The following is a 1,153,433-nucleotide window of genomic DNA, read 5'->3' as shown; positions in this document are numbered from 1 at the left end:
TGTTTGCAAACATGCATACAACTGAAGTTCCCTTCTTACAACGTTCACAAACAGCTAATTTAAGGCCCCCCACTGAAATTAATTTAAGCTATACACAGAATATATTATGTGAGGGAACAAAATTCATTTTGGAAAAAAGCAGAAGTCTTTTATAAAGGTTACCTCATCCATCCCAGGAAAATAAAACACACCTTTTGAATTTAGAAACTAGTCACAAAGCCTGAATAGCAAATAATCAGCCAAACACGCACTGCATCACAGCTTGCAAATAACAATACGTACCTCAAATATGTTCATCAAAACTATTCACTGAAACATTAATAAATGAGTAAAAGCGTGATTTATCCATGGACAATTTCCAGTTGGGGAAAAAAAAAAGGTCAATATTTGAGAAACACATTTTACAACTAATAGTTTGACCTGCTCCAAGAACAGGAGTTTTAAAGATATTTAGGCACCTAAAGCTGCATAGAGATATCCAGAGGATTTTCTAAAGCACCTAAGTGTCCAACTCAGTGGAATTTAGGTGCCTATGCATTTGGAAAGTTTCATTAGATGCCTGCATCTCTAGGCACCTAAATACCTTTAAAAATCTGGCCCTAAATGCTTATAAAGTGAAAGGCATTATCTACAGACTTGTCTTCATGCAACAGTTAGCTCAAGTTATTCCACTCAAGATAGCCTAGCTCAACTGAGAGCAGCCACACTACAGAATGACACTGGACCTACACAGAGTGATTTGACTAGCAGTACAGAGTGACTGGGTGAGCAGAGGGTTTGGATTAGCATTTGATGAGTTATGCTAATTTGAGCTATAGCCTTTAACTACATCTCCACGGCATTACTTGCTGGAGCCTTAGCAGCACTGAAGCTTCGACCCAGATCCTCCATGGGCCAACTAGCTTGGGTTTGAAACACCATTTGTCTCTAGCTAGAGAGGTGGGTGGACAGGAGTCAGGTTACAGACAATTTTAAAATTATACCTTGAGCTAGCACTGGAGTAAAGGCAAGCCCTAAGTGCCAAATATTAGCCATGTCTATAAGCTCAATATATTATCTGTTTTCAGTTTTAGAATATGCAATCTATCTTTACTTGTGTAAAGTTTTGTGATGCCTTTAAATGTAGTGCTCCCTCATATAGCTATCTGCAAAGCATGTCATATATGGGATCACAGATCTAAAGAATGTTTGCATTTGAAAGGAAGATAAGTCTTTCCAAATTCAAAGAGAACTGCATCACTGACAGGTAGAGCTATAGGTGGCCATTTGAAACCTAACTAGAGAAGTGTATATTTCAATCAGAAACAAATCTGAAGAAGATGAGTTTTTAACTGAAAACAAAGTTATGAAATAATAAATATAACAGAAACTTTGAAGCTGGGTCTCTCCCGTCTGTCTACCCATATGTAACTGTAAAATAAACAACAACCAAACTAATTAGGAGCTGGCACTATTAATGCTGTTAGAGGCCATCAGCAAAGCCCTCAGAAAACAAAATGGTTCCCTGATTTCCTTTAGTTTATTTTTATTTTTAAGTAACTATTAGTTGAAAAAGCAGAAAAAAGAACATTTTAAAAATGGGCCTGATTCAAATCCACTGACGACACCCACTGGGTTCAATTGGCTTTGGACCAGGATCAGAACTCATAGTGAATAACTTATCTGATAACTTTTTTGCTTCTTTTTTAATTTGCAAAATATCTGTATGTGATGTATGTTCATGAATGTATTTGTTGTATGAAATTCTGTTTGTGAATAATTCTTGGTCTGTAGATTGGTCATGAGCAGTTCATTGTGAGATTTTATTATCCAAATTAAAACAAATTGATAAACAAATACATTTTAAAAAGAAGAACTTGTATTACATATGCCAATCATCACCATGGCTATCCTGCTTGTTTGTATAAGGTCATATATTTCTTCACCCCCTATTTACTTGCTTGGGTGTTTTTTCTTTGTTTGTTTCCTTTTTTCTTTTTTGCATTCTGAGTACAAGTTTTGGGGCAGGGTTTGTGTTTCTCTTTGCACAGTGCTTAGCACATTTTGCGTGCTACTGCAATTTAAATAGGCTGGTTTTTATGGGACACGAATGTTGTGTGGTATGTCTCTTATTACCTGGCTGGATGAATGGAACTCTTACAAAATTAGGATCCCAGTGGAAATTCATACACCTAAGCTGAAGATCACAAAAATGTTGCAATATTCAGCACTTTGGCAAACCTTCCTGCCAGTAAATCCACTTGCTAGAAGATTGGTGGAAAGTGAACACAGAAGGATGCAAACCCAGTTGATAGGAATTATATTCAAAATGTAACTAAAGAATTAATGTGATGGTATTTCCCAGCCCCCGCAGCATATCCTCTTAGGGCAACAAAGACTAGCTGTTCTTAGGCCTGTGAAACACAAGCAGCTGCACAACATGCCTCCTTGCATTTAATTTACTTTCTGACTGCTTTGTCAACAAACTGGCTCCCTCTAGGTGATTCTGGCATGTCCTTGGAAAAGTCGTAAGACTGGTTCTGCAACATAAATATAGTCAATGGATAGTGTGACAGATTTACTGCTTCTCATTCCCATTCTAATCGCTGCCTACAATGTCACCCACACCTTCTGTTACCTCTCTTACCAGAACTTCCTAAAGCACCAACATGAGTCTTGTTATTCCTTTTGAAACCTGTTTCTTTGGTTTCTAGCTACGCAGCACATGGGCCTCAAGTGACCTAGATGATGTAAAGATAGAAAATATGTGCAGCAACAAGCCCTAATGAGTCATGTGAATGTTGCTGCACACACGCTGACATACTACTTGGAAAAGGTGCTACTATACCTCTCATCAGCAATCCAGTCACGTCCAAGTCTTAGCATGACTCAGGAACATAGTTAAAGTACCAGCTCCACTACAAAATAGAAATGTGGCAAACAAGACATAGGAGAACTGTCTTGGATTAGGGTCCCCAAATGAGGGGGACTTGTCATGTAGACAGGACCACGCTATCTTCTATCACCTTTCCTTGCTTTTTGCTTCCTGAGTTAACAAAGCAAATTCTATTTCCTGGTCCAAGCCAGGTCTCTCCACCAGTGGATTCTGCACGAGTCAGTTGCAGTAGCTAGGAGCCAGTTCCTGGAACACCACTGACACAAAAAAAGCTATTCTAGTTAGCATAGTTCCAATATTGCACATTCTGCTGTAATAGAAGGTTTTAAATCCAGCTACAGCATAACAGCAACAGGCTGCAGTAGAAATTGAGCTCTTTATCCACTGAACAAAGCACCCTTAAGTGGTCAGAGAGTGAATAATGTTGATCTGAGGCAGGGCTAGATGAAATATGTGCCAGAAGATGCTGAAGCTTGAAGCCATGTTCCAGCTGCCCAAACAGAATTCAAATCTTAAAGGGGATAACACTAGAATCCCTCATCATGGATTGGGTTTAAAAGTTGCAAGGATGAATCCTTCCTTCCCTGATATTTTCTTTCAAGTTTCTTGGACTATGGCAGAAACTCTTTAAACTCAGCATGAACAAAACTAAATTAGCCATTTTTCCCAAAATGGGTGACTTGTGAAAGTATTTTTCATAAACTTTCTTCCTCAGATCCACATGCCCTGTTTCCCTCTCCACAGGCTCCTTACTGTGAATGTGAGGGCTGCAGTTCACGTGACTAAAGGTCAAATCAAAATCATGTGATTCAATAAGTGAGGGCACTTTGGCCTTCAGCTGTATCTTGACTGTGAGACGTTTCACCACTGGCAAACTGCATGATAAGGACAAAAGAACTTTTGTGTGTGTGAGTATGAGAGAGAGAGAAAATTCTGGCTAAAACTCTGGCAAGGATGATTTAAAAAATCAAAGAAAACTGGTACCTTCTCTGCCCAGTGGTAATAAAATAATTTTTTAACCTTTTCAGCAATAAATCAAAGCAGATAGATATCATTTTCTAGAGAAAAGGACAACAAAATTGACCAGCCAACAAAGCCTGGGGAGGGATGGGTGGTAGCTTTGTGTTTGGGGTTTACCCAGTCACTAGTTTGAATTATGGGAAATCCTGAAAGAGACACAGCTGTTCAACTAAAATGAAAACTTGTGAAATCACTCAACACCTTACAGCAAGCTCTGATGCATGTATCATTATATATCCTGAAATAATATATGCCATAAATCGCTCTCTGCCATTTATGTTCAGTGAAAATTACAATAAATTAATAATCACCATGGTTAAGATTTTCAAAAGCAACTTGACCCACCTTCTAGGTGCCTGATTGTCAGAGGGTGGATGCTCAGCACTTGGTGAAAATCAGGCCAGTTCAAGATGTTTTAAACCGAGCACCAAAACAGGGGCCACTTTGAGAAATATGAGTTATCTGTCAAATATTTGGAGCAAACTTTTGCTCATTGATCCAATATTCTGCTTTCACTACATGCATGATTCCCACTTCGACTTCAAAGTACTGCTCATGTAGGGGGAAAAATCCAGAATATCTAAGTTAAATTCTGGAATGAGAGCAGAAGCTTACCCATATGTTTGGGGGTTATATGCCAACATATAATGATATGAACTCTGAGTGCCAAAACTTGTGTAATATTATTGGTATTATTATTGGTCCACAATATCACATTGTCTACCTTTGTTTGCTTTTAGGATCAATATGACCACAGATATCTTCCAACTAAAATGGATGTCATAATAATACAAAATTGTTAAGTCATAAGAACAAAATAATTAGATAATGAATAGTTTGTGCGTTGAAGTTCTCAGTAAACCTAGCTGTTCTGATTGTCATTGTCATAATTGTCATTATTTGACAATTAATTGCCTTAAAGTTATAGCTGTACATTATTACTTATTAACTGCGAATCTCACTAATCCCCATCATTTTACTGACAGTATCTGAAGCACAAAATCAATTTGCTTCTCTAAGGTAGGGAGTTTGTTTAATTAGAAGCAGCATTTAATAGGGGAAAACATTAACACACTATAATAGAATCTCTTTCAAAATTGCCTAAACCAATATGCTTTCATTGTGTACACTTTCTTTGCAAAGTTTGTGTGTATGTGTGTGTGTATATAATATTAATAGTTTGATAGCTTTATGATTGCTTCACTTTATCATTTGAACAGCTGTGTTTATTACCGAAAATAGTATTAGCATGAAGGAGTACCATAAATATAATTTTAAATAGAGAGAAAGAAAAGGCATCTCTGTATACTATAGTGATCAGGACCGAGCAAAGGATGTTTGGCCAGTTGTTTGATTTGCACAGACATACACAGTCACACTCACTAAACCTTTAGTCCTGATGCTGAAAACATTACAGTGAGTGCAATCACAGGGTCCAAAGGTGGACTAAGGTGATATTCTGGAAGTATTTCTCAATTGACAATGAGATATAAAGATATTTTAAGAAGTATAAATATTTGATTCAAGTGTCTGAAAGAAAGAAAGAATGACCCAGGAAATCTGAGGTCTTTAAAAAGGGGATAGAATTTGCATTAAGCACTTTCTACCCAGCTCTCATTGCAAACAAAATACTGTGATGGATTATTCTAATAAAGTTCGAAGACAGAGTAGCTGCTGTTCCACATTAAGTGCCCATCAACTGACTGGATTCTCAATTCGACTCCTGTTTTCCCACGTAATTACAAAAGATTCCCTATAGCAGTGCTTTCTGGACAGGCAGCACTGAGCTAGCTGCCATGTCACTTCCAGCATCGCTCTCGCCCGAAGTGCTGAACTCTCTTGAAACTTGAGATGAACCAGTCCCAGCAATTAACCTTTATTACACCACAAAGCAAGAAAGCGAATTAAAAGATACGGACCAATGATGGTCCGAGGACATAATAATGTCAACTATTTCCCAGGAATAATAATAAGGCAAAAAAGCAGCAACCTGTTTGTACCTATCACTGTGAGGTGAAGCAATTAAATACCGTGTATGGAAATCCTTTAAAAGATGTTTGTGTTGATATATTTTCACTTTGTCCTGTTTCATAGCAACAAGCCATCCTCTAGTCTAGGGGCCTAGCTTTCTCTCTAAGGCAAGGGCAATGCAGAACCATACCACAGCAGCAGGATTTCTGAGAGGCACGGTACAAGAGGCCCAATGCCTCCAGGAGCTTTCAGGTGGTCACTGCTATGCCCATTAACTAAGGCTGTCTTCTTCAGCCAGACAGATCTGCTGGCCAGTACAGGATGGAGAAAGGGCCATAGCTTCATCTTTTCCCTGTTTCTTTGGAGGTAGCTAGCAATGCCAGTGGTGCTGCCCAGTAGCAATCCTTGAACACACGGGAGCACAATCCCTGCACAGTAAGCACAAGGAGCGAAGGCTACTTCTCACCTACTTTTACATACTCATATGGTGTCTAATATCAAATGAGGCTAATTAAGCTGTAATAAGAAATAGTTTGAATTAGCAGTGTTTTACTCAAACCAAAGATATGCTCTGGTCCCTTATACATTTTTTCATTAAAAATAAAGCTTCCATAAACTTTTAGCAATGTAGGTAGGGCCCTAGCAAATTTACGGTCCATTTTGGTCAATTTCATGGTCATAGGATTTTTTAAATTGCAAATTTCATGATTTCAGCTATTTAAATCTGAAATGTCAGGGTGTTGTAATTGTAGGGATCCTGACCCAAAAAGGAGTTCTTGAGGGAGGGGGTCACAAGGTTATTGTAGGGGGGGTGGCGGTACTGCTACCCTGACTTCTGCACTGCTGCTCTGCCTTCAGAGCTGGGCAGCTGGAAAGCGGTGGCTGCTGGCTGGGAGCCCAGCTCTGAAGGCAGAGCCCCCACCAGCAGCAGCCCAGAATTAAGGATGGCATGGCATGGTATGGTGTTGCCACCCTTACTTCTGCACTGCTGCTGGTGGGGGTGCTGCCTTCAGAGCTGGGCGTCTGACCAACAGCCACTGCTGTCCAGCCACCCAGCTCAGAAGGCAGCACAGAACTAAGGAGGGCAATACTGCAACTCCCCTCCCGCCCTTAAAATAACCTTGCAACCCCCCAGCAACTCCCAGGACCCCCAATTTGAGAAACACTGATCTCCCCCATGAAATCTGACCAGATTTCATGGGGGGAGACTAGATTTCATGGTCTGTGACGTGTTTCTTACAGCCGTGAATTTGGTAGTGTCCTAAATATAGGAGATTTCATATTTACTGTAGCTGCATGGCAGCCAGGCTCTCCGTAAGCATAACTCAGTGCTCCCCAGAGAAGCCTCATGGCCTTCAATGTGAGAAAGCAGAATCTAAGACCATGCAATGAGTTTCTAGGTCAGAATCCAGATAGCACAGTGAAGGTTCATTAACAACAAATGCACAAATAGAAAGGTTAAAATATAGCTATATAATCTATAGAAATCTGAATTCTAGTAATGCTGTTAACTAAAAGAGCTGGGTTTCTACAGTGCAGTTTGTGGGATCCTGCAGCCACTGTACCACTGCCTGAGTCTGAGTGGAACTTGGCAGGATTTCTGTAGGCTTATACCAACAGTTTTTGGATCTCTTTACTGAGCCTGAGATCAGAATACCCAATTTTGCAAAGTGCCACCACACTTCACGGTTGAGAACATGAAGGCCAAATACTGTCCTCATAGGCGTACATGCCTAGGCCCTGAAAATCTGGTTTAGGAAGCTTTCCGTTGGCAATAATTCCCCATCCCTCCAGCAACCATGCATATGGTAAATAGAGAATTGTGGGGGTGGCAGCTATTTCAGAAGTTTTGAACCTATTCTACAGGAAGCACATTATTCTGAATAATAAAACTTTGCTTTAAAATAGTAGTCAGGATGACAAATAAACCCTCAACTATTTCGAACGTAAAGATTGCCATAAGTTCCAATACTCACTGGTTATTTTTTTGTTTGTTTGTTTTTTAATTTTATTAACCTCAAGACCAAACAGATTGAATCTTGAACACTATGTATATGCAAAAGGTATATTATTTAGCACCTGCGTTAGGCCTCAAAGCTCCATTCATGTTACTGAAAGTTCTGACTGTGGAATGACTGAAACATTGTATTTGAGGCCAGATTTGTCCTGCCAAGTACCAGGCCAGTGTCACCAGGAGCATTCCCTCCTATCTTGTGTGCTAGGCAGCATTGCAGTCCCTATAATAAGGATATGCTAAACCCGATATTCTCTCTCACATTCCCAACATCTTCAAGTAGTCCTCCACCAGAAATTAGTCTAGGCACTGGACTTTGGGCCTGATCCAAAGCCTTTTGAGAGAAATGAACAGACACCCCTCCGCCCCCCATTGACTGCAATTAGGATCAGGATCCAGGAGCTTGGGGAGAAACACAACAGCTTTGTGTTTCCATGTGAAAAATGCACAGAATCCAAAAAGGACTACTAAAATTAATGCACCCCCAAGGCTCTTCTTCACCATATGCATGGTTGCTGGAGGAGAAGGGGTACTGCCAGGAGCAAGCTTCCTTAGCCTCATTTTCAGAGATTAAGGAGCTGCCTGCATGCATCTAAGGACAGTATTTGTCCTTCAGTTTTTAATACTGTCAACTGCAAAGTATGGTGTCACCTGCGCAAAGTTAGGTACTCAGATCTCAGGCTCAAAAAGGGATCTGTGATGGGGTGTGCTTGCCCTGCACTGGCACTGCAAGGGCTAAGTCCACCCTTTGGGCTGAGAAGCCACGCCCCCTTGACCCTGCTGGGCATGCTCCAGCTGGACACCAGGTATAAAAGGTAGCAGCTCAGCTGATTCAGGGCTGACTGCCAAGGAGAGAGGATGCACACTGCATGCTCCAGCCTGGAAACTGCTGAGGCCCCAGGTGGCAGAGGCAGGAGATGCCGAGTCCCAAGTGAACGCCCAAGCTCCTCCAAATGCCCAAGGAGCAGTGGAGCTGCTGAGAACAACACAGGCTGAGGAGCCCAAAGACCTCAGAGATGCCAGGACCACTGTACCAGGGACTGGGTAGGAAGTAGCTCAGGCGGAATTAGTCCTTGTGCCAGGTGGTGTCTGTGTTTTGGAAGAGTCCCCTGCTGACCCAGCAGCAAGCGCACTTGCCAATGCCACGGCTCTGAGCTGGGATCTGGTGGAGCAGGGAGAGCCTGAGTCCCCCTACCTGTCTGCCACCCACCCCCAGGTGGCGACACACTCCCCTGACCGGCCATTGGGCCAACCAACCCAGCTGAAGAGGAAGCCATACTGACTCTGACCACTAGGTCACACAGCTATACTGACTCAGGCCTTTAGGCCATACAGCCCTGCTGAAGAGGGCAGCCCTACTGACCGGCCATTGGGCCATGCACCCCTGAGGGAGAGGACAGTTCCATTCACTCTGGCCTTTGGGCCACACAGCCCTGAGAGAGGGTAGTCATACTGACTTTTGCCCCTAGGCCATGCTATCCTGAGACAAAGAGTGATCACACAGACTCAGCCATGGGAAATAATAACCCTCACCCCACTCCAAAAGGGGGTGGGTGTGCTTGCCCTGTGACAGGATCCAAAAACTGTTTGTGTAGTTCCCAATCAGGTATTGTAAACTCTGTTGGCATAAGCATGGAGCAATGGCAGTACTGCATTAAGCTGCCTATGGTACCATTGCAGGGGAGAGTTACTACAGGAGTGATTCTGTTCATAGTTACACTGGTGTAAATGAGGAGTAACTCCACTTAACTTAGTGGAGTTATTTTAGTGTAAAACTGGTGCAAATCACACCAGAGTAACTGAATAAACTAATTGACATAGGTGCTCCATGTTTAGAGCTAAAGGTCTGAAAACAGCAGGGCCCTGGCTAGGGTTCAAATTTGTTCTAAGCAACTATCTCTTCGTGTGACATCAAGCAAGTAACTTAACCGCTCTGTGCCTCAGTGCACTCTGATATAATACTAAGTAAAAGCAGAACTTTGCTGAAAGCCTGATGCTTTATCAGAGCTGAACATTTCAGTTCTGGGGAAATCAACCAGGGGAAAAGAAAAGAGCAAACGGACTGGTATAGTAAGAATAATATACAAATAAATACTGCATAATGATAAGAAGTAATATTATATAAAAGTTACTTCTGAGTAATAATAATATGCTTATATGTAAAAAAGAGCTGCATTTTGTGAGGCATCTTGACAGTAGAGTTTGTTATTTGCATATTCTGACACGGATAGGCTATTTGTATATTTGATTGCAAAGGCGCTTGGCTTAGTAAGAATAGTAGCCAAACATTAGGTCCATAATCTTGCACAGAAAGGTGTCATCATACAAGAATACTATGGTTCCTACTGTGTCCTTTGCAGTGAGCTTCGTTTTGAGAACAGTTTGAGAAACAGTTTCACCATATCACATTGTACTGCATATTTCCTATAGTTTACTAATTCCCTGTGCAGTTACATATGCAGTCTGAATTTTAGTTGCAGGAGGGTCCATAACAAAAGGTAGCCTTATTTAGATGAGGTTCTCATGGCTGTTTGGGACTCAGTAGATACCAACAACAAAGCCTTTGTAGAGAGCTATAGGCAGAAATTGGCACCACCACTGCAACTAATTTAGAAAGATTGTAAAGAAAGAGAGAGGAAACTGAAAAGCTGCCAAGGAAAGCAGCTGAATTTTCAGGAGGTTTTGAATCCTGCACTTAAATTGGGGAGCTGGTTCTAGATTCTGTCAAATTATGGAAAGTTAATCTGGAACATTTTTGGATGGTCCAGTAGAATCCCCTAAATGTTCACCCTTACATTCTCCTAAGCCTAAATATTATAGTCTGACCCTCACCAGCTGCAAACAGCTCCCTTCAGAGACCATTAATGTTTGCTACATGAAAGAGCTGAAGAGAGATGCAATGCTTCTTTTGAGAGACAGTAGTGTCAATCCAATTCTGTTTAAAGCCAATGGAAAGACTCTCATTGGTTTCAATGTACCAATAAGTGATCTACTGTTCTTCCAATCCTGGAGAGTTGCTTTTTGCCACTACTGCATCTGGACTGGTGGTGAACTGGTGACAATTATCAGTCCCTGTGCCTGCTATTCTCAAAGACACATAGATAGATTATGATTTTCTGACTACTATCTATCTATCTACAACTGGGAAGAAAATGAATGAATCATTACCAATAAAGAAATGGACACTAGACCATATATGTGATTGTTTCAAGTTTATCATGCAATGGTGAAAATGGTGCTGATCTAACATATGTGCACTACAGCAGGTCATTATGGGGTGCCTAAATCTCTCACTACATGGTGAACTCCTTCCCTCCACATAAGTCAATGTCAGAGTAGATGAAGCAATCAGAATATGGCATCTGCTATTCTGACCTTACTGATCTCTTTAACATCTTTAAGTGAACAAAGCAAATGTCCCTTGGTTGCCATCAGATGATGTACACCTTTCATACACCATTTGTCACAACGAGTATTCTGGCTGAAAGTCTAGATCTAATGGCAATAGAAAGTGGTAATAGATTCAGATGCTGTAGATGACAAGTATATGGAAGTAGTGAACAGAGTTCCTTATGTTCCTTTATTGTAATACACATTTTTCCAACACTTTTTTAGTTTGCTTTTCCAGAGCAATAGAAACTTCAGACACATGACAAAATTTCTTATTGCTGCATCAAAGACATAAGAAGAACTGATAAATTAGTCAATACAAATCTTGTATACATATTTATGCATGCAGAGTAGAACTATTATTATTAGCACTGTTATTAGTAAATAAGGACTTCCGTAGTATGTTTTAGTTCAAAGCATTTTACAATCATTAACTAATTATTCTATTTAAAAAATAAAGTCATATCTGTCCCATAAGAAGCTTTATTAGTTCCAACTGACAAAATAATAGAACAAATAACTGAGATCACACAGCTGACACAGCTGTTAATCTTTCTGCCAATCCAGAAAAATACCGGTCATTTTCATGGCAAAGGTGTATAGAGCCTAAATTGATAGACAGAGGATTATTGAAGGAATCTGTTATTTTAATGTGCCATGTTTTTTATTGTTTTTAATTGTTTTGGGGCGGTGAAGAGGGCGGGTACAAGGCAATTCCTAGTGGGCAGTACAGATCATCACAATTTTTGTCTCCATGGTCCTCCTACCTTTTGTCTTGAAGGGATTATAATAAACATACTACATGACCTAGAAGGATAGGCTACTAGATGAGCCTACCAGGTTGAGAAGATTTGTGGTGTATGTGCCAGTACGATAAGCACAGTTGGTTTCAATATCCTCACACCACACATCAGCCTGTCCTGGCATCTTACAGCCCTCAGCACGATGATAGAGGTGCCAAAGAAACAATAAGAGAGTGAGAAGTAAAGAAAAAAAATCCAACAACCCAGCAACAATTTAACAGCAGATGAGTCAATGAAGTCTGTTTGAGTTAAGGCTCTAACGGGTGCGACTACACTCGGCAATACTATCCATATGGGAGTCTGGGACTTGGAAGGAAGGCTTTCAAGTACAAACCCGCCTCCTCATCTCCCAGCTCCTGAGGAGAAAAAAAGAGGATAGCTTTGTGCATTCGGAGTTATCTCAGTTTTATAGCACAAAATTTTGAAAACTTTCTGCACAATTGTGCCATCTTTGCAAAGTGATCCTGATAAATTCCAGGGACTATAGAAGAAAAATTGGCCTGTCACTGTGTAAAGCATCAGGCCCAGACCATCAGCTGAGAGTGAGGGTCACACAATGCAGGAGGTGGCCTTTTCCCTCATCCTGACCTGGCTATATACCAAGCCAGTCCTTTGATATAGTGCAAACCTCATGCTGCTGTTAGTTACACTTAGTGCCAATGGCCCCAGCCCGGAATCATCAGGGAATAGGAGCACTTTAGCCATATCCACTGCCCGGTAGTATGAAGGGAGAAATGCAAGAACTGCTGTTTCATTTCTCTCCCACCAGAAGATCCCCCTGCAATAAGACAATTCTCTTGTGGCTGACTACATCAGCTATAGAACTGCTTTACACTGGCAATGAGGTGTAAAGTCTCTGCAATCCAGAGGAGAATCTGAGCATCAGGTCATCAAATCATAGGACTGCAAGGGACCTTGAGAGGTCATGTAATCAAGTTCCCTGCACTCATGGCAGGAATAAGTATTATCTAGACCATTCCTGACAGGAGTTTGTCTAACCTGCTCTTAAAAATCTTCAATGATGGCGATTACACAACCTCCCTACGCAATTTATTCCAGTGCTTAACCACCCTGACAGTTAGGAATTTTTTCTTAATGTTCAACCTAAACTACCCTTGCTGCAATTTAAACCCAATTCTTCTTGTCCTATCCTCAGAGGTTCAGGAGAACAGTTTTTCTCCCTCCTCCTTGTCACAACTTTTTATGTACTTGAAAACTGTTATGTTCCTTTTCAGTCAGCTCTTCTCCAGACTAAACAAACCCAATTTCAATTTTCCCTCATAGGTAATGTTTTCTAGACCTTTAATCATTTTTGTTGCTCTTCTCTGGACTTTGTCCAACATCTTTCCTGAAATGTAGCCCCCAGAACTGGACACAGACCTCCAGTTGAGCCTAATCAGCACAGAGTAGAGCGGAAGAATTACTTCTCATGTCTTGCTTACAAAACTCCTTTTAATACATCCCAGAATGAAGTTTGCTTTTTTTTGCAACAGTTTAATAACTAAATAACTAAATTTATACTGAATAGTGTTACACCATTGACTGATATTTCGCTTGTCATCCACTATGACCCACAGATCCCTTTCATATATGTATGATCTGGTCCTGCAAATAGTTTCTATGATGATTATCTTTATTCTGGCATATTGTCTCCTCCCTCCCCATACTTCTAATGGAGGTACAAAGTAGGAAAAAAGTGACATGCCGATGAAGCGAACTCTGCCAGAAAGAAAAAGAACTGCATGAGTAGTAATACTTCGGGTTCTCCTTTTGAGCAGGCCAAACACTGAATAGGTTTGAGAGTCCTACTGCCTGCTCAGTGGTGGCGCACCTGCCTGCCCAAGGCTATACTTTTCAACAACCGTTTTTTAACCTAAAAGTGCAGTTTTACATTGAAAATTGACCCTTTCAAATTATGAGGGATCCATTTTTATTGTACTTCAATGATTTTTGTTTCAAATATGCTCAATTTACAGATAAAAAGATCTCTTTTTCTAACTCTTAACCCGACAAACTCAAGCAGAAAGGTGAAAGATGTCAAAGTGGGTTCTTTTCTTCATTTTATTATCGTTAGTGCTTAAGATTCTGCAAGACAAATTATGTGCTCAGTTACATCTGTGTAACCCCATTGCCTCCAGGTTATGTTCTCAGCGATACCTGTGCAATCTAATTGCCAATAGTGAGTTTGTAACTGATTACACCACTAAGTGGAATACAGCAAACAATTCTGTTGATGATGATGCACTTGAAGAAATAGAATCCAGCTCAGGCTTTCTTGGCTGTGCTGGTTATTTGGGGCTAATGGGATTAAAGATCAGTAAAATCTATTTTTGTCACTGAATTCAGCAGATATGACTCTGAATACACCCAGGGAGCAGCTTTGAGGAAGAACATAAGAATGGCCATACTGGGTCAGATCAAAGGTCCATCCAGCCCAGTATGCTGTCTACCGACAGTGGCCTATGCTAGGTACCCCAGAGGGAGTGAACCTAACAGGTAATGAACTAGTAATCTCTCTCCTGCCATCCATCTCCACTCTCTGACAAACAGAGACTAGGGACACCATTCCTTACCCATCCTGGCTAATAGCCATTAATGGACTTAACCTCCATGAATTTATCCAGTTCGCTTTTAAACCCTGTTATACTCCTAGCCTTTACAACCTCCTCAGGCAAGGAGTTCCACAGGTTGACTGTGCGCTGAGTGAAGAACAACTTCCTTTTATTTGTTTTAAACCTGCTACCCATTAATTTCATTTGGTGGCCCCTAGTTCTTATATTATGGGAACAAGTAAATAACTTTTCCTTATTCACGTTCTCCACACCACTCATGATTTTATATACCTCTATCATATCCCCCCTTGGTCTCCTCTTTTCCAAGCCAAAAAGTCCTAGCCTCTTTAATCTCTCCTCATATGGGACCCGTTCCAAACCCCTAATCATTTTAGTTGCCCTTTTCTGAACCTTTTCTAATGCCAGTATATCTTTTTTGAGATGATAGGACCACATCTGTATGCAGTATTCAAGATGTGGGCATACCATGGATTTATATAAGGGCAATAAGATATTCTCTGTCTTATTCTCTATCCCTTTTTTAATGGTTCCTAACATCCCGTTTGCTTTTTTAACTGCCGCTGCACACTCCATGGACGTCTTCAGAGTACTATCCACGATGACTCCAAGATCTTTCTCCTGATTAGTTGTAGCTAAATTATCCCCCATCATATTGTATGTATAGTTGGGTTTATTTTTTCCAATGTGCATTACTTTACATTTATCCACATTAAATTTCATTTGCCATTTTGTTGCCCAATCACTTAGTTTTGTGAGATCTTTTTGAAGTTCTTCACAGGCTGTTTTTGGTCTTAACTATCTTGAGCAGTTTAGTATCCCCTGCAAACTTTGCCACCTCACTGTTTACCCCTTTCTCCCAATCATTTATGAATAAGTTGAATAGGATTGTTCCTAGGACTGACCCTTGGGGAACACCACTAGTTACCCCTCTCCATTCTGAAAATTGACCACTTATTCCTACCCTTTATTCCCTGTCTTTCAACCAGTTCTCAATCCATGAAAGGATCTTCCCTCTTATCCCATGACAAGAAAGTGCCATTTTTTCACAGCCACTTTTCAGACTAGAACCTTCACAGACAACTTCACAGTCCCTGGCTTTCCCAGATATATGAATGGGTTCTGCCTTTTCCCAGTCCTGCATACTAAATCTTCCTACTGGGAAGTGTGAGTAAAATAGCAGCTTCCACTGAGATATAGCTGTAGAGAAGTTCAGAAGACTGACAGCTATCTGTAAAAGCTGTTTTGAAAATTCACTTTGCATATATGCAGTACAGTTTGCATAATTTTCTTAAATATTTATTGTACTTTATCTGAATACATTTATTCTTTATTATCATTATCACATTCCAGTGTAAATATGAAGGATACTTCAATCATTCCATTTAATTACAAAAATGAATACATTTCTAAAAATATTTTCAAACGTTTTAAATAAAATAAAAACGAACACTTAACCATCAGATCAGAAGTCACTATCAGACGAAGCAAATTAAGGGGCCAATTTTGCAGACGTATTCATATAAGTTACTTGACTTAACTTTCAAGAATTTTAACATGAATGTTTTACTCATGCAAAAAGAATTCCTACTGGAAGTTGGTATGAATAATGTAAAGACTAGCTAATGTTATTCTTTATTTACATGTTATTTACCTACATTAAAATTGTTAGTTATCCAATCCGGGAGCAGAAACTATATCATATGATCTATCACACAACACAAATAATGAAGAGTCAAAGCAACCACTCATGAACATCTCACAGGCTGAAACTTATTTGCTGAAATCATTCATCCCATACTTAGGAAAATCAAACATATCTACAGAAATCAGGTTTGGTTCTGTAATGATTCACTAACCAAAAGAGGAACTAAATTTATACTGAATAAGATTTGATATTAGTATTTACACCAGGTCTAAAGTCAATAACGTATGTAAAAGAAGAGAAGAGAGAAAGAGACACAAATCGAACATTCCAGGATAATGCGTAGAGTAAGTACAATTAAATCATGTCAACTGGATCTGACAACCGTTTCCATGATCTAGGTGAGTTAATAGCCACAAACATTAATTTATCATCTGTACTGGAAGAAAATATCTACCATCCTAGACAGCAATATAACTACATTTTGTGCATTCACATTACCATCAGAATAATAATTCATACAATTCATATTTAAAGGTGATGATATATAAAAGGCCTTCACAAAAAACAATATAACAGCGCAGTACAGTTAACCAAGAGCCATATCATCTTCCCAGGATTTATGTGAAGCTCTTCCCCTGAAGAGAAACGGGGTGTGTCTGTGTGGTGCGGGGAGGAGGGGAGGGGTTGCATGCCTGCTGTAGGGGTAGTTGCCTCTATCAGCATCCATTTTCACTGAACCATTGGAAGAGCTCTCAATGGATCAGCGAATGGGAAGGAGGTTGACAAATGTTGGGTTGGGAGGTAAACACCATACACACACCAAATCTGTGTAACATCCATTCAGGGCTTAATTCAGCCTGATTTAATCCTGAAAGGAGTCCTTCCATGCCATAGCAAGTGATTTGCTGGCTCATGGCCAGAGCTCTCAGAACATTGAAGGATTGAGCCCACAATGATCTGATGAAAGTTCTGCCTTCTGAGTTCTCTGGGGTTCCTCTTATGTTTATGGAGCTTGGATTCCAAGTTCCTTCCCTAGATAAAGTAGGTCTAATTGTGCAGTGTTCATTCATATTTTGTATGTCTCAGTGGCTGAATTTTTCTCCCAGAAGTACAACTTTTAAAATCCATGTGCTTTAACAAGTAGGCATTCAATGTCCTTTGATATCACTGTATGAACTTCCTACCCAGTGGGCTTCATTTCAAAATCCAGTTGAATCATGGAAGGAAAAAAATAAGCTGTTTTTGCTTTTTTCTTCTTTGCCCCAGTTTTCATCACAAAACCTTTGGCCCCTGCCACTCTCCTAAGATCTTGTCTTCTTTGTCTACCACATGAACTGTGTGAAATCGTTTCTGAGTGCATTTAAGCCATGCCCATCAATCCATTCCAAAAGCCTCTTTGGATTCAGTGTACCAAATTTCAAGTATTCTTTCCCCCTCCTATGGTGTTTAGCTCAAAGATTGGCTAGAAATATTCATACACCTGAGTGGTCTGGTCTTGAGAGGTCATCTTCAAAAGAAGGCTAGCTCACCTTTTGGCCTGAGTATAACGTTCCAGAATGAGGGGGGAAAGTGCAGCTAGTTTCATGCTTGATTTCCTTACTTTTTTGTGCATCTCTTTGTTGCTTTTATGGCTTACAAAACATCCAAAAAGAGTCTTTTTAATTCTTCTGACATATTGTACTCATCTTCCAGAGAGATTGGGGTAGCAGCTAGTTACCTGAATTTCCCATTACTGTCTTCCCCAACACCAAAAGCTAAAAGAAAAATGGACTGAAAAGCCAAATAAAATACAGGAGATCAGAGTTGTTATCTTTCCAGTGGGGTATGATATATATTTTCAGCAGTTTCAAACTCTGCCAGCAATGTGGTACACCTCTACCCTGATATAACCCTGTCCTCGGGAGCCAAAAAATCTTACCGCGTTATAGGTGAAACCGTATTATATCGAAGTTGTTTTGATCTACCGGAGCGCGCAGCCCCACCACCCCGGAGCACTGCTTTATGCATTATATCCGAATTCGTGTTATATCAGGTCGCATTATGTTGGGGTAGAGGTGTATTATTATTTTCATCAGTATTATTTGGCTCTATTCCAAAATTACATCTCTGTTGCTTTTAAATAGGATTGCCTGTACAACTGGGGGACTAGGTGTTAGTTTTAAAGGCACTTTAAAATATAGACACAGGTTGTTTTGAAGAGGGGAATTGAAACTGAAGGGTTAGCTTGGGTGTTTTTTTGTGTGTTTGTGTTTTGTTTTTGTCTTTCTTTCTCTCATTCCCTTAAATATTTTCTTTGGCCTTTTCAACCTCATTCATTCATTACTGGCCCCTTCCTCCTCCTCCTCCCACTACTTATCATTTCTCCCCTCCCCATCTCTTTCTAACTCATCCACTTTCCTTTCTCTTCCTCCACTTATTTAATGGGCTACATCATCACCTCCTCAGAGAAACCTGCAGGAGAGTGGAAAAAGGAACATAGAATTTCACCATAGTTGTCCCATCAGCTGTGAGATGTTTTGAAGTGATGCAGAGTATGAGGGGGCACTGCCTCCAAAATTGGCAGATCGTAGGGATCTGTGGTTGTGATGGCTCAGGGATGAGCTGCATCTCTGATCTTCCTGGTGGACACTCTTTCCAAGTGACAGGCTTCAATATACACTCTTCTCAGAGTGGAACCCCATAGTTCACCCTACTTAAGATTGGATCACCAGGCTACAACACACCATATTCCCACCATCTGCCACAGGTACCGTGTGAGTGGTGGCTAATACTCCCTTGTAGTCCCTCATGAATGCACACTCTCAAGTGACAAGTTCCACTAACTCACCTCTCTCAGACTAGAACCCACAGATCTACCAGTCTTACACTGGATATCAGGGTGGCAGCAATTGATACCTGCAAGTCATTCTGCGTGCCTGTGACCAGTGGCTTATTAAAGTGACTCAAAACAGCTCCTTCTAAACAGATGTATTGTTTATTGGCGAAAGGTACACAGCAAGCAGAGAGAAAGGGGTAAATCCACAATAGGCTTGGATGCCTGGAGCTTGCCTGCAGCTCACCACTTCTCTCAAAGGTAGGTAAGCCCAGTGATCTCTGGTACATTTCTACCATTATTTCATTCTCTCTCACTCACACTCACACTCACACAGCCTCCTTTGATTTAACTCCAGGCAGACAGGTTGTTATCAAGCAGGTAAACTGAGGCACATGATATTCATTAAAATATACAAATAAATGCCATATTCTCCACAGTGGTGAAGGGAAGTCCTCACCCATAAGGCAGAGCTATCTGCGTTGAGGATCTATCCATCCTGCTGCTCTGCTGGGCCGCCATATTCACTGGCAACTAAGCAGGACTCTTTCAGGAACTTTGTTCCCATTGGCTCAGCCTTTCCTCATCGTGCAGTAGCAGTTAGAGAAATGTTCAGAGCATTAACTGCTTGAAGTAGAACTGACTCCTGATTGGACTGATGCATGGAAATCTGTAGAGTCAGCTACAGATGGTGCTGTACAGATTAATTAGTCCTTTTCTCCCTCCCTTTATGTCCTTGGTCTCACTCCCAAAATGATTCTAAGCCACCCTCATGAACTTGTGGCACAGAAAGATCTGCGATTGGCAAAGAATTATTCTATAAAAATGGAATTATCTTTTTTGGACCGAGTGAAGAGATCTATTAATTCTCAATCCCTTCTGTGTTGTCTTGTGGATTCATAAGGAAGAGACACAGTCTGGACTCAGAAGTAAGGCTTTATTAGAACTAAAACAGACGTACATAAGGCAAAGGAGAGCTGTGTACTCCCAGCTATGTATCTGGTGAAGCTACCACTAGATTACTTCCAACTGGTTCTCACTTGTCCCAATCCAATTCCCTTTAACATGTGCTCTGCTCTTAAACGCACAGTACATACTCCTAACATCTCCCCTTTCCAGCAAACACAATCCCAAACAATTTAACATTTATACTGTTTCTGTATAAATACCATATCATACTCAACTTTGTTAGCAGTGGTCAATGAATCTGTCAGGTGCTCTGCGCAGCCTGTTAGATCTACAAGGCACCACTTCCGTCCTTGCATGAGCTGACTCCACAGACCGCTCTGTTTGCTGAGCTGAAGGATACTCTGTGGTTTTCTCAATGCTTTGTCCTGTAGCTGATGCATTTGCCTCCTTATCCTGCTCTTCAGGAAGATTCAGGTGTCTCCTGTTCTTCTCAAATGTATATCCCTTAGGAGTCTGTACTTCATGAAATTGTGAGGTAACATCACAAGTCTCTACTGCCCTCTGGGCCCAGCAAGTGCCATCATGAATCCACACTGCATCTCTAGGCTTCAAAGGCTTCAACACACTGGACCCTCCATCATAATACATCTTTTGCTGACACTTACCATGTTGTTTATAGACATCTAAATCAGTATTGCTCTGAGGGATTATTACTAAATTAGGGAGTCCTATTCTAAACTTCCTGCCAAATAATATATCTGCATCTGACACCATGATTCACTGGTGCTACTCTACAGTTCAGTATAACCAAATATACCAGCCAGTGGCTGCTTTCAAAAGTCATTTAACAATTTTCACACCATTCTCTACAAGACCATTGAATTGAGGATACTTGGGACTTGAAGTTACAGGCTTAAACCATACTGCCTTGCAATTTTTTTAATTCATGTCCATCAAACTGTGGATCATCATCAGACATGATAACTTCAGGGATTCCATGCCTGAAAAATATGGGTTTTATAAACGTTATAACAGGTTTTATGTGATATTTGCTAATGAAAAAACCTCTGGATAAAGAGAATAAATGAAAACATAGTCTTCACCTACATATGTAAATAAATCCACGCCAACTTTAGACCATGGCCTTTACTGTTCATTGTTTATCAACATAGGCTCTTTTTTCTGTTTAGGTTGGTATTTTTGAAACGTGTCATACATTTTAACCGTTTTCTGTATCTCATTGTTCACATTTATGGCCAATCGAGTATCTCTTTGACTCTGCATTTACTTTTCTCCCCGCAAATTGTCCTTCCTGTAGTCTTGCGAGCACATCAGCGTGTAACATCTGAGGCACTACTGTTCTATTTTCTATATGCTGTCGACAACACAGTTCTGCTTTGAACTAGAAATATGGAGTTGGTATGTAATGTCCTGGTCAACGGGTCATTGCCTTAATTACCCTCTGTAAAGTCTCATCATTAGCTGTAGACTCGGCAAATTCAGTCTACTTCCTTTCTGAGACAGGACAATTCTTTTTTTGTTAGGTTGACATGCACTATGTCAGTTTCCACCTTTGTTTTTACTACAATTTTATGAAAGGCTCTGGACAATGTGTCCACTATCCCCACCTCTTTTCCTGTTTTGTATTCTATTGTTAAACCATACAATTGGATCTGAAAAAACAGTTGTATTTTGGGTGGAGTGTCAGCTAGCCCCTTCTTTGCAATTGATTATCAGAGGCTTATGGTCTGTTTCTGCAACAATTGGTCTTCCATAAATGAATACATGGAATTTTTTTTTCAAACCATGCACCACAACTAAAGCTTCTGTTTTTATAAAAGCCTGGGATGCATACACCTCAGGTCTCCAATGGTCATCATGTTTTTGTAGCAGTGCAGTCCTTATTCCTTCTTTGGAGGCATCAATGGACAATTTGGTCTGCCTCCTGCTGTCAAAATACCTTAGGACAGCGGTTTTCTGATTCAATTGTTTTAAAGTTATCAAACTCTTTGTCCTGGTTAGCATCCCATATCCATAGACTATGCTTTTGCATGAGTACATGGAAGTTGCTAGTTTGTACAGCCAAATTAGGTATAAATTTACCAACATAATTAACCATTCCTACGAACCTCTATATTACCTCCTCATTTTCTGAGTGTGGCATATTTGTTATAGCTTGTGTTCCGATAGAATCAATATATACCCCTTGTCTCAATTAACCTGCCTCCTAATCAGGTAATTTTTCTGAGCCTGAATTTACATTTTTATTTTGCTTCAGGCCTACTGCTTTAGCCCATCCAATGCTCTCTTTAACCCGTAATTATGTTCCTTTATTGTGCTGCCCCAGATGAGATTATCATCTAAAAATACTTTTGTTCTTTCAATTTCCTCAATATTTGCTGCACAGTTCTATGAAAGACATCTGGAGTGGATTTTAGATCAAACGGTAATCTAAGAAAGCAATACCTTTCATAATTTGGGGCACCTCTCATCTAAGGGAATCTGCCCAAGCTCAGACAATGCTTCTAAAGTAGTAAAATACTTTGCACCAGTCATATCCCCAAAAATGTCTTCCCTGGTAGATAACTGAAAAGGTTCTCTTTTGATATATTTGTTAAGATCTTTAGGCATAATCTCAATGTTACATCCTTTTTTCTACTATTACTAATGAATGCACCCATTCTGTAGGCTCTTTGGCTCTTCTAACAATGTCTGTTGTTACTAAATGATCCAGTTCTTCTTTGAGTTTTTCCTCCCTCATACTTAGAGTAATATTTCTAGGGACATGTATGATAGGACAATTTGGTTCTGTTAGTTCAATTTTCTATTCAGTTGCTAGTTTTTCTGTGCCTCCAAAAACATCCTGATACTGTTCCTCTATGTCTATGGCCCTTATCTCCTCTACCATGTGAATTCTTTGTATCAGCCCAAGGGTTTGACATGTTTTTAAACCCAATATAGGTGCTTCATTCCCTTTAACTATCACAAAGTTTACCAATTCTATTTGATTTTTTGTCTTTATTTCCAGTACACATGTACTAGTAGGAACAGGGTCCCTATTATAAGCTTTCCATTCAACCTGTTTGCACACCGTGTTCCTTGTTTTTTTCTTCAACCTTTTAACATTAATATCTGAAACAACATTTACCTGAGCACCAGTGTCAAATTTGTAGGTTATAAAAGTCCCATTAGTCTGTAAGGAAATTGTCCATTCATCTGTTCCTTCCTCTTCAGATATAGCTCCTACATAGAACACCTCTTCTGTGTTGCTGTTAGGGTGACCAGACAAGAAGTGTGAAAAATCGGGATGGGGGTGGGGGGTAATAGGAGCCCATATAAAAAAAGGACCCAAAAATCAGGACTGTCCCTATAAAATCAGGACATCTGGTCACCCTAGTTGCTGTCCGTGCTCTTTTCCTGGATTCCTGCATCAGCATGCAGGCTTTTGCTTCCTCTTCTGCAGTTGTTTATCCTGGTTGCAGACTTTGGCAAAATTATTGTATTTCTTACAAATATTGCAGCATTCACCAAAAGCTGTGCATTGCTGAGGTATGTGTTTGTGTCCACCTCTTGTGCAGACCTAGAAGCTGTCCCTTGCAAACTCTCATGCTTTGCTTTTTCAGGCTTCTTTGTGTTTTTGTTCCTTACTGACTTACTGTTTGCCAGGTTTCCCCCTGCCCCCTTGTCAGTCTATCCAGAATGGCAGTTTCCTGTTCTCCTTCCATTATTTTTATTCCATTCAGAGTGATTTCTTCTGCATGACCAGTCTTACTGCTTTTTCCAAAGTGAAATCCATATCTTCCAATAGGTTTTGTTGCTGTTGGGGTTTTTTTGCAGCTTTGGATCTCTGATTCCAATTCCAATTTGATTCCTTATAATCTGTTAACTGTTCTTAGTGGGAGGTTTGGCTCATTACTTTCAGCTGTGTTAGGAATTTTCAGAGGTCTCTCCTTCCTTTTGTCTTCCACGATGAAACTTTTACCTTTCAAATCTCTCACTTTTTAAAGGTATACAATAGTCTTCAAATTTCTGCAAAATTGTGTCATAACTTGCTCTCTCTGCCTGATTTAGTTGCATGCTATTAAAGACAGCAACTGCCTCAAGTCCTGCAATGTTTAAGAAGATTTCTGCTTTCTGCTGATCTTCTTTTTCACCAAAGCCAGCTGCTTGCATATATACATATGAACACTGTTTCAATCTCTTCCAGGAGTTTGCTGCATTATCTGAGAGTTTCAGCTCCTTGGAGGCTTTTACTTGCTCTATCTTCATGATAACTCCTTTACTCCTTCATACAGTCCTCTTTTGTCTATCCTCATTTACACCTCACTGTGATACCATGTGTTGTCTTATGTATTCATAAGAAGGAAGGCACAGTCTGGACTCAGAAGTAAGGTTTTATTAGAACTAAAACAGAGTTATATAAGACAAAGGAAAGCCACGTGCTCCTAGATGTATATCTGGTGAAGCTGCCCCCAGTGCTTCCAATCCAGCCCCCTCTAACTTGTACTCTGCTCTTAAGGGCAGTGTGTACTCTTAACATGTTCTACTTGCAGAAAGAAACAACCCCAATATCTTTTATTATTTCCAGTAAGTTCCTATGCATACCCATCCTCCCCAGAATGAATGTGTCACAATTCCACAAACCACCAACGTCCACAGGAAAAGCAGACTGGTCTTAAAGATGGGCCACCTATTCATCATGACTAAGGCTATGATTAGTCATGGAGGTCATGTAAGTAACAGAATCCATTACTTCCAGCAACCTCCATGACTTCAGCCTGTGGTGGTCGGGAATTGCAGGGTACCCTGCCGCCCACATGGAGCTGTGGCATACCCCGCCAACTCTGGTGGCCCCTGGATCTCCAAGCTGCCGTGGGCGGTGTGGGAACCCCTGAGCTCCTGGTCGACAGAGGCCACAGGGGAACCCCAGAGCTCCCGGATGCTGTGGGGGAACCCCTGAGCTCCTGGCCACTGCAGGGGAACCCCCCAGCTCCCGTCAGCCGGGGAGGAACCCCCCCAACTCCCAGCCACCTTGCGGAGGAAGCCTCCCAGCCACTGGGGGGGTGTCGGGGGAACCCGTGAGCTCCTGGCCACCGTGGGGGTACCCCCAAGCTCCAGGCCACCCCAGCCCCTGGAGCTGCAGGTGGCAGGGGAGCCCCGCAGCTCCCAGCTGACATGGGAGGTGGGGGCACCGCACAGCTCCCAGCTTCCATGGGCAGCTGGGGACCCCCAGACCTGTAGGCAGTAGGGGTACCTCACAGCCCACAGCTACTGCAGGCAGCTCATAACCCCTGAGCAGCTGCCCCACTTCAGGTGGTGTGGGGACCCGCAGATCCCCATTTTGTCATGGATATTTTTAGTAAAAGTCACGGACAGGTCACAGCTTCCCTGAATTTTTCTTTTTTGCCCGTTGCCTGTCCGTGACTTTTACTAAAAATATCTGTGACAAAATCTTAGCCTTAGTCATGACAGGGAGGCAATTCCACTCCAGCCAGCAACTAGAAAAAGCTAGTAAAAAAAGTCTAGCCTAGCTTTTCAGAATACTGTAGTTTCCTGAATCTCTGGCAAAGCTACTTCATGTATAGTTTCAGCAGTTTCAAACTGCCAAAAATGTGGTATTATTTTTAAAAGAGGAAACAAATTAATGAAGGACATGAGAGGTAAACGAAAGCATGTCACGGAATGAAACCCATAGTTCAAAAGCTCTTAATAAATTAAAACGAACAAAAGCAATTTACAGAGTGTTTTATCTATGTCACTACGATGAGGTTTTATTGCTGTGATATCATAATGTGGCGGTCTTTGACCCCCTTCACTTGGCAGCTCTTGCTCTAAAAATATTATGCACAGATCATGCCAGCTCAGAAAGCTGAATGCCAGGGGCCTCCTTTGTTTGGGCAGCAATCAAGGGGACTTGTAGGTTTACATAGAGACATGTACATTTATTTTCCAGGGGCCAAATCTTGAAGTCTTTACTCCTTGATTTCAGTGTGGGTAATGACTGAATAAAGAGATTAGGATTTGGCCCTATAATTGCACAGTTGTGAGCTGTTTTCAATATTTCCCAGAAAATTACCCTTGTTTACAAATGTATCCAGATTTTACATTGAACTTTCTCCTTCTCTCCTGCCCTTAAAGATAACTGAATTTCTACACATGTTTGTACTTGCGAATTCATAGATTTATACACTCATGCCTCTTTAATCCCTATTAAACTAATCTGAAGTCACGTCAGGCCAACTATCCACAGTAAAATGGATTAGACAAGCCAGTAGATCAGATATAGAAATTACTCTGGACACTTTTCCTGTCTACTCTTCATGCATTTAGAGTACAAGTTTCACATAAATAAGTTTGTCCTCTTTAATTCCTTTGTGATTAAGCAAATTCACAAATAAAATCATTTTTAGAGAATCATTAATATGAAGTACAGCAGACAGTGCTCTTAATTAGGCTTTTCATACCTACTGAGTCTGTTCTATAGTAAAATTACTTACATATTGATTACTTTATTTCAATGTATGCAGCAAAATCTATATAATTGCCATAAAACACCTTTAAGAACGTCTCAAGAGTAGCTGACATCTCATTAAAAACAGAAGAATATTCTTTGTAAAACCAATTTGCGTGTATGTACATGTTTACTATTTTTCTTCCGTCACTATTTATTAGAATATAATAGAATTATGCAAAAAATCTTGACAAGCCTGTGGTGATTTTATACATAATGGGCATACCGTCCCTTTACACTGCTCCAGTAGTATATTGCGGCCTTAAGACGTGTGTAAATTACATTTAAACCCATTCTGGACCCTTTATATTGTCAGAGTGGCATAAAAGGGGCTTTGGATTAAATGACATTAAGACCTGTTCTGCAGAATGTTCAGAGAAGAATTGTGTTTTCAGTTCTTCTTAACACTTCTAAAAGTTAATGCCTGACACAAAGAGAGACATTAAAACATATATCAGATTATTCAAATGAACTGCTGGCAGAATGTAAATGTTCATAAATTAGTTTCCTATGCATTGTTAAAATGGGATGGATCAAAAATTTTGAATATTGGATTACAAATTTTATATCATGTATAAAATCTCTACTCAATCCATAAACAAATGGCTAGGATAACAAAACTGTTGATAAATATATTTTAAATCGCAGTAATTTCTGCAACAATTGATCATTTCAGTTTGAGAATAATGCTAAAAACCCATTTTACAAATCTGAAAGTGTAGAGGGGCCTTAAAAGGGGTATAAATTACATTGACACTCCCTCCCCACTTTAAGGCCCTTTACACTGCTAGATTAGTGTAATAGGGTCTTTGTATAAATTTTAATTGGACCCAATAGCTTTTTAAAGATCGGAATAGCTAAGGGCCCAATGATACAAAACTTTAGCCATGTAAGTGTCTGCAAGACTGGGCAGAGATTGTTTAAAATAATGATCCTCCTAGAATAAGTTTCAAATTCTAGTTCTCCAATATATTTTTCATTTCATTGTACTGATTTTGAAAGGTGTCTGAATGACTGAATTGGAGACAGAAGAGCTCTATTTATTCACACAACAGTTACAGCACAGGTAGTGTGATGTGGACACCTATCTAGCATAGACTGAGACCATCAAAATTATGTTTCTTTCACTAATATGAAACAGCAGCCTCTTACCTTTTGAACTTTCCGATTGTGAAGTACTTCTCATTGTGAAATGTATGCAGAAATAAGGTTTTTACTAGAGACAGGTGTTGCTCAAAAGGTTCATACAGATACAGGAAAGCATCCAAAAGTTCAGAAGATTATCTGAATCACTTAGTTCAGAGAATCAGACTGGATAACTAAAGAGATCCAGTTTTTTGTTGTTGTTGGGTTTTTTTGCAAAGATTTCTGGCAAGTCCTTTTCTTACTACATTTTGATACGTGTGTTCCAAGCCCTGACTGAGATAAGAAAGAAAAAAGCTTTGTGAAAATAAACATAAAATCACCAGCCAAAGTTTGATGCCAACTTTTTGACTCTTCAAAACAGATTCAGGTTGGTTTCAAAATTCAGATTTGTGCCATACCAATGCTTAAACCTGCCCATGCCCGCTACTCTATGAGTTAGGGGTAGGATTCACTAGCTCTCATCGCACTAACATGAGTATGAATAGCTGTGTAGCCCAGGTAGCAGCAGCAGAGGCATGTTTTAGCAGTCCCGGGTATGTACCCATGGGATTCAGGCAGGTTTGTACTCAGCATGGCTCAGCTGCTGGTGCTACGTTGGCTACACAGCTATTTATACTCATGTTAGCCCAATGAGAGCTAACACAGGTATGTGTACACGAGAAGGGGAATCACACCACTCAGTGTAAATGGTGCCTTTAACTGCTTCTGCTATAGCACTGTGGGCAAAGCTGAGAAAAGGCAAGAATAGGCTGCGGTAATCACCACTGATAGTCTCCCACCCGTGGGAAGGAGTGGGGAGAGGGGATAATGGCTGAGATATTGGAGAAGCAGCAGGAAGATGGAACCGATGTTGATGGTTCCTGTGGAAATGCAGCTGCTGCGTCTCATGGCTGCTGTGTAAGTAACTGCATAATATTATTATAGGTGGGGCTAGTTGCTCCACCTATGGCTATGGGTGCTCAACTGTGATCTGACCCTACTTGCATTTGTTTGTAATTTTGTGAAATTGTAATCATTTGGTCCAAAATTTTCCATGCTGGGTGTATGTCTCAGGCTGATTTTTTGCTTCTTCTTTTGTTGTTGTTCAGCCACTTCTGAGAACAAGGCTAGGGGCAAATATATTGTTTTGCTCATGTTAAAAATATTATTGAGATCTTACCTTTTAAATGCTCTAGCATCCCCTCATGGTGGAGCAGGGACTTGAAATTTGAAAGCAGGGGGTTCCTTTGTGCCAGTGTGTGCCTTTTGTCAGTCCTCTGAAAATCCACCCAAATTAGACCAAGTTAGGAACCTCTGAAGAATCATGATTTGCACTTGCTCAGTAGTGACTTCTTAGATTTTAGTAGCTAAGATCCCCAAAGATTCCTTCCACACAGAGCATGCTTGAGCCTCTGACAGTTCCTAGTGCTGACCAGACTGTGTATATGCCATCCCCACAGACCAACTAAGCATTCGCCAGCCCAGGAATAGGGGGGCTCAGAAGGACTTTCAGATGGACTTTTATTGCTCCCAGCTGCTCTGAGCTGGTGATGCTCTAAGCCTGCCTCTCCTGTGTTCTCAGTGACTCCTGCCTGGCACCCAGGCATCACGGAAGAGACAGCCATATGATCTGAATGCAGAGTGGACAAAAGCCAGACCAGTGGAAGTGATAAGAGAAGACTGAGACAACGAGTCTGGTGAGACTAGGACTGGAGAGGTGAGAGAGAAACTATGACAGGAAGGGGGAGAATGGGACTGACTGGTCAGCTAAACTGGGACTGGAAGCTGGGGATTGGGGTCTGGGACTGGAAGCCAGTTGCCTGAGGAACTGGCAGTAGAGAGAGAGACTGGAACTGGTTGAACAAGGAGACTAGGATTAGGAAGCAGTGAGGGGAACAGGAGGAGGGAGAAAGGGAGACAGATGTGACAAGCAGCTGGGATGAGGGATGGAGAACTGGCACTGGCTGAACAAAGAGACTGTGAAAATGAGCCATGGAAGTGGTGGGGAGACAGATTGGATAAGAAAACTGGGGAAGGAGACCAGGACTGAGAACCAGGAAGGAGAGACAGATTGTATAAGAAGGTAGGAGGGGAAAACTGGGACTTTCTGGGCAAGGAGAGTGGGAATGGGAGGGGAAAAGATTGGGAGTTGGGAGGAGACTGGGACATGATCCTAGACTGTCAAGTTCAGAGGGGAGATGAGGGTGGCTGGACAAGGAGACTGAGCCTGAGATGGGACTGGAACAAGGAGCCAGGGGTGGGAAAGAGACAGGACAGGGAAGGCTGGAGGGGATAGGACAGAAGGAGTAATACTTGGAAGAAACAGGCAGAAGAGTCTGTGTCCACTAGAGAACATTCCCCTCCAGATCCTAAAATGGAATCCAAGATTCCTGAGTCTCACTATTCCTCTGCTAACTGTGAAACCATCTCATTGCCCTCCAGTGCTGGTCAACTCAGAGTATGACAACATACTATTGCTATAATCTAGTCTGTTAGATCAAGTGGCAGATGTCTGTGCAGTAGATCTAAACATTCCAGTCCCTTGATGACCCACATGATTGTCAATAAGATGCCACATCGTGAAATTTCTGGTTTTTTTCAATTTGCTTTTTAAAAACCTAGGAAATGACACACAAAAATATGTATTAAAACAATTATTAAGATTGCAAAGTCAAGCACTCAAAAGTTAGGAAAAGTCAGAATCAAGGCTGCCCGTGCAACCTTAATTCACCCTCTTTTTATGCATTATGATTAATAATTTATGAATTGTCTTTAATTACACAATCGCATACTACCTTTTGTTCTACATGGCCCCTTCCCCATTCAGTACACAGGCTGGACTTGCTTCAGCCTGAATCAGGCTTGTTTGAGGAAGAAGGCTGTTGTCCATTGGTATTCTGCCTCATTTGTTGCAGAAGTTGGAAGGTGTGTGTAGTGAATGAGGCAGGAGGCTGCAGCAAGAAAAGGAACGGTCTCATGGTTAAGACATTTGAATGCTGCACTAGGGAACTCGATTCTATGCCTGCCTGTATCACAGAGTTCCTGTGTGATGCTAAGCAAGTTACTTAAACCAAACATTGTACAGTTGGTCATTAATAGGATCTGATTCGCAGAAGTGCTCAGTGCTCAGAACTGCAACTGAAGTCAATGTGAACTGTTCTTGAATATATAAAGTGCTATATAATGCGAAGTGCTTTGAAAAATTTGGTCCTGGATATCTCAGATTGGCTACTCAAAATTAGTGGATACTTCTGACATTAATCTCTCCTTTCAATATCTCCCTCCCTATCTGTAAAATGAGAATAATACTGTGATGTATCTGCAAAGCAGGGATACACCTCCCATCAGTCCCCCGCAGCCTATTGCACTTCCCCTTCCCCTGACCAGAGAAAGGTCATGAAGAAGGAAGTGGCTGGGCTCTGTGGCAATGAGAGGGGAGCCACAGGGCAGCAGGGAGCTAGAGAGAAGCCAGAGGAACTGTGGGCAGAGCTGCATGTGGAACAGGTTGTGACTGCCTGACAGCACAGGTGGGTGCAGGTCTGTGTGGGACTAATGGCGGAGCAGCAGCAGCTGGGAAGGGAACCAGTGCAAAGGGTCCTCAATGAGATACTCTGAGCCTGGCTTGGAAACCTGCAAATGCTTATTTCCTTCAATAGAGACTGAATTGGAGAAGGCATAGGCCTGAAGAGCCCTGACTCTCAGTTGGACTGTCACAGGTACTCAAATGGTTTGAACTGTAACTGGTTCAGTCTCCTTACCTAGGGTAGTTGCAACCTTCCCCTTTCTAGCAACTCTAAAAACCTCTCCCTTAGCCATGTGTTTGAGTGGTTATTAGCGCTCGCCAGGGTTAGCTCCTACACGGTCTGGCTGCTGTAGCACTTGCGCTGCTTTCCTCCAAGTCCTAGTACACTGGGCATGCTACTGGCAGCTGAGGGGTTGGAGTACAGAGTAAACCCCAAACCTGTAATAGCTCCTCATGCTCTCACAGGAGCGTTTTAAGAAGCTAAACTAATTTTCTTGGTGTGGCATTCAGACACTAAAGTGATAAGTGTCATGGAAAAGCCCATGAGGAAATTAATAATTCTGTCTTAAGAGCATGGTTTGTCTAATATACATGGTAGTAAATAAAGCATAGGGCACACACTGAGTAAAATATAGTTACTTATTTATTATATACCATCCATCCCGGGCACTGAATAAGACAGGGATTCTCTGGAAAAAATAGTATGTGATCATGTCATTAAAGACTGTATCATAATGCATTCATTCAAAGCAGAGAATTAAGGTTGCAGAGGCAACTTTAATTCTGGTGTTTCCTATCTTTGAAATGATTGACTTTGCAACCTTAATAAAGTTTTTTCAAAATAGTTTGTGTGTGTGAGATTTTTATGACTCTTGCATGTTTTCCCCACTTCTTGTAGCTCTTACTTGTTGCATGATTTCTACCATTTGAATGTAATATTTTTTGGACAGGGCATGTATCTACCTTTAAGTCTAGAAAGCTGCTGGCACATTTTTAGGCACTTCAGAAATATATATGATTTTGTATGACAGATGGAATAGAACTTGAGAAGAGCAAAATTACGGTACTCTTTTCATGCACTAAATCTTAGTACTAATGAAGAAGGGAAGAGAAACAAAGAAAACTTGACATTAAGGCTGGATAGTTGCTAATTAAACTGTTTCTAAAGTTTTATTTGAGGGTCTCTGTGTATGGCAAGAAAAAGTGTAGTTAATATATATAACTTTTTCCATATCAAAAAGAAAAGGAGTACTCTAGTCTCTAAGGTGCCACAAGTACTCCTTTTCTTTTTGCGAATACAGACTAACACGGCTGCTACTCTCAAACCATTTTTCCATATCAGCGTAACTTAAGTTGGTTAAGATTGTGTATGAAGCCAGCGTAGGGAATGACAAGTTCTGAGTTGTATGAGAAAAAATGTAATGGAAAAGAACTTCATTGAACTTTGAAGGAGCATTTAAAAACAGGCATTGTTTGACATCTAAATCTTGGGACTCTTGCAATTGGGAGATCTCGTTTAGGCTATTGAGCACAGAATATCAGGCCTTTGGCTAGAAGAGATAGCCCTAGGCAGTGCCAAGATAGGTTATGAACTAAGCCTTTGAGAAAATTGTAACCCAAACAATGACAATCAACAAAGACAGCGACAAATGGAAAAGAAGTGGGGAAGAATAATGACATTTGGTGCTGAACCATATGTGCGTGGTTTGAAAGACATGACTGAATTGTTTTTGGTGCTCTATTATTCTGACATTTAGAATGAGGCAAATTTCCATTTCCATTAATGTGCTGCCAAATAGAAGGGGAACTGTCGCAAATTTGAGACTAAAGAAAGCTGTTCCTCAAACTTGTACTAAGCATAATCAATGTTCTCACTAAGCAGCAAAATATTATAATGTATTATAGAACTGGTTATTATTCATTATGCCTTTTGAATAATATGATATGTATGTGATGATATAACATAAGCTTTTTGGGTCCGGGACCATGTCTTTGCATATATTTGTACACCAATTAGTACAATGGGGCCCTGATCCTGATTGGTCCTTTGGGCACTCCTGTGATATAAATATGTATGTTTAATAATAACTAAAAGTGAACATATAACCCAATATGAAAGAAAGTATTGCAAAAATGTTTTAAAAGCTCAACAACAAAATGAGGCTATATTTGATTTATTTATCTATGTTGTTTCATTCAAATGGAAGCAGAGGGCCTTAGCCTCTCATCTCTGCATGTCTGGTAACAACTTCCAATTTGATTCAGTTTGGTATACAGTAGTGAATGAAATTAATTGTCATCTGATGCTTCTTCAGCGATGTATGTGAAATGGCTTGTTGGAGTTAGATTTATCAGACCAATGTCTACATCACAAAAAAACAGCACTTTTGGCACCTTTTTTGAAATTCTCAGAAAAGAAATCAAGAACCTCTAAAGTCTGAAATATATGCATGGGGCAGTGTGAAGAAGCTTACACTGTTGCCCCTTTGTCTACCTGTTCTGTGTATGATAACAAGAGGGATTCAGTTTCCACTTCGGTTAACACAACACCTTTCACAAACACTAAATTCAGTTTTTTGGTTTTTTTTTAAGATGTATCCTTTGCAGGAAACTAAGATAAGCAAGTCTACCTTTTCAAAGCCTGCTTTTCTGTTTGCATTTGTTAAGGTTCAGGGTTTGCTGATCACTCATCCACCCACAGAAAATTAGCTGGGTCTGGGTGGAGGATGTTCAAGTGAAGAAAGCTGAAAAGCCCTTGGTTTTTCAAAGTATTACTAAGTGAAGAAAGTAATAGCTGGTTTTTTTCATTTCATTCATTCCATTTTAAAATGGATGAACAGTTTTACAAAATGAGAAGAGACTGAAGGTAACAAGCCCCAGACTCAGAATTCAGGACCTGACTTGACTGAGATATTCCTGACTAATTCATTCCCGTTACCTTCTGTGTCTCTGCCTTTCTGTTGAATGACCCTCCATGCTGTAGTATGCTGAAATCCAGATGTTCTATTTTCAGTGTGCTTAAGAACATCCTGAATCAGTGGTACTCTCCTGACCTTTGGAGCAGCGATACATCTATCTATGTGATGGATGGGCCCGATGACAGGGGCAACATAAAATGCAGTAGCAACATCCAGTGATCAAAAGAAAAGAGATAAAGGGATATTTTTCATAACATTTCTCTATCTGGGTTTTCTTTAACTCATTTACATGTTTCAGTTTGACTCACTGGATCTCCGATCCCGTGGTTATGGCAAGTCTGATATAACTCCCAATGAAGCCAATAGGAGTGCTTCTGCTGACTTTAATGGGAGCTGGTTAGGCCCTGTCAGTACATTCTTGCATAAACTGTACATGAAGTTTTGTTTGTTTGCTACATTTGGTAGTATTACCCTAGAAAGCCCCTAGGTGGTGAATGCAAGTTTTTACTTCCTTTCTGTGGAGTGGACTGGGGTGAGACGTCTTTCATTTCACTCAGGACAATAGAAAATCGTCCACCCCAATCTCCTCACCAAGCTCTCTACCCTGCTATTCCCCTCAAGCTTGCTGAATCATAATTCTTGTCTGATACCAAGTTCTACCCCCTTTGTAGATTCTTGGAACATTTTCCTGACATGTCGCAAATTCATTTCTTTGAATGATTCACAAACTCCCTTTTAAACATACAGTGCCCAGAGCCTATCATATATAGGGTGGGAGGGGGTCGTCTTCTTCTAATAAACTTCATCATTCCTTGCCCATCACATTTTGCAAACTTTGCAATAATTTTTTTCCATCCTGCTAGAGTGATAAAGGTTAAGGAAAGATGCAAGAGCTAATAAGACATTACAAATTTACTTAAACATTTTAAAGTAAATTTATTACTAGGTGCCAAATTGGCAGACATGGAACTTGAAGACCTTAATTAATCCCCAGAGCAGTTAGTACAGATATTGAATGGTCAGTATGATACTGAAGAGCTAGTTTTCCCCCAAACACCCCTCCAGCGTATCTCAATCCTATGCTAAAGGATTCAACTCATACTGAAAGGTTAGCTCAGTCTCTATGCCTAATCATTTTTTAAAAATTTGTATTTTTTTCCACATTTAAAGCATAAAGACACAGATTTAGCCTTAAGAGGTTACAAACTTTTCTTATATAAAAATTTTAAAGGTATATAAACTGTAGATTGTAACACTTGGGCTACATTTAAATAATCTCTGTTCTGAAGCATGCATATGATACAGTAGAAATAAAAAATCTAAATTGTTAGGAGGAAAACAAACAAACACTGGAGGTCAGGAAGAAAGAAAAAGAAAACAGAGGGAGGAGATGTTATTAATCATATCCTGGCCTCTCTGCTAAGACTACTGACAAAGGTACTAGTTAATGTTCCTTTTGCCTGGGAGTTGATAATGTGAATGGCTCTCCAATGGGAAATAGACTGAGACCACAAATTTATTTGACATGAGCTACAAAGAAACTATCAGATAGTAATAGCTTTTAATAATTACTGACCTGGTCTGGATTTTACATTTCACTGTGGGCCCTCCCCAGGGTAGTTCTCTGATCACTTAGATGCTGTGAACGCTGCATTCTTCAATGGGCCACAGATGAAGTTTCATCTTGTGAATTTTGTCACCAGTATCTGGGAGAACTTCCAGGTTAGGAGTTTACCCCTTTTCTTCTGTGGAGTGGGTGCAACATCTTAAATTTGAACCAACAACCTACACATAAAAAGCTTTGAATCCTAGGTCACAGAGTATAACTGGACCTTGAGGGTCTGTCTACAGTTCAATAAAACACCTGTAGCTGGCCTGAACTCCTACACTGAAATTGTATAGTCCCTTAGCCCAAGCCCCAGCCATAAGAACACAAGAATGGCCATGCTGGGTCACAGCAAAGGTCCATCCAGCCCAGTATCCTGTCTACCGACAGTGGTCAATGCCAGGTGCCCCAGAGGAAGTGAACCTAACAGGTAATGATCTAGTGATCTCTCTTTTGCCATCCATCTCCACCTTCTGACAAACAGAGGCTAGGGACACCATTCCTTACCCATCCTGGCTAATAGCCATTAATGGACTTAACCTCCATGAATTTATCCAGTTCGCTTTTAAACCCTGTTATACTCCTAGCCTTTACAACCTCCTCAGGCAAGGAGTTCCATAGGTTGACTGTGTGCTGAGTGAAGAAGAACTTCCTTTTATTTGTTTTAAACCTGCTACCCATTCATTTCATTTGGTGGCCCCTAGTTCTCATATTATGGGAACAAGTAAATAACTTTTCCTTATTCACTTTCTCCCCACCACTCATGATTTTATATACCTCTATCAGATCCCCCCTTAGTCTCCTCTTTTTCCAAGATGAAAAGTCCTAACCTCTTTAATCTCTCCTCATATGGGACCCGTTCCAAACCCCTAATCATTTTAGTTGCCCTTTTCTGAACCTTTTCTAATGCCAGTATATCTTTTTTGAGATGAGGGGACCACATCTGGACGCAGTATTCAAGATGTGGGCGTACCCTGGATTTATATAAGGGCAACAAGATATTCTCCATCTTATTCTCGATCCCTTTTTTAATGATTCCTAACATCCTGTCTGCATTTTTGATTGCCGCTACACACTGCGTGGATGTCTTCAGAGTACTATCCACGATGACTCCAAGATCTTTCTCCTGATTAGTTGTAGCTAAATTATCCCCCATCATATTGTATGTATAGTTGGGTTTATTTTTTCCAATGTGCATTACTTTACATTTATCCACATTAAATTTCATTTGCCATTTTGTTGCCCAATCACTTAGTTTTGTGAGATCTTTTTGAAGTTCTTCACAGGCTGTTTTTGGTCTTAACTATCTTGAGCAGTTTAGTATCCTCTGCAAACTTTGCCACCTCACTGTTTACCCCTTTCTCCCAATCATTTATGAATAAGTTGAATAGGATTGTTCCTAGGACTGACCCGTGGGGAACACCACTAGTTACCCCTCTCCATTCTGAAAATTTACCATTTATTCCTGCCCTTCATTCACTGTCTTTTAACAGGTTCTCAATCCATGAAAGGATCTTCCCTCTTATCCCATCACAACTTAATTTACCTAAGAGCCTTTGGTGAGCGACTTTCAGAACTCTTGGGTGAATGCCATCTGGTCCCGGTGACTTGTAACTGTTAAATTTCTCAGTTAATTGAAAAACCACCTCTAGTGACACTTCAATCTGTGACAATTCCTCAGATTTGTCACCTACAAAAGACATCTCAGGTTTGGGGATCTGCCTAACATCCTCTGCTGTGAAGACTGAAGCAAAGAATTCATTTAGTTTCTGTGCGATGACTGTTGTCTTTAAGTGCTTCTTTTGTATCTCCATCATCCAGGGGCCCCACTGGTTGTTTAGCAGGCTTCCTGCTTCTGATGTACTTAAAAAACATTGTTATTACCTTTTGAGTTTTTGGCTAGCTGTTCTTCAAACTCCTTTTTGCTTTTCTTATTACATTTTTACATTTAATTTGGCAGTGTTTATGCTCCTTTCTATTTACCTCACTGGGATTTGACTTCAACTTTTTATTTCTCACTGCTTCTTTTACATGGTTGTTAAACTATGGTGGCTCTTTTTTAGTTCTTTTACTGTGTTTTTTAATTCGGGGTATACATTTAAGTTGAGCCTCTATTATGGTGCCTTTAAAAAGCGTCCATGCAGCTTGCAAGGATTTCACTCTAGTCACTGTACCTTTTAATTTCTGACGCCCGCATGACCTGTTCTGTCCGCTATATCTGCCAGGGGTGTTTTATTCATGCAGTGTAGAAATAACCTCTCATGTTCACTATGGGTAACACAGTCTAAGAGTAAGGGCTTGTCTATACACAGACTGGGAGCAAAATAATTAAGTATAACTCGCATCTTTATTAATTAGTGGAAGTCTATGCATGATTTCTCTTATTTTAGGCTAAAAGCGCCCTTTTGCAATATTCCTTAAATCAGTAAAAAACTAACTTAAGCCCAGCTGAAATTGGACACTTTTAAATCCCTTACACGCCTAACTCACTGTCTTTCTACTGGAGTTGGGCACCTAACTCCTTTAAGCACTTCTGAAAATCTCACCTGTAAAACATTTTGGGATCCTTCAGAAGCAGAGCTTATGGCAACTCCAGATATAAATCCTCACTCTCTGGAAAGCATTTTCAGTCAGCTAACACAGGTCATGGTCTTCTAAGACAGTTGTTTCTTCTTTTTCAACGTTTCCTTTATCATAACTATGCATAGTAATTAAACAGTCTTCCTGTATCGGCTTAACAACTATCATTCTATTATTTCAGAAATAATTTATAAACACACTATTATTCTTGTGGTCCTGTATTGTGAAGGAAATTTTATTCCAAAATCAGATACATATAATCAGAAGTGCCACATTTTGAAGGACTAACTTTTGTGTATGAGTTATTGAATTACTGTAGGAGACCTGTCCTTTAAAGATTTTTTTTCCCACTAGATCCTTAATGGAAAGAGATTAAAATAATTATGTTCCCTTTATTTAAGTCCAGTACTGTACTCTCTATTTGAGAGACTTACAGACCGTGTGCTAACTTCACCCTAGTTTGGAAGAATTCATAGCACTGAATATTCATATGGCATATATGATACAGACACTGAACCCAATTTAGTAAATGAATACTTGTAATTTCTCCAAAGCCCCTCTGAGAGATTATTATGCAGATTTATGAAGGAATATTGCTGAAGCAATTCTTGGCTGTGTTTTCAGTCACTAAGGACTTAAAATATGTAAACCTAAAATAATTTCAGACTTATTTACTGCTGCTGCTTTCATCTTCTGAACTTTCCTGACATCATTTTTCTCACCATTTTGTATTCAACGTTCCCTCCGTTGTCCTTGCCCTTGAGCAAAGAGCCAGTGTCACAACATCTACAAGTGTTGCCAAGTTACTCCCAACAATATCCTTGCTGCCATAGTGTCAGCAATCTGTTCCAGTCCTGTTGCTACAAAATTGTAATACAGACAGAAGGATGCAAGGACACAGGCATGCATGCAGTACATTGTCACACAGATATATAGACCAGGAGACAAGGAAACAGTGAGCCGGATTTTGACACACTTTGTCATGATGAATATTACCTTATTACTTGCTTTGTGAGTGTATATATAATCAGTGCAAAGAATGGGATATTTCAGCACTAGGCTGAAGGGATCTGACCCTGAATCATTTTTGACTTTGCTTTGGAGTTCAGCTAATTTGCTGTCAATTCATTTCTGCACTGGTGATTCTGCAATACAGTGTCATTTTAAAAGGATAATAGACCAACCCATTTTTTGCAGTGATCTCCAGAACCCAGCATATTTCCACTTCAGTTTTGCTCCTTTAATTGTCAGAGTAAATGTGTTGCTGCTTTTCAATATTTAAAATAATATTTTAATATCTAATAGCCTATTGATCTCTTTGTGAGTTCTCTGACATTGCTACCAAAAATTAAAAAAGCAGCTAACAAATATCCCATCGTTATAACCAATCTCATCTCACAGCCCTACAGACACAATTCATTAAGGAAATGAGTCACCATCAGCCTATCTAAATTGTTGAAGGCACAGGGCCAAATACTGAAGTCCTTACTCACATTTTACTCAATCATTCCTCAGCAATGGGAGTTTTGCTGGAAAGAAAGACTGAGTTAAAGAATTCAGGATTTAGCCCAGAGACTTTGCAAGGCTACTGTAAGAGTTAAATCTAATATACTGTAAATATCATGCTTCTTCTCAGTTAGGTTTCTTGGTATAAAATACAGTACCATATGTTATAAGGAAGTGAATCTGAAAGGCCAACTTCTGCTCTTGGATTCAGCTCTCAGTGACTTCAGTGGTATCCTACTGCAGTGGAGGCTGGTGACATCTGCAAATGGGTAAGCAAACATGACAACTCCTCTATGGGGGATCTGGGAGAAAGGGCGAATGGATGATTCCTGAAGTATTTGATGTAAATTGCTGCAATGTGTTGGGTTTTTTTTACCCATGTTTTCATCTTGAATATGCACATGTACGTATTGAACATCTGGTACAAGTTTGTATATAATAGGACAGGCTAGGCCAATGGGCAAAAAAGTTAGATAGGCCCCACTTGAGAGCCATATTTAGTTTCCTCCAAAGAAAGAAGAGAGAGAGAAGAAAAGAATTGAAGACAGGCAAAGATGGGAAGAAGCTGGAGGAAGGAAGGAAACAGTAACTGGAAACAAAGAATGGAACGTACCTGTTTCCCTCATATTATGCTAAACAAAATAACTTGCAAAAATAAGATACAGATACCATTTCATCTAGTGTTTTTCTGCAAATGGTATTTTGTTTTATAACTTTCTTCAGAGTGTTTCCATCCCTTTCCCTTCTACTTTCTTTTCATTCCTATTCTCATATTCCTGTGTTTTTATTCTACCTTATTCCTGCTTCCACACTCTTCTTATTACTCTGTCTTGTTATTGTGTTCCTTCTTTCTCTTGTTCTTGGTCTCCTTTTCCCTCTGGTAACCCATCTATACATTTCTTCTCTTCAAACTTGTTTCTCTCTTAATGAGCATATTCAGAAGTTTGGGGCCTCGTAAAAGAGCGTACAAAGCAGAGAATACTAGGAACTGAACTATCTCCGTTCGGGGGAATGTTTTCTGGCAGGCTGGTTCATCAAAGGTGGGAAGGAAGACTTTAGCTTTTGAATTGCCAATGAGCAATGTTAAAAGGATGAGAGTGTACATTATATAAACCACCCCCAACTGCATCATAGAGAGGGATTAAGTACAGGAAAGTGATTTTTAAAAAAATCACTCCTTCCTTATGTGCAATCACTAGACTATTACAGGTGCAAGTAAAACATGAGAAGTTTGTTTGAAACTAAAGATGGTTTGTACAGTACAGTGCTGTATGTCACATTAGCTGCAAAATAATGAAAGCCAAGTTGTATTCCTTGTGGGATGAATCACAACTATAATTGACTAGACCAATAAACTATACATAGCATGGGGACATTTTTCTCATTGACAGGAATTTTCCCATCCCTTGGTGTGTTCTGCTTTAACTGGACTGATAAGCATAGTGTGATCTGGAGGAAGCTTTTATGAAGTGCTGCTGGGAGTTTAGTATGTTGTAGAAAGAATGGTATCAAGATTTTATTAAATGATAAATGTGGGAGGTGTATTGAACATACACAAGGCTAGTAAATGGCAAACTGATTCCACAAAGATCTCTGAAAACTCACTTAGCAGCCCAGCCACATCTGTTTGGTCTTTTCCCCCCTAGCCTGCATGACTTGCATCATGTTTCATCAGTTTGGGTACTCTGACTCAGAGCTGGGCCTTCTTGATGGTTGTTATATGTAATTGAGTAAGAAGGAGTTTGTTTTTTAATTAATGAAAGCACAGTTAGTATTGAAAACTCAGTTGCCAGGACTCCACTTGGTGGTTCCAGTGGCTAAGCAGTGTTGTAAAGTGCAAGGCATTATGGGTAAAGATCAAGGAGACCCAGAAAGTTATCATATATTCAAGTCCCACCCTCTTCATTAGCAACTACAACACAAAAGGTTTAGGGCGACATTTTCAAAAGCACCTAAGGGATTTAGGAACACAAATCCCATTGTCCTATGTTCATAATACTGCATTTTCACAGACATGGAAAATTATTAAGTGTATTGATTACAGGTGGCTTTATTTATTAAACTGCTGCTCTGCTACACCAATTATAACTTATGCTATGATCTGTACCACTCCTCAAAATTCTGCAATTGAGAAACATTTCCAGTTTGGCTTTGATATTTTTCCAAACCCACAAATCTGTATCTAGCACACATCAGTGTAATAAATGGAGCTACAGCAATTTACAACAGATATTTTTCCAAGGTTCCCTATGTATACAATACAGATGTGAAAATTCCCAAACACAATAAGCTTATAATAGGTCCTAATGAAAGCTCTGTCCTAGTATTCTGCACAAGTCATTATAGTAACAGAAATTTAAACTTGTAGTACTGAGGAATCATAGAAATTAGAGACGGAAAAGGCTTATTATGTCATCCGAAATACACCTCCCAGCTCCCTGGTTTCCATATGGTGCTTTCCTTAAGGGACCTCTGACTTTGAAAATTACTCACCTTTCCAAAATAGACCAAATCTCTAGCAGGGAAAACTACAAAAAGCCCATCTTTCTCTCAGCACGTAAAGCCCTGATCTATGTACTGCATGGTCTGATCATAAACATACTTCACTAAGTGTTCTACAGTCAATATTGGAAAAGAATGCTGCGTCAATTAGTTGTAACTGGAGTCATAAATCACATGATTTAGCTCCTGATCACTAATTTGAGAAGAGTACCATAATCAGGAAAGAGCCTGAGGAAGCCATTGGGGCTATGAATCTTTCACGGCAGTTTGTGAGGAAGTAGAACATAGGCAGCATATGGGAATTTTTTTAATTGTAAACTACTTCCTTTCTCTGTGTTATGCAGCCCTGGCCTGAAGTATCATTCTTATATATATTGTGCTACTATAGATTTATTGGCTTGGTGCATAATTTATATGTAATTTTCTTTTGTTAAAATGACAAAAATAATTGCATTTGAGTGTGGTCCTAGTAGCAAAAAGTGTAGTCAGATCCTTGTCTGGCTTGAGTTTAATAGCCACTGAGAGAGTGCTCTAGCCCAGGGTTTTAGAAACCCTATCCCCTTGATTGTGCAAAACTGTGTCCCATATAAATTATACACTTCCTGTGAAAAAAGACAGGGGTCTTGAGCATACAAGCTTAAAACTTGCTCTCCATGAAGATTTGAGAGAGTAAAAATCAGCAACGCAAATGTTCATGAAAAGTAATATGAGTGCAGCTGCAGTAAATTTATTTTAAATTTTCAACAACTGGAGAATTTTTGTACGATGTTAATCCAATTCTAATGTGAAAGTTTTCATGTTGCCCATCTCTTGTTTTTGAACAACCATATGATACTTTGTTGTTGGAAGTACATGCCAAATAATTTGCTTTAAGCAAAAGCACCCATTTCTTTCCTTTTCTATCTTAACAAGGTCAACCATTTTTGACCTTGGGAGGTTAATACCCCTTCTTCTAATGTATCCTGTCTCATACAAAGGGCCTCAGTAAATCCCAAACCACACAACTAATGCATCCATCACTTGATCTCCAACATCAAATTTCTCCTCTCATTGTTTGCCCTTGGTATGAGAAGGAGCTTTGAGAAGGTGACCTGAATGTCTCCCATCTTAAGTTATCTACTTAGGCCCCAGAAGTGATTCATGATCATATAAAATCTTATTTCCTTGAGATTATATCCCTTAGTCTTAGGCAATTGCACACTCTGACTAGAGGCCACCATCACCCATCTGGTGTCTGCCAACTATAGTGTCTAGTCAGATTATACTGAATGTGAAGAGAAATTCATGCAATGGCACCAGGCTAGGATCCTTCCCACAGGCCAGGCAGAATGTTAACTGGTTGCTGCCCTAAAAGATTGAGAAAAATATTTCCAGTGACCAGAGTGGAAGGAAACCCCATTTCTAAAGGGTAGCCACCTTTATTATTCAAGTTTTAAATGTATTTGCAAACACAATCTTCCAGGAGAATGGACTAGATGACATTATAGATGACATTTTCCCCATCTATAATTTCTATTAGTTTTTTTTTTATTTCAGTTTATCCTTCTATAAAATGATTGCAATTTTTTTTTGTTTTTGGAGGGGGACTCCAAATGCCTCTTCAAACTGTCCTGGTCTTACAAAATATCTGAAAAGCTCATTACATATATTTTCCTCAAATGTCATTGTGACAGATATTGGATGCAATTCCAGGCAATATCTGTGGGGATCATGTTGAATTAAATTTATGTATCGTTGTGGGCCAGGGATTAGATGCAACTCCAGGAGGGACTATAATCACATCTCCTCCAGGAACCAAAAAACAGTGAGAGAAGAGTGATTATGGTGAATCACTTAGGTTGTAAATACCTCCAGAGAGGTACCACCCCTCTAGGCAGTCTTGCTTATACTGCTTCAAAATGGGTTTTCCAGAAAACAGACAAAGAAAGGACTTTTGATATTGAAAAGGCTGAGTTTAAGCTGATTCAAGGCCTTCTTTCCAATCCAGCAAATGAAAAGGGGGCCCCAACTCTTGTAGAAGTTTTGGAAAGGCTTTGGCCTACTTGGGCCCCATAAGACTTATGATAAGCTTTTAGCATGTGTATAGGAACTTTCATTGTTTTCTTTTTTTTCCCTTTTTTTCTCTGTAATGCCTTTACCTTAAGAATAAATGTGCTTGCTTAGAAAGAGCTGTGTGGTAACTTATAACTGCTGGCAATACACTGTTCATAGCCCTATGAGAGAAAATAAAGAGCAGGTGCTGGCCTTTGGGCAAACTGGCTTGCTGGGGATATCACAGTGGATGGGAGGGGGACTGTGCAGCCTGAAAAATACCAGTCAGGAGGGAGTAGGATGTGGATGATGGCTGGGAGCCTAAAATTTTAAGTGGGTGTCCTTGAGGGACCACAGAGGTGCGGAATAGCTCCAGTTACCTGAAACTGTGACAGTCATCTTTTGAAACCAGATACGGTCAGTCTTTTTCTCTTGCATGAAGCGTATGATTTTTAGAGCACATAACACTGAGATTGGTCTTGTGTCCCACAAAGACTTCTCATAATTGAAAATACACATCCAGGTATGTTAGCTAGACACACTCTTTGTTACCCCCTTTTCCTCCACTGCAAAAGTACAAGTCAGTCATATGCATAACACTCACCCAGGTCTGAGGTACTGCTGGAAGGTCCTCCACACGACTTCAGCCATGCAGTGTGGCTAGTTAGGACACCACAGACAGTTCAGCCTTTAGGATAGTCTCCACACCTCTTGCATGCTGCAGAGGGATATTTGACTTGCATGGGATGACATCATGGGCAGTACTGGCTGTAGGCCTGGGGCAGGCCAGAAGGCTTCATGGGAATCTCTAGTTGTGCTGACTGAGTGACCCTAACAACCTGCATAAGTGGCAAATAGGGGCTGCATCCACCATTTTATTTTTATAAACCACACTAACAGCCACGGAAGAGCTGCATTGATTAGAATATTGTTGGGGATACAGCTGCCCTAGCCCTGGCATGAAGGGAGGAATTTACATAACAATGGCCATACTGGGTCAGACCAAAAGTCCTTCTAGCTCAGTATCCTGTCTTCCTCCCCCAGCCACTGCATTTCACCCACATAAAGCCTAAGAACAGGGGCTGTATGCATGGGAAGTGAATTTCATCCACATAAATTACATAAAAGCTCAGAAGTAAGTACAAAATTGCTTGTACAGCTATAGCTGTTCCTTACAATATATGGGCCTGCTCTCATTTACACCAGGATAAATCGGGAGTAACTGTTGAAGTCAAGGAAGCTACTTAGAGTAGAATATAATGAACAGTCCTTAAAATTAGGGTGGAAATCAGAAGAATGTGCTTTCTCACAATCTCTCATGCTTCCTGCTTCACGAATTTCAGAGATGGTCCAAAATTAAAAATAAAGGAGAAAAAAGGATACAGTTTGGAACTTGAGAAAACATGATCTTTTTTAAGATGAGTTCTTATTTTATTTAGTCCAGTTCACATTTCTCTAAGAACTCACCCACCCCATGATGTCCAGCTAAAAAAAACTTGACTATGATTTTGAAACCTGAGGACAGAAAATGATAAATCAAACTGCTAATTTCTGGATATGGATGTGGAAATTCACCAGGGCACCATATTAAGATCTGTCAGTCCTTTTCATTTGTTGGAATTTGACCTTAGCCAAAGGCTGTTCATGTGACATGAGGTTCAAGAACATAGGTTTGTTCAAAAGGAAAAGGAAAAAAAAAACCAACAATTTGTCAGGAGGCAGCTCAGACTATATTTACTATATACCATCTGCAGAGAACCCTGAGATGCATTATGTTCTACATTCTCTTGTCTGTACTACAAAGAGCTTTTCTGATGTGTAAACCATCATTTATCTTGTCTTTGATTCCTTTCATGTGACCTTTTTCAGAGTATGGTAGTATAACACTCAGGCTCCAAGAACATTTGAGGACAGACCTCATAAAGCCTGCCTTTCACATTAATCGATCACCTTATTATAAGAGTAAATCAAAGCAGTTCAACTCTCAGGAAACCTGAGTTTAAGGTCAAATGGGGGAAAAACAAACCTTACCCTGGCAAGAACACTGTTAACAATTCTCTCAGTCCTTCCCCTTTGTCCTTTGCCTTAAAGACATGACAAAATTATATGCTGCGTATACATTTAGAGAACTAAAATAGCAAACATACAGTGATATATGGCGTGTGCTTATTGGCGTCTCAATGCCTCTTAATCTCCTGCTTGTGAGTAGTTTTGGAAAAGCCCTTCATTTATGCCTTGGGAAACAGAAAGTGAGGAGAAAGAGGTGATCCCTTTGTACAAGAGAAAAAGGTATTGGAACCCTTTCCACCTTATGGCAGCACAGCCTGTGAGCCAGAAGATGGGAATACCAAGTGGTGCAGGGAAAGTGCTTTAGCAGCCTTGATTTTTATTGTTTCATTTCAGATCCATAGTGATACATTTTGAGAAGTGCAGAAGTGTCTCCACAGTCATGTGCCTGCAATCTACAGAGGCACGGAGGCGCCAATAATTTTTGAAGATGGAAAAGGGGGACTATATGTTAAAGATTTTTTTTTTTTAGAAACGAGACAATCTGCAGTATCAGTCTTACCCTAGACTCTTCCATGCTTCTGAATACCCAAGTGTGAAAAATGTCCCTTTCCTCCTCCATCTGGCTCGGAGACTTCACCTTATCCATTCATTCGTGACCTCAGAGCTTAATTACTGTAACACACTAGGAATGATACTGCTAACCTTAAAAAAGCTCCAGTTGGTTCAACAACACAGACCACTAAGAGCATATCACCCCAGCAACCCACTCTTTTCACTGGGTCCCCACAGATAAAAGTATCCAGCTGACCCAAAGATTGTGAGAGCGGTAAATAATAAGAGGACAGATAAACGCAAGGGAGAGATCTGGATCAGTTGGTAAGCTGGGCTCAGACACACAACATGTGTGTATATAATGTGGCCAAATGCAGATGTATACATCTAAGAAAAGACTTTTAGACCCTTCAAAATGAGGGGGCTCTATCCTGGGAAATGGTGAATCTCTAAAGGACTTTGGGGTCGTGATGGATAATCAGCTGAATGGGAGTTCCCTGTGACACATTGAGGCCAAAGGGTTAATGTGATCCTTGGATGTGAAAATGAGGGAATATTTACTAGGAGTAGAGAAGTTATGTTACTGCTGTATTTGGTACTGGTACTGTCACTAATGGAATGCTGTGTCCAGTTCTGGTGTCCACAATTCAAGAAGGAAGTTGATAAATTGGAGAGGATTCGGAGCCAGGAGAATGATTAAAGGGTTAGAAAACATGCCTGATAGTGAAAGACTCACGGAACTCAATGTATTTTGCTTAATAAGGCTATGGGGTGATTTGATCACCATCTTTAAGTACCTACATGGGAACAGAAAATTGATAATAGTAGGCTTTTCAGTTTAGCAAAGGTATAGCAAGATCCAATGGCTGGAAGTTGAAGCTAGGTGAATTCAGACTAGAAATAAGGTACACATTTTTAAGTGAGGGTAATTAACCGTTGGAACAACCTTTGAAAGGTTGTTGTGGAAATTTCAAGATTGAATATTGTTTAAAAAAAAAGAAGATACTCTTGTTCAATTGGGGGGTTAATTTTAAGGAAGTCTGGTGTTATACAAAAGGTCGAACTAGATGAGAATATTGGTCCTTTCTGGCTTTATAAGACTTTATATGACTCGCAGGTTAAATTCACGGTTTTGGTCCTCATCTTCAAAGTTCTCCATGGGACTGGCCTATGGTATATGAGAGACCTCCTCACCCTGCATGACCATGCAACACAGAAGCTATATTCCATACTAACAGGCATATATTTTGTGCAAAGTATTTAGGGCTGTAGTTCCTATTTCTGCATTCCCCAGCCCCCCACTCAGCTCCAATTTCCCCCCTCTGTCATGCGCAAGCTTTGATGGACACAGCTCACTGAAGATCCACTTGCACACTCCTTTATTGTTGCTCCATGGGCAGAAAAACCACTTACATCTGTTTTACAGACAAAAAAGCCAAATTTGGTGACCTAAAACCTTTGAAAATTTAACTGTTAATCCATACTGGCATCTCCACATAAATGAGGATTTAAGCCTTTTAGGTTATAGGTGCCTGGCGATGTATATATGACATGCCTTCGGTGGGTGTATGGAAAGAAGGTGGCAGCTAGCCTACTGTAATAACCTTACTTTGGTAGGGAGGAGAAGTAGCATTGTGATTAAGGCACAGGCCCAGGATTTAAGGTCTCTACATTCAGTTCCCAGCGCTATTACAGAGTTCCTGTGTGACCTTGGGCAAGTCACCTGTTTCATCTGTGCTTCAGTTCCCCATTGTAAAATGGTGAATAATCATAATACTGCCTTTCGCTAACCTTCATCTTTCTTGTCTGTTTCGACTGTAAACTCTTCAGAGAATTGTAATTTCTTTGAATCTTGGTTCAGGTTCTGTGATTTTTAAGCTAAAGGCTTTCTGTGAATTGGTTTTGTTTGTTTGTTTGTTTGTTTTAAAAAAAATCTTGGATTTTTTGAGGCTTTTGCAAACATACAAACACACCCAATGACAGAGGGTGTGGGACACAAATGAGGTTCCTGGTCAGAGGCACCTGCCAATTTCACTTGTTTCTTTTTAAGTCACAGTTTATTTAAAAAAAAAATTGCTGACACTGTAAATAACAAGCACAAACAGTGATTTATTATTATTATTCTATTTACAGTGCTCTAAGTCTGTTAGGCTCTTTCCAGAACACATACAAAGACATTATCCTTGCCCTAAAGAGCTTGCAATCTAATCTAATTCCATTCTAAGGCACCCATCTCTACCCATCCATTGTATAGGGGCCCTCAGCTCCTAACCTAGGCTTTGTGAATCTGATTTTTCTAGACACCTAAAAATTAGGTGTTGCAGTGCTAAGCATCAGGCTGCTTAAATTTCTTTTTGACTCTAGCCCCATGTGACAAGTGAAGGTAACAAACCGTAGGGAGCAAATGCGGCAAGGAAGGATACGGGTTACAACTACGATGACGCTATTGCTCAGTTTAGGGAACTGCAAATTTTGACAACTCAATTAAAAGTATAATGGGTTTTTTGTTGCTGTTGTGTGATCTTTGGTTTTGTTTAGAATAATAGTAGTAATTATTGACCAACTACTTGTGCGCAGCATGGAAAGAGTGACCCCCTAGGGAAAGATTTCTATGTAAAATGGGTAATGATTGGACAGATCAGGATTCGAAGGGCATCCCATGAATAGGAGACAGTGTAGAAAAAGGAATGGAGGTAGCTGCGGCAGAATCAGTGGGACATTGAGGCTGGCATTATAGCAGAGAGAAGGGACAGAGGGTGGCATGGTATCAGTCGAAGTTTGCGATGGACAGTTATGTAGGGTCTTGAAGGAAAGGACAAGGAGTTTAAAAGGATGCTATCCTCTTGAAATATAATCCATTTCAAATAATGAATAAATTACCATGTGCTCTGGTTTTACACTCACAGTTCCTGTTTTTTAAATATGTGTTTTTGCTCTTGTGTTGCTGTGTGAAAGACCACCACAAGCAGCAGGGAAAACTGACTAACAGACTACGTGGAAGAAAGAGTGAGGAATAAGGTGCTATCAAGTGCACAAAGTATAAAAAACTGAAAAAAATTGAGACTATTTCTCTCTCATCTCTTTCCAATATAGTAATGTTAGCAATAGCAATAGTAGGTGAGCAAAATCAATTTAAAGGGTTACCATCAACTTTAAAATCATATTTGTCAGTGTTGGAAAAGGGAAGGCAATGGAGGGATTCAAAAATAGGAAAATATGGTCAATTAGAGCACCCCATTTATGAGGTAAGTTATGGGGAAATACTCTCCAAAAAGTTATCTACTTTGAATAGATATCAAAATGAGTGACATCACCATGTGAGGAGATTAGTGGGTGATAAAACCAGGTGAGTCATTATTGAAAGGCAAGTACTCAATCCACAAACGAGAAAGGGAGCAGGGGCACTTCAACAAATCAGAGCTTCTTAGTTCTGGTTGTTTCTAGTGACAAATCATGAATAGAGGAAAGAAAAGAAAAGAAAAGAGAGGCCCAAATCCTAAAACCAAACAGCTCACATTTAGTGGTGAGTTGAAATCCAACCACGGATTCAAATCCAAATTTCACAGCTGACAGTTTTTCTGTAATAGGCAAACAACATGGATTGAAATACCTCCCAAATGTTTGGTAGGTGGTCTAGTGCTGAATCCAAATGTTGTGGTTCAGGCCCATCTCTATTCAAAAGGATAGCTGGTTTTGTTTGAATAAGCATCCAAAAGTTCAGATATCTTTCTGAACTTTACCTGAACAATCTAGATCTCTAGGATCTATATGCTTGAGCTTTCTCAAAGATTTTTGTGCTTCCTAATTATGAGCAGGCCAAACGTATCAAGAAAACAGCTTCTCTGATGGTATTTTAGCTTTTCTGCTTCTAATCCCTGCCAGAACTAGGAAGTAGAGAAGTGAAGCAAAAGAAGAATTATGGGAGGATTTATCCAAATGGAAGTCTCAGCAAAGAATTCTGTTTAGTTTTGGTTTGAATATGGGGACGAAGAGTTGGGCTGCTTCTCATTTCATCCCAACCAATTCATGTGCTATACTGACAAACTTTCATGGCTAGAGTGGTTTCTCTGCATTATTATGAATGTGTCCCAAGGGGGAAAACCTTGAAAAATAAAGGCATGTCTTATCAATTTCCCTTGGAGACAAATTCCAACTGACTAATGTTTTGTTTCCAAGTACATTTGGCTTCTTGCAGGTGCCCCACTTAAGATGCCATTTCAACAATATTAAAAAATTGTCCTATTCTACATTAGACCTCAAGACACACCCCAATTTTTTTTAAATGAAAAATGACTGTTTCATATAGTTATTTCCTAGAGCAAGAGAATACCCGAAGGCAAAAATCTGTGTATAGAACTGAAACAAGTCAAATGTAATTAAAATTCACAATGCATAGTTTTTTCATTAACTATGTATTCTGCATGCAATAATATATGCAAAATATTATCCTACAGTCAAAGTACTCTGAATGTTGAATGGTCCTATTTGAACTCCTCCTAGATTACTGGAAGCTGAAGGACGAATCATATGGTAAATCTTTCAAAAGATAATGTCCTCTGGATTTAAAATTATGTTTTTAGTTTTGCCTTTGATCTATATGTTTGAGAAAGTTTATGTTTGCCTGATTACTACGTATAGGGAACACGCTCTTTATAGGCTTCTTTTATAGATTTGCTAGAATTTGATTAATTTACAATGATAAAACTATTAGCAAAAACTAATTTCCAAAATGTAGTGTGTTTATACTGATGGTCAGATTTAAAACATTAGGTACCTTAGGTGCAACAACCCTGAACTGGGACATTCATATTGGCACTCCTATACCCATGCGTGGTAGCACCATTAGTGAAAACAATTATTCTGCTAATGATTTTTAAGATATACTGTATTCAGAAATCAATTCTTTGAATAGTCCATTCTACTGTTTAAGAATGAGATCTTTTCCCTTATTGCCATGGTTTAATGAAAAAAATATAACAACTAGCTTGGCAAATGTTGTATGTGAAATTTCAACAGAAACTATAAATTATATTAAATGGCCGATAAAAATGTTCAATCAAGAACTCATTTTAAGATACGTTGTTAATGAACTGTATGTAATGATGCTTAATCAAAACCTGACACCTTCCATGGGAGAAAAATTCCACAGGACCTCAGGAACGCTATTGTTCTGAACAAAAGATAACAATAGATCATCATAATTAATAGCCTACAGTCATTTGGCATTCTCCAGGGAATCCCAATTTCTAAACAAACTCCATTGTTTTTCAAAAAGCAGAAATTATGCTGCACGATATTGCTAATGCCTTGAACTTGATCAAACAAACATCAAGACGTCATTTGTCTGGCAGATTTTGTTTGCTCTGGAGTTTTGATCATTTCCCCATGCAAAGTAATTTTTTAAAAATGAAAAATTTCCTATAAAAAGGCACAGCCTACAAGGGAGACTACTGCCTTCTAGCATTTTGCACTTTTGTGATTCTGAAATTACATAAGACAGTTTAGGAATAAAATTCTAACACGATATCTTCACTATAGTAGAAACATCAGTAAGAATTTAAATATGATTATACCAAAATGCACAATAGATTTACTTTATACAGTCCACATTTGAATTATATTTGACATGCCATATTTATGAAAATCATGTCCTATTCATCATTTCCAAATTTCAGAATTTTCCTAGCAAAGATATAGAAAATTCTACGTTTTTTATAGACAATCCAAAGAATGAATGATCCAAACTGGGCAAGCAAAGTAAAATTCTTAAATTATTCCTAATTACTGTCAGCAATTGTCATTGTAGAGTAGGGAGTAGTTTTACCCTACATTCCATGTGCATTTTTCTCTTTTAACCTCCTTTACCTGTGCAACCTGCAAACATACATGTATGTGGACTGTAATTTTAAAGCATTCATTATCTGCTATTAGAACCCAAAATATGCTGCACCCATTACAAGACACATCAACAGCTCAATATGAAATTTTTTAGCCCATTGAAAGTTAGTTTGATCATAGGTTCCTAAATGGCTAATTCATTTTTGAAAATGGGACTTTAGGCTCTTCAGTCACGTAAGCAGTTTGTGAGAAATTGGGTAACATTTTCCAAACAAAGCAAGTAAAATGATAGGATGTGAAGGAAAAAAGGCCTTCCTGAAACAAATTTCTCTGATTTTTAAATATGCCAAAATTATGAAAAACCCATGACTGATATTAAAGACAAATGGATATGAAATTTCCTGTTAGGATGAGCATTGTTTTTTAGAAGTGTTTTACATTTTTTCAGGCAGCTCCACTGAAATGGACGGAATAAGCTGACCAGGGAATCTGCTGGACTATGTTAGTTCAGCACAACTTTCTTTCTCTGTGCCCGAGAATCTCACAGCAGAGAGGTGGCCTCAGTAGCAGTTTGGATTATTAAGGGAAGATAAATGCAGTACTGTGCAGGCCTTATTAATAGATCTAATATGTCAGCTATGTGTAATACACAGTATATTACTATGTCATTAATAATAGTATCACTTTTGTTGTATGGAGCCTTTGCTAGGAAACTTTGGCCTTGTTTCTGAGCATCACTCAAGGATCACTCCATGCATCTGACTCAGGCTATGTCTAAGCTACGCAGCTTTTAGCAACAGCTGCTAAAAGGCTCATTGTAGCTGCTGTTTGTTGGCAGGAGAGAGCTCTCCTGCCGACAAAGCACTGTTCACACCGGCGCTTTTCGGTGACAAAACTTTTGTCTTTTGGGGTTGTCTTTTTTTTTTTAAAAAAAACATCTCTGAATGACAAAAGTTGTCTTTCACTTGCCAGTAAAAAGGAGGGCAAAGAAGCCATTTTCCTTTCCCCAACCAAATCATTGGGCTGGTTCTGCAATTGGCCAATTAGAAAACTGGCAAGGGTGATATACTAGCTACCAAACAGCTCCATGGGTCCATTTCAATAACTCCGGATAGGTGAGGCTCACGTCACACCCCCTTCTTCTCTGACACACCCCCAACACTGGAACTGGGAAGAGAGTGTCATGGGAGTCACTACAGCAGCTCTATGCTACAAACAAGATTCCCCTTCACCGTAGGAGTCCCTTACCAGCTGGAAATGCTGCATTTACCTACTTTATTTTACAAGATTTATGAAAAGCAGGTTAACAGGGCCAAGAATCAGCCCATTTGTCATCCTTTGTGTTTCTTGTATTAAAGTAAAATTATTTTAATTTATAGGATTTTCTTTGGCACTCAACAGCACCTCACTAATGAATTTATCCCCTGGGAGGTAGGCAAGTGTGTGCACAACATTACACACAAAGTGTACGACCAAACAGGAAAGAGAATCCAGGTCTCTCACATCTCAGTGTTGTGCTTTAACCACCGTGCCATCCTTCCTCTCTATTGCTATGTAAAATCATCAGCCCCTTCCCTCAATTTGACACACTTGCAGAATTGATTTGATCCTATGATTTACAGATCTAATATAATTCATCAGTTAGGTTTTCAGTTAAATAATTTTCCCCCAACTAATGATTTTTAAAGGATTTTCTATTATTTTGTTTCTCTACAAGAATGGATGGACACCATTATTTTCTTATTTTCAATTTCAGGTATGATCCCTCTCTTGCGCTTCCATTTTTTAACCTTTATTTTTGATTTCCTTTTCATACCCTGCAGCATCTTATGAAATATAAAATAAAAAAATGTAATGAAACATTCAGAGGTTCTCTCTCCTTGTGGGTTTTAGGGGATGCAACAGTATGCTGATGTTTCAGCTTGCATTTATTACTTTCAAGAGGGTGCAGAGAATAATAACAAACACCTGCCTGCACTTGTAGGCTTACAAAAAAAACATGTTCAAAGATCCTCACCCCTCAGCTCTGAGTCACAAATAGATACCTGGGGGAAAGAGGTGGGGACCTTATATTATTTTTGTTTCTTAGTCTCTCCCCCCACCCCCCATGAAAGTATTTTAAAAGCTTATTCAAATACAGTGCTCAAATAATCTTTACAGGGTCTTGAAGTGGAGAAGTTGTGGTACTGTCTTAAGAATTATTAAATGTCATATGATTTATTCCTAATTTGTCTTGGTCATATTTCCCCAAGAAAAATTACCCTGATTTAGTTCCTAAATTTTTCTAAGTCTTTGTTGTAGCTGCAAGATTCATCCCCCTACCACTTGTTTTATAACTTTAAATTCCCTTCTTCTTTCCTGTCAAATCCTTCTTTATCACATTCTTTCTCCAGGTCACATGAGTTAATGTTGGATAACATAAGGTACTCACTCCCTCTCAGAGACTAAATGAGATTCCACCAGAAAAATCTGGTCTAAATCTCTCCTTTCTCGCTGGCCAAGAATAGTTTCTTAGGTGTAGCTGCTGCCTACAGGTTATATTTATGCAAGCAAACAAAAACATTGCATAATGTCAGAAAGATCACTTGGCGTCAGAAGTACCATCAAGACAAAGCGGCCTAAGAAAGGATGATAGGCCACAGTCCTGATGCTTGCTGGAGTTCAGTTGCTCAGAATTAATTAGGAAAGTATGAAACTACATAAGCAGTGTTGGAAACTCAAAGAAACATTCAGAACATATTTTCAAGAGTCCCTTGAAATCCACAGCTGGGAAGCGGAAAATGCTATTGGCTAATCTGGGTTGAAGAGAAAGGTAGAGTCATATGTAATGCTTGGATAACTAGGTTAGTTGAGAAGGAAAAAATGATATACTACTATAGGTTTGCTAAATATGTCTCCCCAAACAAACCTATTGTCTGCATGCTAAAATTCTGTAACAGTGAGGGCAGGGTCCAAGTGAAACCATATTTGTAACAGTGTTAAAGTTGTTAGATAAGGACTGTGCATTGACGGACATAGGTGAAAGGTTTTGTGACAGGAGGAGTTGCTACAGAGTTTTGAGAGTCAGTACCTGACCCAGCTCTCTGATTAATTAAAGCTTTAATTAGCTCCACCAAGAATGGCCTGATGGAGGAGGAAAGTACTTATTTGCCTAAATAAACTGGGAGTTGATGAGCTAAGGAGCTAATTATTCTACCAGCTGGGGAAACTAGTTAAAAGCACAAGAAGGAAGTGCAAAGGGCTAGCAGAGCTCAGAGGAAGAACGGTCTCAAGATGGTGAGAGCCCCCCCCCCCCCCCCCCCCCCGGAGAAAAGACCTGAGGATTAGAGAAACTTGAAGACTTGCTGCACAGGATTGTGATGGTGATTTGGTGAAGGTAATGAATAGGGTGACCAGATGTCCTGATTTTATAGGGACAGTCCTGATATTTGGGGCTTTTTTCTTATATAGGCAGCTATTGCCCCCCACTCCCTGTCCTGACTTTCATACTTTCTATCTAGTCACCCTAGTAATTATTAAAACTCAGAGAGGTGATAACCAATGAAAAGGTGTCCACAGCTTTGTGAGGGATCTCAGAACAGGAGAGAAGCCTGCCCTCTTCCCAATAATGTTTGAGAGAAGTCCACCAAAAATCCATGAAAAGCTGATAAATCATGGAGCTGAGCTTGATTTAAGTAAAGCAGTAGTCCTTGCTGGCACTCAAAAAATGGCACATGCCCACCCACAAATCCCTCTCTCAGGACGAGGCAATATTTGGAGTAGCAAAACTTCACCGTGCTTTCATGCAGATAAAAAAACAAGTATCTAATGTCAACAAGCAAGCAGGCAAAAGCCTAAGGAAAGGGGAGAAGCTGTGTCACATGTCAAAAGCCAGATGAACATCCAGCCCCCCAGGATGTTGCAGATGTAAAAAGGGAAATCCACAAATGTGCAAATCCAAAAGAATGCATGTGATGGTTCAGCAGTCCCAGTACAGAATAGATGATGTATTTGTGGACATATGCCCATGACAGGAATAAGGAGAGCTTTGACTGCAACAGCCCAATGGAGCCATGTTCACAGAGGTTACCAATAGGGAGAAATGTCGCCAGGTTAAGTATAAATTGATCACTGGTGTAATACCCACTAAAGAATTTGAACAGATAAAGCTCTCAAAGCCCCTTATACATCCTACCTAAGAAATGTTTGGCTGTGGAGCTGACTCACCGGATGTGCAAGATATGTGGATGCACTATAATATGTAAGCACAAAGATGAAATATTTAAAATTCTATCTTGTAGACACAGAGATACTACCAGTGTTTGGTTTCAGAGCATGTCTGAATCTTAAATTGATCACACTGATAACTCTGGGAGACAACCTAGTTCTAGTGCCACTAATGCTTGCTAAGCTAAAAGATTAATGGAAGACTATAAAGATGCATTTCATGGAACAGAGCAGTTTCCGCTGAATACAAAATTAAAGTGAATCCTGTTGTACATGCTCCATGAAAAATCCAAATTGCACTGGAAGATATATTGGCTAAAGAGATTGACAATGAAAAAATGTAGGAAAACAGTACATAAACTCCATGGTGGAGTGGAAAAACCATGCATGGCAGAGCTGTGACTATCTAGATTCAGGAGATCTGAATTTGGCAATCAAGGAAGAGCATTACTTGTATTTGATGACAAGTAAATTAACTAATGCTTAGTTTTTCAATATCCTGGATGCTCCAACTAGGTACTGATAGATAAAACTGTACAAACCAAGTTCATTGATAACTCTGTTTAATAACCCACTGGGGAGATACAGATTTGCCCACTAAACCATTGGTATTCATTAAGCTCAGAATGCACTTTAAAAGCAAATCTGCAAAACATGTCGGACTCCATGGATTTGTAGCAATTGTGAATGAATTATTGGTGTCTGGAACTATCACAGAAGAACATTCTACATGTCATGATCCAAAGAACTAGAAAAAAAAGGGGGAGGTTAAGTTAAAATGTGATTAATTCAATTGCTCTGATGATGCATTTAAGTATTTCAGTCACATTTTCTCAGCTAAGGGCATCAGACCCAACCTGGAAAAAATATCAGCAGTCTCTGAAACAAGGCCACCAAACACTCATGCCAAGTTAGAAAAGAATTCAGTGTTGGTGATTTACCATGCCAGTTTTAAACTACAGCTCACAGAAGTTTTGGCACCCGTAAATGAAACTCAGAGTTTAAATGAGAGACCCAACAAGATCCTGCAAAATGAAGCCATAAGTTGCCAGAGCAGGCACTATATATGATAAATAAAGAGGGGATATGACAGTTAAAGTCAAGTGAGGGCTTGGGCTGTGTAACCCCAAATAGTAGTTAAATAGTAGGAAAATAGTAGTTTATGCATCCAGGCCTTTTATTTTCATGAAAATAAACTATGCACAAATCAAGAGAGATACCCAGTATGGTTTAGCTGGAAGTGCTTCCGTCAGTACATGTATGAGAAAAAAGTTACAATGGAGTTCTGTGTTGAAACTCGTTAATGCTGTGGCAGCATCACCAAGGCTACACAGAATGGTGTTGTGCCTGCAGAAATGCAATATTGTGGATAAACTAAGATCAGGTGAGGATATGCCATTTGTTGGCACGTGAACAGATATTTCTGGCAGACTGGGATGATATGGCAAAGTCATTTGAGGCACAAGATGAACTTGACACAACTAAGGGTTAAAGCTAAACCATATCCTCAGTTATCCATATTGCTGGAAATTGTCTTTGGTGGCTGATCAAAATAAATCTCTGTATCTTGATCACTTAAACTCAAGATCATGCCCATCCCCATTCAAAAATACTCACTCATGTCCTTAACTTTTTTTAGGCATGTGTTTCAGTGCCGTTGAAGTCAATGGGACTCAAGCACATTCTTAAACAGATGCTTACAGGTCCTTCCTGAATAGCCAAGTGACTAATGAGAGGCTAATCTGTTAGCCTTTAAGGTGCCACTGGACTCCTCATTGTCTTCCTGACTAGGGAAGTGATCACTCTCATTACAGTGTGTATGGTAACACCCATTGTTTCATGTTCTCTATGTATATAAATCTCCCCACTGTATTTTTCCACTGAATGCATCCGATGAAGCGAGCTGTAGCTCACGAAAGCTTATGCTCAAATAAATTTGTTAGTCTCTAAGGTGCCACAAGTACTCCTTTCCTTTAAAGGTGAATGACTTGTTATTCCATGATCACTAAAATCAGAAATAACAAAAATAACTCATTTAGGACATTCTGAGCTGAAAAAATATAAGCATAGAACCATAGATTTACTATTTTGGCCTGCTATTAATGTACAAATGGAAGAACGAAGCCTAAGTTAATTGTATCCAATTTACAAATGAATTTCAATTCAACAGTCTCTCGCTGGAGTCTGGTCTTGAAGTTTTTTTGTTGTAATATCGCAACTTTCATGTCTGTAATCACATGACCAGAGAGATTGAAGTGTTCTCCGACTGGTTTATGAATGTTATAATTCTTGACATCTGATTTGTGTCCATTTATTCTTTTACGTAGAGACTGTCCAGTTTGACCAATGTACATGGCAGAGGGGCATTGCTGCACATGATGGCATATATCACATTGGTGGATGTGCAGGTGAAGGAGCCTCTGATAGTGTGGCTGATGTTATTAGGCCCTGTGATGGTGTCCCCTGAATAGATATGTGGGCACAGTTGGCAACGGGCTTTGTTGCAAGGATAGGTTCCTGGGTTAGTGGTTCTGTTGTGTGGTATGTGGTTGCTGGTGAGTATTTGCTTCAGGTTGGGGGGCTGTCTGTAGGCAAAGACTGGCCTGTCTCTCAAGATTTGTGAGTTTTGGAAGTTAAATAGTGGTTCTGGAAGTTAAAAAGTAGTGTTCTGAATATTAACTAAAGCAATGTTTTCAAATCTGTTTTAACTATAAACTTGAGGGACCAGACCCCAAGATCCTGAACCTGTGACAACTTACATCTGCGAAGACCTGCCCTGAGAAGAATTTTCTTCTTCTGTATAAATGGGGGATGTAATGTTATTGGGACATACTAGATAGTCTTATTACTGGCGCAACCATAGTGCGGTCAGTTTTGTATATGTGAACGTAGAGGAGAAATGCTTATTGTCAGTTGTGGGGCAAATTTTAGAAGCTGAGTATATTACTGGTAATGTCTATCCTACCTAAGTCTGACTAAGAATCATTTCTTAGATGCAGATGCTGCCTACAGGCTACGCCCGCATAGAGTTTAAAAAATTACATTTATTTAGATGTATAAAAACATTTGCAGGCTTTTCTCTGGAGCAGTCCCCCCATGCTAGAGGATAGTGAAACTGATGACTCTTACTTCACTTCCACCCCCTACAAACTTTCCTTTCTTAGGTGAATTTGACTCTAAGGAATCTCCGAATAGGTCAAACAGAAGGGCTCTGTGATTGCTGTCTGTTTAAAAAACATGGCAACATGGACACCTCTTAGCCTTGGAACTCCTATAGGAATCAGTTGTGCTACGTGCCTACAAAGGTTGGACGGTTGCCTGTGAGAATTCAGGCCAGCCTAATGTTGGTGCTTCACATCACATGGTGCTACAAAGGCAATAGTGGGTGTATAAAATGTTAGGTCTCTGAAGCCTTCTCCATTCTCTTGTTCAGGCTGTCCGGCCATCTGCTGGAGCCAGAAGTGCAGTATGTAGATCTATAACATGCTCTGCTGTAACTGCGCAGCATGTTAGAGACCCTGTTGGTGTGCTCCAAAAAGGTACTTAGTTCGCATTAACATAGATGTTGATGTGAACTAAGTGCCTTTTAGAGTGCACCAGCAGGGTCTATCTGGGGAGGCTAAAGTGTAGCTCATTAAAGAGCTTTGTAAGTCAGGCCCCTCTAGCGGTCTTTGCTGCGCTGTGTAGAAAAGCCCTTAGTTATTCTGTTGGCTGGCTGGGAGGACTATCCAAGGATCTGGACTGGTACAGAGAATAAAAAAAATAGGGATACAAAATGTTGATTTTAAAAAACACATTTATGTCGTCTTTCAATATATTTTACTTTAATAAAGCATACTGCCTAGGAACATGGCACAGTTCACTCTTAATACTATTTACAAGACTCAGGACTTGCTCCACTCCATGCAGTAAAACCAATGAATGCCTTGTTTCCTGATTAATCACATTGGTAGCAACAGTTAAAAACAATCCAAAATTATTTTGTATCTCTTAATAAAAAGTCCATCCCTTAAACAAAAGGCAGTGTAGGAAACCTATTGTAATAAAAATGTTTCAACCAATTTATTTACAAATACATTCATTTATTTTAAAACTAATTTGTCAATTCTTTCTAATTGCTCCAAAATGTCTGATTGTTACCACAGGAAAGATATGCTTATTTAAATGAATATCTGATTATGATTTTTGTGCAAGACCTTTAAGAATGTCTTTATTATGAAGCCTAACCCCCCCCAAACACACACAAACACTGTTCAAAATAAGCTAATCAGAGAAAATCATTTGCATGTTGACTGCCTTGGTCTCAGGGCCTGCATTTTCCAGGTGCATTCTTGCTGACCTTGACTATAACAAATAGGTGTAAATGACATTCAGGCCTCTGTACTTCTGTCATTAAGCGTTCTTTGTTATACTACAGGAGATGCATTAGCATAACACAGAGTACAGTATTGCATGTGAAAAACCTGAACCTCATGGATATTACAGTTTAATAGCTTTGGCTCAGATTCTTGAGGCATTGAGCCAAGTGATAACAAAATGTAGGTAACATTAAATACAACAAAAAAAACCGCCTACATTAGCATTAGGCTCTGATTAAACTCATAAAAGGAAAAATGTTCTGAATTAAGAAAAGGAGGACTTGTGGCACCTTATAGACTACCAATTTATCTGAGCATAAGCTTTCTTGAGCTACAGCTCACTTCATCGGATGCATACCGTGGAAAATACAGTGAGGAGATTTATATACACACACAGAACATGAAAAAATGGGTGTTTATCATGCACACTGTAAGGAGAGTGATCACTTAAGATGAGCTATTACCAGCAGGAGAGTGGGGCCGGAGGAGGGGGTGGGGAAGAAAACCTTTTGTAGTGATAATCAAGGTGGGCCATTTCCAGCAGTTAACAAGAACGTCTGAGGAACAGTGCGGGGGGGGGGGGGGGGGGAGATGGGGGAAGGGCGGGAATAAACAAGGGGAAATTGTTTTACTTTGTGTAACGACTCAACCACTCCCAGTCTCTATTCAAGCCTAAGTTAATTGTATCCAGTTTGCAAATTAATTCCAATTTAGCAGTCTCTCCTTGGAGTCTGTTTTTGAAGTCTTTTTGTTGAAGAATAGCCACTTTTAGGTCAGAAATCGAGTGACCAGAGAGATTGAAGTGTTCTCCGACTGGTTTATGAATGTTATAATTCTTGACATCTTATCTGTGTCCATTTAGTCTTTTATGTAGAGACTGTCCAGTTTGACCAATGTACATGGCAGAAGGGCATTGCTGGCACATGATGGCATATATCACATTGGTGGATGTGCAGGTGAACGAGCCTCTGATAGTGTGGCTGATGTTATTAGGCCCTGTGATGGTGTCCCCTGAATAGATATGTGGGCACAGTTGGAAACAGGCTTTGTTGCAAGGATAGGTTCCTGGGTTAGTGGTTCTGTTGTGTGGTTGCTGGTGAGTATTTGCTTCAGGTTGGGGGGCTGTCTGTAGGCAAGGACTGGTCTGTATCCCAAGATTTGTGAGAGCGAAGGGTCATCCTTCAGGATAGGTTGTAGATCCTTGATGATGCATTGGAGAGGTTTTAGTTGGGGGCTGAAGGTGACGGCTAGTGGCATTCTGTTATTTTCTTTGTTGGGCCTGTCCTGTAGTAGGTGACTTCTGGGTACTCTTCTGGCTCTGTCAATCTGTTTCTTCACTTCAGCAGGTGGGTATTGTAGTTGCAAGAATGCTTGAGAGAGATCTTGTAGGTGTTTGTTTCTTTCTGAGGGATTGGAGCAAATGCGGTTGTATCATAGAGCTTGGCTATACACAATGGATCGTGTGGTGTGGTCTGGGTGAAAGCTGGAGGCATGTAGGTAGGAATAGTGGTCAGTAGGTTTCCGGTATAGGGTGGTGTTTACATGACCATTGCTTATTAGCACCGTAGTGTCCAGGAAGTGGATCTCTTGTGTGGACTGGTCCAGGCTGAGGTTGATGGTGGGATGGAAATTGTTGAAATCGTGGTGGAATTCCTCAAGGGTTTCTTTTCCATGGGTCCAGATGATGAAGATGTCATCAATATAGCACAAGTAGAGTAGGGGCATTAGGCGATGAGAGCTGAGGAAGCGTTGTTCTAAGTTAGCCATAAAAATGTTGGCATACTGTGGGGCCATGCGGGTACCCATAGCAGTGCCGCTGATTTGAAGGTATACATTGTCCCCAAACGTGAAATAGTTATGGGTAAGGACAAAGTCAAAGTTCAGACACCAGGTTTGCCATGACATTATCGGGGATAGTGTTCCTGGCGGCTTGTAATCCATCTTTGTGTGGAATGTTGGTGTAGAGGGCTTCTACATCCACAGTGGCCAGGATGGTGTTTTCAGGAAGATCACCGTTGGATTGTAGTTAAGTCTGAATTAAGTCTGCTTCTAGTTGAATTCTGAATTAGGAATGTGGTCAACTGGAACTTTATAAAATGGATGAGGTTTTATTTGTTTTTTTGGTTTTTTTTTTTTTTAAAGTAATTTGGAGAGGGTGGCTTTTAAGTACTCTAAAGGGACAACCTATTCTAATTCTCAATTATTGAGGGACAATCTCCACTCATTGATATATTTTGCTTTCCACAACCAAATCTCTGTACAACTTTTCATGAGTTATGTACCCAAGTATTCCGATTCTAATATCTAAACTCTATTGTTAAATCTATTCACCTAAATTTGGGTTATTGCTGATGATGTGCTGCATATGACTTTAAAAACAAACTTTGCATTTGTGGATAATCTAAGCAATATACCAAGATGTACAGACATTCTTTTTCTCTAACCTATGGGTTATATAATTTTTTTAACATTAGCTTTAATACAATTTTTATATCATGGATTTTTTTTCAAAATTCCTTTGTTTTGCACCCTTGTGGATAATTATACAGATCTTTGCAATCAAGCAAGGCATGATCTGTGGTCAGTGGGAATAACTGCATTAACTTCAAAGTGGGCTTTGGATCAGGTTTTCTATACACATGAAACAGTAAAACTGAATTCGGTACAAAATTTTGCCAAATGAACACACAAGAAATTAAGAGTTTTCTGTATTTTCTCAAACTTATTTCAGTTATAATAAACTTAGGTAACTATTGTAGGTTCAAATTTTTCAGAAAGAAATGATTTTTCAACTTCTCTTTAGGGCTTGATAATTAATCTTGCAGTTGAGTAAGTGATTGTTATGAGCCAGAATTTGCCAGCTTATTTATGAGTAGTAGTTCCTCATGTGAATAAAGCTCTGCAGTATGTTTGCGGCAACACTTGATTACAGTCCACCTCTATTATTTATTTGGTTTCATTCCTTTTTAATTGTAAGTCATCTTTAGATACTAGAGAGAACCTGGGGTGACAAGTTTTAACCTATTACATAATAGGTCTATAGTAAACCCCTCAAAAGAAATGGTGTTTAAAATGAAAATACCAAAATCACCATGGTTCCATGCCCCCATTATTTTAAGTGATTCTTCATCAGACATGGAGGACACAAAATGGGATTTACTCATGTTGCAATTCTAAATCTGACTTTAGTCCTAGCTTTTTTATTATTAATTACCAGATCCTGTAAACCATAATAGGTCTTAAAAAGTAGTTAGACAAGATGTTTGCTTATAATTAACTGATAGAGATTTTGAAATGTCTCAGTTCAGTAAAATGCATGAGATGTAAAAAAGGATACTTGTACTAATTATTTAAAAACTTTCAAATGTCAGAGGTATGAGGCAGAAGTTAAAAAATATGCTAGAAACAAATGCGTTTTGCACTGTATGGTAATTCTTTTAATAAAGCTCCCTGTATCATGCAAGCTAATTTGGTTTATGAAACTGAAGATAATTTCAATTTATGCAAAGATGGTTGTTACACTTTGACTTTAGACATTTTTTTTCCAGAGAAAAAACTGCAGATTCAGTGGCACCAAAACATTTTACAAGTTCATCTGGCTTTTGCCAAATTGTCAGACCAAAATAAAAATAGTCAGTTTCCCCCCCCAAAAAATGTTGCTTTTAGAATTCCAAATAACCTTTTATTTTGAAATGTATTTCAATTCTAAAAAATTAATGTTACAAATGTTCAAACTGAATGAATTTCTCAACTTTGATTTGCTGAAAATTTTAAATTGTTTTTTTCTGAATTCCCAAAGAATCAGAAAATCAGTTACTTGCACAACTAGTGCTAGTTGTAATGTTAACTGGGAGCAAGCAATGTTTAAAGATTGGTTGTGTGAATTATATTTTAAAATTGTAAGCTGAAAATGAAACAAGTCAATGAATGGGGAGACTTCCATCCATCTATGTGGACATTCATTTGTGTATCAAAGTCCAGCCATGTATCAAATGTTCTGTTATTAAAATTAATAATGAACTATGGAAAGAGAAGCTGAATAAATGGCATTTTAGCTTGAAAATGCACCAGAAAAAGGTCCCTTGCTAACCTTGCCATTGGAAAAAAATAGGCCTTGCTTTGAGTGTCATCAGATCTGGGCTGTAGTAAGTCGAGTGAGTTCCAAAGGACATCTCACTGAGTGTACTCTCCCAGCATCCCCCGTCCCGATTGTATAAACAAAGGAATACTAGTGTCTTGGCTGATCCAAACTAACATGAGGAGGGAGGTGGATTCTAAGGTAGTCAGGACCTATTTAGGGCTTCATAAGTCAGAACCATCCCCTTAGATTTTGGCCTGGATGTCAGCTGGCAGCCAAGCCAGGCTTTCATCAGCCCAATGATACGTTTCATCTGACTGCTAGAAAAAGTTCTGTGTTGTCTCACTATGAGCAAAGAAATGACAAGGTATCTTAATAGTACTACAGGGAGACTTATGTACTGGGAAAACAGAATGTGTGCAGCACAACATCCTGTTCCCATTCTTGTATCCCTGTGAGGGATTCCTCCTGGATGTGCTCAGTCAAATCAAATTAGAGCACTATAGTGTTTACACAGCTTACAAACTAACAGAGCTTCTTCATCTACATGCCCAGCTGCAGGCAGCTTCTTTTGATGGTCCCAATTATGTGGCATGGGATCAGCCAATTGGGGAACTAGGACACATAATAGGTGACTTCTATCCCATGTGAGCCTGCCCAGCAAAGCCAGACAAATATCAGCCTTGCAAGGTTTAAGCATAACTTGAATTCAGTTCTGGCAAAATATTGGCCTAGACAGAATATTTTGAACAAAGTCCTGGTGATTCATTTGCTTTGTGCAAACCCAGACCCAGGCTAGTACCTTTGTAAATGCTTTATACTGCCTTAACTAGCACACATTTTCGGATCTGTCCAAAACATATATTAAATGAGGGGGATTTAATCAATATAATTTTCAAAATGAGCCTTCATGCCCTTAAAAGCATAACTTAAAGTGATTGATCTAGCCACAGTGGTTCTCCTGCCCTGGCTTCCTTGAAGACATTAATTCATGAGCCCACTTCAGACCTAACCACTGAACTGTGAACTTTGCTTCTGCACAGTATATTAGGTGGTGCTCCCCAAACCCTAGACAATGCAGTGGAAAAAACAGGAAAAGGCAGCTATACCTCATTCAAATCACATGACTCATCTGTTCTTGACCTGAAGTTCACAATCAACTTAACTAACAAAATGAAACTGATATATAACAAGGGAAGCATGCAGAGTTGGTAATGGCTACAGGCTGAAATGCAGAAAGAACTGGAGCAAGGCATTAACACATACAAATCACAATTCAAGGCAAAAATAAATCAAATGGGCTGAAAAGACTGCAATGTACCCAGGAGATTTTTCTCTGAGCTCTAGAAAAAGAAAGCCACTCAGGGATTTGCGGCAGGGATAGGTATCCTAGCCCTAAAGGTTTGTGTGTAATATCACCTCTGATATAATTTTCTTTACTGAGTATTTTCTTGACCAGCTGTAATTTTGCAGTGTGCCTTGTAACATTGTGCCTCTTCTGTTGCTTGCAAAAAAACTGACTCATTAAGTGATGCATTTTTACTGCTCTATTTACACTACTCTAACAGCCCTGTTTACACAATAGTAAAATAGTCCACCGCAATGTCTTAAAAATAAAAATGCAAAGGAACTAAAAACATATCCTCATCTTAGTTATCCACCTCAGGACTTAGTACTGTATGTCCTGCACTTATTCCTTAGTGGATCTTGCATATATTCTCTTCTAAGTACTAAGTAATAGTACTGAATTCTAATAAGACTTAGGACTTGGCTACACTTGCAAGTTAGAGTGCATTAAAGCAGACCCAGGAGCCCTAGCTCACCACCAGTCCACACTGGCAAGGCACATAGAGCACTGATTCTGCAGCTAGAATGCTCCTGGTACTCCACCTTGGCTTGGTGTGCCTTAGCTGAAATGACTGGGTGTCAGTGTGAATGAGATGTTGCATTACTACACTCTGATCAGCCTCTGGAAACATCCCATAATCCCGTTAAATCAAGTGGCCACTCTTGTCATTGTTTTGGAATTGCCACAGGAATGCAGATATGCCCTTTGAAAGCTCTGTTTCTGACAGCTGGCATGCTTATCTACTCAAGGACAAAGCAAACCATTACTGTGGAATGGGGTGTGTGTGAGAGAGAGGCGGGCGGGGTGGGGGTCTGCTGTTGTCTGACCTTACAAGACAGCATGCTGACATGTTCTTAGCCCCTCAAAACCCACTCTCTCCCCCTACATACACACAACACTCCCTGTCACACTCCACCCCCTTCCATTTGAAAAGCATGTTGCAGCCACTTGCATGCTGGAATAGCTACCACAATGCACTGCTCTCTGTGGCCGTTGCAAGAGGAGCTAATGTGGCCACACCAGTGTGCTGTGTGCTTGCAGTTGTCAGTGTGGACAGACTGCAGTGCTTTCCCTACTGTGCTCTACAAAGGCTGGTTTAACTCAAATCGCTCTATATCTGCAAGTGTAGCCATGCCCTTAGAGAGAAAGTCTATGGCATTATGCCCCTGTGCCCTCAAGAAACCCCAGAGAAACACAGGATTGGTTCTGAAAAGAGGAAGGATGACAGGGAAAAAGTGTATGAATGTGACCAGAAAAAACCACATTTGTGTATACCATAAGCTAGCATGCTAAGCAGAAATGTTGTAGAAAAATAACATTCTTGTCTTAAGTGTTGTAAAATAGGGGTGAGGTAGAAGGAATCAATTTGGTTTGGATTTAGCTTGTTTTACTTTCAAGAGGATTTTTGTTCCAATTGAAAAGTTTTAAAAGTGCTCTTTATTTTAAGAACTGGTTGAATTATATGCATATGCATAAACAATAATCAAAGAGTAGTTGCAGGTAGGCAAGCTAACTACACAACTCTGCTACTGCACCTCAACCTCAACTACAAAATCCATCCTGTTCTAGTTCTGGGACTCTCCTTGGCAGAGATTGCAAATCAAGTAGAATTAAGGGAAATTGTGAGGTGATTTTGTAATGCGAACACCCACCCACTGGAGAGACTCTACTGAGACTACAAAAATCACTTCATACACATTAAGCATTATTTGAACACAGGTCTTCAGATGTACCATTTACATGAGATCACAAATTTTGAAGAAAATGGAGGACTGGATCTTGGGTCATCTAACCCAGGGTGGTATTGTCCAGTTCTCAATCCCAGTCAGCCCGTACTAATGCTCACTGATGGACAGGAGTAGCAATAGTGATAAGCAGCTACGAAAAGCCATGTGCCACTGCTTCAGCAGGTCAGATATGTAGACACAACTGAATGCAGCTGATGGGTGCACCAATGCAGAACCAATAATTAGAGTTAGTACAACCCTGAAGCTGCAGCCAGGGTTACAGTTGCCTGACTAGATTCACAAACATGAGCCCGCTGGTATAAAGACGACCAAGGAATCTCTAGATGGTTGTGTATAGAAAATCTCAAATTCCTACAGTCACATTTGACTGTAATATGGAGTGCTGCAAATATAGGAACTTGCTTTTCTTTTTTTTCTCATTTTAAAACACAATGTACAGCAAAAGTCATGTAGCAAGGACATTTCAAAAACACTCAACTGAGGGTCACACAAATGGTTTGCTGCCTTGTTTAGTAGCAACTCATTTTCCATTCGTACAACTGAGCCATGTATAATCTACCCTTGACATGACTAGAAGGAGGTGAGAATAGCAATACAAAGGATGTAGCAGAACCAGGAATAAAGTAAAAGAATTGAGATCAAAACAGCCCAAAATGTATGGATATAAGCTTCTTTGAGAGAAGCACCTTTATTCCAGTTTAGTTGCATCCACATTAGGGGGTTCCAGAGATTTACCTTTATTGGTCTCAAATCAAGATCATTCAAACAGTACAAAAATTGTGCAGATAAGTCCTATGACCTATATTCAGTAAAGACTTCAAGAAAATGGACTTCAATGTGAAGAGCAAGCAGTTGGTGAGGTGGGGTATGGTGAGGATATCTAACAGAAGACAGATAAAGGCGAGTGAGAAAAGGAAATCTTTATGAAGAGAACTTTAGATATTAAGTCATGAAGATACTTACTGTACTTCAATGAAAAGTAATTTTCTTAAGCCTCCTCTAACCAGTACATGTTACCATATTGTGGTTTAGTATTGCCTGTCCAGATGGGAGTAACCCATGTTCTAACCATGTTGTCAGACTGTTCTCAGTCATACCGAGTGGTGAAAAATCACTCTCAGGTATAAAAAGGAACAGGAGGACTTGTGGCACCTTAGAAACTAACCAATTTATTTGCACACAAGCTTTCGTGAGCTACAGCTCACTTCATCAGATGCATCTAATAAATTTTAGTCTAAGGTGCCACAAGTATTCCTTTTTGCAAACACAGACGCTACTCTGAAACTCTCAGGTGTGTGCACTAAGGGATGCTCATACCCACTGTGACAAGATGGCCAACGTTAGTATGGTGGGTCCTGTGCTTTTCTTGGCAGGGAGGTTAAGACACTACCCTTTACCCCTGCTCTTGAGCTTCTGAGGTCCCCACTAGTGGCCCAGGAAGGTGGTAAAGGAGGGAAGAGGGGGAGTGGTCTAGGTTTGCTCCTCAATCTGAGCCCAAGCCCCTCTCAACCCCTACAGGTTCTTACCCTCTTCCCCCTTGGGTGGGGTACCTTCAGTCCTTAGATATGGGGAAGGGAGTATCCCTCCCCTGCTGGGGTAGGGTCTCCCTTACTTCAGTTCTCTGATCTTTCTGGTCTCATAGCACACCTCTAAGCTCCAGTCCTCTCTCCTTCCCCCTGACTGCTTGAAGCAGGGGGTTTATTAGGTTCCTTACAGGGCCTTAATTGACTGCAGGTGCTCCAATTAACCTGTAGCCACCCTCCCTAGTCTACAGGGAACTATGCCTTAATTAGCCTTGGGCTTATATATTTCCCCTCTAGCACTCTACCACTGTTTCCTGGTTCTCCTGTATCACACCACATATATTTGGATACAGGACTTAGCCCCTGGAGAGCATAGATACCAGCAGGTTGTATCCTGTTAAATTAGATCCTAGGTATTGCTAGGTGCCTGCAGGGCTTATGCTGCAAAATTAGGTTCAGAGGCCTCCCAAACGCTAGCACAAGGCAGATGCCTAAATTCTCCCAGGACTAATACCATGTCTAGAGCTAAGTAAGCTGGTGCACATGAATGTACAGATTTGCTCATGCCTTTTCACAAGTGTCTAATGGTGATTTTCAATATATGCATGCCTATCACTTTAGGCATAAGGCGTGCTCAGCCATAGCCCATTCTAGGTACATTAGCTTATAATTGTTCACCATTATTACTTGTTAACTTTTAATAACTTCTTATCACATTCTGTATGCATAAAAATACACCCTTTATAAGAGATCAAGCTACCCACTGCCCATACTGTCAAACCTGTAGAAAAGTTACCGCTGGTATTGCTGCTGTGGGAGGATGAGTGGGATTCGACAGAGGTACTGACAGTAGAAGGGGAGAGGCCTAAAAGAACCCAAAGTTCAATGTGGTGAGGGGACTGCTGGGAGACCTCAGATCAGGGGCTCTCGCTCTCTCTGGGTTAACTAACAGTGTTTAGTTCTCCTGAGGTGTGTGCACAGAATTGGTATATGCACCTGGAGGTGGATGGCTGGCTGACATACTCTTTGTGTCTCCAATAGTGCCCTCGAATGCCACTGTGGTTTAGAAATATGGAGTTAAGATACCTCAGTCACCATAAGCAGAATTTGAGTCCAATGAGCCCAGCTGCTCGGAGCTGTTGTGCATGTATCCAGTCAGTACCTCTGGAACATTGGTTTCTCTGACAAGTTCAGATAGCTAATGTGTGGCTCTCCCTCCTCTGCCTGAGTAAACAGGTTAATCACTTCTGCTTCTCTCTGCCTGCTAACTTTCTCCTCCTCTTCCTCTCTCCCCCTAATGTCCTGGCTCTTCTCCTCTCAAACTCTTTGAACCTTTCCTTCATTCTTTTTCTCTCATATTTGAGTACTGAACCTGCCTCATCCACACCAGCTGTCTCTTTTTTATGGCAGCAGGCTAACAGGAAAGTCTACAAGCAGCTCACTAGAAAGCTTACCCAACAAAAGACTCCCAAAATGTAGACATGAAAAAATTAGTGTTAAGTTGCCTTTGCCTTTGCCTAAATCACAGACAAGAAACCATGAGTCTAACTTGCATATGGTTTGCATGTGCCCAAATAGCTCTTCTGAATATTATGTGCATGCCTCCTTTCTGTTTGGGGCACCCAAACAGAATCGTATACATATCTGGATTTGCTTGCATGCAAGTCTGAAAATGTTTCTATAGATATAGGCCATTTGACAATGCTTTAACAAACCCAGCAGTATTCTGAAAGTCATGGTCATTGGTTTTGCCTCCTTTCTAGAAGTTACACCATGAACTTTCTTTTTCCTGGCATTTCAGGCAGTATCTCCTTCTTTATTTATGCACTTAGTCACTTCAAAGAAAACTAATGTGTAAAAACTTAATAAAAGCAGTAAAACTCATTCTGATTCATTCTTTTCATGTGCTGTGTTCTCTCACAGAGGTTTCTCACAATCACTCCTTCATAAAAAGAGAAATCAATCTCATAACTAGCCTTTAATTACATATAAAACCTTAGCAACCAAAAGTCCAATCACAAATAGAAGCAACGTTCAGTTCTTCAGTTTATCCAGGACACAAATGGAAACACAGAAACAGCAAACAGACACATTTCAAAACACTCAGTAATCTTTTGAGCCATTCATATAACATTATCCCCAATCTTAAAATATTTTAAGAATTGTATGTTTAAGCTTCAGTTTATGTATTGTATAAGCATAATGAACATATATTGTGTCCTGATACTGTAATCCAAATTGGCATCACAGTTTAATTAGTCATAGTTAACTAAAGGACCAAAGTCTTAGAGAGACTAAATAAGTGCTTTGAATGTTTAAATATCTGAATAGGATAAGATAAACATAATAAATTAATTTCACTGAACAATGTTAAAAATATTCCATTTCAGTCCCTTCGTAAGCCATTAAACAGGATAAGGATACAAATTCTCATTCACAGACACAAGTTCTTAAACATAAGAATGGCCATACTGGATCAGACCAGGTCCATCTTCTGATAGTGGCTGTTGCCAGATACTTCAGAAGGAATGAACAGAACAGGGCAATTTATTTTTGGAGGGGGGTGAGGGAGTGAGAGAACCTGGATTTGTGCAGGAAATGGCCTAACTTGATTATCATGCACATTGTGTAAAGAGTTGTCACTTTGGATGGGCTATCACCAGCAGGAGAGTGAATTTGTGTGGGGGGGTGGAGGGTGAGAAAACCTGGATTTGTGCTGGAAGTGGCCTAACCTGATGATTACTTTAGATAAGCTATTACCAGCAGGACAGTGGGGTGGGAGGAGGTATTGTTTCATATTCTCTGTGTATATATAAAGTCTGCTGCAGTTTCCACGGTATGCATCTGATGAAGTGAGCTGTAGCTCACGAAAGCTCATGCTCAAATAAATTGGTTAGTCTCTAAGGTGCCACAAGTACTCCTTTTCCATCCCCTATCGTCCAATCCCAGCTTCTGGTAGTTAACAGCTTGGGGACACCCAGAACATTAGGCTGCATTCCTGACCGTCTTGGCTAATAGCCATTAATGGACATATCTTCCATGAACTTATATCATTCTTTTTTTAACCCAGTTCTACTTTGGGCCTTCACAACATCCCCTGGCAACAAGTTCTACAGGTTGACTGTGTGTTGTGTGAAGAAGTACTTCCTCATGTTTCTTTTAAACCTGCTGCCTAATAATTTCCTTGGGTGACCCCTGATTTGTGTGTTATGTGAAGGGGTAAACAACATTCTCACTTTCTCCACACCAGTTATGATTTTATAGACCTCTACCATATTTCCCCCTTAGTCATCTCTTTTCTAAGATGAACTGTCCCAATTTTTTTAATCTCTCCTTATATGGAAGTTGCTCAAAACCCCTAATAATTTTTGTTGCCCTTCTCTGTACTTTTTCCAATTGTGATATATCATTTTTCAGATGCGGCAACCAGAATTGCGCACAATATTCAAGGTGTGAGCGTACCATAGGTTTATATAGTGGCACTGTGACATTTTCTGTAGTATTAGCTATCCCTTTCTTAATGCTTCCTAACAGTCTGTTAGCATTTTTGACTGCCACTGCACAATGTGCAGATGTTTTCAGAGCACTATCCACAATGACTAAGATCTCTTTCTTGAGATGTAACAGCTAATTTAGACCCCATCATTTTGTATGCATAGTTGGGGTTATGTTTGCCAACGTGCATTACTTTGCATTTATCAACATTGAATTTCATCTGCTATTTTGTCGCCCAGTCAACCAATTTTGTGAGATCCCTTTGTAACACTTTCCAGTCAGCTTTGGACTTAACTATCTCGAGAAAAATTTTATTGTCTGCAAACTTTGCCACCTAATTCCCAGGATCTTTAAGTAGTATAATCTGAGAATAGTGCAGGTACATCATGTCCGTCAACATCAAACCACTCTATCAGAGGGAGATGACAAAAATGTGAAACTAAATAAACTCCTGAATTCCCATAAAAAGTAAAGCTAGAGAATGTCACAAAAACATTACAGACAAGAAAGCACAAAGTCTGACCTCAGATTCAACGTGAATAAAACCAGAATCATAAACAATGAGCACATCAAATCAAAAGTTTTCATTTTTGTACTGGTGAAACAGATGACTTTGCAATACCTATGGGAGCAGATAAGTATTAACTACAGCATGAGAAAGATGAAAGAGATTAACTAGCTATTCAGCCTGCATGTCATTCCTGCCCTGTCCTACAAGGCAGTGCAATGCAATTCACTTTTTTATATAGAATACTTAACACATCTCATAAAATGCTTTATATGGAGAGTCAGTCAAGGCAGCCACAGGGATAGAAAGAATATAGAGAAAAGGAATCCATGAGGGCAGAGATATCCACAGGTAATTGTGGTAAAAGTATACAAAAGTTTCCTGCTCTCCACTCCTCCCAAAAGAATCTGCAGATTTTTTGTGTTTTCTACTCTATCCATCTCTGCTTTTGTATCTGAACATCAGAAATCATTGTGAGATGCAAATAGGGTCATTCCAATATATTTATCACTGTAGCTTACTTATTACAGCAAACTGACTGCCTTTGTTGCTACTAGATCAAGTTTAACAGAAACCACATAAAACCACAAAGCTGCACCCGATAATCTCACCCTCTTGTGATGACTCTATTAAATCTAAATTTGAAGTGTCCTAGCAAACAAAACATAGAATATTCACTGCTTTGCAAATTCAAGTCCTGCAGCCTTATAGAATGTTCTTTCAAACAAAGGAATTACCAATATGTAACAAATATATCCAGCTACACCAGAGAAGCATGTTACCTTGTTGTTTCTAGTATATCAATCAGCCATGAAAGGCTTGGCTATTTTTGTATGTAAAATGTTGCAATTAGACTTCAAAATGCTTATCCTTTCCAGATTAATGGGGGAATTCTTGTAGTGCTGTAGTTTCAGGTTCCCTGTAGACTCAGAAAGTGAACAGCCTATTATAATGGACACTTTTGCAGCAACAAGGACAAGAAACCTCAGCCAGAGATTCTACCATAAATATGTGAGAAAACCATAAATTCCAGGAAAGTTTAGTTTCTGTTGATTCTGGGGCGGGCGGCGGAGTTCATAATAATTAATGGCTGAGAGATAAAAAGAAGTCCCAGTTAAATATGGCAACAGAAGTCAAACAGTGATCCCTAGATATACAGAATCTGAAGGAAGGGAAAGAAATAAGGCCAACGTGGGAGACGTGCATACAGAGGGGATGGAGTTGGCAGCTATGAAGTCAGCAAAGTACAGTGGAACTGTATCCTGGTGGGCTGCCCCTTTAAGGGCCAGCGATCTGAGGTCAGCCAGCCCTGTTTACTAATCAGATAAAGTTGAGAAGAAGTTGGGGGAATAGGTGTTCTCTATAAAGAGGTGCAGAAGGAGGCTAAATTAATTGGGGGAGTTGCTAGAGAGGGTGTTTTCTGTAGCTTGTCTTGAAGGCAGCTCTGAAAAATACACGTCCAGTGAGAGATGGGTGGGTAAAGATTTTGCCTGGGAAGAGCTAGACATGGGAAGGTCTCCAGGGAAGAAGTCTGGAGAGTCTGTGGCTTGAGAATAACTGAGCCTCCAGTGAGAAAGCCTTAGGAGGCAGTGTTCTGCTAAAAGAACAAGGAAGAACTGTGCAAAGCCTGAGAGCAGTATGAAATGTCTGTGGAGAATTCAGCCCAAGAAGTGTGGTAGATTATATGCTCTGTTATATTTACTTTCCACTTTGGAGAGCAGAACTGAAGATGAGCCCCTCTGGAATGGAGGATTTTGTGTTTATTGCTTTTGATTTGTGAGCCACTACTTGATTTGGGTTTTCTTTAACCTGAAATGGGGGGATAGAACTGAATGTGATGTGGCTGAAGAGGCAAGTCACTTGGGGCTGAAGGAGGAGATGAAATTGAGTTACTGCAATGCTATGTCTTGCTGTGAGCAGTTACCTTGAGGATGGTAAGTTTTATAATAGGAAACAATGCATTAAAAGTTTTCAAAACCAGGAAGGCAATTTTTTTATTGGAGTTAGAGATGGCTGCCATGGGAAACCAGTAAAGGTTGTAATGAAGACACTGACTTCTTCAGAATTGGAATTTCAGCTAATGGGAGCTTTGCCATTGATTTCACTGGACCCAGAAATTCACCCATAGTGCTAAAGATATATCCAATAATACCAGGGATGAATTTGTTGACACAGTCAAGTTGTGCCTGCATATGCCAGTGCTGAATGTGGCCCACCAATGTTTATGAAACACACCAAGCTACAGATGCAGGTCAAGTGGAAAAGTATGGAGCAAGCAATGACAGGATTTGCAATGAGCTAATAAAATAAATGTCTGAGCAAGGAAGAAGAGCCAGAAATCATGCAGCATATCAGAATGAACATGGGGATAATGGGCCAGAGCAGGACATACATATATCTCAATTGTGATGACAACTGGACCTATTCGGCGACCAAATTTATATTTTTATAAAGGAACAAAATATTAGAATACCTAGAAAAAAGAGCTACTGCCAATTCTGTGTCAAAGTTTATCACAACTGAAATGAATACAGTACAGTGTGGCTACTAGTACTGTTGATATTTATATATCATTTGAGGAGGGGTGGTGGCTAGAGCTCTGCCTTTATAATGTCAATGGTCCCTGGAAATAGGAGCCTATACTGCAGCATGGGTGGTTGATGGTAACTCTGCTGGTTGGCATTTCCTATGGACCAAATCCTACAATCCTTGGGAATGAAGCATGGACAGTAGGCTTTGACTCAATATGTACTGAAAGATTTAAGCTTTTATTCAATAAACTAATATACCTGGCCCTATAGCTCAACTGTAGAGACTCATGCTTTTAGGTTCAGAGGTCCTGGACCTAAAAACATGAGGCTCCTGTGGAATTTGGAACTGCTGTTGATATTGACTTCTGAAGCTTGGAGCTAGCTTTCCCAGCCAGAGGGAGTATGTAGGCCACTTCTGGGACTAAAAGCAGGGTCCTTTATTGCTAAAATTAAAGGACAAGGACTGCATGTTTAGAGGAATTAGCAGGCTCATGAAACTATATATGTGGTGTCCCCCTGGGTGGGATTAAAAGATGCAGTGTTAGTGTAGGTTACACAATGTTTCCAGGACAGGAGAAGGTTCAGAATAGTTTAGAATAAATATTAATCTTACAATGATGGAACACAAAATTGATTCAGTGTATTAACTGTTGATATTACTTTAGTCACATATTAGTGTCATCATTGTTGTCATTCACTGCTGGCCTTGGCTGTGGGGACAAACGTCTCAGTTTCCCTTGTCAGAGCTTATTCATAAGCCTTCCCAAGCTGATTCTCCCACAAGCCCTGATTCTGGTACCTTTCACCCTTACTCTGCTTCCTATAGCAGAGTGATAAGCCTCATAAGGCTCACAAGATGTGCCAGAAGTCCAGAAGAAGGATGCTAGTAGGAAGTGTGTGTGTATGTATGTATAAATGTTATAGAGACAAAACTTTTCTGATATCTGTCACAGGCTCTCATGCAGGGCTGTGTGATTTTGTGGGGGGCAAACCTTGAAAGCATGAAAAAAAAGAAGTTAAGGGGAAACTCTCCATTCCTTTTCCTCAAGGAAAAATGTTCCAGATATGGCCTACAATGATATTCATCTCCAAAACTCCAGAAGACCTTCACTTTCATCTTCATGAGATACTAAAAAGTGAGATGTACTGCAACTTGAGGTACATGCTGCTTTTGAGTTTTGTAGGGGACCTGAAAGTTGCACGAAACTCCTTATTTTCATGATTTCAATAGTTTGGATGAGGGTGGCATATATTGATGCAATCTTCTGTTGCTAAACAAAATACTTGATCCTGCTAACCTCTGTGAAAAGAACTCTCCCATTTATTTCAATGGGAGTATGCAGAAGTATGCAGGCTTATATATTAGTAGGAGCATTGCCAGCAGATTGAGGGAAGTGATTATTCCCCTCTATTCAGCACTGGTGAGGCCACACCTGGAGTATTGCATCCCGTTTTGGTCCCCCTATTACAGAAGGGATGTGGACAAATTGGAGACAATCCAGCAGAGGGCAACAAAAATTATTAGGGGTCGGGGCGCATGACTACAAGGAGAGGCTGAGGGAACTGGGATTATTTAGTCTGCAGAAGAGTGAGGGGGGATTTGATAGCCTTCAACTGAAGGGGGGTTCCAAAGAGGATGGAGCTAGGCTGTTCTCTGTGGTGGCAGATGACCGAACAAGGACCAGTGGTCTCAAGTTGCAGTGCGGGAGGTCTAGGTTGGATATTAGGAAACACTATTTTACTAGGAGGATGGTGAAGCACTGGAATTGGTTACCTAGGGAGGTGGTGGAATCTCCATCCTTAGAGGTTTTTAAGGTCAGGCTTGACAAAGCCTTGGCTGGGATGATTTAGTTGGTGTTGGCCCTGCTTTGAGCAGGGAATTAGACTAGATGAGCTGCTGAGGTCTCTTCCAACCCTAATATTCTATTATTCTATATGCAGAGCTGAGCCTTTCATTTTCATTTAAGGATCAACCTGTTATCTAGTACACACAGCTAACCTTTGAAAACTATCACTATGAAGCTGTCACAATAGTTTTATACTAAGTGGACTTCAATTATTGCTCAGTTACCTTAGAATTCTTATGAAACTACTTATTACATTCACATGTGCCACTACAAATAATCATGATTAATTGTAGTCCATTGAATACTAAAACAATTTATGATTTCCCATTTAGCATGGAATACTGTCACATGGAACTGACATACAACTGTAATAAAGAGAGGAATTTGTGTACATAGCAGACATTAGTGTTACAGTAAGCACATGAGTAAGTTATGCACATATTTTCAGTTTTGAATGACAATTCTATTCACAATCTTCTTGTGTCTGTATATTCTATTTAAGAATATATCATCTTAATAAGAAAATGAAGTTTCATTAAAATAGTGGATACAATAAAATGTTCCTGCATACTGTTACACATTTACTTTTGTAAGATTCACAGAATTTTATTGTGGAACGTGATTTAGTGTTAGAACAGGTGACTGGAAGTACACGGCTTCTGAGTCCTACTTCATACTCTGCCACTGACCTCTGTCCTGCCTTGATTTAATCACTCAGACACTCAATTTTTCAATGTCTCTACTTGTAACACGCTCATCAGAATAGCATCTAGAAAGCATAACATAAAATTTCTCTTGAAGTCCAGATAAAGTTTTCTCTTCTCCTCCCTCAGTTTGCTCATATTTTGCATGTCCTTTGGAGAATAGTCTCTTGGTGAAAGGAAGATATTTCTGGTTGTGTTTTGCATTGCACTCTAAAAGAAATGGGAGATGAGTTAATCCTAATTCTGGTGGCAGGGAGTTTCATAGTCAGGAGCCCTTTACCAAAAATAATCTGCTCCCACATCTGAATCTCTGATGATTTCATCCTGGACTTTCTTAGCCATAAATCCCAGTTATTTGACTTCTAGCAATAGTATGTAAAAAGAGAGTTCCTGAAGTGGGCAGACTCTAAAAGGTTTTGTTTATTAGGACTTGGACCTTGAACTAGATTCAGAATCTAATGTCTCAGACTCTGCCCCGGCCAGGAGGAGGAGTTAGGAATCTGTTTAACCTGTATGCAGCATCTCAGGGTCCGCTCTCCTTTCTCGGCAGTGCAGACTCCAAGCTTGCCAAGCGCTTCTGCACTCAGGCTTCGTCACATGGATGGTATTATGTCCAAGTGTGGGCCCGGTGTGCATAGCTTTAGCTTCCTTGCTGCATAAGGCAGCAGCCCTGTATAGTTGACTACTGGCTGGTTAACTAGCCCTCTTAAATTCTTGACAGTTCTCACAGAGCATCTGCATATTTCTAACCTTCTACAGGATTCTCAAACCCTTTGAATCCAAGATGGTACTCTGTAGTGAACAGGCTGAAACCTAGATACAGGCCTTCCTGCTCTTTACTCACATAATTTATAAATGATTCTTTACAAATGTATGACGTTTAGGCAAACACCATGGTGTAATTACAATCTGTTGCCCTAAGTCTACAGCCCATCCCACATTCCTTACCCTCCCCTCAGCACCCTTTCTTCTTGCTGCTGGAGCTGTATGTGTTAAACTGCTTGAGTGCAGGAGGGAAGGGGAAGGTAATCTGCAGACTCTAAAACTGTTCTGTAGCTCCAACTCATGGCACAAGTGATGTTCCCCCCTCTTCCATTGCATAAGCACCAAGCTGCGTTTCTCCAGAGCCCAATACAAAGCTCACTTATCTAGCTCACTGCCATATATACTGGCTTCAAAACATCGAACTATCCATACGTGCTCATTTATAAACAAAGGGATGAACTCTGTTTGATGGTGTAGTCATCATCAAGCACTAAGAGGTAATGGAAAGGTACACATTTCACTCCTCTTCAGTGGAGCAGCATTGTATGTTCAAATCTACAGTAACTCTCCCACCCCATAGTAACCATTAGCAAACAATGCAACTAACTCTGTGCTCCCCTTCTTTGAGTTGAAGAGGGCAGGATTTAGCCCTAACAGGCACCAGGATTTAACACTGATGATATTAATACTTGCATAATGATAAACCAAACATCTAAGCATTAGTGGAGCTGATTCAAGATAGATCCTCAGGACTAGGTGGTGGGTACTGGTTATTGTATTGTAAACAAGAGCTAAACACCACGTGTGTGGTAGATACCAAAGTATTAAATGCATTCCTCTGCTTAAGGCTCGGGGTTCTATTCCAAGGATTGGTTTCTGAAAAAATGACTTTGCAATGACCAGTAGAGGTAAGAGCATTGCAATATTTTAAGATTTTCTGACTTCTGAGTTGTTTTGTTGGAATATAAAACCTCCTTTCAGCAGCTAATGAGAATAAAGTACTATATTTAAGTGAGCTGTAGCTCACGAAAACTTATGCTCAAATAAATTGGTTAGTTTCTAAGGTGCCACAAGTACTCCTTTTCTTTTTGCGAATACAGACTAACACGGCTGTTACTCTGAAACCTATATTTAATACAGTTTAAGTGGAAGTGGAAAATTCCTTGAATTGAGATTTCATCTCCCAATTGGCCGCCTCCAAGTGTATGAGAATGTTTACACATTGAAGAAAGTCATTCATAGAATATCAGGGTTGGAAGGGACCTCAGGAGATCATCTAGTCCAACCCCCTGCTCAAAGCAGGACCAATCCCCAACTAAATCATCCCAGCCAGAGCTTTGGCAAGCCTGACCTTAAAAACTTCTAAGGAAGGAGATTCCACCACCTCCCTAGGTAATGCATTCCAGTGCTTCACCACCCTCCTAGTGAAAAAGTTTTTCTTAATATCCAACCGAAACCTCCCCCACTGCAACTTGAGACCATTACTCCTTGTTCTGTCATCTGCTACCACTGAGAACAGTCTAGATCCATCTTCTTTGGAACCTCTTTTCAGGTAGTTGAAAGCAGCTATCGAATCCCCCCTCATTCTTCTCTTCCGCAGACTAAACAATCCCAGTTCCCTCAGCCTCTCCTCGTAAGTCATGTGTTCCAGTCCCCTAATCATTTTTGTTGCCCTCCACTGGACGTTTTCCAATTTTTCCACATCCCTCTTGTAGTGTGAGGCCCAAAACTGGACACAGTACTCCAGATGAGACCTCACCAATGCTGAATAGAGGGGAATGATCATGTCCCTCAATCTGCTGGCAATGCTCCTACTTATATAGCCCAAAATGCTGTTAGCCTCTTGGCAACAAGGGCACACTATTGATTCATATCCAGTTTCTCATCCACTGTAACCCCTAGGTCCTTTTCTGCAGAACTGCTGCCTAGCCATTCAGGCCCTGGTCTGTAGTGGTGCATGGGATTCTTCCGTCCTAAGTGCAGGACTCTGCACTTGTCCTTGTTGAACCTCCTCAGATTTCTTTTGGCCCAATCCTCTAATTTGTCTAGGGCCCTCTAGTTTAGTGTCATCTGCAAACTTGCTGAGTGTGCAATCCACGCCATCCTCCAGATCATTAATGAAGATATTGAACAAAACTGGCCCCAGGACCAATCCTTGGGGCACTCTGCTGGATACCGGTTGCCAACTAGACATGGAGCCATTGATCACTACCCATTGAGCCTGACAATCTAGCCAACTTTCTGTCCACCTTATAGTCCATTCATCCAGCCCATACTTCTTTAACTTGCTGGCAAGAATACTGTGGGAGACCGTGTCAAAAGCTTTGTTAAAGTCAAGGAACAACACGTCCACTGCTTTCCCCTCATCCACAGAGCCAGTTATTTCATCATAGAAGGCAATTAGATTAGTCAGACATGACTTGCCTTTGGTGAATCCATGCTGACTCTCTTCCTGATCACTTTCCTCTCCTCTAAGTGCTTCAGAATTGATTCCTTGAGGACCTGCTCCATGATTTTTCCAGGGACTAAGGTGAGGCTGACTGGCCTGTAGTTCCCCGGATCCTCCTTCTTCCCTTTTTAAAGATGGGCACTACATTAGCCTTTTTCCAGTCATCCGGGACACCCCCCCCCCCCCCCCCCGATCGCTGTGAGTTTTCAAAGATAATGGCCAATGGCTTTGCAATCACATCCACCAACTCCTTTAGCACTCTTGGATGCAGCGCATCCGGCCCCATGGACTTGTGCTTGTCCAGCTTTTCTAAATAGTCCCGAACCACTTCTTTCTCCACAGAGGGCTGGTCACCTCCTCCCCATGCTGTGCTGCCCAGTGCAGTAGTCTGAGAGCTGACCTTGTTTGTGAAGACAGAGGCAAAAAAAGCATTGAGTACATTAGCTTTTTCCACATCCTCTGTCACTAGGTTGCCTCCCTCATTCAGTAAGGGGCCCACACTTTCCTTGACTTTCTTTTTGTTGCTAACATACCTGAAGAAACCCTTCTTGTTACTCTTAAAATCCCTTGCTAGCTGCAACTCTAGGTGTGATTTTGGCCTTCCTGACTTCACTCCTGCATGCCCAAGCAATATTTTTATACTCTTCCCTGGTCATTTGTCCAATCTTCCACGTCTTGTAAGCTTCTTTTTTGTGTTTAAGATCAGCAAGGATTTCACTGTTAAGCCAAGCTGGTCCCTGCCATATTTACTATTCTTTCTACACGTCGGGATGGTTTGTCCCTGTAACCTCAATAAGGATTCTTTAAAATACAGCCAGCTACCTAATCATCTGTGTAACCTGATATCTCTATTTTGTTCATGTGTATCAGGATGGAGGCTTACAGGAATCTATGGTGTGCAGAATCTGTGTTTAAAACATAATTGTATCTATCAGTAGGGGCTCTCATCTGAAGAGGCCTGGACAGCCATTGTGGATAAATATACCAGATAGCACTTGCTCTTGTGCCTGACAACTAGTGTTTGAGTGCATAAACTGAGATGAGGCAGAAGGGATTGGCAGGTTTTTTTTCCTGAAGCAGCAGAAACTAGTTGGCCATTTTAGCTATAAATTACACAAATCTGTCTCTGTGCATTGGCAAGATGCAATTAAAACCAATAAGTAAATTTTACACTGATGTGATATGAATTACTCCTCTGATTTACTGAGTAGTTAGTGGATCAAAAGCCCTCCATAAGAATGTATGGAAACCAGAGAAAAGTGGAAGAAAAAGAGGACAAACAGGTTGACATCATAGCCTATGTACTATTGTGGAGTTCTTTTACTTCTCAATACATAATGATTATGGTCTAAAACAGGGTGTGCTTTAATCAAAGCAGTGACTGTATCCAACTTGGTATCCAACATTATATTATATATTCCAGCCTTTTGTATACCAAAAGTCCCATCAGTTACTTTATGCTCTTCTGCTGAAGAACAGGAGAATTAATTTACCTCTCATTTATCATAAAAGCTTTAGGATGGGTTTCTGCCCATAGATCTCACTCCTAATATTATTGTAAAGGGACCCAACTTCTTTTAGATATGATGAAAGAATACCTGGTTTGGGGGCCTGATTACAATACATTTTTGAACATCTATTTTCACATATTGTGTCTTGGTGTTATAAAAGGATAGTAGGATAACAGACTTTCTCTTCCTTGTCTTTATTCTCTTGAATGAATTGGCCTATGAATTTTCATAGTTAATTCCATGTAAATGGATAGTTTTTGTGTGGAAATCTGACCACCAGAAGACTTTTTTAGAATCTCAGAGCAGATTCTAAGAAAATACTTGTCAGAAATACTTTGTGAAATATGCTCAGTGTGAGATGTAGCAAGAGAATGCATTGTTCCAGAGGAGGGGGAAAAAAAGCTCTTTTACTTAAATAAATAAAAGCTAAACAAAAGCCAATACATTTTAATATCTTACTTAAAGCATTGTAATCAAAGGAGCCAGTCTTCTTTATCTTTTTTAAAATGAAGAATCCATTGGATTTGCTGTGCCATGATGGTAAGCTAGTTGAATGTCAGTGCTTTTGATTATCACTGGTTGTGAACTACAAGTATCTGTTAGTTCTACTCTAAAAAAGATGTATTTAATCTTGAAAATTTTAAATTTAAATTTAGGAGATTGGAGAGTATAGGAACACTGAAAGGAAGAAGAAATTGGCAGCCATTGCTAAGTACATACATTCTGGAAACCAAGAAGCTGGTAGATCCTAACTCTTTTTTCAAACCAGCACTGAATCATATAATAGCATAAGATTTCTGAATTCACTAGCAGACGGCTTGATCATCACTTTGTGAGCTGCCCTCAGTAAAGGGTAGCACTTTGTTGCACTGCCCCCGGAACAGCCTGAGAAGCAGGTTGTGATTCAGCTTGTGAGACTGCTTATAATTCATAATAATTTACACTCAGAAATGGTCCTGTTCTTCAGTGAAAAATAACTAAATGCTACCTGATAGAGCACAAAGTTCTGTTTGCAGAACAGTTTAATCTAACAGATTTACAGTCTTGATAGAAGACTAGTCAATTTACTATTGCTTTCAGTTTTCAAAACCACCTTTATTCAATTTTTTTGTACTTGTATCTAAAGAATTACAACTTCAGTACAGATTATAGTTAATATTTTATCTTACGTTAAGAATTTAGACGACTTAATATTTTACCATTTAAAATTAATTAACACTATTACTAGTAGAGTTGTAGAACTTTCTTGCAGATCACTAAGATTGAGACCCAGGCAGCAGGAGACATAGGCTGCTACTTTAAATTTATTTCAAAAAGATACCTTCACAACATTTTTCAGTAACTAGTTTCAGGCGTCAAGGATTGATCTAATTCTCAAGTCATAATTGTGCTTGCAAACACTCTTTACAAACTTTACAGTTTCATATCGGGAACATCAGTCCTAATTCACTTTCTTTGTTTGGTAGTGCACAAGAATCCTGTGGTACTGTGGATGTATACATTAATTGTGTTAAGTATATTTACTGTCAAAATCAGTGAAGTAAAAAAATACATGAATGGAACTGTAAAAAAAAGTTAATCAAAGGACAGATTAAGTTCATTCCAGTTGACTGCAAATATAGATTGCAAATATAGATAACTATTGGAATATGCTTGTTTTGTATTTGGGGTAAGGTAAGATTTCAAATTTAAGTATTAAAATATGAGTAGTGCATTTTGATTGCTTTCTTTTAATTAAACACATCCTCTGGAATTAAAAAAAATGCAGTTTTATAACTGCTCAGAGAGAAGTAAATAATGCTTTTTGGGAAAGTAGTAAAGCCTCTCAAGTTTTTGGATTAAAAATGAACAGTGGTAGAGTGACAAACAGAACTCAAATATGACCTAGTTTGGCTATAAAGGAAGAAGAGGCTGAAGTCACTATTCATTTTCCCCATCAGTTCACCACCACCAGTCAGCAAGCCAGTCACATTGTGGTTCTGCTGCTTTGGGGAAAATGCCAGAATGATGCACCTTTTGACGGAGCAAGGGTTAAAGAGCAGTTTTTGGCCCAAGAGGTCACCCCCACCCCACCCAACCCCACCCCTGCTGGGCATGCTCCCAGTGGAGGGAGCATTCACAAGGGAGCAGCTCAGCTCAGTCTGAGCTGACTGAGGATGAGAGCGGTTGTGTGCAGAAGCCTCCTGCTGGAAAGCCACTGGGATGCGAAGCTGTCGGGGTTGAGTCTCCTAGCTGCACTGCGGGAAGCCAACCAAACGTGAGAACTGAAGGGGACAACTTGCTGTTGCCAGCAGAGGAACTGCCAGAGATAAAGCAGAAGGGACGTGAGAGGGACCCCACATCGAACCCCAGAGGTGCTGCCAGAGGGACTGGGGTGAGGGTAGGAAGTGACCTGGGGACGCACTTGTACCTGAACCCTGTGTCACGGTACCTTCTTTTGAAGGGCCTGGGTCAGAACCTCGTGGAGTAGGGTGGGCTGGGGTTCCCCTTCCCTCCCCACTCTCGCTGCTAGGCAGCACTTCCCTGAAACTGGCAGTAGGCGGAGCAGCCCATTGGACTCTCTCTTCCTCTGATAGTGCTGCTAGGTGAAGTGGCCACTTTGAACCCTTGCCAGTAGGCATTACACCCCAGAGTATCCCCATTAGGCGATACTGCTGGCCCAGGGCACCCAGACACCCCTGATAGCACCCAATGTAGAACTAGAATAACAGGTATTCTTAATGCACAGCTATAGAACATCAGACTACAGTACTTTTCTGTTTGTTTTATTTGTAACTGTTGCACAACCACTGAGGAACTCCGCCACACAATGCTATTGTCTGAATGCAGCACCTTTTCCATCCCCCATCCAGTCTCTTAACTATGCTTTAAATATGGAGCCTTCAGATGTCCATATTAAAAAGTTGACAATTCCTCAATTATGCCTTGTAAAACACTAATAATTCCTATACCCTTAAAAACATGTCTTCAGTCAGCAGGCTACAATTTGACAACTATGGACCTTGAATAGTTCAAAAATAGAAAAACTTAGGACTCCATTCCCTCTCTCTTAAGCATCCTACCATGATTCCAGAACATGGGGGTTTCATTCGCTGGGTGAAAATTTTCACACTGTTTACTATATGTAACATAGCTGAATGGGTGTAGACAGCATAATCATAAAGGCCTGACCAAGCAAAGCATTTACATGTGAAATGGGACTACTCACATGCTTAAAGCTAAACATGTGCTTACATGTGTTATGAGGCTGGGGCTAAATGAGGTTATGAGGTAACATGAAAGAGGGCTTATAATAGAGATTCTGAGCAGCTGAATGAGTATGGAGCAAAGGCAGCAAGGATACATTGATGGAAACCAAGAGACCAGGAGGGGAAACTAGTGGGAAAGGTGGGAAGAAGGAAGGCTAGGAGTGGGTGATAGAGATGACCAAATGCATCTGAAAATATCTGTTAAATAAAAAAACCTGATCTCTATTTAGCTGAGTTCACACAACTTTTTATTTCAGTTTTATTAACAGGAATGTTCATAGAAAGAACCACTCTTAAGTAAATATTAGCGAATATTAATATTTAATGTATTTTGAGATAACAAGTGTAAGAGTTCGCACCAGGAGCTTCATTATAGGGGTTATATTCATTCCATCCATGAACAGAAACTGTGCCATATGACCTGTGTAGTCAGAACTAACCAAAACAGTTCAAACTTAATAAAATATAAAAAATATTCATGGTAGGAAGAGGTGGGGGAAGAGACCAAAAAAAATTTAAAAAAATATTTATTTTAATAGCGAATAAATTTGACAAAATTATAAGTTGCCGGAAGCCACGTCACAAACAGAAAATGCAGTTAAATTCAGAAACACTCAACATTCATTGAAATCCCAGAAGGCAGTCAGTATCTTGCAGGATACTGGCCCAAAGTTTGTACTGTATTTTATACAGTACCACACAATGTAAATTATTCTATTTCATTCTTTTATTATTGAACATATAGTGTTGCAAGCCTACTATTGATTGTCAAGACAAGTTAACTGATTGAGAGCATCATAGAGGGAAATCCTTTTAATTTTCCATAGGCCAGAAACACAACAGACCTGTGACTTTCTCACTGGGAGACTAGGATGCCATTGGGCACAGACTGTTTTGCATTATTGTGCTTATTTAATGTATTTACACTCTTCAGGGCTGATTCCCCTCTGACTTACATTGACTTACATTACAGGATGTCACACAAGTGTGAACCAGGGATGCTTCTCTGAGTTCTTCACTCATCACACAACAGTTCATTTGGAAATACAATTTTTTGGACAAACTGACATATTTTGATCATAAAAGTTTAAATTAATTGCCTGGACAGCAATTACAAATACATTCCTGTGGTAAAAAAGGTAATAAAGGTGGTCTAAATAAGAGGAGAATCAGGCATTTCATCTCTTTATTAGTCTTACAGAGAAGCAGCATTTTCATGAAGTAGTCCTTGAAATCAGTGGGAGTTGGGTGCCTATGCACTTTCAAAAATCAATAAATGTATATCTGTATCTTTAGGTACCTAAAGGTGAGTAGAATGGTCCAGTGGTTAGGGCACTAGCACAGGACCTGGGTCCAATTCTCTGCTCCACTACAGACTTTCTATGTGACCTTGGGCAAGTCATTTAGCCTCTCTGTGCCGCAGTTCCCCATCAGTAACCTGGGGATAATAGTACTTCCCTACTCACCAGGGTATTGTAAGGATAAATATGTTAAAGATGTGAAGATGCTCAGATGTTACAGCAATGGAGGCCATGTAAGTACCATAGATAGATATTTGGCTTATATGCCATTGAGAGTTCTACATCCTAGTCAGGCCCAAGAAGGAAAGCTGTCTTCTGAAACTATTTGAAACTGTTCCTATTTTGTTCCGAGAAGAAACTTCATGTAACATTTTTCTTTCTGCTAAAATGGAACAGAGGCAATGCTAAAGCCAGGTATTTTCACAGTTTACTAAGAGTTCTGATATTTCTTTGCTAACTTGGAGAAACAGAAGTGTCAATAAAATTTATAATTACCATTATTTTACTTAGAAGAGCTATAACAATTTCTTGAATCTCTATGGCACCAGTTTAAGTTCCCTCAGGAGTCTCTCTGAATTTGGTCCCCATTCTCTGCATATGAGTCATAACATTGTTGTGCCAATCCAGGTGGTACATAAACTTTTAAATCTGTGTCAACTGACCCTCTTTATATAATGCAGGCCAGCAGAGGAAGTGTTTTAGCAAAATCTCTCTTTTTGTAGTTACACCTATCTAACAGTTACAGCAACTATCTCCTGCGAACTGATGAGTTGAACAGTTTTAGTGTCTTGCCATCACCGACTGTATGTTCATCCCTCCTAGCTTCAGTAGAGCGCACAACTTCACAAGAACAAATAATTATTCTGCATATGAAGGTAGCTATAATCCTTTGGTTCATTTGCTTTCTCAATGAAGTCATGTTCATTGGTAGACTGTAGATGTGTTATTTTCCTGTCATCTATATATTGTGCACCACATGAGCAGAAACTCTCTTCATACTGAATCTTTTTCTTTAACTTTTTAAGATAATGCTTCTTTTTAACTTTTTCTTTAACTTTTTAAGATAATATAGCTCCAGTCATGCATGCATTTGTTACTATCTTCTAGTATGAGCAGTATCTTTACATTTTTCATAACTGGGATTCTTAGGTTTTTTTCTAATGACCACAGGATACAATTTGTCATTGCTCTCCATATTTACCACTGGTAGAAGAGCTGTCTGTCTGCTTTGGCTCAGTAACAATATGACTAAAAGTTATTACCCTAGGAAGAATTGCATATTGGTACTGGTCTGTCTCATCTGAATTAGATTCATAATTAGACTTTCATGACCTCATGGAGAATTTCCATTGTCTAACAGAAAATTCATCAGCCTCTTGTTTATTCACAATGCTGTCACTTTAATTGTATTACATTAGTCTTCATCTCTCAAGCCACCCATTAGTTGCTGCAAAATCTGAGAACACTAACTAAAAACTGCATTCTCAGCTTTCCCCAACACTGGATGGCTAATAGGCATGATGATATTCAGTACTTGCTAGCATAGTAGAGCAAGGCTTCTTACTTATCATCTGCCTTTCTGATCTGGCAACTTTTGTGGTCTGATTACAGCTTCTGTACTCCGCCATTTCTCTAATTCTTTATGTTTTTAAATTCTCAAGACTTACAATGGCTCTAATTTTCACCAGCAGCCTCAAAAATTGTTACCTTTTGCTTTTGTTTCCTAGTCTTTTGCCATTGCATTGACCTTTTCCATAGTACTGACCCAGAGAGAAGGCAAGGTACACTAAAAAATAATGCAGCCTGTGCAATCGCCCTGGATATCAGACCACTTGGGGAGAGATTATCCTTGAGGTATAATCCTTCCTGAAATTCTCTCTGTTGTAAAGTGGCTCTCTGTTGCTCCCATTGCTGGTCTATGCTGAAATGACCCAACTGAGCCCTCGGTAGTTACTACACTATAGTTGAAGACAATTAATTCCTGTTAAGTGGAAATTTTTTGTTTGTTGTAAAGATATTATTTCATGACAAAGCTGAAACTAAAACCCTGGGGAACTAACATTCAGAATTTATATGGAGATTAGAAAAAAATGATATAGTATTTCTTTTAGAATTAGCATCTGTTTGCTTCAAAAATAAAGTACAGGAACAGTAAAGAAGAAAATATTTTGTTTTAATTTGAATAAACATTTTTCTTCTAAGTGTCTCGCTTTAAAAACTGATCATGGCTGTGATCAACATATGCAGATTTCAATTCATTTACAATGATCGGCTGCACACTTGTAGAGAAATATTTGCTTTAAAGTCTGCAATATTATTATTATTTAACACAATGTAACTTTCCTCTTATTAGCTCATGTTACAATAACACCATTTATTGCACAAATTATAAGGAAGAGTGAGCGATCTGGTGGTTAAACAAGTCAGTGTTATGACTTCTATAGGTAAGAAGGCATTTTCTAAAAATATTTATTAAAGATCTGAGTATATTACAGAACACAAATTAAATTTCTTCACACACTACATACCACACTCGGAGATAAGTGTGTTCAGAATAACTGCCTGATTATGATTGAAACTGATCTAATAAAATCTCCAATGTTTTGTTGGGAGTGCTTTCCCAGGTCATTTCAGGACAGTTGAGTAGCTTTAAAATAATGTTACAGCTAGCAATGAACAAACCTTGAGAAGTTCAGAGGTTGTTTGGACAGAGCATTCAAAAATTCAAAGCTTATCCATATTATCTGTGCCTCTTCAGTCGGAGAATCACACACACACACACACACACACACACACACACACACCCCTATTCTTAAGATTTTCAGTAATTCCTGCTTTTGTTCAGATCCGAAATACTGCAACAATAGGCTTCTCCTCCTCCCCCCTTCAGTATTTTCCTATATTTCTCTCTGTTTCTTCTTCTGTCTGAAAACAAAATGCTAGGGCAGGGAAAATTACTTTAAATAAGGGGCAACATTTGTCAAACTTTAGGAACCTCAAACATATTTGAATCCAAATTCAAAAACTTGGACTCCACTTTCCTCTGGAAATAATTTAGGTGCACTTTAGTATAGCTGGTCACAAATTTTTCAATGAACCATTTTTTCCCATCAGAAAATACCAATTTGTTGAAACCATTAATGGGAAGCAGTTAGCTTCAATGAGCTTCCCGTTTTGAGAAATGTTTGGAAAAAAAATTCAAATTTGTAGAAACCTTTCAGCCAGAACAAACTGAAACAAACAACTATAATAACAAAACACTCAAGTTTTTAGTCTGAGTTGGGTTTGATATTTGGATACAAATCCTCAACTCGCTCAGGAGAAATAAGAAGGAAACCTAGGCCTGGTCTGCACTATGGGGTTAGGTCGAATTTAGCTGCGTTAGGTCGATTTTAAAATGACTGCGTCCACACAACCAACCCCATTCCATCGACCTAAAGGACTCCTAAAATCGACTTCTGTACTCCTCCCCGAGGAAGGGAGTAGTGCTAAAATCGAGCTTGCTGGGTCGACTTTGGGGTAGTGCGGATGCAAATCAATGGTATCGGCCTCCAGGAGCTATCCCAGAGTGCTCCAGTGTGACCGCTCTGGACAGCACTTTGAACTTCGATGCACTAGCCAGGTGCACAGGAAAAGCCCCAGGAACTTTTGAATTTCATTTCCTGTTTGGTCAGCGTGATGAACTCAGCAGCGCAGGTGACCGTGCAGTCCCCCCAGAATCGTAGAGCGTAGAATGTTTCTATGTTTCCCCCTACCATCTCCATCCCTGAGGTTATTGCAGATTAGAAGGCAAAAAAAATGCACTAGCAATGACATGTTTTCTGAGCTCATGAAGTCCTCCCGCACTAGGCACAGCTTAATGCATGGAGGCATTCAGTGGCAGAGGCCAGCAAAGAATTCAGTGAGCATGAAGAGCGGAGGCAGGGCGCGATGCTGAGGCTAATGGGGGAGCAAATGGACATGATGAAGTGTCTGTTGGGGGAGCAAACGCACATGATGAAGTGTCTGTTGGAGCTGTTTAAGAAGCTCCTGGTTCATTTAAGTAAGCTCACTATTTAGCAACCTGAAAGCTACTTATATTTTAAGAATACATTCTTGTCTCTTTAAATCTTTCTCCTTTTCTGAGAGTAACTTGTAGCTAGAGGTTGTCTAACCAGCACTTCTGGGACTGATTGCACACTGAGTATTTTACCTGAGCGTAGCAATGGTGAGAAAAGCTGTCTGATCAGAACAAGCATTAAAACAAGGCCAGATATCCATAACAGTAGCTTTAGGGAAGATTTCTGTTCCCTTTGCACCACTGAGGATGATGTGCCAAGAGCTCTGCCCCTTTGAATAATGCAGCTATTACAGATATTACACCCAAAAACATCAGCAGCCCGGAGACGGCATATTTAACAATGACCCTTTTTGGATCATCAGAGGGGATCAAACCCAAGATCTTCAGCACTGAAAGCAAGAGCCTATGAGTAACTCCATTAGCAGCTCTAGTAGACCCTTATTTTTCATAGTGGATCAGGCATTAAAGCTGTCCAAAGACCTGCACACTCTTCCAGACTGGGTTACACATGCAGGAGGGAGTTCACTAGCAGAGGAGGATGTAGTTGTTAGGGGCATTACACAGATGCGTCCACAGGAGGTCGACTAAGTCACTGCATCCCCCAGCTGCCTTAGGGAACACTATGCATCTTTCAAGATGGACAGATTTTCACCTTATAAAGTAGTTAGTCAGACAAGCAAATGGTTCACAGACCACATGTTTAGTGGCCAGTTATAGAAAAAGCTAGTGATCTTTAATCTTGGCATTAGTTTTCTTCACCATTACCCTGGAATTCCCTTTGACTCCTTCAGTCAAGCCTTTGCAGCTGAGACAGCATCCTTAGACCATTGCACTGCAATACAGTGTATCACTTTGGGCATGGCCCTGTGTGGGCTATGCCCATAAAATTTGTTAGATGTTGTGCCAAATAAAGTGCCAGAGTTCCTTTACTTTAACACTACATTTATGGGAAGTATTTGTATTCTCCATGGTTTTGTTATTTTTTTTGTCACATTCTATTCCATGTTTCTTATGTACTTTGTATACTCATCTGTTTAGGCCATGATCCTGCAAAGGGTACCATGTGGGCAGGTCCTTATGCCCCATTGGATCCATTTGTAGGATTAGGTCTGTAAATTCATTAGATCAGGCACCTTTTCTCCCTTTATGTTCTCTTTCTTCATAAAGAACTCAGGTCAGGGGCAGGCAAACTATGGCCTGCAGGCTGGATCCAGCCCATGAAGGCTTTGGATCCGGCCCGTGGGATTGCCACCCCCGTGGCACCACGGGCCCGACACCGTTGCTGGAAGCAGCCGGTACCACGTCCCTGTGGTCCCTGGGGGCGGGGATGGCAGAGGGCTCCGTGCGCTGCTCTCGCCTTCAGGCACTGCTCCCCGCAGCTCCCATTGGCCAGGAACAGTTCCCTGCTGCCCTCACCTCCGGGTACCTCCCCTGAAGCTCCCATCGCCTTTTCCTCTATAAAAAGATCTTGTGTGCTTTGTATAAGCCTAACAACCACGGCCAATGGGAGCTTCGGGGGAGGTACCCGCAGGCGAGGGCAGCACATGGAGCCCTCTGCCCCCCGCTCCCCTAGGGGCCGCAGGGATGTGGTGCTGGCCACTTCCGGGAGCAGCACAGGGCCAGGGCAGGCAGAGAGCCTGCCTTAGCCCCACTGTGACCCTGGAGCCGCTCCAGGTAAGTGGCGCCGGGCTGGAACCTGCACCCCAAACCCCTCTGTACCCTGCACTGAGCCCCCCTAAGCCCCTGCCTTGAGCCCCCTACCGCACCCCTCTTGCACTCCAACCCCCTGCCCTGAGCCCCCTCCCGCACCCCCTCCCGCACCGCAACCCCCTGCCCTGAACCACCCCCTGCACCGTGCACCCTCCCACATCCCAGCCCCCTGCTGCCCCCTTCCTGCCCCCCAACCCCTTGCCCTGAGCTCCCTTGTACACCTGGACCCCTCCTGAACCCCAACCCCTTCCCCTGAGCCCCTTCCTGCACACCGCACCCCCTCCCACACCCCGCAGTCCCTCCCGCACCCCAACCCCCTGCCCAGCCCTACATTCATGGCCCTGCATGCAATTTCCCCACCCGGATATGGCCCTCAGGCCAAAAAGTTTGCCCACCCCTGATTTAGGTTTTTGTTTATTTCTTCTTTCTGCTTTTTCTTCATAATCATAGAAATATGGGGCTAGAAGGGACCTAATGAGGTCTTCTACTCCATCCCCTCACACTGAGGCATGACCAAGCCCTAGACCATCCCTAGCAGGTGTTTGTCAAACCAGTTCCTAAAAACCTCCAATGACAAGGATTCCCTTGGAACCCTATTTTAGACCTTAACTACCCTTTTAGTTTAGAATGTTTTTCCTAATTTCTAACCTAAATCTCCCTTGCTGCAGATAAAACAGTTTACTTCTTGTCTTACCTTCAGTGGACAAGGAGAACAACTAATAATCATCTTTATAACAGCCATTAACATACTTGCAGACTTATCAGGTCCCCCAGTCCATGTTCTTTTCTCAATACTAAATATGCCCAGTTTTTTAACATTTCCTCCCAGTCAGGGTTTTCTAAACCCTTTATCAGTTTTGTTGCTCTCCTATGGACTCTTCCCAATTTGTCCACATCTTTCTCAAAGTGTGGCACCAAAATTGGACGTAATACTCCAGCTGAGGCCTCATCAATGCTGAAAAGGACAATTATCTCCCATGTCTTACATGGGACATGTGTTAAATCCCAGAATAATATTAGCCTTTTTGGAAACTGCATCACATTGTTGACTGATTCAATTTCGTGAACCACTGTAACCCCAGATCCTTTTCAGCACCTAGCCAGTTATTCTCCATTTCGTAATTGTGCATTTAATTTTTTTCTTTCTGAAGTGTAGTACTTTGCATTTGTCTGAAATCAATAAAGTGATTTACACTGTAAAACTATCTTGTTTCCTATATTGATTGGGAACATTTTAATCTTGTCACATCTTATCCCATTCTTCAGGGAAACCCTACTTTTCCAGATCTGTCTTCTCTTTTACACAAGTTTTCATGACTATATCTAGTTGTTTAATGGACATTAAAAATATTTGGTACTGTACTAGGGAATGGAAACATTTATTTTTCCAGTGGATTCAATTCAGAAGTAGTGTGTTATCCCTCTCTCATTTCAGGCCTGACCAGTAATACTGAAGGACTTATCTACATAGCAAGTTACTACACAGGAAGTCAGGGTGTGCATCTACACTGCACAAGCCTGCCATGCAGTAACGTCCCACATGGACACTGCTACAGCACAATGAAAGTCCTAGAGTGTGGCTTGGCATACTGTACTTTCAGTAGTAGTAAGCCAAACCACACTCCAGGACTTTCACTGCACTGTAGCAGTGTCCACATAGAATGTTACTGTGTGGCAAGCTGGTGCGCTGTAGATGTACAGTCAAGCAGTAACTTGCCATACCGACAAGCTCTTAGCTGCAGAAAGTGTGTGTGTGCGCACGCATGTATATGTGCACGTGAGACACACACACACATGTACACAGAGTGAGTGAGTCTGGGAAACTGCTAAGCTTTGAAGGCTTTGGGGCTAAACTCAAGGGTCTCCCTTGCAATCCTGTGTCTGTCAGCTTAACTGTACCATCTGTTCTCACTTCCATTTTGGGAAAAGCTATGAAGATGATATCTCTTGTGGTGGATCTAAAGATCCAGCCCTTCTGATGACCCAGGTAGGTGTCAATATGTCACATGATGGAATCAATTTTTTTGTTTATTTTTAAAATAAACGTTGTAAAAAACCTAGGAAAATACATTCACAAGCTATGTCGCAAGAACATATTTACAGTTGCAAAATCAACTCAAAAGATAGCAAATGCCCCCTTGTGTGCATGCAATATGATATAGCTTTCACTGATATATTTTTTCCCTACGGGATGGAAAGAGGGGAAGAATCCTTATTGAAAACTGGACAGAAATTCTCATCTCTACACACGTCTCCCTCCTTAATTCAGACTCTCCCTAATAACTTACCAAGTAAGATGTCCTGCTCAGGATTTATTGGAGTCCCCCTCTCTACATAGTTTTATCAGATTTACAGTTCTTGAGTTGGCTTTTCCTTCCCAGTGGACCAGCAAACTTTACACAACTACCATCTCCATTGGCCTAATCTGATTCCTCCTACAAAGAGCCATTTTGAGACCAATTTTCCCTATCAGGGATGCACTACTGCTGTTTCCCCTCTTGTCATTTTTCTGGTGCTGGTCTCTTGCTGAACAACCACATCTATTGTGGATCAGCTCAATTTATAGTTTACGGATACTTTTACAAGGCATTACAAATAATGTCCTTAGCTTCACCAACTGTGCAACTATATACTTTTTCTTCCTTGTGTATTAGGACTACCTAGTAACCAGCTTTACTCCTCTACTCCCTTTGTCTCTCTGTTACTGGTTTTCATTAATTTCTTCCCTAAAAATCATAAATTTAATGTAAGAAAGCTCTGCAAGCCTAAAGGAAAACAATCAAGCAGCTACATTTCTAGTTGCAGAGGAGAATTAAGGGCCTTAATAAAGCGGAGCACCATATGATAGAAATATGGCCCCAAAAAAGTGCACTGCAGCTTTTACTGTCTTGCACAACATAGTCTGTCTGAAGAGCTTGCCCACAGGAAGGAAGCTGTTCCCCAGGCAGCTTCAGGTTTAGTTATGTTAGGATATAGTGCCATGGAAATCTAAGCCAGATAGGAACATGGACACCTAGAGACAGATTTCAGAGATTAATCAATGAATCCACGCCAAGGTTTCTCCTTCACTTTCATTGTGTAACAACTGATTAAACAGATTGATCTGCACAATGTGGGAACAGCTAGTCTTCTGCTTTCTTGTGAAAAATAAATTCTCCAATGCACTGCTCCAAGAGACATAGTTGCATCTTCACATCCTAGTAGCCAGTCAAAGTAATTTCAGTTACTGTTTTCATTATCTGGTAGCGTTAGCAGTGCCATTAAGTCATCAGTAATCATAACAGGAGATATGAAAGTCATATGGAATATGAGTTAAATAGTTACGGTATTATGAGATTAATGACTGAGCACTTCATCAGGGTGGTTTCTTTTTATTATCAGCCCATATTATGCCTTGTAAAATATTTGATGTAAATGTATTATTGTAAAATAATTAGTTAAGGGATCAAGCTGAAGCAAAAATTAACCACAAGTGCTAGAATGGATATCTAAAGCCTAAATTAGAGATCCATAATGCATCTCTATTTTGCAAATGGAGATTAATACAGCTCAAATCACTGTATAATTGAGTTGGTTGGCATTCATATATTGGATGCTAAGGATAAAGTCCTAAGTGCTTTAACTAAATAGCCAAAGATTACTTGTTTATAAATTTCTACTGTAATATAATGCAGCAATAATGGCTTCATTTTTAATTTTAACCAGATTCCTTTTAGGAGTCGGATATTCAGCCTACAATCTAACTTTCCCAGGTATAAATGAATCCACTTGAAATTACTACAGCATGTCTCAGGGTACAGTCTTTCTGAGAAGTCTGGTAAAATATTCAAATAGGAATTTCAAAGTTACGGGGCTTGAAATAATTCCCTCTCATTGATTTTTTTTTTAAAAAAGTTCCTACCTTTCCTTTTCTTATCCTATCTTCAATATAGTTTTGGCTTATGAACTCCATGTTGACTTTGTTCAACAAATTTCAAAGTAGCAGCCATGTTAGTCTCTATCCTCAAAAAGAAAAGGAGGACTTGTGGCACCTTAGAGACAAACAAATTTATTTGAGCATAAGGCTTTCCTGAGCTACAGCTCACTTCATCGGATGCATGTCGTGGAAAATACCGTGGGGAGATTTTATATACACAGAGAACATGAAACAATGGGTTACAGTGTGTACGGTAACACCCATTGTTTCATGTTCTCTGTGTATATAAAATCTCCCCATGGTATTTTCCACGGCATGCATCCGATGAAGTGAGCTGTAGCTCAGGAAAGCTTATGCTCATATAAATTTGTTAATCTCTAAGGTGCCACAAGTACTCCTTTTCTTTTTGTTCAACAAAGTTACCTTTCACTGTGTCCCTTTTGGGGCAGAAGAGAACAGTAGGAGAATTACAAAGGGATTAGAGAAAGAAGAGAGAGGTGGAATGAGCATACCCCACAATCAGGTTGGTGGAGAGCTAGCAGCTCATTACAGCAATGGTATAAAGATGTGACATAGGAAACACTTTGTTCCTGAATCCTGGGTCAGGATTCTCTCTGGCTCAGATCAAGTTCCAGAGACATGCTTGAAGGAGTGATGCATCAGGGGAGATCTAGAAAGTGACAGGAATAAGACAAGAAAAGGCAGAGCTCTATTAAATTGCAAAAGGTTAAAATGTTTTAGATACAAACCTTCATGCATTTAAAGTTGTAGATTTAAAATTGGATAAAAGCCTCCACCTCCATCATCTACTGCACACACATTCCAGTCGGATATATATCACACATACAGTCTATCCCCTATGACCTTATTAAACTCTGCAGGAGGGGAGCCCCACAATGGTGGGCCTTATAAATGCTGTCACAGCACAGCTTATATTGGTGCTCATTGGGGAACAAAAGTACAAAATAGTTAAGGTTTTTGCAACAAAGTTTTTGTAAGTGTTTCAACACAATCCAGCAAATCCACAAAATAATGTTACCAACATACTCTGTTTACAAATTTCACATCTTTTTAAAAGTCCCATCATTGGAAAGTATGGAAATGAGCATCTTAGGGATTTGGCCAGTTTCCTACTGCTGTGTAATTGTTCATCATTCACTATCATCCCACACAATTTATATTACCTTCACTTTGCCCCTACAATTTGGTAAAATTACATGTAAAGGTCAACATTACGAAAGCCTAGAAGACCATAAAATCCCATTTCCTCTACAAGGAATCTATTTCCAAAGCACTAAAACACGAACATATGCTACAACATTACTCACAGTAAAAAACTGCATATGTTAGTAGCTACACATTATAGTTAAACAACAAAATTGCAAGGTCTACATACATTTACGTAAACCTGTAACAACACCATATAATCAACACAAACAGATCAATCAATCCAATTCTATTCATAAAAATGTTTTTCGACTCCAACACTACATCACAGTATAAAAACAATAGAACTCAGTTATATTCCTTTCAAAAGCTTTGCTACACATTTAATAAACAATATATAAAATTAACAGTATACTGACTGTTGCCAACTCATGATTTTACTGGAAATCTCATGGTATTTGGTGGGGATCGGGGGTATTTTTGGTTTTGTTTTTTCCTGGAGTTATCCAGTTATGTGAGAATCTCAGCTTTCGTTTTTTTTAAAAAGTTTCTAGTCTTGATGGTTTTGAAAAACCTTGAAATCATGAAGCATAAAAGCTTTAGACTAGAAGACAAAAAGAAACAGTATTTTTAAAATATGATTTTTAAGCCAAAATAAAACAAGGGAACAAAGTTAAAATGCATATGTATCATTGGTAATTGGTACTAGAAAATCCCAAACCTAGAAGAGATAGGCTACAGTATGCATATTAGGTAGTGTTTACATGGTACAATAATTGTATTTCCTCAGAAGAATTCAAAAGGACATTTGCTGTTCATCAACTGAAATTTGTTTCATCCTCAAACATTTGCTTCCAAATTACTACAGTATTGAGCAGAAATGTAAAAATTCTGGTATTTCTGGCTTAAGTTTTTCATTAGGAAGAAAAACCAGTTTTGTAAAGCTGTCTTTCTGTCCAGTTAAGGAAGAAGAAGGAGATGAAGGGTGGGGGACTCACAAAATGCTTAGAATTGGTAGATGTTATTGGTTATGAAGCTTCAAGACAGAAAATATTCTGTCAAGGACCTTATGGCCCAACCACAGGAGCAAAAAGTCATTTATCTGGAAGGCCTCAAACTTCTTCACTGACTATTGGTGCCTCACTCTTTAGGGCAGGGGCTGTTTTCCTCTGTGTTTGGAAAGTATATATCACAATTTGGGCATTACCACAATAACTAATAATAATGGCAGCTCAGGTCTCCTAAACAACCTCCCCCAGGAGGTCTCATACCCAGTACATCAATTAAAGTCCCCTGGCATCCCCAATACCATTATTAATTGTATATTATGATTGGTTATTTGTTCATTAAGGGCCAAAATGGTGCTAAGTGCAAGGTTCAACGGCAAGAAAAGATTTGTTGAAGCTGAGTTTAGTTTCTTAGCCCATTGGCTGCCTGGAAGTTATAGTAATCTCTCCTCACAGTCACCAGCATAGCAGTCATTGATTGAATTCCACCCAAAGGTTCTGCTCTACAAGTACTTGCTACTGTACATGATGTTTTCTATTAGATATGGTCAGAAAACTGGAATGTTTGAGGTGAGGGGAGAAATTTGGTTGAAATAGTTTCCTATTTTTCATCAGAAGTTTTCCAACTAAAATTTTCTAACAAGCTCAGCTTATTGCAATGAGTAGTCTTATTGACTTCAGTGAGACTATCATGGTAGCAACTATTATGGCCAATAGTAAGAAGTGTTTGTAGGATAATGTCCTAAGCCACCTGGGGAAATGAAAATGATTTATGCACTTTTTAAATGCAAAATTCACCCCTGAGCAGTGGGCCACACTTGACTGAAGTTACATTTACATCCCTGGGTGGGCTCTTTGCAGAGGGATGAATTTCACCTTTGTGACAGGTTATACCTGGCCTTTTCAGGTCCTTGCAGGAGGCCCCACAGTCCTACCACATCTAACTCTAGGAAGCAGCAATATGGGAGGAAAGGACCAGCAAAAGTGGATCTTTCAGACCTGTCTAGAGAGGACTCTCTGCAGCAGCCATCTTGGAAATGAAAGAGACCTGATCCTCTAACGGCTAGAGACAGCCAATCAGAGCCCAACATGCTCAGATAAAGGGAACTGCAGGGCACTACCAGGGCAGGTCTGGCTGGGGCCAGAAGAGCAGAGAAGTGTGCACTTCTCTGTCTACAGGAGCCGGAGGACCAGCCAGGGTCTAGCTCTGGCTGCACTTGCATAGCTGGGTTTGCAGGGAAAGAGGGACCTGAGAACTTTGTCCCTGAGCTAAGGGTGAAGATAAAGGGGCCAGGTGTGAGGAAGCCCAGGGAAGTAGCAGCAATGAATTAAATTGGGCAGCATGTGGCTGCTGCTTATAGGGTCCCTGGGTTGGGACCTGCAGTAATGAGTGTGCCTTGGTTCTCCCACAGCCAAGTGGTGGAAACCCTGAGAAGTAGGGACAAGCCTAACCTGAGCCGCAAAAAGGGGACAGGGCTTATTTGAAAGCCTGAGCAAAGGGTGGAATTTAAAGGGCCCAGAGCTGGAATGGAAGACTGCTGAGGGCAGATAGACTGTTTTATTTGCTGGATTCCTTGCTACCCTTTTTGACTGTGTGACCTGGCCAAAGGGCAAAATTCCTGAAGACCAGCCGAAGTAGGCAGACAACCTATAGGAGGTGCCAGGAGTGGGCAAAGGACTGTAATACTGCACTCAGCTGCAAGGCGGTACTCAAGAGATCAGTGCCCCCTTACAACCCTAAACTTGTTTGCTATTATTTTTGGCAAATTTGTTATTCTAAGATAATTTATAAGCCTCTTTTTAATGTAGCAATGACTCTGAAAAGTCAGTGTGACAACATGTAGGATAAGAGAGGGAAAAAATCCTGATCCCACTCAAATTAACCTTAGTAGGAATGGGATAAAACATAAAGAGATCTACTTTATAAAATAGAATAAGAGTAAAGAAATGTAGCTTTACATGTGACTGCTGCCACCCAGCGCCTTGCTTTCTATCTCTTGCCACATTATATAGTAAACAATAATGCAGGGTCTCTGAATTCTGGGGCCCCCAAACATACTCAGGTTCTTTAACTGCCAAAATTGTGTGTGTGTATTTCAAAATTATTACAATTTAATTTTGAAAGAATAGCCCTTGATGAACAAAAATATCTTCAGTAAGTCCCATGGAAGAAATATAACTATCAGGTCACTATTTTGATTACTGGATTGTGAACGAACACCTCTGTGAATAAGGAGAATTTTTTAGTCTGTTAAATGGCCTGTGGATCTACAATGCATTCAATACAGTCATGTTCTTTTCTCAGTTACATGGTCTTAATCTGATGCAACTCCTTCTCATATCAGAGGAGTCCCTCCTGATTTAGACCAATGTAATGGATACAAGAATTTGGCTCTCTTCCCCAAAGTGGAACCCATGGATGTATATCATTAATTTCATCCTTTTTCCTCTGAATTCAGTGGCAAAATTACTCTGTCTTGTCAGGTAACCGGTTGCAAAACTCCCCTACTACTAACTCCCCAAATACACAGAATTATGGTGAGCACCTTAAAGATACTGTGGCATGTAGGGTTTTTGTTCATATTTGTGATCTATCCACACTTCTCTTGGATAAAGATAAAGTAGAATGCATTATAGTCACCTTATCAGTAACTCAGAATTGTATTATACATTATTACTGGAAGAAAAAATCAGTTTATTCAATGGAAGAATGGATTAATGTCTTTGATACATATTTACCTTCAGAAAAGACAACTTATAAAGTAAACGGCTTCCTTAAGTCTTTTGAGAAAATATGGAAATAAAATTTGAATTTTAATTGTTCAAGTTATGTTTGTAATTAGTATTAGTCAGGATATGAGAATGTGTGGTCTCCTAACAATGTTTAGTCTAATGTTATTTTATAAATATTATTGTCAAACTAGTCATACCTGAGTGCCTAAATTTAGTCTCCTAAGACCATAGTTAAGCGCATAAATAAAAGTGCTGAGTACCACTGCTCCCATGGACTTCATCGGGATTTATGGGTGCTCTGTACTTATGAAAATCAGGACATTTATATTTGTGTTCAAGTATGAATGTAAGTCTTACTTTAAGCAGCCAGTGTGGCAAATGTTGGCCCTTGTGTCTTTAGTTGGTTAATTGGTGATTTTCTTGCTGTTGGGTTATTATGAAGTTTTCAGACTTCAGGTGGAATTCTCAAAAGAGCCTAAGTGATTTAGGACCATCAGCCCCTCTGGCTTTCGATGGGACTAATGGTTCTAAGTCACAGGCAATTTCAAACTTTCTATTCCTCATGGCTTTTGTAAAAAAATAATGTTTAATGTACTTTTTTTTAAAAGAATTGTGTATGAAGCTTTTCACCTGAAAAGGCATATTTCAGTGAATCCACTATCAGTCTATGGTGAGATGTGCTAGAGTTTAGAAAGTAGGATTGTTATAATTGTTTACAGTTGACACATGACTTAGTCAAGACTTAAAAGGTTAGTATATCAGGCACTACCTGCTTCTGACCTCTAAATCCTACAGTTTAATATTTATAATGATGAGAAATAGCTTTGGCATTTGGTATTGCAGTGCTCTACATTTACTTGTATACCATAAACACTTTCAACAACAACAAATCTTTTCAATTTATAGACCTGATCACTTCTCCAATTTATTGAAGTGCTGATATTTCCAGGGGCAGCAAATGATTGATCTCATTAAGTGATAAACTCAAAGGTGTGTTATTTAGTTCATTGTGTCAAAATGTACATAAAAGAATGATTCTTATCTTTGTAATGATTTAACTGCTTCTCATCAGGGTTTTCAGGCTAGAAGATATAATGTTTACTGGAAGCCAAACCAAAGCTTAAAGGGGGAGTGGAAAGTAATATAGAAAATCTAAGGAATACATCCCATTCATAAAGAAATTATATCGCTAGCAAAATGTGTGCTAAATAAAAATATATTAAACAGGAAGCTGCCCTGTGGACAGTATGTTGACATTGTTTAAGACTGATATACATTCAAATTAGCTTCTTTATTTCTAAGATAGGAGACATTTAAATAAAATGAGCACTGGCAACCATGTTTTGGTTTTGACTAAGCCTCAGTCATTGGGTTTTGATTTACAAGGAGAAACCAAAACCACCTGTAGTCGTTTTCAATTAATGGCCTATAAGATAAAGCTGATATGTTTTAGCCAGAAAATTCAAAAAAGAAACCTGATAAATCAGCCATCTGACTAGAAATAAAAAGATGTAATAACAGGCATCACACAGATCTCTAATCCCAACTTTTCCATACCTGTACATTTCTCAAATTTCTAATTTCAGGATTTGGATGTTTTGAAGTGTGAAACCTTCTCAGCTATCAGAGGATGATGTGGCAGCTCTTGATAAGTAAATTGCTGCAGAGGAAGTTGAAGTTGTAATTAAGAATTTAATATCCAATAAAGCTCCAGGTCCTGATGGGTTTTCTGAGTAGTATTTTAGAGCTGGAAAGCAAGTGTTGATCCCTATTTTAACTGAATTGTTTCATGAATCTGGTTATCCTGAATTAAAGAGACAAAATTAAAGAGACAAAAATTGTGGTCATTCCTAAAGAAAGAAAAGATCTTACAATTGTGCACCATACAGACCTATTTCTATAATTAATGTGGATGCTAAAATATATGCCAAGATGCTAGCAAAAAGATTGAGTGGCATCAATGCCCAAATATGTTCACCTGGTCATATCTGGGTTAGTTGCTGGCAGGCATGTATCTGATAATATCAGAAGAGCTCATAATTTGATCTATAATGTTAATTTTAGCAATCTTTCCTATGAGCTGCTTTCTTTGGATGCTGAGAAACCTTCGACTGCCTGGAGTAGGAGTACCTCAGGCTAATTTGGTAAGGTTTGGTTTTGGAAATCAGTTTTCTACAAGCATATTGGTTCTGCAAACTCCTCCTCAAGTGACCCAAGAGTACGCTGGAACAAAAAGGTTAATTTCTAAGATATATACAATTTTGATTGAATAAGATCTTGATAAGAAAACAGCCCAGTTGAAATGATGAGGGAGGGATTTGGACAAGAAATAGATCTGGATGAGTCAGTCTGTATGGGAAAGGGGATATACATCTTCCATTTATGTAGCTTAAATAATTTTTTGTATAAATTATTGTTAGGTGGCATTTCATTCGAGTAAAGATCCATCATATTTTTGCTGCTAGGGAGGCATTCTGTTGAAGGGGTTACAAGGAAAGAGACACATACTTGCACATGTGGTGGTTATGCCCAGGAATTAGATAGTTTGGAGAAGAAATTATTAAGCAGATTCATCTTATGACAAAATACCTGCTCCCTGGGGTCCCCTGACTTGCTTGCTTAATCCTCCAGTGAAGAATCTGTGTTTTAAACAGCATGACAAATTAATTTATTTTCTTGCTAGCAGCCAGACTTTGGTTTTACACATTATTGAAAAAATGTGATTTCTCCTGTGGAATTGTGGTGTGGTAAAATATGTACTGTCCTTATAATGGAAATGCTTTCACACCAGTATGTATAAAAGAGAAGTGTCAAAATTGGGTAGGTTTTTAGAAATTTGATTAACCTTTTTAGTATCCCTTCCTCTCTCACTGAGGGGGGTCTATATATACACTCCCTTTCATAATCAATATTTTGGGGAGCGGGGTGACCTAATGATGATTTGCAACACTTGAACTAGGAGCCTCACTGTCTGGGAGAAGTGGGGGATCTCCTAAGCAAGCCCTCTCATCTCCTGAGAATGGGCTCAAGAAGACGTGAAGGAAGGAAGTGAGGAACCTTCACTGATTTGTTCAGGGAGAATCGAGGCAATGGGAAGGTGGAAGGAGGATCTTGTCCTCTAGAAATGAAGGGGGAGGAGAGGAAATAGAAGCATTCTCCCCTACTTTATGACATGTCCCAGCTAGAAATTAGAGCAGGAAGAGAAGGGACATCTTCCTGGTGATAGCTGGGGTACAATCTTTTTGGGTGTGAAGGAAGAGAAAAGGAGTGGATGCCCAAGTAGCCTACCTCATCCTTCTTCCCACTCCTCCCAGGCCAGGAAAGGGAAGCCAGGTTGGAGGGAGCTATGTATGAGAGTTCTCAATCATCCCTCACTTGTAATGGATAACAGGACATGAACTTAGTGTGAAATCTCTTTACTAATGCAACTATTGTGTAATCAAAGGAGCACCACATTTCCACTTGCCAAGTTGGAAGGAACCTGACCTCACCAGAGGGGTTACTCTTGCATGGGACAGCAGGGAATGGGGGAGCTTGCCCATGAGTGCCTAGGTTCAAGTTCTCACTATACCTTTGGCTTCCGGTGTGACCTTGGGCAGGTCACCTACTCTCTCTGGGCCTTAGTTCCCCTTTTCTAAAATATGGATTGGAGTATTGTACTACCTTGCATGGATGTTGTGAGGATAAACATATTTAATGATTTTTAAGTATTCAGACACTGCTGGAATGGGGAACATCTAAGTATCTTCAAGAGTGGCGACTCGCTTCCCAGTGTTAAGGATCCAAATGAGATATAGAAATGGGGAACCCTGTGTTTTGGGATTTGCACCAAAACTGCAAAGCGTTTCAGATCCATGGCTTCAAAATGAAAACTTCCTCACCACTTTTAGTTTAATTGGAGACTATGCTCAGAAATGCACTTCCAGTTTAAGTCTGTCCTTACTTGTAAAGTTGTTTCAAGGTACATAGTTGCATTGAAAAAACATGACTTTCCGTGAATAATCCTAAAATCAAAGGTGTTGTCATGAAAGTTACAGTCATGACAAACCTATAGCTTTAGGATTTGAGCCTGCAAACATGTATGTGTGAGGAGGATCCATTAATCTCTTTAAGACTATTCACATAAAGAAAGTTACTAATTAATATGTGTTGGTAGGAATAGCCCCTTAGTTGTGCCTAATCACAACAGCTTTCCCCTCTTGCATACTGGATGTTGTAACTCTCATTAAGACTTTAAGCTTCCACCAGAAGTAACTGAGGAAAACAGATTTTGCTTCATATTTAAGCATTTACCATCCCGGTTGGGGCTGATCCTTCAGGCCTAGCTCAGGCAAATATCCATTTGATTTTAACAGGAGTTTTGCCTCCATCAGTGCAGCAGGACTGGTTTCATTGTATGTAACTTTTTTACTCTTTTTAATTTGAAGTGCCATTTTAATTTATTTATTAAATCTCCATACGGCATCTACACAACTATTTGAGGCTCTGAAAGTGCTTGATGAGTAACAAAGGATTAAGTCTCACATCAAATGTGAGATAGATGAGCATTATCCAAGTTCTATACATGAGGAAATTGAAGCACAGAGAAGTCAAGTTCTTGTCAAGAGCCCCAGCAGACCTGAGACTACAACCCAAATCTACACCTTTTTTCAGGGATTAGATGGTTTGGCACAAAAGTTTTGTGCACATTTTACTGAATGTAAAATATCGTAGATATTCCATTTGCTTCCAGACTATCCCATTCACCCTCTCACCCAATTTGTTTTTAAACTAATGTTCCCATGAAAGAAGCTGTGGCAAACTGCCACACAGGAACTCTTACCACAGTAAACTAAGATCTAGTGAAAGCTATTTTTTAACTTACCTGTGTGCTTTCATTGTGTTGTATAAACCTGGAGGGGAAAAAAAAGTTAAAGTCAAACCAGTTTATGGTTTATGACTAGCACTGATCCTGGATTTAGGTGTGCCGCCCAACATGAACACTGCCAAAAAAGCCCGCAGGCAGGCAGGAAACATTTGAAACTGGTTTGGCCCTGGATGAACCAGAATGCTGACAGAGGGAGGGGGAATGAATCTCACACAGACCAACACAATGGCATGCAAAAATATTTAAATTTAAAAATAAAGGGAAATTTAAAGGTGTCTCTATAAAGTATAACGGTTACATTTTTAAATACAAATTGAGCTTTTTTGTCATTTTATCATGTTGTCCTACTTACTTGCAGAGATGTTCTGCATGATAGGACATGTAATGTGGCTCCAAAGTTTTCTAACCACAGAACATCCAGAATATATAACCAGGAAGTCCCACATTTGGCAGATGATATTTCTAAAAAATGAAAATATCTCATATGGAGACATTGGAACAGATGTAGTTCATCAGGGAACATCACGAGTCTTTATGTGCAATGGAAAATTTACACACTATTTCAATATATAATTTGGTGAATACTGTAGAAAAATTCCAATTAATATTCATTGCAATTTCTGAACACTCACCTTTTGTGTCAATGACTCTGTGTTTGCATATTGTGAATATTCTAGCAACTGAGTTCACTGGCAAGAATGTTTGTAGAAACAGCAAATTTTAAGTAAATATGAGAGAATATGTGGAAAATTAATTTTTAATTTGAAAACATGAATGTTTGCACCAGAAATCTGTTCCAAAAAGGTATCCTCATCCATTCAGGGAGCAGAACATACCATGTGATCAAAACTAGCTAAATAACTCAGCTCAAATTGTGGTTGTTGAATACATGTAACAATAGCTCACAATCTGCAGTCCAGGCATTGTCCCTAGAAACCGTGCCATAAATATCTCTCGATAAGAAAAAAAAAACCTGAATTGTAAGCTGCTGGTAAGAAATTTGCAAACTAAAAGAAATGAAGTTTGTTAGATAAATGATTTGTTATGAATCATTTTCTTAGCTGTATCTTAATGCAATTAGGTTATGGCTACCTTACATAGTTGTGTGTGAGATGCATGGGTGGCTTTCCCTACATGGCCTGTGAACAAAAGTAGAGCCCCCATGCTCAAAGAACTGCCAACACTGCTTAGGCACTAGAACTACTCAGGCTACCCACAGTCTTCCCTGCTTTACCCTGGGAGTAACTCTCTCGAAAGAGGGCAGAAAGGGGACCATAGTTCTTTCCCCTCATCATGGTCTAGCTAGCAGAGCTGGCCAACTGTGCAAGGGGCAAAATTCTGTATCATGTAAAGGTGTGTAGCAAATTACTTCCCTCACAGAGCAACCACCGTACTTCAGGGTGTAATGAAGTCCATAGAGGGGGGCCCTTCCTCTTATTGGCAGGTGCAGTAACTGCTTGGATTTATGGCTAATAAGTAAAAAAAGAAAAACCTCCCTGAGATGAGGAAAAATATTCTTCTAATGAAGCAGATCCTTTGATGACGAAAAGTCATAAACCCCCATTGCTCTTCCATGGGGGCTTTGAACAGGTTTCTTCCAAAAATAAAAACAAATGTCTATCAAGATCCACAACCTAACTATTAAAGCTGAACACAACAGGATCAGTTCATAGGAATTCATGAACGTGAGCCTCTTCTTGAGCCAAGTTTAAACTGGGCCTGGTCCACACTTCAAAGTTAGGGTGATATAAGTCTTGCATGGACCTAGTTGTGTATGTATCTACACTTAAATTTGTGTTCTCTATGTAAGTGCCCCATTATGCTGACAGTAACACGAGCTCCTCAAGTGGCATTGACCCACGGTTGATGTACAGAGGTTGATGCAGTATAAGTATAGAAATTACATTACCGTCATGGTGTGCTCTACTCACCGCATGACTGCGCCTCCTCCTGGTTGTTCTGGGGATTAGCTCTGTCTGACTGATGTCCCTGGTTGCACTCCAGTGATTGTCTCTGTCTGCGGCCTGTCTCTCGCTCCAGTAGCTGCTGCTTCCTCTTTGTGATGTGGCCCTCCGACCAGGTCATATTGTGATTCCCCTTCTTGGGGGTCTTTCAAAGGCCTTCTGCACCAGCAGTATCAGGCAGTCCTCACTGGTACACCACAGTCATCTCCTGAAGGTTTCTAGAGATAGAAATCTTATTTCTTTCTCTGGATAGAACAAATTCAGAATGGAGAGGGGTAACTAGTGGTGTTCCCCAAGGGTCAGTCTGAGGAAAAATTCTATTCATAAATGATCTGGAGAAAGGGGTAAACAGCGAGGTGGCAAAGTTTGCGGATGATTCTAAACTGCTCAAGATAGTTAAGACCAAAGCAGACTGTGAAGAACTTCAAAAAGATCTCACAAAACTAAGGGATTGGGCAACAAAATGGCAAATGAAATTTAATGTGGATAAATGTAAAGTAATGCACATTGGAAAAAATAAACCCAAAACTATACATACAATATGATGGGGGATAATTTAGCTACAACTAATCAGGAGAAAGATCTTGGAGTCATCGTAGATAGTACTCTGAAGACGTCCATGGAGTGTGCAGCGGCAGTCAAAAAAGCAAACGGGATGTTAGGAATCATTAAAAAAGGGATAGAGAATAAGACGGAGAATATCTTATTGCCCTTCTATAAATCCATGGTACGCCCACATCTTGAATACTGCATACAGATGTGGTCCCCTCATCTCAAAAAAGATATACTGGCATTAGAAAAGGTTCAGAAAAGGGCAACTAAAATGATTAGGGGTTTGGAATGGGTCCCATATGGGGAGAGATTAAAGAGACTAGGACTTTTCAGCTTGGAAAAGAGGAGACCAAGGGGGGATATGATAGAGGTATATAAAATCATGAGTGGTGTGGAGAAAGTGAATAAGGAAAAGTTATTTACTTGTTCCCATAATATAAGAACTAGGGGCCACCAAATGAAATTAATGGGTAGCAGGTTTAAAACAAATAAGAGGAAGTTCTTCTTCACTCAGCGCACAGTCAACCTGTGGAACTCCTTGCCTGAGGAGGTTGTGAAGGCTAGGAGTATAACAGGGTTTAAAAGCGAGCTGGATAAATTCATGGAGGTTAAGTCCGTTAATTACTATTAGCCAGGATGGGTAAGGAATGGTGTCCCTAGCCTCTGTTTGTCAGAGGGTGGAGATGGATGGCAGGAGAGAGATCACTAGATCATTACCTGTTAGGTTCACTCCCTCTGGGGCACCTGGCATTGACCACTATCAGTAGACAGGATACTGGGCTGGATGGACCTTTGCTTTGACCCAGTATGGCCATTCTTATGTTCTTAAATGTTGCCAGGTGGTGCTAATTTCTGCAGACCATTACATCATAAGGGCCTGGGTGGATTCAGGACACCAGCAGCAGCTGTGCTCTCTGTGTCTTTGTTACCCTCAGGAGTGAGATCAGCTGAAACCACCCCTAGCTGTGGAAAATGGTGCCAGTATCCAGTGCCAGTGCCCTATACTCATAATTTCATGCAACCGAGCAATTTCCTTACTCTTGGTAGGTCATAGTCACCATGGCTTGAGCTGAGAGTGGCACCACGGATCATGATCTCCAAAGCAGAAGCGTCAATAAGCTTGTCTTATTTAACTCTTTAGGCAACCAAGAGAAGTTCTCAATCCTAAATTTCGCTTTCCATTCCTACACTAGTGACAATGGTACCTTGAACAGGGGACTTGGAGAGTGAATATTGCAGACTGTATGGAAAAGGAAAGAGCAGACAGGAGGCACAGAAAAGCAGGGGGAGGAGGGAGAGATGCACAAGGGCATAATGGGGCTTCTCCGACAGCAAACTCAGATGCTGCCAACTCTTGTGGACCTCCAGGTTTAACAATCCCAGGCCTGAATGCCATTTCAGTCTGTTGGGAGCTGCAGCATAGTGCCTCCCAACATCCCCCCATCAGCATTCCTTATGGCCTCAGGGCCAGCACGCCTCCCCTACAATTCCACACCAGGGAAAAGCATGGACCGCCACAGCTTCACCTATGCTAATCTGTGAGAGTCATGGTTGATGTATGCATAACTACAATGGACATCAGTGTTACTTCCTCTGGTTTATTTATTAATGTTCCTAATTTTTTTAAAGTTACACACTTACTCGTAAATTTTTCAGGTTATTTTTGGAGCTGTTTTCTTAAGTGAATAAAACTCTTTTGTTTTGAAAGTTTTTCATCTTTATTAGCTTACAAAGATTGGCAAATCATGACTGCTGGCCGTGAAAGTTGTGGTCTTGTAAACTTACAACCCATCGGCTCAGTGATAGATACTGTAGTTGTCATAAATGTGCTGGAACCCCTCAATATTAATTGGAGCACAGTCATTGATATATGAGCTATTCAACATACACCACACAGTTCCTAACAGGCCCCCAACCTGCTGCCCAAGGTCGAGCACAGCAGACCATAGCACGTTACTGTGGCTCGCTCTTAGGGAGACTTTGAAAGAGCACTTGAAGCTGTATAGCTCCTCCTGTGTGCTCATCTGATAGCCCTTATGACTGTCTGTTCAAACTCAGCAAACAGTTGCTCCATCTCCACCCCCATGGCAAGTTTTCCCCTTTTGCTTCACAAATATTAGGCAGGACACAACAGGCAGCTATAACCACTGGGATATTTTTTGCACAGAGATCCAATTTGGTGAGTAAACAATAACAGGATCGCTTCAATTTACTATCAGAGGGGTAGCCGTGTTAGTCTGGATCTGTAAAAGCGGCAAAGAGTCCTGTGGCACCTTATAGACTAACAGACGTACTGGAGCATAAGCTTTCGTGGGTGAATACCCACTTCATCAGATGCATGTAGTGGAAATTTTCAGGGGCAAGTATAAATATGCAAGCAAGAATCAGGCTAGGGAGGATGAGGCCCTACTTTAGCAGTTGAGGTGTGAACATTAAGGGAGGAGAAACTGCTTTTGTAGTTGGCTAGCCATTCACAGTCTTTGTTTAATCCTGAGCTGATGGTGTCAAATTTGCAAATGAACTGAAGCTCAGCAGTTTCTCTTTGAAGTCTGGTCCTAAACTCAATTTACTAAAAGCTCATTCAACTGTCATTCTGCACCTGCTGAGTCTGTAATTGAATCTTTCCTTGGTGCTGACAAGGTGGCCAACGTACCACTTCATGAGCCGGGGGTATGAGGGGTAGGCTGGGTCCCCCAGGATCATTATTGGCATTTTAACATTGCCAATGGAAACCCACTGATTAGGAAAGAAGGTCCCTCCTTGTAGATTTCTGAACAGTCCTGTGTTCTTAAAGATGTTAGCATCATGCACCTTCCTTGACAAGTCAACACTGATGTCAATGAAGCAACCCTGGTGATCCATGAGTGCTTGCATAACCAAAGAAAAGTAGTCCTTTCCATTTCTGGGGCCAAAATGGGGATGTGTGTGCCATCTATTCCTTCACCATAGTTCAGGAACCACATTGCTGCAAAGCCATCCATTACATCCTGCACATTGCCAAGAGTCACAATCCTGCATAGCAAATGACTAATGGTCCTGCACACTTACATGACAGTGGCCCACCACAGTACATTTTCCCACTCCAAAATCATTTCCCATTGACTGATAGCAATCAGGCATTGCAAGATTACACCTTGTGATTGCCATTCCCTTCTCCACTGTCAGTTCAGCTCTCAATTTGGTGTCCCTGCATTGGATGGCTGGGGCAAGCACAGCACACAGACCCAGGATGTGGGCTTACACATCCAAAAGTGTAGCCACTGCTTGTCATCCCAAACCTGCGTTACGATGTGATCCCACCAGTCAGGGCTTGATTCTCAGGACTAGAATTGGTGCTCCACCTTCTGCAGCAGCTCCATGAACGCCATCAATAACCTGGAATTGGTTCTTGCTATGTCTCACAGCAAACCAACTGATAGGAAATCATCATATTCCCCACAGTTCTTCTTGCAGCCCTGCAAATACTGGAGGATCATGCGTCCTGTGCTTGCAATGCACATGACAATAGTTCAGGGCTGTGCAAGCTCCATGCTTCTGTCAGAGATGGCAGACAACAAGTCCTGCATGGATTCATGGGAAATTGAGAATAGGCAGAAAAATTATGGGATAGAGATGATACTATAGGATGGATAACATTGCATTGCCAAAACTACCCTTAAGACTACCCATGGTGCACCACACTATACATCAACACAAGCATTCCCAGTGAGTATGCTCAGCAGCAACTCAAGAGGCCAAGTATACAGCTGCACAAAAGTATGCAGCTGCACCAGAGTGCTCAGTCAAGCAGTCTAGTGGAGGTTGCTGCTAAAATTTGCCTCCTCATTTTATCTCACAACAATGAATTTTGCAATCTGAACCCAAGTGAAAAAAATTGCCTGAATTGTACTGTATGTAGCTGCACTACAACAGATTCTTACCGTCTCCGCAAAGGTCAGAGATTGTAAATGGTCAATACTGACTTTCTTTATTCCCTTGACTCAAGACAGCTGACTTCATTTTCAGAACTGTTGTAAACCTTTGTGTGCTGGTTTATAAATGTGTGTAATCCTTGTTGCTTTTCCTGATACCAGAATGTTTCCCGTGGTTGGTTAGAATATATTTTTTGTTTTGATGTTTATATTGGCATGTTCTGATGTTGGGTTTAGTCTTCTGAAGATGAAGTTCAGCCATTTTGTATCAAACAGCACAAGTGTCTGTCACTTTCCATGCATAAAGGCGAGTAAGATGTTATATGTAAAATCTGATTTGCTAGTTTTCTTATGAAATATTCAGTAACCCTGGCTAATGTTTAGATTTTATAATAAACACAAAAAAAAACAGGCAAAATTCATATAGTCTGGAGGTTTGTGGGTTCTTTTTAAAATGAAAGTCATACACAGTTTTACTCATTATCTTAATATTCCATACGATACAGATAAAAATTCAGATTTGGTATAAGGATTAGTACTCCATTGGACCCACTTACTGGAACTGAAACTTACCATTTTCCTTGCAGTTTTACAAGAAATGGGCTGGATTCTCAGCTGGTGTCAATCAGACTAACTTTATGAGCCATAAATGTGTTTACTGGGAGAAAAAAAATAGAACAAAGGAAGCACAAGAATGCCCGTCTTTATGGGAAACTGCTATAAGATTTAATAGAAAATGAAAACTTTCCCATAGACTTTTTTAAAGCACCACATAGAACTTAATAGAAAGTTATATGACTGCTGTAGAGTTCTATAAAATGGTTTAACAAATCTAGATTGAAGACATAATTCTTTATTAAATTCTATAGGATTTTAGGTTTGTTTCTTTTAAAACCTGCTACATTTCTATGGGCCACTACTGGTTTGTTTACTATTAACTTTTTTTTTTACTTTTTCCATAAAGGTCATGTTGAATAAAAGTCATAGATCTGAGGAGAAAATAAAAACTCTTTCCCCCCAAAATTGCTGGCTTTCCTATAAAAGCCAGGTTTCTTCCAAGCTGTGGCAAGTTCAGTCTTTGGCAAAATCAGTTCAGGTGTAAACAGCTAAAATAGTGCAAGTTGATACTGGCTTTGGGATCCCAAAGATTTCTAAAACATTTAGTGTAGCTATTATATATAATTCAGAATAAATAAATGCATTTTCATGGATGTAATCATAAAAAGGAGGTAACTGATTTATCCAACCCATATGGACATATGGCTTTGTATACAGTAGAACCTGCTTATAGTGAACTTGTATACTGTGACACACCATTTAAGTTGAATTGTGGGTTCTCTTCAATGGGGTGTAAGTCCCAAATTTCTTCCATGGCATTTCACTCCTCTAAGAAGAAGTGAAACTTGTTTATAAGCACAGGGAAGCTTCTCTCTCTCTGCGTATAGAGCCTGATCCAGTTCCAATTAAATCAATGGAAGATTTTTCATTGATTGCAGTGAGCAAAAGTGCATAATCAAGTTTCATAAATCGGTTTCATGATATTAATCCTCCAGTAACGTAGTAATTAACACTTTAAGCAGAAATTATTACTTCTTCAGGAGCTGCAGTCGCTCAGCATAATAGGGTTGCCACGTGTCTGGTTTTCGACCAGAACGCCTGGTCGAAAAGGGACTCTGGTGGCTCCGGTCAGCACCTCTGACCAGGCCATTAAAAGTCCAGTCGGCAGTGCTGCAGGGCTAAGGCAGGCTATTTCCTACCTGTCTTGGCACCACAGTGCACCCCAGAGCAGCCAGCAGGTCCAGCTCCTGGGTGGGGAGGCCACGGGGCTTCGTGTGCTGACCTGCCCCGAGCACCAGCTCTACACTCCCTTTGGCCAAGTACCACGGCCAATGGGAGCTGGGGGGGATGGTGGTGCCCACAGGCAAGAGCAGCGCACAGAGCCTCCTGGCTCCCCCACCTAGAAGCCAGACCGGCTGGCCGCTTCCAGGGCACAAGTGGAGCCAGGACAGGCAGGGAGCCTGCCTTAGCCCCACTGCACTGCTGACCAGGAGCCACCCGACATAAGCTCGCACCCCAACCCTGAGCTCCAACCCCCTGCCCCAGCCCTGAACCCCCCCAAACTCAAAGCCCCTCCTTCACTCCAAACCCTTCATGTCCAGCCCCACCTCAGATTCCTCACCACCAGCCCAGAGCCCATACCCGCTCCCACATCCCAAATCCCTGCCTCAACCTGCAGCCCCCACCCATATTCCGAATCCCTTGGCCCCACCCCCCAGCCTGGAACCCCCTCCTGCATCCCAAAACTTTCATCCCCAGCCCCACCCCAGAGACAGCACCCCCAGACAGACCCCTCACCCCCTCCTGCACCCAACTCCCTGCCCCAGCTCAGAGCCCCCTCCAGCACCCTGCACTCCTCATTTCTGGCCCCACCCTGGAGGCCCAGTTACAGTCCTCACCCCCTCCTGACCCCAACCCCCTGCCCCATCCCAGTAAAACTGAGTGTGGGAGGGAACAGTGAGCCACTGAGGAAAGAGGAATGTAATGAGTGGGGTGTGGGGCCTTCGGGAAGGGGTGGGGTGTTTGGTTTTGTGCAATTAGAAAGTTTGCAACCATATCAGCATCTCTCAGGGTTTGGCCTAAAAAGAACTGGAAGACTGGATTTAATTACATGCATATTAAGGATGTGATCCTCCTTCCAGTGGAGTCCTGGGAGATTTTGCTTCTGTCTGCAATGGAAGCAGGATTGGGCTCTAAATACATCAGTAAGTCCATTAAAACCACAAAATAATGTCAAATCTAGATATTACTGGACAGTGCCAGAAACAACAAACGGGTGCTAACTTGTTTGTTTATAAGGTGGGACACATATCATAGGTGGATCAAAGGAGCAAATGTGGAAATGTACTATGAACTGCCAATGAGCACTTGTATGAATGATCAATAACACATTTCTAGGAATCTACAAAGAGAAAATTTTGTGTGTAGGATTTTGTCACCAGTGTTTACTGTATGCAAATTTGTGTTAGCTGACATTTTTATGTAAGACATATTAGCTTTGATTTTAGGAACAGACAATCCCGCTTATCATAAATATATAATGAATCACTATGTTTTTTTTATGTATACGTCAAAAACAGTTCCTTTTTGTATTCATAATTTGGATTTGAAGATACCAAATGTATCTGTCTACATTTCATAATTTCCAGTAACGTTCTGCAAAAGTTCTTTAGCCAATCAGTTTTTTGCAGCAGCTCTATATAAAGACATTTTAACCCTATACAGTATACAATCCAGATCCTGCTGTCTCATACACACGGCATACTCCTACATCCCACTGAAGTCAATTAGGTTCATGCAGACATACAAACTTTCAGGATCAGGGCCCCCTTTTGTAATTATGTAACGGGCTCTAAACTTCTAAACATCCTTTGTCATCATACAGTCCATTTGATGAAGGACCCCGTAGTAATGGTAGGTCATACAGATCCAACACAAATGCAAATAATAGAGGCGTGTTAAACTTTCTCGCTCTTAAAATGCACTGATTCAAGAAAGAAGGAGAAATTGGAATACAAACAGCCACATCATTTTAAGTCATTTGTTGGTTCTGCTGATACAAAAGACAGAATTATTATTATTATGCTTTTAACTAGAGAGATTTATACCTACGACACGGAGCACTTTTTAAAATGGTGATCCGTGTCTAACATCACAATCTTGGAATTAAAATTTTAACTTTTCCATAGCATTTTAATGGATGCAAGGGTGATTATTATGAAATGTTGAATAACTACACAGGCCTTAGTGATTGGTTCTTTTGTTTTTATATTCAGTAAATAAAAAAAGACACAGAGGGACAAATTCCCAGATATATCAATGTAAATCCACTGGGCTTGATTCTCTTCTCACATTAGAGTAAACCATCGTAACTTGGTTGATTTCAGTTGAGTTCCTCCTTATTTATACTGTGCAAGTAAAAAGTGGAATTGGCACAGTGACACAAATAGCTTTTCTCTGGATTTCATAGGATATGTCTATGCTGCACACTCCTTTTGGCAGGATGTAGAGTACATACAGGTCTAGCTCCCCCAGCATGGATATAAATAGCAGTGTAGACAGTGGGGCACTGCTCAAGTGAGTAAAGACACTCTTGAAACTGTGGATATGCAACTGGATATTTACCCTACAGGGATCTCTGCTTGCCCAAGCAGTGCCTCCCCATCCACACTGCTGTTTTTAGAAGTGTAATATCCCACTGCCTCTTCCACTGCTGTAGTCTTTCTCCGCTGCAGAATGAGGCTCAGGTGGAAGGAAAAGACTCTGGCCAAAGGGAGCTGCCCAAACCTGTCCTCTCTGCAGTAAAAGAATTTGGCAGCTCCCTGCTGCCTCCCTGCCTGCCAGAGCCTTTCACTGACACAGGTAGCTACATACTGCAGTGTGTACATAATCTGCTTTTCACTGTGGGATGAAGCTACCTGAACCCTAGATGCCACCACAAGAACTGTACAGTGTAGATGTAGCCATAGAGTCACAGAATCATAGAGTTTAAGGCTAGAAGGAACCAACAGATCATCTACTCTGACCTCTCATATATCATAGGTTGCTAATCACCAGCAACCACACACTAAATCCAACCAAAATTAGACCAAAGTATTGACTAAACTTCATGTGAAGAGAATAGGAAGGACCAAGGTGCACCAATGTCCAAGGCCACTGCAGTGGCAAGAAATGATTAAGTGAGATATATTCGGATAATTCTGGCAAGTGACCCACACCTCATACTGCAGAGGAAGGCAAAAAAATAAACAAATCCCAAGGTTACTGCCAATCTGACCTTGGGGAAAATTCCTTCCCAGCCTCACAGATGGCACTCAGGTACACCCTAAGCATGTGAGAAAGAGCCAGCCAGCCAGCCAAGTACCTCAGAGAGAGAATGCTTGGTGCTATCTCAGACTCCCAGCCCACCCCACCCAATGATCCATTTCCAGCTGTGGCCATCTCTGATGCTTCAGAGGAAGGAGGCAAAAAACAACCCAGAATACACTGGGGGAAAGCCCTGCAGGTGGCCATCTGCAACCCTGAAGCCTGAGCTTTTAGGAACATAAAACATAAACTGGAAGTGAGCCCCAGAGTTGCTGAGTCCTGCCCCCTGCCATCACAAGCAACTGTGCCATACAATTGCAGCTCTTTCTTAAATCTAATTGTTTCCCCCCATAACTCTTATTGGAACACTTTTCCAGGACCTCACTTCTCCAATTGTTAGAAAACTTCTAATTTGGAGCCTGAATTTTTTCATGGCTATTTTATACACATTTGTTCTTGTGCCAACATTGTCCGTTAGCTTAAATAGCTCTTCTCACTCTCTGGTGTTTAGCCCGTGGATGTATTTATAGAGAGCAATCATATCCCTGTTCAGTCTTTGTTTTGCCAGGCTAAATAAGCCAAGCTCATTTAGGTTTTTTTCCATAAGATATGCTCCCATCCCCCTGACTATCCTAGCAGCCCTTCTCTGCACCTATTCTAGTTTGTATTCATCTTCCTTCAACATGAGTAACCAGAATTGTACACAATATTCCAGACAAGATCTTACCAATGCCTTGTACAATAGCATTGATATTTTCCTAGCTCTACTAATACATTCTAGGATCGCATTTACTTTTTTTACAGCTGCATCACTTTGGTGGCTCATAGTTGATCAGCACACTGAGGTTCTCTCTTCCCTTGTCTCTTTCAACTGATGAGTCCTAGCTTATAGCAGAAATTCTTGTTGTTAGTCCCTGAGTGCATGACCTTGCATTTACACCATTATAACTGAAATCAGGATCTAACCCTAAGAGTTTTCTTTTCAGAGTGATCACTAGTGAGTATCTTTTTTTCAGGATTTTTAAAGAAAGTTGTATTATGTTTTTCCAAACACCAGGTGCCAACATGGGTATTTTCAATCATAATGGCCTCTGTTTTAGATAAAGGCAAATAAAACAGGAAAGAACAAAAGCAAAGTCTCCTTGGGTCCAATCATGCTTCTATTGAAATCAATGGCAGAGCACTTTATAGGAGAAGTATCGGGCTCCATGAGATGACAGTGTGTGATTCCATCAACAGTCAGAACTGTGATCTGGGAACAAAGTAGATGTGGAACTCTGAAAAAGGGGAAAGTGCTTAGTTTCATAGATACACACATCCCACACAGTTAAGTTTAGTCCTGTGGAAGGTCAATGTTTACATTGTCATGGTGCCTGCCATGTAGGATGCCTAGCACTTGCTCCCCCTCCAGTTCCTCACTTATATCTTCAGATTCATCCTCTAGTCTAAGATGTATTTTCTGAGCTTTTCCAGAATATTAGGAGAAGATCAATACATTTTATTTAATTCTCCTGGTTTACAATTATCTCCTCATAGAAAACATGAGATTGAAACTGGATCTCTCACACTTGATTTGCCCTTTTCTCTGTACGGCTTTGATGTGTTTGTCTTTAATTTTGCCATAATTATTGGAACAGCATCTGCAACACTGGAATTCTTGATGGTGGAAATGTTGTCTTTGAACAGAGGACTGAGAGTCAGAATTCCTGAGTTCTGTTCTTGGTTCTAACACCGAATCACTCTACGACCTTGGGAAAGTCATTTGACCTCTCATGCTCCAGTTTACCTATGTACACAATAGATGTAATAGTGTTTAGATATCTCACAGATATGTTGTGAGGCTTAATTAATTAATGCATTTGGAAATCCTGGGATGAAAAGTGGAAGAAATGTAAGTATAATTTACTATTATAAAGCATTATTATCCAACTGTTTTGCCCACCACAATTTTGTCTTCACCTTGTGAATTGTTATTTTTGTCCTTGCTATTTTTCTAACAAAATAATAGTTTCCTTTCTGAGTTATTAACTAGGCTAGCTCCTGTAGTTGTTCTGCATGCATTATTCTCACTTAATTGGGCTCAAAGGAGGAGGGAAATACATTTTTCCCCTTGTATGTCTGGCATCCCTCAGATCTTAGGTAGTTTAATTTTTGAAGTGTGAATACCAACATTCTTTCTCCTACAAATTCTTTGTCTTTGAGTGTACAGCCATTACTGCATTTGTCTTCCTTGGACTATACTAGTTATTCATCAATGTACTTTGGGCAGACAACATTTATATGGTTAACCAATAGACACTGTACCATCTTGGAGTCCTATTTTCTCTTCCACTTTCTTGGATGGAGGTGACAACATTTCTGCCAGGTTTGTGAGGGGCTGAAGGAGAGATCCCCTTCCAAGGCATCATTTCCACCTTCAATCAACCCTACAAGAAGAGCCCCCCACCCCCCACCCCCGCCCCGCATGAAGATTTCAAAGGTTCAAGTTTTACAGCTAAAGAGAGGTCAGGATCAGTGGTTTAGGAAAAGGGCTGTTTGCTGTGGTGTCATCTTTCCTGCCCCTCATTTCCTCTTACACTAAAGGGACATTTTTGGGAGCAGCAGCCAGTAGGGAAGCCCCTGGCAGTATGTTTCCCTGAGGCAGGTTGTAAAGGAGTTGAGAGGCCAGGTAAGTCCCAAAGTAGGGTAAAAGAAAAAGGTCTCCATGTTGAGCTTTGGCATCCACAAGTCCCTAGGTTTTGTGCTGATTTGGTGGAATCAGCTGGTATTTGAAGCAAAATCCCATGCTGCTTCTGCAAGGAGGAAGTCAAACGGAAGAAGAAGGCTGTGTAGAGCTTCTGCCTTGATTCCTTGTGTAGCCTGCATAAAGCTGTGACAAAGTGGGGATTTTCCCTTGTTATGTTGTGTGTGTCCTGCTGTTTTGCATGGATGCTGTGTGTGACTTTTGTGGCGGCTGCTCCAGCTGCCTGTATGGATGCTATGCCCACCCCTTCGTAACCTGAGATGCAGGAGAGGGATGCGACCAGGTGACTCTGGCCCAGGAAGCGAGACAAAGGACGGAGGAGGAGCAATGAGCAGGGCAGGGGCCAGGCAGCTGGAAGCGAGTCAGTCTTAGCTGGCTTTGGGCTGGGGGAGGACCAGAGCCCTGGCTCTGGGGTCCCCTGCCACCAAGATGGACTTGGCTGAAAGGTCACTGATTTCCGTGCTAATAAGTTCTGCCCTACGCTGTGTTCCTGTCGACTAATAAACCTTCTGTTATACCGGCTGGCTGAGAGTCACTGCTGACTACGGAGTTGGGGTCCAGGGCTCTGGCTTCCCCAGGAGCCCTGCCTGGGCGGATTTGCTGCAGGAGGTGCACAGTGTGGAAGGGGATGCTGAATGCTCCAAAGTCAGACCCAGGAAGGTGGAAGCTGTGTACGCTTCTTGCCCTGAAAACAGTCTGCTCAGAGAGAGGAGGCTCCTACAGAGTCCTGACTGGCTTCATAGGGAGCAGTTCCAGAGCATCACCCCGGTGACTCTGTGACAAAAGCTAAAAAGAAATTCAGTCCCTGCATTCTGTGGATCACATGGCTGCACTGTTCCTAGTATCTTGTAGGCACAGAGTACCCCAAAAGTCCTGTCCATAAATGGCATGACCTACGCCTTCCAGACCCCTATGCAGGAGTAATCAAGTTGATGCTGATATGGCAGTTTGATGCTATAAACTTCTCAGGCTCAGTCTACCTGGTATGTCCTGCTGGTGTTGCAAAATGCAGAAGTTCTTTAAACAGTAACTAAGTCCAGCGTATATAATGTATATTCTTAATTGATGTGTCCAGCTGGATCAAAGTTCTTTTGATACCTGAGTATCTAAATAAGTCCTTAGCCAACTCTTAAAGTCTCTTTTTACTAAACTAAGAGGGCAGCTGCAGAAATGTCTGAGGGTAGCAGAAACATATTTGCTTTCCATGAAATTACTTTCCAGATTGCCTCCCTTGCGAGAAAAGAGTCATTTTTGATGACCAATCTTTCTTGCTTCTAAAAAACATAACTGTAAGCCTTGGTAATGCAAGAGAACCAAGGGAAAAGTTAGGAAAAGAATCACCAGACTCCTTAATAAAATTGACACTATTCTATGTGATATCTTCTGAGAAACCAGCCATTCCTAGCACACATTTGAAATAGATTCCACTTTGCCCATCCCTGGGGAATTTGAAAAGAAACTATGGCTATGGGCCCAATCCTGCAGCCACTCTGAAATCAAAAATCCCATTGACTATGTCCAAAGCAGCTTCAGCATCAAGCCCTTTATCAGTTTCAAGTATTCTCACTTTGAACTTGAGGTTTTTGTAACTTTATCACTAAACATCAAGGGCCAAAATCTTCCCTGTTCACCTGTGCAACCCCACTGATTGCTGGTGTCATAAATATAAAGGGAAGGGTAAACCCCTTTGAAATCCCTCCTGGCCAGGGGAAAGCTCCTCTCACCTGTAAAGGGTTAAGAAGCTAAAGGTAACCTCGCTGGCACCTGACCAAAATGACCAATGAGGAGACAAGATACTTTCAAAAGCTGGGAGGAGGGAGAGAAACAAAGGGTCTGTGTGGCTGTCTATATGCTGGTTTCTGCGGGGATAGACCAGGAATGGAGTCTTAGAACTTTTAGTAAGTAATCTAGCTAGGTATGTGTTAGATTATGATTTCTTTAAATGGCTGAGAAAAGAATTGTGCTGAATAGAATAACTATTTCTGTCTGTGTATCTTTTTTGTAACTTAAGGTTTTGTCTAGAGGGGTTCTCTATGTTTTTGAATCTAATTACCCTATAAGATATCTACCATCCTGATTTTACAGGGGGGATTTCTTTATTTCTATTTACTTCTATTTTTATTAGAAGTCTTCTTGTAAGAAACTGAATGCTTTTTCATTGTTCTCAGATCCAAGGGTTTGGGTCTGTGGTCACCTATGCAAATTGGTGAGGCTTTTTATCCAACATTTCCCAGGAAAGGGGGGGGTGCAAGTGTTGGGAGGATTGTTCATTGTTCTTAAGATCCAAGGGTCTGGGTCTGTAGTCACCTAGGCAAATTGGTGAGGCTTTTTACCAAACCTTGTCCAGGAAGTGGGGTGCAAGGTTTTGGGAAGTATTTTGGGGGGAAAGATGCGTCCAAACAGCTCTTCCCCAGTAACCAGTATTAGTTTGGTGGTGGTAGTGGCCAATCCAAGGACAACGGGTGGAATATTTTGTACCTTGGGGAAGTTTTGACCTAAGCTGGTAAAGATAAGCTTAAGAGGTTTTTCATGCAGGTCCCCACATCTGTACCCTAGAGTTCAGAGTGGGGGAGGAACCTTGACAGCTGGAGTTGTCCAGATGTATCTGATTGAAGTATTTGTAATAAACACTTAGTAAATGAATTTGCTATTTACTTGAAAATGTAAATTTCTACATTTTGAAGCTTAATATAAAATGTCCTCTACCTATGTGAGTATTGCTTTGCCCAGAGATCTTAGCAGAAAAATAATTGGTTGCATCACCTTTATGGAAATAAAATATGCACACCAAATCAAACCTCAAAACACCAACCCTATTTTCCCAGGAGGTTCAGACACCAGCTCAGGAGCAGAGGAGAGGACTGCAAAAAATCGGAAGGCTCCCTGGGAGAACAGGGAGACTTACCAGGCCTGCACTGTTCTTAAGCTGTAAGCTCTTTGGAGCAAGGACTTATTTACTAAATGTTTGTCCAGTGCCTAGTATGAGGCCCAACTTGACTGGAGCCTTTAGGTACTGGTGCAATGTAAATGCTAATAAGAAATCATGCAATCCTTACTAATACAAAACTCCTTTTAACTTCCAAGCGAATTGTTCCTGCATAATGACTGGGAAATAAACTGTCGAGTTTAGCCTACTATTATTTTCTGGCTGTGGTATTTGTAACTGATTCTCCACCACCATATCAAAATTCTCCACTTATCTGCCTCAATGGTACCATTTCATTCCTGCATTAGAGCCAGATCTGTGGCTCCTGCTATGATCCTTGGCTCCAGCAATCTAACTGCACAAAGGGGCTGTCAAGCTGATTTAACCAGCTAGCTGTATAGTCCCCAAGATGGGGAATCCCAAGGGAGTGTAGAGTCAGCATAGCCAGCAATAGGTTGCACCACTTCAATGCTCACTGCAGAGCATAAACCGCATAGATGGAGAACGGCTATCCTCTGGTTATCCCTGACTAGTGTAATGGCTCCCTGGGGTGCTTTTGTAACAAGCTCTTCACACATAACACAGCAACATAAACCGAGCTTTGCCCCCATAGGTGTGACAGTAGGAACTAAAAACGTCACAGTACCTTACTCTTCCTAAAACAAATGTGATTTTCTCTGTGTCCACCTCAACTCTATATCAGGACTCCTATTCAGACAGTCCAGCCAGATACTGTGTGATTGTGTAGCAGTTGTGATATGGGGAGTAATTGCTGCTGGCTGACAGAGATTAGCCTGAACACATGGAACTGCCTCTTCTTGTTTTTTAGCTGCAAAATTAAAGAATTAATGCTGATGGGGATTTCCTAGAAAAAAACTCCCTGCTCCCAAAAGAATGATACAAGGTGGTTTCATTTTTACTGAGGGAAAGTTAAGGTTGAGTGGTTGTGTGTGAAAGGGCTGTGCATTTCCTTGTTTTTGTACATTTGTGGTTTGTTTATTCTTGTAACAATAACATTCTTTGGGAGATTTGTGGGGAGATTTTAACTGAGCATTTCCTGGTTTTCTACAATCTGATGTGGGGTTTTGTTGTCCTAGATCCCACAAGGGTATGAACTGAAAAAGGCACTGTTGTCTAACAGCAATTATAACTCCCTCAAAGATTTTTGTAAGTGAAAACGGCAAGAGAATTCCATTGCAATCAACGGAATTGCAATGGCAGAAAGGATAACCAGACACAGTCAGGCAACCTTCTTGTTGGCAATATGATTGAACATTTTTTATTTTTCTGTGTCTACATATTTGGACCACATCCATCCTCAATGCAAATAGCACCAGTTGGGTCTGAATTCGATCCTATGAGATGGTTGCACTGGATTCCATTAAATAAGGATACATAATAGTGCTAAGATAAAGTTGGAGGCTTAGGGTTAAAGTGGTCTCTCTTCATTGACTTCTGTCAAAATAAATAGAAACTCCAATATTCAGTGGATTCTAACACAAGAAGATCTCAGTTAATTTATGTCTATGACAAAGATCTGAGCCAATGAACCAATCACCATGTGCTTGGGAAACAAAAATCTAAGCACAGTGTTAATAAGTGTCAGTTTAAATGTTTTTCTTTAACAGGATCTGAGGGAGTTTCAGACATACACAGGACTAAATCAATATCCACTTTCACATACACACAAACACACACATATATATATATAGGAGTGAACTGTATGGATCTGTTGTAATTTCATTTACACTAGAGTAAATCAGAAATAACTCCACTAAAGTCAATGATGTCAAAGAGTGTAAAATCAGATGCTAATATGCCATAACTTTTTCCTTGGTTCTTCAGTTGGGTTGTCCCCACTGCAGATATAAAACTTATAATGCAAAAGTTAGTTTGTTTTAAATGAAGTGCCTACATTTCTTAATCTAACACCTGATTTACATCCATTTATTGAAGCCCAAGCTAGTATAGAATTTGGGAAAAGTAATAAAAATTACTTTTAAAAAATTATTTAACTTCCCTGCTACTTACAGGAATTAAATTGGGAAACAACATCTGTGCAATGTTCTGAAAAATTTCAGAAGGGCTTCTCAGAAAGGGCTGACGAAATCTTAATCTTTTTGGAAAAGGATATAAAATGAATTGCTTACATGTAACATACCCCACCCCTAGAATGAGTAGCAGATTTGAAAGACTTTTTCATAGTGGGTTTCTTGAATACTTTCTCACTGGTTGGATTGACACATGATTTGAGAGCACCCCTCCATATAAACATAACAAAGAGGGTCCTTATATTGAAGCCCATTTAAGAGAATAAATAACTAATAAAATCTTTTAATAAATTATTTACAAATCACACCTTTCTATATACCTAGCTGTGATAGCTGCAGTTGCTAAATGAATAAAACACATGTAAAGACTTTAATAGAGATCAGCTCCCTAACCCACACCATTATTTGTTAAAGCTTTATTAATTATGCTGGTATGATCCCTTTTGATTAGCCAGACTATCCAAATGTCAAGTGCTGATTATGTTTCAGAATGCAGAAATATCAGTTGAATGGAGGTAACACCTCATAAGGTGTTAAAGGTGAAATGCCATGTAAAAATGAAAATTGCACTGTGCTGAATGTCTCTACTAATCAAGTGCTGGAGTGTGATCAGCACAGAAACAAGATTGAACTAACCTTCCCAAGTTTGTGAGTTGTTCAGGACTGAAATAAACAGACCCCTACTACACCCTTTTTGCTTTCCTACTGCATTGTCCCCACACAAAAAGCAGGACAGGGCAGGAATAAGTCCAGGGGTCCTTCCCTGATGGATCCACCAGTTCCCACCATCTATCTAGACATCTCATATGGGAATTCATATTCTACTTAGCTATTGGACTGAAGCAGCATTCACAGCAGGACTCTACAGCTGCTCTATGTCCTGTGAGAAATGATTCCTGCTCCTGGTTTCTCTGTATATCTCCCTCGTGCCTGGCACTAAGGTATGCCCATTAGAACCAGTTGAGCATTTATAGTGGAATTCACTAAAAAGGTTATTTGTAAAAAGCATAATGCTTCCATGCAGCAAGCCAGCATACAACATGCACTTTCAAAAGAATACTGTCTAGTGAAATCAATCAGATGAAACACATTTTGCACGGTACCAAAAATATACACAGAATAGGCTGTTGGGCTGTTACTGTACATTGGTAACATGAATACATGGGCCTTGCACCAACCCAAAACATGAATGAATTTTAGAAAATGAAAGACATATGTAAAAAAATGAACAGGGTTAAAATCATTATTTTGTGTAAGATTGACCCTGTTAAATAATTTTATGCTAGTTTTACTGTGTTATAGGAAAGGAGCAGGAAAGGAGCCTGTGTTCTAATTATACTATATTAGAGCCATCCTGCAAGTCTTACTCATACAAGTATGAATCCTCATTGAAGCCAGCAGAAGTAATTCTTCCAGGATCAAGCCCTTAGTTTGTTTGTTAACAGAGTATTTTAGCCCCTGGTATTTTAAATTGCACATATCTAACAATTTCCCAATATTAACACAAATATTTCATGAAAAATAAATATTTAGACAAGGTATTGTATATTAATGTAGAACATATTTAACATTTAATCTTTCTTTCCTTTTCAACTCACCTAATGCTATGGACTGATTAGATCAGCCTGCGTTATACGTCAGCAAGGTTTGCAACCATCTAATTTGTCCTCAGGGGACTAACTTCTAAAACTGCAACATTTGGGAAATATTAAATTTAAATACATTTTCTATTTTCCATAACATTGCATCCTGCATTTCAAAAGATATAAGTAATGTACATCATTTAAAAAAATTAAGAGATACAATCAGTACAATCATAGAACTTTTTTCCACTTGTACCAAGAACTTTTGAAGCAGAAGCCTGCACAGCCATAGAAGCAACAAAGCAAGGAGGAGAGGAGGTCTGTCAGATGGATCTTTTTTAAGGCAGCTTCATGTTAAGTTGTTTATGAGCTACATCAATGGTTAGAATATATAAATAGTCATGTGATTACTAGAGAGATTGTTGCAATAATTATGTCAATGTAGAGTATGTAGCAGCTGTAACAAAGCACAATATTGGCCTTGATTTGTCTAGTGCATTTCATCTACTTATTGCCATTCCCCCTGGAACAAACCAGATTTAAACCCGAGAAATCCATCACTTGGGGATTCTCCTTGCGTAAGGGGATTCTCAGGCGGTGTACAGTTGCTACAGGGGCTTCTATGCTTTCATTCCTTCTGACTGATAACGTTGGGTGTATTATTGGAGCATTCTATGTCTATGTGTAATGCCCTAAGGATCCCTGACAACTAGAATAATCACAGAGGGCTGTTGGCAGCTGTTGCAGCTGAGAGTACCTAGCCTGACCCTGGTATCGGAAGTAAACTCAAGGACCCCAGAAGACTGCAGATTTGAGATGTGTCTATAGTTACTATATCATGGATTTATCATATTCCTCACTCTTGTAAACATGTTTTAAATTGTATGTGCCATCTTCTCAGTGGTGTAAATTGATGTAGCTCCATTTAAGTCATTACACCTTTTGTTGCAGGGAGTAGGAAGTGCGGGGATGCTTGCCATGGTGAGCCAAAGAGAAGGGGCTAGGAATACCAGGAAGCCATCAGTTGATGCCCAGGGGCCAAAAGGACTTGGAGTGAGAAGCCCTAAAACAAGGGCCTATTTGAGCCCAGAGAAGAGTTAAATAGATTGTATGGGGTTCTGGGAAGAGTCAAATGGTAGCAGGAACAAGGAAGGAACCTATAACCTCATTCTGTTGAGCCCAAATCTATGCAATGGAGGACCTGTGTGCTAAAATGGACTTGGGAAGGATTACATGTGCCTGGAAGGGCAAAAGGAATTGTTTGTGCTCATTTTGTGTTGAGGTTCAATTAATAGATTATATAGCAAGAAGGGATGATTGTGGTCATTTAGTCTGACGTCCTGCATAACATACGCCATAGGACTTCCCTGAATTAATCCCATTTGAATGAGAGAATATCTTTTAGAAAAATATCCAGTCTTGATTTAAAAATTGCCATTGATAAAGAATTCACCATGACCCTTGATAGAGCATTCTGATTGTTAATTAACCTCATTGTTAAAATGTGCACCTTGAAGTATGTTGGGGTATGTTTGTTCAGTGGCAACCCAAGAAGAATAAACTGAAGTTTCAAGGGTGACTGAAACTTCTTAACAAAATGCCACTTTTGCTGAATTTTAGCACTTATGGCCCAATACAGCTGGGCTTCCCTTCTCAATTCCACATAGACCAGATAAATAACAGTGGCTGTAGTGTTCTGCACTAACTAGAATCATCATTACAGGAACTATTGCTTTGCCATTAGAAGCCTTTAATAATATGATATATGCTTCAACATAAGAGTAACACACTGAAATTATTTTTATTGTCTTGCTGTTAGAATGATGAATATTAACGATTCTGTGCCTGATCTTCCCCGCTTTGTCTGTTGTGTATTCATTTAGACCTATGCAAAATTAGTGTAAGACTAATAGTGATTTACACCTCCCATAAACATACAGCTAAGGGTATCATAAAATCCCTCCTTTACCTGTAAGGGGTTAAGAAGCTCAAATAACCTGGTTGGCACCTGACCAAAAGGACCAATAAGGGAAGAAGATCCTTTCAAATCTGTGGGGGGAGGTTTTGTTTGTGCTCTCTTTGTTGCTCTCTCAGACAGAGAGGGACCAGGGCAGAAAAAAAACCATTTCCTAAAACCCTACCTGAAATAAGCATCTAAGGTTACAAAAATTGTAAGTAAAGCAAGGAAATGCATTAGATTATCTTTTGTTTTACCTTGTGAATTTTCCCTATGCTAAGAGGGAGGTTTATTCCTGTTTTTTGTAACTTTGAAGTTGAGCCTAGAGGGGAATCCTCTGTGTTTTAAATCTTTTTATTACCCTGTAAAATTACCTTTTATCCTGATTTTATAGAGGTGCTTCTTTTACTTTTTTCTTTATAATAAAGTTCTTCTTTTAAGAACCTGATTGGTTTTAGTGTCCTAAAGAAAGGGTCTTTTTATTAAAGGCAATTGGTTGGTATATTATTCTCAAACTTCCCCAGGAAAGGGGGTAAAGGAGTTTGGGGGGGATATTTTGGGGAAATAGGAACTCCAAGTGGTCCTTTTCCTGAATCTTTGTATAAATCTCTTGCTGGTGGCAGCAATACTGTCCAAGGACAAGAAAAGGATTTGTGCCTTGGGGAAGTTTTTAACCTAAGCTGGTAGAAATAAGCTTAGGGGGTCTTTCATGTGGGTCCCTACATCTGTACCTCAGAGTTCAGAGTGGGGAGGGAACCTTGACAACACCCATGACTATATAAGGTGCAAGGCAATGGAGAACCAGGCCACCGGGATCCAGCACCACCAGTAGAGTCTGGCTTCTGCCTTTACCAGATTGTCAGTCACTTCTGTTTAAGATGCTTCTCTCTAAAAATGACTAACTGGCTGTAAGAGTTAGGGACCAGATCTACAAAGGGACTTAGGTTCCCTATACGATGCCGGAGGAGAACAGGATCCACAAAAACCAGCATGCGCTTAAGCTAGCTGATAACAGATGCTTCTGACAGAGGTATGTCCTAAACACAATCCCCCTCAGGGATTTTGGTGCCTATCTGTGCTTGCAATCCATAGCCAGGAACCCTCTCCTGGAAGGGAAGTGCCTAAGCTGTTTCTTGCAAGAACAGTAGCAACACATGCCTAACTCTACACAAAATGGCTGATAGAGGAGGAAGATTTCCTTATAATGGTTGGCCTCGTGGTGAGGGTACTCACTCAGGCTGTGGGAAACCCAGACTCAATTCCTGCCTCTGACTAACACGGAGAAGAGATCTGAACAGGAGTTTCCTACCTCTTAGGTGAGTGCCAGAGCTCCTGGAGACATTCTCACTCTGTCTGTAGCCAATACATATTTAATTATTTATACAAAGTAGAACAACTTCAGCAGTAAAGATTGAGAAGCTCCCCTATAGCCCAGTAGATGTGGGCACTCTCCTGAGAGGTGGGAAACCCCTGTTCAGATCCCTTCTGCACATCACGCAGAAGGAGGAATTAAACTGTAGTCTCCCCCGACCTTCTGGATGAGTACCATAATCACTGGGCTAAAGGTTATAAGGGAGGCAGGAGCCACTTGATCTTCTCCCTGCCCCTACCCCTTTTGTGTGGATTTAGGTATGCTCCAAGCCCTCTTAGCAGATCAAGTCCTCCTGCCAAGATTGGGGGAGGGAGGAGAACAACTATCTTTCCCTGGTGTGAGGATTGCACTGAGTCTTAAGCATAAGATAGATGTCCACATTCTGCCTGAGGCATCAATGTGCATGCTCAGAGGCAGAAACTTAGGTTCCAAGGGGACTTTTACAGCAAACGTTTAGGGGCCAAGTGAATTAAGGCACCTACAGAGTTAGGAGGCAGCTGAGTGGACGGTTTATGGATCTCAGTAGTGGCCAAATCTGGCACCTAAATCCCTTTGTATATCTAGGCCTATGTCACTGTCACCAAGAGCTGGTTGAGAAAAGTAATATTTTATGAAAAATTTAAAAGAAATGAACTTGGGGGGGGGGGGGGAATTGATTCTTTTTCTTCATTTTTTAGTATTTTTGTTTGTGAAGACAAAATTCTGAATCACAGGATTATTTTGTTTCAATGGGTAAAACATTTTCTCTCACTAACACATTTTTTTCTACTGGAAAAAGGAGGGAAAGTTTAAAAAAATAAGAGGTGTTTCTCTCTCCTTTCCCCCAACACACCCACACTTTTTTACACTGCAAGAAAGGGAGAAGTTTTTAAAAGAGAGAGAGAGAGTTGGGTTTTCCCACCAACATGTAACAAAACATTTCAAAACACTTTATTTAGAAATTTTCATTTAAAAAGAAAATGGACATTTTCACAAGATAATTTCTGTTGATGGAAAAGCCATTTTTCCTCAAAAACACTGACAAAAATATGTTGACCAACTCTTCTATTGTCTATATTCATGACATGTATATCCTGGTTGCTTTTTCTTTCCTTTAGGAAAGCTCATTATTTTGATTTTTCTTTACTTTTCTCTCAAAGGCAAATTTTTTTAATGTGCCCCTTTCTGTTATAGACTTCTGCCCTTAATTACCTTTAATTCATTCAGAAAGATTATGGCTACCTGTCCTATAATCAACATGTGTTGGCCTGCTTAGAGCTCTGCCTCTAACAGTTTGGTAGGGGGATTGCTTTTTGTGCGTGCACGCGCCCACACTCACTCACTGTCACTCTTACACTCTGTCTCTCTCTCTCTGCAGTTTCAAAGCCGCAGTGAAATGTGAGGCCTTCCTCAGACAACAGCCTCTATATGTTCAGTGTGGATTCTATATATTAATGTGTAACTTACTTCAATGATATATAACTGTAAAACTGGTAGCATTGTGACAACTTTCTTAATTGAGCCACATCAGAGGAAACGGATTCACCTTCATGTTGATTTCTTTTATGAACTAGATGATAAATGTTCATACAGAAATGTTATAAGTTGTGCAAATCTTTCATCATCAGGGTTCTGTGAAACCTTCAAAGCGGACAGTGCACAGTTTTTACTCCCCTTAAACCCAGCTGAGCCGGCACTCTTCTCTTGTACTATCTCATTAACTTCAAAATATTGCTTCAGCCTGTGTTGGCCAGGCTTCTCTAGAGAGCACTATCAAAAAGGTGTATCCGTTTTTGCAGTATTTCTTGACATGCTCTCTGTGCAGCTGAGCAAGTTATAGTATCCACACCACATGTCTAATGCTGCTCAGGTAGAAATTGAAGAGACAGCAGCAGGCTGTATCACACAAAAGTAAAATCTGTGAGGTTGGGTTCCTTTTCTCCAAGCATAAGGTTCTTAAACCCTTGTCACCAGGTGTAGTGCTTCGTGGAGCTTGGAATATAAAGCAACTATATGCTCATAACTCTGTGAATCATCACAGAGGGTTTTTTTTCTGCCACAGCCATCATTTTAACATAGTGCCACTTTAGAGAAGCACAGTAAATACAAATAGTAACTTTAAGTAAAACCTATAACCCTAATTGAAATTGAATCCAAAGGCTTGTGAGTGCCTTGTTTTTTTCTGAACCCCATATAAGGTTTTTATTATTTTAATTTTCATAGTACAGTAGTTTTCTGGTCTACTTTGGATGTATTTTATTTGTATTCAGTTATTACTTTTAATCCACTGGATTTTCTATTTTCTAAAGTTTAATACATTTCAAAATAATAACTTTTGTCAGTAAAACCTTTTAGCAGATTCACTTAGAGCTGGGTGAAATTTTTTCAGCGAGTAGTAACGTCAGTGAAAAATGCCTTTTGGGGGGGCACCAAAACTATTCGCAAATTCAGGTTGAATTCAGCAAATAGTTTCAGCTAAAAAAACCTCATAATTCTTTTTTTATGTCAAAACAAAATGACATTTTGAAGTGAAACATTTTGTTTTGTCTTTCTATTTAGAAACAGCATTTCCTTTTGAATTTAGCTAATCTTGTAAGGGTGAAACTCATTCATGAAATGACCTGAAACTAAACAGAAAATTGGGGGGGAGGGGGGAGGTTTGAATAGTTTCAGGTAGGGAAAAAAAAATTTTGTTTGACCCTAATTTTTTTTTCTCCCGTTTTTTTGAAAAACAAATACGAAAAAATTGTTTTGGTTTGAACCAAACTGAAATGTTAACAAGTCCCCCAAACCAAAAACAAAGCATTAGCTCAGCTCTAGGTTCACTACATAGTTTACATATAGCACAGCGCAGTCCTCTACTCCAGGAGTTTAAAAAAAAAAAGCAAAAAACTTCAGTGACTCTCTCTCTCTCTATTTATAAAGATACTTGGCTAGATTCTGCAATTGAAATTAAACTGGTGAACCCTCGTGCCCATGCAGAGACCCCCTCAAGTCAATCAGTGCTAGGATCATTGATCTGCTTGCTTGCTAGGTCAGGGCCAAAAGTATCTATAGCTAAATAAACAGATACCAATATAGATACACCAAAGCAAACTAAACCATTGAAGTCTATGGGCCCTTTGCCTTTGATTTGAATGTGTGCCATTTGAAAGGGAAATAAATGGAATGCAATAACAAACTTTTTAAAAGTTAATAATATAGCAATTAATTTAGGTAATAAAAAGCTTATAGAATTGGCATGTTTCTTCATTTTTCTTCCTGGAGGCTATCCAGAAGCAAGCTGCTAGATTTGTTTTAAAGTATGCTTGTACTCTGAAAAAGTGGCGCAGTAAGAACATCATTGTGGTGATTGTTTGTTATCTTTCAATAACTTCCAGACTATATTTTTTTCAGTGTACAAATCAAATGATATTTTTGCTGTCATCTTTGCAAACTCAAACTGAGCTCTGAGAATCACAGTATATGCTCTGGCTCTGACATCACCAATAATAAAGATTCTCCAGTATATGTCTGACCAGCTTAACCAATAATTTGCATGCTGACACTGAATAAATGTGCATTTAATTGAAAGATTTGTGCATGTAAATGAAATAATCAAGTGCACAAATGGATATGTATGTGTACCAATTTTCTGCACATCAGAGAATACCTCTTTATAAACATGGCCCATTATATTTCTTCTTTGGAAATTTTCAGGATATTAAAGAGTCAGAGCTGCCTACAGATTAGCAAGTATCTCATAAAGACAACATGTTGGCTTTCCCCACTTATTGCATTTGCAGGGCTTAGTTGTGTCTTTAGGGCCTCTCTAGTAGTCTATTCCTTGCATTGCCTGACTTGTTCTGCCAGCTGATGCATATGGACTTCAGCAACAGCCCTTCTGCACCCCTGCAGTTCCCTGCCCCGTTTGAGGATTCTGTATCTCCGGCTCCATAGGGAAGGATCAGTTCCTGTTCCCCTGGGAGCACAAGGCCTGCATGCCCTGCTTCAACACAGATATGCAAGGGGGGAGGCTCTTTGTGCTCTCTTCTTCAGCCCTACATCATCTGCCCGCCTAATAAGCAGCCAGGTCCAATCTGGCACTTAGTTAACAGCTTCCAGATCATTTGCAATGGTCACTGGAGAAGAGAGAGGTTGTAACATATGTTCTGGTGCTGCCATTTAAAATGCATCAGCTACCCTTGTAGAAAATGTATTCTGTAGAAGGAAAAGTCTTAGGAATAACTGAATGGGAAAACTGTATGTGAATAACAGTCTGGTATCCATTTCTATGTTCCAACACAGAACCGGATTTTTCAGAAGAGCTCAGCTCCCACTGAGGCACCTCAGCATGAACTTTGATTTTCAGAACCACTCAGCTCCCATTATGTATTGAACTCTTTTCAAAATCTGGCCCTGAGTATGCTGAGCAGTTTTGAAAATCTGGCCCATACGGTACATCTAACCCCTGCAATCACAGATTGCTGAAAGGATGTTTCATAGGGAAATTGCAGGAGATTTTGCTGGAAACTCTGTCTCCTGCTACTGAAATAATATGAGCTAAGTGTATTTCATGAAATGCAACATCTCTCAGCACATTAGGGAAAGTAAAAGAAATTGATAAGAGTAAGAAACACAATTAAACCAGAGGCAGACTTCCAAATGTTAGTACAATGAACATTATGGGCCAGGGTCTGATCTTAGTTTCAACAGTAACTGGAGTAACTCTACCAAAGTCAAAGGAATCTAGCTGAGACTAGAAACTGCCCTCGTGGGTATGTATATATTGTCCAAAACATGACAGAACTGCCTAGGCAATCTTAATCTGTCTTTTTAAATTTTGCTGTATTTGAAAAAGAGGCTTTGATGACCTCTGCCTGGAAACGTGTTGTTGTTAGAGTTGCTCATCATGTAGCATGCATTCAACCTCAACTCTACTGGAGTTATTCCCGTAGAAAGAAAAGAAAGGACCCTGGTTAGTGGAGCTACTTTTGAGCATCATATTTAGAAAGAAGAATGTATCACTGAACTGCACACCATGAAGCCACAGCGACTTAGGCTAAACTAAGAATAAGCCTCATCACCAAAATGCTGCATCAGAGAAAAGCTGTAGGGAGAGGTATTCAGAATTCAGGGCACAAACTCCAGAATCAGTCAGCCATTTGGGAGGAGGAGCAAATATCGGGCATTCACATTAGTTAGTTTACTATGCAGAATTGACAGGGACTGCCACCAATGACTAAGGCTCCTACACACATTTTTACTCTTAAATATTCTATGTAGAATGTCTGTCACTATACATACATCCCTTTGCAAAGGGGACAACATCAGCCTGCTCGAGCATAGTGACTCAGTTCTGCATTTGCTTCTCAGCTTCAATATTAGTTGCATAACTATGCCTAGAATAGGTCTGGTTCATTATGGGTGTTCTTATTCTGATAGGTCTGAACAAGGCCCTCCTTAGGATTTATGGGGCCGTATGCGGTATTATTAAACTGGTGCTCCTATGCCCAACGGCAGCCTGGGCTGGAAGCTGGGGGGGGGGGGAGGGACGAGTCAGCAAAGGATACCGAGCCACCCAGCCCATCTCAGGGTAGTGGAGAGTCACAGTTCCCCGCAGAGACCCCCGTATCCGGCCAATGCATTCGGCTTTGTGAATACAGCCCCTGCCTAAAGGGACTGCAGCACACGCTGGGTGTGCAGGAGCTGGCCCGCTCTTACCTGCTGTCATGGGCAGTGGGTGAAGTTGCCGCTTGGGGAGGCCAGCTCCCCAGCCCACCTCTTCTGCCTGTGACCCCGCCCATACTCCACCCCTCCTCTGCTCCTGGCCCCACCCCCACTCCCTCCAGGCCCTGCCCCTCCCCACTCTCTCCCTTCTCTCTTTCCTCCCCGTCCCTGCTCACCCCTTCCAGCCAAATCCCTGAAACCAAATGAAGCAAATGACATTAGAAAGAAATTGCAGAAAAGCTTTTTTTCAAAAGAAAATGGAGCATGTTTTCCATTGCATGCCAGATGGTGAAGATTGGACATGCAGAAGGTACCCAATGAAAAGCACTATACTTGGGAATAAAAAATGTCAGTCACAGGTATATTGAAATATCCTGAAGTTTGTCAGAGATTTTATTTGCAAAAGCTTTGTAGTAATGGCAAGTCAGCTGTCCTGCTGAATACAACATTAAATATTACGGAATACATGATACAGCTCTTCTCTATTTTACATTTTCTTAATCCGTATTTCTAAGTTGATTTTATATTTTAAATGTACTCTTTAGCCTTCATAAAGTAATCATTCCGGATGACTACATATTTAACTCACTGAAACAAAGACACTATTTTAAATTAATCAGTCACAGAGGTTTAGTGTGTTCATAACCATGTTCATTGCTTTTACAAACAGGGAACACTAATTTACTTTGTGTGACCTCCATAAAAATTGACATGTTTATGAAATTTCACCAACTTTAGAAATGTTTCCAAAGATTTTTAGGCATAACAAAGGATTTTATATCCTACTAAGGTACTGATTTTGCTGGAGGGTTCTCTTAAAACTAGTTCATCAAATAGTCAGAAGTAAAGAAAGGGAAAATCGATTGTCCAGCTATCTGGAAGGAAAGGGGTGTTGTCCCTTTAACGCCTGTCTCCAACAGGGGGGTGAAGCGAGAAAAGGATGGACAGAAAGGACAGGAAAACTTTGGAAGCAAGTTTTTTGTACTCTAGTAATTAATATTAAAAGGTGTATTTTAGATAAGGGTGATCTTTTGAAGGATTTATTTTAAAAACTATATGTCCAAGCATTTAAGGCTAAAGATGAAAACTCAGATTGTGCATCTAAAAATCTATGCAAGGGTTTTTTAGAGATGTGATTTTATAATCTTTAGCAATCTTCTAATGAAATATTTTTAAAGCAAATTTTAAACTAAGGTCCTGTAAACTAACATGTTCTGAGTAAATATCACAGTAATGCACAAATGTTTGTCAGTAAATTCAGAAACTGACAGTATATACCTTTCAGAGTAACAGCCGTGTTAGTCTGTATTCGCAAAAAGAAAAGGAGTATTTGTGGCACCTTAGAGACTAACCAATTTATTTGAGCATGAGCTTTCGTGAGCTACAGCTCACTTCATCAGATGTATACCGTGGAAACTGCAGCAGACTTTATATATACACAGAGAATTGGGGTTGGCAAATGCCTGGTAAATGGCTTCATTACCACTTGAATGGCTCTAAACAGTTTCATTGTTGTGCTAATAGGTCTGGCAGGCAGGAAGGCTCTCTCACTTTTAAGTACTAGCTGCAGCAGCTAGCTGTGGGAGCCTGCAGGATGGGTCAGAACAGGGATAAAAAGAGGCAGCAGGGTGGACACTAAGACTCAGTGGTGTCCTCAATTTTTTGGGTACCCTACGCAGCCCCGTGTATGCTTAAGGATGACTTTGGATATGAAATGTTTTCATAATCACAAACTGTGTCCCTATTATTGAAAGGCAGACACAGGCCTACTGCTGTGACTCACTTCAGTATTTGTTTCCTGCTCAAGTGTTATATGTCTATAGCAGTATTCTGAGAGCTGCATATTTTTCTGCCACTCCCATTTGTAGAGGGGTTTTTTTGGTCATTTAAGGATTGTGCAGTGACTTGTTCATGTTATCTGATTTTAATTCAATTTATTTGATATATTCTTTCGTAGAATGAATACTATTTGGCATGTCTGTGATTCCCCTCAAAGGCTCCTCCTGCTCTGTTGCATCTGTGTTACATAGTGACCACTAGAACTGGTTAACTAATATTAAAAGGGATGCATGAATATTTTTATGAATAAAAGCAGTAAATTTGGCTTGATGTTATTTGAAGAGTTATAACATTAATTATTTGCATGTATTCAGACAGCCACTTTTAAAAAGGACTGTGAATTTCAGGTTTGCATGGATTTAGCACCACTTATTATTAAGGCTACGTTTTAGTCACGGTCAGGTCAAGAGCAGTAAACAAAAATTCTCGGCCCATGACCTGTCTATGACTTTTACTATATACCCCTCACAAAAACTTGGGAGGGCTGCCGAGGATGCTGGAGGAGGGCAGCCCAGGTGCTGCGGGGGTGAGGGCGGCACAAGGCCCAGGACCCCCGCTGTTCCTAGGGGGGGGCGGAGCCAGTAGACAGGAGCCGGTAGACAGGCTTCTTGCCTGGTTCCACGCCTTTTCCCCCTCCCCCCCAGCAGCAACACAGTTTGGGTGTGGGAAGGGGCAGGGGGTTGGGTCACAGGACGGGATGAGGCGGGCTCTGGGCGGCGCTTACCTGTGGGGGCTCCCCAGAAGCGGCAACATTCCCCTCACTCAGCTAATAGGCGGAGGCGTGGCCAGGCAGTGCTGCACACTACTTCCACCCAGAGCGCTGGCTTTGCCGTGCCAATTGGCCGGGAATTGCGGCCAGTGGGAGTTGCCGGGGCAGTGCCTGCAGGTGGAGGCAGTGCGTAGAGCTGCCAAGCCATGCCTTAGCCTAGGAGCGAGCAAGGGGGATGTCGCTGCTTCTGGGGAGCCTCTAGGTAAGCACCGCTCAGAGCCTGCCTCACCTTGTCCCATGCCCCAATCCCCTGCCCCCTCCCACATCCAAACTCCGCTGCGGGGGGGTGGGAGGGGGCAGTGGTCTGAGACGGCCCCAGTGGTGGACGATGCAACTGGTGCAGGGGTTGCCTGAGCTGCCCCGGAGCCAGGCACATCAGCCGCTGCAAAAATCACAGCAGTCACGGAAAGTCATGCGCCCTGACAAACTCGCAGCCTTACTTATTATCTATCTAAGAATTCACATCAAAAGCGCATTATTCCGAGTCTCTATTCCTTATTCTTTGCTTGTTGCTTTCCTGTTTCACTGTGTAGACAGGAAAAAAAGGTTGTATCTGAGAAATGTTTGTAGGAAATAGTGGTAAGATATTAGCCACTTTAGGAGATGACCTAGATGAGGAGTGAGGAAAAAGATGACCCTCGGATTACAGGTCTGATGGTGTGGTTTCAGTGTTGACAGAAAATGGCAGGAGTTGGGAGGGCTTGAACATATTCAATTCAGTTTTGGCTATATTAAGTTTAAATTCATGATCAGACATTGATGAGGCAATGTCGGGAGAAAGGCTCCAATATGGGATTAGATGGAGGGAAACAGTTCAGACTGTGTTTAAAAAAAAAAAATACACAATGGACAATTATGCAAAAACATTCTCTATCTTGGCTCTTATACAGCCACCGTCACCATTGTATCTGAGCACCTAGAAGTATATACAAATAGAAATATAAATAGGAATATTTCTCACTCTTTCCCTCCCCAACCGGTAGGAGTAAATTTTTTGTTACTTTTCTTTTCGCTCTCTCATTTGTTTGTGAGCTCCTTGTGTGGAAAACTTAGTCTAAGACTCTTAGATTTTCACAGGGTCCAAAACCAGAAGGGAGCCCTGTGATCATCTAGTCTGACCTCCTACATAACATAGGCCATAGAACTTCCGCAAAATAATTCCTAAAGCAGCTCTGTTACATTGGCACCGAGTTTCTAATCTGCCGGGGGGTGCTCCACCCAGGCCCTGCCCCTACCCTGATTCTTCCCACCCCGTCCTGCCCCCAACCCCTTCCCTGCCTCTTCCTGCCCCTTCCCCACTCCACCCAGTTCCGCCCCCTCCCCCGAGTGCTGTGCCCTCGCTCCTTCCCCTTCCCCCCAGCACCTCCTGATGCCACGAAACAGATGATCTGCAGCAGGTGGTAGGTGCTGGAAGGGAGGGGGAGGTGCTGATCTGCGGGACCCGCTGGCGGGCAGGAGGTGCTGGGGAGAGGGGGAGGTTCTGGTAGGTGGGCTGCCGGTGGCTGCTGAACACCTACCATTTTTTTCCTGTGGGTGCTCCAGAAAAACATTGGAAAAACGTCCAATCTTGATTTTAAAATTGTCTAGCCTAAACTTCCAATTACTGGACTGTTATACCTTTCTCTGCTAGAGTGAAGAGCCCATAATCAAATATTTGTTCCCCAGGCAGATACTTACAGACTGTACTCAAGTCACCCCTTGACCTTCTCTTTGTTAGATTCAAGGAGCTCACTCCACTTAGCATATTACTATAAAGGCATGTTTTCTAATCCTTTAGTCATTTGTGTGGCTCTTCTCTGAACTCTCTCCAATTTATCAACATCCTTCTTGATTTGTGGGCACCAGAATTGGACACAGATGAGTTTTGCACTTAAAGAGTATTGCATTTACTTCTGAATGTGGTGAGGTCAGTGCTTATTCTTATCTCTTTGTGGGGGCAAGTTCTCTAGCCTCTGTCCAGTTACTGAAATTTCTGTCTCCAACCATCACAAGCCTTCCACTTTAGATGATTGTTTCATTATTCTAGTGCAATGCTAGCTGCTGTGGGAGGTCCTGATTGTGGCAGAAAAGGTGATTTTTTTCCCCCAGGTAGCTAGAGCCAGTCCTGTGGGAGAATTTCTGTTAACACCAGTGGACTTTGGATCTGGCCTTTAGTGCTTATGTCCTGATGCATGTGGGCTAACAAGTGTTATACTTTTTAATCTTAACCAGTGCAACAATTTTCATATTGTGTATAGTTTCTGTTATTCTCATTAAGTAATTCTGAAGAAATTGCATTGGTCATCTGTAAGGAGGCACAATCAAAAATGTTGCTGTTAAAATATTTTCTAGTTATTTCTAAAGGCAAAGAAAAATCAAAATATTCATAACACTTCTTCCTTCTTAGTTGAAGCATGTAGACTTCTACTTAAAATGAATATGCTCTGTGCTTGACTAACAATTATCACTTGAGATTCAATTCAGCAGAGATTCAGCACTGTTAACAAGTCAATACAAAATGTGCTATTTGTCACTGAGCCTGCTGTCAGATTGCATGATGCTTCTTCACTTTGCCCAATCTGTCTGAGAAAGGTTTTCATGATTCTGTGTCAGGCAATATCAGGCTTAGTCAAAGAAACTTATGAAGATTAACAGTCAGATTGAAAGTGATCTGATGAGGGGCTTTTTGATTATCATAAAGAGACTTCCCTTATAATACTTTCTGGATGGGATTAATTCATCATTGAGTATCACTATATCATCTATGACAGCCTGTTGGCCTGAGTACATGATAGACATGGAACCTGCTGCAAAATGTTGACTGCAGTTCGGCACTGGGGGATATGATTCTGATAGTTTTGTATGGCTGATGTGGAAGAGATCACATAACTTGTGATCCATGAGAAGAACATAAAGGCACCATACTTCAGTTATCAGCACCTATTTGCTACTTCCCCAGGTATGGTACTTTGCATAATTCTAGGTGTGACATTATCCAATAACAGTTCCACAACAAGCAAAAATTACTTTTGACCCACCGTGCTTCAGGCAGATTTCATTGTAAATTTAAAATGATCTTTCCTGTATTCCACAGGAAAGGTGCTCAGATACCACAGTGGTAATGAATAAGAGATAATGACTTGATCCTGACAGATGCTGAGTACCTCTAATTCCCACTGAATTCTGTAAGAATTGTAGGTTATCTGCATCTCTCAGAATTAGGCTTTTAATACATAGCTAGATTGGTAAAGAAGGTAAGAAGAAAGAAATGGGTGGTTTTGGCTATGTGGACAGGGCCTAAATTGATCACTCTGGAGAACCACTAAGGTTTCCAGTGCAATTTTATGCTACCTTTGATTAAAACCTTAGGCAAATAATATTGGGAAGTCACTAGTATTAAACTTCAATGTGACTAATGTGCTTAAAGCTAAGCATGTGCTTAAGTACTTGGCTGGACTGGAGACTAAAACAGGTTTCTCAATATTTGTATTGTGACTGCCTATACAGTACAAATCATCACTTTTTCTAATCTGAACAAACCTAAAGAAAGAGCTTCCTCATGAGATAATCAAAAGCTTTTATTTATTATTGCTGAGCAACCCAAATTAAACAGATTAATGTTAACATTTCCTTTAAACTTTGTGTATGAAATTGACACACAGAAAGTCAGCTTTGATGTATTAAAACATACCTAGGAAGTTGATAAAATCAGAAACAATATTGTGCAATATTACATACCAGTTTCCATTTCACGTAGGCAGGGTGGTTTTCAGGGATGAGCACAGAGTTAGGAGTCAAGAACTCCTAATTTTTAACACCAGTTCTGCTACTGACTTGCTGTTTAGCCTTACACAAGACACTGTATCTCTCTGCCTTCTATTCCCACCTATAACATAGAGATGATCATTTTTATTTACCTTTTTGCATGGGTGTAGTGAACGTTACTCAGTCAATATTCCTGTAATGCTTTGAACATTTAAAGGTCTTTATATAAATGATTGTTCTTATGCTGTGTTGAGATCAAAGGCTTCCATGTGATGGAGCCACATGTCTGACATGTAGTTTTGCCCAACAGATTCAGCTACAACTCTTATCTTTCAAATCTGCTGATTATCTCAGAGATCTTTGAGCTCCTGTCTATCCCACAGTGCCCCCAAAGTTTTCGAGCTACACAGAGCTCTTCTTCATCTCTTATTTACGTGTAAGGCACTTAATGCACCCTGATGGAACTTTCATCATCAAATGCCAAATCTGCAAAAAGAAAGCCAAGATCTGCTTACAAAGTTGCATTACAAATGCGATGTTTGCATACAAACAGCTAGTCAGGTGGCTAAATTGACCTTGGGCCTCTCCTTCTGAAAAGGTGGCCTCAGATTTCCCCCGTCAACCTCTGAAATCAGAACCAACATGTTGATTTGTTTATCTGAAATGCAATCTACAATTTCTGAGGGAGAAATTATAACTATATCAGCTGTGGAACTCACATGCTCTTTGGTGCTCTGCTTTCAGCAATTGTCTGCTGCCTCAGGAAAGGTGGGAAAACCTACTATAATACATAAAATGCTGCACATCAGAGAATAATTCCTTCCAGACTTCAGATGCAACCAGTTTATGCCAAGAAGCATGAGATACTAATATCATTGTCATTACCTAAATTTTCTTAGTTATAAATGGCATTAGTGGTTATAAATTCTTGCATTTAAAAAAAAATCCAAACATAGCAATTGTTTTAACAAATCCCATTCAATATTTGCTAAACAGAAAAATTAAGACAGCTTGGTCACCAAGGTTTGACTTCAAGGCTTTTGAATTTGTGAATAATTGACTATCATGGAGTTGGTCATTACTGAGCCTCCTAAAAAAATACCTTTAAGAGACAGGTATTTTAAATGTTATGTAACTATAAACTGCTGCAGTGCTGATGCACACCAAACCTCTTCAGTTATTCACCAGTGCACCAAGTGCATTGTGACTCAGAGACAAACATTGAAAGCGCTTGAGGTTCCAGGCCCTATAGCCTCTACCTCTGGCTCTGTGTACCAAGAGTTCTCTTCCCACTTCTCTGAGCTCATTCTTCTAGCTGTAAGGCCCTGCTGCTTCCCACACCTGCTGCATAGATCTGAATCTGGTAGCAATGTCTGCCAGTCACAGTCTGTCCAGGCCTGGCTTGCCAGCTCCTGCTGCAGTCTGCACCACTTCCTCTTTGCCTCATGGTTGCTCCCATCTTGCCATGTGACTGCTGCCTTCCCCCCAGTGTGAAGTTTCCTGCTCAGCATCACCAACCCAGTTATAAAGTGGGGTTTTGGCAATTGGATGGCTTAGAGGATTGGTAATGGAAAACTAGATATAGATATATAAATGAAACAGAATATTTTGACTTATATGATGTCATAATGTCATGTCCTACTAAAGGATGAGATGACACACCATGCCACATTTTGCATCGCTACTTTTGGCATATCACAAACTAATGCAAACATAATCAAAATATTGCAAAAATAAAAAAGTTAAATCAAAAGTTACATGTTAAAATTAAATTTCAAAAATTTTACAGAACAAAATATTCTGAACAATTTTTGTGGAATTTTTGTTCTGTGGGAAATTTCAACATTTGTTTTCATTCCAGTTCAGCACAAAAACAAATGTCAAAACATCAAAGTTTCCCATTAAATGGAAATTCCAAGTTTTGACTAGCTCTAATCATAGTCAGTTGCAGAATGGGAGGCAAAAGGCAGTAGGGAGGGGGCACCAATTAACTCCTATGTCTAGCCATGATGCTGATTCAAACATTTCCATTTAAAAATAACAGAGTACGACTCAAGGAACACAGTTCTTTTTCACAATTAAATACATACTTTCTTATTAACACAGTTGCCCTTTAGGGGCACAAGTCAGAGCCTTGAGGCCAAATGTGGCCCCTGAGCCACAGAGCAGACATTAGTTCCATATGTATTTAAGCAAGAGTAATTTTCATACTTTATATTGCATTTTCATATTTTATTCTTGCTTTGTGGGTTAGTACTGCAGATCTGTCAAACCTTACAATCTATGAACAAAAATTTGTATGTCACCCATTTTTTCTAAAAGCTTTTTTCCTCCATAATTAAAGTGGAAGCAGTCATCCCCCGCCCCCCCATCATCCAAACCACTTCCAAAAAACCTCTTCAAAGTCTTTTACCTCTTAAGAGAAGTATTAAAACCCTATGCATTTGTTCTGCAGACTTATTCCTGCTGAGTTTGTGATCTTGTCATCCGTCTATAAAAGAGACTTATTTTCAAGGAGAATGAAAAATGGATCTCTTCTATTATGAGAGACTCACCTCTGTATGTCTCATTGGTACCTTCAGCTATCATGACAGTGGCCACCTAGCAACCATGTCTTTCAATTCTAGACAGCCTTATTTAAAAAATATCTCTACCAGTGGGGGGGGAGGAGAGGGGAAGGGAGAAGATGCCTTAAAATATTAATTTACTTGGCTGTGATAAGCTAAAGCATCTCCTTTTAGAGAAATTAAAACAATATGGAGAAACACAAAAAAAGGCTTATTTGTTAGCCGTATGGGAGTTCCTGTTTATGTTCACTGTACTGCCCTACTGTACCTCAGACTGCAGGATCCAAAAATGGTAACGTGTTGCAAAAAGCCTAACATTAAGATGTACAAACATTAACTCCCTTCAACACTAACAAAAACAGCACTTTGTAACAATTCAGACCCTTACTAGTAGGTGGTCTTTATACTTATGCTAAAGAAGGAATTGCTGTTACTCATTTAATGTTGCTGCTTATAACACCTACTTTTTTGCCCAGAAGGCAGGGTGGCGCTTTGCTCTAAACAGAGGAATTAGTTGTGCCTGGTGTCCAGATACAAAAAGCAACCAGTGGTAGCAAGCAGGACAAAGACAAAGGAACCTGACTGAATCCTGAATTAGGTTAAACTTGTCAAGTTTTTTCCCCCTATTACAAGCAAAATTAAAAAGAGGATATATCCAGTGATGAGCTGCCAAAATCTTAACAACTGATTCCCTCCTCACCCCACGAGAGGGTCGTGGCCCACCCCCACCCCAGGGACTCGTGCCCCATCCAACCCCCCGGGTTCCTTGATGCCCCCCCCCGAACCCCTGCCCCATCCATCTCCCCTGTCCCCGACTGCCCCCAGAACTGGGCAGAAGGGTCTCATAGGCCACTATAGTGGGTGCCCACCCCACCCCAACAGCCAGAGGGACCTGCTGGGGGGCGAGGTGGGGCGTCCTCGCGATGCTTACCTGGGGCAGCTCCCATGAAGCATCCGGCAGGTCCCTCTGGCTCCTAGGGGCAGGGTAGCATAGCTGGGGAGGGGAGCGGGGGAGCAGCCGCTCCTCTCACTGATCACATCAAAGTGGCACCTTAGGTACCGACTCTGTGGGTGCTCCGGGGCTGGAGCACCCACGGGGAAAATTTGGTGGGTGCAGAGCACCCACTGGCACCTCCCTGCCCTGCGCCCGGCCCCAGCTCACCTCACCTCCACTCCGCCTCCTCCCCTGAATGCACCACCCCACTCTGCTTCTCCGCCCCCTCCCCCAGTTTCCCACAAATCAGCTGTTTGTGCGGGAAGCCCGGGCAGGCTGAGAAGCAGGCGGAGGCTTCGTGCTCAGGCCCAGGGAGGCGGAGGTGGGCTGGGGCAGGAAGCGGTTCCCCTGTGTGCCCCCCCGGGTTACCTGCTGCGGCACGGGCGGCCCTCCTCACCCTACCCAATGTCGGTTTTTTGTAGGCGTCACACCAAAAGAGAGTTTTAAGGAGGGATTTGAAGGAGGATAAGATAGTTTTGTGGATGCTTACAAGGAGCAGCATGGGAGAAAGTATGAAGGTGCTTGTTTACAAACTTAAGAAGTGGGTGAGGGACACTGGCATCACGGACTGATCAGAGGTGGGAGTCAATTTTTCGATACTAAATGAAAGAGGATAGGTAGAATAGATTTAGGCAGTGAAGGGCCTTGAAAGTGAAGAAAAGAAGCTTATGTTTGATGTGAAAGAGGAGGGGAAGGCAGTGGAGGGATGCAAAGAGAGGGGTCATAGAATCATAGAATATCAGGGTTGGAAGGGACCTCAGGAGGTCATCTAGTCCAATCCCCTGCTCAAAGCATGACCAATCCCCAACTAAACCATCCCAGACAGGGCTTTGTCAAGCCTGACCTTAAAAATATCTAAGAAAGGAAATTCCACCACCTCCCTAGGTAACGCATTTCGGTGTTTCACCACCCTCCTAGTGAAAAAGTTTTTCCTAATATCCAACCGAAACCTCCCCCACTTCAACTTGAGACCATTACTCCTTGTTCTGTTATCAGCTACCACGGAGAACAGTCTAGATCCATCCTCTTTGGAACCCCCTTTCAGGTCGTTGAAAACAGCTATCAAATCCCCCCTCATTCTTCTCTTCCGCAGACTAAACAACCCCAGTTCCCTCAGCCTCTCCTCATAAGTCAAGTGCTCCAGTCCCCTAATCATTTTTGTTGCCCTCCGCTGGACTCTTTCCAATTTTTCCACATCCTTCTTGTAGTGTGGGGCCCAAAACTGGACACAGTACTCCAGATGAGGCCTCACCAATGCCGAATAGAGGGGAACGATCGCGTCCCTCAATCTGCTGGCAATGCCCCTACTTATACATCCCAAAATGCCATTGGCCTTCTTGGCAACAACAGCACACTGTTGACTCATATCCAGCTTCTCGTCCACTGTAACCCCTAGGTCCCTTTCTGCAGAACTGCTGCCGAGCCATTCGGTCCCTGGTCTGTAGCGGTGCATGGGATTCTTCCATCCTAAGTGCAGAACTCTGCACTTGTCCTTGTTGTCATCAGATTTCTTTTGCCCTAATCCTCTAATTTGTCTAGAGCCCTCTGTATCCTATCCCTACCCTCCAGCGTATCGACCTCTCCTCCCAGTTTAGTGTCATCTGCAAACTTGCTGAGGGTGCAATCCACACCATCCTCCAGATCATTTATGAAGATATTGAACAAAACCGGCCCCAGGACCGACCCTTGGGGCATTCCACTGATACCGGCTGCCAACTAGACATGGAGCCATTGATCACTACCTGTTGAGCCCGACAATCTAGCCAACTTTCTATCCACCTTATCGTCCATTCCTCCAGCCCATACTCCTTTAACTTGCTGGCAAGAATACTGTGGGAGACCGTGTCAAAAGCTTTGCTAAAGTCCAGGAACAACACCTCCACCGCTTTCCGCTCATCCACAGAGCCAGTTATCTTGTCATAGAAGGCAATTAGATTAGTCAGGCATGACTTGCCCTTGGTGAATCCATGCGGACTGTTCCTGATCACTTTCCTCTCCTCTAAGTGCTTCAGAATTGATTCCTTGAGGACCTGCTCCATGATTTTTCCAGGGACTGAGGTGAGGCTGACTGGCCTGTAGTTCCCAGGATCCTCCTTCTTACCTTTTTTAAAGATGGGCACTACATTAGCCTTTTTCCAGTCATCCAGGACTTCCCCCGATCGCCATGAGTTTTCAAAGATAATGGCCAATGGCTCTGCAATCACATCCGCCAACTCCTTTAGCACTCTCTGATGCAGCGCATCCGGCCCCATGGACTTGTGCTCGTCCAGCTTTTCTAAATAGTCCCGAACCACCTCTTTCTCCACCGAGGGCTGGTCACCTCCTCCCTATGCTGTGCTGCCCAGTGCAGTAGTCTGGGAGCTGACCTTGTTCGTGAAGACAGAGACAAAAAAAGCATTGAGTACATTAGCTTTTTCCACATCCTCTGTCACTCGGTTGCCTCCCTCATTCAGTAAGGGGCCCACACTTTCCTTGACTTTTTTCTTGTTGCTAACATACCTGAAGAAACCCTTCTTGTTACTCTTAACATCTCTTGCTAGCTGCAACTCCAGGTGTGATTTGGCCCTCCAGATTTCACTCCTGCATCCCCAATGGTCAAAGTGACAAGCTAGGAATATGATCTTTGAGCAGCATTCTAAATGGCTATGGGTGGAGTTAGATTGCATTTGTCAAGCCCAGAGAAGAGAATGTTGCAGTAATCGAAGCATGAGATGGTGAGAGCCTGAACAAGAGTTTTAGCTGGATGGATGGATAAGAAAGGCTGTTTCTTAGATATGTTATATGGAAGGATTATGCAAGATTTTAACATTGCCTGAATGAGGTCCTACAGAGAGGGCTGAGTTGAAAATGGTACCCAGGTTATGGGCCTCAGTGACAAGCAGGATGGTGGTGTTGTCCGCAGTGATCAAGAAAGGAGGTAGAAGTGAGAGTCTGAGGAAAAGATTAAGAGCTCTGTTTCAGCTGACATCTGAACATCCATGAGGAAATGTCAGAGAGACAGGCTGAGATTTTAGTTTGGATAGGAAGAGACAGGTCTGGAGTAGAGAGGTAGATCTGTGAAGAATCAGCATAGAAATGGTAGTTGAATTTCTGTTAGTGGGTGAGATTATCCAGAGATAAGATGTAGAGGGAGAAAAGATGGAAACGAAGGACATGTGAAAGCCCCCACAGAAGGTTGGGGGGCGGGGGTGAGAAGGAACCTCCAAAGGCCATGGTGAAGGAGTGAGTAGAAAGGTAAGAGGAGAACCAGCAGAAGACAGAGAAGATTTCAAAAACAGGAGCATGGTCAACAGTGTAGAAGGTAGACAGGTCAAGGAGGATGAGGATGGAGTACTGGTTCTGAGATTTTGCTGAGAAGAGCTCATTAGAGACTTTGGCAAGAGCAGATTCAGTTGAGTGCAAGGGATGAAAGCCAGATTAAAGCAGCTCAGGAAAGAATGGGAGCAACCAAACTCCAGACAGTGATTGTAAAAAGCATACTCAATGTTGGAGAGGCAAGTGGAGTCAAGGGTGGGTTTTTTTAAGATGGAAGCGACTGAAATATGTGAAATATGTATGCTTATAGAAGCTCTTCTTCAGTAGCTTGCAAACATTCTCTGGCCCTGGTTGTGAGAAGAAGAGATGAGGTGGCTGGGCTCTGACACTGGAAGGATCTGGGTAGGGGAGCACCCCAGAACATAAGCAGGTCCCCGATGCTGTATAAGTTCCACTGAGGTTGCTGGAGGGTACTAAGTTTCTTCCAATACAATGTTACCTTACCACAGAAAGTAGGACAAATTCTGGGGCTGAAGGAGTGTGATGGAGAGTAGAATTTGGTCCATTGCTTACCAAGTAATCCATGGAAATGTGTATGCAATATATTATAGTCATATTCATATATTTGTATCTATTTCTCTACTGGTTCCTGTCCCAGTGGTAGCTGAGCACCCCACAAACATTACTGAGTTTATCTTCACACCACCTCTGTGAAGCAGGGAACTATTATTATCTGTGAAATTGGAATGGGGAGATGAGGCACTGAGGAGAAGGTGACTTGCCAAGGTTACACAGGAAGTCTGTGTCAGAGCTAAGAATTGAATACAGTCCCAGTCCAAAGCTGTAACCACAATAAAATCCTTCCAATCAGGCTCCTTTAAAACTGAATTGACATGAGTTTTCATGCTCCTAAACTATTATAGGGTAATTTCTAAATCTTTTCTATATCTACTCTAGATTGCAGATCCTACCTCCCTCATGACAACGAAAGCATAATAAGTGGGAAGATTACATTTTTATGACCTTGACTTTATCAACCATAGTAGTATAATTCTTTCCAGAGAGATCATATATAAAAGAAAATATTGAGTTCTGACAAAATGGCAAACATGCTCATGAGGCATGTTGAATAGAAAGGCAGTAAATATTATTAAGTAATTCTGGTTTTGGTTTATATGTAAATATTTCATTCTGCACATAAAACAATTTAATCAAATCAGTTTTCATTAATATACATTTATTACCTGTGGTAATTATTATTTTAAAAGATTTTGTATTTCCTAACAATTTAAAATATAAAACTGCACACTTCATGTTTACATAACAATAAAAGGGTGCATATCACGGTCATTGTTATTTTGGCATGAACAGTTCCATTTTACATTAAGACAAGTCATAATCCATAGAAGCAGACAACCCAAATTTCCATTTATACCATGTGTCATAAATATAAAGGGAAGGGTAAACCCCTTTAAAATCCTTCCTGGCCAGAGAAAAAAATCCTCTCACCTGTAAAGGGTTAAGAAGCTAAAGGTAACCTCACTGGCACCTGACCAAAATGACCAATGAGGAGACAAGATACTTTCAAAAGCTGGGAGGAGGGAGAGAAACAAAGGGTCTGTGTGGCTGTCTATATGTTGGTTTCTGCCGGGGATAGACCAGGAATGGAGTCTTAGAACTTTTAGTAAGTAATCTAGCTAGGTATGTGTTAGATTATGATTTCTTTAAATGGCTGAGAAAAGAATTGTGCTGAATAGAATAACTATTTCTGTCTGTGTATCTTTTTTGTAACTTAAGGTTTTGCCTAGAGGGGTTCTCTATGTTTTGAATCTAATTACCCTGTAAGGTATCTACCATCCTGATTTTACAGGGGGGATTTCTTTATTTCTATTTACTTTTATTTCTATTAAAAGTCTTTTTGTAAGAAAACTGAATGCTTTTTCATTGTTCTCAGATCCAAGGGTTTGGGTCTGTGGTCACCTATGCAAATTGGTGAGGCTTTTTATCCAACATTTCCCTGGAAAGGGGGGGTGCAAGTGTTGGGAGGATTGTTCATTGTTCTTAAGATCCAAGGGTCTGGGTCTGTAGTCACCTAGGCAAATTGGTGAGGCTTTTTACCAAACCTTGTCCAGAAAGTGGGGTGCAAGGTTTTGGGTAGTATTTGGGGGGGAAGGACGCGTCCAAACAGCTCTTCCCCAGTAACCAGTATTTGTTTGGTGGTAGCGGCCAAACCAAGGTCAAAGGGTGGAATATTTTGTACCTTGGGGAAGTTTTGACCTAAGCTGGTAAAGATAAGCTTAGGAGGTTTTTCATGCAGGTCCCCACATCTGTACCCTAGAGTTCAGAGTGGGGAAGGAACCTTGACACCATGCGAGTTAAACCCTGCAGCCAACAGAAGGCATCAGAGGAAGTCTTGTGGAAGGCATCAGAGGCAGAAAAACTGATGAAGTTCAACTGCATAGGGTGAGTGTCCTAGGCCACAAGGGGATTCTGCTCCATCTATAACCACAGCACAGTGGTCTCACAGTAATAGGTCTCAACACCACCATGCAGGGGCTTTTTGAATATGGAGCCAGATTGAGGGAGTTGTGGAGGAGTGGACCTGTAATAGATTCTTTTGACCAAAATCCAGTGTGTCAGGGGCCACAAATGTTGCAGATGTTACTGTGGCCCTAATAAAAAAAGCTCTGAATCCACAGAGAAGTTTTGCTGGAGACCTGAATGGATTGTGGAAATATTCCCATTGACGCTGCTTAATACCCATGTGCAAAGCCTGAATAAATGGACTTTACACAGCCGTCAGGATTTGACCCCTTATTGAAAGGGAAACATCCCATAGGCAAATAAAACAAAGAATTACCAAAGAGAAACAACAGCATGTAAGCAGACAGAATAACAGACAAGAAAATAACAAACAAATGACTAAATGTATGTCACAGATGTTACAAGAGCATCATATAACATATAGAGGATTGCTGAGTACAGTGATGAGAATCCTAAGATCAGTGAGTGTGCCACACTTCTGAATGTCAGGCCACTTTGTTTAGCAGTTTAAATATGGATTTAAGAATCTAACTTTAGGCTCTCAGGCTTGAAAATGTTGGGCAATATAACCAAATAAAAATTCATGATCAGACATATGTCATTTATAGCACTCTCAATAAGTAAATACAGTAATTACTGTAGTTAAACAAAATGCAATTAAAGATAAATCATATTTTAGCAATGTTGTACTTTTAATGAAGCAGAATGAAATTAGTATGATTTAGTCAAGAGTTTTGTTTAACAAAACTCACTTAGTGAGCTAAATTCATCTCTAATGTAAGCTCACAAAAACCAGTGGAAGTATTCCAGGGATGAATTTGGCTCAATTTCTCTAATGGTTACTGCAGGGAACAAGAAACCTGATCTGGAGGTACCTGATCCTTGCAGCTCCCTGGCCCTTGCAGCTCCCTGGCCCAGATCCTCTAAGGTATTTAGGCTCCTTACTTCCATTGTGGAAAATACCTTCAAGGATCTGGGCCCCAATCATACTAAGCACTCAAGTTTGGAAAATTAAACTCTCCTTATCTCAGTTTTCCTATCTGTAAAATGAGGATAAAAACATGCCTACATCACAAGAGTGCTGAGGCTTAATCAAAGTTTCCAAAGACTTACTGATCCATGTAGGAATTATCATTAATTAGAAATTTATTATAATTCAAGATTAATTTTTGCTTCTAAGGAGATTTGATTCATTACTATTTTTATTACAGCTAATGAGCTTCAATTTGATTTATTTTCATTGTCTATAATTTTGAAGGAACAGAAAAAGGTCGTATTGAGGGTTCTAAGGTGTCTTCCTGGTATCAAGGATTCTATTAAGTACATTAAACTGATGTAAATCTATTAGTTTATCGAAGGAGTATAATCCTATACTTTAGTTTTCAAGGGAAAGCAGCAACTACCTCAGTTAATTACAGTTTCATTGCTAGTAACCGAGAGCAAGCACATGTTCAATGTTCCAAAGTAATTGGTAATGACTTAGAATAAATGCATTTGTACTCGTTTTCCTAACTACTAAGGTTAATTGGCAAAACTGAAAATAAGTAAGAATTTAGCAATTATCCAGTTCTGAAACAAAAAAAAGCAACAACAAATAACGAAAAGCTGAATCCTATTTACAAGCCAGCATGAAGGTTTGTAAAAATAATAAATATGTATTTTAAATGCTGCTTAAGTAGATATCTAATATATCAATAACAAGAAAGTATTATCTATGAGTCACCATCCAAATTCAATAGATGTACAGGAAAATAAACCTTGAAAAAATGAGAACCAGCTGTTAAAAGACACCCATTCTGCATTACAGATGTGGGTCACCATAACAACACTGTAGTAAATATTAAAGCAAAAAATATCCCAGAAGAGAATTCATAGCAAATAGCAGTAGTAGTGATTTCCATCAGTGTCTGCTAACATTTACTCTCTAGTGGACAGTTCCTTGGGGCAATTTTGGTAGTGTATACAAAAAGTTTTTGTTTATTTTGCAACAACATTAAAGCTAGTAAGATACTAACTAGGAAATCAAGAAAGAGACAGTTAAAGATGGGAATATTGGAATGACTAGTCTGGTGAATGTGGGAAGGTAGAGGATACTGGTGTGCTAATATCATTGGTAATATCTGATTATGGTGACTGATAATATAGTTAGAATGACCATATTTTCTAAATAAAAAAGGATACTTTTGTACTGAAATTCATATTCAAGATAAAATATATACTTATTTTTAAAAATGTGCTGATGCTACTGCTGTGACACAGTTCTTGGAGTGATTACATTTTTTCCAGTAATTTACTGGATTTAATGAGTTTGTCTTGAACCACTGAACAAGTGTAACTGACATTACTCTGAGCAAATGAACAACTTGGACAGCTTATACACTCATTCCATTTTTCTCTTCACTCCAAACACTGTTCACCACACTGACCATTGTCCCACTGAACAACCTGTTCCTGGTGAATACAGAGCAAATTCTACTTAATATTGCAGTATGTCTTGAATTACATTTTGTAGTTATTAAAAAATTAGATTAAATGAAAACCTGGGACATTTCAGGTTTCCTGAAAGAAGTCCCTGGCACACCAAGATATCCTGTGAAAAACTGGGTCTGTCCCAGATAGTCATATTAAATATAGTACTCCAAACCATATTAGAGATTTCATTGTTTTCTTCTGGCATGTAGTAGTACTAGTAGCAGAGAGGATAAGTGACTTACTGTCAAGATAAATTCCCCACTCTGGCACTTCGAGTGCAGAAGGTGGGGGCCTGCAAGGATTCTAAAAATTAATACTGGCCACTCCAGGCTTGTATTAAACACCCAAGGTTACAGCTTTTCTCTGACCTTAGATTGGTAGATGCTGCCACCACACAAGTGCAGAACCCCCCTGAGAGCCCAGGAAGGCACACTTGAGAATTCCTTCCTGTGGGGTACCCTCAAGCCCTTTCATGCCCCCCTCCGGGGAAGAGCTAAGAAAAAAAAAGAAGGAAATTAGGTGTTGCCACCAGCTAATTAAATAACATGTGCACAAACCTCTTAAGACACAAAAATCCAGTTCTGTTCTTAAAAATGGTAAATTTTATTAATAAAGAAAAAAACTACATCTAGGAACTCAGGCTATTGCTAGATTTTTAAAAGAGCAACTACAAAGATTAAGCACCAAGAATAGCTTTCTTGAGGTCCATCTTAAAGGTTACAAGCAAAACAAAAGAACCTGGGGTTAGCACAGAGGAGTCCACAAGCCATAACGAAATAAAAGGGATAAACCTAATTGCATCTTCCTAGACATTTCCTAATCTACATATATATCTAGGGTTTTAAATGAGTAGTTTCTAGGTATGATACGGATGATTTTTTCATACCTGACCCAATCATCTTACAGCATGGCTGCTGCCCTGTCCATCTCTCCCCCCGGGGAGCAACAACAGACAGACAAAAGGGTAGTCCTTTCCATTTTAAAAAGTTCTAACCCATTGGCTCTTTTGGCCAGGTGCCCACTCACTTCCTTTTACCTATGCATAGCAGTGAGACTTTTTAACCCTTTACAGGTTGAGCAATTAGAGAACATCTACTAAGAGGGATTTTATAGCTACTGGCTGGCCAACTGGGTGTCCATAAAAGGGAGTTACCTTCCACCCTCCCCCCCTTCATTTATCACATGTACACATAAAGCTTTTGGCAGAGCTGGGAAGAGAATTCAGACTCCAATATCATCCTGCAACACCAACACTTTTGAAATCTGAGTTTTGAACCACAATAATGGAGACATATTCTGCCAGAAACCTGATAAACTGCAGGTGTAATGGTATCAAAAATAGATAAGGATTTGCTAAGGATTTTGCCGCCAATTTGAACAGCATAAAAACAACCACAAATTGCTTTTATTTTCCTATAGTTCAAATGTTGCATTTTCCCCACACTGAGGATGAAGCTTCTTAACAAAAAAAAAAATTGTATTTATTAAAATTGTGTATAGATATAGTGAATTTAGTGGCAATATTGTACCTTCGTAAATGAAGTTGCTATACCCTTTGGCAGCTGGTCTGATAATTGTTATTGGCACTATGCAGAAGCAAAAACGAGTAAGGGCCAGAAGTCTAGAGTAACTTTGTGATAGGGTTGGATAATTCATATCAGATATTTGTCATTTTCAGCAGGGCAAATGTTTCTAAACCTCATTCCTAACTCTCCTCTGACTTACACCAGTTTTATACCACTATAGCTCCATTGATTTCAAGGGAGTTATTCATACTGATGTAAATCATGAGTGAGACTAGAAGCTGGTTCATTGATCGGAAAAACCTTTTAACAGCCACGTATTTAGGAGTGCATCATCCAAAATTAGGTTAGGGGAAGAGGGAAATTTACAACACACACAAAACTATTCCCGGCAATCAATGATTAGATCAGGGGTGGCCAACCTGTGGCTCTGGAGCCACATGCGGCTCTTCAGAAGTTAATATGTGGCTCCTGCTAGGAGCCGACTCTGGGGAAAATGGTGGGTGCTCAGCACCCACCGGCAACCCTATCAGTCCCCACTCCCTCCCCTAGCGCCTCCCTCCCGCCATGATCAGCTGTTTCGCAGTATTCAGGAGGCTCTTGGGGAGGGACGAAGGGCAGATAAGTGAAGATGCAGTGTGCAGCCTCACCCCTCTCTCCTCCAGCACCTCCTCCTCCCTCCCTGTGCCCCCCGCCCACTGCGATCAGCTGTTTTGTGACACGCAGGAGGTGTGGGTGGGGACTTGGGGAAAGGGGTGGAGTGGGGGTCGGGGCCTGGGACAGAGCCAGAGGTCCAGCACCCCCATGCCAACATCAGTGTCTCCTTGAATAAAGCACAGTGACTAGCTGGTGTGGAAATTTTTAATCAAAATTTTTCTTACACCATCTAAAAATGGAAGGCAAGTGCAAACAGGAAAGAAAATACACAGATGAAAATTGAGGCTTCCAACAGGAATGGGAGAATAAGTACTTTCTTGTTGAACATAATGGTAAGGTAATGTGTCTTCTTTACCAGACATGTATCTCTCAGTGCAAATCTTGAAAACTTGCAGCGTCGTTTCGCTTCTAGCCGTGCACATATGGATCAAGAATTCCCACAAGGTTCTGAACAACGCACTTTAAAACTAAAAACTTTGAAAAAACCAACAAATGTAGAAACCCAGTTCTTCACCAGATTTGCCAACCAATTACAGACTGTAACGTTAGCCTCCTATTATGCCGCCTGGTACATAGCTGATGTGAAAAAAACGTGCTCTGAAGTAGAGCTTATAAAAACGTGTCTCGCTGATGTGATTTCAATCCTGTTGCCAGAGAATGAGAATCTACAGAAGAAAATTTCTGGCCTGCAGCTTTCACATCACACAATAGAACGCAGAATCACTGACCTGAACAGTGACATCGAATCGCAACTGCACTCGCAACTTCAGCAGCATGAGTGTTTGAGCATCACTTTGGATGAGTCATGCCATGCACAGGATAAACCTGATCAGTATTTGTCCGTACTGTGTCTGAGGACTGTCTTGTAAGGGAAGAACTCCTTAATATTATGTCATTAAAGGACAGAACTCGTGGATGACATCTAAAGGGAGCGTTGATGGTAGTTGTTGGTAGTTGCAAAAAGCCACTTGCCTTTACAGAAACTCCGTGCCATTGCAATGGATGGGGCTCCGTCCGTGTGAGGATCTGAGAATGGATTAGTAGGGCTTTGTAAGTCTGACGAGAGCTTTCTCGAATTTTGGACATTTCACTATATTATTCATCGGGAGCAACTGGTATCTAAAAAATCTCAAATTTGATCATGTCATGAAACCTGTCTTGCACATTGTGAAATCCATTCTCTCAAATACACTCAATCACAGACAATTTCAAAATCTAATTGAAGAACTGGATGAAGACAATTCCCCTACCAATTTGCCATTTCACTGCGCAGTTTGATAGCTCTCGAGAGGTAGTTATTTCCCATTTTTTCAAGCTCCTGGAACCAGTAAAATTGTTTATGGAGGAGAAGCACAGAATACACTCTGAGCTTACAGATCCTGGATGGGTTCTAGACTTGGCATTTCTTGCAGACATGCTGCTGCATTTGGATATACTAAACGTGGACTTACAGCTGGTCTTTGGGAATGTACATTGGTAAATTCTGGCTCCTTCTCAGGCTCAGGTTGGCCATCCCTGGATTAGATTTATACTCTGTCATGTGAACTGTAAATCTCTTCCTTTTTGATGTCATTCTATAGAGGTTCAGTTACCCCCACTCATTAGACATGCACAGACCAGATAGACAATGACACACAGCAAAAACAAGTTATAGTAAAATAATCTTTAATAATCACAAACACAAAAATATATGTCTGAGCCTTTATTAGGAATTTTTACCTGAACTACTGAGAAGTTCTGTTTGTTTAAAAGTGAAGCTTTTTACAGGGCAGTATTACACCTGGGATTAGAAAAAGTGTTGTCAGTCAAATAAATCTGTTCTCCCAAAGACCAAGCACTATAGCCATCCACGTACTTTGCTCTGATTAATTTTACATTAAATAATATTTGTTTTGAAATTTTCAGCAGAGTTTAAAAGGAGGGTTAATTTTCTCACATAGCATGTGCTGAAAAGTGTCCTTGTGCATTCAGTCAACTGACTTCACAATCCCTAGTGGTACTCTTCTGAAATTGTTACAGAATGGATTGGTTGCATATTTCATTTGTTTCCGGAAAAAGTAATTAGCTGAGTGCTTAATTAATTATGAGTGATTTTTCCTTCATGAATCATGGTCAGCTGACTGAAGGCTTGATGACAGTCAGTAATAATTGATTAATACATTTATCAGGATAACTACAGTGTACTTGGATAACAAGGTGACAGGCACCTTGGAAATACCTAATGGCCTGGTGTAAATCAGAGACTTCCACTGAAGTTAATGGGACTATTTTGATCTCACCAGTTGAGAATGCGGGCCAATGTATGTAGATATAGTTCCAAAAGCTAGAAGTCCCTGAACAAATTTTGCCCTAAGCTAAGCTAAGCAAGCACACATACTTTAACAAGGTATTACAGGATGTACATCAGGACAATAATTTGCCCTTTAATTTTGACAAATTCATATTTCTGGAATAAACAATTAGAAAAGACCTAAAATGCCTGAAATATTATAAAAATAGATAATGTTTTGCACTTCTAAGGCTTCTTTTATCCAAGCATCATAAACTATTTCATAAAGGTGGCTAAGCATTATACTTTATTTTTTATAAGGAGGAGGAAACTGAGGCATAGAGATTAAGTGAATATCGCAAGGTCCCACTAATTAGTGGGAGGAGTGGGAACAGAAATTTGGTCTCCTGACACCCAGTACCCTGTTCTGTCCCTACCAACAACTTCAAACAAGAATGTATTCAGAAGAATGTATAAATTTGTGTTAGTAGTTCTGCTAGTGTCCAAGGAAAATTGTATCTTTCTGCATCAAACTTCCTTATTGGGATTCAGCTCCCTCAGAAAGCTCTTTCCCACCTTAGCATTCTCAGCATTTTCAGAAGGTTTAGATACTCCAGTGATTAATACTAGTACATGTTGAGATAGACAGTCAAGCTTAACATCACAGGGAATGGCAAAGGGAAATAGGGCTATTGAGTAATTGACATGATTGAGACTCAGCAATAGCACAGTCAACCACAATCCCACTTACTATACACACTACTCTCTCCAACACATTCACACCCCAGATTTATTCATTCCATATTCTGCATTCTCTTACTCATTCATTCTATACTCACTTCCCACTTCTACACTTATTCAGTACTTACCCATAGTGATAGGGTCCCCAGGATGCAACCTAGAACTGTGGTACCACTATGCCTTATTAACTCTCCAGCTTGGGTTGTCTCTCACAGTGCTTTGATAGTGACAAGCAGCAAACCTCTCCAGGTGCTGTTATCACCTAGCCCAACAGCATATGGAGCCCTACATCCAGCTAAGTTGCGTGAATGCTCCCTGAGACACTAACAAATCACACAGAGAGAGGCACCAGCAAATCTCCCACACCCCCAGCCTTTCATTCCAGAACTGTTCCATCTTGCCCTGGTCAGAAGCCTGACCAGGGTCAGTTCATTATCCAGTCCACCCCTCCCTTGATGTGGAGAGGACACACACCAGCCTTTGTAAACTGAGCTGAGATTTCCCAAGCACATAAAACATAAAACAGATTTAACTACAGACAGATTTTAAGTGATTATAAGTGGTAGGCACAAAAGATCAAAGATAGTTACCAAAGAAAATAAAAGGTAAGTCTAAATCTTAAGCCTTATTAGACTAGGCAGTATTTGGATCAAGCAATTTTTCTCACCGCACTGGATGTTGCAGTTCTTAATACACAGACTTCCCCTTGTAAGCCTGGGACCAGTCTCCTAATTTCAAGTCTTTGTCTGCCCAGCATACTTGTTGCTTCCAGCATAGATGGAGGAGGAAAAAGGCAAAACCATGATGCCACTATCCCATATTTTATATTCTCGGTCTATGTGCCTGGAAGACACTAGTCCAGGCATGCCTGGTGGGACTTGTTAAGTCACAGCGTTGACAGTCCCCACTGTGTGGTGCTTGTGCAACTGTTATTGATTTGTAAATCCCTTATTTACTATTCCCCTGCTGGTAATGGCTGATGATGATTGTTCAACACCCACCCGGTCACCTCCTTTGTTGTTGTCATTGGAGAGCTAGCATCGTGCGACTCTCAAACTGACAACATATTTTAATAACAACCACAGAGCAAAATCTCATTACTTCATATGCACTAATGATATACATATTTTGACAGAACAGTGGGTTTCAGTATATCATGACCTTTCCTAGGATATCTCGCATGCCATGCTTTGTATGAAATATCACAACGATATATGAATGATGAATATCGGGGTTACAGAGTGCTGCTTTGAGGTAGTGTGCCACACCCACACAGTTAATATTAATTCTTTCCCACATGCTACAGGCAACCTTTATCCATTTCCCACTTGCACCCACTCCCCTTTATTTTAACACACCTATATCCACTCACATTGTTTTTTTTTTCTCCACTCCTGCACATAACTCACTGTCTGATGCTCCATACATTTATTTCACACCAAGTTCCACATTCCACATCCAGTTTTCCACTCTCCACGCTTCCACACTTATCCATTCACCCCCTACTCCACTCTCATTCACATGCTCCCCATGTTCTTCCCACCACTACATAGTTATTCAATCTACCCCGGTATCCCCACAGCTCACTCATTCCATACACACTCTCCCATATCCATTCATATCAAGTACACATACTAACCATACTACACACTCAGACTTGATCCAAAACTCCTGAACTCCAGTTATTCAGTCCTCAGACACAAACTCATACCTGTTTCTCCCACACTCATTTGATTGGCACTCATTCATTCCACAAGCACACCCAGTCATTCTAAATTCATACCTACATATCTGCCATCAATCAGAGATAAGATGGGAAAAGAAATTCCATTAACCCTTCCCAGCATCTACTGGGGAAGTGGAAACGAAGGGGAAGGTCAGCAACAGGCCTTACTTTCCATAAGCAGAGCCCTAAAAGCTGGGTACAGGACTATTATTTCATTCAAGGTAAATCTGCCCTTGTGCAGAGGGCCAGCACATGTCCTTTGCACTACTTAAATACCATATAGGTCTATTTGAAGGCTTATGTGGGATTTAAATGATATATAGGCTTTGTGCTGGTCCTCTGTATGGAGTCCATTTCACCCTTAGAGTTCAGATTGCATGGTGTGTTGGGCTTTGGATCAGGCCCAGAACGAAGCACTCCATTACAATGAAGGCAATTACTTTTAATAAACAACTATCCATTTAGAAATAATTAATGATTTTTTTTAAAAAAATTTCAAAATAAGTATTAAATTAAATTTCCACCCAGAAAGCTAGTTATTTTTATTTTGGGTTGCCAGTCTGAAATTGCACCGCATGCAGCTTTCCTCTCCTTTCCTAATAAGCTGTCTATAAATAAATGTTGCACAGCTGCCTCCTCCCTGTACACCATCCAACTGATTCTAAGAACCAAACATGTATGTAGTACGCTGTTAAAAGCTTTACTAGTGCCTAGGTAGGAATCATATGCACTGCTTTTTGTCAATTGCCTATTTACGTCCTCAATCAAAGAGTTTAGATTGCTCTAGCATGATCTACATCTTTGTGAAATCGTTTTGGCAAGCAATTATAATGTAAAAATCTATTTCCTCACTCTGTCCTTTGTGGCAGTTTGCAGACTTTTACTTGAGCCTTAAAGTTGCGCTAACTGGTTTATAGCTTCCTGATTATTTTCCTTTTGAAAGGTGAGGGTAACGTGAGCAACCTTCCAGTCCTCTGCAATTATTCTTGATACCAGGGACAGACTGACTATGCACACCGACATTTGGAACAACTGAAGGTCAATTATGACATAATCATAGAACCACATTCCAGTGTTTGTGAAGATACCACACCTATTAATCAAGGATAATCCAAAATTACACAGCCAAATTCTGCTATGTGTTAAAGATCTGCAACCCTATTTACTCTGAGGTTGTATACACATTACTGATTGCAGAAGTTGACTCATCAGGTGTATATTAGTATTGCTCCTTTGAAGACAGTGGAGCTATGGTGATTTACACCTTGTAAAGATCTGACCCATGATTAAGGCTACATTTATATCATGGAGGTCATGGAATCCGTGACTTCCTGAGACCTCTGTGACAGTCTGTGCTTCAGCGCCAGGGGCTGCAGGACTCTGGAGCTGGCAGCCAGTGAGGCCCTAGCAGGGTTTCGGTGACAGGGGGCCCCCTGCAAGGTTCCAGTGACACGTGATAAACTCCTGAGGCGGTGCTCCTCAGGGTTCCAGCAACAGGTGACAGCCTCGTACAGGGGGATGGGGACACCTCAGGTGAGCGGCTGCGGGTGTCCCATTTTCCCTTTGGGAAATATGGTCACCCTGCAGCTCCTAGCTGCTGTGGGCAGAGGAGGAACCCCACAGCTCCCAGACACCACAGTGGCTGGGGAAATCATGGAGCCGCAGCAGCAAAAGTCACAGACAGGTCACAGCTTCTGTGAATTTTTGTTTATTGCCCATGACTCGTCTGTGACTTTTACTAAAAATAACCACGACAAAATCTTAGCCTCACCCACAATGTTTATTTGCACAGATTTTTTGTACCTTCCAAAAGAAGATAGAATTTAACTGTTTAGTTCTTTCCTCATTTTTAAACTATTGTGAACATCAATATCCTATCAAAAAACACCATATTTTGCACACCATATTGGGTATTTGCATTTAGAAGTTAGCACACCCAAGTGTCCACACTTACATTTGAATATGATCCATTCTGTACCTATATGGGACTTAGTTACATTTACTCCTACTTTAAGGCCCATTTATACTGCAATAAAGTACATAAGACTTACACCCACTTTAAGACATCTTGACATGACCACAATGATGTAAAGGGGTCTTAATAAAAATAAGAATCTGGTGCATAAATTATGTGTACACAGAATCTAATCCAGAGTCCATTGAAGTCAATGGAATGCTTTCCATTGACTAGAATGGAGCTGGTGATGACAACCTTATAGAATCATAGAACTGGAAGGGACCTCGAGAGGTCATCTAGTCCAGTCCCCTGCACTCATGGCAGGACTAAGTATTATCTAGACCAGTGGTTCCCAAACTTGTTCCGCCGCTTGTGCAGAGAAAGCCCCGGGCGGCTGGGCCGGTTTGTTAACCAGCCGCACCCGCAGGTTCAGCTGATCGCAGCTCCCAGTGGTCACGGTTCGCTGCTCGAGGCCAATGGGAGCTGCTGGAAACAGCACGGGCCAAGGCACGTACTGGCTGCTGCTTCCAGCAGCTCCCATTGGCCTGGAGCAATGAACTGTGGCCACTAGGAACCGTGATCGGCTGAACCTGCGGATGCGGCAGGTAAACAAACCGGCCCGGCCTGCCAGGGGCTTTCCCTCCACAAGCGGCGGAACAAGTTTGGGAACCGCTGATCTAGACCATCCCTGATAGGTGTTTGTCCAACCTATTCTTAAAAATCCCCAATGATGGAGATTCCACAACCTCCCCAGGCAATTTATTCCAGTGCTTAACCACTCTGACAGTTAGGAAGTTTTTTCCTAATGTCCAACCTAAACTGTCCTTGCTGCAATTTAAGCCCATTGTTTCTTGTCCTAGCCTCAGAGGTTAAGAAGAACAGTTTTTCTCCCTCCTCCATGTAACAACCTTTTATGTGTACTTGAAAACTGTTATGTCCCCTCAGTGTCTTCTCTTCTCCAGACTAAACAAACCCAATTTTTTCAATCTTCCCTCATAGGTCATATTTTCTAGACCTTTAATCATTTTTGTTGCTCTTCTCTGGACTTTCTCCAATTTGTCCACATCTTTCCTGAAATGTGGCGCTCAGAACTGGATACCATACTCTAGCTGAGGCATAATCAGCGTGGAGTGGAGCAGAATTACTTCTTGTGTCTTGCTTACAATACTCCTACTGATACATCTCAGAATGATGTTTGCTTTTTTTTGCAACAGTGTTACACTGTTGACTCATATTTAGCTTGTGATCCACTATGATGCATAGATCCCTTTCCGCAGTACTCCTTCCTAAGCAGTCATTTCCCATTTTGTATACGTGCAACTGATTTTTCCTTCCTAGGTGGAGTACTTTCCATTTGTCCTTATTGAATTTCATCCTATTTACTTCAGTTTGTCCAAATCATTTTGAATATTAATCCTATCCTCCAAAGCACTTGCAACCCCTCCCAGCTTGGTATCATCCATAAACTTTATAAGTGTACTCTATGCCATTATCTAAATCATTGATGAAGATATTGAACAGAACCGGATCCAGAACTGATCCCTGTGGGACCCCACTCGTTATGCCCTTCCAGCATGACTGTGAACCACTGATAACTACTCTCTGGGAATGATTTTCAAACCAGTTATGCACCCACCTTATAGTAGCTCCATCTAGGTTGTATTTCCCTAGTTCATTTATGAGAAAGTATCAAAGTTCATATGCGAGACAGTATCAAAAGCCTTACTAAAATCAAGATATATCACATCTACCACTTCCCCCTATCCACAAGGCTTGTTACCCTGTCAAAGAAAGCTATCAGGTTGGTTTGACACAACTTGTTCTTGACAAATTCATGCTGACTGTTACTTATCACCTCATTCTAGGTGTTTACAAATTGATCTCTTAATTATTTGCTCCATTATCTTTCCGGGTACAGAAGTTAAGCTGACTGGTCTATAATTCCCTGGGTTGTCCTTATTTCCCTTTTTATAGATGGGCAGTGTATTTGCACTTTTCCAGTCTTCTGGAAATGTCTCCCATCTTGCATGACTTTTCAAAGATAATTGCTAATGGCTCAAATATCTCCTCAGTCAGCTCCTTGAGTACTCTAGGATGCATTTCATCAGGCCCTGGTGATTTGAAGACATCTAACTTGTCTAAGTAATTTTTGACTTGTTCTTTTCCTATTTTAGACTCTGATCCTACTCATTTTCAGTGGCATCCACTATGTTAGACATCCAATCGCCACCAACCTTCTTGGTGAAAACTGAAACAAAGAAGTCATTAAGCACCTCTGCCACTTCCACATTTTCTGTTATTGTCTTTCCCCCGCCATTGAGTAACAGGCCTACCCTGTCCTTGGTCTTCCTCTTGCTTCTACTGTGTTTATTTATGAGCATGTCCAGTTCTTCCTGCTCATTTCCTGTACTTCTTGCATTAGTGTACAAACATCTAAGATACTGATTTGATTCCCCCCCACATTCTGTTTTCTCTCTCCCTTATTTCTGCTGTAACTGCCCATGCTCCCCACAGATTCTGACCCTTCTCCCAGGTCTCCATGTTTTTGACTTACCTGTGGGCTTTGGTCACCTGCCCCCCTGTACTATTTGTTTTGTAGTAGCACTTGGGAACCCCTATAATGGACGAGGACCCTTGGACTGTAGAAATACCTAACAAAAAGAATGTCCCTGCCCCAAGAGCTTACCATCTAACTATAATCTTAGCAGATAATGGTAAAGTGAATGGTCATGATAATTTTGTCAAAAGTAGCATTGGTGCTACAGCTCCTGAAATATAGTGAGTCATAAGAGGAATTGAGGACACCGCATAAATTACATGTACCTGTTCAGTAGTGACTCAGTATAGTTAGGAGGTTTTGAAGCAATTAAACAGTTGCACCCACAAGGAAAAGAAATTAGTAGCATAGTAAATGTTGCAGAATACTGTTGGAATAATGGAATTTTTACCATGTCAGTGCACAACAGTTTAATTACCCTTCAGTCTGCACTAAATACTGCTCAATCTGGTACTAGGACAAAACTCCGGTTAAAGCCAATGAGGAAGGAATGAAGATCCATAGTATGGTGTAAGTAAGGAAAGTTTTCATGTAGGGTTTCTTTCTTCTTATATTTACAAATATTTCAGCCATGCACTGAAGAATACAGTGTATCTGGTTAACTTCCTTACACATTACACTGAATTATTCTTTCAGCTGAAGCATATACATTCCATTCATATTAGTGAGATACTTTTAATGCAGGTGTTCACTTTTTTGTGTGTGAAAATAAGGGGTAATACCTGATTTAAGTTTCTGTGATTCTTCAGCTGGAACACTAGAAAGGGGTCCTTTGAACTAGATGCAATGGCCCCTTATTGTGTTTTTGTTTACAGAACAATCATATGATTAAAAAAGACCTGACTTAATCATACACCACCATATGGAACGGGTACTATAAAAGGATTTCAAACTTTCTGTATGTCAGTGTAACTCCATTGACTTCCACAGGTTTATGCCAATTTACACCATCTAAGGGTCTAACCCACATTTTGTGTGTGAGAGAGGTGCAGTTTTATTAGTATTTTCAAGATTTCTCCATTCTAAGGATTTCTTAAAGTCTAAGACTTTTCAAGAAACATTTGAGAGTTCTATACATTATCTTTAAATGTCCAGACATGTCCCTTGAAAAAGATTTGACCACTTATAAATTAAGACAGTAGTCAATCAACTAATTGGGTTTAATCCAACTAGCAGACGATCTTTGAAAGTGTTGGAGAAAAAAAACATAATAAATTAGGAACATTTTTTAATGAGTAGTAAATGATTTTTGACCCATTTCCAACTCATTAAAGCCTCTCTCATCCTACCTAAATCCAAGCCAGAATACCTTAATAGCCTTTAGAGTCACAATTCAATTGACTTTGAAATTAAACTTGTAAAAGTCAGAAGTAACATACTTTTGATGACATAGGAAATAAGGGTAATATTTCATCTTTTATTGTCTAACACTTAAAAGTATTATTAATTTTATATATGAAAAAATATTTTAGGACAGAAAATAATTTACATTTGAAACAGACAACTGTAGATTTCTTGACTTGATTTAATCTTCTTGTGCTTACATGAGAAATAGTATTTATTTGCATTAACAATATAAATTGCTTTAACCTAACTGAGTATAAGACTTTACCAAGAGTGTTAAAATGTTTTTATCCTCAGGCAGAACATTCACACAAAGATATGAAGGTCAGTCTAGTTTCTTATCTGAAAGAAATAGATGTACTGTATCACATGCGTATGCATGAGTGTATACACAGAATGAGGAAAACAATTATAATTGCTTTTACCAGGTATATTATGAATTCTTGTTTTTTCATATCGTGCTTTGTTACACTCTAAGAATAAACTTTCACGGGTACTTAGAAAAAAAATGAGTTTTGGTAAGAGACTCTTTCCTTTGGCTGAACTATGTTTCAATTATTTTAAACTTCTTTACTGCATTGCCATCCTTATGTGATTTTTCCAAAAAGCAGACTGAATCCAAATCCATTACTTGATTCTGAACAGATATACAAGGGCAAAATTCTGCCATTGATTTCCATGGATTTCAGAATTTGATGCTAAGTATCTACATTTTCAATAACTACAGACATGCCTACAAATAAATTGTCTGGCAGATCTCTGTTTTAACATAAGAATGGCCATACTGGGTCAGACCAAAGGTCCATCTAGCCCAATATCCTGTCTTCTGACAGTGGCCAATGTCAGGTGCCCCAGAGGGAATGAACAGAGCAGGTAATCATCAAGTGTTCCATCCCCTGTCATCTGTTCCCAACTTCTGGCAAATAGAAGCTAGGGACACCATCCCTGCCCATCCTGGATAATAGCCATTCATGGACGTATCCTCCATGAATTTATCTAGTTCTTTTCTGAACCCTGTTATAGTCTTGGCCTTCACAACATCCTCTGGCATAGAGTTCAATATTCTGTGAGAAAGAAATTCTTCATTTTGCTTGTTTTAAACCTGCTGCCTATTCATTTCATTTTGTGACCCCTAGTTCTTGTGTTATGAGAAGGCACAAATAACACTTCCTTATTTTACTTTCGCCACACCAGTCATGATTTTATAGACCTCTATTATATCCCCCCTTAGTCGTCTCTTTTCCAAGCTGAAAAGTCCCAATCTTATTAATCTCTCCTCATATGGCAGCCGTTCCATACACCTAATCATTTTTGTTGCCCTTTTCTGAATCTTTTCCAATTCCAATATATCTTTTTTGAGATGGGGCAATCACATCACCACGCAGTATTCAAGATCTGGGCATACAATGGATTTATAGAGAGGCAATACGATATATTCTGTCTTATTATCTTTCCCTTTTTTAATCATTCCCAACGTTCTGTTAGCATTTTTGACTGCCACTGTAGATTGAGTGGATGTTTTCAGATAACTATCCACAATGACTCCAAGATCTCTCTCTTGAGTGGTAACAGCTAATTTAGACCCCATCATTTTATATGCATAGTTTGGGTTATGATTTTCAATGTACATTACTTTGCATTTATCAACATTGAATTTCATCTGCCATTTTGTTGCCCAGTCACCCAGTTTTGTGAGATCCCTTTGTAGCTCTTCACAATCTGCTTTGGACTTAATTATCTTGAGTAGTTTTGTATCATCTGCAAATTTTGCCACCTCACTGTTTATCCCTTTTTCCAGATCATTTATGAATATGTTGAATAGCAGTGACCTAGTACAGACCTCTGACAGCTTACTTTACTTAAGAGCCTTTGGTGAGGAACCTTGTCAATAGCTTTCTGAAAATCTAAGTACACAGTATCCATTGGATCCCCTTTGTCCACATGCTATGTGGCTGACAATTCTGTTCTTTACTATAGTTTCAACTAATTTGCCCAGTACTGAAGTCAGGCTTACTGGCCTGTAATTGCCAGGATCACCTCTGGAGCCCTTTTTAAAAATTGGTGTCACATTAGCTATCCTCCAGTCATTGTTACGGAAGCTGATTTAAATGATAGGTTACAAACTACAGTTAAAAGTTCTTCAATTTCACATTTGAGTTCTTTCAGAACTCTTGGGTGAATGCCATCTGGTCCTGGTGACTTATTACTGTTTAGTTTATCAATTTGTTCCAAAACCTGTTCTAATGACATCTCAATCTGGGACAATTCCTCAGATTAGTCACCTGAAAAGAATGGGTCAGGTTTGGAAATTTCTCTCACATCCTCAGCCATGAAGACCGATGCAAAGAATTCATTTGGTTTCTCCACACTGGTCTTATCATCCTTGAGTGCTCCTTTAGCATCTCAATCGTCCAGTGGCCCCAGTGGTTGTTTAACAGGCTTCCTGCTTCTGATGTATTTAAACAAAATTTTGCTATTACTTTTTGAGTCTTTGGCTAGCTATTCTTCAAATTCTTTTTTGGCCTTCCTAATTATATTTTTACACTTCATTTGCCATAGTTTATGCTCCTTTCTATTTTCTTCACTAGGATTTAACTTCCACTTTTTAAAGGATGCCTTTTTGCCTCTCACTGCTTCTTTTACATTGATGTTTAGCCATGGTGCCACTTTTTTGCTTCTCTTACTATGTTTTTTAATTTGGGGGATGCATTTATGTTGAGCCTCTTATAGAGATAATTTTCTCTGTCATAAAGATAATATGCTGATCTTTATACGTCAGGGACCTTTTATCTTTAAATAAAGATAACAGACAACCTGGTATAAGATATTAGTGTTTTGTACTTTCTCTAAAAAAATTATTGATTTCCTGTTTGATCAATAATTGTATTTTCAAAGTGATGTCAGAGCAAATTTCCACTTTTTCAGACTTTTTTCTATTCTATTTAGATCTGTAGATCACACCAATCCCTGTGATATGTGAGTGCCTGCCTTGCCTCTTTTGCTTTCTTCCTTTGGGACACATGATAAAGACATTTCGGAAGATAATAAAACAGACGTTATTTCCTTATTGTCAATACCTCTCTAAATCAAATATTTTTCTTCTCTTCTTTTGTACAATGTTGGGCCTGATCCTAGAAATGCTTGCTCATATAAGTAATCCCATTGAGCTCTACTGGCAGCTATGATGATTAGCAAGTGGCTAAGGGTTTGCAGGAACAACTCCTTACTCTTCCTCAGACAAATTCCAGGACCATTATCCTATAATGTGTGTAGTGTTCAAAAATCATGAATCAGGCACACACAAAATCACAAGACTGGTTTAAAATCCATGAGATTTTTTTTTTAAAGTCATACACTCTGTTCTTTTTATTTGCCTTCTAGTTTCTGGGTCTTTAGGGTGCCCTCAGATCAAGTTTTACAGCTTTTCTGTTCAACTATGAGGGCTAGAAACTTATTACTCCTTTAAGCTGAGATTTACATAATCACAGGTCTCCAGGAACATGGTCTTTAAGAAAAACCAACTATCAGGAGATCTGGGATAAAAATCACAGGAGCTGGTAACATTGCATTGGCACATTGGTGGTCCCCTGTACCTGGATGGAGCCCCACTGAACTTAATGAGGCTCCCTGGACATTTTGCTTATATGCCATGCAAGATCAGGGCCTTGATTTCTACAAAGCATGAATTTGATTCCATCCTCCTCTCTCTCTCTCTCTCTCTCCATATCTATTTATTTTAAAACTCCTATTTTTACACAAAGGGTCATAAACATTCAATAGCAGAAAGAAGAAAAAGGAGAAAGCCAATACATTTCACACAGCAAATAATTATCAATTGTGTGGTATCACCAAAGAGCTTTAGGTACAGTAAAGTCCTACAGCTGTAAGTGCCCCATTATTCATTCTTACTCAGACCATCAAAAGGTTTCTTCTAAACTCAAAATCAGCCATATGGTCCTTTAGACTAGGGCTCTCAAGAGTTTAAACAAGTGTTTCATTACTGATCCTGAGTGCAGTGAGTAATTTAAGCGTCCATGGGGTATCAAAGATGTAATGACACATGGCAAAAAACACAAGGAATGCTTTTTGAGCCTAACACCAAATGAACACTGGCAAAGTGTCTGAAGAATTGTTTCCTCCAATCCCTTGAAGACATTCTTTCATATCCTGCTTTTGTTTCTAGCCTTCAATGGGATTGTCCCTTCAAACCAAACAGAGTAGTATAATGTCTCTGGGGAAGGGGGTTGCATTAAAATCAAGGAACTCCACAATAAATTACAATTCATTGCAATGAAGGACTCAAAGAAAATCCACAACTTCCTGCAGTCATCAGAGTAAACCCTTGTAGAACTTGCCGTTTTGGAGCATCAGCATTGATTGGGGAGAAGACTGGCCTAGGCTGCTTGGGAAGCTTTCTTTGATTGATAGCTTGTGGTTAGCCTGGTTATTTAAATATTTAATTTTGTCTACCCAGGCAAAAATACCAGCCAGATGAAGAGGCCAATGCAGGATGTGTACTAGAGAAGAAACATGCCCACTAAGGACTGTACTTGTTTGTTTGTTTCAATTTTGATCCGTTAGAACAAACACACATATGGCTGCTCCACCCAACCTAAAAATCCCAATGTCCCTGGGCTAGGTCCATAAAACTGCAACTAAACCCTAGTTGCCCTGCTCACCAGTGGAATTACAACCCCCAGATCAGGCCCCCAGGCTCCCCATGCATTGTATAGGGAGAGTTAGGCACCTAAGAAAGGATACACAGACCCAAGCAAGCTGAAAGGGGAGCCACTTAAGCTAGTCAATAGGAAATGTCAAGGAGAGGCAGTTAGTCACCTAACTGTGGGATGGATAGCAGGGCCTCCCTCTGGTTTGGATTCTCAGCTGTGAACCCTCTTCTAGCATTAGATGCCTATGCCAGCTAAACCCTTTCTCACGGAAAGCAGAGAAAGACAGAGATACTCCCAGTAGACTGGTGGTTAGGGCACTCTCCTGAAATGTAGTAGACCTGTTTTCAAATACTCACTTTATTCAAAGTTTCAATGGCAGAGATTGAGAGAGACTCACCCCAAAAATATATTATGCTTAGAGAATGCAGTTCGGATGTGGAAGACCTAGATGTAAGTCCCAGCCCCAACTCAGGGATTCAAACCTAGGTCTCCCACATCCCAGCTGAGGGCTCTAGCCACCAGGCGATTGGGGGACACACTCACCACCCTACTGGCTCTAAAAATTCCTGACTTACATTTGTCTAGCTGCCTTTTGTGTGTGACCCCATCCAGTAGCCATGCACTGAGCGCACCTACTGGGTCAGGCCCCACAGATAAAGTAGAGAGGAGTACACGTAGTTCAAGAATCCCACCAGGTCTTAGACATGAGCAAGGGTGTCAAGCACTCAGCAGCATCAGAACTGAGGCAGTTTTGTGCATGCCCACTGTCAGAAACTTAGGCACCTCAGGAATTTAGACACCTACGGGGTTAGGTGGTATCTGATCAGGGGTTTTGCGGATCTCAGTAGCACCTAAAAGTTAGACTTGGGAGCCTAATTGCCACTTTAGCCACCTAAGTCACTTTGGATCTAGCTGCCTATGACTTTCCCAAAAGCCTAGTACATGGCCATGTAGCATTCCTTGAAAGTCAATACATTCAGTTTATTTCAGACCAGTAAGAAAGTAAACTCCACTGGCTAAGACCCCTCAGAAAGAATACTCTGTCAGCCATCCATTTTGCTGTAAGCCTAAAGGACTATCAGTTCAACTACTCCAGCTGACCACAGCTGTAGCAGCATCACAGGAAAAAGAGAGGCAATCTGTCAGGTAGGTATGTCCCAAACCATTTCAGCCAGGCTTTATAGGTAGGGCCTTACCAAATTCACGGTCTATTTTGGTCAACTTCATGGTCATACAATTTTTAAAATCGTGCATTTCATGATTTCAGCTATTTAAATCTGAAATTGCATGGCGTGGTAATTGTAGGGATCCTGACCCGAAAAAGGAGTGCGGGGGGAGGTCACAAGGTTCTTGTAAGGCAGGTTGCGGTACTGCTACCTTTACTTCTGCACTGCTGCTGCTGGTGATGCTGCCTTCAGAACTTGGCAGCTGGAGATCGGCAGCTGCTGACAGGGAGCCCAGCTCTGAAGGCGGCAGAGCCGCTGCCAGCGGCAGCCCAGAAGTAAGGATGGCGTGGTATGGTATTGCCACCCTTACTTGTGCGCTGCTGCCTGCAGAGCTGGGCCCTCCGTCAGCAGCCACCACTCTCCAGCTGCCCAGCTCTGAAGGCAGCAGCGCAGAAGTAAGGGTGGCATGGTCTGGTATTGCCATCCTTACTTCTGTGCTGCTTCTAGCGGGGTGCTGCCTTCAGAGCTAGGCATCCGGCCACCAGCACTGCTCTCCAGCTGCCTAGTTCTGAAGGCAGTGGAGAAGTAAGGATGGCAATGATGTGACCCCCCCCCCCAAAAATAACCTTGCAAACCCACACCCATCCCCCACGATCCCCTTTTTTGGTCAGAACCCCCAATTTGCAAAACGCTGGTCTTCCCCAGGAAATCAGTATAGTATAGGGTAAAAGCACAAAAAAGACCAGATTTCACAGTCTGTGGCGTGTTTTTCCATGGTTGTGAATTTGGTAGGGCCATATTTATAGGTTAAAACCAATATCTTCAACCTAATAAGTGCAGATCCCAGAGAACTGTATTTTGCTCATAGCCTAACACACCACTTAATAACTAGCCAGCCACATTCTGCCCCAGACTCAGCTTTTTACGTAGAGCTTATTACAATGATCTAATCACTAGATGATGGTTATGAGGTTGGCCGTTGAAAGGAGAGGAAGCAACCACCTGGCCAAGACAGGATACAAAATATCTGTCTTGGCCACTGCTCCTACCTGATCATTTAAAATCAGCAGAGGAGCTGAACGAGACCCCCAAACTGCACACTTGGGTAACAACTGATGTGCATACATCCTCACTGAAAAAGGTGAGTATAACCCACTCCAAGTCTTCCGGTTCCTTTCTCCAACCTACCAACATCACTTCAATTTTATCTGCAATATGTCTCAGCCAGCTAGCTCTCATTCATGCCTCACTCCACATAGTGTGTATGGATAATATTTATGTATTTACATACATAGTGTTGAATGGTTAAATGTACCTGAAATTGAAAATTAATTAAAAATACTAACATTTATAATTTGTGACAGAGTAAACATATCTTTCAGTGACTCTGAGAAGGGGCATAGCAGTCTTGAAGGGTAAGCCCCACCAAGCCAGGTAGTGTTGAGTTTTTGTAGTTAAATCCCTGAAAGTGTGTTCACAGTCACCACTTCACATCTGGGAGTGCCTCTTTGAGATCACGTGCAGCTAAGTCTAGTTAGGCTTAGAATGTTAAAATGAGGTGGTGCTGCTCTCAGGGGTAACTTTGGACGTTATTTAGAAGCTTGAATATGGTGCTCTTGAGAGAGGATGTCTGACCTGCTTGTGTTTACAAGTAATTTTTGGTATTTAAGGATTTAAACTAACTGAAGGGAATGTGGTTAGTGGTGTTCTTCTGATTACACAAAAGAGAGCTATTTGTCTAAACTGGGCCTTCTATGAAGTTACATGCTAGGAATGAAATTCATGCTGTACACAGAGCCAGCACAAGATCTATTTACCATTTGTTTTAAGGGCTTCAGTTATCTGCTACAGGAGTGAACTTCCACTGTTGGTGCACATTGTAGGCTCTGCCACAGTATTTTTAATAAGAACTAATAAATCCATATATTACAAATACAAGAGGATTTGTGTAACGTGAGCTATCCTGTCACCCGTATATATATCTACTGACCCGCTGCTCCCTATTCCATGGCTTTCCCTTTATTTTCATTTTTTTTTTATGCCTGACTCTTTTTGCCCCATTTCAACAATTTTAAAGGATCTCTTTTCTAGTGTTTTATGTAATCACCTACCTCATCTCACTTCACCTTAGCATTCACTGTATTCTCTGCCATGTTCTTTTTATAGGCCTTTGCTTCAGAGTAGGAAATATTACTGCCAGAAATTCTCACAGTGTCATTCTAGATGGCTCCTTCCTCACCACAAGAAACGTTGATTTTTCTGCTTTAAGCAGAAGACTTGGCTTAGCTGTCACTCTGGCAAATCTAGTCGGTGATTGCCTGGCACATGCTGCTGGCCACCAATATCCAATCATTGGTTAAACAGCATATCGGTCGAAGTCTAACCTCTGACTGTAGACAGAACTCTCTTGCCGGATTCCTTATTCTTCAGAACAAAACCCACATAACAAACATGAAGATGATGGACCTAAAACAGTCGCTCCTTCCTATCCCAAACTTGGAGATATTTTTTCCTTCTTGTAATTCTGATTAAATGCTTAATCTCATTCTGAAATGGACAAGGTACCGTACATAATATCTGCATAAAAATAATGATTTTTAATGGAAAATTTAAGAATTCAGTGTCAAACGGCAGCAGAACACCACCTATATTATATAGACATTCTGTAATTTTGGCTACAATATTCCATTCTTAATGATCTCCCACATCATGGTGACACATGGCTAGCATCACTTCATTCCAGACAGCCATCTGTACTGATACTTTTTAGCCAATAACTTGCCACCAGGAAATTAGTTCTTGGAGATAGATAATTATTTTTAAAAAGAATTGGTAGCCTGTCTGTCTCTCTCTCTGCCGCGCATGATGCCTATAAAATGGTCTCAAAGCATTTAGTAGGATGGGGAAATCCTATTTCCTTATCATTGATCTGAAAAAATAACTTTGGATATTAATTCCCACCTCAGGACAGTTCATTGGCAAAATATATATCCATCTAAATGGTTGACTGCAAAATTCTGAAGATGCCAAAATTGTAAATATGGCAAACAGCAAGGAAGAATTAAAATAGATCCAAAGGAAGACTAATCTAGGTGGCTTAAAATGCAATATAATTGGAAATATACAATTCAGTATGGACAAATGTAGAATAGTAATAATAGAAACAATTAATTAAAATATGGGATGGCATAGATCGGTCACACAATATACTGAAAAAGGAAAAAATACAGGTTTTTATCATGAAAAAAATCCCTGAAGCATTCAGACCAGTTTATAAGACTCATAAGTAAGGGTACAATTTTGGCACGGGTATTGTTATTTGCATTAGAGGGGGATATATAAGCAGTGAGATGCTTAAAGCTGTGGTTCTCAACCAGCCTGGCACCTCTGGAGGGACTGCAAGCAAGTTTCAGGGGGTCCACCAAGCTTAGCCAGCGTCAGACTTGCTAGGGCCCAGGGCAGAAAGCCGAAGCCCCACCACATGGGACAGCAGACCGGGGCACCGAGACCCACCACCCCTGGGTGAAGCCAAAGCCAAAGCTTTAGCAAGTTAGCTTTGCAGTGCCCCCTGTGGCATAGGGTTCTGAGCAATTGCGCTGCTTGTTACCCTCAGATGCTGACCCTGGCTTTTATATGCAGAAAAACAGTTGTTATGGCACAGTTGGGCTGTAGAGTTTTTATAGCATGTTGGGGGGAGGGGAGCCTCAGAAACAAAAACATTGAGAACCCCTGGCTTAAAAGATAGTAGCCATTCAACATGTTAAAAGAGAGAGAAATTCCGTTACCTTCAGCTGAAGGGAGTCGGACTCTGGTTTACAGAAATAATTTTCAAAAATAAAAAACTATATCAGAGATTTTTCTAGCCAAGTGCAGACACTAGGCTGGTAATTGGAGGCTTCCCCAGCAGCTAATTCCACTTTGAGCAGAGTTAGCTTTAACATTTAAATAAATAATCTCCATGGTTTTGCAGTTTTTGGATACCAGGAATTGGGCAAAGCAGAAAGCTGATAGTGGTGACAAACATGAAGCCTCCATCCTTAATCAAATTTCTGAGGCTGACCAACAAAACAATGACAACAAGAGCTTAAAGGCCTGCAGGAATTTCAGAGAAACAAGTCAGAGAACTGTTCTAGATTTGTAGCTTCTGCTGCATGTGAGGTTTTCTATATTTGGGGAAAAAAATCCTCAAAAGGCATTAATTTTCTTTCAAGCACCCATGTAACTCCAGTTACAATCAATAGAAGTTCAATTAGTGCTTGGAAGAAAATAGGCCCATAAGTGAGGCCTACCTTATCTTCCCACCAGAGAATATCTATCCTGAAAGAAGAAATTTCCTCCAAAATACTTATGAACTTTCATATAATTACTTTGCAACTTACAAATGCATTATGCAAAGTCTTGGGTGTAGCTTAAATGTTTCCTTTGAGAAATTATGCAATATTATGAAAATGCTACTTTACATAATAGACCTCAGTTAATTTGTATATTTGAATGATTTACAATTGGTACAGATATTATCATGAAAATATACAAGTAAATTACTCTGATCTTGTGTTGTCTTTTTGTACAGCGTAGCCTTTAATTCTGTGCTGTTACCTTTTGAAGCATATCATTGTTATGATGATTGCAACGTGCATACAAAACAGACATTGTGGGAGGGAATAACTTACAGTAGCAATTTAGGGAGGCAGCAAGATTTTGTAATAAACTTTCCATAGCAGTCACATTGCAGATTTTTGAAAACAGTGCTTAGTCAAAATAAAGCATAAGGTGTTGCAAAAATTCAGTGAGGGGGAGGGTAAATAAGCCCTGAGAGATAATTAAGGCATGTACTCAGTCTAGGGGCATCTGTTGTTAATTCTAAAATATACTTTTTAAAAGGTTGAGATTCTCACCGCTGTTCTTGCTCATTCACACCAGATGCCTGGAAGCGTAAAGGGGGCTTCAAACCACTTTAGCCCTCCTAGGCTATGAATTCTGTGCTAAACCTCTGGGTGGTGCAGCAGAGAATCTCTCAACAGGTTAGATTCTTATTTACACTAGGGCCCTTCAACATGCTATGGATAAGTGGCATTAGTATGAGTGCAGATTACATTTACACCCTTTTAAAGACCCTTGACATTACCAGAATGGAGAATCAGGCCCAAAAGTTTCATTTCCACATTCAGCATACTTTAAAAATTCACAGATCATGTTTGCTTGCAAATATGTGCAGTAGTAGCATAATCTTTATAATGTACAAGATAGAGTACATATTTTGATTACCAAGGCCCTGATATAGAATCCAGTGCATGACAAAGACTTAAAAGGAAGGAAATTTTACAAAAATAATCAGGAAACTTAAAATGCTGTCAGATTCATTCCTTTAGTTTGTTTCTCTTTCTGCACCCTCAGTTTCAGGATTCTTCGTTTCTGATGTAAATAATTTCCTACGACATTACTGACCAGACACCAAATTTGTGCAAAATGTTACTAATTTAGGGACTAAAATGGGTGGCATCCTTTGAAATGAGAGACATTTGAGAGTGTGGGAGAGGTTTCTTTGTAACCTTTATCTTGACAGTTAGTGATTTAACTTTTTCTTTAAGGTGTTGGGAATAATATCTTGAGGCAAATTTCATAGCAGGTCATAAATAACCCTGCCTGAAATGCTATGTCCCTTCTTTATCTTCTAGTCTTTCAAGGGACAGTATGTAGCAAAAGTAGAAAAATAACTTAAAAATTAGGGTTTCAAATATTAATTTAAATAAAGGGTTAACAACCACTGCAAATGCATTTACAGTAGCTGGGTCTGAAGTTGAAGTAAATGAAGCATTTAAAGGGAAACAACAGATTCCATCTGACAGGATGGATAATTACAAATGCTGAAGAGCCTGCTGTTAATTAAGAGGGACATAGAAGTTTGAACAGGTTCCTTTTTGTTTCAAAGCATCAAGAAGCAAAGAGTAAGCTTTCTAGTCCAACCTCCCAAGCCACATATCTGAGCCCATTCAGCATTATGAACAAAGGAATACTGTGTGATAGGGAGGAGTTTCTTAGAACTGAACCATATTTCACCTGAGGGAACAGCTGGAAGAGTTTGAAGAACTAGCAATCAGAAGCAGTCTGGCTGACATCTTGAAATGGTCTACTTGGGAACCGCTCCAGAGCTGTTTGCTGGAATTCTAAAAGTTGCATTCTGCATCAGGAAGTTATTAGCTTTATTTTGGTCACATAACAGAATTTGCAGCCAAAAGTGCACATACTTGTTTATAAATTTAGGAAAGGGTACAGTATCCTGTGGAAAATATTAATTTACTAAGAAAAGAATTAACTCTTTCCCAGAGATCAGATTTTCTTGACCATTTGGAAACCATGTAAATATTTAATACAATAGCAAACAAGGAGCTTGTCTCCACCCACAATGTTCACAGGATTGTTGTTTGTGAAGCACTCTGAAGATAAAAAGTGCCTTATATCCTTTTCTATTAAATGCAGTTATATATTATTTCAGCATTATTATATATACACTCTCATTTGGTTTCAGTCGTTCAGTCCACCACTATGTTTATACTGAAGGTAACTGTTTTCTCCCCCTCTAAGAAAATTTGAGTAAAAATATTGGAATACTCCAGGGAATGCAATATTATGTGAAAAATTACTTTGTATCTTGTCATAAATTTACCCAGGTAAATTAAAGGGGGGTATTTAATCCAAGTAGTTATTTTAGCAAGAGATAGGAGAGAGATTAGGAGGCATGAAATGTTCTAAAACCTGTGCGGCAAAGCACTTCAACTGGTGTGAATTGAGTGTGTTTGGCTCAAACTCTGTTGCATTAGAAAAGATAAAATAAGACTTCATATATAAATGCATTGAATCCACTATGTTTACAGTGTAGTGTACCACGGTTGGACATCACAGTCTAAGCATTTTGTGGCTCTCTGAGCAAGCAGGTGCATTGCTACTTACCCTACAGCTGAATTTGGTCCAATACGTCCACTCTCTCCCACTTTTCTTCCCTAACCCCAGCTAAAGGGAGGAAGTGAAAAAGGTGTTCCTCTTCTGTTCATCTGTCACTTTTCTAGCTATTTGGAGCACAGTGGGGTCCTGGCTAGGACTTTTAGCAGCTACAGTAATACAAATAATTAAAATTAATAAGGGAAAGGATTCCAGTGGCTCCAGTCCTGTTTACCCAGTGCTCCCTATTTTGACTTGCATATGTTTAGTAGAGTGAAAAGTACTCTCCTTCTGAGACCTATAGCAACCCCAAAAGTTGCAGGCAAGTCTAGGACTAGAGTTTGATTATCATCTCCATGGAGAAATGGATGTTTGAATATAACTGAGTAAAGGCTTCAGCAATCTGGACTCCCACTCTCCTTGTGTATGATGAGTATGGATCCTGAAAGGAGCATTTCAAGGTTCTGTGTTTCTGAATGTTGCAAAAAGGGAAGTGTGACTTATTCAATATCCAATCCAAATCCATACCTTTTGGCTGGAGGGGTTGCCACCTTTCCTCCTCCAAAATAGCCATTAAGGAGGCAACATGGTCCTCTTCCCTACACCTCCACCATGCCTCCTGAGGACAGCTTTTGCAATCCTCCTGCAGGTGGAATGCCTCATGAATGGGACCTAAGGAGTAAACCTTTCACTTCTATGTCACTGATTCAAATGTGTACCCACCTGGCAGTGATTAGTGATTTGATAGGTATCTGATGTCAGTGTAATAAGCTGCTGTTTTTGAAAAACAAATTCTGCCACTACTTCTGCCTGAGTAACCCTGGTGGTTTCCATGGAGATGCACAGGTGTAACTAACCTAAAAATTTGGCCCCAAGTGTCTTCATCCCAAAAACTACATCCATTTTGCCATCAGTTGGCATCCTTGTTGGCAGTCACAGCAGAGAAATCAGGGATTGAAAAAATTGGCATGGCGACCAAACTGTCCACTGGTTTCTAGAGGTGATCCCTCAAAGTGATGATTAAAGCACATTGTTGAGACAGTATAGGGGAAACAAAGCTATCACTGCTACTCCCTCCCCAGGCAAGATCTATTCTTTGGATAAGGGACTTGTCTCTAGGGCTATCAAACAGCACTTCTCACAAGCATTACTTTAACTTTAAAAATATTATAAAATCATCATCTGCAAGACTGCAAAAAGTAATTCCTATTTTTCTTCTGCTTTCTGGTTCGGTTGTTGCAGACCTGACTGTGTGTGTATCTAGGGGTAAGTGAGAATGTGGATTCTAAGGGTGATGTCCTGGCAAAATTCCTATGGACTTAATGTGCCTTTCACTCTAAGACTGCACTCCTTCATCACATGTCAGAAGTCAGCCAATAGCTACACCATACAGTATCTTGCCATAGGTTTGAGTGTGTTAATGATGAGATGCTGTGTTTCAGATGGTAAACACAGATCTCACACACTATTTTCCCTTTCACCCAGCTGTGTGTACACAGATTTATTTTCCAAACTCATGCATGCAGATTCTGTTGTTGTTGTTGTCTAAGTGAGGAAATAATGGGGCCAAAAGATCATTTCAGATCTCCTCCTTGAACAAATGATCAAATGTACCATATCTGAACTTACACAAATATCAGGAAACGAAAAAAGCCAACTATTTATAGGTCTAAGTGGGTGACCACCTAAATATGCAAATCCCCAGTTTGTATATGCAATCACCATGTTAGCCATGGCAAATTAGACATGTAGTTTCACTTACATATTTGCATATGCAATTGCATGGCTAAATTTATGCAAATCAGACCCAAACAACTCAGGCCCAGTCTTAGAAAAAGTTATACACAATAGCAATATACTATAACAGATGCCTGCTTTAGTAAAACAAAACTGAGAACCTGGGCAACAGGACAATACATACCACGTATCACAATAACACTGTTCATTAATCAGTACACAAGAAACCCACCTGACTCCATCTACACACAACTATGCATGCCAGTGGGTAATTCACTGCTATGCATGCCACCCAAGTATGTCTGTGGCTGGAAATGTACATAATGGTGATAATATGTGTCAAACAGTGGGATTTCCCTGTACATGATATCTGACAATGACATGTGGACACTGTCCCAATGAGACTCCTCAATTAGGTGTGACTACAGTGGCAGTGCACAATCATTTAAATGGTTTAGGTGGGTGTCTTGATGCCCTGAGTTTGGGTATTCTGAGTCCTGATGTCAGATAAATTGGTACATTTTCCTCTGCTTTAGAGTAGGAGATATGGGGGCTATATTATATTATATCCTTTTTAAAGAAGCTTAGTCTGGTGTCCTGAGAATTCTCATAATCAGTTTGATATTCCTAATAGCTAGTGTTTCATTCTGACATTATACATACAATTGCCCAGTGTCTCTCCATCTGCCTTAACCATTGGATTAGTTACTTAAGGGGTAGAAGATCTTTCTCATAAGACATGGCACAAATTCTGTGAGTGTAGAATCTGTTCTAATGGTGTTGCAAGCTAAAAATAGCACTTTTGTTGACCCATTGGGGGCAACGAAGACGTGTTACTCCTGCTATCAAACTTCTCTTTGGATATATATGTGTGTGTGTGCGCGTACACACACACACACACACACACACAAGGAATAGTTTATCATTGTAACTAAGATAAATCAATTTTCAATATCTCAAATTTACCTTGTGACTCCCATGAGAGGATTTGGCTCTCAGTTTGATAAAAATTGCTTTAAAACGATAAAAGCTCTCAGTGTCATTACTGAATACCAGCATGCTAAATGATGTATAGAGCAGCCAAAGGGCCATATTCTATCCTCAGTCCATGCCAAAACTACACTGAGAGTGCAAATGCGAGGATCATATATGGCTTCAGCCAGTCTGAGACAAACAGCTCAATAAAAGTACAGGTTTTTAAATACTTCACAATAACTATCAGAAGCTATTAGTTTATGCCTAATGTTTTATATTAGTTTTCTTACATATGTTTCAGTTCTCAGAAAAGCTTCCTGATTCACAGGTTTCTTCACTGTAAAATTAACTTGTGAAGGGAGGATATCCAATGTGTGATGGCTATCTCCTGTGGATGAAGGTGAGGCAAAGTAGTGTAAAACAAATCAAAACGGAGGGGTAAAATCATAGCACTGGTTAAGAATAACACACTAGAGGCTTACCTGATTTCTGCATTAAGAGATTACGTAAAATTCTGTTCTGTTAGCTGATAGCTTCCATCAAGCTCTAGAAAAAGCCTAACACTATGTGTTTTGCTCTACCCTTGTAGTTCTCTGTGCCATATCCCTTTTAAGTTTAAGGCTCTAGCTCAGAAGCTTTGTCTGATTTTCACATTGTTTTGTCCTCATGTTGTTAAAGTAGCTTTGAATAAAACTTTAGCCAGACATTACAGCAGAGTGTGTGCCATTGGTCAGCTGGTAGAACTCCAAAGCAGACAGTTAGGTGAAATGTTTGTTTAAATGGACATTTAATTTTATGCAGGTCTGTGATTGTGTTCTAAAATGTCCTCCAACACCTGAACCTCAGGAAAGCAGCCTCCTGATGAGAGAAAATTTTATTTCTCATGGGCTAGATCATGATTTTAAGCTATATTGAAGATGGATGAAAGGTGGCATGGAGGTGCAGTTCACCACCTGTAGAGGGTGGAAGCAGCCTCAGATTATCATCAGGTGGACAGAGAGGAAGAGGCTGTAGTTGAGCCCCCACCAAGCCATCCCCTCCTGAAAAGTATGTAGTGTTCCTGTTGAATTAAGACTCCCTGCAACTTATGCTCACAGGGGAGCAAGAACCAGAATTTTGACTCTCTCCTTTGCAGGTGTACAAAAGAGGGGAAGAGCCCCTTGAACCCTATTTCCAGCCATCTTTATGTCTCCATACAGGAGCAGTCAGAATCTAGCTCTCTCATGATGATTTGGCTATCTCCAAAGGCTAGGGATGGGGTGGGAGAGGGAAGGAATTGCTCATTAACTCTTCCCCAGGTTCAAGTGGCAAAGACGGTCTGTCCCCACATAGTTGCTTTGTGGCAGCCTCTAAACAGGGAGAAATCATCCTCAAGATTTCAGCTCCACTCCATATCAGTGGCATCAGACTGATCTGAGGAGTTTCCACCTTCTTTGTGCCACAGCGCAGAGTGAGGCCAGGATCTGTCCCTTTATTAATTAAAAAAAAAATAAGCTGCCTTAGTTTTAAAGAGAACAGAATTATCTTTCTGTTTTGCTCTTTGTACTAATTGATGTCTTTCCTTCCACATAGAGCTATTGAGCTGCCTAGCCTCTCTCTTAGGCTTTGAGCTATGTCCACTTTATGATTTTGGGGGATGGAGGAAAGAAAGTTAGGTCACAACTCTTCGATTTTTGTGTGTGTGTGGCTTCAGTAGGTATTTATTTAGCAGCATTGAAAACGAATCTAGATCAGGAAGGCAGACATTCTTTGAAGTTATACAATAGTGCTTGAGGAGGTATATTCCATACAGCTTTCAAAATTTATTTAAAGAAAAATGACCTTGTTGTACAACTTTGTTTGGAACTGTTAATTAAAATTAATGCTCTTGCTACTCTTCACTGGCTTGTTTCTGTGATCCAGCTAGTCCATTCTGGCCTGCTGTAGTCTGTTCCTTAGGTTGGATGAGGAACCAGGAAGTCAGTGATAGACTGAGTGAGGTTTAGAAATTAACTGCATTAAGTGGCAACTTTTTAAGCCTTTCTAGGTATTTTTGGATTTAAGGCATGACCACAGACAATAAGAATGTGTTGGTAATTCTGACAAAATATGAAGAGATTTTCTTCCAAAATCTGTGGAATCTCTACAGGGTTGGGAGGTACTTTTATCCCTGCTTTATCTGGTCCTACTCTTATTGTAATCTGATGCTAGTTAATACTGCATCATAATCACCTTACTGTTACCTTGGTCTGTTTGTTGTCTTTCATCATATACCTAGATTGTAAGCTTTTGGGGCAGGTACCCTCTTTTCCTCATAGTATATATAGTGTCTAGGACAACAGTCACTGATAAATGCCTCTAGATAATACTGCAATGATGGGTAGTTCAAATATTTATTAGCTTTCCCTCCTGCCAGACAAAGTTTTATTGAAAACCCAACTGTCTGACATACTCTTCAAACCACACCCAGGAAAGCATAATCTGATTTCTTGTGAGTCATTCCCAGGTTTGTTCTGACAAGATGGGTGCTCACCCACACTAGATATTTTAGAAATGGAGGTCCAGATTCATCAGTACATTCTAGGTGGCTTGCACTGGTCCAGTGATGCAGAATAGCTCTAAACCTGGCCTAACGAACTAGTTAAGACAGACTTACAGCTTTGTAGTAAGGAGCAGTAAAATGCAGCTGGAGCTTACTGGTGGAACTGCCCCTTATTATATTAGCTCCACAGACAGTTCCATTATTTTTGATTGGTGTGGAGGGAACTTTGCAGAGAAATAAAAAAGTGACTAGAGCTGGTTAAAATTTCCTCATCAACATTTGAAAACTTCAGCCAGCTCTAGTGATGGGTCTCTGCAACAAGGAACTTACAAAATAAGAAGTTGAGTTGTTCTCTTAGGAACCAGTTCTGCACATGGGGGATGATGACAAAAAGCATCACCCAGATCTGCTCCAGTAGGTATAGGTTTAAAGTGTATTACCCCACTTGCAACTGAAAACCACTTTTAAAAAAATACCCATGCAGTGTCATTCTACAGACACTTCTACAGCCCAATAGCCAGTCAAAGTTGCTTCTGCAGCCGTAGCTTACCCAATCCTCCACTCTACCCTTCCTCTGTCCATTTCTAAACCCATCTACAAGAATAGATAAAGATAACCCTAACACATCTGAACTCTGCAGCACACAAGGATACCTTCCTGAAATCTTGTTTCCCACACCCTGGCCTTGCACTGGGGAACTTCACCAGTCACCCTGCCAGGACTAATTTCATGCCTGCTGAGGTAGGAGATGACCTCTGTGTTTATAACAAGTGCAAAAGATAAAGAACATACAGAAGATTTATGGTAGTCCTTGTTACCGGATGTGACTGTTACTTTGGGGTATGCTCATTTATTAGGGTTACTCTTCTGGGCAAGGGGGCGGGGGGTTCTGTAATTCTATGAATGTACTGCTTGTGTCACTTGGTGTTCATATGGAGCTCAACTCCTTCCTTCTGCAAGTCCCCTCCCAATGGAGCTATCCTGCAGGATCTAGGTTCCCCAAGACTGGATTCCTCCAGCCCTGGAACCAGATGAACACACTTGCACACACACTAACAGAGCAAGTCTGAGAGGACCAGGTCAATCAGCATTCTCAAGCTGACCCCCTTATATGTCCCTGTACTCAATGGGCTGGGTCAAGAAGCACTTTCAAGCTGCCACCCGTATGTGCCACAGGTTTAACACATCCCTATCCCCACTTTCACATCACAATTGTACTGGTAGTAACCCACTTGATGAGTAAAACCCACAGTATTTTGGGCTCTGCAGGGATCTTTAGCTTGGGTAGAAGAAGGGTTGCTGCAGAGTAAATAGGGGAAGCTAAAAACACAAAAAAGTAGAGACAGACAGACAACCAGCTTAACCATAACAGTTATTTATAGAATAATAGTGATAACTACACAAGGAGAGTCCTAAATGATCAATATACTCTTTCTACTTACATTTCACTTCTCCAGTTTTTCTAAGGCATCTTTCCTGCTGTTTTATCCATGTCCTTCTTCCTTAAATCTGAAATTCAGTTACCCCCTTCTACCCCAAAATTTCCCCCATAGAAGTCTCTTTGGTGATCAGTCGATTCTGGAGACTCTCCCAGTTGATCAGGATCTCTGGCAGTGTAGCGAGGCAGCTGCTAAGGCAGGTTTCCTGGCTGTCCCGGCCCCACACCGCTCCCAGAAGCGGCCAGCACAACACGTGGCCCCGGGTGGAAGGGTGCGCAGGGGTCTCCACATGCTGCTCCTGCCTGCAATCACCGCCCCGCAGCTCCCATTGGCCAGGAACTGGGAACTGTGGCCAATGGAGCCTATAAAGAGAGGCAGTGCCTGGAGCCATGTGCCCTTCCCACAACCCAGGGTCAGAGGGGCATGTTGGCCCCTTCCGGGAGTGGCGTGGGGCTGGGGCAGGCAGAGAGCCTGCCTTAGCCCCACTGCACCTCCGACTGGGAGCTGCCTGAGGTAAGCACCTCCTGGCTGGAGCCTGCACCCCAACCCCCCTCCCGAAGCCAGCACCCCATACTCCCTCCTGCACCCCAACCCCCTGCCCCAGCCCTGACCCCCTCCCAGAGGCAGCACCCCTTACCCCCTCCTGCACCCTAACACTGCTCCAGCCTGGATCCCCCTCCTGCACCCAACCTCCCCCCCACAACCTCCTGCCCCAGGCTCAGCCTGGAACCCCCTCCCACACTGCAAACCCCTTGGCCCCAGCCCAGAGCCCATAACCACTCCCAAACCCCTGCCCCAGTCCTGGTGAAAGTGAGTGAGAGTCGGGGAAGAGTGAGCAACGGAGAGGGAGTGGGATGGAGTGAGTGGGGCAAGGCAGATCCAAGGTTGTCCTTAAATTCAAAAAGTAATCTTGGGTGTAGAAATATTGGAGACCACTGTTTTAGATTATCTACTCATTCTGACAGCCATATCAGCTTGCTGTCTCCCTCACAGTTATATTCTTCACTCCATATGTCCACTTGATCTTCATTAATCCTCCCCAGGATTAATAAATACATCAAAAAAATCCTTCTGTAAGTTTTGTGCTTAGTCACGTCTGCATGTCAGATGATATAAGCACTAAAAACTTCATTTTGTGTCTGAGCGAGACTGTGATCCTCTAGCTAGAAGCTAAAGGAACAAAACATTCCAAAGTACTGACTGGCTAATCCAGAGCTTCTCATTACTTGTGTTTTACAGCTGTTATCCCAATATATCAGGCTGCCTCAAAAAAAAAAAAAAAAAAAAAAAAAAAAAAAAAAACCACACACACACCCCAAACAGCCACAACACCATGCCTGTCTCCTCTCCTCTCCACTCGTTTTTATTTGAATGATGTTCAAATAATTTGGTTCATCAGTTGTACCTACTTTGCGTCTTGGTTTCATCCACTTAGTTTTTTTGCTTTCCTTAGTTTTTCTTTCAAGCATTTTGGCAAGTCTTTGCTGATGCTTGCAAAACTGACAGGTCTTCCACTTTTTTTTTATTAAAAGTCTTCCACTGAGCTGTGTAGGTCAATACCATCACCAAGAACACTGTCCAGAAGCCAAATAAGCTAGTGCAGATCCTGTTAGCACAGGTATTATGTGCTCATGGTAAAATACTCCTCTTATCAAGCATGATGCCACATTTTGCACTAGTGTCAGTTTCCACATCAATTCAAGGCATAGCCCTTGTGAAGTAGTCTAGTCTAGAGGTGATGAAAATATGAATCATGGTGCAAGATCCAGATTCTAAATCAAAGGCCACCACCTCTTGACCAGATCAAAAGAAATTAATCGGTCTTTGCTGCTGTACCTATCTGATCATTCCACAGCAACTGAGAGTCTAACCAGACCTCCAAATTGCCAACTTTGGTCACAAAATGTTAGCTTCAAATTATAGCTTCAATCGGTGGGCCAGTTATAACACCTGACAGCTGCCATCATCACCTCAGTCTTCACTGGACTTAGCTTCAGCCTGTTCACTATTACCCAAATCCCAGATGTACCCAGACAGAGAAATGCAATCAACTAAACTCTCTGGATTGGATGAGACAGAAATGTACAGTGGGGTATCAGCATGCTGAAAACGTTTCAGCCCGAATCCTGCCGTTAAGGGCCTGCTCCAGTACTAACTGAGATCAGTGGAAAGACTCATCAGGCCTTAACTCTCCAACTTGTGTATTATACACACACACACGGAATCAGAGGGGTGACAGTAGATTCTTATAGCATTCCACATGATTATGCCCTCAGCACAAAAGCAATCAACCCTGGAACCTCTCTGTGAAAAAGGACCAAAGCCACTGAAGTATAGCCCCATCTCCTGAAAGAGACTGAAAGCCCATCAACAACACCTCATAAGTGTCAAAGACAGCAATAGTTCTAGCAATATCAGTATGGACAGCTGGTATGAAATCCTGGCATCGCTGAAGTCAATAGGAGTTTTGCCATTGACTTCAATGGAGACATTTTTTCACCCCTTTATCCATCTCTGGGGTGGGGGGGAGGAAATCATCAACCGATGCAACAAAAACAATCTTTAAGCTATAACCAAGTCAGGATTCCAATTGCTCAGGCATCCAGATAATTTGAGTTTCCTTGTCACAACATTTTCCATAATTATAACCAAAAACTGAATACTGAAGGACAGTTCTTTTATCCACTATTTTGTTGATATGCTCCAAGAATTCTGGTAGATTAGAGAATACAGATTTTCATTCAGTAGTCATGATAGATTGCCCTTCTCATATCATCTTTATCTTGGTGTTGTTATATTATTTTACATTATTGTTTCAATCAGTTTTCCTGGGATTGAAATCATCCTCACTGACTGATAATTCTTGGGGTCACCGCTAGAATCTTTTTTTAAATAGAGGCATAAAACCTGTAGCTGATCTGAGTCAGAGTTTGTTTGTAGCTCAGCTGCTTCATTCTCAAATTCTTCTGTCAGGTTCTGATGACTTGTTGCTCTTTAATTTATCAGTTTCTGCCAGCATGCATTCTTTTAATAACTCAGATTTTAATAGTGCCTTGTCTTTACTACCAGAGAACAGGGAGCATCTCCTCTAAAATCCTCTGTGTGGTAAAGAGTGATGCAAAGATGATGTATATTCTGAAGAGTGACCAGCCTGCTCTACCTTTATCAAAAGGTTGGTTCCATCTAAGGGAGTTTGTCACTCCTCGACATCCTTGGTCCCCTCCCATCATGAGACTAGCTTCCTCAGTTACAAGATCTGGGTAGCCAGTTGTGAGATAGGCCAACTCCACAGTGATTCTATATGATGTGTGTCTAAATAATTCTGTTCCTCCAGATACCATAAAACCCTCAATCATTGAGAACTTTGCTCTGTGACTACATCTTTTTGGGCAATAGGGCATAACACACATCTTGATTCTTTTTATATGCCAAGGTGCAGAAAAACAATTTTAATGTCCCTACAAAAAAAAACTAACTATTGCAGCAGAAGGTTATTAAATGCTGCCAGCCACCATAATGCACTGGAGGTCTGAAGAAAAGTCCTTCAAAACCAAAAGGAAATGCAATCCCTTTTTTCAGGCAATTACTATTGTGACAGTAATTATGAGTATGACATACTGTAGGGAAACTGAAATAGAAACTACATTTTTCCATCTTAATTCCCTTCAGAAAAATGTTTCATCTGATTAAAACAAGAGATGAAACATGATGCCATGCCAATATGTTCATAGCAAAAACCCTGTTTGTTCCAGCACCGTGTCAAAGACCAAATGAGGAAACCTAACACCAGCATCAAGAGATCTAAAATCCCAATAGAGAATACTGAAAAAGAAAATCCCCAAAACAGAAGAGTTAAAAAGAAAGGTATAATGCCCTACTAATCACTATAAAAAGATATTCCTTGTTTGTAACTATCTTTGAAGCATGGGGCTCTTAATTGGACCCCTTAGCATATATCACTGCATTTGAAGCATTAAACTAGACCCATCTGGATTCTTTGTGGCCTGCAACAGACCAATGGCTACAGTCCTTTGAATGGTTGAACATCACAGATAAGAACAGGGGAGGAAAGAAATCAGGAGATCTAGGTTGTATTTCCAGTTCTACCTTGGGCTTCCTATGTATGCAGTCTTGGCCAAGAATCTGTCTACACTACAATTAAAAACTCATGGGGCTTGGGCTAAGGGACTGTTTAATTCTGGTGTAAGTGTTTGGGCTCAGTCTGGAGCTTGAGCTCTAGGACCCCCATCACGGGGGAGGGTCCCAGAGCTCAGGCACTGGCCTGAGCCCAAATGTCTATACTGCAATTAAACAGCCCCTTAGCACAAGCCTGAGTTGGCTGACATGGACCAGCTGCGGGTGTTTAATTACCATGTAGATATACCTTAAGGAAGGGGTAGTCAATAGGGAGACCACAGGCCAAATCTGGACCACCAGGCAGTTTTGGTATATAATAAAAAATTTTATTTATTTACTATTATAATTTTTTTTATTATTTCCTCTGGAGTCTGGACTTTGACTATACCTTGACCAAGAAATTTGAACCTTGACAAAAAATAATTGACAACCCCTGCCCTAAGGCCTTGATTCGGCAAAGAACTTAAACATGTGCTTATGTCCATTCCTATTCATCAAAACATGTAAGTAGAGTTGGCCTTATGGGTGGGTGACCACCCAGAGCACCATGGTCAGGGGGAGTGTCATGGTCAAGAGGCCTGGGGTGCAAGGCTGCAGAAGGGAGCTTGGGGCAAAGGGAGAGGGAGTAGCAGGCGCTCAGGAGTTGGGAGGACAGGGGTGCCAAAATACAAGTTCACCCAGGGTGCCATTTTTCCTATGGCCAGCCCTGCATGTAAGCAGTCCCACTGCCTTTAATGACTTAATTGGGACTTAATACAGATTTAAAATTAAAGCCTGTTTAAGTGCTTTGCTGAATCAGGGCCTTAATGTCTCTGTGCCTTAGTTTCATCATCTATAAAATGCTTTAAAACTCTCATGGGTATTGTAAGGTTATATTAATTATGTTTGTGAAGAAAGATGGAAAGCACTAAAGAAATGCGACTATAGTACTAGGCATTTGTTGTAGCAAATGAGGAAAGAAAATTGTTGGAATACTGAGCAAGTCAGGCATCTGACTTATTAAGAATGTAAAAAGGCTTTATTTTCAAAGTTTCAGAATTGCAAAATCAGGATTTCAGCTACTGGGATTATTAAAAGAGAATGTTGTGTCACTTGTCACTAATTGTGACTGTTTGGTGGTCTCCTGAAAGTGCATATCTACAAATAATGGGTTATTTGGTATCAAATCATAGATCCAACTTTAGAAAAATCAATTAATAATAATTTGTCTTGGTGAAAGTAATGCTTTATAGCTTTCCCCAGATCCAGTCACTAACTGTTCTTACTGAAGCAAATCATTTAAATAGAAGGGAGCTTTGCCACTGACTTCAGTGAGACTTCAGTGGAAGCAGCATTGGGCACCTTCTTTTCCCTTGGGTCAGTAGAGATGGTTGAAAAGTTTCTAACAGAACAGTTTGTGGTTAGCAAATACTGATTCAACAAAATCAAAACTTTTCATAGGAATGTACTGATTTTATCAGGCTGTGTGGAAAATTACTGAACTGCAATGAAAGGCTATATATGCTGGTAATAGTTCACCTTAAGTGATCACTCTGGTTACAGTGTGTATGGTAACACCCATTGTTTCATGTTCTATGTGTATATAAATCTCCCCACTGTATTTTCCACAGTATGCATCCGATGAAGTGAGCTGTAGCTCACGAAAGCTTATGCTCAAATAAATTGGTTAGTCTCTAAAGGTGCCACAAGTACTCCTTTTCTTTTTGCAAAATACAGACTAACATGGCTGCTACTCTGAAACCTATATTAATAAAATAATAGTAATATCATAAAAGACAAATCTAAATGAAATATTTTGACCTTATCAAAATCAAACATTTCAATAAGATCAAAATGAAAATATTTCATTTTGCAAGAATATTTGAGATTTCAACTTTGGCCCATTCCAGGTGAAACCAAATTTTGAAATAATGGAATTTCCTGTGGGACAAAAATTTAAAATTTTTATCAGCTGTAGTCATCACTAACATAAGTGCATTTAAAGTACATCAACCAGGTGACAGTTCTAACTCATGCATTCCTGCCTTTCCAGAATTGTTGTGTGGGTGTTGTACATGCAGTGACGCTTCATTCTTTGTCAATATCAAGTGTTCTCTCTCTTCTGACTGGTGTCTCTTTTGTATTTGTACATGCTTACCTCTTCCCTTCCTAATGCATTCTGGAAGAATACACTACAGGTAATTCATGAAGCTATATATCATTTTCATTTAATAAGTAGTAGTGTTGCCCAAGGTTTCTATGAAAGTCAGCCTTGTGTTTGGCACAGCACAAGTCTTTTCAAACTGGGCCTTGTTTCACAAATAAGTAGCTGTTGAAGAAATACTTACCCTATTTTTTATTTTCTTTAAATGTTCCACATAATAGCACCATGAAGCCACTTCTAAAAGAAATAAATGTTAAGTGCAAAGAGCCAAATACAATAAAGCTGTGAACAAATGTTTCATACAGCACATGTATATGTGTACCAAACTAAAAGATACATATTTCTAAGATAAACAAATGTTGTTGTGAATAACTGTTGGTATTGTAATCCATCTGCTCTCAAAAGTAAGACGGTATTACTGTGCATCAGAAATATCTTAAATACATTGCTTCAGAAGGATTCAGGAAAGAACAGGTTTCAGTGACTGTCATCAGAAAAAAATTCAGTGTAGAAATGATTGCAGAGAAGTCAAATCAGATATTTCTGAACCCATAGTGACATGTGAGTACAGTATATTACATAGTACCATATACACTTCAGTATTATGAGGACAATAGGTATAACCATCTGAACTCTGCATAAGAGCCCTCAAAATATATAGTTTTCAGATGGACATTGCTATGTACAAAGGAAAACTGTAGACTGCGGATTCTGAGTGATTGAAAAAAAACCTGTGTTCTATTTCTGCCAGGGCAAAATTCTTCTTGCTAGAGATTCTTGCTCTTAACTGCTATTTTGATGTCGTTCCCTAAAAGTGACAAAGCAGCACAGCTTTTACTAAATTCTTTTATACCACAAACATTTTTTCCCCAACGTGTGACTGGCACAGGGAGAGGTCTGAAAATTCATACTACAGAAACACATGGTTTGGATTCAGCTGATAACAGCCACTACAGGGGCTACATTTTAAGAATGTTTTATTAAGGGTGCCTAGAGAACAGAGTGATTGGTGGCCTAGAAATACACTATGTATATAAATAAAGAGTTCAAAGTGCATGTTTCTGGTTTCCAGAAACAGGCCCCCTAGTTACTTCATTAACTGAATTATATAGATCATTTTTCTACCAAATGGTGCACAGTTGTTCCTGCCAGAATTCAAAAGATTACTTCACAATGCTGAATATTTTGAAAACTGCCACTTTATTAATAGAGCAAGTCAGATATCACATGCTAGACATTCTCAGTGATGTCTGCTTTCTTCAAGAGGTTATATTCCAAAACAAAACAGGTTACAAAATTTGTGACCTCCATGTCTTTGATGTAAGAGTAAGGCTTCTGATTTTAGTTTAACTGATAAAACATCCTGATTTACAAAAAGGGCGGGGGGAAAGTTGGGTTTATCCAATTAAACTCTAGAAAAACCACCAGAAATAGTTACTTGTATCTCAGACTTTGTCTACATAGAGTAGTAATGTGGACTACAGGGGTGTGACTTCTAAAGTGCACTAACATGTTGCACACTTAATTAGTCTGTGTAGCCCCTGCTGGTGCATACTAAAGCTTCCCTAGTGCACTTTAACATAGTGCTGTTTGAAACAGTACTATATTAACGTGCACAAGAGAACATTACAAAGAGATTACTCATTACAACTACACCTCTACCCCCAATATAACGCTGTCCTCGGGAGCCAAAAAAAAATCTTACCATGTGATAGGTGAACTTGCTTTGATTCACCGGAGCGCGCAGCCCCGCACCCACAGAGCGCTGCTTTACCGCGTTATATCTGAATTCGTGTTATATCGGGTTGCATTCTGTTGGGGCAGAAGTGTGCGTGTGTGTGGGGTACACACACAAACCCAGAAAAATTCTGATGTTTTTTGGACATCTGCATAGAACTCAAGTGTTTTTAAAAAAAAACAAACAAAATTGAAATTTATAAACCCTGAAAAACAGAAGCCCTGTGTGGAAAGGTATGTCACATAACTGCTTTTTGACTGTGGGTGCCAAGCTGTGCTATATCAGCTGCTAGCTTTTAATATGTCACATTTCAAAAGCAAGAGTGTGATATGTCTATTACTTCAAAAACACACACTTGTCACATTTAAAAAAAATGCTTTGTTGCCTTTCATATGTTATATTCAGTTTTGTTCTCTCACTCCTGTGGCCAGATTCACTCCTGCAGTAAATCCACTGACAATGTTTTTACACCCTGACTAAATTTGTCTCATGGTGTATATAAACTGTTAAAAACAAGTGAACCCATTTTGTATGCAGTGTTGTTGTAGCCGTGTTTCCCCAGACCAGATCTGTGTAAGCTTTGCAGCTTGTCTCTCTCACCAACGGAAATTGGTCCAATAAAAGATTTTACCTCACCCATCTTGTCTTGTACCCATTTTGTTCATTTTTAAAGTTTGACATTTCAAAAATGATGCTAAATTATTATATAGCAATGTAAGTCTAGATGATAGATTCATACTGAAGGTTTAATTCATGCTGCATCGTGTTTCTTATATTATGTGATCTCAAACTGCTGGTACAAGGCAGGTAAGTGCAGTTTTCATATAAGCAGTCTGAGATATAGGAGAGAAGGGTTTTACCATGTGTGCTATATGGTTGCTTTTTTTTTTTTTGCTTCTGTAGAATCAAATGACGCCAGGTATCAAACAAAATCCAAATCATATTCTTGGGAGTAATCATTTGTATTGGGACCTTTACATTTGTAAATATGCATGTACTGTAGTTCTTATCTTACAAGAATGGGCCTAACTATGGGCTTTTGTTAAGACTCTGACCATGCCCAGTGTGAGCTAGATGTTTCAAGAAGCCTAAGCTGAGCTGGAGTGAACTAAATGGACTTAACAAAAGAGTACTGGGTCCTTTCTCTTGACCAATCTTTATTATTAAACATTAGAACAGTAATCTTACTCAGGACAACAAACAATGAATGTTCAAAGCTATCTACTGTAAAAGCTGTCTCAGCAATAAAGTGTTGCTGTACTTTAAGCCGGGTGTATGTAGGTACTCAACTGAAAGGAAATATTCTGTTTGCTGTGTTACTCTACTTTTGAATGCAAACTAGTCCCTTCATGCTAGAGAGGCAGCTATGAGACACCTGCCATTTTGTGTTTCAGCTCAAATGCAGAATGTTTCAGAATGAGCCACTATATTCTCTCACAAGGAACTTTGTATTTGTTTCATTTTCCTTCCCTGGAAATAAAAGTGTCTTGACCAACAAATATATTTGTTTTCATGTATGGGGGGGTGGGGGAAGGAGACGGACAGTAATTAAACTCATTTGGGGACTCCTGACTAACTTTCCCTTTCTCTTCCCTTTTCTAGCTCAATATTTTTGTACTTCAACAGCAGGAGGAAGTACCAGCAAGACCTGCCTGAAGCAAATTGTTGAAGGTTCAAAAAGCAGCAGCAGCAGCCTAAACAAATTTAAAGAGGAGAAATACTGTGTCCCATCCCCCAGCCCTCTAGACCAACCCCATAATGGAAAACTGGGGAATGGGAGGATCTCTTTGGCTGAGGAGTGGAGGTGGCAGGAACAACTGTACTGAGGAAGATGGGGCAGCAGTACTTGGACTCAGGAACAGAAGGTCTAGCAGATAATGAAGCTACATGTCACTGAGCTCTCCATGAAGAGATTGTAGCAGCTGTTGGACTGCCATAGCATTTTCCCCCAGAGCTCTTTGATCTGACTTTGGGGTGACTCTGCTATTTCTTTCCCCAGACCTCTTTTTCTCACCCAACAGGGCAAATTCTCCATTCTGAAAGGGGAACAAGGTAAGAGATGGAACTGATTGCCAGCATGGCCGCTATTCTCCTTCAGGAGGGCCTTTGACCAGCCACTGGTAGGCAATCACTGAAATCTCTTCAGGGAAGTAAGAAGGAGATTAGCAATGAGACATAGCTTCTCCTACCCCGCCCCCACCCCCCCAACCCCTTCTTAGCTAGGATGACAATATTTCCCAAAGTGAAAATGGGACACCACATGGGGCTGGCCTGAGGGCCTCCTCCCCCCTGCCTGCCCCTAATGTAAGACTGGCCCAAGCCACCTGCCATTGCTGATTTCTCTTCCCCGCTACCCAAATGTTCCTCTGTGCCCTCCTAGAAGGGCATGCCCCACTTTTTTGGCAAAACTGGACCTTTGTCCTGTTTGCTTTTGCCAACAGATGACCAGCTGGCAAGACCAAGTGGGATAAAGGCCTAGTCTTTTTTTTTTTTTTTTTTTTTTGAAAAAGGCAGGATGTCTGGGACAGGGTTTAAAAAGGGGACTGTCCCAGCCAAAACTGGACGTATGGTCACCCCACCCTTAGCTTTCCATTCAGTTTGGGGGGGGCATTTTACTCTCCACTCATCAGGTTTTCAGACTGTTCGCTTATCTACCATGATCCTCACTTTTCTGAAAAGAACAACCATTTTAATAATGACAGGTTTCAGAGTGGCAGCCGTGTTAGTCTGTATTCGCAAAAAGAAAAGGAGTACTTGTGGCACCTTAGAGACTAACAACAAGTACTCCTTTTCATTTTAAGGATGGAGTTTCCTTCTAAACCTCAGTTTGAGTGTATTTGTGATTAGACGGGGAAAAAAAAATCCCTAAGCTATTCATAAGCCTCTCTTTAGTTTTATTATCAAGAATTTTTTTCCCCATGCAAAAACAGGCTGCTTTGACTTCAGTGAGAAGCCCAGAAAAGCCCCCACCTTGTCCTTAAATTCTACTCACTGAATGAAGAACCTTGAGCGAGGCATCACTTCAACCAACCCAATCTCCATTCAGGTAAAAGGTTATAACAGCCATTATGAGGACCATTGAAAGCTGTGGGAGAACTATGAAGTCAGCCTCCTGTGAGTACAGTATTTTAAGACACCTTGCCCATGAAAATTGGTCCAGTATAAGCCAGTTCTAAATCCTCACCCCCAATATGGACTGTGATGAATTAAGTATCCTCTGCTTTAGAGTATTTGAATAATCAAAAAGAGCCTAAATAGGTTTTTAGCATACCTGCTTGTTATTATGTAAATAATTAGAGAGAGGGAGCTGATCAGGGGCCAGCTGTACCTCCTTGATTCTCTATCCAGCTCTCTGCCACAGCAGAGGTTAGAGCATCCTCTCCAGCCACTCCTTCTCCCTGCCCTGATACACCCCTCCCCATCCCTGACACACACCCTGAGTCAAGAGTAGAATAGGAGAGGAGCTAGGTAAGCTAGCTCTTCACCCACAGCAGATGCTGGGGTATTCCCTGCTGGGGCTCTGGCCATTTGCACTGCCTGTGAGCTGTAAAAGGAAGAGGACACTACAGAAAATCTACCCCATAATGTTTTCTTATGAAGTTCTCAAGTGCTGTGTACCATGAACATTTAAAGTGGGTTCTTATTCAGCCTGAGAAAAAAATTATTAAACAAGTATTCCCTTGCTTAAATCTCTTATCTTTGTGTTTAGCATTTACAAAGGACAAAGTGAATTAAACTCTGACAACTGTCAGTGAGAGAAAGGAAATGCAAACACTGAATTGTGTAAAAAAATTCTCTTATGCATTTAACAATCAATATATATTCTATTCTGTCATGCACTTTATTGCTTTTACTTATTCTGCCTTAGTAAACCATGACATTTTAAATTAAAACCTTTGAGCAATACACAACTCTTACTTGTGCAATGAGAATCTAAGAACAAAGGTTACCTTTTACCCCAACTCTGTACTCAGAGTTAAGGGCCTGATCATTCTGCTTGATTCATGCATGAGGGAGCCCACATAAAATTAGGGGTGAGCTACCACTGAAGCACAATCTGTTCCTGGGCTCCTACAGAGGGTCTCAGTGGGGCCCATAAGCTGTATGTGGATTGAGTGAGGGGCAAAGAATGCTTACAAAGGATAATGCACATGTCTTTACAGGGGAAGAAGACCTTAAAGGGGTGGTTCAAGAAATAGCCATCTGTGCAGGCTTCCTTGGCCGCTTGGCTCCAGTGGAGTCAATGTGAAGATATAGTGTCTCTGGGCACATGTCCTTGTGTCTACAACAGACTCACTAAGAATTCAGGAATTTATGAAGTTTGGGTTTGAGAAGCCCCTTCATTTTGCAAATCCCACCCCTCTAATGAAAGTATTGTCAAGGGAATCACAGGGTGTTTTCTTTTCCCCACTATCCCTTTCTTGTGCAAGTTTTCCATGTATGTGGGTTATCTCCTAAGTTAAAGTGTTATCCTGAAATGCTATCCAAAAACATGTCAGAGACTAAATAGGTCACACTGACTAGAGCACTAGATTAGCTTCCCCTGAAACTTTGCCAGGGCACCTCACTGCCAATTTGTATCTCTTCTACCATATTATGGCTGAGCCTTTTTTGGTATATCACTCCAAGTCAGATTGGTAAATAAAAGTTCATTACAGAACTGACTTTAACTTTTGGCCTAATGAGGCTTTAACTAAAGGCACGAAGTTGGTGTTTTAATCTACTTTACCACTTATCCCTCTGGGGGTTCATAACTCAGCCATGAATGTTTGTTTTGAGCAGAAACTTGTTATGCAGGTTCTCAGCCTGGGAGCAATTTCAGGGTGGAAGGAGAAAACATTCAGGCAGCAATAGTGCATGTTGGCTGGAACACCTGGGAACAGCAGGAGTGGTAGAAGGATGGGAGGCGGTGTGGCCTGGGGAGCAAAAATGGGACGGGGAAGTTACAAGGCATGTATCTAATATCTCCTTGGATAATTTGCTTATATTGTTTGTCTACTATTGTTTGTCTGCCTTGACCTTTTTTAGACTTTAGGGTGGTACCTGGGTCTTCCTACAGCTTTATACAGGACCTAGCCCAATGTGCCATGACTGGAGACTATTGGTGTTAGTATAGCAACATAATTATGATAAAATCCATTTGGTTATTTTTCATTTATAAAATTGGACATTGTTTGTCAGCACATATTTGTATATTTTTAATAACTAGAGTTTTTTATTTTTACATAGCTTAATGTTTTAAAGGATTGTATTCTATTTTAGGTACTTATATGGCACTCATTACTATAGTATGAGTGTCTCAATCTTTCATGTTTTTATTCTCACAACACCCATGTGTGGTAGAGAACTGCTGTTATCTCAATTTCACAGCTGGGAACTGAGGCATAGACAAGCTAAGTGACTTGCCTGATGTCACACACAAAGTCTCTGGGAGAGCAGAGACATCAACCCAGGTCTCCTGAGGCCGAGGCTATGGCCTTGGCTAGTGGACCATTCTAATGTGGACTAGAAACTCTAACAATTAAACATGAAAAGAAAGAGTTACCTCTTCTTGGAAAGTGGGCTACATATGTACATATAGATACTATGTATATGTGTCATGTGCCCCTGTAGAGTCCCTTGATTTTACTTTTTAGGATCCAAACTTTACATTAAGAATTTTAATACGTCGACAAATAAGAAAAATGGTCCTTAGGAAAGGTTTTCTGTTTTCATCAGAATAGAATGAGAATTTAAGACTAAAACAAGTCTTAGGAAACAAGCTTCTGATTTTGCTTACATAGCAACTTCTTTCTCCAAGCATCTTTCATTGGGTCTTAGTTAATTATTTTAATTACAGCCTGCCTAGATTTTGAAACTTTAAGTGAAAAGTCTCAGAAAATGAAAATAATATTTAGAAAACTGTATAAATATATATATCTACACTGCTTCTGGTCAAAAGCATACATGCAACCCCCCACTCCACACACACAGAGTTTAGGTATGTAAATCTGGCAGTTACGGATTGTGTGGGTGGAGGCAAAGATTCTTAGCTGTGGCCAGTGTTTGTGAGACAGAGGTGCAAAGGAAAGCTGCAAAACAGACATTAGTGGCTTCCCTACTATGGAACCAGTTTTTAGCAGCTGGTTATGGCATTAAGAAGCCAGTTTACTTTCCAGGACTTTCTAGGTACTTTGACCCATCCCCCTTTCTTCTAACCCCAAAACCAAGAGAAGGCACAGCTTCACTGGCTCAGTGCACCCCTGGAACTTGCTCACAATGGAGGAGTTCTCGGTTGGCCTGTTATCCCGGCTTTGTGACTGACTGGAGCTGCTTCAGCAGTGCAAAGCAGCTAGAACAGGGGCCAAGGATTTGGGCCATAATGTCTAGCTATAGTATGCAAGTACACTCTAAAGCACATTCTTTAACAAATACAAAATAATAAAATTGCACAAAGTTGCATGTGCACAAATGCATACAGGGTTGAGCCCCCCCCTTGAATATCTGGCCCTTCATGCCAATCCCACAGGAGGATAGGACCACTAAAAGGCTGCCCTACAGAGAATGAAATGATCAATTATCAGTTCACCGATATTGCCTTTTTCACCTGGTTGTTGAAGATTAAGGCTATGCTCACATGGTGACAGCAGCTATCTGTCATCATGCAGTTTCAATAACAAGAGAGCAAGAGGATGCAGAAGTGTGATCTGAATTAAGCATGCCAAGGTTATCAGTGGTATATGAGTAATGCTGTATCACACAGGATGCCTGGCACAGCCATACATGGCTCCATACGTGGTGCAGGAAAATGGCTACATTGCTGTGTTCATTTGACACTGCTATCATAGTCAGCCATTTGCATAAGACTTTGCTAGAAACCAGTTTACAAGTGAAAACTGGACATGCAATCCCTTTTGTTGTAACTCCATACAATGCTATCATAATAGCAAGTGCTTCACACGTGATCATACCAACTAGTCACATCTTCATGGGAATCAGATTATATCATCCACACCCTGAAACTAATGAGGGCCTTTTGACCAGTTAAATTACACAAGAGTGGCTGTTGCTAGAGGCAGTCATACAGACCAAAATCACAATAAGTGGCCGTGCACCAATGTCTTTGAGTTCCTGAGTCACTAACAAGGAAAGTAATGAGTAGTTCAACAGGTATCAACCATGTCAAACTACATGATCCATGCCAAAGAAAATTCTTTAAGTATGCAGCATCTCACTGAATACCCAACAAGCTGCAAATGTCATAGGAAAACACCATGAAATATCTGGCACTGAGAGCCTGCCAAATGATAGCCTATATGAGTCTCACACTGATGGGTTGTGTGTAGGTCCACACCCATAAAAACACTGCCTCACTATACATAATTGTAGATGTGTAGCATAGACAGAAACAGTCCTCATATATTCACACAAATATTTAGACTCAATCAAATGCAGGCCCTTCCCCACAAAAATTGAGATAAAATTTTACAAAGGGCATCGAGATTATGAGTATCTGCATAATACCATGAGAGGAAGCCACTTCCTCTGCCAAAAGTGACTGACATCCTCTGAATGGGTTTATTTTGATTATCTCCAGTGAGTGTGCAGCTAACAAAAGTAAATGGCCATACTGTTTACCTGTGGCATTCCCAGCCACAGCAGAACTAGAGCTCAACTTTTCAATTATTCATGGATTTTGTGCCAACTACAGACTAGAACAATAACCTAATTTGACCTGTTTCATAGCACAGGCCATCGAACTTCACCTAGTAATACCTGTATCTTTCCCAATGACTTGTAATTGAACTTGTGCATATCTTTTAGAGCAGTGTATCTCAACAGGTGTGTCATGACTGGGGAGGAGGGTATCACAAAAGACAATGAGTGTGTGTCATGGGTGGGGGGGGCTTAAGAGGTGTTGAAATTAGAATTAGGTGTTGTATTAGAATCTAAAGCAAAGAAAAAAAAATCTCTCCCCCTACTCCACACACACCCCTTACCCTTCAAGGTCAAGTATTCTGTCAGCCTTTGGAAAGACACACATAAATGAATGATATAGGTTTATCATTATTACCATGCATACATTTTTTACTCATACTTTTAAAGTAAATGTATGGCAGTCACAAATCTTTTTGACTTCAGATAAGGGTTTGCCGACCTGGAAGGACTGAACAGAGACATATCCAGTTTTGATCTAAAAACCATATCTTTTGGTAATTGTTGCAATGCTTGTTAAAAATTTGAGTCTTCTCAGTTTGAATTGTTCTCTCTTCAACTTCTAGCTACTGGAATTTGTTTTTCCTTTATCTGCAAAATTAAAGAGCCCAAATTCACATCGTTGTTACCAGTTTTTCAGTTGCCTCTAACAAATAAGCAACACGGAAGCTAAGATTATATATATGAGACATTCAAGAGGTCAAATAGCAAAAGTATGTTCATACTCATAATCTCCATTTTCTTACCCCTACATTATCACATATTGAGTAGTGTCCTCAGCCACTATAATAGCAGGAGAAATATGGGTAGGATCAGCACATCATTGCTATACTGTAAATGTTCTTCACAATTTATTCCACACCGGCAGATGATGTCTTCCTTCCATTTGCACCCTCAAATTCATGGAGATCCCCACCATGTCATTGGTTCCAGTTAATGGATAGTACAGACACATGCCCTGGCTTGAAGAATAATTAGGCACCAGTAGAGTCATTAAGAGGAGGAGAAGTAGAGGTACTGGAGGAGCATGAACGCATCATAGATAAAGTTAACTGTATCTTCAGAGCAAATATGCTTTATAATTCAGGTACACGTTAGCTGTAAACAGTTAATATGTCTTGTGCTTCTCATTTTGTCTGATAAATAGGGCTATGAAAACAGTCCATCTTTACCCCATAATATATATATGAGACCACACCACCCCCAAACCACATTAGGCTTATATGTCTATTGAGAGACAAACAGAATTAGGTGTCATCTCCAATTTTCCTTTGTGGGAAAAAAAGGCCAATCATCAAATCTGTTATCAATGTGACACCACCACAGCTGACAATTCTGCTACCTGCCTTCCTTCTGCTTTATATATTCATATCAGCATTAACATTCTTTAAAGTTCCCGTTGCTTGTCCAGGAGCAGTTATGTCAGTGCTGCGTGCTTTTGCAAGTTACACCCTACATATGTAGGGTGTAACTTAAAGCTGATTACACCTCACATACATTTGAGCACATCATATCAAACAGGTGCCACAGAAGATAGATTAGTTGCTGCCATGAATGTAGTAATGATCATGTGCCATCTAAGATTAGCACGGTGCATAAAAACTCCAGGCCACTGCCTAATCTGTTGTATGATATGTATAGTTTGAAAACATGGGTTGAGGCTTCTGCATCATCTCAAACATGCTCTGGAAATCAAATATGTATATCCACAGGGAGGAGTAAGGTGCACACATGTGAGGAAGTGTGTTGATCATAACATGCACTAGCAGAGGACATTTACTGTGGCAGTATAAGGAACAGCCATAGACCCCCACCATTTGTTCAGTGTCATAAAAGAGGAACAATCCAATGCTCTAGAGCAGGGGTTCCCAAACTTGGTTCGTGCCTTGTTCATGGTAAGCCCTAGCCGGGCCGCGAGATGCTTTGCTTACCTGAGCATCCGCAGGTATGGCCGCTCGCAGCTCCCAGTAACCGTGGTTCACTGTTCCCGGCCAATGGGAACTGGTGGCCTGGCCCGCACCACTTCCTGCAGCTACCATTGGCCAGGAATGGTGAACCGCAGCCACTGGGAGCCACAAGCAGCTATGCCTGTGGATGCTCAGGTAAACAAAGCATCTCGTGGCCTGCAAGTGGCTTACCCTGAACAAGGCACAAACCTAAAGTACCTAAATTAAACAGACCCATCAGTTCCCCCAGATCAACTCACATACACTGTAGGGACAAGGTTGCGGAAGATTGGCAAGAAGCTAAGTGGTGGACTGAGTATGTGACTAGATGTAAGCGGAGGATGCTGGCAGTTTCAATGAACTTTGTCCAACAGACCCTGCCAAAAGGCATTGTAGCATAGCTCAGCATATTTTTGCCTGTAAATGAGTCAGTTTATGTAATAAGCATAAATTGTACGTATAAGAGTGTAGCCAGCTGTTGACCCCATGTAACCCCAAGATAAGCATGGAGAATATAGCGCCGCAGAGGACCCCCCCGCGGAGTCCTGCCTGATCAGCTGTCCCGAATGGCTAGAGTCCCCTGCAGCCCCTCCACACATCCTAGGGGCTCCCCACACAGATTGGAGTTTAAGTTCTTCCTTCCTTCAATAAAGCATAGTTTACTATTCTTAGGCCTGAGTGTCCTCCTTTCACTGGTATCTTCCCCGCCCCCAGCCCTTGTGGGCACAACTGGCATCACAAACATGATACCATCAAAGGGATGCCTCTTTGGGGAAGGAAGGAAGGATGGATGGATAAGGGGGAGGGAGAGAGCCACATCCCTGGGTGGCTCTCCATGGGACGGTGGGCACTGGTGGCTCGCAAGCTGGTGGGGTTGGTTGCCCCCCCCCCCACATGGACAGAACTAGAGCAGGAGCCAGGGGGTTACCCCAGTTAGGCTGGAGGAATGGATATCCAAGCTCCATCTGGACAAAGTAGGACCTGCGGAGCGGGACCTGGGATGGGTCTTCCTGACCGCGCTCTGCGCAGTGGACAAGGAACTGCTGGTTCAGCGCCAGAGGATAAGAAGATTAGAGGCTGATTTGCAGCAAGCAAACCAGGCCCATTCATTAACCCAAGAAGTCATCACTAGTATGGCCAAATGGGCCAATCGGTTAGAGCACCGCTGTGCAGTGATGGTGGCTCGCATTGTGAGCCGCCAGCGGCGAAAGGGAGGACGGCAAGACGTGTGTCCCCTTGCTGTATGTGCACTGGTACACAAAAGCGACTGGGATCCAGAGACCTGGATGGGGACATTTGGGAGATGAGCGAGGACACGTCCCCCAGGGAGGGGGATGGCGGGACTGTACCCACAACTACGGCCTGTTGTCGAGACACGATACAAGGGACTGCATGGGGAGAACAATCAAATGGTAGGAAGGGATTTTATCTGGGAATACAAGTCCTCTGAGATACAGGATTTTGTGCAGCATTTCAAGCAGCATCAAGGAGTCGCTGCTACTGTTGTGGGACGATGGAGCGGATGCAATTACCCTTACCCCCGCTGAGCTAGGCAGGATGGGCTTGCTCACCACAGACCCCCTCCTTCATAGGTGTCTCAAGAAAGGGGCCAAATCGGAGGCAAATTATCCATATCCCTGACATGGTTGACCATGGCTGTCAAAACCATCTGGAGCTCGCCTGCAGACATGGATGATGGGTTGGAACAGTGGGCCTCCCTCCTGGAGCTGGCTAACCCCCTCTAGCAGCTGGGCATGCTCACCGGCATCTTTGCTGAGCATTTCAAAGGGCCTGAAATCATGGAGCTGCACAATGCCCCCCCCACCTCAATCTGCACAATGCCCCCCCCCCCCTCAATGTGATGATCCTGCCGATGGCTGGGGGGGGCATAGGGTCGGTGGGGGATGCAGCGCAGCTCATGAGGCAATTAATGGAAATTGACAGTATGACGAAAACCACAACAGGTGAATGTGAAGCAAAAGGAGAGGGTAGGGGCTCTGATGATGGGGGCCCCAAAACAAGGTAGGTGGCACCCCCCAGCAACCCCAACCGTCTGCCCCACCAGCAGATTATGTTGAATGGAAGCTGTCAGCCCAGTACTGGTGGGATGGTGGGTCTCCCTCGCCCCCTGCCCTAGAGGTAAGGCGCTATGTAGTGGGGGACCACTGCCCTTATGTCCCAGTAGAGATCTACTGGCCTAGCAGGGGGCGACAATGAGTAATGGCCCTTGTGGACACAGGAGCAGACTATAAAGGGGTTGGAGGAACTCATCTGCTACTGCAGATCCCCCCCTTGAGTTGCAAAGTGACCAAGGAACCCATTTTACGGGAATAGAAGTAAGAGAATGGGCTAGGGGACGGGGGATTGCGTGAGTGTTCCACATCGCATATCACCTGCAGGGCGCCGGGCTTATCGAATGCATGAATAGCTTGCTTAAAGAACAGTTATGCAAACTATCTCCCACTGAGTCCCTGGCCGGGTGGAGCCGTAATCTCCGCCGGGCCACGGCTGCGCTCAATGACTGCCCTCTGTAGGGCTCCACCCCGTACGCTAGATTCAAGGGGGAGATCATCAAGCGGGCCCATGTGTTATGAGTGCAATGCCTGCACCTGCAAGCCCACCTCCCCATTCGGGCCACCCCAGGAAGCGCTGGTCTTGATCTGCAGGTCCCTCAAGAGGGCCTCACTCTACGGCCCAATAGCCGGAACCTTGTAAGTACTGGCTTAGCCATAGGGCTCCCACAAAGCTATTGTAGGCGCATTGCCCCATGCAGCAGTCTGGCCCTTAAGGGCATAGATGTTGCAGTGGGAGTAAATCGGCACTGACTATACCGGGGAGGTTAAGGTGCTGTTGGTTAACAATGGCCTGCAGGCAGTAGCTTTCCCCCAAGGCGAACTTATTGCACAGTTGATTTGCGAGCGCATTGGGTTGCCTGCTGTCCAGGCGGTGGAGGTGCTTGCACCCACCATTCAAGCAGGAGGGTTCGGCTCAACTGGACGTGCAGTTTGCATCTACAACCCCACCAAACATAACCCGCTCGAAGGGGAAATCCTAGCTGATGGTCCCGGGCACATTCACCTCGTACTACTAAAAGGGGAAGATGCCCCAATGTATGTGCCCTCTAAGCATCTTTCTTCCAGACAACCATAATGGCTGCACTGCAGTTTGGGCGGGTCCATGGAGCATCCTGGTCATGCCACCTGAGGGCTGACACCTGTGATGGCCCTACAGCGTGTTCTCTACAGCATGATTCTCGAACTAACTTTAGCTGCAATAGGTGCCCAAGCCACGTGGCACCACAACTCGGCCATCCAGTGGATGCAATCGGTGGCACAGGTAACAAGGCGGACTATTGGTACTGTGCACATGCCCCCCAATTGGTAAGCACCAGCATTCCATGGGCTGCAGTGCCGTGGAATGAATCCTGGGCCCTTAACGACATCATTTTTCCCTCACTAAAAATAATGAAACGCCCCCTTACTGGCACCAAGGGACACTGGTAGTCATACTGGGGGACGCGTCTTGGTGTGTTTAGTAGCCTTCAGTGATGGATGCCTCTCATCCCTGTCGAGAAACATCCCTGTTCCTCGTGCACAGTCATAGCAGAGTACCTGCCAGATACCAGGCAGTTTAACGTTACTGCTGGCCCACCGGAAATGCACACAGTGAGTGGATGGCCAGAGAGGAGTGGATCTTGAATGACAATTGCTCCAGTTCCTCTGAAACCAATTTTACTTATACCAGTGGCACCACCCTCTGCCATCGGTGGTGGCGTTGGGGCGAGTGGGGACTACATACCCATGATTTTCTGTATTCCTACAATGCCAGTGCCCCCGTTTGGAGAACACCCCTCAGCACAATTAGGCATGGGCAAACCCTGTGTGCCCATTACTGGTCTCAGTGCGACCAAAGCTCTGATAGTTGATGTCGCAATGCCTCAGATAGCACATGGCTCCCCACGGCAGGATTGCCGGGGCTGTACTGGCTATGTGGGCATTGGGCACATAAAACCCTACCCAACCAATGGTGTGGATGGTGCACATTGGGACGGCTCCTCCCCTAGACGTATGGAACGCAAACCATGCATGCTCATGCAGTGCATAATTACATATTGGTGGCACGTCAACAACGGAGCCCACGTCCCATTGTGCAGAGACCCATGGGCTTCCATCAGTTTGTCCGCGCTTTCCTCCCCTGGCTAGGGGTGGCTGAACTAGAGCAGGCTATTGTAAATATTTCAGCCACATTAGAGATTATAGAGAATACCACCATAGATGCAATCCAGGCCCTGCAATTAGAAGTAGCTTCTTTGTTGCAAGTTGTATTACAGAATTGTATGGCATTGGACTACTTATTAGCTGCTCAGGGTGGCATTTGTGCCTTGATTAATGAAAGTTGTTGTTTTTACTCAAATCAGGATAAGCACATCGAGATTGATGTTCATAATATGATGGACCACTTGAAGGGGTTACATGACATAGGCTCTGAGGCATCTGTATGGGATGGCCCTTGGCAGTGGCTAACCTTCTAGCTTCCGGATCTCGGTGCCTGGGGGAAGACGCATTGGGCTCCTACTATTGATTGGATTACTGGGCTGTGTGTGTTTGTCATTCTTCAATGCTGCGTGAATTGCTCCTCTGCCCTCCTGGCCCAACTGGCAGCCTCCAAACCAGTGCGCACGCTCCAAGTGCGCTGGTGGCAGTAACTAATACACCTCAGTCTGCCAAGGGGGGGGGAGTGTAGGGGCAAGGTTGCGGAAGATTGGCGAGGAGCTAAGTGGTGGACTGAGTATGTGACTAGATGTAAGCGGAGGATGCTGGCAGTTTCAATGAACTTTGTCCAGCAAACCCTGCCAAAAGACACTGTAGCATAGCTCAGCATATTTTTGCCCGTAAACGAGTCAATTTATGTAATAAGCATAAATTGTACATATAAGAATGTAGCCAGCTGTTGACCCCATGTAACCCCAAGATAAGCATGGAGAATATAGCACCACAGAGGACTCTCCCTCCCCCCCTCCCCCCCAAGCAGAGGCCTGCCTGGTCAGCTGTCCCAAATGGCTAGAGTCCCCTGCACATGTCCTAGGGGCTCCCTGCGCAGATTGGAGCATAAGTTCTTCCTTCCTTCAATAAAGGATAGTTTACTATTCTTAGGCCTGCGTGTCCTCCTTTTGCTGGTATCTCTCCCCCCACCCCTTGCGGGCACGTACACATACACAGCAATAACAGAAATAACTGAAGTTAATTTCTTCTCACACAGAATCCCCAGCTTTACTCAACACCTATTTCCTAACAAGCCATGGAAAAAAGATAGACTTTGCAGCATGTTCAGAAGGCTGACAAACTCGGGTTGTTTTGGACCTGGATTCTGATCCTGCCTGCATTGAAGTGAAAACTGCAATTGATTTTCAATGGGGCAAGATCAAGGCTGTGGGAAGGAAATGATTTCCAAAGGTCATTCTTATAGCAAAGGGGCTTCACCACAGGTACTTCTGCTGACCATAACTGTTGCAATATGTTACAGGGAGAGAGAAACAGACTCTTGGATAGCTAGGTCCCAGGCCATTTAGGCTCTCTGTCAAAAACAACTTGAAATAAATCCAGAGACCAATAGGCAGCCAATGCAGTTTGTAAAGTTCAAATTTAATATATTCATAGAAAAAGACATCGCTCAGTAAGTGAGATGCCAAATTCTGCACCAGCTGACAGTAGTCTAATCTTAAGGAGACAAAAGGTAGGAATGACAGCTGCAAAGTCCACACTGAAAGAAATAGATGCAAGTTACCAGCTTGCTTTAGATGTAAAATGGCTGACTTGGGTATAGCTGCCACCTGATCCAGTAACAGCTGCTAAACTATCCAGCCTCCTGATTACTAGCCCAATCAGCCAGAGTGTTGTATCAACCAGGCAAGGTACTAACAAGCTTCACCAGGACTTTATTTTCAAAGTGGAAACCTCTTTACCAAGCTTCTACAGCATCCTCTGTGGCTTTCTCCCAGCCTCTCAACTCCTCCCCCTCCTTCCTATTCTTTCAGACTCCCAACTGCCAGTGCTCCCAATTCTAATAATTAGAAGCAACATCTAAACACCACACATAGTTGGGTACACACTCAGTCAGAGAGGAAGAAATAGCTCCTGATATTCCTTCTGGTTGCTCCCTCAAGCCAAACAATATCACCCTGGTCTTTTCTGAGCTATCCACCCTTAACCACATAAACATAGGAACCACAGAACTATCATAGCTCTGGACTAGATTGGGAAAGATGCATATTCACACATGGGGACCTGTGTGCCAATTGCTGTATTGTGCATGCTAGCACTGGTACAAGTTTAACATATAAACCCAGAGAAATGCACAGTAACAACAGTTTTATTACAAACAGGTACAATAAAGAATTCTGCATATGCATAGTGTGGCAAAATACCTTGTTCACCTCAGGAGGCTCAGTCCTTTTTAGCCTTAGAGACTCAGGTTTGGGGCAAGGCAAATCCTTACAGGTGGCACAGGGTCCTGCTACTCCTCATCTCAGTCAGTCAGTCAGTCCCTTGTGCTTGTGCTTGTGCTTGTGCTTGTGCTTGTTTTCCTTCCCTTCTGGGAAGATCTGGTGTCTTGCTGCAAACAGCCTACTAACAACTTCCCTACTCTCTCACCCTCCTACCACCAGGGGAGGGTTTAAAAAGGTCCCAAGTAGTTGGAGTCAGCTGAACCTAATTGGTTCGCTAGCAACCCCTTTTCCAGCTGAACTTTATTGCCCGGTGGTTCTCTCTCCTCAGTGGATAGGGAGGGGCCTTTTAATCCCTGGGACTAATTACTACCCCCCTTTTGTAGCTGTTTGTCCTGGGTTTACCACAATAGCTATTGAAGAACCACCTTCAAAGAAGATCAAAATATAGATCACTTCCATCAAAGAATATATATTTACGGAATATACAATTCCCAACTGCTACCATACACAACTAGTTAGATTTGTGCAGTTACGGTAGTCGTATTAGCCCACAAACACATAACAGCCTGGATATGGCAGACCCTACACTGTACTTTGGAGACTGTACTTTGACTGTGGTACAGGATTGTCCCCTGTATGGGCACTTAGAAGCAATCCTGATCTCCACATCTGGATGGCCCCTGGGTAGTGGAATCAATGCACCAGGTTTTATATCTCTATTTCTCTCTCTTTTTTTTTTTTGTCTTTTTCTTTTTTTTTCTTTTTTCTTTTTCTGTTTTGTTTCTCTCTGGGTATATTATTCTCTCCCCCGTTCTTTTATCTACTGATTGCTTCTTTTCTTCCTGCATTGTTTTTCTCCCTTTAGGCCTAGGTTGTCGATCTCTTACTCAGATCATTGAGCATATATTTATACAAGCAGTCCCACTGAATTCCTAAATGCTTGTTGGCATATGTAAGGGCTCCACAATCTGGGCCTTTGGTGTTTTTCTCTCTTTCCCCTTGCAGATAGTTCCCTCCACCTCTTCATCTTTATTGTGTATTTGTCTCCCCATCATTTATCTATTTGGTCAAGAAATAGCACAGAAACAATATTTCAATAATATTTCAAGTGAATGAGAAAAATTGAACTTCTGATGTTTTCCATGATGTGAATATGAGAAATTGGTGTATGCAATTTGGATAGAACACTAGAGCCCTGGGTTCTAATCCTGGCTGTGTCAATGGCCTTCTGGACGAGCTTGGACAAATGACTTTGTCTCTCTGTGACTCAGTTTCCAAATTTGTAAAATGGAGCTAATGATAATGACTTACTTTCCAAAGTGCTTTGAATTAAAAGCACTCAGTATTATTATTCATCAACCTCCACAGAGTTCATGACGCTAGCCTAGCCCCACTGATTTATCCTAGCTGAAGGTCTGGCCCATTAAATGAATTCTTTTCATTGTAATTTTTCAGAATCTACAGTCTGAAAGAGCTAAGGATGATTCTCTTTCAAAAGGATTTAATAGCAAAAGTAGATTGACATGTCACTAAATGGTCTTTGCATACAACATCTGCATTTCAATTTTGCAGATTTAATTTACCAGTGAGAATTAATAACATTTGCAGTTTTCCACAGCTTCCAGAGCACTTGCAATGCTTCTAAAGCTAGTAGCTTCATCACTAATGAGTTAAAAATGTAAGATAATTAATATTCTTAGACAACATTTTATTAGCTACAAAAGGCTGAGAAGTTTTGGATTTTCATTTACAGTGTATTATGCATTTTTCATGGGCTTTGGGATTTCCTGTGATTACTAAGAAGTCAATTTTGACATCTACTCACAGCACAAAATGGTTACATTTTACTGTACACACACTGAGTCAAACTTTGAATAGACCTTTGTAGAAAGAAAGAAAGAAAGAAAGAAAGAAAGAAAGAAAGAAAGAAAGAAAGAAAGAAAGAAAGAAAGAAAGAAAATGTCTTTTTCAGTTAATTTAAAAAAATATCAAATATAGTCTGTGCCCTCAGGAACAACAGGCAAATATTTCTGAGTTCATGAGTTATTAGCAACTTTCTTTTGTCACATTATTTTCCAGACACATTCAGGCATACCTCCTGGCATAAATGGAATCTTCAGGCGACTGGAATTCATAAGTGGATCTGTTTGATTTAGCTACCCAAGTTCCTTATCGAGGGGACAGTCAATATTGAAGAATAATTATTTTATACCTTGGATAATACAACAGTAGTGCCAAGTACAGTTTAACCAAAACAAAAGAAAGCCAGATGACTTTTGATGTCTGTTTTACTAAAAATATACCAATACAAATTTCAGAGTAGCAGCCGTGTTAGTCTGTATCTGCAAAAAGAAAAGGAGTACTTGTGGCACCTTAGAGACTAACAAATTTATTTGAGCATAAGCTTTCGTGAGCTACAGCTCACTTCATCGGCATGCTCAAATAAATTTGTTAGTCTCTAAGGTGCCACAAGTACTCCTTTTCTTTTTGCGGATACAGACTAACACGGCTGCTACTCTGAAACCTGTCATTATTGCAAGGCACTGAATTTAGTCGTATGGAGTGGAAATCTATCAACTTCATGAAAAAACTCGAGCATGCATCCGATGAAGTGAGCTGTAGCTCACGAAAGCTTATGCTCAAATAAATTTGTTAGTCTCTAAGGTGCTACAGCTACTCCTTTTCTTTTTACAAATACAAATGTTCCTTTTTAAAAAATGGGTCCCAACTTTTCACAGTGCAGGAAAACAGTTGAGGACCCACCTTTACAGACATATTTCATTATCAAAAATGTTCATAGTAAGTAAATGTAAAACTCTTTAGAGGTATAGGTTAAATATCTGATGTTATTTTCAGTGTTTGGAACCCATTTCATTTAACGCAAACACAGATTTATTGTTGTGAGTGAAAAAAATATGTAATTATCAAAAATTCAGATGCAATGAATTGTTTACCAGAGGATTATCTTCACTCTTCAGGACCTACATTGTGACATTACAATGTGGCCTGTGTAAAACTCACGAGAATTGTTGCCTTGCCTCTGGAGGAGTCCAGTCTTCATGCTGCTCTGAGAAGAGAGTAAACTGTGCTGGATGTAGAGCTGGTGCAATGTTAGCTACACCTGCTACATTGGGTGGAAGGAAGTAGAGTGGGGAACTCCTTCAAACTGAGGTTTTATATAACTTCCATCCCCGTCCATCCCCCTTAAAATAAACATTATGTGGAGGCTCTTTTCTCTTCTGCACTGCTATCGGTGATAGGGGTAGCTGGTGCAGGGGCATAAGGAAACGCCTTGCACACCCATACACCTCTGTGCTACCATCCCAGCTGGGCCATGATTAGCCCCAAATAAAAAGGGTTATTGAATGTGTTTCTATCCTTGAAATACATTTTTTCAGTCATAGAAACTCCCCTTTTTACTGGCCATTGTTATTAGTCACATCACTATGTACTCAAAATTCCAAATTTCACGATAGCCATGTTATCAGAACCCATCGATGTTTATATTCATAGGCTTATAAATGGAGATATAATCACTGAACAAAACAAACAGATGCAATGCAGGGTGGGACTTTATCACAAACTGTTCACATGAAACCATTGTTTCTGAAGCGATGCTCAATCTGATTTCCAGGCTCCAGATTATCAAACAGCTTGATATAGAACCATCTATAAATGAGCTTGGAAAGGGAATCATCATCCTAGCACCAGGAAAGGGCTACAGAAAAATATGGAATTTCAGCGGAAGTGCTGAAAGAAAGGGGATAGGTTATGCTTAAACATCTGTACAATGTCTTGCTTGCCTGCTGGAGGAAAGAAGGGGGGCCACCAGATGTGAAGGAGGCCAACATCATAGTGTTATATAAAAACAAAGGAGATCGGAGTGGTTGTAACAACTACAGAGAAACTCAATGTCGCTGGCAAGGTATTTGCACAGGTCATTCTCAAAAGACTGCAAGTTCTTGTTGAACATGTATATCCAGAGAGTCAGCACAGCTTTCATGCCAGTAGATCAACTGTTGGCATGACCTTTACACTAAGGCAAGAAGCTAAAGTATCAAGAAGAGTATCAATAACAAGGAAAATCTCTCCATAGGGCCTTCATAGATTTTACAAAGGCTTGTGACCTCATCAGCAGAAAAGGCCTTTCCCAATTGCTAGACAATAGTTGGTTGTCCTCCATCCATCCTCAGTTTGATTTGATCCTTCCATGATAAAGGCATAAAGGCTACAGTCCAGAGGACAGTGATTAATCTGACAGCTTTGGAATCCACAGTGGTGTCAAATAGTTTTGGCACTGACACTCTTTGGTATATTCTTCTCTGCGCTGTTTCAATCATGCTTTTTCTTCTGGCACTGAGGGTGTACATCTCCATACAAGATCAGATCGAAAATTCTTCACCCCATGTTTACAAGCAAAATACAAAGTTAAATACCTGCTCATAAAGCAGTTCCTTTTCACTGAGGATGCAATCCTTATTGTACCCAGTGAAGAGGACCTCCAGCAACCTCGCAGTAGCTTTGTGCTAGCTTGTAATGACTTTGAACTAACCATCAGTCTACAAACAACATTGATTATGGGGTGTTGACTACATCAGAAGTTTTAATAGCTAGCACTCAAAGCTGTGCACAAATTCTGCTAACTAGGATCAATTGTACTGGATAATCGAACTCTAGATGACAACCATACCGAAAAGACAACCACCACATTTGGCCAGCTGACCAAGCAAGTGTGGGGTAACAGGAAACTGAATTGAACACCACGATACGGGTCTTCCAGGAGTGTGTTTTGAGCACACTGCTGTATGGTGGCGAGACTTGGACCAACTGCAGCAGGCACTAGAGAAAGCTAACGCCTGCCATTACCACTGTCTTCACTGTATTGTAACTGTCACGTCGGAAACCAAAGTTCCTGACGCTGAAGTACTTAAGAAAGTAAAATTACCAAGGTTAGTCACTATTCTTAAACACAGACTTCTCCGTTGGCTTGATCAAGATAGACAATGGATGCATGTTCTCTGTTGGCTTCACCAGATAGACAATGGATGCATTCCAAAGGATTTCCTGCATGAAGAACTTGTATTTACTCCAAGGCCACTAGGCTGACCAAGGCTCAGGTTGAAGAATGTTTGCAAGAGGGACTTAAAAACTTTCAGCATCAATACAGGACTCTGGCAAGATGCAGCAAGTAACAGGCTACATTGGAGGACTGTGCTGCATCAGGAAGTCAAAGAGACTGAAGAGAGGTGGTTGAGAGAGAGGAAAGTGAAGAGAGCAAAGAGGGAAGCACCGCAGGCCTCAAGCATTAGCATGGTGCCAGTTTCATCTGACCCTGTGCTTTACACCTGTATTATCTATGGTACGTACTGTCACTCAAGAATTGGACTTTTTAGCTACTCATGATGCTGCAACATGACACATAGTAACCAAGCTGCTTTGGCATTTACACCATTGTCTTTTGAAATGGACGGTTGTTATGATAGCAAGGGATTTGTGATTTAGTTCAGATAAAACTGGGTAACATTATTTTCATTTCCACACACTTCTGGTTCTGATATACTGAAATAGCAGAAGAAAGAAATTTTGAAGACCAAATAGGTTTGGTTAAGATAAGCATCTCTCTTACACACCAGTGCCAACTGTTATAGCTGTGACTACAAAGCAGATTTCATTCTAACCCACAGTTTGATTCTGATATCAGTTTATAATGGCAAATCAGGAGTAACTCCATGAAGTCAATGGAGTTACTCTGTGGTAAAACAAGTGTGAACTGCTTACAGACTTACACGTTTCCAAAACATTCTCTAATAGGTCTGAAAGTCTCCACAATTGATCTCTAATCAAAAGCAACTTTATTGTTTTGATTTTTTGTTTTGTGTTTTGTTTGGGTATTTTGTTTATTGGTTTTTAAATATGAGCACAACCATTTTAGCCATTTTTGAGTGCAGAGAATGTTTTTGGGGGGCTAGGAAGGCAGAAACATCAAGCCAGGAAACAACTCTATAATTCTAAGACTTTGTGTTTAAAAGTGTGCATGTATATAGTCCACTACAATAGTATATTCTGGCAAATTATTTTATTGTTGGAACTAAATGAAAAAAATGTATTGGACCCAAAAATTGTTCTCTTGAGTATCCCTCCTGTAGAGGTATAACACTTCTTCTCACGAACAGAAATTTCTGCATAGTTTTTTCTAAAATGTTATATATCATACAGCATTGGAAAGGTACCACTACAGAACTGGTTTATAGAGTGAGAAATAATAAGTATTTTTAAATGGATTCTGGCTACATATTTATAGGTGCCAGGGGTCTCCTGACCTTGCACAGCCTGTACAAGGGCCTATATCAGTTAAAATCCTTAAAAGTAAGAAAGGGGCTCAGAGCTACTCGTGAGGAGCAGAGCCAAGAAGCACAAGACCATCTAATTTGCAAGTGGCTAGTGCATATAAATATATAATTAAAACAAGGCCTCTTTGAAAAAAAAAAAAGAATTACTATTTTAAAAAAGGAAACAGTTATAAATGCTTATTCTACTGTTTGCTACACAACTATGGACAAACTACTCTGTGGTAACTCTAAAAAGAAAGATGCACAGTCTGCTTTAGTTTTCTCCAGAGTTTTATTTACAGTTCAGCAGTTTCAGTCTGAATAAGGACAGCTTCTCTCTGATGTCACCAGCCACTGAAAATCACTCCTGCTCCCTAGGACCAGCCAAGCCTCATATTTCTGTGCATACATTCTCCTGAAGTTGAAGCTCTCCCACTGACAAACAGTTTGATCCAACAGAAAACAAATGGGTAATTTGCACAGAGCAATAATATCCCACTTGAAATTCTTTGGTGAATCCACAAGGAGTCATACAACCCTTAAGACACAAAATCTTTAAGCCCCATCGAAGCAAGCATTTCCACTGAAGTTGACATATTGTTCCAAGGAGTTGCTCAGGATCTATTAAAGAGTTAGCTTGATAAGATGGTCACATATTTAACATTTTTCAAACACACACAGAAAGAGCTATCAGTAAGGGTCCAGCACTGGCTCAACAGCAAGATGACCTGTTCAGCGGAAAGGTCAGCCTACAATGGAAACCTCATACAGAAGGAAAAAACCTGCTCCACAATGGAAAAATAAAGAACTGCTTGCAGAAGATAGCTCATTTTATACAAATGATCTCCCCACCTCTTGTGCTCCACAGTTCCCCACTCTTGGATATAGCTCAACACACCTAGAGCCATGTAATCCAGAAGAGCTACTACAGGGACATCTTAGACACAGGAGAGGATCCATGGATTTTGGTATAGGTATGTTCTGATTATTTATTACTGTATCATGTATAAAGCATGTTAGTGTAGCAAGCCCATGTACCATTATTATTATTACTGTGCTGTTATTACCAGACAGAAAGGATGATCCAGTAGTTAGGGAAATAGCCTAGGAACTGGAAGGGTTGAGTTCAGTTCTTTGCTCTCCCACAGACTTACTGTATGACCAAATCACTTAGTCTCTCTGGCCCACCTGCTCAAAGATATTTAGGTGTCTAACTTGCATTGAAATCAATGGGAGTTAGGTGCAACTTTTGATGATCTAGGCCTCTGTTCCTTGTATAAACTGGGGATAACAGCACCACCCTACGTCAGAAATGTTGTGAGGATAAATATTTTAAAGACTGAGAGGCATTCAGATGCTATAGTAACGGGATTCATATAAGTCTTAGATAGATATTATTTATTTAGTGCCAAAGGGCCAGACAAGGGACTTACCCCAAAGAGCTTAGAATCTGCTTTAAAAATATACTTGCAATTTTCTGATGGGAAACTTCCCACTGGAGTTATTTTTGGTTAGGGGCTGAGTACACACAGAGGTTGGAAGGCATAATGGTCATGGTCTCTTGCCAAATCAGGTTTGTTCTATGGTTTGCTTTCTCTCTCTGATCACTGTTTATTTTGGAAAAAGAGTGAATCTTTTGCCTGGTGGACCTGTTTCTTTCTCCTCTCTAGCTAATTTCTAAAACAAAGACACAGTCTCTTTAAAATTCTTTCTAGGCTGACTGGTGTTCATTCATCAGGGAACAAACCCATCCCTATGTTGGGGTATTGCTAAGCAACTCAGGGAATTCTTCAGTGGCATTTCCAAGAGCTCAGTCATTTAGGGTGGCCATCTTTCAACTCAGCTCCAGCTGCTCTTATGAAAATACACTGTGTATGTCAAAGTACACCCCTTTCCTACTTGTGACCCATCAAAAAACTCTTCTCCTGGGAAAGAATGATCTCCCTTCTCTTCCCAACTTCTTCCATTTCTGTAGCTGAGGGTGACTTTCACTACGACCCCTGGGTTTAGGGATATGAATGAGATTTCCATGCTTGCCTCTACAGGAAGTTTTTAACTGAGAAGGTATTATTATTCCTACTTACAGATGGGTAAGTGAGGCACAGAGAAATTAAGTAATTAATTCAAAGTTACAGAAAAAAGTCTGTCGCAGCACCAGAAATTGAACACTAATCTTCTGAGTCCCTGTTGAGTACCCTAACCACAAGACAATCTGTGATAAATGAAGAGGGGGTAGCTCCCTCTTATGGACACCCAGCCAACCAGTTAGCTATAAAGTTCCTCTTGTTGACTGTTCTCTGCTTGCCTTACCTGTAAAGGGTTAAAAAAGTCCACCAGGTAAAGGAAAGGGGTTGTTAAGGCACCTGACCAAAAGAGCCAATAGGAAGACTAGAACTTTTTAAAATGGGGAAAAAACTTCCCCCTTGTGTCTGTGGTTGTTCTCTGGGAAAGAGGGGGAACAGGGAGCAGTTATGCTGTGAGAAGCTGAAGGCCAGATATGAAAATCATCAGATCATACTAGAACTACTTATTGAACCACCCAGATATGTAAGTAGATCAGGAATGTTTAGAAAGATGCAATTAGGGTTATTTCTGTTTATTTCTTATTGGCTTGTGGACTCCTCTGTGCTAACCCCAGCTTTTGTTTGCTTGTAACCTTTAAGCTGAACCCCCAAGAAAGCTATTTTGGGTGCTTAATTTTTGGAATAGCTCTTTTAAAATTTAGCAATAGCCTGAGTTTTCAGATGTTTTTTTTTTTTAAATAAAATTTACCTTTTTTAAGAACAGGATTTGGATTTTTGTGTCTTAAGAGGTTTGTGCACATTTGTTAATTAGCTGGTGGTAACAGCTGATTTCCTTTGTTTTCCTTTCTCAGCCCTTCCTGGGGAGGGGGTGGGGGGTGAAAGGGCTTGAGGGTAGGGTATTCCACAGGAAGGAATTCCCAAGTGTGCCTTCCTGGGTTCCAAGGGGTTTTGCATTTGGGTGGTGGCAGCATCTACCCATCCAAGGTCAGAAAGAAACTTGGGAGTTTAATACAAGCCTGGAGTGGCCAGTATTAATTTTTAGAATCCTTGTGGGCCCCCACCTTCAGCATTCAGCGTGCCAGAGTGGGGAATCAGTCTTGATATCCATCCTTCCTCCTTCTCCTCATTCACTCCAATTCTGTCTGACAGTGGACTGCTGATTCAATGTGCTTCCTACAGCATAGCCAGCAATTTAGGGGCAGTATAGGCAGTGTCTGGTCACGAAAACATTGTGGAACAGATTTATTCCTGACATAAGTGGGAGCAACTGGGCTATGCCAAGGCTGAATTTGCCTCTGTATCCACAGTGCTGTATTTTTATTTTACCATTCTGCTGAATAGGATGAGAAGCTTTTTGGTAAATTACACCCAGTGAATACCATAGAATCCAGCTCTACAGCAGCTTCTTAGACACTGTCATACATGAGGTCTTAGAACCAAAAGGGCCAGTGGGAAGGTGTCAAGGTTCCTTCCCCACTCTGAACTCTAGGGTACAGATGTGGGGACCTGCATGAAAACCCCCCTAAGCTTATTTTTACCAGCTTATGTTAAAACTTCCCCAAGGTAGAAACCTATTTTACCTTTTGTCCCTGGACTTTATTGCTGCCACCACCAAGCGTCTAACAAAATATAACCGGGAAAGAGCCCACTTGGAAACGTCTTTTCCACCAAAATCCCCCCAAGCCCTACACCCCCTTTCCTGGGGAAGGCTTGATAAAAATCCTCACCAATTTGCATAGGTGAACACAAACACAAACCCTTGGATCTTAAGAACAAGGATAAAGCAATCAGGTTCTTAAAAGAAGAATTTTAATAGAAGAAAAAGTAAAAGAATCACCTCTGTGAAATCAGGATGGTAAATACCTTACAGGGTAATCAGATTCAAAACATAGAGAATCCCTCTAGGCAAAACCTTAAGTTACAAAAAGACAAAAAACAGGAATATTCATTCCATCCAGCACAACTTATTTTATCAGCCATTTAAACAAAACAGAATCTAATGCATATCTAACTAGATTGCTTATTAACCCTTTACAGGAGTTCTGACCTGCATTCCTGCTCTGGTCCCAGCAAAAGCAACAACACAGACAGAGAGAACCCTTTGTTCTCCCCCCCCCAACCCCGACTTTGAAAGTATCTTGTCTCCTCATTGTCATTTTGATCAGGTGCCAGCAAGGTTATCTTTAGCTTTAAAGGTGGTTAGCCTTCCCTTTATATTTATGACAGAAGGCTTGGTAGAGTCCGGGTCAATCGTATGCCAGGACACAGATCCATCAACCATTGCCCCCTGTAGAGAAGTGATGCAAAGGCCACAGACCCAGAATATTTTAATCTTGACTATAGAGTGGGCTCTGCTGCTACTTCACACCACAATACCTACACCATTCATGAAGAGGCCCCAACATCTAGCTCAGAAGACAAATTAAGGCAAAGATGTTAAATTATGTGTAGGGCTTTGTGCTCTGCCCCATGGGAATTTTCACCCATTACACTATTTAAAAGAAAAAATAACAACTATGGCCTTAAAGAACTTGCGGGTACCCTTTAAATGAAGATAAGTTTGTTTTCAGTTTCCCAATTACCTTATATTGTGCTTATATTCAATTTCCTAATTCTCTGCCATGTTTTTGGACATGGGCATGCCAATCTCTGAAAAAGAAGGAGGAGGATGCCATGATTTTACATGCTTCTTAGACGTATTGCCTCTGAAAGGATCACTCCAGTTGGCATTAGGAAACATATCAATGTCATTGCCAGAATCACTACTTTCAGGAGTGAGTGATACTTCCATCATCTTAAAAAATGGTGACAGACATCAGTTCACATGTATTCAAATCAGCTAAGTTTTCTTGGGACCTCTGAACATACTGTCTTAGAAATACCTGAAATTTTCTGAACCACAGTAACCTTGCCTAATTTCCTGTGTGTAAATGAAAAGACTAACTCTGTGCCATATTTATTAATAACTTTCTATCCTGTCTTAAAAGAAAGAGCCAAATCTACTTTCAAAACCTTTGCATAGCCCGGTTACTTCTTATACAAAAGAAGCCAATAGGCTAGTAGAGGGATGCATACAAAACTATCATCCAGAATTTCTATGAAACTCCAAAGACAAATGATGAAATCTTGCCTTTATTGGTTGAAGTCCTGATGGAGAGAACAGAACTGAGCCTTGTGTTGGTTACAAGAACTTCACGGCTGGCTCTGAGCAAGAAGCTCCCCCTCTTGGTGGGATGCACATTGCTTCGGGTGCTGCAGATTGTCAGTGTGCATGTTGCCAGCTGAGACCTGGCTATGCCTTCTAGCCAACAGACCACAACACTTTTGGGGTCATGGTTCTCTAGCCAGCGTATTATCAGAACCTGCTCTCCAGAATTCTCTTGGGAATCTTGTGCTGCTGCTGCATGGGAGAAGAGGCTTACTATGCCCTATTCTCCCTCCTAGTGAACCTGAGAAGAACAAAATAGGATAAAGCCCACAGTTTTATAAACTAATTTCAGTAAATACTTTCAAGAAATGGTCTAATCATGTTCCGTTCCTTTGGTGCTTGCTGTAATAAGATTAATCATGATGCACTCAATCAGTGCTAATGTGGATGTTATGAGTATCTGTGTAGGGCTGCCTCTGTAATTCAGCATTAATTAGCTGAATCATCATTTTAGAGTGTTACTGAATCATCTTACAATTACCACCTAACTTGGTGCTCGTAAATGAGACAACAGAAGGAAATTCTTTTAAAGGTACAATAAACATACTATTCTGCCTTCTTTAGAAGGTTCTTCATTATAATGTTCTGTGAGGTGTAAAGCTAGTGCCATTGCTTCCACCTTTTTATACCTTGTGGATTTATTAACTGGAATCATTTCAAACGAAAATGAATATTATTCAGGTTTATTACTCAGTAACTTATCTTCATGAACACAATGGTAACCATGTTGCTTCTTCATCAACCTAACTCTAAGGACAATTAAAATTCATCTGCCCAAAATTCCTCTGTGATAGAAGGAATCATCTGCTCATTGCCATAATCTGTTTTGCTGGTAACCCATCTTCTCTAATTCCCATCACAATCAGACCTAGTCATTATACACTATAAAGCCCCATTCCTGCTTGGATGAGGTACAGATTTGTAGAATTCCACATGCATTTTATTGTCACTAATCATCTTCCTTTATACATGTATTTTGGGAGAAAATTCATCAAAGTATAGCACGTATTGCAAATGATAATGTACCATATCCTCCTGCCTTACATGTGCTGAAGTAATGGCAACCAAGAGAACTGTCTAAGCCAATGGAAAAAGTTTTAGAGCATCTGATTGGCACAACCCAATACTCAGTTGTAGCATACATTTAAAAACAGAGTCTGATTAGAGCTCACCAAAAAAATTTGGAAGCATAGTGTGACCGGGTCGGGACAGATGGCTATAGGAGAGTAATTTTTTTTTTGAAGCAAAAGATGTTTTTATTTGCATAACACACTTACAAAGTAAAAACAGCAGCATATGCAATGTGTAACACAGCAACCAATCACAGTTGTTTTCTCATTAGCTTCAGGGGAGGGAAGTGTTCAAGCTTTCCTGGGCCCAGAGCGAGGGGTTTCCTCGACTCTCGTGGTCTTCCACCCTTCCAAGTTACCTGGCGCCACGCCCGAGTGTCACCAACAATTCCCTCCTCTGAAAGCACCCAACAAGAGGGGCAGACTGTGGGGTGGACAATCCGGGGGGGGCACGTGCACCCACATGTGAAAGGACCCCTCTAAGGTGGTGGTGTCCGCAGCAGCAATGGCTGGGGCTGGGGTCCCTTACTCTCTTCCCCAATCAAAGGGTCAGACAAAGGGACCCGGACGGGGACACTGAGCAGAGAACCTCGGACAGCGCCCACCGCTCCTCAGAAGCATCAAGGGAGTCGGTGGACGCCACCCAGAGGAACTCCGCCCGGATACGTGAATGGACCGAGGATCGGAAAACGGCCCCACAGTCACAGGAAACTCCATCATCCAACCTCCTCTCTCTGGTTTTATAGATGGCCGTTTTAGCCAGGGCCAGGAGGAGGTTAACTAGGAGATCCCATGACTTTGTGAGGCCACGGATGGGGAGTGCATAAATAAAAAGGTGAGGGGAAAAATGCAACCAAAAACGTAATAGGAGATTTGTGAGGAGCTGGAACAGGGGCTGCAGCCTGTCGCACTCCTAATATACGTGTGCCAGGGTTTCCCTCACACCACAAAAGTGACAAGTATCTGGGATGGGGGTGAACCACGCCAAGTATGTGCCCACGCCCACAGCTCCATGAAGGAGCCACCAACTGATGTCCCCGACGGGCTTCAGAACCAAGGTGGAATATAGGCTGGCCCACCGGGGCTGCTCACCCTCAAAAGGTGGCAGAAGGTCTCACCACTTTGTGTCGGGGCAGGACACTAGGGTGAGGGCATGAAGGGTGTGGAACACGAGCGTGTATAGATGTTTCCTTGCCGCGGTTTGGAAGTGTACCAGCTGCAGTTCATGCAGCCGGCTTGCAGTGAAGGGGTGAGAGGGTTGATTGGGTCTGCGGGACAGGAGTCCAATTAAAAGGTCCGGCGGGCCTGGGGTAGAGGGTGGGTGGGGCGTTCCCTCGAGCAGGACCCGGTCGAGGTAAGCTCGAGCAGCGGGTGGCAAAGCGGCCTTCACCTCCTGAAGTACGCGCCGGGGGGTGCGAGGTCTGAAGAGCCCCATGAGCCGGGCAAGCGTCAGGGGATCCAGCCAGTCTCCCTGGTCGTAGTCCAGGAGGTCTCTGACTCTCGTGACTTCTGCCAGGATCAAGCTCTGGTGCACCGAGCGGGACTCCGCCACCTGCACACAGAGCTGGGGGTTGTGTAGCAGGGGCTCCGCAAGGAGATCTACCCCCTCGGTGGCCGCCACAGACCTGGTCATTAAAAACAGTTTCCAAGTCCGGAGGAGGTCCTGGTAGAAGACCGGCAGCCCCGAGAGGTCTCACAGAAGACCTCCCAGATGGAGATAAAAGAGCTGCCGGTCATATCGGAGCTCTTGGATGCGGCACAGGATGGCATGCACCAGTGTGCTCCACACCGAACTGCCTGCACCATAGAGGAGCCTCTGTAGGGCCTGGAGGCGGAAGACATGGACCTGAGTGTGTAGACACTTCAGGCCCTGTCCTCCTTCCTTCAGGGGTAGATGAAGAACCCCTTCAGGGACCCAGTGCGTTCCTGACCAAAAGAACCCCAGAATCGATGTCTGGAGGTTGGTCAGGAAACCCGGGGCCAGGACCAGAGTGTTGAGCTGGTACCAGAGCATGGACAGGACTTGTTGATTAAGCACCAGCGCTCTCCCTTGGAGGGAGAGACATCGGAGTAGTCCCGTCCATTTCCGGAGTTGCTCTATCACCCCGCCCTCTAAATTTTCCCAGTTTTCTGGTGGAGAGGGATGCGTGGCAGAAAGATAAACGCCGAGGTAGAGCAGTGGACCCGCGCTCCACCGGATGGTCTGAAGCGCAAGTGGGAGGGAGCTCGCCTGCCGCCAGTCTCCTACCGCCAAGCCAGAGCTCTTGACCCAGTTGACCCAGGCGGAGGAGGCTGCCAAATAGATGGCCTGGCAAGCCTCCACCCACCCCAAGTCGCCGGGGTCCTGGATCACGAGGAGCATGTCATCAGCATACGCCGACAGGACCAGCTGCAGCTCCGGCTCCCCCAGCACCAATCCAGTCAACCTCCTGCGGAGGAGACAGAGGAAGGGCTCGATCACCAGAGTGTACAGCTGGCCTGAGAGGGGGCACCCCTGCCGTACTCCTCGCCCGAAGCTGACTGGTTCGGTCAGGGTCCAGTTGAGCTTAATCAGACACTCTACAGAAGTGTACAGCACCCGGAGAAAACCCACAAACTGGGGTCCGAAGCCAAATGCCTGCAGAGTGCTCAGGAGGTACCCGTGGTCCACCCTATCGAATGCCTTCTCCTGATCTAGAGACAGGAGGGCGAATGACAGACCGTCTCTACGCCTGAGTTCCAAAAGGTCCCGAACCATAAATAGGTTATTAAAGATACTGCGGTCCGGGACGGTGTAGGTCTGGTCTGGGTGGATCACGTCCGCCAGCACAGACCCTAGCCGCAGTGAGACTGCTTTCGCTACGATTTTGTAGTCCGTCCTGAGGAGCGAGATGGGATGCCAATTTCGTAAATCATGGAGGTCCCCCTTCTTTGGCAATAAGGCGAGCACAGCTCGCCTGCACGAAAGAGGGAGGACCCCGCTCTGCAGAGACTCGGCCCAGACGGAGACTAGGTCTGGGCCGAGGACGTCCCAAAACACGCGGTAGAACTCCACGGTCATCCCGTCCCATGCCTGGAGACTTATTAGTGGGGATACGACAGAGGGCTTCCGAGAACTCGGCCAGAGTGAGAGGCAACTCTAACCTGTCTCAGTCGCTCGTGCTGACTGTAGGGAGCTCCTCCCAAAGCACTCTGCAAGCGCTAGGGTCGGTTGGATCCGGGAGAAAAGACTTGAGTAGAAGGCTCAGGCCCTCCCGCGCATCTCCGCCAGTTCCGTGAGGCAGGAGGCAAGTGACGTGTTTCTTTGCCCCCCTCATTTTCTCCAGGGCATAGAAGAAGCGGGAGCCGCAATCCATCTCCCAAAGGAGGCGGATGCGGGATTGAACAAAGGCGCCCCGGGCCCAATGGTCCTCGAGGGCCCGGAGCTCCTCCTGCTTCTCCTGGCACACTCCACAGAGGAGCAGGTTTTCGGGGCTGATAGCCAGACGCCTCTCCAGCTCTAAGACCTCCAGTTCCAACTGCTCTATCGCCACATTTCTCCGTCGGCTGGTGCTCTGGGTGTAGTCGCGGCAAAAAAGCCTGGCGCGCACCGTCCCCAGGTCCCACCATCGCCGCGCCGAGGGAAAGGCACGCCACTGCCCTCCCAGGCCAGCCAGAATTCCCGGAAGGACGTCACGAAGCCTTCATCCTCCAACAGGCTGTTGTTAAAATGCCAGTAGGCCGGCCTCGGCCTCTCCGCACAGAGGGAGGCTGTCACGGTGGCTAGGTGATGGTCAGAAAATGGGGCCAGCCGAATGCTGGAGGAGTGGGCTCGTGAGAGATGGAAGCATGATAAATAAATGCGGTCCAACTGGGAGTGGCTCAACCGATGGGCTTCCACCCGGACAAAGGTGAACGTGGAAGTGTCATCCGGGTGGTGGTCACGCCAGATGTCCCCTAGGGAGTAATGTTCAACTATCTCCTGGAGGGTGTCCGCGGTGGCCGGGCTCCGCTCGGTCCCCGAGCGGTCTCGCTCCTCGAGGGTGGTATTAAAATCCCCTCCCAGGACCAGGCACTCGTGAGAATCTAACGTGCAGAGGAAAGCAGATGTCTGCTGATAGAATTGCAGCCGCTCCGGGCCTGATGTCGGGGTATAATGTTAACAAGGTTAACCACAAGCCCCTCTATATGGATCCGGAGATGCAGCAGGTGATCCGGTACGGCCTCAGCGACCCCTAGCACCTCAGGCCGTAGGTCGGGGGAGAACAGGGTCGCCACTCCAGCCTGCCGAATCGTGGAATGGCTAAAGTAGACCCTGTCCCCCCACTCCAGCCGCCAACTGTCTTCGGCGATCGGATCCGTATGGGTCTCCTCCTGGAAAATCACAGAGTACCCTCCCTCCCGAAGGAAGGAGAGCACCTGGGACCTGCAGAGAGCCATCCTACAACCCCGGGTGTTCGACGTTGCGATGGTGAGAGGTGTCATGGGGGGGCCAAGGGGGATCCTCACTGGCAGGGATACTCGCATCCCCCAGTGGGCCGCGCAACAGTCCTTGACTCATCCTGTAGGTGAATAATTGGTCACGGAAGACGCGGACCCGCCAGTAGGCCGCAGCATCCTGCTTCCCCATACCTTTACCTTCCCCCATGAGGGCCCTTGTAGCCCGGAGGATTTGAAAAAAATCCCCCCATCGCTGGAGAGCAAGCTGTACCTTGTTGCGGGATCCACAGACATCCTCTAAAAACTTCCACAGCTCTCCTCGCAGCTCATGGGGGGGTGGGGTTACGGTTTCCTGGTTGTTCCCCGGCGGGGCCCTTGGTGCAGCCCTGTGGTCCACTAAAACAGACAAGCAAGGTGCGGACCCCCGACGGAGTGCCTGATGGGCTGGAGCTTCAAGGCCCGCCTCAAGCTCTGGGGCAATAGGGGGCGGTGGAGGGAAGATAGCAGCTCCTAATGGGTCAGGGCAGGAGAACACAAAGGCCGCTACCTGGGGGTCATCAGTTGGGAAAGGGAAGGAGACAGCCCCGGTGGCGGCAATGACATTGTAGGAGGTAAACTGGATAGGGGTAGGGGCAGGGGCAGAGGCGAGGTTCTGGGTTTCAGGAGGCAAGCAGCTGGATGGTGGTGCCTCCTGATCAGACTCGAGGGTTAAGGGGTTGGGAAGGGAGCTCTCAGTGATACCGGGCGCGGGCTCTATGGTGGATTTAGCGGCCACAGCATCAGGAGGTGGACTATCTTCTTTTGGGCCCCCGCCCGGGAAGGAAATCGATTGCTCCGCACCAACAGGGGGTGCCCCTGGCAACTCGTGTCCCAGCCACGTGGTGCCGGCTGTCACTTGAGCAGGCTCGGTGGTCGTCAGCAGGGTGCCTCAGCGGCCGGGTCGATGGAGGAGTCCAGGGGCTCCTCGAAGGTGGGAGCAGAAGTAGCAGTTAGGGGGAAGGAGCATGGGGAAAAGAGGGGTGGAGTGAGGTCACCCAAATCGAGGTTTGCTGGCAAAAGGTCATCCTCCCCCTGGGCGACCGGGGTCAGATCTAGGGCCTCTATCTCCTCGAACATGGAGGAGAGGACACTTTCCGTTGCCCCGGGGTTCTCCCCACTGGCACCCGCCATGACGGTTGCCTTGGGGTTCACGGGGGCTTCAGGTAGTGGCAGGACAGAATGGACTTCCTCGAGGGTCTCAGAGGGGAGACACTACCTTCCGGTGCTACCACGTCTTTCCCGGCTGACACCGGTGGATGGGACGCACTCGTGGGCAAAGCGGAAGGTTCAGCATCAGTGCCCCCCTTCCTGGTCTTCCGGGGGGCCTCTGCCTTGGGTAGATGAGGCGGAGCTCGAGCCATCTGCTTGCCTCGCTTCCCTTAGACTAGGGCCCAGCCCTCCATGGCATCATCTGGGGGCTGGTTAGCAGGGGTCGTGTCGGGGGTAAAGGCGATGGCTCAGGGACTTGGGGGGGGACGGTGGGGCGGCATAAGGGAGGGAGGATTCTCCCTGGGGCAGGCTCTCTTCCATGCCTGGTGGTATCTCTGCCACACCCTCCTCCATAGGCCCTGCCAGATTGTCAGCAGCGAGGGCAGGGCTCTCCCGCTCATTGTAGAGGAGGTGCCCCTTGGGCCTGAGTGGGAGAAGTAGTGGTCCAAAGAGGTGGGGGGGGGCGGGTTCGGGTATCGGGTGGCCAGGGGCGTTGGTAATGATGGGGCCGATGTCCTGCCGGGTCTCAGGGATCCCAGGTGCCCCTTCTTGCCAGGCTAAGGGGCAGTCTTTCCGGACATGCCCTGACGCCCGGCAGAGGTAGTACCGGGCCTCCCCCGTGGAGAAATACACCCGGTAATGGGCCCCCTGGTGGGGGACTAGGAAGGACCCCTCAAGAGCCTCTCCGTCATGCACCGCTGACAGCAGTAGAAGCTGTACGTGCCAGCAGAAGGAAAAGATCTGACGGAGGGTGGGGTCCTTGCAGCCCAACAGGAGAGGGTTGATGACAGAAACAGGTTTCCCCAGAGTGGAAAGGGTGGGTAACAGGGCAGCATTGGGGAGAAAAGGAGGGACAGTGGCCAGGACCAGGTGGATGCCCAGGTCTTCTAGCAGCTCTAGGGGGACAAACACCCCCCCCACCGCCAGGCCCCTCTCCACTGCCTCCTGGGTGGCAGCTAAGAAGAAGACAACCTTCCCATACATTTTGGAGGCCGCCACAATGGCCGAGGGCCCCACCACCCTCACCAACGCCTGCACATAGGTCTCTATGTGGGGTGAGGCGGGCACCAGGAGGCATTGGACACCGTGCTTCCTTGTCATGGTGGGGAAGGGGCCCTGGCCGCTGTTGATGGTGTCAGAGGCGGTGGGCTGGAGAGATGACGAGGTGGCAGGCGGGGGGGCTGCTGATGCCCGGGGCTGAGGGAGGGATATCCGCAGAGCTGGTGGAGGGGGTAGCAGGGGGGGACGCCGTGGTCGGTAGCGGGGCCGCAACAGTGGGGGTGGCCCCTGCCATGGAGGGCCCAGTGGTTTTAGCGGGGCCCTTCCCCTTCTTCTTGCCCTGGCCTTTCCCGCCAGCTGGGGGCGTCCCCTTGAGTTTAGGGAGGTGGTGGGCATGGCAGCTGCGGAGGTTACCCCGGTGCCCTCCATTGCCGATGCCCCAGCGGGGGCGGTGGCAGGTGGTTAACAGGAGTTGGGGTCAGGTAAAAAGGGACAGGCTGTGGGATGGGGCCATGAATCACCGTATGCTTGTCCAGAGAGTCCTGTTTGGTTGGCTGGTGCTTCTGGCCCACACGGTGGAATCAAGGCGAGCAGCTAAGTCCAGAGGCAGATGTTAAACAGACAGCAATGACGATGGAGGGGGCAGTGAGGAGGATAGTAGTGTGGGGGTTGGGAGGACACAGATGGATTGGGGGCAGCTCCGTGCCACACCCCCTGTGTCCCTACAAATACAGTCACGACACAGTCAAGGCCTCCCCCCACACGAGAGCACAGTTCGAAAATTACTCAGTCTTAGGCCCCCTCCACAGCGATTTGTAGATTCCCCGGGCGGTGTTCCTCTGGGGGACTGCTTTTTCTCTGTCTGTTCCAGGTTTTCTTTTTTGCATTCCAGAAATGCCAGAGCAAGTGATAAGATTCCTCTCAACCGGAGACGGGTCCACAGACAAACAGCAAACGGCTGGGTCTAGGGGCTGGGTCCTTCCACTCCCCCCTTCTGGGGAAGCAGGCCGGCAGCCCCCCCTCTCTCGGGGGGGGAGGTTTCAGCTGGAGCGGCAGCAGCATCCGATGGCGGGCGGGGGGGCTAACAGCTGGCTGGCAGCCAGCCAGCACTCTAGCAGCAGCAGAGAAAGAAAAAAAAACAATGAAAAGAAAGCGGGGAGAGCGTCTGGCCCAGTGGGGGGGGGGAGCCAAAAGCAGGGGCAAAAAGCAAGGAAAGCCCAGACCAGAGGGCAGCAGCAGGAGAGCAGGCTAAGTAGGTCCCTTTTCCCTGGGTAAGGTGACAGGGAAGGTTTTTTTTTGTTTTTTTTTTTAAACAGAAAAGAAGTTTATTGGTAACACTTACAAAATTACCAAAGGAAACAAAACAACTATTCAACAAAACAACACAAACAGAAGGTATAACACAGCAGCTTTCAGGAGGGAGAAGTGTTCAGGCTAGCCTGGGCCCAGAGCGTGGGGGCTTCCTCGACACTCGTGGTCTTCCACCCCCTCGAGTTACCTAGGGCCGCGCCCAGTGTCACCGATCCTCCCTCTCCTGAGAGTGCCCGGCAAGATGGGCACCGCTGCAGGGTGGGCGGTTTAGGGGTGGGGGGAGGGTAGACACCCATGTATTATAGGACCCTCCCTAGATGACAGCAATGATGGTATCCACAGCGGCAACGGCTGGGGCTGGCGTCTCTCGCTCTTCCCTTCAATCAAAGGGTCAGACGGAGGGAACCGGACGGGGTCACCGAGCAGAGAACCCCGGACAGCGCCCACCACTCCTCGAAAGCGTCAAGGGAGTCGGTGGACGCTGCCCAGAGGAACTCTGCCCGGATACGTGAATGTACTGAGGATCGGAAAAAGGCCCTACAATCGCAGGACGTTTCATGGGCCAACCTCCTCTCTCTGGTTTTATAAATGGCTGTTTTAGCCAAGGCTAGAAGGAGGTTGATCAGCAGATCCCGTGACTTAGTGGGGCCACGGATGGGAAGTGTATAAATAAAAGGGTGAGGGAAGAAATGAAGCCAGAAGCGCAATAGAATATTTGTGAGGAACCGGAAAAGGGGCTGCAATCTGGCACACTCTAAATATAAGTGCACCAGGGTTTCCCTCACACTACAAAAAGGGCAAGTATCCAGGATGGGGGTAAACCATGTCAGAAACACGCCCGTGCTCACAGCTCTGTGAAGGAGCCGCCAACTGATGTCCCCGACGGGCCTCGGGACCAAGGTGGAATACAGGCTGGCCCATCGAGGTTGCTCACCCTCCAAAGGTGGCAGGAGGTCCCGCCACTTTGTATCGGGGCGGGACACCAGGGTGTGGGTGTGAAGGGTGTGAAGTGTGAGTGTGTATAAATATTTCCGTGGTGCAATTTGAAAACTGACCGGCTGCAGTTCATGCAGCCGGCTTGCAGTGAAAGGGTGAGGGGTTTGTTGGATCTACGGGGTAGGGGCCCAATGGAAAGGTCCGGCGGGCCTGGGGTAGAGGATGGGCGGGGTGCGCCCTCGCGCAAGGCTCGGTTGACATAAGCCCGAGCAGCGGGGGTCAAGGCGGCCTTCACCTCCTGAAGTACGCGCCAGGGAGTACGGGGGCTGGAGAGCCCCATGCGCCGAGCGAGCGTCAGGGGATCCAGCCAGTCTCTCCGGTCGTAGTCCAGGAGGTCTCCGACACTCGTGACTTCTGGCACACCGAGCGGGACTCCGCCACCTGCACACGGAGCTGGGGGTTGTGTAGCAGGGGCTCCGTGAGGAGATCTGCTTCCACGGTGGCCGCCATGGACCTGGTCGTTAGAAACAGTTTCCAGGTCCGGAGGAGGTCCTGGTAGAAGACCGGCAGCCCGGAGAGGTCTCGCAGAAAACCCCTCGGACAAAGATAAAAGAGCTGCCGGTCGTATCGGAGCCCTTGGAAGCGGCGCAGGAAGGCGTGCGCCAGTATGCTCCACGCCAAACTACTTGCACTATAAAAGAGCCTCTGCAGGGCCTGGAGGCGGAAAACGCGGACCTGAGTGTACAGACACTTCAGGCCCTGCCCCCCTTCCTTCAGGGGTAGATGAAGAACTCCAACAGGGGCCCAGTGGATTCCTGACCAGAAGAACTCTAGAATCAATCTCCAGAGGTGGGTCAGGAAACCCGGGGCCGGGGCCAGGGTGTTGAGCCGGTACCAGAGCATGGACAGGACTAGTTGGTTAAGCACCAGTGCTCTCCCTCGGAGGGAGAGACATCGGAGTAGCCTCGTCCATTTCCGGATCCGCTCTATCACCGCACCCTCTAAATTTTGCCAGTTCTCCGGTGCGGAAGGGTGCGTGGCGGAAAGGTAAACGCTGAGAAAGAGCAGTGGACCCGCATTCCACCGGATGGTCTGAAGCGCGGGTGGGAGGGAGCTCACCTGCCACCAGTCCCCCACCGCCAAGCCAGAGCTCTTGATCCAGTTGACTTGGGTGGAGGAGGCTACCGAATAGATGGCCTGGCATGCCTCCACTCGCGCCAAGTCGCCCGGGTCCTGGCCCACGAGGAGTACGTCATCAGCGTACACCGACAGGACCAGCTGCAGGTCCGGCTCCCGCAGCACCAACCCTGTCATCCTCCTGCGGAGGAGACAGAGGAAAGGCTCGATCGCCAGAGCGTACAACTGGCCCGAGAGGGGGCACCCCTGCCGCACTCCTCGCCTGAAGCTGACTGGTTCAGTCAGGGTCCAGTTGAGCCTAACCAAACACTCCGCGGAGGCATACAGCACCCGGAGAAAACTCACAAACTGAGGTCCGAATCCAAACGCCTGCAGAGTGCTCAGGAGGTACCCATGGTCTACTCTATCGAACGCCTTCTCCTGATCAAGAGACAGGAGGGCAAAAGACAGACCGTCTCGACGCCCGAGTTCCAAAAGGTCTCGGACTAGAAATAGGTTGTCAAAAATGCTGCGACACGGGACAGTATAGGTCTGGTCTGGGTGGATCACGTCCACCATCACGGACCCTAGCCGCAGCGAGATTGCTTTCGCTACGATTTTGTAATCCGTGCTAAGGAGTGAGACGGGATGCCAGTTTCGTAAATCGCGGAGGTCCCCCTTCTTCGGCAGCAAGGCAAGCACCGCTCGCCTGCACAACAGAGGGAGGACCCTGCTCTGCAAGGACTCAGCCCAGACGGTGACTAGGTCTGGGCCGAGGATGTCCCAGAACGTGCGGTAAAACTCCACAGTCAGCCCATCCATGTCCGGAGATTTATTGGTGGGCATGCGACGGAGGGCTTCCGAGAACTCGGCCAAGGTGAGAGGCAGCTCTAGTCGGTCTCAGTCGCCCACGCTGACCGTGGGGAGTTCCTCCCAGAGCACCCCGCAAGCTCCAGGATCGGTCGGATTCAGGGAGAAAAGGCTTGTGTAGAAGTCACGGGCCCTCCCACACATCTCCTCTGGATCCGTGAGGGGGGTGCCGTCTTCCGCAAGAAGGCAGGTGACGTTTTTCTTGGCCCCCCTCGTTTTCTCCAGGGCATAGAAGAAGCGGGATAAGTAAATATGGTCCCAACCGAGAGTGGTGTGACCGATGGGCCTCCACCCGGACAAAAGTGAACGTGGAAGTGTCATCTGGGTGATGGTCACGCCAGACGTCCACTAGGGAGTGATGTTCAACTATCCCTCAGAGAATAGTCGCGCCGGCCGGGCTCGGCTCGGCCCCTGAGCGGTCCCGTTCCTCGAGGGTGGTGTTAAAGTCCCCTCCCAGGACCAGGCACTCGTGCGAATCTAGGGTGCCGAGAAAGTTGGACACCCGCTGATAGAATTGTGGCCGCCTTGAGCTGATTTGCGGGGCATAGATGTTAACAAGATTGATCACGCGCCCCTCCATACGGACTCGAAGGTGCAGCAGGTGGCCCGGCACAGCCTCAGTGACCCCTAGCACCTCAGGCCGTAGGTTGGGGGAGAACAGGGTCACCACTCCAGCTTGCCAAGTCGTGAAGTGGCTAAAGTATGCCCCTTCCCCCCACTCCAGCTGCCACCTGTCCTCGGCGGTCGGGTCCGTATGGGTCTCCTGCAGGAAAACTACAGAGTACCCCCCTTCCCGAAGGTAAGAGAGCACCTGAGACCTGCGGAGAGCCATCCTACAGCCCCTGGTATTCAGGGTCGCAATAATAAGAGGCGTCATGCAGAGGGCTGGGGGGGTGGGGGTTTCTTGTTGGCGGGGGTGTTCAGGGCCCCCGGCGGGTTGCACAGCAACCCGTGACCCATCCCGTGGATGAGTAGATCGTGTCGGAAGCTGCGGGCTCGCTCGTAGGCCGCAGCACCGCGCCTTCCTTGCCCCCTGCCTTCCTGTATAAGGGCCCTTGTGGCCTGGAGGATTTGGTCAAAGTCCCCCCATAGCTGAAGAGCCAGCTGTACCCTATTGCGGGCACCACGGGTGTGTTCTAGGAACTTCCGTAGTGCATGCCGCAGCTCATGGGGGAGTGGGGTTACAATTTCCGGGGTGTTCCCTGGTGGGACTCTTAATACAGCCTCGTGGTCCGCTAAGGTGGGTAGACAGGGTGCGGACCACCGACGGGGCGTCTGACAGGCTGGGGTTATTAAATTCATTTCATGCCTTGGGGTGGAGGGGGATGGCAGGGAAAAAATTGCAACTCCTAATGGGTCGCGACTAGAAAGTGCAAAGACTGCTCCCTGGGGGGAAACTGCGAAAGGCGGGAAGGAAATGACCCCAGCGGCAGCATTAGCATTGCAGGAAGAGGGGACTTGGGCAGGGACGGGGTGGGGGCAGGGGCAGGGGTAAGGCTCTGGGGTTCAGGAGGCAAGCAGCTAAAGGAAAGTGCCTCCTGAGCAGAGTCAAGGGTTAAGGGGTAAGGGAGGGGGCTCCCAATAATGCTAGGCACTGGCTCCATGGTGGTCTTAGCGGCCACGGCATCAGATGGTGGACCACCTTCTGCAGGGTGCTCGCCCGGGAAGGCAATTAGGGGGAGGGAGCATGGGGAAAGGGGGGCTGGGGTAAGGTTGCCCAGCTCGAGGCCAGCCGGCAGTAGATCATCCTCTCCCTGGGTGACCGGGGTCAAATCTAGGGCCTCAATCTCCGCATAGATGGGGGAGAGGCCAGCTCCTGCTACCCCGGGGGCCTCTCCTCTAGGGCTCGCCTCAACGGTCGCCTCGGGGTCCGCAGGGAGTTCGGGTGGTATCCAGGCAGAAGGGGCGTCCTCAGGAGTCTCGGAGGGGAGGGTCTCCCATGAAGGGGGGATTCTGCCCTCCAATGCCAGTCCGTCTTCCCCTCCCGACACCAGCGGATGGATCTCACTCGTGGCCGTAGCGGGAGGCTCAATATCAGTGCCTCCTTTCCTGGTCTTCCAGGGGGCTTCCGCGTCGGATGGATGCAGCGGAGCTCGAGCCTTCCGCTTGCCTCGCTTCCCCTGGACTAGGGTCCAGCCCTCCATAGCGTCATCTGGGGGTTGGTTAGCAGGGGTCGTGTTGGGGGGCGGAGGCGATGGTTCAGGGTTTTGGGGGGGTAGCGGTGAGGCAGCATGAGGGGCAGAGGTTTCTCCTTGGGGCGGGCCCTCTCCTATACCCGGTAATATCCTTGCCACACCCTCCTCCATAGGCTCTGCTGGATTGGTAATAGCAAGGGTGGAACTCCCTTGCTTGCCCGGGCGTTGTAGGGAAGGTATCTTTTGGGCCCGGACGGGAGCAGCGATGAGTCGAGTAGGAGGAGGGTTGGTTTCAGGTGCCGGGCAGCCAGGAGCGTTGGCAGCGACGGGGCCGATGTCCTGCCAGGTTTTGGGGGTTTCGGGTGCCCCTCCCGCCCCGGGCCAAAGGGCAGTCTCTGCGGACATGCCCCACTGAGCAGCAGAGGTAGCACCGGGCCTCTCCGGTAGAGTAAAAGACCCGATAGCGGGCTCCCTGGTAGGGGACTAGGAAAGACCCCTCGAGCGCCTCTCCGTCACGCGCCCCTGCCGGCGGTAGAAGCTGCACTTGTCTTCTTTATAAGCTTTAGCCCAGTGATTAGGGTGCTCATCTGGGATGGGTTCAATCCTCTCATCTGTGGAGAAAGAATCTGAACTTGGATCTCCATCTCTACAGGAGAGAGCTATGAGATATTCTGGAGGTGAACCTCTCTCCTGTTGAAGCTGTTCCTCTCTCTATAAAATACTTGACTAGTCATTGATCCAGAAAAATGAGCATGAGAATGATTCTGTAACCCAGTAGTTAGGACACTTCTTGGGAAAATAGGACTCAAGTCTTTTTATTCCTGCATCTTTCAGCTGTTTTGTGAATCTAGCCCTTCATTTCCTTTCCTTTTCTTTTAAAAAGTGCCCAGAAATGAAATGTTCTGTTTGACCAAAATGAAATTTTTGCTGACTTTTTTGATTTGCCAAAATCTTTTGGAGTTTTCAGGTTCCGTTCAAATCAATTTGTTGTTCAATTTTTCAGAACTTTCAATGAACCAAAAAATCAGTTATTCACCATACTCTAATTTGGACATTTTGCTCTGTCTGCATGTGTACAAGAGAAACAATTGAGTGCATAGAAAAATAACATTTATTAAATCATCATTAAATCATTAAATCTGAGTGTGCATACATATATTTATAAAAGCACAAATACAAAGAGGCATTTTAACAAATGAACCTCCTTTAATTCTTAGTTTCCACAGTCACTCTACTTAGGCAAAAGAGAATATCTAGAAGATCAACAAACTTGGGTTCCATTAGACCACTTGGGGAATGAATGTTGTGCAACAAGTTGTACTAGTAAGCAGACATTTCTTTCATGCTTTAGTTTTTCAGGGTATTTTCAGAGATTTGCAGCAGACATTTATAGTCTCAACACTCTTGGCTATCACATGCTTCTTATGTGGGAGTCACTGGCATATCTAAAGCCTCTCCCTTAATAGTGTTTTGCAATGAGGGCTGAGGGCATTAAAGTACTTAAGCAGCTAAGTAATCCTAAAAATGAAACAAAAATCAATATGTAGATATGAAAAATGAAGACAGATACTTGAAAAATCTTTGTCATGGACATATTTTTGGCTTTCCTGTCCTTGATACTACATCCTGTGCAGTACTGTAATAATGAAATAGTTTACTGTGGGTGATTCTGGATGTTGCTCATGCACCCAAAATATGAAATCATACTTTCCCTTAATATTTACAGAAAGATGTGATTTTCATATCCTGTCATGTTTGTTATTTTGAGACTAAGCCAGTTATTTATTAGGGTTTACTCTGTAGTTCCTAGAAAAAGAGAATATTACTATTGTAATTGCTCTTCTCACCAGAATCATGATAGCATTCCCTCCTCATAGCATGTGGCTTAAATCATGAGGAGAGAAAACAGTACAGTTAAACAGTTTCATGGTAAACATAGCCTACAAAAGATAAATGAGCTATACATTACCATGATTTCACAGGTGACAGGTGATTTTTCTTGTGTTTGCCAAAATGAGCTCTCCCATCTGTGATGAAGTGTAAAGTCCACACAGGCATAGAAAGAGTTAAATGGAGCCAAAAACCATTAGTGTACCTGGTTGCACAGAGGAGTGGGGAGTAATTTAGGATTAGGCCCAGTGGGGGGAAATTAGATGTCTGAATTAAGGATGAGTCCCATCTGAGAGGAGCACTGGTGACTAATAAAGGAAGAACTTCCTGGCAGTAGAAAAAAAGCCAGGAAGCTGCGGGTGATATAGTAGGGCCTGAGATCAACCCCTAAGAAGGGAAATACCAGTAAATGGCTAAGTGAGATTGTGGAAAGTTACAGAAGTAGAGTGAATGTCTGTGGTGAGTCTTGACAAAAGGATAAGGTGCCAGGAGGCAGACTGGGGTTTGGGTGGGTTTTTTTATTGAAGAAAATACAGAGAGCCTTGTGCGGGGAGGTAGACAATAGATGGACTTTTAGCGAGAAAGCCCTAGGAGGTATTTTCTTCCAGAAAGAACTCCGTAGAGCTGGGGAGGGGGTGAAGCATCTGTGGAGGAAAGAGCCCAGCAAGGGGCTGAGGTAAAGGGCCTAAGGGCAGAGTTAGGTAGGTAGCATTCCTGTAAAGAATCTGAGGGAGCAAAGCTTAGTTGCTTGCTACAGGGTCCCTGGATTGGGGCCCAGAATTGAGGAACGGCTTGCTTTCACTTAGTGGCTACTGAGAGGTGGTATGAGAGCCCTCTGGTGTGAAGACCTGGCATAAAGTCATTAGACTACTGTTCTGTGGGGCTTTCTCTTACCCCAGAAAGGATGAGACTGAATGTGACCTGGCTGGAGAGCTGGAATGAGAAGAAGCAGACTCCTGGACAAGGGGGCACTGGAGGAGGAGACTATTGTGGTTTGCCCACCAACGAGGGGGTATGCTAGCTGGTGAGTTGCTCTTCTATGCTGTCTCTTTACTCAAATATCTTTCCTTTATGGGTTCCCATGAGAAAAATCTAGTGCTGCCCATATGCTATAGTCTAAGCAATCTCCCAACCTTGGAGAAGCAGTCTCAGTTTCCTCTTACATTCTAACTCTTCCCTGCACATCCCACTTGTGTAAGACTGATGGTGATACCAATATGAAAATAGTGAGGAATTGGCCATCTAATAAAAAGTATACACCATCACTTATCCCTGCAATCAACTTAAAAAAAAAGCTGGCCTAGGTCCATTATTAGGAAACATGACCTTACTACAAAATACAATATGAAGCCTATAAAAGGCTATGGGAGGAGAACTTCTGCATATACTCTGCAGGGTCAGGGGTGGGCCCCAGCTGCAAAACTCAAATCTGAGTTCAGGTTGTTTTCAAACTCCACCCACAACTTGAGAGCTGTGTTCAGATTTCCAATGTTGCAAATGATGATAGACCAATTAATCAGAACTTGGTTATGAGGCTGGATTTTGAAAAATCACTCAAAATTGAGAGATTCCAATGGGGGGGGGGGGTTTGCATCAGCCCATCTTTAACCAGAAATTCTGTATTAACACACACACATGCAGCTACCTATACTGACCTTGCTAGCATTGAAAAAAAGTCTGAGTATGTAACTTTATTTTGCACTAGATTTAATACTTTCCTAAAAGTAACTCTGAAGTGAATCCATTAAAACAAATGGTTGTGCCTGGCCAGAAACCAATTATTATTTTTCATGAATAACTGCTCACCTGTCACTTGGAGCTGTAGCTTAAATGTAACATGACTTGGAAATACTTCTAAAGGAAAGGTGAATTTCTGCCTTTAAAAAGTGGTTCTTTCATCTGATCCAAAGAGTAAAGCTGGGTATGGACACATGATTTACTTCAGTACCTGACTCACCAGTATCTTGGAATATCTCTGGAGCTAAATTATGGCTCATGTGCTGACAATGAACAAAAGGGAGTGGAAGGACATACAGCTGTCTCCTATAGCAAAGAATGGTCACATGGATTAAATGTACATCTTGGTGGTTAGCTCACAGTCCCATGGTAGCACAAAAATCCATCTACAAAAGTGGATCTTGTGATCTCACACTTGATTACAGCTACCTTATTTTTCATGGGTTTTTTTTTTAAGGAGCCTGCTTCAGAAAATGGTCCTCCCTATGGATTTCCTACTCTTTCAGATATGTGATACTACTTGCTTGGAGCTGGAGTCAAGATCAGAAAGCCCATAATTTCTGCCTTTCCTGTTCATCAGATCTCTTGATGGCGGCAATAGTCAAGCCTATATGAGATGCTATTGCAGAGTATATAGTAGTCAGCTTTACACTTTAGTCCACCAAAAACAAAGCTCACCCAAGACACTCCATAACTATGCAGCAATCTGTAAATCAGGGTTTGTTTTTTGAAATCTGAATATTTCTGGTGGCGCTCAAACTAGTATACAGTACAACTTCTCTGCACCTGCTGAACTGTCCTTGGCAGTTATCTAGATAAACTGTAACACTTTAGTTGCAACAGTTTCTAGACTCAAGGCTGTCAGTAGAAGATTCCCACAAAAATTCCCTGATCAGTCCAGGAGAGGGTTTATTTTGAAACCCCAAAAGTCTTGGGGGGGGTTCAAAAAAAGGGAAACAAACTTGGTACACTCAGTTCAACACTACTATTTTTCTCTTGACAGGTCCAGTTTATGATTTAACATAGCTACTAGATCTAGTGGCAAATCTGGAAAATGCAGTTTCAGTCACTTCAGCATCCGTCCTTTTTCCAATTAAATCTTTTATTTTCCATTATTCTGAGGATGCAGTAACTTCAATCAAACCATTTGCACAAAAATTAGTTTTCCCAAGTATCTACTGCGCTATTTGCCTTAATTTGACACTTTCTTCCCAATGGGAAGAATTCAGTCCTATTGGATACCATTTAGTGATTGTCCTGACTTTTGAGGGTGGGGGACATCCCCATCCCTAATATTGTACAGCCTGACTAAAAGATTTTTAAAAATAAAGCTATGCATCTTTGGACTACACAGATTACTTAAATATTTATTAGGGGGTCTCAGCTGTGAAATCTCATTTTAATTTCCAACAAGTATAATACCTTATATTATTTGAGGCTCCCACAGTGTCACGCTCATAGTCTGCTTTCCTGGGTTCACTGAAGAAATCTTTTCTGCTTCTTAATCTAATATGGATCCTCCTAAAATAAAGAAGTGTCATCCCACATATTCCAAACAACCTCTACCTTCCTTTACTCACCTGAATCAGTCCCTCACTTGTTTTCCCCACAAGGTGCAGATGATCTCCAACTTTAAAAGAATGTATCTTCAGTTTGCCTCTTGAAGATACTTAATCCTTTCTCTGTATCCATCACAGTGTCTGGTTAGTGCAAATATATATCAAGAAAAACAAATATATAGTGGCTTGATTTTTTTAAGGTGACGTGTCTATTGCTCAATGTTCATAAAATATTAACTATTGTATTCTAGATCACCAGAACACTGAATGATGTGCAACAGAACAAAACCAAACTCAGTAGAAACTATTATCTTTTCCAGTTGAGTGACTGCAGCTGTAATTCATATTTCTTTAACACTAGTGAATTTTGAAACCCTTTCTCAGTGTCTGAATAATCAAGCCTGTATCATTAGGTCACAAGTTTCAGCTTCAAGATAGACAACTGAAAGGAGATCTGGGGAGCTGCACACTCCTTTTATTTGAGGAACATTGAACCTCTAGAAATTGGGTGAAGAACCATTTTAAATTATGGGCTAGCCCCATCCACTTCAGGGGTTGCCTTAAATAAAATGCCCCAAATTTAAATGAAGTCTGTTCAATTTGCCTGCTTATTTATGAAATGATAAATTAAAATGCAATAAGCATCACAGGAAAGGGACAACACAGTTTACTACAATGATTTTATGCACACTATGTACGGAATGACTTCTAAGGACAGTTACACATAATGCATTTTTAGTACTGTGTAGTTAAAGCTAAACTACCAGGACCTTGGAACAGATTAAGCTGTGCTCTTCTCCCCCTTGCCCGATCCTCCTGCATAAACAGATATCATCAAAGAAGCCACCAATTCCCTGCCCTAATGGGGGGGCTATATTACCTAGGGACAAGATGGCAAGAGTTCTAGAGCCAGCACAGTGTGTCTATGAGGCTTGCTCTCACCTATTGCAGCTGCAACAGGATCAACAGCATTTCAGGGCAGAACTGCTGTTTGTTCTGGGAAGGGTTGTGGGGAGGAGAGAGTCATGAACGACTTTTTTTTTTTTTTTTTTTTTTTTTTGGGTAGCTGTCTTACAAGGGTTTTATATCCTACTTCTCCACTTCACTTTTCTTGCCAAAGACAGACTTAAAAAAGGCATTTAGTCTCTTCTAAAGGTTGGCATCATTAATTTCAAACTCTCCCTCACTTATTATGACCTTATTAGCTACTACTTTTTCCTATAGTCTCTTTTGTAAAAGTACCTTTTTATCTTACTGGGTTAGCCCAACACATTGTGTTCTTCTGATGCCAAGGATCTATTCCCTGCCAACCGTGATAGACTCTCCATATTGTTTGGTTGCCACTATGCTCTTCCATTTCCAGTAGAGGGTCCCAGTCCAGCTCACCTCAATCTGAGTTGTCCCTTATGAAGTCACATAAGCCATTCGTTTTGTTCCCTGATTTATTTATTTTTCTTCAGGAAGTGCTGTGTGCTCTAATTATGGTAGCTTTTAGAATCCTCAAGCATTCTGTCACACTGATGGATTCTAATAGTTCCTCCTGTTGCAAGTTGTTAGAGTTATTAACTTTCCAAAATCAGCTTTCTTGAAATTTAATACCTTTTATTCTGAACCTATTCCTTACAATGTTAAAGTATTTTTGTGGTCATGATACTGTAGCCTGCTTCTCTAGTATTCTCATCTTTATCAGTAAGATGTAAATGAAGAATGACTTCTTTGCTTTTGGTTCATACTTTTTTCTCTGCATAAAACAGAAATTCTAATGTTTCCTTATACTACCAATCTTGAGTCTAATAATCTGCCACAAACATGCTATCTTGAGGCTTCAAGTACCTGGAAAACTGGTTCAAGAATCTTTCTCTCCTCCATCTCCGAATAGTCTGTAGCAGATGTCCACTACAATTTACTTTTTGTCTTTTTATTCCTATATTCTTACCCTAAGAAATTAACCACTATCTTCTTCATTGTCAAACTCTCATTGGCGGTGTGCAGTAGATAATTTTTTTAACAAGTAATCACCGCTTTGTGTCTCCCAGCATAGACTAGTCTTCTCTCTATTGATGTTCCACCTAGAAATCATCCTACCAGGTTTCATTATGCCTCTTAAATCCTAATCGCCTTCATTTTCTATCACTTCTAGTTCACCTTATTTTCCATTTTCCTTCTATCTTATAGACATTGGTGTACAGTTCTTATTCTTCTGTTGAAGTAAAATTCCTTCAGACTTTTTTGCATATTGGAAGTACCAGTTTGTGAAGTTTCCCGTTCCTCACTTCAGATCTGGTTTAAAGCCTTCGTAACAAGCCCTGCCAGTTCTGAATTCAAATCCGTATATTATTTGCTTATATGGAGATCATCTGGATTAGACTTTAGACAGCATTCCACTGATCCATGAATTCAAAACTCTTCTGTCCAGATTTTGTCTCCAGTATGTCATCTTTCACTTGAAAAGATCTCAAAGATCAACGCTTCAGTCCTAGATGACATCCTTAATATTATTGGATCATTTATCTACAACTAGATTAGATAGGGTGAATTCTAAATCACTCTTCAGGATAACCTCCTTGCTTTTGTCCCCATCCCCTATCCTGTTTCTCCGGAGAAAGCATACTGTACAGTATCAGAAGCTTGTATCATTAGAGAATGAATTACTATCTTTTTGTCATCTTGTTTGCAATTTATCAAGCATAGTGAGTCACAGGTCTGTCTACCTCATTTAGACTCTGGACAAATAATGTAAGTGTTAGACTCAGCATGGTCTTATTCCATTCCCTTCCTGAGATTCTGCTTCAACAGCAGCTTTAGTAGACGTGTCAGATCTAATGGTCTCAAAGGGAGAAAATACTTACCTGCTTCTCACTGAAGAGGTAGAAGTGAATAACCACAATCAGGAAAATAAGAGTAGGCTGAAGGATATTAGTTACACTGTTGCTTCTGCTGATAAATAATATGGCAATATTTCTAAATTTGGTGCACAGTTGCTAACTTCCAGTCACTGCTGAGAAAATAATGCTGAATAAATCAATTATTACATTTACATGGAATATTTGTACAGATCTGAATTTTTAAATGGACTGCAACTGGCCATGTTCATTTCCCCTTTTGTGTTTACTTTCCAGGAACACTTGAGTAACCTGGATTTTACCGTCAAAATTGGTAATGAAAAGCAGATCTCAAAGTTGCATATGTAAGTATGGGTCAGAAGCCAAACTTCAAACATGCATGTACACCCTCCTCCAGTATAAGAACAGAGAACAAGGGCCATAGTGGAGTTAGGCACCAAATGCTCTGAGGCTCTGGGCTACTGTGACTTATCTGATTGGGCACAGCTATGCAATGCAGTTTGATCCTGGAATAGCTGTGGCTAGTCCATAGATGTTAAAAAAAACCCTGAAAATATACTTGAATAACAAACTGAGGGAAGCATGAGCTGTTTGCTTTCCCTGTACAACAATCAAACACACTTAATCACACAATCACGCTCATGTCAAATTGTCTGAAACAGCCTGTTTACTGCTGGCAAGTGGGCATATCTGTATACAACTTGAACCTCTAAAAGCATAAGCTACTTGTAGGACCTAGTGACCATATCCCATTTCTGTCACTTCCTTCTCCCATCATGCTCACTTTTTTAATACATGTGAGCAGACATGGGCATGAGGGTGAGTAGTTGGCAATAACTGGTATGGGTGATGAGTGTAGGGGTTGAATGTTATGTATATCTGAGGTCTTCAGGGCATGCTGGAGGGTGTTCCCAATCTAACATGTTAGCTAATCTTAATGGGGAGTGATGGGAATGACACCATAGTTTAGGATGCAAAATCCATTCTAGTCTGCTCAAACTGTGTGTGTGTGTGTGTGTGTGTGTTTTAAACCTTAACTTTCATGATGAAACCAGCTATGTAGTTCTCAGCAGGCATGAAGAATTAATAACCACACTAGCATGGTCATGCAGTAGTGTGATTCTTAGAATGCCAACACCTGTATTAATTCTTATACCAGTGACAAGGCTCCAACTTTCCTGCTGCAGACAATCTCGCCCCTTACTGGCATGTCCCTGATTTCCTCCCTTCTAGCCACATACAAATTTGACTACTCCTCTATCGCTTATCAAACCATCCTACATTTTCTTCAAAGCAGATGCTCCTGATGAGGATGCATTTCTTGTGAGTTCACAACAGAACTTGGAGGTGACTTTGTTCATGTCCCTGCATGGACTCCCGTCTGTTATGATTACATCCACTCACTCCATTATCCCATGGGGGAGTTTTGTTTTTTTTAACGTCTGGATTACAGACACCCTGACTCTGGGAAATGACTGGTCATGGTTCCTAGTTCTGGGTCTCAAGCATGCTCTCAGATACAGACCCCTTCTCTCTCACTTCTTTGGCAGAGGGACCTCCACAGTTTTGGTGCCTAGACCCTGACCTCTGCTCTCCTAACCCCACACACCCCCTACACACACTTATTTAGACATGCTCTTTCCCCAAGGGTCCACCTGGCTATGGGAGCACTGGATTTTTAGTTACCCACCATTTGGGGACAATGTAGCAAGGAAAAACCAACTTAGCAAATTCTTACTCACTTTAACTCTTTTCTTGAAAGTGCCAACTCCTGAATACAATCCCTTTAGTCTGATATCACATCCTTGGGGGATGCACAGTCCCTCCATTCTCTCCAGACTGGTCTTCTGTTTCTGATAATGAAATAGATCCCTTATCTTAGCATATTTCTTACAAGTTTCTTGTCCCTATGCTTCCACTGGGCATTTCCCCCCATACCACCTATAGACTTCTAGACAAAGACATTCAAATTCAATAACTGCTGGTAGCAAATCAGTTTTCACCTGTGTAGAATCATGTGGTGGTGGTGGTCCTTGATTGCTCTGTCACAGCTTCTTAGACAGTTTTTCCAGTAGGTGTCTAAGTTCCTAATATAAAATAAATGCTCCAAGCCCCACACAGGTTATATTTCAACTTGGAGGTTGAAATATAACAAGCCATTCACAGAGCCAAAATGAAGTTCATAAATTGGCATATCCCCTTCCCCCCAAATCTGTCACAAAACATGCACCTTGTTTTGTGTGGGAAGGTGCAGGAGGACGGAATAGGGAAAGCATTGGAACATCTTACCTCTGAGTGTCCAAATTCAACATAATGTTCTGGATTGGTAATATTGACTTGGACCCTTACGCTAGTTTATGTGTCCCAAGAGCACAGGTATAGCCAATTGTCTTCATAGTGGCTTCACATCTGATATAGGCTGAATAACTAATGAACAGCTGCTACGTATATCATTAGGACTTGATATAACCTTCATTTCAGCCAGGGTTGTGATGGTAGGATGCAGAATAGGGTTACAGTGAGACAAAAATGCTGCTCTTTTTTTTCCGCCCAATCAAACATGTGTGAAGTACCCATCTTTCATAATCCCTCATCCAGGGAAGAAAGATTTAAATGGCCCAACCCTCTAATATATGCAGGATTAATCTAAAGTTAGAATCATGTGGCCCAGCCCCCAGGTTATTTTATGGAAGTTGGCATGCTGCATGAGCTGCTTCTGCTAGGGCACAACCTACACAGGAATTGCATATTTAAAACTCAGACCAATCCAAAATCCCCTGAAGTCAATGGGACTCTCTCATTTAACATAGGGCACACTGCACCTCCCATTAAAGTTATCACTTTTCCTTAACTATAAAATGTTCATTTCATCCAGTATCTCTGTAGAACACTACACTTCAGTTAGGTCCTATCTTAACTTTCCTCTCTCTTCCAAAAACTAAATTTTTAACTCTTGAAAAAGATCTTCAAGCCTCAATATTACTGTGATGCAGTTCCTTACTTTGCTGTTTATATAATATCTTACCATATATAAATTTGGAATTCTAAATGATAAGTGGATATGAATTCCTCATACGATAAGGAATGTAAGATTGTACATGTAGTATGCCACTGTAAAGAGAACTTTTTCCTTGGATTTCAAGAGTCTTGAATTAGACTTGACCTTGTTATCCAAATTATTATGACATTTCTGTTCCTCAAATGAGTGCTTCCTCTAGAGTTGTGAACAGCAAGTAAATTTACTAGCCTATAAAGTGATTAAAGTGTCTCTAACTTGCATTTGATATATTATATGGTGGAAGATGGGTTTTTTTTATTTTTTTATTGTTACACCACAAACTCAGACACAGGGTTTAAGTGGAGTACTATTGCAGTTAATAAAAAACTTTAATCAGATTACTGTTACATTTGATACTATAACAGTGCCAGTAGATAAATATTAATATTCAATTAGCTGCACAATAAGTTGTTTGGAAATTTAATACTAAACTAAGTCAGTGTTCTACTAATTTTCTTGAGTTCTTGTATTTATAATTTACACTTTCATGCAAATATTAGTGCATGTAGTATACAAACTGGAAGTTGAAAATAAGGTACATAAATTGATATGGAAATATTAAAGCTACAAGAAACACAAAGTTCTGCATGTGTTATTAGTTCTGCTACTCTACCATACCATTGCCAACAAGACCTAATATTTTAAATATATAGCTCCTTGCATTTGGAACTAAACTATCCGTAAAAATCATGACTTGAAATATGATGGAAACATGTATTTTCAAAATGCATGTCCTGGCCCTCCACACAAGTGTGTGGTTGCTAATGTCAACATGCATTAGCAATGGAATTGTACTATACTTAGATGTGGTTGAACCACATCTATGGGCTGAGCCATTAAAGAGCATTTTTAAAAAAAGAAAAGAAATAAACTAGGTAAAACGGAACATGTCCTGTTCGGCTAAAACATTCAAGTATATCTATAATTAGTATAAAATTGTTCAAAATAGATTGCAGATTAATTATTAATATCTCGTAGAAAATAACCATACCATTCCGAAAGTGTTTTTATTGCCCATAAAGACTTTAAAGCATTTTGATCATGTATCAAGAACTTGAATTTTATTAATTAACCAGTGGGTTAGAGAAGATTTGTATTTCCCTCTCCCTAAAGGACTGCACATGTTTGACAGGGGAAAGTAAACTCTAATCTATCAAGCCAAACTTTTTTTTAATTAGTAATACTTTCCTAAAAGGTAACTACTAAGCAATTACAAACCTCAAATTTATGAGCCTTATGCCAATAGAAATTGGATCTATAGTGAATAAATACAGTTAAAGGAATAATATTTTTGAGGCATGAGTTTGTTTGTCTTTCAGCAAGAAAGAGTGAAATGAGAAATTCCCAGCTGCCTCAGCTGGAACCAACACAAAACTTCATCTGCTTTGATTCAGTTCTCAAAATAGGGCACAGTCCTCCTCTACTTTTTTATTTTATTTATTTATTTATTTTAAAGTAGGCTGAATTTAGACTGCACCATTACTTCTGTAGCTCCCAAAACACACTCTCAATTTAGAGACCATTGGTGGATGAGAAATGTGACACTTGCAGAGCTTTGGTGATGGTTTTTTTTTTTTAGCAATACAAATTAGCAAATTTACCCCATCTTTAGGAACAAAGATGACAACTGCTACAGAGTGACTTACCTTTGGCTATCTGCTGCTTTCAATCTCATGTGTCTGACATGAGTGGACCTCTCATCTAATGCAAGGGAAGAGAATTTCTCATCTAAGGTGTCCACATTGCTGCTCTTGACCTCCTTGAAAAATTATGACAATGTTCTGTGTTTGCTTATTTCTACATTGCTGTGGGAGCCCATCACAGAATTTTGAATGTCGATTACATATTTATATGCACATTTTAAAAATTTTACTAATTCCATATTTATCATTTCACCATAGTATTTATAGGCTCCTGTTTTTTATAGTGTACATAGTCACAAGTGTTTCTCTTGACTGGATAAAAATTCCAAATTGCATTGTATTTCTTGTTCTAGTTTGGCTCTTTAAATTAAAAAAATAGGATTATATTTTCTTGTTCAATATGTTATCTTTGCTAGTGATAGCTGTTAAAATGCTGCTAAAATACATATAGTGCCAACAACTGACAAGTGACATGCTCCTGTGAGCCACAAGCAGAAAACAAGTGGAGTTTCTCTTGAATTTGTGGAAAATTTGTGAGCATCCTTACCTCCCCTCCCAGAGTGCTTTATTTTTCCTGCAGCCATCACTACATATAGTATGACAGAAAAGAGACACACAATTAATACACAAGATAAATCTTCTAATATGAAGAAATACCTGATTTAAAAAAAATACAGGTGCAATCATGATGTCAACATTTCCCACCCCCCAATAACTTCAGGGGCTTTCTTTCTTTTACACTCTTATTATGGGAAAAGAAAATTTAATTGCAAACAATCTCTTTTTAAAAGAATAAAGTAACTTATACAAAAGAAGGGAGTCATTAGTATACAAGGTGATAGTATCAATGGTGTAGTATACAATCACATTATTGTGATTTGCAGGATTACTTAACTGATTAAATAGAGGGTTTTACCTGCCTATGAACTGCAAATTGTAGCCCATACTTTGTAGCTCTGTTTAAACAAATTATCTGTATTCCAAACCAGACTTGACAGGCAAGGAAAAAAGAGAACAGAAGGTTCCTAATTTTTGTTAAAATACATATCAGTACATTTCTCCTTTTTCAGCTACGTCATGGGTGAATATAGACTGCTAGTGTAGGCAAAGTGAAAGATTGGTTTACAATTAAAAAACTCTAATTCTGCTATTGAATTCTGTCATCCTAAAGTCTGGCCTTACAAATGTCTTAGGATTCTCTACTTAATATTATCAAGTTCATCATAAACTTTAGATGGATGATTGGATAGGGTAGACAATAACTTAATTAAAAAGCAGGGCCCAATGCCTACTTAGGTTTATGCACCTGCATAACTTTACTTTTATGAGTAGTGTTGTGGGTCAATTGACATCTGGAAAATTACTCCTGCATGTCTTTGCAGGATCATGATCACAACCCTGAGCTCCAAAATGACCATGCATAAACCTGGGCATGTTCTTAAGCACCTCACTGAGTCAGGGCCTTAAGGGACAGCCACCTCTTCAGACTTTATTTTTCATTGAGAAAATAAAATTAGAATGTATTTAACATCTTAAAATAAAATCAAACTGCTAAAATTCCAGCTGTAAGTGAAATTTTAATCTGTCATTTATTAGCTTTAGTGTTCACTTTTAAATACATGAAAGTTTTTCTGTGTTTGAAAGGTGTGAGTGGGTCATGAAGGCAAAGGGTAACACTTTACCCCTATTAACCGCTTGTCATCCTTGCATGCAGTATATGGGGTATTAGTATTCCTATTTCACAGATGTTGAAAATAAGGCACAGAGGTTAAAGCAAAAATTTTCAGATGTTTGTATAAAGTTAAGCATCCAAATTTAGGTACTTACATAAATGGCCTGATTGTGCAAGCATGACCCTTCTAAAGCTCCTGTTGAAGTTCATGGTAGCTATGGGTGCTCAATACCTCAGGATTTAGGGAGCTAAATTTTGATCCTTGTGACTTAGCAGAGGCTAACATCTATCTTAACTAGCCAAAGCCCAAATGTGGAATGCAGGAAACTTAAGTTATGAAATTCTTTTGTTTAGTGTAAATAACTCTGTACCTTCAGTTACATGATTCTTCAGTGCTGATGTAAATAACTTTCAGTCATAAGTTTGCAACCCTCACTTTTGTATATCTCATTGGTAACTCTGGGTCTAAAATGAGTGATTGCACTCAAGCTGCGGGACATCTGAGCAATGTGGATGTCAGTCTCTGAGCTGAGATTAGCCCTTTGTGCATTCAGTCCTCGCTTAGACCATACTGGTTCTCACACACTTGAGCTTCCTCTTGCAGCCAATGGTTGGATGCTCAGCAGAGATGGTTCAGCTGCAGGCAGTTTGTACTGGTTTTAGCACCACTTGTGTGTTGGGCTAGAGCTGGCTCCTACAACGGTGAAATGATGCTGGAGGTCCCCTCCCCCCCAAGAAAAATCAAGCAACTAGGGCTATGGGTTTTCAGGACCCCAGAGGCCAACTCTGGGGTGTAACCATGAAGGAGGGAACCGTAGGAAAAAAATCTGTAACAGGCTTTCACCCCCCCCCCCATGACTGGTTTGAGCCCATGGGTGCTGAAACAATTTGCATAATGGGGGTGCTGAGAGCCATTGAACAAATTCACACTGTATAGGATGGAAACCACTTCGAGGGCCGGGGTGTCAGCACCCCTAGTTCCACAGGCTCTGTGGGCACAAGGCGGGGGTGGAAAGAAAGGGCTTCTTGGGGGGAAGCTGACATTCCCCCTAGGGAGGGCGAAGGCCGGCTCCCACACCTGAAGCTAATCAGCGCACACCTGCGGGAAGAAGACCAGCTGGGCTGTGTCAGGCTGGCCCGGAGTCAGCCCCACGTAACTTTAATCACTTCAGCGCAGCTACAGCGGATCCGGATTTTACTCGCCAACTGGAGCCGCGGAGGTGTCCCCCGGCCGGGCTTTAACCAGGGCAGCGCTAGTCCCCGTGGGCGCACTGGGCAGCACCAGCGCTGCGGCCGCGGGCCAGCGCGACCCCGTCATGACCCTGCCAGCCAGGGCAGAAGGTGGCTCCCGCCGTGCGTCACCGCACAGAGCCCCGGCAGTGGCAGCCACCGCCTCTGCCCTCCATTCGCGGGCAGCAGCAGCAGCAGCTAGCGCTGCTCTCCGCCTGACGGCTGCGGAGTGGCCCTGCCCGCTGGCCGGGCCTGCTCCGCTCGCCTCCCTCAGCCCCGCTAGGTGTCTGGGCGAACGCGCGGTACGGCCAGCCAGAGCAGGGCGACTCCGAGTCCTTGCGGCGCTCGCTGCTCCTCCTGCCGCCGCCGCCGCCGCCGGGAGGGCGGGGGTGGGCTCGGGCGCTTCAGACTGCTGCTGTCAGAGCCGAGAGACACGCTCCGCCTGGGGAGAAGGGAGGGAGCGATACTCCTCCCCCCACCGCCACCCCGGCCTGCCTCCCTCCTTCCTCCCTCCCTCTCCTCCAGCAGCTCCACAAACCAGGAACAAGAGCCAGCTGCAGCCTCCTGTGCGTGAGAAAAACACGGGGAAGCCAAACCGGGAGTGCGGAGCAGCGCCAGGAGGAGAAGGAAGGTGAAGGAGGACGGACGCAGGAGGGGAAGCACAGAGGGCTTGTCAACATAAAAGGGAGGAAAAAGTTTACACCCGTGTCACTCTCGCCTCCCTCTTCCTGGGTGGCGTCGCTGGGAGTTTTACCTGGAATGACAAGTTTTTTCAGGGTGGCTCTTTCTCTTTCCATGCTGCTGGATCCGACTCCCCCCTTCAGCAGCGGATGAGGGTGTGACACAAGGGGGAACCCGCCCCCCCCCCCCATCTAACCCTCTATGGTGGGAGCTGTCACCAAGAGCAGAGAGGAGCTGATCCGGGTGGACTTCACTGTTTCCAGCTCCACTGTTACAGTGCTGCAGCCTCCCGTGGAGCTGGAGTCAGAGAGGAACTGCTGCCGCTGGGGTTTGTGTGTGAGAGTGTTACAGCCCCCTTCTTCCAGGATATAACTAAAACCACCTCGATCATTTTCAGTCGCATCTTCATCATCGTTTCCTCCTAATTCTTGCGATTGCTGCTTGTTGGATGGCTTGTTGGCAGTAGCCAGAGGTCTTGCCTCCTCCACCGCCCCACCATGTCCTAGAAAAGGTGAGTGCAGTCAAATCACTTGCACAGAGTCCTGGGGGAAAGGGCGGGTAGAGAGCGTTTCTTTATGGGGAAAGCAATAGAGCAAAAAAGCAAGGACCAGATATGTTAGTTTGGAGGGCAGTGTGTTGAGCGGGGAGAACTAATAACTGTGTCTACAGAGATTTTTAACAGATTGTGTCTCCAGGTCAAAATCGATCCTATTCATATAATTTAAAACTTATGTTTAAAAACCTCCATGTCCCTTGCTTAAATAATAACTCATTAGCAGTTGTGTCTCTGGGTAGCTCTGCTGGGTCTGGGAGCCTGGCTCATTCCTCGGCCCATGTCTACTGCGGGGTCTGGAAGTGGAGATCAATTTTTGGAAGAATATTAAAACATGGAAGGCACGTGACTTTAAATAAAAATCCTAAAGGTAAATATCTTACTGCGCCCGTCTGATAAAACATGTAATCCCCAGCTTTCTAAAACCATAAATTCCACGGAATATTTAAATGTATTTGTCTACTCTTAAACCGCTTTTATTGCACGATTCTTCTGCAGGTTCCCCCCTTTTTTCCCAGGGTACCTCTAATTTTATGGGATTTGGTCGGGGCGTGAGGGAGTGTATTCTTGTCTGGGAATTAAATGGAGAGAAATGGGATCAAGAAGGGGTGGGTGGGTGTCTGTGTCAGATTTTAGCTGGCGAGAAAGAGAGGCTCTCTACACCATTGCTGCTGGTGTCAAAATCTGGAGAAGGGGAAACCTACATTTTTCATTGATTGATGTTTAGGAGTGCCCGTCATTATTGCTGATTTTTAAGCCCAGGGTTAAAGGATATTGGTATAGAACTCCTGAGGAGTGTATCATTTTTTAAAGTTTACATTGTATTCTTTTCTTTTAAAAATATTTATAAACTTTGGAAACAAGCAAACAAGGAGGGTGAAATTAAAGGCTTCGGGCTCTAGACAGTGTCTCGAATTTTGAAACTGTTTTATTGTCCCCCATTTATCATTTACCCTCACTTGAAAAGGAGGAAAGAGAAAATCTGTGCGCAGCATTTACAAAGACTACACCAGGCGCAATAAAATGAAACCCAGAGGCAAGCAAAGGACAAGTCCTTGAACCTTAGTGAGTTTCTCTGTTTTAAATCATTACCGCATCGATAACATGCCTATTCATGCATTGTTTAAACACGGAAATTGAAATGGAAACGTGATAGTCTTGCTGCACTGGTAAGAAGCGATGATTGTAAGCACGGAAAGGAAAAGGCTGCGTCCTTCCAATTTGCTCCCTGGCCAGCGAAGCTGCTCACCTTGGCACAGGTGGAGTTAACTTTGTCTCCGAGAGACTGCGGTGGGCGGGGACAAAGGCTCCCTTTTTATAGACCCTAGTCTCTAGTTCCACCTGAGGAGAGGAACCACCCCCGCCTTCAGACGAAGGGGTGGGGAGTGAAATGGACAGAAACCCCAGCGGGGAGGGCACGCTCTCCATCACAGCCCCGCCAAGACTCCGTTTGGAGGGGGCCTCCCTCCTTCTGGATTCATTTAAAGGCACTTTTTAAAAGTATTTCCCTTGTTAGTTTGTAATGAGGTGTGTTTAATTCCTCCAGTCGCTAGCAGCTAGCCACTGTCCTGACTCCACTCCGGCTGGGGAACTGGACTAGAGGGATGTTTGGAGGGCTGCATGTTGCATTAGGAGAGGCAGTTCTGTCCCAGGCTCTGCGCGCTCTTAACCAGCTTCTGTGGCTTTAAGGAGAGATACATTTTCCAGCCTGTGTCGCAGCAACTTTGTATCAGTCATGTCGCCCGCCCGCTGACTGAAACGGCTTTCGACCAATGAGAAACCCGCCTGAGCCCAATAGCGCGTCTCTTTTCTTTCCCTCCGCCAGTGGAGGCAACCGAAGGGTGGGATATTAACTTGAACTTTATCTGAGCATGTGACATGTTTTTAAAAGGACTTGGCACCTTTTTTCTTCTTCTTCTGCCCTGCTCAGTGTCATTGGGCGACGTAGCGAACTTCAGGTTAAGAGGGAAGCCAGCGGATTTACCTGCTGGCGAATAATTATTTCTTGTTCTAATGTGAAACCATCCGCATTTTCTGGCCTGGAGGTTGGATTTAGGTGGGTTACACTTTAATGGAAATGCGGACTGTAGCAACAGGTAGAGACAGACAGCGCAGGTGTCCGGGGGAAGCACTGGCAGTTCTTGTCCTCTTATGGCTGTGTCGTTGTATCCACTTTGCAAAGGAGGTAGGGCTTTGTGCGTTGTTTTGTTTTTGTAAGGGGAGATGGGTCTTCAGATGTCCCTTTTTAGAGCAGGAGATGCTGCATGTTTTTATTATTTTATGATTTGAGGTTAGGCTCTTTGTGTTTGGAATGCATATGGACATTTACAAGTGTGTCTTGTACCCAAGCTTTCCCACACCAAGAGAGAGTCTCCCCTTCTTCCTCCCCCCCCCCCCCAAAGTTTTGTTTGCATTTTAAAAAGTAAATCCACAGATCAGATTTGTAATTGTTTGTTGACAGGAATAGGTTAATAAGTTTCAAAAACTTCCAATATAAAACCAGCTGTCTTAAATCTAGGTGGAAGTCAAACTGACTAAATGCAGTGATCTGTTTAATGTTCATCCCTCTGTAATAAGTGGTTTCATATATATAGTAAGTAATCAATTAGTTAGCTACATTTCATGGTTATTTGGTTTCAATGACAAACATCCTCAATGTTTCCTTGATTTTTTCTGGCATTTTGTTTTGTAAGGTTAGTCAAAGAGACTATTCCTTTTGTTCCATTCTTGGCCTTTTTTTCAGATGTACTGTACAAATCCATTTGTGTATTGTAGTCTAATCATTTTCATACTCTAAATTAGAATTATATGTCTCTCAAATTTAGCTAACTGTGTCTATATTTTATAAGCCAGTACAGAATATCTAATTTTCCCATGGAAAAAATAAAGCTAGACTGTTTAGTAGGGGGGAAGGGAAGGGAGGGGAGCGGGATGTGCGAAAAAGAGAACATTAAAACATAAAGATTACATATAACTTTCCATGCGCCATTTACTATCTTGGTAATTATTCATATTTGTGTAATAAGAGCTTTCTCTAGCTGTGTGATCCTATTCTGAAGTCTTAAGTCTGCGTTGGCCATCACAGAATGCTGTCTTGAAAATAATTAAGAAATCATAAATTAAGCATTCTATCACTGTAGGATAAGTGAGAGGAGGTGATGGGTATTAAGGGAGAAAATTCTAAATTAAGCAAAGATATCTTTGTTAATTAACACACATGGCCAAGCAAATAAGAATTAGATGAAAGACAAATGGCTGTCTCTTTTATATGACATAGTTCTGTTTTTTCAGAGCAAAAGTTCACTTTTAATCCTGAATGCAAATAGGTAAATAAAATATTTTGAAAACATGGATTGAATTTAATCTTAAATAAAAAAAAATTAAATAACTTAAAGAAATAAAAAATAGAAAAATTATAAGTAGAGATTTTAAAACAATTCAGCAACTAGGAACATGCTACACTCCCACCCTGTGTGCATGCACGCACAAAATCCCAGGTAATGCTCCATGTCTTAGGACAAATAGAAAAATAATTATATCCACTACTTTTTTTCCTCTTCAAGGGGCATATACTACTCTTGTTTTGCATTTGAAACACCCTTTACCATTAATGGGAATTCTGCAAAAGAAAGAGAATGTGAGCCATTTTCTGCTCTGTTACCCTGTGCAGTGCTGCTGAAGTAACTGTGATTGCCTGGGAGTAATTGATAGAAGAACATGGTCCAATGTCCTTAAATTTGCATTTAAGATTTGCAGCAGTCTGTTTAGTCCAGTCCTTCTCAATCTGCTTTCATTTGTAATTGGTACTTCACTGACTTGGGACATTCAGGTCTGAGGATAAAACCTGGATCTCCTGAGTAGTATTACATCTAGGTCATCAAAGTGGCACACAGATGAATGATATTTAAAGAAAACTCAAATAACAGCAAAAAACCAAACATATTTCCAAGTTAGTCACAGATTTAGATATTGGAATTCAAAAAACTGGATTTAGTTCTGATTTTCTTATACCTAGGTGACCTTCCCAGTACAGGGATTCCAGGTACCATGTAATTTTTATTTTTATTTGACCATTGCAGAGAAACGGGTTTTATGCCTGATTGTCTGGAGACTTGGACTGCAAAGACTACATTTGTTGATCTGTTCGGTGGTGAAACACTTAGGTCACAAGTGTTAATGTTCAAGTACATTTTTGAGGTTTGGGGAACAGGTTTCTTCATAATATAAACATTTATAAAATCGCAAATGCATAAAAGTATAATTTCCAATATAAATACAGTCCCTCCCTCCATTGTCAGCATTTGTGAATTAGACCCTGGGCTAAAACTTTTTAGAGATTTGTAAAAATAAATGTCTGTACAGTACATCAGGTAGAGATACGATGTGCATACATGAAAGTCAATGGATTCTTTTATCAATTTTTGCTTTTAAAAAACAAAAACCAAAACCTGATCCTATAGACTTCTTAGCATTAGTACCCACTGCAACACTTATTAGTGGCAATAATCAGCACCACCAAGGAACCTGTTGTCACGTGTTTTTACTGATACTTTTAGACTTAGCTTATAACAGGCGATATATAAATCTTTCCAGGCTTTTTACCCTTCCAAAATGTATCTTTCAAAGAATTGACCTCTTCCTATCGCTGCTGGATCAGGGAGTTTGCCACTTAGACTGCTATAGGCTTTGATTTGTTAAGCTTGAAAAGTTTGTGCCTAATACTTAGGCACTAAAGATGAAATTTACCCCTGTGCAGTGGTATCTATGCATGACTTAAGTTCTGTGGCTTAAATGGGACATAAGTGGTGCACAATATTCTGCTGGGCCTCTGCACAAGGTTAAAATTCACTCTAAATCCATATTTATGCCTCTAAATGAGTGTTCTCATTTTTAGAAATGCTGAATACTCATGGCTTCATTTGGTTTCAGTGAGTATTGGGGGGTGCTCAACACGTTTTAAATGTTTCTTTTGGAATCTAAATATTGGTTTACATGTTTAACTTTAGGCATTTATGTTTGAAAATTTTAACCTATATGAATACTGTTGACATGTAGGACACTGGTTTATTGAAGACAATCAAAATTTTGGTTGTGCAAGGAATTCAATTTGATACCAAACATAGTGCTTTTATTGGTCCATAATTTTGTAAATTTTTGTGCAGCACTTGTGACTAAGGCACAGCTGTCTGCTTTTAACCTCATCCTTGACAGAATGTCAACACTGATAGGTACACATAAGTTTCTACCTGTTCTGTGACTTCACTGCAGCTGCATTTCAACACTTTATGTATTGTCCCTTTTTCAAGATGCATGTCGTCGTCTTGGCATTTATTATATATTCAAACGGACTACATCAATTTTCCTAGGTAGCAAGGAGTCTAACCATTCATTCAAATGTGTGCTAGTTGTATGATGTCATCTGCATAAACTAAGGAGCTTAACTCACGATCGTCCAATGTCACGGTCTCCAACTTGTCTTCCTTTCTTAATGTCCAGTTTAAGAACATGATGAAAAGCGATCGTGATTCCATGCCCCCTTGCCTTACACCAAACTTTGACTTGAACCAGTTGCTTGCTTTTCCAATGATTCTTATGGCACTGCAGGAGTCTTCGTACATAGCTTTTATAATTGTAATTATCTTATATTAAACTTCATATGATTTTGCTACTTTCCATAATGTTTCCTTCCAAACAGTATTACTCTCTGGTCTGGAAGCAGCTGATTCAATTAAGTAGACATCTGAAGGCATTACAGATGAGAGTTCTTCCAAAGGTGGCAGGTGTAAAGTTCAATGATTTTAAGACAAATAAAGAAATTAGGAGAGGAGGATTGGCTGCAATTTGGAAAAGATTACACTGGAGGGGACACTGCAGAAGACAAACTCATAAGATGCCAAAGAAAATAATGCAAATGCCACCACAGTCAGTCCAACCTAGAAGCTGACCACTGACTAGATGGTGGGACATTGTATGCAGGGACATGACCAGGCAGGCCTTAATGAAGGAACAAGCTGGGGATAGGATTTAGTGGTGATGCAATACTGCTCCCTGTGTCTGCAAAGATGCTTTTGGCTGAAAAAAGAAGAAATTCAGGGTCAGGACTATATTTTTAAGCAAAAAGCATAAATCCTGCTTTCAAATTCTTTTGTTTAGGTTGACTACAAACTTTTTAAAAAATTGGGAAGAAAAAAGTGTTAGTTTTAAATAGATTAGACATTCACATTGAAAACTGAACACTCAATATATTGATCAAACTAAAAAAAATTTGTGTACTGTAAGGTTTATAAGTATTTACGCTTCATTTTGTGCATAACTTTTAAAATCACTAATAGTCATTGAACTAACATTTAATTCAGTAAAGTCTTTGTTCGATTTTTCAAAATCATCTAAGACTAAATTTGTATGTTTTATGCACAGCAGTGAGTAAGCGGCTGTGCTAGGTGAGGAGTATTTTGCTTACAGCCTTTTTTCACGGTACAGCTCATTTTCTACCTGGGCTGGCTGGCATAGAGGGGAGTGTGGAATCATGGGTCCATTCACTGCCTGTCCCTCTCCTCCCACTATTTACTCATTTGTTCTCTGGAGGAAGCATTAGCTGTGCAGCCTTTGTGCTTCCCTCAGCTCCCAGAGGTAAGGTTTAATAGTCCTCTAAAGTAATTGCATAGGCAGGAGGTGATCTGTACACCTCCTATTTGTCTGCATGGCTATGTTATGGCTAATCAGAATCTATGGTTGCTGTTTTAAAACAGCATTTATGATATTAGATCATATATAGAAAATACTTTTATCATGCGATGTTATCTTAGATTTCTTAACATCTCTGAATTGTAATATGGAATCATAAAAAGCCTATCATTTATGAATTTTACTTTTTTGTATTTTTTCCTAGTTATGGAGACAAAAGGATACTACAGTTACCCAGAAGGCTTAGACATGGAGAAACGGTGGGGTCAAGTTTCTCAGTCTGTGAAGTATTCTTCTTCAGGTGCTGGAGAACGGACTGATGAGAGTAACTATATGGAGATTGTAAACGTAAGCTGTGTATCTGGTGCTTTTCCAAACAGCAGTGCTCAAGGAAACAGCAAAGAAAAACCTGAACTACTCCCTAGCCTGCAGCAAGATAACAATCAGCCTGGTATTTTAAACTCTGACATCAAGAGTGAGTCAGACTCAAAGGAACTTTCAACAACTGTAGCTGAATCTATGGGTTTATACATGGATTCCATACGAGATGCTGATTATACCTACGATCAGCAAAATCAGCAAGGGAGCATAAGTCCTGGGAAGACTTACCAAAATGTTGAGCAGCTGGTAAAGTTCTACAAGGAAAATGGCCATTGTGCCTCTCCCTTAAACAGTGCAAATAGGCCCTTGATATCTTTGATATCAGACTCTGGAAGTTCTACGAATGGTGGTCTCATGCGCACTATTGTCAAAAGCCCTATAATGTGTCCTGAGAAAACTCCTTCTGGCAGTAGTCCTCAGAACATGACTCCTTCAGTTTGTAGCCCACCTGGCATTAACTGTGTATCCTCAACTACTTCTACTAATTTTGTACATTTTCCAGCACACAGCCCAGTCAGCCAGGGAACTCCTTTGTCATGCTCACCTAACATTGAAAACCGGAGCTCTAGATTGCACAGTCCTGCACACGTTAGTAATGTGGGATCTCCTCTTTCTAGTCCTATAAGTAGCATGAAATCACCAATTTCAAGCCCTCCTAGTCACTGCAGTGTGAAATCTCCAGTTTCAAGTCCTAATAATATCACTATGAGATCCTCTGTGTCCAGTCCTGCAAACATGAACTCAAGGTGCTCTATTGCCAGCCCTTCCAATACAAATAATAGGTCCAGTCTTTCTAGTCCAGCTGTTAGCACTGTGGGATCTTCTATCTGTAGCCCAGTAAACAATGCCCTAAGCTTCCCTACTTCTGGCACACCTGCTGGACCTAGCACAGGCCAAGATACTATTCCTAGTCCAGAAACAAAAGACAAAGGTACTCAAGAAATCACATTTCCTAAAATGGAGGAAATGGAGAATGCCATCTCAAACAATTGTGTAGCTGGTCAGATGAATCTTGTTCAGTTTATAAAGCCTGACCCAGATGGAGAATTCAGTAGTTCATGTATTGGAGAAAACAGTAAAATCAACTCTGATTCCCCATTTTCTGTACCAGTAAAACAGGAATCCGCTAAACATTCTTGTTCTGGTGCCTCTTTTAAAGGGAATCAAGCAGTAAATCCATTTCCATTTATGGATGGTTCATATTTTTCATTTATGGACGACAAAGACTATTATTCTCTTTCTGGGATTTTAGGACCACCTGTTTCATCATTTGATGGCAATTGTGAAGGTAGTGTGTTTCCAAATCCAGGCCTACCTGTGGGTATTAAACAGGAGCCTGATGATGGCAGCTATTATCAAGAGAACAGTATGCCATCCTCTGCCATTGTTGGTGTGAATTCAGGTGGACAATCATTTCACTACAGGATTGGAGCTCAAGGCACAATATCTTTATCACGACCTGTTGCTAGAGAGCAGACTTTTCAGCATGTGAGCTCATTTCCTCCAGTCAGTACACTAGTTGAGACATGGAAATCACATACTGACTTAGCATCCAGAAGACATGATGGGTATCCAGTTTTAGAATACATTCCAGAAAATGTGTCAAGGTGAGCAAACTGAAATCCTGTTTTGTTTTTTGTTTTGGTTTTTTTTTATACTACTCAGTGTCTAAATAAATATGACTCTTTTATTATTTTTTTGCACAATTTAGGCTTTATATTTTCTTTTTAATTTCTAAAGCTGCATACATATTTCTTTTCTAGGTGCATTTCGATGATTTATTAGTCAGTTTCTCCATAAACCTTGCTAGCTTTTTGATTCTGGTTTTAATAAGAACAACCTGCATGTTTCATATTCAATATTTAAATACAGAATATATTATCATTTGATGTGATAGTGCTACTTAGTATGTTTTGAGCTTCTACCATGATAAGTATTTTTAATAATGGAGCTTGTTGCCATTACTTTCATGTGCCATATAGGCTGGCTGTTCTTTCTTAGTTGTTGCTTTAATGCTTTGTACTGTTGGTGATGGTCAGAAGGAAGTAGACAAAATGGAAATGGTACATTAGGGACTTTAAGTTTTGTGTTATGAACTTTGTATCTGTCTTTAATTGACTAAATTTAAAAACTAAGCGTGAGGATCTGTGGCAAACATGTTATTTCTGAATCGTAATTGTATGAACATTGTGGTTTACACAGACAGAGAAATGTCTCCTAAACTGAGGAGGGCTTTAAAGACTTGACACATTTGAAACAACTACAATCTGATTTCCTCACTTCTGGTGAAGTGAAATATGCCAATATCATTTGAATTGTGTACTACTTTTCTGAATCATAAGTAGTCATGCTTTATTAACAAATGGCCTATCCGTATACTTCAGATGCGTTGGTGTGGGTATTTAGAATAGAGAAGGTATAAAAGAAGCCTGCAAGTAAGTGCAAATAATTGACCTTAGAATTGTTGATAGTATGCATTTATCATAGTTTTGTAGGAACACCACAAGTGAGTAGTAATAATACTTTGCACTAATGTAAAGCTCTTCAACCTGGGGTCTCAGTGAATTTCATAAAAATGGGTGGTATTGTGCCTATTTTATAAGTGGGGACACTGGGAATAGAGATTTTGAAGGCCTACTCTACAGAGGTAATGATGAGAACTATAATTAAGCACTGGTGCAGCTATAGTGATGGTGGAAATTGTACTGTAAACAGGACTTAAGCATTTTCATTGTGTTATCTATCTAACCTTGCTCAGAGCACACCTGAGCCCTGTCTACATTACAGCTTGCACTGTTACTACTTGCCAGGAGAGCTGCACTGGTGGACTCTCTTTTTGGTGAATCAAATGTCCAGTTTTTGACAGTGTAGATGCAGCCAGATTAATTTGCTGAAGATTGTACAGAGTAGTCAGTTGAAGAGTTGGGGACAGAACTCAGGTTTTCCCACCTCACGTACCTTGCTCTGATAGGTAGTTTCACTACCTTTTGGGAATGCAACATCTATCTTTTTCCTTCATGGGGGGGAAAATCACAGAAAAATATATTGTAGTTATACAATTGTTAAAAATCTGAAAAATAAAGAATGTTCTAATTTAAAAAAAGCAAACTAGAATATACTACTTGTGACTGAAAGAAGGATGGAAATCTGCCTACATGAAGCCTATTGGGCAAAAGACAGAATTAAAGAAATACGAAAACGTTCTTCCCCAAGCCTAATAAACATGTAAATAAACACCAATCCAGTCATTCTTCATCTACCCTATCATTTTCGAAGCCATATTTCATGTTTGCTTTGGCTATTCCATAAAGCACATATTCTGCTGACATAATACAAATTTTTTTTGGTATCTGTCTCAACTACAAAATTCCACCCCAAATACAAAACTTGGGTATACTGCAGTCCCGCACATTTAAGTTTAAACTATAGTTTTCTGTATCCTAGAATAAAGTTCATTAGAGGATTAGTGAAATATTTAAGGGGGGGGAGGAAATCACATTGAGGTCATTACTTCTGTAAGTAGTCCTAGTGACACTCATGCAAGTACTCTCATGGCTAAGTGCTACTCATCATGAGTAAGGGTTGCGCACGCTCATATGTTACAATGACTTTTTTTTGTATGTTTCACTTTGTGACATATTTTATACATTTATTGTTATGAGCATGTTCACCAACAATTAAATGCCTAAACTGCTCTGTAGGGACATACGAAATGTTAATTGACAATTTGTTTCTACAAGACTGGTAAGAATGTCTTGTGATCTGCCTGTCACGCTAGTCAAGGATAGCTCTATCCACTTATTTGCCTCTATTTAGACCAATAGGTAAATAATCAGTGCCCTCAGACTGAAATCCAAACTCTTGATGCATGTTTGGTATGGGTGTCATTGTCGTCCTTACTATGTATATGACCCAGATCCTGAAATTTTTAACATGTACATATACTGCTGCATCTGTTCAGAGGCACATTGAAGATGTGGGGCTTTCCCTGGGCATAGCGTCCACCCATCTGTTGTATATTTCAGAGTGGGAGCATATATTTTCATTTTCACAGCATAACCCTATTGTGGTGTTAAAACAATACTACTGCTTTTTATCTGTTTGGAATGGCTCCATAATTACAGGTGCAATCGTGGTTCCATCATAAGCCTTCTTTACAAACCCCCTTTCTATAATTTTTTTAAGGGAAACAATCTGACCTGGAAAACAAATTGTTCTTAGGATGGAGAAGATTTTATTCTTCGTATGAAGTTTGAAAGAAATTTCAGAGGTCATTTTCACATTCTAGATTAGTAAATGTCATAGCTCCATTTTGAAAGTAGAGTAGATTCTCTTGAATACTTTCTTAATTCAGAAATGGCTTGCATTTTTTACTTAAAATGTATTGTAGTTTTCTTAGTATTTGTTACTTAGGATTGTTTTTGAAGGAAAAATTCAAAACATAAGAACTTTTGTCTATTTGCTAATATTGTGTGTGGTGTTTCATGGAGATAGGAATCTATTTGCCACAGAGAAACTAATCTCTTTAGTGCCGAAAGAGATCTGTTCAGATGTCAAAATGTAAGTGCAGAAAAACTTTTTATATAAGATGTCGCATTTTAGGAACTATTTTAGGAATATCTCAATATTAAGTCTCAATTCACAACCTTAACTCTTTCTCAGTCCCTGTCCACCCTATTAATGGGAGGAGAGGGGAGAACCTCACGCCATTTCTCTTCAGCACACATATAATGAACGCTAAGATGCCCTCTAACTTCCAGCTGCCTTACATGGTAAAGGCATAGGATGGCTGGGCATGGAGCAGAGTTAAATTTAGGTTTTGAGCATTAATCTTGAGACCGTTAATGAGAATGAAAACCCCAGTTTAATAGGTATCACAAGTCAATTGTTCTTGCTAACCAGATCTAATAAACATTATCCAGACATGACAGATTCTTGCCACCATGCTGATTATACCCAGTACAAACCATCATCCGGAACATTCCCCTTTTCTCCTCATTTATTTTGTCTTTCATAATTGTTGCTCTTTTGATGTTTAGTCAATAAGGGTTTATTATTTGTAGAACTAGTACTTAATATGAGGAAAGAAGTGGTTTTCCCATGCAAAAATACATTTTCTTTTGAATTTTATGCGAGTGTGTACAGCATGTCTTTTTCTTTAAAAAAAAAATGTGCATAAAATGTTTGTGTGCACCACACATTTAAATATATTTTTTCAAAAGGAATGGTATCTCTAAGAAATGTTAAAGTAAATAGCAATCACTTATGTTTAGTTGTATGACTTCATTGTGAGAAATGTGCACTCAGAATGGAAAATAAGATTTATTTTTTTTAAAAGTGATTGATTGCTCATCTGAGGCAAAATGCAGTTCTAAGTCCCATGATCATGACAGCTGTGTCACTTTCAAAATGGTTAAGGAACGTGTCATGGTTGCTTGAAACAACAGTAAAACCGAAAAGTCTGGTGCTGAGGCTCTTTTCATCAAATGTGCCTTTTCCCAGCAACTTACCAGAACACCTGACACGAATATGCTCTCATTTTATTTTTTCTTAGTCCTCTTGGTGCAAACAAGCAACCAATATTTCTATAGGTTTACCACTAACAGCTATTAATAGTAATTTGGATAGTAATTAAAATTCACATATTGGGCCAGTTCATCCCCTTACATGGTAAAATCCTTTGTGCAATCCCCCAACACCATCCCAGTGGAGGGATTTGCATGTTCCATTCCCCTCCCCACAAAAGAAGTTCCCTGACTCTATGGCAGAGTGGCTGTATGGTAGCTATACTACTGGGGACTCATGGTTGCTGTCTTTGGGGCCCCCAAGTATAGCAGGGGTTGGGAAGAGGATACTGCAGAAAGATAATACAGCCTCAGTGGGGCTGGAGAGGGACAATATATCTCTCCCCAAACTGCCCAGTTTCTACTTCCTCCCCAAATATAGTTCCCAAGTGGAATGTGGTCACATCCCCTTCCCGTGCAAGAGTGGGAAGATGCATGCACAGATGGTTGAGGAAACAGCCCTGGGGCATTGCCTTAGATTTGTGATTCAAAAGGGTTACTTGTTCAGACAGGTGACAAAAGAAAGTACTCAGGTATAACTTTTTTTATTTTTCAGTGATTTGAGTGACATTTTTGGCCAATGCCATATCAATTTGATGGGTTCCATTTTTAACTTTTCAGTTTTTTTCCTGACTATTGTGAGGAGTTTAGCACCACTCATTGAGGAGGCAAACCTTTCTTGTCTTGTTTTATTATTTTAAAGTTTTTTCTTTTTTGGCCTTGATTCAGGAAAGCATCCCTAGTCAGGATTGCAGTTAAATTCCACTGAAGTTAAGGAACTTAGCCAAATGCTTGTAGTTAAGTAGGTGCTTAACTGTAAGAAACTTTAACTGACTTTAGTGAGCTTTCAGTCAAGCCCTTGCTGATGTTAAACAAACAAACCCTGCAGAATGTATGTATGACCTTTAAAATGTTAGTGGCTGATTATATTTTAAAAAGATGTGTATTAAAGTTAGATGTGTATATTCTTTGTTGATTCATTCATTTGTAGTATTTGTGGCAATAGCAATAGTTGTATGCTTAAAACTGTGGAGTCTGTCAGAGTAGACAGACTGGAATACGTAACATGGCCCCAGTCCTGAAAAGCTGCTGTCTGCAACCATAGGGGTCTGCTTCTCCAGAATGCTCTGCAGGGTCAGCAACATATCCACTTTGTGTCTCTGCTATATAGAGTGCTAAAAAGAAAACCCAGATTGTGCCACGATGGTTTGAGTAAAATCATCAATGATTTTAAATGGATAGTTCTGGTTTGAAATCTGATGCCACAATATCACAAATATTTTGTAAATAAACTTTGTTTTCAATAAGTGACTGTTCTAGATAATATTTAACTCTTATCTGACACAGAAATAATGGCCTAGCAAATATTTTTTCAATTTATAATCAGACTCAACCTCTGTTTGGTTTTTTGTTTTTTTGTTTACTAGAGCAGTAGTTCTCAACCAGGAGTCTGGGGCCCCGTGGGGGGCTGTAAGCAGGTTTCAGAGGGTCCCCCAAGCAGGGCCAGTGTTAGACTCACTGGGGCCCAGGGCAGAAAGTCGAATCCCCTTTCCTCCTCCTCCCATGCAGGGCTGTAAGCCAGGGCCCTGAGCTCCACCACCTGGCCCTGAAGCAGAAGCCTGAGCAACTTAGCTTCGTGGGGCACCCTGTGGCATGGAGCCTTAGGCAACTGCCCTGCTTGCCACCCCCTAATGCTGGCTCTGGCTTTTTATATGCAGAAAACCGTTGTGGCACAGGTGCGCTGTGGAGTTTTTACACCTGACACGAATATGCTCTCCATTTTATTTTATTTTTTTCTTAGTCCTCTTGGTGCAAACAAGCAACCAATATTTCTATAGGTTTACCACTAATAGATTGATTAACATGCGCAGATTTCATGTCCCGCGCAGATTTCTTTGTATCCCTTCAGAAAAATGACTTTCTGATGGGGAAGCAAAGGGAAGCCACAAGAGCAGTCATGCGACCCTCCACAGCAGTATGTTTTGGGTGCCCAGGGCAGTTGGCAGAGAGGTAAATCACTGTGGGGCAGGGGGCGGGACTGGGGAAGACCTGGCTGGTAGTCCTGGCTAGGGTGGGGAGGATAGGACTGCCTCTTCCTCTGTACAGTATCCGGGGCCAGGTCAGACCCACCCCCAGAACTCTCATCCAGCTGTAGGAATCTCTCTGCAAACTCTCCCTCCCACTGCACGCCCCCCCCTGCTTCCTGCACCCATCTCTCCTCAGCTGTAGGAGGAGGAATCCCTGTATAGGGAGCTGCTCCCCCCTCTGCCCAACTCCTGTGCATCCAGACCCCCTCATACCCAGTCCCTCCTACCGAGCCTCACCCCCCTCCTCCCCGGTGAGCCTCACTCTCCCTGCACCTGGATCACCCAATGAACCACCCACACCTGGATCCCCACCCCACCGAGCCCCAAGCGGCTGCACCTGGATCCCCACCCCACTGAGCCCCACTCCCCCAGAATCTAACCCCCCACTGAGGCCCCCATACCTAGGCCCCCTGCTGAGCTCTATCATTCCCAGATGCCCTCCCCCCCCCACTGAGCCCCAACTACCTTCACCATGCAGACTCCCATTACTGTTGCACCAAGAATCCCCCCGCAAAAGCCCCTGTGTATCCAGATCCCCCCACACCCAGATTGCCCCACACAGAACCTTCTCAACCCACATGTAGATCCCACCCCCCATACTAAGCCCACTTGGATCCTGCCTTGCTGAGCCCGCCTGCCCACACCTGGTGCACCTGGCATGGAGGGGGCAGCGCCCTGGTGTGTTTCTGGGGCAGGTCTGGTCCTTGCGCTGTGTCAGGGTTGGGTGCAGCATAACCACTGAGTCAGTGTTCTGGCGGAGAGCTGCACAGTGATCTCCCACCTCTGTGGAGCCAGTGGCCTGTGCTCCCGAATGCCATGCTGGAGCCTCCACGTTTATTTGACAAATTAAAATTTGTAAAATATTGTGTGCAGAATTTTTAATTTTTTGGCACAAAATTTTTACTTTTTTGGTGCAGAATGCCCTCAGGAGTAAGTTTTTATATCATGATTGGGGGGCAGGGAGGAGGGCTCAGAAAGAAAAAGGTTGAGAACCTCGTACTAGAAGACTTTATAGAAAAGTGCCAAGCTGCAAAAATGTTCTCCAAACTTGGCAGGATTTTTCCCCACCTTAGCTTCCCACAAGTATTAGTATGAAAAGTTTGTCACTAAGGGTAGGTCTTCACTACCTGCTGGATCAGTGGGCAGCGATCAATCCAGCGGGGATTGATTTATCGTGTCTAGTTCAGACAAGATAAATCGATCCCCGAGCGCTTTCCTGTACTCCAGCACTGCAAGAGGCACAGGCAGAGTTGACGGGGGAGCAGCAGCGGTGGCGACACCATGGTAAGTCGATCTAAGTACGTTGACTTCAGCTACATTATTCACGTAGCTGAAGTTGCGTAACTTGAATCGATTTCCCACACCCCAGTGTAGACCAGGGCTAAGTAATGATTCTTAATGTAAAAGTTTTAAGCTTGCTTACATTTTTTAAATGATGCATTATCTTTATAGCTTATTTATAAATTATTTTTCTAATAATTTTTGGTGTAGTCTTGCTAAAGCAGTAAATTGTTTTTTTTTTGTTTTAAATTTCCCTCAATAAGAGAGTAAATTAAAATTGCAGGACCATATGAATATTTGAGGCCAAATTTTCAAAGCGTTCGTCAGCCGTACGTATGTGCATTTATGTGTCCAGTGGCCCACTATTTTGTTTCCTCAGTTGTTTGGGGGCTTTTTGTGCTCACAAATTCAGATTTTGTAAATACTTAGCACAACATTTACAAGATCCTCTGAAAATTTGGCTTTTGAGGTTTAATTTTCAATGGAAAAAATATTAATGCAAGATAATTTCTATTGGATGCTGCATCCAAAAAATTGAAAGTGAAAGGTCCACATGGAGCAAAATATGTAACATGGATGTTTGTGCCCTAGAGAGCTGTGTGTTTAAATCTCTGTATCCACAACATTGTCTCTTTTACGGTTTTTAGTAATGTTTTTGTCTTTTATGAAAATCTGGAGGTCAGAAAGGTCATGGGATATGGAAACACAGTGGAAGCTTGACAATTTTCCCTAATTACTGAATTTTGTAAATTAGTGAGTAACTGAAAGAACACACAGAAAACTAGGATACTGCAACACAAATTTATTTGGTTAATTTAATATGAAAATAGCATAGTATTATACAATCTCGTCATGTACTTCAGTAATATAAGACCTCATTACAGAAGTCTGCTATTAAATCTTTGCTGAGAAGTGAGAAGATGGCACCAATTTTTGTGTGCAGATTCTAAAATATGCAGGTTAAAGAAATCTGAATTAGCAAAATTCTACTGAAAATACAAATTCATAATTTTAATAAGGACTGGAAAACTGGGTTCTGAAATGTCCTGTATGAAAACCATTACAGCTTTATATATGCACTGTAAATGTGGTTCGATTATTGGACATTTGACTGTTATAAAGATATTTGCATATTGGTACGTTTATTGCAATAGTGAGACTAACATTGCAAAGCCTTTACTCAGGCAGTACTGAAATAGTCTACAGTGGGAGTAGGGTGGGAGGCCTAGAGTCAGTAAACCATCCGGGTTCAGCAAAGCATTTAACTTTAATGGAAGTCAAGCATGTGCTCTATAGGGTTGGATTTAAATACTTAAGTGCTTTACATAGATTACTGTTGGGTTTAGTATCTATATTTGTAAGGAATGCTTCTTAAAGATATATTGTAAACTACCATAAGCACTATAGCTCTTATCATAATAGTAAAAGCTAGAATTGATGTAAGGCTGATTGAAATAAAAATTTGTTTGGGGAAAATATTTTAACAGAATGTTAAGGTTGATAGGACAAGCACTGAAGTTGGAAAATGCAAACATTAAAGCTGCACATAGAGACTTAACTCTCTCTCATCTGGTAAATATACATTATGATGTGGGTAGACAAGGTGGTGAAAGTAATACATTGATAGAATAGAGGGGACATTCAAAGCAGACATATAAAAAAACAAAACAAAAACCACTTCCAGTTGTGAAGTTTATTTAATGTTAATTCGATATGCCTCACTCACATCTGGCAGTTGCATTACAGAGTAGTATGTACATGAATTACTTTATTTGAGATGTGTGTGCCTCCAAGGTGGAAATGTGGCATCCCTTGTTACAGCAACACTGACAAGCAGTGTGTTAAGAGAGGAATCAAAGAGTAATTCAGTTCTGCATAATTTATCAATGGTAGTAACTTAAGCATTGTTATTGGAGGTGTTTAAATGCGCCCTTACTAAAACACTGCGTCATTTGCCTCATGGTTAGGTTATCGTGCTGCAAAAGGGAGGGGAAGGGTACCCCTTTTCAGTCATCACCAAATCCTGCTCCTTGTTGCAGTGGAGCTGCACTGGTTTTGCTGTGACTGGAGCCTCTATGGCCTAGGAGGGAACAGTATGACTTGCTCCATAAAGCACATGATTGGACTATAGCTCAGGAAGTTCCTATTATCTATGAGACATCTTTGAAATACAGGCATTAACTTTGACAAAGTTTTCAAATAAGGTTACAAACTTACTTTTGAATGGTAGTTCTGGCCTAGTTATTTCTTGCAACTGAGGGTTTACTAAAACATTTAACAAGTAATAGGAGGGTGTTTTATTAAAGGATACAGTATGAGTTTGTTTTTGAGTACTTCTTGAAAAAATTATTGTAGGAATTAAAAAGGAAATCACATAGTAAAAAGATAAATGTAGTTTATAAAATGTTCTTCCTGTGATTCTCAGAACATTTTTATAAACTAAAATATCTCAGTTTAAATTGAGATAAACCCCACTGTTTCTTTGGTTATATATTTTTGCAAGATACTGTTTCTTTATTGAGTAATATTACAAAAGAAGTTCCAAAGGTCACAAAAGACTAACTTGCAATTGAGTTTTTATATCTTTTAGGACTGTCGATTTAATCGCAGTTAACTCATGCGATTAACTCAAATTAATCGGGATTAAAAAAATGAATCATGATTAATTGCAGTTTTAATTGCACAGTTAATAGAATACCAATTGAAATTTGTTACCTACCTTTGGATGTTTTTCTGTTTTCAAATATGTTGATTTTAAATTACAACACAAAATACAAAGTATACAGTGCTCACTTTATATTACAAATATTTGCACTATAAAAAAGATAAACAGAAGAAATAGTATTTTTCAATTCCCCTCGTACAAGTACCATAATCAATCTCCTTATCTTGAACATTTAACTTACAAATGTAGATTTTTGTTGTTGTTGTTACATAACTACACTAAAAAACCCCCAAAACAATGTGAAACTTTAGAGCCTACAAGTCCACTCAGTCCTACTTCTTTATTCAGCCAATCGCTAAGTCAAACAAGTTAGTTTATGTTTACAGGAGATAATGCTGCTGGCTTCTTATTTACAATGTCATCTGAAAGCGAGAACAGGCATTCGCAGGGCACTTTTGTAGCCGGCATTACAAGTTATTTACGTGCTAGATATGCTAAACATTTGCATGCTCTTTCGTGCTTCAGCCACCATTCCAGAGGACATGCTTCCATGCTGATGATGCTCGTTTAAAAAAATGTGTTAATTAAATTTTGACGGAACTCCTTGGGGGAGAATAGTATGTCTCCTGCTCTTTTTTTACCTGCATTTTGCCATGTATTTCATATTCTAGCAGTCTCGAATGATGACCCAGCAGATGATGTTTGTTTTAGGAACACTTTCACTGCAGATATGACAAAATGCAAAGAAAGTACCAGTATGAGATTTCTAAAGATAGCTATAGCAGTCAACCCAAGGTTTAAGAATCTGAGGTGCCTTCCAAAATCTGATTGGGACAGGATGTGAAGCATGCTTTCAGAAGTCTTAAAAGAGCAACACTCTGATGCGGAAACTGCAGAACCTGAACCATCAAAAAAGAAAATCAGCCTTCTGCTGGTGGTATCTGACTCAGATAATGAAAGCAAACATGCGTTGGTCTGCACTGCTTTGGATTGTTATCGAGCAGAACCCATAATCAGCATGGATGCATGTCCTCTGGAATGGTGGTTGAAGATGAAGGGACATATAAATCTTTAGCACATCTGGCACATAAATATCTTGCGACACCAGCTACAACAGTGCCATGAGAATGCCTGTTTTCACTTTCAGGTGACATTGTAAACAAGAAGAGGGCAGCATTATCTCCTGCAAATGTAAACAAACTTGTTTTTCTGAGTGACTGGCTGAACAAGAAGTAGGACTGAGTGGACTCATGGGCTCTAAAGTTTTACATTGTTTTGTTTTTGACTGCAGTCATTTTTTGTACATAATTCTACATTTGTAAGTTCAACTTTCATGATAAAGAGATTGGACTACAGTACTTGTATGAGGTGAATCGAAAAATACTATTTTATTTTTACAGTGCAAATATTTGTAATCAAGAATCCATATACAGTGAGCACTGTACACTTTGTACTTTGTTGTAATCAATATATTTGAAAATGTAGAAAACATCCAAAAATATTTAAATAAATGGTATTCTATTAACAGTGCGATTAATTGTGATTAAGTTTTTTAATCGCTTGACAGCCCTAATTTCTTAAACTGTGAATTAAGCTTCTTCAATTACATAGAATGTGTTAACTGTTCACTGTCTCTCTAAATCTGTAGTCTATAAAGTACTGTACTACATCTTTTGTTTCAGGAAAAATACTATACATTTTAGGTTTCGGTGAAACAAATTAAGGCTGTATGACATATACATACAGAGAAAGGGGAAGTTGCCATACAAACTGTAAGAGGCTAATTAATTAAGATGAACTGTTATCAGCAGGAGAAAAAATCTTTTGTAGTGATGATCAAGATGGCCCATTTAGACAGTTGACAAGAAGGTGTGAGGATACTTAACATGGGGAAATAGATTAGTACTTTTAAAGTAATTTTTCAAAAATATTTAATTAGATACTAGAAAGAGTATTTTTTTTCCTTGAGTTGGAATGTTTGAACAAAAACTGATCAGAATTAATGGATGGACTACAAAAGCTCTGTGGAGAAAACTTTGCTCTCCTAGATTCACATCTAAAACTCTTGTTATGGTCAGTGAGGGTTGACCACAGATCAAGGTGTTTTATGGCCCTAAAAATAGCAAATTTGTGATTTAACTTTTGAACGTTTTGGTAAATTTTTTCCCCATCATTCCACAAGTTTACATTCTGACTTGACTTGTTTGTTTACGTACAGAAACATAACTATATAGGCACTTCAGCCATTACCACACAACTTCTTTTCCTCTTTTCTGGCATTACCTCTGCATATATTTAAAAATTGTTATTCAGACCCTCCAGTTGCAAGATTTTTAAAAAATCTACCTTTGATTTTTGAGAATTTAATGAGAAGCCCTCCTCCTCATTTGATGTGTGGTTATATCAGATTCAAAATGAAACTTTAAATGAACACTTTCCCCACTTCACTGCTCAGAAGGGAAATCCAGTTACTTACCTGGTATGGGCACCATCTGTTCTTCTCCATCCTTCCTCCTTGTAATTATTGTCTCCCCCTTTGTGCTCTACCCTTCATGTTCCTGGCTGTCCCAAGCATTCACTTCTTCCCTTCCTTTCTCCTCAGTTAGTTTCCTACCATTCACATTCTCCTTCTCTGCCATTCCTATTTCCTATCATAACTTCAGACTCCCTTCTGTTCTGCCTTTTCCCTGACTGTTCTCCATCTCCTTCCTGATGCAACATGAGAAACTTTAAAAACAAAAATCATCAACTATTGTGCATCTCATGATAAAATTGTGAGTTGGTGACATTGCTTTTCCCCACAATCCTTGTCTTTCCACCCTCTCTGACCAAAATATCCATTTGCTCTTAGCTGCCCCAATGCCTGTATGACCACACACCTACCCAGAGGCAACTCTGCTTCCACCCTACATATCAACTATCACAATCTCAAATACCAGCATCAGCACTCACCTTTATCCTGTGACCAGCATGAGCTGTAGGCAGGTGGTTTGGCAAGAAGATCTCTCACTATACTCCAGGGAGTGGGAATGCTCCATTCTCAAATGATTCTCCCCATGAAAGTACCAGAGGTGGTTCTATCCCCCTCTCACAGATGAGGAATGGAGAACCATGGCAGTCTTATGTGCCCCTCTAGGGGGCCACCATGGCCTCTGTCTCACTGAAAATGGGGGATGGGGAATCAGGGGGTGGTTCTGTCTTTCCTCACTTCAGAGGCATGGGGAGGAGACAGAGAGGGCTTTTAGAAACTGAATGGCGTTTGGTGCTGGAAGAGCAAACAGGAACTTCTGTCTGTGCTGATTCTTCTGTCTGTCCTGCTTTCAGCTGCGTTTGAATCCCAGAGCTGAACTTTGAGCAGACAAAAAGATCAAAACTCTTCTTGCCTGGCTTGACTGCATTTCAGCAGGATACTGATAGGACCTCACTATGCCCCTTTTATAGACACTGAATTAAAAACAACTGAAACAAATGCTAGAGAACCTTTTTGTCTTACTAAGTTTCTGCTTCTATAGCATTGTTATGCAATGAAGTTTTTTTTTTTTAACTTTTGCAAAAAATGGCTGGACCCTGCTCTTTCTGAAATGAATGAGAGTTTTGCCATTGATTTCCTTTTGGGCATTCCTGCTCCTACTGTAAGGTAGCTAACTGTGACTATCTTCTAAGTTTGTCATGCTTTTTAATATTTATGCATTGTTTGATCGGGAATTACTAAGGTGTCCTGTTTTGGGGGGTGAGGGGGGTTTGAACACCTTTTTTGAGTGTTTAATTTAATAGAGAATGCACTGCATATTTTATATGGGAATAACCTTGGTATGAATTGTATTATCTAAATATTTCCAAATTTTTATACAGAAAATAAGGACTGCACAGATAACATACCTAAGTTTTAGATTTCATTTTATTTCTAGATCAGAATTTTTCAGTCAGATACTTGCTAGGACAACATTCAGTGTAGTCAGTTATGCATTAAACTATGACTTAAAAGCTTTTTTCTGAAATAAGATTATCTCTTTTGGGCTTTTTTTCTATTGCACTGCTCTTATAAATTACCTTTTAGTATTTGAAATCTTAACTCTTTGGTAACAGGCAGGGCATGTTTTTAAAGGTGAATTATCCAAGGACAACTTGAATGTCAATTTTTGTTGTCTGACAAGAAAATATGGTTGTCACAATTAATTAGCATCTGCTTTCATTTATTTTAAGATTAAGCTGTTTTGTGCAAATATTGTGCATCACCCAAGGCCAAGATGATATCTGATTGGACCCGCATTTAAAAACTGTGGTTGCACTGAATGACCAGCACATCAGATTGAGGCTGAAAATTTACCTTCCACCTCCTTGCTTTTTTTTTTAAACAGCACCAAACGAAGATTGCACCTTCTACTTTACTGCACTTTGGGAGTAAAGTGAATGTAATTATATATGTACACTTCTCCTGGAGGGTAGTATAAGCTACCAGGATAGTAAATTATTTATTTAGCTTTTTAAAAAATAAGCAAAAAGATTGTCAGACATGAGATCAGTTTTGTAGCTGCAGTTCAGATATGCTCATCAGTCAATGGACTCAGAATTTTTAAGCATAAGCCAGTAACAGGGAGTAAATAATCAAATTTGTCCACAGTGGGATTTTAGTTTTCCTAGGCTGTCAAACTATAGGTTTTTTTTTCTAGTCTTTTTGCAAATGTTTTTTCTGAATTCCATATTATCCTAACATGATACTGCAGTTATGTGGAACCTGTAAATAGACTACATTTCCATTTCTTTTTTTGTCTGTCTTTTCATGTGTTGCTGCTGCCTTTTTATGAGGGGTAAGGATGCAGATGGCATTGAAAAATTACTTTATTTTTAATGCATCTACCTAAATCTACATTGCTATTCCAAGAGTGCAATGCTGAAATGTATGCCTTGCATGAATGTAGAAGTAACTTTTAAATATTTTTTCTTTTGCCTATTTTTAATAATTTTTAAGACTATTGAAACATACTGTGCAACAAGTTAAGTAATAGCACTGTTTACCTGCTTGTTTATCTCATAAGGGTGGAGACACATTAATTCAAATCAATGGAAATAAAAAGTACTATCTTTTGGTGCTGAAACTTCATAATCTCTGTTTTTCCATTAATTTATTGTTTAGAATAGATTGAGCTATGTTTTTAAAGAGGCTGCTCATGAAATTTAGAGATCGCAGTGTAGGATTCTGAATCCCTTAAATTGGTTTGAATAGTTCGCTAGGCAAAGCTGTGGTCTGTTCAAAAGAGTTTTTGTAATCATGCTTTGTTTCACAATGGCAGATTCAGGCCACAGAGGACAAGGGATAGCAGTTATGCTTAGTTCATATTTAGATAGAACTAAAAGCCCATATTTTCAAAAATGTACATTTAAATAGTGTGCGTAAATCCTGAAGTGCTTGCACAAGTCAGAAATTTGTAAATACACATCTGTGTACTTCATAACCCTCACGTATATGTGCACATTGACAGCACTGCTCCCATAAATCAGGCCATTTTGAAACTTTGTGTCATAGTCTAAAAGTCCCAGTTTACTCTGGCAACATCTTGTCTTTAAAAATCAATCTTGGTTTGTATACTTAGCTCTTTTATTAACACTGTTATAAACTATGGGGTGATAAAGAGAGTATTTTAAGATTAAGCTGTATTCCTAGTTCAAGGACAACTGGCGATCTGATTTGAAAAACATCAGAATTGAAGTTGGAAACGAAAACTGGCCTCTTTGATAGTATTTACAAGGAAACTATGAAAACTGGGGGAAGAGGACCTTGCACTTCTGAGACAATGCATCATGACAATAACCTTTTAGCTGTGCAGACTGAGGACTTGGCTCAAAAGAGGATTTTAGCATTATTTATGCTGTCTATAGGAAAAAAAATCACAAAACAGGGTGCAATTGTCAGGTTTTTTTTTTTTTTTTTTTAAGGAGTAGAGTAGTTTGACTATTGCAAACTAAGAGCAAATTTCTCACTTACGTTAATGTGGTTCTATCTATAGTATATATGAGCGGTCAATTCTGTTACTCTGACTGTATCCAAAATTGTACTACAGAGTACAGTCAGGCATGGTGTATTTTCTTATTTACGTTATGTATATGTTTGTATATGCACTACATCTATGAGTCCTGCTACTCTTAAACTGAGGATACGGAGAGCCTGCACTGAGGTTTTGCACCTGCCCTGTTCCAGGGAAGTTTCATGCACCCAACCAGGGAGGGAATTCTTGGGGGAAGGGAGCTGGGATTCCCTGGCTAAACATCTCCCTGCAATGAACTGTATAGGGATATTGCAGCAGCAATTGGAGGCTGCTGCTGGTGCAGCCCTGAGATGCCAATAGAGACCACAGAGCTGCTCCATTCATAGCTTTGCAGCCCTGGGGAAGATTCTGTTCCCCACGTCCCCTGCGGACCTCTTCAGTTTATAGTGTGTTTATTCAGGTGTGCTGGGGGAGGATTGCACCTTGGTTTGAATTATTTTTAGCACCAAGGCTTTTTTAAGTTAATAATTAAAAACAAATATTGGTCAATAAACATTCTTTAAGGATTTGGTTTACAAAAAAGTTACTTAAATGAGTAACCTGTTAACACTTTACACCAAGCCTTTATCATAGACCAACATGCTGTAAAACGTGAGGTAAAACCACATTTCAGCAGGATTAGCTGTGTAAACCCTGTATAACTGAACCATCAGATTCCTTCAAATACACTGTGGAATAACTGAATAATTTAAATAAATTCAATTATAATTCCTTAAATCTGTATTTGAATTTGTGCAAACTAGCTGGAAGATGAACAAAGTGTGTGGGGGAGGGGGAGTCAGACATGTCAGTTTCTATTCAGTATATGGAAGTAAATATTGGATACTACCCAAAATTTTATTACCACTGCCAGCTAACTCTTTAAAAAAAATTGCAATGAAATAATGTATTTGATTTGCACTAGTTTTGTAACTAAACTTTTCATGTCTTGAGACTGTTTGTTTAAAAAATCGATATCAACTTAGTGTAGGCACAATGTGCCTCAGATGGCACGGGACCAGGATTTATCACCAAATTTGGTCCACTGGTCCATCATTAGCTTCCCCAGTCCAGGGAGCGCAATGTGAACATTGATCCATGCCCCCCACGCCAGAATTGACATTAAGACATAGATTAGACGCCACATTTTTGACTGATTAAATATTGGTCAATGACAGTGTCAGTCTGCAGAAATGGATAATATAAAGTGCTGTTATTCATTTCAAATTAAACGTTTGGAGGAAGGGAGGGGCCTCTAACCTTCACATTTTAATATGTTTTGTACAAAAGTCTGAATTTATTTAAAAGAAATCAGGAGTGAGTTATATAGTGAAAAGAATATGTAACTATTAGCAATATAAAATTTGTTTTTAAAGTGGGACCGGTCTGCAACAAGAATCGATTTTAAGATTGCCATATTTTTATCAATGAACCCACCCCTGTGCAGAGGGCCAGCAACAGTGTTGACACCATTTTTGGCCTGAACCTGATGACCTTCAAGGACTAAGTGCAGCATTCCTTTTCTATACCTGGTGTTTGGAAAAGGAAAGGAATTGTAACTGTAGCCATGGGAAATTATTCAAGGGGGAGGGAAATTTGAGGTGGGTTATTTTCAATTGTTGCACTTTTATTTATAAGTTACATCAGGAGAGCCAAGAACAAATGGATGGGCTTCCTTTTGAGCACTGCTATAAATAAAAATAAAGTTTAAGTACCAGAACAGGGACAATGGAACTTAAGTGATGAATAAACCTTGTGCTGTCCTTCTGTACAGGAATAAATTTCCCCCATTTGAGATGGTAAAAACATCCACATGTGGTATACACACACATGTGTGCACACATTATACCACTGATTTGTCAATAAAATAAAGCAAAAGTGTGTGGTGGTATAGGCAGCTTAGTTAGATACTGCCAAGTAGTAGTAAATTATGCAAACCAATTTAATAGATCAAACTGCCTTGTTTTTCAATACAAGGCAATCTTATGGATCAATACAACTTTATAAAAGCAAACTTATTGCATTGCAGCTAGTTATACATTGTAAAGGCCGGATAAATTCATTTTAACATGGAATGAAACTGAATCAAAAGTATTGAATTTTTTTACCTTATGTGCACCTTATATACTCGTGAGGCTTATGCTATTTGAGTAAAATATAATTAGTTTATTTCCAAATAAAATATAAAGTTGCTTTAATTAATATGGTACCTTTTTTCTAATGTTTTCAACATGCTGGCTTCCTAATATTTTAAAATTTGGTTATTTACTACTTTACATGAAAATGGATAAAATAATAAGAAAAAAAATTAAAATGTTCTTGTAAATTAGGATATTTTGTTCTATGATTCTTCTGTATGTCTAGCAGTCTGTTTTTCTAATACACCAATAATATCATTCTTAGGTTCTTGAGACCTTCCACAAAATTGTTTAGGACAATTGAGACCTTCCACAAAACTCTCAGGAAGAGTTTCCTTTTCATTATTCTCAGATCTTCTGTACTCTGACAACAAAGTCTTCTCCTATTGCAGTTGTAAATACACACAGCTGATCCACTTCCTGGGCCTATATTAAGTCTTCCCTGCTCTCAGTAGGTATGGGGTTTATCTACCCCATCACAGGTACCTTACATTTCCAAAGTTCCTAAAAGAAGTAAATGCATTGGGGCAGTAATTCTTGGTTGGGGGATGTATTACCTTTTTTCCACTATGCGGAGTACACCAAATTCAGAGGTGACCTAAGTGATGGCATAAGTTACATATCAGAAAATCCGTGTACATCATGTACTGGTAATTTGCATACTGAAGAGGCAGAAGGTTAGATGTTTCAGATCATAGCAGGAATAGTAACAGTATCAGGAGCAGGAAGGAATAAGGAAATGAGAGACTATGAAACAGAAAGGAAAATTAATAAGAATGTGGAAGGAGAGGGGAAAACAAGAAAAACCAAGATAGGTATTGGCATAAAAACTTGGCATATAATTAATATAGTGGGGAAAATCCTGAAAGGTATTAGGTACTCTCCATTCTCGTTGACATCACTGAGGTTGTGTCCCAGATCTCTTGGGATTTAGTTCAACATATTTAAAAATAGGTTAATCTCTTTCAGTAGTTATAATCTAAGGAACAACAGTAAATCTAAAAGAGGATTTTGGTACTGTGTTCTTTGACTCCTGATATCTTACCTGGCTGGGTTAAGGACCCCTTAATATGTTCTGTATTGGGAGCACTACAAGTGTATTAGTTCATAAGGGCATATATTAAATCCTCTGTCAGTTAATGGAAGAATATTTTACAGTCATCTGCCACTGAATAGAAAACCTTGAGCTAATGTTTTTTTCATTAGCTACACACACAAACATGCAATTCAGCAGGACTTTGTTCTGTATGTTACCTTGACTATTGCGTGTAAATTGTCCTAAACAATTTTGCTGTTATAAGTTTCACATTGTGGTGTTTAGATGCTGCTTGTAATTATTAAACTGGGAGCACTGGCTTTTGGGAGTCTGAAAGGACAGGAAACAGGAAGGGGTGGGGAAGTTGAGGAGGCTGAGTGAGAGCTACTGAGGGTGCAGCAGCAGCTTGGTAAAGAGGTTTCCACTTTAAAAATAAAGTCCTGTTGAAGTTTTAGTAATTTGCCTGGTTCCTATAACATTTTGGTGATGAGGATGGATCTTCTGCCTCTGAACCCACCTGCACTCTTTCTGCAAAGCCCAGGTGAGCCTCCAGTTGCTTTTACTGCCTGGATCCATATGTTTGAGACTTATCTGCTTGCAATCACTGCTACAGAGATTTCTGAAGAAAGCATGCCCTGCTAATCCACTGCCTTGGAGCAGAAGGGCAGTGTATATTTTACACTTCTCCCCTTGCAGACGATAAATATGAGACTGCACTCACTGCATTAAAGAACTTTTTTGTGCCAAAAGTGAATGTAGTAGCTAATCGCTACAGATTTTGCCAGCGTGAGCAGAAAACAGGGAAGACTACAATGCAGTGTATTGCTTCACTGAGGAGTCTGATTGTAACTTGTGACTTTGGGATGAGATGATTAAAGACCAGCTCATTGAGAAAACAACCATGCTTCGTGTAAGAGAACACTTATTTCTTGAACCACAACTTACACTAGAAAAAGCAATAACCATTGCCACTCAGATTGAGTCAGCTACAGCTGAAGCGAAAATAATGAGCATGGATACAGGAGGCCCAGTCCAGGCTATTACTCCTTTGCAGAAAAGTTCACCATCGTTAAAGACAAACGATTACAAGTGAAAAACTAATGGAAAACCACTGAATCAGCAAATTCAAAATACAGTAAAAACATGCTTTCACTGTGGATCTCCACAACACCTTGCAAGCTACACAGGATGTGCAGCAAAAGTAGTTCAGTGCAATCATTGCAAAAAAGATTGGGCATTCTGCTGAAGTATGTCGCAGCAGCCAGTTCAATCAACAGGTGCATGCAGTTACAATACCAGATGTTACTGTGCTGAGTGTGGACAAAATCACTACTGCACATATTCCAGAACAAATAAAGTGTACTGTAAACATTTCCACCATACCTTCAGGCAAATCACACTCTATTCAGCTAATATTGGACACTGGCTCAGCAGTATCTATACTACCTGATCCCATCCTCATCGCCAAAAATGTTGTAGCAACCAGGCAAGGTACTAACAAACTTCAACAGGACTTTATTTTCAAAGTGGAAACCTCTTTACCAAGCTGCTGCTGCACCCTCAGTAGCTCTCACTCAGCCTCCTCAACTCCCCCCCCCCTTCCTGTTTCCTGTCCTTTCAGACTCCCAACAGCCAGTGCTCCCAGTTCTAATAATTACAAGCAGCATCTAAACACCACAATGTGAAACTTATAACAGCTCTAATTTGGGGCTGCCTAGATATCCAGCATAAGGGGAGAGAATGTGCATCAATCTTGATTGTTGTGTCTGACTTACAGAACTTTAGCTTACAGGTGGGGAAATCTCTATAGTTGGTGGCCTGATTCTTTCACGTACATTGGTTTTACACAAATGTACCTCTGCTGGTGTGAGAGAACTCAGCTCAATACTTCCTGTATAAAAGGAGATCCATGAGCTATCAGCCTGCCCAGTAATGACATACTCACTTGTAGACAGCCTTTGTTGGTATTTGAATCTCCATTAATCTCAACTATATAGGTGTGTATATAGTATGAATGAAGTCTTATCTCCCTGAGAAATGCAGAACTCTGGGGTCTAGTTGTGCCCACAGTTTGTTTGTGTGTGTGTGTGTGTGTGTGTGTGTGTGTAAGTAAAGGGAGGAGGAACAAGGCATTGAAAAATTGGGTTGACTAGTTCATATCTGAGTTTTTGAGTCTATAAATAGAGTCCAGCAGAATATTTCTAGCTAGTTCTGGGGAAAGTCAGCAGCCATGCAAGGGGATTGGCTCTGCTCCCAGAGGAAAAAAAAATCCTAGGAGGCCTATTGAAAATCCAAGTAGTGGAATCAATAAATTAGAAATTTCCTCCACTGGGGCTTCAGTTTGTTGTCAGCCCTGTGTATTCTGAGCAACAGCCACATCAGCAGTCTGATATAAGCCTTTAAAAGATCCAGAAAAGTAGCAGTAACAAGAGAGAAGTCAGAACTCTGCATTCAGTGGTGTACATAGTTGTTGGAATGACTATAGTACAGTGTGCCTTCTTTGTGTTAGTATATTAGAGAAAGGAAATTAAAGAGATAAAACTGAAAGCTAAATTTTTAGTCATAATGGAAAATAATTTTTTTATGAATTGGAATTTAAGGATTTTGTTTTTAAAAAAGGAAAGGACTCAGTGACATTTTAATATGCAAACTGGTTGAATTATCTTTTGAATCCAGAAACCGGAATATCCAGAGAAGCAAATTCTACTTCTGCAATTGTAGGGGAAGCTTCTAGAAAAGTAATATTGACATAATTGAGAGAGCTTATGCAAAACAGTTCTCAAATTTCCTTTCAAACCAGTTCAGTGTAATGTAACTTTTTGGATAATTTAAGAGTTAAATTAATTTAACCAACTGGAGATTTATCTGTGATATTTAAAACTATTCTATAGTCTAGTGATACTGCAGTTATGGTTGAGGAGATGCTTTCAGATTAAACTCTCTTCCATTATTTGTCATTGGTAAAACAATCAGACAACTGTGAACTTGGGCTTTGATCATGCAAATGTGTGAGTAATTTAGTACATATGAGTAACTCTCTACATATCAGTAGACCCAGACTTCTGAGGTGAATAGTTATTCATTTGCGTAAATGTTTGTAGGACTGGGGCCTTCAACTGCTGTGATTTTCTGTATAGTAAATGAGTCTGTGGAGAACAATGTTAACCACAGAAATGGTGCGTCAGCCCTGGATGGGAAGAACTAATGACAACATTGTTGCCGTTTTGACTTCTAATGGTCAACTGTTTTTTCAAGTAATATATCAGAATACTGATTCTATACTGAATTGTTAAGACAACAATATAGGCTGGAGCTATGAGTGATCTCAAGAGTTTGTCTGCTGACAATTATTACAAAGTATCTATGCCTGGTTGCAGTTGCCGCTTTAGTTTTATAATTAAAAAAAAATCAAATAGCAAACCAAATACAATAAAATACTGAGTTTTCTTTTCTTTAGGGCATGTCTATACTTGCCATTTAAAGCGCAAAAAGTCCCCTTGCGCCAAAACCATGGGAGTGTCTACACTTGCCAATGACTTTTTGTGGTGAAACTCAGAAATTTCATTGCAAACAGAAAACCACCTCCACAAGAGGTGTACAGTTCTTACCAGTGATGCTTTTGCGGTGATGTGCAAGTGAAGACATGTTCTTCCTGTTTACACAGCTTTTAGCCTCCAGAGCATATCCCATAGTGCCCAGCTGACCACTCTGGCCAGCAGCTCTGCTGCTCTGACACCAGGTAAACAGACCTCCATCCCTCCCCCTGTAAAGCCCTGGGAATTTTGAAACTTTCTTGGTTCCTGTTTGTCTGCTCACTTATCTGTCTAGGTGAGAGTGGCTGCTCCAGGGAGCAAAGGATTCCCTGCTTGGAGCAATGCTGCGCTACGGGAGCTGATCAGTGTTTGGGGAGAGGCAGCTGTGCAGGGACCCAGGATGCCCCGCGATCAAACCCCTCCCCCCTTCCCACAAGACCTGACCTATCAAAATGGAGAAAGCTGCACTGTGGGGTAGCTGCCCTCAGTGCGTTGCTCTCATTGGAGGTGGAAGTGCTGCAAATGTGAACACTGTCTGATGCCGGTGGAAGTAAGTGAGTACACAAACCAGTGCTTTTCTTTTACCTGTTCCCTATCACTGGGGAAACTGACAGCGCAAAAACTCTGCAAGTGTAGACATAGCCTAATTCTGACAATCTTCTTTCATTATAAACTTCTTAATTTTTGTTCAATTTAGTGCTTGTATGATAGTTCTAAAATCCTTAATACATTTATTCTCAATTTATGGTAGCTGTAATATACTTCAGTTTTTCTGCATTAGTTAGAATAAGGTCATATACTGAGAGGACGCAAGAACAAACATGATTCATATGCCACTGGAAGGCGCTCAGATACTACGGTGATGAGTGCAGTAAAAAGAACCTGTGTAGAACAGAATAGAAACAAATATCTGTCTGCCGAGAGGTCTACTGAACCACTTTTTGACTATCTGAATGTTCATAGTAGTAGAACACAGAATATGGTAATGTAAATACAGTAAAGATTTTTTCATAAATAATTCTACAGTTTGAGTCTGAGTTCAGAATTATTTTAGTAGAAAACTAGAGAGGTTAGAGGAGAGTAACTGGAGAAGAGTAATTCTTTTATACAGTGAAAGCAAGCAACCTTTGAGAGATTTTAAATCTGGTGAGAAAGTTCTGAATCATTATAGTTTAAGACTTTCTTGCATTGTCTAAAAGAAACTGATGGACAAGTTATTAATTGGGCAGGTTTTTTATTAGTCAAGTGTTTCCCTTTCAAATGATGCTTTCTGTAATGAATTGTGATTATTGTACAAGTTGATGTGCTATTTGAAAAAAAGCAATAAGTATAATGAAAAAATATTTTAACTCTAAGATATTAAAACTAAACCTCAAAAGAACTGTAATAATATCATTCAACTTAAGAAAAAAATTCCACCCTGCATTGGTAGGGTGAAATTCTGTCCCCATTTAAGTCAGTGGGAGTTTTGCCATTAACTATAATTCACTTTTACTGTTTGTGAAGCTTTGGAGATCTATTCAAGAATGGTTCAGTCTGTGGGTAAAAATGTAACATTTTAAATATTGCCAAGGTAGATGTGACCTAGAGTCATATACTATGCACAGAAAGCACCAGTTATATATATTAGAACTTTTGTTGGCTCCTTTCACTTACAGATCAGTTTTATCAAAGTTCTAGACATTTTGGGAAAGAAAATAATGTATGTATTTACTTTTTCAATTACTTTTCTGTCATGTACTGGGGAACTTTACTCAGATGTATACCACATTTTAGGAAGCAGGATACCAACATTGCATGATTTATATTAACCAGTCTTTTTATGCCATCTCAGCATTTAGATGATGGGGAAAAATATAAGAAACTGGTTTTAAGTGAGATCAGGGTAGACCCCTAACATAATACATTTCAAGAGTTCTGATAAAAGTGGATTCTTCCTTCTTTCTATGTTTCATTTCAAAGTAATGCATTTAATATGTATGTTATGTATCCACACACACACACCAAAAAAAAAGAAAAAAGGCAGCAGCTCTGGATTTAGTGGTGCTTAATCATTTCCAGTTTCTGAAAAACTGGCTGCTCAAATTTTCAGGACAGAAAGGCTAATGTGTAGTCCTTGGATGAATAAGCAGGAGAATGTCAAGTAGAAGTAGGGAAGTAGTATTCGCTCTGCATTTGGCACTGCTGTAACTTCTGTTGGAATATTATGACCAGTTCTGGTGTCCATAATTCTAGAAGGATGTTGATAAATTGGAGAGGGTTCAGAGAAGAGCCACAAGAATGGACTGGAAAACATCCCTTGCAGCAATAGATTGCAGGAGCTCAATCTACTTATCTTAATAGTGAAAAGGCTAAGGAGTGACCTGATCACAGTTGAAAAGTACCTATGTGGAGAGATTTGATAATGGGCTCTTCAAACTATTACACAAAGCTATAACATAGCCTACAAATATCCTGAGAGTGGTAGTTGAAGCTGGACAACTTCAGACTGGGGGAAAAAAGGTGTACACGCACAAAAATAGCACTGAGTAATTAACCATAAAAACAACTTAGCAAGAGTTGTGATGGATTCTCCATTTCTGGCAGTTTTTAAAACAAGATTGGATGTTTTTCTAATTGATATGCTCTGGTTCAAATAGAAATTATGTTGGGGAAATTTTTATGGCTTGTAATATATGGGAGGTCAGGACAAGATAATCACAGTGATCCCTTTTGGCCTTGGAATCCATGAATCCTATGTTTAGTGGTAGAGTCTTAATCCTGTGTCTATTGAAGTCATTGGGAGTTCTTCTGTAGGCTTCAGTTGGCACAAGGTCTGGTGCTAGGGTCCTGATTTTGCATAGACTTAAGCACTTGTGTAACTTTATACAGTACTTCCGTTAAACTCAATGGGACTACTTGTGTGTATAGTTTACTCACATACCTATGTCTTTGCAGGATCAGAGCCTAAATGCATAATCAATGCTGCTATTTTTTTATAATTGGTATCACCTGTATGTCTGATTTCTGAGTTGCCTTTTCTCGCACGTTGAAATTGTGTTCTTGTTGTTTATACCATGAATTCCTTACAACCTTCCAAACCCTGCTTCTAACGACTTGAATCTTTCATTATTTTGTGATTAATTGTGGAGCTACAAACAGTATCAAATCAAAATCCCCATAAGGCCTCTTTTGAAGGAACTGTCTGACATTTGATTTAACTGCCCCAGAAATTACTTATCTGGTGGATATGTGTTTTTTTAACATCCTGCTACATTTGGATCAAGTCCATGAAATACTTTCTGAGATATCTGGAGAACAGAAAACCTGATGGGTTACTTCGTCCCTTGCTTAGATCTAGGCATTCAGAGAACCAGCAAGGCTGCATGTTGAATTAAATAAGGAATTAATTGTGTGTGTGTGTATATATCTATCTATCTATCTAAAAAGTGGTGGATGTACAGTATCCCAATCTGTACATTTATTACAGTATAGGTTTTGGTACAGATTTCTATTGTCAAAAAGTCTGATTTTTCTCTTAAATGTTTGTACACTGGTGTGACATTCTATACCTTGGGGGAGTGTACTGTAACCCCCATATTCTGCATTTTCATAGAATCATGATCTTACCTTACAAAGCATGCTTTATATGTATCAGGGGAAAGGTTATGATCTGCTGAAGTCATTTCTCTATATATGTATATCATTAATGCATATGAAGTTATGAGAATTGTATTGTATGGTGATCAACATGCTGTAAGTTGGGGAATCAGCCAGATATTCGCACCCCATAGGCAACAGAAAGGAAAGTAACCAAAGCCCAGGCGGGATGTCGAATAGCCCGTCAATATCCATTGTCCAGCAAGGGAGTTACAATACTCATCCACTGCCTCATGACTCATCTTCATGAAAGCACACCAGGGGAATTGCTCAGCCTTGCTTGGAGAGACTCGGCAATGCCCCCCAGACATGCCTGGACTTCTGCTCCCCAAGCACATGGACTGAGGGTATAAAACAGACAGAATGGAACACATACTGGGCCCTTCTCCTGCCCCCACCTTCACTGCAAGCGACTAAGACACTGAGAAGAAAAGATTCCAACAGAGGAGATTGGCCCAGGTTTAAGGAACAAACCTGTATATTAAGGACTGCAATATCCAGTGGGGTGAGAAAAACTGCTTAATCTAGATGTTGCCCATTCTAATAGAGTTGAGAGTTTTAGCCTGCATGCTTATATTTTCTTTTGGTAACCACTCTGACTTTTTGCCCATCACTTATAATCACTTAAAATCTATCTTTGTAGTTAATAAATCTGTTTGTTCTACCTGAAGCAGTGCATTTGGTTTGAAGTTTGTCAGAGGCTCCCCTTGGGATAACAAGCCTGGTACATATCCATTTCTTTGTTAAATTGATGAACTCATATAAGCTTGCAGTGTCTAGTGTCATTCAGTTGCACAATCCAAGAAGCAGCTTACATGCTAGAGGCTGTGCATGAACAGCCCAGGAGTGGGGGTTTTCACTGCAGAGCAGGGTAAGGCTGGCTCCCAGAGTCAAGGATTGGGGTTACCTAGCAGATCACCGGTCCAGGTAACACGGGAAGGAAACATATCACAACTGGTAAAGTACAACTGTAGCTATGTACAAGAAAATCGTTGTGCGTGAGAAATAGATTAGCAAAGGAAGCTGTTTGCATTAGCTGTTTTATGCATTGTTGCATGTGGTCGCTTTGTAAAACAGATTTTATCCCTTGGGATCTAATAAGAGGCTACAGACTTATTTGGTTTATAAATCTGCTTAGGATATTGTTAGATCTCCGTAGAGAAAAGGCCAGTGAATGTCTCTTAAGTTATCAATTCCTCTATGGGAAACTATATTAAAAACTAGAAACTATAATACTATATAATTTAGGAACACTATCTATAATGTGGGTTGAGAGACAATTACAGTGTTTTATTTCCTTGTATTTTACATTTACTGAATGCATTTCAGCAACATTTGGTTTCTGGCTGTAATGCTATTTGTAAGTGTTTCATGAAGCTGCACAGCAAATTATTGTGGTGAACCCAATAAAATCAGACCCTGATTTCATTCTTGAAAGTCATATTATGAGTAGCAGCTACTTTTTGTTTATATAGGTAAGTATGAATAAATCCATGGCACAAATCAATCTTTTCAATCCCAAAGGTCAGTTTTTAAAGCTATTTGAAGACTAGGACCTTTTCTGTACTTACGTCACTTTTTAGAATGTACTGGTTTAAAAGCTACTCTTTAATTGTACCGTTATGCATAAAATATCTGGAATTGTTGTAGATGTTTGCTTCTCATAAAAGCCTGTTGTCTGGTCTCCTTTTGAAGGAGCTGGTCTTGTTAGTACCTTTACTTGATAAGAATAAGCTTTATATTTGGTCACAAGTGTTTAAAAACAGAAATATGTTTACTGTCAGTATCATTCTTGGCACTAGCTTCCCCGTGTACCTAATTTGATAAATATTTGCACACTTTCAGCGATCTGCTTTGGAATTCTAAATTGCTTCTACCAGCTTGTTAAGAAAGTTCTGCAGATTTTTTGCAAAGAGAAAGTTCCATATCACCTTTAGATAAGTGTTTACTTCAGCAAATTAGTGTTACTTTTTGGACCGAAAGTCTAGTTTCTTAAGTGGATATGGTTTAGAACACAGTGAATTATATATAGAGAAAATGTTCTGTAAAGACTAACTACAATAAATATGTGGGCAGTAGGAGTTAGGATTTGTTTTGAAATAAAGTAGTCATACGTATTCCATTTGAAAAAATCAAGTATTTTATGTTCAAACGCATACATTGATCAGCCATTGTCTCCTGCTTCCATGAAAATTTTTGAGCTGGCTCCTCTATTTAGGTAATTTAACATTGGTGCAATACATTTTACAAATAAATGATACTTCCTTACCAGAACCATATTCAATATTCTCTTGAACAGGATTAAATCTGTTAGTAAACATCACCATGCCTTCTTGTCTCAGTCTTTCTAAGCTCCACATTGATTCAACTCCAGCTAGTACGGGATGGCAGTCTTTGGTCATCTGGCACCCTCAAATTCTAGAAATGTGTGAGAAGGGTGAGTGATCCTCAGAGAAGAAGACCCTTTCCTTCACTCTGGAGCAAGCTGGAAGGTTCTAGAAAGTTCTGAGGAGGCTGAGTGCTCCTCACAGAAGGAGCGTTGGCAGTAGGGGAGTTTGATGTGCTCTGGGAAACAATGGAATAATCCTGGATTTTGTTACACAATAGGTCATTGAAGTCTGGGCAAAAGCCCTGCCTGTTTCTCTTTCCATGAGGACATCAAGGATATCATCAGATGCTTGAATCTCTTTAGGGCTAAACCACTATTTTTACTGCCTCCCTGAAAGATGTTTTGAGATCTGTGAGTCGTGCCTGTGTATAAAACTGAAGTCACCCATCCTGAAAGGTGGTTTTCTGCTAGGAACCTGAGGATGCATCATGAGCTTAAAGCAACAATAGCAACAACAAAACCCAACCAAACCAAGACACTCCACTGCACCCACTTTTCCCTCTGGGAGCAGGAGGAGAGAACAAACAAAATGTGATGGGTGTAAGTCACGATGCTTAATGCACTGCTGGAAAGTGCTCTGATACTACCATGATGAACTGAATATTATAACCTATACAGAATAGGATAGAACAACATGCCATTGTGACCTCCAGTTTCTTTATCAGACAAGTGAATGAAAAAAGTCTGGGCCAACCTCTGTTTGGTTTCCAAGTTTATGTATAGTGGTGATGGTTGTTACTTGTATTTCAGTAGTGCTTAGAGTCCTTCAATGTACTGGCTTCTTTACAAATATTAGACCATTCCTGCTGGCGTCTCTGCTATTAATATGTAAGTTTACAAGGCAGAGCATTCTCTGGTTAAGGGCATGATGCCAGAAAAGACAGACTCATTGCCACTCCATTCACAGAGGAGGGCCTTGATTCAAGCTCAATAGAACCTCCATATTGAAAAGAGCATCTTGGTGGAGACCAAGAAATCTTCATGGTTCTCTTTCGTTCACCAGGATTGCTCATGTCCTCATGGATGGCCTTTCAGGTCTTGCCTAGTAGGACTTCTAGAACCTCATCTGGTAGCAAGAGCCCCAAGGAATGGGTTCAAAATGGCTGAGTTCAGCAAGAAGGCCAAGGAGAATTTTTCCAAAGTGAGGGATGCAAACCTCCACAGATCCATTTCTTTCACAAGCAACAGGAGGTGAGAGGGGAGAATACAAAGTGCCACTGGATACTCTTTATGATCTCTTCAGTTTACTTACTGGACTTCCATTCTTCCAGATTCTCATAGGATTGCCCGATATGCCAATTTATTTTATGCTAGAGGAACAAGAAGCAATGGGACATGCCGTACCCCATCTGGGTATCAAAAAGTTCTTGAGGGCCAGAGAAGGGGAATTTTATAGGGATATATTTTCTACTGTTTGTGGTACCAGATAGATAGGGGGTTCTCAGTCTAGTCTTAGATCTGAAGTTCCCCAGTGCCTTCCTTTCCCTTCTACTCTGCAGCCTACAGTTTTCTCTCCTAAACATCATAAATGATATTCTAGGGTGGCTACTACATAACTTTAGCTACCGCCCAGAACAAATTAAAAGGAGTTCTTTTGGCACCTTGGAGACTAACCAATTTATTTGAGCATAAGCTTTCGTGAGCTACAGCTCACTTCATCAGATGCATACTGTGGAAAATACAGAAGACGTTTTTATACGCACAAACCATGAAAAAATGGGCGATTATCTCTACAGAAGGCCCACCTTGATTATCATACACATTGTAAGGAGAGTGATCACTTTAGATAAGCTATTACCAACAGGAGAGTGGGGTGGGGGGGAGAGGAAACCTTTTGTAGTGATAATCGCCCATTTTTTCATGGTTTGTGCGTATAAAAACGTCTTCTGTATTTTCCACAGTATGCATCCGATGAAGTGAGCTGTAGCTCACGAAAGCTTGTGCTCAGATAAATTGGTTAGTCTCTAAGGTGCCACAAGTACTCCTTTTCTTTTTGCAAATACAGACTAACACGGCTGCTACTCTGAAACCAGAACAAATTGTTTATCATAAAATGAATTCCCTCTATGAACCTAGAAATTTGTTTTGCATTAAAAATAAACTCTGTGCTTTTACGTGTTTGTGAAAAATAAATGCTTTGAAAATAATCCCCTCCCCCCGCTACTTACTCGTACTCAATACCACCTAGAAGATGGTAGAGCTATCTCAGGATCAAGCCTGAAGTGTCAGTACATCTTAGTGCTTTAAGAAGGTTACTTGCATTGTAAATCTCTATTTTTCCGTAACTCTCTGTGTATGTGCTTGTTTTTTACCAAGGACTACTGGAGAACAATGCTGTCTTTTTTTTTCCAGGATCTAGTGGGTTTAATTAGGCCAAATAAAAAATACTTTCTGAGAGCATTAGATGCGATTTGCCTCATTAGCTAGAAATGCACATTTTATGGGTTCTGCTCACTTTACTGTGTTCACCAGAAAATTCAGAGTACTTCTAAATGAATGTATGTTTTTGTTAGGCAACCTTCTCTTTCCTCACGTCACTATTTTACTAATGTATACTGGCTTTTTAAAATTTTTAACCTTTGACATCATAACTGACTAGTTTAATATAAAAGTATACTTCAGAAAGTGAGGTATATATCTGGAAAGAAAGAGAAGGCGGGGGAAAAAAAAGGGCCGGAGCAGGGGAGAGGGTGACAAAACCTCCCACAAATTATGCTCAAATATTTTAATATATTTTCCATTAACGAAATTCTTAACTGGGGACTCTAGGTCAGGTCTTTGTGCCTCAAAGTGATATGGTTTTGCTCACATCTCAAATTATTTTAATTCCCCTAGTATCTGTGACCCACAGTTGAGACATAAATGCACATGTCCTTGTGGAAAGATAAGGTAAAAACTTCAGACAATACCCATCTAACCCTTGCTTGTCCTAGCAACTCCTTATTTCTGTATTAAGTCTTTAAAAGGATTTTATTTACTTGCTGAGATTCAGCTAGTAAAATGGCACTTACAGCATAAAATTATTTTATGAGGCTATCTCCTTATTTGAATTCACTAAGTTTCTTTTTGAAAAAATACTGTGCTCGTGTGAGCTGCTACTGCATTATGAGACCAGAATAAAAATGATCCTGGCTGGCAAAGGAAGAGAGGTCGTTGGTTGAAAACTTGTGTTTTCTCTATCAGGGGTACTGCACCAGATGAATGTGGACATACAAAATGTCTTTGTTGGAAAGACAGAGCATGGGGCCCAGGTCTGAGAGAGAATGTTCAGAATTAAAAACAAAAACAATGCCAAACTCCTTAATTTGTTAACATAACATTCACCAAAAATTAGTGTAGAAGATATTTTTGTTCTTGAATTGGAATGAGCATTTCAAATGGAAATCTTCAGAACCTGAGATTGCTGCATGGAATATAAGAGGATCATCAATGAATAATTAAACAAGTGATAGCTAATAAAATATACAGCACATTGCTTCAAACTAAGAAATTGTAACTCTGCCTGAGGGATGAATGTTTTTCATTACTTTTTAATTGTTGCCAGTGTTGACCTTCAAGGTCTTTTTGTGGCAGAAAATTTGTTATGGTAAGGATGATATCACTAAGTAATTTAGCACAAGCTGCATGATGCAAATAGTTTCCTAATATTATAGAATGCTGATGTGGTAAGAGTTTGTTTTCTTAGGCCCTGGCTCTCCATGTTTCTGGAACACCCCACCCCCCCCCTCGGATCATACCTTAAAAGAATACTTCTACAGGACAATGACTGTAGATAAATATAGTAGCAAGCATTGACAGTATCCATGGGATTTTATGACAGGTTCTGAAAAAGAACAGTTGACTTGCAATTAAAAAATATTACTGTACTGTAAAGTCTCAGTATGACTCTTGGCTCCTGGTAATATTTGTGTCATACCAAAAACGAATAATGACTTTCCTTATTTGGTTGGTTCATGAAAGCATCTATATAGTTTGTAGGTTTTCTCCACACTGAAGTGAATGTCTGTGGTGTCTGAGGTTCCAGAGCTGTATTCAAGAAACTGAGTGTTGCTAAATTTAGCTAGTTATATACTGTAACTCTGTATTATGATTTCAGTGTTTGCACAGGTAGGTGCTAAAAATATATATGAAGTAAATACCAAATATTGCCATGATTAGTATTTACAAATCTTACTCTAAATTTGCAGCAATTAAATATATTGTTGATCAAGTAGCAGATACACCTGCTTAGTGGGGGAGATACACGGTTTCCACACGTGCATGTGTTCATTTAGGATATTTATTTGGTGTTTGCATGTGGCTGCTTTTAATCCTGCAGTTCAGTTGCCTCAGTTTTTGGGCTAAAATATTTGGCCTGTTCTATCTTCATAAATTCGAACAAACTGAAGATTAATGATTGTTGACATGGGAGAGATTCTTGCTCACATTACTGCCAAAAGATGAAGTCTAGCTCTTGTCACCAGTATTAATGATGTGAGGTAATAGCATTAAAATTTAATATAATTATTTCTTTGGATTTTCATTTCAATCTTTACTACAAAGACTAGCCATAGGCCTGAGAAATATGCTATGCATATTTTTGGATCAAAATTTTACCTACCGCTGATGATTCTCTAATGAGGAAAGTCTGCTGGATACAAAACACCTAGGTTTTTATTCTACTGTTGTACACTACTTTTTTTTTTTTTAAATAGTTACTGCAGAAGACTCGCATTCATTTGGTCTTCAATAATTTGTAGACTCAATAATTTCACAAGCAATTCCCCTGCCCGTTTGTGTTTTTTAAAAATGAGGTTTTTTTCTATATGCAGCTTGATGTCAGAAGCAGACCTGTCACTCAAACTCACAAGTTAGTCTCATGTTCTGGAGGCAGTTCAAAATTGTTCTGCTTCTCCACAACAATAATAATTTTTATGCTCTTTTCTCAAAATTTCCATTGGGGATATATCATGATTTATTTAAATTAAGTGTACAATCCTGGTGATTGCAACCAATACATGTATTTGATCACTATTGTAGCAAAAACAAGTGCCCACTATACAAGTGACTGAAAGGAACAAAAGGATTTTTTCAAAGAAATAGAACGACATGCTTCCTATATTAGGTTATCAGCTGAACTATTTGAAAAAAAGATGAATTAAGTAAAATAAACTAGTTAAAAATCACTGATATATGTTCACTTTTATAAACTTATAGATGTATTCTGTGACTCATAATTTTTTTACTATGTTCCCTTATTTTCATGCAATACTCTCTTACTCTAACACCTGGATATTCCCATGGAGGTGAGGACTTGCTCCTGAGTAACAGGTCTGGTTCTATTTCTAGCTGCATTGAGAAGGGAAAACAGCAGGATTTTTGGACATAAAAACTGGAAGAAAACAAAAGGAGTGTTTTTTTGTTTTTGTTTTTTTTTAAAGTTGAACCACATGTTCAATTAGAGTCTAGTCCTTTCTGAGCTACACATATGGCACAAAGCAGCCACATTCTGTCTGCAAGTGAAAAATTTCCCTGGCCCCTGGGAACTACTCCACTGGTATAAAATAATCAGAGCTAGCCCCTGAGCCAGCCATCACACTTCCTGTTCTGACATAGGAGGTGTGTGGGGTAGTGGAGGGGGTATGCTGAAGTGCTGGAAGTTCAAGTTCGCTTGCTTTGAGGGATGTTCTAATGTATTTTGCAGGTGAATATGCAAATTGCTGCTTTTAGTCATAATCAGTTTAGTGACCTCCACTAATCTGTCTCAGTGTGGTTAGAGAGTAAATACATTTTTAAAATGATCTTTCATGTAAGATGTAAAACTGAAATCTTAGCTACTTGTGCTTATTAAAGAGACTGGGTCTTTTCTCATGACCAGAGTGTTCTCATACCAACTTGCAATGTGGGAAATTTCATTTACGTTTTGCTCAATTTCCCCCACTTCCCTGCAGTTTAAATGCAGGGAAAAGATGACCTAATCTAAACTCAGTTAAACCTAAACTCATCCTTCGTATTGCTGTATGCCATCAGATGGGTTAAACAGTTCCTCTATTTAGTTTTAGAGGTGGCTGTATTTCAGTAATGGATTAAGTGAATCCTCTGTGTAATTTTTACGTTGTCTTTAAATATACAAAATGTTTAGGGTTATTTAGATAAATTGACAGTATTTTGAAAAAGGAGGCAGTGCTGGTCAGTGACCCCAGTTAACTGCCTTTTTCTCTCTCAGTGCTCATCTTGCAGGCATCTTAACATATTTGTCATGACATGGGTTGCACGTGTTGAAAAGAAGATATACAGCTGAGTGATATCAACTTACTGTAGGTAATGGAGACTGTATTGTGTCATTACCTCTTCCATAATTTTCATGTAGATATTGCAGCAGGAGAAGGAGATGGATAGATACATGTGGGACTCTGCGTGTTAAGCAGTTCCCATGGTCACTGTTTCTAGATCTTGTTTGAGAGGAATGAATGAAGCCATTTGTAGTTCTTTGCTGGCTATTCCTGCTATATCGTGTGTTGGTCACCAGCACCTTGTGGAAAGACTCTGTTAAAAGCTAAAATGTGGGGTGGTAATGGAGGATGGACATTCTAACCATTGCCATGAGGAGGTCATGAGACCCACTATTCATTGTCAAGAGGTTATGCATAAACAAGTCACCTCAGCAAAAGAAGAACCCTGAATGTAACAGGCCCTCAAGGGGATGGCTACACAGTAGTGTAAGCCTAGAGTTAGTGGAACTCAAGTCAGCTGACCCATGTAAGGGAACCCTGGTCTTGAGTGTCTACATTGCATTTTAACCCTAGATTAAGGATTACATGACCTGTGCTCGAAGCTAGGGCTCTAGCATCCACACTGCAGTGCACAGACCCGAGTCAAAGTAACCCTGTCCCAGAGTGCCTAGTACACCAGCAACACCCAGTGTTGACACTGTAGCCCTACGAATGTGTTGCACTGTGGGGAAAATGCTTCTTCCCACCCTGTTTCCTAAATGTGGTGGTGCTGTTGATGAGACTCATAAGGAGCACGTAAGTACAGAAACTGGATAACTAGCTCATTTCATGGTTGTCTAAGAAGAATGACTGCAGTTCGAGAAGGCTTTTGAACTTCTATTTAATCTAAGAATTGTGCTCTCCACTTCTAGGCTGAGTCACATTGGCTGGAAAATGCCCATGTGCACCTGTTCTGAAGATAATTAGCACATCAGTCTCCAGGGCTGTCAAACTAATAAAATGAAACTTTGCGATTCTTAGTTTTTAAAATGGGGTGTTCAATGAAGCTGTTTTTGGTTAGTTGATTTTTTATTTATGTCTGTTTTTGAAACTTGACATATAATGTAGGTTTGGGAGGAAAAACCTAACCAAAGTCTCGCCTGTCTGCTGCCAGCTGCAGAGAGGTGAAGTGCATCCCCAGGGCTTGGGGTGCACTGTGCTTCAGCACCCCCTGGGATCCCTTATCCTTGCCTCCCAGGGTCTGGCAGGGGCAGGGATAAGGGATCCCTGGGAGACTGTGTGGGGGAGTTTTGGGGCTGGCTCCCACTCACCGCCTTCACAGTGTATGCTGCTTGGGCACCTCTGCAGACACAGCCCTAGGGAGGGCAGGAAAGGCACAGGAGCAAGGGCTAGCGAATGGAACAGAGACCAAGTGGCAACCCTGCAGGGAGGGTCAGTGGCAGAGCTCCTGGTTTAGTAAGACTGAGTAGGGATGACTTACAATATCCTGGTAGCTGGGAGCTGCCTCCTGCCTCTCAGCTTTGCTATGTGCTCTGGGAAAACTCTGCAGCACTCATTTTCATCAGGCTGGCTCCAGGGTTGGGGGTGTGGGAGGGGTGAGAGCTCCAGCTGCGGGCTCTGGGGTGGGACCAGAAATGAGGCATTCAGTGGACGGGAAGGGGGCTCCGGGCTGAGGCAGGGGGCTGGGGTATGGGAGAGGGTATGGGCTCTGGGGCGGGGATGCAGGTTCTGGAATGGGGCCAGAAATGAGTGGTTCAGAGTGCAGGAAGGGGGCTCTGGGCTGGGGCTGAGGGGTTTGGAGGGTGGGAGGGGTATCAGAGCTGGGGTAGTGAGTTGAGGTGTGGGAGGGGGTGCAGGTGGCTCCCAGAAGCAGCGGAATGTCCCCCCTCTGGCTCCAAAGGCACCGCCCCCGCAGCTCTCATTGGCTGCAGTTCTGAGCCAATGGGAACTGCGGAACCGATGCTTAGGGCAGGGACAGTGCTTGGAGTCCCCTGGCTACCCCTAAGCCTAGGAACTGGAGGGGGGACATGTCACTGCTTCCGGGAGCCACATGGAGCCATGGCAGGCAGGGAGCCTGCCTTAGCCCTGCTGCACCACCGACCAGACTCTTAATGGCCTGGTCAGTGATGTTGACCGGAGCTGCCAGGGTCCCTTTTTGCCTGGCAACCCTAGCAGGCTCTCTGATAGTGTGCTTGCACACCAGTGTTCAGTAGACACTGGGTTAATGCTGACTTGAGTTGCTGCCATTTGAAAAGGCAGGTGTGGCTTCAGTTTGCAATAAAGTACACTTGACTGCACCAGAGATTGTTGGCATAAAGAGGACTAAGGAAGTTGCCCCAAGGAACTCTGGGTTACATTCAGAAGCTGGGGCTGCATGCACATAGGAAAGCAATAGGGCTTGGACCCTAGGTCCCAGCTTAACATGGGCTCGAACCCTCCAGTTTTGCAGGGTTCTGGGACCCTATGTTTGAGCCCTAAGTAAGCACAATTGGTGTGTGGACACGGGGGTTAGGTTTGAGCCTGGGCTTACATTGCTGCATAGACATAGTCTTAAAGGCTTCTAGTGCTCTCTTTTTATGAAGTAGGCTGCTTTCCATTCCAACTACTTCTTTGTGGTTTTGCCTGCAGAGGCTATTCATTCATGGTCTGAACAGGAAGTGTGTCATTCCCCTGAAGCAAGGCCTTCAAAGTCCTCCAAAGTATGTATAAAACCTTCTGTAGAACATTCTTCTATAAAGAACCCAGATGTTAACTGAAAAGGAACTTGCCATTTTATTAATTTCAAACAAGAATTTATCAGGTATTAGAATTATAAATACTATCATTAGATTCAGAAATATTAAGTTCACCCCTCAAGAGGTACTGCCAAGACTAGGCAATATTTAAATAATGAATGCAAAACCACAAAGCATGCAAAAATTTTATTTCTTGCACGAAAACATACTACAGTTTAAAAAAAAAATGGGAGTGTAAGGTCAGTAACTGGTTATGTAGTGGAAGTGGAGTATTGAATTTACTTTTAATACCAGTGGAAAATGTTTAAAGCTGTGTAGATACCTTTTTAAAGTTTTACAGCTTGGGGAAATGATCCCTAGGGAAGAAAATGTGTTTTTTGTTTTTTTTTTCAAGTTTACAAATCTTCCTTTAAAATTCCAAGGCTTACTTGCTTGTTTTATTGAGCATTTCAAAATAGCTTAAATAAGATAAATGCATAGTATCATTGTTAGTGATCCTTTTTTTAAAAAAAGAAAGGCATCTTCCACATCTGTTAGCCTGTAGAAGTTCAGTGATTCACTCTGGCTATACAGAGGCTGGTATTAACTGATAATCTTTTGACTTTAGTTGCATTTGTGTAATTAAGTCTCTTAAATAAGCCTCATTCCAATGATTAAGAGTGAAGATTTCAAAAGTGGCCACTGATATTTGGATGCCTCTGTTCTTGGTTGCCCAGCTTCAGACTCCTTGGAGGTGGAGGAATTCCCATGCCTCCAATTGGAGTTGATTGTCTGGCTTGATTTTCAAAACTTCCAAAAGTATCTCAAATGGGCATCCAAGAATTGGGGCACACTATACTTGTGGTCCCTTATGAAAACATTTGTCTTCAGGACCACATTCCTGTCTTCAGGACCACATCCTGAAGTCTCTCATTCATTTCTCAGGCATAAATTTCCCTACTTTTTTGAAGAGTTTTCCTCAGTAAGAACTGTGTGATTCAACCCACTATAAATAGTTTACATTATACTATTCATATTAAGGGGTATATATTTCCCAAAAGTTCATGCACAAATGTTATTGTATAGTAAGTACAGTGGTGACGGAGGGATGTACTTTCCATGTTCCATATTGAAAATTTGCTTCACTTTGTAAAATTTACTTATTTATTTTGTGTGTATGACCTGATAGTTCCTTCTACTCAAAATATTGCACAGCACAAGAATAAAGCACTACCTGCTTAGTGTGGTATTTAGTTCTGTGGGAAACAAGTAGATTTTAAAGGAAGTTCTTTTACCAGATCATCATTCTGAACTTAAGTAATTTTGTTATATTTTCTTATTTTCATCAGTGCATGTTCAGTTTTTTGTAAAAAGTGATGGTTTTCTTTCTGTGAGTGAGAGAGAGTGCGTGTACACAAACTATCAGGAACTGAGAGGAGATGTCTCATGCTGGCATCGCACCAAAGTGTAATACATCTCTGTTGGCAGCAGGGGTGATTACTGGTGAACTGATTTTTTTTAATTGCCTAGGATCATCTCTGTTTTTCCTGATCTCCTTTATTATGTGCAGTATGTGTTTTAAGAACCACATCTTGCATATACTATTCTGATCAGGAAGTGGCTCAGAAATAATTGCTCACATCATGGGAGGAAGAGGTAGGTAAATGGTGATGCACTTGGACATACTCACATATTTATAAGGTGAGATCATTTCCATGACTTGCTTCACTTAGAAGATATTTTGAATATTTCAGACACTGATAACCAATACTTGTATCCTACTAGTGGGACATCTCTGAGGAGGAGTAAAAAGACTACTGATGTCAAAAATATTTCCCCCTTTTGCTTCGTTATCTCTTTCCCATGTCTGTATTCTGGTGGAAAATTTGCTCTTTTGGTTCTTAATCTTTTGCTAAAAGACACCATCCTTGAAATTGTGGTTGCTTGATTAGTAGAACTCTTAGCGGCTGCAAATGTCACTGTGCCATACTAGTTGTCTGTCTTAATTCAAGTGCTGCTTTATCAACCAATCATAAACTAGGAAAAGCCAATTGTCTCTAGCCAAGTTTTGTGTTTAAACTTAATTGACAGGAAACAGCTGTCATATTTTTCTGTCAGACTTTAGTACTAGTGTAATCTTTACTTGATCTGGAATGCATTTATAATATATCTTCCTTTCTGTGCCAAAGACAATCAGAGAAGAATATGGTTTTGGTCAGATGGGTGGTTTTTTTTTAGTGCCCTTTCCAGAAAAATGTAGTATGTGACAGCTGGTCCAGAGAAGCTTTGCAACCCTCTTGACCTATGCAGCCTCTGAGTGTGTTCTTGTTTGCAGAAAGGTATTTCTGTAAAAAATATTGATGAGCTAGAAAAGTGGAGCAAGGGTTAACATAAAGGAATGCTGCAAAACACTCATGAAAACCAGAGTGAGTTGCTGGCATCTGTATGTTACATCATTCCTCTCCAACCTGTGGAAATGTTTCTGGTACCCCAGCTCTATTATGTAAATAATGTTAGACCAGATAATTGTTTTGAAATGGAGGCAGCAGGACATAGTGGTTGAGCTCCTATCCTTCTTCTTAACCATTGCTTTGGAATAAGCTTGTTACTTGGATACCGACTACAATGGTGATTTCTCATAAGAAAAGTATTTATTTACTATGGAGACTAAAGATGAGGGTTTATCCACAGATTGAACCTTTTCCCAATTTATTAAAAGAGAGTCTACATTCATCCACTTGATTTGGAATCTGTTGAGAAGAACTCATGGGGTATGATATCAAAGTACCTTGAATGGACTCACCCACAAATAGAATGAAAGTACCTACTAACCTCATTCTGTGCTGCATGGTAAAAGTTATGTGGCAGTATTCTCAGACTGCCCGGGCTAACTCCTGAGGTTCTTTTTGGAAATATCTTTTATCTAGTGTCCACTTTATTATTCTTCTCTACAAGAGTCGAGTGAGGGAGGCTGCTGTGAGCAGCATCCAAATTGACTGATATTATGGCATCGTGGCCCTTGACTGTGACTTGAAGTATTGGATGTCCTTGAACTCAGGGTTCACTAGTCTGCAGTGCTGGCTGCTTCCATTGGAAACTGCCTTGGGCGGTGCAAGTTGTAGCTGTGGAAGACTGTTCACACATACAGGGACCTACTCCCCAAACAGAGAGGCTACCAGGAGTTTATGAAGCTTACTTATGACACAAGAAGTCATAGGGGCTGGCATCTGTTGATGTCAGCTAAAAGGCAGCAAGGGCAGCAGTCTTTGACATAGATTCTTTCAGAAATGCATGGCTGCATTTGTCAGACTATAATATCTAGATTTAGCAGATATTATCTGCTCTATGATGGAGAAAAAATAAAAGGGATGATAAAATTGAGGCAAGTTTAATGAAAACTAAAAAGACAAGCCATCCTTTGTTCTCTCTGGCTTGTTGTCGAGCCACTTTCTTCCTCTGCCCGTAAAAGAAGCAAAAAAGAGAAAAACCACCCAAGATGTCAACTTGTACTTTATGTGAATCGGGGACATTAGTGTTTAAAGCAATTAGTGTCACTTCAAGCAGAAGCTGTAGGGTTCTAAGCCATCTTCACAACAACAGGAAAAACTTCTGTGGTTTTTTTGTTTGTTTTTGGTTGGCCTCCCTCTCCAGTATATTTAAACCGAACTGTCAGTATCTGTCTTAGTAGGACTTCCTGTTGGAGGAAGAGAAGCTAATATATGGTCTTGCAGCAATACTTTTGGCAAAAAGGTTCCTGACTGAGCTCAGGAAAGACAAAGGTTAGATAATCCTAACAATCTCTTATGGGCAGAGGCAAATATGGTTCTCAGTCATGTTAGGGATGGTAATGGCTGATCCTATGAGATTGAGAGTCTGGCTACATGTGATCTCTGAACCAGGGAAGTAGGTTCAGTGTTTCGGTAAATGTTTCAAGTACTCCTAGTTGCTTGGAAGGCTGTTCAACTGCAAGTGCAAAAGATATTCTGTCTGGTGTAGAAAGGCTCACATGAATTCTTTCATATACCCCTACAGAAAGTATTCAGATATCTTCTTTATCTTGCAGTCCACGATAAAGATAATTTTCATTTAAGTCTGACAACTGTTTAGTCCTTAAAAAGAACAGGAGTACTTGTGGCACCTTAGAGACTAACAAATAAATTTGTTAGTCTCTAAGGTGCCACAAGTACTCCTGTTCTTTTTGCAAATACAGACTAACACGGCTGCTACTCTGAAACCTGTTTAGTCCTTGTCTACCTTCACATTATCTAATGGTTGTTGGTATCTCTCACTACCACAGCTTAGTAATAATTCTTCACTTTTACAGAGCACTTTTTCATCAGTAGCTCTCAAAGCGCTTTATGAAGGAGATCAGTAACATATATAGAAAGTAAACTAATCCAGGCTGTATCAGCCAAGAATTACCTAAAATAATTTTTGTATTTATAAAATTGTTCTGAATTTTAAATCTAATATTTCAGGCCCATCCAGGATTGGAAGCAAGTCCTGTGTATTCCACTGAAAAGTTGGGAATGTTTTCTTTCCAATGGTATAAATTTCAAGTCCATTTTTAGGCTATTAGATATTGGAAATTAAAACTGTCACTGGCTGAGGACTGAATATTGGACCAGTGTAAATTTTTTTTGGTGGTAATCTTGAGGTGTAGGGAAGGGGCAAAGAGTGAACATTTGGGGGGAAAAGGTAAATATTTGAGGCAGGTCGGTTTCTTTAATTTATTTATTTTTAAATAGTTTATTGAAGCTGCTTGGATATTTGGAATGTTGCCAGACACCGACTAATGAGCAGAGTGCAGGTGAGGTCATCAAAAGTGCATGATAAATTGCAGAGTTGTGATAAATTCCACTTAACACGTGGGTTGATATTACCTGCATATAGCTGGAGGTCTGGTTTCCCTCCTTTCTGAGAGTGAAATGATTGGCTGACTGAGTGGGAGTTTAATACTTCTGAGCGCAACCCCTTATTCCCAAATTTGTTCACGCGTTTGGTCTAGTCACTCCACTTACTGATTCTCTTTCATTCTTTTCCATAATTCAATCCACTTATTGTCATCCACTCTTTTCTTTCTCTTTCCCACTAGTTTTCTCATTAATTTTCCCCCTTATTCACTTCCTCTCTCCTCTTATTTCTCTGTCCTAATCCAGTTCCTTCTGGTCAGTTTTCCTTTTCCACTCTCATTCACATTGTCCCATTTGCTCATCCTGTCTCATCCATCCATTCATTTTCTCACCTCACTTTCATTTTATCTTTCTTGCTCCCTCATCCCATCTCTACTGTGATTCTCACTCACCACTCCCCTCTGAATCTGTTCTCTCTGCACATTTAGTCATTCAGAGCTTCCAGGATCTTCACTCTCCTTTACTTCTGGCCTGAAGCTGGGAAAGGAGATGTCATGATTTTCACTCTCCTATGTCTGGGTGTGGGGAGATAATGAGATCTTCATAGTCTTGTAGGCCTGAGAGATTTGGCGCTGCCATAATCTACTCTTCCCCTCCCAAATCTGAAATTAGGGAATCACTGGTGTCTTCATTCCTCCCCACCCCCTCCCCACAGGACTGGGGGAAGGGCTACATTGCTGGGATATTGACTGCCCCGGACTTGACAGGAGCTGCACTGAGACCTTCACCCCTTGCTGGTTTGAGGTGAGTGGAGCCATGGGGATGTTCACTCATTCTATCCCAGGGCCAAGGGTATGGATCATGTGCCGGTCAAGTTTCATGTACAGCAGAAAGCAGTTGTTGTTATCTTGGCTCCTCTTGCATTCCCTGTTCTGTGATTCCTGCTCTATAGCTTCAATGGCTGGAATCCCCTGCTAAGTGCCTCTAGAGGAGCCACTTAAGCACACATCAATGAAGAACCCTGGCACACTTGCGTGTGGGTGTTCTTACTATTCTTCTTCGAGAGGTGTCCCTGTGGGTGCTCCACTGTAGGTGTTGGTGTGCCCCTGCGCTGTTGTTCAGAGATGTTTACAGCAGTACCCGTATCGGCTGTGCATGCGCAGAGTCTGCCTCACATACCAATCTTGTCTTAATCATAGAATATCAGGGTTGGAAGGGACCTCAGGAGGTCATCTAGTCCAACCCTCTGCTCAAAGCAGGACCAATTTCCAACTAAATCATCCCAGCTAGGGCTTTATCATGCCTGACCTTAAAAACCTCTTACGAAGGAGATTCCACCACCTCCCTAGGTAACCCATTCCAGTGCTTCATCACCCTCCTAGTGGAAAATGTTTTTCCTAATATCCAGTCTAAACCTCTCCCACTACAACTTGAGACCATTACTCCTTGTTCTGTCATCTGCTACCACTGAGAACAGTCTAGATCCATCCTCTTTGGAACCCCCATTCAGGTAGATGAAAGCAGCTATCAAATCCCCCCTCATTCTTCTCTTCTGCAGACTAAACAATTCCAGTTTCCTCAGCCTCTCCTCCATAAGTCATGTGCTCCGGACCCCTAATCACTTTTGTTGTCCTCCACAAGACTCTCTCCAATTTTTCCACATCCTTCTTGTAGTGTGGGGCCCAAAACTGGACACAGTACTCTAGATGAGACCTCACCAGTGTCGAATAGAGGGGAATGATCACGTCCCACGATCTGCTGGCAATGCCCCTACTTATACATCCCAAAATGCCTTTGGCCTTCTTGGCAACAAGGGAACGCTGTTGACTCATACCCAGCTTCTCGTCCACTGTAACCCCTAGGTCCTTTTCTGCAGAACTACTGCCTAGCCAGCATTCCAAGCAGGTGCTTGGGGCGGCAGTTCCTCCGGCCACGGCAGCAATTCGGCAGCAGCTTTTCTGTTCCGCCCGCCGTGGCGGCACATTGGCGGCAGCTTCTTCCTTTTGCTGTCCATGGTGGCAGTTTTTTTCACTGCTTGGGGCGGCAAAAACTGTAGAGCCGGCCCTAGTCTGTAGCGGTGCATGGGATTCTTCCGTCCTAAGTGCAGGACTCTGCACTTCTTCTTGAACTTCATCAGATTTCTTTTGGCCCAATCCTCCAATTTGTATAGGTCCCTCTGTATCCTATTCCTACCCTCCAGCATATCTACCTCTCCTCCCAGTTCAGTGTCACCTGCAAACTTGCTGAGGGTGCAATCCACACCATCCTCCAGATCATTAATGAAGATATTGAACAAAACCGGCCCCAGGACCGATCCTTGGGGCACTCTGCTGGATACCGGTTGCCAACTAGACATGGAGCCATTGATCACTACCCATTGAGCCCGACAGTCTAGCCAACTTTCTATCCACCTTATCGTCCATTCATCCAGCCCATACTTCAACTTGCTGGCAAGAATACTGTGGGAGACCATATCAAAAGCTTTGCCAAAGTCAAGGAATAACACATCCACTGCTTTCCCCTCCTCCACAGAGCCACTTATCTAGTCATAGAAGGCAATTAGGTTAGTCAGACATGACTTGCCCTTGGTGAATCCATGCTGACTCTCTTCCTGATCACTTTCCTCTCCTCTAAGTGCTTCAGAATTGATTCCTTGAGGACCTGCTCCATGATTTTTCCAGGGACTAAGGTGAGGCTGACTGACCTATAATTCCCTGGATCCTCCTCCTTCCCTTTTTTTAAAGATGGGCACTACATTAGCCTTTTTTCAGTCGTCTGGGACCTCCCCCGATCACCATGAGTTTTCAAAGAGAATGGCTCTGCAATCCCATCCACCAACTCCTTTAGCACCCTTAGATGCAGTGCATCCAGTCTGATGGACTTGTGCTCGTCCAGCTTTTCTAAATATTCCCAAACCACTTCTTTCTCCACAGAGGGCTGGTCACCTCCTCCCCATGCTGTGCTGCCCAGTGCAGCAGTCTGGGAGCTGACCTTGTTTGTGAAGACAGAGGCAAAAAAAAGGCATTGAGTAGATTAGCTTTTTCCACGCCCTTTGTCACTAAGTTGCCTCCCTCATTCAGTAAGGGGCCCACACTTTCTTTGGCTTTCTTCTTGTTGCTAACGTACCTGAAGAAACCCTTCTTGTTACTCTTAATATCTCTTGCTAGCTGCAACTCCAATTGTGATTTGGCCTTCCTGATTTCACTCCTGCATGCCTGAGCAATATTTTTATACTCCTCCCTGGTCATTTGTCCAGTCTTCCACTTCTTGTAAGCTTCTTTTTTGTGTTTAAGATAAGCAAGGATTTCACTGTTAAGCCAAGCTGGTTGCCTGCCATACCTGATGTATACTCAACAAAGTCATAGACCATATGGACAACAATATCAGCGACCAAGATACCAGTGTCACTGTACCAATTCATCGGCTCCATGTCAATCCCCTCCCACTAATAAGTAAATTTGAAGATGTGGTTGAGGGTATAGAAAACATCATCCCTACTTCAGTGCCCATTCCCTTCCTATCTTTGCCCCCCACCCTGCCCCTTTTCAGGGACCCCCTCTCACGAATAACTGTTCCACCAAGAGGTGCATCACCTCTGCCAATTAGGAGCAGTAGAATCAGTGTCCGACCAACACAGAGGAAAAGGGTTCTACTCCCATTACTTTTAACAGAAAAGAAAACTGGGGGATGGTGACCCATTCTCGACCTCAGATACCTCAACAAACTCATTATTTTTTTTAAAAAAAATTCAAAATGGTGACCCTTGTAACTATAATCCCACCACTGAAGCAGGGAGATTGGTTTTCAGCCCTTGACCTGCAGGGCGCTTACGTTCATGTGACCATAAATCCTGCCTATAAAAGTTTTATTTGCTTTGTTCTGGGCTCACAGCACTACCAGTACAAGGTCCTACCTTTCGGCCTCTTGACTGCGCCTCGTGTCTTTTCCAAACTCCTTGCAGTTGTAACAGCTCATCTCAGAGGGCAGGGAATCATAATTTTTTACTTACCTCGAGAACTGCCTTTTCAAAGCCAGGACCCTCCAAGAAGCCATTCAGTCCACACAACGGACAGTCCAATGTTTCCATGCTCTTGGCCTGCAAATAAACAAAGAAAATCTACACTTACTCCCATCCCACAACTCGAGTTCATAGGAGCACATTTTGACTCATGCAAAAGAATAACATCTCTCACTCCACTTTCTCAACACCATCAATCTTTTGGTTGCCAAGCTGTACAACAGTCCACAGGTGAGTGCACGAAATTGCCTACAACTCCTAGGCCACGTGGCCTCTTGCACTTTTGTATTCAGGAACACTCCATCTTCATGAGGTGTTTCCAAAGTTGGACAACCACTACTTACAGAACGAATGTCTAGGGTCTGAACGACCTTTTATACATACCTCTCAGAGTCAAGGACTCCCTCCACTGTTGGACCTTGCTTCACAACCTTTGCTCTGGGGTCCCCCTTCTGCAGGATGTCCCACCGGTTATCATAACTACTGAAGCATCTTTTATGGGATAGGGAGCACACATGCCCCAATACGCTGCCCAGGGCTTTCGTCTCCTGCTGAGACATCCCTTCACATCAACGTCTAGAGCTCTGAACGATACACAATGCCTGCCTCCATTTTCTTCTCTTCATACAAAATCAGCATGTCAGGATAATGACTGACAACATTGTCTGCATGTTCCATGTGAACAGGCAAGGGGTGGGGGGCGTGATCCCACTCCCTTTCTACAGAAGCGATGAAACAATGGAACTGGTGTCTCAGACACAATGTCTGAATATCAGCTGCATACTTACCTGGCTCTCTCAATACCACCGCAGGCAACCTCAGCAGAAGATTTCCCATAAACTACGAATGGGAACTAAATGAGGAGATATTCTAGACATATTTCACACATGGGGATACCCAACCACAGACCTTTTCACAACTGCAGCAAACAAGAAATACCCAAGATTCCGTTCCAGAACGGAACTAGGCAAACACTCCTCGGGGGATGCATTCATGTTCCCATGGAACACCAACCTAAGGTATGTATTTCCCCAACACCACTCATACACAAAGTACTGATAAAAATATGAACAGACCAAGCCAGGGTCATAATGATTGCCCTCACACGGCCCAGAAAGGCATGGTACCCTTTCCTTGCCAAGATGGCGCTTTCCGTACCCATCCCACTACCCCTCCGCCCGAATCTCTTGTCCCAACAATGCGGTCTACTACTCCACAAATTTAACCGTGTTACACCTCAAGGTTTGGCTCCGTCATGGTTCTCTCATGCCAAGCAAACTTGCTCGGAGCAGGTTTGAAATGTACTCCTTCATAGCACAACAAATTGTACATGCACCACCTACCTTCATAACTGGACAAGATTTACACGCTGGTGGGCTGCCACAGAAACCACTCCTTTTTTCCATGCCTCTCCCTCTAATCCTCGACTGTCTGTTAGAGATTAAACTCTCTGGACTCTCCCTGAGTTCCATTAAAGTCCACTTGGCCGCAATTACAATGTTCCATGATGCCACCAATGATAGGCCTAACTTTGCTCACCCCGTTAGTAAGCGATTCCTTAAGGGACCCTGTCAAGGTTCCTTCCCCACTCTGAACGCTAAGGGTACAGATGTGGGGACCTGCATCCTCCTCAGCTTACTTTTACCAGCTTAGGTTAAAACTTCCCCAAGGTACAAACTATTTTACCCTTTGCCCTTGGACTTTCGCTGCCACCACCAAATGTCTAACCGGTATTATTATTACTAGGAAAGAGCCCGTTTGGAAATCTCTTTCCCCAAAAAATGCTCCCTTACCTTTATACCCCCTTTCCTGGGGAAGGCTTGATAAAAATCCTTACCAATTTGCATAGGTGACCACAGACCCAAACCCTTGGATCTTAAGAACAATGAAAAAGCATTCAGTTTCTTAAAAGAAGAATTTTAATAGCAGAAAAAGTAAAAAGAATCACCTCTGTAAAATCAGGATGGTAAATACCTTACAGAGTAATTACATTCAAAACATAGAGAATCCCTCTAGGCAAAACCTTAAATTACAAAAAGACACAAAAACAGGAATATCCATTCCATTCAGCACAGCTTATTTTCTCAGCCATTTAAAGAAATCATAATCTAACACACATCTAGCTAGATTACTTACTAAGTTCTAAGACTCCATTCCTGTTCTGTCCCTGGCAAAAGCATCACACGGACAGACCCAGACCCTTTGTTTCTCCCTCCCCCCTCCCCCCCGCTCCAGCTTTGAAAGTATCTTGTCTCTTCATTGGTCATTGTGGTCAGGTGCCAGCGAGGTTATCCTAGCTTCTTAACCCTTTACAGGTGAAAGGGTTTTTCCTCTGGCCAGGAGGGATTTTAAAGGTGTTTACCCTTCCCTTTATATTTATGATAGACCCCAAACCCTATACCCAGACATCAAACTGCCTAATCCACCTTGGAACCTTCTCCTAGGCTTAACATGCCTAATCCAAAAACCATTTAAACCATTAGCCACATGTTCCCTCCTACATCTCTCTATGAAAACTGCATTTCTAGTAGCAATTACCTCTGCGAGACGCACAGGAGAAATTGCAGCACTCATGCAGATCCGCCATACACCATATTTTTTAAGCACAAAGTCACCCTACGCTTACTCTCCAGAATTCTACCGAAGTTGCACTCATCTTTCCACATCAGTTAGCTTATCCATCTCTCTACCTTTTTCCATAAACACATGCAAATTTCTTTGAATCTGCGATGCACGCTTAGACGTGCACAGACCTTTGTCCTTCTACTTGGGCAGGACTAAAACCTTTAGGCGTTCCAACGAGCTATTTGTCCCCATTGTAGAACGCTCTAAGGGCTCATCTATCTCTAACCACAGACTTTCCAACTGGATCTTGAGTTGCATTTGTATTTGTTATCAATTACAGAATGTGACTCCCCTTACTTTTATCAGGACTCACTCCACCAGATTCATGGCAACGTCAGTGGCCTTTCTTTGTAATGTCCACCTTAAGGACATTTTCAGAGCTGCCATTTGGGCTTCTGAAAATACGTTTGCAAAACGTTATGCTCTTACACAGGGACCCATCACCGATACACATGTGGGCGGAGCTGTTCTATCTACTGCATCCAAAGTTCCTACCTCCTTGAGAGATACTGCTTTTCAGTCACCTGCAGTGGAGCAACCACAGGGACACCTCTTGAAGAAGAAGAGGAGGTTACTCACCTGTGCAGTAACTGATGTTCTTCGAGATGAGTGTCCCTGTGGGTGCTCCACCATCCACCCTCCTCCCCTCTACTTCAGAGCTGGGGCGGCCTCTGTTGTAGAGAAGGAACTGAGGAATTCGGCTGCGCATGCGAACTATTAAGACACAACTGGTATGTGAGGCAGGGTCTGCGCATGCACAGCCGATATGGGTACTGCTATAAAAATCTCCAAACAACTGCTCGGGGGAGCACCGACACCTACAGTGGAGCACCCACAGTGATACTCATCTCGAAGAACGTCAGTTACTGCACAGGTGAGTACCTCTTTTTCAAAGCATCTTGGTCTTGCTTGCTGTTTCTCACTGCCTCCTGCAGTCTCTCATATTTTTAAGAGACATCCTAGAAGCTTTTTAGGCTTCAAGGGTAGGTATCCATTGAGGTGGATATGTTCCAAGAGGAGGCAATTTCTTACTTGTTACTCATCCTTGAAGAAATAAATCTCAGTGAATTGCTCGCAGTTCTTCTCCCCATAGAGTTGAAGCTGCTGAAATTTCATATTAGTATTTTATTGATGTTTTAATTGGCTGCTATTATGGAGGTATTTTTACCCCTCATTTCAAAGAAACTGACTGTTAGGCTCCCAGCAGTATCCCATGTACCTGAGCAAGGACAGCACCAAAATCCATCCTCGGGAGGTCAAATGGTTTTGAACAACATCTAGGAATTGTGCATGACATCTCTAGGTAGGTGTGTAGACACCCCGAAGAGTGTACATCCTCAGAGAAGAGCACTTAAAAGTTTATCTCATTTTCAGGAAAATAACCATGTTCATATATTCTCAGGAATGAGGTTTAAATCCTCAAAAGGCCAAATTCTCTGCTGGTGCAACTCTATAGAAACCAGTATAATTCACTGCTAGTGTAATTTGGATCTCAGAGTTAAGGTTGGAGTTCCAATTTTAACCAGCACTGTTATATAAATTGCTGTAGGTATCTCCTAACCTTCTGTGATGTAAAACATCATACAGTATATGCTTCCAGGTTTGGGGGAAATACAAATATCAACTAAACCACTTTAACTGGTACATTACTTTCTTATTCAAGTAGTTGGCTTTAATAAGTTAAATTGTTAATATTACTACTACCCTAACATTTCTCATTCCTTTGCATGTTCTTTTATGAACATATTTAAGAGTTTTTTTCTTAAAGTTCACAAAAAGAAATGGACTGAAAAAATATAGGTTTTGTTGTATGTAGTTTACTTTCGTATTGACTACTTTCAAAGCACACAAAACCAGTAACACCGCACTGAATCCTTTGTCCTTCCTGTTGGGTGAAACAGTAGATAGCTTACTGTAAATATGGATGGCTGCCAATCTGTGGCGCAGATTCTTTTTCTAATACTGTAAACTGGCAAGAGATCAAGAATTGCAGTTCTTCCTTTTATTTACTTTCTCCATCTGCATTACAGTTCAGTGAATAAGAGAGAGGAAAAACACTGCTGACTTAAATGTTGAGTGAAGGTTTCATATTGACTAATCATTGCAAAAAAAAGTTTTGTTTCTGTTTCTTTTGCATTTGGTTTTTCCATTTCTTTTTGATGAAACTGGAAATATCAATTACTTCATCTGGAATAGTTTAAATCATTGAAAAGGCAATGCAGAGATTTAAATGAGGACTGAACATAACATATGCATAATGCAAAATACTTTGACTACGTCTGACTTGATGCTTGTGTGCTTTCTGTGAACTTCTTTCAGATTCATATTAATAATATGCACTTTGTCTACCAAGAGAAGTTTTATAAAGTGTTTTTCTTTCTGGTAAACTGAGGCTTCCTGAAATAGCTCCTGGGTTCTCTATTCTGTGGTTTTATATAAAAGAAGTACAGGGAAACTAAAAATCGTCCTTGAGATGTGGAAAATATTGTTAGTCTTTATGTACTTGGTAGTATATTTAGAGGTGCATGTGTCTTATTAACTCTGTTTTTCCTAGAGCTCCAGGAAGAAATTCCAGCCAGCGTTTCACCCTAGTTGAGATTTGGGGGGGCATGTCATAAATATAAAGGGAAGGGTAAACCCCTTTAAAATGCCTCCTGGCCAGAGGAAAAATCCTCTCACCTATAAAGGGTTGAGAAGCTAAAGGTAACCTCGCTGGCACCTGACCAAAATGATCAATGAGGAGACAAGATACTTTCAAAAGCTGGGAGGAGGGAGAAAAACAAAGGGTCTGTGTCGGTCTGTGTGATGCTTTTGCCAGAGACAGAACACGAATGGAGTCTTAGAATTTAGTAAGTAATCTAGCTAGGTATGTGTTAGATTATGATTTCTTTAAATGGCTGAGAAAATAGCTGTGCTGAATAGAATGACTATTCCTGTCTGTGTGTCTTTTTTGTAACTTAAGGTTTTGCCTAGAGGGATTCTCTGTTTTGAATGTAATTACCCTGTAAGGTATTCACCATCCTGATTTTACAGAGGTGATTCTTTTTTTACTTCTATTAAAAGTAAGGAGGAAGGAAACTGAATGCTTTTTCATTGTTCTAAGATCCAAGGGTTTGGGTCTGTGGTCACCTATGCAAATTGGTGAGGATTTTTACCAAGCCTTCCCCAGGAAGTGGGGAGCAAGTGTTGGGAGGATTTTGGGGGGAAAGATGTGTCCAAACTACGTTTTCTCAGGAACCCAGATAAAGTTTGGTGGTGGCAGTGGAAGTCCAAGGGTAAAATAGTTTGTACCTTGGGGAAGTTTTAACCTAAGCTGGTAAAAGTAAGCTTAGGAGGTTTTTTATGCAGGTCTCCACATCTGTACCCTAGAGTTCAGAGTGGGGAAGGAACGTGTGGTTCCTCCAACTGGTTTCCAAATACAAGGCATGTCTTGAAGTTTATTTTTGTTTTCATACCACGAAGAGAAGGGGAAATGTTTTTTGTCTAATTGTGTTGCTAATATAGTGGGCATTCCCTACTAAAAATAAGGGGAATTAAATTACTTTTTATTGATATTATGTAAAGCTTACGAAAATGTTCATGGTTTATACTCGGAGAAATAAAGTTCTACAAGGATATAATTTGAAAATAAGATTAAACTTGGCATTTGTTAAATATTATTTTATGTACAAATTGGGATTTTTAACAAATACTATCCAATCTCATAGTATGTTACAGTTCATTCAAATATCTAGCTTTAACAGTTAAATTGTATTACCCAGTTAGCAATATATAGCTTTATCATATGTTGTTTCTTACTGGTGATGAACCTTGAAATATATTGTACAGTTTAAATTTATACAGATCTATGAAAGGTGTCATTAACAGCAAAAATATCTGTTTCATAAAATTATATATTTTGGCTGATTAATTTAAGTACTTAAGGGTCACTTTTTTACACATCGAATTGTACCTTCCATTGGAAATTTGGGGGGGCTAGGGTTTGTGGGAAGGGAGGATGGGTAGTTCTGTTTTCAAGGTGCTGTGAGTCAGGAAACTTGGGTTCAGTTTTTGAATCTGCCACAGACTTGCTGTATCAGATTGGCCAAGTCATTAAAATCTATTCATGCCTCAGTTCCTCATTTGTTAAGTGGGGGATACTACTACTTCCCTACCTCAAAGTAGTGTGGCAGGGATACCTTTGTGAATGTTTGTGAGGAATTGAGATACTACTTGACAGGGACAGTATAAGTTGTTTTTTAAATTATATTTGCTTGAAGTGTTTAGAATGTTCTCTTCTCCCCAAAACGGGCATTTATTGCAGGTCTGAAGCGTACAAATGAGGGGGGGAAGGGCGGAGGGAGGGACAGAATTTTTTCTTGCAGGATGCTTAAAATTCTGCAAGGTTCCTTCCTTTAGTGCCTTTCTTCCTTTTGTTGGAAAGAAAATTACTTTGTTATTCGTGTAGCATAATTTTTTATTTCTGAAGTAAATAATTTTTAACTATGAAATTGAGAGGATAACAAATTTACAACCTCGGGAATACTGGGACTAAAATGTGAAGACCTGCCTCCAAAATGAGTTGAATTTGATAGAGGTGCTCTGAAAATGAGAGCACCTTAAAGAAAAAAAAATTAAAACAAACAAAACCCGCTCCCTTAAAGGTGCAAATCATAAAAAGTTATCAGTCTATAAGTGATATCAATCAGGAATTTCTCCCTCTGTAACTTTAGTTGTTTTTATTGCAAAACTTTAATTCAGGCTCATTCAAAATGGTATGAAAAACTTACTGAAAAATGACACATAGTTCAGGTGAAATGGCTCAAAGTTAATTAGCCTGCCCAAAATCTAACCCAAGAAAATCAATATAAATATCTTGGAGACACAAACCCATTACCATTTTAAGGTCCCTTTTATGAAATTTGTAGCTGTTTTGAAAAGCTTTTTCAGTACTGCATGTCACCTAAAAATTGGAATTCATTCCTTTAACCGTCTTTCTCCTTAAAGGGGGAAATGGTGAATTCCAATTTTTAAAATGCTTTATAGTCTTTATATTTTAAACTCCCTTCTGTTTGTTGTTAAATGTGTGATGACATTTCATCTCGTATCTTAACTAAGTTGTTTTACTTCCATGTTAAATTAAGGAAAAAATAGAGAAATATCTGTACAGAGTTTGAGGTAGGGTATATCTTTGAGGAACAGATCATTTGGAGTTCAATCACACTATATTAAAATAATTCCTAAAATTTTTCCTATTACTGTGCACAGATTTTCTGGATTTTTGTGGAATCTGCAAATTTCAATTTATGCTCTTTTTGAAAATTCCAAGTAATTAAATATTTGACATAAATATTGGATTGATTTGTTTAGCACAGAAGACCATATTATGACAGAATTTTGCAATGTCTTTTGCCATTTCTAGATTTTCTTAATGAGGGCATACAGTTATTCATGTTGCCCAGCTCTCCATATTTGATTTTTTGTATTTATCTCCTAATTGGGCTTTCCTTAAAATTGATCTGGAAGCAACAGAACATAGATTTCGTACTTGCGTCTGGTATAGGGGTTCAAAGTATTAATAACAATCTTTGCCTAGTGTGGATGTCTCCAAAATTACAATGTTTGCCAGTGAACGAATAGGTTCAGTTCAAAGTTTTATTGATTATGTATATAGACCTAAACAATTTAGGACTGAGGTATTTGAGAGACTGTCTGTTATCCTTTATATCCCCAAGGCAATTATAATGAGCCAGTTTTACCTCTCCTCCAAGGTTCCTTATGGATTAGGCGAGGGCCGGGCCCTCTTTGTTCAGGGAACTAGTCTGTGAAATCCTCCTAATGAGAATTACCTGTGAAATCCACAGTGGTGGCTGATGTCCAAAATAAGTGGTGAGGCTGGCAATGAAATACCTGCCCCTCCCACAAAAAAATTCAAGACACCTCACAGAATCACTTCTGATCTCTCAAGTAAAATCAGCTAAATTGGGCCGCTGCCCTCGCCCCCAGTAAATAAATTCAGCCCCACAAGTAGCTCTTCTGCTATAACTCCTGCCATTATTCCCCTGCTTCTGAAAATGAATAGAAAAACACCCCCTGCTCTGCTCCCTTCATCTTCCTCCCTCTGCAGGTCACAATCAAATGGAACATGCCCATACCGGGGAGCAGAAAATACTACCATCTTTTATATACCAAATGCATTTCTGTTGAAATGTCATTGGAAATTGTGGAGGATTCTGCTGTTTACACACCATTAATTACAGTAAATTTTGTCCGTGTCTCCTCAGTAGCATGTTCTCGGGTAGTCTGATGTGATAATGGATGCAATTTACTGGTGTTTTGTTGGATTGATTAATTAGCGTAAAAGATCCTTGAAATGCTAGCCGTGTCTTTGCTAAAATAGATCTGCTCCCACGAGTCAGAAAACATACTCTGCGATTGTGTTGCCACTTTCTGGCTCACTGGACCCCACATGAGAGAGACCTACAGGCCAAGATCATCCTAACCCTCACATTCTGGCACTCTCTAGTGGTGGAAGAACCCCCATATCCCATATTGCTCCAGAAAGCTCGGGATCCTCCAAGAATAGTAGTTACTATACACAAATTTTTGGGATTTGAGAACTTCTGGGACTCCTCTAACCCAAGGATCTGTCTGTGTTAAGGAATCAACCCTCCATATCTAATACGTTGAGCTGCAAGCAATAAAATTGGCACACACAAACCCCTAGTCTTCATGTCACAGATGACAAACCAGGTTGTGCAGATGTCCATTGAGACAACACAATGGTGAGGTCCTAAATCAATAAGCAGTGTGCTTTAGGAGCAAGAGATTATCATGAGATGCACTATTTCTCAAGATGACACAATCTTTTCTTTTGTATGAATGTAAAAGAAGGGAGGACAAATAATTTTTCAGTTTTAACACATTGTGGTTCTCAATACTTTTTCAGATATCTAGTCTATGAGGAAATCCATTTCAGGTTTATTTTTGTTTTGTTTTTCTCTTCACTGGTAGAAGGACTGAGACAGGAAAATACATATGGATATCTCTCAGCATATCAATAAAACGTGTGTTATATCATAGAATCATAGACTATCAGGGTTGGAAGGGACCTCAGGAGGTCATCTAGTCCAACCCCCTGCTCAAAAGCAGGACCCATCCCCAATTAAATCATCCCAGCCAGGGCTTTGTCAAGCCTGACCTTAAAAACTTCTAAGGAAGGAGATTCCACCACCTCCCTAGGCAACGCATTCCAGTGTTTCACCACCCTCCTAGTGAAAAAGTTTTTCCTAATATCCAACCTAAACCTCCCCCACTGCAACTTGAGACCATGACTCCTTGTCCTGTCCTCTTCTACCACTGAGAATAGTCTAGAACCATCCTCTGGAACCACCTCTCAGGTAGTTGAAAGCAGCTATCAAATCCCCCCTCATTCTTCTCTTCTGCAGACTAAACAATCCCAGTTCCGTCAGCCTCTCCTCATAAGTCATGTGTTCCAGACCCCTAATCATTTTTGTTGCCCTTCGCTGGACTCTTTCCAATTTATCCACATCCTTCTTGTAGTGTGGGGCCCAAAACTGGACACAGTACTCCAGATGAGGCCTCACCAATGTCGAATAGAGGGGGATGATCACATCCCTCGATCTGCTCGCTATGCCCCTACTTATACATCCCAAAATGCCATTGGTGGTCTTGGCAACAAGGGCACACTGCTGACTCATATCCAGCTTCTCATCCACTGTCACCCCTAGGTCCTTTTCCGCAGAACTGCTGCCTAGCCATTCGGTCCCTAGTCTGCAGCTGTGCATTGGGTTCTTCCGTCCTAAGTGCAGGACCCTGCACTTATCCTTATTGAACATCATCAGATTTCTTTTGGCCCAATCCTCCAATTTGTCTAGGTCCCTCTGTATCCTATCCCTGCCCTCCAGCGTATCTACCACTCCTCCCAGTTTAGTATCATCCGCAAACTTGCAGAGGGTGCAATCCACACCATCCTCCAGATCATTAATGAAGATATTGAACAAAACCGGCCCCAGGACCGACCCCTGGGGCACTCCACTTGACACCGGCTGCCAACTAGACATGGAGCCATTGATCACTACCCGTTGAACCCAACAATCTAGCCAACTTTCTACCCACCTTATAGTGCATTCATCCAGCCCATACTTTAACTTGCTGACAAGAATACTGTGGGAGACCATGTCAAAAGCTTTGCTAAAGTCAAGATACAATACATCCACTGCTTTCCCTTCATCCACAGAACCAGTAATCTCATGATAAAAGGCGATTAGATTAGTCAGGCATGACCTTCCCTTGGTGAATCCATGCTGACTGTTCCTGATCACTTTCCTCTCATGTAAGTGCTTCAGGATTGATTCTTTGAGGACCTGCTCCATGATTTTTCCGGGGACTGAGGTGAGGCTGACTGGCCTGTAGTTCCCAGGATCATCCTCCTTCCCTTTTTTAAAGATTGTCACTACATTAGCCTTCTTCCAGTCATCCGGGACTTCCCCCATTCGCCACGAGTTTTCAAAGATAATGGCCAATGGCTCTGCAATCACAGCCGCCAGTTCCTTTAGCACCTTCGGATGCAACTCGTCCGGCCCAATGGACTTGTGCATGTCCAGCTTTTCTAAATAGTCCCTAACCACCTCTTTCTCCACAGAGGGCTGGCCGTCTATTCCCCATGTTGTGATGCCCAGCGCAGCAGTCTGGGAGCTGACCTTGTTCGTGAAGACAGAGGCAAAAAAAGCATTGAGTACATTAGCTTTTTCCACATCCTCTGTCACTCGGTTGCCTCCCTCATTCATTAAGGGGCCCACACTTTCCTTGGCTTTCTTCTTGTTGCCAACATACCTGAAGAAACCCTTCTTGTTACTCTTGACATCTCTCGCTAGCTGCAGCTCCAGGTGCGATTAGGCCCTCCTAATTTCATTCCTACATGCCCGAGCAATATTTTTATACTCTTCCCTGGTCATATGTCCAACCTTCTACTTCTTGTAAGCTTCTTTTTTATGCTTAAGATCCGCTAGGATTTCACCGTTAAGCCAAGCTGGTCGCCTGCCATATTTACTATTCTTTTGACACATCGGGATGGTTTGTCCCTGTAACCTCAACAGGGATTCCTTGAAATACAGCCAGCTCTCCTGGACTCCTTTCCCCTTCATGTTAGTCCCCCAGGGGATCCTACCCATCCGTTCCCTGAGGGAGTCGAAGTCTGCTTTCCTGAACTCCAGGGTCCGTATCCTGCTGCTTACCTTGCTTCCCTGTGTCAGGATCCTGAACTCAACCAACTCATGGTCACTGCCTCCCAGATTCCCATCCACTTTTGCTTCCCCTACTAATTCTTCCCGGTTTGTGAGCAGCAGGTCAAGAAAAGCTCCCCCCCAGTTGGCTCCTCTAGCACTTGCACCAGGAAATTGTCTCCTATGCTTTCCAAAAACTTCCTGGATTGTCTATGCACCACTGTATTGCTCTCCCAGCTGCAAGCAATAAAATTGGCACACACAAACCCCTAGTCTTCATGTCACAGATGACAAACCAGGTTGTGCAGATGTCCATTGAGACAACACAATGATGAGGTCCTAAATCAATAAGCAGTGTGCTTTAGGAGCAAGAGATTATCATGAGATGCACTATTTCTCAAGATGACACAATCTTTTCTTTTGTATGAATGTAAAAGAAGGGAGGACAAATAATTTTTCAGTTTTAACACATTGTGGTTCTCAATATTTTTTCAGATATCTAGTCTATGAGGAAATCCATTTCAGGTTTATTTTTGTTTTTCTCTTCACTGGTAGAAGGACTGAGACAGGAAAATACATGTGGATATCTCTCAGCATATCAATAAAACATAAAATGTGTGTTATATACAGAATGGAAACATTCATAGATTTTTACCTGACTACCTAAAGTGGACATTCTGAACCTGAATTACTGGCTAACAATAGAGAAGAAAACGTATGTTTTCTTGCCCTACTTTTGAATACACTTAGGCTCCTGTTGTATAGGACTACTCACAACATATCAAGTTAAGCACTTGCATTAGTATTTGCAGGATCAGGGCATTATTTTATGAATTAGCCTGCATATCTTAACTTGCTTTATTTATTAAGATATGCTCTATCAACTTCATCTGTTGCTGCTTTCTGCAATGACTTACGGTACTGATCGCTTGATAATTAACTGATTGCTTGATAATTAGCAAGGTCAGAGAAGTGTCACTATCTCAAAAATGAACTTGTAGCCCTTTGGTTTGAGGAAACCGTATACTTTTGAGATTTACACAAAATATAATGTGAATATAATGGACAAAACTTTTAATTTTCTAGAGAGTTTGATTGAGAAAACCCTTGAAATTGTCTTGTCTTGTTGCAGAGGAGCACAAGGAGTGAACTAAATGAAAAGGTTTATTTAGTTATAATGTAAAGTTCAGTAATTTTCCAGAACTTCTTAAAGTTTATTTTAAGATTAAGAATGTATGACTCATTTCCAAAGTAGTATGTGTTTTGAGTGTATACGCATTGTCTGTTTCTTGCCTACACCATTAGTCCTTCACCTGCCTGAAAAGGTGGCCTCAGTTCGTAGAAAATAAACCTTCATAAAAAGTTGTATTGTTAGAAGAAATATTTATCTAGATAATGTTTTGAACATTTCATTTAGTTTACTAGTTTCGGCTCCGTCTGCTGTACATTATAAAAGTTACTTGGTCAGCACCACAGTAGTTACAGTAAAGTTGCAATACAGTTTCCATTATAACAATCTTTTTCACATATTCATAACTCTGAAACATTTGTCTTTTTAGTGGCATTTTCTATGCTTTATTCTGTATGAAGGTGTGTTTGATTAGATTAAACAAAAGATTAAAAAAACCCTTCAACTATTTTTGCATTTTGAGGCGAGTGGAAAAATTACATTTTTTCCATTATTAAAAAAATCAAACATTTTTAGATATAGCTACAGCAAAAATGGCTGAAGCTTGAAAGTTGGTACAAATACATTCTTCATCAGATTAGTGTGTGTGCTTGAAGTAAAAAATAATTGGTTTTGATATGAGGATGTCGCAGATGGAAAATTGCTTACTGAACACTTAGAATAGAAAGTTTCATTGTTTACAGGTAAATATTTAAAGGCTTCAATCCTGTCCCTAGTAAGCATTAAGTGTAGTGGAGTGGAGTCACAAAGAGGAGCTTTCTGATGCTCTGTGATCTTGAGATCAACTAGATGTTATTTCAGCCTCCATCTTTTAAACTACACATGATTGGCTACAGCTCTAAGGTGCCAATGCAGCAGCTGTCAGTTGCCAGTCTGCTTTGTACTCCACCCACCAACCCTTCCTACTCCAGGAGCCAAAATGGGGGTGGCATAAGAGCTGGCCATGCCAGGTTTGGCTACCAAGAGGTTCCCTTTACACGAGGGGATTGCCCAGTTGAGGAGGTCTGTCAGCTTCCTTTCCCCTTGTGATACAAGAGCAGCGCAAAGGGACTGGAACTGAGGTCAGGGTTGAGCACACAATTTGGTGCGTGCAAGGTGCACCTATTTCAAGTGTTCTCTGATGAATTTAAGGACTTACAAGCTTTTAATTTTTTGTTACTTTTTAAAGAAAGGAAATTAAATTGACACCTGTGTTAATGCTACATTATGATTGCATAGTAAAAATCACATTAGAGTGCAAAAGTTTAGGTTCTAGTAGCAACAATGAATCTGTCACATTTCACATATGCGTAATTTTCTATTCCTGTTTTTCCTTATTCAATATTCAATGTTATACCTATCTATCCATTTAGAACTTATATGGATGCCATCAGTGTAGTAGTGGAGCACCTCACAAACATGAATAATTTTATCCTCACTACACCCCTCTGAGGAAGGGGAACATTGTCCACATTTTACAGGTGGAGAACTGAGGGAAAGAGAGTTCTAGTGACTTGCTCAAGGTCACTTAGGAATTCTGCCAGAGCTTGGAACTGAACCCAAATCTCCTGAGTCCCAGTCCAGTGACGAGCCTATTACTGTTTATGATGAAATTATACACATGCTGTTAAGTATACAGGATGTTCAGAAAGACTGGGTTAACATTACTTTTTACTTTTTGTAACTTTAATGGTGCGCAACCATTGCTGTGATCCTCAGTGAAAGAGGGAAAGAGAGTCCTCTCTGTCTGGGATGGTGATGGGCCCTGAAAGAATGCCCTGAGATCCCTGGCAGAGAAGCTGGGGGGGCCCTGAAAATGCTCCTGCTAGCGATGGGTGCATTGGTCTCTGTTTTGGGGAGACTGTGATTAGCAGATGGATTGTTGTGAGAGGACAGTGAAAGCTGTATTGCAATATTAACTATTGTAGAGCCATCAATCTGAATATATTGATTCTGTATTTACCCTATGGTACTGAAATAGTTTAATCATGCTGGCATTTTTAAGAAGTAGTTTCATATTTATTGCTTAGTAGTGAATGTATGATCTGTGGCTTCCTTCCTCTTCCTCTCCTGTCACTTTCAAATAATCTCAAACACAATTCCTTTATGATGTAAATGGTATATATGTCCAATTGTAATTTAATGGATATTAGTTTCAGATAGGTAATGAACTGAAGAACTCAACTTGATGATGTCATCATTCAATCCACCAGCCTCTTGTAAATTCTTGACTCTTCATACTTAGAATCATTTTTGGTACTTCAGCATTTTTTGTATTTTAATAGAGTTGGATTTTTTTTGTAAGTATCTCTTTTCAGCTTTTTAATATATTTGATTTTTGTTTTAAATAAATAACCTTGCTAATTTGGACTAATGGTTGAGACACCCTGGCAAATTTTGTAAATTGGTTAGTGAACAAACAATAAAAATATCAAGAGTAGTGCATAACAAAATACACTCAATTTATGTGAGTAGAGTTTATTTTTAAACAGTTTATTTAAAACAGTTTATGCTGTACTAAGACAAGTTCTGCATCATATTTTGTAAAAGCTATATGATCTTAGTAAAACAAGATTTCACAGCCAGAATGGGCCGGGATGTAAAACCATACAACACTCTGCTTTTACATCACTGTTCAGAAATGGAGAGAGATTACCATGAGAGAGAGAGAGTGTATTATTGACTGACTGTACAGATTAGCAAAGTGTGAGTTAGTACTGTACAGAAAACAACGAGGAGTCCGGTGGACCCTTAAAGACTAACAGATTTTTTTGGGCATAAGTTTTCGTGGGTAAAAAGTGGGTATTTTACCCACGAAAGCTTATGCCCAAATAAATCTGTTACTCTTTGTTGTTTTTGTGGATACAGACTAACACAGCTACCCCTCTGATACTTAGTACTGTACAGACTTATTGAATCAAATGTTTATGGACATTTAATGTTTGTGGAACTCGCAAGTACTCAGTTCCTCTCAGGATTTGGCAATTTGATTCCATTTATAATGTAGAGATGCACCAATAGATCAAACAGAAGTTACCAAATGTGTTTTTACCCTGAATGGGTGGTTGTATTAGATTTATCACCACCAGAAGCTGGAAGGCATCCCTCGTCCCCTTCAGACATGTGCAGAGAGCACCCTGTGTTCATGGACTTGCCCTGGTGTGGAAAGAGGATCATCTCCTGATGCAGGATCTAGGTGTGGTTGAGGTGGGGCTGGAAGAATACACTGTTGTCCATCCAACAATCCTGTGGGGAATACTGTGATTGGTTTGGTCACAGAAACCCCCTTGGGACTGTCACCTGATGTGCTGAGACTACCTCTGAGCCTGTTTTCCTTGCCAGTTTGGTCCTCCAGAACCCTGCCTTGCTGAGCCAGACACATCCGTCTGTTCCGACACAGAACCAGGGTCTAAACCACACACCCCAAAGCTGCAGACTTAACTGAAAACGGCTTAGCAAGTGTTCCTGTCTCAAGCACCCCGACACCCAGCTCCCAATGGGATCCAAACCCCAATTAAATCCGTTTTACTCTGTGTAAAGCTTATATAGGGTAAACTCATAAATTGTCCGCCCGCCATAACACTGATAGAGATGCACAGCTGTTCACTCCCCCGTATATTAATTACTTTGCATTTAATAAAATCACTTTTGCTTATTAATTAATATTAAAAGTAGGATGTAAGTGGTTCCAAGTAATAACAGATAGACAGAACAAAGTAAGTTACCAAGGAAAATGAAACAAAACACGCAAGTCTAAGCCTAATACATTCCGAAACTGCATACGGGTAAATCTCACCCTTAGATGTTCCAATAAGCTTCTTTCACAGACTGGACTCCTTCCCAGTCTGGGTCCAGCAATCACTCTCATACTCTGTAGTTACTGTCCTTTGTTCCAGTTTCTTTCAGGCATCTCTTCGGGGTGGAGAGGCCATCTCTTAAGCCAGCTGAAAACGAAATGGAGAGGCTTCCAGGGCCTTTTATATTCTCTCTTGTGGGCAGAAACCCCTTTGTTCTTCTGTGCAAAGTCACAACAACAAGATAGAGTTTGTAGCCACCTGGGCAAGTGACATGTCCATGAATGATTCAGCTTTTTGCAGGCCGATGCCATTGTTTACATGTTAGTTTGAACGTTCCCAGGATAGCTTAGATGTGGATTGGAGTCTCCCAAAGTCCATTGTCAGTTAAGTGTTTCTTGATTGGGCACTTACTGAGAACAGTTCTTTCTCAAGAAGCTGACCAGATGCTTCACTGAGGCTACTTAGAATCAAACACACTGAGATACAAGTACCTAGCCAATATTCATAACTTCAAATACAAAAATGATACACACGTACAGGCAGCATAATCATAACCAGCAAACTACAACCTTTCCATAGACACCCCACTTGACCTCCTCTGTACAAGACCTCGTGTAACTACAGGACCCTGGATCATTGCAACAATGATCGGTATGGTCACAGTTCATGTCAATAACTTCACAACTACCTTGAAATTTTGGCTGCAGAGACTATTCTATGCCAGGTGACTGTCCTTTAAAGTCAAGCAAACTGTTTTCTTGCTTGCAGGTTCATGATTTCACTGCATGTCAGACTTAGTGGAACAAATTCCTCCCCTTTCCCATTAACTCCTAAATGACTGTCGTCTTTTCAGCTAAGGAGGTTGCTTCCCAGCTGCAGAAGGGTTTTCCCTGGCAGAGTCTAGCCTTTATGTATAGTACTGTCCTCATGCTGTTTTTTATTTCCTCCATGACTGCCAAGTTATGTCACTCTGTTTTGGATCTACAGTCAACACTGCTTCATCTTTGCATCCGTATAGAGTATTAATGAGCTGTCTGTACCTTGATTTCTCTGTCACTGTTAGGAATTGAAGTGACCGATTTGGTTCTATACAAGGTCTCAGCACGTGAAATAAGTCTTTGAATGATCTCCAGTACAAAAATTTGGTTGCAACCCACTTTTCTTGTTTTGCTGTTTCCCTCCATGCAGGAGTTTATTGTACTGACAGGGTAGCTCCTTATCAACAATAAATATTTTCAGTAGCATATGGTTCCTTATCTAACGGCCATGTGGCACTTGGAACCTTAAATATGAAATAAAATACGGACTTCAGAGGGATGCCAGGGTGATGTGAGATGTTATCTCCAAAATTTTTGGTAATTATATTACATTAGAAAGACACGTTCTAAGGAACAGTTATTCAACAAACTAATTATACATTAATTGCTTTCTTTGCAATATGCTATGCTAGCCTGAACATATGACACTTGTAATGTGACTCAACTATATTGTCATTTTTTATCTAAAAGTGAACAAGGAGAACACATTATATTTGGCCGTAAACATCTCACTCTAGTCTCAAATTTGCCAAGATCCCATGAGTCCAGTGGGCCTTATAGGGAATTGTCAGGCTCCAGCTGCTCTTTCTTCTGCTTCTGTTGTATTAGCCACCAGAGATTTTGTACAGAGGGGGGAAGGAAGTGAAGAGAGGTAGCATAGGTTGGGATGGACATTTTGGATGAGTGAGGTAAAAGAAATAGGATATAGAAAGTGGGAGCACTTGAATGTTTTTTTCCAACTGGGGGCCTATTTTGGGAGCTATGTGAATAAGGCTGCACCCCTGATTTCACATGAACATTGAATTGACTCCACTGAATCTGAAACTTTACAATAGTCTTATTATTTATGTGAAGAAATTTCCCTCTTGTTGGTCCAGGTACTAGTTAGACTTGTTGGTTTGTTGGTTTCCAATGTTAAAAAGTAGATAGTGGGTTTAGTCTGCTTCTTGCTCTAGAGTTGCCAGGCGTCCAGTTTTCTACCAGAATGCATGGTCGAAAAGGGACCCTGGTGGCTCCAGTCAGCACTGCTAAAAGTCCAGTTAGGGGTGCAGTGGGGCTAAGGCAGGCTCCCTACCTGCCCTGGCTCCGCGCTGCTCCTGGAAGCAGCTGGCATGTCTGGCTCCGAGGTGCAGGGGCCAGCGAAGCCCCGAGCACTGGCTACGCAGCTCCCACTGCCCAGGTTTGTACTCTGCACAGCTAGCCACCACGGTTACACTACTATGTCTTGCATGCTAGCTCAGATGAGAGCTAGCGTGAGTATGTGTATACAAGCCAGGAATCTCACCGCTAGCTTGTAGTGTAGCTGTAGCCTCAGATACCAGGAGATGAGGCTAACCTGACTCTAGATTTGGGTGTGAACTATAAGTTTGGGAGTCATAAACCAGAGTCCCGATAACCTTTTTTTGCAGAGCTGCAGCACCATGCTGGGCTGCAAAAAGGCCTGCAGGAACTGCCCAAACCTTTATAGTACTGTTATTGGAGTTGCAACTAAGTTGCTGACATTTCCAAAGCAAACATCCAAGAAGGTTACCACAGTACACTGTTTTTTGAGTCTAACCAGCTGGAGTTTTACAGAAGCCACTTTTCACCCATATTTTAAAAAAATAAAGTATTCATTTGGAAATGAACAACTTGACCTACTATAAAAAGTCAGATTGATCCCCTCTAGTTAATCTATTACCTTTGTCTTCCATAACTGGCACAGAATTAAGATATTTCAAGGCATATTACATAGAATCACTGTTGGTAATCAAATAGTTTGTGTGTTTATGATCTCCTCTGAGACCTGAAAATGAATTTAAGGAATGAGAGAAATTCATGTTCAAAAAAAGAAAAGACTTGTGGTACTTGTGGCACCTTAGAGACTAACAAATTTATCTGACCATAAAACTTTCTTGAGCTACAGCTCACTTCACGGATGTTCAAAAAATAAGGTAACTGTGCTAAAGAAAATATAATCATTCTATCTTTTCATAACTAAGGCACTAGCCAAAGTTCTGTCTGGTGTTTTTTACAACAACCTGAATAAGGGTAACAGAATCAGGTTAACTCTAATCTGCATGGTCAACAAGTAGTTAGATGTCTAATGTTTCTCACAATCATTGCTGATATATTTATTGGCATGAGCAAGATTTCATCCACTAAAAATAGAATAGAAAGTCAAGGAGTGCGGTACACCTAAGCCTTGACCCTCAAGGGTAGCTAGGTGCCTGTTTCTGCTTGGGATTCACAGCCGTGAAGGGTTATTTATACAAAGCGGAAGATTGAGACCCCCTCTGCCCCCCTTCTCCCAGGAGCCAACAGGCTGTTGGTCAGGACACTCTCATGGGATTTGGGAGACCTGGGTTCAAGTCCCTGCTCTGTATCAGGCAGGGTGACTAGATGAGGAATTTGGGGGGCAGGCTGACATGTAAGAATAACCCACAGCTCAGAGCACTCATCTGGGATGTGGGAGGCCTGTTTTCAAATCCCCACTCTGCCTGATACGGAGCAGGGACTTGAACCCAGGTCTCCCACATCCCAGGTGAGTGCTCTGTGCTGTGGATTATTCTTACACGTCAGTCAGCCTGCCCCCAAATTCCTCATCTGGTCACCCTGGCTGTAAAGGTTTGATCAAAGAAAGCTTTGTCCACACATGTTAGTGAAAATGAATAAAAAGAGGTATGAACACAATAAAAATGAAATTCTATATCAAGGTTGTAAAAAAAAAAAAAAAAATTGAATTATTTTTCTGTGTTCACCCACCGACACTGTAGATGACATTGTGGTGATTCTATTCTGTATAGGTTCTTACACTGCCCTCATCACCATAGTATTTGAGCCCCAGATTTTCAGAAGTATTTGGTGCCTAAAGATGTAGATGGGTGCCAAATGCGATTTTCAAAAGCACCTAAGCAAGTTAGGTGTCTAACTGCCCTTGAGATCAATGGGAGTGCTTAGGTGCTTTTGTAAATCCCACTATGTGCTTATCTACATTTTTAGGCACCTAATTACTTTTGAAGATCTATCCCTGTGTCTTCCAGTAGTGCATGAAGTATATGATGTGATTGTCTGTCATGTGTGGTTCATTCCGCACTTGGTGGTGTCATCCTTAATGCCAGCCAAGCCTTTTTGTCGTCTTTCTGGGTTTGGCATAGCAAATACCCCTTCTTGTGAAACTGATGTCTGAATGTGGACATACGCTCCAGTGAAAAAGCACAAGTATAGGCATGTCTGTTGAATTTGAAGCATAATTTACTTTAATTTGGCCCTGATTCCCTAACTTTAACTATGTGAGTAGTTCCAATGAAACAAATGGGGCTCAGGGATAGCAAATGGGGTTGCCTGCCTGAAACAGCTTGCACTATTCGGAGCTTAATCAGGAGTCTGTGTTCCACAAAATGCTGAAATTTATATAATTAGCCTCTCACAGTTTGTATGGTAACTTCCAACTTATTTGTGTGTGTGTGTGTGTGTGTGTATCTCTTACTATATGTTCCATTCTATGCATCCGATGAAGTGGGCTGTAGCCCAGAAAAGCTTATGCTCTAATAAATGTGTTAGTCCCTAAAGTGCCACAAGTACTCCTGTTCTTTTTGCGGATACAGACTAACACGGCTGCTACTTTGAAATCTGAAATGTATATATGTTCATACTAAAAAATTTATCATATAGCAGTTTCTTTGATCCTTCAATTAATTCATGCTATTTACATTATAACAATAATAAATGACAGTTTATTGTAGCTTTTCTGAAAACTGTATTCTGGACATTATTTTTGACAAGTAGTTAGGGAAAAAACAGCACTGAGGAGCAATTATACAGTTTTATGGTTTCAACACCACCACATCAGCATTTCCTATAAGAACATACGTTGGAATAGAGCATATATACAGTAAACTTTTATAAAGTGGTTATCCAAATTAATTTCTTTAGTCAGGCTTATAAATACAGAGATTATACTAAAATGTCAGTTAGTTATGGATGACCTTTATAAAGTTTAAAAATAAGAGGAGAATTTTGATGGATTTCTAAATAGGTGTGCTGTGCAACGTTGGGAACTTATTATAGGATGTTTTCTTTGTGTGGATGATAATGAGAATAAAAGTAACCACTACACTGTAAGTAAATGGTTAGATAAGTATTCTGAAGATGTGTCTTGTTTTTTGCAAATATGATTCCTTTGATAAGACAAGACAAGATTCAAAACTATCTAGTTGGTGACCTGCTTACATTTCTGGTTCAGCTTTGTTGGTCAGCTTTAGTTTGCAGGATAAATTTGGTATCAACAACAATAAATTGTGTACTGATAACAAGGAAAACTGTATTTCAACAGTTGTATCAAGAAATTCACTGTAAACAATTTTTCATGGAATTTCCCCAGACGTGGTGGTGTGCTGATCTCATCACCCAAATACAATGCTTTCTTTTATTTCTTCTTTGTTTGATAAGCTTCACAATATAAAGAAGGAGAATTATTTCCTTTTTTCTCATCATTCTAATAAATGAATGAGAACTGTTTGGTCTGCATGTCTGTAGCATGTAAATGTATATATTCTGTCACAGTGAGACTTTGTACAAGATGTTAGTAATGTATACCTATTCAGACTGAATTACAGTACCTAATATTTTGTGTCAGGAATGCTATCCATAATATTATCTTGTAGCTTAGCCCTAGTATAATCAACTTGGTAAACATTATCTACTGTGTTGTTTAGTGACAGCTGCACGCAATCCTTCCAATTCTTCAGAAATTATATAGTGCTGAAATTAGAACACACAGGATAGTATTCAGAATATTAGCACTATTGTTTTGCAGATACAGCATTGGCATTATAACACTTGCTGTGCATTAAAGTTTTATTTAGTTTCACAAAATGTATGACAAAAGCTGTCAAAACATTTGTGTTTTTAATATATTGCTTCTTTCCATTGAAAGGTTATTTTCACAACCCACTTCACCACATTTTTATTAGTCTGGAAAAACTGCATTATTGTCACTTTTTAAAATAAAGCAAAAGAGCAAAGCGAATTGAGAATTTTAAATGCTATACACACTCCAAGCATTTTTAAGAACAAGGACTGAAGTTACAGCAGAACCCACAAGAACTTTAGAACTGTGTGTCCTAGTAGAGAGCCATCATGAGATAATTTATTACAGCAGAAACCTACCCAATTGATAACTTAATTTCACAAACTGTTCTACAGTAACTACTATAGCTTCTTTTGAGCATTTATTTCTCTCTCCCACTGATTAAAGTATTGATTGTGGATCAGTTAGTCCAGATTTGCAAAATTCATAACTTAAAAGAAAAGAGCTTTAAATAACATTAAAGCGTTAAAGCCCTTATATTGTGTTACAGGTTTAATCTTCTGATTTAGGCGCAATACTTTCTTTCACTTATCTGTTTTAATGAAAGCTATCCAGTCAAGAAGTTTGTTTTATAAAATATGACTTTTCTTATTCAGGAAGTTAATTTGCATATGTATATGTAAGGATGGATGCACACATGCACTCTTTCACAGTTGTGTTTGGGCTGAATGTGTATATCCGTAAGAAAATCATATTTATCATGTGCATTGTGTTTTCCATAATTTCACCAAAAAAAGTAACCCCTCGTGTTATGTAAAAGTGCTCGTTACTTTCATACAGTAATGTTGGGGGATAAAAAGCTCAAGTTCAAGGATAATGCTTTAGTTGCTTCTCTTGTTGCTTGGAAATGTACTTGTTGCTTGTGTGGTTTGTAGGGAGCTTTGTAAATCTTGTGATGTTTTATGAGATACTTTATTTTTTCCTCTTATCTATAATATAGAACATCTCAATGGATTACCACTCACCCACCACCCTCCTCAGGGAGTTATGGGTTCGATAACATACTATTAATTTTCCGTACATTTTAATGCACAATTGTAGTATTTGACTATTTTTGAGTATTTTGACCTCCCTCTTGAAAAGAGCTGACTATTAGAGTACTCGGAGCAGCCAAATACTTCGTAGGAGTACTTAAAGATGTACTTTTCTTGGTCTAATGGCTTGGAACTTTATTTATACGTATAACTTGTATTTAATCTGCATTAAATTGTTTTTATTTCAAATGACTATTCCTACTTTAATTTCCAGATATTTTTGCAAAACAATCTTTTCCACAAAGTAAAAGTGTATTTTAAACCTTTTGACTTTGAATTTTTAGAATCTGCTAGAGTAAAATTCTACATTGTCTGTCTGTATTTTAGCTATAATTGTGTATAGAAAATGATTTCAGCAGTAAACAAAATGGACTAAATCCAGCTGTGGAGTAAATATGTGCAACTCCTTTGACTTAAAATGCCTAGTCCTGGATAACCTCTCCAAAACAGAGCTCAGCCAGGGGAAGTCAGACAGGTCACTTGACCATAATATTTCTCACACCAGAAACACTAGTGACTGAATTTGAAGAGTTTCAGAGTAGCAGCTGTGTTAGTCTGTATTCGCAAAAAGAAAAGGAGTACTTGTGGCACCTTAGAGACTAACTCATTTATTTGAGCATAAGCTTTCGTGAGCTACAGCTCACTTCATCGGGTGCATTAAGTGGAAAATACAGTGGGGAGATTTATATATAGAGAACATGAAACAATGGGTGTTACCATACACACTGTAACAAGAGTGATCACTTAAGGTGAGCTATTACCAGCAGGAGAGCGGGTGGGGGGGTAGGGGTGGGAACCTTTTGTAGTGATAAATCTCCCCACTGTATTTTCCACTGAATGCATCCGATGAAGTGAGCTGTTGCTCACGAAAGCTTATGCTCAAATAAATGAATTTGAAGAGAGGATCCTTTGAGCAGGAAATCTCTTTTCTTAACAGCCCGAACTCCTGCAACTCCCACCAGGATTCCAGTGTAGAAAGGCAGGTTTCAGGTAAGTAAAAGACTCCTGTCCACTCTCTTGGGACTCCATGGGACTCAAACTAGAGAGTTGGGGAACTTATTAAACTGAACTCCCCTTCCCTGGAATGGCTACTTTTTCTACATAGATATTTTTATTTTTTGCCTTGTACAGGATGCTGACCTATTTGGAATACTTTGACCTATTGCAGACCTACTGCAGAGCCAGGGTAGATACCCTTCTCGGGTTTCAGTATCTTGAAAGCACGTTATATTTTCTTCTAGACAGAGCCTTTAGCTTACCTGATTATTTAATTCTGCTGTTAATGTCCTTATGTTTATTATTGAGATTCTCTGAAAATAAGTTTGTGATAAAATTCTACATTTTAAAATTCTATCAGCGGTGAGCATCTCTAGTGGTCTAATCTATTATAGTCCTTTGAGATAATTGGCCCTGACTTCCATGGGTTACTAGGACATGTATTATATTGTGGAAACGTACTTAGTAATCACTTGATTACTCTGTGTCTAGGGGATTGCAAATGCTCTCCTGGGCTGACCAAACATGAACAAAATGACTGCTTACTCCACCCTCTAAAACCTCATAAAAGGGTTTATAACCTACCAAAACTTCAGCTGCTAAACAGATGACAAGAAGGAATATAGTGGGTTTTTTTGCTTCTCTTTATTTGAATGTAAATCTTGCTGTTTCAAAATAGATCTGTAGTATACAAAGTCATCAGCTGATGAATACAATACAATAAGCCCTCTTAAATTGTGGAATTCCACACGGTAGACTCCCCCATCTATTTAAAACAGTTCTTTAAACTGTATTTTAGGTAACCTGCACTATCATACAAAACAATTTTTATCTGGCAATACAGTAAATGTATTAGTCCTACATGCTAAACAAACATTTTAGAAACATTACAAAATGTGTAAAAATAGCCGTCACAATACTTGTATGAGAGTGCTGTACCAGTTTGAGTGGGATGGTATGGCGGGGTTGCTTGTGATGTTCGGGGACAGCCTTGAGGGTCCCTTCTGGTTAATATTGGATGTTCCTAAGAGGTCATGTTTCAGGGTTTTAGCTGGCCACCTGCAGGGATCAGGAAGGGATCCCCCCTCCCCCAGTATGTTCTGTGTGCCATGTAGCAGGGTTTTTGTCTGCTTGCTTCCTTGCTTGCTTCCTTGCTTATTTGTCTCCTTCCTCTGAAGCATCAGAGATGGCCACGGCTGGAGATGGGACATTGGACAGTTTGGGCAAGGGCATTATCTCTCTGAGGCTTGGTTGTCTGGTTTGCGCTTCCATGGTTTGGTTGGCTGGTTTGTGCTTCCATGGTCAGGCTCTAACTGATGACCATATGAGGGGTCAAGAAGGAATTTTCTCCCAGGTCAGAGTGGCAGTGACCTTGCGGGGGGGAGGGAGGGGGATATTGCCTTTCTGTGCAGAATGGAGTACGGATTGCTTGCCCAGGCCCTCGATTAATTTCCTGCCATTGTGGAGGCCTCAGTCAGTGGTGCATCTCACTCCTTCCTATTCTTAGCCTGTGGCACTGAATAGTTTAGTCTCCTGAGGCTGTAATACCTTGGTCTAATTTCAGTTGTCGGGTTTGGTGTGTGGGTGCTGGGTGATATTGGTGACCTGGGATACAGAGGCGATCAGAATAGATCAGGGGTCAGCAACCTTTCAGAAGTGGGTGCCGTGTCTTCATTTGGTCACTCTAATTTAAGGTTTTGTTTGCCAGTAATAACATTTTAACGTTTTAAGAAGGTCTCTTTCTATAAATCTATAATATAGAACTAAGGTATTGTTGTATGTAAAGTAAATACGGTTTTTAAAATGTTTAAGAACCTTCATTTAAAATTAAATTAAAATGCAGAGCCCCCCGAACCACTGGCCAGGACTCGGGCAGCATGAGTGCCACTGAAAATCAGCTCGTGTGCCGCAGGTTGCCTACCCCTGGAATAGATGATCTAGTGGTCCTTTCTGGCCTTAAACTTCTGTCTCTTCCCCACTGCACCAAGAAGCTCTAGGAGGTATTGTTCACAATCCACCTTGATGCCAAGCTGAAGGAATTTGTTGGGGTGGGCACCTCCATCCTGTTCTAGTGCAAGACATTGCTTGCAAGTCTCAATCCAGCCCCAGACATACCAGTATGCTGTTATACTTTGTACAACAGCATCTTGATTGGATCCAGATACATCACTGTATTCAATTCGAATGTAATATATACAATGTAGAAATAGCATTTGCCATGTATAAAATATCAGTCCAAACTCTGTGCGATGGCATTTTCTTGTCTGATAAGTGTGGGGAAAAAACAGTGACTGCTAACAGAAAACAGCTAACCCTTTCTAATTACAGCTGACTTGGAAATCAATTCTAATTCACACTGGCTGGTTGCTACTTAAATACTATGGTCCTGATCCAAAATCCATTGAAGTGAATGGAAAGACTCCCACTGGGTTCAGTTGACTTTGAATCAGGCCTGCTAAAAGTACATTTTTATTAATACTGCCAATGTACTTTGAAGAGAAAAACCAGTATAGTAAACTGCAAATAGAATACATAAGGCAGACTCAAACATACTATGTTGCAAGAATTATTAGTTTCTAAATAAAGAACCTCTATTTTTATTGGGGAAAAAGGGGGGGAGGGGAGAAGAGGACCATAAAGTTGCTATTGGCCAGCAGAACAGAACCATCTGCTAGAGCTATGAACAGTTGACTAAGTTTAATAACCATCTCTGTCCTAACTAGTAGCAATTATTTTAGTTAATGGTTACCAAACAAGCAGGTGAACAAAGGTGGTAATAATATATAGCATTTGGAAAAAATGGAAGTGGAAAACAGTTAAGGAATAGATAAGAGTTCCAACATTGGGATGTTTTTCAATTTCAAGTTTTATCATCAGTCTCTCAAAAGGCACTGCACATGCCATGTGATGGTGCTGGTGAATTATTAGCTTCAGTTGTAAAGAGTTTTACAACATTTTGCCACTTCCTTTTTCTTTTTTTGTCCTTCCTTCTTTCTTTTCTTTCTTGTGGTGTTCCATTTCTCTTCTGCAAACAGCTAGGATGAACTAGAACAGTCTCTGTTTTCCATTAGGTCTATTTGCTACAGCTTTCTGCCTTTAAATTACTTCTGAACCACAGAATCTGGCAGGGCTCTTTGGAAGGCATTTGAGGACAACTGCTTGATCTGGAGTTCAGCCATGTACAGTATTTGAAGGCATAGAACAAAGCAGTATAAATTCGGATTGTTTTACTAAATGTTTATGGTTCTTCCAGGAGAATTAGAGAGATCTTTATTGAGACACAGTATGTAAATACTCACTTTTATTGTATCAAGAAAAGCTTTAAACTTTTCTGTATGAAGACGAAGGCCTATTTAACAGCCTTTCCTTAGTAGTGTCCATAATCTAACATTTCTTGTCTAATCACAGCAGATTAAGCACACATAAAGAATTGCTAACATCAGATGTACTTAACAAGTAATTTAAGGAGGACTGGCCAGTTTAATAGATTAATCACTTCTGTTACAGCTTTGCAGCCATAGTTGAAATTCAGTCGGAAGAAAAGCAAATGCAAATCTTTATAATCGCTGACAGCAACTCCATTTTGAGTATAATTGTTTTAATGTTTTGTGCCAAATTCTAACCTCGCTTACATCCATTTTACCTCACTGACTTAAATGTGTTGTATGGATGTGTAAATTAAAGCAAAAATTGGTCTTCTATATCAACTTATGCACTTAAAAAGAAGACACTCAAAAAGAAAATCGTTATAGGCTATCCACTTTAATCGTTGTCATGTAGCAGTTTTCATCAGTAGATTTTGAAGTGTTTATAAAGAGAAGTCGGTATCCTATTGCTGGGGAAACTGAGGCACTGAGAAGTGAAGTGACATACTCAAGTCGCCAAGTAGGTCAGCAAGAGGTTTTGGAGATGTGGATTCTATTCCCAGCTCCTGGTTTAGCACCCATTCCACACTGCCTCCTCTTACCAGTTGATTAATCCCTTATGAAAGTACCTGCACTGAAATCTAATTTTGAGAATGTGTTTGAGAGAGACTAGTGGCACAACATGGAGGAGCATATATTATTAGACACTAGTACTAAGGCATTAAAGATCCTTTTAAACACCTGAGGATCGCAGTCAGTGTAATTATTGTAGCATGAGTTAGCTGCCATTTTTCCTTCTCCTCTGCGGCTTGACTTCTTTGGGTGACCATTTCATTGTGTCTCCAGGAACTTTAAACATAAAAGATTACTTTTTCTAAATGTGGCCAGTATTTTTGTGCACACAACTTGATGTACAAAATCACTTATGGCGTTTTGCCCACATTTCCATGTGCAAAACACAACTTGCACATGCAAATTAGCACATGTGGACTCTTCCCATATAAATTGCAATTTCCATGTGTGATACAGCTTAAAAATTGAATGAATACAAATGGGAGACCAGCTTGGAACCCTTGGAAAATTTGGTGCAAATAGATAGTGCTGGTTTTTCTATGCCAGTTTTATTTTTGATGTTAAAGGAGATAAATTCTAAATTAAGGACATTGCAGATGAATACATAGAACAGCTCTTTGTTTTTAAGACTGAGAACTAAGTATCTGCTGCTGGGAACAGTGTGGTGTATTTAAACTACACTAAAGATTTTTGGCTCTCATCAAACAATGCTATGTTTATAAAGTAGCTCAGATTCATGATATTTGTTCTATAACTTCGTGACTTCCTTTTCTGCCCTACCAATGTACTACTGAAAATAAGGTGTTTAAAAAGATTATTCTGACTTTAGCAATAAGTTTGATTAATCGTCCAAGGTGTATTCATTGCATTTTAGAGTGTAAGTAAAGGGCCAGATTTTCTGCTTTGCCATGTTTACTATTTACCAGCTGAAGAAATGCTAAAGTGCAATGTGTGCCTCCTCCGTCCCAGCTCCCCTGTATGCCCCCTATGCTGGTGTCTGCTAGGAGTGTGGCATTGGAGCTGGCTGTCCCTATGCATTCTGAGGACTCCCCCATGTTGGGGGAATCCTGAACTGGAGAGATGCAGGTGTTTTCTGTCCCCAGAGGGGTGCCAAGGCAGGGGGTGGATTGTGTGTTTGCCCTACATTGTGGAAAGTCCTAGTCCTGCAAAGGGCTGAGTATCTCCCATAAGATGCTGATCACTTTCTACTAGCACTGTAGATATAAAAGGTACACTAGACCTGGAAGGAAGCACAGCACCTTTCAGCATCATCGCCCTACTCATCAAAATAAATTTTCAGGAATGTTGTCAATGTATATTTGCAGCCATTACTTTTATGTGAGAAAGAATGTTCTGAGTGTGTTTGTCTTTCTTTTGTTGTGAATTCTTGCCCAAATGCCCTCTTAATTAAAAAAAAAAAAAAAAAATTAAAAAACCCACTAATGATTGTAATTCACACAGACACTTTTCTACTTTATTGTATGTCTTGTACCTCCATATTCCTTGCATACAGTACATCTTAATTCTTAAAATATATCATTTAAAAGTAAGTTTTAAGGTTCCTCATAAACACTGAGTTCCCTAATAGCTCGCTCTTAAGGTTGATTAGGCAAAAAACAGCATTAAGTTGGTGCTATTTGGGGAAAAATTGTGAAGAGCCTGAGGAATGGAATGTTTCCTTCATAATCTTTAGAGTGGCTTCTTCCTTCCTTCCTTGAGCAGGTTGAAAATATGTCTTTATTGGGCCAAAAGTAGAAATATTTTACATGTGAACCAATTGCAGTAGCAGCAGGTTCAATTCAAGCAGCATGAAATTTCCAGCCTGCTTCCTGATGTCAATTAAAGCTGCAGCAACCCCAGTCATTTAGAATAAAAGGGAAGGAAATTGACCAAAAAAGGCATATAGCTATCTGTGTATATTGGAGTTCTAGGATTTATCATTTAGAAAATAAGAAATGTTTTCATAATTTTTATAATGTTAGAAAATGAGGATTAAAGTACCTGATGATGAAAAAGCTACTTTATTTTTAAAGGCTATTAGGAGTTACTAAAACTAATATTTAACAGATATTGGGAGCAATATTAGGAAGTGGGCACATGTTCTGATCATAACTAGTTACTGTGGGACAAGAGGAAAAATAGCTGAAATGCAAAGCTTTCCGAAGTTGGATTTATTTTGTATATAGTACCCAACCATGCCTTATGTGAAATGGAATTCATAACAAGCATAAAAGGAACGAGAATAACATGTATTTATGGAAGAGTCATCTCTTAATTGATTCATTGATAAATGATTTAGAACATTTTATTTAAAGTAAGCATAACTTAAAGAAAGTCCTGGTCTACACCTAAAACATAGGTCGACCTAGTTATGTTGCTCAGCTCTGCGAAAAATTCCATGCCCTATGTGATTGACCTAACCTCCACTGTAGATGCAGCTTGGCTGATGGAAGAATTCTTCCATTGATCTAGCTACTGCCTCTTGAGGGGGTGGATTTTCTACAGTGATGGAAAAATCTCCTCCCTTGCTGTAGCAAGTGCCTACTCTACACTGCAGAGGCATAGCTGTGCCACTGTAGTGCTTGTAGTGTAATGTAGACATACCCTTACTGATGAACGTTGAACAACTCTGCCACTGTTAATTTCCTCTGCCACTCAGCTTATTTGATTCGTAGCCCATCGTTGTTCTGCCTCTTCTCTAATGTCTCTTCTCTGCTTAGAATAGCTCCCCGTGCTTCATGGAAGTAATTCTGTTAGAAAAAAGTGCTAAGTTGCTGTCTACAAGACATTTTTTTTTCCTTCCTAAAAGCAAAGGGTATGTCTACACTACGGAATAAGGTCGAATTTTATAGAAGTCGGTTTTTTAGAAATCGGTTTTATATATTCGAGTGTGTGTGTCCCCACAGAAAATGCTCTAAGTACATTAAGTGCATTAACTCGGCGGAGCGCTTCCACAGTACCGAGGCTAGAGTAGACTTCCGGAGCGTTGCACTGTGGGTAGCTATCCCACAGTTCCCGCAGTCTCCGCTGCCCATTGGAATTCTGGGTTGAGATCCCAATGCCTGATGGGGCTAAAACATTGTCGCGGGTGGTTCTGGGTACATATCGTCAGGCCCCCGTTCCCTCCCTCCGTGAAAGCAAGGGCAGACAATCGTTTCGTGCCTTTTTTCCTGAGTTACCTGTGCAGACGCCATACCACGGCAAGCATGGAGCCCGCTCAGGTAACCGTCACCCTATGTCTCTTGGGTGCTGGCAGACGCGGTACAGCTTTGCTACACAGTAGCAGCAACCCATTGCCTTCTGGCAGCAGACGGTGCAGTATGACTGGTAGTCGTCCTTGTCATGTCCAAGGTGCTCCTGGCCACGTCGGCTGGGAGCGCCTGGGAAGACATGGGCGCAGGGACTAAATTTGAAGTGACTTGACCAGGTCATCTTCTTTAGTCCTGCAGTCAGTCCTATTGAACCGTCCTATGGTGAGCAGGCAGGCGATACGGATTGCTAGCAGTCATACTGTACCATCTTCTGCCGAGCAGCCATGAGATGTGGATGGCATGCTGCCAGCCAAAGATGTAAAAGATAGATGGAGTGGATCAAAACAAGAAATAGACCAGATTTGTTTTGTACTCATTTGCTTCCCCCCCTGTCTAGGGGACTCATTCCTCTAGGTCACACTGCAGTCACTCACAGAGAAGGTGCAGCGAGGTAAATCTAGCCATGTATCAATCAGAGGCCAGGCTAACCTTCTTGTTCCAATAAGAATGATAACTTAGGTGCACCATTTCTTATTGGAACCCTCCGTGAAGTCCTGCCTGAAATACTCCTTGATGTAAAGACACCCCCTTTGTTGATTTTAGCTCCCTGAAGCCAACCCTGTAAGCCGTGTCCTCAGTTGCCCCTCCCGGCGTCAGAGCAACGGCAAACAATCGGGCATCGGAGAGTGCTGTCCAGAGCAGTCACAGTGGAGCACTCTGATGGGGCTAAAACATTGTCGCGGGTGGTTCTGGGTACGTATCGTCAGGCCCCCGTTCCCTCCCTCCCTCCGTGAAAGCAAGGGCAGACAATCATTTCGTGCCTTTTTTCCTGAGTTACCTGTGCAGACGCCATACCACGGCAAGCATGGAGCCCGCTCAGGTAACCGTCACCCTATGTCTCCTGGGTGCTGGCAGACGCGGTACGGCTTTGCTACACAGTAGCAGCAACCCATTGCCTTCTGGCAGCAGACGGTGCAATACGACTGGTAGTCGTCCTCGTCGTGTCCGAGGTGCTCCTGGCCACGTCGGCTGGGAACGCCTGGGCAGACATGGGCGCAGGGACTAAATTTGGAGTGACTTGACCAGGTCATTCTCTTTAGTCCTGCAGTCAGTCCTATTGAACCGTCTTAAGGTGAGCAGGCAGGCGATACAGATTGCTAGCAGTCGTACTGTACCATCTTCTGCCAGGCAGGCAAGAGATGAGGATGGCATGCAGTCCTTCTGCACAGTCTGCTGCCAGCCAAAGATGTAAAAGATAGATGGAGTGGATCAAAACAAGAAATAGACCAGATTTGTTTTGTACTCATTTGCCTCCTCCCCTGTCTAGGGGACTCATTCCTCTAGGTCACACTGCAGTCACTCACAGAGAAGGTGTAGCAAGGTAAATCTAGCCATGTATCAATCAGAGGCCAGGCTAACCTCCTTGTCCCAATAAGAACGATAACTTAGGTGCACCATTTCTTATTGGAACCCTCCGTGAAGTCCTGCCTGAAATACTCCTTGATGTAAAGACACCCCCTTTGTTGATTTTAGCTCCCTGAAGCCAACCCTGTAAGCCGTGTCGTCAGTCGCCCCTCCCTCCGTCAGAGCAATGGCAGACAATCGTTCCGCGCCTTTTTTCTGTGCGGACGCCATACCAAGGCAAGCATGGAGGCCGCTCAGCTCACTTTGGCAATTAGGAGCACATTAAACACCACACGCATTATCCAGCAGTATATGCAGCACCGGAACCTGGCAAAGCGATACCGGGCGAGGAGGCGATGTCAGCGCGGTCACGTGAGTGATCAGGACATGGACACAGATTTCTCTGAAAGCATGGGCCCTGCCAATGCATGCATCATGATGCTAATGGGGCAGGTTCATGCTGTGGAACGCCGATACTGGGCTCGGGAAACAAGCACAGACTGGTGGGACCGCATAGTGTTGCAGGTCTGGGATGATTCCCAGTGGCTGCGAAACTTTCGCATGCATAAGGGCACTTTCATGGAACTTTGTGACTTGCTTTCCCCTGCCCTGAGGCGCATGAATACCAAGATGAGAGCAGCCCTCACAGTTGAGAAGCGAGTGGCGATAGCCCTGTGGAAGCTTGCAACGCTAGACAGCTACCGGTCAGTTGGAAATCAATTTGGAGTGGGCAAATCTACTGTGGGGGCTGCTGTGATGCAAGTAGCCCACGCAATCAAAGATCTGCTGATATCAAGGGTAGTGACCCTGCAGGTCATAGTGGATGGCTTTGCTGCAATGGGATTCCCTAACTGTGGTGGGGCCATAGACGGAACCCATATCCCTATCTTGGCACCGGAGCACCAAGCCGCCGAGTACATAAACCGCAAGGGGTACTTTTCGATAGTGCTGCAAGCTCTGGTGGATCACAAGGGACGTTTCACCAACATCAACATGGGATGGCCAGGAAAGGTGCATGATGCTCGCATCTTCAGGAACTCTGGTCTGTTTCAAAAGCTGCAGGAAGGGACTTTATTCCCAGACCAGAAAATAACTGTTGGGGATGTTGAAATGCCTATATGTATCCTTGGGGACCCAGCCTACCCCTTAATGCCATGGCTCATGAAGCCGTACACAGGCAGCCTGGACAGTAGTCAGGAGCTGTTCAACTACAGTGCAGTGAGCAAGTGCAGAATGGTGGTACAGTGAGCAAGTGCAGAATGGTGGTAGAATGTGCATTTGGACGTTTAAAGGCGCGCTGGCGCAGTTTACTGACTCGCTTAGACCTCAGCGAAACCAATATTCCCACTGTTGTTACTGCTTGCTGTGTGCTCCACAATATCTGTGAGAGTAAGGGGGAGACGTTTATGGTGGGGTGGGAGGTTGAGGCAAATCGCCTGGCTGCTGGTTACGCGCAGCCAGACACCAGGGCGGTTAGAAGAGCACAGGAGGGCGCGGTACGCATCAGAGAAGCTTTGAAAACCAGTTTCATGACTGGCCAGGCTACGGTGTGAAAGTTCTGTTTGTTTCTCCTTGATGAAACCCCCCGCCCCTTGGTTCACTCTACTTCCCTGTAAGCTAACCACCCGCCCCTCCTCCCTTCAATCACCGCTTGCAGAGGCAATAAAGTCATTGTTGCTTCACATTCATGCATTCTTTATTCATTCATCACACAAATAGGGGGATGACTACCAAGGTAGCCCAGGAGGGGTGGTGGAGAGGGAAGGAAAATGCCACACAGCACTTTAAGCACAGCACTTTAAAAGTTTACAACTTTAAAATGTATTGAATGACAGCCTTCTTTTTTTTTTTGGGCAATCCTCTGTGGTGGAGTGGCTCGTTGGCCGGAGGCCCCCCCACCGTGTTCTTGGGCGTCTCGGTGTGGAGGCTATGGAACTTGGGGAGGAGGGCGGTTGGTTACAGAGGGGCTGCAGTGGCAGTCTGTGCTCCAGCTGCCTTTGCTGCAGCTCAACCATACACTGGAGCATACTGGTTTGGGCCTGCAGCAGCCTCAGCATTGAATCCTGCCTCCTCTCATCACGCTGCCGCCACATTTGAGCTTCAGCCCTCTCTTCAGCCCGCCACTTACTCTCTTCAGCCCGCCACCTCTCCTCCCGGTCATTTTGTGCTTTCCTGCACTCTGACATTATTTGCCTCCACGCATTCGTCTGTGCTCTGTCAGTGTGGGAAGACAGCATGAGCTCGGAGAACATTTCATCGCGAGTGCGTTTTTTTTTTTTCTTTCTAAGCTTCACTAGCCTCTGGGAAGGAGAAGATCCTGTGATCATTGAAACACATGCAGCTGGGGGAGAAAAAAAAAAGGGACAACGGTATTTAAAAAGACGCATTTTATAAAACAGTGGCTACAGTCTTTCAGGGTAAACCTTGCTGTTAACATTACATACATAGCACATGTGCTTTCGTTACAAGGTTGCATTTTGCCTCCCCCCCACCACGTGACTACTCCCTCAACCTTCCCCCCTCCCTGTGGCTAACAGCAGGGAACATTTCTGTTTAGCCACAGGCAAACAGCCCAGCAGGAATGGGCTCCTCTGAGTGTCCCCTGAAGAAAAGCACTCTATTTCAACCAGGTGACCATGAATTATATCTCACTCTCCTGAGGATAACACAGAGAGATAAAGAACGGATGTTGTTTGAATGCCAGCAAACATATACTGCAATGCTTTGTTCTACAATGATTCCCGAGTACGTGTTACTGGCCTGGAGTGGTAAAGTGTCCTACCATGAAGGACGCAATAAGGCTGCCCTCCCCAGAAACCTTTTGCAAAGGCTTTAGGACTACATCTAGGAGAACCGCGAATGCCAGGGCAAAGTAATCCTTTCACATGCTTGCTTTTAAACCATGTATAGTATTTTAAAAGGTACACTCGCCAGAGGTCCCTTCTCCGCCTGCTGGGTCCAGGAGGCAGCCTTGGGTGGGTTCGGGGGGTACTGGCTCCAGGTCCAGGGTGAGAAACAGTTCCTGGCTGTCGGGAAAACCGGTTTCTCCGCTTGCTTGCTGTGAGCTATCTACAACCTCGTCATCATCATCATCTTCTTCGTCCCTAAAACCCGCTTCCGTATTGCCTTCATCTCCATTGAAGGAGTCAAACAACACGGCTGGGGTAGTGGTGGCTGAACCCCCTAAAATGGCATGCAGCTCATCATAGAAGCGGCATGTTTGGGGCTCTGACCCGGAGCGGCCGTTCGCCTCTCTGGTTTTCTGGTAGGCTTGCCTCAGCTCCTTCAGTTTCACGCGGCACTGCTTCGGGTCCCTGTTATGGCCTCTGTCCTTCATGCCCTGGGAGATTTTGACAAAGGTTTTGGCATTTCGAAAACTGGAACGGAGTTCTGATAGCACGGATTCCTCTCCCCAAACAGCGATCAGATCCCGTACCTCCCGTTCGGTCCATGGTGGAGCTCTTTTGCGATTCTGGGACTCCATCATGGTCACCTGTGCTGATGAGCTCTGCATGGTCACCTGCAGCTTGCCACGCTGGCCAAACAGGAAATGAGATTCAAAAGTTCGCGGTTCTTTTCCTGTCTACCTGGCCAGTGCATCTGAGTTGAGAGTGCTGTCCAGAGCGGTCACAATGGAGCACTCTGGGATAGCTCCCAGAGGCCAATACCATCGAATTGTGTCCACAGTACCCCAAATTCGAGCCGGCAAGGTCGATTTAAGCGCTAATCCACTTGTCAGGGGTGGAGTAAGGAAATCGATTTTAAGAGCCCTTTAAGTCGAAATAAAGGGCTTCATTGTGTGGACGGGTGCAGGTTTACATCGATTTAACACTGCTAAATTCGACCTAAAGTCCTAGTGTAGACCAGGGCAAAGAGTTGTTTTGAGCAGCATGGAGAAACTTGGCAGTGCTCAGTGCATTCCTCATTTGTGTTCAGCTGCAGAAGAATGAAACATAGATTGGAGCAATACAGTGGTGGTATTTAAAGATTCTACCACTATAGTAGAGTAGACTAATACAATTCTATTAATATGACTCAATAGTAAGAGAATAGTCCTTTAAACTACTGCATTCCGTGCAATACAGTTTATTTGTATGAAGCTGCAAATACAGATGTAGGTAGGATACAGTACTTCAGAGGTAGGTGCAACAACTGCCTTACACACAAGAAAAAGTAAGCAACGCAATAAATGGGATAAAAGAGAAATGAAATGTAAAAGCAGCAAAGACTTAAGTATTCTTGCAGCAGCTGTTAGTCTCAGTGAGGGAAGAATGGAAGAATGCAGTAATGAAGGAAGGGAAAAGTGAGTGGAGTTTAGTGTCAATCAGATTAAAGCGTACAGAAAAGTTTTTAAGGTGAAAGTTGAGGGGAATAATTAGATTGGATGATGGAATTCCAGATAGGAGAGAGAGCACAAAAGAAAGTACGGGTAATCTGGTTAGTCACAGAACGGGATGGTCAGGAATGCATGAGTGGGGAGTAATTGGATGATAGATATAAGACTAGAGAGTTAGGGTCAGGTGACTCCAAGGAGAGTTTTGAAAACCAGGCCAGTGATATGAACTGGATTCAGTGATAGATATAAGTATGTTACAGTGAAATAATTATGGATGTTATAAGGTTTTACTTTCTGGAGTTAGAGAATACTCTGGTAACAGAATTCTGGATCCTTGAGGTTTTAGATTGTAGGATTTAGGAAGACCACAAAAGAAATAATTGTGCTGGTTGAGATGGGATTGAGGCATGAATAAGGATTTAAGTAGAATATGCAGTTAAATAACTCCTGCTCCACACTGTGAGTATTTGGGATATTACTGAAAGAATCCAAAATGAGTGTGCACACGTTTTTTGAATAAAACTAAATAAATTATATTCTGTAGACAGATGTTTTATTAGAACATCATCTTCATGCATGAGTTTTCAATTGTCCCAAATCAGATGTTTAGGTTTTTTAAGTCCATTCACTGAATTTTAAATTCTGATGTTCAAATACCATGAAAATGAGCACATTTTAAATGCCTAGATAGATTCCTTAGGAGCAATTGCATCCAGATCTTGGTCAATTTCAAGTTAATGTACACTAAGCAGAGCCCCATTAATAAGTTGAGGTTATAGTAAAATATTCATTGAAATAGCAATGATGTTGGAAATGTGTATTAATGTAGTTTTGAATGGCTTTCTTTCGTGATAAAAATAGTATTTATTATATAATTAAATTTAAACCTAAATCAGGGTCTCATGAGTTTACTGACATAATTTTTCTCATCCACACTGTCATCCTTGGGATGTGGGCTGTCTGATCCAGTGGTTGTAGCAGGTGTCGGTGGTCAGGCCAGGCCAGATGCAAGGGGGTCAGAGGGCAAAGAGACAGGTCAGAGGGCAAAGAGAGTTAAGTGTCAAGTGGCAGGCAAGGTCAGGTTACCAGGTGATTGGGGTCAGCTGCCAGGTTATAGATAGCAATCAAATAGGGAGGTCATAGAGCTGGACCCTCAAAAGCATCAGTGTATCGGTCAGTAGCAAACCTCTTTGACAGCCTTTTCTCCATTTGTTTTTCTAGCCCAGTGCTCTCAGCTCTTCTCTTTACACTCTGACTGTGTTTTCAGCCTGGCGTTGATGTTCCACAGGGCTCTGAGTTTAGTCCCCTCTTCTGTCTGCACATAATCTCTGGGTCACCCCATCTAATTACACAATATTAATGATCACCTGTATCAGGATGATTCTTGAATCTACTTCTGCACTATTGTCCTGCCTTGGGCTGTCCAATCTCTCATTTTTTACTTTCTCTATTATCCTAGATGTTTTGCTGCCAGGTCAGTCTTAACATTGAAAAAACAAGCTTAAAACAGCTAAAACTTTACCTTTTCCCTTAAGTAGATATCCCCACCATCCTTTTCCATCACTATTTCACACAGGCTTCTGTACATATTTGATTCTGTCCTCTCCTTCACTCCCCATGTTCAGGCTGTTACCAAGTGTTGCTGCCTCTTTGTCTACAAGTCTAGAAAGTATGGCCAAAATAATTGTCCATGCCCTACTCCTCTTGCACTTTGATTACTGCAACATCTTCCTATGTGCTAAAATTATTTCTTTGCGTGTCAGTCAGACCAAATTACTTTTCTCTTTGAATCCCTTCACTGGCTCACTCTTACCTACCATGTCAAAGGTAAAGTGAATGAGTCAGCCCATCAAATCATACTTTGAGTTTGTTCTTGTAAAGTTTGACATGCTCGTGCTGTTTATAGAATATGTATTTCAGTTAACACCACCTTTGAATTGGAATCATGAAGCAACATTTGCCTCTTGACACTGTTCACATCAATGCTCTTAGAAATATGTGACACCTGTTCAGAGCTTAGAATTAATGCAAATACTTCTAAAGACAAGTTTGGTAGACAAGCTGATGGTCTTGCACATGACCCATGCTTTCTTTCTGTGTGTCTGTTGAGAGTCCATTTGGAGACTGGAGAGAGGTCCTCCATGAGCATACCTAAACTTTTTTCTTCTTATAAAATACTGCAAGTTACAGAAATGAATTGGTAGAAGGCATTCATAAATATGCAGTAGTATATTTGGAACGTCTTCAGCTGTGTTTATAATTTTTTCTATTCCTTAAATCAGCATTTCACTAAGGGGTACCCAGTGGGATTTACAAAAGCATTTTTGGCACCTCACTCTCATTGAAGCCAATAAACGTTCGGTACCTAACCTGTTTAGGCACTCTTGAAAATCCCACTAGTCACCTAGCTGCTTCAGTAGGCACCTAAATACTCTTGAAAATCTGGTCCTATGTGACTTCCTCATGGAGGTGCTTCTCCCTTAAGACGGGAGATGGTCTCTAAGGCTGCTAAACCCTGACCATCTGTGGACATGCCCGGAAACAGGGTTTAGCTCTACATAACTTTCTTTTTTTTACCAGAAATGTGTAAAAGAAACTAATTATTTGCTCTTAATTTCCTATGTAACTATAATAATCCAATTGAAAAAAAAATGTTGTGATGGCTAAAACAGATTAGATTAAAAGCTATTTTTGGAGCACTGAAACTAACCAATCCATAAATCAAAATAGATATATATTGCAAGCTTGTTACATTAAATTACTTAGTAGTTTTCCCTTAATCAGGTTTATATATTTTTGAAAAACAAATCAAAAAAAGAACCTGGCCCACTTAGTGCTGAAAAAATGTATGGGGCCAGGCCAACTTTCTTGTTTGTGTGTCTTCAGGTTAAAAGTCTCATTTATCAGTGTGTGTGCTGAGTTTGGAAAGTACAGAGGTCTTTTTGATATACAATGTATATCTGAAGCAATACTTTTTGCACAATTCAGGGTGTCTGATACTGGAATTCAGCAATTCTGTTTTTTTCTATTTTGAATGAAAGTATTATGGTATTTTGTTAAAGTTGTTCTGCGTGTGTGTGTGTGTGATATATATAAAAAGCAACACTGCTAAAAGACACATCGTTTTGTTTGCTTGTAATGCTTTGTTGTGAATGCTCATGCATTTTTAATCTGGTCTTGCATCATTGCTTCAAATGGACATTACCAACCAATCAAAAAAATAATGGGCCTGATTCTCAGACTAGTTCCACCAGCTTTGAGGTGCCTCATCAGGACAAAGCAGGGGAATGCTTCTCTAAAGGGGCAACCAAGGATTCCCCTGAGAAAAGGAAATCCTTGTGTGGCACAGAGTGACTGTGTACCTGATTTATACACCATCCACTCCCATTACCATCTGGGTAGCGGACACATTGAGGGAGGAGAGAGATGTGTTGGAGTGTGCTGGGGCAGGAAGGGAGAAGGACAAGGTGGAATGTACAGCACTTTACTTGATCCTTAGCTGGTCCCTGTGGGACTATTGCAACCCCATAGGCTGCTTTTTAAATTATGCCAGCCTGGAATCAAGACAGTGGAAAGATGGCTTAGAGCTATTTCCCCCTCCCACACACATACCTCACCACCTAGGCCTACTCAGCTGCTCAAGAGTTAACTTAGCTCTTAAAATGTTATCCATTTTATAGGGGGAGAAACAGCGACCCTGGTATTTAGGTTGATTATTAATTTCATTATAAAAATAATCATGGAAACTTTGTTTTGAAGAGCTCTAGCACTTCCATTATTTTCATCAGGACTTTAAAAATTGGCAGGAGGGATAATTCTGGAGTCAGGGGGATACCTTGTGCTGTCCCTATGTAAATCTCTGTTCTGATTTGGTTGAGTTCTATTAAAAGCCACCATTTTCTGTCTGTGTTTCACACAATGCATTGGTCCTGGTTTGATGCCCCATGCTTTTAAGATTCCATTAACAGTGCACATACACTGCATCAGTGTCTTGTTTCAGCAGTCTGCACACAAACTGAAACCTTCACGGGGATCACAGACAAAATGCATAACAGAAAACTATGTGCACTTGACTCAGTTCTACTTTCTGTTAATTCTGGCACCAGTTCAGCTAGTTAAGCATCAGCCTAACTTTTGGCATGTGAACAGTCCCATTAAAGTTTGGTAATGCTTAAATACCTTGCTAAATTGGGGCGGGCCTCTGTGCCCTTCATCACCATTATTTTTGATCAAAGCCTCAGAGTCCTGTACTCTCAATGAGACAGGGATCGTGTGGGGAAAAAAGTGTATAATCATGTAATTAACTGGATTATAATTTTATATGAACAAGAGACGTGTAGAATTATGGTTACACAAGTATATTTATAGAAGGCTAATTATGGGCACAGATTAAAAGTTCATTACATTTTGGGGCCTAATGATGGTTGTATCCCTAAAAATGTCTGTGTTTTCATTTTTCTGGGTTGCCAAGAAACTTGAAAGAATAACAGTTCTGTGACACAATTGGTGTTAAACTGATGAAATAGTAATATTATTTTATATGGGTTTATTAAAGACCCTAGAATGAATGCAAAGCTGTAATTCATGAAGGGTGTCTTTGTCAGAGCCCAGTGTTGAGTAGTCTAACCTATTAGAGTGGAGCCCAGAGTAGAATTGGGGTCACAGTCAGGAGTCACGCCAAGGGTCATAGCCAGAGTAAAAAGCCATGCCAAGGGTTAAACTGGAGTCAGAGACACAAGTCAGGCCAAAGATCAAAGCTGGAGTCTGAGTCAGGCCACACCAAGAGTTAAGCTGGAGTCAGAGCCAGCAGTCAGGGCAAGGGTCAAAACCAGAGTAACTGGAATTAGGGTGAGGAAGCAGGAACCAGGAACAAGAGGTGGTAACAGGAGCAAGGAGTGGGAACTAGGTGAGGAGGCAGGAACTTGGTCTCGGGTTTGGTCAGGAGGAGGCCTAGCAACTAGCAGCTCAGACAAGGGGTGTGGCAGGAACAGGAAGTTTTCTGCTAAGAGGTGTCTAATCAGCAGTCTGCTACTAATCAGCTCATCCCACTGAGTCCACAGATTTAGCTCCTTTTTGTAGGGTATTGGTTACAGTTTCCTCATCTGGCTTTGCAGTGTGGTGGCACAGAGGGTAAGGCTCTTTTTCAGCAACACTGCAGGCCTGGGTTTGAGCCCTCTGGTGTCTGCTGCCACTGCCCCCTTTCCTTTCTTCTCGGGGGGGGGAGGGGAAGACTGATTTGGGTGGAAGTATATTCTGTTATATAAACAAATTTGGCAAATGGAAGTAACACAACCCAATTATTTTGACAATTGTTAAGGAAATGACTTAGATACTGTTCAAGTACCTGGTTGACCTTTTTCAACTGGCTGATCATCTGGGGGTGATGGGCAGTGCATGTTTGAGACCAGATGTCCAGGATGTGAAACACCTCCTTCCAGAACCTAGAGATAAACTGAGAGCCTCAGACTGTGATAAGATGATCGGGGAGGCCATGGAGGCAAAAAACACACACAATAAGGAGTTGTACTGTAACTTTGTAGTCAGAAGACGCACACGTGGTATAAAATGACCCATTTTGGTGAGTTGATCCACTATGGTTAGTATGTGTCCTTCAAATTCCGGTAGTTCTACTGTAAAATCATGGATTATACCTCAGGAGGGGGTTTCAGACGGTATCAGGAGGCCAAAAGACTCACTTCAGGAGGTTTTAGTTTGAGTGCTGGTGTTGCAGGATTTGACATAGGATTGGACATTGTCCTGCTTTTGCGGCCACCAGAACAAGTGGAGTACTACACGCCAAGTCTTGGATTCTCAAAGGGGTGTTATGGTGCATGAGCAGCACCTTAACTCTTGGGAGCCCATCAGGGACCTATAGATAGTAACTAACATCTATAGGGAATAGTTTGTTGACCCTGGAATAATGGCAGAGAACAGCGCCAGTATCTCCTGGGATGACAATATGACTATGTGAGCTTTACAAAAGGATCATTAGGGATCGCTACTTGAAGCGAGGTAAGAAAGTTGGATGATACAGATCCACAAAGGAAATGGTGTGGTTTCAAAATGCTGGGTGGTGGTTCCTTGGGGTTCATGGGTTCCATATAGTATTCACCCTTTCATGGAAGTGCATCTGCCTTACTGTTATGATCGTAAAGTCAAACCTTGAAAAGAACAGGGCCCAGTATAACTGCTGCTGATTTAGTGCCTTGGTGAATCATATATATTCCAGGTTTTTGTGGTCTATTAAGACCTAGTGTGTGGTTCCTGCCCTCCACACCCCACCCCTCCCCGTAGCATTGTGTCATGTCTGGAGCTCTGTCATGATTGTGAGGTATTCCTTGTCAGTTATTTCATAATTGCATTCAGCTTGAATAAGTTTTTTTCGGGGAAGAAATGCACATGGCTATATCTCTTGCTGGTACCCCATTCTTTGAGACAATCTGACTCCTTTGCCTACATCAGAGGTGCTGGCCTCAAGAGTAAAGGGTTGGTCAGGAACAGAGTGGTTCAGCACTGGGGCTGAGGTGAAAGCTACCACTAGACATTCAAAAGTTTGATGGGCCTTCAGGAGCCAGTGAAATTTAGCAGGTTTAAAAAGGATGGCAGTTATGGGGGGAGGGGGTGATTTTTTTTTTTTTTTTAAGTTTGGGATAAATCTCCTGTAGAAGTTAGCAAACCCCATGAATTTCGAAATGTCTCGAGTACTCGGGCTCTGCCCAAACCGGAACTGCAGACATCTTCCCAGGGTCCATCCGTAACACTACCGTTGATACAATGAACCCCCCAAAATTCAGTGGAGGACTGATGGAACATGCACTTCTCCAGTTTTACCTATAACCCATGCTGCTGTAATCTTGTGGGAACCTCTTGGACACGGTGTTCATGTTCATGGCTTGGTCACTGGAGTACATGGATATAATCCAGATATGTGACTGCACATTGGTCTAGTATGTCTTGAAGTATGTTGTAAATGAGCTACTGAAAGGTGGCAGCGGTGTTAATAAGGTGGAGACCATTATTAAGTACTTGAAATACCCATACTTAGTTCTGAAGGCTACCTTCCACTCATTTCCTGCCCTAATGAAAATTAGGTTATATGCTCTTCTAAGATCCAGTTTGGTGAAACCTGAGTCACCATACTGATCCAAGAGCTCCAGAATGAATGGCAGTGGGTACTGGTTTGGGTATGGTTATTTGGTTAAGTACTGTGTAGTCCATGAAAAGTCTGAGAGCTATCTTCTTCTCTGGGGGAGGTATAGCTGTGGATGAAGCCTTTGTCTAGGTTTTCCTGAATAGTTGCTCTTAAAGGCTGCTAACTCAGGCTTGGACATAGAATTTATGCATCTGAACAGAATTTTGGCTCTGGGTTGAAGGTCTATCCACAATGCAGTGCTAATATGTCTGCATTTCATTTTTCGAAGGCTTCCTGGTAATCTTGGTTTCTTCTTCGAGTGCTTGTTCACATCCATTCCACGTTAGGTGTGCATGAGCATCGGAAACCTTTTCCCTTAGCGGCTCCCGTCGGGTCGGCGGGCCCCCCGAGTGGTGCCACTGCACCCCGCATATATACCCCTACCGGCCCGACCCCCTCCAGTTCCTTCTTACTGTCCGTGGCGGTGTTGGAACTCTCTCTCTCTCTCTTAGAAGAGCAGTCCCTTAGCTTTAGAGTAGCTGTTATCAGTTCATTTACATATAGATTGTGAACACTTAAGTGATTAGGTGCTTGGAGCCTTCCAGCACTGGCCGCAGGCCCACGGCTTCAAGGCTTGCGCCACGTGCCGCAAACCTGTGCCAGTTAGTGACCCCCACAACTTGTGTCTACGTTGCCTGGGGGACGGACATGAAACTGAAAGGTGTAGGATTTACAAGGCATTCAAGCCAAGGACAAGGAAAGAAAGAGACTTTTGCCTAAAGCAACTGTTGATGGAGGCTGCGTTGCAGCCGCCGGGCCCGGAGCGTCCAATGCCGGCTCAGGCTTCCTCTGTATTGTTTTGTATTGTATTGTATTGTTTCTTGACTTTAGCAAAGCTTTTGACACGGTCTCCCACAGTATTCTTGTCAGCAAGTTAAGGAAGTATGGGCTGGATGAATGCACTATAAGGTGGGTAGAAAGCTGGCTAGATTGTCGGGCTCAACGGGTAGTGATCAATGGCTCCATGTCTAGTTGGCAGCCGGTATCAAGTGGAGTGCCCCAAGGGTCGGTCCTGGGGCCGGTTTTGTTCAATATCTTCATAAATGATCTGGAGGATGGTGTGGATTGCACTCTCAGCAAATTTGCGGATGATACTAAACTGGGAGGAGTGGTAGATACGCTGGAGGGGAGGGATAGGATACAAAAGGACCTAGACAAATTGGAAGATTGGGCCAAAAGAAATCTGATGAGGTTCAATGAGGATAAGTGCAGGGTCCTGCACTTAGGACGGAAGAATCCAATGCACCGCTACAGACTAGGGACCGAATGGCTAGGCAGCAGTTCTGCGGAAAAGGACCTAGGGGTGACAGTGGACGAGAAGCTGGATATGAGTCAGCAGTGTGCCCTTGTTGCCAAGAAGGCCAATGGCATTTTGGGATGTATAAGTAGGGGCACAGCGAGCAGATCGAGGGACGTGATCGTTCCCCTCTATTTGACATTGGTGAGGCCTCATCTGGAGTACTGTGTCCAGTTTTGGGCCCCACACTACAAGAAGGATGTGGATAAATTGGAGAGAGTCCAGCGAAGGGCAACAAAAATGATTAGGGGTCTAGAACACATGACTTATGAGGAGAGGCTGAGGGAGCTGGGATTGTTTAGCCTGCAGAAGAGAAGAATGAGGGGGGATTTGATAGCTGCTTTCAACTACCTGAAAGGGGGTTCCAAAGAGGATGGCTCTAGACTGTTCTCAATGGTAGCAGATGACAGAACGAGGAGTAATGGTCTCAAGTTGCAGTGGGGGAGGTTTAGATTGGATATTAGGAAAAACTTTTTCACTAAGAGGGTGGTGAAACACTGGAATGCGTTACCTAGGGAGGTGGTAGAATCTCCTTCCTTAGAGGTTTTTAAGGTCAGGCTTGACAAAGCCCTGGCTGGGATGATTTAACTGGGAATTGGTCCTGCTTCGAGCAGGGGGTTGGACTAGATGACCTTCAGGGGTCCCTTCCAACCCTGATATTCTATGATTCTGTGCGTAGTGCCCCAGAGCCGTCGGGAGACCTGGCGCTGGTGAAGCACTGTAAACTGTCGGCCCCAGAGCACCAGGCTAGGCCCCGGCACCGATCGTCCTCCCTGGCGCAGCCTAAAGGAAGGCCTGGTCGTTCCACGCATAGGAGGCTGGTGCCTCCCAAGGCCCCAAGCGCCGACAAGAGTGGGAAGGCCATGGTACTGGCGCTGATACAGGCGGTCCCGGCGGCACAAGCCCCACCGAGCCCAGACCTAAGTGAGCTCAGTGCAGACGATGGGCTCGAGGGCATAACGGATCAGCCCTCTACGCCTGGCACCTTTGAGGCTGCAAAGGACCTCATCGAGCTGTCGGCGGCGAGCCGCCTCCCATATGGGGAGAACCCTCCGGCACCCATGCCTCGGGCGCCGTCGAGGGGTAAGCTGGCAATGGTGTGCTGCTTGAAGACACCGTTCCGGCACTGCTCCCGGAGTTGGTCCCAGTCAAGCTCCGACTCCGCAGACTCCCACTTGCCATCGGCCCAGAAGGAGGTTGCGGCACCGGCTGCGGGTCGACACGAAGAAGCGCCAGGAAGGGCACATCGCTCTCTGGCACCTCTCAGAGACCGGCGCCGGGAAGAGTTGAGACTTCCCTCACCAGAGGTCTCCTGCAGACGGTCCTGGTCCAGGGAATGCTGGCGCCGGTCCCGGTCCCAGGGGTTCTGGAACCGCTCCTGGTCCCGCTCAGCTAGGAGCCGCTCATTCAACCGTCGGCGCAGATCGTTGGCACCACCATGGCCTTTGCGATCGGCGTCGCCGCAGTCCAGTGCCGGCTCCAGCTGCTATAGCTACCCGCACCGGGGCCTGGATAGCAGGGACCCTCAGAGGTGCTGGGAACCTCAATGGGGGCTGCCAGGCCATTGGCCCTTCTGGACCCCTTGGGCCTATCGGGAGTGCCAAGGGGCCCCTTCCAGGGCAAGTTACTCGGTGCAGCGGTCCCAGTCCCCGCACCAATGCCAGACTGTGCCGGAGGCAACAGTATCCAGGCCTCCAGCATCCCCCCAGCTTAGACCTGAGAGTCCGGCACCGAGCCTGGTGCCATCCCAAGGACTACCGCCCAGGCCTGAGCCGGGGGCCCCTGCCACGGGAGATAGGGAGCAGGAGGACCAACCAGAGGGGGTTGAGCAGCCGCTAACCACCTCGTCTTCCCCCAATGAGGTGGTGGCGGGTTCAGAGGTATCCGGCCCTCCACCAATAGACCGTAATGCTCACCAGGAACTGCTGCACAGAGTTGTCCAAACTTTGGGGTTGCAGGCTGAGGAGACGGTTGAGCAGGAGGACCCCATGTTGGACATTTTGAGCCCCGAAGGGCCATCCAGAATAGCGTTCCCGCTCATTAAGACCATTCAGTCTATATGGTAGAGCCCGGCCTCCAGCGCTCCAACGGCTAAAGGAGTGGAACCTAAATACTTTGCCCCATCTAAGGGCTATGAGTTTCTATTCTGCCACCCGAGTCCATGCTCCCTAGTGGTTTCGGCGGTGAATGAAAGGGAGTGCCATGGGCAGCAGGCCCTGGCCCCTAAGGCCAACGAGGCGAAACACGTGGACCTTTTTGGTAGAAAGGTGTACTCATCGGGGGGCCTTCAGTTGAGGATTGCTAACCAGCAGACCGTCTTCAACAGGCACAATTTCAACTCCTGGGCAGCGGTGGGGAAGTTTAAGGACAACCTCCATCAAGGTTCCCAACAGGAGTTCATGGCCTGGTGGACGAGGGCAAGGCAGTAGCCAAGACCTCTCTCCAGGCCTCCTTGGATTCGGCAGACATAGTGGCTAGAACAATCATGTCGGGTGGTCATGAAGTGCTCGGTGTGGCTCCAGGAGTCAGGCCTACCCCCCGAGGTCCAGAATACACTCCAGGACCTCCCCTTCGAAGGGTCCGGGCTCTTCTCAGATCAGACAGACGGGAGGCTGCATAGTCTCAAGGACTAGTGGGCTATGCTCAAGTCACTGGGTATGCACACCCCGGTGACCCAGAGGAAGCCCTTTAAGCCGCAACCTCCCCCTCAAAACCAGTACCAGCCTCGCGATAGGCATGAGCTTTACTGTAGGCGAGGCAGGGATAACAGGTGACGGCGCAATAACAATAATAACAATAATGCACTGGGCCAGAACCAGGGCCAGCACAAACCCCAGCCGGGCACTAAGCCAGGCTTTTGAAGGTGCACTCGAGGACAGCGTACAGACCAGTCACCGGATCCATCCCTTTGTTTCCTGAACCACCTGTCCCGTTTCTCCCGTGCGTGGTCCACCATTACGTCGGACCGTTAGGTCTTACGCATGGTGCGGAACAGGTACTCATTGCTGTTCGCCCCCCCTTCCACATCCCTCTTCAGGGACCCCTCTCACGAGCATCTCCTAGAGGAGGAGGTCTGCTCGCTGCTACGGGCGGGGGTGGTAGAGGCGGTGCCTCACGGCCTATGGGGAAAAGGGTTCTACTCCTGGTACTTCCTCATCGCCCAGGCCAAAGGGGGCCTTCTCCCAATCCTAGACCTGCTTGAGCTCAACAAATTCCTGGTCAAGGCCCGGTTCCCCATGGTCTCTCTGGGCAGCATCATCCCTTCCCTGGATTCAGGGGACTGGTACACCACCCTCGACATGAAGGACGCATACTTTCATATTGCCATTTTCCCAGCACATGGACAGTTCCTACGCTTCACCGTAGGCCGAGAACATTATCAGTTTGCAGTTCTCTTGTTCGGTCTAGCTGCGGCCCCAAGGGTGTTCATGAAGTGCATGGCGGTGGTGGAGGCCTTCTTACGGAGGCAGAGAATTCGGTGTACCCGTACCTCAACGACTGGCTCCTGGCGGGCCGATCTGAGGCGGAGGTGCAGAGCCATGTGTAGGGGGCCCTGAGATTGTTCTGCGAGCTGGGGCTCCTGGTCAACATCCCCAAGTCCACGCTCGTTCCCACACAGAGAGTGGAATTCATAGGGGCGATCCTGGACACGGTGCAGGCCAGGTCAAGCCTTCCGGTATCCCGATTCTGGGCTATCCAACAAGCAGTGGCCTCCCTGTGCCAGTTTCCAGCAACGGCCAGGTGCTGCCTGTGGCTGCTGGACCACATGGCAGCATGCACGCTCATGGTCAGGCATGCCAGACTGAGACTCAGGACTCTGCAGGGGTGGCTCTCTTGGGTGTACCGCCCAGGCAGGGACCCCCTGGACTTGGCAGTGACAGCCCCAAGGACTGGATGCTGGACTCCCTGATGTGGTGGCAGTCCCAGCCTGTGGTTTGCGAAGACATCCCCTTTGCTGCCCCACTTCCGGACCTGATGCTGGTGATGGACGCATCAGACCACGGATGGGGGGCTCACCTGGGGGACCTCATGATGCAAGGGTTGTGGTCTGAGGCAGAGCTGTCGCTCCATATCAACGTGAAGGAGCTCAGGGCGGTTTGTCTCGCCTGCCAGACCTCTCATGCCACTCTGAGTGGTCACAGTGTGACAGTTCTGACAGACAACACTACTGCCATGTTTTATATAAACAAGCAGGGCGGAGCTCGTTCCTCGCCACTCTGTCGCGAGGCTGTCCTCCTCTGGGACCTTTGCATAGCCCATGCGATTCACCTCGAGGCATCCTATCTCCCAGGGGTGCTGAACGAGCTGGCAGACTCCCTCGGCAGGTCGTACTGCATGCACAAGTGGACGCTCAGGGCGGACGTCATGCTCTCGCTCTTCCGCAGGTGGGGGTTTCCCTGGGTAGATCTGTTTGCCACCAGGGCCAACACCCAGTGCCCAGGGTTCTGCTCGTTCAAGGACTGCAGCCCGGGCTCACTCACGGACGCATTTGCAATCCCGTGGAGAGGGGGCTTGATGTATGCCTTCCCCCTGCTCCCCTTGGTGTACAAGGTCCTGCTCAAGGTGTGCAGGGACAGGGCCTCGGTGATCTTTCTAAATCTGTTTTCACATCACATAAAAAAAAATCTAAGTTTTTTGTATAGATGAAATATATTTTAATAGCAGGAAGTGGCCTTCAGCCTATGACATAAGAGGGCTAGCAGCCAGAGTGTTTGAAAGATGTTCAGTGGGGATAACAGAGGGCTGTGTCTACACTAGGTTTCAAACAAAGTTAAAGAACTATATTTAGACATGGTTTGACTGTCCAGAGAATATCTGGACCCCTGTGTTTAAACAGTTTGGTCCCTTTCACACTGACTGTGTGAGGTTTTTGTGAAATTCCTCCACAGTTGCATCTGTGCAACTCTCCATCAGTTCTATTCATACTAGTTGAGGTACGAAAATTGGACAATGTCTCACTGATAGATGATATATTTTGTTCTTCCCATGTTCAAAACTGCAGTAAAGTTTTTCTGTGGCGGACCCAGTTTGTTCAAATCAGGACTATGAAATTCAAAAAGCTGCCTCTATGGATTTCTTAAACCATTTCAGCTGAGCACTGTGAATTGCAGAGATTTAAACCACCGAGGGACTTCCCCATTTTTCTAAGTTTCAAAAGTCCACAGCGAACATCTTCAGAATTGTCTACCCAACATTTCAAAAAGTACTCAAAGGGAATGTTCCACACGGGATAAAACATATTTGGAAGTTTCTGGGCCAAAACATTCCATGTCCCCTTCCCCATACAAATACATAATAATTTGTATAAAAATCTTTTCCAGAAATTTACTGCTTGTTGGGAATATCAAAAACCATCTCTCCATTGAGATGGCTGAGGAGAAACAAAACACAGCAATAGTAATGTCTTTTCAGCAGGAGAGAATTTATATAAATATAAATTGAACAAGGCAACATAAGCAAAAGGAGTAACTGGAGGGTTGCTCTTCTGTTTCCTTCACCCAGGAAGGACTAACCCCTTGCCAAAGTGTCTTTCAAGCCCCTTCTCTAGGGGGAGACAGTTTATTAATTTAAATAAAAACTCACAAAGTAACATGACACCGAGCTACTCCCTGGACCAGACACAGGCTTTTAAAAGTGGAAATACTTCTCACTTTCAAACTCAAAACACCTAGTTTGTCCAGTTAACCTCAACTCTCCAAATATTATCCTTCTGGCAGCAAACCATGATGAGAAATTTCATGCAAAATTTTTTGTTCTGAATGGTGTGGCCAAAACTGAGGTTATAATGGAAAGCCAGTTTTAGCTTTTGGGCTAATTAGTAGCATTTAGCCACAGCCGAGAGTAGAGGAAAAATGAGGATCTGCATGACCCAGGAAGTATTCTGGCTGAGAATTTTCCATAATTTGTACAATCCTTTCCCCAGTTTCTCCGTGCCCAGAGAGAGTATGCATGCTTCTCTATTCCTTTGAATTCTGTTCTGTTCAGATGCTGCTGTCTCCCAGATGCCTTGGCCCGCCTCTGTCCTCTCAAACGCACACCTGGAGCTTGTACTACAGTACTTGTATGAGGTGAACTGAAAAATACTGGTTTTTTTGTTTATATTTTTTACAGTGCAAATATTTGTAATAAAAAATAACAATACAAAGTGTACAGTGCTCAATTTGTACTTTGTGTTGTAATTGAAATCAATATATTTGAAAATTTAGAAAACATCAGAAGTATTTAAATGTTCTATAATTGTTCAATAGTGCGATTAAAACTGTGATTAATCGTGATTATTTTTTAATCTCTCAATTAATATTTTTAATCATTTGACAGCCCTACATTAAAGTAATATGTGGTTGGTGGGTTGAATAATCTTTTTATAATATTCTGGTGAAATTTATTGATTCTGGATATGTCTCTGAAACTAGTGGTCACAAACAACATTACTTTTTATTAATTTTTATTTAAGTAACAGTCGTAAGAAGAGTGGCACAAATGTGTCAGGAACTCTGGGTGAGAATATTACTCTTTGTAACATCTGGTCCACAGTTACTCAGAAGGACACTATTTTGGAGGGAGAGGGGGAAGAATATTGAGGAAAGATTCAGCTTTAATGTAAATGGTCTGATTTGTTTAAACAAAACACTTTTCCTATTTTTGGTAGTGTGGATGTGTTTTCGTGGCCTCTAGGCTCTACCCATCAGTGGATAAAGTGAAAGAAGTTACAGTTATTTTAGGTATTGCAGATGATTTGTTTCACTCAAGCCTTGAACCAAAATTGTGGCAAGTGGTTGAGTAAGAGACATTGTAAGAATTATATTCTTCAACCTATGAAAATAAATAATTACTGCAGGTGATCTATGGACCATAAAAGAAGAGTTTCCCAAGCTCACACTTCATATATTCTCAGACACTATACATGTGATTGTTTATATTACAGGCATACCTTGAGTACACATGTATTTTATTCAATCTAAGCACAATTCTGCTATAGCTAAATACCTTTTAACTTCAAAATACCCATAACCAACAGGCATAGTAGAATAAAAATACAACAAATAAATACAATTTGAGATGCTTTCATTTTAGCAGTGTTCTGTTCACTCTATGTTGCTGACGATATATAATTTACTACTGTTCATATTGGTGTTCGTTCATATTTTTGGAGCAATGCATGAGAAAGACAAGCAGATAGCCCTCTTCCCAGCAAGTAATAGAAGTACTTGCAGAAATATGGAGCGGTAGAGCCTAAATAGATTACTTAGACTAATATTGAGATTATATTTGATCTTTTTCTTGTCACCCATATACAATGGCTGTGGGTTCCAAACTTATTTTGTTTTAACTTATCATGCAGTAAGTTGGTGGATGGGTACTCCCATAACTCCTTTTGCCATGCCCCTGCTACAGTTGTTTTCTCTCCTTCTCTCTATCCATTCACTCTTTTCTTTTGTGAGCCCTCTAGTTTTGGTTTATGTTTTTTGTTCAGTTTTCTCTTTTTTAGGGTTTTTTCCTCATCTTGTCTGGTTGCCACTCTTTGCCCGAACTCATCAGAAAACTATTAGTTGGGGGGAAATCCATTGCTGGTTTTGTTGGGCTGGGACACATACTGTAACATAGCGTCTCAGCTATGAGAGCAGACACCCACAATTTAGACTGGTGAGCTACTTCCTGAACCTGTAAAGCTGAATCCTTGAGCTGATACTGTGTCCATTTGTATTCGGGACCACTGCAGCAGCCAGGTTTCAAGAAATTGTCCACTGCTTTATCCACAGCAGCATGGTTGCATGGGGAGTCAGAATAAGTACAGTATAATGTAGCTTTCCCTAGAAAAGTATATCTAAATAATTTTTGCCTTTGAGAAAGATTGAGTCAGTTTTCCATGTTATGTAGGTGCAGAGAAGCTGAAAACTTGAAACCCGTATTGAAGTCAATGGGGACAGTTGATTCTCAGTGTCTCTAAAAATTATGCCATCTAAAGATTCTGCATCTTGCCCTGCATTATGAAAGATTAAGTGCTTAATGTTTTTGTTTTGAGGAGTTTAAGTTTTTATATTTATTTGTCAGTATTTTTTGGGGGGTATAGTCAGAAGATATTGTGAAAGCAAAAATTACTACATTACCCACATTAGAGAAGCAAAAGGGAATGTCTTCTTGTGTCCTTTATTTTTAACACTTTTTAAAAAATGAGTTTTATAGTCTAACACTCAGGTCCATCCAGTGGCAGGGGAGGTAGTTTTACAGTAATTTAAGAGTGCTACAAAAGTAGACAGAAAACTGACTCAGGGGCAAGGCAGCTGCCTAAGTGACACAATCCCATTGGGTAGTCTGTTGTGTTCAGGACATAACACAGAACATTTGTAGACGTTTCAGAGAAAACATAAATGGGTCTATAAAGAAATCAAGTGGGTAGAGTCCTGGCCATGCTCAGATTACACTTGTTTCTCCTCCATAATACCATTTTGGTTTTGTTGGAAAATCAGTTGCAAGTTACTATTGTTCATGGAATCAGCAATTTGCAGACACCTGGATCTCTTTCATCGTCAAATGTGGCTGGCTCCAGACCCCTCAAGGTCAGCTGGCACCCTTTGGTTTTGTATTATTATTGGTGAATGCATGTTGATGACCAGTAAAGATATTAGTAGCTGTCTTCATGGATATATCTCTGCCCTTGTCACATTTGCCCATAGTACCTATGGATGTACAGTAGTTCCGGCCTTTATGTCAACTTTACTATCAGAGAGACAGAGTGGATGAGGTAATATTTTTTTATTGGACCAACTTCTATTGTGTGAGAGACAAGCTTTCAATCTTACACAGACTGGAAGTAGAGCTGTCTGTAAGGAAAAAAGCTTCTCTCTCTGTCACCAACAGAGAGAAGTTGGTCCAGTAAAAGCTATTACCCCTCACCCACCTTGTCTCTCTTGGATCCTGAGACCAACACAGCTACAGTAACACTGCATACAGCTTTACAGTTAGCATGACAGGTTTGATCTGCTTGTATTGAGCTTTGTCACCATGATTCCTTGCTGCTGTGCTTCCAGAAATACATGTGTTTAAGATATTATGATACAGCTTTTCTTTTTTCTGCTTTTTTTTTTTTTTGGTACATCTTCTGTCAGATTTCTACTCTGGTAATTTGGTTTTCTGCAAGGAGGAGTATCCGGGTTTAGGATGGAAATGCAACATAGACTTGCATTTTCAGAGCATTGTCTTTGCTGACCCAGAAATCTCCTTACTGTTTTCTAAAATAACATTTGCACTGTTGTCCCCATCACATGCCTAAACAAAAGTTTAAAGAGCTTTTATATTTGTAATATTATATTTCATTAGTAGGTTACCCTGACTTATGTGGACAATCTTAGCATAACTGTTTTGTGAGTAATGCATTTTAAAAATTTACTACTTTCCTAACTACTTCTGCTCTATCCTCTCCAAAAAAAAAAAAAAAAAAAAAAAAAAGGGGTGGGGGTGGGGGTGGGGGGAGGAGAGTAGGTTGTTGTAAGATGGTATGATAGGTCAGAGGCACTGTATGCTTCATAGATACATAGGTGCCTTGTTTCTAGTCCGAATTTGACTAGCTTCAATTTCTAGGCACTGGATCTTGTTATACCTTGTCTGCTAGATTTAAGAGCCCTCTGTAACCAAATTTCTGTTCCCCACGCAGGTACTTGTAGACTGATCAAATCATCTCTTAATCTTCTCTTTAATAAGCTAAACAGATTGAAATCCTTGAGTCTATCGCTGTAAAGCATGATTTCTAATTCTTTAATCATTCTTGTGGCTGTTTTCTGAATCCTTTCCAATTTATCTACACGCATTTTGGATGTTGGACACCTGAACTGGACATAGTATTCTAGTAGCAGTCATATTAGCAGTGCCAAATACAAAGGTAATATAACGTCTCTACTCCTACTCGAGATTCCCCTGTTTATACATTGAAGGTTCACATTATACCTATAGCTACAGCATCCTGCTTGGAGCACACGTTAAGCTGATTATCCACCATGACCCCCAAGATTTTTTTTCCTAAGTTACAGTTTCTCAGGATAGAATCCACCATTCTGTAAGTATGACCTGCATTCTTTGTGGCTAGATATATTACTTTACATTTGGCTGTATTGAAATGCATATTGTTTGCTTGCAGCCAGCTTTCCAATGGATCCAGGTCACTCTCTATCATTGACCTGTTGTCTTCATTTTTTACAAGTCTCCAAATCTTGGTGTCATCAGCAAACTTATCAGTAATGATTTTGTTTTCTTCCAAGTCATTGATAAAAATGTTATATAGCGTAGGACCAAGAACTGATTCCTGAGACCCCCCTCTCAAAACACACCCCCATTCAGTGATGATCCCCGTTTACAAATAAATCTTGAGACCTATCAGGTAGCCAGTTTTTAATCCGTTTAATATTGCTATGTTGATTTTTGTATTGTTCTAGTTTCTTAATCAAAATGTCATGTGGTACCAAATCCAATGCGTTCCAGAAATCTAAAAATATTATATTAACACTATTATCTTTTATCAATCAAATGCGTAATCCCATCAAAAAAGATATAAAGCTTATTTGATCTGTTTTCCATAAATCCATGTTGGTTGGCATTATTGTATTACCTTCCTTTTCCTTCCTTCCTTCCTTCAGTCATTTCCATTATTTTGCCAGAATGATACACCTATAATTACCCATATCGTCCAGTTTACCCTTAGCACAATATCAGCTTTCTTCCAGCCCTCTCCATATTCTCCAGCGTTCTAAGACTTATTCAAAATCAAGTCCAGAGAGCTCCTTGGCCAGATATTTTAAAGTTCTTGGATGCAAGGTATTCTGACCTGTTGATTTAAAAATTTCTAACTTTAGTAGTTACTGATTACCAGCCTCCTGAATCACTGTAGGAACAGAAACCTACAGTTACTCTTTTCTCTTATATTGCCCTATATTTATATAGATTTTTCTCCTGCTGAAAAAAATTATTGCATGTTGCTATGTTTTGTTTCTCCCTAGGCATTTCACCAATATATGTGATTTTTCAATATTATCAACAAACAGTACATTTCTGGAAAATATTTTTATAGAGACTATTATGTATTTGTGCGGGGAATGGGACATATAAGAATCAGCCTCTAGAGATAAGTATTTTCAAAGCCTTTATGATACATGCATCAAAATGGTACTTAGGCATTGGAAATGGGCCAAAATGTAATGATCTAAACATGATTTTTAATAGGGATCATCTAATGGAGAGATTTTGATTGATGTAATAGATATGTTCTTTGTGGCAGGGACTGTCTGTCTGTGTGTTGGTACAGCTACTGGTGTAATGAGGCCACAACCTGATTGTGGCTTTTTGGAACTACTGCAATGCTACTACTAATAAACTAATTCATAATGGATAATAGGATGCCTAAAAGTAAAAATCAAAATCCAGAGACTGGGATGTGTTTGGACATAAAATGTCAAACTCCATCATTCATCATCTGCATGTTCATGGTTCAGCATCAAAGGAGAGCAGCTGAACAGGCTGACAGACTTTCACATGCACTGTGCCTTATTATGATTACTCTCAAAACAAATCACTGTGTACTTTGCTTTACTATTTCAAAGGAAAAAAAACCCTCTAAGGAGTTACTTAGGTGTTCAGATCTCACATAAGTGTAATTTTCATGTACAGAGAACACTGCCTGCAAAATGAGAAGTGTTGCAACCTTTTAGAGCTGTCTTCTGCTGCAAACTTGGCTTATATACCAATTTTTATGTACATAGCATGAAGGTATAATATGCTAATGAAGAAAATGGCCTGGATTCTGTTATGTCTGTCTGACACTTGGGCATCACTGGAACCATGTAAGTAAATTGCCAGCACCCTTGCAAGGAAAGGGCATGGGATAGATTTATTTCTATGCATGCTTACAAATTTAATTCAGCCATTCCAGTGTAGTTAGGCAGCTATTACAGCATACTGAAATTTCAGGCATATCTTTGGACACGTCTGGAGTGCAGCTCTAAGATACGTGAACTGATATATTTGAAAACTGGACTCATGCTCTCCAAGGATTTTATGATACCAGTCAAGTCTTCACATCTAACCTTTGCTGATTTTTTCAATCCATTGTTGAAAATTTTCCCATTGTTTTCCTAAAGGCCTAAAGATTGTTGGTTATTATGGTTTTACTCCGACTTCCCTGGAAAAAAATTTCTTACCCCTTAAGTACAGTGGGCTGGATTTTGTCTGTTACACTACTGAAAATTAGGAGTACTGTATGTCTACTGAAATCATTAGAGTTACTCCAGTATAAAACAGGTGTAAGTTCAAAATCAGGCCCAGTGACATTAAGGTAATTCCAAAATGGGGTTAAAATCCTGTCATCTTTTTTTTTATTACTGGACCCTGCAAATAACTATTATTGTGCATATCATCACGCCCACGTACAATCCCCTTGATGTCAGCTGATATGCTTGAGGAAGGACTGCAAGATTTGGCCCTAAATGATTGATGGCATATTTTAAAATAAATAAATGTCTCCCACGTAGGGATTCTCAACATTACCTAAAATTTTAAGGGAAAAGCCTACTTTCCTTAGTGTTCTGATCTGTACTTGCTGTATTTTTCCTGCAGCCATTCAAGTGCATTGAAGAAGTGACCTATATTTTCTTTTCTCATAGTTTTAATAAGGTAAAGGAAGCCAATAAAAATGTGCAGCCTGTATTTAAAAAGCAAAAACCCACCCACCTCTAGGCACCTAAAAGAGAATGGCAACTGGAGGTAACCTAATGATCTTCAGAAAACTTTTGCCAAATCAAGATCTTAAATTTGGTTTTTTAATAGTCCATCCACATCCAGATTTTTTTTTCCATTGCTGCTGTCACCTAAAGTGACCTTTGTACATTCTGACTCAGGGCTTGCTTGTGGATGTAATGTATGGATTTTCAAGCAAAGATGTAATCTCATTTGAAGGGCAAGGATTTTCTTTTTTCAAATACTTTCTACAAAAATTTTATACATATAAAAATAAAAGTATATATTTAAATCACAAAACACGACTGTCATTCTGCACTTTAAAATCATAGGGCCAGCTAACACATGTTTAAAACTATCTTTTTTTTCTAGCAGAGGCAATATACTCCCTCCTTCGCCTCCTTGGAGCTTGAGATAGTCCCCCACTGTGATCAAAGTGAGGCTAAGGCTCTGAGGTTGTCTGGAAGAAGAGTAAACTGGGAAGCATCCATTATAGGTAGTGCTTTCCCTTTCTTAATCTCAAAGATTTCACCCACAGTCCCACTCCAGCTGAAAGGTTGATGGCTATGAAATTGCTTGATGAGCATCACAAGGTTTCTCTAATAAATTTCCCTCTCCCATATTATATTTCTGTGGGAGCAGATGATTTTGTCCATAAAGAATATTGCATTTCAGTAGCTAAATATTTTCTTATATTTAATAGGTTGTTTCAGATATTGAAAATGCAACTTTTTCCTGTTACTCTTTAGCGGAGATTAATCATAAGTTTTGTTTTTGCTGACTTGTTTATGCTCTCTCCCCCTTTCCTCCCTCCCCCCCAAAATCATGTTCTGCTATTGAAAGTGACTGTAAAAATGGCATTCTGCTTCTCTGTCCTAATTGTGTTGTATTTACTTACAGAAAAAAATTACTCAGTGAGTAAAAAGATGATTTTTTTTTAAAATTGCTGTTGCTGAAAGACTCTGGGGTCTGAAAGTCAAGATGTTTTTATATGACTCGTGCATCATCATAAGTAATACAAATTCTGCAGACCACATTTTGCATTAAGTCACACCTGTTCAGCACCGTTGTTTTCAAATTATGTCATCACTTACATATGTGCAACTGTGTTGTTTTCAGTGTGGTTGCACAGATATAACTGACAGCAGAATTTGACCCTGCATTTGGAACTTCATTAACAGTTTTGTTGGTGAGTGAAGCAGAAATATGCCATTGCCCCAGAGCTGTATCAGTCAATAGGAGTGTAAGTAGTAAAAACAAACAAACAACAAAACAGCAAGCCCCCTCCACACCCATTCTCACAAAAGTTTGCAGATATTATCATGCCCACAGAAAGCAGAATTGTTGTGTAAGAAAGGTGTCATTTTTACATAGTCACTTCTAAGAGAAGATCTACACTTTATGTATACTTGCTTATTTAGTGCATATTGATGTGTTTTATTTTAGGAATGTGTTAGTTTTAAATTAAAGATTAGCAGTTAGATATTCTTTGTACCGCAATGAATATGCACTGGTTGCAGGTTTCATTTGCTGGTGTTAGGGTGTCAGCAAAATTTAGAAGCACTGTATGGGATTTAAACTCAGTTTTGCTTTCAAGATCTGTTGGCACAGTTTGAGGGGGAAAAAGAGAGTATTCAATATCAGTGGATCTCAGCTTTTTGTTTTAAAATGCATTTAGACAATAAATAGGATACAGTGATTCCTCCAATAGACTAAGATTTGCATATTGATGCTATCTCCTATTAAAATTCTTAGACAGAAGATCTGTTTACTGACTTGAACTAGTTGATATACGAATGGTGCAAGTCAATAATTGTTCTGTACTAGGTTATGTGGGATGTAGTCTGTTGCTGTGCATCAGAAGAACTGTTACATAAATGTGAAAGCTTTCTAACAGAAACTCTGGTCAGCATAACAGATCATTTTGGGCTGCAGCTCTCACAGCCACCATTGTGACAAATTTGAGGGGCTGGGAGAAGGTTAGAAAAAGAAGGAATTGGTATGGTGTAATTTTTGTACAATGACTTGCAATATCTCTGCCTCATATCTTAGCAAACTATTCACATAAACAACTAGAAGTCATGCACTGTGGGACTCTAGCTGCGGGCTTTTCAAGGTATCAAAAACCTTTTTTAGCAAATTATTCTTGTTATATGCCAGCATGATTTTACCCCTATAGTTGGATAGACAAAATAAGAAGGGTCATTTAAACAAATGATTATGGGAGCCATTTAATACTACTTGTCATAACTTATTTGTTGTGAATAAATGATTTGCCACAACTTTACCTTATTAGAGGCAATTAAGAAATATGCTTCTGTTTGTTTATTTACAGCACTATGACATAATACTGGGCTTTAATTACGGACCTGCAGAATTAAACAGCCTTTTATGCCTTAAAAAAAAACCTGGATACTAAATATAAGTAGGAAACAAAAAGAATAACAAGTTGATATTTTATTTTATTCTGCACAAATGCTTGCTGCAGTTGATTTGAATGATCGCTTGTAAGAATGCATTTAATAGCCGAGAGATTTCACAAAACCATATGATTCTAATTAATGAAATAGATCATCTAGTCCAGTGGTTTTCAGCCTGTGGTCTGTGACCCCCCCCAGGGACTATGAAAATAAAGTTTCAAATCCCTGAAAAGGCATTCCATTATTCTGGTCAATCAAAAGTACTGTATGTGAATACCTCCACCTACGGGTCAAAACTCAGGAGAGTTGTCATTACTGTAGAAGCCCACAGTTTAACGCCCTTTCTCACGCTGCATCAAATGGCATGCTAAATGCTTGCAACATATATAGTTGAATTTTATATATTGAATTTATATATGGAATTTAGTCCATATTCAGTCTAAGACATCTATGGTAACGGTCCATGGACCAGAGGTTGAATTTTCAAAGGGGTACACACCTTCATTCAACAATTTTTAGGGGTCTGCAACTGAAAAAAGTTTAAAAACCACTGATTTTAGTCTGATCTCCTGTATATCACAGGCCATTACATTGCACACAGTTACCTCTGTATTCAGCCCAATGGTTTGTGTTTGATTAAAGTATATTTTCCAGAAATTCATCGATTTGAAGACTCCAAAAGATGGAGACTCCACCACTTCCCTGGTAGTTTGTTCCAATTTTTAATCACCCTCCCTCACTGAATTTGTCTGGCTTCAGCTTCCAGTCATTGGTTCTTGTAAGGCCTTTTCCCTTAAGGTTAAGGAGCCCTTAGTACTCAGTATTTTCTCCCTGTGAAGGTACTTAAGCACTGTAATCAAGTCACCACTCAATAATCTTTTTGGTAAACTGAACAGGTTGATCTCTTTCATAGTCTCTCACTGGAAGGCATTTTCTGCAGCCCTTGAATCATTTTTATGTCTTTATCCCTCTCCAATTTTTTAATATCTTTTTTTAAAAGATGGATACCAGAATTCCAGTATTGTTCTCACCAGTGCTATATACAGAAGTAAAATCACCTCCTTGCTCTTACTTACTACTCCCCTGTTTATACATCCAAGAATTGCATTATCACACTGGGAGCTTGTCCATTATGACGTTTAGGTCCATTTTGGAGTCACTGCTTTTCCAGAATACAATCTCCTATTCTGTAGGCATGACCTGCATTCATTGTTTCTTGATGTATAATTTTTCATTTGGCTGTATTCAAATGTACTTTGGGTGAACTCAGCTTACTGACAGGTTTCAGAGTAACAGCCGTGTTAGTCTGTCTTCGCAAAAAGAAAAGGAGTACTTGTGGCACCTTAGAGACTAACCAATTTATTTGAGCATGAGCTTTCGTGAGCTAAGTGAGCTGTAGCTCACGAAAGCTCATGCTCAAATAAATTGGTTAGTCTCTAAGGTGCCACAAGTACTCCTTTTCTTTCAGCTTACTGAGTGAACCTAACTGCTTGACTGCACTGTCCTCATCAGTATTTACCATTCTGTCAATCTTTGTGGAATCCGCAAATTTTATCAGCAGTGATTCTATATTTATCTCCAGATCACTGATGAAAATGTTGAATAGCACTGGGCCTTGTTCTGATCCCTGAGGAACCCCACTATAGAACCCCTGCCCCCCATTCCATGAAGATTCCTTTATTGATGACTACGTTTTAGATCGGTCAGCTAGCTAGTCCTTAATCCATTTAACATGTACTTTATTGATATTGTATACTGCTGACTTTTTACTTGTCATGTTATACTAACATCTTATAAAACATCTTATCTTATACAAACATCTTATAAAAGCCTAAGTATACTATATCTATGCAATTACCTTTATGAACAAAACTTGAAATCCCCTCAAAGAATGAAACCAGATTTATTTGACAACAGCTATTTTCCATAAAACCAGGTTGACTGGCATTGATTACATTCCTATCATTTAATTCTTTATTACTTAAATCCTGAATCAGTTTTTCCATTATTTTGCATGGGACTGTTGTCAGGCTAACTGGCCTATAGTTACCTGGGTCATCCTGCTTTCCCTTTTGGAATAGTGGCACAACATTAGCACTCTTCCAGTCTTCTGGATTTTCCTTGATATTCCAAGACTTATTGAAAATTAACATCAGTGGGCCAGAGCCAGCTCTGGGTGCAAGTTATCCTCAGCCAGCTCTTGGGTGCAAGTTATCTAGATTTTAAAAAGGTTTCTTCCTTGTAGATTTTGTTTAACACTGATTACAAATGGACTGGAAAGTACTTCCTCATTCTCACATCACATCATCAGACATATCTGCAGATACAGAACAGAAATATTTACTGAAAACTTCTGCCTTTTCAGCATCTTTATTAACAATCTTACCATCTCCATCCAATAATGGGCCTGTCCCAGTACTTCCTTCCCTGGCTGTAGCCCTGCAAACCTGCCTTTAGCTTATTTTCAACTGTAGTGAAAACTTTTTGCTTTTCTCCGAGAGGTTGCTAATAAGCAGAATCTATAGTAAACTTTAAAAAAAAAAAGGCCACCTTATTGTGCTTAGTCCTGTCAACCATGGATTTTTCCCTGATGTCTTTAGCTTTCCTTATCACTTTCCTACACTTCAGAACTTCTGATTTATATTGATTACTATTTTTTCCCTTTTTCCTATTGGTTGTATTGTTGCTTTTTATTTCTGATTGCAGCCTTCATTTGTCACTGAACCAGGATAGTCTTTTAGGCAAAGTTGTCCTCTTTCTTGATTATGGAACCGTGGCCTACTAATAAATTCTTCTTAAAGAAGTCACATTTTTGTGTCTAAATTTTTCCACAGTCATTTTCTTTCATAATTTTCCAGGTTTTCGAAATTAGCTTGTTTGAAGTACCAAGTATATTATTGTTTGGGACTGACCTGTTTTACAAATGGCAAGTTAGGAAACCACTAACTTCCAGTCCAGCGATTAATTCATTTTTATCCATCACGACAGAGTCCAAAATAGTTAGCTTCTGTTGGGTGCAGTACTTCTTGTGTTACCTATACATTTTAAACTCCAGTGATATTTTACAAATGGCTTCATGATGTGCCCCCATATGCCTCCAAAATTTAAATCCTATAAAACAAAACCGTTTTTCTTTCAACACTTTATAGGCAGGTGCTTAAGGAGTCACGCCTGCTGTTCTCTAGTTTGATGCAGTTTGTTACAGACCCCCAACAGCACCCACTTCTAGTTATCACTGTCACAGTTCAGGGCACCTGCACCTGTTTCCCCTCAGTGGTCCAGCAAGAGCACTCACTCTCAGCTCCCCAGTCATTGCCTTTCTGGTTGGAGACTGGCATCTCTTTCCTTTCTGACCTGGGTATTTCCAGGCTCCACAGTTCCCTGTCTTCAGTGTTATTCCAAGCAGAGACAAGCTGCCCAAGCAAGCCTCCTTGCTTTCTCTTCAGAGACTAACAGGTGTAATTTCTATAACTATAAGTAAAATGCAGGTCTTTCTATGGAAGCCTATTTTATTGTGAAGGTAAAAAGCGCTACAGAGAAAAGATGTTAAAAACAATAAAAGAACCTACGCACGTGCTAATAAACTTACCGGAATTCACCCCAACCCTAATGTGGATTCTTGCAGGAGCAGTCCTTCAAATCCCCACCCAAGTGGATTCCTTGTGGTTAAAAGTTCATCACAGCTTCAGCTCAAAACATGCACACAGTCTATGGAGTCTCAGTAGGTCCAGTCCTACCATAAGGATTGGACCAGGGTCCTCTCTGCTGGATCAGGAAGAACACACTAAGCCAGATTTAAAACCAGGCTATTTACTCAAAAAATCCTTTTTGTCTGTTGGTCTCTAGAGAATCTAATTTGAACTAGTATTAGCACGCCTCTCCAGGGCAGGTGACGACACAGGACTGATAAAATGAGGAAGTGCATTATAATCTCCATCCAACTACAGAAGGTATATACAATGCCATATACACAATTGCATTTTTAACACTATGTACCCAAAGGCATTAAGCTTATCCTTTCAAGTTAGAGCATACACAAAAATTATTTAAACCTTTTTTATAAAATGTATCTTAATTCCATAAGGTTTGTTCAGGATATTACAAGATATTATCAGTCTGTCACACTCACATTGATTTATATGTAGTCAAGATCCAGTGGTTTTGAATTATAAGTAATTCAAAAAGAAATGCCAAACACACTCACCTCTTTTACACACACTATCCTTCCTAAACAGGTTATAACCAGTAATTTTAACATTCTAATCGTGCGACTTATCCCACCAAATTTCAGTAATCCTAATTACTGTAATTTCTATAACTATAAAGATCAATTTTTTTCTCATCAATGAGAATGTTCAGTTGCTCTTGCTTTGTTACCCAGACTCCTAAATTGGTGTAAAAACAATTGAAAAAAATATTCTCTTCATATTCTTTGCCACATTAGTTCAATCTGTTCATGACATGCTGATCTTGTGTTTATAGCACATTTGCCACCTTAGTACCTTCCCTTTGCATTGCTAGTTTAACATCCTCCTGGCAGTTCCAGCTAGTCTCCAACTCAGATTAGCTCCCTTACCTGTATGAACAGGATGACCTGCAACTTTCTGAGCTCTCTACAATATAAAATGCAAGTGAAATTGGTAGATGCTATTTCATATACTCTGCAACATTTCTTTTAATTGATTCGTTAATAAAAAAGAATGTTTTTAATCATTTCTATATGTGTGCTGACTTGAAAGGATAAAATAATTGCATCATTATTTTTAATAGCACTTGGAAGAGATGCTTTTCTTGCTAATTTTATTCAAAATCATATTAACTTAAAAGGACTTTTCATGCAATCTCGGTTTTAAGTACCTTTTTCTACTTAAAACACAATTTAAAATGCTTCCTGTAAAGATTTAGAAATCCAAACAACCTTGTCCTTGTTTGGATGCCCTTCATTTTATCTGGCACAGACTGTCAAATATAATGTGGTGGCTCATATGATAGAGTAGTCCCGAAAGTGAGTATTCTGTTAGAGAAAATACATCAGCATGAGATGATAGTGGTGTATGATAGAGAGAAGGATATGATTACAATATTTCAAACTTAAAAATGCCAAATGGCCCCATTACTGGTCCAGTTACCAAAAATGCTTGAGGGGAGAAACACACCTCTCCAGAAATTGTGCTTGCGTTTTCTATTCATGAGTTCAAGCTTTTCATTTGCCTTTCACAAATATTGCAGACTTTTCCAAGGGGCTGGGGGAGGGGGGCGTAATATATTTGCTCTAAATAGTTCATAGCAGTTTGTAGAAAACAGAAGATAAAATTTTTCACCTTAGTCAAGTCTAATAAGAGTCTTGACATTACTGAGCAATGAGGATATATATAGCTGATATCTGTTATCCTCTTTTTATTTTTGCTTCAATATGAAATAACTGATTGATATTAGCTATCACTAAGGCGATGATTTTATCACTGAGGTTGCGGAAATCACAGAATCTGAGACTTTCAGAGACCTCCATGACTTCAGCCTGCGATGATTGGGAGCTGCAGGGCCTTGCCGCCCTGGGTAGCAGCTGGGAGCTGCAGGGCACCCCGCAGCTCCTGGCTGCTGGGGGCAGCAGGGGACTCTGGAGCTCAAAGCTCCACATGGGTGGTGGGGACCCCCAGGGCTCCGAGTGGGCCCTGCAGCTGCCAGCCACTGGAGGTGGTGTGGGGACCCAGCAGCTGAGCTTCCCATTTAATCACGGATATATTTAATGAAAGTCACAGATAGGTCACAGGCTTCCATGAATTTTTCTTTATTGCCCATGACTTGTCCATGACTTTTACTGAAAATATCTGTGACAAAATCTTTGCCTTAGCTATCACCTCTTTGGTTTTGGTTCTCAAAGGGAGGTCTTTTAACATTTTGTAAAGCAATTTTTTAAAATAAAAGATGAACCAGTATGCGCTATATGCCATTGCGTATACATGTTGAACATTCAAAGTCTGCTCTCATGTGCAAACAACGAATCACAGACCCATAATTTCTGGGAGATACACAAGAGGAGAGTTCACTTACTGGAATAGCAATTGAAAAGCAAAAAAAGTTGCTATCTTCCAAATTTTGTTTCTTGCCTTTGTCATTACTTTTGAATGTGGTAATGAAAGGCTTTATTTTAAATGTGTATTTTTCACAGATAAATCAACTGCTCATAGGAGATTCTGCAGCTTCATTTATAGTACTTCAACTGCATCTCTTAATAGTAATGTGTAACCTTCTTGTTCAAATCTTACAAAGGCTGTATCCAAGTTCAATTTTGTTTTGCTAGTGTAAACATTTAATCCTACTGAGAAGAGAATCCTTCACCAAACTAAAAAGAAAATTATTCTTGTGTTCAAAGTAAAAGAAAGGTAAGTAGAAAAAAAGTAAAAGAGAGGCTCAATATTCTAGCCCATATGGTAACAAAAAATGGTATAATTTTAAAATTTTAATCTGTTAATACTATTGTAAAAACTTCTTGGAAACAAAAATCTTTTAGGCATGAATTTGTTCATTCAGATGATAAAATATTTTATTACTTTAATCTTCTGACTTCCCGGGTACTGTGTTTTGCTATATATTTTAAAATGCACATTAATATTGGGGATGCCAACTGACTAATTGCGGAAACCCAAATACCCTTGCCCCGTCCTGAGGCCATGCCCCTGCCCCACCCCTTCTCCGAGGCCCCACTCCTGCTCACTCCATCCCCACTCCCTCTGTCGCTTTCTCTCCCCCTCCCTCCCTCACTGTCACTGGACTGGGGCACGGGCTTGGAGTGTGGGAGGGGGGTGCGGGTTGAGTGGTGGGGCTGATGAGTTTGGAGTGTGCAAGGGGGCTCTGGTCTGGGGCAGGGGGTTGGGTTGCAGGAGAGGGTGCAGGCTCTGGGAGGGAGTTTGGGTGCAGGAGCGGGCTCAGGGCTGGGACAGGGGGTTAGGGTGTGGGAGCAGATGCAGGGTATAGGCTCTTGGAGAGTCATCACATTGGCTTGAAGGTTTAGTGCTCTTGGGGAACTTTCCATTAAGCAACATTACCTCAGATTATTTCAAGATGAGGTGGTGGTGAGGCCAGCCCATCTCCTTTCCCAAAAGCCTTCCACTTACAATAGTTGACTTCTCTGCCGTCTTTGTGCACTAAACCCTCTAATATTCTGAAAAACAATTACACACTTCAGATGTGATCAAGGCAGTAAACTTCTGCATCCATAGAACTAAACCAGGGAGGAAGACAGATTAGTTTTGTTGGCATTAAATAGGGATCTTTAGTGCAAAGTATCAGAGTCTTCCATATCTAGGTAAAGTCGGTCAACTAGCTTTCAAGCTCCCAAAGCATCTAATAGAGACCATCCTGAATGTAGAGGATGTTGATTGGCAGATTGCAATATGGTGTAGGGAAGAGTCTCTTATCTGCTTCTAAGATTTGGAAAATGTTGGGGGAAACGGCAATACCAAGTTTAATGGAGCAGTGAATTGCCAATCTGTAAAGGAAAATATTAAAAGTTAGGAAACTAATTTTTCAGCGTGAAGGATTTTTGTCTCTGGGTTTAAATGAGACATTTCCGGTTTCCCATATCCTAATTAATTCCAATAACCTGAGAAAAGCAGCAGGCCAGACAGAAAGTGAGCATTGTGTTTGTTTCCTTTGAGACATTACTTTACACTCACTCAGAAAAAATAGACTAAATAGGGCAAGATTTTCTATGTTTCAAAAGTAATAGAGAAAAACTACAAAAGATAAATAAGTACTAGATATAATTCAGAAAAGGCAAGCAATGAGACTCAACAGGTTGTTCAGGAAAATATCTATTCTGTCAAAAAAATCCAAGAAAATTAAAAAACAGGAAATAGAGAAATCTGTTATCAACCATCTGCTAAACATAGGAACTTGAAAACCTATTCCTATGACATAAAAAATCCCTTAGGCTTGAATTCCATTTTTTGCATGATGCCCAAGAGAAGTGGAGGCTAAAGTATGATACTAGAGTTTGAGTATTTTTGTGTGCTGTTAAAATTCTGGATGGAAATTTTACTATAAATCCTAGCAGTGTCTTATACATGAGGCATGTTATTAAGGACTAACTTTCAGCAAGCTTTCTGGCATGTAGCAGGAGTACACAGGCACCACCATTCTTTGGCATGATGCACCTATTACCACTGCTGTGTCCCAGGGTGGAGAAGAGCAGGATCATGGCCCTGGCTCCTCCTTACCAACTTTTGATGGATTACACCTGCAAGAGGGTACGCAGAGGGAAAGCAGTTCCTACCCTTCCCCTAAGTACGGGAAGTAAGGGATTGTCATTGATCCCTCCGGAACCCTTGTGTGGAGAATACATTGGGAGTGGAAGGCGTCTTCTGACCTGCCACTTCCCTCCCCCTGCAAGAGCCACGGAAAATAAGGCCCAGAATAATCAAGATAATTTGGTACATTTTAAACAAATGGTACATCATTTTGGACTTGGTTAATAATTTGTTTTATGCAGTGTAGTTGTAGCCATGTTGGTCCCAGGATTTTAGAGAGCCAGGGTAGGTGAGGTAATATCTTTTATTGGATCAACTTCTGTTGGTGAGAGACAAGTTTTCAATCTTACACAGAGCTGTTCTTCACATCTAGGAAACTTACTCAGAGTGTCAGAGCTAAATACAAGGTGGAAGAGACAGTTTAGCAGGAAAGATGTGGACAAATTGGAGAAAGTCCAGAGAAGAGCAACAAAAATGATTAAAGGTCTAGAAAATACGACCTATGAGAGAATATTGAAAAAATTTGGTTTGTTTAGTCTGGAGAAGAGAAAACTGAGAGGGGACATAACACTTTTCAAATTACCTAAACGGTTGTTACCAGGAGGAGGGAGAAAAATTGTTCTCCTTAAACTCTGAGGATAGGACAAGAAGCAATGGGTTTAGGTTGGACATTAGGAAAATCTTCCTAACAGACAGGGTAGTTAAGCACTGGAATAAATTGCCTACAGAGGTTGTGGAATCTCCATCATTCCATCCGATGAAGTGAGCTGTAGCTCACGAAAGCTTATGCTCAAATAAATTGGTTAGTCTCTAAGGTGCCACAAGTACTCCTTTTCTTTTTGCGAATACAGACTAACAATTGCTGTTACTCTGAAACCATCATTGGAGATTTTTAAGAACAAGTTAGGCAAATACCGGTTAAGGATGGTCTAGGTAATATTTAGTCCTGTCATGAATGTAGGGACTGGACTAGATAACTGCTCCAGGTCCCTTCCAGTCCTATGATTCTATAAGTAGTTAACATGAAATGAAGGTGAAATGGCCCTTAAAATCCCTCCAGTCATAAGGAGGAAAGGAAGACAGGAGGAAGGCAGCTGGGGAAGGGGAGTTGCTAGTGGGTTATAGTGTGTTTGTAATAAGCCATAAATCCAGTGTGCCTATTCAGGCCATGATTTTTAGTGTCTAGCAAAGTTTTGAATTTAAGCTCCAAGACTTGTCTTTTGAAAGTGTTGTGCAGGTTTCCTTTGAGGATGTGAACTGATAGGTCAGGTATAGAGTGATCACTTTGTGAAAAGTGTTCACCTGCAGCTAATACAGGGTTTTTCTTTTTTCATTTTGCTGTGCGAGTTCATTCGAGAGCGTAGTAATCGTCAGCTTTCATCTACATAGTTGCTGGGGCATTTCGTGCATTGGTGATGTACACCACATGTTGTGATAAGCATGTATATTAACCCTGGATCTTGAAAGGTATGTTGTGGGAGGTGTTGATCATTGCAGCAATGGAGATAAGTCTGCAGGTTTTGCATATGTTGTTCTGGCAGATTCAGGTGCTGCTTTGAGTTGGTGTTTGTGGTCTGTGGGGAGATTCCTTCTGATGATGAGGTTGGGGGGTTGTTTGAAGGCCAGAAGAGGGAAGGTCCAGATATATTTCTTTCAGGAGGGGTTCCCATCAGGTATGAGTTGTAGTTTTTTGATGATGCCCTGTGTGGTTTCCAATGTGGGTTCGTAGGTGACAACCAAGAGTCTGTAGTCAAAGAGAGGTTATTTCTGTATAATTAGTGTTTCCCAAAAGTATTTTTTTGGTTATAAAAATCACACAATAAGAATGAAAGTATAATCAGTGTGGCCATTGAAAGGCTACATTGTTCCTTGAATTATCAGTATTTAATAAATTCAGTACACAGTTTGCAAATATGTGTATTTGCATGAAAGCATAAGTGGAGCTGGTAACCCTGCATCTTATTAAGGTTGTCTGCCATTTCACATTGTAAGATCCTCTTTTCAGTTGCTTATAACTGCAAAACTTGAAACAAATGGGGTGAAATTTTCCATGCCGGAAGTCTTCCTCAGGCTGAATGTTTTTTGGAAAATTTCAGCCAAAACAGTTCAGCCACTTCTGAGAATGAGGCATGGGCAAATTAAGTTATTTTTCATTGTTAAAACAATTCTGGTAATCTTTTCTTTGGAATACTCTAGAGCTCTCATGCTTTGGAACGGGGATTTGAAACATAGCAGGGGAATAAGAAAAGGAGTACTTGTGGCACCTTAGAGACTAACCAATTTATTTGAGCATGAGCTTTCGTGAGCTACAGCTCACTTCATCAGATGCATACCGTGGAAACTGCAGCAGACTTTATATATACACAGAGAATATGAAACAATACCTCCTCCCACCCCACTGTCCTGCTGGTAATAGCTTATCTAAAGTAATCATCAGGTTAGGCCATTTCCAGCACAAATCCAGGTTTTCTCACCCTCCACCCCCCCACACAAATTCACTCTCCTGCTGGTGATAGCCCATCCAAAGTGACAACTCTTTACACAATGTGCATGATAATCAAGTTAGGCCATTTCCTGCACAAATCCAGGTTCTCTCACTCCCTCACCCCCCTCCAAAAACCCACCCCCATACACACACAAACTCATGAGCTATTACCAGCAGGAGAGTGAGTTTGTGTGTGTATGGGGGTGGGTTTTTGGAGGGGGGTGAGGGAGTGAGAGAACCTGGATTTGTGCAGGAAATGGCCTAACTTGATTATCATGCACATTGTGTAAAGAGTTGTCACTTTGGATGGGCTATCACCAGCAGGAGAGTGAATTTGTGTGGGGGGGTGGAGGGTGAGAAAACCTGGATTTGTGCTGGAAATGGCCTAACCTGATGATTACTTTAGATAAGCTATTACCAGCAGGACAGTGGGGTGGGAGGAGGTATTGTTTCATATTCTCTGTGTATATATAAAGTCTGCTGCAGTTTCCACGGTATGCATCTGATGAAGTGAGCTGTAGCTCACGAAAGCTCATGCTCAAATAAATTGGTTAGTCTCTAAGGTGCCACAAGTACTCCTTTTCTTTTTGCGAATACAGACTAACACGGCTGTTACTCTGAAACATAGCAGGGGAATGGCTTTTGTATCAGGGATGTGACTTTTGCTGTCCCTGTGAGGTTTAGGAAAGTTATAAGCCTTCGAAAAAATGCCGTTTGCACATGCTCAGTTTCACAGGACTGTACAAAGCATCTTCTCTGACTCCAGGGTGGTGTCCTTTCCCACCACCCACCATTTCAATTCTCTACTCCAAAGCCTGGGGGTGTTAGAGCTTCTCAAGGAAATTGTTGTAACAATTTTTAACATTGGCAAAAAAAATATTTTTTCCACAATATTGTTCTTGGAAATGGCTACCCAGTCTTTGCTGAAACTCTCTTAAAAATCCCCCAAACATTCAGCATGAGGCAGACACCCAACAGTCAAAGCTTGGAAAAAGTATGAGAAACTGAAAAACAGTGTCTTATAATGTGAAGTCTCATGCAACTTTAACTATAGGTGTTGCTGCAAGCCCTGCCAATTTTATATATTTATCACATGTTTACTGAATGTGTGTGTGTTCACTAAATACCCTTTTGGAAATTTTCTAAAATGATTTTCAGTACTTTATTTATCCCAGAACAAATACTAAATAACAATTGTATAGCTAGCTATCAGAGTTCTACCAGGAGTATTTTTTCCTGATTTATGGATTGGATTTAATAAAAATTAATTCTCTCTCTTCACCTGATCCAGTGGTTCTCTTGAGATCCTCCGGGGGCAGTAAATAACATAGGGGAGAGCAAACAGATTGCTGATTCATTAAGGGTAATTCTGAGATCTAATAGATTTGTTTTACATAACGGCATAGTGTAGTTCTTGCATACCAGGGCAACGGTGCATTTCTTGTGTTTTGACGTGTTGTGATCGCATTTAACTTCTGGCTTCCAACCAGTGGACAATGACAGTATATCCATTTGATGGAGGAATATGTTCTGCAGACAAGTTGTCTGGTGATCTCTATTCGAAAAGAGAACTAGATGCAGTTCACGTGCAAGCTTGCTCACACTGCACATGCTTGCTTTCCTGCTGTCCTCTAATGCAAGCTGCCATGTCCTTGAAGAATATGAAATAGACAAAATAAAACATCCTCCAGCTTTTATTTAGTCTCTGCCACTTAAGCCCACTGCCCAGATGTACAGTTATTACAGTTTTCTTTTTATACTATAAATTGTAATCATAACTTAACTATTCACAAGCTTCAAGTCACATTAGATTATGTGCTTTAAAGTAACACTGAACCCTGAAGGAATGTCAGGGTTTTTTTCCCCCTGTCTAGACTTGGAGAATTTAAATGATTTTATGAATTCAGAATGAAAAGGAACATAGTTTTGGAATTTCATTAAAATCAAATAATGAAAAAACATTGTTCTTGTTTTCAAAGAAGGTCTCTAAGACTCTACTGAGAAATGCAATTATGCTTAGCATGGTAGTTCTTTAAAGTTTTTTTTTTTTAAATTTTAAGGACAAAACAAACAATATCATGTTAGCTTTAATAAGTAGTAGTAAAAAAGGATGTTTTTTGTAAATATTGCATGACACGATCATGGAGATAGCCATGTATTTGATCTAAGAGGTGCTTTTGAAATAGAGCATAGGTGCAAGACATAATTGGCCCATGTGTCTCCCAGTAATAATAAAAGTGAAATTAGGGTCATGTTTGCAAATGAAAACACCTGTATTTGTGCACACACAAATCAAGTAGATGCATAATTGTGTGTGTGCTTTTTGAACATTTACAGGTAACTACAGGTGCAAATTTAGGTCCCAGTCCTGCAGCGGATTCCAGACCATTGTGTCCGTGCCCACAGTGATATCTGAGGGGCTTCATGTGGGTGCAGGAGTCGATCCATGCAGATTTGTTTTTGAGGCCTAAGAGGCACCAAAGAGGCAAGCCTCTTTGATAATTTGGCCTTTTACTGACATACTTGCCCCAAACTACGGCTTTATTATATTAAGATATATTATCACACTCATTGATCTTACTAATAGCATCCAGTGATGGTATAGTCCCATCATCTGTCTGTCATTTCTTACCTCTTACATCATATTCTGCACATTTATAATGCCATTTATGATTAATCTAAATCCTTTAAGACCTTCATAATTCTGTAGGGTCCTTCTTAATCATGTTGTTGCACACATACTCTGACAAACAGTCCTACAAAAATCAGGGGGACTAATCTTGTGAATAACTGCTTGATTGGAAGTGCCAATTGTGGTCACGTAGTCCAGGCTGACAGCTATAGATTGGTTTTAGACCACGTCTCTCCCTTATACAAATCAGCCTGCCACAAGTTGTAAGATGAAATCCTGACCCTATTAAGTCAATGCTAAAACGCCCATTGATTTCAGTGCGTCAGGTTTTCACCTTTGATCTTACTGTATCCCAGGCTATGAGCTGACGATAAAAAAATGCCTACCAGTGCTTTGAAGTATGAGAAATAATCAGCTCCATAACTAGAACCAAATACTGTTCTCCCAGTGCATGTGCCACTTCAGTTGATTTATATGTATCAAAAGTTTTATACATTGTTTCTTTTCAGATGTTGCTCATTCCGATTATAAACTGCTCCTAGTATACCGAGCTCTATTGGAATACAAATTAATAACAACAATTTTTGCAGGATCATGGATTTTCACTGTCTCTCTTTGTCCTAGCCCAGTGGTGGGCAACCTGTGGTCTGTGGGCCTCACACGGACCGTCAGGGTAATCCACTGGTGGGCAGCGAGACATTTTGTGGACATTGACCGTCCACAGGCATGGCCTCCGCAGCTCCCATCTTTAATTTTAGTGGTGGAAAAACAAGTGAGTGGTACAACTTGGACCACATAAATTCTCACAGATGTGGAGACCTGCATGAAAGACCCCCTAAGCTTATTCTTACCAGCTTATGTTAAAAACTTCCCCAAGGTACAAACTTTGCCTTGTCCTTGAACAGTATGCTGCCACCACCAAGCGTTTTAAACAAAGAACAGGGAAAGAGCCCATTTGGAGACATCTTCCCCCAAAATATCCCTCCAAGCCCTACACCCCCTTTCCTGGGAAAGTCTTGATAATAATCCTCACCAATTTTTACAAGTGAGCACAGACCCAAACCCTTGGATCTTAAGAACAATGAAAAATCAATCAGGTTCTTAAAAGAAGAATTTTAATTAAAGAAAAGGTAAAAGAATCACCTCTGTAAAATCAGGATGGAGAATACTTTACAGGGTATTCGGATTAAAACACAGAGGATCCCCCTCTGGGCAAAACCCTAAAGTTACAGAAAACAGGAATAAACCTCCCTCTTAACACAGGGAAAATTCACATAAAACAAAAGATAAACCAAGCAAGGCGGATTAGTTTATCTATGCTGGTTGCAATATTGGAAGCTTGGATTAGGATGGGTTGGAGAAGATGGATTTCTGTCTGGCCTCTCTGTCCCAAGAGAGAACAACCACATAAACAAAAGCCTCCCCCCTCCCCCAGATTTGAAAGTATCTTGTCCCCTTATTGGTCCTTTGGGTCAGGTGCCAGCCAGGTTAGCTGAGCTTCTTAACCCTTTACAGGTAACAGGATGTTGCCTCTGGCCAGGAGGGATTTTATAGCACTGTATACAGAAAGGCGGTTACCTTTCCCTTTATATTTATGACAACAGTGTACACATCATATGAAATTAAAACTAATAAAATTTTAAATTAATGCTGCCCAAGATCAGACCTAGAACATCAAAATCATTACATAACTGTTGCCTCTGCAATCCAGTTTGTGCAATTCTTGTTTTGGGATAATGTATGTTATGTATGTGGTGTCAATAATTAAGAGTACTTTCATAAATGACAAACTGTGGTCACTTTTTTCTTTTGCATATCTTTAGTCTTTAAAAAAAGACCTATCTCTCTGATGTAAACACATATATATAGGTAGATATAGATATATATCAAAATTATAGATATGGGTTCCTTTGTGTATACCACCACTTTTGATCATCATGCCTGGAGAAAACCATATTGATCATCATTTTCTAAATATATAAACATTGCTAAAATTATAAAAACACGGTCATAATTTAGGCAATGTTGTGTTCCTTGTGCAGAGAGCATTTTAGCTGGCTCAGGCCCAGCAGTGTTCTTTTTAATGGTATATGAAAAACCATTAACACAAACACGTAACAGGTGACTGCTTCTGAATTATGGATGACTAAACTTTTGTCACTATAATTTGAATAGATCTCTAGGATAAAATGTGTAAGGATATTTCACAAAGGTGAGCTTTATCCCATACCATGAGGAACGAAAATAGTATTTTCAGACTGTGCATATAGTATTTCTGCTTGAAAGTGAAAATGAAAAGCTGTTTCAAAAAGATTCATGTCATAGATACTGTGATGAGAACTGTTCTAGAAGAAACACGTGCAACTATATGTGTGGAAAATACATGAGCTTAGGAAAGTACTTCCTCTCTTGTTCCTCTCAGTGTACACTAAGGCCTCAGGAGACGTTTCTGTAAGACTTGATTTTTACCAGTGACTACAGAATTTCTATTTCATCATAACCTAAGTTAAGTGAACAAAGTGGCATTGCTGATAGAAGATAATGAAACCCAGAGGAAAATCTAGAGCCAGAAACACACATGTTTTTGGAAGATACCAATGTGCCAGCTGCTGCTCTTGAAGGAAAAATAGTTTACATATCTGACATCTGAATTTTGTAAATCCTGTCTGTAGATGAGGTACCACATAGTGAAAGAGAAGAAAACCCGTCGATCTGATAGTTGATATTTTTAGAGAAGGAATTCAGGAAATAAGATGATAAAACTTAGCATAAGAAAGTCACTGAAGAAAGATTCTAAGCTAATTATGAAAATGCAAGAAATATGTTAAGAAAGGAAACTTAAATTTTAACTGCTGAACTTTAGTATGAGTGCAAAAATAGAGGCTAAATACAAAGGGATGTGAAGATGATTGACAAGAAAACAGGAAGAACAAAAACAGTGTATTTCTTTATCCAAGGCATAATAGATAGCAGGAAAGAGATTATGAATATGGTGACAATGTCCCGATTTTATAGGGACAGTCCCGATATTCAGGACTTTGTCTTATGTAGGTGCCTATTACCTCCAACCAATTGTCCCGATTTTTCATACTTGCTATCTGGATACCCTAAATATGTAGAATTGCTTGGAACCAACTGAACTGGGAACTGTGGTCTGTTTGAACAATTGATTTAAAGTTAAAGATCCTAATGTTAGTAAGTATCCTATCGTGAAACAACTAATATAGGGGAAGGGAGTATGGGGTCTCTTACATACAAACTGAAATATTATTCAACATTTAAAAAATATATAAGTAAAGGACTATGCAGTTATTGCACCCAGCACTCTATCTTGCTCTATTTTTATTAATTTTTTGACAAAACTGATTATTCTCATACAGGCCACAACACACACATTGGAAATATGACAGGTACAAATACAATGAGACATGCATCAAGTGCACACTACGGAACACTGAAGGAGACTGATGTCGGAGCATTTAACAGTAAAATATATATATATATTTATTTATTTACTTATAAGTACAAAAAGTTAATTGCACAGAAAGAACAAATAGATCACAGTTTGTAATTTTAGATTTTGATATGAGCAACCCAATTCTAAGAAAGTTAGGAACATATTTATTTTGGTGTGCGTATGTATATATGGGGTGAAATCATATCTCTATTGAAGTCAATGGCATAACTCAGAGTGATTTCAGTGGGGCCAGGATTTTACATATTGTGTGAATCTCAAAATAAAACCAAATTGTGCGAATTTCATGTGATACACCTCTACCCTGATATAACGCTGTCCTCAGGAGCCAAAAAATCTTACCACGTTATAGGTGAAACCGTGTTATATCAAACTTGCTTTGATCCACCGGAGCACGCGGCCCTGCCCCCCCAGAGCGCTGCTTTACTGTGTTATATCCGAATTCGTGTTATATCGGGTCGTGTTATATTGGGGTAGAGGTGTAGTTACTCTTATAGAGGGGAAATTGTGGGACCAGATCATGTCCTCCAATGGGGAAATGTGCAGAAGCGCTAAAATTTCTCTGAAAGTTTCCTTGGTTCATACTCAGATTTTCCAAAGTATCCTATAGATAGCGAGGGTGGAATTTGTTTCCCCATATCCCCAGGAAGTGGATGGAGAGGTGAGAGTAAAGGTGGCCTTTATATGCCTATGTGCCAGCAAAACCTATTAGGAAATTTCAGGGTATCCATGTTTAAGTGCTGACACTGTTTTTGGCTCCATACTAGACACAAGGATGAAGAGAATTTTCTTCAAAAGACAGAATGACAGAACACATTGAGAAACACGGGAGGAACTTTATAAATAATATATATGGTGGTGTGGCATGAAGAGTTCATTAAAATGAATTTGGATGTTTTCATTACAACAAGTGAAGAAGCCATGGGTGTTACTCATCTCTAATGAGCACTGGTACAATCTTTATTACATCACACCACATCATCATTGATTCTGTATATGTCTGCTGTTAAAATAGAAAACTATTTTCCGTGTGTTTAAAATTTTTTTTAAATGTATTTGGATTATCCTTCCTCCCAGAAAGCCAGAGTGTATTTTTTACACCATTAATTCAACACTAGAGGGCTCAGAGAGAGCAATAAAGTTCTCTAGAAATAACCTAGAATGACTTTTCTGTACATAAAATGATGCATCTTTAAAGTTGATTAGTTGATTACTTTTTCCTTTACAAGTTTAGGAGCGAGTGCTGTTTCCCCATTGGGAAGCAGGGAATCTTGTGATATAAAACTTCCGCTTCTAGCCCAGCAAGGATGCAAGATATCAGATATTGAAGTTTTGACATTTTAATTTTCAATAATTATGTTACTGGTGCTCAAGTCTGAATCTTTCCCTTAATTTTTTTTAGGTACGATTTTATTTTAGGTGAAATTCCACACCTTTCTGGAAAAGGGGGAATTTCAGGTGGGTTGCTTTAAAAAAAAAAATCAGCTGTAGAAGTTGCTTGTGGGTTTGGAAAATTAGAATAAATCCCAGGGGAGGTAGATTAGTGTGGAGTTAGATGAGATCACGGGTGCACGATAAATTCACTCATCAGAGTTCTGCAATTGATAACATGGTTCTGAAGTTTATTATCTAGTTCTTGTGTGTTTATATACATAGTATGTATGCTTAGTGAATCATTTTTGTATAAAAATGTTATGAAATCTCTATATGTGAATATTGCAGAAGTGGAATTTTAGGATATGTGCAAATGAGGTGAGAGTGCAAAATAGTGTTTCAATGGGCTCATTCATTGTGTTTACTAAAATGTTTTTCCAAGAGCAAATGAGTAGGGTAAGATTGTATTTTAAACAGCAAGCTCACTCTGGCTAATTTATATAATTCTGAAAGTCATGGGCAATATTAGATGATGATCAATAACAATGTAAGATGGGGTTGCTTAATGGCTCCCATCAAGCTAACACTCTGGGTGTGGAATTGTTGCATTGTGTCCAAAAGGTTGCTGCCTGGTAGAAGATTGTATAAAATGTCTTCCCAGATGCTTTAATAAGGGACTTGTAGAAAATGGAAATATAGAATACAACGTAAAACAGAAGCAAATGCTCTGCTTATGGTTATAGACTTGTTGAACAAAGTGGAGAGCATGGAGATACAGAAATTATATATGTGAAATAATGGAAAATGAGGGCCCTTTCCTACTTTCACTTATACTCTTGTTGGGACAAATTCTGCTCTGATTAATACCCACATAGTTAAGTTAATGGCTGTAGATCAGGGTGGATTGGTCCCCTTATCTCCACTCTGTATTTAATTTAAACAGAAGAGCTCCATTATGTGGCTCCCTCACTTAAATAATTTGGAATTATTTTTCTCCCACCAAAGAGACTGGAATTTCAGATTCAGAATGAAGACGTTACTTTCAGCAGCTGCAGCATTTTGAATTTGAAGGACTGCTTTCATACATGAAAGCATCTTGAAAGAGCATTCCTCTCTCTCTCTCGTAGGCTTTCTGAGAATAAGCAGTATTAGGGAAGTAAACATGTTAATTTACTATATCAATAATATTAAGAATTAGTACTCAAGTTAGATTTGGCCTACTGTCCGTAACAGTTGAAAAATGTGTGTCTCCTTGTCTTTTCATCAAGCAGATGGTATAAAATTCAGTTCAAGTGAAACATTGCCTAGAAACCTGTGTGCGCCAAACTGTCTTCCAAACTTAACCCTATCAAACTGCATAGAAGATCTCCAGTGAACTGCAAGATATGCATATAGAATAAAGACAGAGATACGAGGTGGACAAGGTCTATAGCGTCATTTTATCCATATTTCTGTCAAGATACTACTGTTCCCTATAATATAATCTTAAGTGCTTTCTGCATTAAAGTTTTAAATGACCCAACTGGTGGGGAAGTTCAAAATAAAGTGCTGATGAGTCCATTCCTATAAAAAAAAAATTGTGCTCATAAATCTGCTGAAATTGCATTGTTATATTTAAAAAATCTTTTAACATTTTACTTCCTAACGAGCAGATTTTTTTCCTAAGAATATCAACTGAACTGTGAACTTTTCTAGAACAGTGATCCAGTCCATAAATACTTGGACTTGTTCATTGGAGTAGCTCCCTTCACAGAGAACTTCAGTCATGTTGAATTAGGTGCACTCTAGTATGATCATGAAGAACACACTATTTCGCAGTTTTGGAGGGGACGTGAAGCCTTTGACGAACTTGAGGAAATGTGGCTATTTATTAAAGAAGTGTTGACTAAAGACAGTAGTGTAAGAAAGTTAAGAAAATTCTATGTTTTCCTTCATATTTTCAGATGATATGTGACCTTGTTAGAATAAGATCTAAACAGACAAAAACATTACAATTCTAATCTCAATTTCTACGGAACTGGATTTCAGTTATTCAGTTCATAGTCTATCTTAATAGTCAAGGTCTATGAATAAGATGTTTTGTTAGTTAATGTGAGAGTGAATCAACTTTTTGTATTTTTAATTAGAGCTCTTTAGGGCTTAATTTCTGTAAAGAAATTGTGTGAAGTAAAATATAGTCTGAACTTTAATATTTTCTTGATCACAAGACAAGCCTCTAAATAATTCATTAAACTAATATAATGTCCTTAAAATTAAGGTCAAGATTTTGCAGTCTTAGCAGAGGATTTTCTGCATGAGGGAAAGATGAAACTTTAGAAATATTATTTCAGCAGTTTCATCAATTGTGATTATGACCTCATCATCCAAGAATAATTACTGCATGTCACCATTGGCAATATACCATACCTTCATTCATAAATCAATTAGATTTTTTCTGTTTTTTCAAGGATCATTAGTATTTTTATGTAGCAGCTGTGTGCCTTTCGAAGCACAATTGATTGAAAATTTTAATTTTTTTGGGACCTGACTAGTATGTACAAAAAAATAATAGACTTGGGCTTTTGTAAATATTGTGAAAAATTTTATATATCAACCTTCTCCTGACAGGTTAGACTATACTTATAATGATGATAAAGCACCCTTCTTCCAGAAATATTCCAGAGCACTTTATAGACATAGATCTCATTTTATCACTACTGAAATGTACCCACTTGTAATATGTAACATGACAATCATGCCATTTTATTAACACTCCATACAAGTTTTTAGAAGAAATGAAGAATAATTTCTTCATATGAAGTGCTAGAGAGAGTATAATTAATGGAATGTATTACAGGAGTGGGTGGGTGAGGTTCTGTGGCCTCCGATGTGTAAGAGGTCAGACTAGACGATCACAATGATCCCTGCTGGCCTTAAAGTCTGATTAAGTTTCAGTCTCTTAGGACACTAGGGTTGATGCTCTTTTGACAAGAGCAGTACAGCTGCTCTGTTATAGGTTGTTTGCCTGGGACCTGAAGAGATCATAGACCAAGATACAGTAGTATGGCGACAGACTATTCACCAGCTTTGGTTATGAAGATCATCTTAATATTAATTCAAATGAGTTGGATCTCAAATTCAATTAGTGGATAAAATGCTATTTTTAAGTACTCAAAAAGTTTTGCACTTGAAATTGGTCAGAGTTGACAACTTGTTTTATTATTTTGCTCACACTAGTCAGAAATAAAGAAGATACAGTTTGGCAAGTATGAAACAGTTTGCACTCGGTTCTGTGCAGATGGTGTAAGGAGTCTCCCCACCACTAACATTCCTGTGCAGGGATCAGGCAGAACCCTGATATTTGCAGTCATGGAAGGCAAGGACTGTGATTGTGTCTGACCTCTATGAAGGGCACAAGTGGGGTAGGATAGTGGCTTCTTTTGACCATCCCTTCGTATATTTCTCATCTACACAGGGATAAAAGCCCCATGGGGCATCTGACTCGGACTTGCAGGGCTCTGGCTCTGAGGCTAAAAATAGTTGTGTAGACATTTGGGCTCGGTCTGGAGCCCAAGCTCTGGGACCCTCTACCCTCACAGGGCCAGTGTAGACATACAGATAGAGAGCTAAGTATTAACTAGCCCTACACGTTTCAGAATTTTAGACTATTGAGTTTCTCTTATCACGTTGATTCTTGCTCAAGTGCTTATTACGCATTGTATACCTGTTTATAGCAGAAATAACTGCTCAACACTTGCTAAAACACATTGTCAAAACTTCTTTGAGGATAACCATAAAATGCTTAATGGAGCAAAGAATGTATGTAGTCAGGCTCTTTATTAGGGTTTTAATTGTGCTTTTTCTGAGAGCCATCTTTGTCAAGTCATTTTTACTATGAATTAACAAAATTAATGTAAATTGCACAATCATGCTATATAAATAATTTTAAAAGTTTGCACATTATATAAAGGGCACATAAACTAAGCTGCAGTAATGGCAATGGCTAAACCTTTAATAATGCACATTCACCTTGTGCTAACCAAAAACCTGCTTTTACATGCAGAATTCTGCTAATTTCATTGATAAATACATATGTAGGCACACATTTACATGATATGCACTTACAGGCATCAGTTTGACCATGTAGTTGCAGATTTTGATGGATTAACAGTCAAACATGAAAAGGGAGGAATTTGGGGGCATTAATCCATGGGTCCTACTCCTGCCTCCACTGAAATCAGTGAAAGCTTCCCCCAGGATGAGGCCCCATTTTATTTAGTTAATGAAAGCTAGATTCACAAGGGGGTCTGAGGTGCCTAATTGTCCTGTTTAGGTCCTGAAGTCCAACATTTAGGCGCCACTAGCATTCACAAAACCACCACTCAGCTGCTACCTAACCCTTTGGACACCTAAAGCTTCTAAGTGCCTAAGTTTCCACAAGTAAAGTCCCATGGCATCCAAATTTCTGCTGGTGAGTATGCGCACATCTGCCTAAGTGCTGACACCACAAAGCTGGTTGGCACCCAACTCTCACATTGGATCAGGTGAGATGGACAAATTAGGCATTTTCTTGCCAATCTCCCAACTGGGACCAGGTATGGTACGCATGTTCTGAGAACACCCACACAAAAGAAAGGAGGAGCAGGTGATGGTCTTATGCCCAGTAGCAAGGCCACTCTCCCATGATGGGTTCAAATCCCTCCTCTGCCTGATTCAGAGCATGAACCGTGGGTTTCCCACCTCCCATGTGAATGACCTGACCACTGGCATATACTTAAATAGGCATTGGTCAAACCAAGAGAGTGAGTATGACCCCATAGCCCAATAGTTATGGCACTCACCTCAGAGTGGAGGAAGACCTGGATTCAAGTTCCTGCAGAATCAGTCAGAGGATGGATTTGAAGCTGGGCCTCTGATATACTGGGGAAGTGCTCTGACCACTAGGATATTGAGCATAAAGGAAAGGGAGGGTACTTCCTCCTCCTCTCTTGAGAAAAAACCTTGAGTGAAAATAGCTGCCTGACTCCAACTAGGAATGGTGGTAGCTGCCTAAGTTCTTTGAAGGGTGGAGCTTAGTCTGTCCATCTATTCATTTCCCACTAGATAGATAGCTTACATGGCTCCCTGATCCATTTTCTGGCTTTTGTTAATCCATTTTTAGGTGCCTAACTCTCCTCACGTATTCCATAGGGAGTCTGGTGTTGTGACTAACACTGGATGGAAGGACACCTAAAAATTAGGCATTGCAATAAGAACAGCTTCCATATGAAGAGAGGTTAATAAGACTTGGACTTTTCAGCTTGGAAAAGAGACGACTAAGAGGGGATATGATAGAGGTCTATAAAATCATGAATGGTGTGGAGAAAGTAAATAAGGAAGTGTTATTTACTCCTCATAACACAAGAACTAGGGGTCGCCAAATGAAATAAATAGGCAGCAGGTTTAAAACAAACAAAAAGGAAGTACTTATTCACACAATGCACAGTCAACCTGTGGAACTCTTTGCCAGAGGAGGTGGTGAAGGGCACGACTATAACAGGGTTCCAAAAAAACTAGGTAAGTTCATGGAGGATAGGTCCATCAACGGCGATTAACCAAAATGGGTTGGGATGCAAAACCATGCTCTGAAATGTCTCTAGCCTCTGTTTGCCAGAAGTTGGGAGTGGACCACAGGGAATGGATCACTTGATGATTGCCTGTTCTGTTCATCCCCTTTGAAGCACCTGGCATTGGCCACTGTCGAAGACCGTATGCTGGGCTGGATGGACCATTGGACCAGTATGGCCATTCTTATATTCAATGCTCAGCCTTTTGAATCTAGCCCTGATTTTTTTATAATCTTCAGTGAAGGATTTGGGGGGGTGGGGTGGGAACAGTGGTTGTGTAAGGTGCAGAACAAATAACTTCCATGTTTTGTTTTATATTTTCATTTTCTTTGAGTCTATTCTCTATAAAGTTCAGGTCTTCAGCTATAAAGAGAGGGTGAAAATAGAGCACTGTATATCATAAATTTTTGAGAAATTGAATGAAATTCAACTGAATAACAAATTCTTGGACCTGAGGTTGTGAATATTTCTAGTTTGTCTTGACAGGATTGTCAAGACAAATTTGAACTTTGTCAGTAATGGCGATCACTAAAAGTATTTGCTGTAGGTATCAGTCAGTGATTTCAGCTCTAGTCTACTACTTCACCAAAATTTTCCATGGCAGTTGGCAGGCTATTATTTCTCACTCTAATTTATAATAGAAGGATATTTTAGTTCATTTAAAAGTTAAATAATAGAGTAATCGTATACTCTATAACTGCTACCTGTCAGTGTTTGCACCTGCCATGGAAAAATTGAGAAAAAGATTTGGAAAGATTACAATTTTGGTTTCTTTAAAAACATGTAACATAATTTTTGATAATTTACTTGTCTTGCATGTGATAAGTTTGAATATTTATTAGTAGAGTACTTTTTGTTTTACATTATTTAATGATAGGTTTTTTTACTGCTGCATAATTATAATCGTTTTAAGAATGGATCTGGTTCTATTTGTAATTGTTTTAAATGCTTTGAATTAGCATCTGAAGAATTAAAAATAAGTATAGTGAATTATGCAAAAAGTTTCAAATCCTAATTTCCAATCCCATATTTTGTGCTTTGAACTGGGAGACATACTATTTTAAATTTCACTATTTTAAAATGTTGGAATCACACAGTGTAAGTGAAGTAAGAAATATATCTATCTGTTGTTAGCTAGTGTGGTAGGATAGTGTAGTGGTCTGATCTTGCATTTGAGGATCAGAAACTCCTGAGTCCTGCCTCTGATGCTGTTGCGGCATGTGAACTTGTCCAAGTCACTTACCTTCTTTGTCATCGTCTCCCCATCTCTAAAATAGGTATAATTCTAACCAGATTACAGTAGCATGTAAAGGTTGATTAATATTTGTAAAACACTCTAAAGATTTTCATAAGTGCTGAGTGCACCGTTATGAATATCTATGTCAGTGATTCTCAAACTTTTTTTTCGCAGACCACTTCAAAATTGCTGAGGGTCTCAGCGGACCACTTAATGATCTTTCCAAATGTTGTTTGTGCCGTTAGCTAACTATTGTAAAGCACTTTGGATAAAAGCACTATATAAAAAAACCAATAACTAACTTTTTTTGTTCTACAAATAAAAGCACACAACTCATATTTTAATATCATTATTCTTACCTTTCTAATGCGATGGATGTGTCCTCTTTCCCCCACTGTGGCAGCCCCCGAGCTGGGGCTGGGAAGGAGCGGGGGGGTCTCTCTCTCCCCCCCACCCCCCCACCCCCCCGCAACAGGCACAAGGCTGAGGCTGGGAAGGAGAGCTGTCTCTCCCCAGCAGCCGCAGCCCTGGAGCTGGGGAAAGTCGCCTCTTTCTCTGGTCACCGCTGCCCGGCACATCCCAAATTCCCCCCAGCCCCTCTTCTCACCCCACTTCCCCCTCCCACCTACCCCTTATCCCCCCCAAGGCCACCACCTCACCTTACATGTGTGTCTTCTCCAGGGTCTGGGTACCTACCTTAGAGGAAACTGTCCGCAGACCACCTGAATGGAGCTCGGACCACAGTTTGAGAACCTCTGATCTATGTAATAAGATTCCAAGATTGTCTCTGTGTGTCACTCTAATGGCTAGAATGTCTGAATCAGTGGGAAGTGATGGAAACAGCTACAAGCATTGTTGAAACCTCTCTCTGTTCTGAATGTCACAAGGTTTAATCATCACTGGTATTTTTCTTTGTTGCCATCCAATTTTTAAGTTCTCAGCCATTTTGACTTTGCTGTTGCACAGATGTAATCTGTAAAACTTGTATCTATACCTGGACAATTGTAGTACCAGAGATAACTCCATCACCACTCTTACTCTACAGCTGATTTACTTGCAACACTTTCATTGGTTTTATGAGGGAGACTGCATAGATGGTGGATTACTTGGTCCAATGGGAATACCTATGCAATAGCATGGGCTTTCAGCTACTGTGTGTGTGTGTATATATATATATATGTGCACATACATATGATGTATGACATACAATCATAGATGGGGAAACTTCAAGTATTATCAACTGCAACATTTCAAAATGTATGTGCCAAACCTCAACAAATCAAGATGATGTGTTTTTGTCATTTTTAATTTTTGAATTCCCCATGTCCTCCCTCCCTCCCTGAGATTGTGACAATTAATGTTGCCAACATTCCCAAATATATCAGGGTATTTTTGGCCCCTTCTGCAGGTGCTCTCACCCCCTCTCTCCAGTGTGGTGGGGCTGCACCAGTTCCCCATTAGCTCCCTTCCAGGCTGAGGGGAGGGACAACTCCAGGAGCTTCATTCACCCCTGCTCCTTTCCAGGCCTGGTATGAATGGGATTGGCTCCCAAGGGGAGGGAGAGAGACCTTTGCCTGTTTCTTGCAGTGGCTCTAATTGGCTGTTCCTCCTTCTGTATTGGGACAGATGAGGAACGTAGTCGATCAGAGCAGGTTCCCCTGGCAGGGCTGATATGCAATAGAGAGCTGGGGTAGGTGGTGGGTGTCTAAGACTAGAGGGGACTCAGCCTCCTCAAATCTATCTTTGCCAGGTGGAGTCCCTTCTCTGCTAGTATGACAGATGGGTGACCGGGCCAAATTTGAGTGGCATTGCAACCTGGCACATGGGCTTCTGCTCCCAGGCCTGGGCTGCTACTACGTGGTGGAGCCTATGTCCATTAGAGACCAGAATGGAGGCAGAGACTCCGAGTAGCAAGACCCTGTGTGCTAGGTTGCAGCACCAGTCAGATTTGATCCAGTCACCCCTCCATTATGCCACCCTGCTCTGGTAATTGCCTCCCGATTGGCAGAAGTGCACCCTGACCCGCCCATACTAGCAAGAGCAGGGGATGGGCACAATGAGATTGGTGTTGGGAGCCAATGGGAAGTGAGTAACTAGCGCTGGGTGCTGTATGAGTGATAGAAAGGTGATTGGGCCAATGAGTGGTGTTGGGACTTAACATGTAGACTCCTTCTCTTAGTCCCGGGCTCCAGCTCCATCCCATGCTACCCAGCTCTGGTTACTTCCTCCCCATTGGTGGAGGTGTGCCCTGCCCCTGCCCACTGCTGGGGAGCAGAGGCCTGGCCAGAACCTGTTTGGGAGCTGAGAGCCAATCAGCCAATGGGAAGGTGGTAACTGGAGCTGGGTGGTGTGGGCAGGATCAGAGCCTGTGTTGGTGAGAAAGCAGAGCTGAGTAGAACAGTTTATGATGCAGCAACCAACAGCTTTACTAAAAGACTGTACCCCTCAGTGACCCAGCTCGATTTGGAAAAAAAAATGTGGAGCTGAGACCCTCTGTGAGCCCCCTCACTTTAAGCCCTGTGCCTGGTGCTCAGATTTGGATGGGCCTGGCTACTAATTGAGTGGCCCATAGCCCACCCAGGCCTACCCATGGCTATGGCTCTGCTCAACCCTCCCTTCAAGAAAATTTGTTTTCCTTTGCCACCTGTGATGACTGGAGCTTTCCACATCATAGCTAGACTGGCTCCAGCCCTGGCTAAAATCCTGTGACTTGTGAAGAAATTGTGATTGCTGGCAACACTACAACTCATTTTCTTTAAAATAAGCAGGTGCTTCAGAGCTTTGCCGAATCAATGCCTTAGTGAGTGAGGCCATGGCTCCAGGACCCAAGCTAGCTACATTAAAGTTAGCTCAGTTATGACTGCTGGAGCTGCAGTCACACCCTGTGATTGCGGTTTGGACATGCCCAATGGAAGACTGCTTACTGCAGCTCTGCATCATCCAGACCACAGCCCAGAATAACACAGGGTCTTGAAGAAGGAAGAGAAGAACCCAAGAGGGGGGAAATGATGGGAAGAGAACCTCTGGAGAGGGAAGGCAAAGAGCTGCTGGAATGGGCTCAGGAGTGAGAGAGCAGAATGGGGAGAATAGGAAGGCCAAGCAGAGGGAATGAGAAAATGGGAAGCATTTTGAGAGTTAAAAAGGGGTGGGCGGGTTGGAGGGAGAGAGAAGAGTCACTATGTGACAAAATAAAGCATAGGTGATAGGAAGAGAAAAGAGAATAAAAAGAGGCATATTGTGTTTTGTTCATTTTGAAATAAATAGTTTTTAACAACGAAGTTTGCTTTAAACCGTGTGGGGAAGGGGAGGAGGGAGGGAAACTGAAAACTCTTCTGGACATTTAGCCAAGGCAGAAAAGATCTTCCCAGCCTTGACCTTATCCTAGTTTTTTCTGTGTAAGTGATATGTCCCTCTCACTTTTGTTCTAAAGGTTGATAGGTATGGCTTATTGCCTTGCCAGTACAGAATTATTTAGCACAGTGTTACCCTAACCAAGTGCCTGAAAGATCACTGCTACACCTTGAAAAACTGGGGACTGCAAAGGTGGTAGCCAAGAGTAAGGGAATTTAGACCTGCTTTCTAATACTGGACTCCACCCAACTCCACTGGCAGTTGAACAATGAAAATGTGGTAGAAGTTGGACTTTGCTTCTCTATTTTTCCGGATTGCTCTTTATGGAGGTGCTGGAACCTGTAATATGGGAAGAGCAATTCCTCAGCACAGAGCTACTGATTCCCCTCCACACACACACACACCCCTTCCTTCTGCAGCTGGCCAACTGGAGAATCAGCATCTATGGCTTTCTGATGTTTGCGTGGCCTGCAATGCCATGGATATTTTCTCTTGCTTGGACTTCATAGGTTTAACTGTTGGCTTGATAGTTTGTTTTCAGGTACCAACTTCTTTCTCGCTTGCTCTCTTTCTGTCACACAGGTCATCTGGCATACTGACCAAATTCTGCAGCTGCCCCGAGTATAGTTTTCCTATTAACTTGGAGTTCCATGCACAGAGCAGCTGTTTTACAAAATCAAACCTTAAACCTGTAAGAAATTTGTAATTGGTTTTTATATGGATTTGCACTTTCAAGCCTACAGGCGCACACACAACTAGAGATGTACTGGGCACAGACAGTTCAGCATGAGTTTGTGTGTTCATGCAACTTCCTACTTCCACAGATGAAGCTTTATAAAACAAATAGCTTTGGTTATATTTTCTTTATTCAATAATAATCTGCATTAAAATAATATGAATAGTTTTACTAAACCAAGAACTGTCACACTTTTTGTTTTTAAGACTCATACTTTCATTAATTCATAATGTGCCTAGAATTTCAGATGATGTATGGAAACACATTGTTTTGAAAAAAGAAAAGGAGTACTTGTGGCACCTTAGAGACAAACAAATTTATTTGAGCATAAGCTTTCGTGAGCTACAGCTCACTTCATCAGATGCATGCCGTGGAAAATTCCGGAGGGGAGAATTTATATACACAGAGAACATGAAACAATGGGTGTTACCATACAGACTGTAACGAGAGTGATCAGGTAAGGTGAGCTATTACCAGCAAGGGGGAACCTTTTGTAGTGATAATCCAGGTGGGCCATTTCCAGCAGGTGACAAGAACGTGTGAGGAATGGTGGGGGCGGGGGGAATAAACAAAGTAAAACTATTTCCCCTTGTTTATTTCTCCCCCTACTGTTCCTCACATGTTCTTGTCAACTGCTGGAAATGGCCCATCTTGATTATCACTACAAAAGGTTTTTTTTTCTCTCCTGCTGGTAATAGCTCACCTTACCTGCAAAAAGAAGAGGAGTACTTGTGGCACCTTAGAGACTAAGAAATTTATTTGAGCATAAGCTTTCGTGAGCTACAGCTCACTTCATCGGCTCACGAAAGCTTATGCTCAAATAAATTTGTTAGTCTCTAAGGTGCCACAAGTACTCCTTTTCTTTTTGCGGATACAGACTAACAGGGCTGCTACTCTGAAACCTGACATTGTTTTGAAGTGCCTTGATAGAGCTTCTACTAATAATAGCTTAAGATGAGGCTGGAATGCTAATTCTAAGCATTCTTTTGAGAAAGTAAGGCAAGTCAGATATTTTCTTATTTCTTTTCAGTAACACGTAAGCTAGTGTGTCCTACCTTTAGTACCTTTAGAGTCTTCTTTCTTTCTACAATAACATTTTATTAACATATATTAAAATAAAACACATTGCAGAGACATATAAAATGATAGCGATGATATAGCCACCTGCCTTAAAATGCTTATAAACTGGAATTCAAATAATTATATAGTTCTGTATCTATAATGTGTTAACACATCTTATGATAAATTACAAGGAAATAATTTATTGACAGTGATTACATTAAAGTATTTTTCCCTTATTTGTTTATGAAGTTTTTCATTCTGTGCAAACTTCCCTTTGAAGTCCAAAGGACAGTTCACATAGCTAAGAATATGTGGAATTAGAATATAATACTTCCTGTTACTATTATTACTGTTCTGATGCATAAACTCTCAGCACAGATGGCTTCTTTCTGTAGTTTTGCATTTTTGTTGGTTGTAGGTTTACTTTGATGCACCGACAAATAATGGAGATTTTTTTTGTTTTGGGTTGATTGATTTCAGCTCCAGTAGTGCTTATGCAAGTGGTTTTGGAAGTCAGTGGGACTACTCACATGAATAAAGAAAAGGAGTACTTGTGGCACCTTAGAGACTAACCAATTTATTTGAGCATGAGCTTTCGTGAGCTACAGCTCACTTCATCAGATGCATACCGTGGAAACTGCAGCAGACTTTATATATACACAGAGAATATGAAACAATACCTCCTCCCACCCCACTGTCCTGCTGGTAATAGCTTATCTAAAGTAATCTTCAGGTTAGGCCATTTCCAGCACAAATCCTCCACCCCCCCACACAAAAGGGTGAGAAAACCTGGATTTGTGCTGGAAATGGCCTAACCTGAAGATTACTTTAGATAAGCTATTACCAGCAGGACAGTGGGGTGGGAGGAGGTATTGTTTCATATTCTCTGTGTATATATAAAGTCTGCTGCAGTTTCCACGGTATGCATCTGATGAAGTGAGCTGTAGCTCACGAAAGCTCATGCTCAAATAAATTGGTTAGTCTCTAAGGTGCCACAAGCACTCCTTTTCTTTTTGCGAATACAGACTAACACGGCTGTTACTCTGAAACCTGTCACATGAATAAGGCTTGCAGAACTGGTTGGAAAGGAGTGTTTGTTTCCATGGTAACTTTTTTGTGCATTGGTGCGTTTTTTCCCCCATGTTTGATGGTTGTTTTGGATGTTTTTCTGTTGTGGTGTTTTAATCCGCATCAGACTGGGGCAGAAGTTCTGCGTAGGGTTGTTTTTGTTTGTTTGTTTTGCCATTTTGAAGTATGTTAAATTTTTTTTTCATTTATAAATGTAGTTCCTTTGTAAAATTTTTTGTTACTGGAGAAGGCTATTGTTACTGCTCATTGTGGGCACGACTGATTGTTGTTTTGGTTTTAAGTATATAATGCACTCAGAAGTCAAACAATGTGTGCATAGTAAATTATTAAACAAATAAAATTAAACCAGATAGTGACTCTTTCATGTATTTCCATGCTTCTGTTTTAAACTGATGTCTCTTTGCAATCAGTATTCCATTAGGTCACACAGTGATATGCTCTTGCCAGTAATACCCAGTACATTTTTGCTTCATTGAAAGCTAATTTTCTTTACCTCTCAAGTTAATGAATCTAAGCTTTAATTTCAATTCTGGTTGGCTAATGGTGAAGGTTTCCTCCCAGTCCTCTTTCACATGGGAAATGTTGTGTTCATGAGTGGACTGGTTGGGTAGGACTGGGGTGAGAATGTGAAAGAAGGAGGCTAGGTTTTTGTGGGAAAGGAAAGTCTTTAATTTAGAAGTCTTTTCAGCAACTAGTTCCATTCATGGTAGCACCTCTTTCACACTTGGTTTCCACATAGGCCTCTATCTCTTTGCTTCCATATTTCCTCCTCCCAGGAGTCCTCAGCAGCATAAGAAAATGATCATGCAGTCTAATTTTTCCTGTGCTCCTGCACAGTAATGGTTTCTCAGTGGTGCCAACATCAGCAGGTGAAACTCATTTGACTTAATCTATTTTGTAGTACTAAAATATTGCTGACTATGGCATCACCAAGAAAACATTCTGCAAGAGTGCAAATGTGACCAGGGTGCATAATAAATCTTTTAGTTTTTTCTTATCGAGTGAGTAGTAAAATGTGAGAAGGTGCAGTGAAACATGGGATTCTCAAAGATTTATTCTTTGCTCTTCTTCAGAGAGGTGGTGAATGCAGTGGTGCAGGCTAAGAAGGAGTTAAATGAGTCCCCCATAAATAAACTTACAATAATTAACTTGAACCTTTTTATGGATAAACTGATGTTCCTGCCTTATCTTGCCATACAATAGATGCTAATTTATAATCAGCACAGAACAAATGCCAAAGCATGCATTTAAACTACACTAATTCTATAAATGAATCTGGTATTAAAACGTCAAAGAAAATGTCCTATCATGCTTCAGTGTTCCTCTCTAGTGTGCATAGATAGGAGATTTGCTATTACTTGTATGTTTCATACCTAGGTTAACCATTCCATTTTAACAGATAACTGTATTTATGTATCTCAAAACTGCAGAACAAATACATTTTATTTCCTCAGGTAGTTGGATCTTGTTACATTGTAATAGTGATTAGAGAAAAGTACATATCCGAAGAATTTTAGGAACCCACATTATACTTCAGAATGTCAGTGATCAGCTGATCAGTTGTTGAAAACTAGATTTATTCTCTTGGGGGTACATAGTGCTCAGTTTCAGTCCACCAAAGTTGTTTATCTATATGTATTAAGTTTACATTTTCTTGCAGTCAACAGATTACTTTAAGGTAAAATCTGAATGGCCTTATGTTTGTTTCAGGCCATCTAAAATTACTGCTTAAAGAATGCAATAGATAATTTATGATGATGCTCCATTATGTCAAGGTAAAAGTGTAGGGCCAGATCCTGCAAAGTCATCTCTTGGTAGGTAACAAATTCCCTCAGCTTCTACTGAAATAAATAGGAATTGAGGATGGTTAGCACCTCACAGAATTAAACTCTTTGCTTCATTTATGAACAGGAATGGTTAAGTACAGTTTGAGTTTTCAGGTTAACCTGACCACAGATGCTGTCCCGTTGGTGACTTAAAAATGAGAAAACTCCCCAGTTTCAATCTGCACAGCTAAATACTTGCAGCTCAAATGATTTCGAAGCCTGAGTTGATCTCATTTTAAGCTCCTTTGGGGTACGTTCTTTTGATCTGTGCACAGAAAATCATTAAAGTCATTGGGACCCAGGCATGTGGAAGAGGGCGGCGGGGGAAACATGCCCCTTTGACTTTATTTAATAAAGCCTAGAAGTTATTCAAATATGGGAAAGGCGGAGTCAGTGAAGAGGGTGTGGGGCCTCAGAGGGAAGAGGAGAGGCAGAAGCAGGGCCATGAACGGGGCAGGGCTCATGCATGTGTCACACTTTTGCCTTTTGAAAAGGTGATCACCCTAGTGTGTTACCAGTCCAACTGAAAGCAGAACCTGAGCATTAACGTATAACTCCAGCCAGGCCATCTAGCCTGGATAGGAGGCACCACTAAACTATGGTGATGAAAAGGTTGTTTGTATGGACTGAAGGGACTTTAGGGGCAACACCTGAGTAAGAGCTAAAGTTAACTCTACAGTGAACACAAACCCTCATGCTGCCTCCTTAAGCAGACTGCACTGGTGAACTTTATTTGTAGCACCAAAAGTCTTCACTGCAAACTGTTCTGGATTGTGAATTTACAGGTGAATCCCTGTCTGGGGATGAGATGGTGAGATAGAAAGAGGCTACTGGCAAGCTACATTTTTTTAAATGCCCTCAATCCTTATACCTTTTGATTATTTGGTTTTGGTGAGAATAAGGTGTGTTGTGGGTTTTTTTTTTCAGCTGCCCTTCAGCTTTAGTTTAGTATGACTTTATTCTTTCAGTTGTAATGTTGTAACCTGCATCCAAATTCTTAGTGCTTATTTTTGTAGATTATTGGAAATTACAACAGAAAAAGGAATAGACAATTGTGCTGAACCGAACTTATAATGAATAATTTAGATTTTTTTTTAAATTAAAAATTTGGAACAAGTTAGTTCAGGTTTAGTATTACAACTTGAAAGCAAGCATTCCAAATAAGCTTATCACCAAGGAAGTAAAGTTTGTTAAACTGTATTTCTGTATGTGACATCTGGTTTGAGAAGGATAATAGTCCATATAATCAGCCTTTTTAAATGGTGGATTATCTGTGATTTTTATTGACTCTTCTTTACAAAATCTGTTCTTTTTAATTAATATTCCATGTAAGTTATTACCTACGCCAACATGCAAAGGCACAAATGAGCTTGATGGCAATGGTTGGTCCCGGTCAGTATTTAACTACTACCAATTTACACTGCTGTAAAACAGGCTTATTCTCACCCACATACTATGCAATGTGACCAATGATATTGGAACATTCTGAGCAGCCACTTTAGAAATCTGTAAGAAGATAGATGTCCATTTGAGATTACGACTGCTTCATAGCTTCCTGGGCTACAGCACCACACCTATAAAAGAGTCATAAAAATGTATTCTATTATATCTGTTGTGTTCAAGTCGTGCAATATTTTTTGTGGTTGGAAGGATCAAAATAGAAGTGTCAGTTACCCTAAAGAAAACGTTTAGGATCTCATTGTTTCCTTTTCCTCTTCTTTGGATCTCATTAAATATATAAATTTGACATTAGTTTATTAATAATTTTTAACTACAGTACTGAATATCAGCCATCTTGCTTGCGGTTTTTAATTGTTTTCTTTAAACTTCTGACAAACACTGGTGTTGGCTTTTTTTAGCGTTGATCATACTAGGAAATCTATTGTCATATCTTTCATTGCTAATAATCTTTTAGTGATGTAAACGTTAATTTGGCTTATTTATATGGATGACATTCCCACAGGATCTGATCCAATTCTTTTCCTCTTCTATTTCTATCACGTTTGGTATTTCTACCATCACATACAGTATTAATATACAGGTATGCTGCAGCAATCCTGCATTCTTCCTGGCGTGGAACCTAATGAATAGCAGCCATAGCTAGAGCTGGTAATAACTTCAGATTTCATTTCACAAGAAATTACAGTATTTCCAAATTTGTTTTAATTCTGAATTGGAGCGAAAACAGAATTTTGAAATTTTTCACAAAATAGAAATTCTGAAAAAAATTTCACTTTGGAAAAATATCAGTTTTGTTTCAAAATAGAACCTTCATTTGAAATACACTTTATTTGAGGGAGTTTTAAACAACAGTTATGAATCTGATTTCAATGGGAGTTAAGATGCCTAAATACCTTTAAAAATCTGGCCCCTTATTTTCTAGACCAAAGTGTCTCCTGTTTTATCTTGCAGTATAACAGCTTGACACTTTGAACAAGTGTTTGTCAGCCTGGAATCATTTTTCTAGGATATTGAAAACAGCTGTTCCTATAATTAGTGACTGAGTGCTTATCTTCTTTTGTTGTTCAAAGTGTTTAACTGATTAATTACAACACTTACAGGAGACATTTCAGTCCAGAAAACATAAAAATAAAATAACATAAAATAAATCTTTTATTTCTAAAATATTTTTCCCCACGGGAAATTTCTTCTTCATGATTTCTTGAATAATTTCATTTTTACGAAAACAACATTTTCCAGCGGAAAGCTGTTTTCATTGATTAAAATTTTCTAGAAAGCTCTTACCATAGTTTGAGGTCTTCACATTTCAAGGAGTGTCTTGTATTACTACATACTTGGGAATTTTCTGATACTTTGCTGTCTCTACTTGATAGGAAGCACTGATGTTATAAAAATGGGAACAGCATGCTCTCTACCACATACCCCCATCAGCTTTTACCAAAAACCCCCCATACTTAAGCTAATAGTTCTCTGAGTCAGGGACTAGCTGGTTCTGTGTGAATGAAAAGTTCCACCTTTTTAACATTGCTGGTCTTGCTAACTAGATCAGTTGGCCTCTTTACTCACCAGCTCTGCTATGTGTCAGTGTAATAATGCTTCTTAATTTTAAAATTAGACTTAAGTGAATATATCGTGTTGTCATCTTCACTCCATCTAGAGAAGCGGTTCCCAAACGTTTTTGTTGTGGTGCCCACCACAGAAATTCACGTCCCATGTGTGACCTGAAAATAAAAAAAGAATCTTACAAAAAGTGGAAACATGGTCAAATTGATAAGGAGAGGTACAAAAGAACTTCACAAGTACAAAGCCAGAAAGGCTAATGCACAAAATGAGTAACAACTGGCAAGGGACATAAAAGGCAATAAGAAGAGATTCTTTAAGTACATAAGGCGCAATAGAAAGATGTAGGAAAGTGGGAAAGGAGACCTAATAACTGATTAACCTAATTGCCTTCTGTGATGAGATAACTGGCTCTGTGGATGAGGGAAAAGCAGTGGACGTATTATTCCTTGACTTTAGCAAAGCTTTTGATATGGTCTCCCACAGTATTCTTGCCAGCAAGTTAAAGAAGTGTGGGCTGGATGAATGGACTAGGTGGATAGAAAGCTGGCTAGATCGTCAGGCTCAATGGATATTGATCAATGGCTCCATGTCTAGTTGGCAGCCGGTATCAAGCAGAGTGCCCCAAGGGTTGGTCCTGGGGCTGGTTTTGTTCAATATGTTCATTAATGATCTGGAGGATGGCGTGGATTGCACCCTCAGCAAGTTTGCAGATGACACTAAACTGGAAGGAGTGGTAGATACGCTGGAGGGCAGGGATAGGATACAGAGGGCCCTAGACAAATTAGAGGATTGGGCCAAAAGAAATCTGAGGAGGTTCAACGAGGACTAGTGCAGAGTCCTGCACCTAGGATGGAAGAATCCCATGCACCGCTACAGACTAGGGGCCGAATGGCTAGGAAGCAGTTCTGCAGAAAAAGACCTAGGGGTTACAGTGGACGAGAAGCTGGATATGAGTCAACAGTGTGCCCTTGTTGCCAAGAAGGTTAATGGCATTTTGGGCTGTATAAGTAGGTGCATTGCCAGCAGATCGAGGGATGTGATCATTCCCAGCTATTTGGCATTGGTGAGGCCTCATCTGGAGTACTGTGTCCAATTTTGGGCCCCATGCTACAAGAAGGATGTGGAAAAATTGGAAAGAGTCCAGCGGAGGGCCACAAAAATGATTTGGGGACTGGAGCACATGACTTATGAGGAGAGGCTGAGGGAACTGGTATTATTTAGTCTGCAGAAGAGAAGATTGAGGGGGGATTTGATAGCTGCTTTCAACTACCTGAAAGGGGATTCCAAAGAGGATGGGTTTACACTATTCTTAGTGGTAGCAGATGACAGAACAAGGAGTAATGGTCTCAAGTTGCAGTGGGGGCGGTTTAGGTTGGATATTAGGAAAAACTTTTTCACTAGGAGGGTGGTTCACTAGGAGGGAATGTGTTACCTAGGGAGGTGGTGGATTCTCCTTCCTTAGAGGTTTTTAAGGTCAGGCTTGACAAAGCCCTGGCTGGGATGATTTAGTTGGGGATTGGTGCTGCTTTGAGCAGGGGGTTGGACTAGATGACTTCCTGAGGTCATTTCCAACCCTGATATTCTATGATTATACGATTACATCAAGAAGGCTGAGGTGTTAAATGTTTATTTTGCTTCAGCCTTCACTAAAAAAGTTAATGAAGGCCAGATACTCAATATTAACTACTAGGGGGAAGGAATGCAAGCCAAAATAGGGAAAAAACAGGTTAAAGAATATTTAGATGAGGTAGAGGTATTCAAGTCAGCAGGGCCTGATGAAATTCATCCTAAGGTACTTAAGGAACTAGCTGAATCAATCTCAGAGCCATTAACAATTATCTTTCAGAACCCCTGGAGGATATGAGAGGTACCAGGAGACTGGAGAAGAACAAACATAATACCTAACTTTAAAAAGAGGACTTAGTGAATTATAGATCAGTCAGCCTAATTGGAATACCTGGAAAAGATACTGGAGCAAATTATTAAACAATCAGTTTGTAAGCACCTGGAGGATAATTGTGTTATGAGGAATAGTCAACATTGATTTGTTAAGAACAAGTCATACCAACCAACCTAATTTTCTTCTTTGGTAGGATTACTGACCTAGGGAAGTGTGATCTAGATAAAATTACTATAAGGTGGGTGCACAGCTAGGTGAAAGACCATACTCAGAATAGTTATCAATGGTTTGCTGTCAGATTGGGAGGGTGTATCTAGTGGGGTCAGTCCTCGGTCTGGTACTAGTCAATATTTTCATTAATGACATGGATAATGGAATAGAGTATGCTTATAAAAAGTATAGATGACACCAAGCTGGGAGGGGTTGCAAGCACTTTGGAGGACAGGTTGTCTGAATTCAACAAGATGAAATTAAATAAAGGCAACCACAAAGTACTTCATTTAGGAAGGAAAAATCAAATGCACAAGTACAAAATGGGGAATAACTGGCTAAGTAGTAGTACTGCTGAAAAGGATCTGAATATGAGTCCTGAAAGTGATGCAGCTGCAAAAAGGGCTAATATGATCCTGGGGTGTATTAACAGAAGTATCCTATGTAAGAAACAGGAGGTAATAGTCATACTCTTCTCCACACTAGTGAGGCCCCAGCTGTATCCAGTTCTGGGCACCACAGTTTAGGAGAGATGAGGACAAATTGGAAAGAGTCCACAGGAGAGCAACAAAAACGGTAAAAGTTTTAAAAAACCTGGCCTATGAGGAAAGATTAAAAACCTGGGCAAGCTTCTTCTTTTCTTAAGACTACTGAGAGGGGACCTGATAACAGTCTTCCAATATGTTAAAGTTTGTTATAAAGAGGAAGGTGATCAATTGTTCTCCATGTCCACTGAAGGTAGGACAAGAAGTAATGGGTTTAATCTACAGAAGGGGTCGGCAACCTTTCAGAAGTGGTGTGCCGTGTCTTCATTTATTCACTTTACTTTAAGGTTTCGCGTGCCAGTAATACATTTTAATGTTTTTTAGAAGGTCTCTCTCTCTAAGTCTTTATATTATATAACTAAACAATTGTCATATGTAAAGTAAACAAGGTTTTCAAAATGTTTGAGAAGCGTCATTTAAAATTAAATTAAAATGCTGATCTTATGCGCCAGCCTGCTGCCAGCCTGGGGTTCTCTTCACCTAGGCCAGCAGCAGGCTGAGTGAGGCCTGTGGTGTAAAATGAGCATTTTAATTTAATTTAATCCCGGCAGCAGGCTGAGCGGGGCTTACAGCCGGGATCCTGGCTGGCAAGGGGCTGGCAGCCAGAACCCCAGACTGGCAGCGGGCTGAGCGGGGCCAGCAGCCGGGACCCCAGGCCAGCAGTGGGCTGAGCTCAGCCCACTGCCACTCAGCCCATTGCCAGTCTGGGGTTCAGTCCACCAGCTCCTGCCAGCCAGGGTTCCGGCTGCTGGCCCCGCTCAGCCTGCTGCCGGTCTGAGATCCCAGCCCTGCCCACATAGAGTGGGTACCTACCTTCTCCCTGGTTCTAGCCCATTCTCTTCCCCTCTCTCTCTCTCTGCACTGAGCATAGGGCTGGGGGTGAAGGAGCAGGCTGGGGGTTGGGGTTTAGGGTCTGGCCAGGAGCTAGAATGAGAGAGGGGACTCAGGGTTGGGGTTTGGGTGTGGAGTGCTTACCTGGGCAGCTCCCATTTGGTGCAAGGGGTGCAGGTGGGAAGGTGGGGCGGGGGTGCAGGAGCTCCCGTTTGGTGCTCAGGGTGGGGGTGGGAATGTGGAGGATGCAAGAGTCAGGACACGGGGTGTGAGGGGGCTGGGTATGTGTGGGGGGGTACTGGAGTCAGGGCTGGGGTTGTGGGGGGGTTCAGGGATCAAGGCAGAGGGCTGGGTGTGTGTGAGGAGGGTGCAGGGATCAGGGCAGGGGGCTGGGGTGTGTGTTGAGGGAGGTGTAAGGGTCAGAGCAGAGGGCTGGGGGTGTGGGCTGGGGTCATGGGGGTGCTCCATGGGGTGATTCCACCCCCCTTGCCCAAGGCCCCGTCCCCACCTCTTCTCCGCCTCCTCCCCGGAGCAGTGAGCACGCAGTTCCGCTTCTCCCCTCCCTCGCAGGGGCCATCAGCTAATCGGCAGCAGGGAGGGAGAGGAGGAGGACTAGGAACCCAGCACACTGGGGGAAGAGGTGGGGGTGGGGGGAGCTTTCCTGCCCTGCCGCTGCAGCCGGCAGGACCAAGCTTCTTCACCCTGCCCCGGTGGGGGGGGGGTGAAGAAGAGCGGGCCGGGGCTGGCAGGATTTTTAATGGCATGCTGCTGCCTGCCAGGGTCTCAGCGTGGGTTCGACAGCGGGCTGAGCGGGGCAGATGGCTGGGACTCGGCAGGGAGCAGCGTGCCATTAAAAATCGGCTCATGTGCTGTCTTTGGCATGCGTTCCATAGGTTGCCGACCCCTGATCTACAGCAAGGGAGATTTAGGGTGCATATATTAGGAAAAAATTTCTAACTAGAACAGGCTTCCAAGTGAGGTCATAGAGTCACCATCATTGGAAGCTTTTTAAAAGAAGTTGGACAAACACCTTTTGAGGATGGTCTAGGTTTACTTGGTCCTGCCACAGCACAGGGGGTTGGACTTGATGACTTCTTGAGGTCCATTCCAGCCCTGTGTGTGTGTGTAGATTTCCACATGACCAAGATGTGCACCCCATTCAAATCCCAGCTGCCTAGATTGGCAAGTTGAGTGCCTGCATGGTGGAACTGCCCCCTCCTTGTATGCATGTGCATGTGCTGGACAAGTGGCCAACACAGTGCCATCATGTTGATTCCCAGCACAGCTATAGGGATAGGGGAGTGAGGGAGAGAGATCTTGCGGGTTTGCACGGTTCCTATGAGAAATGGGCAGCAGGAGGATTGTGGTAGTGCAGAGCCCGGGAGACATGGACCCTGATCCAACCTCCTTCCATCTACCCTGCCCAGGGGACAACCAGTATTTTGCATTATATTTGTTGTTTGTCTATGAATATTGACAGGTAAATTAATATGTTTATTTGGATAATGGTGTGTTAATGAAAACAAAGGAAAAATCAGTTTAATTGCAGCCTTACTAATGTCTTCATTCAGCAAAATAGTTAAGCATGTGAGTAGTCTGACTTCAACACGCAAAATTAAGCATAAGCCTTTGGAGGTTCGAGCCTAAGTTAGCAATTTTCCTTTCGTGATTTTTTTCTGAAAACTAGGTTTATTTCAGCCATATCCAGATATAAGCTTGCTTAGATTTTGCAAGGGATTTTGAAAAACATTTAATTACTGGTCTAACCGAATGAAGTCATTGGTAAAACTCCTACCCTTCTTTGGTAATTTCATTTTCATTTGATCAGTCTACCATTTTCCCCCCCAAAGAATTCATTACCTAAGCAAACTAATTTTTGGTCTCATTTGACCTGTAGAAGTAGCAGTTTTTGCCAAATGATATGTGGTTTTAAGAACGAAACTAGAAAAAGAGCTAAGAATAATCAATGTTCTAATCAATTGAACTGAATGTCTAATGACAGGTTTCAGAGTAGCAGCCGTGTTAGTCTGTGTTCGCAAAAAGAAAAGGAGTACTTGTGGCACCTTAGAGACTAACAAATTTATTTGAGCATAAGCTTTCGTGAGCTACAGCTCACTTCATCGGATGCATTCAGTGGAAATCCGATGAAGTGAGCTGTAGCTCACAAAAGCTTATGCTCAAATTTGTTAGTCTCTGAATGTCTAATGTTAACTCACATCCATATACCTTTTCCCAGATTTCTTCATCCGCATGTTTTAAAAATCACAATCCTTTCCATAGTATCATTTTTGTTGGCATGAGCACAGGGATTGTAATATATGGCAGATTGACAAGGAGAGGAAGATAATGTCCTTGTTCATATAATTTATAGTTGAGGGAGAAACATAACTAGGAGAGTTCTTAAGGCAAATGCAGTTTCAAAGTGAATGTACTTTATTTCCTGGTTTAGAAATATACTGTTTATTTTCATTCTTAAATTGTTTGTTTCTTTCAATAAATGTAAAATCTGACAGATATTATTTAATCTGGTGGAAAGATTTAGAAATCCAGTTCTGTGGAGTGAAATGCTGAATATTTGGTCTGGAATTTTTTAAAGTGCTTGTTTCAGTAATCTTGTTTGTCATGGTTAAGTCAAGTCATTGAGGAAAAACTTGACAACTTGATTATAAGAGTGCTTTAGGAGGAAAAGGTGTAACCATCTGTGCATCCCTGTTGAGTAAGTAATAGCTTTCATGAACAGAATGACTGACTTCAAGATTTACAGTATGAATTACAGTAAATTTTTAGAAGTGATCACTTTTATAAATTTTCCATATTACACATACAAGTGTACATACTGTATGAAGTAATTTAACATCATTTTTAAAACAACAAAGGTGAAGGTGTGACATGCAGGAACATAACAAACTTATTTTTTTTAAAAAAAATAGTGTTATTCATTTATAATCCAATCCTGACCCAAACTGTCACTGAAATTGGTGGGAGGCTTATGGGTGCATAAGGAATCCACAGTTAAATATATAGTAGATATATGCTTTAGAATGTATTTAGTAGGTAAACATTGTGTAAGTATGTAGCGTCAAGCATGAACCAACCATTGTCCTGCTGTGTCTGCTTTCTCTTTTTTACCTGGTGAATCCAGTTAGAACAGAATTTCAAATTCATTACTAGAATTGGTTGGGAAATGCTTTTTTCCCTCACAGAAAATTTAAAGTTTTCCTCAAAAATTTAAAGCAAAAATATTTTGGCTGTAAATCAAAATATTTTAATTCTGAAATGCCACCATAGTGCCTCATAGGAATTGTAATTGCAGTGTTTCATGCCCCCATACTGCGATATAGGCCACGCTCCCTGATCAAGTTGTTTGCCATGATGCACCACAGTCTTCCCTGAAGGAAGATAGTGCACCCTGGCATTCACATTCCATAGTGCATCATGGAGGTAAAGTCTGGCTGGGCAGCCCAGCCACACAGGAGAATGGGACAGCAGCATTTGAGAATAAAAATATTTTCAGTGTCAATGAAAATATTTTTGTTTTCAGTTTTCATGCAGTTTTTTGACAAACAATTGAAATATTCTGGTGAAAGCAGAGAACTTTTTGCAAAAAGTTTGTTTAGTTAGAACTCCAAATTTTCATCAAGAAACAGTTTTAACAGAATTTTTCGACCAGCCCTATTCATTATTGAAGCAGATTATGTATCCAACTATAATGCTTGAAAATATTAAGTTATAAATGCAGCCCGGTTGTGTAGTGTACTCAGGATTTATTAAAATGACCATCCTTGTATGTTTTCTCTGCTGTTATAGGGGGATATATTATATGGATGACTACAACTTGAGAAAAATGTAATGTTTCTTATTCGTTCAGAAACATTTGTCAAGTCTTTCTCTTGTCTTTATAATAAATAAAATATTGCCATCACTGCAATTATCAGACAGTGTTACATTGTAATATAATGAGTGTATAAATAGCATAATGAGCAGGATTAGTAAATTTAACAGATTAGCAGAGACGAGACTGGAGGAACAATATCATTTCCAGTGTTGTGATTAATATCTGAGTGCTGTGATTTAAAAGGCAGTGTAGTTTAGATGTTAAAGCAAAGCACTAGGAACCAGTAGAGTCCTGGTCTCTAATCTAATCTGAGCCACTGACATTAATTATGTGACCTTGGATAAATCACTTGACCTCCTTGTGGCTCATTCAGTGAAGCTGTAGATTCAGACAAAGTTGAACTACACTGAGAAAATGTATTTATAAGATATTACCATGAATTAAAAATCCCTGAGTACTCTTTTATTTCACAGTGAGGAACAAATAAATACACATTTTTGAGCTTGAGAACATTAGAAGATAAATTTTCACTGTTAATATCAAATTATCCTGCTACTGTAGGATACCATTTTAGCAGATATGTGCAGTTTTGAAATACTGTAGTATAATTATTTGAAACTCAATATAAAACTCTTTGTGGATACTTTTTAATTTATCCTTGTTACATTAAAGGTGAGCGCATAAGAATGTCAATTGATTGCGCTTGCCAAGGGAAGCGATGAGATATTAGGGGGCAAGATTGTGCCTGGACATAGGTATACAATAGTGGCAGATGGAGTCAGAAGCCTTCCTTATTCTAGAGCAACTGCTTCTTTGAGCACAAGAAACGAATTGAACTAGCACTGCCAGTTGCACAAGCTTCCCTAAAGGGGATGAGGAATCTCCAGACCAGCAAGCAGAACTGACTCCAAGTATTCTTGAAACACAATGACACTTGCAGCTCCCCTGGGGGAATGCCGCAAGATTGCCATCTACTGAGGGTTGTGCATAAAACCCCAATTCAACCCCAAACCACCATGTGCCACGTTCTTGAAGTCTGAAAGATACTAGCCCATATGTGAAGTTTCAGAACCCTTTGCCTACGCCTCCAACATTTTCTCCCCTATTCTGGCATGCAAAATACTACAGAAAAATTCTCTGTGCTTTTTTGAAATAACATACTTTAAAAGTATATATGCTATTAGGCTGTTTAATGAAATGTAATATGAACAGAAATATTAACTAACTGTAAACTTATGGAGTAATGTGGTAAGTCAGGGTAGAAATAACTGCTTAGTGCATCACCAAAACATTACTGAACACTTGTATTGCTAAATTAAAGATGATTTGTTATTGTTGTTTTATTTATTTTATTATTATTTATTTTAGTTATCTACTATCAGTAAACACAACTGCCCTTTTGGAAGTTTCTCACTTGAGCATTGATAGGTTTATGGGTATTTTTAACTGAGCAACAAAAATATTTCATATACTAGTTAAGGCAACTGTGGTTGTATGCAATGAGGCAGTGCCAGAAAGAGTTTTGGGTCTCTAATTGTTAGATATTTCGAGCAGTACACCTTATTATAAATTATTAATTGAACTCTACATTATGGCCAGTGTTTTTTGAAATATTAATCATTTCATTTTGTTTTTCCCCAGCTCCTCACTTAGAAGTGTATCAACTGGATCCTCAAGACCTTCCAAAGTATGTTTGGTGTGTGGGGATGAGGCATCTGGATGTCATTATGGGGTGGTTACCTGTGGCAGCTGCAAAGTTTTCTTCAAAAGAGCAGTGGAAGGTAAATGTTCATGTGGGTGCTTCTTTTATTCACTTTCTGATGTTATATTTTCATGATTAATTCTGCAATGTTAGTCTTAAAAAATATTTGTTGAATTAACTCAGCAGTTTTAAAGCAGTATTTTTCATAAAACTTCCAGGCATTTTCCAGGTAATGTACACCTTAAACACTTCGCTTTATATCCACCAAGCCAGCTTCCCACTCCTCCATCCCGCAGTTATTTTTTTGGTTAGACATACAGAAAATAATTTTATTTGGCCACAAATATACCCAAATCTTTCATGAGCTGTAAGAGAATTTTAGATAAAACCTGGGAAGTGTCTCACTGTGCTTCAGAATTCCGTTACTACCATAACATGTAGCTTCTATGCTACAGTAAGACTTACGCAGGCCAGCTATATAACCATAGACTCATTTAATATATTCCCCCTCCCCTGCAAAAAAAGAGAGGTGGCTTGAAGGCCAGTGAATCTTGGTGAAAAAGCCTGGATTGGAGGCTTTCAAATTACTTAGAGGTAAATGATGATGGTCTGCACTTGCATTAAGATTTTCTCTCCAAGACTACATTTTAATTGGTGTTTTTAAATATGGCATTTCCATTACCAAGTGGGTGTTGGGCTGTTGCCTTTCCTTTTATTATGCTAGCTAACGTACAAATGCTCTTGCCAGGGCACCTCTGACAGAATTCATGGGGATAACCTTGAGTGCTGCAGGAGCTTGGTGTTGTCTTGTATTAATTGGTTTGAGCTCTGAATAAAATAAAAAAGGTTATTTACAAACTCTCTGTAAATGTAAAATATTTTCAAGTGGCAGATGTTATGGTTTTCACTAACATAAGTGATTAAGGACCACGGTTTGTGTAGGGCTTTTTGTTGACTATTTAGCAAATAAGAAGCTTGTGAATAAATAGACTGCTCCTCCAGTGACTATGACAAGTGGCGTATCTTGGGAGGAAATGTATTCTCTACAGTGCCCAGCTGGTTCTGGGGAAAGAGTAGAGTCTGACCGAAGAGGTGTGCTATTAATCATATGATTACGTTTTTTTGTGTGGGCCTTAGATCAGTTTGTTGATAACAGAATAGCAAAATGGATTTGTACCTGTGTTAAGTAGACCTACAGGGCTGAGAGAGTTTTTCACTGAAGTCAAGTCTTCATGTAATACCCATCTTTTGTAGTCAAAAGGTATCCTCCTCACTGAAGCAAACTTGCTGGATTATGAAGGCATGGAATTAATTCATCACTTTACAAAGCATTCAGAACTAGCTTTGAAATTTTCTCTAATCGTTCTGTAGTACCAGGTCTGATACTCTAGTTTCTTAGCCTCTGGCCTCAGTTTTTAGCTGCTCGTTTTCCTACTGTCTAAATTGGAGGATTCAAATTTATGGTACCAGATAATTTTTTTTAACATAAAACCTTAGTAGATGGGCACTCCAGAGGCTAGTTTGGTCTGGGTTTCTAGTACTAATATTTAGGTGGCAAGGTTTTCCCCATAGCTCTAATGTATGAAGCACCACCACACTTTTAGTTTCCTCCCACATATTCCCTTTCCAGCAAGTGTCTACCAGCTTTTAATTTAGTGTAAAAAATTTCACTAAAATCAATGTTTCAAGCTATTGTATAGCTTTAAGTTTGTAACATCTTGGTGTACTTATTTGATGGCTTTCCTTATCCCTTCATACAATTCTAAGGAAAGGTGTGGAGGAGTCATTTTAGGAGGTACCAGGGGACTGAGATTTGGTTTTCAAGTCACAGAAACCAAACTTCTGGTGGGGAAAAAATACCCCTTAATCAGCAATAAATGTAATATTAAAATGCAAGTATAAGTAATTACTGAATCATTAGCATTCAGAGTTAACTAGGTAGACTGAAATCTTTTTGTCCTATAGGAGTGTCAGAAAGGAAGCTTGGAAAAGTGTACCAAAAATGTATATTAATTTAGTATCGCTTGAAGAGCGACTCCATTTTTTAAAAAACTCATTTAAAATGCACTTCATGTGGCAAATTTTAGACAGATGTACAACAAAAATAAGTGCCTATTTACATACATTAGTTGGGAGTTTTTTAATTTTATTGAAATATTTTTATTCACTTCTCTGGCTTATTATATCTGTGTGAAGATGTATGCAAGAATTTGCAGTAAAACTCTATATAATATATGTAGAATATAGAAAGTCAGAAGTATGATATTAAATATATTAATTATGGAAGTGCCACTCATGGTTTCTTAGTTAAAGTTGAGTTTTGCACTTAAAGCAGGGATTCAGGCACTTCATTATGTATGAAGAACACAGCAATCCTCTCAAAATTATATTACTTAGTCTTTGAGTGAATTTTCTGAGAATTTACAAATAAATTGACTAATTACTTTGAGTTAAAATTAATATTCAAAAACGATCCTTTAAGATATTTAGAATTCAGTGTTTCCTTTTTTCTCTTAAATGACCTAAACAGAATAAGGCAGATGTTTTTAACTCTGCTTATTGTTAGCACTCACAGAAATCTTGTACATAGGCTATATTTGAAGCTTTTATTAGGATTAATGGACATTTTTTCCCATTACTTTTATACTGAATGTTTCTTCTTCAGCAGGGGATGACAAATTTCACAAAGGAGAATTCCACATAGAACTGCGCTCTTTCAAAATGGAGGGCATCTCCAATTGTTATCAGTAGGACTTACACCACAGGCTGATCTTCGCAAATATATCTGCTGGCTTCACTCTTGCTGTGACAGTGGGAGAAGGTGGCCATTTTCCAAGAGGTCAACTCTTCATGAGTTCCAATGAAGGGAAAGATTCTTATATGCCAGCCTCTGCTTAAGGATAACCCTTTCATTTATGAAATTTATGAAAATTAATGGAAAAAATTATTATAAATCCTAAATACTTCTTTGAAAGCTACCTAGTGCACCAGATATATTTAACAAAGATGATAGAAAGGGGAAACTGGGGGTTCAGATGAGATGACAGGAGCAAGAGGGGTGGGGAGAATTAGGGTATACAGGGGAATGAAGGAACTGAGGTGCAGGAGGCTTGGGGGAATTAGAAAGACAGGAGGGAGAGGGAAACTGGGCTGTATGCTCTGAAAGTTCCCTAGTGTGCTTTGATTTACTTAGGTTTCAAAGTAGGTAAGTCAAAGTGCACTAGAGAACTTTTAGTGGATGGCAGCAGGGTCCACATGGATATTTAGTCTGTGGCAGGCTAGTATAGGGTAGATTTACACCCCACCTTGCCACAAACAGTTTGTGTAGACAAGCCCTGAATGTGAGGTCTCAGGATTTTCATTTCCATGCCCCATTTTCTTTTTAGTTTGTCTAAATTCCACAGAACTGTCCCAAAGTGGAACTATATCAATTGTTCTCCATGTCCACTGACGGTGTAACAAGAAGTAATGGGTTTGATCTGCAGCAAGGGAGATGTAGGTTATATATTAAGAAGATTTTTCTAACTGTAAGGATAGTTGGGCTCTGAAAAAAGCTTCCAAGGGAGGTTATGCAGTTTCCATCCTTGGAGGTTTTTAAGAACAGATTGGACAAACACCTGTCTGGGATGTTCTGGGTTTACTTGGGCCTTAGCACAGGGGCTGGAATGGATGACTTCTCAAGGTCCCTTCCAGCCCTACATTTCTATGATTCTCTGATAAGCTAAGGAAACACTCTTGACCCGAGGAAATTGCCTCCAGCATAATTACATGCTTTCCTTTGCTTAAACTGGCCACTGGATACTGTACAGTAAGTATTTGATGTGTACCTCAGTGAACAGCTTATAGAGATATATCATCTCTGGTATAGGTTTGCATATCAGTCCTCCAAGTCTTCCCCTCAATAGGCTTCCACTGAGGAAAAAAAATTCTTTGGTGGCAACTTCTGAAGGTTCTGAACTCCTGAAAGAATTTTGACCATCCAAAACCTGGGGCTTGGGGATGACCAACTCCAGTTTATGGATGGTTCTTTATTGCCATATTGTGCGTTAGAATGGGGGATAACAGACTGGACCAAAAGATCAAGCTTCCTATCCACAAGCTACTCAAGGGAATTACAAATCTGCCTGTGCAATCCACCCAGGGTAATCTTTTTGCCATAAAATGATGCAGAATCATCTTAACATGCCAGCCTGCCAATTTGCTGGAGGACAGATGCAGTTCTTCTGGCAGGCAAAGGTATTCTGCAGCCATTTAGCATCAGGCCAGATGCATGATATTCTTTTGGCAGAATTACGTTATAGTTTCCCTCTCCAGAAAGTCTACCACCTTTCCTCTTTTGAGGCTGTGTGTAGTATATATTTCAGATTTAAGCAGTTGTCCAATTGCTTTGCCATATGCTATTTAAAACATATTTCTCAGAGTTCCATGCTTCTGAATAGAAATGAAAGAGAAATTAAGGTGCGTCTGTCATAGTTCCCAGGCTCCCAGTCAGGTCTCAGTTTTTGCCATCACCTCTCTTGGGGAGGGACCTGCGTTCCGCTTCCTCCAGATCAGATATTTAGGCTTGCACTCCCTCTGCGCTTCATTGTGTTTATCCCAGCAGGTCTGACCTTAGCCCTGAATTCACAGTTTTGCGCTCTCTCACAAAGGCCTATGAGAATGTGCACTAGTGACCAACCAGCTTTTATAGAGCACAGTACGTTTATTTTAGGACAAAAGCATTACAGAGAAAACATATCATAAGACAAACTGTCTTCCATGTTGGGGAATCTGGTAGGCCTCAAAGTTCTTCAAACCCAGCTAGCAGGGTTTGCCCTCTAGGTTACAGTCTCATGTCAGTTTTGGATCATAATGAGAAATGCCACCAGACTGTTCAGGTGGACATTGTATACAGTTGTGGACCTTTGTTTTCCCCTTGCTTCCTGAAACAGGTAAAACCAGTCAATGCTCCCACTCCCCGGGGAGTGAAATTTCAAAGTCTGTGTGTCTGCTACAGCTGTGTGAATACCAAACCAAAAAACACCCGTAAACAAATTTTCATTTCGATCAGAGATAAAATATTTTTGGTGTTCTTGACAAAGGAAAAACCGAAAAAAATTCATTCATGTAGAACTAAATGATTTGAATGTCAACTCGAAACTACATTTCAAAGTGAAATGTCAGCATTTTCTAAATAAAATGTCAATTTGATTTATTGCATTTGAAAAATTTAGTTTTGAAACAAAATGTCGTAACTGTTTTGACATTTCCCAAATCTATTTTTTTTTTTCAACCAAAACTATTTGCTGATTTTTTTCAGCTTAATTTCTATTCACTGGGAAAAAATCGCTCAACTCTAGTATCTTTATAACTGGCTTTGGAAACTTTGCATTAATTCCCCCTCCCCTCCTGCCAATTGCAGATTTCACAAGAAACCCACCTAACAAGCCAGAAATACAAAGATACATATTACACGTATTGATATAAAAGTCCCATGAATATTCTACAGGCTGTACCATTGGGGACACCTCAGTGTAGTAGTCTTTTGAAATTTCCATGCTTGCTGGTGATGCTTCTGTCACAATGCCTTTCTTTTATTAAAATTAGGAATTCTAGGCTAAAAAAAGGTGAGAAGCATACCAAACAAGCAGAATGAAATGCTAGAAAATTCTTAAAGACTTTGCTTCGTTAACAAAGTTCTCTTTTTAGTTTTGCTATGAGAATAGAAGTTTATTAGAAACATTATTTTGATGAACAAGAGAGGGAAAGTGTGTTGTCGCTTAAAAAGCAATATTTTTGTCCATGCTGAATAAACTGAATTTAAGAGATTTCTTTGTACTACCATTGTGTGATGTTTGCTAGCAAGGATTACTTTTGTCTGCACCCCCATCTCTAGAATAAATTATATACACAATCCTTTCCTGTGCTTCTCTGCATTCTCCTATTCATTCTGCAGTGTTGGAACCAGTATTTTTCCATCACAGGCTGCAGTTTTCATTTTAACAGCTTTCACAAGGTCAGTGACCTTTCTGAATTCAACATTGTTCTATACAAATGTCCATACGTTATCTCAGAATCTGTATGTATTCAGAGGATCCCTGAAATTGAGTCTGCTTCTGACCTATTGTGCCAATCTGAATTTACAGCCTGAATTTAAGTGCAAACTGAGGGGTAGTCTGCTGAGTGCTTGTGAGCTTGTATAAGCTGACCTGTTCCCAGTGTAGTATTTCCATACAGTTGATGTGCCATGGTTTACAACTGCAAAATAAAAATTTTACTGATCATCCCTGGTTTTGAAAGTGCCACCGGATTTCAATTTTTCATAGAAATAGGAAGGATACCTCCACCCTTCCTCCCAGGCAGGCAAGAGTGCTGAGTGGGGTAATGGCTACTGTTATTTCCTGCCCCTAACTGGCTGCAGTAGCTGAAACCTTAGGAGACTGATGGAAAAGGAGCCAGAAATGGCAACAGCTGCACCACAAAGAGAAAAAGGGGAAAAAGCAATGTTTAGCATAAGTAGAGAGAAGATTAATTAAAGGCAAGGCATTTTACAGTAGGTCGTTTACAAGTTATTGGAGGAAAAAAAGTGTTCTGTTGCTGCTGTGGACGTGTGTGAACTGCATAGCAAACTGCACAGTGAGACTGAAAACTTGGCAATAAATGTTAGGTGTACAATACTAATGGAGCAGGCTCATTCTGGTGCTATGTTCCAGAAAAACTCTAGCTGATGCAGTCTCTTGGTTTCAAAACTAGCAAGGAGCGAGTGACGATTTTAGCAGCTTCAGTGCCATACGGAACCACAAACTGAAGCTGTTAATGACTAGAACAGTGGAAAAACACTGATGCTTTCACAACAAGCAAATCTAAAAACCTGCTAGTGTTTTAAAGAAATTTAAAAAAAAAAATCTGACTGAATTTCATTTTCAAGACTTCTCAGTGATTTCAGTACAGGTCAGGTGTTAGTAAACTAGTGCTAAGTGTGCCATCATTTTCTGTCGCTTTAAATTCTCTCCACTTTAAGACTCCAAATTATAACTCCCATTCTTCTGGCTGATCTGTTCATGAGTTACTGTTGAATGATTCAAATCATTCCCTTCCCCATGGCTGAGCATTGCCCTAGAGAGCAACAAACAGGTGCCAAGATAGGTATTTAAATTTGGGCCTCCTGCATAGCTCTGAAAAACACTACAACTATCCCACAAGATCAGCCCTAATTTGATTTTTTTTTTTAGTTTTGTGAGTGCTGCTAGTTAGTTTGTATCAGTGTTAAAATTACATTCATAAAAGCGTAGCCTTTCTCTGTTTGCCCAATTTCTAATTAGCAATGACCCCTTGGACCCTGATAGTGAGGATCTATAGATCTTAGGTATTTATATGGCTCCCATAACCATATTACCTGAGATATAACAATCTTTAATATATTTATCCTCACGGCACCTCTGTGAGGTAGGGTACTACTACTATTCCCATTTTACAGATGGGGAACTGATGCATAGAGAAACTAAGGCCTAGATCCTCAAAAGTAGTTAGGCACCTAAAGACCCACTGACATTCTCAAAACTGCCACTCAACTGCCAGCTAACTTGGTAGAGTTTCTGCCTGTCAGCATTCACAAAGCCAACTGAGCGCTGGTGCTCCCTGACAGCTAACAAGATGCTTGGAGCCCTAGCTGAAGCCAAAGCCCCAAAGTAGGATCTTACCACGGGAGGATGATCTTACAGGCCTGCTCTGAACATGCGTAAGACCTGATACCTGTCAGATCCTACAGCAGGAAAGCCAGATGCAGGCCACCACTAGGGTGAAGTGGCAACACAGTACCTGTAGAAAGGACATCTGGGGACACAAGGAAATGTAGGGTGATGTGGATTTAAGTCCAAACTCCGAATCAGGAAAAGCAGGGATTTGAACCTCTCTCTCACGTCCCTGATGAGTGCCCTAACTACCAGGTTATAGGGACATGCATGTGTGCTCTCTCTCTCTCTCTCACTCACCATCTTAATGTGGAGTGGGAAGATCTCACAGGATGGGAAAACCAGGTCTAGTGAGCACATTTTTACCTGTTAGTGCCTGGGCTACCTAAGCAGCTGACCTGGCTTAGGCACCTACCTCCAGGACGCTGACGATCCTGAGCAGGAGGAGGTGCCTATCTCAGGTGCCTAAGCCCTTTCCTGTACATTTCATTCATGGCTAGCTTAGGCAGCTTCCTGCTCAGCTTGCTGGCTTCTGAGGATCCCTTGCCTAGGCACCTGACTCTCCCCATACGTTGTAGGGATGAGGATTTCATTAGGCAGCAGACTGCCTAAGAGTTGGTCAGGCACTACAATGCTGAGCAAATCTGGACCTAAGTGACTTTCCCAAGGTCACACAGTAAGCCTGAAGTAGAGCAGGGCATTGAGCCTAGACCTCCTAAATCCTAAGCTAGCATCTTTCCTTTAATAACAGGCAAGTCAAAGCTGTATTTTCTGCTAAACATATGCAAGATCAAAAGTCTCCGCCATTAGTTCAATGTGTACACATGAATACCTTCAACGTATTCACCTGAAAAAAAACCCCAATTTTTTCTAACTGCATTACAGTTTGTCAGAAGCAGTAATGTCCATTTTTGGGAACAATGAAAGAAAATAATTTACAATGGGCGCTTACTTTATGCATATAGCATCACTGAGATAAATTAACAGTGAAGAAAGAAGAACTCAAACTCGTAAAGTTAACATAGCTGCTAATACTGAAATGAAAGTAACCAGTGATACAGAAAGAATGGATGGATCAACCAATCTAAATTTGGGATGTGAAACAGTAATGGTGACATTTTCCCAGATCCTGCCTCTGGATCATCTTGCTGTAGAGTGCTTGGAGCCTGTCTGGAGAAAATGGAGCTAGTGATGGGACAAAAGATTCTCTGCGGGGGGAAAAAAATTCTGAGAATGGTCAAGTTTAGAGAGAAAGATGAAGGAAAGGTTAATGTTCAGGTTGTCTTTGAAAATCCAAATTCCAAGCCAAAATTAAGGGCAAAATTTTATTATATGCACTGTTTTGATTATATACATTCAGAACAGGGTGGGAACTTCACACGTTTACAGACTAATACATGTAACTTGGAAGAGGAAGAAGTGTAGAATTGTATTTCTTATGAAGATCTGTGTGACTCAGCAGTCCAAAAATATTTGGCAAAAAACCCTGGAAGGGCATCAGACAATTTAAGGTTATTTTCTGGATCAAACATATGGATGTATGGTGAAACAATTAATTCTTCTCCCAAGTGGCTTCTGCATATTCCCACTTGTAGGACACACTTTTTCCTTAGTCTTCTTTGTGGGTACCTCTGAGCTTTGGAACCTTCCAGAAAAGCAGTCCTTTCTGGGATTGCATAAATACCCTTTCACCGTCCCCTGAGAGCACTGAACATTAGGTGCTCAAGTTACAAGCTGAAGTTACCGATCACTTCAGTTTCTTCCTTTCCATGGAGTAGCTGCAGAGTGTCTCTTCTCAAATCTGTAGAGATTTATCAGGCTGTTAGAGCATTGCAATTTTAGACAGCTTTGATAGCTTTTAGGTAAATTAGATAATCTTATTTTCTTCCCTGCTATGGTTTAAACTCACAGACTGAGTTCATCTTTTATTCCGAGCTCATCCTCTCTGATCTAGACCCCAAAGATTTGGGGTGAAATCCTGGCTCTGTTGAACTCAATGGCAAAACATATATCGACTTCACTCGGGACTCAACTTCACCCCTGTAGAAAAAGGATTCCTCTTCTCACAGGTATCTTACTACTCTTTTTATATCTTTGATTTTTGCTTATATATATGAAAGCCTTCCTTCATATTGTTGCTATTGCCCTTGTTATTGCTGCTTATTATTATTAATCATGTTTATTACAGTAGTGCCTAGGGAACAACCAAGATCAGAGCCTCATTGTGCTAGGCACTGCACAAACACAGAGTAGTAGACAATCCCTGCCTGAAGAGTTTATAATCTAAATAGACAAAGCAGACCAGGGTGAAAGGGATGTAATATCCTAGCAGAGCATCCAATGTAATGTCAACAAATGTGATGTTAGTTCCATGATTTTCAGGGAGTAGCTTTAGTTAGGAGGGGATTAGCTAATTGGAAAGACAAGGGAAGGGCGGGGGTGAGCAGGACAGAGCAGGGCAGACAGGTCTGAGGGACAAGTGTGGAGTGAGGCTGAGATGAAGAGACTGAGACAGGAGCTGGGAAGGGGCTGAAGCACATAACCAATCAACACAGAACAGTAATAATATTTTTTACAGTTTTTACTGGATATTTTTTTGTCTGCCAGTCCACGCTTAACCTGCTTGTACAGCTGCTCCTATTAACTTCAATCCCTGCAGTTTAAATTCTTCCTCCAAGCTCACATGGTGGAGGATGGGGATCACTGCATGGGTCCTAGTGCCCTGAGAGTGGATTGACCTCTCTTCCACGCTTTTGCGTCCAGGGGGTGCTGGGGTGGGGGGGGCACTAGCTGGACTCCACGTTACCCCTCTGCTCCAGTGCAGTAGTATTTGTTATGCTGCTTCTGCAGCTGGCTCACTGCAGTGTCCTTTCAGCCTATTATTACTTTTCATTTGTTGTCCAGCAGCGTGCAACATAACAATGTTCTAGGCACATTCCTGAACAGAAGGCAGGGTCCCTGCCCTGATCAGAAGAGGTAAAATATGCTCATGTTGCTCTTGAAGAGGCTCAGTGTCTGTTTTTCATAAGCATCATGACAGACGTGAGTCTTCAGATGTAATCTAATGCGGAAAGAATTGAGGCATTTCATATAACCTCAGGAAAGCTTCGCTTTCATTTTTCTTTTGAGCCATCCCATCATCTTCTTACTCTTCAGATGTGAGAGTCCCAAACATATGCTATCTTTAAAAAAGGGAAAATTATGTGACCTGTAATACTGCTTTTTTGAAGATACCATCTTACAAAATTCTCATTTGCTTGCCTGCCCAATCTCCACTCTGAGTTTCGAGGTTACAACTTTATTTTATTTTTTACCTTTTTCCATTCAGGTTTGTTTTTTCTTCTCTCTGGCCCATTTTTGATTTTAGAAAAGTTTAAGATGATAAACCTTTCAGGGAGTTTCACATTCTGCTCAGTCAAAGGAACTGACTGAAACGTTCCAAGAGCAGCATTTATGCTTAGCGCTGGGTAACTTGTATCAGCCAGTAGGGGACCTAATCAATTTCTACCCATCTACTGCTGCCCTCGAGGTTAAAAAAAAAACCTTAGGATCCAGGCAAGTTCTGCCAATTTCAGGCTAAATAGCTAAGACCCAGAGAATCCTGCAAGATATCTCCAGAGAAGCAGAATTATAGATAAGAAATTTTGCTCTTACAATTGGATTCATAGCTGAAAGAAACTCCTAAATAAGTAAAATTTCAAAATAAATGTATACACACACACACAACCAGACACAAACTTTTTGTAGTACTTAATTCAATTTTTAATGAAAGAGTGGGAAAGTGGTTTCGGGCAAAAATGAAATTCATGTGTATAGATCAGTCTATTATGGATAGAGGGAAAGGGAAAGTATGCTGGCATCTTGTCTGTAATTTTTGTGGGTGAAATTGTGGTGGGAAAAGGCAAAATTTTTGTTGATTTCAAAGGGGCTAGGATTTCACCTTTTTTATTTTTGTAATACTGCTTCATGTTTTTCCTGCCTTTGTTAGTTCGGTAATCTAGTCCTAACCTAAACTTTTTATTTCTCTTTATAAATTGTTTGCAATGGAAAGAGGTCAACCCTAAGGCCCTAAAATTCACCATCTTTAAAGAAAGAGAAAACTATGTGCCATCCTTACAAGTTAACATTTATTATTTGTTTAAATATCAAACAACCTACAACATTGCTAGGGTTCAAAGCGTTTGTGTTTGGATTGCTGAGTCTGTCTCCAGTAAGTCGTTTCCCTCTCAAGAAATGGATCCTGGATCAGTCACCCACCACCACCTACTTAATAGTACAAAGCGTAGAAATTATGCAATGCCTTTATATTTTTTAACGTTCAAGTCTCTTTAAATAAGTTTTGAAGGGGCGGATTTTCCAGGAATTCTGAATTTTGATTTGACACCCAGTCAGTTTTTTGATACAGTAGAAGTGGACAGATAAATGATCTGGAGGATGGTGTGATTTGCACTCTCAGCAAATTTGCAGATAATACTAAACTGGGAGGAGTGGTAGATATGCTGGAGGGCAGGGATAGGATACAGAGGAACCTAGACAAATTGGAGGATTGGGCCAAAAGAAATCTGATGAGGTTCAATAAGGATAAGTGCAGGGTCCTGCACTTAGGACGGAAGAACCCAATGCACAGCTACAGACTAGGGACCGAATGGCTAGGCAGCAGTTCTGCGGAAAAGGACCTAGGGGTGACAGTGGACGAGAAGCTGGATATGAGTCAGCAGTGTGCCCTTGTTGCCAAGAAGGCCAATGGCATTTTGGGATGTATAAGTAGGGGCATAGCGAGCAGATCGAGGGACGTGATCGTTCCCCTCTATTCGACATTGGTGAGGCCTCATCTGGAGTACTGTGTCCAGTTTTGGGCCCCACACCACAAGAAGGATGTGGATAAATTGGAGAGAGTCCAGCGAAGGGCAACAAAAATTATTAGGGGTCTGGAACACATGATTTATGAGGAGAGGCTGAGGGAACTGGGATTGTTTAGTCTGCAGAAGAGAAGAATGAGGGGGGATTTGATAGCTGCTTTCAACTACCTGAGAGGTGGTTCCAGAGAGGATGGTTCTAGACTATTTTCAGTGGTAGAAGAGGACAGGACATGGAGTAATATTCTCAAGTTGCAGTGGGGGAGGTTTAGGTTGGATATTAGGAAAAACTTTTTCACTAGGAGGGTGGTGAAACACTGGAATGCGTTACCTAGGGAGGTGGTAGAATCTCCTTCCTTAGAAGTTTTTAAGGTCAGGCTTGACAAAGCCCTGGCTGGGGTGATTTTAATTGGGGATTGGTCCTGCTTTGAGCAGGGGGTTGGACTAGATGACCTCCTGAGGTCCCTTCCAACCCTGATATTCTATGATTCTATGATAATGGGAACTAAGGCTAAGACTTAAGTTTTTAAAGAAAACAATGGCAAACAAAAAGTCTCCAAACAGACAACCCATGTGTCCTGTGCTTTAATATTAAAACTAACACAATAAACTCTTCTACATGCTGATATCACCATCTGGTATTAAGATTGCCTGACAGTGACACTTCTAATTACAAGACCCTGTTGCCAGTTACTTATAACTTTCCAAAATGTAACTGTTGGGGTTGAAATTTTCTGTGTGACTGCCTCAGGTTGAAGATTTTTGGAAAACTTCAGACGAAATGGTTCAGCCATTTCTGAGAATGAGGCTAAGAAGGAGTACATTGTTTTACTCATGTTAAAAAATCCCGGCGACCTTTTCTGTGAGAAGCTCTTAGGTCCCCAGGCTTTGGAACAGGGACTTGAAAAATCTGGCAGGGAGAGGGGTGGCTTTTGTGAAATGGAGGTGTCTCTTGTGAAAATCTGTCCAAATTTGGCCAATTTAGAAGCCTCGGGGGGGGGGGGGGGAGAGGGGAACACAGTTTAGCAAGTCTCTATCAAGCGTGTGTAAAGCTTTGCAGCAATGATTCCATCCACACGGGGCATGCTCTAGCCCAGGGCTGATCAGGTCTTTTCCTGAAACTGTGTTAAAAGAACGTTATTAAAGTTGCAAAGTCAAGCTCTCCAGAATTAGGAAATGCCAGAATAAAGGTTGCCCAAGCAACTTTAATTCAGCCACCATGTGCTTATGCATTATGATAGTATTTAATTACATGATCACATGCAATGTTTTCCACATAATCCATGCCTCCCACAGCGCACATGTAATGAGCAACTATTCAATAGTTTTATTTTATTCTCATTGTTCATTGTGTGGCCCCTTTCCTTCTTTACTGCACAATAGGCAAACCCTGCTCTGAAGATAGAATTATTCATTTCCTTGTGAGCTTTTCTGTGGCATTAACATAGGGTATGAGTGCCTCACAAATTAACTTATTATTAATTAATTTATTGTCACAACATCCTGTGAGATGAGGGTGGTGGTGATGCTATCCCCATTTTACAGATTGGGAGCTGAGGCACAGAGAGATTAAGGTCTAAAGCATCCCCTAATTTTGGGTACCCAATTTGAGATGAAGACCTGATTTTTTCAGAATACGTACCATTATATAGCACTATATATGTTCAGCGCACAGCTCCCATTGACTTCAGTTGCAGTTGAGTGCTCAGCACTTCTGCAAATCAGGCTGCAAGGTATCAAGTTGGGTGACCAGAAAATGCAGAATGTACAATTAGTGACCACCTGTGAAAAGTTGGTTTGAAGTAATTTACTTACATCACACAGGAATTCAGTAGCCAAAGCCAGGATAGAATCAAGATGTCCATGCAGCATTCAAATGCCTTAACCATGAAACCCTCCTTCTCTTCCTATAGTCCTAACCCTGCGTCTGAGTAGAAGTTTCCTTGATAATCACACACAAAAGAGGAGGAAAGAATATTAGTATGTTCACTCATTCACTACGTATTTCAATTTGTGCAACAAGTGAAAGCAGGAGGTCTTACAGATAACAGTCACCTTCACTACACAGCCCTATTCATCCCCAGAATGTAGGCAGAGACAACCTCAATTTGGGCATTCCCTAACTTTTGAGTGCCCAATTTTGCAACCTTAACAGTGTTCTTTTAATGTTTTGTGTGTGTAATTATTATTTATTATGGTATCAGGGCACATATTTTACTCTAACAACATCCTACCTAATTAGCTATTTAGATTTAAATTTTAGCATTTTACCCCGGCTTCCATTGGCAGTGGTGCGTAACTACACAGAACCAAATGAATTTGGGAAGGCACAATCACAGATTCCTGGCATCTGTGGGAATGTGTCCTCCTCTCTCCCCTTTTTGTGCCCACAATAGTTCCCAACATGTTTGGGGATTTACCTGTTTTGAATCTCTGGTAACTTTTACTATGTAAATTTCATCTGCAGATTGTTGCAGCATCTGATGTTGATGTGGTTAACTTGTCATTTTGCTGTAGTCCTGTGGTGCTGCTTGTTTCCTGAATACACTGCAGGTGTTGCACATGTGATTTGAGATTCATTTCTGATGCTGTACTGTGAACCACTTCCTTTATCAGGCTTTGTGGTGTAACACTCCATCTGATATAAAACAACTTGCTGTGTCTTGGCCCTCAATGTACAAAGCTTCACTTTAATTACTCACCTTATAATAGCATATTTTATAATTATCAAAAGCTGTGCTGAAGTAAAGTTATGCAAAGGTGCACCATGTTTTTCATGGGATAATTTTTTGTCTGGTTCAGAGAGGATTATAGTTCTCTCTAAATATTAAAATATTTTCACTTGTTTTAATGCTTTACTGATTTCAGAGATATTTCCTATGCATAAAATGAAGAATCAGTGTTAAAATCGTCAACTGTTTCAAATCAACATAAATATTTTAAGTACATTTAAAACATTATGTTTCTGGATATTTTCATATATATTTTTTGAAAATTGTGTGGTCAGTTGTGATGTTAAAATTACTAAATAAGAAGTTAGATAACAAATTTCAAGTGCCTCTTTTATTCTTTTTTTAAAATGTTCATAGTAAGACTATGAAAGGGAAATGGAAGCCTACAAAAATATTGAGTGAATGTTGGATGTTTACATTTTGTTATTTGCAGAATTCTTTGGAGTAAGATACTATTAACCGTGTGTGTGTGAGAGAGAGAGAGAGAGAAAGAGGTATCAACGACACTTCTGCTCAGCATTAGTTTTTCAGATAAATTTTGCTTTTTACTCAATCCCCACTTATCTTAATGAGGTACAAAGAAATCAAAGAACATATTCAAGGACACAGAATAAGTCAGTTGTCCAGCTGGAACAGAATCCAGAATGCCCCTGACTCCCAATCTTTTGCTCTGATTGCTAAGCTTCCATTCCCTATTTTGTATTGACTGGCTTTGCAACACCTTAACTATAAGCAGAAAAGTAAGCAAGCTGCTCTAGTGGAGTTGCCTTATTCTGTCTAAGGATGAACCAAGACAGTAGCGTAAAAACAATACCACCACCTGTTTTCCTAGCAGAGACTGCTTGTGAGTTAAGCTCAGCCTTCAGTATGAAGCAAACTGTAGATCTCTTGCTGAGTCACAGTGCTAGTTAATGTATAAGGTGGCAAAAAAGAAAGACAGAAAGCCATTCTGCCTTGATAGTGCCACTGATCTCTCACAAGTGACTTCCATTTACTTTAGCAAGCTAGTATGTAAAAAATCAGTATAGATACAGATTTTGTTTAATTGTACAATAGGTGACCAATAGTGAGAACAGGAAATTGTAATGGAATGGTTACCTAGGCAGTAGATATGTATATTCACTGAAGTACAGACCCACCATTGTTCAGAAAAGAATATTTCAGAATTTCAGAAAAGATAAAAGAAATGCCTTATGGAAGGAGTATCATGAGAAGGAATTTGGGCAAGGTTATATTTTAGAAAGAGGAGATGCACAGTAGGTTAGATGAAAGCCAAGGTGTTAACAAATATCTTGGTGTGTCTGGAAATGAAATGGATTATAAGAAGACACTGTAGGCCACATTTGCAAAAGTGACATTCAGCTGCATATGTACAACATGCACATAACCAAAATCCTGGGCTTGCGTGCAAACCCTAATTTGCATATAAATGTCTATATGTGAGTAAGTCAGGGTTAGTGCAAATGCATTGAAGTTTGTGTGCTCCCAATGTGGTGCATGTCATTTTGAAAATTTAAATCAAGGAAATCACCAACAGAGAAGTGCCCTCTGTGGTATAAAAACAAACTGATCTCAAAATATAACTCAAAATCCATAAACAAAAATCAATTTAAAATGTTTTTAGAACACAAATTAGGTGGTTTTGAATTTTTTTTTTTTTTACAATTTGTTGAAAAATAGTATTTTTGTAGTTGGTTTTGCTAAGTGCTAATCAAATAAAATTGTTGTCATCTGTAAAACACTCACATTATGATATGCAAAATATTTTGAGTTTCTTTCATTTTAATTCTATTCCTCTGTTTCCAAAAAAAAAATCTGTAATTACCATAGGTTCAGTGCACTTAAGTCAAATTTCTAACGTTGCCCCCATTTGATGCTTGTGCTTCATTTTAACTCTAACTGAAAGCTAGATCCAGGATGCTTTTTACACTCTTTCTTGTTCAGTTCACTTGCACTCATTCCTCTATTACAGCCTAATAATTTCTCTGCTAGTGCTATAGCCCATCACCTGTAACGAAGCAGTACAACTACAATACAGCTTTTCATTTATACTGTACCCAGCTGCTCATTTTAATTCATCTGGGAACTGGCTCATGTAACATTTATAATGCAGAAGAGAGATGGACTGGATATTTTGTATTTTATAGTTTCAAGTTTTCTATATGCTGCTTGCTTGCTTGCTTCTTTGTAACAAATGAAAAACCTGAGTTGTTTTGTATAGGAAAAAAATCCCTCAGGTTGGAGGTAGACATATGGCAAACAGTTCTTCCAATTGTCAAAACAGCTGTTTATTACAGAAATGGGTGATGAATGATATTGAAAACTGTAATGTTGCTTTGCTGGAGAGATTCACTGTATGATACTGTGTGTGGGCACAGATCAAAAGAACTGAGCTGTAACTTTTTTCTAAAGGGAACAATTTAAACTGCAGTTTGTAAGATTTCCTTAAAACTTTGTGCTTGCCTAGCCAGATAGTGAAAGTACTGTTTTAATTTTTTATTTTAGTAGGCTAGAACTACAGTTTAATAAATTTGTTAGTCTCTAAGGTGCCACAAGTACTCCTTTTAGTTTTGCGAATACAGACTAACACGGCTGCTACTCTGAAACTAGTTTAAATCTTAGTCACGGATTAATTTAAAAGAGAAAAGAGTGCTCTGCACTTTTGAAAACCAGGCAGTTATTAGTTTTACAGTTAAGTTTCTAAATCTACATTTTATTAATCCATTTCTGAAAATCTTGGCAGACATAGAATCACCGAATCATAGGAATGTGGGACTGGAAGGGATCTCATATGTCCAGTCCTCTGCACTAAGGCAGGACTAAGTATTCTCTAGTCCATTCCTAACTGATGTTTGTCTAACCTATTCTTAAAAACCTACAGTGATGGAGATTCCACAACCTCCCTCCGTAATTTGTTCCAGTGCTTAACTACCCTGACAGTTACGTTTTTCTTAATGTCTAATCTAAATCCTCCTTCCTGCAATTTCAGCCCATTACTTCTTGTCCTTTTATGTACTTGAACACTGTTATCATGTCCCCCTCTCAGTCTTCTCTTCTCCAGATTAAACACACCCAATTTTTTTTCAATTTTTCCTCATAGGTCATCTTTTCTAGACCTTTAATGTTTTTTCTTGCTCTCCGCTGGACTTCCTCCAATTTGTTCACATCTTTTCCAAAGTGTGGTGCCCAGAACTGGACACACAAATCTGGCTGAGGCCATATCAGTACTGAGTAAAGTGGAAGGATTACTTCTCGTGTCATGCTTATGATATAAAAGATTATTTATAAATAGATTTATTTATTATATGTATTTGTTTCACAGACTTGTACTATAACTTGTTTTCTAAATATAATTGTATATTTGCACCTTAGCATTCAATCATTTATTCATCCACTTTACCATGTGGATTTAGAAATGAAAGGGACTTGGTGTTAGTGTATGCATCATATGATGTGTGCAAATACCATTCTTAACAATGCTGCTTGAAATTACAAAAATTATAGCTGCTCATTTTCTCTGATACAGTGGAATTATAATGATGGACTATTAGGGAAAATTAATAACTACTTTTTGTTTAGTATGCACTAACATCTAAAATCAGAAATGCCAATAAAAGACATCACTCCATTTAAAAATAATACTTAGACTTTCTATCATGTTACTGATGGCCTAACCATAGGAAAATACTTATGCAGTGGTAACCTCAGATTCTTGAATTAGACTGCTACTGCCAGTGGTATTGTAATGATATTATGCAGTGGTAAACAGGTGAATTCAAATGACAGGATCTCACAAGTGTTCAAATGCTTTAGAGAGCCTTGGGAACTATAAATGATCTCTCATATTCCCATTCTTCTGCAGTGTCATCATGCAGGTACTCCTATGCTGTACAGTATGTAGGGCAGCTGGAAGACATTCAAATACAGTAGGTCTGTACAGAGAATTCAGTTACGTGAATGTTTTAATGCAACAGAACAAAATTGCCTATAACCTTTTTTATAAATTAGTGCACTAGAAACAAATAATGCTATTGCTAGCCCAAATAGCCACACTGACTTGCGGTATTCTAGTCTCAATTTATTTTGGGAAACAAAACCATTTTTAGATCAGAATTTTACTAAGAATGCCTGCCAATTGCTCTATTTTAACTGTTCATTTAAGAAGAGGAGGCTGCAATATCTTGTGACTGGAAGCATGAGAAAGTTCCAAAGGGTATAAACAGACCAGCAAAGCATGCTTATTAGTACAGGCAGGAAATTATGTTATGATAAAGATTGAACAGTGGCTGACCAACAATAGTTTTTCAAAATGATCTTCTAAGAGATGCACTTACTTGAGCATTTTCAAGCACTCTAATAACAGCATCCCTTCTCCAGTTGTTTCTAGGAAACTTTACTGTCCTTCAAATCCCTGCTCATGAATCAGTTATTGTGTTTAGCATTATGTTACTAACTTTCATTCTGCCTGATCTCCTGGTCACTTCTGCACCTAATCATTTTCTGTTGTTGTTCTTCTAAGAGCTACATTTTATTGCTGAATGATTTTTTATAATTCTTCTCTCTGCCCCCTCTCTTTCTCTCCCAGAGTTTTCTTTTAAATTAAATATGAAAATCATTAGCCATAATGTAACAATAAGCCACTGTGGAAAATGAGTGAAATCTCTGTATTATTTTTTATGGATATCAGGTGCTCTTCAGTTTACTTGCTCAGTTTGTACTGCTGCCTACCTGGACTCAAAGGGTTAAGTCAGAGACTATGACTTTAATTCAATCACCATATTTTAAAGACAATACACATGAATTCCTTGGAAGCTTCACCTCCAATTGAAGTCTCCCTGATAACTCCAGGGGAGGGGAGGGGAAAGAAACCTCTAGGGAGAGAAATAAACCAGTTCTGCCCAGAGAGCAAATGAAGGGGCTTAGGGGGAAATCAGGACAAGATGTTTGAACTGGATAAAATGTGCGCATCTGGAACACAGAGAGGGACACAGAGAGCATGCTGCAGCAACAGGCTGTTTCTCCCACCCCAGAAATGGAAGTAACTCCTCTGAGTAGAACTCACCAAAACTGGCAAAGAAAGATTAAGGTTTAATCTTAATAAGGGGGAAATATATGTATAGACCTTTATTGTTTAAACACTTTGTTCCGTGTGCTGCATACCTTTTGGGTGAATAAATAATGTTTAGTTTTGAAGGTGTTTTTGAGCCCCTTTAATTGGTTTGGTAGTCTCAGATTCCTGGAGGAAAATTGCTTATAGGTGCCAAACCCAGTTAGATCTGTCAAGGAACACAGAACCTGGAGAGATGTGAATGTAGTGAAACCTGCCCACAAAGGGGTGTACTTGAGATGTGAATGTAGCGAAACCTGCCCACAAAGGGGTGTACTTGAGATGTGAATGTAGTGAAACCTGCCCACAAAGGGGTGTACTTGAGAGGGGCTAAAATGGGTCTAAAGTGCATCTCATTCTCTCTAACCATAACAGCCACTCCATGGTGTGATTTAGTAGGCTGTTGACTAACATGCTGGTGGTTGAAGGAACTCTGCTTCTACAGTGAGTTTGAGGCATCCACCCTTTTGTCTGCTAATGCATACAGTGCAGCTGATTGCTGTATTAATTCACAATTCAGTCACATGATAAAATATAGTAAACCATTCTTCCTGTATATTCCTTTATCAATATTCATTTTTTTCCAGGGACTTTTCATGTTACATAAGCATAGACTGCCCTCACTTTATTAGAACCCCCAGTTTTTTGGCAAAGCCATGGCTCCCAAGTGGCTGATTAGTTGGATTAATTTCATATTGTGTAACTTGTAACGCAGGTCCACTTAAAAGTATCAAAAGCATGTCCATGGATTTCTCCTTATGCCTCACTACGTTTGCAAGCTGACAGTAATAATATAATAATAATAATAATACTGTCATGCCTTATTGTTTAATTATGAGGGTTAACTGACCACTTCCCAGAAATAGTGGAAAACAGAAGTCAGGAATCACTGATTAAACACAAAAGACATCTCACAACTTTGTCTTAAATCCATCACAGCCACAGAATTGCATAACTCATATTCTTTGCTTCCTCAAGAAGGGACAAACTTCATCTCCACACCCCATAAAATGTACACACCTATTTTTAAAGCTCATCTTAATTGTAGTTCAACCCATCACATGTACTCCCAATTGAAAAGATCAAAACAGTTGAACCAGTTACCTAATTAAAGTCAATGCAACCATAGGAACAGGGAACAAGTGTTCAATTTTGCAATGTCTACTGCAGGATTAAAGGATTATAGCTATAATTTGATTGTAATATATGGGTGTAATAGTTTAGCTTCATAGACAAAGCAAATTTTTATGATCATTCAGTAACTCACATGACTTCTAAACTTTCAGTTTGTATTTTCATTTCTCCAGGGTGATGTATTGTTTGATAATGTGCATCTATTTTATAATATTCAAGTATCCATTCACTCTAATGGAATTGGTTCAAATAGCCATTCCCAAGGATATTTTAGAACAGATTTGATCAAATTGAATTTTTCCCTTGTTTGTGGTTATCTGAAAACCCTTTTTCTTTCCCTTACAAGTGTTTAGGAAAGTAGAAGATGTAAATATTGAACGGTGGCACTATATAATCTGTGTCAAAGTGGCTAATGTAGGTTTTTATGAGGAGATCTGTGTCTATTGTAATTTATGGAAAATGAGTGAGAGCAACTGAGAACAGTTGGGAATTCAGTACAAGCATAGCATTGAAATTTGAATATACTTCAGTCTTTGGAAGCAGTTGTGAAACAGTGTGTAGCACTGATTAGATAGACCCTTCAAAGAAAAATCAGGGGACCCAGGTCTCTGTTCTTCTCTTTAGAGTTGCTGAGAAATTGTCTTTTCAGAACTTGAGTGTGAGCAGTCGTCTTTGACAAACCTACCTTACACACAGATTTGGTAAGGAAGAGGTATCATAAACTCACTTTATTATGCACTTCGCTCACTTCCGCATTGCAGAATCTGAGAGGTGTAAGAGGGGGTGGAATATGTCCTTAGCTATTATGTCCTCTGCAGTCTTGCATGTTGAGTTCAATTCCCCTTCTGCAAAGAAATCTGGAGAGCATTACTAGCAGGTGGGTAAAGGGAGGAAATCTTTTAACAGAGAGGATAATTAATTGCTGAAACAATTTGTTAAGAGATGAGGTGTGTCATAAATATAAAGGGAAGGGTAAAACCCCTTAAAAATCCTCTCACCTGCAAAGGGTTAAGAAGCTAAAGGTAACCTCGCTGGCACCTGACCAAAATGACCAATGAGGAGACAAGATACTTTCAAAAGCTGGGAGGAGGGAGAAAAACAAAGGGTCTGTCTGTCTGTATGCTGCTTTTGCCAGGGACAGAACAGGAATGGAGTCTTAGAACTTTTAGTAAGTAATCTAGCTAGGTATGTGTTAGATTATGATTTCTTTAAATGGCTGAGAAAAGAACTATGCTGAATAGAATGACTATTCCTGTCTGTGTGTCTTTTTTGTAACTTAAGGTTTTGCCTAGAGGGATTCTCTATGTTTTGAATCTAATTACCCTGTAAGGTATCTACCATCCTGATTTTACAGAGGTGATTCCTTTACTTCTATTAAAAGTCTTCTTGTAAGAAAACTGAATGATTTTTCATTGTTCTCAGATCCAAGGGTTTGGGTCTGTGGTCACCTATGCAAATTGGTGAGGATTTTTACCAAACCTTCCCCAGGAAGTGGGGTGCAAGGGTTGGGAGGATTTTGGGGGGAAAGACGTGTCCAAACTACGTTTCCCTGTAAACCCAGATAAAGTTTGGTGGTGGCAGTGGAAATCCAAGGGCAAAGGGTAAAATTAATTTGTACCTTGGGGAAGTTTTAACCTAAGCTGGTAAAAGTAATCTTAGGAGATTTTCATGCAGGTCCCCACATCTGTACCCTAGAGTTCAGAGTGGGGAAGGAACCTTGACAAGGTGGATTTTCCATCACCTGACATTTTAAAATTAAGATACGCTGTAGCTCAGTCAGAAGTTACGGGCTTGATACAGGTATTGCTGGGTGAATGAATACTCTTATGCAGGAGGTCAGACTAGATGATCATAATAATCCCTTCTCGCCTTGAAATCTATTAAATCTTCATCTTGTTCAGAGGGATGAGGATGGGGAACAGGGTTCGCTCCAGGCAATTAAGCTGGTGGCTGTCTCTTGAATTTTCTGGATCCACACAGAGGCAGCGGATTCCACAGGAATCTTAGTGCCTCTACACAAGTGCTGGGGCCCTTAACTCCTTTGTAGTGCAGCTACCATTTCTATGAATCATGATCCATATCTCCAGCTCCTTCCTATTCACTGATCCCTGAACTAGCAGGGAGCCCTGCATAGACCCAAGAAAGGTGCTATTGATGCAACTGACACCCATTCTCTCTTATAGAGGAAAGGATCTGTATACAGATCTAGAGGTCAAAATCTGACCTATTATCATTACACACAATTGACCTTCAGAATCATATAAAACAGCATGAAATGCTGTTGCAGGAAAGCAGTTTTAAACTTCACAATGCACCATAGGGTAACAATGATAATTTATAGAGATGTTTATGTATCAGCTGCAGTGATGGAAAGGGGCAGACCTGGGTTTCAGAGGTCAGATCTCTCACATTGGGCACACAGAAAATGAGGAATACTCAGTGACTGGGAACGCTTCGATTTACTTGACTAACCAAGCATCATACAGGAACTGTGTGACAGAGGCAGGGATAGAATCCAGTTTTCCATGGTGACATTCAACTTCCTTAACCATGATATCCTCCTTTCTCTACCTACATTTTCTGCCTCATTCATTACACACCTTCCAAATTCTGCAAAAAGAAGCAGAAATTCTATGGACAGCATCATTCACTGCAGAAACCTGATTTATTTCCAGAGCAAGCCAATCCTGTGCTCTGAATGAGGCAGGGGTCCTGTAGAAAAAATAGTATGTGATCATGTAATACTCAGTGCACAAGAAGCTGAATTAAGGGTCTGACATTTCCTCACTTTTGAGTGCTTGAGTTTATAACCTTAAGTAAGTTTCTTTTAGTATAGTTTTTAGGATTTAATTTCCTATGTTTTTGTAATACAAACTGAAAAAAAAAAAACCCACCCAAACTCTACCATGTGGATTCATACAGACCCTCTAAAGTGGGTCATGAGCGGAGTTCAGGCCTTTAGATCCCCAGCACACACCTCAACCGCTTGAGCAAATGGTGCAACTGATAGCAGCAGTAGTAGATTGTTAACCTCTATATGGACCAAGCACTAGAGGTTGACGAGACACACACTTTGCCAGTGGCTTTCAAAGCTGTTTGCTGACAGGAGATGAATGGTGAGATTCGGGACTCCTAGGTTGTGGAGGGGGGTGTGCTCTAGCAGTTATAGACCTTTCTGACCTCTCCTACCCAAATATGTCTTTGTCTGCCCTCTGCTTATGTCTGTCCCACCCTCTCCTCCTATCCACCCTGCAACCATTCACTCCGGCCTCTCCAGCTCCTACCCTCCTCTCCCTCAGTTCCTATCCTTCCCCTCCCTCAGCTCCTGCCCCCCTCTCCTGTATAGAATCATAGACTATTAGGGTTGGAAGAGACCTCAGGAGGTCATCTAGTCTAATCCCCTGCTCAAAGAAGGACCAAGACCAACTAAATCATCCCAGCCAAGGATTTGTCAAGTCGGGCCTTAAAAACCTCTAAGGATGGAGATTCCACCACCTCCCTAGGTAATCCATTCCAGTGCTTCACCACTCTCCTAGTGAAATAGTGTTTCCTAATATCTAACCTAGACCTTCCCCACTGCAACTTGAGACCATTGCTCCTTGTTCTGTCATCTGCTGCCACTGAGAACAGCCAAGCTCCATCCTCTTTGGGACCCCCCCCTTCAGGTAGTTGAAGGCTGCTATCAAATCCCCCCTCATTCTTCTCTTCTGCAGACTAAATAACCCCAGTTCCCTCAGCCTCTCTTCGTAAGTCATGTGCCCCAGCCCCCTAATCATTTTTGTTGCCCTCCGCTGAACTCTCTCCAATTTGTCCACATCCCTTCTGTAGTGCAGGGACCAAAACTGGATGCAGTACTCCAGGTGTGGCCTCACCAGCGCCGAATAGAGGGGAATAATCACTTCCCTTGATCTGCTGGCAATGCTCCTACTAATACAGCCCAATATGCCGTTGGCCTTCTTTGCAACGAGGGCACACTGCTGACTCATATCCAGCTTCTCACCCAATGTAATCCCCAGGTCCTTTTCTGCAGAACTGCCGCTTAGCCAGTCGGTCCCCAGCCTGTAGCGTGCATGGGATTCTTCCTTCCTAAATGCAGGACTCTGCACTTGTCCTTGTTGAACCTCATCAGATTTCTTTTGGCCCAGTTGTCCAATTTGTCTAGGTCACTCTGGACCCTATCCCTGCCCTCCAGCGTATCTACCTCTCCCCACAGTTTAGTGTCATCTGCGAACTTGCTGAGTGTGCAGTTAATCCCATCATCCAGACCATTAATAAAGATGTTGAACAAAACCAGCCCCAGGACCGACCCCTGGGGCACTCTGCTTGATACCGGCTGCCAACTAGACATTGAGCCCAACAATCTAGCCCAGAGGTGGGCAAACTATGTCCCGTGGGCCACATCCAACCCACGGGACCATCCTGCCCGGTCCCTGAGCTCCTGGCCGGGGAGGCTAGCCCCCTGCCCCTCCCCCACTGTTTCCCCTCCCCCGCAGCCTCAGCTCTGGGCAGCGGCGCTGCACACCCATGCAGGGCAGCGTGGCAGTGTGTCTGGCTCCAGCCAGGCGGCATGGCCCCAGACATGCTGCTCTGAGCGGCATGGTAAGGGGGCCGGGGGGTTGGATATGGGGCAGGAAGTTCTGGGGGGCAATTAGGGGACAGGGAGCAGGGGATGGTTGGATAGGGCAGAGGTTCTGGGGTGGGGGGGTGGTGGCAGGGGATGGGGAACAGGGGGGATTGGATAGCGGGTGGGATCCCAGGGGGCAGTTAGGGGTGGGGGTCCCGGGAGGGGGCGGTCAGGGGACAAGGAGCAGGAGGGGTTGGATAGGGGGTGGGGTCCCGGGGGGAGCAGTTAGGGATGGGGGGTCCTGGGAGGGGGCGGTCAGGGGACAAGGAACAGGGTGTCTTGAATGGGTGGGAGGTTCTGAGGTGGGCAGTCAGGGGGCGGGAGCCAGGCTGTTTGGGGAGGCACAGCCTTCCCTACCCGGCCCTCCATAGAATTTTGCACCCTGATGTGGCCCTCGGGTCAAAAAGTTTGCCCACCCCGATCTAGCCAGCTTTCTATCCACCTTATAGTCCATTAATCCAATCCATACTTCTTTAACGTGCTGGCAAGAATACTGTGGGAGACCATATCAAAAGCTTTGGTAAAGTCAAGATATATCACATCCACCGCTTTTCCCATATCCACAGAACCAGTTATCTCATCATAGAATGCAATAAGGTTGGTCAGGCGTGACTTGCCCTTGGTGAATCCATGTTGACTGTTCCTGATCACCTTCCTCTCCTCCAAGTGCTTCAAAATGGATTCCTTGAGGACCTGCTCCATGATTTTGCTGGGGATTGAAGTGAGGCTGACCGATCTGTAGTTCCCCGGATTTTCTTTCTTCCCTTTTTTATATATGGGCACTATATTTGCCTTTTTTCAATTGTCCGGGATCTCCCCCATCACCACGAATTTTCAGAGATAATGGCCAATGGCTCTGCAATCACATCAGCCAACTCCCTCAGCCCCCTTGGATGCATTAGATCTGGACCCATGGGCTTGTGCATGTCCAGCTTTTCTAAATAGTTCTTAACCTGTTCTTTCACCACTGAGGGCTGCTCACCTTCTCCCCATATTGTGTTGCCCAGTGCAGCAGTCTGGGAGTTGACCTTGTCTGTGAAGACCGAGGCAAAAAAAGCATTGAGTACTTCAGCTTTTTCCACATCATCTGTCACTATGTTGCCTCCCCCATTCAGTAAGGGTCCCAGACTTTCCCTGACCACCTTCTTGTTGCGAACATACCTGTAGAAACCCTTCTTGTTACCCTTCACATCCCTTGCTAGCTGCAACTCCAGTTGTGCCTTGGCCTTTCTGATTACATCCCTGCATGCTCTAGCAATGTTTTTATACTCCTCCCTAGTCATCTGTCCAAATTTCCACTTCTTGTAAGCTTCCTTTTTGAGTTTAGGCTCACTGAAGATTTCACTGTTAAGCCAAGCTGGTCGCGTGCCATATTTACTATTCTTTCTGCACTTCGGGATGGTTTGTTCCTGTGCCCTCAATAAGGCTTCTTTAAAATACAATCCCAATCACTTCCCATCTCCTACTTCCTCTTGCTCTCTGTTTCTATCCATCTCAACACACCTATGGCACAGTTACTGCCCCTTCCTACTTTGCTCCTATCCCCCTGGCTCTTGCTTCTTTCCTGCTCAATTCCATCCCTGAGCTCTTGTCCCCCCCCCCCCAGCACTTCCTGCCCTTCCCCACTCTGTTCCTGTGTACTCTTCCACCTCCCTCCCACTCCCATTCCATTGCTTCTGTCCAGCCTCCCACTCCTGTTCCTGTCCCCACCAACTTTCCCCCTCCTCCAGTTCCTGTTCCACTGCCCCACCCTCTGGATTCTGCAACTCATATCTGCCCCTGTACTCCTCACTCCTCTGCCTTGTAATTAGGTAGCTTCCTCCTTCTCATGATTTCCTGACTGCCTCTATTAAGGACACGGGAGATAGTCTCCCCCTATGCCACAGCATCACCTGGCAGCCAAGAGGATCAATTATAGGGAAAGTTCTGCTGAGCTCCTGCAGCCCTTAGCTGGAGCATGCTCTGTGTAAAAGGAATCCTCAGAGAATTTAGCTACCAAGCTCTAACAAACTTCTACAAAGCATGTGCAAACAGAGATTTTTTTCAGAGCTTGCAACTTGGCCAAATTTGGGCAAAAATTCAAGGAGATATCAAAAGGCACATCTCTGACACAACATTTTAACAAAGCATGGAGGTGCTAGTGCTTCTCAACAAAACAGTTGTAAGAATTTTTTTTCCCATGGGCAAAACAACATATTTTCCCCTAACCTCATTCTTAGAAATGGCTGACCTGTTTTAGCTGATACTTAAAATTCACCCCGAGGCAGACATCTGGTATGGAAAATTTCAGACTAACTGCTAAAGGTTTTCAGTTGCTTATGACTTTGCCAACAAGGTTTTATGGTGGGAGGTATTGGGGCAACCTTAACTATATGTAGTGCCACCACTTTCACCTATAATCTGTTTTTGACAGATTTCATATTGTTTGCAATATGAAATGTAAATTATTATTCAATTCATTTTGACGTATATTATAGAAAATAAAGAATATTCCCTGAAGTTAAAATACCAGGGCTATAGATACTGCACTGGCAAGTAATGAAAGTGATGATCAACCATGCAGTCGTTTTACCTTCTGCCAGAAACTTAAAAATTTTACTGCAAAAGGTCTATAATATAAAATCAAAATTATTGATACACTAAAACTGAGAACTGTTAACTTTATGCCAATTCTTACCTCATTCCCATAAATCTAGTACTCACACTTGTACACAGAATTCTATTTCAGGTAAATGTAAACGTATGAGAATACCAAGAAACTATAACGCACCAAGCTGAGCATACCTTTCAGATTTGCATGTGCAACATAATTTAGTAATAAAGTGTTGTCCTTTAGATAAGCACTTCAGATTTCTATCCTTTTGTTTAAAACAAGAGTCTTTCAATAATAAGCCGCCTGTAAACCTCTTGAAATTGCTGCCATTGCTTTCTGAGCTTCTTTCTTTCAAGAGCTCTGTATTTATTTTCTCTGATCTTGGAACTCTAAAACTTGCTTATGTATAACACAATAAGTGAATCATAGAAATTAGTATAACTTATTCACAAGCAGAAACTTGCTTAAGAATGAAAGTGTCTTTCAGTGGAGGCCAGTTAACAACTCAGAATTATGTTTTATGACTTTTATGAAAAATCTGCACCTTTAAACTTCCCTTCCCTTGGAACTGAACAGCTAGGGGATCCAGTCAGATCTTTAATTATGATCACCTCACCTGATTAATGTTACCCACAATGGAAATCATTGTTAGGTCATCTAGTCAATCCCTGCTAATGCAAGATTGATTGCTGCAGTACATTTTTAGTGCACTGTCAAATTTTAGATACTGATGCTGTAAAGACTTATGTATGTGCTTAATGTTATGCACTGTGAGTTGTTCCACTGACGTCAATTAGACGACATGTAAAGTTAAGAATGTGCATAAGTCTATCCAGGACAAGGGCCATAGTTTTAAATGTCTCAAGCAATGGAACTTCCACCATTTCCCTTGAGAGACTGTTACATATTCGCTGTCAGGAAATTTTCTTCTATATGGGGCCTAACATTTTCCTGTCTTAATTTTATACTATTATTCATAGTTAAACCTTCATGTACCACTTTTAAATAGTACTCACATGCTTAAAATTAGACATATGCTTAAGTAGCTTGCTGAATTGGGGCCTTGGACTTGACACCCTGCAAGTACACCTAGACTTTATATTCACTTTGGTTGTCATTTATGGCATGTCTACACATGCAGTGCTGTAGTGGTGCAGCTGCACCAATGTAGTGCATCTGGTGAAGATGTTCTATGCCGACGGGAGAGAGCTCACCCATTGGCATAATAAACCCATCACTGCGAGTGGCAGAAGCTATGTCGGCAGCAGAAGCTCTCCCACCAACATAGAGCTGTCCACACCAGTGCTTATGTCAATGTAACTTATGTCACTCGGGGGGTGGTGGTGATTTATTCACACCCTTGAGTGACATAAGTTCTGCTGATATAAGCTGTAGTGTAGCCAAAGGTTAGTCAAATTATAGACACATAAAGTGAGGGGAAGCAGAACAAAGGAGGACAGGGGGACTAGCACCTCCACAATGGAAATACTGGGGGAGGAGGTCTGATGTATGTTTTCACCCTGCCCTTCCATATATCATGGAGGCAAGAGTGGGACCTGGAGGAGGGGCTGGAGCAATTGCCACAGTGCTGGAGATTAGGCTCGCCACTGGGGCGCAAGTAGGAACAGCACTCCTCTTGCAGCCACTATGGGTTCTGGAATAGTGGCAGGAGTACATGTGCCAGCTGACAGGGCACCTGCATCCAGGTGGGGGATAGAAGGGTGTCAGTGCTCAGGGCGCCAGTCACAGAGGAGTAGGATGGAGCACAGGACACAACCCACTGAGCAGCTGCCATAGGAATGTTGGTATGAATTGCCAGGTTGCCCCTTTGCAGCCTGGAGCTGGCTGCCTTCCTCCCTGCCCATCCCCTGAGGCTCAGTAGCTCTCCTTGCGCCCTGGCCTATCCTCTGTCACCCCATAGCTTCCACCTCTCCTGTATAAAGAAGTTATTTTAATCTTTCCTCATAAGTCACTGTCTCCCACTCCTGAACACTTTTGTTCCACTTCTCTGAACTCCCTCCAATTTGTTTATATCTTTCCCATAATGAACGTGCCTGAACAGACTGTAGTATTCCTGGTGTATTTTCAACAGAACTGCATAGAGAAAAGACTATTATGCCATCCTGCTCTATATCATAATGCCTCTGTATATGCAGCGCAAAATGTTATTGACAGTTTGTGCTGCCATCTTGCACTGAATAATTAAGGCTAATTTGTCCTCTTATCCCTAGGTTTCCTCATTACTGCTTTCCAAGTTTCCCTCTATTATTAAATTTTTTTGTGGATTATTAGCTGGATGGATTTTCTTACATTTTTTTCAAACTTGAACTTCATTTGATTATTTTCTGCCCATGTTTCTAATTTCTGTATATCATTTCATATAATTTTCCTGTCCACAATAGTGCTTGCAACTCTCCTTCCTGCTTCCACACTGCTAATGAAGATAATTAATAAGACCAGAATAAACATCAGTAGCTGGGCTACCCCACGAGACAGATTCCTACAACCTGGTAAATCACCAGTGACAAATTCAAATTCTCAGCAGACTTATTATCTCTGATAAGTCAACATCACATTACTATAAAAGTTCTCGCTTACAGGACTGGTATGCAGCAGATAAATCCTGCCCAAGTAGTCAAATAAGAAGTAGGAACTTAGGTGTAATGATTTTTAACCTATGAATAAGAACAGCAGAGTGGGGAATAAACTGAGCATAGTTGTTCATCAGTGAATGAATAAAATAGGTTTCCTGTTTGAATGTGTAGCCCACACACCTCTTGGGTGTGGTATTCTGTCCCATATAGTGGGAGCAAGACCACTTAGAGATAAAATGAATCTGCTCTACAGCCTGAGCTAACAACCAGTTGGCTTTTCGCTCATGCGATAGAGGCTTATGCACTAAGCTCCAGAGGTCCCCAGTTTGATCCCGCCCGATGATGACTGGGGTGTTACACATGGGGGCTTGTCCAGGATTTCAACTGTGAAAACTCTCAAGCTTGGGACGCACTTCCTCAACGAGGGGAAGTACGTAATCCATACCCCACCAAGACCACTTAGAGAGAGAGATAAAATGAGTCTACTCTACAGCCTTAGCTAACAACCATAGCTTTTAGCTCATGCACTAAACTCCAGAGGTCCCAGGTTCGATCCTGCCTGCCGTTAGGACCGGGGTCTGTCGGTGTTACACATGCATCTCAGACTGCTCTTTGATACCTCTCTAATCCCACCCTTAAAACTCTGTATTAAGGAACTGTCTGTAGTTCAACAATCAGGGACAAATCCATCCTCCACCTCCTTGATCTTCGAGGTGTCCTTGGTAGCAGAACTAGTATGATTGTGCTATGCTAGGTCAGAGGCTGGATGTTGCAAGGACACAGCTAGCAAATACTATTTATTCTACAAAGTGGATTTTTAGACTTCATGACCTGATTCTCCTTTCACCTTATATAGTCATTTAAACCTGTGCAAAATGTGTATAAATATAGTGCCACTAATCTTATTTTGTGAGTTTTACACCCACTTTGTATAGGTATAAGCGACTAAGCGAGGAAGCATATTCATCTCTGTGCTGGCCACGGTGCTGCTGTAGGGGCTCCGGAGGGGCATGACATAAGCTAGGAAAGCACTGAAGGCTGCTCTAAATTGTGCCCCTGTTTCAGTGGCCCCTGAGGCCTTGCAGGCATGCAGAACTGCAGGAGGACAGATCTGGTCTGGACACATCCCCTCCTGCCCCTGATCTATATACTCCCCATCTCCCGCCTGCCTCCACTTTGCCCCAGCTCACACACCCACTCTACTACTGACATATCCTGGGATGCATCCTCCACCTTAGGCAGCTGCACAGCTAATGAAGCCAGCTCTAGACCTGTACATAGTGGTTTCCTGGAACAGTGGTATTCCCAAGAGTGGCTTTATGCTTGCCCTACTAGCTCTTCACACACAAAGGGGCTGTAGTGACAGGATGAATCTGGCTTGAGATGACTTTTTACATACATTCGTCCTTTCATTTGTGTTTTAAAAAATAGTTTACTTCAGTTGCATCCATTTAATGTTCTATAACTGAATTATTCTAATTTTGGGCCTTTATGGTAACTAACTAATAGTCACTCTCTCTATTAAAAAAAAAATAACAAAAATGATTTCCACATAATTTCTTAATTGTTTCTGCATGTTAGTTTTGGCTATATGCCAATTATGGAATCATTACACCGCTTCAGAGTGTAAATCAGTGGGACTGGACTAATAAGTTGTATGAAACACAGTGCCACACTTCATTATAATCCACTTACCAAAGTGGAAAAACCTTTTAATACACAAAGTTCATCAGCTTTTAAGTTTGTTTAATCTCATCTTCAGACACAAATGTACCTTTCAGGGTAGCATTTAATACAGCTGTCTACCAGTTTCAGAATTACTTCTAAAAACAGCAACACTAAGCCATATTGCAAAGGTACTCCTCGTATGTCAGAGAAAGTATAGGATCTAATTGTCCTTCCATTTTCACAGTTATGAGTCAGGAGTGTCTCAGTTACAGTAGAGTGTAAAACTGGTATACTTACAGAAACAATCAGAGTCTTACTATTTTTGTTTAGTCCATTTGCAACTTTCCTTTCATTCTTAGTGCTTTTTGTGGGGATAGGGTCCAAATCCTTCCCCCACTCCTCTTATTTATAAAATATGTTGGATGTTATTAGAATTCTGTTTTTAATCTTCATCCTTTTTCATAACTGTCAAATGTTTTATAGATACCAGCAGCATAGCTTACTATCTGTAATATCTGACCGTGGACTCAGATGGCTGGGTAAAACTGAGGGATAAAAAGGCATTGACTGGCACAATTCTCCAAATACTCTCTACCTGGCAAAGTGTTTGAGTATTCCATTTACTTCAATGGGACTACTCACAGTTTTATTCTAGATTTGATGGTAGGTATATACAGGATAATGCATATCTGATTTTAATAAGGGAATTGCTAAATTTTATTAAAATTGGCCCAGAGCATTTTCATACTAGTCATACTCTTCTGTTAGGCTGTCACATGTGACTGTGAATTATTTTTACCTTAGTTCTTGCAAGAAGCCATTTTCATACAATCTGCTTAGCATTACTGGGCTTTTAGTAATGAAACTGAAATAAAATTATAAAAATCACCCATGTTCCTCTTTGAAACTAAATATTTATAAATTAAAGAAAATTAAGATTTTCATAAATGGGCATATTTGGGATAGACATCAGTTTCTTCAAATTATATATTCTCTTTGGTTCTGGAGTGAATACTGGCTATAAACTATAGTGTTTCACTGAAATTGGTCTTTTGGTTTAACTAAGAAAAACAAATTTTGAAAAAGTTATTGTCAATTAAACATACTGATTTCTGGAAGTAAAATGAAATAAGTCTTTTTATGCCATGGTAATGCTTTGGTTATACTTTGAGAAGGTACCTTTGTTCCAAGTCCCTGCTTTCCAGGGTTTTGTTAAACTATTACAATAATTTGGGCCAAAATATCTCATGCTTGTTATTACATACATATGTATGAATTTTTGTGGTGGTGGGGGAAAGTTTGTAAAAGCACATTTTGCCATCTGAATTATGTCAACATGGAAATATGTTTTAAACACATTAAGAAAATTTAAGATGGTTGTTTTAACTTAAAAACTGTTTACATTTAAAACTTCATATTTGGCAACAACTTAGGGATGAATTCTGTAAACCCTTTCGTATGAGTAAAATTACTCATGAGTGACCCTTGAGAGAGGCTCATAGTGCTGAATGAGGACAAATTACTTTAACATGACTGAAGAAATCTATTTTGGGAACAATGAGTTTATAGTTATTTGAAAATTGCACATGGGACATGTGCAGTTCAGTACTTTCACTCAATTGTTAATCTCTCTGAACCTGATCATTTCATTGTGCCATTCATTGTTTTTTCTTTCTATTTTCCCTTTTTTATTATTTATCTCTGTGAGAAATTAACATGAAATTAAATGAAAAATCTTCATTAATGCAATGTTGAGAATATAAACACCCAGAATTTAGGCAATTGAAAATTATGGTTGTCACTGCAATTGTAATTTGACCACATTACACGTGTAATGTGCTTGGAAAAAGCACTATGCTAATGTTAAGTATAAATATTTTCTTTCCCCTTTCCTATATCTCATCTTTCCTCTCTACTGGGGTATAGACCAGACTTCAGTCTTTTCAGGACCTTCATTCAGAGAAAGAGAGAGAGAGAGAACAAAGCTATATCTCTGAGAGAACAAAAGTGACAGTCTTTAAAGGATAAATATTTACTAAATCTATATCTGTAGATAGATAGGAATGCAAAATAGTTTACTTGTAACCCATGAAAAATTATAAATATTGTCAATTATTTTTTAAAGATAACACTTTCAGGCAGGTTTCCCCAGCTTTTTACTATCACAAGTTCAATGCAAATATAGTTGTGAATATGTATACACTCCCACAGGATGCGACTCAGTCTCTGTTGAATGGTTCCAAATCCTCTGTAGGGCATGCCAGCTCCTTAAAGTTGGGAGACGAGATAGTCCCACGTTCTCATTCAAACTCCTCTTGAGTCTTCGCAATGTCAATCTGCAATTTGCCTCACCAGCAGCAAGTTCTAAGTTCTCTTCTTCTTCAGTGGAGTGAAGGGACTTGCAGTCTTAATCCAACAAAACTGGCAAAGCCCTGGAACGCAATACTTACAGGAGACCCATCTTGTCCTTGCGCTGTTCCTCTCTGCTGAGTTCTTAAGTTTGGCTCCCATTCCTGCTCTTTATAAAGTTCACCCCCAACCCCCTTGGGTTCTCAGTGGTTCCACTCTGAGAGTGACTCTGGGTGTGTCCTGACAGGATGCTTGCCCAGAATGGAAATCACCCAAGTAGCTTCAAACAACTAATGAGCACACCTCGTGCCCACCATATGCAATTTCTGGATGATTCTGGCCCATCTGGCAGATTCACCCCATCCAGACTCTGGCAAGTGTGCTGTCACAAAAAACTAAGAACTATGTATCCTCTCCACTGTTTCTTCCTTTATTTACACCACTAAAAACTGAAGATCAAACATGTGGTATACACATGCATTCTGTTTTAAGCTGTAGTTATGTTAGTTCTTGTAAACTAAACCCAGAATGTGGATTTTGTTAATTCTTTGATGTTATCCTCCATAGAAGATTGACATGCTGCAGGAACTGGAGGTGGTGTTGGTGACTGAGTAGCTGGCACTCTTCTCTTTGGATCAATATTAGGTGGCACTCTGATGCTTGTATAAGATGTGAAACTAAGGTTTTGATGACTGGTGGACAACAAAAATTCCAGAAGTTTCATAAGACATGAGATCAGGGGTTAAACTAAGGGGGATTAGGGAATGGATTGCAGGGAAGAGTACAGTTCTCCCTCTTGCCCTGGCTTGGGAAAGCAGCACTTCCTCACAGCTTCTCATCTTCTGGGGCTGGTGCAGTAAGAGTTCCCAAAATCCAACATAAGTAATGACTAGATTAGGCCATCTTCTCAGCAGATGTAATCAGCGAGGTCAATGGAGGTATGCTGATTTACACCAGTTGAGAGGCTGGCTCATTATAGCTATTAAAATTCCTCCTCTCCTTTAAGGAATAAGTTAAGAATAACTTACCCTCCTGGAATTAAGCAAGCAAATGAACAAACAAAAGAATAGCTTGTTCTACTGATACAGAATGGTTGCCATGTTTCATTTCAGAAGATTTCTCTCCTCCTGCCCCTCACAAGTCATTTGGCTAAACCAGAAATGACATTCCTGATATTAAGGTTAAAAAAATGGTCAGATCTTCTTTATCCATCCTGAAGAAGTACAAAATAAGCATGAGCCCCCCTTTTAAAAAACTTTCTGCAGGTTATATTTCACGTTTTGAAGTCTAATGTTAGATTGATAGTCAACAGTTCCGTGTTCTGAATCTCAAAAGATATTTTTTAAAGTTTCTGACTATCATTAATGAATTATATGCAACATTTAAAGAAAGTTCCCAGATTAAAAGAGTTGCCAGAGCATTTATTGACAGTATTTTTAATTATTGCTGTCATAGTGGATTTATCATTCTCCCACTCTGAGTCCTAGTGTGATGGGATATACAAACCCCTCACTGGCCCGAAGGGGTTAAAAGGCAATACTGGGCCCGGATATCATTGCCCCTCCGGCCCTGCTGTGCATGTTCCATCTGGAGGAGTGAGTTAAAAGGAGCTCGGAAACAGCCCAGGCAAAGGGGAGGTGGACAGGAGAGAGGAAACTTATCCAGGAAGCAAGACAGAAGGTTGACCCTGAGAGATGGCCATAGAGCCGGTAAGGCAAATTGGCAGTAACTTCTCCAACCACCGCCACCCCCTTTTGAGAGCCAGGAAGTCCTGGCTCTCAAAATTCTTTGTTAAGTGATTGATTGTTTAAACCAGGGGTGGGCAAACTTTTTGGCCTGAGGGTCACATCAGGGTTTCGAAACTGTATGGAGGGTCGGGTAGGGAAGGCTATGCCTCCCCAAACAGCCTGGCCCCAACCCTCTATCCGCCCTCTCCAACTGACCCCAACCCATCCTAACCGCCCTGCCCTTTGTCCCCTGACTGTCCCCGCCTGGGACCGCCCACCCCTAACTGCACCCCCAAGGACCCACTATCAACACCCCCCCTTCTCCCTGTCCCCTGACTGCTCTGACCCCTATCCACACCCCCACCCCCCTGACAGCGCCCCCGGGACTCCCACGCCTATCCAACCCACCTGTTCCCCATCCCCTGACTGCCCCTCCCCCAGAACCTCTGCCCCATCCAACTGCCCCTGTCCCCTGACTGCCCCCCGGGACTCCCTGCCCCTTATCCACCCCCCCTTCACCGCCCGCTGCCTACCCCCTTCCCATGCCGCTCAGAGAGCAGGACTGGCAGCCACACCTCGCGGCCTGAGCCAGCCACACTGCCACGCTGCCTGGCAGGAGCTTGTAGCCCTGCTGCCCAGAGTGCTGGCGGCACAGCGAGCTGAGGCTGTGGGGAAGAATGGACATCAGGGGAGGGGCCGGGGGCTAGCCTCCCTGGCCGGGAGCTCAAAGGCCGGGCAGGATGGTCCCGCGGGCCGGATGTGGCCCGCGGGCCATAGTTTGCCCAACTGTACTTTAAACTATAGGGGCCAAGCCCAAAACTGAAGGAGCATATAGCTAGGAAGTAGCCCAGGGCAGCAGACTTAGACTAATTAGTCTGAGGAAATATGAACAGTGAAAAAATGGAAGAAAAGATGCATTAAGTGATAGAAGGAACAGTAGATAATAGACAGAAATGGAAGGAAGTAGGAAGAATGTCAAGCTCAACATAGTAAATACATTTATAATGTATATTTTAAAGCTTATGATTAATTTTTTTTTACTTTTTGTAAAAGGAAAAATTGGAAAATGTTCTCTGCCTTGGACACCAGTACCCAAACCCCACTTTCTTGCAGTGGCATAGATTAGCCTCATTATTGTTTTTGAACAAATGGCAAACACAGCCTTTCTGCATCATGTTGATCTGGAAATGATATGGTCACACAGACGACCAGACCTATTGAGTTACAAAGAATATAGTGCCATATTATGACTCCAGAATTAGTCTGAATATTGGAAAAAATTAAATGTTCACAATCTCTTTTTAAAAAGGAAGGGTAATATATATATGAATGTATATATGAATTCTGTGCTTTTTCTCATGGCATTTATAAGCATCTTAATCCTGCACCACTCATAAATGTCAGCAGCCGGGATCATTGTTTATTATTTTATTGTGTTCAGACTGGACTGGTTTAAACAGAACTGAGGAAGTTAATTATCAAATGTTTCGGTAAGCTCTAACAATAAGTAACTAGTTATTGAGAGAGAGTGACTTACTGTAGGTTCAATATTGTTGTGCTTGAGAAGGGGGATGGAGGAGTTGTGCATGTAATTGACTTTGGATTACAGAATTCAGAGGGACTGCCCTAATCTGTTTCTCAGGTTGTTCTAACCGGTTCAAGAGCAGTAAAACAAGGTTATGTAATTGACATGTGATGTAGCCTAAAATAGTGACTGCAAACATAGGCTGCTGTTGCTGGGCAGTTGTCAACTGCTTTAAAAAAATTCTTTAACAGTACAGTGAAAATGCAGTCCAGATATAAATGGAGTCAGTGTAAGTCATAGAATAGTGACCTTTCTAAAACATAGAAATTTAGAGGAGATTGAAAATGGCATACTTGGTCATTTTGATTTGCTTCAGATGCCAATTATACATCATAAAATAAAGATTGGTTAGATATATGCAGTTACTTTCTAGAAAGGAACAGTAATATAACTTTTGTTAAATGTGTATTTTGGTTATTACATGTGGCAAATTTTCATAAGTTTTAGCAACATTTTTATTTGTATAATAATTATTATATGATAGAGGAAACAGGATTGACTAACATACTTTACCAATTAACAAAAATTGACAGGGTTACGTAATAACATAGATTTCACAAAGTATGTGGAGGTTTCAGAGCTGTCTGTGACAAATGAGAGGATGAGGTGGGCAGATTACATGATTTCATGCTGCAGGAGGAAAACCCCTTTAGTGGGAGTTGTGGGAGGGGCCAGGGGAGAGAATCCTGGTTAGGTGCAGTTTTGTCTGCGAACCAGATATTCTGGAAATAAGTGGTCTCCCCTCTTCCTATGCTTCAGACAGCTGCAGCGGCACAGGAGCCAGCAAACAGAGCTGTAAGCAGGGGAGTTTGAGTGGGTGTTTGTAAGGGGAGTTTGGGGGGAAGATTAAGAGAGCCAGGCAAAGGAACAGATAGGCTAGTGAAGGGAGTGTGTGATGTTCTGGCAGTGTTTTGGTGCTCATTGGGGGGTTTGTTTTGCTGTGGGTGGTGGTGTTTTGGTTTGGTTTGTGTTTCCCAGACGAACAGGACTTAGGTGAGAAGGCTATGACAGACACAAAGGCAGCATTGGTAGTGACCCAAGTAGTGGAAGACACAATGAAGATGACTGGATGTAGAAGCTGTGGCATGTACATGATCCTGGAGGGGATACTTGAAAAGAATTTCATCTGTATGAAGTGCCGCCTGATAGAGCTGATGGAAGAAAAGATTAGAGGGTTGGAGATGCAGGTGGAAACTCTGGTCGAGTATAGAAGGGGGTTCGAGTGGATGATGGAGCAAAGACATGAGGAGGCTGAAGGGAAAAGCTCATACTTGCAGATGGAAGCAGGACCAAAGAACTCTGAGGGGATACTGCTGGGTGAGGAAAGTGGACAGTGGAAGCATGTGACCAAGAGAACCAGACAGAGGAAAAGACAGGCCAGTGAAGGAGAAATGGAGCTCAGGAACAGGTTTGCGGAGTTGAAAAATAAAGAAGGGGCGTAGCAGGTGGTCACTGAAGGTGAGAGGGCAAGGAAGAAGAGAAGAGCAGATAGTCCTATAGGAAGAGGGCAAGAGTCAATGGAGATAATTGTGTGATCATGGGAAACTTTAACTTCCCAGAGATAGACTGGAGGACAAGTGCTAGTAATAATAATAGGGCTCAGATTTTCCTGGATATGATAGCTGATAGGGGACAATCTTGGTTTGAGCGATCATGAGCTAATTCAGTTCAAAATAAATGGAAGGATAAACAAAAATAGATCTGTGACTAGGGTTTTTGATTTCAAAAGGGCTAACTTTAAAAAATTAAGGAAATTAGTTAGGGAAGTGGATTGGACTAAACTTGTGGATCTAAAGGCGGAGGAGGCCTGGAATTACTTCAAGTCAAAGTTGCAGAAACTATCAGAAGCCTGCATCCCAAGAAAGGGGAAAAATTCATAGGTCGGAGTTGTAGACCAAGGTGGATGAGCAAGCATCGCAGAGAGGTAATTAAGAAAAAGCAGAAAGCCTACAAGGAGTGGAAGATGGGAGGGATTAGCAAGGAAAGCTACTTTACTGAGGTCAGAACAGGTAGGGATAAAGTGAGAAAGGCCAAAAGCCATGAAGAGTTGGACCTTGCAAAGGGAATTAAAAGAAATAGTAAAAGGTTCTATAGCCATATAAACAAGAAGAAAACAAAGAAAGAAGAGGTGGGACTGCTTAACACTGAGGATGGAGTAGAGGTTAAGGATAATCTAGGCATGGCCCAATATCTAAACAAATACTTTGCCTCAGTCTTTAATGAGGAGCTTAGGAATAATGGTAGGACGACAAATGGGAATGAGGATACGGAGGTAGATATTACCACATCCGAGTAGAAGCCAGACTTGAACATCTTAATGGGACTAAATCGGGGGGCCCAGATAATCTTCATCCAAGAATATTAAAGGAACTGGCACATGGAATTGCAAGCCCATTAGCAAGAATTTTTAATGAATCTGTAAACTCAGGGGTTGTACCGTCTGATTGGAGAATTGCTAACATAGTTCCTATTTTTAAGAAAGGTAAAAAAAAAAGTGATCTGGGTAACTACAGGCCTGTTAGTTTGAGATCTGTAGTATGCAAGGTCTTGGAAAAAATTTTGAAGGAGAAAGTAGTTAAGGACATTGAGGTCAATGGTAATTGGGACAAAATACAACATGGCTTTACAAAAGGTAGATTGTGTCAAACCAACCTGATCTTCTTTGAGAAGGTAACTGATTTTTTAGACAAAGGAAACGCAGTGGATCTAATTTACCTCGATTTCAATAAGGCATTTGATATGGTGCCACATGGGGAATTATCAGTTAAATTGGAAAGGATGGGGATGAAAACTGAAAGATGGATAAGGAATTGGTTAAACGGGAGAGTACAGCGGGTCACACTGAAAGGTGAACTGTCAGGCTGGAAGGAGGTTACTAGTGGAGTTCCTCAGGGATCGGTTTTGGGACCAATCTTGTTTAATCTTTTTATTACTGACCTTGGCACAAAGAGCGGGAATGTGCTAATAAAGTTTGCAGATGACACAAAGCTGGGAGGTATTGCCAATACAGAGAAGGACCAGGATATCATACAGGAAGATTTGGATAACCTTGTAGTAATAGTAGTAGGATGAAATTTAATAGTGAAAAGTGCAAGGTCATACATTTAGGGATTGTCATAAATATAAAGGGAAGGGTAAAACACCTTTAAAATCCCTCCTGGCCAGAGGAAAAACCCTTTCACCTGTAAAGGGTTAAGAAGTTAGGATAACCTCACTAGCACATGACCAATGAGGAGACAAGATGCTTTCAAAAGCTGGAGGGGGGGAAACAAAGGCTCTCTCTGTCTGTGTGATGCTTTTGCCGGGAACAGAACAGGAATGGAGTCTTAGAACTTAGTAAGTAATCTAGCTAGTTATGCGTTAGATTCTGTTTGTTTAAATGGCTGAGAAAATAAGCTGTGCTGAATGGAATGTATATTCCTGTTTTTGTGTCTTTTTGTAACTTAAGGTTTTGCCTAGGGGGATTTTCTATGTTTTGAATCTGATTACCCTGTAAGGTATTTACCATCCTGATTTTACAGAGTTGATTCTTTTACTTTTTCTTCTGTTAAATCCTGCTTTTAAGAACCTCATTGCTTTTTTCATTGTTCTTAAGATCCAAGGGTTTGGGTCTGTGTTCACCTATACAAATTGGTGAGAATTTTTATCAAGCCTTCCCCGGGAAAGGGGGAGTAGGGTTTGGGAGGATTTTGCGGGGAAAGACGTTTCCAAGCAGGCTCTTTCCCGGTTATATATCTGTTAGACGTTTGGTGGTGGCAGCGATAAAGTCCAAGGGCAAAAGGTAAAATAGTTTCTACCTTGGGGAAGTTTTAACCTAAGCTGGTAAAACTAAGCTTAGGGGGTTTTCATGCAGGTCCCCACATCTGTACCCTAGAGTTGAGAGTGAGGAAGGAACCTTGATAGGGATTAATAACAAGAATTTCTGTTATAAACTGGGGACGCATCACTTGGAAGTAACAGAGGAGGAGAAGGACCTCAGAGTATTTGTTGATCACAGGATGACTATGAGCCGCCAATGTGCTATGGCTGTGAAAAAAGATAATGCGGTCTTGGAATGCATCAGACGAGGTATTTCCAGTAGAGATAAGGAGGTGTTAGTACCGTTATACAAGGCACTGGTGAGACCTCATCTGGAATACTGTGTGCAGGTCTGGTCTCCCATGTTTAAGAAGGATGAATTCAAACTGGAACAGGTACAGAGAAGAGCTTGGTTTGTTTAGCCTAACCAAAAGAAGGCTGAGAGAAAATATGATTGCTATCTATAAATATATCAGAGGGATAAATACCACGGAGGGAGAAGAATTATTTAAGCTCAGTACCAATGTGGACACAAGAACAAATGGATATAAACTGGCCATCAGGAAGTTTAGACTTGAAATTAGATGAAGGTTTCTAACCATCAGAGGAGTGAAGTTCTGGAACAACCTTCCAAGGGAAGCAGTGGGGGCAAAAGACATATCTGGCTTCAAGACTAAGCTTGATAAGTTTATGGAGGAGATGGCTATCCCATCATATCTAATTTTGGCAATTAATTGATCTTCGACTACTAACGGTAGATATGACCAATGGCCTGAGATGGGATGTTAGATGGGGTGGGATCTGAGTTACTACAGAGAATTCTTTCCTGGGTGTCTGGCTGGTGAGTCTTGCTCATATGCTCAGGGTTTAGCTGATCGCCATATTTGGGGTCGGGAAGGAATTTTCCTCCAGGGCAGATTGGAAGAGGCCCTGGGGGTTTTTTGCCTTCCTCTGCAGTGTGGGGCACGGGTCACTTGCTGGAGGATTCTCTGCTCCTTGAAGTCTTTAAACCACGATTTGAGGACTTCAGTAGCTCAGACATAAATTAGGGGTTTGTTACAGGAGTGGGTGGGTGAGATTCTGTGGCCTGCGTTGTGCAAGAGGTCAGACTAGATGATCATAATGGTCCCTTCTGACCTTAAAGTCTATGATTCTGTTTCATTGATATTTTTTTTAGCATACACATTTTCATTCTCTTCCATTCAGCTGGATAAATAATACAGTACCTAGTTTCAGAATTAATATGGGAACCAAAATCTGTGCAAAACTGAGAGGTTAAAGTGTTACAGGAGATGGAGATAGCTGCTTCAGTCTATTTAGTAAATAGAGCTAATTAATGGGAATGGGGGAAGCTTAATATAGAACTACATACATTGAGCCCAGGATAATGTGGGCCTGATTCTCCTCACTCCCTTAGACTAGTATATATCAGGAGTAATTCCACTGAAGTCAGTGGAGTTACACTGGTGTGAGTGAGAGGAGAATAAAGCCTGAAATTTCACATGGTAAAAAGCGCTTTTCATTGGATGAAATTCATTCACTATGGAGATCCTGTGAAAGGCACTCTACACCACTGATGTCCGCCCGTGCAGGGGTTGGTGTTTGGGGGCTTTCATAACCTACCCTGTACCATGAAACTTTTCACTGGGGGCTCGGGTTGTTTGCAGTGATTGAGAAGAAGCTATTAGATTCTATACAGATCCAGTGGCCAAACACACTTACAGATGAAGAATGAGAGGTGGGCAGAAGCTCTTATACTGGTCCAAAGACGGGAATAGTGGCTGCAGATGGGATGCTTTGCAGTCATGCAACATAGGGGTTCTGGAGACAAATTCTATTCCCTCTTTCGTCAGATCCGTTAATTAGTTCCCAACAGAAAGTCTGATCGCTCTTGCTTTGTGGAGGGAGAAGTCAATTTTGCCCACCATTAGTAAAATGAAATCTGTAGCCAAAATTAAAGTATTCCATATGTGAAGAAGGGAGATTATGGACTATACTGATGTTGCTTTTAGCTGTGCTGCTGGAGTAGGACATCTTTTAAAATGGTTGGTTTTTGGGGGGTGTGGTGGGAGGAGGAAGAGAGTCTCTGCTCTGCTCTTTCTTGTCCCCTAGGTGCAGTTTAGGGTTGTTGCTGAAAGTGTACTTTTCTGTTCTGTTCTCTTGTGCTGTGCGGAGGCAGAAGACAAGGAGAAGTCATTCTCTTGCGATCCCTATTTCATCACATTCCTAGCCCCAGCACAGCCTTCTTGATCACCTCATCTCTGTTATTGGACCAGACAAGGTTCCCCGCTGTTGATTTATAAATTGTAGTTAATGCAGTTTTGGACCTTTCTCTGTATTTGTTCTGAGAGATCTTGCAATGAAATCTGCAACTTTAACAGAGGAAGGAAACTTTTTGTCTACTGAGCTAGATAAAGCAAACATTTTCCAATTGGTTTCAACAAAACTGAACATTCTTTGAATGTTATAGAAGTTCCAGTTGAGACTGGAGGCAGAAGAAATCCAGGAAAATAATTACATTCTGTGCATGTCTTTGCTCAGTCTTTGAAAAAAGAAAATGTAATGTTACAGAAGGAGAATGAAAACATGGAAAATTTTACCAACTTTAATAATTTTGCCTTTTCCCAATTATAATTTTAAAAAAGTAATTGGGCCTTGATCCTGCACAGTGATGCATGTGGGCAGATCCCTGCACCTTTGAGGAGCCCTGTTGAAGTTCTTGCATACCACTTCGCAGGATTAATCATTAGTCAGGATACTAGGTTTTAAAGAGGGGAATATGCCACCGTTTCCAAGGGTGTTAAGTTTTCAGGAGTTTTAGTTGTGCTGTAACTCTTTGGATCAGTAGCAATTGGCCTTTCTGTTTGCTACTGGATTTTGTTTCTTCAAGGAAATATAATAGGAGAGTAAGAGAGAACAAATTGCAGGAAATGAGAATATCCATTCAGTTTTGTGCCGTATAGAACTGAAAAAATCCAGGAAATTCACAAGTCTGAAACTATTTTCAACTCACCCTGTCACACTTGAAGAATCACAGTGCATATTTTACATGAATATGTACATCTTATATGTCTCGGTTATCTAAACTTGAGAACTATAAACAAAGTGATTCTGGTGGCTATACTTCTGATGTGACAACTCTATTACATTCTTCTTAATAAGTAACCCTGTGGTACCTCTTTATCTTATATGTTGAACATTTAACTTTCAAGGCATTTTGTCTTAACTATTTTAAGTGAAACAAGGATTACCTATGTATAAATTCAATAATGGCATTTGTTAAAAATTACTCTTACCTTACTGCATTGCTATGTGGGAAACAAAAATTTGATTCCTATTCTCTTACTTCCCCACCCACTATTGGCTGAGTAAACTGAATAAAAAGAAGAGCTGAGTTAAGCTAAACTCAGACTGATTTGTTTCTGGGAAGAGACATATGCTTTAAAGATCTAGCCACCTCAATTACATCAGTTTCCTTTGAGGCTGTCTTCTGTTGAGATCATCAAAATAGTCCAGAGCCCCAAAGGTATTCTGGAATCCTCACGGCTGTAGGATTCTCTAGTATCTATAGTTTCTTTAAGTGTTTTCTTCCACCTGTGGTTGGGCAGGAAGTTGCATCCTATCGTGTTAGATGTTGATTGGCCATACTACTACATGCTTTTGTGATATCTAAGGTTGCTTATTCCAGTTCACCTTGGAAAGAAAACTGCAACCTTGAAAAAGTGTCAGTTAGTTCGGAATGAAACAACCCATCTGTAGCAGCACAGGTTTACATCACTGACTCCCCAGTGAGCATGGAAGCAAATTCACGGTCTCCATTCTAATTCTGAAAACCATACAAGGAATTCACCAAAACCTATATAAGAGAACTTCTCTTTTAAGGATCATGACCTCTCATGTCAGCTTCTGTCTTCAGGAATCATGCAGCTGTCAAACATATGAGTAAAATCAGGAGTGTAAGACCCTGCTTTCTCAGTGGCTGGCCCTAAATATGGACTCTGTCTTTCAAGAGTGAAAATGACCTTACATCTTGCTGCTTTCAGGACAAACTGTAAAATGAACTTAATTGACATAACTTTTCAAAATTTCAATAAAAAATTAACCCTGAAGAAAGAAGAGAACCGGGGATTAGACTCATTTTGAATGTAACAAGGTGTTTATATACCATAAACACATGATGAGTATAACACATTCTATATGCATAAGTAGATAGCCCCATCCCATCTCATCTTCTGTCCTCCCTCACCCTTGTTCTCATCCGCTATTTAACTCTTGTCCTCAAGCTATCGTTCTCATGAGGTTCTTTTCCTTTCCAATACAAGCATGCTTTGGTCTCCCCCTTTTAAAGAATCCTAACCTTGACCCTATCTCTCTTGCACACTATCACCTAATCTCTCTTCTTTCCTCCATTTCAGAACTCATATGCTCTCTACTATCACTGTCATCTGTAGTTCCATTCTTCCAATATCATTCTTAACCCTCTCCCATCTGACTTCCACTTTATGTGCTCCACTGAAACTGCTCTGAAGTCTCTAAAATAACTTCTTTCTGGTCAAAACTTAGGGCCTATATTCCATCATTGTCCTCTTTGATTTCTCTGCAGTTTTTGATATCATGGACCACTCCTTATTTGTTGAAATGTTTTCCTCATTGTCTTTTGTGTTTGTCATCTTATTGTTCTCCTCAGACCTCTATGATCATTCCTTTAATGGCTCGTCTACTGAGTCATCCTCTCCCCTTTTTTGTGGGTGTCCCTGAGAGACTCACTCTTTGGTCCCCTTCTTTTCCTCTACTCCCTGTCTCCAGATACTCTTATCTGCAGGCCTGGCTCTAACTACCATAGTTATGTTGAAGACTCACAAATCTCCTTCTCGACTCTATCCCCTCATCCAGTCTAGTGTCTTGGCCCGTGTTCCTGATATCTCTTTATGGATGTCCATTTGCCATCTTAATCTCAGTATGGCACAAACGGAGCTTATGATCTCCCACCCTGCCAGCCATGCTTTCTCCCTTTTCTCTATCACTTGGACAATAGCACCATCCTCCTAGTCACTCAGTTCCATAATCTGGGTGCGATTGTTGACTCAGTCCTCTCACTTATTGCACATGTTGAGTTTGTTTCTAAATCTCAGTGCTTTTCTCAATGCTATCCTTTCCTCTCTATTTTCTCAGCCAAAATCTCATAATTAGGGCACTGCAGGCATACTACTTTTGCATCCACATCCGATCCGCAATCCACAAAAAAGATCCAGAGATGCAAATATCTGCGGGTATAAAGCGGATATCCAGAGATTTGCAGGGCTCTACTCATAATTTCACATCTTGATTACTCCAACCTCTCTTCTCTGGCCATCAAGGATGCAATCTTGCTCTCTTCATGTGTCTTCAGAATGCTGCTCCTAAAATCACCATTTTGGCTTATTACTATGACTGCATCAGCACCCTCTTGGAGCCCCGCTACTGGCTCCCTCTTCACTTCCACATCCGATACAAACTCTTGTCTTTATATTTAGGGTCCTTCATAATTTATTCCCACCCAGCCTAGATGACCTAGTAACCTATTATGTTATTGACCTCTGCTTTCTCCAGTATTCCCAGGCACCCACCAGTTAGCGTCTCCCTTAAACACTCCTGCACTTTCTGCCAACTGTCCTTTATGGATGGGAAAAGCTCCCTGATTATATCCAAACAACCACTAGCTTATCTTCCTTCAAATCTCTCCAAAAGACTCACCTGTGCCAGAATAGCTACAAAACCCAGCCTGCTTATCATGGCTGAATGGGTGACAAGCTGTGCCTATTTCTCTTCCTCTTTTTTTCCTTTTCCTTTCTTCCCTACCTGTCATCCCAATTAAAAAATAAACAAACAAAGCCTACAATACATGAAACAAAAGTACTTTAAAACACAGCTGTTTCAATAACCATTGTGGCTCAGTTGACCTCAAAGTGGCCCTAGTGGCACTTCAGTGAACGGGCCAGTTGCCTCTTCATGTGACAGAGGCCAGAACTCAGAGAGGGAAGAGGGTGGGAAGGGAGGAGTAGCCAGAGCGAAAAGGCTGAGATAATGAGAAGGGCAACTGGAGAAATCAGGAGATAGAGAGAGAAAGAAAGAAAGAAAGAAAGAGCCAGTTTTTCAAAGACATTTAGGCATCTAAGGATGCAGATAGGCACCTTTTGGGATTTTCAAAAATGCCTATTCACCTAATTCCCATTGAAATCAAAGGGAAGAAGGGAGTGGGATGGGGTATAATAATTTATGTATCAATTGTAAAGCTTTTTAGGGATACTTGAGAAAGAGTTGTGCTTATAAATATAAGATATTACATTTAATAGTGATATAATTTTGAATTGCCTTGCTTTTGTTGGTTTGTGTCACATCTTTAGGGATTTTTTTTTAGCATGCCACAGTTTTAGTTGCAAATATATCTAAACACAGTTCTATTAATTATTTAAAAATAAACAATTATGCATAGGGAGTTGATGTAGAGGGGTTTGAATTCTTTTGTTGTATAATTTTTACTTAAGTGGGAACTTAAAAAGAATATCTACAGGTAAAGGGTTTTAAAATATTTCTAGATTTTTATCCAAGTAAATTGGCCTATGGAATTGAGAACTTTAAGAGCCTCTCAATGGATATTTCTGTGCAATTTAAAAGAAAAGCTGTTTGCATCACATATTAGTTGAAGTTTTCAAGGACATATTATTTCAAAATTGATATGTCTTTACTGAATTATATTTTCAGTAAACATTTATCAACAGAAAGCATATGTAGTAATTGCAGTCTAACCAAAGTATCCTAAATCTGACTCATGAAAGTATTCAGGTATAGAAGGAATATGTCTTTTGAAGGGAACAGTAAGTCAAGGATTTAAATCAAATAAACATTTCCACAACGTATACAAAATATATCCTATGTAATTATCCTGAAGTACATAAATGTTAACCTACTTCTACTAAGCTCATCAGTTTTTGAAAGCCATAATGAAAAATGTTGACTTAACAGGTGTACAATTTCTTAGAACAAAATGCCTTCAGGGGAAATCTGCAGAGGGGTTCATTTTGCAGCATCAGAGCTGACTTGTCATATTAATAGCCTGCACCCGCCTGTGAAAGCCTAAAAATGGAATTGCAGTACTCCATGTTGTACAAAAGGACATTGTGCAAGAGACTGAAAAGCTGCAGTACTGAACAATCATACACACATTTCCAGCAGAAAATATCAAATTCTTCAAAATTATATCAAAATTTAGGTTTTTGAATGACACCCTTTTAGTATTCAGCATTATTTTAATACTTACTTTTCACTTTATTTTTAGACTTTCATTCTGATTTGCAGTACTGTTGCATAATATTTTTAAATCAGTAGACAGAAAATATATTAATAGGCATTAAATACAGTATTTCTCTCGAGGTGGTCACGTAAACGACCTTCATTATGATATCTCTCTCTGTTACATAGGTTGATTTTGTGCACAAACACATTATATTTTAAGCAGATTTTCCTTTTAAGGTTAGCCCATTATGATTTTACTTTTCAAATTACTATTTTAGTAGGCTTATTTAAATATCAGATAATTTTCAAGCCGGTTTCATTTAAGGCTGTCGATTAATCGCACTTAACTCACGCGATTAACTCAAAAATATTACTCTCGATTAATCGCAGTTTTAATCTCACTGTTATACAGTAGAATACCAATTGAAATTTTTTAACTATTTTGGATGTTTTTCTACATTTTAAAATATATTGATTTCAATTATAACACGGAATACAAAGTGTACAGTGCTCGCTTTATATTATTATTTTATTACAAGTATTTGCACTGTAAAAATGATAAACAAAAGAAACAGTATTTTTCAGTTCACCTCATTCAAGTACTATAGTGTGATCTCTTTATTGTGAAAGTGCAACTTACAAATGTAGAGATTTTTTGTTACAGAACTGAACTCAAAAACAAAACAATGTAAAACTTTAGAGCCTACAAGTCCACTCAGTCCTACTTCTTGTTCAGTCACACTAAGAGAAACGAGTTTGAATACATTTACAGGAGATAATGCTGCCCGCTGCTTATTTACAATGTCACCTGAAAGTGAGAACAGGCATTTGCATGGCACTTTTGTAACTGGCATTATAAGGTATTTACATGCCAGAGATGCTAAACATTCGTATGCCCCTTCATACTTCAGCCACCATTCCAGAGGACATGCTTCCATGCTGATGATGCTCATCAAAAAAACAATGTGTTAATTAAATTAGTGAGCAAACTCCTTGGGGGAGAATTGTATGTCTCCTACTCTGTTTTACCGCATTCTGCCATGTATTTCGTGTTATAACACATGTTGTTCGTTTTAAGAACACTTTCACTACAGATTTGACAAAACACAAAGAAAGTACCAATGTGAGATTTCTAAAGATAGCTACAGCACTCAAACCAAGGTTTAAGAATCTGAAGTGCCTTCCAAAATTTGAGAGGGATGAGGACATGCTTTCAAAAGTCTTAAAAGAGCAACACTCCGATGCAAAAACTACAGAACCCGAACCACCAAAAAAGAAAATCAACCTTCTGCTGGTGGCATCTGACTCAGATGATTAAAATGAACATGCATCAGTCCGCACTGCTTTGGATTGTTATCAAGCAGAACCCGTCATCAGCATGGATGCATGTTCTCTGGAATGGGGGTTGAAGCATGAAGGGACATATGAATCTTTAGCACATCTGGCACGTAAATATCTTGCTACACCGGCTACAACAGTGCCATGAGAAAGCCTTTTCTCACTTTCAGGTGACATTGTAAACAAGAAGAGGGCAGCATTATCTCCTACAAATGTAAACAAACTTGTTTTTCTGAGTGACTAGCTGAACAAGAAGTAGGACTGAGTGGACTCATGGGCTCTAAAGTTTTACATTGTTCTGTTTTTGACCGAAGTCATCTTTTGTACATAATTCTACATTTGTGAGTTTAACTTTCATGATAAAGAGATTGCACTACAGGACTTGTATTAGGTGAATCAAAAAATAGTGTTTCTTTTGATTTTTACAGTGCAAATATTTGTAATAAAAAATAAATAGAAAGTGAGCACTGTATGCCCTTTGTAAGTGAAGACTTTGTATTCTGTGTTGTAATTGAAATCAATATATTTGAAAATGTAGAAAACATCCAAAAATATTTAAATAAATGGTATTCTACTATTGTTTAACAGTGCGATTAATTGCGATTAATTTTTTTTAATCGCTTGACAGCCCTAGTTTCATTATATTATCCAGGTTTAATTTGTTTTCTTTCTTTGACATATATTCATGAATGGACTACCCCAAAGTTCCAGTCTTTTTGTCAGAGTTCTGCTGCAGGGATCAGAGTTCTTATAAAACCTTTAGGTGGCATACAGTACTTCTAGGGCTTTAGGTTTTTAATTTACCATATTATGATGATTTATTTGTTGTCTTACAGCAGCATCTAGCAGCCCCCAGCAAGACTGGGTCCGTGCAGTGCTAGGTGCTGAACAAATGGAAAAGGTCCCTGCCTTTACATGCTAAGTAGACCAGACAGACATAGGGTGTGAGGGAAAACAGAGTCACAGAAGTCTTGCCCAAGGTCAGCCAGCCAGTCAGTGGAATAACGAGGAATAGAACCCAGTTCACCTGAGTCCTAGATTACTGACACCAATATAGAGCTCTTCCTAGCCATGACTAATGGCCTCCTTGATCTAGCTGTTTCCTTTGCCACAGTTGACCGTTTCAGTGCTACAGTCAGTTCTCTTGACTCTTCATTTTCTTCATACTTCTCTGACCACTACTTCACCACAATGCCTGAGTGGTTCCTCATCCCTTCACCACAATCTGCCCGTGTTTCCGGCAGTGATGTTGTTGGCCTTTCCTCTTCACCCTCTATATTCTTTTTGTGAATAACCTCATTCACTCCCATATTTCTGTTACCTTTTCTACAGTGATAACTCACAAAACTACCTCTCTCATTTACCCCTCCCCCCCCCAGCCATCTTGCCTCTCTGACATCTTCACTGGTATCTCAAACTCAATAAAGTGAAAACTGAACTTGTCCTCTTTTCTCCCAAATGCTTCTCCTTCACAGTTACTGCTTTTATTATGTCTGTGGCACAAACTGACCACCTCAGTATTGGATTTGACTTTTGTCTATTCTTTTGAATCCATGCTCTTGGCAAATCCTGTCATTTCTTTCTCTACCCCTTCTCTGAGCTATCCTCAGTCATGTCATAAAACCTCTTTATATATGTACAGGACATCTGTCACCACAGCTGCTGCAAACTCATCCTCTTCTGATGTGCCCAACATTGCATCATGTCCCTTCCAGTCTAGTCTGCATAAACGGATGCAAATGAAATAATCTTCTCTTACATCACTCTGACTGTGTTACATTAGCACTTTGCTGCTGTCCTCTTTCCTTCCACATCAGATTTAAGCATAAAACTCTTCATGATTCTGCCCCGCCGACAATTCTGCTCTTATTTCCTCCTTTTTCCCTACTATCTACAGTTCTCCCAATCTGAAAAACTGAACATCCTTTTGTATCCTTCCCACACCCTCATCTCCATGCCTTCTTCCTTTCTTTTATTCATTGAGAACCAAATATCTACCCTCTCTTCATTCAAATCCATCCTTTGGGCTTGATTCATAACTGCATACAATTGGAGTAATGCATTGGTGAAGAAGAACCTTATTTGCAAAGCTTTCAGAAATAATCAACCACATATAAGATGACTGATTAAGCAGTTCAGAGTGTGTTTGTTTTAAAAAAGATTGGACTCTGTTGTGATAGTTTATATTGCATCTGCCCTGTATTGTCTATTTCTAATTTAGATTGTAAACACTTTGGGGCAGGGACTATATCTTTATTTTTGTACAAAGCAGAGCTTTGTACTTATGGGTCTTAAATAACCTGTAATGATGATAAAACTTTAGGGGCTCCCAAAAACCTCAACCCCAATGTATCTGAGACCCATTTTTAAATAAGCAGTTTAATCCTGTTCACAGGACAGGCAAGAAATCCATCTAATAAGTGATGCAAATATTCATCTCCTTATTAAAACTCAGGGTCCTGCTTCCTGTAGCACGGTCTATGGTGGGGTGGTTTCTGTTCGCTTTGGAAGCGTGAGGGAAGATTCTATGATAGGTCACCAAGGTAGCTAGAGACTGGGAAGAGAGATTCTGTGCTTTAACAGGAAACTCAAAATCACTACAGAATGGATGGAAAATAGAATGAATGGGAAATATTTATATATATGGTATTCAAATAACATTCTGTTTTGTTTTTGGTTCATTCAGGGCAGCACAATTACCTATGTGCAGGAAGAAATGACTGTATTATTGATAAGATTCGAAGGAAGAACTGCCCAGCTTGCCGATTACAGAAATGTCTACAAGCTGGAATGAATTTAGGAGGTAAGCATACCATTTATAGTTCTTTATTTTAATTTGTTAGGCAAAAATATTTTTAACATGCTGCTTTTTACATACATAGCTGCATAATCTCAAACCTTTCAGGTGGAATTACACTGAGAGAAATGCACAAAAGTTAATAAACCCTACTGTCATTCTAAATCAGTTTTTGGGAGATATGTATTTTATGGCTCAGAACAAGAAGAGTGGGTGTTTGATGATGACAGTAATTTTAGTGGAGTTTCACTAAAGCTAGGAGTATGGAAGCCTCAAGAATTGTGTATGGGATTTTTTGTGATGATGGTGGGGAATGTTCTTGAGATCATTTAAAAACATTGTACACCTTAACAAAAGACAAGTTCTTGCAAAGTGATATCTCTCAGCTTTAATGTTAGTATCCATTCTAGTAAGGATTGAAGCCTTTATATTGATAGATTAGTGCTGCCTAATTCATATTCAAATAACAGGACTCAAAACATTTTCTTCATAATATAATTACCACAGATATTCTGAAAATCATGTTGTTGTCATTGTCATCATGGCAAATCCCAAAGGGACTTGGCCTCCTTGCTGATTGAGCACTACCCAGATCGATCTCTGGCTAGGTCCTTAAAATGGTCTGACTGGATATTCAATGTATGTCCATCACTGGTGATCTTATCACTCTACCGAAGCTGCTGGTGTCCATGTGATCACTGGATGTGTAGTGGCATTCTTTGGTATACATATTTCGGAATTCATTAGTCTTCTATTGCAATATATCCATACAAGACTGCCACTGAAACTGAACCTGTGCTGATGGAGGTGATTGGTGGGTTCTGCTTTCAGCATCCTCATTTCTGATCTTTTCCTGCCACTTGATGTGGAGCAGCTGATGTAGATGATGAGAATCGAAAACATCAATCTAGTCTTCTTCAGCCTTTCTCAGTGCCTGAGTTTCACTTCTGTGCAACAGAGATGATATAACGGTAGTACTATAGATCTGCAGCTTCACAGCAACTTTGGTGTCACAGCGTCCCAGTAGAGGCAACTGAAGGGCCCAAAACTGCTGCCTTACTAGTGTCTGCATCTTTCAAGCATCCTCCTGTACTGTCTATGACACTGCCCAAATGTTTGACAATAGCCAGCTGCTCAATGTTCTGTCTTGACAGGTTGACACTGAGGTGGTTATAATCAGGAGCTGGAGGCTGCTTGATGGTAATGACCAGAGACTTTGTTTTATCTGGATGAATAACCAGACCAGTGTGCACTGTTTCTTGTTAAACCAGATCATCCATCAGCTGCAGCGATTCACTGAATATGATCGACATATTTGAAATCTTGAAGCAGTATGGTGTTCAGCTTAGTGCCACGGCAAGAGCTATCCCCTCAGTCTTGTCCATCAACCAATCAATGCCAATATCAAACTATGATGGTGAAAGAATGCAGCCTTGATGAATTCCTGTGGCAATAGGAAACCATGTTGTGTATCTGTGACTCAAACACAGCTTTCCATTCTATTATAGAGTTCTTCTATCAATGGCATTCCTGGGAAGATAGTGTCAAGTTGCTTCATCAGATCCTACAAACTTGCTCAATGCACTGAATCAAAGTCCTGACAAAAGTCAATAAAAAGTGGTGCACATGGCTTATTAAATTCAGCAGTATTTTCAAATAGCTGTCTCAAGGTAAAGATCAAATTGGCATTGGAACAATCAGTTCTTCTTCGAATAGTGTCCCCATGGTTGCTCTATTTCAGGTGTGGATGAGCCTCTCAAGCCCTTCATCAGAGTTTTTCCACTAGGAGTGTCTGTTCAGCCCACACATGCACCTTATGCCGCCTCCTCTGAGGAAGTGAAAGAGGTGTAACTGAATAGTAGGAAGAGGGCAACCTGTACTATTTATCTACAGAAATGGAAGAGATTCTCCCATTGGCTCTGCTCTCTTGCTCAGAGAAATAAACTCAATTTAATTTCTCACCATCTAATTTGAAGGAAAGATGAACCCCAAACACAAACTAAATCAAAGCTGCCTTATGTGTTGGACTTCCAAAGGAACTTATTTTCTAACCAAATAGGTTGTATGATTTGGACAGGGAAATCTATAGGAAAACTGCTTTAAATTCTAAATTGTAGTTCCCAGATATTGCTCTGGAGAACAAGGACCTCTCTTCCTAGGATTTGTAAAGAAATTGGGTCTCCTTTGTATCCCTCCTGATCTGCTGATCGGAATGAAAGAACCAAAACTGTTACTTAATAGGAGAACTCAAACTCTTCTTTGGTAGAAGAATTTTTAAAGCACATTACATTTTATGATGTAAAAGTTAGCTACCATCTTACTTCTTTCTTCATCTCTGTAATGGAAAACTTTTTTATAGCAACCAAAATTGACAGAATAATGGAAAATCCAGGGTAGATGTTCCACATTTTTCTGCAATAAATGCAGTGAGTTTTTGCAGAACCTCATGTATTTTGCTGATCTTTTTTGACACCATTGGTCTTTTTTCCCAAAAAATATTTTTTCCGGTGTTTACAGTAATACAGACTGTTATGTGTGTATTTTGAGCATGTACATTTTATAGTGTGTTCAGACATTTTTTTAAAATGTAGTACTTTGATTTATGTTAAAGCACCCATGCCCTGTTTTGGCACCTTTTACAAATGTATCTAAAACAATGCTTATAAAAACCAACAGATCTTTGCATGAAGACTCACCAAAGTTAGTATAGCTATTTTATCATTTACCTTCTTTTATATGATGAAAATTGTAACATCATCCATTCTCCTTTTATATTCTGATGGTCTTTGGACAATTATTCATCAAGTCACCACATAATGATTTCTTCAGTGAGGTTATTTACTTCATAAGTCTGTCTGATTTTATGAGAAGGGGCGATAATTAGTAGTTGCTACAAAAGTTAAAGTAGCTAAATGTTAACATAGTCCAACCCTCTCCTTCACAGATCTCTCTCTCTCCCTCTCCCTGCAACAAGTACTGCTTTGAACCTTTTCCGGACCCATTATTTGTTTGGGGTTGTGGGGTTTTTTTTTGTTTTTTTTTTGCTTCTAATGCTGTATGTTAGACTTAATTATTGGAAGACATTCAGATGAAGCAACTGTGTTAAAAATGTATGCTGGCCCATTTTTTAGTCTGCTTTTTTCCAAGAAACTGTAGTTAATTTTCAATTAATTATGGGCCAGAAAGATTTAATCAGTTCTGAAGTTTTCTTCCTGAATATACTATGGTACAGGCCCAAAATACTGTTCTTGCTTGAATCCTATCAGAAAGTTATAAGGTAGGCTGAGGTCTATTGAGATTTGTCCCTTGCAACAACAAGGATTTGATGGTCTTAAAGCTTACTGAAATATTGTTAATATATTTAAGATAAATAGAATTGATTGTCAATTTTCAAATGATTTACCATTCTGGCTGTGGAGACTACAAATCTTATATAAAGAATACATAGGTAAGTTAGGCCCTGATCTTGTATTCACTTACATATGTGATGACTTCATCCATGGGATTCTGTTACTCTGTTAGGTCTACTTACTGAAGTATTCTTAATGTATTCAAGATAATCTGAAAAAAAGATTGGATCAGGTTATTGATAACATGATAAGTCTTTCACTTCTTTGTCTGGATCTAAATTACACTCTGATTTAAAATGGTGGTCTATGTGGTCTCAATTCAGTTCTTAGTGCATAGGTGTTATCCTTTCCCCAAAATTATCATCCTTACATTTGGCATGAATTGTCACCCTTCATAGAAGTATGATTATAAAGTCCAATGTATATGGAGACTGAACAATTTTTTTTTTTTACCCATAGAATAATATCTCCAGGTCATAGTTAAGGCATGCTGAACAAACAGCGTGAAAAATATTTGTGCTGCTGGCTTTGTATTAATTCTCTGAATACTTCATTAAGTTTTAACTGGAAAAAAAAGACATACAGGCATTTATTAGGGCTGATAGGAAAATAGTAATTATTTTCTGTGGAAAAATTCAAAAGAAAACACATTTTCAGTTTTTGGAGAAGGAGAAAAAGAAATGGGGGGAGAAGTGAAACTTTTTAAAGTTGAAAACCAAGAAAAGTTTCAGGTTTCTATTTTTTGTTGAAAAATTTCTCCCAAAATGAAAAATATCTGCAAACATTTCATTTTGATCAAAAACCCTGTATATTTCCATCATATAGTATATGAGTTGATCCCACCATGAACTTATACCTAAAGTTACTCTGCATATTAGTGCCCACCATTACATATGGAGTGTTTTCTCAAGGGAAGTGGTAAAAACCCCATTATGCATTTAAAACTTTAGACTTCACAAAACACTAGGAAATCTAGTTCCTGTAGAGGGAACAATCCTGCATTAGCAGGGAGATGGACTAGTTAGCCAACTACATCTTTTCCATCTTTAATTTCCATAATTCCGCCTAAATGTTTCATAAGAGTTGCCTGCTTTTTCCAAGTCCTAAACTATACAATATGGAATTAACTGTGTCTGTGTGTGTGTCTGTGTCTGTGTCAGAGAGAGAGAATTACCTCTAATTTGAGCCTTTTTTCATTAAACAAAACTTTCATAGCTATTCCAAAGTATTAGTGGTTTAATTTGAACATGCAAATTAATCTGATTTAGCATAACTATATGTTAGAATGGAAAAAGTTACAGAAACTAAATATGCAATCAGTTTTTTGCCCTTATGTAATGTACAGTTTTAAATTTAACAAAAATGTACCTGAGCATATTACCAAATACTTTGTCACCTGAATTATGAACACCTTAGTTTTGTCATTTATATTTGGATTTATTTAGGTAATTTAATTTTCAATGACTCTATCTTTTATTTCCAAACTGAAATGAAAAATTTACTAGAATCAGGTTTATCCCTATTTTCCAAATGCAAATTAAACTAATTTGCATTTGGAAAAGAAGGCACAAGAAGATTGCATGGTTTAAAAAAAGCAACAACCTTATGTTCCATGAGAAAGTTGTATTTTGTTAAATTTTAGGCTGTTTTGTTGTTTTTAACATTTACCAATTTTCAGATGCTTGTTAGTTGTGCTTCACATGATGTGTATATTACTTTACCTGTTTTAGCTCAGTAAACACATTCAGGTTTCACAGAAATCAAACCAGTTACGGTGTTTAATTTTAAAATCTGAGACATTTCTCTTGACAAAAAAAGAAATAAGAAAATCAATGATCATGTTCATTCAATGTTGTCATTTGGGAGGGCATGTTCAGTTTGTAATGTAATTTTGAATCTTTGTAGCCTGCAACTATACTACCTTGTGCTGTGATCTTGTCAGATCTCATAAAGAGAGGCCATCTCTTGGATGATATGTAAACTAAATTCTTTGGTCCTTTTCCTATGCTTGCCCTTCTTATTTCATCATCAGCAAAAACAATAATAATAATAATTGGTACAAATCTTTAGAAGGCACGTTTTGCCAGTCAAAATCTTCTCCCCTGGATCTTGTTTACATTGTTAGAACCACTTTTCCTGCTACTTCACTTTCTGATGTACTCCATGTGAGTAGATGCTCTTCCTCCCCAAATCATTCTGACACTCTGCTTCTTCAAATGGCAGGAATTCAGGCATCCAGAACTTGATTACCTAGAAAGGTATAACTATATTTGTAACTATTTACTATGCATATTTGTGATGTTTTTGCTCTTCTAGAAGAGACAACAGAAGATAATTACAAACACATTTACCTACTGGAGCTGTTAAGAAGGTATTTAGAGAATGATGGCAGCAAATCAAGATTTTGGGGAAATGCTGACATCTGACCTTTAACTGATGAGCAAATTATCCATTTTTAAACTAATTTTGAGGAAACTATCTTCTGCACTTTACATTTTCTTTCTCTAGTTTTATTTGACTTATTGCAGCACAGGAAAATACATTACAATACTATATAAACCAAAAGTATAAATATAATATGTTAAAGCATACATACCAATGTTTATGTGACCTATCAAAACTCCATTAACTGCTATCTGTCAGTAATGACATAAAAACCCTCGTAAAGACTCAGTATCATGAGACAAAAGTTAGTCTTTTTATATCTTGATATCAATCTCGTAACTGTATGAACTAATCCATGCCCTCCTCCTCCATCTATGAGGTTGCTCTTTTGGGGAAACTAAGGTACTAGAAACTCCAAAAGAGCCCTTTGCTCTTTTTCCTGAGAGAGAGCTCTTACTGCCGCTTTGGGTTTTGCACAATTTAAATTGATCTAAAGAGTGCAGTGGCTCCTTCTACTAATGTCACAACCAAAATATATTGTTCATACATTGTTTCTTAGCAGTGTATGTGCATTATTTCAAGTTGTGTTAACTTTGCTTTCATTTTTTTAACCCAAATTACTGTAATGCAATGATTTTTCAAGTTACTGCATTCTTTCCACAAGGAAGAGCTGTAGAGTACACTGGTAAATAGGAGTGGATGGTAAACATTAGAATTGTAGTTGACTAATTTATGGCAATCTAGTACTTGGGTTTTGCTTCTAGTTCTAGTATTTGATGAACATGTGTAATGATGTATTTAATATACAATGCAAAACTCCAAAAACACTAAATGTGACACATAATTTATGAATGAATAAATAAATAGTAATAGATTAATTATATGAATATCTGAACAAGAATGATTTAAGCCTGGCTTTCAGGAAAGATAACATTTTCTTTCTCGGACAGTTATTTTTAAATTCTTTGCATATTAGATTGCCATTTTAAAATGTAGTCAATGCATCTCTCTTGGTATTGATGAAAGTTCGCAGAAAGACACTTCATATACTAAAAATATTAGCACATTTGCACTGTGTCTGTTTTGCTGTTTTTTCCAAGATATCATATTTGGGCAGAATCTTCAGACTTCTAGCCAATTCTTATTAAGCTTTTTTGGATAAAGCTTTTTAATTTTTATTTTACCAGTAAACTACTAATTGGCAGTTGGTAAAAGTTGTTCCCTCACAGAGTAGTATCCTATGAAGCTGTTATTTGTCAATTAATCATCACTTTGACGATTGCTAAAATGTAAGCAAATGCATTAGACTTTTTTTCTGACAACCTAAATATTCCTGTAAAAGTGTCTTTGGAAATAGGCTTTTTTTACACTGTAGCATCAGTTGCAAACAACTCCCCAACATTAAGATCTGTATAAGTAGGGGCATAGCAAGCAGATCGAGGGACGTGATCGTCCCCCTCTATTCGACATTGGTGAGGCCTCATCTGGAGTACTGTGTCCAGTTTTGGGCCCCACACTACAAGAAGGATGTGGATAAATTGGAAAGAGTCCAGCGAAGGGCAACAAAAATGATTAGGGGTCTGGAACACGACTTACGAGGAGAGGCTGAGGGAACTGGGATTGTTTAGTCTGCAGAAGAGAAGAATGAGGGGGGATTTGATAGCTGCTTTCAACTATCTGAGAGGTGGTTCCAGAGAGGATGGTTCTAGACTATTCTCAGTGGCAGAAGAGGACAGGATAAAGAATAATGGTCTCAAGTTGCAGTGGGGGAGATTTAGGTTGGATATTAGGAAAAACTTTTTCACTAGGAGGGTGGTGAAACACTGGAATGCGTTACCTAGGGAGGTGGTGGAATCTCCTTCCTTAGAAGTTTTTAAGGTCAGGCTTGACAAAGCCCTGGCTGGGATGATTTAACTGAGGATTGGTCCTGTTTTTGAGCAGGGGGTTGGACTAGATGACCTCCTGAGGTCTCTTCCAACCCTGATATTCTATGATATCTAATACCTGGCTATACCTAATACATGAATTCAAAATAAGTTACCTTCAGTGTGGCCATTTGTTATGGTGACCAGATGTCCCGATTTTGGGGTCTTTTTCTTATATAAGCTCCTATTACCTCCCCAGCCCCTATCCCGATTTTTCATACTTGCTGTCTGGTCACCCTACATAGAATCATAGAATATCAGGGTTGGAAGGGACCCCTGAAGGTCATCTAGTCCAACCCCCTGCTCGAAGCAGGACCAATTCCCAGTTAAATCATCCCAGCCAGGGCTTTGTCAAGCCTGACCTTAAAATCCTCTAAGGAAGGAGATTCTACCACCTCCCTAGGTAACGCATTCCAGTGTTTCACCACCCTCTTAGTGAAAAAGTTTTTCCTAATATCCAATCTAAACCTCCCCCACTGCAACTTGAGACCATTACTCCTCGTTCTGTCATCTGCTACCATTGAGAACAGTCTAGAGCCATCCTCTTTGGAACCCCCTTTCAGGTAGTTGAAAGCAGCTATCAAATCCCCCCTCATTCTTCTCTTCTGCGGGCTAAACAATCCCAGCTCCCTCAGCCTCTCCTCATAAGTCATGTGTTCTAGACCCCTAATCATTTTTGTTGCCCTTCGCTGGACTCTCTCCAATTTATCCACATCCTTCTTGTAGTGTGGGGCCCAAAACTGGACACAGTACTCCAGATGAGGCCTCACCAATGTCGAATAGAGGGGAACGATCACGTCCCTCGATCTGCTCGCTATGCCCCTACTTATACATCCCAAAATGCCATTGGCCTTCTTGGCAACAAGGGCACACTGCTGACTCATATCCAGCTTCTTGTCCACTGTCACCCCTAGGTCCTTTTCCGCAGAACTGCTGCCTAGCCATTCGGTCCCTAGTCTGTAGCGGTGCATTGGATTCTTCCATCCTAAGTGCAGGACCCTGCACTTATCCTTATTGAACCTCATCAGATTTCTTGTGGCCCAATCCAATTTGTCTAGGTCCTTCTGTATCCTATCCCTCCCCTCCAGCGTATCTACCACTCCTCCCAGTTTAGTATCATCCTACCATTTGTTTTCCTTTTTTAATTTAAGCTGTGGTTTAGTACACCTTAGTGCACTGACTATATATATTTTAACTTCCAACTGAGGGCCAAATACTGTCTCCCATGCCAATCCTGAGTAAAAAAGAGGGGAAAAGGAAGTAGTTTTATAAATATTATTCTATCAACATATCTACTTATAAAATTTTTTTAAACCTAAAAATGGAGGTCTGCAAAAATTTTCCCTTGGAATGTTCAGGTATAAAATAATGTGTATTGGAAGTAAATCATAACTATCCATAAATAACATTATCACAGTCATGAGGGACCTATGTGGTGTTTGAGGGGAACAGAATCTGGACCTTTGCAAGAACATCATCACTTATACTGCATCTTGTTGGTGTAAAAGCAGCTGACAGAACTCTAGAAGCTGCCTATACAGCGGTTTTGGTCAATGGATCTATATATTGCTGGTTTACTGACCCCAGATCTCTCTGCCTGCCCCACAGGCAGGCTGACACTGAACAATAATGCAGCGAATGGAGATTTCTTCCAAGCAGCTTCTCCACTGCCTCTCACTGTACAGTGGAACTCTATCAGTTCTTTTGATTTTTCAGGCACTGTAACAGGAGGCAGGATTTGCCCCCAAGTACACAGTGGTTCTGTATCTGCTTGAGAAAGTATGAAAATTTAGTTAAAGAAAGAGAAATATAGTAATAAACTAGAACTGCTAGTCAAACAAAATATCTAAAAACTAGGACACCTGTTATTTAACTACAGAGTCCAGAGTAACTAGAAACCAAGACAACACCAATTATTTAATTGCAGAATTGTTTAACCACAGTTCCAGAGTGTGTATCCAGTAATACTCATTTAACAATCACTGTTGGCAACTCCACTGTTATCCTAATCCTTTGGGCTCACAGCATTGGTATAATTTTCTACTCCTCTCCTTCCTTCTCTCATGCTGAAGCTGTGCCTAAATTCTTCTACTTCTTTACTTTCCTTTTTTTTTTTTAACATATACTCCACTCCCCCCCCCCCTTTTTCCCCCTATGGCTTTTCTCTCTGTGTTCTTTTCACTCTGTCTTGTATTTCACCTTCTCTTTTCTTAAACCTTTTTCTAAAGTAGAGCAGCATGCCTTTCCCCTTCATTCTGTATTTCTTCTCTCTTCCCTCTGTCCTCGTTATTTTTTGTGTCCTATTCTCAATCTTTCACCTGTTCTGTAGTCATTTCCATCTTGTTTTCCCCTTTCTTTGGTCCCTCTCCTGATAAGTTCTCCTCTTCTCCATATGCACACACTACACTGCTTTGTAGTCTCTCCCTTTTCCTTATCCCAATTGCCTGCTTCTCTGGTAAATCCCCCTAAGTTTCTTGTGGCAGTAAATCTGGTTGGTTTGTTGATTATGTAAGTCAGGCAGTTGTTTAAGAAGTCTAACAAGCACTATTAAGTGGGGCTATAGGAAGAGAGTCTGACACCTGTGGCAGTGTGTTGCTGTAAAGCTGTTTGTGCCTCCCTCTCCTTTTTCCAAAAAGACTGTGATGGTGCATTACTGTTGACTAAAATTTTTTTTTTGCAGGATTTGGGTGAGGCTAAGATTCTCCTAGCCATGGTTAGCTTAGTCCTTGTATTCCAGCAGAATTTAAGCTAAGATAAATGGAGCTCTAACTTTGGCAGCGTTAACTAGTCATTAGCTCTGCAAACAGTAATTAGTTTGTGATGGGCAGCAACCAAGCTGTTCTCTGAAAACATCACTTATGTAAAAATTCTTCTTCCCTTGTCCAAGGGGAACATGGCTTGTTACAGGTACATCTGCATTTGATATTAAGCATATATTGTAACTACAGTTTTCTTTAGAAAACATTATTTTTGTGGTTATTTAAGGCAAAAAGCAGGGGAAAGGGGGAAAATTACAAGGGATCCACATCTAATATACTCTTAGATGTGTCTCAGCATGAAAAGAAAAAAGTAATCTATAGATTTGTAGACTAAAGAAATACAGCAAAACAAAATACTATACCATTGTAACACAACCAATTTAATCATATTAATACTGTCCAATATTTGTGTATGGTATTATCCAATAGTAGTAGCGTGCTATTTTTCAGCATTTGTGTCTCACAGTTATATGATAAGTCAGTGGTGAAAATGAAAATTACTAATTTCAAGCATATATAAGGGTTCATTAGAATTCATATTACATAAATTAACATTCAACAATATGAAATACAACCTGTCTATCACCAAAATTATACTAAGTGCTTTACAGATCATAAGAAGACAAAACCCTAGCCCTCAAACTTTCAAGGCCCCGTTTTTCACCTACATTCCACAGGCCCAAAAGAGAGAGGCTGATGCCTGGGTACCAGCTCCCTGTTCAGTGCTGGCCTTCCAAACAATCATTTTAGGAAAATGTGGTCCATCCTTCTTGCCTGAGTTATAAGGCTGACGTGGGGGAGGGGGAGAAATATCTTCTGTCTTGTAGCTCTGACAATATTTTATACTACCTGCTAAAAGCAGGTTTAATACAATGTTTCTATTTTCCTTCTTCCCCAGAGCTTGCATAGGGATTCTGTATCTCATTTCCAGGCAGATGTTGATACTTAATTTAAGGATCTTTAGGATTAAGTCCTCCTTATATCCTCCAACTCATCAGGCTCCCTTACTTTAAGGATTCTCACATCTAGATTCAAAGTCTTCACATGGTTTTACAAATTCTCCAAACATCTCTCTTAGGGTATGTCTACACTACGAAATTAGGTTGATTTTATAGAAGTCGATTTTTAGAAATCGATTTTATACAGTCAATTGTGTATGTCCCCACTAAGTGCATTAAGTCCATGGAGTGTGTCCTCAATACCGTGGCTAGCATCAACTTACAGAGTGGTGCACTGTGGGTAGCTATCCCACAGTTCCCGCAGTCTCCACTGCCCATTGGAATTCTGGGTTAAGCTCCCAATGCCTGATGGGGCAAAAACATTGTTGCGGGTGGGTTTGGGTACATGTCGTCAGTCGCCCCTCCCTTCCTTCCTCCCTCCGTGAAAGCAACAGCAGAGAATCATTTTGCGTCTTTTTTCCTGGGTTACCCATGCGGACGCCATACCACGGCAAGCATGGAGCCCGCTTAGCTCACCGCTGCTGTTGTGAGCATTGTAAACACCTCGCACATTATCCTGGAGTGTGTGCAGACCCGGGCTAAGAGACGCCAGCACGAGGATGATTGTGATGAGGACATGGACACAGATGTTCCTGAAAACACGGACTGTGGCAATTTGGACATCATGGTGGTAGTGCGACTGGTTGATACAGTGAAACGCCGATTATGGGCCTAGCAAACAAGCATTGACTGGTGGGACCGTATAATGTTGCAGGTATGGAATGATTCACAGTGGCTGCGAAACTTTCGCATGCGTAAGGCCACTTTCCTTGAACTTTGTGAGGTGCTTCCCCCCGCCCTGAAGGGAAGAAATACCAAGATAAGAGCTGCCCTGACAACTGAGAAGTGAGTGGCGATAGCCCTGTGGAAGCTTGCAATGCCTGACTGCTACCGGTCAGTCGGGAATCAATTTGGAGTGGGAAAGTCCACTGTGGGGACTGCTGTGATCCAAGTAGCCAGTGCAATCACTGACGTTCCGCTATCAAGGGTAGAGACTCTGGGAAATGTGCAGGTCATACTGGATGGCTTTGCTGTAATGGGGTTCCCTAACTGTGGTGGGATGATAGACAGAATGCATATCCCTATCTTGGCATCGGACCACCTTGCCAACCAGTACGTAAACTGCAAGGGGTACTTCTCAATGGTGCTGCAAGCACTGGTGGATCACAAGGGATGTTTCACCGACATCAACATGGGATGGTTGGGAAAGGTGCATGACGCTCGCATCTTTAGGAACTCTGGGCTGTTCAAGCAGCTGCAAGAAGCGACTTACTTCCCAGACCAAAAGATTACCGTTGGGGATGTTGAAATGCCAATAGTTATCCTTGGGGACCTAGCCTACCCCTTGCTCCCATGGCTCATGAAGCCGTACACAGGCAGCCTGGACAGTAGTAAGGAGCAGTTCAACTGTAGGTTGAGCAAGTGCAGAATGGTGGTAGAATGTGCCTTTGGACGTTTAAAAGCTCACTGGCACTGTTTACTGACTAGGTTAGACCTCAGCACAACCAACACTCCCGTTGTTATTGCTGCTTGCTGTGTGCTCCACAATATCTGTGAGAGTAAGGGGGAGACATTTGTGGCGGGATGGGAGGATGAGGCAAATCACCTGGCGGCCAATTTTGAACAGCCAGACTCCAGGGTGATTAGAAGAGCACAGCTAGGCGCGCTGCACGTCAGAGAGGCTTTGAAAACCAGTTTCATGACTGGCCAGGCTATGGTGTGAGAGTTGTGTGTGTTTCTCCTTGCTGCAAACCCGTCCCCTTTGTTGATTTTAATTCCCTATAAGCCAGCCACCCTCCCCCTTCGATCACAGCTGGCAAAGGAAATAAAGTAACTATGGTTTTGAAACCATGCATTCTTTCTTTATTAATTAAAAAAAAAGTGAGATAACTGACAAGGTAGCCCAGGTGGGATGGAGTGCGGGGAAGGACAAGGCCACATTGCTTATTGTAGCCACACTACAAATCAAAGCTGTTTGAATGACAGCCTTCTGTTGCTTGGGCCATCCACTGGAATGGAGTGGCTGGGTGCCCGGAGCCTCTCCGCCCCCCGCATTCTTGGGCGTCTGGGTGAGGAAGATATGGAACTTGGGGAGGAGGGCAGGCAGTTATACAGTGGATGCAGTGAAGGATCTGTGCTCTTGTTGACTTTCCTACAGCTCCAGCAGATGCTTCATCATGTCCGTTTGCTTCCCCATTAACCTCAGCATTGCCTCCTGCCTCTGCTTTGCACGCTCACTTAATGATTTCGTGGCCTCTGCCGCTGAATGCCTCCATGCATTAAGCTGTGCCCTATCAGTGTGGGAGGACTGCATGAGCTGCATGGACTGCATGTCATTGTGAGTGTGTTTTTTTTCACCTTCTAATCTGCAATAACCTTAGGGATGGAGATGATAGGGGGAGCATAGAAACATTTGCACCTGGGGAGAGAGAGAAAAAGGGAGAGTAAAATTTAAGATGATACATTTCTGAGAACAAAAGGGAGACTCTTTCACAGTGAATCGAGCAATTCACAGCAGACAGCACATGTGCTTTAGGTACAAGGTCGCATTTTGCCTTTTATATTGAGCATCTGCCGATATGGTGACACATCACAAATGGTTGGGCAACAGAATTCAGTTTCCAGGCAGCCATGGCAAGCCTTTTGGTACACGGGGTTGGCTTCTTACGCCTTCATAACACATGGGAATGGTTTCAAACTGTAGCGCCATCCTTTCCCAAAGCAAGCAATGCCAGTTGGGTTTAACGTTTAAAAGGAGGGGCTGCGGTTTTCATGTGGATGTGCAGCACACACCTCCCCTCATCCCACTGTGTGGCTATTCTCTGGCATGATCCCTTCACCCCTCCCCCCACTGCATGGCTATTCTCTGGGATGATCCCTTCACTCCTCCCCCCACTGTGTGGCTATTCTCTGGGATGATCCATTCACCCCTCCCCCCACTGCGTGGCTATTTTCTGGGATGATCCCTTTTAGCCAAGCACAAACAGCCCAGCATGAAAGGGGTTCTTGTACTGTTTCCGTACAAAAATTCCCCTATTTGAACCAGGTGGCCATGAATGATATCACTTTCCTGAGGCTAACACAGAAAGATAAAGACCAAATGTTGCTTGAAGGCGACCAAAACCCAGGACCATTCGCTGCCATGCTTTGTGCTGCAGTGATTCCAGACTACATGCTACTGGCTTGGCATGGTAAAGTGTCCTACCATGGAGGACGAAATAAGCCCTCCTCAGAAACCTTCTGCAAAGGCTTTCAGAGTGCCTCCAGGAGAGCTTCATGGCGATGTTCCTGGAGGATTCCCGCTCCATCCCCAGACATGTTAACAGACTTTTCCAGTAGCTGTACTGGCCGCAAATGCATCCCAATTCTTCAGGGCAAATCAAACATTAAACACTATTGCTTTTAAACCCTGTACTGTAGTTACAAATGTGCACTCACCAGAGCTGCCTTCTCCAGCTTCAGGGTTGGGGATCCCGCCTTGGGAGGGTATTGGCTCCAGGGTGATGAAAAGATCCTGGCTGCCGGGAAGAACGGATTCACCACTTGCCTGCTGCGCATTCTCCTCCTCCTCTTCCTCATCCACAAAATCCTCCTCCCTGTTGTATGAGACTCCCCCCTTGCAGGTGTCCACAGACAGTGGTGGGGTAGTGGTAGGGTCCTCCCCTAGAATGCCATGCAGCTGATCATAGAAGCAGCATGTATGGGAGTGACCTTTTGCCTCCTTTGCCTCTTTTTGCCTCCTTTGTCTTTTGGTAGGTTTGCCTGAATTCCTTAACTTTCACGCGGCACTGCTGTGTGTCCCTGTTGTGGCCTCTCTCCACCATGCCCTGTGCAATTTTGGCATATATATTAGCATTTCTTCTTTTGGTCGGAGTTCGGCCTGCACAGAGTCTTTTCCCAGCAGTCAGATCCGGTGTCTCCCTTTCAGTCCATGCTGGAGCTCGTTTGTGATTCTGGGGAGACTGCATGGTCACCTGTGCTGCTGAGCTCGCCACGCTGACCAAACAGGAAAAGAAATTCAAAATTTCCCGGGGCTTTTTCTGTGTACCTAGCTAGTGCATTGGAGTTCAAAGTGCTGTCCAGAGTGGTAGCACTGGAGCACTCTGGGATAGCTCCCGGAGGCCAATACTGTTGACTTGCGTCCACACTTACCCAAATTCGACCCAGCAAGATCGATTTTAGCACTACTCCCCTCGCCCGGGAGGAGTACAGAAGTTGATTTTAAGAGCCCTTTAGGTCGACGGAATGGGGTTGGTTGTGTAGACGCATTCATTTTAAAATCGACCTATGTGGCTAAATTCGACCTAACCCTATAGTGTAGACCAGGGCTTAGGATAGTGGGCTTAGTCCTGCTCCTATAGAATTCAGCTGAAGTTTTATCATTGACTTCCATCAGATCAGGATTGGTCCTATTGATTTTAACTAGGCTCTCATTTAGTTTTATTTCTTTCTCCATTGTAAATATATTAGTGGTAATACCAGTAGATTTTATCCGTTTTAGTTTTATGTAAGTGGACATCCATTTTAGCTGAACATGTAACAAGTAGGGATGACTTTTCTGATATGATCTCTACCATGTTTCTCCACTTCAGAGAAGACTAGTATTGTAGAATATAAATGTTATTGTGTACTGCAGCAATACTTCTGCATATTATCCTCTTTTTCAACAAGAGCTGTGGATTCCTGTTGCTGTACTGCTGTCTGTAGCTTAGAAAAGTCAACATTATATGATTTTCCACGTCTTCCCCTCGTATTTTATTTTATATTTTGCATTCTGGTACCTAAGAATATTAGACATCTACAAATACTGATCTAACAAAAAACCTTTGTAAAACATTCAAGATGTTAAAGCCAGAGCCATTTGCAAGGCATCTTTCACCACACTTCCCCTTTCTTAATCTGTTTCAGAAAGCCTTAAGAATATAAGAATTTAGGAACTGCGGTACAGGATCAGAATTATGAAAATCTTGTCCTAACACTTAATAGTTAGAGATTGGCTTAAGCCCTAGAACATGAGGTTTTACGTCCTTTCCAAAACTTTTTTTTTGCATAGATTATTATAGCTTTTGATATTCCTATTATTCACATAAGTGTCCAATCACTCTTAGAATACAGATGCTGAATTTCTTGATATGAATTACGCACATGTTTCTAAAGAAAATAATTATAGGATTTGAGCTTTTGATTAGCAGTTATCTTTATTCAGAATTCCTGCTGATCTGCCTTGTGGCTATGTTAAGTTTTATGACATTGTGGGGTACAGGAAGGAGCTATGAAGTATATTTTCTCTCCAATATTGAGTTGTCTTTATTAGCTTTACATTTGGTAGTCCAATTAAAGAAGAAGTGTGAAACACACCTTAAAAAAAAGTAAGATCAACGCAGTTACTTCTCAGAGGTTCTCAGAATCTTCTGTAGTTGGCTGCTGGTTTCTGTGGGAATTACCAAACCAGTTGAGCTAGAGTCCTGGCATGAAACCAAATGAAAAACACAGTTATTTTCACTGTAAACATGACTATAAAGCAGTAATATTTTTCTCAGATTCGTTTTGATGGTATAACGGAAGAAAACGAAATTGAAACACACTTTTTGTGATATTGTCATGGAAGAAAACGAAAAATAAACACAAAAATACATGGAGAGAAAAATCAGAGGATTTATATCTTGGTTAAATGGGCTGTCAGTTTAGCAAAGCTGCTAGATTTTTGTGGGAACTACCAAACCAGTTCAGTTAGCATTCTGGCATGATCCCAGGTGAAAATATAGTTTCTGCTTCTGCACACATGAAAGACGCATAAAATTCTTGTTCTTAGACTCATTGTGCTAATGGAAATAAAACATGGAGCTTGAAAAACATAAATGAATAATAAAAATAAGCAGTGGTATTTGATCCTTTTTTATTCCTTCAGGCCTATTTTTAACATTTTTCAGTGATGCATGTCACTGTTAACTCATTATCAAGTATTTTGCTGAACGTGGACATCCTAGCTCTGCTCTTGGGATACATTTGGTTGCAAAAAGTGCTAGTTCAGCTTTGGCTTGCTAAAATAACTTAATAGTCATAGTGATCCCACCTCTATGTGCAGTACTGTACATATAACTGCATTCAATAGGGAGCAAATCAATTTTTACTTACTTTACAGTAAGTTTAATAAGCTTGTGAACATTGCCAGTTTGAAACTCATTGTTTATTGGGAGTGGGGAAAAGAGTAAGTATATTTACCAAAGCGTAAGATCAGCTGCTGCTTTATAGGGGCTCCTACTGGATACCAAATTATTTCATTCAGAGGCACATAGGGAACGAAGTTCAAAGAGAGGCTGTGTGCCACCAGTAGGCATGCCTCGGTGAGTAAAACGAGTAGGGTTTATTCTAATAGATGTCCTCTAGCTGGCTGACAAAAGTGCTAAAGGTGCTGCTGCTCTTTGGTGCCTGCTACAAAGTTAGCCACAGAACATTATTTTTCCATTTAATGTACCTCATGTTTTATATTATTTTTATGTTATTTGATCAGGTCTGGGATTGTTAGACTAGCAGATGGGATTCATGGAGCATTTAATCATCACAGTTCTAAACTAGGCAGTGGCATTTTATTTTTATTTGCACTGGTTGTGTGTAGTTTAACAAAGTTTTGGATCAGTTGCATATGTATACCTTTTCAAAAAGAAATTAGAAAATGTATTATGGTTAAGATTTAAAAAAAAGAAAAAGAAGCAAGTAGTAACACTAAAATGGAGCAATAACTATAATCTGTTAAACAGTACTGTAGAGCTACTTGAAATGTAGGAGTAGGAGCATCTTTTATGGTAAAGTGAAGATATGGTAAATTAAGAGAGAATATGAATATTTTTCAGAATAGAAAAGTCACTGATACGGTGAATTAAACACTAGTGAGCAATACATAAATAAGGCTATTTTTAGAAAACTTGTCTCCCATTTTACTTTTTTCCATTTTTTTCTTCATAAATGTTTGATCAGATTATTACAATTACTTTTGAAAAATCTAATTTGGTGATAGTCCCAGACTGACATACTAATGTCACCACATCCGTAGAGGGACATTACTAGTGTACTAAAGGATTTACTGCTCCAGTCGTACTTCCACTCAGAGGCATTGGACCTAAATGATTTGACTAAGTTTTTGCACTTCATAAAGTTTCCCAATCTATTATACATGTGGCTGCTTGAATAATTGAATTCTAAATTATGACAGGCAGCTTTTGATTAATACTGATACATAGTTAGTTACATTTTTTTCCTTTTATAAAAATTTCCCTCTGGTTTGCACACCTGTGGGCGTCTCATGGTTATGTTAACACTGCAGTTTCTGCATAACATCCCTAAGATTGCAGCTCTGGTAGGCATATACATGTGATTGCAGCAAGGTACACCCATGCTAGCTTTAATCTAGATGCAGTGGTGCGGGCTCCAGTGCGTGCTGTACAAGCCTGTCCAGAACCCTGGGTACGTACTTATGTTGCTAATCTGTGCCGCCGTGTCTTCACTGCTGTTTTAACGTGCTGAAAGCTACTGCGGGTTTGCCTAGCCAAGCTGCAGCTGCACGTCCGATTTGCTGTGTAGACAGACCTACAGAGAAATAAGTAAGGACTAAAAGTACAAAGATATTCTACAGAAAAAAACAATGGGATGCAACTTTTTTATGGAGCAGAGTGTATGGATGTTTTGCAATGGTCACATGAATGGAGCTGAACATGCACTTGCTATCGGGTATAGTGCTCACTGTTGAACTTGTGACTAATCCTATTGACTTCAATAAAACTACTCTCAGGACTAGATCTAACAGTAGGGTTGGGCCAGTTTCTTGAAGGCCTTGCATTTTATATTATTTTATTACCATAGTGCCTAGGAGGCACAGTCGTCATGACCCAGGCCCCCATTGTGCTAGGCACTGTGCAAACACAAAACATAAAGATGATCTGTGCCCCAAAGAGCTTGCAATCTAAATACAAGACGAGCGACAACAGATGGTTACAGACAGACAGGTGAGTACAAAAAAATAAATAGTATTGGTCAGCATGATAGTGGTCTAAGCATACCAGCAGCCTGTTTTTGTAGCCATCATGGAAAAAGAGTTTTAAGGAGGTTTTTGAAGGAGAATAATGAAGTGGCTTTGTAGATGTTTATGGAGAACTCCTTTCAAGTATGAGGGACAGCATGGAAGAAAGCACAAAAGTTCTTGTTTTGAAAATTTAACAAATGAGTGATATCGGCTGGCATCATGGGTTGATCGGAAGCAGGAATCAATATATTGATAGTGAATAAGAGATGATAGTTAAGGTAGGGATAGGCACAGAAGAGTCTTGAAAGTGAATGTTACAACACAAACATCTTACGTTTGTTGTGATAAAGAAGGGGGAGCCAGTGGAAGGAGGCAATGACAGAGGTAACATGCTCAAAGCAGTGGGCTAGGATAATGATCTTAGTAGCAGCATTTTTAATGGCTCTGCAGGGTGAGATTGCATTTGTCAAGGCCAGAGAAAAGGTGTGAGATGGTGAGAACTTAGAGAAGAGTTTTAGCTTTGTGGATGGGTAGGAAAAGTCGTATCTTAGGGATGTTATGTGGAAAGAATTGCCAATATTTAGTCAGATCCTATTCATTTTGATCTTATTATTCCTTTGTTTCAGTTTTCTATCTTCATCACATATTCTGTTTTAAAATAATGTGTACAGTATCTCAGTGCAGTCCATCCTGATGTTAAGGGAAGTGTATTGGAGTGTTTTCAGCTACAAGTGCAGTGCCTTTGACAGTCTTTCAATTGTCAGTTTATTATGGTGGTTTGTTTTTTGTTGTGTTTACCTGGAGACAGAGTTCTTTGGCCTATGTCAGACAGGAGGTCAGACGCTAGATTATCATAATGGTCCCTTTGGCCCTGAAATCTATGAACCTCTATCTCCAAGTCCTATAGTAGGCAAAGAGATTGAATGCACTGTAGTGTAGGGCTAAACATTGGCCTGTACTGTCCCTTCCCATCTTAAAGCCTATGAGAGTGAGCGAAGTTGCTCTTAATTGATCCCTAGTCATGTCAGGGTAGCACTTTTGCACCTCCCCCCGAAATAAACTGTGGGCTCATCTCCCTAATTTGGGAAATATCCTAGATTCTAAGGCAGTGGTGGGCAACCTGCGGCCAGTGGGCTGCATGCGGCCCATTAGGGTAATCTGATTGCGGGCTGTGAGATGTTTTGCTGACGTTGGCCGTCCGTTGGCGTGGCCCCCCACAGCTCCCAGAGGTTGCGGTTCACTGTTCCCGGCCAATGGGAGCTGCAGGGACTTTTGTAATCGGCTCACTCCTGGGCATCTAGGGACCAGTTGGATGCTTCAGGCTGACATACTAACCTCCAGATATGAAGTAGGATGCATGGGTTGTGGAGTCCAACGCAACACCACATATGGAAATTGTGGCTTTTAAAAAATAAATGTTTGGCCCAGATGTGCCAGGACACCCCCCCCCCTTTTCCTCCCCCCACCAGACCATCATGGAATTTTGGAGGTTTGAGGAATGTTCCTACAAAAGGTAGGAATGATGGGGAAAGACTCCCACTTAAGTCTGTAAAATAAAAGCCCAGACCTGAAAAAAAGTTATCAAAATAAAATGTTCTGATCGACCAGAAACAAACAAACAAAAAAAGCAAATTTCATTTTGTGGGAAATTTCCAGGTTGTTTTTTTTTTTGTTCCACTGCCTTGAGAATTCAGAAGAGATGCTTTCCTGCTGCTCATGTGGGGAAAAGGTGCTTTTTATGCTCTTTCACCTCTCCCCACTTCTTGGATATCTACACAGTAATGGCATTTCGTCTTTAATACAGAAGCTGTTGACAGAATCAATTCATGATCCACTGCAAGTTGGGAGATTCATCTAAGTTCTCCCTTGAGAGCCACCCCCCCCCCAATATTGAATTTATTAATTTAACAGACCTTTTAACAGGAATCACAGTCTATACAATGTAATATGTTGACATAATCTGGATCTTTTATTCTCTATGCTTAGATAATGCGGTAATATATGCTCTGGAAATTCCTAAGGTAGAAGTTTGATTAATTTTACTTCACTCTGAGCCAAATCCTGTACCCCGTGAAAGTCCAAGTAATGAAGAAAATGAGGTTTCTGCAGCAGATGGAGGGAGAAAGGAATCTCCCTCTCTTACCCTGCAGTGAACCACCAGCAGAGCTATTCTGCAGTCTTGCAGCTGGTGGAGCTTTGTGGTAGTTGTTCCCCTGTGCAAGGGAAGGGGAAATGTAGCTGATTGTTCCTCATATTTACAGAACTGTCAGCCTCTTTACATTATGTAAATGGAGAATACGGAGCACTGCTCTCTGCAACCTGCATCCTTTCATAGTGGAAACATGTTGCTGTTGCTGTCTTCCGACTGAGAATATGTACCAGAGGAGAGTAGGAAGGACAGGATTTGCTGTTTAAAAATGAAATTTCAGTATGGTCAAGGTCACTCTAATAAAGCAGTACTATAACTGAAATATGTAAAAATTGGCTTAACGGCAGGAAGTGGGGAGAAGTGAATTAACAGCAGAGAGAGAGAAGTTTTACACTTCTCAGTCTCAGGATTTTTTGTTTAACTGGCTATATATGGTCATAGTGTAATTTCAAAAGTAGCCAGAAGAGAAGACTGAGTCATGAGATGAGACAGTACTAGGGTCGAAAAAAAGAATTATAATGACAAAGTGGTTTGACTAGATTATACTAATAGGTTGATAAGTGACTTGTGATCAGTGTAGAGAAATGGAAAATAATAAGATTAGGGGCCAGAAATAATTATCTTGATTACCAAATGCAATATGAGACTAGAGACCATGAAGAAAAAATGTATGGGTGATAGATGATTAAGATAAAAACCTACAAAACAAATCAAAACCATTTTTACAATGTTTCATGTAAATTGAAAAAGGTAACTAGGAAACAGGGTATATTTACAGAAACATGAACAATAAATTAGCAGACATTATTATTTTACTATTGAAATGCTACAACAGGGAACAACAAAAACGATTCATGGTTGTAAGAGAATTAATTATTATAAAGTAAGAGAGGTAAGCCTTACTTGATTTTTGTTAATTTATTTGCATTGGGGGGGAGGGGAAGGGGTGTGTCTTCGAAGAACATTTTAGAGATAGAGATGACATTTAGGTTTATTGGTATATCCTGGATTTAAGTGGGTAGGAATCTGCTTATATATTTTTCTCCTGGCCCATGTTCCGTTGTTGACTGTGTTCTGAAATCATCATGCTTGCTATTGGGTAAAAATGGTTTCCATATTATTTTTATATTTTAAAGAACTGAAATGATCTTTGTTATGCCTCCATCAAGTAAAGGTTGTATCAGATTTCTGTTATTGTCTTGTTCTTCTTTTAAGCCCGAAAGTCCAAAAAGTTGGGAAAATTGAAAGGGTTGCATGAAGAACAGCAACAACAGCAACAGCCGCCACCCCAAAGCCCAGAGGAAGGGACTACATATATTGCTCCAGTAAAAGAGCCATCTGTAAACACAGCACTCGTTCCTCACCTGTCTGCTATTTCACCAGCACTTGCTCCTTCACCCACTACGGTCCTTGAAAGCATTGAGCCTGAAATAGTGTATGCAGGATATGATAATTCAAAACCAGATACAGCAGAGCACCTGCTTTCCACTTTAAACCGCCTTGCTGGCAAGCAGATGGTTCAGGTGGTGAAGTGGGCAAAGATACTTCCAGGTAGGAATGTATTTTATTGTATGTGTTTTCTTTTGAAAATAGGATTTGTGGCTTAATATGACATTTGCCCAACAGGTCTAGGTAAAATTAATCTTCTTTCATACATTTTAAAGATAGATAATATGATATTTTTGCAGGGGAGGAGGTGATAAATATTGTATCGCATCATTAATGTAATGACTGTTTCTTGTGTTTCTGATTGCAAATTAAAACTTTAAAGTCTTGTTGGTATTAGTAATAACCACCTAAATAAAATAAATGTTGGGTTGCTAGAACTCAGTTCTGCTTGGGACTGTATTGTTTAAAATGTGCAGACTAAGAATAGGTTTCAGTGCTATAATTGTTTCATTGAATATTTTGGAGAAATATAAACTGTTAGGGAAAGGTGAGCTTTTTTTCCAGTTTGAGCTTAAGGTGCTTCATATTACATTGCACCTGAATGTTGATTGTAGTTTGTGATTAATCATTTTGTTTTTTAGGATTTAGAAACTTGCCTCTCGAGGACCAAATTACTCTAATCCAGTACTCATGGATGTGTCTATCATCATTTGCCTTGAGCTGGAGATCATACAAACATACAAACAGCCAATTCCTCTATTTTGCTCCAGACCTGGTCTTCAATGAGTAAGTATCTATTAATTGGCCTTTTCAAAGTAAGATGGATAGAGTTCAGATATTGTAATATTTTTAAATATATACAAGGATTATGAAAAATTCTGCTAATCCCAATTTGAAATGAGATACAGAAAGTTGAGCAAGTGAAAACTTTCAACAAAGCTATATTACCTCCTTCCAATTTTCTTTGTGTATGCAAGTGCATGTAGAAATGTTCCCAAAACAAGGATGTTATGTTGGCTTTGAAATATGACTGATATATAACCCAGATTAATAGAAAACAGTCTCTTTTGGTATCTACTATAGCTTGAAAGAATATCTAATTTCCAGGAAATGTGAATGTTTAAATTGCAAGTTTTTCTAAGCAGATTCAGATAATGGTTCTTTTGTTAACAGTATACAGCTGCTCAATGTGTTTTCATGACCATCATAATTGCCCTTCTTTGCAGTCATGAAAGAAGCCAAAATGTTTTTCTATAACGAAACATTCCTAGGTGTATGATGCAAAAAAAAACAAAAAAACAAAAACAAAACACTGAAGGAACTATTCCTTCCAAGCATGTGTATTCCTTCCTATTTTAAGTTAATATTTTAGTGCTGTTTACTTGCTGAATTAGTGATGTAATTTGTGTTTGTTTATTCAGAATGGTAGGGTCAGGAAATAAAAATAACCAGTCAAATTGGGATAGCATCACATGCTCATTCCAGAAGAGAGCTCTTTTAAAAGTATGAAAGAGGAACAACCAATAGAACAGGAGGAGTGATGAGGGAAAAAAAAACAGGAAAAGAATGGACAAAAAATAGAAGCTTCCAACTCAGTTCAAAAAGAAAAGGAGTACTTGTGGCACCTTAGAGACTAACCAATTTATTTGAGCATGAGCTTTCGTGAGCTACAGCTCACTTCATCGGATGCAAACCATTCTGAACCATTTATTTTGGAGAGTGTGCTGCAAAATGTTATTGGTGTATTTCTGCATATGCCACTGTGCAGACAATTAACATTTTATGTACTTATTAATTATTGCTCTGTTTTGGCATCATCAGCCTGATCCAAAGCCTATTAAAGTCAATGAGAGTCTTTCCATTTACTTCAAAAGGCTTTGGACCCAGTCCCATAATGGTAAACGTTGTCAAAACAGGTTTGACTAAGGAGAAGGCGTTAGTCAATGAGAATGTGGTTAGAAATGTATTTTCAGCCTGTGTGCTGAAGAAATTGAATAGGGAATTCAAAACTTATATTAGTAGAAATGAATCCCACCTGCAAACAAAAATGCACTTGCAGTTTACAGTGGGAAGTAATAGTAAAATTAGCATCAAACTCTAGTAGTTGCTCAAAAGTATGGATTGGATGAATGGTTTATAAGGTGGATAGAAAGCTGGCTATATCATTGGGCTCAACAGGTAGTGATCAATGACTCGATATCTAGTTGGCAGCCGGTATTAAGCGGAGTGCCCCAGGGGGTCAGTCCTGGGGCCAGTTTTGTTCAACATCTTCATTAATTATCTGAATGATGGGATGGATTGCACACACAGCAAGTTCACGGATGACACTAAACTGGGGGGAGAAGTAGATATGCTGGAGGGTAGGAATAGGGTCCCTAGTGACCTAGACAAATTGGAGGTTTGGGCCAAAAAGAAAACTGATGAGGTTCAACAAGGACAAGTGCAGAGTCCTGCACTTAGGATGGAAGAATCCATGCACTGCTACAGGCTGGGGACCGACTGGCTAAGTGGCAGTCCTTGCACAAGAAATGAAGAAATAATATAATACCCAGCTCTAATATAGCCCTTTTCATCAGTAGATCTCTAAGTGCTTTACAAAACTATCATTGTCCCCATTTTACAGAAGGGAAACTGAGGCACAGGGCAGTGAAGTGACTTTCCCAAGGTCACCGAGCCCTATCTCTGGGAATGGAATCCAGGTCTGTTGACTACCAAGATAGTGCTCTGTCCAGTAGGACACACAGCTAGGCGGGTCCTTATACGTTGACCTATCCTGCATTGGGGGGGGGACACTTTGTTTTGATGAACAATTAATAACAAATAATTAAATGAATATAACTGAATAAAAAGGAGGTGGTGTCAATCCCAGAAAGTGTATAAAATGCATGAGTGAGTGAGGAACAAGGTATAGGATTATATACACACTAATGCTTTTTGTTCGATATAAGGTAAAATAACTAATATAATAAATTTATTGTTAGTTTTTAACAAATTGTTTTCTTTGACATTCAGCATATTATCTTTTCACTTTTTTCTTAAATACTGTGAGCAAAAGGAAGTTCTACATCTAAAAATGTTGGAAATGATGTGATATGGTGACTGTTTTCTGTGACTCATTTCTTATTACTCTGATGGCTGGCTTACAAGAAATGATTAGTCAATGAGAATTTCCGTTATTTATCTGTTAAGTACATCCTTTAATCATGAAAAATATATTCCACAAGCCCCTCCATGCCTATATTTGATTTGATTTCCATGTTAGGGTTACGCAGGACTAGAAATATTTGCCCACCTTCATCTGCCTCTGGTGTACGCCTGAATAAATGCACCATTTGTCTTTATGAATTATGCACATATTCCACCTCTTTGACTGTGCTTAGAGAACAAGATGTAAGCCGAGTGATAAAATGAAGATAAAATGCTTTTCAACTATGTCTCTTAATGTATTGTGGAAATTCCTAAAAACGTTAAAATTGGTATTAATTAAACCAATGCTATATATTTTGTTCATGTGTGTGCATATATACTACATGTACACTGCTTGAATGTGTGTATTACACAGCGCAGGGGTCACCATTAAAAGTGAATATTTATAGAACATTACTTCATCAGAATTATTTCCCACTGTAAATCTAGTGAAAGATTGTGCTATATGTGGTACAGCTTAGTGGTTACTATTGGTAATGTTGACTTAAATGGAAATCATTGTATTTGTAATATGTAGAGAGAATAAATGATGTGTGCAGTGCAGTATCAGTAGCATGCCTTTCAGCTGGCCATATTACTTACGTGTAGTGAAGCTATTATGATGCATTTTCCCACCATAGACGAGAGGTCACATTTTCAAAAGCACCCAAGTGACTTAGGGGCTAGATCCACAAAGGGAGTCAGCCTGACGCTGCTGAGCTGCTTGGCACGCTAGCTCACGGTATGCCCCAGCAGCATTCTTGAAATATGCATTCCACCCCCTATCTCACCTGCAGGGCCCAATCTGGTAGCCATTCTGAGAGCACACCTACTCGGGGCAGGGGGGAACATCTCCAGGATACCCAGTAGCCCAATGGTTAGGGCACTCATCTGGGTTTTGGGAAGCTGTATTAAATGATTAAATATATTTTGGGCTAGAGAGGGAAAGTGAGAGCTTGACTCTATAGCTAAGTAGTCAGGGCACCAGGTGGGATGTGGGAGACCAAGTTCAATTCCTTACTCCAAATCAGGTCATTTGAAGCTGGGATTTGAAAACAGGTCTACCATATTCTAGGTGAATGCCCTGGCAGTTGGATAGAATGAGGTGGGAAAGTGGATCGGTCTGTTTGTCTGTCTCTCTCAAGAAAGTGCTGGCCTGGCTTAGGCACCCAACTTGAGGAGAGGGTTCATGGCTGTGAATCCTGAATGGATAGGCACATAGTTCCCTTTGACAGATGGGTCTTAGGTTCTGCCTCTCTCCTCAGCATTTTTTACTGGCTGGCTTAGGCAACTCATTACTCAGCATGCTGACTTCTGAGAAACTCATTCTCAGCTACCTAAGTTTCCTGAGACATTATATAGGGAGCCTAACTCAGGGCTGAGAATTCCAGTGAGCAGCAGGGTCCCTAAAAGTTAAGCCTTGTAACACAGAATATTGCAATTCCTAAATCACATTGTGGATTCGGCCATTAGGAGCCTAACTTTGTTCCAGAGCCTCATAGGTACTTAGGTACCTAACTCCCATGGGTTTTAATGGGAGTTAGATGCCTAACTATCTTTGAGGATCTGGACCTTGGATGTAGACTCATAAGTCATTTTAGCACTTTTGAAAATTTTACCCAAAGTCTCTGTTTCATCCATCTGTAAAATGGGCATAATAATTTACATCACAGGAACATTGAGAGGCTTCATTAGAGTTGGGAGAGTGCTCTGACACTCTTATAAAAGACATTATAGAAGTATAATGTAGCAGCATTGAAACGATACTGTATAAACACAATGTATTAGTAGCTATAACTAATAAAATACACTACACTTTTCCTTGCTCCTCTGATGCTTTTTTGGTTTTCAGCTGTACTGTAGGAAATAAAAAGAGTACTGTAAAAATCATGGGTATATAAAAGTTAATGGGCCAGATCTTAAAATTTTAATTCAGTTCTGTCTATTTACTAAATTCATTCAAGGATAATTTTGCCTGAGCAAAGACTTGAGGGTTTGTCCAATAAAAATACCTCTAGATGCCACAGAGGCACCAGGAGGTGTGCTCAGTTCACGAAAAAATTGAAAAGTTAAAGTGAAGTTGAAGAGAAGAAACTAAAAATATAATTTTCACTAATATTTATCAAAGATATCTGTCATTTCCAATTCCACCAATGGAGCTCTGCTGTTAGTTCACATGTTCAGTCAGTTACAATAAGAAAGACTCATCAGAAGATAACTGAAGCTGCAGCATAATTAGTGTTGACATACATTTTTAAGGGTACAGTAAAACATTCTATTCCAGTTGGTATTTTAAATTGATGATAAAAAGAAATTATTAGCCAATTTATTGACATTTGAATGAAAAAATTATTTCTAGTGAGTAGTAATCCCTTTAGTCTTTGGCTTCAGACAATATATCACACTGTTAGCCATTGTTCTGAGTGGTTGTGAAATATTTTTGCATTATATAAATTTAACTCTTGTCCATATAAAAAACAATACATTCATTTCCATAAACAAAGCTCAGGCCTCAATCTAAAGCAGAACACTAAATTTCAATAAACTATAACTTAATTTTGTATAGCATCCTTTGTACTAAACGCTTTGTGGCTCCCACAATTGCAAAGTGAAGTAAGAAAGGAATTAGAAGCATTTTTCAGATGAGATTTGAAAATGGATAGTGAGCAGATGAAGTGGAGTGATGCAGAAAAGCTTGTTTCAGATTTCAGGAGCTGCCAAGGTAGCTCTTGAACTAACAGTGACAAGATTATGTGACTGAGCAGAGGATTTGGCAATACTAAGGAACTTCAGAATTTTTAAATTAAAAGCTAGTAAATAGGAATTTAACTGTAGCTATGATTTTATTTTAAATCTGAATTTTATTAATTTTACATATTTTCTTAGTAAACAGAACATACATTGTCTTTTTATTACGTCCCTGACATCCTCTCACAGAATACTCGTGGAACCTGAGACCATTAGGATTAGTGTTGCATAACATGCTGTAAGAATACAACTACCTCTGTGTGACCTTTAGATGTTGAAGCCTATAATTCTTCCTGGTATTCTGATTTCTATAGTAACAGTAAGGAGGATAAATGCAACTAAATAAGACGCATATTTAAGAGCGCCAGATATGTTTTGACTATACATATTTGGGAGGACAAAAGATGATTCCTTAGATTTTGAATGTCTATCAAAGTGTTTAAACAATTACTATTCCATTCAGCATTTTGCATGGGGTTGAATATAACCCTGACAGTACTGATACTAGTCTAGAGTTCAAGCTATTAATCCAATAGTGTCTAATTTTAGGACAATCTTGTAATCTTTTAAATCTAATAGTCATTAAGTCCCCTTTTCTTTCCTTTATTGTCTAGACACTTCTCGTTATCAGTTTGATAATATTCATACTTTGCTAATAAAAGGCTAAACCTGTGATCACTGATCTGTTAGAAAATCAGCAAGCATGTTTCTGTCCATATTTATGTGCTTGCATATATCTCCTGTCAAGAGAGGACTTGAGCTCATGAAATCTGAACCGTCGGTGCAATGAGAAGTGGGTGTGGACATGCACAGCTTTATCAGTGACATTTGTATACATGTTAATTCTTTACTTTCCTTAAAGATCAGTTCAGGCCACTTTCTGAGATGAAGTGAGCTGTAGCTCACGAAAGCTTATGCTCAAATAAATTTGTTAGTCTCTAAGGTGCCACAAGTACTCCTTTGCTTTCTGAGATAAGTGTATCAAAGCATTTAGTTTTGTATAGTGTACAAAAACCAGTGTCGTTCTAATGGAGTATACAAAAAGGAAACCTGCAGATTTATATCTGATACTGCTATAAAAATGCAACAAGCAGCAGTTGCTCTGTAGGTTTTATTTCACTGGATGGTCTTCGAGAATAGTTATTGGTCAAGCAAAGCAAGACCCTGCACTCAACTAGATGGCATTTCTAAGTTTGTCTTTCTGTTTGTCTGTAAATGCAGTAACTTTTGAATGCCACCGCCGATTGATTCCAAATTTCACAGAATGTTCTAGACATCAATGAGCAGAAAACCTTACTGATTTCAGGGGAAACTGGAAAAACCAGAAAGGGGAAAATGAGGGCACACATGGAGCCCTTGGCCTCTGTTAGCAGAGCCAGCAGCTTCAACCAGGTCTGTAACTGCCTACAGATCAAAGAACTGGTGATGGCAGCCACAAGCACTTTCCAGCATAATAGTTATCAGATGATTCCCCAGATCATCTTTGTCCATTTACCCAGTAGAGTTTAAAATGTTGACACATTAAATGACTTCTCTCCTAGGCAGAAAGAAAAGAAATAGGAATGGTGGGGGGAGAGGGGTATGCACAGAGCCCCTGGCACGGCTTGAGTGAGGATTGAGGGGCTGCCATGGGGAGGAGGGAAAAGCAAGACCCTCTTTAAGGCAGCCCAAGGGTCTTCGTTCCGCTGCCTGCCCAGGCAAAACCTCCTTATCTTTGAGGCTGTTTGGAGTGAGGGGGAGAAAATTGTTTTTCTTCACTACTGAACAGGAGAGTGTAACCAGTACTTTTGCCACTTTGGGAGACTGTGTGTAGTTGTGTGATGGACATGTAAATGGATACAAAATGCTGTTTTACTGACTATATACCCTAGGGGAGCCAGTATGCATTGTGATGTTCAGGGGTACATTTCTATTATTATTGAATGTAGCACTGCAAAAGTAAAAGTTTGGATAAGAAGAAAATATTTGTGTAATTTTATTTTTAATGTGGAACCTTTACCATAGTAGAATATAAACTGAAGGGAAGATTAATGCTTTCATGTCTTCTACTTCGATTCCCATTAACTGCATACTTAATTGTTACTTATGTCAGACATTTGATTTTATTAGTCATTTGTATGCTTTTATTATCACAATTTTTTAGGTTTAAATAATTGGATTATTTTAATTATTTTAATGTGAATCCTAATGTGAGTTTTATCAGATTTAATATGCTTTAAAAATGGAAAGTGATGTGATGTTACATATAAATTGATGTGATCCTTAGCAGTTCTTAGCACTGTAGAACAAATATCTTTACCTTCTCCAGGGGGAAACTTAATGTATTATTAATATGGTGGTATAACCGTACTACATTGAAGACAGATTCATTTAAAATCAGGGGAATGTATTTTTTTTCCTATAGTCCATGGCTGATCGTGGCTTAAAGTCACAGCCCATGCTGGATGGGTATGAAGGGGCTATGCTGCAACAAAGCCCAGGAATTTTAGCTGGCTGTTCCAGAAGACTTCCTGGGAGAGCACCTTCCATATGGAACTCCACTATTTTGGAAGAGGGTACAGCATTCCTTTCCACTCACAGCTGGCTAGCAAGGGTGGTCCCTTTTGGGGAGACTGGTGCTGCTGGCAATGCTAGCCATGTGTAAAGTCTAGACACCCCAGTCCCACTCTGGCTGGCCCTTCCACTGCACCAGCAGTTGCTGACAGTGGGCTGTGCCTCCCCTCCTTTTCATAAAAACAGAAGCGTGAACGTGAATGGTTTATTGTAAAAGTCATTATTTTAAAGCACTTATCTTCATTTTGCCCAAGCAATGTCCATTTCCTTTAAAATAGTAGCAGAAAAGGCAACTGGCAGTCAGCAGCTGGAATTAACAAGCATTCTAACTCTTCAGCAGCTGCCTGCTACTCCTTTTTTATTTGCATAGAAACAGACATTTGATTGGTGAACACAATCCCATGCGCAAGGGGTTCAGAATAATAACTAGTTTAAGAATTTTACCTTCTTTTGAGCCAAGCAAGAGGTTGCTGATCTTATGTCTATTTCCTTGAAAACTAGAGGGGGAACAGCAGCCAGCAATTCATTTGGTAATTTCTGTTCCAGGGTTAGGAGCTGAAATTCTTGTTTTCCAAAGAACTATAGGCTGCTGCCAGTTTCTCCGATAGGCATGTGGTTTCAGGGAGGGCACTTAACTGAGACCTTAAGGTAGCTGTGATTCGCTGTGAATGTCTGTTCTTGGGGCTCATTCTCCAGGTTTGTCAGAAGGGCTTTCTCGGGAGAGAACCCTAATTTTTAGAATTCACTCACTTAACTTCAAGTACAATGCCAAGCCTATTCATTTAGCTTAGAGGGCTTGTTGTTGTTTACTTTATTCACACAATCTGGGTATGAATTTATTCCTGGTAATAACAGTGTAATGGGCCAGATTTTTAAAAGCACACTTGCACTTTTGCATATATGAAGTTCAGGCACACCTAAAATTGGCTGTGCACTTTTCCCTGCACACCTTGGAAAATCTGGCCTTGTATTTAATAAGACCTTTGTGGGCTACTGGTTCAACTTATGTTTACATTTTTTGTAAATAGCACCTTGTTATCATTATAAGCACTGCATAGATTACCAAAGTTGTTATTTTAGAGTACTAGGAGAAAAGCATATATTACACTAATATGTTGCTTATACACATATACAAACAGAGTGTTTTGTAGATAAATAAGATATTGTCCCTGACCCAAAATGTTTAAATTTAGTTATAACACCACCAGAGATAGCAGCATACAGTGTGTAGGGGGAGGTGGGAGGACACAGCTTACACTAATAAGATCATGTATTTACTTAGGTTTGTACATACACATGTTGGTTCCTTTGCTTGTGTTAAATATTTTCTTTGTTTATAAACAAAAGTTCTGATTGGTGACAGCTTCTTCCGAATATTTACATTTAAGTGGCCAAACCAATAATTTTACAGTAAAGGGACTGGGGTGGAAAAGGAAAATAAAGTAATAGGTACCTGCTTGCATCAGCATCATTTGTAAGAAAGAAAAAACTGGAACTCATTCATGCAAGAGAATGAAACACATATGCAGGGATTTTAAAGCTGCAATTTTAATAACTTAAAGTTAAAAAGTAGGGGAGGGTGTGGAGGGACTAACTCCTATAAAATACCAGGTAGCTTCTTGGACCCAAGACAATGTAAAATGGCCTCCATGCCAAATAACCTATATTCAGGGTTGGGCCTTGCAGCCCAACCCCTACCATTGAACCCACCTCTGAATTCTCTCATTTGACTGCTTCTTCAGTTCCTTCTCACTGCTGCATGGTCCGGGTCCGAAACTTTAGTGTCCTCAGCTCTGCTGCTGTTCTGAAAAACAGCATTAATTCAGCTGTAAATAGTTCATAGCTTTATTCTGCTATCAGCTCTCAAACTTCCCTCCGCCTATAGGGGTAGAAACTCATTCCACAAGAGCTCTTGCAACAATCGTAGCACCTCTTCAGGACATACCCCTCTGAGACATTATGCCCTGGTGCAGGACTTGGCTGCTGATGCCTTTTTTGGGATAGCAGTTCTCTGCTCAACTCTACCATCCTCATTTCTTCCTCCTATTTAAGTGCTTCTTGTCAGTTGCCCACAGTGGAATACAGCAGGGACCGTCCCTCGAAAAAAGAGGAGGTTACTTACCTGTAACTGGAGGTTCTTTGAGATTTGTGGTCCCTATCTGTATTCCACTTCCCACCCTCTTTCCCTGCTGGTTCAGATCTTATCTTATGAGAAGGAACTGAAGAGGCCATCAGTCCACTCTGCCCTTTATCGCCCTGGTAGGAGGCACGAGGTGAGCCAGGGTGCTTGCCTGGACCAACAGACACTACTTTCGAATTCTCTGACTCCGGGTGCCTGGTGTGCATGTGTAACCCACGGTGGAATTCCAAATGTTGACCAAATACTTTTTTTTCAATACTTTTAGAGTAGAGCAGGGGTAGGCAACCTATGGCACGTGTGCCAAAAGCGGCACGCAAGCTGATTTTCAGTGGCACTCACACTGCCTGGGTCCTGGCCACCGGTCTGGGGGGCTCCGCGTTTTAATTTAATTTTAAATGAAGCTTCTTAAACATTTTAAAAACCTTACTTACTTTACATACAACAATAGTTTAGTTATATATTATAGACTTATCGAAAGAGACCTTCTAAAAACTTTAAAATGTATTACTGGCACGCGAAACCTTAAATTAGAGTGAATAGATGAAGACTCGGCACACCACTTCTGAAAGGTTGCCGACCCCTGGACTAGAGGATCTGCCTTTATTGTTTCGTTTCTGCTTTGGATAGAAATTCCATATTTGAATAATACGAATATGGCAGTAGGAATGTACTACTGTCCTCCTGACCGGGGTGGTGATAGGGATTGTAAAATGCTCTGGGAGATTAGGGAAGCTATAAAAGTAGAAAACTCAATAGTGGGGATTTCAACTATCCCCATATTGATTGGGTGCATCAGGACAGGATGCAGAGATAAAGTTTCTATAAACCATAAATGACTGCTTCTTGGAGCAGCTCGTGCTGGAACCTAGAAAAGGAGAGGCAATTCTTGATTTAGTCCTAAGTGGAGCACAGGATCTGGTCCAAGAGGTGAATATAGCTGAACCTCTTGGTTATAGTGATCAGAATGTAATTAAATTTAACATCCTTGTGGGAGCTGAGGGGAAAGTAATAAAGAAGCCCACCACAGTAGCATTTAACTTCAGAACTACACAAAATTACTGCTGGGGGAATTCCACAGCAAAAGATTAAAAATTTTACGCAAAGTATTTTAAAATTCTGCGTATTTTATTTGTCAAAATAACATAATATAATCATGCCAGTTTCAGTTATTTTAGTAATTTATTTCAAAACACCCATCAACAAGTATGTCTGTAACAATACAGACAACAAAAAAGATTCAGGAAATGTTTTGACAAATAGATTCTTTACTAGGCATATTAATACAGAATTTTTGAGTAACATTTCTGTGTTGTAGTTTAAATGAATTATATTTCCCACACCCTCAGAAGCAGTGCAAAGGCTGGGAGGAATCAGGGGTATGGAGGAGCTGAGGGAGAGGGAAATAATTGCTGGGAAGGAGGTAAGGAGTGAACCTGGAGGGTTTTTGGGTATGGGTGGGAGAGTATGGAACAGGGTTTTTTTTGGCAGAGTGCAGGATTGTCCTGGCTGACCACTAGCCTCTCCCATTCAGTCAGGCACATCTGTCCCTGTCCCACTGTGTCCCTGCACCCCCACACCCCATTCAGCCAGACATATCTGCACATGTCCCCATATGGCCCTGCAACCCCACTCCCATTCAGCCACTTGCTCAATGTTGTCACCCCAATAACTCCTATGCTTCCATGACTAGACCTTCTGAACCCCAGAGTGTGTGATTTCCCCCCCCCCAGCAACCCTGTGTGCCCTGCTCTGTCCATCACCCCTATATCCTTTGCCTTCTGACCTGGCCCCATGGACAGGGCTCTGTGAGGAAGGCAGCTTCTACCTCCTTCTCCACGACTGGCTGCTCTGGCCCTAGTGCCAACTGCCCTCTTTTCTGGTGCCACATCAGCCCCTGGTAGGTGAAAGGTGTAAATGCAATGTTACCCCTCTCATGGCTTCCCTTCGCCTTCCTGTCAGAATCAATTATTCTACGGGGAGGGATCTGTGAGGGACATTAATTCTGCGTTTGCGCAATAACGCAGAATTCCCCCAGGAGTAAAAAATGAGGAAGCTAGTTAAACAGAAATTAAAAGGTGCAGTCACAAAAGTGAGAGAGCCTGCAAGCTGCATGGAAATTTTTAAAAAACAGCATAATAGAGACTCACATTAAATGTATGCCCCAAATTAAAAAACATAGTAAGAGGACCAAAAAAGTGCCACCATGGCTAAACAACCAAGTAAAAGAAGCACTTAGCGACAAAAAGGCATCCTTTAAAAACTGTACCCAGTACCTGTCCCAGATCTGAAGAATTGCTCCGGCTATCTCGAGAGCTTATCTCTCTCACCAACAGAAATTGGTCCAATAAAATATATTATCTTACCCACATTGTTTCTCTATTTGGCAACTAGTTTTTTGTGCAACATTATCCTCAGCTTATCTACGTTACATCATCTGCAAGTAATTCCTGGAAGTAAACTAAATAAGTCTGTATCTGCGCACAGTGTGGATAGGAGACTAGATGAATAATAACAATCATGAATAATCGAGATCGCAACTAGTAAATGCCTCTCCTTTAAGCAAACATACATCAATAAAAGAAAAACACCAATGTCAGAACCAGAAAGAATATGTAAAAAAAACCAAAACCAACAACCCCAAAACAAAAAACAACTGTAACAATATGTATGCTTAGAATCCGATCATTTTTATGCTAATAAAGGTACAAACTGTTTCAATACACTCTTTGGTGTTGACTAGGCCAAACAGGCAAATGTCTGACAGACACATGGGATGGGTTTAAATGAGTATTAATTACACCTTGGGGAGAAGCACTACGCTGCCCTTTTCATGCTTTCAAATACTAAGCATTTAATTGGTTCCAACGCAGATCACAGGACTTTAACCACAAACCAAACAATAACTCAGAAGAGAGTCTACCCTAGACTCAGTTCTGTTGTAACACCCCCCGCCCTGCCAAAGGACACACCAGGGGGATGGAGTGTCAGAGGCTGGGAGCTGGGACGTAGCATCATAAGCCTCACAGCTTCTAATCTTCAACTAAGGGAACGGAGGGTGGAGCAGCTAACTGGAGAGTAAAGGTACATCTACCCTGCAAAGACAAACCCATGACACCAAATCTCAGAGCCCAAGTCAATTGACTTGGGCTTGCAGGACTTGTGCTGTGAGGCTAAAAATAGCAGTGTAGATATCTGGACTGGAGCCTGGGCTCCAAAACCCTTCCTCCTTACCAGGTTTGAGGCTGCAGCCTGAGCAGGAACATCTACACTGCTATTTGTAGCCCTGTGAGCGCAAGTCAATTGACCCAGGCTCTGAGACTTGGTGTTGCAGTGTAGACATACCCTAAGAGGCTTTTGAAAAGTCTGGTCAACTTTAAATAGGTAGTGGGGGGGTACTTGGAAGCCAATCAGCTGGCCCTTTCCCCTCTTAGCCAGCCAACGACTAAGTAGAGAACCAAAGGGAGATAAGGAATACAGGGGAGTAGCGCCCCCCCCCCAATTCCTGGCACTCATGAGTTTTGGACGTCTTTCATTTCCTGCTGTCCAGTCAAAAGGTCCGCCCCTGTTAAAGGAGGTGGGAGGGTAGAGGAATAAGAAACCAGAGACAGCATTGAGCACAAGATGTTTCATTCACTCATACATAATGATGTGACTTGTGGTATTAGATGTAAAGTCTGGGGTGTTACAGCATGGTCCATTTCTTGTGTATAAGCAAGTCAAGCTAAAATTGGGAAGGATCCTGCATCAATTCTAATCTATAATTTATGTGTATGTGGATCAGTATATTTATCTGACTTCATGGCACCTGTAGGCGAATTTCAAGTTTCTCGGTAGCCCCAGGCAGTTAGTAGTTGGTTTATGTCCTGAAGTATGAGGAATTACTTTCCTTACAAAACTTTTATCTTAGTAAATGTTAATTATTACTTAATAATGAGTTAATGATTCATACAAATTTGTTTTTTAAAAAAATCCTACTAAGCTCTTGGCCTCAGAGGTGTCTTATGGCTCATTAATATGCATTGTGTAAAAATGTATTTCATTTTGTAATTTTTAAATGTTACCTTTTACTATCATTGTCCCTTTTTTGTGTGTATTAGGAGAGTGGATAAATAGGAGAACTCCGTCCCTTTTCAATACTATTAATTCAGTTTTGGGCAATTTCAGATTAAGGGTGAGTGAATTCCGAAGCTGGGCCTTGGCTGACTGACTGCAGCAGTATAGCACAGGGACAGGTAGCCTATCAGGTAGGAAGGTCCTGGCCATTGAGTGATTTATAGGTTAAAGCCAGCACCTTAAACTCAACACAGAAACCAACAGTATAATATCCAGTCCTCTCACCTTAAACTGCACACCAGATCTAAAGTATGACCAGATGTATGGGTTGAGCATTCAGCACCAGGGATAATCTCATGGTTGTGATGGTGGTCATGAAATCCTGAGTCCTTCCTCTTTTACCTGTGGCGTTACAGTTAATTTAGAACCCAGGTATGTATATGAGTAGATAGAAATAATTTTATCAGTGGTTCTAGAAGTTTCCCTAACCTTACATGCACTGAATTTCATTAGCTATAGTTCTGACCAGTCACTGAGCTTTGTTAGTTTCTCCTGCTGGTTTGCCAGATGCTTCTCTAGTTTTGTCTAATCTAAATAATATTGTCAGCTATATAACTGAGAGAGAATAAAATTCCCAAGTAGCATTAGTAGCCAGGAATGCTTTTTTCATCATCATTTGGCAGAGAGATTTTTAACTCTTCCTTCTGGAAGCTGACTTCACAGTTTTTACCCATGTTGTCATCACCTGCACATTGCATTTCTGCAGTGAGCTTTTCTTGGGGCTCCACTTAGGAACTTGAGTTAGAACTGAATATGCAGTAATGCTCACTTTGCTGTTTGCCATTTAGTTACTTCAGCTACAGTGGTTTCCTGTTCATTTTGAATTGCAATTCAAGGTATAGATTTTGAACTACAAATCCCTATATATTTTTGGCCCTGGCTACCTTAGGGACTCCCTCACTCTTTTTGCCTTATCACAACAATGGAGATTGATTTGGGCAAAAACAGCCCCTAGATGTGGACAGAATGGGATGGTAGGACATATTACTTTCCTACTAGTCCAACAGAAACAGTTTGTTAGGCCCTAGGGCTCTATTTACTCAGCTTTTTGCCTAATGATATGGGTTTGGGGGTGGGGGATTTGAGTTCCGGACTGGATTTTCAAATTGCATTGTATTATTTTAGAATTAAATTATCTGTGATTTTATATTTTGCACAGGCACATTTAATAGTGAAAAATAAATGAAATGTTCCCTTTAGATACACATGCAGATCTTCCACTGACTTCACCCAGAGGTTGCACCCATGTATGTGAAGGCAGAACTGGGCCCATTTTTTCCTATTCTATGCAAATTTCTGCTTTGTCTTATGGAGTTTCTGGGTGGGCAGGTACCATAAGGACCATTTTTCCTCATTTCTCCCTTTGCCCATTGCTCCTCTGCAGAAGCTTGATACAGAGCTTTCATGACTTGATGCACAAACTATGTCACCTCACAGCCCCAAAGAGTTATGGATTGCTCTGTGGCATCGGGGAATAGAATGGGCATCCTTAAATTCCTAACTGCGTTTGGTGACTTAATAACATTAACTTAGTATTTACAGCATTTGTTAAGTATTGCTTTTAAAATTATTGGAAACTATACGAAATATTGCCTATCTAAGGGAAAACAGAAAAGTTTTAAAGAGTGATTGCTATAGGCGCTGAGATACTTGATGTGCATCCTAGTGCAGTAATAGTATAACAGTCGCCAGACAGCCAGGTGGAATAGCTCAGAGAATCAAGATTCAGCCATTACTGCAATACTAAAAGAGGAAATGTTAGAACGTAGACCCATTTTGCCATAGTTTTAAAAATGTCTATTTATTTTAATTTAATATTCTGTGCCTTGATCCTGCACATCCTTACTTGTGTGTAGAGCTTACTCACATGAATAGTCCAATTCAAGTCATAGGGATTGCTATATGAATAAATTATACTCAATCAGAGTAAATGTTGCAGTCTTAGATTGTATGCTCTTTGGGGCAGTGACTATGTCTTTTTCCATATTCTGTACTTTCGATACTTAATAAATAATAACAGTTGATCTTGTTTGCTTTTCTAGTAAGAAAGTCTAAGAATATTCTAATCAGTGTTCAATGTTGGAAATGTTTCCTTTTGATTTTCCTGTTCCTTTTCATATCCTTAGTCCATGATGGATCATGGCAAATTAAAAATAACATGGCATGCTACTTGTAACTAAGCTAGAAGAGAGTGGAAAAGAGGAGAGAATGTAGAGTACACCTAATAATGGGGAGAACATTTTCTTAGCATTCAGAAGAAGAAAAAAATCTGCTAAGGAAACAGAGAAAACACCAGGAAGCTTTAATAAGTCTTTGTTTGCATACACTGTGATTCTTCTCTTTCACCAGCCAGTTTGTATGTGTCATAAATATAAAGGGAAGAGTAACCACCTTTCTGTATACAGAACTATAAAATCCCTCCTGGCCAGAGGCAAAACCCTTTCACCTGTAAAGGGTTAAGAAGCTAAGATAACCTCGCTGGCACCTGACCAAAATGACCAATGAGGAGACAAGATACTTTCAAAGCTGGAGGGGGGGACAAAGGGTCTGTCTGTCTGTGGGATGCTTTTGCCAGGAACAGATCAGGAATGCTCTTCATAACTCCTCAGAACTTCTGTTAAGTTAGTAAGTAATCTAGCTAGAAATGCATTAGATTTCCTTTTGTTAAATGGCTGGTAAAATAGGTTGTGCTGAATGGAATGTATATTCCTGTTTTTTGTCTTTTTGTAACTTAAGGTTTTGCCTAGAGGAATTCTCTATGTTTTGAATCTGATTACCCTGTAAGGTATTTACCATCCTGATTTTACAGAGGTGATTCTTTTACTTTTTCTTTAATTAAAATTCTTCTTTTAAGAACCTGATTGCTTTTTCATTGTTCTTAAGAGCCAAGGGTTTGGGTCTGTGTTCACCTATGCAAATTGGTGAGGATTTTTATCAAGCCTTCCCCAGGAAAGGGGGTGTAGGGCTTGGGGGATATTTTGGGGGGAAGACATCTCCGAGTGGGCTCTTTCCCTGTTCTTTGTTTAACACGCTGGTGGTGGTGGCAGCATAGGGTTCAAGGACAAGGCAAAGTTTGTATCTTGAGGAAGTTTTTAATCTAAGCTGGTAAGAATAAGCTTAGGGGGTCTTTCCTCTGTACCCTAGAGTTCAGAGTGGGGAAGGAACCTTGACAGTATGTTTGAAAAGTCATTTTCTTTGGTTCAAATAATTAGTTGAACTTAATCCAGTTGCTGTATTATGTGAATAAATATTTCGAATAAGTAGAGAAAAGTGTTGCTGATCAATAAAAAATGGCTAGTGATCATTGAACAATTATAGTGCTCTATTATACACCTGTCAGGGTTCCTTCGCCACTCTGAACTCCAGGGTACAGATGTGGGGACTCGCATGAAAGACCCCCTAAGCTTATTCTTACCAGCTTAGGTTAAAAGCTTCCCCAAGGTACAAACTTTGCTTTGTCCTTGAACAGTATGCTGCCACCACCAAGCGTTTTAAACAAAGAACAGGGAAAGAGACCACTTGGAGACGTCTCCCCCAAAATATCCCCCCAAGCCCTAAACGCCCCCTTTCCTGGGGAGGCTTGAGAATAATATCCTGACCGATTGGTTACAAAATCATCAAAGACCCAAACCCCTGGATCTTGGAACAATGGAAAAATCAGTCAGGTTCTTAAAAGAAAGGTTTTATTTAAAAAAAAAAAAAAAAAAAAGGTAAAAATCGTCTCTGTAAAATCAGGATGGAAAATACTTTGCAGGGTATTCAGATTCAAAACGCACAGGATCCCCCTCTGGGCAAAACCCTAAAGTTACAGAAAACAGGAATAAACCTCCCTCTTAACACAGGGAAAATTCACATAAAACAAAAGATAAAGTAATCCGCCTTGCCTGGCTTACCTATACTGGTTGCAATATTGGAGACTTGGATTAGGATGGGTTGGAGAAGATGGATTTCTGTCTGGCGTCTCTCAGTCCCAAGAGAGTACAACCACGTAAACAAAGAGCACAAAACAAAAGCCTCCCCCTGCTGCCCCAAGATTTGAAAGTATCTTGTCCCCTTATTGGTCCTTTGGGTCAGGTGCTAGCCAGGTTAGCTGAGCTTCTTAACCCTTTACAGGTAACAGGATGTTGCCTCTGGCCAGGAGGGATTTTATAGCACTGTATACAGAAAGGTGGTTACCCTTCCCTTTATATTTATGACAACACCCATATTATATCCTAATTTTACAAGTGAGGCAAACAATCCAGGTCCTCATGGCTGTTTACTTTTACCCTTTTTGTCTTGCAATAGTATCTTAAACACAGCAAAGTTCTAATTAGCGCTGTCTTAAATTTTAATACAGGATAGTTTAGTCTGAGATTGCCTAAGAAAAGAGCTACTTGGAGATATGAGGAGAAAGTAGAATTTGTTTGTTTTAAACTATGACTAAGAAATTTTTATCTCTAATATGGTGTGGTATGCTGACATATTGTTATGTAACTTCTCTTAAAATAGAAAAGAAAATTGGTTAATAAGAGGTTCGTTTGTATAAACTTCCTCATTTCAGATCGTCTCATGGGATTACAAAAAGGCATTTTCTTCTTTATAAAGGCATCATAAATATATATGCTTTGTCAGCCATTGGTATTCTAATATAACAGAACTGCAACAGTTTGACTAAATACCTAAAAGTTCCTTGTTCACTTTAAAAATGGTTTCCTTTAGGCAGTTCAATGAACTATACTAAGCTCTAACATAAACTTCAATAACTAGAAAATAATTTATCAGATTCACTTTTATTGTAGCACACATTTATCTTTGTAGCTTGACCTTCTATGTTGCCAGGAAAATAGTTAGAACAGCTTTGGAAATTGAAGTTATTTGGGGTGGACGAATGCTAAAGCTAGCAACACAGAAATCTAGAATAGCTGATGCACTATTATTTAGTCCTGATATCCTCTTTAATACCCAGATGTCTGTCCACAGCATTAAGCTGCTAACTCCTTCGTGGTATATACCAGTGATTTGAAGGAGATAACATGCGGTCATGAATTTCATTTTATTTTTATAAGCCATTTGCCTCATTTCTCATTCCTTTCCTAAAACTGTTGGTTGTATTTTTACAATACAGCACCATCCAAAATGATGTTGTCTAAGTCAAGACATCTACCTGTATGCTGAAAGAATCTCTCGACTGCCCCTCATTTTTGTGTAAAACTGACCATATACTTTATCCTTCCTCTTGTTACCGTATTTCTTCCCCTCACTACACACGCATACTTAGCCAATTCCCTGAGCAGAGTTGTGTAACTGATTCAAAACATTACACAACATGGGCTCAGATATCACAGCCAATACATCTCCTTTGGAACACCGTCATGTCAATGTTGCCTTCAGCCAGGAAAAAATTGAAAGGACACTGACAACCTAATTTTGTATTTATTTTTTTTTACTAGTGTGTTATTACGAATATCTTCAAAATTTAAATCTCAAATTTGTTTTCAAATTATATTTCTCTCTATTTCTGTAGCTTTTCCCCACTAGTATAGTATTACCCCAGCTTACCCTATAGTAAGCCCAGTTAAGGAAAATTCCTGGTTCAGTGAAATCGACTTATGTGCCTAGGTCGTGATGGGCCTCTTAGCTTAAAAGGACTCTGTTCTGGGACCTCCAAGGCCAGAATGCAGTGATCAGGATTTGGAAAGGTCAGCTGGTTTTAAAGTGGCTGCATTCTGTTTTCTCTCATTCCTGGAGCACATAGAAGAGGTTGCCACTCACAATAAGATGGAGCACATACAGTCTCTGTAGGCCATAAATCTGTTGCTAAACAAGAACGAGGGGCAGGCTTTATTGTAGAACTCTGTTGGCTGCATTTCACTGGAAGGTTGCACTTTGGCTTCCCTGATGCATGGGTTGCCATTCTGGATTTTCTTATGCATTTGCATTCTCACATGCTGCTGATCTGTTTTTCCTTTGCAGGGAGAGGATGCGTCAGTCTGCAATGTTTGAACTGTGCCAGGGGATGCACCAGATCAGCCTACAGTTTGTTCGCTTGCAGATTAGTTTTGAAGAATATACCATAATGAAAGTTTTGCTGCTGTTAAGCACAGGTAGGTTAGCTCCTATTGTTACCTGGCACACTTGCTAATTGTTAGAGGGCATATTGATTTAGCACCTGTAATTCATAAAATGATACAAGGCATTTAACTACAGGAGTAACGAAAGAGGAAGCAAATTTTGTCCTGGAGGTTCATATGTTTGCAAGAGAAGGGGTGGAAAGCAAGGAAAAAACGGTTACTCACCTTTGTAACTGTTGTTCTTTGAAATGTGTTGCTCATATCCATTCCAATTACATGTGCGTGTGCTGCGTGCACGGCCGTTGGAAAGATTTTCCCCTAGCAGCATCCGTCGGGTCGGCTGTGGAGCCCCCTAGAGTGGTGCCTGCATGGCACTCAATATATGACCCAGCTGACCCAGCGCCCCCTCAGTTCCTTCTTACCGCCCATGATAGTCGTTGGAACTATGGCGTCTTGCTCTGCAAGATCTTCACATTTTCCCTAGCTTTGTTAGATAGTTGTTTGTTTGTTTTTTGTTGGTAGTTCTTGTTTTTGTTTTAATTAGTGGCAGTCAGGTTGGGGGGTTACCCTCCACCCTGACTATTTTTCTTTAGGGCTTCGTGCCCAAGTCCCTGGGATTCAAACCCTGCAGGTCCTGCTCTAAGCCCATGCTAAGGGACGACCCCCATAACTTTTGTCTAAAGTGTCTGGGGGAGGCTCACCAAGCTGAGAAGTGCAAGGGATTTTGTCCTCGGACTAAAAATGAGTGGGGCTTTCACCTGAAGCAGCTCTTTATGGAGGCGGCACTTATTCCCCAGCCTCCACCGGCACGGCAGGACCCAGCACCGAGTTCCTCGGTGCGCAGCACCTGGCAGCGGTAGTGGAGGCAGTGCTGCTGTTGGACTCTGCTCAAGACCCATGCACCACCACTCCCCAGCACCGAAGCCAGCAACATCAACTCGGCACCTCTCCCACTGCCCAGAACCGAAGTGGCACTGAAACCCGGAGAAGGATGGTGGAATTGGAGGACCTGGTGGTGGACATTTTGGCCCCAGAAGGTCTGTCAAGGGTGGCTCTGCCTCTCATCAAGACCATCCAGACCGGTGCCAAAACTATCTGGCAGACCCCGGCCTCCATTCCCCCTATGGCCAAGGGGGTAGAACATAAATACTTTGTCCCCTCGAAGGGGTATGACTATTTGTTCACGCACCCGCAGCCCTGCTCGTTCGTGATTGCGGCCATGAACGAGAAGGAGAGGCACGGACAGCTGGCCCCTGTGCACAAGTCGAAGGATGCCAGCAGCTGGACTTCTTTGGCCGCAAGGTGTATTCTACGGGTGGGATCCAGCTCCAGATTGCCAATCAGCAGGCACTCCTGAGCCGCTACAACTTTACCTCCTGGAACTCCATGCTGAAGTTCAAGGAGCTTGTGCCTCCTGAGTCCAGGGAGGAGTTTGGGGCTCTTGTTGATGAGGGCAAGACCGTGGCATGGACCTCTTTACAGGCCTCACTGGACACTGTGGACTCGGCCGTGTGTACCTTGTTCTCCAGGATTGCCATGAGGCGCACCTCCTGGCTGAAAGCCTCTGGCCTGCCCCCTGAGGTTCAGCAGACGCTGCAGGACTTGCCCTTTGATGGGGAGGGCCTGTTCGCGGAGCAGACTGACTCTAGGTTGCATAGCCTTAAGGACTCAAGGGTGACCATGAAGTCCTTGGGTATGCACACCCCAGCAACCCAGTGGAAGCACTTCAAGCGCCAGCAGCCGCAACAGCACTCCTGCCCTCCTCGGCCGAGGCAGGACTTTTACAGGCGGCAGGGGTGGAATGGCATGAGGAAGCCCTCCAACCCTCCATCTGGACAAGGCCAGGGCCCGACCAAACCATCGTCTGGTTCCAAGCCGGCCTTTTGAAGGGACGCCTGAGGACAGTGTACCAGACTTACCGCAGGATCCTTCCCCACCTTTTTTTGAATCATTTATCCCATTTCCGCCATGCATGATCTCAAATAACTTTGGACCGTTGGGTCCTTCACACAGTGGAAGTGGGATACTCTCTCAAATTTTGATCCTTCCCGCCCTTCCACCCCTTTCCCCGTCCCTCTTCAGGGACCCCTCTCACAAGCAACTCCTTATTCAGGAGGTTTCTGGCACTCCTCACCCTGGGAGTGATAGAGGAGGTTCCACGGGAATTAAGGGGCAAAGGGTTTTACTCCCATTATTTCCTAATCCCCAAGGCCAGTGGGGGCCTCCGGCCCATTCTGGACCTGCGTGGGGTCAACAAATTCATGGACAAGTTGAAGTTCCACATAGTCTCCCTGGGCACCATTATCCCTTCCCTGGATCCTGGAGACTGGTATGCCGCCCTCAACATGAAGGACACATACTTCCACATAGCAATTCATCCGGTGCACAGGCGCTTCCTGCGCTTTGTGGTCAACCGCGAACATTACCAGTTTACGGCCATTCCATTTGGCCTTTCCACAGCCCCCCGGGTGTTTACCAGGTGTATGTCGGTCATGGCTGCCTTCCTCAGTCAATGGCAGGTGCAAGTGTATCCTTACCTCGATGACCAGTTGCTTCGGGGCCGCACCAGAGAGCAGGTGCAGTCTCACTTCCACCTGGTCAGGTATATGTTCCAACAGCTGGGTCTCCTCCTCAACGTAACAAAGTCAACCCTAGAACTGACCCAGAGGATGGAGTTCATCAGGGCGGTCCTGGACTCCGTTCAGGCATGGGCCCTCCTACCGGATTCCCGTTTTCAAGTTATCATGGGCATCATTCAGGGCCTTCAGAGCTTCTCAACCTCGACAGCAAGAGGATGTCTGAGTCTCCTCGGCCACATGTACATGACCTGGCACGCCAAGCTCCGGCTGTTCCAAGCATGGCTCACCTCAGTCTACTGCTCGGGGTGCGACAGCCTGAATATGGTAGTCACTGTCCTGGAGCGGGTCCTTGCCTCTCTCCACTGGTGGCTCAACCCCCTGGTGGTATGTGAGGGAGTCCACTTTCACAGCCCACAGCCTTCCTTTTATCTGGTCACCGATGCACCAGCTCTGGGGTGGGGTGCTCATCTGGGGAACCTTCAGACTCACTGCACTTCAGCTCTTCCTGGTTTCTACTTGTGAGCTATTGGCAGCTGAGAGCAAGTCTAGGGCTGCTCTGACCTGGGTCAGGGGCCACTTCAGGCATGTCTACGTTGCAGCTAGGAGTGAGCTTCCTGGCCTGGGCTTGAGCGCATGCACTAAAAATAGCAGTGTGGACATTGTGGCTTGGGCTGGAAATTGGGATCTCAAGCCCTCCCAACCTCATAGGTATAAGAGCCCAAGCTCCAGGCCAAGACACAATGTCCATGCTGCTACTTTTAGCATGCTAACTCAAGACTCACTAGGATAAGTCTGTCTGCCTAGGGTGGGAGGCTCACTTCTAGCTGCAGTGTCAACATACCCTTCGGCTCTTAGCCAGCTCCATACTAGAACCTCTCCAGGTGCAGTGCCAAGTGGAGCTCAGCAGCACCCGGCTTTCTGTCTCCTCCCCTCAACAGGGACACAGGACAATTCTCTCCCTGGGAACAAGAGGAGAGAAAGAACAAACCACAAGTGACAGATATTAGTTATGCTGCTTAATGCACTGCTGGAACGTGCTCAGATACTATCTATGATTGTGAGAGTGGTATAAGAAACTATATATGATAGAACAGAGTAGAATAAATAAGTGGATCTCCTGTTTTTGTAATTAGCAGTGAAGAGAGAGAAACTATAGAAAAGTAATAATAGTTTAATTGCATATAGAAATGTGGCGGTAGTTGTTTCAGTAAGATAAATATGTATTATTCTACTTTTTTCTTAGACTATTAACAAATGGGTTTGTAAGAGTTCATTGCAAGAACTTGTTGGGTAAACTAAATTACTTGGTTCAGTCTGAAATGGACAATGATGTCCTTTGAAAATCTACAGAAATTTTTTTGTCAGTTTTGGGATATTCCGCTTATTTACATTGTGTAACTTTAATAGGGAGGAAGAAAGTAGGATAAAATGAAGATTATGATAATGCATATAGAATATTTTCTGTGATCAGCAATAATTTCAGTTTCTAATAACTTCACCTTGATACTATATTCTGATAGAAAATACCATGCTTGTTTTTATTTTTATTTTTCATTATTATTGAATCATGTCACGTGTAGTGTACTTTTTGCTTTGAAACTTCTATGATGACCACATCAAGGAAGTTTCACTCCATTTACATGTGGAAGAAACCACACATTACATCTCAGTTGTTTTCTTGCTTTTCCCCAGCCCATGAATTTTGGATGATTGCCAGTATGCCTTCTGCATTTAATAAGTAAAATCAGAAACACTCGGCAGACCTCCAAAATTTAGTGTTTTGCTTGACTTTCTTTTATTTGTGATCTTATTTCTTCTTTTTATAATCTGGCTAAGATGATGGTGTAATAATTTTCCAATATAACAGTAAAATAAAGAAATAATATTTGACAGAAATAGAAGTATGGCTTTAATTCACATTTTTATAATGCCATCAGAAATACAAGAGTGTTGATCAAAAGTTATATTTTCCTACTTTTAATTGGATGGATTTGTAAATATTGAGGAAATTGTGAAGTCCTTGCATTTTATGCAAGTGCCATGGCATATTGTAACTATTTTATTTTTTACTGAAGGTGATTTATATTTCCATCAAAAAAGGGTGGCTGGGTTTATTCATTCGGTATGGACTTTGCTCACAAATCTATTTAAAACAATGGTTGCTTTGTGTTAGCTGTCTTTGAATGTTGTGTGCCTTCAAGTTTATTATTGCAATTGAAAATGTGTAAAGAAATCTATTTACTCTTGGTTTTCAGATTGACACATTACCTGTTAGCTTGTCTAAACCAGAGGTTCTCATATTGTGGTCCCCAGGGCACTTGGTGGTTGTTCACAGGATGCTTGCTGGTCACATGATTGTAGATCTCTTCCTTATTTCCCACTGCTAAATTGCTTTAGTAGGCAGCTAAAAAACTATTAAATTCATTCCTAACTATATTCCGTGTAAGTAGTTTTGGTAGTAGCCACATGGACATTCTGTGATCACAGTGGGAAGGAAGGTGAACTGTGGGATTAAGAGGGAAGGTGTTCACAGGACAGTCTCTGTAGAGATGCCAACCACACATTTAAAAAAATCCTGTTCTAGGTAATCCTCTACCATAGTTAACTATTAGAAAATAAACTCACTTCTTGCACCTGAAGTATTTAATTTTCTTGTTGCAGACCTGAGTTAATACATCCAAGATTTTACATTTGTTTCATGATTCAACAATATCTATTCTAAACAATTTAGTGAATACTGAAACACCATGACATTGTTGAGAGTTATTAGTAACCTTTTCAAGGGCAGGTCCAGGATTCAGTTTTGGTCTGATCCCACAAACATTTACCACTGGGTGTAGTATCTATTACAGTGAATAATCTGGTTGAAGTTTCCAAATAGACAATGGTACGCTCGTTACCATTGGTACTAGTTCCACGGAAGTCAGTCAAACTGCTCACAGAAATCAGTACTACAGTAGAACCTCAGAGTCACGAACTGACTGGTCAACCACACACCTCATTTGGAACCAGAAAGATGCAATCAGACAGCAGCAGAGACAAAAAAAAAAAAAAGAAAATACAGTGCAGTTCTGTGTTAAATGTAAACTACTAAAAAAATAAATGGAAAAAGTTCAGAAAGTTTTGACAAGGTAAGGAAACTGTTTCTGTGCTTGTTTCATTTAAATTAAGATGATTAAAAGCACAGTTTTCCTTCTGCATAGTAAAGTTTCAAAGCTGTATTAAGTCAGTGTTCCATTGTCCACTTTTGAAAGAACAACCATAAAGTTTTGTTCAGTGTTACCAACATTTCAGAGTTCCAAACAACCTCCATTCCCCAGGTGTTCATAACTCTGAGGTTCTACTGTATGCTCAGTAGAATTTCAGAAATGGGCCTTTCTCTAGTACTGATCAGAATTATAATGGGGTGTTAAGAAGAAAGCTTTCGTTGAGACTGCAGACATATTATCTGGTCAAATCTTTAAGCAGAATGTGAACTTAGTAAAAATACTCTTTTGCTCTGCATTAGCATGATGGCTCTCTTTAAGATATTACACACATGCTCAATAATGTCCTAACCTTCCGACATTCTTTGATTGCATAAGAAATATGTTCTTTGATGTAGCTTTTCCACACCTGGCCGTTATAATCTGAGTACAGTACAATATCAAAGCAATTGCAAGTATGTGCTGTACATTGCCGCCCCCCAAGTATAGTATAGCAGACAAGTGATGGTATGTAGTGTCCTGCTCCCTCTGCTATCACTTTGTGCTTAGGTCAAATGAAAAAATAATTTCACTGGGTGGCTAGTGTGTGCTGTATTTTCAAGATGCTATTTGCCCCACTTAACCCTTCTGCATATACTAATCCACGTACACAGATCTGGAAAGGACTCTTATATCATTTGAAAATGTTTATGATGCTCCCACACAACACAAAGACACTTCTATAACCCTTCAACCATTAACTTTATAATGTAGATAATATAAGAATAATCAATAAAATGAATATTAATACGAAGATGTCATTTTACTGGTAGTTCCCAAGGATGGCCTCAAAAGCCAAGCTGCATTTGAAGAAATGAGGGCAAATTACATCAAAGAACTAAGGAAGATGGTAACTAAATGTCCAAGTAACTCTGGACAAAGCTGGCAACGATTCTACCAACTGACTAAGCTTCTGGACTCCATGCACGATGTAAGTATAATCTATTAGGGATCTTAAAGCACATAGGGTGGCATCTTTAAGAAGGGTTAAAGAAAAAAATCTCTCCCTTAAGGTAAACTAATAATTTTTCATTACATTAACCAGCAGGGAAGCAATAGGTAATCAGTTTTTAAAGAGTCTGTTAGAAGTTTCTGGACAAATTTAGGGGAAAATTGCACATAAAATTAGAAAATAAAAACCTTTAAGGGCCAGGTTTTGATACTTTTATTCATGTGAATAGTACCTCACGCCACAAATAATCATGTTGAACTCAGCAGAACTATTCATTGAGTCAGGTGTTACCCAATATGAGTAAAAGTATTGGAATCTGGCCCTAAACCAGCAGATGAATGGTGTAAACAATTCATTTTCAGAGAGCAAGATTAGTGAAATATGCTGTGTGGTGTTAAAACTTAAGGAACGCCCATGAGTCAATTCAACTACAAGGTGTTGGATTAGAGTTTTACACTTTTTGTAATTTAAGAACTGGTTTGTTAATAAAATGTTTACTTCATTGTTGAACAAATATGTGACCCATTACAACTGCTAATCTCATAACTCAATCTTTCTAAAAAAATTTGTTAATGGTTTAGGGTCAACTTGGGTCCCTTGAAGCTTTGCTAAGCTTCCAAATCCAGCATTAATTGAATTTTAATTATTTCTATCCCTCCATTTTGTTTCAAAGGTATTTTGTGATGTAGAGGCTTACCTTGTAACCACCAGTTACAAGAGGCATACCATACCTATTGTCAAGGCTATCAGTAAACACTGTTTAAACTGTATAGCAAAAGAAAGAAAACTCCCTCACTCTATCCTGATGTGGAAAAAAAAAATTTTTTTGTTGTGAGCTGCATGTAGAATGTTGGGCCCTAATTGTAGAAGCTGCATATAAATGTCTCTCTTTTGTACTTGTCTTAGTTTTCATTTTTGTGGACTTAGTACAGTGCAGTGCAGTTTAGGTCAAATCTGTAAGAGCGCCTGAGGTCTGTTTACAGAATGTACATATGGAATTATTTTTCAAATATTATTCTGTTGTTCATTAAAATCTTTTAAAATCTCAGTGGGAGGAAAAGGACATTATTAGTACTGCAGTAATAGCTCATTCTTTAGAGATCCATTTTCATTTATATTGTGCCAATGAAGGATGTTTTACTGTTTGGTTTGAAGGAATGGGTTTGGTGAGGAAAGAAGGTCATTTGCAAGTTATTCACATATGAATCTCCACAGCAGTTGATAGTCCTCTCATGCCCCTGCTTTTGTAATATTTTTCATACATTTCATTGAAAGTTACATAATTGTCTTCTGAAATATAGAGTTTGTGTTTTATTTGGTAATTCTTTTGTACTTTTTTTAATAAGGAGAATTGTGTGGATGGGAAGTAATAGCTGACAGAATTCCAAACTTATTTAAAATAATACAATATTCTACAGTAATTACCCAAAACACTGCATTAGTATTGTAACTTATAGTGTTTTGATCAATCACTTCAGAATGCCGTGGTATTTTACTTAATTTTTAGTAAGGATCAGAATTGATGATGCCATTTTTATTATATTACTTTTTATTTTAGTATAAGCAAGTTAAGGGATTTTTAAAGAACGTCTTGCTGTCAGCATTCTCTTTAAAACAGCCAGTTGTCTGCACAACACTGCTATTTTGTGTGACTTACCAGTCAAGCACTTGTTTATTTTTCTCCTTACAATTTACTTTTTACTTGTATTGGCTTAGATTGTTCCCGAGGATGTGTGTTCCCAAGACTAATCTCAATATCAAAATTGGCCAAATGTTAAATTAATTTAGACAAAGCACATCAGAATAATTTTACAGTAAGGTTGACAAGAGATGAGAAGTGCTCTTTTCCCCTGTAGAGTGGAATTTCTCAGCTTTTATCATGGAAATGAAGGTGCAATTTTAAAAAAATTTTTTTTTTTTGCTAAAATCCTCAGTACAGGTCAATACTTTTCAGCTGTCACCAATATAATTTTAACTTTCATTCCATGTAATTTTAAAGGATCAGAATATACTTAGTCCTGTGAATTCTCTAACCACAGCTGAAATCCCATGTTTGTATCCCTGCTGCAGATACAGCATTGGCATTTGCAACACAAGCCTGAAGGGAGCTCTCTAGAATTCATGCTTATTCAGTCCTGCGGCTGCCTCTAGCTTTTTCATTAGAGCAAGGCAGCGTATCATCATTTGTGGAGTTTACTTTACCCTGGTGTAGTGCTGCACAATCATATAGTTTCTTTGTATCTTAAGACTTGCTTTTATTAACCTCGTTCTTAAATATTCCTTTTTTAAGGACTATATAAAATAAGAAATTTGAATACTGAATGATACTGTATTTGGCTTAAATAATATGAATAACATATAACCAATTAGATGGTTTTATACTGCTCAGTGCTTTCAGCCTTTCACCCACATGGTGAGCATATGTGCAGACAGAAAAGTGCTGAGATGATGGGGAAAAAAGTTTCAGGAAGAGCAGGTAGGCAGTAAAGTATTTGAAAATATCAGCAACTTCAAGCAATGGCTCATAAAACCTTCAAGCACTGAAAACAAAACTGAAGAACAAAAGAACAAAACCATTCCTGAATGGTTCAGGTGAAGATATATGCATCAGATAGCTGAAATACACAAACACAAACATACACACTCACAGTTTTATCAGCGTTGTGGGGACCAACATAGTTAATCCTCATTTCAGGGATTTTCTTTTTAACAATTGTGACTGTCATAAGCAAATTTCTAATGATTTCATTAAACAGCGTTGTTTGTTCAGAACCATAATGCAGTGAGGCTAGTTGATTCCACTTCCTAACCAAATTGGTAAGGCTCATACCAAGGAATGACCAAGGGTATTTGAGAGAGAGAGAGACCTTGTTTGTAGGTGAACCACTCTGTTCGATCAGACAACTAGCAGGCTGGAACATCATAAACAGTTGCATTACACATGCTATCAAAATTTTCATTTGGATTTTCAACATCTCCTGGAGCAAGTTTGCTCTGGGGGCAAGGGTTGTATCTTGACAATCTTTGTTTCATATAAGGAGTTTAATGTATGTTTCAGCAATTCTCAGAACAAAAGTTGAGTTCAGTTTCAATCTAACTGATATTTAAACAGACTTTGAATTCTAAGTGCTTTTGTTTCGATGCAGCGTCATTAAGCCCTAACATGAACATACCCTTTGGCATGGCATGATGAGTATTGCACTGTTGTTTGCTTGTTGATATTTTCAGCCTGATAAAAATAAACTCTTTAAGGACCATGCTGCTGAATTATTAATATTTACGGTTCCTGATGGGAATACTACACAGCTGAAGTGGATCTTCCCATACGGTCAGGCTGTGAGAACAAAGATTTTACTTCTTTGAAAAAAGCTGATATTGGTGGTACAATACAGTGTGTCATGAATTCACAGAATTACTTTATATGAAAACACTGAGGCTTTGCGTTTGTCCCTGATATTGTAACTAATACTAGGGAGAAATTACTGTGCTGTTACCCAAACTCTGCCTTAAATTATTTGAATTTGTTAATATTCTAGTTAAGTTGATTATGAAATCATGGTTTCCATATATGTAGTCTTAATCATAATGATACTGTAGGTAAACTTTGAGAGGAGTCAAGGAGTGACCATAAAATTTCATGCCATAGACACAGATTGAGAGGGATTTCTAAGTGAAAGCACTGGCTCATCTTGCCAGTGTAGGGAAAGGGCTCAGCGTGGTAATGTGCATCTTTGCAGTCTGAAGCAGTTTTTGTTACTCCTGGATGTACAAGGTTATGGTGAAAATCAGAAGGCTGAAATCTGGGTGACTATTCGCCATGAAAATGCCACACTGGCTTGCGGTCCACTATAACTGTGTGGTCTTTGGTGATGGAATGATGTTCATTTCTCTGAATTTGAAGAGTAATATAGGTGAAAGTTTCATAGAAAAAACAAATAATGACAAATTGAAGTTTGGTTAATAGGGAATTAATCTTTTGAATTTCACAGATCTTCAATATAAAGTGCAAATGCAAAGACTGGTTATTGAGACAGTAATCGTTACATAAAGATGCAGGAATCTTAATAAGCCTACTTTAGTCTTAAAAATGTTTAAATGCAGTGTGTTTTTTGTGAAACACCCTGCCTGTTCATGAATTAGGTAGAAATGACAATTATTCATTAATGATTAATGCACTAAAGTGAGAATCTCTGTCCAAGTATATTATCAAATCACTCTTAAAAGCCAGCATAGTTAGTTCATTATGTGGATAGCAACTTTTCATGTCTTACTGTGGTTTAGGTGACATTGAAGTAAATATTATGAATTCTGTCTTTATAATAAAATACACAATGTAGGCACCACCACCTGGGATTTATTTATTTAGGGGTGCTTATGGAGCAAGGTTTGTTACATACTCCAAGATACAAAACCACATTTTATGGCATTCTATCAAAGTGAGCTAAACAACTTAATATAATTGCTAGGAGTGATCTATTGTTTTTTTCCTCTGGCAAGAGTGTGACTAATAAGAATTTTGAGGGAAGTAGAATTTATTTATTCTATATACTCACACCTAAGCAAGCAAAATCTTAACATCCAAGTAACTCTTTAGTAATTTAATAGTGTTTTTTAACAATTAATGGCTGTAAAAATAAATAATTTCTGTCCAAGATCTCACTGTTTTCTGTTTGTGATATCAGTGGTGCCTTCATTCACACGGCTTATTTAGTGTGTTGCTGTTCACATAGCTCTAGTAGAGGTGGTATCAGCACTTCCATTATAAACTCCTGCTTTCCATATTTGCAAGGACAATTGTGAAAATACTGAAAATAGAATTAGAGAAAGTGCATACTTCTATATACAGTAACATTTTGATACATTTCAAACCACAACCCTTTCATTAGATTTTCTTTGTACAGCAATCTTCTAATTATCCCTCTGAGCCCTACTTTCTTCTTTTCCATTGTGTCATTTTGCGTTGTGTGTTTCATATATACAATAGACTTTATTCACAAGAAGGAGGAGCCATGACCCAGGGTGAGGCTTGTAACACAGGGAAGCCTAAACACAAGTAGAAACTAAATAAATCCAACTCAGGAAAAAATCAGGGTAAAAAAAATGATACCCACTTACAAGAAAAAGCCTAGTAGCCTGAAAATGCACCTGGTGAGAAGCACTTCCCACATGATACATACAGTGTGGATTGTATTGAAAATTCAGTATTTTCAAGCCTCCCGGTGGTAGACATCATTTTGCGGAAAAGTGACTGAGCCAGCTAATAGCTACTTAGATTAGTTAGTTTGCATCCAGCTTTCTGAAAAGAACTGTGAACATTACACACTTTGCTTAACTCATGGCACATTCTATTCAGATTCTCATCCTGTGTTCATCTGTGTGGTATTTGAACGTTCTGCATTAACAAAGGGAGGGGCCCTCCATGTGGAAGGAAAGATCCAGCTATCTCCATGGCACTTCCCCTCCATCCCTACCCAGCCACCTCTCCACACTGTCCATAGAGGGAGAGGTGATGTGGAAAAGGAAATGCCTAGTATTATTTCCCTCCTAGCCCCACAGAACTTAGCTGGAAAAGTAATACAGTTCCAAGTTGTATTATATTTTCTCTCTCTCACACACACACTCTCTCGCTCTCTCTCTCTTTCCCCCTTCCCCCCACAAAGTGAGTGAAAACAGTTCCAAGTTGTATTATTTTCTCTTTCTCACACACACACACTCTCTCTCTCTCTCTCCTCCATCCAATGAAGTGAGTGAAAATTCTGATTTAGTAATATTTTTACACCCCCTTGGCATAAGTGATTAAACAAGAGAAAATGAGATTCAGACCACTGATCTAAAACCTGTCAAATAGGCTAAAATCAGCCCAGTGTAAACAGGTAAAATCTGTTGAAGAAATCAGGGCTCTGCAAATTACATGCGCAATCTTAAATCTTTCCACTTGTGTATATGCATGCTATAGAGTCTTTAATTGCATGATCATGTACTCGCTCACATTATATAATATAATACACCTTTTTTTCTTACTAACTTGTTGGTAAGAATATAAATAAGTCGTGCAAGATGCTCAAAAATGATATAGGGCTCTGCAGGATTATTCCCTCATGTTGTTTTACTGGGGTCTGCATGGCTTAAGTAGATATATACAGTAATGAAAATGTGTGTATGAACATATATATAATTTAAACAATATGTTACGGTATTTGAGAACATTTCTGATCATGTAATTAAAGTCTGTATCATAATGCAAGCACATATGGGAGTAGAATTAAGTCGTGCATAACTTTTAGTCATTTGTAACTTTAAAGTTGCTCTAACAGGTTTTTTTAAGTAGAATATTCTGTAGCTTTTAGTCAATGGAGCAGCACATGAAGACAGGTGAATGTACAAAGCTAGATGTGCCTGGCCATGGGGAACAATGATTTAATGAACTGCAGTGGGAAAATGTGCTAAGATTCAGGTCTCTTGTTTGCTGGCAAACACAAGGTGCCCAAATCTATTCTGTGATTTTGTCCACACCATTCTGACTTTGACAAGTGATGTCAGTTAGTCCAAGGCAGAAATGATAGATGACTTAACATACTGTAAAAAGAAAAGGAGTACTAGTGGCACCATAGAGACTAGTCCTCCTTTTCTTTTTGTGAATACAGACTAACACGGCTGCTACTCTGAAACTTAACATACTGTAAGACTTTAGGAGATAGTTAGACAGTTGCTATTTTTGAAATGCCTGTTCTTTTTCTAATATTACTACTAGAACCCAGTATTTGTTTGTAAGAAGAAGGGCATGCACAATTTAATAAATTGTATCTTTAGCTTTCTGGTTGCCCTCCAGCCCATCTCTTCTATAGCAAAGAGAAATTGCAGTTTGTGATTTTCTGTCATAGAATTGCAAAAGACAGAGAAAAATATCCCATTTTAAAATGTCTGAAGGACAGAGCTAAATACGTTACAAGAAGGGGACCACAGCATTCATATACGCAGGTATAGACCAGAATGAAGAATCTAATCTGCAATGAAGAAAAATCTGTGTGAAAAAGGAAGTTTAAGAGACAGTCAGACTAGTGTCGTCAGCGCTTTGAGATGTACTATATTTTTTCATTGCCAAAATAATAAAGACAGCTTTTTGCCTTTTGGCATCCCAGCCTAAATTGCTCTTCTTTTAAATGTTCAAGGGGGCCATGTTATATTGGGATTTCAAAATGGAAGCCACTCTTTGAGGAATCTATGCTAAGGTTATCTCCATGCTTGCCCTCACTGGTCAGAGTTGGCTGAAGTATTGTGATCAAGATGAAATAAACATTGCATCTTACAACTTATACCTAGATAACCATGTGGAAAACTACAGTTGCAGTTTTATAGAAAATACACCTTTGCCCTTAATCAGTTTAGGGCTATTCTGAAATTTTCATGTATAAAACTCTCAATCCATTCCCCACCCCCAGAGCATGGCATTAGTTGTGAAATATATTTATATAATGAAAGGTGTAACCCATCAAAATGGGAAGGCAGTTACGAATGATTCTGTGATAAGATTGGAAAAATAAATATTTATTTCTCTGAATTCTGCCTTTGCAGTAGTGAGCTGGATGAAGTAAAATGATGGCCAGTGACATGGATAAAAGTAGATGCATTTAAATGTTATAGCTTTATCAGTTAGCACATGCATATGAATACTGCAGACCCTGCGTCAGTACAGTAATATGCACAGGGCCTGAGCATTCACTCCTTATCAGGCAAAACTTATCAATTTCAATTGGAGTTCTGGATTGGGCCCCCTGCGTAGCTCAGTAAAATTAACTAGATTACTTGATGTACTGAATCTCTGATCACCTGAAAAGTAAGATGCAAAAAATATGGGTAGATTTTCCTGAAAATTTTCCTTGGGGCTGAGGAAGAGAGCAGAGGGCTTGATTTTCATAGACACTGAGCATCCAAAACTTGAATGCAGGTTAATGGGCCCGTAGTGAAATCAAAGAAAAGTGCAGCTACTCAGAACGTCTGCAAGTCAAACTTATGGTATCTTGGTTTCACTCCATTCCCCATTTGCTGATTTTGACTGCATGGGTGAAGCAGTTCTGATTATCTATTTTTTTCCTGAAAAGGAGTTCTCAGTAGAGCTGATGTTTCTTGGTACTATTCCAAGGTACTGTTATTGTCTACTTGTGGGCACAATTCATTTAAAACATTTTTTAATAATCCTGTGTGCTTTTTTGCATTTCAGCTTGTTAGTGACTTGTTAGAATTCTGTTTCTACACCTTCCGAGAGTCTCAGGCACTGAAAGTGGAGTTTCCGGCCATGCTGGTGGAAATCATCAGTGACCAGTTACCAAAGGTGGAGTCTGGAAATGCCAAGCCCCTGTACTTTCACAGGAAGTGATGGAAAATGTCTTAATAGAAGAACTTTGCCTTAAGTTTCCTTGTGTTATTCCACACCCATGAAGGACCCAAGAAACCACATTTTAAACGTGCTATTTACACTTGTTCAGCAGCCTCTGACTAGTCTCAAATCATGTGAAGGGTTTGGAAAACAGTTGATCTGGATTTGGCAAGACCTAGATGTTTGAAAATTACCCCCTTACTCCAAACACTTAGAAAATGTTCCTGTTCCTCTGGATGAAAAGCCATATCTAGTCAATAACTCTTTGATTTTGATATTTTAACAGATGGGAGTTTTAAATATGCCATGTAGTTTCTGGTATTGTTTGCTTGTTTTAAAAGGGTTCAAGGACTAATACAAACTTTTTAAAGCTTACCCCTTGGTTTGCACATAAAACGTAAAGTCAATATGGGGCATTAATATTCCTTTCTTGTAAAAATATATACAAAACCCCCCTAAAGTGTAAAGTAATAACAGAACATTTGGTGTGGAATACTCGTTATCCTCACCTGCGGCATTTGTTATCCTATGTTATCCATCATAGGTGATACACACTGTGTTAAGTGTCCATTTACTATTTAATTAAAAAGGATAAGATGTTAAAACAAATGCCTCAGTTTCAGTTTATAGTATCTATTGTGCTGGCTTTACAAATAATTTTTCGCAGTCTTTTGCTGTACTGTACATTGCTGTATGTATAAATTGTGAAGGACCTGAAATAAGGTGTAAGGAGCTTTTGTAAATGAGAAAAAAATCTTTAATGGTTACTAGGATGAATGGGAAAGTATTTTTGAAAGAATTCTATTTTGCTGGAGACTATTTAAGTACTATCTTTGTCTAAACAAACAAGGTAATTTTTTTTGTAAAGTGAAATGTTCTGCATGCATAATGAACCGTTTACAGTGTATTTAAGAAAGGGAAAGCTGTGCCTTTTTTTAGCATCATATCTAATTTACCATTTTACACAATCTGTTGTAAATAACCACACAACCTTTTTCAGTTGTATTTAAGCCTACTTTTCGGTACATTTTTCTCCGTTTTTGTCAACTGCTTGCAAGTATATGTGACTTCAGCTCATTTTAGGAATACTGCTTCATATTTCTGTAGGAAACTACACTATGTTGTGTTTGCAGCTTTATGGTGGTTTCATTTAACAAGACATTACAGTCTCTCAAAAGCTTTTGCCAGCTTTATGATGTGGTGAGTTTCTGCCCTCTACTCCAGATTCCTCAAGGAGATAAAAGCAAATCATAGGATGTTAAATGATTTTTTTTTCTTTTTCAAAATTAAAGTTTTCCAAATTCTTTGTTATTCCTTTTCATTTTGAATGCACGTAACCTTAAAGGTCCAGTTGTCACCTCTGATTTAGGAGAGTGAATTCCAATAATGGTTAAGGGAACATACAGATTATTACAGTAAGTATACTGTATATATTTTGATTGGGAAGGATGAATGTACGGTGCTGGCAGATTATCTTGGTGGGGTTTTTAGTTATAAATTCAAAACATTAATGTAAAAATGTAAGCAGACCTACATCTAAACAGATACTTTCACTGTGAACATTTCTATCTTAGTTATCAATTTTTGTCTCAAAACCGTGTCCTCTGGTGTAAGGAAGGCTATGAAGATGCACCTTTCATGGGGTGACTTTCACAATTTGTAAATAAATACAAAATTCTGGAGTAGAATAGAGACGAGATGAACTTTTCTGAACATCACTGTTACTATTATATATACACTAATTTGAATAGAATAATTTTTCAGAGTGTCATGATTCCTAAATTGTCTGTCTGGGCAACAGTGACATTTTTGAGCTACAGCTGTCCCTTGACCAGTCAGAATGTAGCATTCTTATAAATGGTGATCTAATAAACTCACCCACTCTTTCTAATTCAAAACTCCGAGGTGTGCTTCTGGCACATGCAACATAGAGTCAACACTGCTTGTCTTTTTAAATGACACCTGCCTTATGCAATGGGTAATCTGTAGAGGCTGTATTCAGAGAGGGGGATCTTATATATAAATGTATACATACATATATTATTTGCAATTTTGGAAGTCTAATTCATAGGTAGATCCTTAAATACAATCAACTGACCTGCACAGCAATATGAAAGCCACATGTCCAACGTGATAAATACACAGCATGCAGAATGGTTGTTTACAGTAATGACATGGTCAGATATCCTTTACTTTTTTTCTCTCTAAATACTGATAATGGAATTTCAAAATAGCCAGGTTTGGGGTGAATACAGTCTGCAGCAGCTTTTTATATTAACAAAGTTACTAGCTCCTTTTCTATCTCTAAGTAACTTTGCTTGGTTAAAATAGCAAAGCCATATTCTAAACTTCACCGTTAAATGCCTGTCCCAGTACAAATTGTTGTCTGTTTGCTCTTTTTTTTGTACCTTATTGCTTTTAATCTTGGTTTGGTACAATTCATAATTCACAGAAACTTCATATAATTACAAACACACTAAATTAGTTTTAAAAAGCAATTTATATCTTTATGCAAAAACGTATGTCTGTCTTTGCAAACAACTGTAAGAAGATTACAATAAATCCTTTACTTTAATCACCTGTTGTTTATGAAACCATTCATTGATTTTTTTTGCTAGAAATCATTCAATAGATATAATTGGATACAGATGTTTTAAGAGACAGTACTTTCTTCTCCAGAATACTTATGCAGAATAGCCATCTCACATTAACTAACCAAATCTACAGCAAAAAATATAAAATACTGTTTTAGCTACAACAAAGAAATGAAAGTATTTTGAACTTGTTTAGAATGAAATAGGCATTTGTCTCCTGCAAAATATAAGACAAACTCAGTGAAATTTCAAAATGTCTGTTTTAAAAGTGGGCTTATGCTGATTGCATTAAATAATGTTGTTGCAAGGAAAGAATGGGGATAGACCACAAGAACATTGCATACACATTATAAAATGTAAAATAGTTTTAATGTACTGCAGCAGGTATTTCAGGAATACTAGATCACATTGTGCAAATGTTCAGTTGCACAAAATAAAATAGAAAGGCTCAAGTTTGCAATATCAAATTCTTATTAAAAAGATACTTTACAATCAAGCTAATTCATAGGGTGGTGTTTTCACTGACTTGTATAAACATGTATGAATTTAAAACAATCTACAATTAATGCACTTTTAATTGTTAAAGATTTGACTTTCTTTTTGTAGAGCAATGTTTTCAGCTGAGGTCAATGACTTGATAAAATAGACAGCAGTTCTGAGGTCAGTGGAATGTTTAAGAATTCTTGGAGTTTAAATAGATTTTTGGATGAAAAATAAAAGCAGTCAGCACTCTGGTGTAAACAGTAAAATCTATGCATAATGATGCATTTATAATTAGGGGTTTGCTTCTGTATGGTTAAAGCTTTTTAAATAAATAGAAAATATTGTTTGGTCTTTGTTAATGTCTGCAAGTACACTTTTTTAATATAAATTGTACAAATATACATGGATTAAAATGGTTTGCAAGTATTCCTTGCGCTTTAATCTTCACTAGTGGATGGTGCATTGATTTCCTTGGAAACAAGCCTGTGTTTACTTCCAAACAATCTATTTAGACAACATGAAATTAATTGCAGTGTTACATAATTGTTGTCATTCTTCATGCACATTGAAATCTATTTTTTACAAGCCTCTTTATAATGGTGGGTTGTGGTGGCGCTAACATCCACACACTGCCTGTTGAGAGGGCAGGTGCTCAAGGAGCGTGGCAGGTCCCACCTTGGGAGCTTGCTTAAGCAAGTTGGGCAACTGTGTTTTCCAGGAGAGCTGACACAGAAGGTGAAGCATGTCTCATACAAAAGAAACGTGAGTGACAGACAAAATGATGGCCTACGAAAAGGTTTAGCACAATAAAAGCTGGAGTTAGGCTCTTACCTGTATCTTCACTTGGAATATACTCTCCAACAATGGCTACTTTTATTGTCCACATAATTAGAATTTTCCCCAGTGCACGATTGATTGCACAAGTTCAGAATGCTAGGAGTGTGCACTCTAATCCTCTGAATTTCAGGCAGGAGCAGCAACAATCACGTTGCACCAGAATGTTTTGGTGCCAAGAAATCTTAATCCTACCCTACATCTCCGAAACTCGTTCAGCAGCAAAGAATAACAGTGACCTCACAAGTGGTAAGGCAAAATAACACGCCCCTTCCCAAAATGCTTGGGTGGTGCAACAGTCAAATGTGTTGATCTGTGAAGGTTGTGTGTTTTGGAGTACCAGTTTGATGAAGTTGGGGTACATGTTGGTTATTGGCAGTGCTTAATTTGTAACTGATGCGGCAAGCCTAGAGGTGCTGGAGCTCAGCACTGGTTTTGGGGGTCTGTTTGAGATGGAAGTAAAAGCTTTACGGAGTGTTTTGGGGCATTGTGGCCAATACAACTGTGGAAAAGAAATGTACAATTCTCTTCCCTTAATTTCCATTCTTTTAAAGTTTTGGGTAGATGGGAAGTGTCCTACCTCTACTTTTAAACTGTCACTAAAGACAAATTTTGTTTGCTAATATCAACAAGGGTGACTCGGTGCTGAACATATATAGACCAGGACGACCTGCATTCAGCCCTGTTTCAGAAAACCATGTCAAGCCCCATTTAGTGTGGTTTATTATAGGGAACATAGGTAAGTTAGTCCTGCACTGGTACAGCTGCAGCCTTGCTGTTTAATTAGACAAGGCAGCTGAGACTGGGACAGCAGGCACTGGGGGAGATGGGGTGGGAAACCAAAGAGAGAGTGCGTGTGAGAGTTAAGGGGGCCTGAGTTATCTGCATGGTGCAATTGTGGAGACCCCCATGCTGAAGTAAAGAGCAATGTACCAGCATGGAAGGGCAGGACTTGTCTCCGCAGTAACTCCTCACTTAAAGTCATCCTGATTAACGTTGTTTCTTGTTTCGTTGCTGATCAGTTAGGGAAACATGCTCGTTTAAATTGTGCAATGCTCCCTTACAACATTGTTTGACAGCCATCTGCTTTGTCCACTGCTTGCAGGAAAAGCAACCCATTGCAGCTAGCTAGTGGGGGCGTGGAACCAGCAGCCCCCCTATCAGCTCCCTTAAGTTCCCTGTGCAGGAACAGCCCAGCAGGCTATCAATTGCCAGCAGTTCAGCTGTCCCTCCCCCGATTGCCATGTGCTGCTCCCCAGACCCTTGTGTTTGCTGTGCAGGGGAGGGGGAAAGAAGAGGGCTAATGTCAGGGTGTCCCACTTCCCCCTACTCCTTCCCCCCGCTTACCCCTTCCATATAGAGCAGGATGGGAACAGAACGGAGAGAGCTTGCTGGCCACAGCTGCTGTCTCAACTTTCTGATCTTTTTAAAGGCAATGTACTTAGAATGGTGTCAGCATACTTAAAGGGGCAATGCACATCTCTCTCTGTCTGCTGTGCTGTCTCCCCTCCCTCCATTTGTGCTGCCTTGTAGAGTGTGAGGCTACATTAACAACAGCCGAGTGCTAGTTCATCATTTAGCAGTAAGGCATTCCCTAGGAAATATCCCACCCTCTGACTCCACAATCACCATTGCTTTGTACAGTATTAAATTGTTTGTTTAAAACTTGTACTCTGTGTGTGTGCGTCTGTGTGTGTGTATATATATATATATATATATATATATATATTTTTGGTCTAGTGAAAAAAATTTCCCTGGAACTGAAACACCGCCCCCCAATTTACATTAATTCTTATGGGGAAATTGGATTCGCTTAACGTTGTAGTTATGTTCCTGAAAAACGTGACGTTAAGCAAGGATTTACTGTAACTAAACCAGCAGTCATTCCCCCCTTTAGTTATTTTGGTGCTCGTCTGTGTGTGCTTACTTAATCCAAAAGAAGAGTGCCCTACTTCAAGATTACATGAGTAAGACTGGACTTATTATGTTAAAACAGATCACACATTGTGTCCACACACACACTTGCATTGAAGTAACTAAATATGTGAATTACAACCAATCTGATTATTTCAGTTCTAGTTACGTAGCCAAGTTCTGAAAGCTCTGCAGCGAGTCCTCTGCTGTATGTGAGCAAGAATGCGCCTGGAAGGGGGAGACGGGAAACCTGCCATGAAGAGCATTAAGACGAATGATTTTCTCAGGCCTCTGTGTAGAGTTAAGCACAGAGGATTCTACTGAGCCTGAACTTCTAGAGCCAAGGCAGAATAATGGAGCAAGAGCCTGCCAGCACGGGAGGGGAGATGAACTTTGCCTAATTACTGTCATATACTGAAGTTTCTGCTGATCAAAGAGGTCCTAGCTCCTGCATTCATTGTTTGGCCTAGGGTCCAGGCACTTACACTTGTTGCTGAGGACAAAAAGACAGTCTGAGCAGAGCACTGCAGCCCCTCTGGAGACATAAAGCTAATTCCATCTTTTCTACCTGATTCACTGTCATAGAGGACAACACTGGTCTGAGAGGGTCCCAAAGTAAAAGAAACAAGGTTAGTGTGTGTGTGAGAGAACTTTCACCCACCTGACAGGCGAGGAGGATAGACTAACTAGGACTCTAACAGGAGCACAACCAGTACCCATGCTACAACACTAGACCACCACTGTGCGGAACCAGCTGCCGAGAACCCAGCAGTGTTCTGCTAAAGAGAAGTGAAAACGGCTGCAGTGCTGAAAACCTGAGAAGATAGCCCTTCGTTCAGCTACGAAGAGGGGCGGGGAACAAAGGGGCAGTCAGGCTATTTCTTATGGCCACGGGAAGGAGGAGGAGACAGCAGCAAGCCTAGAATCAGGCTGCAGTGGCTGACACAGAGTTGAAATAAAGCAATGTGGAACCCAAACCCCACACCACAATTAAGTCTATGAGACTAGAATCAAATCTCTTAGGAGAAGGGAGTAAAAGGCCTCAGAGGCAGTGTTGTTAGCTTGCCCAGTGGGGGAAGACTCCCTTGAACACTTTATCTTTCAGTGGGGATCAGCACAATTAGCATAGACTACCCTGAAAAGTGCTCTCCTTCTGGCACTGGCAATTGTGCAGGATAACCACCGAAAAGCTAAATAGTGGCACACTCATAGATGACTCTCCCTATTCTTGTCACTGGAGTCAACATTGTCATTAAGCAGGTCTTGGAGGGAAAGGAGGAATTGGATTCTGAGAGCTAGACCCCAGGCTTCCAGGAAAAGAGGCTTTTTTTTATTATTATATGCTTGGAAGAAGTCTTTCCTTAGGTATCTTTTAACTTTCACAATTCTTTGTCTCTTCGATGCATGATGTCCTAACACTGTCTGAAATACTGCACAAGAGTAGGGTGACCAGACAGCAACTGTGAAAAATTGGGACAGGGATGGGGGTAATAGAACCTATATAAGAAAAAGACTCCAAAATCTGGACATCTGGTCACCCTACACAAGATGGATGGAGAGAGGGAACACCACAGACAGCGGGGCTACCGCTCTGTTACCAAGAGCTACCAATACTTCATAGGCTTCTCTCAGCAAGAATCAGAGTGTAAGCCAAGGTGGAAGACCCTTCCCACCAGTGCCAGAATTACTAGAGCTGAATTCTTAAAAGTAGTAGGCGGTGTGTTTAACTCAGCCCAGTTCAAGCCCAGCTTACTCATATCTTGCTTTTACAAAAGCCACGATGAATTAGGAATGAAAAATGAAATTAGCATTACCTCTCCTACCAGGAACTAATACACTTAACAGGGTCCTTGTCCTCTTCTTGGGGTTGCTTGGAACTGGCATAGATTTACATGAGCTACCAGAGGCAAAAGAACCTGAAATAAGAGGAAGCTCCGAATAGCTTATGCAGGAGTCTGCAGACCTGAAGGCAATGCAGCAAACTGGATCATAGCAGTGGGTGAGGTGGCACTCCACAAGTTAAATCTCTTACTACTTTTCCTCTACCTTTTTTAACCCACTTCAGTTGTGTGCTAGACCAAGAACTAAGGCATTTGGAAGACAGTGCAGGACCAAACACACACTGAGCCAAAATATTATGCACAGTTTGGTGCTATTGCTTGTTCACAAATGAGTGACTGACTCCATACTTTAAAAAGATTTTAACTTTGACACAACTTTTAGCTATCCCACTGCCCATACTAATCATCAACTGGTATCAGTGGGAACACAGAGTCAAAGCATAGCCTTATTCAGACCGTGCATTGCATTTATGGCCAACGCTTTTAGGACGCAAATGAGTTTGTGCAGGTGTAGTCCCATTGGTCCTTTTGTTGTGATCAGAGACCAGAATACCCAGCCAAACACTGCTTTCCAAACTGAACAAATTTGAGGGAACAAACCTATGATCTATTGCTCAGTGTTATCAGAGGGATTATTTCCTTACTGTTGTGTCAAGGGACAGATTAGAGCGCTTGATCTCATTACAGTAGTCCTACACCATCTTCAGTATAACCTCCCAGCCAGAATTGCCTTAAAGCTGTTTGGCAAAGCTCACCACCCCCTCAGACACAGTGACATATACTAAACCTCATAGCTTGGAAGAGTTCCATTTGGACCACAACACCAACTCAGCCCACCATCTGGAGTTCATTTGTGTATACTCGGAAGATCTGGGCAAAGGAATAGATAATGGCATTGCATGAAAACTTTTATTTAAAAAGAAAATGAAAGAGCATTAACTACTCCTGTTTTAAGACTAGTAACTTAATATATCTGCAATATTTTTTGGTTTGCAAAAATAGTCAAACCGCATGAAGCTCACTTTAATGCAGTGTGTTAAAGGCCGTGTTATTTGTGCATTTTTTTAAACAAGAGGGGAAAGAGAGAAGACAAATTGCACTCAGCACAGTGGTAACTACCTTTCATCATATTTTTATCATGCGGCACAGAATTGTGGGATATACAGTTCACTATTGGACCAGATTCCAATACCTTTCCCAGGCACATTGATGAGTACCTTATTGCTCAAAATGGGGCTACTTGAGGAGTAAGATACTATTCAGTAAAACTAGCGGCTGCACAGGCCCTGTAGGACGAATAAGGCTTGATTCTATGCTCTTTGAAGTCAATGGTAAAACCCTCCTTGACTTTTAATGGTTCAGACTCTGACCTTACATCCTGAAACATATCTAGTAACATGGCAGGGTGAGAATAGGGGCCCCTGCTAAGGGGAGAAGAGGGACACAGAACTTCTGGCATGGAGGCAGAATGGGCAGCAATGGTGTGTGTGTGTTGCAGAGTGCCTGCAATAGCAAGGGATGGAAGGGTGGCCCACAGGGAGCTTGTGGGAGGAATACAGGGAGACCTCTTGTGTGCAATGAGCTCGTCCTTCAGACTCAATGCAGCATGTTACCCTCTAGTTGTATTTAGCAGATGTTAATGAAGTCAGTAAGTAAGTTGTTTGCTGTGGGGAATGTTCTCCCTAACTCATAGCTGTTCTGAATCAGCAGTGCCTTCCTCTTTACTGATTCTGCACACACACCTTCCAGTAACTAAGAGAAGTTTATTTCAGTTACTGATTTATAGAAACAGAGCAAATCATTCTCCAACAACATGAGAGATAGACAAATAGTAAACAACATTTAATTTACAGTGATTTTTTTTTGGATGACAAACCTGTACTTTGAAAATTGCACAATATGGAACCAGGAGGTACTGGAGCCTGTAATAACGTTAATGGGTCCTGTCTTGAAAATAATATAAATGAAGCTATACACATTGCATAAAGGCATCTGCATTTTGAAGACACTTGAAAATCCATGTTCCCCCTCTCTGTGGGTTTTATTTATCTGATAAATCTGATCCAGCTACTTCCCCTCCCCTTTCAGAATATTACTTTGCCTTCAGCATAAGAGCTTCTTTGCCCAATAACATTTCAGAACCAGAAAAATAGAGGATTGCCAACATTTAACGGTGGATATAAATACAGTTTTCAAATTTCAATTTAATCAGCACCAGGACAATGTAAATACTTTTAAACTTTTCTCCAAATGGCAGCGGAGTCTGAGTTCAAGCACATATCTAACTTAAAATTCTGGTTATCCTGCAAACAGATTGCTGTTGTGCTTTGCACATGTAAAACCCTGTTCATAAAATTAAACTACCCCTCCAGCCCCTCCCATCCCCCACCCTAGAAAAAAACACCTTACACATCACATCTCTGCAATTCCTATTTGGCAACATTTTGTCTTTATACAAATTAAACTCTTCATCCCATTGTCTAGCTCTTCCTTGATTAAAAGCAGTCATCAAAGCAGAGAAGTGACCAACAAAAATCCATGGATACCATGTACACCTTCTGGGCGTTAAATGCAGAGAGCTAAAGAAACTGAACATAGTTTTGTGGAATAAGTCCTCTCCTGCCATTTAGAGTTCCTTCAAGCCATCCTGGTTCTCTGGAAAATTGCACTACAGAAGGAAGAAAAAGGTTTTATTAGTCTCCACTGTATTTCTATTAAACTTGCAGCTTTAACTTGTATCTTCCTGAAAAAAGCACAGCAAAGCATTAAACCTTTTGCACAGACCAGTGTGGAGACCATAGCTAGGAAAAGAGGAGGGTTCTGATTAACTCATTTAAATATTGGTATGTGCCACCTAGGAGTTAGGACATGCCAGACTCGCAGGGGTTCTCACAACGAAAATTGTGGTGACCTCGGAGCGCAGCCACCAACTCTTGCTAGTGTCAATTTTTCCTAAAATACTTAATTACCTTTAGGAAAAACAAATAAATATGCACATATACAGGTCCAAATCAGTGTAATTTATTTACGGAGGCTTTTTTGCAACCTAATAATAAAAATAATATACAGTTGTCTCTATTCTTTACTGGATCTAAACAGAATAGAAACACATAAGGTGCTTTGCATGTTCTTGTCTTTTATTTTATTTGGGGGCATTTGTTTGGGGGGGTTGGTTTTTTTTTGCTTGTTTGGTTGCTTTTTTAATGACTTGCTAGCTAGTAAGTCTGCTTCTGTGAAATGTGATTCCTGTACGTTTGTTAATATTACTTTTCACAGCAGCAGACTTGATAGCTAGAAGACAGTGAAAAGTGATATTAACAAACATACAAATACCACTTTTCACAACAGACTTACTCGGCTCTGGTAAGCCAAAGGGCAAATTAAGCCCTGGATGGGGAGGTGGTTAAGGAAGCAGCGGAGGTCCGGGGTGATGGGGTGGAGAGCCTGGGGCTGGGGCCAGAGGACAGAGTCCACCACCCAAGCCCCTGGTGACCGCATGCAGCCAGTGGCTGTATTCAAGAAACTCTGTGCCAGAGGCCAGGGTTGAGCATGAGAGCCAAATCTGGTTGGGTTGGTTGGTTGCAGGAAGATTGGGCATTTTTTGTGGTCAGCCTAGGAGATCAGGACATGGTGAAGGGGTTTGAAAGGAAGGTATGGGAAGGATACAAAGTGAAAGTGCTTGCAGGGCACCATATCAGGAGGAAGGTTAGATCTTGACTCTTAACAGGGATTATAGCAGTGTTTAAAAGCTTAGTGCGGAGCGGTTACAGTTCTTGTCAAGCACAGTAGGGGAAGTTTTAGCAGTTGAGAACAGGGCAAGACCAAAAACTTGTCCTGGGTGTAGGGGGTGAGTTTGGAAGCTTGGAGCTGTGGGGGAAGTCAGATCAGGTTTTACTGCAAGAGGTTTAAGGCATGTGAAGTGTTGGGGGGGGAAGGAGGGCTAGACACAAGTCAGGTGACTTTGGCTCATGGGGCTTGGATTGCAGGGCTATAAAACTGCCATGTAGACATTTGGGCTCAGGCTAGAACTCTGGCACCCTGGGCATCAGAGGGTACCAGAGCTCAGGTTCCAGTCCAAGCCTGAACATCGACATTGCAATTTTATAGACCCGCAGCCCACAAGTTCACATGGGCCAGCTGCGGGTGTTTTATTGTAGTGTAGGTGTGCCAGGAGACACTTAGGTTCCTTGACTTTCAATGAAACTTAGGCTCCTTAGTCACTTAAAAATGGCACGTGTGTACTTCTGAAAAATGTACGATGTGCACATTCTTCTCCTCTGTCCCAAGGTGAATACTATTCACTGCTCTGGCAAGTGCTGTCAAAATAAAGACTGTAGTGTGAAGAGGACTTTAAAAATGTAGAGAGCAGAACTGCCTTCAGATTTTAAAATGATGCTTTAACAGTTATAGCAGTAATCTGGCAGCACATTTTGTAATGGAAGATTTTCATTTAAAATTTACCAAAGGAAAAATAGTACATAGAAAAGTACCTTTTTAAATCTCTCCACACACAGTAACTTACATTACTATTAATAATTAGCATGCCCGCCCGCCCTTTGCCACTTTCATTCCATGACTACAGCCTACGCACGCACTCACTTATAAATGCAACCCTGACACCACCACGGAGCCTCCCTCCAAAAGTTTCGTCACCCCAGTATGGCTCGACCACAGTGAGCAAACGCTGACACTGCTGAGACAACCCGGCCCTCCTCCTGAGGGGGACACAACCGCAAGACTGGCGAGTGAAAGTCAGAACTCACTTTTATCAAAAAGGAACATGAACTCAGGACACAAACAAAGAAAGAACTATAAATGTGAAACTCTTCCTTGCAATTTGGAATTCAAAGTCTAAAATATATTTTGGGCAAATCAATATATAGACACAACAGGGGTGAGGGATGGGGGGGTCAGACATACAGTGTATACAATTCAAAGGCCCAGTTTAACAACCCCAAATTAGGGTACATATACAGTGAGATCAAATTCAAAGAGTTGAAGTCACTTGGGAGTTGAGGACACCTGACAGGATGAAGACCTAAAACTGTTGCAGAAGAGGAGATCTTAGCTGAGCCACATGAGATCACTGGATTGGCAGCACTAGCAGTTAATTTTAGAAGCCACTTTATGAATAACTGTTGTTTAGATTTTAGTGTGAAATAACCAATACAGCACTTTAGGATGTAACCCACGGACCCCATCATTTAAAAATTGGATTTTTGAGTGAACAATATCATTTTCACCCCAAGGAAACCAGAAATGGAACAGCAGGGATATTACAGGATCAGTAGCGAGGTGCAAGAGAACTCTGTGTTTGGGAAGTTTGCATACCATCCATCTGCATTACACCTGGCTCAGGCAGAATTATTGGTATGTCACTTTCATGAAGATAAAATTCACAGGGGTGCTGTGAAGATTAAAGAAAAGGACAAAGTAAGTATAACGGTGAGATCACCACACTGATGTTGATCCAGATTTATAAACTGTGCCCAGACTAGTAGGCTCTAATTTTAACCTGCTTTGATGTCTCCGTTTTCTCCATTCATCTTTTTCCTAAATGTATTGTACAAACACATTCACTAACAATCTCACCAGACTCAGTCGCTCCAGATCATACACAGTGCCATTAAAGTTCTCTTTAAATCCAAGTTGTTCAGCTCCAATTTTTCAGGAAAATCTCCAGCTCAGGAGCAGCTCTTTGGTGTCCCCCTTCTGTCATTTCTTCTCAATCAACCATGATTGCAGTTCTTAGCACTTTCTCAAATCTGCCTCTATTAAAAATACCTTGCTGCAGAGACTATGCACGGGGCCTCAAAACTACTCATCACTGGACCAAGCATCCCACAGGAGTTATGTTTTATGTTGCCCCGGGACAGGAAGGGACAGTATTTGTAGTTCAAAAAATACAGGGCAAAGAAATTAAAATGAACTATGACACAGCGACATTAACCATGGCCTGGAAAGACTGCACCACAGTGCTGATTGAAGACTAATTCTCAAAAGCTATCACCTCCTGGGCCAGTGGGAATACCAGCTGAGAAACCCACTGTAGTACCTGAATTTGCCCTCATTACCTCATAGTGGAGACAAACTTGGAGAGAGGTTCCAGGGTGAAGGTCTAAGGAGTGCCACAGAAACTACTAAAACACACGCACACAAACACAAACACACACATCCCACAGTTATCCTTAAAAATAGCACAGTGATGGCCCTTACAATATTACCAGTTTTACCTAGGTAAGCTAAATAGATGGTGTTACTTCTAATTGCAAATAGGTTTGCCAACTTTCTAATTGCACAAAACCAAACATCCTAGCCCTTCCCCCTTTTTGAGGCCACGCCCTCTGCCCCACCCACCCCTTCCCCAAGGCCCCGCTCATTACATTCCTCCTCCCTTGGTGGCTCGCTCTCCCCCACTCTCACTCACTTTCACTGGGCTGGGGTGCGGGAGGGGATGAGGGCTCTAACTGGGGTTGCGGGCTCCAGGGTGGGGCCAGAAATGAAGAGTTCAGGGTGCAGGAGGGGGCTCCTGGCTGGGGCAGGAGGTTGGGGTGTGGGAGGGGATGAGAGTTCTGGGGTGGGGTCAGGGATGAGGGGTTTGGGTGCAGGAGTGGGCTCCAGGTTGGGGGGGGGTTCTGAGGATGGGCTCTGGGGTGGGGCCAGGGATGAGGGGTTTGGGGTGCAGGAGGGGGCTCCAGGCTCAGGGGTGGGGCTAAGGGATTTGGAATGTGGGTTTACCTTAGGCAGCTCCTAGTCAGCGGCACAGCGAGACTAAGGCAGTGCGCCCCAAAAGTGGTCAGCAGGTCCAGATCTAGGTGAGGGGGCCAAGAGCCTCTGTGCGCTGCTCTCACCACAGGGACCACCTCCGCAGCAACCATTGGCCTTGGTTATCGGCCAATGGGGGTGCAAAGTTGGTGCTGGGGCGGGGGCAGCGCGCAGAGCCCCCTGACTCTCCTCCCCCCTGCCTACGAGCCGGACCTGCTGGCTGCTTCTGGAGCACAGCGCAGAGACAGGACAGATACGGACTAGCCTGCCTTAGCCACGCAGTACCGGCGACTAGACTTTTAATGGCCCAGTCAGTGGTGCTGACCGGAGCTGCCAGTGTCCCTTTTCGACCAGGTGTTCTGGTCGAAACTAGATGCTTGGCAACCCTAATTGCAAATACTTATTTAGGCCCATGGTCTGAGTATTCCTACATCTCTGACTGCCAGATGCTGGGATTGGATGACAGGGGATGATCACTTGGTGAGTGCCCTGTTCTGTTTGTTTTCTTTGAAGCATCTGGCATTGGCCACTGTCAAAAGACAGAATACATGGACCAGTATGGCCATTTCTTATGTTCTTATTATGTTGAGAACCTGCAAGAAACCCCACCCAGAGACCTGCTTGAGTCAACAAGGGCTTGTCCACATGGAGAGTTGTTCCCAAATAGCTGTTTCTGATTAACTCCATATGTGGATCCTCTTATTCTGGAATAAAACAGGAATAGTTAACCCACTGTTGGTCATGTCTGTGTGAACATTTAGTTTGTGGCAAGTTGGATACTGCTAAGGCAAAAGTCTCAGACAACTGCGCACGTACCTAGAATGGAATAGACATGAGCAAGCACTTGAGGAAGAAAGGCTGTTATACAGTCTAGGGCCAGGCTGAGCAAAAGGACGTGTCCATGACAATAATTGATGGGAGAGCATTGTTAGATTAATAACAGTGAGGCCAAGAGCAAAAGCAGGGGGGAGAAAAGGAAAGAAGAACGGGAGGGGTGGGGGGGGGGAGAGAGACAGGAAGACAGGAAAAACAGAGCTGGTGGGGAGGAGGGGAGACACATAAAACCCTAATGGAAGCAACACCTTTTGTCAGACACTAATTTAACAGTTACTTTAATGGTTGATATTAGCTATATGTCAACTTGATTGATGCATTGTCACTTTGATAGTTAAGGTTATTGGTAGAGCAGCAAAATTGATGTATTATTATTTTAATTCTTCATTTGGGGGCTTATTAGGGCATATGGGAATTTAAATTGAGTAAGTGAAGAACCTGAATTGATTCAATGGAGTCTGATTTCAGTATAAATGCACCAGGGGGTAGATACTATAATAGGTGAAGAGACAGGTACTTCTCTGAAGGAATTTCAAAGACGGGCTAAAAACAAGGAGATGGCTTTAAAATATTTGAAGAACGTGAGATTCCCTAAATACCTTTCCATTCTGACAAAGCCTGTTTATTATATGTCCAAATGGGAATCGTTATGAAACACTGTCATTATGTCATGTCTAGTCTCACCCTGACCACATTAGTTCTCTGTTGTTTCCATTTTCCTGTCTTGCTTTTTAGATTATAAATTTTGCCCTCTTTTCTGCTTGCCTGGCATCTAGGACCTTGTGCGTGATACCAAACCAAATAAATAAAAAGCAGTGAGTCCATTGGTGAGGCTATAATTAGCTTTCACTATGATCCCATTCTTATTCCCCACCCCTAACTACAAATTACTGTATAGTCCAACTTTTAGGAAGGATATAGTCCAAAAGCAGTCTGCTGCTAAGAGCACTACCCACGTATCAAAGGGCAGAATTCGGCCAGGGTGAGAAGGATTTCAGCCCCAAACTCTTCTTATCCTGGTGCAAAGAAGGAGGGCAAAGCAGGCCCAGGGAGAGAGGATGTGCTGCTGGACGAACTTTACTGCTGCTCTGAAAAAGCAGCAACGTAATTCCTGGCTCCTAACTATCCCCCTGGACATAAAGTACCAGCTGGCTGGGAGCCTGGCCATGCGCTGTAACTGAAACACCATGCCCTGTTGGGTGCACCCTGGATTTGGGCAACTGGGCCTCACTCCTAGGACACTTCCTTTGCACTAGGAAAGAATCTTGGCCTGTGGCCATATTAGTGCACAAGAGAGGGGACAAAGCTCCCAACAGTCCCTTCTCCCCCACTCAGCTGGTGAGAGTGCAACACAGGGCAGGATTCAGCCCTGGGTGTTGTGTTAGAAAGCCCACCCTGTACACCATTTGCTTCAAAAACCCAGATTTTTCCTCTATGTGGATCTCTGACTGATGAAGATCCCTCCTAGTCATGTTAAAAAAAATGGTAAATTAAAATAACTTGCATTAGAGACTTTGAAGAGAACAATCATTTAGCTAATTTCTCTTTAAAAGGTCTCCCACCTAACTTGATGCAGACGTGATCTGCCTGCAAGGCAGCTCTGTGACAGGAAGCACGTCCACCAAGCACATTCCTTTACTGAGAGTACTGGAGGGAGAAGAGTGTGACTGGGGGCCCCAGATCTTCTCATCTACTGTAACACACAGAACTGAAACCAGGAGCAGGCTTGTTTGGGGGAATATGTCTCTGCACAGCCAAACAAAAGTTTGCGATATACGATATGTCTGCTTAAATTAAGTTTGTTTTTCTGGGGGCGGAAGAAAGGGGGTTCTTGTGCAGTGAAAAAAACATTTTGCTGAACTCCCCACTTGTTCCAGCTTATTAAAAAACTCAGAAGGAACATTCTGGTGGGGTGGGGGAGAGGGAGGTGATGAAAAGCTTTTAGTTTCTGAGAAACTTTCCACACACATTTTTTGGTCCAATATAACAGTTAGTAGGATGAATTGCTGAATATATGGGCCATATTTAGCTATCTTTTTTTAAAAAAATATGCCTGTGCGTTGATTTTTTAGCTGCTGTAGTCTGTGTACTTTTTTCCTTTTCCTACTGGATCTAAGCTGGGAACTTGGAATTCCCCCTGCGTTAGGGGCACACTTCAGAGATTCTCTTCCTTGGTGTCTGTGTGTCACTCTAAGCACATACTAGTCAGTATAGTTTGGCTGCGCACAATTTAATCCCTCCTTCCCCTAGGACAGTGTGTCACAATTTCAGGGTAACTGCACATGTATCCCCCCTCCATGGTCCACTCCAGGAGCACCCAGTCAGGTCTCCGGTCTCCAGCCATCAACTGACTCTGGGCAGTCCTACTCCTTCTGACCAGAGGTTTTTAGGCTACACAGCTCTCTGCCTTACACTATGATATCCCTAGCAAGCCAGTCTGCCTCTTGGCCAATGCCTGTGCTTTGCTTTCTCTCCAGGGGCTCACTAACAACAGTGCATTGCCCATAGTTACAAGTCACACTCTGCTCTTTCTAAGCAAGCAAATTATTCTTAAGGTTACAGAGAAAACACAATAAACACAAACAGATTTAAATGTACCAGGGGTCACCCATCAATCTTATGGGTCCTTACTAGGCCAAATTCTTTCCAACCCTTCTGCAAAGGCTGGGGGACACACTGTAGCAGAAGGTCCAGTCCATTGGCTGATCAGAAAGAAGGCCAGTAGTTGGTTCAAGCTCATCCTTTTATAGCAGTGGTTTTCAACCTGGGGTCTGCAGACTATGTCTAAAGGGTCAGTGAAAGGCTATTGTTACCCTAGAAAGTGATTTTCAATCTGTGGTTCACAGACTCTGTCTAAGTTTTCCAAAGGGGTCCACACCTCCATTCAAAATGAAAAAAGATTGAAAAAACATTGTTTTATACCAAAAGCCCTTTCTTTCTTACCTAGTCTCTGGAAAACCCAGTATATGCAAACCACCTCACAGGGTGAACCTTCTCTGGAATTGTTTAGTCCCAGTGATTCAGCTTCATCACCCACACGGTCTTTTAGTTCCTGGAGGAGCTGTGGTTACCTTTCCCCCATGGAGCAGAACACAGTCATATATAAACCATTAATTAACGTAATACAATGGTCCCCAAAGATCACAGAATCAGAGAAATGTAGGGCTGCAAAAGACTATGAGAAGTCATCAGTTCCAGTCCCTGTGCTGAGGCAGGACCAAGTAAACCTAAACCGTCCATGACAGGTGTTTGTCCAACCTCTTCAGAAAAACCTCCACTGATGGAAATTTCACAGCCTCCCTTGGAAGCCTATTTCAAAGCTTTACTAACCTGACAGAAAGTTTTTCTTAATGTCTAGCCTAAATTTCCCTTGCGGCAGATTCAGCCCGTTACTTCTTCTCCTACCTTCAGTGAACATGGATAACAATTGATCACAGTCTTCTTTTTCACAGACTATTTGAAGAACTTATCAGGTGCCCCCTCAGTCTTCCCCCACCCAAGACTTAAGTATGCCCAGTTTTTTAACCTTTCCTCATAGGTCAGGTTTTCTAAATCTTTTATCATTTTTATTGATTTCCTCAGGACTCTCTCCAGTTTGTCCACATCTTTTCTAAGGTGGGGCACCCAGAACTAGACACAACACTCCAACAGAGGCCTCACCAGTGCCCAGCTGAGCAGACAATTACCTCCTGTGTCTTACATATGACATTCCTGTTAATACAATACTAGCCTTTTTTGCAATTGCATATTCAGTTTGTGATCCACTATAATCACCCAAATCCTTTTCTGTAGTATTACCACATAGCCAGTTATTCCCTATTTTGTAGTTGGCATCGGATTTTTCCTTCCTAAGTGCCCTTGTCTTTACTGAATTTCATCTTGTTGAATTCAGACCAATTGTCTGATTTGTTAAGGTTGTTTTGAATTCTAATCCTGTCCTCCAAAGTGCTAGCAACCCCTCCCAGACTGGCGTCATCTGCAAATTTTGTAAGTATACGCTTGACTCCATTACCAAAAAGTTATTAATAAAAAAATATTGATTAGGACTGGACCCTGGACTGACCCCTGTGAGACCATGCTAGATACGCCCCTCCCAGTTTGACAGCAGAGTTGCGATATCTGTCACACAGCACATATCAACTTTCTGACACTAGTAGCAAGTTGAACAACTGGTAATAAATTAGGAGGTACCAGGTATGTTGGTCAAGGGAAGAATTTCCAGGCTCTTCTGGATCAGTGTGCCCCTTGTTCCAGCACACAGATCTCAGCATTTTTTACAAAATTTTCAGAGAATAACTTGGGAGCTTCAAACTGCACAAAATTTGGGTGAGCATTTTGATGAACTTAAGTTTTGGGGTTTTTTCAGTGTGACACCATGTACCAAGGCCTTGTAACAGAGGAGGTTGTGGGGTACTCTTGCTATCATTTGATGCTTTTCTAATAGCAGTGCATAGTACATTGCATTCATAGGGCAATAACTGCCAAACATAACATTTAAAATCCTTCACAACAGCCCCTGCTTCCATGTCCCCGCATGCTCTGCTGTCCTCCTGGTGGGGAGAAGCCAGGCTGGCTACTCCTTCTCTGGCATTTTTAGGGGTAGATGACATGTCCAGTCCTCTCCTAGATCTTCAGGAATTAAATAATAGTCCCTGCTAGCACAAGGGCAGAACTACAGGAAAAGCTCCTATCAACTCAGTGTCCCTGGGACAGAAGCAGCTGATGGGAAGCTAGGATAGATGAACTAAATTTGGGATGCCCAGGACAAATCAGGATGGTTGGCAAGTACACCCTCAAAATGAGGATCTCTTTATGGACATCCATATTTATCTGTATATTCATGTGCATAGACATACACCATCACTTGGCCCCACGTAATGCATACTCACCCCTTATATACATATATTCACCATTCCTCCCTGCCCCCTCCCCCCCAAAAATCCCTATGCTGCTCTAAATCCTGAGGTTAACTTAGGAAAATGATGCCTCAACACAAAGCCCCCTGGAATTTACAAAGCTAAGTTTGTGAAAAAGAAAGTTCACATACAGAGATGCTTTTCTGTGCTGCCAAATCAGCATTTCTACACAATTGCAAGTGCCTCCTCACCTGAGCCTAGAGTATCATCACCACAGTGCGCTTATACATGCCCAAGAAAATGGTTATCAATACGCCAGAAATCCATTAAGTTCCGGACTATTTGTAGTCAGCCACCTTGGCATATCACTAACAGTTATGAATGTATTTTTGTCTGAGGCCATTTAGGAGGGTTTTCAGTTTGCTTGTTTTAACATTTGTGTGTACAGAGTACTTACCATCTTCAAAAACTGCTCCTATTTGAAAAGATAATTCAGAGCTATGTTCTGCCTCACAAGGGTACACTGCTCTTGCTCTTCTGTTGAGAACACTGAAAGTGTGACATAAAATGAAATATGCTTATCAATGGCTAAAAGAAACAAATATCCATTTATAACACATTTGGGGCCCAATTTCAGAACTTTAAGCACAGAATTTCATGTGCACAATTGCCTGTTCCTAATTTGCACACACAAACAGCACAATTTCATTTCACAGCTTGCCATCTGAACTTGTGCATATCCAGTTTGTACATCTAATCATAGCTATGCACACACACTTGTGCACATCTCACTTTTAAAAACAAACTATGTAAAACACTGCCCAAGGAAATCAGCAATGAAACAAACATTAGGTAAAGGATAGAGTACTTAATCTTAAAATCATAATCTTTAGATATTGAGACCCATTTATTCAGGGAATTTCAACTTCACGTTTTCAGTCTTCCTGTATGCAGTCCTGTATTTGAACTGTTCTTGTAGTTTCTTACCATACAACAGTCTAGAAAACCACAGAATATGTTCTGTCCTATGTAAAATTTTGGATAGTATTCTAGAGATGTATTTAAGAGGTTTGATAATGAAATATCACTGCAAATTTTTCCAGGATAACTACGCACTTCTGAAGCTACCATGACCAGAAATCTTAGAGCTTTTTTGGCTAAATAAACAGTAACTGGATGCTTTGCAATGCATTATTTTGACAAAGTAACCACGTTATTAATTCATCATTTGTTGAGTCCTCACAGCAAAAAAACTGTACAAAAAAAATTGGAAGGGACACCGTCCCTGACCCAATGAACGTGCAGAGTCAAAAGGACAATACAGCGGTAGCACAGTGTAACACGTGGCCAAAACCAGAATTTTTGACAAAGTGGCATAGAGGATTTGTTAGTATGTCTGACTGCTTTCCCTAGCAAAGTTAGTAGTACAGCAGTCCTTTGTTTAAGAAGGAAAAGATGAGGTGATAGAGGCCTAGTGCATCCTGGGCAGAAGGCAGAGGGAAAACAAAGAAGACGGCACAATGACAAGAGTGGGAGGAGATCGAGGGGGCAAAAGGAGTGAGGAGAAAAATATGAAAGTAGAGACATGGAGAGTGGAAGAATTATGCAGAGTCTTGAAGGCAAGGACAAGAAGCTTGAATTTGATATGGAAGGCAAAGGAATACAGGTGGAGTTGTGTTTTGATTAGGGACCATCCACCTGTAATATAGTAAATAGTTGAGGAAAACAGCAAATAAGATACATTATAAGCAAGAAGTAGAGATCCACTCAAGACAGTTCACACTGTTGGCATTATTCCCCAAGCAGTTATAACTACTACCTTGAGCAGTATGAGGCATCTCTCTGCTTGCAAATGGCTACATTCTTGAATCTGCGGTGGTTTCTGTATTACAGTGGTTTTCAACCTTTCGTCATGTGCAGACTCCTGAACATTTCTGAAGGGAGGTCCAGACCCCATTGGAAATCATTGAAAGTCTGCGGACACCCCAGAGAACAGGTTGAAAACCACTGTTCTGTGGTCATGAGAACCCGTCCCAGACCCCTTAGACATGGTCTGCGGACCCCCAGATTGAAAACCACTGCTGTGTTACAGTAGAACCTCAGAGTTACAAACACCTCGGGAATGGAGGTTGTTTGTAACTCTGAAATGTTCATAACTCTGAACAAAATATTATAGTTGTTCTTTCAACAGTTTACAACTGAACATTGGATTTAATACAGGTTTGAAATTTCACTATGCAGAAGAAAAATGCTGCTTTCCCTTTGGGTTTTTTTTCAGTAGTTTACACTTAACATAGTACTGTACTGTATTTGCTTTTTTGGGAGGGGTGGGGAGAAGGCTATCTCTGCTGCTCCCTTATTGTGTATTTCCAGTTCCAAATGAGGTACGCGGTTGACTGGTCAGTCCCTAACTCTGGTGTTCCTAACTCTGAGGTTCTATTGTACATTAAGACCCAACTTTGCTTTTTTCCTTAGAACAATGATAGAGAGAGAAGGAAGTAAAGAAAACATCAACAAAAATTGAAGTGTACATTGTACCTTTCAGCCGGTCTGTCACTCCCTGTGGCAGAGGTGGGGAAGGGGAAAGACGACAGTGCTGGAGTTCTGGTAGTTGAGGTAGGTGTTGTAGTGGACTGTGTATTCAACCATGAGACCATCGGTGAACGAGTCTGACTGGGGCTAAGGGAAGAAATTTTTCAGGGCTACATTAATAACTTGCATGCAATTCTCTTTCACATCAGAAACATTCCATGTGGGACTCTGTGACAACTGAACTCCTTAAAATTCAAGATTAGTGGGGTCGCTGAACTGATTTTCCAGCCATGGTTCTGAATGTCCTGACGAAGTATTTCTCCTACATGCCCTATATCCCAGGACAAAGACATCTCTCCAAGTGATGATAAACTCGATAAAAATGCAAACGTTTCCAATTCCTTATGTAATAAAGGCAGATACAATGGAACCACATCTTGCAGGCTATTATTTGAGCTGCCACTACCTACGCCTTTACAAGTTTTGACAAATCTATTTTAAGATCTTTTCAGTACTGCACTAAGCCATGTGTGGCTGGAGGCTTTCAAAAGAGGTTGTAGCTATTACAATGGTGGGATCATGATGCTGGCTCTCAGCATTAGTGTCACATTTGAGCACGGCATGAGCCTTCATGGCCTCTGTCAGGGGTTGTGGAGATGTCAAGAGAACAAAGCCCCTCCCAACGGTGATATTAGAACAATGCTCGCTGTGATGCTTCTGGACTGAGATCGAGAGGCCACACAACCTGGGCAGTTTGTTGAAGATTCAGACCAACCAGAATCTTTGGAAAACAGTAACTTGTATACTTATGGGTCACAATGAAATCTGGCGTAGAAAGAAACCCAAACTTTTTTCATAATCTTATTTGCTGAGCATAAACAATGTGCTCATCTGTGAACCGAGCTGACGAGAAGTCGCAATGACTTTACCATCCAAGAATATTATATATTGTGTGTGCGCGTGCTCAGGTGCACACGTGCCAGGAAGGAGAAATAGCTATTGACCAGGGTTAAACTGGTTTTAAACTCTGTGACTGTAAAACACAGACAAGCTCCCATTCTTCCCACATACTACACACGCTACTTCTAATTTCATATGTTAAAAAACTAAAAGACACAAAAACCTTAAGTTTCTCCCTATTTTGAATCTCATTTCAGGATACACAAAAAAGGCCAAAGTGGTTAAAAGAAATGAACATCCGTATCTTTTGTGGAATAAAGGCGCTGAAGTGCAAGCAACACCTATGTAAAAACACAGTTCAAATGACGAACATGTTGGTAACATTCATTGAGGCATCATCACCAATCATCCTGCAGGGCTAACTATGCTAATCTGACTACATTACTGGTTAAGTAAGGTGCAGACTTGTACATGCCTGAAAATATTAAGGTCCCGATTCGCAGACTTCAATAACTCAATGCTGATTTACATCTGCTGAGGGTCTTAAAGTATGTTTGTATTTAAATAAGCCCAACATTTAAAAACATCATATGGATTGTTTTTATTTACTTTTAATATTTCCCACTTTAAAACCAGTGCCAGGCTGATTTCTGAAACCCGTATAAAGAAAGGAAAAAAAATATTCTGGGTTTGTTTACTCTATTACCAAAACTAAAGTATATCAGCACCCACTTAAACCACTAAACGTAGCAACCACCAACAACTCAAGGATGTTCTACCAAATGAAGTGCCTTCTCGAATTGCAGTTCAGATTTGGCATCCTTGGCTCTCAACCAGTGAATAATGAACATATTCATCCATGAATATTTGGTTAAAAAAACAAAACAAAAAACCCCCTACCAAATGTATTACTCTGTTTCTAATTATTTGACCAGCTGTACCAGTGAAAAAAACTAGTTTTGTGCATGTGTGCGTGTGAGAGAGAGAGAGAGAGAGAGAGAGAGAACAGGTTGAGGGGTTAGAAACAAAACTTACATTTTTTACTAAAAATCTCTCATCCAGAAACATAATTCACAAGGATGAATACAACATAAAAGATGGGTTCCCTTTGAGTGTTGGCGGAGGGGGGAGACAGAGAGAAGAATGTGTCCAGAGAGGGGTAGGGGAAGAAATGAAATGCTCAGATCAATATGTATGTCTCATGTTATGTGAATTACTACACAAGATGATCAGTAGTGTATCAACCAAGAAGAATGCACTGCTCCTCACCTGAGGCACAGTGTAAAACTGAATACAAATGTAGATATATTCTCTGGGAGCCTAGTGTAAATCCAATATTTCCAGTGGAAAAACCTTTAGAACTGCAGGCACCTCTGAGCTATGTGCTACTCCCTCCCCCACTTTTTGATGTACTCTCTTAATACGATTCAGCTGTAGAGAAAGCACTGCGGTACTGCTCTTGAATTCGCCTGTCAGTTTCAGCTTGTGGTTACAGATCAAGAGTTCATGGTCTATGATGCAGCAATGAAAAACCCTATTTCTGGACATAACATGGTGAAACAATCACTAATAACAAAAATATGAAGCACCCATCTAGCCTACTTGTATTTTAGATTTTCTTTTTTTATTTACTATACTTGACTACCTAAAGAACCACTGATTTGATTCTATTTTTAAACTGAAGTTTTCACTCAATACAAAAATTCTTTCCAATGCTGTGCTGCACAAGCCCCCTACTGCAGGATTTTTTTTAAAAAAAGGATATTTGTGGTAAAGTTATTTACACAAAAAGATATTTAAAGATAAAGTTGTAAGAAAAGCCTTGTTTACCAAGATGATAATAAAAACCTACTAGTATATCTTATCTCAAATTTAAGGCAGTCTGTTAAAGAAATCCATGCTCCTAAAGGCTGAAATGAATGCAATGTGTTTCCTGTGGAAAAAAACCCTGACATAATCATCTCTCTTTGAGAAGAAATGTTATTGTCTGGTATAGAGAATCAGGGGGGAGGGGGAAGGGGGAACAGCCTTACTGAAAATAAGCTGGAGATTTCATACTGATATTCAGAAACAAACTCCTGAAAACAAGATTTTATTGGATGTTTATCTGGCTGGTTCCTAAGGTAACACAGCTACCGAGGAGTCTCTTATCTTGAGAGCAAGCAAGAGAGAGAGCCTGTGAAAAGAATCTACACTCTAACTTTTTAGAAAATAGATTTGTTTCATAGAAGGGTTTGGCAGCCCTGTGTCTGTCATATCACACTGTATTACTGACACAAAACTCTGTAAAAGTGCTTATAAAATGTTTTATTACAATAAGACATATATCAAAAGGTATATTGGCTATTTCTGATTCAATATGCCATCCAGTATTCTCCAGCACCAGACAATACACTCCATGCATATTAAACTTTCTCACTGTATGAAAGCTCAGACTTTTTGGTGAGGGTTGGGGGGAAGATACACTGCTGGATGCAGTTTCTACTGTTGTAGTTTGAGCCAGAGCAGGGGACAGCATCCAAAGGGCAGGAACTCCCTCCTTTGGTCAAGAAAAAAGACCCACCACCACTTGGAAGGAACGTGTACAGCACGCATAAATCTTCATTTGTACAGAAGTGGATCAGCCAACACTGGAACAGAGGTTTCTTTAAACCTAGACTGTGAAGTCTCAGTGGAGCAGCTAACACATTAGTGCAATGATCTTTCATGCCAGTCTGGTAAATCTAAAGCATACAGCTACAGCAGCTGTCCTAGGCTAAAGCATTTTAAAATTATAATTTAGTTAAAACAAAATAAAGCATATGTATATCTGTATGTTACAGCAAACTGCAGACCAAAGGCTGTTCCTCTTCCAGAAATCAAGAGTAATTGTATTCCCTGGATTGAAAAGAGCTGCTGTAAGAGAAAGAGGATAATAGGCTGCAATGCAGAGCCCATTATTTTATAACCCTCCCTCTGGTAACATGTATACAGTTTATCCCATATAATATGACACAGTGATTCTAGTGCACTGTTTTTAGCTGTCTAAACCACTTTTTGAAGACATTCTAAGTGATAGCCAACCCTATTTCATGTAGGAAACACACGACTTCAGCGTCGAGTTAGATTGTGCCTGTTTCAATGGAATTGCAAAAATGGTGGGCATTACTGCCCTTGTACCACAAAAGGCAGAATTAAAACAAGTGCCAAATACCCCCACACACCTCCAAAAACTGCAGTCACTGAGTGGATGACAATGATGAAACAATAGCAGGCTACAAAAATGAGCACAACTAGTGTGTATGATTTCTGTATAATTGGATCATGTCTTTTTTAAAGCTGTTTAAATGTGTTCTTCCTCTAAAATAACTTAAAGACCTCAGATAATCACACAGAAGGAACATAACAAGGTTCAAGACTGTCATTAAAGTCACCTGCCACCTGTACAGAGATTGCGAATTTGCATCACCACCCAAAGCTACAGAAAGGAACCACTTCAGTTTTTTAGGGAGATAAGCTGACTGATTGTAGACATAACAAGGCTGATGGGAATTCATTTGGTAGTCAGACAAATAGGAGTAATTATCTCCAAGACTTTCGTTGTGTTCAGGACATTGCTATTTCCTCCTTCCCCAGATAGCTCCTTTGACACTGGTTTTCCTCTTCAGGATTTCAGCCATCCTGAGATTTACTGTTGCTTTGCTTTGATCATTAGTTTCCTAACCCACTGTTCACAAACATACAGAAAGGCATTCTATGGTGATTTGGGGAATCTGTCTATGGACAACTTATGAATTCTGATTTATTTTATGAGCTCTATGTATAACTCTAACTCTCATTATGTAATAAAGTAACCATGGACTGACAAGGACTGTGTCATATATCACACACCCTGTCTAGAAGAAGCTATAGACAAACAAAAGAGGTTGTTAGCACTCTAATGACTGTTCTCTGGCCAGGCAATAAGTATACTAAAGAGGGTGCCTGAGCTGGAAGAATCCAATTAATTCCAGGTGATCTCAGGCAGGGGAGTTTGGAGCAGTGGAATTTCCCCAGAAGAGAGTACAAACGTGAGGAGTTAATTCAGTTGTTTAAAAACACAGAGATTAGGTGAGTCAGGGTGACAAAGCTAGAAGGAGAGAGGAACAAAATGGGACAGGATTTTGGAGGAATAAGGAACCTTATTGCCTACCAAACCAGCAAGAGGAGAAGGAAACTGGCTGCAGCTGAGAGGGAGACTCCATATTCTGGTGAAACCATGAGGCTCCAAAACAGGGTTCTTGACCAGGGCTGAGACACACTCAAAACACAAACAGTATGGTCAAATGTAGCCCTGGTCACTATTATACAAACTTCTTTTGTGCATTTCAGAACAGGAAAACAGAAATACAGTTTGTGTCTATTGTAATGCAGCGACATTGATAATATAATACTGGTACTGTAATATATATAAACTAAATATTTCCCATCATACCATTTAAATATGAATTTATAGCACTATAGAAAATGAAACAATTAATTCACACTACTGTGGTTCTTTTGGGTAATGTTGACCACTAACTTGGCTCCTGAACTGCTGAGGTCTGAGTAGTACTACTGTACAGTGCCTAGGACAAGAGGTCCCTGAACTGTAATACAAATAATTAACAGCAGCAACAGTAGCTCTCTGGCACACTAAACAAACATTTAGGAGCTCTGTGCATTTTTTGCTGTGTTCTTAAATATTTACTTCTTTAACGAGGCTGAATACTACTGTTCTTCACCTTCATCTACAAAAGGTTTAACCCCAAAGAGAGCATTTCCCAGGCCTAGGCAACTCACTACAGGAGCACTATTGCAAATGCATCTTCAACCTTCAGCTGTGAGTGATTTCACATTCCTCTGTTTCAAATGATCACTGGACGAAACTAGGTGGATGGCTGGCTCAGCTTTAGAGTCTACACTACACAGAAAAAAGAAATCGCATTGTGTCAGCTGTTCTTCTTCATTAAAGCAATAAAATATTTTGCACTTCTTCATGCCATGTAGCCAAGGATCTCACAGGGCTTTACAAAAAACAACACACTGAAGCAGGAAAGTATCATCCTCATTTTAGGCGTGAAGAAAACTGAGGGACTGAGCGATTAAGTGACAGAAGTCACACACCAAAGTCTGTTTCAGAACCAGGAATATCAAATAGATCCAATTATAATTTCTATGGCTTAAGTCACAAGATACTTCCCTTCCAGTTTCAGAGGGGAGAAGACACATCACAAGGAAAATTCCCTTTTTTGCGTGGAGTTATATGAGTTATAAATTTAGAAAGAAATACAAACTTAAAAGTATGTTAAGAAGTATTTTACAATTCAGACTAAAGATAGAATTGGAGAAACTGCCTTTGCAATACCTGAACAGTGAGAAAGAGAACACAGTTTTTAAACAGAAGTATTTGGCTACTTTAACTTAGAGCACCTGTGACAGTGCAGGGAATGAACACCTATGAGTTCCAGGAGGTGGATGGGCCTTTGCCCACCCACATCTGAAAGCCCCTTCCCCAGCCTAAAAGGAGGACTGACTAAACCCAGGGCTCAAATGATTTGGGGGGACATCTAATAAGAAAACAGGGACAGGAGCGAGGTCATAAGGCCATAAGCAAGGATCCAGAGGGGGACACCAAGCAGAGAACCCTGAACAGTGCCCACTGCTCCTCGATGGTGTCTAGGGAGCCAGCGGACGCAGCCCAGAGGAACTCTGCCCAGATGTGTAATCGAAGGGAGGAATGGAATGGAAGTAGGCCCCACAGTTGCAGAGCACCTCCCCATCCAGCATCCTCCCTCTGTTTAATAGATGGCCACACTGGCCAGGGCCAGGAAAAGTTTGATGAGAAGGTCTCATGACTTTGTGGGGCCATGGACAGGGTATGCATAGATCAGGAGGTGTGGGGAAAAGTGCAGCCAAAACCTAATAAAAGGTTCTGGAGGAGCCAGAAAAGGGGCTGCAAGGACTGGGCTGTCTCCCAAGATCTGTGAGAGTGATGGGTCGTCTTTCAGGATAGGTTGTACATCCTTGATGATGTGTTGGAGAGGTTTTAGTTGGGGGCTGAAGGTGATGGCTAGTGGCGTTCTGTTGTTTTCTTTGTTGGGCCTGTCCTGTAGTAGGTAACTTCTGGGTACACTTCTGGCTCTGTCAATCTGTTTCTTCACTTCAGCAGGTGGGTATTGTAGTTGTAAGAATGCTTGATAGAGATCTTGTAGGTGTTTGTCTCTGTCTGAGGGGTTGGCCTTGCTTACAGACAGCCCTCCAACCTGAAGCAAATGCTCACCAGCAACCACACACCACACAACAGAACCACTAACCCAGGAACCTACCCTTGCAATGAAGCTTGTTGCCAACTGTGTCCACATATCTATTTAGGGGACACCATCATAGGGCCACATCAGCCTCACTATCAGAGGCTCGTTCACCTGCACATCTACCAATGTGATATATGCCATCATGTGCCAGCAATGCCCCTCTGCCATGTACATTGGCCAAACTGGACAGTCTCTACTTAAAAAAATAAATGGACACAAATCAGATGTCAAGAATTATAACATTCAAAAACCAGTCGGAGAACACTTCAATCTCTTTGGTCACTCGATTACAGACCTAAAAGTTGCAATTCTTCAACAAAAAAAACTTCAAAAACAGACTCCAACGAGAGACTGCTGAATTGGAATTCATTTGCAAACTGGATACAATTAATTCAGGCTTGAATAGAGACTGGGAGTGGACGGGTCATTACACAAAGTAAAACTATTTCCCCATGTTTATTTCGCCCGCCCCCCACGGCTCTTCCTCAGACATTCTTGTCAACTGTTGGAAATTGCCCAACTTGATTATCACTACAAAAGGTCCCCTCCCACCCCCCCCCACCCCCCCGCTGGTAATAGCTCACCTTACCAGATCACTCTTGTTACAGTGTGTATGGTAACACCCATTATTGTTTCGTGTTCTCTGTGTATATAAATCTCCCCACTGTATTTTCCACTGAATACATCCGATGAAGTGAGCTGTAGTTCACAAAAGCTTATGCTGAAATAAATTTGTTAGTCTCTACGGTGCCAAAATCACTCCTTTTCTTTTTGCTAAATGCAATTTTCCTAGCTAGCCTGCACATGCACGCACACCCCTCCCCTTTCCTGACATAAAACCTCAAGAAGAAAAATTGCAGACAAAAGAGGGATTTCGTGCTTCTACTGAAAGTTACCACTTGCTTAGAAAGTCATTATGGATCTGCATCACTTAACTACAAGCAAAAAAAAAAAAAGGGGGGGGGGGGGAGAGAAAATTACAATCCAATCCAGAAACAACAGTGCCCAAAGCACATCCATATAAACGAGAGCAAATAGACCCAGCTATAATTACATGGACGCTTTAAAGACTTTTGTCCTTTCGCCCCATTTGGGAAATATGTTATTACAATTAATAAGTACTTATCAATGACATATATATATAGCATATATATTGTATAAGCAGGCCAGGCCACTCAAAATGTCATAAAGGAAAATATCTATAACAAAAAAGCAAAATCTCTTCCCCAGACTTACTTCATTCACCTTTTTGCCTTTCAAGGTTAAAGATTTTTTTCATGATATTTTAAATTTTGTATGAATAATAAACCAGGGAATTCACTCAGAGTTTGATTTACGATAAAAAATGTCAGCCTCCTTATGTTTCGGGCTTGGCCGTGTTGTGAATTGAGCCCCAGTGTACTAAAACTTGCAATGTCACATTTTGCTGAACTAGAATCAAGCTCACTAACTGCTACAAAGCCTATTCAAGTGACAAACTGCAAATTAATTGAAAATACAGGCATTTTTATATGTTAATGTATTATATAGATCTAAGCCTGCCCTTGAATAGCAATGTTCAGCTCCTATTAACTTTAATAGGTTCTGTATGTATGTATGTATCCAAGGCCAGAATTTGGTCATACATCTTGATGGTAACATACTACCACCCACAACTACTACAGTGTGTAGACACTTCTTCAGGTTAGGTATATGGGGGACCCAGTGGTTTGAAATAAAACAATTGTAATTTATTTTGCACAGAATACTTTACAAATGCAATGCCTAAATAAAACAGTGTAAATCATGAAACTGCTAGTAGTAAAACATCTTGACTTTCCATACTAAAAAGCTAAAATATAATTTAGCACAGTGTTTCACAACCAGGGGTATGTGTACCCCTGGGGGTACGCAGAGGTCTTCCAGGGGACATTCAACTCATCTAGATATTTGCCTAATTTTACAACAAGCTGCACAAAAAGCACTAGTAAAGTCAGTACAAACTAAAATTTCATACAATGACTTATTTGTACTCCTCTATATATGATACACTGAAATGTAAGTACAATATTTATATTCCAATCAATTAATTTTATAATTATATTAAATTCATAAAAGAGCTCAGATTCCATAAATTGTCCTATTAGTATGCCCTCTTCACAAAGGCTTCCTTTCTCTATAAAATCCTCTTCATTCAAATCTACCCTTAGAGATTTATCTACATATTTTCAAGCTCTCTGTCTCTTCATATTTAACAGAGACGGACAATTCTTCCTCTTCCTCAGGCAGTGCATCTTCATCCCCAGATGCAGTGTAAGTATTGTCCAGCTCATCTTCAGCAGCCATAATACCACCACATTCTGTTTGGTTTAGGAGAAGACTCTGTTCTCCCTCTTCTTCATAGAATCATAGAATATCAGGGTTGGAAGGGACCCCTGAAGGTCATCTAGTCCAACCCCCTGCTCGAAGCAGGACCAATTCCCAGTTAAATCATCCCAGCCAGGGCTTTGTCAAGCCTGACCTTAAAAACTTCCAAGGAAGGAGATTCCACCACCTCCCTAGGCAACGCATTCCAGTGTTTCACCACCCTCTTAGTGAAAAAGTTTTTCCTAATATCCAATCTAAACCTCCCCCACTGCAACTTGAGGCCATTACTCCTCGTTCTGTCATCTGCTACCATTGAGAACAGTCTAGAGCCATCCTCTTTGGAACCCCCTTTTAGGTAGTTGAAAGCAGCTATCAAATCCCCCCTCATTCTTCTCTTCTGCAGGCTAAACAATCCCAGCTCCCTCAGCCTCTCCTCATAAGTCATGTGTTCTAGACCCCTAATCATTTTTGTTGCCCTTCGCTGGACTCTCTCCAATTTATCCACATCCTTCTTGTAGTGTGGGGCCCAAAACTGGACACAGTACTCCAGATGAGGCCTCACCAATGTCGAATAGAGGGGGACGATCACGTCCCTCGATCTGCTCACTATGCCCCTACTTATACATCCCAAAATGCCATTGGCCTTCTTGGCAACAAGGGCACACTGCTGACTCATATCCAGCTTCTCGTCCACTGTCACCCCTAGGTCCTTTTCCGCAGAACTGCTGCCTAGCCATTCGGTCCCTAGTCTGTAGCGGTGCATTGGATTCTTCCGTCCTAAGTGCAGGACCCTGCACTTATCCTTATTGAACCTCATCAGATTTCTTTTGGCCCAATCCTCCAATTTGTCTAGGTCCTTCTGTATCCTATCCCTCCCCTCCAGCGTATCTACCACTCCTCCCAGTTTAGTATCGTCCGCAAATTTGCTGAGAGTGCAATCCACACCATCCTCCAGATCATTTATGAAGATATTGAACAAAACCGGCCCCAGGACTGACCCCTGGGGCACTCCACTTGACACCGGCTGCCAAATAGACATGGAGCCATTGATCACTACCCGTTGAGCCCGACAATCTAGCCAGCTTTCTACCCACCCTATAGTGCATTCATCCAGCCCATACTTCCTTAACTTGCTGACAAGAATACTGTGGGAGACCGTGTCAAAAGCTTTGCTAAAGTCAAGAAACAATACATCCACTGCTTTCCCTTCATCCACAGAACCAGTAATCTCATGATAAAAGGTGATTAGATTAGTCAGGCATGACCTTCCCTTGGTGAATCCATGCTGGCTGTTCCTGATCACTTTCCTCTCATGCAAGTACTTCAAGATTGATTCTTTGAGGACCTGCTCCATGATTTTTCCAGGGACTGAGGTGAGGCTGACTGGCCTGTAGTTCCCAGGATCCTCCTTCTTCCCTTTTTTAAAGATTCCTTCCACCTTTCCTCGTCTGAGTTATTGATTTCAGATATCTGGTCTTGTAATGAAGATGCAAATTTGTTCAGGGAATCATCCAGTTCATCAGTCTCCTCTGTGCTCTCCTCATCCATGTCAGCCTTATTGTCAAGTATGACATGGCACTAAACCAAACTCATCACTCTCTGTGACTACAGTGCTCTGAACACCTTCAGAGTCTGACATACTGTACGTTTCAAAATCATGTTCTCTTGCTGGAACAGGGAGATCTCCATTTTCACTGTATTCATCCAAGTCTTGATCAAAAAGTATCACATTTTTCTGCCATTTCTTATCTTGGTCATGTTCCTCCTCCTCCTCATTTCCACTTTCTGTATCTACACATCTTGGTTTAAAGTCCTCATTATCACCAGAAATCATCTCTTCAATTACAAAGGAATCTTCCTGGGCAATTCCCAAATGTCCTATATCACCTGCCAATTCTTCTTCGGTCAGGCTTTCAGAGACAAACACCTCTGAAGGATCAATTGTACATGCCTGAGGCATGTCTATACTTCTATCAGTAATATTAATACAATCAACTGCTACCACTTCCCACATTTTGTCAGCTACATTTTGCATATCAGTGGCATCATGCTTTATGGCATCCTTTTCAGGTTCTAAACTTTGTGATGTCTCCTCATTGACATTAAAAGGCTTTTTTGGGCTAAATTTTGTAGGGTTTTTGTGGGGCAAAGCAAAATATTTGTAAGTTGCCCTTAAGCAGTGAAGAATATATTCATATTTATAAATATGGCAGGCGACCAGCTTGGCTTACCAGTGAAATCCTTGCTGATCTTAAACACAAAAAAGAAGCTTACAAGAAGTGGAAGATTGGACAAATGACCAGGGAAGAGTATAAAAATATTGCTCGGGCATGCAGGAGTGAAATCAGGAAGGCCAAATCACATCTAGAGTTGCAGCTAGCAAGAGACGTTAAGAATAACAAGAAGGGTTTCTTCAGGTATGTTAGCAACAAGAAGAAAGTCAAGGAAAGTGTGGGCCCCTTACTGAACAAGGGAGGCAACCGAGTGACAGAGGATGTGGAAAAAGCTAATGTACTCAATGCTTTTTTTGCCTCTGTCTTCACGAACAAGGTCAGCTCCCAGACTGCTGCACTGGGCAGCACAGCATGGGGAGGAGGTGACCAGCCCTCGGTGGACAAAGAAGTGGTTCGGGACTATTTAGAAAAGCTGGACGAGCACAAGTCCATGGGGCTAGATGCGCTGCATCCGAGAGTGCTAAAGGAGTTGGTGGATGTGATTGCAAAGCCATTGGCCATTATCTTTGAAAACTCATGGCAACTAGGGGAGGTCCTGGACGACTGGAAAAAGGCTAATGTAGTGCTCATCTTTAAAAAACGGAAGGAGGAGGATCCTGGGAACTACAGGCCAGTCAGCCTCACCTCCGTCCCTGGAAAAATCATGGAGCAGGTCCTCAAAGAATCAATCCTGATGCACTTGCATGAGAGGAAAGTGATCAGGAACAGCCAGCATGGATTCACCAAGAGCAAGTCATGCCTGACTAATCTAATTGCCTTCTAATGACAAGATAACTGGCTCTGTGGATGAGGGGAAAGTAGTGGACGTGTTGTTCCTTGACTTTAGCAAAGCTTTTGACACGGTCTCCCACGGTATCTTGCCAGCAAGTTAAAGAAGTATGGGCTGGATGAATGGACGATAAGGTGGATAGAAAGTTGGCCAGATTGTCAGGCTCAACGGGTAGTGATCAATGGCTCCATGTCTAGTTGGCAGCCGGTATCAAGTGGAGTGCCCAAAGGGTCGGTCCTGGGGCCGGTTTTGTTCAATATCTTCATAAATGATCTGGAGGATGGTGTGGATTGCACCCTCAGCAAGTTTGCAGATGACACTAAACTGGGAGGAGAGGTAGATACACTGGAAGGTAAGGATAGGATACAGAGGGTCCTAGACAAATTAGAGGATTGGGCCAAAAGAAATCTGATGAGGTTCAACAAGGACATGTGCAGAGTCCTGCACTTACGATGGAAGAATCCCTTGCAACGCTACAGACTAGGGACCTAATAGCTAGGCAGCAGTTCTGCAGAAAAGGACCTAGGGTTACAGTGGATGAGAAGCTGGATATGAGTCAACAGTGTGCTGTTGTTGCCAAGAAGGCCAATGGCATTTTGGGATGTATAAGTGGGGGCATTGCCAGGAGATCGAGGGACATGATAGTTCCCCTCTATTCAACATTGGTGAGGCCTCATCTGGAGTACTGTGTCCAGTTTTGGGCCCCACACTACAAGAAGGATGTAGAAAAACTGGAAAACGTCCAGCGGAGGGCAACAGAAATGATTAGGGGACTGGAACACATGACTTTTGAGGAGAGGCTGAGGGAACTGGGATTGTTTAGTCTGCAGAAGAGAAGAATGAGGGGGGATTTGATAGCTACTTTCAACTACCTGAAAGGGGGTTCCAAAGAGGATGGATCTAGACTGTTCTCAGTGGTAGCAGATGACAGAACAAGGAGTAATGGTCTCAAGTTGCAGTGGGGGAGGCTTCGGTTGGATATTAGGAAAAAACTTTTTCACTAGGAGGGTGGTGAAGCACTGGAATGCGTTGCCTAGGGAGGTGGTGGAATCTCCTTCCTTAGAAGTTTTTAAAGTCAGGCTTGACAAAGCCCTGGCTGGGATGATTTAGTTGGGGATTGGTCCTGCTTTGAACAGGGGGTTGGACTAGATGACCTCCTGAGGTCCCTTCCAACCCTGATATTCTATGATTCTATATACTAGCTGTTATAGGACTGTTCTTGCCACATTCCTCTTTACTGAGTAAGGGTCTTCCACAGCAATGTGCTTTTTAGGCCAGTCCTTTGATCCATGAGACACTGTTTCTTTGAGTCGTATACTGATGACCAGATCAGCCAAATTAAGAAGCAAGTCCAAGCATAGAAGCAAAGCAGTTCTACCCAAAACAAGAATATAGCAGTAGGGTTATATTACAGACCACCTGACCAGGATGGTGTTAGTGACTCTGAAATGCTCAGGGAGATTAGAAAGGCTATTAAAATAAAAAACTCAATAATAATAATGGGTGATTTCAACTATCCCCGTATTGGCTGGGTACATATCACCTCAGAAAGGGATGCTGCGATAAAGTCTCTTGACACCTTAAATGGCTGCTCCTTGGAGCAGCTAGTCCTGGAACCCACAAGAGGAGAGGCAATTCTTGATTTAGTCCTAAGTGGAGCACAGGATCAGGTCCAAGAGGTGAATATAGCTGGACCGCTTGGTAATAGTGACCATAATATAATTAAATTTAACATCCCTGTGGTGGGGAAAACTCCACAGTGGCCCAACACTGTAGCATTTAATTTCAGAAAGGGGAACTACACAAAAATGAGGAGGTTAGTGAAACACAAATTAAGAGGTACAATACCAAAAGTAAAATCCCTGCAAGCTGCGTGGAAAATTTTTAAAGACACCATAATAGAGGCTCAATTTAAATGTATACCCCAATTTAAAAAACATAGTAAGAGAACCAAAAAAGAGCCATTGTGGTTAAACAACCAAGTAAAAGAAGCAGAGAGAGGCAAAAAGGCATCCTTTAGAAAGTGGAAGATAAATCCTAATAAGGAAAATAGAAAAGAGCATAAACTCTGGCAAACGAAGTGTAAAAATATAATTAGAAAGACCAAAAAAGAATTTGAAGAAAAGCTAGCCAAAGACTCCAAAAGTAATAGCAAAAATTTTTTTAAATACATCAGAAGCAGAAAGCCTGCTAAACAACCAGAGGGGCCACTGGACGATCGAGATGCCAAAGGAGCACTCAAAGATGATAAGGCCATTGCGGAGAAACTAAATTAATTCTTTGCATCGGTCTTCACTGTTGAGGATGTGAGGGAGATTCCCAAACCTGAGCCATTCTTTTTGGTGACAGATCTGAGGAACTGTCCCAAATTGAGGTTCATTAGAGGAGGTTTTGGAACAAATTGATAAACTAAACAGTAGTAAGTCTCCAGGATCTGATGGTATTCACCCAAGAGTTCTGAAGGAACTCAAATGTGAAATTGCAGGACTACTAACTGTCAGCTGTAACCTGTCATTTAAATCAGCTTCTGTACCAAATGACTGGAGGATAGCTAATGTGATGTCAATTTTTTAAAAGGGCTCCAGAGGTGACCCTGGCAACTACAGGCCAGTAAGCCTCACTTCAGTACTGGGCAAATTTGTTGAAACTATCGTAAAGAACAAAATTGTCAAACGCATAATTTGTTGAAATAGTCAACATGGTTTTTGAAAGGGAAATCATGTCTCTCCAATCTACTAGAATTCTTTGAGGGGGTCAACAAGCATGCAGACAGAGGAGATCCAGTGGATATAGTGTATTTCGATTTTCAGAAAGCCTTTGACAAAGCCCCTCACCAAAGGCTCTTAAGCAAAATAAGCAGTCATGGGCTAAGAGGGAACTGTCAACTGCTGGAACTCCTTGCCAGAGGGTGTTGTGAAGGCCAATACTATAACAGGGTTCAAAAGGGAGCTAGATAGATTCATGGAAGATATGTCCACTAATGGTTATTAGCCAGGATTAGCAGGAATGGTGTCCCTAGCCTCTGTTTGCCAGAGGCTGGGATTAGGTGACAGGGCATGGATCACTTGATTTCAAAGACAGTTACCTTTTTTGTAACTGGTGTTCTTTGAGATGTGTTGCTCATGTCTATTCCACAACAGGTGTGTGTACTTGCCACGTGGACCAGTGCCGGAAGTTTTTCCCCTAGCAGTACCCGTATGGGGGGAGCGCCCCCCTCAACCCCTGGAGTGGCGCCTGCCTGGCACGGTATAAGGGGAGCTGCGCGCTCCCCCAACCCTCAGTTCCTTCTTGCCAGACAACTCTGACAGAGGGGAAGGAGGGTGGAATGTGGAATAGACATGAGCAACACATCTCGAAGAACACCAGTTACGGAAAAGGTAACTGTCTTTTCTTCTTCGAGTGATTGCTCATGTGTATTCCACAATAGGTGATTCCAAGCTATATCTGTTGGAGGTGGGTAGGAGTTCACAAGTTCCCAGCACAGAGGACAGCCCTGCCGAAGTCAGTGTCATCCCTGGTTTGGGGGACAATCACATAGTGCGTGGTGAATGTGTGAACAAAAGACCACATGGCAGCCCTACAAATGTCCTGGATGGGGACGTGGGCCACGAAGGCAGCCGACAAGACCTGCGCCTGAGTAGAGTGTACCCTCACATTGGGTGGCGGGGGGACACCCGCTAGCTCATAGCAGGAGCGGATGCACAAAGTGATCCAACTGGAAAGTTGCTCAGTGGAAATCAGCGGGCCCCTCGCACGCTCAGCTGAGGCGACGAACAGTTGCAAGGACTTTCTGAACAGCTTGGTCTGCTCGAGGTAGAAAGCCAGAGCCCACCGCACATCGAGTGTGTGGAGACGGCGCTCCTCACTGGATGAATAAGGCTTGGGGCAGAGGACCGGTAAAAAATGTCCTGACCCATGTGATAGGCAGAGACCACCTTCAGGAGGAACACGGGGTGTGGGCAGAGCTGGACCTTGTCCTTATGAAAGACAGTGTATGGTGGCTCGGAGGTCAGGGTCCACCTGGGTAGTTCCCCACCTTCGGAAGAGCTGTGGGCCACTTCCAGGTGGAGGAACCACTTGTGTTGAGGGGAAAAGTCCCTGCTCAAGCGATCCGCCCTCTCGTTCTGGGCGCCCGGTAGGTGGAAGGCCTTCAGGTGGATACCATGGGCTATACAGAATCCCACTGCCTGAGGGCTTCGTGGCAGTGGGTGGAGGATCGGGCCCCATCTTGCCTGTTGATATAGAACATCGAGGCCATGTTGTCCGTGAGGACCCTGACTACCTTGCCCTTCAGGTGCGAGTGGAAGGCCATGCACGCCAGCCACACTGCCCTGAGCTCCTTGACGTTTATATGTAGGGTCAGGTCTTGAGCCAACCACAGGCCTTGGGTCTGAAAGTTCCCCACATGGGCTCCCCAACCCAGGTCCGATGCATCAGACACCAGCTCCAACAACGGGGCCCTGTCCCTGAACAGGACCTCATGGAGCATGTTGTTTGGGGCGGACCACCTCCGTAGGGAGTGATCACAAAGTCCGGCATGGTGAGGACCTTGTCCATCCTGTCCGTGGCCTGGGAGAACTTCAAGGCCAACCACAGTTGGAGGGGTCTCATACTGAGTCTGGCATGATGGACCATGTACGTGCACACCGACATGTGACCCAAGAGTTGCAGGCTAACCCTGGCTGTTGTCACCAGGAACCTTGTGACTGAGTCGATGAGACCTTTCAGGGTCTCGAATCTGTGTGGTGGGTGCGAGACCCTGGCCAACACTATGTCCAGGAGCACCCCGATAAACTCTATGTGTTGGACCGGGACTAACGTGGACTTGGTGTTGTTTACCAACAGGCCCAAGGCGGTGCACGTGGACAGGAGGAGTGCCATGTGATCCCTCACCTGTGACCGGGAGGTGCCCTTGACAAGCCAATTGTCCAGATAGGGAAATATCTGGACCTCCCAGTCATCTGAGGTAGGCTGCTACCACCAACATATATTTTGTAAACACCCTGGGGGCAGTGGACAGACCAAACAGGAGGACCGTGAATTGGTAATGATTCTGTCCCACCACGAAATGGAGGAAGCACATGTGCCCCTCGAATATGTGAATGTGGAAGTACACGTCCTGTAGATAGAGGGCAGCGGTACCTGTCCCTGGGATCCAGGGAGGGGATGATGGAGGCTAGGGAGACCATGCACAACTTGAGTTTCACCATGTACTGGTTCAGACCTTGCAGGTCCAGGATGGGCCTTTGGCCTTCGGGATAAGGAAATAACGGGAGTAATACCCCTTGCCCATGAACTCCTCGGGCACCGCCTCTATCACTCCTAATCCTCGCCGCCTCGCCTGCTCAAGCAGAGCTTTGTGTGAGGGGTCCCCCAAGAGGGACAGGGTGGTTGGGCGGGGAGGAAGTAAACTGGAGGGTGTAACCCCGGGAGATGGTGTTGAGGACCCATCGGTCTGAGGTTAGCTGCGACCATTCTGGGAGGAAAGCACACAACCAGTTGGAGAAGGGAAGCTTTATTGGGGGTGGATCCCTGATGAGGACTGGTGGGGTGCCCCCAAGCATCCCGTCAAAAACACCTTTTCCCTGCCTGCTTGCCCTTGGAGGACCCAGGCTGGGGGGCAGGCCGAGAGTGCCTCTGAGGGCATCTCTTATAGTCCCACTGTTTCTTATGGGTTGCCTCGTACTTTGGGAGGGCGGCCTGGGCGGGAGTCTGCTGCAGCTTGAACTTAGGTTTTGCCGGAGCCAGGACATGGAGGCCCAGATTCTGGAGGGTCGTGCAGGAGTTTTTCATGCCATGCAGCCTCGTATCTATTTCCTCCGCCAACAGAGCCTTCACATCAAATGGGAGATCCTGCATGGAAGACTGCACCTCGCAGGACAGCCCAGAGAGCAGGAGCCATGACACCCGTCTTGGACACCGCGGAGGCCATTGATCATGCGGCCTTGTCAGCAGTATCCGAGGCTGCCTGCAAGGACGACCTAGCGGCTGCTGCCCCTTCTTCCACTAGCACCCTGAACTCCTTCATATCACGCTCCTGGAGGGAGTCCTCAAACTTGGGCAGGGAGCCCCACAGATTGAATTTGTACCGGTCCAGGAGAACCTGATGGTTTGCCACTCGTAACTGGAAGCTCAAAGACTAATACATTTTCCTTCCAAAAGAGTCCAGTCTCCGAGAGTCTTTGTTCTTTGGGGTTGGGGCTGGCTGATCCTGCTGTTCCCTGTGGTTGACCAAATCGACCACCAGGGAGTTGGGAGCTGGGTGGGTATACAGGTACTCATTCCCTTTAGTGGGTACAAAGTACTTGCGTTCTGCCTTTTTAGAGAGGGGGGCCAATGAGGCCGGTGTTTGCCACAGGCATTTGAAATCTTAGCCTTCATGGAGAAGTAAGGTCACCCTACCCGGTGCCGATGGGGACAACATGTTAAATAGAGAGTCTGAGGGGACTCCCCTCAGGGCTCCTCAATCTCCTCTGCTTGGAGGTGGAGGTTTGCTGCCACCCTCTTTAAGAGTTCTTGGTGGGCCCTGAAGTCCTCCTCCGGGGTGATGGGGGGTGGGGCCGCAATCGCCTCCTCCGGGCAGGACGAGGAGGCCGTGCAGTGCTCTGGGTATCACCAGCACCGGAGGGTCCACCACATGGTCAGACTCTGGGCATGGTGCCGAGGATGTACATCCCACCAACTCCTTTCTTGGGGGTCTGGAGAGGGACGCCGACGGTGCTTCCAAAGCTCCGGCCACCAAGCGAGCTGCCACCAGGGGCTGCGCTGGAGGCCATGGTGCCCACTGGTACCATTGGACCAGCCACAACACTCGGTGCCATTCCACCTGCTGTGGCACCGATGGGGCCAGCTATTCGGGTTGGCTGGCCTGGCCCATCGAAGGACGGCTACGAATGGAAACCGGGCTGGCGTAAGATCTGCTGCTGTCTCTGGACCGGGAGGAGCGGTGGTGCTGGGATCTATGACGGCCACGAGACCGTGATCTTGACCACGGAGGACTGGTACCGTGGAGGACTGGTACCGACAGTAACAGCTGCTCTGTGAACGGCCTCGACGGGCGGACCCACGACGGCAAGACGCCGGTGATCAACGCCCGGGGCTGTGATGTCTTGGTGGAGACTAGGAGCAGGAGTCCAAGCGGGAACGGCATCGATGACCGTGCCATGACGGACTGCGGTACCCTCTCCGAGACAAGGACTGTTGGCGACGCCCGCCATGGTCCCTTCGATATTCACTCCTTAAGGACGAGCAGTGCTAAGAGTCCTGGCCAGATGGAACCCAGCCAGACAGTCTGGTCAGCGTCAAGGGTGATCCACATGGACTCTGCCCCGAGTGGTCGCTGGGCGGTGAACGGCGTCAGGAACGTTCCCTCGACCAAGACCAGTAGCAGGCCAGAGGCGACTGCGGAGATCCCAACGGCGGCTTGCCTCTGGAGAGTGGGGCCGACATCGACAGTGTTCCAGGCACCGGCATGGACATAACGTCCTGGGCTGCCTGGAGGGCTTCAGGCGTGGATGGCATTCAGACATCTGGAGAGGCCTGTTCTGAAGGGGCCGGGCTACTCCGCTCAAAGTGAGTCAGAGGCCTGGGGCCCGGTGGGGATCGAGGACTGCCCAACACGGGCGTAGCCTCTGTCCCAGACTTCCCTCGGTGCCACTGCGAAGAGGGAGTCTTCCTGGCCCTCTTGGTGTGCCCCATGGACAGGGAGCAGTGCCGACTGGTCGACGGCACTGGAGGGGTGCCGCATACCGATGCCGCGGTGCTGGGTACCAGTTCGGAGCGGCATGCTGGAGTAGGGTCAGCGCTGACTCCATCAGGATTGTCCGGAGCCTAATGTCCTTTTCTCTTTTGGTCCGAGGCTTAAATGACTTGCAAATCTTGCACCTTTCGCTGATATGGGTTTCTCCCAAACAGTGCAATCTACATGCGGGTCACTTCTTGGCATAGAACACCTACAAGAGTCGCATGACTTAAATCCCGGGGTGTGAGGCATGCCCCAGCCTGGGCTCACTGACTAACTAAACTAACTAAACAGCTAACTAACTACAGGTACTAACACTGAACGAACGAACAGTTCTGGGGATGAGCTACAGCAAAGCTGGAGCAGAGCAGTTCCGACGCACCTTCACTGGTGGCAAGAAGGAACTGAGGGTGGGGGAGCGCGAAGCTCCCCTCATACCACACCAGGCAGGCACCACTCCAGGGGTTGTGGGGGGTGCTCCCCACCTAGAGGTACGCTAGGGGAAAAACTTCCATCACCGGTGCACGTGGTGAGCACGCACACCTATTGTGGAATACACATGAGCAATCACTAGAAGAAGAGCCTGTCTGTTCATTCCCTTTGGGGCACCTGTCATTGGCCACTGTCAGAGGACACGATACTGGGCTTGATGGACCTTTGGTGTGACCCAGTATGGCCGTTCTTATATGGTAAAATGAGAAAGTAAGCAATTTTTCAGTAATAGCAGGCTGAGACACTTTTGTATTTTTATGTCTGATTTTGTAAGCAAGTAGCTTTCAAGTGAGGTGAAACTTGGGGTACCCAAGACAAATCAGACTTCTGAAAGGGGTACAGTAATCTGGAAAGATTGAGAGTCACTGATTTAGCAGATATAACTGACAGATGCAGAATTTTATTTTGAGAACCATTTTGAGACATGAGACAGATCAATTTTTTATTCACTTACTTCTTCGCTCCCCATAGTTATAGCAATGGAAACCAAGTATATTCACTTCAAAAAGTTACTCAGTTGCATCCAAACTAGGCAGAGAGAGGGTGTCAAATGCAACAGTCTCCTCTTTCAAAACCAACTGAAATAATGTTACTTACTGATTGGCTGCCCAGTCCGCCAGGTCTCCACTCTCCAGAACAAGGTGATTTTTGTCTGGCTCAGGGGGGCTACTGGAGACTGCAGCTGTAGGAGATTGAGAAGAAAGAGAATCCATACTGCCAGTCGGTGTGTCCTCCCTGGGAGGGCTGTGGTTGTCAACTAGAAGAGGAAAGCACAAGGATACAACATGTCAGGAAGATACCATTAAAAACAATAATCTAGTGCACAGTAAATTACTTAATTATCCAAACTACATCGTATGTTACAGTGAAACCTTTACAAGAAACAACTTTCAGTGTTACAAGTATCCCCCACCCAAATATATGTTATTAGTATAACCCTAAAGTATTTCAAAAAACTATGGAATACAGTTTTGCTCCACTTTTGTTGGAAGGTTACTTCTGCTAAGCAAACCAAGCTGGCATTCCTCTGAGTGGCAATTTATGACAGACTTCCTGTTCAGACTGGGATTCTTTGGGTCCCCTATCTTTCTTAGCTTTGTTAAATAAAAGAGTCTGAAAACAAATAATGTAACACAAAAACTCCGGGAAATGATCTTTCACAAGCTAATGCAATAATCATAATCGTATCAAATGCAAGACTGTGGAATTTACAAAGGTCACAACAGGCAACAAACCTATAACAAGCAGACAGTTGTGAAACACATGATATCTTTAGGACATTTTAGGGTATTGATGCTGCTAATCTGTAATTAACCCCATCGTTTTCTGGTCATCTGATTGTTTACATGCTGCTCCTAGAATATCACCTAGCATGTAAAATATTCAGAGATGATTTATTTAGCTGGCACCTTTGTTTCTCTGCCACTAGAGACCCTTTAAGAAACAGAGCATCTATTTCATCACAAACGATGACAAATAAAGTTACAGGTATGCTGCACCACTGAGTTATGAGATTCCCCAAGACAAAAAACATCCCACATTGAGCTGTTCTGCTTGGATCTATCTATTTAGAAGACAGCTTTTGATTTTTAAATGTATAGTTAGAAACGTCTGGAAGGATGTATAAAATGTGAGTTTACAAAGATTCATAGAATATCAGGATTGGAAGGGACCTCAGGAGGTCATCTAGTCCAACCCCCTGCTCAAAGCAGGACAAATCCCCAATTTTTGCCCCAGATCCCTAAATGGCCCCCTCAAGGATTGAACTCACAACCCTGGGTTTAGCAGGCCAATGCTCAAACCACTGAGCTATCCCACCCCCCAATGTGGCCTTTGGGTGCTACCATAATATAAATATACACTAGTAATAATAAATATTCAAGACAACCTTCACAGGATTCCCTCCATGCACCTCATTTATTCTCTCACTTCAATTTTACTCCTACTAACATATGCCAACACATCCCAGAGAAGTGGTGATTAATACCATATTAAAAATATTATATGGTGATGACCCCTCAACCTCATCATCAAGTTCAACTCCTTCAGGCAAAAGCTATAAACCCCATATCCTACCATTCCATGTCTATATAATTATCTGATCAATGGTCTCTAAATTGTAGCATTAGTCTGAGAAGCTGCATATTGTGCACTCAGTACTCTACATGAAAAAAAACCCTTACAAATATGTTCTAATTCAATAATTGACATACTGGTAATTAATCCCCACAAAGAATAGTTCAGTTTGATATAATCTAATCTGAGTTGAATGTTCTACTGTTTCACTGATCTGATTTCCTTTCCCCCCCCTTTTTTTTTTAATTTGAATATTGTCAACTAGGAACACCTTCAGAGGATAAAAGCCATTGTCCTCCACCTCACAACTACTTTATCCAAGTCAACTTCTTCCACTGAAATAGTAGACGCTCATCAAAGCAGTCAACTCCTGCTTTCCCAGCCAGCTCTTCACTATCCCCCTTCCACACAAACTTCCTCGTGGCTGGACTTTACAAAAACTATACAAGCCACTTACAACACACACTTTGCTTCTCTACAAAAGAAAAAGGACACTAAACTATCTAAACTACTACATGCCACAAGGGGCCACAACAGTGGTTCTCTTAACCCACCCAGCAATATTGTTAATCTATCCAACTATACTCTTAGCCCAGCAGAAGAATCTGTCCTATCTCGGGGCCTCTCCTTCTGCCCCTCCACCCCCACGAACATGATACAGTTCTGTGGTAACCTAGAATCCTATTTTCGACGTCTCCGACTCAAGGAATATTTCCAACACACCTCTGAACAACATACTAACCCACAGAGACCTTCTTACCAAGACTACAAAAAGAAGGATTCTGGGTGGACTCCTCCTGAAGGTCGAAACAACAGACTGGACTTCTACACAGAGTGCTTCTGCTGATGTGCACGGGCTGAAATTGTGGAAAAGCAGCATCACTTGCCCCATAACCTCAGCCGTGCAGAACACAATGCCAACCACAGCTTCAGAAACAACTCTGACATCATAATCAACAAGGCTGGCAAAGGAGGTGCTGTCGTCATCATGAATAGGTCGGAATATGAACAAGAGGCTGCTAGGCATCTTTCCAACACCACTTTCTACAAGCCATTACCCTCTGATCCCACTGAGGGTTACCAAAAGAAACTACACCATTTGCTCAGGAAACTCCCTGAAAAAGCACAAGAACAAATCCACACAGACACACCCCTGGAACCCCGACCAGGATTGTCTGGCTATGTAGACTCCCTCCTCAGGCCCTAAGCTACCAGCACTCCCAGCTATCTTCGAGACACCACTGACTTTCTGAAGAAACTACAATCCATCGGTGATCTTCCTGAAAACACCATCCTGGCCACTATGGATGTAGAAGCCCTCTACACCAACATTCCACACAAAGATGGACTACAAGCCGTCAGGAACAGTATCCCCAATAATGTCACGGCAAACCTGGTGGCTGAACTTTGTGACTTTGTCCTCACCCACAACTATTTCACATTTGGGGACAATGTATACCTTCAAATCAGCGGCACTGCTATGGGTACCCACGTGGCCCCACAGTATGCCAGCATTTTTATGGCTGACTTAGAACAACGCTTCCTCAGCTCTCGTCCCCTAATACCCCTACTCTACTTGCGCTATATTGATGACATCTTCATCATCTGGACCCATGGAAAAGAAGCCCTTGAGGAATTCCACCATGATTTCAACAATTTTCATCCCACCATCAACCTCAATCTGGACCAGTCCACACAAGAGATCCACTTCCTGGACACTACGGTCCTAATAAGCGATGGTCACATAAACACTACCCTATACCGGAAACCTACTGACCACTATTCCTACCTACATGCCTCCAGCTTTCACCCAGACCACACCACATGATCCATTGTCTACAGCCAAGCTCTCCGATACAATCGCATTTGCTCCAACCCCTCAGACAGAGACAAACACCTACAAGATCTCTATGAAGCATTCTTATAACTACAATACCCACCTGCAGAAGTGAAGAAACAGACTGACAGAGACAGAAGAGTACCCAGAAGTCACCTATTACAAGACATGCCCAACAAAGAAAATAACAGAATGCCACTAGCCATCACCTTCAGCCCCCAACTAAAACCTCTCAATGCATCATCAAGGATCTACAACCTATCCTGAAGGACGACCCATCACTCTCACAGATCTTGGGAGACAGGCCAGTCCTCTCTTACAGACAGCCCCCCAACCTGAAGCAAATACTCACCAGCAACCACACACCACACAACAGAACTACTAACCCAGGAACCTCTCCTTGCAACAAAGCCCATTGCCAACTGTGTCCACATATCTATTCAGGGGACACCATCATAGGGCCTAATCGCATCAGCCACACTTTCAAAGGCTCGTTCACCTGCACATCTACCAATGTGATATATGCCACCATGTGCCAGCAATGCCCCTCTGCCATGTACATTGGTCAAACTGGACAGTCTCTACGTAAAAGAATAAATTAACACAAATCAGACGTCAAGAATTATAACGTTCAAAAACCAGTTGGAGAACACTTCAATCTCTCTGGTCACTCGATTACAGACCTAAAAGTTGCAATTCTTCAACAAAAAAACTTCAAAAACAGACTCCAACGAGAGACGGCTGAATTGGAATTAATTTGCAAACTGGATACAATTAATTCAGGCTTGAATAGAGACTGGGAGTGGATGGGTCATTACACAAAGTAAAACTATTTCCCCATGTTTATTCCCCCCTCTACCCCCACTGTTTCTCAGATGTTCTTGTCAACTGCTGGAAATGGCCCACCTTGATTATCACTACAAAAGGTCTTTTCCCCCCTCACTCTCCTGCTGGTAATAGCTTAAGTGATCTTAAGTGATCACTCTCATTACAGTGTGTATGTTAACACCCATTGTTTCATGTTCTCTATGTATATAAATCTCCCCACTGTATTTTCCACTGAATGCATCTGATGAAGTGAGCTGTAGCTCACGAAACCTTATGCTCAAATAAATTGGTTAGTCTCTAAGGTGCCACAAGTACTCCTTTTCTTTTTGCGAATACAGACTAACACGGCTGCTACTCTGAAACCTTTGAAAGAACAGCTTCCCTAGAAATTAAAATGACATACAACTAAAGACACTCAAGTGATAAAAAGTGATCATCTGAAAATTTCTCCCTAAAGTAGCTGCTAATTTAAGGATCTAAATTAGCTTGTAGTAGCAAAGTATGAAACTCTGAGGAGGAGAATGATAACCTCAGAAAATGAGTCATTCATATTCTAGCCTAATCCTGCTCACTCACAGAGCAGCTGCACTGCGTTACTGCTTTGCAATGATACTTTGAGCTGATAATTCTTCAATATTGCTGTTCTAATTTGCATGGTATGTCATGCCATGAGAACTGTACAAGTGTCAGGTAAAAACTAATTCATTACATCTCTGTTACAGGTATATATGTCAAAATCAGAAACATATTCTAAAGATTAGACAGTAATATTGTAATCTTACTTCATAAGGTAATTTAATTCTCTAAAACTAAAACTAAGTCATAATGCACATTTCCCCTTAAAGTCTTGCTTTTCAGACCCAGATACATTGATAGCACCAAGATTCTCAGTCAACATAACTGTTTCGGAGGATTTGTCTGCTTCTGTAATTTGCTAAACATTTACAATCACAAACCATCAAATGGGAATATAATCTATATAAATGCACGCAGACAGGTCAAGAATATAAAGCACTTCTATGAGTATGCAAATACTCAGGAGGAGGGTTGTTTTAGTTTACAGGTAGGCTTGGCAGTGCTTCCATATTATAAGTTGCAGGCACAATATGAAGTCCTTCAGACACAGGGTGAAATCCTGGATCCACTAAAGTCAATGACAAAACTCCCACTGACGTCAATGGGGTCAGGATTTTACACGCAGATTTTACAGTTTGTCACAATTTCTTTCCTACAGCATAAATGTTGATATGGATGTGCCTTCATCAGCTTAGAACAACATACTACAGTGTTACTTTCTAGTAACACAAGAGATTTTTTGCTACACATACATAATCTCAGTGTTAGTTTTGGAGACTAAGTTATGTACCCCAAATTCCAAATTAATTTTCATAGATTCACAGAGTTTAGGGCCAGAAGGGAGTTGTAGTGATAGTTGGGGCCTGGTAGGCCTACCTCAGTTGTGAGTCTAAGTGTGGGGAAACTGGATAAGAATCCACAAAAATGTCATGATAACCTATAACAATAAACCGTGATGGGAAAAGGGGCAAAAGGGAGAAAGAAAGACTGAATTAGTGTAATTAGTTTAGTTAATTACTGTAATTTGTGTAGTTGTAGCTAATTTAGTTAATTAGTGTAATTAGTCCATCATCCAATCCAGAGGGATGTCCTTACCACACCAGGACAGAGAGAGACGGACCTGGATGACACCACCACCTCCGCCAGCTCTGGCTAAATCCCAGATATCATCTGGGATGGGAGACTGCCGTCTCCCTCATTTCTCCTCCCTCTGGTCATGTGTCCTTTTCCTTCCTGACCTTATTTCTTCTCTTTCCTACCACTCTCCTAAAAATGTATAATCTCATCAAAGAATGAAATTAGAATTGTTTGACAAAACCAATCTCACATAAAAGCACACAGGCATTACTTATATTCTAACCCGTTCATTCTTTATCAAGTGAATCCTGTCACAGTTCAGGGAAACTGCACCTTTATTACACCTCTGTGGTCCAGCACCCACTCTAAGCACCAGGCTCCTCAGCCACCACTGTTCCCACTCTTGACTGGGATTTCCAGACTGCACAGCTTCCTGCCTATACTGTGGCATCCCCAGAAAAATCAGACTTCCTAAGCCAGCTTGCTTTACTTTTTTCCTCAGAGAAAAGACAAAGTTATGAGTTAGCGCAAAGTTCTTTCTAAGCAAGCACTTTTATTCCTACAGTAGAAGCATTACAGAGAAAATATATTTAAAAAAATAACTACATGCATGCTAATAAGTTTACCAGAGACCACTCCCTAACTCCAGCAAGGGCTCTGGTTGGTAATTAGTTCTTCATGCCCCACACAGAGGTTTTTCCTGAAGTTCAGAACAGCTATCGCTCAGAACTAGCTCCCCCATGAGTTACTGAGTCCTTCCTTTATCTAGTTTGGGCTTTTGAATAGGTGAATAGGTAATCAGCCAGATAATGGATTTCTCTTTGAGGCACAATTTCAAAAGGATGGCTCTGGAGGGGATTCCGTTCTTTCCAATTGTTTCCTAGGAACTCCACTCAACTAAATTCAGTCTTGTCTGGTCCACTGGGGTCTTTTTGTTTTGTTTTTTTAAAAAGAGTCCTTTGAAGCACATAACACTTCCCAGTATTTACATTAATCCTTTCTCCCCCTTAAAAGAACCATCCCACAACAATACATAAACATTTGCATTTTTAACACAATGACCTCCTAAGATACTTTTACTTAATTCAAAATAGGTTTTCCAGGATATTGTCATATCTGACACAAACCCACATCAATTTTTCTATTAATTTTCCAGGGATTGATGTTGCACTAACCAGCCTATAGTTTCCTGGGTCATCCTGCTTGCCCTGTTTGAATAGTGACAGAACATTAGCACTCTTCTAGTCTTCTGGAATTTCCCCAGTATAGTAATATTTATTAAGAATTAACAACACTCTCCTCAGCCAACTCTTTTAGGCCTCTTTTGGGTGCAAGTTCATTTGGGCCCATTGATTGTAAAATGTTTATCCCTAGAAGATGTTGTTTGACATCCTCCTTAGTTACTAATGGACTGGAAAGAATTTCATTATCCTCAAGTAATATGAGTACATCATCCTGCTTTTTTCCAAATACAGAAATATTTATTGAACACTTCTGTCTTTTCTGCATCATTAACAATTTTACTTGTAATGGGCCTATATTCTAGCTAGAATTTATTTTGCTGCTAATATACTTTTAAAACTCCTTATTATCCTTAGCCCTACCAGCCATGGAGGTTCTCCTGGTGTCTTTAGCTTTCCTTATCAATTTTCTACATTTCAGAACTTTTAATTTATATTGATTGCTATCTATTTAGTCTCTTTCCCCCCATTTGTTATGTATTGCTTTGAAAAGCCAGTAAAATTCTAGAAAGGTTCAGAGCGCAGAGCAGCCTTGAAAGCATTATGATGTCCACTGTATCTATGATGTCAAGCACTTTACTGGCACAGTTTTGTTTTGTTTTTTAATTCAGTAGATTAATTGATTCCTAGATTCAGTAGATTGTTAATTTTTTTTCTATTGTGGTTTTCCCCCCATTTCTTTTACATTGTCAAGCTCTGAGAAACATTGTCAAGTTCTGTAGGTGTAAATGTGGCATTGCATTACTGGATTAATATTTTTTATTCTTTTAGAGAGGGGCACCAGGAACCTTCAGTTCTCCTCCATCTCCCAAAGCCTCTTTATTATAGGTAGCTTCTATACAGAAAAATAGGTAGAACATTACTACTTTTGAAGTTCATTGCCATTACTTAAATTAGCTAGACGGCTACCTTTCTGATCACTTCCTTCAGTGTATCATTGAGTGGACTGTTGTTCTGAGCGTTTCATGGGTGTTCCTCAAAGCCTTCATCCCCACCCAATTTCTTTTCTCTTACTACACCCTATCTCTGGCTGCTCTTATCTGCAAGCCAAACTTAGACTAACATTTTTATGCTGATAACTCGCAAATCTCCCTCCACCCATTCCAATATCTCAGCCAATCTTTAGGACAACTCTGCATGGATTGTCCTCAAGCATCCACACATCAATTGAAACTCTACGAGACCAAAACTGAGTTCTTGATACTCCCTTTCCACAGCACTATACCCTACCCCTTTTTCTCTATAATCATGAGCAACACTACCATCATCTGGGTCACCCAGTCTGTGAGCTTGCATATCACTTTTGTCTTGGCCTTCTCTCTCGAGCCATACATACAGGCTTTTTTCTACATCTTGCCTCTTCTTCCTACATAGGTACAAGATCCAACTTTTCCTCTCAGTCCACATAACTACAACTCTGCCTCTGTGCTGTAATGGCATGATCTGCCACTCTAAGGACAAAAGGGCCTCAGGCCAGTCACCCTGTTCAATTATCAGACCCAGTTGAGAAGGGGGTCAAGAGACTCCTATAAAGGGCTGAGAGAGCTCAGCTGATGAGGAGAATGGCAGGAAGCAAGTAGGTTTCTGTGGAAGGCCCTGGAGCAGCATCGAAAGATACGAAGGGAAAGGCCTCTGGGCCCCTGCAAACTGCTTTGATCAGGAGAATAGCTTTGTTTTGTGTTTGAATAATAAACTGAGCTCTGATGAAAAGATGCTGAGAAAGATAGGCCAGCAGCCTTACATGTGGTGGAGAATGCAGACAGGCAATTGGTCCCTGGAACAGAGAGGAAATTCAATCAGCTACAGGAAAGATCAGGATTTGCCTCTCCCCTCGTTTTGTTGTCTGTCTTTTTTTTTAATACCAAGAGAAAAGAAAGAGGACATTGTCAGTCTACTGGTAGAACAGCAGCAGCAGACCCAGGCTCTCCTCCTCCAACTCCTGCAGAGTCCACAGCAATAGCAGGACGCTCAGCTTGCCACTCAATAGCAGTGGCTGGAACTCCAACCCCAGCAACAGAAACTGTTACTGAAACATCTGGAGAACTGGGCTTTAGGGAGTCTTACTGGACCTGAAGAGGGTGGCTCAGGCAAGCCTTGCACTGGGTTGGCAAAGATGGGGCCAGAAAACAATGTGTGAGTAGACAGGACTGCAAGCTTGGATGAGTTGATTTGGAAGCCTGGGTGGCACCCATTTCTGATGGGAGAGACCCAGGTAGGGTACCGAGTATTGAGTGAGGAGGAGTCTGGCTTACATCCCACGGTAAAAGCTGCTATTTTAGACAGACTGGAACTGACTTTGGAAGCATATAGTCGTTGATTCCAGGTCAAACAGTTTCCACAGGGAGCATGCATGCACGTAGTGGCCCAGTGGCTGCAGGACCTCACTACCCATTGGTTGTGTCCAGAGACTAGCTCAGTAGAGAGAGTTATAGACCTGGAGGTCCTGGAACAATTTTTGCAGGTCCTGCCTGTGGGAGCCCAAAGCTGGGTAAGGCATTTTTGGGCACTTTTCATGGGCAAGGCAGTGGAGACAGTGGAAGACTTCTTGGAGCCCAAGGAAGCTGAGCAGCATATGCCAGACCAGGAGTTTCTCACTAGGGAAGGCAAGAAATGTATGCCAGATCAGTAGTGCCCCCTGACTTTGGATGTGTGGTATACCCTGTAGCCATCCCCTACATTTGAGTCTAATCAACTCAGTGTAGCTTTGTTGTATGCCTTATCAAGGAACCTGAGTAACAAGACCAAAGTCAAACTGAGGTCTTTGGGAACCGAGTGGAAAAGATCTCGAAGACTACCCCAATCCGAAGGAGGTGGGGGGAAACTCTCAAGTGGAGATAATCCTGGTAGCCACAGACAGAGAGCATTTTAGAAGAGTTATGGGCCCCCAATAAGTCCTCTGACATAGGGGAAGTTCCCCTAGAGGAGCTAGAAAATCTCATTAGTATGTTTCCAATGCATCAATTATGTGGGGTGCTATTTCAGACAAAGGGAGAAGCCGGGGTCCCCTAAGAAGCATGTAGGCCATATTGGATCACCAGGAGGAAGGGCTCAGATCTGTGCTTCAGATGTGGGAATGTGGGACATGTATTTGTCATAAATGTAAAGGGAAGGGTAAACCCCTTTAAAATCCCTCCTGGCCAGAGGAAAAAATCCTCTCACCTGTAAAGGGTTAAGAAGCTAAAGGTAACCTCACTGGCACCTGACCAAAATGACCAATGAGGAGACAAGATACTTTCAAAAGCTGGGAGGAGGGAGAGAAACAAAGGGCCTGTGTCTGTTGGTATGCTGCTTTGCCGGGGATAGAACAGGAATGGAGTCTTAGAACTTTTAGTAAGTAATCTAGCTAGGTATGCGTTAGATTATGATTTCTTTAAATGGCTGAGAAAAGAATTGTGCTGAATAGAATGACTATTTCTGTCTGTGTGTCTTTTTTGTAACTTAAGGTTTTGCCTAGAGGGATTCTCTATGTTTTGAATCTAATTACCCTGTAAGGTACCTACCATCCTGATTTTACAGGGGTGATTCCTTTACTCCGATTTCATAGAATCATAGAATCATAGAATATCAGGGTTGGAAGGGACCCCAGAAGGTCATCTAGTCCAACCCCCTGCTCGAAGCAGGACCAATTCCCAGTTAAATCATCCCAGCCAGGGCTTTGTCAAGCCTGACCTTAAAAACCTCTAAGGAAGGAGATTCTACCACCTCCCTAGGTAACGCATTCCAGTGTTTCACCACCCTCATAGTGAAAAAGTTTTTCCTAATATCCAATCTAAACCTCCCCCACTACAACTTGATTTACTTCTATTTCTATTAAAAGTCTTCTTATAAGAAAACGGAATGCTTTTTCATTGTTCTCAGTTCCAAGGGTTTGGGTCTGTGGTCACCTATGCAAATTGGTGAGGATTTTTACCAAACCTTTCCCAGGAAGTGGGGTGCAAGGGTTGGGAGGATTTTGGGGGGAAAGACGTGTCCAAACTACGTTTCCCAGTAAACCCAGTTAGAGTTTGGTGGTGGCAGTGGTTATTCCAAGGACAAAGGATAAAATAAATTTGTACCTTGGGGAAGTTTTAACCTAAGCTGGTAAAAGTAAGCTTAGGAGGTTTTCATGCAGGTCCCCACATCTGTACCGTAGAGTTCAGAGTGGGGGAGGAACCTTGACAGTATTAAAGGGACCTGGGACCTCAGAGAAGTACATAAGGGCCCTGCAAATGAAGCAGAACATTGCCCAGGAGAGTCAAAGGAGGAGGAAGCGTACAGTCGGTTAACAGAACTGAGCAAGTCCCAGGTACAAGAGGAGAGAGAGGTTCCATCCTGGACCAGGAATATAGGGGAAGAACTAGACCCAAAGACTAGCACACCCAGGGAGGTTGTGTGCAAGGGCTGATGAGAACAAAACAGAGGTCTTTGCCCAACCTAACAGCCTACTGACTCAGCTGGCAGAATGCTTGGAGGGACAAAGGACAAGGTTTTGGGCACAAGCCCTATCGAGGGAACAAGAAATGGTACATATCAGAGGGAAGGAAGAGAACAGTGAGCAACAATATTTGATACTGGAGGAGGTGGCAAAGAAGCTTTGCACTGAAGTTCTCCTAGAGCAACAGCACACGACAAAAAAAGATAAGAAGATGGAGACCCTTGAGGCTGAAGTGACTATCCTAAACAGGAAAGGACTGTACCCTGGTGAGGATATAGACTACAGACATTGTCCTCAGGCCAGTCAAGGGGGGAAGCTGTGTAACAGCATGGTCTGCCCCCTTAAGGGCCAGAAGTCCTGGGTCCAGCTAGACAGCTAGCCCTGTTTCAACCCAGCAGGAAAGGGGTCCAGCCTCAGAGAGCTTAATTGAAGGGGAAAGCTGTATGAAGCCAGTGTGGCAGCCTGGAAGCAGGGGGGCGAGATGCAAGGCGAAAGGCCTCTGGGCCCCTGCAGCCTGTTTTGGTCAGAGGAATAGCTTTCCTTTATGAGTTTTAAATAGTAAACTGTTCTCTGGGGACAGATCCAGACTTTGGCCATGGTGTTAGTCTTTCCTGGGCTGCGGGAAACAGGACCGCAGCCTATACATGCCCTCATCACTTTCTGTCTGATTACTTCATTTTTTCCCCTCCTTTATGGCCTTTCCCACAGAAACCTTGCTCCCTGTTCAAGTCCATTAAAATTTGTTGCTATCAAGATCATTTTCCTGGCTTGTGCTCTAACCACAATACCCTTAGGCTTTCTGCAGGCTTTCCTTCACCTCTTCAGCTTGTGTTTATAGTCCTTTATAATTTAACGCAACCTTATCTAGAAAATCTAGTGATTTATCACATTCTTGCCCCTCATCTTTGATCCATTATGTCCAGCCTTTACTGTCCACCATTCAGTTTCTCCTTCAAGCACCCTCTGCCCTTTTTTCCATGTCAACCCCATACACAGTGAAAACTCCCTTAGATAATCCATAAAAACACTATCTTCTAGTCTTTTAAAACCCTCTTTTAAGACTCTCCTCTGTTATAGCAATAGATCCTGTCAAACTAACTTGTATCTTTTTTGGATGAAATTACGAATTTGGTTGATAAAGGTGTTGACGTAATATATTTAGACATTTATAATACATTTGACATAATACCACACAATACTTTGATTAAAAACTAGAATATAAAATTGTGACACATTAAATGGGTTAAAAACTGGCTAACTGATAGGTCTCAAAATGTACTTGTAATCTGGGAATTATCATGGAGTGGGTGTATTTCTAGTGAAGTTCCACCAGGATGTGCTCTTGGCCCTTTGCTATATAAAGTTTTTATCCATGTCTTGGAAGAAAACAAAATCATCACTGATAAAGTTTGATGGTGACACAAATATTGGGGAAGTGGTAAATAATGAAGAGGACAGGCCACTGATAGAGATAGCTGGGCGTAAGTAAACAAAATGCATTTTAATATAGGTAAATGTATACCTCTAGGAACAAAGAAGGTAGGCCATACTTACAGGATTCTATCCTGAGAAGCAATGACTCTGAAAACCAATTAACGGTGGATAATCAGCTGAACAAGAGCTCCCAATTGCAATAGCGTGGCCAAAAGAACTAATGCTACAGTGGGATACATAAACAGGGGTAGAGAGGTTATTTTATCTCCTTATTTGAATTGGAGCAAGTTCTACTGGAATACTGGGTCCAGTTCTGGTATCCACAATTCAAGAGGGATGCTGATAAATTGTAGATAGTTCAGAAAAGAGCCCACAAGAATGATAAAAAGATAAGAAAACAGACTCAAGGAGTTCACTCTATTTAGCTTATCAAAGAGAAGGTTAAGGGGTGACTCAACCAGTTTATAAGTATATACCTGGATAACAAATATTTCATAATGGGCTCTTCAAAAAATATTTGATAATGGGCTCTTCCAAGGATGGAAGTTGAAGTTAGACAAATTCAGACTGGAAATGAGGCGTAAATTTTTAACAACCAGGGTAATTAACCATGGGAACAATTTACCAACGGTTGCGGTGGAGTCTCCATCACTGGCAATTTTTAAATCAAGACAGGATGTTTTTCTAAAAGATACAATCTGGGAATTATTTCCGGGAAGTTCTATGGCTTGTTTTATACAGGAGGTCAGACTAGATGATCATGATGATCCTTTCTGGCACTGGAATCTATAAAAGCCTGTCCTTGCTTTCATCTTTTTTTACTCCCTTAATTCTTGACCTCCCATACTCTTGACCTTCTCCTTCTCCTTATTTCTACTCCCAGTTAAAAAGAAAAAAAAAGTTTTGTCAGACAAAATCTGTAACAAAACTGTGTCTATTACCATGTTGTTCAATAAGTTTGTATGTTACTTCACCTTCCCAACTCTCTCTCATCCCTCCCCTGCTCCAAAATCAGAGATTCTTAGGGTTGGAAGACTCTAAATATATAAACTGTAATATTATTATCCATACCAGAATCCAAACTCTACTTTCCAGCTAGGCCAGCCAATTTTATCTTTATTTTTTATTTTGTTGTTGCTGTGATTGGAATGCATGTTCTGTTCAAAGAATATTTTGTTGTTGGCTTCAAAACCTGAAAGAAACTGAAATATCTTGACAAACATCAAGAATCAGTCCTTGGCTTTAATCCAAGAATTTTAAATAAGAAAACATCCACTTGTAACAAGAGCCAAGAAAACCAGACAGCTAACACCTTCTCTCTCAAGCAATTAACCAGTTTTTCTGCAAACTAACTTGAGTAGAGTTACAGATTGCACCATCAAAAGAAAAAGTAATCTTTAAGATCAGCCATACTAACAACATCTATGGGTCAAAAGTAGTCTATAAAAATGAAAAATTCTGTAGTAACAGTACGTAACGTGAAGGCTTCACACATACCCCTAAGATATCAAGATGACAAGCACGGTATAGATTATAAGAAGAATAAAATGTTTTCATGCATTTGAAGGCGTTATGTTGGCTGCACAGATATCCCAAACTGGGAGGTTAAAAGACCTCCACTCATTTTTTTTTCCACCTTGCATATTGTAATAAACAAAGTCTAATGTAGGTAAGGAGCAAATAGAGTTGAGATATTCATTCATCATCAGGAACAATTTTTCCTCGATAATACAGATATCTAACTAAGTAGAAAGTAGTCTTATTTGTCTGTGAATTTATGATGGATACATTCAATGTTTTTATTTAAAGAGAAACTTCACAGATTAGAGACAGAAACAATGCACATAATAAACATTCACAGAAGAGTAAGAATTACATTTGACACTACAACTTCAACATGTACAGCAGCAGAGTGAAATGGTATAAAAATATGACAGAGGATCAGTTGTCTAACAATGTCAATACAAGTTAAAAGGAATCACATGATATGAAGTACGGATCACATTATTAAGTCAGTGGCAGCTAATAGGCATTACGTTATGACATGAACCACCACCTCTACTTCAAAAGGTCAATGGAATTCTTATGTGAATTAGATTATGAACTGAAGGGGACCAGTTAGGTTACAATGTCAACAAAAGTCAAAACAAATTACCTTATACTGTTGAAGCAGAACATTCACATTTACATAATCACAACAGAAGTCAAAAGATTCTGAGACAAGATATTTAAGCTTCTAAAGAGAGAGGAAAAACTAGTCAACCTACTCCCATTTGCCCCCTCCACAGCTGTCACATAATGGATTTGATTAGCACAGTTGTTGCAATTTGCACCCCTGTGCCAACAAGGGCAGACTAACCCCGGAAAGCCTGGGAAAGGTGGCTGTGTTTGCACTGACATCCCACTTCAGGGATTCGACCAGAAGAACGCAGCTTCATATTATGGTCAAGGCTCATCAGATGACTCAACAACGGAAGCTCTTTGGGATCATATTAAGTCAGCCCATCTCTAAACAGGGCTTTGACTCTCCTAAACCAACAACATTACACTGCCCAGTTTTGGATGGTGCTAGCTAGCCAGCTCCAGCAGTATAGGGGTTGTGAGCCTCTTGTGCCAATGCCTCTCCCATTAAGGGTGGATTTCCCACCACTACAGTCCACACGGATCATGTTCAAATGGCAGAAATCAGGAGTAGTCTTTTATATTAAGATCTGAAGAAAGAACATCCAGTGCTGAGGAAAGTAATCTCAGTATAATCATCTTCTTTCCAACTGAAATGTGTAAGCAGAACTCTGCTTACTACTCAGACCCAGTCTACACCCCAAAAATTGCACCTATTTCACTAAATCTGTTTCTAATTTGACTTAATTAAACCAGTCCAAACCCTCTCATGTGGACACTCTTCAGAGCAAGGGTGGCTGACATTTAGCTACTTTATTTTGGTAGCAAACCTTAACAAATAACACTAAGATTAAAAAACAAAAAACAAATTTCAGGGTTCCTGAGATACTAGTCTCTGAATATTAGGTTCCTGTACACTGTGTGAAAGACAGCTCTATTACTGCATGTCATTACATGAGAAAGATTTTTGTTATTGTGTAGCAAATCCCACAGAATTCTACTGCTATCTTAGTATGTAAGTTAGACTACATAAAAAGTATTAGGTTTTCCATTAATTAAAATGTTAAAAAGGACTGTTGCACACTGCAACCAATACAGATTTCTGTCAGATAATGGGCAGTAGATAACTTGTTTATCCATCAGAATAATTCTTCTTTTCCAAACACGTGCAGTAAGAGTCAGGGTTGCAGAACATTATGTAGGCCAATTTTTCTTTATGCTAAAATAATTTTTAACATATGGCTATGACTGACCTCACTTTTTTCCTAAAGACCGACCAGCTTTGATTGATTTAAAAAAGTGTGTGCGTGCGTATGTAAGAATGCATGTATATATTATACACAATGTAGAGGGTTTTATTAGAGAGATTATTTTCCCCAACCCCAAAATGATTCAGGAATGCTAGAAAAGCAGCATCAAGAGGCAGAACCTGTCTGAAGATTGGTTCATGCAGTTTAAGGTCTGCAACCAAAATGCGAGGGAAAGGAAATGTGTCTTCCATCTGCAAGACATTACAAGCTGAGGGCACTTCTCCTTCCTCACTCATGCAAAAGCTTTTTAATTTTTTTTTAAATGTTTGTATAAATTTAATAAAACAAAACAGGTTTTCCAGCCACACTTTTACCACCTGGAATATCATAGAATTACCTTCATTTATATCTGTTCCTCTTCAGGTTCCCCCTTAAAATGTAGGATGAAAAACTTTTAGATTGCCAATTTCTTTAGTAAAAACCACACAGATGTGCTGAGTTGTAGGTGAACCTTTCACTGAGCTAACTTAAAATGAAATGCTTCAAGAATCCTCATCTCTTCATTAAGCTGTGGCAAACAGTTCCAGGCACACTCACAGATCCAGAGTGGGGTATCAGTTTAGACCTCATAATTAAATTCTGAGATATGCCAGATCAAAGGGGAACTGTGTGAACAGAAATCAGATACAAAAGTGTGGAGTTCCTCTCTTTACTCTTTGAGGATTACAATGACAAGAGGAGGCTCTATTAATCAGAATGAAAAACTATGGTGAGGCTCGTAGGGAACCTCCTATAGAAGAGCCATAGGTCACCAAAAGGGGGCAGATACAGCTAGAAGAGAAAGCAAGGATGGTTGCTGGTGAGAAGGCAGTGCCATGACTACACTAGTACAAAAATCTCCACTGTAGGCAAGCATTAGTGCTCCTCATATGGCATCAAATATCCTTAAACCCAGGGCTATTTTATTAAAAGTTTTCTGTTCTTTTCAGGACACAGTGCCATATTGCATGGCTGTGAAACAAAGGCACATGCACTGGCAAGGGGTTTACGGTGCCTTTCTCGTCAGACGACATCATCATCATGGGTTTATTTTGACTTTCCTTCTGCGGTTTGCAGTATTGGGTTTGGCAATCCTGTCAGTTAGTGGGGTCATGCCAGATGGCTGCTGTGGAACTCCTGTGAGTGCCTCAGCCAGGTAGACATGGACCACAGAAAGAGCTCATGCACTCAATATAGGCTCCCCAACTGACAAACTGAGACCATATCACCTTGTTATCCAATTTTCTTTTGCTATTTAGTATTAAAAAAACAAATACTTTCCTGCCTTCATTTAGAAGGAAACATAAGCATCAGCAGTAATTGAACAAGCTAATATTGCTACAAAAACACAGGGCTCGTCTTCACTATGGGGAGATCAACACTACAGGGATCAATTTAGTGGGTCTAGTGAAGACCCGCCAAATTGATGGCAGAGCACTCTCTGGTCGACCGCAGTATTCCACCTCTCTGAGAAGAGTAAGGGAAGTTGACTGGAGAGCATCTCCTGTCCACATAGTGCAGTGAAGACACTGGGGTAAGTCGACCTAAGCTATGTTGACTCCAGCTACGTTATTCATATAGCTACAGTAGCATAACTTAGGTTGACTTACCCTGGTTGTGAAAACAAGCCCTAACATGCCTCACAATGGTTTCCCGTATCTCCCCTCCTTTTCAGTATATAGGGGACTGCTGGAAAGGTTAATGAGGAGGCCTATGTTGAAGCGTTTTCAACATGCCAATTACACTCAGCTCTGTTTCCATTTTGTCTGAATTAGAGGGTGCGAAGAAGAGAACGGCCATTCCGGGTCAGACCAGTGGTCCCTCTAGCCCTGTATCTTGTGTTCCAACAGTAGCCAATACCAGGTGCTTCAGAGGGAGTGAACAGAGCAGCCAATCATTGAGTTATCCAACCCCTGCCATCCTGGCAGTCAGAGGTTTAGGGACACCCAGAGCGTGGGGGTTGCATCCCTGTCTTAGCTAAAAGCCATTGATGGGCCTATCCCTCATGAACTTATCTAATTCTTTACTGAACCCACTTATACTTTTGGCCTTCACAACATCCCCTGGCAATGAGTTCCACAGATTGACTGTGCACTGCGTGAAGAAGTACTTCCTTGTATTTGTTTTAAACCTGCTATCTACTAATTTCATTGGGTGACTCCTGATTCTTGTGTCACGTGACGGGTTAAATAACACTTCCTTATTTAGTTTCTCCACATCATTTATGATTTTTATAGATCTCTATCATATCCCCTCTTAGTTGTCTCTTTCCTAGCTAAACCGTACCAGTCTTTTTAATCTCTCCTCATATGGAAGCTGCTCCAGACCCTTAATTATTTTTGTTGCCTTGCTCCATAATTCCCCCCCAATTCTAGTGTATCTTTTTTTAGGGGGACCAGAAATGCTCACAGTATACAATGTGTGGGCATGCCATGGATTTATATAGTGGTATTATGATATTTTCTGTCTTATCTAGCCCTTTCTAATGATTCCTAAGATTCTGTTAGCTTTTAGACTTCAGCTGCATATTGAGCAGATGTTTTCAGAGAACTATCTACAATGACTCCAAGACCTATTTCTTGAATGGCAATAGCTAAAGAGGAGTCTGTCTCAGTGAATAGTAGCTCATTGAGAATGGATGAGAGGGTCACGGCTGTGGCTCAATCCACAGAAGACTGAGGTAACATTGTTAGGTTAAGGAAAGCAACTATAGGATATGGCAAAGTTTGTATTGGCCCCTGTGACTGAAGGTGCGTGTTTGTCATGTGTGATCACAATTTCGGCATCTTGCTAGTTTCTAGCTGATAACATAAGGCAGCCATGACCAAGACAGTTTTTTCCACCTCCATATGATCAGGAGGTTGATGTTCTGTTCTTACACGCAAGGACCACCCTATCATCATCCATGCCTTGGAGATTAGTCTATTGTAATGCACTTTTCAAGCAGCTAAACATTAAATCTATTCAGTAACCGAACATTTTGTAGAAGACAACTGCCCACTTCCTAAGAGTGTATCCCAAGTGTTACACATCTTGCATGACATTTTTGCCTGTATGTTACTGCTCACACCGTCTCACAGGACAGCGGAATTCTCTTCTATCTGCTGGGCTCCAGCCAGGCAGCAGGGTAATGGCTACAGTTTCAACTCCTAACCACCAGGTCCCCACCATAGCACCTTCTGATCAGGCACCCACTCTGCTATTCTACCCCGCTGTTGGTTCCTAGCCAGAAAGGAGCAGTTGTAGCTGGAATTACGGAAGGAGGTAATCTGTCTGTCTCAGCTTTCCACTGTCGGGGGAAATGAAAAGCCTAAAAGAGAAGCCAGGAGCTGTCTCAGAAGGACAGGATCTAATGGGGAAAAGGAGGGGAAGAAGGTAATGGGAGAACAGGAACAGAATTTGGAAGACTGAATGAGAAAGGGTAAAGAGGAGCAGGAGCAGAACAGGGGAAGGCTCCCTTAACTCTCCCATCAACCCCTTATATCCAGAACACCAATCTCTAGACTTTTCTCACTCACACTGAACACCACCAAAAAGAGAGACAAAGACATCCCATTAAAAGAAATGCTCTCTCATTCACTCCAGTATTATTCCTCATTAATAGGACTTGAGCCTATTGCTTCAGCTGTTTATTCTGCAAGCAACCTTGCATGCCTCAGTAAGGAATATTATCTTTTGAATGGAGGTTGTACAGTGCACAGCTGGCATGAAGCAAGGGTACATGTCAGTCGCTTCCATGCCTGGGATTAATGGCTTTTAGTACGCCAAATTGGCCTGCTTACAGTATTATGTGCTCTTGCATGTCTATGTGCAGAAGGTGGAGCATTACAGAGATAGGGGAATATTGCAGGAGATCTGACTTTTAATGATGCTCTTTCTCCAGGAAAGATTGACCCTATTACGTAGGCTCACTGGTCCTCTTATTCCCCTCATTATTTTATTATTTTCATTCTAGTCATGTCCCCTTTTCTATTTTTATTTTTGAATATTCCTACAAGGTCTGTTTTGCATACTGAAAGTGAGAGAGCACTTTGCTTATATTTGGGAAATAAAAATGTGCATGGAAAGAAACTCTGTATGTGGCATTGGATACTTCATGGTGTGGGGAACTTACATCTGACAGTTACACAAACACTTCTACCAGCAGAGCCAGAAATGGAGATGATTCAGGGCCACATTCCATACTCCACATGCTTGTAGCTTTTGGCTTCTCCAGTCCTAAAGGCCACCATGATTATTACAATTCTCAGGCTACAGATAATTCCCTACCTCCATTTTTAATAATTTTGGACGAGGCTCTTATTTTTATTTGTTGGAGGGGGCACTGGGTTAATAGATTTTCCCCATTTTACCTCTGAGAGCATTTTTCTGTGGACTGTAAAATGCAAAAATAAATAAATTTAGGAAGGAACAACATTTTAATTGTCTCTTGGATGAAATATAAACAGAGCTTTCTTCTGAGAAACTTTGTTGACTGTCCATGTAAAAACTGAGGACATTTTCGGGCAAATCTGGTACAAATATTCTGCAGTGAAAACTGGAGAATCAGGCCATATCTCAAAGTACTTCTCAGTCCCCCATTAAGCAGTGTTCTACTTGAAATACTGACAGGATGGAATACTTCAACATGTAGCTTTCATAATTTCCTTACCATGGAAAAACTCAAAAAAAAAAGACCAACAAAAAATATTTCTGTTGTGAATTGGTTTGCCTTTCTGGCAACAAGTTGGTAAAATATAATACTTGAATTGTTTGCAAACAGTTTAATATCACCTAATTACCTGTGAAAGGAAAATCCATGTGCTATCAGACCCCACTGCAGCTAATTACTTGAAGACAAAATAAAGATTTTAATCAATGTGTTTTTCAACCTGTTACGACTATCAATATTTACTTCAGTTACAGTCCTATGTCTGGGTAGTTGCTGCAAACATTTTGGGTGCACTCAAGAATCCTTGTGACTTGAGAGTGCTTTTGAAAAAGAAAAACTGTCCTAGAACTTGTGCTTTCAATCCACTGAGTGGACTCTGCAGCCTGTTGACTCCCTGGAGCAGCTGATAGTTAAAGGCTTGTTTCCTCTTTCCGAATGATTTCCTGGTTTGCATAACAATTCTAAGCGAAACATGCTTGAGAAATTTTCCAGCACAGAGACAGTTTTACTTCGTGTCGTCAAACACACTGCTGAGAGTTCAGAGTTTTAATGCATTATTTTGTTAATAAGAAATATATATATATATATACGCGCGCGCACATACACACTAATTTTAAGGTACATTTTTCTATAAATATATAAAAACTAGCTGCTCTCTTTAAACAACAAGGTTGTGACAAATTGATCAAATTCAGAAAATAAAAAATATTGGCCAATGCTCTATGCTTAACTCATGCCATTGTGAATTTGAAAAAAAGGTGTGTGTGTGGGGGGGGGGGGAGAAATGGTTTAATGTTTAATTTCCTGTTACAACACACACACACACACGATATAAAATCTTTCAAGAGCAGTTATAAAACATGTATTTGTTAGCCAAGAAACTAGGAAAATATGGAATAAAGCCCAAGCTAACTTCTGCTCCTCCTCCTTTCCCCACAGAATGAAGTAACTGAAAGCTTGTAAGAACATATTTAGAGCTATTCAAGTCTAACCAGTGATTAGATAATTAATGAGGCTGTAATACATATTATGCTTCCCATCCACCAAAATGATCCTTCAGGTAACGACATAGCTGGGCTAAACATTCTGTGTTACTGTATGTATTGTACCCAATGTCAAATAATTAGGATATTGGCTACTGACAAAAGTTTCTCAGAAAACTGAACAGCTAAATTCAAATGAAAAGTCAATGTTAATACGCAACACTGTACAGAGAAGTCACCTATCAAACAGCCAGTTCCTAAGAGCAAGGTGCTGAGAGTCCTGAGTGAGTACCACTGATTTCAACATGCATGTAGTACATTAAGGGGGGAATTTTTCAAAGGCACAAAAGGAAGTTAGACACCCAAGTCCTACTGACACGAAGTATAGGGTTGCCAACTTTTTAATGGCACAAAACTGAACATCCCTTCCCCACCCCTTCCCGAGGCCTCACCCTTTCTCCAAGCCCCACCCCCACTTGCTCCATCCCCCCCTCCCTCTGACGCTCACTCGCCCCCACCATCGCTCAGACTCCCAGCCAATGGGAGCTGTGGGGGTGGCACCCATGGGTGCGAGGGCAGCACGCGGATCCTCCCTAGCTGCCCATGCTGTTGGATCATATTAAAGAAGTTCTGTATTAAAATCACAAATGAGTTTGATTCCCCATAGTTTAAATTCCAGGGTATTACTAATTAAGAGGTCTCTTGGTTTTTGGTACTGTTTCTCTCCCTCTATGTGTGAAACTTGCAAGCTGCTAATTGTGTTAGTACATTCTAAGACAGAGTCCGTTCTCAAAGCAATTCACACAGAGAGAGACTCAAAGCAATACTCTGTAACAACAGAAACAGCACCCAGAGACTCCCCGCCCTTTTGTTGTATTGATATTGTGATTAAAATAGAGATAGAGGATGTATGTGGATGGATGCTTGGTGTGGATAATAACTGAATGATCAGGGAGGTGCCAGCTTAAGAATCCAGTGTCCATCGGCTGAAGAAGGCGTCAAGTGGAAATAACCAGAGGACCCCCAGAGAGCAGACTGGAATCCACCCAACAGCCTCAAGAATGGGAGAACCAAAGAACACAATAACATCTAGCAGCACGGAGCCGTCAGGAATGTGCTATCTGCTGATTGATTCAGCAACAGCATGATGAAGCAATTCCCATAGACTGGCATAGGAAGAAACTCCTATAAAAATGGACTCTAGAAAGTGAGAACTTTGGGGGTCCAATTCTGCAAACCAACTTCCAGGAGCATCAGATGAGCGTCTGACAAGGCCCTGCTCCCTCCTCATGTCCAGGCCACGTGGCCAGTGGCTTGGCATGAACAACTCTAAGGCTGGTAACTATGATAACAACCTTGCAGAACCTGTGTGTGTGTGTTTGTATGAATGAATGTGTGAATAAATATGAGATTTATATAATGGAACATTATAGCTATAACTAACTGCTTACTATGATTCTTTCTGTATTCACAATAAATGTGGGATTTTGCCTTTTCCTCTTTAATAAGATCCTGCTGGTTTTTAATTTATTGGTATAACAATGCATATAAGGGCTGCAAGGACCTGGTGGCCGCTTCTGGGAGCCACGCAGAGCTAGCGCAGGTAGGGAGTCTGCCTGAGCCCTGGGCCCCCCCGTGCTGCTGATCGAACTTTTAATGGCCTAGTCAGCGATGCTGACCGGAGCTGCCAGGGACCCTTTTCAAATGGGTGTTCCAATTGAAAACCGGACACCTGGCAACCCTAACTAAGTAGGAGTTAGGTACCTAATTATTCTTTCAGGCTTTAAAAAATGTCCCCCAAACACATTTTAGGATCATCTGACAAAGCCCTACATCACAGTATCGTGACATCTGAGTCACGACAACACAGAACCCATCCCCATCCACTGCGATGGCATGTTACTAGGTTATCATGCTGCATCAAATCATTACCACAACACAACCCACAGGCCTCAAAAGGGATCACAGCAAGCACTGAATTACCATGTTACACATAGCAATATTCAAGCTCTAAAATGTCAGCCTTTTTCTTATTTCAAAACACCCAAATCAGGAGGCAATATGGGCTGTTTCTTTAGCTAAATGGCAAGGTTAGACAATCTGCCCCGCCTTGTATTTAGCTCACACTCTGGTTATCTTTCCCAGGCCTGAGGAAGAGCTCTGTGAAGCTCAGAAGCTTCTCTCTTCCACCAACAGAAGATGGTCCAATAAAAGACATCACCTCACACACCTTATCTCTCTCAGATTATCATTATTTTGTTACCAATACCACTGTTTTAAGGGCCTAATCCTATTCCCAATGAAGTCAACAAGAAAACTCCCATCGACTGCACTAGGATCAGGATCAGCTCCTTAATGTGAGCTGCTGCCACTGTGTGGTGGGAATTCATGGGTCTAAACAGAGTTTGCATTCAAAATGGTGGCAGTGGCAGCCTCAAACATGCTCAGCAGCCATTCAAGTTGTGTAAAAATATTTAAATTGAAGATTAATTTATAATTGGAGAAACTGTTTACAATGTCTTTTAGTTTGTCAGCATATTCTTCAGTCAGCAATGTATTAACCTTTTCTAGTATATGCCTCTAGTTTCATACGTCTTTAAAAAAAAAGAAAGAAGAAAGAAGCAGAGCTTCCCCATCTCACCAATGAGCTGAAAAGTACTGCAACACGCTGAGTCTCTTGCGGACATTTCTCAGAGCCAGCTGTCTGACACAGTTGTGCTGAGCTTGTTTATTAAACTTGCATGTACAGCTATAGTAAGCATCTCTGCTTTTTAACTACCAAATTCACCAAGGCAGGAAGGCAGTGTAATGCCAGTGTATCGATAAGTCTCATACTAGTACATAACCTTCAAGTCTTAATTTTCTTCACTTTAATGTTAACTGGGCTTTGTGTCTTGATCTCATGCTTCTTCATGTGGAGGAATAATTAACTAACTACATTGAGGGAGAGGGGAAGGGACTAGAGTGGAGCAGGCTGCAATACAAACTGAGCACTTACTTGCCTTTTTAGAACTGCACATGCCACCAAACCAGAAGATTTCAAGAAAATGGCCAGGTTTTGAGCTAAATGCCAGGACATGCAGGATACCGTATATACCATACTGCACTATATGATATTGCTGCACACTGCATGTCCAGCAAGATTTCTTGCTTCTCGGCAGCACAGAGCAGGATGCAAATATTTACTGCCACTGAACAGCAAGGTATTAAAGATTCAAGTACAGTAGCAGTATTCTGCAGTTCACTGAGTGACCTGAGCCTTTAATCCAGATGAATTTAACATTAGAGTGCATTAGCTCTTCTCATAAAAGATTTGCTTTAATTTTAGTTCCCTCTCCATTTATCTTATGGTTGCATAATCTTCAGTAGAGGTCATACAGATCTCCCCAAAGAAATGGGAACGGCCTTTTTTTTTTTAAAGGGCGGGGAGAGGAGGGGGCAGGAATGGGACTTTAGGCAATTATTCCCCAGTTTCAAATATGTACAAGAATATTCCCTACTCCTTTCCATGTCTCAAATGACAAAAAGAAAAAAAACAGAAATGTGAAATGGAAAATTACTGTAGACTCACACAAGATATACAGAAACACCCATCTGCTGCCAAGATAGACAATATAATTAAAATCTTACCATCATCAAGCTCAAGACAGAGATTATATACAGCCAGAGGCCGCTTATTACGCTGCCCTTGTCTTCTTGATTGCCTTGGTGGGACATTTGGAGGAGATATTGACATAGAGATTGGCTCAGGGAAAGTAGCATCAGGAAGGGTTCTGAAAATCTGCAATCAAGAACACAAGAGGTATTAATTATTTACCATTAACAGCAACCTGTGCAATGCAACTATAAACCATTATCAAACAACATTTGTTCTGGATTTCATTCAAAGCAGAGAGGAGCCAAAAATCCATTCCTTCAAGTTTTGGGAGTGTGTCATGGGTCCTTAATGAGTGCTTTTTAAATAAATACATACATACAAAATAAAAATAAGCAAAAGCACTGTCTACACATTAACCAGACAGCAAATCAGTTAATCCAAAGAATAAATATGTGCAGCCATGCTTGCCAGCTAGGGGAAAACAATGAATTAACTCTACGAACCACTAACCAGAAAAGTAAATTTCCACAATTTCACTTAGGGCCTGTAATTTTGCCATAATACCCATATTAATTTTCAAAATTTACGACAGTCATATTATCATATTAACCCCTAAAAAAATAGCATGCTCTTGGAGGGTGTGTGTGTGGTGGAGTTGCTGTGAGGGCGGCAGGAGAAGCATATTGTATAGAACGTTTTCAATTAGCCATTAAACAATGAGTCGTTAGGCGTACTTTTACTAACCATGATGATACTCACAAAGACACACACAAGAGATTACATTTCCTTTAGTCATTTTATTTTTTGATTCATTACCTCTAGAACATCAATATCCAACATAAAGCATCATATCATTTCTCTCTGGGTAAAGCAGCAATGCACATATGTTCAAGTTTCCTGCATTTTTTACTAGTCCATGATGCTGATTTACTTATAAAAGCTGATCAATATGCCTATATAGCATTTAATAGCAGCCCTTTACATTTGATCATGGCAAATTCATGTGAGCAAGTTAGCATACTATAGATTTCTCTGAAGACAACAGCTATGAGACAGTAAATATGCCCATAGCTTTACAAAAATGAAGTATTGTGTTTCCATTACACCATACAGCAGCACAGCATAATGGTATAACAAGAAACAACATAATTAAATAGTGTACGGTGTTTCTGTGTACTGGAGTTATACAGAGACAAACATTTTGTATATTACCGCAAGAGGTTATAAAGAGGGAGTTTGTAATAAGCCTTCAGAGAAAAAAAACTTTTACAAAGCAGAAATTTAAGAAGTTGTAAACAAAGAGACTCCCGGGTACACATTTCTGGATTCTTACAACATGCCCCAGGTGTGCATAAGGCATGAGGCTAAAAGCCAAGTGACTAAATACTTGAGAAGTGCAGTGGTCACTCAGATAAACCACTCAGAGCACCATGTTGTTTGAATTAAAAGAAACTCTTACATGGCTGGCCTGGTTACCCTGAGTATCGCATGTATATGAATTAGATTGTACAAAAAGGATCTTCAAGGCAAGAGCCCACATTTACACTGACTTCTCTCTGGGATCAATTTAGTTTTATCTACTGCCAAGGAGAGGTGGCTGCAATGGTGCAAAATGGTCAGAACCACCCTTCTGACTTGGAAGGGAGCATAGGGCATCCAAGGGAAAGCGATGTTGGAAACACTGTCTGACTTCTCTGAGATGCAACATGACATAATTTAAACCTCCCCATGCCAGCTTTAGAGAATCTGTCTCTTCTTTTACATACATATACATACATATTGACTGTCTGAGAGAATAAAAACACTGCATACAATTGCAATTACAGCTCTATAAATGCACAAAATAATTTACATGTAGAAAAGAAAACTATCCAAGTATTCCCTCTATACATTGTTCCTTGTGTAGATGCACTATAACTCGTGGAGCCACTCACGAAGTTCTAACTGTGCTCAGAGTTCTAAAGCCATTTCTTAAAACATGATGCAATGCATAATATAATAAAATATAATGTGTGCACACAAGGCATTTGGCTAATAGTACCATACTGCCCTCTTATGTGTAAATACAACAAAGCTGAATTCAACAAGTTTATGGATAAATATTTGCTTCTGAAAAATTAAAGAGAATGCTTCTAATGCCATTATTTCCATGGGTTGATTGTTGCATTTGTGCTCTCTGGTAAATAGTAAGCCACCTAGAAATTTTTTAAAGGATTCAGTGTCTTACATACTAAATTACATTCCACCAGTGCATGTTTGTTTAGCCCTATCTACACCTCTCAGTTCAAAATTGATGCCCTAGGTGTGAAGAGAAGGCCTTCTCTAGGAGTGCTGCAAGAGATCAACTTGCCTGTATATATTAGGTTGACTTTGCAAGAGTTGTACTAAATTTCCTCGGTTCTCTATTTTGATCCTCCACAAATATTTCAGTATGTCCCTGTAAAATTACTGGACTAAGAAGCCAAATAAGTCAAAAAAGCAAAACAGAAACTATAAGCAAACTATTTAAAAAAAACCCATTCAGTGAAACACTGAGCTAAACGCATGCAGTATGTTAATGAAGTGGATACAGGAAGTGAATCCATCCATAACTACTGCTGTAATTAGCAGCATAATGGAAAAAATTTGTTTTAGAACTGGGGAAGCGGAGCAACACATGAAGTGGTCACATTGTGACTCTCTGCTGCAAACTGTCATGTTGTGATCCCCATCAATACTGTTTACTAAACAACTGCCCCTGACATGTGCATGTGCACACAAAATAAACAAGACAGATACCAACTCAAGTTCTTTACTTCTAGGATCCCTGAAAAACTCAATTTCATCCTCTGGCTGGAATCAGCAATACTAAATGTTAACTCCTTCATGAAGGTGTCATCATCTTCCTTATGGCATAGGAAAGTGCTATACACTAAATAACTTGTTTTAAAATTACTTAGCTAGTGAAGTGTCAAAATTATGCACTGCTGCTTCATAATGGCATCATGCAATTTAAGTAACCATCTCAAGGCCAGCTCAAGCAAATCTGGTCTCACTTATGAAAGCATACAGTTGGGCATCAAGCCACTACCCCGTCTCTTCCTTCATCCACCTCCCCAAGCTGCTCAGGCCAGGTCGGATGGGAGGTTTTATTTCTGGGGTATGGAAGGTCAATAGGGAACGTTTCCAGAAATGGTGTATTTTTAATCTAGGGAACACAAATTACTTCTAGAGAGCTCTTGGACAGCACAATTCAGCTTGTACCCCCTACACTCAGGAATTACAGCATGAGTACAAGTAACACAATTTCAATGTTTCTGTGGTCTTATGCAATATGGTGTTTTCTGCCAAATTTCATAGTCACCTCCATCCTCACTGCTGAGGAAGAGGGCTTTAGAAATTTCCAGGAGTTCTCCAATCTACAAAAAAAAAGCTAGTTGGATAGAGAGTGGAAAAATTCAAACTTCTGACCATCAGCAACATACCACTCATAGCAATTCACACTTAACCATGGGCCCAATCCTCCAGACACTGCTGTGCTCTGTGCTTTTTGGTGTGAAAAGTTCTGCAGGACTCTATTTGTCAAAAGTCACAGCATTAAGTTTTGCAGTATCAGGCTCTCTCTCTCTCTATATATATGCTAAAATGTTACTGTATGTATGTTAGGGACTACTTAGTATAAGATCAGCACAAAACTAAGTTCTGTCATAATGTACTGCACTAGAACATGTGTTTTGGGGTCCATCTTTCCTCTTTTCATGTAGGCCAACTAGTCAAGCTTTTTTTTAGTTGTTTCCTCTTTTTATTAGACAAATGTGATATATAATGTAGCCCTTCATAACTAGATCTGTCTTTTCTACAGTAGCAATCTGTCTCTGCAGGCCAAAGTTGCAGCTCACACCACACTTTCTCAGAGTCAGTGTTTGAGAAACAAGCAGAAGGGCCAAACTCTACCATCGAAGGTGCACATGTGGCTGCACTGACATCCCTTTTCTCACTTTCCCCAAGTTCCTGTAACTGACTTCATCTTTCCTTGTATGCAGTGTTGGTGTAGCCATGTCGGTTCCAGGATATTAGAGAGACAAGGTTGGTCAGGTAATATCTGACCACTAACCATCTTGGATACATACCACAACTAACAAATCAGTCTTGATAACTACAGTGCTAAGACCGTTCCTGTACTGCAGTTATTCAGCTTGTTAACCATAGATCCCATAAGGTTTCTAGATGCATTTCGTAGAGTAATAAGCCAAATTCAGCATGTTCCTTCAACTGTATTCCACTAGTACAGTGGTCTCCAACCTTTTTATGCCCAAGATCACTTTTTGAATTTAAGGGCAACCTAGGATCTCCCCCCACACCCTGTTCCCCAAAGCCCTGCCCCCCCATTCTCCCCCCCATCACTCGCTCTCCTCCACCCTCACTCACTTTCACTGGGCTGGGGAAGAGGGTTGGGAGGGGGTTCGGGCTCTGGGCTGGGGCTGAGGGGTTTGCAGTGTGGGAGGGGGCTCCAGGCTGAGCCTGGGGCAGGAGGTGGGGTGCAGGAGGGGGTGAGGGGTGCAAGCTCTGGAAAGGAGTTTCTGTTGGGGGTGCTCCAGGCTGGGGCAGAGTGTTGGGGTACAGGAGGTGGTACGGGTTCTGGGAGGGAGTTTGGGTGCAGGAGGAGGCTTTGGGTTGTGGCAGTATTGGGGTGCAGGAGGGGGGTCAGGGCTGGGGCAGCGGGTTGGGGTGCAGGCTCCGGCCGGGAGGTGCTTACCTCAGAAGGCTCCCAGTTGAAGGCACAGCAGGGCTAAGGCAGGCTCCCTGCCTGCCCCGGCCCCTTGCCACTCTCAGAAGGGGCCAACGTGCCCCTCCGGCCCCTGGTGGGGGCACATGGCTCTCCACACTGCTCTCTCTGCAGGCACTGCCCCTGCAGCTCCCTTTGGCTGGGAATGGGGAACTGTGGCCAATGGGAGCTGCAGGAACAGTGCTGGCAGGCAGGAGTAGCATGCAGAAATCCCGGCGTGCCCCTCCCCCGCCCTGGGGGTGTGCTGGCCACTTCTGGGAGTGGCATGGCACCACGGCAGGCAGGGAGCCTGCTTTAGCGGCAGCCCCGCTGCACCACCGGAGATCATGATCGACTGGGAGATTCTCCAGGATCGAGCAGTCGATCATGATCGACCAGTTGGTGACCACGGCGCTAACAGAGATGCCACATGGCAACAGACAAAAACATTTTGTTGCACTCCCCAAACTGAACAACAGATGGTGTTAGAGAGGATATGAGATTAATGCTAACTGCTCTCTAATTCATTCTGTTTCCAGATTCCCAACTGTTACTAGAGTGCTTGCTTCTGGGTGCCACAAAACCTACAGCCGAGGAAGCCCCTAATTCAGCTGGGGTAATTCACAATTTTTGAGTCAGGCATGAATTATATATGGAACTGCTGCTATACTAGGACACCGATCTAGTCAATCTAGTCTCTCTGGTCTCAGGCAAAGATAATTAAATGAACTTTAGTATGTTTACCAGGAGCCATTCTAGCAAAAGACCTGAACATCACACCATCTTTCCTATTTGGCCCACTGCGGCAGTGACGATTTCACCCAAAATCAGTGGAATGGAAACAGTAAGTAGAAAAGCTGGGTGACATAAGAGAGAATATGGGGGAATCTGGCTGTAAGATTGTGGAGGAGGAGAATCTTAAAGAAAATCTCTAAGACCTTAAAGTTGTCCCTGGCTTTTGTCATAAGGCAAAAACCCACCTATTTTCATAGTATTTGCTACATGGAATACCCACCCATTTTCACAGTATTCGCTACATGGAAGCAGTTAATTCAGCCCTGTGTGTACAAGCAAGAATCACAATACTGTAATTTGACATCTAATCCCATGTACAGGATGCCGGAACAATATGGTCACTTGGGGTCCTGAACTGGTGGCTCTCTGACACCAGAATAATGATTTCTGTTACAGTATTATATTTGGAGCTCCTCAAGACATTCAGTGCAACGAAACAAGTCTGTATCTGGTAATTTCCCTTCAGTACACGGGTGCACTACAATTGGTAAATAAAAGAAAAAAAGACACACATTCATTTCAAGTGATCTTTAATGAACAATAGTTCTCCGTCTGGGCCAAGTGTACTGCTCTGCCCATGTGCCCTACATGCCAACTGCTCCTCCCTGCCTTTCCAATGTATGGTGGCCTAAGGATATGTTACACAGTAACAGGGCCGGCTCTATGTTTTTTACCGCCCCAAGCAGCAAAAAACCCCCAAAACCCGCTGAATACGCCGCCGCGGGAGAGAACAGGAACATTGGAGGGAGCTGCTGCCGAATTGCTGCCGACGGCGAGACCCGAGTCATAAGAGTCGCCGCTGAATTGCCAACACGAGAAACAATGGAGAGGGGCTGCCGCCGAATTGCCGCCAGGGCTGCTACCGGAGTGCCGCCCCAAGAACAGCTGGAGTGCCGCCCCTGGCACCAGCTTGCTTAGCTGGTGCCTAGAGCCGGCCCTGCACAGTAAATAGTACTCGAGGGTAACCTCATCATCCCCACAAATTCTTCTTTGCTGGTTTGGCTTTTCTTGGACATGGTGATAAGAGAACTGGGTTTATACTCAGCAACCTGTACAAAAACAAAAAACACTTACTAGAAACATACCAATGCTCAGGATAAAAGGCAAATTACATTACTGGTTCACAATATGAACTTACTCTGCTGGAATCTACACCCAGTTTATCCCTTGAGGCAATGAAGACGGTGGATCATTTTTCTGCAATGTAAAGCAACAAAGCATGCATGATAAGTCAATGCTTTAGTGTAGACAGAGAAGCAAAAGCACGTTAGGACGTGCAAGGTGAAATATATGGAGTATAATGCTATGTACCTCTGATAAATTAATCCATGGAAAGGAGAACTCAAGCTTCAAAGTAATCTTCTAGACACAATCATGGTTCATAATTCTAAAAATGAGAAAAAATTCAGTATCATATCAAATTCTAAACATTATTTATTAGCTAAAAACATTGCCATGGAAATTATAGTACTATATAACTAATGTAAAAGATTAACATTTAGCAGGACAGGCCAAAAATGTTATTTTAAAATCACATCTCTTCACCAAAATTATTGCTCTAGTAGATTGCTAAAACTAAACATTTAAAACAATTTTTTCATAATATATACTTTTTATTTTTTGCATTTCATTCAATCTGGAGGACAACAGTTCAGTTTCACTTTTGTCTTTACCCCAGCATCGAGATTGTTTCACTTTCTGGTTCTTATTTCCAGAATTTGATGTGTGTTATGAACACTATAGGGAAATATTTGTATTCAAACCAAAACTTTTTTGATTTTAATATGGTTTTAATTTGGGTTAAAAGGGTTCTATTAATATTAAATCTGTACAACTTTAAAAAAAAAAAGAGGTTTTTTACCAAAACCTGAATTATGTGACTGTCCAATAAAATTTAGCAACAATTTAATTGCAATTGTAAAGTTGCTTACCTCCCCAGGGTCACCCCTCTGCTGGTCCAGATACAGGTAGCCAGCTTTGCTAACATACAGTCCAGCAGAAATAGGTCATGTGACTTTCCATACACTGGCTTCCATGGGATTGCGCAGGATGCAAAGGTGCACCTCTGGACTTCGAATATTGCAACCATTGTATGTGATTATACAGTATCCATAATTCTTAAGTCTGAAAAAAATTTCTGATCAATGCAACCAAGTGGAGTGCCTGAAGAGTCAATAGGTAAAAAGTCACAACTAGAGTGAAACCGGAACCATCATTGGCCGATGTAGCTTATAGGTATAAGTATTTACTAGGTAATGCATAGGTATAAGTAAAGGCAGTAATGCAGTGAGTCTCAAGGCTTGTAAGACTATAGCCTAGCTCAGAGGTGGGCAAACTATGGCCCGTGGGCCACTTCCAGCCCACGGGACCCTCCTGCCTGGACCCTGAGCTCCTGCCCTGGGAAGCTAGCCCCATCCCCTCCCCCGCTGTTCCCCACCCCGACAGCCTCAACTCACTGTGCCGTCAGCGCAATGCTCTGAGCAGCGGGGCTGCAAGCTCCGGCTGGGCAGTGCAGCTGCAGAGCCGCAGCCTGACCCGGTGCTCTGTGCTGCACGGGGCGTGGCTGGGTCAGGCAGGCAGCAGGGCTGCCTGTCCTGGCACGCTGGGTGGCGCGGCTGTACCACCGCCAGCCACCAGTGCTCCAGGCAGCACGGTAAGGGAGCAGGGAGCAGCAGGGTTGGCTAGAGGGCAAGGGATTTTGGGGTGGTGGTCAGTGAGTGGGGGGAGTGGATGGGGTCAGGGCAATCAGAGGGCAGGGAACAGGGGGGTTGAATGGGGGCAGAGGTCCCTGGGGAGGGGGCAACCAGGAAGGAGAGAGGGGGTTGGATGGGGCGGCAGGGGGCAGTTAGGGGTGCGGTTCCGGGGGCAGTCAGGGGACAGGGGAGTGGATGGGGCAGGAGTCCCAGGGGGGCTGTCACGGGGCGAGAATCAGGAGGGGTCACACTGGCGGCAGGGACTGGGCCACGCCTGGCTGTTTGGGGAGGCACAGCCTCCCCTAACCGGCCCTCCATACAATTTCGGAAAGCTGATGTGGCCCTTAGGCCAAAAAGTTTGCCCGCCCCTGGCCTAGCTAAACTAATCAAGGCATAAGGCCCAAAAAAGTCCTAGCATAAGTAGCTAACCAAGAGTAACCCTAGATCATAAGATATAACATAGAATGCTGAATGACAAAACTGCTGGCAGGTAACTACAAGATGCTAGTTTATACCAATTTGGAATATTCCAAGTTAGTGACATCAGCTGATGTCTGATCACCAGTGTGCCGTGGTAACTAACAAACATATATACTAATAAGATTGAGGTACAAGGATTAATAACGTACGGGAGAAGGGCACCCCAACATGAGTTAGGGAGAGGAACTATAAATAAAGAAAAGGGAGTGAAACTCCTACTGAATATGCATTAGGTTTAGTGGTGTTAAAATAACACATTATAAAACCTATATCCTGGCCTTTGTGTCTTTGGAGATGCCAGGAGGACAACCACTGGTGGTGCTGATGAGGAAGGACATGAGGAGGAGGAAGATTATGACTTAACATTTTAGGTTGTTCTGCAAGGGATGGTGAGAGTATATGGATGTTCAGGTGTATTGTATCATCTCTTTTTACCTTGCTGGGTTAGAGTGTTTGTAACTTTGCTAACTGTATTCATAAAACTATTATAAATAGTTGTAAGTGTTGCAATAATGCACATCCCAACTAAACAGTAATTTTAATAATATTGGGCCAGATCTTGGGACAAGCACCTATCAAGCCTCAGAATGCTAAATGAGAATTCTTAAGCAAGCAATATAATAATCAATATATAATCAATAAATCAGACAACACTGAGAGCACTGTATTTCAAGGACTGCCCATGGAGCTCTAAAAGGAAGTCCCACACATCTTTATCTTCACTACAAAGATGCAGTTTAAAGAGAATCTGTCCCAGCAGCCTGGCCACTCATATTCAGATGAAGTGCTGCTTACTGGGACCTGTGGAGTCCATGGGTCTCAACACCATACTAAAAATGGAACATCTGCTGTCAGCTCCTCTTAATACAATGTCCTTGAGCTCCTGACAAGTTGCCAAAAGAGCTATCAGTTGGGCAAAATTTCAGTGCCACATGATGGTGTCTGTATACTCTTACACCATTCAATTGGCCTGCCTTTCTCCTTAAACTATGTGGCTCATATTTGTACTATAATGCAGAAACTATACATAGACTCTAAAACAAGAGATTGCTGTCTAACAGGCCAGCTGTGAAAAGGGGGAGGGGAGAAACAAGGTTAAAGCTTATGTCCTCTGATCACTTGCAAGTTATGAGTTTGCTGACTCAGCCTTTTCTAAAAGTAGCATTCGTAGTGCAAAAACTGCAGCTTCTTCTGTATCCTAATCTTGTTCCACATTTTAACAATTCACGACATGAATGCTCCTGATAGCAATGAACAGACTGCACTAAACTACTAAATTTTGTTGCTATTCTTTGAAGGGTGGAGGAGACAGAGTTAGCAACTGATATGCCAGGATTGAAATAGCCACACATCTGTCCATAGTGTGAGCAGAAATCCACCTTCTCATTACTGTACCTTTACTACTAGAATGAGAATTAAATGAGAATCAATGCATCAATGAGAATTTAAAAAATAAAAGGAAGGGGTCTCTCTTTAAATCACAGCCACGTAGAGCAGGCTCTACATGTCTTGTTTAGTTATGAGAGATTTAAAGGAACAATTAATGCCTTTAAACAAGAGGGTGATTTACTCAACATAATTCTATTTCACAGCTTTCCCAAATAAAACATACATATAGTTACTAAAAGAGCAAATAAAGAATTCCGGAAGAGAATGTGAATGTCTCTTTCTTGGCAAAGGGAATAAGAGGCAGCTGCAAAGATAAAAGGGAATGTTGTAAAACTCAGCAAGGGTGTAGCCAAAGAATAGCTTCACCAAACCTAACAAGGCAATTCCCCCATTTTATCTTTAGCGATGAGAGAGAAATATAGATAAATAGATCTCCAAAATGAAACACGGGCATCTGTGAAAAATTATACATGGAGAATACAGGCAACATTCAATCTATCCATCAAAGATTTAGTTGTATGAAACACGGGAATGAAATGGTTTGAAGTATGATCTTTGAGAGTGGAATTATATGTAACAGGTCTTGACTAGCATAGTAAGAATCCTGCTACTATTTTTCCTTCCATGCAACAATAAGGATTCTTATCTTTAATTCAGTTTGTAGTGTGCAACTACAGAACTCCTTAACAAACATACATATCTTATGCTCCCCAGTCTATTTGTTATACCCATCTCTTGTCATTTGTTTTACACTTAGCTCGAAAGTACTTTGGGGCAGGGACTATGTTTTAATTACGTTCTGTATAGCACCTACCGCAATAAGGCCTTGATCTTGACTGATGACAGACGGGATGACCACAATACAAATACAGGTTTCAGAGTAACAGCTGTGTTAGTCTGTATTCGCAAAAAGAAAAGGAGTACTTGTGGCACCTTAGAGACTAACCAATTTATTTGAGCATAAGCTTTCGTGAGCTACATCTGATGAAGTGAGCTGTAGCTCACGAAAGCTTATGCTCAAATAAATTGGTTAGTCTCTACGGTGCCACAAGTACTCCTTTTGCTTTTCACAATACAAATAAACAACTGTTGTGACCAAAGCAATACATATTGACTGTGCTAGGTGGGAAATGCTGCTAAAATGGATTATACACGATTCTAAAGACAACTTCAATAAAGCAAAGGTGGGTTAGAATTCATGAAGAACGTAAGCAGAAACACTGGGACAAATTAGGTACTCACACCCATTTGGCTGAGGGCTGGTCTTCACTGTGGGGAAAATCAACGCTTCTCCAATCGATACAACAGGGGTCGATTTAGTTGGTCTAATGAAGACCCGCTAAAATGGACCGCAAAGTGCTCTCCGATCAACCCCGGTGCTCCAGCTCCCTGAGAAGAGTAAGCTAAGCCAACTGGAGAGCGTCTCCCGTTGACGCAGCACAGGGAATACACTGGGTAAATCGACCTAAGCTACGCTGACTCCAGCTGTGTTATTCATGTAGCTGGAGTAGCATAATTTAGGTCGACTTAGCCCAGTAGTGAAGACAAGTCCTGAGACTGGACAGCTTGTAATTTAGATCAGTTTAGACAACAAACAACAAGAAGATGGAATCTTGTAAATTCTGCACTTTGTTTATGAAGGGAAGCTGCAGCAGAGCATAAGTCCAGGGAATGCTCAGTCTATGGAAGGGTTTAACTTTTTTCACATCTTCAAGAATGCTGTGATTACATTTTCTCATAGAGCATTTTCTGACAAATTTCCTGACTTGGTATTTCCTTTTATTACCAAATACATTTGGCAGCATTCCTTCTGGAGCCCTCCAAAGTGATCTCCTTAGGCTAAACACATGCAAGTCAGTATCTTAACAAGCCTTGCCATCTAGCCCCACAGAGAGTATTAGTCATTTGAATTCCACTTACTATTCTCATTTCTGTTTGCCTGCCTAGGAATTTTGTCAATGCTGCATTTTGTTCAAAAAGAACAGAAATCTACTCCATTTGGAAATTTTATATGGAGTTGAAAGAAGTATTCCACAGTAATCTAATGTATGTGAAAACACAGAAAGAAGAATTGTCCACTTACATCCATGCTGCATGGACCATACACACATGCATTGCATGCATTTGTAGTCAATGTTTTGACAAGCTGCTTTCAAACCTTGAGACTTTTTTTTTTTTACACTGATCTGATGATTTACACAATTTTTATTTTCTTGGAGCCAAGTACTACAATACCCAGAACCGTGCTTGGTTCCTTTTGATCTCAGCAGCTGTTGCACAATTGGATCAAGATCAGATACACAGCCTCCACTATATTATAAGCTACCCTTTAAGACTTACAAAATAGAAGATTTTTTAAAAAATGAATGCAATGATTTGTTTTCAATGTATTGCTACATCATGAGGCTGTCTTCAGAGGTTGCTTTCCACCATGGTCCCCCTGTACAACAACCATCTATTGGGATGGAGAAAGGACTTAAAAACCCAGCCATGCCCTGCCCAGTGTAGAGGACTCCTTGCTAAATTGCCCTCCACCAGGATACAGCATGGATTATTTTTTTTGTTGCTTTTCGGAGTCCCAATCCAGCAAAGCATTTGAGCACACGTATAGTCCAACTGATGGTACTGACTACTCATGTGCTTAACACTAAGAATAAGCTTAAGTGCTTGGATGGATTAAAATCCAAGTGTTGCTGTAAAATCTTCCCTAACCAGAAGCAGGGTGCATGAGCATATGCCAGAGCAAGAGGCATTCAGAATGGGCTGTTTCAAGAAGCTCTGCCACGTTTTATGCTATATCTTGGTCCACCATTCCAATCTTTATGGCAAAGGGGACTTGGGTGGTACATCAAGTTTTCCAACATTGAGACAGGTCTGTTAAGTCTAAGGTTCCCTCCCTCCCCTTCTTTGAGGATCCGCCTCCCCACTCCTCCTTGAAGTCTGCTGAGGGAGGAAAGAGCCTTCAGAGATGGCTTTATCACCCTGTCCCAGAGATTCTTGAGCATTCTGCAGCAACAGTGACTTGTCAACAGAAATTAGAAGTGTTGCTAAACATGCTGCTTTGTGGCCACACCTTACTAACTCTGCAGTCTTGAGCAGACCTTTACCTCTCTGCTTTGGTTTTCCCATCTGTAAGAAGGGGCTATTTCCTTGACCCCTATCATGACTATTGTGAAGATTAGTGTCTGCAGAGTGCTTTTAAGACAAAAGAGTACTAAGTTTTATTATATGAAATAATTACTAGCTTGACAGATAAAAATATTAAAATACTTCTCTATATTAAACTACCTTTTAATTTTAAAATACATGTCTACTTTACACCTAAATGATGAAAATACATTCAAATATTGGTACTTCACTTTAATGAGTTCCCCATATGAACAGACTACAAAACGACATATAAAGATACATTTTAAGCTACATGCAGTTAACTTAACATTTATAATGCCGAAGAAGGAAAAAGAATTAATACATTCTTCACTCTTCCAACAGCAATCTTTTATCTTTTAAAAATGAACATTTCTGGATAGTTTTTGCCTCTGGACTTAAATTTTCTAAATTCTTTGGAGGAGTCTCATTCTTTCCTTACTCCTCCTCGCCTCTTTGCACTCTTTCCTTAGTAGACTCTGGTTTCCTTCTTTCCTTATGGGACTCTTGTCTGGCCCGTCTCTCAATTTTTTTTCCTTTGTAATCTTCATTTCCTCCTGTTTTTGCCATTTCTTCTTGCTATTCTGTCCTCCTCTCATCCTTCCCCCATACTTAAACTTAATTATTCTCTTCCCACTGAGATTTTTCCTCTTTTCCAGCATTTTTCCCGTCGTATTTTCTTTTTCACTTTTTTTTTTTATTTCAACTTTTTTTCTTTTAACGGAAGCTTATTTTGGAGTTGAGGAACCAAAATACTCCACATTAAGGTATGCCTCCATGGCACACAAGTAACACTTTTGGATGGTGACGGTTACATTCATTTCACTGGACAGTCTTTCCAATGACAGGCCAAAACATTATGCTGCTTGGTGACAAGGTTGTCTACTCTCTTCATGTTGCTAGGCAATGCAAGAATAGTCTTCCTGAGTGCAGGTTCCTATACCTCCAATGGCACTCAGGAGCAGAGACCATTAGGGCAACTATTGCCAGGAACTCCTGGCCACTAAAACTCCTGGGAAAAGGTCAAATAATAGTCTTTAACCCTCCAAGAGAAATAAAAGGAGACACACATCACGGCCTCTTTCATGAAAGGTTAATATTATTATTGGTCATGTTTATTACAGTAGTACCTAAGGACCAAGCAAGAACAGAGCACTATTGTGCAAGGCACTGTGCAAACCCAAACTAGTAGATGGTTCTTGCCCTGAAGAGCTTACAGACAAAACAGGCACAGCATGGGGTACAGGGTATGTGTTACACACAAGCAGAGTGAACAATGTGATGGCAGCAAACATCATATTAGTTCCATGATTTTTGGGTGGTGGGTTTCGTTATGTGGCAATATAAATAGAAATAAGCATGAAGGAAGAGGGGATACTGAAGAGGATGAGGGGGGACAGGACAAGGGCGAAAAGGGTTAGAAGTGCAGGTGTAGAGTGAAAACGAGGTGAAATTATTGTGAGAGAGGGGGGAGAGAAAGGGTTGAAGCAAATAGCGAATCAGCACAGAACAGAGGAAGTCCAGAAAAAGTTCTCTAAATGTTTGAAGGTCCCTGCCTTCTGCAGCTGGTCCTACCAGCTGGTGTCTGGGGTAGATGCCAGAGTGTCAAAAGCAGAGTGTTCCCTAATACACCCATTTACATTTGACAAATATGAATACTTAACTCATCTTTCCTTAATCCCCATTCACCCCTTGTATCCTTAACCTCACTTTGATTCTAATGCCGGCTACTGATCCCTCAGGTTCCTGTAGCTGCAGCAGTCATTGCTTCCAGTGTCTCAGCACTGGTCTACTTAAATTTGCTACACCCACAGCTACAAAGCTACTATAATTGGCTTGCCACCACTACTTGGAAATACATATAAGGTCTGTAAACAAGGTGAAAGCTGCAGTGATTGTTTTCCAGCTAAGAGAAAATAATGTACTTAACAAAGCTTCAAAAATAGCTTCTGGATTAAGCAATATATTCTTATTCCAGAGCAAATCCAGAGCCAGTTTTCTTCACACATAAATTGTATAAAGTTCTTTAATTAGGATTCAGTTGAGTGATGATGGCTGTTACTGCACCATTATTTCAAAGCTAGTAACCTAACTCATTATTTCTCTTACTAAGAATGGGTTGTTGCGATCTGTCAACAAAGCTGCCCATACGGCGCTGCTTAGAGAACGTTAATGATGTTTAATGACAGCTTGACAGCATCATAAAAGGTGGTGCAGTTTTATCTTTGTTCACTGACTAAAACCTACTGAACCAATTGAATTTGGACTAGAAAAATAGGTTCACTATTCACTTCTGAAGTTATGTTCTGTTTTTAAATACTGAATCGAATTTGATGCCAAAGAGAGGATGGTTTCTCTATGAAACGCTAGAAGCATGCCTTGTGGCCGGCAGCAGCTGGGTAAGTGTTACTTCAAACGTCTCCCTGCACCTCAGTCTTGACCCTACAGAATTGCTACTATCACAATTTTAGAGTCTCTAAAGCAGAAGCTGCTAATCATTAGCAAGGAGCGAGATTTACAGCTGAATGAAATGTCACATCTCTACGTGTTTAACATGCCAGGATTGTACCCACAGCTGGCAGACTGTCTCCTGGGATTTTACCAAGGTTATAAATAAAATAAAAATAATGTAAATCTCTATGGAAAGTCTGACACATGTAGAAGTATTGTTATTAAGAAGACTATCTATGCAAAAATGAGCACCTTGCTGCTAATACACCTGTTGGCCTATACTGCCAACTACTTGTTGAGAGCCAAGGAAAGAAGATTCATTTTTAAAAGAAAATGTGTTTAGTCTGACTACGTAATGGCTGCGACACCCCTACAGGGGTCTGCCTGCCCATTTAGCTGTCATACACTGAGTCCACTCTCCACCAGACTTGGAGATTCCTGTCAGTCTGGGCAACACCAACACTGTGCACAACAGAGAAGGGTCAGTGGGAAAGGTAGATCCTTGCTGGCAAAAGTAATGGTAGAAACTAAAAGCCCCTTTAGAAAAATATATAAATGATAACCCTTTCAAGATCCTAAGGAAGCATAAAAGATTGAGTTGTGTAAGCTAATGCAGTATCACTTTGGTGTATTTTCTATTCCCCCAGGACCAGCCCACAACATTTTGGTACCTGAGGCGAGGAGCTCAAATGACACTCCATACTCCCTCGCTTGGGCCAAAACTTTGAAAAGTCTCAATTCTGCCTTCTTCCTGTTCTACTCCTCTCATGGTACTGCTCTGCTACCTACCCCAATAAAAGGAGTACTTGTGGCACCTTAGAGACTAACCAATTTATTTGAGCATAAGTTTTCGTGAGCTACAGCTCACTTCATCGGATGCATACTGTGGAAAGTGTAGAAGATCTTTTTATATACACACAAAGCATGAAAAAATACCTCCTCCCACCCCACTCTCCTGCTGGTAATATCTAAAGTGATCACTCTCCTTACAATGTGTATGATAATCAAGTTGGGCCATTTCCAGCACAAATCCAGGTTTTCTCATCTCCCCCCCCCCACACACACACACAAACCCACTCTCCTGCTGGTAATAGCTTATCTAAAGTGACCACTCTCCTTACAATGTGTATGATAATCAAGGTGGGCCATTTCCAGCACAAATCCAGGGTTTAACAAGAACATTGGGGGGGGGGGGGAGATGGACGGACAAGGGGTTACCTTGCATAATGACTTAGCCACTCCCAGTCTCTATTCAAGCCTAAGTTAATTGTATCCAATTTGCAAATGAATTCCAATTCAACAGTTTCTCGCTGGAGTCTGGATTTGAAGTTTTTTTGTTGTAATATCGCAACTTTCATGTCTGTAATCGCGTGACCAGAGAGATTGAAGTGTTCTCCGACTGGTTTATGAATGTTATAATTCTTGACATCTGATTTGTGTCCATTTATTCTTTTACATAGAGACTGTCCAGTTTGACCAATGTACATGGCAGAGGGGCATTGCTGGCACATGATGGCATATATCACATTGGTGGATTTTTGTAGTGGTAAACACCCATCTTTCATGCTTTGTGTGTATAAAAAGATCTTCTATACTTTCCACAGTATGCATCCAATGAAGTGAGCTGTAGCTCATGAAAGCTTGTGCTCAAATAAATTGGTTAGTCTCTAAGGTGCCACAAGTACTCCTTTTCTTTTTGCGAATACAGACGAACACGGCTGCTACTCTAAAACCTACCCCAATAAAGGAGAACTAACAACTTAAAATGCCTTGTTCAGACATTTTAAGTAACACTTAACTTCAAACGCCTGAACAACAAATGTAACTTTTCTTGTCTGCATAGTAAACACTGGCATTTTTATCTGTTTGAATAATCAAAGTGGTGCTTTCCATGCCTTCTTGGTTGCAAAGATTTGAACTGCTTCCTGCTGAAGATCCACACTCTGGGCCAGCTCATGCTCTGTTGAGATGGTTGCAAGGCAGACCAGCCTCTCCTGTGTCATTGTGGAGCGTAGATGTCTTTTTATTAACTTCAGCTTGGAGAAGCTGCTTTCTCCACTGGCAACTGTTACAGGAAGTGTTAGAAGTATGCGCAGAGCAACAAAAGCATTTGGAAAGAGGGTGGTCATCTTATTTGTGCACATAGATTCCAGAACAGCCTTTGGAGTTGGTCCTGCTGAAATGTATCTTGAAAGGGCTTTCAGTTCATCACCTAAATCACTCGCATCAATATTGCACGTCATCATGTGTCAACACTGTCACTAGTGCCCTGCATTGCTGGTGTAGGTCTTCTTCAGGTATAGTGAGGAGTTTTGGAATATTATACAACATCACAACTATGCTGCTGTGTTCCTCGAGCTGCATGAAACGTTCTTCAACTGACTGTACTGCACACTCTAACACCTGGTTAAAGAATTAAATTTGAATTGTTGTTTGGGGTCTCTTATGGGATTATCCCATGCCTCGTAATCAAAATGTCATTGTCTTCTATGACTCTTGTATTCTTGAATGGGTGGGAAAATAGCTTCAGTGTGAAGTTCCTATGCCAACTACTGTGCACTCTTCAGAATGTTTTGAAATCCCTCTTCTGACCGGTAAGACTGTAGGTATGACTTTGCTTTGTCCAGTTGTTTCATTGCTCCAGATATATCAAGGTCAACATCTTGGAGTCTCTTGCTTACAACATTTATTTCAAACAGTATGTCATGCCACAACACTAAGCCACACAGAAATTTGAAGTTATGTATGTTTCTGGTGATTCCATTTCCCTCTGCCACTGTTCTCCCGCGAACAGTTCCTGTCATAGCATTATCCTCCATAATGGCAACTATGGCATCATCTAGCTTCCCAATTTGGTGTTTGATAGGCTTTATTGCCTCCACTCAACTTTCCCATCATGTGGCAAGCAGTGGTTTCAGTGTCAGAAAGGATGTTCCCAGATGTTGCTTCAAAATTTGCAGTCGCTGAGTTGATGCAGAGAAAAATACATAGATGCTTTGAATTACATTAAAAAATTCAGCAGCCTCACTAGAAGCTGATGCTGCATTACTGACCACCAAGTTCAATGAATGAGAACTGTCTGGGACAAAAAAAGCTCTCAGATCCGTGTCTGGACTCCTCTGTTCTTTCCTCTCATGTTGGCACCATCATCGTCGCCCTAACCTCTCATGTCAGCTATCGCAACTCCTGTGTCTTCCAGTTTTTTAAGAAGCACGTTTGTCATACCAGCTCCTGTAGTATCATCAATGTCAATAAATTCTAGAAAATGCTCTCTGACAGTCACCATTGCAGGGGCATTTTCACTAGGTTCTGTTGTTGTTACAAAACGCACCATTAAAGTTATTTGTTCCATATGGCTGATGTCAGGTGTGCAGTCCAGAATAACAGAGTAATATCTTGCTGACTTCAGATCTGCCACAATCTTCTGTTTGACTTTTCTTGCCAGTAACTGTATGATCTCATTTTGAATTGTTTTTCCAAGGTAGTGGTGTATGTACATTTCTTGGGTGGTGACTCTTCTTAGATGTTCCTGGAGTACAGCATCAAACTCAGCCATCAGCTCCACAGTTTTAAGGAAGTTTCCATTGTTGGCACATACAGCTGATCTGAAGTGCCACACAGTGATGGGGTTTGGGTAGCAAGCATTCTCACAATGGCGATGAGCCTTTTTAGACCATTTTGCCAGTAAAGAGACTCTGATGCAATCTTCTCTTGAAGCTGATCATCTATGGTGCCTTTAACCTTAGTCTCATCTCAAGCTCTTTCCACCTATGGAATGCTCTCTGGTGATTTGCTGCCTTCTCATGGCATGCCAGATTTCTAGCCAGATTTTTCCAGTCCTTTGCTCCTTAGAACCCAATGTGGCTGGAACATTAGACTGGAAGAGTTTGCAACAAAAACAGATGTAGCATTCTGGGGTTTTGAATACATAAGCCATGGCCTCTCCACTTTGTCACCATTGGGGATTTCACACTAGTAATGTGTTGGATGGTAACTTCTATTTTCATTGTCTTTCGGGAACATGAAGTTTTTCACTTGCTGTGGCCCATGCAGTACAGGGAAGTCCCTCAGGCTACTGCTCAAGTGGGTCCACAGTCCTGGATCATCTAGACTTAAGGAACTAAACTCAGCAGCAGCTGTTTCTTGCGCATCCACCACACTCTTCTCTGATCTACACTTTTCTTCAGGAATGTGCATGGTTATATCCATTTGAGATGGAGATATGGATGCTGCAGTAGCTGCCAGGTCACCTGCACTCTGACTAACTGGAAGATCAGGCATCTCCTCACCACTCACATCCTCACTGGGGCCAGAAGGCTCACCATGAACATTTGTGTCTATGTATCTCAGGAGAGCTCCTTCCTGCTGAGATAGAAAAGCTTCCTTTGCTTGCTTTCTTTTTCTGAATGCTGCCCCAGAGGGGCGTTTTCTTCTTTCACTCATGACTGCTGTTCTGTGTCAGCTATAGTGGCTCCCAACACTCAACTGAAGGGGACAAATAAGCAGGCTGGTAGCAGGGCCTGAGTGAAGGAAGATATCAGCATCTTAAGGGCCTAACTGGCTCCTACTACTTCAGTTGACTGCCTGTTCTCCTCAAATGGGTTCAGAGAAGCAGCAGGAAACAGAAAGCTCCCTGAGAAGCTGGTGTTAATCAATCCAGGCTCCTGGCGGTGCTAGATAGGTACATAAGAGGTTCCCCGCTCCTCTCTTTCCCTGCAGCTCCTGCTGCTTTCTGTTATTCCCTCTCACCTTTTCTCCTGCCTGCCTGTTATGTCTCTTGTGCCCTCCTTCCTCCAGCACAGCACTCCACCATCTCTGTGCATCTAGAGCAGAGAGAATATATATGCACCAGAGCAGACACAATTTTCTACACTCTGGGTCCTAGTGGTGCCCCACCCCAGTTTGGCACCTGAGGCGGCCGCCTCAGTTCGCCTCATGGCAAGGCCAGCCCTGCATTCCCCACTTCTCTGCTACACTTCTTTTCACAGGGAACAAGAACAACCACAACAATTGCTGGTTCAAACATTCAACCAGTGTCCAGTTTCTAAAAAAATATAAGCAGCTGAGATGGCAAAGAACCAGCCTGGTGTTATGCTTGCCAATAATGTGTTTTTTAGGGATCTGGATAAACAGGAATTAAATGGACCCTGGCTTGGATTCAGCCTTTATGTGACAGTATGGCAAACCAGCACCTTTTTCAGGAAGACTTTTTATTTTTGGTCTCCAGAATTTAAACTATAAATTAAATATATATATATATATAGTTGTTACAGTTGCTGAGATAGCTTCAAAAAATATGAACCAAGTGTTGCATTTGGGTTCCTTTGCAGAACCTGAAACAATTGTTCCAAGGGGTGCAGGCTGTCCCATTCATCTGAACGGAGTCTAACTCAGATAGCTAATGATGTTGACATTTCAAGTATTAACTATTTCACCGCTCAAAGAGCATAAGAAGAGAGAGGTGATCATACCAGTTTCTGCACAATCTACTGTGACAGCTCATTTTGACAATGTGAGTGGGAAGGCTTGGGATTTGCCACCTTTTTCTCCCAACCACTCCAATCAAGAAGGAATTATACCCAGGAGGAGCCCAACAGAACCAAGAAGGACATCTGAGGCCTCACAAAAGGGGAATTAAATTCAAGATGCCAAACTAGGCTGAAAAGACTCACTAAGGGGAAGTCAAGCAGGGGATGCCTAACAGAACCCCTGGGTTTAGACTGCAATGATGGGAAGCCAAGAGAGGATGCAAGATGATATTTCGAATGTCTGCTCTGAAGAACATTGTGTGGGGTACTTTAACTGGCAGCAACAGCTTCCATTGTAACTTTTACAATAGAAAGCAGACTTGAGAAAATGAAAACATATTTTAAATTAGAATTTTTTAAATAAGAATATTATCGATACCTAGCTCTCAAACAGTGCTTTCCTCCTGTAAAACTCAAAGTCTATGAGTCCTGTTTTACAGCTGAGGAAAACAGGCACAGAAAGGTTAATGGTATATCCAAGTTCAGGCACAATTAATGGCAAACCTGAAAACAGAGCAGAGGTTCTCTCACTTCCAGTCTGCTGTCATATCCAATAGACAGAAGGAGCCCCTTTCTTTGTGCATGTGCAAGTGTTCACGAAAACTCACGTGTATACAAATAGCACAGATGTAAGTGCATTCTGAGTAAATATGCATCTGAACGTGCTTGATGTGTATGTTGATAGGTCAATTTACATACACAAAAGTGATCATTATGGGGGCAATGGGGCACGTGTGAAAAATCTGTATGTACATATGTAAAATCATATGCCCATAAAAGGTAATGTTTAGGTCATGCCATATTCTATGCATAATAATAATGCTATCAAGCAAATTTTTAAACACACACAGAGTCTCACCTTCTCATGGTTTTCTATAAGGATTTCCACCACAATATTCTGAAACTTTAGGTCCATTATAGCTGCCACAGTTTCTTCCTGTGGCCTCATTAAGGTTGGTCCAAATACTACTCCTAAATTTGCTACAGTCATTAGATTTTTCTTGGCATGGTCTGCAACGCTTTTTCAAAAGAATTGGAAGAAAAAAACAGGAAACAAGTTATGAAAATTTGCCAATACTCTTGGAAACTGCAGTATACTTTACAAATGAAAACATTACATTTCCCTAATCCATATTTTAGAAGTTTATTTTGTTCAAAGTTTCTCCAAATAAAACCATGTTGAATTGTGGAAAGTAGGAAACCCATTCTTCCATCTGCATTTTAAGAAGAAACAAAAGTCGTCATTTATTGAACTTAAATGTGTACAATGCACTTAGCCTTGGACTTCGGTAAGTGCGAAACCAACCTAATTTTGCTAACAAACCTCTAGTATTCTCTTTGCCAGAATTTGCAAAAAGAGAAAGTATAAATTCACTTTCTCACTTCAATCAAGCCCTCAATTGCTGGCAGAATTGCTAAGTAAATACTTATATGACTTCATTAACAGATTAGATTTCTGCCCTCTTCTCCACAAAACACACAGTCAAACTTCTCATCTACTTCCATAGGTTTGGTGCCTGGTACTGTGTCAAATAGCGTCATGACCAGCCTTGGATCCAACCACAGTTAATGAGCCCAATTGTAGATAAAATAGTTTTTGTTTGGTTTTTTTTGTGCCGGGGGGGAGGGGGGGGCGGTGTTAATAAAAGAAGCCATGGTGCTTACTTTGCTAAATGTTTCACCAAAATGTCCAGCATCTCTTTGTTCTTCTCTGGAAGTTTATGAACCAAGAAGTGGATAGCATTAACTCTGGACTCAGGGCTGCCACTTTCTACATAACAGAAACAAGTAACTGTATCTCAAAGACAGAAATCCTGCCCCACCCATACACACCCACCCCAAAAAAAAACATTCCTCGCATACTTTGGTTTTGTACTTAGATATCTCCAAATAGAGCAGAATTGAATACATGCACATTGTGTTTCAAGTCATCCTGTTCTACTACTGTCTGCCCATTTCTTATTTTGTGAAGTGATTTTCAATCCACTTGTAAATGGATGCCTCTTTCTGCTCATCTATATTTTAAAAAAAAAGATGCAGATATTCTACTGCATCATACACATGCTTAGAAAAATACTGCAAAGCAAGGGGTCATGTTACTAGCTACAGCATCTCATTGTGAAAATCAAGTGTGAAAGGATGCTTCTTTATCCTTTTGACATCGCTTATTAATTATCCTTATCATTTACATTGAGTTTTGTTGGTGCTAGACAGCTGTTGACACTGCTTCAGAACACCTTCCATTAGAAACTGCACCAGAAAATAACATTCAGAGAGGAGTAAAGGGTTCAGAAGAGAAAAACTAACACCTTTTTAAGATGTAGGCCAATAACCCTGATAAGGCTGCAGAGTTAGATTACCAGGATAAAGGATTCTTGATATCAACTCTCTCTCTCTCACTGTTATAACTGGTAGCACAGTTGGGTGTCAAGAAGCAATGGCTTCCTTGTACATAGCAAAGAAACAAACAATTTAGGCCACAACTGGGATTAAATAGCTGAAAAAGATTTGTAAAATGTGAAAAAATAAATCAGTCTTTTTTTAATTTACATTATTGTTTGGCTTAATAAAACTAAGTCTGAAGAATGGATTACAGTAAGGTGTATATAAAACCATATCTTTTTGTAAGTTAGTACTGAAGACACGGTACATAACAGAAAACTATTATGGGCATTAGGACACAGTGAACCTGAGAAGTTCTGAAATTAATACTACTGCTCTGACAGCACTATCCTAAATTTATTCCAGATGTTAAGTATTTACTGTAAAAAAAAAAAAAAAAAAAAGCCATTTCTCTTAGGTGTTTCTTTTAATAGCTTTGGAAATATTTTTGGTAGAGAACATACTTGGTGGAACTTTACTGAGGAAAATGCCACCAGCAAGCCAACAGTTTTACTTCTGATCAGCCGAATTCAGAGAGCCCCCCAAAAAACAATCAAACTCTCTTCAAAGTAAAAGTCCTTCAGAGTACCATGGAATCCTGAATGTCAGATGAAGTGACGCTTCATCAAATGTGTTATGTGTCACAGTCAAGGGCTTCTGATTGCCTCAATCAATACTTGTTAAGAAAATGGGGTGGAGTACGCTCTGCTGCAATTTAATAACAGCCCATTCCTTATTATCTACTACATTTTTATACCTTAGGTTAGAAAGATACTTGGAAGCTTTTTTAAAAAAAGAACTGACTGGCTGAAATTAATGTTGTGTTGTTCAAGTTTCTTCTCCTTGCTTGACAAGTTTAGCCATTGCACATGTGGGCTTATGCAATTTTTTAGTACTTGTGGATATTGTATTCTTAAGACCAGTAAACAAACATCTTCCAGTAGACCTTAATAAAATGCGGGGGAGGGTAATACAGAAACTTATACTGTTATCTCCTTTGGGGAAAGGGAATATTTTAAATCCTATCTCAGGTAACTCTGAATGTACTCATTATTTATGTAAATGTCTTGAATTCTACTAAGCCCTTCACCTCAATTACATTGTATGGCAGTGAATTTCAAGGCTAACTATGTACTAGGTCAGAAAATATTTCCTCTTTGTTGCCACTTGTGAATTTTGCGAAAAAACATCTAGTTTTATCAAATCCAATCACCACAATGACGGAGTAAGCAAATAGATAGATATATATATATACACACACACATACACCTAAACCTGTTCAGTAAAGTTCTCTCTCTTTTTTGAAATATGAAAATACTCTAGCAAGGACTAGAAACTAGCATTCTGCTGTTTTTGCCAGTCTTTAATACTAGCCAACAAGATAAAACAATTGTCCTCAAAATTTTACTTTAACTTCAATTCTCATGGATTGCCAGAAGTGCCACAGGCTGGAAAGCAAATCAGCTAAATATTTGTTGGCTATTCTGCCAACATTTTTTCTTATGCAATTTCTACTCCTCAGACAATTCCATTTACATTAGAAATCATGCAGCTGAACTACAACTGCTGCTCTACCTTCTCTACATCTTTACTTTAACTTTACTTTAACTACTTTAATTTGGCCTTTACATTCCCTTCTTCTAGTAATATACAAGGCACCTTTAGCCCAGCTTGGATACAGGCCTCCCAGAGAGGTGGCTCTGAAAACAAGGATCAAGTGGCAGTCACTTTTATGATCCAAGGGAGCATGTTCTCTTTCCCCCCACCCCAAGCATACTGTATCCTACTAAATTTCATTTCTTTATAAATGGCTTAACGAGATGGAAATATTGCCATCCCAAACTACTGCAAGAAAACTGGGTATATAATATTCACTGTGGTATAACTGATATAGGAAATAAATCCAGAACTTTAAAATTCTAACTACAAAATTCATATAAATCAAAACAGAGGGAAGTGCACTAAGCCAAGCAAAAACTTGCCCCATTGAGTCTATCAATATACAGTGCATTTATGTATCTATGAAGGTTTATATGCTTACACATATATAGATCTCTATATGCTATATCTATAGATATTGCATTGATGGCATACCCCAATTTAACTTCATATTAATATCCCCAACTTTCTTTTTTAAAAGGTTACAATTTTTTCCTATACCTCTGTTATTTATTCAGTTGAAATGAGCAATTTATTTGAGACTACATTTTCAATGTCTGCTCCTGAGTGCTAGAACAGTGCTATTATAAAATAGTTCTATTTGAACTGTAGTCAAATATTTACTGGCAGGAATGATGAACTCTCCATGCAACTCATACGTCATTAGGGGCTCTGGAAGACTTCTGGAAGACAAAGAAGACATGGAATCACTAAATACACTAAGTTCATGTACATTTGTTTCTATTTGTATTTATTCCGAGCAGTAAAGTCTTTCAATATGAAGCAGTGTTACCTTCCACTGGGGAGAGCCCCCGGTGGGGGCAGCATGAAGCATTTCAATGGTTTATAATACAAACTGAAGCGTGACATATAAGAGCACAATCCTAGGGAAACAACATGGTTAAACACAAGACCTAAACTCCACCAGTTGAAGTGAAGCCTCAAATACAGTATAAACACCTTCCGTACATTTTGAGATTGCCTTACACATGAAAATATAGGCATGCCGTGTAACTAATTGTTCATCAGTTTCTTTTAAAAATGTGCTCACTGCAAGTGAATGTTGTGGGTCTGTGTCCCCTTTAAGAGACCCCTGTACAATTGGGTTACAAGGGTGGGGAGGAGGAACTTATTTAAACGGAGGTAAGGGAGGAACAGGATGTGGCCGAACACGTATCCACTCCAGTTGCACCCCTCTCCGCCCCCCGCCATCCCTGGGGGCGGGGTGTCATATCCTGTGCATTCCTGAAGAAGCCCTTACTTTTATCAATCATGGGATAGTAACACCCACCTTCCCACCAATGGGATTAGAACAGAACTACTTTTTTTCATGATCTGCCGGGGCACTGAACTAGTCACCTTTTTATTTCAGGGCTGAGAAGGAATTTTTCACTCCTCACCCGATTGGCCAAGTCAGAGTGGGGTTTTTTTGCCTTGCTAGGACCTTACCATCGCCCTACCTCAAATGAGGGTTAAGGTAGGCTACATAAAGCCATATATCTGGTCATTGTGTAACTTCCCTGTGGCGTACCTGCACTAGACATCTGCCCCACACTTACATGATGAGTTGCAACATCATAGCCTAACTCCCTTCCCTACTCACCATAACAAAGCCCTCCCTAAACCTGCTGGGGGGAAAGCAAAAGAACCCCACTCCACCTAGGCCAATCTGGTGGTGAGGGGGAAATTCCTTCCCAGCCCCTCAGAAAGGAGCAGCTCGCCTGATGCCCACAGCAGGTCCTGACTAAACCTGGCATTTTGCCATCTGACGGGGAGGGAGGGTGGGTGCTCTACCTGATCCAGAGAAAAGGGGCTTCTCCTACCAGGACTTGAACTCTCCAGACCTTCCAGTCCCTGAGGATGACTCACACCATGCTGACCCACTCCCCACTTTTGCAACTGTTTCTGAGTCTTGCTCACTCTCCTAGCTGGGAAGTGCTATACCTTCTCCCCCAACAAGCCGGACAATAGTCTCCCACCCACCACTTGGAAGTAGACTAGGGAATGCATCCCCTAAGGAAGCTGGGTTTGTGGTTTCTAACATCTGGTAGAAGACACACACACGGCCCACTTTTTCTACCACTCCTAACACTCGTACAAGAAGAGGGAGATAGGGTCCTAGACACAGTTTGGCTGTGTCCAGGCTGGAAAGGGGGAGGGCTGACAGCTGACCTCCCATTTAGGTGAAAACAATAAAGGAAAGAATGATGATCTGCACTGTACAATTTATTGCTGGATATTCCCAGATATTTTAAGTGAATAAAGTTGTGGGCCAATTAAACCACATCCATTGCATCTCATCTTTCTTCCTGCAAGGCAGGGATGGTAGAGAGAGTCAGGTGGCCAGATGCCTTTATTTAAAAATAAGGAAGTGCAGCAGAATATTTTTTTACATCAGATGCAAGGGAATATATAAAACCCTCTATGCTAGAGTTAAATGAATAATTCACTGTAGTCTATCCATTAATATGCCTTCTTTTTGGTTCATAGATATTGAAGAACAAATCATCATTTCCTTTAATTTATTTGAACATAAATATTTTATGAATTTTTGTTGTAAATTCAGTTAACTATGAACTGATCACAACAGTTCTTTGCAAGTATTTTCTATTTGAGTTGCGCTGGTTAGCGAGTCACAATGTAAGCACAAAGGACTGTAGGATTCAGGTTACAGAAAGAGAGACTTTTTTTTCAACAGTATCTTTTTTCTTTCAGGAAGCGCTGGAGAGCTGATAGCCATAATTTTCAAAACTGACTAGTGATTTACGATGCCTCGATTTTTGGCTTTCTAGCTTTTAGGGATTAAGGGGTCTAATATCCAGGAAGTATTGAGTACCTACCATCTGAAAATCATGCCCCTTTAAAATGTCTTAGAATTGTTATTTGCATATAAAAAATATTGTCCATCAACTAATAAAATTCTTATTAAATAACAGCAACTACAGAAAAATTTGACAAACATTTTTTAAAAAGTCAAGTATATTGAGTTGACTTTATTCATGTTTTAAAATTACTTTAGAAAATATCAGGATCTTATGGATCAGCAATATTATTTTATTTTGTTCATTTAAATAAATATTTTTTCTCCTCCCTGAAGTCTATAAGCTATACTTCAAGAGCCAAGCTTGATACTTAAAAATTCCTTCATATTTTTTTAGTTCACTTTATTGATACCAGGAAAATTAATATACAAGATTTTAAATTTGAATTTAAATGGATTTTCATCACTGAAAACCCAGCGCTGTTTAGGTTTCAAGAAAAAACAAACAAAACAAAAATGTTTTGTTCATATTAAACCATAATGGACACACAAAAAGATGTATATTCTTACATAATTCAGCTGCATATCTCAACAGGGAACCAGAAAAGTGGTTTGCACACAGAACAGACCCAAACCTCTAAAGATGCACTTCTCTTACTTTTTCTCCTGGCAACTTACAGCTCCTTGGGACCAGGAGGAGAAGTAGCAAAATATAAAGCTAGTCACATTTTTCAGATTTCAAAATGTAAACATCATTTCAAATTATTTTTAATGATATTTTTGTGATTTTTTCCCCCCTCCTTTTTTGGACCAGCTCTACCAAAGTACCCTAAGCAAGAAATACTGTTGAACAGCCTAACCCAATTGGAATCAGCAAATTTTATAAGAAAGGCCAATTCTGCAGACCCAAGATTTCTAGAGAATCAGCCAAACACTTAAGTGTTTATGCCCTCTGAACATTTTGAAGTTTGCCAGTCACTAACCTTAATCCATTCTTTGTGAAATTATGAAACCCCCATCCCCAAAGCAAATATAGTGCCTTAAATAAATATGTGGATTTGTAGTCAGTGTAGACTTCCATCCAAACAATAGTAAATACGAGTAACCAAAACAACAATAAAACATCATTGTCATCAATCTGTGGTAATTAGAGTTCAATTATGAATAGTTAACACATGGACCCTTACCTCAGGTACTGCTTCATAGCACTAGTAATCGTCTTCACTTCCCAATCTGTAGAGTTTTCCAGATCAGTTTCACTGCAGGTTTTTGCATCTAGCAAATGACCATAAAGGAAAAAGAAATCTAAATCTATACATACATAAAAGATTTTATCAAAGTTAAATTCATGGCAGAATCTGTGAAATCAGACATTATTATAATAATCCTAAAGGAAACAACACAATGCAAGGTCCCTGAATGGAAGAATATCAAATTTGGAGTCAATAATTTAGAAACGTTTGTTAGTTTAAATCCAAAATTGTCCTCTACCTCTTAATATTAAAACGGAAGTAGCATTTCAAATCCAAAATACACACCCGTCTCTTTTGAAAATTTACTTATAAGTGCTTTTAAAACTATTTCACTGATTTTTCTCTCCTTAGTGAACAATACAATTAAACTAGGCTTCATTTGAAATTTCTTTATAGAAGGGGACTGCAGAAGACATTATATACACACAGAGACCATGAAACAATACCTCCTCCCACCCCACTTTCCTGCTCGTAATAGCTTATCCAAAGTGATCATCAAGTTGGGCCATTTCCAGCACAAATCCAGGTTTTCTCACCCTCCCCCCGCCCCCCCCAACTCACTCTCCTGCTGGTAATAGCCCATCCAAAGTGACCACTCTCTTCACAATGTGTATGATAATCAAGGTGGACCATTTCCTGCAAAAATCCAGGTTCTCTCACTCCCTCACCCCCCTCCAAAAACCACACACACAAACTCACTCTCCTGCTGGTAATAGCTTATCCAAAGTGACCACTCTCCCTACAAGTACTCCTTTTCTTTTTGCGAAGACGGCTGTTACTCTGAAACCTGTCTTTATAGAAGGGGGTATTTCCAAACTCCCTTATTTAGAAGAGGCAGGGAGCTTTCAATATGGGAATATTCATGAAAAGATGCAGATCAAACTCACTTTAAAGAAAAAGCCACTGAGGAACAAATAAAATGATAGCCAATTGTCTTGTGCCTTTAAGCACTTTAACATTTTTTGATTACAATCACTGACAGCAACATGCAATAAACTATAACAATGGTAATTAACGTGGATTACATTTTGATCAGTTCCTACAATTCAGAATTCATTTGTTACTGTGCTTGTTGGACAAACGACAGATACATTTAAAAAATCAAATTAGGCACCCTGATTAAAGGTGCAGTCCTTTCTAACTGGGACTAAATAATTATGTTCTAAAGACTGTGCCAACCAATTATTTCTGTAACTGAATATTCTCTCTCATTAAATCAATTATTTAAATCTTATTTTAAAATACCAGTCAGATAACATTTTCTGTCAACTTGCTACCAGCCAACCATCAACCAAAAACCTGAACACTGTCTAAATGGAGCCTTTTATTTTCTTTTTTCCAACATATTCCTGTGCTCTGAGAATCACATTCTTTCCACTGAGAAGAAAATCTTTTTACTAACTTCATGGAATAAAAAGCAGCTGTCACATCAGAAACTAATGACTCTAGTGACTATGTTAGTAATCCACTATTAAATTTTCACTGTTTTCAAATAACTCCTCAATCATCACTGACTCTCCTTCAAAATCAGAAGGTGCACTTGGTTGTGTGGAATTTGTTAATGACATATTTGAAATTCATACTTCAGAAAACACTGTGAATAATCATCCTTAAAATATTAGAAAGTATTTTTGCTTTTTAAAAATAGTAAAATTTGTGGGAAAGAATTCCATTATTCACCCCGGAGCAAAACACTAGAACTTTTCAAAGATTACCCTCCTATTAGCCCCACCCCAAAAAACAGACAGTGAGACTACAAAAAAAAATGGAGATCAAACACTTTTTTTGACTCTCTGGTTCTGCCCGTTGTCTTTTATTTAAACAGTTTCCTTTATTCTACTTTACTTCTACGTTCCACTGTGTCCTAAACATTTAAGAATCACATTTGCTAAGGGGTCTCAATAGGATTTCGGCATTCATGCTGGCAATTTTGCACACACAACTGTTTGTGCATGCAAAAACTAAATGTACACACAAGAATGGCAGCTGCAAATATTTGTGTGCACACAAATAAAGGTGTGCAAATTTAAAAAATTATTGAAAATTCAGCTCTAAATCTCCAAAAATTTCTGATATTATGGAAATAGGGTTACAAACCAGTTGGGCTTACTGAGCTAGGTTAGGAGGAGCAGCTTTATTTCTAGTTTTGATTTTAATATGGCCACTTTGAGAGTTTAAATGTATTATAATACGCTGTATATAAAATAGGGTAAACAATAGATTCAGAGCAGTAACTTTCACAGCTGTTTTAAAATGTAGGTGGATTTGCAAAATTCTTTTCTATGAAATATGATGCCTGGCATTTTTCATGATAGTCACTGTCAGAAGTCAAAACTGAACCCATCAATAGAATATACAAGACTTTAACAGTCACCTCATCATAAGTCACTTTATAAAACATGTTTCTTTGTAGATTGTTGCACTTAAATAACACACTATTTATTCTGTGAATCATACACAAAGTAGCGAGTGGAACTGAGTATTCTGCTGGCTGCACTACAACAGTGCAGTCTGAAAGGCTTAAGACTGAGACTCCTGACACCTTCAAACTGGGGACTCTGTGTTTATAATAAGTTAGAAGATTAATTTAATATCCATTTCATGCAAAAATGAGACCTTTGTTTACAAAATGTTATCCTTTGTCATTCATATTTCAACAAAACTATTGCTGAAAAGCAGAACAACAAGGCCCTATACAGGTTACAGACAAATTCAAGAAGTAAGTCAAATACAGAATGAACATAGTGTTATGTTTTACAGAACTGCATTTTTTTGCTTTAACTGAATTTCATTTATGATCATAAGAAAGGCTTGATTCCACAAATTTTTACTCTGGCAGGTGGGACTCCTTGAGAATAAGGTATTACAGAAACCGGCCCATAATTAAGGTCTTTCCACCCTCCTTCAATACACCACTATGCTGCTTCTGGTTTTATGTCTTTTCCAAAAAGAGACAAAAAGGCTATATACTATCAACACCCATTCCTAGCATCTGAAGTCTATTTTCATCTTTTTGCATTCTGGACCACACACATCGGATGGCCCATGACACATAAAAGTAGCTTGAAAACTCTTTGAGATCTTATAAAAAAAAAAGTGAATACCCTGAAAGTTAAATCAGAGACAATCAGAGATGGGGTTCTGTTTTATTTTTAATGACACTGGAAGGAGGATTTTATCAAGGATATTTAAACTCAGATACAACGGGGTATAGATTAATCAGATGTTTTAGATCCTTCTGCACTATATAACAAACAGAAACCCTTCTCTAATCTCCCTTGAGACCACATAAAAATAAGTATGCAAGCAGGATCACATCATGATACTTTCAGTGAACTATTGGGAGAGGGGAGGGGCACCTGACTATAACATTACATGTTCTCTAGTTGATGTTTCTTGCTGTCTTGACATTAGTATAATCTTTCAATTCCCAATCATTACATGAATCTTGGAAAGGAGCAAAAAAGTGTTTCTAATTTAAAAATTAAGTAAAAGCAGATGCTGGAATCCCCATTAATCTCTTCCAGCTGCTACTGAACCACTGGAACCTGAGTCTATTTAATTTGGAACCACTAATGGTAAAGAGGAAAATCTGACTGCCAAAACTGCACACCCTAGATAAACCAGTGAGTAGAAAAACAAAAACCGCCCATGGTAGCAAATGCATTCTAACGAGGTTCTTCAACTGATGACAGGTAATTGTTCCCATGGCTAATGGCTAAAAAAAGGTTATTGCTTACTGAGTCTTTAATTCCAACACAGCTAAACAGCCATCAGAATCTGTTGTGTGTTGGTTGTTTACATTAATTTTGGTTTATGATTCCTAACACTCCCTTCTTGTTACAACGCTTTAAAATACAGACAAGTTTACATGCATTGACAGAGTACCTCAGGGCATTGTTAATATTGATTAATTAAAGTAAGACATCATATAAATTAATATTTAGCAAGGTCATTATGACAGATTGATATGACATACAGGCCCTCAAGCCTGAAGTCTTATCATCACTCCTGAAGAGACAGCCTGCTTTAAAAAAAAAAAAAAAAAAGGCTTACAGGTGGCACTGAATTGACAGCAGTGTATAATATAAAAGCGCTTTGTCATTCACATAATGTCTGGGGTAATGAAATGAATTCACTTTCTGGTTTCCTCCAGTTTTCTGTGCCAAAGAACACTGTGTTATCAGCACAGATGGAGCATGCATGGTTCTGGAGAAGAGCCTGGTGCAAACTGCAAACAAGCTTCTCTGAATACCAATGAATCCCTGAGAATCAGACCCTTGCTGTCAAGTGACAGGTTTGGAAGCTCCATAAAAATGAACTAATCCCTGTGGTCTTGTCCAACTGCATGTACTATCAGTGCTCTGGACAGGAAATTTGGAAATGTTGCACATTGTGCAGTCATGGCTATAAATTTGGTGCAAGATACTAGGCAGATGAGGAGATTCAGCCAAACACCAGCACTTTTCTGGAAGCAATGGTGTGGCAGCAAAAGTGTGACTACTGGGACTAAATGAGTATCAAGTTTTCCAGAAGAAAAAGAAAAAAATATTCTGGTGGCATTAGTGCAAAGAGGGATTACATCAGATGATATATAAGCTACCCACTGCTAAGTGCGTGTAGGCGGAGTCTAAACGAAGGCTTGTCTTCACATACAGCACTTCTCCTGTCAGCAGAGTTAATCCACCTCCTTGAGAGGCGGTTGCTATGTCAATGGCAGAAGTTCTCCCGTCGACATAGCGGTGTCTACATGGGGGTTAAGTCTGTATAACTAAGTGTGGGTTTTCCATACCCTGGAGTGATATTGTTATACAGATATAGCTCTGTAGTGTAGACTATGAGCATGGACTGGTCTACACTGAAAAGTTACAGCTATGTCTCGAGGAGGGATGGGGGCGCAGTGTGAAAAAACAACACCCCAGACAGATGTAGTTAAGCCACCCTAACCTCCAGTATAAACAGTACTAGGTCGACTGAAGAATTCTTCCGTACCGCCTCTCATGGGGATGGATTACCTACAGCAAGAGGAGAACCGCTCCCATCCTTGTAGTAAGCATCTACGCTAGGGGTGGGCAAACTTTTTGGCCCTCGGGCCACATCTGGGTATGGAAATTGTGTGGCGGGCCATGAATTCTCAGAAAATTGGGGGTTGAGGTACAAGAGGGGGTAAGGGATCTGACTCAGGCTGCGGGCTCTGGGGTGGGGCCAGAAATGAGGAGTTCAGAGTGCAGGAGGGGCTCCAGGCTGGGACAGGGGGGTTAGGGTGCAGGGGGGAGGGCTCCGGATGGGGGTGCAGGCTCTGGGGTGGGGCTGGGGATGAGGGTTGGGGATGCAGGAGGTTGTTCCACGCTGGGTCAGAGGGGTTCGAAGGGCGGGATGGGGATCACGGCTGGTGTAGGGGGTTGAGGTGTGGGAGGGGGTCAAGAGTGCAGACTCCAGACAGCGCTTACCTTAAGCAGCTCCCAGAAGCAGCAGCAGCATCATGTCCCCCCGTCCCCTCCCCCGGCTCCTACACGGAGGCGCAGCCAAGCAGCTCTGCACGCTGCCCTGTCTGCAGGCACTGCCCCTGCGGCTCCCATTGACCATAGAGTTCCCAGCCAATGGGAGCTGCGGGAGTAGCGCCTGGGGCGGGGGCAGCGTTCGGAGCCCACTGACTGCCCCTACGTGTAGGAGCCAGAGGGGGGACATGTTGCTGCTTCTGGAAGCCGCACGGAGCAGGGCAAGCCCCCAACCCCACTCCCCAGCTGAAGCGCCGGAGCACAGCAAGGCCCGGACCCCACTCCCCAGCGGGAACTTGAGGGCCGAATTAAAACATCTGGAGGGCCGGTCTACACTGAAGTGATACAGAGGCACAGCTGTAGCATTGTAAGTGTTGATGTATGTTGATGGAGACTATACCAGCATAGCTATGTTACTATACCGGCATAACTCCATAGTGCAGACACAAATCGGTTTTTCTACTGCTATAGGAATTAGGGCTGTCAAGCAATTAAAAAAATTAATTGTGATTAATCGCACTGTTAAACAATAATAGGATACCATTTATTTAAATATTTTGGGATGTTTTCTACATTTTCAAATATATTGATTTCAATTACAACACAGAATACAGTGTTCAGTGCTCACTTTATATTTATTTTTGATTACAAATATTTACACTTTAAAAAAAAAGAAATAGTACTTTTCAATTCACCTCATACAAGTACTGTAGTGCAATCTTTTTATCATGAAAGTTCAACTTACAAATGTAGGTTTTTGGTTGCAAAGCTGCACTCAAAAACAAAATAATGTAAAACTTTAGCGCCTACAAGTCCACTCAGTCCTACTTCTTGTTCAACCAATCACTCAAACAAGTTCGTTTATATTTGCAGAAGATTATGCTGCCTGCTTCTTGTTTACAATGTCACCTGAAAGTGAGAACAGGAATTTGCATGGCACTGTTGTACCTGGAGTCACAAGATATTTACATGCCAGATGCACTAAGGATACAATATGTCCCTTGATGCTTCAACCACCGTTCCAGAGGACATGCATCCATGCTGAAGACTGGTTCTGCTCGATAATGATCCAAAGCAGTGTGGACCGATGCATGTTCATTTTCATCATCTGAGTCAGATGCCACCACCAGAAGGTTGATTTTCTTTTTTGGTGGTTTGGGTTCTGTGGGACTTGTACGCTCTAAAGTTTTACATTGTTTTGTTTTTGAATGAAGCTTTGTAACAAAAAACCCTACATTTGTAAGTTGAACTTTCATGATAAAGAGATTGCACTACAGTACTTGTATGAGGTGAATTGAAAAATACTATTTCTTTTATCATTTTACAGTGCAAATATTTGCAATCAAAAATAATATAAAGTGAGCACTGTACACTTTGTGTTCTGTGTTGTAACTGAAATTGATACATTTGAAAATGTAGAAAACATCCACAAATATTTAAATAAATGGTATTCTGTTATTGTTTAATATTGCGATTAATCGTGATTAATTTTTTTTGAGTTAATCGCGTGAGTTAACTGCAATTAATTGACAGCCCTACTAGGAATACTACCTCCCCCAATGAAAGTGGTTATGTGGAAGGAAGCATTCTTCCATCAACATAGCTGCCTCTACACTAGGTCATTGTAGCTACCTTGGTCAGGGGTTGTTCCCCCCCACCCACACATCCCTGACCAAAGTAGCTACGTTGGCCTAACTTTTAAATGTAGACCAAGCTTAAGACCTTGTCCACACATGAATTATACCACTTTAAGTATACCAGTATGTAAAGAGGTACAACCCCCAACCCCAGTGTGGATGCAGTTATATTAGTCTATATGTGCTCATACTGATATAGTTTATCCCCCCTTCCCATATGGAAGAAAGCTATATTGGTATAAGCACATTTGTACTGATATAATTGGGCCCATACTAGGCCCTGTACCTGGATAACTATATTATTTGGAAAAAAAAAATCACATCCCTAATTGACATATTTACACTGATACAAATCCTGTGTGTAGACCAGGCCAAAGGGAATTTAAGCTCATGTCATTTACTCACCATTAGCCAAAAAAGGTACAAGACAAAAAACAGGAAGGTGTAAAAAAGCAGACTCTCCCATATACCCACTTTTCTAACCCTTCCAGACTGCGGGTGTAGATTAGATTAATTTAAACTCAGGCTCCTTTAAACCTACCTATACCACACCCATGATTTGTCCCAACAGGTACTTTTGGCAGTTTTCTTTGTTTATACTAACAGCTAAAACTTGCTTGCCTTACTCAGCCAAGAGGCCACAGTGAATGCAGGACAAAACTATATGCATGAGTATGGCAAGCTAAAATTTGACCCAAAATGATGAAAAAGTAAATGTAAACATTACATAAAATATCAACACTGAAATTAAATCAGCCATGAATCAAAATGAAAACATGGTAAAAGTAGTTATAAAATAGAGGCATACCGATTAGCAAACTCAGAAGTCTCTGGACCTTTGAACTCACCCCCACAACTCTGTATAATCCTTGGTCATTTATACCTATTGAGGAAGAAAACAGATCAACCAGAGCATTCAAATATACAGCAAATACAACTTTAAAAACTTCTAAAATGCTAAACAATAAGTTTTCCTCAAAGCTGCATTCACCACATTGTTACTCATGACTACGAGAGGAATACACTGCAAATAAAGTATCTGTCTACAATCATCTTTTTGCTGTCCATTAAAATAAATCCAAGCTAAATAAAATGTTGGTCTTCAGGAAAAAGGTGCATACACATTTTTTCCAATGCACTGACACAGCCCATTTAGGACTTCGGAAATAGTTTTAGGGTTTGTTTTTTCCCCCCGTTCTACGAGCTCTTTCCTAAAACCTCAAACCAAACTTTTTTCACATCAGTAAACAATGCTCTTTCCTTAAGATACAAGGCATCATTCCAACCCACTGTTCTCCCCACACTGGGTATACCCAGAGCCTGAGGAACCCAACTTCAGGACTGAGGGCAGTAATTTCTCTCCTGTCCTTTTTGTGTGGTGCAACCTCAACAGCCAGCTGAGCATTCACAGCCTCCCGCTATCCTAATTCACTCATCTCTGGAACATGGACACTGGATACTTCTCTTGTTCCCCACTCTCGTTTTCTGTATTGCCATTGATTGTTGCTCATCTTCCATCCAACCCCTCTCCCCTCCCACTGCAACCATTTAGCCGCCCAATCTCACTCAACATGCCATTATGCTGCTCACTTTCCTTTCACCCCCCTTCTTTTTCTTTGCCCTCTCCCTTTGCCCCTTCCCCCCTCTATTCAGTCCCTTCTCATTACAACATTCCCTCTCTCCCCTCACTGAAATCTCACATAACCTCCCTCCAAAAAACTAAGATTTTTTTGCATAAATAAAAATGTAAAGATCAAAAAACTAAAAAAACCCAGAAGTTGTATGCCCACCATCACACTGATCACATTGCTTCTATGTTGAACCCCTTTACCCCATCCTTTTTTATATGTCTGTACACAACATGGCACAATAGGGCTGTGAACCTGATTGAGACTTTGGGGCTCTGATGCAATCCAATTTACAATAACAAGCTCAGTACTTCCTGGTTTCATATGGACCTAGAAGTGGAAATGCAGAAATGCTGGAAGGTATGAATACTGTGAGAACAACCTTTATTTTATCTTTGTAACTACAGGGTAGGTTTTGTGTGATTGGCTTTCATTTTTCATATTTTTATTATTATTAATTACTATTATTATTTATTATTATTAAAGAATACAACATACAGAGAAAACACCTGTGGAGATCTCCCAGTTTCAACAGTAAATGGTTTCAACACAAAGCAAAAGAAAAAACAAGCAGAACTAGTCAAATAATGGAAAGCTTATACCTGATGTGACAGGGTCGGGCCAGATGGCTACAGGGGAGTGATAGAAGGCAGATATATTAGCCCCAGGTTAAGCAGGTCCCTTTTCCCTGGGTAAAGTAACAGGGGCAGTTCCTGAACAATCACGAACTTGCTGGAACCAATTAAGGCAGACAGGCTAATTAGGACACCTGGAACCAATTAAGAAGCTACTGGAATCAATTAAGGCAGGCTAATCAGGGCACCTGGTTTAAAAAGGACCTCATTACAGTGAGTGAGGGGTGTGCAAGGAGCTGAGAGTGAGAGGGTGTGCTGCTGGAGGACTGAGGAGTACAAACGCTATCTGGCATCAAGAGATAGGTCCTGTGGTGAGGATACAGAAGGTGTTGGGAGGAGGTCATGGGGAAGTAGCCCAGGGAGTTGTAACTGTCACACAGATGTTACACAAAACACTGTAGACAGCTGTGATCCACAGAGTAGAGGGCGGGTCCGGGTTCCCACCCATCCCCCAACTCACTATTGGATACAGGAGGAGCTGACCTGGACTGGGGGTCTCACCAGAGGAGAAGATCTCTAGTGGAACCCACTAGGTGGACCAGCAGAGACTGTGGGGATTGTTCTCCTTCCTTTTCCCCATGCTGGCCAGTGATGAGGTTAGCTGAGTGAACAGCAGGTTTGAGCCACTTGCAAAAGTGGCCAAACTGAGGGCTGCCGTGAATCTCTGAGCAAGCAAATCCGCCAATAAGCGCAGGACCCACCAAGGCAGAGGAGGAACTTTGTCACACTGAATATTAGATAAATATCTTCAAAAATCGTAAGTATCATTTACAATAAATATTATTCTTAATGAATTACTCTAGCAGCTTCACAAATGAGACCACCACCACCACCACCACCTAGTATACTCAGTGGTCAAAACACCTTGACATTTGAAAAATAAAAGGTCTTCTAGATTTTCTTCTTCTTCTTCTTGGGCTTTCTTCTTATTGTCTAGATGGCCACAGATCTAATGATATAATGTAAATTTACATATACAAAAACTTCCCATACCTCTCAGTTTTCCAGAGAGTCCCATGTTTAAGACTAAGATCATCACCACACATGTACTACACATCACTTAGAAAATTGCCAGCAGGAAACAATTAAAATAATTTCTGACCCACCCAAAACTAAGAAGCCCTGGAAATCTTGGGGGACTGGAGAGGATGCAAAGTAGAGAGCAGTTCCTGCTTGAATTTCCCTTGGGATTCCGTGGGAACTCCAGCCCAAAGATATATAGATCTCTCATATTCAACTTTCTGATGCTTTGCCAAATGGCACCAGGCCTTTTTGCAGGAGCATCCAACTTTAGTTTCTAGTGCTGCAGAACAAATCTTCTGCATTGTATGCAAGAAACAAGGAAAAGTTGAAGCAACGTACTTACAATCAAATCTATATTATTGTTTTTGCTCATCTCAGAAGTTCAAGCTGTCAGGTTGTATATTGATTTACTGCACTGCTAACATTAAAACTATTAAGAACAAAATTGTGCTGACCTTATGCTTAAAAATAATTTAGGACAAACCACAGCAACCCTTGTTTGGTTTTTAAAACAGATGTGCTGCTGTGAAGTGTCTGAAATGACAGTAATATTGAAACTAGGATGCCACTTTAGCAATAGTAATCACTCTGTGCTGGTAATTACTATCAGATAATTGATCAAGTTCAAATTCATCAACCTGAAAGAAGCAGAGCTCATTGCTAATGCATAATGAGAGGTGCAGAGGGGAATTAATGCTTCTCAATACCGTTTTTATTTTAATGAAATTTTTAATAAAACACAAACACAGTTTGAAATCATGTGATTTCAGATCTGAACATTTAAATACTGCAGAGTATTTTAGAGCGTTAGCTTATTGCCAACTAGAATACAAATTCTGATTGGTTCAGCCAGCAGTAGCGGCCTTTGAACCAAGCACTATTAACAGCTTTGAGAGCTGCAAGGCTCCGCAGTGCATATTCTAATTCTTTTTATATTTACATGAGTTATGGGTGACTGACTCTCAGAATACCAGGGCTTGATTTGGACACATATGGTTTGCTAGGCATGCCAATAAACAAATTTACTATAAGTAAAACAATTCCCCCTGTTTCAAACTTATGCCATAGCAAGCAGGGTGTGTCTACCAACAACGTACATCTCAAATGAGTTTTTTTTTTTAATACATATTGCTAATGTGGGCTATTAATACAGCTGCAGAAATAACATGTTTTACTTAGTTTTCTATCCAATTATGTACTACTGATGTGCTTACACACGCATACTGACAAATCAAGGTAATGCCAGGTTGTTCCTATGGGAAGGTTCCCTATTTTCTCACCAGTGAAACAAAAATTCTGAGGAAAAACTGAGATGACAGCTCACTGCTGCCATCTGTCCCTACATCTCAGAATAGGTGCTGCCGCAGTACCAATTACTAACAAAGTGGAAATCTGTTATTAACCCTTAGCACTGGCATTTTACAAAATGCCGCCCTAATGAGTGCTCAGAGGAAGTAGTACAGTGTCTGTCTGTCTGTCTCTCTCTCTCTCTCACACACACACACACAGACCCCCACCTAGTTTTTCCTTTTGGAAGAACAGCACTCAGATGTTTCTATAATCTTTTCTCTCTCATTTTTATTATCCACTAAGGTGCTGAACTGTAAATCAAAATGGAATAATAAAAAACATCCAGTCTTGCTCTAAAATACAGTATATGGTTGAAAATCCCATCAGAATTGTACTCGTGTCAGAGAAAAATGGGGCCGCAGAGTTTTTAAAATATAATGCTGATTTAATAGCTCAAGTTTTCTAATCTAGTAAATTAGTAAATATCCTTATACATCAGCTCACAAGAATTCTAGTCTACTACCTAATACTACTTTTAATTGAAGAACAGTTTTTTTATTCAAAGTGAAATATTTCTTCTCAGCTTGATAAAATGAATAACACAAGTGGGAAAGTCATTCAGCCATTGACAATTTAATACTCAATATGTTTTCATTTTCTTTTTTTTCCTTTGCATACCAGAGTTATCTGCTATGACATGACAAGACTATTCTCAGTTTCCACCCACACTAGACTGTCCTCTCTTTCCTCCCACACCAACCTCACACCCATTAGGATTAAAAGAGATAAAACATGGCATACAGACACAGACTCTGAGGAGCATCTGTCTTCTATTTTCTTTTATTGAACATTACTTCCTTTAGCAACTTACTGTAAAATATTCACAGTAAAGGTTGTTATAAGATTTATTTTAGTACATCTTCTATTTCCTAGGTATAAAATCTGGAGCTTTGAAGCCTAATAGTTTTCCTCATATTATTATAATAAAGGTACATCAAGGAGACTTGCCTAAATTATTTCATCACTTATGCTCATACAACTCAACAGACATCATTAGAAATGTATGGGTGTAACAGTGCAGAAACTGATCTTCTATCCCTATGAGAGCAACAGCACATGTCATACACAAGGCAAGATTTTGTTTTATTTTGTTTTCAAATACATCTTAAGTATGTTCAGAGTCAATGAACAGATAAACAATAACCATGGCTTTGTATACTATTTCCAAGTCATGTTCCCTTAGGCCATGGCTGGGTGGATTGCAGAATGCTAGATAGCAGACATATTGCCTACACCCACACCTGAATTCCCCACCCTACAAATAAAAGTGAATATTTTTTTTGAAAACTCTTAATAAAATTAAAATAATAAAGAAATCATTTGTTTTCCCTACTAACTATCATTGTTCATTTTATCTACTATATATAGCATATAGTAACTACATTAAAAGAACATTGGCAATGTTGCAAAGTCAAGCACTCCAAAGTTAGGAAACGCTAGAATTCATTCAGCCCCCTTGTATGTATGCATTACAATATAACTTCAATTACATGATCACAATATTTTTTCCAGAGGACTCTGCCTCATTCAGTGCACAGACTAGACCAGCTTTAGGGATGAATGAGGGTTGTGTAGCAAAAGACGACAGTTGCCTGCAGGACTCCTGCGTCATGTGTAGCATTTGTTAACTTTTGAGTGCTTGACTTTGCAACCTTACTGTTACTTTAACATAGTTTTGAGTGTACAATTTCCTAGTTTAAAAATAAAACGCTTCACATGGCATCATATTGACAATCATATGGCTCATTAGCAGATGCACCACACAGATCCCTGCCGCTTGAACTAACAGTACACATGATAGCAGGAGTAGGTTGTCATCCTGTATTGTAGACCAGCATTAAAAGAGAATGGGACACTTTGCCAATAGGTTACAGAGATATTTGATGAAAGCAGAGGAATGGTGAGCCTTGGAAATCTTGGGTTCCATTCTGGTTCTGGTGGGGAGTGAACTCTTCTGGGCACAGACACGTCTGCTCATTTTCCCCAAGCTTGTACCCTTTCGCACCTTCCCCATGCAACCTGTCCTCATTCCTGGTCTTCCCCACCCCAAGATCCTCATCCTAGTCACACTTGCCTCACCTAGCCAGCCTTAGTAGCCACTCCTCAGGCTTCTCATCCCAGTCCCAATTGCCTTGGCCAGCAAGTCCTAATCTCACCCCTCTGAATGCTACATCCCAGTCCCAGTCTTCCCCTCCCAGCTCCTTATCTGATTTCCCTTCACAGCCTCCCATCATCCCCAGCCCACATTCACATTCTTTATCCTACTGGTTCCCAGTCCAACTCTTACCACATATAGCCCCAGCTCCTTGTCTCAGTCTCTTTGACCAGCCAAGCCCAGTTCTCCCCCTTCACACTGTTTCACCTCAGATCCATCTCCACTTCCCACTGGGTTCTCAGTCCCAGTCTCCTCATCCCAATCTATTTCCACCAACAGGTGCAGCTCTTGTCCGCTCTACATTTGAATCAGACATCCTCCTCCTCCACACTGCTTAGACCCAGCAGAGGGTCACTGAGAGAACAGTCGAGACAGTCTTTCCTGCTCTCACAGTTCAGGTGTCCAGATCTGGGCCCAGTACAGCCAACTATAGCCCAAAGCTGAAATTACAGGGAAAGTCCAGCTGATCTTAGGGCTGGAGCATGCTCATTGTAGATGGAATTGTTAGAGATTTTAGTAGCTAAAATCTGAGAAATCTTTACTCAGCAAGTACAAACTGTGATTTTTCTAAAGCTTATAACTTGGCCAAATTTGGGCAGATCTCCACAGGGATGCCAAAAGGCACATTCCTAACACACAGGATGCTCCCTCTCCCCTGCCAAATTTCAAATCCTTGCACCAATGCTTGGGAGTACTAGAGTTGTTCAAAGAAAAGGTCTTGAATTTTTTAACACAGGCAAAATAAGGTATTTTTTTCCTAGCCTTGATCTTGGAAAGAGCTGAACCATTTTAAAAGAAATGCTCAATAAATCAATCAATCCGTCGGCCTGAGGCAATCAGGTTCTTAAAAGAAGAATTTTAATTGAAGAAAAAGTAAAAGAATAACCTCTGTAAAATCAGGATGGTAAATACCTTACAGGGTAATTAGATTCAAAACAGAGAGAATCCCTCTAGGCAAAACCTTAAGTTACAAAAAGACACGAAAACAGGAATATACATTCCATTCAGCACAGCTATTTTACCAGCCATTAAACAAAAGGAAATCTAATGCATTTCTAGCTAGACTACTTACTAACTTAAGGAGTTATGACAAGCATTCCTGATCTGTTCCCGGCAAAAGCATCACACAGAAAGGCAGACCCTTTGCCTGCCCCCTGCCCCCACCCCCCAGCTTGGAAAGTATCTTGTCTCCTCATTGGTCATTTTGGTCAGGTGCCAGCAAGGTTATCTTAGCTTCTTAACCCTTTACAGGTGAAAGGGTTTTGCCTCCGGCCAGGTGGGATTTTATAGTTCTGTATACAGAAAGATGGTTACCCTTCCCTTTATATTTATGACACCTTTCAAAAAATTAAAAGCTTCATTAGCAGCATATTAAGCCCCTTATAGCCTGCAGAGTGAGGATTAGGAACTGCACGCACCCCTTGATGGTGTTTCAGTAACCATGGGCAAATATCTGACCTCCTTTTTACAAACACTGGGACTGCATGAGGCCTGACACAAGAGTGGGGAAGAATATACCTACAGACCCTCCATCAGGATTTCCTCAGGAGTACAGGACACATTTTTGTATACTCAGGAGCAGATCACCCTTAGACCCAACAAATCCTGCATCTTGGCAGGGGGTTAGACGAGATGACCCTTGTAGTGCCTTCTAACCCTATGGTTCTATGATTCTACCTGGAGCACAGCCACAGCTAAAATGGAGGGGCTGGACAGATGCTTCTTCTGAGTCTGGCCTCCATCTTCTCCAAGCTCTACAATGGGCCTGGTGAGACTTTATAGCAGATACACACACACACCCCCCACTCCCACCTTCTCACAGGCCTCAGTCATCTTTGTCCTTCCCTCATGAGCAGTAGCACTTGGCTGTGTTGATCATTACCTCGTGTTTCAACGGCACTGATGCATTTTCTCAGAATGGTGAACCCTATCTTATCCAACTGTGCACCTAAAAGGAAAAACAATTTCAAAAAGTTTTAAGCACAATTAATAATATATTTGTCTTTTTCTCACCGATGGCATGTCTACACAAACACTACATGCAGCAAGCTGGGGTGTAAATTTACAGCGTTCCAGCATGCTTCACACCAACTCTCTGTGTGGATCCTGCTGCTATGCTCTAAACATTCCCTAATGTATTTTCACCTACTTCTGTTTCAAGCCACAGTACGTCAACGCAAACTAGGGAACTTTTAGCGCACATCAGCGGGGTCCACAGGACAGTTAGTACGCAGCACGTTGAAATGCCGCAGATTTACACCCCTGCTTGCTGTGCCATAAGTGTTCGTGTATACATACCCAAAGATACAAGGCCAATCTAGTGCTGCTTTTTTGGTAGAAAGTAAGATTGCACCTAACCCTACAGACAGGACTCACTCAGGCAAAACTGAGGAAGAATTCCAGGAGCAGGCACCTTTGTAAAATTTTCTAGAGACATTTTTCTTTTTTGGTCTCTTATATTTGTACAGAACCAATCCTGCAAGCACTTGCTACGAGGTATAGTGACTTCAGAGAGTCTATTCACAGTACTAAGTCTTTGCGGGATTTGACCCTTAATTAGAAACGTATGTTGGCAGGAAAAGAATGTGGTTTAAGATTATTTACTGCAAAGCAAGACAGACTAATCCTAAAAAATTTTCAACTCATTGGAACACGTCCTGCAAGATCTTGAGTATTTGAATACTAGCTATATCCACTGCAGATTTTTAAAGGAAAACCCCAACTCTTAAAACACACCCATAAAACTAAAATGCGCATGGAGACTTTCTGATGGAAAACCCTCAACTAACAGCCAAAAAGACAATAACTGTATTTCCAGTCTTGTTTAAATAATTCCGTGATATTCCCTTTTAAAATAAAGTGAAAATCATATGAAGAGAAGCCTCATGTGAACTTGTCGTTTATTAAATAAAGGTTATGACTACAATCAATTTTTAAGCTGTATTTTTTAAGCTATATTAAAATATTTCAAACTTCGGGAGGTCATTTCAAGAAACTGGTTTATCAAAAATAATTATTTATAACTTTTTAGCTTTAAATATTTTGACAAACCTAAAAAATGGATGCAATGTCTCTTTTTAAAAAAGTATTATGTAGAATGAATAAAATCTAAGAAAGTTCACCCAATTGGAAAAGAGAGTACTCGTACAGAACACATTGCAATGCTTCTCCCCTATGGAATTCTTCTAGCATCCCCAACAAAGTATGTCCTACACAAGCCAAAAGATGTTTCCCACCACAGATTTAGGACATGTATGTGCATCTCTTCATGGCAGCTGATGAACGGGCTACCTAAAACATGATGTTTTCAAAGGATAATGCTCGAGAACCAACTATCTTTGTGGCACTGTCTAAGCCCTTTTCTACTAAATCAAAACTCATGTTACACAACCACATTTCACCTAACCATCTGGTCTTCACCTTCACTGTTGGCTTGCTCCTACACCATGAAATCTTATGGAAGTTTTCCCATCGACTTGAGTGGGAGCAGAATAAACCCCAGGATTACAAAGAACACATGCATTAACCCCTGAATCCAAGGAGAATAGTTGTCTTCATTGTTGGGACGGTGCCAAATTATCATGAATTATTGTGATTGATATGAATGAATGTGGTGAACATGAGTTTGGTATGGCTTGATACGTTTGAATTTGCTAGAGGATTCTGGGAGCAGGGTTCTCTTAGCATCAGACAGTTGGTATGGAAATTTATTGAGAGTGATCAGAGGCTCTATCTGTGTGTGTGATTCAAAATGGAACTTTGGAACATATCACCCAATGGCCAGCTCACCAAGTAAAGAAAATGCAAAAACACGCAATCAGTGAGGTTGGCACAGGCTGACCCGGGTCAAAATGACCCTTTAAGATGGCCACACACGAAGAGCTCAAGTGAATGACTGAGGAGAGGATAAACGTCAACTGATCTTTGGTCTCTGTCCATTTTGCAGTCCCTTCTAAAATATTAATTAGAAAAACTAGTAATGAATAGGGCTCTAAAATATTAATTGCAATTAATTACAGTATTAATTGCACTGTTAAACAAGAGAATACCAATTGAAATTTATTAAATATTTTGGATGTTTTCCTATATATATCTTGTATTCTGTGTTGTAATTGATAAAGTGTATATTTTGATTACAAATATTTCAATGTAAAAATGATAAACAGAAGAAATAGTATTTTTCAATTCATCTCATACAAGTACTATAGTGCAATCTCTTTGTCCTGAAAGTGCAACTTACAAATGTAGATTTTTTTTGTTACATAACTGCACTCAAAAACAAAACCATGTAAAACTTCAGAGCCTACACGTCCACTCAGTCCTACTTCTTGTTCAGCCAATTGCTAAGACAAAAAAGTTTACAGGAGATAACGCTGTCCTCCTCTTATTTACACTGTCACCAGAAAGTGAGAACAGGCATTTGCATGGCACTTTTGTATGCAAATGACATTTTCCATGCTAGTGATGCTAGTTAAAAAAATAATGCATTAAATAATAAATAATAGTTGCTAGTTAAATAAATAAATAAATAATAGATGCTAGTTAAAAAAATAATGCATTAAATAATAAATAATAGTTGCTAGTTAAATAAATAAATAAATAATAGATGCTAGTTAAATAAATAATGCATTAAATTTGTGACTCAACTCCTTGGGGGAGAATTGTATATCCCCTGCTCTGTTTTACCCGCATTCTGCCATATATTTCATGTTATGCCAGTCTTGGATGATGACCCAACACACGTTGTTCGTTTTAAGAACACTTTCACTGAAGATTTGACAAAACACAAAGAAGGTACCAATGTGAGATTTGTAAAGATAGCTACAGCACACAACCCAAGATTTAAGAATCTGAAGTGCCTTCCAAAATCTGAGAGGGACGAGGTAGGGAGTATGCTTTCAGAAGTCTTAAAAGAGCAACACTCTGATGCAGATACTACAAAACCCGAACCATCAAAAGTGAAAATCAACCTTCTGCTGGTGGCATCTGACTCAGATAATGAAAATGAACGTGTGTTGGTCTATACTGCTTTGGATTGTTATTGAGCAGAACCCGTCATCAGCACGGACGCATGTCCCCTGAAATGGTGGCTGAAGTATGAAGGGACATATCAATCTTTAGCACATCTGGCATGTAGATATCGTGTGATGTGGGTTACAACAGTGCAATGAGAATGCCTGTTCTCACTTTCAGGTGACATTGTAAACAAGAAGCAGGCAGCATTTTCTCCTGCAAATGTAAACAAACTTGTTTGTCTGAACAAGAAGTAGGACTGAGTGGACTTGTAGGCTCTAAAATTTTACGTTGTTTTATTTTTGAATGCAGTTTTTTTGTACATAATTCTATAATTGTAAGTTCAATTTTCATGATAAAGAAATTGCACTACAGTACTTGTATGAGGTGAACTGAAAAATACTATTTCTTTTGTCTTTTTACAGTGCAAACACTTGTAATCAAAAATAAATATAAAGTGAACATTGTACACTTTGTATTCTGTGTTGTAATTGAAATCAATATATTTGAAAATGTAGAAAACATCCCAAAATATTTAAATAAATGGTATTCTATTATTGTTTAACAGTGTGATTAATCACGATTAATTTTTTAAATCACTTGACAGCCCTAGTAATGAAATATTTCTGGGACATGTGACTCCTCTGAGAACAAGAGGTATAAATGCTAAGCAGAGTTAGTTCACCAATTAACATCTGAAGAGGTCTGTGATGCTGTAAGACAGAGGGTCTCAGGGTAGCCAACAACCTGCTATGAGGGACCTTTGTAGGACTTTTGAATCAGAGGGCCTTGAGGTAACCCAAGACCCTGCTTCGGGAGACATTTGACAGACCAAGTAACCGAGGAGAGGAGAGATGAGAAGAGTCGAGTCTCCATCTAGGACTGGTAGCTACACCTGCTTTGTGTGCCAATCAAGATACTGTGTAAGGCCAACATAGTTACTGAGGGTTTATGCTTGGGGAATTGAGGCTTATTAGGAAGGCATACTATATAATCTTTTACTGCTTGTGTAACCATTTCTCCAATAAACTGCTGTGCATTGAGCAAATTGAATCCGAATTTTCATTGGTACTTGTAACAATCTGCCCAGCTGTGGGCCATTAAATATCCGTTTCAACATTCATCACTACCTCTTTCTCCATAGGAAAGAGTAAACAATTAAAAAAATATCTTTTATAATGCCAGGTTATGGTTCAGATTTTGAGGACACACAAGTTTTGATTCTCACTGCTACATTAACTCACTACTCTTGCAAATCTACAGTATTTTATACTACTATATAAGCAGTGAGCCTTTATGCTGTTTTTATATATGTGTGCAATGTGACTAAGTTATGGTTTCCAATGCCATATCATTTAATTTTCTGATTTCCATACAAATATAATCTCAACCAGTAAAGTTTTGTTATGTTTAGAAGTTGTACCCTTAAGGCACTTATAGTATGAAATGAGTTGACATGAACAATGGGATAGTTTTTCTCAAAGCAGGTGTGAACTTAGACCCCAATACTGCATGCATCTATGCCTGTGCTTACTCCTGTGAGAGGAACCATTAACTTCTGTGGGATGATTTATATTAGTCAAGTTAAGCATGTGCATACGAGTTTTCAGAATCGGAGCCAAAGGGATTAAAATTGAGTTCTTTTTAAAAGTGTATAATCTCTTGTAAAACATTTTTATCTATGCGTTTCAGAATTAAAATGTTAAATATTTTATATTTTAATATAATAAATTGATAATTATTAAAATATTAACATATTTAATATAATAAATATTAGTTTTAATAGTAGCTCCAGGTACTTACTTCCCTCCTGTCTTGTGTTGGCTCTATTCAAATTGATGAACAGCTAATAGAAAAATACAAAAATTTAATGCTCTGCAGTAAACAAGTTCATAAGAACAGAACCAAGATGCTTCCTGCTTAATGCCAAACAGGCACAATTGCAGCACTTGATTGCTAACAAATACTGGGCCTCACTTGATACAGTACATTAGCCTAGAGCTGCTCGAATAACAATTTCCAGCCCATGGGGAATTCAGATATTTGACATTTGTGTTTGTTCCAAAGAGCATGAAGAGTCAAACTATCTAAACTTTTTTGGAACGACACATTTCATTCTGGGTTTGATCAACATTAAACTGCAACCACTTAAGCTGCCCCAGAGCCTTACAAGAGCTGTAGTTAAGGTGCCCCACACACACCCATTTTTCTCTATGGGCAGACTCCCTGTGCATTCATGAAAGATGTAATCAGGCCAGAGAGCTCATCCTAGAGAGGACACTGGAAGCATGAGGCACTTATATTACATCTCCCTAGTGGCAAAATGGCAGCTGAGGTAGATGCAAATTTTAATGTCAACCCAACCGGAAACAACATTTTTCAATTAGATTTTCCAGAACTATTAGCAGCTCAACATTATATATATTTAACTGCTGAATTCTACTGGGTAAATCAAGTCCTGGTGAATTATAACCGGAACTATTCACAACTTTAAAAAGCTTTTGCTATGATGCTGACAAAAAAGGGGTAACGAAAAGAATTTTTTAAATTCACAGGAACTATCTGTTGTGACACAGAAATAATACCACCTACTATCAAGTCCCACTATTCTTGGCTTACAAACCTAAACCCTAGATCTGAATACTCAAATATAACAACATGAATAATCCAGTGCTGTATCCTAACTCTGCAACTCCATCCCATGTTTAAAGTATTTTAATATGAACCAAAAACAGGACAACTACTCAATCACGAACAGATTAAAAAATAAAATCACTTTCAAGTAAGACCTATTATTTTCCAGTGTACAGTACATTTTTAAGCTTATAGAAATATTGTCACATGACTGCTCATGCAAGTCTATTTGAATAGTTTAGATTGTTATCAGGAAAAGTGATTAAGTCTACACTAGCCATTACCTAGAATAGTGATATCATCATTGTAATGGAATCTATAAAATCAATTTTTGCTGTTACAAAAATGAAACACCACAGCTTCACCACAATCTTTACAGACCTCTATCCTGTGCTAATGTTTTATTTCACTGATACTCTCTTTCAGTAAATCTATCATTTTGCAGAACTACGTAATCCTGGCATATAAGCCCTGCAGAAAACATGATCATCATTACACTATAACTGTATGCGAAAAATAATCCATGTATTATATTCTTACAGCTTCTTTTCCATCCAAGGCTTCCATCCACAGCTTCCTGTCCTCCTCAGAAAATGCCTGCATGGTCACAGGAGTAACAGATCTACAGGAACACCAATAAAGGAAAATAACTATATTTGTCTTTTTATTAGCCAGTACATATAACATCAATTTTGCCTTTTTTTGAATGGCACTCCCATCACCATCACAAAATTCACTGTCCAAGAACAAACTTCTTTTTTGTGTGTGCTATATTACAGAACATTATTCACCCTTAATATTGATGTACTGAGAAATCAACTGTATCTCCAAAGTGAACAGCCATTCTGCAAATTAGGCAGCCAGAGAAAAAATAACAATCCACTTTAAACTACTTATTTAAACTAGAAGTTTGTTAATTTCACCAACAACTGAGAATTACTGAATTTTGTGAATTACAAGATATACAAGATTCAGAGTAACAGCTGTGTTAGTCTGTATTTGCAAAAAGAAAAGGAGTACTTGTGGCACCTTAGAGACTAACCAATTTATTTGAGCATAAGCTTTCGTGAGCTACAGCTCACTTCATGTATGCATGCGATGAAGTGAGCTGTAGCTCACGAAAACTTATGCTCAAATAAATTGGTTAGTCTCTAAGGTGCCACAAGTACTCCTTTTCTTTTTAAGATATACAAGATATATAAGATCAGGGCTATTGTACAAAAATATTACTTTGTTAATTTATTTGAAATGTAGAGTTCAGTTTTAAATATTTGTGCCAATACTCTAGAGTATTCTAGTAAATATTCTATAGTACATTTTATAAAGAGTAATTAAGTCTTAATATAATACCTCATTACAAAATTCAGCTATTAAAATTTTTCTAACGAGTGAAGAAAGTCTGAATTTTGGGATGTAGAGATTAGTAAATAGAGGTTAGTGTAAATCTAACTTTTTTTTAATAGAGTATGAGGGAACTTTTAAAAATAAATAATTGTGAAGCTTATTAAAGAAACCAAATGCAAGGGAAGTTAACAGCTGCAATGAAGTAGGAGTAGTGATGCTAGTAATTACTTTCCTGCCAATTAAAAACAATGTATCACATTCACCCTGTTAGGATATAGATATTCAGGCCTGTCTGTAAAGGCCTATACTCTAAGAATTTAGGTGTATTCTTATCACTTAGCTAGTAATAGAGGTATAAAAGAAAGAATCAAAATCACTGTCTGCTGGTGTAAGGGCCTTCTCTTACTGTGACAGTCTGAGGCCCTGTGCTTAGGCTAAGGCCTTTGGCTAAGCAGCAGAGACAGCCACAGGCTGGGAAGTGAATGGTCACAACGTCACATTCCAAACTAGTCACACTGAAATAAGGCAATCTGGGGCTGTTAGAAAGGTGATCTGATCTATCACCTCCAGAGAAAGGGAAGAGCCTAGAGGATGTAAAAGGAAGTTTAGTTTAATAGTTTTCTGTTCAGTAAGAACTCACTTATCAACAGACACAGCTGGGAAACCCTTATGTCTTTATAGATGCAGTTGTGAAATCCTCACTTCTGTATTGTTTTGTCATTATAGTTCCCACTTTGGTATTGTTTATTGGCATGGTCTCTGTCTGGTTCTGTGATTGTTTCTGTCTGCTGTATAATTAATTTTGCTGGGTATAAACTAATTAAGGTGGTGGAATATAATTGGTTAAAAAATCATGTTATAACATGATTAGGATTGGTTAGTTAAATTTCAGGAAAATGATTGGTTAAGGTATAGCTAAGCAGAACTCAAGTTTTACTATATAGGCTGCAGTCAATGAGGAAGTAAGGGGTGCGAATGGGAACGGGGAATGGGGGTGGGAAAATTGGAATCATGTGTTGCGTGCGGGGGGGGGGGATGGTAACCGGGACACAGATAAGGCTCTGTGGTGTCAGAGCTGGGAAGGGGGACACTAAGGAAGGAAACTGGAATCATGCTTGCTGGAAGTTCACCCCAATGAACATCTAATTGTTTCCACCTTTGGACTTTGGGTATTGTTGCCCTCTGTTCATGCGAGAAGGATGAGGGAAGTAAGCGGGTAAAGGAATAAGCCCCCTAACACACCCTGCCACTGAATACCATATTTATAAATATGATATGCCTCAATCCTTTTTCTTTCTGCCTTCCAATTACTGAACTAAGTTTTGGTTTTCCAAATTAATTTCAGCATAGCACTGTGCAGATAGGAATTATGGTGCCCTACTCCCTTGCTCAGTGCATCCCTTTGGATTACACATCAGGACAAAATACCCATACAATCCAAGGATTCAAGATACTGTAGTAAATGGAAGCTTCCTGCCTCAGATTTTTTTTTTTTTTTTAATTGTCCTTCCTCTGAGCCAATGCTAGACTCAGGGGAGCCAATTATAATTATGGAAACAAACTGCAAATGGCATAAACATTTCTCTTTAGATCTATTAAAGTGAGGGTACGATCACTGTGCATACAAGAGGTATCCTACTCTCCTGAAAAACACTGCTTCCCCCTAGCAGATATAAAAATAAACCATAAAAAAAAGCCTTCTGCAGGAATTCATTAAATGTGTGCATCTTATACCCTTTGTGGCTAAATATAAGAAAATACAGATATGAATAGAAGAAGTAAGATGTGGGAGATGGGGGGAGAAACAGACTTTCCAGGGCTTAAACTGGACATTTAATATTATTCAGTTTCAACCATGCTAAATGTACAAAACTGAATAATTCTGCAAGGAAAGAAAAGCAGGGAAATGGCTGAACTAGCAAAAGGACCACATAATATTTCAACGTCTTCTCTTATCTCCATTTTATCAGTGAAAGTAAAAACCCAGTATATCGCTTTTACATAATGCAAATGCTCCTCCTCTTCACTAGAATTACAAAAGTGAAGTGAAAGCACTAAAACACACTCTCTCCCCCACCCTCAGCAGCGTATCAAGAGAATCATCCGTGTTCTGTATTGGTACAAAGCTAGTCTAGGAGAGATATTTATTCCTTCCCCTCCTCCACAAAGGTGGTCTATATTTAAGGTTTCATTTCTTAAAATTTGCCACCACCACCACCACAGGTAGTTAAACTACTGGAATGTTAGTGCAGCCAGGGAACATAGCCTACACTAGAACTTCCGCCACTGCTACTTCTGGTGGAACCAAATCAACTGCTAATAATGCAGGGAAAAAAATGTCTTGGGCAGGCAAGGTCTATTGCATCATCAGGACATAAGACTACAGTGATGAAAAGCCTCTTATCAGAATGAAACAGTGTACAGTGGGCTAGAATAAATCTTTTTATGGAGAAGTGTAGGTTTCACTGCAAAGTCAAAAAAGTGTGCATGTTGCAGACATATAAACAGTATGAAATAAGGAAATTTGTACTATCTGTCCACTGATCCTAAAAATGTTAAATACTCAAACTACTCACATCTTCCACTGTTACCGTCATGACAAGTACATTAATGTTTAACTATTTCTCAAGAAATTAGAGTACTTCAAAGCATTAAATAGATTCCCATAGCACAGACCCATTCTTATGTTGTGCATATTTGAAAGTAGAAAAGCATCAAACGTGACACGAAATATTAAATCAGAAGAATTGGTATCTAGTGTTAGCGTGAGGCAAGTTTTGGAGCCCATAAAACCTACAGCTTGGATTCTGATAAGGATAAAGGACAATCACAGCTTTCTGATTAAAAGAAAATGAGAGTTAGTTTCTTGTTACGAGAGCTTTGAAAACAAACAGATGTCAACTGATTGCTAAACCTGAGACTCTTTCCTAAAAATCATTGGTCATTCCCTGTATCCAAAGCATGGGGACACACAAAACCCAGGACCAATGGTTAGTCTTTTGACTACTTTGGTGAGAGAGATGTCTGAGAAATACACAGCAGTGCTGTCCAGACTGCTACTAATGAAGCTAGGGCAGTTGCTAAGCCCCTACACCAGCTGAGACAGTGCCTCTACTGAGTAGCCAGCACAGCCTCCATCCACAAGGGGTACACAAGAACATAAGAACGGCCATATTGATCAGACCAAACGTCCATCTAGCCCAGTATCCTGTCTTCCGACACTGGCCAATGCCAGCTGTCCCAGAGGGAATGAACAGGTAATCAAGTGATCCATCCCCTGTCATCCATTCCCATATGCTGGCAAACAGAGGCTAGAGACACCATCTGGGTCCATCCTGGCTAATAGCCATTGATGGACCTATCCTCCATGAACTTATCTAGTTTTTTTTTTAACCTGTTATAGACTTGGCCTTCACAACATCCACTGGCAAGGAGTTCCACAGGTTGACTATGCATTGTGTGAAAAAATACTTCCTTTTATTTGTTTTAAACCTGCTGCCTATTAATTTCATTTGGTCACCCCTAGTTCTTGTGTTATGAGGAGGAATAAATAACGCTTCCTTATTTACTTACTCCACACCAGTCATGATTTTATAGACCTCTGCCATACCCCCCCTTAGTCATCTCTTTTCCAAGCTGAAAAGTCCCAGTCTTATTAATCTTTCCTAATATGGCAGCCATTCCATACCCCTAATCATTTATGTTGTCCTTTTCTGAACCTTTTCCAATTCCAATATATCTTTTTGAGATGGGGTGACCACATCTCCACACAGCATTCAAAAGGTGGATGTACCATGGATTTATATAGAAGCAATATGATATTTTCTGTCTTCTTATTTACCCCTTTCTTAATGATTCCCAAGTTTCTTCGCTTTTTTCACTGCTGCTGCACATTGAGTGGATGTTTTCAGAGAACTATCTGCAATGACCATTTATTCCTACCCTTTGTTTCCTATCTTTTAACCAGTTACATCTCAGTACCACAAGAGGCAGCCTTGTGTACCGGTTACAGTGAACAGGAATTGGTTCAATTTTGCAGGGGGAAGATGGGTATGAAACATTGTTTTGTAGGATCAGCCAAACATGCTCCATTCCGGCTCAGTGGCAATGAGTACACAAGACTGAAGAATTTGAAGAATTAAGTTTTCACACCATATGCCAGGTTAGAATGGCATTAATTGGCAAGCTCAGGGAGTAAGTTGGATGGCCTAGAAGGAAAGAGCTGCAAAAGGGCAAAGTCAGAAAAATGTTAGAGAAATATCACAGAAAGTGACAGATTACTCTGTGCATAAGGTCACAAAGAATGCATCAGCGTCACATCATCAGAAGACTTGCCAGAGTGACAGAGAATGGCAAAAAGCAAAGTAACATTTTAAAAAATAATCCAGCTCTGATTTTAAAACATTTTTCTAGAATCTATGGATTTCTCCACACTCATGGAAGTAAACAGAGAGTTAGGAGTAAAAACTGTAGCTTCCCTGTGACCTGGTAGGGTATTATAAACATGTTCCACCCTGGCATAGGGCTTAATAAAGATGACAATTTGCATGTGTCAGAGACAGACAAATGCAGATTCCATATTAACCACTAAATCATGCTGAGAGAGCCCTGCAAATCATATCCACTTTATATCCGCAGACCATTTTTGCAGATCGGATGCAGATACAAATTTTGTATCTGTGCAGGGCTCTAATCATGCTGATTAATAGGGTGTTACAGACACAAGGCACACTGGGAAGTCTCTACCCCAGGATACCCAATGATGCATCAGTGTAAGGGAGTTTGGGTTATATTTGATCATCTCATCTGTAAAGCTGACCTCCAATATGCAGTTTAAATTTAGTATTTTGGAGCCTGAAACCCATAACTGGGAATTGATGAGACTCTCCTACATTCCAAGTAGCATTTCGTACTAGACCTACTCCAGTCCAGTGCAGAGAACTGATTAACCAATGGAATACATCTTGATCAAAGAAATATTTTTAATCACAATGCCTTCTAAACTGGATTCTCCCACCCTCACACTGAATGAAGACCAGTTGAGGTGGAAAACATAAAATTTGACATATTTTAAAATATTAGATTTATCTGATAAGCAAAATGAGTACACAGTTTCCTGAGTTTGAGATAACCCAGTAGTACGCAAATGGAATCACACAGGAGAGATGGCTGCAGCACTGTATGGGATGTATCATGCCCTGTAATGAAAAATTAGTACAGTAGAACCTCAGAGTTATGAATACATTGGGAATGAAGGTCGTTTATAACTCTGAACAAAAAGTTATGGTTCTTCTTTCAAAAGTTTAAGACTTAACATTGACTTAATACAGTTTTAAAACTTTATTATGCAGAAGAAAAATGCTGCTTTTATCCATCTTAATTTAAATGAAATAAGCACAGAAACAGTTTTCTTACCTTGTCAAATCTTTTTAAATTTTCCCTTTTTTAATAGTTTATGTTTACCATAATACTGTACTATATTTGCTTTTTTCGGGGCGGGGTGGCAGGCAGGGGAGTCCTCTGCTGCTGCCTGATTTTGTACTTCTGGTTCCAAATGAGGTGTGTGGTTGACCAGTCAGTTTGTAACTCTGAGGTGCTACTGTATGTTACTTTTATATTGCCTTTGCATCCCATAATAAGAATAAATTGCCTGGTTCTAACTTAGCCAAAATGTAGCTTTGTAATATACCTTTCATTTCAGCGACCAGCATACAACAAATCACAAGAAACTGTAATTCTCCATGGGCTTCTTCCCTCTAATGTTGAAGTAACAGAGAACCCAATATTTGGTCTTTTGGCCATTAATGCATGGATAATCCATAGTGACCCTTGTCTTCCATCACAGCTATATGTGCTTCAAATAAGGTTACAGCCACCACTTTATCATTATTATTGTACACATTCCTAGTGTGCACAAAGAACCATAGTGCATGAGCCAAGAAAGAATGTATTTCTTTTATGCTTTTTCTTCAAAGTGAAAACCTCAGGCAGTGCGTGCATTTGAAGGTAGATTCTTATTGCCTCATAACTTTGGATAATTCAAGCTAAACAATAAGCCAGGACTGCCTCGCTTGGATATTCCTCTAATGATGATTTCCTTGCAGGAAGCCGTTTTATTACTATGCATCTGAGATCCTCGCAAGGAGAGGCAGTATATAAAATCCAAGTTATTATTAACATTTACCCTGATGCTTTCTTTAGTGTATTTTACCAGCTTACCTGTCTGCAGCTTCTATGTCAAAACAGAAACGCCTGTCTATAGTATCCATATTTCTTTTGGTACAGAATGTAAGGAGGAAAACGTCCCCGTCACCCTATAAACAAAGAGATTTTTTTTATATGCTTGATGTAATAACAAAACTGAAATCCAAAGCTTCTGTAAGCCAAGTGATGAAACCTGAATATGATAAACCTATATTAAAGTAAAAGCAAAAGCTGGACTGAAACTGACATATGCAATGGAATTCAGTTATGGATGCCATTCAGGTCTTTAAAATCTAAACATGTTACTGCAGAAGCCTCAAAAACCAAGGCTATTTTATACATTTTATACATCTGCAGCAATACAGTGCGTCTTTTATTTGAAATTTTGTAGTTTAAATGAATAAAAACATTGTAAAAAAAAAATCAGAACGTTGCACCCATTGCAACATCAATGCAGACATATTGTAAGAGAAACTTTCACTGTAACATTTTTTCCCAGACGTGGTAATATTCCAAATTCCACTTTAAAGGGCTACAATTAAAGTAGTTAGGACAAAAAAGGGACCTACAGTACCATGAAATTTGCGTTTTATAGCAGGTGTTATCTTCAAAATCCACTGTGTGTTCATAGCACATTTGCAAACTCATCCATACAGCATCCAAAAATCAAATACATGAAATAAACTGTGACTGATTTTCAATAAGCTGCTGTATGAGGCACTCTCCTGTATCAGAACATGCAGCCATTAGTTTTGTGTAGTGGACAGTACGTTATGCATTTTAATTAATTTTAACATTTCTAGGTGCATGAAGCTTTGGTTTGAAAGAATAAATTACACTGTGCGGTTCAAAAAGGGGAGATCTTCAAAAAAGAACAAATGCCAGACAGAACAACAGGTCACATTTTTTGGCTTAGCTGCCTTGCTGGTGTCTCTTTAGAAACTTTGTAGTGCATGATTACATATTTCAATAGGTTAACTAAAATAGCCTATTACAGTCACAATAAGTTAGAGTGTAAATTTACAAAAGTGCCTACATGACTTAGGAGCTTAAGTGCTATAGACTTCCAAGAGCACTTAAGCTTCTAAGTCATGTAGGCACTTATGAAAAAAATTTTCCCAACACATTTAAAGAAATATGTTTTACTAAGAATGATGAAAAGATCCTCCTGTCTACCAAGCATGCATGGATATAATCTTCAATGGAGGTCCAACCCCTGAGGACTATTAAAACTAAACAGGGCAGGATGCTGCATTTGCAGGAAGATTGACTGGGAGATCTAAAACGCCTTTTTCATCTTCAAATTTATTATTTCTGTAACAAAAACATATTTCATTCATACTAATGCCATCACTGAATGCCAGGCCCTGAAAGATGCTGAGTGCCCTCAATTTCCAAACACTTCAATGAGAATTAAGGGTTCAGCATCCAACAGAGGACTGACCCCTGAATTTTCTAGATGCTATCAAGGAAAGCTTAAATTATTTTTCTGATTGTCCGTGCAAATTGCATTCCATTTTAAGAATTATCTGAAAGCCTCCTAACCTAACCCCTCCTCCCCCCACCGCCAGCTCTCCTGTCTACGTGCCTTGGAAGAAAAATTTGGATGGAGAGTATAAGTGAGAAACCTAATGCAACTGTACTGTCTCAGTTCACACTTGGATACAATCAGACTAAAAACTTTAAATCCCCTTAGTGAAAACTACACATGAAAGGCACATTAGGTGTATTTTAGCTCTCATATGTTTTCTACTTTTCCAACACTAAGCAACTAAAACTTCTACAGAATCCTTATCTATTAAACCATTCCATTATTTTAGCTTAATATCATTAGAGGGCAAATTGTGAACTGCATGAAAAATATATTTGACATATCTTACCTAACATATCCTCTCATTTAGATACAGGGCATGAAGAAGTATAATGAAATGTACTTACAATTTTCCCTCCTGACCTGTGTTCAAATGGGATCATGGTGAACTTCTTTGTTTCCTTCCTATACATGCAGTAATGTTTTACCCAACTGGAGCCAAATGGGGCAGGCCCTTAAAGAAAAATCAAACCATTAACTATGTCTTATTATTTAAGATGTTTTGCTGCTCTTCCCATGTTATAAAAATCTACTTAACCTATCATTACATTCCTAAATGTATCAAGTTACAAAGTCGAGCAATATTGCTGTCAAATCATAATAAATGTTAGCCTGTGTTTAGTGATCTGTACTCTCCTGCATTATGTATTCTATTCTCACTGATATTTACAATCTAATGGAAAACAGCTCTTACTAGATGCATCTCCATCTTACCTCCTTCACTGCTAGACAAAAGCATTTTTGCCCATACAATTGCTTACAATGAAATCAAGGAATTTCAGGGCACATTAGGTGTGCTCAGAAGCAATTAAGCAGTAAACTCATCATATAATCCTAGTTCTAAAACAAAATGCTGTCTTATACATCATTATATACAGGTAAATTCTGCTTATCCAACTACCTGGAAGTGAGGGTATCCAGAACTTTGGATAATCTGTTTTGAATAAGTGAATTTGAGTTCCAATATGAATTTCAGATTAAGAGATAAAAAAACAAAAACAAATTTTGAGTAACTTGAATTTGGCACATTTAGTTCCATAGATATTTTTCACTCTATCCAATGCAAGAAATGCCAGCAAGTCAAACACATACCACAGAATACTACAACATGGCTCATGCTCACCTGCATCTTTTAGAAGAGAAACTGGGCTCTGGTCTACACTATGAGTTTAGGTCGAATTTAGCTGTGTTAGATCGATTTAACCCTGCACTCGTCCACACGACGAAGCCATTTTTGTCGACTTAAAGGACTCTTAAAATCGATTTCTGTACTCCTCCCCAACGAGGGGATTAGCGCTGAAATCGACATCGCCGGGTCGAATTTGGGGTAGTGTGGACGCAATTCTACGGTATTGCTGTCTGGGAGCTATCCCAGAGTGCTCCACTGTGACCGCTCTGGACAGCACTTTCAACTCAGATGCATGAGCCAGGTACACAGGAAAAGCACCAAGAACTTTTGAATTTCATTTCCTGTTTGGTCAGCGTGGCGAGCTCATCAGCAGAGGTGACCATGCAGAGCTCATTAGCACAGGTGACCATGCAGTCCCAGAATTGCAAAAGACCTCCAGCATGGACCAAACGGGAGGTACTGGATCTGACTGCTGTATGGGGAGACAAATCCGTGCTATCAGAACTCCGTTCCAAAAGACGAAATGCCAATATATTTGAAAAAATCTCCAAGGGCATGATGGACAGAGGTTATAACAGGGACCTGCAGCAGTGCCGCATGAAAATTAAGGAGCTCAGGCAAGCCTACGAAAAAACCAAAGAGGCAAACAGCCACTCCAGGTCAGAGCCCCAGACATGCTGCTTCTATAATGAGCTGCATGCAGGCCGTTCATGCTGAGCTATTCGCGTTTGGCTGGCAGGGATCTTTCCTGATACTAGTCACGCGGTGGGAGGAGAGGTAAAGTAATCATCCCAGAGAACTGGGGCAGAGGGGAGAAAGTTAGTTGGGTTTGTGCTGCACGTTAACCCGAAAACCGCAGCCCCTCCTTTTAAATGGCCTACCCAACGGGTGCTTGGTATGGGAAAGGAGGGCGCTGCTGTTTGAAACAATTCCCACATGTTATGAAGGTTGAAGAAGACGAAAGACTGTGTCTTACCATGGCTGCCTGCAAGCCGAATTCTTTTCCCGGTCCTGCGTGTGTGTTATCTCTCACACCAAACCAGCAGGCCCTCAATATAAGAGGCAAAATGCGACCTTGTACCGAAAGCACATGTGGTATGTAATGTTCACTGTTTGGTTCACCGTGAAAGAGTCTATCCATTGTTATCTAAAATGTGTCTTTTTAAACACTACTCTCCCATTTTTTTCCTCACGCAGCTGCAAATGTTTCAACGCTCCCCATATCATCTCCATCCCAGAGGCTAGTGCAAATAAGAAGGCAAAAAAACCCGCACTCGAGATGAAATGTTCTCTGAGCTCATGCAGTCCTTCTGCACTGAAAGAGCTCAGCAGAATGCGTGGAGGCAAACAATGGCAGAGTCCAGGAAAGCAGAAAATGAACATGAAGACAGGCGGGATGAGCAAGATGAGAGATTGCGGGAGCAGGAGGAGAGGTGGCGGCAGTGTGATGAGAGGAGGCAGGATGCAATGCTTAGGCCACTGGGGGATCAAACTGATATGCTCCTGCATCTGGTGGAGCTGCAGGAAAGGCAGCAGAAGCACAGACCGCTTCTCCCCCCCAAGTTCTATATCCTCCTCACCCAGATGCCCAAGAACACGGGGGGGGGGGGGGGGTCAGTAAACTGCGCCTGCGCGCTTTAAAACATCCGAAGGCATATTCTACCACCATTCTGCACGTGCTCAGCCTGTAGTTGAAAAGCTCCTGACTACTATCCAGGCTGCCTGTGTATGGCTTTGTGAGCCATGGCATTAAGGGGTAGGCTGGGTCCCCAAGGATAACTATAGGCATTTCAACATCCCCAACAGTTATTTTCTGGTCTGGGAAGTAAGTCCCTTCCTGCAGCTGTTCAAACAGACCAGAGTTCCTGAAGATGCGAGCATCATGTACCTTTCCCAGCCATCCCACGTTTATGTTGGTGAAACGTCCCTTGTGATCCACCAGTGCTTGCTGCACCATTGAAAATTACCCCTTGCGGTTTACGTACTGGCTGCCAAGGTGGTCCAGTCCCAAGATAGGGATATGCGTTCTGTCTATCACCCCACCACAGTTAGGGAATCCCATTGCAGCAAAGCCATCCACTATGACCTGCACGTTTCCCAGAGTCACTACCCTTGATAGCAGCAGCTCAGTGATTGCGTTGGCTACTTGGATCACAGCAACCCCCACGGTAGATTTGCCCACTCCAAATTGATTACTGACTGACCAGTAGCTGTCTGGCATTGCAAGCTTCTAGAGGGCTATCACCACTCGCTTGTGAACTGTGAGGGCTGCTCTCATCTTGGTATTCTTGTGCTTCAGGGCAGGGGAAAACAAGTCACAAACTTCCATGAAAGTGCCCTTACGCATGCAAAAGTTTCGCAGCCACTGGGAATCATCCCAGACCGGCTGTTACTCTGATCCCAGACCTGCAACACTATGCGGTCCCACCAGTCTGTGTTTGTTTCCCAGGCCCAGAATCGGTGTTCCACGGCATGAGCCTGCCCCATTGCCCCCAGGATGTCCAAATTGCCAGGGCCCGTACTTTGAGAGAAGTCTGTGTCCATGTCCTCATCACTCTTGTCACCGCGCTGCCGTCACCTCCTCACCTGCTTTTGCAGGTTCTGGTTCTGCACATACTGCAGGACAATGCGTGAGATGTTTACAATGCTCATAACTGCAGTGGTGATCTGAGTGGGCTCCATGCTTGCTGTGGTATGATGTCTGCGGGAGAGCAGAGTTGCAGCGGGAGAGCAGAGTTGCAGCGGAAGTGGTGGCTGACGACGGATGCCACGAGAATAGATATTTATAAAGAATGATGAGAGGACCTGCGAGGTGGATTCATGAGAGCAGGAGAGCAGAGTTTCAGTGGAAGCGGTGGAGGATGACAGTTAGCACTGCGCACGTTTCCCGAGGAAGAACACACATACCCGGGAGCCCATGACAGCCAGCATGGAGAAATTTGCTATTGAGACAACAGCAGCAGAGCAGAGTTGCAGCGGAAGCAGTCCTACTGCACCGTCCGCTGAAAGCAGTATGGTGTCCGCATGGAAAAAAGGCGTGAAACAATTGTCTGCCATTGTTTCATGGAGGGAGGGGCAACTGATGACATATACCCAAAACCACCCGCTACAATGTTTTTGCCCCATCAGGCATTGGGAGCTTAACCCAGAATTCCAATGGGCGGCGGAGACTGCAGGAACTGTGGGATAGCTACCCACAGTGCACCGCTCCATAAGTCGATGCTAGCCACGATACTGAGGATGCACTCCGCCAACTTAATGTGCTTAGTGTGGACATACGCAATCGACTGTATAAAATCGATTTCTAAAAATCAACTTCTATAATTTCGACCTAATTTCGTAGTGTAGACATACCCTGGGATCTTTTATCTGCAATACAGACATTGCTGTAGCTATTCATGCCTTTGTCGCTTCCAGGCCTTTCACTATAACATACTTTACTGTATTTAGTCTTTGATGAGTCCCTGGAAGCTTAGCTGGTACAGACCAACTTTGAGTAGAATTGGTCATTAATAGTACAGAACACCAGTGCTTCAAACTCTACATTACCTGGTTCTGGCTACCATCCCGGTGCCAGTAATCATCTTTAAAAACCTACATGATATAAACCCCAGTTATTTCAGAGACCACCTTATGTTATGCTCTATGACAACAGCTGAGATCAGCAAGGGCATCTCAGCTGTTGAAGCCTGGAACTCAGCTTTTTGGACATCAGAAAGGGAATTCTCTAAAGCCCCTTTCACTGACCCTTTCAAATGTCACAGTTACGGCTTGAACTGGGCATACACACAGGTAACACGGCGCATACTCACTTCTGAGCCAACCACCATTTTTCTCCTAAACTTATGACACTGGTATCACCAGCCAGCCAGAGCCAGAGCCAGAGCACCAAAATCAAAAGTGCAGCTGGCAAGCTGGAACATAAAAAAACAAGCCCAGTTTGATACTGCATCACTACCCCCAGCAGAGAGCAATTGACAATGGAACCAGCAGGAACTGCCACTGCAGAAATTCCTGCCTTGTCAGTAGTAAGGAGCCTTTATTGCTGCAACCTGACTATTTGCTGGGACAGAAACTCAGGAAGGCAAGAGTCCAGCCCAGCATATGATCTTAGCAAGGGAGCCAAGACCTCAGCATATCAGTGTGGTGAGTAAGCACAGCTTGGGAGAATCAGCCCTTCCTCCCACCCAATCTGATCCTGGTCAAACCCTAAATTTAGTGAGATCACATTCATATTCATCGCTTTTTTTGGTCCAGTCAGCCTTGAGACTATACTTTTATATTTGTTTACTGTTTCGGACCACAGAGTATTTTTTTAAATGCGGATCAGGATGTTTTTAATAAATTTGGTTATTCTGATATTGTGAAGTAGCTGGGTACCACATTTATCTGCTATAGGCACTTCATTATTATTAAACACACGTAGCAGAAATGCCTAAAGGACAGTCAATTAAATTCGGGTGCAGTCCAGGGAGACTACATCCAAGCACATAATGTTCCAAACTGATTTGAGCAGAAGTGTAAGCTGGTCATGTTGTTTGCCCAGATATGCCGTCTACATAGACTACACACCTATAGTAAAGAGGAGACCAGGTGGGGGAAAAAAGTGCTGCCCCCAGATTCCTAGTCAGCTGCCAATCCAGCACTCAGCTGGACACAGTCTGGGCAGCACTAGCTCTCCAAGATTCCTGAACTCCCACAAATACCCCTAAACCTTTTCACATGATTTTGGGTTTGATATAAAAGAATCGATGTGCCTTAATAGTTTCTATAGTTTAGCTGACAATGCTTACACTGAAACAAAAATAAATCTACACATTTGGCATCTACGGACGGGGGAAAGACATTTAAAAAATTAAAATACACAAACTTATTTGAGAATTATTTTTAAATAAGGCAAACTAGGAAAAGAAAGGAAACAAGGACCCAAAACAGTGTTTTCTTAGAGAATAGGAGTACTTGTGGCACCTTAGAGACTAACCAATTTATTTGAGCATGAGCTTTCGTGAGCTACAGCTCACTTCATCAGATGCATACCGTGGAAACTGCAGCAGACTTTATATATACACAGAGAATATGGAGTCATCGGGATGATTCCTCACTATTGGTGAGTTTAAAACACTTTTTCAGGACGAGCATGTAATACAGTCAGAAGTATGAAGCAATGACTCTGAATCCTTTCAAGGAGTATGTAGAATCTTCAATACATGAGACACTCACTTTATACATGCCCTCATTTGCATCGTACAAGATGTTCCTCTGATTATGCAATTAATCACCATTATTAACGCATTGAGAGAGTACCAGCCTCAGGTTAGATAAAACTCAACATTAAGAGTGTGCATATTTTTGAAACTTTAAATCAGATTTTTTAAAATGATTAGACTTGTTTAAAAGCCAACATTTGAATTCACAGCCATTTGTCCAGGATTAAGATCACTACAACTTATTAGTAATTTAAGTACACTGAAAGTTGGATTGTGTGTACTGGAATGCATTAATAGGATGTTCTTTGAATAACATCTGTGTATCAGCACAACAGGATTCATGATATTTGCTGTCCAACATTCAACCTACTTTATTAAACAATAAGAACACAGCTAGAGAATGAAAGCACATAGCTGAACTATGGAATAAGAGCTGCAATCCTCAAATTTAACTGGCCTGATTTCAGAGGTACTGAGCACTGACTAGTCTCATTAAATTTCCATGAGAGTCAATACTGCTCAGCACTTCTGAAATTCAGGTCAAATGCCTACCCCTCAAAAATTGAGGGGGAAAATGCTTCCATTTGGCAGCACTTCCTCAAAGATGAATTCTTGCTATTTGGAATGATGGCTTGAACCTTCAAACAGGATTCTCTCTAAATTTATTGCCCATCCAAAAGCCAGGGAGAGGAACGCTGGGTTAGATTGTTGGTCCTACCCCCATTCTATGACAGTAGGTAGATGCAGGGGAGGGAAAACATCTGGAGAGTCATCATGAACCAGAACTGTCTTGGCCACCAAGAAGGTATTAAGACTACTGTCACCTTGCCCATCTTTATCTTCCTGAGCACAACACGTGGTAGGAGGAGAATGGGAGGGAAGGCATACATCAATGGGCCTGACCATTGTGTTAGGAAGGCATCCCCTCTGACGCAGCAGCAAGCTGTTCTGAGAGCAGTAAGCTGAGCACACTTCTTGTTTGACTGAGTGCCAAAGTAGTCCCAAGATGATATTATTCCCCATTGACAACATATCTGCTGGACCGCTGACACATGAGCAACGATTTGTATTCTTTGTGAAAATTCCTGCTAAGATTGTCTGCTAGGGAGTTCATTATGCCCAGGAGTAGCACTGCAGAAAGGGTGATCTATGTTGGATATACCAATTCCAGAGTCATACTGCCTCCCAACATAGTGGGTTGGACCTTGCTCCCTCCTGTTTGTTTATATAATAAACAGTGGTCATATTGTCTGACCTGAGTAGAAAAGAATTGTTTGCATGCTTGGCTCAAGGAGGTTGATGTAGCACATGGACTCTTCTGGAGTCTGGGAACTTTGAGCAACTTGGTCATCCAGGTGCCCTCCTCAGCCTAGAAGAGACTCGTCCATGATGAAGGTATACAAGAAACCCACACAAACATTGTGGCTCTTCTCCCACCAGGTAAGATATGCCCAGATGTAGGGAGGAAGTGAGACTCTCTTATCCAAGGAGTCTTGGTTTGGGATGTAGCCCTCACCCAGCCAGGTTTGGAAAGCCTGGTGAAGGGGGTCACACGTGCATGATGCCATGTGTCCTCTGAGGACCACGCAGGATTGGACTGTCATTTGACTACTGAGTCAAGTTGGATGTTAAGGTCTTTCATCGCAAGAACCTATCCTGTGGTAAGTAGGCCCCGGCCGCAACTGTATCCAGGACTGTTCCTATAAATGTTATAGACATTGTGGGTATTAAAATGGACTTTCCTGGGTTTATTTGTACAAGAATTGGCCAAGGGTCAAGGAGGTTGGGAAGTATTATCTGCACTTCCTATACAATCATCCCTTAAACACAAAAAAGAAGCTTACTGAAGTGGAAGATTGGACAAATGACCAGGGAGGAGTATAAAAATATTGCTCGGGCATGCAGGAGTGAAATCAGGAAGACCAAATCACACCTAGAGTTGCAGCTAGCAAGAGATGTTAAGAGTAACAAGAAGGGTTTCTTCAGGTATGTTAGCAACAAGAAGAAAGTCAAGGAAAGTGTGGGCCCCTTACTGAATGAAGGAGGCAACTTAGTGACAGAGGATATGGAAAAAGCTAATGTACTTAATGCTTTTTTTGCCTCTGTCATCACGAACAAGGTCAGCTCCAAGACTACTGCACTGGGCAGCACAGCATGGGGAGGAGGTGACCAGCACTCTGTGGAGAAAGAAGTGGTTCAGGACTATTTAGAAAAGCTGGACGAGCACAAGTCCATGGGGCCAGATGCGCTGCATCCGAGAGTGCTAAAGGAGTTAGCGGATGTGATTGCAGAGCCATTGGCCATCGTCTTTAAAAACTCATGGCGATCAGGTGAGGTCCTGGATGACTGGAAAAAGGCTAATGTAGTGCCCATCTTTAAAAAAGGGAAGGAGGAGGACCCGGGGAACTACAGGCCAGTCAGCCTTACCTCAGTCCCTGGAAAAATCATGGAGCAGGTCCTCAAGGAATCAGTTCTGAAGCACTTAGAGGAGAGGAAAGTGATTAGGAACACTCAGCATGGATTCACCAAGGGCAAGTCATGCCTGACTAATCTAATTGCCTTCTATGATGAGATAACTGGCTCTGTGGACATGTTATTCCTTGGCTTTAGCAAAGCTTTTCTCCCACAGCACTCTTGCCAGCAAGTTAAAGTAGTATGGGCTGGATGGATGGACTATAAGGTGGATAGAAAGCTGGCTAGATCATGGGGCTCAACAGGTAGTGATCAATGGCTCCAGGTCTAGTTGGCAGCCGGTATCAAGCTGAGTGCCCAAAGGGCTGGTCCTGGGGCCAGTTTTGTTCAATATCTTAATTAATGAGCTGGAGGATGGCGCAGACTGCACCCTCAGCAAGTTTGCAGATGACACTAAACTGGGAGGAGTGGTAGATACGCTGGAGGGGAGGGATAGGATACAGAGGGCCCTAGACAAATTAGAGGATTGGGCCAAAAGAAATCTGATGAGGTTCAACAAGGACATGTGCAGAGTCCTGCACTTAGGACGGAAGAATCTCATGCACCACTACAGACTAGGGACCGAATGGCTAGGCAGCAGTTCTGCAGAAAAGGACCTCGGGGTTACAGTGGACAAGAAGCTGGATATGAGTCAATAGTGTGCCCTTGTTGCCAAGAAGGCTAACAGCATTTTGGGCTGTATAAGTAGGGGCATTGCCAGCAGATCGAGGGACATGATCGTTCTCCTCTATTCAACATTGGTGAGGCCTCATCTGGAGTACTGTGTCCAGTTTTGGGCCCCACAATACAAGAAGGATGTGGAAAAATGGGAAAATGTCCAGCGGAGGGCAACAAAAATGATTGGGGGACTGGAACACATGACTTATGAGGAGAGGCTGAGGGAACTGGGATTGTTTAGTCTGCGGAAGAGAAGATTGAGGGGGGATTTGATAGCTGCTTTCAACTACCTGAAAGGGGGTTCCAAAGAGGATGGATCTAGACTGTTCTCAGTGGTAGCTGATGACAGAACATGGAGTAATGGTCTCAAGTTGTAGTGGGGGGAGGGTTTAGGTTGGATATTAGGAAAAACGTTTTCACTAGGAGGGTGGTGAAGCACTGGAATGTGTTACCTAGGGAGGTAGTGGAATCTCCTTCCTTTGAGGTTTTTAAGGTCAGGCTTGACAAAGCCCTGGCTGGGATGATTTAGTTGGCGACTGGTCCTGCTTTGAGCAGGGGGTTGGACTAGATGACCTCCTGAGGTCCCTTCCAACCCTGATATTCTATGATTCAAGAGCCAGTCATCCAGGTAGGGAAATATATGGTAGCACTGCTACTACAGACATGACCTTTGAGAAAACACTTGAAGCCATGGAAAGGCTGAAAAGGAGCTCCTTGTACTGGAATTGCTCTGAGCCCTCCATAAAACGCAGGTTGCAGTGGGCAGATATCTATATGAAAATAAGCATCCTTAAATCAAGAACTGCAAACCAGTAGTCAATGTTTAGGGAGAGTATTATAGAGACTAAGGTGATCATCCTGACTTGAGTGGCGGATGAAGATGTTCAACTGCCTGAGATCCAGGATCCAGCTCCCAGTCATTTTGGGTATTAGAAAGTATTGGGAGTAAAAGCCCTTCCCCCATCTCAAAGAGGTACTGGCTCCGTTGCCTCTACCTGGATCAGGGCTTCTTATCTCCTGCATGAGGATTCTCTTGTGAGACGGGTCTCTGAAAATGGACGGGGAAAGGTGTTTGGGGGAATGCAGACACAGGAATTCGATCAGGTAGCTGGCTAAGCTGATGTCCAAAACCCATTTGTCTGAAGTTAGGCATTGCCACATCAAAAGGAAATTGGCCAGGCGGCTACCAAAGAAGGTGAGGGAGACTGGATGAGCTGGGACTGGTTGACATCTCTCAAACATCCCTGCAAAATGCCTTCTTGGTCGGCAGTTGGCTTTGGAGAGGAGATGGTGGTGCAGCAGGGTACCTGCCATGCTGTACTCTCTGGTGCTATCTTGGTGGTTCATAAGGCCTCTGTTGATAGAACGGCTACTGGGCTGGCTGATACCTATGTTGCGATGACTTAGAGCATCTTCTGTGAGGTTTCAGGGTGTATATTCCCAAGGAGCTGAGTATGGCCCGGGAGTCTTTGAGTGAGTGAATGACTTGTCAGTCTTTTCATTGAAAAGGTCATTTCCACTGAAGGGAAGATCCTCCACTATTGGGGCTTTCCAAGGAAGTTAAGGCAATGTCCAGAGCCAGGAGGCCTACTTCATGACACTGAGGTCACCATGAAGTGAGGTGCCCGCATCCAGTGATGCCTAAAGGGATGACCTGGCTCCTAATATCCCTTTATCAGGGATATCCTGGAACTGGGACCTACATTCTGGTGATAACTGACTGCAAACTCTAACAAGTTAATAAAGTCGTACTTCCACATAACTGCCTGGTAGTTTGCAGTAAGGAACAGTAAGCTGGCAGATAAAATGTTCTCTCTTGACATCCTTGTCTAAAGGAGTAGGTCTTGGTTGTTGTAGTCTGTTCCACTTCGTTACCGCTTGTACCACCAGAGTTCAGGCTTGGGAGGAAGAGAATAAATATTTTACCCCCTTAGAGAGAAAAAAATATATCTTTTCAGCCCTCTGGGGCGTAGAGGCACAGATGGCTAGTGTCTTCAGCAAGCTCCAAAATGGCCTCCATAGGGAGCATTACTTTGGAGGGAGCTCCTGACTAAAGAAAATCCAGGAACTTGTGTGATGGGGGTCCTGAACTCCTTCAGCGGGATGTGGAGGGTGTTAACAATCCTTCTTAGCAGCTCTTGGTATTGCAACCATCATGTGGGGGGAGGGAAGCTGGCATCACTGCTTCAACTAGGAATGAAGAAGCAGGCATGTGTGGATCTGGCAGTACAGGCTGTTCCAGTGGCTCCAAATCCTCTTATTCCTTCCTCTCCTGTGGCAGTTGGGAATCTTCTGCTGGAGATGATCTTTTGTGAGAACAATGCCCCTAGTGTTCAAATTCTGGACCTCTACGGTGTACAAGAAATAAAGCAGGGGGAGTCGTCAAGATTGTTAAACAGCATGCTTATCCAGACCACACTAGTAGAAAAGGGAATTAAGCTGTATGCAAAATAAAAATACCCGAGTAATGAATACCTGAGTTCTTGGAAAGCCAAGTGGAAAGCAGTCTTGGCGGGAATCCCAACACACAGTAGGGGCCCCAGGCACTCCAGTAAGGCCAGTGGATGGGATCATACTGATAGTTCAGCAGACCCCATGGTGATTACCATGGATCCATGGTTGGTAGGTAAGGGTCCTGTGGAAGAGGAGGTCCTCAAAAGGCTCTGGGGGCCCTGTATGAACTGACATGCTGTGGACAAATCATCAATGGAACTGACAGCACTCATTCCTCCTCAGAGTAAGAGTTGTCAGACTCTAAGGGTGGAACCATTGGTACTGGCTGCATTCAACCAGAGGTGTAACCAAGTGAATAGCATCCCCACTGTGTTGGAGTGTCATAGCCCTGCCAGTGCTCAAGACTGGCAAGTGACGCCTGGACAATGTTGTGATTGGACCATGAGGTTCAATCAGATTGGAGACTCTGGATGCGTGTAAATAGTCAGATCCTCAATAAGGGAATACCAAGGTCTGGCAGGAGAACTGACTGGAGTTTCTGGAATTGGATCCATCGTGTAGGTGTAGGTACAGTATTCTTAGCGTTGTGCAAAACCGATGGTGCTAAATGTCTAGGGATTAACGGGGGGGAAACCCCTGGTCCACACTCACTAAACTACAACTATACACTAATTAACTATGAAACTGTTAACTAACAAAACTATTAAAACTATATACAATATTTTTTACAGGAAGTTGAGCCTAAGAAGCTACAACCTACTAACACAGGAGGTTCTGTCCTAGACCACACGTGGTGGAAAAAGAACCGAAGAGGTGATCGGTCCACATCGCCATGTCTGCCTACAGTTCACCCCACGAGGAGGCATGGTACATCAGCACAGACCAAGAGACATTGCTATTGAAGAATTTCCAGTACCAAGCACATGAAATGCATGTTCACCCACAAAGAATACCATAGGGTCCACCCTCAAAAAAGAACAAAACGTTTCCTATAAAAGGGCTTTACATTCAACAACAAAATATTTAGTGCACAGTACTGAGAGACAGTTGAAGACTCTATTCCCAGCTCTGCCACTGATTCACTATGTAACCGTGGCCAACTCACTGAGCCTTTCTGTGCCTCGCTGGAATACTAAGACAGGAATATTACAGCCTCCCTACCTCACTGGAGGTTTGCTTAATTGATACTTGTATAGTGCTTGGAGATCACTGTATGAAAGAATATTAAGTATGATATTAAATTTGTAAAGAGATGAGAACACTGAATTATAAATGCATTTTTCTTAAACTAAATGCTTTTTGAGTAGAAACTCTGTGTGTGCATGTGTGTTTGTCGAAGTACATATACAGGCATGTGTATAGCACTTAGAAGATTTTGGGCACTACTGGAATACAAATAATAAAATAAAAATGTATCTTACTTTTTTCCTGCACATAAAGGTAGCCTTCTATTGTAAACTGATTTGCTCTTTTATGTTCCTGAGGACTCTGCCTGATTTTGTTCATGAGCTCCTCCACCTCCGATCTTGTTCCTTCAAAACGATTTCTTGTCTAAATTGAAAAAAAAAAAAAAAAAAAGCTATTTAAAATAGAAAAATACTAGAAAAGCTACGTTCTGAAGCTTTGTGAGCAGCCTGCCTCAACCCTCCAGCATCAAGACACACACTCAAGGAGAGCAGACATCCTGGTCCAGAAGCAGGTTGCTGTAACCATCTGGAAACCGGCTATCCCTGACTGCTACTGGTCTGTTGCTAACCAATTTGGCTTTGGAAAGCTGAATGTGGATAAAGTGGTGGCAGAGGTTTCTGCGGCATTCCTGAAGTAAATCCCGCCTTTGAGAGAATGCGGTTTCCAAACTGTGCTGGGGCCATTGCTGGAATTCATGTGCCCATAGTTTTCTTGCCCTCCTAAAGGAGCATGTGAGTACGTAAACTAAAAAAGGTACTGCTCCATTGTTATGCAGGCCTTTGAAGACCATATCAACATGGGCTGCACTGGAAAGTTCATAATGCCAGGGTTTTCTGCCAATTGGGAGTCTACATTCAAAGACAGGCTGGGACACTAGTCCCATGAAATGACATTGCCATAAACGGAGTTACTTTCCCTACTATTATTCTAGGGGACCCCACGTAACCGTTTTTGTCTTGGTTTATGAAAGCATACCCTGATCTCAGAGGCGCCGGCAAAATAAGGTTAAATTACACTTTAGAAGGTGCAGAATGGTGGCTGAATGTGGTGTGGCAGATAGAAACCCCACTGGCACTGTCTAGAGACCCATTTGGATTCCAATGTCATCAATGCTGTTTGCATTACTGTGGCTTGCTGTGCTCTTCACAATCTTTGGGAAGCAAAAAGATGAGACATTTCTCCAGAATGGACACATGACAGTGACAGACTGCTGAGCCAGTACCTCAGCCACAAAATGCAGCTACCACAGTTGCAGCAGGATGCACCCAGGCAACAGAAATTAGAGATGCTCTGTGCTCTCACATCATGGACTAATGGAAGATGGAAAATAATACCTTTTATGAATGTGCTTATGCAATTCTTACAGTACATTAGGTAAGATGAGAGTGGTGGGGGTTGATTGTCATGAACTGTACTGCTTAAAAGCCTTGTGTGAAACAGATTCATAGATTCTAAGGCCAGAAGGGACCATTATGATCATCTAGTCTGACCTCCTGTATAGAACAGGTCATATATAGAAGTTCTCCAAAATAATTCCTAGAGCAGATCTTTTAGAAAAACATCCAATCTTGACTTTAAAATTACATCAACCACGATTCTAAGCCACTCAGGGAGCTGGCATTACTAAATCGGCATAGAGAGACACTTTACAGTGGACAGCACCACTGACCTCCATGTCTTTTGGGCTCTCAACCTCAGGGTCATTTCTGACTCTTCTTTCCATTCTCCTCCAAGGCTGTCACCAAGTATTGCCACTCCTTCCCCTAGAGCATTTTGAAAATCCAACCCAGCCTTTCAATTCCAACAGTTATAACAGTAATCTCACACTTTCATTACTGCAACCTCTCTGCATTTCCTGATACACATATTGCTGCCATTCAGTCCATCCGAAATACTGCTACAAAGATTGTTTTCCTTTCCCATTGCTCTGACCACATCACTTCCCTCTTCCAACATCTCACTGGGTCACCTTCATCTACAATTTCAAGTTCAACTCCTCATCTTCACCTTCAAAGCCCTGTACAACTTCATCCTGGCCTATATTTCAGATCTTATCTCTTATCTTGTCCTACTTCAGCTTTTTTGCGCTAATACCAATATCAGACTCAATGCCCTTTTACTATCCTTCTCCTATTTGCACCTTGGTGCCTTCTTTTATGCTGCCATCTGTGCTTTTTATATCTTCTCCCAATCCCAGTGGGAAAGACCCCTCATTTAATTCCTTTCAGAAAGGGTGACTTCTTCCAGGAAGCCCACTGTCACAACCGAAAAATTCCCTCTGCAACCCAGTACAAGTTGAGAATTCATGAGCGTGGAGAAAAGATGTACACAAACAAAAAGGAAATACAAGTGTGTTATCAAAGATGTTAACTTACATAACCATATATTATTGTAACACTTTTCCGCCTTTTCTCCCCACTACCGTCTGTTGTTCTGACTCATCAATTCATGTCTATAATCAGACTGTAACCTCCTAGAAGTACTGTGTCATAATTCCAGACAACCCTGGAGACCAACAGCCAATCAACAAAACAAGTGTCGCACAGGCCATCACTGTCTAAGTTTCCTTAAACAGCTCGATACTTGAGTGCTTCAAGTACATTATTTTCTGAAAGTATTGTTCTGAAGAAGAGAGTCTGGTTCAGAGCCTCCATGTCATTTTTTCTTTGGCCCCTTTAACGGAAGTACCAACAAGTGTGACAAAAATTGTTAGGAAGCCTGGCTGTCCCACTGAATGTTTTTCAGTTACCTACAGTGTAGTTCTGTAGTAATGACTTAAAGTCAATCCAGCCTGCATTCAGATGTATTCCATTGCCAAACCTCTGAGCCAGCCAACTGCACATACTTAAAATAAACTGTTAATTACATTAAACAAACATATCTAGTGTGAACATGAAAGAATTTAAATGCAAACTATGAAAAGCTGACAGAAAATATTTTAAAGAGTATTAGAGAACACTAGGGTGGCAGGGTTAGCTGTATTCTCAATTATTGCACAATGGATGATTCAGTCACATAATTGGTTAGCCAGAAGATGGCACTATAACCCCAAAGTTTCTCTTGATTAACTCACATTACCAAGAAACGAGTTATCCAAATACACAGTACACATTTTTTATTCCAAAAATTTGTAAATGGCTTAAATATAAAACATCTTAGCTTACATTCTGGATATTGATCTGCAGAGCCATTTTGTAGTGATTGAAGTCTTTGGCGAGTTCATAGCCCTGATGATAGAAAGTGAATATACCCTGAAAAAATGACAGCACCTGGAATACAAGCAGGAGAGCTTTCTTAGCAGGGCGAACGCCAATTGCCAGCAAAGATTGCTGTATTCTCATTTAGTCTTTACTAAGCATTTAAAAGAAGCATTTAAAAGAACAAGTAAACAAAAACTATCAGATTTCTTTAATAAAAATATTCTTACTAATGTCTACTATTCACAAGAATCTATTTTGTTAAAAATGGCTAACAACATAACTAACACCTGTGGAATCTGTCTTGCTTCCAGTCTCTTACAAATTATCTTTATTTTAAACTTGATCAAACAAGTACGAAATAGGGGTGACGATTAATCGCAGTTAACTCACACAATTAACTCAAAAAAATTAACTGTTTAAAAAAATTAATCGCGATTAATCAGTTTTAAATTGCACTGTTAAACAACAGAATAGCAATTGAAATTTATTAAATATTTTGGATGTTTCTCTACATTCTCAAATAATATTGATTTCAATTACAACACAGAATACAAAGTGCACAATGCTCACTTTATATTATTATTTATTACGAATATTTGCACGGTAAAAATGATAAACAAAAGAAATCGTATTTTCAATTCACCTCATACAAGTACTGTTGTGCAATCTCTTTATCGTCAAAGTGCAACTTACAAAGATTTTTGTTGTTACATAACTGCACTCAAAAACAAAACAATGTAAAACTTCGTGCCTACAAGTCCACTCAGTGCTACTTCTTTTTCAGCCAATCGCTAAGACAAACAAGTTTGTTTATATTTATGGGAGAAAATGCTGCCTGCTTCTTATTTACAATGTCACCAGAAAGTCAGAACAGGCATTCGGATGGCACTTTTGTAGCTGGTGTTGCAAGGTATTTACATGCCAGGTACACTAAACATTTGTATGCCCTTTCATGCTTTGGCCACCACTCCAGAGGACGTTTCCATGCTCATGATGCTTGTTAAAAAAAAAACCGTGTTAATTAAATTTGTGACTGAACTCCTTGGGGGAGAATTGTATGTCTCCTGCTCTGTTTTACCCGCATTCTGCCATATATTTTATATTATAGCAGTCTCGGATGATGACTCCGCACATATTGTTTGTTTTAAGAACACTTTCACTGCAGATTTGACAAAACACAAAGAAGGTCCTGGTAAGATTTCTAAAGATAGCTACAGCACTCGACTCCAGGTTTAAGAATCTAAAGCTCCTTCTAAATTCTGAGAGAGACAAGGTGTGGAGCATGCTTTCAGAAGTACACAATTCTACACTGTAAGTTCAACTTTCATGATAAAGAGATTACACTACAGTACTTATATTACGTGAATTGAAAAATAGTATTTCTTTTGTTTTTTACAGTGTAAATCAGGCGTTCTCAAACTGGGGGTTGTGACCCCTCTGGGGGCCACGAGATTATAACATGGGGGGCTGCGAGCTGTCCGCCTCCACTCCCAAACCCCGCTTCACCTCCAGCATTTATAATAATGTTCAATATAAAAAAAGGTGTTTAAAATTTATATGGGGGAGGGTCACACTCAGAGGCTTGCTGTGTGAAAGGGGTCACCAGTACGGAAGTTTGGGAACCACTGGTGTAAATATTTGTAATTAAAAATAAATAGAAAGTGAACACTGCACACTTTGTATTTTGTTGGTTTCAGAGTAACAGCCGTGTTAGTCTGTATTCGCAAAAAGAAAAGGAGTACTTGTGGCACCTTAGAGACTAACCAATTTATTTGAGCATGAGCTTTCGTGAGCTATAAATTGGTTAGTCTCTAAGGTGCCACAAGTACTCCTTTTCTTTTTGTATTTTGTGTTGTAATTGAAATCAATATATTTGAAAATGTAGAAAACATTCAAAAATATTTAAATAAATAGTATTCTATTATCGTTTAACAGTGTGATTAATTGTGAGATTGATCTTGACTGTTTTTGATAATTGTGTGATTAATCACAATTAATTTTTTTAATCGCTTGACAGCCCTAGTAAGAAAACAATAGGCAACTCCCAAAGCAAAGCGAGGGTGAAAATTCCACAGAAAGACGCAGACCTCTGTATTATGGAGAAAAGGAGCCACAGCCTGATGATGTAACAATACTTTGAAGCCACATTTAAGCAAACTATTTTCAAAACAGTGGTTCACTACCCTTGAAAAAATGCAAGGCTCATAAAATATCTACATGGCAAAGAAGGAGATGGGAACGAGCAATTCACGCCCTCAGTGAAAATTTAAATTTAAATTTAAATGAAAAAAGGAATATAATTTGCATATATTGAGTATAATAGACTCCACTATATTCAGATACAAATCAAGCAACAATTTCATCCCACATACAACTTACCCAGTCTTCAGAGGAAAAGGTTGTTGTGAAAAGCAGCTGAAAGAACCAGTTCACCAGAGCATGCATGAAGTTTGAGAATGTAATTTGGAGAGGTACTCATTTTAATTGGGCTTTCAGGAAGATAAATGGCTTTTGTTATGGAATCGCTAGATACCACAATAGTAAGCTCATAGACTCATTTATTTTAATTTGTTTTAACAGGACTTAGGGGACATATGCAAAAACACCCAAGGCCTTGTCTACAAACAAGCTGTGCCACCACTTCAAATATGCTTGCATAAGCAGACCAGTACAAACCCCCTACTTTGGGCATAGTTTATATCACAGTGCTTATATCAGCATAGCTCAGTGGTTCCCAGACTTGTTCCACTGCTTGTGCAGGGAAAGCCCCTGGTGGGCCAGGCCGGTTTGTTTACCAGCCGCGTCCGCAGGTTCAGCCGATCGCGGCTCCCAGTGGCCACGGTTTGCTGCTCCAGGCCAATGGGAGCTGCTGGAAGCGGCACGAGCTGAGTGAAAAACACTGCTGAAAAACACCATACACATGCACACTCTCTCAATAACTATCATAATGAGAGTGGTTATGAATGTTTCATAAATACATCTGAAACCAGAGGATACTAGCATAGCTTAAGGTTTTGTTACAAACCTAATTCAACTATCTGTGAAGGTTTGGGGAAATTTTAGAGAAAGCCCCCGCAGGAACTTTGAGTAAGCCTGGTCAGCATTGTTATGGTTTAGCTTGAAACCAAGTGAAGCTCATTGGTTTTACACACTTTCAACCCTGGCCAAGTTTGGTAGTTTCAGACTAATTTCACTTTGAGATTTTGGACCAGATTCAACCTTTCAGTGAGTGGGCTCAACTTTAAATTAAGTAAATAGGAGCTTAACCTGCAAACCCAAGCATGGAAACATGCTTTTTGGATTAGTCACGTTACATTTCAGGGGCTATGAATTCAATCAAAACAAACTGTTTGCCCAAAGACCCTGTGAACAAAAGCTGCCAAGTTTTGCACACCTCTGCCCTTAACAGGGTCTTCTGTAGAACATTTCCAGGGCTTGTCTGTACTCAAAAACTTGCATCAAAGTAACTTGATCAGTTATAGTTACACTGGTGGCTTTAAGCTAAATCAGTTTGTCTCTCTCTGTATATATTAGGAGTTTGCATATATGTAACGTGATAGTTTTTCATTCTACTTAAAAAGAAAAGGAGTACTTGTGGCACCTTAGAGACTAACAAATTTATTTGAACATAAGCTTTAATTGGTTAGTCTCTAAGGTGCCACAAGTACTCCTTTTCTTTTTGCGAATACAGACAAACACGGCTGCTACTCTGAAACCTGTCATTCTACTTCGTTACCAGTTCCTTAGTTTTCTTAGAAAGCAGAAATCAGCACTGATCCTCTTTGTTTTCCACCCTCTTACACTCCATCTCTCCCCCTTGTCAAAGCCATCAGGTGCTGCTTTCTTATATAATAAATTCTATAGTACTTACAGGTTCCACACACTCAAATTTCTTCCGTTCCTGTATCTCCTGCAGCTTGCACACATATTCAAGTGACAGCTCATAAAAGTGTTTTCTATTTTGCTCCACTTGGTAATCTGCCTACAGACAGAACAGAGCTGTTTTAGGTTTCACAGACATTATGCCGATAGCTTCAGAATGACATGTATACAGAGCTGAAGATGGTTAGTGATAAAACTCTCTAGGCGAAGGACTAGCGAAGGACTTCATTAAAGTAAAAAGAAAAGGAGTACTTGTGGCACCTTAGAGACTAACAAATTTATCTGAGCATAAGCTTTTGTGAGCTACAGCTCACTTCATCGGATGCATTCGGTGGAAAATACAGTGGGGAGATTTATATACATAGAGAACATGAAACAATGGTTGTTACCATACACACTGTAACGAGAGTGATCACCTAAGGTGAGCTATTACCAGCAGGAGAGCAGGGAGGGGGAAAAACCTTTTGTAGCGAGCTGTAACTCACGAAAGCTTATGCTCAAATAAATTTGTTAGTCTCTAAAGTGCTACAAGTACTCCTTTTCTTTTTGCGAATACAGACTAACACGGCTGCTACTCTGAAACCTTTCATTACAGTAGCTTACTTTGGATACATTAACAGCAATGCCGTTTACCATTTGCTTGATTGTGTTTTGTTTCAGAAGGTGGAGTGTTTTTGGAAACTCACGTGACATTTCATTATAATTGCAATGCAGATCACAAACATGTCGGTGCAAACTTACACTGATTATTTAATATCACACAAGAGGGCCCTGCAGGGACACAGAGGTGATAAGACGACTCATACCTAAGAGATGTGAAATGCTTCCATTCAACCCTGGGTGGAAGTGTTACCGCTGAAGATTCTCTGTCATTGTCTGTATTGCTCCTCACCCCCAAAAAACTGCTGTTGCTCTGAAACCTCTGGAAGGTTTCATCTCCTCCTCTCCTGCCCATCCTGAACATGTATGAATTGTAATGGCAAGTAAGATGATAATCTGGCCCCTATCTTACTTGCTTATTTGTCAAGGGTTTCTTTGATGCATTATACAGGCATCCGTACTGTGTACCACTAGCAATAAAAGACAGTTTAAAAGGATAATACCTTTATCTTGGGTATTAAACAAACCATACAGCCTACAAAATACTGAAAATATGTAGCCTTAGTTCTAACCCAGGCAGATGTATCAATATTTTAGCTTTTATAAAGTGCCAATGTCATACTGATCTCATGTACTAATTACACTTTAGCTACCATTCATTCCTATACCAGCCGAATACTGCTTTATGCTGTTAGGAAATTAGTACAGGTTATTAATAAAGATACAGGTGTCCAAGCCAAGTCTTCAACTGAAGAGGAACTGAACAATGGCTAACATCCCCTTATTAAAATAAATTTGATGAAAGGACAGTGTCATTCCAATTGTTAAATGATCATTACTGAAGTCCTCCTCTGTGAAATGGTATCAACTGCCTTCCAGGAATTCCATAAAAGCCTCAGATCCCCAAAAAGTGCAAACTCCAGAGAAAGAGGAAAAAAGGGTAGGGAAGGGAAAAGAAAGGGAAAACCCAGACTTACCATAACCTCCAGCTCAAAAGACTATTAAAACATGGTTCTGGTACAACATTAACTACTGTGCTGTGAAGTGACCATAAGTCAAAAATAGCTTCAAAATGTTTTGTATTTAAACAAAAATAAAAATCAATCCTCTATTGCTCTGTGCCAATATTTTGTGAATGAAGACACACATATTGAATGATCACATTTTAAAAAAGAACCACACACTGAAGTCATCTGCATGTTTGCAACATTAAGGAAAAAGGTTTAAAAATAAGTGGGTTAGTACCTAGAAACCTAATTTATGCATGGAATACAATTTACGTATGGTTTGTGAAGTTAGTCATGCCTATAATGCATTGTATGCAATACATAGCCATTTAGAATCATAGGATGTAGATATGGAAAGGTTCTCTTAAGTGATTGTGATGGGGTTTACTATCTATGTCCCATGAGGCACCTGCCCCTTAGGACTAAGGTTACCCAGGTGGAGCCAAGGTCTAGCTCTCTATTAATTATTATTATTATTATTATTAGTGTTAAAGGCCCCAGATGGCACTACACATTATAACAGACACCTAGTCCATCCCCCTGTCAATGAAGGATTATATCCCTAAACTTTCTGAGGTATGGACTGTGACTTTATTAGGGTACTGTATGTTGTTTGTACATCAGAGGTGCTGTACAAACAATACCTGCAACATGCCTTATAGTTTCAGGAACAATCCTACATTGACAGAGGCAGGAGCCCTCCCACAGTAATATAGCTTCCACCACAACATAGCACATTTTCTTGGTTTGTCAAGTTCACTTTTAAACTATCTCATTTAAATGCATACTATGTACGCATAAAGGAAAGGACACAGAAAGCCAAGTGTATGGCTAATTTAGTAGCCAACTCCATCAATTTTATGCATACATGTTTCCTAAGCTTGTGCAAAAGCTTTTTCCATTTTAAGTCCTATAGGCATTAAATAAAAGCATGCTTTGGCTGTTAAAATGTTTAGTATTCTGTTTTCTAACATTTCTAAAAACAGGAATGAGAAGTTAGATATAACTGACAAGTTTTAAAGAATATTTTTAATTGATAATAGAAGGAATTGTTGTAAGTGAACTTTGTATTTGAAAATTCAGTAAAGAAAATTAAATACATCTACTTTTACTTTCTCTATACTTTGAACAAGTGGTGCTGATACTGTTACTAGACCTCTGTTCAAAATGGCTCTGAGGCTGTTCTCTCTGGAGTATTCTGCATTTCCACTCACGTGGTATCTCATCTCTGTTTTAGATGTTTACAAGTTTCCTGACCTTGAGATATGCCCCATTACAGGCCTATAAAAAGGTGGAAAATAACACTTTCGTTTTTCTGTACCAAGTTTTCTATGGTATCTAATCAATTTGGTAAGAACAATTTCTACCCATGATCCTACAAACACTTATGCACATGCTTAAAGTTAAGCACATGAGTAGTTCCAATTGACTTCAATCAGACTACTCACCAGTTCAAAGTTAAGTACACGGAGACTTGCAAAACCAGGGCCTAACTTTCTGAGTAACACAACATGCAGAGTCAATATGCTGATAAAATGCAAATACATGCCGGGTGCTCAAATTATTAGGTAACTGGCTGATTGTGAAAAGAATTTATATGAACGAGGCTGATGGGAACATTTTGTTCAAAAAACCTTACATTTGGGGGACTTTTAAGTGCTGCTAAATATATGTAAAACATGTAGAAGCTAAACAGAAAATTAAGAATTCTGGGAGATTTTCCTAATGTAAAGTAACCCTTCTGTCTACAGAGGCTCGAACAAACTTCCTTTGCTCATTTTCTCATACCTTACTTACTGGTCCTTGAGAAATAGCAACTGACAAAATCTATCATGGACCACTGAGGGGACAGAAGGAATGCCAACAAAAACAAGGTCTGTTAGTCTTGAGCTATAAAGACATCAACAATCTTTCCTCTTCCTGTGTAGCATCACTGGATAAAGAGGTGCTCCAAGTTTTAAAAAATATCAGCATGCAACAAGCTTTTGCATTTAGCATTCCATTCCATCATATCAATTGTCAGCTGTCAACCCAATCTACATATTACTGTGTAAGCATATATGCAGTGAAACCTTACTATAAATGCAGGTGTGTCCACACTATGTTCATGCTTTACTACTCCTTCAACTGTCTGTAAAAGTAACAAAGTTCAGTAGTGTTGTGTATATGTACTAAAAATATTCACACTTAATCCAAAAGACATCAAACAATGGCAATGTTCAAACGACATTGATTTCTTGAAGAAAACCAAATTTCCTTGGTTGATGGCAATTTTGCCTTCAACAGCCTAAGTGCTCTTTTTGTACTTTCATTAATATATTTAATACAAAAAGGAAAGACCCTCATTTTCAGCAACATTGCTGAAGAAATAGTAGCAGCAGTACCTCTAGTAGCTGTGGCTCTTTCTTCCTAGCTGATAAATTTAAATGTTTCTCTAAAAAGCTGTAGTTTTTCTCTGTCTCTTTATCAAACTTCTTCTTTTCCTCCTGCAAGTAAAAAGCAATAAATTCAGTATCATTCACTTAAATATGAAAATACGAGAACAATGTGTCTGTTCGCTTGTTAAAACTGTAGGTGAGAGGTGTAGCACAGCAGCAGTAAGGGAGTAAAAAACAAAATGCCATGCCCCCTCCCAATAAATGAGAACAAGCAACACTTTAAATCATTTTTTTAAATCCTGTCTGAGGGCCTAAACTGAATACAGGCCAGTTGCACTGTAATGACAGAAACTCTATCATGCTAACAAATGCCTGAGCTTTTCCAGTGTAAAAACAAAACAAAACAAAACAAATCTACAACTATGTTTAGTGTTGCCAACTCTTGAGATTTTATTGTGAATCTCATGAAGCTTGCCATTTTTTTAAAAAGCCCCTGCTCTTTGCTTCATGATTACATGAGAATCGCATCTTTAATTTTTAAAAAAGGTGTATGTTTCTAGCCCTCACGGTGGTAAAGAAAAGCTTAAAAATATGACCCAAGTATACGCTAAAGGTTCAGAAACGAGAAAATAAAATTCAATTAATTATTTTTTTTTAAACTCCGTATTTTAAAAGCAATCTAATTTGTTTGGCTTGATTCATGATTTTTGATCACTGGGTTTGGCAATACTGAGTGTTACTAGGGTATAGGGAGTTGTAAAAGGCCAACTGCTAAGTTTATGACAATCTTGAGCTAAAGCCTGGATCTCTGTGCTGAATTCCTCCATCATGCTGGGGGGCATTCAAGAAAGAAGTGGCCTTCTTTCCACCTTAAAGTTACTAGTGTTATATCAGTAATGGCTTGTCCACTGGAAAACCTATTTGTTTGAGTACTAGTGTAGGGTAATTTGGGGTTGTCTGTACATCTTTTATTCTGTATGTACCCTCAGCCATACACATGCACACGTGCACGAAGCAACACAAGAACAAAGCGTTGTATTATTAAACCTTTGTTGTCAGGATCTGACCAACAGTCTTACTAGTTATTGTAATAATTGTTTATAAGGTTTCATGGAATTCTGTTACATGTCTAGTATCAGAGATTTCTGTCCCAGAATGGTGCACGTTTAGTTATTTTCAGCAAACTCAAAACCCAAAACTATAGTGGGAGTCTTTAGGATAGAAATGTATGTTTATGTCAAAATTGCTATACACTTTGTTTAAAGCATAGACATACTCTTAAAAATGCTATCATGAGGATCCATATTTTATTTTCTCTCGATGATTTCCCAACCAAATCCACTCAGATTACAAAGGAAGTGTTTTTTCCCCTCCTAGTTACTAGCTCAGCAAACTCAAATTGGGCTGAATTAAAGTTAAGTTGTGCAACTGAAACCTATTTAACAATCTTGTTATGCATGTGCCAGAACAGAATCCATTTGACTCTCTAACAGCATTGCAGAGTCAATGCGTCTAATATGAGTAAAAGCACTAAATTGCTTAATTTAGACAAAGTAAGCAAATAGGACTCCATATGTACACCCAAAGGAGATCAGTTGAGTCTCAAGAGGAAATGCACCTTTAGATTTGGGACTATACACACACAGCCATCCCTTCTCCCTTTCATCTCTAATCTCATTAAACATGTTGTCTACAATCGCTGCTGGAATTCCTCTCCTCCAACTTCATCTTAGACCAATCCAGCTTCTGCCCTTGTATTCCACTGAAACCACTCTTACCAAAGTTTCTAATGACCTCTTCCTAGCCAAAGCTCAGAACTAATGGTCAATTTTCATCCTCCTTGACCTGTCAGCCACCTTCAACACAGTGGACCATGCTCTTCTTTCTGAAATCATGTCTTCCCTTGGCACCTGTAATTCTGTCCTGTCCCAGTCCTCCGACCTCTCTCATCATTCTTTCAGCATGTCCTTTGGAGGAGCCTCCTCATTCCCCCCCTTCAACTTTCTGTGTGGGTTCCACCAAGCTCTCTGTCCTTGGTCCCCTTCTCTTCTCCCTCTACACCTGACCTCTGGGAAATGTCATCCATAAACACAAATTCAACAACCATCTCTACGCTGATGACTCTCAGACCTCTCTCTCTACCCCAGGCCTGTGTCCTCCGGTCCAAACTAAAATCTCAGCCTGTCTCTCTGACATCTCCTCATAGATGTCTAGCCACCAGCTGAAGTTAAACACGGCTAAAACAGCTTCTAATCCCCACTACACCTCTCTCCCACCAAAGCCCTGCCAGCACTGTGAACACCACCACAATCCTGTCTGTTGCTCTGGTCTGTAACCTAGGCATCTCTTTTGACTCAGACCTGTCTCTAAGTCCTCACGTCTAGGGTATGTCTAAACCTTGCTGCTTCTTTCTGAAAAACGTCTCTAAGATGCGGACTATCCTATCAGCTAGAACTCTGGTCCAAACTCTCATCAGCTCCTGTCTAGATTACTGCACATCCTTCTCTCTTGCCCTGACAAACACAGTCTAACCTTGCTCATATCAATTCAGAATGTTGACCCTATCACCCTGTCTTTGCATTCCTCCACTGGCTCTCCTTTCCCTATCACATCAAACATAAGCTACTTGTCTTCTCTTTCATGACCTTTCAGGGTCTATCCCCTCTCCATCTCTCATTTGCTACTGAAATGTTGACTCTTGCCTTCCATCAGCCCATGATGCCAGCCTCTGTAGCCCACTTGTTAAATTTTTTAACAATCACATTTGTGCTTTCTCCTATACTGCCCCTCAGGCTTGGGAGGATCTCCCCTTAAAAACCTGCAAAACACACAGAAAAAGATAAAAATACTTTTATAAAGTGTATTTGAAAGTCTCTTCATAAAATCTTAGACCTTTTGTTCAAAAAAAAGCAGACAGGTAGTTCAATCTATGCCCCGTTGCACCTTACAGAACTACTTCCTACAGTCCCCACTAAAGTCTCATCTCATTAGCTCATTTGTATTTCCTGGGAGGGGAAGCGGGGGACTAAGAAGCATTCAGTGACATTTTAAAATCATGCACTAACTTGAGGAATCTGCAAATTCAATATTAAACAACCCCTGAAGTCCTTGATGCCACTGGTCATGCCCACCATTTCATTTTCTATTAAATCAACTGACCTTTTTGGAATGTTTAAGGCAGTGCAATATCCTGACTACCTTCAATGGCTGTATAGGTCTTTTTCCTAATACACAACGTAATCCACAGCTTACTTAATTATTTCCATGGACTTCAGTGGGCTGTGGCTCAGGTATATACAGCCAATATTTTTTTTCCTGAATCTCAGAAATAGGTGCAACCAGGAGCAATTTAACTATTAGATTTGTGTGCACAAATGCCATCTACACATGCAAATCAAAATTTTGCAGTATTTTGGATGCTGCATTTACAAAAGTGACAGCCTAAGTATTAGTTATTTTAGATTTGTTGGAAATATGATTCTATAGGTCTAATGTAGCAGAAACAATTTCAGAACAATCCTTCCCTTTCATCATTTCTATTTTTCTTGATTCAGTTAATTATAGAGTCAAGTCAAGACTAGGGCAACTGGCAATCAGAACAATTTTTGTGCTGTCTTGTTATAGGAGTAGTAAAAATTAAAATTTAGTAATATAATATTGGGATCAAATTCTAAGAATGATAACAGGTTCTTTACCACAAGATGCTAATTGAATTCAAATTTCCTATCATCCTATATTATTTTGAAAACGATCTATTACAAGGTTCTCAAACTGTGGGTCGGGACCCCAAAGTGGATCGTGACCCGATTTTAATGGGGTCACCAATGCTGGTGTTGACCCTGGGCCCCAGCAAGTCTGAAGCCCAAGCCACACCGCCCAGGGCTAAGGTTACATGCCCCCAGCGCAGGGTAGAAGCCCTTGGCTTCAACTTTGCCCCTCCCCCGCCCAGGGTCTCAGGCGGCGGGGCTCGGGAGGGCTCAGTCTTCGGTCCCCCCTCCTGGGGTCATGTAGTAATTTTTGTTGTCAGAAGGGGGTCACGGTGCAATGAAGTTTGAGAACCGCTCATCTATTATATCAAAGACATATTGGTTATGATCTACTCACTGAAGTACTCACTACATTTTCTCTTACACTCTTTCTGCTTTGTTCTTAATGACACCAGATAATATTCTGTTCCTTGAGCTGAATGACTTTGAGGAAACCTTTGTCTTATTTGAAAAGGAACACTTTTAATCTGTTTAGGACCTGTTCACAAGCAAGGTTTTACAAAATGTAATGTTAATAAAAAACCTAGGTTAGACCTAGAATGTAGGTTTCCTATCTCATGGGGTTCTTTAAGCATACCACTATTCTAGACATCGTCCCTTTAATTAAACTCATCTAAAATTAAAGATGATGATGATGATGATGTGTTTGGGTCAATCAGATCCTTTACCAGAGTCAAGCCCAAACATGTAATTGAATTCTAAAGAGAGGAAGAAGCCAAAACCAAACTGATAAATTACTGAAGTGAAACAATATAATAAATGGTTTCAGCATCATTATAGACTATGTGAGATTAGCACATGGGAAGCCGCGGAGGGGGAAAAGAAAGAGGATAAAGATGTCATTGTGTTTACATATTATATTAAAGTGAGTGCTTAAGAATTTGTGCTTTGCCAAAAAGATACTTCCTTCCCCATATGCACAACCCCACTGTACTCTGGTTAAATTCAGGCTGTTGTTTTTTTTTTTTCAACTGTGATGCTCCTTTTCAAGGGGTTAATTCAGTGAGGGCTCAGAATTGGACCTGATCTATCCAATCCAGACTCATTTTTCCATAGGAGTAAAACTGTTTAATATTAAGCAGCAGTAATTTAAGGTGAACTAAACATTCAGTGTTTGCTTTTTGTAGTGAGCATGTGCATTTTTCCTACAGCAAATATACTTACTGTTCTAGATTCAGACGTAATAGTTCTAACTGTACTTGGAGATGTTGATATTATGCAATGTTATCTTTCCAATACCATGGCTAATGTTTCAGTGCTTCCATTATACTGGATATTTTTTAAAAATTCCTGAAAAGTATTCTTCAGATCTCCATAAAACTGCTTTAAGCTTAAAATTTAGCACTATTCAGTACTTAATATAGAAGATGTTTTGTTCTAAATATATTTAAAATTCTAGATCGAGAGGCCAAATCCTGAAGTTCCTACAATTTATATTTTGTCCTTACTCAGGTAAAACTATTTAAAGTCAATGTGAGGTTTGCCTAAATAAGGACTGCACAAAAATGGAGTAAAAGCCTAAAACTTGGCCCAAGGTAATCTATGTTGCTATTATGCTTTTGGAGAAATTACCCTTTTGATAATGTTAGGAGACCCAGGTTTCAATTCCCTTGAAGAAAGCCTTTTTGTGTTTATAGATACAGTACATATATTTATCATGACCCTGAATTTATAAAGGAGCTTTTCATCCAAAAAAAATCCTGAAGCATTTCTCAAATCTTATGTACTGGGATCCTTTTGGCCACAACTGAAGTCCAGCCACTTCCAGGATGGAACATGTTCTCTGTTTAACAGTGCACAGTAATACTGTAGAGGTTGAGACAGGAAGTGAGGAATGATGTATCCAAATGAAATTGTATTGAGAAATTCAGGGGGGCAGAATGCAGTTACCCAGTTGACAGGACAGAAGGGTGAAACACTGGTGAAAAGTGCCATAGGATTTTTAATGATTTTTAATTCATAAATGATAACGAGCTCTCATCTAAAAGACAGCAATACCCTTTGGCAGTCAGGGGCTAACTATGGGACCACTAACTTCTTGTTGTTTTTTTGCCTTAGAAGAGGCCCAATTACTGAGAACTTTTAAAATATGCTAGACAAAAACCCTTCGAAGCTTGTGAGCTCTGACAAAACTCTCATGGCCCCAGAAGATTAAGCGAAGGCGGAACTGATGTTCTGTTTTAATTGTTTACGATCCAAGATAGAACATTTTCCCCTCATGTACCGTGAAGAGGTATTCTTGTTCTGAGTTTAAAGTGAATCAGGAAGCAACATTTAGAGACTCAATAAAAGAGAAAAAGCTCTTCACTCTGGTGCTGAACAGAGTGGAATTTTACCTTCCTGATGGATAAATTCAGCAACCAAAGTTCAGTCAGGAGGAAACGGACCTGTTGTATTACAGAAGCACTAACTTTTGGCTGGAGAGATTTTGGCTCAGGAGGGGTTTTTACAGACAATTTGGCTTCTTGCAAGTTCTTGCATTTTGCTGCAATTGCTGTAGAAGAAAAAGTTTTAGAAGTGTTTTCGGTATTAGAAACTATTTCGAAAATTCACCATGCCTGTGTTCCTGGTAAGGGAGATTTAAGCATTTTAAACCTTAATTGAAATTTCCCTGTATTTTTTAGATACCACTTCCAAGTGAAACCTCAAAAGGGTCAAGCTCTGACATCTGCAGACCGATTACACAGTTTATTAAGGTGAGTTTTGGAAATGTACACAGCGGAAGAGAGTGTTAAGGAGTTTCTCTTAGGGCTTTTTTGTTAGAGTTTAAAAACTGTCTTTAGGAGGAAAAGCTACAAGGAGGTAAACTCTGTATCTACTATTTCCATCTGTAAAGAATGTCTTTAAAGAATGGTTTAATAGAGGGTGTTCAGGCTTCATTATTGAAAATAAATATGATACAGACAGGAGAGACAGACATCCTTAATCACAAAGAATCACGAATTCTTTGGAGCAGGCTGAGACAAGCCAATCTCTAAACTACTCACCCTCCCAATCCACTACCCTAAACAATTTGGAATAATTTTATTTTTAATAAAGAGTTATCAGTTCTAATTTCAACAATGGGAAATATAAGAAGAAAGGGTATGAGGATAAATTCTTGAGGTAGTTAACATGTAGCAGGCTTTTAAATATGCAAGTAGGTGGACGTACAGCAGAAGATTATGGTCATCCATTAGCAACACGAGAATGCTCTTTGTGGCATTTCTTTTATCCAAGACAGAAAAGACAAGGGAGGGGGGAGAGGGAAGGAGAGAAAAGGACACATTCCTCCCCTCTCACGGCATATTTCCCATTCATTTCTGAACCAAGTTCCCAAAGAAAAAAATTGGCACATAAAAAAAGATAAATACCAGCATTTCTCTGTGCGCTGCCAAATTGGTATCATGAGGATACTTTGACCAAATAGAGAAATTAAACTCATCTCTTTAAAAAAGGGCAAACAAATACATTTGAGACGAACCTTTACAGCTCCTAGCTGCTCCTTCCTAAATTTTTCCAAAGGTTTGATCAGAGTTTCGGTAACACTGAGTGCCTAGAGAAAGAAAAACAACAGAGTATATAGTGTGGTATCCACAGAGGAGAAAGGCTAGTCATTTATTTTACCCTCCCAACTGCAAATAGTACAAAAAATTAAAAGCTCCAGAGTATCATTTTCAAAAGCACTTAAATGAGATAGGAGCCTGAGCCCCATTTTCTAAACCCATATGGCTCCTAAATCACTTAAGAGCTTTTGAAAAAATTATTCCTCAGCTCATCTTGAAGCAGACATTAAAATATTTTCAAAGTTGAGCATCATGAACTATGCAAATACAATAGTGAAGGTTTGGCTGAGGTTTCCTCCAGTCTTTCTGAACAAGGCAACAGTCTCTTAACAATTGAGCTTTGTCCCATTCATTAACAAAACCTTTCATTGCATTTTTTCCTTATAAATGCCAACAATTTAATTTTACTTAGGGGCATCAGATCACGTTATTGCAACAAATGCAGAACTGAATAGCAAATACACTCTTCATATACCCGCCTGCCAATTAAGTCTTGCAATATATTTCTCATATACTGTACTAAGATTAATAGTACACAAAAAAACACCCTACATTAAAAGAAAATTATTTAGGTTGCAAAGTCATATTCTCAAAACTTAGGAAATGATAGATTTACAGTTGCCTTCATTTCATGTTCATCCTGCATATTCATTCTGTGCACTGAAACACGGCAGTTTTTGCACGGGAACATCAAGCCCCAAACTCTGTCATCTCCCCCAAAAGTTGGATAAGCTCCTGCTCTACATGAGGTGGAAATGGCTGAAGTCAAGTGCTTGGAATGGGGGTGATGGGGAGGTTAAAGGGAGGGGGAGCCTGGCTCAGTCCACATCGTCACACACACTACAGATACTACAGCTGTTTCCAATGCAGCAGTGGCCATGTGGGCCTCACTCTTTAGAACATTCATGTCTTTAGTTATTTTGACAGATTGCTAACATCTTTCTGAGAAATGAAAGCAGAGAAAAGAAATGGCAATTTTAACACTTTATAACCGGGTGAACCCTAAAATTAATATCATGGGACAAGCAAAAGGCAAGTCTCTAGCCTCAAGGCTCTGTCCCTGCAGAATATTAAAGGCCTGCTGTTTACAATGGAGGTGCGAGAGCTTCTCATAAAAGCCCTACAAGACTTCTATAATGGAAAATGTTAGGCAACCTAAATATAAAGCTTGCTACAAACTCTCTCTAGAATTCCAAAGTGAGGGAGCAAGACAGAAGTTCATCTCTCCCGCATACACACACAGTCTGGAGCAACCCAGCACCAGACTTGGGGAAGTGGGCTCCCCGGTCATCCCCTGAAGCTCAGTGCTTGCCAGGAAGACAATACACCATGATGAGGGAGTATTGTGTACAGACGATTGTGAGGTAGCTAAGGAGCTCTCATAGGTTCAAATAAACTTCAAATGAGCAGCTAAACACGATTCACCAATAGTAAGATCGTAAAATATAAGGATATTAAATAATAAAAGTCAAAACTGAGGTGCAGCAACTTGTTGCAGCAAAGGAGAATTATAATTATCAAAACTGATTAGGAACTTCAAACAAACAGGTGAGTAAACAGTTAACTGGCCTCATGACATTTTCAACAGTTCAATTAAAACAGCTCTGAGCCAAGCCCAGCATTTGTTGGAATAAGGGTTTCACATTGTAAAAGAAAGGACACAATGAAATACTTATAATTTACCCATGTTGGTCGGGTATGGAAAGTAAAGTACTTGTAAAGGAAATTGATCTCTGATGATTTTCTTCTATATTTTTTAAAATAGCGTTTCCCTTGTCCTTCATGATAAGAAGGCTTTCCTTATCCTCTACATGGCAAGAAGAATTTTACCCTCATTTAATTGCATATATCAATCATTACCCAATCGCACAGAACTGAAGGTTAATTTGCAGAAAGGGGACATGGTTACACTGCCGCCCTGCTGCCACCCTACCTCCCACCCCTACCCCAAAAAAGTATATGGACAATGGGTGACATTTTTAAATAAAAACAAGTGCCAACAAAGATAGATCTATGAAGAAAGGATCTGCACTATCAAAAAACACGAGGAACGTAGAGCAAGGAGAAAAACTCAGTATATTCTTATAGGAGAGGATACTGCTCACCTACAAGAAAGCTATTTACCTGCAATTGCAGTTCTCTGACAGTACGAACTGTACAAGAGTCATATTCTTAGGTCAACACTTCCAGTGTAAAGGCAGCTGGTAAATCCTATAGATTTAGAGCTTAAAGGAAAGCTCTGTCCCTCCTAAAGTTTCTATTGCTTCACATGCTAGTTTGCTGAATGACATTTCCTTGGAAAACAATATCTGACTGAACACTTTCATTTTATATCTTGGACAATCCACCTCCAATGTTATAAGACAGTACGGCTAAGTTCTTGGACAGTTTTCTTGCAAGGTATTAATCTTACCCTTGCTGCATGAGTCTAATTTAACTGTCTTAGAGTTATAAGAACACGATCTGAGTTGAATATGCCCAATGCCCCTTCTATGTACCATAAGTGTGGTAGACTCTCTCTCTAATTAGCCATCTTTCAGCTGTGATATTTTTATGTTGAAACTGGAGCACTAGTGCTTGCTCGACACTGCCATTTAAAACCTGTACTCTGCCATGTCCCCTTGCAAAAACCTCTGGCTAATGCTCCCTACTCCACAGACATCTCTAGAGCTCTTTAGTTTTGAATTTCTACCTGCCACACACTGGGAATATGAACCAGGAGTGGGTCTATTAAAACTGGGTTCTTTAGACTAGAGGACATTTAACAAGCAGCTCCCTGCTCTTCCATACTCTGATGTTTTAAGTTTGTACAAGAAATCTACAAGTAAGATATACAAGAGAAAAGAGACCAGACATCCCTTCCTGGCTCACTAGAACATTTGACAATAAGCAGTATAAATTATTGGATTGTATCAAAGTGAAACATAAGCCAGTCCTGAGACGATATAATTTCATTCCTTTTATCAGAGATCACAGCCTAACTGAAGTGAGTTAACCAATCTCCTAATGTTTTTTTTTAAAAAGTTCAAGAAACTACCAAAGCGGTTTGATAAGGGGAACTGTTTCTAAATCAACCCTACATGGAATTACATGCTTTGGTCCAATCACACTCCCATGGGCCAAAATGGAAGCAGGATCAGGTTTTGCACATTTAACATTCTGAAAAGCAAGACCCTTGGCATAGAGAAAAAATGCTGGCAGCATGTTCTTGGGTCCTCATTTCAGTTTTAATTTATTTTCTAGTCAGTGGAAGGTTATGATCTGGTCCAAAAGACACTCAGAGATGTCTCCAATGACTTATATGCCGCTCTGTGTTTCACTCTGGAAGAACACTTTGCATCCATTTTATTGGCAAAGGGACTGTGGGTCTCACAAAGTTAGTAACCTAATATCAGCCGAGAGGACAAAAATGCAACAATATTTCATGAAGTCCTTCTTCTAAAAAGGGAAGACAAGTGAAGGAGGTGATTTTCAATGGAATGGTATTAAGAATGCCATGGACAATTTCTTTGGAAGCTTTCACTTTTTAAGAAGTATCTTCTACAAAACTGGTTATGAACAGAAATATTTTCAATTACACAGCAACAGGAATCAGGGAAGATGGGGATTCAAAGAGTCTAAGATACTATTAGCTTTGCAAGCAAAAATATTCAGTGTTTCCAGCTGGGAAGGGGAAGAGTTGGAGGAAAAATATCCCTTCCAAAAATCAGTTTCCAAATGGAACATGTAGGATGTGAGAAATAGACAGTGAAGTGAATCAGAAAACAGGTCTAGATCTTAGGAAATAGAGAATCTTCTGAAGTTTGCCCTTTCAGTCAGCAACTAGTTTTTCCTTGTTCTCAAAAATGTAATATACTTGAGTCAGACAGTATTATGGAACTCATTTCTCCTGTTTAGTATAAAATTAATCAGGGGATGAAACGGCTGCACTGAAAAGCAAGGAATCCAAGTGCCAGTGACAGCTGCAGTGTTTATGATCCAACATTTCAATTCTTATCAGTTTACTCCTTTTCCACAGAACTTAATAAAAACACCATTAACTACCAGCAAACCAGCTAATACCAAGTTTTAATTTTAAATGAAAAACAGAACCAGTCAGTTAAAGGTTAGGACTGAAACTCTTTAGTAAATTTAAGTCTCGGGCTATGTAGAACTGATCAATTAAATTGTTTTTAATTGTTCACTTTATTAATATAACTTCATAAGCAAAGTTTTATGAAAGAAACAACATTCATTCATAAAACCGGTTACCCCAATAACTGGCTAATTGAGTTTCACTTTCAATCCAATTGCTGCTTAAATCGCTGAAACTTACACTGTTTCAACATTGTAACTTCTGCTCACTGCTTGTCATTCATTATACTTGTCTATATTGTAACTTCTGTTCCCTGTTTGCCATTCCTTACACTTGTCCATACTGTAACTCATAACTCCATTTTAACTTGTCCCAAACTCCATTTTAAAATGCTCACTCCATTTTGTAAAAGCTTGCTGCAACCTTCATTTTTGCAAAACCCTGCTGTAATCTTATTAGTTTAGTTTAGAAGTGTGAATGAGGTATGTATGGATGATGAAATCAACCTCCAGCCCCAGCCTGTCCTTATGAAATAAAGTGTAAACACCCAAGGCTGAAGATGCAGACAACAGCCCTGACAAAGTAAGAGGAGTCCACCCTCAAAAGAAAAGAACAAAAGTACAATTGAAGAAATATCAAAGCCAGGTCCTAGGCTGAAAGTCATGTCTGCAAGTGACAGGTGATCAATGACGCTGAAGCCAGAGGCAGCCTGACACAGCAAGACCCATAGACTCTGGATTCAAACTGAAGCCTATAAAAAGGAGGGGTGAGATGGAAGACTTTGAAGGGTAACTTCCTGCTGCCAGCATGGAAGGGCATCGGTGTATGCCCAACAGAGACCCAGATCTTCCTTGTGCCCGGCTTTTCTGGCTAGTTAGCCGCCACAAGCTATGAACCCAAGCCACAAACTCAAGCTACATTCAGGACTGGTAACTATACAGCAGCTGCAGAACGTGTGTGTGTGTGTGTACGAATGTGACACTGAATAAAATGTTATAGATATAACTGACTGCCTCCTAGGATTCTTTCTGTATTCACAATAAATGTGACATTTTGTCTTATCCCCTTTAATAAGATCCTGCTGGCTTTTATTTTATTGGTATAACAGCTAGGCACCCAAAGGGGCCTGATTTCAGAAAATGTTGGACTCTTTAAGGTGTCTCATTGTGGGCAACCACAAAGTCACTATTCACTTTCCGAACATCTTGGCCTAGGGATTGGCAGAGATCAGATTCTCAGTAAAGCTAACTTCACCAGGGAGTGGGGGTGGTGCATGGGACAGAAGAGTAAAGTGTTTAAGGTTTGTGCATTTCTATATTATATATACACAAATACACACACAACTGTACATATGCACATATATACTTTACACAAAAAAAATGTTAAAACAACTTTAAAGTTGCAAAGTCAAGCACTCAGAAGTTGAGATAATGCCAGAATTGTGCATTATTTCAGCCCCCTTGTTTGTATGCATTATGATATAGTCTCCAATTACATCATCAAATACGATCCCTCCCACCCCCAGACCCATCTCACTCAGGGCACAGGATGGATGGTCCTCACTTAACAAGCAGGTTTCAAATATTTTGTTTTCTCCTCATTGATCAGTGTATGCCTCCTCCCTTAATCACTGCAAACTATTCAAACCCTGCTCTGAAGACATAATTATTAAATTTTGTCAGAGGCCTTCCTATGGTGCTCATTACTATAGCATCAGAGTGTAGAACATATTTATTTTTACAACACCCCTGTGCAATAAGGAGTGAGGGCTGGGACAGAGAGAGATTAAGGTCAAAAGCATCCACTAATTTCAGATGACTAGGACATGATTTTTCAGAGTACATAGCATTATATAGTAGTTTGTATAACCAAAGCACAGCTCCCGTTAACTTCACTTGCAGCTGTGAATGCCTAGCACTTCTGCAAATCAGACCCCATATTGAGTCTGGCCCCCAGAAAATGAGGTATATTCAGTTAAGAACTATATGTGAAAAGTTTAGTTTTAGTGACTTCCTCAACCATGAGACCCTCCTCTTTGTTCCTGCAATCCCCTGCCTCATTCACCACACAACTTCTAACTGTTGCAACAAATGAGTTCTACAGACAAGTCTCCTTCACTACACAGCCCTGATTCATACCCAGAGCAGATCCATCCTCAATGAGGTGAGGGTTCTGTGGGAAAAACTAGTATACAATCATGTAATTAAAGACATATATGCAAAGGAGCTGAGTTTGTCATCCTCCTGCCCCAGTCCTACCTCCTCCTGCCCCTGACTCATCATCCCAGTCCCATTCTCTTCCCCTACCCAGTTCCAGTTTCCACTCCTGGGGTTTTTCTCCTAACCCTTATCTCCTTGGCCAGCCAGACCTACCCTCCTCCAGACTCCCCATCTCACCTTCACCACACACTCAATCCCAGTAGCTTTGCCCAGCCATAACCAGTTCCCCCCTCCCATGTCCTCATCCTATCAGTCTGTCTCCTCCCTTTGGCCTACAGTCACCCTCACACTCACTGCCTGCTCCACCCCAGCCTCCCTCCCTGGGCTCCTCAGCCAATCTCGGTGTCCCATCCCCCTCCCCAAAGACTCATTAGCCCAGTCTCTTTGACCCAGGCTTCTCCTCTCCCCATCACCCCCATCCAAGTCTCCAAAAGTACATCCCTGACATGAAGGCCCCACACTACCAAATTGAGTCCCCGCTGGAAGGCAAGGGAAAGCTGGAGCTTCTCAAAGAAAAGGTTGTCAAACATTTCACATTGGCAAAACACATTTTCCCCTAGCCTCGGTCTCAAACGCAGCTGAACAGTTTTGGCCGAAATTGTCCAAAAAAATTCAGTGTGAGGCAGACACACACTATCATTTGGGCTGAAGTTTTCTGTGCTGTTTGGCAAAGGTTATAAGCAACTGAAAACAAGGTGTTGTAAGGGGAAGCAATAGCCAACCTTAATTACAGGTGGTGCTATCAGCCCAACCAAAAATATGCACACTTACCTATGTTCCTACATGCATGTATTTGAAGGTACATACACTATTGAGAGAACGGACAAGGTTCTGAGGTGCAGCACTGAACTCGCAGCCAAGGGTTACGGGGTGGCCAAGGTGGCTTTAAGTCACCCTGAGAGCTTGATTAAATTACAGCACCCTCCCTGGCTGCCCTACAGACTGCAGAGATGTGTGCTCTGGTCCTGTTTGCAACATCATTGCCAGTCCTTAGCCACATCTCCCATCACCAGCATCCGTGTGCAGGTCCTTAGAAGACAACTTCATGACTGTCGTCTGCAACCCTGCATTAAGGGAAGCCCTCCTCTGGCCACAACCAGGGCTTCTGGGAGCCCTTTATACCACTCCAGCCCTTTCATGTGGCATATGGATGCCACAACAAGAGTAAGGATCTCACCCTTAGAGACAAAATAAATTAAATTCAAAACATGGGCAGAAAATACACCACAATTTACACACCTTGTTATTTTTCAAATATTTTCAATTTCAGGCCAATTTTAAAAAATGTTAAAGCTCTAACTCCCTAAGATATAGGATCTACAGTGGAAATAGTAACTAACTATCAATCCTAGAGTTAGGATCTATCATACCTAAAGTAAGTTGACTGGAAACAAGATTCTAAAGTAAATTTTAAGTTAACTAAAAAGAAAGTTTTCCATTAATGGCTGACGACGACTCAGAGTGACTACAGTTCTCTAATTAAACTAGAATATTTTTGTAATGCCGAATCAGTTAGACATGACTTCTGGTATTCCACTCATCCTTAATATAACAAACATTTCCAGAATGGCCTCCAGAGGCAAAGTATCCTGCTTCATATTTGCCTCAGGGAATTCCACTAAGTTACAGTGTTATGGAAAAGTTCAATTTGTTTTATGTGGGCCACTCTATAATTCAACTGAATTCTTGAGTTAATTCGGGATTTTCTTTTCATAAACCTCTAAATCCCTCAGTATTTAGAAACATGACCTTTGCAACCAATGCAAGTCCTTAAACTGAAAACAAAAATAAAACTGCTTGATTGCAGCTATTAAATATCCAACCCATGCCAGATCAACATGGTAGCAGACCAAATGAGTACGCTTGTGATGGACAGTATGGAAAATTAAGATTCACATCTACACATGTTGCAAATGCCTTTGAAAACTATGTAAAATATACTTGAAAAACCGTTTAATCCAAGTCTGGAATTCAAAGTCTGAAATAACTGCATTTACCATATGGATATTAAAATCATTTTTGCATTCGCTGAATACACAAAATTAAATTTTAAAAAACAGCAACCTATTAAGTGTACATGTGTGTCAGTAATTAAGCAAAAGGAATTCATACAGTATATCTAATCTGTAACTGTATTTCTTATCTGCAATTCTCTCAACACAGTCACAGCCACTCTACCGGTCACAAGCCTCCACATTGCCTTTCAGGATAGCAAAGAAGAAGAAAAAAAGCCTGATAAGAGGATGCTGTTATGGGAGGAACTCCTTTGTGAAAAGCTTTGAAATGTGTAGCATAAACATTGCACCACAACTGAAAATCTTTATAGCTCTGGCGCCAAACTTTGTGGGTGCAGAGCATCCTAACATTCCACTGATTTCAACAGAACATCCATGTAACTTTGGCACGATTACACTGTTCATTGAGAAGCCAAAGAAAAGGAGTCAGATCAGCAGTCCATCTCTCCCCAACAACATACAAATTAATGTTTTCAGAAACTAATCCCCTTGGTTCTCTTTCCACTTGCTCACTATAATGGTGATACAGTTCTAAAATATTTGCTAGAGCAGGGGTGAGCAAACTACGGCCCGCTGGCTGCATCTGGCCCACCAGCCGTTTTAAGACAGCCCTCAAGCTCCTGTGGGGGAGCGGGGTCTGGGGCTTGCCCTGCTCCAGCCGGGGCACAGGGTCAGGGGCCACCCCACGTGGCTCCCGGAAGCCATGGCATGGCCCCCTTCCAGCTTCTACACGTTTCAGTGGCCCTGCTCCAATGGCCCCCTCTGCCTTCGGATGGGGCAGCGTGCAGAGCTCCTCGTCGTGCCTCCGTGTAGGAGCCGGGAAAGAAACGTGCCGCTGCTTCCGGGAACCACTTGAGGTAAGCACCACCTGGAGCCTGCAGCCCTGAGCCTCTCCCCACGCCCCAACCCCCTGCCCCAGCCCTGATCCCCCTCCCACCCTCTGAACCCCTTGATCCCAACTCGGAGCACCCTTCTGCACCCCAAACCCCTCATCCCCAGCCCCACCCCAGAGCCCACACCCCCCCAGCCGAAGCCCTCACACCACTACCCTACCACTCCACTACAGACTACCTTGAGTTAAATTAATCTTTTAAAAACACCATATTCCTTGCATAAAACAAGTAACAGTGAAATCTTACCAGTTACCATTAACTATCATCACCATTTATTTAATGGGGGCAATTACTAATAAGTACTGAACCTTAAAATCAAAATCTATGAGCAGAAAAGCCAGGCATTTAAAGTGGAATCTATAATATCTTATGTTTTTCTAAAGCCCCTTTTACGGTAGCATTTAAGCACTGTTAAAAATTAGTGAGCATAAAATCTCAAAGTAAGTCCTGTGAGACAAAATCAGCATTAATTCCACTGTGGTGGAGTCCCCTGTTCTTACCAGATTCATATGCTGTTCAGCTCTTGTCTTGGCGTGTCATACTCCCATGTATACAGGTAGTTGACAGGTCATCCTAGATCTCTCAATCATCCTACCCCACACACGAGATGGGGGAAAAAATTAGCAGTACAAAGCCTCCATTTTAATCATTCATCTATTGTATTAAACGGAAGAGATGCAAGTCAACAACCTGCATAGTCAAAAACCATGCCAATAAGCTTACTTGGTAAGCAAGGAGGCTACCTAAACAGAAGAACTGATGCGCACTGTGCTAGAGTATATAAGTACTGATATAAGAAACCACATCTCAGGAAAAGTATTCAATCTCCATTTGGAATTAAATATTAGCTCCACGAGGAACTTTGTCATCAGATCTTTCACTGTCTGAACACATGCATTACATGATCTTTTCCATTCCCGTTAGTGTTTTCTATAAGGCAATCAGCATACAGTACATGTATAGTGTCAAATAACCTCCTTACCTGCAAACGGGCTGCATATGAAAAGAGGAAGTAACACCATAGCCATTGCACAACTGCAGTGTCCAGAGATTATACAGCCAAGAGTGTAATTTTCCTTAAAGATGTACTGAAAGCCAATCCCAACATCTTGCTGCACAGCACAACTATAATGGAACAAGTTCATCAACTGAAGGCAAAGACCAAGCTATGCCCCTCACTTCTACCCACCAAAAGTTCTGCCTCCGATCATGGAACAAATCTGGTTATTAAACTCCCTTTCTTCTCTGCTTTTTCACACTTGTTTTTAATTTATCCTTTTCTTTAGGCAGTGCCATGCCTTCTTCCTTTTGTTCTCATCCTGTCTGTGCACAAGGAACAGCAGAGTATAGAGGCTTTTTTTTTTATCATGGGCCCTCCAATTTAGCATCTCCGTGTCAGGCAATCCCTCTGCCATAACACATGTTCAATACATAATGCAGCGTCCCTAGGCAATTCAGAGGAAGAACTGCCTGCTCACTGCCCACTGACCCTAACTCTGCCAGAAGACCTGGCTCCAAGCTGGGACAGAATGGCAGAGCCTCACATTTTTCCACCCTGAGAAACCATGACTGCCCCTGGACATGCTATTGCCAGAAACAAAATAGGGACATTAAAACTGGAGACACAGGCAGGAGAGAACTGAACTGCTGAACTTGTTTCAGTGCTGAATATAGAGCATTTGGCAGGCTTTGAGCAAAATGGCTAAGGTTTGTGTTTTGGAGCTATAGTGGTCCTGGGTTCAATCCCTGATGATCACCCAACCATGGCGTTGTTACAGGTGGTCTCACAAATTTTGCATTTTTTGTTTTTTAGTATAATATGCAAACAATGTTACATAAGTGTATGTTTTTGCATTTAATCTGTTACTACAATTCTGGGCCAGTTCCTTGTCATTGTCTTCATTATCAAAGCCGTTTCCTTTCGTGAGAAGAAACTGCAACCTGTAAATCCAGATTAGTGAAAAAGAGATTGCACAATAATAAATCACTGATGCTAACACTTTGCTGATTAATACAGTGGCAAACAATGCTAATTTGCTCTTATCTTAATCCTTTTAACAATTTGTTTACAGTAAGTTGCAACTCACCAAGATTTCTCTTTGCTCTTCCAGATTTTTTAAGAAATTTGAGAACTCATGCAGGGATGCATCTGTAACACCAAAAAAGAAAAAAGGAAATAATGGAATAGGAGTGCATAACAAAACCAGTAATGCACACGCACGTGCGCGCACACAGAGCTCTTACATACCTATACATCTTTCATCATCCGTCTCTGCATCACCAATGAATTCAAATTTAAAATCCCTCAGAGAGTGGGCAAACTTTCTTTGGGCTGCTGAAAGGTCTGCAAGGCAAACAACAAGGATTTAAAACTATATTTGTCTTTAATTCAAACAAAAGCCTTTAGCAACTTGAAAGTCATGTGAATTTGATATTCGGGAAATGTGTAATTTTTTATATCTTTCAATAGACTTCAGCAATTTCTTGTCCTATACTGAAGTTCCACAGCTATGCAATTCTTAAATTCCATTTAAAAAGACAAATGCATTGCACTGCTAATATTTTGTACAGAAATAATTCCGACTTCCCTAGCCAGTTTCTCACTGCTGCTTTTAGTGATAGTATTTGACTACTATTGGCACAAAACTGCTCTTGCTTTGGGCAGACTACTTCCTTCCTTCAAGAAGCTACCAGATATATTAACTAGCCAAAATTCTGCTCTCAGTTACAATATCACAATGTTATAAACTATTATGAAGATTTATAATATTGAAGTTGACATCAAAACATACACTTGTCTCCTGTAATGTCTGATTACAGTACATGAGAGAGTTTGGAATGTCATTGACCCTAAAAGGCAGGTCTCAGTGGAGAAAAGGATGAAAGTCCCCATATGCTCTTAACTTGCAGTAAAGATTCTCCTTACATCTTCATACTTGGCCAATATTAAGAGCAATTTGATATATTTAGTTAATCTTTTAGCTATCTAATGCAATTCAGAAGGACTAGGAGTAACTATTATAAAACACACTGTGTAAACATTTTATTCTCTGGGTTAGCTGGAGCTGAAACAACACAAACTGTTTACACACCCTTTTAGCAGATACTGTTTCCAGTATGCTGTATGTTTTTCCCAATTTCATAGATAAGGACATATCGGACTCGAAATGCTACATTGCACTGTGTGGTGCCAACTAATTAAAGGGATACTATCCAATTCCTATTCACCCTAGCAGGACACAGACACAAAAGCCACATATTTTCAGATCCCTTTCCTCTTACATTCCCTTCCTCTCACATCTCTCACCAGATTCCTATTCTCCCCTCCACCTTACACTTCTCTTCCACTCCCCACCCAGTTTGTGTGACAGAACCATTCTAGTTGATCCCACAGTGCTGGGTTTTTCTCCCATGAATGGTGCTACAACTATGCATTCTCCCTTCAACATCAAGACTCGGGGGCGGGGAAGGGGGTGGCAGGCACAGACTGACATCACGAATACTCCCACACCTTGGGAAAGGGGAAGGCATTTTCAAATTAAAATGCAACCTGTTAGCTGCAGGGGTGCATGTAATGTAGAAAGCGTGGACAACATAAGTTCAGATGCTTCTTTGTCACAAGCAGCTTGGGACAAAATATGGCACGATTTACAAATTGAGAATAAAGTCCACCTCACTATTTGTCTGATCCAGAAAACTAGAACTGAAAGTAGGAGTCACGATGTTGCATTGAATTAATGGAACAAGGGTATAAAAATAATTTAGTATTGTTGAGCTACGGGTGATGGGAACCAGCCATGTAGTGATGCCTTCTCTACAGCTCCTTCTCTTTGCCCTTTGGCCCAGATGCTGAAGACTTCAAATACCAAGACTGGGAAAAAGAATGCATATCATCCCATCACTAAGGGCAAGTCCTCAAAGGTTAATAAAACCAAAGGCTACGTTAAGTTTTTTGCACTGCCCCCTGTGCTCTGTCGAGTCCCTCTAAGAAGGGCTCTAGAGCTGCAGACAGAGTCCCACTGGAGCATTCTGCCATGGAGTAGGTTGGATTATAGGTTGAGTATGAGTAAGCATGGGATTTGTGCCCATCATCTTTACAAGGACAGACTGAAGAGATAACAAAATCTCTGTGACAGGGCTGCCTGCCCCTTTAAGGGCCAGGAGGCCTGGGCTAGTCAGCTCCACTTGTATCATAATTACATGTCTCCCAGTTTTAGGAGGCTGGATTAACTGGGGTCAGGTGACAACCCGAAACACCTTGACCTCATAAAAGAGCTGAGAAATCAGTTTGGAGGAGGAACCAAGAGAGCAAGTTGGGCTCCTGTGGAAGGCCCTGAAGTAGTGTCTGGAGGACCCCTGGAAAGTAACCTGGAAATCAGTGGACTATCCCAGAGTGGAAAAGATAGAAAGGTAGCCCAAAAGGGACAGACTCTGAGGGGACTCTAGGGAAGAAGACTAAGAGTCAGGGCTCTATCCCAGTGCCAGAGAGACTTAAAGGTAATCCAGAAGGGACTAGGAACTGAGCCTAGAGGGTGGGCTAAAGAAGAGCCCAAGAGGAGCAGAAGAACTTTTGGTTGTTTGGACTTTTGTTATCCAAGAAGGGAATTGAACTCAGTTATCCAGTCAGAGGTCTGAGACATGTGAATCCCTGGGAAAGTAAGAAAACCCAGGTGAGGAGAAAGTGAGGCAAGAAGCCCCTGCAGCACCATGCTCAGCCAGCTGGGCGGGGGATGGGGGAGAGAGTTTACAGGACAGGCATGCCCTATGGTAACCTCTATCTCCCAAACTTTATATTAGGGGTGCTAAATCCTTTAAAGACTGACAGAGGGAAAAAGTGCAGCGTGAACAAAACAATCACAGTACAGATTGGTTATTTGTAGTCCCCGTTGCTGGGCACAGTGATTAATCACCACAAAGTGATCTAATAATGTGTAAACCTCTGCACAAGCCATGGAATTGGGGGGAAGGAGAGGGGAAGACAAGGACATAACTGGGAAAGAACCAATCATTATTTCCAGAAGGGGGGTGACAACTAGAGAGAGAGAGATTCTGATCTACAGAAAGGATGTTTGAATTAAATGATTCAACAGGCTGCAGGAGACAAAGCAAACAAGCATTCCTGACATAAGGCTTTTAATTCTATTTAGTCAATAGACTGTCACCACAAGATTTACCCCATCTCAAGAAGGTTTGCCTAGAATCCAGCACTGTCTCATTTTATTCTGTTAATTTATGTTAAAATTCATTTATATTTTTCTTTCCTATGCCAAATAAATCTTTTCCTAACATACTTGGATTTTGTTTCTGTGATAGGAGACAGTCACTGGGGATAGTTGTTCCCTGGAAACAAAATGGAAACTTTGCCCCTCTCACCTCCCAGAGAGGTCTGAGGCTAGGTGACAGGCTTGAGCACTCAGTTATAGACATGGGTATGGAGAGCTATTCCCAAGGCACTGGACTCAGGACACTGAATGTAGTCAGCTCAGCATGGGGAAAACCTGAAGACCATGATCAGGGTCAGCTCAGTGCAGGATTTATTTGAGGCTTGAAGGGGCAAAACATTTTAATCCTGTCTGGAAATCATTAGGCAATCAGTTCACCCTTCTAAAATCAGGAAAAACAAAGTTGTTGATGTAATTACCACAAATACTATAGAACTCTATAAAAATATATGGTGACTCCAGAAACAAAAAGTGGCAATCCACCCCCATACACACATATAGTACTGTGTTATTAAACAACAACATGCAGTATTTAAACCATAAGTTACAAGCTTCATAGACACTAACTCTCAGATATACATTTCCTTGCATCCTGTGCTAGGAAAAGCACTTTGCCAATCTGCATATATCCCGTATATCCCTAGTTGTTAATACCCAGATATTTTATGATTTGGTAGAGAAATACATCTCAGTTCTGTTTCATAAAACAAGCTTCCTTTATATGGAAACATTCTACTGCTATAACTTCAAATAAGAAGCAGTATCTTGGGTTTATAGCATCTGTGCCTCAAAGGACCCAACCAGAGTATTTCACAACCGCATGGGACCAGGGGCTGTGAGTTATATGGGCCCGTGATGCCCTTGCTCCAGCAAATTCAGGGCACGGGAGTCCAGCTCCACCAATGTTCGGGGCCGGGTCTCTCCCCTGGCCCCGCCTGCCGCCCCATGCACCTCCCCCGGAACGTAGCCCAGCCCCACCTGCCAGCTCCAAGCGCCTCCCCTGGAGCATCCCTGCCTGTGCCCTTGACAGCTGCCCTGCCGCTCCATGCTGAGCTCCCTCGCTGGCTGCTGCCAGTTACAAAAGGGAGAGGCACCGCCACCTGAGGAAGGAGGAGGCGGCGCACATGTGATGGCAGCCCTTTCCCTCCCTCCCCCGGCACCCACCACAAGGGAAGCAAAGGGGCTTCCTGGATCTGAGAGGGGGCCCAGCCCCTAGGACAGAGGTGGTCAAACTACAGCCCACGGGACCGTCCTGCCCGGACCCTGAGCTCCTGGCCAGGGAGGCTAGCCCCCGGCCCCCACCCCAGCCTCAGCACGCCGCTCCTGCTGGGCAGCGCAGGCGGCATAGCTGGCTCCAGCGAGATGGTGGGGCTGCGAGCTCCTGCCGCTCTGAGCAGCATGGTAAGGGGGTGGGGAGCGGGGGAGTTGGATGGGGCGAAGGTTCTGGGGGGGGCGGTCAGGGGACGGGGAACAGGGGGGGTTGGATAGGCATGGGAGTCCCGGGGGGGCCTGAGGGCAGGGGTGTGGATAGGGGTCGGGGCAGTCAGGGGACAGGGAGCCAGGGAGGTTGGATAGGGGGTGGGGTCCTGGGGGGGGGTGGTTAGGGGACATGGAGCAGGGGGTCGGATGGGTCGGGAGTTCTGAGGGGGGCAGTCAGGGGGTAGGAAGTGGGAGGGGGCAGATAAGGGGTGGAGGCTAGGCCATTTGGGGAGGCACAACCGCCCCACCCGGCCCTCCATAGGAGTTTCACAATGCCAATGTGGCTCCCAGAGCCAAAAAGTTTGCCCACCCCTGCCCTAGGAGCACATGCAGTGATTGTGCTGGATGAGTGTGCTGCCTGCAGGGAGAGAGCTGGGGCGACTGTGGAGTCCTCCTCTCTGGCCCCAGCCCCAGGGCAGCCTGCCTGTGCCCCAAACTCCTCATCCCCAACCCCACCCCAGAGCCCGCACCCCCAGCCAGAGCCCTCATCCCCAACCCTCTGCCCCAGCACTGAGCCCCCTCCTACACCATGAACCCCTCATCCCTGGCCCCACACCCCAACCCTCTCTCATACCCCTGAGCCCCCTCCCATACCCCAAACCCCTCATCCCCAGCCCCACCCCAGAGCCCTCATCCCCCCACACACCCCCACATTGTGCAATATAGGGAAACTGTTAAATGCTTATTGTTTCCAGTCCATTTTTACATTATTTTAAAAAATAAAAGGCGGGTGTGGAGGAGTGGGGCAGGACTTGGACCCATTCTGAGCACAACCAGAAATTATACAAACCTGCCGCCCCTGCATGGGACTAATCCTACAAAGTGCCTCAAATCTTTCAATATTGTCTTGAAGGCCAAAGGGAAATGAGGTCACTGAGCAAATTGCAAGTTCTGGTCCCGTTAAGAATGCACCAGGAATTCATGAAGGTAGAATGCAAAGACTTTACTCATTATAATTTTCCCAGCAGTATAGCATGATGATGACAGGAGGAAACATGCAGAGACCAGGAAGAGAGTTGTATGTTGCTGAAAGTCACTGCTACCATCTAATGGGAAAACAGGAAAAAACAAGCAACGTCTCTAGACATCACTGTTTAAAACCGTTTGGTGAGAGGTGTCAAATATCAAAATATCAGTATTAGGACCAAGACAGTTTTAATTATGATAGATTGCCGGCAAAAATCAGAGTTAAGCTTGCATCAGAGAATTGTGTGTAAGCAGGGAAAGAATGGGAATATCTGCTAAATGTTTTACTACGGGAAAAAATTAAAGCAACCTAACAAAATCGACCACTGGACAGCTTTTCATTTTCTGTGTAGCTGGAACTCGTATAGAAATAATGTATTCTAAAATACTGGGGGAAAAGAGACAGATGTTTCTGAAATTAGGTCCCTGATGTCTCACTTTTTTTTTTTTTAAATAGTTTTGTGAAGTGTACAAATGGAGATTCTACACTAAGCTTCTGGTGTAGGTTACAGTATACCTAAAATTTTCACACATAACGCCTATATTTTTCCAGTTTACTGTTCTAGAAAATACTGTTCTATCTGATAACTGATTTAAGCTGTGCCAGTTTGGAAGCACCCCATTAACACTATGACAACACTGCTTTCTAGGCAGTGACCTGTCTACATACGACACCAGATTCCAATGGCTCCATTTACTCTAATGTCGACAGGGACTTCAGTGTCACCAATCTGAAGTGCTGTGTTAAGTAATGACAATGTTCTCTGCTAGGTAATGTCCTAGGTCTTCTATACATGACAGCACATTCACACCAAGTTGCAAAAGCCACATTAAATCTAAGTTTTCATAGTCAAAAACAAACTATAATCTCTAGTGGTTCACTACATCATTATTCTTTGCAAGGAATTGTATTACCTGCTTTTTATTTTACATCACCAATTTATGCAGGTTCTTTAAAACATAAGGCAATTCACACATCAAAAAACAACCACCTTCGTTTAATGTTAGTTAAGGTTGTGTTGTTCTACCTTAATAACATTTTCCTCAGATGCTGAAAGGGCACCACATACCAGCTGTGGTAGCTCAGCAACCACACTTCTGTTTCTCTGCCTACAACAATAATACAAAACTCGAACTCTTCTTACTCCTTCTTCAAGACACCCAAGGCTTCACAATTGACATACACCCTTAACGTCAACATACATACAAGGACATATTAAAAGTAATAATTTTTATTTTCTTCTTGTAAGATCTGCTTCTCTTTTTGGATTTCTTAAACACAGGTTTTGTGTTTGCCTCAAGACTCTTTAAAATGCAACAAATTTAATAGAAATTGCCTAGACAACAAATACAATCCAATTTTTGTTAATTACCTTATGACAAACTTAGGATAGTCACAAACAAATATTAATTCCTCTCACTTCTCACAGAACAGAAAAGGTTTTAAAAAAATTCAAAGTCAGCCCGTCAATCCCAATAAGTTTGCAAGTGAAAACATGTTTGCTGCTTATTAAAGAAAAACAAAATATTTGGCATTAGATTGAAGTTTCTTTAGGTCAAGAGGGGATATTTCTCATGAAGAAAATAGTTTCACATATAAAGACATTTTTCTTGCTGGATTAATATCCTTTTATAGACAGTACTATTCTCAGAACAGGACTTTTAAGATGTTAACAACCATGTTTTTAAAAAGTTGATGTATCCCACTATCAACAAAAGTACCCATCAAATTGAAAATCCAGAAACCACAGTATTTAAGAAGAAACACTAACGTAACTCAGGTGTAAATAGCGGATTTAACAACAGTTTACTGGCTAACTATGTGTTTCTTTTTAAATGGATGACAGTTTGAATGTTTGATTCTGCTGCATCTAAAACCCCAAACATTGCTGCCTGATGCTAATAACATGAGAGGCTGGAAATGAAAGTCTAGAAACAAGAGAAATTGCCTAGTCTATTTTCACTGTCCAACCTGAGAGAACTACAGAAAATAAACAGCATAAATAGTGAAAAGAAATATCAAATATCGATATCAAAATTTATTAATTCTTAGTTACCTAAAGACACAATAGGAACAATGTCTCTAACAGGAACTAGCTAGTGCTAAAAAGGGTGGGCTATCATGATGGAAGAGATCTATCTGTAAGTAGCTATATGCATCACATGCCAAATTCTATTTTGGTTTATTTTCTGTATTTTTAATTAAAAACAAATGGTATTTCTAACAGTTGCATAATTAAGATATACTATCAGCTTCAATGCATCTTGAAGTCATTAACAGTGCTGTAGACTTGCAGACTTTCATGGTGGAAAAAGTTATGATTTCAAATGATAGAAACTAAGAAATATTTTGCATATTTATGAAAATATATATATACTATATTCACTAAATATTCTGCTCTGTAGAAGAAATAAAAATTTAAGGCTTGTTTAGACTTGCATATTTTGATTATTGGAGGGAAAAGATAATGTGTACACTACGTTTTGGTACTTGCCCAACTAATTAACACCTGGAAGAAGTCAGCTGCAAAATCATATGATGTATGAGGAAACTGCTGCATTGAAATCTAGCAAAACAATCAGGTTACCCTGTCTATAAACAATTCAACAGGAATTTTAAACTCTGAGATAAATGGGACAACAGGAATAGCAGGGTAAATTACTTTTGATGAATCATGTAAGAACTGGAGCATATTATATACAGTAGAATCTCAGAGTTACATACACCTGGGGAATGGAGTTTGTTTGTAACTCTGAAATGTTGGTAACTCTGAACAAAACATTATGGTTATTCTTTCAAAAGTTTACAATTGAACATTGACTTAATACAGCTTTGAAACTTTACTATGCAGAGAAAAATGCTAATCCTAACCCGCCACACCAATCTGCTTCCCCCATTTCCCCTGCCCCACCCCACCCCACACGCCTTGCCCTACCCCACTGCAGGCACTCACCGTTGTATAGGAAACAGGATGGTGGCCATGCAGGGGGCCCAGCACACACAGAAGAGGAAGATGGTCAGCACTAGGACCCAGGAGGCAATGAGCTGGAGAGGCCACCCTCCCTCACCCAGCAGGAGAAGTGCGTCCGTCCCATCCCCTCCGCTTGTCACCCAAGCCCTGATTGCAGGAAAAGGGGCCAAGCGAGCTGGAAACGTTCCAGGGGCGAGGCATGAGAGCAACAGAGCCCTCCTTCCCCCGGCAGGCCAAGCAGAACAAGCCCTGGGCAGCTTGGCGCTCACAGAAGAGCAGTAGGGGGAAGAGCAGTGGCACTTGATCCCATGAGACCCCCCCATGCCTCACCTCTGTTTGAGGGAGCAATGTCCATTTCCCCCCCACAAAACTACACCCATGTGTGTGGCTGACAAGTCAGTTCGTAACTCTGGCGTTCGTATGTCTGAGGTTCTACTGTCCTGAAATTTTTAAAATGAGATTAAATAATTAAACACAGACAGAAGCATACCCTGCTGGAACAAAACCAGCTAAGTTTTTAAGTATAGAGTTTGAAGTGCTCGCACTCCTTTAGAAAAGTGCATAAGTTGTACAAAATTATTAACCCTACATATTATCTGTATACACAGCAGGCTCTCCACTTAGTCATCAATGATAGCAGCATATCTAATTGGGATTTAATACCCTGCAAGCAATAATACACAAAAATAAAATATGAAAATGGAGTTTTTAAGCACGATTCCATTTATAACAATCTGACGCTTCATACTACAGAACTGTGTTAGGAAGAAATTTGCCAGAGACACTACAGCAAAGTCAATTTGATCCCATGTTCACTGTGCATTGACAAGGGTAGGCTGAAAGCAAAGGAGGGATGGGAAGACAAAGATACACATTGCAAGGGAGCAAACATGCAATAACCTTCCCTTTTTTAGTAGTGTGTGTGTGTGATTACATAATGAAGTTCCACTTTGTGAAAAAACATTATTTTATTTGCCTTACAGTACAGAGATGTAAATCCTCCGAAGCAATAAGGCCCCCCCTGCATCCAAAAAAAAAATTAAGTAAAATAAGATAATTACTATATGGTATAATAACAAAGTAACAAACTGTCTGGCACAGGCAAATCCTTAAAATGTGCTTCCAAGGCTACTCTCAGCCACACAGCACCGGATGGTCTCTAGTAAATGGCCTTGGATCAGGCTTCTCAAAATCAGCAGACAATCTGCCCATTTCCCTCCTGTACCCTGGTGGTAGCATTTCCCCCCTACATCTTGCAGATATTATGCAAACTACAACATGCAGCAACAGGAACATTTGGCTCACCAGGATCAAGTCTTTTCATAGGACATCACCACCAGCCCTTTAATCTGCCTAAGGCACATTTCACAGTCATCCTGCACCTGTTCAGGTGATAGTTAAATCTTTCCTTACTGGTATCCAGGTGCCCAGTGTCTGACTTCATGAGCCAGGAGCGCAACTAACTCTCCCTCCCTCCCCCCCGTGCATTCATGTTATGCACTGAATGATGCAGGGGTTCTGCTGGAGTGGAGGGGAGGGAAGGGGGAAAAGTGATCATGTAGCTAGAGTCTGTACCATAACAAACACATATATACAAGGAGGCAGAACTAGTGTTTCACTGGCAACCTTAAATCAGGTATTTCTGCCTTTTCAGTGTTTGACTTTTCAAACTTAAATACCATTCTTTTAATGTTGTTTATTTGTATACAATTTCCCAGTTTGTTTGTTTAAGGTAAAAACAAAAAAAAATTCTATAACGTATAAATGTAAGAACCTTGCATCATGAGCAGGATTTGAACAATGAGCCTTCCAGCCTGCAGCACAGACTTCTACCCCTTTAGCTCCAGGACTAACTTGATTACTTGGTGGCAGCAGCAGAAGGCTGTTGTTCTAGGAAAGGAGTCAGGCTATGTGGGCTCTGTATGGCTCCCTCTACCAGGGGATGGTAAAGGGAATCTGCCTAACACAGCAGATTGCAGGTTTTTCCCAGCGCAATGTTGTCATCTTGGCATTATGTGCCCAAACTTAAAATTCTCATGTTCAGTTATTAATTTTGGCATGTTTCCGAAATCTTTCCTGATTTCTGCAAGCAAGAGAAGGGAAATGGCCGTTTTCCACATTTTATATCTCAGCAAAACCTAAACAGAATTTTACAGGCCAAAGAAAAGGCACTTATCTAGAATGACCAATCTTTCCACCTACTTAATTACAAATGTCTGCTGCAAACAATGGAGATATTAATGCTTCCAAAAAGAGGTAACAAAAATATTTTATATTGGAAAGTGTTAGGCAGCCAAAACATAGGAATTGCTACCTGCTCCCCCTATAATAAATACACACACACTTAAATTACCTTTAAAATGTATTCAGTTCAAGAGAGGTTTTCAAATACCCTATAAAGATGTATATCAAGAAATCTGCTGAGATTACAACATTAAACACATTATATGTATATGAATAAACCCCTTAAAAAAAAAGAAGTCATTCAAAACAGGTTTTCCTCCTTCAGAACAGCATACATCTGAAAATAGTGTCAGCTGTATGGAGCCACTTCCTATCAAGGAATCTTTTGCATGTGAAGACAAAGCCAACAAGAAGATCAAACTTGCAACATACTCTGAAATATTAAGACAATTGTACATGTCAAAACATGAACTCAACATTCCGGCATATTTACAGTTACAGAGTACTAGGCCACATCTGCTGAACTTTAAGTGTTATACTAAAGCCACAAAGGATCAGAGACTAAGTTATATTTCCACCCATTCCCCCCATTCATTTGATCCACGAAAGTTAAGCAGATTTCCTCCAATACCCAGAGAAAGAACCCAGATGGTATAATTTCACTCTCTGCCTCATCCTTAAGAGAGATGGAATCCAAGCAGACATAGGAAACTGAAGTATTACACAAGCGAGGAATTCAGAGATTAGCAAAATCATTGCCCAGTGCCCCACCTCCACATACAAAGGCTACATTTTCTCTCAACACTTCAGATTTTAAATGTATATATAACTGACTGCCTAATGTGTCACTGTTTGGAAGAACCTCAGATCCAACTGCAAACTGCTTAGGCTGAGGTGATCTCTGCCTCAGATGAGTACCTCTGATTAAACTTTAGGTTTGTCAATCTATTTCAAAGAGCTCTACATTTAGTCCTCTCCACGGGGGAATGAGATACCCAGTATAAGGCTTTTGAAGGGTTGAGGGAATCCTAGGGTATACCTACAGTACCCGGGACCTGGATCGACAGGCAGTGATCGATCCAGCAGTGATCGATTTATTGTGTCTAGTCTAGATGCGATAAATCGACCTCTGAGTGCTCTCCCATCGATTCCTGTACTCCACCGCCACTAGAGGTGCATGCAGAGTCGACAGGGGAGTGGCAGCAGTCAAGTCACCGTAGTGAAGATACTGCGGTGAGTAGGTCTAAGTACTTCGACTTCAGCTACATTATTCACATAGCTGAAGTTGCGTAACTTAGATCGATCGCCCCCCCCCCCCCGTGTAGACCAGGGCGTAGAGTGGATCAGTAACAGGTAGGACACAAGAGAAGAGTAAATCAAACAGTTTAACTGAGGTCTTGTCTTCACATGACATTAGGGTGCATCATCATATCACACACTAACTGGCTGTGTGGACCCTTCTGCCACACACTAAAAGTTCCTTCAAACAGGACTAAGTCAACATGTATTTGGGAACTTTTAGTGCATGCAAGCAGTATCTATGCAACCAGTTGCAGTGTAACACACAAGTACACACTTAAGTTGACCACATGCTTTGGCTGGGACAGTCCTTTCTTTAAGTCCTGTCCCAGCTGTCCCAACTTTTTTTCCCCAAAAGGAAGAATTTGTCCTGTTTACTCTTGGTGACTTGATCAGTTGGCAGTAGGGTTGCCAACTTTCTAACTGCACAAAATCAAACATTTTTGCCCTGCCCTGCCATTTCCCCGAGGCCCCGCCCCCATTCACTCCACCATCCCTCACTCCATCGCTCACTCTCCCCCACCCACACTCACTTTCACTGGGCTGGGGCAGTAGGTTAGGGTGCAGAAAGGGGTGAGGGCTCCATCTGGGGGTGCGGCTCTGGGGTGGGGCCACAAATGAGGGGTTCATGGTGTGGGAAGGGGCTCCAGGTTGGGGGTATGTGAGGGGGTAAGGGCTCCAGCTGGGGGTTAGGATGCAGCGTGCGAGCCCCAGAAGAGAGTTACGGTGTGGGAGGGGGTCCCAACCTGGGGCAGGGGGTTGGGGTATGGGAGGGGGTTTGAGGTACAGGCTCCAGCCAGGCGGTGTTTACCTCAGGAGGTTCCCAGTTGGAAGTGCAGCAGGGCTAAGGCAGGCTCCCTGCCTGCTCTGGCTCTGCGCTGCTCCCGGAAGCAGCCGGCATGTCCGACTCCTAGGCAGAGGCATGGCTACGGGGCTCAGTACGCTGCCCGTGCCTACAGGTGCCACCCCTGCAGCTCCCATTGGCAAGAGGAAACAGGGCAAATGCCCACTTTTATCAAAAAAGTGGGGTGCAGCGCAGAGGGGGCAAGCAAAGATGCCAACCCTCCCGCAAGAGGGAGGTAGGGGTGGGGGGAGGGAGCAGGGTTCCAGCAACCGAGCAACAGCCTCTTGAGGGGGCCTTCTCGGAGTTCCAGTGACCAAGCAATAGCCTCGCAGTGTGTTGGGGGGAAGGAGGGGAGGCAAAGGGTTCCAGTGACCAGGCAACAGCCTGGCACGGCAGAGGAAGGTTCCAGCAACCGGCAACAGCATGGAGAGGGGTAACCTCGGGCAAACGGCTGGGGTGTCCCATTTTCTCTTCGGGAAATATGGTCACCCCATACACACTAGAATTCACACCCCAGCTGGTGCACACTAACACACTGTGTAGACAAACAAACCCGAGGTACAACTTGCAGTGATAATTGCCCTGGGGGCAGCCTGTAAATGCTATGTCACGTACAAATCCCAGGAAGAGCACTGCACAGAAGGGACTGTGGCTATACCAGGTGCCCAAATACCTTTAAAAAAATCTGAGTGTTTCAGCTGATTATATAGCTTTTAAAAATGTCACTAGGTGCCTAACTGCATCTTTAGGCATCTAAAAACCTTTAGAAATCTGGCCTAACGTATCTATCTTAGTAATTTCTAAGGAGATCACAGCACACAGGCTCCAGAAGGGAGTCTTTCCATTGGCTTTAATATGAGTTGGATCAGGCCAAGTAGCACTGAAATTATAACCCCTCATCGGAGCAAACTGAAAAACAGAGTGTGACAGCACTGACATGATGTGTGGGCCCTCTCACCCTCCTGTGCTCCTTCCTGCTAGGGAAATCTTTGCCAGTGCTCTCAAAAGCTGACTCCATGCCAGAAGCGTCTTCTCTCCTTACCCAAGCCTATGTAACTGGGTGGAGGGGAAGAGAAGATGCTTGGCACCTGCTGACTCAGGCCAAAGTTTCCCCACCTAGACGGGACTCTTCTCCCCAATTATGTCCAGGGCAACCTCCTACCCAGTATCAACCATTGTCTAGTAGGTGTCAGAGCTGCACCTTTTTAAAAAGATCTTCTCTGGGGATTCTAGGGCGGCCTCCCTCAGGAAATATTTTTTGAAAAAGCTTCACTGTGCAACCTGATGCATTCTAAGAGGTAAAATATTAAGGACATATTGACTCTGCAACTGGGAATGAGCCTCCCAGCATGGGTAGACAGACTCACGCTAGCAGGGCTCAAGCTAGTGTGCTAAAAATAAAAGCATGGATGTTCCAAATCAAGCTCTGAAGCCTGCTCAGCCCCACGTATTCTGCGTCTATTTGATCACTAGATTTGGGGTCGGAAGGGAATTTTCCCCCAGGTCAGATTAGCAGAGATCCTGGAGGGTTTTCACCATCCTCTGCAGCATGGGGTACAGGTCACTTGCTGGTTTAAACTAGTGTAAATGGTGGATTCTCTGGTTTCAGAGTAGCAGCCGTGTTAGTCTGTATTCGCAAAAAGAAAAGGAATACTTGTAGCACCTTAGAGACTAACCAATTTATTTGAGCATAAGCTTTCCAATGAAGTGAGCTGTAGCTCACGAAAGCTTATGCTCAAATAAATTGGTTAATCTCTAAGGTGCCACAAGTACTCCTTTTCTTTTTGGTGGATTCTCTCCAACTTGAAATCTTCCAATCATGATTTGAGGACTTCAATAACTCAGACAGAGGCTATAGGTCAATTACAGGAGTGTGAGAGTGAGGTTCTGTAGCATGCAATGTACTGGAGGTCAGACTAGATTATCATGATGGTCCATTCTGACCTTAAAGGCTGAGTCTTTTGATAGAATAAGTTACAGAAAAGTTTAAATTTTCATTCCAGTGTTTTGGACATTTATTAATATTGCTCTCTTAATGCACTCTGTACCAGACATCTTCCCTATTGCTTAATCCCCAGAAGCCCAGCGGCACTTTCAGCAGCAGTTTGCAGCCCAGCATTCAATTCACTTGCTTTTTTATTACATAGTAATATGGAACACTGAAAAGCTCCCAGTTTAGTTTTTAAATGATAAGTTAGAACAGTACAAAATGCTGCTGCTAAGGCAGTTTGGCAATTTATGAGGAGGGGGCTATCACTGTTTATTCTTCAGCTTTTCTTCTACACCCTACTTCATAAACTTTGTGCATGCGTTTTTGAAATTAGGTTCCAATTGTGCACCAACGACAGCTGGCTGTCAGATGCAACATCATTAAATTGGCCCAAGCAACTAATCAAAATGTGGCTTCGAATAACCAATGGCCACCACATTCTAATCAGAAGCAAATGGGGTATAGTAGCAATTTCTCCAGAATGGAGTATGTTGTTAAAGGATAAATCCCATGTAATTATACTATGCTTTGGAAGCAGAAGCCAAAACCTCTCCAAAAATGGCAGTTTGTTTAGTTTTATATGATGTGACTTTCGTGTTTTAATTATTTCTAATAACCAATGGTTTCAGTGTTAACACCAAACAAAAAATCTTACAACAAACAGCACACTAAGGATTTTGTTGCAATATTTTTTTGTGCTTTTATATTTTTCTGCCAAGAAATAGTTAAAATTTACTGTCGCACTTGTGGAGGTAAATTACTCACTATGGAACTGTGGGGGGGGGGGAGGGGTTGCATGTGCGTGCATGTGTGCGGGTGCACGCACACCTACCAACACGGAGAGTGGTCTCTGCTCTGCCCAGGGTCAGCAAGTAAGCCAGACCCACACAAGCGTAAATGTACAGACATACACACAGTGAGGGGCCAGAAACAAGCTTTATTTTTTACTTTGTTCTTCTAGTTACGTGCCAATGGCATTTCCATTACATGTGTACTTTTTAGCGGTCTGAAAAATGCCTAACAAAGATACTTCTTTAAACTCTAGCTGTACAAAATGTCCAGTTTCTATCTGTTGTATTTCTTGTCTTAATTAAAGTTTGAGGTGTGAGACATGGGAGTTAAGTTTTACTCTAATTTTGGTTTGCTGAAATATGTATTTGTTACACTATTTTTAACTATTGGATAAGGATTGCATTTAGTAACTTTCAAGAGCTGATGCTTAATACAGTTACCAAAAAGAATTTCTATAGGTTCGGCACAACCAGTACTATTTACCCTATATTTTGTGTTAATCATTATCTTAGCCTCTCCATCTCAGCTGCATAATTAGGTATCTTGGTTTATGAACATGGTGATCTCCCATGAGAGACAAAACAGCACTGCTTTTTTCAGAAGTCAGGTTGCATTGTTTCAAGCAGTGCACTAACTACACCCTCCCCCAGAATCTAGAGCACAGCTTCTGAATTGGTAATGATTGTTCTCATTACTTTCAGAATACAAAGAGCAAGTTACGTAATAGTGTAGGAGTCAGGCAGTTATTTTTGTTAAGTACTGTTTAAGAGTTTCACTCTTGGTAGTTTAAAAAAAAATGGTAAATACATTAAAAGAAAGGAGAAGTTTCATTAAAATATGTTCGTGTTTGGAAGGTTTCTGTTACAAGTTCCACACAGCTGACATATTTAAATTGGGAGCTCTTCAGGGCAGGAACCATAGTTTTGTTATGTGTCTGTACAATATTTAGCACAGTGTGCCCTGGTCTTTACTGGGTCTTGGGGCCACCACCACAATACAGATAAGTAACAATAAAACTGCCAACAATTTGAAGATGGGGACAATAATTCTAAGGAATGGTTGTTACCTTTGCCAGTGCATATAATTTACCAGTACAAAATAGGAATGACATTATATATAGTATATTTATGTACAGATACATTCTATGGAGTTAAAAGTCACCTTGCTGCGTAAAAGCTATGCTAGGCCTTCCACACCAGTTGTGCAGGAATGGCAGCAAAAACCCTCTAGCTCGTTCTAAATAGGTGGGGCAGTGGCCACTATGGAGATCTAAAAGGATGTGCACAGGGCCAGTGGCTCCTATTCCAATGCATAAAATGGAACAGCATCACAAAGAAGTAGTCCCAATACAGGGTAACTGCAGTTTGGAGTGAAATCCATGCCAACACAGTTTATGTCCAACCCCAAACCAGATGACTCAGGCAGTGTGCGGGGGAATAGTGATGGTCACCCTTATGTAAGTCTTCACCATATGTCCTACTTTGGATATAAACTGGCATTAATACAAAGCAGGGTAACTACAGTATGCTTTCTGCCAAGATATCCAGTTTGCACACCACTTAACAGATACGAGCAACGACTTCACTCTGACACCACAAATGCTGCATCAGTAAAAGCACTGCTGGAAAACAGAAGCACTCTGGTGAATCACAGGCAGCAAAATTACAACAAACTAATCTAACCCAGTCTGCAGCACTTTGTTAACAGGGACTACCATAAACAGGGACTGCCATGGCAAACAGTAGTCGAGACACTTCATGCTATCCAGTCTCCACGTGGTGGTGGGGAATTTGAAGGAGGAAGAAGAGTGCATAATTTTAGTCTAGAAATTTATTAGGACCACAGGACTCATCTGGAGATGTACAAAATGAATAGAGTGGGGTTTTATTTAACAAAATTCAGCATTTATGTAACAGAATATTGCAGCATGTTTCTATAGGTTACAGTATACTGCATGTCTTACTAGCTAATACTATTAGCATAAAATACAAAGCATTAAATACTATATAAATCTGAAATAATTTCAAGTAAACAGCAAAATGTAGCCTATTATGTAGCATTAAATGAGTAAAGGGTTTTGTTCAGTGGCATTTTATGCAAGACGGGTCACATGGAAAAGTTATGATTTGCTGAAGATGATTATCATATTTGTATGCATTTATCATTTTTGTATCTGAAGTTATAAATATTGACTATGTATCTTTATTTCAAATGTACTTACACCTGGGTAACGCGCACTAGACAAGATGCTTTCAGTCTCTAGATAGTTGGTGGGGAAGGGCCTATTCAGGGCAATGGGCCATTAGGAAAAAACAACAGGCCTTAGGAGAAGCTTATCTCCCAACTGGGGATCCTTCCTGAGAAGCTACAAAAAGCCTGTAAGTAATGGCTGCTATGACTCTACAAGGACATGTGATCAGACCAGTCCTCTGGACTCCATCTTGGGATGTCTGTATTTTTCCACAGACTGGTCTGGGAACCAAACTTTGGAACAAAGGATTCCTGCCCTATGCAAAAGCTATATAAAGGAAGGGAGTGACATCATTTTCACTCCCCAAACAAGATGACTCCTGGAAACACCTGAGGAAAAAAGACTGAACTTGGGGAAGTGCTGGACCCAAGCTAAAGGGATTTCTAGTCTGTGAGTGAAGAACCTGGGGATTCCAATCTCTAAAGCAAGTGAAGCTTGCCCCTTAAGAATCTGCAGCCTGCTTGTATCATCTCTTACGGTGAGTATCTGCTCATTCATATCCAATCTATTTAGTATATTAAGCTTAGTTTGCATTTTTTGTTTATTTGCTAGGTAATGTGCTTTGAACTGTTTGCTATCACTTATAATCACTTAAAATCTATCTTTTGTAGTTAATAAACTTGTTTTTGTTTTATCTAAACCACTGAGTTGGAGTGAAGTGTGGGGGAATCAACTCAGGGGCAAAGGCTGTTGCATTTCCTCTCCACATTGAGGGAGGTGTGATGGGTTGGATCACAGAAACCCACTTGGGGCTGCCAACTGATGTGCCAAAGACTACCTCTGCCCCTGCTTTCCTGCCCTGCCAGCTTGGGACTTCAGTGCCCTGCCTGGTTTGAGCCAGACCCACTGCAAACCCAGACCCAGGTCTGAACCACATCCCCTAACAGCTGTAGGCTTAATTGAAAGCAGCTTAAGAAGTGTTCCTGTTTTTAACACTCAGATGCCCAACTCCCAATGGGGTCCAAACCCCGAATAAATCTGTTTTACCCTGTATAAAACTCAAATCGTTCGCCCTCTATAACACTGATAGAGAGATATGCACAGCTGTTCCCCCCACCCATTAATATTAGTATTAATAAATACTCTGGATTAATAAGTAAAAAGTGATTTTATTAAATACAGAAAGTAGGATTTAAGTGGTTCCAAGTAGTAACAGACAGAACAAAGTGAATTACTAAGCAAAATAAAATAAAACACGCAAGTCTATGTCTAATACAGTATGAAAACTGAATACAGATAAAACCTCACCCTCAGAGGTGTTCCAGTAAGCTTCCTTTTACAGACTAGACTCCGTCTGGACTGGGTCTAGCAATTGCTCACACCCCCTGTGGTTACTGTCCTTTGTTCCAGTTTCTTTCAGGTATCCTTTGGGGTGGAGAGGCTATCTCTTGAGCCAGCGGAAGACAAAATGCAGGGATCTCCCAGGTGTTTAAATAGACTTTCTAGTGGGTGGATACCCTCCCTCCACCATGTAGAATTCTAGCTACAAGATAGAGTTTTGGAGTCACATGGGCAAGACACATGTCCATGAATGACTCTGAACTTACTGGTAGCAGCCATGGTTCACATGCTTCCTTGAACGTCCTCATGTAGACTACTTATGTGGATTGGAACCTTCCAGGATCCATTGTTAAGTGCTTCTTAATTGGGCACTTAACTTGCAAATTCTTTCTAAAGATGCTGACCAAATGCTTTACTAAGGCTACTTAAAAAAATCAAGCACGTACCCAGCCAATATTCATAACTTTGAATACAAAAATGATACATGCATACAAATAGGATGAATAGATTCAGTAGATCATAACCTTTACAAAGCTATGTTACATGGCATATGTAGCATAAAACATATTCCAGTTATGTCATATATATATTCATAAGCATATTTCCATAAAGCCTTACGGCATGCACCGTCACAGGAGGGAGCAAACTTTATGAGCTTACATTGTACAGTTCCCTGTGCAGCGCAAGATGGTATAATTTTGAGTTTATACTCCAGAAGGGTGCGTGCCTGGGAAGCTGGGAGTTGCCTTAGCTGTAGCCTTACTATGCAGAGGCTGGTCAGAGAACCTGCATGTAACTGCACCTGGGTGTGTCCCTACCTGTATGTATGCTAGTGAAAGTGCAGGCTGGAGGGCTTTGCAGCTTGTCACAGCAATACAGTGGAGGGAGCCCAGGCTGGAGAGTCAGGGGGCTCAGTGGTTCCCCCGTTCCAGGTAGGACCCCGGGGCAAACCCATCACACTGACCACAAGTGAATTAACTAAATATTAATTTTAAAATCGCTCTGTAAATGGAGTATTATGCCAATTAGGCATTTTTAAAACTGCCTATAGATCTGACTTTTAATACATGTAAGTTGCAAGAATATTTAATACTCATAACAAAGAAAAAAGGAAATATCACAAAAAAGGTAACATTAGCTAGCTAGCCCTCAACATTTTAAGTCTAGCTTCTCTTTTTCATGAATGGCTTGGTGCTAGGTTGGGGACAGATTAATTAATTCAATCATATTTACATGTCTAGTGATTTTTTTCAACATCCAACATATTGGCACCTGAGCCATCATCAAGGAAACAGAGCAATTCAAGTTTCTTGTACAGTGAACAATAAGGCCACTATTATTCATGCTGACAGACTGCTGTGTCCCAGCAATGCCTAATATAGTATTTTTCTTCCCTTCCTTATTATTTTGGGCCTGACTGGAAGCGGATTAAAGTCAACAGAAATCTTTCCATTGGTCTCACTGGACTTTGGTTCAGGGCCTTACTGTTCACTCCCATCATGTATCTTCTCACTATGCATCATCGTTTTGCTGCAGTCTAACTGTGACTTCTCTGACCCCACATAACTTTTAATCCCTTTTCCAGAGCCCTCCTATTTCTCCGCTTAAAACGACCTGTTGTAATAATGACATTTCTCCTCTTCTTTTGCATACCCAGTATTTTGTTTTTACTTGGGATCACCATTTGCTGACTCATGGCAGGGGTGGGTTGCTATTGATATCAATTTTAATGCTATTGGCTGCATTCATCTATTGCCAGTGCATTGGATCAAAGGACTTCTGTAAATTAAAAGGTAATGAAAAAGAGTGTACTATAAAGAAAGCAAATCCTCATCCATTTTATTGTTTTTTTTCCTCTCCATTTCTTTCCCAAAGTCCATTACAACTCTTGAATGTAAAGTGTACGCCATATGTAAGCACTCTGTTGCCTAAGGTGCAAAGCTGCTGCAACTGCAGTCCAGCAAGGAAGGAGCATGAACTGGAGCTTGGCTTGTTTAGCCTAACCAAAAGAAGGCTGAGGGGAGATATGATTGCTCCCTATAAATATATCAGAGGGGTAAATACTGTGGAGGGAAAAGAATTATTTAAACTCAGTACCAATGTGGACACAAGAACAAATTGATATAAACTGGCCATCGGGAAGTTTAGACTTGAAATTAGACGAAGGTTTCTAACCATCAGAGGAGTGAAGTTCTGGAACAGCCTTCCAAGGGAGGCAGTGAGGGCAAAAGACCTATCTGGTTTCAAGATTAAGCTCGATAAGTTTATGGAGGAGATGGTATGATAGGACAACATGATTTTGGCAATTAATTGATCTTTGACTATTCGTGGTAAATAGGTCCAATGGCCTGTGATGGGATGTTGGATGGGATGGGATCTGAGTTACTACAGAGAATTCTTTCCTGGGTATCTGGCTGGTGAGTCGTGCCCACATGCTCAGGGTTCAGCTGATCACCATATTTGGGATCAGGAAGAGGAAGTTACTCACCTTGTGCAGTAACGATGGTTCTTCAAGATATGTCCCCCTATGGTTGCTCCACTTTAGGTGTCTGTGTGCCCCTGCACCTCTAATGGGAGATTTTTCGTAGCAGTGTCCCACTGAGCCTGCGCATTTGCTCTCCCTCCCTTGTGGTCTGCCTCAACGCTATTTAGCACTGCACGGGCAAACCCCCCTCACTTTCTTCTCCACCATAGAGAACTCCGAAGCAGAGGGGAGGAGGGCAGGTTGTGGAGCACCCATAGGGACACACATCTCGAAGAACCATCGTTACTGCACAAGGTGAGTAACTTCCTCTTCTTCTTTGAATAATGTCCATATGGGTGCTCCACTTTAGGTGACTCCGGAGCAGTACCCACCACTAGAGGCTGGGACTTTGGAGTGGAGTCTTTTACTACAGAGAGTACTGTGGAGTTGAAGATGGTGTCAGCGGCCAAATCTTCAGTGATCGCATAATGTTCTGCGAAAGTATGGACAGAGGCCCCAATCATTGCTCTATAGATTGGGGAGATGGGGTATCCCTATGGAATGTGATTGAGGTAGGAACTGATCTCATGGAGTGCGTATGGACAGAAGCAAGTTGCACCCTTGCTAAGTGATTAATGCAACTAGAGACCCATTTGGATAGTCTTTTTAGGAGATATCACAGAGCTTTTGGATCTTTCTGTGGACGAAAGGAAGAGTTTAGGGGAATTCCTGAAGTCCTTAGTCCTGTCCAAATAGAATGCTAATGTCCTTCTAATATCTAGCATATGCACAATTGTCTCCCAGTTGTCACAATGTGGTTTTGGGAAAAAACAGGGAGATGGATCTGTTGATTTATACGGAAATGCAGAAAAAGTAGGGAGAAACTTGGGATATGGCCTTAGAGTTATTATTTATTTATTTAAAGACAAAGGCCATGAATAATGGGTGTGCCATCAGGACCGCTATTTCTCCTATGTGCCTAGCTGAGGTGATGGCAATTAGAAATGCTGTCGTCATGGCCAGGTATAAGAGAGAACAAGTTGCCCTGGACTCGGAGGGAGGTCTAGTCCAAGCCCAGAGAACTAGATTAAAGTCCCAGGTTAGAGCGGGTGGTGTCACATGGGAGAAGAGAGTCCCAATGCCCTTAAAGAGTCTACACATTAGTGGTTGAGCAAACTCCAAGTGGGAAGCCATTTTCGCCATGAGATGTACCTTAAGGGAGCTGAGTGAGAGTTTAAAATGTAGTGCAAAATCAGAGGGAGGAAAGATGAGGTTGGGTCTGTCCGTTTGGAATGGTACAAACGTGGAGTCATTTCCATTTTGTAGACAGGTATGTGGAGTGGTCAGCTCGTGGTTGTGTTGCAACATGTGTTTCAGCTTGTCAGAGCATTCTGCTTCTAAGCCTTGGAACAAAGAAAGATCCAAGCCTGGAGGCGGAGGACCCATGGGTTGGAGTGAAGGGTCAGCCATTGTTTTGAGAGAGCGGATGAGGAATGGGCTGAAGTCACAGGAACAGGAGGGCATATTGCCATCTGCATCAGGTAAGGGAGCCAGACTTGTCATAGTCAAGAGGGGCAATCACAATAACTCTTGCTTTGTTTCGTTGAATTTTCAACAGAATCTTGGATAGGGTAGGAAACTGGGAAAAGACATATAAGTGGACCCTTGTCCGCTGGGAAGATGAGGGCAACTGCCAATGAATGTTTCCCCAAAGGGTGGCTATATCTTGAAGCACCTGTGAATTCAGTATACACTCATTGTTGTGAGAAAATTCCAACTGAGACTGTTGGTTATCCCGTTCTGTATCACTTGCAGACAGACAGCTGAGATGAGCACATTGTGATGGGTGCATCAATTCCGAAGTCTGAATGGTGCCTTGCAGAGGGAGGGAGATCCAGCAGCTCCTTGGCAGTTTATACAAAACATACAGGTCACATTAAGTCCATCATAACCTTTGTGTGTTGTTTTTGATAAAAGGCAGAGTTTGTGGACAGGCACGCCTGACAGCCCTTAACCCCAAAAGAGTGATATGGAAGGTCATTTCTGTGGAAGGCCATTTGTCCTGAACCTTGTTGTTGTGTAGGTGAGCTCCCCAGCATATTAGGGAGACATGTCCCAGGGTGGTGAATGTGGGTAGTGAGAGGAGCGCTCTCGCTTGTACTGCATCAGGTTGGTGCTGATAAAGTCCAGTCATTGTATCAGGGTTAGTATGCCACTACAATGAAGTGAACCTTGGAGACTACCCTGTGTGGAACAGTGTGTACCTATAATGATCCTGCCGCAAAGGTAAGCAGTAGGAAATCTCCTGTACGATGGCTGTATTGAGAAATGGAAGTCGGCACCCTGTAAGTTCAGGGCTAGAAATCAATCTCTTTGCTCTAGAGCTGGTCCTAACTGCTGTGAAGTAAGGTAAGGTGACTTCTGAGAGGCATGACAGGTGTACAGATGGCAGTTGATGCTGTAAGGTATCATTGTTCAGGCCCCCAACCAGCTCATCAAAGTGCTTATAAGAGGCAGTTTGAGCGGTCATGGACTGGGGTGCAGATTGTTCTCACTTTTGAGCCCTGGGCCTCTTATCTCTGTGCTGTTATCAGCCACAGTGTGGTGAGTATTGAGAATATTGTGATCTGTGGTGTTGTTGAGACGTATATCTTCTCTTCTGTTCCCCAGCGTAGATTCCTAAGGCGTGTAGTGCGGTCTGAGAATCCTTCAGGATGTGGAGAGAAAATCTGCCTTCTCCGCAAAGAGTTTGGAAGTCTGTAGCTCTTTGGGCAATCTAGAGAGGTGTAGCGAACAAAACAAAAAACCACCCACAACCCACCTCAGTACCACTGTCATGGAGACTTGGCGAGCAGCTGTAACAGCTACATCCAGTGGTGTCTCTAGGACCGCTCTGGCTATTAACTGACCTTCTCTAAGAATGGTCTGAATCTGTTCTTTTTGTGTTTCCTGTAATGTTTCAGAAACATCCTGGGTTTCCCAAGATTAACAAAATTGTTTTGGCCATGACAGTTTGGTGATTTATGACTCTAAACAGTAATGTTGTTGATGAATACACCATCTTGTGAAGCCTGATCATATGGAGTTGACTTGGCATTATGTTGCTTGTTTCATGCATTAACCACATCCACTATGATGGACTTGGGTTGCGGATGTTGAAAACAAAGCCTGCCTCTTTGGGTAGAGATGTAGAGTTGTTTTTGTTTACACTCTGTTGCTGATTGGTGCGATGGAGGCTGGCTCTGACAGATGATTTTGGTAGGATCCAGAATCAGCTCATTAATTGGGAGGACAGTTCTAGATGAGAAGGTAGTGTGCAGAATTTCCACCAACTTGTGATGTGTATCTGCCACCTCCTGTAAGGGAATGTGCAGCTCATCTGCCACCCTCTTGGTAAGATCCAGAAAGTTCTTAAATCTTCACCTAGTGATGAGGGGTGGGCAGCACAGTCTCATCTGGGAAAGATGAGGAGAAGTGTGCTGAAGAAGTAGCTTCCTCTTCAGATGTGGAGGTTTTTTGTTGTTGTTGTTCTTTTGTTGGTTTGTTTTTCCCCTTCCCCCTTCTTCCCTGTTCTGAAAAAGCTTTCTCCTGTCCTGGCTCGGGTGCCAGGCTGTAGCAAACCATCTGGTGAACTCTCCCTGAGAGACGCTGGAGACGGTCGCGCCATGTGTGTGTCTATACCCAAAGTGTTACAATATGGCCTTGGAAGGGAGAGGCAGGAAGACAGGCACGGGAGGTTGGCATTATGGAATTGGGAATGATCCTGGTAGTGTGGTGGTGGGCCACCTTGAGGGGCCAGGGAATGATCTTCTCCTGGCCCATGTCAGATTTATCTAAAGTGATCACTATACCAGCAGGAGAGTGGAGTGGGAGGAGGTATTTTTTCATGCTTTGCGTGTATATAATAAGATCTTCTAAACTTTCCACAGTATGCATCCGATGAAGTGAGCTGTAGCTCACGAAAGCCTATACTCAAATAAATTGGTTAGTCTCCAAGGTGCCACAAGTACCCCTTTTCTTTTTGCGAATACAGACTAACACGGCTGTTACTCTGAAACAGGGCTTCTGTGTCGCTCTTTTAGCGATGGTACGGTAACTGTGCCCTCTCGGTGCAGTAGTTGCCCAGAGTAGAACTCAGAGCAGCACAGAGCTTACAGAAGCCCCTTGTTGGTGCAGAGCTCAGAGCAGGGCAGAGCTCACAGCAGGAAGCCCCTTCTTAGGTTTCAGCTTCCAGAGCTTCAGTGCCCAACCTGAGCGGCAGCTGAGCTCACAGCAGAGGAATGACTGCACTGGGGAACACCCCTCTGGCTGGCCAGTTGCTCCGGGGTCCCTGCGGAGATGGTCACACTGGGCAACACCCCTCTGGCTGGCCAGTTGCTCAGAGGAGCCTTTCCAGGGGGAGTCTGCTGGTGGCTTCTTCTCTCTCTCTCCTCCTCCTCCTCCCCACTCAACCCCTTTTGAAGTGAAGGCTCTGGGGATGATCTGGGGTCAACACCCACCGGAGTCCCCTGCAGACTGAACTGTTTTCTCTCTAAGGAGGAATTTTTACTTCTGCTCCCAGCTCCTGTGAGGCTGCCGTTTTAGGTGTGGCAGCTAAAGCACTTCTGTGAGGGTCTCCCAGGCACAGTGAGCGTCTGGCCATGACAGGAACTGACTCCTGGCAGGAGAGGCACCGCTTGGAGCAGAGAGAGCCAGGCAAGCCCCTGGGCGGGGGCGGGGTGGGGGGGTGGGGGGGTGGAGGGGGGTCATCCTCTAGCAAGGAGGAATATGCAGAAGAACATCCTCTTTATTTTTTTTTTTTAAACTGAAAAATAAATAATTATGAGTCCACTAGATGCCTGGGGGGTGAGGGGGAATGCCCCCAGACAGGGAAGGAAAGTGAAGTTCTTTTCCTTTTTCTCTTTTCTTTTTAAACCAAAGAAATAAAATAAAATAAAATAAAATAAAATAAAATACACTAGCCTGAGTACTTTTAGGGAGAACAAAGTTAACAAAACAAACACTACTTATGCTAATGACACAGATAAGGAAGGGACAACTGCTCCTTCTGTCAGAGGCCAAAGGTGGTAGAGAAGGAAGTGAGGGGGGTTCACAGTGCAGTGCTAAATAGCCTGGAGGCAGACCACCAGGGAGCCGGGCTCAACGGGACACTGCTACCAAAAATCTCCGATTACAGGTGTAGGGGCACACGGACACCTAAACTGGAGCACCCATAGGGACACTACTCGAAGAAGGAATTTTCCTCCGGGGCAGACTGGAAGAAGCCCTGGGGATTTTTCACTTTCCTCTGCAGCATGGGGCATGGGTCACTTGCAGGAGGATTCTCTGCACCTTGAAGTCTTTAAACCATGATTTGAGGACTTCAATAGCTCAGACACAGGTGAGAAGTTTATTGCAGGAGTGGGTGGGTGAGATTCTGTGGCCTGCTGTCGTGCAGGAGGTCAGACTAGATGATCATAATGGTCCCTTCTGACCTTAAAGTCTATGGAGAAGCAACCCTCAAGCGTAGATACCAAAGCAAATATCTGTTCCCTCTCTTGGTTGATACTACTGCCTGTCTCCTTGTAAAAGGAAGAAGAAAAGGAGTACTTGTGGCACCTTAGAGACTAACCAATTTATTTGAGCATAAGCTTTCGTGAGCTACAGCTCACTTCATCGGATGCATACTGTGGAAACTGCAGAAGACATTATATACACAGAGACCATGAAACAATACCTCCTCCCACCCCACTCTCCTGCTGGTAATAGCTGATCTAAAGTGATCACTCTCCTTACAATGTGTATGATAATCAAGGTGGGCCATTTCCAGCACAAATCCAGGTTTTCTCACCCCCCTTCCCCCCCAAAACACACACACACAAACTCACTCTCACAACCGTGGGTTTAGCAGGCCAATGCTCAAACCACTGAGCTATCTCCTGCTGGCAATAGCTCATCCAAACTGACCACTCTCCTTACAATGTGCATGATAATCAAGGTGGGCCATTTCCAGCATAAATCCAAGTTTAACCAGAATGTCTCGGGGGGGGGGGGGGGGGGGGAGGAAAAAACAAGGGGAAATAGGCTACCTTGCATAATGACTTAGCCACTCCCAGTCTCTATTTAAGCCTAAATTAATAGTATCCAATTTGCAAATGAATTCCGTGTGGTGTGGTCAGGGTGAAAGCTGGAGGCATGTAGATAGGAATAGCGGTCAGTAGATTTCCGGTATAGTGCTAATAAACAATGGTCACATAAACACCACCCTATACCGGAAACCTACTGACCACTATTCCTACCTACATGCCTCCAGCTTTCACCCTGACCACACCACACGATCCATCGTCTACAGCCAAGCTCTGCGATACAACCGCATTTGCTCCAACCCCTCAGACAGAGACAAACACCTAAAAGATCTCTATCAAGCATTCTTACAACTACAATACCCACCTGCAGAAGTGAAGAAACAGATTGATAGAGCCAGAAGAGTTCCCAGAAGTCACCTACTACAGGACAGGCCTAACGAAGAAAATAACAGAACGCCACCAGCCATCACCTTCAGCCCCCAACTAAAACCCCTCCAACGCATTATTAAGGATCTACAACCTATCCTGAAGGATGACCCAACACTCTCACAAATCTTGGGAGACAGGCCAGTCCTTGCCTACAGACAGCCCCCCAACCTGAAGCAAATACTCACCAACAACCACATACCACACAACAGAACCACTAACCCAGGAACCTATCCTTGCAACAAAGCCCGTTGCCAGCTGTGCTCACATATCTATTCAGGGGACACCATCACAGGGCCTAATAACATCAGCCACACTATCAAAGGCTCCTTCACCTGCACATCCACCAATGTGATATATGCCATCATGTGCCAGCAATGCCCCTCTGCCATGTACATTGGTCAAACTGGACAGTCTCTACGCAAAAGAATAAATGGACACAAATCAGATGTCAAGAATTATAACATTCATAAACCAGTCGGAGAACACTTCAATCTCTCTGGTCACGCAATTACGGACATGAAGGTCGCTATCTTACAACAAAAAAACTTCAAATCCAGACTCCAGCGAGAAACTGCTGAATTGGAATTCATTTGCAAATTGGATACTATTAATTTAGGCTTAAATAGAGACTGGGAGTGGCTAAGTCATTATGCAAGATAGCCTATTTCCCCTTGTTTTTTCCTAGCCACCCCCCCTCAGACGTTCTGGTTAAACTTGGATTTATGCTGGAAATGGCCCACCTTGATTATCATACACATTGTAAGGAGAGTGGTCAGTTTGGATGAGCTATTGCCAGCAGGAGAATGAGTTTGTCGGGGGGGGGGACGACGACGACCTGGATTTGTGCTGGAAATGGCCCAACTTGATTATCATACACATTGTAAGGAGAGTGATCACTTTAGATAAGCTATTACCAGCAGGAGAGTGGGGTGGGAGGAGGTATTTTTTAATGCTTTGTGTGTATAAAAAGATCTTCTACACTTTCCACTGTATGCATCCGATGAAGTGAGCTGTAGCTCACGAAAGCTTATGCTCAAATAAATTGGTTAGTCTCTAAGGTGCCACAAGTACTCCTTTCCTTTTTGCGAATACAGACTAACACGGCTGTTACTCTGTAACCTGTAAAAGGAAGGAGCATCTGTTGTCCATATTGGTGGTTGAAACTAAATGAGTTCTCTTAACAAGTACATTTACAAACAAGAACAAAGTGTCTTTGTGGGAGTATGTCATTCAATTCACTGCAGCTGACCAAACTCCATTGTGGCTTACCGCATTTTACTCAGAGCACAAAGACAACAAAACAGCCACTAACAAACTGCTTTTTCATTCAAAATGGCCCTTTCTGGGATTGCAATTTTTAATCAGAACAAACTATTCTGCCTTTTATGGACTTGCACATTGAAAAAGCTATTTGTAATATTCAATTTGAATATTAGGATTTGAGAAAAGAACCCCGCATGCACAAGTTTCAGTCAACATTATGAAGATTTCAAATCTAAATCTATAAACACTAAGACCAGGTATACACTAAAAAGTTAGGTTGACCCAGCTATAACTACTCAGGGGTGAAAAATCCATACCCGTGAGTGATGTATTTAAGCCAATGTCCTTAGTGTAGACAGTGCAAGGTCGACGGAAGAATTCTTCCAGGACAGGAAAACCCCTCCCGTCTCTATAATGAGCGTCTACACTGAAGTGCTAGAGCAGGACAGCTACAGCTGTTCCACTGCAGCATTTCTAGTGAAAATATACCTTTAAGCTTGCTGTGGGCTAGTAGGCAGATGTATAATCCATCTTTCTGATAAAAAATGTTTAAGAAAATACTGGTTTTGAGGATACATAAAACTAAAGCTCAACAAGCCTTATTTTTTAGGTTAAACAAACTTGCTGGGTGAACCATGGAGAGACTGCCCAGAGTGAACCCACTGGAATCTATGTTATGTTAGTTTCAGCTACAGATTGCTCTTACATAGATTTGAAAGAGAAAGGGGTTAAAAATGGCACCAAGGTAAGTTAGAAGTTTACGTTTCAGAGAAGCAGCCGTGTTAGTCTGTATCTGCAAAAAGAAAAAGGAGTACTTGTGGCACCTTAGAGGCTAACAAATTTATCTGAGCATAAGTTTTTGTGAGCTACAGCTCAAGTTTAGGAGTCACAAACCAGAAGCTTGCCATGGGATCTGAGAGTCAGACAAGCAGAGGGGATGGCTGTCCTAGATGATAATGCAACCCAGGAGAGAAACTGTAGAAAAACAAATGGGGGAGGACAGACAAAATTCTGGAATTGGAGAGGGAGAGGAAATAGGCTGAAGAAGAAAGGAGGATGAGAAGGAAGGGGGAGGCTGTCCAGGTCCACAAGTCTCTTGAAGACATTATTTAAATACTGATGTGCTTGGCATACCAGAATATGAAATGGACTGGGTTACAGTGAAAATTTTTGCAGCTGAGATGACACATAGCTATTGCTGAGCACAGAGACAGAGTGGCCACAACTTTGACATAGTTTGTCTAACATATACAAACCATGGCAGAGGGACCCAGAGAGTGGCAAAGTCATTCACAGAGTGTCTGCAGTGGAGCAAGACATCCACAGCTACCTCTCCACCAGCACCCAAAAATGGATGTTAAAGGCTGAGAGAATGGGATAACAATAGAAACTGGGGAATGCACTATTCAGAACACCCCCATTATAGCCTCCACTGCTTGGACTCCCTGAAACAGATTAGAGCTACTCCTGATCATAGTGAACTTCAACAAAGGGTAGGCACTTCCGTGAGGTCACCTAAATAACCCCACCGCAGGAGCAGGAAGATGTATTTTCCATTCCTTGGGCAGCAAGAGTTAATCTAATCCGAAGTAGGATACAATTCTGATTTGCGAATTTTAGGTGCCTAGAACCCAGAGATAAAAAAAGTACCAGGAGAATGAAGAGTCCTTCAAAACAGCTATTGTCCTGTATTGTCATCCCAGGTAATCTAGAGATTTTTTTTTTTTTAAAAAAAAGAGGTTAAGAGTTTTCAGTGCTAAAATATAATCTGTGGCTGGAATTAAAATCAAGGAGTACGAATCCAGTGATTGGTAAATTTATTAAGCAAAGCAAATTTTCTGGTGACTAGCAAATAAAATCAGGCTCAAGAATGGGCCCACAGCTGAAAGTTCCAAATTAGCCACACTGGAATCCATTTTTAACTTCTATCCAGGAACAACACAACTACAACCACCTGGTGACTGAACTTTGTGACTTTGTCCTCACCCACAACTATTTCAGATTTGGGGACAATTTATACCTTCAAGCCAGCAAAACTGCTATGGGTACCACATGGCCCCACAGTATGCCAACATTTTTATGGCTGACTTAGAACAATGCTTCCTCAGCTCTCATTCCCTTACACCCCTGTCAAGGTTCCTCCCCCACTCTGAACGCTAGGGTACAGATGTTGGGACCTGCATGAAAACCTCCTAAGCTTATCTTTACCAGCTTAGGTCAAAACTTCCCCAAGGTACAAAACATTCCACCCTTTGTCCTTGGATTGGCCGCTACCACCACCAAACAAATACTGGTTACTGGGGAAGAGCTGTTTGGAAACGTCTTTCCCCCCAAATACTTCCCAAAACCTTGCACCCCACTTCCTGGACAAGGTTTGGTAAAAAGCCTCACCAATTTGCCTAGGTGACTACAGACCCAGACCCTTGGATCTTAAGAACAATGAACAATCCTCCCAACACTTGCACCCCCCCCTTTCCTGGGGGATGTTGGATAAAAAGCCTCACCAATTTGCATAGGTGACCACAGACCCAAACCTTTGGATCTGAGAACAATGAAAAAGCAGTTTTCTTACAAGAAGACTTTTAATAGAAATAGGAGTAAATAGAAGTAAAGAAATCCCCTCTGTAAAATCAGGATGGTAGATACCTTACAGGGTAATTAGATTCAAAACAGAGAATCCCTCTAGGCAAAACCTTAAGTTACTAAAAAGATACACAGACAGAAATAGTTATTCTATTCAGCACAATTCTTTTCTCAGCCATTTAAAGAAATCATAATCTAACACATACCTAGCTAGGTTACTTACTAAAACTTCTAAGACTCCATTCCTGGTCTATCCCTGACAAAAGCAGCATATAGACAGACCCTCAGACCCTTTGTTTCTCTCCCTCCTCCCAGCTTTTGAAAGTATCTTGTCTCCTCATTGGTCATTTTGGTCAGGTGCCAGCGAGGTTACCTTTAGCTTCTTAACCCTTTTACAGGTGAGAAGAGTTTTCTCTGGCCAGGAGGGATTTTAAAGGGGTTTACCCTTCCCTTTATATTTATGACATGCCCCCAAATCTCAGCTAGGGTGAAACACTGGCTGGGATTTCTTCCTGGAACTCTAGGAAAAACAGAGTTAATAAGACACATGCATCTCTAAATATACTACCAAGTACATAAAGACTAACAATATTTTCCACATCTCAAGGACGATTTTAACCAGTTGATTCTGGGAAACTTTCACGGGAGAGTGCATCAGCCACTTTGTTAGAAGCTCCTGAGATGTGTTGGATGTCAAAATCAAAATCTTGGAGAGCTAAACTCCACCGAAGAAGTTTTTTGTTAGTTTCTTTGACGGTGTGAAGCCACTTCAGTGCAGCATGGTCGGTTTGCAGGTGGAAACGCCGTCCCCAAACATAGGGGCGTAGCTTTTCCAGAGCGTAGACAATGGCGTAACATTCTTTTTCACCGACTGACCAGTTGCTTTCCCTCTCAGACAGTTTTTTCCTGAGAAACACTACAGGGTGGAATTCTTGATCAGGTCCTTTCTGCATGAAAACTGCTCCCACATCACGCTCGGACGCATCTGTGGTTACTAGGAACGGTTTGTCAAAGTCGGGGGCCCTTAGCACAGGGTCAGACATGAGTGTTGCTTTAAGCTTGTTAAAGGCCTTCTGACACTTTTCGGTCCACTGAACAGCATTTGGCGGTTTCTCTTTGGTTAGGTCTGTCAGTGGGGCGGCGATTTGGCTGTATTGCGGTACAAATCGTCTGTAATAACCGGCCAAGCCTAAGAAGGATTGAACCTGTTTCTTTGACTTTGGGACAGGCCACTTTTGGATAGCATCCACTTTGGCCTGTAGGGGGCTGACAGTTCCTTGACCCACCTGGTGTCCAAGGTAAGTCACTCTGTTTAGGCCTATTTGACACTTCTTAGCCTTAACAGTTAGTCCTGCCTCCTTTATGCGCTCGAAGACTTTTTGTAGATGTTCCAGGTGGTCTGCCCAGGAATCCGAAAATATGGCCACATCGTCAAGGTAGGCAACTGCATATTCTCCTAATCCCGCTAGGAGACCATCTACCAGTCTTTGGAAGGTGGCGGGTGCATTCTGCAGCCCAAAAGGGAGTACATTAAATTCATACAGCCCGAGATGTGTGGTGAAGGCTGACCTTTCCTTGGCAGATTCATCTAGCGGTACCTGCCAGTACCCCTTGGTTAAGTCCAAGGTAGAGATGAACTGGGCCCGTCCCAGTTTCTCTAATAATAGTTCATCTGTGCGTGGCATTGGATAGTTGTCTGGGTGAGTTACAGCATTTCGCTTACGGTAGTCCACGCAAAAACGTATTTCCCCATCTGGTTTGGGAACTAAAACCACTGGAGATGCCCATGCACTTCCAGAGGGGCGGATTACACCCATCTGTAACATATCCTGGATCTCCCATTCTATAGCAGTTTTAGCTTGAGGAGACACCCGGTAAGGTTGGACTTTAATTGGGCGAGCATTACCTGTGTCAATGGAGTGGTATGCCCGTTCAGTCAGGCCTGGGGTGGCTGAGAACGTTGGCGTGTACCTAGTGCACAGCTCCTTGATCTGCTGTCGCTGCATACGCCCAAGGGTCATGGAGAGGTTCACCTCTTCTACACCACCAGCACATTTCCCTTCGCAGCAGGCACCTTCAGGCCACTCTGCGTCGTCTCCTCCCTGGGCTGTAAACTGACAAACCTTTAATTCTCTGGAATAAAAGGGCTTTAGAGAATTAATATGGTACACCTTAGGCTTTCGGTTGGAGGTGAGGAATGCTATGAGATAATTAACAGCTCCCAGGTGCTCCTGGACCGTGAATGGCCCTTCCCACGATGCTTCCATTTTATGGGCCTGGAGCGCCTTTAAGACCATGACCTGGTCCCCTACTTTGAAGGAATGCTCTCTGGCATGTTTATCATACCAGGCTTTTTGCTCTTTTTGAGCATCCTGTAAGTTTTCTTTAGCAAGGGCTAAAGAGGTTCGGAGGGTGTTTTGTAGGTTGGCTACAAAGTCCAGAATGTTAGTTCCTGGAGAAGGTGTAAATCCCTCCCATTGCTGCTTCACCAACTGCAATGGCCCCTTAACCTCACAGCCATATACAAGTTCAAATGGGGAAAACCCTAAACTGGGATGTGGTACAGCTCTGTAGGCGAAGAGCAACTGCTGCAACACTAGGTCCCAATCATTGGAGTGCTCATTTTCGAATTTACGTATCATGGCCCTCAAAGTTCCATTAAACTTCTCCACCATGCCATTTGTTTGATGGTGGTAAGGAGTGGCAACCAAGTGATTTACCCCATGAGCTTCCCAAAGGTTTTCCATAGTTCCCGCCAGGAAATTAGTCCCTGCATCTGTGAGGATGTCAGAGGGCCAAGCTACCCTGGCAAAAATGTCTGCTAGTGCCTGGCACACACTTTTAGCCCTGGTGTTGCTTAGAGCTACTGCTTCCGGCCATCGGGTGGCAAAATCCATCAAAGTCAGTATGTACTGCTTTCCTCTGGGTGTCTTTTTCAGAAAAGGACCCAGAATATCCACAGCTACTCGCTGAAATGGAACCTCAATGATGGGGAGTGGCTGGAGAGGGGCTTTGACCTGGTCTTGGGGTTTTCCCACTCTTTGGTATACCTCACAAGACCAGACATAGGTAGAAACATCCTTGCCCATTCCCTCCCAGTGGAATGATCTCCCCGAACAGTCTTTGGTCCTGTTCACCCCAGCATGGCCACTAGGATGATCGTGGGCTAAGCTCAAGAGCTTTATCCGGTACTTAGTTGGCACTACCAACTGTCTCTGAGGATGCCAGTCTTCCTGGTGTCCACCAGAAAGAGTTTCCTTGTATAAAAGTCCTCTTTCTACAACAAGCCTGGATCGATTAGAAGAGCTGAGAGGTGGTGGGTTGCTCCGTGCCGCCGTTCAAGCTCTCTGGAGGCTTTCATCTGCTTCCTGTTCGGTCAGGAACTGTTCCCTTGATGCTGGAGACATCAGTTCCTCATTGGATTATGGACCTATGCTTGGTCCCTCTGGAAGCGATGTAGGGGATGGGGCTGTTTCCGTTGACTCTGAACCGCTCTCCGCTGGTGCACTATGTTGGGATTCAAGCTCCGGCTGAGCCTCTTGTGTAGGGTTATGGGCTGCAGCCAGTTCAGGTTCGGTGGGGGCCCTCTGGTGCTGAGGTTGCAAGTACTGGATTCAGTGTTGGCAATGGGTCTGGTGTTGGTTGTTCGGCTGGTTCCGGTTCTGGGACTGGTTCCGTCTGGGTCTCTGGGACTGGATCCACTACTGCTGTTGCAGACATTGGCCTGGGGTCTGGGTCCATCACCTCTGCCTGGGTCCTGATAGAAGTTTCCAGAATAGAGCTAGGCCTCACGGCTTGTTTAACCTGGCTACGGGTGACCATTCCCTCCCTCTTGGCCCGCTTCACATGATTGGCCAAGTCTTCCCCCAACAGCATAGGGATGGGATAATCATCATAGACTGCAAAAGTCCATGTTCCTGACCAGCCCTGGTACTGGACAGGCAACTGGGCTGTAGGCAAGTTGAATGAGTTGGACTTGAAGGGTTGAATTGTCACTTGGATCTCTGGATTGATTAAATTGGGGTCCACTAAGGAAGCATGGATAGCTGACACTTGTGCTCCGGTGTCCCTCCGTGCGGTGACCTTCTTCCCACCCACACTCACAGTTTCCCTCCGCTCCAAGGGTATCTGGGAGGTATCTGGGCCTGCGGACCTCTGGTGTGATTCCGGTGCAATGAACTGTAATCTGTTGGGGTTCTTGGGGCAGTTGGCCTTTACATGCCCCAGCTCGTTACATTTAAAACATCGTCCAGCTGACTGGTCACTTGGGCGAGGTGGGTTGCTGGAGAACGGGGTGGTGGGACGATAAGGGGTCTGGAGGGTTCTTTGGGAGGTATGTGGGGCTTTGGGCGGCCCCCAGTGATAGGGTGTGGTCTGGGGTTGTCCCTTCTGGTCTCCGCTCCCACTGAGACCAGTTTTCTTCTTCTCGGCCACCTCCACCCATCTGGCTCCAATCTCTCCTGCTTCGATTACAGTTTTGGGCTTCCCATCTAGGATGTATCTTTCTATTTCCTCAGGAAAACCCTCTAAGAATTGTTCCATTTGCATTAGGAAGGGCAAATTTACTGGAGATTCAACACTTGCTCCTGATATCCAGGCATCCCAATGTTTCACAATGTGGTAGGCATGTCGGGTAAATGACACGTCTGGTTTCCACCTTAGGGCTCTGAACCTCCGACAAGACTGCTCGGGTGTTATCCCCATTCTGGCTCTTGCCTTGGATTTAAACAGCTCATACTTGTTTATGTGTTCTTTAGGCATTTCAGCTGCCACCTCAGCTAAGGGTCCACTGAGCTGCGGCCTCAGTTCTACCATGTATTGGTCAGTAGAGATGTTGTACCCAAGGCAGACCCTTTCGAAGTTTTCTAGGAAGGCCTCAGTATCATCGCCTGCCTTGTAGGTGGGGAACTTTCTGGGATGGGGAGTGGTACCTGGAGAAGGATTGCTAGGGTTTGTTGGTATATTCTGCTGAGCCTTTATCTTCTCCTCCACATGCTTCCTCTCTTTTTCCTCCTCCTCCAGTTCCTTGGCCCTTGCCTCCATTTCTTTGGCCCTAGCCTCCATAGCTCTCCTGTGAGCAGCCGCTTGGTGTTGTTCTGCCTCTTTCGCTACCTCCCTTTCTTTTTCCTTCTCCTCCTTCTTCAGCCACAAGAGTTCTATCTGTCTTTCATGTTCCCTTTGGTTTTCCTCAGCCTGAAATCTGGCTAATTCCAGCTTTTTTGAGCTGTGGATTTTGTCATTCTAACCTCTGTTTTTAACTAACTTTACACCCGAGGGTTAGAAATAAACAAACAAAACTTGGCTGTAAAATTTTGCTGTGCTGGAATAGAATACCTATTCTCTGATAGTGATTGTCAGCCTACAGAAAAAAGACAATTCCCTTGTCTCTGCTTTGGGCCCAGCTCAAAGCAAAAAACCTCCAACTACTTGGAAACCTGCTTACCAGCAGCCTTAAGGGGGAAAAAAAATCCTTTTCAAACTTGTGCTCCTTGTAAAAAATCAAAATCCTGTGAATTTCCCTGCAGGAGTTAAGTACCCTGCCTCCAGGCAAAGAAAACCTGCAATTCACAAAGATAATCCCCTTTTGTCTCTGCTTGGCCACAAAGCAGAGAAAAAACAAGCTGATTTCAGTTTCAGCTGCTTTCTAGACTTCCTTTCCAAAGGAAAAAATATTTCCTTTTTAAAATCTGTATTTCTAGTTCAAAAAATCTCAACTGGATCTCAAAATGATTTCCCACCACTCTGCCACCATGTCAAGGTTCCTCCCCCACTCTGAACGCTAGGGTACAGATGTGGGGACCTGCATGAAAACCTCCTAAGCTTATCTTTACCAGCTTAGGTCAAAACTTCCCCAAGGTACAAAACATTCCACCCTTTGTCCTTGGATTGGCCGCTACCACCACCAAACTAATACTGGTTACTGGGGAAGAGCTGTTTGGAAACGTCTTTCCCCCCAAATACTTCCCAAAACCTTGCACCCCACTTCCTGGACAAGGTTTGGTAAAAAGCCTCACCAATTTGCCTAGGTGACTACAGACCCAGACCCTTGGATCTTAACAATGAACAATCCTCCCAACACTTGCACCCCCCCCTTTCCTGGGGGATGTTGGATAAAAAGCCTCACCAATTTGCATAGGTGACCACAGACCCAAACCTTTGGATCTGAGAACAATGAAAAAGCATTCAGTTTTCTTACAAGAAGACTTTTAATAGAAATAGGAGTAAATAGAAGTAAAGAAATCCCCTCTGTAAAATCAGGATGGTAGATACCTTACAGGGTAATTAGATTCAAAACAGAGAATCCCTCTAGGCAAAACCTTAAGTTACTAAAAAGATACACAGACAGAAATAGTTATTCTATTCAGCACAATTCTTTTCTCAGCCATTTAAAGAAATCATAATCTAACACATACCTAGCTAGATTACTTACTAAAACTTCTAAGACTCCATTCCTGGTCTATCCCCGACAAAAGCAGCATATAGACAGACCCACAGACCCTTTGTTTCTCTCCCTCCTCCCAGCTTTTGAAAGTATCTTGTCTCCTCATTGGTCATTTTGGTCAGGTGCCAGCGAGATTACCTTTAGCTTCTTGACCCTTTACAGGTGAGAGGAGTTTTCCTCTGGCCAGGAGGGATTTTAAAGGGGTTTACCCTTCCCTTTATATTTATGACAACCCCTACTCTACTAGCACTACACTGATGACATCATCATCTGGACCCATGGGAAGGAGGCCCTTGAGGAATTCCTCCAAGATTTCAACAATTTCCATCCCACCATCAACCTCAGTCTGGACCAGTTCACACAAGAGGTCCACTTCCTAGACACTACAGTGCTAATAAGCAATGGTCACATAAACACCACCCTATACTGGAAACCTACTGACCGCTATTCTACCTACATGCCTCCAGCTTTCATCCAGACCACACCACACGATCCATTGTCTACAGCCAAGCTCTACGATACAACCGCATTTGCTCCAACCCCTCAGACAGAGACAAACACCTACAGGATCTCTATCAAGCATTCTTAAAACTACAATAGCCATCTGCTGAAGTGAAGAAACAGAACTGACATAGCCAGAAGGGTACCCAGAAGTCACCTACTACAGGACAGGCCTAACAAAGAAAGTAACAGAACGCCACTAGCCGTCACCTTCAGACCCCAACTAAAACCTCTCCAGCGCATCATCAAGGATCTACAACCTATCCTGAAGGACGATCCCTCACTCTCTCAGATCTTGGGAGACAGGCCAGTCCTCTCTTACAGACAACCCCCCAAACTGAAGCAAATACTCACCAGCAACTACACACCACACAACAAAAACACCAACCCAGAAACCAAACCCTACAACGAACACCAGTGCCTACTCTGTCCACATATCTATTCAAGGACACCATCATAGGACCTAACCACATCAGCCACACCATCAGGGGCTCGTTCACCTGCACATCTACCAGTGTGATATACGCCATCATGTGCCAGCAATGCCCCTTTGCCATGTACATTGGCCAAACTGGACAGTCTCTACGTAAAAGAACAAATGGACACAAATCAGATGTCAAGAATTATAACATTCAAAAACCAGTCGGAGAACACTTCAATCTCTCTGGTCACTCGATTACAGACCTAAAAGTGGCAATTCTTCATCAAAAAAACTTCAAAAACAGACTCCAATGTGAAACTGCAGAACTGGAATTAATTTGCAAACTGGACACCTTCAGATTAGGCCTGAATAAAGACTGGGATTGGTTGGGTCATTACAAAGCCTAAACCTAATTTTCCCCTACTGTTACTCACACTTTCTTGTCAACTGTCTGAAATGGGCCACTCTCATTACCACTTCAAAAGTTATTTTTCCTCCCTTGGTATCGTGCTGTTAAGTGAATTATCTTGTTAGACTGACCTCATACTTGATAAGGCAATTCCCATCCTTTCATGTATTTATACCTGCTCCTGTATTTTCCACTCCATCCATCTGATGAAGTGGGTTCTAGCCCACAAAAGCTTATGCCCAAATACATTTGTTAGTCTCTAAGGTGCCACAAGGACTCGTCGTTTTTGCTGATACAGACTAACACAACTACAAGCATCAGAATGGCAAGCATGCTTTGTGTGGAAAAAGGTATTTCTGGAAGTTTAGTATTCTTCTCAAGATGCTGTTAGTGCCAAAGAAAAGGGCTTGCTGCAGGACTAGGTCTATATCTTGGGTATTAGAACTCAGTACCCCTGTAAGGTGCTGAACTGATAGTCCTATTGCCTTAAGTCTTCCATTCATTCAGGGGAGTGGAAATACATCAGTGATAGCAGCAGAACACTCCCCACTCTCTATTGCAAAAGAGTCTTACACCTGACTCTGTGGGATCCACTTCCACAGGAGGGACAGTTCAGTCCCCATACCCTTTCAGTGCCTGGCCTTTCCACTGAGGTCATCAACAATGTTGCCATTTATGCCCATGATTTTTTTACCCCCCTCAAGTATTCACTTATCCTGTGGGAACAGAACTGAGACAACTCACTCATTTAATGTACCATCTAGTTGGTAACTTTCAATTACTTCCCACCTGGGTTGGAGCTGAAACACAGATATAGGTGAAAGGTTCTATATCCCATTTCCGATCCACTGTGACATCCAGTCACCCCAACTAAACATTTGTTACTGTTTTCCTTAAAGGGGAGACAGTTCGTTACTAAAACTGCATGAAGTGGAAAACTTCTGAAAAACCTGAGAACATAACAACATGTTACAAAATCTGTCACTATGTTCCCCCTCCTCTGCTGCTGCTGAAATACAAGAGCGTTAGAACAGTTTGTACTTTTTCCACCTACCTTAGCCTCCTCTCAGATGTGATCAACTGATTTAAGATCATTTCTGTTAAAAACTCCCACAATAAAAAGAAGTTGGCCTGGGCCCCCTGGAAATCATGGTTATTTTATCAGCTTTTGTACCGAACACCTTTAGCATTAGTATGATTTCTAAAACAAGAAAGAAGCATGTGAGAGAGAGCGAGATGGGAGTCACTGGCGTAACACCGCACCTGCTGAGTAGGCCCTTAAGCAAAAAACTTGACTATAGTAAGTATAACAAGGCTGAGAAACAAATCTATGAGCAAATAACCATATTTGATATACCACATATTTCAAAACTTCCCCAAAACAGTTCTTGAACATTGAACTCTGCAGATCATGTGTTACTGCAGTTTGATAGTCTGACACAGGTACAATTTACAACAGAAAAAAAATATTTTTTTCCTGTCTACCGCAGCCAGAGCTAGAGTGGAACATTTGCAGAGGTTCTGGATGTGTTCCATCTCCATTTTATACAAAAAATGCAAGGTATCCCCATTATTGGGTCTGCTGTCTGTTGCCCCTTTTTGAGGTCTCTATGAATGCACCTCCTCAGCTGTCTTACCTCAGTTCTTTGCCTCCTCTAGGGCAGAATTCTGTTATCACCCACTCTTACATCAGGACCAGGGTTACAGTCCCTTAAGTACCAACTGTGACTAATTCAGCAGGTCTGTGGTTGGACTCTGGAAGGGGTTCTCTTTGGGATGTTGTGTCAGCTTATGTTTGCAGTGAGATAAACAGTTTCTTCAAAACAGAACATTATTTCGCCCACAACATACAAAGCATTTAGAGAAGTGGATTTAATGTAACAAAGAGACCCTACTTCTTACCTAAACTTAACCTCTCTATCCATAGTTGAGGCTGCTCCAGCTGATTTCCCATCTCTGAGATTGGAGATCTAGCCCACATTACCTTCAGCCTTCTTCTCCCTTGGTCTCAGTCAGTCAGCCTGCCTTTTCACTAACACACCCTGATCAGCCTCTCAGTTTAAACAACCACCCCTCTCCCTTTCTGCCTTTTTAAATTCTGAGGATTTTTTTATTCTAGGCTTAACCTTGGAAGAGTAAAACCTGGATGGAGCCAGCTTGGTAAATTCTTCTCCCAACTGATGTCCCAGCAATTGTTATCGTATCTCCTTTAAAGATGGGAACCTAAGAGACTATCTTATCTGTATCATTGTTTTACCTTTCCTGTTGGGCCCCTTAACAGCCCCTGTAAACCCTCCTTTGAGTTAACTCCATGCATTCTGTCAGTGAGGAATACAAAATTGAACACGGAAACAGTCACACATACTTTTTATGAATATTAACAGACATCTCACCAGCTTATAATGTAAGGATGCAATAATCTATTTAGGACTGCTGGTTATCCTCTTCTAGCCCTTAAGTATCTGGCTAGTAACACCACAGTGCAGTTCTGCAATGAAGCCAGTACAGAAAACCATGTCTCTGATACAGTTATCTTTCAGGTCAACATACTTAGGAATAAACTGCTTGTTAAGCTTCACAGTTCGGTGTATTCTGAAGTCCTCTATCTGAACCAAACAAAAAACCTCACTAATTTGCCTTGCTATTCTAGTTACTTCCCACCTTCCCCTCATTCACAAACCACCACCAAAAACCACTAACATTTATATGGCATCTTTCCTCCAAGCATCCCAAAGTGCATGACAAACTTTATAGACAGGGATACACATACGCAGTGATTACACAGCTGAAGTGAAACCATCTGGGGAGAATGAAGGAGTTATGTGTATTTTTTTATAAATACCACATGCACCTCAGTTTACCTGTTTGATATTACTCTGCCTGACTGGAAGAAGTTAAATCAATGGAGACTGATTGGACAGGAAACAAAACAATGGCAAAAATAAGGTCAAGTCTAGACATAGCCTTAGTATTCTCTGCATTTCTTAGTATACCCAGGTCCATGTACCTTTTCATGCAAACCTGTGCTTTTCAAGCTCATCTTTGAGCACTCCACACTGAGTTGTTATGCATGCCCCATACCCGTGATAGCATGACCATACTGTGATATACTGACATTGTCGGCTGCTGTGGCTTGTGATGGCATATCCCAGGGTTCTTAGCATCTAACTGTAGCCTCTCTAGGGTTTGGTTCATGCTGGAGTGTGGGACTTGTCTGTCCATCCCGCAGCACTTGACTGGAAGTGCTCTTAGCCCACCAACACATCCAGCTGAGCCATTTTGGATCTGCAGGATCACTGCTGCCAAAGCCAGCACAGTTACACCATTTCAGGATTCAGGTAGAACATCTGCAAGATGCTGGTGGACAATTTGGTAGCAGTATCTGTCCTATAGAAGGCAGATATCAAGACGGGAGAGAGAGAGAGAGTGTACAGACATGTCATCCATGACCCAGATGATGCAGCTAAATGTCTCCTCCCACTGCCACAGATACTCCATATTCAGGTCAATGATTCTGGAGCAGAGCCTCAAGCACAGACTGGTGGGATCACGTTGTTTATATGGAGCTTGGATGACCAGCAGTGGCTCCAAAACTTCTGCATGAAGCAGCAGATGATCCTGGACCCATGTGAGCCACTCGCACCTACCTTGTGACATCAAGACACACACATGAAGGAAGCCATGCTGGTCCAGAAGCAGGTCACAGTATCCATCTGGAAGCTGGCTACCCCAGACTACTACCAGCCCATGGCTAACCGTGGTGTTGGCAAGTCACCTGTGAGGTTTGTGATGGTGGAAATCTATTAGATGATTAGGACTGCGTGCACAAAGGTGGTGGGCATAAACAAAGTGCCTGAAATAATTACTAACTTGGAAAGAGTAGGCTTCCAAAAAACTGTGGGGGGGGCCCAACAATGGGACTCATGTCCCCATAATTCATCCTCCACAAAAAGCAAATGAGTACATAAATTGCAAAGGGTACTATTCCATCATTATGCAGGCATTGATAAGTCACAGAGGCAGGTTCACGGACACCAGTGTGCAGTGTATTAGCACAATGCAAGATGCCAGGGGTTCCTTGGAAATCAGGACTTTACCTTCTTGGACAAGCAGGGAACTTGTATTTTCTCCAAATGACACTTATAAATGAAGTCTGTCCCCACTGTTATTCTAGGGGACACTGCGTACCCATTCCTGCCATGGCTTATGAAACCATATCCTGACTTCAGAGGGCCTGGCAGAATAAGGTTCAGTTACAAGCTCACTAGCTATAAGGATCGCAATGGAAAGTGCATCTGGCAGGTTGAAGGCAAAGCTGGCATTGCCTTCAAAACTATTTGGATACCAGTGTTGCCAACCCTGTCTGCACTATTGTGGAAGCTACGCACTGCACAACATCTGTGAGGCAAAACGAGAACGATTTTGTCAGCAGTGGATTCAAGACACTGCTGGACTGCAGGAATGGTACATGCAACCAGAGAGAGCACCTATCATTACTGGTGCAGGAACCCATGCACAAGGGAAGTCAGAGAAGCCTTGTGCACCCACATGATCAGTTTGCACAGTGATACGGATGACAGAAAATGAACTAATATAGTTATCCCACAATTTTTGGAGCCACTGCAGCCTACAAATATAATAAAACCTGTTAATGTAGCTCTATGCACATCTTATGTACTGCTGCCATGAAGTTTGATTTTTATGAATTTAACAAAACCTGTTCATGTAGCCTTGGGACTGGTTCTTGTTTGCAACTAAAACACTTTATTTGAAACTTGTATATACATAACATTTTAAAAACATAGGCAGACCAGCTTCCATCAAGAGGCAAAAGACCAAAAAAAACCACTAATAGAAGTGCAAAACTGGCAAACTATATACAGTGACAACACTTCAGCTTCCACTTGTAGTGGAATGTATGTCTCCTTCATGCCTGTACTCCCTGTCCCTTCAGAAGCACGTTGCCTGTGTGGGCCAGGTTTCTTCAGGCATTGTCTGCTGAACATAGTATATTACATTATTCCACAAACTGTTCATTGTATGGGTCATGGACCAGCTAACCTCAGAATTGTCCAGTAACTGCACCAGCTGCAGGACATAGTAGCCTCGGGAGGCAGAGCATACTGTAGACGGACCTTGGACAGGAGCTGATGCTGCAGCTGGGGCCTGTTGCCTGGTGGCCATATAAACAAGCGATCTCTCAAAAAGGTCCTTCTGCTGCACTCTGTCCTCTCCCCTGAACCCCCGGTCACGTTCCAGGAACTGTGCAACCATTCTCTCCTCATGCTGCGCTGTCTCATTCTCCCTCTGCAACCTCCTCTCCTTCCTTTCTCTCTGGAAATCCAGCTCTTCATCTGTCTGGGCCACAACATCCTGCAGCATTTCAGCCCTGATTCTCTTCCTTCTCCAGTATTGGTTCAGTGCCAGTCCTTCAGGCTCCTGGTTACTTGTCTATGCTCAGAAGAGATGGAGGAGACTGCCAAGGAAAATGGAAGAGCATATTATTGTTTGAACATTGGGGGAAGGGGATTCAAATCTTCAAGGGCTGCACCATGACAAGATAACAGTTGATATCTTTATCATTTGGGGTGGTTTTTTTAATTCACCCTTTGTTCACTGGCCTGTTCAGAAGCTCCAGCAAGCCAGGGGGCAAGCACAGATACATTCTGGTAAGCTTAACGTAATAAAAATAATTTTAAATATTTTTAAAATCTCCTTAATTCCCCCTCCCATCACACCCCCCACAAAGCTGGGATGAGAAGGTTTTCCTATGAAGGCCCAAGTTCCTGGCTTTGATTTTAACATCCTTTCAGGCACAACAAGATTTGGTGATCATAAGCTTTCTAGAGGTGGCTGCAAAGAGGAGAGAGTTCCTATTCCAGGCCAGCAGAGGATTGCCATCCATCTATCCAAAGGAGATTTTTCAACATGTGGTGACTGACCAGTATTTCTATGAACAGAGAGGACTCATGAACTACAGAAGTGGCTGTAATAAGTATGTCTTACCCCAGAATCTGACTGACTGTCCAGATTGCCTACTCTGCAAGAAGTTTAAATGCTAAACCAGTCAGGAATGGGGGGTGGGGGCGGGCAGCGCACGGAGAAAATCAATAAGATGCAGATGTTTAGACTTATTACAACCCCTTTAAACCACCCTGTGCAGCATGCAAAGCCCAGACAGGGGCCCAGGAGACTACACACATGCACTGCTGACATTGGGACTGATAGTCTAGACCAGAGGTGGGCAAACTATGGCCCGCAGGACCCTCCACCCGGCTCTTGAGCTCCTGGTCCAGGAGGCTAGCCCCCGGCCCCTCCCTTGCTGTTCCCACTCCCCCGCAGCCTCAGCGCGCCGTGTCACCAGCACAATACTCTGGACAGCTGGGCAGGGCAGTTGCAGAGCCGCGGCCTGACCCGGTGCTCTGGGTGGCACAGTAAGAGGGCAGGGAGCAGGGGACGTTGGATAGAGGGCAGGGGAGTTGGGGGGTGGGGAAGAGTGGTCAGGGGTGTGGATAGGGGTCGGGGAGGTCAGAGGGCAGGGAACAGGGGGGTTGGATGGGGCAGGAGTCCTGGGGGGAGCCGTCGGGGGCAAGAAGTGGGGGAGGTCGGATAGGAGGCGGGGGCTGGGCCACACCTGGCTGTTGGGGAGAGACAGCCTCCCCCAACCGGCCCGCCATACAATTTTGGAAACCCGATGTGGCCCTAGGCCAAAAAGTTTGCCCGCCCCTGGTCTAGACACTAGCCTGGGACACTTCAGTTGTACCAGAAGGGCACTCTGGCATGGCAGCATTATAAACAGAGCTTTATGTGCAGATCTATGAAGCTATGCTCAAGAAGGCTAATACCACCAACCCTCTTTTGATCAATAAACAAGCAGCTAGCGTTAACCTCTTACTAGAGACATGGTTAATTTTGTTTTCCTTATCTGGGGATCCATCTTGGCTCCCATCTTATGTCAGGTATAGGGGCAGTCAGGGAAATGGCATGGCTTCCGTCCTCTCCAGGAGCAAAGTACAACTCTTTGCATTTAATAATAATTGTATTGGGCAAATCCCTCCCATTCTTAATGGCAATAATAAAATATAGTGATCATAACATACCAGACTCTGGCGCTTCCTCTGCGGGCTGCTCCCCAGGGCCATCCCCAAACAGGTCCTCCGACAATAGACCCAGGACCTCCCCAGCTGGTCCATCTGTGTAGGCTGATCTGGGCCTGGCAGCAGCACCCTGGTTTATTCAGGGGTCTGCTCCAGTAACTCCAGGCTCTCCTTTGGTGGTGTGTCTGTTCCCACTGCCTCTGAGGTTATAAGCATACTATCCCTGCTTAGGAGACTGTCATGCAGGACTTTGGTGCAGTTCCCAGTGCCTGGTTGAATTCACTGTACCATGGGCAATAGCTGTGGAGTTCCCAGATTTATCATTCCCATCCTTCACTTTGCAGTAGGCAGTCTTGAAGTGCTTGATCCACTCCTAGCGTGGAATACCAGTTCACTTGATCCCCAGCCCCACCAGCCTCCGATATGTTTTCATAAGCATGCAGGTTTCTTGCTGCCATCACACCACATATTGACTAGAACCCTAGTGCATTCTTCCAGCCAGCTAGCTGTGCGCAGGGCATCTTTTAAGTTTTCCAAAGAGCTGGGCTTACTTGTGTTTACAGCTAAGCAGCCACATGGAAGGGTTAAACGTCAAGAAGCTGTATTTGAAGTAGGAGGTTGCTTCCAGTTCCTGAGACTCGAGTGTGACGTTGGGAGCAAGAAGGACCAGGACATGGGCACAACAGACCCAAGAGAACGTGGGATAGCATTGGCAGACTCTCCAAATACAAACATAGGCTTCAGCAGGGTCCTCATTGCAAAGTGGGTAGGCTTGGTTACAGGCTTGAGTGAAATGCAGGTTCATAGTTATATGCCTAGGAGACCCAGCAAACCCACGTTTTGAGGAGGTACTGCCAAATGTCAGAGGGCCGCGTGTATGGACGGTAGAGAGGTTTGGACTTAAACATGTGCCAGAGACCAGATATACTGTGTAGACATATCCAAAGGGTCCTTGAGGAAATAATAGGGGAGCTATCAATTGGAGAACACCTTTACCTTCCTCCAGCCAGCTGGCAAGGTTTACTCTTCCCAGACCTGAGCCTACGATCAAAGTGGATACTAATATCTTAAAAGATGCTGACCTAAAAAGAAGAGGGTGGGGTGGGTTGCCACCAGCTGCTCATGGAGGAGACACTGACAGAGATGCACTGTGAGAAAGACACACAAACTGTAGCAAGTAGTCTCTCTCCACCAACCGAGAGATGGAGGTAACTGGGCCGGAGGGAAATTTTTAAAAAAAGCTTCCAAGGAACAATTCATGTTTAGGTGAGGGAAACATGCATTTAGGTCTTTATTGTGTTAACCCTTTGCTTTGCATGCTATGTACCTTTGGTGGAATAAATGCTTTGCTTTGAAGAAGCTGCATTTTGAGTCACTTTAATCAGCTGCTATCAGTGGCTCTTGGAGGTAAAAGGCTTATAAGTGCCAAAATACAGTTGGTCCTGTCAGGAGAACACCATGAGTAGACAAGGGGGCTGCAGCCCAGAGATCCAGTTTAAGAGTGGGATAACCACATGGTTCCTTTCCCAGAGAGGGGTGAAGGTAGCAAAACCCATCCACATCTCCACCGTGGTACACTCAAGAAGGACTAAAAGAAGTCTAAAAGCAGCTTGTCCTGTGACCATGATCTAATCTCTCTGGTTAGAAGTCAGCAGCCTACATGACAGTTTACAGGAAGAATGAAGAATAGTTCCCATTCCCTAAAAGAGAGAAATTCTGGGTCAGCAGAATGTAATTACCAAACTGGAAACTAGCCAAGACACTGGAGTGAATCTCCCTGCTCTTACAAAGGGGGCCACCAGATCTTTACTGACCACAATTGGGCAAGACTTCAATTTTAGGTGTCTCATAATAGTCAGAGGCTGAGTTAATGTAAAAGAGTTAATGCTTTTTAACACTGAAAAAGTATTTAAGTGCAAATAGGAAAGTCAGACGGGACTGTAATTTTCTGCACTGCTTATCACTACAGTGATATATCCTCCGCCAAACCCTTCTAGAGCTCCAACAATCTTCAGTAACATAGACCTGGCCCCTTCGTTACCCAGGAAACCTGGCACCCATTTGCTGTATTCCTTTCTGTTGCACGTTTTAGAATACCGAAAACCTGTTATTGCAATTTTTCCCTAAAAATTCAGCTTATTCACAGGCTTTCCCGCACATTACCTCCAAGCCTACAGAAACCATGGTCTACCCTTTCCACTCTTCAGTTTTTGAGGGGAGGGAATCGATACCAGTTTGTGGCCACCTCATTCACTGCAAACTTCCCCTCTGCCATCAGAATCTGTCTGAAGCTGAGCCAACTCCTATGCAGGACAGGGTTGTGCTGCTTTTTAAGGTGTGTGGGGGTGGGAGAGGAAGTAATGGGTGCCATCAACATTTAACATAATAAACAATGGTTTCCTGTAGTCTAATCATGGGTCCAAGAGTGACTGTGTCTATGATGAAGTCATGTAACTTTCCATCCTACCCCACCCCCATCTATAAAATGGAGATAATATTTATTTACCTACTTCACAGTAGAAGGGTGATGGGAAGCTTTTGTTAAAGCACTACACAAGTGCTAAGAGGAGTGTAGATGACATATGAGTGGTAGAAAAGGAGACAGATCACACTGTGGGGAGAGTAAAAAAAAGAAAAAACCACGGAGGGGGAACAACATGAAAGACAGAGGGGATGGACAGCAGAGAATGAAGATCAATAGAAAAAGTTAAAGAAAAGAGATACTACTCTACAGAGAAAAGACTAATTAAAAAGACACATGGGATGAAAGGGAACAAACAAGTCCATGATGGAATGAGAGAAGAGCAGGCTAAATAAATGGAAAAAGGAAAAGCTGCAACACAGCCACCACACAACTAAGCTTAGTTTATACACCTTCACTTGTTGCACTTCCCTGGCAGGCAGAGATTCTACCCTACATATAATTACTGGATACTAGGTTTGTGTTCTGTTTTGTTAAACAATAGAAGGTAGTAGAAAATAACCTGAAGTTCACCATAAACAGAAACAAAACCACTCCAGTTGTCCCCAAATCCTTGACTTGCTTTCACTGAAAAGAAGTTTTGACTAATATGCATGTAGCCCAGCTCTCTATGCTGTGGAGCACTTGTCCTGAAGCAGAGAAAACTGGTAGAGGCCTGAGGACTTCCCTCCCCTCTTTACGTTTAAAAAAAAAATAAAATAAAAATGAATCTGGTGACCCCAAAGAGTTCTCACCAACCATCCCCAAAATCCTGAGGCCAATCCTGTGCCTAGTGGTATGCTCATACAGAGGGGAATCGGGTAAATCTGTCAGCAACATTTGCTTTTGCACGCCTGCTCAAAGGGTTAAAGGCTGGTTTAAAAAGAAAGAATTTGATAACTTCAAGTATCTACACACTACTCCCAAGTGTTTTCTTGGATTGTTAGAGAGTCTTTTTATTATTTTAACCTATATTAAAAGGTCACACAGCTAATTCTGTTCTGTTCTGCTACCAGTGATGTTCTCACAAGGTCACAACAGTGACCTTTTTCAAACATCAATCCATTTTAGGCATGAGGCTTGATGGAGGAGCTCAATCTTACACCTGTTGAAGACCTCATTTCTGTAGCACACAGACACTGACTAGCCCAGAATGGCACAACTAAATCAGAGAAAGACAATAATACTTGATAAATCTTTTAACATGCAAAGCTGTCTGAATGATTTAGAACTGTATAAACCATGAGATGCAGTAAACAAATGATTAAGGACTTCTTTTTTTAAAAGTTCTGTCTGTAAAAGTCTAGCTATAAAACTAATTTGGACATTAACAGCCAAATTAACTGAGATGGGTGGGAAGTGGCATTATTTTGGAGTACCAGGCAGACAAGGTTATCTGATTAGCCATCAGTCCATCTTCTTTCCTCCACTCTGTTCTTGACCACACGTTTAACAACAATCAGGTCAAAGTAAAAGAGGAACCTTCTTTTATTGTATGAAAAGTTTAAGATTATAAGCAGAGACAGACTGGTATAATGACTACATCTCCTTAGATGGCTTACATAAAGATTTAAAAAAACAAGTAATGGAACAGTATGTGTTACATCTGAGAAACCTACTCGCAATTTTTTCCCTCTTTTATGCAGATATTTTTACTGTACACTTTTAGTTACTGAATATTTCAGTAAAGGTAATAAACAGATGCAAAAGTTAAGTTACTTTCCTGAAGGAAACTAATGAATTTCTTGAGAGAATTAAAATAAGACAACTTGTTTTTCCCTTTCAGAGTTTTTTTTGTTTGTTTGTTTGTTTTTAATCAAAGTGATGAATTGGAAGGAGAAATGAAGGAGCAAGTTCTGTAGGTGAAGAAACAGCAGCTGCAACACAATGCACAGAAGTGTTCCTTATTGGCTTTAATCTTCTACCTCTCTGACAACCAGTCCCACCTTTGCTGAGCATGTGAGATCAGTCAAGATTACCAACTGGCAAGTTTGGATTCAGGCTAATGATTTGCTCTGGAAGCATGCCATGTACTGAGGCTGCAATTTCTTCACTTGTAGAACCTGTTCCTGAAGTTCTGATAGTAATTCTCCTTCCAGTTTTTCACTTCTTTTTTTTTTTTTAAATTAACTATACAAGGTATTTCTGAACTTTGGGGCAGTTCAGATCCAGACTTTGTGACTCTTACTGCAAACTACCAAGCGCTGACATGTTGCATTGTTACAGCACAACCCAAGACTTCCACCATTGAGTTCAATCCTCCTACATAGGAACAGCATTGTTCTAGAGCAGACCTTGAGGGAAGGGTTGGGGAGGGGTATCATGAACAGGCTATTGAGGTAATTGTTGGGTTTTGGTTGAGTTGTTGCTTTTGGTGGGGGAAGGGAGGGAGGAGGCGAAGGAAAAAAGACAATTTTGAAATAAACGTTGATGGCAAGGTTTCAGAGTAACAGCCATTGTTAGTCTGTATTCGCAAAAAGAAAAGGAGTACTTGTGGCACCTTAGAGACTAACCAATTTATTTGAGCATAAGCTTTCGTGAGCTACAGCTCACTTCATTGGATGCATACAGTGGAAAGTGTAGAAGATCTTTTTATACACACAAAGCATGAAAAAATACCTCCTCCCACCCCACTCTCTTGCTGGTAATAGCTTATCTAAAGTGATCACTCTCCTTTCAATGTGTATGATAATCAAGTTGGGCCATTTCCAGCACAAATCCAGGTTCTCTCACCCCAACCCCTCCTCCCCCCCGCCCCCCCCCCACAAAATCCAGGGTTTAACAAGAACGTTGGGGGGGGGGGTAGGAAAAAACAAGGGGAAATAGGTTACCTTGCATAATGACTTAGCCACTCCCAGTCTCTATTTAAGCCTAAGTTAATTGTATCCAATTTGCAAATGAATTCCAACTCAACAGTTTCTTGCTGGAGTCTGGATTTGAAGTTTTTTTGTTGTAATATAGCAACTTTCATGTCTGTAATCGTGTGACCAGAGAGATTGAAGTGTTCTCCGACTGGTTTATGAATGTTATAATTCTTGACATCTGATTTGTGTCCATTTATTCTTTTACGTAGAGACTGTCCAGTTTGACCAATGTATATGGCAGAGGGGCACTGCTGGCACATGATGGCATAAATCACATTGGTGGATGTGCAGGTGAACGAGCCTCTGATAGTGTGGCTGATGTTATTAGGCCCTGTGATGGTGTCCCCTGAATAGATACGTGGGCACAGTTGGCAATGGGTTTTGTTGCAAGGATAGGTTCCTGGGTTAGCGGTTCTGTTGTGTGGTATGTGGTTGCTGGTGAGTATTTGCTTCAGGTTGGGGGGCTGTCTCCGGGCAAGGACTGGCCTGTCTCCCAAGATAAGTAAGTCTTTGTGGCAGTCTCTTTCCCTTTCCTTCCATCTCCACCCCAGCTTCCACTAACTCACCATACAAGTTATAAATGAATGCCTTTTATGAACACGCACACACACACACTGGTATCCTGCAACAATCTGAAAACATTAGTTCAAAATATGGATGTAAAATGAATCCCTGCCACAGTCCCAAATTAACATAGAAAAAGTACAGTTCTAATGTAGGAATTATTTCAAATATTTTAAAATCTGTATATTTGTCTCTGTTCAATATTGGTGCATTTTAGGTCCAAGTTTTAACAGAAATGTTTATAACATGCAAGGCAATAAAAATGAATGGGCATTTGAATATATTAGTGAGGTCCCACATAAAGTAGATCCTCATGACAGCATTAAGCCTAACTCATTTGGGAAGTGGCAGCCTGGGACTTTGATTCCTATTTGATTTGCCCATTCAAGCAGTTAATCTTTTATTCCATTATCCATCCTTCGAAATGAAGTGTAGAATATATGCTCATCCAATTTATGAATGTTTAACTAGAATTAAATTATGTAAACCACAGATTTAAAAACCCCTCTTTTAAGCCATAAACTCTTTTCTTTACGTACCCATTACGCTTGTAATGTTGCAGCGGAGCTATATAAATAATTTATTATTTAATTTGTATGTACACATACACAAAACCTGGGAAGTTTAGAATTTCACAAGTTATGACATTTTGGTTTTGTGTGAGGGCCACTCTAGCTCAAGTTGACCCTGGATATTCACAGTTCAATAGGAGATGAAGATTCATAGTTCAATGTATTTTTCCATAGTCTTGAACTTCTTCCTATTTAATTTCTTCTGTGAGACTCTCAATTGCTAATCCATGTTAAAGTTGCCACACCACTACTGTTGTTTTCTAAAAAAAATCCTCAACCATTTAGCATCAGCTCTGGGTCTCCCAGTGCATCCTTGTACAGCCTGTTGGAATTGACTGCAGTATCAGGCCCTTAGGCTTGGTCTACATTTAAATTTGCCCAACACAGCTACACTGGTCAGAGGTGTGAAAAATCCACACCCCACAGTGCTGTATCTATGCAGACTTACCCTCCCAGTGCAAAGGCAGCTAGTTCAACAGAAGAATGCTTCCATCGAACTAGCCACTATCACTTGAGGAGGTAGTGTTCCAACAGAAATGGAAAAACCTCTTCCATCGGTGCTGGCTGAGTCTATACCATGAAATTATATTGGAATGACTACAGCACCATAGCTACATTGGTACAGTTTCCAAGCATAGACAGTCTCAGATTCCAATTAGGGTAGGGATAAAGTATTCCTGCATGTCTAAATGTTAAAAAACAGCACTCAGTCACAAGAGGGGAGACAAAGAGGGAACTGGAATAAAGACCTATTACTGCTACTACCAAAAAAATCTTCAAGCCACTTTTTTTCTTCTGATTTTATATCCACATTTTCCCCTTCTTTTTTTTTTTCCCCTTTGTTACCTTACTCTATAGTTTTTGGAGGATACAGGAACAGGCAGTAAGTACAGTGATAAACATGTAAAAAAGGTTACAAAGATTAATTTTAAACAAAAAATGTGTCATTTACTTGGGAGGGAAGGGAGACCAAAAATAAATGATAATGCCACTGCTCCAAGTTTCCTTCATAAGATGCCTCTTCTTACACACTTAATTTCTCTCTGTGGTTCATTGTCTTGGCAGGCTAGCTGTTACTGCTCTCAAGGCCTATATTCATTTTTCTTCTCTTCAAGTGTCTCCCTTCTGCGATTGTGTTCCGCAGTAATGGGCAGATACACCCAGTTTCTAGGCCCTAGACTGGAGCTTCCTGAATTAGTTACAGTTCAGTTTTCACTTTGTTTCCCCAGTCTCTAACAATTTCCTTCTCAGAAGATAGACATTCTAATTCCAAGTTCAATGGAAGCTATTGTAAAAGCAGCACTCCATGTACTACTGTTGCTGCCTCTGTTCCTTTAATTTGTTCTCCTGGCTACACAAATGAGCGAACAATGATGCATGGCTTCCAACAGTGTTCACACTGAGTAGTTTACAAGACAATTTATATATTTCTGCCCTTACAAAGAAAGAGGGGGCATCTTCAACAGGGAAATAAATTTAGAATCACTACCATTTAGGGCAATCTGGAACTTAATGGAAGTGGTATGCAAAACCTGTATACATTCACAAAACAAAGGTTTGTACTACTGCTGATGCTTTGCTCATGTGAGACCTTTCGGTTTGTCTCATCCAGTTTAAAGCACCATATAGTGAACAAGTGCAAAAAACTTAATTGCACACCTCTTTCTGAATTGTGGAGGTTACAGAATGGAGGCATTTTTATCAATACGTTATTTAACTCTACTCAAAGAGGGTTCACTGGCTGTTAATTACATGGTCTGGTTTTCATAGTGTATAAGAAGTCAGAGATCCAGTTCGCTATTGATGAAAAATATTTTAATGCCATAAGGAGCAAGTTTATGCTAGTTACAAAAAGCAAATATTCAAGTCCTTTATTTTGGGCTTCATCTCCTTCTCAATATTTTTGTGGTGCTGAGCAACATCAATTCATGCAAAAACCAAAAGGGAGTTGAGGGCACTCAGCACATCATCATGTTAATATAGATTCTGGTCCAGGAAATCAGGCAAGTCTGATTTCTAAAGGGTGCTATTAGTTAAAAAAAGGACTTGAATGCAGTTAAAGAGAAGGATCAGGACTAAAAAACTGACTGCATTTCAAAGACACAGGCCTTGTCTACACTGGCAAGTTTCTGCACAGTAAGGCCCCATCTACACTGGCAAGTTTCTGCATGGTAAAGCAGCTTTCTGCACTGTAACTCCCGAGACGTACACACTGCCAAGCCACTTAGTGCACAGAAACTGCACAGTTGTAGTGCTCTAAAAAAACCACTACAACAAGAGGTGTACAGCTTTCTGCGCTGGGGCTACAGTGCAGCAGTGCCAGTGTAGACACCATGGCAATTACAGCACTACGATTGGCCTCCGGGAGGTGTCCCACAATGCCTGGCCTCACCTCTCTGGTCATTGGTTTGAACTCTATTGCCCTGCCCTCAGGTGACCAACCGTCATCCCCACACTGTACATTCCTCTGCAAATTTGAAAGTCCCCTTCCTGTTTGCTCGGTGATGCATGCAGTGGTCTCACTGCATCTTTCCAGGTGACCATGCCTGCTCCATGCACCAGGCGATCCCCCACTTGGAGCAATGCCGAGCTGCTGGACCTCATCAGCATTTGGAGAGAGGAGACTGTGCAGTCCCACCTGCACTCCAGCTGTAGGAATTATGATACCTATGAGCAGATTTCACGATGCATGACAGAAAGGGGCCATGACTGGGACTCAAAGCAAAGGAGCTGCGGAACACCCACCACAAGGCGTGGGAGGCAAACCGCCCCTCCGGTGCTGCGCCCACGAGCTGCCAGTCCCACAAAGAGCTAGACGCAATACTCTGTGGTGACACCACCTCCACTGCAAAGACCACTGTGGACACTCCATTGGCTTGCGTGCCAGTTGAGAGTGGAGCAAGCCAGGAGGAGGAAATCTTGGACTAAGAAGGGGAGGGGGAGACAGAAGATGGCTCGGAGGCCGGAGATGCATGCAGTCAGGAACTCTTTTACACCCCAGAGGAGCCTAGCCAGTCACAGCTCTTGGATCTCGGCGAAGCGCAAACAGGAGAGGAGGCCCCGGTAAGTGCATCTGATTTTGGAAATTGCTGAAGCAATTTGTGGGGGGCAGGAAGGTTGCAGAAAGCGGGCTTGTCTCCCACTGCATGCCTATTCTGAGTGGCGGAACAGGCTGTTGATAGAATCCCTCTCTTCACAGGAATCTCCCTCAGAGATCTCCAGGAAAGTCTCATGGAGATACTGGACAATCCGCTGTCGCAGGTTCCTCGGCAGAGCTGCTTTGTTTCTTGCCCCATTAATGGTAACTTTCCCAAGCCATTGCTGCACACAGGCGAGCCACAGAGGGACCAGGGCGGAAGCCACAGGCTTGGTGATTCCCTTGATTCCCTGATGACCCTCAGCAGTGGGATATCTTCCATAGTGATCACATCCTGTGGAAAGTATGGGGACAGGAATGATTATCAAGCCCCCACTACAGTGCTGGCTCTCCCCAAGAGCCACATGCCCAGTGTACAGCAGGGTCCGAGAAGAGTGATTTACCCTGCCCCTGTGGCTACTCACCATTTTGGGGGTCTTGTGGCTCATGTGTGCTTGCCTGGGGTCAGCCAGTCAGTGACAGGTGTGAGAGTACTGGCTGTGTTTTAAAGCACTGAATCAGTGTTGTCTGTGTTGCAAACAATACTGCTTCTGTAAAATGTTGCATTTAAACTTCACAGAGATGACCTTGGGAGGCCAGCCTCCCTTACTGGCGGCAGAACGGCTGCGCAGAATTAGAAAGTGGCCACGAAGAACTAAAGAGGACTTTCTCCGTGAGGTTATGATGCACTCCGCCGCCGAGAAATAGGAATTGAAGGAGAGGTGGGACAGCGAGAAGAGGGACCGAAAGGAGAACGCAGCACACCAGAAAGAAGCCACGGAGCCACTCTTAAACATTATAGACCACCAAATGGACACTCTCCAGGCAATACTAGCTCTTCAAACCAAGCGGCCCCAAACCCGCCCTCCCCTGCAGCCACTGTCACAAAACTCTTTCCCATATGCCCATACGCACACCCCGCCAACATACAGTTATCAACCTTCTGGCTCTACACTCTACCAGCGGCATTCCACTCCTCCCTCTTCACAGTCCAGCACTGTGGACTCCCATTACCCAATGCACTCAACACCCATCCCTCTGCAGTTTAGTCCTGCTGGAGTACAGCACCCGCTGCATCGTACTCCAAAGGAGAAGGTTGGGTATGATCCCTGGACATACACAAATCTGTAACATTCCTGGGACCCCTCCTCCTCTGGAGACCTTCCCTTCCGCCATTCCCCTCCCTGCTGATGTATTTTTGTCCTTTGACTTTCTCCTCTGGTTGTTGTCTTTTAATAAAAGAATTGTGTTGGTTTGAAAGCAATGTTTATTCTATTAAGTGAACGCAAAAAGAGCACTGCAAAGCAACATGCAATTATGTTAAGCCCCTTATTGCATTATGTGTACCAGTCACCTCCTAGCATTACAAGCACTGCAATCCTGAGCATAGCAGCAAGTATTAGTGGCTTTCAGCTTCAAATTGCTGCCTCAAGGCATCCCTGATCCTTATGGCCCCGTGCTGCACCCCTCTAATAATCCTGGTCTCCAGCTGTTCAAATTCAGCCTCCAGGAGCTGAGCCTCTGCGGTCTAGCCCTGAGTAAAGCTTTCACCCTTCCCTTCACAAATATTATGGAGCATACAGCACGTGGCTATAAGTATAGGAATATAGTCATCCAGCCTCCCATATATGCAGCACCAGCAGGCCTTTAAGTGGCCAAAAGCACACTCAGTCAATCTTCACTTGTTCAGCCTGCTGTTGAACCGTTCTGTTCGGCTGTCAAGGTTTCCCGTGTATGGCTTCATAAGCCACGGCATTAAGGGGTAGGTGGTGTCGCCCAGGACCACATTGGGCATTTCTACTTCCCCTGTGGTGATCTTCCTATCCGGGAAGAAAGTCCCTGCTTGCTGAACAGCTTGCTGAACAGACCAGTATTCTAAAAGATGCCTACATCATGCACCTTTCCAGACCAGCCTGCATTAATGTCCATGAAACGCCTACAGTGATCTACAAGCGCCTGGAGAACCACAGAGAAATAGAATCATAGAATATTCAGGTTGGAAGGGACCTCAGGAGGTCATCTAGTCCAACCCCCTGCTCAAAGCAGGACCAATCCCCAGTTTGTGCCCCAGATCCCTCAATGGCCTCCTCAAGGATTGAACTCACAACCCTGGGTTTAGCAGGCCAATGCTCAAACCACTGAGCTATCCCTCCCCCCAAATACCCCTTGAGATTAATGTACTCGGTGGCTAGGTGGTCTGGTGCCAGAATTGGAATGTGCGTGCCATCTATCGCCCCTCCGCAGTTAGGGAAGCCCATTTGTGCAAAGCCATCCACAATGTCACGCATGTTGCCCAGAGTCACAGTTTTTCAGAGCAGGATACGATTAATGGCCCTGCACACTTCCATCAACATGACTCCAGCAGTCGACTTTCCCTCTCAGAACTGGTTAGCGACCAATCAGTCGCAGTCTGGAGTAGCCAGCTTCTACAGTGCAATCGCCACGTGCTTCTCCAACAACAGGGCAGCTCATTCTCGTGTCCTTGCAGGGCTGGGGTGAGCTCACACAGCGTCCCATAAATGTAGCTTTCCTCTTCCGAAAATTCTGCAGCCACTGCTCGTCATCCCAGAGGTGCATCACGATGTGATCCCACCACTCACTGCTGGTTTCCCAAGCCCAAAAGCAGCGTTACACTGTGGTCAGCACCTCCGTGAATGCCACAAGCAATCTTGTGTCGTAGCTACTTCGTGTGATGAGATCCATGTCGCACTCCTCTTGCCCTTGTAGTTTAAGGAATAACTCCACTGCCACTCGTGACGCGTTGGTCAGAGCAAGCAGCATACTGGTCAGCAGTTCAGGATCCATTCCTGAAGCCTGAAAGAGGCAGGGCGCGCAGTACACAAACCGTTGAAAGATGGCGCCAAATGTAGACGGAAACACAGGAATTGCTGGGATGCGAAGCAATGCATCAAGCATTAATGTGGGGCACTGGGACTGGACCCAGGATGCCCCACAATCCCCTCTGCCTTCCCACAAATCTTAGCGGCAACAGAGAGAGGTGCTCTGTGGGATAGCTGCCCAGAGTCCACCGCTACGAATGCCGATGCAAGTGCCGCAAGTGTGAACATGCTATTGCGCAGGCAACTGTCAGTGTGAACACAAAACAGTGGTTTTCCTCTGGTGCTCTCTGAGTGGCGCTGTAACTGCTGGCACCGTAACTCTGCCATTGTAGACATGCCCTAAGAGCTACATCCTTCCTTTTAGCAATGAACATCAAAGGAGAGGAGTACTTGATCCCCTGAACTGGTGCTCTGACACATCATCCCTTCTCAGAGCCCAGGCATGTGGCAGTTTAGTTCCATAAGAAGAAGCAGCCAACACAAAAGGTGTGGCAACCCAGTATGCAGGCAGACTTGATCACTCTTGTTTATCCTATTTGTGTTAATCAACTAAAGTATTTATAATGAGGAAACAATTCCCATCTCAGTGGTTATTAAACCTCTCCTCTTCCCCAGCCTACTATAAAATCCTCCCACTCAGCATTATTGCTTCACTTCTCAGGAAGTGAGAGAGCTGTCAAGAAGTCTTATCCTTACTTATCATATTTGCCCTGATTTCTTTTATCTCTGGCATGAATAGCTAGGCTACAGAACAATACGAGGATCTACATTGCAACAACACACAAAGCAGCTGAATTGCAACAAACACCAAAAAGTGCCTGTGAGCGTTTAGGTATTACAGAGCAAGCTGATCCAGGACTGTAATACTTTTCACAGAACAGAGAAAGATGGGGGCGGGGGGGAAAAAGGAGTGTTTTGTGGACCACACTAAGAAAGCTGAAAATTAATATTTCAGAAGAAAAAGAATCCAACCAGAATTGACAATCACAAGCTAAAGAACACCCATTTGACTCAACATTGAGAGGATAATGTTCACATGCACACACAAAAGTATATATTATCTATAACAAAAGCAGAAGCTACAGAAGTGAATTTTACCTTCAGGGAAGTCATGAATGCACAATCTGAAAACCCACGTTATTAGATATGCAAAAAATATGTAATTTAAATTCCGCTACCACAGATTTAGATATGCACTCTGGAAAATCAAGTTAAGTAAATCTTTTATGCCAATATAATAGTCTCATATCTTACATACATTAAATACAACTTTAAAAAGTAGTAAAATACTAGAAAACAATTAAAGAACATTTTCTTTTTATTAAACTGGAAAATGCCAATTAATCAAGACTCAGATAATAGGGGTCTTATTTAATCAGGATGCCTTGACAGAAACATCTAATATGGAATATACTGAATAACATTTTAATAATCTTGTAAATTCACTCAGAGTCCTTGTGCAACCGAACATAAACAGCCTGAGTAGTTGATTTCCCATAAATTAACTAAACTGAAAGCAATCTGCCAACTTTTAATGCTTATTATAACAACAGAATACAGGTGCAGCAAATCATCGCAGATCTATATTGTGAAATTACATGAAATACATCTCCTATAGCACAATCAAATTCCATCAAGCAGGTAGATATTGGTGGTAGAAACCCTGTACTTGTTAAGTTTATCTACAGTTCCCAAGTGTTTAACATGTCAAGGAAGAAGAAAATGTAATTGAGAAGATAATCCTTGTACATGGGACTGAAAGTTAAAATACAAGTGGAAAGCACATAAGCAGAGAAAGGCCTGTATAGGAAGATTCTCTCTTCGTTCAATTTCAGCAAGCATTCTAAAGTGACACCAGACCAAAACAGATGACTACAGTGTAGACAAAAGAATAGCTATTTGAGTGTGTGGCTTGCCAGTTTTCAAAGTGGAAGTCGCTGTACAACATTGTCTAGTTATAGGATATACAACATTGTCTAGATATAGAATACTTATTTAAATGTGATGTGTATGTACATGGCAGAAAGATATGGAGACAAGGCTGTTACAGCTGGCTACTGCTCAAAAAGATTTCTAAAAACTGAATACGCCATTCCATCTAATCAGCTCTGATCATAGTCACATCAAAAGACCAATAGTAACAGCAAAAGACAAAAACGGGAACAGGGGGCAATCACATCTCTGTGCGCAACAGTCAGGAACTGGGAAAAAAAGCAACAAAAAATTAAAGCAACAGGCTCATCACACTCCTTTCTGTGACATAATCAAGCACTACAAATATACGGCTGAATGGGACCTATTTTCCAAGAAAAGCTGCATATTTGAAATAGGTTGGGTATCCAAAACAATAAGCTCACTTGTTTAACTCACCCAATAACCCTTAAGAAGGAGCTGACAACATCATCATTTCTGCAACCCTCCCACATGAACAAGAGTATTACCACAAATGACACAGAAGTAGTTTGCTATTTGAACAGCTATTCCAGGACCCAGGTAGGTCACTAGCAAAATCATACAGGCAGCAGAAAAAAGTTGTTCACTACATACCAGGAGAAGCATAACCCTTCTGGATGTGATCTACATGTTACACGCTTTTTGAAATGCCACAACAGGCAGAACATTGCAGTAGCATTACAAGAAAAGCTGGATTCAGACCAATCTGACTACATGCTGATTACGGATAATGAGTCTCTGCTTACAGTAAGACAACAAAATCATCACACTTCTTTCTAGTATGAATGATCTTAAACCAACATTTCAAATGATGTAGTTACAACTGCTTCAAAATATTATTGAAGAATAAACAGGATACAGGAAATGAAGGTACCAGATTAACTATGATGCAGCTGACTGTAGCTGGAATGAGTTTTGTTTAGAGTGTATTTGGATGCTTATGATATGAATTTTAAAAGAACGGAAAGCAATAGTTGAAAGCATTCAACAACATGTATTGATTACTCAACTTTCATAAACTGATTGAATTTGTACAGCATTTTAGGAAGTTCACTGATAAATTACAGCACAAACTATTTTAAAACATTTATTTATATACGTACACACACCCCACAAACTTTTAAAGCATAGTTATATATACACACAGCACAAACTCTTAAATCATTTATTTATATAAGCATATCAATCACTGCACTTCCTAAAATACTGTACACATTTAATCAGTTTTAGGGGATGTCTACTGTACACACTCTTAAGTCGACCTATGTTAGGTTGACTTACAGCCACCGCAGTAATTACTGCAGTGGCTGCTGTCCACACTACCCTCCTTCTGTCAGTGGTGAGTGTCCTCACCATAAGCACTTCCACTGACTGAAGAGGGGCAGTGTTTGGGGGCTGAGAGACAGGGCTCTCAGCTCTATGCAGCTCCCCACTGGGAGTCCAGCTGTCCTCTGTGACTGACTCATAGCTGGGAGTAGGGGCAGAAGAGGCAGCTGCCCAGGACTTCTCCCCTACGGTGGGTAGATCTGCACCTGGAGTCCAGTTGGTTGCTGTGCTCCCTGTGGAATAGCAGGGCACCACGTGGGCATTGGGGAGCCCAGATGGCAGCCCAAGCCAAGAGTCTGCGTGGCAGCCTGGCTTGAAGCCAAGACCTGGCAGCAGCCCAGCTGGAGAGCCAGCTTTCTTGTCAATTTCGTGGTTCGGTAAGCCTTATGCCTCTTATAGAGATGGAGTTACTATGTCGGTGTAGTAGGGCACTTACATTGGCGGGCGCAAGGCTGTAATGTAGACACTGGCATAAGCTGCCTTATGATGACTTAATTCTAGTGTAGACCAAGCCTAAGACAGTTTGAGAAACTAAAATATATTTACTGATTTATTTGGGTAGGAAGGTTGGCCGAGCGGATAGCACATTGGACTAGAACTCAGGAGGCCCGAGTTCAGTTACCGACTTGGGCACAGTCCTTGGCCAAGTCACTTAATCATATTGTGCCTCAGTTCCCGCATCAGTTAGGAGGGAATAAGACTTCCTTCCCTTCTTAGAGTATTGGAAAGATAAAGCCCATCAATGGTTGTGAGGCATTCAGTTACTGAAGTACTGAGGGCCTTATAAGTAGATACACACACATATCTGAGTCTCCCTCTAGCTGCACAGATGTTGCAGGTGTTTCGATAATGAAATACTGCACAGATATTTCACAATAACACAGTTATAAAGAAAATAACCTTAAACATGAGTTTTACAAACAATGGATAGTTTACATAATGTTTACCTTTCTGCTCTTTGTTGTGCTTCAGGTAAAATGTACAGACAGAAAAGTCACAAGGTATGTGAAAACACCAACCTCTTATGCACCTGCATAGTTTTTTGTTTGTTTTGCTTTTTAAACTAAAAGCTTCTTAAATTAAAGACAGGATCAGGGACATCTCTCTGTATCAAAGTTTGTACAAGCACTTGCCTAACAGTGATTGGGGCTTCCAGGTATTACTGTAATATAAAAATATTAAACACCAGAAGCTATTTTAACGAATACTGTGAAGTCATTAATTCTAAATCAACTTCTAAATGGAAGCAAGAACCAATAATTTAGAGCTAGATATTTATCATCATCACCACTCACCTTTTCACTCATTTTTCACTTAATACCCAAGAAAGTTCAACCTTGCAACCCAAATTGGTGCAAGTGTACACATGCAGAATTTCTGCAGGGACATTTTATTCTCTATTTTCCTGGGCCACATTAATCCACCAGACATCCCTCCCGTGCACTGAGTAAGTCTGTCAAGAGCTTATTTATTATCCAACTGCAGGTGGTAAGTTTTAACAGTAAGTAAAATGGGAACACACTAGGCTTTAGGAAGTTCTGTTTCATGGTAATTGGACATGGATTTTTCCAACTCTAGGTCACCAGTTTGAATTCAGTCCAGAGCAATAGTGACTAGCAGCTGTTAAGCATTCAATGGCCATTCAGAATCACAGAAAGAGTTCAGATATTAAGTTTCTACTTCATAATATAAAACTGCTGAAGATTTAGAGTTAACATTTAATTTAAAAAAAAATATTGAACGACACCTATACAACAAGTACGTCACGACTTAACAAGGCTAAACACACTGATGGGCCAATAAACATACTTTTCTGTAGAGTTTTCTAAGTATTGATCTTTGACCAGTTTTTCTACTTTCTACTCTCACAACCAGAATGACAGGTTTCAGAGTAACAGCCGTGTTACTCTGTATTCGCAAAAAGAAAAAGGAGTACTCTAAGGTGCCACAAGTACTCCTTTTCTTCTTACAACCAGAATGCTACATCACTGGTACAATATATCTCCTTACAAACATCCATCATTCATCTTCTTTAGCAGTCAGATTACAGAATAGGACTTCCAGAAATGCACAGTTTTCCTTTATATACACACCACAAATGTGATTATTTTACTTTTTTGAGATTCATTTGGCATCAGGTACTCTTTCATAGTACTCATCCCTAAATTTTTTCTGGTTTCCAGCAGGGAACGAGAAAGGGATACAATACTGGAGTTAGAGACAAACTGGAGAGAACATGAGGTGTCCTTGAACTCTCTAGAGCTTCTGGCAAGAAGAAGAAGTTAGTACAAAAAGCTGGAAAATTTGACACACCTGAAAAGCAGTAAAAAAAGTTTGTGGAATGAGATTACTTTATTATATTAATTTAAAGCACTGACATTCCACAAAAAAAAAAGTGACATTCCCTGTCCCTGAGAAATCTGCAGTCTAAACAGGTACTAAAAGTTATAACTGACCATGGTGATAGGGGAGAAGTGGAAATGAGATAAAACAGAAGCCAACAAAAAGATACTATAAAACATTGAAGCATTTACAATAATTACTCCCGTTACTGTGATTCAGTTTAAATAAAAACCAGAATCTTGTTTGCCCTACAGCCAAGCAAAATCAATCAATACACCACCGACAGCGGTGTGAGCACTCCTTCCCATTAGTCTTCCACTTATTTGAAACATTGCCAGCAGCCATCAGGACAGACAGCCAGAACTAACACTTTCCAGCAAGGTCTACCTAATCTACCAGAAGCTAGGGGGAAGGAATCTGTGGCTGCCTGTATTATGCAGCAATGCTCAGGGCAAACCAGCAGCCAGATTTATATTATGAAGAATAATGTGTGCATACCCCAAGCCAGCGGTTGGAAGTTATTTTAGACAACTGCAGATCTGGCTACTCTCTGGCACAAGGGGATTTCAGGCACAGACTGAAATGTACAAGTTCAAGGCCACACACCCAAGTTTAAGAAACAAGGAGCCACTAAAAATGGGGAGGGGAAGACTATAAATAAAGGAACTGGTCACAAGGTGACAGCTTGTTTTTTGGGGGCTTACTAGATTTCAAGATTTATTGGACTGTAGGAATTTACTCAGCAATCCATTCAGCTGTTCCTGGCCAAGAGAATGCGGACAGCTAAAGTTGTTTCATCTCAAACTCTGTCTTTGACTTCTGAGTAATAGGAAGTTCATACGGAAACAGAGGAGTTCTTGATGAAAGAAAAGGAGTACTTGGGGCACCTTAGAGACTAACCAATTTATTTGAGCATAAGCTTTCGTGAGCTACAGCTCACTTCATCGGATGCATACTGTGGAAAGTGTAGAAGATCTTATTATAGACACATAAAAAGCATGGGGTGCGAGGAGGTATTTTTTCATGCTTTTTGTGTGTCTATAATAAGATCTTCTACACTTTCCACAGTATGCATCCGATGAAGTGAGCTGTAGCTCACGAAAGCTTATGCTCAAATAAATTGGTTAGTCTCTAAGGTGCCACAAGTACTCCTTTTCTTTTTGCGAATACAGACTAACACGGCTGTTACTCTGAGTTCTTGATGGTATCGCTTTTAATTGGAAGCCAACATTTGTGGGCTTTGCATTTCTTTTGCCAAAAGTACAGAAGTGAGATGTTTAGGCTGCTGGAGGAATCGCTGTCTAATGGGAATGGTGAGAATGCGTGCAGTCTTAAGATAGCAAGTTTGCCAATATTCTTGCAGATTTTTCCTGCTTAGATGTTTTCTTCTCCAAGCCTTATTTCACTGTCATTGATTGACACCATGGTTGTCTTATTAAAAGCAACTAGCGGCAACAATAGTATATAATAGATTAAATAACACAGATGGAATATAACATTATAACCAGTTTAACACCAAATTCCTGGAGTTTTTTTGTTTGTTTTTAACTGAAGGACAATGTTAATGTGTTCCTATATCAGAATTCCCTACTGAAAGACCTGTAAAGGAGGCTAGGCTCTTGTCACTAGTTGCTGTTAATTTAATCAACCCACAATGGGTGTACTGTCAGACTGTGTAGTCTTTTGTTTTTGAATGAGTAATTGTCTATTGGTTTTTAATTAAATGTGCAAATCTCCAATTAACAAAAGGGAACCATGGCAAGTTAATACAATATTTCATCATGGGACAAGTCAGCTATGTTTGTAGGATTCTTAGAGGTGTTCCTTTTTCCCTCTAAGCAAAGCGACCAGCTCATTGTGCACAAACACATTCACTGCTAGTAATCCATGTCTTCGATGCATGACTGCCATGCCTGCATTTCAGGTATTAGCTATGTCAGAATTAATTACCACATAAAGCTTGACAAGATCCTTCACAGCATTCAATGAACAATGTACTTGCAAAGGCCCCAGAATAGGGCACAGTGAGTAACAGATCTTGTGCAGGTCAGCAAGGCCTGTACTTCTGCTGACAGCCCTTTCTATAAATCATTGCTCCATAAACACTGGCTAACAAGCCACTAAGTATACTGTCAAGTTTTCAGTGACCTGTGATGTGCAAAAACTACAGCCTGTCATCCATGAGCATCACCTCATTGAGATGATATTGTATATGTAAACCTGCACAATCAATGCAAATAAGTTAGCCTGGCATATATTTGCTTCATATTATTCTACTGAGTTTTAAATTATGGTTATTCATTTAATTGCATTTAATTTATTTAGCAACAGTTGCATATCAAGAAAGTGCTCCAAACTGGTAGTTTTTCTCATTAGTAACCCATTTCCCCTCCCTTTTCCTGCCCTCACCCTTTGCCATGGATACAAATGTGTGAAAGTCATTGACCTGCCTGGACTCTGACACTGCACTGAGTAGCTATTTTCCAAGTAACACTGTAAATTCGTCACCCTATTTCAACATCTCGTTGGTAGTTATGGTCCTGAGCCACTAATCTCTACAGATAACATTTCTTTGTGGTTGGCAACCAACCAAAAGAAGGAAGTGGGGGACAAACATATTATTCTGAGTATATGTCCTTCCTTCATTATACCTGATGAAAGAAGTAGAAGGCATTTCCACCACTCTTCTTACTGTTGCTAAGTGCTTGCATTGTTGTGGTTAACATTGTATCTCTATTTTGCATTACACTCTCCTGATTTCATGATTTTTTACATCTCCCATTAAAATTTTGCTCAATATTAGAACTTTATATCTGCAGTACTAACAATATAACTGCAGCACATAAGCACAGACAGAAAATAGAATTTCTAGCTTCATACATTTAATTTGTGCTTGAAGTTCAAAAAAAGGGATCTGTGGAGACGATTCAGTATTTATAACTTGGTCTGACTTTTCTGATATTTTGAAAAAAACAAGCCAAGGAGATCATCTTTCCAAAAGGTCTCCTATGCATTACTGATATTTGAATTTGGCCCAATGTTTTTATCCAGCTGTCTGGAATAGATCTGAAATATTATAAATGCCTTTTAAAAACTTTCCATTAAAAATGAAATCTATATAGCTCTGCATTTAATATCTATATATATTATTAACTTTCAATGAAGCATTTAGTATGTATTCCCAAACCAAAAGACGAGTATATACATATGGACCTGCATAATATAAATATCAATTAATAGAGCACAAGTATAAAAATACTTCAATTCCAGTCATATTTCCCCTTTCATGAAATACAGAAGCAAATTCTTTATTTCGGAATCAGACTACTGGATCTTTGTGGATGATCTACCGGTTGCTAGACTGTGAGAGTGCTGAAATACAGTCTAACATATTTACATATTGCACAACACCACCCTCCAAGTCATTTATTCAAAGAGCTTCTTTCCCCATCCAGGTATACAAATTTACCCAAAGTAAAATGTAGATACAGTATATCCATACTACCACAGGCTGCAACTGAAAATACATATTTGCCTGTAACAGACATTTTAAAGGTTAGAACTTGCACACTGATCCAACCTAAGAGTGCAGAAACAGAACGTAATTCAGAGTAAAGTACATTAGCATGCCTGACTGGCAAAATTCCACTACAGACCAGAATGGATGGGATCTTTATGGGAGATGGATCCCAGCTCTACCTGTGACACAATCAGTTCGCCTTCACTGGTGGAGAGAATGAATGTTACCTGACAGGCAGGTCACATGGCTAAATCAAGCCTCTGGAGGTAGACCAGAGAGGGCTGTGAATAAGCAGAGGGAAGAGGCGGCCTTGGGTCTTCTCCAGAAGGAGAAGACAGACTTCAGGAAGCCCTGGATAATAAGGGCAAGGGAGAGCCTCACAAAGAGCCCAGAAGGGGCTGACAGGAGAGACTGAGCAAAGTAGGCTGAAAAGTGTCTAGAACTTGAGAAGGCAGACCCTCAGAAAGTCTGTTGGAGACTGGGGTGACAACTGTGTGCTTACTAAGGACAGTGGTCCCAAGAAGGGATGATATTCTATCTAGAGGGACCAGGCTGGAAAGCCAGGATGCCTACACAGGAGACAATACCAGCTAAAGCAGAGAACAAACTGGCCGAAGGAAAAGCCTCCGCCAGAAGTTTTGTTTTCCTCTTGAACTTTATATCAATAAACAAGACCCAAGCAAGGGTGTTGCCACTGAACACCTGAAAGTCTTTGTGGGGTTACTGAGGTGGGGAAACTGAGGCAGCAAGTGTGAGCTCAGACCACAGAAAGGTGGCACAGCAACTCCAGGGCTATATGCTGTATCCTTGTACATGTAGAAGAGGGGAAAAAACACAAGCCTATAATTTAAAAGCCATTAATAGGACGTACTGGAACAGAAGTTCTATTATCATTAATGTCCACAGGCTTCCTTTGCTTTGGCTACAATAAACATACCTGTGGCGGGGGGGGGGGGGGGGCGCGCAGGGAGGGGCTTTCATAACTGAGATGTACGGAAAAGGTACATGTTTAAGACACTGGAAAATATGTATTTGAATAAATCATCCTTGTGAAGCCATTTCCCCAGTAACTGAAGAAAGGACTGCTTTGGGTCGGAGCTACCTGAAGTGAAAGCCAAATCTGCACACCAGGATTTTCACAATGCTGTGGGTTTTTTGGTCGTTTCTTTTAGATTTTTCATGTAAGGTCATTTCCACACTTGTGTGATTGATGTCTTTTTGGACCAAGAAAAGAACGATTCACTTCCTTCTCTCAGATGTCAAGTACCCCTAGACAGTCAACATGCACTGACTTGGGCGCCAATCAATCTAATATGAGTGAGTTATCTTCATCTACAAAAGAACAATCTTGTATTTATACAAGGTGCCCCATACACAAGCACCAACGTTTTGTAGCTTTCTACAATACAAATACAAAGAATTAAGAAAAAAGTAAACTTTTTAAAAGCTCCCTAACTACAGACAGACTGGGAAAACTGTTAAACATAGGGACAATTACAGACAGCTCCAGATCTCCTGTCTCACAAATAGCTGGCCTGTGCACAATTTAAAGAACAAGTTGGAAAATATGTTGGAAGGAAGAAAAGGAAAAAAAGAAAAAAAAAGACGTCTGATGGTGCAAAGCCATTCAAAAGTCTTAAACATGAAGGAGAAGTTTACAGTCAATAAGAACTTGTTGGAACATGGGCTATTACAGTCAAGTTAGGATGCAATAATCTAGGTGCAACTAAAACAAGAACACGCACACAGTAGTAAAAAGCTCTTCCCCACACAGCAATGACTTTAAAACTCGATATAAAGCAAAACTCAAACTTTATATAAATCTGGGACTGCATCATACCTACACTTTTAACATTAGAACAAATATTGTCTTCCAAATTATCCATTGCTCAATTAATGCTGCAACACCACATTTAAAAATTAATTTTTAGTTAGGTATAATTTCATAAAATTGTGAGATATTGAATATTTGTTGTACCTGGTGATTACAGAGAGATTATACAAATATTTGTACAATGGAAATAACAGCTATTCTTTCTATTGACAGATTCAGGGAAGATATGTGGGCGGAACAGATATGGTCCTAAAATAAATTGCCATGGGATGTGACAATGAAAAAGTAAATAGATTCTGAGTACTGTAGCTATTACTAATCTAATGCAACAGTCAGCTAATGCTATGATAAGTAAGATTTAAGCCACACCTAACAATCCAATTTCAAATCCTGAAATATAACTCAAAGCATGACTTGAGGACCCACCCTGCAGCCCATATTCTTATGAAGTCCATAGGAATGCTCATATGAATAAATACTGCAAGATTTGGGGTGGTGGGGAAGCGGGGAGGCAGGGAAAGGAGAGAAGAAGGTACAGACAAACAGAGGCTGCGGAAAACAAAAACACAGACGGTCACATACACTCTGCCTTTCCCAATGGACCCCAAAGAGACCTTTCCATGGAGCCCCGACTACTTCTGCTCTCTGGTTCTGTGACATTTAAACAGGAGAAACACACAACCTGGCACTATATTATCTTTTCGACAGAACCCCTTGCTTCCTCCCCCAGGACAGGGGAGTCTGAATGAGCAACTCTAATGGAGCCATGGTGCCAGGGGCCAGAACCCCCAACACAGGGCTTCCACACAGATGGTTCTAGGCTCCCAAGATTCATGTAGTTTGGGGCAGATCCGATAGCATTTTCCAGTGGGATCTCATGCAGAAGGGACAATATTGCTCCAGGTGGCATGGAGTGAGAATTCACCACCTCCTTTCTCGGAACCATGTCAGATACAAAGAACGATGAGAAAAAGTCCAGTACTATCTGTTGTTATCCTATTGATCTACACTGTGATATGGAATAGGTTTATTTATAGGGATTTCTATGGTTCTTATCACCACTTTTAAAATCAGCCCATAACACAAATTTAAAGTCATTTAATTTGTATTGCAGATAGGCCTTTCATTCCCTTAAGTCACAGGAAGTTGTAGTGAGACTTGCACATTTTGAAGCAGTTCTATATAAAATGTGAAGGAGTTACTCCCAACCCTAAAGAGCTATTCCATGTTTAATGAATCTAGACATACCACATCCTCTGATTTGATATGTACTTCCCCCTCTCTTCATCTGTGCCCCAATGGACAAAGGGATGACTAAATAAGGAACTCCAGACTTTTGCAACAGATCTGACAAGTCTCATTCACTTTAAAAACTGCCTTAAAATGAATCTCACAAGCAAAATCTCACATCCCAACAAAACTGTGGCAGGCCATAAATGCTGCAAAATTTTTGTGAGGGGCTAAGGTGGGTGAAGCCATGAAAGAGAATTCTTCTCCATGCTGGCTCTCTGCAGTCATGTGGAAGGGAAGTTAAGGACAGGATAGGTTAGGAGTGGATCCACCGGCCAAATCCACTTGTGGAGCACAGATACCACAGTGGTGAGCACCACAATAACAAGTTACTGTCAGCCTTAGAATTTTTTGGGCGGGCATACAAAGCAATGTTTTGGTCATCCCACACAAGTGAAAGATTTCTGTTCACTGAGATCATACTGTTACGCACAGAGTCAGCCTGGAAACTTTGGACATGGCTTAACAACAAGGCAATTCTTTGGTGTCTGACCAAATTTGAAGAGACTAAAGTGGGGGGTGGGGGAGGAGAAACAGGAAAACTACTCCTGCAGACACTCCATATGCAAAGCCAGTTTGCTCTGGCATTGCATAAGGGTTAAGGATTTAGGCAGCAGTGATCATCCTCCTCTTGGAAGGTGTTTGTAATATGTTCCAGCGTAACATTGAAATTAAAACAATTATTTTGTCTCCTTCATTTAAAACTGACTGAGAGCCCTGCCTACACCAAAATGGTTTGCTGTTTGTGTGACAGCCACTCATGTGGTGTTGGTCTAACATGAAATTGTAACTTTGTCCAGAAAGCCAGAGGGGAAGAGAAGGGAATCTAAAACCTAATGTTTTCAGCTCAAACGATCTCACAGGGCAGAGTATTCTAGTGCACTGAGTATGAGAAGCGTTTTCTAATTACTAACTCCAACTCTGATAGACTTGCTGGGTGATCCTAGGTAAGCTACTCACTCACCTTCTTTGAGTCTCACTTCATCCATCCATAAGATAGCTCTAATAGTTAATCTACCCCACAGGATGCTAGAGGTTTCATCAGTATCTCTAAAATACTTTAAAGAATGGCAGGTAACAACGTTGTGTTAGCATTTCTATGTGCTAATCAACAAAAAAACCACAGTTCTTTAAGATCCTCAGACAAAAAGAGGTGCCATAATCTATTTTGGATACTGTACTTGATTCATAACATGATTAGTACAAATGGAACAAACAAAGTCATTATCAGGAATTTAAAATGGGTGTGGGACCAGGAAAATCCTGGCTCAAATGTTTCCATTAAAAAAAAGTTCTCTCACCAATCACTTTTTGTTTCCATTTCAGGCTGGTATTACTTCCAATGGGGTTTATCTGGTGGTAACAGTAATTTCCTGGCCAGATTTACTTAAATACCAAAACACACCTCCAAGCTGTACATTACTTTATTACAGATCAAAATGGGAACAGAGAGAAACAGATATTCCTTCTTTAGTTCACCCCATTGGTACTAAATAACAGAACATGCCAAACTGCTGACTAGTAAAACCCCTACAATACCTAGGCCCAACAGGGTAAGTAAAGAATAAAATGAGTGCAGTAACTCAAATTTCCTGGCTTCTACCCATTAATTAACCCTTTGGATGCTGAAAACATTTGCTATGTCTGTAGCATCCAAACAGATGAAACCAGGTGACTGGGCAAAAAAATAGCAGATGAAATTCAATGTTGATAAATGCAAAGTAATGCACACTAGAAAACATAATTGCAACAATACATATAAAATGATGGGGTCTAAATTAGCTGTGTCCACTCAAAAAGGATCTTGGCGTCGTCATGGATAGTTCTCTGAAAACACCTGCTCTATGTTCAGCAACAAGTCAAAAAAACCTGACAATGTTAGGAACCATTAGGAAAGGAATAGATAATAAAGACAACACATATCATAAATCCATGGTATGCCCACAGCTTGAATACAATAAGGAGTCCTTGTGCCACCTTAGAGACTAACAAATTTATTTGGGCATAAGCTTTCGTGGGCTAGAACCCACTTCATCAGATGCATGGAGTGGAAAATACAGGAGCAGGATGTGAGTTGCCTTACCAAGTATGAGGTCACTTGAATACTGCATGCAGTTTTGGTCACCCCATCTCAAAAAAAGATATATTAGAAATGGAAAAGGTCCAGAGAAGGACAGCAAAAACGATTAAGGGTTTTGGAACAGATTTCATGAGGAGAAATTCAAAAGACTGGGACAATTCAGCTTGGAAGAGACAACTTAGGGTACGTCTACACCACCCGCTGGATTGGCGGGTAGTGATCGATCTATCGGGGATCGATTTATCGCATCTAGTGTAGATGGATAAATCGATCCCCGATCACTCTACCGTCGACTCCTCTACTCCACCGTGGCGAGAGGCGGAAGCAGAGTCGATGGGGGGGTGGCGGCAGTCGACCCCACGCCGTGAGGATGTGAGGCAAGTCGATCTAAGATATGTCAACTTCAGGTACGCTATTCTTGTAGCTGAAGTTGCATATCTTAGGTCAATCCCTCCCCACCCCCCAGTGTAGATCAGGCCTAAGAGGGATATGATAGAGGTCTACAAAATAATGAATGGTGTAGAAAAAGTGAATAAGGAAGTGTTAATTACTTCCTCACATAACACAAGAACCCGGGGTCACCCAAATGAAATTAATAGCAGTAGGTTTAAAACAAACAAAAGGAAGTACTTCTTCATACAACGCACAGTCAGCTTGCGGAACTCGTTGCCAGGGGATGTTGTGAAGGCCAAAACTATAACTGGATCCAAAAAAGAATTAGATATGTTCATGGAGAATAGGTCCATCAATGGCTATTAGCCAAGAAGGTCAGAGATGCAACCCCATGCTCTGGATGACCCGAAGCCTCTGACTATCAGATGCTGGAATTGGACAACAGGGGATGGATCACTTGATGATCACACTGTTCTGTTCATTCCCTTTAAAGCATCTGGCATTGGCCACTGCCCAAAGACAGGATACTGGGCTAGATGGACCACAGGTCTGGCCCAGAATGGCCATTCTTATGTTCCTATGTTCTTAGAACAGTAATAACACTTCATACTTCTGTGCCACAAAGGTTCTCAAAAGCACTGAACAACCTCACAACAACCTCAAGGCAAGTACCATCCTCCCCATTTTAGAGTCAGGAACAAAATAAGGATAAAAAGCTGGAAACTATGCAATGCTTTCCTTGGAAGTTGCTCAATCATTTTGCATTTAATTCTTCTCAGAGCAAGTCAAAACCATACAGTATTAGAGGCTGATAACTGCAAAAATCTTGTCTAGGCTACACTCTGCATTGGTACTAGTGGTGAAGCTGCACTGGTGTTAGTAACGGTGATTTTCCAAAGAAAAATGTAGACTCGTAGACCAGGCCACACAGGGAGAAGAATATGTTTCTGGTGAATGAGAAACAATGAGTGGAAGATGGGAGGAAGCCAAAGAGAAATAGAAAAAAATATATATATTAAAAAAAACTGAAAGAGCCAATAGATCAAAGAAGGAGGAGGAGAGCTAGAGAGAAGAACACAGAAGATAGCTAAATGGAGAGATGGGAGTGAATTGAAATGGGACAAGGAAGAATGACATGAGCTGGGAGCTAGCAGAGGGATTTCCAATCACCAGCCTAGCAGAAGTGAGTTCCCATGTCTCCCCCCGCAACAAAAAATAAAATAAATAAAATAGGTTGGAAGCCACGGGGTTACTGTCAACTGTTTTCAAAGAAAGTTCCATAATGGCTTCACCTTAGTTCCTTACACTTATCGCTTCTGGAATTCCATCCAGTTCCGCCCATCCAGTGACACAAACTGAAATCTCAACAGCTGTTCATATCTCTCTCAACTACTACACTAATTATAGTTTTCAGGAAGCAACGTTCCAATGAGAGCAACACTGGATAACCTCAAGACATGTGAGGCCAACTCCTGACCATTAACAAAATGTAAATTTTCCATTAAAAAAGAAGAACCAAGACAAACGTGTCTGTGAGGCAGAATGACTTTCATACACCAAATTCTAGAACTCTCTTTAGGGCTAAAGCGTCCAATTCTTTTCAAACATGAGCCTCTAAGTGGGCAGAATATTTCTTCCAAGTGACTTCTTAGGACAGGGATGGCCAAACCATGGCTCGTGACCAGCATGTGGCTCTTTTACAGTTAAAGCGTGGCTCCCAGAGCCCCCCAAGCCCAGCCCATTCTCCACCTACCAGACTGGGGATGAAGCTCGGGGCAGCTTCTGCCCTGTGGTGCGGTGATGGGGATAGGAGCTTCTGCCAGAGACTGGCGCCTACTGTGGGGGAGCGGGGTCTGGGGCTTGCCCCGCTCTGGCCGGGCAGCTGGGTCGGGGCCACTGCAGCGTTCCAGCCAGGGCACAGGGTCGGGGGATGCACCATGTGACTCCCGGAAGCCGCAGCATGGCCCCGCTCTGGCTCCTATGTGCTCCAATGGCCCCTTCCAGCACGCCAATGGGACCTGCAGGGGCAGTGCCTGTGGATGGGGCAGCATGCAGAGCCGCCTGGCCACACCTCGGCATAGGAGCTGGAGAAGGGACATGCCACTGTTTCCGGGTCCGCTTGAGGTAAGTGCTGCTCAGAGCCTTCACCCCTGAGCCTCTCCCCATGCCCCAACCCCCCACCCCAGCCCTGATCCCCCTCCCGCCCTCCAAACCCCTCGGTCCTAGCCCAGGGCACTCTCCTACACCCCAAACTCCTCATCCCCAGCCCTACCCCAGAGCCTGCACCCCCTCCCACAACCCAACCCCAATTTTGTGAGCATTCATGGCCCTCCATACAATTTCTATTACCTGATGTGGGGATGTGGCCATCAGGCCAAAAGGTTTGCACACCCCTGTGTTAGATCCATGTAGAGAGACAGTGGCAAACAGCTGTGAACTGCAGGGAGGGGCGGCTGCTTTAGCTCTGCAAGGAGAGACAGCATCAAAAACAGCATCTCTCCCTGCAGGTCGCCACTGCCTCTTCCCATGGCCACAGCTCCCAGTTTGCCCACTCCCGCATCTGCTATGTGGGAGGGGGCCTGGCGGCACCATGACCAAGCAGGGTCAGCGCATTGCCTTTGGCTTCTGCCCAAAGGGGAGAGGGGCTAGGGGACTTAGGGAGGGCTGGATATAGAGAAATTTAGGGAAATTTCTGCTTACATAGCCACATTTTCTTTAACTATTAATCAAATAATAAACAAAAGTAATCTATTCCAGTTTGCTTGTTCCACCCAAACCAAGACTAAATCCTCTTGAAGTTATTTAGACATGTCCAGTATAAAGTAGCAGAAAAGAACTAATTTTTTAAAACAAAGAGCCATTTTCCTTGCAAATCCTCTCAATGACTGAACACATGCACATACACACCAAAGAGGAAGAGAAAACAAGCAACACCATCTCTAAATACAGAAGGTATTTTTATGTTTTCCATGAGGCTAAAGAAGTGTGGCTTTCAATAAACGTATATAGGGCTTACAGCGAGAGGTTAGTATGCCCCAACTTTTCCTCTTGAATTACTGATGAGTATTTCCCATAAGAAAATTCCTTACACTGTCTGCAATAGTTAATAGCAAAAGCCAAACACTGCTGGCTGAAGTTTCCACTCCAAGAATCAGCATAGAGAGTGCAGTACAGCTGCTCTGTGAGCTCATAGAGCAGTTTTCTCCATGCTAGGATATCTAAAACCTCTCTGGTATGAGGATAAAGGTTGACTCCCATCAGTCTATTTTTAGCACATTTCTTTGTAAGGGGAATGTGTTCCGCTTTATAACATTATGGTTTAATTCAAATGCTGAATGTAGAGGTAGTCTGAAGTGAAGAGTAACAGAGGGGTCTTGAAAAAAATAAAAGGAGTACTTGTGGCACCTTAGAGACTAACAAATTTCGTGAGGTACAGCTCACTTCATCAATGCATCTGATCGAAGCAAGCTCACAGAAGCTTATGCTCAAATAAATTTGTTAGTCTCTAAGGTGCCACAAGTACTCCTTTTTTTTTTGCGGATACAGACTAACACAGCTGCTACTCTGAAACCTGTCATTACAAGAGGGGTCTTGGAGGACTATCATTGCACAAGATATTAAAAGCAGCCGATGTATGAAGGTTCCAAGTTTACACAGTAACTTGATACTGAGCACTTTTCTATGGCTACATCTATACTTAGGAGATAGGAGTACGATTCCCCTTTTCGTGTACACATTCTCACACTAGCTCTCATTGAGCTAGCACAAATAGAAGCATAGCTGCGTGAGTGACAACGGAAGTATGACTGAGCAGTGCCAAGTACAAATCCACCTGAAACCTAATGGGTAGGCACTCGGCATGGCTCAGCTATGCATCTGCTGCCACAACCCATGCTACCACGGCTACACTGTTATTTATACTAATGTTAGCTCAATGAGAACTAGCGCGAGTATGTGTACATGAGAAGGGGAATCACACCCCTAGCTCGTAGTGTAAACTTAGCATACAGCACTCACTTATTCAAAGTACTTAAACACTAATCCTCACAATAGCCATGAGAGAAACAGTTTCATAGAATGGGATGGTAATGGAAGTAGGAACATGAAGGGAGTTGCCCAAAACCATACAGCAAGTCATTCATAGCGTTTTGTCAAGGTTCCTTCCCCACTCTGAACTGCAGGGTACAGATGAGGGGACCGGCACGAAAAACCCCCTAAGCTTATTTTTAACCAGCTTAGGTTAAAACTTCCCCAAGGTACAAACTATTTTACCTTTTGCCCCTGGACTTTATTGCTGCCATCACCAAGCGTCTAACAAATATATCACTAAAATCATGTACGTGACCAAATTAGAGACTTTCCTCACAGTTGTAGTGGTCTCAACTTTTACTTTACAAAATAAAATAAAGAAGAGAATGTTTTGTAAGGGATAACAGATAAGGGAGAAAAGAGGTGGGGGGGAGGGGGAAGTAACATATGTCCTCTAATCCATACCTGAAATACAATAACCAAATCTCTTTAGATGAAAGCTCAATGTATGAAAAAAAATGGTACGTTTCCCACTTCGTCGCAGGCATTTTTTCTCAATACTGTGTTACATTAAAACTACATTAGAAACATTTTTTCTAATATGGAAATATTAACGTGCTTTAGGGCTGTCCAGAATGTACAATAGCAATAAAAAGTAAAAGATACAAGAGGGAATGTATGAAGATGACTTCAATTACTGGCACAAACTGGTGGTTATGAAGAGATGTTGTGTGGAGTGGAGCCCATAATTTTAACAATGTACTGGATTTAGTAGTTTCTGTGATTGATTGATATATATCAATCAATCTCTTGTTTTCCTATGGGAATCTAGAGGTATTCAGTGAAGCAATTTTACACACTGCTATTAGAAATAATGAATGTATTTTGGTACATAATGCTATCCAAGCAGGTAGTTCTATTTCTTGGTGGCATGAATGTTGAGTCGGCTATAAAACAGGAATTAGCAGCTATTCAGACTGTCTGAGGTATAACAGGAATTTTAAATAATTTTAAAGTTGTTTTAAGTACAGGGAGTTGATTTTAGGGGAAAAGATTTGACGGGACAGTGGGAGGGGAATGGAAGCATGAGAAAAGAACTAAGATAATATCCTCTACCTCATATCCTTATCAGTGGATCTCAAAGTGCTTCCAAATTTTTAATGTATTTATCCTTACAACACCTTTAAGAGGCAGGGAAGTACAGTACAATTTGTCCCTATTTTACAGATGAAGAACTGAGGCACAAAGAGCCTAAGTGATTTGCCCAGGGCTGCATAGGATGTTAATTGTACTGTAATACTACTGAACAGCAGGAAAGTTTGGAAGTGGAGTAATTATTCTGGAAGAAGAGTATCCACATGGGGGAGTTGTACTAGCATAGCTATAGTGGAATAATCATTCCATTATAACTATACCTGTCAATTTCTGCAGTAAACAAGCACAGAAAGCTTACAAATTCACTTTTTAAAATAAAAAGCACAAAAAATCAACTTGTATTGTTTTATTTTGAAATTACACCAAATACATCTTTAAAGACAAACATGCTTTGAAACTACAAAATGTTCACTTTGCATTTTATGTGGATCAATCAATTGCTAACTCAGCCACCTGACAGTTACGGGTGGCCCCACCTCTACAAACTAGGCCTTGAAAAGTTTATCTGTTCCATTGTTACATTGCAGCACGTTCCTTCAATTATTTACAAGTTAATCTTTTTTAAAATTAGGCTTTTCCTAACAATTCACTGTTTCATTGTAATCTTGGCTGCAAGGGCTCAGCACATCAACTTAAAAGGCTTTTTGTAGTGCTCAAATATCTTTAATGCTATTGGAAGAGTACAACTAGTGTGCAGCTTGCATGATTGAAAATTCAAAACTACAGAATGGAACCAAAAGAAAAATAAGGCTATTTCTTGTGGGTCTCTGCTTCGGAGAGGATGCACTTGAACTCAAGTCACTCACATTTTCAGGTTCAAAGAAATAGCTTTAGCTTTTTGTAGGGCTGCAGTAAGAAAAGTTCAATAGGAAGTTTAGCTTCTTCACCATGCATTTCAGTTCCTTACTTATAAGCAGTGTGTGGTGTGTGTGATGCTCTGTACCATGGGGAAACAACCAGCACCCCCATGTTCATCCTTGTAACATGATTGTGTGGTATCCAATGCAAAGTTTGTCATGTCGGGTGTCTTCAGAAGGCTAATGGTACACCAAGCATTGTTGTTATAGTGATGTTATAGTAATTGTTGTTGCAATAATGTTATAGTAATGTTATAGGTTATAATTTCATGTATATAGTTATGAGGCTGAAAATGTATCCTCATGATTTAAAATAAGCCCAGGCAAAAACTCTCCCAAGAGCAGAGAGGCAGTTCAGACCTCACCAGGGCATGTATGGGACAAACCCAGTCCAGCCTCACAGGAACAAAGGACGCTGGCATTGGCAGCAACAAAAGGATCTGTTGGACTCTCCAACCCCCTTCCTTTGATCAGTTTGGGACTGCGATGAGGTAATGCTTACCTGACTCTGAAGGGGATGGGGACGGGGACGGGGGGGGAAGTGGGAGCCAACAGGGAAGAAAGAACACGATAAAAGGGAGAAACGTTTGCCATGCTCTTCCTCTCTCTTCCATCTACAGACACCACACAAAGCAACTGATGCGCTGATCAAAGGGGAGAGGCTGGCTGAAGAGCAACCAGCCAGCCTGTGGTGAGAAGCATCTAAGTTTGTAAGGGCATCGAAAGCGTTAAGGTCACCTTAGAATGCATCTTGCTTTTATTTCATTTGACCAAATATGACTTATTATGCTTTGACTTATAATCACTTAAAAATCTATCTTTATAGTTAATAAATCTGTTTGTTTATTCTACCTGAAGCAGTGTGTTTGGTTTGAAGTGTGCCAGACGCTCCCCTTGGGATAAGGAGCCTGGTACATATCAATTTCTTTGTTAAACTGACGAACTTATATAAGCTTGCGGCATCCAGCAGGCATAACTGGACATTGCAAGACGGAGGTTCCTAGGGTTGTGTCTGGGACCAGAAATATTGGTTACTGTGATTTGGTTGCACAATCCAAGGAGCAGCTTACATGCCAGAGGCTGTGCGTGAACAGCTCAGGAGTGGGGGTTCTCACAGCCGTGCAGGGTAAGGCTGGCTCCCAGGGTCAAGGATTGGAGTCACCTAGCAGATCACGGGTCCAGATAGGGGAATGTCACAGCATGCAATTAAAAAAAAATAATACAGGGAACAAACTGGTTTTTAAAATTAGAGAATACTTGCTAGCAGCATGCTGTCTCCTGGCATACTTTTGTTCAGGACATCATTCCAATTTCTGCTACAAAAAATCTTATTACTTCTGATAAACTCATTGCTGAGGTAGGAGAGCCCTATTCAGACATTTACGCTTTGCAAGGTACCCAGTTTACCTTGCTTGTTTAAACTGGGATAATCCTCCATGATGGACAATACCAATAATCCAATCAAACTTTCAGCATATACAAAGGTGTAGAATTAGAGTCCAGTTACAACTTTTTGTTTTTAAATCCAGGACTTGGGCGTACCAAGGAAAACAAATCAAACCTAATAGGAAAATAAAAACATGAACCTTCTAATGAGCCTCTCATCTCCATCTGAGCTAATCTTCCCAGGAAGACAGACAGAATCCCACGTTGAAGACCAGCTTTAGGCGGGTACACTTAGTTAAGGGTGTGAGATGGAAATATTCAGAAAATGTTTTATTTTAAGTCCTTTATGCCCCCACCCCCCTTTTGCAGGTAGCTTTTCCTGCTACTTCTCTCCTACAAGGGAGTAACTCACCATAAACAACTGGCAAGAACTCCCCAATTCAGCATAAAGCCATTGCAGGCATATAGCTCAAGGTTAGAACAACAGGGGAAAATATTCCATCTTGGGACAAGGAAATATAGAAAGGAAAACAAAAAGTTAACTGACTAGCTGGAATAAGACAAGAGCCATTCTCACAAAAACATAATGATAGCATGACCCCATCTGCACAAGTAGGCATGAAAAGAGAACTCACACCCATCCAACTCATAGTTTGCTTTTCGGAAACGCTAAAGCACACATTTTTCTGAAGCAAGAACTTGTAGTAAGCACATGCCTTATCTCAGCTCTCCCTTAAAGGACTTCAGCTCTACTTCCTCTTTCCAATTCCCATGCAGCATGGGGACTGCAACACATTCCTGAATGTGCATTCTTACACTCACTGGACAGTTCTACTTCCAATCAGAGTTGAAGCGACTAGGCCACCCCCTCAAAATGTTCCAAATACCTGAAAAATACTATAGTAAAAGCTCTGTTATCAGACACATTGGGGAAATGGGGGGGGATGCCGGTTAATCGAATATTCTGAATTATACTTTACCAATGGAATACCAATTTTCAAAGAATCAGAATACAATAAAATGAATAAAGTATAGAATAGTACACCGGTACTCACCAATAATCCAGTAGTAGTACTGCACTGCAGTGCAGTTGGTTTCTTGAAGCACTTAGGTTTAATCAGGTAAAGTTTTCTCTTATGAGGTTCTCTTATGACGCTACATATAACTATGGGCAGTGCATGGTGTACACCCAGATCACTAAAAATACACTTCACACTAAAACTATACTGAACATAATTTAATCTCTCTTTGATGATTCAGAAGACACTTCAGGATCTTGCAGTGCCTCAGGGCCATCATCAACAACATCAATCATCACTGTAGATGTATAAAGTGCAGGAGATTGGGCTGAATCTGTAAGGACCCTATGACACTCTGGAAGCTGCTTTTCTGAATAAATCCCTGATATCAGCTTGCTTACTAGTCTTCTGCCTCTTTTGCATAAAAGTAGAGTGCAGAACGTGCAATTGCATTACGTGCTGGGCAATATACTTGTCCCGGTTATTAGATTGAAGATTTCTATTGGGAGATCACAAATACCCGTTGAGTGTCAGATAACAGAGCTTTTACTGTAGTACACATTCATTGTGGTTTTTTTTTACCACTACTAGTCTATTGTCATAAAACTCTCTCTGAATCTTATTTGGAAATTCAGAGAAGTCATGTAAGAGGAAGACTTTAGCACCACACTCCCAAGATAAAACCAAAAGAAAATCCCCAATATAACAACTGCCAGTCAGACAAACTACTCTATAAAGCTATGAACTACCTTCCAAGAGCATTAAGCTTGGTAATATTCATTTAAATTACGTTGCATCTTCACTTCATATTTTTGGAACATTTTATATGTTGATTCATTTTAAAAAGTTAACATTTCACACCAAGCACAGAAGACCAAACATAGGCCCAAAGTATGTAATGTTAACGTACATTACCATTTCAAATGCCTTGTTTCTTTTATTTCTTTTAGGAAAACAAGAAAATGAGCAGAAATAATTTTAATTCTATATTTTCTACCAATAAGTAGCACCAGAAACAAAGGGACTTGTTTGTTTTTTAAATAAAATTCAACAGAATTTCCTAACAAATTCACAGAATAGGCTTTGTAGTTGCTCTCTGCAAACACTTACACCACCCTCTCAACAACAACAAAAAAGTTTGCAGCCAAGGATTAAGAGGGGAAATTACAAGTGCTGGCTCAAATCCTGCAAACACTAACACACATGCTTAACTGTATGTACCAGAAAATTCCTACTGAGTTCAATGACACTAATAATGTATGGGGAATTAAGAATAGGCTTGTTTGTAGGACCCAAAGAGGTGGAAACTGGAATGCCTAGGGGCATGGGAGGAGGATACAGAGCTCCAGGTTCTAGGTCACCAGTGACCATGTTATACCAATAAATTAAAAACCAGCAGGATCTTATTAAAGGGAAAAAGGCAAAATACCACATTTATTGTGAATGCAGAAAGAATCATAGTAAGCAGTTAGTTATAGCTATAACGTTCCATTCAATCTCATATTTATTCACACATTCATTCATACAAACACACACACACAGGTTCTGCAAGGTTGTTATCATAGTTACCAGCCTTAGAGTTGCTCATGCCAAGCCACTGGCCAGGTGGCCTGGACATGAGGAGGGAGCAGGGCCTTGTCAGATGCTCATCTGATGCTCCTGGAAGTTGGTTCGCAGAATCGGACCCCAAAGTTCTCACTTTTTAGAGTCCATTTTTATAGGAATTTCTTCCTATGCCAGTCTATGGGAATTGCTTCATCATGCTGTTGCTGAATCAATTAGCAGATAGCACATTCCTGACTGCTCCATGCTGCTAGATGTTATCTTGTTCTTTGGTTCTCCCATTCTTGAGGCTGTTGGGTGGATTCCAGTCTGCCCTCTGGGCGGGGGGGTCCTCTGGTTGTTTCCACTTGACACCTTCTTCAGCTGATGGACACTGGATTCTTAGGCTGGCACCTCCCTGACCATTCAATTATTATCCACACCAAGCATCCATCCACATACATCCTCTATCTCTATTTTAATCACAATTGTTAATACAACAAAAGGGCGGGGAGTCTCTGGGTGCTGTTTCTGTTGTTAGAGTATTGCTTTGACTCTCTCTCTTTGTGAATTGCTTTGAGAACAGACTCTGTCTTAGAATGTACTAACACAATTAGCAGCTTGCAAGTTTCACACATAGAGGGAGAGAAACAGTACCAAAAACCAAGAGACCTCTTAATTAGTAATACCCTGGAATTTAAACTATGGGTAATCAAACTCAATTGTGATTTTAATACAGAACTTCTTTAATATGATCCAACAACCATACATGTTACCACAGGTAGCTTGAGAGAAGCAAGTTGGTATTCTTATTCTAATTATTAGTACACATCACAAAAACCACCACCAGACCACTGCTGACAGTCTCAAGTAGAAAGGCCAAGGACAAAATAAGCAAAGACGTAACTATTCTACCTTTCCTTCAGGAGAAGGCAGAAGCACACTGGCAAGGAAGCTGCACTATTCTTGCCTGTGCTATACGTTTCAGGTGAATTCTAGGATGTCAAGTTCTGGGCCATCAGTCTGACAGATTACACCAGCAGTAAATTCACTGGGCCTGATTCATGTGTACTCATTCATGTCTGTGCAAAGGGGATATAAAACACTACCAAATCACAATGCTGCGAAGTATTTTATTATTTTTAGTACCAGAGTGCCTCAGAGCATCATGGAACCCCACTGTTCAAACACAGAACAACAGGACAGTCTCTTCCCTAAAGAGCTTAGAATTTATTGCTTTAGCCCCACTTTGCATTGGTATGACTGCACAAGTTACAAGGCAGTGGAGAACAGTTGCCCAGAATGAATAGATTAAAACCCCAGAGGATTCATTCTAAACCAGCCCGGGGCAATGGTCAGTCACTCAAAAGAGACTCGGAGTTTCTAGACTCCCACACCCTCGAGTGATCTGGTTCAGGAACTAAAAGTATAAGTATAAGGTGTACAGGTATGACTGTGTCCAAACTAGGGCTTTTCCAGAGCAGTTATGGTGGCAAAAAGTCACCCCTCTAACCAACAGACACACCAGTACCACTTTTAAGTGTAGACCGGGGTGGCCAACCTGTGGCTCCGGAGCCACATAAGGCTCTTCAGAAGTTAATATACAGCTGCTTATATAGGCATCGACTAGGGGCTGGAGCTACAGGCTCCAATTTTCCAATGTGCTGGGGGGTGCTCACCTCTCAACCCCCGGTTCTGCCACAGGCCCTGCCCCCACTCCACCCCTTCTTGCCCCACCCCCCCTGAACCTGCTATGCCTTTGCTCCTCCCCCACACCCCCAGAGCCTCTTGCACTCCAAGTCAGAAAGTGAGGGGAGGGAGGAGGAGGTGCTGATCGGTGGGTGGGAGGCACTGGGAGCGGGGGGCGGGGAAGGTGATGGGGGGCTGCCAACGTATTACTGTGGCTCTTTGGCAATGTACATTGGTAAATTCTGGCTCCTTCTCAGGCTCAGGTTGGCCACCCCGGTGTAGACCATCCCCAGATGAAGCACGCTCTCTATTTTTTCTCACTTTCTAAAACCAGTAAAGTCTCTACGGTGTGTTATATGCCCATTTGAGCAACAACTGTCATGCAAAAGTAGGAAGTCAGCATCTTTTAATTTTGGAAGGTGGAATGTTCCTGCCTGAGGCTCAGCAGCAATTCCCTCACTTGACCCTCAATTTCGTTTCAAACCAGGGATTCAAACTACAGTCTCCACAACAGATCCAGCCTATTTTGCAGCTTCTATGATAGACTCAAGTTCTGCAGAACATAAGCTTTTTTTTTTTTTTTAATAAATGAAAAGACTGAATGAGGCCTACCAAATGTGATCTACCCAACAGCTCTGAAAAGTGTGAACTACACCACTCATTTCAATTGACTCTGAAGCCTAATGATGACATTAACAACCAGCATCTCAAATATTGCAGGTAAAAATTCTGAATTGCAAGTAAGAATTGGTCTAGTGCATGCACAAAATGATCAAAAGACAGAATTAGCTATGGTCCTAGAAATGTCCTACATCATTCCCCACACCACCAATTGATCCCAAATGCAATAACAACTTCATAAGACAGCTGAGCTACTAGTTAAAGACTATTGCTCCATGATAGGAAATGAAGTGAGATTGTGAGGGACCTAATGCGGGTTGCCCCAATTGAAGATAAGTTGTGGGAGGCTAGGCAACACTCCTTAGTATGGACTGTCCAATAGAGACCTGAGAGTTATACTGGTGGGATAGACAGGTTTCAGAGTAACAGCCATGTTAGTCTGTATTCACAAAAAGAAAAGGAGTACTAGTGGCACCTTAGAGACTAACCAATTTATTTGAGCATGAGCTTTCGTGAGCTACAGCTCACTTCATCGGATGCATTTAGTGCAAAAAAAACTGGTAGCATAGAAATTATCATGTACAGGGAGAAGCCAAAGACTTTGTACATGGACTGGATATCAGCGGACCTTAGAGACCAACTTGCATGACAGCCAGGCATAAAATCATTAGTTTTGGAAAAAGGCTATAAAAGTTGCCAACCCCAAATACAGAAGTGACAAGAAAGAAGACAACAATGATGACTAAAGACAATATGCTATCCTTGATCTTCAGGCAAACCTCTCCTTGACATTAGTGAAAGATGTGCAGAGGAGAGAAGGTAGGCTATGGCACTAATTTTGTAATCCCAGTTCAGACCACATTTAAAAATTGTAATTTGGTCCTCCCCACAGAATTAGTTTGACACTTCTATTATAGAGCAATACCATTCCATTTACATAAAGATGAATGCCCTCTTTTGGGTGTGGCTGAATGGAAAGACTCTCAGACCACTTTCTTATACAATAGCAACTTTTTCCATTAGCAGGGAAGTCATGCTATTAGTATGTTAATTACAAGGAGCACTAAGAAGTGTGGCTGCTACAGGCTAAAAAGAAGCAGAGGACTGTGCTCTCTGTGTAAACCTTTCTTAAAAGAAAGTCAGATCAGATATGGCCCAAAATTACAAAACTTAAGATCAACAGAAATGTTTCCACTATATTTTTAAATTCCATTTTTTTTTTAAAAAAAGCAAGTAAACATTCTCTGGCAGCGTTTCCAACAAACACTATAGCACTGTGCTAGGGCATGGGGATGCAAGTACAAAGTGAACTAGTTATTTTCCATTTTGCAACCTTAGAGAAATTCATAAGGTAAACAAATAGCATAATCATCCTACTGAAGAGCAAGTGAGATATTTATAAATCAGTTTAAATAATCTACAATATTACTTGTAACTAAAAACAGCTTTTCCTTTTTTTTTTTTTAAATAAAAGCAAACCTGCTGAGAACCAATATCAGATGCTTTCTTTGAAACATTTACTGAGCACTCATTTAAACTACAGAAATTACATACTTTTCAGATTGAATGCTTTCTCCATTTCCTTACGTATTTTACAAATTAATTCCATCATAACTATTTAAACTGGCCACAATTCCAGAGTCTTTGAGGGCTAGTCTCCGTTACAAAATGCTACTAGCCCAAGCCACTGAGACACAAATTTAGCTGACACTCACATGGAAAGCTTAAAAAACTGGTGTTGATCAAGAGCCACATGACTTTGTCCCTCAAATGTTAATCTGAATGCATGTTATGTTGGGGCTATGTAGGTTATAATCACGTACAGTGTTTAACAGCTTTAAACAAACTTTTCAAATGCACATTTTATCTCAAAATTAAGGATTCATTTATTTACTGAGTGCATTTTCATTCAATATCTCTCAAAACCCCAGTGGCTACATCTATTCAGAAACGATCCTTTCAAAAAACAAACTTTACATCCTAAATGGTTGGAGTTTCTTGAAAAATAATTGATATTTCTATTGTAAATGTGTGTACTGTTTCATACATTTAATAGCAACCCCCCAAGAAAGTCAACTTAAATATGGAAAAAGGGAAGTGTAATGAAAACAGGTCAGTGAATAGCTAAAACCACTGTTTGTTTATTCTTTCTTTCTTTCTCTTTCCAGTCTTTGGTTTCAAGAAACGACACCTCGATGATGCAAAGTTTTAGACAGGAAACACAAGAGAACTTCAAGTCAGAACTGGTTACCTTTCAGATTCATGAAAGAATTAGAACTTGGAGTTTAAAGCAACACAAAGTCTAGCTTATGTTGAAAACTTGAAACTTCAGTTAAGGCTGCCGCAGAGATGGTTTATTTATTGGTAATGTACTTGTGTACCAATGACAGGTTTCAGAGTAACAGCCGTGTTAGTCTGTATTCGCAAAAAGAAAAGGAGGACTTGTGGCACCTTAGAGACTAACCAATTTATTTGAGCATAAGCTTTTGTGAGCTACAGCTCACTTCATCAGATGCATCCGATGAAGTGAGTTGTAGCTCACGAAAGCTTATGCTCAAATAAACTGGTTAGTCTCTAAGGTGCCACAAGTACTCCTTTTCTTTTTTTGTACCAATAACATTAACTCTGCAACTTCTACTTATAAATAAGTTTGAACTGGGGAGAAAACACTGCCCAGTATAACTGAAAAGGAAAGGAGAATAAAGAAGATAAGAGGGGGACCACAACAATACTACTGCCTTGATCCTGAAAGGCAGTGACAACACCTACTGTCATCAAGAGAAGTGGCATATGCTTACTACCTCTCAGGATGTGGCCCAATGCAAATGTCATAGTCATTTACAGTGCTCGCAGTTAAACAGGAAGTGGGACTTATTCAATTAAATGGATTTCCCTCACATTCAGCAGAAGATAGAGAGGAGCATCATGAAGTTTTTGTCAGCTGTTGCTCTTGTTTTTTTCCTTTCTTTTTTTAAAAAAATAAAATAAAGGAAAGTTCTGTATTTACCATAAATGATGAGGGTACAGATATGATGCTGCAGGTGATGGCATGAGAAAAATGATCTTGAATAACCCAATTTACAGAATAACATTTAATATACCTTAAGTTGTATTTACCATTAAACAATTTCCCATTCAAAAACAAAATCCAAATAGTTGAGTACTTCAATCTAAAAATATCCCGATATTAATGACTTTAATTTATTCTTCTTAAGCTGAAAATCAACTACTACCCAATACTAAGTGTCAGCCTTTGGGAAATGCCTATGGCATAGCCTTTTGCCTCCAGTATTTATGGGTGACAAAAGCTGAAACAGCTCTCATAGGGGCAAAAATCCACAATCGGCAAAGTCACAATGCAACTAATTTTCTTGACTAGATATATAAAATCAATGGCACCCACCACCCCCTTCTATACAATATCTCTACTCAGAAGAGTTAATAGGATGAAATGTCATTTCATACAGTAGGCACAATTTGTGCTGCAAAAGTATTTACCCACTAAAACTAAGGATATTAAAGTAACACTGTGGTTATCATCAAGATAACACATTCATTCAAGAGACAAGGTGAGCAATATCCTCAATTCTATTGGTTCAATAAAAGATATGACCTCACTTACCTTTCTCTCTAATATCCTGGGACCAGCACAGCTACAACTACACTGCATACTTTCATTCAGTACCTTTCCTGCCAGTACCTTTCGCACGCCTTAAAAGTTATATAACTTTTTTATATGAAGTTTCATGTGGGTAGATTAAGACCAGAAATGGAAGTTTTGGAAAAGATTTAGACAATTCCATCCAGCTGTTTGAGGTATCCACGCAAAGGGGAAAAAGAACGATTTTTCACAGGTTTAGGAACACAGAAATATTTTTACTTCACACTTCAGTTTTAAAGAATTTTGGATTTCAAATCTATATGATTTGGACATGCATGCAGTCTCCAAAGAACATATCTTATCAAAATGCAGAAAATGTGTTGCCCAACAAATAAAGACGTGTTATAAACAAGGGAAAAGGGCATAATGCATGCTCTCCCCTTTACCCATTTAAGTAAACACGAAGCAGAGACATACATGTTCTGCCCTGTTTCTACTTGGGTAGAATGAGATATCTGAAAAATCTTCAGCCACAGAAGCCTCCCCAGCTGCAGCCACTTATTCTGTCCCATGAATAATCTGATGAATTCCTTCCAATCTACAGCTGCTGGGCCCTGCTGTCTGCATTTTCAAATTTTACATGCTCTCAAGGGAGCAGTATAGTTCAGGGCAGTGGTTTTCAAACTTTTTCTCTGGAGACCCAGTTGAAGAAAACTGTTGACGCCCACGACCCAACAGAGCTGGGGATGAGGGGTTTGGGGTGTGGGAGGGGGCTCAGGGCTGGGGCAGAGTGTTGGGGGTGAGGGCTGCAGGGTAAGGCTGGGGGTGAGGGACTCAGGGCTGGGGCAAGGGTGCGGGGGGGGTGAGGGCTCTGGGATGGGGAAGAGGGGTTTGGGGTGCAGGACAGGGCTCTGGGTTGGGGGGGGCTCAGGGCTGGGGTGTGGGAGGGGGTCAGGGCTCTGGGTGTAGACTCTGGGGTAGGGCCAGGATGAGGGGTTTGAGGTGGAGCAAAGGGCTCCAGGTTTGGGGGGGGGGGGGTCAGAGCTGGGGATTTGGGGCAGGGGTTAGGGCAGCTCCCGGTTGGCAGCACAGAGGGGGTGCTAAGGCAGGCTTCCTGACTGTCCTGGCACTGCAAACCATGCTGTGCCCCGGAAGCAGCCAGCAGCAGGTCCAGCTCCTAGGCAGAGGTACACAAGCAGCTCTCACCCACAGACATTGCTCCTCCCCCAGCTCCCATTGGCTGGTTCCTGGCCAGTGGAAGTGCAGAGCCGGTGCTCAGGGCGGGGGCAGCATGCAGATCCCTGTGGTCTTCCTGCCTAGGAGCCAGACCTGCCACACCAGCGTGGTGTCAGAACAGGCATGGACTAGCCTGCCTTAGCTGAGCAGCACCGCAGATGGGATTTTTAACAGCCCCTTCGGTGCGACCCAGTACTGGGTCACGACCTGCAGTTTGAAAACCACTGGTTTAGGGAACATAGTGCCAGCATATGTGAAAATCAAAGTGAAATAAACACATTTGATTGTTTAAATCATCATTGGTTTCAAATAAGCATTTATAAACTACACTAGCCCGTTTGAACTTAAAATTTAAGAAGTTATCTGAATGCAACACTACAGACAAGAATGTAAATATGTAGTCATGCCACTCAGTGGTATGGTACCCCCACACCATGATGTAGCCATCTTTGTGCATTTAAAACCCCAACCATGATGTTTCATCCATTTGATTTAGACAAAAAGAAAAGGAGGACTTGTGGCACCTTAGAGACTAACAAATTTATTTGAGCATAAGCTTTCGTGAGCTACAGCTCACTTCATCGGATGCATACAGTGGAATTTAGAGAGTTACTATGACCACACACCCTATTGTCCTTTCAGGATGGAAAATACACAAGCAAATGCAGCCTGTGGCACAAAGTCAGTATCATGGTTCTGTGGACATACAGTATCCAAAGCATGCTATGGGCTTTAAAGACATAGAATAAGGAAGGCCTGTGCCAGGAAATCACAGAGATGTAACTGAGGTTACAAAAAGTTCTGTGAAAAGGGAGTTGCTGTCAGTAGCAGGCCTGTTATCACTTTCCCACGATGACAAGGGCAGAAAGACAGCGGTTTCCTCGCGCTGGAATAAGGGGGTTCTAACTAGAGCGAAAGGTGATGAGGGAAATGAACTAAATTAAACTCAAAGCAAAGCCTTTCCTCACACAAAGCGTAAAAAAATTAAAAACTGCATGAGGCGGCAGGCTCCCCTCTCCCCCAGCTGAACGCAACTTGGCACCTCTTGCAAATACCACTCTCTCTCTCCGCGCGCCTCAGGCGGCAGGAAACCCTGGCTTTCTGCAAGGTACACCGCCATCTGCCCTCCCAGCTCAGGCAAGCCACTTTGCAGCAGCAGCTCGCACCCAGGATGACAGCAGGGCAACCCAAAGCCTGCAGGGCAGGAAACCTCCCTGCTCTGCGCAAGGAGGCTCTCAGCAAACCTCTCCTTGATGCAGCGCCGATTACTGCCCCACATACAGGGACCCGCCCCTGCAAAGCACCGCACCGGTCTTATTATTGCAACAAAAAGGGGCTACGTGGCCACACTGCACACACTGCCCCCCCCCCGCCAACACCTCCTCCTCCCCCCCCCCTCACTTTTGGTTGCAGCGATGAGGTTCTTTCCATCCTTGAGCAGATCCTTGATGAACTTGTTGGTTTTCTCCAGTTCGGCCTCATGGGCTCTGATCCTCTCCCTGAACCAGGGGCTATCCAGGTAGCAATCGCTGAACTCCAAGGGCTGCAGCCCCATGGCTGCTGCAGCTGCACCAGGGCTCAGCTCCTTGCAAATCCTTCTTCACCAGGCAGCAGCAGCAGCCTCAAGAGCCGACACTAGGGCGCAGGGCCCGTGGTGCTTCCCAGCTGCACAGCGATTCCCCCAGGTGACCAGGCAGCTGGCACTTTCAAACCATGGCATGGGGGGTGGGAGGGCGGTCCCCGAGGCCAGCCGCACCCTGGGCTTGGGGGCTCTTGAAACAAAGGGCGAGGAGGGAGCAGAGCAGTAGCAGCTACTCCGACAGCTTCAGCAGTGGCCGCGGAAGCCTCCCGCCCTGAGAGCAGCTGGGACGACTGAGGAGACGCCGCTGCCCAGCTCCCGGCAGCCTCCACCACAGGCAGCCTCGGCATCCCAGCCCCGCCCTGCTCCCGGCTCCACCCTGCCAAGTTCCAACCCCCCGCCCCGGCTCAGCCTGAGCTGCCCCGGTCTCTAGCCGCTGGCGCTGGGCGCCCTCCCCGCGCAGAGTTGACCTCGGTGCGCTCCCAAATTCCAGGGACCTTGGTGCATGATTAGCAACTTGTGACGAGGCGAGAGACGTGCCAGAAGGAGGGTTGCAGCACGCCTGCCCGGGGTGCGGCTCTCCAGCGTGCTGGGGTTGTGTGGCTCCCGGGAGGGCATGAATTACCCTACCTCCCCCAGCGCTGAGCCTGTAGCCCCGCTGTCCCCTTGCCACTATTGCCCGTTGCAGAATCAGCGGCAAGTTGCCGCGCGGCCTGTTATTTGTCCCCTGCATGCTGATTTTACTGCGAGCCAGGCTTTCCCCCTCTCTGAACTCCCAGCCCCTCACATACTAATATCAGAACATAACTGCCGCCTCATCTTAGCCCAGGTGCACATCCTATCTACATCGAACCGGTTCGTGTCTGTACGCAGTACATCGGGTAAATGGTGCTGAGATGGGCCTTCAGGTTTTCTCCTACCTGTGCGCTGAGTTTAGAAAAATGTTTGAAATATAAAGTTTGTAGTAGAGGTGGGTGGGTGTCAAAGTTTGTTCAGGAAGGTTCCCTAGCTGCACATTTCTCTGCTTTTCAGGGACTTTGCACTGAAACAACTTAAACTCTAAATCAACCAAGGTTTCGGTGGTGGGATGTAACTTTGGTGTTGCAAATCACAAAATGCATGTTATATCCTCGCATTTATTCCTTTCATTTCAAACTCCCATTCAAGTATATCATTTTTGGGAGCAAATACCAAAGCACCAGTCGCTCAAGAGGACTTCTATATTTGGCTTTCATTTTGTTTGGGGTGAGAGGGTTGGGTTTTTTTCAGTCTGTTAGAACTTCACCAACCCCTGAACACTGTGCTAATTTATGAAGTGAAATAGCTCTGACAGTACAATAACTGGATGTAGTCACTTCGATGCCAAGAACTCTGCCTATGGTATTAACTATTGCATATTACTTGTAAGTATAACAAGGAATCAATTCTTGATTTTAGGGGATATTTTTAGATGAAGAACAGTAAAGGAGTTTGCAGTTAGTCCCAGGAAATCTGAAAATTGTTGGTGTTAAGTTTTGTTTTTGTTTGTTTTGCTTGTTTTTGCTGTCACTTTTAAAGGGTCTCCCTCAGCTATTTCACCTTGGATTTACATCAGTGCCATACCACAGGATTTGGTTAATATTCTGATCTTCTTAAATGTGTTGCAAATCAGGTGAAGGTATAGGCTGTCTTTGTAAGAGAATGTTGAAAGATATCTGGTCCTTTCTCAGAAGATGAGTATAAAAAGATTAGGAAGGAATTTGGGAAGCTCTGGAGTGATCAAGTTATCACCAGTGTTATCTAATTCAATCAAGCCAAAGAATATTGTTGCGAATTCCTCAAAGGCAGCACTAAACACCAGCAGTGTAACAAGCCATTTAAAATGTGCATACACATTTGTTACTTTGTGACTGCCCTAGATCCTTAATCTCCTAAAGTTATTCCTGATATGATCAGAGCAAATGAAATTAGATACACTTTTCTAGAAGTATGTTATTTAAAAACTTGATGAAGAACAAAATAATCTGCCAGTGCACAGAGATGCTGGCTCTAGGAAATTAAAATACTGTTCAGTGAGGTAGACAGAACATGTAACACCCATACACCCTGGTTAAAGGCCAAGACTGGCGTGTTTATTTTGCAATATAAAATATCTTATATTAGTCATATTATATATTTTACCATATTCATCTTCAGTTTAGTCCCTACAAAACTCTGAATTTCATCACAGGAATTCCATGCCTGGGACAGGATTGATAATACATGGCCTGATCCCGCTCCCTTTTAAGTCAGTGAGTTTTGTAATTGATTTCAATTGCAATACCATGTGGCCCAAAGTTAAGCCCACGCTACACTGTCCAGGGAAATTGTATTGAAATCATCTTAGCACCTTTTTGTGAAGAACTGTACTAAAAAGGACACTGTCATTTTAAAAATTCTTATTGTTGTTACAAAAAAAAAAATCTGAAAGAAAAGAGGAGGGGAAACCTGTATTTTTTTCACTTTGTTTATTTTGTGCATTTGACAGCATTTTGTGTATGGTATAGTCAGTTTATCTGTTTTCACTGTATACTCCAAGGCTCCATCCTGCAACCAGTTATGTATGTGAGTAACTACGTATTTTAGGAGTCTCATTAAACTCAATGGGTCTTCTTGCATTTAGAAAATTACAAGTGTGTAAGGCCAGGTCTACACTGAAAAGTTAAGTTGACCCAGCTACATCACTTAGGAGTGTGAAAATGCCACAACCCTGATAAACATAGTTAGGACAACTTACGTAGACAGTGCTAGTTTGATGGAAGAATTCTTCTGTTGTCCTACATACCACCTCTCAGGGTGATGGATTAACTACAGCCATGGGAGAACCCTCCCATGGCTGGAGTGTTTACACTGAAGCACTATAGCAGTGCAGCTACAGCTTTGCAGCTGTGCTGCTGCAGCAGTTTAAGTTTAGACATTGCCTAAGGCCTGATCTACACCACAAAGTCAAGTCAACATAAGCCGCCTTGCGTCAATGTGGTTGTGCACGTCTACTCTTTAATTTGTCTCCCACTGATCTGAGCACCCCATTAGGCCGACACACTAATATCACCTCCCCGAGTGGCGCTGAGCCATAGTCGAGGTCGATGCAGTGCAAGTGTAGAGACTGTGTTGTTTATGTTGACCCTAAAAGTCCCCCAGCAGCAGTCACACAATGAGTAACACTGACCAGTCTGGTCACAGTTGTGAATTCCATTGCCCCACAGTCACAGAGACTGGAAGACACCTCCATTCTCCTTTAAAGCCTGCAAATTTTTTAAATGCCTTTTTCTGAATGTACAGCTTGGCGAGCACACCTAGCAACTCTTTATTGTTGTGTACAACTGCCTAGTTGACTATGACAGCTACACACTCCAGACACGCTCGGAATAAACAGGAGATACTGGATCTCCTGGGCCTGTGGGGAGATGAGGCAGTGCAGACATAGCTACAGATCAGCCATAGAAATGTTGACATCTACAAGCAGATTGCACGGGAGATGCAGGAGAAGGGGTACAACAGGGACCAGCAGCGGTGCCATGTGAAAGCAAAGGAACTGTGTCAAGCATATCAGAAAGCCAGGGAGGCCAACAGTCAATCTGATGCCAAGTTCCAAACCTGCCACTTCTACAAAGAGCTGCATGCCATACTTTGCAGAGACCCCACCACCACATTGCAGACCACCAAGGAGCCCAAGTTAAAGGCCCCGGCACGAACAGTGAAGACCAGGAGAAGGAAGAGGGACTTGCAACTGCCGGATCCAATAATGCCACAAGTCATCGCAGTCCAGTCAGTCCTGGCAGTTGAGTACAGTCAAACCCAATGCAGAGGAAGGAACCTCGGGTAAGTATGTAACTGTATGTCCCATTACAATGATATACTGATGGCACCCCCAACTAAACAGGACACAGCTATCCACTTTTCATTAATTTACTTAATGAAGAGGTAGAAGAGATACTGGTATAACAAAAAGAGGTAGCGTTATTATCTGCTTTTCATACCCCTGCAGACTTAGGCGGGGAAGGAGGGCATGTGGAGCAAATTTTTTATGTACATGGGGATGTCCCTTGAATCCTCCTGAGAGATCTCAAAATTTTCATGGAGGAACTTTGCAATCCTTTCCCAAAGGTTTCTAGAGATGGCAGCCTTATTTCTTCCTCTGCAGTTGGACACTTTCCCATGCCTGTTGGCAATAACTTTGGCAGGCACTGTTACAGCACACAGGCTAGGACGGGGTGGGCAAACTTTTTGGCCCGAGGGCCACATCTGGGTATGGAAATTGTATGGTGGGCCATGGATGCTCACGAAATTGGGGGTTGGGATGGGGGAGGGCTCTGGCTGGGGGTGCGGGCTCTGGGGTAGAGCCAAAAATGAGGAGTTCAAGGCCCAGGAGGGGGCTCCGGGCTGGGACAGGTGTTGGATCATATTAAAGAAGTTTTGTATTAAAATCACACATGAGTTTGATTCTCCATAGTTTAAATTCCAGGGTATTACTAATTAAGAGGTCTCTTGGTTTTTGGTACTGTTTCTCTCCCTCTCTGTGTGAAACTTGCAAGCTGCTAACTGTGTTAGTACATTCTAAGACAAAGTCTGTTCTCAAAGCAATTCTTTGTAACAACTACTCACAGAGAGAGAGAGACTCAAAGCAATACTCTGTAACAACAGAAACAGCACCCAGAGACTCCCGCCCTTTTGTTGTATTCATCTCGCTCTGTTAACAACTGTGATTAAAATAGAGTTAGAGAATGTATGTGGATGGATGCTTGGTGTGGATAATAAATGAATGATCAGGGAGGTGCCAGCCTAAGAATCCAATGTCCATCGGCTGAAGAAGGCATCAAGTGGAAATGCGGAGGGCGCACAGAGGGCAGACTGGAATCCACCCAACAGCCTCAAGAATGGGAGAACCAAAGAACAAGATAACATCTGGAAGCACGGAGCTGTCCGGAATGTGTCATCTGCTGATTGATTCAGGTACAGCATGATGAAGCAATTCCCACAGACTGGCATAGGAAGAAATTCCGATAAAAATGGATTCCAGAAAGTGAGAACTTTGGGGTCCGATTCTGCAAACCAACTTCCAGGAGCATCAGATGAGCATCTGACAAGGCCCTGCTCCCTCCTCATGTCCAGGCCACCTGGCCAGTGGCTTGGCATGAGCAACTCTAAGGCTGGTAACTATGATAATCTTGCAGAACTTGTGTGTGTGTGTATGAATGAATGTGTGAATAAATATGAAATTGAATGGAATGTTGTAGCTATAATTAACTGCTTACTTAATGACAGGTTTCAGAGTAACAGCCGTGTTAGTCTGTATTCGCAAAAAGAAAAGGAGGACTTGTTGAGATCATGCTCAAATAAATTGGTTAGTCTCTAAGGTGCCACAAGTACTCCTTTTCTTCTAACTGCTTACTATGATTCTTTCTGTAACCTCAATAAATGTGGCATTTTGCCTTTTCCCCTGCAGAACCACCTGATCAACATCCTATACAGCAAACAGGAGAAGATCAAGAATGAGCTCTCAAAACTGGAGACTCTCATAAAAAAACAACCTTCCACACAACTGCCTCGTGGCTGGACTTTACAAAAACTAGACAAGCCATTTACAACACACACTTTGCTTCTCTACAGAGGAAAAAGGACACTAAACTATCTAAACTCCTACATGCCACAAGGGGCCACAACAGTGGTTCCCTTAAGTCACCCAACAATATTGTTAATCTATTCAGTTATACTCTTAGCCCTGCAGAAGAGTACCCCCCACTTGGTAAGGCAACACCCATCTTTTCATGTGCTGTAATATTTATACTGCTTACTGTATTTTTCACTCCATGCATCTGATTAAGTGGGTTTTAGCCCACAAAAGCTAAAGCCCAAATAAATGTGTTAGTCTCTAAAGTGCCACAAGGACTCCTCGTTGTTTTTGCTGATACAGACTAACACGGCTATCCCTCTGAAACCAGTAGGATACTGTACATCATGGGACCATGTATGAGAAGATAGTGTGTTCTTCATTTGTGCCATATCACATGAACCCCATTATGGAGCACTAAGCATTGGCGTAACTCAGTGTTGAGTGATTTTGAAAATCCCACCATAGTAACTATACGGGCGATACATAAACTAGGAAGTATTAATTCTGTAACCTAATAGCCAAAATTCTGCTCATCTCTGTTTCCACTTTCCAAGGTGGATTAGACTCCATGCATTCATCATTTTTCATATACAATTTTGTAAACAAATTATGTAATTTGTAATTATGCCATTTCTTATTTTGTAGTGTGGTTATATACAATTGTTTATTAGTTTTTTTTTTTAAAAAAAAAGCTTTTACACAGTACACTGGAGACATCTATTGGAAATGTTAAAATGAAACATGCAGTATTTACAATATTGTTATGAGCTGGGTGAAACCTTGTTATGATTTGGATTAAGCCTCACCTAAAACAAAATGTTTGTTTTAATTTACGCAGGAGCTTTTGGTCTGGGTTGGGTTAGATTGTTTTGAGTAGGTGTGTGTGGGTGTGGGAGAGAACACAAAAAGATCACAGATAAGAAGGCAGCGGAAGAGAGGCATGAAAAAGCCAAGAAGGAGCCTTTAAGCATGGTGCGAGCCTGGAAAAAGCTAGAGAGAGAGTTTTTGAGTCTGCTGTTGGCTACAAGGACTTGTGGGGATGGTAAACTGAGAAGCTGCTCCTTTTTTTCCTTGGATCCTTCTGTGGTCAGAGACACAGGACTTTGTACATTCCTTGTAAATAAACAAGATTGCATAAAAGAAATAACTAACTACCACCACATTCTATTCCCAACTGGACCACCCATTGAGCCCAGAACTTTGACTAGCCACTTGGGTCGAAAAGATTCAAGAATATCTTTCTGATATCATATATGACACAACAGAATAGTTGATGCGTGACATAGTTACAAATGTAATATAGTGTCAGAATGGTATATAACAAAGTATTGTATCAAAGCTTATAAAGTCATAAAGCTCTGTAAATGTGAGTTAGTTAAAAGCTCTTCAGTAAGTCTGCTTTCTCAAAAACTGTTCTGTTGCATGAATACATGTTATACAATTCCTATAATATTAAATAACAACAGTAAGTAATGCTTAGCTTCTATATAGTGGTATTCATCCAAAGATTTCAAAGGACTTTATATCTACATTTTTCTTATGGGGAAATAGAAACAGAGATGACCACATTTCAAGAGAGCTCAGGACCAGATTTTCAAAGATCCCTTTCCCCCTTTAGATGCCTAAATAAAGGCCAGATTTTAAAAACGTATCAGCATGCAACAACTCCCACAGTGATACTTATGATTAGATTTTCAAAAGAACTCAGCACCCCCAGCATGCTGAGCTCTGTTGAAAATCTTCCCATTTATTTTGGTGATTTTGTGATAAGGTGTTCACCCCACACAAGGCAGAGCCAGTAAATTTGGATAATTAACCTGATAGGCTACAGTGGGGGAAGAGCCTGGTCCTGAAGGACTGATTGAAGATGGAGCCCTGCTGGGGAAGAACAGTAGGAGTTGTATAAAGCCAGTAAGTTGACAGCAGAAAGGAGCAGCAGAGGAAGTAGGCTGTATTCACTATCTGGGAGTAGGGAGGTATTTGAGGCTATGGAGTTCAATAGCTCCTCTCTAACAGGAGGGAGTTTGAGTTGGTACACCTAGAGAGGGAGGAGCCAGAAGCTGTAGGAGGAAGTCCAGGGAAAGAACAACAAGGTCTGAGGGAAAGCAGACCACAGTTTCCAGGTATAGGTTCCTGGACTGAAACCTGGAGTAGTGGGAGGGCCTGGGTTCCCCTACCAGCTACTGGGGAAGTGGCACAGACCCAGGCAGTGGAGCACAGACTACCTATGATGGTTGTCAAGTGGGACTTTGGTACCCTGGAAGGGGAAAACATAGTGAGCTGCTGGGAGTGCTAGGCCATGAAGACCCAGCACCCTGAGTTGCAGAGAGAGAGAGAGAGAGAGAGTGGCAGCGGAGTGTGCAGCAAGCAGCAGAAAGGAGCACTGGACTACAGTGGTGATAATCCCCAAATGTGGCTAGGAGGTGGCACGCTAGTGGTGAGTGGATCCTGTGACAGTGCCTAATATGACAGTATGCCAACATTTTTATGGCTGACTTAAAACAACGCTTCCTCAGCTCTCGTCCCCTAACGCCCCTACTCTACTTGCGCTATATTGATGACATCATCATCTGGACCCATGGAAAAGAAGCCCTTGAGGAATTCCACCATGATTTCAACAATTTCCATCCCACCATCAACCTCAGCCTGGTCCAGTCCACACAAGAGATCCACTTCCTGGACACTACAGTGCTAATAAACGATGGTCACACCACCCTATACCGGAAACCTACTGACCGCTATTCCTACCTATATGCCTCCAGCTTTCACCCAGACCACACCACACGATCCATTGTCTACAGCCAAGCTCTGCGATACAACCGCATTTGCTCCAACCCCTCAGACAGTGACAAACACCTACAAGATCTCTATCAAGCATTCTTACAACTACAATACCAAGAAGTGAAGAAACAGATTGATAGAGCCAGAAGAGTTCCCAGAAGTCACCTACTACAGGACAGGCCTAACAAAGAAAATAACAGAACGCCACTAGCCGTCACCTTCAGCCCCCAACTAAAACCCCTCCAACGCATTATTAAGGATCTACAACCTATCCTGAAGGATGACCCAGCACTCTCACAAATCTTGGGAGACAGGCCAATCCTTGCCTACAGACAGCCCCCCAACCTGAAGCAAATACTCACCAGCAACCACATACCACACAACAGAACCACTAACCCAGGAACCTATCCTTGCAACAAAGCCTGTTGCCAACTGTGCCCACATATCTATTCAGGGGACACCATCACAGGGCCTAATAACATCAGCCACACTATCAGAGGCTCGTTCACCTGCACATCCACCAATGTGCCAGCAATGCCCCTCTGCCATGTACATTGGTCAAACTGGACAGTCTCTACGTAAAACAATAAATGGACACAAATCAGATGTCAAGAATTATAACATTCATAAACCAGTCGGAGAACACTTCAATCTCTCTGGTCACGCAATCACAGACATGAAGGTCGCTACCTTACAACAAAAAAACTTCAAATCCAGACTCCAGCGAGAAACTGTTGAATTGGAATTCATTTGCAAATTGGATACAATTAACTTAGGCTTGAATAGAGACTGGGAGTGGCTAAGTCATTATGCAAGGTAACCTATTTCCCCTTGTTTTTTCCTAACCCGCCCCCCCCCCCCCCCGACGTTCTTGTTAAACCCTGGATTTGTGCTGGAAATGGCCCACCTTGATTATCATACACATTGTAAGGAGAATGGTCACTTTAGATAAGCTATTACCAGCAGGAGAGTGGGGTGGGAGGAGGTATTTTTTCATGCTTTGTGTGTATAAAAAGATCTACACTTTCCACAGTATGCATCCGATGAAGTGAGCTGTAGCTCACGAAAGCTTATGCTCAAATAAATTGGTTAGTCTCTAAGGTGCCACAAGTACTCCTTTTCTTTTTGCCTAATATAGGTGCTGAACTCTTGAAAATCTGGCCTGTAGTAGTTAAAGATGAAATTTTCAAAAGCAGCCTCTATGTTTTACTTGCCTTAGTTTTTTTGGTACCCAAAATGAGAAGTGTGGCTCTTCTGAAAGTCAGTCCCAAGTTAACAGAAGTCAGCTGGAGTTGTGAGTGTTCATCGCCTTTGAAAAAATCAGGCCTCACTGTCTCAGGTTGGGCACCCAAAAGCTGCAGCTCTCAGAATCTGTGGCAAACTTTGAAAAAATGGATCTAAGTTATTGATTCATTTGAAATCACAGAGCAAGTCAGGGAGCAGAGTTGGAAATACAATCCAAATATCCTGACTCTCATTGCAGTGTCCGATTTGCCGAATCATTTTATCTTCTGTGATGGTTATTTCAGATTATTTTATTTTCAGTTGGGAGGTAGCTCTGTTTCTGGACATATAGAACCATATTACACTGAAAGGGACACTTAGTAAAAAAAAATTGTATATTAAAAAAATCCATACTGCCATTTAGATTGAAACTAAAATTTCATAATCAAATTTACTTTCACCAGTTTTTTTTAATTGCCATTCACTCTGCTTCAGCAAGTAAATTAGAATAGTAGTTTCCCCTATTTGTTTATAATGCCTTTGATTAGCATACACTGGAAATATTGCAATATTTGGGTTGCATACACTAAGAAGTTTTTAAATTAAAACAAAATATTTTCATTTAACAAGGAAAAATAATTGAAATGTTTGTGTTAGCACTGAGTTTAAAAACAACTGATAAAAAATATATAAAATACAGAATTCTAATATCTGACAATGTCTCTATTGGAAACCAGTATACCACAACTGGTGATGTGAAAATACATTCCATTATATTAACAATTAGGAATTTTATAATGAGAAACATTCCATCAGATATACAACTTCAGCAGAAGTATCATAGTGACAGTCAATCCTTCAAAACAATGTAAACTGCCAGCAAATTACCCCAACAAAAATGGTTTGTATATGTTTACTAGATGGAGTAATTTACTACTTTTTTGGATATTCCCAGTTCAGTTCCTATCCACCAAAGCAAATAATCGAGTGACTCTTCCTGTACATCATACAGTAATATAAAACACTGTCTGATCCAGCCGGAAGAGCTCTGCGATATAGGGGAAAATCCTATATCACATCCTGGTTTAAAGAGAGACATAAATCAAGGTTACATGTCTAACAAGCAATACCAGCAAAAGTCTTCGGGATCCACACCTCACTGAAAAGTTGGTTCAGACCACTTTAGATAATTAAAATATTTATACCAGCAGCCTAGAAAATACTAAAAAATTTAATGTGAGGGAATTTCACAGGCACCTTTGCTCTTTGTCTTTGGAATAAAGATTGGGAAAAAATAGCCAAAACTAGTGGACTGAGGCTATAAAAAAGACACATAATATACTTCCAAAAATATAGCATTTATGCAAACCCACATCTTTATAGTCCATAGGAAATGACAGTGATGTAGCTAAACTGATGCAAACTCCAAGAGAAGATGTGTTGCAGTGGTGTAAAAGAAGTGAATGGCATTGCAGTGACTTACCTCAGTTTCACACAGCAGTGCAAAATAGACATAAACTGATTTAAGATGTCAGTTGAGGATTATCCTTGTTTAGGGGAATCCTCCAGTGATGTAAGTTTGGGGTAGCCAGCATTATGCTACCCTCTCTTGCAGACCCCCTACCATGCAGTGTGTGGTTGGGGAAAGGGATATTGCCAGTGCTCAAATTATGGGAAAAGCATAGGTGGGTTCTGAATGTCAAGTGGCTTGTTTTAATTTTAACAGTAGTGAGAACTAAGAGGGCCATAAAAGAAGTGAGATAACCCCTAAAGTAGTAAGAGGGCCTGGCTCCTTCACCCCCTCTCCTCCATAATTTAAGCATTGGACTTGGCTGGAGTACAGCTAAACTGTAGCAATCCGCAGCTACAAGAATGATCTCTGGGGGAGCTGTTGCAGCTGGGCACAAATCAGAGAAGCCCTGAAACTGCTCTGGGCTCTGCCAAGGACTGTATCAGCCCCTAGCCAGTCTCAAGATCCCAGGGGTAGGGGTCAAACCCAGGAATGTATCCCTAATTATTAATGAATGTACAGTCCTTGAAATCCTCAGGTGGAAGGTGCAATAGAAGTGGAAAACAGTAACAATCATAAGGAGTACTTGTGGCACCTTAGAGACGAAGGTCTCTAAGTCTCTAAGGTGCCACAAGTACTCCTTTTCTTTTTGCGAATACAGACTAACACGGCTGTTACTCCGAAAGCAGTAACAATCATCATCATAATGTCAATGAAACACATGGCTCAAAATCAATGTATGCTGCTTTGAAAACAAATGTTGAGAAAAGCCTCAATAAAATTTACATTGCAAGAGGAGGCCATTACTTTTGAGAAAAGTCAATTCCATGAACATTTCATTGTTCTAATGAACAGGTAATGTCATCCCTTTTGTCCACATGTGCACTGTAAAGCACATTGTTTTTAAAATAATATCTTATCGTCGTTCTGCTCTTCTTTCAAGTAAAGTTATAAAACCCAAACTGTTAAATGCATATCATATGGTATATGTCAGATCTGACTACCAATACTGCTTAATCTCAAAACCGTATCCTGCCCTAGATATTTTTATTTAGTACAGTGTGTGTACTAGATTTGACAATGAAAGAAAGCACAATTATAACTGGTCAGGGAGTTTTTTAGTCAAAGTTTCACGGAATGGGATAACAACATTAAAGAAAAGCAATAGGAAACTTGTTTCTGAAGATTTTAAAAAAATGTCCTAAACTTGCTCCCCGTGAGATACTAACAGTACTGTTAGAGGTAAGCAGCTGATGGGATCAAGTCTAAAATCACTGTGTAATAATGACTCCTAGTGGATGACTTAGAAGCACCAGTGATAAAATCTAAGGAGTTCCACACAGTCCTTTTTGGCCATTGGTTAATGTGGTATATCATCCACATGAGATTTATATTTGTGAGGCCAAATATTGGAATCAGCACAAATAAGCAAGTTGTGCTGAAGACTTCCTTCCTCCCATTAGCAGCAGTGCTCGTATTTCAGCCTCTCAGCACACCTTCTCCACAAGCAACAACGACTTATGGATCTATAGTTGCAGATCGACAGCACATTCCTCTGTAATAAAAAATATGACACGCAGGAGTACTGGGAAGAGAATAAACTTTATTTCCATGGCTCATGGTTACAAAAGGTTTTACACCATCTCATGGAAGAGGTCAATATCCGTTGACTCCATTGGGCATTGTTACAAGCCCCAATCTCGCCTTGCTTCTCAGCCTCCACTGTTTACTGAGATGCATGAGCACAGGAATCCCAAAAATCTGTCCCAACCCCTTGTCAAAGTGGAACCAGACCACATGCTACTGGTACATGGTAATTTGCAGCCAGGCAGAAAAAGGGGAAGATTTGGCCCCTATTAAGTAAGGGCAGAGACCCTGAGGTTTTCTGCTGACAATCCACCATTCCTATTTTTTACTCTCCAAATATCCTAAATGACGTATTAAGGACTATTGAGTAGTGTAACTCAAAAGTCATTTCTTGCTAGGTTGACCATATTTCCAAAAAGGAAAACAGGACACTGCCTGGGACTAGCCAGAGGGTCCTGCCCCCCCCAAACAAGGCTGGTGTTGCTGCTCGCTGGAGCCCTGCCTGCCTGCCCTCACCCTCCCCAACATGAGGCTACAGCTGGTGTTGCTGCCTCCCCCCCCCACACACACACAGGGCTGACATTGCCACTGGCCCACCCGCAAGTTCTTACGCACCCCACTTTTTTGCCAAAAGTGGGCATTTGTCCCATTTGCTCTTGCCAACTGATCTGGGACAGGACTTTAAAAAGGGACTTTCAAGGCCAAAACAGGACATATGGTCACCCTATTTCTTCTTGTACTATGTATTCTGATCACCACCACGACAGAGACCTATGTGCAGCTATGATTATATATTTGGAAGTTGGGATATGTGACTTTAAGGGAAGGAGTCGAGACATAGAGTTTAAGGCCGGAAGGGACTACCAGCTCATCTATTTTGATCTCCTCTACATCACAGGCTACTAAACACCACCAAGCTACACCCACACCAAACCAGCAACCAGAAAGAAAGTGGAAGATTATGGAGAAAGCCTCAGAAACCCTTCTAAGGGTTACTTAGATTACTTTAAATGGATGTGAACAGGGGTGGGGAGTTCTATAATGGGTGGGAAAAGATGTAAACTGAATAGTTACAGTGAACTCATTGAACATAACCTTAGAAGGATGAGATCAGCATTAAAAATTAAATCTACCACTATGAGATAGGCAGTTTTTAACATACTTTGTTCATACACATGGCCTTTCTAGTGTGCATTTGATCCATTACTAAAATTGTGAATCAGAGTAAGTTTGCTTATATTGATACATTACTGTACCTCAATGTTGCCAACTCCCATGATTTTATTATGAGTCTCACAATATTTCACATTTTTCTTAAAGCCTCAACTTCTGGATTAATGTGAATACCTGAGAATCTCTGCTTTCATAAACACAGTTATTGGACCTTAGTTGTGAAGAAAAGCTTGAAAATGTAATCCAAGTGGACCCTAAAGGTTAAAAACCCCCACAAAATAAATAAAAGTAACCCACAATGTATTTTTAAAATCTCATGTTTTAATACAATCTTATGATTTGAGGGGTTTTATTTAGAATTTCTGAACAGTTCCAGTTGGCAATACTGGTACCTATCTTTGAGTCAAGTGACAATAATCAAAGGACAGATCTTGCCAAGAATTTGTCATGTGATTTGTTTTTCACTCATGCAAGAAGTCCAGTTCACTTCAGTGATTCCACTTGCGTGATTTAAACGGCTTAACAAAGTGATTTTTTTTTTTTTTTACAAGATTAGCCCTATATTTGTGTTTGTGCAGCATGCCTGGCAAAATATGCTGTCCTCTGGGCCGGGGTAAAATCCTGGGCTGGGCAGTTGGAGGGGCAAAGCTTCCCATACTGGTCAAAAAGCCCTCCTTTGTCCCAAATATGTCCGCCTCTTTGTCACCCTCCTACTACCCCACTGTCCCCGCACTTTCCCATTTCACATAGCAAACGCCCTGTCATCTCTGACCAAAGTTATGTGTGGAGCAGCTGTTATATAAGAAAGTGGAGTTTGGCTGGGAGACCAAAGATCATCTTCCACTTCCATCCTGGAAGGCAGGGCTCTGGACAGCAGAGACAGAGGAGGGAACAGCAAACTGCTGTGGACAGCAGGTGTTGGTTACTGTGTGTTCAGGAAAAAGTAATATAACAGTTAAATATAAGCTCTGGATACCTTACTGAAGTACAGTACAAGTCTAGGCTCCATGGTGGGGGCCACAGGGGCAGATATCTGCATAAAAATGGGCTTTCTCTCTATCTACCACAGCTGTAATCTCTCATATTATTACAAAAAGAAAAACCTGTCATATTATTACAGAATCCCTACAAGGAAGCTCAAAGGAAAAAGTAAATCACTGTCTATAGTCAGCCACACTTCTCACTCAGTGCACTTGGGAGTGAGACAAAAAGAGGGCAAATGGCCAGTGTAATGTTACATTTGCTACTGGTAGCAGTTACTGATGTCTAGGCATTCTCTTGCTGAATTGTCATAATTTGCTACTAAGCCCTTCCCCATCTTCCTGTCCAGGGATAGCAAATTGTGATAGACGTATCTCTATCAATCTCAATCTCTACCTTCTCCCATTTTCTGGTCCAGGGGTAGTAAATTGCGACAGACAGGGGTTCACCTGTCACAATTTGCTGCCTCGCACCTATCCCCGCTTCCTGGTCCAGGGAGTAGCAAGTTGTGATAGACAGAATTTCCTACCATTGTGAAATCTCTATTTTAAATTTGGACACAAATAAAACAAGGTATTATTGTAATTTGGAAAAGCTTTCTACAGAGTTAACCTCAGGACTACTGTATGTAAAACCCTGACTGAAGGTACTGTTTTTCATTGTTAGTCTCTTTCCATTGTAGATTAGGCCATAGAGCGGTGGTTCTCAATCATTGTGGGCCACATATGCCCCAGGATCCCGGACCCTGCCCGTGGGGTCGGGTGGCAGCCCCGGACTCCAGAGTCTGTGGGGCTGAGTGGCAGCCCCGGACCCTGGACTCTGTGGGGCTGGGTGGCAGCCAGTAGCCCCAGACCCTGGACTCCCGCCACACATCTACATGTTCCTTATACAGACTTCCCCACCATTGTCACTCTTACACATATTCATAGAATCATAGAATCATAGAATACCAGGGTTGGAAGGGACCTCAGGAGATCATCTAGTCCAACCCCCTGCTCAGAGCAGAACCAATCCCCAATTTTTGCCCTGATCCCAAATGGCCCCTTCAAGGATTGAACTCACAACCCTGGGTTTAGCAGGCCAATTCTCAAACTACTGAGCTATCCCTCCCCCCATATTGAGCAAGCTTTCAATACAACATTTGCACTGCTATACTTTGGCACACAAATATGAGCAGGTTACCTTCTGATCTGATTGTAGACATTTTCTCAGGCTTTTCCCCACTGCTAAAAACCAAAGCACCATTTCCTCACTGTGTTTTTACCTCAGAATAGCTCCTGCAGCTTCGTTACCCTGAGGTGTTAAAAAAATTATCTTTTTTTAGCAGTGAGGAGAAGGCCGAAGGGCTAGATTCACAAAGGGACTTAGGTGCTGGGATACTGAGTGTTAATGCCTAACTTTCAGGTGCCTAAAGTCAGAGGAACAACACTGATTCACAAAGCCTGGATTTTATGTCCAAGCTCCCAATACAGTGCATGGGACAGAATATGATCCACGCAAGTCAGTTTGCTAAACTGTGAGCCACCTAAGATAACCAATGGGAGATGCCAACAAGAAAGGTGTGTCCTAAACCCGCCCTCTCATAGAGTTCATCTCCTAAGACCCCACTGCAGGTAGGTGCCTACCTGTACCTAGCAATCCATGAATGGGAACCCTTCTGACAAGCGTCTTAGGCACCTAAGCTGCTTCTTGCAAGACTGAGCTAGGCAGGTACCTAACTCCACAGAAAACATTCAGAGGAGAAGGTGGTGGTGCCCATCGTGTACCTTTTAACTTTGTGATTATGGCACTCATCTGGGAGGTGAGAGACCCCTGTTCAAATCCTCTCTCCCTCTCTGTCTGAGGGAGGATTTGATCCACAGTCTCCGCACATACCAAACAAGTGCGCTAACCACTGGCTAGAAGTTACAAGGAAGGTGGTGACACCATGTCCTTCTCCAGCCAGATTTTGAATGGACCCCAATCCAGTAGGTGGACTCTGAACATGCCTACCAGAGCAGGCCCTGCACACAAGATAGGCATTCATTCGCTTATCTTCTTTGATTCATGATCACTCTGTGGCTTAGGCAGGAGATAGGCATCCAAATGCCTAGAGTAATGCATTTTCAGAGGCAGAAATTTAGGTGCCTAGGGAAGTTTTACCTTGTAAACATAGGTGCTGAGTGAGTTTAGGTGCCTAAAAGGGTTGGTTGGAGTTTTGGGAATTGCAGTGGAGCTAATAAAACTGGGATTTGGGCACTTAAACCCAGACTTGGGTGCCTAAGTACCTTTGTGAGTCTAGCCCTGAGTCTCTATAATGTGGCCATACTACATATTGTGCCTAGCTTCTTTAGATCTTCATAAGAATGTGAACATCATCTTTTTTTCAAAACACTTCTCAGTGTTGTCAGCAAAACCATTGCTATCAGCAAGCACACGTGTGTGCTCTTCCATTAAACAACCACTGATGCCACAGGGCTATCTGAAGCAGATATATTTATAACATTTCTCCCCTTGCACTCTGATTAGCTCAGGAAACAGGAAGTGACCTGCCAGATGACTTGCCTACAATGAAAATATCCTATATAGCTTCAGAACCAAATATAGAGCATGTCTATAACTGCCACATCCTCTTTGTGGATGATTCTGGACCAGGTGGTCAGCTTTGCCCATGTGCTGAGACAAAACAGAACAATGTTTGAAGTGAGCTGAATATATTTTTGTTGCTGCTTTTCAGACTGTATCCTCACACTTTTGTGGATATTGCAGCAAGGGACATATTAATATTACCATCGTAATGTAAGAAAGGTATAAGAGACAATGCTTTGTTTGTAAGTTAAGTTTTCCTGGGATCACAGTTAGTAAAAGACGAGGTTTATAGCATGAGTGGGACTGAGATCAAAGGAATCTTTACAGATAAAGCATGAAAAATGTGAGTCAACTAATTAATTGTAATGGGATAAGAATGCCACTACTTCCTATATGTTGCTTATAGAGGGGATAACTGTACAGTAGGCCAACCCTATACACAGCAGGATCTACTATGACACTATCAGACCTTCTTTCTCCAGATCAAGAAAGATGTTCTGACTAGCACAAGGGAGAGAGAAGGCATAAGATCAACTTATATTTTAACCTTAAGTCATTGACCTTTAAGTCATTTATTGAAATTTCATCAGGCTAGAATTGATACCTGTGCAAAGGCTTTTCTACACGGAAAAGTTATGATGAGTGCTCCCCTGCTTCACTCCTTCTCTTTGGACTTGAGAAATCAAATGTGGGTTATACCTGTGTGACAAGAGAGTGAATAGCCTAAGGTTGACTTACCATTCTGCGCACTTGGAAGTCTTCCTACATGGAGTAAAGCGAGGAGGCAATAGTTTAAGTACTAAGTGATTAACTAATTAACTGGATGTTTCAGCTCCTCAAGTGGAAACCGTTCAAAGAGAGACAGGAAGAGACAGTGGAGGGAGGAAGGCTGGCTGGAAGGGCAAAGCAGCAGGTGACTTCCCTCCCCTTCTGGCCTGTGCCTTGGTAACAGGTACAGGTTTGGGGAGAAGCTTTATGCTGTGGGCATCAAACACTTGTAAAACATATTATAAATAAAGCACATGGTGTTGAACTTGCCACAAGTATATCTGAGGACTGTTTGCAGCAAAAGAATCCAGGCTGAGTGAACCCCACCCTGTAACAATTTGGACTTCAAGACAGGTCAAAGGGTTGATGATTAATAGTGTTTTTGGGAAGGAATGCTGCAGTCTTCTGAGGTTGCCCTGATTGCTGTTGTCAGAATTAAGGCCACTTTAGTTCTGAACATGAGCATCTACAAAAGCGTTTAAGGTGCTGTCAAGGTTCCTCCCCCACTCTGAACTCTAGGGTACAGATGTGGGGACCTGCATGAAAAACCTCCTAAGCTTATCTTTACCAGCTTAGGTCAAAACTTCCCCAAGGTACAAAATATTCCACCCGTTGTCCTTGGACTGGCCGCTACCACCACCAAACTAATACTGGTTACTGGGGAAGAGCTGTTTGGACGCGTCTTTCCCCCCAAAATACTTCCCAAAACCCTGCACCCCACTTCCTGGACAAGGTTTGGTAAAAAGCCTCACCAATTTGCCTAGGTGACTACAGACCCAGACCCTTGGATCTTAAGAACAATGAACAATCCTCCCAACACTTGCACCCCCCCTTTCCTGGGAAATGTTGGATAAAAAGCCTCACCAATTTGCATAGGTGACCACAGACCCAAACCCTTGGATCTGAGAACAATGAAAAAGCATTCAGTTTTTTACAAGAAGACTTTTAATAAAAAATAGAAGTAAACAGAAATAAAGAAATCCCCCCTGTAAAATCAGGATGGTAGATATCTTACAGGGTAATTAGATTCAAAAACATAGAGAACCCCTCTAGGCAAAACCTTAAGTTACTAAAAAGATACACAGACAGAAATAGTTATTCTATTCAGCACAATTCTTTTCTCAGCCATTTAAAGAAATCATAATCTAACACATACCTAGCTAGATTACTTACTAAAAGTTCTAAGACTCCATTCCTGGTCTATCCCTGACAAAGACAGACTATAGACAGACACACAGACCCTTTGTTTCTCTCCCTCCTCCCAGCTTTTGAAAGTATCTTGTCTCCTCATTGGTCATTTTGGTCAGGTGCCAGCGAGATTACCTTTAGCTTCTTAACCCTTTACAGGTGAGAGGAGCTTTCCCCTGGCCAGGAGGGATTTCAAAGGGGTTTACCCTTCCCTTTATATTTATGACAAGTGGTGTACCTTACGTTCATCAACTTCACACTTTAGTGCTGGGGTGGCCAACCTGAGCCTCAGAAGGAGCCAGAATTTACCAATGTACATTGCCAAAGAGCCACAGTAATACATCAGTAGCCCCCCCCTCAACTCCCCTCCTGCTCCCAGCGCCTCCCACCCACAGATCAGCACCTCCTCCTCCCTCCCCCCTCCCCAATCAGCTGTTTCCTGGCATGCAGGAGGTTGGGGGGGAGGGGGAGGAGCGAGGGCACAGCAGGCTCAGGGGAAGGAGTGGGGGCAGGGCCCGTGGCAGAGCCAGGGGTTGAGCAGTGAGCACCTCCCAGCACATTGGAAAGTTGGCACCTGTAGCTCCAGCCCCGGAGCCGGTGCCTACACAAGGAGCTGCATATTAACTTCTGAAGAGCTGCATGTGGCTCCGGAGCCACAGGTTGGCCACCCCTGCTTTAGTGTGACATCATACAGACAAGCCTTTAATAAAGGAAGGGAATAAGGGGAAAAAGTTTATTTTAATTCCTTTAGTCTAAAATGTTTTAACTGGTTTTCCATAATAACCATGCAAATGGGGGAAGGGAGCTGCAGACATTCAGCAGCAAATACCTCTAGTGGTAAAGGAGCAGTTTTAGCTACACAATAATAGTAGCAGAGTTTTCAAGCCATGAATAATTCAGCCAACATCTCAGTCAGCATTATAGTCTGTATCCTCAGTGCTAAGAAAATGTGTGTTTCTGCCACTGGGTAACTAACATACATTAGCTATCCCACTGTAAAAACACAGTGGAGACAAGGCACTTTAGCGATGTCACCAAAAGGCAGAAGGCGAGATCAGCACTATGCCATCTGGGCATCGAATGCAAAGAACTAACAGGATAAATCACAGTATGAAACAGTGCACATGTCAGAATGAAGAACAGCACTGAAATGTATCCTCGCTTTTTAAGTGTGCTCACAGATCTTGGGAGACAGGCCAGTCATTGCTTACAGACAGACCCCCAACCTGAAGCAAATACTCACCAGCAACCACACAACAAAAACACTAACATAGGAACCTATCCTTGCAACAAAGCTTGTTGCCAACTGTGTCCACATATCTATTCAGGGGACACCATCATAGGGCCTAATCACATCAGCCACACTATCAGAGGCTCCTTCACCAGCACATCTACCAATGTGATATATGCCGTCATGTGCCAGCAATGCCCCTCTGCCATGTACATTGGTCAAACTGGACAGTCTCTACGTAAAAGAATAAATGGACACAAATCAGACATCAAGAATTATAACATTCAAAAACCAGTCGGAGAACACTTCAATCTCTCTGTTCACTTGATTACAGACCTAAAAGTTGCAATTCTTCAACAAAAAAACTTCAAAAACAGACTCCAATGAGAGACTGCTGAATTGGAATTAATTTGCAAACTGGACACCATTCAATTAGGCTTGAATAAAGACTGGGAGTGGATGTCATTACACAAAGTAAAACTATTTCCCCATGTTTATTTCCCCCTCTACTGTTCCTCAGACGTTCTTGTCAACTGCTGGAAATGGCCCACCTTGATTATCACTACAAAAGGGTTTTTTTCTCTCCTGCTGGTAATAACTCACCTTACCTGATCACTCTCCTTACAGTGTGTATAGTAACACCCATTGTTTCATGTTCTCTGTGTATATAAAATCTCCCCCCTGTATTTTCCACTGCATGCATCCGATGAAGTGAGCTGTAGCTCATGAAAGCTTATGTTCAAATAAATTTGTTAGTCTCTAAGGTGCCACAAGTACTCCTTTTCTTTTTGTGGATATAGACTGACACGGCTGCTACTCTGAAACCTGTCATATTTTGTTATGTTTTTTCTTCAAGTGATTGCACATACCATTCCACTTTGGGTGTGCGGAGTGACTCATACACCAGAGTCAGAGATTTTTCCCTAAGCAGTTTGAAGTATAAACAATTCAGTAGAAACATCAACATCTACTTATGCAACAAATGAAGTAACTGAAGAGTAAAGCGTGCAGGATTGAGGATTATTTACAGAAGTAAGGATTTCAGATACAAAAGTGGGGGGAAATCACATTACTGGAAATCCAAAATGGTATTGAATGTTATAGGAATGTATCACGGTTTTAAGTATGTGGCTTCTTTGCGAGAGATAACAGCAAAAGTATGAAGTTAATGCACTCAGAGGCTCAGAAGAAAAAAAAGGAAATTATAAGAACCCAAATGTTTTTTTTTTAAATTTAATACATTTGAGGTATATAACTCATGATTTTTGAATACTTGTAGTTGTCAATCTATCAGGGGTTTTTATATCTCTATTTAGTAAAATTTACAGTAGAAATTGCTTCTGAGAAGGATTTCATACAAGAAAGTATAGTTAGGCGAATAGTGGGGTTTTCAAAAGCATCTAGTTACTTTCAAATTCTAAAAATCTGGCCTCTAGTGAATATTTGGGAACCATAATATTTGGGAACCAAGTTCTACACACAAATAACAACATGTGAAAAAGCACTAGGGTGCTGGATAGAGAGGCAAAATAACAGTTGACAAAGGCAATTCCCATTGACAGATCAAAGGAAACTGAAAAACACTAACCCAGGAAATCAGTCAGCCTTGAAGTCATATAATCCCAAAGAATAAACTTGTGTATTAAAAAAAATAGAATAGTAGCACACTACAAATAGGAAGTGTTATACTAGAAACACTGGGAGATGTGATTGCTGAAGCTACTAGCAACTATTAATATTTTTAACGATTCTTTGCTAATATAAACTAAATAGCACAATGACATCCATCTGGAAAATGTTAGTGAAGATAAATGATGAAGTGCTAGGATTAATAAAAAGAACACTTTAAAAAGTAAATAATTTAGAGAGGAACAACATTTACAGTGGATTACAAAAAAGAAAAGAAAAGCCAGTCCAGTTCAGACATTCAGAACTGCAGTTCAGACAAATTTGTGAACTGCCATGAAGCTTTATGCAGACATAGAAACTGATAAGGGATTTTTTAAACATTAAAAAGATATGTGATAATTATAATGTCTGGAGGGGGGATGCAGGTATGTAAAATATTCAGTGACTCAAGTTTTCTTTAGCAGCTGAGAACATTGTATCAGTTAGGGAAGAACTGTCTTGTCTAGGCATTGGGATGCACTGAGTCTTTAAGAACGCAACCCTGGGAGGTGGGTGCCGAGATGAACTGAGGAGAGGGAAGGGGAGGACCCTTTGCCTCACACGCGCTGTTGTTTCAACCACTGCCAGCGGATCACCCTACCGGGTACCAGCACATGGGGTGGCCCACCCTGGCCATCCCCTGTCGTATGTTAAAGGAGGTGAGGGCAGTCTTACCTCCCGCTTTTCTTGCTTTCCTTGAGTGGGACCTGTAGGATGATGGTCCCCTTCAACCCTTGCCCTATGAAATTTGCCACTGCGGCCTGGCCCCACAAGCCACCTGAGCTGGCTGCATGATAACCAGCTGGTCCACTTCTGAATCACACCCAGGGAACATCTGTATACACTTGTGCTTCCGGGTATCCTTTTCCTCTCCCTCGTGTGCTGTCCTGACACTAAACGGATATACCTGTGGCCACCAGCACCAAGGACCCCTGGTGAACCAGCCTGTACTCCACTCTGGTTCCATGTCCCATTGGGGATATTAGCTGCAGCTGCTCCATGGAGCCATGTACCTGACATGGTTCACAAATTCCCCTAACAACACCTGTCCCTTTGTGGTGAGAGGGAGACCCTGGCACACATCTAAATAGGGTGTGTCAGTGTCAGCCCCTCTTCCAGCTCCTCCAGAACCTTCTACTGAGGTTCTGGCTCAGGGGTGGGCAAACTACAGCCCTTCAGACATTTTAATCCAGCCCTTCAGCTCCCGCTGGGGAGCAGGGTCGGAAGCTTACCCTGCTCCAGCACTTCAGCCGGGGAGCGGGGTCAGGGTCTTGCCCTGTTCTTCGTGTGCTATGGCTCCATGCGGCTCCCAAAAGCAGCAGGATGTCCCCTCTCTGGCTCCTACACATAGGGGCAACCAGGGGGCTCTGCACACTGCCCCCGCCCCAGCCATGCAGCTCCCATTGGCCTGGAACTGCGGCCAATGAGAGCTGTAGGGGTGGCGCCTATGGACATGGCAGAGCACAGAGCCTGGAGCAGCATGGAGCTGTACAGGGCACCAGGATATTTGGTGCCCCAAACTTCCTGGTGCTCTACTCAGCTGTCTACTTTGCGTATGGGTAAGGACAGCCCTGCCCGTAGCCCCACAGGGTTGCGTGCCCCCTTCATCAATATCCTCCATCACGCCAGGAGGAGGAAGCTGGACAGGGGTTTATCCAATCATGCCTCTGGGAGGGGTCCACTGACTCCCTAGGTGGTTTTGAGGAGCACTGGGCGCTACTGGGGACTCTCTAGTTGATGTCCCCCATGGGGATCCCTCATTTGCACCCTGTCATTTCACTCTGTCCCTCCTATTTGTTAATTTATTGTCCCCACGCTTGAAATCAATTGTAGCCTGAACTTAGCAGGTCTTCGCCGCCTGCCCCACTAGCTCCTGAGCCCTCTCCTGTCCCTGCCTCCGGCTGTCTGACCCCGTGCGGTGATCAGCTCTACTACCCCCGGCACAGACTGCCCCCTTCACCCCCATAAGAGCAGAGCGCACCCCACCCCAAGGCAGGGCAGCGGATTCACCAGATGTTACTGAACATGCTCAGTTCTCCCGCGCATGTTCAGGAACTTCCAGGCTGCCCATCGCGTTGGGTGGCGCAAAGTGACGTCACGCCGGCTGGGTGAGCGGCGGCGCGCGCAGCGGCTTCACTGGCTTCACTTCTGCGCGTGGGCGATCGCGGTGCTGAGACGTGTGCGGCCTCCTGGGCGACCCGGCGTCGAACCCCGTGGTTGTAGCTGCGAGGCAGGGTCTCCGCCCGGCGCCAAAATGGCGGCCCCCGGCTGGCGTGTCCGTCGCCGGCTCCGGAGCTGTGTTGTGGGCCGAGCCGTAAGCAGCCAGGCCCTGCCGGAAGGATCGCTGAGGTGACCAGTCCTCATATCTCGCTCCCCACCGCCGCCATGTGTTACACCTCGTCCCGTCTCCTGGATCGCTCTCAGCCATGTCCCCACCCATCCCCACTGCCCTGGGTTGCTTTTTCCCGGACAGGAGCTCGTCTCCTCTGTCGCAGGCACGGGTTCCTCAGATCGGGGTGCGTCTGCCCCTTACCCCCCCCCACACACTCATTCCCTCACAGTGCTTCTGCTCCCCCGTATACCCGCATTCCTTCACAGAGGGGGTACATATGCTCATTTTGTCACAGAGAGGGTACATCTTTGTCTTTGTCTCGTATGCCCCGGCACTCAGGGCATTTTTAAAGAATAAATACAAAAATAAAAGGAAGTGGCCACTGTGCCCATTTAATGTAGGCAGTATAAGTAGTTGGAGGATCCCTGTAGCGTGGGTGCCAAGCAGACGTAAAATAGAACAAACAGGTACTAAGGCAAATTGTTTTCCCTCAGGGTTTGGCAGAAAGGAAATCCCACCAGCCAGATACATGTGAAAATGCTTCTGCACAAAGTGCATGGATGTCAACATGTTGCTGTTGCAGCTTTTCCTGTGTCTGGCACTCATTTCCTCCAATAGGAACAATATTCCCCCCCCAAAGAGCTGATCAGCAGATGTTTATATTGGTATTGGTATATCCATCATCTGAACTTTTCTCTTACAGTTCTGTTTTCCCCTTAGTTAAGCCATCTCTTCAGATAACTGTATCATGTCATATCTGTGTCATACTCATCTTACATAGGTAGATGGAATTACATAACTGAAGAATAGTTGATGAACTTTCATGTGGATTACTGTTATTTCTTTGTGGTGTAATACATCTTGAGAACATCTCTGCTGGGAACTTGCTTTCTGTATTATCTTTCAGTCCTAGGATATAGTCTGAAAATCCTGAAGGCAGGACCAGGACCTATATATGGAAGTAAGCATTTAAAATTACAGGGGACACTATTTCACAAAATGTGGTATAAGATTATACACAAATTCCTATGATATTTTAACATTTTATTGTTTTGGAAAAAGTTGTCATAACTTGTTGCTCTTAGATGTTAACTACAAAGTAGATTGTCCTTCTTAGTATCACTTTATGGAGACTATTTTCTCTGAGTATATATTATGCCAGCTGTATTACTGAAAAAGTTTAATTGTAAGTTTTGTGGGTAGTTAAGCATGAAATTCTGTGTGTATATATGAGTTTATAAAAACAAGTTGATCCTCCAGAGATATGCTAAAAGGTTTTCAAAAGTTTAGCAGAAAAAGTTGTGCAGTTTTAGGCCTTGTAAAGGTTTTTACACGTTTAACAGTGGAACTACTCAGAATGTGTAAAGTTAAGCACATCTGCAACTCTTTGTAGGACCGGGGGGGGGGGCCTTCTTCACTGCATACTAGAATTTTAAAATATTTTACTGTTACTTTTATTTGCAAGTTACAATTACTCTAGGATAAGATTTTTTTTTCCTTTATTTTTGTTTATGGGAATGCACAGTTAATTTTCTTCAAAATGCCCAACTCTAATGCCAAATCTCATCGTGGCCACCCAGGTGGTCAGGAAGCTGGCAGACGTGAGCTGGTTTCCAGATCTTTACAGAGTGCTCAGCATTGTCTGGAAAATCAGGATTTTGGAACTGCATATGCCCACTATCTCCTGGTACTAAACCTAGCATCTGAGCTAAAAAATGATGTCAGGGTGAGTGCTTTTTGAATTATTTTAGACAGTCCAAACTCAATTATATTTTTTTCACTCTTAAGAACTTTCTAATGAACAGATGTTGCTTTTATTTTGTATGTAACTTATTTTGAACAATGGACAGGAGAATTAAAGAGAAACATAGCAGTGTTATGGATGACCCCATAATTTGGTTAACGAGAGCTGTTTGTGCTTGAGGGATAGGATTTGATTCATTTAATCTTAAAAGCTGAGTGAATTTAGGATTTTGTAAAAATGAGGTTCTATTACAACTGGCTTGCACTGTGCAAACTTTCTACATACAGCTGTGTAACATGTTATGCTGTGCGCTGATTAGTGGTAAGGGTAGCTGGATGACTAGGAAGAGACTACCTCACTGGAGAACCTAAGCGAGCCTCCCAGCATTATGTGCTGTTAAGGAAATAACTGTGCTCATGTTCATTTCAAGACTAATTTCATACTACCTCCTCTGAAGTTTCCAGTGTCTTCAATTCACCGCTTTTGATATGCATATTACTGATTTAGCAATGTTTACGTCACTTTTCAGGAAACTTTCCAGTTTACCCTCTTCAAATGGGCTGAAGAGCTAGCTTCTCTTGCACGGATTCAAGATTTATTTAACTGCTATGAGCAGGCCCTGGAACTGTTTCCTAATGATGAAATAATATGTAATAGTATGGGGGAACATCTCTTCAGGTTGGTAGTAATCTATATTCAATTTTTTTTTTTAGATGCACTATTTATTATTAGGTTTCAGAGGAGCAGCCAGGTTAGTCTGTATTCTCAAAAGGAAAAGGAGTATTTGTGGCACCTTAGAGACAAACAAATTTATTTGAGCATAAGCTTTCGTGAGCTACAGATGAAGTGAGCTGTAGCTCACAAAAGCTTATGCTCGAATAAATTTGTTGGTCTCTAAGGTGCCACAAGTACTCCTTTTCTATTTATTATTAATTAGTAATAAACATGTAAGGATCTGATTCAGCTTTGCTGAATAGGGGTATCTTTGAGCCTGGGCACAATGTTAAGTATGTAATACTGAATTTCAAATCTGTTAAATCAATATAAATATATGTGCAGTAGCCACTGCTTAAACATACTATTCAATCCTAAGAAATGCATTTGGTCTTTAAAAATAATAATAAAAAAATACTGCCTTTTAAATGTCATTTACCAGCTCACGCAGTAGTTATTTAATAAAAAATTAGACCAGAATGTTTGAAAGCCAGTGTGAAGGCTGTAGTTTTGGGTAATTTAATTTTTGTAAGTGGTTATGTTCCACGTTTCTGTAGGTGTTATGAAGATCCTCTACCTCTACTCTGTTCTATTCCTCCTAAAGATCCCACATTACAACCAGCTCAGATAAAAGAGGGCTGGTTCAGAATATGAATACCCTGTAAATTCCCTCTTCTTGATTGGTTTGAGCCTTAGTCTTTGTTTAACAATATAAGGCATTTCCCTTCGCTGTGCAGTCCCTAAAAGGTGCTGCACATGCTGCCCCCACAGTGCTTCAAGTTCTTGCCAGCGTGGTATGTTAGAATAGGACCTGGCCTTGAAACCTTAATTCCTAACTAGAAATCCAGATCACTTCTATTAGAGTGGTCCGCTTTGATTCTCTTTTTTCTAAATAAAGAGCAAAAAACCCCTTCTGACTATATTTTCCTTGCTTTTTTTTTAAACTTTAAAAATGTTCAATTTTTAATTGTTCCCGGATTGAGAATTTCAGCCCAGAGCAATATTTTATGGTAATTATAATCTTCTTAAAATTGTGATCTAATGGAAACACTGGTAACTCAAGCTGTGACAATTTGATATGAGCTGTGATGTCATACATTACACCTGAATTGGGTAAAATCTTACTTTGCTTTGATTTTTGGAGTTTTGACATGTCTCCATTCTGGCTTGCATTTCTGATTCACCGTTGCTGTTTTTATCGTGCAAATAATCCTTATAAGACGCCAATTGTTTTACTGCGGCAAAGTCATGGATGAAATAGAGAGGTAGAAGTAGAGTACAATAAATGATACATTTTATGTATTTTTGCATTTTAAATCACTGAGGGTAGTACCATAAATCTTACTTTGTAAAGATAACTTCATCTTTTTTGACACAGAACTACCATATCACTGGTTAAGGAACTTAAGTTTATATCCTTAAAATGTAAAAACATAGGGACTTTGTGCAGTAGTGTTTCATAACTCAATTTTAGCCAAGTACATTGCTTGGTTTTCTAGTGAAAACATTATTTTATAAAGGAGCATATTTAGAGTAAAGGGATCTTTCTCTGAAACAGTCTTGTAAATGAAAAATTATTATTTTCAACCCTCTTAAATTATTTAGAGCTCACTTTTTTTATCGTTTGTCCAAGGTGTACCTCTCTCTCATATATAAAGACATAGCCTTTAAAGCAAAATAGCTTTCAAATTGTGACTATAACAGTTATTAAAAACAACACTACTTAACAATTCAGTAATGAATGTCTAAAAATGTGATTTTTTCCCCCCCTAATCTTCAGGTTTCAGATATCTGGCAACCAACTGCATACTTCCTGCTTATTATTTATTTGTCATTTTTACTATTAGAATGGGCTTTAGAGATGAAGCAGCTGGATATTTCCACAAAGCACTGAAGCTAAACCCTGACTTTGCTGATGCAAAGGAGAATTTTTACCGTGTTGCAAACTGGCTGGTAGAACGTTGGCACTTTATCATGCTTAATGACACCAACAGGAATCTGATTTACCAGAAAGCAATTCAGAAGGTGGTCCACTCTGGTTGCAGAACTGTTCTAGATATTGGAGCAGGAACAGGAATACTGAGGTTTGTCATAAAATGCATGTTTAATGTAATCTATATTAATATAAATATACTTTCTTTTTAGCAGTCATTGTCATGTACATTTAAATTATCTTCTGTAAAAAAACCTGAAAATTAATTTTCATATATTAAAACAAAGCTTAATGAAGGAAAGACATAACTAGAGTTGTTATTGTGAAGTGAGTACCTAGAACTGCTTCACTAATGGTATGTCTGGTATCCACATGCTAATTTAATATATGTTCGTTCAGTGACAATGTTGAATTGGAAAACATACCTTGTAGAGATAAACTAAACAAATTGGGTTCCTGGAGTCTTAACAGAAAGATGGTTAAGGAGTGATTTGGTCACAGTACATAAGTACCTATGTGAGGAAGAAAAAGTTGATAATGGGCCCTTCTATGTAACAGATAAAGGTTTAGTAAGATTCAATGGCTGGAAGCTGAAGCTAGACAAATTCAAACTGGATGTAAGGTACAAATTTTTAACAATGAGCATAGTTAACCGATGAAACATCTTATCAAGGACTCTGGTGGATTCTCCATCACTCGCAATTTTTAAATCAAGACTGGATGTTTTTCCTAAAAGATATGCTCTAGTTCAAACAGGAATTAGTTCAGGGAAGTCCTGTGGCCTTATACATGAGGTCAGACTAGATGATCACAGTGGTCCCTCTGGTTTTATAGTGTATGAATTACTGCCTTCATGTCAGACATATTATCTTTGTAGTAGTTCTGGACAAACTATACTGCTGATAATACAGTGTATACTGGGAAAATCTGATAGCCACCCAAGTGCTATAGTTTGTATTAGTACTGATATCAGGTACTAGTATTAAGAATATGAAATAAATGCTACAGTAAATGTAAATATACTTAAAACAAAATTCAGACTTTTCTTACCTAAAATAATTTCTAATTGAAATTTTGACAAGAATAAACTAATTCCTATGGTGATTTCTGTTATTTTGCAGTATGTTTGCCAAGAAGGCTGGAGCACCTTGTGTCTATGCCTGTGAGTTGTCGAAGACCATGTATGAACTTGCTTGTGATGTGGTAGCAGCAAATAATATGGAAGGAGAAATCAAACTTCTCCATATGAAGTCTCTTGATATAGAAATTCCAAAGCACATACCTGAAAGGTAGCTTAAAATAGCCTACTGTGATATCTTTTTAATTCAGTTTTGTTTATGCAAGTGGAGAAAAACTGCACAATGTAACATACTCACTAGAACATAGAAACTAATTGTCTATTGAGATGGTATTTAAAAATTCTCACACAATTTGTCTGTTAGATTAATATTTCTCTGTCATAGAAGGCCGTATTTAACTATATCGCAAGTAATGTTTAACTGTTCATTAGAGTAAACTTCATTCATTCAAACCATTTACCTACCAGGTAAAGCATTTGGGACAGACAAACCTGAAAGGAGACAAAAAGAGGAAAAAAATAGAACAATAATACAGTCAGTTAGGTCAGTGTCTGGTTGTCAGTTAGGGGTTTTTCTCCTCCTGTTCTTGGACATTTTTTGGCAGTATCTTTTGTGTGTGTGCTGTCAGGACTGGTAAGTCTGGTTAGCTCTCTAGGTCCATTTATTTGCAACAATGTCAGACCATTATTTAATGACAGTAAGGTTCTTTACATCCTAAAGGTAACAGGAGAATAATTTTACATCATTATCTTTCAGATTAGTTCCAATATAGACATCTACAAACAGTAGGTGTTTCAAGTCCACAGTTCCAAGAAATTATTGTCCTAGAGATTTTACAAAAGCTTAACTACTTAGTCAAGGGGGAAAAAAAGCTAATTCTAGATTCTGCAAAGTGCTACATCAATTGACTCTTCACCTCTTTGGATCACTTTCTAATGGCTTGATCCTAAAAATAAGTTTAGGGGGATAAAGCAAAAGGAAAAGATGGAACCAAGTCCAGTATAAATATGGGATGAATATCTATGATTTCGAAAGGTTCAATTGTCTACTAAGTTTAAAATCTATCACATATTTTTTTTAGGTGCAGTGAGAAGATAAATTACCATACCAGGTTAAACCAAAGACTTCAGAGTAATTTGTGTTTTAAAAATTTAGCTTTGTATCTTCAAAATGATTATTCAGTTGGTGTTTCTCAAAATATATATAGCTCACTGCTAGAGTAATTTTAATGTGATTAATGGATTCCAAAGCCAGAAGGGACCACTGTGATCATCCAGTCTGACTTCCTGTATACCACAGCCCATAGAACTTCTCCAATATAATTCCTTTTGAACTAGAGAATATCTTTTAAAAAACCAACATACAATCTTGCTTTAAAATTAGCAAGTGATTGAAAATCTACCACAACTCTTGGTAGGCTGTTCCAATTGTTAATTATCCTCACTGTTAAAAATTTAGGCCTTATTTCCAATTGGAATTTGTCTAGCTTTAGATTCTAGCCATTGGACACAAGTCATTGGTGGACTTGCATCCTAGAAGTTTGACATCTTTATTTCTTTTGAGAGACTTTTATATTTAAGAAAACTTTCAAGTTTACCATGCTTAAATACAAATTGTTTTTTTCACATGTTTAATAACTTTTTAGCCATATTTTCTAATTACCAAATATGTTTACATGTGTAATTTGCTCCAGTACATCTTGTACTTAATTCTGCAATTAATTATAATGTCAAGTTTGGAAGATCTCGCTGATTTCTGTGGTAGGTCTGAGATGCCATAAACAAAGGATTTTAACTTCACTACTCAAAGGAAATCTGTTGTATTCAGGAGTGAGACAAGATTTAAGGGTATCCGCACATGAGGTGGACATTTCTTACTTGGTGGCCTCTAGGAGGTTGGTGGGGAATTGCCCTTGTGCAGATCCTCCACCCCGACGTTGGAGAAGTTTAAGCAGCACAGAGGGCTGCTTTAGACACTGGGCTGAAGTAATTATCTGCAGGGCCATGTGACAACTGCTCCAAGTGGATTCTAGTTCTGACACATTTCTCCCACCCCCCATTCCTCTGCGAAGCACCTCACACTGGTTGCTGACAGCTGGCACAATGATTTCATCCTTAGCAAGTTCAGGTTCTCTGGTAGCTTTCAGAAAAGGACATCAGCATCTTTTTGTTCAGTTTATAAGATTTCTAATATTGGTAATTTTATCTTGTTTTTATTCACACTTAAATGTATTCATGTAGCATCAGTTTGTTTTTAGCTTTATTTTCTGTTTTTGCTTTGAAAGGTGTATTTATTTATTTTCTCTAAAATTGTCCTCTCATCTTTATTGCTAGTACGTCCTTTTGTACAGTGGTTATGGGTTAAATAATAGTGTCACTTTAACCAAATTATAATGTATTTAAAAAGCTTTGTTGATTAGGCTACTGAGTCCACTCAGCATCCCAGAAAGCACAATGTAACTGTTGCAGTTGGCAAACCACAGTTTGACTTAGCATTTTAGTTTTCAGCACATCTGGTTAAGAGTTGTTTTCAAATGGGATGCTTCTGGGGAGCTGTAAGTTTAAACCTCAGAAATCTATTAAAGGGTTGCTGGTATAGACTCAGCACTATTTTACTGATGCTTATTCGTCATTTCAGCCCTGCTGCTGTTGGTAGTATTGAGATTTAAGATTAATCCAAGATTAATATAGGTGCCTTAGTTTTTAGTCTCAAATTACTAATTTAAAGGTAATATGTGCCCACTAATCTCTTTCATGTCCTGCTTAGAAGTTGTATTTAAAGTATAACTATAAAATTGCACTGTTTGCATGCTTTAACTTAATACATAACAAGCTGATGATAGAGCAAAAATTTTATGGAATCTCCTTCAAGTGCTAGTCACTGTTGAATTTATTTTACATGTAAGCTTGTGTTCTGGGATATGGTCTGCCATATTTCAAGTCTGTTTGAAAGGTCCTATTTATTTTTATGTTTGTCTTGGGTTCTTCCCATACCTAATGATTCCTAAGCATTGTCTGGAAAGTTTCATGGAAAATTGTTGCTCATTGTTTATGCTCATTGTTTGAATAACTTGTTATAACAACAAGTTAAAATATGTCCCTCTGCTGGATGTGTTTTGCTTTTCACTTACATGAATTAATACTTTAGTAGCACAGCTTTTTATCAACATTTGCTGCCTCTAGATTCAGTTTACATTTGTATTTTATTTTAAAAGGTGTGACTTCTAGCAGAAATTTGTAATGCCCATTACCATCTCATAACTGTAACTACCTTTTCTTAAAAACAATTTTTCATAGGGTTTCCCTGGTTGTCACAGAAACGGTAGATGCAGGTTTGTTTGGAGAAGGGATTGTGGAGAGTTTGATACATGCTTGGGAGCATTTGCTTTTACAACCAAAGGTAGGTGATATATTCAGATACTTATAAATCAGAACCACATTGAAACATACATACATAACACATCCTTATTATGAATGTTCCACTCTTTCTAATGCTTAAACAATTGATGCTTTATTTCTAAATTTGAGTTACATTAGTGCTTGTGAAAGTGAGATTTGACAGCCTTGTTGGCAGAAGTACTGTATCGTGCCTGTTATATGTGAGTAGACAAGCTGTGACAATGCGCCTTGTGAATGACACTGCCTTATCAATGTTTTTCAACACTAACCTGGCAGGAGCAGTGTAGGGAGGGTAATTCAGTCTTTATGGCTCTTCAGTCCTTGACCTCTGTGTCTATCAGTTATGCCGATTATGATGACTTTTGTGTTGTGGACACTTGTCTACTGCAAACCAGACTGAAATCTATTAATTTAATATTAAGACACAAAACAGCTGTCAGAAGGCCATGCAGTCAGTAGAGATCTAGGCTGGATTTGAAACAGCAGCCTAGAAAGAAAAGGCTTCTAGTCTCTAAGGTGCCACTGGTACTCCTTTTCTTTTTGCAAATACAGACTAACACGGCTGCTACTCTGAAACCTGTTCATTGTGACTGAAACCAAAATCACCTCGTATGCAATTAATAGAAACTAGTATGCATCTGCTTCTAACACTAGAGGGCATTCTGTTACCAATCTGTTAAATCTTCCATTTCACCCTTATTTTATATTTAATAATTCCTTGGTGATTAATTTGAAAAGCTGGAAGATGCCACTGCATCTTTTTTGGGGGATGGGGGTGTAGGAGGGGGGGAGTTGCTAGATGCATCTTGCCTTTAAAACTATGTAAATGTAACTCCTCCCTCCCCCCCCCAAAAAACAAAAACACCTCTACTTTTTATTATCTGTGTCTGATAAACTTCTGTTTAGGTCTCATGAAATAAAGGGATGCAGTTTGTGAAAAGTTACAGGATCTAGTTCCTTCTTTCACGTTTTCCTCCCAAACAAAAAGAAGATTACCTTAAAATCACCATCTAGGTGAAGGGTTTTTTATCTGCTGTATTAGACTGAAATTGATGACCTCTAGTATTATAAAACAGGAATAGTTTGATCTATTCATTATGCATGTTTTTAGCTAACTTGTATTCCTTCAAGTTAGGATCAAATACAGGGTTTAAAATTACACAAGAAAATACAATGAACTGTCACACACAACTGGTGTGTAAATAATTGAAAGCTTATGTGTAGCTCCATGAGAGGGTAGTTTTAGATGTACTGAAACATAAGAATTATTTATGAGGTTACTTCTTTCGATTCACCCTCTTTCTGCCATGTCTATGTTTTCATTTGGTGAGTTTATATTTATTGATCAGCAGCTTGTTCATGTTGAGACAGTGAAGAGAGAAAAAAGACAATAAAGAGAAAGCCAACCTATATCTAAAATACAAAGACTTGATTAGAACAAGATAAGTAAGTGAGGCCAAACAGCAAAAATTAAGATGTTTGTATACCAAGGCGAGGAGCCTAGGTAACAAAATGGAGGAACTAGAGCTACTGGTGCAGGAAGTGAAACCAGATATTATAGGGATAAGAGAAATATGGTGGAATAGTAGTCATGACTGGACTACAGGTATTGAAGGGTATGGGCTGTTTAGAAAAGACCAAAATAAAGGTAAAGGTGGTAGAGTAGCATTGTATATCAATGATGAGGTAGAATGTAAAGAAATAAGAAGCGATGGAATGGATAAGACAGAGTCCATCTGGGCAAAAATTACATTGGGGAAGAAAACTATTAGAGCCTCCCCTGGGATAGTGCTTGGGGTGTGCTATAGACCGCCGGGATCTAATTTAGATATGGATAGAGCCCATTTTAATGTTTTTAATAAAGTAAATACTAATGGAAACTGTGTGATCATGGGAGACTTTAACTTCCCAGATACAGACTGGAGGACAAGTGCTAGTAATAATAAGAGGGCTCAGATTTTCCTAGATGTGATAGCTGATGGATTCCTTCATCAAGCAGTTGCTGAACCGACTAGAGGGGATGCCATTTTAGATTTGGTTTTGTTGAGTAGTGAGGACCTCACAGAAGAAATGGTTGTAGGGGATAATCTTGGCTCAAGTGATCATGAGCTAATTCAGTTCAAACTGAACAGAAGGATTAACAAAAATCTGCAACTAGGGTGTTTGATTTCAAAAGGGCTGACTTTCAAAAATTAAGGAAATTAGTTAGGGAAGTGGATTGGACTGAAGAATTTATGGATCTAAAAGTAGAGGAGGCCTGGGATTATTTTAAAACAAAGCTGCAGAAGCTATCGGAAGCCTGCATCCCAAGAAAGGGGAAAAAATTCATAGGCAGGAGTTGTAGACCAAGCTGGATGAGCAAGCATCGCAGAGAGGTGATTAAGAAAAAGTAGAAAGCATACAGGGAGTGGAAGAAGGGAGGGATCAGCAAGGAAAGCTACCTTATTGAGGTCAGGACATGTAGGGATAAAGTGAGACAGGCTAAAAGTCAAGTAGAGTTGGAGCTTGCAAAGGGAATTAAAAGCAATAGTAAAAGGTTCTACAGCCATATAAATAAGAAGAAAACAAAGAAAGAAGAAGTGGGACCGCTAAACACTGAGGATGGAGTGGAGGTCAAGGATAATCTAGGCATGGCCCAATATCTAAACAAATACTTTGCCTCAGTCTTTAATAAGACTAAAGAGGATCTTAGGGATAATGGTAGCATGACAAATGGGAATGAGGATATGGAGGTAGATATTACATATCTGAGGTAGAAGCGAAACTCAAACAGCTTAATGAGACTAAATCGGGGGGCCCAGATAATCTTCATCCAAGAATATTAAAGGAATTGGCACATGAAATTGCAAGCCCATTAGCAAGAATTTTTAATGAATCTGTAAACTCAGGGGTTGTACCGTATGATTGGAGAATTGCTAACATAGTTCCTACTTTTAAGAAAGGGAAAAAAGTTATCCGGTTAACTATAGGCCTGTTAGTTTGGCATCTGTAGTATGCAAGATCTTGGAAAAAATTTTGAAGGAGAAGGTAGTTAAGGACATTGAGGTAAATGGTAAATGGGACAAAATACAACATGGTTTTACAAAAGGTAGATCGTGCCAAACCAACCTGATCTCCTTCTTTGAGAAACTAACAGATTTTTTTAGACAAAGGAAACGCATTGGATCTTATTTAGCTAGATTTCAGTAAGGCGTTTGATACCATGCCACATGGGGAATTATTAGTTAAATTGGATAAGATGGGGATCAATAGGAAAATTGAAAGTTGGATAAGGAATTGGTTAAAGCTGAGACTACAACGGGTCCTACTGAAAGGTGAACTGTCAGGCTGGAGGGAGGTTACCAGTGGAGTTCCTCAAGGATCGGTTTTGGGACCAATCTTATTTAATCTTTTTATTACTGACCTTGGCACAAAAAGTGGGAGTGTGCTAATAAAGTTTGCGGATGATACAAAGCTGGGAGGTATTGCCAATTTAGAGAAGGACAGGGATATCCTACAGGAGGATCTGGATGACCTTGTAAACTGGAGTAATAGTAATAGGATGAAATTTAATAGTGAGAAGTGTAAGGTCATGCATTTAGGGATTAATAACAGGAATTTTAGTTATAAACTGGGGACGCATCAATTAGAAGTAACGGAGGAGGAGAAGGACCTTGGAGTATTGGTTGATCATAGGATGACTATGAGCTGCCAATGTGATATGGCCGTGAAAAAAGCTAATGCGGTCTTGGGATGCATCAGGAGAGGTATTTCCAGTAAGGATAAGGAGGTTTTAGTACCGTTATACAAGGCACTGGTGAGACCTCACCTGGAATACTGTGTGCAGTTCTGGTCTCCTGTGTTTAAGAAGGATGAATTCAAACTGGAACAGGTACAGAGAAGGGCTACTAGGATGATCTGAAGAATGAAAAACTTGTCCTGTGAAAGGAGACTCAAGGAGCTTGGCTTGTTTAGCGTAACCAAAAGAAGGATGAGGGGAGATATGATTGCTCTCTATAAATATATCAGAGGGATAAATACTGGAGAGGGAGAGGAATTATTTAAGCTCAGTACCAATGTGGACACAAGAACAAATGGATATAAACTGGCCATCAGGAAGTTTAGACTTGAAATTAGACGAAGGTTTCTAACCATCAGAGGAGTGAAGTTTTGGAATAGCCTTCCAAGGGAAGCAGTGGGGGCAAAAAACCTATCTGGCTTCAAGATTAAACTCGATAAGTTTATGGAGGAGATGGTATGATGGGATAACATGGTTTTGGTAATTAAATATTCATGGTAAATAGGCCCAATAGCCTGTGATGGGATATTAGATGGGGTGGGATCTCAGTTACCCAGGAAAGAATTTTCTATAGTGTCTGGCTGGTGAATCTTGCCCATATGCTCAGGGTTTAGCTGATCGCCATATTTGGGGTCAGGAAGGAATTTTCCTCCAGGGCAGATTGGAAGAGGCCCTGGAGGTTTTTCGCCTTCCTCTGTAGCATGGGGCACGGGTCACTTGCTGGAGGATTCTCTGCATCTTGAAGTCTTTAGACCACGATTTGAGGACTTCAGTAGCTCAGACATAGGTGAGAGGTTTTTCGCAGGAGTGGTGGGTGAAATTCTGTGGCCTGCGTTGTGCAGGTCAGACTAGATGATCATAATGGTCCCTTCTGACCTAAATATCTATGAATCTAAGTATGGAAAAGAAATATTTGAGAAAAAGTATGCAGTTGATACAAGAGAAACAACCAATGCTGAAAAATAGGTGGTAAAAGTAAAGTATTTTTAAAATATATATTGAAGCTATCAAATTAATTACTGGGAAGTAGCAAAATAAACAGGGGATAGACTGATAAAATCACATTGGAGAGCATGACTTATTAGAAACTATCAGAATTCATATATAATACAGATTGGCATTATTGAGAAATAAGGAGTTATGGAAAAATATTACTTTACAGTTAAGCCTGGAAATGAAAATGGGATATTCGTCAGGCAGATACATTAGGAAAAAACAAAAAATACTACCTCCTAGTGAGTGACCCTTTAATCAATTTGTTGTGATCAAAGTGTATGCAAAGAAAAGGTCACTGTGGATGCAACAATATCAAAGGAGCATTTGAAAGGCTTTGGGAAATGAAAAAATTGGGAAAATAACTACAACTTCTAGACTTTTCATCCTTCAGTGTATATATAGTATACAATTGGCTGTTTTTTCAAGAAAAAGGAATAATTTAATTCACTACATTTGCACAAAAAATTGAATTGACTGCAATTACAAAAAAAAATTAAAAACGTCATTAGTCTTGAGAATATTTATTAAAGTTTTTGAGATAATAATGTATGACAGAGAAATAACAAACTTAAACTCAGCAGTACCAGTAGAAATAGGTCTTCATCTCATTGTGCCATCTTATTTATTTACATTTTCACAGCCTAAAAATCAAGACATTGGTACAGAAGACTATGGTCAAGTTATTCCTGCAGGTGCTATTGTATTTGGGATGGCAGTGGAATGCAAAGAGATACGCAGACATCACAGGTGTGTTTATACTTTGACAGGATTTGGAGCTCACATTTGACCGATTTAGGAAAAGAAATGTGATCAATTTAAACAAAAAGGAAATATTTTTTATTTTCCATTCACTGAACACAAATATTTGTATGTATTATTGTGTGTGTAGTTAAATGAGACCACCAACTTAAGCAGCTGTGCAAAGTATGAACAGAATTTCTGTATGGTTGAGTGACTGAGCTGGTACTGATTAACTTTTAGGTCTGTATTTAACTCCTGAAAGAGATGTATGTTTAATATTCCAGGAACAGCTACCAACAATGTCTGTTATCACACTACGCACTCAATATGTTCAGTGTTCAAGGGGAAGGACTGTGTATAAGCTTTGATTCATCTGATTTAGGCTTGTTTGTGGTTTTCTTCCTCCCTGCTCCCCCCCTAGGGTGGGAGTACAAGAAGTTGCCTGTGTGCATTTGGCAGAAACAGTGGAGTTCTGTAGTCCAACACGTGCTTCTGTGAACTCAGAGGAAACTATTGAACCTTACACCACAGAAAAACTCAGTAGAGTTCCTGGGGGTTATATGCCACTGACAGAACCCTTTCAGGCCATGACAGTGGATTTCAACAATCTGGAGGTAATGATTTCTTCACTGTCTTACATCCTAAAAACAAACAAACAGAAAACCTGTAGAGCAGCTGATGCAGAGCCAAAAATCTGGCTTGTCTCTAAGGGTATTTATTCATTTCCGTTAGGTTGGGTGATAGTTATCTGAGTATGAGCACCCAGATTAGCCTGTGCTGGGTGTGAATAGCCACTCTGCAAAGCCGTACCTGAGTTAGTGTGCTCACTGGGGCTGCACTCACCCACGTGCATCATTAGGACTTCTGGGGGTATATCTCATGGTTCCTTGTGCTGCAGTGAATTATAGAAGAACTTGTCTGTCCTTCTAGGAGGGAATTGTAGGAAAGGTGTTGGAGGACTGTCCGCACTCAAGTGATTTAGCTGCATTCTCACTGCAAAATGAACAGGTTACCAGTCTGAGTGAAAGTGGCACCTGAGCTCTTGGCTGTAGCCCCAGTTAGGCCAGCTGGTCTGGGTTGAAAGCACCAGTAAACTTGGGTGAGGGGGTTTTGTGTGTGAACAGAAGTAGACACAGGGATAATATCCAAGAAATATCCTGAGGTAACTCTGCGGTAAAGACACCCTAAGTAAATTTATTAAATGTGGTGTTACATGTTTGTCCATATGCCCTTGACCTACTGGCTCATTTTTACCACTAGAATTGCAATATATAAATGAGTTGTAACTGATCAGATTTCAAGTAAAATTATAGGAGTGTATTTGAATTGTTGAGGGTGACACAGGAAAGAGTATTTTATATTTAAAGTCAAAATATTACCACTTAACAATGAGCTGCTAATAGATGGTTGCAATGGAGAATGGGATAAGTCACCATTCAAACAACTCATGATTTATTTCCCCTATGGAAACCATCTTGTACATCTATATTTTGACAATGTAAATAGGTTTATTTTTGTGTATGTGTAATGCCCACAGACCCTGGTCGTCAGTGGGCAGGATGGAATTGGGGACCTCTGGAGCTTAGTGCATGAGCCTCTACCGCATGAGCTAAAAGCCAACGGGCTCTTAGCGAAGGCTGTAGAGCAGACTCATTTCTTCTCTCTCTCTCTCTCTGTGGTCTCGGTGCTACTAGAGGGGGCAGAACACCACACCCAGAAGGTGTGTGGGTTACATATGCACCAAATAGAGCTGAGTACGTCTCTGAGCCAGTGATAGCCATGCAGACTGAAAGGGCGATACATTTTGATGCTGGTGCATGTGTGTTTCTGGCTTGTTGACCCATGGAGAGGAGTTTGCACCAAAGTGGTGAGCCAAAGCTGAAAATAAATTGTTATATAGATAAAATCATTCTTGGCTACTGATTTGGTTGGGAATTGCTATGTTCTGTATCGGTAACTTTCCCTGTTCACCTTACCTGACATCTAAGGTCAACGAATGAAGTAAAGCAAAGCACTTGAATACAGGGAACTATGCTGCAACAATCTCTAATGTCTTTTCCAGCTCTGGCTTCTCTGATAAACGATTAGTGTCTTGTCAAATGCTTAATCTTGTACATGTTGTTCTCAACTTGTGCCAATATATATGTTTTTAATCTTACAGAATACATTTGATAAGATCCTAGAAATAATGTGAAACGCTCTAAACATTTTATTACCTAGATCAGTGTTTCCCAAACTTGGGACGCTGCTTGTGCAGGGAAAACCCCTGGTGGGCCTGACCGGTTTGTTTACCTGCCGCGTCTGCAGGTTCAGCCGATTGCGGCTCCCACTGGCCGCAGTTCGCTATTCCCGGCCAATGGGGGCTGCGGGAAGTGGCGCAGGCCGAGGGACGTACTGTCCGCCGCTTCCCGAAGCCCCCATTGGCCTGGAGCAACGAACCGCAGCCAGTGGGAGCTGCGATTGGCCGAACCTGCGGACGTTGCAGGTAAACAAACCGGCTGGGCCTGCCAGGGGCTTTCCCTGAACAAGCGGCGGAACAAGTTTGGGAAACACTGACCTAGATCTTCAAATAAAGCAGATTCCAGCCTTACTGTGTGAAGAGGTATAAATACAATACACAGTAGGTGAAAACAAATTTATTCATTTTTATTTGTTTGGAACAAGTGAATACTCATGACTGTGCAGCTTTTTGCCACAAGCAATCTGTTGGCAATGGAATTACCTCTCCATACACTGGCAACTCACTCGTTTTTTTCTCCTCTCATGCCCACTGTTGGTTCTCAAATCGTGTCATTCAAACATATTCCCTTTTAAAAAAAAACAACAACATAAAACTGTTGACACACTAACAGTTGGGAGCAGGGGTTACATATCAAAGTACAAAATTCAGAAATTCAATTAACTGCTTCTGGGGTTAATTCTAAAAACAAGCTCTAAATTTACGTTCCCAACAGTAAAAAGGAGTCTGACATACATTCCATTCTCAACATTAGTCAGCCATCATTCTTGGGGAAGAGGTACTCAAGTTTTATTTCTTTATTTACTACCATGGTCAGGAACTGAAAAGCCTGGCAACCAGGAAGCCTTGCAAGTTCAGCGTACCTGTCACTCAAGGAGGTATACTGGATGCTATTGTGGTCTGGTTTGTACTACAACTTGATGATGAGCACAGTCTATCTACAAGTCCCAGTGAGGAAACTTGCTGGGAACAAGCAGTCTACCCTGTGCAGGGCCTTCCTGGTATGTGGATTTTCCATGGCAATACTATTAACTTTTTTATATTTTGTTTATTTGATTGTAACTAGGCTTAAAAGGATGCTATCAATTTGCCTCAGAGATAGGGGAACATATTAGGGAAAGAGGACAATGTATCACTAACCATAGCAGCATGTTTCTCTTCCTCAGTCTCCCTGAGTGTTCCTCGCAATCCTTACTTCATTATTAACTTAGTTAGCCTTTCCCCACCCATCACTGTCCCTCTTCTCTCCCTCTTATGCTATATCAGTAGTTTCCTCATAGTAGATGGAAAATGGCTCTAGTGTAGGTTTTGCTTCCTAAAACCACAGATTAGGCATTTGTATGAACACTCCCTTATAATTTCTGAAAGTTACTAATGTACCTTTTTGTACTTTTTTGATAAGATTATTCTGTGAAACCTGGAGACACTGTGATGATGGAAGTATGCTGCCAAGATTGCTACTTGAGGATCCAGAAGATTTCTATTATAACTTCAGAGTATGGGATGGACGTTGAAAGGGAGAACACACTGGCTTTGGGCAATGAGGCTGAACTATGTAGTGCTCTGGCTAGTCTTCAAACTACTAGCACACCGGATGGCATGGGGCAGGAGTGCATGCTGGAATCCACTGAAATTGCACTTCTGAACAATGTGCCATACCATGAATGCTTTAATGCTGCCATTGGCAAAGTGTTGTCATCCTTGATCCCAACGAGAGAATCTATGTCAATGGATGTTGATGGTCACGAGAGAGAGATGAACTTTGAAAAGAGTCAAAACAAGAACTCCTCGTATACAACTCATGACCCTTTGTATGTATTAGATGTGTCCGAGGGCTTTTCGATTCTGCCAATAATTGCTGGCAAACTTGGACCAGTTAAAGCTTACAGTTCTGTTGAAAAAGAGCAGCATCAAATAGCCCTTAACATAATTTCAGAAGCCAACCATTTCCCTAAAGAAACATTAGAGTTTTGGCTCAGCCACTTGGAGGATGAGAGTGTGGTGTTACAGAGACCCAAATCAGACAAACTGTGGAGTATTATAATTCTGGATGTCATAGAGACTTCAGGTTTAATCCAGCAGGAGGTGATGGAAAAGGCAGCAATATCCAGGTACTGTATGACATTTATAAATCTTCTCAAGGTGAGAGAGAACCTCCCCAGTAATTCCAAGCTTCAGCCAGTCTGACTGAAGCTTGGAAGTATTTTGGTCAAAGACAATCGGTTAAATTATTCCATTTTTATAGAAATTTATCACTGTGATTTAAAAAAAAGGGGGGGGGGAATCTTATGCTTAGCATACCAGAAATCTAAACAACAATTGTCCTGATGCTGTTAGCAGCAGCATGAAATTTTAAGAGATCTGAGTGATAGAACAAGGTCAGAATCTTGTACATTTCAAGCTGCTGTGGAACAGACTGAAATTCTTACGAGACAGATACATGTGAGCTAGAACAGAGACAGAGAAAAAAAGGGATAGTGAACAGACGAAAAGGTAACACAAAGCTAAAGAGAAATGAAGAAAATACAAGACAAAATAATAGAAAATAGCAAGAAGAGCAAAAACAAACAGTGGGAGGAATATTAGAGAAAGAAAGGATGAATTTTCAGTTTTAGAGGGCTTCTGTTGGGGTGGTGCGGGGTGTGTGTGCATGTGTAACATTTTCATCTATTCATCCAGACTTTTAGTGAGGTCAGGATAATAATATCAAGGGGGCGTGATTTTGCTGTATCAGTCCTTTTGGGGAAGTTGGTTCTGATCGTGTCATATGTACATTCACATCAGTTGTCAGAGACTGTGAAGATGTGGCTAAGGAAGTAAGTCTCTCTCTTTTTGCCATTTGTTGTCCCTGCTAGTGCCTTTGTAAAGAGACCTCTGCTAGAAAACAAGGAGAACACAAAGTCAATGCAGAATTAAATGCCTACTTGCTGCTGCTCTTGACAGCTCAGCAGTCTGTGTCAGGGAACTGAAGAAGCCTCTGAGTCTAGCACAAGAATACTGTTAACTTTGTTTCTTATGTGTATTGAGAATGATTTTGTTAAATATTTAAAACACTGCTGGCATCCCACATGTGGGTGATTTAATATAATTAGCACTATCCTGGGCACATCATGGATTAACTGAATTCCTGCCATTTTCATTCTGCACAAGGGATTGACTTTCAAGCAGGATTTCCTGAACAGTGCCCTAGTGATCTCTTTCCCAGCTTCTGTTGCCATTTTTTCACAATCCTTCAGTATTGTCTCAGGAGTCACAGTGTTGTAAATAAACCAGACCTTGTATTTGAAGCCTTAATAGCCTATAACACCATCTTACTGAAATAATACATTCTACATAAGAATGGCCATGCCAGGTAAGAACAGTGATCCATCTAATTTAGTATCCTGACTTCAACAGTGGCTGGTGCCAGATGTTTCAGAGAGAATGAGTAGAACAGAGCAATTATCATGTGATCTGGTCATCCAATCCCAGCTTCTGGCAGGGTACTGGCCTGGAAGGGTAGGGCTTGGACTGACATAGAATGGCCTGTCTCCAGTGCTCTTCCACCTGACCTGTCACTGTTCTTCACTGGGTATTTAATATTTTGAGTTCCCCGAGTCAAAGATAAAATGTCAACCAGCCTTCAAAGAAAATGAATCCTGGTATAATACAGTGTGGAATTTGACAAGGTATTTTAGATTAGGAGTGATCTGAAAAGCTGTTAGGCCCCAATTTGGGGAAGCATTTGAACACTTCTGACTTCATTGGAACTTAAGTACCCATTCTGAATCAAGACCTTAATGCAGTCAGTTTATTTCAGGGATGGGCAAACTATGGCCCGCGGGCCGTTTTAAGCCGGCCTGCGAGCTCTCGCTGGGGTGCCGGGTCAGGGGCTGCACCACGCGTCTCAGCCTCGCTCTGGCGCTCAAGCCGGGGCACCGGGTCGGGGACTGCACATGCGTCTTGGCCCTGCTCTGGCTCTGCAGCCAGGGTGCCGGGTCAGGGGCCGCACCATGCGGCTCCTGGAAGCCGTGGCATGGCCCCGCTCCGAGGGTCACGGGCCACTCCGTGCCTAGGAGCCAGAGAAGGGGTAAGCCACTGCTTCCGGGTGTTGCTTGAGGTAAGCGCTGTGCGGAGGCTGTACCCCGAGCCTCTCCCCACACACCAACCCTGATCCCCCTCCTGCTCTCCAAACCTCTTGATCCCAGCACGGAGCACCCTCCTGCACCCCAAACCTCTCATCCGCAGCCCCACCCCAGCTCACACACCCCCAGCCCTGATCCCCCTCCGAACCCCTCGGTCCCAGCCCAAAGACCCTCCTACACCCTAAATGCCTCATCCCCAGCCCCACCCCCACCCAGAGCTCCTGCACCCCAAGCCCAATTTTGCGAGCATTCATGGCCCACCATACAATTTCTATTCCTCAATGTGGCCCTCAGGCCAAAAAGTTTGCCCACCCCTGATTTAGTTTCTTACTAGCAGGAGAACACATTTTGACAATAAACATCTCTATCTCTCTTTATAGGTGTTTGCTTCACTCTGGAGGAAAGATATTCCCACAATACGTGGTGATGTATGGGATGCTCGTAGAATCGCAATCTTTAGTACTTGAAAGTGCAGTTCAAGGGACTGAACCCACACTTGGGTTTAATATAGCACCTTTTATCAACCAGTTCAAGGTAGGAAGTTAGCAACATGCTTCAATATCAAGCATAGCTCTCAAAACCCATTAATGCCCAACTGAGGGCCATAACCTCAATATAAGGAATTTAAGAAAAAGCAGTGCTGGAAGTATTAATGATGTTGGATTAATTTCTTCAATATATTTTATAACTTAAATTCTGTGCATAGATACTGATGTAAATTTACTATAATAGAAGTCAAGACACATGCTTCAGGTAGGACAGAAGTGATTTGTGATCTGATATGGAGAGCAGTAAAAGCGGCTGCTACTCTGAAACCAGTAAAAGTTATGACTTCCAACACTTCAGTGTTCAAAAAAACAGCTTTGGTAGGAGACTGTTTTCTTATGCAACTTGTGTCACAAGGACCAGATTTTAAAAAGGATTAGAAGTGATAGTTATTTTAACAGTTCAGTTCCTTTTGGAAGCAGTGCAGTAATTCACAAACTGAAAGTTGCTGTTGTATAATTGTTAAGCCTGAAAGCCTGGTATATTCCTCCTTAGGTGCCTGTTTGTGTATTTTTGGATCTTGCCACATTACCATGTGTGCCCTTAAGCAAGCCAGCAGAGCTGCTAAGACTTGATCTCATGAATCCCTATTTGAACAGCTCCAATAGAGAAGTAAAGGTAAGTTGAACGGGCACAATTTTTTTTCAATTCCTCATTACCATGGTTGAAAAATTCAGTACAAAAGCTATTTCAATGCAAGCCAATTTGAAGTAGATTTGAACAGGTTTGAACCACTGTATTTGATTTTTTTGGTGATCTAGCCACTGCCATAATACAAATAAAATCAGTGAAAAATTAGAGTTCTACTTCCTTACAGAACCTCTTTTCGTTTTTAGGTGCAAGTTTGTAAGTCTGGCCAAGTCACTGCCATTCCATTTTGGTATCATATACATCTAGATGAAGATATTTATTTGGATACGTCAAGTGATTCCTCCCACTGGAAACAAGCTGCAGTTGTTCTTGACAAACCGATCCAAGTTCAGCTTGGAGATGAACTTGTGCTCAACGTTCAGCACTATAAAAGCAATGTCAGTATCACAGTAAAGCAGTGAAGAGTAGTCACTTGGAAACTGATTGATATGTTCAAATCAAAGAAAATTATCTATGCACATTAGCAGAATGGCTCAGCATTTAAGGTGTTTAATAGAAGAGCATAAAATCTAGGTTTTATGTTTTGGCCCAAGAGGGTTTGTTTAAATTGATTTAATTTAAAAAAAAAAAAAAAAAAAAAAGGACCTACTGATGAACTACAAGCCATTATGCAAGGACATTTTGAACTGTTATAGTGAAGTTATGTCTTCCTCAGCAGCAGGAAGCTTCATTGTTAACTGAATTGATTATTTCTCCAATTTTCCTTTGTACAAGCTGCAGAGGAAGCTGTAATTTTTGTTGCAGAGATGCTCACAATTTTTTGTTTTTGTGTAAGGTGCTCAGATACCTTAGCAGTAAGCACTGTATAAATATCTACATACATAGAATGCAGTATTGTGACACAATTAGATCCTCCCCTCAATCCCACACCTAGTTTGTGGCAACTATTTTAAGTTGCATAAAGCTGTATTAAGGAGGCAGTTTTAAAATAAACTCGTGAATGCCCTACGTGGTTATGTTCCCTTCTCTTAAACTCTCCCCCCCCCCCACCCCTCCGGTTGTAGATCTTACTATGTATACATTTATTTCTCACTGCCTCCAGGCCCCCTGGGTTTTGTCCTCCTGAGTCTGCACTACCCCTACAATTGCAGCAGCACAAGTTTATTCACAGTTGAACTTACTCTTAAGAAACACTTGTCAAAGTCATGAAGCTGTTGTGCAGGGTAGAAGGATAGTCATGTGGTTAAGAAACCAAGACTCAGGAAGTTTAGATGAACCAGGAACTGTACTATTGTGAACTTTGAGTCACTTATTCTGTCTCACTTTACCCATCTGGAAAATGGGGATACTAGTTCCCTACCTACCAAGTTCATCAAGATTGTTAAATGTTCAGTATACTCAGATTCTGTGGTGGTGGGTGCTCTTGTATGAGGTTATTTTGCTGCTTAGAAAAGAGTTTTACAAACTCTTAAGTCCTGCACTGGAATGCACCGCTTGACAAATGCTTCACTACTGTGTAAGAGGCGCATGCACTAGCTACAGTTTGAGAAATGTTAACTTTGTTACATGGCAAAGATTAAGAAGTTGAGGTACAATTGAAGGGAATTAGAAAATTTCAAAAACAAAGGCAAAAAATAGGGTAGGAAAGAAAAATAAGCTGTCTTCTCAAATTCGATGGCAAGAAAGCAAAGACCAAGACAGTTTTTCCACATTAAGATTCTAAAACGAAACCTATTGTCACCATTTCTTTGTTTCCTGCTCTAAACAGACTGTGGACCTTAAAGAAAGGGAAGAGTGCATTTTTTATGTAGTAGAAAGAGCTCCGGATATAGTTCTTCAAGCTCTGTGCCATTCCATACAAATAGCAGCTTTTGCACAATAAAACACTGCTTTTATTAAAGCTAAATCTGAATTCTCTGCCAAAGCCTGGCTATTCCGACCGAGCAAAGAAGTCTGAGAGTGAGTTTTTATGGACAGATTAAGTTGCAGTGCTTAGTCTGCCTTGATGTCTTCTTTCCTCCTGTGCAAGGGAAGGATACAGTTATAGTTTGATTTTCACCTGTGCCAATAGTGTCAGCACATAGTGTCAGCTTGCTTGCATATTTATACCTGCCTCTGGAAATTTCCACTACATGCATCCAACAAAGTGGGTATTCACCCACGAAAGCTTATGCTCCAGTACATCTGTTGGTTTATAAGGTGCCACAGGACTCTTTGCGACTTTAACACTGTTCAAGGCACTCCTTGGTGTGTGGAAGAAAAGTCTGGCCAAGTCACTGCCATCCCATTTTGGCTTCTGTGTTGCTGCATATTCTCTCTGTCCACAGATTCCCAATGGAGAACTGTTGCAGGTGACAAGTCATTTGGGCCTGCTAGATATGATGGCTGGCTACCAGAGGGATGCAGTCAAAGGACCCAGCCAGGGGGTGGTTGGACCGTGGGACTGCATTTCAAAGAGAAGTGGAGGCAACAGCTTGCCCCTTGATGGAATGGCAAAGAGGTCTCAGCAAGGTAGTCTATCCCAGGACCATGACAGAAGGCACCGACTCGCCTTCAAGTCCATAATCAGGTACCATACCCATTATTTCTTCAGAATTAGAAAATAATTGGAATAAAGCCCCCTTCCCTCTGTACTGCAGAGGAACTTCTTCCCTGCTCCAAGACATAGAATTGATTCCACCTCTTGAAGCACAAAAACTCTCAGGGTGCAACTATATGATCTGGAGATGAGAAGTTGCCTTCCCCACCACCCAAGTATTTCTTAAGAATCCCAGTGTCTAGCACATTGTTTTTGAAGCTCATTTCCCAAGGTTTACATTAGTCAGGTCTCCTGAGAAATGTTACACACATTTCCACAGTACATAAACATTTGCACGTCTAATACAATGAACTCCTAGGAAATGTTCAGCAGACACTTGGAGATCCTCCAGTGTCATGGATGATTTTATAATAAGAGGATGGTGAAGTGAGAAGCAGAGTAGGGGTTGGCAGCACCAATCAGTGTTACTAATGCAATTGGTATTGAGCGAGTTGCCAGTCTCACAGAGTCAGTATTAGGGGCAGCTAGTGTCCTTTCATGAGACAGTGCCTACAGTCTAATACCGGTCTTTTTTAGGACTCCAGTGGTACTCACTCCAGGTCAAAAAGTCCCCTTACACTGGGGTGAGGTGTGACCATAGCCTCTTCAAGCTTGCATCTGTGGGGGGAGGAACAACGTTCCTTGCTGCCACTCTTATGGTTTAGAATAGGACCTGGCTATCTTGCCAGGGTCATCTTGGAGAAAGGAGCCACAGTTCACTAGAGCACTCTTGGACCCAGAGCGTTCAAAATGGAGAGAGAATGGCTTGTTTGCCAGGTATGAGACAAACCTCAATGATCTAGAAGAAAAATTTGAGGTGAGTGCCACTAGCCTTCTGTGTCCTTTTTGAAAGATTTTCAGTTATATGTCCCATACCCAAGAAAAAAAATCTTGTGGCAATCTTTAAGCAGCATAGCTATTTCACGGTAAAGCCAGTTTTTAAAGCTGGGATACTTAAGTTTTAACTGAGTCCTACTATAAGGGAAAAGTTTCTTCTGGAGCAAAGAAATAAAAAAAAAAAAAAAATCTAAATGCTGGTTGGCGCACACACTCTACACTACCAAGCCTAACATATCTCATGTACTGTAATGCTGGGGGTTGAATGAAGCTTGTGAGTGTAACAGCCACCCTTCATTCAGGATAAATATAAGAAATTAAGATCCTTTATGGCAGGGGTGGAGAACCTTTTTTCTATCAGAGGCCATTGGCCCACAGAAAAAATCAAATCTCAGGCTCCACACAAATAAAAAGCAACTTAATTTAGGTTTGTTTGGTTTTTTTTGGAGAGAGGGAAATATAAAACATTCCATGGGGCAGGGGTTGGGAACCTACAGGCCAAATGAAATTAAGCAATGGGCTAGATATAGCCCATGGGCCATATGTTACCCACCCCTGCTTTATGGAAGAAAATAGCTAAAACAATAGGAGCCACTGCCTGAAACACACATGCCACATGCAAGGCTAGTCAGGCATCTAAGCTATGTGGGTGGAAGTTTCAGTGGGGATTGCATGCAAACTAAGTGCTGGGTATTGCTGGATGGAATTGTGGGGATGTGTGTAAAAAGCAGCTGAGAAAAACACAGAAGGCAGCAAGGAAGCACCAGGGTCACAGGAGCACATCTAGTATGACTGTGTATTGTGAAAAAGCTAAGAGCTTTTGTGTAGTCTTCTAGCTGGAAAGTGTCTTGGAACAGTGAGCAAAAAAAAGTCTCCTGTTTGTTTACAAAGAACATCCAAAGTCCTCCTCATGAAAAGAGAACTGCATCAAAGAAAATACCTGACTCCATCATCAGTTTCTCCTCCTAGTGGAAACAGCCCAGAAGATCCCCAAGGATGGCTAACTACTCAGTATTGCTATCCCTTTTGACCTGTAGCCAGAGATTTTTGGGGAAGTGCTTCAAGCTGTAGACACTGCTGGGGTTCTGCCCTGCCACTACAGGCAGTAAGAAGGAATTGAGGAACAGTTTGGCCCGAGAGCCACATCGGCAAATACAAATTGTATGGCAGGCCATTCACACTCACAAAATTGGGGTTGGGGTGCAGTTGGGGGTGAGGGCTCTGGGGATGAGGGCTCTGGGGATGAGGCGTTTGGGATGTAGGAGGGGGCTCTGGGCTGGGACAGAGAGGGATCAGGGGTGCAGGCTCTGGGATGGGGATGAGAGGTTTGAGGTGCAGGAGGGTGCTTCATGCTGGGATTGACAGGTTTGGAGAGCAGGAGGGGAATTAGGGCTAGGGTAGAGGGTTGGGGCTGGGGAGAGGCTCAGGGGTGCAGGTTCTGAGCAGCACTTACCTCAAGTGGCTCCTGGAAGCAGTGGCATATCCCTTCTCTGGCTCCTAGATGTGAGGCCCCTGACCCGGTGCCCCAGCTGGAAAGCCAGAGTGGGGCAGAGCCATGTGGTGTGGTCCCCCACCCAGCGCCCCAGCTGGAGCAGGGCGGTCCCCCACCTGGAGCATTTTAAGCTGGCCCATGTTTCAAGTGGAGTGAAAGAACAGGGCCGAGCTGCATGGTGCAGCCCCTGACCCGACTCCCTGGTAGGAGCTTGCAGGCTGACTTAAAATGGCTGGATCTGGCCCACGAATGTAGTTTGCCCACCCCAGTACAGGAGCATGATGATAGTCAGGGTTCATGCATGACCTCATTGGCACTGCTAGCCAAATGATTCCAGTCTTGAGCACATGTGCACCAGAAGTGGAATAGTGCTGAGCTGCTCCTGCAGACTTTCACCCATAGCCTAGCAAATTAACAGTGAAGGTGAGGGGTCTCAGGTACTCCTGCTAATGCTTTTGGGGAAGTCAAATCCAATGCAGAAAAACAGGAAAGAGTAAGTGAAACAGTGAGAAAACTATGATGGACAAAATTGTTCCAGATGCATAATCTGCTCTGGACTTCTAGTCCTACCTATTCAAAAAACTTTAAAAATAGGCTCATCAAGGAGATTTTCTACACCAGTATTGGCAACTTCAGTAGCCATACTCTAAACAAGGCTCCTGCAGCTGAAGTCTGCAGCCCCTGTAACCTTGTCTACACTAAGGGTCTCTATATTGCTAACTATATATATTTTTTAAGAAATGTTCCCTAGTGTCTACCAGGTTTCAGCAAAGCAGTGCTGTTTAGGGATGTAAATGTTGGTCTAAAAAGTTAACCGTTAAACAATTAAATTATATCAGTTAACAGTTAACTGAGGTCACTCCAGCTGGCCTGGCATGGCAGGGGCTGGGGCCCCTCTGGCACGGCTGGGATGAGGGCTCCTCCGGCCAGCACAGGGCAGCCAGCGCTGGGGTCGCTCCAGCCAGCACGGGACTGCCAGTGTTAACGCTTAAGATTGGTTAACATTATGCCTAATACTTTCTGGTTAACCTTTTACATCCCTAGTGCTGTTGGCATCAATCCTACTATTGAGGGCTTGTCTACATGCCCTATGGGACTGTGATTTCTAACATGCTGCATATTGATTGGTCTAGTGCGCATCAGCATGGTCTACACAAAGAATCCCTCGTGTGCTTTAACATAGTGCTGTCAGTACATTTAGTGAGCACCAGCATGGTCTACATAGACCAAATTAATATGCCACATTATTGCACTTTAGAAATCAAACTCCTGTAGAGCACATTGCTGCTCTGTCTAGAGAAGCCCTAAGTCACAATCTTCCATCGGTGTATTTTTCATTCTCTGCAATCCTTCAAGTTCAATGTTATGCTGAAGTCAAAATTTGCTTATCATATATGCTCATTTGTTGTAAGCAGATATTTTTTACATTTAGTATATTTTTTAAAAGATGTAGGAAAGAAAGGTTTTTCTTCCAACTGTACTCAGAGTTCAGTAGCTGTGTGGTAGTTGTCCTATTTTTGTGACCCAGTGCTAATACTGCCTTAATTTTTTTTTTATAGCCTTAAATAGATCTCAACTTCTTAGAGGGAGACGAGTAAGAAACAAAAGTTACTGAGCCAAAACCTCAGAGACTAAGTCACTGAATACTCTGCTCAAGGAGGATTTTAATAATCCTTAACAAACAGTGACCAATACAACTCAACAGGCATGAAAGAGGTTCCTCATTTTACAATGAAGACAGCTTTCTGATCCAGAAGTAGAGACTCCATATCATCTGTTCTTTATCTATTTTTTTTATAATAATGAGTATAAAGGATCTGATTAGGAAAAGGAGGAAGGTTGGAGGGTGTGACCATGAGCTACTTGAATTCAGCATATTAAGAAACTGGAGGAAGTGTTAGTTTTTCTGAAAAAATAAAATGGAAGAAGTCAGCAAGTTGAGTGCTTCTCTGTGAAACTACAACACCTGATGCTGAAAGAAAATCCTCTGAGAAACATGAACAGGAAGCAATAGTTACAATCATATCTTTAATTTTCAGCAAAGAGACAGCAAAATGAGTTAATAGAGAAAGATGAGGTTTAGAACTGTGGGGAGTGAATCTTTGATCTGTAGCACTCGTTCTTTCATCTTGGATACATAATGGGAGGAAGCTAAACGATCTGTGAATGTATTCTTTTTTGAATATGGTTTTAATGTCAAAATGTTCCTGTGAGGTGTTTATGGACAAAATTAAAGTACATAAGCAGGTTGGTATTCTGTTTACTAACTCAATTTAGGTGAAATCTTATTGCCAAAATTCCTTTTTCCACTGCCAGGCCCAAGATGCTGAAAATGCTGAACAAGTGTTTGGATTAGTTGTATTTAAGACATCTTTTTTTGAAAGAGGGAGGTATCTTCTCCCACACATACATCCAAGACTTCTTAACTAGATTACAGAAATAAATACAACAGACAATGAACACGTTTAAATAAAATCTTTATTTGCTTATTTACAATGAAGGCAATGAATCGGCATATTGAAAGTGTGATTTGCTCTCTTTTCTAACAACATCAAATACATTAAGTACATACTCCACTTCGGCTATAAAATATGCAGCCTAGTGAATAAGGCAAAATATTTACATAACACTAGTACTGCAAAAAGCACTTTTAAGATGAATTCGCTGTAAGAGTAAGAAGTTACAATTAAAAATCTGTTCTGTAAAGGGTATCAATGCTGGAAAAAAAGTTAAGTTACGAGTAATTTTTGGTGGAATGTTGCAGATATCACTTTAAAAAGCATCTACGCTGCTCCAGTTTTATTTCTCTATATAAATGCCAAATTGCAAGCATGCAATGCAAATGCTAGTGTGATGTTCGGATAGAAAATAACAACCCTGGTTTTGTCCGATTTGCAAAAAAAATCCTTAGAACTCTGATATAAATGCCTTTATTCTTGATCTGAAGTCTGTAACGTTAGTGTCTTCCGTATTACACTAGCTACTTGATTCCTCCTTAGTGAATATCTTACTTTTCCTCCCAGTAAGGAGGCAAATTTGCTACTGAATTTGAACCTAAGCTAAAGCAGAGGCATAAAATGACAGTATACTGACAAACAATCTATAGACAGACAACTAGACACCTTTTGTTGGGAAATATCCTACTTTGACATGTTTAAGATTTTTAAGAGAAAGGTGTAAGCTTATTGCAGTTCTAAGTACAGAAGTCAGTTTCTCCTTCAACTTATGAAATGCTTTTCCTGTTTGACACTTTGCAAACAGTAATTATTCTTACCAGTATGCATGTTAAGTAGGTGTTATTCCCATTTTAAAGACAGAGAAAATGGTGGCAAAATGTAAATTACTTGCCTAGATTTGTGATTAAAATACATTTCTGGCTCACAGTCCTGTGCTCAGACCATACCTCTCAAGGAGGCAGCCCAGCAACTCAGTGCTGCCATGCTAAGGATGGCAATTTGCAGTTCTGGGCTCAGTCTCTTACTACTTTGGCCTGTACGGAGAACTTAGTTTTTAAAAGGATGCTTTGGCTGATGCCCAGAGACATTGGTGCTCTGTAATGGGAGACAGAGTATTTTAATTAAGGAGTTTCAATTGTGTTGTATAGAGGAAGGTGAAGAAGTCAGTACTCCTGCCACACACTATCCACAAATGTATTTGTTCACCACCTCATTGGAGAGGTAAGCTTAACATAAGAAGTCTCCACAATTCAGTTGCTTAAATTACATTCCTGAAATCAAGTCCCCCAGTTAGCAGTTCTACCTATATCCCAAACATTTGAAGAGCAATAGAGTATTTGTTTACAGATATATCTTCTGTGTTAAGAGACACCAGTTTAATCTCAGTATGACACTGCCCTTTTTATGCTAGGTACTATATAGCTTTCTAAATACTTTAACCCTCTTAAGAAATGGATTCTTAAAATCTGTGCTGGAAATTTAAAACTGCGTAAATGTTTTATATTCAACTGATACACTATATATTCAAATCCATTATAGACTTTTAAACAAATTCAGTATTCAAAACTGAGATTCCAATCACTTACTTTGTTCCTGTTTGTGAGACATGCTGCAGTTTGTCCAGCTATTAATAGCCCCTTCAAGAGCAATGGAATACATCATCGTGAAACAATGTGGCAGGAAAGCACAGAATAGATTCTTTAGCACACTCAAGTGGAGATGGGTTTAACTTTTATCCAAAGGCTTCTCAGATGTACCATGCCCTGGAACAAGGTAATCCTCATGCTCTTCTGCAACAATAGTGTTATAGATGCCATCAGATATTGTGGTTGTTGTAGGAGTAGTCAGAGGTGTCACAGTGTGTCCAAACCCCTGGTAGTGGCCACTCATGGGTGAAGATGGCATAGAAGCAGCATCAGAAATTGGGTCTTGAGTAGATGAAGACAGTAAACTTGTATGTTCGTTTTGTTCATGATCCTCAGCAAAAAATATTTTCCTTGGTTGGCCCAAAACTGTCCTTCCTAAAGTTGTGCCAAATTAAAAAGTATTATTTATTATTTTTATAGCTCAAACAGTGTGCTAGGTGCTTTATAGATATTTAGTACAAAATAGTAAGTGTGCTGTATGAAACTGGTCTTTGTCTTAATATATCAGACACTGAAGATGGGAGGCTTACTCCATAGTAGAAAAACAATCACTTCAGTGAATCAGAACTAAAACATGCCACTAAATATTCATATCCTTATCTCCCACCCCCTCAAATCAACATTTACCCTGAAACAAAGTATAAAACCCAAAATAAAACACACAAACCCTACCCCATCCGAATTTTTATCCCAACAAGGAAGAAGTGCCAAAAACTCTACTAAAGCCTTCAATTGCTATCAAATTCATGTAGAAGTTGTTCAGATATTGCACTGATAGGTAGCAATACAAAACCCTAAGATAAATATTTTATAAAATTGATGCATCAGCCCAGTACTTACCAACATTTCGAACCTGTTCAGATATATCTGCCCTAATATCAGAAATATCCCACATTGCAAGAAAGGAATCGAAGCATGATCCTTCTTCAGCTTCTTGGACATAAGGTTTATAGGAAAAACTGTAATGATGAGCAATAGCAGCAAAGAACATTTCCACACAGATAATAAAATCCTGCAACAAGGAGAGACACTTATTCAGATCTAGTCCTGAAAGAACATCAGCATGACAAAATATGCATTCCCCCCCATCTCTATTTCCAGTGCAAGACTGGCGGGAACTCCCTCAGCTCTGAAAGACTGATACTTCGGGCACCGATAGCTGCTCCTTGTGAACCAGCAGCATTTCAAGAGCCCACGTGAGTCTGGCAGATTGCTTTGGCAACCAGGCTTACTACAGCCTATTCCAATTTGGCATTTTGTGGCATTCAATCCCGTATCCTGACTTGCTGGAAGTGGACACTCAGCAATGAATATCTTATGATGAGGTATTCAAAAATGTATGTATTTTATGTGCAAAAAATCTCAGTTGGGACTATTTAACTAAAATATATATATCTATAATACACATGACATGTGACAAGGTGCTGAGTGTAACATTCTTCAGCACTCATTCAGGATGACTTGCATTGCTTACTCATATTTAAGGGTACTATTTAGTCACGGAGGTCATGGATGTCACGGAATCCATGACTTCCAGCAACCTCCATGACTTCAGCCTGCAGTGGTTGGAAGCTGCAGAGTCTCCTGCCGCCTATGGGGCCAGGGAGCTGTGGGGTACTCCCAGAGCGCCAAGGCGCTGGGGACAGCAGAGGGGAACCCCTCAGTTCCCAGCCGCTGCGGGGCCCCGCAGCTGTGGGCAGCAGGGGTACCCTGCAGCCTCCAGCTGCTGCAGGCAGCTCCTAGCCCCTGTGCAGCTGCCCGCTTCAGGCAGTATGGGGACCCACAGATCCCCATTTTGTGAGAGATATTTTTTAGTGAAAGTCACAGACAGGTCATGGCATCCGTGAATTTTTCCTTTTTGCCCATGACCTAAGTTCCCTGTAAGCTGCATGGCCACGCCACAGCCTATTTAGTACCACGCAGGCGCTCAGGGAACCCACCTGAGGACCCACTGCGGTGGTGGGAAGGGCGCCTCTTCCCCGGACTTGAACCCTGCCGTGGCCAGGGTGGCCTGGCCTGGACCTGTCACGGGGCGCCCCTCCCCGAATCCAGCCCCAGCCCAGATCTGTGGGGGCCGGGGGAAGGGCGCTTATCCTGCAGCCCCAGCTCCCAAGCTGCCGCAGCAGGGAGAGCACTCTCTCCCCCCCTAAGCCCAGGTGCTGCTGCAGGGGGACAGAGCTTGGGACAGTCCTCTCTCCCTGCCATAGCCCAGGAGCACCCTCCTGCATCCCAAACCCTTCATCCCCGGCCTCACCCCAACCCTCTGCCCCAGCCCTGAGCCCCTCATCACTGGTCCCACCCCAGAGCCCACACCCTAAGCCGGACCCCTGACACCCTTGTACCCCAGCCCTCTGCCCCAGCCCTGAGACCACCCCCACTCCATTAATTTTGTTAAGTGCGCCAATATGACGGTGATGTGTCACACATCAACTCCATATTGGTGCACGTAACAAAATTCATTCCGCACGTGGGTGGGAAAAATTCAAGGGAACGCTGCCCGTGACCTGTCCGTGACTTTTACTAAAAATATCCGCGACAAAATCTTAGCCTTACTCATAATACTATCTGGTAGTAGCAGCAGCAACCTTGTCTCTCTCATTGGAAACATGAGTTTCTATGAACATGCAATCCTGTTTGTAACTTTCATTTGGAAATGCTCTCTTCACCCCTCTACCAGTTCCCTGGAAACAACAGCTGTTTGTACTTACCTGTAGGCCTGTGGCCACGGCTTCCACACTTTGCCATTCCCAGGTGCGTTTTTCAGAAATAACACCAATTTTCACCAGCAGTGCAATAAGTACAGCTTGCCTATAAAGATTATTTATATTATAGTAGCACGTAAAGGCCCCATTATACTAGATACTGTACAAACACATTTCAAAATAGTCCCTGTCCTAAGAAGCTTACGATCTAAACAGATGAGACAAAGAACAGCGGAAACAGGCACAAAGTAGTACACTTTCACATGGGATCACACAAAAGAACAGTGGAAGAGTCTGGACAAAAACCCCAAGCTTCCCAGAGTCCCAGATTCAGTGCCTCTGCACTAGAGCACACTGCCTCTCATAATAGAAATAGAGCAAGTTATTTGTTAACCTTATGTGACCTAGCATTCATACTGATCTGCTGACTAGCATACAGAGTCATGCGTAAGGCTTTGAATACAAAATTCTAGTTTTGTAAGTGAATAAAAAGTAACAAATCTTAGTCTCCCACAATACAAAGTTTGCCTAGATACTCAGTATTTCTTTTAAACATGCTTGCTAGTTAAGTCTTTAGACTAATTTAAAAGATAACTTTGAATTTCAACAATGATAGATTTTTATGGTTTAAACATAAGAACGGCCAAACTGGGTCAGACCAATGGTCCACCTAGCCCAGTATCCTGCCTTCCAACACTGGCTAGTGCCAGGTGCTTTGGAGGGAATGAGCAGAACAGGGCAATTATCGAGCGATGCATCCCCTGTTGCCCAGTCCTAGTTTCTGGCAATCAGAGGTTTAGGAGCACCTAGAGCATAAGGTTACATCCCTGACTGTCTTGGCTGACATCAGTGACCTGAACATTTTCAGTTCTACTGCAATAAGCTCTGGAACAAGCAATACTGATTAAATATTTACTTACCAGAAGGAAACAAAAACTACCATCTTCACACAAAGAAACTTGCCAACAGGCTGGATTGGGTTTAGCTCTTCACGCAGTACTTTATAAAACAGCACAAGGCAATACATCGCAAACTAGAGGAAAAGAAAAATTCTTACCTTTTTACAGTTTTTAAATCATTATGTTTACTTTTGCAAGCAGTTATTTTAAAGCAACTGTTTTTATTATGTAAAATATGTTACTTTACAATGCAAGAAAAAAGCTAAACAGATTAGAGTTTTTCTTTTGGGGATTTAAGAACTTCTACTTTGCTTATCGTTTTAAAGACTACACTCTTAGAATTTGTTTAAGAAATGTGTCATATTGACAGTCCTAAAGAGTAAAGTCTTCTATCCAAAGAATAAGATAAAGCACGGGAAGCTGCCATGCAAACCTCATGGTGTTTCATCACCAGTACAAATCTAACATGGATAGACCATCTCTACTGATACATGGATACAATGCCACACCCATTCAGATGTCGGACTCTGCTGAGAGCGCCAACAAGGCTGTAAATTAATGCCAAATGTGGCAGTTTTTTACGATGTTCACCCAAAACTGGAATGAGTTTTAATTATTTAATTTAAACTGCAAGGAGAAAAAAGTTGCACGACTTGCAGTGACTACGGACAGACTGGACTTGAACCAGTGACCTAGAGGTGAGAGGCTATATATTACCTTACTAAAACACTAAGCCTTTTAGTTCTCTCTCCACCTAACCACAAAGGCATATTTTGTATATTTTCTACAGAAGAAGTGTTTAATAATGAAGAAATCAAATACTAGAGAATGACTTTTTTCCTTCCATTATGCATGTAGAGGGGATTTAGTAGGTATGGTTTTGAGAAGACTTTAATAATTACTATTAATATCTTGAATCAGAACAAAAATTTCAGGTGATACTGACAATATTTTAAAACTGTAATTTTAAAAACACCAAAAAGAGACATTCTTGGTACTCACCAGTTGTGACATGTTGTTAAGAATAACCAAGTAAGTCCAGGCATTTTTGAAGCTAAAGTTTCCTTCATCATATACACCAACCAACTCACAGATTCTGGAAGAAAGTTTGGTATTAACCATTGTACAAGTGAGCCTCTTTTCTAAAAGTGCTGCTAAACTGGTATCCCATTGATCAGCTGTCAGAATGTAAAACCTACGTTCACTAATACCAGTGCTGAGAGCCTATACAAGAATGGAAGAAATTACAACTTCCAAAAATTTACATAACACAACAAAGTTTACAGTTGTACTTCTAGAATGGAAAAGGAACTGCGCCTTCGGATCTGGAAAAAAAAAAAACACTCATTCAAGTTTTTTCTGGTGAGCAACAGGAGCTGAAGGCAGCAATTTTCTGGCAGAATTTGTTTCCATTTAAAGAAATTAAACTTCTAGCCATTATGGTTGTGAAGGTAACCTTTCAAATATGAACCAACTTTAAACTGAAGAAGAGTTGTCTGATGCTGCTCATATTTTTGCCAAGCATAAGAGCAGCTAAATTGGTAAAAGACATTGAAAAGACTGAGGCTTCCCAAGCTCCCTCACCAAGATCCAAGAACAGCAAAAAGAAAATCCCAACATCCTCCTTTTTCCTCGGAGCAGCATATGACGGTGCCCCGCATAAGCCTTTATGGAAATATGCTTATGAATGTATATATGACATAGCTGGAATGTTTTATGCTGCATATGCCACGTAACATATCTCTGTAAAGGTTATGATCTACTGACTCTATTCATCCTATTTGTATGCATGTATCATTTTTGAAGGAATATGGCTGTGTACTGGCTTGATTTTTAAGTAGCCTTTGTAAAGCATTTGGTCAGCTTCTTGAGAAAGGAATGTGCAAATTAAGTGCCCAATTAAGAAGCACTTAAGGGACAATGGATCTTGGGAGGCTCAAATCCACATAAGAAGTCTACATGACATGAGGACTTTCAAGCTAGCATGTGAGCCATGGCTACTACCTGTAAGTTCTGAGTCATGGGACTTGCCCATATGACTCCAAAACTCCATCTTGTAGCTGGACTTTGCATAGGAGAGAGGAGGGGGTCTCCACCCACAAGAGAGAGTCTATTTAAGCCTGTGGGAGACCCCTCCATTTTGTCTTCAGCTGGCTAAAGAGAGCCTCTCAACCCCCAAGGATACCTGAAAACAACTGGAACAAAGGACAGTAACTACAGGGGGTGTGAGTGATTGCTGGACCCAGACTAGGAGACTAATCTGTAAAAGGAAGCTTACTGGGTGAGGTTTTTATCTGTAGTCAGTTTTCTTAGACAGACTTGCATGTTCTATTTTATTTTGCTTGGTAATTCACTTTGTTCTGTCTGCTATTACTTGGAACCACTTAAATCCTACTTTCTGTATTTAATAAAATCACTTTTTACTTATTAATTAACCCAGAGTACATATTAATACCGGGAGCGGGGGGAAGCTGTGCATCTCTCTCTATCAGTGTTATAGAGGGCGAACAATTTATGTGTTTACTCTGTATAAGCTTTATACAGGGTAAAAACAGATTTATTTAGGGTTTGGACCCCACTGGGAATTGGGCATCTGAGTGTTAAAGACAGGAACAGTTCTTAAGTTGCTTTCAATTAAGCCTGCAGCTTTAGGGCACGTGATTCAGACCCTGGGTCTGTGCTGGAGTAGACTGGCATGTCTGGCTCAACAAGACAGGGTGCTGGAGTCCCAAGCCGGCAGGGAAAGCAGGGGCAGAAGTAGTCTTGCCACATCAGTTGGCAGTTCTCAAGGGGGTTTCTGTGATCCAACCCGTCACACAGCAAATTGGTGGAGCTCGGCTTTTCACCTGGCCACTGTCTCAACAATATATATTTCATATCTACCTCTGGTCCACAGTAAATTCTTTTGAGACCTATTACAGGAGGCCTGAACTGAAATACATGTTTACCACCTGCAATGGATATAATCGTATAGAAAGAATTCCCATTTGTTACCATGTGAAACCTGACATTGACACCCTTTATCTGTCCACACACATACAGCTGGTTTAAATAAGGTCTCTGCTATGCTACAATTCACAAAGGACACAGATATTTGGAAATTACGCAACACTAATAGCAATTACAGTATTTCAAGTTATTATATACAGTAATTCAAGTTAACGCAGTTTTTACAGGTGACATCATTCTGTTATGACTAAATTTAGGATTTAAAATTATTTCAGTTCTCCAAGAGGGCACACAGTCAAATTGCTTGCATGCATAGTTTAACCCACCTTCAGTGACTAACATGTAATCTGATTGAGAAATACTCATTTTTCAAAAAAGCAAGGGGAAGCCTGCCCATCCTCTAAGACTTTTCAATTCAGCGTTTTTATGGGAGATTTTATAAGTTTCTTCTTTCTGAATCAGAAGTTAAATACTCATTACCAAAGCTCAGGAAATGGTGAGCAGGGGTCACAAAGAAGTCACAGGTTGATATAGTTAAGTCAGCTTCAGCTCCACTTACAACAGAGCAAAACAAAAAAGTTATGCTTTTAGAGTCCATCAATTCAAATATAAAAACCAACTGTGTAAAAAGTCTTCTCCAGTGTAGCTCAAAGATTATATCCTAAAGACAACATAAATTCTTTATGGGCATACTTACAGAGCAATAATGGTGGTAAGTGGTCTGACAACAGTGTATTGCAGCACGCCTAGTTTACATCTAAATAATAAAACTCTGCAAACAAACACAGAATTCATCACTTAAGAAACGTAAGAAAAATCAATTTATGAAAATTCCTTACCTTACTGTGTTCACTAAATTAAAATTTTACTTCAACCTAATCTACTTCCAGAATGTTTCAGTATTTAGCTCAAATATCATACAACCATTATGCAACAATTCAGAGAATCATGGAAATGTAGGGGCTGGAAAGGACATTGAGATATCATCCAGACCAGCCCCCTGCACGGTGACAGGCCCAAGTAAACCTAGACCATCCCTGACAGGTGTTTGTCCAACCAGTTTTTAGAAAACTTCCAATGATGGGGATTCCACAAGCTCCCTTATCTATAGCAGAGCTTAACTAGTTTTTCCTAATATCTAACCTGCATCTCTCTTGCTCCAGACTAAGCCCATCGCTTCTTGTCATACCTCCAATGGACACAGAGAACAACTGATCATCATCTTCTTTATAACATATTTCAGAACTTATCAGGCGCCTCTCCCCACCCCCAGTCGTCTTTTCTCAAAACTAACCATACTCCTTTCCTTATAGGTCAAGTTTTCTAACCCTTTTATCATTTTTGTTGCTCTCCTCTGGACTCTCTCCAATTTGTCCACATCTTTCCTGAAGTTTGTTCCCCAGATCTCGACAGAGTATTCCAGCTGAGCCCTCACTAGTGCCCAGTGTAGTGGAACAATTACCTCCCCTACCTTTTAAACTGCTTCCTGCAGCCCAGAATAATATGAGTCTTTTTCAATGATTTCTTAATCATTCAACTTGTGATCCACTGTAACCCATATAGCCTTTTCAGCTGTACTAGCACATAGCCAATTATCTTCTCTTCTGTAGATGTGCACCTGAATTTTTCCTTCTGAAGTGAAGTACTTTACACTTCTCTTTACTGAATTTCATCTTGTTGATTTCAGACTAATTCTCCAATTGGTCTGAAATCATTTTGAATTCTCATCCTGTCCTCCAAAGGGCTGGGCAACCCTCCCAGCTTGGTGTCATCTGCAAATTTTATAAACTTACTCTCCAGTCCACTATCCCAGTCATTAATGAAAATATTGACTAGTACCAGACCCAGGACTGACCCCTGTGGGATCCCACTAAATTTGTTCTAGAAATGCCCAGTTTGACAGCAAACCATTGACAGCTACTCTTTGAGTATGGTCTTTGTACCAGCTATACACTCACCTTAAGAGTAATTTCATCTAGACCACATTCCCATAGTTTGCTTATGAGAATACCATGTGGGACTGTGTTAAAAGTCTTTCTAAAAATGAAGATAAATTACAACTACTACTTTTCCCCCATCCACTCGGCCAGTAACCCCCTTAAAGAAGGAAATTAGGTTGCTTTGGCATGATTTGTTTTTGACAAATCCATGGTGGCTACTTCTTATAACACTATTATCTTCTAAGTGTTTACAAAGTGATTAATAATTTGGTCCAGTATCTTTCCAGATATCGTAGTTAGACTGACTTGTCTAGGATTCCCTAGGTGAAGACAGGTACTATGTTTTCCTCTCTCTAGTCTTTTGGGACCTCACTCATCCTCAAATAACTCTCAAAGTTAATTACTACAGGTTCTGAGATTGCTTCAGCTATTTCCTTAAAGTACCATCAGATGAATTTCATCAGGCCCAGCCAACCTGAATATATTCTAACTTACCTAAATATTCTTTCACCTGTTCTTTCTCTATTTTGAATCGTATTCCTTCCCCCTTGTCATTAAAATTAATTGTGCTGAGTGGTCACCAATTAACCTTTTTAGTGAGGACTGAAGCAAGAGGCATTAAACACCTTAGCTGTCTTCATGCCATCAGTTATTAGCTCTCCTTCCCTGCTAAGCAGAGGACCAACACTTTCCTTTGTGTTTCTCTTACTCCTAATGAATTTGAAGAAGGTCTTTTATTGCCTTTTACGTCCCTTACTTTTTGGGTTTTAGCCTCATTTTGTACTGACATGCTTGTGCTATACTTTGTACTCCTCCTTAGCAATCTGTCCTGATTTCCACTTCTTTTAGGATTCCTTTTGGATTTTTCAGGTCCTAATGGAGCCATATTGGCCTCTTACTGGTATTCCTATGTTTCCTTCGCATCAGGATAATTTGCAATTTTGCCTTTAATATTGTCTCCTTCTAGAACTGCCAAGTCTCCTGAACAACTTTTCCCATAGATTTTCTTCCCTTATCTCTCAGTTCTCCGAGTTTTCACAATCACTTTCACTCAAATTGTTTCCCACCTTCAGATTTGCTACCAATTCTTCCCTATTGTGCCAGAATCCAGTCTAAAATGGCTGTCCCCCTAGTTACCTCCGCCACTTTCTGGAACAAAAAATTGTCCCGATTACGTTCCAAGAACTTATTAAAAATTTTCCATTTTGCCCTATTACTTTTTCAGTGGATGTCTGGGTAGTTAGAGTCCCCCATTATTATCAGGTCCTAATGTTTTGGATATTTCTGTTATTTGTTCTAGAAATGCCTCATCACCTCCTCTTCCTGACTTGGTGATCTATAGTAGACCTGTAGCATGATGTCACCCTATTTTTTAGCCCCTTTTATCTTTATCCAGAGACTCTCAATGGGTCTGCCTCCCACCTCCCTCTGGATCTCAGAACAAATGTATATATCTTTGATGTATAATCCAACACCTCCTTCCATTTTACCCTGCCTGTCTTTTCCGAAAAAGTTATACCTCTCTACACCAATATTCCAGTCATGAGATTTATCCCACCATGTCTCTGTGATGCCATTATACATTACACAATGGTGGTACCTCTCAACCTTTCCAGACTACTGTACCCCTTTTCAGGAGTCTGATTTGTCTTGTGTACCCCAAGTTTCACCTCACTTAAAAACTTGTAAAATCAGACATAAAAATACAAAAAAGTGTCACAGCTCACTATTACTGAAAAAATTGCTTACTTTCTCATTTTTACCATATAATTAAAATAAAATAATGTAAATAATTTAAAATAAAATAAATCAATTGGAATATAAATACTGGTCTTACATTTCATGTATCGTAAACAAATCAGTATAAACAATTCATTGTCTATGAAATTTTGGTTTGTATTGACTTCTCTAGTGCTTTTTATGTACACTGTTGTAAAACTAGGCAAATATCTAGATGTGTTGGTGTACCCCCGGAAGACTTCTGATTATCCCCAGGAGTACATGTACCCCTGGTTGAGAACCACTGCACTATGGAATATAGACAGGCAGATTGTTCTGTAGGGTAAAACAACACACTGACATATAGAAAGAAATATTTAACGCTTCCTTTCCATCAGCCACAAAAAACCTATTACACAGCACAATAGAGTTCTATTCCCGATGTGTTTTAGGATACATTCGCTAACGTATCAAAACATTTGCTTAGTCATAAAACAAGGTCATTCTGAAAAACTCATGATATTCCAGCTTATCAAAATATCAAACAGGAGAAGGAGGGCATATTATTCATCAGATGAAGCAACTAGAAACATGATCAGTTAGTGGGCCAAATCCTGCTCATCTTACTCACATTAGTTGTTGAAGTGAAGTCAATGGAGCTACACTGCATGAGTAAGTCTACAGTAACAGGATTTGGCCCCTGCTCTAGGGTACTGCTGGCAAATAGTGTGCCCCAAAAAGAGACAAATTCAAGAGAAGCACCTGTTCTCCATGATGAATGTTGCTTTCATACCTATTTTTGGAAGATAAGGAAGTCTCTTTCAGTATCATATAAGTTAATTAGTTTATCATCTAAAAACATCTAATTCTGTAATTTTTACAGCTAATTGAAAAGACTTTCCACAACCAGCTCAGAAGTGGTAAACCAAACCCTCTGTACTGTGTGCACATTATAATTGACTTAGCCAGGTAGCATCAACTATAGTATTAAATATGAGCAACAGTATCTTCTGTATCAAAGTACACAGCATTAAACATTCAAGATATTATTAATATAAAGATACTATAATATACTTACTCTCCCATAGCCCATGATGGACAACAACAAAGGGGAGGTAGATGTCTCTGCTGATCTTTGGCTTCTATGATTAATACCAGATTTGGATACCGGTTGGTTAAATAATTTGAAAGGAATACCATAAAATTGTAGATGACGTATGCTTCATAGCATTCTCTACAGGTATCCACATATATTGCAATGTTGGGATATTTCAAAGCTATCCACTATAAGAAAACATGGAGACATTAAAAAGTTGCATTCAAATAAAACAAATGAATCCAAGTATAGACTGAATACTTTTCATATAAATTACTTTTATGGACAGTATCCCTGGCATTCCCAAAGACACTACCATATGCTATGCATAGGTATTTAAGGTTGCAGAAAATTATATAAACAACAGTATGCCAAAGTAATTGAAAACTGTGTATTATACAAGGGAGAGAGTTGCAGTTTTTCATTCTACAAACTGCCACTAATTGGCTAGACAATACTGGAGCCCTACCATTGTTGCCTAACACCTCAGTCAGAGCTTAGAATTTCCTGTCTAGTGGACACCTGGTCTGAGAGCCCCACAATATGGATTTATTCTCCCATGGGCTTTGTGAGAAATAGCATTATCGCCATTTTACATATGGGAAACCAAGGGACAGATCAAGTAGCTTGCCTAAGGTCGCACAGGGGAAGAGTTAGAACATTGAACTGAACCCAGATCTGAGTCCCAGTCCAGCGATTTAATCACAAAAGCATCCTTCTTTTTCAAAAGAGCTAAAATAGATTATGTAGTGCAGAGAATTAAGGCCAACCAGTGAGAGTCTGAAACAGAACTTGTGACATTCCGATTCCCATTCTTTTTCTCATTGCCCAACAGTAAGCAGTAGCAGGCTCCCTTTTGCCAGGCATGACATTCCCCCAAACATTTGGAAAGAAGTCCCAATTGTTCTACAGTACTAGAGGACTTAGAAGCTGTATGTATGCATTCTAGTGTAGCCTACTTCACTGTTTTAGGAAGTTCTATAGACCAGTAGCATTTTTTAATATATGAACAAAGTTCAGCCTTCAGAGGTTCACAGCTCTTTCAAAAACAAACAAACAATTTCCCCTAATGTACCCAAGCACTTTGCAGTGATAGCTATTTCCATGAAAATTTCAACTGTCTACTCCCCTGTTTCAGGGATGAAGCTCTTAAAAAAGTTGCAAGTTTTTAATGTAAAAAGCATGTTTTACACAGAAACCCCATAACTCCACATTAAAGATTTTTGTTTAATGTAAGTAAGTAAGAAATCTTACTTTCAGATAGACTCCAAGACAAAGTTTCAGAAATGTATAAGCAACCAAAGACAGAGAATTAGACCAGAAATTATGCAACTATATCTTAGAGGGAGCTATACTTATGAACTTATTTGGGTTTTTTTCCCCCCCAGTTTTGCCACCCACTTGGCTGCCAGCCTCTGTGCTTCAGTTAGACCATCCATAATGTGGGTATAAGTTTTAAAATATGGTAGTCACATTTCTAAAAAGATACTACCTTTTACACAGCTGAGACATATTTGTAGCAGACAAGTCACGTAACAACGTGAGCTATAACAACAGTATTGTTTAAATAACTAATAACTTCCATTAGGTTCTGCCTTCCTGCTCTTTGCAGATATAAGCTATCTGAAATATTCATGTTTGGACTGAAATTTTCTAAACTTGGTCTCTAGCCAAAGGCAAATTTTTTGTAGAAGTCTGAGCAAAATCCCCTTCAGTTAAAGAGGGGGAAGAGAACTTCTCATTCAAAAACCCCCCACGTCTAAATTTTTTGTGTATCGAAAACACTGAAGAAACTTGACAAGAACACAGTCCTCACAGAAGAATATCATATTTGTGATTTTATGCAAGGCAAAAATCTACAGTAATTTTCCTCTACCACCTCCTTTTCATGCTATTCCTCTTTTCAGAATGTCCCTGCTAGCCTCTATTGCTGTTCCCTCCCTCCTTGGCCAGCTAGCTCCTTTGCTTGGTCATTCCACATTCCTCTCTTGAAAAGAGATTAAGAAATGGAAGAATTAAGTTCTTTGACTGCAACACGATGTACTACCAGGGTGGATCTAGAATAGCTATTGTGACCCTGTAGTATGTGAAAGGGATTTGGAATGTTGCTTGGCTCTGCTAACAGAAACGGTGTATTGTGCAATATACTTATTGGGAACCAAAGGAGTGCACTCATGAAGACTGGCTCTGCTAACAGAGGCTGACATGTAGGATTCTGCTGTGTCCAATACCATGATTGGATGCCTTTGGTACTGATGATTTTGTTTTCACTCCAGGAATGGAGAACAGTACTTTCAGTGGGATCTTAGGCTGCTCTTTTTATTCTCCAAGGTGAAAGGAGCCAAGGAAAACCTTATAGTATTCACAAATTCTGAGTATCTGGAACCAGGTTAAACTGCTAGAGCCTCCTAGACCAGCAAGATTTGGGGCCCAATTTAGCACTCCTTGTGAGCTCTTGGAGTGAAGGTGCTGTAGATTGCATGCTGCAAAAGGTACTATTTTTCCTCCAAACATGCCAGACACCTCATATGGGTGTTCAGATTGGGGAATACAGCATGACAAGAAGCACCCCTCTTGAATCCAGGCCTTCTGTCTTTTGGATCTGTGAACTCATATCAAGGTGCACGAACTAATAAAGCTTAAAAGAAATACCTTTATAAATAAAAAACAAAAATCGTACCAAAAATTATGAATCCAGACTTATTAATAAATATAACTAAGGCACAGCATCTCTGACGAGGCTGGAGAGGTTCCTGGACCGTCTGGTACTGCAGTTGAAAGGAACCAAGGACACAGCACCATTCCCCTTTTACAACCTTGCCCTCAGAAAGTTCAGGAACGGTGAGGGGAAGGCTAGGAGGGTACATGAGAGTGCTCCAGCAGTCACTGCTAGAAGAAGGTTCCACCACCAGACTGCATTGCTGGCACACTCCACGAGTAGGAACGTGCAGAGGCCATTTGAAGAACTGTCAGGTTTATAGCCATGATTTCACATTAGCATTGTTTCTGTGAAGTGTTACACTGGTTTCCATTTCCCCCAGAGCAAGCAAAATACACTAGTTCAGTGACTCCAAACTAGAGACTAGAAAGAATACACTTACACTGTCTAAACTGTAAATCGGGACCATCCATAGAATCCTGTATTGATGACAAAAGAACATCTGAGATTACTGCAAGTATTTTCATCACCAGGAATGAAATGTAGTATTAGCAGCAAAGAATATGTAAAGTGTTACCTTATTATTGGTTTCTGTAATTCAGGTTGAGTATAATGAACTAAGTGTTGCAATATATCCCAGAGAGAAATTGGTATAGTCATCAGTAGAAAAATTCCAGCAATAAACCATGCCTTGGTATGAATTCCAACCTTAGAAGGGAGGGAAGGAAGAACAGCATAAATAGAAATAATGTTAATTTACTGTACCTGTATCGCTACCATTTTAAGCAGTTTTTGAAGTATGGGTTTTTTTAAATGGGAGTAGCCTCTTACATGATACAGCAGGATTACGCACTGAACATATAAAATAAAGTGTTAAGAGCAGGAATTCCGCAAACATCCGAGAGAGTGAAACTGGTGTGTTTAAGTGTTTAAAAGTGTTGAGCATCAGGAAATAAGAATTACCAAAATAAAATCAGAGCATCAACATTGATAAATGGGAGAAACAAAACCAAAGATAGAAATATTGATAGTAGTTCAGTTATGAGACTAATCCAGGGAGTGATCCCACAGTAAGTTTCCTTTAGTTCTTCTTCTCATACAGTAGGGGATGCCAACCAACCAAAAGAAACTTAACTTTATAATAAATTAAAGTTGTTAATAAAATTAATAATGGAAGGAAATTAAAATGAATATGGGAAATATGGTTGAAACTATCAGAGAAAGTAGATGTATTACACAATGTAAAAGGTAAATTAATGATACATGTTGATTATATAAAAATATTTAACAAAAATAAATTCAAAAACTATCAAAAAATAAAAATTAGCATAAAAATTCATTGAAAATTTGAGGAAACCGTACCACAAAGCAAGTGTATGTTCAACAAAGAACTACAACTAAATAACAATATTATTCTATTTCATTTATGACATGTCACTTTAAGGAATCAATTAAAAGAGCACAGTAGTCAACTGAGGTAGACAGCCCTCCAAATCTTTAATGTAATTTAACAACCATACTTAATTAATGAGTATAGTATGATAAATATAGATTAAGATGGGGGCATCAGAGTCATAGACTTTGTGGATGCAACTTCACTTCATACCACTAGGTTTCTACACACTACTGGTTTTCAACTTTTTTCATTTGCAGACCCCTAAAAAATTTCAAATGGAGGTGCAGACTTCTTTGGAAACCTTAGACATAGGGGGCCCTGGACCACAAGTTGAAAATCACTTCCATACACTAATGCAGTTGAGCTTTACTAGATCATTAAACTGAGTCAAAGGGATTCAATAAAACTAAAAGCCAAAACCACCATTAAACCAAACAAGCTTAGTATGGCCAAGTGGTAACTTTTGAGAATGCTTTTAGAAAAGCACTTTTAACATTGCCTGTGAGATTGAAGAAAACAACTTTAAATCAGGTGGTCACTCTAAGCTCAATGCTAAAATTTTAGAGCACACACATCTAATTATTGTTTCAATAATAACAGCCACAGGATGTATATATATTGAATAGAAGAGCCTCAGTACCATAAAGGTTGTGCAGGGTTAGTTAGCAGGTGTTAAAGGTTTGAAGTTACTGTCCAATGCAACGGTATAAAGCTGAAGCTTAAGTCAAGCAAGGTGAGGTGTGCTTAAGGAGCATGGTGGGATGAGACAACGCAGTCCCAGGAATATATAGAGAGGAAGATAACATTTCTGAGAGAAGCTTTTACGTGTGAACACAGAATGGTCAAATTTAAAATGCAAAAAGGAATACTGAAATGCAACTTGCTCTCAGAGCTTGGGTAGAACAAGGAAATTTGAGTTATAATCTAAGAAGGAACACAGCTGTCTGACTAGTGAGAACTCACACTTTAGAATGAATTCTGATAGTTAGGAACACTTATAAACAAGATAAATAGAGAAGAAAGCATTTCATGATCTGGAAAACAGATAAGGTTGAAATAAGGTAGAAATTATGAGAAGTTATTTTCTCTCACACACACAGCATAAACAGCAGGTAGTGAAAGTGGAGGAAAAAATGGAGATTACCTCTCTCTTACTCACTTAGCAATGGTCTAAACCAGTGCTTCTCAAGCTATCTGATGTGGGGAACCAGCAATTTTTTTTCCAACGTGCGCGCAGACCGGCAGCCGATGGCTCGCGGACTGGCACCGGTCCACGGACCACCACTTTGAGTAGCACTGGTTTAAACTACAGTTAGGTCAACATAAGACATATGTCAGTGTCTACATTACAGCCTTCCTCCCACCAATATAAGCACTGGACTACACCAGCATAACTCCACCTCCATGAGAGGCATAAGGCTTATGTCCCTGTAGTTAGGAGGACACAGTGTCTGTGTAGACTGCCTCCCTTTATATCAGCTGTTGGTTCTCTTGTCAATTTCACTGCAGGAGCTGTGAAATTGACAAGGAAGCTGGGCAGCTGGAGCCCAGCTGAACCCTGCTCAGGGCTGGGAGTGAGAATGGACCCCACTCCCAGCTCAGAGTTGGGGGCAAGAAGCCCTGGTGGCACCCCCCTGGCTCCTAGCTGGGAACAAGCAGCCCCAACACCTTTGGACCCAGCTCCCAGCTGGGAGCCAAGGCAGAAGCCCCAGTGCCCATCCTCAGCTGGGAGTTGAACAGCCTTGTCAATTTCAGAAAGAGGGAGCAGGGTAGAGGGGCCAAGAAGCCGGTGCAGCTGGACCCCACTCCCCAGGGGTAAGAAGCCCAGGGTGGCTTCCCTCAGCTCCTGGCAGGGAACGGAGAGGGGAGAAGCCCTGGTCTCCCAGCCCTGCTGGCAGCTCCCAGCTGGGAGCCTGGCTGGCCCACAAGCTCCCAGCAGGTTGCCCCCCGCTTTGGCTTCAACAGAAATCAGTCAACTTATTAAAGTGTATTTCTAGTTTAAATTAACCGTTTTTATTTTTATACATATATACAATATATGTTTTGTTAAAAAAGTTGACTTTTTAAATAATTTGTTTGATTAGACTATTAAACTAGTATAAAAGCTTTGAAACTTGTTAAGCATGTTGCACTGACAGACTCCCATCCATGCTTGACTGGCACATGACATCACTTTTAAAGGGAAACAGTCAACGTAATCACTTATGCCTGAATGTTTAACCCACAATTGTTAAAATAACTAAGAATATTGATCCTGAAGGGGAACAAAAATCTTTTTTTCCATTGTTTATTTTGTGCTTTTATCAGCACTTGAATACACATAGTTTTCAGTTTCCATTCATTCGCTACTGTTTTTGTTATCTTTAAAGCCACAAAAATTGGCATAGCCTCAAGAGAAAGGAGTAACTTTAATTTTTTTTTTTACTTAGATTTTGAGTCTGTGTCCTTTCAAGTAAGTTGATACTAGCACCAGGCAGAGAAATTTCAGACTTCTAAGAGACCTGGACTTCATAGTTAATGGGCTTTACATTGAGAACTTTCAATTAACTTTTCTGATGTCACTATCTTTTTATGACATCACTCAAACTATAAGTCTACAGACAGGGTTTATAAATAAGATTTTATATTTATGAAGGCAACATTAGGTTTAACTACAAGGAGTAAATAAGAGGAAATGAGCTTCAAGATGATTGTTTTGAACAAGACATTAGATTTGTCACTGGAACAAATGTAAGACTGAAATAGGAGACCTGTTGCCAAGATGCTCAGCGTGTGCCCCTTTGGACAGGAAAGCGACAGGACTTTTACTCGTGGCAGCTGAAGATGTGAACGTTAATTTTGTTTTCAAAGCCTAGCGCTCATGCTGATGCCAGCCTACCAAACGGGGAAGGCCATCGGCGTGTACGCAGACCAGACGAGCCCACGCTACGGCTACAGCCTTGTTTATGTCTTGCCCGGAGCCAGCCAGGCCCCGCACACGCACACCCCGGCCCCTCGGTTCTCCAGGGGGAGGGAGGCAGCGAGGGCCGCTTACCTCCAGTTTCTGCAGCTCCCACACACACAAGGGAACCGCCACCAGCAGCCCCACAACGTAGAGAACAACGACCAGCGGCCGGATCCACCTCCGCCAATTGCCGCAGGTGCACGGCATGGTCCCGGCAGCGAGCGGAGCGGGGCTCGGCGCCTCCCGGCCTGCACCCACCCCCGGCCCGGACGCGGCGGGCTCAGGTGCTGGGAGCCGGCCTGGAGCGCGTGAGAGACGAGGACAGCACCGGCCGAGACTCGTCGGGCGGGCGGCCCATCTCACCGCCCCCTGCGGGGCGCAGCCCGGACCTGTCCCGCCTCCTCCTCACTCGGGATCTCGGCTCCAAGCAACCCCTAGCACCACTTCCGCCCCGCAGCCTAACCACACTTCCGGCTTCTCGCGCAACCACGTCACATCCCAGCGCTGATTGGCTGCCTGTGCGGTGTACCTTTCGCTAGCCCGCCCTTCGAGTTCTCTGATTGGGCAGCACGGACGTCAGTCTCTGGGATGGAGGGGTTCTATTGATCCAGGAATCAGTGATTTGTTTATACGTGCTTTTACCCTCCCTCCACGCTGGTCTCTCCTACCTGCTTCCCCCCCCATCACTCCAGAACAATGGTCTCTCCTAGCTCCTCCCACTCGCAGACCTCGAGTATTCTCTCGGGCCGTTGCTCGGGCAGCGCCTGCCCCAGGGTGCCCCTATTCCCCCCGGGCGCTGCCAGCGGTGCCCCTATTCCCCCTCGAGCAGCGCTCAGAGCCGGGCATCCGCCAGCAGCAGGGCCGGCTCTCGGGGTGACTTGTTAAGTGAGAAGCGGGGAATGCTTCAGCGCTAGAGGTGATGGTGGCCGCTTCCCTCCGGGATGGTGCTTGGTCTCTACAGCCTGTTCGGGGCTAAATCCCTTGTGCTCGCTTACTGCCCAGTTCAGTAGTAGGGAGGTGCCGCTATGGGCACCTGTTTTTGTGTTTTTGCTTTTGTTTTTCAACATTCTTATATTGTTTAAAAGAAAGTGGGCTGGTTTCAGTCCTCTTATTAAAAGACAGGCTCAAATCACCATTGCCCCGCACTGTAGACAGCCCTAAAAGCCTTGGCTAGATTAGGGTTGAGCAGTATGGTGTTAGATTGTGTTAGCCAACTAACAGCTTCTAGCCCTCTGCTCAAGACGACAAGGTACTTAAAACACATGCTAAACTGGTGGGGTTAAATGCTAAACTCCTGCCAGATTTTAATTTGAGCAGTGCAGCATGTTAAGGGAGGCAGGCTTTATTTACCTTTGACTTTTCTGGAAGGTGGTAGCTAACACCAGCTAACCTTTCAGCCTTTTATTCTAAATTAGATAATGTTTAAACGACTACAGAAGGTACTGGGTTAGCAAATTGGGGGCTAAATCTTTTTATCGCTACTGGTAATTTGTGGACATGTGTTTTCCTGCATCGCAGAGAGCAGGAGCTGGGAAAGCGCTAAGGGATTAATCCTGCAAGTATTTACCCACATAAATACTTCCACTCAAGCTACATATGTAAGGATTGGTTGGATTTCACCCTAGCTTTGCATTGTGCAAATTGTGTTTCTGAACACTCATGTTCCCCTGGTATTTAGGCATTGAGGGAGAGAATTTCATTTCACAACTTAACATGGCAGCAAGAAAACCAGAAACTTGTCAGACTGCTTAGCCAGAGGGCAAGCTAGTAATATGGAGAACTGGCTGTATCTGTAATATTCATTCCGTGCATCTGAAGAAGTGGGATTTTTACCCATGAAAGCTTATGCTCAGATAAATCTGTTAGTCTTTAAGGTGCCACTGGACTCCTTGTTGTTTTTGTGGATACAGACTAACACAGCTGCCCCCTGATACTTGGTTGTGCTCTGTTTTCCTCCCACCACCCTAGATTTAAGGAACAAAGCAACCTAAAATACCAAAGATTACATCTCAATAATTTACACAGGTTTCCTAACGTGAGGAGAGGAAAGAGAAGAGAGGGGTTGAGGCCTGAGGCAGGAGCCATTGCTGTCCAGAGGATGGAAGGAGAAAGGGGTGGTAAGTAGCAGTAAGGGGCTTCCACACAGATGACTCTCCCTGTATGCCTCCCCCACAAAAAACCCCAAACTATATGAATTACTAACATCCAGGCATTTTGGTTCAAAATCACCAGCAGCTTCTGCAGTGGACTGGGAGAAGCAACCCCCGCAATGGATAAATGAAAAGGGTTCTGCACATTCCAAGATCCAAAAAGGTGCTTAGGCATCCAAGTCCCTTTTTTAGGTGCCTCTGCAATCCACAAAATTCCTGCTTGGCTACCACCTAAACTTGTTGATGCCTAAACTTACTTGGCACCTATTTTTTTCCATCTGGGCATGAGTATGACAGCCTCACTCTTAGGTGCCCAGGCACCTGTCTTCTGCATAAGCTGCAGAGCGAGTCACAAACTGAGAATGACAGGTGTTCAGCTGCTCCAGTTGTATGCAGGGGCCTGCCTACTAGATTATGCCCCTCAGGCAAGTTCATACAAAGCAGCTTGGGAGGGGGGAAAGAGAGAGGAGTCCTTACCCTTTATAATCTTTACCTTAGCTGTTAGGGTACTCACCCACCCAGGATGTAAGAGACCCTCCAGCTTAACAGGGATTTGCAATCTCTTAGGTGAGTGCTGCAACCACTAGGCTATAGTGTCCTTCTTACTCTTTATCTAGCCCAATTCATGTTTAAGTATAACATTGTTTAGTTAAAGTGGAACAACTTCAATAGCAGAGATTGAGGGAGATTCACATCAGACTATCCTATAGCCCACAGTGGCTAGAGCATTCATCTGAGAGGTGAGAGATCACAAGGGAGCTTCCTCTCCCCCCAGCTGTTTTGTTTCAGGTCCTGCACACAACATAGGTGGCCAAGCATCCATCTTCCCCCACGTTATGGATCACTAGCAGAGCTAGGCACCTCTTTCCGAGTGGGGTGCTTGTCACACACCCTCTGGTCAATGTCTCCCACTGGCTAGCTTAGGCAGCTCCCTTGTAGCTTGCATTCTGGTGTGCCTGTCTCTCCACATTCATTGTATAAGAGCCTAAGCACCAAACTCAGGCTTTGTGGATCACAGTGATTTTCCAGGTACCTAAAAGCTAGGTGCTGTGACGCTCAGTTTTGTAATGCCTAAAACCCCTTGTGGATCCAACCCTATGTCTTTAAGGCATAACCGTTACTGAGTTTGTACTGCTAATACTACAGCCCTAGAACACATATAAAAGGGATGATGGCCAGACTTGTGTGGAAAATAAAGCCAAGACTGAAAAGATCCTACTGCTGCGAAGGAACCCTCTTCCCCCCTAAAAAAGCAAATACACAGAACCAAAAAAACCTACTGTCTTCATATTCATAGGTATAGGGGTGGAGAGAGTAGGAGGTTTAATACAAAAATTCTGGCAGCACCATTGCCATTTTGTCAGGCAGTCACTGAGTTTTACAGCTGGGAAATCAGAAGCACAGCAAAGATATGTAGTTTGCCCAAGGTCACACATCAAAGCAGAGGCAGAGTTCAGAACAAAATCCTGTTCTCTGGTGCGGTCACTAGACAACAGCTTTTCTGTAGAACCTCAGAGTTACGAACTGACCGGTCAGCCACACACCTCATTTGGAACTGTAAGTGTGCAATCAGGCAGAAGCAGAGACAAAAAAAAAAAAGCAAAGTACACTACAGTACTGTGTTAAACATAAATTACTAAAAAAATAAAGGGAAAGTTAATAAAATATTTGACAAGGTAAGGAAACTGTTTCTGTACTTGTTTTATTTAAATTAATATGGTTAAAGCAGCATTTTTCTTCTATGTAGTAAAGTTTCAAAGTTGTATTAAGTCAATGTTCAGTTGTAAACCTTTGAAAGAACAGCCATAATGTTTTGTTCAGAGTTACAAACATTTCAGAGTTACGAACAACCACCATTCCTGAGGTGTTTGGAACTCTGAGATTCTACTGTAGTTGGGATTATGTTTTCCGGTGTACATTACTTTGCATTAATCAACATTGAATTTTGCATTTTGTTGCCCAGTCATCCAGTTTTGTGAAATCCCTTTGTAAGTCTTTGTAGTCTGCTTTGGACTTAACTAGCTTGAGTAGTTTTGTATCATCTGCCAATTTTACCACCTTGTTGTTTGTCCCCTTTTCTGGCTCATTTATGAACACGTTGAACAGCACTGGTCCCAATACAGACCCCTGGGGACACCACTATTTACCTCTCTGCATTCTGAAAACTGACAGTTTATTCCTACCCTTTTGTCATAAATATAAAGGGAAGGGTAAACCCCTTTGAAATCCCTCCTGGCCAGGGGAAAGCTCCTCTCACCTGTAAAGGGTTAAGAAGCTAAAGGTAACCTCACTGGCACCTGACCAAAATGACCAATGAGGAGACAAGATACTTTCAAAAGCTGGGAGGAGGGAGAGAAACAAAGGGTCTGTGTCTGTCTGTATGCTGGTCTTTGCCAGGGATAGACCAGGAATGGAGTCTTAGAACTTTTAGTAAGTAATCTAGCTAGGTATGTGTTAGATTATGATTTCTTTAAATGGCTGAGAAAAGAATTGTGCTGAATAGAATAACTATTTCTGTCTGTGTATCTTTTTTGTAACTTAAGGTTTTGCCTAGAGGGGTTCTCTATGTTTTTGAATCTAATTACCCTGTAAGATATCTACCATCCTGATTTTACAGGGGGGATTTCTTTATTTCTATTTACTTCTATTTTCTATTAAAAGTCTTCTTGTAAAAAAACTGAATGCTTTTTCATTGTTCTCAGATCCAAGGGTTTGGGTCTGTGGTCACCTATGCAAATTGGTGAGGCTTTTTATCTAACATTTCCCAGGAAAGGGGGGGTGCAAGTGTTGGGAAGATTGTTCATTGTTCTTAAGATCCAAGGGTCTGGGTCTGTAGTCACCTAGGCAAATTGGTGAGGCTTTTTACCAAACCTTGTCCAGGAAGTGGGGTGCAAGGTTTTGGGAAGTATTTTGGGGGGAAGTACGCGTCCAAACAGCTCTTCCCCAGTAACCAGTATTAGTTTGGTGGTGGTAGTGGCCAGTCCAAGGACAACGGGGGAAATATTTTGTACCTTGGGGAAGTTTTTGACCTAAGCTGGTAAAGATAAGCTTAGGAGGTTTTTCATGCAGGTCCCCACATCTGTACCCTAGAGTTCAGAGTGGGGGAGGAACCTTGACACCTTTGTTTGCTGTCTTTTAACCAGTGAGAGGATCTTCCCTCTTATCCCATGACTGCTTAGTTTGCTTAAGACCTTTGGTGAGGGACCTTTCTGAAGGGACCTGTTCGTTTGGCAGGTTTCCTGTTTCTGATGTAGTGAACATTTTTTTTGTTGTTAGTTTTTGAGTCAGCTACTAGGTGCTCTTCCAATTATTTTTTGCTTGCCTAATTATGTTTTTATACTTGACTTGCCAGAATTTATGCTCCTTTCTATTGTCTATTAGAAAATGTTAAACAGAAAAAGTTCTCTTAAAGAATTTATTTAAAAGGAGAGTTTCTGGAATAACTAGGGTAAAGCAAACCTGCGAGTATATTAATCTCCACAGTGAATTTTCCATAATAAATACATACAAACTGATAGCAAGCAGTTTTATTTCTTGGTAATTCATGATTTAACAATGAATTTAAAAATTAACACAATTTTTCCCATCATTTTGGCTCTTTGAAGGCCAAACCCTCCTCCCTGTTTTAGTGTAGTATAAGTATAAAATTAAAGTTAGTTTGTTTCATTAAGAAAATATATATATGTTGTAAAGAAAGGCCCTGACTAACAAGTAGAAGGAAAACCTTGAAAATAATAAGGACAGAAGGAATAAAGTCGGGAGGATGTCTGGTTCAAAGACTAACTAACAAGGTAAGGGGAAGTTTCTAAAATGAAGGCCTCTGGCCAATAGGGGTGACTACAGATGGTTGTAAATTAAAGAGAATCTGTCTTAAAATGAGCCAACACAGCCATTCTCCAACCCACACATTAGTGTTAAAGCCTCTGTGAACCCAGATAAAATTGGGCAGCAAGGAGGAGAGGAAAGGCCTTAGGAAGAAAGGAGGTTGTAAATCTTATCTAGATTAAGACTGGAAATAAGGGTGAACTGTCTCCAATTGGTTTTAGAGTAGCAGTCGTGTTAGTCTGTATCCGTAAAATGAAAAGGAGTACTTGTGGCACCTTACCTGAAGTCAGTAATTGGCAGTGACGTCACTAGTTTGTTAAAGGGTATAAAAAGTAAACCCTGAAAGGGTTCATTGCTAGTAGTTGCCTGACCATGCTGGAGTCAACCAATATGGGTCTAGCACTCCTGGGTTTAGCCCATTAGTAAGTATCTTGATCAAATGCTATTAAATGTTTTGTTACTGCTTGGATGTAGTAAATTGCTTATTGTTTGGTCTTTTTAAGCATTTTTGCTTTTTAAGAGCAACTGCATAAAGTACCATTTGGCTTTGGATTGAATAAAGAAATGTATGGCTAAATTGGTGTTTAGAATTATTAATGGGAAAATCACCAATGCCTAGTGATATTAAAGGAAGCTGAGAAGCTGGTTATGACGAGTCTTCCTTAAAATTACTCCTAATACCAGAGCACAGCACCAGTACCCCCTCAAAATCTGCTGCTGGAGTGGGAGCAGGCTGCCAGCAGTCTTTGGGCATAATCTGATTCTACAACAAGGAGAAAGATGCTGGTCACTAGTGGACTCCTTCAGGTTTCTTCAGCAGCAGAGCTGTCATAAATATAAAGGGAAGGGTAAACCCCTTTGAAATCCCTCCTGGCCAGGGGAAAGCTCCTCTCACCTGTAAAGGGTTAAGAAGCTAAAGGTAACCTCGCTGGCACCTGACCAAAATGACCAATGAGGGGACAAGATACTTTCAAAAGCTGGGAGGAGGGAGAGAAACAAAGGGTCTGTGGCTGTCTGTATGCTGTGCTTGGCCAGGGATAGACCAGGAATGGAGTCTTAGAACTTTTAGTAAGTAATCTAGCTAGGTATGTGTTAGATTATGATTTCTTTAAATGGCTGAGAAAAGAATTGTGCTGAATAGAATAACTATTTCTGTCTGTGTATCTTTTTTGTAGCTTAAGGTTTTGCCTAGAGGGGTTCTCTATGTTTTTGAATCTAATTACCCTGTAAGATATCTACCATCCTGATTTTACAGGGGGGATTTCTTCATTTCTATTTACTTCTATTTTCTATTAAAAGTCTTCTTGTAAAAAACTGAATGTTTTTTCATTGTTCTCAGATCCAAGGGTTTGGGTCTGTGGTCACCTATGCAAATTGGTGAGGCTTTTTATCCAACATTTCCCAGGAAAGGGGGGGGTGCAAGTGTTGGGAGGATTGTTCATTGTTCTTAAGATCCAAGGGTCTGGGTCTGTAGTCACCTAGGCAAATTGGTGAGGCTTTTTACCAAACCTTGTCCAGGAAGTGGGGTGCAGGGTTTTGGGAAGTATTTTGGGGGGAAAGACGCGTCCAAACAGCTCTTCCCCAGTAACCAGTATTAGTTTGGTGGTGGTAGCGGCCATTCCAAGGACAACGGGTGGAATACTTTGTACCTTGGGGAAGTTTTGACCTAAGCTGGTAAAGATAAGCTTAGGAGGTTTTTCATGCAGGTCCCCACATCTGTACCCTAGAGTTCAGAGTGGGGGAGGAACCTTGACAAGAGCCTACTGGTATAAAACCCCTCAAGGATTGTGCTGTTCACGGGATTTGGCATAGATTTTTATTCTGAGCTCTTGCAGTTCTTATCTGTTGCTCACCGTTCTGTACCTTTTTGTTTCATGCTTCAAGGCAGCAATATCTCCCAGAACTAATTCAGTATCTTTTTAAGGTTCTGAGCCTAACTGGGCACAGCTGATCTGATTACTCCCTAGCTGGGAGTTCCTCCCTGAGCTGACTTTTAAAACTTCTGCTTGGCTATGACCCAAAGAGCCCCATGCCACTTATACAGCCTTTTTCTGTATAGCCTCCTGCACATCCTCTGTTCCTGAAGACTCTGAGGTTCTGTTTAATTTGCAAGCCTCCATCTCTGTCAGACTATGACATAGTTTCTCTTGGTTCCACATGCCTTTTTTTCTGCTCGATTCTCAGGAGTGTAATTCTTCTTTTCCCTGCCACTACATTTTATTTTTAAAACAATACAAGGGGTCATTCCCTTACTGATCACCTGCAGCAAGCACTGTTCTTTAATGCAGGAGCTGAGAAAAATCAGTTCACCATCACCCCATTGTAACTGTTTCATGCCTTCTCTCTGTAAAGAACTATTTTTTTCCCCCTTCCCCAACTCTGGTCCTCCTGCAACAAAAAAACAAGCCCCCTACCTCTTTTAAATGAGGGGAAAATTTCTATTCATTCTTTGTAGTGTGCAGTCTGTAACATGCTGTTGATTAGTCCTGATTCCATCCAGAAGAGAACACTGTTATCGTATTTTTATTTTATTAAAACTTCATAAACCATTTTAAAACTGAAACAAAAATAATTTTTAAAGTATCATAGGTTCCCTCTTTATCAACACAAACCATCCCATTCTTTCCCATCACTGGCTTCTGTCATGTTTGAATATAACAATAGTGACACCAGTTCCAGAAAGTTTTGATCTTTGCTATGAGAATCTGGTAAATTGCCATCCTTGCCTACCTGCTTCCTTGTTTTTTTTATGGATGGTGACTGAGGAGAATGGGTGGTGGTCAACTCCAGAAGCATCTCTCACCAGCAACTTGTGTGATAATTTCCAGTGTGGCTCCTTTGCTCAAGGTTACACTGATCTGGGGACTTGTTTCATTATTATTATTGCTAGGTTGATTGACACTTTTAATCATGAATTCCTGTTATAGTGAATGAGCATCTGTATTTCCTTGGTACAGCACTTACTTAGTTTTATTTTTTTTTAATTTAAGTACAGTGACTCAAAGTATATTATGGAACATAAAGACCAGAGGCTGTGTAACACAGAAAATAGTGGCCATAAAGCAATCAAACATAAATAACTCCTCTCACACCAGCCCTCAGAAGGGCACATCTATCAATGTTCTGACTTGTTACAATATACAAAGGATGGGTGCCAAGTGTTCTTAAATTCAGCAAGCTTATTATGAAGTCTTGCTCCAAGGAAGTAATGTCACACTCCTGTCAAGTTCAGTAATATGAAAACCTTTCCAAAATTTCATCATCTATGTCTAGCAGCATAGAACAAATGTCTTTTAATTGATCCCATATATCTCTTAGCCCAAAGCCCAACAGTCACCTAGGCAGCTCCAAAAGAGTGACAAGTTAGGATTCACAGAATGTTGGAATGCTTTCTGTAGTGAGGAGGACTGTTGGGTATGATCTGGTTTAGAGTGGTGTTTAATATAAAGGAATGAAATCTTGCCCAGAATAGCACAGGCAGGGGGTAAACGATGCTGTCTAGCACATCCTCAGCAAACAGACTTCAACCAACTATGGCAGAAGGAATAAACCATAATTGCCCCCTCACCTGGCAAGGTCATGTGACGAGTAAAGAATCTCCCCCCCCCCCCCAGTTGTTTTTCTAACATTAAACAAGGAACTTTTAGTCTAAAGAAACTATGCTCTCCCTCTTCTAACAAGTAATTACCTGTTATGTACTTATTGCTGAGAAGATGGCAGTTTCTGTCTCTCTCTCCCTTTGATTCACTGTTGAGCTTTTGTTTAGAACATTTTATTTTCTGCCTGCCACTTGGTTTTCTGCTATAGTTTTAGGGAAGTAGAACACCTATCCACCTATGGTTGGTGCTGGAATTAGAGCTGCTGGGATTTTATTTCCCATTCCTCTTTCTAGGGAGGGAACAGGTGGGTGGGATCTTCACATCTCTCCCAGCCCTGGAAGGAGCTCATGAGCAGGGGATCTTCTCTTTCATTCCATAGCCCTATAGAGGGATCTGTGGCAGATAGAAGCAGATGGGATTGCTTGCAGGAGAAGATTGTTGAGTTAGAACAGGGAATGCTGTTGGCTCGACCTTCACCTCACCCATATTGGGTGAGAGATTGGTAATACCAGTGATGTTGGATCATATTAAAGAAGTTCTGTATTAAAATCACAAATGAGTTTGATTCCCCATAGTTTAAATTCCAGGGTATTACTAATTAAGAGGGAGGTCTCTTGGTTTTTGGCTGCTAATTGTGTTAGTACATCCTAAGACAGAGTCTGTTCTCAAAGCAATACTTTGTAACAACTACTACTCACACACAGAGAGACTCAAAGCGTTACTTTGTAATAACAGAAACAGCACAAAGAGGCTCCCCGCCCTTTTGTTGTATTTATCTCGCTTTGTTTGTTGTACCAATAAAATAAAAACCAGCAGGATCTTATTAAAGGGAAAAAGGCAAAATACCACATTTATTGTGAATACAGAAAGAATCCTAGTAAGCAGTTAGTTATAGTTATAACATTCCATTCAATCTCATATTTATTCACACATTCATTCATACACACACACACACGCACAGGTTCTGCAAGGTTGTTATCATAGTTACCAGCCTTAGAGTTGCTCATGCCAAGCCACTGGCAAGGTGGCCTGGACATGAGGAGGGAGCAGGGCCTTGTCAGATGCTCATCTGATGCTCCTGGAAGTTGGTTTGCAGAATCAGACCCCCAAAGTTCTCATTTTTTAGAGTCTATTTTTATAGGAATTTCTTCCTATGCCAGTCTATGGGAATTGCTGCTTCATGCTGTTGCTGAATCAATCAGCAGATAGCACATTCCTGACGGCTCCAAGATGTTATCTTGTTCTTTGGTTCTCCCATTCTTGAGGCTGTTGGGTGGATTCCAGTCCGCCCTCCGGGGGCGGGGGGGGGGGGTCCTCTGGTTATTTCCACTTGACGCCTTCTTCAGCCGATGGACACTGGATTCTTAGGCTGGCACCTCCCTGATCATTCAGTTATTATCCACACCAAGCATCCATCCACATACATCCTCTATCTCTATTTTAATCACAATTGTTAATACAACAAAAGGGTGGGGAGTCTCTGGGTGCTATTTCTGTTGTTAGAGTATTGCTTTGAGTCTCTCTCTCTGTGAATTGCTTTGAGAATAGACTCTGTCTTAGAATGTACTAACACAATTAGCAGCTTGCAAGTTTCACACATACAGGGAGAGAAACAGTACCAAAAACCAAGAGACCTCTTAATTAGTAATACCCTGGAATTTAAACTCTGGGGAATCAAACTCATTTGTGATTTTAATACAGAACTTCTTTAATATGATCCAACATGTTAACAATTGTGATTAAAATAGAGATAGAGGATGTATGTGGATGGATGCTTGGTGTGGATAATAACTGAATGATCAGGGAGGTGCCAGCCTAAGAATCCAGTGTCCATCGGCTGAAGAAGGCGTCAAGTGGAAACAACCAGAGGACCCCCGGAGGGCAGACTGGAATCCAACAGCCTCAAGGATGGGAGAACCGAAGAACAAGATAACATCTGGCAGCACGGAGCCATCAGGAATGTGCCATCTGCTGATTGATTCAGGAACAGCATGATGAAGCAATTCCCACAGACTGGCATAGGAAGAAATTCCTATAAAAATGGACTCTAGAAAGTGAGAACTTTGGGGTCTGATTCTGCAAACCAACTTCCAGGAGCATCAGATGAGCATCTGACAAGGTCCTGCTCCCTCCTTGTGTCCAGGCCGCCTGGCCAGTGGCTTGGCACAAGCAACTCTAAGGCTGGTAACTATGATAACAACCTTGCAGAACCTGTGTGTGTATGAATGAATGAATGTGTGAATAAATATGAAATTGAATGGAATGTTATAGCTATAACTAACTGCTTACTATGATTCTGTCTGTATTCACAATAAATGTGGGATTTTGCCTTTTCCCCTTTAATAAGATCCTGCTGGTTTTTATTTTATTGGTACAACAGTGACAGTGTCCAATATTTCAAAAACATGTCAGGCACCAAAAATATCATGAAGCTGGCTTAAAAAGTCTGAGAAGAAAGACATAATTTATTTGTATCGTCTTATTTGCTTTCTGGATTTTGAGTCTTTAGGAATCACCTTTTAAATCATTTATCTGAAATCATGAAGATTAGAAATGTACTTGTTTAAAATTAAAGTTGATCTGTAAGAATATGATTCCAGGAGCTAGCACATTAGAAGAAACACTAAATATCATGAGCCTTGCAATAAAATTATAAGGGATGCCAGCATTGAGTCAGAAAGGAGCAGCAAGGAATCCAAATAAGAAGGAACAGCAACTGGGAAGGGTCATGTCCCTGAGTGACCTGCTTCTCCTCTACAGCAGCAGCCCCTGCTGCAAAGGTCTTCTTGTAGCTAACTAATACCAGATTGGGAGAGGGGACTAGACCAGAAGTGTAGCAGCAGGAAGCAGACCGTTTACCAGGCAAATATCCAGCTGGCCTGGTGGCTCAGTCGGGACCTGTGGGTATCATTTTAACAGGGCAGGGCAATGTGCTGTGGAAGACACTTTTTGCCAATTCTCTGAACAGGAGTAAAAGCACAGCCCAGGCTAGTGTGTGCTGCTAATGGCAGGATTGGCACTAACCAGCTGGGGTACAAAAGATACCACATTCCCCTGGGGACATGGGCCACCATGGTGCATTAACTGGCAAGTTAGCCAGGCCCACCTCTTGTGGTCACTTTCTCTTGGATACTATGATAGGGTCCTACCCTACTACTTACATGGGAGGAAGATGCACCTTATGCCCTCTATCCCACATGCCCAACAGAAGTAAAGAAGGCAGTTTTAGCCCCTATAATAATATATAAATAATACTCTATTTACAGATCTATTCCTTTGTGCCAGGTAAAATGTATACTTGCTAGTCTTTGGAAAGAGAAATACTCTTATAAACCCATTATCTGTGTTATCAGAGACTCTGAGGTATATACTGTTCTGGGAGAACGTTTTGCAGCCATCTAATCACACCGAAGTTACCTGGAATGGAATTGGGCCCATGATGTTCAATATTTTCAGTGGGTTTAACATTAAAATACCTAGTTATCATTCACAGTTTCCCACCTCAAAAAAAAAAAAAAGAGAGCTAAAAAGCTACTAAATTGGTGTATTCAGAGATGTCACTTATTTGTATTTTAAAAAGATCACTAAAATATTTTTAAATATTAAATATTTTTAAAACTCTCATAATAACTCATGATTCATCACTTCAACAGACTGATTTCAGTGATTTAACTGTTACAAAATGCATTGAAACATTTGATACCCTTCATTCCTGAGGTTAGCATTATAGTTTTATTCAGGGTGTGAACTTTTAATTACTATCTTGTACAACCATTCTCCCCAATTACCTAAAAAAGGATGCTCAGATAGAAACAAAACTCATATAAAGGATATCTTTTATGAGAAAATGAAATTTACTGGGTGTATTGTGCCACTAACTACTGTGAATTCTGCTTAAAAACTAATGATATGACAGAGAGGTGTGTTTTGAACTTAAAAAGACAAATAAAAGGACCTGAATACAGCAATATCTAAAACCTCCATACTCCTGGATTATCTCAGTTCAGTCATTTAACCCTTGTTACTTTTAGTTCATTAATAAAGCAAGGACAGGAAAAGATCTGAAGCCTTCCTAGTGCAGAAAAGGTGACAAATAATATGCAAGAGAAATGCAGTAAAACAGCAGTAATAACCACTAGGGTGTGCTATAGTTCTAAAATTGAAGCCAGTCTATGTACAAGGGGTGAATACTGAGAAATTCTCAAGTGTAGTGTAAACATAATACACTAGTAGTCTCTTTTAGAGACCTCAGAAAAGAAGTACAGAATACAGATTTTCATAAGGAACGGGAATAGAGGATTTGACTGCTGAGAAAATCTTTTAGTTTTACAGATATGTATAGCAGTTATGCATTAAAATGGGATTTTTATTAAAGGATGGTCACTGCTGTAATGACATTAATTCAATGTTAATCCTATTATATACCCTAAATTACATGTGAATATACATACATACAGTAAATATATCAGATTACATTATGCTAGGAAAATATATTGATTCCTCCATTGGAAACCAAATGTATGTGTACAAAACAGAGGCAAAAATTTGGATAACATACATATGTAAATCAGCACAAATATGTATAATGCAGAGAACTCAATTTGCGTTCTGTGTTCAAAATTTTCAGGTGACATAATAGAAACTTTGTTGTGTGGGTCTTCTCTGGTTTGCGCCAAATGTAAGACTATTTATTAAACAATGGTTTTGTAAATGATATTCATAAGCATTATTTCTCTTTTTATGATGGGTTTACATTGACTTACTGGCTATGAAATACTTCATGTGTTTTTAATGAAAATGTTGGAACCATTTGTGATGATGGAAGTATTGTTTTTAGAATTAGCCCATTTGTGTTGTTTTTGGTACATTCATCTCTAGAATGTTTGTTTAAAATGCTAGAGTTCTTCAGTGTTAATTTTAGATGCTGTCGCTGTGGACAACACATTTTTAAGCAGTATAGATAGAGAAAGAAGATACAAAGGGACACAAAAAATACAAGTAAAATATTTATTCTCTCCTGTATGAAATATTTTAACAGGTTTTAAAAATAAGACACCTTCTCATTACAAAACCAGTGGAATTATTTTCTAGTTTATTCTATCCCTGATCTTCAGTGCTGATTTCCAATCTTCTATCTTTAGACTTGTTTTAAATAAGCAACTTTAATAAAACAACGGCACAAAAGAAAAAGGATTTAAGGATCTATCATGGCTCTACAAGCCACGGCAATGCTGTGAACAGGCTGGAAAGACCTTTGAACCAGCATCAGTTCCCGGAGACATTCAGCTTGTGGAAAATCTTGGGATATGCAATGCCTCTGATGGCATGGGGGAGAATATGCTACTTCATTCCCTTTCTGGACTTTCGCTTAGTGTTGTAAGTTATACAGCAAAAGCATAAAGCGTGGCAAAACCCTGTCAGTGGTGTTCTGCATTACTCTAATATATTGCAGAGGGCAGAATGGGCAAAATTACCTAGTAGGTCTTTTCTGTCTTTAATTTCTGTGTTTCTCTGACTGCTGTTACTTTCACAACTCCCTTAAAAATGTTAAAATAGAGTACTTCCAGTCACCCTCCCTATCACCACCCAAAAAGGTACAGCTTATTAAAGATAAAGGTCTTGATCCTTCCCTTTGAAATCAATAGCAAAACTTCCTTTTAATTCAATGGAAGTGGAGTGTTAAAGAAAGAAGAAACTGTATATCTGTGGGGAAGGCATACCATTTTGTACCTAGTTCTTGAGGCTCCTACATTTCTGCCAAATCTATGCAGCTCTCTTCACTTTAAAACAAATCAATTAAAAGGAATCACTTTGTGAATTTTAACCTGAATCCTTCCCAGATGTGTCTGTAAAGTGGCTCAAAGAGCTGCTGAAAAGAGGACAAGAAAAGTAAAAAGGCTTTTGTTTTCAGAATATGTGCACGATTCTTCTTTTATCCTCACATAGATTTATTTAGCTAAAGATACTGTAACAGCTTATGCATGTGATTAGATTTAATCATTCATTATGGAATAAAATTATAAAGACAAATGCTCACTTTCTTTATAAACAGGAGGATAGAAAAACCCAAAGACATATGAGGATGACAATAGACTCTGATCCCAGCAAACATATAGTATAAGCAATCGTGACTGGAAGACATTCTTGCTAAATACATTTCAAATGAATAGCTGTTACTGGAAAAAAGTTTTAGTAACCATGAAAACAAATAAAAATAAAATCCTCCTTTTTGAAGTAGCAACACTGATTAAATATAGTAATACTTGTGGGTTTGTGGGAGCCTGTAGCAAATTGTTAGCTTTTGTGCTGCAGTGTAAAGAAATCTATGAAACAGATTGAAACCCCTGAACTGGGCCCCTGAAAAGGAAAACTTCAATATTTTAAACTGACTTTTTGGGCCTCCTGAGTCTTTCTGGCACATCATTCTCAGATCCTTATGGACTGGGACTCTGCCAAACAGTTCTTTTCCCACAAAACTCTAGTAAACTTTGAGTGCTGGACAACAGGGTAGTACGTTTCCCAAAGAGAAATATATTGTTTTAAAATACCTAAATTACAGGAATTAGCCTTCAAATGAACCCAAGGATCTTTTCCTCTGTTTTTGTATAAATACAAGAAATTAAATATCTGTGTCTTGTACTGGTTCAGTATTTTTCTTGCTCATGCTGAAGAATTTTTTTTTGCATTGATTTACATTGTATCAGCAATGTGTTCATCTGTCCATCCTGTTTGATAAAACAGACACATTTATTTTAATCAAAAACATGGTTTGATTTTATCAAGTATTAAAAGTCTTTCTGACACCACATTAAAGTGCTGTGTAACTACAAATATTTCAACTCATCTTCAAACAAAAGAGGAAACGTTATAAATATTATGGGCCAAATTCTGCTCTCGGTTACCAAGGCTAGTTCAAGCAAGTCTCAGACTCCTTGTATTTAGCTGGGCCACTTGCTATGGGTCTTAAGATTTATGACTAGATTTTCAAAAGTGATCAGTACCCAGTAACCTTCCTTGAGAATGATGGGTGATCAGCATGTCTGAAAAGCATGCTATTTATGTGTAATTTCATTTGCACCCCCACACTTGCTTCAAATGTATATGCCAGCTGAAGGAGGGAGCTGTTCAAGCCCACAATGGAGTGGCAGGGAATGTGGCGTGTATGTGTAACAGTGGATGGAAATTTCCTTTTAAATAGATTGAGGGAAGTTGCTGTGATGTGCTCCCAGCCAGCTACAACAAAGGGGCAATTTAACTTCTCAGTCAATGTGCCACAGCTTGTATTCCACACCCCACAGAATTGGGGAAGGAATATTGAACATTAACATTTCAACTTGTCCCTTGTGCTTTCATACCCTTGTGACCCAGGAGCCAACTGCTGTGATGGGTTTGACAGCATTGTCTGAACCAGCACTGTCAGTTCCCTGAGTACAGTCCCTACTGATTTCACTGGAAGTTGTTCACCTGTAAGTGAGAACGGAATTTGGCCTTTTGGCATTTGTAGTAGTGAATGTCACCGCTAAAAAGCTAAATTCAGCTCTGAGATATACCAGTGCAGTATCTGAAAGGAGAAATTGGCTCAAATTCTAAGAGTCTGATTCTACACTACTTTACTCAGGCAAAGCTTCCATTGAGTCTGATTCTCTGAAATCGAAGTATAAAATTGCATTTAAATCAAATGTAGTGAGAGTTAAGAGTGCATGACTGGCCTAAAGATTACACACTTCCATTGTAAAGTGCTGTTTCATTTGTTCATACTTTTCTGAGAAATTATGCTTTGCAGTCAAAACTTTCTATATTTCTTTCAGCCCACAGATGATTTTTTTTGAGAAAGTTTGAGGAAAACCGTTCAGCTGTAGCTGCCGTTATTGTCAAAGGATAAAATGTACTCCTTCAGCTTTAAAAAATGAAGACATTTTTGCTTGCCAATACTACAAAAACAAACAAACAAAAACCCAATCTTGAACACAATTCACATTTGATATTCCTCAGTGAGAAGTTGTACCTTTGTAGTTTTGAAGAAAAAATACAAATTTTTAAATTAATTCTTTTGTGTGCATGAGTATTAGCCAACTCTAAAAACAGTTGAGTCTGTGTGCTGCACAGCAGTCAGATTGAGCTGGAATGTGGTGGTGAACAGGACCAGATCTTTAATATCAAGTTTGAAGAATCTATCTTTCACTTAGAAAAAAATGAGATGATAGCCACAGTGGTTGTGAAGAAATCCTTCCATATGTAAACTGAATGTGACACGATGCTGTAATATCTGAGTCCGCAGGGAGCCAGAAAGCTCAGGTCCTAGAGGTGTGAAATGTCCCCTTTAGCTGGACGTGTTAATTCTGAAGCCTAATTAAGACAATTTAAATAGGGATTATACACACAAATGATTTTAAAAGAACATTATTAAAGCTGCAAAGTCAGACACTCACAAGTTAGTCAATACTAATATTAAGGTTGCCTATATAGCCTTAATTTGCTTTTGTGTGTGTTTGCATTACTATAAATCTTTAATTACATGATCGTCTACTGTTTTTTCCATATGACCGCTGCATCATTCAGTGATGGGCAGTGTTAATTTAATGAATAGTTATTCAATATTTTGTTTTCTCGTACAATGTGTGGCCTCATGTCTTATTTACGGTACATTATTTGAAACCTGTTCTGAAGACAGAATTATTAATTTTCTTTTTTATGGCAGTCATCAATATGGTATCGGAGTGCTTCACTACCATTGATTAGTTTATCTTCTCCACACTCCTGTGAGATGAATGTATCATATTATCCCAAGTTTGCAGATGGGAAGCAAAGGAACACTGATTAAGGTAAAATTATCCACTAATTTGGGTGTCCTGTGTGAGACCATTAGGCCTGGATTTTAAGAGTATTTAGCATTATATAACACTTACATGTTCAAAGCACAGCTTCCATTGACTTCAACTGTACTTCTTCAAATCAAACGCTGGGATCTCAAGTCAGGCACCCAGAAACAGAGGAACAAACAATTAGTGACCAGGCATCACATAGGAACTCTAGGAGAGAGGCAGGGATCGACTCCACTTCTTCAAGGCAGCATTCAATTGCCTTATCCATGAGACCCTCCTTTCTCTTCCAGTAATCTCATGCCTCTTTCACTACACACCTTCCAACTTCTGGAACAAAGGAAACCAGGGTCCTGCACACAACAGCCTCCTTTACTACACAACCATGAGTCATCCCCAGAGCAGGTACATCCTGGGCACTGAATGAGGCAAGGGTCCTGAGGAAATAAGAGTATGTGACCATGTAATTAAGTATCATAATACATACACACAAGGGGGCCAAATGAAAGTTACATAGGCAACCTTAATTGTAGCATTTCCTAACTTTTGAGTGCTTGACTTTGCAACCTTAATATTATTCTTTTAACATAGTGTCATGTGTCTAGTAATTTCATAGCAATTTTTAAAAAGCAACCTGAAAAACTAAAATTCTATCCTGTGGCAGCTTAGTGACACCCCATGCAGTGTTGGAGCCTTTAGATATACTGTACAGACCTCTGCCACTTGAGCTAATGGAGTAATTGATCATAGTAGTAGGTTGTCAGCCTCTATATGGACCAGTGCTAAGGTGGCTGACATATGAACTTTGCAAGTAGGTTTCACAGATATTTGCTGACAGCAGCAGAATGGCAAGACTGAGAAATCTTAGGTTCTGTTTCAGGCTCTAGTGGGCCCAGACTCTTTTGCCTGTTTCTCTAAAGCTTGAGCCCTTCTACCTTATCCCTGCCTCAGTCCTTTCTCTTCCCCGTCCCTGGCTCCTTGTTCCAGTCTGATTCAGGTCACCTAGCCAGTCCCAGTTTCCACTTCTCAGGCTCTTCATCCCACTCCCAGTGCATTTTTACTGATTAATATGTACAAAAATATTATCTGTGTAGCACCCTCCCATCTGGATCAGTTCAACAGGTCTTGCATTCAAGCCCAGAGCTAGAGCCACCGGGCAAAAAAAGATTGCTACATTATTGAAGATCCTGTCCCTTGAATGAGAGGCTAAACCCAGATTTCATCATCCTGTTTTGTATTTGTCGAGGTGGACGTCAAAGATGCTGCTGCTCTGTTTACAGTTACTGGAGGATGATAGTTTTCAGGCCAAAATTCCTTAGTAATTAATATATCAAAGAATATTTGGAGTCAGTCATTGTAACTGTTGAGGATTTGACATCTGAAACCACTTGTTAACTTGCTGGCTGATGCAAATACATTAAACACCCTTATTCTCCTTTTCAAAAAATTTAATGGAAAGAATTACCAATTATTCATTATGGTCATCATAACCATAGTTATACTTACAGGCAAATACCAGTGTAAAGTCTGCAGGTATTTTCTTTTGGGCCTTTTAAGATTACTTTCTTGACTTCTTCCTTGTGACTGTGATAGAAAACAGAACCACAGACTGTAATGGTGTCAGCATTACTGCAGCCACAAAACAGAAATCTGGCCCCTCGTGGCAGGAGTGCCTGGGGGCCATGAGTTGGAGGCAGCATGTAATTCCTGAGGAATAATAAGTGAAAGAGCTGAAAGATAGACAGTGCGAATCATAGGAGCTGGTTCAAAATACCCAGCATCCCTAGGAGTGAACTTGAAATATCCTGTGAACATGTAACTAAAAATTGCATAAAACTGTATGTCTAGCTACTTATATGGCTCTCCATCACTGTAGTATCAGAGCATCTCACAAACATTAATTTATCACCATTTTACTGATGGGGAAGAGAAGCAGAGAAAAATTAAGGCCAATTCTGTGCCCCTTTACAGTGGATTCACTGCTGCAAAGATGCTGCAAAGTCAGTTTAATCAGTTCTTGGGGAATTCTTCCCGCCTGGGGTATGCCAGGACTGCTTTACATTCCAGCTAATCTGGGACAGTGGAGCGATCCATAAGTGTCTCTTCAAAGACTCCCATGGACTGCTCTAACTTAGGGCCAGAATCCTTGAGCTGCTGTAGTAACCTTTAAGTGGTGCAGCACAGAATCAGGACCTAAATGTGTTACCAAATGTCACATAGAATTCTGTGGCAGAGCCAGCAATTGAATCCAGGTTTCAGAGTAGCAGCCGTGTTAGTCTGTATTCGCAAAAAGAAAAGGAGTACTTGTGGCACCTTAGAGACTAACCAATTTATCTAAGGTGCCACAAGTACTCCTTTTCTTTTTTCAATTGAATCCAGTTCTCCTGAACCTTAGCCCAAGGCTGTAACCACAAGACTAGCTATATTCAGTTTAAGAGCTGAGTCACATAACTGATTGGTGGGCTCATAAAGAGACTAAAAAATCCCTGTCAATCATATAGGAAAGGAAGAATGAATGTATCATCTAGAATTCAGTGGAGTTAAAGGCTGGGTATCAAGTATCAGGGGTAGCCGTGTTAGTCTGTATCCACAAAAACAACAAGGAGTCCAATGGCACCTTAAAGACTAACATTTATTTGGGCATAAGCTTTCGTGGGTAAAAAACCACTTCTTCAGATGCATGGAGTGAAAAGGCTGGGTAGTGAAGTCTGAAGAGTGGGTTACATATATTCTCTTGCAAAGATCTGGTTTTTCAGAGGAAATGTCACGCTCTCATTAAAATATGCTGATCCAGCAACTTCTTGCTCAGGACATCTAACAGGAAAGGCTTTTATTATATTTTTGTCTTATTTCTTAATTCTGTTGGTTTTGGCATCGCCCAGTAACCCTCTAAGCAACAGTGCCTTCTGCAATACCAGGCTGACAGCTAAAGATGTTGAATGCAGATGAACATAAGTGTACAGCTGTTACATCAGCTTTAAATAAACCAGATATGGGTGGGTGAGAGTGTTAGGCTGAAACGCTTGCTGTTCTTACCTTGCAGATGATCCATTAAGTAACCTACAGAAGTAAAGGTTTGATACTCCTATTTGCTCCTATTGAATTGAAGTCAACGGACCAAGTTCCATCTACTTCAGTAGAGCAGGAGCAGGCCTGAACTGCATAATATACAAATATTTTTTTAAAAAACACTGATTTTTTTTCTTGACGGGATGAGGAAGAGAGAAAATGGTTAGTTAGGAGTAAATATAATTTAACTCTTGAAGGTACAGTATAATAATACTTTCATATTATTCAACAGATTACAGTTACCAGCATCACTGCAACAGTTCTGTTAGCAGGGGGAGTCCTGGATATTTCATATCTATTGTGTAAACTTAATCTAGATGAGGATAAAGTTAATCCATTCTATCTGCTACCCAAGATCCATAAACCTGGAAATCCTGGACGCCCCATCATCTCAGGCATTGGCACCCTGACAGCAGGATTGTCCGGCTATGTAGGCTTCCTCTTCAGGCACTATGCTACCAGCACTCTGAGCTATCTTCGAGACACCACTGACTTCCTGAGGAAACTACAATCCATTGGTGATCTTCCAGAAAACACCATCCTGGCCACTATGGATGTAGAAGCCCTCTACACCAACATCCCACACAGATGTACTATAAGCCGTCAGGAACAGTATCCCCGATAATGTCATGGCAAACCTCGTGGCTGAACTTTGTGACTTTGTCCTGACCCATAACTATTTCACATTGGGGGACAATGTACACCTTCAAGTCAGTGGCACTGCTATGGGTACCCGCGTGGCCCCACAGTACGCCAACATTTTTATGGCTGACTTAGAACAACACTTCCTCAGCTCTCGTCCCCTAATGCCCCTACTCTACTTGCGCTACATTGATGACATCTTCATCATCTGGACCCATGGAAAAGAAGCCCTTGAGGAATTCCACCACGATTTCAACAATTTCCATCCCACCATCAATCTCAGCCTGGACCAGTCCACACAAGAGATCCACTTCCTGGACACTACAGTGCTAATAAGTGATGGTCACATAAACACCACCCTATACTGGAAACCTACTGACCACTATACTTACCTACATGCCTCTAGCTTCCATCCAGACCACACCACACAATCCATTGTCTACCGCCAAGCTCTAAGATACAACTGCATTTGCTCCAACCCCTCAGACGAACACCTACAAGATCTCTATCAAGTGTTCTTACAACTACAGTACCCACCTGCTGAAGTGAAGAAACAGATTGACAGAGCTAGAAGAGTACCCAGAAGTCAACTACTAAAGGACAGGCCCAACGAAGAAAGTAACAGAATGCCACTAGCCGTCACCTTCAGACCCCAACTAAAACCTCTCCAGAGCATCATCAAGGATCTACAACCTATCCTGAAGGACGATCCCTCACTCTTACAGATCTTGGGAGACAGGCCAGTCCTCTCTTACAGACAGCCCCCCAACCTGAAGCAAATACTCACCAGCAACCACACAACAAAAACACTAACCCAGGAACCTATCCTTGCAACACAGCCTGTTGCCAACTGTGTCCACATATCTATTCAGGGGACACCATCATAGGGCCTAATCACATCAGCCACACTATCAGAGGCTCCTTCAGCTGCACATCTACCAATGTGATATATGCTATCATGTGCCAGCAATGGCCCTCTGCCATGTACATTGACCAAACCGGACAGTCTCTATGTAAAAGAATAAATGGACACAAATCAGCCGTCAAGAATTATAACATTCAAAAACCAGTCGGAGAACACTTCAGTCTCCCTGGTCATTCGATTACAGACCTAAAAGTGACAATGCTACAACAAAAAATACTACAACTTCAAAAACAGACTCCAATGAGAAACTGCTGAATTGGAATTAATTTGAAAACTGGACACCATTAAATTAGGCTTAAATAAAGACTGGGAGTGGATGGGTCATTACACAAAGTAAAACTATTTCCCCATGCTTATTTTTTTCCCCTACTGTTACTCACAACTTCCTGTTAACTGTTGGAAATGGGCCATCCTGATTATCACTGCAAAAGGTTGTTTTTTTTTTTCTCCTGCTGATAATAGCTCACCTTAACTGATCACTCTTTTTATAGTGGGTATGGCAACACCCATTTTTTCATGTTCTCTGTGTATATCTATATCTTCCTACTGTATTTTACTCTGCATGCATCCGATGAAGTGGGTTTTAGCCCACAAAAGCTTATGCTCAAATAAATTTGTTAGTCTCTAAGGTGCCACAAGTACTCCTCGTCCTTTAAATTTTCACTGTGATTCATCATATACACTTCACATTAGAGTGGTGTAGTGGCACTCTCTTTTGAAGAGTATCTTCACAGAGCATTTTGAATGCTTTTAAAAATGGAATTTGAAAATATACCTATTTGCACATATTGATTTGTTTACATTACTTGGCCAATGGAGCATAGAATTCTATGTCTATTTTGGAGAGGAAAAAAAGACAGAAAATAATGCTTTTACTTCTCAGCAATTTCCCACATATTCTATTTACTGACTGCTTTCAGCATAGTTAGTTAACAGAATACATTGAGATCCCCCTCACATCCCCAAATCACCTCCTGTTAAATAATATCATTAAATAGGCAAGGCACACATTTAACACAGAGGGATCTTTTGTAATGGAACCTACTCCCCATATAAATCCAAGAGGTGATTTAATGTCTAATTTACAGATAATCCTTGTTCAGATCCCTGGATCTTTTGCTGGTTAGTGGTGATGGCACAAGTCATAACTTGATTGATGGGAAAGATTAATCTCAAATGAGCATACTGTCAGTTCTCAAATGTAAAACTTAGTTGTACTCAAAAAACTGGAGTGGACAAATTAGATTGCGCCATACTAAAATATAACTATGGCAATACTTAATCCAATGACTCATTTGTCCTGGCATGGAGGCATGTTTAACTTTATGTACAGATGATCACTTTTTAAAGAACTCATTTTATCTGTATTGTCTTGTTTTATTCTTTCACCTAATTTTTTCATGAATCACAAAAGGTATAAATTGAAAAGACCTATTAGGAGATTAGCTTGTCTACCCCTTTGTGAAATGGTGTACACTTAGTTTCTCTGTTATCATGTCTGAATGTGCAAATCAAGGGATCAACTCAACTGCCTAATTGGACACTTAATTCTCAAGCTGCGCACACAACCATCAGGACTGGCCTTAGGGGTGGGTGATCAGGGCTGCTGCCCTTGCCACCAACATTTGCGGGCACCAAATATCCTATCTCTTTTAAAAAATTTTTGCTTGTATCTTTTGGATGTACGGAGGGATGGTGCCAAAAACATTTTCTGCCCTCAGTGACAAAACACCTGGGACTGGCTCTGACAGTTGTGATAACTGCATATATAAATTGGGTATAAAACTGAACACACATTTTTCCACACTGGCCTTGTGGAAAAACCTTTAATAAAAAAAAGCTGGGGCTCTAAATGGCCAAACTAATGGGACTTCCATTACTTCCCTTGGGAGACTATTCCACTGCTTTCGTTCAACAATGCTGAAGAATCACAGAAAGAGTTTCTTTCTTCTCACTGTGACCAAAAATCTTTATTAAAGCAAGGAAAAACCATCTTATCTCTAAATCTATGCTGTATCTCTCTGATTCACTGTAGAACTTCTGTCTAGAAATTCACCAGCCCCTCTCCTGCTTGGCTTCATCCTCCAGTTTTAAAGAAAATGTGTGCATATAAGTGCAACAGCCTAATACATACTGTCACAAAAAGTTTTCTTCATAATAAGCCAAACATTTCCTTTTCTTAATTTAATTCCATTGTTCCTACTTATATCCTCTTTATTATCCTAAATAATTCCTATCCCTTTTTGGTATTTACACCTTTCAAATATTTGTGGACTTGTATTTGGGAGACTGTTGCCTCCATTAGTCATTACTTATCTAAGTTATAACATATTCAGTGCTTTTAATCTTTTTTATAAATCAATCCCTTCAGCCGCCTTAAAAAATATGTTGCTCTTCTCTTTGTATCCTCCAGTTTGTCTGGTACTGTGGTATAGGGATCTGAATGCAGTATTTTACATACTGTCACACTGCAATCATATTTTAAATTCCTGCCCCAAGACATGATGTCTCTGCATATGCAGCTCAAAATTGCATTTGTCTTTTTTGCTGCCATCTCCCATTACAAACTCATAAGTTATTTGCTGTTCACTGTCAACAGTAGGTCTATTTCACATACGTCCTAGGTTCCATTATACAGCAACTTAATTTCCCCCTAAATGTATTAGTGTACATTTTCCCAAATTAATCCCTTTTATTTTCTGCCCATGTTTCTCTAGGTCTAATCTCTTTTATGATGCTAAAATAATCCCACTTTCATTTACTTATTTCAGTGTTTTTATTCAATCCTTCATATTTCCACCCCTCTTTTTTAAATTAATGTAGTGCTTGTGAAAGGTGCCAGATCAGCAGCACTAGAACGTGAAATTCCCTCCCTAATCTGAGAATATGCACAACACCAACCACTATAAGGGTAGTTAAATTCTGGAATAGGCTTCCAAGGAAGGTTGTGGGATCCACTTCATTGGAGGTTTTTAAGAACATGTTAGACAACCATCTGTTAGGGATGGTCTAAGAGGGATACATAGGGGGCTGGGCTGGAGAACCTCTCGAGGCCCCTTCCAGTCTTACATTTCTATGATTCTCTGATATGTTGCTTTACAGAGGAAAGAAAGACATGAAGCCCAAATTCGCTAAGACTCCTTATGCCATTTTGATAGCATAAAAGAGCCTTAAAGAGGATGGAAACAGCCACCCAAGAGTAAGGGCCCTCCCTGGTTGATGTAGAATTAAGATGAGAGCTCTGTGCTGGCCCTAGCAGAGGGGTGTTTCAGGGGTGGGCTGGAGGAGAAAAGAGGAAGGTGGGGTGGAATTTAATGCAACTCTAGAATTTCAATGGCAGGCATTATTGTTGGACAGAAAATGGAAAGAGTTTTGAGGAGGGATTTGAAGGAGGAGACTGTTCAGACGTATAGGATTGGGGAGCCATTTCAGCCATGAGGGACAGCATGGAAATGCCTGTGGGACAGAAAATGAAGAGTTGTGTGAAAGGACATGGAATTAGTGGAGTTTGAGGCCCCTGCAGGAGCTGAGATATCACACTGACAGGTTTGGTATGAATCCCAGGTAGAATGAGAAGGTAATGGGAGATGTGAGAGACAAGTTGTAATCTGGGGGAAAGCCTTGAGGCTGAGGAGTTTGAATTTAATGCAGAGCTTGTCACCTATTCTGCTGCATATAGACTATTCAGACAAAAAGAAAGAGATTTTATTGTTATTTGTATTGCAATTTTTTAACCACAGCAGCACTTAGAATACATTTTGTAAAGTCCCTGTTCGTAAAGTTCAGTATTGGTCCAGAGCAGCATTGTTTGTTTATTTAGTTAGGATAAGGCTTTCCATTTTCTCCTGGAACCCACAGTAAATAAATTACTCCTCACCAATCTAGCCGATATTAGCCAATAGTAGGAAACACTGTAATGGCAGCATAGTTGCAAAGCAATGCACAGGGCAGATCTAAAATTATATTTTCAAATCAGAGATAAACAGATAATCCATTAAAAAATAACTATTTGTATTCAACTGGGAGAATGGATGGAGAAAAAGGCAGTTAATTATCCAGCAATTGAAACATTGCTTTACATTCTGTTCTTATCTGAGGTCCATTTTACTCCAAGGATTATTTAAAAGTATATAGCAGAACTCTGTGGCATATGGTAAGAAGTGTGTCAGTTTGGTTAATTCATAGGAAGCGCCATTTTCTGTGTGGCATAATTCTTTCCCCACTTGACAATTTTCCTTGCATACAAAGCAAGGTTTATGAGATCACTTACACATGGTAAAAGCTGCAGAGTGGGAATGACTGTACATTTCAGTTCTCATGCAATGTTTAGTTAGTGTAAACTGTATTTTCCCAAAGCCTACATAACACATCTTTGGAACAGCTAAATATATAATCGGCCACAGGAGATGAAACTTTCAGAAAGTGCTGTATACATTTAATAGGGAAACTGAAAGGATGCCAAACCCAGAGGTCAGGTCTATATCAACAGAATTGAAGTGGTAAAACAGGATAAAACCCCACTGAGATGCTTTTTTTTCGTTTGTGTATCAAGTGCTTCAGGAATAGAGCAGGTTATATCCCCTGCAACAGCAAATACTGAAGCCTGATCTTGCAATCCTTCTTCTCACGACTAGTCCTAGTGATGTTTATGGGATGATTTGCATAAGTAAGGGCTACTCATGTGAGTAAGGGTTCCAGGATCAGACCCATACCCTTTACCTGAGGAATATAAATGCTACAGTGCCTCCTGGGGCTTCATGATAATGCAGGCTTTGGAGAGAAATCTGTGACCCTCCTTTAAGGGGTGCAGCATGCTTCCCCCCTCCATCTCTCATGTGGCTAATTATGTCATTCAGTGTGGTTGCATGCAGCTCTTTGTGTAAGAAAATGAAAATATCTTGAACAAATGCAGCTAGATTGGCTGAACCCCGCTGACTTTTTTATGGTTTTTTTGGCTGATCATTTCCAAATAGAAAAGATTTAAAAATGTAATATGTTCCCTATCTGGAAAAAATAAATTAGTTATGCAACACAAAACAAGGATACAGTTGATATACTATTTTAGGCCATTTATGGCCCAAAGAGTTTGGAAGTCTTGGAAATGGGTCTGATCATTGTTCAGCTGGGTTTTGTACTAAATACGTTGTTGATAATAATCTTTTATAAATTAGGTAGCAGTGATCAAACTATTAATTGTGAATAAGTTACCTTAGGATAGTAGTCATTTTTTTTTGTCTTGTGAATTGTTAAAACAGACTGATTTTTATGCATGTATTCACTATTTTTTCTTGCTTAGCAAAAGCTTATATGAACAAAGTTTAGACTTTTGGCTGTCTATGAACTGTTCACATAAACTAATTACTATTTGTGGTATGTGACTGGTCATTTAAGTCACATGGCATTGTTCCTGCGCTCTGACTGAATAACTGACACTTTTTAAACAATCAGAACAGGTAATACCTTAGTTCAGACACAAAGAGCTTGTTTTTTATGCGAATAAAAGGTATTTGCATGAAGAATAACCATTCCCTAAACAACTGTGCAAAGAAAATCTCATTTGTGCAAATGTTCACAAAAAGGGACAAATCCAGCATTTTCCTCTGAGGGGAAGGGCTCCTTGGCATTGGAACCATTGTGTTTCCACTGCGGTAAAGGTGAGTTAGATATGGGGACTGGTTGAATACTGTTAAAGTTATTAATCAGATAATTTATCAGGTACAAGAAAGACAATGTTAGTTGAATAATGCATTTGAAAATAATATTTGACCAGCTCTAATGACAAGTCACAAATGGATCAGAATACAGGAACTACCATCAGATTAGTGATCCACACTGTTCAATATCTTGTCTCTGACAATGGCCAATACTAGATGCTTCAGAGGAAAGTAGAAGAATCCTGTACTGGACACTTATGTGCTTGTCCATAGAGGAAATTTCTTCCTAATCACAGGAAGTTAATAGTTGGCTTATGTCCTGAAGCATGAGGATTTATATCCCTTATTTTTTTATCATAGCTAATTTAACTGTGGATGTTCTCATTGTCCATATAAAAGTCTAATCTCATTTTTTAATCCTGGCTGAATTGGGAAAAGTGATGTTGGCAGGGACAGTAGTTACTTTTCCTGGAAGAAATCAGTAAATTTCCCCTGCCAGTGACAAACAGTAGTATTCATCTGTCCCCAGAGTCATATATTACTTTTCTGTTTAAAAACTGATCCTAAGAATATGTGACTTTTCTGGTCATGTGATTTATTGGTGCTTCTACATTGCAGTATACCACAGACCATAAAGATGGATGCTTTATTGATATTTTTGTAACTATTTAAAACCAAACAAAACAAGAAATGACATGAACTTTGTTCAGAGGCACTGTACAGGAGGAGGTCTCTTTTAATATTTACAAGAGCTTAAACCTTGGTTCCCTCTATGTCTAGCAAATTGGAATGAGATGGGATATTTCCACCAGTGTTCTATAGGGTGAGTTCCCAATTGCTGAACTGGTTTAAAAAAAAGGGGGGGTTGGGTTAACCAAATTTGAGTTGTTTACATAGTAGGGTATCAGAACTTTTAATTTTAAAATGAAGATTGTGAGTTATACCTTCCTTATTGGATCCTGGTATTTTCTCTTCACTGTACAATGATTTTATGCTTAAAGAGGTCATAGGTAGCCCACTGTGGCAAAGTTGTGCATTCCTCTACCTGTACTTGCCACTGAACTTGCACATGCAGTTGTAAAGCTGCTTATTTGCCAACTTTGCCCACTAATCCACTTCAAGGACATGAATATTGCCCTGGTTTTTGTAAATTTAATTTTAATCCACGTGGGGCTATGGGGTAGTGACTACATAAATCTGTTTCGTAATTAACTTTATTCTGAAATAAAGGTTTTAAAAGTACAGTATCTTTCCTATGACTTCTGCACAGTTCCAGGATGTGGAAAATTATGGACTCTGTAGCCATAAATGACAATGATGGCCAGAGTTTCCCAACTTGCCTGGACTATTAATGAGGATTGTCTCTGGGCTACTAGTGATATGTAACAGCTATTGCAACAATATGGTGTAGAGTGGAGCTGAAAGGAAGCTACTTCTCTAGGCCACTTGTATGGGCAGCACACAGTTAGCAAAAATGAAAAAGTAACCCTATCATACATTAATTACTGCATGGACTTATTGGGTGCCAGAATGGACAGGAACATATTGGTCATTCTGTCATGTAGTGATACTAAATCACATGGCACTTGCAGTTACTGGATGCCATTCTCCTGACAGTATGCACTGGATTTTACTGTTTAGTCTTATGGCGGTTTTATTCAGTGAGTAACTTCAGTCATTTGACCAAATGCCTGATCCTAATTTTCAGTCATTAGACCAAAGGTTTGGTAGTTTTAATTATTTAGTGAAATTCACAAGTGAAATGTTCATTTGACTGACTGAAGTTTGACAGAATGTTGATAACTTACTGTAGATAACCAAACTGCAGGCGTTGATTCTGAACTCCTAGGGAAACCTTAGTAAAAGTATCAAAGAATCCCAGTTTAAAAGCTGCTTTGGTAGAGCTTAATAGTGTTGAGTTTCTCTCTATTCATATCTTGGGCAACTGACTTTATCTGTACTTTATTCTAACAGAACACAATTCAAAGGTGTAATTCCTTCTTTCCCTTTTCTCTTTGGTTTCCTATGACTAATTTAAGAAGCCCTGGACATAACACTGGTACATTAACTGAATGCTCAGAAAAAGTATGTGATATTACTATGTTTGAGTATGAGATTCAGGGGATAAATGGAAGGGCAAGAAATGAGTTGGACTAGGTTTGTTTGTATGTTTCTGAAACAGCAGCATTGGAGGATGAATTCTATGATCTAGGTAAGAGGTTTGTCAGTGACCCTGCTTGCTGTAGCTGCTGTTGACATTGTTCACATGGGCGGTCCCTTCTCTTGTCCCATGACTATAGCTGTAGCTGTTGCCTCCTTGCTTTGCAGTTTAGGAGAGGAGTCTCAACTTGTTCAACTGCTGCTATCTGGAGATTGTACAGAGACCTCTGCCTAGGGTGGGGCTAATAGGCCCTAAAATCATAGAATCATAGAACCATAGGATTAGAAGGGTCATATAGTCTAATCCCTTGCCAAGATACAGGATTTGCTGTGTCTAAGCCATCAGATGGCTATCCAGCCTTCTTTTGAAAACTTTCAGTGAAGAAGCTTCCACAACCTCCCTAGGCAGTCTGTTCCATTGTCCTACTCTTCATACAGTTAGGAAGTTTTTCCTGAGATTTAATCTAAATCTGCTATGCTGTAGTTTGAACCCATTGCCTCTTGTGTTCCTCTCTGTGGCAAGAGAGAACAACTTTTCTCCATCTTTTTATGACAGCCTTTCAAGTATTTGAAGATCTCTATCATGTCCCCCCCTTAATCTCCTCTTTTCCAAACTAAACATACCCAGCTCCTTCAGCCTTTTCTCATATGGCTTGCGTTCCATCCCTTTGATCATCTTTGTCACTCACCTCTGGATCCTTTCCAGTTTAGCTACATCCTCACTATACATTGTTGACCAAAACTGATCACAGTACTCCAGCTGAGGCCTAATCAGTGCTGAGTAGAGTGGTACTATCACTTCCTGAGACTTGCATGCTATGCCTCTGCTAATGCAGCCTAAAATTGCATTTGCTTTTTTTGCAGTAGAATTGCATTGTTGACTCATGATGAAGTTGTCATCCACCACAACTCCCAGATCCTTCTCAGCAGTGCTGCTCCAAGCCAGTTATCCCCCATCCTGCATTTGTGCATTTGTTTTTTCTTCCCTAAGTGTAGAACCTTACATTTGTCTTTGTTGAATTTCATTTTATTATCTCTAGTCCAGTTCTCCAATGTATCAAAATCCCTCGGAATTTTAGCTCTATCCTCTAAAGTCTTGGCAGCCCCACACTGTCAACTTTGTGTTTGCTGCAAATTTGATCAGTTTGCTCTCTGTTCCTACATCCAGGTCATTAATAAAGATGTTACATGACACCGGACCCAGAACAGATCCCTGTGGAACCCCACTTGAGACCTCCCTCCAATCTGACATCATTTCATTCATTCCACTCTTTGTTTGTGGTTGTTTAACCAATTATGTATCCACTTAATGGTAATTCCATTGAGCCTGCATTTCTCCAGCTAACTTATCAGAATTTCATGTGGGACTGTGTCAACAGCCTTGCTAAAGTCCAGCTATATTATGTCCACCACATTCCCCCTATCCACCAAGCCAGTTACCCTGTGAAAGAAGGGAATCAAGCTGGTTTGGCATGATTTGTTCTAGTAAATCCATGCTGGATGCCAATGATCACCCTTCATCCTCCAGGTTCACAAACTAAATGTTTTATGTATTGCTCTAGTAGCTTCCCAGGTACCTAGGTCAGGCCGATTGATCTATAGCTCCTCTTTTCCCCCCTTTTTAAAGATGGGCACTACGTTAGCCCTTCTCCAGTCTTCTGGGACCTCTTCTGTCATCCATGAGTTTGCAAATATTATTGTCAGTGGCACCAAGATTTCTTCAGCTAATTCCTTCAGCACCTTGGGGTGACCTGGGGTAGGTGGCTAGCCTATGTGACCTGAAATCACTGGGTGTGGTGGGCTTGGGAATAGAGTGGTGAGAAAAGTGTCAGAGAGGCCCTGAAATAAGAAGGTGGGGTGGTGGATCTGGGAAATGAGATATGAGGTGTCAGTGGCATGGAAATGAGTAATGAGAGGGCAGGAGAGTCTTGTGCATGTGAGCCATAACCAGTGACTCTTGTTCCTTTTGAAATCTTTATTAAGCAATTAATAAATATGATTGTATAAAATTTCAAAAGGAATAGAGTGTGAGCGTTCCTGAATGTCATGTGTTCACTGCGTAGAATAATGCTTTATTAATAGACTTGGATAATTGAGCTGCTTTGGAGTTATGAAGTGTGTTGATTGTGTAGTGTTATAGGTTTATATAAGCATATGCAGACTAGAGCTGGGCAACATTTTTTGTGCAACTCACCACCCCCACTTTATGCCAAAAAATGCAAAAAAACAACAAAAATTCCAGAAAAATGAAAAGTTTGAAAATGTTGAAACAAAAATCAAATGTTTCTATTTGTTGATTGGAAATAACTTGAATTTTAGTGCAGTTTTATTTTTGAAAAAGTGAAAAACCTGAGAACAAAATGAAATGTATCATTTGGAGCTAAACAAAACGTTTGTTTTACCCAAAACAATTTTTTTCCTAGTTTGGCCACCAAACTGAAAAATCAGTTACTCACACAGCTCCAGTAGAGACCTTTCAAATGTATATTTTTAACTACAATATGTAGCAGCTAACATAGGTAGCTTTCTTCTAACTGTAGATATTAGTATTTTAATATACTAGAAATTGATCCCTTGAATAGCAAATACATTTTATAATCTCCTAGAAATTTATTTTGACCTATGGTATTGAATTACCATAGGCTGATTTTATTTATACAATATTTTTAGATTACTAAAGAGCAGAAAATATTTGAGACAGAGAGAGAGAGACTCCTACCTGTTTTGCTGAATTGTGTATTAGCAGGAATACATGTAATGCAATACTTTCATTTTAATATAAGGGACAAGGAGAATTGGATTTGCAGCTCTTGGTAACAATTGCAGGAGGGATGTGATATACATTCTGTTGATGCACAGGCAGTACAACATAATCAAATACCATGCAATGGCTTGCAGTGCACAATGAAATAAATAAAGTGCAGAAACAAACTTTTCAGGTTACTTCCATGAATCTAAAGTGGCACTGTTCTGACACTGTGTATGCAGTTTGCTTTACTTCTAAATCGGCATTTCCAACAGTACTACAGTATGCAGCCTTTTCAAACTGGAGCAATTTGTTCCCAGGCCAACTCTATCCTCCTGTTGACACTTCTGACTTCAGTTCTAAAAGATGTGGTGAGGCAGCACAGAGGATAAGAATTCTAGAAGCAGAGTGAAACGCTTGGTGTGTCCTTTTACATGCCCTTATGTACAGTGCTTTTCCAGCTCAGTGATTTCGTGTCACTACTGGCATAGAGCTGTGTGTTTGTATGTGCAGGGGGCTCTTAGACAGTGTGCTTTGTAAGCAGCAAGGAGAAGCCTTTTTGAAAGAGGGAAGGAAAGCTGGAGGTATTAATCTTTAGTGTCTAAAAGTGGAAAGTGGCTACTACTATATGGACAGCTTGTGAGAAGGTTCACAGTATCCTATGCTGAAAATCTGATCAAGTCACACTGGGACTACTTGAGTTTTGTGGTGTCTGGCTATGACCAAATCTTACAGGTAAACAAAACCTGAGCATCATGATCTTTACCTTACTTCACTGGTTGCAAGTAAAAGATGGACAGAACTGGAAAAATACAGAGCTACAGTTTAATGTTTGTAAAGGCCCAGAGGAATTTGGAATTTAGAAACAGTATTTTTAGACAGAACAACAACCCGAGAGTAACAGTAGCTACTGTAACCTATGAGACTGCAGAAGTGTAAATCAAGAAGCAATTGATTTTGGCAGCAATCACGTCTGCATAGAGTCTTGCTGACTGTAGGTGGAGTCTCAGAGGTCATTTTGTTTCGTCTTCCTGTAGAGAAAGTGCAGGTAACCTACATTTTAGATCCGTTTTTCTTTCCCTTTGCCCACACTGTACTGTGTTTATTTTATATCAGCATTATAAACATTCCATGATTTTTTTTCTATATAGTTTGGGGTGGTAGTTATGGTGGTTTCTGTTTTTATAAATCTTTTATGCTGCTTCACGCACTCACATTTTGAAGATAATTGCCCTTGTTGAGTCTTTGGCAGGCTGAGGAGTGTAAATTAGGGATAATTGCTGATCCAAGTTTTGAATGGCAGCTTCCCTTGAAGGAATCAGGGCAATGTTAGTATGCGGCCTGAGTGTGTCTTCTAATGAAAATGTTTGTCATGCCTTGAGGAAATTGCGGAATATTCAAGCAGAAATCTTTGCTTGTATATAATTCTATAGAGTTTGATTTTGTATCATGTCTTCATGCAAACTGTATCCCACAATGCTATAAGAAACAAATAATACAGTTACAAAGTTACAGTAAAAATGAAAACAGTGGGAGATGGACAAGCTTGTAGAGCCCACTCTGCCATACCTTCACTGCAATTGGCCACACTAGCTAAACTGGAGCTAGCATGGATGTGTCTACACAAGGGGCAATCAGATCTCTCACTGCAGGATAGACATCGTAAATAAGGGAGTATAGGTCAAGAGAACAGAGTTTACTAGAGACATCAATTCATGTTGAACTTTGTCACATCAAAATGCATTCAGTCACTGTGGCATTGGTGATGTCAGAGTACAGAGAAACTCCACTATGCCAAAACTCTCAGAGAATTATCATTACTTGTTCCCTCTGATTATTGATACAGTTTGGGTGATAGACTGTTTTGAAAGAAATTCATCCAGGTCTCATTCAATAGCATGCTCTTGAGCACCATTACAGAGCATTGTCAGATTATATTTAAGTTTTTAATATATTAGCACACATTCATATGTGTGTGTATATAGACATGCAAATATGCCATAAAGACAAAGCACACAAAAATACATAAAGTAATTTACGGAGCAGTTTTTTAATATACACTGTGCATGTAAACATTTGAGAAATTGTGCAGTGGAAGTCACTGTAGTCACTTAATATTTTGACTTTGTGAATAATGTGCAGGCTCATGTCTTCCACTTGAAACACAACTGGATGTTAAGAACTACATTGTGTAGCTGTGGCTATTACCTTTCAACCTGGCAAAACAGATGCTATAAATCTTATGGCAGATTTCTGCAGCAGGCATATTGTATATGATAGTGCTATATTTCATTCCACTATTTAGTAAAATGCGACCTAATCAGCAAATGTAAGAGCCAGACAATGATTTTCATGCCATGTAACCAAAAAGTTGACAATAACAAAGAAAAAGTTATGTCACATGTTTACATGTATGCGAGCAATAGCATCTATACATTATATTGTCAGTTGCATTTATATGGTTAATAACCCCAATAAAAACATCAAACTCATTTTAAATGTTTGAACTTTGTAAGCATCTCTCTCTCTCTCTCTCTCTCTCTCACACACACACACACACACACACACACACACACGCTTCAGAACATATGCATGCACAACTCCTATGGACTCCAACAGGAGTTTTGCCCACATGGACTTAAACTTCAGGTCCACAATTTGTAAGCAGTATTCTGCATATCTGTAATTTAGTGACCATCTTCTAGGAACAGTTTTGGACACTTTTTGTAACACTTTACTGTGTTCCATTGATATTGCTGCATTCCACTTCAATTTCAATCCAAAACAGATACAGTCTCTGCAGAATAACAAGCCTAAGAGATAAACATGACTGGCTAATTATAAATGTGCTTCAAGATTCTCTTTTACAAATGATTGCTCTTTTGCTGATATAGAAAAATATATGTTTATTTTGTAAAGAGGGTTAGAATAAATAGCACATTATAATACCCTGCTTTTGGTATCAGTCTGTGCTATAAGTGCCTAATGTTGGTGCTATTTTTAGATGGTCTATTCCTATCTTTGAATAGTGAAATTCTAATTTCCCAGCTAATGGATTGTCTCATTCTGTAAAATTAAGTAAATAAAATACAGGTGTGGACTGACACATTTCCAGATAAAAGCTTTTAAAATTCATGCTAAACATACTTTTATACAGAATATATTCACCACTCAGTTAAATGTTTCCTTTAAAAAGTGGCAAAAAGACAGAGATAAACTATATCCTCACAGATTCCATATTCAACATCTTCTGAAAATCCCATGGTGACTAATTCTAATCGGCCATCAAGTAAAAAGATGGCTAGGTCCAGGTACATACGGGACACTTCCTGCTTGGGTCAAAGACTGCAAACATCCTGCACAGTGCTGTGTGAGACTTTCATTTTCATAAGAAGGTGATGTAATTTTCAGAGACAGCAACATTGTCAAGAGGATCCCAATTTGCAGATCTTTAAATTTATAGTAAATCCATTAAATCACCTCTGAAATTAGGTAGAAGGGCAAAGAACTTCTGAATGGATCATATTTTGTGGAACACTCAGTGGATTTCCTGTTTAAACAGCTTTCATGTGACATTTTTTTCCTCCTGGATTCTGAAGTGGTCTCAGTGTCCTTCAGTCTCAGTTTATGCTGTCCTTATGGCTGCTTCGATCTGTATTGTGGTTATTTAGTTCATGGTTTTTCCACTGAATGCTTGTTCCATTCATTGGCACTGACGTCACTAGACTTTTGGACTGGTAGCAGCAACAGCAGAGACATGACTGGAAAGAAAAAGGGTTCGAAATAACATAAATCTAGCAACTCTCTATAGAACTATATTCTGTCTTCAGATGTGTGCATAAGATTCCAAGTGAAGAAGTGGGAGCTGCACATAGGCAGAGTTTGGCCTTAAAAATGCAGGTGATTCTGTAATTGCCCATCTCTATGCCACAAAATTAAGGCCTGATCTTACACTCCTTATTTAGACAAAATTTTCACTTCACTGAATGGGAATTTTGCCTGACTAAGGTGTGCAAGTTGAGATCCCACCACACTTCTGAAGTGTAATGCATTGGGTGATACATTCCACACTACAGCAAATCATCCCTTCCAGTCCTGCAAACTACGGCAGTGTTCCAAGACAAGGACTAGTAGTAGCAGACTGGCGGGGGTGAGGAAAACAAGAGGAAACCTTTAGATCCTCATCCTCTGCCTTTCTTTCCCTCCTTCTTCTTTCCTCCTATCCTTTCTAAGAAGCAGAGAGAGTAAGAGCAGGAGCATACTTTTTTTTTTTTAGCCAGGGGAATGGTGAGGATGATGACTCAAGCCTATGCTGCTGGATTCTGCACCCGCTGGGAGTCTCCATTACCTCTTTTGAAAAGTGCAACAGCACAACCTGCTCCCTCAGGCTTTCTCCCCCTTTCATGAAATACAAAGTCTGATCCTAGGCAGCTGGGATTTCTGACTGCTCTGGAGAGGGAAGGGGAATGAGGACTGGGATTCCAGCAGCAATAGCAGGACTAGTGACCTCTCCGGGACATAGCAGCAAAAGAGCTTTGCAGATAGGCAGAGCTAGACTCAAGTTAACTGTATTGCGTATTTGTGGGTTGGGATGTAAAATAATTGTATTGATACTCAGATAGGGGAATAATTTAATTGTAACATGGGAGAGTGGATTGAATTTATTGTTTTTGGTATGGGAGATATGGGGGTGGGTTGTAGTGAGGGGATGAGAGGCATAAATTAATTGTCTGACAGGGGTGGGGGCTGGCCTGAACTAATTGTATTGGGGCAGGCAGAGGGACTGAATTAATTATATTGGAGGCAGCTGGGTAGGTCCAACTCTATTTCCAGCGCCATTTCTCCAGGTATCCAATGAGAGGTCCAGGCAAAGATCCTTTCCACAAACCCACCAGTCCCCAAGCACCCTGGGCAGGGATCGCTCTTGCAACCCCCCGCAATTTGTAACCGCTTGCAAACTTGGTTTTATTTCATTCATACAGTGTGGAAGTATCCTAAAAACCCCCTCTAAATTAGTGCATGTAATGCTGAACAAAACACATGTGTTCCACATTGTAACCATTTGTCACATGATTCATTGGCTTGGGTCACACATTGGCAGGTTTGCTTTCTTTCCTTTACTTATAATCATAGACTCATAGAAAATCAGGCCTGGGTAGAGACTGTCGAATTGTGGAATTCCACGAATGGCTATGCAGGTGGTGTTGGAGAGAAGGCTTTGGATTCTTTGACCATGGAATGGTGTTCCAAGAAGAAGGATTGGTAGGCAGAGATGGGCTCCACCTAACGAAGAGAGGGAAGAGCATCTTCACAAGCAGGCTGGCTAACCTAGTGAGGAGGGCTTTAAACTAAGTTCACTGGGGGAAGGAGACCAAAGCCCTGAGGTAAGTGGGAAAGTGGGATACCAGGAGGAAGCACAAGCAGTGGAGCACAAGAGGGGAGGACTCCTGCCTCATACTGAGAAAGTAGGATGATCAGCAAGTTATCTTAAGTGCCTATACACAAATGCAAGAAGCCTGGGAAACAAGCAGGGAGAACTGGAAGTCCTGGCACAATCAAGGAATTATGATGTGATTGGAATAACAGAGACTTGGTGGGATAACTCACGTGACTGGAGTACTGTCATGGATGGATATAAACTGTTCAGGAAGGACAGGCAGGACAGAAAAGGTAGGGGGAGTTGCATTGTATGTAAGAGATTAGTATGACTGCTCAGAGCTCCAGTATGAAACTGCAGAAAAACCTGAGTTGTCTCTGGATTAGGTTTAGAAGTTTGAGGAACAAGGGTGATGTCGTGGTGGGAGTCTGCTATAGACCACCAGCCAGGGGGATGAGGTGGACGAGGCTTCCTTCATGCAACTAACAGAAGTTACAAGATCACAGGCCCTGGTTCTCATGGGGGACTTCAGTCACCCCGATATCTGCTGGGAGAGCAATACCGCAGTGCACAGACAATCCAGGAAATTTTTGGAAAGTGTAGGGGACAATTTCCTGGTGCAAGTGCTGGAGGAACCAACTAGGGGCAGAGCTCTTCTTGACCTGCTCCTCACAAACAGGGAAGAATTAGCGGGGGAAGCGAAATCCTAACAGCTAAGGAAACAATACATATTTTAAAGGGTCAGCTGGTTTCACAGTCCCCACCCCACCATTCTACTTCTTTCTACTGTGCTCTTCACTCTCATCTTCTCTCTCACTTTACTACTTTTGTTGTGAATGGGTACTTTAGGAAACACCGACAACAGCAATCTGGAGGCACAGTGTGATAAGTAAAGCAGGTTACTTTAGCCCAAAGTTTTCAGGTGTCCATTTTGAGTTCTTGTGAAAAATGGACTATACAGCTGTCCAGCAACTCTGAAAGCCATTCCACTTTTATAACTTCCAGAGTTTGGGTTTAGTTTCCTAACTTTGGGCTTCCAAATTTGAAAATTTGAGCCAAAGTGTGGTTTCCTGATTACAGGCAGATTGGGATTTCGGCCAGACATATTCATCATTCTAAATAGATGCTAATATTGGGAGAAATGTGATCAAATTAATTCCACTCCATGTATGCGCATTAAGTGGGTAGACAGTACCTAAGATGTACATGCATAGATCACTGAATGTTTGCCTTGGTGGAGTTTGTCAAAATTCTGTTTTACCGGTTTAGTGTCAACACTGCATGGATAGTTCCAGCTCTCAGTCTAGTATATGTACTATGTGACCTTCTAGCTAATAAATTAGATAACTTCATACCTTTACATGCTCTTCCTTAAACTTTATAAATACCTTTATTTATCATTAAGTACATTAATGGAGCATGTCTGCGGGACATCTACATAAAAATGTCTCATGCCAGAAGTCTTACCTGGAAACAGTTTTTAAACTTCTTGCTCACAAAATAGAGAGCTATGGGGTTTATACAAGAATTCATGGTTGCCAGGTTAATGCTGATGTAATCCAGTGGCAACAAGAAACTAGGCAACGAAAAAGAAAGTAAAATAATTACAACTCTTTACACATAGTAGGGGCATAAGCATAGCACATGAATACTTTTCTCTGATGCACAGGCCAATTCTCTACTGTCTATACTGATCTTCTTCTAGCATAGGCAATGTGTCAGCAAAGGCCTGTCTGAAATAGCTAGTCAGACATTCCAGTTTGGAAAAATGAGAGGAAGGTGAACAAATAATGGCAGTGGTCCAAATTCTGCTCTATCATGAAACCTCATTGGAATGGAATCCCCTAAAACTGAAGGATATAATGGAAGAATCAGAAAATGGAAGAGTCAGCAGTTATAACCTTCTAGTGTCTGGCTCTGACTGCTTAAGTTACCAGTTCTCACAGCTGCATGAGCAATCACATTAAACTCTAAGTAACATATCACCCTATATTTTTTCATTCTAAATGGTTGAGGTAAGAAGATACAATACCTGAACAGTTCACATCTGTTAGGGTCCAATTCATTGTATACCATTTTCTTCAAAATTCGGCTCAAATGGAGAGGAAACCAGCAAAGGGCAAAAATCACTACCAGACAGAAAACTGTCTTTGCAACTTCTCGACGCTGAAGGAAGAAAGCAAAGAAAAAGATTACTGATACATGTCAGTCACATTGCACATGTAAGGGCAGGGAAGTGATAGCAGCACAAAAATAGGCAGTCTAGATAAAAGCATGCACTTAAGATTTCTTGTGCCCAATCCTGCAGTCTTTGCTCATGCAAAACTCATGTTTATTCAGGGACAACTATTACACTGAGTGGGAGTTTTTGATGAGCAAAGACTACAGGCTCAGGCCTTTACAAATGGTTTCACCTTGTCAATGCACACGTCTTGTCCAACAGGTGTGGGTTAGTGAAAGGAATTGTGCGGGGGTTGAGAATATAGCTGTTGCCTCTGCAACTGCCACTGGAGTACAACATGCAGGTTAAGCCTCTGTCGTTACAATTTTCAGCCACGTAACTCCAGTTAATCTCCAAATATGACTTAATATTATTATTGCTTCTTTCTTGTAATAGCAGTTATCAAAATATGAAATCTGATGTAACTTTGATTTCTGTGCTAAGAATGGGGCTGCTGCTGCCATGAGCACAATTAAGCATTAATGTGAGGAAGGGGAGAAAGTGAGAGAGCAAAAGTGACAATTGAAAGGACACATTTTTATAAACTGAGGCACAAATCCATCTTGGCTGAGTTTTGGAGATCACAGCAAGGGGGAAGTGGTGGAAGGAGTCTGAAATCTGCATGGTGGAGGATATAGTCTTTCCTTTGGGCCGCCTGACTCTGGCTCTATCCCCTTTCAAGCACAGCTGTGGAGAGCACTCTCATAGAGCTGACTTTGTATTATGAACAGGGTATAAGTCCTAGCACTCCCCCTTGTGCAGTGAGACTGCACAGGTACAGCCTTTAGAGGGTCATTCACAGCTGTAGACAGAGGGTCAGGATTTGAGGGGGTGAGGTAGCAGTTGCAGCCTCCTCTCAGACCATAATTGCAGGGACTTGCCTGAAGGTTTTAAAACAGCAGTCCAGAAGGTAATCTAGAAAAGAGCTGCAAACCAAGCAAAGTACAGTCTGATATTACTGTGAGTGACTTTGCACCGTAATCAGTGTTTACACTAGACTTCTTTTTGCCACTCGTGGTTGCAATGATGGGAACATCAGTGTAAACAAGACATGGGTGTTTTTATCACTATCTAAAACTGTTCAGAGTAAGAAGAGATGAGAGAGTGGTAAAAATGCTGATGGCACCCCGAACCCTGTCTACACTAGCACTCTTACTGTTTCTACCACCAGTACAACAAAGGGTGATTTCCGCAAAAAGTCTAGTATAGACAAGGCCAAAGGGTTTATAACCAGGATGCATGATCCCTAGCTCTAGCTCTTTGCAAGAAATGTAAAGTATTCAGCTGAGGACCAGGAAAGGACCAGCAGAGCTTTATGTTCATGGGCAAAAATTCAGAAAACATATTTTTGCCAAATCTTTGTAGCAGCATTCCAAGTAATTTAGCCAGTAGAGATTTAAGGTTAAAGAGAGGGTGAGCAAGACTCTCACACTTTCTTAGGAAAGGAAATAACATGCAATCTCCAATATCTACCTAGTCTATAAATTACTCTTGTGTTCTGGGTTTGGTTGAATACCTCATGGTCAGAAGTCACCGGTAACCTCACTTTCTATTTCTGGAATTTATTTTATTAAAACCTGTTTTGAAATGTTTATAAACTAACTGCAGACACAGCAGCAGTGTTTTCCCAACATTGGATTCCCTAATATTTACCTGCTTAAGATGTTCACTGAGGGCAATTCTCAAATTGCTGTTCCTTCTGTTTAACATTTCACAAGTCATTAGTGTGTAAAAGACAGCCGTACATGCAAGTGGCACGCAGAAATAAAATCCAAACAGCCACCAATCCTTTGCGTTTTTGTAAAACTGAAGATGAGAAAAAAAAGAGAATGATTTTTTTCCAAATGCAATGCAACAGACAACAGAAATATAACTGAACATGTGGTGGTTGATAGTCGTTCTTCTGAGCCTATTAACTGGAGTGAACTTTGTGCATTCTTGTTCCTTCTAAGATGTGTTTGTGGTGGAGTAGGATTCTGACTGTTTGCAGAAGATTTTTTCTGAGGCATCATCAAGACATTTCTCAGGGAACTAGATAAATATATCTAATTCCTACTCCTGATTTATCATCACTTGTTAATTAGCCCGAAGTTTTAAAGGGTTTGAATTAGTCATAAACCTGTATTTTAATCTCCATAATGGTGTGACTAAACACATCCCTTATGCTAAACTGAGTAGTTACAAGGTATTCTTTCACCAAGCTTTACACCTAGCATATTACGCCCTTGATTACCATGCTATTTCTATATTTAATATAGAGGAATCAGGGAGATGACCTTTAGCCTTGAATACTTTATAGAGATAAAACAGGCATTTGGTGGCAGCATAAACATTCAATTTACCCTGGTGATAACCTGTCTATAACTTTGTTACTATCTGTCTTGGGTTGGAAATTGCTGCTTGAGGAAGTGCTTGCTGGGTATTTATACTAATTCATGTAAATCAGTGCTCAACGCTTACCACACAACTGACTTGACACATTGAAACAAGCTGCAGGTTGACTCCTAAGTCCCAATAATAACACAAACACTAAACTGCATATGAAACCTCTAGGATAACAGGTCTTGATAAGAGCCTTTCTCAGCAAAAGTAATTTACCTTTTAAGGCTCCTGTAAACTGTTTTGGATTCCAAAATGGGCAGGTTAAAAATGTCTTGTAAGTGTAATCATCCTCAGCTATCAGTGGATAGATTACTAGTTGGTGTGCTTATGTAGTGGGCAGATAGAGGCCACTTAATGTGTGTTTGTCTGGAAAATGTGAAGCTTAAGACTGGCTGCTTCCAATGGCTTCAGCTGCCTGGTTAGTTTTACCTTTTATTTACCTGATACGCGTGCTATGTGACTTTCATGACAGGAAATCAGGCCCAACAATAACTTCCCAGTATTTTGCTACGTAAACTGCTGGTAGTGATTTAGGAGGCATATTACGTTTGACAAAACATTTACATATTTTATTCCTCTGTTGGCAGCTATATTTGCACACTTGAGGACATGCTGTATTCTATTTTCCCTTTTTAAAGAAGAGCTGTTTTAATCACCAAAACTCTCCATTGAAATATGACATTTTAAATACTTCCTGTCTCTAGGTTATTAGTTGCTGAGCCAGATGTGTGTGAAAGGGGACCACCCCCTTCTTTCTCAAACTCTTTCCCGTAGCTTCTTTATTCCTAATGGATGTGATCTTACTTGTAACATCACAGTTCCCACACCAAAATATCATGATGTTAATAATGGAGGATTATGTGTCTCCTAAACTACTATAGAAAGAAGTCAGAGGTCTGAGATCTTGTTTACGTATACTTCTGAACAATGCTCAGTTTCTGAAAAGGAACAAAATCAAAGCTATATTGCAAATTAATTGACATCAATTTAATGAGGTTGATTTTTTATCCACTCCATCAGTACAGCCATGGGTTACATGAGAGAAAATATATGTTACTAAGGGAACGCTTTCTCTTTGGACAGGTAGAAGGAAAGGAGGGACCACTGGTCATAGGCCTGATTGTGAAACCTTCATGCATGTTGACTATCACACAAATATTCCTATTGAAGCCAGTGGGACTGTTAGTAAGAAAGTACTAGTCAGGATAAGATTTTCAGAAATGGGCCCAATAGCACTTCTCCTTTAGAACGATTTTGGGTGTTAAGTAGGGTTTTAAAGCCCAGTGCACCCACCTTCCAATGAACCTCCCCACTGGCTAGGATATAACCAGGTCAAACTTTAGTGAACTTACTGCTTCTCCTGTTGCAAAAATAAAATCCAGAACTGAGATCTGAGAGGTGGTATTGGGAGGGAGGGAAACAACTTTACATTCCAGATGGGACTTCATAGGAGCACACCTAGAAAAGCCACTCAGGGCATATGATGAATCAGCACAGACCCCTCGTGCATTGGCCAAACTCCCTCCGCAGCTGACTTTCTGAATTGTGTTAGTTGGCTCTTTTCTCATCATCAGCATGTGAACGAGAGGATGGTGGGCTCTTTGCATAGCTGTATTCTCTGTGGGCAGAAGTTCCACCACTAGGGATGCACAGCCTGGGTTCTGGTAGCAGAAACCCAAAAGAGAGTCAAGCCTCACATTTTAAAATTTTTGCTGCCTGGGCTGGGCATTTGGAGATTGCCATTTGTCACCTTTTTGGCAGAGAGACAAGGACTGAGAAGACACACACAGAGGGAATTATTTTCCCTGCTCCAGGACGTTCCCCCAGGTCATGCTTGAAGCATCTTGGTAGGGGAATATAGGAAAACTTGCACTGCTGTTACCCATGATGGACCTGTTCTGTGCTCAAAAGGAACACCTCACTATCTACAACTCCCATGAGGACTACTGAGTGTGAAAAGAAAAGTTCAAATGAACAACAAAAAATACCCCCACAACCCTGACCAACTTGTAGACTCTGTATGCAGCATTTACTTATTGACATGTCCAAGTTATAAAACCTACAGCAAGATGTCTGTAAATGATTAATTAAGGAATCTGAGCTGCAAGAATCTTACTACAAAGTACAAAACTGGGCTGATTTAAGAGAAATAAGGATCCTTTTGTTTGCCTTGTAAGTCCACATGGAACTAGTTTTCTACAGGAAATGTGCATTTTAAACATGTTTCCTAATGCTCTCAGCCTCCTGGGATTCATGTCCTCACACGAGTCTTTCAAGTCTTTCAAAGGATAATGCTTTGGGGTCAGATTTACTTTTATTAGCTGCGGCTGAATATGGGAACTCATGACTAAAACTGAAGTTCCCTATCCCAGTTAATCTACTTTTTTTTATGAGTCTCAAACTTTAATGGATAAATAAAGCTTTGTTTCACTTTTCAGTCCGACATCCTGCAAGTGTCTATATTCTAATCTGTTGATTGCAAAAGAAGGAACTTTGATTACTTTAAAATTATACATACCATCATAAACTTGTTTGTAGCATTGAGCATGCAGGTAATATGATCTTCATCTTTGTATTTGAAAGGTATCATGACAAAACCAATTGCTTCTGGAATAGCCAATATAAAGGAGAGAATCCAAATGGAGAAAATTTCAATAGCAGTGATCATGGGGATACCAATTCCCTGAACACGACTCCAGGAGGCAACTGCTCTGTACCTAAAATAAAGAGATAAGCATGACATTCCAGACTATTTTCTTTATTAAGATCTAGAGCTCTTGGGTTGTCTTAACATGTCAGGAATGGTTCTCGATTCCTTAAACTCCCTCAGAATGGCAGCCTGAGATCTGTGTTACCTATGTGATAACAGAGGACCCTATTCATCCAGGAAACCTGCCACCCATAATGCCACCAGCAGCATTGTGGAACAGATCAGATGGCTGGTGGTAAACAGCTGAATGCAAATGTTTACATAGGGCAGCACTGTATCTGCAGGCAGTTAACTAATATTTTATATCCAGAGTAGGGTTGTCAATCTTCCTGGACTAAACTACTGGGAAAAAAAAAACAGACAAACTCATCACAAGCAGGAAAATACGTGTGTTTTGTTTACTCTGCTTAAAGTGCGATCTTCCATATATTTTAAATGCTAAAAATACTGGGTTTTATAGTATGGGGCAATTTCTAGCCTGGCCTCAGAATACAAATAGTAAGGGTGCTAGATAGTGCTATTGACAGCATGTCAGTTCAGTCTCAGTACCTACATCACTTTTCCTATGAGAAACTGCAGCACAGGGTAAGAAAGTCTGAAAATAAAATCCATGCTAAAAACAGTACACTCTTTTCCATAACGTTATCCATTTAAAAATAAAGAGGTTATTTTTCAGAAACAGGCTGTGGTTCTCTGGCAGCAGCAATTCACATATACTTAGCATTTGTAACAGGTTAGCAAAGGCAGTGCAATGTCAAAAGCTGGACTTCATCAAACAGTATATTGTCCCCCTGTAATAATCTAAAGTGGCCTGGTGGGCAGAATTCTTTAATCTGTTCAGTTCCGCTTTGCAAACTGTTTATGCTTAATTTGTTTGTTTACTTCCCCAAAATAGTAATAAATAAATATAGTATAGTAATTCCAGATGGGTTTATCATACTGTCTGTTGAAGAAGCATTTTTCTGAAGTTTGGAAAACAAAATAGGAATGCTAGAAATACTGTCCAACTCCTTACGCAATAGTTATGTACAATATGAATATGGGCCCACTGACACAGTAAAAATACCAATGGGAGACGTTATTAGTCATTGTAGGGCCTGGCGTATGTTCCATATACAGTCTCATTAATGTGATGAATTCATGTCTCATACAGCTTATGAATTCAGTCTCATACAGCAAGGATGTTTGGGAAATAGACTGAATCAATGGATGCAGGATTGGGCCCTTACTCTCAGAGGAAAACTATTGGACAGCAGGACTGTAGAATAATAGCAGAGAATATAAAAGTGGTAAGGTGCAAAGTGCTCAGTTTTTCATCAATTTAATAGTATACACACTAGAATCTCTCTCTCTGGTGTATACTGCCGGGTCATACAGCATACTTGCAAGACATGCTGGGGAAAGGCTCTTAGGCTTAAGTTATATAAGCTATTAAAACAGCCTAGGCCATTTTAGACTTGTGGGGTGGAGGGAGGAAAAACTCAAAAAAACCTTATTTTAAATGTATTCCTATGCTCTGAGAATGCCCTAAGAGTTTCAGGTGATCGCTCAGTCCCTGGAGGGCATATGAGACAGAGCTATAAGATCATCTAACTGAGCAAACTGTATTTGAATGATTTAAGACGTTACCCTCAGTAACAGAGCTGACTGAATAGTGAAAGAAATGTTGCCGTAATATTTATTCACTTTCAAAATCAAGTTTGTTTGATCACATCTTTGACCCTTTTCAATGTTGTTTTGTGAAAAAATTTCAAGTGCTTGAATTTTACTAGCAGGATCATTTCAGCACATGTACATGAATATTCATAGAAACTGAACTTTGAATTGTATGTTTGGTTGTAAAATTCTCATTCAGTCATGTGATATCATTTCAGTTCCCCAATTGGATGATGTATATAACCAATATTGTGTAATTGTGAACTGCAAATTACAGTCAACTACACTATCTGAAGTTCGTGCTGTTAGTTACTCATGTAACTTTTGTAACTGAGCGAATTGCAAGTTGTGAACCTGATTCTCTACTTCCCCACACTTTGTGCCGTCAGTTACACTTCTGCAAGGTAAACTATTATTCAGATTTGGTCATGTTTTACAACCCTTTTGCACAGCTGTAAATCACTATACAAGAGGGAGGGCAGTGGAGAATTGGGTCATGCATATTCAGTTATGATTTTTGCAGCTCACAATTCAAACGACTCATCAGACCAAGAATTATTTATTGAATGTGAATAATTTCAAATAAAGAAGAAATTTAATAATTTGATTATCAGAATTTGTTGAATACATTTTCATACAGAAATTATACGGTCAGCTGTACTCAATTGGTACGAGGATAACTTCAGTAAAATAGTGGTACTTTAATTTTACAAGAGTGTGTACTATGAACTATTTAATACACAGGATCTTTGTCTAGCCTCCAATGGCCTATGATTAGGTGTGTGAAAATGTTGCAGAGTTTGATGCCTTCAAACTTACAGAAATATAGTATGTATATCAGGGAAGTATAATAAAACAAAGGAGCATAATACAGTGCATTAAATTCCCCAACCTAAAAGCCATGTGTGTGTTTTCTGACTTTTCTTTTTCTTTTGTTTTTATTTTCTTTTTCTCGCCATTAATGTCCAACACATTCTATTCATCTCCGGATTGTTTTCTTTTCTCTTTTTCTGCATTTGTTATTCTCTCTATTCTTTGAAAAGCCCCATCTTCTTTCTTTTCAATCTTTAGCTTTCCTATTATGTTGTTTACCCACTTGCTTGCTCCTATATCATATTGTGTCCATCCCTTGCTGTCCTTCTCCTGTGCTCTCTACTTTCTTTTACTCTACACAGTCTTAATTATTTATCCTCACTTGGTCTTCATTGCCTCTAACCAGTCCTCCCTACTATTTGGCATGTATATAATGCTTTTAGATTCATAGAGTTTAAGACCACAAGGAACCATGAAATCATCTAGTCCAGGGGTGGGCAAACTACGGCCCAGGGGCCGCATCCGGCTCTTCAGACATTTTAATCCAGCTCTCGAGCTCCTGCTGGGGAGCAGGGTCTGGGGCTTGCCCTGCTCAAGCAGTCCAGCCAGGGAGCCAGGGTCTGGGGCTTGCCCCACTCTGTGCATGCCGTGCCTCCACACGGCTCCCAGAAGCAGCGGCATGTCCCCCCTCCAGCTCTGCACACTGCCCCCGCCCCAACCCCGCAGCTCCCATTGGCCTGGAACTGCGGCCAATGGTAGCTGCAGTGGCGGTGCCTACAGACGGGGCAGCATGCAGAACTGCCTGGTTGCCCCTCTGTGTAGGAGCCAGAGGGGTGACATGCCTCTGCTTCCGGGAGCTGCTTGAGGTAAGCACTGCCCGGAACCTGCACCCCTACCCCTCTCCCATGCCCGTGCCCCAGCCCTGATCCCCCTCCTGCCCTCCAAACCCCTTGGTCACAGCCCAAAGCACGCTCCTGCACCCCCAACTCCTCATTCCCAGCCCCACCCCAGAGTCCGCACCCCAGCTGAACCCCGCCCCGCCCCGCATCCCAACCTCTATCCTAGCCCAGAGTCCCATCCCGCACCTTGAACTCCTCATTTTTGGCCCTACCCCAGAGCCCGCACCCCCAGCCGGACACCTGACCCCCTCCCACACTCCAAGCCCCAATTTTGTGAGCATTCATGGCCTGCCATACAATTTCCATACCCAGATGTGGCCCTCGAGCCAAAAAGTTTGCCCACCACTGATCTAGTCTGATCTTCTGTATATAACAGACCTTTAAATATAACCCAGGTATCAGTGTTCCCTCTAATTTTTCCCACATGTGTGGAATGAATTTTGTTATATCACCTTTATATTGGTGCACATAATAAAATTCATGGGTCGGGGGTGGGGCTAAGGGGTTCGGAGTGTGGGTGTTGGGGGGATAGGCACCCCTCCTCTGGCCACGTCAGGTCTGAGCCAGGGCTAGGTTGGGGCCACGGGAGGGGCGCCCCAGTCACGGCAGGTCCGGAGCTAGATTGGGGCTGGGGAAGGGGTGCCCCAGTCGCAGCAGGTCCGGGCTGGGATTGGGTTTGGGCCACCCCTCCCCCGGCCGTGGTAGGTCCTGACTGGATGGGTTCCCTGAGCGCCTGCGTGGCACTTCATAGGCTACTGCACACCTGTGCAGCCGCACAGCTTACAGGGAACTTAGCTGGGTACCCCTACATTAATAGTTTGCCCAGTAGTTTGTGTTTGGCTAAAGTATATGCTCCAAAAAAGCATTCCGTCTTCATTTGAAGACATTAGGAGTTGGAGAATCCACCACTATCCTTGGCAGTTTGTTCCAATGGTTAATCACCCTCACTGTTAAAAATGTGTGACTTATTTCTGATTGGAATTTGCCTCACTTCATCTTCCAGCCAATGGTTCTTATGCCTTTCTCCACTAGAATAAAGAGCCCTTTAGTATCCGGTATTTTCTTCCTGCAGAGATACTTCTACACTGTAATCAAGTCAGTCTTAATTTTCTGTTTGATAAACTGAACTGACAGAGTTTTTAGAGTGTCTCAGTGGAAGGCTTTTCCCCGAGGCTTTGAATTATTTTTGTGCGTTTTTCCTGCACCCTCTCCAATTTTTTGAAATGTAGACATCAGAACTGTAAGCAGTATTCCAGTATAAGTCTCACCAATGCTGAATACAGAGGTAAAATCATCTATCTGCTCCTACTCACTCCTCCCTGTTTATATAGAAGTTAACAAACATTATGTAATCATCACAACAACCCTATTGTAGTTAAGTACTACCATCCCCATTTTACAGAAGGGGAAACTAATGCAGAAAGGGGAAGTGATTTGACCAAGGACAAAGAACGAGTTATTGTCAGAATCAAATTTAGAATAGAAATAATCCCTTGCTTTCAATCCTGTGCTAACTCCACTAAACCACATTGGTTCTCTGCTATTGATCTGGTTTTTTTGGGAAGAGACCACAATGACTGCTCACTAGAAAAGTCAGCTCAGCTGCAGCCAGCTGGCTGGTGGCTGGGAGGATATTTATGGTGACCACTCAGTGCTGTGGTTTATTGGCATAATCTTGCCCATCTGCATAGATACTGAAAACTTGGCTACCACTTGAAAGCCTATAACCTGGAGTTAGTGTTCCACACAGTACAGTATGCAGCAAAGGCTAAATAAGACCTTACACATACGGGATGAGATCCTTACCTTTACCCTTCACCTTACAATCATTGTCTGGGACATGAGCAAGAGTAAAAAACTCAGTGGGAAAAAAAAGCCCTGAGTGACCTAAGTTTTCCCAACATTAGGCAGTACTGTAGACATAGCCTTAGTCACAGTCAGGCACTGTGTAGAAAAGACTCAGACTGTAGCCATCAGCATGAACCAGAATTTAAAAATGCCTGACAGGGAATTGCAACAAATGTGTGTTTCCTTTGAAGGGTAAAAGACTGGTGTGGCACTGTCTGTCAGCCTCTAAAAACCTTCTCCACATATGAACAGTATTGTCCCCCTGGGTATAAACAGTTAAACCTTAGTTCACGATCCATGCAGGCCAGTTTCTGTGTGGGCCTGGGTAATGGGTAGGGTTTCATAATAGACAGATGCAGTTAAAGGCAGGGACAATCTTGCAAAAAGGAGCAAACATATGGTTCCTAAATCAGGGTTAACATCCACAAAAGATGATTAGAGGAGCAACAGTGACCAAAGATGTGGAACACTGGGTTTTTCTGATTGTTCTGCCATTTGAAGTCAAGGATGTATGTGTAATTGACACCAACTGTGGGGCTTGAGGCATAAAACAAAGCTGTTTTATTAATGACCATGTATAACTTTTTCAGATATTTAACTACCTATTGCTCTAGAGAAGTAGTAGTTAAAGCAGCAATGCTTTGTCTTGACTTCCCTTTCAGATAGAATTTCACTGGAGTTTGAATCAATGTTCAGACTTCTTTTCCAGTAAGATCTCAGATTTATTTTGTATTTTAACAAGGCTTTTAATATGACAAAGGAGGTTGGAGGGTTGGGTTTTTTAGCTTGTTACTTATGAAGTGAGCTGTAGCTCACGAAAGCTTATACTCTAATAAATGTATTAGTCTCTAAGGTGCCACAAGTACTCCTTTTCTTTTAACATGATAATAGTTATAATGTTTATGAATATGGTTATTTTACCCCCAACCCATGTTTCTGTGTTTTGCACAATAAGACCAATTAATTTGGCAATAACAAATGAAACCTTTACTTATGTAAAGGCTTCCTTATTTTGTTCTCTGCTTTACTTCCTCAAGTTCTAGTTGAAAATGTTGATAACTTTGATACACAATTTGTCCACAAATATAAGAAATGATGTGTTAATGCAATGATGCCAGGCTCAAAGCAGCACTTCCAAAAACTATGTTGGCTTAGTTTTGCACCATGGAAAACAAGATGCACAATTAAAAAATTTATATAATCCACAATTAGCATGGGTAACTTAGTAGTATCTGTATCTGAAATGGAACATAACATTGCGCTATTACCTCATATTTCTTTAACTGCACCCCAAAACTGAAAAACTTAAAACTCCATCAAGTTTTGGGTCTGAGCACTGGAAAAATAATTTTATCTCCCAAAAGATGTGGGAATGATATTTGCCTCAGTGTAAAACTTTGAAGTAGAAATGTGAGATCGTGAGAGAGTGCTCTAAGGAACAGATCCTATATCAACAACGTATGTGGAATGTATAGTTTATGGGATACATTCTGAGCAGTGCGATCCCACTGGGCCCTATGCTACTCTCACTAATACTACAGTAAATTGGGAGTAACTCCATTATAGTCAATTATCACATATAATACTTTACAAACATTAACTAATTAATCACCAAAACAACCCTATGCTATTTCCATTGAAGTATAAAGCTAGTGTGGGATTAGAATCAGTATTGTGTTAGTTCTCAACACTTAACATTCCTCACAAGGGTATTGTTATCCCCATTTTATATGCTTTGCCAAGGATACATTATTTAGCATCTCACGCTACTACAGTAAATATTTGCAGGGAATATGTTGGGGGCAAACAGACATGTAGGGTCCGATTCAAATTTCAGTTGCACCAGAGTAAATCTAAATTAACCCCAGTGAAATCAGGAACTGCCCCAGAGAGTCAGTTTTCAAAATTTTCAAATGAGGGTGTCTAAAGTTAAATACTTACATAAAAGTGACCTGAGTTTCAGAGATGCACTCAGATCTCCCACTGACTTCAACACTTTTGAAAACCAGGCCCACTTTATTTAAGTCAATTGGACATCTACTGTCATCAGTAGGAGCACTGGATACTTTTTGAGTGCACCCCTAAAAATAAGGACACTTTTATTTAGGGGCCTACGAATGGATTTAGGTTCTTGACCTTAGGCACCCAGGTTTAAAATCTGGGCATGAGTGATTTGTCCATGGCTACAAAGGAAGTAAGCGCAAGCCAGGATTAGAACACAGGGATTCTTTGGCCCGTGCTGTGCTTTTAGATCATTGCCCACAATGACTTGCACCTAGAAAGCTATTTGTCCTTTGAGTGAGGAAAAATTGGGATTTTAGTACATACATTTAGTACATACATACAAAAAAGACGAAAAATTGCCACACAACAAATCTTAACAGTAAAACTGAATCCTATATGTTTTTGAGAGTATGAACAAGACGTATTGTTAAGGTATGCACTTATACCTGTGGTATAACCACACCATTCACGGCTCTCAGTTTTAGAACAAGCACAAGTGAGAGGTCTCAAAGAACAGTGTCCAACAAAAGGATGAGAGATACTATACCTGTCCACACTAAGGGCACAGAGATTGAGGACTGTGATGCCCACTGATGCCTTCTGTATAAAGGGGAGGAATTTGCAAAGAAACAGCCCAAAATCAGAATCCGCAAATGGCCACCGCTGAGCATGAAGCTAAAGAAAGGACATAAGATAATCAGAAATGATAACGTAGACAGTGAATATGTAACAACCTGTAATCATGACCTATCTTCGGATCCAGCCCTGATAGCCCAAAATTCTACATGTTTAAGCAATTCTCTTGGTAATGAATGAAAGTGGGAGGTAATTCTGCTGCCGTAGAAACATGGAGGAATTAAGGAGAGTGTTTAAACATAAGGAGTGGGAGGATGTATTGATCCTCTCCGACTGAGGTAGTAACAGTTTCACTGTTAAAGGATCCTTTCCTAAAATGCTTCAGACACTGTTATGCGCACAGAAAATCAAATTCAGCCCTACCCTGGCATAAACTGGAGCAAACCCCATGTGTCTGCTTTCATCAGGGCTGAATTTGGCCCAGAGTCTAGCATTCAAGGCATGACTCACACCTCATAATGGGACACTTAAGAGCCTAATTCTCATTGTTGCACACAAACAGATTCTTATCATTGTAAATTTACCACTGGAACTTGTGACAGTTTTGGATGTTGGATTATGAAACCTGTGGAAAGATCATTATTACATGTATACAATTAGTACCATGTTATATTTTAAAGGGCAGGCATCCCCCAGGTGGGCTGTGGTAGGTGACAATAGAGAGGCAGTTTTAAGTGAGTATATGCATGAGTGGCAGCAGTTTGGACTAACATTTCTCTCCCCTAGTATGTATCAACATAACAAATGTGAATAAATTGATTCTTGTGCACAATTAGGGAACCAACAGTAATCTCCATCCCAGCTGTCATTTATGCTTTGAACAAGTAAAGATGCATGCAAAGCTTTGCTCCTTGTATTACAGTTTTTTCACATCTATGAAATAGGTTATATAACTCAAAGCCTTATATATAAAATTGAAATACAATGCATCTGAGCCTGGGATGAGATTCTGTCAATGTCCTGAAGTCTGCATAACAGCATTTTTTGAAGGAAGTACAGAATAATAACAATACGTTCATTTTTTTATTTATACCCGAGCTTACTAACTAAAGGCATGGAAGTATTTGTATGACACTCTGCAAGTGGTGATCACAAATGTCTTCCATCTGTTTCAGGGGAAGGTGGGAAGTAATACCCAGTTACTTTGGAGACTTGTAGAGACTATGCTGAGTTTCTCATTGTGTATAACTTAACTAAAAGCAATGATGGGCCCAACCAGCCCCCATGGGTCCTAATCCTCTGAACATTTGAGGAAGTTCAGATCCAGATCTAGATCTTAATTTTGTGGATGACTGTATTAAACCCTGAGATTTGAATATCCCCAAGTTTCACCTCAGAAAAGACTAGTCTCTGCACTTGTGCTTTTCTTCCTCTCTGCACACAAGCACCCAGGTCAGGCACAGTCTGACCAAAAACCTTAAATTAGACCAGCCTTGTTCTAAACATTGGCCAACCACAGTGTGAACTGGTGCCAAATTAGAATTGATAATGAAATCCAAAACCACATGAGTTTCATGACATTTAGGTTTTGCTGTGTACATTTCCTACATATCTGCTAAGCACACAGAATATTATTTTCAAATGTCAACGTAATAGCCTACAGATACAACTGTGGCATTTCCAATCAAAAATTTGTGGAATGTCATATTCCGGCTGCCACTGATCCAGGGCACAATGGTGAAAGGTGGGAGCAAGGAGTCATCCTTTCCCCTTGTACAGCTACACAAGAATTATCTGGAATCTCGGTGCTTTTGCCTTTTGAATACAAAAGGAAAAGTGAGTGTTAGTGGGTCAAGACTCCATCATTGCTGCAGTAGGCTTAAAAGTCATAGAATAATCTTGTATATTAACTCTGCTACTAAGAAAGCAACAAGATGAGGTCTTTGGTATAATGTCTTAAGGATCTTCTCAAGATAAAATCACTCAGAGAAAAAAATTGTATAACATCTTTTCTGATCGTGCTTGTAGAATTGGAATAGATCCCAATCTCTCCAATTCCCAGCAGAGCCTTTGGGTCTCTTTGTGCTCTCTCTTATGCCAGTTTTACATCATTATAACTCAGTGGAATTACTCTGATTACATTGGTACAAATGGTAGCAGAATGAGACTTCATCCCTGTAAACTGATACTGCCTATCTGTACAACAGCCCACCGTCTGAGTGCTAGCTTGAGCTTGCTTGTTTTTAGATTACAAAAATCTTGGGTTTATTTCCACAAATTCTCTTTTTTCCCCCTCTCTTCCTTTTTATTTTCAGCCTGAAATCTGGGGAAAGAGAATATCTTGGACACTTCCCAGCCAGCATCTTTCCTCACATGAGCCCCATACAGAACTCTGGTCACTGTGGAGCCCAGGGAACTTTTTCCAACCCTTATTGTTTATTACTGGACACCATAAAGGCATCTATTCCTAAAGTGCTTTTATACCGAGATTGGCTCCTCGGGTAAGTCTAATTCAGAGCTTTGACAATCAGATAGTCCATAAACATCTGTCCTCTTGTTTCCTGACTGAAGGCCAGACAAATGATTACTCTGTGGTATTAATTGGGTCACTCATCAGTGCATAATTGTTTGTTATGGGTTTCTTGCACCTTCCTTTGAAGCATCTGGCTTAAGAATGACAAAATCTTGGAATAAACTGGACAACAGGGTTTGATCTGGTATGGCAATTCCTATTGTTCTCAGCCAATTCCAAACATCTCTCCACTACACTACTTTGTTGCTAAAGCTTTTTATCTTTGGAGATATTTTGAAAATCTGTCTCTTCTGTCTATGCACTTTGGTTTCCAGGCCATCAATTCTTCTATCCACCTTGATTATCTGGTTAGTAATTTGGACTGTCATTTTTTTCAAGATTACATTCCGGAATCCACATATGATGTGGGTGACCATCAATGTTGGTAAAGGGAAGGTGTGTATGTAGCTGTTTTGAGCACAGGACTGAGAATCATGACTCCTTAGTTCTATTCCCAGCTCTGCCCTGACTGCGGTGCAAACTGGGCAAGTCACTGCACAGCTCTGTGCATCAGTTTACCATAACAGTGTTATGATAAGCCTTTGTTAACCAAGCCTGTGTTAACCAAGCCTTTGTTATACTATAACACTGTTATGGGTAACATACCTTAGTCTCATCTCAAGCTCTTTCCACCTATGGAATGCTCTCTGGTGATTTGCTGCCTCCTCATGGCATGCCAGATTTCTAGCCAGATTTTTCCAGTCCTTTGTTCCTGTAGAATGCAATGTGGCTGGAACATTAGACTGGAAGAGTTTGCAACAAAAACAGCATGCAGCATTCTGAGATTTTGAGTACATAAGACATGGCCTCTACACTTTGTCACCATTGGGGATTTCACACCAGTAGTGTGTTGGATGGAAACTTCTATTTTCATTGTCTTTGGGGAACATGAAATTTTTCACTTGCTGTTGCCCATGCAATACAAGGAAGTCCCTCAGGCTACTGCTCAAGAGGGTCCACAGTCCTGGATCATCTAGACTTAAGGAACTAAACTCAGCAGCTGCTGTTTCTTGTGCCTCCACCACAGTCTTCTCTGATCTACACTTTTCTTCAGGAATGTGCATGGTTACATCCATTTGAGATCGAGATATGGGTGCTGCAGTAGCTGCCAGGTCACCTGCACTCTAACTGGAAGATGAGGCATCTCCTCACCACTCACATCCTCACTGGGGCCAGAAGGCTTACCATGAACATTTGTGTCTATGTATCTCAGGAGAGCTCCTTCCTGCTTAGATAGAAAAGCTTCCTTTGCTTGCTTGCTTTTTCTGAATGCTGCCCCAGAGGGGCGTTTTCTTCTTTCACTCTTGACTGCTGTTCTGTGTCAGCTATAGTGGCTCTCAACACTCAGTTGAAGGGGACAAATAAGCAGGGTGGTAGCAGGGCCTGTGTGAGGGAAGATGTCAGTGTCTTAAGGGCCTAACTGACTCCTACTACTTCAGTTGACTGCCTGTTCTCCTCAAGTGGATTACGGGAAGCAGCAGGAAACAGGACGCTTCCTGAGAAGCTGGTGTTAATCAGTCTAGGCTCCTGGGGTGCTAGAGAAGTACATAAGGGTCCCCCTCCTCTCTCTCCCTGCAGCTCATGCTGCTTTCTGTTATTCCCTTTCACCTTTTCTCCTGCCTGCCTGTTATGTCTCTTGTGGCCTCCTTCCTCCAGCACAGCACTCCACCATCTCTGTGCATCTAGTGCAGGGAGAATACATATGCACCAGCAGCAGACACAATTTTCTACGCTCTGGGTCCTAGTGGCGCCCCCCACAGTCTGGCACCTGAGGCGGCCGCCTCAGTTCACCTCAAGGTAAAGCCAGCCCTGACTGCATTTTAGAAGCTGGATGGGAAGTGGGTGGGGGAAGCTCAAAGTTTTGATAGTTGGAAGTTTTACTGCCTGGGAAATGCAGGAGGCAGCTTAATATATTGGGATAAGCATATTACCTGAATGCTTTTTCTAACATAATAAGCAGTAAAATAGTTAATAATGTTGACAATCAATGTCATTAGGTTTCAGAGTCAACACCCAGTTTCTGTTTCGGGCTGTCTGCATACTTGGATAGACTCTACTACTTTGGCATATGGTAAATTAATATTCTGAAAGTTATCTTTGCAGCCATATGGCTTAGAACCCTTTTTTCTAAAAAAATGAAAGCTTAAATTTTGGAGCACAATTCTGCAGCGTGTGTGGGTGAACGCTGCACCAAATTCTGCAGCAGCAGAATTACAGAATAGACACTGGTAATAGCTCTGCATTCTGACATCCAAGGTAAACACTCTTTTTCTCTCTATTAATATGTTCCAATTGTTAAAAATTATTTAATCAGAATACGACAAATGATATATTAAATATTCCTATGGAGTCAGCAAAATTTACATCTGGTTTAATCTTACTTATAGTACAGGCTACTTATCTAGTATTTCTAAATTAAAGTTCACAGCTTGTTGTCAAAGCTACTGGCTGTTGAGTGGGGAAAAGTTTGCATGACACAGCAAAATATTCAGTATTCATTGAATACTGAGCATTTAGGTATTCATCCTGTCCTTTAAGGATAAGTTCTGATCTGTCCCATTGAAATTTTGCCCCAGTTTACACCCATCCGCCACAGTCACTCAGAATACTTGAATTGCTTCTATTTATGCTTTTTGGCACATAATAGTTTTTTTTTTTAAAGTGCCCCTTCAAACATTTGAAAAAAATCAGTGTGTGTGTATGGAATATCTGCTTTCCTTCATTTCAGGCCCACCTCCATGTTCTAATTGGATTCCTCAGATTTTGAGAGATATTTTGATAATTCATACCTTTCAGCCCATTCGAACGTTTACATTGTTTAAGGCCAATGACATGTTTCTGTATAAATCCAAATCCTTCACATCTGAAGGAAGTTGATCGTGTAATTGCAAGTTGAATGGTAAGAGGCATCATTCAATATGTATAGTTTTAACAGGAATATTTTGTTTCTTTAACTGTATATAAAATATATAAATACTAGAGAGAGAGAGAGGGCCCCAGACTCAGGTCTCAGTACCCCCTACTTCTGGAGAGGTTAGAATATAAGTTTGGTTTCACTTGCTATTATACTAAAGGCATGATTCTACAGAGTGCTGAGCACTTCACCTTTCCCAGGAAATGCTCAGCACTTTCAGGTGTGATCTGTAAAGCAGCATACTTGTATTTAACCAAACCACAGCAGACAAAATGCTGTCATCTTTCCAATGGTTTCCCACTTTGATGAAAACATACACTCTATGTACCAACTGCTGATATCCTAACTAGGATTTGTGCTTGAACCATTGTAAAGAATAATGAATGATAGGATGAAGTTTCACCAGCAAGTTATTGATCAGTTCCTCTGATTCCAGCTGAACTTACAGAATATATTTAACAAACTACAAGCCCGAGTTTTCTAAAGGGATCATTATGTGCACAAGAAATACGCTCTACCTACACTCCCATCTATTAAACAGGGAGGGGTGGGGTCTGGCTCCCACTCATTATACTCTGAGTAGCCCAGTTAACTTCTTGATGACCACTTTACTACAGCCAGCAAGAATCTATTCTATATGGACTGGCAGTACTCCAACAAATATTTGCCAGGTGTATATTTGGGTTTTTTCAATAATGCTTCGCTTGGCTGAGGCCTTCGATTCATTTCAGAGGCCACAGAACAGCTGCTAGAGATGGAAGGGCCTAATCTGTAAAATTTCGATTTCCAGTGCCCCACAAGATAATTGCCCAGCCAGTTATGGAGACATGGCTCCAGCTGCAAAATTCAGATCTATGTTTGGATCTGGGCCAAATAACTATTGCTTTCAATTCCTACTGCTGAAGGTAGGATTTGAAGTGGCACTGTCAAGAGGAAAGGCTTTGCATGCTGTTATCAATCCCCTTAGCCATCCAAACATTTATTTACCATTATAGTTAACACTTAAGAGTTAGTAGAAAGAAAGTCAGTTGTTCTTTTATTTGCACTGTATATGGCACCAGCATATTTCAAGCAATGGAAACGAATGTGCACTTTGTAGTGACTATCTGAAACTCTGCTACTACAAAGAAAATATTGGCATCAAAAAGAAAAGTCTTGTACTTGAAAAAGGTTCATTTAGTCACTGGTTTTCACAGTGAGACCCTGTCATAGTTGCAGCATGTACACTTCCTCCTGACACCCCAGGAATCTCTCCTTTCGCAAGATGAAAAGTATTTTATTCCTTTTGTTTTGTCCTTTCTATTTTTTCCTTAACTGAAGTAACACTAGTACTGAATCATTATACATCCCTTTTAAGTTGATTTTAATAAAAATCACTGGAATCAGAATTAATTTATTTCATTTTTCAGATTAATTTTGCAATTATTTTGGTGGGTAGTTTCCATTATTATTCAGCCCTGCTTATGCATTTATTGCTTTCCTTTGGATAAGGTGTCAGATTTTTCCTCTTCAAATATCTTTAGAATCAGTAGGTCTGATCCTGCTAGCACTTGCATTAGTTTTACACCACTGCAAGTCCAATGTCCTCTATTTTCCCATTAGGGTACAAGTAACTCCTAAAAACTTCAGTACGAATTACTCGTATCCTTTGCATGGGACTTTTGGACCCATTGATTTTAATGGAGTTACTTCTGATTTACATGGGCGTGAGATAAAAATCAGACCCACTGAGCCTGATCTTCCACTGCCTTGCATGTTATATAGTCTGCGCACAGTGGATGTGTAATGTTACCTAATCAAAATGGCACTCAAAGGAACAAGACAGTGGAGAATCAGGCTCAGTATCTCTCCGGGTATTCTGACACTCCATAATACAGGCCACATCTCCAGCACAGGAACTATAGGGACACATCTACAGCACCACAGCTATGCCAGCATAACCCACTAGTGTCGACACAGCCTACAGCAACAGAAGGGATTTCCCTGTCACTGTTGGAACCACACCTCCCTGAGTGATGGTAGCTAGGTCAATGGAAGAATTCTTTCATTGCCATAGGTGAGTTTACACTGTGGTTATGACGGCACAGCTACAGCACTCAGGGGTGTGGATTTTTTTACCCTTGATTGCCATAGCTATGTTGACCTAAGTTTTAAGGCCCACCATCAAATGGATTCTACTTTTGCAATACCATTAGTAAAGTCTCCAAGGTTTCAGGACAGGAGACTTCCCAAAAGAAACATGTTTTCCCCTTGTGCATTTCACAGCCACAGGGTAGTCTGTAAAATCAATCGATGGTGCAATTCCTTTGAGAGAACAGAGTGTCGTCAACAACATATTTTTACACTGAAATCAGAAACTGAGATGTCAAGGTTCTACTCTTGGTATTCAGAAAAATTGACCAACCAGCCACAACTTCCGAGCATCCCCCTCTCTTCTTACAACAGCCTCTCCACCCAGATTTTGGAGAATTGACGCAAACAAGGAAGAAGCGTTGAGAACATTCCACTGAAATGATTTTTAAATATCACCCAGTTGGTTTTACTTTGCTGTTCTTGCTATTTGTTAAGCACCATTAGTGAGCGAGCTGCTGTACGAAACACAGATAAAGACCCAGGCACCTAATCCAGGTCCCAAGCAACTTACAATCTAAGAGACAGAATGTTATAGTCCTCCTACATGTGTACACAACAGTACATATGCACATAGGAAAATCTTGAACCTAGAGCCAAGTACATGGGCTGCATTGGATACTCGATGTGAAATGGCTCTGAGCTGCTCTGTAGGTGCAGGTGGCCACCGCTACATCCCCAGAAAACCAGACATTCCAGTATTTCTAGGAACAGCGTGGGCCCTCCCCTGCCGGTGTGACCTCATACACATGGTACATGTAAGGTTACACAACATGGAAGATGCCATTTTTCAGAGCATGCCAACCTGGACCTGACAGCATGACCTCGTGCTCTCTTGAAGCTAAGCTCTGTTTAACAGAGTGTGTGTGCTTTTTATGTAGCACACTTTCCCCTTACGCAGTAGAATTGCATAGGTTCCATGGCCAAAGGACCCTTTGTTGTTGTGGAGGTGGGGCTGGATTTTCCCCTTAGTGAAGATATCTAGATGGAACTTTGTTAGGCATTGTACTCTCCAACGGCTGTACTTCTGGGACTGCAATCTGCTTATCGCAACTTGCTAATATGGCCCTCATTTTGAAAAAGTCTCAAAACCCTTGAAATGAACCATGCAACTTGAAGCAGAGCAATGTGCATTTTTTGCTTGCAACTCTGCTGTTTGTATAGTCCAAGAATATGATTTTGGCCCTTATTTCTCTCTTGCCCAAAACTGGATGGAAGGGGACAAACTAATATAAAATATCTTTAGCTCTTCAAGAGCCACAGTCCTGGTGTACCCTCCCCCTGGTGAGGTTAGTGTTGGAGTATGGACGAGAGACAGGGAGTTAGTCTGGGACCCAAGCTATCCCAAGCCTCAATATTGCAGATACCCAGCCAGCTATGTGTTGGGACTCCCTCTACATGTCTCTCTGGTCCTCCACCAGCCACTTCTGGCCAGTATGCTATCACTGGTTGTCTCCCCTTATGTTTTATAGGTCAGTCATTCTCAACCAGGAGTCCGGGAACCCCTGGGGGGCCCTGAGCAGGTTTCAGGGGGGCCACCAAGCAGGGCCAATGTTAGACTTGCTGGGGCCCAGGGCAGAAAGCCAAAGCCCCATCACATGGGACTGAGGCCCGGGGCTCTGTGTCCCACCCCCCGGGGCTGAAGCCAAAGTCTGAGCAATGTAGCTTTGCCAGGACTCCTGTGGAGTGGGGCCCCAGGCCATTTCCCTGCTTGCTGCCCCCTATAGCCAGCCATGGCTTTTATATGCAGAAAACGAGTCATTGTGGCACAGGTGGGCTGTGGAGTTTTCATAGCATGTTGATGGGGGCCTCAGAAAGAAAAAGGTTGAGAACCCCTGTTATAGGGAATCAGAAAGCATGGAGCTTCAAACAACACTAACTCTCCACAGTGCATATTGCAGTTCTTTGTGGGGAGCATATTGTTAGTTTTGCTCCTCCCTCCTATTCGATTTTCTGCGAGAACAATGGGCAATGCAATTTTTTTGTAAGGGGTGAAAGGTCCTGTGGAGAGGTAGGGAGTATCAGCAAGGCCATTTCATTTTCTCCCCTCTGCACTGTCCCATCACAGTTTTTTCTGCAGCTTTTACTCCCCTTTGTCCTGCTCAGCAGAGGTGGGAGTGAGCAACAGGGCCTCTGGCAATAATATCCTTGGATTCCTAGTTTTTTTCTTCCCACTTAGGCAGTGAGATGTAACTATGGATGAGGCTGTACAGACCTTACTGTGAAGCAGAAGGGTTACATTTCACAGAGATGCTGAAAGCTCAGATAACGAATGCCTGGTTCTGAAGCAAACAGCAGGTAAAAGTTTTTGAGTTTGTCTTTAAAATTCTTGTACTATTATTTTACGAAGTCTGCGTAGTGGTAAAGCATTCCTTACAATTCTAGACATCTCCCTTGTGGTATTTTTGTTGTTTACACAGTATGATTAGTTGCTCTTTTTATTTGGTCTGTGGTGTTGGCAAACGTCCTCTTCTTTTGAGGTGTACTGTACTTCAAGTTGTGCTACTCTTCTTCAGAGGAATTATCTGTTAGGTATGCTTGTGTGCATGGTGGTTTGTTGAAAAGATTATTTTTCCCAATCCCTGGGCAAAGTGCCTCTTTTATTTTATTTCCAATTGTGTTGCCTTTTGTATGTTGCTAAAGGAGAGTGACAGTATTGCTAACGAACTACTGCAGAACTCCTGAACCCTGGATATGTGCAATCAGAACACTCCCTTGTTATCTGTCTATTTCAGCTGATTGAAGAAGGAACAGAGAGAACATTCTAAAACATTCTTGTTATACCTAGGGCACCTAGCTACTACAGTGATCAATGCACTACAGATCCACAGACACCATATATTAGAAGGAAGGGCAGGGAGGAACTGGTTATGTGCTGGGTGAGGACAAGTTACCTCTCAAGGGGTTTCAATACTGCCTACTAGGTACAGCTGTGAGTAAGAGGTGATGCAGCTCTGCACCACCACAGGGGGAGCTCTGGTAGGGATTGTACTGCAGGAGGCAAAATCTCTTCCGCCAGCTCTTTGGAGTGCAGTGCAAAGGTACATGTTGTACTTTCTTTTAGGTTGCTATAATCTGCTTCCACAGTGCAAATGGGGAAGACAGGTCCTTGTTTCTGTCTCTTCCTGGCCCCTGTTGACCCCATTTGGGGTGATTTGTGCCACCAGGTACGTTAGGATGGAGCAATTCCTGTATCCTCTCAGGACTGCTTTTGTACCCAGCCATCGCATGTGGGCATCAGGAAGGGAAGACTCATTTTGCCCCTCCTCTCCCAGACACCCAGACTCAGAACATTCTTACCATTAATGTACTGAGTTCTGTGTAACTTGCAGGTACCAAGCCACTACTTCTTAAAATCACTGATCTGAACAGAGTGGAAGTTCAGATGCAATCTGTATGCAATCTACCCTTGAAGGAGCTAATACTTAATGGAAAACATGTATTCATAGAATCATAGAATCATAGAATATCAGGGTTGGAAGGGACCTCAGGAGGTCATCTAGTCCAACCCCCTGCTCAAAAGCAGGACCCATCCCCAATTAAATCATCCCAGCCAGGGCTTTGTCAAGCCTGACCTTAAAAACTTCTAAGGAAGGAGATTCCACCACCTCCCTAGGCAACGCATTCCAGTGTTTCAACACCCTCCTAGTGAAAAAGTTTTTCCTAATATCCAACCTAAACCTCCCCCACTGCAACTTGAGACCATTACTCCTTGTCCTGTCCTCTTCCACCACTGAGAATAGTCTAGAACCATCCTCTCTGGAACCACCTCTCAGGTAATTGAAAGCAGCTATCAAATCCCCCCTCATTCTTCTCTTCCGCAGACTAAACAATCCCAGTTCCCTCAGCCTCTCCTCATAAGTCATGTGTTCCAGACCCCTAATCATTTTTGTTGCCCTTCGCTGGACTCTTTCCAATTTATCCACATCCTTCTTGTAGTGTGGGGCCCAAAACTGGACACAGTACTCCAGATGAGGCCTCACCAATGTCGAATAGAGGGGGACAATCACGTCCCTCGATCTGCTCGCTATGCCCCTACTTATACATCCCAAAATGCCATTGGCCTTCTTGGAACAAGGGCACACTGCTGACTCATATCCAGCTTCTCGTCCATTGTCACCCCTAGGTCCTTTTCCGCAGAACTGCTGCCTAGCCATTCGGTCCCTAGTCTGTAGCTGTGCATTGGGTTCTTCCGTCCTAAGTGCAGGACCCTGCACTTATCCTTATTGAACCTCATCAGATTTCTTTTGGCCCAATCCTCCAATTTGTCTAGGTCCCTCTGTATTCTATCCCTGCCCTCCAGCGTATCTACCACTCCTCCCAGTTTAGTATCATCCGCAAATTTGCTGAGAGTGCAATCCACACCATCCTCCAGATCATTTATGAAGATATTGAACAAAACCGGCCCCAGGACCGACCCCTGGGGCACTCCACTTGACACCCGCTGCACATGGGCAAAATCCTGCTTTAAACTGGAGTTTCTCATCCGAGTATGGATGGTGGGGGTTTAGATTTATGTTTGCAGTGGGCTTGGTTCTACACCCCTTTTGCACATGCAAGTCCTTTAGACTTCAGTGGATGCTACTTGCTTAGAAGGACGATAGGATCAGGTCCATTTTGTTTCATTATTATCCATATTAATTGTGATGGTAAAAAGAAACCCAGCTAAGTGTACCAAACTGTTAAACATTGTGACTTTTAATTAAATCCTTGTGCAGGAGGTGGGGATAGGTTAGTTTAGCTCCTCACCGCACATTCAGACTTTTTGCTGCCCAAAAATGCTAATGACTAGGAGTGCTGCAACATAAGACTTCGTTCAGCAGAAAGAAAAAGGCAGAGATTTCATGCAAATTTACCACAGGCTGGTCACATGCTATTTACCAGAGGCATGCCATTCACAATACTCCGCCTAATGCTACTGTACACGAACCGCTGAGGTTTGGATGCTGGTGTGACTAGGATATGAACCTACCAACAGAAAACCTCAGTCCATAAAAGATAACACTCTTTTGTTCATCTTGAGCACTGGAGATATATATCAGCTCTCTGGATTGGGGTCATTGACTTCACCACCAATGAAATGAATATGAAAAATACCCTGTTAATCAGATTTAAAGAAGAAAGGTACAGAAGGGGCCAGTTTGGCCTCAGTTATTTGTATGTAACCTAATGGTCCAGAGAGTTAAAACTATTAAATGTAAGGCAAGGAGTCATACATCAACCTTATTTCCTAGGTTAGATTTGAATGATTAGATCTTTGTTTTAAGTATACATTAAAAACACACACAGGGTGGAAGGTGAGCTCATGTTAAAATTGTAACTTAATGCTTTCCAGGGAAGCTGGGTTGCATTAGACTATTTAATTTATGTTTTAATCATAAATATTTATGAAATCCTATTTCAACCCCCATCAGATATTACTCAATCCTGAACACTTTGCCATATTTTACATGTTATGTTCACTGCTCCAGCAATTTTTTACAAAAAATAGTGATAGGTTTTTTTTATTCCCTTGCTGGATTCAAGTAACTCTCATGGACTTGTAGGCATCAGGAAGGGATCCCTTTGCAGGGAGATTTGGGCCCAAGCAGTGTAAACACAATAGAAATTTGATTAAAAACAAAACTAAAAGTTGTCTTAAGACCAGTGTTTCAGTCTGTTATGGCTCAGGCAAATTAGTGAATATTGCTAATGTCTAGAACATTTTTGTAAATCCTTAGGGGGTAGCAGTCATGAGGAAAAGAGGTTATAGGGTAATAGTAGTTGGAGACAAAAAAGTCCTAGAAGATATTTGAGTCCATCTTCCTGACAAGGCAGGTTTAGAAAATAACTTAAATATAAAGGACCAGATCCTTAGCTGATATATGACTCCACTATGTCTGTTTGCAGTATTGCTTCACATTTAATTAGTTCAAACTGCGAATTACAGGAAGGATCTCAATTGGTAATATAGTGGTAGACTCTTCAAGAAGAGATAAAGGTTCAGATTGTGAGAGTAAATCCCATAATTTATTTCCTGGAAACCACTTTCTGGCATTTTGATTAGGTTTATGGAAAAATATACCCAAGTTCTGAATATATTCTTCACTTTTTATGATTGTGTGTGACTGGCAATTAGTAAATTTGCTGTATTTGAAATTTACATTTTATGACTATAATACATTTAGGTTAATTTATATTTTCATGATTTCATATACCTTATAAATGCAAAAAAACACAAAAGAGACAGATTTTGATACAGCAAACAATAATGAAATAACCTGCCCACAGAGGAAGCTTATTCTTAGGCCCAGTCAGTTAGTGTATGGTTTATGTCTTGAATCATGAAAATTTCTGTCTCTTATATATTTTTATCCCGTTACCTAACTGTGGAAGTCTTATTATCTAGATAAATGTTTGCACTCTGATGTCCAGGAAAGTTTGTCTGACTAAACAGTGCGGGATCTGTAACTTACAAAACATTTGAAATCATTTATACATAAACAATTGTGTTATATTAATTTGTAATAGAAACAATTAATACTATCTACAGCAGAAAACCGTTCTGGTGCCTCCAACTCAAACTGGTCTGGCTTTGCTGAAGTTTATATGGCTCAGCATGAAGCTGACTTCTGAAATATAGACGCTTAAAATTTAGATCAAAACTGAGTGCAGAAAACCTTTAAACTGGTGTTTGACCCACGAGGAAGAAAGCAAACTTTGTTTCTCTGAATTCTGATTTTTCATTAAAAACCAGTCACATCCATTTCCAAGTTCCAATAATATTTTCAGCAGGTCCCAAAGAAGATGCCATGAGTTGCAGCTGGCAGAATGCAGTTAAATGCTGCTGTGGATTTTAGGATTCCTGTATGTCCTAAAGACAGAGCGTATTTTAAACTAAATTATAAAGTAGAACATTTTTTTAGAAGTAGTTACTATTTAAAAACAACTCTTCCTTTGACTAGTAATATCACCATGTGTTTTTTAAGTCATGGAATGGTTTATATTAAAAATGTACTATAATAACATTAACATTTGTTAGGGGAATTGCCAAAGTGCTCAGTTCTAATAAAAGCTTCTCAGCCAACTGACAGTACACTTCAGGGATAGAAATATATAATATATTATATTTCAAAAACTTATTCAGGTTGCAAAGTCAAGCTCTCAAAAATTAAGAAGTAGGAGAATTTACTTTAATGCAACTTTAATTCTGCTCCCTGTGTGTATGAATTGAACACCGGTTGAAATCCTAGCTCCAGAAAAGTAAATAGCAAAACTCCCACTGACTTCAGTGGGGCCAGGATTTCAACTACAGTCTTTAATTACATGATTATATACTATTTTTTCCACAGTGCCAAAAGGGTATTTTGATAGGGTGAGTGAGGGCCATTTTGTTTGTATTCTGTGTGGCTGCTTTAGAATGATGCATGAGATACAGCAGGGCTAGCAAGCATGCATAGTGCCAGTGGAATATTCAGAGATATAGGGCGGGTAATATCTTTTATTGGACCAACTTCTGTTGGTGAGAGAAACAGGCTTTCGAGCCAGAGAGAGCTCATCTCAGGTCTGAAGAGGAGCTCTGTGTGGCTCGAAAGCTAGTCTCTCTCACCAACAGAAAGTTGGTCCAATAAAAGATATTACCTCACCCACCTTGTCCCTCCAATATCCTGGAACTGACATGGCTACACCTACACTGCACACAGTAATGGAATATTTAGAAAGTTAATGAACAAATCTCTAACAGGTTCTACGATGCATCTAAAAATGACAACTTTCTCTAGCTTGTAGCTTGACTACATTTCAATCGATTTTCATAAAACCGGCAAAATGTCCTCTGATCCAGGACTATCCTCCTCCCAAATTTCAAGTTCATGCTCTAAGTCAAGGAGAGCTCTTTAAAAAATAGCTTGAGGAAAATTTTTAATATTATCAAAACTACCTCTAAACTCATTCTCAAAACACCTGTACCACTTCTGCTGAAACTTTCCAGTAAAATTCCATCTCAGGCAAAAGCAGAACATAGAACATATTCCAAGATGCACCATGGCAGTTCAACCAGAGAAAGACTAGAGATCATATAGGATGTAGTCCAGCCCATGGAGAAGAATGGGAGCATGAGGCACCTGAATTACATCTCCCATAAGGCACTAAAGCAGCTCAGGCAGATGTATATTAATGTCAAACTGACCCAAATCTAAACCTTTAGAGTCTATTCGATAAGCTAAAATATTTTGATTTGGGTCAGCTCAGCCTGAAACAACATATTTCATTTTGATTTTCCCAATGGAAAATTGAACATTTTTGGAAAAGTTAAAATTTTGCCACAGAAGATTTCGATTTTTCAGAATTTGCACTTTCCATTGAAAAACAATTTTAATGGAAAATTTTCATCCACTGTAGTTGCTACCAGCTTCTAATACAACACATGTATTTTTATGACCACAACTTTGGCTTGATTCTGATCTCACTGGTTTAAAACCAGGAAAATGCTATTAACTTATTAACCTCTAATCTATACCAGTGTAAGTGAGATCAGAAACAGGCCCTGTGTCTTATTTCATACATATACACATATATTTGATTAGTTTTATAAAAAAACAAAGTAGAATTTCTTATAGCCTTGTGGTATGTACCACTGTATTATAGTTCTGCCCCTAATTATAATTTATAGTATACATTTCTAGAGAGAGAGATTTTCAAAATCTGAGCTATTTTCTTTTTATTTTAAAACCCATTTTTAAGCCCTAATAGGCAAACATTTACTATATATTTTATTAATGAAAAAAGATATATATGTGAGTGTGAAAAAATCAGAAATTTGCCAAAAATCTTTGGAGGTTAAATTGTTTATTTTATAACAGTGGTTTTCAACCTATGGTTTATGGACAGTTGGGGGTTCACAGACTATGTCTAAGAGGTCCGTGAAAGGTTGTTGTTATCATAGAACAGTGGTTTTCAACCTGTGGTTGGCAGACCCCTGTGGGTCTGCAGGCTATGTCTGAGATTGCCAAAGGGGCCCACGCCTCCATTCAAAAGTTTTTAGGGGTCCGCAAATGAAAAAAAGGTTGAAAGCCAGTATTTTATAATATTATGCCTTGTTTGAGGTCCTAGGGAAAGAATAGTCATAATAATCTCAGCAGTGTGTTTGCTTTCCAGACTCACAAGGCTAAAGTGAGAAAAACTTTACAAACATATTTCAAGGGTTTCTAAAACACATTCAGGCAAGTTTCAAGATCAGCCAAATATTTTGATCCCCATGAAAATAACCAAGGTACAATCCTGTTCTTGTTCACATCAACAGCAGCTATATTAGGTCCCACAGGAGTCTTTTGCTTAATTAAAAAAAATGTGTCTTTTAAAATCTATTTCTAATTGTAGTTCTGTCCTTCCAACCCACAGCATATATCAGTGAAGTCTAGACCTCTTTGGGCCCAGTATAATCATATGATATAATCATGCAAGTTTATGGTCAAATTTGGGCCAGTAAATGTACAATTCAATATAAAAAGTAGCCTTTTATGGGTTTGCTTATTATATATTAAATCAAGGCTGCACTGCGTAATTTAGTTACATTTAAAAGAATTGTTTATAATCCTTCATGTATTTTGACAAATCCAGCTGCCAAACAGTACTTAAACACTATTCTGATGTATAAGTGGCCTTAACAATCATAAACTGATTTGAGCCTCTGCCATGACTGAATGTTAAATTCAAGCCCTACCACTCAACTCTATTGACATTCTGGAAGGGCTAATAAATCATCACACAAAGACTGTGTAAATCATAGGAAATATTTTCTGTATAAACAAAGGAAGACTAGGATATGTTCCCCAAATGGTAGCTATCAATCTGATCCATAAAGAGAACAGCCGTCTTTTCAAAAGCTGCTCTCTTCATTTGTTTAATTCTGTCCTCAGCTAGTTGTCTGAAGGACACCATCCAAAACCTAAAAATGATGTCTTGACATTTGCTTTTGAACATAGACTGAGTTACATTTCCCTTTCCTTTATAATTAATAAATAGAAAAGCAGTAATTAGAAACAAACACACTGATACGTTGTCACCCTGTTAAAGAACAGCAGTTAAAGTGTACCCGTTGCTGCTTCCTACCTTATATACATTGATAGGAATATCAATGACAATATAGATAAGATCTCCTAGTGCCAGGCTAGCTATCAGCGCATTGGGGCCATTCCTCATACACTTGTTCTGGTAAATGATCCTCAGCAAAGTTGCATTCCCAACCAATCCAACGATGAAAATAATACAAGCTATCACTGTGTTAACGTATTTGAAAGTGTCAACAATTTTAGTCCGTTGGGAGCAATAGTTTGTTTTGTTGGGTACCATGGGTCGGCTAGTAGTAAGGAGTAAGCTGGGCTCTATTCCAGAGTACGTGGTCAAATAGTTTCCAGAATCACTCAGATTGGTGTAATATCTGTCAGAACTGTCGCTGAGGACACATCCAGTGACAAGCAGTAGCAAGGAGACTCTTAAACAAAAGGTTTCCATCCTAAAGTCTTGAATAGCAGGCACATTCAATGAAATAGTTCTTTCAATATTTCAGTGTGATCCTTCTCACTTCTTCACCTATATGGAGAAACAAAACATAAACAAAACACAGATTAACAATTATCTTATTTCTCATTTCAAAAGAAGTGCTTGTTCAGCTTGTTTTTTATACTAGTTAAGCTATCTTGAATAATAGATTACAAAATGAGACAGAAAATCCCCATGGCATCTGAGGGGTAGTGCTAAAGAAATCCTGCCATATCACAAAAGTGTGTAGGAGTATTTGTCTATATAAGGGATAAAGCATTCCAGACAACAAGTGATGGATAAGAGTTTTGTCACAAGACTTAAGCTTCCCAGTCGAGTAAATCAGCATGGGGTGTCTTGGCAGCATTACTGATACTTTAATCAAAAGAAAATTTAAATTTTTCCATAGCTGGAGTTCTGCTAAATAACAAAGCCACAACCCTAAATTCATAAATTCTATTTAAGGCCAGAATGTATTGTTATTATTATTTGTTTTAATATTTGTTGGTGTACTGCAAAAATCATGCTATAGACCTATTTTTCTTTGCCATAATAATTAGCTGGCTTTTAAAATTTAAAAGCCCTGAATATATCATTTTCAAGTCCAGTTCATGAATAAGTAGTTCATTTAGTGCCAGATCCAAAGCCCTCAGAAGTAAATGGAGAGACTCATATTGACTTCAGTAGGCTTTGGATCAGGCCCTTAATGCTTTTAAATCTGCTACATATACTAGTAGGCTAGTAGAAATTTATCCTGGATATTTCAGAATTCCAGTGCAGCTCATGTTCAGATGTTAATGGTAGATAAGTTAATTATAATTGTATAAAAAAGCAAACATGATAGATATTGCATACTAAATACTTGGCATGACATCCCAAGGAATAACCCATGAAATCTGCTGCTTTTAAAGGGCACATCAGTAGTAGGACATTCTTCCACCACAAGTGTGACCCTGAGTAACAGAAAAGTCTGTGGCCTATTTACTGCAGTGGAGGATGGTTATCATCAATATTAGTAATGCTGCATCATGCTTCAGGTCATAGAAACCACTCTGGGATTCTCTTTTGTGAAGTTTAGTGCGCACTCTCAAGCCCCAAAGATTTTTTCCCTTCCCTTCAGCTCAGTGTGACAAACTATCACAAGACATCTCTGTGTGAACTAGGATAAAGTCAAGGGCAGTGTTGAGCCAAACTGGAGATTTGAAAGTCCAGTGCTGCGTAATATTACTAGGAGAACTTGAATGAAGGAGTTGCAGAGGTACTTTTAAGTTAATTAATTCCAGAATATGTGGAGATTCCCCTCCTATTTTTCCCTAAAGGATTATTAATAATTAATTAATAATTAATAAATAATTAATATTTTTTCCCTAAAGGATTATTAATAATAATAAGAATAACAGTGAAGAATTTACAGTAGAAAGCAACGAGAGTTCACTGACACCGGGCATTTGGGCACTATCATAATACAAATATTTAGTACTACTGCCTACTATGCTCTTCCATTCCAGCAGGTGGTATGTAAAGAGTCTTGAGTGTGTAACAGGAGCATACACATCCCTAATATCTGTATGCGTGTATTTTGCATAGAGTATGCCTGTGTTTGTCCTCAGTGGTACAAATTCTGACCTGCTTCATTGGTGTAGCTAAAACCATAATCTGGCCCACTATATTAGTCTATGTATATGATCACAAACCCAATTAACTGGTATCTGTCTAAGATATTTATTTTAAAAATGCTTGTTCGACTAGTGTCTCAGGACCACTAGCAATACTTTGCACTGGTTTAGTGCTTTCAGTTTAGGATTCTAAAGCACTTCATAATAATTTTACAACAACAATTTTACAAATGGGGAAAACTAAGTCACTGAGAATTGCAGCGTCTTGTCCTGTTCAGACAGTAAATCAGTGATACAGCCAGCTATAGAATCCAGATTTTCTAATACCTAGTCCTTTGCTTAAACCATGCCACTAACCTTCTCTTTCTCAGTTTATGAACTTTTTATGTGCAAATTTGATATATTACTTATATCCCACATAAATGTGATGTCAACATGGTAGTCATACAAACAACAGGATGAATGATGTACAGAATACCCAAGACCCCAAGAAGAAACCTTTCCTGAAGAGGTAGCAAAATCAAAATGAAAAGAATTCCCATATACTAATTCCAAGAACATGGATTCATGATATACATATTCCAAGATACGGAGTCACTGACAAATCCTCCACTACTATGTGCGTATTTTCAGAGTGCCTGTATGGTGTGTAATAGCAGTGCACAAGCACCCCACTGCATGCAATATAATAATACTTGTGTTAACTGTCTGTGAGAATACAATATAATAGCCCATTGTGTTTACATAATCTCAGTATCGAGAATAGCTAAGGAATTTCTGTGCATTTACAGGCCATATGCATGTGGTGTCAGTGTGTCACTAACACAATGACAGGTTTCAGAGTTGCAGCCGTGTTAGTCTGTATTCGCAAAAAGAAAAGGAGGACTTGTGGCACCTTAGTACACTTAGTACTACAGCTCACTTCATCGGATGCACGAAAGCTTATGCTCAAATAAATTGGTTAGTCTCTAAAGTGCCACTAGTACTCCTTTTCTTTTTACTAACACAATGGTACACAAAATTTCTTACAACCAGCACGGGACGTTGAGAATAAAACTCCTAACTTCCCAGCAACAAATATCCTGCTAGGGAGAGTAAAGCCAGGACAGTCCCCATGTCAAGATTTTCAAAACCAAACCGGGCAGTTTGAAATGAATTGTTTAATTGATTAAACACTATTGAGATTTGTAAACATTTAATTCATTAAATTAAAAAGGCCAAAAGACACATGAGGTTTAAAATGGGATCTAATAAACTTAACTAGGACAGAAGTTTCAAAACAATTACAATAAAAAGTACTGAAAAAAATAATTTTCTCCTAGTTAGATCTCACTAAACAAAGTGTAGTTGGTTGTGGGATATCTGCCCTTTTCCCTTCTTCCAACACAAAAGAAAACACCCTCCCTTCTAGCACTGTCAAAAGATCAATTCCAAAATACAAGTGGCAAAGCAGTACCATCCACAACTCCCCTTCAGTACTGGGTATCTGTTATGCTCTATACATTTTAAACTTTTTAAAAAACTATTTATTGCAAAGGTAAAATAAGATTCCTGATAACTAACACACACTTGTATCATCATCACCCAATCCCTTTCTGAATTGTTAAGGATAAGTGCTAAAACCATACCATGAAGCTCCCTTGGCTCTCATCCAGGAACCATACAGCTGCTTCTGCCCCCAATTCCGTGCATAGAAGACTGCAAACTCACTCCAAGTGTAGTTCAGGCTGCTGCTGAGAATTTCCTCAGTGTGGCTTCTTCTGGGGAAGCCTTACCAAATCCTTTCTCAGTGTGACTGGGTGGGATTGGAAATCTCCACCTCCACTGTATCAGCAAGAGAGAGAGAGAGAGACAGAGATGTCAGAACGTCCCCTCTTTCTGTCCCCTCCCCCATTTAACCCCCCCCTCCAAACCTTCAGCCCAGACTGAGACCCTGCCAATGTTAAACACAAAGGCTGCTTCCCGGGCACAAGGGAACAGTGAGTTGTTTAACCATTTCCTCCCTGAAATGGAGTTAACCTAATATGCTGGGTTCATTTAAGCAATAGATCATAGAAATCCACTACAGTAGCTTTCTGTTAAAGAAGCCCAGACAGTCCATTGAAACACTGGACAAAAGAGCGAAATAGGAGGCATAAGACAGATAAGCACAGTGGGAAAACATTGGCTCTTGAACATTTCCATAACCTTTGCTTTGTAATTTCCCATTTGTTATGATTAAAAGACTTTTACAAGAGAGTGACTAAAATATGATTTGTAAAGTGTTAAAAAACCTGAATCCAGAAAGTCAGATTGCCCAGAGGCAGAATTCTCCAAACTGTGGTCCATGGATAGCTTGGTGGTCACATGTTGCTATATCTCCTCCTCCCGATTTCCAACGGCTAAACATTGAAAAAGTCAGTGAAAGTACATTATATTTCCTAATATTGCTGTGTTTCCTAATATTTCCTAGTATTATTCTTCCAGGTGAGCAATATCTTGTGTAGGTGTAGTTGCCTCAGAGATGTTAAGCATTTGTGAATGGGAGGGTGTACTGTCCATGGAATTGCAGATGAGAGGGGAGGTGTCCATGAGACAGTCGCTCTATTCAAATGAAATCCATACTCTCAAAAGTTTGAGAAGCCCCACCTTATGGTCATGAACCTTCTTCACTCTGAGAAAAGTATGATTATCTCACCGAAGGCACCTGTCTCCAGTCACAGGGCCTTCGGCACAGTAAAAAATTTGGGCTAGGATAAGTGTCGTATTAAAGCAGTCCAGGAATGCAAGCACACTACAACCCAGGGCTCTATGGATATGGCTACACAACAACAAAAACAAAACCCCACGGCTGGCCCATTCCCGGCAACTTGGGCTCATTGGGCTTGGGCTGTGGGGCTGTTTCATTGCTGTATAGACTTCTGGGCATGGGCTGGAACCTGAGCTCTGGGACTCTCCCACTGCACAGAGTCATAGAGTCTGAGCTCTAGCCCGAACCCGGACTACACAGAAATGAAACAGCCCTGCAGCCCGAGCTTGAGTCAGCTGGCATGGGCCAGCCATGGTTTTTTCTTTGCTTTGTAGACATACCCTATCTGGTCCAGGCCCCACCTGTGGTTGGTATGGCAAGAGCAGAGGGGCCCACTTCTCTCTCAGAAAAACGGAGGTGTCAGGGCCTTTCTCCAACCCCCACGAATGGAAGGAGAGGCCCATGTCTTTTTGGGAGCAGCAAAGGTCCTCTTTTCTCCAGTAGAGAGGCAGACGAAGTGGGAATTGATACTCTGGTCCTTACCCCAGCAGTTGAGGTGCACCTGATTGTGTAGGTAGGAAGGTCCTTCCCAGAATGTTCTTCTGGGATGTTGCTGATAGTGCCTCCCCATCCCAACCTGAGCAGTAGGTCTTGGAGTTAACACCCCCATTTAAATTAATAGGGCAGTTTACTCCTCTTGGAGCTATTGTTTCAGGCTCTCTGCAGACTCATGCAGATGTCACAGTATCAGTTACATTTTAGTTTATGTTTTCAAACTTTTCTTTTAAACCATGAGAGCTGGAAATATTTTTAAAATGAGAACTCAGATTTTGATGTAATCACATGACTCCGAGAGCCTGAGTCTAGGCAAAGGCCTGTAGTGCCCATGTTTTCATCCAGCTCTGGCTGAGATGATCTGATACTCCATGAAAGCTAACCAGTGTTGTCTTTGACCCCTGGCTGAAGCATTTTAAGATCTTCATTTCAAGAGCTAATTTTGGCTTCCCAAGTCGTTACATCAGAGGAATAGCTTTATAAACTTTTGTGAACTCCTTTTTGAGCACTAAAAGACAGCCCTGCTCAATTTGATGTCAACATTTGCAGTTCTAAAAGATTAGGAACAGATTAGGAAGAATGGATCAAGATGGTGGAGCCACACAGTCTGCAGAACGTGGAGATTTGGTAACCAGGTCATATGAGAAATTCATTTACACTTGCTCTGAGTATTGGATAGTAAATTTTCAGAAACTGAAATTTCTCTAAAATACTCTTTTAGACCAACTAAGTGAAAAGATTGATAGATTTCAAAATCGGCTAACTGCCGTGGGAAAAAGAGTTGTGGCATCTGAATCAGTCCAAATGACAGGCACTTTTATGTATCTCCTAGAAAACCAGCTCACTTACTTGATGAGTAAGAACACTGACTATCTTAAAAGAAACATAATCCCTTGTTTAGAAACTCTTCAAAAGCCTGAAATTTGAAAAGTCAAGCAGAAAAGCTTAACTCAACATATCTTAAGGTATGTTTTATATTAAATTAATGCCGTTATGTAATTAAACTGGAAATATTGTTTGTTTAAATGAAAGGTATTTAAATAATTCATATTTATTAGTTTTATTGTACATACTTAGAGTCACTGATATGTTTTTATTAGGAATCATCTCGTGCAAAAATTGTATTGACAATTATTGATGATCCAGACTGAGTGCAGTCTGCACTTTCTATATAATCAACAGACTATGCATTCATTAAGGAGTACCATTTATATCTTTCTCATAGACCTCTAAACAGTCTCAACATCCTGTTCCTTTCCTATGGCTTATTGATCCTTATGACTGACTTGCTGAATAGGAGTAAACTTGAATTTCTGCTGTCATTCAAGCCCACATCTTACCTTACTGATTTATAACTAATCCAATCAATTTGGAAGGTTCAAACAACACACTCCAAATTATGCCATGTTTAATTATATGTATTGAATATTAAACAAAATAAAAAAAATTCATAGTACTTGTAAAGCTCTCTCCTACAAATTACAATAAAAATATAAAAAGAGAAAAGAGAGAGAGGGCTGTTATCATAGGACATAATTCTGTTATTGCCCAGTCAGCCTATCTAGTGTTAACTATGCAGTATGACAGTATTAATGTATGGTTAATAATGGTTCTGTGTTCTTTAATGACTGGACCTTTGTTCTGTCTTTAATCGTGACAGTTTACCCTCAGCAGAGTTGTATATTTAGTTTTAATGTATATAAAATCTGGTTTAATTTAGAAGTTTCATATAATTAGTCAGCCGATTACCAGCTAGTTTACCTATGGACAAGGCTCTTAAGTTTTTGTTTTTACCGAAAATTCCCAACATTAGCAAAAGTTATTTGCTTTTCACCAGTTTTCACTTGAATTTTGAATACATGTACTCAAGTACATGAAATTACTGCTTATATCAAGAAAATAGAATAGATTACAGTAGGTAGATGTGTTTATGCTAATAAATTAGTTTAATTGTAAATGTGAGGCTGTCTGTAAAGTGAGGAAATGTAGTGGAAGGTACACACATGCAGGCATATGGCAAAAACAACTCCCCAGACCCAGCTTCCCTGTGCTGCAAGGAGAGATGGCAGCTTGGTAACTTGGGCAGACCCTACGGGAGCCCAGGGAGATTTCCCCATACCCAGCTCTCCCTCCCTCCCTTCCTCCCCCCCTCTCCCCCCCGGAAAGGGAGATAGCTGCTTGGTGACGTGGGTAACCCAGGTTATCAAATTGCCATCTCTCCTTCTGGAATGGGTAGCAGAGTCAGAAGTACTCTTTCTTTTCCCTGTTTGTTGCTTTTCTTCTTTTCTCCAATCCCCCAATATTGACCCTGATATTTGCCCAGAAACTCTGAGTTGATTTTTTGTAGTGTTTTTCATCCATTTTTTATTTTTTGTAATCGAGACATGGCTAATTTTAAACTAAATAAAAACCAGAAATGAAGGGCCTTACCTATGAAAGGTACCCTGCAAAGTAAAACAACATTAAGCAAAATGCAATCTGCCATAGATGCTGAGAAGGTATTCTGTAGGGTTCTTTGGGCCTACATTCTTTTAGTACTAGAGAAATTTTGGCCTTTGTTATCTGTAAGTCTCTGTATGCATTCCTTTATTTGAACAGATCCCGATTAGAGACTTTCTCCTGAAAAAGTGGCACAGTGCAGGAATGTTCTCTCACCTCTCCTGTCAGTTCTCTCCACTGAACCACTTGCAATAGCTTTAAGAGATTCAGCACATCATAATATTCATGATGACATAATTATTGGCTGTGCTGATAGACATCCTATTATATTTCAGTGAAACACAAGCTTTCATTCTATACCTTAAATAATTCTTAAAGGCGTACAAGGACTATGTTTTGAGAGCTGAATGCGATTGACCTTTCAATGAGATGCTAAGTACTTTCTTATGCTGATGGTCCCCTGAGGAATTCAGGTGTCAAGGGGGCACAACTTTCACCCAGTTTAACTAAACTAATAATGCCAAACCTGCAACCCCTTTTATAAACTTGCCCTTCAAAGGTGGCATAATTTATCATTATCTATGTTTGGATGAGTTAACTGGATTAAAATGTATGTTACCTGGGTACTATAGTACCCACAAATCTTTCTAGTACTGCTACCTGGTTGGTATAAAAAAGGAGTAGATAAAATGAATATGCTACAATTTTTATAGCTTGAAAAGTGCCCCCAAATCCATTTGCTGAGGTTCAAAATAAAGAAAACACACAAGGATACTAACACCCTCCCTGTCATTGCAATCTGGACAACTGTAATTTAAGATGTTTGGAACGGGTTGGATTTTACAGAAACTCAAAACAGCCCTCCAGGGCAAAACATTGAAACAGCTTGTTACTCTTATTCTTTCCAACTTGATTTATGACAGATACTAGTCTCCCTCAGGAGATCAGACAAAATCCTATCCGAGGGACCATTCTGCAAATATGGAGAAAAATAATTGGGTACCTTGGTGTAGTGCCAGAACTCACAGTGGCTTCCTGGGTGTATGGGCTATCAGGTTTTCCTCCAGGACCAGATGATGCTAGCTTTAAAAGATGAGATGCCAAAGGTCTGTGAATCATTGGAGATATTTTCTATGGCATAACACTAACAGAATTTTGTACAGCTCAGAATAAAATTTAATCTACCTTCTTGAGCTTTCTCTGCGTATCTACAAGTTAGCCAGTAGTTCTCAACCTATTTACCATTTTGGGCCACATCCAATACTACCTATATTGCCCTCAGGATGTCACATGGGCCACAGCTCTGTGTTGATTGGGCCGCAAGTGGCTTGCAGGCCGCAGGTTGAGTTAGACACTTCCTAGACCAGGTTATTTAAAGAATAAACTGAACAATGAAGAAGAAGCAATTAGAAGATGGTGGCTAACCCATGTAAGCTTCTATCTCTCCCGTACAACTGCATCTCTGAGGAACACATAATGGTGTATAAGCCAAATTCTATGATCTGCACTCAAGACATTAAAATTCCTCTTAAGAATAATCAATAGCAAAAAGCGTTTGAAAACTCCATTGAAATCTCTATTTGCAGCACCCCTAAGCAAGTGCAGTACTTTGTGGTGCATAGACTTTAGTATTTTCCTCCATTTTTGAAGGAAAATAATCCAGATATACATTTATTCATGTTCCTAAATGTGATTATCAACCACCCTCACTCATATGTAAAATATGAAATTGCTGTAACATAAACCCATTTTGGGCACTGATCTCCACCTTTTCATATATCCAGCATGGCAACTGCCTCAAAGTCTACACCTGTGATGGGGTATACAAACCGCGTACCACCAAGGAAGGGGTTAAGCAGCTGCTCTGGGCCTCCACAGCCCCAACCCATCACACCTGCAAAAGCATGCATGGCTTGGAGGAGGAGCTTTAAAGGGAAGCAGGCCAGCTCAGTAAGGCTGCAAACTGTGGAGGTGAGCTGACCTACATTTCTGAGCTCCTGCAGCCTGAGGCCTGACTGTAGTGTGGCCAAACCCAAAGAGAAGAGACTTGGGAGTTGTAGAAGGTCTGAGAATTTATCTTTGATTTCCACTTATTTGATGTGTTTACTTTACCCATTGGAAAAGAGAGGACTGGTAGGAAGTGTGATCTAGGGAGGCAACAGTATAGCACTTTGGTAGTGCAGGATGTAGCTGCCTACACTGGGTCCTGCATTGGAACACGGTGGATAGGATTGGCCTCGGTTCTCCTACCATCCTTTAAGGTGTGCCAAAACAGAAGCAGACCCCTGATACCATGAGTCAAAGGGAGAGAAGGTCCTGAAGCCTGAAGGACAAGACACTGACACCCTCAATTAACCCAGAAGGCTACTCTGTTCTTGAACTCTTTGGGTACCCCAAAAGGGGCAGACCTGAAACACGTGACCTGATCAGAGGGGGCCAGGTCATGGAAGGACCAGATCTCCGCAGCACCAGAGCAACTGTCAAAAAGGACATACTCTGGATCCCTGATTTTTTACTTATAAGGCTGACTCTTGACCCTTTTCTTCATTAGTTGTCCACCATCCTCATTTGAATCCTGGGTCCAGTAGCTCCTCCACTTAGGCGGGGGGAGAGGCCTTCAGATGTGGATGGGCTTGCGCCCACTCGGCTCCCAGACTTCAATAGGTGTGAACTGGGGTACCAGGAGAGAAGAGGACCTGCCATGCCCTGCGTGACCACTAGATGAGTGAACCCCTTCACAAAACCATTATTATACATTCTGGGAACCAACCTTATCTGTGGCTAGCATTGTAGGTAACGGAATATAATGTGTGAGGGAATGTGTATATTAGTAGTGATGCAAAGAATGAAATATTTTAACTGATCTAATGTCATACTCATTGAAGTTTGTAAAAATCTGATTGCTTTTCATAAAATACACAGAAAGTCACTGTTTCCCAGTAAGTGCTTTATTTACAGTATGGTTCCTGTAATGACATACTTATTAATCCTACTCCACCTAAATGATAAGCACAAATAAACCCTCTATTCCTGTGCCAAGTGCAGTTTATTCTCTCCCTCCTTTCATCACGTTCCCAGAGTACTACAGCCACTAATAACATTGATTTATAATTCTAAGGAGGACATTTGTATATTAGATCATCGTAATTAGGTAGAGGTTCAGAGTAGTGCCACTGAAGACTCTCCATGATGACCTTGTATGGGCTTAGGCAAAAGGCTGTGGTGGAATGTGAGGAAGGGATAGAGGATCCATGTTTACATGACATAGTAGAGCCAACACTTCCTACAACTGGTTCTGGAAGAGCTGCAGCTACTATTCCAGCCCATGGATGAGAATATTAGTCAGGGGCTGAGGATGTGGAATGGGTTTTGGAGCTGTGTTGCAGCCTGGTGTGGTCTCACCATCCCAGAGCATCCCCCCAAGGTGTGACACAGTATTTCAGAGACACTGCTTTGCTCTCCTCCTCAAGACTTCAGTGGTCTGGTACAGTGGTGACTTGGTCCTCCTGCCAGGTCACATTATAGTTCCACCCCTTTTGGGGTATTTGTGTGCCAAACAAATAGTGTCTGGCAAATAGTGATAACCTACACAACCTCGTCTGTCCCTCCTGGGCTCCTCTTCAGCCTCACTTTTCTTCCAGAGTAATGGAGTCCCTCATCAAATCTTAAAAAAACCCCAAAAACATTTCTTCTGGTGCCCTTTGTCTTGAGCTTTTAGTCCATTTTACACTCTTCCCATTGCTCCACTCTTCTGCAGAACATCAACCTACATGGCTACCTCCTTGGAATCTTGCCACTGTTTCAAGGCCCACAAAGAGCTAACTCCACCCCTTTCCTATAGATATCTGGCTACCTGGCTTCCATCAGGCCTTTCCCACAGAAAAAGAAGTCCAGGCCACCTCTTTCCTGGATCTACTTTTCATACAGCACTGAACTCCTTCCCTTAAACCCCTCCCTCCTGAGTCTGTCTCACCCTCGAGATGTAACAAAATGGGGCTAAAAGAGATCTTGGGCTCTTGGTTGCTGTACAGTTTATACACCCCATCACACAGCCTCACCCAGTGATCCTGATTTGGGGGCGTGTGAATTTTACCTTCCAAATCTCTGTGCACTCCACTTGTATAGAATGTGACTTCTCCAGCTCTCTGTGAGTGAAGTGGATTTCACCCTCTATTTCAGCGGTGGGCAAATGTTTTGGCCCAAGGGCCACGTTGGGGTGTGAAACTGTATGGAGGGCCGGGTAGGGAAGGCTGTGCCCCCCAAACAGCCTGGCCCCTGCCCCCTATCCACCCCCTCCCACTTCCCACCTCCTGACTGCCCCCCTCAGAATCCCCGACCTATCCAATGCCCCCTGCTCCTTGTCCCCTGACTGCCCCCTCCCAGGACCCCCTTGCCCCAAACTGCCCCCCAGGATCCCACCCCCTATTCAACCCCCCTTCTCCCTGTCCCCTGACTGCCCCGACCTATCCACACCCCCGCCCCCTGACAGGCCCCCCGGGATTCCCATCCAACCCCCCCTGTTCCCCATCCCCAACCGCCCCAGAACCTCTGCCCCATCCAACTGCTCCCTGTCCCCTGACTGCCCCCCCGAACTCCCTACCCATCCCCTCCACTGCTGCACAGGCGTGTGCACGCGCGCAGCTGCCCCCTTACCACGCCGCTCAGAGCGGCAGGAGCTCGCAGCCCCGCTGCCCGCACAGTGGCGTGGCTGCAGGGGACAGCAGGGGAGGGGCCAGGGGCGAGCCTCCCTGGCCAGGAGCTCAGGGGCTGGGCAGTATGGTCCTGCAGGCCAGATGTAGCCCGCAGGCCCTAGTTTGCTCACCTCTGCTCTATCTGAAAGATGTAAAGCTCCTCCAGTTTAATATACCTTATTACAGTTGTGCTAAACTTGGTTACCCATAGATTACATTATTTGTGTATAAATGAAATGATTTTAGAGAAGAATGATACAATAGCTGTAATAAGAAAGGAGATCACTGGCCGTTTAGCATGCAGCTTAGAGAATCGCTAACCTAAATCTTTTCCTGCCTTCAATTCTGACCCTTTCTGCATCCCCCAGGAATATTTTTGCATATTTTGTTTGATATTATAGTCTAAGAATAAACTCAGGAAACAATGTCTGGGAGAGGTAGGAAGTGCTGCTCTGTGTTATAGTTTGTCAGCATCAAACCATTGGGGATATAAAACAAAATGTTACGTTTATTTTCCTCTTTAAACTTGAAAATTGTTACAGTAGTTTTTCATTTATTGGAAAAAAACTGTCATAAACAGAGAGTCTCAGCATCACAAAGAATATACCGTGTCAAATCACGTCCCCTCCTGCCAAACATATTTCATCCAAGATCCATGGTTTGCAGAGACTGGAGGGGATTTTAGGAAAGAATATAAGTAGTAATATCTCTATACTTTTACTCTTTGTATATTTTTGACAGGTTTCTATGCTCCCTGTTATATTCTGTCCCACCCCCTTTTTGCCCCAAGAGTTGACTGTATGGTATCAAAGTCCCTCTTACCTGTCCCAGGAGCCCCAGGTATCATGTTTGGATATGTGCATTTTTGGTACTATTGGCCATTTTGAGGGGGAGGGATTTTTAGATTTTATTTAATTTATCCTTACTGGAATCATTAAAATAAATGAATACCTATAGATTTCATGCCTTTTCCTCATTTTAAGAGGAACATGTGCTTGTTATGCATTTAGTACACATCTAAAGTTATTAAAATTGTACAATGTCAACAAAGGAGAAGTGTCTATACATATATCCATGAAAGTTTTTTTTAAAAAAGCACAGAAAGGAAAAAAGGCAGAGAGAAGAGAAAAGCATCTCACCTCACAGACTGTTACTAGCCAAATGACAGAAATCCCTGTTCTTTAACCAGATGGAATCATATATCATAAAATATTAAATTGCATTACATTTCATGAAGGTTTTTCTAACCCCATGGCCTTTTGTGGAATTATTCATTGTGGTACATTAAATTGTAACTGAAAGATAAAATACCATCCAAAATGAGCATGTATGTAGATTTCTTTAGAAAACTTTTTACAAAACCTATGCAAATTTAGCACTTAGCCTTATTTGTTTTTTAATTCTGGATCAGGAATAACATTTCCTCTTTTTATACAATTCCTTTAGCAATTGTCTTGAAAAACAGATAGAGAACCTAATGTAATTACATGCCGAACCCTTATTCAAATTTCCCTTATTCCATTTACTCAAAGTAATGTCTTCCTTCATAACATTGCATATTTACTAGAAATTAGCAACTGTATTAGAGGCCTCTTAATTTTAGAAAAATTTTTGAAGGACAGATAAATTAAAAGAATATTTTAGCAAAATATACAACATACGTTTTAGTAATAAAACAAAAATGGAGTATTCGGGAAACCTATATTTTACTTTTTGGGAGGCAGTAGATACATACAAAATGTTCTCCAGAAAATCCTATATATCTTTTCTTGACTTTTTTAAATTAAAAACTGCCATTTTTTCCATATTTCTTCTGTTAATCATACAATTTTTAATCATGTCTATGAAATAAAAAACATCAAATAAAGTCTTAAAAAATAAACTATACTAAACTTTTGAAAGTTTAACATGTAAAAACAGAGTATGGGGATACGAGAGCTGATTTGGATTTTAGGGGAAACTTTGACAACGGATTGAATTTTTTTTGGTTTGACATTGTTTTGTACCCATCCTTTCATAGTTGTCGTGCTATAGCATGGACAAGTGTTTGTCACGCAGAAACTCTACCAAACTTCCTGAGGCATTATTATTTTGCCAAACTATCTAATTGCTCTTTCACAGGTTATCAGAATATATATGGAATATATAATATTCAATAAAAGCACTGGGCAGATGACCTACTTGGTAATACTTTGTAATAGTACCTGCAAAGCAACTATTACATTTTATTTGTTTTTGTTTTATTTTTCGTCACACTGAAGGGGCCCTAAAGAATTATTTTTCCAGTTCTTATAAACAACTTTACCTTATACTTTTATACAAGATGTAACTCTAGTTAATTTACAGTGTTAAATAATGTAAGACAATATACAATATACATGAGAAATTACTGAAAAAAAGAGGACTAATGGTGACTAAAGCCTTAATGCAGGTCATTAGACCTTTTATGATAAACAGTATGTCTAACAGAAGGATATGGAGCAGATGGAAGTTTTTGATTAAAAAAGAGAATTTAGGAAAAGAGGAACGGAGTGTGGGAGGACAGCCTTTACCTCTATCCTTCATGAAGTTACAAAGCTATGACTTGTCTTTTTATTTTTATTTTTTAAATAGTAAAACCCCTGGGTAAAGGATGGCTTTTTACACTGTACCCCGGAATCTTAAATTTTCTTCACAATTTACAAATGGTGAGCCTTTAGTACAGTTATCTCCTATCTTTGTATTTAGAGAAAGTTTTGTTTGGCTGTTTTTTTGTTTGTTTTTTGCATGCTGTGCAAAATTTTAAAAACAAGCTAACACTATTTTTAAAGGTTGGTAGAATGTATCTTTTAAACATTGTGATGGAATTTTTGTTTTATACCACCTCTTCCTCTTAGATTAAGACAAAATGTTGGTGAGAGGTGTTGTGTATGCGTGTGAGCTGGAGGTTACAGTTTGTGCAAAACGAACCATACAATTTAAAGTTTTATATAAGTGCAGAAAAATTAATTATTCTGGGCTGCTTCAGTATGATGATAAATAAAATGGGGAAAGAGTAATTGGTTTGCAGATAGTTCTATTCTTCTTCCTTTTTATTGCAAGAGAGGTGATTAACAGTCAAATAACCAAACCCAGATTAGTAAACCAGTGAATAACTTTGGAAGTGGATTGGTTTAGCTTGATGGAGTTACCTTGTAGCTATAAAATATTGCTACAAATGTAAAACTGTTTTGTTTCGACTGTAATACAGAGCTTTTTTATCAGTCAAAAATGTCTGGGCTTGGAGATGTGCACTAGTGTGGCTCCCAGTGCTTTGCCAATGGCTTTCCACCCCATCATTCTGTTAGGTTTCATCGTAAGTCACAGCTATTCTTTTAGGGTCCAACATGGTCTAATATACAAAAGTTGTTGCTTTTGAGGTACTTCTGTAAAATACCACTAATGTGTAATGATGAGCATATTTGTTATGTTACAGTGTTTTTCTTCCCAGTCAGAAATGACCATTTGTATGTTTTTGCCCTTGTATATATGCCCAATCCTCCTGATGCAAATTTGCAAAGAATATCATTTGCAATGAATAATTTGACTGACTCTATCAATTATATGCAGGGTATACTGGAAAAATGGAGCTTGCTGTGGCTACTTGTAATTCAGTCAATTGCAGTTTCTTTTGGAGACATTCTGACTCGCCTATGCTTGACTGATTTCTACTAGAAGCTTACTTGTTCAGATGATGAAATCCGTGTACAGAAGCCAAATGCTCAGACGAGCAGGACTAAGAGTCAAAAAGTTTTTGAATAGTAGAAAACTTCCTAACAGCAAGAAGCCAGGTTTTTTTTTAAAGGGCCTTGAGGTTAGGTTGGTCAGGCCGAATGGTTATTTAAATATCCTAATTCATAACTATGCAGTGGAGAAAAAAACCGTTCTAATGACTCAGGATTAACAGGCTATGGAGCAAAGAGTTTAGGGATCGTTAGTGTCTTTAAGGTACAGCCATGTATTGGGGGCATTAAGAAATTGCACTGCTCCAGGGAGAGCATGCTTTCTGATACACTCTTCAGGATTACCACATATTCACCCCCAAATGGCTGACCAACTCTGTGGCCAATGTGTGAAATGGTAGGCTCCTGACAACTCATCCTCCCTACCCTTTTTAGGGTAGCTTATACCTGAGGAGGTTCATGGAGGGCTCAAGGACTGATATTGTGCCCCCCTACTAGGCAGGGATGTAAAGGGAGGGGCTTCTTGCAGTACCCCCAGCTTCCCCCTACTCTACACTTGTGAAGCAGCTGGGCGCAATCTGGCCTGATCCTAATCCCTTCAGCCCTGATTCAGTAGCCCATCCTAATTTAAATACATGTTTGACTTTAATCCAATTGACTTCAATGCACTTAAATTCTTTGCTGAACTAAGATGAATTTTTGTATGTACTTAAATATGCTTTTCTGAATTGGGGCCTTTGAGGGCAGTAAGAGTTTTTCTATTGAGCAGGTTTGGTTCCTTCTATCATAAAATCACAGTCCAGAAATGATCTTTCTCTCTCTCTAAAAAAAACAACAACCTGAGTTTTTCTTCTGTAGGGTTAGATTTTAGTGATTGGGGTCTGGATATATCAGCTAATTCAGGATGAAAGTAATAAAAGACCTGGAATGTTTCCCAGTAGATAAAGCTCTTAAGTTAAAGTCTCCGGCTATGGGTGCAAAATGTTTCTTGTCACACAGAGCACAATGTGTTGACTGAGTCTATGCAAGCGATGTAGGAAAATAAATATGAATGACCTTTTAAATGTTGTGGGTTTCAATGTTTAAAATCATTATTTTCTTTTAAAAATTGTGTTTATTGGTATGTTTTTTGTCTGCAGAGTATGTTAATAAGTAGACATATGCCATTGCAGATACACGTAATACATAACAATTGTTGATTTGCAGAGTGAAATGAAATAGGTTCTCTATACATTGGTCTCCTAGTTGATTTATAAAGCTTTGGTATTGTTTGGCAGTTTTACTTCTTCTCAGTCTGGCTCATTCCATTTAATTTCCGTTAATCTAGTATGTATCCCTTTCTCATTCACATAGGGACTGTTCACTAAGGATATTTTTATTATTGCTATAAAACATATTCAATCACATCAAAGAGCTGGGAGACCAAGTATGGGAATGCCTGAACACTGAAGGGGTCATGCCCCTCTCAGCTCCCACTAGTTGTGGTGGTGTCTCTGTACATCAAATCCTCTTTACTTGTTCTATGTTACAGAAATACTAATACTGTAATTCCAGGAAAAAGAACCAGGAGACAGTTTCGCCATTTTACTTTTTTACTGCATCAAATCAAACATTTCCTGGATACTTGAAATTAAACTGCCATTTCATTTGGAAACCTATTAACAATGATATGCATTTACAATAAATAATATAAGATCAAAATTAAGGAATTATTTTGAGAACCTCCACATTGATCATGAACACCATGGAGAATTATGCTTGGTTATTTACTGTAACAGAAGTTTTATGGGTTTGGATTTTATTGACTCAATCCACAATATTTTTACAGCGCAGCTATGGGCCTTTTTCCCATTGGGAGCTGCTCAGTACTGATGAAAGTCAGGCTCTGTATGGAACTAATTCACTCATCAGTACTTGGCTACATTAACAGAACAAAATGTATGTTAAGTCTTGGAACCCTCAGGATAATTGCACTTATCTTGAGGATTCTAAACTAGGGGTTGGGAGTCAAGGAGACTTGGCTCTCATTTCACTCTTCTTTTCCCTACCTCCCAGATCGTCAGGAGCCTTGTTTCTCTTCCTGCTCCTTTCTCTCTAGCAAGGCCCTCTCATATCTTTTCTTGCTTCATATGTGTACCAGAAGGCCCCACAACCCCAGTTGGCTGACATCCTCACATTGTTGATCCCCATTCCCTCTGCTGAGGACCCAATGACTTTTCTCTTCCCAGTCTCTCACACCACTGGAAATGTGCCAGTTCCGTCTGTCACAGATCCTAGAGATTACACCTTCCTGGCCACTAGGATAGCTGGGAGGGGAATTGAAGCCTGTGTCACTCTGGATCTTCAGGGTGTTTCAAGCTCCTGGAGGCTGAACGGAGACCAGCCACTTCCCCAAATTTGAGGACCCTAGGAACAGTCTCTAGATTCAGACTTTCTATCTAGCACCACTCTTTTGAATATTGGAATCCGTCGCCCAGATGCCCTCTGGGCACAGCACTGACCCTTCAGATTTTCCAGTACTTAAATGCACCCCACACCGAGAACTCCACCCAATAGGTGTGAAGCTTTAACTCTCTCAGGGGAAAACAACATTTGTGAAGCAGTCAATATGCACACACTTGTACAGTGTAACATCTTTATACTCATTTATCCTTAATCATGTGAAGCAGAGGAGAATAGAAATGATAGGAAACAATAAAACATCCTAAATGCAATGTCCCTCAGTAGCTCACCTTTCATTTTGGAATTCTTGGGGGACCATCTGTGATCTGGCAGGCAGGGTCCTCTGCCCCCTTACTTACCCTGTCCTTGCAGCAGCCTCCCTTATCTTAATCTGGTACAAAATGGCTCTCACTCCCAGTTCCGCCCTTTTATTAGACTGCTACTCTTCTGCCTTTTGGTGATTTTTCCACTGCTCTCCAAACCTCCTCCCTTCAGACAGGAGGAGGAAGAAGTATCTTCTCCCAGTTAGAACAAACCCATTGTCTCAAGGTGTTTAACTTGAATAGACCATCATTGAATGGCATGGTACAATCCTGCTAAGAAGTGTTGTTGTAGCTGTGTTAGTCCCAGGATATTAGAGAGACAAGATGGGTGAGGTAATATCTTTTAATCAATGGACCAACTTCTGTTGATGAAAGAGATAAATGTTTGAGCTACACATACCTGAAGAAGCTCCATCATGTCACACCATGGGAGTAGGGTGGACCATTTTGAAGAATGCACCGCTCCTCCCCTGCTGGCATTCAAGGTCACACTGGAGAGGGTGGAGTGGCACACTCTTCAAAATGGCATGCCCCATCAAATACCAGACAAAACCATGTCTGGTTTTGTCTGAGTACTGTATGGGGGACAAATTCTAGAAAAGCAGGACTGTCTGGTTTAATACCAGATGAATGGCCTATCTAGGTTAGGCATGATCAGTGGAGGAAAGCAAGGATATACGGAAGGCATGCATGGGAAGAAATGGGGTTCCCAGTAAGACCGAGGTAGAGTCAGTCAGGAGAGAAGAAGTGGGGTTCCTGTGGTAGGTTCTACTGAGGTTATAAACATTCTAAACAAGAGATCCAACCTAGTCCTGCCTCCCGTTGACCAGAAACACTTCCTCCTCTGGGGGCAGTCACCTTTAGTCACTCCCCCAAAGTATTTTGAAACTGAGCAATCTTCCAAGTGTTAAACGGTTGGGAATTAGAAAGTATCTTAAGAATTAAAAGAAAATTATGGAAGGCCTTTCATACTAAGGAAAATGGTTAACCATACTAGACCTAATTATATGCTCATCATTTACTTTCTATTTGGTTTTCATGCTTTTCTTGCCACAAGTGCTAATTCTCAGAAAGACTGTTTTTAAACAAGAAATCTGTTCCTTCCCAGTCTGTCTCCTCTTCTTATTTGATTCTGCAGTGAAGTCATATGAGCATGACTTTTTTAGAGGCACGAACCAATTGTGACTCCGGGTGACGTCCATAGGAGCTGCTGAAGCTCAGCACTTTACAGTCAGGCTCATAATATTACATTTTTGACAGCACATCAGTTTCAGAGCAACAGACTTGCATGTCACAAACAGGAAAAAACATTCACAGCACAAACAAGGCCACATTTGTCTGTCAGGGTGAAACAGAGAAGAATTTGATTCACTGTAGAAAAAAAATAATAATAAAAATCAGGCACCGTTGGGACCTGTTCAATACCTGGACACAATAGGCTGCATAATGAAAGGAGCTTTCGACTTTATTCAGAGTTATTGTGAATACAGTCAAAAGCACTGCCATTTTTTTGCTATTGTTAGTAATTAAATAGAACTGTATATTTATTTGATGTGACAACAAGCAGAATAACTTACATTTTTTTAAAATTAACTTTTACTTCTATTTTTCTCAGTTCCTAACTTTAATTTTATTAACAGTAATTGCTTTAGTGTGTTGCCCTACTTAACTTATTAAAAGGCAGGTTTTTTTAATATAAGGAATGAATACACAAATATGAGCATATGCACGCTTTGAACCACTGAGTTCATAATTTGCATCATACCTTCCTAAGGAGAAACATCTGGGAAAACACTTTCAAGTGCCTCATAAATATAAAACTCATCTTTCTTAATCCATAAGTAAATGATGTCTTGCTAAACCTTAAGTAGGCCAAATTTAAGGCAGTGGAAATTAAATTTTCTCTTTAGCAAGATGCAAGCTCTCTGGCTATCTGGCCTTTAGCAATATGAATATATGAAGACCATACAGATCCAAATCATATTTTGCTCAATGTGAGGTTTCACCTTATTTCCACTTCTGTATTAGGAATAAAAACACTAGCCTCCCTGAAAACCTTTTTCAAAATGTTGTTCACTCAAGTCCCACTGAAATCTTTATGGTGCGAAGTTTATGCTTCTAACCCTGGTAGGTTGTGAGATGTCACATCTTACTATCATCAGATTCTCAGTTGGTGTAAATTGGCACAACTCTATTGAAGAAAATGGAACTTTGCTGATTTGCTGACAATGTTTCTTTATAAGCAGAAAAGTAATTTTAGGTTAATTTTTAGGGATTTACAAAATTTATTCTTCCTCTTCCTCTTTTGGTATTTACAAACCCCAGAGATAAAAATATAGTTTCAATAGTTTAAAAAATATGTTTTGTAAAACATTGCTAAAATCGCTTTTCTTTAAAATATATATCATATAAAGAATCAATTATGTATGTGTTTGCCACTTTGGAGTGATTATGGTCATCTCAGACTCACGCCAAGAAGACTTTATTCAGAACTATGCCATTGTGTGCATATATATATGTAAATATATTTGAACCTGGTCAAATACTGCAAACAGTTTTTCACACAAAGTTATTTCAGTTTTTAAATAAATGTACTTCAACCACATTCATAACCCTTTTGTGTTTATATTTCATGAATGTTCTGCCAAATGAATTTATTATGGCTGGAAACGTTTGCCTATATCAATAGCGTTGAAAAGTTTTGGTAATCTCTGCGTTTCTGCCAGAAACTTTATTCTAAGAAACAGAAATTTTTGCCTTGTGATCTGGGTCCAGTCAAACCAGCTTGAATTTCAAATAGTGAATATGTGCACTGAGCACTCTGTGAATGAACCCTGATAATATGTATTTACAGAATATTTTCTGTTCAATAATTTAAAAATGAATACGAGAGATGAGAATACAAGAATAATGAATTGAGAAAAAAATCACAATTTTAATAGATAATTAGCAAACAAAAAGATGAAATTCATTAAATGAGTTATTTGTAAAGAAGGGATTGAAATCATGGGGGAGGGATAGCTCAGTGGTTTGGCCTGCTTAAACCCAGGTCTGTGAGCTCAATCATTGAGGGGGCTATTTAGGGATCTGGGGCAAAAATAAGGGACAGTACTTCATCCTTCTGTGAAGGTAGGGAACTGGACTCAATGACCTTTCAAGGTCCCTTCCAGTTCTATGAGACAGCTATATATCTCCATATTAACTTGTTATTTGCATAGCTGTATCATGAATAGATGAGGGGCCAAAACTGAGACTGAATCTGAATGAATATAGGTGTCAGAAGTATTCAGATTCAAATACCTGGATCAAAAACTGCAGCTAGTGTTTTTGATCATGTGTTGCATCCATTTAGAAAATTCCTATTTTCTAGTTCTTGTTTTGTGGCACTCAAATCACGTGCAAATCACTTCTTATGAGATTTTGGGCAAAAAAGACTGGAAAACTCACAAGAACCACTAATCTCATGAGAGTTTAATCCATTTAGGACTGAAATCTCATGGGAACAGATTGTAAGATTTTGGTAAAATTGAATCAAGACTAGAACCCTAACTCCAATTTGGCCTTGAACCTGCACCTCAGATCTGAAGCCTAACCTTTACCTGGACCTGGGTTTGAATACTGATTCCACCTGTGGAATCTATGTTAAAAATAGAGCTTATGGGGCGGGAGGAGCAGTAAAAATGAGAGAATATATTTGACATTTTTTACTGTTTTCTTGACATTTCAAAAAATGTTAAAATGTCAAGATCTTTCTATGGTCAAAAAAATATTTACCAGCCATATAGCTGGTTGAAATCCCCAAAATATTTAGACACACTTTTTCTCGTTCTTTTTTGTTCGTTTTTGTTTTAATTGAAAATTGAATTTTCAACAACAACAACAAATAATCAAGAGCTCTATATTTGGGAAATCTTAACGATTTCTATTAAACAGTATTCCGTTTCCAGCTACTTTCATGGTTTATTGCTTTCCCTTAGATTAAAGAACTTAAATTCACATCCATGTATATTTAAATATGCATATCTGTACAAAAATACTAGATTATTGGAAGAACTTGCCTATTGTTCAAATTCATATATAAAAATACCCCCTCAAGTTATACAGAAATAGAAAGAAAGCCTATATGATTGTAGTTGCTAGCATTGGCTAGACTAAAGAGAAATAATCAAACAGATATCCTGTTGACTGTCAAAACATAATGAGTGTGGTATTGATGAACATGTCTCGACGAAGTACTCTCTACAGATAGTGGCAATAATTGTTGCCTCCACAGAAGTCACGTAACTAGTCTGTACAGTTTTCCAATGGGTACAAATACTCAATTGCTTTTTATTTTTAATGAAGAACTGCTCTTATTATAACATTGTTTGCACATTAACTAACAGTATCTAACGTTGTATCTCAGAGAACAAAAAAAACTTTTTAAAATATAGTGAATAGAAGCTGATAGTTTAATTCCTTATGTCCTGATGGGATTGTGTAACATGGTATGTTGAGGAAATACTAGTTTGAATAGACGTGTTTGGTATCTTACTCGAAAGGTGATGAAATTCAGGGTCAGCCTGTTTCTCTGTGGAAATTTGTTCTATAACGGTGGACCCTACCTCCACCATCATAATGGAGCTGTTGGTTACCAGAGTGTCCTGACAGAAAGTAGTAAGTGTGTTGGGGACTGGAGTGTGTGACTGTCCCAGGGACAACAGGGCCCGTTTTATTCAAGGCTTGGAATATGAGATTGGGAAACTTTTAAGGGTCCCAGAATTCTATTAGCGGCTAATACAGTGTGCAGAGCAGTGGTTTTAACCCTAGTTGGCATTGTTTAGAAGATAAAACATAGCTTGTTGCACCACCTATAGCTTCTGCATAGCCCTTGGGTCAGTCCCAAGTAGAGGGAATAGTAGTAGCCCAGCTTCAGTATGATAGAAGTTGTCTATTGTGGTAGGAATGGGCATGGCTCATTGCTCTGAGCAGATAATAGGTAAGGTATTTAAGGTCACTCTAGCTACCAGTGTCTGAAGAGCAATGAGGAGCTAAGGAAAACCTTTGATCACTGGGGGCCAGAAATAATAGGAAAGCTCATCTTAAAAGCTAGTTCCTCAAAATTCTTCTTCCTACTGAAGTGGGGTCCATAGGGCCTGGATTATGCTTGAGCTAGCTGCTCTTCATATAAGTCCTCATTTCACACAGCCAGGGGGATCACTGTGTCTGAACTAGTTGAGGATGGCTTCACATAGATGCTGAAGAGGAAACAGGATGAATCCTTCTCTACTCTGGCATCATCTCTAACAAAGGAACAAAACTAACCATCTTAAAGGAGCTTTATCTACATCTACCAAGTTCTACTGGTGGTCATATTACTACTAATAATTATTATTTATTATGTTTGAGTGCTTTACAGAATCTCTGTCTAGACGAGTTTGTAACCTAAATTCAGACAGGACACAATAAAAGAAGATAATAAACGGAAGGGAAGGGTGAGATAAGACAACAGTTACAATTGTGAGATCACATGGTGTTTCAGTTAAGTTTTATACATATCTTGACTGTATATATATAGGCACATTTAGGGAACTCAAATGCACTCATAAACTTTGTACAGGGACTCCCAGAGGGTACAATAAGACACTGTCTATGTACAGTTACTGCAGGCTAAAGAACATGCTGCTTTATTATTGGAAGCACATACTCAAAATGGTGGTGCAACTCCCACCAACAACAGGAAGTAAGATCAAAGGGTGAAGCATACCTCCATCCCTTAGTAGCCACTTTACTACAATGAGAATGACCTCCACACTATCTAGGCAGAATGCAGGTATCTACCTCAGTGCCTTCAGAAAATGTCAAAGAAAGTCACACAAGTAAATTCCTGCACACAACACTTGTTCCCTCAGCTTCTACTACATAAATCAATTATAACTGACACATACACTTAACATATAACTGGCATAATCATGTTGGCAAGCTGAGCCAAGAACAAAGGACTGAATGGGCATAAAAACTGACAATCTTCTCATCACTAGATGTGGTCCCTCCAGGACAAGGTTGAGGCCTGTTGACAAATCCATGTGGGTGGGCTTAAACTGTCACTGCTATTCTGTTTTTGTTCTGTGGATAAAAATCGGGTTTCACTCTCCAGGTGTGTCAGTGTGGCATTGTAAGTACTAAATTAACCACACACAAAAATCTACTTACATAATGGGTTTATCCTGGAGAGTCTTCAAAAGAATAAGATAAGTGCCAATTTAAACAGAGTTCTGTTGTTAAGTGTTTACCTTTTCAGTCACCTCTGATATCTCATTCTCACATATGCACACACAGAGTAGTTAAAACTGTTGACATTTTTAAAATATGCTGTTTGTGTCTAATGTAGCTGCAGTATTTCAAGAAAGAGAAAGGTTGTTTTCATGGATGATACTTTGTTTTCACCCACTTAATAAAAGTCAAGCTGATCCTGAGCTTTAAATTGAGACCAAACATGGTTGGTGCCCAGAATAAGATCAGTGCAAACAGTTAACAGTTGCACTGGAGAAGTGGTGTAAAATATCTGCTATCCGACTTCTTACAGTGACATGGCTTTTCTTTCCTAGCTCAAATTAGAAAAAACTACAAGAAGGGTAAAAAGTTGTGAAATAGTATAATTTGATTAGAAAATCACTTAAAAGATATCTCTAATTAATAAACTGATTGATGTGTGCAATTCACATCTACTAACAACTGCTGTAACTTAAAACTGCCTTCAGAAAGTCTTCCTCAGTGAATAGTAACATACATATTATAGTAGCAAGGCAAACAATCTTGGCTGCTTTTACTAAGCACTGGCATATATTATAGAGTTAGGTCAGCGTAAGGCAGCGTACGTCACTCTAACTCTGTAATTGTCTACACTAAAATGTAGTTCCCACCAATGTAACTCGCTCACTACACCAACTTAATAACTCCACCTCTGCAAGAGGCGTAAAACACTTAGGTCGATGTGGTTAGGTTGATCCAGCATCAGTGTATATACTGCATTCCTTATGTTGGTTGTTGCTGCCTTTCAGAATCCAGCCCACAATGCTCCACACTGACAGTTAAATAGGTGCAAGTGGAACTGGTGAGAATGCGCACCGCTGACACAAGGAGCATAGTGTGCACATGCAAAAGTGATTTAATTACTGTGGTGGCTGTTTGTCAATGTAACTTATATCACTTAATTTGGTGTAGAATTTCCCTAAGTAAACAGGGTCCAGTTGTGAAGTCTTTATTTAGGCAAAACTGCCATTGAAATTAGTCATAGTTTTGTGTGAGTAAGTACTGTAGGGTCAGATTTCCAATAGTTATGCAATAGATAATATCAAGGGCTTCATAATTGTTACTCCATTTAGTGATGGCACCTTTTTACTTTTTTACTATAATTTAATATGAAGATTTAGTTGTAAACTAGTTTACAGAGCCTTCCCAGAATACAGGTGGCAGGAAATAGCTATTTACACAAGGAAACAACTGGTTAAGAAGATTCTTGTATTTCTGGAACACATCTTTTCAATGTAGGGAATGTTTCCTATGTTGGTCAGATCAGATTTGTGCTGAACGGACTTTGTTACTAGACACTGAATCAGAACACAAACTTCTTCCTCATATAATCTTCAGCTGATTCTTAACTACCACAAGGATGTATCGGGCTGCATTTATTTTTGTCACGTTGCAGGACAAATAGGAGGCAGTTCTGCTCACATTATTATCCTAAAAAGGAATATGACATTTAGGTCTGGCTAAAATCCCATTGCATTTGCTTTAAAAACAAAATAAAAAATCCTTACATAGAAATTAGTTTGTTTCTCCACAGATGTTTCCTGTAACCCTATGCCATAGATTCATCAGGTTAAAAGTTTATCTAGACTCAAATGTTTTAATGTCATGGTTGAGAATCAGTCAAATCTGAAGAACTATTTGAGAGTAAAGAGATAATCTTCTACTCTTTGAATGAGTATTTTGCTCAGTAAAATGTACTTGGTATCAGATTGGGAAGATTTGTCTCTTTCCATCTGTCCATGACAGCATCCAATTATAGAACACATCCTAGTAAGGATAATACATAACAATAATAAGAGGGGTGTGAGGGAAGGGAAGACATGGTCCAGTTTCAATGGTGTCAAATAAGACCCTTTAATAAGAGCTCTTTATATTCTTTTGAAATTCACATTGCAAAGAATTTTTACCTTGTTAGAGAGGAATGGTACTCTTCTAACTTCTTAGTGCATTTGAAAATGAACTAAATGAAGCAGCATTTTAGTTTTAATACCACAGAACAAAAATCTGAAAAATACCGGGGTGAAGTCCTGGTCTCTATTGACTTCAAAGGAGCCAAGTTTTCATCCCAGGTGATTGAAATACCACACTGTATTCCAAGATTATTTTAGAAAATAATCTTTTGATTGAAGTTAGACTCTCCTTTTATGTCATTATCCTGTTATAAACTTTACAGTAAATGAAAACCTGAAACGTATTCGTACTTGTTGTAGAATAGGTGACTCACTTCAGCTCTTCCACTCATCCATAGATGTTTGAGAACCAGTAAGGAAGGTTAGTGTTTTACAGTGGATGAAAGAGGTCAAAAGAAGGGTCCGTGCTCCTATAATTGCCGGGAAAGGATTATTTACTGTGGGACTGATCGTGTACTGAAATATCAAGATTATCCAGTACACATCCACAGGAGCAGCCAACTCAAAACATGCCACTTCTAATGTGTCAATAGAGCCTTGGCTATTCCATATGTTGCACTAGGTAGCAAAGGACTTGCTCACCTATTCAGTGCTGTACCCTGCAGAGCAACAAAAGTAGGCTTGTAAGGGCTAGAGGGGTGGGAGAAGTCAAGAAGACATCATGCTGTTCTCCCAAACTGATTATTATGCCCCCATTTGTTATGCCAGTTACTTAATTTCCAGACCTGGAAATAACTATACTTACACATTTATTCCTGCCAGGAATCTCCCACAGCTTTCCAAGGCTTGTGGAAGACAGGATGCCAATTTTGCAGAACCCTAGATTGAAAGGCATGGGTCAATGGATCAAATGTTTATAAAGCAAGGGGTCACTAAATTTATGACTTCACAGAGACATGCCTGTACAAGGGGTCAGAAATATTTGTGAAGTGTCTGGAGCCCATCGGTATGTTTATCGATTGATTATCACCATTTGAACTTCTTACTCCCTGCTCTTTCCAGCTTGAGATCCCTGTAGCTACAGACTTGGTAGCTTGTCTCAATTTGTCATATGACATGCCTGTTCATTTACAATTTTTTTTTCGTTTTCCTAATTTTGATCCTCTTGTTGGGGAGAATTATTTCCCAGTACTTGTGGTTTTATCCAATACTGGAAAGGCAATGTCTCGGTTATACCTTCTAATATCAAGAAACAAACAAAATAAGAGTGATTTTCAATCACCTCTATGCATGTGCTTTCCCCTTATCTGTGTAGTTCCTCCCTGATGACTAGTGCAGTACGCACTCAGAGCAGAGAGAGTATGCACCTCCTCCATGCCCTTCCACTCCCATTCCATTATTATTATGGTTTATTATTTGCATTCTCATAGTATCTAGAAGTCCTAGTCATGGATCATTGTGCTAGGTGCTGTACAAACACAGAACAAAAAGACAGTCCCTGACCCAAAGAGCTTATAATCTAAGTATAAGACAAGAGACAACAGATGGATATGAACAGATGGGGGAGTACCAAGAAACAATGAGACAATATTCTTCAGCATGCTAGGCAGTGGTCACTGAACACCAGTGGGATAACTGTGGTCAATTTTTTTGAAAGCATTACAGCAAAGGAGAGTTTTGAGGAGGGATTTGAAGGTGGATAATGAGCTTTGTGGATGTTTTGGGGGAGCAGCTGCACAGCATGTGGGGCAGCATGGGCAAAAGTCTGAAGGAGTTTTTTTGAAAATTTAACAAGTGAACAGTGGAGGCTGGCCTCATGGGCAGGTCAGAGACAAGCATCGGCAGCTAAATAGTGACTGACAGTTGATTGGTAGGATGGTGATTGTCTTTGAAGGGCCTATAAAGTGAATACAAACAGCTTATGTTTGATGTGATAGAGAAGGGGGAGCCAGTGGAGGTATTAAAAAATACGAGTGACATTGTCAAAACAACAGGCAAGAAAAATTATCTTTGCAGCAGTATTCTGAATGAATGTGAGTGGTGCAGGGTTGCATTTGTCAAGGCCAGAGAGAAGGATGGTTGCTGTAATCAAGACGTAAGATGATGAGAGTCTTGATGAGAGTTTTAATTGTGTGGATGGATAGGAAAATCCATATTTTAGAGAATATCACACAGCAAGAATAGAATGATTTAGACATAGCCCACATGTGAGGACCTAAACAAACATTATGCCCAGTTTACAGGTTTCAACCCATCCCAGATCTTGATATGTATTTGTGTGTCTGTTTTGTGCTCGGGTTAGAAGGGTGTACCATGCGGAAGATTTTTCCTCAACATGGAAGTAAACCCCAACATTTCTAAAATGTACAGGATAAAAAACCCTGTATTAATACATTTGTGTTTCTCATTAGCTTTAGTACTGCGTATTCAGTTGACCAGAGGAATAAAACAAAAGCTACTACGAAGATTCAGTAGGGGGGTGAGAAACACAGCATGTCTCATGGCAAGAAAAGTGATTTCTGTTTCCAACTCTGCAGGGAAAATAATGTGTTACTTAATACAAGTCCACTTCTTTCAACAGCGTGACATATTGTGCAGTATACCAAAAAATGTAGTGCCTGGATAAGCAAAACTAGAATAAGACCACTAAATAGCCAGGTGATGGCTTGCCAAAAAGCCAATGTATAATTGAATGTATAATAATTATTATTTATATAGAATCATTATAGTGGAGTACTGCCTCAGCTACACTTAAGGTTAAGACCAGCTTTTTGTTTAAAATTTGACTCAAAGTGCTCTAAAATTATCAGGGTTACTCAGATTGCCTTGAAATTTGGCATATTTCATGGGGCCATGGGGTTAAGTTACTGATATAAACTTTGGATCTTTTGACCAAGTGGTTCCCGAAATACACTCACCTCCGAAGCTCCCTCCCCTATTCCTTTTTAAAGTTGATGTGTTTTGGCAATGTCTTTTTGTGCACAGATAGAGATCAAATCAGAGCTGAGATCATCACACCACAGCCTCAAATGCTTGAGAGTTACCCCAATAGTACATACTAGGCCTTTGGGGGAAATCAAATTGCAACTTTATTAGCCAAAGAATTTGGTTCACCAGTTAAGTTGCATGCCAAGCAATTCTAAGGCTCGCATGCCAAATGGATAACACTGTGCATGTGCAGAGAGTGACACTAAGGGGGTTGAAAGTCAATTACAACTCACAAAATCTGAATAGTTCAAGGGTTAATGTTATGCTTATGGAACCTGAGTACCAGCTAGACACTGGAGTTCAAATCCAACCTTAGGTAGCAATTTGAAATAAAAGAAAGAGGTGTCTTGCTGCAATTGACCTCTGTCAAAGTGACAGTGGTGGAGTTTTTGGCAGGGGAAAATGTAATCTGAGTACAGCAGAATTCTTATAATGTGCTGAAACTCTTTTTGAAAAGAGAATAATTACACATACAAATTCTCACTGGAAGGGGAGGGTGATTAAAGGTAGAAAAGTAGGTGGGAATGGGGGAGAGGGGTTTGGGTGCAGAGAGGGATGGAGTGTGATAAATGGAGTGTGTGGATAGGAGAGGGCTTGGGGGCTAGGTGGAGTGGGAGGGAAGGGATATTGGGAAGGGGGATATGAGAATGTGAGTGACAGAAGGACTGGTGAAGAATAGGCGCAAGGGTGCCTGTGACCCTCACATACAACTTTTTGTCTGCTTAGGAATTTATCATGAGGTCAAATTATTTTTAATAAAGAATGTCATAAATAAGTGCAAGAAAACCAGACAGAAAAACTGAATCTGTCCAAACAGAAAGGCCTACTGGTATAACTCAAGGACTGTGTTAAGATCATGATTGATAAACAAAAAAAAAAAAGTGGGACTGAAAATTAATGAACAAAAATTGGTGTGTCGAAAACTAGGCCTTTGCATGGGACTTGTGGACTTGTTGACTTTAATGGAGTTACTTCTCATTTACATGGGCATGAGATAAAAATCGGACCCACTGAGCCTGATCTTCTATTGCTTTGCATGTTATATAGTCTGTGCAAAGTGGATGTATAAAGCTACCCGATCAAAATGGCATTCAAGGAACAATACAGTGTAGAATCAGGCTCAGTATATTTCCGGGTATTCTGACACTCCATAATACAGGCCACATCTCCACTACTAGGACACATCTACAGCACTGTAGCTATTGCCAGCAGAACCCACTAGTGTAGACGCAGCCTATAGCAACAGAAGGGATTTCTCTGTCATTTTTGGAACCACAACTCCCTGAGCAATGGTAGCTAGGTCAATGGAAGTATTCTTTCATTGCCGTAGCTGCGTTTACACTGCGGTTATGATGGCGTAGCTACAGTGCTCAGGGAGGTGAATTTTTTATATCCTTGATTGCTGTAGCTATGTCGACCTAAGTTTTAAGGTCCACTGTCAAATGGATTCTGCTTTTGCAATACCATTAGTAAAGTCTCCAAGGTTTCAGGACAGGACACTTCCCAAAAGAAACATGATTTCCCCTTGTGCATTTCACAGCCACAGTGTAGGCTGTAAAATCAATCTATGGTGCAATTCCTTAGAGAGAACAGAGTGTCATCAACAACATATTTTTACACTGAAATCAGAAACTGAGATTTCAAGGTTTCACTGTTGGTGTTCAGAAAAATTGACCAGCCAGCCACAGCTTCCAAAGCATCTCCCTCCCTTCTTATAATGGCCTCTCCACCCTGATTCTGGAATATTGAAACAAACTGGCATCACAGGCTCCCCTGGATGGGGAGGGGAACACCCACTCACATGAATGGGGCAGTTCACGCATCTCTGAGCTATTTTTTGAGGCCTGTATTCATCTGCATGGGCTGTTCTCATTCTGCTGAGGCTATCACATCTCTCAGAGCCTCCCATGGTTTCAGGACCATCCTATACTGTGGTCTGCATATTACTGCATAAGGCAATTACTAATGATTAATTTAACAAATACTACAGAGGAGCACTAGTTTTGCTACAGTTAAGATTGATAAGATTTTTCTGTTTAAAGGAATTTTTTTCTAAATATTCCAAAATCTTCATGCATATCTAGTTGTCTTGAAATTTCCTGTGTTTTATGAGGGGGCAGGGTGGGATTAGTGATCCAAATTGGGGGTCATTTGAGCAAGAGGTTCCTGAGATATAGCACCCCAGCTTTTCTTAAAATTCACAGATTTACCAACTTTTTTTGTGCACACATGGCTTTTAAAGTGCTAATGGTTTAATTGGACAGGAACTGGAGGGTGTTCTGGAAATAGTGGCAGGGGAGGGAGGCTAAATGTTATGGTGAGGAGGAGAGAGACACATCAATCTTCTCTCACATGCTTAAGGTTACTGTAACTACCATGTATTAAAGCCATCAAGTTCTTGGGACATAGACCATGTCTGAGATGTCTCTCACCAGCTCTGTTAGCAATTAAAGAATCAAAACATTTCAAAGCATGACCATTATTCCCACTCCACTACCACAAAGTGTACCATGTGTGAGGAGGGGGGTGCTTAGGAATCACATGGGAATGGTGTGGCCTAGTGGAGAGAACCGTGGACTGGGATTCAGAAAACCTGGGCTTTATTCCTGGCTCTGCCACTGGCCTGCTGGGTAAATTTGGCCAAGTCATGTCTTTCTGTGCCTCAGTTTCCCCATCTGTACAAGGGGAATAATGACATTTCCCTCCTTGAGATCTACTGATGAAAAGCTCTATGTAAGAACTAGGTATTTTCATTACCTGTCCACAAGAGCTTCTGAACTGCACATTGTCATGATAATTACAACTGCTTAAATGACCATGAACCCCTACCAACAACATTTCTCTTTCTGTTAAAAAAACTAGGAAATTAAATATCAAAAAGCTTCATTAATACAGAGTTAAGATTGCACACAGTTAGCTCGTGCCCTTCCAGAAAGTTGAATTCAGCAAAACTCAAACTTAAACCTGGAAATACATAGTTGAGTTACATGCCCATTCAATCATAACTCTGCTCTCTTTGAGAAATGCCTTAGTCCATAACACATTCTCACACTCTTCTTTTGCCTTCTACTGAGCTCTCTCCACTCATACACTTAGCTTTATCCACAGAAACGAACACAGATACTAAATTTTACAGTGCCTTCAAACCCTTGTACAGTCCCTATACCACTATGCACATGACATCATCAAACACTGCTTTCACTTACCCTTTGTTAAATTCACAGATCAAACTCATCTCCCAACTAACTGCTGACAACCCCCATAATAGGAAGACCTCAGTGTTCTACTAGTGCCACAGCATACACAATGCAGTGAGAAAATGAGGTATACTGGTTCTCTCAAGGTACCCATGCACTTCTTTCACATATACAGAGCTCAAGGAGAGGGGCTCACCCCGCCCACCAACCCCCGAGAGCGACAGCCCTTCCACTCACCTCATATCAAGCTTCCAAGCTGCTCCAGCTTATTCCTGTACTATTCAATAAAGCTACAGTTTACACAGTGAATGCAACTGTAGTGCATGCAGAATTCCCAGTGACTATTGCAAGCTCCAAGGGGACTGAGACAAGGTTTCTTGGGCCTGTACCGTAACTCTGCATTTCCTGGTTTTCATATATGTGAGTTTTGCTGAACTCAACATTCTGAAGGGCACAAGCTATCATCAAGCAACCTTAACTCTGTGTTAATGAAATTTTCTATCATTTAATATGTATACAATCCCTGCCCTCTTGAACCTCAGTGCAGGGTTCAAGCACAGGTTGTATCCATGTGCTCAGGCTATTGTGTGAGATATATTAACCATCCCAAGAAGAAAATGAGGACAAGGCCAATACATTCTTTCCACTGAAGGCTGGCAGAGGGGAGTTTGTGCAGTACCCTCTTAAGTACCCTCTGAACACTGGGGACTTTATGCAGTATCCTCTACATCCTGAAAAGCTATTGCAGACTTTGTATCTACCCAACAGGGAGCAGTGCCTACAAGGTGTAATTCAATCACTGTAACTTCAGTACTGAAACTACAAATCTAACAACTAAGTCTTTATAAAAAGGGAATTATATATAAAGTCAATTCAAGGGCCAACCACCTAACCATACGCAAGCATAAAATATTACAATAATCTTACAACACTATTCCCAAAATACAGAACACAGTGATTATACTGGACTTTGTTGGTGGATAAATGCTGTGATAGAAGAGACTAAAATCATCCTATTCTATAGTTGAAAGAGTGAATCTAATTTGGTACAATAACTTCTGAGGACAATTGGCTTTTCTATGTAATTATTTTTATTTTTCTTTAGAAAAAATACACAGCATATTAGCATGTGTATAACATGTTATTTGTGGGATATGTTAACTATCAAAAAGTCTGTGATGTACTTGAATCCAAAAGCCCAGTCCTGAAAAGACATGTGAATAGCCAATGGGGGTGCTTACACAAATAGTTACTCAAATGTGCACCTTTTTTTTTTTTGCAGGATAGCACCCAGTGCTATTGAATCTACTGAAATTTTGTACATTATCAATGTACAGAACTAATGTAGTACCCATACTATAATGATTCTTTTACAGTACAACTCCAAATTTTGTTAGAGCTCTTCCTGAATTATGCAGCTATTGTATTATTATGGCATATAATTTCAGACTTATCTTCAGGGCCAGATCCTCAGCTAGGGTCAATAGATGTAGCTCCATTGACTTCAGTGAAGCTATCCTTACTTATATCAGCTGATGATCTGACTCACTGAATATAAAACACATATGTGGCTTTAGATCACGACCTTGCCTCTTGTAAGTTCTATGCTGTTGTTTATATTCTTTACAAGAAATAAACTAGTACATAAACACTATTCGAGGTAAAATGACACGAAGATATGGGTACAAAATGTACTTGGCTCATGGGAAAAGGGCAAAACAGGCAACACACAAAGGAAATTCCTACAGTTATTCATATCAAAGTGTCCAGAGTTTCTGCTAAGAAGACGTATCATAATCCCATAATTCTGTTTATGGTATTTTTAGACGATCCCTTTTTTTTCCAGAAATGTTCCATTAAGTTATCATCACTGACTTTCACAATTTTTCTTCAGAACAGAAATATACAGCTTTGATTCTATGAACTTAAACCTCAGATACCAACACAGCTCTTCCATTTTAGACAAAGCAATCATGTGTTTTGTATGCTACTTTCTCCTGTGTTTATGAGAAGTAGTGCATATATAGCTTTTTTTACTAAGAAGGTCAAATAAATAGTATATCTCCACTTTACAAACCAATACCCAAAGATAGCCCAATGTATATAGAGGAACTAAATGTGTAGTAGTCCTTTAATACTTCATTAGCTAAGGGCTAGATTGAGAGATTATTCGCAGAGCTGTGTAAGGAGCAGCATGGAGCTCTATCATTCCAAGAGTTGCTCTGGAAAGAAACTGACTCAGAGACACCTCTGAGTAATAAATTTTCTATTACTCCTGTTTTGCGCAGGGGAAGTATATGACGTCAGCCCACTACCAGACACAGCATAATCTCTCTCTCTCTCTCCTCAGCCCACCATTATATCCTGCTAGCTTTTCTGCCTAATATATAGTGGGGGGCTGAGCCATGGATCTGCATTCTCCCTGCTATTTGTCACATCTCCTCACCCTTCTAGGAATATTGGCTGCATAACTCCTGTTCTCCTCCCCAGGCCTGACCTCAGCTAAGTCCTATGCAGTGGCCATGCATGGGGCGCAGTTGGGCTTTACCCCCTTTATTTCCCCGCACAGCTGTTTAGGACACTTATTCCAGCCCTTAATGAAAGTTTTTGCCTTTTCTCTTTTAGAGGGATTTATGAATTAAAAAGTTGACGCATGCCTTCTTAGTGATCTCACGTTTGAATATTAATTTTGAATTTTATTTAGTTATTTTTATGAGGCCACTGAGCTTTAGGGTACATGTATACATCTCAATGTCCATTATGGTTCTTGGGTCCTTTAAAGCTGGGAGCAGTAGTTACCAGGCATATGACTAGAAGCAAGCCTGTGACTTACAGGAAGTCAGTTTCAAAGACATACTGAAAGTACATCTTAAAAAGGGAGGCATCAACCCAACAAACTGGGAGGACTCGTCACGGAACAGAACACAGTGGCACCACACCATACACCAGAGGTGAGCAAACTATGGGACCCTCCTGCCCGGCTCCTGAGCTCCTCGCCCCAGAGGCTAGCCCCCAGCCCCTCCCCTGCAGCCTCAGCTCACTGTGCTGCCCTCGCAATGCTCTGGGCAGCAGGGCTGCAAGATCCTGGGGCAGTGCAGCTGCAGAGCCCAGCCTGACCCGGTGCTCTGTGCTGCGCGGTGGCGTGGCTGGCTCCAGCTGGGAGGCACGGCTGTAGTGCTGCCCGCCACCAGGTGCTCCAGGCAGCGTGGTAAGGGGGCCGGAGAGTTGGTCAGGGGGTGGGGGTGTGGATAGGGGTTGGGGTGGTCAGAGGGTGGGGAACATGGGGGTTGAATGGGGGCAGAGGTCCTGGGGGGGCAGTCAGGAAGGAGGGGGGGTTGGATGGGGCGGCGGGGGGCAGTCAGGGGCCGGGGTTCCAGGGGCAGTCAGGGAGAAGGGGTAGTTGGATGGGGCAGGGGTCTGGTGTCGGGACAGTCAGGAATGAGAGGAGGGGTTGGATGGGGCGCTGGGGGGCAATCAGGGGTGGGAGTTCCAGGGGCGGTCATGGGACAGGGAGCGGGTGGGGGTGGATGGGGTAAGGGTCCCGGGGGGGAGGGGCTCATCAGAGGGCGAGAAGCGGGGGAGGGGGAATAAGGAGCAGGGGCTGGGCCACGCCTGGCTGTTTGGGGAGGCACAGCCTCCCCTAACCAGCCCTCCATATAATTTCCGAAACCCGATGTGGCCCTCAGACCAAAAAGTTTGCCCACTCCAGCTATACACCAAGCCACAGCTCACTTTGAGGAGAACAGACATGCTCATGAGACAGAAATGACAAAGGAGGAAAGAAAGGGCACAACACTCCAGCCAACAACTCTATCTCCTCTAAGATTACACCGTGACTTCTGTGAGAAAATCTTCAGGGCAAGAATTGGGCTCCTCAGCCACTTAAAAACTCACCAATGAACCCCCTTGGCAGACATCATCCTTGCATCGAGAGATAGATGAAAAAGAAGTTATAAGACTTCTGCTTCTTAGGCAGGGGCGGCAGATGGGAGAGCTGCCAGGAAGGGCTACTAAAGGGTGTGTGCTCTCCCCACGAAGCCAGAAGACCTTGGGTGGTTCTTACCCACTAGTTTGAGTTGATTTGTTCTGGTTTTGAGTTTGTGTTTTAGGAATAAAGCAAGCCCTGAGGAAGGTGATATGAAGAGACCTGTAGTTGGGACTTAATTTTTCCATCCCTGGTTGGTGAATCTGCACACCAGCCTACACTGCTGTCTTTGAGTTTTTGATGAAGCATATCAGAAATGCATTGCATGAATAAACTGCAATGATATTTCACAAACTGTTGTGCTGCAAAAACTGTAGAAACATCTAACTAAAACAGCACCCTACTACAAGTATAGAAGTCCATAAAATCTACTTTGGTGGGGCAGATAGGCAACAAGAGGGTTAAGGAAAGCCTGTGGACCCAGTTGTCCCTGTCCTGCTATACCTGCAGACATTGTCAGGCAAGGAGAGGGGAGTTAAAAGAGGAGACCTAGCCCAGTTCAAGGCTGACCAGGAAGGCTCGCAAAGTTCTCCTACACCCTCAACAAGGGAAGCCTGGTTCCAGCTAAAAGTCTCAAACAGCTTGTTACCCGGATGAGACATTTGGTGAATGGGGTAACTAGGCCAAGGAAGATGGACAGTAAAGGATTCACTGCACAGAGACAAGCCTAGAGCAGAAGGGTAGAGTCCTGTTGGTGCGTTCTAGCATGACTCTGATTTTTAGTTTGCTGTTTTCTTTTCTTTTTTTTTTAACATTAACATTCAAGAAGCTGTAGGACTTCAATGTTCCTTAGCTAGAGGGCAAAGGCACCATGGCACCAACTCTGTGAGGGGTGACACCCAACTATCCAACTACCCAACCTGCAGGGGGGACATCGTGCCCTGATAAGCCCTAAGGGGGCGCCGCCTAGAGAGCTCAGTTACAGGCACAATGAAGTCGTTGGGCCAAATTCTGTATAAGGCAGAATGAAGTTCAGAGGAGCTGCATGAATATACTCAATTGAGCTGAATTTGAACCCTGACGATATTTCATTCCAGTTCTTCTGGCCTTAGTCACTGGCTTTGAGAAATAAACAAGGTGAAATATATTGGAAAACCAGTAATTTACATTTAGGAGAAATGTTTCTTTTATAATTTTTCTTCTAAAATGAGTTCTGGCATATTAATGTAAGATATTATTAGCTATGTAAATATTACCATTTCCGCCACATGGCTGAAAGTGCTCTCTGAGCCTTGACAGAAAAATAATCTGGTTTTTGTATAAACACTGCAAAACTGAACTTTTTTTTTTTTTTTTGAAAATTGGAATAGAAACATGAAAATCTTTAAATTTTGAAAGGATCAGATGTCATTGTGAGAGTCTCACACACGTCTAATTGGCTCCACCCATCACCTATAGTAGGTTTAGCAGAATTATATATATCAAATGATAATATCATGGTGTATTTTAAAGCATTTTTTCAATTTTAAATCAATTTAAATTTTCACAATTGTAAGGAATTATGGAGAGGTTGTCAGACAATAATTATTTAATAAGCGTAGCTGTTGAGATTCCAAAAGGAAAGCTTTGTAACTATCAAAAGGCAAGTTGTCAACCTCACATGTCAAAATAGACAAAATAAATACCCTTAAATCAAACTCTAATAAGTTCTCAAGCAGCATTTTTCTTATTTTGCTATGTGTAAATTTCAATTATTATTGATGGAAATATTTTTCTGTTGGTTTGTGTGTGTGGTGAAATTGACAGTTAGCAACATTTACCGATAAAAATCGAATCCTTCCATGCCTATCTATGGGTAACAATTTTTCAGTGGGAACCACAGTATTCACTAAGGGCTGGATTGGTACCTTGCAAACAATTCTGAGTAAGGGACAGCGTGTAGTAGCACTGCCCAAGGAGGAAAGCAGAGACAGAATTGTAACTGAGTCATTATTTGGTCTTTGTTTTCCCCTCCGTACATCATGGAGGCAGTAAGCTATGCCAACTCTTTTTGTAGTCCAGTTTACTTTCCCCTTTGTGTTTACTCAGCTGCAGTAGCTAGTGCATTGGGGTGGTGAAACTAAGGTTCCACTCCACTCATCTGCATGCTCTCTTCCTAGCACCATCCATGCTGCTGATAGCCTACACAAAGGAGTATGGGATGCTTTACACCCCTTTTCTGTCCTCAATGGCAGGGGTTCTCAACCTTTTTCTTTCCGTGGCCTCCAGAACAGGCTATAAAAACTCCATGGCCTACCTGTGCCACAACTATTTTTTTGCATATAACAACCAGGGGCCAGCATTAGGGGGTAGCAAGCAGGGCAGTTCCCTCCATCCCCATGCACAGGAGGCCTCACAAAGCTAAACTGCTCAGGTGACAGGGCTCGGCATGGCGGGGTTTCAGCTTTCTGCCCTATGCCCCAATTAGTCTAATGCCAGCCCTGCTTGGCGAACCCCCTGAAACCTACTTGCAGCCACCCACAGGGCCTTGTATCCCTGGTTGAGAACCGCTGCTCAGTGGGACCATAGCCAGGGTTACAATATGGTCCTAAATGAAAAAATGATCACAGGTGTTGGGCAATGGATGTCCCTTGAGTTCCTGAATACCCTTGGTTCCCGATAGGAGTTGAGAGTATTCAGCACCTTGGAGGACCAAAATTCTTAAAGCCTGAAACTGCCTTCTTTACTCAAGCTGAATATTGGCTTACTCCAGAAGTGTTGACATATATGGAAAGGCAACATGCTCCAGAGCAAAGATGGAAGAATCAGGCCTTCAGTTATCACTTTAGTTCTTAGATAACATTAATGCAAAGGGCCCATCCTGCTCCAGTTCAAGGTCGTGGGTTTCTTGAAATTGGCATTTCAATTTGAAGGGTGAAAGATTTCAAATACTTTCAAAATGGTAACAGCATTGTTGGAAGGAATGTTTCTTGTTCTCTGTAGAAACTTGTGGTAAAAGGTTAATAAGCCTTTAATGACAACACAAGAGAAGATAAATACACTGGTGACTTCAGTTCTCAAGTCAGGGACATCTGAAAGCATTTATTTTATGAACGAACTACTTCAACATTGAACTTTTATAATAATTAAGTAAACAGTGCACATTGCTTTATCTTTTCAGGTCCAGGTGGCCAAACAGTTTGCTAGGAGAATGCCAGAGAACTGGGGAGGTGCAAGGAGGGAGAAGAAAGGGTCACCAGTATTATTTGCTAATGAAGTGATTATTTTGGTGTTCAGTCTTTTACAGATAAAATACCTTTTCATGGAAATTTTTGGACATTGTGACATTGAGTAATGCAATGTGTCAAACCCATGGAAAGCCATTCTCACTATTAAAGAGCATTCCATGTGAGTTTAATACAAATGTGGTGGGACATAAATTGCACATGTTCAGTACAGAGCAAAAGTCATCATGATTCAGAAGGACTGAAAGGAAATAACAAGAAAGGCACATGGTTCCACGGCCTGCAGCAAAGCCAGGGCAGAGGTTAAAGGAGAGGGCACCACCAGCATAAACAACTGTACTGAAATTCAATGAATGGTGTATGAATTGGCTGCAGTGATAGGTTCCATTTGCAGGAGCAGCTATAGGAAAGAAGCTGTGTACTTCATTGCTGACTCTGGGAATATATAACATGAAACAATGATTGATTTTCTGCTGCTATTTCAGAAGTATCACACACACACTAGGCCAAATTCTTCTTTCACTTACACTGGCATAAATCCAGAGTAATTCCATTGACTTAAATTAACTTGGTAGGTCCTAAATTTGCAGATATGTTCCAAATACTGTCAGCATTGACATTAATGGGGTTATTCTAGATTTATACCAGGGTAACTGAGAGCAGAATTTGTTCCAGTATGTGTATCACAAGAATGGGGATATCTGTCTTTTAAATAGACCTTCCTAATGAAACCCCATGCTGCCTAATTTTCAGGTTTTATTAACTACCAGAAATTCAAGTTTAACAAAAAATTGAACAAGGATTGTGAACATTTCAGGCAAACCAGGGCTGAGACATCCTTTTTCACGTGTACCAGGTTTGGATTTATTAGTTTCAGGCTGAAATCATATGAAACCAGTTTAGGCTGATTTTCACTTTTGTTTGAACCTAAATATCAAAGCAAAATTCAGTGGGTTGTGGATTAAAATCTAAAGAAAAAAATATTTACCAAACCCAACATTAATTAAAACAACTGAGCTTCACACAACTTTGCTTTGAAATTGAAAAAATTGTTCTTGATGCAGCCAAGTGAAAACCTTTCAAGATGTGAAGGAGCTTGTGCTTCTAGCAGACTGTTTGAGATCTGTATGGATCATTGGGGCTTTTTAGAGTTCGGTGACTGAAACCCTGCTACTGCCCGAACCTCTTTTTGTCATGATCCCACAGGTCTCAAACCCAGCTCTGCAGAGTTTATAGGCATAGCCCTGTACTAACGCTATAGCTAGTAACCTGTTATGATTGCTTACTTCAGAGTCATGAAGACCAGCCCCAGTGTGAGGCTCCGCCCCTGAGATCCAGTTGGCAGAGTCCCAAAGCAGCTGATTAGCCCACTAGCCCTATTTAAGCCAGCAGCAGGAATAAGAGGCTGTCTAAACAACTGGGTTATGCCTTGCTCTGGACTATGTGCCCCCTTGGCTTGATTTCCTGGTATCTTGTCCCAGTGTGACTCCTGGCATTGGACTTGTGGTTCTGACCTCCAGTTTGGCTCCTGCTTCAGGTATGTTCACTTGTGTCTCTGACTACTAGGTATGTCCAGCCATGATACTTTTGCTCTTTACACAGCAAATATGATATGAAGGGAACACAGGGGGATGGTGGGGTCTAAATACCCATGTTTGCTAAATATATGCAACATGCAAGGCCTACCTATCTATACACTACTGCTGCTTTAGCTGGTAGAACACAGAACTTGGCTAAAGGGCTTACAAACTATTAAAAGAGATACTACCCAATTCCCGTACAGTGTGGGTGGGAAGTGGCAAAATAGGCCCATTGCTTCAGGGAATTTTTCTCTCCTTCTCCCAACCCCCTTTCCAAGGATTTTCCCTGAGATAGGTTGGCCTGGCTCCTTATGGTGGATCCAGCATCCCACTTGTTCTATATCCCTATAGCAGTGGTCACCAACCAGTTGATCGCGATCAACTAGTCGATCCTAGAGGATCTCCCAGTCGATCACGATCTCTGGCAGTGCAGTGTGACTGCCACTAAGGCAGATTCCCTGCCTACCCCAGCCCCACACTGCTCCCAAAGTGACCCGTGCAGCCCCATGGCCTTGGAGGTGGGGGATAGGGGATCTCTCTCTTTGCACTGCTCTTGCCTGCAATCACTGCCCCTGCAGCTCCCATTGGCCAGGAGAACTGCAGGGGTGGTGCTTGCAGAGAGGGGCAGTGCGCAGACCTGTGTGCCCCCCCATTTCCCGCCAGGGGCTGCAGGGACACGTTGGCCCCTTCAGGGAGCGGTGTGGGCTGGAGTAGGCAGGAAGCCTGCCTTAGCCTCTCTGTGCCCACTGTTGACTGGGAGCCGCTGGAGGTAAGTGCTGCCCAGCGGGAGGCTACACCCCAACCGCCATTCCTGAGCCCCTTCACAGAGCCAGGACCCCAAAACCCCTTCTGCACTCCGAACACCCTCCTGCACCCCAAGCCCCAGCTCAGCGCCCCCTCCCAGAGCCAGCACCCTGTACTCCCTTCTGCACCTCAACACTCTGCCCAAGCCTGGAGCCCCCTCCTGTGCCCAAACTCCCTCCTAGAGCTTACACCCCTCACCTCCTCCTGCACCCCAACCCCCTGCCACAGGCTCAGCCCAGAGCCTGCACCCCCCCCCAGAACCCCAACCCCAACCCTGTGAAAGTGAGTGAGGGTGGAGGAGAGCGAGCACCGGAGAGAGGGGGGATGGAGAGAGTGGGGCAGGGCTTCGGGGAAGGGCAGGGCCTTGGGGAAGGGGCGGGGTAGATCCTGGGTTGCCTTTAGATTCAAAAAGTGATTTGGGGCATAATAAGGTTGGAGACCACTGCCTTCTAGGCATGAGGAGACTTTAAAGAATGCAGGGAATGGTATGATTTGCACATAAAATTATTCCCTAGTTCCTCATTTTTAAAAAATAATCTCTGCATAGCATACAAGAGAAGCAAGCCAAGTAAAAGGTGACCCTTAAAAAGTTCCAAGATCAGCTTTGATTTGGATAAATGACCAGTTTTTGGATGTGCCTCTGAAATGCATCCAAACCTCTTGGATGAGCAAAATTGGGCTGGAAGCCTTATGGCTTTCTCATAAGACTTCTGGCACTTCTGTGTCCAGTCCTAGCTGGAAGTGCCATAGGAGCTGCCTTCCTACAGCATTTTGGCACCATCCGTTCTGGCTCAGTCTAGGGAGGTTTCCTGAATATATCAGAACCTCTGTAAATTTAGTTCTGTAAATGAACAAAGGTTTGGGGTCAGTGGGGATACTGTGTTTAATACGGAGTAATTTTCATTTTCCTAATAATATTTTAATTGTCTTCTTTATGTTCTGTTAAGAGCAGAATACAAGTGTCACACTGAACTGTGAATCAGTCTTTTTTCTTAAGTTTTATTTTTGACTTATTCTCTCAGCTGTCGACTATAGTTTTAACTGAGCCAAACTCCATGTTTTCTTCCTAACATTTGGAAGCCTTAATATATGGTGCACAACGGACAAATGTGAACACACACAATGCATTTATTTCACTCTGTGTTGACTGACTTAGCCTTTAACTTGTGCCTGTGCTAAGCAGACTGAGTTTACACTATATTTGAAGAAAATAAGTGAGATATAATGGTAGATAACATGACCATGAGCTATATGGTTATACTTCTGAGAAATATCAGTTTACTTTTGCTGGCAAAGAATTATTAAAACAACTCAACTTAAAACCCCTTGATTTCACCAAAAATCATTGACTATACTAAACCCTTCAGCTAATTCTGTTTTGTGTCGCAAATGCTGACAGTCCACTAACAGCGACTAATACTTGAAAATTTCTATTTGGGCCAATGAAATACCTCAGAGGCCTCATTAAACTCGCTTTGTCAGTCTGGTTCAGATAAGGCAAAACCTCTGTCTCTTTGCTTGCTGTTATTCATGATTTTAAGGTTAATCCATGTACATGTGTACAATGGTGTTTAATTCAGATTGCATTTTCCTACTGAGGTGTTTTTTAGCTATGTAACAATAATGTCTTTGCTTTTTTGTGTGTATCATACTCTTAAAAATAAGATTTTCAAAAATAGGTACCTGGAGTTAGGACATGTCTTCGCCACAAAATGCAGAAGAGAAGAGTGAGGGGGGATTTGATAGCAGCCTTCAACTACCTTAAGGTGGGTTCCAAAGAGGATGGAGCTAGGTTGTTCTCAGTAGTGACAGATGACAGAACAAGGAGCAATGGTCTCAAGTTGCAGTGGGGGAGGTCTAGGTTGGATATTAGGAAAACTATTTCACTAGGAGGCTGGTGAAGCACTGGAATGGGTTACCTAGGGAGCTGGTGGAGTCTCCATTCTTAGAGGTTTTTAAGGCCCATCTTGACAAAGCCCTGGCTGGGATGATTTAGATGGGGATTGGTCCTGCTTTGAGCAGGGGGTTGTACTAGATGACCTCCTGAGGTCTCCTCCAACTCTAATATTCTATAACTTGCGTTGGCATACAGCCGCCTCAGTAAGTACATCACTTGTGCATGTCTACACATTGCTCCTTGTGTCAGCAGCGTGTGACCTCACCAGGAGCGCTTATACTGATTGAACTGTCAGTGTGGGGCACTGTGGGATGGCTTCTGAAAGCCAATAAAAGTCAATATAAGCAATGTAGTATCTACACTGACACTGCATCAACCTAACTACATTGACATTGATTCTATGCCTCTCATTATTATTAAGTTATTTATTAAGAATATATTAAGAATATTATTTATTAATTATTCAGAATTATTAAGTTGCTGTAGCAGGTGAGTTATGTTGGCAGGAGTGAAATTTTAGTGTAGACACTTACAGAGTTAGGTCGACATAAGCTGCCTTGCATCAACCTAACTCTGGGCTTAGGCTTGTACATCCACAGTGAGGCACCTAAATAAATACCTTGACTTTCAAAAAAGAGCTGATTGCCCAACAACTCCTAGTGGCCTCAAAGGAAGTTGTTGAGGACTCTGCATTCTTGAAAATCACACCCCTTAATTAGGTCATTTTGAAAATCTTAGCCTAAATCTCTAAGGACTCTGGGGTGGAAAGTCAGTGGGACTTAGACTTCCTAAGTCACTTCTGTGCTTTTCAAAATCCCAACCATGGAGTTTGCAGAAACAGGAAGTCATTTTGCTTTACAGAGAACACACATACATTGGTTTCTTCAGAGAGAATTTACTTTTGTTTACTGTTAGATTTATTGCTTGTTCTCTTGATCTAAAAGAAAGCTCATTCTCAAAAGAGGGACTCGCAATACATTAGTATGTTTGTACCTTGAAAGGAATGGACTGATCATGCACTCCATGGGGGGACCAGCATACTGCTCCCACATTCCATGTAGTACAAGAAAATGGTTATATACATGCTAGTTAATAGCTGACACATTCCCATAGTTAAACAAAGCTCATCCTGTACCATCTGGTGTTGACAGGATTCCACTTTGTACAATCAGGCAGCAAGCTGCGATGATTCTGTGGCCACCTAGCACTTCACTATGTTTACTACTCTGGGTGATACTGTTGTGGGTGTGGTGAGATGTCACTGAAGCTGGAATGTGTAACTGCCTTTCATTTAAGATAGCTATAGGTAACTGTTAAGCTCTTTTATGAAACCATAGTGACCTCCACACTAAACTTAGGCACATGTAACTGACCAAAGCAAAGGCACATTAAATTATGTGAGAGGGGCTTGGTGTGTGTGTGTGAAAGAGATATGCAGAAGGAATATCACAGAAATAGAAAAAGAGCAGAAAAGCCAGAGACAGCCTGAATGAGCCCTGAGAGCATGGACCTGAGAAAAGCCTAGAGATAGAAATGCTCGGCTGAGTGCTGGCTGAAAAGTGGCTTGGAGCTGTGAGGAAATAAACTGTCTTCTGTTTGATTCCTCCTATTTTCAGGGGAACAGAACTTCGTCTATTCTTTGTAAACAAACATGATTTCATGAAAGACATACCTGATTTCATCATCAAATTCTCCTCCTAACAGAAACAACCACAGGGCTCTGAACTTTGGTTAACCACTAGGATTAAAAGGGGTAACAATATATAACCTGAACTTTCTAGTTGTAAGGAAGTAGTAAACTTGCTTCTGGAGATTCTCCCTTATCCCCAACATTTGATGAAACTTCATGAAATCCCGAAATCAAAAACTGTATATGACAGTCTGGGCAATTTTTCAGTCTTCCCCTTTTTTGAGAAATTGCTTGGCTTTAACTCTTTGTTTGTTTTTTAGTCTGTTCCAAGGTTTTTGTTTTATTTTTCTGTCAAACTGTGAACTTCAGAAAATTTGTGATGAAACCTTTCTTTCTCTATGGCCACTGCAGTTGCTGCTTACCTGTACTTAGCAAAGTTACAGCATGCTCTCTGCTCACAGATCAGAAAGATGCACCCATCCTCAGTCTAAGTGGGCCCCAGAAACCTTAACTGTTTTTCATTTGCTTTTTGTCATTGGCAAAAAGCCAACTGTTTGCAACCCATTTTGTAAATACTTTTCTTGAGATAGGTTTACATACAGATTACAAATCTCAAGGTTATCATTTGCTTGAGCAACTTAAGTGAAATTGGGGGTGGGGGGAATCAATTAATACTGACTCTTCATGTAATGGATTCATTCCTTTCATCTTTTGATGGGGGTTCAGTATGAAAATCTGTTTTGTCTTGGCACAGAATATGTTCTTTGCCTTCCCCCCTTTCTTCACTTTAACCAAAACATCAGGATCACTGTTAATCTTTTATTGTGGTAGGCAGTAAAAGTAAAATAGATCTCACTCATATAAATACTTAAAATTCTGTAAGGCGGTTGACTTGTTACAACATGACATTTTGATTAAAAAAACTAGAACAACATAAAAATAACATGGCACACATTCAATGGGTTAAAACCTGGCTAACTGATAGGTCTCAAAATGTAACTATAAACGGGGAATTGTCACTGAGTGGGGTTTTCAGTGGGGTTCTGCAGGGATCAGTTCTTGGCCCTGTGCTTTTTAACATTTTTATCAATGACCTGGGGGGAGAAAACAAAAGCATCACTGATAAAGTAGGAAGTGGATAAATTGGGGAGGGTTCAGAGAAGAGCCACTAGAATGATTAATGGATTAGAAAACATGCCTCATTGTGAAGGTTACGATTCTGTCACGGAGATCATGGAGGTCATGGATTCTGTGTCTTTCCAGGACTTCCAGGACTTCTTCTGGGGCCGGGCTGCAGCAGCTGTCAGCCCCAGGGCTGCCAGAGCAGTGGTCCCGCCATTCCACCCCACCTCAGAGTACTTTTAGTAACAGTCAGGGACAAGTTGTGGGCTTCTATGAATTTTTGTTTATTGCCCGCAACCTGTCCCTGACTTTTACTAAAAATACTTGTGATAGAATCTTACTCATAGTGATAGACTCATGGTGCCCAATCTATTTAGCTTAACAAAGACAAGGTTAAGGGGTGACTTGATTACAGCCTGTAAGTATCTACATGGGCAACGAATATTTAATAAAGGGCTCTTCAATCTAGCATGATCCAATGGCTGGAAATTGACGCTAGACAAATTCAGTCTGCAAATAAGGTGTAACTTTTTTAATGGTGAGAATAATTAACCATTGGAACAATTTACCCAGGGTCATGATGTATTCTCCATCAGTGACAATTTTTAAATTAAGATGTGATGTATTTTCTAAAAGTCATGATCTAGGAATTATTTTGGGAAAGTTCTATAGCATGTGTTATACAGGAGGTCAGACTAGATGATCACGATGGTCCCTTCTGGCCCCGAAATCTCTGAATTTATATCTTTACTCACATACACGTGTGTGTGTGTGTGTGAGACATATGTGTGAGAGATGTGTGTATGTATAAGTGGGACTTTTTTTATTTCCCTAATATTCTTAGTCTCCTAGGAGGACTAGGGAATCCAGCAATGAGCTGTAGCCAGCCTGTGGAAGAACAGTGGTGGCAATGGCAGGGAATTGCTGGCGGACTTGCAATATCTGTGCTATGTATTCCTCACACTCTCACAGTGTTGTGTTTTCAGTACTCAAAGAGCAATAGTATACTTTCATAGGAATGACTTTCAGATTAAAACATCAAAGGAAAACATCAAACAAGAATCAACTTTACTTTAAAGACAGGTTTCAGAGTAACAGCCGTGTTAGTCTGTATTCGCAAAAAGAAAAGGAGTACTTGTGGCACCTTAGAGACTAACGAATTTATTTGAGCATGAGCTTTCGTGAGCTACAGCTCACTTCATCAGATGCATACCGTGGAAACTGCAGCAGACTCTATATATACACAGAGAATATGAAACAATACCTCCTCCCACCCCACTGTCCTGGACAGTGGGGTGGGAGGAGGTATTGTTTCATATTCTCTGTGTATATATAGAGTCTGCTGCAGTTTCCACGGTATGCATCTGATGAAGTGAGCTGTAGCTCACGAAAGCTCATGCTCAAATAAATTCGTTAGTCTCTAAGGTGCCACAAGTACTCCTTTTCTTTACTTTAAAGTCTCCCTGCAATAGCCCAGAGTGTGTTCCCGTAACAGGATAAATTTGCACTGAACACAAAATAGCAGCTGCCTCCAGCAGACTTGTAGAAATATAAAGGTGTACATTTCATAGGCGCTGTGTATTCTATACTGAAAAGCAAACAGCACTGGAGCTGTAGCAGCCAAAGAGAAGCACATCAAATGGGAACTAAAGATACAGAGAGCTTTTGAGGTCCTGTCCCTGTCCCTTGTTTTGCAGGAAAGGGCGTATAGTGCTAAACCAGCCTGGACACGGAAGTCTTAGCACCATTTGGTGGACTCTGAGCTGGGTCATAATTCCAGCCATAGAGATTATGAGTTTCACTTTAAAAATAGAATTAAAACAGGTACAGATTTAAATCTGTCTAGATTAAATCTAGGTATAGGAAGGTAAATTCCCTCTTCTATGTAAATACAGGTTATTTATGTGCAAGTTATATCTGCTGGTAAAGTAATGGTAATATTTAGAAAGGTTAGATCATATGTAGACCTTTTTATAAGCGGAAGGGTCATGTGTTTAAGCTCTTGGTGGTCTCCTTTACCATGTGTGTATAATTCCCCTTGTGGTAGTCTCATGGATTTGCCTTTTTTAACCTGTGCCAACTTCTCTAACTAAAAGCTTACTAAGTAAACTTTTTTCTGGGCTATACCTTATTTGGAGAATCTTTCCTCCCTTTGGGAAGAAGCCAGCACTTGCTCTTCTCAGACATGTGCAGCCAAACACATCACTTTCCCATATCCTTTCTTTTCCTCTTCATCCTTTAAATCTTCCATTTAAAATAATGGCTTTCTGTAATATTTACTTATCTTATATTTACCAAGTGCCAGAATACTAGGTGTTACTTATACTTTCAGCTTTGTTTCAGTCTTCTCATTCTACCCCTTAAGTGAACAAACAATATGATAGATGGTAGTGGATTATCTGATTACCAGCTTTGATCACTTACCTACATGAGTCATGGCTGGATATTGATTTCTGATTACAAAATTTTGTGGTGAGCCTATTTCTTCTCTGTCTGGGATATGAGATAAATAAATAAATCCCCTCAGCAATTTATTAAAATGTATGTAGTTATTTTTACATTTTTTCTCTGTCAGAACATCCCATTATGATGAAAGTCTCCAGAGGACAGCACTCACCTAAACTAATTACAACAAAACCAATATAATGCAGGGCACTTAATCTAAAACAGAGGCAACAGTATTTCAAAATAAACTAAACATTTCATTGAATTCAATGGCAGTTGTGACACTGCAGCCCATATTCTTCATAGTTGTCTGTTTATGATGAATCTTGTACAAGATGGGTCATGTAAGGTGTCATTGAAAAAGTTATGATTTGTTGAACGATTATCCTATTTGTATGTATGTATCATTTTTGTATCTGAAGTTATGAATATTGACTAGATATCTTTATTTCAAATGTGCTTAGTCTGGAAAACATCCACAGATAGACTTTTGGGTACAACTATGAAGAAGCCACAGTGCTAATGGCTCATCAACAAAGATAATGGGCTATGGAAGAGTTTAGCCTTCCTGTAATGTTTCAGCAGGCGGGTAAGTAATGGCTGCTATGATTCAGCAAGGGCATGTGACCAGACCACATGATACCATTTTGGGTTCCTGTATTTTTCCTCAAACTGGATGGGAACTGAGTTTGGAATGACGGGTTTCCCCCCATATGTTAAAGCTATATAAGGTGGGGTGTGACATCATCTAGTGGCCTCATTCCCCACACAAAGACTTCTGGAAACATCTGAGAAACAAAGACTGAACTGGGAGACGTGTTGGTCCCAGGCTAAAAGGATTTCTAGCTGGTGTATGGAAACCTGGTGGACTGCTTGTATGATCAGCCAGGGTGAGACATTGCTAATTCAGATCCAGTCTTTCTAGTATTTTAGGCTTAGTTTGCAGTTTTGTTTATTTACTAGTTAATCTGCTTTGATCTGTTTGCTATCACTTAATCTATCTTTTGTAGTTAATAAACTTGTGTTTTGCTTTATCTAAACCAGTGTGCCTTTGAGTGAAGTGTCTGGGGAAAAGATCTCAGCTTGGTTAACACAGGCTTGTTGCATAGTGTGATGTTGCACTCCATATGTTTATGGAAATATGCTTATGAGTGTGAATATAATGTAACTGGAATATGCTTTATGCAAAAAGACTCATGTAAGATACCATTACAAAGCTTATAATCTACTGAGTGTGTTCAAACTATTTGTATGCGTGTATCATTCTTGTATCTGAAACTAGAAATATGAAGTATTACTCTGAAGTTCTATTGTAATTATGCAAACTGTGGGCCATTAATGGTGACTTGGAATCTTGATGGCTCCCATTGTTTAGGACAATAGGTTCTGAATGGGTCTATTTACCTGCAAGCCTTCCTGTGTACGTGAGGTGGGTAATGAAGAATGAGGTCTTACAGTGATATGTGACCATGTAATATGATACTGGAATCCATCTTAAATCTGGTGCTTTTCCATTTAGAAGGAGGGGTGGGGACCCAGAGATACAAAAGATTCCTGCCTTGGGCAAAAGCTGTAAAAGGGGTGGAACAGAACAAAGGGTGGGGGCAGACATGAGAAATCCCCTAGTTACCACCTGAGCTGGAACTAACAAGGACTGTACTGGGGGAAGGATTGGGCCCAGACTAGGAAGGAATCTAGTCTGTGAAAGAAGCATATTGGAACATCTCTGAGGGTGAGGTTTGTCTGTATACAGTTTCTTAATGTATTAGGCTACAGTTGCATGTTTTATTTTGCTTGGTGACTTACTTTGTTCTGTCTGTTATTTCTTGAAACCATTTAAATCCTACTTTTTATACTTAATTAATAAACAAAAGTGATTTTATTAACCCAGAGTAAGTGATTAATACTTGGGGGAGCAAACACCTGTGCATATCTCTCTATCAGTGAGGATGAACAATTTATGAGTTTGCCCTGTATAAGCTTGATACAGAGTAAAACATATTTATTTGGAGTTTGGATTCTTGACTGGGTTCTGGAGATCGAAAACCACTCAGCAGGTTACTTGTTAAAGCCTGCAGCTCTGGGGGCATTGTTCAGACCTGGCTCTGTGTTGCAGCAGGCTAGCATGTCTGGCTCAAGAAGGCAGGGTTCTGGAGTCCCAAGCTACCAGGGAAAATGGGCTCAGAGGTAGTTTCAGCACATCAGTTGACAGTCCTAAAGGGGTCTCTGTGACCGAATCCATCACACATAGCCTCTCCGCAGTGTGGGAGTGGCAAACTGGGTAATAAATTCATACTGGTCTGGGTTTTGACGAGGGCAGGACAGTATAGCTCTGGGGTCTTAGGCTGGGAAGCTGAGGGTTATCTTGGCTATAGCCTCTCTATTGTTGGTTCATGCAATGGCTGGTTGGAGCCTGTATGTAACTGCAGCTGGGTGTGTCCCTGCCTCTGTGAATGCTGGTGGGAGTATAGGACCGGGAGCTTGTCACAGCAGCACAGTGGGAAAGGGAGCCCAGGCTGGTGAGTCAGAGGGCTTGGTGCTACCCAAGTTCCAGGTGCACCCCGGGGAGAACCCATCACAGGACTTTTTCCTGGATAATATTTATTTTTTAATATTTATATTACTGTTGTGCTCAGGGATTCCAGTCGGGACTGGGACTCCATTGTGCTAGGCATTGTTCTAACACTTACAAAGATATGGTCCTTGCTCTGAACAATTTCCAATATAAAGAGATGAATAACCTGTGGAGAGTAGAGGAGAGGGATGCAAACAAATATACACAGTTGTTATATATTTATATATGTTTTCAATTGAAAAATATCATAAATAGACAAAGTAGATACTTCATCCTAATCCTCATTAATGACCCAATCTAGCAAACACTTATAAAATGGTCATAAAGTTGAGCACATATGTAAATGTTTGCAGGAGCAGGGCCTACTTGAATAATTTTTGCATAGATGTCATGCCAGAAGTTGATCTTGAACAGAGACCTAAAGGGAGAGAAACCAGAAAGGATTACTGGTTACATTAACAGTCCTTCTTTTCTTTTAATCATCTGAAAAATATTGACTTGAAAATGTGCACATAGTTAGTCTGTGTATCTGCATGTACCAGTCACTGTAACCCTAGCCTTCTCTTTCCTAATGTTTGGTCCTGATTCAGGAAAGCATTTAAGCATATGCTTAAAGCTAAGCACATACTTAAGATTCCTTCCTGAATACAGATGCTTTCCTGAATCAAGGCTTTTGTTTGTTAAACCCATGTTATCTGTCTTAATTTAGATTGCAAGCTTTTAAGGGCAGGGACTTTTACTACAGGTCTTCACTGCAGTGTTAACTTGAGATATAACTTGAGTGTTGCCCCTAATCTGGCTCCTTTACACACACAAATTTCTAGCGCAGGTAAGAGCTTTAAATTCCAGCTAGCTGGCATGTCAGTGAGTGTTGGCTGAACGCTTGAGTGCCATAGATGCTGGAGCTAGTAATGGAGTGGGTTGCAGCTACTCTGTGATGCTAATACAATTACTCTGTGCACACTGGAGTGTCATTTAATAGTTTGGTTGTTCTCACTCCAGCTAGACTAAATCAAGAGGAGTTAACTTTGAGTGTAGTTAACCCTGCAGTGAAGGCATATTGTAATGGGGTATATAAATCCTGCACTGACAGGAAAGGGGCTAGGGACACTCTGTGTGCTAAGGTAGCGTGGTCAATTGTGCATGGTAGGGAGGAGGTCTTTAAAAGGAGGAAGTTGAAGTCAGCAAGGGGGAAGCCCTGAAGCACAAGTTGGAATATCCATGTCAGAGAACCTTCAGCTCTGGGAAGAGTCCAGCCCAACCCCACAGGCAAATCAGGTAGGGAGAAACTGATCCAGCTCTCTGCCTGGAAGAACTCAGTAAAGCTGCTAGGCAGGCACTCCTAAACTAAGGTGGTGCTACTCATCTTTTTCTCTTTTTGCTAACCCTGAGAGGGGCTTGTTCTGTGAGTTTGAACTTTTGCTTTCCCCACATGTAAACAAAGTAAGAAAACCTGCAAGGATGGGGCCCATTGCAAGGCTGGGCTGACCCTGTGGTAGGGTTGCCAGCCCTCCAGGAAATACAGGAATTAACCTTTAATTAAAGATTAATCGTTATGTCATGCGATGAAATCTCCAGGAATACATCCAACCAAAATTGGCAACCCTACAGGTGATATCTGGGTGTGGCAAAGGGCCCCAACCCAGCTAGAGAGCTGCCCCAGAAAGACTCTTTTGCACATACTCTATGTGATTATACAGCTCTCAGCACAATGAGCTGCTGCTCTGACTGGGTCCTGTGGGCACAACTATACTATGTGATTTATGAGGGCTGGTTTACGCTACTGCAGTAAATGGATCTAACTTATGCAACTTCGGTTACGTGAATAACATAACTGAAGTTGACGTAGTTAGATCCAGTTACCACAGTGGCTACACTGCACTGTGTCAACGGGAGAGCATCTCCCATTGACTTCCCTTATGCTTCTCGGGGAGGTGGAGTACACAAATCGAGTGCTCTCCCATTGATTTAGCGTGTCTTCACCAGACCCACTAAATCAAGACTTGCTGCACGATTGCAGCAGTGTCGATATACTGGTAAGTGTAGACTTGCCATAAGAACAGCATACTGAGATCTATGGATGAAAAATGCTCTGAAGACTTAAGTCATATTACCGGCAATAATTTGAATCTAATCATGAAGTAATCTAAGTATAACAACATCGGGAGTTTCCCACTGAGTTGAGTATTGTAACAATATTGTGACAGGGTCAGGCCAGATGGCTACAGGAGAGTAATAGAAGGCAGATATATTAGCCCCAGGTTAAGTAGGTCCCTTTTCCCTGGGTAAGGTGACAGGAAAGGTTCCAGAACAATCAGGAACCTGCTGGAGACAATTAAGACAGACAGACTGATTAGAACACCTGCAGCCAATCAAGAAGCTGCTAGAATCAATTAAGGCAGGCTAATCAGGGCACCTGGGTTTAAAAAGGAGCTTACTTCAGTTTGTGGTGCGCCTGTGAGGAGGTGGGAGCAAGAGGCACTAGGAGCTGAGAGTGAGAACGCGGACTGCTGGAGGACTGAGGAGTATAAGCATTATCAGATACCAGAAGGAAGGTCCTATGGTGAGAATAAAGAAGGTGTTGGGAGGAGGCCATGGGGAAGTAGCCCAGGGAGTTGTAGCTGTCGCACAGCTGTTCCAGGAGGCACTCTAGACAGCTGCATTCCACAGGGCCCTGGGCTTGAACCTGGAGTAGAGGGTGGGCCCGGGTTCCCCCCAAACCTCCCAAATCCTGGTCAGACACAGGAGTCTTGGACCTGGACTGTGGGTTCAGAAAAATGACCAAGCCGAGGGCTGGAGTGAAGCTCCAAGGCGAGCAAATCTGCCAATAAGTGCAAGACCCACCAAGGTAGAGGAGGAACTTTGTCAATGTATATTAATATCTAATTCTTCCCACATCTCCTTCTCTCCATCTAGATATGTATGCTTACATATTTTGTGTATGTGTACAGTTATACTGTCTTTCTTGTCTGGAAATTGTCATTTTTCACCAGCATCTTTTGATAACTTCTCTTTGTGATTTTAATATTTGGACCCATTAGTCTTATATCTTATCAAATGTTGATATTAATACCAGAAAAATATATTTGGCAGGCATATTGTACATGTTCTCATATTTTAAACAGCTGATGTTCAGTGCAAAGCCTTTGTATTTTGGATCTCATCATTAATATCCATGTGTAGTCCTTTCACAGATACTCAACCACACATCAAGCATGTCAACAATAAATCATTCTCACTCATTCATTTATCTCTTAATTTCTTGGGTCATGGAAAATGAGCTCTTTTTAAAGAGTTCAACTTTTGAACCAATGAGTTAATAGAGTTAGATAAACTGTGGCTGGAAATACTTGTTAAACTACCTATTCCATCCTCCTATTAGGATTTGCAGGCTTATGCCCTGTAGAATTCTGTGCAGCACATTGTCTACTGCAAGTTTAAATGATCAAAACAATGGGGTTTCCACGACTTCATTTAGCAGTCCATCTGATGGTCTAATAAATATCATTAAGAAAATATTTTGGTTCCATTGTCTTTAAGGTATAAGCTGAAATCATCATTATATCTAATGAATCCCAAAAGCTATTGGATAACTGCCTCTTCAACAGAGGCACAGTGAAGAAATCAAAGTATAGTTACTCTGCAAAGTGACCATAAAAAATACGGTTCCATGTCTGTTCTCTCTCAATGACTTCTATATCCAATCTGATCAATTTACAAGCAAAAAATATACTTTTTCTAATTGCCAGCCCTGCAAATTCAGCTTGGGATCTGTAAATAAAGCTGTGTTCCGTCTGGCTTGTGTAGTAATGATACAAGATCCTGCATTTGGAACTTAATGATCAATTCTGCTGATGGGTGAGTCAGAAAACAATCCAGGGTACTCTTGTGTGTAGCTTTATTCCTGTTACTAGGCAGAGCAGCACTCTCATTTACAACAGCTTGGCTTTCCCTGTGCTCCCTGTCCTGCACATCACTCTTTATCTAAAGTTAGGTTTCAGAGTAACAGCCGTGTTAGTCTGTATTCGCAAAAAGAAAAGGAGTACTTGTGGCACCTTAGAGACTAACCAATTTATTTGAGCATGAGCTTTCGTGAGCCACAGCTCACTTCATCAGATGCATACCGTGGAAACTGCAGCAGACTTTATATATACACAGAGAATATGAAACAATACCTCCTCCCACCCCACTGTCCTGCTGGTAATAGCTTATCTAAAGTAATCGTCAGGTTAGGCCATTTCCAGCACAAATCCAGGTTTTCTCACCCTCCACCCCCCGACACAAATTCACTCTCCTGCTGGTGATAGCCCATCCAAAGTGACAACTCTTTACACAATGTGCATGATAATGAAGTTAGGCCATTTCCTGCACAAATCCAGGTTCTCTCACTCCCTCACCCCCCTCCAAAAACCACCCCCATACACACACAAACTCACTCTCCTGCTGGTAATAGCTCATCCAAACTGACCACTCTCCAAGTTTAAATCCAAGTTAAACCAGAACATCTGGGGGGGGGGGGTAGGAAAAAACAAGAGGAAATAGGCTACCTTGCATAATGACTTAGCCACTCCCAGTCTCTATTTAAGCCTAAATTAATAGTATCCAATTTGCAAATGAATTCCAATTCAGCAGTTTCTCGCTGGAGTCTGGATTTGAAGTTTTTTTGTTTTAAGATAGCGACCTTCATGTCTGTGATTGCATGACCAGAGAGATTGAAGTGTTTTCCGACTGGTTTATGAATGTTATAATTCTTGACATCTGATTTGTGTCCATTTATTCTTTTACGTAGAGACTGTCCAGTTTGCCCAATGTACATGGCAGAGGGGCATTGCTGGCACATGATGGCATAAATCACATTGGTGGATGTGCAGGTGAACGAGCCTCTGATAGTGTGGCTGATGTTATTAGGCCCTGTGATGGTGTCCCCGGAACACTATCCCCGATAATGTCACGGCTAACCTGGTGGCTGAACTTTGTGACTTTGTCCTTACCCATAACTATTTCACATTTGGGGACAATGTATACCTTCAGATCAGCGGCACTGCTATGGGTACCCGCATGGCCCCACAGTATGCCAACATTTTTATGGCTGATTTAGAACAACGCTTCCTCAGCTCTCGTCCCCTAAAGCCCCTACTCTACTTGCGCTATATTGATGACATCTTCATCATCTGGACCCATGGAAAAGAAGCCCTTGAGGAATTCCACCATGATTTCAACAATTTCCATCCCACCACCAACCTCAGCCTGGTCCAGTCCACACAAGAGATCCACTTCCTGGACACTACAGTGCTAATAAACAATGGTCACATAAACACCACCCTATACCGGAAACCTACTGACCGCTATTCCTACCTGCATGCCTCCAGCTTTCACCCTGACCACACCACACGATCCATCATCTACAGCCAAGCTCTGCGATACAACCGCATTTGCTCCAACCCCTCAGACAGAGACAAACACCTACAAGATCTCTGTCAAGCTTTCTTACAACTACAATACCCACCTGCGGAAGTAAAGAAACAGATTGATAGAGCCAGAAGAGTTCCCAGAAGTTACCTACTACAGGACAGGCCTAACAAAGAAAATAACAGAACGCCACTAGCCATCACCTTCAGCCCCCAACTAAAACCCCTCCAACGCATTATTAAGGATCTACAACCTATCCTAAAGGATGACCCAACACTCTCACAAATCTTGGGAGACAGGCCAGTCCTTGCCTACAGACAGCCCCGCAACCTGAAGCAAATACTCACCAACAACCACATACCACACAACAGAACCACTAACCCAGGAACTTATCCTTGCAACAAAGCCCGTTGCCAATTGTGCCCACATATCTATTCAGGGGACACCATCACAGGGCCTAATAACATCAGCCACACTATCAGAGGCTCGTTCACCTGCACATCCACCAATGTGATTTATGCCATCATGTGCCAGCAATGCCCCTCTGCCATGTACATTGGTCAAACTGGACAGTCTCTACGTAAAAGAATAAATGGACACAAATCAGATGTCAAGAATTATAACATTCATAAACCAGTCGGAGAACACTTCAATCTCTCTGGTCATGCAATCACAGACATGAAGGTCGCTATCTTAAAACAAAAAAACTTCAAATCCAGACTCCAGCGAGAAACTGCTGAATTGGAATTCATTTGCAAATTGGATACTATTAATTTAGGCTTAAATAGAGACTGGGAGTGGCTAAGTCATTATGCAAGGTAGCCTATTTCCTCTTGTTTTTTCCTACCCCCCCTCCCCCAGATGTTCTGGTTTAACTTGGATTTAAACTTGGAGAGTGGTCAGTTTGGATGAGCTATTACCAGCAGGAGAGTGAGTTTGTGTGTGTATGGGGGTGGTTTTTGGAGGGGGGTGAGGGAGTGAGAGAACCTGGATTTGTACAGGAAATGGCCTAACTTCATTATCATGCACATTGTGTAAAGAGTTGTCACTTTGGATGGGCTATCACCAGCAGGAGAGTGAATTTGTGTGGGGGGGTGGAGGGTGAGAAAACCTGGATTTGTGCTGGAAATGGCCTAACCCGACGATTACTTTAGATAAGCTATTACCAGCAGGACAGTGGGGTGGGAGGAGGTATTGTTTCATATTCTCTGTGTATATATAAAGTCTGCTGCAGTTTCCACGGTATGCATCTGATGAAGTGAGCTGTGGCTCACGAAAGCTCATGCTCAAATAAATTGGTTAGTCTCTAAGGTGCCACAAGTACTCCTTTTCTTTTCTAAAGTTACACACCCAGCACTCCACCTGCACTGTACAGGTCTGGCTACACAGCTCATGACAGCTTCTCACCCAGCCCAGGTCGACAGACTTAGGTTAGCAGAGCTCCCACTAGCATTCTAACAGGCTTCAGAGCCTGAGCTCCCGCCTGGTCTGCAACTTCAAAGCACTGTCTCCCCAGCTATTATTAGAGGGCTAGCGTGAGCCCTGCTAGCCCAAGTCTGTCCGCCTGGGCTGGGAGGCTCGTTGCTGCGTGGAGGTACCCTGTGGGATCAAGCCCTCTTAATACAGATGTCATCTAGAGCTCTACCTTTCTTGTGTCTGTATGTAACCTCAATCCACACTTATACTGGAGTGAAACAATGCTGAACTTTCTTTTATATCTTGCAAGGAATGTTATAATCAAGGCCTTTATGGTATCTCCTACTTATATTATTTCCCTGCAAGGTAATTATAACTTTTAATGATCTTCCTTTAGATTTAAGAGTCTAGTTGTCAAAGAATGCAATCCAAACCCGACTGATGTTAATGGGAGTCTTTCAATTGACTCAGTGGACTTTGGATCAGGCCCTTAAGGAGTTTTAATATCACTTGTACCTTTTTAAAATGCTCCCTTAGACTTCCCATCTGTTCATAGGTAGGATAATCTGTGTACTCCCTCTGATATTTCTTAACCTCTGTATTCATTACATTTGTATGTGTTCTAGATGTTTGAAAGTACAGTTACCACATATGTCTAAAGATCTGGAGGTGTCAAATGCAGAAAGGTTCACAGCAACATATTAATGTATAAATGAGAAATGGTAAAGAATCTTTATAAATAAAGATCACAAAAGAGGAAATACCATATTCAAAATGTCAGTTTTTCTACATGTACTCAGTACCTGAGTCTGATACCAGTTTCACTTGTGTAAATCCTCTAAAGGCAGTTACCTCCTAACTGAAGTGTGAATCTGACTTGAAATTAAGTACAGTAGAACCTCAGAGTTACAAACTGACCACCCACACACCTCATTTGGAACTGGAAGTACACAAGCAGGCCGCAGCAGAGTCAAAAAATAAAGCAAATACAGTACTGTGTTAAATGTAAACTACTAAACTGCTGCTTTCCCTTTATATTTTCTTCTGCATAGTAAAGTTTCAAAGCTGTATTTAGTCAATGTTCAGCTGTAAACTTCTGAAGGAATAACTGTAATGTTTTGTTCAGTTATGAACATGTCAGAGTTACGAACAACCTCTATTCCCGAGGTGTTCATAACTCTGAGGTTCCACTGTAAGGCAAATTTTCAGAATTGATCAATTATAGCTGAGCTTTAAAGCCATATTTAGGCACTTCTAATGAAATGGAGTGATTTTCAAAGATTTTGAACACTTGTAGATTCCACTGAAGACCGTGGGAATTGTATACACTCTGAAAATCAGGCCACTTTATTAAGATGCCTAAGTGTGGATTTAGGAGCATAACTTGAGACAACCACTTCTGGAAATTTTAGCCTTAATGGCTTCACATCCAGACAAGAAATGAATAAATGAATTAGTAGCATGAAATCCCATTTTGTGAGTGTCTGATCTGAACTTATCTCGTGACTTGAAATATACTATAGTTCCATCTCATTAACAACTTTATTAGCCAATGTGCTTTAATTACAGAGGTCAATTACTGCTAACTCATTATTTGTCTCTATAATCTATCAAAATATATACAATACCCTTTAAACTTTGCATTTGTCTCTTTCATTTGGTGAGAGAGAAATCTGCTGTACATTTGTATAATGTAATAGGTCAGCTGAGACACATTACTAATTTCACTCAGCTGTATGCACCATTAAATTCTTCTTCACCCCCGTGTTATACAGCTACAATGCAAAAGAATCTGTCAGATTCATGAGATGTAAAGTTATGTTTCTGATTTTGATGTGCATAACAATTAAATAAAAATCATCCATACATATTGATAGAATTATCCAAGCATTCTGATGCCACAGCTGCGAGGCATATAATTGTACACAGAGCTATAAAAATAATAGCTATTTGTTGTTCTGTGTGGTAAGATTTTCTCATTTCAAAGAGTTTGTGTATGGATACACCCAGAATTATACATCTGGAAGGACAGCCTCTTTCTTTTCAATAGTGTTTTTCACTGTTTCCAGCATGGTTCTGGCCTTAGGTATCATCCCACCATAGTCAGTGTACCGATAAATCCCTTTTGGACTAGATGATCTCCTGAGGTCCCTTCCAACCCTGATATTCTATGATTCTATGATTCTGTGTCACAATACCTTTAGTTACATAGACTGAGACACCTTTGGGTAGAAATGGAGTACTAGTTATTGAAGGGTTTAACTTTGGATGTATATCCAGACTTTGTTGTTCTGGAAATTAAGAACAGGCTTTCTTACTCATTTTTATTACTTCTATGTATCAGCTGAGTCGGAAATACTGTGAGAGTAACTTTACTCATGAGCCTTTTGTTTCACATTTTTTTTCTTCTCATATTTCGTTCACTTCATGCTTTGCATATTCCTTAAGGGAGAAAGGTCTGAGAACAGTTCTGTATTAGCATGTGTAGGCTTATGTGCTTAGCTTTAATCCTAAAGGAAGAAAATAGTTGTGCATATTAATTACCCTTGTGTATCAGAGATGGGCCTGAATCAATATTCAAGAACTGAACTTTGTGGGAAGGGGAGGAGGAGTGTTTGAATTCCACACCTAGATCAAGAGAAATGTTTACAGATGGTCACTTTGGGCCAGATTTTCAAAGGTATTTACTCACTTAAAGATGCAGAGAGGCACCTATTAGGATTTCCAAAGGTGCCTAAGATGGTTAGGCACTTAATCCCATTGATTTCAGTGGGATGCTGGCACCCAACCAAATTGGGCATTTTTGAAAATCTCACTAGGTGCCTACCTGCACCTGAAAGTCCCAAAATGCCTTTGAAAATCTGGCCCTTTGTCAATAGTGGACCAAACCAAACCCCAAATCTAAACACTGCCAAACGTCGGTCTGAAATTCATATCCAGATCTGAATCTTACACCATGAACTCACCTCTTCTGTACACCTGTATACATTACTTGCATATTACATTTCAAAGTACTATAATTGAGTTACGATAGACTTAAATAACAGGTATTTTTCCATTCAAATATTTTACAATGCTGATTGTTTGTAGTATCTTACCCGTAGAATGGGGTCATATAACCTTAATGGCTAAAAGAATTGTGCTGTACATGCAGTTTTCCAATACTGAACATGGCTTGAGGTTTGTGGTCTGCAATATTGGGAGCTGAGTGGTCTATGTGCTTTCATCAATGCCATGATGGCTTTGGTCTGCTTACAGTACTACAAACTGCTGGAGTGTCTGGCATAGTGATTGGCAATGTTTTGAGCTACAATTATTTTTATATGAAAGGCTTAAACTTGCAAGTTTTTAATATTTTGTCATCTGAGGGTCTAAGCTGATGAAAAAATTCCATAATTGGCTCAACAGGAGGTATGATTAAGGGCCTGACTGACAAAGGCCTGCGTACACAGCTAATATAAGTGTACATGAGCAAATCAAATGATTGGCTTGGGCTCATGGCCAATAGTATGTCCAGTGTGTCACCTCCATTTGCAAGTACTCATTTTGATACAGTTGTGCTTTGGAGCTTTGGCTCAAGGACTCATTTTATAAAGGGTTTCAAGTGAGTAGTCCCAAAAATGTTTGTTGTTAAAATCTTCGAACAAAGCACTGTTTTACTACTTCTGCTCTGATCTCAACATCTGCAGGTAACTGGCTCCAACCTTTGTACCACCTTGACCCTGACAGGTGCAATATTATCTACATGACTAGCTGCCTTCAGTGTCAGTGGGAATTAAGAGTTCATTGTCTACCAACAGGTGCTCAGCTCATTGTGGGATAAAGCTCTTAGAGACTTCTGAGAAACTAATGGTCTCAGCTCATCCTGATGGTTTTAGGCTTGCCTGCATGCACATACAATGGTATTTAGTTTTGTTTTTTTTCCCTGTCATTTCCTTTCATGCTTGCTGTGCACTTGTGAAACAGAAGGTGTGAGTTATGTTTATGCTTCCAAACTTTCAGCTGAAATTTACTTTCCCTTCTTACTGCTGTCTGAATTGATGGTGTATAAATGTTTTATGTTAGGCAATAAAATGAAGGAATTTTGATAGTATTGGGAAATGCCTTAATGCATCCAAAAATGCAATTTCATTAACTTGCCCAGAGATGAAATATTGCAACTGGGCACTTGTCTGGAGACAGATATTCAATATGTAGTTTCTTTTAGATTACATGAGGAAAATCTATCGCGGAGTGGTAGCGGATGCCTCTTTCAGGGAAAAAAAAAAGACTGGCCAAACCAGGAATTAAATGTTTGTATGTACATGCGAGTCTTGAAATAACTGTCTCCTGAAGACTTTTGAGGGCAATTATAGTTGAGAACTGAGAGATGTGGACAAAGTTAGTTTTTTACTGATCTTCACAAACTGTTTATTGTATTACCACTTACAATTACTCCTAAAAATGGGATCCTATCTTCATATTTCTCTGAGCTGGAACAAATATTTCTATTTCTTTGGTGAGCATTTTTTTTGAATTGTGACAAAGTTTTATTTTCAGTAAGCTTCATTCTGATCCCACTTACAACTGACTTACTTTGGTACTTCACACGGGGCTTCAGCTGATATACTCCTGACTTATACTGGTGTTAATGAGAGCAGAATCAGGCCCTATTCTTGCAGTGGGCATCCTGGCTTGTAGGGACCAAATTTGGCACTTACTTACACACATGAAACCCCCTTGATTGATCACAATAGGCTGATTAATAATAAAGGGTTGCTATGGGTTTAACTAAGGACAGAATTTGGCCCTAGCTGTTTAACTTACTGAATATCTAGATCCAGATATCACCCTATTCCAGACAATTGCTGTGAATGACAATAAATAATAACATGCCAAACTGAATTGCAGTGTTTTCACCAGATTCTCACAGTCCCATTCCCTTTCTCATTTTTAGTGGGTTCATGAACTGTTCAAACTTCCCTGGACATAAGTACAGCCCTTCAGTTAAGTCATTAGTAATTCTAGACAACAAAGGAAGCAGGGCCTCTGCCTGGCAACAATTACATTCCATGTTTGTTTCTTTATCTCTAATGGTTTGTGCTCACCGTTGCTATGGCCTTGTGCTAAAGGGCCAAGTGAGTTTACATGTAGGTCAAGATACACTCGTCTAAGGCCACTCTGTATCAGGTACAATGGCATGTAGAGAATTCCCCTTGCAGTAGGAAGTTCTCCACCAGTGGAAATTCGGTGGAAGCAGCACTGCTGCTTCCTGCACCAGCCTCCCCTTGCACTGCTGATATAAGAGGAAAAAAGAGGCAGGTTGGGAACAGGGTGTAGGCAGAGCTGGGGATGAGGGGATGAGGCAGTGTGGAAATCCACTACACCCTATTCTCCACTGATGGAAAATCCTCAGGGCTGGGACTCGTATGCCAGTGCTGTATATTAAGGCTTTCCTTGTGCAATCGTAACTTCTGCTGGAGCTGAATGGCTCCAAACCAGCTTTGCAGCCCTTGGCAAAATTCAGACAGAGTGAAGAACCAAGTCCCTAGAGAGCTGTGTGGCACAGTTTCAGGGTAATTGCACCTGTATTCCCCGCCCCCTCCCTGTGGTCTACTCCAGGAGTGCTCAGTCAGGTCTCCAGCCATCACCTGTCTCTGGACAGGGACCCTTGTCCCACGGTCTTCTAACTGGGGGTTTTAGGGTGGCACAGCTCCCTGCCTTACACTGTAATATCCCCAGAAAGCCAGTCTACTTAAAGGTTGGTGCTTGTGCTTTGTTTAATCTGAGGGCTGCGACCAGTGTATTGCCAACAGTTACATGTTACCACACAGATCTTTCTAAGCAAGCAAATTTATTCTTAAAGTTAAAAGCATTACAGGGAAAACATAAAACCAATAGAAGTTCCTCTGTGGGCGCTGATAGCTTACTAGCGGTCACCCATTTGATACACCATTAGTCTTATGGGACTGTAATAGCTCAAAGACTTTCCAGCCCTTCTACAAGGATTGAGATCCCACTTTGGGCAGAAGGTTCTGTCTGTTTGCTGATCAGACAGAAGTCATGTGTTAGTTCAAGCTCATCCTTTTATACAGCCTTGAAAGGATTAGATTTTTATTGGTAAATGTTGGTAAGCATCAATTTCACTATACACACATAGACAAAAATATTTCCATTTGTGATGATCAGAATTGGAAGATGGGCAAAAAGAAAAATGCTGCTTGAGAACTTATCAGAGTTTGATTTAAGGAAATTTACTTTGTACATTTTGATATGATGTTGACACTTTAGTTTTGAATGGTTATTAAGCTTTAACTTTCTGAATCTCAATGTCTGTCATTAAATTGCCCCCTTCATAACTTCCCACAACTAAAAACTTAATAGATAAATATTGGTATCTGTCAAAATTATTAAAAAATATATAAATCGATTTCCTCTAAGCCTACTTTTATAGTAAAAGCCCTTTCTTTGTCTCCTAGTCTCAGGAAAACCTAGCTTGAACCAGTATATGCAAACCACTCCAGAAGGAGTACCTCTCTAGAGTTGTTTAGTCTCTTAATATCCCCCTCCCCAATTGTTTTTAATTCTTGTAGGAGCTGTGGTACGCCTCCCCATGAAGTAAAACATAAATTTTGAAAGGTTTATATATGATTAATACACTGGGCCCCAAAGCTACTGCAGGGGTTGCGGTATGTGTCACACAATGCTCTATTTAGGGCATCCATATTACAGAAAGGAGAGAATTGGGTAGGGCACTGAAAAGGGCAACTATTGTATCACAATAAAAGATTTCAGGGGTATTAGCTTTGTGGAGTGGTAAGAAAAAATAGCTGCATGATCATTAGAAAGGAGAACAACAACTAAGAGGAATAAGAAAGATCATCTTCCCAATCCTGTCTATTGAGTAGGCCTTTCAAGACACCTGACTGAAGCAGAAATGTCCCACCTTGGATTTTTCTTCTGCTCCTCTCAAGCCTCCTCTAATTTCTCACCAGTACCTGTTTAGGTAATTTTTTCCACAATGTGTGGCCAGCACGTGGAGCTCAGTACTGAATAGGTGTATTCCTTTTTCTGTTGACACAGGTATGAGCATTGCCCTGACTAGCACTCAGCACCCTGGTCTGGCTGAGTAGAGTGCTGATGATTCGATTGACTGAAACTGAGGGGACGACTGATAGTTTCTCTGTAGACTACACAAAATTAAATTTTGCTTAGTTCTTTTCTGCTGTAAATAAAACCAAAATCCACAACCTCATAACTCACACATTCCTCCAAACCACTTCAGCTCATCTCTCGTCACATCTCTGGAGTCGTAGACTTTTGATTTCATGGAGAGTTCCCATCTTGACCATCCCACTGAGTTTTGTGAAGCTCTTGCTAATGGGATTACTTTTGTGCTGCCAGTGCTGCGTGGGCTTTCATATTCTGCATACAAATCCTGAGGTGCATACTGAAGGTTCCTTCCTTTCTATGTAAACAAGGCAATGAGGTGATAAATCTAGTGATTTTTCTTGAATATGGGGTGTCCAGCCAATATTCTGATGAGAGAAGATGAGAAATAAAATCTATCATGTCTTTTCTTCACTTGAATCACCAGTGCCTACTATCTGTCTTGCTTTACATTAGATTTCAACTCCTCACTCTTCTCATATGGATTCCTGAGGCCTATGCCATAGTCAGTTTTTTTTGTTTTAAAATATCTTCTAGGAACTTCCATGATCTTATAAAATATTCTTTGTACATTGCTGCCTGCAGTCATTTTTTATGAAGATGACACTATCCTTTAAGGTTTCAGAGTAGCAGCCATGTTAGTCTGTATCCGTAAAAAGAAAAGGAGTACTTGTGGCACCTTAGAGACTAACCAATTTATTAGAGCATAAGCTTTCGATCCGATGAAGTGAGCTGTAGCTCACGAAAGCTTATGCTCTAATAAATTGGTTAGTCTCTAAGGTGCCACAAGTACTCCTTTTCTTTTTACTATCCTTTAAAATGTTAGTTCAGCATTGACCTTCCATTGTTTTGACCTGCTCTGAATCAATATTCAATGGTGCAAACAGGGTATCAAATCCCACTCTCCCTTACAGAGCTGTAGCTCTACAGAAATCAGAGGGGTTCTGCTCATGTAACTCAGCACAGAATTTGGCCTAGAATTTGGACTCCTCTGGGAAGTCCTATAGCTTGTGGGAAACATCTAGCCTCTTACATTTTCCCATTCACTGCCTTTCAGGTTTCCTGAAGGACTGCTGGGATTCTCCTCTCAGAAATCCAAGACATATAGTCCCTAATATAAATAACCTGAAACAGAACTAGGCATATGGCTTATCAGCTTTGGTGGGATTTTTTTCTCCCCTCAAAGGAAAAAGTGGGTATAAATTCAAATTACTTCTGAATCCCACATTAGCTCTAGCTCAGTTACTCAATATATTCTGTATTTATGAACAATAAATATGGGAAGTCATTCAAACAGAGTGTGATTTAGCTACTGTTATCTTCAGCTGCCTGACAGAGCAGAATAATGGCCTGGTTCTGTCTGCTGACTATAAATAAACCGGAAAATAAAAGGTCAGATTTTCACACCTTTAGCCAGTCTGAGTAATACCTTACTTTATGAGTAGTCCCAGAGCAAATCAGTGTCACAACTGGAATTAAGTCCTTGCTCAGACAATCGCTACAACTCATGCTATTGAGCATCTTCACCTTGTGATCAGAGGTCATGCTATCTGCTCAGCTAGTATAGAATTGCTCCTTACATTTCTTAACTTGATTTGGGGTCTTCCCAAAAATCAAAGTATCACAGGTTAGATGGTACTGCCAACTCCAAGTATTCAAAAATAATTAGTCAGGTCCCTAAAAATTATGAGATTGGCTTTAAAAATGAGATTTAAAAACTACATCTAGGAATATTTATGTGTTTTCTGGTGTTGGAGCCTGTAGGGGTCACGTTTTCATTTTTTCCTCTGAAACCGCGAGGGCTAGAATCTCCCGCTTTTAAAGTGAGAGCTGAGATACTCTTCTAATAGCATGGCTTCAGGAGCTGCAGCTTGTAGGAAAACACCAAATAGAACTAGACTCACAATAACATTGCAAGAGTTGACAACCCTGTTCATGAGTTTCTGTACTGTAAGGGCCCACTCTACTTGTCTGTGAATAACTTGTTTTCTTTAGGCAACATCAGTGACAAGCTTTCAATCGTAGGTATTGGTTTGCATCACTTTATGTTTTCAAGGTCATATTTAAATGAGAAGGGCTAGAAACGTACTCTAAAACAAACTTTACATTTCCTGGATCTCCAAATGAGGGAGGTCCACAGCTGCTGAGTGTATATATCATTACAAAAACTTGGCTAGGAATGATTAAATGACAAAATGGCTAATCCATTTTTAAATATTCACGGGCCTGAGGTCAATGGTCTTTCTATAGCTTTTATCTTACTGCCATGTTACAAGGAAATTAATACTCATGGGGCTGGTCTGAGGTGTCAAGGTTCCTCCCCCACTCTGAACTCTAGGGTACAGATGTGGGGACCTGCATGAAAACCTCCTAAGCTTACTTTTACCAGCTTAGGTTAAAACTTCCCCAAGGTACAAATTGATTTTATCCTTTGTCCTTGGAATATCCACTGCTACCACCAAACTCTAACTGGGTTTACTGGGAAACGTAGTTTGGACACGTCTTTCCCCCCAAAATCCTCCCAACCCTTGCACCCCACTTCCTGGGAAAGATTTGGTAAAAATCCTCACCAATTTGCATAGGTGACCACAGACCCAAACCCTTGGATCTGAGAACAATGAAAAAGCATTCAGTTTTCTTACAAGAAGACTTTTCATAGAAATAGGAGTAAATAGAAGTAAAGGAATCACCCCTGTAAAATCAGGATGGTAGATACCTTACAGGGTAATTAGATTCAAAACATAGAGAATCCCTCTAGGCAAAACCTTAAGTTACAAAAAAGACACACAGATAGAAATAGTCATTCTTGTCATTGTGCAGAAATAGTCATTGTGCAGAAATAGCACAATTCTTTTCTCAGCCATTTAAAGAAATCATAATCTAACGCATACCTAGCTAGATTACTTACTAAGAGTTCTAAGACTGCATTCCTGTTCTATCCCCAGCAAAAGCAGCATATAGACAGACCCTTTGTTTCTCTCCCCCTTCCCAGTTTTTGAAAGTATCTTGTCTCCTCATTGGTCATTTTGGTCAGGTGCTAGCGAGGTTACCTTTAGCTTCTTAACCCTTTACAGGTGAGAGGATTTTTCCTCTGGCCAGGAGGGATTTTAAAGGGGTTTACCCTTCCCTTTATATTTATGACATGAGGATTTAAGGTTTGTCAGGAATCAGGGCCTGAAGTGGAGCCTTATTGGAAAATAATCGAATGCATCCGATGAAATGAGCTGTAGCTCACGAAAGCTCGTGCTCAAATAAATTGGTTAGTCTGTAAGGTGCCACAAGTACTCCTTTTCTTTTTGCAAAGACAGACTAACACGGCTGTTACTCTGAAATTGGAAAATAGGACATGCAGCAGTGCATTGGGCAACCTAATGAGCGCAGTTGGTCTGTAGTAGGCTGCCTGATTGGCTGCACCAGCTGACTGGTTGTAAGAGTCAGTTTATCAGCTCTTAAGCCCAGCCACAGCAGCTACTCAAAATATTTGGCCCTGGCTGTGATAGTTCTGCCCTAGTCCAGTCACTCCAGTTAATCTGGGTGCAATCTTTGGCTCTGATTTCTGACTTTGGCTCTAGCGCCTGGCCCCTGACTGTGGCTCTGACTTCTTCTCTAACTTCTCTAACAATTTCCTGGTGCAAGTGCTGGAGGAACCAACTAGGGGCAGAGCTCTTCTTGACCTGCTGCTCACAAACTGGGAAGAATTAGTAGGGGAAGCAAAAGTGGATGGGAACCTGAGAGGCAGTGACCATGAGATGGTCAAGTTTAGGATCCTGACACAGGGAAGAAAGGAGAGCAGCAGAATACGGACCCTGGACTTCAGAAAAGCAGACTTTGACAACCTCAGGGAACTGATGGGCAGGATCCCCTGGGAGAATAACATGAGGGGGAAAGGAGTCCAGAATAGCTGAATGTATTTTAAAGAATCCTTATTGAGGTTGCAGGAACAAAGCATCCTGATGTGTAGAAAGAATAGTAAATATGGCAGGCGACCAGGTTGGCTTAACAGTGAAATCCTTGCTGATCTTAAATACAAAAAAGAAGCTTACAAGAAGTGGAAGATTGGACAAATGACCAGGAAAGAGTATAAAAATATTGCTCAGGCATGCAGGAGTGAAATCAGGAAGGCCAAATGACACCTGGAGTTACAGCTAGCAAGAGATGTTAACAGTAACAAAAGGGTTTCTTCAGGTATGTTAGCAACAAGAAGAAAGTCAAGGAAAGTGTGGGCCCCTTACTGAATGAGGGCGGGAACCTAGTGATAGAGGATATGGAAGAAGCTAATGTACTCAATGCTTTTTTTTGCCTCTGTCTTCACGAACAAGGCCAGCTCCCAGACTGCTGCATTGGGCAGCACAGCATGGGGAGGAGGTGACCAGGCCTCTGTGAAGAAGGAAGTGGTTCGGGACTATTTAGAAAAGCTGGATGAGCACAAGTCCATGGGGCCGGATGCACTGCATCCGAGAGTGCTAAAGGCGTTGGCGGATGTGATTGCAGAGCCATTGGCCATTATCTTTGAAAACTCACAGCGATCGGGGGGGGTGGGGTCCCGGATGACTGGAAAAAGGCTAATGTAGTGCCCATCTTTAAAAAGGGAAGAAGGAGGATCTGGGGAACTACAGGCCAGTCAGCCTCACCTCCGTCCCTGGAAAAATCATGGAGCAGGTCCTCAAGGAATCAATTCTGAAGCACTTAGAGGAGAGGAAAGTGATCAGGAACAGTCAGCATGGATTCACCAAGGGCAAGTCATGTCTGACTAATCTAATTGCCTTCTATGATGAGATAACTGGCTCTGTGGATGAGGGGAAAGCAGTGGACGTGGTGTTCCTTGACTTTAGCAAAGCTTTTGACATGGTCTCCTACAGTATACTTGCCAGCAAGTTAAAGAAGTATGGGCTGGATAAATGGACTATAAGGTAGATAGAAAGCTGGCTAGATTGTTGGGTTCAACGGGTAGTGATCAATGGCTCCATGTCTAGTTGGCAACCAGTATCAAGTGGAGTGCCCCAAGGGTCAGTCCTGGGAGCTATTTTGTTCAATATCTTCATTAATGATCTGGAGGATGGTGTGGATTGCATCCTCAGCAAGTTTGCAGATGACACTAAACTGGGAGGAGAGGTAGATACGCTGGAGGGTAGGGATAGGATACAGAGGGACCTAGACAAATTAGAGGATTGGGCCAAAAGAAATCTGAGGTTCAACAAGGACAAGTTTAGAGTCCTGCACTTAGGACAGAAGAATCCCATGCACCGCTACAGACTAGGGATCGAATGGCTCAGCAGCAGTTCTGCAGAAAAGGACCTTGGGGTTACAGTGGACGAGAAACTGGATATGAGTCAATAGTGTGCCCTTGTTGCCAAGAAGGCCAATGGCATTTTGGGATGCATAAGTAGGGGCATTGCCAGAAGTTCGAGGGACGTGATCGTTCCCCTCTATTCGACATTGATGAGGCCTCATCTGGAGTACTGTGTCCAGTTTTGGGCCCCACACTACAAGAAGGATGTGGAAAAATTGGAAAATGTCCAGCGGAGGGCAACAAAAATGATTGGGGGACTGGAACACATGACTTATGTGGAGAGACTGAGGGAACTGGGATTGTTTAGTCTGCGGAAGAGAAGAATGAGGGGGGATTTGATAGCTGCTTTCAGCTACCTGAAAGGGGGTTCCAAAGAGGATGGATCTAGACTGTTCTCAGTGGTAGCAGATGACAGAACAAGGAGTAATGGTCTCAAGTTGCAGTGGGGGAGGTTTAGGTTGGATATTAGGAAAAACTTTTTCACTAGGAGGGTGGTGAAGCACTGGAATGGGTTACCTAGGGAGATGGTGGTGTCTCCTTCCTTAGAAGTTTTTAAGGTCAGGCTTGACAAAGCCCTGGCTGGGATGATTTAGTTGGGGATTGGTCCTGCTTTGAGCAGGGGGTTGGACTAGATGACCTCCTGAGGTCCCTTCCAACCCTGATATTCTATGATTCTATGATTCTGTACTGGGGATGCCTGTCCACTTCCCATGTATCCACATGCGCTATTCTTGCATGTTGTTATTTTGAGGTGCAATGCCAAGACAGGGTATGCATGTCATGGACAGCATAGAAGACAAATGAGGACAGAGTCCTGCACATTAAATGACCAGTCAGTGTAATCCAGAGATTAGATCTGATATGTATTTCAAATTATAATATTTCTGACCCTACTACTGAAAATTACATTTGTTTTTTATTTAAATGTCATAGCTATCTGGCTTATCTTGTATTTATAATGACACTGAAATTCTTGCTTCCCACATTAATTTTTTTCTTGCAGTAACCACTAAATTTTCTATCAGCTGTTTCCCCTCCCCTATATCCACTCTTTTTAAATTACCATATGTACAAAATTCAGCTGTGAGATTTCTGACTCACCCTGGGTCCTGGGAACATACTACCCTTGTTTTGATTTCTCTGAATTAGCTTCCTGGACAATTTCCTGTCAAACATCATGAGACTTGTCCTTGAATATGTGAGTGATCCTCTCTTTTCAATGCACTTAAACTTTCTCTGCCTTGTTAGCTGAAGCCTATTCCCTGAGCCTTTCTTATGTGGGCAAACACAAACAAGCCTTCCTCTGCTAGGCATGTACCAGGTTCTTGGAACTGGACCCATAGACATATTCCAGGTTAATACTCAGCACATAAACATTAAGCAAGGGGCGTGTGTCTTTTAAAAAAAATTTCTAATATAGCATTTCCTGGCATCTTAGAAGTTATTTTGATATTATTTATTAAGATCTCAGCTCTATGAACTTTGTTACATATAGATAACATAAAACCAAATTGCAGGAAGAAAGCATGGCCTAGTGGTTAAAGCACAAGACAGGGCTAGACAAGTCAAAAATTTTCCAAAAGTAGAAATTAATTTTGGGTAAGTGTGTATGGTATCAAGATTATTTGGGTCTGATTTTCAAAGTTACTGCATACTGTGGCTCCCATGGACATCCGGTCTCAGGTTGGACATTGAAAGCCAGCAGCTGCTTTTGAAATGTTTGACCACAGGAGTTTTGTGAGGCTTTATTCTAGAAACAGGTGTGGACCAAAATTCTGAATCTGAAGATCTAGATCCAAATTTCCCATTTGATCCCTACAGTCCCCAGATCCAAATTTTGCATCTCACAATGATCTCTAAATTTATGCTATTTTAAGTCACTGGGTGGAAGGCACTTACATAAGGGCCTAATCCAAAGCCCATTGAAATTTATGCATGTGTTTCCACTCTTTTTCAGTGGGCTATGGATAAGGTTTCAAATCTGAAATATAGATTTATGCCAAGTTTTGCTCTTGTGTGTTCTGGTGTAGCTCTGTAGAAATGCCATTGATTTATACCAGTGCAACTCAGAGTTGTATTTGGCTCATTATTATCTTTTCAGTTTCATGGACAGTGGTATTAATATCCTCACTATCCAGTTACTAATTTAATTAAAATTCTTCTAGGCTGTGGTTAAAAATATAAATTCAAATGGAAACAGTAACTGGTCACAAATTGCAATTAAAAATGGAAATAAGTATATTTTGCTTTTGAAATTTCTTAACGCGACCTAGAAAAAGTGGAAATACGGGGCCTGATCCAAAGCCCACTGAATCAAAAGGAGCCTTTCCATTGGATTTTATATCCTGCTCAAGCAGAATTTTAGAACACCAATCAACCAAACCTGACTTGCCTCAGCATCCCAACCACTCCTCTCCAACTTTCCAAATACAACAGAAATCACTGCTGGTTTGTTCAACCACTTAGTATTATCTGTTACCTTATTCTTTGCTGCTTCATATCTTTTTCTATAATTTGTTAAATCTGCTTGTTGTCCCATTGTAAGCCATTTTGGGCAGGCAGAACCTTTTATTCCAGTGATCCCCAAACTTTTTACCTTGCGTGCCCCGCCACTTACCCCTGTCTGTGTTGTCTCTTCCCCCCTCCCCCACAGCTGGGCCTGGGAGCAGCGCTGTGGTTTGGGAGGGGGGATGTAAACAGGGATAAGGGGGCCGAGGCTGGGGCAACAGCTTGATTGGTCAGGTTGAGTAGTATCTTACTACTGAAGCAATCTTGAAATTAGTATGACTACGATAATACTCTTTTTGTACAGCGTATCAGGGCCATAGAAAAGACTAGTACTATATGGTACAGCCCTGATATTGCTGCAGGCGCTTACTAAGCACAGAATTAAGTGTGGCTCTGGCCAGGTCTGTACTACAAACTTACATTGGTATTATAATGTTGCTCAGGAGTGTGAAAAATCCACACCCCTGAGCAATGTACCAACCTAACCCCTGGTGTTAGGGTGACCAGACAGCAAGTGTGAAAAATCAGGATGGGGGTGCAGGTTAATAGGAGTCTATATAAGAAAAAGACGCAAAAATTGGGACTGTCCATACAAAATTGAGACATCTGGTCACCCTACCTGGTGTTGACAGGATGGCTTCTCCCATTGACATAGCTGCCACCTCTCAGGGAGGTGGATTAATTACACCCACAGGAGAAACTCTCCCGTTGGCATAGTAGGCCATGTCTACACTACAAAAGTACTCCGATTTTACAGAAGTCAATTTTTGGGAACAGATTGTATAAAGTCAAGTGCATGCGTCCACACTAAACACATTAATTTGGTGGAGTGTGTCCACAGTACCGTGGCAAGCATCGACATTCCGAGCAGTGCACTGTGGGTAGCTATCCCACAGTTCCCGCAGTCCCCGCTGCCCATTGAAATTCTGGTCTGAGCTCCCAATGCCTGATGGGGCTAAAAATTTGTTGCAGGTGGTTATGGGTAAATGTCGTCAGTCGACCTTCCCTCCCTCCGTGAAAGCAACAGCAGACAATCATTTCGCGCCCTTTTCCTTGTGTAACCCTTCTGCCCGTTAGAGTTGGCAGCGACAAGGGCCGGGTTCAATATCTAGGAGATCCATTCCAATAACACAATGCAAACCGGCTCGAGCCCCCACCCAGTGACCTGGGACAAATATATACAACCCCCGCTGGGCGCCTCCAAGAGGCAATACTTCCCCTCTCGCAAGCACATAGTCTGAGTGTAGCAAAAAGCCTTTTAATAACAGAGAGAAACAATGTGGCATTATGTTGGGGAAACACCATCAACAGGATTCATGACACACCCCATGAGCAAAAGAACCCACCCCAAGCAAATTGGGGCATGCCCCTTTCCCTTTGGTTCTTGAGTCCAGCAACCCCAAATCACCCAAAGTCCCAAAAGGCCAATGACCCAAAAGTCTCAGTCCCTGGTCAGAGCAGCCCCAGAGTTCGAAAGTTTATCTGCAGAGCTTTAACTCCCAACCTGGGTGGAGATGGGACGGGGGTAAGAGGCACCTTACATGATCTGAAGCTGACCGCCCCACACCTCGATAGGCCTTCGCTTCGCTCCGCTCCGCTCCACCAGCCGCCCCACGAACTCCTTCGCTCAGCTCCGCTCCATGGCCCACAAGCAGCTCCCGCCGTCCCACAAACTGCTCCATGTCCCACAAGCAGCTCCCACCGTCCTACGAACTGCTCCACTAGCCTGTCCACAAGGCACTCCAGCCGTCCCACAAACTGCTCCACAATATATCTTCAGGCTCCCCCACTACTTAACACAACACTCAGTGATTTCAGCTCTTAGTCAGTTCAGCTCTTTGGTGAATTCAGCTTGCAGTAGGGGAGCCTCAGTGTTGGTGCACCATTAGCCCAAAGTGAGCTCAGCAGCCTGTAACTAGACTCCTAATGGAATCAAAATTAGCTCTGATATTCCACAGTGGAGAGAGGAGGAAGTGCAATTAGCATGTAAGGCCCTCACCAAGGGGCCCAGGCCACCAAGCATTAATACTTGTCCCCAGCCTCTCTCCAGTCACAGAGTTTTAAAACCCATGACCCTTGCCTAGCAAGTGCTCCTTAGTTGATGGTGAGTCCCTCCATCATAACAAAAGGCCAAGTACAGTTCCAAGCACAGTTCCCATAATCAGGGTAATAACAATTTATTCTTCCTGCCCCAATAACAGAGACACTGGGGATCCCACAGCAGCCAAAGTGACCATTTGGGCAGCTATGGCCTCATTCTAGGTGGGGTGGGTGTGCCTATGCAAATGAGATCAGCCCCTGAAGTTCTTTTCCACAACTTGCCACACCTAACCACCAGATGTCAGGGTGGAGCTCATCCTGACACTGCTTACACTTGGATTGCCCGAGCAGACGCCATAGCATGGCAAGCATGGAGCTCGTTCAGCTCACCGTAGCAGTTATGACCATTGTAAACACCTTGCGCATTATCGTGCAGTTTATGCAGAACCAGCACCTGAAAAACCAGGCGAGGAGGCAACGGCAGCACGGTGATGAGGACATGAACACAGATTTCTCTAAAACCGCGGTCCCCAGCAATTTGGAGATCACGGTGTTACTGGGGCAGGCTCATGCCATGGAATGCGATTCTGGGCCCGGAAAACAAGCACAGAGTGGTGGGACCGCATTGTGTTTCAGGTCTGGGATGATTCCCAGTGGCTACGAAACTTTCACATGCGTAAGGGCACTTTCATGGAACTTTGTGATTTGCTTTCCCCTGCCCTGAAGCGTAAGAAAACCAAGATGAGAGCAGCCCTCACAGTTCACAAGCGAGTGGCAATAGCCCTGTGGAAGCTTGCAATGCCAGACAGCTACTGGTCAGTCAGTAATCAATTTGGAGTGGGCAAATCTACTGTGGGGGTTGCTGTGATGTAAGTAGCCAATGCAATCATTGAGCTGCTGCTAAGAAAGGTAGTGACTCTGGGAAATGTGCAGGTCATACTAGATGGCTTTGCTGCAATGGGATTTCCTAACTGTGTTGTGGCTATAGATGGAATGCATATCCCTATCTTGGGACAGGATCACCAGGGCAGCCAGTACATAAACTGCAAGGGGTACTTTTTAATGGTGCTGCAAGCACTGGTGGATCACAAGGGACATTTCACCAACATCAACGTGGGATGGCCGGGAAAGGTTCATGATGCTCACGTCTTCAGGAGCTCTGGTCTGTTTAAATGGCTGCAGGAAGGGATTTACTTCCCAGACCAGAAAATAACCGTTGGGGATGTTGAAATGCCTAAAGTCATCCATGGGGACCCAGCCTACCCCTTAATGCCCTGGCTCATGAAGCCGTACACAGGCACACTGGACAGTAGGCTGAGCAAGTGCAGAATGGTGGTAGAGCATGCATTTGGACGTTTAAAGGGTCGCTGGTGCAGTTTACTGACTCGCTCAGACCTCAGCGAAACCAATATTCCCATTGTTATTGCTGCTTGCTGTGTGTTCCACAATCTCTGTGAGAGTAAGGGGGAGACGTTTATGGCGGGGTGGGGAGATTGAGGCAAATTGCCTGGCTGCTGAATACACGCAGCAGACATCAGGGTGGTTAGAAGAGCACAGCAGGAAGCACTGTGCATCAGAGAAGCTTTGAAAACCAGTTTCATGACTGGCCAGGGAACTGTGTGATACTTCTGTTTGTTTCTCTGTGATGAAAACCCGCCCACTTGGGTGCCTCTAAATTCCCTGTAAGCCACCCGCCCTCCCCCCTTCGATCACAGCTTGCTTGCAAAGGAAATAAAGTCACTATAATTTAAAAAACATGTATTCTTTATTAATTGATTATAAAAATAGGGAGATAACTCACAAGGTAGCCTGGGTGGGGTGTGGGAGCAGAGTAGGAGGGAAGGAAAAGGCCACTTTAAAACTTCTTGAATGACAGCCTTCTGTTGCTTGGGCTGTCCACTGGGGTGGAGTGGTTGGGTGCCTGGAGCCTCCCCCCAACGTTCTTGGGCATCTGGGTGAGGAGGCTATGGACCTTGGGGAGGAGGGAGGGTGGTTAAACAGGGGCTGCAGCGGCAGTCTGTGATTCTGCTGCCATTCATGAACCTCCACCAGATTCCGGAGCATGTCCGTTTGATCCCACAGTAGCCCCAGCATTGCCTCATGCCTCCTCTGATCTTTCTGCTGCCACCTCTCCTCACGTTCATCGGCCACTTTCCTGTACTCTGCTCTTGTGTCCCTCCACACATTCTGCTGGGCTCTGTCAGTGCCGGACGACTGCGTGAGCTCAGAGAACATTTCATCGGGCGTGCGTTTTTTTCGCTGCCTTATCTGTGATAGCCTTTGGGACGGAGGAGGGAGGCTTGAAACATTTGCAGCTGCTGGAGGAAAAAAAGGGAGTGAAGTATTTAAAAAGATACATTTTACAGAACAATGGCTATACTCTTTCACGGTGAACAACACTATTCACATTAGGTAGCACATGTGATTTTGGTACAAGGTTGCATTTTGCATCTTATATTGAGTGCCTGTGGCTTTGGTGTTAGAGATCACACACGCAGGGCCGGGCAACAGAATTCGGCTTGCAGGCGGCCATGGTGAGCCATAGTCTTTCAGCTTCTGCAACCTTCATAACAGCAGCGCCCTCCTCTCCCATACCAAGCAAAGCACGTTGAGTTGGCCATTTAGTGCTGCGGTTTTCCTGTTAACGTGCAGCAGCAGAAACCAAAGTAACCCCCCACCCTCCATCCAATTCTCTGGGATGATTGCTTTACCCCTCACCCCACCGCGTGACAGGTATCAGGGAAGATCCCTGCTAGCCAAATGCGAACAGCTCAGCGCCAGTGGCCCCCCCTCCTACCTCGTGGCTAACTGCGGGGAGGATTTCTTTTCAGCCACAGGCAAACAGCCCAGTAGGAACGGCCACTTCTGAATGTCCCCTTAATTAAATTCCCCTATTTCAACCAGGTTACCATGAACGATATCACTCTCCTGAGGATAACACAGAGATAAAGAACGGATGTTGCTTGAATGCCAGCAAACACTGGGACTGCCAGGCTTTGTCATGCAATGATACCAGATTACTTGCTACTAGCATGGCGTGGTAAAGTGTCCTACCATGGAGGACGGAATAAGGCTGCTCTCCCCAGAAACCTTCTGCAAAGGCTTTTAGAGTACCTCCAGGAGAGCTTCATGGAGATGTCCCTGGAGGGTTTCCGCTCCATCCCCAGACATGTTAACAGACTTTTCCAGTAGCTGTACTGGTCATGAATGCATCCCAAGTCCTCGGGGCTACTTAATCATTAAAAAAACTTGCTTTTATAACATGTATTATATTTAAAAAGGTACACTCACCAGAGGTCCCTTCTCTGGCTTTGTTGGGTTGGGAGGGTATTTCAGTCAGGGTGATAAAAAGATCCTGGCTGTTGGGGAGAACGGTGTGCTGTGTGCTCTCCTCAAGCTTGTCCTCCTCCTCCTCATCTTCCCTGTCTGCAAAATCCTCAGGCATGGCGGAGAGTGCCCCATCATCAGAGTCCACGGACAGGGGTGGGGTGGTGGTCGTGGCCCCCCCCCCTAGAATTGCATGCAGCTCAGCGTAGAAGCGGCATGTCTGGGGCTCTGTCCCGGAGCGTCCGTTTGATTCTTTGGTTTTCTGGTATGCTTGTCTGAGCTCCTTAAGTTTCATGCGGTGCTGTGTTGGGTCCATGCTGTAGCCTCTGTCCCTCATGGCCTCGGAGATTTTTTGAAATGTTTTGGCATTTCGTCTTTTGGAACGTAGTTCTGATAGCACGGATTCCTCTCCCCATACAGCGATAAGATCCAGTACCTCCCATTCGGTCCATGCTGGAGCTCTTTTTCGATTCTGGGACTGCATGGTCACCTGTGCTGATGAGTTCTGCATGGTCACCTCTGCTGATGAGCTCGCCTGGCCAAACAGGAAATGAGATTCAAAAGTTCCTGGGGCTTTTCCTGTGTACCTGGCCAGTGCATCCGAGTTCAGAGTGCTGTCCAGAGCGGTCACAATGGTGCACTGTGGGATAGCTCCCGGAGGACAATACCTTCGAATTGCATCCACACTAACCCTAATTTGAAACGGCGATGTCGATTTCAGCGCTAATCCCCTCATTGGGGAGGAGTACAGAAATCAGTTTTAAGAGCCCTTTATGTCGAAAAAAATGGCTTCGTTGTGTGGATGGGTGCAGGGTTAATTCGATTTAACGCTGCTAAATCTGACATAAACTCGTAGTGTAGACCAGGCCGTAGTGTCACTAAAGCGCTACAGCAGTGTGGCTGCACTGGTTCAGCACTGTATCTGTATGTGCAGATGTGCCCTCTCATAGCTGAAGTTAAACATGTGACTAAGTGGTTGTAGGATCAAGGCCTACATATCTTTCTAACCTCTGTGTTCCTATAATTCATTAAGTAGGAATATTGAAAGCAATAGCAACTTTTACTAAGTCAAATGTGAGCAGGATTTACAAGAAGCAATTTTCCAGGGAACCACTTCTGTTTCTATTCAGTACAAACACTACCATTATTCCAGTGTGTAAAATATCAGAGAGTTGGAGGATGACTCAACACATGTGGAGCTATTTAATCATCTCATAAAAATCCAAAGTGCTGCAGTCTGGGGGCAGTTTTGTAATAAGATGGAGTTCCGTGTGAAATTCTACTTTGTGGTTTTAATCATTGGAGCGCCTTACAGAAATCAATCTGTTAGCATGGTACAACTCTCCCATATACCATGTGTTCTCCTGCATGCATTGGTGTAAGGCCAAAACTTTAAACTGAACCTTTCTGTGTTTTTATATTCAGATGTCCTTAATGGAATTAAACAGCTGATACTGGGTCTGGTAAAATATCTGGTATCTACAGAGTGTTCCATACCCATAGGTATTGGATCTCAAAACTCTTGTTTATTCTCCTGTCACAGTTCTCCCTTTATAGGGGATGTATCTTAATGGATCATTCCTTGAGGTAAAGAGTAAATAGATTTTTACATGGGAGATGCATATGTAGTATTGAAGGGGAGTGGTACAACTAGAGTTGTTATGTGGTGATTTTTTTTAAAGCTTATCAGAGAAGACAGCCCACATTTACGGCTGCTACTTGGCTTGGTTGGTTGAAAGACGATGTGTCATTGCTATGAAGACAGCAGCTACAACAACAAAATCTGTTTCTCTTTCATAAGGAACTTTTAGACACAATTTCAGTGGGCAATAGGCAAAAATACCCAAAGAATTTTACTGAGAGCTTCCATTGTACTCAGGTTTGTACTGTAAACCTTAGAGAGAAAAGATGGGTTAGAAAATGTCTTTTTATTGGACCAACTTCTACTGGTGAGAGAGACAAGGTTTTGAGCTTACACAGAGCCCTTCTTCAGGTCTGGGAAACCTTATGTTATGTTATGTGGGAAACCACAGAAATATCCCATGAGTAGATGTCCTTGCAATTCTCTCTGCTGAGAATCTGAGAGATTTTTATTTCCCTGTGGAAAGGGAAGGATAGTTATGTATTGGAAAAGTTAATTCAAGGAAGATCTATATTTTTTTCTCTCTAGTACCTGATATTTTACTTTCCATTGGGTAGAAATGAGGGCTGGTGTACTGAAAAATGGTAATTTGTGGCTCAAAAGACATTATCAGCCAATTTTTGTTAAAGGTAGACTACGGGAATCTAAGTCATACCCAATCCCACACTCAAATACTAGTGAGCATATGTATGTACAGCTAACTGCACATCTAACTACCTATCTGCTCTATTACCTGGTCTGCATTTTCAAATGCCCATTTGCACTTGCAAATGTAGGACTTTTGGGTGCAATGACTATGGTAACTTTTTCAGATGCTTTTAGGAGGACTAGTGCTTTTGGGTGGATTGGATATGTAGTAAGACATTGTCAAATGCAAAATCGGAACCTATGACCACACCCTTAATTTGTTTGTAAATCACAATTTTCATACACAAATGTAGGAAGTGTGAGAATGTTGAATGGGCATCACATTTTGTGGGTTCTATTTACATATAAGCTAGATCTGGATGAATAATCATGAAAGGGTTTGTTCAATTAATACTGATACTTATTTTAATCTATGTCCCTATTGCATTATTTTCATAAACAAAATCTCTGAATAATTTGACAAATTTCAGGACATTTTTCAAATAAAATAAGAATTATTTTTATTTGCCCAGTTTTTGTGCCAGACTTTGAAAACACAGCCCTATTGTTAATTATTATTATTATTATTATTACTATTATTATTTTGTTTGTATTTGGTGTATGTTTTTTCCTTTGACACAGTGCGGCTGTGTGTATCATCTGCTGTGTGACTATATTTCAAGCATGAGAACTCTCCATATTTAGTCTATTGCTTGTTATTTTTGTCTGTGATAAATCCAAGCTTTTTTTTGTAAAAAGAAATAGTCTCACTGCAAGAGGATCTCACTCTGCAGCATCAAAAGTGGGGTCTGAGCAGGTGCACACATTTAAACACATACTTGCCTATAATTGCAGAGGGAATACGCTGAACGTACTCAGGGACTCTAGCATTGTCTAGCACTTTGGCTGAGTTTTAAATCGGCTGATGTAAGGGTGTAACGAGTTGTCTGTGAAGCTCAATTGCAGTAAAGCATCCCTTATGACATATGTTGCAGCTGAATAGGTTGGCCTATAGCAAAATCAAGTTCTATGACCTATTGTGTGGAATGAAAAGCAAGAGACACTTTTTTTTTCTTCTTCAGCTAGCCTTAAGGAACAATAGACTATATAAATCTGACTGTCTTGTTACCTTTCGTTTTCTATTAACAAAGTGGTATATGTGGATTTAGTTGCTGAACTGACAGCCCTTGAGTCTGAAGAATGAAATCCTCTATCTATCCAAAGCAGATATAGCCAAGGCAACAGCAATGGCATTTTCTTGCACTCATCCAAGTATATGTGTGTGTTCTGAGATGAAGAGACAACCTTTAGTAGTAAGCGGGGTAGTTCAGCCTCCCTGCTCTTTAACTGTTTTATCCCATGCCATTGTTGTCAAGTGGGGTTGGATTGGGCCTGCGAGCTTTGACCAGTCTGCTGAGACTTCCAACAATTAGTGCCAATTCTGAGTTCTTCAGCGTGTTTCTGAACTAATGGCCAAACTCTGCTCCTGGATGCAAGTTTCCAGTGAGGTCAGTCTGAGGGAAGGACTTGCATTCAATGGCCCTAACAGCTTTCTACATATCTTATCTGAGAATGCTGTAGTGCTCTGACAATGTGTGCACTGATGGGACAAAAATATTTTTGCAGTTAAATCAAAGTTCAACAGCTTCTTTTATAATAGCAGGTATGGCTGACTGATTAGCCTTCCATGCTGTGACAAGAAAAGGGGCTCAGAAAGGCTGGTATGCAGTAAGCAGAAAAAGTCTTGTACTGTCTAGCTGCATCTATATTAACAAGCTTTATAGTCACAGTTGACAGTGCAGCTCCAATGTTAGTAAAGGTAAAATCTGTGGTATAGACAGAGTTCAGGTGTTACTACTTAAACCTACTCAGACAATCTTAATCTACTGTATGGTGGAAAAAGCGTGTGAGACCTGTCTACGCTGTAGCTTTCTCCACTTGTACCTTTTGCTAGAGGGTGGAATTATAGCTACAAAGTGTGCAAGTGTAGATGAGGCCATTAAGAAACATGACTAATCCCATCGGATTCTGATACTGCTACTGCTGCTTGACTAATGAGAGACCTTTGAAGTTGACAGTTTTTTCTTTGCTGCTGCCAACATAAAAATACTAAAAACAAACAAATCTGCAGCAAGATCTATGTATTCAGTAAAATAAAAAATGAGCAAATGTGGTAAGAGCTAATATTCCATCTGGTATTAGGGGGAGAGGGGTTTAATCTTGTGGTTAATAATGTCAACTCCAAAAGTAATTCTCACGTTTTGTTTTTACTAGATGTTGTAGTACAAAGAGAGCGTATGGTACACAAAGAAATAATCCCAGATGAAAAAGGTAAGCCTTTCTCAAATAGTTACTGATATTGGACCTCAATTTGGAGGTCAGTGAGTTTTTTGCCTTAATAAAACCCCCACAAGTTTGGGCTAGTTGAAACTGAATCCAACCCATATCTTTGCCCATCTTTTGAAATGAAGAGGGTTTTTGTTGTTTTGTTTTGTTTTGTTTTGTTCCATCCTTTCCCATCCTCCTACCCCCAATATACTTCCATCTCTTTACTTCCTGAATATAGATGGGGCCAGAATTGAAAGCACCGAAATAGTCTGAGAGGCTGATCTCATATTTCCAGCCACATGAGGAAAAACTGGAAGTTATAACAATAATTTATACTCCTCTTGTACTTACTGTCATATGATGTGCTAGTGATTAAGAAGCACAAGTGAATTGAGGCAGGATGGCCTTGTGGTTAAGGCACTAGATTGTGACTAAGGTGACTTGAGTTCTCTTCCTGACTCTGCTACAGACTTCCTGTCTGATTGTGGGCAAATCAGTTCATCACTTTGTGCTCCCTCTGGTAAATGGGGATAATATTTCTGTACCTCACAGGGACATTTTGAGGACAAATTCATTAATGTTCACAAAGTGTGGTAAGGAAGGCTGTATCAGTATAGCTAAATTATAAGTATTATTACCACACTTTGTAAGTGTGGAAACAGATGCCTAGAGAGGTTAAGTGACTTGCTTAATGTCACACAGCAAGTTGATGGCAGTGCTGGAGATATACCTCTGCTCTTCTGACTCTTAGTCCCATGCCGTAACTGCTGGATCATGTTTCTCCTGCTGGAATGCTTGGGAAACAGCCTGTTTTCTGGAGGCTTGAGCCCGATTTTGTGTAGCAAACTGATTCAGATAAACTTCAGGAACTTCAAGGTTCTTTACCAAACCAAACTTTTAAACGTTCTGGGTTTTGTCCATCACTACTGAAGGTGTGAACTGATTAACAGAATTGCAATATCGAAGTCTCTTCACCTGGTGACTAGGGTTATTCATCATAGGAAACCATGTCCCTGCTGCCTAAACATTTTTACAGCTTTAATAAAATTGTGTTTCTTTTGAACGGGGTGGGGAAATAGTCCAAGGCAAAGCTGATCATTTTCTCATACTTTAACAATACTATTTTTATAAAATAGGGGCTGGATTTGAAATTTCGTTAAAATATATTGAGGCTGTTGGAATGGACACTGTTATAGGAATCCATCAGTCAAGAGTGGTTTTAATTTACTGTAAGGACATCAGCCTGTGATATACCCTGTTCATTTTCTTTTCCTTTTTTCTTTTTTCTGTTTTGTTTTAATAAACTTTCATAAAAACTTTAGTTGAAACAGAATGTTCCTTGTATGTCCAAGACTATAATTCATAGTAAATAAAACAATGGGCTATTGTTCTGGTGTACTAAATGAGCAGAAAACATGTAAGGGAATGCTAAATGTGGTTCTGAGAATTGGAACACAAAATTTGTATGACCTCATGACTGATAGGTCTCTATTCCTAGCGGGATTGTGTGTCTGACTGGGAAGCCATGATAGCTCCTCTAAGGTTTGGCCAGAAGCCCAGAAGCAAAACCAAAACTTTGTTACATAGTGTATTCATTCAGAGATCATCAAAACTTTAATTTTAAGATTAGAACATCAGCAGCAAATAAGAGTGCAGCTAGAGAATTCATATTTCTGCTTTATCATACACCTATCTAAATAAAAATGATGAACTATTCCTTTTTCCTCTGGGGACCAAATCCTCATTGTAGTAAGTTTAGTTGAAAATTTTTGAATGGATCAGGAAATGCAGTTTTGTTGAAATTGAAATGTTTCTCGAGAATGTGTGGATCTTAACTAAATTTTCAAAGGAAAAAAGTCTAATTGTTTTGAATCCTTTCATTTTGAAAATGTTCATTTTAATGTTGAAACTCTTTAAAATAAAAGTCAAAACATTAGCTTGAATACATCTCATGTAATAGAGCAATTAGTGCACTTGGGGCACCTGGAGGGTGGGCCAGGCCCAACTGAAGATTAAGTTTATCTGGGGGAGAAGATGGGTTGTGAGCATGAAGGGAGCAAGCCCAGATGAGAAGAAAATGGTACAGAGGGGCAAAGGAAGAGCTCTGCAGTCCCCTCCTGGTTACTAGAGTGGAGGAAAAGCCTAGATGGAGGCAGACATATGGAAAACCCAGGGGAAAGAACCTGAAGGAAGGCCAAGATAGAAGAAGTCCAGGGAGGCAGCAAGGAGTCTGAAGGAGCAGATCGTAGCTGCTTACCACAGGGTCCCTGGACTGGAATCCAGAGGAGAGGAGGGTTTAGGTTTCCCTACCGGTCCACCAGGAGAGGTACAAGGAGAATTACTGAGTTTGGAGCCTAGTCTCCTGTGAGAAAGCCCTGGATTCCCACAAGAGCAGGAGGACAACCCTGCAGAGCCTGGGAAAGGGTGAAGTTATGTTTATTTTATTTGGCCTTTGTTCACCCTGAAGGGCGGGAGCAGGGAACTAAATGTAACCTAGGTACAGGGCCAAATCACAAGAAGAGGCAGACCACCATAAAGCTGCACTGGCTGTTAGCAGAGGGGTGTCAGAGGAGGAGAGACTGCTATGCCACCCCCAGGGAAGAGGTGTCTGTGTGTGTGCTAGTGGTGAGTCTACTCTTCTACAGTGATAGATATAGTTAATATTTTATTGTTTTGACACTATTAAAATGTTTCAGAATTTTTGTTCCACAGGTAATTTCAAAACTTGGCTTTTTGTTCCAATTTGGTACAATTGGGTCCTGCCCCTGAGCTGCTCCTCCTTCTCTCTTCCCACCCCCCCCCCCCCAATTGGGATTTCTCATATTGCTGGTCAGAAACCAGAATCTCTGTTTCAACTGTAGTGTCCAGGCTGAGCAACTGGGATGGGCAGATGCACAGGAAGCCAGAATTAGAGCGATCCACCCACCAACACAATCTGCTGTGTAGCTGCAGCGTGGAAGCTACTTCTGCCCAATGACTCTGTGCTCTTGTACACCCCACAAGGAGTGCTGGGATGGACCAGTGGACACTCCACATAGTAATGCAATCTCCTTGGCTTGGCCCTGCCTCCACCCACCTTTGCGCAAACTGCAGGCATGCCACCTAGCGAGCCTTCCAAACCCACCCCCAGTTGCACAGCAAATCTCATCTGGCTCTGCTAACAGTGGAGATCCTCTGGAGGCAGGAGGCAGCATTTCCCCCCTTTTAAATCATAAAAGTTAAAATTAAACTAAAACGCAACAACTAAGTTGTCTGTGTGTCAGCATAGTTAGCATGGGACCTGACATTTGTGAGCGCAGCAAGACTTAAAATGATCCTTCTCCAAGCCTACCCGCACCCCATCTAAAGGCTTTCTTATCGCAGTATTGTTCGGCACCTGTTCCCTCTGGGGATCATGAGCTACTACTTTCTCAAAGACAGTTGGAATTTAAGGGCTTCAAGAAAGAGCGGGCCATGTACAAAGATCCATTTTGTAAAATGCCTCTTATTCCTATTTTCAGTGGTCAGCACCATCCTGCATAGACTGTGGAGAAAACGCACCTTGGCAAATCCCAAGGCCTGAATGGTTACCCAGGGTAATTTAACCCTTTAATTCTAATGAACTACCTCAATAGCCCATTGTGAACTACCCAATGATCAAAAGGTTCCCCTGTTCTCAGAGGACTGGAAATGCTTTGGTCATGGAGGCTCTCAACTAGCACTGGGCAAAATTTTTCGTCAAATATTTTTCAGCAAAAATGTAGATTTGGCAACACCAAAAACATTTCATGAATTTGTGTGGGTTTTGCTGAATTGTTCACACTGGAGAAAACAAACCCCCCCCCTTTTTTTAGCATTCCAGAAACAAAATATTTCAGATTTTTTTTTCAGTTCAAAATCAGTTTTCATGTAGAAATTTCCTTCAATATTATTAAAAAGCAAACTCAAAAATGGTTGAAATTGAAACAAAACACTTCATTTTTGTGTTAAATAAAACACTTTCTTTGATCCAGAATACTTTTTCTGACTCTCCAGTTAGCCAAAAATTTCATTCTGGGTTTGACACAACTTGGTTTTTATTTTATTTTTTTCAGAATTGCCACTGATCTGAAAAATCTGTTACTCAGATGGCTCCTCTGCCAGCTGGCTCTGCAACTTTTCCCGTACTTATCTCATGTCACCTTCTGGGCCTGCCCCTTCAGAGTCCCCACTCTGTAGGATGCAACTTCAGCTATCTGTGCTCATCTGGCACAAGTACAGCTCTGGTCTTCATAACTGCAGCTGCTCAGTGCATAGTGTCTAGCTGGCCAGCCCTCCTTCCGGGTTATCCTGCTATGTACCCTTTTTGTCTTGCTATACTTGCTCTCTGCACAGTCCATTCTTCTCACCTTGCCTCCTGCTCCTACTTCTCCTTTAGCTGCAACTTTTTATCTGCCATCCCTTTAACTCCTGAAAAATATTCAGTAAAGAAGGGTTAAAATAAACCTTCTCCCTCACAGCCATCTGTTTAGAATTATAGCTGAAGCAGAAGAGATTTTTTTTTTACAGATGCGTTTGTGGCAAGTACAAAACTGCTTTGCTCTACAGACTCATTATCACTCATTTAATCTTTCCTTTTTTGGTTTTACTAGTCAAACCATCTGTGCCCCTGATTTTATCAATTTATTTTACTTCACTATGCTTTTTTCCAGATTGTTCCTTTCTCTCCAGCACTGGATAAAGTGTCTAAAAACCCCATTGATTTGGACATTGGTGTACCTTATTGAATACCAACTTCAGTTTGGAGATGAAAGGGTGTTGAGGGCAAATGTTTAAACCAGCTGCAGTCTAGGCTGGATAAAGGTTTTTAAAAAGGTTTTGAAATTTAAAAACTTGGCACTCAAGCTACTTTACAATAAGGCCTAGATTATCCCTGGAACTTGCATGAGTCTTTAGGGAAGGAGGGAGGGAGGAAGAATATGAAAAGAGCTTTCCCTATCTTGAAGATCCTGTGATCTCTCCACACCTCTCTTTTGGAGGTATGCACAGAGGGGAGGGGCAGAGGAGTTGGGTCCACAGACCTTCCCTGGCCTGTGGAGCTGGCTGGGCATACCATGGGGAGCAGAGCATAATCTCTTCCCAAACTCCAGCTGTGCCAAAGGTCTAGCCCTAAATCACACTCTGTCCACTAAATCCCCCTAAACTTACAATAAGGACTGACTCTTTGGCCGGATGAGTGGCTTGTTGGTTGTGTTCAGCAGCAACACAAAATCAGCTTTCCATTGCTGAGCTCTGCAGAAGGATGTGATCCAGGACAATGCCAGCATTTTGGGATGAGCCAGTAAAGCTATTCTTCAGGCTTCCCATCAAACTTAACTAACTTCTGTCCAACTGTACACCACTACACACAGGACTAGGCTTAGGAAAAGGTCAGTAAGATGATTCCTTGGGGCCCCTCTCAAAATTAACTGACTTTTATATAAAAGTTAAGGGATCTTCAGGATGCCACCCATCTCCTCTGTGTCAGAAGTGTCTGCTCCTCTTTGGGTCTGTGAATAACTGCCAACAGTTACACTATTTTATTTTCAAGGGATAATTCTCCAAACAACAAGGTTTCTAGAACTGTTAAGGTCTTATCCCCCTAAGGATTTTATGGGCATTCTGGTGCACCGAGCACAATGTTGGCAGCACAGAACAGTAACAGTGAACAACAGAACCTAAAACACACTATCTTTTGCTCTGTGAATCTTAACCACAGAATCCAGAGTAGCCAGAAATATCTCTATAATTACTGGTCAAAGTTGCCATACATGCTGGGACTCTCTTTCTGGTCTCCTCTCCATAGGCAGTTAAGTCTGAAAATGTGATTGTCCCATTTTTGGGGCAGCTAGTTAATTCTTCTTTTCTCTCAGTTAATGAAGTATTGTTGCTGAAGCAATTGTCTTAAGGCATTTCTCCACATGCTGTTTGTTTTTGAACTACTGTTCCCTAGGCTTCCCGTTTTTACTCTCTTGGCTTTTAAGTGTATTTGGTAATCAGTTGTCTAATATGTTTAGTATGACCTTGCTTTAATATAAATCAAAATACCAGTCTGAGTCAGAACTGAGACTAGAACTTATTTCAAATGCAAGCTAAAAGTCTAATAGCTCAGTGGTGCTCAACCTTTCCAGACCACTGTACCCCTTTGTCTTGCATACCCTAAGTTTCACCTCACTTAAAAACTACGTGCTTACAAAATCAGACAGAAAAAAGACAAACGTCACAGCACACGATTAGTGAAAATTACTTATTTTCTCATTTTGTCTGTATGAAATTTTAGTTTGCACTGACTTCGCTAGTTGCTTTTATGTAGCCTGTTGTAAAAATAAACAAATATCTAGATGAATTGATGTACCCCCTGGAAGACCTCTGTGTACCCCCAGGGGTACATGTACCCCTGGTTGAGAACCACTGCTATAGATAATGTCCATCTGGTTTGAAATCTACATCCAGTGACATAGCCCAGCATTGCTGCTGCCACTGCTGTTCAGTGCTTGCTGTATTCATCAATGTTTTGTTGCTGGTTCCCTTCAAGTCAGGAGAGAATGGCTTGATGAGGCTGGAAAGCACTTGGTGCAGATATGAGTGACTGGCCCAAGTCTAGTGTGTGTTTTGCCATGTGCATGTGTGGGGGCTTGTTTTGATTATTTTCATGGTGGAGAAACTATATTCTCCCCCAAGGAGTGTTACAGGACAGTAAGAACATTATTTATATCTAGCACAATACATCTTGAAAGGCAGGTGGCCTAGTGATCTGGAGTTTTGTCAAATGTGCATGTGCATTGTTTGTGAAAAATATGTTTATGCCTTCAAATAGATCACCCCTGAAGATAACATTTTGGAAATAAGAGTCAAGATGATCTCCTTGCTGTATCTTTTAGTACTTCACTTTCTAACTCTTGCAGAGTCTCAAGCAACAAGAGATCAACTTGAAAAGTAACAGACTTCATTGACAATGGGAATAGAGTCAATCATGAAATAAAAAGTGCTGACACATTTACCTGGCTTGATCTCATTAAGAATAATCCTTACTCAGGTTCCATCAGTTCACAGCTCAGTTTCCACAGTGTGTTCTAAATGGGTGACAGTCACATTCTAAGTTTGTGAGTACTGTTTTTAGTGCTCTGCATAGACTGGTATCCCAGCATGCATGATAGATACCTCTGAAATAAGTCATTGTTGCCTGAAACTATCAATAAGAGCTTTACAGAGCTGTAATCTTTTGGAACCTAAGTAGTAAAATTGGATGAGATATTTCAAAATAAACTCAAACTTTGAAGTAAATCTTTTCTGGGATCCAGAAAAACAAGGTCTAGCAAAAAGAGCTGAAATTTGTGGTTGGTGTCGCCCAATCCCATGAGAAATAGTCTATCTAGACTTCACTTGAGCTGAGCTACTACTATTCCCTATGACATATTCCAAAGTCAGGTCAAGCCTGTTTTGACTTTTTTTCCGCCTTGATTCCCCACAACTCCTGATGCTGTCTTTATTCCTTGTGTGATGCCCTCAACTATCTTAGCTTCCAAAACTGCTAGGTTGTGTAACTCTTCTGCTAGGTGCTAATGGCAGCAACAAGGACTGCAATCAATCGGTCTGGTGGTCCTTTTCTAAAATAAACAAAATGATGGCTTAAGCTCCCTACCCACAGCTGTACTTCTGCTTCTACCTTTGGACAATTAAATGTACCCTCCCCCATTAGCTCTGCAAGTGCACTTAAGTCCTTGGGAATAGGGAACTATGCATACCTTTAGTTTTCTCCAGATAAAACAAAAGAAAAACCAGATATATTTTGCACATTGACTGGATGGGTTTTGCTGTGTCAGAAGTATGGCCAACCCCATAGTTTGAAGTATAATTGGTTTGTTGAACTGCTGAAGTCTTGTTCAAGGCAGTTTCCACCCACCTAAAACCCTACTCACTCGTTCCATTAGAGTCTGGGGCTTTCCTCTGCCTGTCTGTCCCTGTCCAGAGAAGTTGGCACCGCCATGTTTGTGACACAGAGGCCCATTGGTGTCAACTGGCAAATAGTTCACTCCTCTGTGTCAGCAACTCATATCAACCCTGACAAACTCACTATCCTCAACATGTTGCTTTCATGGTATTTATCCAAAATGTGTCTTGTAAGATGTCTAATAAAAGCTTGTGTCATACTAATCTTCAAAATTGTTGCAAGATGTAGGTATCACTCCCATATAAAGAGCTGTGTATGTGTATATACTGGAAATATGTTCTTAAAAAGTCTGTATTAAGGCAGAGTTGACAAACCAGTTTCTTCCAGATAGGAGATAAGATGTATGTATCTTTCTTTGACATGTGAATTAAGTCAACACCATGGAAGCTCCATCCAAAGTACATGAAGTTCACAGGAAAAACAGGTTGACTTGAGGGGTAGGGAATGTGAAACTAACAGAGGAGAGCATACCAGAGAACAAGCAGTGGGAAAGAAGAGTCTTAACTGGGAGTGCCCCAATCAAAATGGGCATTTCAAAGGCTTACTAGAAGGAAGGAAAAAGGACAAACCCCTTTTCTTATCCTTCACTGAGGAAGCAAAAAAGGACAGTGCTTTCTGTATTCATGAAAGTTGGATCCTGGCCATGTGGCTAGTGATGCTGGGATGTTGTTTTAGGTGAGAAATTGCTTAAGACAAGGATTTTAGCCTGTTAGAGTCAAGTTTAGACTCTACGAATTGTGTGAGATCTTTTGTTTTACATGTAACCTGTGATTATCTTTGCACGCTTTCCCTCTTTTTAATCTTAACCTTTGTTAAAATTGTATCTATTTTCACTATAAATAGATGACAGGGATGTGCCATTCCATTGGAATGGATACTCCGTGGAATCAAACAAGCTTGTGTCTGTTGTATTCCCTTTGGAATAGTGAACCTAATAATTACTGTGAGTGCCCAGTGACGGGTTGGATATTGCAGTAGGGAGGCTGGCAGATGGGCTCTGGGGTTGGTGTGTGTCTGTCACTAGCCTCCATAGAGAGGGTGAGGTCTGTGGAGACCTGGAAATCTGTGCTTGTCTGTGGCCACAGGCTGTTGGTTCCAGGGAGCTGAGCTACAGCAGGCGGCAGGGAAAAAGTGCTTCATGCTAAGTGCATTTGTACCATGGGGGGGAGGGAGGGCGGGGGGACATATCACAAGATTCCACTCATATGTGCTGCTTCCTGACACAGTTTTGTGACATCAGCTCTGCTGCCACTGGTCTGCACAAGGCCTGTTGTAAATTCTACTCTGCTTTGCCACCTCTGGTCTGATTGTGCCCTTGCTGTGACATGTACTGCCACCAGTTTGGCTTAGTCCAGTCCTGCAGAACCATTCCAGGTGGGGAAATCTGAACAACACAGGACCCTGTAACAGAGCCCTCTGCCCTCCCTTGTGGAACTTTAGTCCTGTTCCTAAACCAGAGTCTACTACCTGTGCATTCAGGATGACTCACTCAACTCACTACAGAGCCTACCTTGCACGCTTCCTATGCCCGTTCATGAGTACAGTTACAGGAACAAACTAGTGTCACTTATATGACCAGAACATACACACATTCCAACTAAAGCAACACACTGTATGAACTATGCATCAGCAACATTATAATTAATAAAAGTGTCAAAGAGTCCTAGTCTATAAGGTGCCACAGGACTCTTTGCCGCTTTTACAGATCCAGCCTAACATGGCTACCCCTCTGATTATAATTAATGTAAATGAGTCTAACCAGAGCTGGCTTTTCCCCTAGAGAGGGAGCTGAGAGTTCTAACTCTCTAAGCCTAATATCTAGGGCTGACATCAGGAAACACTTTCCAGTCCTCTACAAATCTAATGTAATCTGATTCTTGCTCAAGTAACTAAGCACAGTAACAAACTCCCCGAAGACTTCTGTCAGCCCCGATCTCACTTTTGTCAACGCTGAACTAGAGAAAGTATTGGTTCAAAGAATACAACAGACTTCAGTGACACTATTCATGTGCTTAAAGTTTAGGCACCCTGTTGAATCAGGACCAGACAGCAGACAATTTGAGGGTAAAGATTTTGCAATAAACAAATAACTAACAATAACAAAAACATAAAAAAAAATCTTTTGCCACCTTTGTTCTCAGCCTACTCTATTACCATACTCCCCCATGTACCTTCATCTCATATTTCCCTCCCGCTTATCCTCTGCAAACTAGCCCAGGTTTGAGCTGTGCGTGCTGACAAGTCATGAACTAATACAGTAGAATCCTGATTCCCAAGACTGTATTGTACATTCAGAAAAGGTGAATCATTGCATCCTCCACCTGGATCAGCATGTTATTTGCCAAATGGTTCCCTTCGTTCATCGACTGATTTTCTAAGCAGTGTTTGAGTTGGGCAGTAAGTCAGATAACCATCTGTACAGCACACATGAAAACACAAAGGAGGTCACTTATCAGAAGTAAAAAAAGATACAAAGGATGAAGCATTTCTCTCTGACAAGTGGCTAATTGGGATAGGGCAGGTCACTTCTCTTTCTGTAGCCTATGGCATGCATAAAAAGCCACAGCCATAAACAACTTCAGTTTTCATCCTTTTTTTTTTTTATTCCGATTGGTTAATACTTTGGTTGTTATTGGGGTCCTACAATTTTTTTGGAACTGTTGCTCCCACACAACTGCTGAAGTGTGGTTTTTTCATAATATTTTTTCTAAGCAACATTTTCCCCTGCTTTTTTTTTTATAAACTTTTTTTTAAAACCTGACAGAAATTCTCTGGATTGTTCCTGACAAAAACAGCAGCTGATTTTTAACAGACAAAAACAAGAGCCTATTACTGAATTATGGTAAATTATGATAAATGTTATCCATAGAGGATCTAGTCCTGCTCCCACTACAGTCAATGGCAAACGTCCTCCAGTGGGAACACATTCAGGCTCTGTATATGTTAGGAGGCTAAGAAATTCTGATGACAGCCTGGTCTATGCCCAGTTTTTCTTTCAATAATCTTACTAGGTAACAGAGTAGCAGCCGTGTTAGTCTGTATTCGCAAAAAGAAAAGGAGCTGAGTGAGGTGTCAGTAAAGAACCTGCTTTAGCATTGAAAAAGTCATCTTCAGATATAGCACTAGAATCAATATATTTGGCACTTTTTCTGTGGATTTTCTGTATGAATTCTTGGCCTTTTCAAATTAAGATTGGATTGGTAAAATCCAAAAATAGTTAGCATATGTTGGCTGCTTCATAGCCTATATGAAATGAGCTGGTGGTCTCAGTCAAATTCCTAAATGGACACAATAGCACAGACTCCCTGCCACAAATAACAAAAACCAACACAAGTGTCAAAGACTACATGGGTATTATATTTTTTGTCTGCTCTTGTTCAAGGTATTTAAATTGATCCTTGCTCACCTAATTTTTAGTGCATATCTTAAATGAGGTAAGAGAAGGACATGAAAAGTGCACACTTCTGGTTGGTGTATTCTTTCTTTTTATAATTTCATTTATTTTTACTTTTTTTTCACGGCCTATTGTTGGCTCTAGGTGTTTTGATATACAGTATTTAAAACAACCAACATTTCATTAAAAAAAGTTGGCTGTTTAAGAAATTCTTGCAGAAACTTTTACCTGTTACCTGTTTGTTTAATGTAATAGAAATGGTTCCCACATTATTATTACACATTGAGGCTGCAGTTACATTCAGGGCTTTATTGTACTAGGTGCTGTACAGACAGAGTTAGACACAGTTCTTATCTGGAAGAGCAATCCAAAGATACTTATGTACATAAATGTTTGTGGATACTCATTTGCAGGATTAGCCCACAGGTTATTGAGAAAAAATCCACCTTCTCTGAATTCACACTTTAATGCAAAACAAACCATTAATAATCAATCTATTTGTGGGTTATTGAGAGACTGCAGACCCATGTAGCAACACTATTGACTTCTCTTTTCTTTTTGATCTTTACATACTTATCCCAATTACAGCACTATTTTTTTGCACAACTTCTGAACACCATCAGGGTCTGGTGGATGACAAAATACATATTGCATAGGACCTGTGTGCAGCTTTTAAAGATCGAAGGGGAAACAAATGTGTATACATGTAAATATTGTGACAGGGTCGGGCCAGATAGCTACAGGAGAGTGATAGAAGGCAGATATATTAGCCCCAGGTTAAGCAGGTCCCTTTTCCCTGGGTAAGGTAACAGGGGCAGTTCCAGAACAATCAGGAACTTGCTGGAATCAATTAAGGCAGACAGGCTAATTTGGACACCTGGAGCCAATTAAGAAGCTGCTAGAATCAATTAAGGCAGGCTAATCAGGGCACCTGGTTTAAAAAGGACCTCACTTCAGTCAGTGCGGGGCGTGCAAGGAGCTGAGAGTGAGAGGGCATGCTGCTGGAGGACTGAGGAGTACGAATGCTATCTGGCCTCAGGAGGAAGGTCCTGTGGTGAGGATACAGAAGGTGATGGGAGGAGGCCATGGGGAAGTAGCCCGGAGTTGTATCTGTCACACAGGTGCTACAGAAAACACTATAGACAGCTGTGATCTACAGGTCCCTGGGCTGGAACCCAGAGTAGAGGGCGGGCCCGGGTTTCCCCCCATCCTCCCCAACTCCCTATTGGATACGGGAGGAGTTGACCTGGACTGTGGGTCTCACCAGAGGGGAAGGTCTCTGGTCTGTCCCCTGACCCACTAGGTGGACCAGCAGAGAGTGTGGGGATTGTTCTCCTTCCTTTTCCCCATGCTGGCCAGTGATGAGGTTAGCTGAGTGAATGGCAGGTTTGAGCCACTTGCAAAAGTGGCCAAACTGAGGGCTGCCATGAATCTCTGAGGCAAGAAAATCCGCCAATAAGCGCAGGACACACCAAGGCAGAGGAGGAACTTTGTCACAATATGTGTGCATAAAATGGACACTGAGTCCAAATGCTGTCCATTGTCTGCTACATCTAAATGACTCCTAATCATTTTAGGCAATGTTACATGATTTGATTATTATGCTTCCTTTGTATTGCAACATTTTCCTTTTGAAACAGACTCATACTAGTATTCATGCAAACTTACTTTCCTTCACATGGCATTGAAGGGAAAGTGAGCTGTAGCTCACGAAAGCTTATGTTCAAATAAATTTGTTAATCTCTAAGGTGCCACAAGTCCTCCTTTTCTTTTTGCGAATACAGATTAACACGGCTGCTACTCTGAAACCTGTGTTAAGAGAAATATTCATTTCAGGAAAACTTTAAAGATGAACTTTATTTAACCGATGTTTGGTTCTCTGATCCATTTTTTCTTTTTTTTTTCCTTCAAGCATTCTGAAGTATTTATATGTAAGGTAAAAAGGCTGTTCAAGTTATGTTTGTTTGTTTAAAAAGCCACGGTATTTCAGAATAATAGTTCACCCTCTCAGAGCATGGTTGGAGGGTTGTTGACCAATGGCGTTACAGTAGTGTGAAAGAGGGGTCACTGATGAGAGAATTGAACCCAAAGCCCTTATGCAGATGCATAAATTAGTTTGACAGTGGCAAATCCACTGACCATCCATACATCTTGTATGAAACTTATTTTATTAAATGTATAAATGCTATTCATCCACTTTCTGAACCCACCTTGAAAGAATTCCTGGCAGCCCACCTTCATCAATTAGATCCTAAATCCCAAGGCACATGCCTGAGAGAAAGCTGTATGCCTCTCACTCAACCCCCTTAGATCCTTTTTATAACCTTTCTGAGGAAGCAGGATTTAACCCCAGAAATAAATGCTGTACTCCAACCAACAATTTGGTTCTGTCTATGCCAGGGATCTCAAACTCAAATCACCCTGAGGGCCACATGAGGACTAGTACATTGGCCCGAGGGCTGCATTACTGACACCTTTTCATACAAAGAAACAAAAGCCCTCCGCTCTGCCCTCAGCCCTACCCCCACTCCACCCCTTCCTTGAGGCCCCACCCCTGTCCCACCTCTTTGCACTCCTTCCCCGTCCCCATTCCAACCCCTTCCTCAAAGTCCCCGTCCCAGCACTGCCTCTTGTCTGCCTCCTCCTCTTAGCACGCCTGCTCCTCCCCCATCCCTCCTGGAAAGTCCTAAGTGCTGCCAAACAGCTGCTTGGTGGCGGGAAGCGCTGGGAGGTAGGCAGAGGAGTGGGGACACAGCATGCTCAGGGGGGAGAGGAGCTATGGCGGGCTGCAGGAAATAACTCTGTGGGCTGCATGCGGCCCATGGGCCACGTGTGTGAGACCCCTGGTTTATGCTGCAATTAGACAGCCATGGCTGGCCCATATCAGGTGACTGGGGCTTGGGCTAAGGGGCTGTTTAATTGCAGTGTAGACGCTGCAGCCTGAACTCTAAGACCCTCCCACCTTGCAGGGTTCTAGAACCCAGGCTCCAGTCCGAGCCTGAACATCTACACCGCAATTAAACAGCCCTGTGAACATGAGTCAGCTGGCACAGGCCAGCTGCAGGGTTTTTAATTGAAGTGTAGACATCCCCTTAATCTGTCCAGAGACAAAACCTCAGTTAGTACAAAGGACCATTCAGGGGCTTCTGTGAGGAGTCTCCCAGCTCCAGTATTTGTCATGTGCACCTTGTACATGGTCGGTTGCAGGGCTGCTACTAGCAGGTCAGGCTGCTGTACCAGATGTGGACTGGCTATAGAGCTTCCTTCATGGAAAGAGACACAAGATGTGTGCTCTTCCAGATATTTTAATGCATTGCCAGGTATGGCTGTGAATAGCTCAGGTAAGGTATGTTACACATCATGTCACCTTGTGGTTGAACATTATAATACAGTGTTAGCATTCCCTCACAGCAATAGTACAACGTACCGAGTCCCCAACACGTACATACTCTCCAACCCTACTAACAGCCTCTTGTTAAAAACCAGGTATCTTCTACTGCTTGTAGTCACTGGTGCTTGGTGCTCAGTTTCTGCTGCGTTGCCTGTTGTCCATCCACACACTCACTGTGTTGGTTCAGAGCTCTTCTGCTGTATATAGGCTGCCTCCTCCTCCTCCAGCAACACACGCTCTCACATCAGGCATATATCTCCTCTTTACAGCCCCACCCTGGTGCAAGTTCATTAGCTTAGACCCAACCAGCTGGCCTGCACCTACCTGTCCCTATGTGGGCAGGATGGAGCTCCTGCTATGCAGTGACATTCCTGTCCTTACCCCGTGGGAGGCAGTCTGGCAACAGGAATTCTTCCTCACCCTACAGCAAACTACGGCTTGGGAGCTGGCTCCCTTTTCTGACCCACTTGTATACAAACAGGACTCCTCCAGTAAGGGCTGTACCCTTCACAGTGCAGTGGGGTGCCACATCACTCAGATTTCAACCTGCTTTCTGATATTATTCAATATTTATACAAGGCTGCTGGGAGAGCTGGTGAGAATACACAGACTAAGGTGTTAGTAGTTTGCAAACAACACCCATCTTCTGTAAGAGAGAGCAGAGTTGAAATCACCCCCCTGGATGGCTGAAGCTGAGACCAGGTAAATCTGAGGCAATGCTATTGGAAGAGGGAAGTGCCTTTAGTAACTCACTCATGCTATAATTTCCCCCACTATTGAAGATATCTGCTGTCGTATTGTCAAGTTGGACTGCAGCCTTGGAGTCCTCTTGGGACTCCTCAGTGCTATTGGATGCCCAGATAGCTCTGATGGCTGGCTACCTATGTTGCCATGGCCACACTGCTATTTTTTTAGCAGGCTAGCTTCAGCAGAGGTAGGGTGTGTCTGTCTGCCCACACTAAGAAACACACTACCAGCTGCAATGTGGACGGACCCTTACTCATAGTTAGTTCTCCTTTAGCTGAAGTGATAGAAGCATGTGCATCTGCTGGCGAAGGTCCTAGGTCAATTCCCGCTGGTGACTGGGTTGTCTGCATATACGTGACCATAGATATATTACAAAGCGACTTGGATTTCAAGTCTTCTGTAGATTTAGCAGCACCAGCAGTCTCCTGTTTATTTTGGTGTAGGAGGAAAAGGGATACTGTTGTTTTAAATGTTTGAAGTGAGCAAACAGAACAGAAACTCCTACATTAATTTCTCTTGGTGAGCTACTCCCTCTGATACTACTGTTCCAGACTCTTTTACTTGTAAAAGCCAGAGCATATTATCCTAGTTGAACACAGATCAACCATCTCATGCTCTTCTTTTTTCTGTATTTGTGAGTGGTGATTTATTTCTGTTTGACAATTATGGCTTTACTTGATTCATTCATAGAATCATATTCATCAGTGTTTGTACAGTGCCTTGAAACTGAAAAGTCCCACATAAAAATTGTTTAGTGTAAAAGTATATGGCATTGTTTCCTATTAACAAAGCCATCTATATGCAACAGTGACCATTTCATATTGTTCAGACATGTAAGCATGAAAATGGTCAGATAAATCAGCAGTTTTATTGGATTAATAAACAGCAGTGTAGGATGAAATTCAGAGAAGTATTCAGCTGGATAAACTAGGCTTTCAGATTCTTTATATTTATTTCTCCACACTAAATGTATATGGGATAAGCTTAGGAGGTCAAGAGAAAATAAGCAAAAGTCAAAGAGAGACTTACAAAATAAACAGCACCATCTGGTAAATGACTTCCTCCTTCCTTCACAGGAAGAGCTCTTGTTCAATGCAGTTCATGTGAAATGTTTTTCTTGGCATGATTATAGGATTAATGTCCATCAATCTGGGAATGGGGTTCATACAGGTTTATTATATTCCTATTACTCTTATAAAAGACTACAAAGCTGGACAGTTACATTTAGAAGTCATGTGCAGCAAAGGACAACAAACTAATGTTTTATGTTGAACTATTATCAAATAAATAGGTTTATCCTCCTAAAACTTGGTAATTTTATGAAGAATTTTCCCATCTCTGTTCTAAATTACATGACTATGCTGAGGAGTCATAGCATCACAGTTGTTCTTCCTTAAGATTAACATGCATTTCAGACCCATCCTCAATTAAACACAAAGATACTAAACTCCTAGGACCAGATGGAGCTCAGAGCTACAGCAGCTCCCACTTAATGCATGAGGACCCTGGGTGAAGAAAGTCTTCCCAAAGAAGGTTGGTGGCACCAAACATCAGTGGCATTGGATATGAAGGGGACATGGCCAAACTGATAAGTCGATCCACTGGTTCAATGAATTCCTTCAATAGCTTCTGCTGACAGGACTTCTAGGGAGCCCAGGCTGTAAGTTAAAGTTGCCCTTCCCAGCAGAATTGACCCGGATGGGTGGCAGTGCAAACTTGGGAGTGAATCCTCCCTGAGATCCATTTTCCCCAGGGCGAACATGCAATTTTAACAGTATGGAAGAAAAAAGTCTCTAATCTCTACAAACAGAGGTTTAAAAGTTCACAAACAGTTTGTTTCCTTAATCAGAATCCACATAGCAGTGCTCAGTCATATGAGTACTTCACTGAATTAATCTAAGCATGTTAAGACTTTGGTAATGAAGTTTCCTGTGCTCTTTTACACTGCTTGGACTTTGTTCAATAGTAAATAGTTTAACTGGAAGAACAAAAATGATCCCCTCTGAACTAGGGTATGTTTGGACAAAATGGAAACCAAAGAACCTTTGTGAGAGCAGCTGACGCCTGGGCCAAAATCTGTGCTTTAGTTCAGCCTCGCATGCTGTGTGAAAGGCTGTTTTAATGGTTTTTCAGTGATGGGCTGAGAGATTAACTCTCATTCATGAGGCCACGCAGAAGATACCTTCCCTGTGCTTGCAGGCAGTGGGGAAAGGAGATGGGGAAAATGATAGAGATGTATGAAAGCAAACCCCTCTTTACTATACATAATTCCCTTGATATACAATATTAAAAATTACAGAAACAGGGAGTTGTAATTTGGCAGCATCTGCATTTGTACTGTCAAATTCTGCCTGCCTTACTCGAGTAGCCATGATGACTGCAACAAAGCAAAGTGTGGCCCACACAGTGAAAATACCATAAATAGTCTAGCAGACTGTCCAGATTAGTTGCAATGTGGTCCTGACGCCAGTACACCAGGTTAGCTTCTTCAGTCGAGTCACTCCTGATTTAAACTTGTGCAATGAAAGCACACTCAGGCCCTCTGCTTTTACATTTATAATGAAATGTGTCTGTGGTCTTTGCTGAAAGCAGAAGAATCCTCTTTGTTGGCAATTTGGGGTGAATCATACAGTTGTCCTGATAACAGGAGATAGTTGTATTTAACTGTCATCTTGGATTGATGTCCTCTGGTTACTCCTTATCTACCAAAATATGACCTCTCTATGGGCTTCCTCAACCTCATGTCAGCAAGGGCAAAAGCCAATTTCTTGGCCTTTGTAGCTTGGGCTAAAGGAAGGTATTGGGAGCAGAGAGCCACAATGGATGAAAGTCTGGGAACAATTATTTCTAGTTGATCAACACACCAAAAAGAGCAGGAAGCAAGCTTATTTATGGAACAGCTTGTCTATTAAGAAACCTTCAGTAGTTTTATTTCTCTCCCAGCCCCAACCCACCAAAAAGGATAAATAAAAAGCAAGCAAAGGAAAAACATTTGCGCTGTTTCAAAATGAAAACAATCTCAAGATCAACCAAAGGGGAGAACAGTCTCAAACTTGTCAGGGAGTTTCAGTAGTCATCTCTTTAAAATGCAAGACAGCCATTTTGTTTCTGCTTTCTCAAGCACATATTGTCTATTCTTTTTCTAAAGGTGATATAATCTTATACAAAGATAAGAAAATGATTCCTCACCTAGAAAGGGGACATTCTAAGGTGGGTAACATTTCATTTCATTTTAAAGGTGAGCATTAATCAAGTGTATATCCGTGGGCTCCTGTGTGCAAATTGTTCAGCCCTCAGAGTTCAGGGCAGGGCTGTGCTGTGCTGCCCATTGGACAGCGCAGGGAGAAATTCTGCTTCCAGGAGGAAGAATTCCTCTGCAGTGCACAGCATGAACATGTGAAATGCTGCAGCCCTTCAGCGAGTCCAGAATAACCACTGTCCTCCACTCCACCCCAAATGCAGTGGTCCTGCTCCACCATTGTCCCATCTTTTCCTTTTGGGGTGGATTCAACCCCTGGGGACATAGGGGAAAAAGTGGTATCCACACTCCCCTGAGCCCAGTGTCTACAACTGTGGCTGGACCTTGTGCAGATGGTGTAAGGTGAGGAAGATTCCTTGTACTCTTCCCCCCTCACGTCATGTGAGGGTCAGCCACAATCTGGCTCTGTGGCTATTGTCAGTCACATGTACACGGTTCTAGCATTATTTAAAAGACAAAATGAGTAAAGATAAATCATTCTGCTTTTAAAAGTAGTACTATATTGGGCTGATTTATTGGGCAGATTCTCTTTTGACCTGCTCCTTGCATTTTGTACCCATTTTGCACAGGTATAAATGATAAGGTAGAAGGCAGTGGAAAATCAAGCCCTTTACTCCCTTTACTCAACTTGAGCAACACCAGGTCATGTGAGGAGTCTCGACTGACTGCTATTCCATGAAAGGAATTGGACCCTGGATTTTTTGCTTGAAGACTCCGGGCCAAACTGTGAAGAGATGAGTGGAGGAAGAGGGCACAAGCAGCCCACTCAGTTTCTCCCCTGCACAGGAACTGGGCACCATTGAAGTCCTTGAGAAATATAAGTGTGAAACCCAAGAGGCCAGTAACCACTTCAGCATTAGACTCTCTAAAGTGAGCTGATGGCAAGGTCATAGCCTCACTCCCTTTCACAAGGGCCAGTGGCACTGTTTCCTAGTGTATCAGTGCATGCTGCATCCTGTAAAAAGGCAGACCAGTGGCTGCTAGTCCTCTGTGCTTCCCAGCACTCCAAGAAACTTTGGGCCTCACTCAGCACCTCTAAAAGGCAGTCATTCCTTTGAAATGTAAACAAGAAGAATGTCATCATAAATTCATATTTGAAAATAATTGTATGCAAGGACTGTAGTTATGAAGGATACTGCTGATTACTTCCTGCTGTGTCTTTTTGAACTGAGATGAAATTTATAACTTTTGGGGGGGAAATTTTGGCAGCATTTGAATTGAATGTCCTGAATATATTTTGGCTACAGCAACCATCTTTTTGTTAAAAGAAAAGGAGTACTTGTGGCACCTTAGAGACTAACCAATTTATTTGAGCATAAGCTTTCGTGAGCTACAGCTCAGCTCACGAAAGCTTATGCTCAAATAAATTGGTTAGTCTCTAAGGTGCCACAAGTACTCCTTTTCTTTTTGCGAATACAGACTAACATGGCTGTTACTCTGAAACCTGTCATCTTTTTGTTAAATCACACCACGCTGAGTTTGTGTGGTGTTAGGCATAACTACTAAGTCTAGAACATTGTTACAAGAGGATGATTTTTAACAAAATGGATTATGTTAAAACATTGGGAAACCACTTTCAACCCACATTTTAAGTACCAAGGACAAATTTAGGATATCAGTTTACAGTGCTACCGATATATTTTCTTGTATATCCTTCATCGCGTGGACCCTGAACACCTCCCACAGTAAAAACAAGAACAAGGGTCTGGAACCTTCTTTGGCTCTGTTGATACTTGGCAAAGAACCAAGTGGCAGTGACAGACTGGGGGAGGTGGGGCGATGTCTGTGTCACCCATCTCCTAGCACTGGACAGCACAGCAGGGTGGGCAGAGGGTTGTACAAGTTGCACCCACATAAGGGACATGTGTGAGAGCTCCCAGGGATGTAATGCTTCCAACAGCTCCAGAAGAAGCAATACAACTCTGCACCATTCCTCAAAGAGGACTGTGCCTATTAGGTATGAATGAGCCCATTCCTCACATCTCCACTCCTTCTACTACACACGCATTGATATTAGTAATAAAAACAGATGTAATCCAGGCTAATGCAGAGAGACAGCTCAGGAAAAATTCCACCAAATGAAAAAATACTCTCTTATGAGGCTAAGAGCTCTAAGACCCCGCCCTGATTTATTTGGATGCTCGTCTCATAAAGATTTGAACCACTTGCAAGATTTTATCCTGTGCAATTGTACTTCTGACATACAAACTCTGTCTGGCTAAGTTATTTATTATTTTTAAACAACTGTTTACTTTTTTGTGTCTGCGATTCAGTTATTTCCTGGGTGTGTAATTTTGGAGAGAAATGTTCTGAAGTAGGGAATGTTAACCATCATATTTGAAGCTAATTCAAAAAGTCATACATTTTGTCTGTGATGTCAGTTACTCACAGGAAAAATTGTTCTTTCTGAAAGAAGGAATGCAAGTCATATCTTTGGGTGAAAAACAAAATGAGAAAAGAGAGAGCATAAGCAAATATCCTTATAAACGAAAGCTGATTTGTTGAACAAGCTAGGATTTCATAGTAACGTCTATTATTTTCTAAACAAAAACACCTTCTCCAGATGTTGAGTGTGAAGAGAAGGATCATGAGACTTCAGTCTTTTGGGTACAGATGTTACCTCCAGCTTTCAATGTGGATTTACACTTGATAGGACAGCATGGATCATCTCCATCACTCATGATTCTGGGAGGGGAATAAATGGAAGGAATGCTTGAGAAATACATGGTCTTTGGTTGTACATCACATCCTGTGGCCAGCTGTAATTTAAACAAATCCTTGCTTATATATTTCCTTCCAGCTCTGGCCTCAGTGCAGGCTGTGTTTATACCTCAGGTGCTTCCTGTGAACTTTTGGAAGCTATTGGGCCAGATCCTCAGATGGTTTAAACAGTCATAGCTCCATTGGATCTGACCCAGTGAAATTCTCTCTCACATCCCATTACACCCAGAAGACAGAGCTGCACTTTTAGTCCACTCGACTTCGTATCTCACTTTGAAGCAATCAGAGCTTCTGAGGGGTCAGATGTTTAACACTCCTCTGATGTCTATGGGTTAAATTAAAACACGTGAAATGACATTGTGAGTCTCAGCTGAGACCCCACTGGACATTCGTCTATACCACAAAACCACCAAAGAAATAACATTGAACACAACAACATTAAAATAACAAAAATTAAAAACAAAGGACTAGTCTATCCCAAAATACATTTATATCGCTACTGACCTGTGCCCCCTCAATGCATCAAAGGGCAAACTTGTAAAATATTTTCATCTTATTACTACTACAAATAATACTTGAGTGATTCATGGCAAACCTTCACTCTTTATTGTTTCACCTTACTCAGAAACTGAGCCTTATTGTGCTTGTAAAGCACAATCCCGTGGGGGGGGGGGCAGTAGGCAGTTGCACTCTCCTGGGGTGAGCTCCAGAAGGCACTGTACCTCCTTTGGAGATGCTAGAGTAGGCAGTGGGGCTAGAACTGAGCAACTCTTGCACTCTAGGAGCACAAGGACTGCCATTGTGTCCAGCACTGCATGGGGATAGAATGGAGAAAAGCTCCCTTTACTCTCTTCCCGTTTGCAAATCCATACAGAACCTAGACACAATCTTGCTCACTATCTATATGGCTATCCCAATTTGTTGTTCAATGACAGTCTGAGAAAGAAAGCAGTGTCACAGCCTGCTTTTCCTCCTCTTCTGTTAAACATATGGTCATTGGGCTCAGGCTAAGACCAATAGTTTTTGCAGATTTAATGATGTTATAGCAAGTCACACATCCAATGCCAGACAATCTACATCCCAGTTTAGGAGAAGAGTTTAGAGGCAAAGTCTGATAGTGACTATGCCAGGGGAACAGAGTCTTTGTTCTGAAGCCAGAAACAAGGAATGTGAGTAACTTCTTACAGTGAAAGCAAAAGGAGGTGAGGGATTTAGAAAGAGAGCAAGTGAACAAGATGTCCGTAAAGATGTCAGAGAAGTCTGGTTTTCAAAGTAATGACCTTTATTGCCAAACAATAACAGGTTTAGAGGCTTCATCCTTACTCTTGTTTTATTCCTTTTCTTGGTTTGTTTGGTGTGGTTGGAGGGGAGAGGTGGTCATTGTCTCAAGCCAAAATGGAGGAAGAGTTTTCTTCTTTGATGGTCCCTGTTTGGTTTGTGTTTGATTTCAGGCTAGTAAGACTTCCCAAGTATAGGCCTTTTTTTAGAACTGGCTGGAAAATGGAGTTTTTAATGCATAGAACATTTTGACTTAGCATTGAAATACTGAAAACCAAAAATTTCCTGTGTTTTTTCCTGAAAACTCAAAATTTTCCATGAAAAGCATTCCCCCCCAAATTCTTTGTTTAGTCAAAAATCCAATTTTCCAGAGAAAAACAGTTTTGATGGAAACTTCTCAACCTGCCTTTGTTGATATGGGGTAAAAGATGGCTCCCTGTGGGACGGGATGTGTGTTCTCCGCAGTCTTTGCCTACTTGTCTGTCTACCCTTAGTTCCCTTCTTGAATGGCTAGAAAACACCTAGGACAGCATGAATGGAACTACAAACAAATAATTAAGAATACAGTGATAATAAGCACATTGTAAGAATGAGCAAGTTGATCCATGAGGTCTGAACGTACCGGTTAGCATGATGAAATCAAACAGGCAAAGTTAGAGTCTTTTGTGGAAAATGAGTGAGTTATATGTAGAGTCCTTTTATGGGTATCATAGGACCCTTAGGTTTACCTATGTGGCATTATCCTGCCTGAATGCATATGAAATCAAAGGAGGTTGAAAGAGCAACCTACAGGGAATGAAATAATGACAAAGATGAGGTGCTATGACAGGTATACTAACAGTCCCCAAGGGCAACCATTAACTGGGGGTAATACCCAATGCCTAGTTTCAGCTAGTCTGGTGTATTCTTCTCAGACTAAAAACCCAGGATCAAAGGGAATCTTGAAGATACTGGTGTAAAGATGATGTGGGGGGTTTGGGTTGTCAGCAGACAGACAATGATATCCAGATTGACTGAGTTACACAGAGACAAAGAGAGCATGCTGCAAGCAGGCCAGTCTGCTTCTCCCATTCAGAGAAGTGGAGTTAGCTGGGCTGAGGGGAATTTACAAATGCTTGCAAGGAAAGATTAAGCTGTAGGTAAAGGGAAATATGCATATAGGACTGTTTGTTGTTTTAAACCTTTGCTTAGCATGCTATGTACCTTTGGGTGAAAGAATAAATAATGCTTTGTTTGGAAGAAGTTGTTTTTTGAGTCACTAATAAGCCACTGTCACAGGCTTCTGGAGAAAAAGACTTAGAGGTACCAAACTCAGTTGGGCCTGTCAGGTTAGCATGATTGTGAAGCAAGGAGGGCTGCCACCCAGAGACCCAATCTCAGAGTGGTTGAACTGCATGTTTCCACCCAGAGCGAGGTGCAGGAAACCAGGCCTGTCACCTGAGGGGACACAAAGGAGGGCACTGGGAAGACACAAAAAAGGATCTAAGGTGCAGCTTGCCCAGTAACCATGACACCTTTCCTGGGTGACCCACTTTGTGAGTATTCACTTTCCCCAAGTGGACCCTAATTTATGTTTAGTATGATACCTAGTGATGCCATGACATGACAAAATATGATGGAGCAAATTCTGCCCTTTGATATAGTATGGATTGACCTCAAAGGAGTTACATATGCCTATATGAGGGCAGAAGTTGTCTCTCTGCAAAGAAGATAGTGTTGCTGTTAGTTCAAATTTGTTATTATTATTTATTTGTATTAATAAACCTGTGCTTTCTCCTCATCAGTTATCCACATAACTCCTCCTTTGCTTCCATCTTGTTCCTTCGGGAAGCAGGGTGTATGTGTGTGCACAGTAAGTTATTGCAAGCCTTGAAAGGATGCAGTTTACTTCCCTTCCTTTACTCTGACAAGAGTGTGTGTGGTGTGATGGGGCAGAGTCATGTCTCTGCTCTCCCTGCCTCCTTCCCTCCTGCTTGCTTGAAGTGGGGAGTATTTGTGGAGGGGGTCTTTTGTTTCCCACCAGATCTAGTTATGTGTCTTGGGAGTCTTACTTCTCTGCTCTGGTAAGACCAAGGCACAGTGCAGCCCTTAATATTTTTTCTGCTTGCTGGTGGATGACTGACTGTTTCAGTGAATAACTACTAGCAGGTAACACATTCCAATAAGAACTTTCAGGAAAATATTCATTCCACTAACATTTGTGTAACTCTTGGGATTGGTGAACCTTTTCATGGATATCCAAATACTCGTTTAGAACCAAGAATGTGGCCCACAAAGAACAGCACTCAGGACCTGGCATTTTTCTGCACCAAAATAGTTGAGTGGGTTTTTGTATTATTTCTCCATCTCTTAGTGTAAGTCTGGGCAGGTCTGGCGCAGGATAGCTGTCCTACAGCTAGATAGATCAAGAAGAACTGTTACGTTTATCCTCCCCTCTTATGAGATGCTGTAATTTGCTGACATAACATCCCAGGGTGGGAAATGGCTTTGTGTCTCATCACACAGCTACATCAGCCAATGCCTGCCTTAGGTCTCAGGATATGACTGTCAGGGGGATCTGAGGTAATTCCAAAGGCAGATGCTGGCTGCCTTTGCTTGAAAGAGAGTGGCTTTAGAAGACCAACAAAAGGCAACAAGACGTTAGAAGTCAGCATCCTTCAGGGCTTGGACATTTGAATCATGATTGTGATGAAGTCAGTTGGTTAAAGGATCTGTGAGGTAGTGCTAAGGGATCACAGAGTCAGATCACATGTTTCTTATGTCTTTCTGTCATTGGAAAACTTCAAAAAGGTTGACATTTCAAAGGAAAATTAAAAAGCAAATTCTGTGAAAATGTTTGAAGAATTCCACCCTCCCCCGCCACACTTTTTGCCCAGCTCTCATATGTTCTCATGCTCAGCATTGCAGCATATATTTTTCTGACTTCCCCCAATGTTGTTCAAATTAGCCAATGACCCCCAAGGCCTCTAGTCTCCCTTTGTGCCCACTGGTAGTCAGGACCTTTTGCTCTTACAAAGACCTGCCTGGCCTGACCCAGCTTTAGGCTGTTTCCGGCACGGGCTGCACAAACAAACGTTAACTCTGCTGCAGCTTCAGTGCTAGAAAATAGACACAGACACATAGACGCTAAAAGCGATGAAAGGCAAATTCTTTCGAGGGTTTTCAGTTCAATCACCATAGCCTTACTCAACCAGGGAGCCAGAGGAAAAAGTCAGGAGTGGAAGGAAGAGTCCTGCCTGTCTTTCGAGCAGAGAAGTCTGACTTCTTCATCCTTTTCAAGGCAACAGAATGTCAAGTAAGGTTGTGTTGCCTAAGGCTGCTATGCAGCAAGGGGATTTAAATGTAACCTCAACATACAGAAAAAGGAAGTCCCTTAATTCATTCAATATTTTATTAGAAATCTCTTAATGCTGGTCTTATTCCTGAAGGTAAAAATCTCAGAGGCTTTTCAAAGCCTGTATTTCATTATTTAATAATCTGTTTTCAGTAATACAACTCCCAAGGTTGAAGCTTGTAACTACGTCCACAGGCTGGAAATATCAGCAGTCCAGGAATCGTTAAATAATTAAGTTGTTGGTGCCTGAAAGTGTTAGGACTCAAATCACTCATATTTTTATTATCGCAAACTGCTGGGGAAGAAAAGTGCTGTAAAAAGCAAAGATAACTCACTAACACTTGTTAGGGAAAATAAGATTTTTGCCTACAAGGAAATATTTTCAAAGTGATGCTTATGGATGAATCCTTATCAGTGGGCCTGATCATAGCCCATCCCTCAATCCTTCATGGAAGACACACTCTCCTGTATGGAATGTGGGCCACACTTTCTTTTGGACCCTCTTTATCCTCCCAGAAGCTGTAAAACACTTTTGTGGCCTTTCCTTTGTAGTGGGGAGCTCTCTTAAAGTAGTCACAGGAACAGACACTGGCTGCAGAAGCTGTGACATGCATGAGTCTACTGCAGCTGGACTGCTATATTTTGTGTGTGTGTTTGGGCTGCCAGAGACAGAGCCAGTGTGAAGGCAGAAGCCCTCTTTGCAGATGGCCCTGAGCATCTGCAAGATTTGCTCCACAGGTGTCCCTGTGTGTGTGCATGTGCTCATAAACTGTCCCCCAAATGGAATAATTGGAGAGAAGTCTCTGTGAGAACTAAGGGCCAAACATATGCACAGTTGTACAAACATACAGGAAGACCCAATCCCTGTGCTGAAGTGCTGCCACTTAACTCCTCAGTCAGGAACTGAGGTAAGTGAGGGATACTTTTGAATATATAGGATGTGACACTGGTTATTGTCTAATTGCGGGATCATGGAGGTGAGGTCAATAGATCCACAAATGTCTGTGGATGACAAATGTCATGAATTTTCTTCTGAGGAACAAGATGAAGACGATGAAATCACTGTACCAGTTATTCCTGAGGGGAAACAGAAAGAGGAATATGAAGGTTGTGGTAGGAAAGAATAGAACATGGGGGAGGAGGATAACAGAAGACTAAGGACTAATAATATATACACCAAAGTATGCTCACAGTAGAAAATGTGCCAGTGACTGCCTTATTTCAATGCAGAACCAGATTGCCTTTTGCCTGAAGACCATATGACTTCAATTAGTTAACAGGTGTGTACGTGCGTGTGTGTGTGTGTGTATGAGAAAGCATAGAATGATAGATAGTACTACTCTCAGTCCTCAGGAATTGGCACACATATCAGAACTACCTTTTTTGTTTGGTTTCATTTGATTATATGATATGTAACCCTTCTGCCCGTCAGAGTTGGCAGCAACAAGGGCTGGGTTCAATATCTAGGGGATCCATTCCAATAACACAATGCAAACCGGCTCGAGCCCCCACCCAGTGACCTGGGACAAATATATACCACCCCTGCTGGGCGCCTCCAAGAGGCAATACTTCCCCTCTCGCAAGCACATAGTCTGAGTGTAGCAAAAAGCCTTTTAATAACAGAGAGAAACAATGTGGCATTATGTTGGGGAAACACCATCAACAGGATTCATAACACAACCCATGAGCAAAAAAACCCCCCCCAAGCAAATTGGGGCATGCCCCTTTCCCTTTGGTTCTTGAGTCCAGCAACCCCAAATCACCCAAAGTCCCAAAAGTCCAATGACCCAAAAGTCTCGGTCCTGGTCAGGGCAGCCCCAGAGTTATCTGCGGAGCTTTACCTCCCAACCTGGGTGGAGATGGGACAGGGGTAAGAGGCACCTTACATTATCTGAAGCTGACCGCCCCACAGCTCCATAGGCCTTCACTTCGCTCCACTCCGCTCCGCCAGCCGCCCCACAAACTCCTTCGCTCAGCTCCGCTCCGCGTCCCACAAGCAGCTCCTGCCGTCCCACGAACTGCTCCACCAGCCGGTCCACAAACTGCTCCGCATCCCACAAGCAGCTCCCACCGTCCTACGAACTGCTCCACTAGCCTGTCCACAAGGCACTCCAGCCGTCCCACAAACTGCTCCACAATATATCTTCAGGCTCCCCCACTACTTAACACAACACTCAGTGATTTCAGCTCTTAGTCAGTTCAGCTCTTTGGTGAATTCAGCTTGCAGTAGGGGAGCCTCAGTGTTGGTGCACCATTAACCCAAAGTGAGCTCAGCAGCCTGTAACTAGACTCCTAATGGAATCAAAATTAGCTCTGATATTCCACAGTGGAGAGAGGAGGAAGTGCAATTAGCATGTAAGGCCCTCACCAAGGGGCCCATACCACCAAGCATTAATACTTGTCTCCAGCCTCTCTCCCATCACAGAGTTTTAAAACCCATGACCCTTGCCTAGTGAGTGCTACTTAGTTGATGGTGAGTCCCTCCATCATAACAAAAGGCCAAGTACAGTTCCAAGCACAGTTCCCATAATCAGGGTAATAACAATTTATTCTTCCTGCCCCAATAACAGAGACACCGGGGATCCCACAGCAGCCAAAGTGACTTTGGGCAGCTATGGCCTCATTCTAGGTGGGGTGGGTGTGCCTATGCAAATGAGATCAGCCCCTGAAGTTCTTTTCCACAACTTGCCACACCTCACCACCAGATGTCAGGGTGGAGCTCATCCTGACACTGCTTACAGATATAAACAACAGTTGTATTCGTCTGTGTCTTTATACATATGTGTATTTATTATTATCTATAAAACCTTACATATAAGATTTGCAGATGGTGAGGGGATGGAAGTTGCCCCATTATTCACTGTATGTTGTGTCATCCTAAATATTTTAGAGCTCATATGATTAGTAGTGGGAAATCTATCTGTATTCCCTTGAGCATTTGTAGTTTGCTGTGTTTAACAGGCCAGTCTATGTTGATGTCGTTATTAAGGAGGAATCAGTTCTGGGAGAATCAGGTGGCTTTCAGAACTCTATACATATAATTACACACAAAAGGACTACTTTAAAATATCATTATTAAGGTTTCAAAGTCAAGCTACAAAAAGTTAGGAAATTCTAGAATTAAGATTGCCTGTACAACCTTAATTCAGCTCCCTTGTGTATGCATTATAAGTCTTTAATTACATGATCACATACTTTTTTTTCTTAATTCAACTCTAATTCTGGTGTTTCCTCACTTTTGAGTGGCTTGATTTTTTTCAAATTTAACAATGGTCTCATGTATAATTTCCTAGATTTTTTTTTTAAACAGCAAACTGAGAAAACAGAAAGTCCACCTTGTGGTATCATATTGACACTCATACCGGTCATCAGCAAGTTTGAAATCTTTAGATACAATGCACAGATCCCTGACACTTGAGCTAAGGGAGTAACTGACAGCAGCAGTAGATTATCATCCCCAACATGGACTAACACTAGAGGGGGATGGGATGTTTTGCCAGTGGGTTTCACAGATGTTTGCTGATAGCAGAGGAATAACGAGATCCAGGAATTTTGGGTTCCATACTTGGCTCTGTAAGGTAGTGTGCTCTAGTAGGCACAGACACTTCTGCCCACTTCCCCCAATCTTGCTCTATTCTGCCTCTTCCCCTCCACCCTGTCTTTGTTCCTGTCTTCTCTCTCCCCACTCCTGGCCCATTGTTAAGGTTTCAAAATCAAGCCACTCAAAAGTTAGCAAATCATCCCAGTCCCCTTCTGCTCATCCAGCTAGTTCCAGTCTCCACCTCTCAGACTTCTCATCCCAGTTTCAGACTCCTTGTCCCTCACATCCTGGTCACACTCCTCACTCCCATTCCCAATCACTTTGCCCAGCCAGTTCCAGTTCTCTGATTGCAATGTGACTCCCTGTCATATCTGTCTCTTCTCACCTCCCACTTCCTTCCCACAACCCCTCTGATTTCCCAGTCCCAGTCTCTGCCCCCAGCTCCTGGTCTCAGTCTCTGTACCATCCCAACACTCAGTCCCAGGTTCCCTCTTCCCCTACCAACTTCTCACTCCCACAGCCCAGATTCCTTGTCCCCATCCATTCCTCCACCCAGGGCTCAGCTCTTTTCCCTTCTTCAGTTGAATCAAATTACTTTCTCCACACTGTCTGGGCCTAGCAAGGACATCACTGAGAGCACCAGAGAGACAGGATCCCTGTTCTGTGTTCCAGTGCCCAGCATTGGCCAGGCCCACGGCACTCTACAGGTCCAATGCAGGGAAATTTCTGCTCAGCCATGGGCTGGAGCATGCCCAGCGTTGGATGTAATCTCTGGGAAATGTTAGAGCTTTGTGCTAAAAGTTTCTACTGAGCATGTGTGAATTGTGATTTCTTCAAAGGCTTATATACTGACCAAATTGGGGTGGATTTTCCTGGAGATGGCAAAAAGGCACATCCCTGGCATCAAGATCATCCCCTTTGAAATTTCAAGTCCTTGCTCCAAAACATGGGGGCACTAGAGTTTCTGAAAGTAAAAGTAGTCAGAATTTTTTAACATTGATAAAAGAGTGTAGTTTTTTTTCCTAGCCTTGTTCTTGGAAACAACTGAACTGTTTTGACTGAAATTTTTGATGTCTGGTGTTTGCCTCAAGCTAAAATTTGGCAAAGTTATAAGCAACTGAAAACAGGGTCTTATAATGAAAAGTGTCAGGCAACTTTAATAATAACAGCCATGCCTGAACTATGCTACTTCTGCTGTTGCTGTTACATGGCTCCTTTGCTTAATTTATGGACCTTAGTTGAAATGGTTGTTATGCTACTTTCACATTAAATTAATTTAGTTTAATCACATACAGCTTTCAGCTATGGGCCTGACATTCATTTTGTGCTAACAGTGACATGAACAAAACTTTGTTTGCTGAAAATTCATGAGAAGGGAATACAAAATGGGTGAAGATACAACTAATCGAAATTTGATGTCTAATGTATCCAAGTATTTATGAATAATTTTTCTTCCATCTCCAGCACTGAACTAATTTCTTTAGTCTATTTTTTTAAAGTTTATACTCATTTACTTTTTTGAATCTTTCCATCATCAATGGAAAGATTAATGTCCTTTGAAAAAATTATGATAATTTTCAGTTGTCTTGAGCAACCGGTGAACTCCAGATCAAAAGTCAGTAAGCTGTACACGAATGCTGCAAGCCAATCAAAGAATGTTTCTGCTGTTGCTAATACAACCTATATCTCTAAGTAATGCCTACAGTTTAATTATAAATCATTTACAAATTCTTATTAATAATTGAATATTTGAAGTACAACCTTCTTTCTTATGGTCTCTCTTCTTTTGATCCTTCTTTAACAATAAAATCCTACTTTTATGGTAACTTCCAAAAGCACCAGAAATAAAGAGTAATCATTTCAGTCACATTAAGGGAGCAAAAAGGGACAATTGTTATGTATGCAGAGACATCGAAAGCAGTTACTAATCCAGTACTTCCAGATGAAATATTCAGACCTTCAATAAAGGTGAATTGATTTTACTTATTATTTTGGGGGCTTAAAGTGTGTTTTGCAAAGATAGTGAGTAAAGAACTCTGAGTAGGGCTGGTTTAAATTTTATATCAAATTTGTTTTTTGGTTTTCAACAAAACAATTTTTTTTCTCAAAAGGTGACTGCTTTCTGCAGAAAATGTTGAATGTTCATCAAAACACTGGTTTTCATTTTTCAATGAAAAGCCAAAATTTTCTGCAGAGGGAAATAACATTTTCTGACTATTTCTAGCTTGAGATGTGTGTCAGATCCTTTTCTGAGGCAAAAAGAGATTTCCTGAAAAGAACTGGGGAAGAGCACGGAGCACTTCAAAACAATTTTTGGTAGTGTCTTTCTGGCAACTTTGGCTGATCTTACCTAATGGTCCCACTTGCTTCTCATTCTGCATTTTATCAGGAGAAGAAAGAAGTTAGAAGTGAATGGCTTTCAGACTGTCATCTGAGTCACTGCCAAATTTTATCCCATGTAAAGTAAAGAAACTCAACATCTGCAACAGTAATAGAGAATAAACACCATCAGCTGAAGAAGCAAATGAATTCAGAAAATCTTTGATTGCAAATTTCTGTTCTTAAGTCTCTCCACTGATCTATGCCCCAGTTTCCCCATCTATAAAATGGGGATAGAATCATAGAATATCAGGGTTGGAAGGGACCTCAGGAGGTCATCTAGTCCAACCCCCTGCTCAAAGCAGGACCAATCCCCAACTAAATCATCCCAGCCAGGGTTTTGTCAAGCCTGACCTTAAAACCTCTAAGGAAGGAGATTCCACCACCTCCCCATTCCAGTGCTTTACAACCCTCCTAGTTAAAAAGTTTTCCTAATATCCAACCTAAACCTCCCCCACTGCAACTTGAGACCATTACTTCTAGGTCTGTCATCTGGTATCACTGAGAACAGTCTAGATCCATCGTTTGTGGGACCCCCTTTCAGGTAGTTGAAAGAAGCTATCAAATTCCCCCTCATTCTTCTCTTCTGCAGACTATATAATCCCAGTTCCCTCAGCCTCTTCTCATAAATCATGTGCTCCAGCCCTAATCATTTTTGTTGCCCTCTGCTGGACTCTTTCCAATTTTTCCACATCCTTCTTGTAGTGTGGGGCCCAAAACTGGACACAATACTCCAGATGAGGCCTCACCAATGCCTACTAGAGGGGAATGATCATGTCCCTCGATCTTCTGGCAATGCTCCTACTTATACAGCCCAAAATGCTGTTATCCTTCTTGGCAACAAGGGCACACTGTTGACTCATATTCAGCTTCTTGTCCACTGTAATCCCTCAGTCTTTTTCTGCAGAACTGCTGCCTAGCCACTCAGTCCCTAGTCTGTGGCAGTCTATGGGATTCTTCCGTCCTAAGTGCAGGACTCTGCACTTGTCTTTGGTGAACCTCATCAGATTTCTTTTGGCCCAATCCTCTAATTTGTCTAGGTCCCTCCGTATCCTATCCCTACCCTCCAGCGTATCTACCACTCCTCCCAGTTCAGTGTCATCTGCAAACTTGCTCAGGGTGCAATCCACACCATCCTCCAGATCATTAATGAACATATTGAACAAAACCGGCCCTTGGGGCACTCTACTTGATACTGACTGCCAACTAGACATTGAGCCATTGATCACTACCCGTTGAGCCCAACAATCTAGCCAGCTTTCTATCCACCTTATAGTCCATTCATCCAGCCCATACTTCTTTAACTTGCTGGCAAGAATACTCTGGGAGACCATATCAAAAGCTTTGCTAAAGTCAAGGAATAACACATCCACTGCTTTCCCCTCATCCACAGAGCCAGTTATCTCATCATAGAAGGCAATTAGGTTAGTCAGGCATGACTTGCCCTTAGTGAATCCATGCTGACTGTTCCTGATCACTTTCCTCTCCTCTAAGTGCTTCAGAATTGATTCCTTGAGGACCTGCTCCATGATTTTTCCAGGGACTGAGGTGAGGCTGACTGGCCTGTTGTTCCCCGGATCCTCCTTCTTCCCTTTTTAAAAGATGGGCACTACATTAGCCTTTTTCCAGTCATCCGGGACCTCCCCCGATCACCATGAGCTTTCAAAGATAATGGCCAATGGCTCTGAAATCACATCTGCCAACTCCTTTAGCACCCTCGGATGCAGTGCATCCGGCCTCATGGGCTTGTGCTTGTCCTTCTGAATCACTTCTTTCTCCACAGAGGGCTGGTCACCTCCTCCCAATACTGTGCTGCCCAGTGCAGCAGTCTGGGAGCTGACCTTGTTTGTGAAGACAGAGGCAAAAAAATCATTGACTACATTATCTTTTTCCACATCCTCTGTCACTAGGTTGCCTCCCCCATTCAGTAAGGGGCCCACACTTTCCTTGACCTTCTTCTTGTTGCTAACATACCTGTAGAAACCCTTCTTGCTACTCTTAGCATCCCTTGCTAGCTGCAACTCCAAGTGTGATTTGGCCTTCCTGATTTCACTCCTGCATGCCTGAGCAATATGTTTATACTCCTCCCTGGTCATTTGTCCAATCTTCTATTTCTCGTAAGCTTCTTTTTTGTGTTTAAGATCAGAAATAATTTCCCTGTTAAGCCAAGCTGGTCACCTGCCATATTTACTATTCTTTCTACACATTGGGATACATTGTTCCTGCAGCCTCAATAAGGATTCTTTAAAATACTGCCAGGTCTCCCGGACTCCTTTCCCCTTCATGTTAATCTCCCAGGGGATCCTGCCCATCAGTTCCCTGAGGGAGTCAAAGTCTGCTTTTCTGAAGTCCAAAGTCTGTATTCTGCTGCTCTCCTTTCTTTCTTGTGTCAGGATCCTGAACTTGACCATCCCACGGTCACTGCCTCCCAGGTTCTCATCCACTTTTGCTTCCCCTACTAATTGTTCCCTGTTTGTAAGCAGCAGGTCAATTAATTATAAAGCACTTTGAGATCTTTATATGAAAAGCATTACATATTATTATTATTGTTGCTATTATAGTTACTAGTTTTTCCTTTTGCAACAACTCCCATCCTCCTTCAGTAAATCAGTTTACAAAACTGTTCTGGGTGTTTCTAAAAATCCACTAACTGTTGAGAACTTTACTGTGTATTTTAAAAAGTGGGAATGAATGCCACATGCAGTTTTAAATGCTATTAAAATGCTTTTCACATCTGATCCTTGTTGTTTTAACTACTATTCTAGCTGATGGTGTTTGGTATTAGTTAAAAAAAAACCCAAAGTTTTCCATCATTAACTTTCAACATTTTGAAATTTTCCAACAATGATGTGTTTTCAATATACACAATTTAATATGCCTTAGTTCATTGGAAAGATATCCAGTATTTCCTTCAATGATGCCATTTTATCCCACTGAGGCCTTCCCATTGTTTGCTTTGCAATAAAGTCACGTTGCAGATCACATTTTTTAACTTTTCTCAACTCCAGTGTCATCTTTCTGTTTTTTGCTTCCATAAAGTTAAACCATACATTTCTCTTCCAGTGAGATATGAGTTCTAATCATGCTCCCTATATGAAAGATTAACCCCTGTAATAGCACACTCAGCGTAAACATTCCTTGGGAAAGGACTTTTGGCTATAAATTATACAAGAGTATTTACCCACATTTTACCCATATCTAAAAAACCAAACAAGTTGTAATGTAAACACTCCCATCCTCAGAGACCTTTACAGGTTTATAGGGGAAAATTGATATTAAACTCATACCAAAGTGAAATTGACAAGAAGGACATACATTCAAAGAGGTTAGAACATTTACCAGTTAAATTATCTTTAGGACAGCAACACTGGAAACCTTGATCTTCCTGTTCTTACTTTATGGGTCAAGTGATACAATTTTAAAGTTATAAAAAGTGATTGTGTTATCTCTGTTCTAGTTCCAGTTTTAAACCCTCTTACATCTTGGTCAGGACAATGGATTCAAGTTTTGCAGTTTTTGTTCTTTTTATTGTCTGTGCCAGGAGAATATGGTACCAGAAGCGGCATGCTGAATATCATGGATGCAGTCTATTGATAATGGGCCAAGCTTCTTTGTTCTTTTCAAAATTCTATATTTTGTTTAGGAACTAAAGACACTTACAGGTGCATTTTCAGGATAGCATGTAGGGAGTCAGTTTTCAGATCCCATTGATCCCGATGAGATTTGTCAGTGGAATCTCCACACAAATCATTTTGAAAATCTGTTCCTGCCCCTCTCTCTTATGGAATACAAAAAGCTAAATGAGCATTCCTTTACTAGTCTTAAAGATTAGTAGTTCTCCCTATTGCATGGGTAGTAAAAACAACAAGCATGTGATGCAAGAAGATCACAGAGCTGCGTGGGAAACTGTTTCCCCATCTTTGGAAAATTTTTGAGATTTTGAAAAATTTTCCATTCCCGGATCAAGATAATCTTGTTGATTTCAAACCAGTTCTCCAGTTTGTCAAGTTCATTTTGAATTCTAATTCTGTCCGCCATAGTGCTAACACCCCCTCCCAGCTTGGTATCATCTGCAAATTTTGTAAGCATATTCTCCATTCAAATCATTAATGAAAGTATTGAATAATACCCAGGACAGACTCCTGTGGGACCCTACTAGATACAAGCTCCCAGTTTGACAGCAAGCCATTGACAGAACACTTCACCCACGTAAGACATTATCCTCTCACAGTGACTGACTGGCCTTCTCCTATGGGTTGTCAGAGGGGCAGATCCTGCCATGAAATAACACTATCCAGTCCTGGGTGGAGTTTTTCTCTGTGCACCACCATGAAGGTTAAGTCAGAAGCTAGTCCGATGGGCATAAAGAGAAGAGACATCATAAGGAGAGCTGGAAAAATAAAAAAAACCCTTCAAATATAATTAAGTGGACTGCAGTTAATGTATCTCATATACTGGGCCTTGATATGTTTTCATGAACAGTTATCAATACATGTGACTTTTTGTTTCTAATCTGAAGACAAGGTGATTCCCCAAGGAAACAGGAAATCTGCAGTTTAAGAGAGACAGTGATACTCTGACCCTGATTAACAGGCTAAAGGTGAGCTCAGTTGCCCAGGGAGAAAAGTTGAGAAAAGCACCTGCAATAGAGCATGCAAATGTTGCAAAGGGAATTTAATTATTTTACCCTGAGTTTATTGTGTCCATGTTTATGATTATTTTTGTTGGTTTCCCTGTTTTAAGATAGCTTTAAAATTTTTGGCAAGCTTTTCTGCTGTAGCTGAGATTTTCTAGGCACAGCAAAAAGGCTTCCTGAAGAGTAGGTTGCATTCTCTCTCAGGTTTGAGACTGGCTTTTGTTAGAGCAGTGTTGGTTTCTCTAACCTACCACAATCTAAAAATAGTTTGCAAGGAACCACTGACCATCTGGGGATAAATGGAATGCAATCTGATCTGTCCACACTTCTTATATCAATCCTGCAACAGGATGGGAGGCTGGCATAGGTGCTGGCTATTTTGGCTGTATGCCTGCTGGGGACTCCTCCACATATATCTGAGCAGTTTCTGCTCCATTTGCACTGGTTAGGTGATGCAAAGGATGGGTTGGGCCTTTTATTTTTATTAAGTTTTGGTTGATAAGTGCAACACGTTACCTGCCAAGTTTTTAGACAAGCATGGAGTACTCCATGTAAATATGGACACTTGGAGTAAAATTTTCAAAAATGCTTCTGTTACTTAGGAGCCTCAGTCTCATTGACTTTCAGGTAAAGACCCTATCTTTGAAAATATGAAATTGTAACATGCTTTAGGATTCTTTATGGATGCTCATTCTTCAGGATACTGAACAAGACTGTCCTTCATTGGGGTATGTGACAGATATACTAAAGTGGTTTGCACAAATTATTTATTTGTGTTCTGGTATGTGACCCTAAGAATGCATCAGTGCCAACTGGCAAAGGGTTCACTGTTCTGTACAGTAGTCTCCAACAGGCTTGACAAGCTCACTACATCCAACATATTGCTGTCAGAGTATTTATCTGTCATGAATGTCGTGTGAGACCTTAAATGAAAGTGAGGAGCACACTGATCCTCACAATCATGATATGATGTGTGTATGGAAAATATTTAAGAAATTGTGCATATGTACTTGTGATGGGGTGTTCATCATACTAGCCCAGAAGGAGTTAATAAGACTTAGGGGCCAATTAACTAGATAGGCTACAGCTGAGGGGAATCAGGTGGCCTAAGTAATCCCCTAAATGAAAATGGAGCCCAGCTGAGAAGGTACAGGTGTGGCTAGTATAAAGCCAGAAGCTGGAAGCAGCAAGGGGCTGCAATGAGGGAGCCTGTAGCTGCTTGAGGGAGGTGGAGGCGGCGGCGGTGGCGGCTCAGGCTAACAGCAGCAATGTTTAATATGGTGCAGTTCTTGGCTGCTGATTAGAGGGTCCCTGAGCTGGAACCTGGGTTCCCCGCCAGCTGGTGGAAAGTGGCACTCTGGACAGTGGATGGGAAGACTGCTAGAGACAGTGAGTATTGAGAGACTATGATACCTTGGAAGAGGAGGACTATCGTGACCTGACCAGAGGGCCAAGCCAGGAAGAGAGAGCACCCTGAGTCGCAGAGAGAGACAACAAGACATGTGAATGAGCAGCAGAAGGGGTATCAGATCTTGAAAGAACTAATCCCCAGAGCAACCAGGAGGAGGTGCCCTAGACATATTGGCTGGCAATGCTGAGAGATTGCTTTAGGAGAGAACCTACTTTAGACAAAGATTGTAGCCATTAAAGTTAAGTTTAGACTCTAAGAATCATGTTATATTTTTAGTTCTATATGTAAGCATTGCTTTTTCCATTATCCTTATTCACTATCTCTTAAATCTTTATCTTTGATCATAAACTTATAATCATTTTCACTTCATCTTAGTGCTGTGATATTATAAAGGAACTGATCCTGAGTTGCACCAGTCAAACTGTGGGTATATTGTTCCCCTGCCAACAGAAAACTGGTAATTTCTGAGTGTCTGGTGACAGGGACTGGACATTACAGGGGTACATTAGGTACGCTGTATGTGTCCAGAAAAACCTGATTGTGCAAAAGGGGCTCAGTATTTATAAAGGACTCAACTGGTGTTTTATTCACTAGTGTGTGTTATTTCTATTGGAAAGCAGTTAACATAGAGAAAAGGCTACAGAAAATCTTTAGAAGATCTGAAGTACTAGTACAGACCCCTAACACTTCATACATCAGCTTAGTTGCACACTAAACTATCCTTTATAACTGCTTAAATATTCTTTGTGAGCAAGATCAAAATTCTGTATGTCAAACTCTTTGCACAAACTTGTTATATTTTCTTCAGTAGAAAATACATTTTTCTTAGAGGACTGAAGCCAATTTGAATGTTTTTGCTTATGTATGTATTGCATTATTATGTATTGCTTACATTTCTTTAAGGTCTTTAAAAATCTGCCCAGTAAAGAGTCATTAGAATAGCTTTCTCGCACAAAGTGCTAATTGGCTAAGGTGAGCACTCAGAGATTTAACTCTGAATAATGCCAAATAATTATGGTATGAGATGCAACATGAACACCTACATACTTGGGAAAGGACAGAGTCCAAAGCCACAGACAGCTGTAACTCTGAGTTTTGGGGAGTATTATTGGAGGCAGGAAAGCTGCAGTCATTTAAAATGTGTAAATAGGATTATTTCAAAAATTCCTTTTGTACAAGGGTTTTTTCCCACAGAGGTCACAAACTGGACCAGGTAACTCAAAACAGATTTTAAATTAGTGCAAAAATATCTAATTTTATGAATTAGACTACTGAATCCAATAAAGTATAGAAAGAAAGTTAGAAGGTAAACCCCACATGGAGTCTAAAGAAGGCAACATGACACATGGTGGATTCTGAAAGTAAATTGCAATTGAGAATATCAAAGGTAGTATCAGGAAAATGAAAATGGCTTACAAGGATGAATATGCACCCTCAATAACTATCCCATCTGCCTGAATTAAGCTACCATAGTATTGGCCTGTCCTCTCACCCTGCAGTTGAGCCTCACTTTCCTCTGAATCTGGGATCAATTAACTCATGAGCTTTATAATTTCCTGAAGTGTTCCCATTTGCAGTTGTGCTTATATGCCCCCAGAAGAGCATCCACTTTTGTTGAGAAATGTGAGAAAAGAAAGCCTTTTGGCACCTTATCACCATTACAGTGAAGCGGGCAATGGATTGTAAATAAGCAGGACCTGGAAACATGAGGGTATTGCAGGTGGGGAGGGAGAGGAAAATAATGTAACAGAAGAGAAAACATGAAGTAAGAGGATGGCAGAATCTAATATGCTGTATGGAGATGCAAGGCTTCTCTACTGTATTATTCTGATGCTTGGCCCATGAATAAAAATGCAGAATAATTATTGAGGTATTTTTTATTTTAAAAAAAGTCAACAGTCTTTTTCCTAAAGAACTTGTTTGGCACAAATATAGTTAATTCTCTACTGAAATAGCAATCAGTAATTCCATTTCCACATTACCCTTCTTATAGCAGATATAATGCTTAAAACCATCATCTTACAACAGTCATTTTACTATTTTAACTTTTAAAAAGTTGCTTTAATAACAACTCCTTGTTGGTTTTTGTGGATACAGACTAACACAGCTAACCCCTGATATTTAATATTTTCAACATTTTGAAAATGCAATAAAATGGGGTGGCACAGTGTGGGGAAAGGAACTAAAAGATGGTGAGTGAACGAATCTGTGCCTTGGAGCTGTATCAGCTCTGTGTTTGGTTCTTTCCTCTCTCCACTGGATTGCTGATACAGAGCTTTGTGAGGAGTACCTTAAATTTAGCATCCCTTGTTAAAATGCCTTTGTTTTGGCAGGAAGAGTAAATTTAGATGATTCTTACTCAGAAATAAGTATCCACAAAACCCCAGCCAAGGGGGAATAAAAATTACTTGATATGATGCAGGTGGAGAATGGATTATGGGAGAATGGGTCTACTCAAGAGTTTAGTCATCATGGTCCAGGTCTATTTTTTCCTTTCATAGGATCGCAAGAAGAAAGAGAAATCTCCCTGACAAGAAGTTTATCATTTGCAATAAGAATTGCTAAGTCAAGAATGTAGTAAGGACTGATGCTCTCCCACTGAACCTTGTGGGAACTGTAAAATCTTGAGTTTACAGCAGGAACTTTAAAAAGTGAAATCCAAGTATGCAAAGGCAGATATAGTGTCTTTAATTGAGGAAAACGTTCTGATGTTTAAAGAACTGAAGAAGTTGGAAATTTACTGTTAAAAACAAGATTAAAAGAGGGTAATGTGGAAATTGATTGGAAATGTTGCTGGAAACTAAATTTGAGACACCCATATGAGTAGAGAATGTTTAGGGTATCCCTGGGCTACTATTATGGTGGTTATTTATTAAGCATTGATGATGTGACTTGCTGTATGAATGTGGTGGGCAGTGGCATTGGAACACTTTTAATAGTGGGGGTGCTGTACCCCCCTTTACCACTGTCTGTGCCCCCTGATGCTGCAGGAGCAGGGCCACAGGCATGGGGCTGGCAGCCAGGGCCATGGGTGCATGGCCGGGAGCAAAGCATCCCCGAACCCTTAGTTCCTGCACCTATGCCAAGCAGAGGTTAAAGAACTCCTGTGGTTGCAATCCGCCCCAACCTGCCACACCTCTGAGGCTTGTCAGGCCTGGGAGCTGGTCCTTGAAAGGGAGGAATTCAGTACAGTTTGGGTGGCATTTGCAAGCAAGCAAGCAGAGATTGGGCTTCCAGTCTGTAGCACTAACTGATGGATAGCTTGAGAATGCTGCCTGCCTCAGCCCTTTGAGGACCATGATGAGCTGGTCTGTTTTTTTTTTTGTTTTTAAATCCCAGGACTAAGCCTGTGTTTAGCTTCACAAAAGAGTGGGAGCTGAGAAATGCCTCTCCCTTACACGAGAAGGGGAGCTGATTTCTTGAGGATGGCAGAAGTGTTTTTTCTTTTGTTTGGACTGCTGTATGTCCCCTGGGAGTGGGTGGGCTTGCTAAAAGGCTCGGTTGGAGGGCTGTATGCTGTATCCCAGAACTGGAGCACAGAATTATGGCTACCCAGGGTGTGATGTATGAGCTAAGCGAGATATCTGCCCTCACTGCAAGGGGGTGACCTTGAGACCTAACTTTTTTGACAACAAGGAACAAATGAAGACTGTCTCTGAACCTGAAGAGGTTATAGGATATGTCAAGATGTGGGGAGAATGAGAGGAAATGGTAACTTACTTTCTCTAATTGCTGAAATCTTCTATTATTGATGTTTCTTACCGACTAATTACTGCTCATAGATTATTAGAATTACAGAGCAGATCTCAAAGGTTTACTCTTGTGCAGATATTTAAGAATTTTTAATGTATATGTTATGCATCTCAAATGTACTACATCAACAGTCTTCTCTTTACCCAGAGAAGAAGGTATGACCTGGCTAGTGACAAAGCTCAACTTCTGGATGAGGATGATAGTTTGCTTACTCCATTTTGGACAGAGCAGAAGAGGGATAGAGAAACTGGGGAGGCCACAATCTACTTGCTGATGCTCCGGGCCCTAAGGAGCTTTTAACAGGATCTGTTCAGAAAGACTAACATTGTGACTTTTTCCTTTGGCTGTGAAAAGCATGGGCCTGAGTCACCCCCTGTGTTGGTTCCCTGCACCAGCCTCTGCATCAAGTTGGGATAATTATGCTTCCATTATCCTGGCACTGGTTCAGCACCCAATGAAGGTTAGGACTGCTGGGAGCTGGCTTAGCTTGTGCCCTGGCAGTGTTGGCCCCTGGGCTTTGTGGCAGCCAGGAAATGACAGGACACAGGAATGCCTTACATATCTCTCAACGTTCCCTGGAATGTGAGCTGCAGCGGGGCACCAATTATTCAGGCTCTAGGAACACATGAGTAAGTCCCATTACCTTCACTGCAGACCAGAACAACTATTGACCCAGTGTGCTATACATAAATAAATGGACCCAGATAATGATGAGGGGAATTTTTTTGGGGGGGAGGGAGGGAAATCAGACATCTGTTTTCTGACTGACTTCCTGTTACACAATTTAGGAAGAAAAAGTCAGACTGTTTAATACCTAAATATTTCCAGACTGGAGTGGATGTTGCAGTGATATACACAGATTCCTGTAGGGATTATATTTATTTAACTGGATGGTGCTAAGAAACTTGGATACACAATTGTTGATTACATTGGGAATGTGAAGAAACAAGTGCTTCCTTGGGAGATGAGCCTGCTGAAATGGAAAAAGACTTGTACATTGGGACCCATCCTGTTCTCGCTGATGTATTTGACAATGTTCTGTTTGATTTCAGTGGGAGCAAGAGTAGACCCATTTCACAGACCTATTAGAAGGAGAAATTGGCACTTTTTAGATGTGGAATAGGGTGCATTCAAGAGCCCCCCCCCCAACCAAACCCTGCAGGGCTCTCACAAGTGTGACTTTATTGCCTTCAGTGGAATTGCATTGGTACAATTGACAGCTGAACTTGGTCCCATATGTTACCTTTTCAATCAGAGAAAACAAAACTCAGTTGTTACAATTATTTCCTTATTTAAATTGCAGCACATGTAGGAAGAATGGAAAGAGTTTATTTCTTTCAGTGTCTCTCAGGGTCAAAGTTGCAAGATGTATTTTGGTTGTACAATTCTGTACTTCTTGTTTTGGGGTAGGACAGGAAGTAGAAATACTATAAAAAAAGAGGCTACTCTTGCAATATTTCCAGCCCCGCCTATATAAAAATACTAGTGGTCTCCTATGAATGCTTGCTCTAAGATTTGCAGCCCACTTTCCAGATCAAAAGTCAATGAAGTTTCACTATAGAAAACTGAGGGGAAAATGTAAGCACCTTAAGTAGTACCAAGGGGTCAAATCACAGGAAGATGAAAATACTTTGCCTACTGTATGAAAATCTAAAAGGTCTTCCACAAGGGAAACAACTTGCCAGTGCTATCAAGTGGAATTTCTTTCTTGTTCAAACTCCAAATACATGCTCACAAAACTTCTACAATGAAGAGACATTATGAACTGTACAGTCCTTATTCTGCTCTCTAATGTATAGGTGAAACTCTTACTGAAGTATATGGATGCTTCACTGCTGAGGCTACAGGCAGAATTGCATCCTACCTATGATTCTACTAGTGTGACTGCTGCCATCTCTTCAGCCTCATATTCATTCTTCATGAGATGTTTTTAAAGTAAGATTTGTACTACTAACTTTCTAACAAGCCATTTCAATGTTTGTCAGCAAGCACAAGAGCCAAAAGGAGGCAGGTGCTATCTGTTTTCACTTATTTGATTCTTATTACCAGTAGTATTTGAAGCTGTAGTTTAGTAACACGTAGGTGGTTCTAGCAAAAATATAAGTCTTTTGGCTAGCAAATGCAAAACACTATTCACAAAATACACACGGGTATGTGTACTTATGAGTATATCTACATTTGAGGTTTTATTTAACTCCTTCTTATTTGCTTGCTGAGTCTATCAAGTTAAAAACACCTTTGTACATACTAATCTGCAAGCATTTATTCTAAAATGTGGAGCATTCAGACATGTTAGCAATCAATTCACTCAGTGAAGTGTCTAGTGCAGACATACCCTGTGTATGTGCCTCTGTTGATCCTTCTGCATCATCTCACATGTCATTTGATTCAGAAAAGGTTGGAAGGATTATCCATTAGAGAAAAAAACAACAAGAAAGTAAGATCACTGCACATAGATAAAGCGCTCTCCTCTTCTCCCCCCCCTTTACTCAAATTTTATTGTCCCACTCCTTCATTCAATATTCTGGCTGCATTATTAAAAGCTTGTGGGGGAAAAAAAATCTTGATTCTACTTCATGAAGTAATTTCTTTGGGTACCAAATCCTGTCTCCCATTCTGTCAGGTGCCCGATTATCCACATTAAATGTGGACATTATTATGTTACTACTTAGTTCTCAAGTTGTTGTTATGGTAACACTCACATAGGGGGCCCATTCTGGTCAACACTGTACAAACACATGAGTCAGTCCTTTGCCAAAGAATTTATAATCTAAACAGTTAAGACAGCATGGGGGAAAGGAAGTATTATCATCCCCTTTTAGAAGCTCTAACATAGTTAATATTCACTCCGGTCTGTCTCTTCAAATAGTAACACTGTAGTCTTCCTCAATGAGGGAAACCTCAATAAATTAGTCGTTGGCATTAATGTGCCTTCAGGTTTCCAGAAGGGCTGAGTATCTTAGATGCTGGATGTTAGGAAAGGAAAGGAGTGTACTCATTTTTCTCTCTTGTTGTTCTATCCTCAAGAAGTGACAGACAAAACTTAGGAAAGAAATGTGATATTTTCTCACCTTAGCAACGACGCTATTCTAAATTCACCTACTGAATATCTGACTTTAAACTGTTTAAAACCACAGACTGAAGCTGAAAAAAGCAGATTATTGTCAACATTTTCACAAACTAGCAGGATTATTTTGCTAAGTGCATAGAAGTGTGTTTTGTTTTTTTGCTGACCGATACTTGCCTAGTCAATACACACGGTCAGCTCCTCTCTGGCACACTCACTTCTGTTTGTTTGACATTTCTGCATATTCTGGAAAAGAAATAAAATTATAAGTGACAGTCTACAGCTTTCCCCGTTGCATGATTTTGAATAAATTAAGCAGTTAATAAAAGCAGTGGTTTTTAAATATATATTTTAGGGTGTAAAGATATCCAGAGGATCCATAGCCCTTCTGGTGGAGGATGCTGAATCTTTCCAACTTCCTGTCACTTGGAGGGACTAATCACCTCCTGGTGGCTCTTAGCCCATTGTAGGAGCAAGCCCAAGAGCAGTCATGGCAGGAATGCAAATTAATTCCATGATACAGTTTTAACCAATAGCATCCAAATACCACTGTTACTGCCTCCTCTCCAATTCTGAAGGGGAGGAGGAAGGAAGAGTAAAGAGAAGCCAACAGTTTAAAAGAAATGCCACTTGCATGATGTGGAGTGCTATGATACATTCTAATGTTTTTGGACAAAGAACAATGACCTGAAGGAAGGGAAACATTTAGGCAGTAAGAGCAACTGGGTGTGCAGGAATAGACTCCTAAGGGTGGTGACTGATCTTCAAAAACAGATTAGAAGACTTGTGCAAGTCCTGCATGATGCAAGGGGCTCAAACTGGGTAGCACAGAGAGCACCTTTTGTGGGTCTAAATGCATTTTAGGACCATAAAAAAAGCTGAGAATAGTTCACAAAATAAATCTGACTCCTTTTTAAAATAGAAAAGTTACAGAAAGAGTGGGAAGGTTACTACAGCAAATTCATTTTTCTTAACTCTGTAGTCTTCTGACGTGTCGTAAGCTTGTTGTTGCCTTCCCAATAGAAACAGAGCAACATCAATCTAACAGCTGCTTCAGTTGCTCCCTGGGCCAAATCCTAACTCACTCCTTTCTTAGGCAAACTCCAAAACATTTTAAAGAACTTTCCATCTATTCCTTGTTTGTCTCCCTTTTTCTTAATGCAACCTCCCCCTCGCTGGCCTTCTGACTGCTCAGAGCTCACTCATACAAAATGTGGCCACTGAAATGATTTTTCTTGTCCAATCACTCTTTGAATTCTGCCACTATCTCCAATTCCCCCCATGACCCCTGGGTCAAGTTTACATTTCATCATCTATAAGGCATAAATCATCAATCTTTACCTACATCTCCAATCTACTTGCCTATTGTGGCACCATCTCTTTCCCTTCCACTCCTTTGTCCCATACCCCTTACCCACCCCACAGTACATTTCCATCTTTCCTCCTCATTCCTTTATGGGCCCATAATGTGCCCATCTTCTGTGGTTTAGAGATGGATGTGGTTCATTCTATTTGTGCAACTCTTTATACTAGCTAAAGGGTGACATGACATCATGCAAGGTGCTCACTTCCTCTAGAGCCGGAGATGCCCATATAGTGCTCCCATTGCCTGCTGGCCTGGACATTCAGAACTAAGAATGGCGTCTAAACTTGGTTGCCTGAATGGCAGCCCATGCTGGAGCCATCCCAGATATAGATAATGATTTAAAAGTGTCCAGCTTCATTTTTTGTTTTTCTCTCAGCATCTCTATGAAGACAAGATGTCACCATATTGCCATCAGGGGATTCTGCTAACATCAAAAATATTGAGTGGAAACTTATGGCCAGATCCAATGCTTGTGTAAATCAGGATAGCTCCACTTAAGTAAATTGGACTACACCAATTTACACTGAGTGAGGGTCTGGCCCTGCCATAAATATAAAGGGAAGGCTAACCACCTTTAAATCCCTCCTGGCCAGAGGAAAAATCCTTTAATCTGTGAAGGGTTAAGAAGCTAAGATAACCTTGCTGGCACCTGACCAAAATGACCAATGAGGAGACAAGATACTTTCAAACCTGGGGGAGGGGGGAACAAAGGGTTCTCTCTGTCTGTGTGATGCTTTTGCTGGGACCAGAGCAGGAATGCAGGTCAGAACTCCTGTGAAGAGTTAGTAAGCAATCTAATTAGATATGCATTAGATTCTGTTTCGTTTAAATGGCTGATAAAATAAGTTGTGCTGAATGGGATGTATATTCCTGTTTTTGTGTCTTTTTGTAACTTAAGATTTTGCCTAAAGGGATTCTCTGTTTTGAATCTGATTACGCTGTAAAAAGAAAAGGAGTACTTGTGGTACCTTAGAGACTAACCAATTTATTTGAGCATAAGCTTTCGTGAGCTACAGATCACTTCATCGGACGCATATTGTGGAAACTGCAGAAGACATTATATACACAGAGACCATGAAACAATACCTCCTCCCACCCCACTCTCCTGCTGGCAATAGCTTATCTAAAGTGATCACTCTCCTTACAATGTGTATGATAATCAAGTTGGGCCATTTCCAGCACAAATCCAGGTTCTCTCTATCCTGAAGGATGACCCAACACTCTCACAAATCTTGGGAGACAGGCCAGTCCTTGCCTACAGACAGCCCCCCAACCTGAAGCAAATACTCACCAACAACCACATACCACACAACAGAACCACTAACCCAGGAACCTATCCTTGCAACAAAGCCCGTAGCCAACTGTCCTCTGAATAGATATGTGGGCACAGTTGGCAACGGGCTTTGTTGCAAGGATAGGTTCCTGGGTTAGTGGTTCTGTTGTGTGGTATGTGGTTGTTGGTGAGTATTTGCTTCAGGTTGGGGGGCTGTCTGTAGGCAAGGACTGGCCTGTCTCCCAAGATTTGTGAGAGTGTTGGGTCATCCTTCAGGATAGAGAGAACCTGGATTTGTGCTGGAAATGGCCCAACTTGATTATCATACACATTGTAAGGAGAGTGATCACTTTAGATAAGCTATTACCAGCAGGAGAGTGGGGTGGGAGGAGGTATTGTTTCATGGTCTCTGTGTATATAATGTCTTCTGCAGTTTCCACAGTATGCGTCCGATGAAGTGATCTGTAGCTCACGAAAGCTTATGCTCAAATAAATTGGTTAGTCTCTAAGGTGCCACAAGTACTCCTTTTCTTTTTGCGAATACAGACTAACACGGCTGTTACTCTGAAACCTGTCATTACCCTGTAAGATATTTACCATCCTGATTTTACAGAGGTGATTCTTTTACTTTTTCTTCAATTAAAATTCTTTTAAGAACGTGATTGCTTTTCATTGTTCTTGAGATCCAAGGGTTTGGATCTGTGTTCACCTATGCAAATTGGTGAGGATTTTTATCAAGCCTTCCCCAGGAAAGGGGGTGTAGGGCTTAGGGAGGGGATATTTGGGGGGAAGATGTTTCCAAGTGGGCACTTCCCCTGTTCTTTGTGTAACACTTTGGTGGTGGCAGTGTTCAACCTAAGCTGGTAAGAATAAGCTTAGGGGGTCTTTCATGCAGGTCCCCACACCTGTACCCTAGAGTTCAGAGTGGGGATGGAACCTTGACATGGTGGCAGAGCGGTGGGATTAATTTGAAATCATTTTGAGGTGTTTGTGTGTGTTTGTGTTGTGTTTTTTTTTTTTTTTGAACCAGAAGCACAGAAAGATTTTAAAGGGTTTTGTAAAAGGGGACAAAGTAACGAGCATAACAAAAGGGAGCTTGCTTTTGTGAGCTGGAGTTACTCTACCTAAAGGCAGGGTAGTTAACCTCCTGCAGGGAAATTCATAAGTTTTTCACAGACCTGAATTTTTTTTTTTTTTTTTAAGCTAGAGGGTTTTTCTGACTATTTGCCTGGAGACAAAGATGTTAGTTTTTTTTTTTAAGGATTTTTCTGTAGGCTGACAATCACTATCAGAGAACATAGGTATCAGGTTACAGAACCACCTATTTTTTTTTTAACAAGCCAAGTTTGTTTGTTTTTTTGTTTTTTGTTTTGTTTATAACTCTCGGGTGTAAAGTTAGTTAAAAACAGAGGCAAACATGACAGAGCCCAAGGCAGAAACAACCAAAGAGGCTGCCCACAGGAGAGCTATGGAGGCAAAGGAAAAAGAAATGGAGGAGAAGGAAAAAGAAAGGAAGCATGAACTGGAGTTAGAGAAAGTAAGGACTAAGCGGAATTTACTGGATAACCCTAACAATCCTTCCCCAACAATCCACAAATGGGAACAACTATGTCCACAGTATGATGAATCCAGTGATATTGCTGAATATTTTCTCACCTTTGAGAGACTGTGCACTCTCCATAAAATTCCTGAAGCTCACAAGATAACCACATTGGTCGCAAAATTGACTGGAAGAGCTCTGGACATATTCAATAAGATGCCTATTGATGAGGCTTCTAACTATAATTTCAAGGATTTGGTTTTAAAGCAATTTCAAATTACACCTGAAACTTACAGAGTAAAATTTCGAACCCTTAAGAGAGGGCCTGGACTAAGTAATGTGGCTTATGTAAACCAGATGAAGCATCTGTTAGATAAATCGGTCCAAGGAGGGGGTGTCACTAGTTTTGACAGAATGTGTGATTTGATAGCTCAGGAGCAATTCCTGAATATGTACAAGGAGGGAATAAAAGTGTTTATGGGATAAGGAAATGGACTCAGCAGAAAGTCTTGCTTCTTATGCTGATCAATACGAGCAGTCCCAGACCACCAGAGAGGTGGGGCAAGCCGGAACAAAGCTGGTGGAGGGAGGAGAGAGGAACAACCCTGGCCAAAGTTGGAGTGGATACCAGAAGGGACACCCTCAGACCACACCTTACTACCGGGGGAAGCCCAAGGCCCCAGCTACACACCAAGGAATACTCCAGACACCTTATCATCCTGCCACACCATTCTCCAGCAACCCACCTCACCCCAGTGACCCATCAGCTGGACGATGTTTTAAATGTAATGAGCCGGGGCATGTAAAGGCCAACTGCCCCAAGAACCCCAACAGATTACAGTTCATTGCACCGGAATCACACCAGAGGTCCTCAGGCCCAGATACCACCCAGATACCCTCTGAGCGGAGGGAAACTGTGAGTGTGGGCGGGAAGAAGGTCACCGCATGGAGGGACACCGGAGCACAAGTGTCGGCTATCCATGCTTCCTTAGTGGACCCCAATTTAATTGACCCAGAGATCCAAATGACAATTCAACCCTTCAAGTCCAACTTTCAATTTGCCTACAGCCAAGTTGCCTGTCCAGTACAAGGGCTGGTCAGGAACCTGGATTTTTGCAGTCTATGGTGATTATCCATCCCCATGCTGTTGGGGGAAGATTTGGCCAATCATGTGAAGCTAGCCAAGAGGGTGGGAATGGTCACCCGCAGCCAGGCTAAGCAAGCCGTCACGCCTAGCTCTGTTCCGGAAACTTCTACCAGGACCAGTCAGAGGTGATGGAACTGGACCCCATGCCAACGTCTGCAACAGCAGTAGTGGATCCAGTCCCAGAGACCCAGACGGAACCAATCCCAGAACCGGAACCAGCCGAACAACCAACACCAGACCCATTGCCAGCACTGAATCCAGTACTTGCAACCTCAGCACCAGAGGGCCCACCGAACCTGAACCGGCAGCAGCCCATAACCCTACACAAGAGGCTCAGCCGGAGCCTGAATCCCAACATAGCGCACCAGTGGAGAGCGGTTCACAGTCAACGGAAACAGCCCCCTCCCCTACATCACTTCCAGAGGGACCAAGCCTAGGTCCACAATCCAATGAGGAACTGATGTCTCCAGCATCCAGGGAACAGTTCCAGACCAAACAGGAAGCAAATGAAAGCCTCCAGAGATCTTGGACAGTGGCACGGAGCAACCCACCGCCTCTCAGCTCTTCTAATCAATCCAGGTTTGTTGTAGAAAGAGGACTTCTATACAAGGAAACTTTCTGGTGGACACCAGGAAGACTGGCATCCTCAGAGACAGTTGGTAGTGCCAACTAAGTACCGGATAAAGCTCTTGAGCTTAGCCCACGATCATCCTAGTGGCCATGCTGGGGTGAACAGGACCAAAGACTGTTCGGGGAGATCATGCCACTGGGAGGGAATGGGCAAGGATGTTTCTACCTATGTCTGGTCTTGTGAGGTATACCAAAGAGTGGGAAAACCCCAAGACCAGGTCAAAGCCCCTCTCCAGCCACTCCCCATCATTGAGGTTCCATTTCAGCGAGTAGCTGTGGATATTCTGGGTCCTTTTCTGAAAAAGACACCCAGAGGAAAGCAGTACATACTGACTTTCATGGATTTTGCCACCCGATGGCCGGAAGCAGTAGCTCTAAGCAACACCAGGGCTAAAAGTGTGTGCCAGGCACTAGCAGACATTTTTGCCAGGGTAGGTTGGCCCTCCAACATCCTCACAGATGCAGGAATTAATTTCCTGGCAGGAACTATGGAAAGCCTTTGGGAAGCTCATGGGGTGAATCACTTGGTTGCCACCCCTTACCATCATCAAACAAATGGCCTGGTGGAGAAATGTAATGGAACTTTGGGGGCCATGATACGTAAATTCGTAAATGAGCACTCCAATGACTGGGACCTAGTGTTGCAGCAGTTGCTCCTTGCCTACAGAGCTGTACCACACCCCAGTTTAGGGTTTTCACCATTTGAACTTGTATATGGCCACGAGGTTAAGGGGCCATTACAGTTGGTGAAGCAGCAATGGGAGAGGTTCACATCTCCTCCAGGAACTAACATTCTGGACTTTGTAACCAACCTACAAAACACCCTCCGATCCTCTTTGGCCCTTGCTAAAGAAAACCTAAAGGATGCTCAAAAAGAACAAAAAGCCTGGTATGATAAACATGCCAGAAAGTGTTCCTTCAAAGTAGGGGACCAGGTTATGGTCTTAAAGGCTCTCCAGGCCCATAAAATGGAAGCATCGTGGGAAGGGCCATTCACAGTCCAGGAGCGCCTGGGAGCTATTAATTATCTCATAGCATTCCCCATCTCCAACCGAAAGCCTAAGGTGTACCATATTAATTCTCTAAAGCCCTTTTATTCCAGAGAATTAAAGGTTTGTCAGTTTACAGCCCAGGGAGGAGATGATGCTGAGTGGCCTGAAGGTGTCTACTACGAAGGGAAAAGTGCTGGTGGCGTGGAATAGGTGAACCTCTCCATGACCCTTGGGCGTATGCAGCGAAAGCAGATCAAGGAGCTGTGCACTAGCTACGCGCCGACGTTCTCAGCCACCCCAGGACTGACTGAACGGGCATACCACTCCAATTGACACAGGTAATGCTCACCCAATTAAAGTCCAACCTTACCGGGTGTCTCCTCAAGCTAAAACTGCTATAGAAAGGGAGATCCAGGATATGCTACAGATGGGGGTAATCCGCCCCTCTGGCAGTGCATGGGCATCTCCAGTGGTTCTAGTTCCCAAACCAGATGGGGAGATATGTTTCTGCGTGGACTACTGTAAGCTAAATGCTGTAACTCGCCCAGACAACGATCCAATGCCACACACAGATGAACTATTAGAGAAACTGGGATGGGCCCAGTTCATCTCTACCTTGGACTTAACCAAGGGATACTGGCAGGTACCGCTAGATGAATCCGCCAAGGAAAGGTCAGCCTTCACCACCCATGTCGGTCTGTATGAATTTAATGTACTTCCTTTTGGGCTGCAGAATGCACCCGCCACCTTCCAAAGACTTGTAGATGGTCTCCTAGCGGGATTAGGAGAATATGCAGTCGCCTACCTTGACAATGTGGCCATATTTTCGGATTCCTGGGCAGAACACCTGGAACATCTACAAAAAGTCTTCGAGCGCATAAGGGAGGCAGGACTAACTGTTAAGGCTAAGAAGTGTCAAATAGGCTTCAACAGACTGACTTACATTGGACATCAGGTGGATCAAGGAACTATCAGCCCCCTACAGGCCAAAGTGGATGCTATCCAAAAGTGGCCTGTCCCAAAATCAAAGGAATAGGTCCAATACTTCTTAGGCTTGGCCAGATATTACAGGTGATTTTGTACTAAAATAAACCCAAATCGCTGCCACACTAACAGACCTAACTAAAAAGAAACAGCCAAATGCCGGTCAGTGGACTGAAGAGTGTTGGAAGGCCTTTAGCCAGCTTAAAGCAACACTCATGTCTGACCCTGTGCTAAGGGCTCCAGGCTTTGACAAACCGTTCCTAGTGACCACAGATGCATTCAGACATGGTGTGGGAGCAGTTTTAATGCAGGAAGGACTGGATCAAGAATTCCATTCTGTAGTGTTTCTCAGCAAGAAGCTGTCTGAGAGGGAAAGCAACTGGTCATTCAGTTAAAAGAATGTTACGCCATTGTATAAGCTCTGGAAAAGCTACGCCCATACGTTTGGGGACGGCGTTTCCACCTGCAAACTGACCATGCTGCGCTACAGTGGCTTCATACCGCCACGGGAAATAACAAAAAACTTATTCGGTGGACTTTAGCTCTCCAAGATTTTGATTTCGACATCCGACACATCTCAGAAGCTTCTAACAAAGTGGCTGATGCACTCTCCTGTGAAAGTTTCCCAAAATCAACTGGTTAAAATCATCCTTGAGATGTGGAAAATATTGTTAGTCTTTATGTACTTGGTAGTATATTTAGAGGTGCATGTGTCTTTTATTAACTCTGTTTTCTCCTAGAGCTCCAGGAAGAAATCCCAGCCAGCGTTCCCCCCTATCTGTGATTTGGGGGGCATGTCATAAATATAAAGGGAAGGGTAAACATCTTTTAAATCCCTCCTGGCCAGAGTTCTTAACCCTTTCATCTGTAAAGGGTTAAGAAGCTAAGATAACCTCGCTGGCACCTGACCAAAATGACCAATGAGGAGACAAGACACTTTCAAAGCTGGAGGGGTGGGGTGGGGGCAGGAAACAAAGAGTTCTCTCTGTCTGTATGATGCTTTTGCTGAGACCAGAGCAGGAATGCAGGTCAGAACTCCTGTAAAGAGTCAGTAAGCAATCTAGTTAGATATGTGTTAGCTTCTGTTTTGTTTAAATGGCTGATAAAATAAGTTGTGCTGAATGGATATATATTCCTGTTTTTGTATCTTTTTGTAACTTAAGGTTTTGCCTAGAGGGATTCTCTGTTTTGAATATATTACCCTATAAGGTATTTATTATCCTGATTTTACAGAGGTGATTGTTTTACTTTTTCTTCAATTAAAATTCTTCTTTTAAGAACCTGATTGCTTTTCATTGTTCTTAAGATCCAAGGGTTTGGGTCTGTGTTCACCTATGCAAATTGGTGAGGATTTTTATCAAGCCTTCCCCAGGAAAGGGGGTGTAGTGCTTGGGGGGGATATTTGAAGGGGGAAGACGTTTCCAAGTGGGCACTTCCCCTGTTCTTTGTGTAATACTTTGGTGGTGGCAGTGTTTAACCTAAGCTGGTAAGAGAGTAAGCTTAGGGGGTCTTTCATGCAGGTCCCCACATCTGTACCCTAGAGTTCAGAGTAGGGAAGGAACCTTGACAGGCCCTTAGAGGATTTCTCAGTAGATTCTACAATATGAAATGTTTTTGTTTATCTTTTGTTCTGTGTGTGTGTGTGTGTGTATTACAATACAAGGGTACACTGTGGTTTTCTATTTACTACATATTTTTCATGACAACCACCACAAAGTAAAATGACTTTTTGTACTGTGGCTTACAGAAAGGTTGAGAAAACACATTAGCTTCAAATATAAAGTATGTCATTTATTTTACTGAACATTTTTGGCTGCCTATTGCTATGGCATGTAGTCACTAACAAAAAATAAACATAGAAGCCACTTTCAGGGTGTAGCAACCAGGTTGTACTGCTGGGGCTAGAGATATAGCAACCACTAAATTGCTGGCACCCAACAAACATGCAAAATATTAACCAGCAGTGAACAAAGCATAAAAGCATTTTGTGCCAATGGCTTTCAAACCAAGGCTCTGGTGGAGTGAGTTCCAAAGACAAGGACACTTTTATTGAGAACTCCTCACAAGTCCTGGAGAGCTCACTTCATGAGAGCCAATCTTTTCCGTTCAGTGCTTGCCCTGCACTGATAGGACCTGATTCTGATCTTATTTACATCAGTGTAAATCTGGTGTCAGCTGCACCACATATAAATAATGTTTTGAAATAAAGGGTTGGCTGTAACCCTCTAGGCCTGCACGGCAAAAACCTCCGAGAGCTTTAACACAGGGGAGGCCAGGTAGTAATATCGCTGCCACGTTCTTCGAAGGGATTCCATCAGGCATGGGCAACTTTAAAACCCAGGAGCCCTGCTCACAGCAGTTCACTGGGAGATAAACTAACAACTCATCTCCTGCCCTGGTCCCATCCTATCCGTGGCCAAACTTATACATTTTGTGGACTGTGCAGTTCAGTTCCATATCCCCAGCTCATTGGGGTTTGCAGGCAGGGAAAACTCCGCTACTGAGGCTGTGTAGCCCAGGTTCCTCCAGAAGAAACTAGAGGAGCCTAGATAGTGAATCTGGTCCAAAGTTGGGATGGTTACTGACACTTCAATGAGTCTGATGCTCACATTGGCCACTAATGTGAAAAGTGACATCTGTGACTCCAGCAGTGTAGATGTTCAGAGCCAGAGACTATCTCCGTGTCTGTTTTTAAATTTTGAATGTTAGATTAAATATTAAGGTGCTGATTCTCCACTCCATTGCACCAGTCTTATACCAGTGTCACTACACTGACTAAATGTTCAAATATTAAATCTCTTCTGACAGAATGGATACTGCTATGCAACCTGTGGCATTGGGCTCCAAAGCTGCTGCTTGTATCACAAATGATGCCAGTTGCTGGGAACATGATTAGCAGCAGTGAGAGATATTGTAAGATCTGCTTTAATTGCAATCTTTTATTTTGAATTACAATTTACAGTTGATAAACGTCATGAAACCCAGTTTTCAACATAGCTTTCAGAACCCTGCACCAAGCAACAGGGCCTCAACAAAAGTAATTCCCTCACTGTGTGATAGAAAGCAGCTACACCAATCCTGCCAGTCGTCAGCATGTTTTTCTCAACTCAAACTCGGTGGCAGCCTAAACTCAGAGGAACACTAGAGGCTCAGACCTCTTCCCCAGCATCCATCACAGAGTTAGGTAGGAAACCAGTGCAGCAGCAGATTCTGGCTTGCACTAAAATAGGATAATGAATGGGTACAGGGCACATAGAGAGGCCAATGCCATCTATAATTAGTTTGAAGGTAATTTAGCAAAATTTTTCTCAAAATTATAAGAATTGCCATCCAGAGGTGGGTGATTTGTTATGTGTCCTAAGCAACAGGAAAACCAGTGTGTAGTCATTGCAAATGTGCTACATAGTGGGAGATTTCAGTGACAAATGGACTAGTCAAAGGAAGACAGAAAAATAATATTTTACAATATCTGCAGCAGGAATAAGAGGTTGCAGATGGAATGTAAATTTTCCCACAAATTCAGACCCACTAAAGAGAAGAAAAGAACATTACTCTTGATTAGAATCAGTTGAATTAATTATGGTGAACAATGTGTTGAATTTAGCCATTTTCATTCTAGGTGAGAACTGTGTGAATAAACCATTAGTTTTACATAGTCATTATTCAAAATCTTTGGACAAATATTTGTGACTAAACCGATCATGTATAGGTTGTTCACTCTTAGTACTACTAGTGGTATTCAATATTTAGAATTCTCTATTTGAGCTACATAATTACCCTCATAAATCATATATTGTTTTTGAATAATTTTTCCACTTTTGGTTCACATCTGCTCTCAGTTCTGAAAGTCCAGCTCATTCTAGTCACCTTTACACTAAGACTAGAATAGTTGAGAAAGGTACACATATTGCCTACAAAAAACTTGACAATGGTTAGGTTGTTGGTATGCAAAGACCACCGTCTATCATGCTAACTGGCATTTTCTCATTGTTCACTTTAACTTCTTTGTCTATCTGTTTCCATCTGTTCTTTTGTCTTAAATTTAGATTTTAAGCTCCTGAGGACAGGGATTATCTTTTTGTTCTGTGTTCGTACAGCGCCTAGCAGAATGGTTCATGACTATGCCTCCTAGGTACTACAGTAATACAAGTACTAAATCTTTTCATCCTGGAACATCTTTGCCACTATTTATTACAGTAGCACTCGTGGGCCCTGAGTGGATGAAAGTCATGTTGTGCAAAGAAGTAGGCCTGGTACAAGGCAGCTGAAGAGTTTGCAGTCTAAATGATTTTTTTTCTTCTACTTAAACATTTAAGTATTTATTAGATATACTCATCTATTGGGGTACAGTGCCGCATGACTGTCCAACCACAACTTGAATTTGAAATATCAAGCATTTGTGATCAATCCAAAAAAGGAAAAATTGAATACAGATTCATAAAAAGATCATGATCAGCTTGTGGATATTCTTTGAGCAGGAAAACAGGCTAAGCCCATTGAATAAATTATTCCTTATGAATGACTCACTGTGTAGTAACTCAGTGTTTGTAAAGCACTTCAGATATTGGAATGTGCTATGTAAATGCAAAAGCATTATACTATTGCTCAAGACACCTCCTCTGCTTAGATCTGTCCTTGATGATTCCTATTTGCTCTTTTCAATATTCTTCTTTGTTCCAAATAACTGTTCTTAATTTCCCTCTGATCCTCAGGTTCAGCTGCCAGTGTGTGCCTCTTGGTAAAACAATGGAAGGAATCTCAATATGCCATTGCAGAAGCTCATTTTAAAGGGCATCCCATACTACTGGGTATGCTGCTCCACACATTTGACAATTGCTTTGCTGAGGTCAGTTTCGGAAAAGGCATTTGTGTGATATTTAAAAATGAACTGAGGTACCAGGTTTCTATATGTAATGGACTGGCTAAGAGAGTATGACTGATGCACAGAGAAGAAAAAGCTTTAATGCATCTGATAGAGAGCAGATTCGCCTTAGGTCAAGAGGTAGAGTCTGCATTTTTTGGAGTCAAAGGTCTGTGGGGTCTATTATTGACGAAAATTATAATGTCCGTCTGTGTGCAGCACTTGCAATTGTGACACGACTTAAATCAATGTAACAAAACTGCTGTCTTTTTGCTATAGGTGCCATCCAAAGGATGTGTCAGAGGGGAATAGCAGTGTAGCAATTTCAATAGCTAGGTTATTTCCTGGATACTGTCATCCCTCAAGCACTGAAAACAGTCTTCTCTCAGAGGAAAAGCATTTGACAAAGGTATCTTTAGGTAAACCAAAAACATGTTCAGTTTTTAGTATTGGCTTTATGTGGTCATTTCTTTTTGCTCTTCTGAATATACTGCTTGTGTTTAGGCTAGATGAGGGTCAGTCTTGTTGCTGTAAAATTATTTGACCTTTGTAGAAGCACTTGAAGTCAGAAAATGCATGTGAAATCAGAAAATGCACAATCTGCTTTTCCCTCAATGGTCACTGAAATTCCTTACTGCTTTTAGTTGTTTGGTCTTTGTTCAGTGACTACTTCTGTATTTCTGTACCATGCATAACACCTGCTATTTTGATAGCACAGTACAGAGTGTACTAGAAGGAATATGAATGACCTTCATATAGCTCCTGTATCTGAGAGTAGAATAAAGGAGGATCTGGGAACAATGGATCATTAAGTCAATTGAGAGCTAGATTTTGAATATTAATAGAAGGTAAATTTACAAAACACTTAGAACCTTGTAAGTCACCAAAGGAAAGCTCAGGATCAGAAAGAGAGATCCTATTTGACACGCTGCTTGAATTCTTAGAGAACATAATGAAAAACATAAACTTTTTTCTGAATTTAATTAGATCATTCAATATTATACTGTACCCATACAGCAGTTAGTGATGTTGATCATCAAATGTATGATATGGAGGAACACTAGTGACACAGATTAAAAAAATCGTTAAGGAAGAGGTGTCCGACAGAAGTTTGAAATACCCTTCTGTCCCAGAAAACTTTAAGTAGTAAAGATGTGATTAATTTTCTCTCTTGCCTATGGTTCCTTTTTAATTCAAGAACAGATAGAAACACAATGTTTCCCCAGCTATTTCCTCCCCCTTACCTTTTTTCATCCCCTTTTCTTTCTCTTTCAGATGCTCTCCGCTGAACAAAGACCAAACAACTAAAAGCAGCGGGGAAAAAAATAAAATGGAGGAGAGACCCTTTATAGAATTAGCTCCACCCAGAGGTGTGGTTACAATAATTAGGGTTGAATCTAAGGTCTTATATAGTCAGCTCTGACTGTCAGAACAACTAGTGTGGTTTACTCTTTTGGTGACTGAGTATGTAAATAGTCTGTTTTATATTGTTCTGTTCTTTTCATTTACTTTTCTTACCTTTTTGAACATGTCTTATGGAGTTTTTATTTAAGTATTATCTGTTGCACCTGAAATTTGGATATACACAGACTGTTTTTAACCATTCTCCTGACCCCCTCACAAAAAAGAAATGTCTTTCAGTAAAAGGGAAGAAAGAGTTAGAAAAGACTCTAGGTAAATAGGCCCTTGGTATTCTACACCATACTTCACATACTTATCTAATTTTGATGTGAATTACTTCAGCCAGGCAGCCTTCTTAATCATCTATATCACTAGCATGTTTCTTCTAATTTCTAGATTAATTTATCTTTTGCTAACATAAAGCCTGTACTCTTTTTGTTTTAGTTCTAGAGTCTGGCGTAAGTAGCCCTTTTCTCTCTTACACTTTTAATCTTTAAGAACAACAACAAAAAAGCATTTTAAGAGCAATGAAATGTATATGTATGTACCTGAGAGAGAATTTGAGCCCCTGTATTTATACAGAGTAATCATATTCTCGTCTGAGCATTTATTTAGGTTCAGTTCCTTGAACCTGTCTTTATAAGACATATTCTGAAGTCACTGCTATCTTTGTGCATTGCTTTCAGAAAAATTCAGGGATCGCATAGATAACAAGTGAGGGGCCACAACACTCGGTAGTAGGGTAAGTGTGGTTTTCTTTGTGTAGGTGTGCCTAATAGGGGAAAAAACAAGAATCCAAATGGATTTATGGGATAATAATTTGAGATGATAAAAAATTTTGGCAGTGCAGTTTACAAAAGGTGAGTACAAGAGGTAAATGACTAAACAGAAACATAGCCTTTAGTGGAGACCAGTTTAAAACACAGAAAAAATTTGGGGAGGGGAAAATCATAGCACATTAAAAATATCTCGACCTGGCTTAGCAGCTGTAAATAATGTAAGGAGGTATAAATTCTATAGGTGGAGATGCAGAATCTGGGTGATGGGGGTATGGAGTAATCTTCCAGTGTTAGCAGTAAAAGTTATAAGAATCAATTTGAGAGAGCAATACAGTTTTGAAATAGGAGACTATTGGGGGCATAATCATTAAATAGATCTTTTTAATTAAGATGCTGATACTGCAGTTTTGCAAAACGCCAGGGAGGTGTATGCCAGTATGTATAGTATTTCTTAAAGAACAAATTTATATCATGAGTGGAATAAAATATATCTGTTTCCCATTTCCCAAAACTTTCATGGGCTTGCTGGTGCTTTCCTGAGCCAGGACTCCCCCTGACTAAAACTGATTAGTAATCTCAGTTCTTTCCCTCTGAATAACTTAAAATATTGCCCCCACTGTAGACATATTGGCAGCTTTATCAGTGGATGGAAATGTTCCCAAGTAATTTTTTGGCTTTTGAATTCACTTTCTTCTTGGTCCAAAATAGCCTAAATCTGATAACTCTCAGGTAATGTTGCAAAACTTATCTCTTATCCCAGGTATTGGAAAATAGGGGTGGGAAATTGTTGGATTTGGAGGGGATGAGCTGTTTAGATGCCTGAATTAATGGCAGTCTGTGTTATTAAATTGCCTGGTGCCTTTAGGATATTAACAGTTTATTTTTAAAGTATGTCAGTGACCATCTAGATTTTCCCTATTTAGCATTTCTCTACGTCTAGTAAACATACCAAATGAATTCCGGCCATCCAGTCCACATCTCATGTTGTAATCCTACCCCCCGCCCCCTTTTTCCCAATTTTTAAATTATGCACTTTATCTATTTTCCTTTTCCTTCCTTTTCAGTACTGACACCCACTTTTAAGAATGGATTGATAGCCCTTTCAGAAGGGGCCAACAATGAAACAGCTCTTCCAAATGGTACAACTAAATTGTTATGAGCTGGGTTAAATCTTCTTACGGGTTAAGGTAAAACCTCACTGAAATTGTTGTGTGAACCTCCCCTTCACTTAAGATTGCAGTGAGAGAGAGCTAAAGGATCACCCTTAAAACAAGGTGTACTAGGGTTTGCCCAGAAAGTAACATGTGGGTGGAGGGTTTAAATGGGTATTGTTCTGACCAGGTGTGTGTCTGAAATAAATATAAAGCAAGCTGGGGTGCAGACAAAAAACAAAGTGGCAGACTGCAAGCATGATGCAACCCTGGAGAAGCCTAGAGAACGGTTCTGGGTCAAGGGTGTTGGCTGGCTGAAAGCATAGGCCTATAAGTTAAGAAACCACTCCATTATCCTAGAATATCAGGGTTGGAAGGGACCTCAGGAGATCATCTAGTCCAACCCCCTGCTCAAAGCAGGACCAATCTCCAACTTTTGCTCCAGATCTCTAAATGGCCCCCTCAAGGATTGAACTCACAACCCTGGGTTTAGCAGGCCAATGCTCAAACCACTGAGTTATCCCTTCCCTTCCCATCACCCCACTCTTCCCCCAGCAACTTCTGGTTCCTCCTGCATTCACAGAAATAGGACTCTTTACATTCTTTGTAAATAAACAAGATTGCGTCAAGGAAATACCAGATGACGCCATCTATTTCTACTTCCAACTGGAATATCCCCAGGGCTCCAAAGTTTGACTAGTGGCTTGGGTCAAAAAGGGGTAACATAATATTACATAATATGCCACAAGTACTCCTTTTCTTTTTGCATAATATTACAGACTTCCCACCTTTAGCTGTTAAACAGAAAAACAATTTGAATTCAGTCTCAACAGCACATTAAACATACACTACTTCTAAGATACAAATAAAACTTTAACTCCATCTCAGTAAGTGCTAAGAACTCATTCTGCCAGGACCTTACACTGAAGAAAGGTGATAAATCTTAAAGTACCACTGCTTCTTTTTTCTGCTTCATAACCTCTGAAATCCTTTGTGACTTCATATAATAGTAAATTATTCCAGACAAACCTGACACTAATGTATTGAAGCCTGAACCCAGATACAGTGAAGTGACACTATCTGAGAGTAGTAAGGTACTTGCTTGCATACAGTAGAAGAGATGATGGTTGTCTGATGTGTAATATTTCATATCTTACTAGAAATGACTTTGGTTTTTTGCTGGGAAGGAGCAGAACTCTTTAAAGGAGCAGCTGATTCTTGTCTGTGAGGAAACATGTTCTTGTATGGTGTGACTTATTGTTACAAATCATACAGAGATGGGTTCAAGCTGCAAAATCTAGAACCGGATCTCAATTTGAACACTACAAAAATCAGGATGTTTCAATCTGTGGGACTGATGTAGTTCTATTGTAAGGATAGAGTGGCTACATTTATAAGTTGGGATTCTGGTCTAGGTTTGGAGTTCAGGTCCCCTCCAAACTCTGAGTATGATAGAAAAAATGAGTTTTCTGGTTCAGGCGCAACACTAAATATAAAGCCAGTAGACTTTGGGCCAGATTTTTAAGATACTTAGGTGCTTAAAGATGTGCATGGATGCTTAGTGAGATTTTCAAAAGCATCCAGGAACCTAACTCCCATTTATTTCAATGAGAGTTGGGCACCTATTAGGATTTTCAAAAGTGCCTGGGTGCCTATCTTTATCTTTAAGTGAAGATAGGGTGAGGGACTGACTGACTGAGTTGTCTCCTATCTAATAGAATCTTGGAATCCCACAAATCATAAGACAAATGACATACGCTATGGATTCCCCCAAAGGAACAGACAAATGGAGTAGCTAATAATTTCTACAACTGTAGGTTATATGCTTTCTGTTCATACAATACACTGTATCTTATCTTCCAGGCTGGAGCAATGTGGTATATGATTTTCTACATCATATGTCATTCCAGTTAGCGCAAACTAAAGCCTTTGTTTCTGTAGTGGCATCTGGAAGCAACAACTCCAAGTTTATTTTTGGAAGATAATTGCATTATCTCATGATAACATGAGCACAATGAAGTGTAGCCTGAGTGATTGTTTCCAATATTTTAACCTGTTCCCTGTTAAAGATTAGTTTTCATTCACAGAATATGAATTAAAACTTCAGTATGGCTCAGATTAGTTTGTCTATTCCAACTAATGTGTAATTACTGTACCTGACAGCAGGGTCCAGATCCTTAGCTGCTGTCATTCATCATAGTTATTTTTATTATCATGGCACTCAGAAGCCCGAGTCATGGACAAGGACCCATTGTACTGGGTGCTGTACAAACAGAGAACAAAAAAATGGTCCATGTACCAAATCTTGCAATCTAAGCGTAAGACCAGAGACAACAGATGGATATAGACAGACACGGAAAGAAATTGTGGGGTACAAGCGAACAGTGAGACGACACTGGCCAACATGAGAGGTGGTTGGCTTAGTACAGTTCCACTGAAACAAATGGAACCACACCAGTCTACATTAGGAGACGATCTGCCTTCAGGACTTTAAAATGAATACACTACAATTACTATATACATTGAGAAAACCTTTAGATGAGAAGCAAAAGGTTATACAAAATATAACAACTTTGGGGGAAATTTTCAAAAGCACCTAAAGAGCTTAGGAGCCCAGATTCTATTGACTTTCAATGGTATTAAATAGCTGTGATACTCTGAGTACCTTTTCCAGACCTGAAGATGAGCTCTGTATCATTTGAAAGCTTGTCTCTCTCACCAACAGAAGCTGGTCCCATGAAAGATATCCTCTCACCCATCTTGTGTCTCTGATAGAACAGTTAAACATTTGTGAATCTCTCCCTCTATCTCTAAATAGTTTACTTTCCTGTTCTAAATGCTATTAAGAGAACTAGTGAATTCTACCAGTGCTGTCTTTATTCCCTATTGCTTGTGTTAGGAAAGTTGAAGAAAGCAGAGCTGTCATCAATGTCTTCCTAAATTCTCTTTATTAGTACTGTTTCCTTTATGGATTCATAACCTCTCACTTAATTTTGGACTACACTGGAGAAAACACAGGACAATACGTGGCAAGGAGTGCACCTGCAGTGGTAGGAACAATAATGAGTCTTTTCTATCTCTAAATTCTAATATTTTACAACATTTTTGGGATAATGAAATCTGTTTTAAAAAGTAGTTTAGATAGGATTGAGATTTTTTAAAAAAATTAGTAAACCAAACGCAAAAACCTGCAATACAATAATTTGACTGGGATTTTAAATGCACAAAAGTCAGGAAATGTAAATTATAGTTCCCACAACTATAATTTGGCCATATTGTACATATCTCTCTGAAGTCATAAAAGATAATGTCAGCATTTCCCATGATAAGATCCTGGTTTCAGTTGCTTATAACTTTGTCCAACTGTAACTGTTTGGGCTGAAATTTTCCATACTGGGTGCCTCTCTCAGGCTGAATTTTTTATTTTATTTTATTTTTTCTTTTTGGAAAATTTCAGCCACAACAGTTCAGTTGTTTCCAAAAATGTGGCTAGGGAAAAATCCATTGTTCTGAACATGTTAAAAATTCTGGCAACCTTTTCTTTGAAAATGTCCACCACCTTCATGCTTTGGAGCAGGGAATTGAAATTTAACAGAGGGATGGTCTTTGTGTCAGGAATATGCCTATGAAAATCCACCCAAATTTTGCCAAATTATAAGCCCTTGAAAAAATCAATTTGCATTTGCTCAGTAGACATTTCTTCTATTTTTAGCATCTACATTTCCTGAAGATTCTGTCTACACTAGGTATGGTCTAGGCCAGGGCTGAGCTGGACTTTCCTTGGGCTGGTACAAGCTGTGCCAGGTCTCTATCTGGGCACCTGAACTGAGAATAGGGAGACTGTCTCTCCTGTGCTCTCAGTTACTGCCCAGCTGGGCCCTGGTGGCATGGAGGAGGAAGCTGCCTGGTTTGAATGCAGTGAGGACAAGCGTCAGAGTGAGCAGGAGCATGGGAAATAGATTGGGACAAGAGGTCTGGTGGGAAAGACTGGGATTGGAGGCTGGATGGGAGTTTGGAAAATAGGGACTAGGAGGTGTGGAGGGAGAAGACTGAGGCTGGCAGGGCAAGGAGTGAGAGCCAGTGGGGTGGTTGGAATCGGGTGAGGGATGAGGGGAGACAGTGTGCAGGGGAAGAACTGGGGCTGTCTGAGCAAAAAGACTGGAATAAGGAACTAGTGGTGTGGTTGGGATACTGAGATTGAGCAAGGAGCCTGGAGAAAGAGATTAAAACAAGGCTGATGGTGCAGAATTCTGGTGCAAAACATTCAGACCTGTAAACATGGTAATACGATACAACTAAATTAAAATACATGATACAAATTAATAATTGTCCCTTTGTGTGGTTTCTTTCATCCACAGATTCCAAAAAGCTTTCCAATCTTGTCTTAGTTGAGCCACAAAACACCTTTACAATGGGGGCAAGTATTACCCCCCTTTTACTAAATGATGTGGAGCACAGCCATTATAATAGGTCAGATTCTCAAAGCTGTAAATTAGCATAGCTCCATTGACTTCATTGCAGCTACACTGTTTGAGCATCTGGCTGATGATATTTCATTACCATCTGAAAAGTGAATGTCTGGTACCAATGATCATGAGAGGATGGGAGGCACACTGACGATTAGAGGTTGTATTTCTACAAAGTGTTGGAAAACTTAAGAACTTATCCAAAAATATAACCAGAAATCTTGTGTATCGTGAAGTCCCAGTTGGAAAACAGCTGTTTGACTGAGACTTAATTTATCAAGGAGATAATGACGCAAAACATTCTTCTAAACTATGTAGACTCTATTTAAACAAAAAATAGTATCTGGGGAATTAATTAGGAGAGAGTGTAACACTTGCAGCTCTGACCTCAGGCCCATTGAACAAATATGATATTAACATCCCTCAAGATTATGAACAGCAAATAGATGATTAATTTCATTTTGCTCAAACCTCACCTGAAGTTAGTCTATGACAAAGTTTGTAGTGAATATAAAGGAATTTATCTGCAGAAATTTTGAAAAAATTGCATAGCTACATTGACCCTGAGACCAGAGGTGAAATAAGAAACAGAAAAGATTTTGGCTTTAAACTATGGCTATAACTTTATTAAACTTTAAGGATAAAAATTAAAGGGTTAGTCCAATTCAACTGGGAGGAAAGATGCAAGCCTTCACCTGGAATCTGGACCTAGCTGCCAAGATCCCCTGACCTCTTTACTCACCAGTTTTGAGGGTCAGCCTGGTAGAACCACAGGCTATACAAGAGATTGAGGTTCATACCCTCACTCTTCACTGCATAGGCCTTTGACCTCCCCATCAGTTCATTGGGCTCAACTCCTGGTCCACGCTAACCAAACAACCCTGCACTGGACACCTGCTTCAGTCATGACAAACTAACTAAACTATAAACCACAACCAATCCTCTTGGGTTCTGAGAGGCATGCAAAAACCAACAAAGAAAGGGCCAGTCTACCTCTGGGAGAAAAGTTCCTTCCTGACTCCAAATGGTGACCAGCTAGCTGACCCTTCAGCTCATCAAAAAATTCAGCAGCCTACTTTGGTCACATGCAATGTTCCCTCTAATTTGTGACAGGCCGTGTGTGCAAAAAATTTCTTCTGTGTAAATTGTTGTGCTTTTGTGCAAATTTTTGTGCCTGCAGTGTTTCGCCGTGTGCGTGGGGTTTAGGATCTGTGTGCGTGCACACATGCGCACAGTTTAGAGGGAACAGTGGTCACATGATATTTCCAACATATATGGAGAGTAGGGTTGGTAGAAATGCTAAAAGGGCCCTGGTAAGTGGTCAGGCTGTCTCTTCCTTGGAACGCCCTTTAAAATGATGGGGGCCAATCACCATATTCAAATCAGCCAGTCAGGCCTCATGTAGATTGAGTGGCCAGCCAGGGACTATACTAATTTGATTTAATACTGTATTTTAAATGAATTCCAAATTTATCTCTTTAAACATTTTTCTCTGATAGGTTTACATCCTTCTATATAAATCAAGACATTTTAGAGATAAGGGTCAATCCATATCATGGAATATTTCAATAAGTACCAAATTTTTAAAACTGCTGCCCATTTAAATAGCCAAATTAAACAAGACAGAATTAAGGATGTATTGTTTCCCTTTCTAGAGCTCCCAGCTATGGTGTTATGAATTATGGAGTCCTGGAGCTGAGGAAGGAGACTGGAAGAATGTTTTATTTAGACTGCTACAATGGCCAATTCAATGTCATATGAAGAATGCTGTAGGTTAGGAGTGAGGTAAACTGGCAGAGCTACTATAAATGTGGTGGGTTTCTGAGTTGAAATGATTTAATTTATATCCACATTTTCCTCCAAATTTCTTTCCAATGTCTAAGGCTTGTAGTATTTACTGCCATTTTATATTACCAACTAAACACCCCCTAACAAATAAAACCATGTCCCGTTTCCCGTTTTATCACTGCACGCCTCAGATTTAAATATTTTTTACAATTTAGTTTTGATTGATATGTTTGAGTCCCACCTCTGCCACTAGCTTGCTGCATGCCACCAGCTTGCAAGTCACTGCACTTCTCTACACCTCTTTCCTTATCGGTAAAATGGGAATAATGTTACTGTGTCCCTTTGCAAAGCGATTTGAGAGCTACATAAAAAATACCATGGAATTAGATATTTATTATTTATAGTTTCCCTAACGAGCAGATCCTGTAAGTGCTCTTCACAGAGAACTCCAAAAGAAAACTTAGTTTTCCCACTAAATTTGTGTGTGTGGCAAATTGCAATTATGTGACACTACTCATAGGGTAGAAATGCAAGCATGTGCACAAGTCTAAAGGATTGGGGGCTTAGATTGTAAACTCTTGAGGGCAGGGACTGTCTTCTACTGTGGGCTTGTCTACACGTAAAACACCACAGCTGCACTGCTGTAGTGCTTCAGTATAGACACTATCCACACCGATGGGAGGGATTCTCCTGTTGGCATAGACAGTCCACCTCCCTGAGAGGTGGTAGCTAGATAGATGGAAGAATTCTTCTGTTGATCTAGCACTGTCTATATGGGGATTTAAGTCAGCTTAACTACGCCGCTCCAGGGTGTGGATTTTTCACACCACAAATGATGTAGATGTAGTTCTAGTGTAGATCAGGCCTGAGTGTTAGTACAGCACCCAGCAGAATGAGGTCACTATCTCAGTGAGGCCTCTGGGAGCTACTGTAATCCAAATAAGAATATTGAGAAATAAGTGAGCTAGATTCTTATTCCAATTACCACAGTTTAAAAACTGAGTCATTCACTATTTAGAACAGCCTGGGCTCAATATTCTGATCATATTTCTGTTTAGGCTACTGTTTTTTTTGTTTTTTTTTTAAAGTATGTAATGTGCCATAGATGCTACTCACTGACTATAAAAGACAGTGTTGAACGTCTGGACTCGGCATGTGTGTAATCTAGAATCTGCAGACCAATGCATTCTGTTCCCAGACTCTCGTGAGCAGTCATTAAATCTTCTACTTTATCTGCAGCAGCAGCTTTAGAACTGCATGAAGGGCAGATCAAGTTTAGGTTATGAAAACACTTGTGTCTGATTCACTGAGAAAGAAGTTACATGGAGACAGCTCTGTAAACATGAATGGTTTGTAATCTGGATAATGTCTCTAGCATGCACAGATTCTTCATAGTTCTTTGGTTTTGTTCTCATGTGCACTGCAATAGAAGGATCGAGTCTGGGACCCCTTTAAAGATAATTTTACAAAAAAGAGGAGTCAGTTACCTGGATTCATTAGAAAGTTGATCCACTAACCAATTTTAATAGTCCAGGTCAGCTCTTGCATACCTGTATTATTATTAATCATAATGATGACATATAGCATGCATTTTCAATGTGCATGTGATAAGGTGGGAGAGCGCTCCCAAGCCCCAGTGCACTAGGTAGGGATATAAAGATAGAGGGGAAGTGGCTGTGGTTGTGGCTACCTGGGGGATTGATGTGTCTTTTCTCCTCCCAGGTGGTTACGAAGCTAGAAAGGTCTATAGCAGTTGGGACTGTTCTGAGTAGCTTCGTTTTATCTGGATTTCTGGATTCAACTCATGAAAACCCAGCAGAAAGGAGCTGAAACTCTGCTGCTAAGGAGACTATTATTCATCTTCCTTGGCTGGAGATTCTACCCATTGGCCTACGGTATTTTACAAATAGAAAGGACTTGATTATATCTCAAAGTCACAACTGAATGTTGGAGCACAGTCTATACTAGTCCCCAGCAAAAGCTCCAGGAAATGTGCCACAGCAGCTTCGTGGCTTGGAAGTTCTTGGGCATGGAAGGGGATGTAGATGTACACAGTCCTGTTCTCCTCCCTGAAGCCAGCCACCTTTCCTGATGATTGCACAAGGGGTGGGAATACAGTCATGGTCCTGCTCCTTCCAAGCCACCTTTTTATCCTTTGGACAGGCCAGTGCTGCTGATGAGGCTGAAGTTGGTTCCTTATTCCCAGCTCCCAGTTCCTTATTCAAAAGCCAAATTTTAAAAAAATTCTCCAGGTATGTTTAAATTTTTAGAAATTTCAACAAAATAAATGAGTTTGAAGTTTGACAAAATGTATTCGGTAACCCAAGAAGTATGATGTCAAAGCCCACAGCATTTTGCACAGGTATAAAGCTTTGGGTCATGGAGTGGCATGTCTCAGCTATTTCAAAAAGGTATATAGTCATAAGGCCATGTCATCTGTAGTGACATGAGAAGTATTTTGTCATTTATATATCCTCAAATCTCAGTTACCTTTTCAAGTTAAGGCATAATTATACCATTTGGGACTGAGGTCTTGTTTGTATCTGAGAAGTGTATTCCTTCTATATATGGATATTATGGATATTCCTTCTATATATGGATATTAAAATTTCCTTGGAAGTTTGCTGAAGTCATAGCAAAATCACTGAACAGAGGATTGGGAAGGAAGATGATTCCATGATTCCATTGTCTTCTTGCAGTAAGGATTAACTAACAAGTTAATGCTGAATATTTTTATTGGTGATATTGGAGCAGGCATTGGGCCAATGATAATTTTATATAACTGGTTATAATATAGCTTGAAAAACTAGATTTGATTTCAATAATTTCTCCTTCATTGTTCCAATCCAGTTGCTTAAAGTGGATTAGATGATGAACACTAGCTGTTGATGATGTTAGATGATGAATCCCATAGCTGTTGTATATATTCATTTTCTATCTCCTATGTTGTTTGGAATTTATTGCAAGATACAGTGTTACAAAAAAAAATCATTTGTAAAGGGTATTTTTATTACAGCAGTGACTGGAAGTCCAAAGGAGATTGGTGCCCTGTTGTGTTAGGTGGTGTTCAAGCATATAGTCACTGCCCTTAAGAACGTGCAGCTTAAATAGATAAGACAGAAAAAAGATGGGAGGGGAAACAGAGAGACAGTGACTCACACAACCTCACAGGAAATAGCAGAGCTGGGAAGAGAACCCAGGTCTCCTGATTCTCAATCCTGTCTGTGCCTTAGCAACTGGGCCACTCTGCTTCTCAGTAATAAAATATCAGAGCCTAAAATTTAGGGAAAGAAAAACACTCTTCAGTTCTATGAAGTAAAGTCAAGGCCTGCAGTAGTCAGCTTATGAAGGGGGATTCAGCTGGGATTTTGTTACTCAGGACTGTTTTTGCTGTAGTACAATGATACAACATTATTTACATAGTAAATCTGGTTTTCCTTTAATTGTTTCCGTTACAAGCGGATCATCCTCCTTTAGCTTAATCAGTGGCTGATTAACTTTTGCGTCTCGTCCTTGCTGTGCTTTTATTTTGAAGGCCACTGTGACAGATAACACTACTCTTTGCTTGTCATAAAGGCACTTAGTTATTAATCAAAAGTATTTTCCTGTTAAAAATAAATGCTATATTTTAAGTGTTTTATTGTACTTACTAAGGATGACTGGGAAAGACTCTGTTAATGAGAGTTAGTAGTGATTTTTTTCATGCCCTAAGTTCATTATATAGCAGTGTGCTGTGACAGGCCAGATGGCTACAGGAGAGTGTTAGAAGGCAGATATATTAGTCCCCGATTAAGCAGGTCCATTTTCCCTGGGTAAGGTAACAGGGGCAGTTCCAGAACAAGACGGAACTTGCTGGAACAAATTCAGGCAGGCAGGCTAATTAGGACACCTGGAGCCAATTAAGAAGCTTCTAGAATCAATTAGGGCAGGCTGGCTAACCAGGGCACCCGAGTTTAAAAAGGACCTCACTTTAGTTTGTGGCGTGCGTGCGAGGAGCTGGGAGCAAGAGGCACTAGAGGCTGAGAGTGAGAAGGTGTACTGCTGGAGGACTGAGGAATACAAGCATTATCAGACACCAGGAGGAAGATCCTGTGGTGAGGATAAAGAAGATGTTGGGAGGAGGCCATGGGGAAGTAGCCCAGGGAGTTGAGGTTGTCGCGCAGCTGTTCCAGGAGGCGCTCTCGACAACTGCAGTCCACGGGGCCCTGGGCTGGAACCCGGAGTAGAGGGTGGGCCCGGGTTCCCCCCATACCTCCCAACTCCTGATCAGACACAGGAGGAGTTGACCTGGACTGTGGGTTCCACCAGAGGGGAAGGTCTCTGGGCTGTTCCCCGACCCACATGGTGGATCAGCAGAGACTACGGGGATTGTTCTCCTTCCTTTTTCCCATGCTGGCCAGTGATGAGGTTAGCTGAGTGAACGGCAGGTTTGAGCCACTAGCAAAAGTGGCCAAACTGAGGGCTGCCGTGAGTCTCTGAGGCAAGCAAATCCACCAATAAGCACAGGACCCACCACAGCAGAGGAGGAACTTTGTCAGAATGGTGATAGTTCATGGTCTCTTGGTGGTTTCCTTATAAACTCCAGGCTAAAACAATTGGTGGTATAAATGGGTGGAGCTCCATTGACTGGTCAGAATTTTGCTACTTTGAGGGATTTACACCTGACATTTGGCTACAACATGGATACTTGTTTACAGTCCAAATGTAACACCACCACTGTCCCTCCTCCCTACTGCTGCCTCATTTGTCTTGAATGATATAATAAGAATAATTAGTTCTAGGGAATCCCATTCCCCACAGTGTGGTTGTGTCTGCACTGTAGCAGACTGCATCTGAGTGGCAATTCCTGCTTCACCTTGGAATGGAGACTTCTTGATATTTAAAGGTTTAGGACACAGAAGACAAATAGCAGTGGTGTAAATGAGAGATGGATTTAGCCTGTGGAAGGGGTTATCATGCTGTGGTGGCCTCCTTAACACTCTCCAAGCTAGTAAGTGTGATGCTGGCACTTTCAGATCCTAAAACCTGGCATGTGAACACTGCTGCAAACTGTTTAGTGCATGGGACAGTCTGGTTCCTCACCTGACAAGAATGGAATAATTAATTTTGATCCCCAAAAGACAGAGCAAATAAAGACCAAGAAATATAGCTGATCAATAGCTCTGCATCTTGGAGTCTACAACAGGAATCCAATCAAAGGGCATCATCATGAAACATGCTCCAACTCAATGCTCTAGTAAATGTGAGAAGGCAAGAAGAAATGCAGACTCTGATTACCCAATCCCCACTACTGTGCATTGGACACAATAAATATTTCTGTTCAAGAAACAATTATGTGCAACATGAGCACAGGTGCATCAGATGCAGGTGAAAAGCCTGTCTGTCTCTTAGGATGGAGATGGTTGTTCATTCTTTTATAAACATTATCTCTTTCATGCAGACCAGGTCAGGGACATCTGCAGGTGTTTTTTTGTTTTGTTTTTTTTTTGCTGTTTAAGAGCCAGTTGCATTAGATGACTGGGCTGTTTTAATTTGTACATCTGACTTTTGGAAAATAGTCTGTGTTTTGTTCTGATAAATCCACATTCATTGTTCATTTGGGGTGGAGCTCCTTCGTTTTCTAATGTTTCTTTATCTTTTGGTTTATCTACTCCACACCCTTTTCCCTTGCTTTGAACTGAGTGGGTCATGTTGGATAGCAAATAACTGATGATGGCTCTAACTGATTCCTGTTCCTACACCATTTAAAGACGGATTTAGTCTTTGCTTACACACATTCCTTTTAAATGAGTATTAGATTCAGCTGATTCAATACACAGTATTGACAAGCCCAGTCATTCAAAAATCATGAGTCATGTCCTCAAAATCATGAACGATTTAAATAATACATTCGCCTTCTGATTTTTTGAAACTTTCACATACAGCTGGATGACATTTTCAAACTTTTCTTTACACCCATGAAGATCAGATTTTTTTTTTTAAATGAACCTGAAATTCTCAGGTATTCATTTGATTCCAAGAGCTGCAACTTTAAGAAGGTTTCAGAGTAACAGCCGTGTTAGTCTGTATTCGCAAAAAGAAAAGGAGTACTTGTGGCACCTTAGAGACTAACCAATTTATTTGAGCATAAGCTTTCGTGAGCTACAGGTATGCATCCGATGAAGTGAGCTGTAGCTCACGAAAGCTTATGCTCAAATAAATTGGTTAGTCTCTAAGGTGCCACAAGTACTCCTTAACTTTAAGAAGCACAGTAAATATCATAAGACTCATAATAAAATCATTAGAGTTGGCAGCATTGAATAAAATCAAAGTGTTTCTGAAAACATTCTCTCAAATAAAGACTCAAATGTATTTTGGCTATGTCTGCACCCCTATTTCATTTGCTTTTTCTCATATATTCCAGAACATGAACTGACAGGAATGTTCACGGAAAGAGCAAATCTTAAATTAATATTAGAGAATAATTGTGGAAAGTGAATTTGGAAATCATAAGTATTTATGAGCACTCAAGCACTAGAAAACTGACTAAAAGTTACGCATCTAATTAGGAAATCAGAACAATACCATGTGAACTGTACCTAATGTAACTTGCACAGCTCAAATTTGAAACCCTCAAAGTTAGCTGTTGACAGACTACAGATCAAGAATTATTGATACAAATTATTTGGCAAATGATTTCATAGAATGAACAAATTCAATACAGTCATAAGTTGCTTGCAGACAATTAGCAAACAGAAAAGCAGGCTGCATTCATTGAATAAATTTATTATGTATTATTTGCTGAGCTCTAGTATTAAAATATTTCTAACAAGAAATATTTACTTTAATAAAACAAAAATGTCTCCATCCAGTTTCAGAGTTGACTATGAAAACATTGATGTACATGGGAAGAGTCCTGAACCAGTCTTGATTGTACATTCATGTGGTGATTTTTCTGGTTTTCTATTCAGACAACTTTGATTCCCAAAATTTGGTCTGTTAATGGGTTCTTAAAATTGCCAGGACCATATAGCTTTCTCTTTGTTGCCTCTCACTGCTAGGCCTACTTCCTTCCACCTCAGCCTTCAGCCCAGACACCCTCCTAACCTTTCTCTCCTGTTGCCTGCTTCCTACCTCCTTTTCCAGATCCTCCCACTGAATAGGTCCTTTTCTCCAACTCCCATGCACCATTCTGTTATCATGATTGCTCTCAGTACCTGATACTTGTTTTTATAGCTGTAGGACACTGAGAGTCACAACTGGTTAACTGATAAATGTCCATAAAGAAATAGTCCCAATCCTAACACCGTCTGATCAAGGCAAAAGCAGAAATCAGTTCAGAGTTTCAGAACTCTTTGATGGAATAAACAAGAATATATGAATAGGATGGGATTAGGTTGCTGATGGTTGTGAAACCTTGTTAATATGTAGTCCTTTTGCAGAGTGAATAGCACTTTTTTTGTTTTTTTTTTGCAAAGTGAGTCATATTGAACCAATGTTCAACAAGCTGGTACATATGAGAGTTGATTTCTTCATTTTCATAGTCTAAGAATTAGGTTAATTTATACCTTGGTATCTGAGCCTATTCTTTTAAGAGAGTCTCTACTTTTCATGCAGTATGGAAGGACTGCTGCATGCTATGATAAGTTCATTCCGTTGTGTTCATGTGACATTGATTCATGTATTGCTGTCTTTTCAGGAGACTTTATTGTATCTCTATAATGCTGTGAATGTAAAGAATCCTACTATGATGGTCTGGTTGATAAAGTGACTGTTATCTTGGAGCTGGATTAAAACAAACATTTGGATGGCTTAGTGATAGAGTATGAGGACTGGGAGTGGTGCTGTGCCTTCTTATAAATGAAAGCCACTTCACTGGCTGCCTATCAAAGATCACAACACACACAGCTCCTTATCCTCCCCAAGCACACCAAGACACTGTATACTGCACTCACTTTATTATCCACATAAATCCTCTCTTTTATCTGTGTGGAGACTGAGATCTGGTCTACACTTAAAAATCAGATCAACCAAGCTACATCACTTCGGGCTGTGAAAAATGTTGTGCCCTGTGAGACATAGTTAGGTTGATCTAAGCCTGGGTATAGATGCAGCTCGGTCAACAGATTAATTCTTCTGTTGACCCAGTTGCTGCCTTTTAGAGAGATGGATTAAGTACATACACAGAAAACCTACTTCCATCACTGTAGGAAGCGTCTACACTCCCGTGCTATAGCAGCACAGTTGGAGCACTGCTTTAGCGGCTGAAGTGTAGACATGGCCCAAACTGTATACCTAGATGCTATTGTACACCTTCTAGCGGAAGCAATCTGTTCTAACAAAGGACCCGGTCCCTCTTTGTAACCCACTAAAACAGACTCCTGCACCTAGGCAGAGTCTTGTTGGTTTCAGTGGGTCTCTGCATGTGTGCAAGGCTTAGCAGATTGCATTGGAGGACTAGAGCCATAATGATATACATAGTCTTGACAGTCAAGTTTTTACACTTGGTGAGATATTTAATAGATTATGTCCTTTGTAGCTAATGCATACTACTTTGGGGACATTATTTCCTTTTCTAGAAAGGAATTTGTAGATTTTTTACTCTAATCAGTCCCTGCAAGGATTTAAATATCCTTATATATATTAGTCCAGTCCATTTCAATACTGTTATTGGCCCAGAAGATTTAAATGAGGTATAAGGAATTACCCAGTTGTACTGACCTCTGGTAATGGCCCTTACCCTCTGTTAAGAATGTATGCATGTCAAAACGATCCTAAATTGTCCTGATGGAAAAAACATAAGGGGAAGAAATATACACCAGCAAAAAGGGCTTGAATATCATGACTTCATCCAGCGGATGGAGTCATCGTGTAAGAAATAATGTTTGTAGCCTTTCCAGTCTAAAGCATCGTAAAAATTCCTGGTACAGCTTTGGCTAGTTGTGAATGCTGAAGTTAAGGTTTAGCTACAGTTTCCATTTTAACCCACCAGTTCATTTGCTTATACCTTTCTCAGATAAATTCTTGCTTAATATTTGTGATGCCTAGTCTTAGCCCAGTGGTCTAGTTTTTGGAAAATTTGAGCGAAATCAATTCAGCTGTTTGAGTTACAAGTGTATGGCACATGTATAGTCTCCATGTACACCAACTGAAATTTTTGTGCTTACATAACTCAAACAAAACTGCTGTTATAAATAAATCTCAAACTAGGCTTGTTTTACAGTCCTAATTTGAGAATTAAAATTACTTTACATTTTAGAAATAATAGTTCATTATTTTTAAGGCTGATGGTTTTGCCCAGGCATAGTAGAATTTTTTTCATGAGTAAAATAATTTAGCATATTGAACATTAACGGATAAGAACACCATTAGGTAAGGCCATCTGAGATATACAGATACATTTTACATATGTATTTATTAAGACCTATTTTAGTTAATCCCTCCAACGTTTAGTGTGTCTTAACTTAAAGGATACAATCAAAGTACACAATCATGCTTCTGAATTGTTTTTCAAACTACTATTGTTACAAGTAACACCTAAGATTACTACAATTGAATGAACTCATAGCATTTAAAAAAATCAATGTTTTCCACCCTTTTGCTTATGCATTTGACAGTACTTTGTGCATAATCATTTTTACTGTTTCTCTATGTAGACTTTCTATTTCACCTGTTTGTGTGGGTCTTTCACACATCAGCAGAGGAAAGGAAAACATTTTTTCAAAACAGGAAAATGTTTCTAAAACTAAACTTAGAAGAGCACTCAGGAGCAGGTATAATATCTAAAACTACTTTTAGCTCATTGTTTTACAAATTAACTAGATTTCAAGTTGATTGTATCCCTTTAAATTTATGCCGCTAAAGCGGTTTAACAGCACTAAGGCATCTTGAAAGCAAATTTGACCCCATTTTCTTCTCTTCCTTAAAAGCAGTCAGGGAAATTAACTACATGAGCTAGTGTTTGTGCACTATTAATGTCACGAGACCAAGCATTCAAAAATTAGAAAAATCCAGCAATAAAGATTCCTACCATCCACTACATTAACTTGACTAGATTATGTACATACAGTATTTGCTACTTCCATTTGCCCTGTTAAATGCAAACCTTAATAAATCATTCTTTGGTATGTAATCTGCACTACAAAGCTATCCAATTTGGCTGAGGTAATATTTTCGTAAAATCTTGAACTTTTGGAACCTCCTGACTTTTGAGTGTGTCGTACGATTCTCAGCTCTAGCATATGCTTACATTATTAATCTTGGTATTATTCAGTGTTTGTATTACAGTGTGTCTACAGGCCCCAACTGTGATCAAGGCCTCATTGTGCTAGGCACCAGGCAAGCATGCAGTAAGAGACAATTTCTGTCCTGATGAGCTTATAATCAGACAAGGGTGTAAGAGAGGAAATATTGCTATCTCCATTTTACAGATGGGGGACAATGTCAGGGAAAGATTATATAATTTGTTCAAGGTCTCCCTGGAAGTCTGCGACACAGCTGGCAACTGAAGTCTGGACATCGCTAAAGTCCCAATTTAGTGCCTTAACCACAAGACATTCCTATCGCTCAGCTCACCTACATTTAATATTAATAAACAGCAATAGTATAGATGTTGTCTCTTTCGTAGAACAAAAATCTCGTGACAAAAGCCAATGGCCACTTCAGTAGAAATAAACTCTTAGGGTAAATAAACTTGGTCAGTGGCATGGTAACTATTTACATGGGCTGGGAACTGCTCCTTAGAATGTAGATATCTTTAGGCATATCAAAATGGTGTAACGCTATCTATCTGTCTAGAACTTTATAGCACATTCATCACCACAGTGCCTGAGCATTATGTGACTTGGTATCAAGCGAAAAGTTCTAGCCCAGCATGATTTTACAATGGCAGCAAAGACTAGCGGTAACACCCCTCAGTACCCCACTGCTACACATTTTGAATCATGTGGATTACTTTTCTTTTTCTTAACCAGATTGCTTTATAATGATCTGCCAGAATCTAATTGCTCTCTGAATCTGCTTCCACATCCGGTGAGGCCTTTTTTAAATCATAGCCAAGACAAATTACACCCTTTGTTGTGAAAGCTGGGGCTGGGGAAGGAGCTGGGTGTTGTGTAAGAAACAAGTTTTGTTTAAAGTTGAATTTCCTACTAACAATGGTAAACAATGTCATTATGAAGTGAGCTGTAAGAATAGCTGACAGTAGGGTAGTGCTGATCACGGTCAGATGTTTGGTAAAACTCTGGGTGAATAAGAGAGCTGGTAGATGTTTGTCTAATGAGAGAGCAGGGAGACTGGCCGAAATGATATTTACAGTTCTCATGAAATTACAAAGGCATATATATATATATATTAGAAAGCTCAGGCTCAGCCAGGTTTTGGGCCTCTGTCTGAGTTAGAGTTGAGAGGGCTGGGAACTGGAGCCTTCACCTGCTTCAAGGAGGACAGCCTTGGTGGAGTTCATATAGTATGCATGGCACATTGCTGCAGTATAACTTTTATGGCTTTTAATGACTCCGAACCACCTCATCATTTGAGAGGGAATATGTTGGAGTTTGCCTTCACTCAGCCTGACAAGGTGATGGGAGGTATATATCCCCCTTACATGAAAACGCTTGTCAGTTGTATCAAATTTGGTAAGACAAGCACCAGTGTCACCTTGAGAAAAATGTAACTCAGCTGACATCCGATGCATATGCGTATACTAGATGCTGCAACACAGCCTAATTTCAAGTGATATATGCAAATACACCCTATTTTGCCTTTTTCTATTTCCACAATGCTTTCTCTCAATGCTGCATCTCTACTGATTAAAAACATTGTGCAGCTTCTTCTGAGTTCCCTGTTTAAACAGGCAACAGGGGAGAATTCTCTACCATATTGTTGTACAACTTCTTCTAAGTCGTTTCCTGTTTAAATAAGTAACCAGGGAGAATTTTCTGCTATGCTGTTTGGTTTTGTATTTTAAAAAAAAACCCACAAAAAAATGAACAAACAAAAAACCCCCACCCTGAATTCAGAGCTCTCAACCTCCTGTTCTAATTTTATTTTATGGTTTGGGTTACACTGACACAGCCAGCCAGCCTCAGTTCAAAACACCATGATTAGATATTAGTGGATTATCTGGCTTTGTAAGCACTCTGGAGCATATTTATCCCCGATGTAAGTCCATTGACTTCAGTAGTGTTACTGCAGTAATGAATTTGGCCCTTTCTGTTAAACACTAGGTCATTAATAGTCTGTGGTGTGTGAAAGCCAGACTTACAGTAACTATAGCTTACACACTTTGCTGGGAACATGTTGCCTTCTGCAGAAGTGTGAATATAATAATTGTGCCTGTCTAAGAACCTGATTCTTCTTCCACTCTGTGCATGGAACTGCTATTGCATTCCCACTGGGAATTTCCCAGTCTCTTAAGTACTGATGGATGAACTGTTTTGTCCCATTTTATCCACTCTGAAACATAATCCTCCCTGACAACTAAACTTCAAATCAAACTTTTTCTTCAATTTTAGTTTTAATTTCACACATCTTGGCATGTCTTGGTTTTGACTCAGAGACTGCAATTACTGAAAAGTGCTGAAGAGTGCTTCCCTCCACCATTTATGTGGAAGTAAACTGGAGTTCCAGGCGCTCAGCACCTGTCAGAATATAGGAGAGATAGGTGGAAGAGACATTAACCCCCTTAGTTCCTTTACCCACTCCTTGTAGGAGCCAGAGTATCAAGCTTTGCAATCTATCAGTTTTTCAAATGTCTGCACTCGGACTGGCTGCTAAGAGCTGTCCAAATACCAGATAGAGTACTAGGATTGCCATATTGAGATCTTATTGAGATGTAAGCATAACAGGCCAAATTCTGTAGTCTTTACTAGTGCTGAGTAGTAACTAACTCCACACTGGTGTAAATGAAACTGCTTGTGGAGTCAAGCATTATTTAAATGGGTGGCAGGATCTGATGATCAGGGCTGGTGGGAGAAAGGAGGCTCTGGGTTCAGGTCTTCCCCAAAAAATCAGTAGCTGGAGTGAGATGGGGGTGAAATGGGAGGAGGTGATGTCCCAGCAAACATGTACTTGGGCCCCAAATTTCTTTCTAGGAGCCTACTGGTGGTTATTCCAATGAGATTATCCACAACCCATCAGAGTTCAGGAAATCATACCGGGGGGTGGGATTATAGTTACATAGTAACAGCTATGCACTATTCCTGTATTTAGCACGGCTGGGACAATTCAGTTTGTCTAATAAATCTTAATTTAAAAGCCACCATCAACCTTAACATTTAAATCTTATGGTCGTGCATCATGTAGTACTGACGACAGCAGAAACATTGTGATTGGCAGCCAATTGATTAAATTTATAGGTTTTTAGGGGCTTGGGTGTTTATTTAATAAGGATGTACGAAAAAGTCCGAGGGTAAGAGAAGGCAGTTGTGTTGTCTAGGAAAGATTCAAAGGCAGCGGGCAGCAGCAGTGGTTGAAAGGTCTTTATTACACTGCTGCTGTCTAGCCAAACTTGAAAACGAGACATACTTGCTCACATGGCTGGAGTTTATCATGCAAAACGAGTAATTATATTTGAATTGTGTCAGCCAACCAACCTAAAATGAAGGGAAGTCAATGAATGTTACTCCAAGGAGAAGGGGATTATTAGTTATAATTATACTCAGTGTCCAAGAGAAATGCTTCATTCTCCCCAAATCTGTTGCAAAGAGGGGAGGGGGGGACTTCAGTACTTCTTTTGATGCTTAAACTTTCTGAAGGAAGCATTTCCTTGCAGAAATTCCAGCTAAACAGAAAGTATTATGTGGCTAGTTAAATATCTGGGGGCCCCACTTGGGCTGTGTGTAACTTACTAAAGACAGTTTAAAATGTGCCCTGTAACAAATCTGCCGATTTTAGCATAATTCAGAATCCACGATTTTCTTATAATAACAGACCTGAACAGAGTTTGCTGTGAGACATTAAATAATAGTTAATCTAGAAATGCCTGCATTAGCCATTTGCAGAATATAGCATCATAGCCACATAACAAGAGAAAACCAAAGGCAAGATTCTTAAATCTGTTGCTATAGGTGGAGTTCGCAGAACTGCCTACAGTTAAAGGTCTGTAACGTATTCCATTGCCAGACTTTGTTTCCAGTAGTTTATAGCTTCAACCATTCGGGCTGAAATTTTCCATAATGCACATCTGCCTCTGTCTGTTTTTTTTTTTTTAATTTTCTCTAAAAATGGCTTAGCTGTTGTTGAGATCAGGGTTAGGGGGAAAAATATTGTTTTTCCAATTATAAAAATTCTTATTATTAATTGTTGAGAAGCTGTTGTGCCTGGGGTCAGGGAAGTGTCTTTTACTGTCTCTGGGCAAATCACCTAACATCTGGCTGAATGATAGGCCTTTAATAATCACCATTTGCACATGCTTAATAGGTACGTGTTAGAGTTTGACAGCAAAACTCTCTGAAGATTCAGCTTGGAGTGAGCATACTCCGGAGCACTTCCTGCAATTGTTCTTTTAGGTTACCAGAGGCAGCTATCATGCTGGCTATCAGAACTGGGAGCAGGGCAACTCTCCTATGCTCCCAATTCTCTATCTGCTGGTGTCCAGGAGAAGGAGGAAACAGCCTGAGTTGAACACAGAGCGATGATGAGAAGAAAGTATACAGGGGCAAGTTAGGGGGTGGGAGAGTAGGCATAGAGGGGGACAGAGGCAGGCTTGTTTGAACAGGAGTGGAGAGAGGTAGCAGGGAAAGAAGTTGGTGTGATAAGGGGGGACAGAGTACAGGGGAACAGGGGCAGAGGATTTCTAATGACCACCAGAGTATACTAGACCCTGGAACCGAAAACAGGAGTTCTGAAACGCTACATTTCTTTGCTAGCTAGCTAACAGCTGTGAAACCCACTGGCAAAGTGTGTGTACCATTTGTGTCTACAGGCTGGTCCATATAGAGGATAATAGCCTACTACTGCTACTAATTACTCTGTTAGCTCAAGTCACTGAGGTTTGTGCTGCAGCTCTAAACGTTCCAGCCTTGCTGATGAGGCATGGATTTCTATTTCATTTTGATTTTTTAAAAATGTAGGAAATGACGTACCAGAAATCTACGTTAAAAAGAATATTAAGTGTACAAAGTCAAATGTTCACAAAGCAGGAAGTGCCAGAATTAGGGTTGCCTGTGCAACCTTCATTCAGCCCCCTTGTACATATGCATGATACATGACCACGTACTATTTTTTCCTCAGGCCCCTAGCTTGTTTATTCAGTGCATGGGATGGGCAGTCCTTGGGGAGTGGTTCAGGTGAACAAAGCCGTGGTGCGTGCCTCATTTGTGGCAGAAGTTGGAAGACATGTAGTGAATGAGGCGAGACAGGAAGGGAAAGCATGGCCTTGCAGTTTAGGCAGGATTTGAGCATGGCCCAGACGTATGGGGTGAGATAGAAGTAAAAGAGGACACCCAGATTGCAGACCTAAGGGACAGGTTGAATGGTTGACCGTTCAACTGTGAGATCAAGGGACCACCTTGAAGGAAAGATGTGTTCAGTTTTGCTGATGTTAAGCTTGAATAGATAGGAAGACATACAGGAGATGTCAGAGGGGCAAACTGAGGTACAGAATTGTATAGAGGGAGAAAGACCAGGAGAGAACCGGTAGATTGGTAAGCCATCTGCCTAAGGAAGGGGGAGGCTGAATCTAATATTCTCTGTACATTGGGATGCCAAATTCTACAACCACCGCATCACAGCTGAGATCTGGCCCAGTGAGGCTGCACATTGTAGAGAGGTTCTACTGTAGAAAATCCTTTTCTCCAGTAGCTGCGCACATCGCAGCTGACATTTTTTTTTGGAGTCCTAAATCACTTTTAGTTATGGTGTGAAGTATTTGTCAAATCAGTGTTTCAGAGGGGGAAAAATCATTTTAAAGTTTCCAAAGTGACATTGTTCTCATTGTTCAGTGTGTGGTTTTGGACAAAACTGGATGTTATGCAGAGGCTCAACTCATCAGATGTGTAACAGAGATTTAAAGCTGCTCTGGGTAGCTATTGTTTGCTGGTTCTTGGGTTACTTTCCTGTACAGTCTGGCATCTGCTGAATACTTCAATCTGCAAATGTAATTTTTTTGAATTAGTTCTAATTTAGTAGTTTATTTCAGCAGACAGCCAGCCTTTTATATCACATATGAATTACCATATGTCACATTGTCTCCATTCATGTCTCAAAAGTTAGTTAGGCCTTTCTAACTCTGTAGTGCAAATTTTGTGTCCGAAAATTAAATTGTTTTCCAGGGCACTTTGCATGTGCAGAATGGGTCTTCTATGTACAGTACTATTGTAAAATGATTAGCATGTGATTAGAGTCCCTAATAATTTATGGGAAATTTTGCCTAATTCTGCAGATTTTTTGTGTTTGGGTGTGAAAATCTGCTGGACTTTAAAGCAAGTTTGCAGTATATGTGAATGCTAATAGTTTGGTAAATTATTTATATTGTGTTGAAAATCTTAAAATAAAACTTCGTTTCAAATTTTAATCCCTGATCATTTTATCCCTTCTTTACCTTTCTGGGAAAGAGAGACTGCTTCTACCAGAGGATGATGTGTTCAGCTCCTATCTTCCCTTGCAAGGCCAAGTCACCGGGTGAGAAGATTCAGGGAGGAAGGTGGTGTGACAAGAAAAACGCCAAAATCTCATTAGAGTTCAGCAAAAGTTGATGTCTAGTGGTCCTATTTTTGATGCAAAACAGATGGAAATCACCCAGCTGGAAAGCTGACCACTTTCATGTACCCTGGGTGAAATAACTGACATTTAAAACATTTTCTTAAATAAGTCACGATGTTACAGATTATTGTTCTCCTTAATATCATGGCTGCCAAAAAGTGACCTAACTTTCAGAGGTATTCAGCAGCCCCATCTCCCATTGACTTCAGTTGTGGGTGTTCCACATCTCTGAAAATCAGACTATTTTTTATTTATGTACCTAAATGTGGATTTAGGTGCCAACCCCCCAGCCCATTAAACATTAATGGGAACATATAGATGATTGGAAAAAAATGTACTCCACTGAACAGAAATAGGATGGTCCTATTACATGATGTAAGCAAGTGGAATTTCCTGCCATACAGGTTATATGTAATCTAGATTTATAGCCTTCCTTGATAGGTAACTCAAAATACAGACTATAAATCACATTCTAAGCTTTCTTTCCAATCTTAGCTTTTCCTTTACATTCCCTCCTTTATCCTAGTCCCTGGATTTCTCTCCCACAGAGAGACACTTCAGAGCCCCTATAGCCTCATTTGAGCTAATGAGTTTCACCTGCCAGTATGAGTCAGCTATAATCATTTACACATGGCTCTAACATCTGAGTTTAGGATGGCTCACTGGAACAGCCCTGTATTCTGATGTGAGATCCTAGAAACTGTCATCTTCACACAAAATGCTACTCTCCTGAACCAACCAGCCAGTTTCAGAGGTACATGTTTACCAGCTACTTTATGGAAATCTTAAATCAACTAGCAATGCTATACGTTATAAGAAACATCACCAGGAGCTCTAACAAGAGAAAAACTGCACCAGAAGATAATCCCAGTAAGAATATTTAGGTGGCTTTACTATAAATAGTAAATATCTCAGGTTAACCACAAATTCTCCAGTGTCTTCTGCCTGCAATTCTTTGTATAGACAATTTATCCAAATGTTGGGAATTCATGGCTAAATATTTGTGGGATTTACTAAAGACTAAATATATTGTATAATCTCAACAGTTCAGTCTCACAGAAAAGAAGGAAAAGCGGTGTCCATCTTTCATGGTTTAATGCTAGCTTTTCATTTAGAAATGCTCTTAAAATCAGAGACTGAAAAGTTGTCTGGGAGAGTGGTGGAAGAGGGATCAAATGGACTGTATAATTTTGTACTTCATATGGTGGTAATCTCCTGTCTGTTGAACCTGTGATGTTGGAAGAATATGAGAGTGAAACGAGTCTCATTTTCCCTGGCTCTGCCTTCAGGGGTATGTTGTTCTTTCAACTTCTGAAAGGGAAAAAAAGGCAATGCATTTTCAGAGAGATAAAGTAAGGGAATTGAGTTAGAAATTGAAATTTCTAGTGCATTTTCTTGAACTTATTGGAAAATAAGCATAGCATTGTTTCTGTATATTACAAATAAAGGGTCAGACTTACAAATAAAGGGTCAGACTTTCAAATGGGTGAAAGTTGAGGCTTCCATGCAAAAAAGGTCAAACAGAAACCACTATGTGCGCTAAGTTGACTGATAGCACACACAGTGGGTACTCAGCAAACTTGCTGCTTTGCATAAATACACGTTTGTACCCATAAATTTTTTCTCAGTCTCCACCATTTTGTAAATGTGTCACAAAATAGTACTGAATTTTAGGCAAATAGAACAAAAAAGGAAAAGATAATTTCATGTGCTGAGTTATATAAACAAAAGCTTTCTAAGTGGTGGAGTCAAAAGGGAGAGGTGCCTCAAATTGATCTAAAAAGTCAGACAAAGGGACATTGCTAGGGGCTTGGGAAGAAATGTGGATTGGTTTTAATTAACATTTTGCTGAAGGTCATGTCATGCTTTTTCAGTTATGTCTTTGGTGTGACGAGGCCTCTTTTTTTCTTATGTATGTTTTCAATAACTTACATGAAAAGGATTCAGCTCTTTTCCAAAGGAAAGTGATGTCATGTATTGTTATGTCTTTAGTGAGGGAAATGTGTTTTGTCTTTCTTTCACATTTCTAAATCTCTTTGACAACAGGGCATCTATGATCAAGCAAGCAAATGCAGCACCATTTTTAAACTGTGATTTTTGTTTTTGATTTTCCCTGGAAATTTTTCCGTTCCAAAGCATTAGAATAATTATCTTCTTGGTGGTTTAATCAGTGCTTTCTTTGAAGTTTCTATATGTTTATCTAACACTTTACAACTTGTTCTTCAGCATTTGGCAAAAATGGCAGTGTCTGTGTTACCTTATTCACCTTTCATTGTATGTTTCAACAGCTCTAAAGAATGGGTACTTTGAGTTTTGCAAATGCAGTGCTCTTTTCCCATTATGGTAACCCTTTGCATTGATTTATTTTTTAAAAAACAATAATTTACTTTCTTTTGGCTTCATGTGCTCAGAATCAGGTACCTTTGTTCTCTAGGAGAATGGAATATCTTTTAGGACTACATAGATCATTGTGGAAACTTCCTCAATAAATTATTTCCCTCCAGTATCAACCTACATCCCTCTTTAGACTGTTATGTATAGAATAAATTCCTCTAATAACCGTCTTAAGCTGAAACCAATGCTGAAGAAAAAAATAACAATGATAGAAACATATATCCAACTCAGAAAGAAATATAGTAGGATTATGGTATCCTTCTTCACAAATATTCCCCATATCCCAGACAAGCAATTTGACAGCTCCTACAAGCAGCTGTTGGTAATGGAGTACTAAGCACTGCAGCTCTTTGAGCAACCCCACCCTATGCCTGAACTAGGAAAGCTCATATTGTGACAAATAAAATACTAACCAGGGGTGAAGGAATAGGAGATTATCCAACTATTTCAGCTAATAGCGCTTACTAGTATGTATGATGATGATCATCTTTTACATGATCTGTAGCTGGAAAAAACTGTTGTCAATACAGTAAGGTTCCCACAAACTTGTCCATTTAAATTCAGATTCAAAGCAATCTATTCACCTGGTACTGCAAGAATGAAGTAAGTCAGAAATGAGTGTTCTCAGTACCTTTCAGGATGGAGCCATAAGCCACAGCATTCTGAAGCTATTACCTGATTCTTTATTTACATTCCAGAGCGTCCAGTCAAATGATTGGATTAATAACCCAAAACGAAAGTAAAACAGCAGTAAATAAAAATCTAATAAGGGTTCTGAGTGTTTGTGGATGGCTGTAGGGAAATATTTATCTTGCCAATAGCAGTTTCCATTTCAGGAAGCCTTTTCAAAAGCTTGGTACGTTGTTAATAATTTGTTTATTCTGAGAAAGAACTATAAAAAATTAAGCGTGTCTTGTTGGGTTTCCTACTGATGTGACAATACATCTGGGGGCAGTGGGGGATGGAGGTATTCTTTTTTTTATTTGCCATATGTGGGATGTGATGTGACGTGTAGAGGAAGGATGGTCTTATGTCTAAGACACTAGACTGGGACTTGGGGTGGGGGAGCTGGGTTCAACTTTTGGCTCTGTCACAAATATCCTGTATGAGCTTGGATAAGCCAGGATCTCTGTGCCTCAGTTCCCAATCTGTAAAATGGGGATAGTTTTTTCTTTATCTTACAGGAGTGTTATGAAGATAAGGAGTCATAGAAGTATCTGCTAGGCTATGTTGGATGTACAATATATGCAGGATATGTTGGATGGCTGATTCTGGTTTCACTTACACTGATGTAAAAACAATATAAATCTATTGACTTCACTGGAGATACTCTTGACTATATTGGTATCACACAAAAAGCCACAATGTTAAATGTTATTTAGGTTTCAAAGTCAAGTATTCAAAAGCTAAGGAATGCCAGAATCAGAGTTGCCTAAGCAATATTAATTCTGACCCTTTGTGTATTCATCCTGGGCTCTAAAAAGAAGCAGGTACTGTGGGAAAAATAGTATGTGATCAGTAATAAGATTGGTATAATGCATTCTTGTAAGGGTGCAGAATTAAGATTGCATAGGTAACTGTAAATCTGGCATTTCTTTGCAATTTTCAAGTGCTTGAATTTGCAACCTCAATAATGTTATTTTCAATGCAGTTTTTTGTATATAACTAGGCATTTTTTAAAAGAAAAAAGGTAAAAACTAATTCCATTAAGTATAACTGTGACAGTCTTCCCGTTGTGCATCATGAACAATGTTTGAACCTCTAGAATTGCCGCACAGACTCTTAACAATAGAGCTACTTGAATAATTACATCTAGTGGCAGCAGAAGGCTGTTATCTTAGTGGGGCAAGGGGGCTGCTGAGGTTACGTGCTGAGTCTGAGGGCATGTCTACGATCAATGCATTGGGGGTCAATTTAGTGGGTCTAGTACAAATTTGCTAAATCGACTGCATATCGCTCTCCCATTACTCTGGTACTCCACTAGAATGAGAAGTGTAAGGTAAGTCAACGGGAGAGTTTGCACTGGATTGACGGGGGAATGTAGACACCGCAGTCAGTTGACCTCGGCTATGTCAATTCCAGCTACGTTATTCACATAGCTGGAGTTGCGTAATTTAGGTCGACTTGTTCCCATAATGTAGACAAGACCTGAGGGTTTGTTGGGGAATCCAGTCCAGCTTTCTTCCCCATTGCTCCTGCAGCTCCCAGGCATTCCCAGTGCGGTGTGTACTGCTGTGTCTACAGCAGTGGTATGGGTCCAGCACTTTAACATATTCATAGTTGTAGTTTTGGCATGCTGCCAACATTTTCCTGTGGCCTGCAAGTAAGGGAAGGGAAACTTCGAAAATGAATTACTCATTAGAGAGAGTTTCATGAGATAAGTGAAAGGCACAACTCTACCCCCCCACCCCAGTATGCTGCCCCTGATGAATTTCAGACAACTGCAAACAATGGAGGAGAGATGCTTAATTGAGCGACTAATCACAATTTATTTTTTTTAAATGCTTGGTAGCCCTAGTTCCTAGCTCATGAGGTTTTCTTTGACTTTTGGGTTCTTGTGAAAACTACAAGTCTCAAACTAACTGGAAATTTAGACTGTTTCATTAGGGAACAGTTCCCCCTGTCCCCACCCCAAAGATGCTGGAAGGCTTTAAAATGGAACAGGCAAAACTTGCTGGCCTCCTGAAGAAGCCGGGTGTGGTAAGCAGATGGGCCAGGTGTCTCTGGAAGATGACAGTGGGGAGGAACTTCTGGCCCACAACCTCTCCCCAGAAGATAACTTAATATGGGTGTGGAGAAGGAACTATCTGTATTATTTTGTATCAGTAGTATAAGTACCTCAGTTTATCTGATTTATGTTGTTCTAGCTGACTGCATGGACTTAAATCAAAGGAGGCTGGGTTTTTTTTGTGGGGGAGGGGAAGGAGCAAGGAAGAAATGAAACAATGACAGAAACAACTTGTTACCCGAGGGGTGCTCTCATGAGAGATTTCCAGGTGGGTACAAGGCACCACTCACTGTGGAATTATGGCGAGACAGTAATAGGGAGTGTTGTAGCCCGATGATCCAATCTAAAGTGGAATGGACCAAGGAGTTCCTCTCTGGAGAAAGTGCAGGCTGAGGCCTGTCACTAGGAAAGAGTGCCCATGGGGAGAGACTGGGGGAGAGATCACAGATCCAGCTTGCCCCTGAGCTGTCACAAAGAATGGGTTGGAGGAGCCCTAGCCTGTGGGGAAGGGGATCGTTGGAGATCCTGGATATTGAAAAGAGGTGAGTTTCACATGGTTTTTGCTTTAACTACAAAAGGTTGGCACAGCTCTAATTGAAATGGCCTTCTGTTGTAATGAAAAGAAAGCAACAGCACAAGTGGAAAGGATTCAAGATTTTACTTTATTTAGAGCCATAATTGCTTTCCTAGTGATATACAATGATCACTTTGTTCTCTTGTAATCCATCTTAAGTTGCTAGTCAAAATTTGCAGTGACTGATGTAGCTCACTGACTGGAGCAGCCTCAGATCTCAGTATTTCACTTGTTTATTAGTGGAGCATGTTTCAGCAATATGATTTTCTTTTTTACTCTGTAGTTTATTTTTTCCAAAGGCTAGTCGCTCTCTCTTGATTTATGCTTTGACACAAAGCATTTATAATCAAATGATTGTTTTGCTTAACGTCCTTAAATCCTGTTTTTTATTTCTTCAGACTTACAGAGAATTATAATATTCATTTGACCTGCTGCTCATTCACCAGCATTAATACCTGCTTCTAGCATGGATTTGTTTTTAAGATGCAGCTGAACTCTTCTGCTCAACACATTTTAATGTATCATCCATCTTGATCTGTGACCCTTAGTAAACTCTCTGACCTCTTGCTTTTATCACTTACTCTAAATACTGTTTGACCTCAAATCATTGACACTGGAAGTTTGAGATGCATCTGAGCTTTGATCCTGACAGAGGCATCATGGTCCAGACTTGTGTATAAAGACACGTAAGACCAAATTTTCAAAAGGGGCTTTAAAATCCTGCCCTCCAAGTTCCATGTGAAGATGCCCATTTGTATGTATGTTTTTTTGTGAGGGCAGGGGGAGGGGAGCAGCTGTGCATATGAAAGTGTGCTTACCAGGTTTTGCAGGTACAAGTTTCGAGGCTACCTCCTATAGGAAATTGGGCCCTAATTTTATCTCCTTCCTGCTGTTTGCTATTACAAAAACTTGAGTTGGGCTGGACCAAACCTGCAGAACTGAAAAACCCTAAAATTTAAAGTTCCAATCTTGTAAAATTGGCATTTATGTACAACATTCGGTGCAGCAAATATTGAGAATATGATGCAGCTTTACTTGTTACCTTTTTATCAAGCTTTTTAGCCATACCACACTGATTTAAAAAAAAAATCTTTGCTTAACTCACCTATTAAAGTCCATTTTTAAAACCATTTTCAGTGTATCTGGGGATTTAATTACAGCACTTTAATGTGAGCATGGAAGCCTTATCTCTTCTTGCATTGTACCTTTGTAGCTGGCTTTTGTGATTTGTTTTGGACTTAAGTCAGAACTTTTTGTACTGTACAAAGGTTAATAACGCCGAACAGCCATTTACAGAGCTAGAGTCTGTTCTTGCCATTTCATGAGAACAAGGCAGGAGATAATTTAAAGCACATTGTGCAACTAACTTGTTTTGTATTGCGTTGTTACAGCAGCACTATACTGGACTGGCTCTGTGCAATGTATCATGATATGAGACCTACAAGATGCCTTTTATCTCTCTTTAGGATTATCGTTGTTGCTAACCATGCTAGCAATAGTACAAGCCCTGATGTGGATCATCCTCAAATATTTTCATAAAGTTCTAGTCCTAACTAAAATAATCCAACAGCCTACATCCTAGGAGTCTTGTGGTAGCCACAGAGACATTTGTTCTGCAATATCACCAAGATTTTCTGGAAAGTTTTGATATTCAATTCCACCTCACGTTTTAGAGGAGTATCATGCAGCCAACAGCAGAGCTACTGTGTGTTCTCTTCTCTCTTTGGCCACCTGATAAAGTATTTACAAATGACACCTGCCTGAGACATATAGGATCTCATTTTCAAACACAGGAACTCAAAATGTACCTGCAAAATATGGGGTGCTTTGAGGATGCAATTGCATCTGTAGTGTATACAATTATCTATGTGCGCACATTTTGTAGATGCAACTTAGGTGCATATGTCTGAAGAAATGACCTATAATACAAAGGACACTGGGCCAAATTCATCCATGGTCTGCATCAGCTTCTGCTGGTGTAGACCCTGTTGGAGGGCCCTGGTGCCAATGAGTCGATTTAAAGCTGTCCTCTCCCAGGAATGAATTCCTCTTGCTGTGCAGCCTGCAGAGATGCAGTGTGCACTGCTCTATGCCAGTGGGGATGAATGGATAGACATTTTAAAGTCAGTGTGGCACAAAATACAAGTTCTGATTTATTCACTATACTGCTGCTTTCCTAAATCTTTGCTAAACCGAAATATATTTTAAGCTTAAGACCTTTACTATACTGTTACTTAAACCTTACAATATGTATCATATCATTATTCCAAAAACACGACACAATCAGATTACATTAAGTTGCCTAGTTCCTTAGCATATATTATGGAATGGGACAGATGTTAACCTACAATATGTACAAGTAAATCATGTATAAAGAAAAGCAACGTGCAATAGTTGATTAGCAAAGTGTGGATTTCATTGTTTTTCAGTGCTGCATTTGCACTGTTTGTAAAAGAACCCTCATGGCCAGGATGTTAATACTGAGATTTTTGTGGGAAGAGAGAAATGTTTATACAGTGAAAAACATACACTGCCTCCTAACGTAGAAATGAAAGTGCAGCCCACTTTAATGAAGACCAGATATTCTCAGAGAAATAGGCAAAGAAAGTCTGTCAATGGAACATATTTATTGTGAAGTAGATCCTGGCACTCATTACCAGAACTTTTTGCAATGACATATATTGTAAATACTAGAATGGTAATAGAAGAGCCCCTTTATCACACTTCATACTGATTTCTGGACTGGTTGTGAGGTTGATTCCATTCAGCTGGGATTTCTCATTCTTGTAAAATTAAATAAATGTGTACGTAGTCCAGAGTAATGACTCAAGCCCCAATCCAGTAAAGCATTTTATCACATGGTTAATGTAAACCATCTGATGATGTCCATCCCTATTCAGCAAAGCACTTAAGCACATGCTTATGCCTGATTGACTGCAGGCTTTAGCGCTTTGCTGAAGTGGGGCCTATGTCTAGCCTATGGCATTTACAGTAGCTACACCCCTAAGTAGTGCAGGCTTTGGAGCTGCACTGTCATTCCTTTTCCTTCCTTCTCCCCCTCCCCCAGCATGCAATGGGAGTGCACAATGTGCACTATTCCGGCAATAGCCCAGATTGCAACAAATTTCCGCACAGTGATATACAGTAAACACTGTGCTAAGACACTCAACAAAGCACAACCTTTTTCAGCAAAGTGCAGCTTAGTGTATAGTTGATGGCCATGTGGTGCTGCTCCTTTCCTTGCTTGTGGGTGAAGTTTTTGTTGTCAAAATAGGAAAACAAATTAATAGATTCTCTAGTTCTTCACTCCTTTGCAGCCTAGGTACTTGGAGCTTAGAAGGCGCAGCCCCCTCAAAAAAAAAAAAAAAAAAAAACAGTTTGAGAGCCCCTTGATATGATATTAAACATCACAATGTATTAAATTGGCCAGCAACATCATTCAATAAATCGTAACTTTTTTCCATTGGAATAAGCAGTTATCAGACTATCAAAGTTGTGGTCTTCCAATTAATAACATATGTCGTCTGCCTTTGCTTATCTGGGTCTAAGTCCTGTCAAAAAACACCCTCCTTCTCTCTGGGTTTATTTTTTTTTTGTATTTTTTTTTTAGCATCACTGTTCTTTTCCAAATAAGGAAACTATAGCCACAGAGTGAGTCTGCCAAGCTTTAGCTTAGCATACTGCCTCATATTTGCAGTTCTGAAATCTGCTTTTTATGAGGCCTTTCCTCTTCTGCAGCAAATTGTTCTGTTATTTCTGTAATCCTCAGCCAGTAATTTGGCCTGCCTGCCTGGATCCCCTCTCCATCCTCCTGATACAGTCCCGCTGTCTAAACAAAGGACAGACATGGCATTGGTTCCAGCTGAACCTGAATCAAAACAGTCTAGCGTATAACTATTCCCTCCCAGTGAACCACTTTTCAAGAAATAGATACAAGACACCTTGCTCGATGCATGGAAACAGTGATTATCTTCTTACACAGTTCATGGTGAACTCCAAAACAAAATTGAAATTTTTTCCGTTTTGCTGTAATTCAAATAAAGTTGTTCCCAGAGACTTCGGTTAGGACTAGTCTCATTGTGCTAGATGCTGTATTGTTCCTGAAGAATTTGCAGTCTAATTTAAGAAAAGACATATGTGGATGTATCAAATAATTGGCAGTCACTGGAGAGCACCAGTGAAAGGAATATGTGGTTACTCATACTAACTATGCTAAACTGGATTCTGGGAATTTCATTGTGCTGTAGCAGCATCCACGTGGGACGTTACTGCATGGCAATCTGGCGCACTGTAGATTCACATCTTGGTTTGTCATGTAGATAAAGCCTTAGGCTTAGTTCTCAAGAGTAACAGATTGAGTATGTGGGACAAGTAATACCTCAGCCAGTCAAAAACAGAACCAGATAGAGTACACTTATAAAGTTTGTGGATGATACCAAGATGGGAGGGGTTGCAAATGCTTTGGAGGACAGGATTAGAATTCAAAATGACTTTGACAAACTAGAGAAATGGTCTAAAATAGGAAGAAATTCAGTAAGGAAAAATGCAAAGTATTACGCTTAACAAGGAATAATGAACTGCACAAATAAAAAATGGGAAATGACTGCCTAGGAAGGAGTACTGCAGAAAGGGATCTGGGGGTTATATGGTTTACAAACCAAATATGAGTCAACAACGTAACACTGTTGCAAAAAAGCGATCATCATTCTGGGATGTATTAGCAGGAATGTTGTAAGCAAGGCATGAGAAGTAATTCTTCCACTCTGCTTTGTGCTGATAAGATCTCAGCTGGAGTATTGTGTCTAGTTCTGAGCACGTGCTTCAGGAAAGATGTGGACAAACAGGAGAAAGTCCAGAGGACAGCAGCAAAAATGATTTAAAAGTCTAGAAAACTTGACCTATGAGGAAAGATTGGAAAAAATTGGGTTTGTTTAGTCTGGAGAAGAGAAGACTGAGGTGGGCGTGATAAGTCTTCAAGTAATTAAAAGGTTGTTATTACGGGTGATAAATTGTTATCCTTAACCACTGAGGACAGGACAAGAAGTAATTAGTTTAAATTGTAGCAAAAGAGATTTAAGTTAGATGTTAAGAAAAACTTCCTAACCTGTAAGGGTAGTTAAGCATTGGAAATTGGCTAGGGAGGATGTGGCATCTCTGTTACTGGAGGGTTTTAAGAACAGGGTAGACAAACACCTGTCAAGGATGGTCTAGTTACTAGTCCTGCCTCAGTGCAGGGGACTGGATTAGATGACCTATCAAGGTCCCTTCCAGTCCTACATTTCTATGATTGTATGTTTCAGTAGTGAATATAGAATTAATCTTCTTGATTATTTCTGTTGGTTTTGGATAATTCTGAACAGGAATCTAGAAACATATCAACAATTCATGAATGTACAGTTCCTACAATGATCATTAAATAGTTCAGCTTTTGGAAGATGTACAGCTTCTGGAATATTTTCAGTCTTCTACAGTGTAGGGCCAAATATCTTCACCCGACCTCTGTACTGCTCTCCAAAAGCAGCTGACATGAAGTATAGCCTGGACTAAAATAAATGGATTTGGTGGATCCTTCCTCATTAACAATGAAGGACCAGAGTCTAGGCTTACAAAAATCTGCATACATTTATCAATTTCAAAGATGTTTCACAAATTTACACCAGCAGAAGGTCTGGCCCAGAATTTTTAGATATGTAGAAAAATATATTCCTTGAGCAATGCAGATCTGGAAATCACCCCAAATCAGATTTGTTGAGAGAGATCCATAATTCTACCAGAATATAATTTGGAGACTGTTTGTTTGCTACTGATCTGCTTGCATGCAAAAGTCCACAGGCAATACCGGGATCATACCATGGATATACCTGATGATAGGATGGAGCACTTGAAAACCAGAGAGATTAGAAATGGGAAGGAGCCTGGGTAAATAAAGCCATTGGCTAAATCACGAATAAGAGAACTAGGCTTTTAAGAGCTGAACTAATTGCATCCATTCCTCAAACAAGAAAGAACCTGAGCATGAAAATGGGAAAAATTGACAATCAGTATGAAACGAATCCAAAATATCAATACAACCTATTAACAGCCATGTGATAAACTAATCAATAGGCAGTAGGGCACAGCTGCTGAACAGTCCACTTACTACCATCAGTAGTCAATGGGGAAAACTCAGAGAGACCAGTGGTTTGGGAGCTTGGACAAAAGGCAAAATATGAAATAAAACAAAGAAATCGCAATAAGGTAACATCAATAGTCTCAGGTTGAAGCACAACTACCATGCAAATTTAATCTGATGCCATGAGCATGTGGGTAATAATGTAAGAGAAGAATTTCACAGTCCAAAATAATAATTAACAGAAAATGAAGTAGGAGAAAACACGACTAAGATTGTTGATGCTTGAATATTCAAAAGAGCTCTGCATTGCCCTAACTGATCCCATTGAAGTCAATTGTAAAACTCATCCTCCTTTCCATGGAAGCAGAGAGAGGCTAAACTAATGCTGAGCTATATTGAAAACCTTACTCTCATTTTCAGGTACCTATTACAACAGTAATGTGTTCCAGTTCTTTCTTTGCAAAGGTATTTGAGGAACATCTTCAGCAAATTCAAAGGAGCTGGATTGGAGGCTTATGGATTTCAAACACTTTCCAGAAATGCTTCCAAGAGGGCACTCTGTATTTTTGCCAAATATTTTGCAAATCTTTTTGACAAGAGGTGGGTGTTGCATCTGAGAAATACATAGTGCTTGTTTCTATTCTGACAGTTTTTCCTAGTGCCAGAGGCATTCCCCAGGCTGAAAGTGGCCTCTGTGCAGGGTGGCTGCACAGGGTGAGCAAAATACTTCCTTCCACCCATGTATAGCTGTGTGTAGGCCTCTTATATATGAGTCTGTACTACGGCAGGACTGCTCATTCCTGCTCCCTCTCACATGCAGAACTCCTGGTCCCTATTCCCACAGCCAAAAAGAGGGCAGGGTGGGGTAGGTCCCCCACAAGTCTGCGGGATGAGTCTGGTGTAATGGGTGGGCAGTCTGCTACATCCCAATAGGGGGAAGGCATCCAAGGAACACACTTGTAGCTTCGTTTTTAAAGGTGCTGAGCATAGCAATAGAATATGAATGGTCATCACCTCTGGAAATCTGACCATTGATGTCTCTGTGGCCTATTGTAGCAACCTGTATGGAACTTGGGCGTAGGACCACAGCCTGCAGGAGGGCATCAGTCTGTGTACACAAGACTAGAATGCTAGCTACAGTTGCAGCATCTCTGTAAAAAAACAAAAAACAAAACAACAACAAAAAAACACTGAATAAAGATCCAATTTAGTTTTACAAGAATTAAATCCTTTCATATTGTTATCCAGTACACAGTACATAAAAAATAGTCCTGTCTGTATTCCTGAATTAGAAACTTTAAGCAAAGGAACTACTCTGGGTTTCTTATGTTTTTCCACTATCCCCTTTCTTCCAATTTCTTTAAGACTGAGTGGTAGTATGATGTTTACTTGCCCTTCTGGGACAGCTTCTCCATAGAAATAACACAGTGGTTTAAAAAAAATACTTTGTTTACAGAGTTCTTCATTCTGATACACTTCAGTTCCAGCAGCTTGGAGACTGAAAATCCCTCAAGGCTTTAAAACAGTTGTAAAAACACGGGCCTCCATTTCTCATTACCAGAAGACTACAGTGAGATTCATGTCTTTAGGTTCCCGCAGAACAACCCATTATTTAGTTTGGAGTCAGTTTATAACTTTTTTCACTCACTGAGATTTATGTTTAGCTCTAACATTAACAGTCTGTACAAGACCAATTAATGGTTTAAGCATTTTGTGCTGACAGAACACCCAATGTGTTAAATGGCAGCTTTGGTTCTTCTGATATACAGCCTGCTGGCAAAAGCTGCTAAACATAGTCAGGCTTATCACAGTACTAGCACTGGGGAGTGTGGCATTTCTGTGACAGGAAGCCAGCACCATGCACTCCAGACATACGTGCCATTCATCACTCTCCTTTACAGGGACTGAAATGGCATTCCTACACATATCAGCCAAAATCAGTTCTCAGAAAGTGTCATCTGACAAAATCACTGTAATCATTTGGCATGATAGCTACTGAATTCATCATGTCTTGATTGCTTAGATTGACTTTGCAAACAAAGAGAAGAAACAGAGAGAAAGTAATGCAAAGATAATTCGCAGAATTAGTTCCCATGAAGTTGAACAGCTCTAACACTGCATGTCACTGTGACCCGTTTTCCACTTGATGCAGTCAAAATTAACCTTGGAATAAAAAGGGCCCGCAGCACATAGAAAACACTGAAACCAATGGGATGTGAAGGTGCCTAGCACACTGCCAGATAAGGCCTCTCTCTTTGAGTGACTGAGATTCCAAATGCAAGTTTTAATATTATGCTGTGCTAAATTTAAATGAAAGATGATTAAATGAATCTTGAGTGCTGGAAGGTTTGGGCAAATTTAGTTCTGCTTTTTAGTTTGAATTTCACTGTCTATAAACTTACATGTTTAAAACCAAGTGAGTCTAAGGCCCTAATCATGCACTTGCACACATGCATAACTTTAAGTATGAGTAGTCCTATTGCAAAGATATGTCTGAAGTGTGTGAGTAAACTGACTGGGATTATATATGTATGTACATATTTGCAAGACTGGGGACTAAGGTATCAGTGATTGGTTCACAGGTTTTATGGTATGTACCTGGAAAGGCAAATCTTAACTCTCCAGTGCTCCTGAGTCTTAAAATTCAGAATATAATTTCTTCCAGTTTGGCCAGAAATAAAATCAGAGTAACAGTCAACCTGTTTGGACCGGGCTGAACAATGGAAACATTTATTTGAACAATTATTTGATGGAAAAATATCCCCAAATTCACAGTAAGTATTTGCAACTGATTATTTGACCAGCTCCACTCCAGTTGTTATGGTACTGTTACGTGTCTGCTGGAACCTAGAAATTCAGAGATGAGCACAGAGGAAAAGTGTAATGAAAAATAAAAACAAAGGTTTTTTTGGAACTTCTTAAAAGGTTCAGTTTGAGTCTAGGGTGAAGGGTTGGGGGGATTCTTATTTTATCCAAAGCAGTTCTCTCTCCTTAGTACAATCCAAGCTTCAGAGGTGAACAGTATTAAACCATTGTTTCTTCTAGAAAGAACAAGAAATGAAGTTAATTGATGAATCACTGAATACAGCCAAGTCTAATTCACTCAGAGTGGACTAGGCTTGCTGTGAAGAGGTGAACATCTTCCCCAAGGGAGGGACTTGGCTGCCTCTTGCACAAAGGCTGTCTCAGGACTATCCACAAGAGAGGCCCTGGTGCCAGCTACAAAGGTCACTGCTCATTTGCCCCCTGGCTGAAGGAAAAAACATAACCAGGGAGAAAAATGAACTGCAGAGGAGACGATGTAGTATAGGCAGCAGACAAAAATGTGAGTTGTCACTGGGCTGCGGGGAAGAGAGAGAGAGAAGCTTGACAAATGGGGAAATGCACCAAAAAGTCTGAGTCCTGATCATCAGTGAGTCCCGATCATCAGTCAGTGGATGGGTTGAGCAGTCCCCCACCATGAAGAATTTTTTTAAAAAAAGTAAGACCTCTAAAGTCTGCTCAAACTAAAAACCATATTCTCCCATAGCTGCCCAAATGCTATGCTGTAATGTTATTAAAATTGCCCAGACTACAGGTACTAATCTTATATTTCCTAACTCCAACAGTTATGCTCTTAAATTAAACCATACTCAATATAGAGTGGTGCTGAGAGCACACTTAGAGGGCCTGGTTCTCATATAGAATAAGCCCCCTTTACACCATTCTGGCCATGTAAAGGGGCTTAAAATGGGAATTCATTGCATTTACACTGCCAGAGCTGAATAAAAGTGTGTGTGTGTGTGTGTGTGTGTGTGTGTGTGTGTAAAACCATCGCCAGCTCTCAGGGAACTGTTTTCCTCCGGGAATAGGAGCAAGACATTTAGTAAGTTCTTGCAGAGCCATAGCAGTAGTCCCCCAATATCTGGGTCTGGTTAGGAGAGGCAGACAGGCAGTTTGACAAGCAATTAGATGGAGACCAGCTATAGTGAGTGCACTGGGCAGATGTGTATGCTTAGAAGTACGTGGCTAGAACTCTCATCACAAAGCAGTTCATGCTCTGTCCCATGTAGCATCTGGAGATAATAGTAGGCCTCACATTTACAGTGGGGGGCCCACGTAAAATGTAATAGCCCAATAAACCTGGTCTATTTAGGGGAAAACCCTGGAAAGAAGAGGAAATAGATTGCAACACAGGGTGCATCTGTTAGGAGATAAAGGGAGCCAAGGACCACTAGTGAGAAATACTTGGGGGAAAAAAAAGCAGAGTAACTGAACAAGTCATGTGGAGAATTTGCCTTACAGAGTTGCAGGAAGGAGTCAGGAGAAAAAGTGATGGGTCAGAGTGGAAGGAGGATTATGAAACAAGTATTAGCTTAGAAGAAAAGAAAGCAGGTAGGCTTTCTGTAACACTGTAAGGGATTTGGAAAACTCCCTACAGACATTGGTCTGAAGTAATTCTTACCATTTATGGCATAGGGAAAGTGTGGGAGTCCTGTTTGCCAGAAGCTGGGAATGGGTGACGGGGGATGGATCACTTGATGATTACCTGTTCTGTTCATTCCCTCTGGGGAACCTGGCATTGGCCGCTGTCAGAAGACAGGGTACTGGCTAGATGGACCTTTAATTTGCCCCAGTACTACTGTTCTTATGTTCCTGAAGTGAGGAGTTTGAGACCTGAGGCGAGTAGGAGCCAAACTGTTCCCCTGGTACACATAAAAGCTAGTGGTAGCATTAACCAGGTAGCTAGGGTTTGCTGAGAATTTTCCTAGGCCAAGAACCTGCCTTCTGCAGCGACTTCGTGCTGAATTAGATCTCTGAAAGTGATATGAAATTAAGCTGTAAAATGCAGCATTAATAATGGCTGGGCTATGTGTTTTGAAGTGCCATATGAATCTGCCTTAAGAGTTAGAGGCACATGTTTCCTAACCCAGTAAACAAAATTAGAAAAACGAGATAGAACTGTAGTTTCAGCTGCTCTGTTCTGGTTTATGTTAATGGTTATAAAGTATTTGCAATGTAATCAATACTGCGCTTTGGAGGAAAAATATGCTGAAAAACTGAAGAACTGAGCTGTTCTTGTACTGAAGGCAACTCCCTTAGGCCACAGCTGTGGATTAACTGAATGTCAGCTATGAGATGTTTTTTACCTGATGCTTTTTATTGCTAATCTAATTTTGAATTGTAAAAGAGGATTTATGCCTTTTACTTCCACATCCTTAGATCAGAATCAGCCAAGGTAGATGGGCCAGGTGCTGGCAGCATATTGAGGACAGGACAAAAGGAATTTTCTCTGACCATTTGCCAAGTGGCTATGGAGCTCCATGGCTCCCACTGTAGTCCTGCTGCACTCTCTTTGCAGGGACTGAAAGATGGGAATGGATCCTCAGTCTGGTTTCACCTTCTAGCTAAGCCCACCCCAATCAGCACCTGCACACTGTCATGCAAGGAGCACCCCCCCAACGATGTAGCACACCCTCTGCACAATCCCTTGAAATCATCCCCCACAATGGGACAGCAGAACCATACTTGTCCTGCTGTCAGGGGACACCCAGTGTAGCTGCAGGGGAAAGGGCAGGATTTGCCACTTGTATGGCACTTGTTTGCATGACTTGCCTTCCGCTATTGTGGTGGTTAATATTTTCCTTTTAAGGTTTCCTGTAAGTTATTTTATCTCCTAGCTGCTCTAGGCCCATCCTTCTCTCTAGGAACAATCTTTTGACAGCCTTTGTGGCCTGCTGCTCTTGTCAGTTTAACCTTTGTGTTATTAAAAGATTAAATCAGATACTAGTCTCCTTGGGACCACATGGTCCTTGGTGCTTTATTTTGGATATTGGCCTGAGATGACTATGGATCTAGGAGACTATGGATACTGAGATGGATGATGAGTGCAGCAGTGAGATGATTTGGGAAGACTGTGAGAGTGAGGAACAGCAGATGTGCCCTCAGGAGAAACGGAAGCAGCTGGATACGCAGTCAATGATGGCAACAGTATTCAGAGGTGTTTTTGACAGTGATATTTAGATGTGGTGGTAGATGAACTACGGCACACGTACCCATATATAGATAAAAATGACAGGGACCTCACATATTCTTGTACTTTACTCTGAGGTCTCCTCAGTTCTAGATTTTTGAAGCACAAATTCCATACTTGATTGTTTAAGTTAGAGTACACAATTCCACATGTGAGTACTTAAGTGCCAATCAGAACATATGAATGCAGAATTCAGTATCCTAATTTAGGTGCCTACATTAGGCCTGTAGCAAAGGAGTCCTTATACAATAAGTGTAAACAGAAGAACCACAAATCCTATTGGTCAGATGGACTCTCTGGCCTTCTCTAACCTTTAGCAAGGGTTGATTTTCCACTATGAGTCTGAGACTCAGGGCTGGTCTTCACTATACAGGGATCGACACTACTTCAATCGATGGAGCAGGGATTGATTTTAGTGGGTATAGCGAAGACCCGCTAAAACAATGGCATGGTGCTTTCCGGTCAACGCCGTTACTCCAGCTAACCGCGAAGAGTAAGGAAAGTTGACTGCAGAGTGTCTCCTGTTGACACAGCTCAGTGAAGACACTGGGGTCAGTTGACCTAAGCTACATCAACTCCAGCTACGTTATTCACACTACTGGAGTAGCATAACTTAGGTCGACTTACCCCCGTAGTGAAGACAAGCCCTCAGAGGTGGGACCAGGAGCAAGATAAACAAGGCTTTTCATTTTAAAAATTGATTGTGAACTTTTAAAGGAAAATACTGTGTTTGCCAATAGCACAGCACAATGGCATTCTCATGTGGTATAAATAGTTTCTGTGTTAACAGATAGATTGGGATTCTTTTGCCGAGTTTGTATTTTTCAGATGAATGGACATACTTATATGTATAAATAAATATGTTTATGTTAACATCCCAAACCATTAACTGAATACAGATGCATACCAAAAATTATCTGAGGCATCTCTATAGGCACCTTTAGGGCATCTCTATAGGTATCTTTCCCCTAGGCATTCTCTAGATTTCCTGGGGCTCTTTCAGCGTTAAGTAGGAGATGAATAAAAGAAACTTGGGGAATATATCCTCCCATGTGCTTCTTCCTTCACGTACCAGATCCATAATAATCAACCAATGCGTGAGGTAGGATATCAGGGTTTCTTTACACAGCACTTGGGGATTACTCTTTAAGGCTACAGTATAAAATACTAAAGAAAAGAATAAATGTTTGTGCTTCCTGATCTTATGTTAAATCTTTGATCTTTTTGGAGTTTGTGAATGATACAATTCTTTGTGCTGTGAGTAAAGCTTCTGGAATAGGTTGCCAGGCTCTATGCTGGCGATAATTTGATATATTTGGTTCCATTTTCTCTGATTTCCCCCCCCTTCCTGTTTGATAGGGGAACATTAAAATTTAAAATGCCAAAGCTCAGTCACTACAGCTTTTCCAGTGAGGGGTACTTGCATATCACAATGTTTATTGCAGTATGCACATGACAGAGTTAGAAGACGAGTTATGAACATGGAGAGTTTTCGAAAGTAAAAAATTATATGGGAACACAATGTAGATTAAAAAAAAATCTACTAGATTCTAGTGTAGTCTGTTCAAGCTCATAGCCTACTGGCAGCATATTAGGCTCATGTATGTGTGAGAGAGAATAGCACTAGTGCAAAAAATCATCAACTTCTTGTTAGAATTTGGGTTAACGAGGAAATTGCACCTGACCTAAAGAATACCAATATTGTGACCATTTTTAAGAAAGGTGACAACTCAGTGTGAGGGAATTACCAATAAGTACCAATTATTGCCCTCCTCTCCATTGCTGGGAAGATCCTTGCATGTATCCTTTTGAACAGTCTTCTTCCTCTTGCTGAAATCCTTCTGGAATCCTAATGTGGTTTCAGACCATCTTGGAGTACCACCGACATATTTTTTGTTGCACTACAGGCTCAAGAGAAGTGTAGAGAACAACACCAGCCATGCCATTGTTTATGGCATTTATTGGCCTAACTAAGTCCTTTGATTCCCTCAATCATGAAGTTTTATGGAGATGCTGTCTGGGTTTGTTTGTACCTTGAAGTTCATTTGTGTTCTCAGGCTACTTCAGGATGGGATAACCCCACCATCCTCTGTAATGGGTTGGAGACGGACCTGTTCACCATCCATACCGGTGTTAAGCAGGGCTGTGTTATTGCCCCAAACCTTTTTTCCATCTATCTTGCTGTAATCTTGATTCTTATTCATGACCACCTTTCTTCTGGAATTGGGACTGAGTATCACATGGACGGCCAGCTCTTCAAACTGCGACGTCTTCATTCTAAAACTAAAGTCACCAGGGCTGTTGTTATCAACCTTCAGTATGCTGACAACTGTACTATCCTTGCACACACACTGAGGATACACAACTGTACAAGAACCTAGCCCCTTACATTTTATAAAAATCTTTCAGAGGTGAAAGTAATGGGTGAGGAAGCCTCAATGCTGAAAACAGTTCTGATACTCCAGAAAGCCAGCAAGAAAATTAGCTAGAGAGATATGTAGCCTTGCACATAAAGAAAAATCGTTCATAGCTTAGACAGTTTTAGGAGAAAATTATGCTTCAGATCTGCATGGCTGATCTGGACTCCCAATATTCTACTCTTTACAGTCCATGTGGATGCTAGGAACATTTCCATAAGATGAGAGAACAGAGCCAACCTTCAGTTGAGAATGGCACTTCATGCTGAACAATGTGGAGGTCTACAGCAAGAGTTAAATTCAGGGGAAGAAATCATTTCATGTTTTTGAAGCGCTTTATTTTATCACGGCTTCCAATCGGGTAGGAAAGTTTTGCATTCCGCTGCTCTCCACTAAGTCCTTGTTACGGGAGTAATGAGTAAGACACACATTCAGATTACTGCATCTCTTTCTAATTTATTTAGAAATATGTAAACCTTGGACAGGGATATTAGATGGCAAGGGCTGAGTGAATTTTATACCTAACAGAAGTTGGATTCCTTTTTCTTTTTCCAGAGTTCCAGCAAAGATGTCCTGTTTCTCTGCAAGACTTTCTTCAGCTTTGTCTAAACTAGGCATATTTTCTGAACACTTCCCACCATTGCTAACACCAGGACTACACTGACAGCTTTAATGTGGATAAGCCTCCAACTGCCACCTCCATTTTAAGTTCCTCATTAACTTCTACTGCACCTTAAAGGCCTGATCTAACACCCCCAAATGACCCCCATTGACTGACTTAGGCATTGGATTGTTTCCTAAATACTGAGGCCCCGATTTTCCACTGCTTCAAGATGCACTCGAACATAGAGGGCAGTGGTTAGCTGCAGGGAACTAGCAACATTTCCCTAATCCATGGCTGCTCAGCCCTGGTAGAAGTTAGAGCAAGAAGGGGAATTCTCCAGGGGGAATCTCTGGTCAGCTGAAGTTGACTTTGCACGACTTAAATATGAGCAGAATGAATTTAGCAGATAGGAGAATTTGATTCCAAGACCCTGATTACACAATATACTTACTGCATGTCTAACTTTCAACATGGGAGTAGTTCTGTTCAGTTCAGTATGACTATTAACTTGCTTAAAGTTATGCATGTGGGTAAGTATCTTGCAGAATCAGGTCCTGAGTAATTATGTTCCAGTTGCTGTCTGCTATTTATTAGTACACATTGCTGAATAACATTATGGTGGTTGTTTTTTTCCTGGACAGAATACTTCTGAAGCCCAAATAAAATATTTTAAATCGCTCCTGCTGAAGAAGCTTCTAAAGTAGGGTGTGATGCTTTGAAGATAAAGATAACATCATGTTTTATCTGACCTGGCTAAAGATGGAATTTGGAACATCCAAAAGGGTAATGAAGATTGTGTGCATGATGTTCTAGTGGTGAAACATTAAAACAAAAACAAATTAATCACAATGGCTTTTCTGTCACATTTAGATTCCTAGTGATATGTGTGAACAATTATGAAATTAATTAATTTGTCTGTACCAAAGACGTGTACAAACTCAAATACTAAAAAGAAGAAGATGAAGGAAAAAAGAGAGATAAATGTGGTAATATTATGCTACAAAATAGCAATAAATACATACATATTCTCCAGCAATATACATATTTTAGAGTTGTGTCCCTACTAACAAAATAGATTGTGCAGTGTAACATCTTAATAGCAATAATTTAATGATAATGATTTAATCATATACCACTAAAATGTATGTTGTCTATTCACAGCTTTCCTGTTTTTCATTTAAATGAAAAATGAATCTGAGCTTGTCAGTTCTCTCTTGCTGCAGTATTTAACCCTCTTGCAAATTTCATCTTTTGTAACACAATGTGGATAGTTATTTGGTTTTGTTTTTTAAGCAACAAACATTTCCCAATCATCTGTTTTCTGTATGTTTGTGATACTACCTCCACTGTCCAAGATTATATATTTATTCAGCTTCTTTTTAGGAGTGTACTGCTGGGTATTGCCATAGCATGTGCAACAAATTCCCATTTGCCCAGTTACTGCATCTTTCTTATATGTGTCTTCATCATTCTAGTTGTCCCAGATGTCCTAAAAATAACACAAACGCTCTCTTATAAAAAGAAAAGGAGTATTTGTGGTACCTTTAGAGACTAACTAATGTATTTGAACTTAAGCTTTCGTGAGCTACAGCTCAGTTCATCAGATGCATTCCTTTGAGACCCCCCTGGCACCCTTCCTCCCCATTTGACAGTGAACCATTGATAACTATTCTTTCAGTTTTTAGAGTAGCAGCTGTGTTAGTCTGTACTCACAAAAAGAAAAGGAGTACTTGTGGCACCTTAGAGACTAACAAATTTATTTGAGCATTAGCTTTCATGAGCTACAGCTCACTTCATCGGATGCATTCAGTGGAAAATACAGTGGGGAGATTTATATACATAAAGAACATGGAACAATGGGTGTTACCGTACACACTGTAACCAGAGTGATCACTTAAGGTGAGGTATTACCAGCAGGAGAGCGGGTGGGGGTGGGGTGGGGAAACGTTTTGTAGTGATAATCAAGGTGGGCCATTTCCAGCAATTGAAACTGAGGAACAGTGGGGGGTGGGGGGAAAGATAAACATGGGGAAATAGTTTTACTTTGTGTAATGACCCATCTACTCCCAGTCTCTATTCAGGCCTAAGTTAATTGTATCCAGTTTGAAAATTAATTCCAATTCAGCAGTCTCTCGTTGGAGTCTGTTTCTGAAGTTTTTTTGTTGAAGAATTGCAACTTTTAGGTCTGTAAGCGAGTGACCAGAGAGATTGAAGTGTTCTCCAACTGGTTTTTGAATGTTATAATTCTTGACATCTGATTTGTGTCCATTTATTCTTTTACGTAGAGACTGTCCAGTTTGACAAATGTACATGGCAGAGGGGCATTGCTGGTACATGATGGCATATATCACATTGGTGGATGTGCAGGTGAATGAGCCTCTGATAGTGTGGCTGATGTGATTAGGCCCTATGATGGTGTCTCCTGAATAGACACGTGGACACAGTTGGCAACGGGCTTTGTTGCAAGGAGAGGTTCCTGGGTTAGTGGTTCTGTTGTGTGGTGTGTGGTTGCTGGTGAGCATTTGCTTCAGGTTGCGTGGCTGTCTGTAAGCAAGGATTGGCCTGTCTCCCAAGATCTGTGAGAGTGATGAGTCGTCCTTCAGGATAGGTTATAGATCCTTGATGATGCGTTGGAGAGGTTTTAGTTGGGGGCTGAAGGTGACGGCTAGTAGCATTCTGTTATTTTCTTTGTTGGGCCTGTCCTGTAGTAGGTGACTTCTGGGTACTCTTCTGGCTCTGTCAATCTGTTTCTTCACTTCAGCAGGTGGGTATTGTAGTTGTAAGAACGCTTGATAGAGATTTTGTAGGTGTTTGTCTCTGTCTGAGGGGTTGGAGCAGATGCGGTTGTACCATAGAGCTTGGCTGTAGACAATGGATCGTGTGGCGTGGTCTGGATGAAAGCTGGAGTCATGTAGGTAGGAATAGCGGTCAGTAGGTTTCCGGTATAGGGTGGTGGTTATGTGACCATCGCTTATTAGGACCGTAGTCCAGGCTGAGGTTGATGGTGGGATTCTTCAAGGGCTTTTTTTCCATGGGTCCAGATGATGAAGTTGTCATCAATGTAGCGCAAGTAGAGTAGGGGCATTAGGGGACGAGAGCTGAGGAAGCGTTATTCTAAGTCAGCCATAAAAATGTTGGCATACTGTGGGGCCATGCAGGTACCCATAGCAGTGCCGCTGATTTGAAGGTATACATTGTCCCCAAATGTGAAACAGTTATGGGTGAGGAATGCATCCGACGAAGTGAGCTGTAGCTCACGAAAGCTTATGCTCAAATAAATTTGTTAGTCTCTAAGGTGCCACAAGTCCTCCTTTTCTTTTTGCGAATACAGACTAACACGGCTGCTACTCTGAAATCTCTCGTATAGGTTTAGCAGATCACTCCTTTCTCTGCCCTTATTAGGAGAGGGAGGAGTTGGAATCCATGCTCTCAAAAGTAAGAGAGGGCATCTATCAGGAAAAACTGCAAGGGTGATGCACTTGCAGCAAACAAAATACAGTGGAATCCTTTTTGTGGAGACAAATCGTGCCCCAGCTTCCAAGGTCACAGAAGGCTTTGACAACAGAACTGTTACAGCTCTGTTGCACAAGAGTGGGGCATGACTTAAGGGGCGGAGTGGGTGGGTCTGGAGAATGCAACCATACTGCTAAAGGGCCGTTGTGAAGTATCTTTGCAGTAGAGCAGGGTGAATAATTGATTTTTCAATTTACTGGCAGTTTGGAAAAATGAAAAATAATTTAGTTAATCAGAACCAAATCTGAACATTCAAAAATTTTTTGGCAAATCAGAAGTTGACAAAAATGTTGTTTCATGTTAAATGAAAGATTTTGTTCAATCCTGAACAAAATGTCTTGTTTTGTTTCTGGGTGCTTTTTTACGTAAGAGAAAAGGAAATGAAGGGATAGATTCACAAAAGGGTGTCAATGGGATGAGATGCCTGGTGGTGCCCATCTTAACTTTTAACCCAGTGGTTAGGATACTCACCTGGGATGCAGGAGACTTGGGTTCAATTTACCCCACCCCACCCGATGCAGAGCAAGAATTTGTACTTGGGTCACCCACATTGTAGCAGAGTGCCCTGGCCTATGGAGTAGGCTGGTGTGGAGGCTCTCTGTCTCTCCCATTGAAGCTGTTCCAGTTTGTATAAAATACTTGAACAGTAACTGCACCATAGATAGTAAGTAAGAATGACTCTGTAGCCTGGTGGTTAGGACACTCATCTTTGTGGTGGGGAAACCAGAGTTTATGTATGTCTCTACTCCAGTGTCTCTCTAATTATGCACAGGGGAACATCTTCAACAGGAGAGATTGAGGGAGCTGTGCATGAAAATATCCCATAGCCCAGGAACTAGGGTAACATTCTGTAATGTGGGAGACCCAAATTCAAATCCCTGCTCCACATTAGGCATAGGGGGAAATTGAACCTTGGTCTCTTACATCCCAGGTGTGTGTCTTAACCAGTTGTGAGCTAACAGTTGTACAGGGCAGCACTACCACCTCTTTCTTGTTCTTTTTCCCCCTCACCCCCATGATTCTGCCCAGTGCCTGGCCCAGCTACTCATCCTTGCATTGGACTCAGGCTCTGATCGTAGTGAAGTGTGTTTCTACATTAAAACCTTTCACTATAGGCAGTTTCATTATGACTAGAGAGGTCCTTCCTGGCAAAAGATTCCCATCACCACCCTGCTTCAGATGGAGCTTTTCCTCATCCCCTGTGATTGTAGGGTGGTCTCTGAAAGCCCATATATGTTCACTCTCACTGGGGAACTCCCATATCAAGATCAGTGGCTTCTCCTTTTCACTGAAAGAAATGGCACCAAGAACAGGTGCTAGGGATTCCACTTTATACCCCTTCCTCCTGAGGGCATAGAAGCAAGCTTATTCTTCCTCGCCTTCTGCTCGTAATCTGCTTCTAGCTACCTATGTTTTAAATGATGATTTCTGCATTAAAATGGAAGCCACAAGGTGGAACCTCGAATATAGTGGAGTGAAGCTTGATTGGAAGAGGAATGAAAATACATTAACGTATTAAAGCAGTTAAGGACACTTACTCCGCTTCATCGTCCATTAAGTTTCACTGTAACCATATTCACCATAGGCAGGTTCCTCTGTATTTCATAAAAATAGGGAAAGTTGCTAACCCTCTACGTGGCTTCTAAACTGCTGTATTATATGTATTAGTGATGGGTAAAGCTCCAATGGCCTGGGAGTTCAGTTTGGATAAGTAGCCAAAAATGTAGATGCGTAAAACTGAACTATTTGAACCTTTAAGGCCTGTAAAACTGGGCTGGAAATTTCACAAACACAGATTCTTGTGAGAGTTTTCATCTTTGCTGCTTCTGGTCAGGCTATTCCAATAGTCTCAGTAGCCTTTCTCAAAGAATTCTGGTCCTTCTGCTTCTAGGCCTGGTCAGACACCTCCAGAAGTGTCATTTTTTTCCCCTTGAAAGAGAGCTTGTAGGTAGAGTACACATGGAAGGTCTAAGCTTCAGAACAGTAATGGGAGCTGATCACCTGAAAGAACCAGATTATGTCAGACAGGGGGTAACTAGAATGCCGAAGGAGATTCAGAAGAGCCGTAACATGACAGTGACCAAATTAGAGCAATATATTTTAGAGATAGTAACTTATATAGGTTGAAAACATCTATCCTACCTGCAAGCTGCCTTATGCTCTCACTATTTAGAAATATCTACAATCATCACAATAAAATTGTTGCAATAAAAACAAGGTTGAATCAAGGAAACTGTCTGTCTGATCTTATTTTGAATCTTATTTCAAGAAAAAGTACTCTAGAAGCTGTAAACTTGTCACTGGAACATCATAGAATAAGCCTGTTCCTAGTAGCAGATAAGAAAAGCCTGAGTCTGCACCCTTTAACCCAGGCTATGTGACTAACACTGACTACAGAAGGCAGCATATCTAAAGGAAACCCCGTGGTTAAATCCTGGGAGTCATATTCATGACTGATTAGTTTTAAGGTCCCTTTCATCACTTTGAAAATTAGCAAATTATGTTCATGACATGGAGTAGAAGAAAACAGCCTGCACTCACAGATAAATAGTAATTCCTTACACTGTCAGTGTCAGAACTGTGGATGTGACTCCTAACATAAACAAGAGTTTGTTCTTCATGGCCTAGCACACTACAGCCAGCATAGCTGATCTAACAGGAACCATGTGGACAGGGTCAAAAATGCAGCTTCTAATCTGACAGATAGGCTTGTGTGTATGTGCTGTCCTCTAATAGCAAACAAATCTTGCACGTATACATGGCAATTTTCTTTATACTGTCTGAGATAATGGAACTGTGTTATTGCTCAGTGTGGAAAGGTGCTTGTTTTGAGAACATTTTGTTCTCTTCCCATTTTTGCATGTCTGACAGCTATCCTTCCTCGCTGATACCTGAAAATAGTTGGACTACCAGCCACAGACTTCTGTGGGTTTCTGTTAGAGCCACAAAATCCTGGCCATCAATGTGGATTCATTCCTCTGAGGCATGAATTCCTGAAACCACTCTTCAAGATTTGTTTTTGCGTCGTCCTTGATTAATAGGCTGCTGCTAGTACAAAATACATCTGGTAGAATGTTCACTAGTGTGGGAAGGCATGATTATGTAAAATCCCCATCTTTGACCAGTTGCCAGACTGTGCTTATGTTTATGCCAATTTATAAAGTTCTTCACAAACAAGGGCCAAATTACCTCACTGAGTTGGTGACTCATTTATCTCACTTGCTGCCGTCTAAGATAAGCAGGTTGTCTCTACAGCTCAATGCCAAAATATCAGTATGGTGGTTATTCTTATGCACCTGTCTGTCCTGATTGAGGGGGTCACCCTCAACTGAACCTTTCTTCCTAAGCAGGGGATAGGGAGGCTAAATGCCAGTGAAGAGGAGAGTGGGTTGGGGAGAGGTGTTTTCTATGTCATTTGTCTGGCTTCTCTCCAGTGTTTAAAGACAGCACTGATAAGACTCAATGAGAGTCTTTGTTTCTGGTTGGTGATTCCTAGAGCTGACATCATGGCTGACCAGGTCTAGGGGCTAAGCCTTAGACCTTGTGTGGGGACAGTGTTGCTGCAAAAGACCACACACAAACTGCACTGGCAGTGAGGTTCCCCGCTATCTGCTGAAATCACTGAGAGCTGGGTTAAGTGGTGGAACCTCAGAACATGATATGGCGGAGAGGCAGAGGTGGTCAGCAGTGGCAGAGAGACAGCGGCAGTTGTGAGCTGGTTGCAGAGATGCAAGCATTGCACAAGCATTGCTCAAAGGCCTCCACCCCTGCAGAGTGACCGGTGAATCCCCACAAACACAGCCCTGAACTAATCTTCAGCTAACTTCGACAACTGTGAGTGGGCTGCAACAGAGGCAGAGAGGAGTGGTATGTTAATGCACATTTATTTGTTGGACTTTCATGCTTCAAGGTGAGAAACTGAGGCAAGGACACTGTCCTAAGAACTGGGGGAGTGGATGTTTCCCTCTGGTCACATGATTTCCCCCCCAAATTAAATGTTGGGTCCCCTTTTCCCTTTTAATACAATTTTTATTTGTTGTACACAGACTCAGTACTTGAAAGATAGGAAGTATTGCCTCTCAGAGGCACCTAAGGTTGGTGGTAAGTTAAATTTTCCCAGATTTACTGGGTGAAGGGTTGAGTTGGTTCTGTTTTGTGTTGTTGAGAGGAAGCCCTACATATTGAACCTGGCCCTTGTAGCTGCCGACTTCACCTGGTACAAGGTTTAAATATATTAATTTTTACTAGCCTTTAGCTTATTTTGATTAGTTATTAGCTCTAGAAGCTTGATTTATTTTTTAATTGTAAAATTATTGCAAAGCACCTTGAGATATACAGGCATTGTGAGAGGCTAGAAAAGTTCAGTTGTTGATTCTGCTTGAAAAAGCCTGCATAAACACAGTCGATGCTCAGAAATTGCTTTTTCAAGTGAAAACACAGCTTTTAAAGCTTTAACAATAGTCATGGGAATTCACTCCTCTGAGAAGAAAATATAAATGTAGACTATGAGTGATAGAGTGGGAATTCATGGTGCCCATCAAGCAACATTCTTCAGGAACTCCACCTCATATTATAGTAAAATTGCAGCTATGAGTTATACTTCAACCAGGGCGCAATACACAGAAATAAATAATTATTAATTGTGTTTGTACTGTACAGAGCCTAGCTGTAAAATTTGAGTTTTTACAATAATACAGATTAAAAGACTATTTCTTTTTTCAAAGCTTCAGAAGCCCACAAAACTGCACGGCGGAATTATATGCCTAATTTTGTGTGTGCAGTAACTGCAATTGTGTTCAAGTTGGGTATTTGTGTGCCAGGCACCAGCTACTATAAATGTCTAACAGTCCATTTGTGCAGAGAGCCCAGGGAAACCAACATACAACCCTAACGTCTCAAGATAAACTCACCAATTAGTTGAGCAAATTTTAGTGCATATTGGGTATGACTCTGGGACCCTAAGATATTGAAAATCAATCCTTAAATGGCTTACGTCATATAATTGTTCTTATCTTACTGTTAAAATCAGCATGAAACCACAAGAAAGGTTGATCATTATTAAAAATTTTACTATAGTCTTTGCAAGTAATTAATGTGACAGCAATATTAATAATTTCCTTAGTTGAATATAGGCATCCTATAGTACAGTTATCTATTTGAAAAGGCAAATTGTAAAGACTTTAGTGGCTGCCATGGTTAAATTAATATCCAATGACTCTATGAAACCAATAGATTTTTTTAAAATTTATTGTAAAAGGACTAATTACATGGTCATGATAGATTTTAATCTCCTAAGAGCTATGAGCTGTCTAAAACAATCTTTAACGATATTCCAGTGCTGTTTGCTACTGTAGTTGTTTATATTGTGGTAGTGTCTAGAGAACAACTAGGTTGGGCCCCACAGACTTGGTGCAGGTATACAGAAAATAACAGTCCCTGCGCCAAAGAACTTGAAGTATTAAAGACAAAACATAACTGGTGGATGAAGTAAACATGTGTCGAAGGGGAGGGAGACATGATCAACCAAATAATAGAAAATATAAAATTCTTTGCAAGTCAGGAATAGTACCCATTACTCACCACTTGCCACTTGATAACAGCAGTCTATTGTATGCATTATGGAAAGGGTGAGTTTTGGGGAGGGACTTGAAGGAGGATAAGTGGATGGCTTTAAAGATTTTGAATGGGGAGTTTTGTGCTAAGGGGCATGTGAGACAGCACAAAAGTGGTTGCTGGGGAAGTGGAAAATCAGGTGGAAAAAGTCTGTCCAGTAACACTTCTTGTACTGCCTCAATATCCTTTAGTGTTTGTATCACAGCATAGACTTCACTTCCTGAGGATTGTGAGATCTGAGGATTGTGAGATTTGATTTATTTATTGTGACAAGAAAATATCCTGATTGCTAAGAAGAGGCTAATGCTGCAGGTCACTAATATTAGATGTATTTTGAAAGGTTTTACAAACAGTAAATCTGAAGAAATTTCCCATTTTGCTTATGCCAAGATGTCATTTTCCTATTGTGTTCAATGAAGTATTGAGAAATACCACTTTCAGTGAAGACTTTTTTCAATTAACTTTAGATTTTACTCTGTTAAAATGAGTTAAATATTCAAGATCACATCATATTTATATTTCCTTAAAGTATAATATTTTTACACCAGTTATACAACTGAGCAGAGAGCAAAAACATTCCAAATTCCCCCAAAATGCCAACAGGAAAAGGAATGGAGAAATATGAGTGAGGAAACCATTTGATGGGAGAAATAAATCCCAGTCTCCACAGTTTCCTCTATAGCAGGAAGATCAAGAGATGTGAGCTCAGATTCATTAACAAGGGGAAAGAGGAGTTGTGTTTAGTAACAAAGAACATGCTGCAAAGTGAAACACAAAATGACATGATTTTTTTAGAAGACACCCTTCAGCTCTATGGAGCTGAAATGTTGTGTGTTCAGTGGTGCCTTTTCTTTCTGGAAGACTTTGATTAGCCCTTGCTTTGTAACTTTAATTGAATAAAAGTCTTTTGAATTTACAGTATTTGGTTCTGGTGTTTGAGCCCTATTCTCAGTATCCGCATAGGCTGGACTTACAGGGTTTTTCTTTTTGAAATTGCAGGATGGGACTTATGTCCCTATAACCACATATCTCAGTCCCCACCCTTCCAGCTAAGGTAGACAGATAAGGAGGTCTTTTCCACTGCACAGGATGGTTTGCCATTGTGTGAAACTTTTCACCACTTCTCCCTGAACTTCACTGGGACTATAAGTCGTAAAAATCAATCTTGAATTTGGCTGCTAATATTAAAGAAATCTTTACACTGAGTATAGTCAGTACTCCCCAGTAAGGTTGCCAGCTGTCCAATTTTCAACCGAACACCCGGTCAAAAAGGGACCCTTCCCAGCCCCAGTGAAAATGAGTGAGTGAGGGTGGGGATGAGCGAGCGACAGAGGAAGGGGGGATGGAGTGAGCAGGGCGGGGCCTCAGAGACAGGGCGGGGCAAGGGTGTTTGGTTTTGTTCAGTCAGAAAGTTGGTAACCCAGGTTTGTTTACAATTGTGATACCATATTGACCTCAGTGGGGTCATTAAACGTAAATGAGGGTGCAATTTAGCCATGAGTGTGCAGTACAAGCTATTTAGGCAAATTATTTGTCTATCTTATGAATTTAGTGGCTTTACCCAACAGCATTAACCAACTATAATGCAGTTTGATGTTCATGTCCAATAACTGTCAAGTGACTAAATGGTGTTGATTAGCAGAAATGCTCAGCCTTTTACATTTGTGCAGAACCTCAAACCGCTTTAAGAAGATGGAGTTTATACAGCAGTTAAACCTTTCAGACTAATAGCTAATTCCCCTCCAATGCAATATTAAACAAGAAGGCTTTAGTGCAAGTATTTATATGCCTGCTCTAAAGTATTCCATCAGTAATTTTAATTTCTGGAAGCATATAATAAGCATCTCTTTTCTGTGATGAAGCCTGAATAAAATGATCCACAAGAACAATCAGGATTTTTGATACAGTTTAAAGCTGCTCTATTATTTTCTCAGTGACATGTACCCATTTGTATAACAGAATTTGCAAATGCAATGAGGAAATATATACCACATAATTCTGTTGTACATAATGTATTTAACTTGACGCTATACAGTTATTCTGAAACCTTTTGCTTCAGATGTATTTACTTCAAATTATTATTTTCAGACACTGAAAATATATTATATTTATGATTATTATTCCTGGCAATATACATATATAATCAGATGTCTTGCGTAGGGATTTAGCATTTCACCAAAATGTGACCATTTTATACAGTGCGACAATAAGAAATTTAGAATTACTGTATACATAAGTGATAAAATACCACATTGTTTCAGTTGTTATCAGATTTATCAAAATTAAACAAACAAGTAGGCTTAAAGATTTTGGTACTAAAATGTTTGCACTGAAACAAAAGATATCTCAAAATATTGACAATTTTATATTATCTATTTGTCTTAAAGTTTTGTATAGCACCCATCACCTGTACGTTTGAGGATCTGGGCATAAGTGTGTTTCCTTGAGTGTTTCATGCAATGCTAAGGGATTGCCCCAATCTCAGAAATGTATGTGAGCTTTGTATTTTCCCCAGATCAGCTGTTCCACTTGGGCTGCAAGTGAAGATGTGGTGCTGATCCATGTCTGTGTATTGAAGATTAGTGTTGGAAATGGAACACAAAACGATTACTTTACAATATGGTACCCATTAAATGAAAGACAGGCAGTCTGTGGTTTGAGACATTGGAAACTAGATTGAACAAAGTGGCATGGTGGGGGTTGGGGGAAGGAAATATGGTCAGGAATAATTCTAAACTAGAGGGTTTTACCCAGCTCCAGTCAAAATCACTGGGAGTTGAATTACACCCTAAATGACCTAGTATGAGGAGGTATTTCCATCTCTAACTTTCGCACTCTAAGACGATAGTTCACAATAAATATCCATAAAAAGAAAAGGAGGACTTGTGGTACCTTAGAGACTAACCAATTTATTTGAGCATAAGCTTTCGTGAGCTACAGCTCACTTCATCGGATGCATGCAGTGGAAAATATAGTGGGGAGATTTTATATACACAGATAAAATGAAACAATGGGTGTTACCATACAGACTGTAACAAGAGTGATCAGGAAGGGTGAGCTATTACCAGTGGGGGCGGGGGAACCTTTTGTAGTGAGTGCTGGAAATGGCCCACCTTGATTATCACTACAAAAGGTTTCCCCCCACCCCCGCCCCGCTCTCCTGCTGGTAATAGCTCACCTTTCCTGATCACTATTGTTACAGTCTGTATGGTAACACCCATTGTTTCATGTTCTCTGTTGTCAAGATTCCTTCCCCACTCTGAACTCTAGGGTACAGATGTGGGGACCTGCATGAAAACCTCCTAAGCTTACTTTTACCAGCTTAGGTTAAAACTTCCCCAAGGTACAAACTATTTTACCTGTTGCCCTTGAACTTTCGCTGCCACCACCAAACGTCTAACCCGGTTTAGTATTTTTGGAAAGGTCTTTCCCCCCCAAAATCCTCCCCAAAACCTTGCACCACACTTCCTGGGGAAGGTTTGATAAAAATCCTTACCAATTTGCATAGGTGACCACAGACCCAAACCCTTGGATCTTAAGAACAATGAAAAAACATTCAGTTTCTTAAAAGAAGAATTTTAATAGAAGTAAAAAGAATCACCTCTGTAAAATCAGGATGGTAAATACCTTACAGGGTAATTAGATTCAAAATATAGAGAATCCCTCTAGGCAAAACCTTAAGTTACAAAAAGATACAAAGACAGGAATATCCATTCTATTCAGCACAGCTTATTTTCTGAGCCATTTAAACAAACAGAATCTAACGCATATCTAGCTAGATTACTTACTAAATCCTAAGACTCCATTCCTGTTCTGTCCCTGGCAAAAGCGTCACACAGACAGAGAGAGAGAGGCTTTGTTTTTCCCTCCCCCCAGCTTTTGAAAGTATCTTGTCTCCTCATTGGTCATTTTGGTCAGATGCCAGCGAGGTTATCCTAGCTTCTTAACTCTTTACAGGTGAAAGGATTTTTCCTCTGGCCAGGACGAATTTTAAAGGTGTTTACCCTTCCCTTTATATTTATGACATCTGTGTATATAAAATCTCCCCACTATATTTTCCACTGTATGCATCCGATGAAGTGAGCTGTAGCTCATGAAAGCTTATGCTCTCATAAATTTGTTAGTCTCTAAGGTGCCACAAGTACTCCTTTTCTTTTTATGGATACAGACTAACGCGGCTGCTACTCTGAAACCTGTCAATAAATATCCAGAACCCAATTCTGCAGTTCCCATTGATATTCAGGGGCGTTCTCCTATAAGGAAAGGTGTAGAATAAGGGCCCTAGTTCCTAAAATAAATTTAAATAGTTATGTTAAAAAATTAAAGAAAACTAAAAATGTTCCTGGAAGCCCTGAAATTTTCACCAGGTGTTCTGAATTCAGAAGTCTATGAAATTTAGCAGAGCTTTGGAAAATGTACCAAAAGAACTGGACGCATGGGTAAAAATATTCATGTGAGTAAGGGTCTGAGTGGGCCCCAAGCCTAGAGAAGAAACATGCATTATTTTTCACTTTGTACTACCAGCAGGAAAACTAGATTGAATGGAACTAGATAAAACTAGATAAAATGGAATAAGTATGAGGAAGGGAAGGGTACCGATAATTCAGAAAGCTGAGGTTACTGAAATTTCAGGAATCAAAACTGGATCAGAGTCTGCCATTCTTGCTGATCAGTGATTACTTGCATGAGCAGTCCCTACTAAAGTCAATGAGACTACTCATTTGAGTAACTGCTCACTGCTGGCTGTCCAGAGGTTCTCCAAGTGTTGCATAATAAAAGGACCAGGGAAATATAAAATTTACTAAGAATAATTTACTTGATGCAGGAACAACAATGAAAACCATACTTCAGAGTACGGGCATCTACTTCCCCCTATCATTTTTCGTTGTATAGCTGTTTTGGGCACTACTGCATTTCCTATTTTACTTCTCTGTTCATCATTAGGACATGCTTTGGCAGATGTAGGGAATTCCTCTTTTCGGTTTATGTTGGGGGTAACTAAAATGTGTTCCAATAGGCCAAGCATGGTCCCCAGGATGCTGCAGGGTGGCCTGTGGCCACCCTAATCTTTGCTATAGAGGTGTCCCACCAAAATACAGATCTCAGCAGGAATGTGAGGCTCCATCTTGATCCATTTTTTTTCAGGCAGCATGAAACCCTATGGCGTGTTTTCTCTTTGGGTCACAACAAAGAGGAAGGTGGTTGCACTCGCCTTAATTTTATTACTAACACTTATTCCCACAAACAAAATTTGGGCACTTTGAGGTCGGGATGCTCACTTGAAGTTCCCACCAACGTAAAAGCTCAAAGTGACTACTACTAGCTCTGAAGGTGTCATAAATATAAAGGGAAAGGTAATCACCTTTCTGTATACAGTGCTATAAAATCCCTCCTGGCCAGAGGCAAAATCCTTTCACCTGTAAAGGGTTAAGAAGCTAAGGTAACCCCACTAGCACCTGACCCAAAATGGACAATGAGGGGACAAGATTCATCCAAATCTGGAGGGGGGGACGGGACAAAGGGTTTTGTCTATCTGTGTGATACCTTTGCCGGGAACAGATCAAGGATGCAAGCCTTCCAACTCCTGTAAAGTTAGTAAGTAATCTAGGTAGAAAATGCGTTAGATTTTCTTTTGTTTAATGGCTTGTAAAATTCGCTGTGCTGGAGGAAATGTGTATTCCTGTTTTTGTGTCTTTTTGTAACTTAAGGTTTTGCCTAGAGGGATTCTCTATGTTTTGAATCTGATTATCCTGTAAAGTATTTACCATCTTGACTTTACAAAGGTTATTCTTTTACCTTTTCTTTAAATAAAATACTTCTTTTAAAAACCTGATTGCTTTTTCATTGCTCTTAAGATCCAAGTGTTTGGGTCTGTGTTCACCTGTACCAATTGGTGAGGATTTTATTATCAAGCCTTCCCCAGGAAAGGGTATGTAGGGCTTGGGGGGATATTTTGGGGGAAAACATCTCCAAGTGGTCTCTTTCCCTGTTCTTTATTTAAATCGCTTGGTGGTGGCAGCAGACTGTTCAAGGACAAGGCAAAGTTTGTACCTTGGGGAAGTTTTTAACCTAAGCTGGTAAGAATAAGCTTTGGGGGTCTTTCATGCAGGTCCCCACATCTGTATCCTAAAGTTCAGAGTGGGGAAGGAACCTTAACAGAAAGGTTAAAAAGTAATGGATTGCTCTAAGGAATGATGCACAATGAAGGCTATTATTGACCCTACCCTTTGATTTGTTCTTATTCATTACCTTTAAAGGAGGAAACATTGGGTCCTTCGGTACATTTTTATCACCCACATCACATCCCGAAGTGTTTTTGGTTGCTAACTTCCTTAGACTCCTTTGAAAATCCTAGCCTGAATCTGTGTATTAAGTTACTAGCGTAATTTTATGTAATAGAGTGGAACCCGTGACTCTGCATTTATTAATCCATAAACTTTATAATTTCCACAAAATAGGTTAATCTCTTCTCAGTAAAGATTTATCAGCAATGGGACCATGAGAGATGTCTCACATTAACACTACATTTTTAACAGAATAGACTAGAGTACACTTGAATGCATTTTAAAGTGCAATCATAAATAAATAAACTAAATGACACTTGTCAAAAGAAATGAACAGAGTACATATTGTTATATATATGTCTGTCTTGTTCTAATGTATTTGTTCATTATTGGCTAATTTGCAAAACTCAGTCCCTCACAATGGTTCTCCCAGTCACTAGTTCCAATTAGAGAAGTTCTCTGTTGCAATAGATCATTCAGAGCACTTCAAAGAGGGGAACGTATTGTGCTGTTGATTTTTTTTTTAAGCTTAAAAATCAATGGCATGATATTGCCTGGGGCTTTTAAACATTAATTTTCATCAAAATGTATTTTTTTTTCTGCACTCTTACGTAACTGGCCTTCCCTGCCATTTAGTGAGAGGGAGATTTGACATAACTGTGGAACTGACCCTTTACTGCATGATGCACAAATCAATGTTTTTGGAGAGTTTAAAAGAAAAAGGCATTTTTCCGCTCATAGAACATTAGCAAAGCTGCTCTTTGGTACAAGCAGATTCCTCCCACCCCCCACTCCAGTTCTCAGGGAAGTACAAAGTTGTTTTTGGACAAATCTGTTTGGTAAGTAGAAAAATAAACAATAAACAACCAACTGACTCTGAGCAACTTTTGTACCAGTGGTTTTCTCAGTGAAGAAAATTTCATATCATAAGGTATGAAAGATGATTGAACAGATTAGATGTCTGTAGAGGTCTTTTAACCCGGGACAATGATCAACACTAACACTTAATTCAGATTTCCAGCAATGCTATCATCACTGTGTAATAGTTGAAATAGTTCCATCTGGTCCATTATTAGTTATTTCATTGCTTGACAAGAAGACATGAAATACAAGGCAAAGTGAGGGAAGGGAGAATTAAAACTGTGTGAAATGTTTAACCTTTTAGCATAGTTCAACAAAGCTTAAAGTTTCTGGCAAATTGCCTAGATTTTTGCAAGGCACTCATGTTTTGTAAGCCCCAAAAGATCATAGTGTTTCTGACTCCACACTGAAATTGCATGGAGCCAAAGCAGAAGAATCCTGAAAACGAAAACATGGTAAACCATAGAGAGTAAATAGTTCAAAACAGTTACCACTAATGATGGTCCTATGAGAGCTCTCTGTAAACTACCATGTCCCAGAGAAAGGCAAAATAGCATTCACAAAGCAACATCATCTGGCATCAGAACACTTCATGAGAGCAAGGAGAGATCAACGGGTCCATGAACATGGCATCTTTTTATTTTTATTTATAAAATAGGCAGGAAAAAAGAAACAATGAGAGTTTGTTCTGTAACTCTACATGGTGATATTACTTGCAACTCATTAGCCACATTAACTCGTATTAATTATATCAGTGCTTCACCTATGGAAAAAATTATGGAGAAAATGAAGGAAGAACACGTTTTTCTAAAACGTGTGTTGGTGTGTGTGTGCGGGGGTTAACAATATAAATACAAGATGAAAAGGAGTACTTGTGGCACCTTAGAGACTAAACGTGTGTTGGTGTGTGTGTGCGGGGGTTAACAATATAAATACAAGATGAAAAGGAGTACTTGTGGCACCTTAGAGACTAACCAATTTAGTCTCTAAGGTGCCACAAGTACTCCTTTTCTTTTTGCGAATACAGACGAACACGGCTGTTACTCTGAAATAAATACAAGATAGAATTCAGGAGCATAAAAGGTGTTATGGCTCTGAGAAAAGTGACTGCCTCATTCTAAATTATAGTGTGATGATGTGGGAATAGTGATAGGTGAACTTCAGAGGGCTCATCAGTTAAGCATCCAATCACAGCTGGCTTTCCTTTCACAATTTTCATATCCCCACAAACGGACCCATCCCTTTTCATTATGATCACCACTTTAAGCACATGAGGATTTTGGGGAGGGTCTACAAGATGATTCCGTGGGGAACCCCAGACTAATTGACTCATTTTATATACAATGTTCATTCTGCTTCTCGTGCTACTTAACTGCCCTTCCTTGCAGCCAGGTGTCATATTAGTTGCTTGCACTAGCATAATCAGCGACAGTCCTGTTGGTACTGCCCCTAGGACCACAAACTACTTGGGGTGCTCAGAGAAATCAAGAGATTTGTGGCCATGGGCTCTACAGATCCCAATGGATAGCCCTGGGTTAAAATAGGTAGCACCATGAATGACTATGATCTTCAGGAAAAACAGTGATCATCTTTCAGTCCTCGTGAGCAGAAAGTGTGGACATATTTTCAATGATACATTTGCAAGAAAAAGGCCTAACAACTTCCTGTTTTTAAAACTGAAACCTGAAGTTAGTCCTGGCATTTCTACTTCTCCCAAATCCTTGAGGAATGAGTCCCAGGCATCATAGTATTCACAGCGCAGCTCTGCATCCGTCTGAAGCTTATATAAACTGATCCATTCTTTGTTCTGAAAATTGGGCTGAAAAATCTCCAAAGATCTAGCTGTCTCACAAAACCCCCATTACTGTATTTCTTGGTTTAATATGGAGATGCACAGCCTTTCCCACAATAGTGGGAACTTCAGACTTACATGAAAGCAAGAAGTGCCAGTATGTTTGTAGCGGGGTGGTGATCTGCTCCAGAGCTGAAAGGGCTTGAAACCACCCCTGGGAGAGGGCTGGGGCTGCAAGAGGGATGCTGCTGAGGAAAGCAGCAAGCCTCCGCTGATTGGGGAAGGCAGACACAGCTGGGGCCATGCCTGAATCAGGTTGCAGCTGGCCCTATAAAAGGCCAGTGAGCCAAGAGCTAAAGACTCTTTAGCTTTTGAGAGGGAAGGACCTGGCTGCCTGGGAGCTGAGCAGGGACCTGAGGTAGGACAACGCTGGGGGAGAGGCAAGCAGGGCTGGGGAGCTCCAGCTTGACAACCCTCCAGGCTGCAGGGCCTTGTGTGGGGCCTAAACCAGGTGCTGGGGCAGCCCGGGGCTAGGCAGGGGCAACCAATGATGAGTGGCCATTAAAGTCGGTCCCAGTGAGCGGGGGCTAAATGATGACTGGCACTAGGCACTGAGGCAAGGTGGGGTTGGGGGTTCCCTGGGGAGGGGAGACCCAAAGACTGAGGGGATACTGCTGGGGCAGAATCCCCAGACAAAGCGGCACCAGGGTCTGGAAGAGACATGGGGGCCAGCGGCGGTGATGACACCAGCCTGCAGAGGGCGCTCTGGAGCTGGAAAACAAGCTAATTCCCAGGAATCAGGAGGCGCTGCAGGGGTGAGTCATTCAACGTTATAGTGATGTGCTTCAAAAAAGGCTCATGCTTGGCTCACGCTTTAGAGGAAGATTTAAGTTGGCTCTTACTTTACCCAAACCTTTTACCCATAGCTACTTAGTAGATAGAATATTATGGACCCAGTTTTGAATTCCTTGCACAGAGCATACAGGATGAGGCCTTTGAAGTTAATGGGCCTTGGGGAAAAGGCCTATTCTGAAATAAAAGTATTTATTTAAATGTCTTTTGGTGGTGCTCTGGCTGGTACTGTGAGTTAAGATTTCTTGAAAGATTTACTCAAGTCAGAAAAAACAGTAGTTAAAAAAATACTAGTAAGACTTTTTTTTTCTATATTTATACTGCCATATATTTCAAATAATAGTATAACAGTTTAGGTTCAAACAGCCAGTTCACTGAAAGCTGCCATGGATTTAAAGGTCTGATAAGAAGTATGGTCAGGTACATTTGACTGAATATAGAAAAGGTAGAGGAAATATTTTAAAGGATCAACTAAGTGACCTTTTAAATTGTGGAAATATTGCTTAAAATCAATAAAAGCAGCACAAATTTATGGTGTAATAACTGCATATCTTGGGGACCAGAGTAATTTGGTCTTCAACCTCATGCCCCAAAATGCTCCTGCATCCTGCTGTTATAACACTGTAACACATACCTTGTCATGTGCTATTACTTACAGTACATGTCATAGGACAAATGTTTATTATTAGCAGAGGTTTCATGGATGAGTTTTACCATCCAGTTTCTGGTCCACTCCAATTTAACAACAATTTTATATTTTGCCTGCAGGCTAGAAAGCTAAGCGTGTGCTAAAAACATTTCTATTTTAGCTGTCATGGCTTAAAATGAACACTTTTTGTTTTTAAAAACTGGAAAACTTATTTTGACATTTTAAAAAATTCCTTTAAACAAATAGCTAGCTTATACAGTATCCTCTACGATATGTTAGTCTTTAGTTTCATAGCAAATAGTTGAGGTAGAACTGGACAAAGTTAATTACTTTAATACTTTATTTGATGCTCCTATCAACTTTTAACTTTTTTGTGGATTCCAGGTTTAGAATCTGTGTATCACTGATGATCGTAGGGAACAATATTACTATCTAGTGATTAGATGCTGTAGGAAAATGACCAATGTGTGTTCTTTAGTCAGGTCATCCTCCTAGCAGTTGTCAATAATTTCTGCCAGTATCTATTTCCTTTTAGAAAGGGTCTGCTCAAATATAAAATATTCTATTAGTAAACAAACTGTATGGTGGTCTGCCTTCAGTCATTCAGTTTACATGTATGGGTTCTGGGCAGACCCAGAAGTTAATATAGACCACATGTAGAGTTCCAGTAAACTCCCTCTACTTGATTCTAATTTACACTAAAGCTTTTTTTACAGCTCTGCGCAAAATTCTACCGATTTGATCTCTGATTTACACTGCCAGAGCACTATAAAGAGGCCTTAGAATAAATGAGACACTTCTGAAAAATTCTCCTTTTCTACTTTCACTATCTTTTCTTGTAAGGGAAAAGGGGAGGAGAGGTAAAAAAGGAGAGAAGAGGAGGTGGAAAAAAATCTGATAAGCAAAAACTGATTCATCTTTGAAAACAAACATTTCAGTTTAAACTGAAATGAAACTTTTTGCTTTGAATTTTGTTTTTCATGGGAGATTTTTTTTTAATTGGTTCCCATTGTGAACTATGGGCCTCATTCATTAAAGCACTTACGCATGTACTTAAATCCATCCCCATTCAGCACTGTCCCACTAAAGTCAGTTGGACTTAAACATGCACCTAACATTAAGAACATGTTCCAGTGCATTGCTGAATAGGGATAGTTTGTTGATTGTGGTTGAAATGCGAGGTTCATGTGAACCTTGGGCTGAGCTGAATCTGATTGGCAGTTCTCGCCTTCCTTATGGCTCCTCCTTTCCTCAAGAGGCCTTAGACTTCCTGTACCTTTTGAGGCAGCCTTCTGGGCAGAGAGTGGGCCTTTAGCAATCTCCTCTTTCTGAAGTTTTCTGAGTCTAATCCTTTTCCCCATGCTAGGTTCGTCAAGCAGCTGTTGGATGACCTTTCTCAGAGCAGATTCATTTATGTACTGTTCAGGAAATGGGTGGAAAGTGCTTAGAGCAAAAACAGATTTGAAGAGATGCATGCCAGCCAGTCAGCTATGGCCACCAGCCAAACAGCTTTGATGGGGTGCATTCCACATTCTAACCTTAGGAACAAAGAGATCCCAGCTGGCCGTTTTGAAATCTCTGGGGAACAAAAAAGGAGCTTTACTTAACCTATGCCAGTTAAATGGAGCTCTATTATAGACACAATGTTGGTATCCTTTTGAAATTAGAGCGACTTACTTTGCACACTGACTTAAACTAAGTGAGCACAGAGCTCAAACTACTGTGAAAAGGGGTGGTTCAGGTTCTATTATTTTTCAGGTAGTGAATGGGGAACTAAAATCGGGGAAAATGCCAGCTAAAACTTTCAAATTCTTTGAAAAGCTACATTAATAAAGCACATTAATATAGGCTAAAATGGCTATTTTGAGTGCCTAGTACACAGACCAAAATCTTCCTGGACATAATGTTCTTATATGGTGATTCGGTAAAGTACTTAAGCACATGCATAACTCCAGGCTTGTGAGTCGTCCTGCTGCTGTCAGTAGAAGTTCATATGATCCAGATAGCAAAAAAGCAAAGCATTTAAAAAAAGAAAGTAGTATTGCTATCCTTTTTATCCTAAGTGGTAAGCCAACAGTCAGGGCCTTGTCTGTGGCTGATTTCTATTAGGAGGAGAAATTGATGAATCTTCCTTTGTCACAAACCTGTTTGTTTACAAGGTACTGTTTTGATGAACACCGTGGGAATCAAACAGACCATCTTTCCCCATTGTTCCAAGCCTCTTCCCAGATTTCACTCTGCCCCAAAAGCTGTCTCTTAGCTTTCTCTCAGGGCCACATTACCAGTGCTTTTCTTATTGTCTTTCTAGTTGCCTGCTTCCTTTGCTGTTGGCTTTTATACTTCTGACTCATGGGCACAGTTCCACCAACCAATACACAACCTCCGTGCTTGCAGGAAAAATGCTCCACTCCTACTCCAGCCTTGCCATGCTGGTCTCTGATTTCAGAGGTGGCTTCTACGGTTTCAGCATCACTAAACAAAGGGGCTTTTAATTATTTAGCCTGAATGGAAGGCAGGTTTGTGACTGTCCATAGATCAGACACGCTCCCTGGGAGCCATCCAACCTCCAACATAACGCTGTACATCAATCAGAGTAATACATTTATCTCTATCATCCTCTTCAGGATCTAGGATGTTCAATGATGATAAGATTGTCAATCTTATTGACAGTGGAGCAGATCCTCAGCTGGTATAAATCAATGTAGCTCATTTGACCATAGTTGAGTTATGCTGATTTATACCAACTGTGTGTCTGACCTCAGGTCTCTGTCTTGAACATGCATGCACATTTCCACATACAGCCTTATATGTGTTAGAAAAAGAATCTACTCTTGCCAAAAAAACAAAACAGCACATTTCTGGTAAATTGTGATAGTTGCAATTCTTTGACAACTCACAAAACAGAAAGCAGGCAAAAATAGTTGCAGTTGGGAAGGCGTATTTAGAAAGAAATGTACTTGGAATTGTTCCTCCACATCCACCTCTGAGTTCCTCTACACTCTCTCTGTTACCTCTTTTCCACCTGAATTACTAATAAAAGTTTGGGGCCTTGGGGCTGCTCCAGTAGGGAGCAGAAGTTGGTGATAAGTATTTCTCTGAAGTAGTTTTGTTTATTTACAGACACACACAGTCCTGTGTCTCTGAAAGCAGAAGGAATCATTTAATAGGAAAGTGTTTCTCTTGTTCACAAACACCAAGAACACTCTTATTTTTTTATTTTTATTTTTTCATCTGCACACCTGACCCAAAAACTTCTCCCCAGGTTTCTTGCAGGCATAAGCGCTGACTCTGTGGATGCCCCAGGACTGGAGCACCCACAGGAAAAAAATGGTGGGTGCTGAGCACCCAGCAGCTGCCCCCCCCATGAGTGCCTCCCCCTTCCTCAGCTCCTCATGCCTGCCAGCAGCCCCACCAATCAGTGCCTCCCACTCCCTCCCAGCACTTCCCACCTGCCATGATCTGCTGTCCTGCAGTGTGCAGGAGGCGCTGGTGGGAAGGGGGAGGGGTGTGTTTAGGGGAGGGGTGGAATGGGGCAGGGAAGGAAGAAGCGGGGTGGAGTGGAGGTGGGAAGAGGGTGGGAGCTCAGGGGAAGGGGTGGAGTGGGGGCAAAGCAGGGGAGGGAAGGGGCAGGGCAGGGGTAGGAGCTTGGGAGAAGGGGTGGAGTGGGGGCAGGGCCTGGGGCAGAACTGGGGTCAAGCACCCTCCAGCACATTAGAAAGCCAGTGCCTCTGCTTGCAGGTCAGATACCATGCTTTCAGTTGCTCCTTCCTGCTGTCCGTGTCTCTCACTCTCTGGTCCTCTGTATTCTGTTTACACAAAACAATACTCGGCAAAAGCTCCTGGATGGATCACATATTTCTTTTGTCTTATGTGGGGGCTTATCATTATAATTGCTAATTGAAAGTTGCAGTCACACCTATCGATAAGGTTTTATCTGAAACCCATAACAGCTTTCACCCAGCTCAAACAATCTCTCTCCTTTTTCCAAGCAGTTCTCAGACTGTGGGTCATGACTCCATTTTAATGGGGTCACCAGGGCTGGTGTTAGAGTTGCTGGGGCTCGGGGCCAAAGCCCAAGGGCTTCCCCCCCCTGGGTGGTGGAGCTCAGGCTACAGGCCCCTGCCAGGGCTGAAACCCTTCGGCTTTGGCCCCTCTCCACTCCCACTTGAGGCAGCAGGGCTCAGGCTTCAGCCTGCCATCCTGGCCCCAGGATGGACATTTTAGTTGTCAGAAGGGGGTTGCAGTGCAATGCAATTTGAGAACCCCAGTATGACAGTTGAGGGGGGAAAAGATCTTTCCTTTAGTCGAATTATTTCTGAAAGCTCATTTCCAGCTTCTCTTTGGACCTGATGCTGTACCCATGGAATTCATTGGCAGTAAGTCCATTAATTTCAATGGGGACAGGATCAATCCCTTTACTACTTTTCTTAAGAAAGTATTTGATAGACATTTGTGCTAGCATAGGCAGCTGGAAGAAAGCATTCTTTCCATAACAATGTCAGCAGAAATAGCAAAGTTAAAAACATGTTAGCATATTCTTGCTGTAAAAAAACAAACAACCAAAGTATTAAATCCATGCCACTTCAGTAACACATTAGTACAACTGGAAAAGGAATGGTTTCTGGGAGTTTAATTTTACTGGCACTTGCCTGAAACTCTCCATTCATCCAGTAGTGCCTTGTTAGCCACTTGACCCTTCACTGCTTAAATTCTTTTGTGTTAAGTGTATATGAGAACAAAAGCTGCCAGTATCATACTTCCCAGGTGTCAGTTAGAACTAGTGGGCTTAAGCAGGTCTGCAAAAGTGAGAGTAACTTTGAAATGAGGGTGCATATCCCTAGATAAACTATGGTGGAGAACACGGTTCCCTATAATTTTTCCCACCCACGTGCAGAATGAATTTTGTTATGTGCATCAGTATGGAGGTGGTGTCACACATCACCTCCATATTGGTGCACATAACAAAATTCATGTGGTGGGGGTGGGGCTGAGGGGTTTGGAGTGTGGGAGGGAGCTCAGGGCTGGGGCAGAGAGTTGGGTGCAGGGGGTGAGGGCTCTGGCTCTGGCTGGGGGTACGGGACCTGGGGTAGGGCTGTGGATGAGGGGTTTGGGGTGCAGGAGGGTGCTCTGGGGCTATGGCAGGGAGAGAGGACTCCCCCCAGCTCTCTCTCCCTGCAGCAGCAGCAGCAGCACCTGGGCTTGGGGGGAGAGGTGCCTCTCCCCACCGCGGGGGGGGGGGGGGGGGGGCTGGGGCTGCAGGATAGGTACCCCTCTCCCAGCCCCAGCAGGTCAGGGCTGGGGGACAGCTACCCTGGCCACAGCTGGGTCCTGGCTGCTCTAGGGTCGGGCTGTGCTGCACTACCCAGGC

The 1,153,433-nt window shown here is 41.3% G+C and overlaps 5 protein-coding genes, 1 long non-coding RNA gene and 1 pseudogene across 13 annotated transcripts; 2 read left to right on the top strand and 5 right to left on the bottom strand.

The window, feature by feature from the left end:
* Positions 1 to 253,671: 253,671 nt before the first annotated feature.
* Positions 253,672 to 532,338, top strand: NR3C2 (nuclear receptor subfamily 3 group C member 2). 3 transcript variants are annotated; one of them, XM_077815358.1, is made up of 9 exons: positions 253,672 to 254,378; positions 261,310 to 263,092; positions 416,016 to 416,167; positions 469,810 to 469,926; positions 492,719 to 493,054; positions 493,534 to 493,678; positions 513,588 to 513,718; positions 520,283 to 520,440; positions 528,680 to 532,338. In XM_077815358.1, exons 2-9 carry the CDS (start codon positions 261,312 to 261,314, stop codon positions 528,833 to 528,835), a joined length of 2,976 nt encoding a protein of 991 aa, XP_077671484.1. In that variant the 5' UTR covers positions 253,672 to 254,378; positions 261,310 to 261,311; the 3' UTR covers positions 528,836 to 532,338. The 3 variants fall into 3 exon arrangements, with proteins under 3 accessions (XP_077671484.1, XP_077671482.1, XP_077671483.1); XM_077815356.1 differs by lacking the exon at positions 253,672 to 254,378 and adding an exon at positions 256,452 to 256,605; XM_077815357.1 differs by lacking the exon at positions 253,672 to 254,378 and adding an exon at positions 256,453 to 256,605 and having other exon boundaries at positions 416,016 to 416,155.
* On the bottom strand, positions 422,001 to 422,304 carry LOC144264065 (transcription initiation factor IIA subunit 2 pseudogene; annotated as a pseudogene).
* Positions 532,339 to 538,244: 5,906 nt separating the features above from the next.
* Positions 538,245 to 794,229, bottom strand: ARHGAP10 (Rho GTPase activating protein 10). Of its 3 annotated transcripts, XM_077815354.1 has the most exons (23): positions 793,755 to 794,229; positions 701,337 to 701,432; positions 701,176 to 701,237; positions 689,805 to 689,876; positions 682,581 to 682,682; positions 678,579 to 678,689; positions 674,672 to 674,776; positions 671,741 to 671,870; positions 658,748 to 658,854; positions 656,825 to 656,919; positions 649,802 to 649,883; positions 648,431 to 648,473; positions 643,497 to 643,562; positions 635,632 to 635,706; positions 627,623 to 627,710; positions 624,299 to 624,357; positions 621,299 to 621,404; positions 620,493 to 620,652; positions 598,439 to 598,589; positions 572,879 to 573,038; positions 551,495 to 551,635; positions 549,414 to 549,505; positions 538,245 to 539,169 (listed from the first exon to the last, which is right to left on the bottom strand). In XM_077815354.1, exons 1-23 carry the CDS (start codon positions 793,906 to 793,908, stop codon positions 539,081 to 539,083), a joined length of 2,346 nt encoding a protein of 781 aa, XP_077671480.1. In that variant the 5' UTR covers positions 793,909 to 794,229; the 3' UTR covers positions 538,245 to 539,080. The 3 variants fall into 3 exon arrangements, 2 of the variants coding, with proteins under 2 accessions (XP_077671480.1, XP_077671481.1); XM_077815355.1 differs by lacking the exons at positions 701,176 to 701,237; positions 701,337 to 701,432; positions 793,755 to 794,229 and adding an exon at positions 699,589 to 699,671; XR_013345940.1 differs by lacking the exons at positions 538,245 to 539,169; positions 549,414 to 549,505; positions 551,495 to 551,635; positions 572,879 to 573,038; positions 598,439 to 598,589 and adding exons at positions 605,257 to 605,332; positions 605,877 to 606,069.
* LOC144264062 (uncharacterized) lies at positions 604,472 to 605,392 on the bottom strand. Its single transcript, XR_013345941.1, has 3 exons — positions 605,257 to 605,392; positions 605,084 to 605,142; positions 604,472 to 604,994 (listed from the first exon to the last, which is right to left on the bottom strand). It is a non-coding gene; the product is annotated as an uncharacterized LOC144264062 (long non-coding RNA).
* A 24,144-nt stretch (positions 794,230 to 818,373) lies between the features above and the next one.
* Positions 818,374 to 851,456, top strand: PRMT9 (protein arginine methyltransferase 9). 3 transcript variants are annotated; one of them, XM_077815349.1, is made up of 16 exons: positions 818,374 to 818,592; positions 819,483 to 819,536; positions 820,101 to 820,301; positions 820,849 to 820,997; positions 822,881 to 823,117; positions 824,088 to 824,255; positions 827,342 to 827,444; positions 832,858 to 832,964; positions 833,380 to 833,572; positions 836,015 to 836,198; positions 836,600 to 837,308; positions 839,702 to 839,855; positions 840,363 to 840,485; positions 840,704 to 840,895; positions 842,786 to 843,027; positions 850,569 to 851,456. In XM_077815349.1, the coding sequence occupies exons 2-16, from the start codon at positions 819,531 to 819,533 to the stop codon at positions 850,606 to 850,608; spliced, it is 2,808 nt and encodes a 935-aa protein (XP_077671475.1). In that variant the 5' UTR covers positions 818,374 to 818,592; positions 819,483 to 819,530; the 3' UTR covers positions 850,609 to 851,456. The 3 variants fall into 3 exon arrangements, with proteins under 3 accessions (XP_077671475.1, XP_077671477.1, XP_077671478.1); XM_077815351.1 differs by lacking the exon at positions 850,569 to 851,456 and adding an exon at positions 846,925 to 847,832 and having other exon boundaries at positions 818,375 to 819,536; XM_077815352.1 differs by lacking the exons at positions 842,786 to 843,027; positions 850,569 to 851,456 and having other exon boundaries at positions 818,378 to 819,536; positions 840,704 to 842,746.
* Positions 847,826 to 868,215, bottom strand: TMEM184C (transmembrane protein 184C). Its single transcript, XM_077815353.1, has 10 exons — positions 867,862 to 868,215; positions 864,009 to 864,139; positions 863,874 to 863,910; positions 860,755 to 860,960; positions 856,715 to 856,789; positions 854,071 to 854,164; positions 853,090 to 853,202; positions 852,176 to 852,275; positions 850,308 to 850,479; positions 847,826 to 849,842 (listed from the first exon to the last, which is right to left on the bottom strand). Exons 1-10 carry the CDS (start codon positions 867,976 to 867,978, stop codon positions 849,547 to 849,549), a joined length of 1,341 nt encoding a protein of 446 aa, XP_077671479.1. The 5' UTR covers positions 867,979 to 868,215; the 3' UTR covers positions 847,826 to 849,546.
* Positions 868,216 to 904,980: 36,765 nt separating this feature from the next.
* Positions 904,981 to 939,953, bottom strand: EDNRA (endothelin receptor type A). Of its 2 annotated transcripts, XM_077814461.1 has the most exons (7): positions 939,552 to 939,953; positions 921,818 to 921,945; positions 913,859 to 914,057; positions 910,612 to 910,764; positions 908,770 to 908,903; positions 908,205 to 908,313; positions 904,981 to 905,121 (listed from the first exon to the last, which is right to left on the bottom strand). In XM_077814461.1, exons 1-7 carry the CDS (start codon positions 939,951 to 939,953, stop codon positions 904,981 to 904,983), a joined length of 1,266 nt encoding a protein of 421 aa, XP_077670587.1. The 2 variants fall into 2 exon arrangements, with proteins under 2 accessions (XP_077670587.1, XP_077670588.1); XM_077814462.1 differs by lacking the exons at positions 913,859 to 914,057; positions 921,818 to 921,945.
* Between the last annotated feature and the right edge of the window lie 213,480 nt (positions 939,954 to 1,153,433).

The sequence above is a fragment of the Eretmochelys imbricata genome, chromosome 4 (genome assembly GCF_965152235.1).
Source record: "Eretmochelys imbricata isolate rEreImb1 chromosome 4, rEreImb1.hap1, whole genome shotgun sequence".
NCBI classification, from domain to species: Eukaryota; Metazoa; Chordata; order Testudines; family Cheloniidae; genus Eretmochelys; species Eretmochelys imbricata.
Note: the sequence above shows the minus strand (reverse complement) of the source record. Positions and strands in the feature narration are given on the sequence as shown.

Bases quoted from the DNA above. Each gene is read 5' to 3' on its own strand.
- NR3C2 (XM_077815356.1), top strand. From the start codon at position 256,572: ATGGCTGTGTCGTTGTATCCACTTTGCAAAGGAG. The intron at 469,927-492,718 runs GTAAGCATACCA...TCTTCTTTTAAG, and splicing joins AGCTGGAATGAATTTAGGAG to CCCGAAAGTCCAAAAAGTTG. The intron at 520,441-528,679 runs GTAAGTATAATC...TTTGCATTTCAG, and splicing joins TTCTGGACTCCATGCACGAT to CTTGTTAGTGACTTGTTAGA.
- ARHGAP10 (XM_077815354.1), bottom strand. From the start codon at position 793,908: ATGGGGCTGCAGCCCTTGGAGTTCAGCGATTGCTACCTGGATAGCCCC. The intron at 643,563-648,430 runs GTAAGTACCTGG...TTTTCCTTTTAG, and splicing joins CAACACAAGACAGGAGGGAA to GTGCACAGTTGGATAAGATA. The intron at 627,711-635,631 runs GTATGCCTCTAT...GTCATTTGCTAG, and splicing joins ACTTCTGAGTTTGCTAATCG to ATGCAAAAACCTGCAGTGAA.
- PRMT9 (XM_077815349.1), top strand. The intron at 827,445-832,857 runs GTAGGTGATATA...ACATTTTCACAG, and splicing joins ATTTGCTTTTACAACCAAAG to CCTAAAAATCAAGACATTGG. The intron at 843,028-850,568 runs GTACCATACCCA...CTCTATTTCCAG, and splicing joins GCCTTCAAGTCCATAATCAG to TGCAAGACTGGCGGGAACTC.
- TMEM184C (XM_077815353.1), bottom strand. From the start codon at position 867,978: ATGCCGTGCACCTGCGGCAATTGGCGGAGGTGGATCCGGCCGCTGGTC. The intron at 860,961-863,873 runs GTAAGTGTATTC...GTTTTCTTATAG, and splicing joins CGATTTACAGTTTAGACAGT to TGGATAGCTTTGAAATATCC. The intron at 850,480-852,175 runs GTAAGTACAAAC...TCCTTGTTGCAG, and splicing joins CCGTGGCCACAGGCCTACAG to GATTTTATTATCTGTGTGGA.
- EDNRA (XM_077814461.1), bottom strand. From the start codon at position 939,953: ATGGAAACCTTTTGTTTAAGAGTCTCCTTGCTACTGCTTGTCACTGGA. The intron at 921,946-939,551 runs GTAGGAAGCAGC...TCCTTTCTTTAG, and splicing joins TTCCTATCAATGTATATAAG to CTTCATGCTCAGCGGTGGCC. The intron at 910,765-913,858 runs GTATGTATAATT...TCTCATCTTCAG, and splicing joins CTACAAACAAGTTTATGATG to TTTTACAAAAACGCAAAGGA.